A 1,056,754-nucleotide genomic window follows, 5' to 3' on the forward strand; every position below is an offset into this window, starting at 1 on the left:
TATTGTTTTTAAATTGCGGGGCATTTTTAAGGTTTTCCTGGACAACTTTTATGCAGAGAAGACATTGCTGTTCAGGTAAGTGCTGCCATTGTTGTGTTACATCCATAGACTGTAAAAAAAAAACAGGGTGACATCAGACCACAAGTCGTTTCTTACATACAGTCTGTGGTCGGGGGTTGACTGATGAACTCCGACGTTGAGTGACGTTCAGTTGCACGTTTTCTAGTTGGGAATGTTCGAGTTTCCTGGAACGCAGCAATACGCTTTACTCTGTGATGACGTCACGGATTTTAAAATCATGTACAAACATAAAACCTCCACGGGTCAGAAATTCATAATAGAAAGAGTCACAATTAAGTGACCCTGTCTTCTGTTTGAGGCGTCCTGTCAACAGGTTTACAGGCGTCTCTTTGATAGCGGTGGCGTATGGAGAAAATGCCAGGGGTACTGGTTCGTGGTAGTACCCGTATGGCGAGCGGCGCCGTATGATTAAAGTAACGTTAACGTAGCCATTAGTACATTTCCGCCACGTGTGTAAGAACCGTATGGACGACGCAGCCGTATCTAGCTCTTAGTTTGCTTTTGGACCATTTGGACACACAAGCAGAGCGGCGGTGGGAACAATATGAAAACACATTAAGACCAGCGTATTTCCAAGGTGGGTCTCTCTGTTCTGTTAGCTAGTTAGCACACACGTCATGGTAATTGAAGGCTGTGCTGTTTAATGAAGGGCTAACTGTTACTTTAATAAAGAACTGGTGTTTACTTCACGGTCGACTGGGTGGTGAAAGGACAATGCTGCTCTGGTTAGACATCAAACGTCTAAGTTACGTCAGGCTGGTTGTAAATAACGCAGTTAAACTACAGTGCTTTGGATTACCGCAAATATTAACGTTACCAGTTTAATTTAATGCTATGTTTATCCTCCTTTTTCTGCTTATTCACAGAACGGGTGTAACGTTATTGTTATTCATGTCCAGGTACCATGCTGCCCTTGGCTTTATAAATAGAACTACTGTTTTGACAAAACTCACATTTGATATGACTTGGTTAACGTTATTCATTTTCAGTCCTGACACTGGATCACATCTGTCAGTCTGTGTCGTGCCTGTTTTTCCCAGTTACCGCTATTGAGTTAGTGAATTAACTTTATTTAACACTACACACCTGGCTGGACCTCCACTGTAAATACTCCTATCAAATCTTCTGACTCATTAGTGAAACAGAAGCCTTCTAGGGTTTGACTGACACCTTTTTAAGGCTGACCAGGCAAGGTGAGGAAGTTATGAGAGGCAGCAGATAGCAAAAAAACAACAACTAATCCTAGTCCAGAGGTTTTGATGTGTTCTCATGGATTTGTAATTGCAGGTCCGCTTTCTGTTAATCTTCCTCGACCGTATCTGCTTAATGAACAATGGCTGTTCATTTGATTTCCCATAATGTCTTTCACAACTCCCAGTCTCTAAGCTGAAGGTCTGATACTCAAATTATAGCATTTTACTTGGAGAGATTAGTGTGTGTGTGTGTGTGTGTGTGTGTGCTTTTGTGTTAGTTAATTACTGTAAGTAAGGGCTTATTGGAAATATAAATCAGAGTGGATTGAACAAGATTTAACTTAAGTAGTTGGCTTTTTATGGCTTTTCCTGTAAAGAGAGGTAGAAACACTCAGTGTTTTAGTGTCGCTGAGCTCTTTTCTTTCTAACTCCCCACCCCCAGATTCTTTTTAAATTTTCAAACATTTAGTCTTCAACCCAAGCGGGAAGCTTCCAGTTAGCAAACCAATGCGAACGCGGAAGTCCCTTAAACTCCCTCACCTAGCTAAGCAAGGTAGCTAGCTCCACATATGAAGTTAACTTGTTAACTTAGGTTCGGGAGCGGGGCCACGCCTCAACCACACCTCCAATCACCTGTCAGGCTACATATACCGCACTTGTCTCCGATTGCTCAACGCAAGACAGTCAACGATCCACGCTCAACAGCACGCTGTTTCAGATCGCTTGACCCACCCTCCCTTTCCCTTCATCTGTTCATCCCTACACACATCCGCTCATCTTCTCACCCCCCCATCCCTGCTCCCTTTATCCCCTCATTTCTTCCTGTTCAATCAGGGCACAGCTCTCATGTTTCATCTAGGTACCGTCTAGGGGGATTGAAATAAGCTCGGGCGAAAACACTTCCAAGACGGAACCCCCACACTGAGTCCCCATGCCCGGTCTCCTGTACACCCTCTCAGACCAGCCTATCAGACGACATCCTTCTTCCGCCATCACCCTTCCCCTCTACATGCATTAATCCATCCTCCATAATTCATGCATTCCATATTCGCATGTACCTCTAAATCACACATTGTTGTTGCGTGGTCCTTGCTAGTGAAACAGCCGTTAGCTCCACCATCTCGTCCAAATATGGTCACGTCTGGTGCCGCTGGTTGCAAAAACTCAACATAGCGCTGCCGTATCGGCCAAACTCAAGGCTTCAAAACGGCAGTCCACAAACCAACGGGTGACGTCACGATGACTACGTCCACTTCTTATATACAGTCTATGCTTCAACCCAGACTGACTTTACTTAAGAACATTTATCAGACACAGCTCCTTCTATGGAGCCACAAAAAGATTATACAGTTCGTCTGCAATCTTACAAAGCAACTTCAACATAAATGCTCCGTACTTGTATAGCGCCTTTCTAGTCTTTTCGACTCAAAGCGCTTTTACACTACATCTGCATTCACTGTGCTCAAACGGAAACTAACATTCACACTCATTCATACAATGGCGGAACAGCCGCCAGGGGCAAATCGGGGTTCAGTATCTTGCCCAAGGACACTTCGACACGCAACCAGGGGGAGCCAGGGATTGAACTGCTGACCTTCCGATTAACGGCCAACCCGCTCTACCTCCTGAGCCACAGCCGCCCCTAGCATTCCTAGGATATCTTTAGTTACCTGGCTTCACTAACCCTAACAGTGACGATCACGCTAAGCAGTGACATGATGGTCGTTATTAATTTGGGACGTCAACCCAAGTTTTCCCAATCCATCCATGAGCACCTTCACATTAAAGGACCGGTGTTTGCAGCAGATGACTAATCTAACTTAAAATATTGAAACAGATTTTTTTTGACACATTGAAAACATGGACGCATGGTGCAGGGCTCAACAATATGGATTGCCTGGGGTAAGACAAATGCCATGTCGGGCAAGTGGTAAAAAAGAATTATACACATTGTTTTGGTGGAATTTATTATCCAGCTGCAGCCTCTCCCTCGTCGGGGCTTCGCTCCGCCACATACACGTAGAAAGCCAATACGTAAATCAATACACCTGTTCAACAAGCATTAAATGTAAACGTGTACAAAGCAATATTTTAATCTGCCGCTTTGTTTTAGACTAACGCAGCGCGCTAGCTCAGCTGATAAGAAATTGTTACAAACAAGCTAAAGTCTGTTTAGTTCAGTTTGCAAATTGTCAAATACTTGTTACCTTTGCTGCTGGCTGAGGCAAACCAGACCCTCCTCCATCTGCCAGCGTACCTGCAGGCAATAAATCACAGCAGCAGAGAGAAGAGGAAGAGGAGGAAGGACTGATACTGATGTCGGAGTTCTTCCTTCTTTTAAAACTTCACTCAGTATTTTGATGTCAGGAATATGATTTTATTTAACTGACGTTTTAGATGTGTCCAGAGTTTATATAGTAACTTTGCTGTTGCATCTCTAGGAACAGAATTTAGTTGTATTTGAATTGTTTTATTCTAATCCTGTTCTGAATTTTTCTTTTTTTAAAAATTAATTTGAGTAACTCTTACTTACTTAGAAATGCAAAATAACAGGACTATCTATAAAAAACCAAATGGATAAGGAGTATCTATCAGTGGTAGTATAACAAAATCACGGACACCCATCTCTACAGCAGGTAAAGACAAAGTTAAATAATTTATCACTGTTAGGCTCAAACCATTTTTAAAATGCAAGAATGTTTGTTGCTTTGCATCTGTGACACCCTGTGTCCTTGTCCTGATTACTTTATTATTTATACCAATTAAACATGACAGTTAACTTTAGTCTAATTGTTATTTGATAACTGCTAATAACACAGTTTATATAGGGGCAAGTACATTTCTAAAACACTTGACTGACCAGCAAGTGGAAAAAAGTCCATTAACGTTGACCCTCGATGTGGGACTTTAGTTTTCAATTCAGGAACAGATCCACTATACACCAGCACAATCCACACTACACTTTCTGTAAACAAGATTAATGAACAAATTTCTCACAATGACTTTAGTAGAACAGAACTAGAGGAACGTGTGGCCCTCAGGAGGAGGCGGCCATAAGGGGCACATATTGGAACGATGGCATCCTGACTCTGGCTATATCTACTATCCGCCACCTGGAGGAGGAACTAGTGTAAATGAGTGTATTAGTATAATAGTTTATTATACACACTGTGATTGGTTGATTCACTGAAAGTGACATTGACGAGGCTTTTATGAAAAGCTGAACATGTTTCAACAAAAGGCACCGATATAGCTCAACAGCCCGCAAGCCAAACCCAGACGCAGCTCATCTTATCCCTGTTGGGGAAATATGAATGTGTGCCAATGCGGACATGAACATTTATCTCAAATAACAAAGAGTAGTGGAAGAATCAATGACTTAGCACTTATACATTTTATACAGCGTAATCCATTTATTCATCATTTAGTGGATGGATAAGTGGATAAGTGCTGGAATCCTATACTGTATCTGACATTTCATCTTAAAATGTACTGATGGGACAAAAAGCAGGTGGCAGCAAGTGAAGATGAAACTATGGGTCTAACAGATAAGATAGTTTACTCATGGACCTGCGATTGTAAAATCATAATACAACGCAGTAATGATGATTTTGGTGATTTGCAGTGAGAAATGTGTCTGGGTTAAACAGACTGTACATTTTTAGATGTCTATTTTCCATTACAAAATTGTACTCATGTCGCATTTAATGAGCTTCTGTCAAAAACATTAAGACTGTATCCCGTCTTTATTAATAAACTCTGTTTTAAACTATAGTTAGTCCAGGTTTAGAATCTTAAAGTCATTCCATCAGTGCGACTAATCACAACATGACGAATGATTGTTCATCGATCAGTTGCCGCTTCATACAGATGAGTTGGTAATGGAGCCCGCGCTAAATCTTTCAGTGTAGGGTTGGGCCGATAGACGACGCCATCGTCCATCCCGATGTTTCAATGTAGTCATCGCCCAACCCTACTTCAGTGCAACTGCTGGCAACCTGACAGCTGCCCTGATGTTCAGAGATCACTGTCTCTGTCCTTGCATTGATGATGGTCATGTTAAAGATCACGTTTTAATAACAAACTAATATCTAACCAGGTTTTGATGTCTTCTGTAAAATGTGTTTTTGAACTCGACAGTATGAATCAGGGAAATGAAACTCTGTGTCAGACAGCTGCTTCAGGGTCCGCAGGAGGAGAGGGTCAGAGAGGAACTCTGTTTCCTCCTGAGGATGTTATCTTAACAGCGTAAATTACGGTAGTTACTGATCTAGAGTTTATCTGATCTCGGCTTTCACTAAACCCGCTCTCTGAAACACCAGCTGCCACTGGGATCTCCGTGCTGCTGTAAACGGTTCAAAAAGAGCCTCAACTGTGGTCCAGTTAGTGTTTCACAAGAATGGACACTTCTGGTCATAAACATATGCTAAGTAGCTTAAATCAGGCTCTAAGTGAGATTATATCAGCTGACATTCCTGTTGACACGGGACCTGTGAAGAACCTTTGTGACTCGGTTATGTCTCTGAGCCCTGATCTTAGATATCTGCTGGCTTTGTTTACCATGTTGACTCGAGAGTGTCCTCATTACAGATAACACAGGAAACAAACCCCTGCCAGTTGTTCGGCTGCTTTCTGTTAGATGTTTGTCAGGATATATGCAAAATGTTTTGGTCCACAACACAGACTGGACAGAGGACAATGTGATGTTTATTCTCCTGGGTTACCTCCTGCTGTTTTCCTCTCATTGCAGGAAGTGGAACAAAGCTGTTTTAGGAGAGCTTTGAAGCCACAGCCACTCGGTTATAATTAAATTGTAGCCAGACACTAAATCTTAATGTGTCCCATCCTGTTTATTCTTCTCTTTGATAATGTTAGATGGAACAAATCCCAACCACAATGTTTATGACCCATAAGGTCACATCGTTTGACCTTTTTGTCCATGATTTACTAGCTAGATTTAATTAGTTCTGCTCAGCTGCCCAAAGCATGCTTTCTAGTTAGACTGTAATGACTTTTGACCAAACTGATTAACTGGCCAGGAGGCTTTAAAAACCATGTCCAATCTGGTACACAGGCTTTTATTTGAACCAAGCTAATGGAGGTGCTAACAGTGTGTACAAACACTGTGATCCACAGTAAATAAAGAGCATTCATAACCGTGTGAAGGATGTTGACTGAACTGTGTGATTTTTACTGTATGTGCCGTTGTAGATCCCTGTGACAATGACGCAGCAGTCTTTGTCTGGTTACCAACGTCTGTGTTGTTAATATCTGCTTTTTTGTCTAGGAAGAAGGAGGTGGACAAAAACTGGCTCGGAAAAAAAGAATTGGTCAGGCCACATGCTCCTCCACAACTCGCGTATACATTTTCTTTTCTCTGACCTTTGAGTGAATTTCTGTAAGATTTACTGAGTGTTTAGTCTAGTGCAGACTCCCAGCGTACGATAAATGTGAGTGTAACTTTATTAGGCCTGTGTCTAAACTGATCCTCCAAACAGGTGAAAACAACACCTGGGTGGGGGTTTTGGCCACTAAGTGGGTCAGAACATTTTCAGTCCTGTTAGTAACTGTGTGGGTTTGGTTTTCCTCCCTGAGAGCATACTGTGGTGTTTGTGTGTACACAGGAAGTGGAGGCTCAGATCTTTAAGAGCAGCAGTGTTCCCCATAGAATAGGGCTGAATGACTTTGGAAAATCAATTGCTTCTTTTTTTTTTTTTTTTTTTACCAAGATTACGATTTAATATACGATTATTCTCTTTATCTTCTGTATTATTCAAAACCGATGAGCAATAAATCAGTGTGTAGTATGCCCAACACAATGTTAGACAGATTAAACATACACTGTTTCCTATGTTATGATGAAATTAGGTGATGCAGGACTTTATTATGCACAATGGTGGAGAAGAGTCAAATTGTTAAAATTTCAGAGAAAGATCATTTGAGTCAAGTCATGCAATTAAATAATATATATCATCAGGTAGGCCTACCTACAAATGACAAGAAACACAAAGTTCACCAGTGTTTTATACAGTAAGGGATTCAAATAATCGCAAGAATCCATCTCTCAACAAAAGCCTCCTTTTCTGTATCCCTGCAAGAAGACACTAAACACTTGTTGGCCAACGAAGAACCAAGTGACGCCTCTCGCGTCTAATAGACCAGCTTAATTCTCCCGACAACAACGCAGCCCCGCCCCAGACTGGACCTCATCTGGACTGATCAGTTTGGTTTGAAACGCCGGCACACATATTCCCTGAGCTGACTGGGGTGTGTGTGTGTGTGTGTTTGTGTGTGTGTGTGTGAGATGCAGACGTGTGCGCCGATCGCCGCAATGCCCTACACGCGTCTTTCTGTTGTGCATTTTCCCTGTCCGCCAAAGTGGTGGATGGCCCGACGATTTCACCCACCAACAACAATTCACCTGCTGGTGCTAATTTAATTCCCCATTTGACACTAAGTTTGTGCCTGTCAGCTTCTGTCAAGCCTGAGGCCATTGTACAACAAGTCACCGTGCAGCATAGCTTACCAAATTGATGCTTCTTCTGCAGACTGCCTTAATCTCTCCTGTCATGTGACCAGGGTGCTCCGGTCGATCGGGGCACCGGTCGTAATCGGCCGATAATGGCTTTGATCGGTGGTCAATAAAAAGGCCGATAAGAGAAACCGATCAGATGATGCAATACTCACCAGCTAAAATGCTTCACTGTGTCTGAGCGGTTTTTAAAGCTAGCTAGCACCGAAGTCCTTTTCAGACAGGAAGGGGTTGATGCGCCCAGTTAATCATTTACAGTGAGAGTTGAGCAGCAATCAGAAAGCGGAGCAACAGGAGGATCATGTCAAACTGTCGCGGCTGTGCTCATCTCACTCACAGCCGCCCGCATCCGGAGTTTAACAGACACATCAGGCAGAGAGAGAGACTGATCCTCCCTGTAAGTTTCCTGATGCAAAGCGCGGGGCCACTCGATCAGCTGACCGCATCTCTCCCTCTGTTGTCGTTACAAAACGGAGACCTTTAGCTACGTTTCTGCCTCCGTTTGAAAACGCTGCTGAGCCGGTGGACAAAACTAGAGGACTTTATAAAACGATAACACACACTCACATTTGGCTTTGTGAGTCGGTCTTATCAGTCATGCAAAGCAAAAACACGATGCTACTGACAGAGCTTTGGTATTTTTCTTAAAATATATATACTTTGTAAATAACACTTAACAGTTAGCCTACTGCGCATGTCGCCGTATTTACTTTGCGACAACTCCCAGTCTGTTTCCCGCCGCCGTCTCGTACTCCCGTGATACTTTCAGTAACAGTTCCACTTCGTTGTCGGTCAATGCAAAAAAAAAAAAAAGAAAATAAGTTCTTGGTCTGTATTACTTTCTTCTTTCGCTAAATCGTCTGCTACTGCAGAGTAGACCGTCTGCTTCATGTTTACACTTTATTTAAATATCACTTATTTTCAAATCTCATTGAAGGCAGTTCTGACTCCTCTCTGTAGCCCTTCTCCCTCTCTCTGCTCCTCCCTCTCTCTGCTCCTCCCTCTCTGCTCCTCCCTCTCTCTGCTCCTCTCTCTGCTCTGCTCCTCTCTCTGCTCCTCTCTCTCTGCTCTGCTCTGCTCCTCTCTCTGCTCCTCTCTCTCTGCTCTGCTCTGCTCCTCTCTCTGCTCCTCTCTCTGCTCTGCTCTGCTTCTCTGCTCTGCTCTGCTCCTCTCTCTGCTCTGCTCTGCTCCTCTCTCTGCTCTGCTCCTCTCTCTGCTCTGCTCTGCTCCTCTCTCTGCTCTGCTCTGCTCCTCTCTCTGCTCTGCTCCTCTCTCTGCTCTGCTCCTCTCTCTCTGCTCTGCTCCTCTCTCTGCTCCTCTCTCTGCTCTGCTCCTCTCTCTCTGCTCCTCTCTGCTCCTCTCTCTGCTCTGCTCCTCGCTCTGCTCCTCTCTCTGCTCTGCTCCTCTCTCTCTGCTCCTCTCTGCTCCTCTCTCTCTGCTCTGCTCCTCGCTCTGCTCCTCTCTCTCTGCTCTGCTCCTCTCTCTCTGCTCCTCTCTCTGCTCTGCTCCTCTCTCTCTGCTCCTCGCTCTGCTCTGCTCCTCTCTCTCTCTGCTCCTCGCTCTGCTCTGCTCCTCTCTCTCTCTGCTCCTCGCTCTGCTCTGCTCCTCTCTCTCTCTGCTCCTCGCTCTGCTCTGCTCCTCTCTCTGCTCTGCTCCTCTCTCTGCTCTGCTCTGCTCCTCGCTCTGCTCTGCTCTGCTCCTCTCTCTCTGCTCCTCGCTCTGCTCTGCTCCTCTCTCTCTCTGCTCCTCGCTCTGCTCTGCTCCTCTCTCTGCTCTGCTCCTCTCTCTGCTCCTCTCTCTGCTCTGCTCCTCTCTCTGCTCTGCTCCTCTCTCTGCTCTGCTCCTCTCTCTGCTCTGCTCTGATAATATCAAAAATGCTATTAATTGTTCGGTCCTGCCATAGAATGACGGTGTAACTGTCGGGGGACCCAAAGGGGCAGGTGTGGAGATATTTGTATTTCTAGTTATTTCTTATTTCACCACTTTAATTCTGCTCCATTCTCCACCTTATTTTAGTGTTTACTCACCACTTAATCTGCTCACCTTGCTTTTCCCTTCTCCCCCCCCCCCCACCCCCCCCTCGCAGTTTCACATCAACATCCTACATCAGGATGAAGGAACGAACAAAAGCTCCTCAGGACCGGTGAGTTAAAATAAGATGGAAACAAGAAGCTCTCACTTCTCACTGTTTGCTCTCGACCAAAGTTCCTCAATGTGTTTTGCTCTCGACCACAGTTTCTATGTGGATTGGTTTGTGTGTGTGTGTGTGTGTGTGTGTGTGTGTGTGTGTGTGTGTTTCTGACAGACAATTGTAACAAAGCTTTACTTTTTTTTTTTTTTTTTTCTTGAATGAATTTGAACTGCATTTCCATAGGAATAAAGTTCAGGTCCTCCTTGTTCTATTGAGTTTAAGCAGTATCCATAGTATTCATCTGATTTCATGCTTTTAGAAGTAAAGTTTGTAAGTTGCAGGTGTGCAGCCTGTCACCTGCTAGTCTTCATCTTACAACTCACTGACTGCTCTTTCTTTTTCCATTAGTACTTATAACATAGTATATTTAAAACTGATCCAGTGTCAGAAAATGCTGGAAAAGACTGTGTGGGTTTTATAGATGCATATAGAGGTCAGCGATAACCACAGCGACAAAAACATTTCATGTGACTTCTATACAATAAAAGGAGACCTGTTGGTCGTCTGTTCAATGCTTTTAATGTGAAGCAGCAGCAGTGGCTTAATACAGCTCTGTTACGGCTGTAGGAGTATGAGCAGTCAACTTTAATTTGCATCAGTTGTGACTTGGCAGCATCCTGTCTGTGGTAACTTTATGTAAATCAACCTTTGCTTCCTTCTACAGAGGCTGCTTGGTGGGGATTATCTTCTTCATTCTGGGCCTGGGAACGTTGCTGCCGTGGAACTTCTTCATGACTGCCTCCTTGGTAAAAACATGGCAATTACTTAATCCCTCAAAGACAGCAGATCTGACACATCATCCACGCCTCCTGCTTAAATGTTGCTGTAGGGATGAGAATCTTATGGACAATATTCTATTTTATAATTTAAAAAAAAATATGTAGAATAAAAGCTATAGTATGTAGGGCTGGGCAATATGGCCAAAAGATTTTGTCACGCTAAAAAATCATTTGATATCGATAATTATCACGATAAATCTCAAAGTTTAAAAGTTGATTGAAACCCAATGGGTGATTGTGGTGTAAACTATTGTTTGTGGTCGGAACACGACAAACACGTGAAAAATCTGAGGTATTCAAAACAATTATGATAAAAATCTTTAGTAAAATTAAGTAAAATCTTTTTCAGTCCCTTCTCCTCAAGAAAATAAATATCGTAACAGAAAAATGAAGCGCTAATTAGTTTGTGATTCAAGTCAATTAAATCAAACATTTATTGAACATTTGTTATATTGTTATGGAGGAAAACTATATCGCGATTATTCTTATTATACTTTTATCGCCCTAATAGCCCTAATAAAATGTATAGTTGTAGTGAGCGATTTCAGGGATTTGTTCAATCCATATAATCTATCATATGACTTAACCATGTGGGTCACCTCATGTGTTCATGTCCCGGGGCGAAGCCTCTTTTCTCACATGTTAACTGCATCTCTGTTCCCTTGTGAGCTCTGTGCCTCCTGCTGAAAGCACTGACAGTCAGAGCTATTTTCAGCTGCTTACTGATAGAGGATGGAGCGGATACTGCGTGGCTGACCGGCATCACAGGAAATGTCAGTCTCGAGCAACAAACCAAGTGAGAGCAGTATTATTAGAGTATCGTCATATGTTCGCTTCACTAGACTTATCTGGATCTCTGCTCTTATTAGAATATTCTGAGATCACTGGACAGGTCACTGTAATCGCTGCCAGAGAGCCGGTCGATGTTGCAGTTTCTTGGTCCATCATTGCTTTTGCCCTTTGCCCCATTTGTTCTTGAGTGTTTCATATGCGTTTATCTCCTTTATTGGATTCTTTAGTAGAGGGCTTTTCAAAGTTTCAAGTTTCGCTCAATTCCTGGATCCGGTGGACACAAGAGAGCCTAATATTGCCGGAAGGTCCGACTACACCACATACATAAAAATGGTTTGCCCTGACGGATGTATTCATTTCTGATTCCTGGAAAGTGGGAAAGACAGTCGACTTCCCCGAAACAACTGTGTCTTTGAACTATCTCTTTGACCAAATCTCACACACTCAGGCAACCAGTGTGATCACTAATATAGAATAGTTTGTTGACTTCCATTCACTGAGCCCCCCTCACACTCTGAAAACCTGGATTATTTCATTATTGCTTGATTGCATATTAGATTATCATAATAGCATATATAAGGATACAATGGAGGATTGTCTTTAAGTTGGGTTGTCTTACAGCGGCATTAATTGACTTATCTGTAGTTGTTTTTTCAGGCTACTTGGGGCCAGTGGAACGAGCTGTAGAAACGACATATTAATAACCTCAAAGTTCTGTGGCTGTAGCAAACAATTGCAGATTCACTCTTAAAACATATACGGAGCATCTCTAGCATCTGTTTCTTAAATGCTCCACTATGTTCACCAGCTAGTTGCTACCTCTGTCTCTCAGCTGTTTGGTGCGGAGCGTAGTGTGAAGTGGGTTTATCAGAAAACATCTGCATGCTGTGTCTGGAACTGACGGTGATAATCCAACATCCGTCTTCCTCTGGGTTTGCAGTACTTCCAAGGTCGCCTAAACACAACGAAATGGAGCAACAGCACGATGGTAGTCCGTAAGGAGTACTACTTCAACAACTGGATGACCCTGCTGTCCCAGCTGCCCCTGCTGCTGTTCACCCTGCTCAACTCCATCCTCTACCAGAGGTCAGTGAGAGAGTTGGGTGTCTATCTGATCCAGTGTGATGTGGAGCGTGTTGTTGGTTAAATGACTGATGGGGTGTTTTGTTGTTTCAGGATATCCGAGATGATACGCATCGCGGGTAGCCTGGTTTTTATCCTGCTGTTCTTCATCCTCACAGCAGTGCTGGTCAAAGTGCCCATGGAGGAAGACCGCTTCTTCTCTGTCACCATGGCTACTATCTGGTTCATCAACTGTAAGTCACTGTGACTGTGTGTGCGTGAGAGTAGTGTTATGTGCATTTGAGTTAAAGGTGCTTGTTCTTGTCCCCAGCGTTCGGTGCCGTGCTGCAGGGCAGTCTTTTTGGCCTGGTGGGGCTGCTGCCTCAGAAGTACAGCGCCATCTTCATGAGCGGCCAAGGCCTCGCCGGGACCTTCGCCGCCGTCGCCATGCTGCTTGCCATAGCCAGTGAGCCAGCCAAAAACACACAAAGCGCCATCGGATGCCTAATCCCCTGTTGCCTAGTAACAGAGGACATTCATAATGGATGTTGAGCTAGGGAAATCACCATGACGCCACCCACCACACAACACACTCTGTTCCTTTTTCAAAGACACAGCTCATGTTGGGTCCTTTTTGAACAATGTTTTATTCGATCGGATATGTCTCTTTCCCAGAATTCCTAGTTGGCTAACCTGTGTCTTTGTCACACAGGCGATGCAGACTCTGAATCAGCGGCGTTGGGTTACTTCATCACACCATGTGTGGGGACACTGGTTACGCTCTTCAGCTACCTGCTCCTGCACCGCCTGGTCAGTTAGCTCCCAGCTCTGCATGAGTGCATTACCCACAATCATTTCAACCTCTCCTAAACTGGAGTATCTCTCTTTGTCGCGCCCTGGCTAAATTTAGTAGGCGCTCATTAAAATTTAAATCAAAGCTAAGTAACAGTGTTGGCAGCTGAAGTTTAAAACCGCCTAATCTGACTGGAAGCAGGCAGACGAGTGAATTTAATGTTAATTACATGTGGATGAACTTTTTTTCTTTTGAGTCTGTAGAGAACAATGTTGCACTTGCTTTTGTGGACTCCCACTAAACTTCATCCTAGTCTAGAACATATCTAGAGGTATTAACCCAACATCCTAACTTGTGTTTTTATTTACCTTTTGTGTATCAGCTGTAAAGTTGTGTTGTCTGCTGTTTCCACGCAGGAGTTCGCCCAGTTTCATCTGAACAAAAGCAGCAAGTATGAGGAGGGCACCACAGACGAGCTGTTGAAAGGTGGGATTTTTGGCTTGAACAAATTAATTTCCCCTCCCTCAGAATTAATTTAATTCGTCTCCAAGTTGGTGCTACAGGAACACAGTGCAAGCTCCTAACGTTCATAGAGCAGTCAGACATTTGTCTAACAGTGAGTAAATTACTCACAGTAAGTGAGTAAAGCTGTTTGCTTTTCCGCGGAGTGTTGCAATTTCACTCTCTGGTTGAATCAAATCATTTCATTGTGACATTATCTTGTTAAATGTGTTGACTCAATATTAACCAGTTAGTCCCTGCAGTGTCCAGACAAAGACAGAGTCTGTTAGACTCACAAAGGCCCACTCAGACACTCAGCTGTCATATGTGAATTATTTCTTTCAAGCTCATGTTGAACAATTTTTTTTTTGCAAGTATAATGTCTGTATTCAATTGCAGAGAGCAGCGTCGGGGAGAATGGCAAGCTAAATGGCCACGCTAACGGGTCAGTGCCCAGCAGCGCAACAAAGGATGGCAGTCCAGATGTGGCCGAAGTGGACCCTAGCCCAGACAAGACCATGCAAGCCTTCCTGACAGTGGAGCAGGAAGAAAAGGCCTCAGTCGTAGAGGTCTTCAAGAAGGTGAACCAAGTGGTTTGATATTACAATCTAATAATAGTTACTAAGTAGATTGGTAGTTGTGACTTAAAATTAGTGTTTCAGTATACATCTAAATATATTTGAAAGTAAAAAAAACTTGTTTCCTCTTCCGTTGTTAGATCTGGGTGATGGCGTTCTGCGTGACGTTTGTGTTCACCGTTACTCTGTCCGTCTTCCCCGCTGTCACTGCAGATGTCAGAACATCATTCCCAGGAAAATGGGGTATGACCTAACCTCAGTTCAACTCCGTGATGAGATTAGAACTTGATATCCGTAGATAGAGTAAATCTCTTGTGTAAACTCTCACTACTCTAATCTGTTGTAGACTGCTTTTGAAATCCTTTTATTCATTCTCTCTTCAGAGCGCTTCTTTATCTCCGTGTGCTGCTTCTTGACTTTCAACATCAACGACTGGCTGGGTCGGACCGTCACCACTTTGATACGCTGGGTAAGATCATTTCTACCCAGGAGAGCAACAGTTTTGATACGCAACTCCCTAAAGTATTAATGCTGAAAAAACATTCAGATTATGCTAATATGTTCAGATTTCCATAACAAGTGTACTCTGTGTAGTATATTATTGTGCCTGCTCAGACCCACATGGTATTACAGCAACAGTATTTCATTTAATTTCCCCTCCACACATCTTTGCGGTCTCCTCTGCAGCCCCGCAAAGAGTCTCGTCTGTTCCCAGCGCTAGTCGTCTCCAGGGTGGTGTTCATCCCTCTGCTGATGCTCTGTAACGTCCGCAGCCGCTATTACCTGCCTGTCTTCTTCACCCACGATGGTGCTTTCACGGCCATCATGGCTCTCTTCTCTCTGTCCAGTGGATACTTCGTCTGTCTTTCCATGTCCTACGCACCACAGTGAGTACAAACAAGTTATATAACTGATACAAAAACTGCAAGAGCTGTTTTTAAAATTATATTGTGTAAATCTTTGGGTTGCTGCTGAATGTTCTACCTGTTACTGTTGTATGGGTCTGGATTACATCTGACACAGGATGCACATTCATAACATAATTCTTTAGAAGTCCGACCTGCTGATCCAATTTTATAATATATACTATACTTTATATACATATGTTCTCTGCATTAGCCTCTGTGTGCATATGAAACTTTAAGAAGGCAGTGCGTTTTAGTTACACAAAAGTTAACAATGCCTGCTGAAGGTCTCTGAGTCACACACAGTCTGGCTCTATACATGGTAGATAAAATCTCACCCAGGAGGAAACTACCAATCAGAGAGCAGCGCCTCCAGGCTTTCCTACCAGTTAAAGGTCAATGCAGTCTAATTGTAAACAAACAGCATTATTGTGCTGCAGTATGTCATGGGATGAGGTTCAGGTTATTATTTGGTTTGCAGTAGATGAACAACACATCCATGTTGTCAACACATTGTGCAAACAACACAGACAATAGACAAACATGATAAAAGTGCTTGAAGCTCCAATAATCGAGATAAAAAAGAGAAAAACAACAATAAAATAAAGCTGCGAGCAGCGTTAAATGGGCCCTCACCCCTACACGCGCCTTGAAGGGAGTTTTGCAATTTAGCATTGCAAAGGTCTTTAGATTGCACTGCCCATATTTGAAGTTGATCAGATTAATTCTCTTGGAGTTCGTCAAAGCAATTCAAAAATGGCTAACTTCCTGTTGGTTTTGGGGCGTTTGCTCCAGGAGGCTTTAAGGGTTAGCGATGCGACATCTGCCTTGCAAATTTCATACATCTAGGTGAAACCCACAGTGGGGGCTGCTTTTGTGAAATTTCTTAGGGGGCCCTATAACGCTTCCTGGCTACACCCCAAGCCCAATGACTGCATTACTTTGAGAATTTAGCCAGTCCTGACGTGTGACAAATGTTCGTAATGTTTAGGGCATCCTAAGCCACCCAAAACATGTTTAACAAGTAGAATAACTGTAATAATAATCTTTCCAAAAACAAAAGGTTCCTGGCACTTTTGCTCGGGCCCTAAAAACATTAAAATAACCACTAGAATAAAAAAACAAAACCAAAACTACAACACTAGAATAAAGTAAAATGCAGGCACGACTGTACCAGCTTGTTCCAGCTGGATCACCATGACAACATAGCATCATTTTGACACGTGATGAATCGGTGGTCTTACACACGTTACAAGTCTTAGCGGGTTGATTTATTTGTTGCTGTGAAGTAAACTAACTGAAGGCCTTTATTAGGTTATCTGTATGCTTTAGAAAATGAGCATCACAATGTAAAGTGTGTGATTTGTCATGATGCACCAGTGTGAAATTTATCGTGTTCCCACCTGTTCTGTCATCAGGTTGGTGGAGCCTAAGGATGCGGAGACCGCAGGAGCCCTGATGACGTTCTTCTTGGCCCTGGGTCTGTCCATAGGCGCTGCCCTGTCCTTCCCTCTCCGAGCTCTGGTCTAATCACACACAGCACTCTATAGACCCTGTCAAATATTTTCTCGCACCCTTGGAGGGGGAAATATGATAAGTGGTTTATCACTGCCCCTCCTGGACGACCTTCTCGTTTTCCCCCCATTCATCTGTCAGATGCCGGGTTTAACAGCACGACAGCGCCCGGGTGAAGCTTTGAAAACACAGCCCAGGAAGTGCTACTGCTCTTAAATGACTGATTCCCTTAACAAGGAGGAATAAGGGAAACGCCACGTGTTACCTGCTACTAGCCCGAAGAAGCCAGTTAAAAAAGATTTCCTCTCTGTGCCACAGTTACAGGATTGATTGAGTTTTACTTTTTATTTTGAAAGTGTGTGTTTTTAGGTTTGTTTAATTCAGGTTTGTTAAAATTTAGGGCATTATCCTCAGATGACCATATGTAGATAAAAGGAAACCTTAGAAAGACAGACTTGATTGATTTTCATAAGCTGTACTTACAGCAACCTGATAGAAGTATTTCAATTTTATTGATGCTTAAAAGATGAATTAGCTTTTTGTCAGTTAAGTATTCTTGATGTATTTTTCTTCCTAGTTATTTTGTATTTTCTAATGAAATAGCTCTGTTACAGAAGTTGAACAAACAAAACAGTTTTTAATAATCCTTTGCTGTAAATTACCAATGAAAGGTTACCAGGCCTTAGGTAAGGGAGGGGTGCATGTGTGCGCCCGCCCAGGGGCCTCTCCAGCATCAAGGCAACTACTGCCATCTACTGGTCAAAACACTCAAGGTCTTCAGGCCTTCATTTCCCTTTCTAAAAAGCCTCTGTTCTCTCAAACATGAAAAACTGTTGTCACTGCTGTGACTCTGAAGTCACGCGATACTGCTGAATAACAGGAAGCTGAGATTACAGCACCTGGTGATACTTGGTTGTATTTCTTTGTTGATGTCTGTGTTGATGATAACGGGTTATGTGAGCATGACAACATTCTTCCCTTGACATATGCCTGCAACTGAAGCCATGAAGCTGAACGCTTGTTTCAACACAGGAAGCTGGTTAAAATCTTTAACTTCTCCTGAAAATAACTGGCAGCTGCTGTTTTGTTATTAAACATGCAAATGTAGGGTTAGTAAAAGAAATGAGAAAATAAATTTAGAGTAATTGTAAAGAAACAAATCAAAGGAGCTGTAAATGCTGATTCATTGTTTTTAATTATATTATAAAATAATTATATTTGTAATTATTTTTTAGGGGCTGCACGATATGGTAAAAACATTATTGACATGATTTATGGTTAATGGGAATGATGTACTTTTTAATATATGAAAATAACTATTTAAATCATAATGACTGTCCCAAAACAAACATTTTACCTTTCAGCAAAAAATTGCAGCTTCTGTGATTTGACTAGTGCACTTGGCCATGTTGCAATTAATTGGGCAGCCCTGCTATTTAGTACTGTATAGATATTGTTTTGGCCTCATAACTGTCAAATAGTGAACAGAAAACATGTATAGAAATGAACTCGTATTGTTGGTGTAGATTTATTTATGTTGTAGTTCCATGATCAGCTTCACAATCTGTGTAGGTTGAAACATTGTTTTATTTTTTACTGAGATAAGCCTTCATTTGACTTGATTATTCAAAGTGAACTGCTGTTTACTGAATATGTTAATGAGCGGTTGTGTGAATGCTGTATGTGGCGTCATGCATGGGGAGAAAGTGTGTGTCGAGTCCCAACAGGAGCAACGTTGACGGGACTTTGGTTTTTCAAGTGGGACTTGATTTGTGCTGCATTCACATCTGGTGGGAATTTTCACCATGATGTGCATTTAAGTTTGTGGTTTACAGCAGATCTATGGCAATGGAAACCAAAACTAGACCACCACAACAAGTAGTTGTCATGGCAACTATAGGTATTTAAAAATGGTTGGTCTTTGTGAATCCTGATGTTAAAATGGTAAAGGATGGTAAATAAAATGTAAAGACATTTTCAGGAGCAAAATGGACCACATTTCTTATGGAACACCAGTGTAGCGTCAGTGATGGAGGTGAAGAACTCGGGCCAGGTTGCAGTGATTTAACATCAACATTAGGATCCTCCTGTGTAATTCCATGTCATACTACCTTTTGTTTATTTCAAATGTTCTATTTCTGATCATATGTAGAGAATGTAGATTAACTAAAGCTGTTAGATATGGTTCTCAGGCCATGCCCAGTTCCTAGTTACAGGCATGATAAAAAAACAAAAACAATGCTGGCTCTCTCACACACGGGATCTTGACTGAACTTCCAGGCCACGCCTCTTGTAAAAGGGAATTCATGCATGTTCAAAAAATTTTAACTCTTTGTCAATAAATGGACCACTTTAAGCAGCAGCGCGTTTGTGGTCATTTGTGTGAAGAAAAAAAAAAAAGATCTTCCGGGGTGACCTCACTGGAGCACTTTGCACGAGTATAAGTAGGTTCACTTCATCTGACGACTCCTGTGCTTCACACATGGCATTTTCTAATTCAGTAGTCAATAATACGACCTGCTGATCATAGTATTGTACTGATCAGTGTCTTCATTTACCTATGGATGATTAACCCAACATTTGTAATTGACCATATTTTCAGTCCCATTGGTGTGAAGTTGGAAACTTGTATTTAGATATTTCTTTTGCTTGTTGTATTCTAAATTATCAGTTGCTTCATTTATTGTAAAGACTTATCATGTATGGATATTTTACTAAAAGATAATTAAACCATCCCTTCTCAACTATTATTCAACTTTTTATATCTCATCTAAAATGATTATAATCGATCATATCAACATGCGTCTAAAAATGTGGGTTCACCTTGAAAGACCTTGATCATGGTAACTCAAACCTGCACTTTTACAAATTGTGATTTAATGATCAACTTTAAGGCAGCTGTGAAGAGCCAAAAAACTAAACAGATGTCAAATTAGCAGCGATCAGATGAGGCCAATTCAGTTATTATAATGTATGTAATGCGCTTTGCCAAAATATCCAACAAATTGTTGTTGATAGACAGGAAGCCAATTTATTTATTTCCCCACTGTAGTGTGTAAAGGTAAATACCTTGCAAGATATTATAGGCCAACAAGGTCTATGTGAATTCCAATATTTACAAAGTTCCCATAACCTCCCAGTCACCTGTTTTTTTAATATCTACACAGTTGCTTGCTCAAGGTGTCCCATGGGGCACTGATTTGGAATCGCACCCCTCGCATTTGATACTTTGCACCAAAAGGTAAAAACAATTCTATTGTTCTATATTCTATTATTCTGACCTGTATAAATGTATAACTGAGGCCTCATTTAAACCTTTAGCACTTGGAAGAGATAAATACTTCCTCAGGTCTGGATCGGCATACTGTGTGCACAAATCTGTCTTCCAGATATACAAACCACCAAATGATACACTTTTAAATGCATGGAGGAGAAATCAGATTGGATATTATGAAAAAAACAAAAAAAATCAGATATTTTCATTCAACTAAACAGGGATTGTTTTTAGACTAGTGGAACCAGAAAATGTGTTCATTGTATTTTAATGGAATCTTCATGCAATTCATTTTAGTTCCTTTGAGTCGTTTTAATTTATTCTTGAAGCACACTGCTATTCAAGCTCAATCCAAGTCTAACAAATCAAACCTCAGACCGGAGTAGCTGAAGTAGCTTTAGACAGCGTGAGGCTTTACACTGAGGGGCAGTCCAGTTAGAGATCCTGTTAGTAGGAGCAACACAGGCCTCTTCTTCACCCTTGTTGTTCTGGAAGAACCACACAGAACATTCAGAGCGATTTATTTCCTGTATTATTTATTGAAAACCCAGCAGTTGTCATTAATACCTGTTGTGCCTTACAGAGTAAGGAGATGTGGTCAGCTGAACTAGTTGTCATTCTGTTGTCAAGGAAATAAAAACGGCAAAGGACAAAAAGACGAGGAGAGAAAACGTTTCGATATGCTGCAGAATGACTTGTACTGTTTTCTCTTTTTTTCTTTTAACAATCGTTTTGAAAAATGCTACACAGATTCAGAGAAAAATAAGCGTTGACGAAGAGGAGAGTGACAGCAGTTCAGAGGGAGATATGGAAATGTTTTTAAATGAAAGACAGGTTTGGAGGAGTGCTGCTCTCATCTGTTTTCTCATCTGCAAGTGTTGCTTTTACTTATTTAGTCTAGTGAAAAGCCATCAGGAGACATTCTTTGACAATTCTCACTCTCTCTGACTCTCTGCGTCTCTTCCTCCTTCCGTCCTTCTTCATCGTTTCTTTGGAGGTTGGGCTGTGCGGGGAGGGGTGACGGGCCGGCCAGAGTTCATCCCCCCATACTGGTACTTGGCTTTCTTCTCAGATGGCTTCAGGATCTAGGAACAAACACAGGAGAATAGTTTACAGCAGAGTATAGTGCCAAAACTACTGAGCACCTGCGACCGTGGAATTTGTAGTTGTCGGAAACGAGACCTTAAATTCCTCACTGCAGGTGCACAAATTCTCTGTTATGAATTAGAGGTGCACCGATCCATTTGGAGTTGCACACCTGTAGAATAGCTCCCTTTTTTCTAGGATTTTTTTTTTGTCAATGTCAATAACTACAACTGCTTGAATCTACGAGTTTCAAATACTGTTTTTTTTTTTTTAACACTCACAAATGACACAAGTTCAAGTAGGACCAGGGGTGGGCACTGTTCTGAGATCAGAGTTCTGGTGGACAATCCACCTGGGCCAAACAACAGGATCAGGCACCATGGCGGGTGCGGTGATCACTCAGAGATAGGAAAGAGAGAATTGTTGGCCCAGTTTTAATTTAAGGCTGCTCCTGATGGTCCGGTCTGGACAAAATGGGACTCATGTTGACCAAACAAAAAAAAACAAAATCACAGACTGTTGTGCCCACTTCTATACAGAGACCTGCTCATTAACATCTGAGCCGTCAAAGCAAGACTCCGGCAAGATGAGAGGAAGTGGCTTCACATCGATGATGCTTGGTGCTCAAACGCAGTCAAGATGGACTCTGTTCCCCAAATGTCAGACTTTTTTGTGTGAAGATGAAACTTTCATTGTATCATCTGGTCGCTGCTGTTTACATTCACCCCAGATGAAAAAAATAAAACTTAATTACATGTGAAGTTAAGTGTGTGTAGCATGAAGGGACTGCAAACGTTTGTTTCGTTATACAACCTTGTGTTGTATAATGACAAATAAACAACCTTGTGCTTTTTAGTAGCTTCGTACCTGGAAGGAGCACATCAGAGTTTCATCCACGCTCATCATGCCGCCGGCGTTGTCGAATTCTCCACAGTAGTTGGGAGCTGAGAAGAGAGTCACCAGCTGCCGCTTTGCAAAGAACTCATAACCATCTTCTACCACCTGGGGGTGTCAGACACAGAGGGACATGACTCAGTGAATAACTTAGAAGCAGGTTTTACATAGACATCGTCATCTGATACGGACTTTTTCCAGCAGTGATGCGCTTTACGCAAATCTGTAAACACACTAAATACATTGTGATAAGACGTGTTAAACCACAACTGGATGGATGGATGTTTCTGGGAAGCCTGATAACTCAGTCTAGTTCCTGTTATGCTTAAGCTATTTCTTTGTATTTGAATGGTTAAATAACGAGCGCATGCGTTGTTGTGTTGTACCTGGTGGGCTCTGCAGATGAGGTCCAGGTCGTGGCGGTTGAGGAACTTGCTGACCACGTCAGCTCCAAAGGTGAAGGAGACGCCGCGGTCGTTTTCTCCCCAGCCCTGGACGTCCTTGTCTGGGTCTGACCACAGCAGATCACACAGGAGGCCTGGAGGGGGGAATCATACCACATTAATGCTGTCCAACAGGAAAGTAAGTCCTGTTTCATCTCAATGTTTGACCTGGGATTAAACACTCAAATCCAGGTCGGCAGGTACAACGTGTTCCCAAACTACTAGACGTCACCTTTCTGTCACATTTACAGTCTCAGGTATTAAAACGCCACGCTTGCCCTTTGTATATAGACACACATTCTTCACCTCCAGACATGAGTTTCCCTGAAAGACCATAAGTGGATCTAAGAGACAGCTGCTGCCAGGGTCCGAACACTGGCTGCCTTATAAGGACAAGAACACCCAGGTTTAAAGCAGAGGGGGCAGAAAGTCTCACTTCCAATGGTTTACTAGGACTTAACAACTCCACATTTTTAGTTAAGGACATTTCACAGCATTATTCTATAATTATTTTAAATCCAGCTAAAATGTGCGTTACTGAAGCTGAACAGACCTCAAAGTGCAACGAGGTGTGAGAGTAAGGAGACAGATGTTCGCATCTGTCAGTCAGCAGTTGCTCCCTTATTGGTGGGACCAGGTAGCACAGAGCATACATTATATAGCAAACCCATCATAAGTTGAGTTTACAAAGACTGGAATCACTGTCTTTTTATAACCTCATTGTTCCTCAGCTCAGGAGACGGTACAGGATTACTGGGTTCATGTTATTTGAACACTGCTTTTAAGAAATCCTCAACGGTAAAATATATGACTGGAAAAATTGTCTTTTTTTCCCCCCCGACTGAAAGTCACAAATTGCAAAACAATGCAGGTGCGATTGTTGTTGTTGACATTCTGTTTGTGTCTCGTCTGTCTCCCCTCACACTCCAGTCCTCCTGATATCGTTGACAGTTTTTCACCTCGTTTTAATATCGCGAGATCTCGTGGCACGAGAACATGTCACACCCAGTCCCAAACAAACCTCTCTCCTCCTACAGAATATGCGTCGCCATCTCCAGGCTGGCGTAAATATCAGCAGATACAGGAGTCACTGCGCAAGTTTGGCTAAAATGCATTTACTGCGAGGGCTAAAAGTAGAACTCAACTTGCACCACTGTGAGAAATGTGGGCCATTTCCTGCTCTGACAAGCTTGAGAAGTACAGGCCCAGATTTGTTTTGACCCTTGCACATCAAAATTTGTAACCTAGCAAGACAGGGAACTGTTCACTATGTTGCAGTGTGAGTACAACATGTATTCCAATGGGAGTGTGTCAATGTCTTTTCTGGTATTTGTCAGTCTGATAAGTGTTCTTTCATATTTTTTCCCCATTTGTGTTAAACACAGCAGTAGAGTTCACATTTAACCTACATTCATTAGTAGAGCGGTATGTGTGACAGCTGAATATAACCTGCATCACTGCTTCTTAAAAGGATTTCTTTGTATATTTTACACTACGTTACATCATTTGTCTGAGTGGCAGTGTGGAGTGGTCGCGGCAGGAAGGCTTCATCTGCAACATGAATAAAGTTCTGAAGTTCAAGTCCTCAGCTGAGCATTTCATGCCACGTTTTTTTGAGATTCTCTGTGCACAACACGGCCACACCCCATGGGTCACTGTCACTGTAACAGAGCATGATGGGACATTTAACGGCAGCTGGCTTATCTGGAGCAAACAAAGGATTGGAGGTGGATTGTGCTTTAAATAGCTGATAAACGGGCCTGATCCTGATCCTGTGGGTGGGATTGGGACAATCCTAATATATAAGCTTTGGCTCACTCGTGTATCAGAAGTATCAACCAGAGCTGAAGCGATTAGTTGATTAATCGATCAACGGAAAATCTATTAAAATAATCAATTCCTCGTTTAAGTCATTTATCAAAACAAAAATGTCAAATATTCTTTAGTTGAAGCTTCTCACCTGTGATAAGATGAGGCTTTTGTCATATAGGAACTGAATATCTTTGGATGTTTGAGCGTTACCTTGGGCTTCAGGAAATACTGATGGGAATTTTTCAGTTTTCTGACATGGTGACCAACTGATGAACGTTTTGAGATCACAAGATCTGGTCAGTTCCAGGTGTATGGGAAAAGCTTTGATATGCTCTGAGGGGGAGCAGAGAACTTATTTGATGGGTTTATATATTTCTTATACGTTTCTTGTGGTATTGTTCTCGTCTGCTTCTCGTCACCTTTTTATGCTGCCGTCTTGACCAGGTCACCATTATAAAAGAGATCACTGATCTCAACGGTCTTACCTGGTTAAATAAAAATAAATAAATGAAGAAAATAATCATCAGATTCATCAGTAATGGAAAAAAAATAAAATAAAATGTGTTGTAGCCCTTAAACTAACTGAAGTTAACAAAAGATTCTTTACTTGAGTAGCAATGCCGCTAGGAGGGACTGAACAAAAAATAAATAAAAACAAAAAACTACATTCAGCCAGGCCGTCTTTTCATTCACACATCACATCAATGGAACTCAGTACCACCATCAATTAGAGAGTCCCCATCCTATTACTCATTTAAGATTAAAATGGCTTATTCAAAGTCAACACTGACGCTGGTCCCATCCACCAACAATGACTAGCATCCATTTTTAGATTTCATCTACTCATCTTGTTTACTGATTGATTGTGATTTTTTAACCGTGTAATTTTTACCTTTTGTCTATTGTATAATGTATTTTATTGTAATATAACAGGCAAGGGGACTGCCGATGAAAACTAGCCCGTGGCTAACTCTGGTACGCTTACATTTGCTTTAAGTGTTGATCAGTGTACATTTCAAATAAACAAATAAATGAAAATACTACAGTGTAAAAAGTCTGGCATTCAAAATTGTACAAAAAAAATTCCATAACAGATCAGCAAAATGTTCTTAATTATCAAAAGTAAAAAGTACTGTCTGTTGTATAATTATATGTAGGGCCCTATGAAATCTGTTTAAATTTTTCTGAATTCTGTGTTTTACAATTGAAGCACATTTAATCATCAGAAAGAGTATGTGATCATGCGGTGGATGATACAATTCAATAAGAATATATTAAAAATGTAATCATATCAATGAATTTGATGTAAAGAAATGTGTGTAAAATGATTCATGGGGACTGTCACAATGAATACACTGTTTAGTTCTTGTAGCCTATTGTGAATTGTCCCGTTTTAAATAGGTTATTACTTTATTACTGATCATTTCTTCTGTTGGATTAATGTGTCAGCAGCATTTTAATGTTGTAGCACATTGAAGTGGAACTCATTTGAACTATTTAACATACAGTTGAGCAGTTTAACACATTTTATTTGATGATCGTATGCTTGGTGTGTACCTGTGTCAGGCACGTCTGTGGGTCTCATGATGCGTCTGATCTGCTCCATAGACTGCAGGTCGGGAGAGAGACCTGTGGGCAACACAATGACACAAACCCATCACCATTTGGAAATCTCTTCCTAAATCTCCCTCTGTATCTTTGCAGACACGTCAGTAAAGTTTAGACTTTCAGATTAGTAAACCAAAAATACTTAAAGCTTCTACGGTTTATGAGTTATCTTTCATACTACAAATCACTTCATGTGGAAGCAACAGCTGTACGGTGAGCCCTGAGGACAAAACGAGGATACAACCTTCCAACTAAGAAATGCTGATATCAAAACACAAATGCCAAATAAGGTGCTCCGAGTGCAAACTACCACCCACAAACACGCCGACTGATCCCGTTTGTCTGCATGAATACCTCCATGACAGCAGAAGATCTTTTCGTCCACTATGGCAGCGATGGGCAGGCAGTTGAAGCAGTCTGTGAACGTCTTCCACAGCTTGATGTTGAATCTGCGTTTACCTGCAAAATCCACAAGACAGTGAGTCAGGAGGCCTCATGGCCAAGACCCGTATAAGGCTGTGTGACATGTTTATACAAGCATAGTCTTGAGAAGATGGCATGTAAGACAATGTTTCCCATTAATTAATGAGACCATGGCGGCCCGCCATAGTTTAAAAGAAAAAAAAAAAAAAAAAAGCCTTTATGGTAAATCCACTGTAAGAGACCAGAGCGAGCTGACAGGCAGGTTAGTGACTTTCTCCTGTCAGTTTCTCTCTTTACAAAGACAAGTGTTGCAGCATGAGAGTCCTACCTGAAGAGAGGCTGTGAAGTCTCCATGTTACGCGATACAAGAACCACATACAACATTATTTATCAAATTGGGTTGGACTTGATGAATTTAGCACGAGGATACACATGTGACAACGTCCGGTTTCTATACAGTATGAAAATAAGATTAATTGGATCATATTCACAGAAAGTATAAAACATATCACATATGTTCATTTAAAGTCAAAACAAAAATGTTAGGGAAATTATTTTTTCTATTCCTTGATTTAGGGTGGCTGGAAAAACATTAAATAATTTTGTTGACTTTTGTTGCCGTTTCATCACCATTTATAGCTCTACAACGGGTTTATGATCAGATAGTTTACTAGAGCACATCATTGTTTACAAGAGTGCAAAGTTCTTCATAGATAGCCTCTTAATTTTGCACCAAATTAATGCATTTAAAATGTACAAAATGTTCTTCCGGGGTGGGGGGGGCATGTAATTCGTGACTCTGCCCCGTCCAGTCCTGCTCAACCTTCAGACCGGAGTCTGAACACAGGGCAATGTTAGCATGTTAGCTAGCGCAAACCAGCTTCACTTTCCAGCAGTTGTGGAAACAGACAGACTTTTATAAACGGACACACTGTGACCTACACACTGTACATTTACTGCCACACTGAACTTATTACTTGCTTTCAGCGTCGCTCGTCCACTCAGTCGCTACACAAACACATTGCACTGCAGTTAAAAGACTTAACTCCGCTGCTCTTATAACAGCATCTGTCACGCAGATGTCCTTTGATGAACGAGGAGAGGAAGCTAGCATAGTGTGATTTACCGTGCTAATCCACTGTGTGGGTGAAAATCATTTGGTCCACATTGATATTAATAACTGAGTGACATTTTATTAGCAGCGGTCATAATTCTGCAGCAGCGATATGCCAACTATAGGGGAACCATTTCTCTGTAATGTGCACGTCAACATTACCATATTAATTAACATTTAGATGATCCTAATGGATTTGTGAAATCTGTGAATAAATAAACCCAGTCTTTAATAGTTGACAAGAACAAACTTTGACAGTTAAATATGAGGGCAAAAAAACAGCAACAACAGAAAAACATTAAAAAACAAAATAATCGTTCAATAATCGTAATTGAGGTGAAATGTTCAATTAATCGTGATTTTGATTTTAGGTGGAATCGTCCAGTCCTATTCATGCATATTTGTTGAAAAAGTATTATTTTGAACGTTTTACCTCAGATTGGTGAAATGATCCACTGTTTGGCACCGAGTGTTTGTTCTGACCATAAAGAAAAGTTTAACACACAGTTAATGGTCTGGTTTCTTCAACTTTCACTCAGGAGCAAAAATCCGCCTTTAAACTTTGACTTTTATCACGATCATTATCGACATCGAATATGAAATTTGTTTATTGTGATGACATTTTTTTCCCCCTCATCGCCCTGCCCTATTCTGAAGTTTATAATGTTGCTGTAAATCAGCAACACCAAAATTGTACGGTTTTCTATTCTTAAACAGGGTCAGAAATAAGCAACCTGGACTCAACTAGGAACTAACTGAAACTTTTTGCATTTAAAAGTTATTATTTTATTACTCCGGAGTGCAGCTACAACGTTACTCTGAAAATCATGTCATATAATTAAACAATTCCAGATTTTAGCAATAAAAAGTATTGCTTAAAACTGAGAACCTACCAGCACACGTTTGACTGTGTGCTGAGTGAAACATAATAGGAAAACTGAAAATGAAACTCAGTCCACCTTCAGTATCGCTATACGAGAGCAGAGCACTCACACTCATCGTAGAAGCCGTAGATCCGGTTGATGGAGGCACACTCGTGGTTGCCCCTGAGAAGGAAGAAGTTCTCTGGGTATTTGATCTTGTACGCCAGCAGCAGGCAGATGGTCTCCAGAGACTGCTTCCCTCTGTCCACGTAGTCGCCCAGGAACAGGTAGTTGGCCTCTGGGGGGAAGCCGCCATACTCAAAGAGCCTCAGAAGGTCTGTGTACTGCCCATGGATATCACCTGGGTTGGAGGATAGAGAGGAGGCAGTGAGGGGTTGAGGAAGGAGGAGCAGGAGATAATGAAAAGACAGACATCGTCCTATAACTTAGAATAACGAGGTCAAAGGGGAGGTTACTGACCACAGATTTTGAGCGGAGCCTCCAGCTCCAGAAGGATTGGTTGACTGAGGAAGATCTCCCGGGACTTGATGCAGAGGCCTCGCACCTCGGCCTCCGTCATCTGGACAATCTTCCCTGGACGACATCCTCGCACTGGTGGGGGAGGGTGGAATTAGGTTCAAGAGTAACGGTGTGGGTTTTGGAGAAGATAAAGGCTTTCAGGTAGGGCTGCTCTATTATGGCAAAAATCACAAATCACAATTATCCTGGTCTGTTCCTGACTTAGGAAACATCACGCACTTATTGAACTTTTAAAATTAAATGCTTCATTTTTAAAAATGATTATATTTGCATTACAACAACAATCCCAAACAGCTTATGAAATAAGAAATAGTAATCCAACATTAACTTTAAAACAGCAGAGCACAAGACTGACTCCAACATGCAGTTACACCAAAGTTGAGTAAGAAAAGTATTAGTAAGTATTAATTATAAGTAATTTGTTAAGCTATGAGTGGAGGAAAACTCAGCTAGCCGCTAGGCTAATTTATCCAGTGTAAATGCTGGAGGCTTAAGCTAATAATGGCGACTACCACGTTGTAGCAGTTCTAACCCTGACGAGTGACTTTGTTTGGGCTTCAAGAGAGGGGTGAGGGCAACTGCTGTAAAAGAAAGGGGTGCGCTGGATTTATTACACAGGACAAACACAATGTGGCATAATAGTTTGATATCAAACTTGTTTTTATAATGTTTTAAAGTCCAAAATTGTAGTTGACAATAAACATTTGACTTTCAGGCAACTTTCACTTCTGTTGATCACCACGTAACTGTACACATCATCTCCCACAGGGTAAGTTTTTAAATTAACTTCAAACTAAAAGGAGACAGGGTTTAGTCAATAGACACAGGATTGAAATAGCCCTTGAGGGCATTGTTGATGTTGTTGGGAGTGTTTATGGAGACGCTTCCTGTTGTGTAACTGGGAGGAAAAGAGGAGGTCACTGTAGTCACGTGACAAGGAGCTGTAGATCAATGTAATGAGCTGGGATAATTCTATTAAATGTAAATAATACTGACAATAAAGTCAGCAGTCTAATAAAACTTAAGTACTTGTTTTATGGTCACAAAAGATGTCCTACAGGTAGATAATACAAGATAATACTTTGGAGCCTAAAGTGACTTCTTACACCGTCAAAATATACTGTGTGTTCCTAATTTTTAGAACGCACAAACAGCAAAGTTGCATAAAAGTGTGAGCTTCAGTACATGTTGATCAAAATTAAAACCTCAAAAGTCTTCTCCAATGTACCATGCATTATTCCTGAAACATTTTCAGCTCTTTTGCTGCCTTAGGGTGGTATATAAAGTTATTCCCTGCTTCATTCATCAGCTAGTTATGTGGCTATATGAGAGAAATGTATATACAATCATTCAAAAGAACATTACACCCGTCTTTTCAAAAGTTAGTTTAGTATGTAATCTTAACTCTTTAATTTGGTTGAGTGCCTGTACATACCCAAGTTTCCATTCCACTGCAATACATTTTTTCCACAAAATTACTTTTACTTTTTAACAATATATACACCAAACTTCAACGCACCGATCTTTCATTTTGTCTCAATACAAATCTTAACTGTAGAAGAACAAAAAAAAAAAAAAACCCCACACAGCTGAAAAAGAGGAAATACCCGGATAAGGAGTAAAGAATTCGTAAACAAGAATGTGATCAGACATTTGATATTCGAAGAACACATTCAGTCAATAGCCAAAAAGTACTGTTAGGTTGGACTAATTAATGGGACTGTATTAGGGCTTAGCTGAAACGACAGAAAATTTAATTGCAACTATTTTGACGATCAAGTCAGTTTAAGTTGAAGTAATTTTCGGCTGCTTAAATGTTATTTATTTGTCTTACATGATAGTAAACTGAATTTTGGGGTTTTGGACTGTTGGTTGGGTAAAAGATTTTGTTAACAAATGATGGCTATTGCCAGGCATCTTTGTAAGCGGATACATGATGACTAGTCCTGACGACCACCTTTAGCTAGCTTTACGATTTAAGCCCTCTATACTCCCTGTGTGGTTATATGAGCAGCAGACTCCTCCCCTTTTCCTCCTGCTTGGTAAACCTCAGGAGTGGGCCAGAGCTGACCAAGACTGCAGCTGCAAGATGACACCACAGCAACATGATGGAAATCCTAGCAGGCGTCAAACACCACTTAATAGGTCAGTCAAATATACAGGGTTGGATGAATCCTGCAGCTCCACTGCATGAGGAGAGTGTTTTTCAAGTCTTCCAGAGTGTGTATGAACCTATGAACAGATTCCCTTTTCCTTTACATCCAGTTTTAAAACTGTGTGGGTGGACGTGTGCAACATGACCCTGCTATTTCTGCCGGGAGACTCAAAGCCAAAACACAAACTGCGATCACATAGGCCCCCACCTGAGGTGTAAGACCAGGGCTATATTTAGACTGGGAAAAGCTAGGACAGGTTAAAATGAAAACGAACATAAATATATAATGACAAGAAAAACTTGCAAGGTTTTAATGCTGCAAAACTCCGGTTCACTGCGCCCTTATAATCCTCTTGTGGTTTAGTATATAAACACACCGGATTATTGGTCTTTATGCACAACAGCGAGTACCAATACACAAGCAAGGAGTGCGTGTCCACAGAAATGTGCGCCCACTGTCAAGAGTGATTTCACACCCCTCCCTTCAGTCCTGCGATGACACGTTTGCAGGTCTGTGCTGGCTCAGCTGACAGAGAGGGAGGCCTGATACAGGACACACACACACACACACACACACACACACACCCCCCCCCCAAACCAGCACTAGTCTCACTTGCCTGGGAGGATCCCCTTTCATCATATGGTTAAATCAAGGCAGACCCAGGAACACTAACACACACTCAGTTTCTCCTTCGCTCTCTCTCACACACACACACACACACACACACACACACACGTGACCTTGACTTCAGATTGTACCACTAGGGGCTTGTAGGGGGGTATCCCAGCATCCTTTACTCTGTCACCACTGCACTGCAGCTTCCCCAGTGAAGAGGAAGAAAGGGAGTGAAATACCAGGAAAGAGACGGATAGAGAGAGAACGGGGAGGTACCCACATCGGATCACCATGGCAACCCAGCAAGATCAATTTCCAGCCAGGTGTTGGTGCTGCTGTACCGGGATGGGAGGGAGGGAAGCTGATATGCAGATAAAGTTGCATCTCCATCAACCCACGGCCTGCATACTAACATGTAGTGCACCTGACAACAGTGATGGAAAGCCTTCAAGAGGCCTGCACAGCCCCACACACACACTATTAGTTCACTAGTGAACTAACACTGGAGCAATTGAGCTCAATATCACTATTTTAAAATACAGTTTCTGCTTTTGTTTAAATGTTTAACTGATTTTTAAAACAAAGAAAGCTGGGAAGACATTTGAAGGCATTGCTGAGTATTTTACCAAAGTCAGAAGGTTCAAATCAGATTCAATAACATGTTGTGTTACGCTGATACAATGCACACTGATCATTTTGTCTTTATTCACTCCTTCAACAGGAGTGACAGCAACAGGTAGCAACCTGCCAGCTAGCTCGCTATCATGGTTGTGTTTGAAACAGACAGGAGTAAAATATGTAAAGGAGGAACTTTTGCAAGGTTGTGGAGATTCTGTTGTGTGTTTAAACGACCTGTTTAACTTTGTCTCTGTGTTCCTTTCGCGTAGGTGAAGCAGAGGGTGAGCTTTGATTTGCAGTGATATTACTGATTTATTGATAGAACTGTTTTGGGATGGGGAGGGGTTTATAGATTTGATCCCTCACTTCCCCAGACTTCTCTGCAGATTTTTCAGACCACATTTGACATCCGAGTACAAACAGCTAGATGTTTATTATGTATATAAATGGTTTGCTGTTATGTTCACAAATGCTTGCCAGAAGAAGAACAATTTGTTTAAATTAGTAGGTTAATCAATTTGTTTAATCAACAGGAACTTATTCTGTGATATCAAACTAAATATCTAAATTAAATATATCCAGAATTTGGGAAGTTGTGATGGATAGACTTTTTGCTAACATTTCACCAGGCAAGGTAGAAGATTCACATGACGACACGGCCAGACAGTCCACACAGATGCACAGTTGTTCTTCAGCTGGTGCCACGAGCCGGGTCCCTGGCTAAAGCAGCTGCCGAGCTTCATGACAGCCTCATCTGGACCGGGGGGGAAACTGAGCATTTCCCAGCTGCTTTTTATGCAAAGGTTAGTGAAGGTTTCTTCTATTAGAAACCTCTATGTTCCAATTCATCTCTCCTAATTTGGTCAGGTGCTTGGGTCTGACCTTTTTCTCCAGCTTGATCCAAAGGAGATCACTGGACTGCAAGCAGCTGTTCTCTCTCTCTCCGTTTCCCTTTCCCAGACCTCTTTTTCCGCCTCCTTCACCTCTTCATTGCCCCTCCCCTTTCCTCTTCATCTATTCATCGTTAGAGTTCTTGGCTAAGGCTGATCTCCTGGGTCATCGTCCTCCTCGGCCTTGCCAGTGAACTGTGCTGACGTCAGAAGACAGCTCCACCTCGCACCACTCCCAGGGTGGTTTTTGCATTCCAGACAGCTCGCAGTAAAGACTGTTCAGACCTCAACAGCTCTGGCTGGGAAACACACTGGTTAGGGCATCAAAATCTAATACTGTTTATAGTTTTAGGATATATAGTTTTAAAATTAAATGAATGTTCCTTTTTTTTTATAAAAAAGGGTTCTACAGGGAACAGAAGTCTACAGGACTATGACTAACATGATATCTCACTAGGAAAGTATGCACAAGGAAACCACAACATCTTAACCGATCTAAAGCCGATCCAAACAGTAAGCCTGCACTTCATTTGTAGATCTTGAATTTAGATAATAACAATGTTGTTTGCTCAAGCAGATGACTAACTGGACTAATATATTACTGTAACATATACTGTAAGTGCTGGGAAAAGGAAATTAGGGCTTCAACTAATAATTATTTTCATTATAGATTATTTTGTTTGCCGATCAGTTAATCGTTTGGTCCGTCCAAGGTGATCCTCAGCAGGGTTTAGTTTAACTGACATCTATAGACCAAACGCCCGGTGGGAAATATGGAAAAATAAATAAAGCTTTGCACAATCAACGGAGCACTTCCACACAATGAAGTTGTGCTGCAAATAAATAGACAACTATAAAGGAAGGAGCCTCTATTTGTATGTGCATTTACTGTAACACCGGAGCTGAGAGCGCTGTCCTCCAGTCTTTAACAGCAGCAAGGCTTTTGTTTTATTTCATTGTTGTACCTTATATGCTCAGTTCGCAAAGTAAGAAGAGTAATAAGTATCAGTGAAATTTGATCCAGCCTCCAGCTCTTCTCACTTTGTGGATTTCTGTCATTTGTGGCTGCAGTTACAGCATTACGCCGCGAGGTGACAGCGTCGTAATCAGCCGGGAAAGTTTCCACTTTGACACACAGCAAAAATAATCTCTAAAGAAAACAAAGTGTTTGTCCCTGCCGTTCGTTGCGTCAATATAGTTTCATATTGACAGCAAGTGTTTAAATTGCAAATAGCAGCCAGTGTTTGTGAACGCTAATCCATGAGCCGCTAGGTTTGACTGAACACCGCCCTGCACAGCAGCTACAAAGCCAGTGTACGTTTGTTCACACAGGTGAAATGTAAGGAAATACCTGTTTTATCAAATAGAGAAGTTCAGACAGACATCTGAAGAATGTGATATTAGTTCAATACAATCTCTACCTTCAGTCATTTTTCATTCATCTATCCCCGAGTTATTGGATACAAACCGTGTCCTCTTTTACCTGCTATACAAGTAAATACAATAAATACTTTTATTATCAAGACTAAACTGTTGATGTGCATCATGAATTTGCAGTACTCGTCCTTGTCTTTATTTCTGTTGTTGGAATATTAACTAGATAGAGAAGTGATAACCTTTATTCATAGGCTTAATGCTTAATGCACGACCGCCCAACACTGCTCACTAACCTTTGTTACAGTGGTTGATCTTTCTAGGTATGCGTGTTCCCTGAAAAGCTGCCTGGCAGCTGGCAGGTTAAGTCACTAAATATTTTGGAAGGATCTTGGGCACTGCCCAACCCACCATTGTGCCGCTTGTTGAACTACACCAGAGTCGTTACGACATACAGCCACACAAACCAATGAAAATAACATTGCTATTTATTATCCACAATTCTAAAACAGCACAAGAGGGTAGTTATCTAAAACAAGGAGTTGGGTTTTCAGTCTTTGCTTCTGCATCACTGGTTGCAAACTACTTGCTGCGGGTCAAGGAGGTCAACTATTTTTCCACTTATTTAAAAGAGCAGAGTTCACTTGAACAGTGTGTGTTCCAGCGAGAGAGAGAGAGAGAGCTGAGGACAGACTGCTTCTCGAAGGCATTACCATATATGGGCGCTAGTGTATGGAGGAAGTAGGCTAGTCAGTCGGGACAAAGAGGGAGCGCTCGAATGCTGTTGTGCTGGCTAGAGGGAGAACTGGACTGGCCAGGCCACGGCAGCGAGTGAAACGTCCACAACAATGTAGCGGCTGTCAGCTGCACTGGCAGAGAGCTGCGTAAGCCCATTCACTTCAAGAAGGACACACACACACACACACACACACACACACCCCCCCCGATGTCTCTGCACTATCATGAGCTCACAAATAGGGCTGACCCTTAATACGTCAATTATTAAACTGTTGTGGTGTTGGCACGCGTTTTAGTCCGTTTTTTGATTTAGCTGCAACAAAAACAGTTCTGCAATGAAAACTACAGGTGTGATGCTTGCAATACATGTTTGTGTGATTGAGATTGTCGCGACTCCACCTGCTTAATTCAGTGCTGCAATTATTGTTTGGGTTTACTTTGCTGTATCCTATTGAGTATTTGCTGCAGTTTGTTTTGACCTCACATTTATTTTTATTAGAAAAGGTGTCAAGTCTCTATGCGGCAACAGAGTTTATTTATTAAGGTTTTCAAAAGAAAAAAGCTGGATGCTGATTTAACATTTCTGATAATAGTGCCTAGGCACTTAAACGCCAGTTAAATTTATTGCCTTCTCAATCACTTCTTAAATGGGAATATTTTCTGGTTTCTTTACTCCTCTGTGAATCTCTGAATATCTTTGGGTTGTGGATAAAACAAGTGTTACCCAAACGTGGTGTTTGGGTAACACTGATCTGATATTAATCACCATTTTCTGACATTTTATAGACCAAACAGCTAATCGACTAATTGAGAAAGTAGTTGATAGATTTCGATAGATTAGATGAAGGATTTTGTGGATAAAACAAGACATTTGAGGACGTCATCTTGGGCTTTTGGGAAACACTGATGAAAAGTTTTCACCATTTTATAGACCAAACAACTACTCGATTAATCATGAAAATGATGGACAGATTAACCAATAATGAAAAAAACTTTTGTTTTTGTCTGGCTCTTTAACGCCTAAATGCTTTTGCTTGGACTGAAAACAATCAGCTGGGAGATGCTAACAAGCTCCGCCAGCCATTGTTTACAACTAGCCAGGTTAGCCATTGTTACGCCGGTTGATTAAAAATAAACAAAAAAATAAACGCATTGTACGCATTTACTCATACTAAACACTGTAGCAACATGTCCACAGACAGCAGTTGGACAGCACTTTGTGTAAAAAAATGTATATGAGACAGGAAGTGCTAATAAACAATATAAACTACAACTTTCACCAACTGTTGATACTCGGAGCAGCCATCTTGGATCACAAAGTTGGGGGTAGTGTGGTTCTCCCGACTTTCCAAGTCAGAAATCCGACTTAAGGGGGCGTTCCCTTTTAAATTTTTGACTTCCCATGTCAAAAGGAGGGTAGAGTACAGTCAAGAGAAAATTCCCTGTGGGTTTGTCACATTGCACAACACCCATTTATTTCTAATTGCCCAGCAAAGGGACTCAAAGGAACTTCTAATGGGTCAAGCAAAGCCATGAATTTTAAGCAGGCGTGACTGTGCATGTTTTAGTCACCGCTGCATCTCGCAGCACCAATAAAGATGCCCCGTCAGACTTGTTTCAGCTCTCCACCTCCATTCTCTGCTCTTACCAAGTGGGCCCGAGGCCAGCAGCTGCCCTCCACTCCTCCATCTAACCCTCTCCCACACAGGGGCGATGGAAAACAGTGACCCCCTCAGTAACTCTGGCGAGGAGAGACGGCAGAAACCCTGACTGCGGAGGCATTTCTCTGCAGGCTTTGCATTTTCAGAGGACGTTTTGTTCATTTTTGTTTTAGTGCCACGGGTGAATGGCTGCCTTTGTGGGGCAAAAGAAAGGGTGAAATTGAGAGGAGAGACTGGTGGAGAAATAAACAGGAGGCGTGAGTATGGGCAAGGAAAGCGGGAGAGACGGAGAGGAGAGGAAAGCGAAAGACACGCAGGGGAAAAAGCTGGAGTGGGGGGAGACAGAAGGCTAGCGAGTGAATGTGGTGGGTGAGGAGGTAACTGGAAAGCCTGGGCGAGCTCTGTGCCAAGTTTGGTGCCAGGGGGTGAACGCTCCCCTCCGCACAGGCTCCACCATTGTTGTTTCCATAACAGAGAACCAAGCCAGCGGCCCAAACACCACGCAGCACAACAGCAGTCCTCCACGTCCAACGAAAACAAGGAGGGTGGCGCCAGTGTAAAATGTATTACAAAAAGAGCACAACAAAAGCCTAAATGTGCTGTACATTATAATTCAATCCACAAAAGGTTACTGTATTTGTTGGTTAACTCTTTAAGTTCATTTTTAATACAGTAAAACACGTGAGCCTCTGTTTAATCTGTACAATTTTCAAAATCAATGACAAATAAGTTTTGTTTGTTTTCCCTGCTGTACTGAAAGCACACTATAAGTGACAGCACTCCCTAATATACAGCATCAGTCCTTATATTTGACTGCGTTTATGATTCCTTACATTATACGAAATACACTTTTGGGCCGCAGTGTGGAAAGTGGATGCAGATTGTCCAAAAACTGCAGTTCAACAGTCAGTGACGATAACGACAAACACAGCCTGGCAGGGCTCGGCAGTGGCAGGATTTCACTCGCATAATGCCCCTAAAAATAGATACATGCGAACTGGAAAAATGATTTACGAGCACCGTAATCTTCCAGCCCATTTTAACTTTATATAAAGCAGATGCGCTTGTGTACCGACCATCCACAGCCCGGATGGGGCGGGACACTGAAAAAAAGGTTTGGCATGCTAAAGCAAACTTTCAAATGTTGAACTCATTGTTACGCATGAATGGTTAGGATTATTGACAAGTTAAGGCTTATTAACACAGAGTATCCGTGATATATGCCATTGTTCTGCATAATGGTTTAATGAATGAAAACAAACAAACAAAAAAAAAAACTGAAAAACGCAATAACTGGAATTAACATTATACTAGTCGTGCAAGAGCTATTTAGTATCCAATTAGACGAAATTATAATGAATACAGTAGTGACATAATATTATACTAACAGCATACTATTAAATTCATCTTACAGTTTTTGTTATTGTTATACTAATACCCTCCAGGTTGTGGATGGTGCATCTGCAATGCACAGTGTGTCAATATGTGCTCCTTCTAGCCGCCTCCTCCTGAGAGCAACACGTTCCCCTTGTTCTATTTTACTAGACTTTTTGTTAGAAATATTGTTCAGTAATCTTGTTTACATAAAGTAAAGGCCCCCGCCTAGTGTCCAGATAAGTTAGAGCCCTGCCTGGATGGATTCCTAAACACAGAGATGCTCTTTAGGAGACTTTATGTACCCAAACTAGAAATGGCTGGCGTCTTTGCCCATAAACCAAAATTGCTCCAAAATGCAGTTTTCCATCCTCCCTCCCTGCTCTCGCTGGCTGATGTATGGGGCTGTGGTGTTGATTGTACCACATAAAGCCTACGGGCCACCTGTGCTGGGCAACCAAACAGAGGGCCTGTTGTTGCTAAATCCTGGGCCGGTGTGGGCTTAGCACGGGCATGTTGGGAAAACTGGGGCCTGTAATCGCTGCTTTGCTGGATTGCAGCACATAGTACAGCAATAGGGAGGAGGATAGGACCTCCACTAACACACAAAAACCCAACACACCGTTAGTTCAGTAAACTGTACACAAACATGCAGGGAAGGAAATGTGCACGCTTGCTGAGGCGTGCTGCTGCTGTCTGCCGTGTAAGGACAACTGAAGGATATCTAATTTTTTATATTATACACACACACACACACACACACACACACACTAACTATAAAAAAATGCAACATCAGCTCAAACCTGCTGTGAGCAAGTGTAGTGATTCTGCTGGGAAATCTGAAACATGCTACTGAGAGTTGTACTAAAACAACAGATGACTGATTAATTTCCCATAGTCACGCAATACTGTGTAATGTGGCTGTGTGGTATTTTGTCTCACCGCGGTAACAGGTAACTACACCCCTGTGATTAGATACTGCCAATAAAGTACTGTATGTACCGTTCGCCTTTCAGCATTCAGTGCGAGAACTGTCCTTGAGCGAGACTTGTGTTTCTGGTTAAAAACAAAGGGCGTTCCTGGGTGTTACTCGTTGGGATCCTTTCCTTGATGTTGTTAGACACCTGGTGTAACAGTCTGAGCTTGTCGCTGGCAAAATGAAGCACTTTTTGTGGACGTAATTGGGACGGGCTTAATTCCCCTGAAGGAATATGTTGCAGCCACTGCTGCTGGCTGAAGCATCTACTGCACGGATTCCAAAACATTTTGTACCTAATAGGGACGTCAGGATACCACACATTTGGTAGTAGATAGGAATGGGTACAGAGTAGCGATACCTTTATGGTATCGACCGAAACAGACCGGTATCTAGGAGTATCGAAACGCCGCCAGTCCAACCAGTACTTCATTTAATGCTTTTTGTAACCATTTGTTTGGTTTTGCTTGCAGCCAAACACGTAAGCAACGAACACCGAAAGAAAGAAGTGCACAGCTCTTTTTCCCCTTATGTGCCTGCACCCGCTTGTAAGTCAATGCGATATGGTTTCATCTTCTGGTATCATTTAACACTAGTCTGTACATTTTTATTAGCTATTCACATCCTGTTGTCACTGATCGATCACTGCGTACCACCATACCAATTAAAACTTTTGTGGCGCAGCAGCGATCAGCTGATTTTACTCACGGAATCTCCGGCTGCGACTGATATCAGATGTAGTCCGTGTGATCAGTGGGACGTGCAGCCTCTCATTTCCTCTGTTTGCTTCTTTATACTCTTTAGTGTAGTTTAGCGACTAGCTTAGTAGCCTCATGTCTCGTTTTCTACTTCTTACCGTCGTCCTAAGAGGAGGTTTGCGACTCCCAACTGAAGTAAAAGTAAAAATTTTACTTTAATTTGTTTTCCGCAACTCATATGGTCACTAAACTGTTTTACTCCTCCTCTCTCATTCAAATAAACTCCCAGGCTGTCGTCCTTCCTCTGAAGATGAACTAATTAGGATGAGGAGCGATGTGATACAGTGTCACAATATTTTTATACAACAGATTTTTGAAAAAAGAAATACATCTCCTTGCTTGTCCATAACAACAACAACAACAACAAAAATAGCAAGGTATCAAATGAAGTACTCTATTGGTATCAGCATCACTTTAAAGGGTACTGGTTTTGGTACTGGTATCTTAAAATTTTAAATGATACCCAACCCTAGTAGTCAATATCAATACCAGTGAAAAAAAAATCACGGTAAAAAACACAAATATTTGAATATTAGAAAGAACAACTAACAGCTGTGAAAGAGGTGGTTTGACGTCAATGTATTCATAAATGAGCAAGCTGTTGAAATTACAACTAGCACAGAACTAGTACAACTAATGCGTATAATGAATTAAATACTTGTGTGTGAAAATGTTAAAGTGTGGTCACTGTCTATATTGGCAGTGGCTTGAAACTTTTCAGACGGTGCCCAACTCCACCCATGGTCTATGAAGCTTTGTAGAGACATTCAGTTCTTTGCACTGCATCATCATCTTTGGTGATTCTGAGGTGACCAAAACTGTCAAGGCTTTGACACGGAGCTATTGAAGGTAACAGCCGTGAAAAACCGACAAATGTTAAATACTAAACTAACTTCACCCCAGTTTCCAAACACGACTCTTAAGAGTTTTTCTTTTTGAAAAGTCAAGGTGGATTACCGTATTGCTCTTTTCACACTGTGTGTGTGTGTGTGTGTGTGTGTGTGTGTGTGTGTGTGTGTGTGTGTGTGTGTGTGTGTGTGTGTGTGTGTGTGTGTCCAAAAGGGTAGGTTGATTACTACCAGGGACAGCTGTGCCTGCTGACATTTAATAAGAGATCAGAGAGCTCTCCATGAGTGTGTCTGTGTGCACCAGTATGTAGGCTCCTGACTGGCACTAGAGCTCATTGAAAAAGTGGGAGTTCAACCTCCTGGATTTCCCTTCCAACTTAAGAAGAAATTATTCCCTAGTGTGGCAGAGCTGAAACATCTTCTTGAACTGAATGTCAGGGGAAAGCCACTGACAGGCCATTTAGTAAACGTGTAAATTAAAGAAAGCTGTAGATGTAATCTGGTTAAGTCAACTAGGATGATAGATATCAGGGTTTCATCAGTAGGGATAAGCCTGTGAGACGTCTTTGTGTTGTTGAAAGGTCAAGTCTTAAAATAAAATGCAGCCCTTCAGACAAACTGCCCGTATTTCTGCCCGTTTATGGTCCAAATATGTCTCCTAGTATTCAGACTAATTTCAGTTTGCCTTTGTTGTCCTTACAATAAAACACAGATAGCAGCCAATCTACTTTGGCAAACTGATAGGACACAGTTTGATTACATCTTTTGATGCAGAAGTGATCAATACTACACTTTCTGTTTGTGAGAAACTGATTCTAATTTCCAATTTTAACCCTGCGAGTGACCTCAAATGTTGTATGATGTCATACTGTCATCATCCGTGTATTTATGGAAATGTTGATGTCAGGTGCTTAATTGGTCAGAAACTTTCAGCGGCTTCTCTGGCCTGCTAAGTAGGGCTGGATGTCAAACCTCTTTGGTACGGCCTGAAATATGGCCATATCACCAAGTATGGAAAATGCAGTATACAGTACCTTACGCCGGCCCCAAAGGTGTGGTAAGGTTCTCTCTTCTTCTTCTTTGATCAGTAGCGGAACAATTAGCGATTCAGGCTTGAGCGATTAGTTGATCGAATTAAGCGGCGACAACTTTAATAATTTAATAACCGTTAAGTAATTTTAAAGACATTTTTCTGCATCTTCTATAAGAGTAAACTGAATATTTGATGGTCTGACAAAACAAGCTATGTGAATATGTCAACTTGAGATTTATCAAATCAATGAAAAATGACATTCTATAGGCAAAGAGACTAGCAAATTAATTGTCAGTGTAATTGATGTTAAACATAACCGGCAATCCTGCTGTGATCAGACAGTTATTTATATCAAAATGTTGCCAACACAAACAATAAGTCCTCAAAGTACTCAGAATAATGGAAAATTTGAACATCTACAGTTCAGTGGCAACTGAGCAAACAAGAGTGCATGAAGATTGTTTTATGGTCAAAAGCTCCAGAACCGACAATTAAGTGGACTTTGAGTGGAAAGTGTTTTGTCAACTACTTTTTCCCATTTTTAGAAATGGTTATTTAGGCAAAGTTCTTGGTGGCTTGTGTTTAGACAACATGTAGCATTGAGAGCCTTAGTGGAAAAATGTTTATATATCTCTCAACCTAAAGTATTTAAAAGTCTCACTTTGATAACTGCACCATAACTTGCCACTATTTCATGGACAGATTTCAAAAGTATTCAGCCCGACTACTCTGAACAACCAACAGTGACAACTCAATGCTGAATTTTTGATCTGGAAACTACTTTCACTTACAAACTCTAGTTCTGATCCAGGAGTATTGAGCCTTCCTCTCTGTTGGTATTCTCACACCAAAAAATGAGCCAGCCTGATTTAAACTAGCTGTAGTTTGAAAGGGAAAGTGGCTGAAAGAAGACGGATGGCTGGATATATTCCCAGCTCACATCTGGAAGCCTTTAGGGCTCGATACCGCCAATTTCCTCCGCTGAGGTTTCCTCACCACCGCATAAAAAAGCAACTAAATATGTAGCCAGAGACATAGCCACAGTATAGCGTTGCTTTTACTGTACAGCTGATGCACACAAAGAGCAAACAAGCACTAGTATACTGTAAAACCAGTCCCAGTCAATCCGAATTATTATGTTCAACTGACATGTTGATCCATATGTGCTCACTCATTAGCATAGGCTGTCAAACTGTGTACATTTCGATGTGTGTGATTTCAGCACACTGAATGTATTTGGGTGACAGACAATCGATCACGAATGTTTGTTCACCGCTGCCTCGGCTGTCCATTTGTTTACTGAAGACAAACAGGGACTCCGTGTGTTCACAAGAGAAAGATGGACAGTTCAGCTCACCTGAATGATGTCAAGAACCCGTATATAGCACTGCTAAAAATCCACTGTTACCAAACACACAACAATGGTGTAGGAGCCACAACATGGCTTTCTTAGACAGTACTTAAGTAGCTTTGGTGCCGCCTACATTCAAACAGATCAGAAAAAAACCCAACCCCAATTGTATCTAAACACCTGAGTTAGTAAAGTATCTCACACCCAGGTAATCAGGGAAAGCTGCTTATTTTCCCACTGATGTATGATGATGAAATGTATTATTAAAAGGTTAGGAGACAATCTGACAGAAGTTGCACTGATGTTTATGCAAGTCAGATTAACAAATGTTTCTTTATTTTGGAATCCTTACATGTATGTGGTCTGGGTAAACATTACCATTCAGCAGCAATATTCCCATATAGACACCATAACCCTGGGACGTGCCTTTCTTATGCCAAACCCAAATTCGAAAACTTGCCATTTTTTCTTAAGATGGAGGGCAAAATTGAGATTCATACTAGGAAACAACATGTCAGCTCTCTTCAGGGACCAAACAATTGGGCTGAAAGGTTCGGCATAAATAATTCACCAAACTGCACTTTGTTTTGAAATAAATGTTAACTTATGGGACTGATATGTACGGTACGCCTAAGTGGAGCCGTTTCATGATAGAGGTCTCTCTCAAAACTCTTTGCTAGGGTTTTAAGTGCTGCATGGCGGAGTGATGACACCAATAATGATGTAATACGAGTATTAAGTTACGACCATAGACTGACATTAATTAGGCAACAATACATTTCTAAAGCTAGTTAACTTAGTTTTAAGGTTGGTCCCCCATCTTACCTGACCTGCTGGGTGCAAACAGTCCTCTAACTATAGCCTAACTTTGTTACCATTCAGACGTCAACCCACACTTAAGCACTCAAAATTCAATTTATGAAAAATCTCAAGTGTCTCAAGGGTATAGATTCATAATGACTTGACTAACGTTAAAAGGTGTGTCTATTATTCGACAGTCAGGACTAGTCTTCACTCCCACATCGGAATATGCCAGCAAGTCATTAAGGCGGCCTTTTCTTTCCAAGTCGTCTCAAAACGAAGCCTGAATAACAAGTGAGGACTAAAATCGCACACAACTGGATAATATTACTGAAATACGGGTGCGAACTCACCCTCTAAAAGCCGGGAAATCAGCGAGTCGACGTCCAACTCCCCCTCCGCCATTTCTGTGAAGAACAACTCCGCCGGCCGCAGTCTGGAGCTGGGAGGGCACGCGCCGCCTCACTGCATAGAAACGCGCCGCCAACCTCCTCCCACTCAGGCCTCCCGGTTAGGACTCCTGTGCTGCATTAAAATGCTCCCGGATACTCTAGCTTCTGTCTCATAAAAGATAAAAGCGGAATATTTAATTAGCCATAAATGACTTAACACTGTTGTTCAAGTAATAGTTATACCCTTAATTGTTTTGTTTTGTTTTTTTTAAAGGCTTTCAATCGCATCTCATTGTCTTCCTCGGCAGACTGAATTTGCTCAGATTCGAGAGGAAGTTTCTTCAATCAAGAATTAACTTTCAAGCTAATATCCTAAATCATTTAGATTCGTTTGCTGGAATTTCAAATGAATCATAAATATATCTCCACCTTCTTAATTGCTTTTTGGTTGTTGTTTTCTCAACTCATTTAGTGATTTGCAACAGCACCTAAATGCACCAGTAAAGCCAGGAACTTTAACACGTTTATAAAAATATATATACTCACCGGCTGCTTTATTAGGTACACCTGTTCAATTGCTTGTTAGCACAAATAGATAATCAGCCAATCATATGGCAGCAACCCAGTGCATTTAGGCATGTAGACACTGTCAAGACAACTCGCTGAAGTTCAAACCGAGAGAATGGGTAAGAAAGGGGATATAAGTGACTTTGAACGAGGCATGGTTGTTGGTGTCAGGCGAGCTGGTCTGAGTATTTCAGAAACTACTGGGAGTTTTACGCACAACCATCACTAGGGTTCACAGAGAATGGTCTGAAAAAGAGAAAATATCCAGTGAGCGGCAGTTGTGTGGATGAAAATGAGTGTATGAATGGGCGGACTGGTTAGAGATGACAGAAATGCAACAGTAACTCAAATAACCACTTTGTTACAACCAAGGTATGCAGAATACCATCTCTGAATGCACAACACATCGAACCTTGAAGCAGATTGGCTCCAGCAGCAGAAGACCACACCTGGTGCCACTCCTGTCAGCTAAGAACAGGAACCTGAGGCTACAATTGGCACTCACCAAAATCAGACAATAGAAGACTGGAAAAATGTTGCCTGGTCTGAGTCTCCATTTCAGCTGCAACATTCAGATGGTAGGGTCAGAATCTGGTGTAAACAACATGAAAGCATGGATCCATCCTGACTTGCAACAACACTTCAGGCTGATGGTGTAATGGTGTGGGAGATATTTTCTTGGCACAATTTGGGCCTCTAAGTTCCAACTGAGCATTATTTCAACGCCACAGCCTACCTGAGTATTGTTGCTGACCCTGTCCATCCCTTTATGACCAAATCTATCTTCTGATGGCTACTTCCAGCAGGATAATGCGCCATGTCACAAATCATCTCAAACTGGTTTCCTCAACATGACAGTGAGTTCCCTGTACTCCAATGGCCTCCACAGTCATCAGATCTCAGGCCGATAGAGCACCTTTGGGATGTGCTGGAACGGGAGATTTGCATCATGGATGTGCAGCCAACAAATGTGCAGCAAGTGCGTGATGCTATCATGTCAATATGGACCAAAGTCTCTGAGGAATGTTTCCAACACCTTATTGAAAGTATGCCATGAAACATTAAGGCAATCCTGATGTCAAAAGGGGATCTAACCTGGTACTAGAAAGGTGTACCTAATAAAGTGGCCAGTGACTGTGTGTGTTAATATCCAAAATCACTCAGCAGACTCTATGAACTTGTTGGAGACAGGTCATTTACAGTGGCAGACAGAGTATTCACATCTTTAACTGTAACTATACCACAATCTATACATAATCTATTAGCGTAGAAGAAAAACACCATGTCCGTGAAATGTCTGAGGCATGTCCCAGCATGCACTCAGCCTACCTGCATTACTTGAGACAGTGGGAGAACCCATATGACCCCCATGAAAACAAGTGGACAACACTGACACTCAATACCAAAGTGTAGAGGACAATTCACACCATCCTATTTGCATTTTGTTGTGATTTTTTTCAACTTGTAATTGCGATTTCCGACAGGACCTGAAGGCATCGGTTTAGCCAGGAACTTTGCAACAGGTTTCCTGGCCTTTGTAACATAATAATCTAGGGCCACATAAAAAAAAGATATTTCATAAACTCAGCTGACAATCTTGATTTCCTTGATTGTTGGTCACTATGAAATATGTGCACATATTCTTGGGATTAATAAGATACTTTTATGTCCATAAAAGTTAACTTGAAATGAAGAAAAATGTGGATGAGATATCCAGTCGCTAAATATTACCAGGGGACAGATGCACTGTGTTGTTGAAGAGAGCAGATCCTGATTTGTTCACCTACAGCGCCCTCTTCTAGTCAGAATATGCTACAATCTGAAATTTCTGGGAGCTTTGATAAACTGTTTTTATGATTATTTTGAAATGTATAAAATAGCAGACTTACACGTCCTTTAGTTGAACAAATACTGATTACTTAAAAGAGGTAGGAGCCCTACATGTGTATTGTCACTACTTGCCAAGGAGTCAAGCCTCAGTGTGTGAATGTAAGATAGGTCATGAAAAGTCAACAGAACAGCCACAGCTGGTTCTTCTACTTTAACTGTTTACAAAAGAAACCCCTGAGAATAAACTTCTAGTGAAAACCAGAGGTGGATCCAGTCTCAAACTCTCTTCCAGCTTATGACTAAAGCCAGAAGTTATGTTATTGCCTCTCCCACTCAACTTATTTTTCCTGTTCCTTTCAAGTGCGTCATCTGGGTATTTCCGCACTGTTTTGAGTAGGTGGTGGCAAGTTGCGCTGCAGCCGAAAGACAGAGGGTGCAGCTGCGTCAGGCTAGAAGTGGACGACACCGGAAGCAAATAACTTTTCTCTTCAAAATAAAACCTTTTAGCATTTCACATTTACATTAAATAATTATTTATTTAAATACTTTATTATAACTGTTACAGGTGTAAGGGCAGAAAATTGTTTTCTTCCTCCTCCACTTATCATCTTTTATGCAAGTACTTGTGAGAGTGCTATTTTTCTCCTTTTATTATGTCTTATATATTGTTTTAAATCTTTAACCTGTTCCGTCTTTATTATTGTTCTTCTTATTCCAGTCTGTCCACGTGTGTGGGGTTTAGGTCAGGGATGTGGGGTTGTTGATTGTTTTCCTCACTAGCTGTTCTTCTCCTTCCTTGACTGGGACCAGTTAAGGATCTTTTGTTCCCCAAAACATAGATGCTCAGACTGTGTAAATGATCATGCAGCCCTTTACTCTGGGCCAGACGTTAGTGACTGTCTTAGGAGACAGAACCTCTGGTCTAGCTGATTCTGTTATAGTACTTCTCTGTTTATTCTCTTTTGTTAAAAAAAACCTTGACAACGGTTCGTTGTAACTCAATTATTTGCTCAACCTCTCACCAGGAATACAATTTCCACGACAATTTTGGCACCCCAGATGGGACGTACGCATGATCTGGACTCGAGTGAAGTGCAGAGGCCTACTTAGATAGTGGATTCCTCCCTGTGGGTGAGAAGCCAACTGAGCCCTGGTCATCGCTCTGGTCCTGAACTTACACGGTGAGAAATTAGTAAATGTCTTATATCTCGCGCCTGAGTGATTTACAGGACTCTCTATCTGCTTGTAAACTGACAAGTGGGTGGAGAGTGGGACTGGATCAGGGGCCTGCGGACAGATGTTTATTTGATCAACCTCTCACCAGGAATACAATTTCCACCACAGTTGGTAAAGTATTTGAAACTAGTTCAGTGCACTGGTTGAATTTACTGGCAGGATTATAGCTTGTGTTTGGTTTAGCTGTAATTTCTTTTGTAAAAACTGAACTTACAGCTCAGTCAAAATTTCAAATTCAGCCGTTCATTAATTGCATTTTTAAAAGCCTGCAGGCCTACATGTAGCCTATGCATACAGTGTAGGAATGGCAAATCGAAGCAATTAAAGAAAGAGATTTTTATGAAGACAATAAAATGAGTAACTAGCATAGACTTTGGTAAATAGTCACCTGGAAAACAGTGTATTACCCAAAAAGTTGCATCATAATGTTCCTCAAATAGGTATTGTACTTACTGTTCTTACCGGAAACGTGTGTTACCCTTGCGTCTAGCTTTACAGTTTGTGTGCACTCCTGTGAGCACAGATGTGGGTGGAGCGAAGGAGGCGACAGAACAGGCTCCGTGAAGAAGTTTTAGGAATCTAAACTGTCGTGTTTACAGCGTCTTTTAGCTGAAAAACAAACTACAGATAAACGGCGGCGTTGACGGGGAGGCGTGAATCGGACTCGGACACAGCCATGGCCGGTAAGCTTTGCTCGGTGTGTTCCCCCATGTTCAGAGCCTGGAGGTGAAACTGTACAGGGAGTTGTTTTTGCGCACAGGGGAAAGCCCCGCTGCCACTGGGCTCTGCGCTAACAGGAGGAGTCTGCTGTTCTCGGATAGTAAGCTAACGTACAGGAGGAAGTTTGACATAATTTAGGGCTTTTATTACCTATCCCTGCGATATCCGAGGTATATTTAATTTGATATGTATTTATTCCTCGGCGTGTAGCGGACTCGCCGGGCACGGAAGAACCAAACAGTGTCGAGCTGCCAAAAGGGAGGCCTGTTGAGTCCACCTCAGTATCAATAACACCAAACTTCGTCATTTTATTGGTCTTTCTTATGTGAATATCTGATTTCACGTCCTTAAAGCGTCTGTCATAGTGAATAATCTCCCATAAAGTCGGCTTAACGTTACATGTAAAACACCAAGTAACGTTAGCTTTCGTTTCAATTATAAATCGGTTATATTGTAATTTGTCCACGCTGCTCGCAACCGCCCACCTCAGTTTTAGTGGTCGGAAATTATGGAAATCACACACCGTATTTTCACAGAAGCTGTGGCGACAAACGATGTCAAATTTGCCCATGTGTCTTTTTGTTTTTTTATGTCACGTTTCCTCTAAGTCAAAGAACATTAAATAGCACGGTTTTATAACGGAGTTCTGATGGTTCATTAGGTTTCCCAACAAAATAGACTTGTCATTGTTGAAAGACCTACTTCATCCGTGTATGAAATACACATACACACACACACACACAGTGAAATGAAGATGAATCCATATAATTTGTTAAGACAGAAACGTGTGTCCCGTTCTTTGAGCAGTTAAAGGGAAAGTGACTCAAACAAGGGTCTGTGATGCTTACACTGTGTTTTGATATTAGTAAGTTACGTTCAGAAGTCCAATTCGTAGCGATGTGGTAGACATTCACTTTCACAAAATCAGCCTCAATACTTTGGTAGGGGTGTCTTTCAAATGAATAGTCAAAAGTGCAAGGCCTTAATTTTTTTGTCTAAGAGCCATGCCATATTAATTCACATAATGTTTACATAATATAACTATCAATGCTAAATGTGGGGCTAGTTTACCACTTTTAACATATGTCAGTGTCTGGACAAACGCTTGGTTAATTTTCCACATGTAACTAGCTTGGGCTGAGGCTGGGAAGTATCCTGCCCATGCTTTCAAATTGAACAAGTCCTTCAAGCTGATGGGTGGAGCTTTGTCCACCTGATCTTGTGGTATGCCAATAGGCTGCACCTCACTTCTATCTATGACTCTCAACAGTTCATTAACCAAGCACCTGAAACTTGAGCGCTACCTGCTCTTAAAACACAATAGAGGCTCCTTGCCTCAAGGCGGGTAATTTGACACCAATATTACACTCTGCCTGTCAACATTTGCTTTACTCTGCGGGTTTGTTTTTTTTTTTGCTTTCCAAGCTTGGCAGGCTGTTTTGGGAGGAGATATTTAGCTGGGAAGTCCTTGAATCTCAGTGTCCTTTAACCTTGTTGGACGCTGCACTGTCTTGTAGATTTCCACCCTAACCGCACCTCAAATGACAAACTCTTACTAAACCACAAGTATGTGCTGAAAGCAGCTTTTGGGTTTTTGTCATCTGTGCTGCCACTACAGTCATGTTCTGTAGATGGTGAGCCACTAATTGCTCTGAGACTTTGACTAACAAGTGGTTGAAATGTCTTCTCTTGTTTTCTGACCGCCACAGGTGTGTATGGATGGGGCATCAACCCAGGTAAGAATTTAACTATAACATAATAATTATCAGTATTATGTATAAATCAGTGCTGATATTGACTGCAGACTTTTTGTGAGTAAGCATTTCAGTACTTTGACTGATGACAGAGCTGTTACTGTGTTGACACACTGATTCAAGAAAGGCAGAATAGACAACAGAGAGAGGCTAAAGCTGATGATACACAGAGCAACTTTTAGAGCAATTGTGCAGGGCAACGTTGCCGTCAATGGTAATGAGTAAAGATTATTACCGTAATCCCCTTATCCCCACCACTCCGTCACCCGCCCCGCACTGCCGCTATCCGTTCAAAACATAGTCAGACTTGCCACTAGCAAGATTTCCCAACAACATTGCTCAAAAAGTTGCCCAGTGTATCATCAGCTTAAGTCCCTCCCCATTTGGTGGACCACTTATTTCAGAAAAAATCAGTACGGTGGTCAGTGGCAGGAAAACACAAATGTTTTGATCCTGTTTGAATTGTGCCATGAATTACACACATGATGTTTGTTAATTTAAAGTATAATTTTGCAGGTCAAGAAAGTCGCAGTTTTTTGTAAAACTTTCCAAGTATAAGACTGTGAAAATATGTAATTAGAAAGACCACAAACCCAAAACTCGCGAATGGGACGTCATACCTTTTTCTCTCAGTGACTAAAGCTAACATAACTGAAGCTAATGTCAAAGAGCTTAAGTTACATGTGTAGATGATGTAATGAAAGGACCAGGAGTTGGATTAAACACATCAGATGAGAGATATTTGGGTGTGGAACTTCCTAAGTTTCCTAGCTAGTAGCAAGCAAGCAATGAATGCTAGCTAGCATTACAGCGTTAACATGTTGGTGACGTTTTGTGCGAGACGAGAGATGTAGCCTAGTTCATTGAGCATTTTTTTTGCACAGAAAAAAAATTACTTTACTGTTTTATGACAAACTTTGATTTTCTTAACTTGCAAAACTATCCTTTAAATCGACAAACATCATACGTGTAATTTAGGGCACAATACAAATGGGATCAAAAAAATGAGTTTCCTCTCGCCTTTGGCTACTGTACATATTTTTTCCTAAATGAAGTGGTAGTGAAGGACTTAAGCTCTCCGTAGACTGTATAAAATTGGACGTTGCCAATGTGACATCACCCATTGGTTGGAGGACTACCGTTTTGAAGCCTGGGGTTTGGCATCTTGTTTTTTTTTTGATACCAGAAGTTTTCATATTTGGACGAGAGTGTGGAGCTGGGGAGTAGCGAGGGTTTTTCCTAAGGCAAACGCTGCACCAGTGCTAGCTAGCTAGCTAGCTTGGTTAGCAGGGAACATCCATAATTCACATTAACCGTGACATTAATTGGAATGCTAATTTCGGCTAGTGAAAAACAGGCTTAAAACATAATGTACTTACCAGAAGAAATTAACAGCTGGCTCCTTTTGTCTTTTAGGACAGGGATTTTCAAAATCTGAGACAAAAACCAGTTCACCGTTGTTAAAATGTACACAGTGCCACAGAGACACATTGCTACCAAGTGGGAACCTCCGGGTCTGAAAAGTGATGCCAGTGTGGAAGTACCTTAAACCTCCATTGCAGTGGTTGAAAAAAGAAGTCGGATTGCATTGTAGGCTATGACAAAATAACCCTACTTCTCACTTATTACCTCATTAAACACTTTCCTAATGACTTTATGGTCTCAATTGCTAGTTTCATATTTTCTTCAATATAGCATGATGTTCATTTAGTAAATGAATGTCGTATTTACAGGAAAATAGACTACAAAAGCACGTAATGCTTTAGAGCTTGGCTACCTTGTGATAAGCTTCTCCTTAGCACACGAAATCGTCGCAGGTCTGAACGCCGCAGGTCTGATATGTTGAGCTTCTCGTTAGTGCAGCTCACCTGACCATTGTAGCTTCACTCAACACCACACCTGCTCCCACACGTGACTACGTTAATTTGTTATGTCAGGTGCAGTAATGGTGAGGCGTGTGTGTGCTTACGACATAAAGTGTAGCCTAGGTGTGACACAGGCGATCATGTTATTGTGTTAACATTAGACCTAAATGACTCTCACGTGCATGATATCAGCGTAACCATTGTCAAGTCTAGGGAAATGGTAGGTGTAATGTCAGCGTTTGGCCAGATCACAGAGGTCTTCTCAGGTGCTAGTGAGGCATATGAGGTGCTGGCCATAGAACAGTGACGCTACATTTAAGTCGTCGTCTTCTTCTTCTTCTCTCGCTTCTACCTGTCCATCAGTCCAAACAGCGAGCCCCTTCATAGAGATCATCGAGCAGCCAAAGCAGAGGGGGATGAGGTTTAGGTATAAGTGTGAGGGACGCTCAGCCGGCAGCATCCCCGGAGAGAAGAGCAACGACAACTCTAAGACCCACCCCGCCATCAAGGTGAGCAGTTGAGCATGTTTTGTAGCTGTGAGCAATTTAATGTAGTTTTGGTCACATAATAGGCATCTGATCCACAAAATGTGTTGGTGCTCATGACATCCTTACTTTTATCATACTGCTTCTATACTACCATACTACTTTACCAGATTTACTGTTAATGTAAAACATATGCTCTGACTAGGGTGCAGATCAGGGCTGAATCATCTCCGGCTGGAAACAAACTTCTTAGAGAGCTTTTTTTGCACAATGACTATAAAAGGTGACACTCAAGGAGGTTAGTTACAGGGTAGGTTCAGTTAAGTCTATCTTAAAACATTACTGACATGACATAAAGATTATGTACTAGTGGTTGACAGATATGGGTTTTTCAGTTGCTGATGGTGATATTTGGAGAGCAGGGCAGCCAATGGTGGATATATCAAAACAAAGAAAAGTTGCCTATAATTCCATGCAGATTTCAATCTAATACATATGGTTATCTTAGCCAGTAAAATGTTGTTTAAATTGGAAATTTAATAAATTAATGAAATTTAAAAAAAAACATTGGGTTCTGCTGTAGACTCACTGGTGTTTAAGGGAGAGCGGGGTACAGTTTGTCATAAGTGACGTTATTCAACTGCATTATTCTCTACAGTATAACAATATATACTTACTATACCATCTATAAGGGCTTCAAAGAAGTCAAGTCTGAAAAATTGGCAGCAACGATAGATCATCGTTAGTCATAAGATTGTGAAAGAACTTGCAGGGAACAACAAAAAAAGATTGAGCCAATAATAATTAGGTCAAAAGGATTGTGCAAAAGCCATAAACCAATGTACTTTACATAAACATACTCAAAATAGATCAGGATATGTGCTACAGCATGGTAAAATATTCAGCCTTGCAGCAGTCTTTCTCATGTATTTATTTTCTAAAAACAGTGTTGCTTGTTTGTCACAGATAAAACAGCTAGGGCCTAAACCGGCTGATCAGTTGCTGACTCACTCACTCCAGCAACACATGATGAAAATAACAGAACATTTGTAAATCAAAGTATTATGAGCTATGAGCAATGAGCAATAAGACCTACAGTATACAGTTACATAGCAGAACTTTGATGTTCGTTTGAATAGTCGGGTGCCATAGTGAGCGAGATCAGCCCTCTACTAGACTGTAAGCAAGCATAAACTCTTCTCAGGTGCCCTTAAAATTGTCTTTTGGAATCATTAAAGCATGACCTATTCGTCCTACAGGTGCACAACTACAGCGGCCCCCTGCGTGTTCGCATCTCATTGGTGACGAAGAACTCACCGCACAAGCCTCACCCCCACGAACTGGTGGGGAAAGACTGCAAACATGGCTACTACGAGGCTGACCTGCAGGAGAGACGAATACACAGGTAGACTGGAGACTGACGCGTGCTTACATGGGACTGAGAACTCAGTGTGTCTCACACCCACAAGAGGAACTTGAGGAAATGGTGTGTGGGTCACGACTTCACACCAGTGCAATTGTCTCAGGGTAAACTGCAGTTCCACAACATGGTGGCATTTGTTGAGAGATTGACCTAGATAAGGACTTCATCATTTGTGGGAGATGACGTGTTTAGTTACCTTGTAAAACAAGTCGCCGGCTTTATCTTCTGTTTGGAGATGAGTAAAACATTGACAGCATAAACCTGATGAGAAATTGAGTTTTTCTCTGCTTGCTTTGCTGTCTTGCAGTTTAGTTTAGCATCCTTTATGACAATCAAAAGAAAGTAAAGAAGTAGGGTCTGGAGACAGTGACTGACAAGATACCTTTAAGTACATAATGGTAAAAGCTAATATTACATCATTTAACCAATCTATCTGGCGGCAGGGAACTATGTCCATCTATCTAACTTTATCAAGAGTGTGATGAAATTCAAACAAACAGTGTGTACTGCTCCACTGCCAGTATTGAGATACAGTGAATGGAGCAAATGTACTGGTTTAGATTGGTCATTTTGTTTTTTCACATTGAAAGATTTGTTTTGGATTGATAAAAGCTCTACAAAATGTGATGCTGCTTGACCCAACAAAAAAAAAGTTGGAAAAGAAGTATATGGTAGTTTATCTCCAGTTCTGAGGTGACAGGAGTCTAAATGACAAAGATCTTTAGAAGACTTTGTAATTAATATAATCAAATGTGGAGTGAATGATAGAGGGTTATTTTTTTCATAATTCAATTTCTTAATCTTAGCCCACATAAAAATATACGATGGAAAAGGCAGAAAAGTGCAAATTATTGGAAGGCTAGTTAGATAAATATTCAATTTAATAAGCGATTTAAAAGAAGATACTGATTTGGCAAGCATTGTTTCAGCACTCTTCTGATGTGCTCAGAAGCCTGACTGAAATTTTCCAAGGATAGGATAACCTACCCAAAACATGTAAAAAAAAAAAAAAAAAAACTAAACAAAAAAAACAACTGTCTTTTGAAAGGTCTGTTATCATTTTAGAGAAGAAAAATCAGCAAGGTTTCTGTTAAAGCACGCACCAGGCACAGGGCGATTTATAAATGGTAAGGCAGACAGCCAGTTTCACTACCGTTAGAGTGGGGACAACCACAGCACACCCAGTACTTACTTAATATGATTTTGGAAGGCATGAGGCCATGCCATGAGTCATTAAATAACTCAAAGTGTAAGGATCAGGGCAAGAAATGTCTCAGGAGCAGATATCACAGATTGAATACCTTTTAAACTCATCAATTGATCAAAGATAAAAGCTTAGAATACTGATCATAAGCAGAGTTCAAATAATTAACTCTAGGTGTATTTAAAAAGGTGATTAGCAGTGTGCTATGGCAGTACTTATTGTCAAAAATGTAATCTTGTATAAAAGCATTGCATTGTTAACAAGTCAATACTGGATGTCTAAAGTATCTTCATCTATTAGTAGTGCACTTAAAGATGAAGTCTAGTATTTTTTTCACTTTCCTAAACTGTACTCAATTTGAGGATGTGGTTGTGGTGCAAAGACACTGTTATGTGTTGGAGTACAAGGGCATCACTTTGTGTTGAAAAGTGGTGGGGACATAGGGGCTCAGATTAGCGGTGTGAAGAGACACTTAGCTCGCGAGACATCACAATATGCAATAATAGGTTCATGAGAACGCAAATAAACCTTTCTAAAGGCATTTTAATTTGTTATTTAACTGCGAGCTATATTTCAAAAAGTGATGGGGACATGTCCCCAGCGTCCACAAATGTAAATGACACCTATGCCAGAGTATTTTGTTTCACAAAAAATAAATCCGAAATACATCAGAATATTACAAATATCAATACAATTGTTGCAAATGATAATGTACGTATGTATGTGTACACTTAAGTTCTTTCTGTCTTTTGGTTTTGGTCTTACACTGTATTTGATTTCAGTTTTCAGAACTTGGGCATACAGTGTGTCAAGAAGAAGGATGTGAATGAGGCCATCACTTGTAGGCTGCAGACCAATAATAACCCCTTCAATGGTAAGTAGTCATGATCGAAGCTGAGTGCACAAAGCACTTTCTTTGTTGTTGCCCTTTCTCTGGTAAATCTGTCATTATGTGAGAAGTTGTTGTGCAGTGTGAAGGGAGTCCCTAAATGTCCCGCTCAATTGTAAAGACTGCTGTTTATTTAAGTTTTACTGAACTAGAAGGGATATTTCTGCTGCAAACTTTTCTGATAAAAGTCAAAATTATTTAATTAAAAATATACTAACATCAAACTTTAAAAATGTAAATAAATTATATACAACAACAATAAAAATAACCATTCTTTGTAAAAAAAGGACTACTGACGCTAATAACTTGGCAATAACATGTTTCATTAGCTTAAATTAACTTGCAAAGCTAACAAACTATCTTGAAAATGGACGTTCTTCTGCAAAACACTAAAAATACCGTAGATGGATAGATGCTTTTTGGCTAATGTCAAGCTAGCTACTGTCTTTGACACATTTTTTTGTGTGATATCTTTGCTCTATAATTGTGTCTCTCTGTCCTCTCACCCAGCCTACAACACATTTGCATTTCAACCTGTAGCAAGTTTAGCTTGTACCTTTGCTCTGGTAAAAACTAGCTAACTGGTTAGTTAGCATGAGCAGTGATAGCCACCATGGTTTAACAAATAAAAAGCACCAGAAAGCGCCAGAAACTTGAGACTAAACACAAAGTGGAGACAAATCACTAATAGTACTTACTGAATTAAAAGATCTGACTGATAACCAGATAACCATTTTGAGCAAAACAATTCTCAAAAGTATATACACAGTTACAATAATAACAGGAAGTGTAATTTGTTACTCTCACTCGTGACTGATAAATACTGATAGCCTATTTATGACAGGATGCAGTGCTCTGCTAGACTGCTGTTTCCTGACTGTGCACTCCACCCTTTCCCTGCTCTGTCTCGGCTACAGTTCCTGAGGCGAAGGTTTGGGAAGAGGAGTTTGACCTGAATTCAGTTCGGCTCTGTTTCCAGGCCTCCATCACTCTGCCTACAGGCGATCTGTTTCCACTGGATCCTGTGATATCGCAGCCCATCTATGACAACAGTGAGTAGACAACACATACATGTACACACACGTACATAGAACGTGTATATATGGGTTCAGCTGATCCACATTTTTGAATGTTGATGGATACTTTTGGGTAAAAACTGCTGATGGTAAGTATTGTGTGATCTTCAATGTCGTTTGTCTATTTGTAATTCACATATTGCCAATACGTTCAGACAGTAAGCAAGTCTGTTTCTCCCTGCCGTCGTTTTCTTAAACGTAATGGGTTAAAGTTGTCATGCAGAGGCCCGCTGGAACAAGCCCTGCAGTCATTGATAGCGGTTTGACTGTTTTCCTTGCTGGGCTTATGCGCTGTCTGTCTCGTGGGATGGAAACTGAAATTCCAACAGACATGATTATATTACACTACAGCTACCCCCCAAAAAATTACCTTATTTATATACAGAGCAACAAAAAAATAAATTCAAATTTAATTGAATTAAATCCATGTTGAGGATGAAATGCGTGGATCTGTCAGTTACTCCAATTTGTCAATTTGAATAAATGTTTCCATTTGGTTTTGTTTCACTTTGGAAATGTGACATCCTTTATTTAAATTAAAGCGAGACTAACCTATTCACTATAAACAGAACTAACACAACTATAAACAGTCACAATTTAAAGGTATAAATCATTCTTTAAAATCAGAATTAAAATAAAAGTTTCACATTTGGCCCTATTTGTGAATAAAACACTGTAAAGAAATTGAGAAATTAAAATCTGATCAAATACAGTAGCTACATAACCAAAAGTCTTACGAAACAACTTTCCAGTTAATTTATAAAAATGTACAAACAGAAAAGACCAGATAGAAAGGATTTATACAGAGGAAAGAATACAATATTTTGGCTGTCTAAGGCATGTAATATTGACTGATCAGTCACAGCCCAAATTTCTCTGCGTTTAGAAATGCTTTTTGTATCTTACAGGGGCCCCAAACACAGCTGAGCTGAAGATCTGCCGAGTCAACTGCAACTCTGGAAGCTGTAAAGGAGGGGATGAAATCTTTCTGCTGTGTGACAAAGTGCAGAAAGGTACAACATGCCTGTGCTGCTTTTGCTTTTGTCAGTTGATGTGTTCTTTCAGGAGGAAGTACTGAGCGGACACATAAACACACTACACAACTCGAAACTAGCAATCCATAAATAGATCTGACTAAGCAGATGTAAAGCTTGAAATACATCTATAGCGGAAAAGGTGTGAACTTTTCACACCCACAAGATAACAGTGGGTGTTATTATACTGACAGTAAACTGGCTCTTTTTGAGTATAGAAATAAAACCCTGACTCTCAGTGTGCTACGGTGATTACAAGGTGCAGGTGAAAATAAGGAAATACGAGGAAGACGGGTGATAACTTTACAAGCAGTGATTTAAAGCCAGGGTAGGCATCGTGGGAGGAACTAGCAAGAGAACATTTTAGAAGTATTCACCCGAACAAATCTCACCCCCTCCCTTCATTTATTTTGTAAAAATATGCCTACTGATAACATCTGCTAACAGTAGTTATCCTCTCAGGTGGAAAGATTTCCTGGTTTCAAGAAATAAAAAACTTTGTAGGCTTGCCTATTTTAACATATTAACAGAACATAGGTAATGATTTACAAAAATGTTAACTGAATATAATAAATGCCATCACATGGCCACACAGCCTGCCGACAGCTTAAGGACCATAATTGAGTAAATCTCCTCAGTATGTCTGCCGAAACAGAAAGGACCATTAAAAATATCAATCCCTGACCACAGAATAACTAAACAGGCTATGATGCATCATAGCGTCTTCATTTCTGTTGGACAAAATTATAAAGGCTACGCAATTTACAGCCATGTTGACAATACAATAGTTTGTCTACAGGCAAAACCACTGAGCAATGTTTCCATTGAGGTCTGCGTTCGCCTTTAGTCATTTGACAGTGGAAAATAAATGCTTGTAGACAGCAGTCATCCTTGCAAATCATCATTGCAAGGCAAAACAGGGTTTTTTTCAGTTTGAAAGTGCAGAGGCCCCCCAATCAGCCAATGAGACGGCATTTTGCGTCCTCTCTGGAAGTTTTGTTAGCATCTTTCCCTGTGCACAGTTTTAAATTGTATTTCTGTCAATAGATCCTCCTGAATATTACACACTGAACCTTTAACATGGCAGAAATCCACAAACTGCCAAACTTGCAAACATGTGTGGATACACATTTGTGCATCCATTTCTGTGGCACAAGGCGCATGTCTGCCTGTGCACCATCTGCTTCCTAACTTGCATTTTAAATCGCCCCAATTTTGCATTTTGCCGTAATGGAAAGTGGCTTTTTTAGTGTTTGACTCGCTGTATGAAAATCCGTACTAGGGAATCAATGGACATTTGAATTTCAGGACAAAATTAACTGAAAAACGGCCCAAAAAAAACAGCAGCTTTGAGTATTAATTTCAGAAACCTTTGCTCTCAGATAACACACCATGTACGCAACCAAAGTGAAGTGATAATTTTTGTCCACCACCATTGTTGCACGTGAAGTTTCGTTGCCTGCCACTGTATCTGTGGTTTCCAATGCAATGCAGTGCAATCACGTTATCTATATAGGTGACTTTTATGATTAACCAATGCTTTCTTCCTCTAATTGGATGTCCACTTCTCATTTTCCTATTTAGGACCAAATTACTAACATGCCATATATCTACAGTGACAATTATCTGCATGCCACTGTGTTTCTGTATCTGCAACATCCATAAACTGAATGTAGACAGTTTTGTAATTGTCTTTGAAAAATCTATAGCAAATTTTCTTTCACAAGATTCACATCAGAATAATTTCCTGTGTAGGTGCTGTGTTTCTGAAATAAAGTGTAACTCTAAACTTTTAGCCTCCCTGCACCTTGTGAACTCAGTTTTTATCTATTTCTTTTCTTTCAATTATCTTCCTACCTTAACGCATAGTTAAACGAACATTTATGGTCATTGTCAAAGATAACACTTAAAAATTGTCCCCCAGTTATTTGCAGTAGTTTGATCATGGCAGGTAAATGTGATATAAACCATGTACTTTGTATTTTGGACATGGAAGTTGTGGGACACTGCCCTGATTTAAACTCTTGGTCTTGATCTCTCCATAAGAATGTTATATAGCTTTTTTAGTGGAGTCTTTACTTTAAACATTTTACCCTTTTTACTTGAAGTTCAACAGCTGAAGAGAATCAGAAGGCCTGCAGTCAGTTTTGTGTTGCTTCAAGCTGAAGTAATGCAACACTCTGTGGTGCTTTCATACTTTGTTAACAGCAAAGACCAGAGCTGATTTTTCCATTGAAGCTGGAGAGAAATCCCTCTGCATGATGCTAATTCTTCTTTTAAGTTGTGAGTTTATTCTCAGCTGTAGTCTCACCTTACGTTTCCTGTTTTCTGTTCCCTTGACAGAGGACATCGAGGTGCGTTTTTTCCAGGACTCCTGGGAGGGAAAGGGCACATTCTCCCAGGCGGACGTCCATAGGCAGGTGGCCATTGTGTTCCGCACACCGCCGTACCGTGACACTAACCTCTCTGAGCCTATTAGAGTGAAAATGCAGCTCCGCCGGCCCTCTGACCGCGAGGTCAGCGAGCCAATGGACTTCCAGTACCTGCCTGCTGACCCAGGTAAGGGGCAGTGTTTCCCCATGTTTCACTATAATGTCACACAAGTTACTAATCAGAGCTTTTCTCAAAATACCTGAGAGATGAATTTGTTGATCCACTCTATAAACCCAGTCTTACAACTTATTTGTTTAATGATCCCTGTAGATGAATACAGGCTGAGTGAGAAGAGGAAGCGTACTGGGGACATGTTCCAGAGCTTGAAGCTGGGGCCCATGCTATCAAGTGGTATGTTGTTTTTTTTTTTATATATATATAATTTATTTATTTATGCTCTGTATATAAATAAGGTAAGTGTTTAGTGTAGTTGCAGTGTAATATAATCATGTCTGTTGGAATTTCAGTGTCCATCCCACAAGACAGACGGCACATAAGCCCAGCAAGGAAAACCGTCAAACCTCTGTCGATGAATGCACAAGCTGGTGGTGAGTCTGTTTAATTTGTTCAGAATCAGCTTTATTGCCATGTGTACTCTGGATTGTACATTGCAACACAAAAAGCACTACGGAGCATAATCCAGAGGCGGCCATCTGCGGTGCCATATTAGATGATGATTCATAGTAAATATAATGATTTGTTTAATAGAACTAAAAGTCAATTAACTGATTAATCTGAAACTATTTTGATAATCAATTGTTGTAAATTATTTTTTGCTGTTTGAATACCTACTTTACTGTGGTGAAAGTTGAAGTCCCTAATAAAGTCCTTACAATAATTTTGATGTACTGTAAATCTCCACATCCAGTCTTAAAGATATAAAGGCAGCAATTGAATGTGTGTAGCAACAAAGCTTTTTTTAAAGCAACCTTAAACTGATGATTTTTGTGGCTACTTTTCTGCACAAAGAATTTGGTACTACGACATTTTCAGCAGCAGAACTCACATAGCTTGTTGTGTCTCCAGCAGCTGTGGTGCCCCCTGGTGGCAGTGGAGCGAAACCACAGCCCTCCTACTCTTACAGTCAGCAAGGCCACCTCTTCTCAGTCCAGCCCAAGGTAGAGGCCTCCTCTTCCATCTCTGCTGCAACTACAAACCAAACATGGAGGATCATGGAGAGCTTAAACCTGGGCTCCCAACCTAAAGCTACTCCAGTGCCCAACTTCACAATGAACCAGACACCAGCCTCCTCCTCTACCACCACCTCCACCACCGTCAACCAGGACTACTCCACTGTCAACATATCAGACCTTCATGAATTCTTTCCCAACATTTCCTCAGCCATGACCCAGGAGCCGGCAGCTTCTCAGGCAAGCGCAGCCTCCTCACAGACCAGCAGCTCCTTCACAATCCAGGGCTCTCAGTTCCGGATGGACCCACCACTTACGGACGACGATATCCCTGAGTTCCCTAGCTTTTCCGAAGCCCAGGCCCCAGGCGGGCTGGACAACCTAAACATGGATGACTTTGAGGACCTTCTGAACCCCCCCCTCATGAATGAGAGCGGAAACGGCGCCTCAATGTTGTCTCATGTTTCATGCCAACAAGCTGCCCCTCACTGCTCCTCTACTGCTGCCCAGAACAATGCAGCATCCCAGAACACTTCGGACCCTGCCAGCAACCCGGGAAGCACCTGGATGAATTACCCCAACAGCATCGTCAACTTGCTCCAGAATGAGGGCATGATTGACATCGCACCCAACAACAACAACAACCACCGGCCCGCTGTGCTGGATGAGTTTGACGAGTTGATGTCTGCTGACGAGGATCGTCTTATTTCCATTTTTAACAATGGAAGTCAAGCTGGGTTTGTCTCAGGACACCCGACTTAGTTTGTATATGTGATTTTTTTATCACGGACATATTTACATAGACCACTTGTATCTGCCCCTTTAGTTTTCAGAACTAAAACTCCTTTGTTGTCACTAAAGACAAAAAAGGAAACAAGGTGGATATGAAGGGCAGTAAGAGACAGAATGTAGCGAAACTGCTTACTGTGGACATGCCTATTGAAATACCTGAAAAGTGTCTTTATGGTATTCAACTGGTGGGTTTCGCCAATCCTTACAAACTGTACGTCTAACAAATGATAAAATACGACTGAACATAATCAGATTCCATCTCCCCTGTCAATGGTGCGTTTAGCAACGATCATTAACTTTTTCAGCCCACGTTGTCATACTGATAAAATATTATCCACCAACAAATGTTGCTTTTATAAAGACAATAAGATCAGATGCATCTTTATAATGTTATTTTCTATAGAACATGTTAAGCATGTTTGCGTACTGTATTTTTAAAACGATGTAGGTAGGTCCGGTCAGTGTTGACATAACTATCACTGTCTTGAAGTGACATGTAAATTTGGCCTGCCTTTTTTATTTTTAACAAAGTGGCGGGTGTTCTCAGTAAAAACTGAATCAAATTTAGAGGTGATTTTTAATTACATATCGCCATGTATTAATAGAATGTCCAAATTTCTGTAGGTGGGCAGGAAAAGGTTTCTTAAAAAGGTGCCTTTGTTGAGTCTCAACAAAATGTAGTTATGTGTACCAAATGAAGGTCTGCATGTAAATAATTATCAAACGAGCAACATTAATAAGTACATGCTTATAGCAGAGAAGCTTACACCAGAGGTCCATGCATCAGGTGTTAGATCTTGTTGTGTCTGGCGATATATCCTCTGGTTTCTTATCAATCATTTTTTCTACAGTTATTTCATGGATAATGGCTTAACTGTTCGGCAGCATGTTTCAAATCTGTAGGTCAACTTGCTATTATCCTGTAGTAAAATATGCTTCAAGATGAAATTACGCTGTTTTATACTGGTATGCTGTAAGCAGAATATGTTGTATGACTCTTTGCTGTAATGATTGAATAATTCTGTCTAAAGTTTCAAAACACTTTACTTGGCAATAAAACCCACAACATATTAAGATGTCTTCAAAAGTAGACTTTATTTGGCTGGATACTTTCATGGATCAGTATAAAAAACATAAAGCCAAAGAAATTCTTCATTGGATGCAAGTATTCTTCTAAATGTTGTTCAGACAACCGCCTTGTCAGGTAAGTGTTACAAGCAGAACCTCTAGAACACAAATACTCATTACTTCTGAAAACAATATATTCAATACAAAAACGTGACACTAATTCAGGTCACTTGGAAAACATTAGCGTGAGAAATAAAGGCTGAAATACGATTTTGTGCTTTCTTGCCACAAGGAAGGGCTTGATGAAAATTCAACCACTGACGTCCAAAACTGTAAGTCAAGTGAGTTGTACTGCGCAACCCAGTGGATGGCATCACAAAGTGTCTCTTCATTTACCTGTCCTACAAAACTATTCTCTTGTTCTGACAGGCTTATGTTACTTCAAGGTTGGTGACTTTGTTGACAATGTGGGATCGTCTGGGTACACACTCCAGGTCAAATTTGCTTTCATAAATTGTTGGACAAAGCTTCCAGCGGTTGTTTCGGTAGATTCCCAGGTGTGTGTACACATCTGGCTTGTAGAAAAGGGGGCATTTGACCCCTGTGGCACGGATGATGGAGTCCAGTCTTAAAACCTCACTCTCGTCAGTGAAGTTCTGGTTGTAGGCACAAATTACATGCTTTCCCTCTGCTTTGGGATTATGAGGACTGACTTTAACTGTTGAGATCTTGCCATCCAGGGCTGCTCTGGCCACACACTCCCAGGCACGGTCCACCTTGAAACCAGAGTCCAAGTGCATCAGCCACTTGCCCGTGAGCACGCTGTGGTTCAGGGCCAGCTCCTTCACTGTCTGGAAGCTGACAGGCCGGCCACTGGCCAAAAGTTTCTCCCAGCTCTCCTGGAGACCCGTAACATCCCCACGGCTGGGGCAGTAGTTGGTGCCTCGCACAGCGATCCACCCAACTGGGCTAGCACCACCTTCCTCGTCACCAAATCTGTACACTTGTGAGGGCCTGTTGCTCTCCAGCCAGCCGTCAAACTCGGACCTGGGAGTTCTTCTCGAGTCAAACACAATCCAGGGGTCCATGTCTGCAGCCATGGCCTCAGCAGCATAGGTCTCTGCAGCAAAGGGGGTCTCCACCTCGCCATCTACAGGGGCCTCTTCCTCCTCCATAATGCCGTCAGTGTAAGGCTATTAAACAAGTCCTGGTGCGTGTCCTGTTGAGGAGGGAGATCTAGTGTACTTTGATATTTAAACCACAGGTGCAGCCTCTGTGTTCGTCTAAAGTACAAACGCATGCGGGCGTGGACAGCTAGACTGTAGATATTTACTAATGCTGCTAGCTAGCCTGCTACATTAGCAACAATTGTTCAATAGCTAACCTCTGTCCACCACCTATTCTTTTACAAAAATAAGTTGCTATCTATTTCGTTTGTGTCTCGTCTGCAGTTTGTATAATTAAACACGCAGATTTAATTTCATGTCGCAATTTAATCTTATTTTAGCTAGCCGGCTAGCTAGTCATTTTACCAATCGTCCACAAATCGTTGACAAATTTGGAGAAAGCTTACTCACAGCCAGCTATTGAGCACAACTTACGTTAGACCATGCACAATTATCGCACACTGATCTCAAACTATTGACGGTTAAGGCTGAAGTTAACCTAACTTAACGTTACCTGCAGATTTTGAGTTTTGTTGTCCAGTGTTGTACCGCAAAGGCGCAGCCCCGGCGGTGGTATGCTCCTCTCTTATCACAGAGAGATATGATAATCTCAGTTCAAATGTCAGTTTATGCCTGGTTTATCGACCAAATCACGTGCCTAGGGAGTTGCTTGTTCTTTTGATAATAAAAAATACTCAAAGTGCGCTAGTTAAGCTACGTTGTTAGAAAAAAGACAATACCTCCCTGCTGTAGCACAATACCGTTATTTCAAGCATAAGTTATGGTATAACAGTAACGTTCTAAATTTACTTAGCAGAACGTTAAGTTACGTATCCAACGTCTCTTAAGTGTAACGTTGACAGGTTCATTGAAGTGTTTAAGTTATATTACAGCGGACATTCATTTATTGGTTTTTATTCCTTGTAGATATAAAACGCAACAAACTCAGCGTTAGTGTTTTATTAGCTCAAAATGACCGCAATGTATACATATCCTTGTACAAGTTGTGGGACGTCGTGCGCTCCAACATGACGGCGCAGGGACCCTGCGGAACGAAGCTGACCCGCAAGGCAACAGGGACCGAGTGACGACGGCGTGCTAATGAGTTAGCCGGTTAGCTACTGCTATCTAGTGTGTGTGTGCGCGCGCGCAGTGGATGTGATTTATATATGACATAGAATAGTACTCCAGAATATATTGTATTTTATTTTTAGGGTTAGCCATCCAGGTAATTTAAGTATGCCCAGCAAAAAGAAGAAATACAACGCCAGATTCCCTCCGGTAAGTTTAAACCTTGCTGAACCGGTGTTAAGACTAGCTAACAGTAGCTAACTGTAAAGCTAGCTTAAATGGGATTCGGCCTGTGTTTTTGACCAGGGATCGTTTATTACTAAATGTACATTACACTAGTAACAGCACGCAAGACGTTGGTTTCATTGAATTGGCTAACTTAATGTGCTTCCCAGTGTTTGCTAAGCTTTATTAAGGCGTACGGCGCGAGTAAACTAGCGAGTCCACTAATTAAGGTTGTTTTTAGCATGACAAGCTAACGTTAGCTAAGTGAAACTAAAGGTTATAATTCTGAGCAAATCTGTTGTTTGTTGGTAATATATGAAGCAAACTAATGCGAGGCAGACACAGTGCGTACACTATGTTACAGAAAGTCTGATCAACATGACGGGAACGAAAGGTTTTAAAGATAAATGCTATGAAAGTTCTTTAAAGATGTCGACGATTCAAAATGTGTTGTAAGTTAACGTTACTGTATTTTGGTAAGTTAACATCTAAGTATCGGGCCTTGTGTTTTGATACACAGAAAGTTATCTTGAAGTCTATAACTTAACAAAAACGATGAAACTTTACAGTGTCGGTATATTCCCACTCACTGACTTACTGTAACACTACTCAAGTACATAAAACTAAACCTTTTCTCATTACAGGCAAGGATTAAGAAGATTATGCAGACAGATGAAGAAATAGGCAAAGTGGCTGCAGCAGTACCTGTTATTATTTGTATCCTTCCTACCTAAAATCTTCACAGTTCCAAGGTTTCCATGATCAGTATGTGTTTTGAATGCACAGAATGATGCCTAAAAATAATAATAATAATATAGTCTGATGTGGTTGAAACAGTTACTTGCTTAATCAGTAAACTAACAAGAAAGTTAATGTGAAATCAAGCTGAATATCCTCAGTAGTTTTGGGCTGTTGGTCAGACACAAGAAAACATTTTCTCAAGTCTTGGGTAACTTGTGATGGGCATTTCAAAACATTACTTACAGGTTAATCAGTGATAAAAAAAAAATCAGTCATTGCTAGTCTGACTCTATATTGAGTAGAAGTCATGGTTTGGCACACTTATCTGTACTTAATAACGGTTAGTTATTAGTGTAAAGTGATATTTGTTGTGTCTGTTGTATTCACTGTAATAGTAGTCACAATCAGCCCACTGCATGTTGTTGCTGTTCCTGTTTTACATTTTCAAAATTGAATGTTGTTTGGGTCTGCACAGTCACAGCATAAGCGAACCTGTTTTATTTAAATAAAGGACACAGACCTGCCGCATCATAATTTCCTTTACCGAGACGTCAGCGAGAGCCCTGGAGCTTTTTTTGGAATCACTGCTTACTAAGGCCTGTCATGTCACCCAGTCTAGGAATGCAAAGACAATGACAACATCGCATCTGTAAGTTTCTGTGTTTGTGTGTGTGTCTTGATAAAAAACCTGGGCCCAGTTTCAGAATGTGGGTTTAGTATTAACTCTGAGATGAAGGAAACTGTTGAGTTTTTTGTTCCAGAAAGGGAGGTAAATTAATTAATGAATCAGTCTGTCGTCAGTGTAAGGTCAGAGATGGCGCTCTCTCTGTACATCAGAGCTTCGAAAAAAATCTATAGGCTACATCATCTTTCGTAACACTGTGACTCTGTGGATGTTCAGGCAGCTGTCAGGTTGTCAACCAGTTCCCGTAGGCTACATTATTGTTTATATAAAACATATATGTATGAAGCTTCAGGCACTGATCAATGAATACTCATTTGTCATGTTGTTTCTGTCATATTTAGCATTTCATGTTGTAGATATTTAGATTTAGTGGTGCAGCTTTACTTACTTTTTAGATTCCAAAACTGGATTAAATGTAGTTTAAAAGTAAGTTTTTGAATATGGGCTGCATATAGTATTAATGTGTTTTGTGTGTTTTGACAGACTTTCAGTGTCATTGTCGAAATATTTATACACTGAATGCTGTTGAGAAAGAATTTTAATGTAAAATAGATGCCTTAAAAATGTATAGTCAGATTGAACATAGACAGATTTTCAACTGCATATCACCAAAATTGTCATTACTGGGTCGGACTGTGACTTTACAGTCATAGGTCCGTGAGTAAACTTAAATGTTTGATCCATATTTTCATCTTCAGTTGCTGCCACCTGCGTTTTGTCCCGTCATGTTACAGCTGAATAAATAGATTTTAAAATGAAACAATGCGGTATAGGATTTCAGCACTTCATTCATCATCATCTGCATTAAAATGGAAGCTCTGCTCTTTATTTACCCGTTGCCGTGGTGAATCATAGCACCATCCCCCACACACAGGCATAACAGAGTGAACCTACTCAGCTGAACTATCTCAGGTCAGCTGTTCTGCAACCAAATCTCAGAGTTCATCAACTCAGACTTCAAGTTTAGGCTCAGAGTTTGTCAAACCTGCTTTTTGAAACAGGCCCCTCGTCTAGATTGCACTGCATTGAAGATTGACTAGTAGTCATCCTCTGCTCAGTTTATTCTGACTGACATGCCATAGATATATAGAGGTTCAGACAGCTGGATAATAACAGGAAATCATATTAAGGTTGTAAATTGACTGTGGATACATGTAGCTGGAAAGGTTTTCATTTCCTTTAGATTTAGACAAAGACACTTTAAAGCACGCTATTACACAGTACGGTATATTGCACGGGTTAGGATTGGGCCGACAGTCATCAGCCACTGAGCCCTCTACCATTGTAACGTAGTGATTCAGAAAGCATTCGACAAGGGATGCGTGTAAGCCTGTGGAGAAAGACATGTACTGATTCAAAATTGTGTGTTCACAGAAAGCAGTGTATTGAGCTGGAGCAACAGTTTGATTTCTTAAAAGACCTGGTGGCAACGGTGCCGGACATGCAGGGCGAGGGGGAAGAGAACCACACTGAGGGGGGAGGAGAAAAAGTCCCACGCAGGTATCTCTCTCCCGCACACACACACACACACACACACACACACACACACACAAACACCCCAACATAATCGTATAAGCACCACGATTACAAAGAAATTGAAGAAACAGTCAATTCAAAGTTGACACCAGGAAACTAAGATCGGCAAGGTTTCACATACATCACTATACCAGGATGATAATTTGCCCTGTCCAGTCACTCTATCCTTAATCATTTGATTAGTGAGCTCATCATTCATTCACACCACTATGTGAAAGAATTGAATCGCTCATCACAAACATAACAACACTGCTCAGATGGACGCAGGGAGGGTTACATTTGCTTTGTTACCATGTCACTGTTTTTGCTTTGTTTTGTGATTATAGATTAAGTACAAAGAGAGCGCACATTTTTCAGCTCTACAGAGCGAGAACTAATTATTAAGGATTGTAGGGAAGAAAAAACCGAATTGACTGTCAAATCAAACCTTGGCACTGCTTCTAAATTGAAGCTAGATAGAGTGCTTGGCAGAGAATTACACGCATTAAATCAGTAAGAAGACTTCTTTTCACTGAAGAGTGTGGCTGATTCAATTGCGATTCAATTAAAAGAGGTTGTAAGCTCCAAATATTTAGACACTTTGTCTCAGATATGGGAATGAGGGATGTGCAGTCACAGCGTCTTTGAATATAAATGGCAGACAGTAATTTCCACCAGCTGTATCGGTCAAGTTATCCTCTGCAGAATTGGCTGTGTTTATCTGAATGGGCATGGTGGGGTAACTTTCCCTGCAGATTTATGCTTCAGAATGACTTTCTAATTTTTTGTTTGTTTTAAAAACTAATATTCAGATTAGGGCTGAATTATTAATCATAATCTAATTGAAATCACAAAATGGCCTACTGCAATTTTCAAATTACAGGAGGAGCAATATTTGTGATATGTGTGTCAAAATACAAATTTAAATGAAGATTGTTGTGTTGCAGAGATGTTCTGGCCTCTGCGCCATGTTTAAGTAAAAATCTTTGTTTGTTACAGATCCCCGCAAATATCACATCATTATTTATTTTAGTATGTTTTTAAATAAAAATGAGAATAAAGACGTAACAATGATAATTCCCTCTAGTATCACAAATTGTATCGCATTTGCAATATCATTCAAAACTATCAATATTGTATATTTTTTCAAAATCGTTCAGCCCTAGTTTGAATGTAATTTGTTTTTGGTTTTATCAATCAAATGGTTTCTGCACAAAATATTAAAAAAAAAAAAAAAAAGTGTAAATCTTTGTCTCATGTTGTTCAAAGTACCTTCAGAAGAAGTCATTTAAAACTGAAACTGAAAACTTTTTGATGTTTAAAAAAAGCTTTGTCCCAAAATTCTCCCACCAAACTGTCTTTTGTAATTATGTCACTACATAATACATTTGTTAAATCACTGTAACTGTAATGTTAGTGTATTCACAGGGAATATGGCATGTTTTTATTAATTAACTTTTACATAACGTTATTTTTTTTGTTGTCTCCTCCAGGGGTCGAAAACCAGGGTCTGGTCGCAAGAACGGAGGGGCTGGCACCAAAGGCAAGGACAAGAAGTTGTCTGGCACAGAGTCAGAGCAAGAGGTGGGAGTTAATTTGCATGCAGAGGCAAATGGCCATCTACAGATTTCCCATTGTCCCATTCCTGAGTGTGCAATGGGACATTTTGAGCCCCCCAAAATGTTTTATATGCAAGCACATTAAATATTGTTGAAGAGAAAATTATCATCACACATAAGCAAACATTTATTTTGGTGTCTGCTATTGTCCACAAGTGCCAATCATAACATCTTCTTTAGTTTTCTTCTTATTAATTCCCTGTTGTGTGCTTGCAAACCCATGCTTGCTCTCTCAGCATATCTGCTCTGTGCATTCTCAGGTTTGCCTTTATAGGTTTTGGTTACATTCCTAGTTTATGAACTTTTATTTAATTCTCTTTTGTGTGTTTTGTACCTCCATAATAGTTGTAGCTAACTGAGCTATTCAGCTAATTTTCCCTGATGACTGCCAGCCACTAAGCCAAGGTATAATAATCCAATCAATCATATATTAATCTAGAAATGCTAACATTTACAAGTTAAAGCTATATATTTTTTAATAATTACTGTATATTAATGATTATAATGCCTGGAATCATCATGTCAGTCAACTAACTGAGCAAACTATGGTTTATCTTGAAGATTGCTAGCTGTCTTTGTAGATATTTACAAACTAATATACTACTTCACTAGTAACCAGATCCTTCTAGTATTCGGATTAGAAACAAACAGCCAATCAGAAATGACACTTTACACTGTAACGCTCGGACCAAGCAGAGATGTTGAGGGAGCAACAGGAACACAGGGAAAGAGCAAATGAGTTAAACTGCGCGAAACAGGTTAGAATAAACAATAGGAAACATGCAAATAATTGTATTGAAAATAGAGATTTTTTTTTGCAAACTTAAATGATACTTTGTGTGATAACGATAATGTAGTTGTACAAAATAGTCTTCTGTGCTGAAAATATCCCATCATGCGGTCAGGAATAAAATTCAAATAAAACTCCAAGCAGTTTCAACAATTTGTGTCTGTTTGAAGTAAGAAGGCTCACTGGTGTGTTTGTTGTGATGGAAACAGGATGACTCCGAGGACAGCGAGACAGATGGAGACGAGGAGGACGGCTCTCAGTCAAGCACAAATCAGCAGGCTGCATCCAGGTTCCACAGGTACAGACAAAACCTACGTTTATTGAGATACTGTATAATCCAGGTTGTGTCTAGGTCCACAGATAACAGTTCATACATCACAATGTTCACCTTGAGTATTTGCAATTGTCCTCTCAGAGAGGGGATGTAGTACTTTGTTGCATATACATTGCAATTACGATTTTAGCTTCCCAAAATTAAATGAAAATGATCGCCTTTGATATCGCTTAACATGCGTGCTCCGCTCATGGAAAACTCTGCTGCATATTACATCAAGTGCTTCCTAAACTTACAGCCAAGGGGCGATTTGGCTGCGTGCGCACCCTCCTGCTGCTACAGTCCCAAGAGTAGACAGTAAAGTCCATGAGTCCGCATGAGTCCGCTATGCCGGTGCTGGTCGCGGCCCCTCTAGTCAATGCTTGGGAGTCCATCAGACACAGCTGCAGCGTGTCCCAGAAGAGTGCCAGATGCAGCTCTCTGCTCAGCTCCGCGAAGAATACACGTCTAGTTTTGACTGAAGCCGCGTCAAGCTGCACAGAGCAGATGGAACTGGGCAGGAAGTCAGAAACAGCACGGCATCGATCTGGTCAATTTTCAAAATAAAACACTGTGCATACTCCCGATCATAAATCAACAAAAAACACAGTTAAATCAGACAAAAAGAACAATTTATTTACATAGCCTACTTAATCATAGAAGAAACACACAAAGCAAGTACTGATGATCAAATCAACAAAATCTAAACATGTCAGCAAAATCAAGCGGGCAATACGCTCTTACTCTGAAATGCTCCCTATGGCATATGCAGCCTGCAGACAACCGAACCATGCTGGTAAGCATGGTTCGGAGTAGAAGCACAAAAAGACAAAATAACAACAAGCCAACAATGTGCTCCGCTGCTGAAATGCGTCTGAGACGCTTCCAGTGGAAGTTAATTTGACCCCTTTCATGTGGAACCCCAAAGTGTTCAAAATTAAATTAATAAAGACATTAAGAAATTAATAATCATATTTATACATTCTGTTAAAAGCATAAATGAACCAACAGTTTGGGAAGATATTATTCAAACTCTATGATGAAATAGTTTTATTGGACATCTTTTGTTTTTGTTATTTAATTTTTTTTTCCCGAATGTCCTTTTTTCACATGTTTTTATTTCATATTGGCATTTTCCCCAATGACACTAATTTCATGTCACGTTATTTCATGTTGACTGTTGCCAACACCCTCTCACCTTTCAGCCAGTCATGTGCCCCCTCCATCTCTTAAGGAAGTTATCTCAATAACTGCAACCAAATGTAGCCTGTTAGCTAGAGCAACAACAAGAACAAATTCAGCTAACTAGCTTGGCCAGCAGCATGCGCACTTTTATTATTATTATTTCTCAACATCTAAATGAGCTGCTGTTAGCTAGCTCCTTTTGGCTTGAGTGACCGCAGAGAATGTCTCTGTTTTGTGTGTCTGAAGAACATGTTTAGAATCAAACTAGAGACGTCCGTCAACAGGTTTTTGTTTCGATCCAGGCCTACTCACATTAGTACAGGAGTACTCGGTACTCGTGGGTCAGACCGCACCCATCTTCAAACCCGGCCTTTGTTTTGGTCTCAACTACACACCTGTAAGATTTTATGGCTGCATCTTGTAAAGCTGTGACGCTATCGCTTTGACCTTGTTGTTGCTCTAGCTAACAAGTGCTAGCTTAATCGGGTAGCATTTGTTGAGCTTGCTTAAGAGCCAGGAGACGCGTGAGGCAGGAACAGCTAGGGGAGGGAATCTCTAGGCACCTCACGATGTGATTCAGAGGGCTATGATGTGAATTTTTGATGCATCAATATTGTTTAATTTCCATGCAGCGGGTTGTGGGGAGGGGGTTAGGGATTTAGAGGTTAAAATCCGATTGACTTTTCTGCTGTGAGACATGATCTTTCAAGAGAGAATCACTATGCATCTAAGAATCATTTTTCTTGCCCTCACCACTGGTGGCAGCACCACTCTCCCGAAAAGCAACATGAAATTAAACTTTTGTTGAGAGAAATTTGTAGTACAAAATAAAAAATAGACTCTTGTAAATGGGCGTTTTGAAATAAAAATGTATAATATGAAAGCATCTCCTGCAAAGCTGTTCAATACTTCTTCACATAATATTACTTATGCAGTTTAGCATGTTGGTCTCATGTCTGAGTAAAGTCAGAGTCCTTTGATGTTAAAATTACCAGCACCTACTAACATTTTCGTTTTAACTTTAAATGCGTGTCTTGGACTGAACCCCAAATAGCTCCTGAAGGCTGTGCCATCGGTGTGTGTGTGTGTGTGTGTGTGTGTGTTAGTTTCTTTCTGATGCATTTGTCACCTTGCACGGTAGCCTCTGCCGTCAGTGTATCAATATGTGTGAATGGTTGAATGTGATGTAGTTTAAGGCGCTTTGAGTGGTCGCAAAGAAAGGAGCTATACAAATACAGAGCATTTACAATTCAGTGCATTTTGGCTGCAATCACACATAATTTACATACATTATGTAAATTGACATACATGTGCTTAAATGATTGACTACTTATGATGGCACAGTTGAGATGTGCTCAACATTTTAAGTAGAGCATTTAGTCAGTAATCTTTATCTTTTATTACAGTGTGTCTTTGGCTGAACATCAACCAGTGTTTCAGCCATTAGTTCTTTGGTCTCTGAAATGTCAGAAAATGGTTAAAAATGTCGATCAGTGTTTCCCAAAGTCCCAGATGTTGCCCTCAAATGTCTCGTTTTGGCCACAACCCAAAGATATTTTGCTATCATAGCAGAAAACCAGAAACATTCACATTTAACAAGCTGGAACCAGAGAATTTAGAGGTTTTTTTTCTGAAAAAATTAAGCGTTTAATTGATTGTCAAAATAGTTGGAAATTAACAAGAACTAGAGTCACCAAGTCAGTCAAGACACTCGGTAATATAAGCAAGATGTTACAAAGCAACATCAACATTTTGCTAGGATAAGCTAACATTAGCCACCATAAACTACTGGTCACACCAGACCAACAAAGGATGTATCAGCAATTACCTGAGTGTATTGAATTGCTTATTTGTAACAGAAAGTTTGTTTATACAGCAAAAAATTTATTACATTGACCACTTTCTATCGCTATACAGAGCGAGTCCCTTCCAATCTACATGATTAAGTTGTTTGGTTTTAAATATGGCCACTGGAAGCCCACTGCTCTTATTATAAATGTTACATTTGTCTGCCACCTTTTCAGACAGAGAAATTTGGTGGATTACAGCCAGAAACAGGGAGAGGGCGCTATTTTTCCACTAGACACAGTGCTTAAACCATTGTGTCCACACTACTTCCTCTAAGCAGGTTTTGAGAATATGGTGTGTTCACTGTGGAGTGTGTCATTCTGTGTGCTGTTGATGGACACGTTTTATCATTTCCTGTTGAAATTAGGGTTTTTGTAATATGGCAATAATACAACAGTGTCATGTATTGTATATTATTAGTATATCGTGTATATCAGAGACACACAACTTGAGATCTTATAGTAATGGCAAAGATTGAGTGAAAAAGTACTTCTAAGAGTACATTTAATTTGATTGGACATGACTCCTAACACCTGGTTTCCACCTCTGCCTGCACCCCCGCAGCTCGAACTCACCCCAGCAGTACATGCACATGAGCAGCATGGTCCCAGCGGGTGGTGCCATGGCTCCTGCCCAGCCCCAGGGCGGCATGGCCTTTGCCCCACACCCTTCCATGATGAGCGTCGCACCACCTCCCCCACCCCCTGCGCCGCACAAAAACGAGGATGACGACGACGACGAAGACTATGACTCTTAGCTCCCTCCTCTCTCCTCCTCCACCACTCACCACACACACACTCTTTACGCATTATTTTTCGATTTGTTAAGTTGTTTTAGCGGCGGTCGCTCAAAGCAGAGGAGGGAAAGACTCTTCATCACAGCCCGCTGACAGAAAAGCCCTCGGCAGCCGGCTGTAAGGGACAGCACAACAGGAGACAGGAAACTGGTTGTATATTATGTGTTTTAATTTTCTTTTTTGTTGTTGTTGTTGTTGTTTTCTTTTAAAAGAAAAGGTTTTATTTTATTGTAGAGGAGAATCCAACGAGGATGTTTTTTAACAAGTCAGTCGTTCTATTTTGACTATTAAAAATGGCAGTCGTCACTGTTGCCATGCGCCCTCGCAGACAGGATAGGTGTGGTTTGTGTTGCCTGGTAGCTTTTTTTTTTTTGGCACTTTTCTTTCTTCCTCAGTCCTCTGTCGTAGACATTATGAAGTGAACACATCAGTCACTCAAACCCTCAGGTCGGCTGAAAAAAATCTAAGTGGTAGTTAAAGTCTTATTATAGCCTTTGATGCTCATACAAAGTTGAGATGAGTTCAGGGCAACAGTACATAAAGTATTTGGAAGGAGATCAGCACTTGGTCGAAGGGAAAGGAGGTCATCGACTCACCCATGAAGTGTTATATTACTAGGTTATCAATTGGCTATGAAATACCGCTAGTAAGATGTGAGCCCTACTTCTCGGCTTTGTCACAACTTGCTAGTCAGTCCAATTGTCAGGCTGTAACATAAACAAGGAAGCAGGTGTATTTTTACTCTACGTTAACTTAGCCACAGCTTTTTTGAATTAGTTTCTATTTTTAATTCACGTTTTTATCAAGAGAACTGTAAACCTTCACAACCACATCCCTGAGGTCAACCATATCAGCTGGTTATCGATTTACATTTTGTTGTTGTTGATTTTGACGCTGTCAGAGCCTATGGCCGTTTGGACCTCCCATATATTTCTTTACACGGCCATTAAATTCCCCTTATTTGCCCATCAGATGTATACTGTGACCCCTGGACCATAACTTTGTTTTTAAAGTTGTTTGTCTCCTTTTTCCTTTCTAATTTCTATTTTGGCCAACCCTCCAATTTTGAGTAACTTTCTCCTTTATCTTCAACATTTTCCCCTCTTTTAGCTTGTTTTAAATGTATCCATTGAAAGCAGAGATGGGGCTCCCATTTATGTGTCAGTCTCAGTATGAAATGTTCCCAAAAAGACATTTGAAGTTGACACTGTATTGTAAACTTTTAACATTCTTTTTATTTTGTATGGGTGAAATAAAGTTCATATTTCAATTAAAAAAAAGCAACGCTTGTTTTGGGTTTGTTGTGTTTTCCGTATCAGAGATGAATCGCCTGAACTGCTCTCCACATCAAGCAAATCTGCACCGGCGTTCGCCTTTATACACAGTTCTTTGTTTACCAGCTGGCAGGGCAAAACCTGACTCCTGCTGCATCTTGAAGCCACATATTTCAAAGCGCTTCTCCCTTCATTTTTCAATTTCACAGGTGTGGAACACATCCTTTGTAGTCCTGCCTCGATGCTGTGCCCCCTTGCACCTTCTGATTTCTTTGCTTTCTGTTTGCATTGTGAAAAGGTACCCCATGGATGCGTCTCATGTTCATTTACAGACCAATGACTTCTGCAACCTGAAAGACAAGGGCAGGGCATTTATCCTCAACATCGCAGCTTCCTCCTGGTATTTGAATCAGATAAGTACAAGACAGTACACGTTTGTGGAAAGGTGTTCACAGAGAGGCGATTGTTGCTGTCACAGACATATTGTAGAAACTAATTTCAGAGTAGCCGGCACACTGAGTGTGTCCAGCCTTTTTCTGCTTCCTCCTGCCCTCCTATTTTTTTTAAACAGTCCATTTGCCCCCCACCCACCCAACCGACCAAGCAACCCCGAGCAGAAAAAACAACTGCATCCTTCCTGCACAAGCGTTGACTCAGCGGACTGTGAGGAGGGTGGGGTTAGCTCTGTGTGTGTGTGTGTGTGTGTGTGTGTGTGGGGGGGGGGGGGGGGGGGGATGCGGTTCTGTTTAACTTTAGGAGGTTGGTGTCCAAACAAATGGCTGTCGTGGGGCAGGGAAAGGGGGGGCATCAAAGGGCTAACTGAAGGAAGCGCACTGTTTCCACACAGCAGCCGGCCGGGCCAAAGGTGACCACCTGATTCCCATCACCTCCGGTGAATTCTTTGACTTTAAGTGCTCTGCACCTTTGGAAACATGGGAAAAAGGAATTCCCTGACCTTTTTCAAGAATAAAAGCCATTCATTGTGTGGTTACTTAGAAAAACAAATGTTTAAAATGCACCTTGTGTTTTAGCCATGTTGTGGCCTTGATCAGAAGGCACTGTGGGAACCAGCTCATTAACATCTGTACTTCAGGCCATTTGCTATTTTGAAATACCTTTTCGAGCATTATGCCCCTTCTTCACCATGGTAGTTGATATGTGGGATATTTTATCGAATTGTATGTACTAATAAACACAATGCAGTAAGGCATGGCTAATTTTATTTATATAAAAATCGCACATCATATTGTACAGGGGAAAACTCATCACACCTTATATACTAATAAAAACCCTTCTGTCAAAACAAGCACACAGGAAAGAGTACATAAACTGTTCAATGATTCAGCCTTGCCAGCGGCTCTGTGAGGCTGCAGCTAAATCATTATTGATGATATGATGGTATGTCATTAGCTTTGCAGGCATTTAGTTGGGTACTTTCAAAATCTAGCTGTGTCTGGCTAGTTCTCCGAGTATTTTTAAAGTATTGGTGTGTGTATCCAAAGCCGGATAGACCTTATTACTCTGTAACTATAGAGCTCTATTGTTCAAATGTAAACTAGGTTATCAATAAACATATTAAGATTATGATCAGTGTGTCATGTTTCTAATGGGACTCTGTGGCTCTTGTTTGAAATTGTAATCTTGGGATTTAACTTGATTTAAGAATGTTTTAGCTGGTATGGAAGTCCATTTCCACCAAGAAAAGAAAACATGATTCTAAAAGTTATGAATTATAAAAATATTAAATATACAAAATTATTTTAACTTAGGGGAGAGCCGGGACAATTTAAATGTGGGACGAATGAACACAGCATTTTTGTCCGAGCTTATATAAGTCTGATTATGCCAAACAACCTCAGCACGTACACGGTACTTACAGGGACCGTGAAAAATCCGGTGGATACGTCACGCTTTTATGGAGTTATACGGAAGATGCTGTTTTCAATCACGGAAAGTAAACTCACTCAAGCGGTCTTTTTTTTTTAATGACAATTTGTGTTTACTGTTTCATGTGCCATGGACATTATCACACGACAGATCAACTAGTATTTTAACACCAGTGTTGTGAGTAACGCGTTACTAAAGTTACGGAATTACAGAAATGTATTGCTTTTTGCTGTAATGCAGTAATATAACGCATTACTAAAAACAAATCGGTGATATTATACCTGTTACAATCTAACTAACGTGCGTTACAACCCAGTTTAACCCGAAATTAAGTGGAGAAACGTTTCGGCACCAGAAAAACAAATCCAGGAGTAAAAGAGTAACGTTATTTCCTGTTGCTGAGATTGTAGGCAGGGTGCAAACTACGAGTGAGCTCGGCTCTTCTTAACAAAACGGTAGCTCCTCTGATGGATCATGAATAAATAGATTTGTGTTTGTGCTTTAACGATTTACTTTCATGATCAGAGAGGCTACTTACTGTCAGGTCATCCTGACCGATCCTGTCGGAGTGTCGGGAGATTCAAATAATCAATGACATTATGGCTGTACCTCTTTCTTAATGGGGAGACGATTCATTCTATTTCACCAATCTGACTTACCATGAGTACTGTATTTTTTAACATCTTAATCATGCATACATTTGTTTTCTCAGTGGAAATGGGCTTCCATAGGCTGCTGTACTCGCTATGGTAAATCTTATCAGAGGAGGACAAATTTGCAGGCTTTTCACAAACATTGCATCAGAAAGTAGATAGTAGCAGGTCAAAGTGAACTGAATTGTTGATTCAGTTTAGAAATGAGTCTGAAGGAATAGTTTGCACATTTTGTATTAAGACAATCTGCTGTACTCTTGTGCTTTTACAACAGAAAGATCCTGGAATAAAACTTTTAAATGAGCTACAATAGACTTAAACTCTAAAGTAGAATAGGGCACCAGTAAATCCACAAATGAGTTGCTTGAAACTTTTTTTTGGTTCAAAGTAACACCAGCCAAAAGAAAAACTTCCAAGCTGTCTCCCCACAGAAACCTATCAGCAGCACTTTATCCTCTTTTCTTTGACCACGGGGACAGTTTTAATGAACTACGGACCTTGAGTATTTGATCTAAATGTCACTAAATTGGAATATCTCAGCAGATTCAACAGACACTTAACTGTGTATGAAATAACACAACTGTAACATACATTAGGCTACTGACATGCTGAAGACAACAACTGGGCATAAAATGTTGAAATTGCGGTCTCCTCCAGGCTGCATGTGAACGTGTGCTTGGGCAAGATACTGAGCCGCCAGTGTATGAATGTGTGTGAATGGTGAATGCAGATGCAGTGTAAAAGTGCTTAGAGTGGTCAAAAAGACTAGAAAGGCGCTATACAAATAGGGAGCATTTACAAATCTAATGTTATTTGTATATGAAAATTATCGACAAAAGGTTACCACTGTTACCACTCTGTCAAGTGAGCCATAATAAACAAATATGATTTCTGGGGTGAATTTCAAATAAATAATAATAAAGGCCAGATTACACTGTGCCATGTTGTTAAAACTGTAGTTAATAACAATAGAACTATGAAAATAAGTGTTTTTACTCCCAAAATGTCAGACTCTCTTCATAAAAATATGAATCTACTCATGTCAACTCTACAATAGCCTACCAATGTAATCGAAAGGCAACGGATTTTATTTTAATTTGAAAGTTAACACTTCCCCTACATTCTGCTAGCTTGACGCACCTTCAGGCCCAGTTGCAAAAGACTCATCATAAATACATAATATACAGTGTGTTAGTGGCCTTTCTGTAAAAATGTATTGACTAAATGATTACGTATCATGTCATCAGAGTTGGATAGCGTTTGTCCTCAGTGTTATATTAATCAGGGATATAAACAGAAGTCAGTGTTTACTCATTTGATTCACTGCATTGGTTACACTTTGAGTAAGAAAATACTATTTACATTTTTTGTATGAACTACTGTTTACTTTTTTCTCATGCAAACTTATATTGACCCCTTAAATGAAAACTTTTGCAAATAGCATTTAAATATTCCTCTCAACACGAAAGAAGTGCGCTTGTGTCCGAGTTTTATTTTGACAGTCATAACCGGATATGCCATTCTGTGTGGTGTCTAGCGTGACCGCGGCCTGTCATCTGACTCTTTTCCTGTTGGGAGAGAAAAAGTTTTGAAACCCCACCCTCTCTGCTGACTGCTAAGCGCAGACGTAGAAGTGGTTCGAGGTCCTGGCGACTGAACACTGACCGAGGAAAGGAATATTATAATAAGTCATGATGGAGTTATTGCGCTCTTTGGATACGGATACCGACTATAAGTACAGACCCGCCGAGCGGGACCAGGGCACGCGCTGGTTCAATTAGGAACTATCCGGGATTTGTTTTTACTGCGTGTTTTATGAAGTAAAGTAAAGCAGGTTTGGAGAGCTCTTCCTGTTACCGTTCCTGAGTTTTTATGTTGCGATAGAGCCCAGCGCGTTGTGTGCTTCTGATAAGACTGTAAGTATGGACACTCTGCCGCAAAGGGATGCGGGATTTCCTGCGGTAGCGCCGCAAAGTTGCGGTCAAACACGTTTATTGGCGATTTGGTCCTAATAATGCGAACTGGTCAGCCCTGAAATTTGTCATAAAACACTGGTTGGCTGAACTGAAAGCTCCTTTCCTGCTATTCTTCTCTGCCTCTCCGCGCTTCCTGCTTGTGGTGGCCACTGCGCTTAATGGCTAAAAATACATAAAAAAAAAAATCTAAATGGACCGCTAAATGTAGTGGGAACCTTCATTTGGAGTTGCAGTTGCAACACGTGTGCTTTGGACACTTTTATTTTTGTCCTTAAACTTTTAGTTTTGAAAGTCAGAGCTCAACAGGTGGCGCTTTTAATTGAGGAAAGAGAAGAGCTAATTTACCCATAATAAGGTGATTCGGAACAAGAGCCTCTTAAGTATAGGCCGGTGAAATGATATTGTGCTCTGACCGAGTTTTGGGAAACCACACACCACATCACTTGAACAGAGAGAAATTCAGTGGAGACTGTGCTGCCTCTCTGGGCTTTGGAACACTTAATCAAACAAAAGCAATCGCTTGACTGATCCTGCATTTTCACATGGAGAGCGCTGCGTTTAAAGTCAAAACGAATGAAAGACACTCGCCTTTCAATTATCTTTGAGTCCTCTCCTGTAGCCCACTTGTTGGTCAAGCTTTTGAACACATTTCACTGGTCCCTGATGAACCAACAAGAAAGACAGGAAAGGGAGCGAGGAGCAATAAAGTACTCTTTTGTACTTTATTTTCAAACCCTTGGGGTGCAAAATCAGATCCAGTCAAAACATCTGCTTGAGGCTCCATGGAGCCACTGAAGAACATATTATGTCGTGGCCCACTGTCAAACTGGAAAAATTTGGAGCAGTCACAAAAAGGGAACTTCACTAACCCTGTGTGGACAGCCTTATTTGACTATGAGGCGTCCTGTAAAGATGAGCTCACCTTGCGTAAAGGTGACCTGGTGGAAGTCCTGTCTCTGGACTCTGAGATATCAGGGGACGAGGGCTGGTGGGCGGGTAAGGTCAACAACAAGGTGGGCATCTTCCCGTCCAACTACGGCTCCTTCAAGCCAAATGGCTACGGGAAGCTTCCGGGCAGCGCTGTGGTCAGTGAGCTTGGTCCGGCTGTGGTGGGCGAGTTCGAACCCGAGGCGGTGGATTTCCGGGAGCTGAGCCTGGAGGAGGTCATCGGGGTCGGGGGATTTGGGAAGGTGTATCGCGGTACATGGAGAGGCAGGCTGGTGGCGGTAAAAGCCGCCCGGCAAGACCCGGATGAGGACATTAGCGTGACGGCGCAGAATGTCAGGCAGGAGGCCCGTTTGTTCGCCATGCTCACTCACCCCAACATCATTGCGCTGAAAGGCGTCTGCCTGCAGGAACCCAACCTGTGCCTCATCATGGAGTACGCTTCAGGTGGGGCGCTGAGCCGGGCGCTGGCTGGGCGTCGCATCCCGCCACACGTCCTGGTCAACTGGGCCGTGCAGATAGCCAGAGGGATGTTGTACCTGCACAGTGAGGCCATCGTCCCCGTCATCCACCGGGATCTCAAATCCAACAACAGTAAGTCCATCAAGCCCGCATTGTCATTCATGGCAGTGACTGAACATGTATAATACTGTATTTAAAGCGGCTAAGGGCTTCTCTCTGTGTTTACAAGGCCATATCAAGAACACCACACTGTAATGCCTGTGCTCCAGTAGAATTATTAACTCAAGCATATCATTAGTCTGGGAAATTGAAAAATCTCTTTACTTTTGAATCTGGACCATAACTGGCACAGTCCAAGTCATTCTGTAGGGGTAATATATCAGTCGTATCTACAATTAGAGTTAAAGATCATTACAAAGCTTTAAGAAATAAGACTGTGGTACAACAACACATCTTTTTGGACCGTAGCCCAGTCGTGACTCTGAAAGGTAGGCCAAGGCTACAGAGGCTGAAAGGCCTGCAAATATGTGTTGTTGATGGGCCAAAAAAATGCCATGCATTGCTAGGAAAGGTCAGGAATTCAAGCTTTCCGTTTCAGCACCGTCACACTTTGGACTTTGATGTCGTCTGGGGGAAGCGGGACAGGTCTTGCGTCAGTGTTACGGGCGCTCGTGGCAGACACGTACACATTGGACCTTGTCATTAAAGCTACACTGCAGAGGGATTTATCACTGATGAAGCTTTCCGCCCGACCCCCTTTTTCAAGTGAAAGAAGTGTCTTTCTCAGCTCTAACAGTGCTTTTAGCCACCTGAATTTTACAGCAGCCTCCCCTCTGTTATTATCATTCTTGGGATGCAGCATATAATCCCCGTCAGCTCTGCGGTTGTATCTGTTGCTGTCCAAAAGATTTTCAACCTCCCTCAGCTCATCCTGTCTTTTACTGCAAATCCTGATTGCCAAAGTACACCACAATAGAAAGAGCTCATGGTTGCTCCTTGCTTAACTTGGAACGACTGACACCGCAAAAAAAAAAAAAAAAAAAAAAGAGTCAGTACTGTAGGTTCTGAGAATATGACCTTGGTTAGAAGCACCGGAAGGTTAAATCCTTTGATTCTCGGTTTGTTAAAAGCTAAGGATCCCTATTCAGCACATCTTAAGAATACCTGTCTCCCAGGCTACTTTCAGCATTTCCATTTTTTTCCCCTTGAGCAACAACTGTTTCAATTGTTGACCATCCACCATTCCTCTTCCCATTCCCTCAAGCAGCTGCTCATACTCCACCCGTGGCTTCTTCACCCTTGTGTCACGTTCTTTCCTGGTAATACCTCTCCACTGGAAAAATGTCTCCTGCAGCAAGAAAATAGAGTTATGTTAATATTGTGTTTGTATATCAGGCAGGCCAAAGTGAACACAATCCCTTTCTCTGTGTGCCGGGAGATTGTATCACTCTAGTGCCTCCTGCCTTCTTTTTGTTTTTTTTTTATTCTTCTGAATCTGTCCCTAGCCTGCCCCTACATGTCTCAATACAGCCATAACCCTGTTGTGCCACTGAGCAATATCCTGTTGTGGTAGTGGAAAGGGGGGCGGGCGGGCGGGCGGATGGGTGTGGGGGGTCATTTCAGCAGTTTGCAAATAATGTGCTGCTCTGTAAAAGTGAATTGCTGGCAGGTTTAACGCGCAGGTACAAAGAGCATCTGAACATAAGGGCATTTTAAAGGATAAATGCGCCCTGTCACTGCTTTGCCGATGATGGGGCAGTTAGTTTGACTATACAAGATGTACTAAAGCATCAATGGTAAACCTCAGAATACAGCGTCAGTTCCTCAGAATCATGGTGCAAGTTCTTCTTTCTAGGGCTGCCATTTTGCATCGGTGCTCTGCAGTCACATGGGGGGGAATCTGTAAACAAGGAGGTGGAGAGACCTTTTTTTTTTTCCGATTGTAGCCTCAAGTGGACCATAATCCAATGGGGCAACAAGATGTGGCCATTGCCAGAAATGTAGAAAACACTGAAGCAATAGTATAAGAGGGAGGTTGAGAATTCCCCCCAAAACAAAAAATATCTAATTTACTCTTTTACCACCTAACCAAAAAAAGAAAGTGACAACCAGCACATTACTGCATTAAAACGAGCATTGCTTTAGGGCCAGCTGTGACAGTGACGGATTAAGGGCTTGTAAACAAGAGCTAAAAGTTGCAGCTAATGACCAGCTGAGCACATTGGCCTGGTTGGAAGATGCTGGTTAAACAGGATCATTGGAGAACGTGCAAAGTGGGGCACAGAACAGAAAGCAGAGGAGCCTACTTCTCTTAACTGTCATGCCTATAGATAAATCTGGTGTTGAAAGTTTGGGATTATTCACACCTTATGCACTCAGTCATTTTCAGTTTTGAGTAAGACTAGTGTTTCAGTGTGTCATGGTTGTGTAACTGAGATGAACTGATGTCTGACTGAAAATAAATAGCCTTTTTTTTTATCCCTGCTGCAGCCCACAGATCTGCTTTGTAAGCTGTATGTCCTGTTCTATGTTTTGAGTAAAAATGATCTACTTCAGAGCGAGGGTACATTTTCACTTGGCAGACGCTTTTATCCAAAGTGACTTATATTTGAGGAGCAACATACAAGCATCAACAAAGCATCAATACAGCAAGAGATCTACACGTGATAATGGATACTAGTAAGAGCTAATAGCACGTATGGCATCAATGGGGTAAATACCAAGGGAAAGAAAGGCAGGCTGGAAAAACTAGCGACATACAGCTAGATTTGTTCCATTTGACATGAAAAGTCTGAATTTCCGAGTTCCCAGTTGGAAATTTCAGTTGGAACGCCCCTTTTGTCGGATTTCAGACTCGGAAAGTCGTGAGATCCTTACCCAACCGCAACCTCAAAATCCAAGATGGATGTTCTGAGTATCAACAGTTGTGAAAGCTGTAGTAGTGAACTGTTAATCGCACTTTGATCTTATTTATGATTTTAACATTAAATCAGTCGTAAACACAGTACTGTCTAATTTATATCTGTGTACATGGAATACAGCATTATTACAGTCCTGCGACAGCCGCAGACAATTTGTCAAATTAATTTAAAACCACTTTTAATTGCAACAACGGGGGACCATGTGTAATTTCCGGTGGACTTGCAATAGATTTATTTTTTTTGGTCACTAGTTGGACAGTGGAACAACTTCTAAAGACAACATGTCCGTTCTTTATTCCTTGACAGGTAGCCTACAGTGAATCCAAACTGTAAAGTTGTGGGCCATAAACCCAAAACATTGAGCTATAATTAATACATCAACTTATCGTTTTGCTGCAGCTACAGTAATAATCTTGCTCTCATTAACAACCTTCAAAAGCTCAAGCTTCAAGCTTCAAATTCAATTCAACTGTTGTCCTTACCTTGTCAGATATCGTCCCAAAACCTTCATAGACCCAGAAACAGCTACAGGCATCACCACATGCCATAAAACTCTGCAGAGGCTTTAGTTAGAACTGGCGGGGAAAGTGCCAAGCTAAGCACTTGCTGGGCTGGAACTCACAGGCCCTTTTTTATTCAGATAGAAGCCGCAGTTAGATCTTGGATCAACATGGTTGTTTTTTTGTTGGTTTTTTTTTTTTCAATCTCCATGAGTAGACAAACATCTGATACATCCTCTCTACCAGCATGTTTTCATTCAGGGACCCCAGTGCCCCACACTGCAGCACACTCAAAACATCCCGTATGTGTGTCTGAGTGTCCCAGCGGCTGGGTGTGTGATGTTTGCATGTGTGTGGTGAACTGCACTCCCGTTAACCACCACCATCATTCCCCTTTTCAGCGGGGCGAATCATGGGGGCAATTTAGACATCTTAGCCAGTTTGTGATTGTACAGAGCTATTTAGTGAAGGGAATGGTGAGATTTTAAGCCTGATAAAGTCTGCACATGCGCCACGGCAGCCAAATTTTCATTTAAGGTGTAGCTTAGGTGATAAGTGAGCCTATAATCCCTGTAGCGGGCCGTTAGAGAGAAATATCACAATGAAAATTCCTATCTACAGATGGAAATTGAGCAGTGAAGAATGTCAGTAAGGCTTGGCATTTGCTGTCGTTTTGCCAGTCAAATCGTTTTATTGGCTGCTACATATGCTTCACTTCAGCAGTTTATGTGTAGGGAAGTGGTGCTGTCTTTTTCAAAACAGCACAAACATGTTGCTTTTGTGGAATGACAAGATATTTCTATTCCTGTTGAGTTATAATGTCTTACAGCCATGAATCACATATAAAACAAAACATATTGTATTAAAGTAATCAACGTTCTCATCCAAATAAACTCTTTATCTTCAGCTGAGAAAAGATAATTTGATCCGTTGTCAAGTTATAAATGCTTTTATGATTGCTCTTTAAACCATGGACTGTTGAAAACCATGCCCATAGCATCTGTGACATCACCCATAGGTGTACTACTTCCTGCTGTCTTGATTTTTGCTGCCAACCAAGGCCTTAATAGCCTCATAGCTTTGTTAAGAATCACTGCCCAGACAAACTGTAGAAGAAAGGGATTTGAGGTCTTTAGAAAAGGGTATTGAAACCAGCATTTTACTCAGTGTCCGTTAGAGAAACTATAGGCACTTAGTCATTGGCTTAGACATTCAGCCATTAAGGCTGTTTGTCCAAACTACAAGGCGCCACTTATGTAGATTTCAGATATAAACCACTGCACTCCTGGGGCCATTTCACAGAAAGCTCCTATCTTAAGTCTTAAGTTAAGATAGGAAGAGTCGAAGATAGGATTTTTGCCAAGTCTGTATTAAAGAAGCAAGTCCTAATTTAAGATTGGAAGATAGGAGTGTATTACAAAAGCATCCTAACTTTGGTAAATCTTAAATAAACTAAGCATAACTGTTAAGCTGTCCTAACTTTTATTTTTCCACCAGGTATTGCTTGATAACTTTTTGAATCCACATGGCTGCTCTTTTATTGCTTTTACAACATCAACAAAATGTCAACAGGCGGAACTTATTCATTGACCCTACCGATGCGTTTTATTACTGTAACGACCCGGCTCTCAAGATGCAACAAAGAAGGAGGACGCAACGATCAGCTCCTTGGTTTTGCTGACGTTGAGCAGTAGGTTGTTCTCTGAGCACCACTCGCAAACTTCACAACAGAGTTCTCTTCATGTCGGGGGATGCAGTCGTGGGTGTACAGCGTGAACAGGAGGGGGCTGAGCACCAGTGTTGAGCACTAGAGTGGAGGAGGTGTGTCCGCCAATCTGAACTGACAGGTGTATGTTTGTGAGTGTTGTATTTAAACTCAGTGTGCTGAGTTTGTTGATCAGTTTCATGGGGCAGATTGTGTTGAATCATATAGGTGTTTTTCTCAACATGTTTGAGGGGCAGTGGAGATGGCAACCTCTGTGGATGGTTCTGAAAACAGCCGGTAAGGGTGCAGGCTGGCTGGGATGTTCTTTATGTATGTGCTGAAGAACCAGTTTCTCAAAGCATTTGATCAGAATGGGGGTGAGAGCCACAGGTCGGTACTCGTTCAGACTAGACACTGCAGACCTATTAGGTACAGGAACGATGGTGGTTGTCTTGAAGCAGGTGGGAACCCTCTCCTGAGGCAGTGAGATGTTGAAAATGTCAGTAATAACATCAACTAGCTGATTTGCACAGGTTTTTAGTACACGGCCAGGGATGTTATCAGGCCCAGCAGCTTTACTCATATTCACTCTCAGCAGGACTCTCCTCACGTCTGCTGTGGATGCTGACAGTGGCCGCTCCTCTGGATGTGGAGTAGACTTTACAGCTGACTCTTTGTTGAGGAGATCAAAGCGAGCATAAAATATGTTTAGTTCATCTGGTAATGTGGCCTCATGCGTGATGGGGGAACTCCTGGTCTTGTAGCCTGTGATGTTTTTGATGGCCTGCCACATATCTTCGCTGTTGTTGGTGTTGAGGTCTCTCTCCAGTCTCTGCTGATGTGTCTGCTTCGCCTCCTTGATGCCAGCTTTCAGTCTCGCACTGGCAGTGCTGTAAGCTTCTTTATCACCCGACCGAAAAGCACCTTCTTTGGCTCTGTGAAGAGCCCTCACCTCTCCATTCATCCAGGCCTTCTGATTGGGGAATGATTTTATCGTCTTAGGGATCACCACATCAACACAGCCACATCATCGGCTCTCATGTGGCTTCTCTGAACGCGCTACAACCAGGACAGACAGAAAAGTTGATAAGCAATGCCGAATTAAGTATTTAGGATTTCCTAACCTGAGATACTATAGGATTCCTAAAGTTAGTTAGGATTTGCCCTATTATATGGCCCCTGGTTTACAACCCAATCAGCAACTATGGACCTCTGCTAACTACCACCATTATCCATAAATAGAAGTCAACACATCCCTTGTTTGGGAGATAAATTGTCCTTGGTCTAGCCCCACTAAATCATCCTTTGTGACTTCATGCATAATGTATAATGAGGGTAATTTTAGCATGAAAGTGGATTTTCCACATTTGGAATGGTAGTTTGAGATAATAATGTAACACAAGGTATACTTGCTACCTTTTTCCACATCACATGGTCGTCATCAGCAAATGGAGATGGCTTAGTTGTTGACCTAAGTATGGATCTGTGGCCACATGGCATAAGGGGGTCATATATGGACCACATTTCATTGGATGGGGTTAAAAGCTCTGGAAAAAGGTAGCAAGCGGACTTTTGGGTGATATCTAGACTGTACACATGTCCAATCACACAAAAGTCACACGTAAACATTGATCTCTGTTGATACTCTGAAATTCATTCCGAAAACCCACTTCCGTTAAAATGTCACACAAATCCCCTCTCGGATGTCATCCTTCTTTTTGTCTTACTGCTTCGTTACACTCAACTCACCAAAGCTACAGATGTAAAACGCGTGAAAGGGATGTAGTCTGTATGTTCTGTGTAGAACGTTGTACAGTGATGTCTATTTCTTACTATTCTGCATCACTTAAGCATCTGTCCCTAGATGTTGAACTAGCTGTCTGGCACACAAAATGTGTTTCAAAGTTTTAAAGACAGTACCAACTGTGTGGAAGGACAGTTAGCATGAAAAGAAAGAGCTCCATATGTGGAAAATGTGAAACAGCAGTGAGCTTTAAAAATACAAACGTATAAATGAGGAACTTGTGTATTATCACTGGTACTGTAAAAATGCCAGGTCTTTCAATAACATACAGTGACTAGAGAAGGCAAATTCTGAAGAAGAAGTGAATGAGGGATTTTGAAAAGCTTAAATGCTAATCTGGCTTTATTTTCTCTGAAGAAGCAGCTGAATGAGTCTGAAGAGTTGGAAACGTGGAAAAGGGTCTAAATAAATAATGAGGATTTAACAGTTATCAAAACCTCATTCAACTGAATGGATTTACTGACTGATAGCATGAATTAGCAGATAAGACTTGAGAAATGCTTGGCAAAGTTGAACTTGAACAAAGTTAGAATAAATAAAGTAAATAATTTTAATAGGATTCAAAAGTTGAATTATACCCAGAATGCATATGGGAAGTTGGAAAGCTGGGAAAGGGATGAAGGATGCAAATGTAGTGTAAGCTGCAAGCTAAACTGATGGCATTGAGTTTTCATTAAGAAGTAGCCTAGCTGAAGGACTATGAAGACTTGGAAATATGGGTAACGGTCTAATTTGTAACTAACCAATTAGTATGAAGATCCTTTAAAAAGTTGAATAAACCCCATATTGCTTTCAAGGATGTGGAACATTTTAAAAAGTGAGTTTCTGTGTGAAAGTATGAATTAGCAGGTAACACTTTAAAAGTGCTTGAAAAAGTGTGAGGATGTCTGATGTGTGTGTTTAAACTGCACTAATTAGCTCGTCTCAATCAGCGGTGTTCTGCAAACTTCAAACATTGCCATCGTGATGGTTAAGTGTACTCCTGGCTCGGAGTGGGAATGATACTGAGTTTAACCTTGCACACTCCTGCTTCTAGCTCAGAGAAAAAAAGTTGAAATTCTGTGAGAAAGCCTCAAGGGTTGAGACTGTTTTAAAGTTTGAATGGAGTTTCTATGTGAATGTTTGAATGAGTGGGAAGAGATTGAAGATGAGTGAGGTCAGACAACATGGGAGCCTAGGTAATACTTTCTTTTGGGGCCGTCCTTACTTTGCCTGGAGCACAGGCTCCCCCCGCAATTCTAGCACTCATAATCTGAATGGTTGATTTATGTACGGCATTTATTGTAGATGCCGCAGATACACCTGCTGTTTGTTGATGGCAGTCGACCTGTTGACAGAAGGCTGCAGGAGAGCAGGTGAAATGTTTGATCTCTTCATTCATGCATTATGTTGGGCCTGTAATACTGCTGCCTTTCAATGACCTGACAGTTTTATCCTTGTGATTATTCTGCTGCTGAAAAATAAAGTCGCATTGAGAGTGTCAACTTATCTCTTTCTCTGTTCCTGCCATCCGTGGCAGTTCTCCTGTGCACGAGCCGTTACACTGGCACTGCCTGCGGACACGTGCGCGCTCCTCTCTCTGTCCTCTCTTTGGTTGATGCAGTCAGAGATTCCAGCGCTTGCTCCGTCACCAACAGAGATGTTGATTGGCTTAACATGCTGATCTATCTATTGAGGAGGGGAGGCCCCTATTCTGGGTCAGAGCCTTTTGGCTTTATGTCCCAACTTTATTTATTAACAAAAAACAAAGAAAAAATTCTCTGGGCCATACACAGTGCTGAGTGAGTTTGAAGTTTATTTCAAACAAAGTTGAATATTTTTGGGATTTGAAAAGTTGAATTATTCCCACATAGTATGGAAGATGTGGGACATTTGATGAATGGAGTTTGTAGCTGAAAGTATAAAAGGGTTGGAAAAAGCTTGTGAAAGTGTGAGCCTCTAGTGTTGGACACTTTTCTGCAGCACTGCTATGATTAAAAACATTGTAAGAGACCAACGCCACACATTTAGCTTCTATCTCACCTCCAGTGGTGGAATTTAAATAAGTACATTTACTCAACTACTGTACTTAAGTACAAATTTGAAATTTGAGCATTACTTATGTATTTCCATTTTATGCAACTTTATGCTTCTACTCCACTATATTTCAGAGGCAAATATTGTTCTTTTTACTCCACTTTTACTCTGACAGCATTCATTTTACAATTTTCCATACCTTTCCTGACCAGTGAAAACCATGTAATTTGGTGATTTTGAATGTGAGGTTAAAGTCAAGGGTCACTGGACTTGGTTGAAGAGAGCAGAGGATGTTTCTTCCCTCACCCAAGAGACTTCTTCAGTTCAGAAGTTTAAACTTCCAGTATCTTCAACCAAGTCCAGCTGCCCTTGACTTTAACCTTCTTAATAATAATAATTATGACCTGGATGACTGAGAACTTTCACAGACATAAAGAATTTAAGAATTTGTTTCATTATTTAATAAAGCTAATTTGAATTTAATGGTCCGTCATAGGCTGAAAAAAAATTCTCCTCTTGTATCAGCTGGAAAATGCAAAACAGATGTTTTTCTGAGCTCATGAAAAGTTTACTTTTAAGAGATACGTGCTTCTCACAGGTGAGAGTCTCTACAAACACATGAGGATCTTATAGAATATGATGCATTGCTGTAGATTAAACTACCCAACACTACATAAAGTATTTAAACTGAGCTCAACCATAAACATCTACAGCAGTAACATGCAACATACGTATTAATTCAGCTGCATCATAATAAATAATAACACTGACAGTGTTACAAGTGAAAAGCTCTGTGTTGCAACAATCCCCTGATACTTTCATCCCGGTGACGAGGCTCAGCTCCCAAATGGAGTTTGAGGTTTTAGTTTGCTATACTGCGACTCCACGACTATTTAAAAGTAGCTGTTTAGTCGACTGTTAGGCCTAAGATACACCATGGGGAATTGTGTCCTAGACTCTGATATTAATTACCCAGTATGTGTCTGCTTAGTGACTAATATGATTAGCATTACCACTTTTGATCCACGTCACCATAAAGACCATATTTATGCACAGGTTAAGGTTTTTTAATTTGGCAGGAGGCATAACATCGAATGTTAAGTGTAGCAGAAAGGGCATCGTCATGAAGTTAATGCATCCACAAACATGGCTGCATCTTCAGCGCCTGTTTGCTGACCGGCATATCAGAGGGAGGCCTGTGGTGCCCTGGCAGGGAGTGGAAGGCGGTCACCTGGGGTAGAGCTCAGCTGTGTTGCTGCTGGCTCTTTGCTAGCCTGACTTACTGTGCAGCTTAGCCAGCTGCCTGGTTACATCGTTTCCCAACTGTCTTTATTTTTCATTCTGATAAAGACAGGCAAGCAGAATCCAGAGATCCTAAGCTGACATTGGGTTAAAGAGCAGGGTACATCTGGAGACTTACAAGATTCACACACATGGTTGAGGACAGAATTCAGCTGTAGGCTAGTACAGATAACAGTATTTTTTGATCAACGCTTCCAGAAACAGATTTTTTTTGTATTGATTTAATTTTCAATTCTGACCATTTTCAGATCCTCAAGATGATGTTCAGAGTAGATTTACACTGTCTTATGTTGAGAAGCTTAAAGACAAATAGTTATTTGCTTTATTTCGGAGAATGATCAATCGTGCATAAAGTTTAGAGCTGGAGCTGGGAGGTGATTAGCTTAGCTTAGCATAAAGACTGGAAGCATGGGGAAACAGATAGCCTGGCTGTAGTTAACAGAACAAACATGTCTACCAACACCTCTGAAACGCACTAATTAACGTGTTTATGTGTATTTTGGGAAATGTAGAATATAGAAATGTAAATGCAGTGCTATGCTAGGCTAACCATGTCCTGACTCAAACTCTGTACTTAACGCGCAGACACGAGAGTTATATGGACCTTTTTTCATTTAATTCTTAGAAAGAAAGCAAGTAAGTGTATTTCCCAAAACATGACATTAAAATTATTATTATATATAATATGTAATGGATACGTCAGAGCTTACACTTAGCTTACACAGCTTACCCCTGACTCAGCGCTCACACTTTAATTACCACTTAAATATTTTTCAGCCCTTACTTTTGACCATTAAACCGTCTTTCACTAATTGGGTTTCCAATTTTTTATATTGAACTTTTTCAAATTTTTTAAGTGCAAATTTTCAGCAGCGAGCACACGTAACATTTCTTCATAAATTTTAGCCTTTTCTAGATTAAGCAGTTATCATGCCATTGTTGATTTTTCTGGAGATTTATCTTCCCATGACAGAAAAGCCAAATAGCAATTAAAATTTAAAGGGTAATATTAATATTTGAAATAATAATGAAAACTGTCTAACACATTAGTGCGGTCAAATCAAAATATCGCACTATATAAAATAGTAGCCTAATACTGTATATCAGCACCATGATGTAGCCAGTGTGTTCACACACTTCCCACACAATGACTACGCACCCAGGCTTAGTCATGAAAGCAGCAGAATATGTGTTTGTGCGTATGTAGTCGGAGCAGGATGAGTGAGGGGGTAGAACATCAACTGCAGGGACAGAGGAGAGAAAACAAAACAAAAAAGCAGACACTGGAGGGTCAGAGCTCACAGGAAGTAGAGAGGTTTCCAGAAGTCAGCCAGAGTGAAGTCTGTTGTTGTTTTTTCCCTCAGCTCGTCCTCTTTCTCACCACATGGATCACAAGGCAGTTCCGACGCAAATGAGCACAAACCTTCTTATCTGTTTGTGAGAGAATGATAAAATGGTTGTGAGGATTAGGGCTCATTTGTTTTGGAGATTTTTAGGAAGGAAAACAACATAAGGAATGTTGTTCAGCAGTGTAGTAAAGACTGTAGACTTTGTTCTAGCTGGCATGCTGGAGATGATTTGGTGGGATTTCAGTTCTGACCTTTGGGGTGGATGGGGGGGAGCGCTTAAGTTAGGGACGTGGGGAAGTATTTTTCAACATAATACATTAAACTGACTTTTTTTGTTCCCCTCATTCCTTCTTTCCAGTTTGGGTTTGCTTTATTGACAACTTTCTAATACAGTATATTTATGAAAATACTGACACAACACATTAAACTTTGTCAGGGAGAGAGCAATATCGCCCTGGACTTATTTGTCCATAATTGTCCCTGGTGTCAAAACAGTCCACCAATCTTTATCAATACCAAGATGTTAAGTGTATATATTGACATATCAGAAAATAAGAACTTTGATTTAATTGATTAAAATGTTTTCAGAAAGGTAAAACACAACCCCAAAAATCGCATAATATAAGACAACAAATAGTTGCATGTGTGTTGGCATGTCTGATTTATGTTATTATTTATCGGCAATTCAAGCAAGCTATTGTATGTAGTGTGTGTTGGGTACGCTATAATTGGTATGACAACATGCTACTGTAGACCAAAAGGAAGTACTCTACTGACCCACATGCATGTTATAAAATCATAAATAATTGATCAAAAATGTATTTATACCAGAATACCATTGTTAGGAATTGGGGTTTAAGTGGCACTAATATAAGATTTTAATTATTAAATAATATTTTTACTATTATTTAATAATCAATAATAAGAATTTATGTTGTTCCCCTCAGGGAACCACTCTTACAGAAGAGAAAATTGATAGCCATTATAAGAAGTATAACCAAAATGACGCCAATAGCTAGTTGAACGAAGGATGGGAATATACTCACTCTTATTCAACAGTAAGGAGACCAGCCCGTATATACACAAGCATTTATTTAAAAGATAAACAAAAGCAAAACGCACAGGATGAAATCTGACTAAAATCTACTAAACTAGAGGACAAAGAGACGTGTGTGTGATAAGGAGAGAGTGATTGTTTCTGTGCGTGCACATGTCAGGTGCGCGCCCGAAAGAATGTGCGTCTGTTTTTGTGATCTGCACCGTATGTTCAGCGTGCACGAACATGAACACCCGTTTTCCAGACAAAGAAAGCGACACAGTGAAGCGGGGAGTGTCAAGTTTTCCCTCCGAGTGGGTGGTTGTGTTTTAGGCCAAATCAGAGGTTTATGGGTGTGTGATCTGTGTCTGATAAGGGTGCCAAGTTAGTATGAATTTGTTAGCGTGCAAAGACTGCGTGTCTGTGTGTAGCATAATATTGATAACATCAATTTAGCGGTGGCTGAGAGCTACGGTTAACCTCGAAGGTCACAGGTCACAGTGATATTAATATTATTATATATGTCACATCTGACATTTAGGGAAGCTGTGTGTCACTTTGGGGGACATTGACAAATTATCTATTTTGTCTTTTTATGTATGAGAACATGTTGGGACATTCCTAAGACCTCAGGAACCTTTGACCCTAGTAACCACGTTCTAAAATTTGTTCCTTGTTCGCAAAAGGCTCTGAAGATAGACTCACCTGGGTTGTGTTAGATCAGGCATGTTTACATCCTGAGGACATCAGCTCTCCGTCCCACCTTTACCTTACTACCTTGACCTCAGAGCCTCTCTGGTCGACCCCCTAATGACCCCCTGTCTGAGTTTCTAAGGAAATGGTGCTAATGAAGGTTAAATTTCAACACATGAACACTGGAGGCTTGTTAATAAGTGACCGTTTTCAGGACCTCACAGCTTTTAACCTGGCACCAGATACTTTGCACAGGGAATTTATAACCCCCCTCTGACAGAGTTAATGTGGATGCCCAATTTTCCAGTGTGTGCGTGTGTTGGACAACATGTTTCGGACTGTAACTCTAAAACCTTTGCTGTTTTACAGAGAACACAGGCTGTGGTCAGTGGCTAGACAATCATAGAGGTTGTAAACAAGTGAACAGAGAATATAATTGTCATTACTTGTGTGCATAAACAGTTACTCATGACTTTGCAATTTTGTCCAAGTTGTAATAGTTTTTCCTTAAAGAAGCAGCCCAACAGTTAAAGATGAGCTGAGATTAGGTTAGATTTTAAAGCGACACAGCACTGACAGCCAGGAGAGGTGAGACCAGACAAACCTGATCAACATTTCCCAATAGCAGAGCACAGAGATTGGCTTACATTAAATGAGTCAATGTGTTTCAACACACTCCACCATGCACAGTGATCATATCACTATTAGAAATAATTTAAATTGACAATCACAGCTTTATCTTTACATACATCACACGAGGAAGAAATGGCACCTTAGACTCTGACTGCAGAATCTTCTATTCATAATTGCCAGTAAATTGTGGCCTGGTTTGTAAACCCACTGACATTGCCTAGTTCCTACACTCAGTGAACTTATTGCGTGCCCCAGAGCTGAGACGGACAGCGGAGTGAGTGCTAGTTTCTTCTTCTGCACTATGATTATACCCTATCACTTTCTCTCTCACACTCTCTCACTCGCTGGCTGCCTGGTCAGAGGTTGCCAGACTGTCTGTCAGCCTATGGCCTCGTCCCTCAGGGGACAAAGCTCCCGTTCTTCCTGGGGAAAGCCCCCACCCTGCTGGAATTCTCCCTTCGCCTACAGGGGCAGAGCAGGGAGGGGGGAGAGGGAGGAAGGTAGAGAGAGCATAGAGGACATTTGATTGAACCGATGTGGGTACTTAAAGGCCAATACAGATATCTTCAGATAGCTTCGGTCCGATATTTAGCACCTTTAAATTCAACCATTTTGTTGGGCAGAATGTGTGTTTTTGTTTTTTGTATATTTTTTATTTTTTCTTGTTTGTCTAGTTAATAAAAATGAACACAAAATATCAAACTTGAGTCACATCAGCCAGTATCTGCTGGATATTCTCACACACTGATATATCAGTCCAACCCTTCCAGAGATTGGAGGGGGTGAGGAATAATAGCATACATGAAAAATGTGGTGAGAGATGGAGCTGTAGCTCCAGCGTCAAATTATAGAGAAAACATAATTAAGTGAGGTGCAGAGTGAAGAGGCAGAGAGCGGCTTTGTGGAGCTGACTTTTGCATCTGGCATGTTATTGTGACGGGGCTGGATGGTTAGAGAAAGACTGTCCTGCAGCTGAAAGGTTACTGCCCCTATCACTGCATGTACTGTGTGTTCAGCACCAGCCACATGTCCTCTTAAATGTCCTTGAGCAGGACGATGACCCTTTACAAGCTTTTGCTCTTGGTATGTCAGGTGCTGTAGATGTAACTGACTGTTTGCTGAGCCCCGTTTATTTACTGTTGCTACTCCTGTCAAGCTTTACTTTCTCTCAAGTACAGATGCAATTTACAATGATAACGATGGCCCGATTAACCAATTAAAAATTCTTACTTTTCTAAACAATGGGTCCTTGATTTCAGCCAGAAGTAGACAAAAGCAGACTTCTCATTTCTAACTGGCAACTATCTCATTTGCCAGCTGAAATGACAACCGTTGCGGGCAGATTTTATCAATTGCAGCTAGCTAGCTAATGAAGCCAAAGTTAGGTCCATGACTTGGTTGAAAATTCTGTATCCAGTTGACTTTACTGTTTTCAACTGACTAGTATCTAGAAAAAGGGGTCTTAAGTATGCACTTGATGGCTATATACATGATACTGTGCTAAAATACTACCTTTACACCAAATGAAAAGCGAATTTTTGCATTCCATTACTTGCGCACGGCGAATATTCATCAATTATTCCGCGGTCAAACTCAATTAGGCTTACTACCCCCAAAAAAATCACAATTGCTGTGATCTTTTTTATTATTTAATTGCAATAAATAGATCAAGAGGATGCCAATCTTATCAATCAGGGGCTATGCTATGCTAACTTCGTTGTGACTGAAATCGGTACTCACCAGAGACTTTCTGGTATTTCCCTCCAGTCTCTTCTTTTTTCCCCTCTCCTCTCTGTACGTTCATGAAGTAAAATACATTTCCCCTCTAGTCTGCAGTCAGCATGGACGTAGAAAGAGTAATTACAGTACTTTTTTTTACACTCTACAGTGGGGGTCGCCATCTCTGTGGCTTCCTGCTACAGAGGTTTTAAGCCCCAGATAATGCTAGTAAATGGCTCCAGAATAGAGCAGAATTCAACCAGAATTATTCTTCCAGAAGGTCCCGCTCTGCCCCCGGCTTTCTCCTCCAGAGCTACCCCTCGCTCAGCAGCTGTCTGTCGGCGAGCAGCTGCTGTGTTCCAACGCTCCACGGGGTACTCCCCACACAACACTCTACAGAGCCATGCGATACGTGCGAATTTCTCGCTGACGTTGAATATTTTCAACGCAAATGGCTTTTTATGTAATTGCACAGTGCAAAACATTCACTTCCCTTTCTGTGTGAACACACCGTTAGGCTAAAGCTAACAGCTCCCTGGCAAAAACTCAACATACTTACCAACTTGTGCTCTTGTTTTGCAGTGTAGAGATAGTTATGGTTATGATATGGAAAATGTGGTCCCATACTGTTGCTGGCTGCTCAGCTTTCATACATCATATTAATTTCGGTTTCTAAACACAGCCTAAACTCTTACTGCGACCAGAACCGGCAATGGCATACAGTGGATGTGCATTTTAAAAAATGTAATCCATAACCCTTTAACCTAATGAAACACAGGTAGTTGATATGCTCCTTGGACTTGGAAGTAATGATCAGTACTATGTTGTCAGCTAATTAGCCAGACACACTAATGATTGCAGCTTACATCCGATGAAAATATATACAGTATGGTCCATTTCTTACATTTTGGCACTTGAATTTTTTGGTTTTGTAGAGGCTAAAAAAACAAAGACACCACCCTCCTGCCAAATGTCAGTTTCATGTAGCCGTGGACAGCCATCTGATTTTGTAGAGACTCACACTGGCAACTCCATCCTATGTGTGCTATGACTTCCTCAAAATGCAAGGTCATTACTTTGGTTATGATGTCAGAGCAAGATCCCTGAAACTATTTCACTTCATTTGAAAATTCACAGTTGATCTGATTGTGCACATTAGGCCCCTGATGGACAGTTATTCTTTATCAGTCAGGTATGGTAATATTAAATCGGCCATGGAAAAATCCTGGGATTCCAGCTAAGCTAACTCTTGCAGGGTTCAGTCAGGCATCTAGGGCTGCTGCTGGTAGGAGTCATGTCTACAACTGAAACTCTTGTTTCTGAACAACAAACAATGCCAAACAGAGTCCTGTTGCCATGGAGATCTGTCGCTGTGTTTTTGTGGTGACATTGTTGGTTTCGCCTCTCTCAGGAAGATGTTCTGTCTGGGCAAGACTGATCGAGTCATGATACTCGCCGTTATGCTTTTGAAGGAGAGGTGTATTTTCTGCTCTGTTAATACACCTCCTCAAAATGTGATACCAGGTGAGAGATAACATTGGATACGGATATAAATCCTGTGTATCCTTCATGTATAAGCCCAGTACGATTTATACAATTGAAAGTTTGTTATGTCCAAACCTTAATCTTTACATACATACATATACTGCTGTTATCCAGAAGACCTCAAGCTAATTGCAATAATTCTGTTTCGATAACTCTCTAGCAATACAGCATGCAGGTCATAAAGATTCCCCCCCCCCCCCATGGTTCCTCCCACGCGACACCGCTGTTGTCCTGTCCAGACTTCGGCACGCTACTTTCAAGACTTTTCATTACAGTTCTGAAGATGTCAGCAGCAGACTTAATGTTATGTGGGTCAGTGGCTGATTTGGACACAGCGTGTTGCGACACGCCGTCCAGTAAGCAGCTGACTAACGCGGCAGTTGTCAGTGTGATGGTGGTGGAGAGAGGAGGAGGGCTGGACGAGGCTGAACTGTGGATGCACTCTGCCTCAGCTCAGGAAGTGGAAGAAGAATGCGGTGTGTATGTGTGCTGAGCCTTCTAAAATGCTTTTGTTACTTGTGTGGATTTACATGTTTGTTTCTGTGCTTGGTTCCGTGTGTGTGTCTGTGTGTGTTTTCATAGATGAGGTTTGTGGACCCATTGGTGTATGAATGAGTGTGTGTACAGGTAGGCGATATCCGTCCCATAAGTGCAGCGACATTTAAGTGAATGAGTTAGGTATATTTATTATGTGTGTCTTATGAAACTGTCAGAACCCTGTTATGTATGTGCCTGTTGGCCTTTGCCATTAATCTGTCTGTGTATGTGCCTGGGTGCATGCACTGGTTTAAGATAGGTTTTGTCACAGGATGGATAGAATGCACTGTCTGTCCATTTCTTAATAAAGAACAGTTTATCCATCCGGCCAGCACTTCTCTGCAGAGTCTCAAGCAGAAGCGTGGGTGGCCAAGGTTGGAGAGCACCGGTTTTGATTTTGGTCTCAAACTCACTGTGATGACGAGCATTCAATAAGGCTTGTACACTGCACCCTGCTGCTGTTTGCCAAGAAGAAATTACATCACGCAAGTTGTTATTTTACATTTCTGTTTGAGTATGGATTAAACAAACAAGACCTGTTGATTAGCGAGTTTTAGAGGTGTGCTGCTTGCAGTTTGTTAGCTAAGCTAGGCTAACTCTGTCTCCTGGCTCACTACTGCATTTAATGCGCAGATACCAATGATTTTGAGCAATAATAATCACCCACTGCAGTCCTGGGTTGTGCACATCCCATGCCAATTAGTGATGTTGGCAGTCAGGATGCTTTCTATTGCTCCTCTGTAAAAGTTAATAAGAAGCTGGCACATGGATTTTGCATTCTTAAGCCTTCTTGGGGAAAAACAGCATTTCTGAGCTTTCTTTACCACGGTGGAGATGTGAGATGACCATGATATGTTCACTGTGATGCTGAGTCCCAGGAACCTCTCCACCAGGATGGGGCTGAGCACACAGCCCTGGGTGGCTCCGGTGTTGAGCAACAGAGTGGAGGATGTGTGGCCACCAATCCAAACTGCCTATGGTCTGTTTCTGAGGAAGTCCAATATCCAGTTGATAAGTGTGGTGCTGAAGCCTAGTAATGCTAAATTGGCAATCAGTTTCAAGGGAGAGATTTTGTTGAATGCTGAGCTGAACAAACTGAATTTTGATGTTTGGCTATGGCTGAGGTGGTAGATCGGGTTTCCCGTGGCTCCTCCGGTCTGCATGTCAAAGTGTCCTTGGGCAAGATACTGAACCCCAAATTGCTACCGAGGGCTGTGCCATCAGCTTGTGAATGTTGATTTACAAACAAAGCTATTAATACTACTAGTATTATTATTATTATTAGAATAAAAATACCGCCCAGTTACTCGAATGTAAACAGCGCCAATAAAAACATTGTCTATCAACTTTGACTGCGTTTGAGCACCAAGCATCACTATAATGCAGAGTCCGCCTCCCCTCGTCTAAGTCTTGCATTCTGGCAACACATTTCCAATCCTGTAGGCACAGGTGTGTTTTAAATGGTAGCTTATAGGTAGGCGTAGCCTATATGATAAACATTGCACAGGGCAGATGCAAAGTGTTTGCATGGTTTGCCTTTCGGTCACAGAAATAAGACTTTTTTGTCAAAATAGAATTTAAGCTCGACAAGAGACACACATATAATAATTCTTTTTGATATAAATACAAATACAACTAATGACTTGACATTGCAGTTGCATTTTTGCAAAAGCTGCAAACAGACTTACCTTTAGCCACAATTTTTTCATCTATGTTGTCAAATCTTAAAAGGCCTCCACATGTTACTTCTTAGACGGGTTGTTGTCATTATCAGCTGCCCAGCACAGCAGGCTAGCTGTCTCCATTTTGTGTTAGCGAAGGGCAACCGGACAAGCAAAAGGTCAAACAGGAACGTCCGCCACTAAATTACAAGGCAAGGCCTTTTGTGCTCATTCACTGTAGATTGTGAATTCAAACAAATCATTATTTCATTGATTCATCATTCACTGAATAATTCATTTTGGCCCACATTTGAAAGGCTGTTCAAATTTTCAATATATATTTCCATATAAAGTTAGTTGTAGCAAGAACCTGCTTACATTCCTACCAGGAATGGAGATGCTGCTCATGAAAGGATGAAAAAGTCTGTAAGGATTATGCACTTAACGATTGCTTTGATAAATAGCTCACATTTCCCCACGATTGAATTTGATTAAATGGCTAACTTGTTTCTGTGACACAAATGTGGTCATCGATGCAGAAGCGGTGACCACTAGAGAGGCAAAAACTGGATCTAAACATGCTTTGCTTTGCTAAATATGATATGATACAAATCTTAAAACTGTCACATACAAAATAATTCATCAGAATTATGTAGACACACTTAAGCCACATTTGATAATCTTAATAAATCACATTTCAGCAGCTGGTTTAAATGGTCCAGTTGTCATGGCGCACCCACACACCCCTGGGATTTAGCCTTCACCTCTGTGTGTGTGTGTGTGTGTGTGTGTGTGTGTGTGTGTGTGTGTGCGTGCATTACTGTGTGCATGCAAGCATGTTCTACCTGTGTGTAGAGATTATTCATACTGCTACTTGGGTGCAGCTGTGTGTATTGCTAACAAATGGACATCGAATGTGAGTGTGTCTGTGTGTGCATCTGTTTGCCCATGTAGAATGAGTGCTTTGTGTGTGTTTGAGCCATTTGTCTATAATTCTGCTTCTCAGGTCTAGGCAACCACTTTTAGCTGTGCCCTGTCCCTCAATCATATGATAATGATTTCATTCTGCGCTTCTTTCTCTCTGTCTCTGTCACCTCTGCTCGCTCTACCACAGCACCTACACTTCCCTCCCGTCTATCTCTGTCTGGTGCCACGTGACCTCTCTTAACCTCGGTTTCCTAAAATAGCGCTCTGCTTGTTGTGCACAATGAAAAGCAGGCGGGAACAACAAAATCAGCCTGTGCTCTTTTGTAAGGAAGGGTCCTGTCGCCAGAGGCTAATTGGCTGATACCGGCGTCACTTCCTGGAAGTGGGGTCACGGCGAAGCAAGCGAGCGGCCGGGTGAAAATACGGGTGACTGACCGGGGCTTGTTTTCACCAGACGCTGACCGGCAGGAGGACAAAAGAAGTGGAGCAAGGGGATCAGGGCCTGTTGCAGTAAATACCAGCAACCCCTTCAACAGCAGTACCCCCACCCTTTCCCCTAGGGCCTGTGACAGAAACAATGACTCAACCGTAGAATGGATATAAATTGATTTTTTGCAAAAAGGTTAAATGAGTGGGCACTTTTTTCACACTGTAGAGATTGTTTTTGTTTTGGCCATTGGCTACTTTTGCTGTCTATGATGGACAACCGTTGATGCTGATAGAATAAAGGGAGGCTGTTGAGAATGTGAAGTAAAAGCCTTCAGCAATTGTCACCATATTAGAGACAGACCCGACAAAATCACACATGCCGTTGCTATTGGAGGTATGTGTGGTTTCAGCAGAACTGGGTGCAGAAATTGTCGTGCAAGTGCATTACATTATGAAAGAACCAAGTCTCCTATCCTCTTCGACGTTCACACGCATGCACTCACACTCACACACACGGAGCAGACAACACAACCTCTTGTGATGCATTCCTTTGTGACGTCAAACTCGTTGCCTCTGGGCTACGAGGCACAGCACAGGATGTCTGAGAGAGACACAAAGGCAGAGACAACAAAGTGAGAAAGAGACAGAATCGTTCATATGTGTAGAAAAAGATAAATTTCATTATTTGTGTGGTTAGAGAAAAGAGAGACTGGAGAAAGATGCAGTCAAAAGAAGAAGAGAAAAAAAAAAAGAGCATGGAGCCCGGAAAGTCGGAAAGTGACTGCAAATAGCAGGAGTCTTACTTCCCTATAATAAGTCAAATTCTTCGCTGCTTCTCCTCCCTGCATTTGACGGCCAGCCTTGCCCTGAATAGTGCCCAGCCTGCCAGCAAAGGGGAAGAGAGGCATGGCTGCCAATCATACTGCGACATGTGATACATAGTCACACCGCAGCAACCGACATCCTCAACATTATATTCTATTTTCATAAAAACAATGCCGCATGGTTGCAAAACATTGGCTGGTTATCAAAATGTGTTTACTTATAGGTTATTACATTTTACAGTATGTACTTTTCTCATTTTGGATCTCTGTGTTTACGTCTATAGTGCACCCATTCTTGAATATCAGTCATCCATATCAGATTTTTCTATGTTTCTGCTCTTAGGTGTATCCCTCCCTATGTAGAAAGTGTTCTTAAATCAAATGGCTCTAGTGTGTGTCATATTTAAGTGAGAAAATCAACCCCAAGTTGAAAATAAAAACAACAAAATGCAAGTTTCTGTAGATTTAGAGTTCCATAAAGTTGGTGAAAACTGGGCTAAATGTAGTTTACTATGTAGGTTTCATACTGAATGCGTAGTTAGGACCTGAAACGCAGTAAAATATGGCGCCGTAATCTAATTACTCACATAAAAAATAACAAAAGCACATGACAAAAACAAGCACAACAATAATGATATACCAACCCACTGTGCATGTGATGGGGGTGTTTCCATCTTAGTAGGATAAGACGTTTTGTTAGTTAAGAGTGATAGGGAAGCTGTAGCATCAGATGGAGCAACGGAAAATGTTGGCACATTTGGGGCCGCACCAAAAATTGCAATTACTGGGTCTGTGGTTCTTCACTACAGATTTAAAAGTGTCAAAAACGATCAATATTTGCTCATTGGCTGGACTTGCCCAAAACATGGAAATGAGTGGCAGGTTCGAGAGCAGGTTGAATCTAATTGAGGGTACATTTTTATGTAATATAATCGAGATTTACAAAAAAAATAAATAAAGACCAAGCCCCGTTTTGACCTGCAAATCGCCAAATCTGTGGAAATACTTAGAGATTCTTTCATTAAATGTCCTTTTCTGGGCTCCTGCCTCTTAAAAAAGGAATTGTTATGAAGCTGAAAACAGGGCTGTTTTGCTTAGCTCGTGAGAAGTTTATGTTTCAGAGATACATGGTTTTCCCAGGACAGTAATGTCAGTATCAAATACCAAATCCCCTCTGTGACTATGCAGCCTGAGAGGACAACTACAAATAATAATGTGTGAACTGTAATCTGTCTCGAGTGGATCTTGACACAATCTGGATATACAGGATCTCTATGCACACAGTCTGTCTGTACCTGTGGAACCTGGATGCAGCCTGCAGATTTGTTTATTATGTGTTCATCGTGAGGCTGCTTCACATTAAAGGTCCTCTAGTAGTTCTAGTGAGGGAAAGCTTTTAATCTGAAGCAGCGGCAGGAGGAATGGTCACATGGTACTCTCTAAAAACTTGGTATTCCAGCGGATGGGCGTAGCAGTGCAATGAGAAGCTGCACTGAGTGTGGGCTAGTTTTCCTATAATTTGTACATTTGGCCTCACACCTACTGTATGTACATGGAAATTGATATTCTGCCTTGTAAGCCAGTTTGGGTTTTTTGTTCTTGGACACAATTTAGTCCATCGAAATGTTTATTTCTAAGTATATTTAAGCACTATGTAGTTGTACATGTTTTCCAGTGTGATGTTATCATGTCAATTTGAGAAGTTATCAGCAGTCAGGTAAAAGTCATGTCGCGATTACAAGCACGTCAGCATACATGTAGCAAAGTGGATCTTTGTAAATCGATGATGGAAAACTATAAAAAAACGCATCTCTGTTTGAAGTTGCAATTGGGCGTGAGGTCTCCTGTGGGGCTAAGTCAAAGCTTAGGTCAATAAATAACTGTTTAGGGAAAGTTTTAGCTAGCTTATCTAAAAAGTGACGATGTGACCCAATGAGAGACGATAGAATGTGCATCAGGCAGGAGTCCCATTGCACTGCAGTCACAGCCCCTAAACTTATAGATACTCTTAACATTCATTTTAAAAATGGTGCTTCCTCTCTTTTCGTCCCCATGTGACCCACATGTTTAGCCAGTCCAGGGTGACGACAGCGCTCACTTGGGTGGAAACATTTTGAACAAAAACAGTTTGGTCATGCTATAGACAAAGCCTGAAGAAATAAGACTTTTGTTTAAAGCATTGCAGCCAATCACCCACTAGGGACATTGATCATTTCACTTGTTTAAAGGGACGGGGATTTATGTACCTGGATTTACAGTGATCAGTCAAATAAAAATAATAATAATAATAATAATAATAATAATCCTTATTTGTAGAGCACTTTTCAAAAACAAGTTACAAAGTGCTTTAACAAGTGTAAAGAATAATACAAAAAACAAGATAAGAGCATGAAAACATTGAAAAGACTAAAATACAGATTAATATAAAATTAGTAAAATACAATAAAATAAAAGGGATAAAATAAAGTCAAATAAGATCGGGAAAGGCTCTCCTATAAATGTATGTTTTAAGAAGGGACATAAAAGAGTTCACTGACTCAGCCGACCTGATTTCCTCGGGCAGGCTGTTCCAGAGCCTCGGGGCCCTGACAGCAAACGCTCTGTCCCCTTTAGTTGCAATTGAACTCGTGGAAATGTATTGTCAGTCATTGCATTGTGGTGGCAACAAAACAAGAAGAGGAAGTGAGAAAGAAACTGAGTATTTGTGAATATGTGTACTGAAGTATAAGCTCAGTCTTGCATGACTTTTCTCTTTTACAGTCAAGAAAAGTGCACAAAAAAAAGCAGCGATGCAGTTTATTTCATTTGAATTACTCAACTCATTTAACTGTTTTTAAACTTACCTGTCTTTCTCTCCTCCTTTGCCCCTCTCTCTTCCTCCAGTCCTTCTAGCTCAGCCCATAGAGAATGAATGTATGGAGGGTTTGACACTGAAGATCACCGACTTTGGCCTGGCGAGAGAGTGGCACAAGACCACCAAGATGAGCACCGCGGGCACCTACGCCTGGATGGCCCCCGAGGTCATCAAGTCCTCCACCTTCTCCAAGGGCAGCGACGTCTGGAGGTGAGTGCTTGTGTGTGTTTCTGTGTGGGCGCAGATGTAGAAGTTCCTGATGCTCAGCAGTATTTAGCTGCCATGTAATTTGTAATGGAATTTAGCTGTACCAGTTTTTATGATGTGCAAATGTGGGCTTTAAAGTACATATGTTAACAAAAGCCTGTTGCATTCTTCATAATTTCTATAAATAGGAGCTATGGATTGATTCACAGCACCTTAAAGGAAACTTTCTTGCTGAGAGTTAGATGAGGAGATTGAAACTACTCTAACATCTGAATGCTAAATATGAAGTGGGGCTAAGTGGAGGATGCAAGCAGATGTATTTCCTGAAATGTCAATGTCGAAATGTAAGTTAAAGGGTAACCTTTACCAACTTCTTGGGTAGAACAAAAATGTATGTTTTATATATTAATGTGTAGAAAAATTTTAACCAAAAGGTCACAGGTTGTCTCTGTAACAGTCAACATCGGTGCCTATTGAATTTGAACTCATACTTCATCGTGAGCTAATAATAATAAAAAAAAAAAAAAAGCACCAAATCTAACAATCCTAACTTCACTGGCACCAGACTGATGCAAGTTGCTTGACTGACTAATGTTAGTGTTTCTATGGTGACGGTGACATGTCTGATTAAGAGGGATTTCCCAAGAATGTATAGCAAAAAACGCTTGGTAATGAAGTTGCACTGTGTGAAGGCTTGCACAGAAACATGTGCTTTCTTGTTTCTATAGAAACAGACAGCTAATAGCTAGTCCACGTTTGAACAATTTACACTTGTAACTCAAACCTGGTGGTTCTTAGAAAAGGAATCTCTGAGTCATACACACCTAACCACCCTATAAAGTTTGTCATTAATGTTATATATGAGTTAATGCTGGGGGTAGATTGTTTGTATTGTATTCGCATATCTGTAAATGTCTGGGGGAAAAAACGAAACAATTCTGGTATCTGTGGCTGCAGAAGGACTATAGTTCAATTTAATTTCAATTCAATTTTATTTAGATAGTGGCAAATCATGACAACAGTTATCTCATAATGAGGGAGAGAGGGAGAGAGAGAGAGAGAGATCGAAAGGCAGCCATAAACATGAAAATGTGTTTTGGGGGAATAGCTTTGGAGGGAGGCCTGAAGAGATGGGGTGTTTTCGGTTGGATTCTTTCAAAATCTGTCTTCCTCTTGCTGGTTTCACCGACAGTACCGGCCCCAGCTTTAATTGTGACAGCAGTATCGGTCTTCTTGTCTAACTCTCGGCAAAGATGGCGACAACTGTACCCTCAGAATCATGCATGTATTGAAAAGAAGTGGATACCTCGTTTGATGGCGCCACATTCGTTCGTGCTCACTAGGCGCATATGCCGAAAAAGCCTCCAAGGGTTCCCGCACAGTGCTGCGTTTTCTGGCCCATGGAGCATGCTCACTGTGTGTTCACCGTGAAACTACGCCACCTGGTGGAGGTACAAAATCCGGACAGTCTACTGACAGTCTGCAAGGGACAGATAGACCATGTTGCTGTTCAGTAAGTTGTTATTCATCTGGTGCAGTAGGAACATTACACTCACTACGGTCTTTTTCTTGCTGGTTGAGAGCATTCATGTTTGAGACTTTTGGCTCTTCTACACTATCTAATTTTGATTGGACTGAATGAGTCAAATTGTGATAATACGAGACATTTCACAGGGTTTGTGACAAAACAATGACTCCCTGCTTTTTGGGCCAATGAATGTCACATACTGAACTACAGAGTGTGGCCACAACACCGAAATCACCTCACAGTGCTTTCCCGGGGGCTGACTCAGAACAGTTAGAAGCCGTACAAGGTACCATTAGAATTCATTAGGCTATTTCCAGATTCCATATCTAAGTCAGTTCACTCATTCTGACCTTGACCCAAACCAGAGGCTGAAAGTCAACATCTCCTGCTTTGATTTTCTTTGTTAATCTGTCTCTTGTAAGTCCCCTGACATGACTGACTGTCGAGTATGCCCCTTTGACATGCCTCAGTCTTTTGTAGCAGTGCTGAAATATAATCAAACAGTATATAAGTATATATAGACAGAAGTCTGCAGCAATTCTCTGCAGCTCTTCAGTAAGAGAGTGGATCTGCCGCAGGGGCCTGTGGACAGAAAATATGATGGATATAGAGGGGGAAGGGTGAAAGTGCAGAGAAGTGATGGTGGGAGACAGATGAAGAGATGGAGGACATAGTGATGGATTGCAGCAAGGCCGCCACAGCCATGTGATGGTGTCTCTTCAAAGAGCAGCTCTGTGCTTTGTTGTTGGACATGTGTACTACACACTGTCCCATTGTCTCCAGCATAGACAGAGAAGGAGGCCACACACCAGACCTAACCACGGCCCTTTATCTGGGAATAGTTCTGTGTGTGTGTGTGTGTGTGTGTGTGTGTGTGTGTGTGTGTGTGTGTGTGTGTGTGTGTGTGTGTGTGTGTGTTTGGTCACATCCACGCAGAAAGAGAAGAGTCCCTTGATTATGGTTTGTGGCTTTATAATAATGACTTAAATAGCTGAGTGATTTGTTGAGGGGATTCACGATGGCTTTTAAGTGAATTTGTATTTGGAGTGAAGCAAGCAGGGGTGTTTTTGCTCAGCAATAGGGAAAAAGATATTTGATATTTGTTGAAGCAATAACACATTCATGGCTCTGCTGCATTATGGCAGTTACTCTCATATGCTGTGCTTTAATTTTAATCCTGTGGATTTGGCCCATTTCATCCATTCTTATGGTTCTTTGCAGCCTCATATAGAGCCTATGTGAAACCAATTGAGCATGCTGTTATAAGAACCTTTTTGAAAGTGTCCTTGAGAACATTCAAAAAGGATTCTGCTATTGTGCAAGCTACTTAAGACATTTTCTGGTACTTTAGGAGCCCTATTTAGTAAGAGTGTACAGCATTTTACTACCCTAAAGGGCTCAGTGCCATCTCACTATCTTACACACACATCCTCACGGTTTCCAACTCCAGCGTCCATCAACAACAAACCCACACACACATGCTCGTTTTCACAAAACAATCTGGAAAACAGCAAAATGAGCGAGTGGAGGGCGGGCAGGCAGGCAGGCAGCACTGCTCTGAAAATGAAGGGTAATCTATGTCTTGCCGCCACGCAGAGCCGACGACCGCCTCGGGGCGAGCCGATGAGTAGCGTTTCTGCAAAGTCACAGTGTGTGGAAGTTGTAATTAAAGAACTAAATAAAAAAGGGCTGCGGCCTGCGCTCTCCACTTAGCGAGCCTCCGCAGTGCGCTCAGTCAGGTCCAGGCAAGGGCTAATTGACAGTGTGGGAGATCCAAGTCCTGCGCCACGCTTCATCTTCTTAGGACACAGGGCTGCTCCCATTGTGTGGGCTCAAAAGGCCTGTGTGTGTTTGTGTTTGTACAAATTTTGCATGCATGAATTCACATTGCTCTGCAAGCATATGTTTCATCAAGCAAAAAGATTCCACTGCACAAATGTCTCTTAGTTCTGTACCAGTCAGTGCTTTGGTAATAACTGTATAAGGTATAATGTGCTGTACAAGAAGTAGAAAAATTACTATTGAAATTTATCCGGAAATATATGAAGACAGTAGACAATGTTATCTTTTATGTCAGTTCACAACTTAATGAGTGATTCTCCTTTTAAAAGCACCATCATATACAGTATTTAAATAGTCCGTAAGCAGTTCATACTCATGTATAAAGCACATTTTACCTCATCATGTAGCATGTGTCAAGATTTATCCTGTGTCTAATTTTGGTCTGAGTATACTGTCTCATGCCTTGTTGTCTGTGTTTTCCCCCTCCAGCTATGGTGTTCTGCTGTGGGAGCTCCTAACAGGAGAGGCACCCTACAAAGGGATTGATGGCCTTGCAGTCGCCTACGGAGTCGCTGTGAACAAGCTCACCCTGCCCATCCCTTCCACGTGCCCTGAACCCTTTGCTCAGCTCATGGCCGGTGGGTCATGTGTTTTTTATGCTAGAAAATGTAATCGAATGCACTGTTTCGGCACTGACTTTCAGCTTAGTGGTGTGAGAGTACTCTTGCGTGAGATCGAATTGGTGTTTCCGGCACGCACTATTTTCCATTTCCCCAAAGCTGGGTTGAAAATGAGAGAAAACAAATCCTGTATGTTGCTAATAATGTAGCCGTGGAGAGGAAGTGTTTTGTGCTGGAGCCACCTTGTGCAATATGTTTGTACCCATTTTTGTTCTTCCTTTCTTCAGTTTCATGCTAAAGAAGAAATGTCACCTGGGTACTTTCTGACATGCCACCAGCCTGTTATCTGCTTCGCTCCTGACATACAATTTGCCAAGAAGTAGATTACATTCCTTCTGCATAGCCCCTTCTCTTGATGCTAGTTTGTCTTTTACAGTTGTGTGTGTATATATGTATATATATATAAAAAAAGAGAGATCAGAGCACAAAACCACCGATAGCCACCTCAGAGGATTAATTAATTATCGGATTGGTTTTTGATCTGCTTGTAGTGCCCAAAGTGTTGCTGCAAATTATGCAAAAAAACCCACAGCAAGTTAATTAAGCATAACACTTTGAATAAGTGATCAGCTTGACTCTGGATTGTGCTAGCAAAAGTGCCTGAAGCATGTGTAAATAAAATTAGAGGGATTGCAGGATACTCATTCAATATGAAGTGTTAAGAGTGCAGAAACATCCATCTTAATAAGTCTTTTGACCTGATTTGAAGTCTTACACCTTTCAATAGGGCCGAAATATTTGCTTTCTTCTTTTTTAATGCAAATCAGTATGTTTGAGGATTGGGGGGAATCGATGAGTGGTTTCCTTCTTTCAGGTCCATTGATTCAAGAAAATGCTCAAAAGAAGAGAAACTCCTGAACCGCCTTACTATCTGTTTTACTCTGCATTGGTCCACTACTTCCTTATTTCTGCATCAGTGTGAGGACAGCCACGCATTCATGCTTAATAAAGTGCAGTTGTTTTAGTAATGACTCTGTCACACTATCACAAGTGCAGCAGTGTGGACCCTGGCGTCTGACTGTGTCTGCTGTGTGTGTGTGTGTGTGACAGAGTGCTGGGACCAGGACCCTCACCGCAGACCCAATTTCAGCTCCATCCTGGCCCAGCTAACGGCACTGGAGCAGCAGGTGAAGGACGATATGCCGCAGGACTCCTTCCACTCCCTGCAGGAGGACTGGAAACTGGAGATCCAGGACATGTTCAATGAACTCCGAGCAAAAGAGAAGGTAAGAAGCAGTCAGTACACAGTAATCACTTGTGTGAAACACATAGTCATAAATATTTCACATCACGATTATGCTGATCTTGTGTCCATCAAACAAACCATTGGTGCATCTATCCAATTAAAGCAAAATGGTTAAAAGGTTCAACAAAGATCATATTTTAAGTTAAAAAGAAGAATCCGAAAGAGATTCCTCACGGTGGTACTGGAGGTCAGGGTGATGCCATCTAGAGTAGCTATATCTTTATATATAGAGGAGTGCAATAACTTCAGTTTTGTCTGAGTTTAACATCAGACATCCCGTCATCCAGTTTTTTACATCCTTATGGCTTACTTAAAGTTTAGCTAGCTAACTGATTGGTTTCATCTAGCTTGAATAAAAGGTATAATTGGGTATCATCTGCATAACAATGAAAGTCAATGGAGTGTTTCCTGATAATAATATTACTAACTTTGGTGTGCCTGGAGTATTCATCGTTAACATGTACAAACTGAGATTGATCTGATAAATAGGCTTAAAGTGGCTCCTTAAATGCCAATTAAATGGTCAAGTCTGTGAAATAGGATATGATGATCAATGGTGTTGAATGCAGCACTAAGATCTAACAAGAAAAGTACAGAGACAAGTCCTGTGTCTGATGCAATTAGAAGGTGATTTGTAATTTTCACCAGTGCTGTGTCTGTGCTATGATGAACTATAAATCCTGACTGAAAAAAATATTGCGATGTAGAAAGTCACACAACTGTTTGGCGAATGCTTTCTCAGGGATCCTAGAGAGAAATGGAAGGTTAGATATAGGTCTATAGTTGGCTAAAACCCCTGGATCAAGAGTGGGTTTTTTCAGAAGAGGTTTAATTACAGCTACTTGTACTAGTACTGTGGTACGTAACCCGTTAATAAAGACAGATTGATCATATCTAGTAAAGAAGTGCTGACTAAGGGTAAAACTTCTTTAAGCAGCCTGGTAGGGGTGGGGTCTAAGAGGCAGGTTGATGGTTTAGATGAAGTGATAGTTGAAGTTAGTTGGTGAAGATTGATGGGAGCAATGCAGTTTAAATATATATCAGGTATATAACAGTTGTTTCTGAGGTTGCTAAGTTTGAAGATAAATCTATACTGGTTGAGGACAGGAGATGATAGATTTGGTCTGTAATCATTTTAATTATATTATTAAATAAGCTAATTGAGTTGAGCAGTAGAGCTGTCATCTTAGGTAGAATATTGAAAAGAAACCTGCGGTTCCACATCTCTTTCATCTGAGAGTCCTTCCTTCTCCATCAGGAGCTGCGATGCCGTGAGGAGGAGCTGAAGCGAGCGGCTCTGGAGCAGAAGTCCCACGAAGAGTTCCTGCGGCAGCGTGAGCAGCAGCTGGCCCAGTGGGAGCAGGACGTGTTCGAGCGTGAGCTCAGCCTCCTCATCCTCCACCTGAACCAGAACCAGGAGAAACCCAACGTCAAGAAGCGGAAGGGCACCTTCAAGAAGCACAAGCTCAAGAGCAAGAACGGCGAGAAGATCAGCATGCCTCAAGGTGTGTGTCTGTTTGAAGTGTTTTTGAGTTCTGTCACAAATGAAGTCTTTAGTGGATATTGTCAACTTGTCTTGAGAGAAATTTCATCCCAAAGGCCGTTAGGCTCAAAACATCAACAACAACAGTAAAAAAAAAAAAATACAAGAGAGCTGAGAAAAGTAAATGAGGGAGACAGTTTTGTGGTTGGACTGTTGTAATTTTGTATCTCGGCTTTGCTGAAGGTTCCTGTCAGGGCCGGACTTGTGTACGTTTAAAGGCCGATATTTAGAAAAGGAGGCTGCAGATTGGCCCTACTTTCTGTTCTCGTACAATAACTTAAATAATGTGAAAACTCTTTGAAACATTCCCTCGCGATTTTATTCTAAAAAGGGCCCTGCAACAAAAGCCAGACCATCTTTAGTCATGTATGTGAATTCAGCACTCATCCTGTGAAAGGTGGATAATGTGTCTGACTCACTGACCAACACACTCAGCTTTCACTCCTCTTTTTCCCCTAACACTCAGCTGGGTGCTGTTTCTTAAGTGCTATCACAAAGTCACACAGCCTACTGCAGTCCCACATCCAGTGTATTAATGCGTGTGTGAGTGTATTTTGGCCTGAGCAAGCATGCGTAAATGTATTGTGTGTGTGTGTGTGTGTGTGTGTGTGTGTTGTGGTAAGGCCTTTCCCAGCAGCAGCAGGGCGGTGATGTGGTGGGGGGGGTTGATGAGAGGGGAGAGTGAGCCAACCACGCCTCGGCGCTTCCTGTCCATGGATACACTGCTGGCTGGCCTCTCTCACTTTCTCACTCTCACGCCGTGCCTCTCCCTCGACCTTCCTTTTTAAGTGTCCCTCCCTCACCCGTTTTCTCTCTCAGTCCTCTCCCCTCTGGATCCTGTAGTGTGTGTTTTTATTCTCCTTCTAACCTCCTTTCCTTTTTCCCCCGTACTATATTATCTTTTTTCTGCATCCTGTGTTGCTCTTGCTCTGTGTGTACCCTGTGGAGTAGCTGATATGTTATGCTTTATCTCATATTCTCTGGAAGTAGATATGAATAAGAACATGCTTATGATGTTCTTATTTAGAGTTTTTTAGGTTTTATTAGTGGCATTATCTTATGGCTGTGCTAAAAGGCGTGTGAAATATGAAGAATCAAAAAAATATATATAAAGGATAAAAATGTAAAGGTTAAAAACATATGATGTAAAAATCAATTCTTGGCTAATAGAGGCTTTGCAGTTGTATCCCAAATTTGGCTTGTTGTATAGTGGCGAAATATACACAGAATAAACAGGCTGGGAATATAGAGGAAGCTGAGCATAATTTCTGTGATGTGGCTGTCATTCCAGCTACACTTTGAGTAGAAGTGATCAGTATTGCAAAGGAAATGTGTCAACATCCATTCTGTGTTTAATCTTTAGCCCCAGGTTCTACTTCCTAATAACACTATGTAGCTTTAGTCAGCTCAGTTGCCAGCAAGTTTCTTATTTGACATTTCCTTGCTCCTCACCTGAACAGTGAAGTTGTTCTTGTTCAACCACCTTGCAGGCCGTCCCAAAGCTCTTGTTTGTGCTCACAGGAGTGACTAGGGATCTCCAAGGAGCCATGAGCGAGGATACACAAGAGCAGGGTTCATGGAAGTCTTTTACTGGCTGACACGCCCCCTTATTGGATATCACTTATTGATTGGACGCTGCAGCTGATCGGACTGATCTAATACATCAACACACCTCTGGAGTTTCAAACAGATATCAGATTAAACTCATGTGTGTCACTCCTGAGTTTTATATTTGATTTGTTTTCTGATTCACCATCTAGATATAAATCTGTGTTCATTGTAGGTCTGAACAACAAAAGGACCATTATTTTCCCCATTAACTTTTACTATGATTTCACTATGAGGTCAGAGAGTCGGTCTGTCAGCAAGATTGAATTTACATTATTTATTTTAGATTATTGCTGAACATCTGCTTTGATATGAGTTACATCACTTCATATTTCCCTGAAACATTTGGCCTGATAAATCATTTCCAGTGTTGAAAAAGACACCATGATCATATTCTGGGTTGATCAGTAATGCCTTCACAATCAGAGTATCAATAAATACAGATGCAGATAATGAATAAATGAAAGAAAGAAAGGCATTGTGCCGGTAGAAATGATCCTGTGCCTCTGAGCAGGACACAGTGCCGCAGCTACAGAGAGAAAACATGCTGCTCTGGCAGTGATAACTGTGTACCTATTTTTTTTTTAAATTAATATTAGCACAGTGCACACATGCAGACACAAACTCCATCAAAAGGGTCTACAGCTTTTATAGCCCACTGACGGCTGCAATCAGCTGCTGACGTTGCTTCACATGACGCTTCGGAGGAAAGACTTCTCATTTCTGTAAAAACATAATTCCTTGTTTCTTCGTTCCTTGCACGGTTTTCTTGTGCTTCACCGACAAAGACCTACACTGACATACATACATACCTGGTTAATAGTACTTTAGGTGTTTGCAGTTAAACATGACATTTAAGAAAGCCGAGAGCAATAATTAGAGATTGAGGGAAGGAAAAGGATACATTGAGTGCAATGTTATTTTGAGGTATTGGTTTATAATTTGAGGGCATGAATTACTAACTTAAGGGAATAAATTGTTGTTCCCTCCTGATACCCTTTTACTTTTTACCATCAGCAGCAAGTAAGCTCTAGCTTGCTACTGCTACGAGATGTTACTGCTTACAACTAGAAGCTAATTGCTATGGAACATATGGAAGCATCAGGGGCAAAATCTTCAGAAAATCATTCCTGGAATTAGTACAGTTATCTGCCATTATCACCTTTTATTTCTTTTGATTTAGTAGTTTTATTTTCATCTACTTCCATATTTGTATGGTTAAACACGATGTTTTATCCTTCTTGTACATCCCTTGACAAGCAGAAATAGTTCTGCCCTGCACTGCTGCCCTTTATCAGAGAAAAGGAAGGAGCAGATGTCATTAATTCCAAAGAAAACATTAAGTGGAACAAGGATGCAAATTACTGAACAGAGAGACGTAGAAAACAAATTTATATGAGTTCATTTGAGGGAATCATTTGTCATTTTAGGGCATAAAATTACCAATTTTAGGGAAATATTTATTCAAATGTTCCCTCCTTACACCTACTGGGCTCTGTAGCTTGTTATTAGCTGTGTTAGGTAGTTACAAGTAGTAGCAGTAGCATGCTGTTAGCCACAGCTAGTAGTTATTTGCTAGGCTGAAGATGAAATGGCCAGTTCCCACTCAAACACAGCACAGAAATTAGCCACGCAAGTTCTCTGTTCTCCGTAAACAAACACTCTCCTCACAGCATTTATGTGCATATCGTGGTTGGTGTCTGCCGTCCAGGTGGTCTAACATCTGTCGTATATGTTTGTGCATGTGTGTCCTTTTTGCAGATTTCATTCATAAGATCACAGTCCAGGCTTCCCCGGGCCTGGAGAAGAGGCGGAACTCTCCTGATTTAGGTTCGGGCTCCTCACCCTCCTTCGGCCCACGTTTCCGTGCGATCCAACGTGAGTGCAACCATTTTCCTGTTGAAATAAACGCACACAGGTGCACATACGCTTGTGCTTCCAAAGACGTTTTTTAAAAAAAAGAAGAATGTAGGATATCTCCCCTTTTTGAATGCACACACAGACTATGTTGCAACATTACTTCTGTCAGTTTCCAAATTCTCTCCTTTCATGTGCTCCCAACCACCCACTCATCTTTTTTGCCTTTCCCTGTGTGCCTCCCCTCTCTCTCTCCCTGCCTCGCTGCTTTTTCTCTCTCACACACACACACCCTTTCCCTTTTCAGCAGTCTGTTCCAGTCCAAATATTATCTGACTTCCTCTCAGCTGCTCAGCACTTCACAGCAGCTTTTTTTCCACAGCAACTCCACGCTCTGCTCTCCCTGCCGGCTGTTTCCTCATTGTTGCAGCAGGGGGAGCCATTGGGCTGTATTTTCCAGGAGTCCTCAGTTCTACATACATGTAGTGGCTACAGTGTGGTTTGCTTTAAAAATAAGCAGGGTGGAATTCATTGCTCTGGAATAAGGGGCTGAGAAGAGTTGCAGCAGCGGCAGAGATTTACAATGCTCTTCTGCTTGTCAGGCTCTCAGACAAACGCCCAGAGATCGCTTTCCTTTGGAGGGAAATTGTAGCCAGTACGCCACTGGACGTCTTAACAAAACCCCCCCAAAAACCCATAAAGGAAATTTTGTGGTGTAGCAATGGGAGTTGACGTGAAAGCACAAATTGCGGTGAAACATTTATCTGAAAAAGTGGTTAGTAAATTCAAAACATCTGCCAGCTTCATTTACTCATCAAATAGAGGGCTGGATTTCTTTACTTCCTAATGGCTTTCCTTAATGGCAATCACTAAGCCATAAGTGTGCCTGTCATTAAAATGTGTTTAGTGGGTATTTATGCTTGCCCTCTCAGTAGCAAGCAGTGATTTATTGGTGGGGCTTCCCCCAACTTATTTGTCTAGAGAACTGCCAGATTGATTTGCATGAGTCCACCGAGCTTCATTCAGCAGTGTTCAGTTCATACAAATTAGTACAGGAGGGCGCAGTGAATGCATCATGTTTGCTGACAACTTATAGGTATTGCTACCCTCATTTATTTGTTCTATCTGTGGGGGCAGGATTAGTTTTTGTGCTTCCCTCCTAGTCCTAGTGCTCATTCCAGTACCAGAGGTATTTAAGTTTTCACATTTATGTTTATGTGCGGGGGCGGAGCTAGACTGTCAGCACAGTGGGGGCTGAGCTTCATCGTGGGCCCACCTGCTACAAAGACATATTAACCAAGTTTACATGACCCCAGACTTACTCCGAAAGTCCACTGAGTCTGTCTGCTTCGCTGCTGCCGGAGCAGCCTTTCTACTAAATGTTTGTGCTTACACAGGAAGCGCTGCAGTGCGTCCATAGACTGAGTGCATCCAGACAGCGTCCTAGCGTCAAGCAGCTCAGCGCAGATGAACCGGGCAGGAAGTCAGACACAGAAACGGCAGAGAAACGGTCAATTTTCAAAATAAAATACCCGTTACAGACTCCTGATCATATATCAACAATAAACACAGTTAAATCAGATAAAAAACTAACATTTTCACTACGTAGCCTACTTAATCATAGTAGAAGCACAAAAAGCAAGCCCTAATCAACAAAATCTGTTGGCAAAGTCCAGCAGGTAAAACACTCTTATTCTGAAATGCTCCCTGTGGTAGTTCCCGTCAAGACGAGAAACGAAAGCGAGCGACAGAGAGCTTTGAAGAATGTAGTAGAAGCATAAAAAGGACACTTAAAAACAAGTCATTAACGTGGGGCAGGCTACACGCTTCGCTGCAGAAATGCTCCTGAGAGGCTTCCAGTGGAAGTTGATGCCGTAAATAAACCGCTGCGCACACGCAGCCTATGCCCCTTCCTCAGAGGGTGAAGGGAGTTTTGTTAAAATGTGCTAATAAGTTTGCCATTTGATTAAAATACAAATGTTACTTTATTTGAGTTATGTTTATTAAAATGTGTCTACTTAGAATCTAGTGTGTTTGTTGTCATTCTTGTGGTGGTTTACCATGGAAACCATGAGTGAAGAGACTGTTCCATTTGATAAAAGCTGCTGAATTCTCCCGGTACAGCGTATCATCATATACTGTTGTTGTTTGTTCGTGTCCACTATAATAAGCGGAGGAAAATCTTCATAGTCCACATAGGCAGTGTGGGCCCTGTGTCGGCCGGCCCCATGCACCCAGGCTACCTCCGCTTATGTGATGATGTAAATATTATCCTAAGCAGTATTATGTAATATTAATTAGCAAATGTTAGCACACTTCCAAGCTAAAATAAGGTGGTGAACATAATATGTGCTAAAAATCATTGTCATTGTGAGCAGGTTACCACACTGACATTAGAAACAGCTGCTGGAAGCTCCTCTGTGCTTAAGTACAGCCCCAAAGAGCCACTAGCATGGCTGTAGACTCTTGTTGTTTCATAGCAGTAAATGGATTTCGCATTTTGTCTCAGCAGGAGACAGATGATGAGCAGAGGAGGAAATTGTGAAATATACTAAAGTATTATAACCAACAGGATATATTCCATCAAAAGATGATGGCATATTGCAAAATGAAATGTGTTTACAGAGGAATATGCTCGGAAAGGGGAGCTTTTTCAAGCCAAGTTCTGATCTTGATGAAATTGCAATGCACCATCACCTGACTTTTGTGCTTGCTTTGAAAACATTTTGCTGGAGAGTGATGAGAGGCAAAGTGCATCAGCCAGGCCTTCAGTCTAGTAGAGGCCAATAAAAATAATACATGTCCATTCTGAGAGCACATTTATTTTTCTCCCATTTATGAAGCTGAGGTAACCACTGGAAGTAAGCAGCACCAGAACTCTGATATAAAATAGTAGGTTTATAATAATAATACTAGGTAATACTAAGTAGGTTTTAGTAGGTAAAAAGTAAGTTTGTTGTTTGCATTTAATACAATGGTGTCCAGACCACTTTTGTGTCTAAAAGTCACAAATGTGTTGGTTGTTCAGTTTTATTTATATAGCCCAATATCACAAATCTACGACGGCTTTTTAGGGCCATTGTAAGCAGAAGAAAAAAATACAGAGCCTGTGGAGCTGAGTAATATTCTGAGAAAAGACCCTGGCAAACGTTTCCGAGAAAGGTTAGTAAAGCAGGGTATGCAGATGTTAATAACAACATATAAGCTACTTTCACAAACTACTATTATGAGATATTTCCTTCTATACTATAAGTATAATTTTTCGAGTTTTACATAAGCCCTCTGTAAAAATAAATGCAATGGCCCCTAATACGCCCTTGTACAAATCACAAACTTAAAGGCTGTGAATGGAGTCTGTATGTTGGGAGGTGTTGTGGCAGGAAGCCCAGCATGTTCACACACTCTGTTAGCTGCGCAACACAGTTGGTAGGATGAGACAGGGTGCCAGAGCCTGGGTAAAGCATGTGAACAGTGAATGGCAGGTGAAATCCCAACTTTTTTTTTTTTAGCACTCTGCACATCCTCTCATCTTTTCCCAGAAGACTTCCACTCCTTCTTCTCACACGTTCTCTTCTGTGAACCGTTTGGAGGTTACCATCTAGACTATATCCTCGTGACGAGGTAATCTTAAAACAGTTTTAGAGTTAATCAGCTCTTAAGCTGTGCAGAAAAATGGCACGGGAGTTTCATGAATTCTAGCTGTAGCAGGAGTCAATTAAAGGTCATTGTGTTGGAGATGATTGCAGAGCTGCGCGTCAATTTATTGGTGAAACCTGGTATTTTTATAAATGCTCACCTCATTAAAATACAGCTAAGCAGTATGCATACTGATGACATAGAAGCTCATTTTAATTTAACCCTGTTTTCTTTTCTTCCTTTTTTTTCTGCAGTCAGTCCCAGTGACAACAGCCGGGCGTTTGGTCTGAGCCCAGTCTGGCCTCTAGAGGCCCCTTCTCTTAAACAAGCCAATGGAGACCTGAGGTTGGGCCCCAACTGGAGGCCCCAGAGCCCAAAAAGTCCCAAAAGCCCTAAAGTCCTGCGCCTTAGTCCCCAGGAAAGCAGGTACAGCAGGACTGCCCTTTTTCTTTTATACAAGGATTTGATTACATTCAATGTAATTCATTTCATCACCATGCTGAAATGTTTTTAAATTTCTTCCCACTTGAAGTCTGTCGATGAGGGCCAAGCTCCTGGAGTCGGACAGCAATGAGAATGGCGAATCCAAGGATGACTTTGAGGAGTACAGACCCTCTGCGCCAACCCCTCCCTCTGCTCAGAATGGTATCCCACGCCGCCTCACTGCCAGCCACATATCTTCCGTTAGTCCCTGTCTTTGTAAAACTTAAAACAAACAATTTTCTCTCTCTGCAGGCTCCTCAGTAAAGGACAGCTTGCGGCTTCCACTACCTCAGCGAGACTCGGGCAGTGAGGAAGGGGGTTCCTCTCCGGTGGGCTCTCCCAGGCTTGAGAGAGGTTCCCTTGGTGGTCTCATTAAGAGCACCCATCAGGCCCTGCTGGGCGGTGGCTCCCTCCTGGCCTCCGTAGGACTAGGTCGCTGCCTGGATATTTCCCCACGGGTGCCCCCTCGAACTAACACTTCTTCCCTAGGAGATCGCACCCCCTCCGAACCGGAGATCTCCTTCCCTAAACCCCTCATTTCAGACCCCCCAGTAGTGGACGATCTCATCACCTTCTCCACCTCTGAACTGCTCCCTAGACCGCTCTTGGATTTAGCTTTGCAGTACCAAGAACTGAAGCCCTTGCCCCTGACACCGCCTCCGCCGAACCCCCGTGAGAGGAGCAGTCACTGGACGCCGCAGTCGCCGCACAGTCCGCAGAGCCCCAGAACCCCCACGCAGCAAAGCTGGGCCAGTCCAGAGGAATGGACCCCAAGTTCCCATTCGACTAAAAGGGAGCTGGGCTGTGAGGCCTGGGAGCACAGAGCTGACAGAAGGAGGAGGTCCAGCCAAGGCCTGCATGCCTCTCAACTAGGTCAGTCTGACTGTTAAAGGCGCACTGTACTAATTTTACAAGTCAAAGTCAGTCACAAACTACTACTACAAACTAGTCACTGGGAGCATCCACACATCGTTACAAGAAAGCCTGTGTTACTAACTGGGGATGTGAAATTTAATAAGAAGTGTGTGTTTTACCAGACTGTTGGGGTCTAGCAAGAGATTATACCAAATGGCATTATGGGTGTTAAGTGTGGGAACCTGGCGTTTTGGGAGTGGGACTCTCGGCCTCTACTGCTTTGATTTTGACTGTTATTATTTTAATTATTTGTCTTTTGCAAGTCTACCAGCTTTATGAAAGTGCCCCTTTAAATTGCAGGCTCCTCTCCAGATTGGATCCATGATTTGGTTCATAAGTAATCTGCACAATTTATCTGCATTTCATCAAGAGCTCTTGTGAGAGCATGTTTTAGGAGGCCCCACGCTGAAATTGGATCTTTTACCTTGAATAATGTACCTCCCCAGCATTACAATGTACCTTCACAGTTCGTGCAGAATTATTATTGTGCCTGCTTTTTTTTTTTTTGCAAGATCTTTCTGGCACAAGGGAAGCTTCAGTGCTGCACCCGCTTTTTCATTTACATCAAAGCTTGTCTTCGGCTATTTGCATATCTCAGGTAGCAGCTGGTCTTCCATACTTCACTGCTAATACTTGCTAAGCAAAGCTAGCATCCAATCTTCTTTTGTTTTCCCTCTTTCAAGTCAGAGTTTTCTTTTATTGCAAAGTTGAAGATGAATGCAAAACATCCGGCTGTGTGGCCGGTCAGGCAGACAGAAAGTGCTGGTTTCAGAATTGCCAATAGTCTTTTCTTGACTTCACCGCCAACACGGTGTCTTTCTGCCCACTTCCTCACATAGTTTGGGAATTTGGCTGGTGCTCAGCAGTTCGTCTTGAGTGCATTTACACTCCAGATTTTCATATGGAGGCTTGTCAAATGTATGCCCGAGTGCTATAGGATGCACACATGACACAAATAAAAGATCACATTCAAGAAGGATTAGCATTCATTTCCATTTTCCCCTTCAATATTACATGTGAAAATAGGCAATTGTTTCTTCTCTTGGGGCGTAGTTATATTTTTGTTTTAATTCACGTGTCATGCTAACAGATATCATCTGCATATCAGCAGCACTGTCACTTACAGTTCATTGACATGTTTTTCCCAAAGATTAATATGCATTTCTTGGATGCACTAACACAGTTAAGAGCCGTAATGACAGATGCGTGGGTATTGGTTGTTTTAAGAGCGAGTGGGCTTTATGAGGGCTTTAAGAGTGCCCTGTGGTAACATTTCACACTCTATATCTGGTCCGTTTGACTCACAAAGCCTTTGGATTCGCCACAGAGAGGTTCTTACAGCTCGCCCCCAGGTACTGAGCAGACATGCCTCGCCTGTTCCTTTGCTAACAACCATAATCTCACAAACCGCGCACGCTCATTACATCGAGCGCACAGAGGCAAAAAGCCACACATAATTAAACCGCAAGTGTTTTAGCTAAACATCTTATTATGTTTACTGACTGTAATGACTCTGGTACAGATGCACAGACAGACTGCCACAAGGTTGCTGGTGGTGACTGTGTGCTTGAAAGAGAGAGATTAATGCAGAGGATTCCTTCACTGGCGTTTTCTTCATCTGCTCTCATGTGCCTCCTGATTGCTCTTTCTTGTCAGCTGAATAGCTTAGCAGCCTCGGAGAGTTGCTGTTGATGTAAATAATGCAATTTGGCAGACACATCACATTTGGAAATGGCAAATGTTTGTTCAAGCTGATTTATTCTGAGTTTAATGTTCTTGTCAGTGCTAATTTACACTTCCTGTTTGCTGCTTTTGCAGCTCTGTCAACTAGTTACACAGTGCTATGTTATACTTAATTTAGACTAATTGCATCAACATTCTGCGCTGGTGATTGTTCCATTTCTTTTGCAACAATAATTATAATACTTTCATGTTTCCGTTTGGATCCATTTCATCATACAGGTTTATGTGTTTTGCAGAATATTGGAAAGAAAATCCATTTCAAATTGGAGAGGAGTGCATAAAAAGAGGACCAGGGCTGCACTACAGCAGTCTGAGAGTAATTTGCAGATGAATGAAAGCCTGTTAGAAAAGAAAGTGAAGGACAGGATGATGACGATGCTTCTCATGTTGAATAATCAGCCTTGCTCTGACATTGTGGCTTTTTTGTGGGTTTTCTACACATAAAGGTCAGTTTACTTTCATGTGGAGTACTACTCAGCCTGTAAAAACAGTTTAATGTGTACGTCTTCTGTGGCACTTCAGGAGTTTTCTTAAAACTTGAGCACGGGAATTTTACATATAGATGAACTTCCGTTATATTCAAGCCCTCTGCAAATGAGTTCACACAATGCTGATTAAGCCTGTCACCGCCAGGTAAATCACTCTGTATTTCACAGTATACTGTACTTTTTAAATCTGCTGTCTGTGGTGACATCCCCCCCGCTGGCGAACCACTAGTGAGTGCTTTATGACAACCAGCAATGATTGGCTTGCCAGAACTGAAGGGGGGAGCAACCCGTAGCGACAGTGGCATCTCAGTATGGCAGAGCCAATAAGTCATAGCCGGCAGCCGTACCAATATGTACCCTGTTTCTGCTGAATCACTGAAGCTAAGCAGGTCGGGGCTTGGCTAGTACCCAACCTGGCTTTCTCCATCTGGCCATCTAATCTCCCCCTAGTGTAACTGGCTCTATGTTTCCCCCCCTCTACACCTCAAGCTGGTGGCTGCCATGCATCACCCAGGTGGGTGCTACAATCTAGTGGTGGTTGAGATGAGTTTCCCCTCTTCACTCTAAAGTACTTTGAGTATCTAAGATAAAGCGCTACATAAATGTAATCCCTTTATTACTATTATTATTATTTTTGTAATTATAGGCATGTGTCGACAGTGTTGAGTAATTACTCTTACTGTCAGAAGAATCCAACATAATAAAATAACCCTGATTATGTCATAGTGATATCATACAGGGACGGGACGGTTTGAAAAATTCTATTGAGTTGCATTATGGAAAATGTAGGACACAGCATTTTTAAAGCTTGACTCATCCTAGTGACTGACAGTCAGGATATCTCAGCCTCAGCTGCTTTGATTTTTTTTTCCCATTCTATTTGAAGGACGTCTCTCACAAGTCCCTCAGCCTTATGGAAGAGTAATGCTAAATGACTGGAGTGCCCCTTTAATGTTTTTTCTTTCTTTTCTTTCCAGTTTTGGACCTTCCCTTATGCCAAGACACACAGGACTCTGATGACAAGCCTTCAGTGCCCTGCTCTCTCCACCCCAACCCTGCCCTCTGGAGCCCCAAAACCCGCCGCCTGGAGGTCAGTGTCATCCCCCGGCCCCGTCCGTCTCCCATCCGGCCCCGCATCGACCCCTGGAGCTTCATCTCAGCCGGCGGTGGGAACTCCGGTAGTGGCCGCAGCCCAAACCGCTCAGACAGCAACCTTCTGGGCTACCAGCCTTCCCCTACCAACCCTTTCAACTGTGACATCTTCCCCTCGCCTGACTGCGACCCATTCGCCCTCAAGGCTGACCCCTCGAGTGGCTCTGACACGGCCTCACCCTTCGACCCCTTCTTGGCTCCCTTCCCCACCTCACGTTCTGCCCCGTGCTCCACTAACGGCTCGCCCACGCTGCCCTCGTTCCGCATACCGCCTCTCAACCCGGCCGACTCGCCCCTCATCGACTTGGGCTGGGCGGCCTGCAGCAAGCCCTTGGATGGCACCAAAGAGAGAGCTCACCCCCGCAGGACACTGGGGCTCAAGCCCTTCAAGTCCCCAACGCAACTTAGAGATGATAGGTTCTAAACCCATGGCAAGGCTGTGTTTTTTACAGGAACACCGTCTAGGACCCTTTCCACTACCGTGTCCTACATCTTAACGACGATTTGGAATCCTTTAAAAAAAGCACACTCAACCCACCTAGGGAGGTTACACCGATGGGATCCTTAATCTTTGCAGGTCCTACATATATGCCAGCCTGCTGCTCTTGGAAACCAGAAACCCTGTGAAAGGTGATCCATTGGATTGTGGGATAGCTGCCTTTGAACCAGTGGCTGGTGTCCATTTCATTCTCCCTCTCTATCACTTTGAAGGAGCAGAACACAGATCACTTGTTCCATCTTCAGATTCTATCAGACAGCTCATATCACCTGCTTTCATCTCCACCCTACCTTTGAAGCTTTGTGACAATGCAGAGGTGGATAAGGCGACTTGCACAGCTTCATCTGCCTCTACCTCTCTGCAGACTGAAAGCATTCGGGACAATTGTAAATTGGAGTGCCTTATTTCGTGAAGTGTTTTTAATATATATCTTTTCAAGGTTCCTTGAATGGGTAATCTGGTGCGTAGGGAAGATACTATGAATTTGGCTTCAATTTGAAAATCAGCTTAGCATTTCTGTCGTCTGCGTGTGAGTGCGTGTGTGTGTGCATGTCTAGAGTTATTGTTCAAGGAAAGCTTACTGTTTTGTTTTTTTTAAACAGTGTCTGCCTGTTGCATTATGGGAGAAAGCACTCAGAGTGGATATTCCAGGCCGCTCATGAAATCCAAGACAAAACCATGACACAGGCGTTCCACTTGGAAGCAGATAACATTCCGGTCACATTCCCCAGGAAATGCCAGGATGTGACACATTCATTCCTCTGGCAGGCGACACAGCACAAGAAACAGAGGGGAGCCCTCTGCGTATATGCCAAAGATATGGGGTTTGCCACTCTGGACAACACAGAGGAAGTAGAGATAACCACAAGTGGTATTTAAATATAACTTAAATATACTTTTCTTTGGTTAACTTTTTAAATATCATCCAGGCTGTCTCATCACCACCCCTCAAAAAATATTTGGATATACTACAGTACATTGAAGCTTCAATAAATACTTTATTTGTACAATCCACCAGAGTAGTAGTAGCCTTGCAAAGCCAGCCCACAGTTTTGCAGTGTCTTGGACCACATGATTAACACTTCTCCCTTTGACCTGATTGGACGAACGTGCCAGTCAGCTGTCATTAGTTCCTTCTTCTTGAATTAGGAAAACCGTTGATGCTTAATGTCAAATTTCTCTTGAGAAGAGCCACCAGATTTAGCTTCTGAAGGCATGTGAGCCAGAAACAGGTTGTGAAAGTTAAAACTCATGTTACATTTTACCCCTGTACACACCTAAATGTAAAGGGGAAAAAAGGTTTGACATGTTGGCCAATACACTTATTTGCTTTCTTGTAGAGAGTGAGATGATTGATACCATTCTTAAATCAGTCTGGTTGGCTTAGATTAGCATAAAGATGGAGGTAGAAATATCTGCCTTCCAGCACCTCTTAAGTTTCCTTGCCTTCCCAGGCAACCAGTGGAAGTAGCCGGGGGAATAACCCCTGGAAGACCAAAACATTGTTGTGTGTAAATTTTGTTTTTTTGTATGGATTAAACAAACAAGATATAACGTCGTAATTAGTGAGCGTTAGAGGGGCTGGTAGATAGATTTTGTTATATTAGGACACAGCCTGGGTAGTTGTTTCCAGTCTTTATGCTAAGCTAACTGTCTAACAGTTGAGAATGGGTAACATGCATCAAAACATCTACTGATCACTCACAAATCTTAGCATAAATATCTTTCAGACTTGAGCTTGTGAGGCTGGCTTTGCAAGACTAGAGTAGCAGGGCTCCAAAACATCCTTGTGTCAAAAATCCATCCTGAACCATTTAAGCACTGCTAAAAAGAAAAAAGATCTGATAGGATCCTGTGGATAACTGTGATGTGACGTTGAGATACTTCCAGAGCAGACGAAGCAGAAACATTCAACGATAATACAGGGAGAAATTCTTTGTGGAGACGCTAAAAATTTTAAACCAAAAGCAGTCTCAGCAGACCAGAATGCTCTTGAGCAACTGAAAAACTTGCCCTTTCACTCTCGGTTCACAGTCAATATCATCACTGATCATTCTACATACTAAATGTATGTTCAAGCACTTTCTCAGGTTTTTTTCAAAAAAAGGAAAGGGGCTGCAGCAACTCCTGGAATGGGTTGGACATCACAGACTGATGATGCGCAGTATCCAGGGTGGGTTTTTTTTTGTTTTTGTTTTTTTAAACGGCAGTCAACTAGTTCAACTGGCATATAGTCTATTAACATAATTGGTGCAGGTCAAGCATGTTAGCAACTGAAAGAGACCCACTTGCTCATAGCACAAACTCGTCCTGTTACCAAGCCTTTGCTGGAGCGTTACGAGGTACAAATACTGATCGGGTTCATCACTGACATTGTATCATTGGAGGACAATAACGGCTTTGTTCAGATGAAGAGTGAAAACCCTGTCTCCAAAGGGGAAAGCCTTGTGATTAGCCTAATAATCCTACTGACGAACAGAGGAGGCTGATAGTGATAATTAGCCTCTTGATAAGAGCAGGGAGCATTAACAAAGCATTCACATATCTGGTTAATTAATTTGCCTCGATGTTACAAAAATGCCCTGCGTCTTCCTCGCAAGGTATATTGAGTCATTTCCTGCGTCAGCTCGTCTCGATTTAAGCCATGCCCCTTTTTTTAATGCATTAAGTTTCAAAGGCAGGTTGAGCAGTCTTCCTGTTTTCTCTGTTGCCACTGCCTGTTCAGCTGCTGACCAGATGAGGTTTATCTTTTTCTACCCTCTTACTCCTCACGTGATGTGGGAGATTTCCATTCTTTCTTTTTCTCCTTACTCCTACTACTTTGCTCCCTTCTTCCTAACTGGCAAATGTTCTAGGACAGTCCATTACATTTAATTGAGGCAACTGATTTTCTTTGTAATTGAAACAGGAGCATTATTGTATGTTTCTATTGCACACACAATATGTCTGTTCATGGTCTACAGGACAACAAAGAGACACGGTGCTTGTAAAGGATTCAGTATGCTTTGAACAAACTTGGTTGTACAGTGTGTCCAACTACAACTAAAGGCAAACGTGTATATAGCTTTTTCGAATGGCCGCAGTTGAAGATGATGGTGAAAAGCCAGAGAGGCGAGGCGAGACGTGATGAATTGTATAACTGGGTGTCATGGCACACATTTTCATCTCTTCTTGAAAGCACTTGTGGTGTTGCACTTGGTTGTAAAAAAAAAAAAGAGAGAGCTTGAGAGAGTTCAGAACCTGCCTACTTTTGCATGCACACTCATGGCTGCATGCAAAAACGCAACAAATTGTCATGCTTGCCATACATCATACATACAAAAGTATGGAAATGTCCATATTTATATCCTTTGGGGACTGCCTGGGGCCCCTTAGGGCCACTAATGAAAAATACGACCTCCTCTTTCAGTCATTTGGATCCGTCTTCATGCCTCTAGGAGTTATCTGTCTGGAGATAATGAACCCTAAAAATAGCTTCTAAGATGTTTTTTAGGGGGCGGAAATAACTAAATAAATATTCTAAATGCAAAATAACTATGAAATTCTCAACATTAAGTTCATTTCAGAGAACTTATTTTGTGGTCGCAAATATATGGAAGCACATTTCCATCTAATGTGATGAAGAGAAAAAAACACCCTGTAAAGAAGAGATCTGACAGAGTGCAGCTTTTGCAGGGAGAGGCGTCTTTTTCCAGTTGTTTTATGTAAGCGTTTTGTGCACTGCTGATGCGTTAAACACTCTAAGTGCCCCACGTTTTTGCCAGACCACTCTGAACACCTCGAGTTGAAAAAACTTAAACTCAGAGCAGAGAAGCGTCTGACATCATTGCCATTTTTTTCCGTATTGTCCAATCAGATGAGAATAGTGAAGTGAAAAAATAGTGGTGGATGTTGCTGGAAATCATGTAGCTATATGATTTTCTAACCGTTGTTACTATGATTTGAACAGTAAACAGCAATTTCATTAATTCAAACTGTACTAATAGTTAACTGGCTAGGCCTAAACCCAAAATATTGCCTTGACGTTAAAACAAATAAAACACGAATAAATGCTTTGCTGCTCGGTATGAACAACCCTGTAGTTAGAACGTTTCTCATTATTTTGATTTACTAACTCTTTATTTTGAGAGAGTTTCTCAAAATAATGACTTATAGGATCTTTTTTTTTTTTCATCACATTGCCGGATATGGGCTTCCATACACATAGCATACACATAAAGTTTGAACAGAATCTAAAATGTAAACAAAACCCTCTATTTGACATACAAAGATCCGAAGTATATTAGCGACCATTCAGAATCTGACAGGATCCCCCAAACAGTTGTTTTATGTTGACCTCGGGTCCAGTCGAACAACTCACGTGCCATCACTTGGACATGAGCACCGTGGATCTTCCTTCACCTTGTGCAAAAGTTGCAGGTTTAATATAGAATTAGTCTCTCTCAGCAGTATTCCTTACCTTCCTTCGCTCTCTTGTCCTCATCACTTACATTTTCCAGATGTGACAAGTGATGAGTTATTGCCTCGTCTCTTTGTGTCAACACACAAAGCCACAAGAGCTGTCCTCTGATAGTCATTAGGCGTGGATAGCTGTTATTGTCGACGGCGCTCTGTGAGGAGAAAAAGATACATGAAGGAAATTGAGATGATTGAAACGTCTGGCAGATTATTTCTGTCACAAATTCCGTGTGTGTGTCAAGTATCCACTTTAACCTGCCACTCATGCCTTGTCTGTTTGTTCACTCGGTGCTAGACTTAAATTTTCCCTCACTCTTGATGTTTCAAAAGTGTTACCTGCCGTTCTCGATCAAGCTTGTGCACACTGAGAGATTGTGTGAGTGATAACAGAAGTCACTGATTTCCACGTATGATTTAAGTTTTTGCCTGTAGTTGGAATGGGAATTCTCCTGAAGATTTTTCATTTGATTTGGTGAGAAACCTTCCTGCCCCAAAATGACCTGTGCATAGAAATACTTAAAAGTATTTTTTACGCAAACAATACACTCCTACTTCAAATCTTAAGGCATAATCTGAATCTGACAGAACTCCAGTTTGGTAGCTGAGGGAGTAAACGGGACACATTTTAGGAAATCTTTTGTGGACAGGGATGTCCGATTTGTGGTTTTGGCTGTCATATTTAAGAACCATAGCTGCCACTTATCTGCTGCAGCTGACAGCTTGTGTGCCAATAAGAAAGTCCTGATGAGTCGTTTGTGGCTCTCTGCTCTTCCAGGCATCAGCCCCATCCGTCATTGCAAATCAGTGTCCGGCGTACAAACTGAAAGGGAGAACGGAAGTGAACTACCTGCAGGAGAGACCGATATCTGGCCACCGCTGAGCAACTTTCAGCCCCACAGTGGCAGGGAGCAGACAAGGTTCAAGCGCCGACCATTGCCTCTAATCAGTGAATGAGAAATAGTCAATACGATATATGAATAAAAGCTAATGAGACTGCACAGTGGAGGAACCCAAGGCCCCGACCCTAATCACGCAAAGAGGCTACTTGTGAGCGGTGGTTGTGTTGTAAAAAATTCCGAGGTGAAAAATCAGAGCCATTATCTAGAAGAATAAAGCAAGCTAGTTATTTGCTGGCTTTGTGAAGGGATAACAGTGGAAAGGTGTTGCCTAACGCAACCATCCATCGGGGTTCCACTCACTCTTAAAGCTTAATTTGTTATGTTTCCATGCATTCTAATTATCTGGTTTACACTGATTAAGCCATTGATTCAACTGTAGCAGTAGTCATGTAAATGCTGTATGTATTTGCAGGGAACAAATACTAATTAGGGACATTCTGTAATACAGAAAACAATGGAAATAATAAAGCGGCTGCCCCTTGTAAACCTGCCACGCCTGCCTCCAATATCGTTGAAGGTGGACATCCCCTGATAATTACTACAAATTATATTTAGTTTTATATGACATGTCTCTTAACATTTTACTATATTTTGTTAGTGTTGGTGCTCCATATTGAAGATTATCCTTCCTTTTCAAAATCAAGACATAAGTAAAATGTATAAAAGTATAGGCTAGTATTTTTCAATTTTGAAATAGTCCAAACACTTTAATTGAACTATTGTATACTGATTACTAAGTAACCGAGCACAGTGTGCATGTTGGTTGTAAACATACTCATTTAAAGTGTTTGGTGTCTCAAGTCAGCAGGTCAGGAGGGGACTGTATTTCATTACATTTTTTCTGCTGCAGTTAAATAATGTTTTCTCTCCTTCATGTTCACTGAAAACATTTGAGAAGAATTCGTCAAGGATGGAGGGAAAACCTGAACACGTGCCGCATTTATTTTATTGATCAAACTTACCTTGGCGGCTTAGCGAAGAGTAAATTCTGAAACAGCCAAATAGATGGCCTGCTATTTCAGTGGCGTTCACCCCATTTACAGCTGCTGTCTTCGCTTGCTTGTGTTCAGTTAAGTGGAGGTTACAAATATACCTGGTTATCAGCCTCGTTTCGGCTGTCTCACAGCCAGCTGCCAGCGCCCGAGACACATTATTGCACTTTCTGGCTCATATTAAACTGAAACACCTGCTCAGGCCTTTGTTTGGAATTAACAGGCTGAGACCAAATGATCAAATATGACCTTTCATTGATTGTACAGGAATTGCACATCTCTATAGGGATGTGGACAAAAGCCATGTTTGCGAGAAGCGCCGCCAGGTGCGTAAGCTAATGCTCAGTCTCCCAAAGTGTGAGTATTCTTCCTAATTCTTTTCAGTCTGTGCGTCCAAGGTCACCATCTGTTGTCCTCTTTTTCTGCAACAACGAAAACTGAATGAATGGGAGCCATGAAAGAAGGACCAATTAGTTTCCAAGACCACAGTGACGGCTCTTAGAGATGGCTGGCGCTCTGTATTGAAAATAAACATGGAGTTTGTCTATGAGGTCATTAAGTCCAAGGCCCACAAACTCGCCCCCCTTCCCTCAACAGCCCCATGATTATTTTTTTCCGCCTAGCTATTGACACACAATTACCTTGTGATCTTCCTGGAATAGAAGCTATTCAATCAGTACATTTCTGTTTCTGGAGGGCTGAATGAGTGCACTGCAAACCAATTGGTTGAGTAAACAGCCCTTGTGTATCAAATATAGACAGCAAAATGATTTAGCACATTGTTTGCACATAAAAGGAATGAAAATGATGATATTTTTGGCATTTTGCTTTATGTCAAACTATATGCCAGGGTGCATAAGCTATAAAGACCACCTATAGAGCCCAGGTCAGACCAGCGAGTACATCTTATTTTGCCTCTTTTAAGCTTGCTAATGTAGTTACGCTAAAAGTATCATTAGCTAAACAAGTGGCAGTGTTTTGGTATTTTTCACCCACCTCACACAATTCTTACCAGCTTAAAAATTCAAATAAAATTGCCTACCATTCAATTTTGATTTGGTTAAAATAAGCCATTGCCCTGTTAGGTATAAGCTAGCTTTTTTGGATTCTCCAGATCTTTGCTCTCTCAAAGGTCAGCTGAGCCTAAAGATTTAACCAAGGCTTGAGGGTATTTAACTTAGGTGGTCTCTTTCAGGTGCTCATGCTGGGGCTTAAATAACTCAACTCTAAATGATCCACAGAGGCAATTTGAAACGGTTTAGATGGTACAAATCCCCATGACTCACTGGTCAAATTTCTTCCACTCACAGCATCACTGTACTGTAAAAAGCTTTTCCTTCTGACAAAGACAAGGACATTGACAACATTTCTATACAGCGGGGTGGAAAAGTGGATATTTATAAATGGCCATCTTTTTACACACTGGATCAAAACAATTTCTCTTTCTAGATGGCCATGGACGCAGTCTACATTAGGATGGTGGATTGATTGCTTCAAATGAACAAAATATTTTCTAGGTTTTCACTGGAGTATTTGAAGATATAGGTATGGGTGCTTCACATGAGGCAAATTAACTTTACATTCCAGTTCTTCAATTCGACCAAATCCATATGAAAATGATTTCTCTACAAGCCCCAGTAACTGTGAGTAGCAGAGAAGTCAACAGAATTGCCTGGTAGCGCTTGAAATCCGGTTCTTTTGTGTACATACCAGCAAAATCCCAAACCTAAATCACAGTCTAATGTCCCCTTGGGGCACCCATACTGAGTTTGTTTATGTGCATAAAACTGCTAGGAAATGAGGATTTTGTCACTACCCTAAAGGAGTAGACAAGGTTGACCTCCTCTCTGTCTTTTTTAATCTATTTGCTTTTATTGTAATTGTTCCAGATTCATTTCCATGTCTATTTTGTGTTTTATTACAACCTAGGCGGTGTCATAACGTAATTGTTGCATTGCCCTGGCAGCCATTTTTACATCTCTCTCAGAACTGTCTCTGCTCCTGTGAGTCAGAGGTATTGCGGTCGTCGGGGCTTTGAAAATTCGTTATTGTTGCATTTTTGTGAAATCTCGCACTGGGCTGGGCCTAATCAGCTGTTTTTATTGTTGTGTGTCAAGAGGACTATTTCTGTATACAGTATGTGAAAATGTTTTTATTTCTCTTGACTATTATAATGGGTTTTAACCTGTGGAAAAAAAAAGGAAGGAAAAGCTCAAAAAGAAGACCAAATAAAATGTAACACTCCTGACTTGTTTATGTCCTTATTCTTAGCACAGTGTAAAATAATATGATCCCACAAAAAAACTTTCATAATCAGTCAGTTGAACCTTGAGATGAAACTGTTTACCTTTTACAAGTAAAGTAGATTGTCTTGGTGTAATTTACATTTGTTAACTGTCATTTTCATGCACTTTGTGGGCTCACTTCCTTTCATTGTCTTTGTAGTATTTGTAGTCAGACATTGAAGACATGGACGGAGGACATGTGTGTAATTATCTCCCTTGTGTTGTTTTCTTGTTGTGACCTCAAAATAACTAATTATTATTCTGGGATCACAAGGACCGTTCTGATGTTATTTTCTTATGTATGACTTAACTTGACTATGATTTTGTAATTTTGAGCTTCGTAGCATCATAGTCTATTTCGATTTGACATGATCACAACATTTTTCAGAAGACAATCCAACTGCAAGGTCCATTAAGTAGATGTTCAGGGGCCTTCAATCATTTCACATAAGCTCCATGGGACCACCAGAGTCATAACGATTCATCCTCTGTATGAACTTCAACAGTAATCCACCGAGTAGGTTTCAAGACATTTCCTTTTTGCCTTAAGTGTGGACGAACCAAATCCAAATCCCTTGATACTCACAGCAATGGCCAGAACAATGTCAGTCCTGCCACAGGAGCAGAAGGGAATATTCTGGTATTACCGTATTATGACATCTCTTCAAATCCTTTACGGCCCATAAAATGGAATGAAGACTAGCATGGTTCAGTGGAAATAATGGCTCTCCATGTTGGTGTGTGTATCTTCTAAAGATGTTTTGTCAGTGGTGAGACCTGGTGCTTTACAGCTACATGACAGGTGAGGACAGCGCTGTTTTTTTTTGTTGTTTTTTTTTAATCTTTGGGCCACTCCCGCAGACCCATGAATACGCTCACACCTTGATCCCCCTGTGTCAATGCCTTGTCAGACCAGATGTTCTGTCTCGCACTGTGACTTGCCATCCTGAGTGAAGACCAGATGTAATGCAGCAGAATAGATAATACTCTGATGTTTCTGACCTCCAAATAGACACATTAAACCATTTAGACCTCCAGCTAATCAGATTCTATCCTCAAATGGGACACATTTTGATTAATAATAATAATGAGGGTAAACCCTAATATAAGGGTAACTTTACAACAGTAGAATTAAGCTATTATTAATTTTGTTGGGACACATCAGGGCTCCTTAGAATCTCTGAGCTACCAAGATATCATTCACACACAGATGCAGGGGTGTTTATATGCATCTAGACACAAATATGTATGATATGCTATTCTTTGTTTGTTTGAACACTTTGCCCTGGGATGTCTGAAAAGCCCTGTGAGGAAATTGCAACCAATCCAGCGACGCAGCAAGCAAACTTCAATACGAAATATCTCCGGAGAGAGGTCATCATTTCAAACATGAATCTGTGTGAAGAATGAGAGGAACAACTTGGGGTGGTGTTGGTGGTGGGGTGGGTTGGGTGGACACGCTGAGACATGGCGCCGCACTTTACTATGACTCTCTCTCCCTTCTCATCAAGACCGTCAGTCAACTGGATAACACAGAGAATGGAGAATCAGCAGCGTCAGCGAGGACGTGATGGAGAAACTCTGCAACGCCTGACCCTCCTCTACCCTGGCGCAAGTCTCTAAGGCTCTTGTTGCCATGGACACTGTGAATGAAAGTCTGTAAAGTGCAGTGGTGTGGCTCTGCAGTGCCTTCACACTTCACACTGTTTTTTTGTCCTTATAATTAAGACATTATTTATATGATTTATTTTGTATTTATTCTGTTTAACTAAGATAAACAGAATTGAATATTGCATGTATTACATTCAATAAGGATTACATAAAACGTAAAGGAAAGTTTTATATACCCCTTATGAATATACCCACATTGAAAATAAGGAGGAAAGAGAACACACAGTAGCCCAGTGCAAGTTCCACATAGAGATGAAAAATAATTGAAACGTTAGTGGTAATAATACAAATATCAACAAATTAATAATAGTAACACTATTAATTATAATAGGCCTAATAATAATAATTGTAGCACCGGGTGTGGAGTAGAAACATGGCAGCGGGTGGCCCCCAAACACAGATACAGACCCCACAGCTCCAGAGGCAAGGGAAGGCAAATTTATATATATATAGCACCTTCCCAACCCTACAGTCATTCAAAGTGCTTTACAGAGACAAAGATACAAAAACAGATACTAAGGTAGGCCTACTTTATAATATAAAGCTAGATTAATTAATGAGCAATAAATAATAAAATCAAGATTAAAACAATAAACATCTATCTGTGTGCATTACATATAGGAGAAAGAAAGCGAATACAAAAGTAACAATGAAAAAGAGATACATTAAAATACTATAAAAAGAAATAAAAGAAATAAAAATTGATATTAAAACACAATTAAAACAATGAGATCAAAATAAAATAAAATAGTGACAATAAGAGCGATAAATACGATTGTAAAGGTTTAAAAGGCCTCAGAGAACAGGAATATTTTAAGACCTGACTTAAAGACAGTGTTGGGCAGTAGCTACAAGTAGCGGCATTACTAGTTTAACTACATTTCTCAGTAGCTTTGTGGTAGCGTTGCTGTATTCTGAATCAAATAGCTTTTCAGTAGCGAAACTCTTTTATTGACCTAATAGCGCGGTAGCTTCCACACACACCCATTTTTGCTTTTTGACAAGCAGTAGAATATTTCAAAGGAACAGTTATTAAAATAACAAACAATATTAATGATGATATTTTCATTATTTTGCAGTAAATTTGACAACAATGATTCTCAGTTTGTTGCATGCGCAAATACATTTTGCTGCAATGATATGGCAGTAAGTAGGAGAGTTTCTGTGTGTCTGATTTAACTCTCTCTCGCACACACACACTCTGTTTAAAGCAGGTTTTTAGTATTTCTTCTTTTGCTACTGTGGACTGTTGGTTCAAAATAAGCTAGGCCTATGCTCTATCTATCTATCTATCTATCTAACTATCTATCTAACTATCGTAAACTAATTTTGCCATGTTGCTGTAGCTTAGCTTGCTACATTTCAATGGGGGTAGCTTCTGTGAAGTGAAGCTTCATTTAATGTAGAGGAACTAGTAGCTTAGCTCACTACATTTTCCAAGTAGCTTGCCCAGCACTGATTAAAGGACTGTAAGGTGGGAGCCAATCTCAGGTGTTTTGGGAGTTTATTCCAGGTATGAGGAGTAGAAAGGAACTGCAAGCAGCCCAGTATTTGAAGACCTGAGGGGTCTAGCAGGTTCATATCTGTGAAGAAGGTCATTGATAAAAATTGGTCCTAGCCCATTGAGTGCCTTATAAATGAGCAACAAAAGTGTAAACTTGATTCTTTCATTCACTGGAAGCCAGTGGAGTGATCTCAGAACTGGAGTGATGTGATCAAATTTTCTAGTCCTGGTTAAAACTCTAGTCTAAAAGTCTACTAAAAATGAATGCTTGTATGATTTTCTCAAGGTCCTCCTTTGACATGAGATTCTTGATTTGTGAGATACTTTAGGTGATAGTCAGCTGATTTTGTAATGTTTTGTGGCTGTTCTGAATCAATAACCATACCAAGATTTTTGACTTGAGTTGTGGTCGTTAATGAAAATGATTTGAGGTGAGCAATAACTTTAAGTCTCTCCTCTCTGGCACCGAAGACAATAAGTTCTGTTTTATTGGTACTGAGTTGCAGGAAATTACAGTGCATCCAGTTGTTAATTTCTTCAATGCATTTTGTTGGTGAATGAACTGGACCATGTTAATCAGCTGATGATGCTATGTACATCTGAGTGTCATCTGCATAATTATCGTAGGAGATGTTGTTCTTTTGGAAAATTTGAACAATTAGCAACATGTACAAATTAAACAGGAGAGGCCCAAGGATCGACCCCCAGGGAACTCCGCATATCATTTTTATTCTCTTAGATGTACAATTTCCAAAGAATACAAAGTAGTCTCTGTCTTTTACCACTTTAAAACTGTGCCAGACAGGCCTATATATTTTTCCAGTCTATCCACAAGAATGTCATGATCTACGGTATCGAACGCAGATCTAGTAGAACAAGAATTGTTGTTTTTCCACAGTCATGGTTAAAACAAATATCATTTAAAAGCTTGATTAAAACAGTCTCTGTACTCTGATGGGAACAAAATCCAGATTGGAAGATATTTAAAATATTAATACAGGTTAAAAAACTATTTAGTTGTAGGAAAACAACCTTTTCAATTATTTTGGATATAAATGGTAGATTTAAAATGGGCCTATAATTACTGATTACTGAAGGGTCAAGATTGTTATTTTTTAGCAGAGGCTTAATAACTGCAGTTTTCATGCTCTTAGGGAAGTCACCCAAAAGGAGGGACATGTTAACAATTTGCAGTAAATCTGGGGCAATACAAGGACACTTCAGAAAAGGTTTGTTGGAAGACTACCAAAGCAACATGTAGTGGGTTTTAGATGGACCACCACTTCTTCTAGTGTTTTGTGGTTGACTGGATTAAACTTTGACATGATTGATAGGTTTGTTTTGTGTAAATGTACCAGTGTCACTGAGACTAGACTTGGAGTGGAGGAGCTGATCTTCATTATCTTTTCTGAGAAAAAGCAGGCAAAGTTATTGCATGACTGAGTGGAGAACAATTCAGCGGCTATACTCACTTTGGGGTTAGTTAGTTTATCAACAGTGGAAAATAAGACATGTGCATTATTAATATTTTGTTGATAAGTTCAGAAAAAAATTACTCTGGCTTTTTTCAGTGCCAGCCTGTAAGTGGATAGTTTCCCCTTGTAAGTGTCAAGATGGACCATGAGTTTTATTTTCCTTCACCTGCTTTAAGCTTTCCGGCATTCTGTTTTATGAAGCTTTACTAAAGGAGAGTCTCTCCACGGGGCTTTCCTCTTACCAGACATTGTCTTGACTTTTTCAGGTGCAAAGGTGCCGATAATATTGGACAATTTTGAATTAAACTCCACAAGATCACTAGCAGAAGCTGGAGGTGCAGGTGTGGTAGAGAAGGCCTAAATAACTAAAGAAGCTGTGTTCTCTTTGATATACCTTCTTGAAGTGACTTCTGATCTAGTGTGAATCATGACATTGACAGACATTTTGAGTAAAATACAGTAATGGTCAGAGAGTACAACATCAGTGACTGACATGTTGGAAATATCAGGACTTTTGGATATAATTAAGTCCAGCGTGTCCATAGCCGGAAACACCTGCAGAAAGAGACAGAAGGAGCGAGGAGAGAGGCGGGAAAGCACAAAACTATGGGAGAGGTAAGTAGTGGAGTTAATAACATGCATTAATGGGATAAGAATGCATGCAGATGGAGAGGAGGAGAGAGGAGCTCAGTGCATCATGGGAAGTCTCCCAGCAGTCTAGGCCTATAGAAGCGTAACTATGGTGTCTGCCTCCCGAACCCTTACTTAAATATTTGTTTAGATGCACTAATCAATATTTTTATATAAGTAATGTATGAAATTACTATGTACGCTGATGCGACCTGCTCAGCAACAAACAGCTGCCAGACAACTAGCTGGTGCATGTAGTGGAGTGTTTAGCAGCTGAAGAGCCATATATTTCCCCCATGAGTCCCCATGAGTCAAGAGAGACCCAAACTGTCATGTTTAGGCTGAGTGAAGTGGCAGGAAAGTGTGGACCCAAATGCAGACAACGGCAAGGAGGATGCAGTTCAAACAAAAGATTTATTAAGCAACTTAAAACAGGTTTACTCAGGAGCACAGTGGGCAAAAAGTCCAAACAAAGGTATCTCCAAACAGGCAGAGTAATTATCCTTCGAAACAAAAAAACAGGCAGGAACACTCAAGGACGCAACATAGACAAAACCGAACTGAACTGAGGGTTTAAATGCACAGACAAACAATCAGGGAGGGAGTGCACAGTGAAACAGGGCAGAGTGAAACAGGAAGTCGAGACAGACCATGAAACCAAAACGGAACCAACCAGAATAAAGAATAGACCAAAAACACAAGCAGACAGATCAAAAACCAGGTAGAGGTTATAAACTGATATATACTGAATGAACAAAACTAAAATAAACTAACAGAACAAGAACAAAGCTAGACAAGTACACCAGACACTGATAACAAAATAAGCATGTGACAATACTCAAGGATGGACAAGACATAAATAACTAAGGACAAGAAATTAGAGAGGCAAATAGAAAGACACATGAAACAATGGCAAAAACCAGAAACACACAGGAAAAAACAAACAAAAAACAACTCAAACATAACCCAAAACTAAGCTTATAACACAAACAGAGCTAAAAGTAAAACGAATACTGGACTTGTCACGTGAACACAGCTTTCCAAATGAATGCTAATGTTGAATGCTAATGAACTTGTTCCCAATAATTTGCTTAACTTAATAATGGGATACTATGTCAGTGGTAAAATTTAAAAAAAATCAATTAACAAAGAACATTTTCTACTTTGTTTCAGCTCTGTAAAATTGTGAAATCCTGATATCCTCTAAAGTAAAACAATGTTAATTATATTGCTGACCTTTTATTGAACATTTTCCTATTTAAAACTTTTTTGTAGTTTTAATCCCAGACACCTTTGACACGGTCACCAAATGTATATTAAGCCTCCCTATGTTCAGAATAAACTTGTTCATTTGAAATCTTTTTCTCATTTCCAGCTCAAAAGATCATGTTCTGCATCATCTGTATGTGCAGAGCTGAGCGTCAGATGTTCTCATTTTCAGCTCAGTTCAGTAATCAAATTTGGTTTCCACTAGTCAGGGTCTTCTTTTCTCCAGAAGAGAATGTCTTATCAACATTAATGAAGTGTGAGAATGAAGTTCTCTCTGTCTCTCTCCATTTCTCTCTTGCTCAGCTGCCTTTGAAGTGGAACAATTTTGTCTGGCAGAGAAGCAAAAATAAAATAAAAAGGAACAAACCCTGATGGTTCCTCAAGATGTGATTAGACTTGATTCTAGTCCTGAAGCCGTGAAGAGTGTTTAAGATGTTCATTACTCCATAAAGTTGCGCAGATGATAATTCTTTTGAGCACTTTTATCTGTCTCAATCAGGAAATTTTCATCTCTTTAGCTATTCATATTTGTGCCTGAAACTGATCATAGCCACAAGAAAAACAAGAGAGGAAAGGATAAATTTCGCCTGGGGGTAAGATAAATCACCCCATCCACGGTGAGTAAAAACACATTTATTAATATCTGTAAATATATATACTATAATATTAAATGTTTATGTTTATTGAACCTTTAATATTACCTGACTTTCTGCAATTAATGTGTTCTGATCATCATCTTAGCCGTTGCAGAGTATTTAGAATAAACAAAGTAAAGACAGTTTACAGATAGTTTATGCTTTTATGTATTTCGGGTTTATGTTTAAGAATGCACGTCAGCCTTCAGGCTAGTGACTTCTATGAAAGCAGGTAAGTGGAGTCAAGTAATCAAATCAGTGTGATGACATTCAGGTATGGGGGTACAGGGTGCCCTGTTTGGTTATCAACAGTATGAAATTTGTCCTGATCAGGAGGGATTTCAGAGGACCTGATGAGGGAAGTGGCTGAATCTCAGAAGGCAGAAATGGGCTACACCAGCTCCTCTAAAGACTACGGAGGAAATCCAGCATCAGTGCTGTGCTCTTGAGGACAGGTTGTTCTGCAAAGCTCACAGCAAGAGCACAATACTGATCTCAGTGTGACAAATCTGCAGCCTTACAATATTTCTGTGAGTCCACAGAACAAAAGGTGTCCTGGTATGTTCACAGTGATTAGTGTTGGATAATGTGGATAGATAAGCTGAAGTTAAACATTTGGCAAAAACGTTATTACTGTTAATTTTGGGAGAAAAAGAAATGTATATTATAGAAAGACTGATTCTGGACATTTGCATTTTGTGAATGGATATGTCTGAGGACTGACTTTAAGCTTACTAAAATGATAAGGCACATCAATGGCGCCACAAACCTCCATTCAGAGTGGCACTCAGTAGAGGCTGAATAAGAAGAGCCTAAAGTTGTTTATCCTTTTGTCAATGTTCAGATATTTTACAATCAAAATGTTCTCATCCAATCCAATCTGCAATACATAGAACCATATTTTTAACCTGAACTGTAGCAAAACACACAAATTTAGCAGTTATGAGAGACTCTTTAGTTGCTCACTGAAGAGAGTTAGGATTTCAAGTCACTAAGTCAGCCATCCAGAGCTTGGTGGCCCCATTGCCAATAAAGCATGCACACCAGAGACTTCGGCTGGCCGAGCTGGCTAATATCCAGCTTATCCCTCCAATAACTTCAATGGGATAAAATACTGTTATTGTGAGGGTCTTCTAGACTTCCCAAATTTTTTGGGAAATGACCAAATGGATCAGATTCTTATAGGGAAATGAATCATTTTGTGGGCGTTGTGACACAAAAAAAATTATCTACAGCCTGAAAAATACTTTTTGGGCCCCTGTTGGACTGTGAAAGCTGTTGGCTTCAAAGCCAGCTGCATTTTATTCCGACCAGTACAACATAGCTGTATCAGATGGGGACAGGAGAGGAGCAAGAGGGAAGTCGGCCATCAGATGAGCTGACACTATAGCATGGTTAGCATGCTAACTTCAGTATCTCTGCAACACAATATATAGACATATCGTTTTCTTCACATTCTCTTGATAAGTTTTTAATGGTTTAAACTCTAAAATCTCTTCGTACCCACTGCACCTTTAAAGACAATTTTCACTGAACACTGTTCTGCAAAACTAGGATGTATGAAATGAATCAGAGACCACAAGGAACCATGACTTATGGTGTACACCCTGGACAGGTCGCCAGCCCATCACAGGGCCACACATAGACGAACAACCACTCACGCTCACATCCACACCTAAGGACAATTTAGGGTCACCAATTAACCTAGGCCGCATGTCTTTGGATGGTGGGAGGAAGCCGGAGCACCCGAAGAGAACCCACGCAGACACGGGGAGAACATGCAAACGCCACACAGAAAGGCCGGGGTTTGAATATTGGAACCATTGGTACTTAATCTGGGAGTATATGCAACAATAATATGTACAAGTATTCAGTCACACAGTGGATGAAAGTATTTGTAGCCAATATCACTGTGAGTGTGACATTACATCTTACATCTGCTAAGGATAAAAGCTCTGTATTGTTCTAGTGGATCAGGAGAACATTTCTCACATTTCTTCCAGACATAGCAACTCGGTATCAGGACTCTGTGATCAAGTGCTCCATCTTGCCACACTACAAATGGTCTGTATGCTGTGAGACTGAACTGTCTGTTACTCTGTCCTGGGTCTGGAAGATCAGCCATGTGTGGTAGCATGGAAACACAGTCTGGATGTTGTCCACAGTCCTCTAATTCTGGCCTTTATTGTATAATTGTGAGAACCCCAAATTGGAAAGACTAGTGTAATTGGACAGATAGATATTTTTTATTGAACAGGGGTTTGTTGTCCTCTAACAAGACTTCTGTGTCCACATTACACACCAGGTCAACGTACATAACACAGATGAGCCAATGGTGGTGTAGCTAGTGGTGGTGTAATCAGTAAAAATAGTGATTACATTTATATAGCGTTTTATTTTTGACACGTCTTTTTTACTCTGATCTTCAGTAGGTGTTGCAGAAGTACATTCTAGTAAAATGATGTAGGTTTCTCCTTCCAGCCACTCCATAACATAACATAACATAAAAAGGATCCTGAAGCCTCCGCTGCTGTGGCATGATCAGAAATGAGCCTTTAATGCAAGACATCCCTAAATTGTCAATGAACTCAAACAGTCCTTTCACACGTTCAGGTAATGCAGGTAATTCTCATTCTCACAAATGCATAGATATATCTCTAACAGTATTATATTTCTCAGATGTATCCCACCGAATCTGTCAGTCAGTCTCAGTGTTAACTGAAATTTAGTAAGTAAGATAATCACAACCACGGTGGTCTTTTGTCTGATCATAATTGGTGGTCTTGTGTCTGATCATAATTTTGAAAAACAGCAGCACCAGGGTACACAAGAACTAAACTATTTTTAAATGAACTTCATCCATAATGTCACCACTATTTCCTGCCCTTCAATTAGAAAATGTCAGAACCTCAGGCTGTTATGTGCCAATGTGATGTGTTATATGTGGACACAGCACACACATTACAAAAAGTCCTTTTGAGAGTAACGAGTGAGCCAGAGCACATCAGATAAGACTGTCTTACTGCAAATTGACATTGGAACAAATATGTCCCCAGTGCTGTTATAATTGAAAACCAAGACATCTCAAGCCAAAGATAATAGAGCTAATTTTTCAGTAATACCCAAACTCAGGAAAGACAAAATTTACTAAACTTTGACTAATGTTTTTGTTGTCTATTGTACTGTATAAAGCCTTTAATTCTAATGTGACATTAAGGTGTAAATATCACTAAAATGAAACAAAGCTATGCCCTGATTCTAAAAAGATAAATCTCTCCCTACATGCATTTATCAGGCTGAGGGGGAAATCCAGTCTGTTTTGTTGGTGCATAACCACCAGGGGGCAATGTGTAAGTGCACAGCCACCTCCTGGGGACAGCTAGTGCACTAATCTATTCTATTAATAATCACTGTAGGCTGCCATTTTGGCTTCCCATCTCAAACCAGCTGGGAACTGTATACCAACAGTGCATCAGGTCAGAGGTTGAGCATGTGTTTCTTTTTCCTCACTTGGAGCCCCTTTGATGAGCTGCTGTCAGAAATAGCTTTGCGTAGCAGGGCTGACTAATGATGTTTTTAGGGAGAGTAGGTCCTCCCACTGCAGAGAGCTGCACACGTAACTGAGGAGGACTGATTGACAGATTGAGATCATGTAAATTGCAGACAAAAGGTCTTTATGGAAATGTTTGAACTAAAATATGACAGTCTTTGCTCCAATGTAACAGAGTGAGTACCGTGGTGAGAGTGGATGCATGAAAAAGTCATGTTGAATCCCAGTAATTCCCACAAATGTTATGGGCTTTGCAAAAACACACACTTATTAGAAACACTTACTTCAGACATTCAGAGGTGGCTTCGCTACATTAGCCTCTTACTGATCAAAGATTCATTTTGCAGTTTCTCTCCACATCCTTCACCTGTCACTGTGTCAAATTGGCAGCTGCTCTTGGTTGCCTTGGACAGGCCTATATAGTTATATAAAAATAAGAAATCCATCCTCGAGCTTGATTTCAAAACTAACCAGCTTCAACAGGAGCATGTCCGAGATAGGACTATCAAGTGCATGCCAGCAGTACAAAAACAATTACACGCCGCCACGAAACCTGCCAGTTTTGTGGCACCCGATAAGAGAGCCCTGAATAAATGTACCTGCATGCATAAAAGACTTGAGAGGGAGAAGTGTTTGCAGGGTAAATATTGCGGTTGGGCTTCGTGCATGTGTACAGAACAATTACATGCTTTATTGTTAGTAGAAAAAGGTGCAGAGACAGCAGCTATTTGCTGCTAATATAGCTTGAGATCTTATTGGATACTGTATGGCAGCAGCTACACTCACTGCAGACTGCTGGCTGTGAAAGGAACAAGTAGCTTCAGTGTAACTCTATAGGATGACAGATAAAAATGACGCAACTATACTGGACATTGTCCATAGTGGACGATCAGACCTTTAGGTTAATTTACTTGATGTGATGTGTGACTTGGATGTGAGTGTATTTTTCTACATTTTATTGCCAGTGTAGAGAAGCCAGTATCTCCTAGGTCTTGTCAGTACACGTGCCACAGCATTGTGGATCAACTGGAGAATCTTATTCAGGGACATATTCAGACAGCCTGACAATAAGGAATTGCAATAATCCAGCCTACAAGTAAAAAATGCATAGACTAGTTTTTATGCATCATTTTGAACAAGATATAACTTCAGTTTTGTCTGAGTTTAATATATAAATATAATAAAATTTGTAGTTAATCCAGATATTTATGTGCTCAAGGCATGCTAGAAGTTTAGCTAACTGACTGGTTTAATCTGGTTTTGATCAATAGATATAAATGAGTATCATCTGCATAACAATGAAAGTTTATGAATAGTTTCCTGAATATTGCCTGCCAATTTTATTCACCTTTTATAGTATATATAAGGTGAATAAAACTGGTCCAAGCACAGAACCTTGTGGAACTCCGTGGCTAGCTTTGGCGTGCATGGAGGAGTGATTATCAAGGCTTCATCATAACATGTACAAACTGAGATCGATCTGATAAATTGGACTAGATTAGTGTGGCTCCTTTAATGCCAATTAAAAGTCCCTGTAATAGGCCAGTGGTGTTGAATGCAGCACTAAGATCTAACAAGACAAGTGCCGAGACAAGTGCTTGGTCTGATGTAATTAGACTAAAAATCCTCAAATAAATGATTGTTGAGAAATGGCAGGTTAGATATAAATCTATAGTTGACTAAAACCCCTGGATCAAGAGTGGGCTTTTTTAAGAAGAGTTTTAATTACAGCTACTTAAAAGTACTGTGGTACATAGCCTGGTAGTAAAGAGATTGCAAAGAAGTGCTAACTAAGGGTAACACTTCTGCAGCCTAGTTAGGATGGGGTCTAGAGAGAGGTTGATGGCTTAGATGAAGAAAGTTAGTTAGTGTAGATCGATCTGTGGAAAGACTATTAAATGTTCAATTTCAGTGCTATATGTCAGAACAAGGTTCGCCCAATGTCAGCTGGGATTGGCTCCAGCCCCCCGCGACCCTGTACGCAGGATAAGTGGTTGACGATGGATGGATGGATGGATGTCAGAACAAGGTTGTGGGTATGGTTAAACAATGAGTCGGTTTATATACACTCTGACAGAAGCCAATAGAATCTAATTATGAGATAAACGCAGTACTAAGGCTATTGAGAATGTGCACATGAATATTAAAAATTCCCTACAATAATTACTTTATCTGTTTTAAAGATTAAACTTTATTATAACAAACAGAAGTGGCTGTAGTGTTTTTGGGGTTGGGTGTGAAAGACTAAGAACAAGGCTTTCAAATGAGTTGTATAATATTTAGTTTAGGTTTAGAATTGATGAAAAGGCTTGAGTCGAAGATAGCTACAAGTCCACTTCTACGCCGGTGCCTCGAGGAATGTCAGTATTGATATGACCGGGGGGAGTGGATTCATTAAGGCTAACATATTTTTCGCGACCCCAGACAGTTTTAAGTTAGACAAAATACATCAGTATTATAATATGACATTAATTCTGCTATTTAAACAGATTTAGAAGAAAGAGATCTGATTTAATCCTCCTATTTTTCTGCTTTTGCAGCAGTGGTGTTTTTATTAGGTTTTCATGCATATTATCACAGAGGACTGAGAAAACAAGCAAATAAAAATAACCTTGCCATTACTCTCTTGCAGACAAACTAATTGCAACACTGTTTTTAAGATCTTGTAATATAATCAAAAAGCTCCAGAGCAGATACTCCATGGCTCTTGATGAGTCTTTTGTCAACTGCTGTTTCCAAGGACAAGAATGATCTTACAATCTTTACCTCAAACATATCTTTGGCTTTAATTAGAGGCAGCTATTAGGCTTCAGTGTTAAAAAGCAGCGTGAGTTACATAAAAACATTGATCTATCATGAAATTAAAGAGCAGCAAGGGCCGATGTTGGTACAAGAAAATGAAGGCAAAGAGAATGAAATAACTCTATTGGAAAGATTCTTCCAATACCAAAACTAAAATGAAGACTGTGATGATATCATCACCACCGCTATGCTGTACTACTGCAGAGGGCTGATGGTGCGGTTCATTTTTCTCCCGGAGGATTTGAGAGTCCATGTAGTGATTCATGACCAGCGGCGGTGCAATTGAACATTTTAAGAGGAACCGGGGATATACAGTACAGCGTAAACCTTAATAAATGGTGTTCTTAAAAGCCATTCAAAGCCTGCCCCGAGCACGGGGAAATGATGATCGATGATGGATTGGTTTTCTTTGCCTTGCCTCATTTCTTATCCAAATGAAATCCGGGAAGTCCATTCATCCCGCTTAAGAGATAATAAATTGGTTGAGTTGTTGGCTGTATAAAGACCTCATGGGTTGACCCAGCTCTGTGCTTACTGTGTACTGGTGTCCTTTACCTACTTCCTGTACACTTCCCCTGCTCATTGTTGTCCTCTCTTTTTATGTTCACTTTTTCACAAGTTTCACTTTAGAATAGTTTACAATATAATAGCTTAGTCATTCACACAAACAAATGCGTAGAAATAACACCTTTGGTGTTATTCAGTTTTTTGAGGGCACAAAGGCCAAATGGCAGGACGGCAAGGCCATCAAATAAAACAATGAAGTCCACAGAAATATAGATTTTTTGATTTTCAGTAGTCATAACCATTCATCAGGGACGCTGAAGTCAGTCACAGTTGGGGGTGCTGACAGAAGGTCAGTGTACGAATGTCATGTAAGAATGACGTCATACTAAATGGTGCGCAACATTCATGTTTTTCAAATTTTTTTAATTTGAATGGCCAGGATAAATTGTAGTTATAAATAACAATTTAGGATTGTTTTACTCAGCACACAGCACACTTGAACACCAACATACAACCTTAACAGTTGAAGCTGACAGTGGAAATGATATTGAGGATCTGAAGGTGGGGGGAGGGATGCATAATTAAAGTGGGCCGATGGACCTCTCTCGCTCCTGTTTGGGCTGCGCACAGAGCAACCCGTTTCACTTGATGTTGCCCAATAAGAATTCAGAATCTCAACAAAGACGCTGGCGTCTAAAAGCTGTATTGACAGAAAAGAGTCAGAGGAGGAAACAATGAAATCAGCTGGTGCAGTGTGGACGGGAGCACCAAGGCCACTGTGGCTGCAGAGCATTTCATTTTTTGAGGGACATAAGGCCAAACTCAGGGGACACGCCGTCCCTGCTTAGCGGAGATAACAAACAGAAATGTAGCAAACAGGATGCACAGTCAAAAGGATTTACAGAAATCCATGTACTGTACATAATCTTCTTTTTAAGTATAGTGCAATAGGATTTAAACATTATTAAACATGTTCTCATATAAGTAATAAAATGCTTCTATTAATATTAATTAATGCTTTCTTCTGACAGTCTTAAGTACCATTATTAGAATACATCGTCAAGTTGTATTATTGTAGTCAACTTTGTGTTAAGCGGAAAATCCTTTTTTTCCAGAATTACTTTTTGATATGTGTCCGTAGCAGAGAAAACAGGTTAGATTTGTTATCCTGTTTACTTAGACAGTCCCAGATTTAAGTCCAAATATAGCAATTCTAGACTGTTTTATAAAGACAAAATTCAATTGTTAAAAGAGAAAAATATATTATACTATTTATATTCCTCAAAGTAAGGTATTGAAAGATAGTATCATTTTTGTAACAGCACCAAAATGGAGGTATCATGTTAGCATGATTATCAACATTATAGCCCTACCCAGAATGTTTTTTCTTTCTTCATAGAAAACTTCTAATGTGGTGTTTTACTACTATATTTAATTATTAGAGCTGGACGATTTTTAAAAATCTAAAATATGATCAGTTCCAATATTTTAATTGAAGTCTATGATTGTTTTGTCCCTTTTCATTGTAATATAAACCACCTCCCATAAACACATCAGGGAACCACAGAGACATGTGTGCTGATATGGTTCTCAGTTGTTATTATAAGTATCTTTTTTTACAGCACAATTTTTCTGTTTATATACATGTTTTTATTTGACACTTGCTTTGGCAATGGAATCTTTTTCCCATGCTAATAAAGCCCCATTGAATTGGAAATGGATTGAAATGTAAGCACTGAACATGTGGTTTGGTCAAGGTTACATCAAAAAGCAGCTCAGACATACAGTAGACCCATTTTGCTGTCTTTACATAACTGATGTTTGGTATCATAACTGCATGCTTCTAAATGCTGGATGACTGTATGTTCTCAGATAGTGGTAAGTCAGAAATGACCTTGTCTAAAAATGGACACACAATCTAATCAACAAGGCGCTGCTACACTGATTTGTATGAAAAATCAGATATGGTGAGCCTGGTGGTATAAATGCTGGCTCTGCTACTTTTGAATTATTGGTAATAGCTTTGAAAATAGTTAAAAGCCTCTTTTATGGAGGCCTTGAAACATTGTTTTGGTGTAAGTGATGCAGTTTTCCAGCAGTGAACAATTTTTCAAAGCCCACATCAAAATGAAATAAATTAAACCTCAAAACCACACTGCAATACTCAAAAAAGCAGACGTAGGCTTAGACATGACTATGTTATGGTGATCATTCAAAAAAACACTTCAGCATCTCAGGTCTTAATTCAAATGGTAATCAGGGAATACCATCTGACAATGAAACACTCAATATGTTTTGGGCTTGTAAACCGCAATAGTCAACAACACCTTAAAGCGAAATAGATGAAGTGAGAAAGAAAGCATTTTTGGCTGCAAAACAAAACTCTTACTCTAACTTGTGAGTTATGTGAAATGCTACGATAACAATCCCACGCCGACAAGGCAGAGCAACAATGACACTTCTCATTTTTAAGGTGTAGTTCAATATGGCATGCCAGAATGTATCCCTTTCCAGTCCTATTCAGCTTTTTTATTTACCTCATTCCCTTCTACTCATGTTTCTGATGTATTTTCATTTTATTCACTCGTGTTCTTTTATTGAGGCCATCTTGAGAAATATACCGAAGTGTTAGCTGAAGCCATTACATCTTCCTCTGTCTGCAGCAATGCGTGTATTAAAGTCACAAGCATGCACACACACTAATGCAAACATGAAAACACGCACATGCATACAGCTGCATTCTCACATGATCATGCTCACAAGTACTCTATGACAGGCAGAAGGCCTACAATACATCATATATACAGGCAACACCACCCATCCATCGCCTAGAGCCACAAAAACATAATTTTGGCTTAAGATTTGTAGAGTTGCATACATACGTAATTATCTGTAGGTTATTCACATTGCACACAGTATAATAATTGGATTTCTTGTTAAATACTTATTAGTGGAGCTTTATGCACTAAGCGCTAAAAAGCACGTACGCTAACCTGTGTGCACATACACATATACAGCCACAGCCCTACCACTTTCTGTTGAATGTGTTCCCAAGAACCCTAACCTCAAATTCATTCCATTTCGTTACACCTACCTCAAGGTAAGTGTGCTATTGTTTATGTGCTTTAAATGTAACACTGATGTCACAGCGGGCATTAATATCTTCTCTCTGAGCCAGGCGGGTCTGCAGTACAAACCTGAATCACTTCCCTAAAAGCTCTTCACCCATTACACACACACACACACGATTGTCTATCTTGGTGGGGACAACTAATTGACATAATGCATTCACCAGCCCCTCACCCTGACCTTAACCATCACAGTGACACTCCTAACCCCAAACCCTAATGCTAAACTTAATCTAATTCTAACCTGACCTATTCAATTCCGAAACTTATGGGGGACCATTTTGGTCTCCACAAAGATGGTCAGACCCAACAAGTATAGTGAATAACCCTAACCCTTTTTTTGGACCCCACAAACATAGTAAAACAAAAACACACACGCTCATTAGCCCAGAGAGAGTGCAGGGTGGTAATGAGAGTATCCTGGTTGCGTGATAGAGCTGAAGTGTATTCGGAGGCGACGAGGTCAGCCGGATGCTGCTTCAGTGCCACGGCAGTTTAATTAGAACGTTCCATAATGGAGTCCTACTTGGAATAGCCCTTAATGAGCACCTAGTCATTCTATGTGTCCTTAATTTGTTCCACATAACTGAGGCCGCAAGTAATCTCTCACTGTTGGTCGGGTTTAGTCTTTCGCTCAGAGAGCTCAGAGCCGAGGAGAGGAGCGCGGCTTTGAGGTGTGGACAATGCAGTTTCTGCAAGCCTCAACGTCGACTTTACATTCCCCAAACACACGCACACAAGCATAAGGATGTTGGTTGCCATGGCAACTGGGCAAAAATAGTAGGGAAGGAATGCCGAAGGGTTACACACATAGATACACTCATCAACACGCAAGCCCTCGCAGAAGCTGGGGGACTCTGCAATCTCGCTACACGTTTGTCTCCTCCCTCCCTGACATCTCTCCATCTTTTGTTCCTCTTTTTCAGCTGCTCTCCTCTCTGCCTTGCTCACGCTTTGCGCTTTGTGTGTAATGTATGTGTGTCAGACGGTGTAATCTTCTGACAGTCAGTCTGACAGGTGAGAGTGGTGTGTTTGTATGGCTTCATTCCAGCTGTGGAAGGTTTTGAGGCAGCTACCTGTTCATCAATCATCCTCCTCTCTGCCCCGCAATCTGGATTTTTCTCTGCGGTGACAACAACTCCCAAATACACACACACACACACACACACACCCTAATACTTGTGTGTCCCTGCACAGGCATGGGCACACCCATACTGCCTCCTGTATCAAAACACACTTGTGTGCCTGCACGTTACTTAAACATGCATGTATCCACGCCCACATGTTCTCGCTGACACGAGCTCACCTATATTCATACATACACACAAAAACACACTTCAAAAGATAAACTTCAATGAGCAGACCGCCACCCCCCACACTCACTTCTCACTGTATAAGGCTTCCCTTCCTTTTCTCTATGCCCCATTTTTAGCCCCTGCTCACCATCTTGTACCCCCATCCCCCTTGCATGCTTCACCCACCTCCTGCTCCCTTCCATTTACACAGTGCTCTTTATACATATTTGACTTGTAAATTAAGGCTCTATTTGTGTCATGCCCAAAAGGTACTGTCAATTAATCTAAACACTGTGACGCATCTTGTGAGGAGCGAGTGAGAGAGAGAGACAGAGAGAGAGAGAGAGGGAACAAGGGAGGGAGAGAGAATGACAGTAATAGTAAGACCAGAGAAAAAGAAAGGAGGTGGAGATATAAAGTGAGGCAAATACAGCTAGAAAGAGTAAGAGGCTTTTGTCTGGTGTAGCGCCATAGAGGGACCTCCTGGTGATAGAACAGATCCCAGATCAGTACGAGTGTCATCTCATAAAACCCCCCACTCCAACCTACTGAGCGTCTTGGCAAGATGCACTGATCAGACACTCACCCCCGGAGAGCTGCTGAATGCAGGGGAGTGTTGGGATTCACGCTGGAGAGACTGCACACGCTGATTGTCCAGCATATGTTAGAGAGGCCTGCTGGGCGAGTTGTACCTTCACATGACGATGTAGACACACACACACACACACACACACACACACACACACACAAATGCTGCTACGAATGAGTAATTATGTGATACACGGTGGATAGACATTATGCAAATTTTAGCAGATGTTTGGAGAATCTAACAGCAAAATTGTATGTGATCAGAAAATGATGGAGATACAGAGAACACAAACCGGCCAAATTGTGATGTAAACTCTCTTGCAAACATGGCTTCAGGGAGTTCTGTGTATAAAAGAAGTCAGTTTTAGATATAAAGTACAGCAGCATTCAGTTCCTCATGGTACATACTTGACCTGCAACATGACCACAGATGTGTTGTTTTATTGTATCCAGTCAGTTGCCAGCTTGGAAGGCTGTCATTACTGGCCAAAAAGTCACCTTCATATTCTTTCTCCAGTTATCCAAACGTATAATATCTGGTTTGCCAAACAGTGATGTATTCTTGACTCAAAGAAAAGTGATGACCACAATTACTCGATAACAAAGGGCTGCAGTTTGCAGTCAAAGGTACAAGACCGGTCTTCAAAATACCTTTTTCACAGCAGACTTTTGTTGAGAAACACTGAGGCAGTTGAGAAAATGTGGTCCCAAAGGAAATGGCAGCATGATGGCAAGTAAATATTAAACACATAACGTAGCATAGTTTTTCGGTGGGCCAACAGCTGACCTCGTCCACAGCAGTACGTCGCTTACCGTTGTGAGAAATACATTATAAGTTGCTGATTTCTTAGGATTTCACTGTAACTAACTTGTGAGAAATTAGCATTGATCACAGGGTTTTTAACTAATAAAAGGCTGTTTTTACAATAAAGGTCTGCTGGCATGTAGGTGAGTGTTTAACATACCAACAGACCAATCAAGAGACAGAGAAACATCTGATGCCACATACATTTGCATTTCCTTTCTCAGCTCAGGAACAGTTTTTGAGTGTATGCTATACTCTGCCATTTGTCTTCCTTCATCTACCATTTGTTGGCTGTTGTTCTTTGTACTTGTTCTGTACTTAAGGAGAGGAAATGCTGAGTTCGGGAGGGTAACTGTGCGTTCTCTCTGTGGCCACGTTACATAAAGAATGATGACATCACATCTATTTGACTCCGAATAGAATAAAATAAAAGGGATAAATAAAGTTGTTAGATCTCGATCTTATTTGACTTTATTTTATCCCTTTTATTTTATTCTATTTTACTAATTTTATATTTATCTTAAACGTGTATTTGAGTCTTTTCAATGTTTTCTTGCTCTTATCTTGTATTGTTTTTGTATTATTGTCTCTTGGGTATTATTGTCTTTACACTTGTTAAAGCACTTTGTAACTTGTTTTTGAAAAGTGCTCTACAAATAAAGATTATTATTATTATTATTAAGTTAAATCATATATTAATGATGATTAACAAGATTCTTTGTATTTCACCAGTGACTTGTATTTGACTAATGATTTAATAGATAATATTTCCAAAAACAACATTGCTTCGTAGTGCCACAAGTGTTCAGAAATTCCACACAAAACCTCTAGTATCAGCCTAACAAGTAAAGTCTTGCATTGGTCTTGTAATTTAGTCTTTGAACTGCAGCATAGTGTTCACTCTGCACTGCAGTCTGCATGTGTCTGTGGACTTGCTTTTAACAACATTTTCCAGGTGCCTGTACACTAAGCCAGGTGACAGAATGTGAGGATTACCTGCCTGGTTGTCTCTAGGGACTTCAAACAAAGTCTGTTCCTGCAGGAGCCCCCCTCTGTCATAAACGCTGCCTTAGGGTGCATGATCACACACACGATTAAACACTGTACAACACACACACACACACACACACACACACACACACACACACACACACACACACACACACACACACACACACACACACACACACACTTACACACACACACACACACACAGACACTTACGCACACAAATACAAGCATCTCACAGCCCATTTGAGATTTTACTCAAAGAGGCAAATAAACAAATTGAGTCTGAAGCTTCATCGCCTTCTCTTATACTCACATGGTGCACCCACACGTGCACAGATACACGCCCAAGCATAATGCTGATAATTTGCATGGCAGGGGCGGCTGCTGAGATGGTGTCACTGCTGATTGTCTCTCTAACCAGTGATGCCATATTATTTGCGAAAAGCCAAGTTCTCAGGCATGTTTATAGCAAAGCATTCTGCCTGTGGGGAAATTACGCCACAGCGTTGTTTTTGGAATTTAGCTTCTTTAATTTGATGAATGTCGGGCAGACCAAGGCAGAAACAAAGCTCCCTCCTCTCTCAGGAGCACTGAGGGTGAGGAGGTCATCAAGTTTAGCTTGGGAATATTGGAGATGTCTTATCGTACTGTGATCCATGCATGTGTGCACATCTTATTTTACAGATTGGTGAGTAAACGGGAAAAGTCGCCATGGGGTACTTCTCACAGTTGGATAGAAGATTGGATGATGAAATTGGGAGGAAACACCACACAGAATGGAGTAAAGTCTTGTTCTTCTTTCCTGCCTTACCTTTATTAACCTCTACTCCAGAGCCATAAACAGAGCTTTTGGCTTGAAACTGTCTCTCATGTGTAAGTGCTGATTCAAGCTCTCTGGAGAGAGTGCTGCGTATACTTCTGAGTCACTGTTATTTTTAAAACTTGATTATAGAGGAGTCGTTTTATTCTTGGCCGATGGGGGCATAGAAATGGACAAAACTAAGACATCACTCACATTAATCACAACAGGAGACGATAGCACAAACGGTTTTACTCATTTGTTCAACTTTTAGCTGTAATGCATATTTAATGAGCAACTTGATTCCTAAACAATAATGCTGGGTGTACAACTTGAAAACTGGACATCTTCTTCCAGTGGAGAGTGAGTTATGGGCTGTGGACTACTCTATGGGGCCATTATTGTAGCAGAACTATTTACAAATGTTAGTGAAGTGCTGTGCAATTGTACCTCAGTCTGTGTGTGTATAATCAGATTGTACATTTGATATGTAAACGTATAAATTAATCTCTCAATATGTATTGAGTTTTATGAATGTATACAGGAATCTGAAATATGTGTATTTAGAATCCCTGTGTGCGTAATCAGATGTGTAATCTGTATTCAGATTTGCAAATCTGTACATGCATACATATACTGTATATTAATTGCTGATTGATTATTGGCAGTATTTTGTTCCAAGAGCTGGAAATACAGTTATAACTCATGCAGCCCTCTCAATTGGCTTGGTCTTTTTACATATCGCTACACTACACAGATCTGCAAACGCATGTGGAGATTTGTCTGTCTGCCTCAGTAGCTACACAGCCTACATATCAGCAGTCAGTGGTAGTACCCAGGGATTTGAGGCGTGACATTGCCAGGTTGCGTAGCGGTTGGGACTGCACTTGCAAGACTACGATGGAATCTTTTCTAGGTTACCGAGGACTCCCATGGTGCACTTCGACATGAAACGTCTGAAACGTTCAACAATTGCAGAGTTTTAAATTCTCTCACATGCATGGCAGCCTGTGGCAGGCAAATGGCACACGTTTGGCAGTTGAGAGATATCTCCCTCGGCTCGCTGTCAACAAGTGCGGGGCTGCATTTCCTAAAAAGTCCCACAGGAGAGAAAAAAGTGGGCATCCTTTGTTGTCACAGGCTGCCACTGCGTTGCCACTTGCTGCCAGTGCCACTGGGAGGATCTTGGCTTTCCTGCTTGCCCACAATTACCAGTTCATGTGACAGAATTCAAAACTTACTTAATGTCACTGAGTGCGACTGCCGACTGGTGGTATGAAGGCTGTATAGCTACTGAGGCACACAGACAAATCTCCAGAAGCATTTGCAGATCTCTGCCACGTGTAGCCAAAGTCACGTGTAAAAAGAGGCGTAACTGAATTGTCACTGATGACATCTCTGTATTGACATGTCTGTATTTCCAGCTCTCGGAGCAAAATACTTTTCTGCCATTAATATGTGTACACGTTTACAGATTAGCAAATCTCAATACTTTTACAAATCTGAATACAGATTTAGTTTTTATTTACATATTTACAAATCTTATTATGTGCACACGGATTCTGTAGACACATTTGCAGATTCCTGTACTCATTCACTTAAGTCTGATTATCCACACATGGATCAAGATACAGTTACACAACTCTCCACTATAAGGTGACCCAGATTAGAATAGGTGAAATTTGTGACAGGGGAGAAGGGAGTGTGCGTGGCCTCCAGGACATTACATTCAGGGTCAACGAAACGAAAAGTTCAAAACTCAATGCTAAAATATATTATTTTTGTTCATGAAGTCAACTGAGAAAAGACAATGACTCTGTTGTATGTAGCAGTGTGTAAATCATGATCTGTTGGATAAAATGTATTTTATTTAATTAATTAATTTCACCAGTGCGGTGCCTGTCACATCTGTCTGTGTCAGATCTCTTCTTCTCCGTGTCTGCCTGCAGCTACACTTCTCCAGTCCTCACGACAGTAACTTCCACTGTGTTCAGCTACACTAGATAACAAAAAGGGAAAACGCACGCACGCACGCACGCACGCACGCACGCACGCACGCACGCACGCACGCACGCAACTTTGTTGCTGTAAGAACTGTGTTGTGTTGGTGCACAACACCAAAAGAATGTTTCACAGCAACCATGTCTGTTTTATCATGCTATTGGAGATTTTGTCTAATTTTCGGGACAAACAGGACAGGAGTCGGGAAAACTGCTCGTGCTTCGGAACGTCAGGTCACTCTACTCCACTCACATTTGTAAAGAGTTTTGCTACAATAAAGACCCATACTACTTCCCCCTAGTTTAACTTGTTTGCTGAAAAATTCTGATGGATTTTCTCCTCTGTGAGTGATTAAACTAACTTTTATACAAGGGTTATTATGTATTTATTTTCAATAAACATTTCAAACTGAAATGTTTGATATTGCTTCATGCTATGCTGTGGTAATAACTTTACTAACAGAACCCAGACCCATACCGGATTTTTGAGACAGGTTTTTTAACTTCTTTAACTTTAACCCAAACCACAATGTTTTCCTAAACCTTCCCAAACTGTTACTGTTATACAACGTTAACCACGTGTTTAACATCATGTGACTTACATCACATGACTTACATACCGTACGTATGGTCCAGTACGCCTGGCACTGGACTGGTACGGGAAATGCTCATATGTGTCTTTTTGGGAGGCATTGACAAACAACCTATTTTATCATTTAGGTACGAGGACATGTTGGTACATGTGCATTATCATGTGTAAGGCCATATTGTCAGATGAGCTTAACACATTTTATTTATCAAGTTGTGGTGGAAAATCATTTATTTTGGCAATTTCTTGTACTTTTGTTTTTGCTACATGATTAAGTCACTTCATTTTTCTAGAATCCTGCCTTGTCTCTGCAACTAGTTGCGCCCACTCAGCCCTCCCAGAACCCATAAAGTGAGAGCACCGGTTTCTCCTTGCGTTTTCCACATCAACCCTAATCCCTTTTCAGTGCTGAACTTTATTTCCCCAGGTGGAGGTCTTAACTCGCTGGATGAGAACAAGGAGAATGTTATACACAACATTAACGATGTCATACCTGCAGAAGGAAGATACGGATTCCACCATTACTTCACGGAGAGAAGGATCAACAAAGTCAACTTTGCTGTTTTGTCCGCTGCTCCGTGGAGCGATTTCAAGTAAGAGGCTTGTGTCTGGGCAGAGATAGGTTTATAAATGTGTTATTGTAACCTGATTGTTGTTGATGTAGGTGGGAAATAATGGACCACCACATTTGGTGAGTGCTTTCGTGCCTAGCACGTTTCATTTTTGTATCAGTACCACGCTTTACTTCTTTAAAGGCCCAGCCAATAAGGCAATAAACTACTTTTTATCAAGACTACTTTTATTAAGACCAGTATCACAGCTACTGAATGCAAGTTCGCTGCTGGGCACTGTTGGATAAAGTTGTAGTTACATTGTATCTAGCGGCGGCAACTACGATCTTATATACCGTGCTTTGTCTGCCTTTCCCTCTTTCTGTCTTTCTGTACTAACCTACACTCACACACCTACACTCCTTATGCACAAAAGCACACATACAGATCTGGAACCCACAGATAGTGGGTAGCCTAATGCTAGTTGTTGTCCACACCATCTCAGTTCCTAACACTTTGCTTAAGCTTCGCGGGCCTGCCCACCATTTTGGTTCATTGCATGACGGGCCACCCCCCCCCCCCTCTATTGTCCAACACATTTTACCATTTGTTTGAGTCCACTTAAAATAAATAATCACAGGGACACAAATTTTAGGTGCAGTTAATTACATAAATAAAATCTTGGACCAATAGCATTCAACAGATCTTCACAATACTCAGCATATCACTCATGAGTGTCTTCGCTATACATGGCGGCTGCCGATAATAGCAGAGAGAGAACATTAATTTGTCAGCTGTTTTGCCCTCTTTTTGGGCATCACCAGCTGTTGGAGCCCTCTAACGACCAGCCTGTGTGTGTGTCCTAAGCTGCCGAATATGAAGACAAATAGTCAACATCTATACCCTAGTTCTGAGATGGTGTTTAGGAGTAGTTGGTATTTAATGACCTTGGTCATAAAAGCTTCCTCCATGCTAGAGTCAACACGGACACCTCCCGGGAGTCCTCATTTATCACAACAACATCTGGCGTATTGGCCAGCAGGTGTTGGAAAGTATCAAATTTACTATAGCAGAGCTGAAACATGGATGGTTTTACACATGAAGGCTTGTACGTTTTTACTGAGGGCGAAAGATGGTTTAATATGTCTTTCACAATAAGGTCCACTATTCTGTCAGGACGTGTTACGTACATTCCCTTGTAAACATGGCAGACATTCAAGATATGTGGCTGCCATGATATAAGTTTCAGTGATCTGTTCTGTAGTGTGTGAGGGACCTGAGTTGTAGGGAACCAGATAGGGAGGTTGAGTCTAGTAGGAAGAACTTGTTATCTGGCTTTTACTGTGAAGATGACAATGTCCTCACTGAGTGCAGTGTTCTTAAGTAAAGAGTGAGAGACAGAATGATCAGCAGAGGGAACATGCTAGTTTTAGTCCATTCCAGTGTTATTGTTCTTTTTGTTGTTGATGTTGGTGCACGCACTCACCCACACCCTATCATACTTTTTAAAGAGCTGTTGCCTGTGGTTATTTGCATTGTCACAATAGCTGGTTGGGTGTCAGTGCTTGGATTCACCCTTCACTGTTCACCTTATTAATGTAAAATAGTCTTTAAATATTTGTATTTATAGGTGGACAAACCTCTTTTTGAGATCGTTTTCGTTTGGTTATTGGTCCTTGGATTCAGGGTGGTGCCCCATATTTATTAAGATTTAATAATATTATATTATGCCAGAATATCCTCTGAACTGAACCTGAGAGTAGCTGAGCATTATGTATTACCATGATGATGTATCAAGGTTAAAAGTTCACTAGCTTGCTGATACTAGAAAGACGTAGATAGGCCAAAACATAGCTAGCTTACCCACTACTCTCTCTCTGTGATACAGGGCCCTGGCCTATGAGAAACTGATATACTGGTGCGGTCCACTTCACATGGCTTCAGCTTGAAGGAAACATAAAATGTGTATGGTACGTAATGATCGCTAATTTCATGTAAAGTATGTAAAATTAGCCAGTATCACTCAACAAGAGACCTGTCCAATTCTCCTAACACAACTACTCATTCTTTTTACCCCTTATTCTCCCAACCTTCTCCTGTTCCAGTGGATAACTAGTAGAATCCAAATGAAATGGCTGTGGTCGGTCAAATGTGTATAAGTGCTGTAAGTTCTCAAATTGTGGCCTTTCTTTACCTCAATAGCAGAGAGAAGAGACTGAGAGCAGAGGCTGTTAGTAGAGACAGGAATTTAAATGTCAGTGAAAGTAAATTTCATTAAACCTTAGTAAGACGCCGATTTCTTCCCTCCACAGAGAACTGAGTTCCAACTTTCCTATTCACAAGACCTCTGAGTCAAGATGCAGGCCTGCAGGACACATGGAGGCTGAACAACGGAATGCTGTGCGCCAGCTGGTGATGAACCTACATGCAGGCCACCGACCCTCCACTGACGGTTTTAAGGGCCAATATCTCTTCGTCAGATGATATGAAAAACATATCCTGCCACATGGCAGCTGTGAAGGCGTAGGGGCGCACGCATGAGTCTCGCTCCCATGACTTTGTAATTGTTTACTCTCAAACCCTGCTACTTCTTTCAAACTTACTGTGAACTTGGTGTTAACACTTCTCTGAACAATCATGGCAGCAAAGTCAACAAGAATAGGCAGGAAGGAACAGAATGCTGTGTCTCTCACCTCTGATGAAGTCAATATCGATCTTAACATGGCAACCCTGGCTAGCCTCCTGGATGATCACCGTAAAGCATTTGCGGCTGACTTTAAAGCTTCCATCTCACTAACAACACTAGAAGTAAAGTTGGATTGCATTCAAAGTATGGTTACGGACCACACTCAGAAAATTTCTTCATTAGAGGCCAACGCCAACCTTCAGGATGAGCGCGTTTGAGCGAGTGTAATGCTAAGCTGTTAGCTAAGGTGGCGGATCTGGAGTCTCGTAGTCGGCGTAACAACATTAGAATCCTGGGCTTACTGGAATCGATCGAGGGACCTCGTCCAACTACTTTCTAGGTTCTTGGTGAGGATGTGCTGAGCGCACCGGGCACCTTCAGCCAAACCGACTCCAGGTCAAAGACCGAGACCTGTCATCATTTGTCTTCATAGGTATCAACAGAAGGAGATGATTATTCGCAAAGCCCAGGCCAGGAGAGGCAGTCTTCAATATCATGGAACCCCTGTTGCTATCTATGAGGACTACACACCGGAGGCAATGGAACAGAGCTCCAAATATCAAGAGGTAATGTCTGAACTTTACAAACTTGGCCTCAGGCCTGTGCTGTTGTTTTCTGCCAGGCTCAGTATTACGACGAAGGATGGTGCTAAGAAAAGTTTTCTTTCGTTTGATGAACTAATAACTTTTTAGCATCCCTCGTCACTGCTGCCAACTAGCAAATGCATGCTTCTGTCCGCTGCAACCGTCTTTTGGACTATATGGCTGTAACTGGACAGACGTTTTCTTCAGTATCTCTGCTGTGAACTGACACAAGGACCCGTTTTGCCAGTTTTACCTTGGGAGCCTGTCAGTTTGTGTTTGCTGACCGTATGGTATTCCATAGTTGATTTTTTTACTTTACACGAATGTGGTCTTGCTTAAGGAAACTCACCACAGCTACACTAAATTTTGGTTGGTATCTCTTTTTTTTTTATTTACACAATTGAAATTGCAAGGTCCTGTTGTTATGCCTGATTAAATAATTTGCACACTCTGTTGAACTGTCTGGTATATGTCTTGTGTCCAATATAACAGGTGTCTCTTTCACACCAGACATATTAGCACTTATGTTGTGGAAATGTATCTATTTTGGGCTGTCGGGTTGGTGTGTTGGTCGTTATTAATCCTATAAGTGGTATGTTGCCTTATTTCCACTTAATTTTGTATTATTTTCTTATTGTTATTTTGACTAGTTGCTTATTAAATCCCCTATTTTGTACGTTTGGGGTTATCCATTGTTTATGTATGGAAAGAGATCTCTCAAGCCTGATTTCCTGCAGTTTAGCTGTAGAGTTCTGCTTGATATTGCTCAGACATGGACTGTTTGTTTGTTATGTTTTGTTTGTCTGGGTTTGTCTGACTGGTTGCTCTCGCCCTTTCCCCCCTTCACGAACTTGGCTTACTGATATATTTCAGCATCTATCGTAAATATTCTAAACTTTAATTTGGCTAAAGGGTTAAAGGTTATTCACCTCAATATCAGTATATCAATATCTTAAAAATTTATCTTCTTAGAGCATGGGTTACTCTTTATAGACCTAGTATTATCACCATTTCTGAAACATGGTTACATAGTAAAAGTACTGACGAGGAAGTAGAAATCAATAATTATGTTCTGTATAGAGCTGATAGGCCAACTAGAGGAGGTGGGGTAGCTATACTGTATATGTTGCTTTAAATTTAGTTTCGGAACGTGTCATTCCTATTGTAGAGCCGGTTAATTTTGAATGTCTATTTATCAATATTATTTTTCATGAAAATAAACATTTCACTATTGGAAATATTTACAGGCCTCCCTCTGCTCCGACTGATTCTACAAACGCAGAAAAAAGGCAAAATTAAATGATTATTCTGGATGACTTTAATACCTACTGGCTAGATAGTTCCTCCCGTGGAAAAAAACTTATTTGGCAGTGTAAATCTTACTCAATTAATTAATGAACCAACTAGACTGGCAGTCTTCATCCCTGCTGGATTTGATTCTTGTCACGAATCCTGATAGGATAATTACTTCAGGTGTTATGTCAGACTGTTTTAGTGACCATTCTGTCATATTTTGTGACTGGAAAATTAAAAACCCTAAATCTCCCCCCAAATATATTAGTTTAAGACAATGTAAAAAATATTAATGATAATTTTAGATACGACCTACTTTGTATCAATTGGGATAGGTTTCAGTTAATTCCAAACGTTGAAGATGCATGGATTTTTTTCTATTCTGAGGTCACTAAAGTAATTGACAAACATGCTCCATTTAGAACAATTAGAGTTAAAGGTAGACATTTGCCATGGATCAGCTCACATCTGATTAGTCTTTTTAAACAAAGGGTTAAGGCCTGGGCTAAATATCACCCTTCTTTAACTGACACAGATTGGAAAGCTTACAGATATCTCAGGAACTTAAGACCAAGACAAGGAATACAAAATCTACTTATTATAGAGATAGCTTTTCACAGGACTTTCAAAAAATTCTGGAATCATTTGAACCATATACTCAATAAAAATAATAAAAACTCAAAATCAAATGCAAATTGATAATGCCATTATTTCGGATCCTTTACTTATTTCTAGTGCTTTAAATCAGCATTTTTCTTCAATTAGTATTTGCATGATACAGCTAGTTCTTCCAGCATGATCATCTCTACTGGTGCATTTTGTTTTAGATCACTCATGCCTATTGATAGCCTAGTTAAAAGAAAACAGCAGTGCGGGTCCTGACGGTCTTGAAGCAAGATTTATTAAGCTTGCAGCTCATGTGCTAATGTGATGCAGTGATAGCTGATTTATTCAACCTGTCCTTTTCTACTTCTACTGTTCCCTCAATTTGGAAACGTGCTCAAGTTACTGCTCTGCTCAAAGGTGTCTCAAAGGAGACCCATCTGATGTGAACAACTACCATCCAATTATCTGTTCTATTGCCAAAATCTATGAGAAATTCATTTACAATCAATTATCACAATATCTTAATCAGGGAGGGTTTATAATAATAAGTACAGCAGGGCTGATGGCAGGAAGGACCTCTTTTTTTTTCTATAGATAGCTCAGATGAGGAGAGTCTAGCTCATTAACCACAATGTTGGATCTGATACTGTTGATTTTGTTGACAAAATGATAAATGCAATTCACAATCTTCAGTTGAGGTAAAATAGGGATAGAGAGTGGAGGATAGACCAGCTGACTGATTATGCTAAACAGGGCTTGGTGGCTGTGTTTATCATTGGTAATTAATTCTTCCTAGCATCCTTTAGCAAAATCAAAAGCTCTTTCATATGAATGGACATCAAGTTTTGTCTTTTTCCATCTGTGCTCAGCCCTCCTGCAGTCTTGCAAGGTCAATCAATGAGAAGGAGTTTATAGACAGGCCTAAAGTAAATACAGGATCAAGGGTATGTGTAGATCAATAAACCTTTCATTACAGTCACTGTTTACAAGTCACGAGCCTACAATCCTCAGATTGAGACTTGAAAAGGTGGTGCCCCGAGGTGAAATCAAAGCAAGTTAAATTCTGTTACTTTCTGTACCAAATGTGTTTACGACACATATTTTTGGGGCCTCTAAAGGCATTTACACTACACTATCAATACATTGATTGTAATTAATTAATTTCATTCATACATGATTAAGCAGTGATAGTGGACCTAGATGCAAAGGTTTATGTGCATTTGAGGCTCACAGCTGATGATCAGATAGTTTGAAGAAAGAGCTAGTTCCTCAGAGTAAAATCAGTACTTACCTCAGCATCAATCTTTCAAAGAATGTCTTAAAGAGAAGAGTTCAGAAGTAAAACCGCCGTGACAGTATGTCGTTCTTGATTGGAGAGATGTCGAGTACTATACTTCAGCTCTGATTGCTCTTAAGTTTGGAACATTGGCATGCCTTTACCACTGTTTTAAAACATTTTCACCGAACTGTAATGAGGTTTGAAAACCTCTGCTCTACAATGATAAAGTAACCAACATAAAATGAGTGGGGCTATATGTAGTTTTTTTAAAAGGAAATTAATTACTTTTTTTGCCTTACAGGTTGTAACCTCACATACAAATTAACCATTCACCTGCTTTCTTGGTCACTTGGAACAGCCACAATGCTGCTACCTACTGTATGTGAAGAAATCGGGTCAGACTTTCTGTTGGCTCAAGGTTGATAATGTTAGCTTGTTAACAAACAGCCAGTTGCTGACGTTATCTGTTGCAAAATACTGTTTGTGAATGGCATGCCACATTACTTCCCCAGCAAACTCTGGTACCACTATTATGTCAAATGGTTGAATTTAGCCTGCAAGAAATGATGTAACGGTACAAAGCAAATGTGGAACACTTTGTTTCTAAACACAATAGCGATGAAGGCAGGCGCAGCTAGCTAGATTAGCATGGATCTGGTGTTGTTTGCTTCGTAATGTTCAATTTAGATTTATTGTCGTTTTACCGATACTCAGGCACACAGCTTCTTCGCTGGTCTCAGTTGCCGTAACTTACGTGACCCAAATAATGCAATATAACGGCACAGGACAACGACACAGTAGAAGACCCATTCAATACAGTAACGTTACTTGATATGGTAAAAGTGTGGCAACAATCTCATTTATAATATTCAGTCTAGCTCATTAACCATTTTCGTTATCATCCAATATAGCTTCTCCAAATATACATAGTTATAGAAACACCTGCAAGCTATCTAATGCCGACATATCATGTTGGCTAAATGCAATGTACCGCTCAATGCTCAATGTACCATTATCATGCAACTAGCAACGTCAAGCTGATAAAAATATCACTGTAATGTTGCAGTGGGAGTTTACCTGCGTTTCCAGCATTTTGTGTGAAGCTGTTTCCAGTGTGTCGATCTCTGTTTTGGTTCGAACATGTGCACATGCATGAGCACATGTTCGTGAAGGCAGTGGTTGCAAACGGAAACCTTACCGTTGGAGGCCACTGATAACTGCACACAGCCCCTTTAATGCAGACTTGCAAGTTTCAAGAATCTGGTAATTGACCAACGGCTGAAAAGAGGAAAAATGCATCGAGAAAACTGGCCCTGGGCAGCAAATGATAACCTGATATAGCTATGTATATAGCTATGACTGTTTCAAATCAAGTGCAGGTGTTTATAAAATACTCATACGTCATTGGGTAAAATAAAATTAGACTGAGAGGCAAGAAGACAATAAAGAGACCACACTACACAGGGAGTAAGAAGTATATAACCAAGTGTATTCCCTCTGATAATGTACACATATTTAGAGTCATCTCACTGGAACACTTTACAATAACATTTAGAAAGAACAGGAAGATAGTGGGAGGAGTATGCTTGGAATGGCGAAAAAGAGACAAACGTGGCAGGAGGGTGAACTGATGGAGCCTGTCAAATGAAATGGCTGCCATCTTGTCTCTAGCCATACAGACAGAAATAGATATAAAACAAATAAAAACATTGAGGATGGATAGAGCCTGCTTTCTCCACAAGGTATGGACTTAGGTTTAAGATGACAGATGTAGGATGGAATAAAAGGAGAGGAACTTTTCTCCCCTGGAAAAGGAGAATGTGTGGTTTCATGATCATAACCCAAATTACATTTGTTCAATTACCAAAAGAAAATACATAGAAATTTCAGTTTCCCAGAATCATAGTCATTTTTTTCTCCAAACAGGAATGATAGCAGGGAAAACGTATTTCTCTTAGTAATGGGATGAGAGTCAAATATTTAGACATTTCACAAACTTTTTTCAGGATTTTTCTTTTCTTTTCATGGTACAGTTTCCTTTTTTAATAGAGATGAGAAAATTGGAATACTAGAGTTCTGTTGTACGTCTTCCAGGGAACTGCCGTTCACCTTTTATTTGTGTGCTCTTCCCACAAAGTTTGCTTTGCCCATTGGCTGCAATCAGTCCAGTCAGGCTAGAGAGGGGCGAAAGACACAGTCGCTTTTTCAGCTGCGAGGTATCTCTCTCCACAGTGGAACTCCAGCAAGAATGAATTCAGAATTTCCCTAAAATGTCTCTCATTTCCCCAGAGAAAAAGAATAAAAAAAAAGAAAGAAGAGCAAACCAAAGTGACTGAGTCTCGCAGCAAGGCATTGCATCAGCCGTACTGTTCATGAGAGGAGTGGGGTCTGGGAAACGGGGGTCTGGGTGGTGAAACTGTTCTGACGTCAAAAATCCTACAGTCCGTCTGCGCTGCGCATTATCAGCGTACTCTCACTTTCCCACTCGCTCACACTTTAGGTCCATAGGTTTCTGCAACGTCTATACATATATTTATAATTATATAGAACAGAGTTCATCTTGTTTGCTGGAGGTTTTTTCTGTTTTTCGGTTATTAGTAACTGTAAGGACGTGACACAGTTTCTCTGCTGGCCCACTAGGGGGCGCCTCAAGGCCCCAGAAACACATGACATAGATCTGCTGGAACAAAAGATGACCAAGGGGTATTGGCCTCAACAAGTTTTGGCGGATAAACGTACAAGTTAGCATCCATAGTTTGGAGCGGTGGTATCTCACATAGTTGCTACGTTTAACGTTGTTATGATCATCAATCATCGTCATATTTTTTGTTTTTTAAACTCCACAGAAAGAAAAACAGTTTTTTATCTCTTTTTCGTAAATGAATACTACATGCTTGAAACACGGCAGAGTTGACGTTGCATCAGCTGCTGAGCACCGTAGACAAGGAGAGAAACAGGAGCAAATGACAGGAAGAGAGAGAGAGAGAGAGAGAGATCTGACAAGAGGTGAGGGATCAGAGATGTTGAACACTTACAGCGGTGGGAGAGCTGTATTAGACACAGTGTTTCTGTAAGCTGGCAGTATATTGATTTTACAGATGGATGTCGAGTTGCTAATTCAAGCCTAGTTGGAAAATAATATGTTGATACTGTCCAAGGTGACGGCTTACACCACAAGCTTGCCTCAGAATGAAGTACAGACCTTGACACAAATACTGATGGTGGTGCTTTCTTACAGTACTCACGATATTAAATAACCTATCAAGTGCTAATCCATAAATCACTGTTTTATCAGCATTTGGTACACGGTTGTTGGCACAGTATGTGTTATGATCTGAGGTGTAATAGCCTTTCCTTAAAGCCAGACCATGGTTAATAAGAAGTAAAATCAATCAAAGCAATGCTGAAAGGTGTGAACAGAACCATGATGATCTTGCCATCTTACTTTGCTGGCTCCCTCTGATTAGACTGGAATTGGTAACATGTATGGCCACCGGACAATACTGAGTATTAAATGAATTACCCTCAATGTGGTGTTTGTCATTTTCCATATACTGCCTTTTTCTCTCTCTCTCTTTCTCCCTCATCTCTTTCCTTCTCTAAGTGCGTCTGCTGTCTGTCTCTGTGTGTCACGGCGGTGCTCCTCAGACGTAGTACTCTTTGTCTTTGTTCTTCTTGTTCTTGGTGACCGTCTTGGCAGTGCTGGGCTGTTTCTCCTTCACCAGCGCTCCGTTACTCTGTGTGGCTGAGTTGCTAATGTAGTTGCGACTCTGGTCCACCTGGTAGGAGCCCTCGTCGCGGTTGCGATACTTGTACATGGCGTAGAGCAGGATGAGAATGCAGAGGGCGGCGGCCGCAACGATGCCCACCACCATTCCTGTGGTGCTACTGGACTGCTGCACCTCCACGGCACCCGGAAGACCTCTCTCAGGAGACGTGGGGTCTGGAGTGGGAACATGGGGGAAATTTGGGGGGTAGGTTATTCCTGGGACTCTGCGATGACCTGGGTCTGACGAGGGATGGGCCGGCGGCAGCAGCACTTGGTCCCGGGTGTTCATTTTCCCGGCGGGGATTTTGTTGTTGCTACTGCTGCTGCCGCCGCCGGCCGACTTGATGCGCGGGCTGAGCTGGTCGGGGTTGGCCGTAGGGGTGGAGGAGAGAGGTGGGCGATGGGAGTTGGGAAAGCGGGAAAAATGGCGGTCTCGGGGGTTCTGGACACCCCCCTCAACGGCTGGAGGAGGAGGAAGGACAGTCCTGTCGGTGACCAGGGGGGAGTTTTTGTAATAGTCCTCGTCATCCGACTCGGTCATCTCCCCCGAGCCATATGCCGACACCTCGATGGTCTCCTCGCAGTCCTCCTGGTCCAAGGGGCAGGGGGGTCGGCCATTGGGCAAAGGGAGGGACTCTTTGGTGGTTTCGAGCAGGGTGAGGAAAGGGCGGTAGGTGGTAGGGGGTGGGGGGATTACTGGGTAGCGGGTGGCGATTGATGGGGGGTCTAGGGAGTCCACTGTTATTATGGGCAACACTAATTCACCTCCTAGGACAAGAAGGAGACAATGAAGGAAAAGAGTGTTAGAGACCACCTGAGAGAGAGAGACCACCTCCAGATCAACAAAAGAAAAACAGTTCAAATGAATACAGCAACACCAGTATTAGAACAGCACTAAAACTTAACATGAGGTTAGTTATATAAGTTTAGTTAGTCTGTTCTATTTAAAAAGTTAATATGCTGACTTACTATGAACTGAAATAAAATACAAGGTGTAATAAAATACTCTATGCTGCATCTGTTCTGACCAATCTCCCTATACTGCTTAGACCTACATGTTATATCACTAATACAAGATAAAAGTAGACTACAAATTACACTGAACAACTTAACATCTATTGTACTACACAGCCTATCATTCACTGCTATCTTACCTATGCTTGCTACACTAACGCTCAGATGTTTCTGCTGTGATTGGTTAAATAAGATAGCAAACCACGAGGTTCAGGTCACTTACATCAACAAATTGGCCGCATGATTTTTGCATGAAAAAAAATTACAAAAAGAAAGCTGTGTAAGATTGTTCTCGGATATTGATAAACAACCCCCCCCTCCCCCCTCCTTTACATCCTCTCCTTATTTGTTTCTTTATTGCTTAAAAATAAATAATCACAATGTAAAGAAATATATTATTGAATTATTAGTTTTACTCATGAAAAATGGGCTCAATGCCATTTCCCCCATTTTAGCATGGTGGTTTCAATGGCTCATTTCTATATAGCTTAATCTGCATGCAAACCCCCAGGGGCTGCTGCAGAAAGCTCGCTGCCCCTAATTTCTAACCCAAACTCTCAGTACATACTACAGTACACTGAGAGACAGTAATAAACACCACTGCTCCCGGATGCCCACTTCCCTCCCAAACACCACACATAAACATGGGGCAATGGTGTTCTTCTTAAACAGCCACCCACACTAGTGAACAGTTAGAAATCATCTCAATGAGCCAGAATATGTTGTCAAGCTTCAGTTATGTAATCTGATTTTTAGCCCACTATGAAATGAACATCCAAATTAAATTAATATTATTGGGTGTATAATAACATATAATTTGTAAAAAAAAAAATCAATCAATTTCATTCAGGAGGAATCCCTCTACCATAGACTGCTGGAGCCCCAGCCGGTGTTAGTGGTTAAACATATTAGAAGGATGTTAACAGAAAATAGAATATCATTAACAGTGTGTTTATACACTACATTGGACTTCATAACAACTTTCTCTTCAGTCTGGTAAATGTGTAAGGGTCACAGTTAAGGAAACATTTGAAAACATGGCAGGGGGGATTAGATTATGGCACATCTTGGGGGGGAGAAAAAAGGGAAGGTAACAGCATAACATGACCAAAGAAATGCCAACATCACCAGCATAAAATCATGACTTTGGCTCTTTGTTCATTTGATGAAGTAAATCAGTGTGACTCAGAGGGAGAGGGGTTGGATAAGGCAGTTCAGGGACGATGGGGGAAGTGTAAGGTTGGGATCTTGGGATTGTAACAATTCTCCCGTAGCCTTTATTCAGCTCAGCAACGCTCAACCCCCCAAAAACCCTGAGCCACCCACCCCCAAACCTGGTCAGTTATACAACCATACATTTTCAATCAAAGAACGGCAGAAGGCTTTGTTGCAGAGGGTGATGTTAACAAAGCCACTAAACATATCAGCATATAACAACACACTTGAGAGAAACAGGCCTTGAAATGAAGCAAAATGTGAGAGCTGTAAAGGAAAAAAACTTCAACCCTTCTTCTAACTTCTTATTTTTGAACTGGCGCTGAAAAGCCTAGTTGCCATGGCAACGCTCAACTTATTTCTCTCCATTATATTTTCTTTCTTTCTGTGTTTGAGGACTGTGTTTCACCTTGAAGGCTGAGGGGACAGCAGAGTGTGGTGCCACATTTGAGGAACAAAGAAGAGCCGCCCGTAAGTAGGATTTTGCAAGTTTAGTGCATTCTGAAAAATCTTTGGTTTTGTGGAATAACTTGTCAAAGTCACAGGAGAAGAACAAAAAAACTGTTTTGGGGGACCTCAGTGATAGCTCCTCAGGGATTCAGGACGTTCGTGTGACTTAGGGGTGACGGACGAGATGGTAATGTTGCTATCTTTACTTTGCCATCTGCCTGCATGGTAAGAAAGTGCAATTTCAAGCTTTATACCTTCTGCTCGGTGTGCAGCCAACCAGTTACTGAGTAGGTACCACTATTCACTGTGTGCCCCACTTACAGCACATGTGACTGACATTGCACACACAAAGGGTTGGTCTCGTTAGGGTAAACACTTCTTGTAATCATTGCAGAACCAGGAACACATGCTTAACTTGTTTCCTGTCTAAAGTCTACCTTATATGAACCCAGAGAACAGTGCTTGAAAAAGGATAATCAGATATTCAGGAGAGAAATAAAGATATTATAGAAGAATATCTTTAAGAGTAAAGGATTGTTCCGACAAATCAGTCACATCACTCTGCTGCACTCTTGTGCGTAGTAGAGCCAAAGCCTGAAGGCCGTATGGCATCATCTCATATGACTGGCTGGCAGGGGCTACTAGAAAAATAATGAACCTCAGCCCTCATACACAGTGTGAGCCACATCTCAGCACTCAGTTATCAAGTGAACCATCTTTTCATTTCCTGTTGTGTGACCCAAGCCTACTGCACCCATAGTTTAAACCAATCAACAACTTCAACTGGTCCCTTCTCCACGACTGCACCCTCTTCTCTCTGTATGCAGCTCTGATTGTTCCGTTGACACCCACAGGCAGGTTGCTGACAGGAGAAAGTTGACTTGAGTAAGAAAAAACGTGTGACAAGTAACATGTATGTTCATGGATGTGTTCTCCTTCTGAAAGCTGCCAAGAACCACAGACGGATATAAAACCAGAGGAAAACCAGGATTTGATGGATCCGTAACATGCAGGACATTTTCAACATGAACATGATGTATTTAGTTGTTTTTAACATAGACCAACTCGCCTAGTGCTACAGCAATGTTTGAACCAAAACTGGTCTTGACTGAGACCAGTTCTGATGCAAACAGTGCTGAAAAATACGTATGGCATGACTCCAGTGTGTGGGTGTCTCTTTCTTTACCACTGTAATTTAATATTTAAAGCGAGAGAGGCTGAAAGACATTCAGCCCCACTGAGTTCGAGTCCATTGATTTAAAAAGCTGAGGCAGTGGAACCACGTGTAGCCCACATGATGAAATTTTCTTCTTTATCTTTACCCACACGCCACTCCACATCACTGCCAGTATGAGTCATCCCCTTCTGTTTACTCAAAATGAGAACGGGGCAGATGGATACTGATGCATCTATGTCAGTCTACTAACAGACGTTGTTACTCTGCTGATCACGTCTCCCCGCTCACATCCATTTGAAATATTTAGAGCAAAAAGGTTGTTTGGAGTTTTAGTATTCTATAATTCAGCTTTGATTAGGCTGCAGAAGGAAAGAATAATGTTTTTTCCCTCGCTTGCTTTTAAATTATACCACAATAAATACAATTCTGGCCATACAATCTGTGCAACTTCATACTGTACATGCGACTCCATAAACTGTTTACAACTGCTACATTTTCTGCTGTCTCCTCATATCGTGTCACACTGAGAGTCACATACTGCAGTAAAAGTCAGCTCCCTACAGCTCATCAGCACCTTGATCCACTCCTCAGAGCTGGCTGGATTTGTTTTTCTAGCACCTCACCTTTCTTTCACCTCATGATGGTATAAATTTTAGACGTGCACAGATACATCAAAATCTACAACTTCAACACCTCCCTGCTTTTTGTATCGGGCCTGTTCATGACCCTCTTCATGGTACCAATATCTCGTTATGTTCTCCTACCGTGGTGCTGCAGCCAGGTATATCTGCGGCACATTTCTTTTCCACAGTTAGCCTTCCTTCAAGTGGATTTGTAAAATTAAACTGCAAGGGCTAACTGGCTCCTGTAAAATGTACTTTTCCCCCACTGTTCTTCTGGAAGTCACAATATTTGTTTACAGTTTTCAAGTGTAAGTAGAAAGACACCCTGCTGAGAGAGAACCCATTCTCCACTCACTGCTCTGGGTTAACCTCAGATTTTAATTATGATTTCAATAAGATTTTGCAAACACTGATAGTTTGGAGCAGAAATACTTAATGACAAAATGCACCCTTGACTGATTGACACCAGAGATTGTTTTGAGTTGTTTAAAGGCATCTAAATAATGTTGAATAATTCCTTTGTTCGGGTTTTGTTATGTGCATATTGACAATAGACTGAGCTGTGGGAGCACCAGCCTCTGCAGGCATTTCTTTTAGATCCAACAAATACCCTACAGGTTCCCCTGATGTTTCTCTATGAAAGCTATGTTTAATCTTTATTGTTCTTACCTGAGTATATCGCCGATGACAAAGTACAGCATGTACAGAAACTACTGTAACAGTAACACTGTTCAATCAGAAGGGTTTTTACATATATATATAAAAATATACACACACACACCCAAACCAATCGACCAGGGTGGGTTTTATCCCACGCAAGCTCCGAGTCACACTGACTAAGGGGGCTCGGCGCTCTGTGTCACACCACATCTATCACCCAATCTCTTAGTTTCACTCCTCGACCTAAAAAGAACATTTGCAGGTTGTCTCTATAGCGTGTCGTCTGATGAATTATTGAGGAGCTCCTCAAAGCTCTGATCTTGTCAGAGTAAAACCGATATAGCACCTAAGACATCCTGGGACTGATAAGTAGCTTGGAGGTGCGAGGAAGTGAGGTCGTGCTGAGGCAGGGAAAATGCATAAAGTGAAATATGGAGATAAAATGAAAGATATCTAATGAGCAGGACTTGATGGAGAAGGAGACGTTTGTATAATTACTTCTCTAATTGTGTGTTACTGTGAATATATTTAGTCTCTATAGATGACTTTTCATGTATGTGTGTTAATTGAGCGTCCATGCGAAGATACAAAATCTGTATATCTGTGTGTTCATTTCGTCACTCTATCCCAGTACGTCACACAGTTTCATCTTTTTAATCCAGGTCCCCATTTCCTAGGTCTTGTCACTCTCATGACAGAGGCTCATTAACAACTCTGGAGGATCAAAACCAAAGCTTTAATTGGGTGATTTCATTAAGGCTCCCTAACAAAGTCAAATCTTAATTAGCCTGGTGGGAAAGGCAGGAATTTCAGTCCGCGCCCTTGCATCCTCTCCACTTCCTTCTCTCTCGCGTGCTCTCTTTTTCTCTCTCTATCTCCGTCTCTCTCCTTTCCCCCCCATTTCTCTCTTCGGCTTTGAGCGCAGGGGAACGTGACACACATCTCAATGAGGGTCAGTCCTTCACAAAGCAGTCCTCCCAGCTCTCTCTCCCGCTCATCTCTTCCTCGGGTCTTTTTCTCGGCGCCCTGTGCTTTGTCTATTTTGCATCCACTCTGAGCTTGTCAGCAAGTGTGCGACTTGAGGCTGCCCCGCAATCATTGTCTGAGCTTTTCACATCGAGGGTCATCATTTAGCACTAGACAGCCGAAAAACTAGAAAACAAGTTGTATCCCTTGAATTGTGTACTACAGCTGCAGGTTAACACATGTAAAGCAGATGGAGCTCCACTGGCTGTATATACTGTAGGAAGGACTCGTTCTGATCTCTCTTGGCTTAATAGAAAATCCACAGCAGTGCTTGATATTTTTTCTCCTTCCTGAAGGCAGTTCAATAACACCGAGCTGCATTCTAAAATGTAATTGAAAACACTGGGAATTGGTCCTGTCGTACAATGACTACAGGCCTGTGTTCGACGAGCAGTGATGGAGAGGGGACATGTTCTGTGGACAATGTTGATTCTTCTGTCCTTGTACACAGTTTTCACAGAGGCTTATCCGGCCCCGCTGGCTCGCCTCGCTGGAACTCTTGTGGCATCTGGAAGGTGTGATACGGAGCATGTACGTGCGCACAAGCTTGTTTGTTGTTTCTCAGGAGAGACGGCTGCAGAGAGAAAACTTTACACCCACAGAGTGAGAGAGAGACAAGTGTCTGTATGGAAAGGTGAGCATGTCTGCCAATGTGTGTGTGTACGAGACAGAGAGAGAGAGTGAGTTACGTTTCCCCATGGGAGATTAAGCCTGGGCATAGCATCCACTGAAAAACTCTCATTTCTCCTTTCGATAAGAAGGGAATTGAGTCTCTATTTCTGTCCCAACCACCTACAGAGAAAACCGCAGGAGAACGCTATACTTGAGTTTCTCAACACAGGTTCAGATCAGTTTCTCCTCACACAAACATACCGATTACTATAATCTCCTGCCATTTACAGTCCAACATATAGTCTATTCAAACCACTAATCCCCATTCCTAAAAAAAAAAAAAACTTTTAAAAATGTAGCCCAGGAAAGTGAAGTGCTTTTCCCGGAGACATCCCAGTGATGCTGATCCTTTTTTTTGTCACGTTTAATGTTTTATTATTTAATGAAGGTTTGCTCTACCCTCATTAAAGTAGATTTATTATGAGTGGATCCAAACTAAGATTAGTGATACATTTTCACTTTTGCAATCTGATACAGTCCTTAAAGCTGGGGTAGGCAGATTATTTCAATTCTCCTTATATCCTGACAGCAATCAAAAAACAAAACCTGTGTGCACTCTGTCCGTGCACTCATTGCGCATGTAAATGTGTTTTGGGGGAAGGGCTTTGGACGGAGGCCTGAAGGGAGGAGGTGGGATTACTTAAACAATGTTGCTGTCTCCTGCTAGTTTCTCCAATGTTAACTACCAGAGGTATAACATTTACATATACGTTTAATGACTTTCATTTACCATTATAAATCAAAATAAATAATTTCTATAAAAGTGGCATTGCTTACACTCAAAAAGATAAATTACATAATAGGAATTCCAGGGAAGTATTTTTGTTACTGTGTGGAATGGGGAAAAAAATGGAAATAATTTTAGAATTACAGTGAGGGAAAAAACTATTTGATCCCCTGCTGATTTTGTACGTTTGCCCACTGACAAAGAAACGATCAGTCTATAATTTTAATGTTAGGTTTGTTTGAACAGTGAGAGACAGAATAACAACAAAAAAATTCGAAAAACACATGTCAAAAATTATATAAATTGGTTTGCATTTTAATAAGTGCAATAAGTATTTGACCGCTCTGCAAAACATAACACGGCCCGTTCTTTGTCAGCAGTGTTCCAGTTAACACATGCTTCTTTCAATAAAGCACTTATTTTCCCCTGTGTGTAATTCATTGAATACTCTCATCTAGAAGACATGACTCGACTTTAGAATTTACAGCAACAGATTCCTTCGGGGGAACTGCGTCAAAATTACGTCCACAAAAGAAAGACGCTTCAAAGGAATTCGTCGCAGCCACGGCTGCTGGCTGAAGCCATCCACTGCGAGGATTCCAAAACCTTTTGTACCTACTAGTCATTTCAACACCAAAATAGGTGGAAATAGGGCCAAGGTTTATTAATAACAAAATTATCCTTTACCCCTCAGCCTGGAGAGATGTGGTGCTGTGTGTTAACATCACACAGGAATCAGCTCCAGGCATTGGTTGTTATTTCCACTTACTCTGCATTTGAAAGTTCTTCTTTAACTTAGTTCTTTACTTTGATAAACACCTTTGGGACTCATTGAAATACTGGCCACTTGGTGTCTCGTACCTTGGCTCTAACATGTATCATGAAAATCATTACTCTCAACTACACTGTAAGGTCATAAGTCCATAGCAATAACACTGCTATAGATGTCGTGATTACTTCAGACCTCGCTGAGTGGTGGCTAGAAAAAATATGTTTAATATCGCTGCCTTTGTCTTGCATGTGCTTGTGCTGGCAGGACTAGCATCCACAGATTCCTCATTGCCAGCAGAGGTTTCACCATGCCGTCTCACCACGTGATTTGTCGTGCTACTCCTCTACTTAATTGCTCTTGAACTGACCTTACAAAATTGCCAGACTTTTGAACAGTTTTCCTTCTTATAAAATCCAAATGTCTTCCAAACTTTAGATTTTAGATTTGATGGTTCACTGTGAACCTTGTCTGTCCTCGTTTTTACTTCGTAAGCAACGCTACGCAAACATTCTGCGGGCATGAGAGTCACGTGCTTTATGCTTTACCTTTTACGAGAGTGGAGACGCTTTTAGCAACAAAGCTTCAGTCAACCGATTTGAAACTTCAGAATCAGGCCATCGACCAGTTCATGAAACACTTAGATTGATCTAGAGGTCTGCATATCAATATAGGCGCATTTTAACTTTAAAACCGGTTTCTGATATGTATCAGTGAATCGTTTCCCCCCCTAATAAACACTGCTTATATATAAAAACACACAAAGTGAGAATATGTGCACTTTGAGCACACTTAAGACCAGGAGTAGGCATTAATTAGAACCTGGAAAACTTATTTTCCAGGTTCTAATCGAGTTTCCATGTGTTAATTCAGTTATCTCTTGTTTACATGTTTGTTTACATACATTAGGTCAAAAAATCAGTTTAAGTATTTTTATATAACAAAATCCCGCCCTTATCCCTTCCTGTAAAACATGAAAACCCCCATATTGTTCTAATAGCTAGAGTAGTGTGCATTTGAAACTCAACATTTCCAAAACAGCGTGGTTAAGATTTGATTAATTCACAGCTGATTCACAGCTCAAACAGGCGAGGGACTTTGAGCTATAAAGAGCTCCAACTCTTTACTGTAAAAATTTAAAAAGCGGATACAACTCTGCATTGTGCTGCATGCGCTAAATCATGCCCACTTTTACTTGGTCCAATCAAATTTTAAGGACAATTTAAATCCCTTTTGTATATAAACCCTCCTCACATATTTTACAGTTCACTCAGACATACGTCACATTACTGAAGATAAAGATGCTCTAACTTCTGTTTCACTGACTTCAACTAAAAATGAAAAATATATTAACAGATTAAATCTAAAAATAAACTGGCTAATAGCAAAGTTGCTAGCATGTGTTATTAACAGGGTTCCAGAAGAACAGTTGCTTCAATTTTCCCTAGAAGTGAGCATTATAACAGCATATATACTGGCAATGTTTTTATGATAGGTTTCTTTGAGGCATTGTGGTTTTCATCCCACCCACACCAGAGTAATTTATATCTGCAATGCCATTTAGCAACAACAATCTTGTCAGACAGGATCTTTCAGGATAAAATGTCATTAAATGTGAATCTGCATATCTTTATTTAGTCTCCTAGAATTTTGGGAGGCCTGTAGACAGTAATTTTAATCACATTGCTTCACTGTACGGTGCGTGGTTCTTGGCAGTTTTCAAGTATAGCCAGCTTAGTAGACCTAGAAACCACAGAGGCAGGGAGTAAAACACACAACCTCCTGTCATGGTGTCAGAACATTACTTGACCCGCTGTTCACACGAACAGTGCCTCAGCCACCGGGTCTGCCAGGCTACAGCTGTGTGCTGTACAGAACAAGCTGCGTTTCCATGTTGAAAATGTCCTGCCTTGTTAAAGTCGGGGCAGGAGATTGGTGCAACAGCTGGGAAAATGCCAGATACTACCCCTTGGCTGAGCAATTGATGGACCACAGTGCTGCTGACTGCCCGCTGCTTTGAAGACCAATAAGAAAGGGTACACATACGGCCAATCAGAGCCGCATATGGAGGGCTGTGCAGTCACAACATGTCGTATAAAAGTGGAGTAAGGGAAGTAGCAGTATGCTAGGTGAGTCTACTTTTGTTTCTAGACTGCACTTTTTGATACCAAGTACTAAGGACAGAACTCCCTGAGTTGACTCACCATTTCCAGGCTCACACTCATCTAAATCTTCGTCATCGCTAGGACACTCAGCTGATGCTACCAAGAGGTCATCCGCATTCTGGAAGAACAGAGAAAGCAGAGGAGATGGAGTCAGGATACATTTTATTGGTGTGGAGAAAACACAGAACATCAAAGAGGGCTAAGAGTCTCTGGCAGCCATAGTCAAGGTCTTTGGTTCCTACTTAAACACAAGCTAATGCAAACAGGAGAGGCACACTTTAAAAAAAAAGGTTGTACATAAAAAATCTTTCTTCAGTTACTACATGAAGATGTATTGTATTGCAGTTTTTAGTAGTAGCAAATTTGCTGAAAATATGTAATTCTTACAGACTAAACACTAACCAATCAAAGAGGTGTAGAGCTTGTCAGTGCAGGGTTTAAAAGTCCAGCAGAGGTACAGCAGCAGGGCCTCAAGAAGAAAACTGATTAAATCTGACAAGGTGGTTCCAATTTAGTAGCCAGGGTTTGTCCTCACTACTGCATGACTCACACAGCTGCGTGTCTAGACACCCAGACACCCCTCCTCTCTTCTCAGCCTCTGGTTGTTATTCAAGATGGGGTCATCCGATTGAAAATGGGGGGCTTTTATCAGCATAATTGATTCAAGCGCCACACTGCCGTGCAGCGTTTTCTCTCTGTTGGTAATGCACAGCATGGGTGTAATAATTTATTAATCACATTGTGTGAGTTTGAGAGTGCATTCACATCACCTTGCTCTGCCAAATGGGCCTAATGATCCTGCTTCAGTTTCCCTGCAACATCTTCATCAGACATTCACTTACATTTCTATTCCATCCATGCAGTCAGCTGCTTCACTTTTCCAAACGCCACATAAAACAGTTTATAATGAAACCTTTCAAATGTGCACTTCTTTAAATTAAGCAACCCGGACATCAATAATTGCCAATGGCAGGGTGTGTGTGTAATTTATTGGATGGAAAATTGTCACATGAGGCCCACTAACCCAGTGTGCTGAGAACCGCTGGAGGAGAGCTGAAGGAGTAGCTCCAAACTCCAGTTTGACCCGGTCAGAACTTTTCTCATCACTATCCAACTGCACAATGAGACAACTTTGAACCGTCTTGCATCCATCCAAACTAATCAGAGAGATCACAAACACCTGGGAGTTCTTTCGACTTAAAACAGCAGTGGCAAGGGCGTAGCTTGTGCTCTTAGTTTTATAACACCCTGACACCAAATATGCGTCAGAGTGTGACAAGTGATGACTCCAACTGTTTCATGGAAATCCACAGTATCAAGGGGTGAAGGGAAGAAAAAAAGACCCCCACACACACATCAAAAGGTAGATCTTTTATTCTAAGCATCAAAGCACATAATTCCTCTAAGATCAAAGCTACAGTTAGGCAGGTAGCTCAGAGCTGTTGGAGAAATTGAAATTTGGGTTTCCGCTCACTTGCTTTCCGCCACCCTGGCCTGTCTCCTGTCTCTGCTGTATCTTGGCAGGTGCGGAGGATATTCATTAGAGCACCATAGTTCCTGTTAGCTTTGCCCACTGTGGTATTTATAATGCTAGAAGTTGAGCCAGCTATTTGACTGTATTTTTACATTGCATTCTTATGCATCACCGCAGTAATGTGACATTATGCAATCTAGACCAGAAACCATCATGTCATGCTTCTATAAATAGACGACAGACAGGATTCAACTCCTGTTGTGGGTTTGGACAGAGAAGTGAGAGAGGCACAGTACAAAAATGGGAAGTCCATTCATCAGGTGGATGGGACATGACGATAAACAGGATGACTTTAAAGTGATACATTGATATGAAACAAGTAGGAGACACAGCTGCAATGTTTCACTATTTTAATGCAACTGAATGTTCAGACCTGGCGTTTGAGTTTGCACGATGAAATCACATTGATGTCCCCAACCCCCATGTGGCTCAACTTATCCTCTCCCTTGGCTCTTTGTTGGATAGCCATATTTTGAAAACAGTTTATTTTAGATCCAAATTGATTATTCCTAGGGATGCACCACATCCTAAAATATATGTTCATATTTTAGTTGGAGACCTTACTGTCTTGTCCTCGCTTTAAAGACACCTCAAGTAAAAACTGACTCAACTCACCGCGCTCTCCCCTACTTATGACAGAAATATACTCATCAACATCGGAAAAGGGAGTGCAGGGATTAAATTCATCCAAGTTTTGTTGTTGTTACTGTTTATATTCCTCCAGATGCAAATTAAAAAAATGCAGAACAGGAACTGTATGAGGTCATCAGCAGTTATATGACAAAACAACCGGATGGTGTTTTAATTGTAGCTGGTGATTTTAATCAAACAGAGATTGATATCGGTACCACTGCCCCCTTTACTATTGTTTATTAATTGTTTTCTATGTGGAATGTTGGGGTACTGTGTTCACCTCTCTCTCTCCCTCCTCTTTCTCTGCCTCTTCCCACAAACCAGCCAAGGCAGATGGCTGCCCACCCTAGTCTATGTTCTGCTTGAGGTTTCAACCTGTTAAAGGGGAGTTTTTCATTGCCACTGTTGCCAACTGCTTGCTCATGGTGGAAACGGTTGGGCCTCTGTAAATATTATTACAAAGAGTACAGTCTATACCTTCTCTATATGAAAAGTTAAATGAGATAACTTGTTATGAATTGGCGCTATATAAATAACACTGAATTGAACTGAAGTGAGATTCTGTTTCAACCTCTCTTTTATGACAAAGTGAACCCAGCCAGGCCTCCCTGGTCTAGCTTGTTCTGCCTGTGGTGGCCTGTTTCTATGGCTAAGCTGTGTCTACTCAGTCTATACATTGTCAGAGTTTTCCTTTCCTTAGAGTTTTCAATCAGTCACTGTGGTCAGGTAGGCCACCTCCACCAACATATGACTAATATAACTGATGCTAGAGGTTAAAGGGCAGCTTGCAGGTTACTTTTCTTTGATAAACTTATGCTTAACCTTTACTGTAAAAGCCATAAGGGCATTTTGGACATTCAGTCTGACTGAAATGGATGTCTACTTACCTACCTGCAGACCTACCTCTGCCTATGCACTCATTGCGCATTAAAGTGTTTTTTGTGGAAGTGGCTTTGCAAAGAAGCCTGACAGGAGGGGTGGGATTCTTTTGGTTGGATACTCTCTCATGCTAGTTCTCCAACATTGCCTACCCTAGCTTAAATGGAAAACTGGCATTTACAGTGCTGTGTTTAAGTGTGGCGCAACACTTTATCTACTGTAAAAGAGCCTTATCAGTCATGGTGCTATTTACGCTGCTATTTACTGTGTGAATCTATGATTCTGATTGAGTTGGAGTTCTACTGTATGTGCGATTTGCTTTTTTCCGTGTGTTCAGCTATGATACACACCACTGCTCATGCTAAATTTTTCCCATTTTTCTTCTATTTATTCCAAACTGCTGCTGCTGCCATGAATATAAAAACAAACAACAATACTTCCTGTGCACCACAGGCTTTTTCCCAGGACAGACATACCAAACACAGAGTGTTTAGAAGAGAAAATATAAAAGATTTCATACAGTGTCGGCTGCCTCTCAGCTGTTAAAAATCAATGTAATCCTCAACCTTTCATGGCTGTGCTGAATTTGACTACTACGACTGTGACTACAACTGTTTACTCAAGCAATTTTAGAACAACAGTTACTCTTTTCCCTTTCTTCACCCAACCATGTCTGGTTTATTTTCTGTCATTATCGAAGGGGGAAGCTTGCCAGACACCTCAAGTAAGAAATAAATTCAAGGATAAAAAATATTCAGTCACACTGGGACCATCTGTACAAATAGACATATTTGTACAATACTGCCTCTATAATCGTTAAAATATGTGGATGAGTGACTTATTGGTAATATCTATTCATTCTCATGCTCATATCCTTAATGCTATTTTGGGCTATTGTGACAATATACTATGTTCAGCTAGGTACATAATAATAACAAAGAAAAAAGTGAAAATAGATTCATAGCAATAAAAAGCACTCTAAAGGTGGGACTCTGCTTTTTTATGACCAAACATAAACATCAGTCAGCAAATGCAGTACACATTAAGTCTTGTAACAATAGAGAAGCAGACAGCACTCGTAGTCTTTTGCTATCCTAAAATGGTTCCAGATAATTTATCAAACAGGGCGTTTGATAAATTATCTGGAACGTCTATGGCTGCCAATTTCACATCACAGACCGCTGCTATAAAAGCTTGTTATACGCTGAACATGGAAGAGTGTTTCCGCCAAGAAGTCTGGAGGCCAGAGATATGATATTGAACTGAGTGGATGGCTACAGAGTCAGGTTCCATTGATCTCATGTTTAGAGAGACGATGCAGAAACACTAAACCATGGACCCTTCATCTAAATGAGTCATGCCAAGTGGGCACGCTGGAGACAGTGTTGTCTGTAAAGGAGCTTTGACTGACCTTTTAAGTCCAAAAATGTTCACTTGCTTGTAATAACATGGCTGTCTCAACCATTACTGAAAGAAAGTTCTTGGGTGAACATTTGTGAACACGGCAGCCTTCATGTCTTTTGTCAGCTGGCATCATAGCACCACACTTTGATGAGGCTATGGAGGCTTCATTAAGTGATTATTTCTAAATGTACAAGATGAAGAAAAAAGCAAACAACAAACAAACAGGACTTGATGCACAACCGACATTCTAAATTCCATATTCTTTGAACGGGTTGTTTGCAACACAAAGTGGTGTGAATTGCCTACTTGTGCCGTCAACAACTTCACCTTGACTTCGCTCTAATTGGTGCTGCGGCGTTTATTCAAAATGAGACAGATAGGACTTTCAAAGGATGGAATCTGCTAAGGTTTGAGATGATGATAAAGGGACAAAGAGTGAGCCGGTCTAAATATATTCTAAATCTGCTGATCATGGTTGTCAGGGACGAGCACGAGTGGCTTGCTGACTGATCTCAGACAAGCTATGTCGACATGAATCGCGCTAATGAACACAACTGAATAAGTGAAATGCGCTGGTAATTGGCACCTTGCCTTTGTGTTTCCTGCTCCTTCATAAAAGTTGTTGGACAGTTTATGTTTAAAGTATAAAATGGAAAGTTTTTTTTTATAGAAAACAGCTTTCAAGTAGTTGTTACAAAGTAAGTACAAAAACATAGAAATAGCTGACATAATGTACATCCAGCATCGACATGGAAGAGATGTTTGTATCTCTTCCTGTGACAACCTGGATCACACACAAAATGCTATGCAGCAAAGTCTTTTTGCACAACACACAGCTTGCAGCTAATGATATTGGGCGTTAACTACAGCATATTCCCTCTTGGAACACATGGAGCCTGTTAATAGGTGTTTTTATGAGCGTAGTGGGCCTGTATGACCCGCCTCTTCCATCTTCCAATATGTGGGCAACAGTGCTGCCCTACTGTTTGTTAATTGTTGCTAACCATGGTGGTGACAGCCACCCATAGCCCATGTGGATAATATCAGACCATAAATCATAAGTCTTCACGAGTGTGTGAGTCGTGAATATACATTTAGTTCTTTCAAACTTTTTTTTTGTTTTTTTCTGTTTTGTCCGGCTTTATTGCCAAAACAAGCGTATTGGAAGATGAAGACGGGGTTTTTGGATCAAAGAAGACGGGGTTTTTGGATCAAAGAGCAGCAGACCACAATCCACCCGGCCCAAATGTCAGACTGTTTATTGTGAAGATGAAACTTTCATATTATCATCTGGTCGCTGCTGTTTACATTCACCCCAGATGCAAATTCAAAAAATGCACTGTGGAATGTTCGGGGTGTATACGTGTATGTAAATATATAAATATGTCACCATATTTTAATATAGGCCTACAATTAATTATATGTTGTGTGTGTAGCATGAAGGAACTACAAACAGCCTTGTACTGTATAATGACTAATAAACTACCTTGTACCTTGCACATTTATTGGAACTTAAGTGGTTGTGCTGTTGCTGCCGAAGGATTTGCTTCATTATGTTCCTCCCCACCTCCAGTCTCTGCTGATATGTCTGGATGTGTTGTAATTTCCCGCATCCTACCACATCTGGGGTTTAGTGTGCCATATCTTCTTGGAGGAAATCAAAATTGCATTGTTGATTGATCTAATAGCTCTAGCCACACAAAGCTGTAATGTGTCTCCCTCTCAGGGCTGTTTAAATATCTGAATGTGGCTAAGGGCTAAAAAGGGGAGGCTCACACACAAGACAGTGCTGAGTATGTGACAGTTTGACCTTGCAGCTGACGTATGATTTCTTTTGTAATGCACATTCACGTGTCCAAGGAGGGCCATCTGGTTACTTGGCCATGCTGTTTAATCTTTCAAATATTTTGGAGGAACTTTAGAAAGCCAATTAAAAGTAACTGGCAATATCTCCCCAGTTCAATGACTGAAACGCTTGCCTTCTTTACTTACAGCGTTCTTCACTGTATGAGTCCTATAAACAAGCTTGGATCACAAACTCATGACTGCTCACCTGTGTGACACTGTCCCTCAAAGTAGAGCGCTGTTTGCGGGTGGTGGTTGTAGCCATGGTGGTGGTTGTCTCCATGATTGTGGTGGACATATCAGCCAGTGGGGTAGTGGAGGTGGTGTCAGTAGTGAGCACCGAGGGCACGTCACCCACCAGCCGCAGGTTGCCCTGGGTCTGGACATTGGGGTCGCCCTCAGCTGCCAGTTTGAGCACCTGCAGGCCATTGTAGTACAGGCCTGAGATCTGGCCCTGGAAATGGCGTCCCTTCTCTCCACTGCCACCAATTTTGATGAACGCCTGGCTGTTGAAGATGGTCAGCTGGCGACCTGATATGTTAGAGATAAGGAAGATGAAAAAATGACAAAGAAGAGAGAGGAAGTGGAGGTAAGAGAAACCATGGAAAGAGGGAAATAAAAAGAGGGAAAAGGGCAAAGAATACAAATTAGTCATGGTCTCTGGGTGAGCTTGCACATGAGTAAACACAAAAGTAATACACAGGCACAGTGTGAAACGGGGGAGATAGAGGTACTGTATCAATCACATGGGATTTCCTGGGTAACACTTTAGGGAGATTGGACCCTGGTTTGCAGCAGTTGCAGCCATTATGGGGCAGGACACGTGCCACTTTCTCAGAAAGGCAGCCCGAATCTGGCAGTCAAATAAATTGCAGGGGCAGTTGTATTGACCCTGAGACTGAAGGTTCACAGAGAAATGCATCTCATTTGCCCTGAGATGGAATATATTAGAACAATGCTGGGTCTGTGTCATTGACCTCCAATGCACCTGAGCTGCACAGTGATAAAGTACCTCTGCCAGCGGAAAAAATGTCGCCTCGCTCTGCCACCCAAAGGAGGGAAATAAGATCCTCATTGGAAGGAAATGTTTTATTCAACAGGGGGTGTTCCTCTCTGTGGTCATTACCATTCATCTGGATGGATAGATGGATGAAGGGAGGATAGGGTCAATCATTTAACCAGGGTCCAATACTAATGTGTTACCAGGACTTGTGGTTAAGGAGTGGAGTAGGGGGCGGTCTGACAGGTGTAGTTTTTCTCCCTGCATTTTCTCCAGTTGATGTCAGCTTGGTTTCATTTATTCTTTTTCTTCTTTAAACCCCATAGTTGCATCCAGGCTCTCCTTGGAATTACTTAAAGGAGAAGGAAGGGAGAAGCCAAAAAGCTTTTTTATGGATAAGTCAATCGCTGTGAGGAAAGAGGGGAGTATTTGTTTGTGCATCGTGTGCAAACGTGTGCATCTGAAAGCAAAATATAGACTATCTAGAGATTTCATTCTACAGACCTCCGAAATGTGTCTGTAATTGTGTGTAATGATGACGAATGAGTTCTCTGAATGTCTTTTGAAAGTTGCAATTGTTTTCTCTGTGGGATTGCAAGCCAGCGAGGACAGCCTTCTACTCATCAGCATGGAAACACTAGGGACGGGGCCTGGGTCCCGTTTGTTTTCAATTAAGAGAGCTGAGAGGGTACTTCATCACTGTAATTATGATTTACTCTCCATCTATATGGGTGCACTCGTACTGACATATGTGTAACATCCCGGTGGGTGGGACTATCGGACAATTAATGTCTATTATGGCACATGCATGTGTCTCGGCAAAACCACATATTCAGTGCTGGAGAGATATATATTACTCTGTGATGGGCCCTTACATGTGTCATCCCATTATCAGATCATTAAGCCAGTCAGGGGCCCACAAGGGACTCGCTCCCCATCCCCTAACTTCATAATGATGACACTTAACGTCTGGCATATGCACTGTTGACATAATAGCTAAGTCTCACTCCATTATCTTATCACTAAGCATGTTTTGTGTATGGGAGTGATGGAAGGGGCAGACTGTCAAGTTGTGGACATCAGCAAGGAAAATGCAGGAGAATAACCACGCTTATGTACATACACAGAGAACCTTGAAACATCATGGATGATGACACTTATCACACTTTAACAGACTCGGCCCACCCTCACCCCTGTATTACTCTTCCAATGTCCTTGACAAAAGGACACATACATCCACACCTACACATCAGCCCAGAGGGTCTCTCATTTCAAGCGGCCCCAGTCAGCCCCCGCTCTCTAGTAAAGGGTCATGGAGAGTAGAGAAGCAGAGGGCACACAGCATCATCTCTATTCCTGAATGCTATCGGTCTTCTTGGTTTACCAAACAGCTCAAGTTCCTTTAAAAACACCCGACTTTCCCTGAGTGTGAGCAGCAGCTCCAAGTCAGAAGATGATCTGTTTAGACAGGACAGTTTACTCCTGAGGAGTTAAGTGTTGGTGTTAATTACACTCTGAGCCAGTGACACAGTTATAAGTATATTATAATGCAGAGTAGGGGGGATTAGTTATAACTCCGAAAGTCAGTGCACATTCACCGTCGTATAGTGACATACTTCAAGTTCAAGCACCGGTGGGTTGACCTATTTAATCCTCCGTTGCTACTACAGCATGTGATGATGTCCTTTGTAAAAAACTAAAAACATAAAAAGTGCAGGAAGACGAGCCTTGAGCACAGGAGAGCAGTGTGATGGCCATTTATGCATCCATCCGAGACAGACAGAGAGAGCGAAAAAGAAGAAAGGTGCCCTCTAGACTAGATGAAGGGAAATCAGTGTTTGTTTTGGAGCTGTCTGGTCGCAATGAGCCTCTAACAGGGCCTGATGAAGTTATTGTTTCAGGGTCTGCCGGGTCAAATCAAAAGTGACATGCGCTTTCAGAGCCAATTTAGGTGGCGGGCATTAGCGGGGCGAGGTGGAGGGGTGGTAGGGTGGTTAAAGAAGCCTCTGCATGACAAGCAATCACAGCGCTTAATATGACACAGCGGTGTGTGTGCATGTATATAACAACTTATGAAATATGTCAGTGAAATGGCCTTTATGTGAGTTATAGTTGGCCTTTTCAAGTCGTGTGTGTTTGCCCAACATTTATTTGCATACGCCTTTCCCTTTGTGTGTGTATGTGTATTTCGACAGCTTATTCTGTGTGTTTGTAGTGAACAGCTCTGCACATGGGGTTTGCACCTTGATGAGGGACTATTGGACCAGTTTGGTGGGATTGGGTGGCTGCTGCCCCGCCTCTCTCTCCAGGCCTGTTAAGGTGATAAGCATTTAATAGGCAAAGGCTTGGGATGGGAGGGGCCGGGCGGGGGGAAAAGGGAGTTGGGATGGATGGGGGATGGCAGGCAGCCAGCCACTCATAATAACAGGCATTCACAGCCGTACACAATTCCTTAATTAACTGCAGTGCAGAGACCGGAATGATCAGGCTTCAGCAATGAGCTGTTGCAGACACTGAGCTGAGACTCAAGCTTGATACATCTATCCTTCTATCTGTTTATCCATCCATCTATTGATCGGCCTATCTACCTATTAGGGTTGAGCAATATGGCCAAAAAATACAAAGTACAACAGAGGCTGATGGTAATTTCTTTAGTTTAGCAGGTATTTGGTCATAAACCAAAGTATTGGACAAACAATTTGACCTGATGATGGCGCTAGATGAGAAGTGAGGGGATCACCAACATGATTACAGTTCATCCTGTGGAAAACATGTATGTCTACAAATGTACAAAAGTACAAAATGTCATTGCGATCCATTTAATAGTTGTTGAGATTTATTAGTCTGGGCCAAAATGGTGGACAGACCGAAAGTGCCATCTGCGTATTTCCTTGGCACTCCTAGGTTGCCTGTGACAGAATCAGAAGCAGCTTTACTGGGCAAGTATGTGTACACATACAAGGAATTTTGCTCAGTTTTTTTGTTGCGAGCTAGCATTAGCTACCTGGCTACATGGCAGGTAAATGGCAGAAAGTGTTGAGACTCCCACAACTCCACTCTTGGTAAAACCTCATCAACAAACACAAAGCTCAGGTCAGTGTGATCAGTGTGCAGAGACTGTTTTTATGCTGGCGGCACACTAGAGGATAATTGGGTCGGTGTTAGATCTGTTTTTCCCTTCCCAACAATTGCAGCAGCGTTTCCAATCAGACGCTGGTTGGAACAGATTATTGGCCAAAATGATCCTGTAGTGTAAGAGGTTTACAGACATAATCTTAAGGTTGCCAATTGGATAGGAGGAACTCCAATATCATAAATATCAAACATGATATTTACAATTCGAAATTGGGGTGCCTCCTATGAGAAACCCATAACAGCCAACGAGCTTCAACAAATGTGTGTTATGCATAAACCATGCTGATTCTGTCTTCTCAGCCACGAGTTCATCCACAGTAGTATTCTCTCTTTTTTTGTTGTGTCTGTGTGAAACATAGCACACGCACAGCACCATGTTTGTTTATGTTGGAAGTCACGTCAGATTGCGTGAGTTTCTGTGAGAAGTGTGTGGTCCTGCAACTTGAGTTGATTGTCAGGTGTATGCGTTCTTAAGATTAAAATAAAAAAAATGTGTTAAATCTGTTGTTATGGCAGTGGTATCCCACATTTGAAAAAAATCAGTTAAGATTTGAATGAGATCGGCCAGAGACAGCTAGCCAGCAATTATTTACATTATAAAGAAGTGGAGGGGCAGCCTGAGGAGGACCGAGCAGTCAAACATAAATTCTTACTTATAAACTTATAATCATGCAAATTCCAAGGCTTCTAGTGGAGGTAGGTGCGGAGTGTGTGTCTCCCTGACTAGAAACCGTGGTTCAGCGATGCCTTAGCTTGGGAAATCCTTGCTCCTGTCCTGCAGCCTGGAAAACATAGTATCATGGCTAGGAGTTGTACACTCTTTGCTGCTTAAATATGTACTTACTGTAAGTCGCTTTGGACAAAAGCGTCCGCTAAATGCCCTAAATGTAAATGTAAATAGGGCATCTGGGTAAAAGAAGCATTATCATCTGCAATCACACCGCCTCTGGTTGGATCGCATGGGGGGCCTACTGGCTGATTACTGGCCTAGCAGGTGTCATGGAGGAGTAAGAAGCTCTCTGGCTCTGATTTCCTTGCAGAATCATTGTGGTAATGATCCCTGCATGTCACAGCACACCTTGTACAGCTGCGGGATAGCGTTTATTTTTTACATCTAGAATGCATAGTGGAATCTAGTGTGTAGTGCCCCTCCCCCCACAGGCATGTCATTTTCTCATGAGACTTTCCTCAGCAGCAGTGTCCCAAATCACAAGCTCTACAGTAATTGTAACTGACTGTAACTATACCAATAAAGTTTCAAGTAAATCCTCACAATTAAAGTAACTGATTCATAATAAGTAATTTACTTTTATGTTCTGGCCATAGGGCAGCTCCTGAGTTATCTATTGAATGCTTGAGAGAGAAAGACGATAAAGCTAGAAGAGGTTGGACAGGGACTGAGAAAATGGGGACATGGGAGATGACATGGGCAAGGGAGGATGACAGACGAGTTGGAAAGAGTGAGCCTGCGTGAGGATAAAATGTCAAAGTGAAGCATGGAGGGAGGGACGGAGGGACTGGGTGACAGGCATGATAAAAAAGAACAAGAGAAATCATGCAGTGAAAGAGAGGTGGCTGAGGAAGAGAAAGACAAGACGTATAGCAAAAGAAAGCAAAAAGAGTTACTAGAAAGTGCCCTAAAGTGCTTACCGAAAGGATAGCGAAAGCCTGCTGAGTCCCCCTAGGTTTCCAAATCCATTTTCAAGAGCAGTCGGCTAATCATATAGTTAACCATATGGAAATGACAGGGTTTAATGATATATACCTGTCTTTGTCTGAGGCCCAAGCTTCCAGCTGTATCTATGACTGCATCCCTGATGCTCATATAGAGGAAGTGGGTATATATTTACACAGCAACATGTCCTCATACCAAAATGACAAAATAGGTGATTTGTCAATGCCTCCCAAAACTAAACGACATACATGACATGTGTACTCGACCTGAAGTATGTGACGTAAGTCACGTGATGTTAAACACATGGTTAATGTTAAAGAATGGTTAGGATAATGCAACAAAACTACTTGGTTAGGTTTAGGAAAAAGTGTTTGGGTTAAAATAAGTATGGTATATCTGGTATGTAAGTTACATAAATTGCATGATATTTTGGGTGCTTTTTGCCTTTATTTTGGATAGAATAGCTGAAGAGAGACAGGAAATGTGGGAGAAAGAGCGGGGATGACATGCAGCAAAGGGCCACAGGCTGGACTACCATCATACAGCCACTAGATATTGCAGGCTAACTCACTGTTAGGACATAAATATGGGTCATAAGAAGCTACTTGATCAATTGACCTATACGGTTGTTTTTCTGCGGCGAGAAGAATACTAAAATAACATACTCAGCTAGACGTACTGTGAAAATGTATTTCCTGTAAGAAATTGTGAAAACTACGGAATGTAAGTTATAATTATTGTGTTGCCGAACAAAATTTGGTATTTTGTGAGTGATGGTTTAAAGGATAATTCTGTGTCTTCTATTGGTAATAATAACAATATACTCAATGTTTCTTGCTGAGAATGCTGGGGGCACTCTGACATCTCTAAAAAGATGGCTGACAGGGCAAGAAACATGAGCTGTCAAACCCCAGATAAGCCAAACATATTTGGAAGAGAAAACAAAAGTGACTGGTCTCAACCAGTGCACTGTTGTAGTAAACGCACAAAGTTCTTCTGTGTATCCGTGAAATCCAACTGAAAGCAGTCCAAAGTTAGGCATGATTCATTTCTTTAGAATGTGACGGAATCTCTTCTCTTATTTTTACAAAAGATTGCCTAGAAAGCTCATTAGTGATTTGCTAAAAAATATAACAACATCCAAAGATGTTTCTGATGAATATTGCAAATACTTTCAAATACATCTATTTGTGGATATCTATTACATTTATTTAAATGTGTGCACCAGAAATGTTATTTGTGGATTTGTTTTACATTTCGGTACAACGATGCATATTTTTATGATGTTGCTGTGTTCACAGATCTCAGCAAATACTTTGAGTAATACAGTGTTATTATCATAACAAAAACTGCAAGTGTTTTTTCTCTGTGTGGTTTTACTGAAATTTGTCTTTTTCTGAAGGTGGCACTCTCGTCTTTGTCTATTTTATTGTGCTTTGCTTATACTAACAACAATCTGTTGGAGGAAATGTAAAAGTCCCTTCTTGTGTGCCTGAGGATGTTTCTAATGAAAGACCCATTTGCAGATTTAAAAGATTTCATTAGTTGGGTACATGTTGCATCACTCTTGTTTGGTGTCAGTTACAAATAGAGAGCACAATTCTATTTACATTACTTCTTCAACCAAAATTAAACCGCACTAAAAGCTGTTGCAGTAACAGGAGTAATAGCAAGTTTCTAGTTGCAGCTTTGCATCGATGCACCATCCTCCTCGACTTTTTCCAAACAGACAGAGAAATGGCTTGTCTCAGATGAGTTGTGGTCGGTAATTACTAGCTTAGCCGAGCCAAGCCAGGCAGTGGGCTGGGCTTAGGCCACGCTCGGCTTGCTAATGCACAGATTGCTTGTCGGAGGCTATAAAATGATGGCTGAATGTCTGCTACAACCCCCAGATTGCAGGTGGAGAGGAGGGGAGGACTGTTGCTCGATACTGTGCTCTCACAAGCCTCAGCTCTCACCAGGGAGGCCCTGGCTGTGAGCAACATGCCATGGAGGAAGTGATTGTTAGAGTGAAACATAGGGAGATTGGGGGGTGGGGGGGGCATCCCTGTTGGAGGGGATATGAAGGACTGCAGCTGGGGAGAGCAGTATCTTTCTCCCTCCACCGTCATCATTACGCCTCTCTCATCCTCCTTCTACTCCTGTTATCGCACAGAGAGGAGGGATGCCATATGGTTGCAAGGAGCTTCTATCTGAAATGTTTTCTCCTAGTTGAGCTGCAGAGTGGGAGGGATGGTTCAGAATTCACCTCTGTCAATACACTGCTTTGTGATGTGCAGAACGGAAAGCTGGACTGTTTGGACGCACAGTCTTATGGGTATGTGTTCACAAAGCCTTCATTCGCCTGCAGAATTTCTAGTGACTGTATCAACAAACAAGAACTCCTCCTATTCCCATTTTCTTTGCTACAGAAAAAAGGGATACAGAGGGAGAAAGTCGAAGAAGACTGGAGCACAATGGGGGTGGGGTGGGATGCTGACAAAGTCGATTAAGAAGTGTTCCCAAGTTATCTCCTCGGCACAAGGCTCTCTTTGCTAATTAAGAGCGTTTTGCTTTTTTACTCAGAAGGGGTGGTTTGGGTAGAACACTATGAATTAATTGTGTTTGACAATGAAGATGAGGGTCCAAATTCAGCATGAAGTCAGAGTGAAAGCCTTGTGAGGCAGCATGGAACCCTGAGGTACTTGAAGGCAGCAGAGGGCTGTGAGATTATGACGGGGAATTGCATTGGAGCTCTATCTCTGATCCTACTTCTCTATGTATATCTTAAACAGGTGATAATGTCTAGGGAGATTGCATGGTGGTGTTGGGACTTACGTTGTGGGAAACAATGAAGTGGTCTACATGTAAGGCCAGAAGCTTTTAATAAAGCGGCCTATATGTAAGAATTAAAGCCTGAAGCCCAAAGAAACAGCAGCAAAATCTCCAGTGTGAGATAAACTTCAATTATCAATATTGGATTCGTACTGGCCGACCCCCTCAGGAGCGCCTGCGTGACAGCCATGATGTCACTAAACCCATAACAGGTGAACGCTTGCAACTGCCGTTGCTACAGGAGGTAACTTTAAAGTGTTCTCTGCTGCCGCCACAAGGTGCAGCTGTGCGGTCGAACCTGCCGACAGTGCGTTAACCCAGCTATCACCAGGATCCGAGTAGGAAAGGATCCTGCTGGATTATTGTATATCATTACGATAAAGTGGTTGTTACATTGTATCTAGCCTCGACAACCAAGCTCTAACACTGATCAGCCGTAACATTATCACCACCAGTCTAACATTATGTAAGTCCCCCTTTTGCCACCAGAACAGCCCTGACTCATCGAGGCGTAGACTCCACTAGACCTGTGAAGGTGTACTGTGGTATTTTGCACCAAAATGTTGGCAGCAGATCCTTTAAGTCCTGTAAGCTGTATAGCCCACAGATGCTCGATAGGATTGAGATCTGGGGCAATTGGAGGTCAAGTCAACACCTCAAACAATACAATGACATCTTTCTGTCAGAACCAGCATGAACTTTCAGCAATTTGATCTACAGTGGCTCTTGTGTTGGCCAGCGTTTGCACCCCACGTGCATCGGTGAGCCTTCGCTGCCAATGACCATGTTGCCAATTCACCGCTTCTCTTTTCTTGGGCCACACTTGGTCGGTACTGACCACCGCAGACAGAAAACACACAAGCTGCAGTTTTGGAGATGCTCTGACTCAGTTGTCTAGCCGTCACAATTTGGCCCCTGTCAGAGTCACTTACCACAATAACAGAACAATCAGTGTTATTCACTTGACCTGTCAGTGGTCATAATGTTATGGCTGACGTGTGTATACCATGCTTTGTGTGCCTTTTTCTCTTTCTCTCTCCCTAAACTAACACGCACACATAACTATACACCTTACGCACATCTACAAATATACACATCTGGAACCCAGAGAGTGTAGCCTAATCTCCAGCTGTACTCCACGCCATCTTGGTGAGGACCGGTATATTGTGTCCTCTATTTTGGTTCCTGTCGGTTGCAAAAAGAAGCACTTTGCTACATATGCTTGCTGATTGTTGTATGCTTTTGTTGTGCTTACAATACATGACAGTGGTTGTGGCTGAAGTTGTTGATCACATCTATGCTAAGGGTAAAAATCCTATCATAACTTTTAAAGAGCAGTTGCCTGTGGTTGTTTGTGTATTGTGCTGGACCAACTGTTGTTGAACAGCTGGTTGTAACAGTCACTGCTTCACCCTTCACTAGTCTTCACATATTGGCATTTATAGGTGGGCAAACCACTCTTTGAGATTGTTTTCACATCTGGTTATTGGCCCGTGATTCCACGGTGGTGCCCCATATTTTTAAAATCTATATTCATATATTATAAGTAATATTAATAACTATTTACATTTGTAAATATCTTTGATCTTTACTAATATCCAAAACTGCCCCTACCAGATCGACAGTGTTTAGCTTGGGGCAATCTTCTCTCTTTTTAGTTACTCCAGCTGTGCTGTTTTTAGGCCATTTCGTGGTAGGGAACCATGAAATAACAGCAAAATGTCACTTCTTTCCAGCTACAGAGATGCTTTCTCGCTGCCATTTTTCTACTCATGAGCAAGCATGTTAAAACGCATACAGTTTCCCCTTACTTCGCTGAAATATAACCATAATAGTGAAGAGAGATCAGATGAGAAAAGAAGATGGTTTCTTAGAGGGATACAAAGCTCATCATGGGGTTGCTGAAAGACAGACTCAGACGGATTTACTCTCTGTTGACTGCAGCCCGATGTGAGAGCATCTCTGAAATAAAGCTGAGATCATGAATAGCAGATCTGGACTAATGCCTGGCCTGGAGATGCTGATTTGGGCTCTGGCCCCACACCAAGTGGAAAGACTTGATTGCTTTTGATTAGGGAATGGGGGAGCTCACACCAGACCATTAAACACTGAACATTAAACCTTGTTCTCCAGCTTGCTTTTTAGGCCAAGAGAGCTGGTGTTGTCGTATTCCTCCTTCCTGCACTCATGTAGTTTCACTCAGAGCTGGATTGCCATGCTAGTGGAGAACTCTGAGGAATAGACTCGCCAGAAGACGATATAAAGCTCTAATTCCTCTAGGAGCTTTATTCGCTTCCTTGCTCATCTGCTAAAGGGAACAACTAAGGGGAATTGATTTTTTCTGGTTATTTGCAATCATTATTTTCTATTGGAGGTCCTTGATGGGATCAGGAAGCTGCAACACATTTTTAAAGAACGATGTAGGGAAATGCTTGCCATGTTTTCGGCGATGGCTGGTCAAGGATAAAAAAAGAGGGAATATAAGAGAGTGAAGGGTAGGAAGGACAGAGCAGAGCAGAAAACCTGGAACGACAGATCCATCACGAGGCGAGAGAAAGATGCAAGGAAAAGGGGACACATTTGAGTGAGTTTTGGCTCAGACAGAGCTGCTGAAAACTTTTGACAGTGACTTTTCCCCTCCATTCAGTCCATGTAATGGCTGCCGGTTACGATTTAGTCAGCAGGCACACAGTCGGCCAGAGATGCTCACTATGATCTGCCTCACACACGGTGTTGGAGATAGGAGAAGAGCTACAGAATGAGATGCAGTGACACAGTGTGGCGCCGCAGCACAGCTCTCCTCTAGAACACTGCTGGATCAGATGACTTCCATTACAGTATAACCTAGGCTCTTAGTTTGTTTTTGTCCACACATGCTCTTTGAATTTTACAGAATTCAACTTGTTAAAGAGAAAAACAAAAATAAAATAGTGGTAAAAAACAAATGAACAACAAAAACAACTCATTAATTTTTAGTGTGTGTGAAAAGGAGTAGGAAGAAGTAAAACTGTATTCCTACCCTTTTATACCCTAAATACCATAATGATGAAAAATTAAGGTACTTGGAGAGAGACCCATGGGGCTGATTGTTTTGTGCACTCTGGTCAAGAACATGTTAAGACCCTTTAAGACATTGTTGTAATACAATCCCCAGAGATTGGAGACCAAAACCCCATATCAGCAACACAGCCTCGACCATTACTGGACATATATTACAGGATAAATGATCCAGGCCTGTAACTTCATTCAAATGCTCATACACACTTCACCCTGCGTAACAAATGACACATAAAACAGTACATTCAAAACATTTTCCAGTTACTTGGTGGTGAAAACAATAAATGTTAAAGGGACCTTCATTTATCTCTTCAAACACATTTTGTTTCAATGATCCAGGGCAGGTGCGTTGTTTTTGAATTTGGTGTTCAGTTATTTGCTTTGTTTTAACCCTCTGAGTTTTGCATTACATGGAAGTGGAGACAAGGGGAAGAAGTTGCCAGTTTGAGATTTGTTTCTTTTAGTAGTAGTTAGAACTTAGTTAGCTTTTTTTTGGTTTGTTTTTGTCCCAAGCGATCGCCGCAACCTGTCCAAGTTCTTCCAAATACTGCCATCCAGGTCCAATTGCGTTCAAAAGTTAAACATAATTTATAACAAGGTTATAACTGGGGGCTCTCTGAATTTGTCATCAGCAGGGCCAAGCTGGAAAATCTCTCGAATCATTTCAATTTACTGCTAGCGGAGGTAGGTGGGAAGTCATGGGAGAAGCCCCCAGCGGTTAGTGTGGGTGGAGTTTGATTTGCTGTTAGGTGGTTAGATTCTGCTTGGAAGTTTCTTAGCTTCACGCTCTAGCCGCTTTCTTATCAAAGCAAAAAAACAGCTTTAACCCTTTGAGCTCGGAAATGTCCGCTAATCCCCTCATCATCTAGACTAATATGTCTTTTATGCAAAAAGTATCTTAGAAATGCTCTTCCAAAACCAACTTTTCCTCTTCAGTCCATGACGTGTGTGTGACATTTCTTTAACAGATCCAATCAAATGAACAAATAAGCGAACCTTGCACATTTTTCTGAAAATGTCCCCTGATCAAAGCCCTCATTTGAGGTTTGATGGGGATTATTTGTTTATTTCGTCTTCCGACTTTCTCCCAATGCTCTCATCTAAATGATTGGATGCAGACTCATTTCAAACTATAGAAGAAAGAGAATAATACATTCAGTTTCTAGCTCATTCTCTTTAGAGTTTCATTGCATGCAAAAATCATTTTATAAGTGGGTAAGTCATTTTTTATTGATCCAGTTTTTCATTCAACTTTCATCTCCCAAGCCTTTTAAAATTCTGATTTGTGTCCTAACTACCCTCAACTGAAGAGCATTCCCAGACGCTCCGGAGGAGAGCAGAGAAGTCAGTTTATAGGAGCTGGAGACGAATGCAAGGATTGTTTTGTTTCCATGAAATAAATATGCAAGCTCTTCATTTATCTTGTTTGTCTGTCACATGAATACTTTATTTTGCTCAGACAAATTTCATCTTCTCAATTCCTCCCTGCATGTGCTATCACATATCACAATATCCTTTCTGAGGAGCATCTGAAGCTAATTGGCTAATGCTTAAAAAATTGTGATAATCTCAAAACATCTCTCATGCAAATAGAAAAGATAAAACAAGTCTCACAGCTTTGGACATTCTGATAATCTAAATTCTCATCCCGACACTGTGGGTTTTATTCTGCAAAATGGTACTATATGTGCTCTTGTTAACCTCTTTTTGAAACAACCAGACTTCACAATATGCACAAAAGTGTATGAGAAATGTCTGCTATGCTTTTACTGTGACACAGAAACTATTTTAAGGCTCCAGTTAGCAGTCTTCCTGATTTATTTTATTTCGCTCTTTTTAAAGAGTCAACCACCTTCAGCAGCACAAACACACGGCACAAGACGAAGACAAAGAGGTTGGGACATTTGGCACTCAAAGGGTTAAAGAATCATCACTTTGATTGGACCACATGTGACCCTTACGGCACTAGTTATGCATCATGTTAGGCAGAAAATGGCGCCCACATGCTGCAGTGAATGTAGACTGATTACTGAACAAACACTTCAACAGTCCCTTTAACTTTTAGTGACTTTCATGGGGGATTTCTTTTTCTTGAATATCCAGTAATAAAATATTCTTTTTGTTTTCATGAATGATTAAATAGAGTCAATGCAAATTCACATTCAGCCAACAAAAGACACAGGAAAGAAGCAAACGGAATCCATAGGCTATTTACATGTGGTCTGGTTATTAGGGGGTTATGTCGGGTTATTTGGGGGTTAATTCTCTGAAGAGATGCAGCCCCAGTTTAAGGTGCTTTGGATATGGTCCCCTGGATATCTGCATACAAATGCTGGAGAAAGGTGTTTTATTTATTTATTAAAAACTAACATCTACTGGAATGTTTTTGAAATGCCAATTATTACACAAAGAACAGCTTCAAGTCTGCAAGCTAGGGTGTAAAATTATAGCAAACATGTGAAAGAAAACAACAAATCTTCCAACAATGCCTGATTACCAGGTTGGTTTTCAGATACCAATTGAGATAAGGAATAACTGCAAGGACTGACTTATGATACATCAGCCAATTACTATTAGGCATGTTAAAGGCAATTAAATGGATTATAGGGGACCTACAGTTCTGTTAAAGAGCCAAATCACATTCACCCCTGTTACATGGCACTGCACCTCCTCCAGAGTGGTAGTTAACGGTAGGTTAGGTGGTTAGATCATTAGTGGAGTTAAAGGGATTTTATTACCTTTGTCGAGTAGCCACTCGTCAACTACCCGACCGAGTCGGTATGGGATTCTTTGTCTAGCAATAGCCAGGCGCTCATTATCAAAGTTCCCTTTAAGAAATTTGGAGAAGACAAATTAAGAGGTTACAAAAAAATCTGGAAGTTGAAAGGTTAGAGGTTAGAAGGGCAACATGGCAAATGTTTAGCAAGTTATGTTCTTTAAATCAGCTTTAGTTAGGACAGGAAGAACTTGATGTGTTTTTCGAGCTGGTTTGTTTGGTTAGACAAGTTAACAGCATTCTAGTTACCTTGAGTTTAAGTGTTCTTTTAAATGCACTAACAATTTAAACAGATTTATGAATTATTTAGATATAGTATGATTACATTTGTTGTGCTAGCTTATGACAGCTATCCGCAAAGTGAATGCACTTTAGAAATGTGTTAGCAGTAATGGTGTAAATTAAGCTAGAATCACACAGAGAACCAGCAATTATTGAACAACAGAACGACTAAATTGTGAATGAATATAGCAGAAAAAAAAGACATCTCAACATCAGCAATAAACCATTGTTATTTCACATGAGCAAGAGATAATCACACAGTACTAAAACACAGGTCATGGTTGTTTCAAGGAAGACACATTTTAGTTCCCATTCCACACAAAGAGTTTCTGATTAGAAAATCACCATCTCCCCCCAAATCCGACAACAGGATGTCATTCTGCCCGTGGAGCATCACTTCACTTTGACTCCGACTCTTCTACTTCAGCTAAAGCAAAAAGGTTTTGGTGAAACTGTCAGCACTGTGTTTTTCTCAGGTCCCCCCCCCCCCCCCCCCCCCATGCATTAATTGAGCACTTCTCAGTGGCACTTGGCAATTAGCATCACTTGATCAGCATGTCAAAGAAGTTTCATAGCCGCTGTGCAAACTTATTATCCCTCACTTCACTTCAATCAACCTCAGGGTCATGCTGCGTACATCTCCAACACCGTCAAAAGAGACGGAGCTGGAATTAGGGGAGATGAGGGCGGATGGTGGCCAGGCTGAGGGTTTGATGAAGTCTAATGTGGTGGCACTGTCGGAGGATTAATTAGACGTTATTGTCTATGTCAAACGGCAATCTTTGCAGATTACAGGCTTAAAACGAGATGGAAAAGCAGTGATTCCAAAAAAATTGGGGTCAGGAAATTCCCAGATGTCGATGAGGAGCGACATCTGGGGTTCCCAGAAAATGAGGAACATGCTGTTATCTCTTTAATTGAATGGAAATTGAATCAAAAAAGTGTCACTACATACAAGGTGATACAATTTAACTTTTAGGTTCAGCCTACTTAATCACCCCAGTCCAAGTAAATTCTATTTGCTCCTGGCTCTGTTATAATTTGCCACTGTAAGCCAAAATAAACAAAACAATTTTATGCATTAAAAAAAAACAATATAAGCATTTTTGGACCTGGATATGAGTCTGTTTTGGAGGTTTATGACATGAAAAAGAGAGAGCCATTGAAAAACAGTGATGAAGGAGAGTTAGGGGCTAAATTCTAAACAGAAGTGTTCTGAAGTAAATCCTGCATCCTAAGTAGTATACTTTGATATTGCTTCCCCCACTGTGCTGCTGTAGTGATCTTAAATAGACCACCTCTCAGTTCTGCAGTACCTAAGTCCACTCCCCAGGGGTCCCCCCCCCCACACACACACCTGCCTACACATTGATGGTTCACAAAGGCTGAGGAGGAGTGTTTTTATGTGCACGTGTGCATACTGTATGTGAACTTACACAGCTGGGACATAGGACTACAGTGAAAAAAACAATGAGAAAGAAAGAAAGGCAAAGGAGGAAGACTGGAACAAATGATAGCTGGCAAATGGATGGAGAAGCATATAGAGGAGGATGCAGGATGAACATGTAACAGTAGGTGCTTAAAATGTATTATATGACTCACAGGGGCAGGTCATATACAGGAAACAGGAAGAAGGAAATTAAGCAGTTAAATTGTTAGTGGATGTTTTGATCTTTCTACAATCTATAATTGCCAGTCATTATGCTTTTATTAGCATCTGCAATAATACCTCAATTAACCCTATAAGGGGTCTGAACAATCTGAAAGGTGAAGTCATTATTTCCATTCCAATTTCCCAGTAGTTTTTAGTGACTTGAAAACATCTGTCGTAGCAGCAAACTGTTCTGAATTAAGAGTAATCTGTACTGCGGCATGTTAGTGGGACCAATTACATGCATGTGTTCACACTGCACTTAAGAATAGCTAGGTACTACTCTGCCTTCTGGAACGGCAGTGCAGCAATTACGGTGCACAGCGCACACGCTAGCCTATTTTAGAGATGACATGGGCACTCTGCAGCAATCACTGAATTAGAAAAGGAGAGACAGACGCTGCTGGTAGCACAGAGAGAGAGGGGAGAGAGGGAAAGACGGGAAAAAATGAGAGGGGGGTTGGCTGTTGAGAAAAGGCGAAATAATAACACAGTGAAAGGAAAATAGTGGGAGGCAGTGGTCCTCAGTGAGATGAATCAGTCCTGTGTGTGTTATATTCTTCTACTGCTGCATTTGCTATATCATCCACAAATCCTGACTAAATCTCCTCCCTCTTCTTCTTCCCTCCTGTCTTGTCTGAATCACACTGAGGCAGCCACTTCCAGTAACTTAATCCTATGAAGGGTCCATTTTATCATCCAAATAATAATTTATAATGAGTATCAACTGGAGAGATGTAGTTCTCCCTCTAGTGGCATCTGTTAGACACTGACGTTGGGAAACCACTCCTCAAATGGTTTTATCCTCCTTTTCCTCTGTGCCTCCTCTATTGAATGCTTCCTTCCTTTTTTGCATCACCCTCTCCTTAAGCCCCTTTCCTTGTTTAACTCTCTCATTAATTCCTTTGTGCTTGCTTCTTTCCTTCTATCCACTCCATTCTCTGCTTGTCCTGCCCTTGTTCTTGAACAATCATTCATCCACACTTCATTATGTCTTTTTTACCCCCTTTCCATTTGGATTTCTTTTTCACCAATTCCTTCCATCCCCCATTCCCTCCTTGCACCGTCACTACCTCCTTTTGTATCCCAATTCTTCCTTTTCTGTTTCTTCTTGAGCTTTTGCTCCTTCCGTCCTGTCCAACTCCCCCCTCCTCAACAACTTTCTTTTTATTCATCCCTTCCCCTCAAATGTCTTCCTTCCTTCTTTTGAACCAGTTAGCTTCTGTTCATTATTTCTCAACGTTTTCTTCCCTCTGTCCTAAGTCTTCCTCCTACATTCTCTTACAAATCTAATCTCTTAAAACCCCTCCTTTTGTTTTGTTTACCTCCATTCCATTTCATCCCTCCATCCTTCTTTATTGCCTAGAAGATTAAATGTTGTACATTGTGAGAACAAATTCAATGTGCGTCTACAGTATGCAAATGCATATGTATTCTTTCCCTGGCAAACAAGAGGGAGTGAAAACAGCCTCACCAACAACCAGAGTATGACAAACAACAAACAATGTGTATCTACTCAAAACAAAAAGAAAACTGGTGATGGAGAACAGAATGTGATTGTGAGTCTGACCACAAACGTATGCAGAGTGACAGAAAAATATTGCCACAAAGTTCTGTTGCCCAGGTTTCTGAGTCATCTACACTCCGCTGGCAGAAAATCTAAATTCCTCCGTGTCTTGCTTGTTTGTTTGCATCTGTTTGCACTCAGATCCTTGGAGAAATAATTCATTCTGAGTGAACCAGTGAAACTTTTCCCCTCTCGCACTTCTCCCCACCAGCTGAAGACTGTTCTGCATGAGAATGGGGGAATAGATTAAACAGCTGGGCCCTAGTCTTCTCCCTCACCGCCATTATCACAACCGCATCGCTCCCAAGACTATTCCCTTTGCTTGATGTGAAAGACGGCGGAACAATACTATCGGACCTGGCGCTCAAGGTAATCTGATATACAAGAGAGAGAAAAATAAACTACTTAATCAAACTGTTAAAATACTAGTCATGGGGAGAAGTTGAAAACAGGTGTATACAGTTTTCTGTGGTTCTGAATGAGCTTTGTCAAGTGTGAGAAACTCACCCCTGATGATATTGTAGGGATGTTATCAGGGTTATCTCAACTCGAGCTTGAGACAAAAAAATAATAATCAAAAGCCCTCGTTACAACATTGGGGTACTGGGGTTTGAAAGACAATGGCGCTTGGCAGGCAGGGATTGTCTAATGAAAGATGCTCTATTGGTAGCATTTTGTGAAATGTAGTATTCTAGTGTTTTTGGAGCTTGACCGATATTAGGGACTAAAAGTCAGGATATCTTTTGCCTCTATTGCTTTAATTTCTTTTTTCCCTCTTCTTCATGTCGCCGCATAGTATTTGATTTTGGGCAGCTACATGTAAACATCATATTTCATTCAACCTGGTAAAGTCTTGTCCTGACTATTAGAAGACGGTATTTTTGTATTCCATTCTGACTCCTGGGTTGTGATGCATGTAATGAGAAAGTGAGATAATACAGGAATCATCCATTTTACTGTTGATTTACATGTTATGTACTTAAGTGAAACAGTCACAAGACAATTATTTGGTAACAACATGATCTCAAGACTTTGATAAGCGAGTCACCACATTTCAGCGTTGCATTTTTCTAAGGATTTCTAAGGCTTATTTGTTCAGATGGATTCAGATTCAGAAGGAGATGTAAGTATTGTTTTAGTAATTATCTATCACAGGGCATACTGTATGATTCCGGGACATATGGGTGAAAAAAGCATTTGTTTTCGATTTATAGGTGCATATAATTATCTTAAGTAAAATGTAAGCCAAGCCACAACCCAGCAGACTATGTGCATGCAAACGTCAGAGGCTGGTCCACAGTTATTCACACTACTCGTGTATTTGGCCAGCCAGCATGTCTGGACCCCCTGGCTCAGAACATCCACCCTGAAACACTGGTGCTATCTCTACTCAGGAAGCCAGAAACCTATCTGTCCTCCTGTAGCGTCCCATGCTTGGTGCCTAGAGCATTGCCTGGATTAACAGCCATGATGGGGTTCGCCCTGAATAGGTATCACAGCTGCTGTGCTAGGGGCAGGGCAAGGGTGCGCCGATTGACTGGCACCTCGGGGACACACAAAGAAGGTGGAGGACGGACGAGAGACCTGTGTGGCGTGCTTGGTGTGTGGAGTGTTACACACATAGTTGTTCTATGTCTGTTGGTGAGAGCTGGAATCTAATGTGCTGATAATCCAACACATGAATCACAAACTACTCTGTCTCACGCTGTCTCCTTCTGTATCAGTGGATATGTGTGCATGTGAGTGTGTGTGGAGTCTCTTCAAGGAGCCAAATGTATATCATGTAGCTCTGCAGGCAGCCAGATGCCCTTGTACAGGACACCCACATCGGAAATCCATCCACAACAATGGAGATTACATTGGAGACGCTTGGCCACCGGCCATCCTGCTCTCCCTCCCTCTCACAGAAACCTCTCTCTGTCAAGTTAGCCTCATTCTGTTTTTCATTAGGTAACTTTAGATGGATTGCTTTCATATCCACTGGGTGTCTTAGAGCAGATGGGGAAGAAGAAACCACTGCCCTATGCACTGTAACTACTAAATGTATCTCTGATGGAATCTCCATCTTATCAAGCCTTTTTTTGTCTCTAAAAGTCAAGAGAAAAAAATCTGCCAGTGGGATAAAACACATGAAATGATGGCATTTTTTGCTGCCTATTCCCTCCAACCTAACTGCTACTGCGTGGAAAATAAAGCAATTTACCTATCCACCACACTACTTTGTTCAGTGTAAATACATTGCCCACCATTCGTGTCAGCATGTATTTGGAACTGATGACATCTCACTGCTTGCTCATCTTTCATCTCCAGCCGTTATCAATCCAATGCGCTCGTTTTCACTTCAACAGAATCCTTCAGCCACGGTGGATTTGTGCTAGGGTGGCTGCCAGAGTGAATCAGAGATAGCCCCCCTACTCATGTGGAAATCATAGTTGTCACTTCTCTAATTACCTAAAGCAATCTTTTCCCTCTCCTGCTCTGCACTACTTAGATATGGTCTCCCTCTCTTTCGCTCTCTCCTCATCATTACTTTCTTTCTCTCTCTCTTTCTTTCTCATCCCATAGCCACAGGCCAATAATTGGAGACACATTCCAGCTGTGCAAGATCCAATCTGAAGGAGTCGCAGAGCACCAGAGGCCCACTAAGAACCCACAGAAAGAGGGGGAACTGTCATCAGTGACAAGTGACTGAGCTGGCTGACCTCAATTAACTCTTTCTCACTTTTTTTTGCCATACTTTCCTGAAAATAATGATGAGTAAATTAAAAATCCAAACTATGACAAATGTCAGTTATGCATAATATCAGATCAATGGCCTAAAAGGACTAGCAGTTGCAGTGCTATGCTTGGGGGTGTTATTAGACTTCAGTGTGACTTTAAAAACTCCACTTGTTAACACCAATAACCATGAGAAATAATGAACAACATGTTTAACAAGTAACGTGTTAACTTAGCCAATACAGATTAAAAAGGAATCATGGATTTTACGCTAAGATGACCATATGTTTTGTATGTAATGTAAACATACAAAGTAACCAATACGTTTTCGGGAGCTATCAAACAAATAAAGTTAAAATTAGCAGAAAGTAGAAAGTCTGACCATTTTATGCTCCTACAGTGGAAATACTCAAATCAAGTACAAGTCCCCCAAAGTTGGGCTTCACTATGGAACTTAAGTAACTGTTCTTAGTTACTTTCCACTGCTTCCTTTTATATAGGCTTTTGCAAGCTGTAATGATAACTCGGTTTTGTACTCTGACTATACTACCTGGTGCTGCTGCAACAGTGAACACTGTAATTACCTTAAGCACTGTTAAATACAAAAAGCTAAAATATACTGTAAACGAGCCTAGTTTACAGTATATAGATGTGCTCCTCCCAAACAATAACATATTAAAGATGGTTTCCTTTCAATCCTGTCAAAATGCCACACTGCATCACTGCACACACTTCTTTCATCTTTTGCTTGGTGGACCTTCAAAGTCACACAGGGCTGCTTCGATACTCCTGGCTCGGAGGCCTGTGCTAGTTAAGTGAAATCTGGTCCACACTCAGCTTAAGTCCATATGCCTATAGCCATTTGTCTTCCTGTGTTGTCTTGTATAGAGTGCACCCCCTCCTCTCCTAATCCTGTTCCTCTCCCCTACTTTTAACATTTTAACTGGCACTGCTGAGTGCTCTCATATTGCTTTTGCCAAAGGACAAAGGGAAGCAGATCTTCTGGGCTGCCTCAACCTCCCCTCCTCACATTCTCTTGTTATCCTCCTTGCTTATTCACGGTTGGTTTTCTTTCTCTCTGAGTGTGGAAGTCGCAAAGACAAAGATGGATATCTAGAAACGGTGGAGACATAAAGGCGATGATAAAAAGGGGCAGGAAGGAGGAAAGAGTGCAGCTGAGAGCTTTGTTGACCCCTTTTCTTGGACCATTTATCTGGCGAGTGAGAACATCTTAACAGCTCAGTCAGAAGAGCTGGAGCTGACCTCACTGGCACAGATAGCCTCTTCCTCTGTGAATCCGCATCTCTCTGCTTCCCCTTTTCCTCTCTCTAATGGTCAGTCTTCACGCTGAATGGACCCACTAAATGCCTCAAAGACTGAAAGCGAGGAATGACAATAGCCCTCTCCTTGTACTTTATCTATCTTTCGCTGTCCTTGATTTATGTTCTGTATTAAGTGGAGTGTTGGTCCACTCAATACGAACACTGAGTGCGTTTCAAGTAGTGAGTAATTTTGTTAGCAAGTAGTAAGTGATGTTTGTTATGAAATCATTTGTGGTTCACGCACAATGCTTCATTGTGTGTGTATGTGCCTGCATGTGAGAGGTGTACACATGCTGCGTACTGTCCAGGCGGCATGTAATCTTCCCTCCTGTGATGCAATCCAATTTGTGTTCAGTAACATGCAAAACCTCATCCATCACACCAGTGATAGAAGCTACCTCCCAGCAAGCACACTGCGTCTCGTTCTCCTCTTTTTGTCTACCCAGCCTCTCCTTCTCTGTCTCGTCCTCTCCTCATCCCTCATCTTCTTCAGTCCGTCATTTTCAGCAATGCATCCCAAGCACTTCGCTGGAGAGGACTCTACTGCTTTCCCTCTCCTCTGTCTCACCTGTTGTCAACCCCTCCACCCCCTCCACTGCAACTTTCTGTTTCTAATGCAGCTCAGAAACTAAAGCAAGTAGATTTACAGCCTGTAAATACTGGCAAGTGAGAAGAAACAGTGAGTGTGGAAGTCACACTGTGCACTCTCATTGGTCATAATGACACTGTTATGAGGTAGCAAAATATGGTAATCCCAGCCAATATGCTTTAATAGTGATAATAACTTTGGTTGAAAAATATTAATTATCCAAAGCTCAGGGGGCACGATAATTAAGTCCAAATGCTAAGAGTGGCATGAACCCAATGGAAATGTTTTTTTCCAGAAGCTTCCTTTTTACTGTAATGCCATAATTTACGGTGGTTAATTAGTATAATCACAAAAAGAGTTAATGTGGGGTGATTTGCAAAGAGATAAGATGATGATGATTCATGAAAGCACCTCCATACACACTCACAGGTACTCACACAAACAAAGGTAAACATACATGCACATACTTAGACACTCATAAATGTGACTACATATGTATACATATGTACTCAAAAGCAAACACACAAACACATGTACAGACACACACACACACACACACTGGGAGAGAACAGGATAACATGGATGCAAATTTCATAATGACAATCAAAGGATTTGACTAGTCTGGGTTTCAAGATAACAAATACTGATCATTTTTAATCAACTATGTTGGTAGTTAATTGTTGATAAATATAGAACAACACAATATTCCCCAAATAATTCTCTACGGACATGCACGTCAAAAGAAAATCAAAGGTGCAGGATTAGCATGTAAATTCTGGGAAAATCACAATATCAATGAATGCCAACGACCCCAGATGTTACCAAAAAACTTTGGAATTAGCACTTAACGTCAATGTTATAGATACTTCATTTAGATCATTAAAGCAAGACTGCGCAGGAAATCACACGCTCTTCCTTTTACAAATCAATCATCTCGGTTGGTCTGGTATGACAAGTAGCTTACACAGGCTAATGTTAGCAAACTTTGTGCTACTGCTCCTACTGTTTTATCATTTAGCATTGTCCCATAATTGCATCCCATAATTAATCCGTAACATGAATTACACTGCAAAAGTGTAAACCTCTGTAATCTGGTAACAGCTCAAACTAGAAGCTTTTCAGCTATGAACATTAATTCAGAACAGTGTTTAGGCCGCTATGTCCTTGGAGCTTATTTGAAAATAGTACACACCCTTTTGCCAATCAGAAATGAGATCAGATATTCTCTAGGCCAATGGTATAAAACTGCAAATAAACCATTGCAGACTAAACAATTAGCTGCATCATATCTGCTACCTTTCTCACAGCAGATGACCAGTAAATACAGGGAATCTGATGGGAAATGGAACAATTACAGTCCGTATGGCACTGCTGATAACATCTGCCTGTTTATCTGTGGCCAGGTTGAGGTGCTCAGTGTGATACAGGGATGTTTTTATTGAGCCAGTCTGCCATTTTGGGAATGTGGGATGTGGGGTGGGCCAATAACTGTTGCTCCGGGACCTACCGGGGACACATGACACACTGGATTAGCTGGTCGGGCGCTCCTCTGACACTTTTTGTCTGCTCTCTGTCCATCAAATGCATACATGCACACACGGAAAAACAATGACACACACACACACACACACACACACACACACACACACACTGCACTATGCCATGGACGCAGATAGACGCACGCACTGTTGCACAGACAATCAGACAGGGGCCAAAACACCCACAGACACACACTCCCTGAGGACTACAAATATCACTTCGTGGGACATCAGGAGACGTGTTGCTTTGCAGTTGAATGTTCCTGACTCGTGACGACCATGTTTGCTGTTAACATCCTGTCTCTCCAAATCATCACCTCGCATTGGCCTTCTTTTTATAAGCCTGCTGCTAGAAGGCTTATAAAAACGGCGTGTTTGCGTGGAAAGCAATGCAAACACTGAGCTGAAGCCCTATTTACAGTGCCTGTAAATGTGTGTGTGTCAGAAAAATATACAGAAAGATAACCTGTCACTTGTGTTTCATGTGTAAGGGTGACAGATTTACATTCTCTCTTTTATACCTATCGTCCTTGTCCTTGAAGTGGTCCTCTGGGAACTTTTACATTTATTAGGTGATGGTCTACAAGAGGACGAATCCCACATGTAACTCTCTGTGTGAACAAAGCAGCAGACAGGGCTCAAACTGCAGTGGTATCCCATTGAGACTGCCTGATGTGGGTCACAACAGCCCCTTTGGGGAGAGAGATTTCACAGGAAACTGCACTTCCTTGTTTTGTTAGAGAAACCAGACAAATTTTCACCTGTAACACATAACAGAAAGCCCCATTGGAGGTACCTTTCATGACAACTTGTTCTTTCTTTCTTCTTCTTTCTTTAAATCTGGCTACATGGACCTTTTAAGATTCAGTGCCACACTGGGAAAGCCTGGCAATCATGTTGCAAAACATAAGCATCAAAAAGAAGAAGTAGGTCTGAATATGTTGTGAGTATTTTGTCCTGTTTAGAGAATCTTAAGATGTCTAAATCTCCAATCTGGGTCACAGGAACTTGATTCAACAAGGGAGCTCCCCCTATTTCTTTCTCCCCTCTACAAACTATAACCTCACTGTCTCAATTTACACACCTCCTTTTTCCCCTACGTATTCCTCCGCCCTTGTGTGCCAAAGCCTCATACAAGGTTTTGCTTTCCTAATGTGTAACATCTCTGTTTCCTCAGGATGCCGCCCCACCAGACGATGACAACTGGAACCTTCAAAGCAAGCATCCAAAAATAGTTTGAGTAGATCTAGCTCACATAAATGAATCAAAGCTTTTCTACACACCAACCGACATCCCCTCTCCTTCATCTATTTCCTTAGTCCCCATAACCTCTTTAAACTTCAGACAGGCACCAGCCCCCAGCATACAAACACAAAACTCATCAAGTAAACTAACAAACAACAACAAAATAACACGCTTCAATTCTTGATCAGCAGAGGAAAAGGAAAGAAATGTTTGACAAAGACAAAGGAGGGCAGGAGGGAAGGGGAATAAAAAGAATACAATATGGGCTGTGCATTCATGTTCCTTTATGAAACAAAACATAGATTTGGATGATGACACTCACTTGCCAATGTTAACAGGCTGCTCTGCGGTTATTTTCTGAGCGGTTCGAGCTATTGTTAGTTGAAGGCTTCTCTTTGGAGCGTATGCTGTTGTGAAAAGGGCTGCATTTCCATCATAATAACAACTGAAAAGAGTGAACTGTCATAGGGCGCTTCCTCTTCTGGCTGTGAAGCATGCCCCTCAGTCCAGCCTCGCTGTGCTGACGGATGAGCAAGAGAATTCGCTTCTCTCAATGCCAAAACAAAGCCTCAAAATGTGGGATCACTGCTGTGACAGAAAATGTCACAGTCCCATTGCTCTATAAGTCAACTAGAGTAAATATCATGGCTACATTAGTAGCACTCTCCCTGCTTTTTGAAACAATGACAGTGCTTTTGGACAATGCCGATGGAACACTTCAGTGGGGATGGAGATTTACTTTTAAGTCAGACAACATCAGTGTAGAATAAAAACACCGGTGGGTGTATTTCTGTATTCAGGTATTAGTTTTCCACATGACCATTAACACCTACCACTTGCAGGCAGTGGAGCCTGGCTTAGCACGGTGTTTACCAAATGCAAAATGTCTTCCTTTGAACAACCATGAACACAGGGGAAACACAATGGAGAGAGAAATTAAGTGAGAGCTTCTGCGTAGCCAAAAATAGCCTCAAAATTCAGGCCAAAATAGAATACCATGATAATGGTTAAACAACAGGACATTAGCACTCACCTAGCAGTGACTCGTTGGGTGTTTGCCCTTGTTTAAAGTCTGCGTGTGTTACAATGTTGCGCCTGTGTTTATACTGAAGCCGAGGCATGACTTATAAACACCCCCACATACTTTCCCAGCGTGTCCTCTTTCTGTATTCTGCCCAGTGCCCATGCTTACCAACCATACCTGACTGGCATACTTACATTCTGCTGGTCTCGATTCAGTGCTTTCACAGTGCCAGAAGCTACAATGGTAGACTAACTGCAGAGAGCTGGTTGCTCTTAGATGGGAGATTGCTTGCCTCAGGAAGGCTGCTTGGCTCTTCCTGCCTTTCAGACCAGGACCTGACTTAATCACCTGGAATAATGCAGGCACGCTCTAAATATGAATGTCCTGATAAATAACCCAGAGCCCTCACAGAATCTCCTATAAAAATCACTTTGTGGCGCATGGAATGCTGGATTAATGAGTAATATTTATTTTCAAAAGCTCCTTCTTTCTCTCTCCACTGTGTTACCCAGTTTATGTGAAAATTCAATACTATAAAAGGTTCAAATCCAACTTTGATAACTCCCTCCCTCTCTCAGTCCCCAGCTTGGGGCCCCTGGTCCTACCTGAAGGGAAACGTTCGATGACAGGCTGGTTGTCCACCTGCAGTGTGGCGTTGCCACCACTGCGCGTGAATCGCACCACATGGTATTTGCCGTCGCTCACCATCACCGCGCTCTCCTCAATGGTTATGTCGTCCGTTCCCACGTTGAAGATCACGCCGATCTTTCCCCGTTCCTATAGACAGAGGATGGTAGAAAACATTAGGGTAAGAAGGCACCTACAGAAAACACAGAAGTGCACTTTGGACAAGGTTTATCCAGACGTGTTTTACTCTTTTAAAGATCCCAAACTTGAATTTTATGGGACACTGATACTTTGGAAGTGGGTTCATTTTTCCTTTCTGCCCAATATTATATAATGCTGCCTATCTCTGCCCATTGATTACAGTTAAGTTCACTCCTGGTTGAAAATCCTGCTTCAAAAGTAAATACAACATATCAAAGAAGTTTGATACCAGTTAATTGAGTCCCATGAATTAGACCATTTTATAACAGAACCTGGAACATTTCAAACATTCTTTACCCTAGAGCGTGGCGCTGTTGGTTGGCCAGTCTACCACTTTGGTCCAGACTGGTCTACTGGATGGACTGCCATCTACAGATATTCATGCTTCCCACAGGATGAATCCTACTGACTTTGGTGGTCCTCTGACCTTTACTATAGCACCATCAGGGTTGGAGATGATGGCTTTCAGAGAAATATCTAAATAACTGTTAAATTGTGACACTAGACTTAATAATACAAACCTAAAACCACATTTCAGGAGGTATATGAAACACTCTTTGTTACTGGTGTCCCATATTATATGTTTAACCAGAGTAGTATGTTTGAGCTGGCATTGCATAATGGGGATCCTAATACAAATATAAGCAAATCCTTATGTCTGTGTGCGCTGTGTGTGTGTGTGTGAATGCATTACACTGAAGCAACAAAATTGGCAACTAAAAAGTACACTGCAAAGCAGTACAATTATGTTGCAGTCATCAATCCATAAAACCTTCCACACTCATACACATGATAAGCTCGCTCCTTTGCTGTTTTATGGCAAAAATCAAGATATTCACCAAAAAAGGCCCTCACTGCCTGCAGTCTGATGACGCTGTGAGCATCAGTTCTCACACCCATCAGCCTGGTAAAGAACAGAGTACTTGTTGAGGACTCAGGCACCTTTAGTATTCATCAACCCTGTGACCCCCCTCCCCTCTCCCATCTATTAGTGTTGACAGCCGCCCACTGCTTCGAGTTTATTACAGTCAGCCGCCTACTCCACTCTCATCTCCCGCCATCTCTCTCCTCTCCCTCTGTGTTTGCTGTCCTCAGTCCCAGGAAAGGTCAAAGTCATTTACAGAGTTACAGTCTGCCAGAGCGGCATAGAACAACGGTGGGAGAGACAGAAACAGAAAGGGTGCATACCAGACAGCACCATTACAGACAAATTCTCTGTCTGGCAGTAAATCTTCTGTTGCAGTTTTGTCATGCACAGCCATAAGATCCAGAGCAGCAATTGCCCTGCCGCCTATACTATTGGCACAAACGCTTCCTGGCTGTCACTGCAGGTCAAGCTCATTTGCACAGGGAGTCACTTTTGCACCCCGCTATCTGCCGATTGCAGCAACAACCTCATTGATTCCATTATCTCATTAGCTATTTATTTTGCCACCTTCCATATGCCGAGATATTCAGAGGTGAACGCGTGGCTTTTGCTGGCGGTGGTTTTCAATTATTCATGGCTGATTAAGTATTTTAAAATAGGAAAATATAACACCCTAGTGTTAACAGAACATAAAATAGCTAGTTAATTGAGTAAATAAGTGCAGAGGTTGTGCAGTAAGTTAATGAGCGGTATAATCACAGCCAAATTTATGTGCATCCTAACCACTCTTTGGTGCTATGTGAAGTGTTTACAGTGCAGCTTAGGCCACAGTATGGCCATGCACCGATGACTGCGATTAGGGTGAATAATTGACCATGCTCAAACAGCGGTGCAAGTGGAATTGCTGGTGGCCATGATGCACTGTTGAACAGTCTCTCCTAGATGAAGATCAGAACTAAGTTAGACCAGGATGAGTTTCTTAGAGTGGAGCTTGATGGATTGCTCAACAGATGATCTCAAAGAGTGTTGAGCGTCTCAAATGGCAAAGTGCTTCCAGCTTCTTGGGCCCTTAATCAATTGACTCATGTTATGGACTGACCTTCACAGTCTTTCCCCCTGCTCTCCCTATGCATGCCAAAATCCAATATTGGTTTTCAAACATGAATATGAATACTGTCCAGAACATGAGACTGTGAAATGCTTTTGGAGCGAGGAGAAATGCCAGGATCATCTCTATTACAGCCCATGCAGGAGGAAGCTTAGAATTGTCATAGCACCTTTGCCTGGAGAATTAATTCAATTTGCCAGGGCAAAGCAGAATGAATCCACACTATTATGACTGAAAAGCAGAAGGGAGAGTGAATTTGAGTGATATTTACAGAGAGATTAGCATTTGTGTTCCGCAACATTAGCGTTCTTCCCGGTGCTGAGGGAATGTATTGAGCCCATTACGGTGGGAAGCCGCTGGGAACCAGAGGTTTTTTAAAAATGATTTTAGTGTAGCTGTAATGACATTTTAATGGCCATTTCCCTTAAGCGAACATATCTCTGGAAACAGAAGAAAAAAAAATCTTTGAATAACTGGGAGCAGTCAAGCCTGCAACACTGAAATGAAGGGACTGGTAAGTAACTGACAATAAGCCCTGGTTGCTCTTTAAACACCACCACTTCTAAACTACAGCTTAGCAGCCCTTAATCTGCTATAACTGTCAGCTAATGTCACTATGAACGTTGAGTTTTTGCTCTTTTATCCAGAGGTTAGCTCATCTTACTCTTCTTTTTATGGGTCAGTCCGTGGTATAGGTAGGGGTCCACTGTGGACTAAAGGGCCCTGCTTTATGAGATATTTTCCAATTACATCCGATTAAAACCTCAACCTGCTGAAGAAGACAGCATCTCTGTGAGTTAAGAGTTCAATTAAACAATTACAGATCTTCAGTGGCAGGGGGTGTGTTGGAAATACCAACAGACTGGAAAGAGTTTCAATCAAAATTGGTTGAACTGGTTTGTTGCATCAAGTTTTGATTTAAGGTTTTATGTGATGAGGAAGGAAAGCTTGTTAACAAAAAAGTCTTCTTGAATATAATTATTATTATTCCTCAAGCACCAACTTGATGTCCTTGACAAATATCTCAGACCTTGGTGGAACAAATAATATGTTTTTTGCAGAGCAAAAACTGCGGGTCAGCTTCTCACACAACACTAAGTTGACGACAAATAAAGTTTGTGTGATTCTCTCATTGGGGTTTAGTCTTTTTCTCTAAGACAAAAGAAATATGGCTTTGGAATTTTGTGCAGCAGCAACAGACGAGAAAGAGCAGCGCTGGAATATGGAGAGTTTCCATCTGAACTATTTCAACATGACCTTGCAATGTGTGAGAGTGCGTCGAGGTAAACGCTGCTGGCAAGAGCGGAATGAGAATGAGGCAGCGCCAGAACGAGGCTGCAGTTGGCGTGTGTGGATCAGGGTTATCAGGCAGCCTCAGAGAGCTCTCACTGATCACGCAGAAAAGGAAGATGGAGCAAAGGAGGAGGATGAGGAGGAGGAGCAAGGGGCAGAGAGAAATGCTGCGCGATAAAAGGACAGAGAGAACCTTGATGATCCTCCAGGGCCTCAAGGTGCTTTGAGATCAAAGCTCCTTTTGAAGATGTCAAGATCTTGTTCTATCTTTGCTGCACACACTGATAGTCAACTAAGAAGGGGAAAAATAGACAAAGGGGGAATGTGAATGCATTTTTGAAAGATTTGTTTCTTAGTTTCATTTCTTTACAGACAGCTCAATCACGATGCGCTTCTTCTCTAACACCCCCTGCAGCTTCACATGGAAACACAACTTCGTCTTGATCTATTTGCATTTCCTCAGTGTCTTTCTGCATTTCCCTCTTAAAATCTGATCCATGAGCTCCCAAACAGGCAAATTAGAAAGGGAAAACAGAGAAACAACAAAGAAGCCACTGCTGGATGATCTGGAGGGGGGGGGATTTGGCAAGACTCAGACATTCAGTAAGGGAGACACAGAGTGCAGTTGTTTAAATCACTCATGGTATTTTGCATTTTGCTGTATCAACCCGCCTTCTAAAAAGAAAAAAGACCAGAAATGCGGCTGACCAGTTCAGAAACTTGCTGACGCTGATGATTTGTTTTGACAGATTTCATATTAATAGTCTGTTCATCAGCATCTTTCTTATTTCTCCAAAAATGATCTATCACTGCCCAGATCTGCTTGAGCCTAACATGACATACCAGTGTAAGTATGCAGAGCTGGAGTATTTATTAGTTTATGAATCAGCCAGGGGAGCGGCATGGACAGAGAAATGACTGATGCATAGATTTGTACTAAATGCCCAACAAAAAGCAATCTCTTTTTCTATGGAGACACACACACGTACACACTTCTAGATGGTGTAAGGCAGCTTAATATTTCATACAATGTTACAGCTTGAGCAAGCATTTCAATTTGTAAGCCAGATATACCATATGCTTCTGCAACTGGGCCGGATAGAACATCAAATGGTATCTCTGCATCTCCCTTTTGAGGGTAATTCTGGCTCTATATGGCTAATCAGCTTGTCAACATGTATACATTATGCCTGTGAGAGGAGATGGGCTATGGCATCTGCTACAAGGAGAACTGTATAGTGGGGCTAATCTTCTACTCTGAAACTGCAGCGTTATGTAAGAAGCAATAGGCTGTTGCATAACGTGTAGACTCCTCACTGGCTAAATCACCCACTGTCCGTTTCTAGTATCCGTTTCCGTTTTGTATCTAGTGTTCAAATATTATGTGCCCCTTTCTCAACATTCACCTCGAAGGACACAGGGCTACATGTGTGTCGATTCGATTTGGCCAGCAGGGAAAAAAACAGGACAGTGGTGTCAAAACAGTCATTTTGCGGAGAGGATATGCTCGGTTTCATTTATTACACTTTTTCTCTGTCTCTGCTTCGCCAACTCATTTGTATGTGTTTGCAGTGGTCTCCAGCAGTCACCTTGAGAAAGTTGTCCCCCATCTCCTCATCTTAATAGCACTTTATCTCCCCTTCCCGCCCTCCTTCCCTTAGCACGCCCTAACGCTTTCTTTTCTATGCCTCTTTTCGGCGAGAGTGGATGGGGCTATCTGTTCTTTGCTGCTCTGAAAAAGACATGCGCCCACTCTGACGGAGAATCAGATCTCATTGAGTAACAGACTCACGGTGGGCATGCCCATTTTTCCCGGAGTACACACATATTGGCAGCGAGCCAAAAAACTGCAGGGGGAAGCAACACTTAGAGGGTGGGGTGGGGTGTGGGGGCTTGGGGCGCGATAAATCAGCCAAAACATCATCCTCTATAATCCTAATTATGTTGTCAGCCAGCACCAAAAGTCTTCATTCACTAAGTGTCAGCCTCCAATCTCAAGCACCAACAAAACAACACATACATATACACAGAAAAAAATACACACACAGGCTGGTTGATTCCAGCATGATCTGCACCGCTGGGACTGTTGATGGATGGTGTCCTTTAGCACAATGACCATCAGACCTGTAGTTCTGAATGCCGCCTGACCTACCCTCTCACACTATGAACACATATGAGAACATCCTTGAGCGATGTTATGCCGAGCCCCGTCACACACCGCAGCCTTGTTGATGAAGCTGCAGAGAGCTGATGGATCCACACACACACACACACACACACACACACACACACACACACACACACACACACACACACACAAAGACACTGATTTGTGTATGCGTTTCCTGGTGTTTGGGATCCAACAGATCGTACAAAGCGTGACATGTGGTGCAGCTGCTTTGTGTCTGATGAACAATTAAAACCATGCACAGCTCAACGTGTCTATAAAGCATATGTTTACTTTATACTGCTGTGGAGGCAGGCTTGTAATAAAAGAAATTCATACTAATACGTGCCCTCCTGAAACAGGCAGTGCTGGAAACTCTGGGATGTAAGGCAAGGCAGGTTTATTTGTGTAGCACATTTCACCACCATTAGGTAAGTCAAAGTGCTTTACATAAAACATAAAAGCAACAGGGAAATATAAAAAAGTTTAAAAGCAACATAGGGAAATTGAAAAAATACACATTAAAATATAATAAAAGTTACAGTGCAGTGTGCAATCAGGGTTAAAAGAGCTAAACGGAAAATAAAAACAGGCTGAGGGGCTGAGCGAATAACTGAGTTACAATTATTTTCCAAAGAGAATAAACAGAGAAGTACACTTTATCTACTCTCTCTAGCTAGTCTGTACTCGGGTCCATAGCAATCTTTGGGTCCACTGAAACTCCAAAAACCCTCGGACACTACAGAGAAACCAGGACATGTCTGTCTGCGGGCCACAGTGTAGTGACCATTTGTCAATAGGTCATGTGACACAGATTATTAACTCCATTCCCTCAAAAGTAAATACTGTCAAGAAAATATGCAAGAAATATGCAAAGGGTCAGCGGTGCACATTTGTGTTTGAAAGTTCATAAAAGTTGAACTCTACAAGAAAGCATCACACAGATTTGCTCTGAGTTGCCAACATGTTAGGGGACAGTTGCCTATTTGCACCCAACAAGTTAAAACCAATATTCAATATTTTACTACTTTTAATACTCTGTTCTGGTTCCCACCAATTCCTGAGGGAAATATCTGCCTTTTAAGCTGCTAAAAAAGAAGTTGAGTGCACGTGCTCAGCGTCATATCCAGAGGTTGTCTTTGGGAAATAGTCATGTGAGTGCTGCCAGCATTGCTGCAGAGGCTGAAGGGGTGGGGGGGGTCAGCCTGTCAGTGTTCAGACCATTCGCCGCACACTGCATCAAATCGGTCTCCATGGCTGTCGTCCCAGAAGTCGCCTCTCCTAAAGATGATGCACAAGAAAGCCTGCAAACAGTTTGCTGAAGACAAGCAGACTAAAGACACGGACTACTGGAACCAGGTCCTGTGGTCTGATGAGACCAAGATAAACTTATTTGGTTCAGAGGGTGTCAAGAGTGTGTGGCGGCAACCAGGTGAGGAGTTCAAAGAGAAGTGCGTCTTGCCTACAGTCCAGCATAGTGGTGGGAGTGTTGTGGTCTGGGGCTGCATGAGGGCTGCCGGCACAGAGGAGCTACAGTTCATTGAGGGAACCATGAATACCAACATGTACTGTGACATACTGAAGCAGAGCATGATCCCCTCCCTTTGGAGACAACATGATAACGACCCCAAACACACCTCCAAGACGACCGCTGCCTCGCTAAAGAAGCTGAGGGTGAAGGTGATGGACTGGCCAAGCATGTCTACAGACCTAAACCCTATGGAGCATCTGTGGGGCATCCTCAAACAGAAGGTGGAGGAGTGCAAGGTCTCTAACATCCATGGACGAGTGGAAGAGGACTCCAGTGGCAACCTGTGAAGCTCTGGTGAACTCCAAGAGGGGTTAGGCAGTGCTGGAAAATAATGGTGGCCACACAAAATATTGACACTTTAGGCCCAACATGGACAGTTTCACTTAGGGGTGTACTCACTTTGGTTGCCAGCGGTTTAGACATTAATTGCTGTGTGAGATGTTATTTTGAGGGGACAGCAAATTTACACTGTTATACAGGTTGTACACTCACTGCTTTACATTGTAGCAAAGTGTCATTTCTTCACTGTCGTCACATGAAAAGATATAATCAAATATTTACAATAATGTGAGGGGTGTACTCACTTTTGTGAGATACTGTATATAGACTACATGTGAATGCAGAGTACTGGCACCTGTTTTTTCCACTTCAAGCACTGATTGTTCATATAAAAATACTGATTAGAGCAGCTTTATAAATACTAGTTTGATTGAGCACTAAGAAAACCAGTGAGACTGGGAAGGCAACAAGTTCAGTATGAACCACACTTTGACAAAGCACAATTCTTCGCCACCTTGCCTGTGGGTATCAAACCGATGACCTTTTGGTTATACAAAAGCATCTCCAATCACTCTTCCATAAAGTGCACACAGTTCTCCTCTCTAAAAGAGATGAACTTGAAGCATCCATCAAGTGTTACTGGTCTGCCTTTCACTGCCTCAACATAAGAAAAATGAATAAATCAGAGAGGTGATATTAATGGAATATGCCACCATAGTACTAAAATAGAATCATCATTTACATCTCTGACTCTCCTCCTGCCGAGAGATCTGTTAAGACTGAGTATATTTATCAAGACGCACAAGTGTAACCTGAACATTTCAAAGAGCAGAGATGTTTCATGTCAAAGGGCCTCTTCAAGTCGTTAACCTGAAATGGATGAATGAAGAGGAGATTCAGTAGAGAGGAGAAGATTGCGGAGGATAAACGTAGCACACGGATATTAGGAATAACAGAGAAGGGCATGAAGAAGTGGTGTTACAATGATATGATGAAAGAAACAGTAACAAGAAGTGGAGGTAAAGAGAAGGAGAAATGGTAAAGGAGACTAAAGGGTAGGGAGCCACAACACTGGAGCTGCGGGGGCGTATTCCTTGAGGCAAAGCCAGAAAAGGATCTCTGTTACTGTGGCGGTAAAGATCGATGTCCAAACGCCCACTCTTCATCCCTTCACCAAATCCCCAGTAGGCCCAGACACTGGTAGATATTTGTCAGTTTGCGTGACTTAATATGGGACAAAGAGGCTTACAAGACCAATAAAGCTTCCCATCCGTGTCGTTTTCTCCTTTCTGTCTCTTCTTGTTTGTATTCAATTATCCTTTGCTTTTACCAGCTCCTCATAATCCTACATCATTTCACTAAACACTAAGATATGGTAATGATCCCTGCCTCTGTCATATACTAACTACTTTTCTCAGGAGAAAGTGGAACAGTAACTGATGACTTAATGACATTTTGTCAGTGCCAAGTGTCTTTGCTGCTGTTCCACACCTCTGATTTATTGACAACATATAGTTTTTGGCAATTCATATCATATACTAATGAAGTGAAACCGCAATTGCAATGTAGTCATTAGGTCTTTGCTGCCTATTAGAACAATAAAAGCTTCAACATTTTTAAATTTCAAGGAATGGCTATTGCCTCACCTTTATATGTCCTTCATTGTTATTTATCTCACTTCGGCTTTCACCTTTCCTTTGCTTTTTCTCCCTTGTCTCAATTTTCTAATGTGTCTGCCCCAGTCACCAGCTCCTTCACTCTCCAGAGGCTCATTAATGTGTTGACTTGAGTTGCTAACCTGGGTTTGGTAGAATCCAATTGATCCACATGCTCTTGTGAATGATCTGAGAGAAAGAATTGATACCCAGAGTGCTCTGTGGCTGACGAAGCAAGGTGAAACAACTCAACTCAGAAACGTCAGTCCACAACACATAACCTGACAGACAACAAACGAAGAGTATACATTATACAAGTGCATCTTATAACGGTTTAAGATGTCCCCCAGTGGGTTAAGTGTGCGAAAATAAAAAATAAATAGGGTCAAGCCCCTAAGCTAGCTCAGTCATTAAATAATTACTTGGTATTTTGCAACCTGGAGCTTATTTTCCCATGTTACTGGGTCTACGTGACTAATTGGATTGGTTCAAAATGTTTTGAAATTGGTCCATTATTGAGCGAGCGCCCGGCAGTCGGCAGCAGCGAGACAGGGATGCAACGTAATCCTTGCTGGCAATTGCGCCCCGTCAAAGTACAGCCACTAATGTTTTTCCACTGACTACCTCAGATTGATATAAGTGTCTGGCAACATTGTTGAAAGGATTCCTACAGAGATAGACCTTTTTTTAAGGGTAACATCCTTTTTGCTGTTATTTTTTACACATGGCTGCCTGTTAATTGGTGTTCTCTCTCTGTTTTGCTCTGTGTGGGTCAAACACATTTTGGATCAGGTTTAATTACCCTCAGGTCTATTCAAGTCTGAGTTTTGTTGGGTTATTTTTGGAGCAAGTCTCTTTTGTTTTTTTTAAATGAATTTATGCACATTGGTTTCATGTTTTCCTTGGCTTAGTTTTGACACAGGTCAGAAATGTTGGAACAAAGAAGAACGCACTGGGAGGACAAAAAGACTGACATTGTTCCCTGGCTTGAATGTAAGCACTGCAGCTTAGGAACCAAAAGGCAGCACTTTGTTTGGGTTACAAATCCAATAACATTAACATGTAATATATAATGGGGGAGTACAATTTGATTTTTTGTTGCAAATTTGTTGTATATAAATGTTAATTTCTAGAACACAACGTTGTTCATCAGAAACTTGTCAATTATGTCATCTGATTGATTTATTTCAAATTCCATTGTTTCCTCCCTCACTGCGACAAAACACCTATAGAGAACGAACACAAGAGATGAGCCAGTTTGGTTGAGCAAATAGTCGGAATTTTGTGTGAAAGAACAGGGCAGAGACAGTCAAACAGCAGAGGAGATGACGCCTCCTCTGCTGTCTCTTTTCATTTACAGATTGCAAATACAATTTGTCATGCCTGAGTATACACTGCAAGAGAAAGCTGAAATGGGAGATTACTTCTTTCTGTCTTTCTCTTTTTGATGTTTTTACACTTTTACTGTGCAACTTTGTGTGTAGCTATGAGCAAGACATGTATTAATGTTTGTTTTGGTGTGTGTGTGTGTGTGTGTGTGTGTGTTCTGGAGGAGCCTATTCCTCTCTGTTGAGGAGAAGTGAGGCCAGCAGCTGGCCGAAATTGAAGGGAATGACTGTGACCTTCGGACAAAATCAAGAGCAAAGTGTTTTCTGTCTCTATTGTTTTCTCTGCTCTTCTCCACTTTCTGTCCTCGCAGCCTCATTTTCCCTCTCCTACTCTAACTCTTTCTGTCCTCCGAACAGCAAAACAGAGCCACAAAGAAAAGAAAAAAAACAAGAGCATGAATCTGTTTGCTTTTTATTTCTTTCCCTCACTTTCCTCCTCGGTGGTTCTGAACCTCCTTCGGTTGAAAACAGCAGTGGTACATTTTGTACAGTCTGTGGTCTGGACAGACTTAAACAGTACACTTTTCCTGGCATGATAAAGAAAAGCTCTCTGAAAGTAAAAGCTGGAAAATAAGTGCCACACTGTGCTTCCATCAAAAGACCTGAAGTAGACATGCACCATAAAATGCAGCAGCATGAAAAGCTATACATAAGCCAGCAATACCAGACCTATACCTAAGTACACTCTGACAGTAAAAATAGTGTTTCTTTTGATCTGGACCACAGACTGACAGCTGATCGCTCAGACTGACCTCTTTCTAAGTCCTTTTTTACTTTCTCTTACTCTCTTTGTTCTCTACCATTATTCAGTCTCTGTTCAATTTCTCTTACCTGCTTTTTGCTTCTCTCCATCTGTTACCCTGACAGCTCTCTTACTGTTTCTCTCCCATTTATCCTCTTCCTTCCACCCTCTCCCTGCTCCCTTTTTGCCTTTTAGTCTATGTGGGCATGGCGTGAGGTTGAAGCCCAGCAGAGAAGAACGGCTGCTGAGCACACAAGCTAATATTTGCCCCGCGCTAAACTGAGCAAACATGGATAAAGCGAACACAATCTCTCTCTCTCTGTCCCTGGCTGTCTGCCTTGTTGTCCATTCATTGCTTCCCTGTCTTTCCTGCACTGCTGTAGAGCTGACTGCTGGTTAACCAATGAACACACTGTGCACATGTTGTTTTCAAGCAAATCAGTGGCTGAGGGATAAAGCTGATACCATAATCCGTTCCTGTTGTATGTTTTTCCTACATCAGTGTTTGTAGAACACCTGTGCAATCCATCCCAACAGGCCTGCAATAAACCATACATTTGTAAAGCTTATAATGTCCACTTCTTGGTACATTAGGTACTGTCCAGCAGTATTCCGCAGCTAGTGTATACATCAAATGCCGACATACAGTGCCGCTGCAAAAAGTACTGTGCTCTTTATGTAGTGAGGTATCTTCTACAAACCTTATTCTTAACTGTATGTGTTTTAGTTGCCTAACAATACCTTGAATGACCAGTTGGAAGAATTTAGTGGCATCTAGAGGTGAGGTTGCACATGGCAGCTAACTGAATACTCCTCAACTCACTGTTGAGGAGTTGAAAAATGCGAAAGGCCCTCTCTAGAGCTTCTGTTTGGTTTGTCCGTTCTGGGGTACTGTAGAAACATGGCAACGCAACGTGGCGCACTGCAGGGAGAAGGAAATGCTCCCTTTATAGATAGAAAGGGCTTATTCTAAGGTAATGGAAACACACAATGATTCTTCATGGCTTATTTTCAGGCAATTCTAAGAATGTTATATTTAATTTCTGCCATAATCTGCCAATAGATCCCTTAATCTTACACACTGGACCCTAACCATACTTTATTTGCCATAACCACAAACATTATTAGTAGCCATGGTCAAATTTTGTAGAGAGAAAAACAAGAATAGCACTGAACGTAATTCAAAAGTTTCTTCACTGAATTGGAAAGAAAGATCTGATCAATGCCGACGGAACTTTGATAAAGCATTTATGACATGCTGTCACTCATTGCTAGATGCCTCCATTCAACCAGATATACCACAAAACCAAGCATGATGTGCGTAACTGCAAGTTTCAATGCAAGTTTAGACACAGGACATTGTTGCATGTCATCCCCGCCTTATCAACATAGCTGATAAAACTCAACTGAAGGCTCGATGTGAACCAGAAGAGACAAATCCATTCATTAAAAAATAACAAATCCCAATCTAATTGGGAAGCAGCAATAAAATTCCATTATGTGTGGGAGTTACTGTTGCTTGATTACTTGATTACGTCTCGTCACTTCCTCTGAAATACATGCACAGAAAGGAAACTGGTGTAAAGAGCCACTGATCGACATTCTATTTTGCCCAGATGTCAGAAATATGGTTCAAACCTTTAAGTAAACATTACATTATGATGGGAAGATATAGTAACTACTGTGTCCCGCAGGTGTTTTTGTAGTTATTGTTGTTGCTACATTCTATTTCAGATGTTTCATATATTGTGCCCTTAGTTGGACAAACCTGGTAATTCATAACTTGCTGTATGTTTGAGCCAGAAGAGCCACGCCAACGACCACAACCATAAAGAACCATAAATAGGCAATACAAAGTAGCTTTACCACGTTCAACCAAACACAAAACTAAAATGAACAAACAACTAGGCATCATCATCTACATCAGAGGATTCAGAGCATAAGTGTCAGATACACCAAATTGATTCAATAACATTATAAAATATAAGTTCTTTAGAGTTTTATTGAGTAAAGCCCGTCCCCCCCAGCCAAACGTACATGTTTTGTCTGTGATAGTCCTTGCACTGTTCAATATGTCTCAGAAGTCCAGAGGGTCACCTTCTCTCTGTTCTAATTAGCCTAATGACTGTCAATCACATATTAAAGGCATGACTAAACACTTCCAAACGATTTTAAAACCCAGCTTCTGAACCAAGAAATAGAGATGATAAAAAGCCCTTGAGTATCCTTTGCCTTAAAATCTTGTGCTGTGTGGGATTTACAACAAGTCACAGTACTTAAAAACAAGTAGAATTCACTTCACTGCAGTTTCTAAGAGAAACATAACTCCCTACAAACATGAATGACTTGGTAGAATGAAAGATTTATGCAACGTTAATGGTTAGTGAGCGAATTATTATTATTATTATAATGCGTTTGCGTGTAATTTCCTCTGCATATTCAACATGTTACTCAAACACTGCTGCACAAGTCAACAAAGACATGAGGTTAAATATTTCCTGTCAGATGTGGGGAATTTGATTTGCAGATAGGGATGGAAATAAACTATGTAACCGCTTTATAAAGTCAATTACTCTGATTCCTCAAAATTGCGCTCAAAGGGAAAAGGTAATTTGACAATGGCATTAAAGAGATACTGTTGTGCCCAACGTTATTTTATGCAAACTGAAATGATGATTAATAATCACTGCTTTAGATTATTATGAAGCCATTAATATACTAGCTTCTGGATCAAAATAAATTGCTTGTTAAAATCTACAGAGGCATATGAAAATTCAATGAGCTATTAGAATACTAAGATAGAGCTGGAATTCTCCAGGCCATTATCTACCTGAGTAACAAGAAAACAGTATAATAGTCAAATGTTAGCATAATGATAGTGATTGTAAATTTCTAGCTAATGATCTCATATAGATTTAGAGCTAAGAAGTGCACACTTTAAAATGACACAATTAGCATATTGTCATGCAGCAAATTACAAGAGATAATGAATAATTAAACGTATAAATTACTCTTATTTCTAACCTTTACCCTGTGTCTTGCTGGTGTGAGTGCTTCCACATCATACGTAATGTGGATGAAAAATGAACTCTGTATTATTGCAGTACATACATTCGTGGCATGTGTGCAGTTTTTGTTTTTAGTCTCCATAAACATCAGTTGAAACTATAGAAAAAGAAAAGAGAAAAAGCTTTCCGCTCCATATTTTCCGGAGACTTACAGTGGTGGATGTCTAGATGTATGTCTTCTTTTTTAACCGAGATTACACACGCAAAGTGACAATATGACAGGGTGAGAGTGGATCTATGTAGACACGCTAACAATTCTTATGTTAGCCATCGCTAGTAAGAAGCAGAGCTCTCGTATCGTAACTGTCCAGTGAAGTCATACCATCTTTTTGTTATTGTCAGCAAATCTCAAGAAACACCAACGTTGTGTTAGCCCATCTCTCAATACATTTGACCTTTTTCAGCTGTCTGTGGCTCTCAGGCCATTTTTACTGAGGTCACAAATACACTAATACATAGTTTCAATTTTATAAAGGCTTAATCATTTCCTAAAACAGCTGGGCACTGTAGTTTTAAACAAATGTTACTCAAACAGGAGGAAATAGAGCATTTGTTGGGGACTATTTTCATAGGCAGATTTGGTGCACTACTGTCACGGCCTATCCGTGACTTATGGTTTTATGTCCCCTGTTAGTGGTGTGTGTGTGTGTGGGCGGGGTTTTTCTCCAGGGCACCTGGCTCTCCAGCCCGGCTGCAAGTGATCATCTAACCAAGCTCCATCTCAAGTTCTCCTGAGATCCAGGCAGCCGGCGCCAGTTTGTTTCAGTCACCCTCGTGGTAACGTACCCTTGGCTAACCCTCTAGTATAGTCCTAGTATATTAAGGATTCCTCTGTGTTAACCTCCATTCCTCTCTGTGCGCAGTTTGGAGTTGCCTTCGCCTTTGCTACCTGCCACACCACCAGACCTGGACTCCACGCCTGACTCACCTACCACAACTCCTCTGGTCATACCACTACCTTCACCCCTCCTGCAAGATCACCTGTACAACCGAGCGTTCATTAAATCTACTTGCTAAACCTAACCTTCGAGTCGAGTCTGTGTTTGCTCCTGAGTCCAGCCCTAGCACACAACAACTACAAGTATAAAGCAGCAAGAATGTGAGAAAGTCTAAATAAACTACAGTGTGTGTTCACGGTTAATGAAGAAACATGTCACCAAGCGTGACAAGTGTGGCTCATCAATGTGTTTATAATAGTTTTTGGACAACAACGAAGCTCTGTGACAAAGAGGAATATGATATATCACACTTAAGATACAAAAATAAACTTGCTAGTGGGATTTGTTGGCATTATCATTAGACATATTCTTTAAAGTTGTCATTTTAGAGCGTTGACTTTTCATATCTGTGGAAATCGGTGTTATGTTTCTCTTTTAACTAAGGAGTTCAATTTGAAAATGTTTTCAAATTATGGCATTGCGCTCAATCACCACAAAGAAATCTTCATTTTGTATAGAGGATCTTATCTGTACCTATATTCCAATATTCATTAAACCAGCAGCTAAGCACCTTCTGTAGGTATAAGAGAATATGTGTCAAGTTTTCCTTTGTGCATTTGCAACAAAGTGTGTCATCAATACCAGGTGTCGCTTGATCGAATGCTGGAGGCGCTGCGTTGAATTTCTTAAACTTAGTTTGTAAAATATTTACGTCTGAATGAAAGTGTGCTCGTACACGCATGGGTGGTCATCTTGCCAGGTGGAACCCGGCAGCCCCAGCAGGTGATAAAAGCTGTTGTCTGCCAGTCGCAGGTGTTCTTCCCTCTCTTGCTGTGTCACCATAGCAACTTACCACGCCAGCTTCCACCTGCAATGGATGTCACAAAACTCTCACGACCTAGCAAACAATTTGTTTCTTCCCTCTTTACAAAAACAAAACATTATATTCACCACACACACACACACACACACACACGTATAGTGTTTGTCTGGACTTAACTGCATTATCCCAAACACACAAATGCATACACACTCTGGCTGTGCACCTAAATGTTGTCTGTAGAAGATTAATGTTTAAAGTAAGTCAGTGTCATAATTCTGATTGCGCTGTCAATTGGGTGCAATCATTTTCCGTAAGTGTCAGTCAAACACAAACTCCATTACAGATAAAGCATGTACACACAGGAATACAAACAACCCATACAAATGCACTACTATCCTCTGATATCTGAAGTCTTTCCTAAACCCAGATACAATGGCCGAGCTTGGTCAATAAATATCTGTCTTCCATTTGTACATGGAATCATCTGCACTTTCAAAATGTCCTGCAGTGACTTTTACTGAGCTCAGTGTAAAATGTGCAACATCACCGACAGGAAACAGAAATGATGATGTCTACTCTCTTCACCTGACATCTTGTTGGCCTTCTTTTACACCCTTACAACCCATTAACATCTCAAATGTTAACAGCAGAAAGGGGCAAAAATTTGATAAAAAAATGCGATGCATCTTCATCCTTCCATGACCTTGTGAGCTGTAAATGGTTCTTAGCGCATACACAGGAAACTCTGCAGACAACTTGTGCAATTTTCTCCACATGAGACACCCCCACCAGCTAATATCCTGCGTCAATGGGCTTCTGCCTTTATTGTAGGTCTGTGCACTCTGCTTGTGGCTGGCTTCCGATTTCCGTGCCAGTGGGCTAGCCAACCTTGGTCAGGTCACTGGAAGGATGCCAGTGTTAACTGTGCGCACATATGCCCATCTGACCCTTGAGGACCTGGATGAACGGATGGCCTCTGGAACCTACTCAGGCCCGGCCCTGCTGTGTACACACACACTCACACACACACACACACACACACACACACACACACACACACACACAGACAGGCAACAAGATGATAGATGTACACAAACGTGTCTGAGTGAACTGTGTAGACTCAAGCAAGGGTCAGGACTGATACAAATTAATCAGTATGGCAAAAAAACGCGCACACACACACACACACACACACACACACACACAGGATTTATGAGGTGATGTGTTGTCGGTTATTTACAGGTTGTGCTCTGCTCTATTTACTGTCCATAACTGTGTTCTGCTGGCCTTGTTTAGCACTGCTGGGGCAGAGCCACTTACTGTACTGTCAGAGCAAGCATGCCAGTCAGTGTGCACATGTGAGCGTTGCTCCCACCCACCTTGCAGCTACAAAACCCACCTCCCTATAAATCCAAGATGATTTAACGTGAGTCCCTATTTACTCTTGCTCCTTGCGTGTGTTGCCTGCTTCACTACACATCTCTGAGGCATAAAATATAAATGCCACGCCACTGTGCTAGCTGAAAGGCTCAGGGAAAATAAATAAATAAATAAAACGAGTACAAAAAGAAATCACACATGAAATATCAATCGCAGGGCACCCCCACGGCTTCCACTTCTCTCATTACTACTTTGAGGAGCGAGGGAGCGCATACGAGAGCCTCCTCACTTGATACTCAGACAGTACCCACTCTTCCCTCCGAAAACCCTAACCAGACATCTTATCAGCCAATCAAGCAGACAAACCTTCCGCAGACTATACACCTCATCACTCCAACCCCCCAAATAAATGTCTTCAGGGACGATGGATGGATGGAGGGAAGGAGTGGATAGGAAAGAGAATGAAGAGAGGGAGGGTAAATGAGCAAATCAGGCAAGGAGGGGATGCTGAAGGCAGAAGGACAATGAAAGTTTGAAGGATTTTAAATGTTCATTCAGTCCACTTAACAGAAGAAAGTCCACAAATACCACTCATTTAAACTCTGAAACGAACATTCACTTCTAAACCACTTCATGTTCATGTGTCGCACTAAATAAAAAGGAAGGACATTTTAAAAGTGAAGGAAGTAGAGCAGCGTTTTGCCCTTGAATCTCTTTACTAGATGTAATATAGAATGCCAAAAATTGTTCATGCATGCATTTCACGTAACGCCAAAACAACAGTAACCACATTTGAAGCAAAATCAATCCGAACTGAAATCTTAAGGAGTTCAATTTCACATCTGCCAACCCCGTCAAAAGACAAGAATGTTGGACCTGGAAACTCTGGATCAAACTCTAATGCTCCCCTTTCTCTACAATATCTTTATATGCCAACTATGGTATGGTTAAGGTTAGGGAAAGTGGTTATGATATTTAAAAGGCGTAGTGTTGTTTATTAAAAGGCAAACATGAACTGCAGGCTCCTAAATGAGGGTCTGATGAGCCACAATCCCATCCAGCACCCTGACCGCCAAACCCTTGCATTCCACCGCGCTACATAACAGGCTCACTACTTATTGCATTTGCACTGAATGATGGCACTGGACATAATAAAGAGGTGCAGGATTGTCCAGTGTGGACCTAAATTACAATGTATTCTTGGCTGCGTCTGCTTATGAGCAATGTAAATTTTTACCCTGTCACTGCCAGATGCCAAAAATATAATTTAACGATGTGGTTGAAATCATATGGCAATCCAATTTAGTTCTTTAACTCAGTCTACATTTTTTTGGCTTGGGTTTATGCCCTGTGCTCTCTCTTCCTCATGTCACTGAATTTTAACTGAGATCATGTAATACACGTGAGCATGCATGCAGAATATTTTACAACAGATTTGCGTGAGAGCTCATCTCCGCGCAAACACAAAACAGATGCGACGACAGGCCATAGCAGGCTGCGTTCTGATGTGGGCTGTGCATTCCACGGCGTGTAAATCCAAGCATGCACACATTACTATTGTGTGCCGTGCTCAGGCTTATGGCGCATGCATTGTCCATGCTCTATACAGACATCCTGCAGTAATTGAATTAGAGATGCATGAATGCCTAATATTCTAAAATACAACAGCTTCTCTGTATGCCATGCTTGGGCGATATTGTGGTGGCATACAGTATGTGTTGTAGAAAGTGGTAGTAGGTTGGAGGGAACAAAGTACAGACACACATCCAGCACACTCTCATTCAGATTAGATCAATGTCAACTATGATGCATCACACTATCATACACTCTGTTGAGCCGATTGAGTCTCTATGACAAGTGACAAGGCTTAAGAAGATGAGCAATAGGTTTTAAAAAGACGCCAAAAAGAATAACAGCTAGAATATGGCCCCCACGGGAAGGAACTGTAGACTTGCAGAACCACATGTGAGTTGAGTTTCCTTGGAAGAAAAAGAAAGGTGTAGCCAGAGGTAATGTTTGATCAAGAGGAATAACAGAGGAATAACCGTCTGCACAAGTCCAAAAGTTAAGATGCAAACTAGCTGCTACAATCTAAAAATACTCTGTTATTTGTTTGTTTACCTGTGACCACTGGGGTTATAAGCTCAGTTTTGATCCTCAACTAAGAGAAACATGCCCCGCTGGACAGCTAGCTACAGTACAAGCATAGATGTGTGTGTGTGTGTTTGTGTGCTGAAGAGATAAAGACAGAAAAAAAGTAGGAATAGACTTGAGCCGACATCTTCGCCAGCACCCATCATCGCCTATCTTTCACAGAAACCTCACAATACCTCAACCTCCGCTTGAGCCTTGCGCACCTGCTCCCTGCCCCCCACGACACATACCACCTGCTGCCTTCACACACGCACACTGATGCATTAAGACAGGAACAAACACATGCAACCTGAAACTACAGGTAATCCTCAACCTGCCGTTTTAAGAGTTTTAGACAACCAAATATATTAAAGTTCTGAAATATTAAAAACACAGAGAGGGGGGTGGCATTTCCTGTATTATAATGGCTCACATTGTAAAATCATCATAACATGAACCTTTTCATTTCATTCAAAACAGCAATGTAGAGCTAATTGCAGCTGATTATTGAATAAGAATAGTATTTCTGTTTCAAAGAGTCACTTAGAACAACACAATGGTTAGAATGACATGTTGTTGTGTGGACATAACTAGCACTGTGGAATTATACAGTACCCTGAATTCTGACCTGACAGGTAAACAAAGAGGAAGAAACGTGCCTTACTAAAATGTGACTAAATGTAGTTAAAAGGCAGAGAAAATACAGAAGAATGTCCTGTCTTTATGTAAGGCCTGGTTCTCTCGGTCAAATTTACGTGTATTTATTTAAATTCACACACTCACACATACTTGTCTCACTTGCAGGCCTAGAAATTCAGGAGAAGATGAAGGCTGACGGGAGAGCTTCAGCGAAGAGTGGAACTGGGGTGTTTTGGGTATAAAACGGGAACCGAGAAGGATGCGAAGAGACAAGAAGTCGATGAGCGTAACGTCATGACTGCACTCTGCTCCCTCTCTAGCAGCAGTGGAACAACAAACTTCTCCTCAGCTTGTTAATTGTGGTGGCATTGGCAGGCGCGTGTGTCTCTTTCTCATTAATCCATTCCTTAATTACAGAGCAGAAGGAAACTGCAGAACTGCTTCTGCCTGAATTTGTCCTAATGAGCCTCCTCCTTTTCTTTCTACAGCCGCCCATCTTCTCGCTTCTTCCTCTGTCTGGCTTGGTTTCTCACTACACCTGTGTTTGTCTCTCTAGCACTGTTTCATGCAACTGCCAACCAAATTCTCGGCAAACTTTCTTTCAAGGCAAAATGGAAATGCTAATTGGGTGCGTCTTTCTAAGATGGGTTGACATGAATAAACATATTTATTTTATTTAATCTACAGAAAGAGAGGTCCTGGGCAAGTTTCTGGCCACATTTGAATTTCCCAAAGCTAGTGTCATATAGAAGTGACAGCATTTATGGAAATACCCTGGCCCTGCATGTAAACACATGTTTGTTGATTATTTAGTCAACAAACAACTTTCTATTCCAATTAAGCATACATCTTCTTTTGTGTTACTGATGCCATTAATTCAAAGTTTTCTGTTTCTAGTCTCCCTATTCATTTCCATGATTGCTAAATCAAAATTTGCATAAACACTTCCCAGCTGGTCGTTCTCTCCCTGCTTCCTTTGTACTTGTTATTGTTTGCATCACACATGAACTCTTCTATTTATCTCTCTGGCAGCCCCTTTCTTGGTCGCTCCCCTTGTTTCTGTTCCTCTCCCTGCACCGTAAATAATAACTCATTCCCTGGCCGCTTGGGTGTAACAGTCTTGCACAGGTAATGGCACCTCTTATAGCAGACGATGCATATTTAAATCGAAAACTTGCATGCAAGATTCTTATGTTTTTTTGTGTGTATCCGGCTTTTATTTAGCTTCCACAAACTGAACACATTTTTGTGATTTGCTGTGTTAATGTGCGTCGTACAATTAATATGGTCTAATAAACACAGAACTCCCATGATGATGATGAGGAGTGTATCTGTGTGCGGGTCTGTGCATTTCTTGAGCCCTGAGTTAATACGTAATGGAGATTGATTACTGCGGCACTGATCAAGGCAGCTAATCTGGTAGGTTAGTGTGTGTCTGTTAGGACTGGGCTGGAAATGCTTTACTGAGAGTTGTTAACATGTCAGAGGCTTGGTGTACATGTTTAATAGTTGGCTGTTCTGCTCTGCTTGGCAAGGCGCTGACTTTAAAAAAAAAAAAAGTGGCATGCAGAGAAGAAGAAGCAGTGGGAAAAAAATAACACTGATTGCTGCCTCTGCCTCGAATTTGTCTGAATAGGAAATTAAGCGACCCGCGCGTACAAATATGCAAGGACACACACACAAGATCATGCGCTTATCATGGCGGCAGGAGGAGGAATAACACTTGGGGCCACAGCCAACACACACACACACACCACCCACAGTTTTGTGAGGTGATGAGAAGCATGAGATAAAAGTCCTATTTCCAGATAACCCAGATGCCTCAGATCCGGCACCACACTGTAAGTGTCTTGACAGTGCCCGTGTGAGTGTGTGTGAGTGTGTGTTGGCTTCTTTGTTCGTGTATCAGAGATAATGTCAAATACTGAGACAGCACCATATCAGATCAGCGTGTGTATGTAAATGCATCTGTGTAGTGTTTGTACCCTTCAGTCTGTCTGCATGTGTACTGTACACGCTGTGATGTGTGTGTGAGTGTGCCACATTAAAAGGCCTTCTCGCCTTATCTCTCTATGAGGATTAAAGTGCATAAGCTAAGCCTGAGGGCTCCGATTCCCCATATCAAACACTATCAACAATTGCTGGACACCGCCACTGAGCTCTCTATTAAAGGCCCTCTCATTTCCAACAGACAGCAATCTAGAAAAGTATAATGGGGCATAGATAGCTCACTGATGTGAGGCTGCTAAAATGGGATTATTCAGCTCTATTGTGGTTGTCAAAGGAAAGGAAAACAAATAGTCCTCATTTGTAATTCGTGATAACTTGTCATTTTAGTCAGCAATATTTGGCCACAGTGCCTTACCATGAATACATTTCAGGCATTTTGAGTATGGGGGGGGCAACAGAATCTAACCACCCCAGCTCAGTGCTGGTGTTATACTGAAGCTGAAAGGGTCAATGCATTACCTACATTTGAGGTAGGTAAGTGAGACTCATTGCATGTGTAACAGTGCTGATCTGCAGCATGATACAGTGCACGGCGCAGTTGGGCTGCGGTGGAAGTTGTATGGTTAGTGCGACAGAAAAAGACTGTCTGGCAGCGAGGTAAAGCAGTGAAAATACTCCTAATATAGTGTACAGTAAAACTGATATTGATTTTTTTAGTTGGGCTTTTTTATGTGCCTAAAATATATATTTTTTTGCTGCCGCCGTCCGCAGCAGTGCACTGCGTTGCTTCCTTGTCTACCCTGTCTGCTTCTCCAAGCTGGGGCCGCGTTGACCGCCATCTACTTTTGAAGCAAGGGAGTTGCACGGAAGGTTTGTAAGAAATAATACAAAAGATTTGCCAATAAAGGTTTACTTCAGAGCTCCTACAAGGTCTTCTTAAAATCAATCTGTAGAGCGCTTACGTGAATTTCAGCCCAGTTCTGTACTGATCTGTCTGCACAGCGCACCACCGTTAAAAACAATAGGAGGCTATTGAGCCATTATGCGTGACAGAGGGAAGCTGGAGGGCTCAAACAAGTTGTATTCAGTTAAGGTTGAGTTGGGATCCCAGAGTACCACCTCCTACAGGGGCCAAAGTGATCTCAACATTACTTTGATTTAGAGGGTTGTTCCTTAACCTAATATTGCCTTCTAGCCAGACCTGGGGCATTCAGTGCCCAAGGCAGAGATAGAACACGTTTCTGATTTTGGTTCACATAGCCCTTTGGTACTGTGCACACCTGCAGCATGACCAGTTTCCTGGAGAGCCGACACATTGAGCACAGTATCTGCTCTGCACTGAAAAAAAAACAGGTGAGATGGGAAAGGAAAAGTAAGGGGGGAGGGAGATGAGGTGAAAAATGCTGGCTTTAAATCCCCTGGGTGAAGAGATGTTTTTGTGAAGTCTTGGCCGTAAGCAGACAAAATAGCTCCCGCATTATGAATATTTTAAGCGTAACTGTACAAAACCTCAGTTTGCTGCACACTAAACAACTTTAGACAGTGTTGTTTTAATCCATTTTATGTTATTTATTGGAATCTTTTTAAAGTAACGAGTAAAACTGTCAAGAGTCAGTGACATGGTTTGCATCACTGCTTCCCTCTAACACTAAGAAAATTGCATGCATTTTGGGACTGCATCAAGGAATGGATTTAGTGAGTTAGATAAATCATAAAACCTGGTTTGTTAGAGGAAAAAACACAAAGGTCCGGTCAATTTGGATGCAAACATTGCAGTTCACACCTGCTCTCAATACTAAACAAAAGAACCGCCAAACCTCCACTGACTACAAGCTATAAATCATTTCTACACTTACTATAAATGAGAATAAGATACAGTTATATTGCAGCACACAACCACTCTGGAAATGCTTGACTAAAACAAGGCAAAGGCAGAATGTGTCCTATCTGCAGATTTAAAAGGATGCTTTTGATGCCACTCTTCATGCAGAGAAATTTCAGGTTTTTTTTCATCTGTATTATTATTCTCCTGGGAAGCGGAGGTCCAGTGATAAATGAACAGCCATCTGGGAAATATTGGAGCCGATGGGAGCCATTTTGGCACCATTATTCACAATAAAAGGCAGGTCAATGTGCCTCCCATCCCTCTTGCTCCCTCCCTCCTCCCTCCTCCATGTGTCGTTAAAAAGGCCTCAGCAAATGGAGCAGTGGAACATCATTAGCTCAGAGATGAAAGAGGCGCTAGTGTCCTGAGAGGAATGCAATGATGTGCCTCTTTGAATGATGCTCATAAGCAATAAAATACCAGGCTGCATGTTTACATTATGTGTGTGTGTGTGTGATATATAAACTGATGTGTTTGAGGAAGGAGTTATTGTCAGTCTTGTCAGTGTTTTGAGTAAGTTCCCTCTCCACAGCTGCATATTAGTGTTGAGTGCAGGTGTGCTCCTGCATGATTGTAGCAGTCTGGTGCTTATCCATACACTCACACACACACACTGGTGCACTGTGCATCACCATTCAGTCTGTGTGTCTCTGTTTACGAGCTGAGGTTCTTTCCATCGTCGACGTGTCAGCACTGGTGAATTGTTTTTCCTCCGCAGCACGTCTCCCTCTGCTGTGACTGGAGATTGGAGTCCTGACCCAACGTCTTCCGGACGGTCTCTATCTCATGTTGGCATCTGCCAGCCAATAATGAAAGCCTTTGAGGTCTTCATCGGAGACCTCTTTCCCTTCCAGGTGCCTGCCTTTCCCCTAGCCTTTTTTTTTTCCTTTTTAGTTTCAACTTCGTCCTCCGGCTCTGGCTCACTGTAGCCTGACATCCTGTGTCTGTCCATCAGTCACCCGGACCCATAACTGCAGCCTCGCCGACGGGATGGTCCATCTTGCTAAAGTGTTGGCTATCAAAGAGCTTGCTGTGTGGTCGACAGGTGATGGAGCGTGCTATCAGTGCCAGAGCATGCTGTCCTCCTGGACACCTTCACTTCGTGTTACGGAGCTGTCTCTATTCTCTATACTCATTTACTGCACTACATGTTCTCAGACAACAGATATATGTAAACTGAGTAAACTACAAGCAAAGGATTTAGGAAAAACTGCCCTGATGTGCTTCATGTGCCAGCTCTGATTGGACAATTAAAGCGTTAAAGTTACAATGTGTAAGACGTGGCCAGAATTTTGCAAGTTACCAGGTAGATTTATTTTATCCAGGGTTGAATGACGAGATTCAGTTTTAAGTTGCCTGAAAAGTAACACTGCCCAACGCTTTCTAAAGCCCTAAAGTGGTACAGAGTGCGTTAGAAAGTGAAGCCAAGGGGTCTTGACCAAGTTCCATACGCAAAGAGTTTGGAGTGAGACAGGGTTGCAGGGATTACTGTTCTATACCTCCTGTTTGCAGCTATTCCACTGAATAACTCGATCCTGCTGCAAAATTTGACCAGGTTCCTCTGATAAACACATTTTACACTGCCTGCCAAGCACCAAACAGTAGACATACAAAGTTACCAACTAGCGAGTGAATGTAATGGAGCAGCTAAAGAGTTGAATGTTTTTTTAAGGTGATGTTATGACCAACCAGGTCTTCCTGAAGCAACATAAAGTAAGTGAGTGGTTATTTATTGGTAGAATTTATGTACAATGTATTAGTAAAGGACATGCCTGGTTTTGATTTAGCTACATTTTATGTTTACAGTGTCATGTTAAAAAAAAAAAAAGAATCAATTACTGCTTTTAGGGTTGATTACAAATAAAAATCATAACAATATTGACATCCAGCCCTACACCACTCACTACTGTACTACTAACAAGGACATTTACAGTAGGTTGGCTTTGACTGCATGGCGTCATTAGGAGGTGACTGGGGGTTAATGAAAACGGCTTGACTTAACGGTTAGCGGTTGGGCTCTGCCATGTTCCCTTGGCTACATTTCAAAACACCTCTGTGACAGCTCCAGCCTCGAACATGGTGAGCTCTCATATTTTGCTTATGCAATGAGCTCCCTCCACCACCACACATGAAACACAATTATCATTTGGCTGACACTAAAATGCGTTTTCTCGCCTGTGGCTACTCACAATGCTATTTAGAATTTCTCAACTTTAGGCGAGGGAAGGGGGGGGTTCTCTCTGTCTCCTGTCGTCCTACTTTTTGGGGGTGAGCAGGAAAGGAAGGAGGCAACAACAACATGAGAGAGGAGGAGGGTTAAGAGGAAGAGGAGGAGAGAAAGGATGGAGTAGGAGGGTGAGGAGAAGAGGGATGATAGAAAGAGAGAAGACAGGGAGAGGTTCTGGGAGGATGCGATAATGAGGACAGTTAATTCAGAAACAGGGTGTGAGCGGCAGAGATTAGCCTGCTAGAAGGGCGATGCAGTCCACAGATTTTCTGCTCTGAATGGCTGTCAGTGAGGGCTAAGGGGCTGGGACAGGCCACCGAGCCGAGAGAAGAGGAGCGACAGTTTTAATTAAGGAAGTGTTTGGGTAAATATGCATTTCCAGGTCAACCTATACTGCATGGGAGGCAGACAGGGAGAACGAATGGTGGAGAGAAGGCGAAGGAAGGCTAAGAAAAGTCTCCATAATGTTAAATGTTGGCAAAATAAGACTTCTCTTTCTTTTTCTCCACTAATCTCTCTCTAACAAAATCATCTCTGTCTACTTCCGCCAAATGCTGTCATATTAACATGGTAACACACTGTCATTTTAATTATACTTTTACTTAAACTTACATTTACCTTTATCATTCCATCTAAATTGAATAAATGCAACCATTTCTCCTCTTCTAAAAATGTGGGGTTTTTTTTCAAGCGATCTGGAACCAGTGGCTGAAAGCCAAGACAGCCGTGCCCGCTGTCAAAACTCATGATTCTAGCAGAGAAAGCAGCACAGGCTGCAAAAAGGGAATTATATAGGATGCAGTGGATGTACATCAACCAGCAGTGTAGTGCTTACAATTTAATTAAAGTGAGTGCATGTTCCGTGTTTACTATTCTGTGCACCACCTCTCAATCTGCCATCTTACAGTAAACCTTATGACCTTTATCAGTGTTGGAGGGCAAACTTCTGGCTCTCACGCATTCCTCTACATCTTCCACTTCATCCCTTTATCTCCAGCTCAATCTCCCTCCGCTCGTCTCTGCTTATTGTCCCGGGCCTGTGCCTAAATGCAGCTCTTTCATCTTTGTTTTTATCTGTCAGATCAGTGAGGAGCTAGTCCCACTCCACACAACTCCTCAAAATATAAAGTTAGAAAGTCTCCCAAATCCGGGCAGATCAATGGATAAGGGTTGGCAGGCCTAGCTAATGGAATGCAGCTCGTGCCCTAGATTAGGATGTTTTCTTTTTCGCTTGGCTGTCCTCAAACCACCATGAAGCCATATAAAATGTCGGTGGTGGTGGTGAAGTGGGAGTTAGGGAGGGGGCATACCGCAGGCTGGCTGCTTGCTGAGACAGGCAGGCAGATGGGCAAACTGACAAGCAGAGGGATGGATTTATAAACTAAAAAAAGACTGTCAAGCTTTTACTGCAGCCAATAACAACACTGATGATAATAATGATTGTTATATGTACTGGCAGTTTTAGCAGAGTTCACATAACTAAAAAAGAAATCTAAAGTTGAAGCAGTAAAAGCAATAAACACGTCATCACCATGAATGATGTATATGTTGTTTGGAGGAATCAGTATCACATAAACAAATGCTGTAGCCTCTCAATAAGAGCAAACAATGTCTTTCTTGAATGTGACACTGTCATGATGCATTCAGAAAAGACTATTATTATCTTATCATCAACTCAAAAAAGTAGTTGCTAAGACCAGGGAACACAGCGATAATAACAAAGTCAGATGGTGAAAGAGCCATGAGTGGTCAAATGATTTTACAGTGTATCAGTGTGGATGCTGGAGACACATATTAATGGCAGGTGTAAATACAACTTAAAATTTTCAATTAGTCAATGTTGACTTTTGGTTGAACGCAGGACATGAACCTCGGTCTCCTGAGTGAAAGTCCTGTATTTATTTATTATCTATCCATCCAACCCAACCACCTTTTTACACAGCCTTTGTCGCTCTGTATACTACGTCACCTGACTTCCTAAAGGCTCATTCAGACGTTTAAGGGTACCTTGAGTGTCTGTATGAGACGCCTGGGGCCATGACAAAGGTATTTGGTATTTGATGACCTGGGAATGTGAGTAATCATCTGCAACACGAATGGACAGCACAACCCATAAGTGGCTCGGAGCACTGTTGGGTCAACAAATTGAGGTGAGTCTGACTGAAGCAAGGAAGAAAGAAACTGAGGTCCTCCATGGTGAAAGACTGCGGCCACCGAGCACACACAGGAAGAGAGCGGGGCAAGTCCAAAAGGTTTTCTGATTACATTTCTGCTAAATGGGATTAGTGGAGAGGGTTTACGGTTGGACGCACTCAGCCACAGAAAGCGGAAGAAGCGGAAAATGCTCATAAAAGATGGATATCTTTCTTTCACTCCATCTCTCTCACTTTATCTTGCCGCTGATACCATTTTCAGGCATTGCTCGCACAATGAATGTACCATCTCCTCTTCTGCAGTGTGGCTCTGAAGTTAATATTTGCATGTGCTTGTGAGAGAAAGGTCTGTATATGTTCAAAAGAGCACAGAGTACAACGGAGGACCTCATTGCTGTTAAGGCAAGCTAATGCAGAATCTTTAAGAGAAACAGTCTCCTCAGAAGTTCAAATCTAACAAAGCTGGAACATTTTGTCCATTTTCTAAAGTCCCAAACTCAAAAATAGTCTCGTACAACTTTGTTAGATTAAGGAGACACAAAGAGACATTTCTGAATAAGAACTGAACAACGTCCTCTGAGTGACTCTGAAGCTTTGCTGTATTAATTAAAACTAAATTAAATGTTGGAGATCAGAAAAGAACACCATGGACCAATGCCTCAATCTGATGTGAGAGTAAAAAACTACGTCTGTACAGTGACAGGTAGGAAATACAATTCAATAAAACATATAAAATTTCTATTTACACAACAATGTTGGGTGACTGATGCATGTGATTAGTCAGAAAAATGGCTTTCACTGCCACTGACATGAAATTATGGCACACTGTTGAGAAATTTCAACAATTTCCCATTCTGATATATCAAATAGTATCAAATGGTTGCTGGCTGAACTGAAAGGCACCCCACTTCCTGATCAACTATGTCGACTTCTTAGTACATACAAGGATAAAAGGGGACAAACTAGATACAAAATTTTGTGTGAAGCACATTCTCACCAAGGTGCAAAGCCACTTGAGATTTTGATTATCATCCCAATCAAGTAAACTGCTCTTCACAGAAGAGGCTCACATTGTTTGACATCAAGTGATGATGGCAGAAGGCAGAGGGAGGCAGAGAGAAGCAGAGGAAATAGATAACCAAAATTATTAAAGGAAGATAACAATGAACGGCAACAAAAGACTCCTGGAAAGTATGGTCGACAGAGTTTAAGAGTGTGTGGCAGAGATATTTAGTGGAAAGTGGGTGAAAAAAATACATTAAGAGGAATGTTGATTAAGCTGATAATTTCGAGGAATATATATCACTCACTCATCTAAAATGTTTGATTTGTGTGGGTTTTATTGAAGAAAATTCCATGATGCAAATCTCCCGTTCCAGCACATCCCAAAGGTGCTCTATTGGACTGAGATCTGATGACTGTGGAGTACAGGGAACTCATTGTCATGTTGAGGAAACCAGTTTGAGATGATTTGTGACATGGCGCATTATCCTGCTGGAAGTAGCCATCAGAAGATAGATGTGGTCATAAAGGGATGAACATGGTCAGCAACAATACTCAGGTAGGCTGTGGCGTTGAAATAATGCTCAGTTGGAACTTAGAAGCCCAAATTGTGCCAAGAAAATATCTCCCACACCATTACACCATCAGCCTGAAGTGTTGTTGCAAGTCAGGATGGATCCATGCTTTCATGTTGTTTACACCAGATTCTGACCCTACCATCTGAATGTTGCAGCTGAAATGGAGACTCATCAGACCAGGCAACATTTTTCCAGTCTTCTATTGTCTGATTTTGGTGAGTGCCAATTGTAGCCTCAGGTTCCTGTTCTTAGCTGACAGGAGTGGCACCAGGTGTGGTCTTCTGCTGCTGGAGCCAATCTGCTTCAAGGTTCGATGTGTTGTGCATTCAGAGATGGTATTCTGCATACCTTGGTTGTAACAAGTGGTTATTTGAGTTACTGTTGCATTTCTGTCATCTCTAACCAGTCCGCCCATTCATACACTCATTTTCATCCACACAACTGCCGCTCACTGGATATTTTCTCTTTTTCAGACCACTCTCTGTGAACCCTAGTGATGGTTGTGTGTAAAACTCCCAGCAGATCAGCAGTTTCTGAAATACTCAAACCAGCTCGCCTGACACCAACAACCATGCCTCGTTCAAAGTCACTTATATCCCCTTTCTTACCCATTCTCTCGGTTTGAACTTCAGCGAGTTGTCTTGATCACATCTAATGCCTACAGTAAATGCATCATTGAGTTGCTGCCATGTGATTGGCTGATTAGCTATTTGTGTTAACAAGCAATTGAACAGGTGTAAAGTGGCCAGTGAGTGTATATTTATATATATTCACACACACACACACACACACCAAATTTACATATATCTTCCCCACACTGATGTAGGCTGCTGAGATGCCCTGTGCTGGTTTTACATGGGAGTGTGGCTGTGTAAAAGCTGAAGTAATTATGCCCAATATTTTCACATCAATATTTTGAAATTCCAGTGATATCATTTCTAGATAGTGAGTGAATTCTGTTATGAAACTGGCAAACTACAGCTGCTGTGCCGAGGTGATAGGATGTCGCACTCAGCTCATGTCACTAGAATTAATCAGCCCAGCTGTCGCCGCTGACTGGTTAAAATTGAAACCATTATTCACAGCCTATGTAATGCAGATGGAAATGAGAAATGGCGATCATGTGAAAAATAGATTGTACTGAATATAGTCTCATTTTAGTCTTAAATAGTAGAAAGTAAACTGAACAAAAACATAAATGCAACACTTTTGCTTTCGCTCCCATTTTTCACAAGTTGAAATAAAATATCTAAAGACTTTTTCTGTGCACACTAAAGGCTTATTTCTCTCAAATGTTGCTCAGAGATTTGTGTAAATCTGTGTTAGTGATCAATTCTCCTTTTCCAAGATAATGCATCCACCTCACAGGTGTGGCATATCAAGATGCCGATTAAACAGCATAATTATATCACAGAGCGCTTAAAGCGTTCTCTTCACAGATGAATCCCAGTTTCCCCTGTAGACAACATGCAGTTGTCAGATAGCGGGTATCTTGTCAAGTGGGCGAGCGGTTTACAAATGCCAACATTGTGAACGAGTGCCCCATGGTGGCAGTGGGGTTATGGTATAAGCAGGCATAAAGTATGGACACCAAACACAGGTGGCATTTATTGATTGCAATTTGAATACACAGAGATACGGTGATGAGGCCCATTGTATTGCTATTCCTCCACCGCCATCACCTCATGTTGTGGCATGATGATGCACAGCCCTGTGCTGCAAGGACACGTACACAGTCCCTTGAAGATGAAAACATCCCAGTTCTTTCATGGCCTGCATACTCACCAGACATGTCATCCACTGAGCGTGTCTGAGATGCTGTGGATCGATGTGTTCCACTTCCTGCCAACATCCAGCAACTTCCAGCCATTGAAGAGGAGTGGGCCAACATTTCACAGGCCAGAATTAACAACCATTTGCGCCACACTGCGTCAGACAAATGGCTGTTGATTGGCCTGGTCACACCAGATAATCTAACAGTCTGCACACAAAAGGCTTATTTATCGTAATAGAAAAAGTCTTAGACCTTTTATTTCAAATTGTGAAAAATGGGAGTGTGGTAAGTAAAGCCAACTAAATCAGTGCTCACTGTTAGCCTTCTGATTTTATAGCCTAATGCTGAGAGTGGCCTAAATATTTGTTTCCATTGCTGTTTCATTTTGGTTTTATAATTAGGCTAAATCCTTGCTTTCTGTTTATCCAATAGGCCTATTGAATTTATTTTAGACCATTCCTAATGTACTTCGTTATTCAGAACAGATTTGGCCTGGCCATTCATATGAAAAAACTTTGCAGTGTGCAAAAAAACACTAATGAGGTTATTTAAAGCACAGAAGAGGACATTTGTCTATACAGTTTGAAATAAAGGGGCCATGAATGATAGCTATGTGTGACGTGTACCCATTTAAATTTGTAATAAAGTTATTTTAAACTCAGTCCCTTCAGTGATTAAAGGAAAATAAAATGTGTGAAAAAAGATATTCTGGGACATCAGCTAATGGAGACAGTTAAGCTTTGACATGTTAATTTTTTGCTTCAAAGTGGCCATTTAGAAGTATACAGGTGCACTACACCAAGACAAATTGGCAATATAAACATGTCTAACTATTAGTATCTTTACTTTGGGTCTGAAAAACTTTGGAGGAAACACTTGTTCTCTGTGCAGACTGTTTTACCCAGTGATCGGGGAAGTGTGGCTGATGTCATTTACTTTACTGATTAAGTGATTATGAAGATATATTGTTATACTGTACGTGTCTGAGAATTCACTAAAATGTGTGCACCTGTGTGAGTACGTGGCTTTATTCAGAAGTCATATTTTGATCCAGGTAACCAGATGTTTTGTCTCACTGTCTAGGTAGGTTATAAATAAAAAAGCATTTTCTCACTCTCTGAACAAGGCTCTTCAAAACATGTTACTGTACTTAATATATTCGGAAACTGCACAATTCCCATACAGATCTGAACACTCCTGGCTAGATCAACCCCCATTCATCCATAATTTTATGTCAGAAAACGAGACCAGCCCTCCCTTGCCCCCCTATCTTGATGCTCACCATCATGCAGGGGCCGACAGGCACAATAATTCAGGCCGGGAATTTGACTCCATGCCAGGCCACCCCGTTCACACAAACCACTAGACTGCTAATTTTTGTGGACTAACCCTATTTGTTGATGCAACAGGTACCAAACCAGGTATAGTCACTATGTTTATCTACTGAGTTTTGGGACTGATCATTGAAGTATCCTATGTGAACACTGAGTTTTCATGGTATGATATCAGTGCACCCTCAAAAACTCCAGAGAAATAGCCTAGGCTAGTTACACTAATCATTGCATATACAAATGGACAAGGCTAGACACAAAAAATAAGCCTAGCTACACTCTATACAAAGAATAGAAATCGTAGTTGATTGCAGAGTGCTGCCCATATGTCTGTGTGTCTGTCTCTCTCTCTCTCATGAACACCTCTGCAACAAATCTGTCCAACACAACTGTCAATGTCGGAGACCAACCTTAAAAAAAGGTTATTAGCAAACATGTAAGGAGCTAATAAGGAGAGCTGTATTAATGTTAGATCACAGCTGGGTTGTCAAAATCGACTGTCAGGGGAAAAACCGCACTCTTTTGAAACAAAAAGGTGCTCTTCTCTCGCACGGCACGGTGGAGTTTGTGTCGGGGTCATACTGGTCAAACGAACCGGACTCTGGGGGTTAAACGTGCTCAGTGAGTAGACCCTAATATTTTCTATAGACCTAGTCAATAAAGAAAATACAGTTGCAGAGACTCAGTAGCGCACAGAAGCCGCTGCCATGGCTACAGCTGTGTTTCCTCGCGGAGCGCTTCTTTGCCTGTTTGCTCACAGGTGGAGCGCAGTGAGACCATGCAGATCCTAGACACTGGCAGAGAAACAGACAGAGAGACAGATAACGTGGACACGGTGGATGCGCCGATTGTCCTGCTAGCTAGATTATAAGCTTGTTTTATTATCGCTGCTGCTGGTTGACAATTAACATCAAGCCAAAACGGCCCTCAGGCCACAGGGGAATGTCCCGATGGCCAGTCCACTAGTGTCATCATGACATAAAACATGTGCAATCTTGTTTGATACGTAGGTCAGAGTCAAATAGGAAGGATGAGAACCCTCCTCAGCCCTGTTCTCTTTGTTCTTTGGGGAGAGCTTCTGTCTGCACTGTAAGCAATAGGCAGCACACTGACACAGCACAATCCCAAACAACTTCATTTACATTTAAGGCATTTAGCAAAAGCTATTATCCAGAGTGATTTCCACTGACGGAGCAGTTTGGGGAAATGTTTAAATTGTACCTGTGATGGTTCTGTAATTAGACAGTCTCTCTAGGCCATCCACAAACTCTCTTGACCCTTGATTGAGTGTGTGACATTTAAATATAGCAGAAAGTATCCTGAACCAACAGTACATTTGTTTTTGTTTTTTGTGATTGCAGCATTTTGAGCAAATTTAGGGATAAAAATGAGGGTCTTTCAAGTACAATGTTCCTTTCAAATTTAGTTTAGTATTGTTGACTTTGTCAAACTTTAAACACGTTAATACCTTTTTGTCTAGAAATGAAAACATGCAACTGTATTAACATCCAACTGAACATTTAATAATGCTGCCTAATGCTATTTGGGAGAGCGATCATGAGCGCTTGAATAAAAAAAACCCTGCAAACTAACAGATTATTAATTTATCTTCCAAAGGAATAAAATTAAATTACAGAAACATCTGCAAAGATTTGTTGCAAATGAAATGGTGTGGACATTCTTTGAGAAGATAAATAATTTGTTTTTCAAAACACATTTTCTTGCTGCTGTGTAAGCTGACAGGCTCAGCTCCAGGGTGTGGTTAGTCAATATCTTGCAAGTCTTTCCAGCTGGTGTTTGCCATAATCTTTTCATATTCATCTTCCCTGACCAGAAATCCAAGTAATATATCCTTCCAGATGGGGTAAAAAACCCCTGAAAAATTCACAGGGCTTTCATTTTTTGAGTAAATCTAAATGGCATTTATATATATATAATATGATTGTCACCCTTGGGGTGCCATTTACATTTAAGCTCCGAGCTGGAAAGGTTACTGATTCACAACTGAATGGATTGTCGTAGTCTCTCCCTCCTCCTGACCGCCATCCTTGCCTCATCTATCCAAACCTATCAATCAAAGTAATTAAAAAGGCATCACTGAAATGTCAATGTGCAGTAATAAAGCTTATTAATGGTACCCACATTTCGTGCCGAAGCCGTCAAACGATGGAGGTCCAGGTGTTTGTAGCCAGAGGGAGACTGGTGTTTAAAAGAACTGTGATCACTAATTTAAAGGTCCTGGAGGCATTTTTTGTTGCTGTGACTTAAATTGAGGAAAATGATAACTATAAAACACAATTGCCTTTGGTGCTTGTAGTTTACTAGGTTGAATTATAGGTTTTTGAGGGAAGAAAGGCTGTGTTGAAGGCAGAGAGGTGTTCAGTGGAAGGTAGGTGGGAGTAGTGAGATAAAGAGAGGCGGTCTGATGCCATTGATCCAAATTCAGGGCACCTTTTCTAGGCCTTGGCACCCCTCCTATCACAACGTCCTTCAGGAGAAGGTTGGGTCTCAGTGATCAGACTAGCAATATTACTCCGACGGACTCAATCTGATACAGACAATCGTGTCTCCCCCATAGGAGAGGTGGAAAGGACGTGTTGCTGAAAAAGAGGGCAATAAAGAAAAAAAAAAAAGAGGTGAAGAGCGAGGGGGCGCTGACTGGGAGAACAGTCACAGAAAATTTGATAAAGAACAAAGTTCCTCAGGCAAAGTGAGACATTATTAGAAAGTAAATCACTCAATGGTCCTCAGTTAGAAAGATGGACAGGCACTTAAGTCACTTGACCTGACTCAGTCATCATTTATGCAAATTAGAGCTGTATATGACTGGGTTGGTGAACCCTGATCCAGCTATTCATACTGAGAGTGCAGCATGGAAGTACATTTGAAAAGAATGGCAGTTTTTCAGCAAAACAAAAACAAGACTAAGGATCACTAGTTTGATAGTGAGTAGCTCATAGTACTTATCACATCAATTGACACAATAAGCCTCCCAGCGACCAATATGGTCTAAACCAGTGGTCAGCAATTGGCGGCTTCCTTTGAGGTCAAAATTATGTCCACAAAAACTGCTACTTTTTGCCAGAGACAGGCTCAGACTGTTATACCAGGTGTCTTACAACATCATGGAAAGGATCCCAGAGGTAACACCCTACGGCAGCCTTTGTTTTTAACCAGAAACAGAAATCTCGCTCAAGGACAGTTCTTGCTCTGAAATCTTGTGAGAGTTGCAGGAAGACGTCGGTAGAAAAGTGAGTCAGAGATGGAGAGAGGAGTTAGTTGTGTGCATAGAGGAACTGCTAACAAGACTTTATTTCCTAAATCACAAAATCACCCTTTATGGCCATGTGCTGTTTCTAGCCTGTCAAACTCACACCTACCTTCTTAATTAATGCAGTGAACATTAGTCTCCCTCTCTGAAAAACCTGAACCCACAACTTCTCACTAACCAATGGGGAATACCACGGTTTGTAAATAGCTCTCACTCATTAGACAAGAGGCATTTCAATGGATGATTAAAAAAGTTGTCAAAGTTGTCTGCCCACTCACTATGGTAGCATTGTGGTGAGTCAGTCACTTACTCTGTGCCAGAAACAGGATGCAATACGATCCAAAATGGAGATCATTTGATTTTAATAAGCTGCTGGAATAGTGTGCACTTTCTACATTAAGGTTTAATCTAAAAATACTTCATTTACTAGTATTAGCAAATATTAATTAACCAGTACAATATGTGATTATATATGATTTTGCAAAAACTGCTTTTTATACGGCTAAGATCAGCCCACCTCATCCCCTACGCACCCGTGATGCACGCACACACCAACTACAAGGTTTTGCAGCCCCAATTACTGGACTGGTAAAAACAACCATCCAACAGCCAGTGCTGATGAGGCCAGAGCCAGATGCTTTCATTTTGGCAGGAAGTGAGGACTGGACAAAAGCACAGCATACGGCGCCAAACGGCATGATGAGAAAATAAGAGCCTGGAAGAGGGTGGAGGGATTGTCTGGGGGGCAGATGATGCAGACGCAGTGGCAGACCACACAATCACGAGAATGGACTTGACAAATTTAGAGGACACAGATCCATTGAGTCAATACTTCATCTCTTTGACAAATGCTTTCTATCTTATATGAATGAAAGCCAGTAACATAAAAAGGTAAATTAGGTTCAGTGCTCCACAAGAGTGTAAAGCTGCAGTTCATAAGGATATCATTACATGGTTAGTAAAAAAATATGGCGGTGTAGATACACACAGACAGTTACATACATCACACGATGATTGCTTAATCCATAGACTGAACGTTTGGGAAACTCAATGAGATGTCTATAACCAGCATTTCCAGGCAGTGCACTGTAAATGTTCTTGGAAGCAATACAGGATCATCCATTGTTTCAGCTCACTTAAAGTCAAGATTTGATTTGATTTACACACACCTCTCCTTTTTCCTTTATATCTTCCCCCTGCAACACGTGCAGAGCTGTGCATGTAGACGCCAGACGCAACACAAACAAAAAATAGAGAGGCTTTCACATGCACACACACACACGAGGGTGAACATAAACATGCTCGCGGCACAGTCCTCCCGACAGCTCTTATTAAAGCGTATGTTATATCTGAGGTGGCAAGCGGCGAAGTCCGGGGCCCAGGGCTCATTTATTTAAGAGGGGGAATAATGAATTCTTTGTGGCATCTCATCTTCCCATCACTATTCATCTGGCTTGCAGGTATCCGCACAGCAATCCATACTGCGTGGGCCTCTATAGACTGGCACCTCACACATTCAGATGCTTTATGGACGATTTATGATTTACAGCCTCTCACCCTGAGGATGCTAATTGTACAGGAGTCTTACAGTCTCCCCCCATGCCTCCCCCAAGCTGTTAAAAAATAACATGCACGTCACACATGTCCATCACACATTGTCTCAGTGGAGTTATGATTATTTTACATAATAATAATAATAATAATAATAATAATAATAAACTGTATTTTGTACAGTTTCAAACTAAACAAAAACTATTCAGGACAGCAAAGTTATTATGAGGCAATGATAAAAATACAAATTTAATGAAAATAAAATAGCTAAAGGTAATATAAAAATTTTAAATGAGAAGATTTACAAACAAGACATGTTAGATATAAAAAGGTGTGAGTGCATTTATAAAAGCTTTTTTTAAAGCTTCTGAAAGTCTCAGATCTTCAGGCAGGGAGTTCCAGAGCAGAGACTGCACTCATGGGGGAGGACTGATATGATCTTGTCTTCTGGTATTTGTTAAAAAGCCAAACCGCGGCGTTTTGTACCAGCTTGTGATGGTTTTTGACTCACATCGCGTCCTTTTTTCACCAGTCCAGTTTTGCTTTCACCTTACTCCCTCTTATTGTTCTGCTACTGACGTGAGAATACCTGCAGCCTACTCTCATGTTTGAACTTTTAGGATGCCATAATATTTCCTTGACAGAGTGCACAACACACGCAAACACACACTCAGTAAACCAATTTGTGCCACAGGCAGACGTAGAAGTAATTTACCTTCCATTCAAACTGGTTAAAAAGAAAGGCAGGGATTAACCGCAGGCCAATTTTAGACTTGGCTAAACCCTGTCTAACTGGAACAAATACATGGCAGGGCCCAGGCTTTTTGAACATGCATTAAGTTGACAATCTTCAGAGGAAGGTGAATAAAAAAAGAAAAAGAAAGAGTAAATGAGGAGGCTGGATGGAAGGAAGGAATAAAGCCAGAAGTGATGAGTATATATGAAAGGCAAGATGGCTCAATAAATGTTTTTGAAGGATGACACCATGCAGGGACGTGCACAGGAATTTTGAAGGGCAGTTGCTCTGACCTGAAAAAAGGCACTAAACACAGTATCCAAAATGTATTAACAATATAAATGTCACCAAAATACATATGAGAAAAAGAGTTCCTTATATTATTGTTTATTGTTTTTTTTAATCATTATTATTTTTTATTTTTTTTCCTTTTTTTTTTATTTGAAAATAAATAATCTAGATTGAATTGACAGATGGGGAAAACTCGCTTCTAATAAAATATTAAATAAAAAAACGCTTAGATTTCGGAAAAAAATACAATCCTTTTTTAACTTTTTGGCTTCCCGTACATTCAGTTGCGCTTCTAGCTCGTATTCACTTCTGTTGGTACGTATCACGTATGGTAACTGGGCAAAACTACGCATGATTTGTTGTAGTATGATTGCATAAAGGAAGGAAACAGGAATTCCGGTAGGGAACAGAATCGACTGACGTGCAGGCAGCGCTGCAGCAGTGCAGCCACTTAAACAGAGTTTGCCCTTCCCCTACTGACTTTCACTTTCGGTGCCCGAATGGAAGTGAATGAGGCTTTGCGATCGCGATTATTTTTTTATTTTATTTTTTTTTCTCGGAAGGGCAACTTGAGTCAGGAAAGGCAAACGGGCAGTTGCCCGGGCAACCAGAGCAACCCCCCTGTGCACGTCCCTGACACCATGACATTTTTAAATCAGTTGTCGACAGCTGTTATTTGAAGGTCAACTGTAATTATGTTGAATTATTTTTATTTTATTAGTTACAGTATGAAGATCTGCTCTGTAAATTGCACATCCTGTGCTCTTGTGTAACAGCAAACAAGGACCCAAAGGAGTCAAAATTATCTTTTATATTTTTTGGTGTCTGTGCAGTAATCTGGTTTGAATGACGCTGAAATTATTACTTTTATACAGCCAATGAAATAATTTCATTTTCAAACTGTATTTGAGTGAAGCAATAATGCCACCATTCTGTTCTTGCCCCAAACAGCCAATCAGCGTACACAACTGCTACACAACAGACTTCGAACCGCAACCCACTACTTTTTAGCTAATGTTTTTAGCTAACCCAACATTTCTGATTTACCGCATCCCCTAAGACTGTTTTATCCTCCCTTTCACTAATAAATCACTTTGACATCATTCTGGGCAGGACTGAAAACAGTGGTTGCAGGTTTGAAAGATAATTAGCTACTGTCAGGAAGTAACGGGTTAAACCCAATAGGGAAGAACTAAGACCTTAGAAATAAGGTGAAACGTAAGAGCGAAAAACAGCTGGAGAGAGAAAGATACAAACAGAAAGATGCAGATGTGGAGAGACAGTGTGTCGGCCGGTGACTCAGGCTAGGTTGTGTCTATCCTGACTTTGATAAGGAGTGAAAGGTTACATGACACCTTGGCCTCAGCTGACACTAACCCATGCTGAGTGACACCGATCGGGTGAGAAAGGCAGACGATGAGGCCTTGCTGGAGGACACTCCGGGTCATGTGGTGTTACACACCCGAGTGACATGAACGCCAGATGCTCTGCGGAAGATTTCTCTGTCTGTCTGCTTATGTCTACAACGTGTAGCATATTCCACCGCTCAGAGACCGTCCAATCAAGCCTTTCTCAAACGCAGGTAAAGTCCTTGCTTTGACAATCTAGTCAGATCAGATTTGGATGCGAGCAGGAAAGAAACAGATAAAACGAGAATCCGTTGGGAAGGATCCCTTCGTACGCATGCTGAATCCTCTATGTGAGAAGGGGTGGCACAAGGCAGCCTGGCTCTTACTGGAGAATGCATTCAGGAGCTGCCACTTTATTAGATGCTGCTGAACACAGCTGCAGAGACCTTACACGATTCCCATGAGATTCAAAGTCAACTCTCTTGACATTTCTCTCCCTCTCATTGCCACGAACAAATGTCCAAGAACCCAAGGATGGGGTAGGGTATAACATTACTTCCAGTAATTAGAGGATATGAGCACCATCTGAACAAACACCTCTTCTTCTTATTTCATAGCTAATATCATCAAAGCAACAGATTAAACGTGCTGTAGGACACTGGGACGAAGTTTACAGTTTAATTAAAGCTTGCTTTAACTTTTGTGTTTGATGAGGGAGTTGGCGCTTTCTCCTCTTCACTAGACATCGGGGAGTGAAAGACGAGCAGCGCATCTCTAAATATGGCAGTGAGGAGGCAATGGCATATGCTGTTAATATCCTTGTAGAATAAAAGCAGCTGTAACAAGCATCATAGCTGCATACATTTATTGGTTGAAGTATATGGGAATGTATCTTGAGGATACCATAATGAAGTATTTAGATTCTGCAGCTGGTGTGTGTGTGCATGTGTGGGGGGTGGTATTCTCTGAGCGCTTTGGATTGTAAAATGGAAAAACAAAGATGCTTTGCCATTCAATACACATCATGATTTGAGTCTCCTGACAATTTTATTTCACTTTAGCATAGTTATTGCTGTAGTGGACCTAAATTTATTAGTTATGCATTTTAATAAATTTATGAGAATTGATACCCAATTATGAATTATTTTTCATAATTTCAGAATTTCCTCGTAAAGGGCACCACCGGAGTTGTTATAATCCTAGAGTCTCCGGACCTCTAGGTAGTTTTGAATAATTATACAATTATTACTAGTGATCAGTTAGTTAATAATCGCTCAATTATCTTAAATCAGTCAGTCAGTCTCATATCTAAAGGGTCAATTCTCTTGGCAGGAACTACAAATAGGCAACACACACAGCTCTTGATTATATTACAGTGAATTTATTCTCTAACTAAGGTGATAAAAAGATGGTTGGATACAGGGAACAAACATTTTCTGAACAATGAGCCTGGAGGTTCGATTGTGGGAAGCATTCGACTCATACGGCATAGAAGAGCTACTGAAAGTAAACTAATGCTATGATTTTAGGAGTTAAAATGGACATCTGATCACAGGACGTGTGTTAAGTCTTACTGCTTGTCGACAGCCTGCTTTTGGCCTGTTGCACGGGTCCCACTCTAGCTGCCGATCCTGGCTTTTTGCTAGGAATTGTCCGGGGTTCTCCGTGTCTGATTGAAAACGCCTCCTCCGTCTGGCAATTCGGCTGTTTGCTGGTTTCCTTCGTTGTAGCTGGCGAGACCACTTGGCTTGGTCTGACCTCGGTGAAGTTGGCTTGACGAAAAAGGCTTAAAATGGAACTTGGTCGTTCCTGAATTAGTCCAGTGTAACTTAACGGAACTCATAACTTTAACAAACAAAAGAAATAAAGAAAATAAAACAAACTGAAGGCAGATCGATGTCTCGGCACTTCAGGTGTGTAGCTTCAAGCGAACAAAGGCCTGTTTGTTTCGCTGGCCGAGTCTGGGCGTGTTGCCTGGCGAGGCACGCCACGCGCATGCCGAAGCATCCAGAGGCCAGAGTGGAAGAGCGAGAAGAGGGAAGAGTCTAAGAGAGAAGCGCGCGAGCAGGTCGCGTGTCGCTCTTTTGTTGTCTGGGGCGTGGTTCCCCAGGGGGCGTCTCAGGTTTCCCCAGGGACTGCCTTTCTAAACTTAATGTCTAAAGAAAAGAAATCTATTTGCACGTATTATAATCAAATATTTTCCACAATCGAACCTCAATGGTTGAACGGTTGTACTGTTCTAGGCGTTTGGTAACAGGAAACAATTGTCACATTATTGGTCAGTATTACTATACATTTAACCGCATTTCCGACGAGGGCATGTAATACTTATTTCGCTCACTTGGGGGAGCTCAGGTTACATGATGAAAGCTTGGATTAAATCAAAGATCGTCTCTCCTTAGGAACCGGGGAATTTGTTGATTCATCCTTAAATTCAAGCTGGCGATTAAGAGTGTAGTAAAACATTTCTTTGTCATCATTTCTAAAGGGATTTTGTAAGAAAGTATTATGAACAAGCATTGATTACATCGGATGAAGGAGTGTCTTGCTGAAAATGAAAACATTGCACAAGTAACTTCTTTTCAGCACTAATATCAACAACAGATAGCAACAACTGTTAACATAACTACTCAATAGAGGCAAACGTATTCAGGTAACTAAAGATTTAATTAACTTAATTAATGCTTTGAGTCTTTTGGAGAATGCAGTCCTTTGTCATCCAAAGTTCAGTGTCTGGAACATGTCACACTTAGGTGAGACAAGGAGTATCCTTTTGATGTGGTAATAAAACAAAGAATAAGGTCAGTTTCCACGGAAACGTGTGTGGTGGGGTAAGTTTTGATAGGCTGTTCAGGGAGATGCCAATGGCTGGCTCGTGTCCCTTTGTCAGTTTAACAGTCAGGCCCCGCGTTATCAGCTTCGGAATCAAAATGGTGCCAGTTTTATGGTCGGGCTAGCACTTAGAGAAAGCAACTTTGACCCCTCCCCATCTTCTCTGGGGAGGAGAAAGGAATTTAGGGTAGCTCCACATTTATTCATGAAAAATGCACAAATCCACACTGTTGTTCACTACAGTCCCCCCTTCGGCCAAAATGTTCCCTCCGATAGGTAACGTTTTGGACGCAATGAGAAACAACATGTGTGGTTTGTCAGGTGCAGGTCGACTTTGTCAGGAGCTCATGATGTGTTGGTCAGCTGCTGGTCAGGTACTGATGATGCTGGTGAGGTGGAAGGAGTCAAGCAGAGCAGAGCAGGTGGCAAAACACAACATCTGTGATCAGGTTGATGTCCTTCTAAGGCTACTAATTCTGCTAGTCACTTAGGGTAACCCCAATTAGCTAGTCTGAAAGTAGCAGGTGCCTGCTGTGTTACTTAATCACCTGAAACAAAGTAAAGCGGAAAATTAATTTGGGAAGCAAAACAAATATCTTAACAAAATGACAAGTCGTGTGTGAGCATGACCAACATTATTTCTCAGAAATTCATTGATATTCAGAACCATAACCTGCAGTGAGCTTGAGGGTTGTTTAGCTGGTTTAGGCTAACAGTCTAGTCTGAGGGTCTTAGCCCTTTCAAAACAAATTTTATAAAAGAAGCGGCTTTTAGTCCTGAGAGGAACTGTTCTGAGTGGTTTCTATTTCTGCAGTTGCTGCAAGATGTCTGCTCTGGAGCAGGTATTCTTAATTGGTTAAGGAGCAATAAATTTAGACAGTAACCCCCACTTGTGACTAAGTGGTCAGGTTGAGAGCGGCTCCACCTGGTGGGTGAAATTTTTGGAAATTCTAATTTAATTGGTTAAAGACCTCCACTGGTAATTTAGTGGGAGGTTTAAATTGCAACAGGGAGACACAGAATAGTGGCTAGAGCTGTGGGTGGCGGACCGAAGTAAAAGATACCTGGCTTCCAAGTTCTGTTTTACAAGGCACACACGCGAACTCTAATGACCTTTTAACCACTAGCAGCTATCGTCCCTAATTGAGGATTTCTGTTAATTATTAATTTATTAGGACGTTATCGTCCCGACAAGTCCCATGGGATTTTTGTGAAGCTTAGTTCGGTCCAGACAGGTAATGTTTGTCTGTGACCACAGAAGGATCGGTCCAGTGGGGAGAGAACTTGTGTGCAAGTCTTCCTGTTCTCTGGCCGTCCTGTTTCCTTAGTGGAGCAGAGATGTGATGACACTCTGTCCCCCCTTCGGAGCTTGTTTGAGACGCATTTTGGTCGTTATAGACTTTGCATCTTTGTGTGCTGTCTAAATTATTTTGCCTGCGAGGAAATGTTTATTTCCTCTGGCTGGTTCAGTTAGGGGTTCCTCCTGTCAAATTGTGTCTTTGACAAGGGAAAAGAAATGCCTCTCCGTTGTAAGGAGGCTCTGTGTGACGGTTTTGCTGGTTGAGACTGGCAGCAAACCTTACAGGTTTTGATGTAGTCTGCTACATCTTTTTGCATGTTTGGCCAATATGCTACTTGTTTTAGTGCATTGTGTGTTGCACTGAACCCTTTGTGGCTTTTGTAAGGTGAGTCATGGGCGTGCATGAGCATCACCCCCCTGTGGCTCTGAGGCACCACGAACGCAGGTGAAGTGCGGGCGTCTGAGACATACGAGAGAATGCCCGTGACGACACGCAAAGAAGAGCGCACCAGGTAAAGGTGTTTCAAGCCAGGGATGGAAGCAAGCTCAGTGTTGGAGACAGGCTCTGCGTCAGAAAGGCAGAGGAGCATTTTGCTAATGGCGGGATCAAGAGTTTGAAGCCGAATCAGGTCAGAGTCACTAAGAGAGTCAGGGATTGAGATTTGTGGCGCAGGGGCGGCTGTCACAGACAAGCCTGCTGCCTGGGCTCTGGTGGCATCGCAAGTCATAAGGGCGGGATGGGTGGGGAGCAAATTCGCTTGGGAGTGCTGGGGTGTGTCTTTAACAGCACCCTGTTTGCCTAGTGCTGTAAACTTGGTGTCAAGTTCAGCTGTAGGATGAATATATGTGGTGTCTGACCCCCCTCTCATGCCTTTATGTAAAGTCATGGAGGATGGCTCTGGTGAAGTGTTGACAGGGAAGGCGGTGACAGTTTGTGCACCCATCTGTCTGTCATTGGTCATGTTGCCTGTGGGAACAGAGTCGCTGGTAAGCGGCAAAAAGAAAGGCTGACAGTAGCCTTTGAAGGCTCAGTGTGAATCACTTCCTTAGAGAGGTCAGGAGGCAAGGAAGAAGGCATGTGCCCCATCTCTGGAGTCTGAGCTCACAGTCATGAGTGTCGGTGCTGATCGGCCAATCCAGTGGAGTGGTTTTGGGGATCAGTGCGTCATTTGAGTGGTAACTAAAGCACAGAGGCGGGTTTCTCGTTCTGTGATGTATTCAGACAGTGAGATAGGCAGGGGTCGTTTCACCTGTGCCCAGATCGTCAAGTTCTGAAAGTCAAGCAGTGGCTCAAAGCGGTTAAGGAAGTCTTTGCCAATGAGTAGAGGAATGGCGTCAAATGGTGAGACATACACCGGGTGGATGAGGTCCATGGGACCGATAGACATGTGGACTAATGTCATGGCTGTCAGATTGAGGTTTTCAGGGCCGAGTGGCTGGACCTCAATGTCACAAGTCTGTAGTTCAGGTCTGTGTGGGAGCGGGTCATAGCCTGTAGCTGCCTGAAGAGGGCTGATGACATTACAGTGATGTCTGCAGCTGAATCAAGAAGTGCTTCCTGCACCAGAGTGTTTTCAAGTGTTACAGGCAGGTAGAATTTCCGTGAAACTCCCCTTTCAGTAAGGTGACACAAGAAGTGTTGGGAGGGCGGACTGCCCTGAGTGGCTTTGGACTCTGTGAGAGGATTCTCTCTTGAGTCGGACTGTACCACCAGGAGTGTCCTGGAGGGAGCGGTTCTCTCAGTCCATCTGTGTGAGCGTGTCAGTCGTTTTGACAAAGTGTCAGGAAAGGGGACTTTGGCTTTGCAGCAGCTGCGGCCAAGTGCTCTGCCTTCTTGTCTTCCTGTTTGGACAGGGTTTGGAGCAGGCGCTTAAGCGCTGTAATTTCCTCCTTACTAAAAGTGGGTGTGTCAGACTCACTTTCAGTGTTATCTATTTGTGTCTCTATAGTGGGATCTCTGGAGTGTAGCTCTCTGAGATCGCCTGTCCCAATTGTTTTGGGATTGGTGATGCTTGTGTCCCCCCTTCCGTGAAAAGAGGTGGGTTTCACAGCGGTTGGGCGTGTACCTGGGCCGATGGGTTTCAGGCCTCAGATTTTGGCTCTTCTCAGACCAAGATGGCTCTGAGTGACGTCGACCATGCTCATTTTGCTGAGGCAGGCTGCACCTCTGCTTCTGGCTTGGTCTATAATTCTGGGAGGTGATGCAGGTTGACGCAGGTGTTTCAAGACCAGGAGCTCGTTTTGGCTCCACCTGTAGGGAATTGATGCTGAGAGTGAGGACACCATGGGGCTCAGATGCTCGTCATGGTGAGTCTCTGCTTTTCAAAACCTTTTGTAGCTAACTCCGTAGCTGTCGACTGGTTTGGGTGCGTGGGCAGGCTGCCACACCCAGATGATGACTGGTAGTGGGGTGGAGGTTTTGGATAAAAAGATATTTGAAGTTTAACTCTTCCTCCATATCGGGCTCATTTTTGGTACCAAAGTACGCTTGTCTGAGTCGGTTGTAGTACTGCTGAGGAGGTTCTGGCCTCCCTTGCTTAACAGCAAGTGCAGCTGTTAGACCTGATTGTGCTGTCAAGTCAGAATATTCCTCCACCAGTGCCTGGCAGAGCGAGTCATAATCTTGTCTGACATACCTGGGCTGGCGTTCAATAAAGCTGCTGACCTCTCGACTAGATGTCACCTTGATCAGGTAAATCTTGTCGTCAGTGGTGGCAGCAGGGAATTTCCGCAAGTAGTATTCAATATCTTTTAGATAGATACTGGTCTCATTTGAGCCTGTAGCTCAGGCTCGAAGCGTGTTATGTGGCGAGCGATTTTGTCTAAGTCCCTGTCAGAGGGGCTTAAGTCATGGTCAGCAGTGGCGGCGGATGCAGCCGAGGGGAGTAAGCCGTCTTCACCTGAGTAGGTGGAGGGCTATTTCTCTGGCGCTCTGTCGTATGATCCTGTGGGATCAGTTGTGGGAGTGGTCGTGGAGACCATCCTCCTGAGGCTGGCAAAGGGGAGCGAGCCTTGTCTCTCTCTGGTGGGAGTGTTTTGTAGGAGGGAGTATGTTTGGCTGTCTCACATGAGAGCTGGAACTCTCTTCTGGTATCAGCCAACTCCTCCTTGTTTTCCTGCTGTAGCGGGGATTGGGTTACTCTGTCCCTGTCCTCTAGCTGTCTTCGCATTTCTTGCATGCGTTTTTGGTCAGCTTCTCTAAGTTTGCTATAAACTTTACTCGTAATTTTAGCTCTTTAATTTCCCCCACTGCTTGTCTAAGGAGGGTTTCTGATTGGTCAAGAGATTCAGTTGTGTCTTTAACTTTACTTTTGGTCCACTCTAACTCCTGTTCTTGCTGAAAGAGTGAGTGTTCAAGCTGATTGGTCTTTTCCTGCAGCTCAATTTTCTCCTCATCGACTCCACCCTCCTGTGGGAGGTGGCAAGGAGCTGTAGGTCAGTGATGCGTTCTTCCGCTTCACTTAGTGACTGCCTGGTGTTTTCCAGCTGCTGTTCAAGCTGGTGCGTGTGCTTAGACTGGGCAGACATTACAATAGCTAGTTTTCCTAGCATCTGGGACAAGGCTTTGTCCTTTGAGGAAGTGGCTAGAGCAGTTGTTACCAGCTCTGCAAAAATTGTTTCAAGGTTCACCGCATCGGTGCCTTGTAGTTGGCTTGAGTAGCCAGGTACCATGGTCTCTGTCATGTGGGCCAAGATGGAGTCAAAGTGTTCCAGTGGGTCGCCCCCACTGGCTGCCACTAAGCGTGGGTCTGCCATGTTCAAAGGCAGGTGCTCAAGTGGTTTGGTTAAGGACTTTGCTGTGAGTCCAAATCAGACAACAAACGAGTGTGTCAACTCAGAGGATATACCTACAAATACAAAAATAAATGGGTGTTGCTTCTATAGCTTCCTGGAGCTGTTGATGTTCCTTTAAGTTAATTTGGAAGGCTGGAATCTGAAGAAAAGAAGGATCAAAATCAAATCTATGGACTCAGTTATACAATTTGCTTTAACAAAATCAGAAGTGGACTACAGGTGTTAGCTGGTACAGCAGACCTGAGCCAGTCAGTTAAACAGAGTTTCAGCTAGTGTGTTTACTAGTTGAGAAAAAGGGAATGTCAGGTTGGAGAAAGCTGACTTTCAAGTCAGACTTAAATGCCCAAACTGAAAATTCAAATTTAGGGTGAAGGCAAAAATAGGAAAAAGAGATTAAATCACACTTGGGATTAAAGTTAAATGCTATAGATCAAATCAAAGTTCATGTTACAACTAGCTTGACAATCAAAGCTCAAAGTCCTTAATGATCAAAGTCAAAGTTGGAAGAAATTGTTTGAGAAAAATTAAATTTAGGATCAAAGTTCAAAATTGGAAAAATTAAAATTTGAGATCAAAAATTAAATTTCAAAATCAAAGTTCAAAGGCAATGAGAATAAACTCAAAGTTCAAAGTTACATTAACAAAAATCCCAGGCTGATTAAAGTGGATTAAATAAAAAAATCAAAGCTGATTAAACTGAAGGTTTTTTTAATTACCCTTGTTATCAAGTTATCAAAATTCCAATTGCTATAAAAGTCAGAGTCCAAATTACATTTATAGTGAACAAGGATTAAAGAAAGCCTAGTTGGAAAGCTATCAATTCAACTTATCAAGCTTAATGTAGGTTTCAGTCCAAACAACAAAAGGTTAACAAAAATTCAAATCAAGATGTTATTCTGCATTTATCTTATTTCCTGCAAGGATCAAAAATAGCACTACAGAAAAGGCTTCAAAATGACAAAGTCAAAATCAGGGATATTGCAGCAGTAATGAGAATAAAGCTTTTTATTCAAATACAGCTGGATCAAAATTAGAAAAGCGAATCTTTGAATAAAAGATTGCATCAAAATTAATAGAACTACTCAGTGTAATCCTAGGTTAGGGTACTAAACTGGCTCAGTACCTTGTTACAAGCAAACACCCAATAGATCTTTAAAGGTTATTCAAGGAAAAAGGAGAGCCTGTGCTCTATCCTACACTTAAGGAGTAACACTCCTTATTAATTTAATCTGAGAGTACACAATGGTTTATGTGTCTCAAGTTAACAAGATCTATCACCAAAGTCTGGTTTAATTCACTCGATTCAAACGCTCATCTCTGTCACTGATGACGCTGAAGTCGATTTAATGCAGAGCATGCAATTTATTCCGCCAGCCAGTAGGGGAGCTGTGGCTCCGCCTCGGGCGCGGCCTATTTCTCAATGTAGAAGAAGAAGCGGCTTCCTCTCTGGTCCTCGGACCCAACAGCTGTTAGCTTCAGGCTAACGCAGTTAGCAAACCGTCGTTGCAGCAACGGCAGTAAATCAGAACACTGACGGACACCAGTCCCGCTCAAAATGGGGGAAGGACTCGCTCCTTTGTTTCAATGACTCAGCTTGCTTTCAAGCTTCGATTTAGCGTTAACTTAGCTCGGTAGGTACAACGCTACAGGCTAAACTCGGCGTCTTCACGCCTGTGACTCCACTGCCGGGCAGCTGTATTTGTTGAAGTAGCTAATTTCAACAGGATACCGGAGTTTTGCATATAACATAACAATCCACGGCTCAGCGCGTCAGACTGTTATTTATAGCCGCAAACAAATCACATTGGCACAGCGCAACTGTAATCTGTCTGCCTCTTATTAGGCCTTAAAATTATCAATATCGGTTAAGTTTCTCTCAACCAAAAGGGCATTTCATCCACTCGTCAGCGGAGATTGTATGTAGCTTTAGCTCAGATTTCTCATATGGCAACGTTACAGGAATGCATTCAGTTTAACATTAGCTCGGTCCTCATAGCTCAGCTCACTACAGCTCTGTACTGAACAACAAAGAACAATGGCCCGGCGGCCAAACAAGTTGCACAAAGCATTTCATTTCACAACAAAGAACATGGTCAAAACTCACACACTTTCATCACTAACGTTAAGTTAAGAGGGAAGACAGGACAGTTTCTAGGGAGCAACTTACTGGGCGATAATTATTTCAGTGGCAAAATTTTGGAGGGAAAAATTTTCCTCAATAACTTTTCTCAATAACTTCTCTGCATCAGGGCTGTGTGTATAGTCTATTATAGTATGTCACAAGGCCTCACACGGAAGGCACCATTATGTAGTGGACCTAAATTTATTAGTTATGCATTTTAATAAATTTATGAGAATTGATACCCAATTATGAATTATTTTTCATAATTTCAGAATTTCCTCGTAAAGGGCACCACCGGAGTTGTTATAATCCTAGAGTCTCCGGACCTCTAGGTAGTTTTGAATAATTATACAATTATTACTAGTGATCAGTTAGTTAATAATCGCTCAATTATCTTAAATCAGTCAGTCAGTCTCATATCTAAAGGGTCAATTCTCTTGGCAGGAACTACAAATAGGCAACACACACAGCTCTTGATTATATTACAGTGAATTTATTCTCTAACTAAAGGTGATAAAAAGATGGTTGGATACAGGGAACAAACATTTTCTGAACAATGAGCCTGGAGGTTCGATTGTGGGAAGCATTCGACTCATACGGCATAGAAGAGCTACTGAAAGTAAACTAATGCTATGATTTTAGGAGTTAAAATGGACATCTGATCACAGGACGTGTGTTAAGTCTTACTGCTTGTCGACAGCCTGCTTTTGGCCTGTTGCACGGGTCCCACTCTAGCTGCCGATCCTGGCTTTTTGCTAGGAATTGTCCGGGGTTCTCCGTGTCTGATTGAAAACGCCTCCTCCGTCTGGCAATTCGGCTGTTTGCTGGTTTCCTTCGTTGTAGCTGGCGAGACCACTTGGCTTGGTCTGACCTCGGTGAAGTTGGCTTGACGAAAAAGGCTTAAAATGGAACTTGGTCGTTCCTGAATTAGTCCAGTGTAACTTAACGGAACTCATAACTTTAACAAACAAAAGAAATAAAGAAAATAAAACAAACTGAAGGCAGATCGATGTCTCGGCACTTCAGGTGTGTAGCTTCAAGCGAACAAAGGCCTGTTTGTTTCGCTGGCCGAGTCTGGGCGTGTTGCCTGGCGAGGCACGCCACGCGCATGCCGAAGCATCCAGAGGCCAGAGTGGAAGAGCGAGAAGAGGGAAGAGTCTAAGAGAGAAGCGCGCGAGCAGGTCGCGTGTTGCTCTTTTGTTGTCTGGGGCGTGGTTCCCCAGGGGGCGTCTCAGGTTTCCCCAGGGACTGCCTTTCTAAACTTAATGTCTAAAGAAAAGAAATCTATTTGCACGTATTATAATCAAATATTTTCCACAATCGAACCTCAATGGTTGAACGGTTGTACTGTTCTAGGCGTTTGGTAACAGGAAACAATTGTCACATTATTGGTCAGTATTACTATACATTTAACCGCATTTCCGACGAGGGCATGTAATACTTATTTCGCTCACTTGGGGGAGCTCAGGTTACATGATGAAAGCTTGGATTAAATCAAAGATCGTCTCTCCTTAGGAACCGGGGAATTTGTTGATTCATCCTTAAATTCAAGCTGGCGATTAAGAGTGTAGTAAAACATTTCTTTGTCATCATTTCTAAAGGGATTTTGTAAGAAAGTATTATGAACAAGCATTGATTACATCGGATGAAGGAGTGTCTTGCTGAAAATGAAAACATTGCACAAGTAACTTCTTTTCAGCACTAATATCAACAACAGATAGCAACAACTGTTAACATAACTACTCCAATAGAGGCAAACGTATTCAGGCAACTAAAGATTTAATTAACTTAATTAAATGCTTTGAGTCTTTTGGAGAATGCAGTCCTTTGTCATCCAAAGTTCAGTGTCTGGAACATGTCACACTTAGGTGAGACAAGGAGTATCCTTTTGATGTGGTAATAAAACAAAGAATAAGGTCAGTTTCCACGGAAACGTGTGTGGTGGGGTAAGTTTTGATAGGCTGTTCAGGGAGATGCCAATGGCTGGCTCGTGTCCCTTTGTCAGTTTAACAGTCAGGCCCCGCGTTATCAGCTTCGGAATCAAAATGGTGCCAGTTTTATGGTCGGGCTAGCACTTAGAGAAAGCAACTTTGACCCCTCCCCATCTTCTCTGGGGAGGAGAAAGGAATTTAGGGTAGCTCCACATTTATTCCATGAAAAATGCACAAATCCACACTGTTGTTCACTACATTGCTAATAACGTACAAATGCCGTTCAGATTGTCTACTCTAGGAGGGAATGAGTGGAACTCGGGGTGGTAAACACCAGACATTGCAAAAAGACAGACACAAGAGTTTTCTGTCACTATGTAACAATCTTTCTGACTCTGATGACGTGAAAGGTCATGAGATTGGAAGATTTCCAAATAAACATGAGAATGAGCGAGCTGTCTGACAGAGGTATTGGTGTGTGTCTGTGGCCACACCCTTCCCTCTGTGCCTGTCACGATCGCCCTGGGTAACAGGCAGATTAGGGTGACCTTACCTATCTTTACCTCTCCAGACAGGCATTAAACTTTCTAATATGGCTCCAGACTGAGTGGGAGATCTAATTTTATAAATGTTCAGCTAAATGACCCACCAGCTGCCACGGCTACAGTTCCATCTTTACTGTTTCGCTTTCATTTTCATCATTCTGAGGGATAATTAAGAGTTGGGGACTTGCGGGTAGCGGAGGGGTGGGTGTCAGGGTGCTCCCCTCCTCTCAGCTTCACAAGGAGGAATTTCCTCCCTTAAACTGCCATTTGGGTCTAGTGTTAATTTGTTTCTTTCTGCTTTCATTAGCCAGAGCTATGGGCCTAAGGGGTACCTGTGCCCTCTTTTCTTACTGTCATGTTATTAAGATGCTATCTACATCTGATATACTTCTCTCCTTTAAGATACTGCCTTTTGAGAGATGGGAGATATGCAATATTGTAAGTCATGCATCGCCAATGTAAGGATCTGGCCTTGAGGGTAAATTCAAAATCTTTGAAAATCTGCTGCCGAATTAACCCCAAGATCACTACAGGTATGTAGCAATAATGTTTTGGCTTGAAACAATTGACATGTCGTGACTGATAAGACCCAATCAGGAAGCGAACGTGGGTGTCTGTGTCATTGCTTTTAAAAGTCTTTGTTTCTGCCCGTCCAGGCTGAAACGCAATCCCACAGTTTTCAAACTTAAACGTGGTCAGCAGTGTTTTCAGGACACTAGGCGCAAATACGAAAAAGAATTAGGGCCGCATGAATGAATTCTGACTTTATTTTTATGTGAAAATTGAATTTGAGTTTTATTAAAGAACTCAAAGACATTTTTCACATGTGGCCTCAATCCAAGCTAAGTAGCAATTTAAAACGAAAACATGTCGATCTAGCTCACAGTATCACACACTGTCTGAGGAAAAGCTGCAGAATTTCTCTGTTGGCATCAGGGCTTACAGGAATTTTGTGGCTATTTGCCACACTTTTCATTTAACATCAGATTCAGTGGCTAACTTCCCCCTCACAGACTGCATCTGCTTTCAATGTTCAAGGACCATCCAGATTCACACATTAAGGACTGGTATTGTTATACCAGCTGTCTGGCCGACTCTCCCAATCATCAGGCCAGATGTGCAGCTAATTGTCATGGCAAGCATGGCATCTTAACACCCCACCGTGACAGCCTACAGCACGGAGAGATTTATGAAGCATGTGTCTGTATGCATGTTTGTGTGCGTATGTGATGTTCTGAGTGTGACAACTTTCCTTCTTGCTTCCCCTCTACACCTTCCAACCCCTGGGATGCCCCTGTCAACTGTGATGAAACGCTGGTGTCGGTGATGTCAGCACTGAGCGCTTTCCATTTTAGATAGGTGTTTAGCCCAACCATGAAAAGCCAGACAAGACTGCAGTGGGATCCCTCACCCACAGCTGCAAACTTGGTGGGGAGACACCAGAGCTGAGAGGCACCACCCCCGGCCATCTGACCCAGAGAAGGCTCACAGATCTGGGGCTTGTTAAAACAGCAGGCGGTGGCCCTCAGAATAGATCCTGGGTGTCCTCCACTTCTCTGTGTAACTGGCATCACAGTCAGAGCTCTGATCATCCCTCCCAGGTGGGTTGCAGTGTGTGTGCCCGCACATGTGTGTGCGTGTGTGTGACTGAGAGAGAGGCAGAGTCCGTATGGCTGCCTGTTGTTTATGCATCTTATTTTCTCTCTGATGATAATACATCTGCTGCTTTTGGAAACAGACCACTGTACGCCATTACATTTGTTGATTTGCTAGCCGATTGCTTTTGATCAAGTAGATCCAGAGAAAGGCATTACTGATGCTCAATGCATCTGCCTTATGACTGCCAGCGTAAACAGCTCAAGAATGCTGCTGTAAGCGATTGCTGTTAATCCATCAGGGAAATGGTCTCCCTGGCCTCGACTATTGCCTTTTTCTAATTATTGGGACTGCCAACTTTGATAACTACGCCGTATTTATCACACATGTATGGATTGCGCCTCGGTTGACTGAGCAAAGATTTCATGGCAATGTAAACCAGTAGGCAGGTGGAGTAAGAAAGACAAGAGAAAAGCTTCATTTGTCGACACAGGTGACTGTGGTCCGCCTCTTCTTCCATTTGTCAAGGTGCAAATCCAGTGTGCTTTTTTGAATATTGCACATACTCTATGCCCTGTATTTGAGTCAACAGTAGCAAAGTGCAAACTGACATCCAACCTAGTCACCATGGGAGGAGCCTATGCTCAGCGGAGTGGCTGCGAGAAGCTAATTTTCATCTGTGTATTAATCAAACAGGCATGTGGGTTCAGCTAATTGCTCTGGGAAGACATCCAACTAGCAAGCCTTTTATTCCTCGAGTTGGCCCAGCTCTTTGCAGAGGAGATGAACAGCTTGATGGCTACTGCCCTAGACTTAGTTGAGTGGGAATGATCCATATGTCCAAAATGCACAGGATAATAGCCAGCAATGGTGGTCTCTTTGTCTTGTAAGTGACTTCTCGTGCGACCCCATGAGCCTGTACCACTGCCAAGAATCCTTTTTTACTTTACAGATCTACTGGAAAATGTCAGATTCTCTGCTGCTGTGGATACATTTGCTAATCTGCCCACGTCGCTAAATGTCTCACATCATAGCCCATGCTGAAATAATGTCAGCAAATTTCTCTTTTTTGGGCACCATATAAAAACACAGTTTCTAACCCTCATTATACTTACTTGCTCCAACCCTCCCTCAGCCTTTTGCTAAATCAGCTATGGATATAAGGGTACTTATTCAGCATACCATTCTGAAGTCTGGCTCTGTGCAAGTCCAATTACTGACTCAGCAAAGCAGGAGTGGAAGAGAAACACACATATGATAAAATAACTAGACACAAAGAGTTAGGAAATGAGGAAACAAACAAGAATAACCCCAACCTGCAAGTAGCGGCTCTCAATTCTGTTTTTCCAATTAAACTTTTTAAAAGGTGTTGCAAACACATTTAATGATGTTAATTTTGGGCAGCACCTGGTTTTTCATCAGAAAATTACGAGTTAATTTTTATCCAGCAGAGTAGCTTTTAATTTTCACTCAAGTGTTCTTACATAAAGGACGTAAAGAGTGAAACTTATAAGACAAGGTGGGCATGGTTACGGAAGAAATGAGTGAAGGCTGTTGCCGATTCTTGCCTCGGATTGTCAAAAACGCAACCGGATGAACCTAAGAAATGTCAGTACACCCAATTCCCAGCAACAGGAGCAAATGAATGAATGATGAACTTCCTTCTCCTCCTGAATTGTGCAGGAATAATACGATGGCACCAATCCTTCAATCACTCATTCCCCCCTTGTGGCTTTACTTCCCCTAAATATAAGGGAGGGAGCATGGGGAGACAGTGCGGCTCAGTGAGAAGCAAAGAGCCAGAGAATTGTCTTGATTCTTGACTTCTCTGAATATACTCAGTCTGACACAGTTTTTTTTTTGTTTTGTTTTGTTTAGGATTTTGTTTTCACATCTCATAAACGTGTCACAAAAGAAATGATCTTCTCTCTATTCAGTCTCGCTTCACACAGCTCTTGTGAATGCGAGCTTAAGGAAACAAAAGCCCTTCTTTTGTTGTGTTTGCGGAAGCCATTTGCAGTTTTGGCTGGCTTGTGTGTTTCCCTCCAACTGACCCCCTCCCAGGAGAAAGAGTGAGACACTGAATGGCAACCAAAATTAATCAAAGGGAGCGACAGCTATATTATTTCCCCCCTTTATCCCACCCTTTCCCTTCCATCTCTGATCAAATTCAGAGCCAATTCTGACACAAAAAAGACACAAAAGACGACACGTTCGATGAATATATACTTTCTTGCAAACTGACAGGCAGATTTCAGTGAGACTAGAAAGCATTTAGCTGCTGCAAAATATATGTGTATTTATGTTGTTACAATAACTGATTAATACAGATACTTAAACATCGAACAACTTTTTTGTATGTGAGCACATCTTTATGAGGAATCATTACACACTAGCATCTAAACCACATACATCTCTTCTATATTTGCAGCTAAACATAATCCACTCTGTCCTCGCTGTCTCTCTCTCTTCTATTTTTTTCACTGTCTCCAACTCGATCACCGCTTTCCCTTCAAATCCAACCAAAAACGGTCTTTACAGCAGCTTTACCAAAGCTATACAGCAGCTGCAGCGAACGAATCCTATTTGCACCTTATCGGCCGGGTGCAAGATTTAGCAGTGAACATCCATGGAATGGTCTCTGAGACTGGTTAGCACAGGGAGCCCATCATGCATCGGTTATCGCCGGTCTGACAGCAGGATTTTATCTCTTGGGGAAAGAGAGAGGAAGACAGGACAGTCGCCTTCTCTCACTGCTCAGTGGGCTAAGACCTCAGTCATTCATATCAGTGGGGATGGATTACTGGTGAAGCTACTCCTTGAGCCATAAAGAAGAAAAATTGAAAAAAGAGAAGAGGGCAGTGGGATAAATGTAAGGGATAAGGGACATTTTTTGCCCATTATTTTGATGAGCAAAACTGACACTGGAATAAATTGTTGAAATTTGGGAAAACAGTACAATCACCAAAAGTAAGTACATGGGGAGTATCATGAGTGGTCAGATGATCAGACAGAACAAACCCACGGTCAGATATATTCAGAAGAGAATGCTGCTTTCACATCATATGGGATGGCTGGCAGAGATGAGAAAGATTCTATTGTTTATGACTTACAAGCTTTAACGTCAACAGACAATTCAAAACAGTTGTATGATTGCAGAGTTGGTTGGGTGAGGGTTCAGAAATACTGACACCATAGCACCATATCCATTAACTCTGAGTTTAATAGCCTAGACAGTTACCTTAACCTTGTGAAATAGTTGCAGTTTGGTTAGGTTTAGGTAACAAACCTACTTGGTTAGGTTTAGGACAAGATTGTGGTTTGGGTTAAAATAAGTACATTACGTAAGTCATGTGATGTAACTCACATGACTTCCAGATTGCAGCGACTACTTGCAATCCTACCAGATAGAACAGATGGTAATACTAAAAACACATGACCCCAATTGTATTTGTGTGTTTTCAGTGTCGCTCCATCCCTCTACTGTCGTCCCTCTTCAGCCTGGTTTCCTCTCCAAGCAACAGAAATTAGCTGGCAGCAGAGCAACAACTCAAATTCGGTGAATGGATTAAATATACTGGGCCCGTGGACATCAACCACAAACATACCCACACAGTGCATATAACAGCACTTGTTGTACACTGATGTTATCAGCGGAGCTACATCAGCGACCTAAAAGGTGCAAACAAAGTACAACTCAGTAAATGGAAAAGCATATGGCCCAGTCACTGCCATGTTCCTGGCCTCGCGAATTGCCTCTTTTTCTTCTTCAGAGGGATGTTGTGTGGAATTTTACTCACTGCTGAACACAGGCTGTGACATTTATCAAGAGCTGTTTTATTCTTCAAAAGGAATAACAGTGTCAAAAATGTATTCTGCTTATCTTTGCAGTACACTGGTAGCTTTTCTTTCTTTTTTTTAAAAAACGATCTTCACTCTCAGTTCTGACCAAATTTATGCTGACGGCTCCACACATTCATTCTTAATGGCTCTCATTTTCAAAACAACAAAAGCACTAAATAATTAAGTGGTTTTTCCTGATCTGCCAACAGCATAATGGTTGATGGAATCTAAAGTTAAGAGTGGTGACTGAAAAAGGATGCATTCATCATTGAGCTTTGAGTAGATCACCGAGGGCCTGGAAACACAGACGTGTGCACCCTGCATAGATGAGCAGATGTAAACATCTTTTTTGCCTCTCTCCGCCTCTAAGACATTCTTGTGTCCTCCATCTTTCTCTCTCTGACTCTTGCTGAGAAAGTTTGGCTGGTTGAGTGCAGTTGAGCATATGTGCCTGTAGTGTTTTATGTTGGCTTTTTTCTCCCTCAGTCAGTTAGTCCGTGCTTGACTACGGTCAAAGCAGAATCCTCCCGAAGGTAGTCAGCATGTACACTGAGACTGGAGCAAGAACAGATTCAGTAACAGTGTTTGGGCTTTAAAGCTGACCACCATTTTAAAATAGGAATTGAAAATGTTTATAGCAGGAGTCAACACTGAAAAGTCCGACTGTGTTGATTTTCCACACAGCAAAGTGAGCCAAAAGTGATGTAGGATGCTCATTTGGTGGTCGATTGATATATTAAAGGGGGGCATAGACTCATAGTGGTTTTACAATCAATAGAAGACGTAAGCTTTATTAAAACAGCACAGAAAGTCAATAGACAAACCTTCATGGAAAGGCCAAGGATGAATTATGGATGTGTTGATGAATCAAAGAGGGGAGAAGACATAAGGGTCAGCCAAAGTCCAAAAACTATTAGATAAAATGCTAACTGGCAGCTTTCAGTGATACTCAATACACAATTATAACACACAGCCAGAAGCCGGGGGGGTGTTAAATATAAAAATATGGAGTTTGCATACAAGCACTGTTGGAATTGGTGTTTGTTTAAGGAGGATGTATCCACTCAATTCGTGCATATGTCAGCATTATGAGTTAATCATAGAAGAGAATAGTTTTAATGGGACCATTCTGAATAGCGCAGACACCTGTGCGTTCAAACAGAAAATGAGTGTATTAGTCACACAGAATCTTTAATAGTGGCGGCAGCAGCAGCAGCAGCAGCAGCAGCAGTAGCAGTAGTAGGTGCAGATGAATTAGAATGCAAATGAAGGCATCGTTTCTGATGAGTTGGATGAATTTGGAGTCTTGTTAAATAAGAGGCCTGGCTAAAGTGCATTCAGAGGTAGCAGAGGGCTGCATGTGCAGTAGTGACATTTGGAGATGACCTCACAGTTGCCTTATCCTCAGGGGAACCTAAGTAAAGACAAAGTAGACTGGATAAATGTGCCCGTCTTCTTTTTTTCCTCTCCATCTTCTTACATGCTCTTAATTTCTTTCTGCTCTTCCGTCCTCTTTTCTTCTTGCTCCCAATTCCATGCTACTACTCTCTACTTTATTTTGCGGAGTATTGGGATTGTTGGGACTGTTGGAAAATTATGAAAATAAAACGCTTGAATCATATTACATTGCTGGTAGACAGGCATTTATCAGGCTGTGCTGTCACAGCTACAGTACTCGTCTACCCTAAGCTGATGAACCAGTTGTATAACCAATGTAAACACTACAAGTATGTGGACAGAGTAAGGAGGTACATGAATGTAAGAAAGGAGAAAGGACAATTACAAGAAAAACTAGAAACAGGGTAGTTTTTCCTTCCCAGGTGATTATTAAAGGCAGGGCTGAAACCATATGGACTGGCCTGCTCTCTTGGACCCTAATAGCTTATTGATCTGGAAAGCCCATCCACCACTTTGTCCTCACAGACAGGATACATAGACAGTGTGAGCTACAATACAATGACTGATAAGGAGTAAAGACAGTCGGGGGCACCTTATCAACAAAATGATAATGTTTTTATGGACTTATGAGACAGAGCAAAGCCAACACATCCGCAAAAGGCTATCCTAATTTGGCAGTAAAAAAAGACTTACAAAACTGAGGAAAGTTAAAGTGTATGCCGCCAAACTATAAACCTGGTCCTGAGTGGTCCTGATTTAAGTTTTCAGATAAAGCTTTCAGGGTGGGTTGGTGGTTCCATCCACAGCTCCTGTCCACATGTGAAAGTGTGCTTTAGTGAGACAATAAAATTGCTTCCGATGTCCCTTTGGACGAAAGCACCTGCCGCTTCAGCATAGCCTAAGCGAGTCCACAAATTGGAAGCATTACATTACACTAAAGTGCAAACCAAACTGATATCCGTGTAGCTGCAGAACTACAAATCAACTGTTCAGATCTACATCTAACTGAATGTGATTTCATCCATTACTACTTGAGTGCATCTTTCTCTAGAGTAAATCAAAATGGTATTATACAGGTTGCCCTTCTCTGTGTAAGTTTTTAATCACATCGCGCTTCTGACCACAAAGCTGTCAGTGATCTCAACGCAGGTGCTTTTCATTCGCTGTCAAAAGCGAAACAACAGTTGTGATGTCACTGGTTGGAGTGTGGCCAGAAGTGCAACGAGGGCTTTTTCGACTGTATGAAATTCAGTGTCAATATACCCTTTCATTCTGTCAACTCACACAAAAAAAATGACGCTCTAATAGGCCATTTACATCTAACAAATTAACAAAGCCACACAGAGAAGTAAAGTGAGGCTGTACACCTTAGTAGTAGTGAGTTACTTCTTGGATTTGTGAAGTGCTTTGCATCTAAAATTCAAGACAAATGACCAGGTCATCCAAAGATTTGTGTGACTGATGTGCTCTGAGTAAGGCCTCTCAGGCAGCAATTAAACCCATGCTGTGTACTGCCCTCTACAAGCACCGCCAGTGATGACCAAATTTTTATGGATGGTTATATCTAGGAGCATCTATCTAGGAGCAAGGAGTCTACCAATCCTCGAGAAGGCTGTGGGATTTATAGGACGGCCCAGCTCCCCTTGCCCATCCAAAGATAGCCACCCATGACGAAACCTCTAAGGTAGAATTTGCACTCCCGTCAGATCATGCCCGGCCACCCCTCCACCCGCAGGGACAATTAATTAGTGATGTGAAAGAGAAGGATTAATCGATATGCTGTCAGGCTCCCACCAGCTGAGGAGAGAGACCCTGCCAAACCCACCAGGACCCAATCTCATTACTGACGGCTGCCCACGTCCCCCTTTTGCGAGGCAGCTGCATTCATCAAAGCGATGCCTCCCTTTCTCCCTCAATTGTACTCCATGCTTCATCCCTCCATCCCTCCCTGCATGTTTGTCTTTTACCCCTGTGACAAGATGAAGGAGAGTAGGCTGGAGAAGTGACACCCATTTAAGAAAGGAAAGGTGGGGATGGGGGAGTTATAAATAAGGAAATAACAAAATCACTATGTGGGGGAGAGAACGTGTAAACTGTGTGCATGCATTGAAGTGTGTACTTGGGCTAATCATACATGTCATCATCTTGTAGGTGAATGTGAAGGTGTCCTTGCAAATGGGACTGTGTGCTGCTGACAGCTAGTTAGGAGTGAATGGGCACTTTGTGCGTGCGTGCATGCACACACGTTCCTCTGTGCGTACGCATGTGTCTGTGTTACCAGGGGTGGGGAGTAGAGGATAAAAGCCTCTGCCTCTCTCTGACAGTTTTATCCGCATCACCATCTGCCTTTATCTGATGCCAGAATCTCTCGGCTCCCCACTGCACTCTCAAAGCACTCCATCCACCCTGTTGTCCTCACCACTCATCTCATCCCAGGCCGCATTTGAACGTCAGATCACATTTTTCAACCCATAATTAAACAGTTGCTGGCTTAAACCCCTGACAGATAACCTGTGGCTGTCGGAAAATAAAAGGAAAAAAGGCAGGGTGGTAGTATATCCCTAAAAAAGAGGTCTTTTGCTCTCATTAGCCAGAAGTGAGAGGAAAAGAGATCGGGGTGAAGCTAATGAAGTCAGATGCTGCACTTCACATTTTGACCACGGGGATACTGACCACAAAAAGCCTGAACACCGGGGCGTGCTATCTCTCTCTGGTTCTTTCTCAATCAGAATTTGTCACATGCTGGGAGAGGGGTAAGGGTAGGGTCAAGAGGAGAAAATATAGCCATGTCTCTTTTGCTACCCCCCACCCACCCCTCCCAGCCTATGCTCAAAGTAGACAGTTGTGTTGAAGGATGGCTCCCTAACGGGTAATCAGAGGCAGGCCTTATTTAATGCTATGAGCTGGGACCGGACAGCCAGTGATGGAGGTACTCGGGGAGGCCCGCTGTGTGCTGTGCACCAGCCCATAACTGCAGATGAGACACTTCCCACAGAGCAGTTAGCGCGACAACTTGCCAGCTGTAAATGTAATGACTGTCAAAAGTGAGCGGTGCCTGTGAGAACGGCAATAAATACAAATAGACACCTCTAAAAAAAAAATAGATTAAAAAAGATTGTGCAAGTCCTAGTTTTAAAAGGTGCATCTAAACTGCTACAACTGCTAAGAGCCATCTGTCAGGCCATTTGGAGAGTTTATGAGTACCTCATGAAAAGAATGGCTCTGATATTTGCTCCTTTCTTCATTAATGACTCGCCTCTCTGTGCATAACAAATAACCCCAATTTGCTGCTCCTTTTTTGTGCCTTTAGTGCTTTGAGTGAAAACAGCTACATAAAAGAGTCATTTTAATAGTCTTAAGCAAGGAATATTCATTTCTAAGATAGTTTTGTGAGGCCCCTCTAGACAAGTTATTTCCTCCATATTTTAGTCAAGAACCCATTTTGGATGAGGGAAGCAAAATGCGAGTCTCCCAAATTTGTTTACTTCATTGCCTTTGTTTACCACACACATAGGAGAGGGGGAGGTAGTCACCTGAGCGGGGACAGAAAACTATGAAGCTGGAGAAAGTGGAGGCATCCGCCAGACTGAAATGAAAGCTTCTTCTCGCATGCCCAGTTTGAAAATTGATGAAGTCAGGCTGAGACTATCAAATCAGCACAAAACAAACGAATGTTGTACTTTTGTTTGCAGTTATGAGACAGAATAGGAACACACAGCAGGCGAGGCTGCACAACTGCAGCTTTCACAATCCGTCTGGTAAGGCTAGGGCTATATTCACAACAAACCCGGTGTCGATTTATGCTACCTATCGAGATGTGCTACTTAGCTGTTCTGCGCATGCGCACGACCCACAAGCTTGGTCTGTTTCCACGCCCATAAATCTGTGCAACCTTGCTGTTGGGCATGCCGTGGAGACAGTGGCTGATTGTCAACAATATAAAAAAGAAAATAATTATTAGTCAGAATACCCTAACCCTGATATCTTAAATAAAGAAATAGTGGTGCAATATAAAATGATTCTGTAGTTAGATCTTAGTCTCAGAATACATTACCCCTGAAATAATGATATAATCAAAAAACAGAAGATGTCATAATACTGAGAGTTATACCTTTATGGGAATGGAAAAAGGAATACATAACATTTTTCCATAGGGCAGAGCGACTCGATTGACTCTGCTATCAAGTAGCTATCGTCAGAACGCCGGCATTGTCGCGATTAGCTGCAGGGTTTTGCGGCGGTGTGTGAGTGTGTTTTTTGTGCTTTAGAACTTAACCGCTGTGAAACAACCAGAAAATAAAGTTTTATTTATCTGATTCACAGGCTTTTTCACTACAGGCCCTCCATCTCATCATTCACTCCCCAGGTCGCCCGGCCACTAGGCCAAAGGAAGCGTCTTAGTATCGCTGTTTTTCAGCACAGACTGCAAGCTAGACACAGACATCAAAACCGGGTACAAGAAATAAACTAAGCGAGGGGAGTATCATAGTTTGGTCCATGAATTTACAACATTACTGTATGTTGTCTCATAAAGTAAAGTAAAATCTGACTTTTTGAAATTTTTAATTGATACAAATGGAATTCTTTTTTGGTTGTTGACAATGATAGAAATGAGTTAGAACTGCGGATCTGACAGAAAAGTCCAGAAACTGATTTTAAAAACTGCTACTGGCTTCAAATAAACTTTGAAAAAAATATATAAATTATAACCTGTTTCTTTTCATGACTGGGTTTCAAGGTCTTGCAAGGACATCTACGTTTTCCAGCAGCCACAGATGGGAGATTTAGTTATCAGCCTGCTTCCATATCTGTCTGTACCCTTTATTCCCTGAATCTCACACCCCGGGCCCTGATGGTGGAAATGTCATGAAGATTGGCAAAAATTATGTCCTGTCCTCCAGAATGACCATTTTTACTTCTGTCAAACTAACGTCCTGTAAAAGACATTGTGGGCACTGGGGAACATCCGGTCGACTAAATTGAAGAAAACAGAAATGCTCACTGCAGACAAAGATTTTTCTTTAAGAAATGTATCTGTAACAATTTAAATGTACATTTCTGTTTTGCTGATTCTCCCTGAGTTCAACAAAACATTTACATTTGCTTGAGAGTGGAGATGTAGTCTTAACCTTAGGGACAGAAATCTGTGGTGAATATTCTAAATATATTATGTTCATATGTGTATGACCTAGGAATGGTCAAGTCTGGTAAAAAAACAAGTGACTGCCTACCACAAAAACCAACATGTTCATCTGAGCATAGTGAGTAAAAGGCAGCTAGCCTAACTGTATATTCTTGAAAATGTTTCACCATTCTTCCAAGAGGTTTAATTAGTTCTACTGACTCTTGGGGAGTTCTGTGGTATTTAACTTATCTGGCTGATTAAATACAGAGGGACTCCCTACCAATCAGTAGAAGTGATGAAGTCCGCTGGACCAGACAGCAAATCCAGCAGTTTTTGGTTTACTACTGCTTGATATTCCCTGACCTGGATGACAGAGAATCTTTACAGACATATGAGCAATACTGCACCGCAACAGCAATATGCACAGTCATGTTTGGTCTGCTCAGTGATGATTCATTCTTATGACATTTTCCAAATAATGAATTCCAAGGCCTTTTCATCTATAAGTCTCAAAATGTCAACTAGAAAGTTTGCAGTACTATCAGACACACCCACAGTAAATAATTAGGGAAGTGCAGGAAACAATGCCTAGTGAGGATCTGATATGTGCTTTTTAAAGCAGCCCCAGCTAGCAGATTCAATATAAGCACCTTGTCCCACAACCCTCAACTTTACATTTCCTAGCCTGGGGCCTGAGGACAGCATGTCAAGAAGATGTACATGAAGTGAGTCATGTACTGCCCTCTGCCAGGTAAATGGATAGAAATGAATAGAGGGGGTGCATATGCTGTAATGACAGGAAACAGTTCATCAGACATCAGAGTCTGTGGGCCACTGACTCAATGATACAGGCTTAGAAAGGCCTTTGACTCAAAATGAATTAATTGCTTCATGCAGAAATACAGACAATCTCAACAAAACAATACATTTTCTTTGAATTGTGCACATCTACTTTAAAATACAAAGTCAGGATTTCAACCTTGGAAATCCTATTATAGTCCGTGGAACAAGTTAATCTGGAATGAAAAGTGAAATGCTATATTTTAACCACTAGCCAAAGCTAACGAATAATGCCCCAGGTATTGGCCCTCAAGGCCACCATCACTGTCTGAACATGGAGCTATTTTGTAGTTTGATTGGGTCAGTGAGACCCCCATCAGGTGGAATGATATGGGGCCATGGCTCTCAGGTCTAATTTGAGAGACGGGCATAATTAACAGGAGCCAAACACCCACCACGGGCTGAACGGAGTCATTTTGGGGAGCGACTCGGGAGGAACGGCAGCAAATGAAATGTAATTGCAAGGGGAGCAGATGAGCCGGGTTGGTGTGTTAGAGGCACTGGTGTGTGTGAACGGGAGAGAAAAGGAGAATGAATGGACCAGACATGAGGGAATGAGGGAGTAAATGAAAGACAGAAGTTAGATAGCAAATATGCAGTCGAGAGAAGAGCTATGCAATCTAAGTTAAAGGATCAGTTCACCAAAATTCCACAAAAAAGATATTATCTCACCCACCAAGGAAAAGAGAATTTCGGTGTGGTGCTCCCAGCATTGAAATTACATTTAAAATTCAACAGCAATACCTCTTACCAGAATCAGTCTCTCATTATTCAGGATAATCCACAGAACACACAGTTAACGGTTTTAATGGTAACTATTACTTACGATTGAAAGTAGATCCAGTAACACTGAGGTCTGTGGATTCTGTTCAGTTATTAGGACAGTGTTTCTGGAAAGGGATGTTAATTTTTCTTTTTATTTCCGTCTTCAATGCTGTAAGCACTGCAAAGAAATTCCATTTGTTTCCATTGTATTTGAGCAGCTACAGAAATCTCAGAGATGGAAATCTGTAAAACTGAAGCAATCTGCACCTACTCGTACACCTCTCCCTCTCCCTATCCCATCATCTGTCCCTCTGCCCCTCTCAGTTTACTCGATGAGAAGTGACCCAGGGTCAACTATGTTCCTGTTGCTTCCAGGCACGGACAGCCCAAACAAATTGGGGTCACCGGGATGTTGGAGTGGTGTGATCACACACACACACACACACACACACACACACACACACACACACACACACACGCACACACTTGTGCAGATGGCTGAGTGAAGATTAGTGCAGATAACAGTGCTAGTGTCATCACTGTGTACTTTAAGAGGGTGTAAAAGAACTATAGGACATTGCAACATCTTTCCCACCAGCTGGTACAGTAAAACACTGCAGTTGTGAATCTGGCTACATGCAGTGTTTAATTGTGTGACTCCAGCAACATGATGAGTGGATCAGAGTCACCAGGTGTGGTCTTGGTTGGCAATTAACAGAAAAATCCCATCTAAAATGAAAATTACCTTTGAATCTAATATCGGGTAGACGAAGCACAGGGGTCAATGTAACAATTACAGGTTGTGTAAACGCATTTTTAAAAGCCTGCTGTTCTTTAATTGCCATTTAATTTTATCATTAGAGGGGATTTAAAAGACCTTTAAGGCTTACATGTGAAAGAATGATGAGGCTAATAACTAGTTTGCCAGGGGATACAAGATATATATATATATATATATATATATATATTTCTTTTTAAATTTAATTTAATTATTATTATTTTTTTTTTACTGAATTGATTATACCTGTTCACTACAACTGAGGTCTTATATTCATAGTTTTGGCCATCAATCCCATCCCATTGTACCAACTTGATAGTTGATAAGTTGATTCCTGAGATCTAGGAACTCTACTCAAGTCTTCTGACCACTCTTTACACTACATGTCACATTCACACACTGATGGCAGAGGCTGCCATACATGGTGCCAACTGCTCAAAGGGTCCAGAAGGTTGTTTTCCTCTTCCTCTACATTTCTCTTTCCTTCAGCCTCCCTCTTACTACTTCTAGTTTATTCCTGCCTTCCTTTCTGTTGCCTACTTCGGCTCTCTCCATTAATTTTTTCACTCATTCCCTCACTCAGTGACTAGTCTAGATAGCCCTCTCCAGGTTCCTTGGTGTAACCCTGGACCAATTTCTTCCTTTTTCTTTTTTTTTTTTTTAGCTTTTTCACCTTCCCTGTCCAGGTACTTCTTAATAACCCTTTTACTTTCTGAGGATTCCCCAGTGATTCATCTGACTGAATGTGGCTTAAGGTACTTTCCCATTCCATCATTTCATCCCCCCTCAATATCCCCAAGGCGGAATCTTACTATGTGCAGTTCCAGGTAATCTCCCAGTCCTTTGGCACTCTCTACCCTGACCAGAACAGCCTCCTTCAGCTGCGTGCTGAAGCCCACTGCCAGCCGGTCTGCCCGTGTGCTCGGCCGGTCATTGGGTGGCCAGGTATATGTGATGAGGGCTCCGCCTCGCCCGAAGATGTAAGTTGTCCCAGCTGCAAAACACATAAAGATGATGGAAAAGGGCATTACGATTGAGTTATGACATAATAATAATAATAATAACACTTTAAAAGCTGGAAAGAAAGAAGTTAGGTATGTTCTTTTCTACAAATGCAGAATATGTTCAGTCCAACAACAGAAATAAAATTGGTAAAAACTTGACTGCAAAGAAGTGGAAGGCTGACATTATGTAAAGCGAAGTTGACTGTTTTCTATTTATATTTTGTCAGAAACTACAGTTTATTTATTTATTTTAAATAATCTGCAGGTTATAATTCAATCTCAAATAAAGCTTCCATTTTACATTGAATGAGCGCATGAAAATAAATAATTTTGTGCTGTGAACATGAGTGAAAAGTCCCATACTGACTACCAACAAGAAGTCTAAAGCATATCAGGGAAACCTTTGACAATCAGTGGCCTGAATACTCTTTTTTAAAAACAATTATGCAGCAAATCTTTCTGAGTAGTTAATACAAATGTGTTAAACTTTCGCATTAACACTAGCAGCTGACTGTCACACCACTTTGAAATGTTAATCTGCCGAGCCACTGCAGTTTCAGTTGCCCTCAGTTGTGTTGCATTCAAACTAGGGCGAACTGACAAAACTTTGTGTTGGCTGTGCTGTCAGTATAACCACCATTACTCAGCGTCAACAAAAGAAATTCCTCAGATCTCCCTGTCAAAGGAACTTTGCCTCAACAGTATTTTGGAGTCCAGCCTAAAAAATCTACCCGCCTCGTACACTGAGCGATTTCATGTTTGAACTGTAACAGAGGAGTAAGGACTTGGTTTGGCTCCAATCAGCCCGGTGGTGAAGGAGAAATGACGGGCGCTGGCAGTGATTTGCATAGATTAATGAAAGCACAGTGAACTGCTCTCAACCCTATGGGCTGTCTGTCATAAATACACATACCTGTACGTATAAACACATCCTGGATGTGCAGATACTAACTATACTATACTAGTTGTATAAAGCTACACACTTAAATGCACACACAGTTGCATATATATTCATAACACCTAATCAAACCAGCAAGTCTTACATATATCTGAATCAATACACGTTTTATTATTTTGGTAATAACACTGGGGAAACAAGTAACAAAAGGTTCCCAGTTGAATTTATTTGGAATGCTATTAGCATCAGAACTGGCAAGGATCGTTTCCAGATGGATAAGATTAATTCAAGTTGTGTTTTTCTCCACATATTTAGTTCCCTGGTCACGTGCACCCCTGCTTAGGTCTATGAAATGTCAGAAAACAGTGAAAAGGGGGATGTCTTCAAACAGCTTCTTTACTGTTTCCAGCAAACAGTCTGAAACCCAAAGATTTTCAATTTACCAAGACAAAAAAAAGAAAGAAAAGTAGCAAATCCTCACTTTTGATTGATTATCATAATTGTTATAAATGTTCTGTTGATTGTCTAATCAATATAATAACTAATTTTACACATTTTAAAATTAAACACATTTTAACTGCAGAACTAGACACATACGAACAATCATATATGGACGGAGTAGTGCACAGTGTAGGTTTTCATTCTGTACCCACTGAGCACACACACACATTTTTTCATGCCCTACAAATCTCTCTCTATGTTTGCTCCGGTCAGAGAGGATGGAGAGCAGAGGTTGTGATGACTGCAGGACCAACAGGCCTTCAAACAAAATCCACAGCAACAGGGCCACACACAGTCTTAGTCATACACACGGAAACGGCAGGCTGATAAAGAATGGAGACATGCGGTCTTCTTGCAAGAGCACTCACACACATCCGCACTCAGCTAGCCGACACTTTCATTATCTAACTATCCACTGGTAGCCATTTAAAATTGGCTGACACACACAACTCCCTTCCCTCTCTCTCGCTTCCTCCCTCCCTCCTCCTCCATCTTCTCCTTCCCTCCCAGCGGAGCTAAGCCCTCTGCTCAGCTCTTGTTGTTTTCTCGAGGCTGTATTATTTTAGCACTGACTAATTATCGCAGCATGGCAAGGAGGGCTATAAAGAGGTTGTGTGCCGGAGGAGGAGGGAAAAAAGAAGAAAAGATGAAGAAAGACAACAGGGTACAGAGGCAGGGAGAAACGTGTGAATTGTGGATGGCGGAGAGAAGAAGAAAGTTGGCATTTTCATTCCTGTGTTTATTAACAGTGCAGCACAGGAGCCTCGCAGAAACTGAGTGAGAGACAGCCGTGGAGGAAGAGCAGAAAGAAATTCTAAAATGGCCGACAAACAGAGAGGGAGGGGAGCCATGTTGTGATAGGTGAGTGTGGAGCCATGTTGGAAGAAGAGAGAATGGTTGATGGTAATCGAAGCTGAGTGCATGTTAAAGCTGGAGTGTGGGCTTTTACATATAAATGAACGTTATATTCAAGCCCTCGCCAAGCGAGATCACACAATGCTGATCAAGCCCGTCACTGCCAGGTAATCTCCTGTGCTGGCGCACAGGTAATGATGCGTTTTTCGTCAACAAGCAATGATGGGTTTGCCAGTACTGAAGGGGGAAGCAGAACCATGTAGCAAACTCCATGATTTGCCATTGCTGTAGAAAAAAAAGGCCCATTGTAGAGAAAGTTTATTAGTGAGAATTGTTTATTATGATTATCTAGTTGGTTGTAGTGTTAATAATCTTTGGCAACGTGCAGTACCAGTAAAGCAACTTGAATTGAAATGAGATGACGTAACTCTTTCTCTAAGCTATAGCTCTGGAGCAACCATAGCGACACAGTAGTCTCAGTACAGCAACTAGGATTATGGCAGAAAAACACACACGTCCGAGAAAAGTTTGTGATGCTCCAGATAAAAAAGAACCTCACATTCAGAGGAAGGATTACAGTCAAAAAGAGATAGTGATCGATAGCAGGGACAAACACTGAAAAAATTGGTGTAGCTGAAAGGGGCTCTCCAAGGGCCGACATAGATGTTGGTTTGCAGACACTTTAAACAAATAAGGTGCTTTTTACCAGCAGTATTTACACAGTAGCGATAAAATATTTCTTGTAAATCTCAACTTAAACATTAATGTACTCAAATCAAATATTAAACAAAGCTATTTGACACTGCCAGGGCGTTACCTTTTATCTAGCTTGTTAAAACAAGTTGGAGTCCACGATCATCATAACAGCCACATTCTGATCAACAGGTTAACATATATAAATCTGTTTTCTAAGGAGGTATCAGCAGAAACATTTTTCTTTTATCAGGGAGCAGCAGAAACAGTCTATGTTCAGTAGCAAGTGTCCCAGTTAGAGTGAACTGAAGTGCTTGCCTCACGCACACGCTGCCGAAGTTGAACTTCAAAACAGCAAAATCCTTGGAAGAGAGACTGATCCTCGCTGTTTGTGAGTTTCCAGAATCTATTACTGTTTACTAAATAGGACATCAACAGGAGGGAATTCACATGGCAGAGCATCCCTGCAAAACTAGATGAAGGCCTATCAGGTAAAGTTATGTATAATTTTAACTCAAGTTAAATAGGCTACAGCTGTGTAGCGCACAGAAGCCGTTGCCATGCTTACTCTCCACAGAGCGCCTGCCATTTACTCATGGAGCACTTGTCTCCCTTATGATCACCCGAGCAAAGAGCAACCCCGCGGGGCCAAGCGATTACGCTGTGATTTTAAGAACGTTCCTAAGACGGACATCTTCCCCAATACTAACCAGCATGCACTGTGTAGCTATCCACTTCGCCACAGCATTTGATCGCTTGTCTTGCTTTTGTTTATCTACTTCTCCCACATGCTGCAGTCTGCCCGAAGCCTCCCTCCGCTGCTTGTTTGGGTGGCTGATTTGCAGGCTGATCAACATCCCACCCCTCCCGTGACCTCTGGTTTGACTGTATGTGTACTCAGAGCCAGTGAGCAACGGACTTTTAAATTAATAATAATATAAATTACTGCGTTAGCGTGCGATAAAATAATTAATGCGTTATAATTAATTAATTAATGCGCTAATAACGCGTTAACATGCCCAGTTGTAATTATAAGTCAAAGTTGCATTATCGGACTTTTAAGAGCCCCTTTTAAGTTTAGAGTTAACCCATACTTTTAACTGAAAGTCGGAATATCTAGGCGTCTAGTGCATACATCGAGGCCATTCTTCCATTTGTCTTTTGGAAGTTCCTCAACCTTGTGGAAAGAGAAGATGGAGAAAGAGAATAGGGTACAGAGGAGTGAAGAGTGAATTGTAGATGGCAGAGATAAGAAGACGGTTGGCATTTTCCTTTTTTCCCCCTTTCCTGTGTTTATTAACAGTGCAGCAACTTCAGGAAATGCAATGGTCAAATTAGAGTACCTTGTTATAGTAATTAGAAGGACATGCTGTGTATGATTTTCTTAACTTTCCTGTGCTACTTTAGTGTGCAATTCTATTACTCTGTAGTGAATAACAAATAATTAAATTACTCAAATTGTTCAAGGACATTTTCATTCAGCTAGTCAGATGTTGCATGACTCATGCATGAATTTTCTTCCAACTTTGTTGTAGTTTAAAAATAATTTGAAGTGGCTCTCAAGTTAAGAATTTCAGCTAATTCTGTTCTGGCTGGGCTAAGAGTTGGAATCAGCAGCGATTCTACTTTGATTTACAACATATCAAAAAACATTTTTCCAGTCAGAAGTATCTGACTGGAAAAATGTTCTTCTTCTAACCTGTGTTTTTATAATGAGATAAATGTCAGTCATTGTGGTCTCTCTCTCTCTCTCTCTCTCTCTCTCTCATATATAATATATACATATATATTAACAACATTGGCCCCACAGGTCAGTGAACCCCTACAACTTTATGTTAAATTCTTAAAGGCTTCCAGAAATATGAAACTTGTGTACCTGCAAGTCACGCAGAATTCCACTTAAATATGTATGAAATAATGCAGTATATGGGCATTCCATTTGATGTAATGGTGCATCAACACAACATTTAATCTTTGGTTTAATCTTTAAAAATCAGTACAGGCTCCGGCAGATAGATGTGATGCTGTAATACATGGCTCAAAAACTCACACAAATCTAATATTAACTGATATCTCATTTTGGGTGTACCATGAATTAAACATGCCACACGCATCCTCTCTGCATATCTTACTTGTGTACTCACAGTGAACTAATTTACATCAATTAACACCCCTCTCATGCAGAGCATCTACCATATGCTTTGTCTTCCCCAGAGAGTTTGCTGTACTCCCGATGCCACTGTCACAGTCACACTTGTCACTTTTTACTTTGTCTTTATTATCAACACATTCCATTTACCAACCCAACCAGTGTACTGGCGTGAATGTCACAAGGACAGGTGCAATCCTTGAGAGAGAAAAAAGAAACAACTTCTTCACTCTAGTGGCACTTGGAAATACTTTCTGCTCTCTCGTTTCTTAATCTATCCAATGAGCTGGCGTTGACTTTGCCTGCTTTGATTTTTCCAGCTGACAGTGGCTACCTGCTGATTTGTGCACTTGTATAAGTGCATGCATGTGTTTGTTTGTGTGTGTGTGTGTGTGTGTGTGTGCTCGTCTCTCCTCTAAATGAGGAGACAAAGGAGGTGAAGAGTCTCTAATGAGCAGTCTGACAGGGCACATCCATGTGTCACTGTTCTCCTAGCAAACACCTGCTGCTCTGGCTGAGGCAAAATCCAGAGAATACTGCAATGCAACACACACTATTAGGGGAATGAGATGGAGTGCAAAAGAAAGAGAGAAAAGGTGTTTATCAAAACCAAGAAGACACGTCTGGAGGGCATTCTTCCTTGGTTGTCTTTAAAAGAATGAGCTCTCTACAATCAGACAACATCTATACATTTCGAGATGCTCTTTTTTACAGTGGATTTTTGAAGACGTCAACAGGAAATCAAAAGAGCTTGTAACAGGTGACCACACCATACCTTTGACTCATAAATAAAAGAAGTGAGTTGCTCATAGTTCTCAAATATCTGGTTCAACCAAGTTTTAAGTTGATTTTTCATAGCTGACTAAAATGAACTCCAACCAGTGTCTGCCTGTCTGCCAAAATAAAAGTTTTGGTGTGCCTTGCAAAATGGTCAGCACTGATGTATGTAATGTAATATACCAGTAGTATACCCCGCCCAGGATTGTATTTTAATCAGCTTATATATGCAAGACTTTCCTTGCTAGCAAAACAACAGTTCAAATGCTTAAAGGGACATTATGTAGTTTCCAGCGGCCAATAGCGGTGCAGTTCTAAGATTGCAACCAGGTGTGTGCTCGTATGCGTGCTCGCTTGAACTCATGAGCGATCATAATCCATACCACAACCATGTTCATACAGAAATACCTAAATAAACTCAGAAACACCAGCATGCAGGCTGTGGCTTTTCTCCAGACATGTTCAGGCTCTGTTACTTCAATGTTCCCGTCTCAGAGGCAGCTCAACACCGGCGCCATACCTTTCATTCAGCGCAGCCAACCGCACATTGGCTCAATACTCACGAAAAAAAGCAGAGTAACAGCGGCCATAGAGAGACAGGGAGAACAGACAGAGCTGGAAACTCAGGTAAACTCCCAGTGCAACGTTATAGTAATAGTTTTATCAACTGCAGGTTGAACTAATCCATGCTCATTACATGATCACCGTACATTTACTGCATTTAGCCAACAGGCTACATCGCTTTTCAGTAACTATCTTTACTATCTGTGAATCTGTCACTGGAGGCTCAGCAATGTCAGCACAGCTAAATGCATTGGATGATAATGAAACGGTTAGTGAGCTGGAATGGATATTATAACGAGACTGTGTCACACTTTATAACAGTTAGACCGCAGTAAGTAACTTTACTGTAACTAGTGATAGTGGATGGCTCTTCCTTCCTCTGGGTTGTTGTGACCGTTTTGTTGCAGTGTTTTACGTTATGTGGGTCATGTTAGTTACAGCGACTGAGAGGTGGAGAAGCTGTTTATCTGAGTATTGGTAAAACCCCAATAAAGATAAACTGAACGTTACAAAGCAAACAGCGGCAGGTCGGAGCTAACATTACTGTAGTGTTAGCTGGCTGCTCCTGGCTACATCACTATAGGCTAACGTTAGTAAACAAACCGCTCCACATTTGCCGTTACATCCTTTCTTGTAGGCTAAATCAACAGTGGTACACAGGATAGTAACATGGGTTGCGTTAGTTGGTGACTTTAAACCAGATAACATTAGCAACTGCTCGGCGTTAGCCTGTGAGCTAACGTGACTTTCTCTATGTATCTCCAGCTTTACTAATGCTCACTTTGTTCTTACTCGACATCATCTGAACCTGTTTGGTCTGATGGGCTTCTGCACATAAACCTTTATTGTTGTTTTGTATCCTTACATGGAGCCTGTGTTTTGCTGTGAGCCGGTTGTTTTTCTGGTGTTAGTGGACTGCATGTTAGCTGCCGTGTTGTTGCTGTAGTACGAGAGAGGCTCGGGAGCGCGCACAGCGCTGAATCTGACCCGGAGAACTCACATTAAAAGCAGAATAGTGGCTGATGCAAGCAACAGAGAAAACAGGCGTGTGCTTCATTTCTAAGTGAGTTTTGAGCCCATTGACAATAAAGCAATGAAAATTTGATTAATTTCATTGAAAAACTTACATTTAGTCCCTTTAAAACGAACTGCTTAAATGACCTGTGGTTCCTAACAAATGACCCCTTGTGGCTAAGTGAGGAATTACTATCCTCACTCAGAAGCACAAGCAAAGTAGCGTGATGTTGCACCACCGTAAAATCTCTTGTGTGGAGGTTCATCAGTGACTTTGACAGGCTGAGGGCTTGGTCTCACACCTACAATCGGCATTTTATTCTTCAAACCACGACCATAAGGTTTCTCTTTTTGTTTAACAAGGTACCTTTATGATTACGAAAGAGATGGAAGATCAGAAAACACCCAAAGGATTTGTTTTTGTTATGGCCACATGGAGTTCTGGAGGCCACTAGCAAACAATCTATTTTATTGTTAGGTATGTGGACTTACTATGTACAGTATGTGCCTGTGACTATGCTCATATGCATGTATATACAACAGGTGTAGGGGAGAGCGCGGTGAGTTGAGTCAGTTTTTACTCGAGCTGTCTTTAAAGCATGACATGGCAGTAAGGTCTCCAACTAAAATATGAACATATATTTAAGGATGTGGTGCATCCCTAGGAAAAATCTATTTGGATCTAAAATAAACTGTTTTCAAAATATGGCTTTCCAAAAAAAATAAAATAAATCACTTTAAATGGCAATAAACAGTTTTGTGATCCTAAGTGTGCTTATCACTTATTCCACGGGCCTCTCTCCATCACAGAGTGAGTAAAATGGATGACTCTTCAAAAATGTGTGGTCACATGACCAATTTTGTCTATGGTTGCCGAGAAACAAGGGGGGGCTCAACTTCCCCACGGGTTCAAATCCCCCTGCTCTCCTCTACCGGTGATGTTTTTGTGAAATTTGTTTGTCTGCAACTGCTTAAGAGAACAAGGCAGACAGAAGAATCTGCCTCTATGTTCTCCCATCCAGCTACTGTTTGCCTTTATTGAAAACTGAGTTAAAGTAAATTAGTGCTGCCTTGGGAGTTGTCGGCAAACAAAAACCTGGCTGGGTATAGATTTCTCTGACCTTCAGTCCACCGTATCTAATCAAGCAATCTGCCTGCCTGCTTTCGCTAGAAAAACAACAATAATGGAAATGCTCTGTTGCACACCCTCCCCCATCCAAAAAAAGAGGCTAAATATTTATTACTTCTGTCCAATTAGCTCTAGCGCCATTGATCTGGCCAATCAATCCTACCTGCGGCGCTAGAGGTGAAGAGAATACAAAGAGATGAATCATAACATTGTGGGACGCCCCTTGATTATTATTTCCATTCACATGGGCTGGCTGGTAATTTGGTTTGAAGAAGAATGGACAAAAAAATACAATTTTCCTTTGTCCACGGATCCAGTGGAAAAATAATCAGAAAAGACTCGTGAATCAAAGCAGTGATGAAAAACCTATTGATTTTGATTTTTTGCACCCCTGCCCTTTTCCTCACTCTTCTTCTCTATATTGGGGTGAGAGAAGAGTGTATTTAGGATTGAGTTTATCATTTGGGATGCTTTCTCCGCCAGGAGCCATTGATTTAGGATAGTGGATTCTAGGCCACTACCATCTAAAGTGAGGATAAACAGGTCATATCAGAGAAAGCAGATGCCACAATTTTTCATTATGGCCAGCAGTGTCGAACAACAGCCGCAAAGCCTCATGGGAGCCGACAGCGTGAAAATTACGTGGCAGTCCAGCGATAAAAAGGAAATTCCACAAGGAAAAAAGGACTGATGGTAGTCTATTCTTAAGAGGCAATAAGCCTCAGGGCGCACTAGCGCTGTACACCCACGTAAATTTATACACAGTTCCTTATTTTAAACTCTCAGACAGGCTCTCAAACAATAACTCAATAACGCACAGATGGTTCCTCCAACCTTCATGTATTATTGCATCAGTGCAGACTGATTCTTTGAAGCTTAGGGAGAGAGACAGAACTATTGATTCCTTTTAAACGAGAAGACAGAAACCATTTATGCTACTTTTTTTTTTGACACAACATATATTTCAGAGACACTTACAAAGGGATATGAAGACTGGTGAAAAAAAAAGACAGAGAAAGAAAGGGGCTTAGATGAGACATTCACCAAAAGTTTCCAGACAGCTGTTGATCTTTGAAGTTGCCAAGTTACACACACACACACACACCGTGACAAGAACATGGTGAATGGCGTGCACACTTTGCTAACATTTTAGGGTCTTTCCATCTCTTCCGCTTGCTTGTGCGGGCAAACACACACACAAACACTCTCAGATGCAAACACCCCCTTCTCGCAGTCTAACAACCTCGCCAAGATCGCCGCCCTTGCTCTGATAGCTATTTCTCTGTGGCGGTGTATAAGAAAATGTAGACATGGCATCGCAAAGATTGGCTGCATCTAGAGTGGAAATAGCAAATCATCCCCATCTGATGTGGTTGGATAATATTCCTCTTCTGTCAATGCTTTCTGCAAGATTGCTTCAAAAGATGATAGCGACCTTCCTGTTACATGAAGTGAGACGACACTTGATTATGGCAGTCTCAAAGTTTCCAACATTTTCGAGTTAGGGACAGAACTTGATGTGTTAACCAGTTTTTTCTAGATACAGATTCTTTTTGAAAGTGATATCGTTTAAAACATTCTAAGATTTTAATACTTCAGGAAATTTAACAATTTCTTTCTATTAGACTTAGTTTGATCTCAACATAGATGTAAGTTGTAATTGGATCTGCAGAGTTCTACAGTAGCCTACTAGCTGGGAGACAGGGACACTGCAGACTATATTGGAAAGGAGCATTTGGACTGACCTCTTACTTTAATAATTGGACTGATTATACATATTTCACATGCTGAACAAATCGTTGACTATATCACCAAATCTGGAGATTTGTATGATGAAGTATGAAGTATGAAGATCTCCTCAAATGACAGTATGACCAATTAAAATGTTTTATTTATCTGGTATCATGTCAGTGTAACTGCCATTTAATCCTCAAAATATAATATTTCAGACTAGGTCACTCATCATTTAGTCATTTAGGTCTAGAATTTAAGCAGCTTCAGCTAGCCTTTAAATTGAGATTATTTGGTCACACATCCTATGTGAGGAACTCGTGTATGTCGCGGAACCTCTTGCTTTCATTTCATTACTTTTATTTGTGCTTCAAATAGAGAACCTTGTCTGCCTCTTTGACTCCCTTCACTGAGGTTTACCTAGCCAGATACTGTATTCTTACCCCTGCAGCCGCACAGTCTCCATGAAATGTTTGTATAGATAAAGCTGAGTAAATCTGAAGAAACTCAATCTCAATCTGTCAGACCAGTAGAATGTAAGGTAATACAAATCCTTGGTTCATGAGTTTAATATACAAGAACACAGACTGCCTTTAAGTTAACCTTAATGTTGTATTTCTGCCCAGATTGTAATGTCTGTGTGTGAACTCCTGCTGAGTGAACAGCTCATTAGGCAGTGATAGTGATTGATTTCTTTGAAGCTGATTGGTGCTTTATTTGTTCTAAGATGATAGTCATAACCGGGGAATAATAGCTTAGCCATCTATTAAATGATAGGCTACTGACAAATGAAACAAATTGCACTGACAGATTGCTAACTGCTTAAAAGTACTTTTTAAAATCTCATGTTGTTCTATCTGATCTGAACAAAGCATAGGGACGGATAGCGAAAGAGAAGTGGTGTGTGTGTTTTTAGTGGCTTGGTTTACTTAATTTAAAATGTTAAAATAACTTGATTAGAGATAACAAGAACACTGGGGGTATTTTCTTTAAATGACGGTGCCAGTTGTGAGTAATATCAACAACACACATCTCTATGATCATACTGTTCAGAAATCACTTCTGTCAACTTGAGATGCCTGATGATTATTCCCTGCCCTAATTCTACCAGTGGGGACTGGATACGCACCTTTTTAAAATTCAGGAGGATTCAAATCTATCTCCTATTTTGCCTTTGAAGCCAATGACGTGCTTGCAATGTTTGTTTGAAACATTTCAAAATGCGTGTTATGTCCCCGGAGGGGATGCTACTACCAGAGAGTGATTTTTGTACAAATACCATTCCACTGCTAGTACTCAGATGTTACTTTTTCCCCAAATGTCTAAGCAGACCATAGGAAAGGATGTGTCGTATTGTTATCAAGGGAGTCATGTTTGACACTATTTTACAGTTTCGTCTTTAGCAAGGTTGCTAGGCAGGACAGCACATCTGCCCTGCATATATATCATCTAGAAAGCTTATTGATCAGCCTAAAATACCCTCGTCTGTCTGATAGCCTGCTCAATAGTCTGGTGATGTTGAGACAGTGATGCCCAACAGAGCTGCGAAGCAATTTTTATTTTGATCTCAGGCACACACAAACACTACCTTACTGAGGCAAAGGCTTTCGATTTATACATGCTGTAAAGCATTTTCACAGAACTCTACGAGAGCTAGTCTGTTACCTCTAAGCAATTATTCCATCCTTTTTTATTTCTATTTTTCTTTTTTAAACTAGCAGCCCTTCTTTGATCCAATAAATTAGGGAACTACTGTATAAGCCCCAGGAACCAAATGTCAGGACTAAGAATTACTTCAGCTGATATTTTTTTGTGTTTCCACTGACTTAAAGAACAGTGAAAACGTTCAAACGTAATATGTGTTTTAAGAGGTAATGTTTTTCTCACAATACAACAACACTGAGACATAATTGTAAATAACTATACTACTATAATGACAATAATAATAAAAATGATGTATTACATTTATATAGCACTTATTATAGAAACTCAAAGTGCTTCAGAGTGAAGGGGGGGGGTTCCACCAATGAGTGGCGCCCACCTGGGTGATGCACGGCAGCCTTTTTTGCGCCAGAACATTCACCACACATAAGTCAAGCTTATGTGGAGATGGAGGGCAACATTGAGCAATTACTCTGAGGGAAGATTAGATGGCCAGGTTGGGAATTTTGGCCGGACACCAGGGAACCTCCTACTCTTTGCAACAAGTGGCATGGGATCTTTAAAGACAACAATGAGTGAGGAACTTGCTTGTTTTCATCTGATCGAGTATTGTACGCATCCATATTGAAACTACCATTGAAACAACTAATATGTCTTGCTGCATCTAGTCTACCAGAAATCTATTTCAAGTGGAAGAGAAACTCCAGCTAAACAGGATGTGCATCAAATGTCTCATTTAGAAGGTAATCCAGCAATCTTTGCAGGCAGTTTCTACAGTAGAGGGGCTCATCTTAAACAGACACAACCGTCTCCAATAACCGTTAAACTATACAACTGGACAGCATAGCACATCAGTACGCCATTTAATGTGGCTAGTTGTTTCTGATGCTTTCAGTTTCAATTCACTGTTTGTTCAACACTCTGCTCTGAAAAGGGGGGATCTGATACCTTAGTACCCATTACACACAAGGACAAGCTGCATGCTCACACCTCAACCCCAACACATGTATGAATACACACAATCGTTTCACATTAACTTTTCTGATAACATGGCAATCAAATAGACATGGCAGGCCAGAGACATGTCAACGCTGTTGTTTAATCATTAACCATATTTGGAGAGAATTGCCACACTGACCCTAACCCCATCCCACCAACACAACCCCCCCCCCCCCCTCCCCCACAAGCCTGCAAAATATGGTAAAGCAGACGACACACAGTGTTAGCAAAGCTGTTGTTTCTGTTGAAATATAACTGTGAACAGAAGGCAGTAGGTGTGAGAGACAGATACAAGAAAAAGAAAGTGGGCTACTGTTTGGCGTAAAGATGAGAGAAAGAGGTCTGAAGAGACATGCATACTTAGCACACAGGCACTGTCAAACACTGACATGTGCTGCATGAAGAAATAATAAGAGACCTGCTCAGAATAACAACCTTATTTCCGAGTGATTAAGCTGTGATGTTCTGAAAAGGTCAGACTGTTTGGTTGCTGCTAGATATATGGGAATACAGGTGTGTGTTTGTGTGTGTATGTTTGTGTGTCAAGGGGGTACAAATGTGCAAGGAAGTGTGTGCCCTTCTTGATAATGTTTAATAGCCATGGACCCATTAGTGTTAACATGATCCTAATTACTACGCTGGAGTGGCATAAACAAACACAGGCTAAAGCTGGTGTTAGCCATCCCTGAAGTGGTGACCTTATGAAATGGAGGCACAAATTGTAAAATTACACAAGCTGAAAAGTGATTGCTTGAAATGTGCTCATAATCCACTCAATGGACAGAAATGAAGTGGATACAAAAGGGCTTTTGAAATGATTCTATGTCAAGTAAATGTTTTTTTTTCTAATATTGAATATCAATTTGCACGAATACAAGCTGTCAGAGAAAATTTGCTTGATATGCCTATACATTTAACAGTAAATACTAGAGATGGATATGAATATAGTCACGTACATCAACTAACAATTCGGTTCTTAATCAATATGCTGAATAACTGATTGATTGTTGTCTATAAAAAGGTAAAAAAAAAAAAAGTGAAAAAACCCAACTATTTCCCAAAGCCCAAAGTGACTTCTTCCAATTCCTTGGTTAGTTAAAAACAAAAATATTAAATTTACAATGATTTAAAACAAAGAAAAGCAGCAAATCCTCACACTGGATTAACTAGTGAATGTTTGGCATTAACACTTAAAAATGTCTTAAAAGACAAATCGTTTCCACACTAGACATAAAAGTCATCACTTGTCCTTGTTTCCTTTCTCAAAAAAAAAGGAATGAAAATCCAAAAGCACCACATGATTGGACACTGTGAACCACTGTGCAACTCTTAAATAAATGCTAAACTTGCCAGTCTACTGTTAAATTATGAGAGCTTCCACTCTCTGCTAACGTTGCCTACTGGACAAAATTAGTCTCTGCTGACTTCACCTCTTAGCTTGTTACATGGGTGAAATGGCCTCTCGGAAACAGCACTTGTCAGAAATAGAGTGAGCAAGCCAACACCTTCAACATCAACTTCCACTTTAGCAATTTAGAGCCTAACATGAAATAGACCCCTGCAGCCCACTTGACCGGAGGTTGAAGCAACATTCTAAATGGTTCTTTAATGAAATGATCTGAGCGCTGTAAGGCTCAGATAACTTTATTGTGGCATTAGAGGTGTAGGAGTTGTTGAAAGACCAAAGAACAAAGTGCACAGCTAAGGAAATAATGACCTTCATCTTGGATGAGGAGAAGAGTTGGTTATAATGGATGTTGATGGAAGGATTGATAGATTTAGGAAAGTAGAGGAGGAATGGAGTGAGCGATTAAAGGCAACAGAAAGAGGCTGAGCGAGACCAAGAGACGCGAGGGGGATCAATGGCAAGTCTCTTCCGAGGAGCAAGAGCGCAGATCCACCTCTGCTTCATTCCTCGGGTCTATATTCCTGAGACTCCTGGGTATCCCACTTCAAAGGTTGAGACGGATGAAGTGGGGAGATGAAAGAACAACATAGCCTGAAGTGGATGTGTGAGGTGCATGCATTAAACATTGTGTGCATGTGTGTTGAATGTGTTCTGACATGCATGTTAGATGAGCTGGCACGGGGCAGAATTTCTGGATCTTGTTAGCCTTTGACTGTTGTTGACACATGAAAGCTGCTGAATGGGACTCAGTGTTGCATGACTGCATAGTTATTTCTGCCCACATAGAAGGTCCATAATCTATTTGCTCAGCCATTGTGAGCTTGCATCCATAAAGATTAGCCATAGAAGGATACTTTAACAAATGTTGTACAGGCCTCCTTTGATCTCATGAAACTTAAAGTTAACCTACCACACACTGAATAGCATAATGCTAAATGCTAAGAATGGGTTAGACCCAGCAGATGCTGCGAGCAGGCTATCGCAAAAAAAAAAAATCCACAATCCAGCTCTCTGAGGACGCTGGGTAGTCATCTAAAATGTCATTGGTGCCTCTGTTCTCTGATGTTGATCAGTGTTGAAGTGCCAGAATAAAGCAGAGACAGTCAATTGTATTCTTTTCGTCTTTCTTCCCTCCTCTCACTGGGCCCGGGGGGACTCCTGGACAGGGGCGACTGTCTGAGTACGCCTGTCACAGAGCTGATATTTCATGTGCGGGGGGTAGCCGGTGAGACGGACGAGCGAGGCGAGGGATGGGATACACTAAATAAATGACTGCCTGAACTTTGCTGAGAGCCCTTCAATGGAAAACAAATCAAGCCGAACCAATAATGTGACGAGACAAAACCCAAAACACGGGAGAGAAAGGGGAAGAGAAAAGAAGATTTGTTGTGCCATGTCTGGAACCACAACATTTAGCCAGAGGCGCGTCACTTACTCCTTCTCTCTTTCTCTAACTGCCTGCCTCCCTTTCTCTCATTCTCTTTCCTTAATCTTTAACCCTCCCTTTGTCCCACCATCTCCTCTCTTTCTCTGCAGGTTGGCAGTGAAACATAGCAGGCTGTGGTCGTTACATAACAATCCATTTGTTGGCTGGTGCTGTGAGACTGCTTGGCGACTGATGCAGAAAATAAGGCCCTTAAAGGGGGGGTGGGGGGGGGAGAAGAATTCACAGACACTTGTGCACACAAACAAACAAACAAACACAGACTGTAAGAGGATGAAAAACAAACACTGGGGTTACCGGTAGAGGCCCATTGTTCTTCTTCAATTGTGCGTCATGTAAGTTAAGGAGCCAATTGGATTCTTAAGCAATCTGTTGGGTTTAATAATGTTTTGCTGTAGTTACTAACAATTATCCCAATGCAATTTATTTTATTTTATATATAAACATACTGTAGGCTGTTACAAATAGGAGCTGTGCAAACATTTACTTATTTACCCATAAAACTAGTTTGATGGACGCTGCTCATGCCTTCACTGTGTGCATGTAAAGACATAATTAAACAGGGCTTCCCTGCATGATATGGACAAAGAAGTCAAGTCATGTTTATTTCTATTTCCCAAAATCGAGATTGTCTCAGAGGGCTTTATTATCTATACATTATACAATCATCTCTAGTCTTAGACAATCGATTTGGTTGAGGAAAAACACCACAAAAAACCTTTGACAGGAAATACATAAATAAAAATAAACCCACAAGAAACGCCAGAAAAATGAAGAAGCTGCATCTTTTTTCAGCCAAAAGGGACATGACATGTATCCCATTGAACTGACTATGACTGCTGTAGGTTGGGAGAAAAGAGAGAAATAGCGTGGCGTCATTATGCAGCCACATGGGTCGGGGCGGTTGGATGGATGGCTTCACAAGGGAAAGCTGGTTGTTCTCTGTGTCAATGTGGTTTCTTTAAACCATGACCACAACCAAGTACTTATTTTAACCCCTTGACGCTGATTGTCGCGAATTCCCATCATACCTCTTTCTTGCAGACTGCAAGCCAAGATAGCGCAGGGATTCCCCCAATGCCTGTTGGTGCATATTCGATACGTACCCAGGAACCTTTTGCAAGCCCTGGTTTCTCGTTTATGCCTGTTGTGGCTAATTTGCATCATACCTACACATACCTGAATTTATATCTTTTCTATGTTCTAAAGACAAACAATCTTCACTAAATTTAACATCAGCTTGAAAGCAAATGAAAACACAAATCATATTTTTAATTTTTTGAAAATTCTGGCATTAAGGGGTTAACCTAAACTGTGATCCTTCCCTAACCCTTTCTTTAATTTGTTTTTGTGCCTAAACCTAACCAAACCATAGAGGTGTCAGATTGGAACATGATGTCATTCTGCCAATGGGGGTCTCATCCACAAAACGCTTATGTTGTTTTGAGGGCAATGTATTTTGTCTTTTAATTTAGAGGACTTATTGGCTAAGGAGAGGGAAAGTGAAAATAGAGGGGCACACTGCCTACAAAAGGGGGGCATACCTTTAATAAATTGCACCATTTATATTTCAGAGCCATAAACAATAGCTTGACTCTGTGTAAAAAGGAGGCTTCTTTGTGTGGAGATGGCAGAAGGAGTCAAAAAGTTCTTGCTCCTTACTTTGAGTGAATTAACCCAAATGTATGTTTACATACATGTCCATCTGCATGGTTCCTTCTTCAGGATTTTGTTGACTTTTCCCACCGTGCTTGGGGCAGTCTAACCTTCAAACCAAGACATTCACATGTAATTTCCTCTGCTCGAAGCCCAGAGGGGTTCTTGAACCTACGCAGCGTGTGTGAATAAAAGACACTGCGTTCTCATGAAATGGAAGGAACAGTTGGGAAAAACACAAGTGTCCCTGTGAGACGGAGTGTAGCTGTTATGAAGCCATTTACAATTCTTAAATGTCACTATGGTATTATTCTGTGAAGGAGAAATAATTAATGAAATGCCGAAAAAGACCGAACTATGCTTCTTCGGTACAAAGAGATTTGTTCTCATTGCATGCTTATCCAAGTGCCTTTGAGTACAAAAGACTGTTAATGCTCTCGCTGTAAGTGAAACAAGACAGGTTATGGAAATGAATTGGAACCAAGATGGCTGAAAGTGACGCTCGGAGGCAAATAAAGCACAAATCTTTTTTCATCTTGTCTTATTAACAGCAGCAAGCAGATAACGGCACAGTTGCCCCCAAACATAAACGTGATTTGATGCAAGCAGGCAGCCATTCCAGTGTCCACACACTCCAATGGCATCTCAGCCACCACAATAACTGCAGTACCTTCGAACAATGCAAACTCATTGCCCGAGCTCATACTTGGTGTGTGTGCTGTGGTTAATGAGGGAAATTAGACAAATAATGAGTACACTTCACTCTGGATTTGAGTCAACACATCTCAGACAACAGCCAGTCTGGGGGGTCTCCATGGCAAGGAAATATATTGTTTCAGCCAGTTCTCGCTGGTAAACAAACTGCAAACATTTTCTCCGTAATTAGCAGAGCTTCCTTGCCAAAGCCCGGACAGGAACAGGTGATTACAGTGATCACAGCAATCTTCTGTGTTCTATATTGTGTCTATGGACCAAGGTGAAGTGACATGTTTTGGCTGTCTGAGATCATGTGGAAACTCCTAATAAACACATTTGTAGGTACATGGATGCACAGAAAATGAACGTAAAAAGAAAGTGAATCTAAAGTTTAGCTGTATATTAGTGCTATATACCTTCAGGCTCATCACAATAACACATCTCTGCACAGTGCACTGACTTTAACAGGGTTTATGATATGTGAGTTCCAACCTTGCAATACATGTCTGCTTTTTTTTTAAAGCAGACATCAAAATTTCCACAGATATCATGGCTGAATGCCCCTCTCGGCAGGACCAAAGGACATGCCAACAACACTCGGAAAAAAACCTAAGAGGATCAATTTCAAACTGGAGCTGATTTTGTACACAGAAAACTCTTGCAGTACTTCCTCTTCTCTCCTTTCCTTTCCATCCCCGTCAAATTCAGTCAGCAGATTAAAAAAGGGTTTCATGGATGTCAGGAAGTATTAGCTTCTTGTACGAGGCTAGGAGGATACATGGATAGACCTCCTCATCTTGTGCTCTCTCTCTTTCTTTTTCTCCCCCTGTATCACTCAAAGACCTTTGTGGATGCAACTAAGCAGAGTCCCCCTACCTCTCATTCAGTGAAACTGCACTAATGTAACAAGATTTACTGAGGGAGTGGATTAAATCATTTGCAACTTTCCCAAATCACAAACTGTTATTCCAAATCACCAAGTATTTTACACAGGTGAGTCATACTGGGTGCCACTTTTCTTTCATAAAGCTCTAAAAATTAATTTACAGCGATCAGAGCACAAGATGAAACAGTTGAACCCAGAATTTCATGTGCTTGCAAAAAATGGCTGTAAGTGATAATGAGGTTTTATAGGGACTATTTATTTGGAAGAAAGTGGTTACACAAATAACACCACTACCTCTGGTGGTTGTAAGTATGATTTGTATGTTGTTTATTTGTCATTTGGGGAACTGAGTGTTTAAGAATAAATTTACAGAACATGTTATCACAGTAGTGGCAACATGGAATATATGGTTGGTGCTAACTTGCACATGACTTGGTCCAAAACAATAAAAACAGCATTAGCAAACTTTGCAAAGTTCTGGCTCCAGGTGATCATGATCTGAGAGAGCTCCATGGAGGGAGGTGGCAAAAAGAGTGAATATATAGCATTTTAGTATAACAATGAGTAATTAAAGATGTTAAGACTATTGTCTTTAAACAAAATCTTATCAAGTGGAGTGTTTCTGTTGCAAGTACTAAATATTATAAAACATACATAGAAGACCCTCAAATGAATGCAACATATTGTGGGGCTGTGGCTCAGGAAGCAAATCAGGTTGTCCACTCATCACATGGTTGGCCAAGTTCCAATCCCCACCTCTTGTCCCCTCTTGTCCACATATCAACGTGTCCTTGGGCAAGACACCAAACCCCAAATTGCTCCAGATGGTTGGTTGGTCATGAGTTGCTGGTAGTAACCGAAAGAATGCAATTGTGGATATAAATGGCCAAAATGAGTTTCCTCTGTAGAGTGGCTGGGCTCAGGCTTAGAGATAGGGTAAGGACCTCAGATATCAGGAGGGAGTGGAGCTGCTGCTCCATTTGAGTCTCCTGAAACTTCTTCTAATACAAGTGAACCAGCTCTCAATATTTCTTTACACCGGACAACTTCCTTTGGGGGTTTCTCCAACTGGGAAAAGACCCCGGTGTAACTCGCTAGAGTAATTATATATCCCCCACCTGGCCTGGGAACACCTTGGGATCCCCCAGAAGGAGCTGGAAAATGCTGCTGGGAAGAGGGACGTCTGAAATGCCTTGCTTCCAATGCAACCCTAAACCGGGCAAGTGGAAGACAATGGTTGGATGGATTGCTACATCCCACAATCAGGGTACAATATAGGTGTAAAAATATGGAATTCAGCAGTAACAAGTGTATAAGGTCTGGGTGAACTCATCAGTGACGACAGAACAAGAGACCTCACTCTCAGCAGAGGTGAGATTTATGGGGAGAAGAGAATATGATGAGGAAGAGAAAAAAATTGCTTGTGTCTGCAACAACAGAGGTATGCTAGTAGCGGGTGCAGCTGGAGAAATGAGATGACAATTTGTTCTCCATTTCCTCCCCCAGCTGTTGCTACTAGGCATAAGGAAAAAGACGAAGAGACTGATATGCATGGGGAGATGGATAAAAACAGAGAGAAAAGAAAGTAGATATGATGAGAAGGGAAAGAAGGGATGAAAGATTGCTAACCCACACCTTTGCCTATTACTTCCATGCCCTGTCCTCAAACTGCATCCATCCCCCCGTGTCTCTGCAGAGGCAGACACAGGCTGCGCTTTGCCAGCAGGCTCGTCCCAGGTATGTGGAGGAGGCCTTGCTGTTTCTAATGAGATTCCTTCAGTGAAGTTTCAAACATCCACAGCGTCCCTTGCCTTCAGCAACACCAGCACAAAGTGGTGGACAGGGAGAGGTTAGTGTGAGGAGGGGGAGGATGGAGGGATTAGGGGGAAGGGATAAAAGAGATGAAGCATGATATGGAAAATGAGATTGGGGGGGGGGCATCTACATGAAGGACTGAAAAAAATACAAGAAGATAAAACAGTCCTCAGGCTCTTAATGTAGAGCCATGAACCTGATCATCTCTAGTGCTAAAGATCAGAGGCTGCACACTGGCTCAGAGTGGGTTCAGGAGTGCACGATATAACTTGAGGGCAAGACCTAATTGTGCCTCAAAAATTGATCAATGGAATCTTAAAACGAATCCACCAACAGGCAAACAGTAAAGAGATGCCATAAGCGGGTGATGTGGGTCTCAGTTAAAATCAGACTATAGTTTAAATACCTGCATAAATGCAACATTTATGCTCACGGCTATACAAAAACCCATCTGCACTCTGCAGTGGACCTTTTCTTAAACAGGGGATAACAATTTCACTTTATGTTCCCGTGCAAACCATTAAACCTTTAGTTCAGAGTTATTTGCCTCATTTTAACTTATTTGCTATAAATGTATTGCTTTATTGCCAAGGAAAATAAGACTTACAGGCTGAATAACATTTCAGACGTACAGAAATATGTCGCATGTATTTTGAAATCCTTAGGATTAAATTTGTGTGTGCAATGTCAGGTGGCTTACGATGTAAAATAAAACAGTGTTTATCTATATGATCCGCATGATCATACACAAACAGTGTATGTGTGATTGAGTGGGAAGGCTTTAGTGACTAATAATAAGTAACTGCTCACACAAGCAAATACAAAGCAAAGCAGCTCTGCACTGGAGAGACATTAATGAGAGCGATAGTGTTGTGGAGTGCTGTAATCAGGGGCTACAGTGAGCGGAGGGTTGAGTGTGTTGGTCTCCCTCCGCTTCATTTGCCCCGCGGTGAACAGCCACCACATGGTAATAGCAACTCTGCAGCAAACCACTCACTCCACAGCCATCACACGCCATCTTCTCAACTGAATGCTTGACTTTGAAATCCTCCCAAAATATGTTACCCATCCTCTCCCCAGTTTCTCCCTCTCTTACTGATCCCCCCCCCCCCCCATTTCTTTTTCATGGAGCTTGTTAGCTTCGGACAACTGCTGTGCAGCCCAGTCAGATCGCTGGTAAACTGGCATAGTGGCTGGCAGGCAAATAGGGGGGATTGAAAGTATCATTTGCCTGCTCTGTCACCCACCCCTAGTCAAATCTGGAGCTTTAAAGAGTTATACTCCCCTGGTTATGTTACATGCCAGGGTGGCCATGCTGTGCCCATCTTTTTAACACTGGCTTAAAGGCATTAAACAATGCACACCCTATCTAAATCAAGAGTATTTGCACAAAGCGACCACAGGGGGAGTTAGAGCATAGGGCCATTGGGCTCTGATTCATCTTTGAAGCACAACAGAAGAAGAACAGCTCACGACTATCCAACGGGCTAAAACAAACTGGGGTTTAGTCTTATTAGCGGTTATTGCCATGGTTAATAACACCCCCAATTCCCTAACATGATAAAAAATGTTTTGTGATGCGCGACATCAGCCTATTTGCTATCTCGCCTGCAGCCTCTTGCAATAAATCCTCTTAATGCAATTTTAGATCCTTACCCACATGTGAGCTGACATGTTTAAAATATAAACACAATCTCTGTGTTATTATACAGGTATACATGAGAAAGTGTACAGAGAAAACTGGAGCTCCAGCACAGGGGAGGAGTGATTTACAGTGGCCCACAGTTTTGCAATGACCTAGTTTTGATTTGGCAGGGAGGGAGAGAGATCTTTAATAAATGCATCACAGCTCACGCTCTCACTTCCATGATGATTTGTTGCAACAGCCAGAAGTCTTCCTGTTCTTGACGAGACTTCGGTCATGTAACATTCTGTAGGTGGTATAGCTGCTGACATGGGAAGCAAATTTAATTACAGCCGGTTGTCAAAATAGAAGACAAAACACTTTTTCAAATACCTAAAGGCTTCATTATTAGACATCACCTCATCACCATACTGGTTATGTTTGAAATGAGGCCTTCTGAATTTAATTTTAAACTGGATGTTTTAAACGCAATTAATTAGCTGCAAAATTAGTTTTACAAGGTTCGGTTAAGTCTACAGTAGTATTACCACTTGGAGTAGCAGAAGCTTTCTATCGTCTATCCAGTACTTTTTGCGAGCTATTTCTAAAACTCTGCTTGCTTGCTAACTAGCTTGCATGCACTTTTAATTTCAGCAGATGCTATTAAGGTGTTAAAACCGACTCAGCTTGACAAGAAGCATGTCCCTTGAAGTCAGGCAGTTGCAGCTGAATTTTTTTTAAAAGTTATTGTTACATATAAATATACTTAAAGGTGGGGTATGCCAATCTAATACAATGTCTTTTTGTCAAATTCAGCAAACTCTCCTCACAGTCTGCTAGCTGTCTAGCTGTCCATTTTGTGGGGTATGCAGAAAAGAAATCAGGTGTTTATGTGTATTGCTGTGTGGAGCTGGTGCGCTGGGAAACCGTCTCTCCCTCTCTGCGTGTCCTCTGTAGCGACAGTTTGCTAACCCACAACCTCGCTAATGCCAGTTACATTACTTGCTGTGTCGTTGTTCGCGCTTTATCATGGTATTTGTCACTGCACTGTGTTGGATTTCCAGCCTGCGTTCACCAGAAAAAATAGCATATAGGTTGTCTGTTGCTGTGACCTCTAGTGGCAGCACATCGGTAGCAAAGGAGGAAGTCAGGTGATGTAATATTAAGAGTGAGAAAATCAGCTTAAAGAGGTGGGTGGGGGTGTCAGTGGATAGATGGATGGATAGTCAAACCCACTCACAAAGGAGAACAACATTCAAGTAAATGTTCTGAGTTATTTGGAGTTTTTAAGTTAAAATAGCGTTACTGACTTCCGTCTCGTGAGTTAAGTCATGTGATATAGGTCATGTAACTTATGTTACATCCTTACTTTAACCCAAACCAAGATGTTTTCCTAAACCTATGTTTAATGTTTACAATGTCAATGTTAAATTTCATGTGACTTACGTAACATAGTTCAGGTCCTGTCGCCTGTAGCCGGACTGGTACGTGAGACGCTCATATGTGTCGTTTTGTATGATGGCACCAATTTGTAATAATATTTGCATGTTTTGGTCCTAAACACACATATGTGGATATAAATATATTCTATTTTTTACAAATCATATTTCCACGTATCCCCTGGTAACTGCGGACAAAACCCCCCTGGGGTACAAGTACCTCTGGTTGGAAATCAGAGGTATAGGAGTGTATAGTGTAAAGTGTATAGGAGTGGGACGTTCTTTAATTTATCAACAGCGTGGTGCATGAACAGCTGACATAGACGTTGGAATTATGAAAGAGGGGTAGGCTGTTTCCTGCTTAACAATGAACAGGAAACAAACAGTATGTGAATCAGAGAGTGACATCCACAATGAGCATTCATGACAGAGAGTAAAAACACAAATGTCAAGAATGAGTCAGAAGTTTTAATGCGAAGCATTGTGTGTGTGTGTGTGTGTGTGTGTATCATTTTAAATCGTTGTTTTGAATGTTACATATGTATGTTAGTTTATGGACAGACAGCTAGATAGATACGAGAAAGAAAAACTCAATTGCCGCAATCGATCAATCAGTCACTGACAGAATAAACCGAGTCACTCCCCCACCCTGCTTCATCTCCTCCTTATTTCTCTCTGCACCCCGCCTCTCTAAATCAACCTCACTCTCCACAGCCATTAGCCAGTTAGTGTTGCACTAATCAACTGCCGGCCATTAAAATCCATTCTCTCCCTAGCGGAGGAGCAATGTTGACGGGTGGGGGGGTGGGGGGGAGTGATGGAAATTGGCCTTAATAACCAGCACACAGTGTTTGCAATGTCCACGCTACACAATAATCCGAGAGGGAAAAGGTGTGTGAGAGTGGAGGAGGAACAATGAAAAAGGGGGCTACCTTACATCGACGGGAGCACCAAAAAACACCACTGACCTTTACAAAATGGGGGCGCTTGTCAGTGAGAAAATGGTGGCTGATTTAACTAAGCCTCTAATCTAGAGAAGAGTCTCAGTGTATAAGCTGTCTCAAAAACTTCCAAACCAATTTAGAGCGCTCAATTTCTGGGGACAAAGTGACACGATGACTCATGTCCGACTAAATAGTATTAAGGTCAAAGTAATAAATCACTAAATGTAGGTCACTACTAAACTATCACCTCGGAAGAAACTTTGGTCCTGGGGCCTCGCTTTGTGTGAAATTCCCACTTTCAGCGGACACAGGACAAATTACTATGGACAAAGAAAATGACAAAAGCTTTGGCTTAACAAACGGAAAAAAACTAAAACAAAGGCATGATCAGTGTGACCCTCTTTAAGTCACTAATAGCCATTCAAAGTTTCAAGAGGACATCAAAAACCTGGAGAGTAAACCTTCATAGCTTGCACATAAAAACAACTCTATAAAACTTGCATCATCTCATTCCTCATAGAACATTAAAAACACAGCCTCCTCCGTCTTCTCTCACTGAAAGAACAGTGCAGTGATAGTGGCAGCCATTTTGTGCCTGTGTTTTCCCCCCAAGCCTAAGTGCTAAGTGAATAAGGAGAGAGTTGGGATGGGAGCCAGGACAGCATTTTGGCAGGAGTAGACATACAGGCCAATGCATGACAAATGAGTGTGTCATGCATGCTGTTGAGCCCGGGCAGAGACCTTCCCAGCTCATCCGTTTGGTGAACACGGCACAAGTCAATTTGACTACAAAGAACCCATCTCTGCTGCTTGGGGATGAGGGACAGAGGGGGTGGAAGGAGGGGGGAGCAAGGGATGACAGGGAAATATGGGCGGAAGGGATGAAATAAGAAGGAAGCGAGAGGCTGTGAAACATCCTGGCAGAGAAGGCGAGCAGCAGGGGAAAATAAACAGAATGTGAATCAGGGAGCGATATGCACAAGGAGATGGCGACGGAGTGAGAGAGAATTAATGACAGCAAAAAAAAAACAAAGGGAATGGCACGGAGGAAAAAAAGGAAAATACAGTCAGAATCAGAAGTTTCTATTTGTAAGCTTCACTCACTTTTTCCCCCTCACGCTTCATATTATTATGATTTTATGTTTTAGAAATACTCCTCAATACGGACCCCAACTCCATCAGAACACATACAATATGCATACAGAGCAGAGCCCCTCTTCTCCCTGCGACAAGAAAGCATCCCCTCCTGACTGTTTTATGCTCAGTCAAGCACTGGCTCTGACGGCAGTTCATTTTATGCCAATTGTTTTTTTTTCTTCCCTCCTTAGCCTCCCTAGATGTTGGCTGCTGGGGGAGGAAATTAAAGGGACCAACTGGCTTGCTGTATTTTTGTAAGTGTGTTTAATACTTTATTTGGCAAAAGTGCGTACAGAGCTGACTTCCGTTGGCTAAAAGAACATTTTCTGTTCACCTGAAATATCACGGTGCGGCAAACCAAAGGCAAAACATGTATAGTGCGTGAAGGAAACACAGAAATATTACTTCTTCAACATGGCAGCACAGTTCTCCACACAGTTCTCCAATTGTCGCTATGAGTGTGGCCGACAAATACCTAACATTTGACAAAACAACACATATGCTGAAACATTACAAAGCAGGGATCAACGGAAGATGGAAGCTTTCTCCGGTGCTGTTAAAATACTGCTGCGCAACACAGCTGTCTACTTTTGTTGTTATAATAGTTCTTCTACGTTTATTTGTATGTGTTTGTTTGTGCCGGGCTGGGTACGACATGTTAAGCAGCAGATGCTGAAGTTCCTGTGATGGGAGCTCAGCCGGCTGTAAATCTCCTCTGCAGACAGTGGACAGACAACAGTCCATTATCTGTAGTGACTGCTGGCTCTGATCAGCTGTTTGACCCAGGTCAATCTCTCCTCACTCCACCACTCCATTTTGTTTACACCTCGAGTCATGCAGGTACAGAGCTTGATCTGTGCAAGTCACTTCAGAGCAATCCTCAAAGCCAACATTTCACTAGCATTTCTAGAGAATATTAGACATCCGTCCCTTGTCCATCTTGTGTTTCAGACTAAATATACTAAATATACTACCACTTGTGCTTCGATTTCTCTTTTGTGCACTGAGTGAAGCCTAATCTCTGAGTGAGACAAGAAGATCTTTACCTCTCTCACGTCTGTGCATTCAGCATGAAGCTAGATCTAGCTGGTGATTAGCTTAGCCTAGCGGGGAGTGTTGTACTGGAACCCTTTCTTGGACTGGTCAATGACTTCCTCAAAACTGCACCGGTTGTCTGGCAACCTTACTGTGAGAACAAGAGTCACAGCTGAGTCACTGCACATGGCCAAGATATAATCCAGCAAATCAAACCTGTCCCTCAGGTTTTTCTATGGATTAAACAAACAAGATATAAAATGTTAATGAGTGAGCTTTAGATGTGCTGGTAAGTGAACACCTGCTAGTTCTAGCTTCACATTTACAATACAGACATGAGAGTGGTATTGATCTCCCCATCTTACTCTTGGCAACAAAGTGAATTTCCCAGAATGTCAAACTATGCATTTAAAGGTTCTCTGTGGAGTTTTTGATCTCTAGCAGTGCTACAAAGCTGCACATGCACATGTACACCCGCCAAATGTTTCCCACTATTCCACAGATCTACAGGTGGCGCTAACACCCCAAGATCAGAGATTGGGTTTGACAGACACGATAATAAAAATCTGGTCATAATTTATTACTACCTCCGTAATCAAGCATTGATTTGTTTTGTCACTGCAATTGCAGGCATTACGCTGCTGTGGTGACGCTGTATCACAGTCAGCACAGTGCACCAGTAAAGACGTTGATATAGCCTTTTTAATATCATTTAATTTTCAACAACTCAGTCAAACTCACATTTAATATACCAAACCTTATGTACTTACACGGACATGGAGAGAAAAGATGAACAGACACTGACCTTGCAGTCACTTTTCATGTCATCACACAAAGATGAATGATTTTCCTTCCTTGCTGCCGCTTGCTTCCCCCCCTAACATTAACTGCCACTGGCTGATAAACATTTTCAGTATTACTTGCTTGCCCTTTACCCTCCAATCAATCCTTCTCTTTCACAATTACTGGGCTTTCTAAAGAAACTATGGACATTTTGCGCTAGCTAGGCGATGCAGACATATAGTCAATCAATGCGATGACTAAAGAATTACCTAACATTAGAATTAGTCTTAATCTGTGCAAATAATGGATGGCCTTCATACTTTTCCGTCATTGGTACAAAAATCAGTGATGGAGAATAATTGGTAACACGAACACTGACCAAGATATACAGTAATGCACCAACAAAGCCAGGGAAGAAGAGTCAACATGGATGTACATAATGCTGGATTTAAAATACTTGTAAAATCAGCTAACTGCATTATTTGCAAATTGCATTAATCGCATTTGTTAAACCTCAAGGATACACGCAACCTATTTTGGTGAGGAACACTGACTGTAACATAACTTTTTTGTCTATAAGAAAACGTCTCGGGTTACGCATGTAACCCTTGTTCCCCGAGAAGGAGAAAGAAGCTAATGTGTCCTATGTGCCGGCATGCTTATATACCCCCTCCGGTTACGCCGTCACACACTACCGTTCTAGTAACACCAATAGGATTGGAGTAGTTTCATTCATAGTTCAGCCCTGCCACGCCTAGAGGCGTTCCCATAGTGTCGTCACCGACGCAGTTCGAGTTCCCTCGAAGGGAAACTCCACAGGGCACCTTTAACTATTTGATCGCCCTCTGCTTTACTATGGGCTTTTCAAGGGCATATATAGCTATGGTTGGTGGGGAATTAAAATAATTGAATCAATATGTAAAAACCACAGCATTTTCTTTCTGCAGACTACTCATTGTGTCTATTTCAAAAATACTTTTGATCATTCAATTTCTGACAGTTAAGGACAATGACATCAGTAATAAAGGTCAGTGTCAGTGTGGAATGAGCAGAAGGACACTTTAGTAGCTCTTACACACCCCAGCGGCTCAGGTCTTGTGTGAATTTGGGGTCAGATTCAAATTTAAAGATGCATATGGCAAAAGATCTACATTATTAGAACTACAATACTTTTATACTTAAAAGTATACCAATGGGAAAAAAGAAAAGCAAAAGATATAAAAGTGTGTATTTGGATAAAGGAATCATTTAGTGCAGTTTAGGAGCATTTTAGCATTTTTATTAAAGCCTTATTGTGCATTGAGGAGTTTTTTTTTTAGAATTTTTGTGGGTAATTAAGGCAAATACATAGTGTCTCTAGGAACTCAGGGATTTAAGATAGTAAAATGACTTCTTTGTACTTAAAAATTTGTCTCATGAAGCTTTTGTTGTTTTTTTTCTCCTTTTTCATTTTGTCTATTAAAACTTATCCCTCAATCCCCTTCTTCAGATTTTACCTCCATGCAACCAAATTACCTTTCTTCTGTGTCATCTTCTCGATCAGCTCTCTCATCTAATCTCTGCTAATGCAGGTCATTGTCATTGGAGGAGGCGGCTAGACTGTATCAGACAGCATAACGAAGCCGTAAAGATGTGCCGCCAAATTAAATACCTGTAATTGTAATCCCACCAGATGGGAGGCTTAATGTAGCATCGCTCCGAGAGACGTCAGCTTAGAGATGCTAGTTTAGCATCAGTCGCTGAGTCAGTGTGTCACATGTATGACCAATAAGATGTACAATAGGAGGAGGAAGAGGCAGGGATGGACATGCACTTGGGCATAGAGTGAGAAGTCAACAAAGGAAGAAGAGAAACAAGTGAAGAGGAAATATCCAGACCAGGCAAAATGTTCACGCAAGAAAGAGTAACATTAGCACTGTCTCCTAAGAAGACAAAATGGAACCCCATCGCCACCTGGTTACCCCTCAGACATTAAGCAGAAAATCTGTGTTTAAGCAGTGTACAACTTATGATGTCACATTAAAGGATTTTGGGGTAATGAATCCTTAAAGAAAAGGAAGTATCCAGGCCCACAGGCTCTGTCATCTGAAACCGCCCAATCTAATTAATCAAAGGTTTTAGGATAGGGATCACCCTTAAGGTAAGTTAATTAAAAACACATTTTTCTGCAGGCTGTATTAAGTCTTTACCTCTGGAAAAAAAAGGAAATAACCCAACTTCTTGACTCGCCTCTGGCCCTTCGGAGGCATAAAGTGAAAAAGCCTACTGCTAAATTAGAGCTATTCAAGGGTAAGCGGATTGCACAGAGTGAGGCTTGAGGCTTAGTGCAGATTGCAGGGCAGTGTGTTTAATGCAAGAGAGATAGCAGGGTCATTTAAAGCACCACTGAAACCAGCAGCTCCACTCCCTGCAGCACCAAACCTCTGCTCACACATTGTCTCCGCACGATGTTCACTCACCTTCTCTCTGCAGGCCTACACCCTCTCCCTACCCACGTTGAGGGTACATTAAATTAAGTGCCATCTCAAACCAATTAGCGGGGAGTGGAAGGTTATAAAACTCTCTAACAGCGAGTCTGCAATGATGCTGACTTATTGACCACGTGCGACTCCGTGTTGTGTCCGCCATGGAACACGCTCTGTACAAATGATCTGTGCGACTACCTGTACAAACACGAACTGCTCAAAGTCAGATAGACATTTAATACTGTCATCCAGACAACAGACAACTTAAATGTTACAGCGTATTTAGGATCATATGTATCATTCGCTAGTCTAGAAATGGTAAACGTGCTTATTTTATTGTAGAGACTGTTGCAAAAACCAAGCGGCTACTAAACATCAGTTAAAAACGAGATGTTTAGAAAGAAAGTTTAAGAAATGCCTCCTCTCATCTTGCAAAAGCTGCTTCCAGAAAACTGAATTTCTGTTCAATACATTATTTATTGTTGGTAATTTTTTTTATCCACAAAAATCAATGTATTAACCCTTATTGATGTTTTTTTATGAGAAAATATACATATATATATATATATATATATATAATGCAAATCACTGATGTGCATATAAAAAGAAACAACAAACATTATTTATATTACTACAAGAGATCCCTTTGCTATTTTTTAAATTCTATTTTATTTTTTTTTCTTTTATTTGGTTATCATTCTGTTTGCATTGTGTACTCAGTTTTCTACAGAGCCTCCGACACATGCCATATTGTTAAATTTAAAATTGCCACTTCTAAAAGATGCAGATATGAATTCATGGTTACAAAAACAATTCCTGTTTCTGCTGGAGACAGGGAAGCTTGTCCCGAAACTTGTCACTGTATATTTATACCCTACACCTTAATGAAGGGCGCTTCAGTCAGCTGTGAGTGCGACTACAAACAGAGTACACTCCCGACTCCCTCTCTGTCAGAGAGTAGGGAGAGTCGGGTTTGAGAAAGGCCATGTGACTCCCTCTGCCTCCCACTGTCTCTGATCTTTTCTGCATTCACTTTTCTTCTATTAGTCATGCCCATACTGTATATTTTTTCTGTTCCTGATTCACACAGTTTGTTTGTATCAGAATAAAAATGTCTGTGGGCTTTCAGAAGTCACCGGATTTAGGGCTAAATCATTGGCTGTGGATATCGTTATGTTATTATATTTGACATCATCAAAAACGCAATATCATAGAGGTAACTTGCATAGGTCTGCAGGACGCATCAAGTAATCTGCACTGGAACTTTTTGATTTATATTCAATCAAAAAAAGGTTTCTTGACCAGGCAGCGAGTAACTTTTGACAGTCAACAGTCAGAAGATGAAAGCCAATAAGATTTGAGAGTGTCTCTGCAGCATGCACCGGGAAGTCTTGAAAGACATTTCCTCCCCAGGAAAACAAATGGTGGCACACTACTGGTGACTATATGTATTGTTGTGTTTATCACATACTGACTGTATGAGCATTCTGCTGAACAAAGCAGGTCTCATGAAGGTTCCTTTTGACTGTCAGTCACACTGACAAATACAACAGCACAGGATCAAAACAGAGAACACTTGGATCTCCCTGCCACCTCTGCAATGTCTGTAATATACATGGTCATTCAGAGAGCATTGTGGTGCATGGAGCTGTTGCTTTTTATGCTGACCTTTTTAACCAACACAGCACCACCAAAAAAGACCAAGTTGCTGGTCTTGTCTTGGAGATTAAAACAGCTCAAACAATTTCAAAAGAATTAAGAAATAGTCTGTTTTGAGGCATGGTTATAATGTCATTTCATACTTTTAAGCAGCACTCTTAACTGAGACTGAGACATTAACAAACACGTCAAACACATCTCTCAGATAATGTCGTTCAGAATCACCAGTAAATTATAGTTCTCACTCTGTTGACTGATCGCATAGGCAACTGCTGTTTCATAATGAAAAGATGACTCATATTTCACTAGCAAAAAGTTGTATGTGGTTTTGAATAAATATTACAGAAGTCAATTCTTTTGAATTAATTTGGAGTTGTTTTTTTTCCAATTGTTGTTTGTTGAATTCATTTTTATTTCATGCCAATGAAAAACTACAGAATACACAGTCCTGCAGACAGGAAACTATCAGCCACAACAGCTTTGTTGAAACAATAGCTACAAAACCAAACTGATAGTGCTGCTATTGGACAACTCTGCAAAACCTCATATCACACTTGATGTAAACCGACCTTAGTAATATTTAATGCCAACTTTTTAAAATTCTTTCTTTCTACAGCACACATCTGCTTACGCAGCTGTGGTATGGTTAAAGTCAGATAAAGATTGTGATCATGGGGGAAAAATCTATAGTTTAGGTTTGGTTAGGGTTTGGCAAAACACTTAATAACAGTTAATGTGAGGAAAAGATTGTGGTTACAGTTGCAACTGATGCAAACTCTGGTCCGTCCACTGCCACACCATTACATTTTGCATGGCTACACATTGGAAACACTACTTCACTGAATGCTGCCACTGGAAATAAATTGGGAGGTGTGAATCAACTAGTATGAACGTAAATCCTAAGGATACTGAACTATACACAATGCAAACTAAAGGTGTACAAGTGCTGTAGCGTTCAAATATTACGGTTTTCATTGAGATCTTTCTGAAATGGACAACGTCTCTGCCAGTGATGATACAGGTAAATTTAAGTTCTTTTTTTCAGTCAGGACATGAAGCAGTCAATGGGATAAGTGCTGCTTTTAATCTCTGCCTTGTAATTACAACAAAAACCTCTCACAAGGCTGCCACATTGTTCAAACTGTTGTCACATGATCTACATCTGTAATTGTCTTGATTGGAGCTTGTTTGACATTGTTTCATCCATTTGCCTCTCACATACACAGGTACCTCGATTTTGACAGCATGATGTTGTAACCCTTTGGATTAAACACTGCAACCAGTAAAGGTAAATGGTTTTAAGGGACACAACACCACAGCACATGTTTCCTCTTTATCCCAACGATAATGGCTTCTCCCACTCCTTTCTCCTGCACTGGCAAGAGCATTCTGGCAAAATGGAGGAGTAATCAAGAATACATGCCTTGATTGCTCTCTCTCAGTTTAAAGATGTGATAGTGCTGTAACAAGGTTGTCTCTGTAGATTGTTTTGTTTTTTTTGTTCAAGTAGCTCTACACTTTTATGACTTTGTAAAAAAAACAACTTGTTATTTCATCTCATTCCTGCTACCACTTCTCCTTGAAACATCACTTTTTTTTCTGTATCCCAGATGCCTCCCACTTCACTTGCAGCAATGCACCACTCACCACAAGACTTCATATAAAAACAAGTTGTTATAAAACCATGCAGCTCTATACAATGCCCAGGAGGTGTAATGAGAAGAATTACAACTTTACTTTGAGTATAAATGGCTCTAGAGAACATCTAGCTGCTCCAGAAGGCTATCATAATTTCAGCAAATGTACAGTATCTCACAAAAGTGAGTACACCGCTCACATTTTTGTTAATATTTGATTACATCTTTCCATGTGACAACACTAAAGAAATGTCTCCTCATTATTCAAATGACATCTACATGTCTGAGTGTACTGAGCGTAGAAGAGTGGCGTGGCTCCTTACAAAGAAAAAGGCAGTTTATAATGTGTATCCAGAGCAAGTGTTTGGTGTTTGGTGAGAGAGCGAGCTGCAGAAGGTGAAAATTGAATGAAAGCAGAGCAGAGGAAATCTTTATCAGTAAATTGTCAGTTTGGCAGTAAATGTACAGTGTAGGTTACAGTGTGTCAGTTAAAACTAACTGCTGCCTGGACTGAGCAGGAAAGCGTAACAGTATGATTATTGGCTGCCATGTAACAATAGCTAAATTCATAGGAAATAACGTTAGCTGCATTAAGGTGAGACTGCAGGTGAAGAGGGTAAAATAATTAACTAATACATATCACCATGAAACTTTCCTAGTTTCCAATTTTTCCTAGTTGACAATTTTTATATATATATATATATATATATATTACAGGTTTTCTGAAATATTTAATTATTTATGTTTAAATATGTAAATGAGGCGGTATCTAATGAAATATGTCTATCTATTTCAAGAACAAAAATCTGAACACTGGATTAAGTCAGGTTCAAATTTATTGTTTTATTTTGTTGACACGTTATACTCAAATGTTTTTACAGAGGAGATTTTGGACATCTCTTTTTATTATTTCCTAAAGCAAAAAATACTGTTAACAGGCATAAAAAAAAACATTTGACCGCTTTTTGGAGATAAAATGTTCTATAAATCAAGCTATCAGTGATATACGAATAAACACCTCAGTAAAAACCTTCAGAATATAGTCAGGAAGACAATTGGAAAGTTGTTGTTGGTGTATGCAAGTGCTACTGAAGTGAAAAGATGTTTTTGCCTGCCGTGTCTTGCCTTAATACCGACTTGTCCAGTGTTAAGAACATCAGGTATAAGCTTAGAATAAACTGGTGCAAACTTTGTAAAAAAAATCATGAGAAAGACCCCCAGAGAAATCATTTTTTCCTATATGGAATACAAAAACTTTCCCAATATCTCAAAACCTCTCAGCATGCAAACGGAACCAATTCCAAGGTGACAATCTGACCTCATGAAAGTAAACAGGCTCATGTATTCCAAATACAGCCGTCTGACAAGATCAAATTACACTGGAAGGCAACGCAACCACCGTCCTGGTCTCTTTTCCCGTCTTGTGAGGTGTGAGCCGAATTACAGTACAGGATGTGCCTGCTCTGATTGGCATGCTATGTAGAGCAGGTAAAGGGAGTGTATAAAGGACAGACAATGTGTTTCTCATTATTATGGAAAGGACAAAAGGAGACAGAGAGGGATAAATAAAAGACAGAAGGGTTGAATATAACCAGAAAGACAGTAGAGCAATTTTCCTTTGTGCTGCTGAGAACGAGGACGGTAGCATCAGAATGCACAAAGAAAGGGAAGGACCGCGTGAGGGAGCGAGCACTAGACAAAATGTAGTGAGCAAGAAGTGCAGCATCATGTGCTGTCTCCAATGCAGTCTGTTGTGAGCTCTAATGAGCACCCAGTGATACTTTGAAAAAAGGAACAAGCACAGAGTGAAAAAAGCTAAAGTAAACTCCACATTTCCTGTAATTGGTTTGATATAAATTGGCCCATCAACCACACTGAGGAGGTGGCTCGAGCTGCCCTCATTTACACATACAGGAGGTCATTTGCCTCCAAAAATGTGGCAATTGACCCCTTTTATAATCACCATATGTATTAATATTGCAATTTCCCCTGACTATTAAGGTTTGATACATAGAGGAAAAAGTAGAAAATTAGTCATTGGTGGATGGAAGTAAGACGCATTGCAATCTACTTGTCTATTAAAATTTAATGCTATGCCTAAATTCTAAGCCACAAGAGCGGTCTCTCTGAAAGCTTACAGTCAAGGCTTCCCCCCATCTGAGCTAAATATGTAATTAAAAGCAAGCAGCCGTCTGTGCCTAAGTCACTGCCAGAATGACAGCGCTGACTTTTCCAGAAAACGCTGTAAGTGTGGGAGTAACTGGCCAGTGAAAAGACTTGTCATTAAAATCATACTTTCTTTACGACAGATCTATTTGAACAATTTTCCCCTTGCTTCACAGGTGCACTGATACAGTATGCAAACCATTGTCATTCTCATTAAAAGTCATCAGGCAGTGGAAATGCCTCACTACTGAAGAATTCTTGAAGCCCATTCTGCATCTCTTTTGTACCTGCTGCCTAAGCTTGGCACCGAACAGCCCCTGCCTTCTCTAGCAAAGAAAATGAACCACATAACTCAATTTGACATTTTAGTGTGCAAAGTGGGATTCTGACACTTACCTATTTGGTTGTTTTCAAGGCATCAGTGGGGGGTAGGAGGAGAGCATGAGAAAGAGAAGAGAACCATTCTTTAGTTCAAATGCACCTCAACTGGATTGTACATTCATCACATACTAATAAATGCATGACTCATTTATAATACTTAGCCACGGCTTCTCTTTAGATAATGTAATAAATTCCATCCTTTGCGCAAAGTCATTCATCCAGGACAAAAGAAAAATGACAGGTAAAGATCAAGAACAGCACGTAGGATCCAGAGGCAGAATAAGACTCTCAAGACATGATGCAAAAGGTGCACGACGAAGTTCTTGCAAGTTCTTGAATTGTGCAACTTCAATACTCGCAACATTGATTGTTTTCTGTGGCAAAGATACCAAACAGGTTTTTTTATGCAGTCTAGACTATCCATATTTCTGATTTCCAGGGTCTGATGACCTAGTTCGGCAGTGGCGGAGCGGTAAATAAGCAGGACAGTCCTGTATTCTGACAGTGTTTCTTCATGCCTGACTATTGGACTGAAATATGCAGCCAGTGTGTGGAGATAGAAACACATCACCTTACTGTGACAAGAGGGTCAGCGAGAGATTGAGGCTTTCTGAGTGAAATCACAGGGATAATAAAACAGGTTTGAGCATGTTAGTTTTTGCAATTTCCCCTCTCTGAAGATACAAGTGAGTTATGACTCTGTCCCAGTTCCTCTGCAAACACGCAGAAGAGAAATCTTACCGACTTAAGAGAAAGTTACCATCATTTAGCGAGAGGGAAAAAACAAACAACCTGTCCGTCAACCTGAGTGTCTGGAACAACAGCAAACTTTGCTATAAATACCGCCATCTGGAAGCGGAAGAATATGCAATTGCCTTTCGAGCTGCACAACAAAAGGGTAGTTTGCAAGACCGTTAAAAATCATTTTGATTCTGCTGAAGTCATGTTTTTCCATCTCCCAGCTTTTCACTATCTAGGTCAGCCAAGGAAGATATTGAGAGGAAGCCGGGAGGGAAAAAGACAGAAGGAGAGGGGCTGGGGGTGCGCAGAGTGCGTGTGTGTTTGCGGTTGTTGATCGCTTCCCATTTTCTCGGCGATTGCGTGGAGCCGTGTGCAGATGGAGATGGAGAAGGTATTGAGAAGAAAAAGGCAGCTCTCCAAAAAGTTTGGCAAGCAGCGGAGGTTAGACGTCATTGTTTATCCGCAGCTATCTTGAAAATTTCCATATCAAACGCAACGAGCAACAACTGCTTTGTTGAGCATTTTGGCCTCCTTTCAAGGGGTGGGCGAGGTGGTGGTGGTGATTTGTGGTTTGGCGTTGGGGTGTGTGCGTGAGAGCGGAAGGAGAGACGAGAGGGAGGAGGGAGCTTTCAAACACCTATCTTCTGTCACAGAGGGTGTGGAGGGGGAAATGTTCCATGTTGCACCTCCTTAATTAAAACGCACACAATCATGCACATACACACACACACCACCTGCTTTACTTTCTGAGCTTGCATTAATAGAATCAAGTCTGTGTGCTACCAGATACCTGCTATTTTCTCCTGCTAAATCCAATTTGCTGATATTTCCTGAATGTCTCTCCCTCCCTACCTCTGGTCCGTCCTTCTTATCGGATTGCAAACAAACCGTCTGGCTCTGTGTGCCCTGATTAGTAACACACTTGCGTAAAAGATGGGGAGTTGGGAAAGGGAAGAGAGGGGAGGAATCAAGGGAAGTCGGGGCGGAGTGCATCCTTCAGTACAGGAAGAAAGAAGCCTTTGATACTGCTTTGACATGCTGTCAAGGTGGACAGAAGCTACAAGGTTTTCACCAGGAAAAAGACAAGAGAGAGAGAGTAAGTTTGAGACAAAAATATAAAATTAATATTATTAACACCCCCACAAAAAATAATCCTCCATATCCTGTATAGTCTTGTATACAATCAATCATATCTCCATTTTAGGTAGGCTTGTGTTTATCACTTAAAAGACTCATCCACCCTACCAATCCTGCACCAACATCACTCGTCTAAACACATTCACAAGTAATCTAACAGTGATGAAAGCGTAGCTGCAACATGATCAACACTCAGCCAGTCGTATTAGCGCTGATCATGGTTTCAACTCTGCACTCATATTGCCTTTATTTCAAAATAAGAGCACAGAGACATTCAAGATAAATTCATCCAGAATTAACAAATCAAACTGCTTTCACAGCAGCGTGTGCGTTCCGTCAGACACCGTCAGCGTGCAAATCAGGGCGTTTTTTTTGTGTTCAGAGTGAGAAAATAGTAAGTGTTGCTCCATGCAGTGTTGGCAACTTTCTTGCAAATTGTTACCAAAGATTTTATGAAGTATATAGGGAAAACAGTTTTTCTCATTAAGGATGGGGCTTTTTGGAAGTTTAGAATTAAACTGTTGAACAGAGTGAAAATTTTTTCCATGTGATCTACGTACTTGTATGTACTGGTTTCACTATATACCATGGGGAAACATTCTGGTGCCAACAGCGCTGCAAACAATTTCTATTATCATCATCCCCATTACTACCGCCGTTTTCAGAGGGCGTCGTAAACAGTGCTCTTGTCTTCATTAGCAGTTTTAGTTTGATTAGCCACAGGGGTGCACCTTTTCACCAGTCAAACAGGGGCAGAGCAGCCACAGGAGGGCCGGTGAAACAGGTTGCTTGTCTGTCTGGATTTAACTACATGGCTAGATCACAGGTACTCAGTTGTAACATTTAGAATGAGAGAGAGCATACCTCCAGATTGCACACACGATGTACTGCCTCGTGGGTCAGCTTTAGCTTTACGCGTGATATGTGTTATTAGTAAAGAAGAGGTGGTGTGCAGAGGGGTGGGCGGTACTGGTGCCTTGAGCCCAATTAAAGCTGGAAAATAACTGTGCCACAGCTAATCCCTATCCACTAACAAAGACCACGCCAATATAGATATGGATTTTGTAATATTTTATTTTATGTATTTAGAATATTATGGATTGGAAAGAGACGAGGTGATGTAGGCGGAATGGATTAAGTCCAGATGGAGGGATGAGGGATGCAAGGATGGGGGATTGAGGAAGAAGAGTGAGGGGTAGAGGGAAGTGGGGATGAGGAATTTGAGTGAGGGGTCAAGGGATGAGAGTTGAAGTACGAAGGTATTAGGGGATAAAGGGATGGGGACGGTCAAAGGATGGAGGGTTGGGATGAAGAGTGAGAGAAAAAGGGGGTTAGGGTAAAGGGATAAAGGGATGAGGGTCGAGGGATGGAGGGGCGAAAGTAGAGAGATGAAGAGATTAAGGGTGAGGAATGAGAAGGTGCTTCTGGTCCGTGGTTTAAGGTATGCGTGTTTTATACTACCCTGTCGCAGGCTGTGTGAAAACTGAGGGGAACAGAAAGGTTGAGGTGTGCCATAGTACTTCGTGCGGACATGGGTGTGTGGTCTTTGTTCCCTAACCTAGTTATAGTGGATAGAAAAAGTCTACACACCCCTGTTAAAATGCCAGGTTCTTATGATGTAAAATAATGAGACAAAGATAAATCATGCCAGAACTGTTTCCACCTTTAATGTGACCTCTAATGTGAACAATTCAATTGAAAAACAAACTGAAATCTTCGAGGGGGAAAAATGAAAAATAGAAACCTTACAATAACCTGGTTGCATAAGTGTGCACACCCTCTTATAACTGGGGATGTGGCTGTGTTCAGAATTAACCAATCACATTCAAACTCAGGTTAACTAGAAGTCATTACACACTTGCCATCATTTAAAGTGACTCTGATTAATCACAAATAAAGTTCAGCTGTTCTAGGAGGATTTTCCTGATATTTTCTTAGTTGCATCTCCGAGCAAAAAGCTTCCAAGAGGCCTACAGCAACATTAGAAGAACTGCAGGAATTTCTGGCAAGAGCTGGCAGTGTGGTACATGTGACACCCAATCCCACGTATTCTTCATATGAATGGGCTATGGGGTAGGGTGGCAAGACGGAAACCTTTTCTTAGAAAGAAAAACATCCAAGCACAGCTGAAGTTTGCAAAAACAAACATCAAGTCCCCCAAAAGCATGTGGGAAAATGTGTTACGGTCTGATGAAACCAAGGTAGAACTTTTTGGCCATAATTCCAAAAGGTATGTTTGGTGCAAAAACAACACTGCACATCACCTGAGGAACAGCATACCCACAGTGAAGCATGGTGGTGGCAGCATCATGCTTTGGGGCTGTTTTTCTTCAGCTGGAACCGGGGCCTTAGTCAGAGTGGAGGGAATTATGAACAGTTCCAAATACCAGGCAGTTTTGGCACAAAACCTTAAGGCGTCGGTTAGAAAGATGAAGAGGAAGTTCACCTTTCAGCACGACAACAACCCCAAGCACACATCCAAATCCACAAAAGCATGGCTTCACCAGAAGAAGATTAATGTTTTGGAACGGCCCAGCCAGAGCCCAGACCTGAATCCAACTCAACATCTGTGGGGTGATCTGAAGAGGGCTGTGCACAGGCGATGTCCTTGCAATCTGACAGATTTGAAGCGCTTTTGCAAAGAAGAGTGGGCAAATATTGCCACGTCAAGATGTGCCATGCTAAAAGACTCCTACCCAAAAAGACTGACTGCTGTAATAAAATCAAAAGGTGCTTCAACAAAGTAGTAGTATAAGGGTGTGCACACTTATGCAACCAGGTTATTGTAAGGTTTTTATTTTTCATTTTTCCCCCTTGAAGATTTCAATTTGTTTTTCAATTGAATTGTTCACATAATAGGTCACATTAAAGGTGGAAAAAGTTCTGACATGATTTATCTTTGTCTCATTATTTTACATCATAAGAACCTGGCATTTTAACAGGGGTGTGCAGACTTTTTCTATCCACTGTATGATCTTTGCACTTCTACAAACATTTTGCATTTTGGATTCTATCAAAGATATATGTTAGCATAAATAGTAGTATTTCAGGGAAGTTCGATTCAGGTCATGATAACACCATTTACTGGGATGTTTTTGGCTCCAATAATCATTGCAAATCTGATTCCAGCACATTTCTAATTGACACCCTATTTAAACCCTACATTTTGCAGATGGTCTCAAATGTCTACATGCTGCACAGCATCGAAACTAAATTTTTTATTACAGGGTCACTGACCAGCCACTTCACAGATGCCTTGAGCAAAATAATGTCATCCGCACCGCCCCAGGTCACTGCCATCTTGCTCATGACCAGGAAATTGCTCAGCAGCTGTCCATTGCCCCCCATTACACTCCTTCGTTTGCTTTGCATCTCACATTTTGCGGGCCTTTTGACAAACCAGCAGCCACCCTATCACACACTACTACTTGTTTAACTGTCCCGGCCCTAACCATACACTTTCACATTAAAGAGGTCATATTATGCTTTTTAGCTTTTTTCCTTTCCTTTATTGACTTATATATCTTTTTTGTGCATCTAGTTTGCAAAGTGAAAAAGCCACCTCAAGTCCACCTCAATGGCAGTTGCCTACCATCTCCTACAGAAAACAGTGCTCTGAACAGTTCGACTGTAGTCCAGCTTTTTTTTCTCCGTTACCATGTTGCGTCACATGGTAACACGCATCATAAGCGCAGCGGCTAGTCAGGCACGCCCTCAAAAACACCGGTGGAAAAACACACTGAGCTGCAGCACACAGTGGCAAGACATCCATCCGCTGCCTCCCCTCAACCTCACACTCCCTACCAAACGTTAAACAGTCAATGAACATAAAGCTGTTACTGTGATGTAGAGACAGTGCACAGTTAAAAGCAGTGTTTACTGGCTCTTCAAGACCCGCCCTACTCAGCTTCTGATTGGCTAGCAGTCCTTAATTAGGTACTGCGCATGTGCAACTCCCAACAAAGTGAAATGCAGCACTCCGTAGCTAAAATGAAGTGTTCAACACACAGGGTGAAAAGTGGAGCTGCAGCAATGTGGAGTATGACAAAAATATGGTGTTTTTTGAAAATTAAATCATATAAACCTGTTCTGGTACAATAAAATGATGAACCTGAAAATGAGCATAATGCGACCACTTTAAATGTCAGGAGAAGCCTTCATACCAAAGACAGAATAACTACAAAACCATTACAATACATAAAATGCATAAAAGGTGTACACTGCTCCCTCAGGGCATTCAAAATGCAATTAAAGGCTAACAAACACAAAGGCAATTTTGTGGCATCACTAAGCTTCGGTCAGTGGTACCTTTGAGGTGATCTGCCTGCGGTGAGGTTATCTGAACATGTATCAGGACCTCTGATAACTCCCCAGTCACTGGAATATAAAGGGGGAGGTGGAAAGGAACTCTAGGTAATACCAACACAGGCACTGATTCTTCTCAAATGCATCGCAGGTGTGTGTTAGTTCATGGCCCTGGAGTTCACTTTGGCCCCCACCTTACCTTTCTACTCCACTGAATGTCAGCAAAGAAAATCTACAAAAACATTAAATGAAATAGTAATGCAGCTGGCACTCCCGCAGGAGAAGAAGCCAAAGTGGCCCTTTCCGTGCATGTGCAGGAAGACAAAGAGAATGTGTGTGTATTAGAAATAAGGGGCCTGAGTGTGCAGTGCGTGTGTGTGTTCTTTGAGGTGAGACGGTAAATTATTTACAGTCTCAAACCCCTGACACTGCCACCACTGTGCTTGTGAGAGCCAGCGCCTCAGGCAAACAGCCTTCCTCTCTTTTTTACTTTTTCCACCTTTGTTTCCCGTCTCCTTACTTCTATGCTATGGTTCTTTTACAATTTTCTCCACCATCTGGTCTTGAAAGTATTGTAGCAGATAGTGTTATGTGTTCATACACATGCCTTCAAGTGTTCTTTTGAGCACTGAAACCACACATTCTGAACAAATTCAAGTGTTTTTAGTCAAAATAATAATAACAAATAATAATAATATAATATAATAATAACAAAATTTAAAGGGAGCAGTACATCAAATACCAATATCCGTTCTACTATAGTTTTCTCCTAATATCATATATCTGCAGCTTAATGTTGGTTTGACAGTGAGTCAGAGAGACAAATAATGAAGAACCAATCAACAGGAGCAGAGCAGCCACAGGAGGGCCAGTGAAAGTGAGAAGAAAGCAAAACAAAACATAAAAATTAATATGGAGACAACAAGCATTGGATTGACTGTAAAGGATGAGCTTGATGCATTCCTCTGTTTCTTGTGTCAACATTGCAGCAAAGATTCATCCTCTCTCTTACATTCACCCTCTCTCTTTCTCTCTCGATCTCACAAGTTGGCACAAAAACCTAGGAATGAGGGGAGGGAGGAGTGAGACCGTGGTTTAAAATGAAGAGTGGGGAGACAAAGAGGCGACCAAGCGAGTCTCCATGTTTCTCTTCCAGGCCTTTGATGTGCTGGGAGACTGGAGAGAGGAGAATACAGGAGGGGATGGAGAGGAGGAGAAGGACAGTGCTGTGGGGTAGGTGTGTGTCGAGGAGTTGAGGTGGTTTCATTTCTTGCCAGTGTGGGGTTTCTCTCCCAGCAAATTGGCTCCGGCGATTGAAAGTCAGTGAGGTGAGTGAGAGGAACAGGGAAGCTGAGGTGCCTGTGAGATGTGGTGGTATATTTCCCAGGGCTCTTTTCACTCATTCTCTCTCCCTTCTTTTAGTTCCTTTCACCCTCCTAAGCATTTTTTTTTCAAGATATAATACCGCAGTAATATCATACCCTCTTCAGTGTTGGACTGAAAATAACAGACCCTTCCCAATGGGCTCTCTCTCCCACATTTAAGACTCCAGCTGCATTTAATAGGGTCGGGTAAGAATTGTTGCAACAAGGCCTGCTATTACCTGTAATGATACCATCTCAGTGACCACAGCCAAGCAGTATAATTCAATGTGCATGGCTAAGTTCTAACAAGGTAGGCATCTAGACCTCCTAGTTTGAATTCACAAAAGCCTTTTTTGACATACGACCCACATTACTTACTTGAGGAGTTTTTAGCTCAGTTAATCAGGATGACAGCTTTCTTCACTCGTAATGTTTTCTTCACTGAGCAGGATTAACGAATAATTGAAGGAGTAAAAGCATTTCAGGAAACTTTCAGTAAGAATCTTTTTACTGCAAATCTTCATATCCTAGTTGTGACCTTTCATAAAGCTCTTATAATCTTCTGCACATTCGCTATTCATTTTTAAAATGTCAAACGATAAAAATTTACTGTGTAGTTGGTTGTCTTCTGGATGCATGTATTACTACGCAGCCCACCTTTGCCAGGAAAATGGCTGTATAGGTCGATTATTATACGACCCATATTTACGTTTATTGTCAGGCCATGACTTCTAGGGGCAGAAGAAGTCAGATGACATAGTATAAAGAGCGACAAAGTCTGTCTAAGGAGAGGGGCGGTGTGTATGGATGAGTCAAGTAAACTCAGGACTTTCATTGATGAGGTTGGAGTCCCATGTGAATGAAAGTCAAAGTTGACATGTTTGAAAATAATATTTTGTATATAACTTAACGTTACTTACATCACATGACTTACATAATGTACATATTTTAATCCAGACCACAATGTTTCCTAAACAAGTAGTTTTGTAGCCTAAACCTAAACAAACTACCACTGTTTTCACGTTTACTACGTGTTAAACGATGACTCAGGTCGCTGGACTGATACTTGCCAATGCTTTTACATGTCGTTTTGGGGAATGGTCATATATGTTGTTGTACTTTCCAACAGACATATATGTAGCTTTGGGACACTTGACAATTGACCATGCATGAGGACACATTGTACTATACATTAGATTTGGAAGAATATTATTGAATCTTTTCTTTATTATAGTAGAACAAAACTCTGGAAATATATATATTTATATTAGATTTATATACTGGCATTTATTTATAAAAAAAGCTGAGAAACCATTCATACAGAGAAATAATCTAAATAGGAGAAGGCCAAAAAATGTAGCGTGAAAACAACATGCGCATTTCCACTTAAAGTAATGGATACAATGATCAAAATGCATCTGCTTGTGAAGACAGGGTCTGAAACATTCTGTGCTGGCTAATCAGCTAGTAAAGTAGTAAAGCAAGCAGAGGAGCAGTAGTCCCAGCAGTGGAGGAGAGAGCCTTGGTTTGAGCACCATGGACAGCTCCCCTGGGCTGCTGCAGCTTGTTCAGACGTGCCAGACCAAACACAGGTCTGGACCAGGGTAAACAACACCACTGAGGATTGGCCATGTCACAGAGTGTTTCACCACTGCAACCTGGTACACACAGATCCCTTGCATGCCTGTTGTGTGGTGCTGCAGTGTGCACAAGGCCTTTGGGGAAAATGACAAGGCTTTTCCATTAGGTGAAGTGGTAGGGCGCTATATCTTAACACCAAATCTCCACCTCTCTTCGTGGAAAAACTCAGAGAAGACAGCATGGCTCCGCTTGTTATATGATGTGCTGATTCAACTACTGAGGCATAGCTATTTCCATGAAATGAATTGATTAAATCAGGGGTTGCAGCAACATCAGTCAGGACAAGAAACAGCAGTCAGTCAGTCAGATGGGTTGTAAATAACCCCTGGGTTAGCCATGAGAAAATAAAGGCTAACAGCAGAATGACAACCCAACTGTCCACTAAAACTGTGAAGGGAATTCTTTTGAACTCTTATTGATGAAGAAGGCCCCAGGAAACGGGATGTCCTAAGCAGCAAGATTTATTGTAGCCCAGCCAGGGCCAGACTGGCAACAGCAGTAAAGATCGAGAACACCGTGTAGTACCAAGATTCCTGCTTGGTCCACAATATTTAGCCCTTTGCTGACCCATAGAGTCTAGGTGTATCCCATCCAAGGTCATTCTTTACTGGCCTAAATATGTGTGGCTACCTTACTGGATGTTAGACTAAAATGCATTACCTGAATCACGGTGGAATTGGGAGGCCACATGTATCACATTGTAAAGCACAGACATTCAGTCTGTAAACATCTAAGAGTGAACATCCTCCATCTCCCGTCCTTGGTCTCCTAGGTGACGGACCACAGAGTTCGCTTTCATCAATGCAGCTTTGTCAGTCAGTCAACCAAGCAGATAGAGAGGAGGGACATATTGTTTCGGAGAGTCACAGGCTGTCACCTTCGGCTAACATGACCTTGGGAAACCTGTGTGATACTACCCTTAAAGGAGATAACATTCCTTCACAAAAACTTACATCACAGTTTAGACCAACTTTCTAGTGGTAGTGAGTCCCTCATTGCACGCAGGTTCTCAAACCTTTGGGCACTCCCACAGTTTTTTTTTTAGTTAGTTTTCCTGTCTGATAGAAATAATGGCCAGGAACAATGTAAATAAGACCCAAGAAACTGTAACTTTGCTTTCAGAAGTAGCCTTTTCTTCTTACAAGAGAAGCTACATAAATGCCAATCAGTATTGTAGAACTTTTTGGGTGAATGACAAACAGATAATGAGGTAAAGTACACAGTTCAAACCTATTCTTCAGATACCACAGGCATGTTTTATGCATTTTAAAAATGATAGGGGCTGCTGTCATGATGTGCTCTGGTTGCTGCCTATACTGTTTGGTAGGGCTGCAAATAATGATTATTTTCATAGTCGACTAATCTGTTCATTATTTATTCGATTAGTCGACAAGTCACAATTACTTTTGTCACCCCCTAACCCTAATTAAACCATTTAACTATTTAAATACCTCCTAAGTGAATTACTGATCTCCAACGCACAGCCTAACTAGCCAAACTTACAATTAAGTGAACAAGGTTTGCTATTCAGAATGAACACTAGTATCTACACCAGGGGGAAACCAGGGAAGACAAGACAGCGTAGGCTACTCATACAAGTCACAGATTACTATTGCACTTAACATGTTTGCTAACTAGTCAGCATCCTCCATGAGACATCAAAACCAAGAATGCAAAGAACTGTGGAAAGGCTGCTCCAAGATAACAGCCAGGCTTTATCACCCAAACAATAAGCTCTAAGTAGGTTCTAACTTTAAAATGTTTAACTGTTAAACAAAGATCTTTGTTTTGGAACTATATAAATGAAAGCACATTAAAAGCATGTACGATAACCACAACTGTACACTAACAATGTAATGTCTATTTAGAATAAAAAAGCAAGTTTCCCCTTTCATTCTACATCTGCAGTTTATTTTTCCAAAGTGCTTAGAAGTTTTATAAATGAAGAATGTTCTGTAGGCAATGTTAAACCATTACTCAGATTGTAACGACAGAATAACAGAGGTACGAATATTGAAACTATCTTACAGTTGCTGCACCAGATGTCTAAGTAACTGGGACCACAGGGCTCTGCCCCGAAAACTTTTTAAGCACAGTTTGGATTTGCCATCAACTTTCAGAAAACTGCCAATATTCAAGTTCTACACAGTTGATTTCTCACCTCAAAACCTCTCAAAAGTGTATTTATTTTGAAATAGTGTACAAAACTTGTAAAAACAAAAAAAATGTTCTGCTGTTAGCCTCTTTCTCCGTTGCTTTCCGCTTCTCACATGAATGCTTCTTCCTCGTGAGTAGTCTTACAGTCAAGCAGTCATGGCAGACAGGGGAACCAATACTGCCCCTAGCATTCCATGTAGTGCATTGCAGATAGAAACTACAACAAATTTCTATAATCAACGTTGTCGATTACATCGATTAATCGTTGCAGCCCTACTGTTTGACCTCCTTTATTTTTGGCTCATGTAACCACCAGCTGTTTCTTTGTCTCTCACTTAGTCAATACGTGTCTGTATCTCTCCGATTGCCCATCTGTTTTATAATTCTGCACGTCTATCTTCCTGTCTTTTGCAAAACTAAATACATTTATACAGACACATACGCGCACACATGTGCACACACACACACACACACACACACACACACACACACACACAAATATACCAATGACAGGATATGACAAGCTCTCCCAGCTTTTTAATTTAGCGCCGGTGTCCGCCCACCTCCTCAGAGAGCTGGTCTAAAACCTGTCACTGCCAACTGTCAAGGGATGACAAGGTAATTAATAGTGTTTCACTACAATGCAGCTTGCTCGTTTAGGAGCCGGACAGACCGGATGAGCTGAAAAACAGGGAAGGGTATGGAGAGAGGAGAGATTATGAGACAGGGATGAGAAGAAAATATCGACAGACATAACAGGAAGAACGAGGAACAAAAATACTTTGGTGAAGCAGACGGACGCCCCTCTTGACACTAATTGCTGGATGAGAGGATGAAGATATAAATGTTTGAACAACAAAAACAAACGTGCACATATCAGATTAAAATTTCACTCGTTCCCAAAGCTCCAAGCAGTCTCTCTTAGACTGTGTTCTGTGATTGAAAAGCTAGGGGTAGCTGTGGACATTTTATGAAGCCATTAATCAGCAGGGCAAGCACCCTCAGAAATATTTAGTATCTCTAATGCAGACCAAGCTTGCCACTATGTTTCATCCATCTCTCTTGATAAAGTGATATATAGGGGGTATACATGCACATTCTGCAGTAGTAGAGAGATCAATGGTGCTAAAGGGCTGTCCTCAACCTCTTTGATAGATTGCTGATGTCACTCATAAAGCTAGCGGCCCCTCCTAAAACTAATTCATAACGGGAAAGGCCAATGGGTTTTTTCGTGGTCTTAGGCCCAAAAATGGGGGTGAATATAAATCTGTTTTGAAAATGAAAAGGACTAAGCCGGGAAAAAAAGCAAATGTGGTCTGCGAGGAATTATTTAATTCTGGGCTGATACATGGCAGTGCAGTAAATAGCCTTAAAAGCATTCAAATGACATAGCAGCATTTACATTGTCTTTAAGTCCAACAAGGTGTGTTGAGTAATGTACAGAAACCTTATACAGGAACATATTATAGTAATGTTACCACTTTTCCCAGCAATGACTAGAACGATAATTAACTTACTCCCTATAACCCGATGTCACCCCCTGATTTGATTTCCACTGTGATCTTTCATAATGCCAAAGAAGATCAGTGATGTAGAAACGTCTCTCTCTGGGTGGACATATTCTCCCTGTTTGTTTGTGTGTTTTTTTAATTTTAGTTTTAAAAATCCAGAACAATGTTGCACATCAAAGTTATCTGTTTCCCCCAGTCATCCACAGGAAAGCAAATCACACTATGAGTCATCCTGAGTTTTGAAGGGAAGAGATGATGTCACTGCCAATTATGATAATCTAATGCAAAAGAAACATAACTGGATGAGTACTAAATTAGTTAAAGTGATAATGCTGCTTTTGTTAACACTGACCAGAAGCATTTGCAGAGAAAAGAAGGATGTTTGTGTTACTCAAAATTCAGAGGCACACGGGTGCTTATACACACTGACAACAACCTGCGCAGACACGCTATGAGGTTTCCAAACACATATCCGCAAGCACAATCTCCTCACCAAATGTCACAACATCATTATCATGCAGTATTGATCCCGGCAAGGGTGATCCATTTGAATTCCAATCAGGATGCGCTCTAAGGCTGCCGCACCACTGCTGTCTTGGCTCCTCCCGGCAGTAACACCCCATCGTTAGTCTTCTCACGACCACAGATGGCCACACAATGCTGGAATCTCCATCTAAAGCATCCTCTGATTAGAGCCAGAATACCTGGGCTCTCTGTGTGTGTTTGTCATGCTGCACTACTCACCTCCAGGCTGATATATGTGTTTCTGAGGTTTACGAATCTATATTTATAATCCAGAATACTGTAGCTGTATCTACTGTAAGATATGTCATATGTTGTGTAGCACTTTGTCATAACCTCCCACACTAACAGTTGGGAGCCCCTTGAGGCACGTGGCAAGAGGATGGCACGAGGAACAATACAAGGAGGGAGCTTATCATATCCAAGTACATCTTACTGTCACTCTTGGTGGCCTTGTGTGTGCCTTTAGGAACATAATGCTAGATCATGCTTTCAATAGATATGATGAATTTGACCTTTAAGTCTGGCTTACACACTACCTGTGATGTCTGGTCATCACAGTTTTTATCTTTTGATCAAAATACAGTGTATCTAGGGTATTTTCTGCCACCCTGCTACAGCTGACAGTTCTATATGCTTTGTGCATGGACTTCTCGCTTTCTTTCTTTTCTTCCTCTGATCTTGATACTAGTGCCGATAATCAGAGATAATCGTACGTCTCCCCTCAATCACTGTGATCTTGTCTATTCAGTGTCATTAGCCTGCTCGACTCCCCTGTTTCATTTTTACCACTTCAATAATCTTTTCCTTTCCCTCCCTCTCTCTCTCTCTCTCCCTCTCTCTCACACTATGTCTCTGAACAGCAGCATTAGCATCGCCAGTGCCACTCAAGAGTTCAACTGCTCTCTCCGACTCTCATTCTCTGCCTCTCCCTCTGTCTCCTTCAGTTCTCCACCACCCTTGTAGTGGATGCCAATCATTGGCCAAATGAGAAGAAACTATTGTAAGGTAATCAAACTCTACAGCAGGTCATTCTATCTAGGAGGGTATTGCTTTATTTTTCCAGACTGCTGAAGGCTTCATACAACACATAACAGAAATGCATCATGTAAGCTCGATGTTCCCACAAGACTGCTTATTTTAATGAACCTCTCTTTCAGGGGAAAAATGAGCAACATTTTTGGCTATGTGCTAAAGCTAAACTTCTGCGTTGCCGGTGACATATTTATATTTGGCTAGCAATAACGAGCAGCTAATGAAAAATGTTGGCGAGTAATGTCGGCATATTAAAAATCAAACAACTGTGGCAGTCGGCAGAGGCTAACCCAGAGAAAAGGGAAATATGGATAGCTGAATCTGCTTTGCATCAAAGGCCGGAGTGCAGAGATTCTCATTACAGCCCCTCTTCCGTTTCATCACTTTCATCCCAAGGCCATCCACCTCCCAAACACAGATAACAGAGGCACCCCAAATATCTCTTTTAAAGAAACTACTTAAAAATCCACTGTCAAAGAGAGAGCGGGGGGCTCTGAAGTGTGTGAAGATCCTCTCAAATAATTAAGGAGTGGGGCAAGCATTGCAGATAATGAGTTTCTAGCATCACTGGCTACACAGTATTCCCCTGTCTTATCACCTGCTGCTGTCACTCACTAATGAAGTTGCGATTTCCAATTACTGCACCCTATTAGGAATCATTATAAGGCCTGAGCTGGTTTTGTGGTTGCTTCTGATGCCAGTCACAGCACACTATAAGAGCAGAGTTATCAAAATATTTTAGAAGCTTTCACGTTTTAAATTTGTTTTGTGTGTTTGGAGTGGGAGTTTTTAGTGCAGAACAGTGGCATTTTAGCCATAGATGTATATAGGGCTGTCCCTGACTAAGGATTTACATAGTCGAATCAGAATTGTCAAGTCTTGCCTGTAGTCGATTGATAATCGAATTCCTGTGTGTTTGTGCACTGCCATTGCGAGAGAGGGGTGGGGTTTACACACTGTAGCTGCACTTTAATCTTGAGAAGCTGCAGAGCTGCAGTCTCTATTTATTAATCAGTGCAAGTTACACTGTACAATTCCAGCTAAACTGAGAATTATTGTTGACCATTTTCTCTCTGCTCGCCTGCCCTTCACCCGTCTTGTACAGAGTTTCGCGTGCATGCTCGCGGGTCTATTTCAAATACTTTTTAAAAATGATATAATATTCTTTGCTTGGTTCATCAATGGTGATAAATAATCCGAACATCCCGCGAGGTACCGACACCTCGGGACAACACACCTCGGGACAACACCAGTGAAGCTGGGGTTCCGTCTCAACAGCAAGTGTTCCCCTTCTGCCAGTACACACTCACACACAAACGCTACGCCTACACATGCGCGTTGGCCCTCCTTCCTTAAGGGTTATGGTCACACACTTATAACATATATTAAAAGCTTTTTCTTTCTTTTTTACAGCATTATATGTTGTAATTTACATTGTAATAGGCTGTATATTAACTTATTGGGAGAAAACTGGCCGTTCTATGATGTTGAGCACCCCCATATCGCCAAAATGGCATGATCCATCCTACGGTGGCCTCTAGACATGCCCTGTCAGGCAACAGGAGGAGAGGGGGAAAACTCCCAGGTGCTGGAAAATGGCTGGAAAGCAGATTGAAGTCGAGTGGCAGCCAAAGAGCTTCCAACTGGGAACAGGAAGTCTGAGTGTCTGGCAACTGTAACTGTCATTTCACTGACTTAATGAGTCTGAACTTGAGGTATTGTTAAACCACTTTTTATAACCACTATCCTATGTTTGCAAGTTGTGGCAGCCATTCAAAAAAAGTTACATAGTCTTGCTTTTAAGGGGAAAAAAACGCTCTAAACGCTCTCTGTTAAAAGTTACTTTATCTCCCAATCCAGGATGAATTCTTTTTGTCTTTGTGACTTTTGAATTGCCCTACTTAACTGACTAAACATTGAGGGCATAATGTTGTGTCGAGTTACTTTCAGAACAGCTACTTGTACAATGATAGTAGAAGTTTTCATTGATCTAAGGCAATGTTAAGCTCATGTTTGGGCATCAGCCCCAGAGGAGGGTTCACCCCTCTTATCTCACAACCTGTACAAGAAAAACCCTATCGTAGGAGAGGCAAGTTCACTCTGACTGTAGTTTCACAGACTTCACAAACTCCTCACTCACCGGCTCTTAAAATGCCTTCACTTGTACTCTCGCCCTCATATGTGGGTCGTCATGTGAAGTGTATGTGGGTGTGTGTTTTAAAGTGTAACTTTGAGTGCATATTCATAGGAAAACGCAGATGGGCATGTAGTGGCCACATATTAAACTTTCTGTTCTCTATGTCTTTCTATTGACCAAGTAGGTAAAGGAAAAAAAACAATATTGTTTAAGCCCTGTGGTGATGTATGATCTTGATATTTACAGGAGCACGTAGCTAGCTGGAGCGCTAAGGCCTCAAGAAAAGAACAGAGAGAAGATCTAACTTACTAAATACCACATCATTTTTGCCAGGGGCCCGTCGGAGCTCACACGCAATCTTCATCCTTCATTTTGTGCATTACTTTCATACACAGTTTTATTGCGTTGTGTTAAATCTGACCTTAGCAAGTGAGTTTGCTGACCGCTTGACATATGTGATCATTACTGTGTATATATATACATATATATATATATATATATATATATATATATATATATGTATATATATATATGTTCAACTAAGGAAATGTGCACAGTTTATCAACCAGCCAGAACTGTGTGCAATCTGTGCACCTCTCTCCTTCATTTATATTCCTTTAAAGAGAGAATTGTGTCAAAAAACAACAACAAAAGAAGGTATCATCAGTATGGTTTAGTACGCTTTCTGATGGATTCACACAATTTACAAGAGTCAGTTTTGGTGGGAAAATTACTGCCTCTAAAAAGCAAGACGCAAATCTGTGCAGGGACGCTGCTGTGTCGGGCAGGAGGAATTTAAATGAACCTGCATTCCACATAAATCTCAGTGACAGTAGAGAAAGGGCGAGTGTACCACGAAAGTGAGCGGGGGGGTGGCTGCAGTGTATTAGTAAAACAAAGAAAACCTTCTGAGAAAGACCATCAATAATAAATCAACATGTAAGTATTTTATAACACCAAATGAAGTGAGGACAGAGAGTCGCGGCTGTGCAGTCATTAAACTTGAACTGGAGCCTGACGTTTACTGAGTTGCTAATCCAATATGGCGATAGCATTAACTAGAAGGCAGTCCACGTTTCTGATAATGTAATTAGCTGCTGCCTTAGTAAATCAAACCCTAATTACATGCACAAACAGAGAGAAAGGCGCCCAGGCACCTTCTTTGCTTCCTCAGATACAAAAAACGGTTGTGTTTCTAAGTTCAGGCTGATTGTCGGATGGTTAAAACTAAACTTTCAAAATCATGGCGGTGTTCTACAGTGTGCGTGTCTCTTTCGATCTCAACTTTTGTGTTTATTCTCCCATTTTTCATAGATGTGACCCAGGAGAATACATTACCACACTTGAAAACCAAAACGAGCTGAACACTGAAAGAGAAATGAAGGACGGGAGTGTAAGAGGGAAAACAAAGACAAATGTTCTTCACGAGAGAAGATCCTTGGGCAATTCACACTAAATCCTTCTACAATCAGTGCCCTGTGTTTCATATTCAACTGGCATGAATACACACACGTTTAATGCTATTATCATATTTTATCATGCCAGAGCTAAAAATTGACAAGGAAAAGTGGAAAGTATAGCGTAGGAGCTGCAAGGTGGTAGGTTGATGCAGCACTCTCAAGAGGGCTAACACTCTCCCTGATATGCTTGCCCCTTTGTTTAAAAGACAAAAGGGAGATGGAGTGAGAGACGAGGAGTGAACAAGGCTGTGTGACTGTAGTGATGCATGAGTGGCTATTTCTGCTTTCAGTGCCTCCACCTCCTCTGAAGGACGTGGCGGAGGATGTGGAGTGGGCAGAGCGCTCAAGGAAACCAAGGAGGGAGGCTGCAGGATGGAGAATGGGATCAGTGAGAGAAGAGACAGTGAGCCATTGCAATTATTAATTAACTAAATTTGTTTACATAGGAATTAAGGCAGTATTTCAAGGTATTATTCATGGATACTTTGAGAGGATAAATGCCGTGTCAGCCGCTGGTGTTACAGCATCTGGCTTTAACACCTGCGACTGTGGTTTGTCATTTTGTCATGTTGGCTTCTTTTAACCATGACCCTGACCTTTCCCCAACAAGTTTTAGTTTTAGATTAGTTAAGGTTAGGTGGCTGATGAGAAAGGATCATACTTTTATAATTGATTTAACTGCCCATGGCCATACAGTGCTCAGAACCAGTGGTAAATTAGGTTCATATGTGAGATTACAGATAGGGGATATTATCGTTTTAAAGTTAGTTGTCTTCCTGAGAACCTCTATTGTTTTTTTGCCACAACAACCAATTAATCTATGTCTTAAAAATGTCGGCTCTCTATAGCTCTCATATCACAGCTCCCAAATGATGAGTAACTAGTGTGAAGACAGTTGGAAACCAAAACCAGATGTCATGTGGCATGTCAGGAAAAGAAAGAAACCTGGGACACAGGGGTTTTAATGTACATTGTTACCTTCTAGGATCTGAAAATGGAAGGAAAGAAATGAGATATCAGCCAGTGTTGTCTACCTCTGAAGTGATTAATCTTCTTTACTCACAGTTTCGGGGCTGTCAGTTTGTAAAACCTACAGTGAAATCTGCCTCAATTTGGATTTCTTCCTATGATGTCTCTTCGTTTCCCACGGCAAAAACACAATTTCTTTCCTGTTGAGACAAATTTCTAAGGGAAACCCATATGATTTATCTGACTTTTTGACGAGTTAATGGGCTGATCTAAAATATTAAGTATCCGCGCCAAATTATTGCCTCGAGGCACCTTCAAACTGAAACTACTAAGATATTGGTACTGACTTTCAAAAAACCTTCACCCTCTCAAGCAAGTGTCTGTGAAGGCAAGGATGCAGTATGCGTGCATGCACACAAACCCACACACCTAATTTGCAACATTCTACTCTACTACAAATACTTAAATTATTTAAACAGCAATTACTTTGATATAATTCAGTGAGACCCAGCTGATCATTCACCCCCAATCTGTAACACCGTTAACACTACGTGTACCTGTATCGGTAAAAAGCAGCCAGTGTCACCAAGGACAACTGCTTTACTAATTTCACATAGGGGCCGGGATACAACGCATATGTAGCTATGCCGCCTGCAACAATAGGATGACCTCAACCAAATCGAAGAGCACTACTGCTCTGTCTCCCCTCTCATTTAATGCACTGACTGCCACAGAAGCATTCACTCTAGGGAACCACACTGTCCTTGTGAGCAAAGGAGAGATCAGTCTTTAGAGAGAAATAAAAGAAATGGAAAGACTTCTTTTTATTGCCTGGCATGTCACAAATCCCTTAATATACAACCTAGAGTTTTGTAATGCTATCCTATATTTCTACGTTGGAAACAACGCATTTAGATGTTGTTAACAACGCGTATAAATCTTCATTTGTGACCATGTATCTCCTCACTAGAGTCTGCCTTTCCTTGTGAGGATGTGAATAAAACCTGCATGGATGACTGACTTTTCTTCCACACATTGTATAAGTTGCTTCTCCGGTAGTCCAATAATCATTAATACCTGTGATGGCATCAGTCAGGGTAAGCTAATAACTCGGTCAATACTGTAAAATCAATGCTAGCCAAGTGCCCAATCAGTGTCCGCTGACACTAGAAGAAGCGGCATAAGAAAGTCCACAATCCACAGCTTGGATGTTCTGGCAGAGTCAGTGGACACAGATTTGTGATTAGGTTTGGAAGGATTTTTCATTTTTGGTGTTCCTTTGCGAGTATCCTTTCTGTCGGTGGGTCAGTGACTGCGCTCAGCCCATAAATTACAGGTCTGGGTTAGAATACAAAACACATCCTACAACCTTGTGGAGCCAAAGTACAAACAAACAAACACACACATCAATACGAGATGGACTTGTGGGAAGTAACACTTTGCTAATAAACAGGACATTGTGCTTACAATTTTCCTGTTGCCAAATCCTGTGATGAATGTGCTCGTTGAATCAGTGCCCCATTGATTTGACCTCTCCCCGCTCATCACGCCACTTCCTCCAGCTTTCCTATTCATCTCATTTTCTTTTGAGGATAGATGCTAAGCAGGCGTCAGGAGCCAAATGCTAACTTGGACTCCTTCCCTGTTTGTGTCCTTAATTAATGCTCAACTTGAACGCTACCCGTTCCACTGCTCGGCTGCAGTGGCACAAAAAAGAAATCTCAACTATCTAAATTTTAACAGCTTGTCTGAAGACATGATGATTAGCAAGACCTGTAACTTTATTTAAGCCAACTGAGAACTCATTACAGAACTTCAGCTGTGGCTTTTTTTTTGGCTTGGCATGGTGCTTGTTGAACCTTACATCTTTATGAAATAACATGGATCTAAGCTGTATTGTAGTTGCATCTCTGAACTGATTATAATACAAAATATGTTCAGCAGGAAACAAAATGAATGAATGTAATTTTGGAAGAATAAGACTGATGAAGCATTTGAGTTATATTAGGAATGTGTGGGCATGTTATATGCGCTTCAGAGGGAGAAAATCTCAGCACACTACATGGTGGGTGGGGGTAGTCATGCAGTCTGATTGTCTGACCGTGTGTGTGTGAGTGTGCAAGTGTGTTCTTCCGGCACCACAGCCTCAGGGAGCCTTACAGCAGTCGAGTCCTGGGGAAAGTGAAAGGCCTGCCTCCTACGTTTACAATACAAAGAGGCCATGCTGTGCACTCGGTAGTGCTTGCTATTGACTTGACTGTAAGGATAAATCCAGACAACCCCACTACCCCCGATCCCCACCACACATCCCTCCACCAGCTGTATCCGCTCTTTAACCACGCTGTCACCTACGCACTGCTACTTAAAAACACTGCTGATGTTGTCTCAATACAAGAACTCATTTGGCTTTAGAATAAACAGACATTATAGAAAAGGCCTCCAATGATAGCCTTCCCCCGCAGAGGTTATGTACAACTTTGCTTTCTTCTCTTATCTCCAGATACTGCTTTATAAAAGCTCCATTTGAAATATGCTTTTCATGCTTTTCCCCCCATCACCTCCTACATCTCCAAAGCTGTTCTTAGATCATTCATCTGACCTATGTTCCGGCACTGCAATCAGCCATATGGCATAGCTTTACTGGATAACACGTGTCCCTGCTTGGTAACCATACTTGAAGCCCCACCTTGCTCTGCCATGTAAATAATTTTAAAGCCATAAGATTATGCTACATGTTTGCTTAACCGGGTTTATGAAAGCAACATAAATCCCCAGTGGAAGTTATATCAGAACGAACCTGCAGTTGTGTGTGCATTAGCTAAGGCTTTATTTGACATCTTAGGCTAAAAACCGATGAAGTTCAAAAGTGAAGTAGCTCTGTAGGTCTGTAGCCAAGGGGAAGGGAGGACGTTTGTGATTAATTCACCAGGTGGCTTCAGAATTGAGTCAGTGGCGGGAGTTGGTGGAGGGACTTTGGCCAGAACTCTGTTGCGTCTAGCTAAATAATTGATGGCTTCAATCAGAAGCTGACATGGTCCCAGGTCAGACCTACGCAAAAAAAATGATACATGGTAAATAAAATAAGATGAAGAAAAGAGGGAGGCAGAAAGAGAGAAAGAGCTGGAAAAAACGGGTTAGACATGGGTCAAGATGGGAGGACAGTGAAGGAGGTGATTGGACTCTCACAGGCTCAGTCCAGTAATGTGCTTATATTTCTCTTCAAACTATATTTTATGTACATACTGATACTCAGCTGAGAGCTACCACTTATATAATTTTACGTCTTTGGTTTCACAGTTTTCTCCATTTGCAAATCAATTTCCCTTTTTTTTTTCTATACTGAGACATTTCCTGGTTTATGGGAGCTATGAAGGTGAAATATGGCTGGAGGGTAGAGCCCCACTTTTTCCTCTCTCTTTGGTACCACATCAAATCCCCTCCAGGTCTAAACTGATTGTATCTCTCTTTTCTCACTTAGAGATTATCTTATGTGATCACTTCCAGTTAATATTAAAGTCAACGCTTGTTCTTATAGGCAGCAAAACCCACACAAATTCATTCACATTTGCAGTGTTTTGTTTATGAGCTATATCATAAAAAGCTATATCTGTGTAATAATGTATAAGACATCCTAAGCTGTTGCCTTACTGCTTCTTGGTACCCCAAATTGCATTTGCTATGCATTCCCTTCCTCCTCTTGAATTTCAGTGCTTGCCTATCGATTGTTTGGTGCTATTCTCAGCTCCTCCTCAGTAGCCTCTCTTTGTGATAGGCAGACCTAACCTGATTGCAGTCACTGGTGAATGCAAGAAGGGATATGTGGGTGTGGAGGAGTACAGGAAGATGGGAATAAATCATTGCTGGACACCTGTGATCACCCAGCTACAGCTGATAATTTCAGTGAGAAATGTAAAGAAGTGAGGAAAGAGAAAATACAGTTAGTGACAGTGAGAAAATATGTGCGGCGAGGCTAATCAGCCAGCTGGCTAAACAGATGTGTTAAAGGAACTGCCACAGTTGAATACTGTTATGCAGGGCAGTGACAAGTTGGGCCAATCTAACTAAATCCCCAAAGAAGTCATCCACTGAAAGGTATCTACCAGCACTGACTGCTCAGTAACACTTGATGAGCTCTGTGCATCTAACAATAAATGATAAATATTTAAATACCTAAAACAGGGGACATGTGCAGTGTAAAACAGAAAAATAGCCAAAATAACGGTTTTAATTCTTGTCTGACCAAGGGTTATTTCCATCACGCAACATGGTAGGTGCGCTTTAGCAGCATGGTGATATAATTGACTGACTTTTCTTTAAAGGTTTTACAGAGCATCTGAATGTGGATAGAATGACAGTGCACACAATGGCTTATGTGCCCAATTACCTTCATTGACAGGCAATTTTGCCTGGAGCTGGCAGCTATTAGCAAGCCATCAACTTCCGTTGGCAAGGCCGTTTCCAAATGAAGTTCCCCCGCAGAGATAGAGTAAGTGTAGTGACCTCCAGCACACTAAATTATGTAATAATAATCCAGGAAGGTGGGCAGCCCAGACTAACTCCTAATTGGTGGTCTTTTTATGTATGAGGTTAGCTTAAAGATGGAGCGACGGCGCTGTGGGGAAATCAAGCCCTCTCGCCTGACCTGTCACTCAACGGGAATTGCTTAAGACTGAATTACTTTGCAACCTCGGACAGATTGGGTCATGGCTGTGCATTTCTTCTCTGCTCTTCTACATACCCAACATGCTTGTGTGTTGCTAAAGAAAATTTGATCCCGGATAAGAACATAGCACCTAGCAGAGCGCTGAATATTTGCTGTCTATTGTTCTGAAACAACAACTAAGCCATAGTTACATGTATCTTGGCCAGTAACATAACGTGTAGCCTCTGGGAAGGCGACAGAAGGAAATATCAAATATAACTTCCTGAACAAGTTTGCTCAAATGTGGGCATCATATATATAACTAAATGTACTTACAACAAATGTGCACAAACCACAGGAGAAAAATACCTTTTTAGAGAGCTACCACACATGCAACCAACTCCTACATGTCCCTTTTTTATTATAATGGTGGTTAGCTACAGTTAGTGTTGACGCATTACTGCTGCCTACAGAAACGGAGATGATGCAAATTTATTTTGTGCCATTTAAAAGAGTGGCTTATCTGTGCTTTACTTACAGGATTTTATCGAATTACAATATGTCTGTGGATGGAAATTACCTAATGTTATGATTCAGACTTGAATTCCCCGAATAGTTGGCTCTATTGTGAAACCTAGTAAAATTTAAAGGTATTCTCACTAGCTTTTCACAACACTCTGTATCATGATCCCTAGGCTATCCTGACTCACTTTTATTTATAGTATTTGTTGTGATCATTCAGGATGATGATTTCAGGATGAACAATCAGTGGGGAAAAGATGGTGGATAATCAGAGAGAAAGAGGAGAAATCTCTGTGAAGCCTGCCATTTGAGTGAGAGAGATTGACAAGACTATCAACACTGTAATCCACCAGAGAGTGGTTTTAATACACCTAACCGCCCAACTAATGGAAGCCATCTGACAAGCAAACCAGGGCTGATTCCATGTATCAAGAGAGGGCGGGAAGGTGAGCGCCAACAAAATGTCAGCTTCAATCAAATGTGAATGACAGCCTTTGGTCTTGACGTCTCATTTACAATGACCCAGCAAAACAGAGCCGAGCTATCCCAGTGCGCTCTCCGCCAGCCAGAGAAAAGATGTATCCATTTGCCACAGGTTTTTATAGTGTTTTACTCTTATCCTCCACTTTGCTACAGGGCAACTCCACTGCAGACACTGAATAATATGTGAAGTGGCACTTGGCAGTCTGTAACCAGCTAGCCACTCAACAGTAGCCACTTAAAGCTACGCAATGGCTGAAAACAGCGGCCCTTGAAGGGAAAATCCACTCAGAAATGAAACTACTGTATGGCACGCTTTCACCATGTTTTGTGCACAAAACAAACAAACAATATTCAACTTCAACTTTCATTTAGGAGTCAACTGCCGTTAAACTCGAAAGAAATAACGATTTGATACTTATCGAGAAAATTATCGATATCTAATATGAAATTAAACTTTTTATTGTGATAATATTTTTGCCCATAACGTCCAGCCTTAACATATATATATATAGTAGACTAGAATAATATTATATGTGACATATATGCCAGTAAAAACAGCTAAATTATCATAAGCAAAAAACCAAGTAGTTTGTACAGTATGGGTAGACATAAGCATGCACATGTCTTCTCCTGCAGCACAGACCAGTATTTTGGATTCACATGCTGTGAATGTGCCTTCTAAACATGGGCTGTGTTCAAAATGGAAGGCAGTTGCCTCACTACAGTAATAGACAGCTGCCTCTGAGGGCATCACTTTCAAGTGAAGGCATATCTGTTAACATTGGTTTCGAACAGTTTTTGCAGTTTTTCCCCCTACTTGTTTAACCCCCAATGTTACACATAAACATGGACTAAATCATTGCGCCATTATTAATTCAACTGAGGAGATTCTATTAGTCTCATGCAGTGGGGGGAACAGCTTGTTTATCAAACACCATGCGGCGCTTCAATTAGTCTAAATAGTCTAGTCTAGCAATAGATATACACCGCATTAAGCCACAGGGGTGAGTCCTCCCCGTTTATCTAAATGTGATAGATCTGTGTAAAGCTTAGCATTACAATGGTCATAAAGGAGTTCATTTTGTTGTGAGAGTGGGGGAATTAAACTGAATAACACAGCACAAGAAAAAGAAGGGCACTGCACCTTTCTGTCACTGCTGTTTTCTGATCAAATTGAGCATATGCCACTCACTTTTCCACGCTGCTTTAACATACACAGCCCCACACACTTACCTTCAAATCTTTTTTTTTTTGGACTGTAGGTAATTACAGGCTGGATCATGAGAACCCGTGGCCTAGAGAAAAGTGCGATGTTCTGACACACTGACATTCCCCAGTAAGGTGGACAGGTGATGGTGATGCACACCATGTGTCTTAATGCAAATGCCTTTTGCTTCGACTAAGTGCGTTAAGGAAAACATTTTTCTGTACTAAATGTTTTTACAGTAATGCAATGAGATACATTCAAATTAGTTTTGCAGAACATCTTGGGCTCAGTCATCGGCCAATCACATTCAAAAAGCATTTAAACAAGCCTGGAAACTTGTTATTATTCACTCAAGTTATCCATTACTGTGAAATAGAATTTTAAAAATGACGTCAGAATGCTATTGTCAGGTTACAAGCCTTCAGCAACTGAGAATGTATATTAACATTGATTTCTGTCTTTAAATTCCTAAAAATATTACTACTTATGAGCTTGACTTATGATCTTATAGAAAAGACAACACATTCTCCTCCACCTGCCTACTTTATCACTCTTTATACTACATCACCTGACATTGACAACAGTGTGGTTAGAAATGGTACAGACGTGAGTACAGCAGAATTGAAAATACCAAACTGGGAGACTTGAATGTGATTACCAAACGGCTGTATGGCCGAACGCCACCAGGCCTGACATCTGTCATAACAAATCAAGTCTCTCTTGCACCCTTTTAAAGCAGTGATGCTTCAACAAATTCACAACGACTGCACTTCTCCCTCGAGTGAACTGATGTCCATGTGTAGGAGGTGCAGGTTTTCCATTAGCATATACAGTATATGGCACCTTCAATCAAATTAGCTGCATTGTGTTGTAATAAAGATGTTAAATGTGTTGGATTTATTATATCCATGTAATGATACTGCATGCATAAACTTCAAAAGACGTTTCTGTTTTTGTCTCTTAGTGGCGAGATACAGGGGGAGAAAGACAGGATGATGCGACAAAGTCTCACAGCCCCCCAGGTCAGCCAGAAGAACAACTTATGCCAATGTTTCTCTCATCATTTGGTCTATATCAAAGTTTTCTCAATAAAAGCATATCTGTGCATAGAACCTCGGTTAAAGGTTTAAATTCAAGTCTTTTTCTGTCACTATCTGTATTTCACATCACAAAAATCGAACCACAAATGTCTGTGTCACGACAGGGACAACAAAACAGGAGGCAGAATGAGAGAAATAAGAGCCAAAAGAATGGGGGAAGTCAGGTGGAAAGCAACCGCTAACCGCTGGCAGGGGACCGTGCCAAGCCTTGGCCTGGTACATCAGCAAGGATTTATAGGCTGATTTACCTCGCTTCTCGCCACTGCATAGACCATTAAGTTTGGCTCCAACTCCTGCCCTCCACATCCACTTTCCTCCATCTCATCCTCGTCACTAAATCTGTCTGTGTGGCATCCACTGTCACTCCAACTTTTTCATGGCATAATATTTTCTCTCTTTTGTCGATTTCTCTCCTACCGATCTTGACCTCACTCTTCAAGAAGTCGGTCTCGGCCCGTTATTCTGTCATTTGTGTGCTCTACATGTGAGAGGCAGCACCAAGTCACATCTTTGTAGGTTGATATTTTATGGACATAATAATGATAGGTCAAACGGAACTCCAGATCTACTTATTATAATAAAATTGGCCTCGTTGAAAATCTGAAATTACTAGCTATCGTACCACTACCTCCCTCTGATCGAGAGGACTCCAGGGCGCACTAGTGGTGGCAGTGTCTCATCAACATCCTGGTAGAACATAACCTTCCTAGCGACCACATGATATTCCGGTCATCTCCACTCCCACTTCCAGCACCGCACCACTACCAACTGCTGGTGCCCTTCAGTTCCTCATGGAAAACAGTCATTACTGCAACGATGTCCCTCGCCGCATCTTATCAAAATGAAAAAGTACGAACCCCTGATTACGGAGGTCATTGGAAAAATCAATTCTCATTTCAACGGGAAACATTTGTCTTTGTGCTCAGGTTTGACAGTAAAGTTTAACGTTAAAGGGCAAGTGTGTGAATAAGAGGGAGAGGGGATGGAGCGAGGCAGAGAGACACTAGGCGGAAGAGGTGAGAGCGGACACTGTACTCCATGCAGGTATATTTGTACATTCAATCCTTATCAGCACCAGGACTGCTGGATTTGAAGGATCTTGAAACTCCAAGGGGAGGTTTATGTTCCGAAGCAGCGTGCAAATTAGAAAATGAGTTTTGAAAGAAATCCCTCCACATGGCAGGGAAATCGTTCAGTAATTGGTATTGATCAACAGCCCTATCAGCTCCTTGCAGCTATATTATGGTCATTTTGTGCAAAGAGAAGAAATTGCCATTTAAAGTGGGACATTATGAACAGAAAGAGGTCATTGAGGCACTTGGTATTTTCACAAGGACACCCGCAGAGCAGCACCTGGAGCACTCAGAGGACTGGCATTGGCTCATCATGACAGGACATACTGTAAGAGATTTCTTTTGACAACAGAGACAACCGTGTTTTATCCTGGGGTCTGAAACCATCAAAATACTGGTGGAAGAGATGGAAAACAAGAAAAAAAACAAAAGAAAGAGACAAAAAAAGAAAGCTACATTGGTGCCAAACACAGCCAGAGAAATAGTTGGATTTGTTTCTGGTACACTTTTCCCCCTCAATGTAACTGTTGGTGGCTGGAGCATAACAGAGAACATTTGACAACAGAAATCTGCTGAACTGAGATGAACCTGAGCTGGCTGGCTCTTCTGAAACAGGACCTGGACGAGGACACACATACATACAAACACACACACACACACACACACACACACCTACCCGCCAGAGGCTTTTTGTAGCAAAAAATATCTTACATAGGCGCAGCTAATGTGCATTACAGTAAATGAAGGAATTCAACGCTGGCAGGGGGAAATATTCTCATTTCCAAATGTTCTAGGCCCTTTTTAATGCAAAGCTCAAAGAGCAAATCCATTTCACACACAAGTACATTCTGCATTTTCCTCAGCTGCCTTTATGAAAACACAGAACACCTATGCCTGGTGCAAAAAGGGCCCCTTTTTTTTAACAACCATTACCAAGTAACACCACTGTATGTAGTGGTAGACTGAGAAATGAAGGCTAATGCTATCATGCCTCCTACAGATCAGAACTACCAACAAAGACTAATTTATCAAAGGTTGCAGTGCAGTACACTACAGCAGTGTACTTGTGTGCATTTGTCCCCCTGCCCTGAAAACAAATGCAGTAAAATGTAGGCGGAAGGAAAATACATCCCAATACTTTCTACATCCCAATTTCGTAAATCAATAGCTGCTTTTACTTTGCATATACAGTGGCCTACATTTACTACTGCCTCTCTTATTCTATCACGCCTGTCTGTGTCTTGATATGTGCAGGGATGACAACAACAGAGACTAAATTGGCTGCATCTGCTTAGAGTAATAACGTATGTGTGGGAGAAGGGGTGCAGCATGGTGGGTTCAAACGTAGCTAAATCACAGACAAATGAACAGCAATATCATGGGCATACTCCATTATAACGTATGGTATTAGTCTGAGCGATACCAGCTTAGCTGCTGTTTGGTAGACTGTTGTACAGAAATCAATATTTGAGTTACTAGCCTGAGCCAGGGAAGCGTTCTTTTGTAGCTTTGTCCCAGTGTTGCCATGGTCAGGCCTTCAGTGAAATGTGTTTTGACAACAAGTATTTTTATCTAAGCATGCAAAGAGTATTTTTTTTGCTGCGAACTGCTTTAGTTAAAAGTAGGTTGAGTTGGCAAAGTTACTCTTTTGCAGATTAGGATTTGAGTTTATTTAGTTAGTTATATGTAGATTAGTAAGTAAATGTATTTATTTTCTTTGCCCCATGACCAAAATGTCTATGTTTTGTGATATATGAATATTTTCATTTAGTCTCCAATTTTATTTCATTCTCTTTTAACAGTACAAGATGTATTGTCGGACATGGCCAGTTTGGAGAAAGCTTTGAGTGGAAAGCTGTAGAGAAGATTTAAAACAACCAAAATAGTGAAAGGTACAAAAAGATAGAGATGTAAACATGCTGGAGAGGAGGATGGATGAGCTGAGGGTCTGAGGCAGGGTGTTTCATTGCACTGTGTACTCTGACTCAGCCAGTCACATTTCCTGCAAATTACGACCTAACCTCCAGCCTGAATCTGTGTGTGCGGTGGGGCACACAGTATGGGTAGACATACGCATGCACATGTCTTCTCCTGCAGCACAGACCAGTATTTTGGATTCACATGCTGTGAATGTGCCTTCTAAACATGGGCTGTGTTCAAAATGGAAGGCAGTTGCCTCGCTACAGTAATAGACAGCTGCCTCTGAGGGCATCACTTTCAAGTGAAGGCATATCTGTTAACATTGGTTTCGAACAGTAACGAGTGATGCCAGGTCCCCATCTTGCGTCTCCTCTGGCTGTTAGAAGAGACGCTAGCCTTAGCATCAGCAAACTTGCTATTGAAAAGGCTCATGGCTAACAGATGCCCCAGAAATCATACTGAACAAACTTGGTTGGTCACAGTCATTGGCTGATATGATAGTTCAGTGTTAAGTTCTTGCTAACTTTTCAAAAATCGAAGGGAGAAAACTACTAAAAACTTACATTTGTACGAAGCCATTTGTGAAGCCACAACACGCACAACCTTGAGGCGGATGGGCTACAACAGCAGAAGACCCCACCGGGTACCACTCATCTCCACTACAAATAGGAAAAACAGGCTACAATTTGCAAATTGTCCAAAATTGGACAGTTGAAGACTGGAAAAATGTTGCCTGGTCTGATGAGTCTCAATTTCTGTTGAGACATTCAGATGGTAGAGTCAGAATTTGGCGTAAACAGAATGAGAACATGGATCCATCATGCCTTGTTACCACTGTGCAGGCTGCTGGTGGTGGTGTAATGGTGAGGGGGATGTTTTCTTGGCACACTTTAGGCCCCTTAGTGCCAATTGGGCATCGTTTAAATGCCACGGCCTACCTGAGCATTGTTTCTGACCATGTCCATCCCTTTATGGCCACCATGTACCCATCCTCTGATGGCTACTTCCAGCAGGATAATGCACCATGTCACAAAGCTCGAATCATTTCAAATTGGTTTCTTGAACATGACAATGAGTTCACTGTACTAAAATGGCCCCCACAGTCAGCAGATCTCAACCCAATAGAGCATCTTTGGGATGTGGTGGAACGGGAGCCTATCCTATCAATATGGGCCAACATTTCTAAAGAATGCTTTCAGCACCTTGTTGAATCAATGCCACGTAGAATTAAGGCAGTTCTGAAGGCGAAAGGGGGTCAAACGCAGTATTAATATGGTGTTCCTAATAATCCCTTAGGTGAGTGTAGTAACGTGTTATGATGAAGTTGGTCCATTTTATGACTATCCTCCCAAGTCATAGGACAGAAGCACACTGTAATCAGGTGTACCTGTTGGGTGGTGGGGAGTAGCTGCTTGTAGTATTCTCCCATTGTTGGTTAATTAAGCATAACTGCATGACTGGTGAATTCCACAGGCAGTTTACCACAATGCTGCTCTTCTCAAATCTAAACGTCTATCAGTACATGTTCTAAAACTATTTTTGAAAGTTGGCAAACTGAGAGTTGGAGAATCACTGCGGCAGACAACTCACGACCAGCTCGGTGTTTGATTAACCAAAGATAACACTCTGGGAAAGCCATCCCACTCAGTGGCTATTTCAGAAGAACAAAGAGTTTGTTTACACTTCATACTCGTGGTAGTGAGAAACTCGGCCCTTGTACTAACAGAACAACATCTTCCAGACAGTGAAAATAAACTACAGGGCATAAACAGGAGGCCATTCATTGAATTTTAACAAGGTGTGCAGGTACAACCTCTTCAATCACATTTCCCAAAAATCTATGACTAACAAAAGAAACGGAGGTCATCTCACACTCGTGGCGGGGATAACAGGCAGGTATAAGCCTATTTCTAATTTCCATATATTTCTTTAACATCTATAAATACGATTACATGAGTCTTTACAGGTCTACACTGGGTTGCATTCAACACAACAGAACATTTGCATAAATTATGCTAACTGAATTTCAACAGTAAAACATAAATATTTCATACTGTTGTCAACATGTAATGCATTGTACACAATACCGCAGCCTATGAAGCGGGATTGCTTCTTGAAAAACAATCTTTTGCAAAACAGGTATGAAATTTCCACTCATCCCTCCTCAAACTGCTCCCTGGCTATAAAAGGTATGCTTTTGTAGAAGAAATGCTGGTGCCAGAGACTAACTAACATGAAAGATCTTGTGGCGCACTTGCACCACCCCATCACTTTCTAGGATAGCACCTGCTGTGGTCTGTGATGCACCTATGCATACAGTAGGTACAGTATGTTGGTGTGTGTATATGTCAGAATATTCATTCTTATGCTCTTCTCAATTACCTCCGTTTTAACCAAGCACTGTCAGGCTGGAGTTCAGAACAAGCAGATCAGGAGGAGGAGGGTGTAGCATTACAAAAAAAGGGGACAGGAGAGAGTGCCTGGGAGGGGGTTGGGAAGATCACCTTCATATTTCCACATCACTGAGAAACTTCATCCAGGGTTAATTGAACAGACTGCAATTGGAAGAACAGTGTGGCTACACCGGGGGAAAGAAGCTAAATGCTGATAAACTGCAAAGATATTTATCTATTTATGTGTTTATGTGTTTATTTATTAATCTGTTTGCTTGGTTGTTTGTTTATTTCATTTTGAGGGAATATAAATTGAGAGCTCACACAGAGATTAGGTGCGATTGATAATTTAAATGTGTTTTTCCGAAGAGACACTTTTCAAAATAACTTTTCAGAGCGAAATGTGTTGGTCATTTCCATAAAGAGAAAAGATGATGAATGCATTACCATAAGCTGCTGCAGTTAAATTATGCACCAGAGCAAAGTCTGGTAAAGCTACAGTATCTGTGCTTTAGGATTTTTATTAAACTGGAATCAAAACAAACTTTGGGGAAGTCTAATAAGAGCACAGATACACACATACTGTACCTGCACATGCACACAGAGAAGCATGTCACCAAATCTCCCAGAGGCCCGTTTACATTTGAATAGCAACAGCATCATACAAGCCACATCCAAAAGTTAGAGTGGATTTAGCCAAAACTTTAGTAAAGCATCAAGATGAAACAACAGACACACATCTCTCCATGCCTGTGTAACCATCCAGATCCCCAGCTGGGTTCCTGGAGATAAAGCTGCCAAAAGCAATTGGAGTGGTAACAGGATCTTTTAGACTACTCGTTGTTCCATCTACACTAAAACCACCCTGACTTGGTGTGCCAAACCTGTGTCAAGACTTGGACTATTACTATTCCAATTCACCTTCTTCATTCCCAGCCTCAGCATGTGCCTTCTGCCATGGCTGAACAGTCAGGCTCTGAAAACAAGTAGCCATTTGGAAAAGAGAGAGGAGAGGGTAAATGACACGGTGGCTAGAGCAGGGCAGAGTTGGCATCAATCTCGGTTGGACTCACCAGATGGGTGGATGAATGGATGGATAGGATATAGAAGAAGAGGTGGCAAGGGCGAACAAAGGGACCCAGCAAATATTCTGATACTGAATGGGTGCAGAAAATCAGGAAGGCCCAAGGCCCAGACGGCATGTCACCCTCCTGCCTGAAAGCCTGTGCTGACCAGGTGGCCCCCTTCTTTATGCAGATCTTCAATAGCTCAATGTGTGAAGATCCCTCATGCTTCAAATGCTCCACAGTCATCCCAATCCCCAAGAAACCCGCTATCACACGATTATATGAGAACAGGCGCTGACGTCTGTGATCATGAAATCATTTTAAAGACAGGCGTTGACACACCTCACAAAGGTGGGTCACAAATGTTTCTAATCATCTTAAGATGTTTTTTGTAGCTTACCCTAAATTACATTGTGATTGTAGCTACCCCACAAAAGCACAGAGGACTTTCTCAGCGGTGAATTACCTCCTTGCCATAATTAATCTGGATCATGCTTGCTAGCTTGCTAGACAGGAAATCCTGTGCCAGGGACTGGAACAGCAGGCATGGGAGGTCCTGGCCCATAACTGAACCAGGGGAGGGTGGCATCAGTATGTGACTGGCAAGAAGTCAGGGAATGACCCCCGCCTTGCAGCCTGGCTTTGGGTTAATGAGAGACCTGACTACAACCACTGGAGGGATAAGCACGATCATTTTTTAAAGAGAGGGCAGGAAACTACAACGATGGTAAAGGAGACACCTCCACCTGTTTTTATATGCCCCTATGTACAGTATGTGTTTGCAGTGTATTGTCTTCAGCCTGCATGTCTCTTGGACTCAAGTGTAGTAATATTTATTAACGATCACTTATTAAACTTTATTTTGCAATTCATTAATTATGTTTTTAGTTTATAATATTGTAAAAAATACCTTTTACAATTACTAAGCTTCAAATTTTAGGGCTCCCCATTAATCTTGTTTTTGCAACAATATAGAACAGTTCAGGTTGGCTTGGTTGACTTTGTATTATTATGAAACTCCTGGCCTTTGGAATCTCTAACTCAAAAAACAGAACAGAGCAGAGGAAGGCACAGAGACTGGCAAGCATTACTGGAGGGACATCGTCTCCATATTTATTTATATCACCAGCCCGATGGCCCAAATATTTAGCAAAGAGCCTGCTTCAAAAGAAGACCTCAAAAGCAAGGCTACCCTACCCAAGGCAATACCCGCAGTACTCATTATAATGAGAATATCCTGTACAAAACATTCAGAGGGTGATAAGTGGATGGGAAAAAAAAACTGTCATATCATTTTTACATGATGGGGATTTCTTGTTAGGCAGACATTCCTATAAATGTAGTCCCGCACCACATAGGGAGGCATCATTACCACTGAACCAGCTCCAAGTCCACTTGCATATTAATTCTCCATTAATGTTTAAAACACCTAAGACTTGTTGTTTGCTGAAAATAACCACAAAGTGGCATCTGTGAAGGAGTGGGTGCAGCCCATAAAAACACTTCTGGGACACAATGTACTTTACTGCAACATTGTGACTGTAACTTGATCTTGCAGAATCTTTGTCTGTTTGCTCACTTGTTTAATTGTCTGTCCCGCTCCAATGAATGCCACCTGTGCCTTATTATCCCCCTGTCTTATGTTTATTTATTGTCTGTGTGATTTACTCGACTAAACAAGTGGCTTTCACATCATTGATATTTTGACTATTTGAAATATTCTGACACAGAAGCAGAAATTTGGTCAGTCCTCTCTGACTGCCAACTATCCCACCATCATAGACCCAAGTGTACCTCATTAAAACTGAATCTGGAGCATATCAGTTGCTATGCTACTATGTTACTATTATGTCTTGATGAACTTTTGATAAGAGCCATATTTTGACAATATGACAGGTATTGCTTAGAAAAAAAATCTCATGTTAGAAATTATACGTGATTCTGTTTGACTTTGTAATTCGTCATACAAAACATTGCATACAAGAAGGCAAGAAAAAAATCATAAATATATAAATAATCTTACACCCGTGAACCCTTTTCTCTCTTTCTGTCCCTCCCTCTTTCTCATCAGTCATGGTTAAGTTAGGGCAACTAAAACCACTTGGTTATGGTTGGAGAAAGAATGTGTTCATGATAAATATACTATAAACACTAATTTCCAGTCTGGGATGATGTCACAATATTGGGAATCAAGCCGGCGATGCTACACTATCGCTCTGCCTCCTTTATCACTTACACTTTGTGGCATTTACGCCATGAAGTAATATTTGGTTTGCGTCAACAAAGTGCCAGGAAATGTTTTTAACTAATTTACCATGTTACACTACATTGTTATTCATCTGTTTTTTTCCTTTTGCTGAAACACATATTACCGATGACAGAAACAGTCATTGAAAAAAGAGATTTAAGAGCAGCAGACTACGAGTCACCCAGCCAGATCCACCCGACCAGGCACCACTGCGGGTGCAGTTATCTCTTAGATGAGAGGCCTAGAGCGTTTTTTTTTATTTATTATGTTACCATATTTTATTATCCATTCAATTACATGTTAAATGATGTGTGTAGTGTGAAAGCACTACAAACTTTAATTTCGCTATACAACCTTGTGTTGTATAATGATAAACAAACTACCTTGATCCTTGATAAAAATTTGTGGCCAGTCTTTGAGCTTGAGGGTGTGTTCAACAAAATAAAAACTTGTAGACTTTGGCTCTTTGGACAATTGATTTAACATTCTTGCTTTGATGATGGAAACAAGACATTCAAACTAATATCAACACATTAAAAGTAATGTTGTGTGCGCTTCACAGTGCATGCTGCCTTGTTGAAATGCTGCATCTGCAGTTTCACTGCCCTTTTCTGAGCTGTGTGAATGCAACACATGCCTATGACTATTTTTCTTTTTCCTCTACTGGTCCTACTAGACCTTTGCGACTTCCTTTTTTCCTTCCATGATATCTCCCTCTCTCATTGCTTGCTTCGTTCCTGGCCACGGAATACTCATATATACAGCACTTGTCATCTTCCCCACAGAGCACCAAGTGTGTTAAACACAGCTTGGAAATTAATGGCCCCTGAGCAATGCAGCGGTCCCAGCAACACCACTCTTTGTGCTGAGATGGTGAGTAGACTGTGAACAGTGGTGTAAATGTTAGATGGCAATGGGCGTATGTGTGAATGCAAAGTACATATCTTTTGGCTACATAGAGATTAAAGCAAGTTCTAAAATAACACATCCGTTATTTGAAAGATAAGGTACAATCTACATGTTTCACCTTTTAGATCATTTGGTGCTCTACATGCAACATCTACTGTGTATGTACTGTATTTTTATTTCTTGTCATATTATTTACTACTTAGGAAAAAAAATCTATCGAGTCCCATCCGTCCCATGTGTACGCAATACATGCATACACATGAAAACATCAGTGAGCATTAACGAGTATCAGAGAGAACTACAGCCACCCATTCATAAGGGATCACAAGTCACTTTGCTATACTACAGTGTTGCTTTCACAAACTCTAGTCAAAGTGAAACTGGTGTTATACATATTCCTATGATGATAAGAACTTCAGTGAAGACATAAATGAGCCAAAGAATTAGCAGCTTTGTGACACTAACCGGATTCTTCACACATGACATTTTCGAATGGCAGCACAGACACAGGTGGTTTGTGACTCATTCAGATTTCAGTCAAAGGAACAACAGAAACAACTGACTGTACTCAACAAAAATGACAGAATTAGTTCTGTGGTCTTAACTTAAACAACCTCTGATTACGTTTTTTGTGAGAAGCAAAGATGGAAGTAGTGCGATAGCGTTATTGCCCCGCTGGGACATACAAGGAGGAGGTTGGGGCTGGCAGAAGCGGGGTTAAATCTTTCTGACTTTGATAACTGAGAACATGGCTCGCCTTTCATCTCCTACTAACAGTCAACATAGGTTTATTTTAACCATGACCACAATCTTCAGATGATTAGAGAACAGAAAATTCTCATGTGGGTCATTTTTGTGACAGCCATATGCTTTTTTAGAAGGCAATGGCAAACAATGGTCCCTGATGATAGGGGCCGCAGATCAGAAAGCGTATCATGTCAGAACTCATGTGGGTCATTTTTGAAAGGCATTTTTTGCCCACGATTAGAGTGACCACGGCAGATGACTACATTTTATTTGAAATCTGAATATTTTGAAAGAAATCTCTGCACACCTGAATGTGTGACAGGTGCGTCGGAGGAAGGTGCAACTTGAAAACCATGAGAAGAACTCTCGCACACTGTCTCGCTTACTGCTGAATTTGAAATCTGAATGGAATTTTGTGTTAGTGTCCCGCTAAGCCTCAATGAATTATGCTAATCATGCAGGCATAATTTGGAAACAAATCCTGCATGATACAGTTTAAATCTAGATAATGTGGGAATTATATATATATTTTTTAAAAACAAATAAGGCAGCAGAACATCAAAAGAAGAAACCGGGCATGAGCCGATTTTGCATATGACCTAAAACGTAAGGGAAGTAATGGGGATAAATGAAAAATATAAGTGATACATAGGAAAGAGCATAGGTCATACAGTGTCTCCGGGCTCGAATTAGTCAATATGAAACAAGAGCTGGAGATAGACGTGATGAAATGAACATTACGCTTACGAAACATGCAGGACTAATGTGAGTTGCAGAGACGTGTGAAATGCAGTCATCGAGCCAGGCAGCATGGTGCATTAGGCTAAAGTGCTCCTTTCTTTTGCATGCTCCGCCGCCGTATGCTAAAGGTGGTGGAGCAACTCTATGTATACTTTAAACACACTAATTCACAGACTCACTAACACACACACACACACACACACAGTTTCTAAAATAACAATGAGGGATGGCAGAATGGATCCCATTATAGAAGGAAAGTCTTTTCTGAGTAAATCAGTGTCCACAAGAACTCTCCCTCTTTTCCCGGCTCCTCTGCATTTCCCTATCTACCTAGCCGGACCGAAGCCACGGTTCTTTCATTTAAGCATTATACAGTACAAGAGCATATTATAGCAAAGATGACTTCCTCTCCATCATCAACTTCTTTCTTTACCCACTCTTAAATTACCGTGGCAATGCCTCTATTTCTCACAGGTATACTGGATTCAGTTCCAGTTTTGATACACTTCTGTTCTTTGTGTTTTGCAACCTTTTTCATTTTCCTGTTGTCCGTGTCTCTCTTCCAGCATTTTTATCTAAATATTTTGTACTTGTACCCATCTCTTTCTTTCACTGAAGCCTAAAAAGCAACACACTGAGAGGAATGAAGCAACAAGGTAGATTGGAAGATAGACAACAAAACATCTTTCCATCTAACACCCGCCCCTCCCTCTATCCCCCAAATATGTCTGTGTGTGGTACAGAGATAGCAGCACAACACAAACTCAGCAAGCTCTGTTCAAGCTATCCTGCGCAAGATAAACTGTCTATTCTTTTCCCCCCCAAGTGATAATTGCTGCTATTAAATCCTAAAAACTGGCACTTTGAGCCATCAGACGACATCAGACAAAGATTCACCCGTGAGCAGATCTTCACATTTGTATATTCATACAAAAGAATAAAAATTTTGCAGTCAAATGTCAAGAGAGTGATTGTCCATGTGTTGACCATCAGGGACATAAATAAAAAACCCTGCTGACTTGTGGTCATTATCTAGAGTTAACAGCGTCACAAAAACACTGCAGATGAGATTACCGGGCCTGTTGAAAGAGACATACTGCCCATTTCGCCTGCCAAATGCATGAACATAATCGGCAAGCACTGTATGGCTGTTTGTATAGATAAGAGTGGTTCAGACAAGCTGCGGTGTGTGAGAGGACTGCCTGCAGAGGATGGTAGAACCTCACATACACACAGGCAGGTGTTATCCATTATGAATACAAACTACTTTAATATTAATTATACTGAGGTGGTACTGTCTGTCTGACTTCCCTTTGAAACTCACACACTTTTTTATACATAAAAAGAAACCTAACTTCTTAGAGACACACACACACTTCCACCTCACACACACACATCTGTCAGATCTCATGCTGCGAACGTCAGCATTGTGTCGAAGGGAGATCCTCTTCCTGGTGCTAAGAGGATTGGCTGGCTAAAGACCAGCGACTTTGAAGGCTGCAGACACCCTGATGGGGGCTTCAGAAAGAAAGAGAGGGCCAAGTCAGTGGATCCGGCAAGGTAAAAGAGAGAACCTGAACTGGGTTTACTAATCGTGCCATCATCTAAAGTCTGCTATCCAACACAGCAGTGGCACACTGGCTGGTTAGCGTGCTGACTGAAACTTTATCTGCAGGCAATGCCATTGCCTTGATCCATCCACAGTGGAAGGTGATCATTTGCTTTCTTCAAGCGTGCGCAGAGCTAAAGAGCATTCCCCACCATGTTTTCATATTTTAAGATTTCAAAATGACTTCTGAAATGGCTTTTCTCTGTCTGTTAGACAATAACAGAATAATCATTTCCTCAGGTGGTATCATTTTCTAGTGAATACCACCATCAGCACATGGATGAGAGTACGTTTAAGGGAAATTCAGATAATATCCTTCAAAATGACATTTGCAACTGCAAGGCACCTAGGTTTTTGTGGCTTTTTTTTCCAGTGCAAAGTTCAAAATGAGGAAAACGCTTATAGATAAGAAGCAGTGGTAAAATATGCACTAGAGCTGTGCAGCGTCCAGAACTAGAAGGAGCAGCTCTCCGATGTGAATGTGAAACTTTGGATGTAAAGCATGCCTGCTGTCCAACTTACACTTACAATAATAACATTTTTTGTACTTTATTGTATAAGGATATGTTAAGTGTTTGTTATGCATTTCTGGCTGTGCAGGTTTCGGCTCTCTCGGTGATATCAAACTGTTTCACAGATTCTCTCTTCAGGCGGTCTCCCAGCTCTGCCTCACCCCATGTGTTCATACAGATGGGTGCTTAGTGCAGCCAAGCATTGCAGGCATAAAAGAGACAGGTACAGATCCACTCCCATCGGAGCGCTGAACCATCCCTTCATGCTATGCACTGCTGAACTAACATCTTTTTCTGTACAAAGTGACTCCATGCCAAATGTATATACACAAGGACATGCATTGTATTTGAGTGCAATGCATATCTCAGGTTGTGCTGATGTGCCATATTTTTTATTGCTAAAAGATCAATTCCTTTTTTGTTTCAAGATGTGTTGTATTAGAATTTAATTTAAGTTAAGTATTAATAAGTGATTATCCTTGAAAAGTTTAAAGGGTAACTTTCGACCCTTTTCCCATGTTTTTATGTCTGTGACTAATCGGGACAACAAGTTTTGAAATTGGTCCAGTATTGAGCGAGTGTGCGGCAGTCGGCAGCAGCGAGACAGGGCTGCAACGTAATCCAATTTCTCCCCATCAAAGTAGGTCCACTAAAGTGCTTGTTTTTGCCACTGACAGACTCAGATTGTTATTATAAGGGTCTGACAATGTTCTGGAAATGATCCCTTGAGATAGACCTTTTTTAAAAAAAAAGTAAGATCCTTTTTGTTTAACCACAAACTGTCGCTATATCGCTCTCATCAATGCCACCAGACTGCTTTGACAAAAATAGTAATAGCTGCCTCGACTGGTTAGTTTGTGGTATTGTGTGACTTTGGTGTTCTTAACGCTATAAAACAACAAAGTCACACAATAGCACTAACTAACTAACCGACTGAGGCAGCAGCAGACCAGCAACTCCGGTCTTTTGCAAGGTAAAACTGCTGATTTTATCAATGGAGTCTGGTGGCTTCTGCAAGAGCAATGTAGTGACTGTTTGTGTTTAAACGAAAAGAATCTTACTCTTTAAAAAATGCTTGCTCAGTTCCTTTTTTTTGATTAAAAATGTTGTCTCAATTAGTTACATAGACACAAAAACATGGGGAAGTAAGGTCCAGGTTGAAAAATACTGAAGTTACCCTTTAAGTAACATTTCCAATGCCGTACTTTTACTTACAGATCATTTTTACAGTGTGGTCTTTGTACTTTTCCTGAAGTAAAGGATGTGAATACTTGCTTCACCAATGTCCCTCTCTATCAGGGTCAACAAACACTTTAAATAATATTAAACAGTGTCTGTGTTTTCCAAGTTAGATTAGCACACCTAACAGCCTACCTCTGCTGTGTAACTGGCTGAGCCTCCCCGTTTAAGGAAGGTGGCCTTGTGGGTAACCTGTGTATGTGTCTATCAAGGTGAGGAGAAAGTCCCACACTGGGCATCAGGGGTGGTTAAGTTACTTAAGTCAGCTGTAATAGTTACTGAAAGTATTGTGTCACAGAGGAGAACCTCCTTCTGCATTCTTCACAGCAGAGTTGTGTGCAAATTAACACGGACAAAAAACACTGACTATGGCAATGGCTGCGCATGCAGACGCTGCGGCTGGGAGCTCCTTCAAACCCCGCTGCATTTTTTTTCCTTTTTCATCTCCAGCCAGATGAGAGGAGGCAGACTCTGTGTTTCCATCGATGATGCTTGGTGCTGAAACACCAAGGATGAACACTGTTTACCAAATGAAGCACTTTTTTATGTGAAGATGAAAATCATGTAATCATCACTATCTGACTGCTTTTTGCATTCACCCAGACACAAATTAAAAAAATAAATTGCACATTTATTTCCTGGGTGTATATGTGCATATACCATTGTATAATAATAACAACTGTATCACTGTTGAAGTTTTTAGTTTCATTTGGCGAGTGCTGACTTTAGACCCTGTCTGAATAATGGCAACTGATTTTTATTACAACCCTTAGGTCCATTTCTATCCAAATATATCCACAAATGCAAGCTATTCCCACATATCCATATTTATAATTTACCACAGAGTACAAAAAGGTACAAGAATCTTTGTATATGCATTAAGGCCAGATGTCTCTCTGCAGAACACTATTAGGCATCTAATGTAGCTATCTGCAGTGTTTTCCCCATGTCCCCCATCAACCTTCTTGTTCCATATGGTTATATCCATCAACTACCTAGCAATCGATCAGCCTTGGCTTAACTTTCTTCTCTGTCTGGTTGCTAGGTTGAGCTCATAAAACATCTGAGACATTAGTGTGCATTAGACAATAAAGATGTGCTGCAGGGAAAATCCATTAGCTTCTATACAGAGAGGTGGCATGAATAGAAATGTCTAAGGTCTCGACTGAAATGATCCATCTTGCTCTCTTGGGCAAGCTGTCGACATGCAACAGCTTTTGTGCTTTAGGTGAGTGAGCACGTGTTACAATGAAAGTCGACTTTCATAGGGTGGATTTGCATATGAGTGCGTGGGCGCAGATAACTTTATATGACTGGGTTTCATTAACGTGACATGCGAGGAAGTCACTGGAATTATTTTTCTCTCCATTTATCTCTATGGTTCTATGGTGGGGCTTCATGACATCAAATCAGGTGACCCCCCGTGACCTTTTGTCTACCTACATTGTAAGGTCACATTTTACCCATGACCACCACGAAAAATATTAATCACATTTCTTCGAAACTGGATATTCATGGTCTCCAAAGGATAAATCATGTTTTTGGTGACCTCCTTACCTTTGCTGTAGAAATACCATTATGACATAAAGTTTTATTTCTACAAAGACATTTTCTAAATGGATGTTTATTGAGCACATTCATGTTTACCAGAGGCTGAACCCACATTGAACTCTATACAATCTCTCTTCTATCACCACTCTAAAGGTAACTTATACCACAATGTAGAGGGCAGGTTGCCATGAAATTTGCTGAAAATAATCTCATTCTTAAGGAGGTGAATCCTTAGGATTCTAATTAAGTTGTGGCCTCTAGCGCCACGCTCGCAGGACAAATTTTACACTGCTTGCCATAGGCTACTGTTGCTGAGGCTCCGATACTGGCAAAATTTGGTTGTATAGTGTTGGGTATAATTAACCGCATTGCCTCTCGGGGGACGTGAGCTGGACTGTAGTCCTTTAATCTTGTGGGACAGTCAACTGAGCATGCAGGTTATTTTACAGCAATCCTAAAGAAAAATCAGTCTGCTAATGATGGTGACTGCACAGATGCACTGTAAGAGTTATGTGCCCTAGCTGCCTCTACCTTGAGAGACCACATTGGTATTCTTCCTCCTCTGACACAACCAGGCTTCTCTAACCTCAAGGTTACGGCCTGCGCCTACTCACATCCACTGTCGACTCCCATTTATCCAGCTGGTTATATTCACCATCTTTCCCCTTCACACTTGCACTGTAACTTCAGCCAAATCCCCCTCTTTTTTGGCTCCGTTCAGTTCCTAGTCTCTGCCATTGTGTTTCAGATAGTTTACACACCTTATAAACTTCTGTGAAGTAAGGGGTGGTTACTAGGGAATAATTTTGCTTGAGGAACTTGAAAAAGGTGATATGATACAATTATCATAAAACAAAATAGCAAAAAACAGCTCTGACCCTTGAATGCAGCTGCATAGCATAAATGACACTGTCTATTGAACATATACTATATGTTTGTTGAACTGTTGCAGTCTGACACATGCTATAGTTATATATTATATATATATTATATTAGAAAGATGTCTTTTCTTAACATTATCAGGAATATTTCTAAGACACAGTGTGTTTTCTTAGGGTTCAACAGGCAGGGTTTCCAGATTTCTAAGAATCTACCAAGCACCATGTCATTGAAAAGCCTTCCGTCCATGAGGCCCCATTTCAATGTAGCTTTCATTTCACTGATCACACCATTCAGAGTACAAATTCCCTTTCATGGTGTGCCCCAAACTTTGACCTTTTCGTTCACCATTCCATCTGATGTGTCCCTTACCGTCACGCCCTCATCGGTCTCCCAGTGGTACCTTTCATCAATCTCAGTGGTCACTGTACCTGTCAGTCTAGGCCCCTCATCACTCTTCATTTGAGTCACTGGGAGGCCCCTGTGAGCTGCTAAACTAACCCCTTAACTGGCCTTGGTCTGGCCTTCGTTTGAGATCCTCCATCACTCCACAGCTGTCTGCTTAGTCTTTTTTTTTATCTGCCTCAAATTTACTTTTTCAGAAACCCAATACATCTCTGAAGAAACAAATTTATTTTAACTGTGACCACTGAAGTGTTATACTTAGACTAACCAATAGTTAGACTAACCAATAATCAAATAGTCAAAGATCAAGAATAACCCAAAAACAGTCTCTAAACCATCTTTACTTGGTCTTTGCTAACAAACTTTCTTAAATTACAGCTAAACAGAACACTGAAATATGTTTCTGAAAACATTGATGTAATATGCAATGCAGTAACAGAATCTTGATTCATGTTTGATCTGCACTTAGTTAGTTAGATAGTTGTAAGCCTGGTGCGTTGCACTAGATGGACATGCAGACTGGACTCAGGTCCAGAACAGGCAATCCACTATCCACTTGTAGTGACTACAGCATTAAGACAGGAGTCTGGAAGCAAACCCTGGATTCTGGGGTCACAATTCTGCACTCTGCACTCCACCCCAACCACCTCCCTGCTACTCCAGGGTATCACACAAATGTAGTGTTTCATTCATTTAAGGAAACGTTCTCTCTGAACATAATCCAGGCAGCAATTACTATTGTTACCACAATGTAATTTTAAAAACATACAAACATACAAACATAGTAATATACAAACGCAATTTCAAGGAGACAGGGTTGAGCAAGCTGTTTCCCTGACAACTCAATTTAAAAACATCAGTCCAATATACTGTCACATTAAAACCAGCGTACTGTATGTGCGCACTGTGTATGCGTTGCTGCCACAACAGCTTCTTGTTGTTGTGTCTTTAGATGCAGGTGCATCAGAGTACGTACACCTGCAGTTGTGTGCACTGTTTGCTAACAAGAGCAGACATGGATGCATAATTCTGTTGCTGTTACGAATATGTGTGTGTGTGTGTGTGTGTGTGTGTGTGTGCGCGCGCCCAGAGATTGTATAAATCGGATACCCGAGGGTGCAGCCCGCTCTCCTCGCTTGGTTAGTCACCAGGAAAAGAGGGAAATACACCCCCGATCCAACAGCAGCTAGGAAACAAATTGAGCTAAAAGGTCATTTTCACTCTACCCCCCACCTAACTTTAATTAACAAATCAGTTGCAAATGCCAGGGAACCAGAGGCTACGAAAAAATTACACCATAAAGATGCTTCTTCTTTGCTACTCAGTGCTAATAGGGTACAATTTAATAGATCAGTGAATGGTTGTTAATCAATACACTCAGCCTTTGTTCTATTGTGGGAATGGCTCTGATGTCCTATTGCTGTTTAGGTGAAATTCTTGTGGCATCAATTAAATGAAGGTCAACATGGGAAAGTTTGTGTGTTCTTAGTGATTGCAAGTGCACAAACCCCAGATTCCACGTTGACAGCCATGCTTGCTGAAAAAACTTTGGAAAAAAACACAACAAAACATAAACACTGCGCCTGCCAACAAGGCAATCTCCGAGTTATACTGAGGCACAGTCATTAGTGAGATTGGCAATGCTCTCTGATACTCAAGTTATCCCCTCCAAGCCTCCCCATTACTTTCTGTCTTCTTCCATCCCTTCATTTATCTATTGCTCTGTCAACTCAAGTCTCAATTAATAGCAGGAGAAACAGAACCCGGCTTTTATTTGTTTAGAGTCCCATAACAATGCCACCTAATCAGTCTGGACTTGACCAAAGTGGGTGAGAGGCAGAGGGAAAAAACAAAAGTGCGGGAATCGCAGTACTTGTAATGAGGGGACCAGAAAATAGAGATAAAGCCTCCTTGCTGTAGAAGCATACAGAGAGAGGGAAACAAAAAGAGAGTACATGAAAGGATGGCACAGCAAGAGATGGCGGTATAAAGGAAACCAGAATGGGGAAAAAAATGAGGGAGAGGGGGGAAATGAGGGAGAGAACGAGAAGTAACAGAGAGGGGGACTACAAGAATATCAGGGCATGTGCACGAAGGGGTGCAGGCTGGATGGTAGAGCTCAGGAATAAAAATCAGAAATGGGGAAGCAGATGTCTGATTCACTGACTTATCCTTCTGCCCTGGCACTGAGCTGCACAAAGCCAGCATGACTGAAAAAGGTGGAAAAAGTCACAGATAGATGTAGGTACATTAAAGTAAAGAAAATGTAAAGACAGTGTGAAGGTGTGCAGAACACCAGAAAGTAATGTTACTGTGACAATGGAAATTGGGAGCTGAGAGATCCCTATACAGGAGAGGCTAACAGCCCTGCCTTTGTCTACACCATAGCTTTTAGTAAGGACAAGGACCTACAAGATAGGACCATTTTAAACAGCGTGTGCACGCCAAGGATGCAATTTCGGAAATAGCAGACACATTAGGAGTTGCTGGAAAATAACCATGGCAACCACACTTCACTCCAAACAGACAATATAGTTAAACACTGGAGGAAGTGGCGTCTTTGAAATGTCTTTTGTTGTTTGAGGAGAATTTATTTTACTAGTCTGGATGTCACACTGCTCAATCCAGTGCATTAAGGTGGATTTTAAAATGTGCTTTAATGTAAAATCCATTTTAATTTCCATCATGATTAGTTGTTTTATGTAATTATTATGATTCATTGCCATTTCAAGAGTTACACTAGCCAACAGATTGTGCCATTGCTATGTTTGGTTACCGCTCCGGTCAGACTCTGCACTAGGCCTGCGTGGGCTCTGGTTCTCTTCAGCATACCTCGACAGTTACTGTCCTGCTCTGTTCCACCAAGGGGACTGCCCCAGGGGAGCCAATTATTAGTGTCCGCTGTGCCGGTGACAGCTGCTCCAGCTGCAGCCCCAAAAGCCTCCCAGCTTCACATCACTGATGAAGAAATACGGTAGAACTGGCTGGTAGGGGAGGAAATGGAATAGAGAGTAAGAAAGGGAGAAGGCATCAATAAATTCAGCAGTCAACCTGAAAGCATCAAGAGATTATGTTATGCTGGAGGGGGAGCCTTTATGGGAAGTTTGATCAGCAATGTAATACTAAACTATCTCTGCCATTGAGATTTAAACAATTTAGATATTTTCAAATGTCCCTGAAGACATTTTTTTCTATTTTCAATACAGTGTTATTTACTTACAATTCAGGCCTTTTATAGAGCTGTCACACCCACTGGTCTTTCTAAACAACCTTGTTTTATTCTTTTGCCTCTCAAATCTTATCATTATATTCCATCTGTTACTTTTCATATCATTTTCATTATTTAATAGAGTGCGGAACATAAACCGTCTCCGTCATCCTCTCGTCAAAGAGAGGAGATCACTCACGTGAGGAAAGTGAGAGTAAGCAGTATGATGTTTTCAGAAAACAACAATGTTACTGAATCAGGGAAAGTTTTTAATTGGGGCCTCTGAGACGAGCAGGGGTGGTGGTGGTGCAGCAATTATGCATTCCAAGATGCATCATTCAGGAGTTTGCCTTAAACAACCTTGGAGCTCTGCAAAGTGAGATACGGGATCTTGCCATGGATATCACCGCTCTATTGTTCCAAAAGGGTTATGATGAAATCTTTCCCATTTTTTCTTTCTTTCAGACCTCCCACATGCCTTCATTTATTCACCACTAACTGCTTAATGCAGCACAGAGCCTCTGTTCATTTAAGTTGGTTTGACTAATTGATTCAGAGCTGTGACTTGAGGGTGAAAGTGCACAAGTGACCCTTTTCTAGTACATTTCGTTATTTTGTTCAGACAGAGGCTATTTTCTGAAAAGCTCTGACATAGGTGTCCACCCTAGATACCCCTGGCTTCAGATTCAGTTTCATTGGTAGCCCTCGGTGGGATGGAAAAAGCTCCCTGTGTCATTTAAAAGGCAGAGACTATGCCAGCACACCTCCATTAGATATACAGGGCAGTGTCCAAATGTCTGCTTACTGTGTCTGGATTTAGCTTCACCAACTTTTTGGAATATTAAAATTTCAGATGTAACCAGATTATTAATTGCCTGCAGGGACCCACTATTCCGTGAGATAAAGAACAAGTGTATGCAGAGGTTAACAATATGTTTACAAATCTTTTACATGGAAATACAAATGCAATCAAATGCGCAAAATACCCCACATGTAGAGGTTTGCAACTGAATGTCTTTAAGTAAACCATCCCTGCAGGGTAAAAAACCATGCTTTCCCACACTATGCATGCATCGGTATTTAAATGTAATGCTAAGTAAGGTACAATGGAGTCTTCTACTAGTTTTTGGTCATGTGTAGTGAAAAAGAGAACCACTGAAAATGTTCTTTAGTACAGTATTCCCTTGTCTTATTGCTTCATCATTGTGTAAGATGTCCTTGAGTCTTGAGTAAATATGATGAAAAGATTATCATTTATCTCTTGCCATACCTGTAACAATGTATCTGTTCACTTCAAGCATGCAGACCTTAATTCATAATCATACTGCAAAGAGATGCAGACAGAGTGGAGTGGATATTCTCCTGCCAATCACATCTCAGCTTCCACCGTTTGTTTTCAGTGAAAGTCGCCTTTCCTGCCTGAATGCCAGCTCTTCTGCCACCCACACCCCCCCCCACACACACACTGCCTACACAGACACATGTACACACACATACACATGCATTATAAATAGCCACACACATGTCTCCTACTGTACACACTGTAGTGTGAGGAACTTTGTGTGAGTTTCCACTCATATACAGGTACCGAAATGAAACTTAGTAGAGCATTTCTTAACACAAACAATGTAATATGTGCTGCATGACTCTCTAATGAGCTTGGCAACAGATTACAAATTGTGACATGCACACAGGCACAGATGCACACAAACCCACGCGCTGCAACTACTTGCTTTTCTTCCCCCTCCCAGCTTCTTCCACAATGCAAACAACCTATGCAGTTTTCACATTTTCTCCGTCTCTCCTCGGAGCATTCCACAGACGCAGACAAAGGAATTGCTACAATAACAAACTCCAGGTCCCTGTTCAGCCAGCTTATGTTGCCCCCACGACCCGCTGTCCATAGTCACAACTTCATGTCACCTCGGCTTTCACATGTCAGACTTGACAGGCTTCTGACAGCTTCCCTCTAAAGGGACCTTGTGTCAAAGCTGACATTTGCTACCATTACCATTGCTACCAGCCGTGCCTTGTTGCCAGTTGAAACGGCTGAATGTGTGATTTAGAGGACGAGGTTCACTCCCAGCCTGTATAAGGCACAAGAAGCATTTGTCTGCAGAGCACGCTGACTGAAGAGTTGGAGGTAAAGAATGGAAGGTCTTGAATAAAATGGAAAACCAGTGATGTTATCTTATGGTCTGGTCTGACAGGTAATTACAGAGAGGAAGGAGTGGTAGAGCTTGGGGGGATAATAAACCCCACCGAGGCGGCACTCATGGATGCAAACTACCCCACCCCTTTGGTAAACAGTCACATCTTTGCCGGGTAATCAACCATACTGTCACTAGGGCACTATTTGGAGAAGTGTCATATCCATACACGTGTCCTTTGGTGCCATTTTGACAGATTTTGCATATGGCTCTGCGGTCACATTTCTGTCAGTGCTTCTTATTTCCACTATCACAAGCATCCACTATAACATAACTGGAAAAAAACAGAATCAAATGTGTCCCTCTGTGATTCATTGGACAAAGGCTCATATAAGGTATTAATGATTTGGCTGTTTGCTCTGGACTTTAGCTCTGGTTCTTATTAAAAGAGTTGCCATGAGATTTTCCTATGAAATGAATATTTGAGTGGGAAATGGGAGTCCCTTTAGGAGGGAGGTCAGCCAACCAATGTGAAAGGATCATAGGTGACATCCTAAGGTAGGAAGCCCTGGACACTCTGGTCCTCCACTGAGCATGTCAACAGTCTGATTAATACATGTGGCAGATCAGAGAGAAAGAACATACAAAAGAATACCAGTGCCTTCTTTACTGCCTTCTTGTGCCTGCCCACAGACCAGACATTAATCAAGGTGGAAAAGAATTGTTTTCTCTCTACAGCATGGCACAAAAAATAAAACTTCATCTACGTCTGGGGCGAAGGGAGAGGTAATGTTGCGTGACATTCTCTTCATTTCACTGAGCTAGAGGTCACCTCCCGGCACTGAGAGAAAGGAGAGAGGGAGAGAAATAACCTTCTCCATCCCTCACCTGCTCGCCCACTGAGCCCGCATTCATCAATCCTCTCCCCCTTTCATTGTTCCTGTCCTTCCATCTATCTGGCCTTGTGACACACACATAGTAACAGTATACCCATAAAACATATTGCTACCTTTGCCATCAGCACAAATTGACTCCCATGGCCAGCACTTTGATTATGACATGAACTAACCAACATCACTCTCTATGATTACTGTTAGGAATAAATGAGACTGCAGCGGAACAGGCAAGCAGCATATCAGGGCTCTCATTTTATTACCCAGTGTACCTTGGATGGTGTTCTAATTGCTCCTGAGCTTTGGTACCACAGAACAAATGTTTTGCAAATTAAAGGGGCTATATGTAGTTTTTCAGGGAAATCACTTATTAATAAATCACATTTTTACTGCCTTATTGTCAATGGGCTGTGGTCTCACTTAGAAATGAAGCACACACCTGTTTTCTCTGTCGCTTGGAACAGGCACTATTCTGCTTTTAATTTGAAGGCATTGGGTCGGGATGTAGCTTCATGAGCGCTCCCGAGCCTCTCCTTGACTACAGCGACAACACCAGCAACCTAACGAAATGCAGTCCGCAATCTCAATCTGACAACAATCTCAATATAATATTCCGTCTAGCTCACTAACCGTTTCATTATCATCCAGCACACTGCTGATCGTCCGGTGAAAGATACACAAATAGTAATGAAAGTTTCTGAAAAGGTGCAGACGAGCTAATGCCTAAATGCAGTAAATGTAACGAGCACGGACTAGTTCAACGTCAAGCTGATAAATAAGTGTAACGTTGGAGTGGGAGTTTACCAGAGTTTCCAGCATGTGGTGTTAAGCTGTCTCCCTGTCTGTCTATAGCCGCTGTCACACTGCCTTTTTTTTTGGGAGTATTGTGCCAATATGCCCGCTCACTGTATGAAAGGTACAGCGGTGGTGTTGATTTGCCTCTGAGCAGGGAACGTTGAAGTAACAGAGCCTGAACGTGTCTGTGTGAAAAGCCGGCACGCAGGTGTTTCCGTGTTTATTGTGGGATCTCTGCATGAAAGCAGTTGTGTTTCGGATTATGCTGTTCAAACACGAGTACGAGCACACAGCTGGTTGCAATCTTAAAACCGCACCACTAGTGGCCGCTGAAAACTATTGCCCCTTTAAATTTACAACATGTGATTCATTTGATTGCTGGATGATTAGTGAGACAAGGACTTCATTAAAAAGATATGTAATTTTTAAATGTGATCAACACATTCTGTTTAATTTGAACAGAAAATCACTCACATTAAATTTCACACCACATTACTAAAGCTATTTGTGGGAGTGGACATTATAAGTAAGTGTTTTCTGTGTGTTAGACCAACAGTTACATTTGCGCAAATGGAATGAGTCATATTAGATTGACAGAATATAGTGCTCATAGTGTAGTCTCCCCACATCATAACTTGTGAATCATCTGCATACTTTCAGCTTCTCTGAATCATTGAGATCTCAGAGCAAAAATAGTAATAAAATCCCACGTCTTCCGTATCAGTGACAGGATGGAAATCATCTGCAAAAATAACTCAGTGGGTTGTTTGGGGGCAAAACCTTATGGCAGCCTTGTAAGAACAGAAATTAAAATTTCAGTGAGTATCAGAATGAGAACAAAAAGTTTAAAATTTTGCCTCTGAAGATAGTAGAAGAAGTACAACAACGCATCTATTATCTACCATTTAAAGGCCTCTACCAGAGCCCAACATCAGTCTTGTTTATTACTTGTCAACAGCTCTGACCATTTGATCCTCAAAGTACGGCTTATGGACAATAGCCTGTACCTGTGAGTGAAATACGATCGATACCCGGAGAACTTCACATTTCTTTGCACTGTATGTAAGACCACAGAGCAGTTCCAGAAAGGAAGATGGGGGCTATGAATGGAGGGAGGAAAGTGACAAAACAGGATGGATGACTGACAGGTAGGCAGCACACTCTCTCAACAGGGGAAATGATTCAAGTCAAGTGCGGTGCTGGAAGTCCGCCTTTGCATAAAGAAAAGCACACGAGATGGCTGTATCTCACTCCGGACATGCAAACATACTCTTTATCTGGCTCTCAATAATGAAAAGTAAAGAAAAGGTAAATTAAAATACTGCAGCCCAGCTGGGGGGAACAACACAATTCATGGTCAAACAGATTGAGGCTCGTGTGCAGGAAATGTTTCAAATGCAGACAGACGCAGACATGGAGACAGGTGGACGAGGAAGGTCAAGCGCTTTCAGTGACATCTGAGCAATGGCGTCCAGGTGAAGGCCATTTGTTTAGCTGTGCCAGGATGTAGCCTTAAATAGCTTTTGCCAACTAACAATCTACCTTGAGCGAGATACGTCTGGCTGCAGCGCATCTAAATATGTTTCGTGTTAATTCCTCAAAGGCCAAATTACTGCTGCTTCCCCAAATGAATCTTGTTGCAATATGTTTGTCTTTGACATGATGTCAGGGTGTTTGCTTTTGGTAACTATAGAGCAAGCAGGTCTGATCAATAAAGGAGCCAACATGACTAAAAACACAACCTAACCAATGCGAGGCCCGCTAACAGTACAGCAATCCTTTGTTCCTGTAGGATTTTATTTCATGATGACATCTAGTTGTAATCTAACCGAGTTTGTGGGTAAACCTTTACTTCTATCAAAGCTGAAAAGGCAGGAATGCTTGTGTACTGGACAGCCATTATCCTGACGGATGATTATGCAGTAAGATAGCTCCGTACTAACTGAAGAGAGCAAGAGAGGTTTCAGGAGACAATGTACACGAGTTTAATTGAAAATATTTCAAGGAGCCTAAATTACTTTGGAGAATCAAATTCAGTGTGAATTCCCAGTATTTAGGAGAAGTGTTCAATGCCAGTTTCAATTTACGTGGCTAAGGGGCCATTTAGTCCTCCAGCATAAACAAATGAGCAGATGAAATGTCATGTTTCTCCCCGTTATATTTCTCAGGAAGACATTCTACGCTTAGCTGTGCAGTTTAAAATGGGAGATTCTGGGGAAACAATCCATTTTCAAATTCTCTGCCAGACTGAGCCTCTTAGCCCGCCCACGTTCCCTGCCATTGGCGGTCAATAATCTGCTCAATGAGGAAACATTAGCTGGCATGTGGAAGAAGAAGAAAAAGAGGAGGTGGATAGGGTGAAGCTTGTAGAGGATGGGCGACTGAGTGATTTGCCTTACATACAGGCCATGAGATAAGCCTCTTGGTTTCCCCCTTGGCAGATAAAGGCCCCCACATTACAGTTATCGTTGCAGACAGATTATAGACTCCACTCTCTCTGTAAATGACAGGATGACGCTGGACAGGCCTTCACCACACCACCACTATTTGAAATGCTCGGTCGGCACTGTTCTCTACTGCAATCAATCTAGTTTACAGCCACTTCGAGTTATCGCTTTCACTTGACTCTCTCTCAGTAGATATTGACCTACACTGTTCCGCCTTTCCATGAGGGAAGAGGCTGCACCTGGTCCACACCCAATCTGAATGTCAGATCCTGCAATCAGATAACTGCAAATGCGCCATAAGCTATACCATAAGATCTTCTATAACAGTCTGATAATGGAAAGTCAACCCTAGGCTGAAACTAATGCAACACACAGATGGAAAAATGTCAAGCTATCTGACAAATGGCTAGCCAGTCTATGCTTTGTATTATCTCAGGTGTTCTTTTTTAGTCAGGGCCTTTTTGATCTTTTGTGTAATAGAGTGGTAAGTGATAAAAAGGAAAAATGTCAATGCATTTTTCAATCATGCCATGGGCAGAAGAGCGACGGGTCTGAAAGGCAGAGGTTTAGGGCCCCGTGGCCCAGAACTGTGAAACTTAGCATGGCTTTGGTTAGCCTCAAATGGGACCATCACCTGGGCCCATTTCTGAATAACCTATTTCCGCAGTGAAATGAATGATGGGCTGGGATAAGATGGCAGAGGCGCAGAGTAGAGTGGAGCAGAGTGGAAAGTAGCGGGTGTTCGCCTATCTTTGGTTCTGCTCCAGTGGTGCCTTGGTTCATCTCTACAGCCCCCCAAAGGCCCCGGGGGAGCAGATTTAAGTGTGTCAAGGCTCTGTGTGCAAGACGATGAGTTAGGGCTTCAAACATACACCATACCGAGACTCTATCAGTCTCTGTAGTTCTCTGTCTGTCTCACTCTCTAACCTTCCTTTGCCTTCCCTACTGTGCAAGCTGTCCTTCTTTTCCACACTCTATTAATCTCTACTCTTTTCACCATTCTTCCTCATTTCCACCAGATATCTCATCTTCCCCTCCTTCTTTCCCCGATATGGAAGCTGCATGCAGGGATGACTTGTGGGCACATTAGGGGTAGTGGCGGGGGGGAATGACGGTGATGGATGCCTCGTTTGTCAGTCATCAGAGCCCTGACACAGACGTGTCGGATGAAGATGCGGAGGTCTTTGAAGTTCAATCGAACTCTGCAAAGTTACTTTCTGCTTGTAGAATATGTGTGGGTGTGTGCATGTGCGTACATGTGTATTTATGTGATACGGTGTATGCACAGACACAGCAGGAGATTGCTGTCTGTCAGGCTCCTTCAGTAAACCTTTATTTTCATGTCTTGACATATTATTTCAAACTGTGAAAAGGTATGCCTCTGCTAGAGCAATATATCACATTTTGCCTCATGCACAACAACACTGCGCAGCTACAAGGGATAATTAAACCAAGAAATCAGTGGCCCCAAAGGACTGCAGTTAAAATAAATGGGTATAAAACAAGTGTAGGCCAAAATACTGCTTCCTCTGTCAACCACAAGGAATAAACAAAAATGGACAAGTAAACCCACATCCTGCTTGCTGCGAGTGCTCTCAGTCATGGAAAATACTTTTAAATATTTAAAGGCAAAACAACTATGGAAAATTTCTTTTAATACAATGAAATGCAGGATGGAGTCAAGCGGGGGACCAGCTGAGCAAGGCAAGCTCTATAGATAAGCTAATGGTCCATACTTTGTTCACCATAGGTGGGGAGAAACAAGACACAGAATATTGTTCATGCGGCAATGATTAGTTAAGTATCAACACTAAATTCAGTTGAGTAGATGAAGCCATTCTGAGGATATTTACTTACCTGGTTACTATCTCGTCTCCCCCATTTTAGTAGGTGAGGTTTATTATATATACTTTAATGTGTCATTTCCTTTTTGGATGCTCACTAAGATGCAATAATCCACATATATGAATAGTAGAAATATATAACAATCATACATATTGTAACATCTCTAATTACGTGCAATGAATATGAATGACACGATGTTTGTGCCTTCATATTAGGTTCAGGTCACTTTATTTGTACCCGTAGGCAGATTAGTTTTCCAGTGGACAAGTCATCCTCAACATTCCCATCCTCCCTAAAATAAATAAATAAAATAAATAAATAAACGTTGCTTCTGTAGCATCTGTGTAACTGCTGGAACAAAGCTATTTTTATACGGCTTTGTTCTTCACTTTGGGATTATAAATCTTCGTCTAAAAGGAAGAAGCTGAAATTCACTTCATATTGGTCTTCATACATATAATGCAGTGCATGTTTTATATGTAGATTTCAGAGTTTATTTATATGCACGTGAGCATTTCACTGTGCATTGTACAACATTAACAGTATAATGTTTTGTAAATACTGATGCAATGGACACTGACAAAAGGGTTTGTGCACATTGCCTCTAATTTGCTGCCTGTGTCTAATAATCAGACCCCTGTTAAGCTCAGTCCATGAGCTTCAGGCCCCTAAGCACTGCCTGTGCTCTGATCAAGTCATGTTCTGGAATTTCTGTGCAGAAAATGTACATGCGTTACATAATATTCGGTAATATTTTAGCCTGTTCCTGGACAGTTTAAGTTAAAAAACAACTCAAAATCAAATGTCCCTAGAAAACTGAGGCTGTAGATGGGGAATGTTAGCTGTGGAATGGCGGGGGGGGGGTTTGCATTCCTGCAAAGTTGCAAAGCTGATGAAAGCGTTTTCTTCTGCCTCCTAAAACTCCTTTGGGTTGGGTAGAGTGGCAGAGGTGGCGGTTTTTCAAAGCGTCAGTCATGCATAATACAAGCCACTTTGTTTATTAATGGCGAGCACTCCCAGTGGAGACTCCGATTCCTGGCGCAGGAGTCGCACCGCTCTAATATCTGATGGCTAAATAATTAAAGCCGGCTTACATCATCGCATCCTCTGAAGATCTGGCCCCCTCATCTCTGCTGTCTACAAAGCCAAGGCGTTGCCCACGCCGTGATGCACTCCCACTGATGTGCCTGTGGTGTTTTCATGTGCCGTGGCAGGGAAGGTGGGTTGGAATGAGAGAACATCCCCGTCACACAGTACAGTGTAACCATGTCACCTCCCCTGAGCTAGATGCCAACTTTTAGCAAATTTTCAGAAGGCTAAATGTCAAGGAGGAAAACGCTTATTATTAAGCCCCAAGAGCAACTGTGATTTAACTGCACCTGCAGCTTGTAAGGAAAGAAAAGTGATTTCAATATATAATTTATGAGAACAAGATACTAAGTCAATAGCATTATTCATGACAGAAAACACATAGTGTCAGCAGCACAGCTTTACTATGTTCTGTGCTATTAGTCTGTGTGTCAAATGTGACTGACAACATCAACAATGAAAAGACCAGAGACTATTAGGTAACTTGCAAATAAGAAGAGCTTGAATGCCATTCCGAATCATATCCGTTAGTTTGTGACATATGGATTGGTGCATGGCTTCTCTCACTTTGGATGGACATTAATCAAACTAGAGGCGGTGGAGGCTCCTCAGCAACTCAGCCAGGCAAAGTGCTATCTTTCCCTCTCCTCACTTGTACCTCGGTTTTAATGGAAAAAGTATGAATGCCTGTTTTGGGTTGAATGCGTTCATCTGGTCCCCGCGGCCGTGTTTGACACCTTATTTTGTGTCGGCAGCCAAACACACGAAAGCAAGACAGGGCAAATCAATTTCACTGCGAGGCAGGAAAGAGGTGCTCGCTAGCTAGCAGGAAGACTATGTACTGCTATGTCAAATGATTCTGAGCTTTATTTTTTTACAAAGTGTTTTACTGTGTCCATCTTAGAAGGATGTGGAATTGAAGAAACTCTTAAGCAAATGAGAGTGACTATATACAAGAAAGCAAATAAAAGAATAGAAGATAAAAAGGTAAGAAAGATGTCTGCATTATGAGCTCAGATTGAAGACTGCCTGGAATTATGACTTGTGATGACTCATATTCAGATGCATACATACAGTAGACCTTTTCTCTCTGGTGAAATAAAAAACATTTTTACAACCAAGACTTATTATTATTTCAGCGGTAGGAACATCTAACCTGATTAACTTTCTGTGGTTTCTTTTTTGTATATCAATATAGGAATTTCCAATCTGCCATTTTCCAGTTACGTTTTGCCAAAAAATAATAATTTGGCAGTATTGCATGTTTCAGAATATTCAAAACCTACTCTTGAGACAACTTCTAAGAATTGGCAGTAAGGGTTTTACAACATATCCTGTTGTATCTGCTTTTGCTGCCTCTGAATGATTACCCAACAGCAGGCTGGCTGCCTGTTGGTGTGCTGACATTACATTTCAGAAGCAAACAGAGGCTGCCATTCTGCAGCGTGCAACTCTAGCCAAAACAAAAGGCAAGAGGATGACAAGCCAACAGGGCCCACTTCAGTCCTCGGCCTATAGGTGTACAAATACTCACGCAGCAAAGCACGACAGCCACCAAAGAGACACTCATAGGCCAGCAAGCACATACATATACCCAAACTAGGCAGCATAAACTTTGAGGGTACAGCTGAAGTACGTTTGTGGTATCAGACAATGGGAATGTGGATTCAAACCGCAGCTTCCTGAGAGCTGCTTGATACACCCACTTTCCAGCAAAAGACTTCATGAAATGTCACAAATCCACCGACCTGAAGCCAAGTACCAAGCAAGAGACCAAGAACTTATTGAAAAAAGCAAACCTGTTAAACTAACTCCCGCAGTGGTGGGCTCAATACTCTCTGAACTAACAGAAGTTGATGACACACTCACTCCATTTTCTGTATGGGCAGCTTTTTGGAAGAGCGTTGGCTTATATACGCCTCCTTTCACAGGAGCACAAATGCACAGGTGTAAAAAGGGGTTGGGAGGGTGGGGGTGTGGAGGCAGGACAGAAAATGTCAAACCAGCAAGCTTATCTTAACTGGCCAGAACACCTGAGGCGTCCTTTCTGTTTCTCATCAAGATGTGCGTGTCCGTGCATGTGTTTGTGTGCCTTGGACTTGTGGTGTGGAGGGAGAATGATGAATACTAATGATGTTCTCTGAAAGAGAAGGGTTGTGACTTGACTCTCAAAGGAGAGCGCTCAACCGTTCTCCCCCTCAACATCCCTACACACAGATGAACACAAACACACACACACACATACACATTGCACCTGACCTCCCCCTGCAGTCCAGAGATAAAGTGGTGATTATCAAACATAGCAGCTTGCCATTAGCACAGTAACCAGTGATACAGGCCATTGGTGAAAGAAAGGGACAGGACTTAAGAAGAGAGTGCCACACACTGGGTGGTTTTCAGCAAAGACGGTGCTTGGACCTCACGACTCGGAGGGCTAGTGGCCCTGCTTGTCCAGGATAGGGCGGATGGGTGGGTGTAGGCAGCAGCTGACCTCCTCAGTATTCATGTGTGGTCAGGCCAAGCAAACAACGACGCACAGAGGACTACAAACAGAGACTGTTCGGCGAAGGAAGTGGACCAGGGCACGCAGAAATCATGGCTTCATATCAAGAGACAATGCAAAAATAAACAGATAATGAAAGTAAAAAATATATGAGGGTGATAGAAGATAAGGTAAAGTGACTGGAGAAATAGAGGAAGAATACAACTAAGAGAATAAAGTTGATAATGAAGATAAAATACAGAGGTTCAGAAACAGCACTGACATTGGAATTAATCGGTATGGTAATTAAATGCACAGTTAAAAGGGTAAAGAAATCCATGCCAGAGAGATGACAATGGGGAATTGAATTTATACACGGAGGTCAAAAAATGTGTGAATATACAATATCTCTCCAATTACTTTATGGGCACTGCGAGGTGGTTTGCCATGATAACCACAGACCAGAGAAAGACTAGGGGCTGGTGCATCCAGTAAAGCAACCCTGTAATTAACACCAACACACAGTACAAGTCAAATATAGACCCTATGCCTGCAGGTTATTTCACAGTATGCTTTGATGTGGACAAACAGTTTTACACAATGGATACATTAATTTATTTTTTTATGTTCACTTTGCAAAGATGCAATTCACACCTTAAAAATGACAAACAACAAAAACATCTTGCATGCTTTACCTCAGCAAAGCAATATTATTGTCTTCTTGACAATAGCAGCCTTGCTGCAAAAAAAGCTTTGCTGCAGAGATAACAATGGATGCGTTTTCCTTTGATGGTCAGGTCGCAAGTTTGAACATAAAAGAAAAAGATACGCATACAAACCACAAATACAGCTGAAATGAGGCCCAGGTGATGTGTGAGCAGCTGTAATTATGGTCTTTTATTTATGGAATTTTAAACCATTTGATGGTTTGAGGTGATCAAGGTCAGCTTTCCATTTCCTGCCTTTGTTCCTTCAGCCACCTGTTTCCACAAACACACCTGAGGTGCAGTATGTCCTCGGTTTCCTAGGAGATAAATTATGATGTGCAGGACAACAGGTGAATGATGCTGAGGATTCTTGAAATTAACCCCTTAGCTAATGTGGGAGATGTTTGAATGTTGGGAGCCTTTCTATCATATTCACACAGACTTGTGCGTATCAGAAGGCACATGCAAACGCACACATGTACATACACACCAGGCCCACTCCTGGAGCCTCCCAGTGGATATATGCTGTCCACTGCCAAGGACAAAATGATCCACCCGCAGTAAAATCTCTTGGAAACTCTCCATCTAAAACATCAAAGACTGGCTGAATCAAAATTAGCTTTTTAATCCGTTTAGCCCTATGCAGTGGGGTGTTCAGGTATGGATTACCACACATGGCAAACATTTACTTTCTCTGTCTCCAATCCAGAGTCATGAAAAGTGAGCATATGTGTGTGTGTGTGAATGTTTGCAAGCACAGATGTGTTGATAGATGAGCAATGAACGAAGCCAGACACACCAACAAAACCGTGGTCATGCCACTGGTGCGAAAGAGTGATTATCACACATATACAGTAAACAAGCCCTGGGCAAAGCTTATTGGTTTATATTTGGAATGATGTAGGCAAATCTCCCTCTAATTGCAGTGACAGTGTTTTCACACATGTACTGTCAATATACTATAAGGAACATAAGGAGTACCTTAAATGCATCATCACAAGAGTCATACCTTGCATCAAGAACCATCACATCCCCCGTGGCTCTAAGGGAGAAGCCAACGCAAGACTAGCTAAGAAGCATGCAAGTGCATGTATGTGGGGGTCACTAATCACCAGGCAGACAGCCCAGTGAAATGTCACGGTTCAGCGGTCAAGCCTCTCCAATTAGCTGTAATCAGAGCAATGTGGGTGAGGCTTTGCAGCATCTGAATAGACAGTAATGAACTGCTTTACATATAGAACGCTGCAATTGGTCGCTGTCTGAGACAGACAGAGAGGACCTTCCAAACTGGGCAGCTCTTCATCCATCACAGCAGATGACTGTAACAATGGACATCTTTAATCAGTGGCAAATCCTGTCCAGGGCTGTGGCCCCTTCATTCTGTTTGAATACTGTTACTGATCACTTTAAATACATAGATATGTGTGCACAAAGAATAAGGCACCTCATGGTATCAACTCATCCACAATGGCTCCACCTATGCACAAGCTAGCCAAACTGAATTCAATTACCATATATGACATACATGCATGTAGGTACTTTACAATATATTTCAATTTCAGCCCATTTGAAATCGCCCTTCACTGCATTTCTTCAGTGTTCAAATTGTTTAAGACTGCAATCATTCTATCTACTGTGCTGCTTGTGTGTATTCATAGATGGGTGTGCCAACAAGTGAGTTCAGCATGGCCCTGCAGGAGCTCATCCAGACAGATGTAGCATAATAATGACATTGTGGGAAGAGAGCAGCAGATAAGGCCTGAGCCTTGAATCTCATAGACCTGATATGCTAAAACCCAGTGGTGGGTTCAGGGCTGCAGAGACAGCTTAATGGATGATAGGTGCCTTCCTTCCTAGCAGACAGTAAGACTTGCTTGGCATCCTGTGCACAGGCAGGTCGAGGGCTTTAGGAGGACGTGAGGTCTGACTAAGGTGGTGGTAGTGTGTGTGTGCGTGCCTGCGATGGCAAAGGCTCTACTACACTGTTGTGACAATGACATCCAGTTGAGAAACTGTCTACCGAAAAGGATCTGAAGCAAGTGGGCTCTTATCACTGAGTGGGGTATTAGTGCTGGTAATAAGCTGTGTCACTTGGTTGACAATACATGGAGAGCTGGTATTTCAGACAAGGACTTGATATGCCAAGCTGCAATGAAGTATTTATGATGGCGACTGAAATTGACTCCCCACAAAAGAGCAGCGTTTTAATGTGTGTGTACTGTCTTGTAGTAGATAATGGGAATGCTGGACGTGTGCTGCTAAAAACAACACAAGCCGAATGAGAAACAACAACAAATGAGTAACTGCAATAGCATACTACCATTGGAAAAAGAACAAAAAAACAGCGCATACAGCCAAATAATCAACCAAAGAACTTCTCCATCTTGCTTGCTTTTTTCACTCAACATGTACTTTTTTATGCGGAACTGTCAAATGTGCAGCATATGAGAATGAACACTAAAAGGACAATATGTTTACTCCCAACTCATCAACCACACCCCTTGGCATTGATTTTTAACGCACTGGGTAACCCTTTAGCATACCCTTTAGCATACAGTCAAGTTGCAAGATCTTGGTTTGGGTTAAAATCAGTGTTAGTAATGTAAGCTAAGTTAGTTATGTAAGTTATGTATGTGTGTGTGTCTGCCATCATAGTGTTTCAGATCACAATGAAACAGCACAATGGTGGTATAATGGTAATTTGATGTGTGAATCAGATGGTGAGAATTCATTCATCTGTTATTTTTAATCCATGGGCTATGTTTAAACTGGAGAAATGGTGGGCTAAAGGAACATTCGCAATCACTAACTTGCATTTTTGTTAGCATTAAAAGAAACAATACTTTTTTTTGACAGGCTCTTTAAATTAATTATTTGCAACTCGTCCTCATATAGACAAAGTAGGTCGATAGTAGTTGATTTCTCCAAAACGGCATATATGAGGGTTCTGTTCTCCATTGCTACATAAGGAGGTTAACGCTACCCACTAGCACATGGTCCTTGGTGCTAACGGCGCAGCTGTAGGGTAAACCGGTGGACATGCCCACAATCACGGATTATGCACACACCCCTGTGATAGTTAGGGTTGGGGTAAGGGGCTTCGGGGAGCTGTCAATGCCTTTAACAGTAACATAGTTAACTAGCGCTAACAATGACGTTAAGTTATGCTAATGCTAATAGATAGCTAATGCTACAAAAAACGCTAACACTAGCTACAACTACTACAAAAAACAAAAACTGATATTTTTCACACGACAACCAAACTCCAGTCTCCTGGGTAAAGGCCGCCTCATCATCTAACATCCACCCTACCCACCAGCTTTTCACTTAATATCCTACACCTGGTGTTTTTTCACATGCACATTGTCATACCGCTCCAAGAGATCGCTCAAAACGTAAAATTCGGTCGTTAAGCCCTTCAACTGTTGACCTATGTTGTCATTTTCTGGGAGAGGACGGGCTGATTATTTGATAATCTGGTGTTTTCATTAATCAAGACCAATATGACACACTGTAAAGGTGAACAGTTGAATCAAAGAAAATCATGAAATCAAAAGGAAAATCAATTGAAGAATTTGGTGAATCAACCCCCCCCCCCAAACAACGTTTAAAAAGATAAGTAATCAATTAGTCATTGACAAGACACTGAAAACAGTCCTTCAAAGTTGCCTCCCTTTGTGTGCTCAGTCACACTTTGACTGTGAGGACTTGTGCGCATGTAGCTATGGGCTGGGAGGAGAATATGGATAGCCATAAATCCAATGCAGTGCCGAGCACCAGGGAAGAGGTTGAGCGCTGATAATGTCTATAGAGGCTCACCACAGCCAATCGACCGCAGAGGGCTACATGAGGCCCCTCTACCCATCTGACACCCGACTGATTAATACGAATCACAGGTATACTGAGGCGAGAGAGAAGAGAGAGGGCAAGGAGGTAGAGAGAGACAGAGAGAAGTAGGGCTTGTTGGAGAAACAATAAGTGGATGCAAATGGAATAACATGAGCATAAACATGCTGAGGAATCAATAAATGCTATTAAGGTCTCCTTGTCAAAGTAATGTATGTACAGGGTGTTGAAAGGGGGCAAGGGAAACAAATACAGAGAAAAAGGGAGGAGAGAAATTGCAGTGAAAAAAGCTTGGGTTGAGGAACATCAAAGGAATCATCAGTGTGAAACTCTGCCTTGTCCCTGACAGCTTAGGCTAAGAACAGCGCAGTAACTGATGCACCACAGAGCACTGAGCCAAAGGCATATACTGTAGAAAGTAGGACAAAATAAGGAGTGCTCAGGCAATTATCAATGGATTTTCCTGAGTACACAATGTACCATGACACACAGCATGTGAGATTTAGCATCTCGACAACGAGTTAAGGCCACTCTCTTTCAGTGGCTGCCATCACGCGTCAACAATTACTACGGTTGGTGATTACATGAATTTAAATTGGCCACAGTTCAATACATCAGCAGACCCAAGATGGCTGCTGAACTTGAAAGGCAAGTAGCGGGAACCAGCTGGCTGGGGATGTGCTTCAAAAAGCCCAGAAGGGAACAGCTTCTGGAAACATCATCCGCCAATTCGGGGCCATGAATAAAGAAACAGGCCTATGGGGAGCCGAGGCAGTGAGGTTGGTCGCACAGGCCTGGCTCCTTTCAGTCTTTCCAGACATGACAGAGATCAATAGATGGATGAACCAATTGCCTGGGCTTATGTACTCATTTGAGAGTTCATTGCCACCATAAATCAACCCCTTGAAGAAAATTAACCCATTGACCCTCCAAATCCATGTCATTCTTTTAAGTCAAGTACTTTCACATTGTCCAAAGCAAAAGGACTGGTCAATCATTAGCTGATCAGTTTGAGAATAGCTTGGGAATAGAGCAACAGAAACAGATGATCTTACCATGACCCCCACGTGTAAGAAAGGGCATCCGGTTGATGGCAATGGGCACAGTACCATGCTTGTTGTGGAAGTGGTGGACATGGTGGGTGGTACTGAGGGAGGAGGAAACTCGGGCGGCCACAGCTGGGCAGGGGAACACCAGCAGTGCCAGAGAGAGCACCAGCCTGAACAGGAAGGCCGGACTGGCCCACACCACGGGTGATGCTGCTGCTGGCCTGGGTACCAGTAGCAACCCTCCGTCCACCTCCACTTCCATCTCCTGCTCCATGGGGGCGAGGCCTGAAAGGAACAGAAGGCCCCTCCCCCTTATGCGACACAAACAGGAAGTGAACATCTCAAATGAATCCAGGGCCCATGATCCCCTGCTTTCCAGGCTGGGGAGTGAAAAAATGTAAAAGAAAATATGGATGAAAAACAATTAGCCAAGAAAGAAAAAAAAGATCCTTGTTTGAAAATCCCAAAAATGGAAAGAAAAAAAATCGGTGAAGAAAAAAAAATTAAAAAATCCTTCCTAAAAAGAAAGACCCCAAAAATCCTCCAACAGTCTAGTGTTGATATCCAAAAGCTTCTGACTGGATCCTTGAGAACCAAAACAACTCGCACTCCTCTTCTAAAACAATTAAACCTTAACCTCTTTTGTTTAACAGGCAACTTCCTTGGCACCCTGATACAAATAATCACAGCTTAGCAGCACTGACTTAGCAAAAACATGACTCCATCTTGGCTCCTTGAAAAATATCTTGTGCACAGCTCTTTGAGTTAATTGTTTGGCAGGGTTTTCTTTCACCTTTGGGTGATCTTCAGCTGGTTTCACCACCCATAATCCATGCCTCCGTCACGAAGAAAAAGATTCTCCACATCCCTTCTGAGCTTTTTGCAGACAACTTGTACTGAGAGCAGTAAAATACATAGAAGTAAAACTAGGGTGCAAAAGGGAGAGGCGAAGAAAGAAGAGCAGAGGCAAGGGTACTGAGATGAAAGAGAAGCCAAATCCTGTTCCGGGGCTTCGAATCCCTGAAGGAGCTCCGAACCCGTTCAGACTGCAGCCGAGAGCGGGAAAACAAGGGATGAATAAATAGAATACAGGACTGGCAAGAAAATAAGGTTAGCGAGAAGGAGGACAAAACGGTCAGCTATTTCCAAGTGTGGCACTGCTGAATTCTCTCTCCTCTTTTCTGACAAAATGAATCAATACAGGTGATGGAATGAAGAGCCGCCCCAAGAAGACCAAGAACCTTAAAAGCATTAAACCATAACCAAAGCTCTGAACCAGCATCAGAGTGGTTGGTGTCCAGTTCAACAATCCTCAAATCCGACCAAGCTCCGTCCTACTTCTGATTGCTCTTCACCCTTTTGAGAATATAATTCCGTTTTCTCTGCCCCTTTAAACACTGCTTTCCAGGGTCTGAGGCAGATGAGAAGCAGCGGCTGGTCCTCTCAGTGGGGCTCCGACACAGGGTGCTGCTGCTGCTGGTTTGCTGAGAGAGTCTGACGATGCTGCTGCTGCTGCTACTGCCGCTGCTGCCTCTGCTGTGAAATTCATGCTAATTGAATCAGAAGCTGCAGCAACGAGCGCATCCTTCCTTCCTGCCCGCACAGTTCTCCCTTCTCCTTCTCCTCCGATCAAGTCAGCCACCCACCCCAACGGCACATATGCACGGCTCTGTACTGGCCGGGGTAAAAACCAAGTCAGTGGCAGCAAAGGAGCTAAAAGGGAGAGGTGGACACACACTCGGTTCCTGTGAACGCACGGTGACTATGATACATAGAGCAGAGCAGAGACAGAGAGAGAGAGAGAGTGAGAGTGTTTGTGTATCGGAGCAGCGAGAGAGAGAGTGAGAGAGAGAGAGAGAGAGTGGGAGGGGAATGAGTGGAGAGAATTGAAGGAGGAGAGCACAAACGCAGGAATGACGGGAGGCTCACATGCATGTTTGGTTTGTGGTTTGCACGAAGACACGCAAACGCACACAGACGCCAGCAAGCACATCCTCCGGAGAATACAACACAATGACACACATGTCTAGGTGAGTGTGTATGTACCCGCAAGTCACACTAAATACTGGTATAAGTAAAACTACAAACAAAATATGCCAACGATGAAGACCCCAATAATAAACTCATCCTAGAGGTCAGCTGGGACATCAATTTGATTATTTTCTGACAAATTTAACAAAGAATATTTCCCCTGTATTGTCTGTACAGAAACATTAGCAATGTTCTGTTTCATGCATCCTCACTTCTTTTATTATTCTTCTGCACTTCTGCAAACTTTCAAGCTTGGAACCCCCAACACCCCCACCCACTCCCCTGCATGGCTTTTATTTTCTCCTTGCACACCGTGCATCGTTTCCATCTATTTTTGTCAAAGACAGGTCGGGGTACTTGGTTTGGGCAAGACAGGAAGAGAAAGAGCGACATGTGGGGACCAGGAAAACATGACCGTAAGAGGAGTGGGAGGAACAAGGGGTGCAAGATAATGAGGAGGAGAAAGATGCCAGCACTGCAGAAAGTAATGTAGGCACTGGATTGCAAGAGGAGAGGAAGAGAGAGAGAGCACTAGGAGGCAGAGGGAGGGAGGTAGAAAGAGAGAAATGGGAAGAGATTGTGCATCAGATAAATCATGGCCGATAGAGATCTCAGCTGGGACAGGGGTTCAGCACTAGAGACAAGAAGCAAGAGAAATGGCAAAAAAGGAAAAGCCAGTGCAGGTATTCTGCACTGATGGAGAGAAAAGAGTCCAGACTATTACTCATTTCCTCACGCACACACACACACCTCTGCTCTGCCAGGTGGGGACCTCCCAGGGGAGACAAGAGATGCTGTGTTTGCTGCTGTCAGGGTGAAGGAGATGTGACACCCAGGGTGACTGGGACACGTGTCCTGATCTTGCACCAAGACTGAACTGCTGAACTTAGGGGGTTGATCTCAGAACCCCCCCACCCTTACCCACACAATCTATCCAAATCTACACTGTCCTTATCCCAGAGCATGTGCCCATTCTCTAACTTTCAATTTCCTTCTTTTGCACTGAGGCACTAAGATGTTTAGAAAATCCACATTTGCGGCTGGAGCAGGACAAAACACACTAGTCCAAGAGGTATTTGAGTATTTCCTGTCCTTCATTAATTCATCTTTATTGAATTTAACACCTTTGTTATTTTTTGTTATTAACATACTGTACCTAAGTAAACTAAAATTTTAATTTCAACATTATAAACCTCCCACACTGTGTATACTCAAGAACACAGTGCAATTGAATGTGACCTTTTTGACTCGATATGTTAATGGTCATGTGAACCAAACCTGATAATGAAGGTTTTCTGTCTGAAATGTTGCATAATTATTAAATTAAAGGCCGTAAAAGTAGGAGTTGATTTCTTTCATTATGCATTCTTACTCCTCTAGTGCACTGGTAGGATATTTTTTCAGTCTATTCAATTGAACTTAATTAGAATGTACAGGTGTTTCTGCTATTGAGCCCAAACACAGCATGTGTCGCTTCCTGTGTGCTATATTTGTCCCAAGACAGAAAGATCTAGATTTCCTGCATAATTTGCAGGAAATCCTTGAGGGTTGGCTGCACAAATTATTCACAGACACATTTTTAAGAAGAGATACACTTTACTTTTCATGTGTACTCATTCCGTCTTTTTCTTTCTAATTTATCAAACAAAACAACACAAATGAAAAAAAGAAATATTGTATAATTGTAGTATACATATTGAAAGTATAATTTATACGTAACATGTCATTTTGATATTCGGAAACCCTATCTCTAAACATATTTCAAAGTATATGTAAAATATGCTGTTACATTATGATACCGACCCTGACACCATAGATGTTTCTTTTAGACGACAGTATGTGGACTGGGAACTCATTATGATGAAAACACAGAGGACGACCAACACCTGCTGCTCCACTCCCCTTTGGCACAGGAAAAACAAGGAATACAGAGCACACAAATACACACAGGTGAACAGTCGCTCCAGACACACATACTAATTGCCCTACAGTCACAGAAGTGCCATGTCAGTGCCAGTGTGATGCAACACTCACGTCCCAGAGGTGAAAAGCCGTGCACTTCAGATATTCTCCTGTCAAGCTCCAAACTCCAATACCCCACAGGGAAAGTGAAACCATAGATGATAGGAAGTGGGATTAGTCTACTGGCAGATGTGGGATCAAAGCCTCTGGTCTACCGTCTAATCCTGCGTAAACCTTCTTGCCATTATACTGCTAATTAATTAGACCTCAAACACTACTCGATATTAGGAAGAAAACATGACAGAAATACAAAGTGAGAGGGAATTTATTTTCAAGGAAGCAAATTATAAAGAGTCACTGTGGCTGTATGTACACTAATGTATTGATTTATTTAAAGGTTTCCAGCAGCAATGCACATGACAGGAAGTGGAGGAAAGATTGAGATTTTTCCTTTGGGTGAGGTCAGGAAACTAGGACAAGCTGCATCTCTTTGCTCGCTCAGCGGGGGAAGGCGGAACACAAAAAGCAAGTCATCAATTTTTAACTCCCGTCTCCTGTTTGTGCTATTCAGTAGCTTTCTCCTGTACCGAGTCCCCGATGATAGCCGCTTATGTAAGAGCACTGTTGGGAAACTTCCTCCAGACTGAGCCCCAATGTTGGACGCTTATATAAGTGCACTGCTGGATACTGCAAAGAGGGAAATAACCCTGTTTGTCTGGAATCCAAACTAAGACAATCAAAAAGTGGTTTTGCATTAGCGTCGGAGATTGTCAACTGCCATCTACCAGGCGGGTTGTTCAAAATTCCTTCAAAGCCTTTTGTGGAACTACAAACATGCCTCATCAATTTATAATGTTTGATTTATAAAAATCTACACTTGAATATGTATCTGAATCCATATCAGGACACCCACCATTGAAGGAAAAGGGCCATCTAGTTCTGGGAGATGATACCTGACTAGTAGCTTCTTGTTCAGGTTTCCAGAGAGTGTACTTTTAAACACACAAAATAGGTTGTTTGTAATGGCCTTCCAGTATGACCCATTTAAACATTTGCTGATCTTGCATGCTGTAGTCAGGAGGCCATCGTTAGTGCCTTCCAAAAGCACCCACATAACCCTTACAAATATGATTAATATGAACAATTTCTAAGGGGAGAGAAAGATCATGGTTACCGTCATGGTTCAACTGGACAACTGAAGATGGGATGCAAACTGTGGTCACCAACCAAAGTCAGACACCTTGTACACATAACCACCCACCACAACCTCGTTACTAAGAGATTTTGTGGTTCAATACTGATATCAGGCTGCATTTGCTTTGATAAGAGACCTGAAGAGGTTGCTTGTGCTTAAAATGTAGAAACAGATCTTTTTAACCATTTGAAGAATAGACTGAAGAATAGACTGTTGTCTTTTCGGTGGAGGACAGTCTCAGTTATACACTGTACAATCTCTTTACAAAACCTTCATACCTTAAGTGAATGTACCATGAAGTACACAGTCTGGCCATTGTACTGAATAGGACCGGCAAAGACAGCAGTCAGATGAATCCTGATTCATTCTATTTATTTACTTACTTTCATATGCTACTCACGGGGTGGTTTGGAAATTAAAATCTCTTGGTTTTCCACCAACCCAGCATCAATTACACTGCCGGTAATCAGATGCATACATTTACCCGACAATGCCTTCAATGTAAGCCGCAAAACAGAGCACAACGGTGAATGAAAGCACACTATTAAGCCATCTGTACAGAGCTGGTGGGTACACTAGAGGATAGAGTTATGGACTATTAGCATTGTGGCTTCACCAGCTTTGAAAACTAAGGATATCTAGTTAACTGAATGCATCTATATGGTGTATAATGAACTGAGAGGGAGGTATAACACGGTGGTTCCAAAGCAGGAAAATGGAGAATTCAAGGAGAAGGGTTAGATGAAAAAGAAATGTTTGGGCTTTAAGATAGACCGGAAGAAAGTAGGAAAACTATGTTTGACAATTAGAGGGGAGGGATTAAAGGAAAGCGGCTGCACTGTGGGCACAAGAAGCCTCGGCTAGGTAGAGTCGAGGAAAGATAACGGAGGGGGGTGTCTTCTGTTTTGCTTGGATGAAGGAGCCGGATGCACACATCTTAATCGTGTGAAATGATATATCCTCAAGGGGAGAAAGAGGGAGACAGCAAGGATGATAAGGAAAAAATATAAATCACTTACTCCTCTCGTCCCCCCCCCACCTTCTTCCTTTACCCATCACCATAAAAGCCATTAGATTCCCTTCCATCTGAGATTCCATTAACGATCATACGCCAAATGACATTGTCTGCCAATCTTATGCTAGCCCTCCCTGTCCTAGTTAATTGGGTGTTTGGTAATTACAAAGATCTGATATCTATCAGTAGGTTGGGATGTTGAAAATTTAAACAGCACAGGTATGGCTTGCCCCTCAGGGTGCTTTTAACAGTGTCTCATCAGCTGAATCAGCTTTTTTCCCACCCAAAGTCAAAATAAATTCACCCCCTTGACAGCACAGGAACAGATGAGGCTTGGTTCACCCCGGGGTAGGGCCACGGTCGATGCTCTATACAAGCTCCTTGGTCACTTTTTACTGTACAGATCTCTACAGAGCCCTGGTAGTGTCAGGGGAAATTTGTGTAATTTGTCATGCTCTCAAATGACTTCATTTGTAATCATGAATTAGTCATTTGTGGATTTGAAATAGTGTCACAAAGTAACTGCAGGAGCTAAAGTTATGGGTAGTTCTAGGGAGGCACACCCAGGGTGTTAGCAACAGGCTGTTTGCTGTGCTTTGATGTTATTTTTTAATGTTTTAGGCTATACTGCATTCATTACATTTGCTCTTGTCCCCTGTCACACTCTTTAATGCAGTTGTGATCCTAAACTGGACATTAATAATAACTTAATTCTAGAGCAGAATTACTAATAGGTGCCATGAGTTGAAAACCAATTTACCCATGACACCTGCCAAGCTCAGTGGCTCTCTTTTCTGCAAAGTAGAAATGATGTTCTCTTTTTCCACCTCCACCTTCTTCCACTGTTGCAGAAATGCATTGCTGGTAGGCTGGCAAGCTCTCCCCATCCCTCTCTCTCACCTCTACTCATCTTCTCCTTCCTCCCCCTCTAGCCATCCATCTATCCATCTCTGCAGCCCAGCGCTGTGTGGTGAGTCAGCTGTCACTGTCTGTCCCTGCAGCTGTGGACCCAGCTGTCTGGGCCAGATGGGCTCATCTCCACCTCATTCTCCCTCATCCATGATGTCTGTGAGGGCCCTCCCTAACCTGAAGCCACGGACTACTGGCCCCAGAGCGTTTCACTCTCGCTGAGCCAAAACAATATGGAAAAGAGATGTTTCTGGTGCATTTTAACAGACAAATAAGGTGCCTTTTGCAACTCACACTGTAAGAAAACCCCAGGCTGTAATGGCTGTTTATTGCTGTTTGCACTAGAACTGAAACTTTTTTTTTTTTTAAAGTGATTACTCTTTACTTTGGAACAACTTCAGAAGATGATTTACAGGTTTACCAGGACCCGAAAACGATTCCTTTCTGCTTGCCATTGTGAAGGTAATAATCAGGGTACATGCTCAAAGGTTGGTGGGGAGGGAGACTGCCTGCTAAAGCTATTCCAGAATAATACTGGCTCACAGTAATCTCCTGCACACAGGGAGAAATTTTGACAAGGATTTAGGGATTTTAAATACAATTTCTATACGCAATGAAGGCCCAACAATAGCACTGGGGAGGGAGGGGGACAGAGCATGGTGCAAGACAGAAAGTTAGGAGAGGGGAGAGAGGGAGAGTGCAAGAGCAAGAGAAAGAAAGAGTCATCATCTTTCTGGGGAGCCAGATTGCAGAGCTCTAGGGTATGAGACGCCCCTGTGTTTAAAATGCCTGCTGAATCACATCTAATTTATCCAAAGCCTACGTGAAGAGGAACAGCCGTTGATGTGAGCGTGTACGTGTGTGAAAGAGGGTGAAAAAAGAGAGACAGACAGACGGAGTGCACTGTGCAACAGCTTAGTTAAGACCGTTTTTGATGCTCTGTTGGGGTCTATGTTCGATAAATGGAAGTGCCTATCGATTTAAAGTCCAGATAGGGAGCGCCGAGTCCTTGTTGTTATCACCGAGATTAACACACAACAACAATGGGAAATCTGCAGGGAACAGATTGGGGAGACAATTCTCTTGGCCTTTTCCCTGCACATAAGAGATATCCATGGCTTGAGCTGCGGTTTCGTCTGTGGCTGATAGCGTCCTGCATGGTTTGCAAACACAGTCATAGATGCTGATATCCAAGTATAACACAGACAAAGCCACCAGACATGCTGTGTGTATTTACAAAAATATTTGCAGATGCACTCATGCGTCTATGCCTGTGAAAACAGCAACCTGCAAACTGTTTTCACAAATGGTTTTCACTAGACATTTAAGTGAGCATGGCGTCATAATATGTTCTTCCACAGGTTGTACAGTTAATACTCTTCTCATAGTGTGTGAACAGCATTTTATGGCAAGGAGAAGTAATGTTAGACAATAGCCCGAGCACACCTCTCACTTCAAAGTAGAGTTTTGCACTAGTTTAAAACTGAGACCTTCAGCTAAACCATGTACCGTCCTGAGATCAGAGCCCCCTCTTTTTTAAATTTAATCTATCACCAACCATTAGAGTAGCAGGCTAATGTAACACAAAGGCTACGCTGTGATTCTTTCCATTTTCCCACTGGGCACTGTGCAACACATGACATCAGAGAGGAAAAGGAAAGTTTTAATAAATTGCATCTGAAAATATTCACGCCTGAACCAAGCCAAAAATCTTATGTAACACTGCAAAACTCAGAACTCCCTTATAAGCCAGATCATTATTTTTTATAGATGCTTATGAGGGAAATCACCTATGTACTGTCTATGTTGTATAACAGTTTGATTTATTAATTGAATGATTAAATCTAGTCAAGTTTTGCTGTTATATTGTTATTGGCAAGAAGCTAAGTGATCTATGGAAAGCTAAGCAAGGTTTTTGCCATTGCAGCTGTTTGGCGTAGATCAAACTTTAGACAAACAATGATTAGAGGAAGCTAAGTTCAGTTTGACTCCAACATGAACCAGATATACCTCCTCAGAGAGAACAAATTCCTATTTCATTTGCCAGATTTCTTGCCTGAGAAAGCAGAGAGCCCTGGGTTCTCAGACAGAGAGGAACCTAGCATAATCTCTAAGGAAGCCATTTAGACCTGTTGACGTATGAGGGAACCACATTTAAGCCTCACTCACTCACTCACTCAGAGTAGAGAGAAGATCTGATTTTGTATTGAAGGTTTAAGGTTATTTAATGTGTTCTCATTTATCATAAAGGCATATGTTTATCCTTTAATGTGTATTTGTATTGAATGCAATATCTTTTCTTTATTATTGTTTCTTTTGTGGGCTCTGGAACTGGGGGAGTTTCCTGTTGGTAAAGCATCTGGCCACACGAGAGATCACTGCAACGAAAATGATCTGAAACTTGTTGTCGTGACCTTAAAAGGCCACAGAAAGAAAGTACCTAGGTATCCAGAAGAGTGATGCAGTCATCAGTCGGCCATGTTGCCTACATCGCTCTAGTTTTGGGGGGTTTATATTAGTGAAGGAGAAGGAGTGGTCTTCAGACATTTTCCTGACTGCAGACAAGATAGCTCTCTGACAAAATATTTGTTCGTCTCACTCTAGACAGAATTTAAGGAGATCAGTTTGATGGGGTTGATCGGGTTTCCTGGGTCATCACCAGGATTCCAGATCCTGACAAGGAAGACAACATCGCTTCTTTAATTAATTCCACTCCAACTTTATTTCTTTCATCTTTGTTATTTTTCATTTACACTACAGTCTTACGTGATCACATATTGATTTATCATACTTTTCACATATTACTATTTTCTGTATGCACAATAAAATCATTGAAATTAAGAAAGCAGACTATTGATTCTTTGCCTTCGTTGTTGCAAGGGACTTAGGGAACAAAGGACACCAACAAAACTTGAAAGTGATGTGATGTTAAAATAAAACTGATAATACTGTATTTGCTGTCTTTAAAATTCACACTACTATTCACACAGTCCTTTTCTGAATCATGTATCAAGCAACAATACTGAACTGGCTAAAAAGGCTGCATTAGAAGTATGTGGATACATTCTGTTAATATATATCAGCATATTAAAAGTTATTTGACTAACTTTGCAGTACTCCAAAATAAGAGACAATAATTTATCTAGGAGAAACGACTGCAATAAGCAGAGAATAAACCAGGGAATTATGTATTGTAATGCCAGACAGTATTTGTAGATTCCAGTCTGCACAGATATCGGTTTGCGCAGCTTCTTGGCACTGAGTGTCCCATCTTCAGGATGACCCAATATTCTCTTGATATTCATTTTTGTCATTTTAATCCTTCCCCCCCAACACCAGCTCCCGGCTTAGACCTTTTTAAAAAAAAAAAAAATGCCCCAGTCTTTATCATTCTCTCCCTCTGGGAGGCAGTTTGGGCATAATCCTCCTTTCTGATGTTTGCTACTTCATGTGACATGTCTTATCTGAGGGAGAGACCGCTTGAAATAAACACTTTCCACTGATTTCCCCTCTGGGATGAAAACTATTTCATCCCAGTTCTCTGTATACAGTTTCACTTATCACTGGCAAAGTGCAACTTTTCAAAAAACAGAAGCACAAAATATCCTTTTAGGGTATGTTTTGGGTGAATTTGTGCCTACATTCAGACAGATTGTGTATGTGTTGCAGGCGTGTCTGTGTCTGTGTGTGTATGCTCTATGTTGTGAGTGCAGCAAAATTGCAGAGCCTCTGCTGCAGTATAGCTGACTGGAATCAGGATTTCAGAGTTAATGGACAGGGTGACTGCTGCCTCCTCGATGTGTCAGCCTTCGTTACACGCTCTGTACGCAGAAGCCTCCACCGCCACTGTCCGCAACAGGGAAACACAGCAGCCGAATACGTTTAAGAAAACCAAAATACAAACGATAACTGTTTGGGATGCTGTCTCTTGTGTACCAACCTTTGAAATCGCTGTGTCTGTTAATTCTGATTACTCTGTTGCATGGATTTGCTCTCGATTAATGCGTTAATAAGTTAATTCAACATGTTTTTTCTATTTCTTTGCTGTCCTGATGATCCTGTTCTCTGCTGTTTGTCCTTGTGAACTGAGAAAAAACAATCAATGATATTGCTTATGTGTACTTGTGACGTCTGTGTTTATCTTGCATGTGCTTGGGAGTGTGTTTTCACATCTAGCATGCCTGCTGGTGTTGTTTACTGCACACTGTTACTTTTCTTTGTAGTGCTTTTTATACCAAAGCCACCGAGTAATCCGTGGTGCACCGTGTGCTAAATCATTGATGCTTTTTGACAGCAAAGACCTTGGACTCAGTCACCCGAGTCAGGCCCTTACAAAAAGACAGGATTCCACACGTCCAACTGACCCCCCCGACTGGATTTTTTCACACCTACTATTATAGGCCAAGAGCTGGGAATACTGAAGGCAACAAAATCATCATTTTTGGATCTATACTGTATGGCAACCCTACAGCCTCTCTATATCATAATTCCCTGCAGGTAACAAATCAATCTTCACAGCAGATTTTCTCCCAGACGTTGGAGATGATTGTGATTTACTTTTACCAAACCATGGACTCAGGCTGTGATCTTGGAAGCTTGCTTGAAATTCGGTACAGAAGGCAAAGAAGATCATACCTCAAGGTGATTTTACATCTTACAATACTTTCACTGTGTGACAGAGAAGGAAAGATTGGAGAACGGGGGACGAGAGGAAAAAATACTGACACAAAAAGACAGATGTCCAGAAATGTCCTCGACATTCCTATACCTCCGTACCTCATCACTCCAATCTACCCTGTTTGCTCTCTCCTTTGACAGCTGCTAGTGCTTCAGCCCAGTAGAGGACATTCGGCGCAGGCCTGCTATCGAGTGGCTACATGAGGGCTCATTAGGGATGAGGCTGATGGAGACATCAAGTTCTAGAGCTTATCTGTTGACTTGCAGCAGCTCAAGGTTGAAGGGTTAAAATGTCCAGGTTATCGGCAGATAGGGATGCCTGCTTTAAATATGTGAACATGACTTTCCATCATGGTATCGACTGCTGCTGCCAATCAGGGTGCCAAAAAGTGCTGTGCTGCACTTTTTAACGGCCAGCAAAGGATTGAGTTTTTAATCATAGGAGACCAAAGTGATTATCAAACAATAACAAAAAGGAAGTCAATAACAAAGTGAGTTTATGGGTAAATACATTCAAGCTGAATATTTTAAATGAATTAAATATTTTGCTACATCTCCTTTATAAAGAAAGAGCCAAGGCTTGAGGTGACTTTGCCAACATAATAATTAGATATGGAGCTGTCGTCCTCTTCTACCCACAAACATAATGACCTAAAGTGGCTGTATCGGTGGTTATTAAATTAAATCATTACAAGCCACCAGGAAGAAAGAGAGCAACTGTGTGAAAAACACACAAGTACACGCAGCTTGGAAAACAAACACACCCAGTGCAGTCTTGCTGCTAATGTGCAGTGCTTATGCTACGACACATCCATGATATTGCTCATTATGAGTGCGGTACTGTGCTATAGTCTCCACTGAAAAAAGAATCGATGTGACCTCTCATCCCCTGTCATTATAATCCCTTCCTCCAAACACGTTCTCACTCCCGACTTACAAATACAGCAGCTTGGTCAGTGACCCTATGCTTCAAACTACGATGCTGCAGGCGTCTCTCTAGCATCAGTTTTGCATGTGCAGGGCCCTGTGGTCAAATTAGCAATCATGAACGAAACATTTCGTCATAGTCAGGTGACCTTATGTCATAACAATAATGAACATTCGTTTAGAGTTGCAAGAAAGTTGCCGTTTGGTTACGTTTGGTTACCAAGTAGTTTTGGATAGGGAAAGGTCAGGGTTTGTGTTGGGGTAGGTAATTTATTTCAGGAGCATTTCTATTGGTTGTGTTGAAATTCTCTTTACACCCCGAAAAGCAAGCAATAAATCAAATGCTCGGACATGAAAATTTAAAATATGTAAATCTGTGGCTGCAGCAGGAGTGTTTTGAGCATGCACACTCACTGTTCACCCATCTACTAATTGCACATGAACCTGGGGCCTTGGTTACAATTTTTGGTTTTGATGCCAGTAGCCTACTCAGAAACTAACTTGTATCTGTGTTCTGTCATCAAATGTTTGCAACGACAGAGTCACAATATTTATTGAAACTCTAGAAGTCAAATATTACACCTGCCCTCAATGTGCAGAGGCAATTGTAACACCACATGTAATACCTTCTTATAAATACCAAGGACCACAATAACCATCCAAGAATATAATTATATTAAAACTATTTAATATCCACTAAACAATTAATTGATATTAATTACTTTCATGCTTAAAAAGTTTGTCTTTAAGACATCAATTTGTCCGTTGGCCAGCGGAGAGGAATCACCACAGAGCACGTGCAGTGTTTCATGATTCTTTCTTGTATGTGACAGGTACAGTTTGAGATGTCACAAATGCTCCTTGTTATACATATGTTAATAAAATGCCAACCAGGTGTTGAATCTGATTTTTAATACTACTGAGATCCATCCAATGTTACTGTTACAACCAAAAATAATAGTTCATAATTGAAATTATATATAGTGTATATATATATATATTTTCAGCTGATATGGAAACATCTTTTGATTCATTGAAATCAAAATTTTGAAAGCATGAGCTATTGGCTCTTGGTGGAAATTGAACCCAGGTCCTCAGATTGATAGGGAAAGGAATTAATGACTTGACTTACGTTACAAAATATAAAATCATCTATTTTGATGTCATTACTAACCGGTGATGGCGTCAGGTACAACCCATGAGACATGCTACCCTGCTGGCTAGAAACAACAAAGCTAATATTTGAAAAAGATATCAAACATTAGACAGCATAATGGTCCTTAAAACTAGACAGATTTAAATTCATAGTCATTAAAGTTTAAAGACACACTAGCTCTCAAGTACTTTGAGGTGGATTGTGAATTTTCATCTCCAACCCCGGACAGCAAGAGTAAAAGTGAGGGAAAAATTTTGAGAGGCACTTCAGCGGCAAACAGGAAATTGAGCAGGTTGACACCGAATCTGTTGAGTTGAAGGGGAATTACATGACAGGAGCCATCCGACAGAAGGGTCAATCACTGAATAATCGAGCCCGCAAGCATCCCCTATGTAATTCTGCTGAATATTAGGTAGGACATTTTTAATGAATTCCCAATAGTTGAGTCTCTTATATATAATATTACAAAGAGTACGGTCTAGACCTGCTGTATATGAAAAGTGAAATGAGCTAAGTTCTGTTATGAATTAACGCAACATAACTACGGTTGAACTGAATCGATACATGACAACAGATACATTAGCACAAAAAAGATTATGCATTGCTTTTTCACATCTGTTGACTATAGAATGTCTTGCAAATGAATTACTGCAGAATGGTCTCTGCTTGAATTACTATTCCTATTTTCACCCACAAAATTACTTGGTAGGTGTTAACTCTCACTTCATTATTGTCACCATGCATTCATGAGCTGCGCGATAAATGTGATGTCAATATTATTGTTTAGATTATTTACTGGACATGTTGGTGAGGTACGCTGTGTGTACTTAAATTCAGTGTTTTTCAGTGTCTACATTTTTGTGGGATGTTTGTAATAGTGATGATTGATGGGGAGTTTTGGCTTTCAGTCCCCTCTCCTACCATCAGGCTCTATAGCTGGCAGCCATAATGCCCTGCTGTGCTTATCAAATACCAAGATGACACATTTAATTAAAGACCCTTTAACTCTCTATTCAGCTCTACCCTGTCTGGTCCCGCCTATGCACTGCAAGGATTTACAGGAATCACTCTGTGACAGGGTCTGATAAAGTCATTAGGCTTCCACATTAATAATAGGAAATGGGCTGGGATGTAATTTTTTAGCCAATAGATAGGCACCACTGCGAGCATGTAACACGAGAGGATGGATGCTTATGGAAATGAGAAAGGAACATGTAATGGAGGCTCGCTAATCTGGGATGATTGTACCTACAGAGGGAACCGTAATATAAAAGAAGCACATAGAATTAATGGAACACACAACAAATGAGTTGAAATTTAATCATGGGAGGAAATGGATCTCTGGCTCTCTGGACTGGATTGCGAGGGAGCTCTAACTATAGGTTATATAAATTAATCTGTGAATACAGCAAGGACAATCTAGGCTGTTCCATGGCAGTTATTGGTTATATACAAGGAGTCTGCTTTTCCAGCCGATGAGCCGTGATTTGATTGCGAGAGAGAGCGTGGAAAGAGTGCAACCCACAGGTTCAAATCAACTCACAGCCCATGGTCTTAAGACTTTTCTTCCTCAGAGGGCAAGCAAACCTTGTATTTTAAAGAACTCTGTTGAAATAACCTCCTGAATTTCTATGGGACAGACAGCTTTGGTACACACTAGCCTGCCATTTTTTTCTTTCTGTCTCCATTGTTCGGGTTCAGTCGTTTGCTCTCTCATCGTTTTATTTTCACTCCCTTGACCATGATTACAGTGCGTTCATTTAAATAATTCAATTTCAATGCCCAGCGACATAATCGTGTTCTTCCTCCTCTGCCTTCTCCTCTTTTTCAGTGATGCTTCAACTCCCCGGGGCCAAATTTTCTCCTCTGTCTCTCTCCTTCAGTTAAAAAAAAGGCTGGTTTGTTAAAGGCCCACAACTTTGATTCAATGACAATTATCCTCTTGTCTTTCTCCTTGCCTGTATTAGCCAATGCAAACGTAATACTAACTACTCCTCCCCTAGCCCTTCTATGAAGGGCTTTTAATTACTCCAACCCACTTGTCACTATTTGTCAGTTAAGTGACCATACTAATTTCTAATCAAAGCCACTTTTACTCAGCCATAATAGGCCTATTCCTTGTCCATACTCGGGTATATGTTACATTCTAAATCCAAATGAGTACATTGCGGTAATTATTGTCTTACTGCTCATGTTGCTTGCCCGGACTCAAGCTCTACATAAACAATCTTTCCATGTCCTCTTTCTCACACAGAGTATTGTAATCACAAACATTACATTTGATAGTAAAAATGATAAATCACTAATAAAAGTCAATTCAACTCAATATAAACTAACATGACTTTTCCTTTAAGAGACATAGACATAGATAGATTCTTAGAATTTCTGCACGGCACGGTGGTGAAATGAGAGAAAAGTTAACAAAGTCACTCAATTTCTTTCGCTCTTATTGTGCTGCACCAATTGTTTTATTGTAAAACACTACATAAGCTGATTATCGAAGATATTACTGAGGGTATTGGGAAAGTAGAGTTGCTATGATAACAGATACAGACACACACGCACCCTCCTACTGTGTTCACAAAAACAGGAAAAACACACACAGAGGATGAGCAAACCTTTGCAAACACTTCAGGACACCTGAGGTTGAGTTTCACGTGTTTTCAATTGCAATTCAAAGAGGACCTCAGAATTATAGTCAGCAGCCTTGAAACATTATGCACTCACAGACCTCACATGTAAACCAAACAGTGCTGTTTTTACTTGCGGAGCTTCACTTAATCTAGTGCAAGGACACAGCACGCTAAGTTGTGGCAACAGCAATGAACTACTTGAGCATTTAGATTCACCATGGTCTCACAGGACAGTCACCCTGAAGAAAATGGAGACTATAAGCTGCCTTGTATGGTATTTATTTCTTCCTCAGAGATTTGTGTCACAGTGTGTCTCCCTGTCTCTCCTCCATTTTCCTTCCATCTTTGGACCCTATCAACTGACTGCCCCACCCATCTTCACACCTGTTCCATCTTCTTTCATCTGCTCTGCCTGGCCTGCCCCACCTACCTCCTCACCTGCATTCCCTAAACAGCCACTCTACATATACCTGATGCATTATTACCTTGTCAATTGTCCTAGTTGCTATGTTCCTGTCTTGCCTACCTGTATCTCCCTGTAAGCGATTCCCAACAAATAAACCACTAAAGTCACCCTGCTGACTCCTACATGACTACCCTCCCATGTGACAATTTGGCCATTCAGATCAAAGTACTCTTAAATTACATGTGGTCTCTGTAGATTGTGAACTCAGTGACAGTGACGAGGGAGGACAGCAAGATGCATGTGAGTAAACAGAGAGAGAGAGAGAGAGAGAGAATATGGCAGTCAGATTGCACTATGGCATCATTCTATTTTGTTGGCACAGCATCAACAGTCTGATGGCCAATTAGCCATAAGCATTGGGCAGGTGGAGGCCTATCAGTCAGCAATGTCACACACTTCCTTCCCTTTCTTACTTTTGTTCAATTCCATTTTCCTTATCCTTCTCCTACTCCAGTGACCACCCACTCCTTTGCACATCTCTCTGAAGGCCTGGCCCCTCCGCGGGGGCCTGCAAAAGCCAGATGGCATTCACAGTTGTGTCTGTGCCTGTGTTTGTATGTTAGCGTGTGTTTGCTCCTTCCCAGACAACCAGCCACCGGCCCACCAGAGCTGCGGGGCTTCACTTGAGCTATTGGCACTGATTAAGACATGTTGGAACGTGCCAGACATTTTACGCTAACACTCATCCTCACACACGCAAATACACACCCGTGCGCGCTGCTCATCATGACTCATCTTCTGAAGTTTTAACACTAGCCTGCAATGATGTTCAGTGGCTTCTGGTGAGGAAAGTGTGGGAAAGGGCAGGCAAGGGTCAAATGGGACATTTTTTCTCTCTCCATTTGCTTTAAATGTATGCTCGACTGTCAAGTGAAACACTGTTTTTCAAAAGCAAGAAAACACTTCCTTTCCAGTCATACTGTCTGGCCCTGGAGACAAAAGCCTGTGGGAATATCCAGCAGAAAGAAACAGTAAAAGTGGATCACTGTCGCAAAATATCTTTTATTGGTCATTCACTCATGTGCCCTCAAGTCTGTGATTTTAGAACATAAAAGCCTTTCCCTTTCTTCATGACTTTCTGGCACCCCGCAGCAAAGGGCAGCCATTGCATTCTCCGTTCATTAGGCCTTTAAGAGGTTCATTTTCATTTTGTTTAATTTGATTTCAGTTTAAAGTGCTTTAATCTGGAAATTACTTGAGGCCCAAGCAGTTCCCTGCATTGAATACATGATCAGTGAAAGTGAATCAAATGTAGTTATTCCCTCGATGGTGGGAAAGCCAAAATCACCCAGATGCAGCTCACATGGCAGAAAAGGCATGAATGAATGTTGACAGTACAGTCTTGCACATATTCAACAGATGCAAACAGATGCACTTATATCTGGATACATTTGATGTCTGATAACAGTGTCACTTTGGTGGTACAACAACCATGGATCCCTTTGAAAACCTTTTGTTTACCTTTCTTGATATTCATGGACTACTACTAATAAAATAAGTTACATCCCTATGAATATGTAATGTGCGTATGAATAGATTCTTCTTCTTAGATCCAGGAACAATACAGGGCAAAGTAGTCAAGTAATCAAGTAATTGTTATTATTATTCTTAAGTAATCCAATGGTAACAAACTTCATGCCCAAATTTATTGTAAGGGTCTATGACAGCTTCCTCAGTCGAGGCGTACTAACAAAAGAGAGTAGATGTTGGTGGGTTAATCTGGGCCTTTATGTCCCTTAGACAGGCAGCCAACCAGATGGGCAGCTGAAACTGCATCAGCACTTCAACACATTAGCCTTCCTTGCTTTACTGCCACTTAGAGCTATTTCATGTGTACAGACAATGGCTTTGGAGATGTCAGACCACATGTGTGACTGGAGAATCCTGACTTCTTGCTTAACACAATGGAGGTTTTAAATTTGATTTACGATTTAGTTTGGGGTGACTTTGCTCAGTCTCTTTCAAGACTAGAAAAAATCTAAAACAATCTGAAACATCCTTCCTTCCCAAACTGTTTTACTCGATACCTCGGTTATGTTGCACTGGCTCTGTAACCATTAGTGCAGCTCCCCCATCAGTCTAAAGGCAATTCCACTATCCTGTACCTTTATTCGAAGGCTGTCACGCACTCCATCTTGTTTTACAGGAAACGGGCATCATCATAGTAGCACACTATTCTGAATTTTCCAGCCCATTTCCTCACCTTGCCACTCTCATCTCTCAGTGCTTGTAGACAATGTTCTCTCCACCTTTCATTCTCTGTGCGATCAGTCACAGCATGTAATCCATTGTGTGAGGAAGATTGTCCAAATCCAAATCCATTCATTAGGATATGCAGAGTGTGTGCAAAAAGAGCACATTCCTGTGATGTGCAGACCCCCTCTTACGAGTTTCCAATATATCCAAATATTATGCAGACCATGATCATATATTATTCAATCTAGCAATTAATCATAATGGAAACAAAGATTAGATGGATTCCTCATAAAGATTTTTTTGCGGCATTTTATTAGCTGTCTGATTTGAAGCATTTCGTCTTCATCATTTTATTCTTTCTGCCGGCATTGTCTCAATTTCTTTAATTTCCCATCTCTAAATGCATGCAGACCTCGAGCTTAGACAGTGCAGCCGCTGTGTCACACTCACTTTGGACCGGCCATCCACATTTCAATTAGTAATCGCCGGGTATTTGTGTGTGATATCAATCAGGCACTTTCACTGGAGCCTGTGCATTCCCATCATCACACAGTATCAATCAAACTCGGATTAACAGTGGTCGAACATTCATCAAAGGATTATAGGAATTATCGAGGCGCATACACCCACCAGGCTGCTTCATGCAACAGGGTAAACATTCCTCTAAGGGATTGGGAAATAAACTGACAAATGTAAGCACAGTGCACTATAGTTTGACTTTAGCACACAATTCTGTCCCTTATGTAAACTAGTTGAAAAAAACTATACAGCATTAGTTCAGGTAACCCTTTTAGGTCAGCCTGGTAACGTTTTTAATGCTGAAACAAGTGAAAATGTTTTTTTCCTGGTGTAAAAATGTACATGGGCATTCTCTATAGGCCCCTTCCTGCATCTACAGCTATTCATTCAATTATCTTTGTGGGCTCTCCACACATGAAGGCCCTTTATACTCAGTCCCCTCCACCACGCCTTCGCTTGGCCAGCCAAATCAATATGTATGCAGTTGCTAAGATGTGATACAATGAATGAAGAGGTAGTTAGTCTTGTAGTTGTGTGAAATCAATGCCCCTTTTCTCAGTCGGTCTGACCTACTTCTGTTAGCGACTCCACACATGATCGTGTGCGAGTGTGTGTAAGCAGCACAATATCCGTTCATGTCTTCATAAGCATTCCTGTCTGAATCCAGGACTGCATTTGTGTGCAGAGATGTGAGTGCATAAATGTGTGTATCTCCATGCTTGTGTACACATCTGCTCTGCATAATGCTAACAGACAGTGAGGACTCACCTCACACACACACACACACACACACACACACACAGAGTTATCTCCTGCATCGTTTTCTACTTAAGTCAGATATATACACCACGACACTGATTTCCATGGTATTCATCATATCAACGCAAGGCTTACAGATCAATCAGACGGGCCAAATGGAGGTGATATCTATTGTATTTATTCATGAAATTACTGTCTAGACATCGGACCCAAGTGACTGCAATGGCTGAATGCTAACTAGAGTGAATGAAGATGCTGTCAGCGCGAAGCAGTGTTTATCCATAAACACCATACCTGCTCACAGGATATTTCCTCCTGTAGAATAGCGTATTTTCAAAATAAACCATGATTGCATTGTTTTGGTGATCTACAAAATGCCTCGTACACATGGGCGTCCCTCACATCTCTTTTATTCTATGGAAGACATTACATCTTTGAAGTATCAAGCACCACAACACAAAATTAAATTCACCCTGGCCGTCTTGGAGAAGGTTAGTGGGCTATTCTAAGTGAGATGCTAAGCGTTAAGAAGTATGGAACACACTTACACAAAGTCACATTTTACGAGTCCCAAAGATGTTATGACCACCTATTTCACACCATGCACTTTTATACGTGGTGGGCTTTTAATGGGGACGCTGGGTCCCTGGGAAGGCTCGTGAGGTCACAGGGCATCAGACAAACCAATAACGAAATTAATGCTAGTAATTCACTTCCTGGTTTTTGACTGAACGAGGCCGTCTGTGTTGACCCCGTGATGGAGAATCGCCCAGAATGTAATTAAGGACATGAATGTCCTTCAGGAAACTACTCCTTGAATTCTCCATCACCAAAGAAATCGTTTTAATTTCCTATCAAGCCTGGGTCAGAAGTTATCTAAAGCATAGTGGGAGACTGATTAAACATGGCTAGCCAGAAGTAATCACTTTGTTTTTTCTTTGCCCCTGCTGTCCGCTGGGCCTTTTTAGTAGTTGTCACGAAGTGTGGCATGCGCCTAAAGGAGTTTTTGACGCCAAAAGGCTGATTTTCAGTGATAAGCAGGGGAAACGGAAAAGGGAGAAAGACATTTTTCTCTGTCACTTTGCTTTTTGGGCTTCATATTTCACTGCCTTGAGGTGTCCCAGGAACCATGACTGCTTCCTTCGCCCACCCATTACACCTTTAATCACTTCTCTCTCCCTCTTTGTCTTTTTCTCCCCACCTCTAACTTTTTCCTCGCCCCGGCCATGCTCCCTTGATGGCGACTGCTTTGAATTTGCTCAATCATTATCGCTGCAAATTAGACTGGTGGGCTGAAACGGCAGCCTGGAGAATTTTTAAGATGGACAGCTCTTAAACAGTGGTGGCTTTAAACTAGAATTTAGAGATGAGGGTCATTCTGGGGTGAGAGAGGTTGGGAGAGGGGATGCTATTAACATATGAAGATGAGAACTGCACTTCTTCACAAGGCTGGACACACACACTGATTCTTTAAGGGAATCAGATAGTGTTTGTGAGTTATTCACACTGCCATTCATCATCTGACTGCATCAGCACAATACATATATTAAACTCCCCCCTTTGACCTCCTGGGAATCAATGGAAGGCACTTTCCCACCCAGATTTTTTCATTGCCCTTCTCTCTTGGTGTGTGAATACTCTGTTTTTATGACCGGTGCTGATTTTAAAATCTGCTTCTTAAGTGAAAGTTCAGATTAGATTCAAAGCTACAAAAGAGAGGTACTCATTTGCCACAGGTCACTGTCGCTTCTCTGTCTGTCTGGGTCATGCTTTGGACGAATTTGGTAAAATTGTCTGCAAGTAAGGGACTGTAGGTGGTAATAACTAGCCACAGCGCTCAGGTACAACATCCCGGCGAATAATAAGCTAAGAGGAGAATTCAGAGCAGACCTTAACACAATTGTCCATTTCTCTCGGATTATTTCTATGAGGAGCTGAAACTTGCCAACACACATTTTGCAGAACCTGAACCTACACACATGTGAGGACGGAAGCATACTGTGCCTTTCTTCTGTCAATTTCTCAGAGGGACTAAAACCTGCAGCAATCATCACTGACCCCTGTGCAATCAAACAGAGGGTGTTCTTCGGGCTCTCTCTTTGAACATCCTACACTACAAAGCCAAAGGCTGGTGGACAGAGACCGGAGGACAGATGGAAAGACGCAGTGAGAGGGATGGAGAGAGATCAAAATGGAGTGTTAAGGGATTTATCCTCTTCCAGCAAAGCACACTGTCCACAACCAAAGCTTGAAACGCTAAAAAAAGGAAACTTCCTTTCTGACTGAAGTGTGGGCTTCATATACTGTACAGAGATTTTATGGAAGATGTCATATGTACTGGGTGGGTGTAAAAAGTGGACGGTTTCAACACTGGGGTTCTTGCATCCCATGTGACTTAAGGTTTAGGCCATAATTATGCTTCAAGAAGCCCTGTGACTTTGGTAAAAAATGTCTTTCTAAAACATTGAGACCAAGGGACATGAATTGCCACGATGATAAACATAACCACACAGATGTTAATCATGGTTTAGTTTCCAAGGATGGATATTGTTGGAAAAACAAATGGCATACGTTTGCAGATATGATTTTATCCACATATTAAATATAAATGTTTTCTCCTTATGTTGATGAGTGGCATTACGTTTATTATATTTTATATCCTCTAAAGCAAAGTAGTTGTTGTGTACGCAACCCCCAGCAATGGAGTGACTATCGTATGGCCATACATTTAGGGGATTCTTGACTCGTATAGTAAGCAACATAATATTTAAAATGGTTGAAAAGAAGGTTGTCTCCAGCCTGCTGCTTTTGCTGTGTCTCCCTTAATATTTAAGGGGAGGTGAAATTGAAGTGGCCCCAGGAGGTGTTTTAATTCAGACATGTATGTGCATGTGTGGGTGTGTGCAAGCTACGCTATGCGCCTGAGTGTCCCTGTCACGCTGTCAGCATCAAAACACAATTCTGAAGCTTAAAGAGAAAATATTAAGCATTAGCCGGAATCGGATGTAAACACAGAACACCATTAAACAGCTTCCTACAGCACGTCTCCTATGGAAGAAAACTTTGAGAATCTCAAAACGAATTCATATTTCAGACAGAAAGAGAGGCAGAGAGAGACACAAAGTGGAGGTAAGGTGGGAGAACCAAAGCAATGCAGTCTGAGTGGGAAGGCAGAGGAGGGAAGGCAGATGAAGGAGTAGGTTAGAAAGTTGCAAAGTTGGAAGAAAAAAAATCACAAAGGGAAACAGTGACGAGAGTCAGAATCCCTCATCTACATTTCCTTCCTTCCCCCTTCCCACAAATGAATAAATGAGGGAGACAAGAATGGAGAGGAGGAAAGAAGAAAGGAGGAATTGAGAGAGATCATACATGAGCAGCCCTGCACTGGCTAACATGAGAGCTGAGCCATTGAGTCCGGTGCTTGAAGTCCAACCACGGATCCTAGCCATCACCATGACCGCAGTGCACCACGATTATAGAGCAGGCCGAGGTGAGGAGCAAGACTGCAGCTGATAAAGCATGGGAGTGATGTGTCACAGGGACTATCAGAGTTAGGATGGGGGTTTCTTAGTTTTTGTGTGTGTGTGCAGTTGTAGTTTGGAAGCCCAGTAAATGTTCTGAACACAATAAGCATGCAAATACACCTAAAACATCGGCAGTGTTATCCAAGAGTTTAACATGGCAATTGTCATCTCATTGCAGTGTGGGCGGTGTGATCAGAGATTAAGATGTTGAACATATATGCTCTTGATGGTCAGGCGGTAGCCGGTGCCTTGAGCTGTAGCTCTCTGCAATCGGTGTGTGAATGTGTGAGTGAGAGGCAAATTAAAAGCAATTTGGATAAAAGCAGTACATAAATTCAGTCCATTTACAATTTACCAATTATCAAGAGGTACATATCAAGGTTTTTGTAAAGGTAGGTATAAAATCCACAATCATGCATGTGTGCAAATTTGTTATGCACTTTCCATCTGGCTTAGTGTGTATCTTTAAAAGTTCTGTTATCATATCCATGTGGTGCAACGTTTACCTTTTGTACTTGAACTTGCATGATAAAGCACAGTTATGCTGGATCTGGTTATAGACAACTGTAATGTTTTGGACAGCATCTGACTTGGAGTTAATGGCAAAATGCTTCTGTTGTGCAGAGCTATCTCTTCTTCCTATGTGTTTATTTTGTTCCTGTTGCACCTTAGCATTTAGATGTCAGAAAGAGTAACTTAAAGGCAGGCATAAAGGCTGTGTTCTACTGAAATAAATCTGGCATTCCTGTAACCACACCCAACAATAAAATCACAGCGTATAAAGTTTAACATCTTAATTTGCTGTGAGATGTTAAACCACTGAAGTTAAGCAATTTCCAGCTGGTTTTAAAATGTTTAAACCTGCAATAACTGATTCACATATCCCCACCTATCACACAGATATGGTGAACTTGTGTTTTTGGCCACCTGCCTTTCATTTAGCTCTGTTTTGGCCTCCATCAATTTCTGAGGGAAATAGCTGACTCCTTAGCTGGTAAATGCTTCACTATGTTCAGCAGCTAGTCTCTATCTCTGTCGGTTTGCCGTTTGGTGCTGAGCAGGTTGTGTACAGTTGGTTTTTAGAGCTTTTTCACTGAAACAGATACCTGATGCTGCCGGAAACGACAATATCAGAACATGAGAGTGAACCAAAGTAAAGTTGTGACCAACTTTACAGCTAAGCGATCAGCTTAAACTCACTATGAAGCTCTATAAAGCTGAGGTGAACTGCAGAGTAAGGTAATAATTCTGAAGCTTCATCACTACAAGTCTCAATTGCTTTGAAAAGTACAGTATCTACCTGCACTTCTGTTTGCTATTGACTTGTACAGTACCTTAAGCTGCACCATATGTGGATTTGTGATGGCTGAAAAAACAGCCTAGTAATATGCTTAATGCACTCAAATAAATAAAAATAAACAAGAGCTCATCTGCCATAGTACATTATGACTTTTTTTAAATGTCTTAAATTGTATGTCTTTATTCACACAGTCTTTACCCAAAAGCAGTTTGCTGTGCACATGGGGATCTCTGGGACATTGTACATGAACCTAGTTGAATTCTTAAAGAGGTGGAATTATGCTCATTTTCAGGCTCAAAATCCTATTTAGGGGTTGTACCAGAAGAGGTTTACATGGTTTCGTTTTAAAAAGAACCACCATGTTTTTTTTCATACAGCCCATTGCTGCAGCTCCTCTTTTCACCCTGTGTTGAAGGCTTCATTTTAGCTATGGAGTGATACATCTTGCCTCTAAATGATCTTTGTTGGGAGTTGCACACGCGCAGTTCCTAGTTAAGGACTACTAGCCAATCAGAAGTAGAGACGGGCGGGTCAACGAAAAGCCCGTAAACAGCTTCGATTCAGCTGTAGGCTACATGTTGCCGACCAGCTTAGCAACATGGACTGGAGCAAGAGTTTCAGAGTGGTGAGTTATTAATCTGTAACAAATGTATCTTTCATCCATAAAGTTTTAACTGAGCTCTCTCTACATCACAGTACACTGAAAAAAAAGTCTGTTGAATTTACATAAAAAAAAATTTCATAAGCATAAGTTAGCTAGTGGTAGCATTAGCTAGCTTTGACATTGACCAATTCCTGTTGCTCGACGTTACTGGCAGAAAAAAACTCAGCTTAGTCAAAATTGTGTGTCTAACGTGACTACGTCTGTCTTTGACTAACCTTACCTTTACTGTGTGAAGACCTGTCCAGACAGATGAATTTCTCTGACTGGATTGAATGGCGCACATGACAACGTTGTCCCTCAAAAAGGTGGTCTTAATGGGCGGAGTCTCCAGACAGAACATAACAACTTCCTTTGTTCATAACATGACTGAGACTTAAAAATTAAACATCCCTCAGGATTACAAGGATTCTACATGATTGACATATGTTCAGAGGAGGAACATAAATCAGTTGTGTTATGTATATGAACTGTTCATTTGTAAAGTGAACAACCCCCATTTTCCCCGTCTTTCAGTGTAACAACTTTATGTCCATTGACTGCTTGGAGCGTAGCTAGTGTTTGGAAGGGAGAGGAGAGGAGTGTGCTGCAGCTCAGTGTTTTTCCACCGTATTTTTTTGAGAGTGTGTTGGACTAGCCGCTTGGCGAGCATTATATGAGGCGAATTTAGCTTTCATCCCTGTGACGTCACAGAGATGAAAGCTGGAGAAAGAAATGGCTGGACTACACACAAGCTGTTTTCGACCAGTTCAGAGCAGAGTTTTCTGTGGGAGATGGGAACTCCCTTTGGGCTGGATTTTGGGATTTTTCACTTTGCAAACCTGTTACATGCACAAAAAAGATATATAACTCAATAAAGGAGAGGGAAAAGGCCAAAAAGCATAATACCACCTCTTTAAAGGAAAATATACATCTGTTATATATTTATTTTTACATCTGCCATGTTATGGGAAGTGAATGAAAACAACATGAACCTAGAAACAACTTCAACATGCAAAACAATCCATCACAAGCTCTGTGACAAGTGATGCAGCTGTACATCAACGTGTCATAAGTAATTGACATCCCTTCAAAGTGACGCAACAGAGCAAGCGTGTCACTCTAACATCCCTTCCTGCTGTCGTGAAGACCGAGGAACTGAAGAGAGAGTGAGGGCGCATGATAAATATATATATGCTTTCATGTCTTTTTCTCCCCGCAGCTTTACTTCCTAACTCTATTTCTCGTTTTGGTCTTCTTCACATCTCTGTTTCATCATTGCCAGTCTTACCTTTCTCAACCTCTGTTATATTTGCTTTCTCTCCTTCAGCCCCAATCTGCTTCCTCTTTCTACTATCACTACCGCCACCCTCCCTCTTTTGTTCTCAGCCTATCGTGACTTTTTTTCCCCCAAGCAGAGGTCTGAGGCCAACTGTTGCGGTCTGATTTGAGCTGTTTCAAGAGTTCTCACTTCAACAAGGAGGGATAGTGATGGTCTTGGCAGAGTGTGGAAGTGGATCACAGTGTAGAGGACAGAAACATATATTTTATATTAGCTAGAGTGTAAATAGAAAATCCACACAGGGTTACAGAAGACCAACAAATTTCCCGAGAGGGTGAATTTGAAGAATCAGGTTCGGTCCTTGGTGAGCAAGCTTGTTAGTGACTAGACTTTTATGACTACTTTGCAGTTCAAATATTTGTGGATTAGATAGCTAAGTAGCTGAAGTGTTGTTCTAGGTTGTTTCCTGTAGAGTGTGAATCGCGTGTGAAAGAATGATCAGATGAAACTGAAGGACCCGATACAGAATGTGTATAAATGAACAACACAATAGCATAACTAATCACATTCATATTTGACTGAAAACTGAATTTAAAAAAGTCATGCGTAGTGAAACTAAACTCAATCTCAAACTTTCTTAACCAATCACAGCAAAGTTTTCTGCCCCAAGCCATTTCACCTTAAACAGATAAGTCCATAAACGATGATTCTCCTGATACAACCCCATCTGGCAGCAAGATGGATAGGGCAAGTATTTTCCAAAAGAACAGTAATTTTCTCCTTTAAATCAGTCTGGGCACTAGAAGGCATTACTAGCACATCTTTTCTAATTTCTCTACCTTGTCTGCCTACATACCCACCCACTTGCTCACAGGGGTGTAGGTCCCTGTAGTGAAGGGGGAAATAGCTCAATGCTAACACACTCATTGTTCCCTTTCATTATTCATGGAGGCTAATGGAGGTTTGGATAGCAACCACCGGCAGACATACTCAGGAAAAATGGGGCTGAGAGCAGGATGAGTGTTTTGTCTCACCTCTGTTTTGTCTGTTGCCCTCTCTTCCTCTCTCTCTCTCTGTCTGCTTTCCCCTCTCTCAGTCTGTCTGTGTTGCTGATGCAGGGCTTTAACAGGGTTTAAATGAGTAAGATCTCTCAGGCTGCAGCGTGAGTAATGGGACACTGAGAGCGTCTGGAATAAATAAAGAGGACGACTGGAACAGCCCTTCCCGCTCATCCTCCACCTCACCTGCTCGCTTCTCCTCTCATTGCAATTCAAATGCTTCAAGTTGCAAGGGGATCAAAATACTGTTCCTGAATTCTAAAAAACATTCAAATTTATTTTCTCTTTATAAGTTCCTAGACCCGAACTTGATCTTAGCGGCATCTCTGTACCAGAGCTACTCCAGTGCTGACTGCTTTCTATCCATTTCCTACGTTAGGTAGAAGAAAAAAAAAATCTGACTAAGCAGATACTTTCTCTGCATGAATTATTCAGCGCTGAGGAGAATGCTCTGATTCGCGGTCATAATGGGTGGTCCTGAAATGCGCGCCGTCCCGCAACCCCTCATATATATTTCAGACCTTGGCAGAGCTTCGGTCATGCAAGACGTAGAAAGCCCGCCTGTGGGGAAAACCTGCAGTAATGGAAAATGACTGGTTTTGGGTACAGGCAAATATATCCTCTCTCTCCTTGGCTGGAAAGTCAAGTTACTGTTGATCTTTGCCCCTTAGGATGTTCACTTTCATAAATATCAATGCCAACGCGCCACACACAAAACGATCCCACTCAGAAGAAAGCCACATTTTTAAACATAGAATATCCTGTAGCTGCTATAATAGCTACCAGCATCACAGAGTAACACAAGATTGAAGGGTGTGCTGGGGGTATTTTCCCATCTGCTCTCATTAGATGAGACATGTCGCCACGTTCAGGAATATAGCATGTGAGCTGAAAAGAGAAGCAAAGGCAATTTTTTCTTATTCTATTAGGGAAGAAAAGGCAGCCTCTCAGACAATTTTAAAGATGTAGCCGTGCACCATCATCCCAGCTTCCAACTTGGCAGAGTGATACATCACAACGGAGCGCCTTTGAATACCTCCTTCTCTTTCCCACCCACACTTCAGTGCTCTCGTTTTGCAAGCTATTAAATTGGCCCTGTTAGTGTTTTTCCCTCTTCTTCTTCATTGCGACCAAAGACATGATAGTCAGTCACAAAGCAGCTTGGGCTCTGATGAGGACTATCCGACTCTGAGAACATGGTGTTGTCTCTGTCTAACAGGCCTTCCTCCGGTGTAGTGCTGCTTGCTGACTCTCTGGCTTGGATAATTGCTGTCTGGATTCCCCGAACTCAGCAGATTCCTCCAAGTCATAATGAGGAAAAAGTTGTGTGTGTCTACGTGTGAGTCTCAGGTAGGCAAGCTGGCTGTGCAGTAGGCATAGGCAGAGAGACATAGTACACAGTAGTACAGAGCACCAAAGCTCTGTACTGATCAAAGGACCCGTGTGGACTCCACTAATGATAGGGAAACATAAAGGAATACAGGTTACTGTTATTAAACTGATGACCTGCAAGACAGCAGGAGCAAAGGTGTCTGGGCTTGAGTCCAGCACATCTTGTAATATAAAGGGAATTTCAAAATATTCAAGCAGGGTTATTGCTAATTTAGCTTCACTTCAGTCAGATCTGTGGAGGCCAACACGGAAATAGCTCCCAAGGTACCATGATAGCTGTATGTTATCTACATAGTTATTGTAAAAACAATGACGAATGTAATTTAACAGCTAATAGCAAAAAAAACTGATAATGTAATTTAATGATTTATTTGTTGTCTTTTGAACCCTATTTAAATCATTTAAATAAATAATATAATAAATAATAATGACTTTGGCTATTTTATTGTCTTGTCTGTCAAATGAAAGCCGGAACAGTATAGCTTAAGACTAAATGTACAAGGATGCTTACGGAGTCAGCACAAAGACTTGCATTATTACACATTTTGAGGATAAGTCTGCTCAGCAATGTCTCATACTCTCTTTTTGCTGCATCTTGAGAGCTTCAGCTATTGAACCGTCATGGAGTGATGCTTTCACTTGAAGTCCTAGAAAGGTAACAAACCGTTATATCGTCTGGCTTCAGATGTTACACACAGGTGTCACAGACAGAACCTCTGGAGGACACAGTATAAATAAACCGTAACACTGCTACATCACAATGTCCTACTTTGCAGCTTGCCTCACTACCCTGTCCTGCCTCTCCATATGTACACTCTTGTCCTCAACGGTGCTCTCATTCTTGTGTATCCATTAGTCCAAAGCTTTACATGGGCTTGGCTAATGGGGACCTGATTAATGATGAGGACTCAGCTCAAAGCCATTAGCTTCCTGACTCCCACAGGACAGCGTTGAGGAATGGACAGATGTGAGGAAGGGTAAGTAAATAGACAGAAGGGAAGTTTAGAGCGAGGCTGGGATACACCAGGCATGAGACCAACAGAACAAGAGAGAAAGCACGATGGAGATTTTTTACCTTGTTGGAAAAGTCACAGTTACCACGGCTGAATCTATCAGGGATCAAATTATGTCAGGCACAAACTGGAGCTGGAGCCTTCTGACTAATTCCCCTGTCAAATAAGTTAAGTATCAATCCTCCCCAGCTTAATATCATGAGATGATTTGGAAAATTTTTTATGATATCTCCATTAAAAATTAAGACTACACAAGATAGTGCTTTCATAGTTCAATCACTCTCAGACATCACAACCAAATTTATAAAAAAATTTAAATACTCTGCAGTACGCAACGGTCAACAAAAAAAAAACAAGTCAGCAGCAGCTGAAGAACATATTTAAAATTCTCATGGACTGACACAGATTTACTTTGATTTTCTACCCCTGGGCCTAACAGATGCCTCTCTAGCTCCTGCAGATGCTCTTATCTGATCAAGTTGTTGCTCTGTTTTTGACAACACGCTTTATACGCTTTCCTGTTATGAGATCCATCAGTTAATGAGTGCCGCGGAAAGGTTCATCCCTCCAACCTGTGCTCTGCCCAGGGCACACTGAGCTGTCCTGCTGTGTTACAAGATCATTCATGGAGCCCATAAAGGCCATTAAAGTGATTTAACAGTATCACAGGGCCACACGAGTCTGACTGAAAAACATGCAGCAGCTACACGGGGTAGACTGGAATAGAACAGATATATGGAAGCAGGGAGGCAGCCGGAGAGAGGAATTTCAAAGACAGTCCATCAGATGAGATATAGTGCATTATACCACTTACATTCTTTAGGTTATGCCTCAAAATGGTGATTTCATTCTCCACCACCGACTGAGAGAGTGCTTTCCGTTCTTCCCCACTTTGCGCCATATGTAATAACAAAGGCTGCATTCACCACGCACAAAAGGATTATGTATGTATGTAAGAGTCACCAATCATGAACATCACATTTTGAAGCATTTGAAACCCGGGAAAATTAGCTAACACAGTCGTGTAGGCAAGGCAAGGAAAGAAACAAATTCACTTAAGTGAGATACGGTTTCCCACAATATATGTTGTACTGCGTAACTAACTTTTTTTTTCTTGTCCACAGGACATTCTTTGCACACTTCATTTTCTACAGTGGTCGGATGATTATGAGATGCTAGACTGAGAAAGAAGACAGACTGGAGAAGAAGGCTGAAAAAGCTCTACAGCTCATCCCTTCTCATCTACTGTAATCACTCTTGGGGGAGAATGGCAGCAGTGGTAGTGATTGCGTTGTCACTCTCCAGTGACAGGACAGGGGCTGTCATTGATTTAGGGGCTGTTACAGTGTCATCGTATATCGCATTACCCATCTCACACATCCATTCACAAATCCACTATTGACAAAAAACATGACATGAAACGTCCCCCTTGTCCTGCTGGTGCCGCACAGAGCAAGGACATGCTTATCCACACAGGGGAAGGAGTGACCAGGATCCTCCATTCCTGGAAGTGAGGGCGGGTTGTAGTGATACCGTTTTGTATTCGGTTTCTGCACCGAGTTTGTCTTGTCATAATTCATGCTTTGGAAAAGATTACAGTGCACCTGTGAAATCATCATGAAAGCCATGCACCAGAAAGTGAAACCGACAGGAGCATGCAAATAATATAGGGAGGGTATGAATGAACCAAGGAGAGGCTTGCAATATAAAAGGAATGGATGGAGAAAAAAATCAGTGATATATAATACAGGTTATAAGAGCTGGTGTGCCCAGCACTGCACTGTTAACATTTTTATCTGAGGCACGAGCCCACTGATATAATGGTGTTCACATTTAGAGACGGCTGCAGGACCTAGAATAAATGTGAGCCGGGTGGGTGGGTGGGTGGGGGGGGATTCATCAATTTGTTGTGTTTATTTGCACAACAAATTTCATTTCATATGTCTGTAAATCACCAAAACAAAAGGAGAGGGCAAGTCCACTAGATGCCAAGTGACAGAGAGAAAAAAAAACAAAGCTGCTGCATGGACACGGACACTTCTGGCAAATTATTTGGAATCAACAAAGCAATGAAGCAATGGAAGCTGGGGGAGGCAGAGGGGGTCTATGTGGACGTCCAAAACAACTGAATAAAAATCATCTTGGAGGGCGAACCGTTTGGCAGTATAACATATGGCAATATGAGTGAACTACGCTTGCCTGTTAAATTAAGTACAAAAAAAAGGTATGCATACCGAGGAATAGAAAACCAGTTCCAGGTACATTGTTTGGAGGTTTAGTTTGAGATGTAAATTGCAGATGGTGATAGCATAAAATCACTAAGAAAAAAACAAACATAATTTGTAGTAATTTGTTTACCATAACAATGCTGTTTTCCCCAACAACAAGAGTGGATGAGACAAGGAAATGTAGGCCTCTAGCAATTCTTCATTCTCTCATGTCTTTATATAAAAATAAAAGAGTAGAGGTTCAACCCTGGCTCTCTAGGCCCTGAACACTCTGCTGTCTGGTTAGGATTAATTGGCTCACCTTTTGCCTAACACCACATGGTGAACTGTGCTTCTGACATTTGTACGGAGTGACAGCTTTGCTTGTTCCTCTCTCTGACCTTTTCCCATTTGCAACTTTAGCCGCCACATAGGTCCATCTTTCCTTCTCACCGCCATTGTTCAGATTCATTAGCATGTCTGGCTACAACGAGCGTAACTGCAGAAGGATGAGAAGCCAGTCGCCAAACTTCACAGAGAAGATGAATGCCAGGGCCTCCCTGCATGCGGCTAACTGTGTTGTTCCAGTTCATCGTTCTCTAAACAAGCTGTGTCTGCAAAAAACAATGCCTCTCTGATTATTTCGTGAGACAACCCAGAAAACATTTAATCCAGCAATAGATGATGATGATAGATGTGACCGGACCTGAACTAATATTGAAAACTTCTTCTCCACTGAAATCCGACAACAGATAATGTATTCAGCCTGTGCAAAATGAATTTGTGTCTCTCCCACTGTTTTACAGACTACTTTACTTTCTGCTGTGATGGCATTGTACCTTCATAAGCTCTGCGGGGTCCCAAAGAACAAACACAGGAATCTACACAGAGATAATGTTTTTGGTAATTTGGAGTAATCACTTGTGTGAAATGAGTTTCAATAGGGTTTTGATTGCGCTATCTATCTCAACAGGTCAGTCATTTACTTACTTCAATAGAGAGCCGGAGGAGAGAGAGAGAGAGAGAGAGAGAGAGAGAGACGTGCATTCACAGAAAATAGCCTTCTGGCGATAAAGGGGGCCTCATCAATTCTCTAACCAAAACACCTTTTTGGTTGTAGAAATTGAGTGCATCATATTGACAAACCATTTTTCTGTTTATCATCATAATCACTGTACCAAAGTATCACTGGGAGTCAGATGAAATCTAACTACAGACATTAGGCAAAGATTTACATGCAAAGGGCTTTTACTGCACGTATGCTTAATTTGCAAGACAGATATGGACTACTACAGGTCAGAAAAAGCAGGTAAAGATAACAATGACGCTCTTTCTAACTAGCTGAGACAGAAACATATAGGTACACATAAGTAAATATTTAAAGTTACAATGCATTTATATTTTTGCCCTCTATTCGTAGATGAATAGTCTTTTTATACCCCTATTTGTTGTGTTGGCAACTGAGCGGCAACGTACGTTTTAGATGTTCAGTGTGTGATTGAACCGGGAATAGGCTGCTCTTTTCCTCAAGGAAAAGACATGGGGGCTTTTATTTTGAGTAATGGTTGCAGTAATTTACCATTTTCTACTACACTGCCTTTAAGGGAGAAACCACAGCAACATAGACAGTAGTGTCTAGTCTTGTTTACAGGCCAGAGCTAGTGTGTAGCGCCAAATCTCTAAAGGAACAAACAAAAAAGACTGCCTCAATTGAAATGTCCCAAATACTGATTATTTGTACAGCCAGGTCCTAATGGTTGTATGTTTTATGTCAAATGCCTCGTGACTCTTTGTCACATGAATCATGAAAAGGAGTATAAATAGAAGCAGTTAAAATATAGTTCAGCAACAACAAATGTTCTCCCTTAAATCATGCAGCTGCTGTACACATCGTATGGTAACAAAAGTAATGAAAGAAATGAATAAAATTGCCTTTTCTTTTTGTTTGAGTCTTTCTTGGGGAACCAAGAGAACATGAAAAATAGATAGCTAAGGGAGGCATGGCATTCAGATTAGGAAAAAGAAAATCATTTCAATATGCACGTAGTGACTTTTTTTTTTTACTAGATGAGTAAAAGGGACAAGTGAGAGATCAGGAAAAGGCAAAGAAAAATTGAGAAAGCATTTTAAAAAGGATCAAGAAAAAAAAAAGAACACTTTAGGGGTTCTTTGGACCCACATCAGCCTTTACTGCACAGTCACTCGCTGCCCTGTTCCTTAATTATTTAATGTTAAAAAAGAGAACAACGCCACATAAGCTCAAAACGCCAATACTTACCGATTAGGTAATCTGAAATGGCTTACATATACACATTGCCTCTGGGCCTGTAACACAGACGCACTGACTGTTTGTCTAAAGCATTTTGAGGAAGTGTGTGTCTTCTGTGTCTGTATTGTATGTATGCGTTTTTTATGAATGTGAACGCATGCATGACTGTAAATGTGGTCTTATTAGTGTGAAACATATGCCACAATGGAGAAGGTGTATACAGTATGAGTGGGCATGGGTGTAAGCGTGCCATTAAGTTTTAGTCATGTGGATCTGTAAGGAAGTTTATTGCTGGGGATGATACCTTTATCAAATGGTAGATGCCGTGTGTGGATACTATAAGACTAATTGCGTAAATAATGTTGGCATTGAACATTGCCCTTAAATGTAATTCAGAGACTTATTCAATATGACATTATCTTTGGTGAGAGGGCTCATCTAAAGAACAACCGGTACAGCTACAAGCACCAAGTCTTTTATTTTGAAGATAATCAGTAAACAGACATTGGATAAAATAAGCAGACACTGATAAAGTTGTTGCAACATTTGTGGTAATACTGTGGGGATGCCACTTGGTAAAAAATCTAATTTAGGTTTTACTACTAACTGTAAATTGTTTGGGGTGTAATGTACAAGCTGCAGAACCCAACGGAAAGTTTGTTTTCAGACAGTTTACTTTTTTTACATTTATTCATTTTAAGCTGACGCTTTTATCCAAAATGCCTTACAATTGCTATACATGTCAGAGGTTGCACGCCTCTGGAGCAACTAGGGTTCAAGTGTCTTGCTCAGGAACACAATGGTAGATGGGTTACAGTGGGGAATTGAACCTGGGTCTCTCACACCAAAGGCATGGGACACATGCAATGAATTTATGTTCCATATCTTTGCATTTCATTCCAACAGATGTGTATTGGAATTCTGGGTGCAAATAGAGGATCGACACCATAAAAATATGACAGTATAGCTGACAGCATAGAGCACATTTCATTTCCATATAAAAAATGAAATAGAGTGAAGCCTCAGTATAAATGAAAAGATAAGATGTCTCCTAAAGCCCAGAGCCCATCTGGGTTCAAGCCATGTAAGACATTCTACTGTCATATAATTATAGAATGCTTTGGGGATGTAGCATAATAAGATGTACTATTAACATTTCACGCCACTTTCAACTAAATATCACAACATCTCCACCCCAAGTGACCCTGGTAGATACTGTAAAAAGGCACAAGGTACAACAATCATGCCATGACAGCCTGCGTAATGACAATGATTCCACATAATGGCTTCACAATTATCTACAAGGGTCACAGATTGCAGAGAAGAGCACGAACACATTAAAGAGAATCACATTAAAATGGTTGTAGCTTGCGGTTAGCGAGGGTAGAGAGACTAGCTTCAAACAAATTCATTATTTAGTTGAGAATAGCTATGGAGGGGGGAACAGTAGGGGATAGGAATCACTGGAAAGCAAACACAATGCTGGAAGGGTATTAGAGGATAGGCAGAGCAATTAGATGATGCTCAGAATACAGAGGTTGCAGCTTGCACCAATACATGTTTGGTGGGTGTTCATCGCTATGTATGTTTGCACATATAAATGAGGCAAACAAATAAGATACCTACATGTACATGTTCCAAAGACATACCTTGTTGATGCAAACTTCAATTACTAGTCCAAAGGAGTGTGCAGTGGTGGCTGTGACAGCTCTTGGAAAACCAAAACAGCAACTGTGGCTGTAAATCTAGCCTGCAGCCATCACAGCCCCAAGGTGTGACAACTTAGGACGCAGCCCTGACAGACACAAATTCTCCTGTCCTGAATTACTTTAATGTCTCCGAGACTGGGCAGGGGGAGAAGGAGAGCCATGTGTCTCCGAGTGACAAAATGCGCATACATAGGAGCCTAAGAATGGCACAACTTGAAAAAATGATGAGGGATGTGGCAAGAGACGAGGGAGCCTCGTGAGAAGTATGCGTGGAGCCCAAAGAGATGACTCCTCATTCAGCTTTCCACTTTAGTAGCATCAGTGTAAACTATTGTGTACCAGGTGATTGTGTACTAGGAAAAGTATCGTGTTGAGGAGCTGTTAGAAAGAATGTGTCCCAGATCATTTCAGACAAGACAATTCATAATAATAATAATATTAATCATCATCATATGAAAAATGGGGTCAGACAGAGACCAACTGACCTCGTGTCTACATCTCCACATACCAAGTTCTGTCAGTAAGCCAGTTTGAATAAAGCTGGGTTAGCAGCCCTGGGGCTTAGGGTCCCCTTTGTAGAGGGGCTGATCTGGTCTTTTAGACCAGCCACCACATCCAGTCTACATCCAGCCTGAGTGAAAGGGATAATCAAGGAGCTTTGGATCTCCAGAACTCCCAAGACCCTCTGCATGATTCACTGTCTGCCCGGGCAAACCAATCCCAGGCATGTCGCTGGCCAGAGCACGCCTAATGATTGAAAGAATTTGCAGATGAGTGATGGAGTCATTAAATGAAGATGTGAGATTGAAGCGGGCCCCTGTGAGTGCAGCATAGGCCTTGTAATTTGTATATGTGCATATCAGTGACAAGGGAACAAGAGTAAGGTTGAAACCCATAAGCCTGTTCAACTGACAGGCCACTGAATGCTTAATGGAGTTCCCAGACAATGCTTCACTATGGCTACCCAAATGTGTTTTATCATAAGCAAAATACAAATATGTGAATAATCTCCAAGAGGATATTTGTTTTTTGTATGGCCAGAAGCAACACTGACAGCCTGAGCTAAGTTTTCCCCTTGTTTTTCCCTGTCTTAACCCAAAGTAAGACATAGTTTGACTTTAGCGCCATCCTTTATACCTTGACAGAACAAAATACTGCATCGCCATTACTAGTGAAATTACAAAAATTACTACGATTGATCTTTATAAGAATACACAAATAAGAATTGTTTCATCATCAAACCATTCAACATATATTTCTGCATCTTTCAGATGTTTGGCAAAATTACTCCCAGAAAAGAGCTGGGAAACAAATGGATGTAGTAAAAGAAAAAAGCACATAGCACTTTCAGCTGGTCTCCACGTCTGCCATGGCAAAATCATTGAAATGATTCTAATTACAAACACAGGACATTTACCGACGGTAACTTGAAGAAGTGTTATTTATATTCTGTCCTATTTTACACAGCTTTTTAAAAGGTAACTGGGCACTTGGTAACCTGGCAACATGGCCTGACCAATCACACTTTGGCAGGCTGTGATTTTTTCACAATCCAAAATAAACAGCCTCAGCTCACCACTGGAAGGCATAATCGCAGAGGCGGAGAGGAGTGTGCCAGGGGGGCAAAGAGCCAAATCAATTGGGAACCATTTCTGTGCTCTAAAATAATAATTTATCCAATGGGATCGTGAAAAAAATAAAACTAACTTGGAAATGCTACAGAACTGACGCCTTGGATTTCTGAAACTCAAGATGACAATTATTTATTTCTTGAACACAACATGCTGAACACTGAAATTGTGGCTATTGACATCCATATTAGCATTAACTTAGCATTGATGGTTGTGATCCCACCCTCTCCATATCAGGATCTCTGGGCGGTTCACATGGCCCTAAATAAACTGCATTACCTCTTTTGTAATATCTGTTGGCGGAGACATAGTAGGGAGAAGATCAGGTCCCTTTTGGTGGAACATGTTCAATTTTTCATAAAGTTGCTAAGTCATCAATGTTCAGGATCATTGACAAGATAGCACGTAGCATCAACAAATTATAGACTAAGCACCATGTAGAGCATTTTTTCTTGCGCACTTGGAATTAATATTTTACTAGTGTTAAGAAATATCATATACTGTTATCTAAAATTATAATGAATACACTAGCCTCACTCAAACCACTTAACTGTTGACGCAGGTGTAATATCAGAAAAAATAATTATTAGTGGAACGGTTGAATTATTGAACCTCAACTAATAAACTGTTGAAATGTTACAAATAATCTACGAAGTATCTGCAGACTATCCAAATAAAGTGTAACCTATAAATATATTATCAGACTAACATTAAACATTTTATTTAATGTTATAATATTATTCTATTACACAAATTTATACTAGTTACTCATCCATAAAATCCATGATTTTATAGCGCGTCTCCTCCTCAGAGCAACACGTTCCACGTTCTATTATCCCAAAGCTATTGTTTTAATATAAATATTGTGTGTGTCTTCATATATCTACAAAATTATCCATGCAAGACGAGACAGGGGCAGAGGGCAAAAAAGGGCAACAAAAGCAATATCCCTACAATGCCATTCATCTGGAGTGAGTTAGCATCTCGCCTACATCCCTGAGTTGCCTGAGTGTGTCATTGGACTTTGTAGGTGAAGTACTGTTCTCAGTGTGTGTGTGCTCGTGTGTGTGGAGATGTGTGTGGTTGACAGTCATGCTGTCAATGTCACCTTGCCCTGTGTGTTTGTCGCCACAGAATACCTGTCATTTTTCTCTGCCTGCCTCCACAATCCCAACTTTCAGGCTTCAACATCTGAAAAAAAGGCCATTATGGACTGTATCTTTATCTCTGTTTTTGTGTGTCCATGTGTGTGTGCATGAATGAGAAAAAGGTGGACTTTCTGGCAAGTGAGTGACAGGCTGAATTTATTTGTGCAGGCCTGCTTTTACAAAAGTGCCACAAAGTGCCAGGTATGATTGTTTAAAAAAAAAAAAAAAGAGGAAACAAATAAGAGAAAAAAGCAGGTTTATATTGGGGGAAAGACAAAAATAAATACATACACAAGTAACACGATCAGTTCAGCGCTTTGTAGTTAAAAAAAAATCCCCAAGACTGCTGGATCCTCCCTCATTACCATAAAAGGCTGAGGCGGCAAAATGTAAAGGCATTGAAATGAGCAGAAAAATATTAACACGCTCAATATCCATTAGTGCAAATAGCCCTGGAGAATTGAAAAAGTGCTTATCTTTAAATAAGCAGGAAGAACTCAAGTAACTGTGACAGGCAATTTACTGATCATAATAATGCATGTGTGAAACACGAGACTGTAACTGTAATAGCTATGTGACATCTCAAACTGACAACTCTATTTATATCCAGAGCTGAGTTTGGAGAACGACTCTTTTCTGACTAGTGTTCAGTTACTCTGAGAGCACCAAAATGTCAATAAGATGGGTTCGGTTGGTGGAGGCCATTGATCCAAAAGCAGAGGAGAGGAAACTTGAGAAAGATGTGGGGAAGAGAGAGACTTGGAGGCAGACAAAAATGGAAGGGAGTAGACAAAAAGCAAGTGATAGGGAGCGTCTAAGGCAGAAAGCAGTAACCCTCAACCTTTGTTTTAGAACTTATTCGATGCATAAACATGTCCAAAGCCCGCTGAAGAAAAAAAAAACTGAGAAAACAAAAGTACATAAATTAGACATTTTGCAGTGAGAGGCTGGATGAATGAAAATTCTTTCAACGTGGCCAGTAATCAACATAATAACATCAATCATTGTTCCACTTCATCTACCTACAACATGCAAGGCCAATTTAGCTTGAGTGAGTGTATCTTCCATGTCTCTCTCCTCCTCGCCAACATATTTGAGTTCCCGCAGTCTGGCATTGGTCTTTGGTAGTACTGTACTGTTCTTAGCCTTGTGTGTATGTGTGTGTGTGTGGTTGACAGTCATGCTGTCAATGTCACCTTGCCCTGTGTGTTTATTACCACAGATACAGTGTAGGGTAGTTGTATGCAAAATCATATGTTAAACAATACAATTAAATCATTACATGTGTAGAATAACTAATAAATAATTAATAACTTTTCAATAATTGTTCCAGTTAAACATTAGAACTAACTTAGGTCTGAATTATTCATTAGAATTAGGTCAGAAAACAATTCTGTTTTTTTAGATAAATAATTCTGATAATTCTCTATACAATGTCAGAGAATAGTAAAAAAAAAAAAAAAAAAGTAAATTTTCCGAGAACCCATACACAGTAAAATGTGCCCAGTTTTCATGTTAAGTAATGTTGAGACTTACATACTGTGGCTACTAGTATTTTCAGGACACGTTTCCACACCATTATCTGTCATAATGCACCTTTATAGGCTTCTAGAATCTTACTCTTGACCAAGAGCAGCATGATCCAGCCTTATATCTATATTGTGGCTCCATCAACAAAAATATGTTTTTAATTTAAAAAGCTATGTTCCCACTATGTTAACATTTGCTAGCATCCACACTCCTCTGGCTTTTCCGAAACCCTTAAACGGAGACTTTTAAAGAAGGCTGCTGACCCCACTTTAGTGTGAAAACTCCCCGATTGGGATAGGACGTGCGGAAACAAGAGACTTTTGAAAATTTACCTGAAGCTCTGAGAACCAAACAGATGCATTAGAATAGCATCAAACTTTACTATAAGGCTGATGCTGGAAACTGCAAATCTAAGACATTGCGCACATGAAAAACATGCAAAGCAACAAAATAAATATTATTTATCATTTGGCCTAGCTTTTTACAGAAAATATTCAGATGTAAACCCCAATTTAAAAAGTAGTTGTAATTTAATTATACATTTATTTTCCTAGTAAGTGCCGAATGCCATGGCCCTCTCACAATCACTGTTTACCTAGTTTTACTAAGCTTACCAATAGCCACTACTTAGTAGCCCCTCTGGTATGAAGGAGCTTTTCATATGATGCTGTCTTATCAAATTATTTATTTATTTTTAAGTCCAGGGTTGTAGGAGAAGAGGCATATCCCAGCTTTCACTGACAAGAGGCTCGTTAGGTCACCAGGTCTATCATAGGGCTAAATGTATGTAGACAGACAACGCTCACAGGCATATAGTCACCAATTAATCGAACCTACATGTGTTTTGGACTTAGGGAGGAAACCTGCACAAGCACCAACAGAAAACCCGTACAGATGAGGGGAGAACATACAAAAATACATTTACAGCAAAGCCTAGATCAACTCACTAACCCACCATCAGAATAACAAGAATCCTCTTTGATGAGCCAGTCACAGGAGTTAAAGCCATCAATAGTAGACTCCACCAGCTGCCCATTACTGGCAACTGGTAGAGCTTTGTCATCTCCTTTGTCCTCCTCAGCTTTGACTTACTGAAGGTCCTCTACAGAGCTTCAGGTAAATTACCCTACACAGCACGTCTGGACTGAAAGGAAACCCACCCACAAACAAAACAGCTGTAAAAGTAATCTGTCACACTGGCAGTGAGGCTTATCAGAGATGGGGGATTCTTGTTAAGTGAAATATTAGCCCACAGCAGACGGTACTAGGGCTACAGCTCACTAGGTTAAAGTTTGGCTAAGGAATCTGTGTGCATGTCATAAAATAGTTAAATATACACGCACACACAATCGCCCCCTAAATATGAACATCAGATATATTCACACACAGCATCTTTTCTTCGTTTAATCAGCTGGAAACACTATTTTTGTTTACTTTGAAAGTAGGATGGGCTTGGGGGTGCATGTTTGTGTGAGTGACCATCTGTCCTGTTGTGACTCAGCATATTTGCCGGGCTCTGCTACCCTTTTAATACAATCTTTAAACTGCAATCACCATCCTCCCTCGAAGCAGCCTGACTAAATGTGTAACGCTGTCTTTCTCCATGTGTGATTTATATAATTTAACCTACCTGCCCCTAAACTCACTGACTCACACTCTAATTAGGTGAGGTGCCAACTGAATCATACCAAGAGAAAAACTCTTTTTGCACCCGGAGCTAGTAAAAATAAATACATGAATAAATTAGACTAGAATAAAAAAATTTAAATAACAAATCCGACCTCACACCTTTGGACTACCATTCATGAGCATAATTCAAGCAAGAAAGGAGGGAGAATTGAATGTTTAGATATAAGCTAAAATATGGAAGCAGGATAGTTTACACATTCCTCCCACGTATGATTTTCTAAGTTGCAGGGTGGTGACTCAGTTGAGTTTGTGTACTAAACAAAACCTGTGTACCTGCCTATTATCTCATTTTAACAGGGAGTCTTGCTGCATGTGTGAAAATGCTTTCACTTCTCTGTGCCCAAGCCAAGAAAACTGATAATGTTAGCAGTGCCACTGTCATGTAACATTGGAGCTTTCCTCACTTGTAGACAAAAAGTGTAACTGTCAGCTCAGTTATGATATGCAGTTTGTTCCCTCCCTGTTAAAAGCTCACTGAAGTGCAGCAGAAGTTACAGGAACAATCATGATTTGACAACTCTTTAATAGTTTAAAGCAGGACCACACTGAACTTACTTCCATACCATATGAAGCAGCATTGTATTGTCTTGGTGTTATGGATCGTGGACTGCATGTTGACACTTGTCTTCTCAAGTCAAGTCAATTTTATTTACATTAATTTGCCTCAAGCGGCTTTACAATATGTACAGCATATGACACACACTATTCTTAGGTCCTGATTCAGATAAGGAAAAACAACTAGTAAAGCTGACTGCATTGATGTGCATGGTGCAGAAATGGATTAAGCCTTCAGTAGGAGATCTAAAATGTCAATAAAAAGACATGCTGTCTGGTGTTTGATGCTATTACAGCTATGATAGTGAGTCAGGTACTGTACGAATGCAGCTCAGAGCACATCCAAATGGGTCTGAACACTAAATGGACACACCTGACACAACTACGCTCATTCTTCAACACACTTCCCTCGGCTGTGCTTAAGTGCTTCTCTGGCGGATTTCGTATAAAGCACTCCAATTGACCCTTCACTAAGATACGCCCCCCTTAGTTACTGTTGCTATGTCCGACAAACTGAAAAGTGATCTCAGAAAGGAGACAGAAAGGTTTGAAATATACATTTCAATGTTGTATTCAGGCTGTCAAACTGGTGCGACAAATTAAGACAGAAGCTAAGCTAAGTGAACCACAACAACGATATTAAGGATTAACACTGTTCCTGTTCACTATTACAATCATTCAGAACAATAGGGTTATATAAAGTTACATTCAGTAGTAAATTGAGTTAGCTAGCGTAGCATTAGCTAACTAACATTAGGAATAATCCACAGCCTACATTTTTTGGGATTTATTTTAGGTTTTGGAAAGGGAATAAATCGCACTTCTCCTTTCAACCTCTATGGGTAGCGATTCTAATTATTACAAGTGCCCCAGGAACAGCGTTTGACTATATCTTGGAAAGCTAAAAAAGCTTGCAAACGAAACCTTTTGCATACGAGTCAATGGATCGCAGCCATGAACGTGTTGGATCTCAGTTAGAGCGAGTCCTATACTGTGCTGTGATTGGACAGCTGAGTATTCGGGGCGTGGCTTAGCGAAGGGTCAATTATCTGTCAACTTTGTGTGTGCCTACATCATACCCTCTCAGCTCTAAGATTGTAGCATTTTGAAGTCTCTGGTTTGCAGAAATACTGTACATATATTGTAAATATTTCATTAAAATATTGGAATGTATGTGATCCACAATAAACAAGCAGAAAAACATCTCCCTGAATGCCTAATCATGAATCTATCTGTTCATCTGATCTAGCAGTCTATATGGAAAGGCAGAGTAGCAAGAGGGATAACAACATACGTAAGCTTCCTCTGCCCTCCCCCTGTGGTCTTCCTCCTCCTCTTCTTAATGCTGACAAACGGACAGACTATGCCAGTAGTGGACTAGAGAGCTGCTGAGACACCAGCTAGTCATCCATCTGCTCTATTCCCTCGGTAGTGCCTTCACCATGGCAGAGGTCACATACTTGCTGGCTCAGCTGTTACTAGAAAACCACACTTTCCTGACACATGCACACTTCCTCTGTAGCTGTCTCGCATGCTTCCCCCTCCCTCCAGCTTCTTCTTCATCTTTCCCTTTTTTGTATCATTGCTGTTGATGTTCTGTCATTTTCTCTCAAACAAATCTCCCACTACCTTCCCTTCTGAATTATGCAACACTGCAGTCCTCCCGCCTAACATCCTCTTCCAAATATCATCTTAAGTTTAACCTTTTTTGGAACCAACAACAGCCAGTAGGTTTGGACTGGATTCAGGACCAGGGACAGCTCCCTCAAATACTCTTCTGTTCTTGTCTCCACAACTAAAGGCAGGTTCAGCATGTCCCAGTTATAGGGGAGGACACAAAAGCAGGAATGGCCTTTTCTCATATGATGCAATCTATAACAGTAGGCCTGCAATACACCATCTGAAAAGAGTTTAACTGTACTTTAGGGGGAAAAAATCACAACACAAACCAAAAAAAGTTGTTTGTGATGTTCCATATATGGGCGTGGGAGGGTGGGTGAGTGTATTCATTCTTAATGAATGTTTATGATGTTGATGTTTATAATTGTCTCCTCATTATCCGCCAGTTAGAGGTGAAAGGTTCATCGTCATGTACAATGCGCTAGAGCAGTTAAGGCTGAGGAATTTCATTTTCATTAATAATAATTGCTATTATTCATTCATTCATGATTATAAGTATTCTTCCCCCTGCTACTGTAGTGAATTCTGTTTAACACCACCATATAGCAAGATCAGAATGGATACTTTTCATTTCATCATTTATGGCTGTTTTTTTGTTTAATGCTGTTTAAAGCCTCTGTTTACGCTAACTATCAGGCCAGTGTTTACTTTCCTTTTTTTAATACAGCTTAACAAAGCAGTCTTAGATGCTTAGATTCTCCTCTAGACCTCTTTCAGTTAAAGCCCCACCCACTTGAACTTTTATTCTAGTAAGTCAAATGAAGGATATAACAAATCAAATTCTTCTTACTAATCTAGGAATGTAAGCAAAAAAACAGGCTGTGTAACCTTTATCCAAATTTGAGATCTTAAGACATAAGACATCTTAAGACAATTATATACATCAGATGCTAACAGGCATTTCTTTGGTTTGGATTTTGCGTTCTGAAGTCTTTCATTTTTTATATGTTTGAGTTTCCTTGGTGCCTTAAAAAATCATTTGGACTGCAATAATGGGTTGAATTTATGAATTCATTTCACTTGACAATGAGAATTACATTTTACATTCAGTTAATTTCATTTTGCAAGCCTGATACCTCACTGCATATGGGTTGATTTGTGTTTTGGTAACCTATTTACGTTCTCCCAATCCTAACAAATTCTGTCCTGCACTCTCTCTCTCTCTCTCTCTCTCTGAGAAGGCCGCTTCTGAGTGACAGAATAATCAGTGATTAAACACTTCAGAGATGGCACCTGGAGAATAGATCCCCTAGCATACTACACAGCAAAAGATTGATCAAAACACGACTTACAGATGCAGTGTGTGTGGGCTAGTGCATCTATATGCATATCCATGCCTATGTGTGTGTCTGTGTGTGTGCGTGAGCAGAGCAGGGTGGAGATAAAAGGGGCTCTTTTTCATTTTCATTCTTTTTGCATTTCACATTGAAATGAAACTATTGAGGTGATATTCTTCTTCAAGCCTGCGTCAGTAATTGCTGAGGAGCTTGTGACATGTAAGTGAGATACGTTGGAGTGGCTACCATTTTATTCCATTTCATTAATTTCATTATCGCCTCTCTTCAGCGCCAAGAAGGTAGCTAAATAAAGAGGCGCAAAGCGTTCTAGTACATTCTATGTTTAGGTACACAAATGTGATGATACGAATGCACCTATAAAAAATGGATGTCACCTGCACACACAAGTGCATACAAATGCATCGTACATACACGGCAAGCCTTGTTTATTTCTTTACCAGGTTAAGAAAGATTACCTGGCTGGACTGACTTCTTTGCCTCTTAATGGATCATTGTTTTTATGAGCCCATGGCAGAATCAGTTAAGCCTAAGAAACCCTCTCCACCAGATGACAAATAACCTTGGCTTTAAAACCCCTAAAACAAACAACTTTTGTTGTAAATTTCATCCTGACTTTCCTTTGCTTTGCTGTGTGCGGTTGGGGGTTTATTAGTATTCTGTGAGAGAGAGGAAAAATCTGGAACGCATGGATGGCCGGAGAATGCAAAATGACTTCCTCTAACTAGTGCTCCCATAAAGCTGCTATGTGCTCTTTGCCTTTATTTCTTTCTCCCTCTCTCAGCCACAATCACATACGCTCTTGCTTTGGACCTCTTGTTTACTCTCGGACGGGCTAATTGACATGCAATCAGCGGCTTACCTTAGCCTCCAACATGCAAACAGCCCAAAAACAAAAAACCCTTGTGGAAATGATCATCTTCAGGCACCAAACACTGATTGTGAGTCATCAGCCTGCATCACGTGACATGTTCCTATCAATTAGGGAAGTTGTTTTCCAAGCCCAACGACAAGGGTGGGAATCATATGGGAAGCTTGCAACACAGAGGGAACATGTTTTGAGTGTAGGGACTTGATGCACGCCAGCTCGTCTCTGTCACTAAGGCTGGGACATATTCTGCAGGGACTTCTGTTACCCCTGAGAGCTGGTTTGTTTTGTTTTTTACAACTGGCAAACAAGTTTTTTTAGCATCTTGCGGCTGTATGAATCAAAGCGAGCCACATAACACTCCAGGGCTGTGATTATAGGAAGCTACAAAATAACTTCTGGCAAAACAAATACTGGGAATGTAGTGGTGCCATCTTCAAGAAGTAACCAAACACTGTATATTCAATATCAGCACCTAAATCTATGCTGTCAGTGAGCAGAAAATGCACATGTTGACAGGGTGTTTATAAGCAGACACAGTGTTTGATTTAAATCCCGCTGAACGGATGCGCACAATGCAGACATCACAGATGCACAATGTCTTCAAATTTAAAAAACAATGGCTTATCAGTGATCAGGAAAACACCTGCTTGTTTTTATGAAGCTAGAATAAGGTTTGCTTCCCCCACAAGGTCAACTGATGTGCCGGAGATGCAATCAGAAAGATATATCAAGACCATCTGTAAAATAGATACCAAGACGATGAAATATGCAAAGTTCCCCAAAATTGTGGCATCCGTCCATCTGCTATCTCACTGGTGTCCACTCTGTAAGTCCTTGCACATTGCAGCAGAGCTGTTTGTAAGTCTTGACTTGACATGACTTGGCCGTCCAAATCAAGTCTCAGGTCATTTGAGATTTGTCAAGATTGTGCAGCTCTTGTCAGAGCAAATACACCAAGTGAAGCCCATGTCAGATCACGAGTCTTCATAAGCAAATTTCCGGTCTACCGCTCTGCATTGTTGTGTTGATACAGTGGCAGGCCCGACACATGATTTATCTATTTTTAATGTGAAGGGAAAGGGTAATAATTGGAAGAGAGAGGAACTAAAGACTGGCTGGGAGTAGGAAGGAGGATAAGGAGAAGAGTGGCTTGGAATAACAGAGAAGCCTGATAGGACATTCTCCAAGTGAGTGTGTTGACAATCTCCCTGCGAGCGAGATCTCCTTAAGGGATGTCAACCAGAGCTGTGGGTTTGAGACTTGGACTGGAGTCAGGCTCTAGTCACAAAAACAAGGATTCAAGATGTATCTCAGACATTACAAACCAAAAAAAAAAAACTATGATGCAAACACAGCCAATTCAAGTGAGGCGATCAACAACCCAACCAACAGGCTATTACAGTCACACAGGCTCTCAATATGTACGGTGTGTTTTACACCGGATCATGCTCTCTGCGTTAGCGATATGGGAAATGTCACCGTGTCAACAGGATCATGTCCAAGCTCGTGATAACAGGGATAACAGCATCTAGTGGTCAGGGCGTTGGTTTTCTATCTCCGCAAGCTGAGCACTAATCAAAACACCTGATACCACACACACACACACACACACACACACACCACCTCCATGTAATCTGTCAGCCATCACCATGCCACACTGTGACGAAGTGATGGATCGGATATGTAATGGGTGATTAGCGCTGCTTCCCCCGTTAGCGCGGCTGCCACGGTTGGCTGAAGGGCAGGGTGTTGGGAGATGGAGATGTGGTGAGCAGGGGTGGTGGCTGTTGGGGTGGGGGGAGGGGGAGGGGAAGTGTCTTATTATAGGGCAGGAAAGAGCATTGACTGACGTTCCAGGACATTACTTACACATGCCTGACATGTGATGAGACAGGGGCCATCAATATAAGTGGACTGGATGGGCTGCACTCACATGCAGTAAACTCTTCTTCATTCAGTTCAGTCAATCAGTGTGGTCCACTAAAGATTCTGTTGACGATGGGGATTGTTTTTACATTTAAAAATATCGTGCATATCGTGCGTGTAATGTACCCCGCCTTTTCGCCCAATGTCAGCTGGGATTGGCTCCAGCCCCCCCCGTGACCCTGTACGCAGGATAAGCGGCTGACGATGGATGGATGGATGGTTTTGTAATTTACATCCTAAGGTATCAAACTCTCAATGTGCTCAACTCTCCCTGTGTGTATTGTACCTCTGTCCAAATAAATGGAACGTGAACGTCAGTGCTTTCCCTTTGTAAACACCGTCTTATCACCCTACTCCGCTGAAGCCTCCCTATTGTTTATCTCCTGCGCTCGTAATGGGACAGAGCAATTTCTCATTTGTAACAATATCAAAAAGCAATTACAGGCCTGTGACTAAAAGCCACTGAACAATGTCCACCATCAATCATCGGAGAGGAAAAAGGCAGAGCATGCAGGGACATTTCAACCCCGCTTATTTCCCCTGCCTCTTGCTCTGGTATTTGTGCTCAGCTGAACTTGGCCCCGGCTTTATGGCTGCTTGGGTGCCACCGTGAAAGGGCAAAAACCTGTTGCAGATAGCCAGCTAATTATTGGACTTATTTACCAAGATAAAATGTCACTTTCCAAACGCTGGCTTCCAAATGGTGTGCTTTAACACACAGTTCTACCTGCTTACACAAAGCCTTGTTCATTAGGTCCATGGCATGGTATGTGCGGCGGGTGCAGCAGCTTGTAGCTGCCTCAATAACTAACTTCAGAGAAGCAGCCACATTTCTCAAGATTTCTCAGTATGGAGATAGAGAAATACAGCATAGCCGGAGGTATGATTTTCAATTTGCTATTGATTTTTCTTTCACGCTCAACACAGTCCAAACGAGTAACATCTGGGAGTGATCGGAATATTGAATTAATCTTTATGTCAGAGATTGATTGTTGACACCTCAGGCAAGTATCGACACCTGCAAAAGAGGGTTGCTCACATTTACAGTTTGTACATGGGATTAACTTCTCATTTACATACAGTAAACACACTGTGCACACACTCTAAATCGCACTTTGCAAAGGTCGGCTCCCGCAGCCGGTTTGCTTTTTTAGGCATTAGACCATGAAGACAGCATGTATTGACAGCCTATCCCCTCCCCCCTGCACCAACCTTCTAACCTCCACCTCCTCTCTCTTTCAGACACACATACTGTCCGCCCATGTGGACCCAGTTCATCAAGAGCAGAGGAGGGCGTTGCCAGCTCTGGTCGGTAAATGTGTTTGTGTCCTTCTGTGTGGGTGCGTATTTTGTGTTGTGGGAAGGGGACACTCTTGTAAAGTCAGACAAAGTGAAAGAGGTAGGGCTGTTTGGGTAAGACCGTGGGGGACTCTGCGTTAGAGTGAACAGGCTAGGTGTGTGTCCAGGGTCAGCGGCAGGGCTTAATGCCATTAGTGCCGGTGAAAAGGTGGCGGAACTGAACACAAGGACATGGACATGCCTGCAGGAAGGTCAGGGCCACACACACACACACTCTCACTCTTATGCACACGTAGCTCAATGGAAAGGGCTTTTGGATGCAGTGTTAAGAGCCTCTGTCTGCACTGATATCTATTTGATGAGATTTGATGTCGGTGTATTGTGAGCTTTATCGGAACTGGCAAGGGCACCCATGCATTTTAATGTCCTGTCTCTTTGCCACTACTTTGCGGTTGTGTGTCTCTCTCGTTCCCGCACCTCAACCCCCTCTGGCTTGGTTTTTCCATTTCTCTATTGAACAAGCAAAGACAGAAGGATTATGCTGATAAATTCAACAAAGACATTCTGAAAGACTGAGTCAGAGGACACAGGAGTGAATAAGCGTGCATGTGTGTTTGAGGGAGTGTTTGTGTGAGACAGTGTGTTAGCGTGTGTCTACACTTGTACATCTAAGAGAAGGTGTCTTTGTTTAAGCATTCTTGCGAATGTGTCCCTCTGTACACGGTTTTGCGCTCCCTCAGCATTCAAGCGCATTCTTTAACACGTGCTGTCCTTTGAAGACTTTGATGTTGTCTCTCGACATTTCCCACTGCAGAGGTACTTGTGGGAGACCAAGACAGCAAACTTGACCGACTGAAACTAAGAGATTTAAGCTGTAAAAACAACATACCACTTGTTGTCATCTTGCTGACTCTGAAGGCAGCGTGTCATCCTAGAAAGTACAAAGATTCATGAGAAAAAAATAAAAAAGGCCTGGGCTGGAGACGATGACATGTTGATGCAAGGCAAAGCTCTGCACAGCGGGGGGGAAAGAAGTGGATGGAGATGAGGTGAAAATACAGATACCAGTATATGTATTATATTTAGTGGTGGAGAATAATTTCAGATATTTTCCATATGTAAGAGTACTGATGACACACTGTAAATATACACTATTACAAATAAAGGTCCTGCATTGAAAATGTTACTTAAGTAAGAAAGTATGTAAATATAATCAGAAAAATGTACTTTACATGTACTGTACAAAAGTAAAATGATCACTGCGGCCCCTGTGGCTGGGACTATATCATATCATTACATCATTATTTTTGTTTAGTCCAACCTGTAGTCTAAACCTGAAAATGATTACATAGAAATGAAAATAATTTGGATAATTAAAACAACCAGTGTGGTAAGCTGTAGCATTTAGCTTAATTTTGCTCTTTGGTGCCCCTCTGGTCATTTTGGGTAACTGCAGGTTTGGCCATACAGTTAAAAGCATGATGCTTCGTCAGTTTTGGGTATAAGGAATGTCAAATCCAATCTGCTTTCAAATTAAAATATGATGATAAAACATTGTGTGCCATATCTGGAAACAGAAACTCAACTGAGGAGCAACTTCTAAGTCTTTGCTCAAAATGTATTCAGTTAGATCACTTGTGTCACTTGAAAATACCTGCTTAAGATATTTTTTTTAGAATTAAACTACACATCAAACCTTATTTTAAAATCTAAATCTTCCATTAGCAGGTTTAAAACTGACTCACTACTTGTTGTAGCAGTTGAACGAGAGAGCAGCAAAATGTTTTTTATGAAAATCATCTCAAATGTCTCTCAGCCCCTCTCCCGCTCTCTCAACATTTCTCTTTATCTCTGTTGTGCTCTATCCACTAGCCCACAATTGCCAGCATGGTAAATCTAAACTCATGGGTGGATGTTAGAGCTGTAGGTCTACGGGTCAACAAATACACTTCAAAAACACTGAGAGGGGACCAGCAGCCAAATTGACTCAGCTGAACAGGAGACCGCTATCTCTCTCTTTACATCTTTCTACACTCACTTTCCCTCTCCTGGGACACACACAATGTTTTTTGGTTTCCTCAACAGCCTCGGATACGGAAAATGGAATGACAGAAAACAAAGGGAAAGCATGCCAACACTTTTCACAGGAATCAAGATCTTTGAAATTAAAGGTTCAGTGTGTAAGTTTTAGTGGCATCTAGTGGTGAGGGTTGCAAATTGCATCCAGCGGCTCATACATTCAAGAGCTCCTCGGAAGTCGTTTTTCCGACTTCATTGTGTTCATGTGCTCTTAAGTCGGAATGTGGAATCAACATGCTATACAAAGACCTGTTGGATTAGCATTATCAGAGCATATAGAATACTATTTATGTCCCATGTCCATTTCTCTTTTAGCAATAAAGATTTAAAGAGGAAAAAAGGAATATTATTATTATTCCGACACCACACGAATTCACCATCAGTCATCGCTCACCCCTCCCTTTCCAAGTGGTCATTCCAAGTGGTCATCCATTTTTCCAAATTTTAGTACTTTTCTTACTTCTAATAAACCACACGACTACCACTACTACTACTGTTAATTGTTCTTCTTATTCATACGTATTCACCCTAGTGATGAAACACACTGTTTGTCCGTTTGGGCTACTGTCTTGCAGAGCGGATGAGCCGGAGATCAAACCACCAACGTTCTGAATAGCGAATGACCTGCTTTATCTCCTGAGCCACAGCCAACCCTTGCCTCTGTTTCAGTGCATTTATGTGCATGTGGGGTTTTGTGCCATTCGTAGACCTTTTGACAATACTGATCATGTTTGTATCAAGTCACGTGTGTCTGTGTGTGTGTTTCAAAATTAATCAGATAATGTGTTAATTGAGCGACGGTTTCCATTTGTAAAAGCTCATTATCTCTGCCCCCTGCCCCCTTGCTGTCTCTCACTCTGGCCTGGGGACAGCTCCACTCCCAGGACATTCCTCCACAAGCCTATCCCAGGATCTGCGCAATCAATATGCACTGGCTACTCGTTTAATTATGCAATTCATCCTTTCCACATGCTGTCTACATACCAATTTCCATCCCTAGACCCTCATCTCTCTCTATTTTTGCAGCCGTTCTCTCTTTGTCTCTCCAATTTCTTTCCTTTTAAATAATTATCCCCACAGTGAATGAATGAACAAAAACAAGCCAGCACACATACACGGACCTCTGCTTCTCAGCCAATCATTAACAGTCTCATTTAGGCTTACTATTAATAATTTACTCCCTGTTTACTGGGCAGGCCTCTGTATCCTGCTGTCACTTAATTGCCTCTAGGGCTGATTGTCATGCACAAATAAGGACTCCTAGGAACTATTTTGAGGATTTAGAAACAACAACGTGCAATGTGCTACAGAAAAAGGGGACCAAATCAGTTCCCAAAAGAGCTTATAGATTTGAGGTGGGGGCAGATGAAGGTGTCAGAGGGTCACAGATATTGGTAAGGTGAAAAAGTGAACCTCATTAAGTCTGATTTAACGTGGGGTCAGGACCTTCCCATTACAAGTGAAGAAGGGGCACAGGGATGATGAGTTGAAAACTCCACATAATAATTCAGATAGACAGGAGAATTTACTACAAATAAACTGTTTGCTTCCGTTCATCCTCTTTAAAAAGAAACTCTTGACAACTCACTGATTACCTGCTTAACATTTTAATTAGCTTAATGCAAACCTTATCATTCTGAAATTTTAATTTCATTTGTTTTGCTTGATATGAATGTACCTACTCAAAACAACTTAACATCTAAAACAGCTGTTATTATTAGACTAACCATACAACTTAAAATACTGTTTTTGATTCACAACATTTAGTTCATTTGGCCAGAGTGAGAGTGAAAGAAACAAAAAAAGGTGTTGAGAGAAAAAGCCTAAGCATTTGCTGCTTAGTTCCCTTGTGACCAAATGCTACAACTGAACGTCAGTTTCTTCAAATCAAACCTTTTTCAGAACCAATTACACGATCTCCAAACTGGTGACAGTAAAGTATAACGTTATGCCCTTGCAAAAAGACAAAATACAGAGAAAAGTCCAAGCAAAGGCGATTCAAGATTGTCCTCCCCAGAAGTACAGCCGTATAGGTTGTCTGTTCAAGCGGCTTATTGCGACCTATATTTACGTTTATTGCTGTAGTATTATGATGGGAGCAAAGGAGGAAGTCAGGTGAGGTAGTATAAACAGGGACCAAGTCGGTGTAGGGAGGAGGCCGGGGTGGATGGGTGGATCAAACACAGGACTTTGTGTCCCGTGAGAAACCAAAAGACAACACTCACCCCTAACCCTAACCCTACCCAAGTGGTTTTAGTGCCTAGACCTAACCATCGGCGCCCATTTCATAAGGAACTTAAATTGGGTAACCATGATGACAGTGGTCCGGTACTCTCAAACTTACGTCGTTTTGGGAGTCATTTGCAAACAATCTATTCTGTCATTTAGGTCAGGTGAGGACGGGTTGGCAATTCACTGATTACTTGATGTAAAGACAGTATGTAAGTGATATGAAGATGAGGACAGGGGAGTGGATTCCGCCTTCTTCACTTGCCCTGCACACAGATCAGCGTAAATGATCCCTCTCTCTCCTCCTTACTTTTATCTTCCTTGTACCCCGACCACACACACACACACAAACACACACACACACACACACAGGTCTTTTTTCTTATCTTTTCTCACAATGACTTTTAATGTACCCCCCCCCCCCCCCCCCCCCCCCCCCCCCCAACCCAACACCCCCCAACACCCACCCACCCACAGAGGAGGAAAAGAAGATACAGGGAGAGGAGACAGAGAAGAAAAATATGGAAGAAAAGACATGGGACATGACAGGTGGAAATCATTAAGGGTGAAAATCAGTCATACAAGAGGCAACATGGGAGACATGGCAAGAAGGAAGGAGTGAGAGTGGTAAGGAGGTTAAGGTAAGGATAAAGGTTTGGAGAAATAGAAGATGGAAAAAAGGAGGGAAAGAGAAAAGAATCAGGGGGATGAAACAGAAAAATTTTGGAGACAGTTTTAAAGCCTTATCTGCCTATAGACTGTGAACACGGTGGGTGTGTGCACTCTGCTGATTCGTGCTCCTCTCTCCTGCTGCACTGCTGGTTCATTCTCCGGAGACCACGCGGGAAGCAAGGAAACGATCTTCTCCTACAGTACGGATCTCCTCTACCTCTTCTCTAACTCGTTCATCATACCTTTTCCACTTCTCTCCCTGCCAGCTTGCTTTCTCTCACTTACACTCATATGATTTCTTGTAAATGTATTTTGTTTTACATTTTTTTTATTTTCCAATGCAAAAAAAGCTGTAGCAAATTACAAGATATCATTGAACTACATTGTCAATATAAGCATGGCACCTTTCTCATTGTATATAGCCAATGCCAAGCTGTCACATTTCATTGCTTTCAAATATGTGATGTGGGGTGAACAATGTTATAATAATAATACTAATATAACTTATATAATAATAATATTTAACTGGATTGTACAGCTAGGTAGTTGCAGTGTGGTGCGCCTAACGTCTGACTAGAATCCAACTAATAGGTCTGGCTGATATTTGCCGACATTAGCATATTGAGAATTTACCTGTATTGGTGTACATGTCAACAGATAAATAACACAAACTTTCAGTACAGAAATGCCATGCTTTGATGTAACTTACAAATAGTGTTGCAATTAATTTTTTTCCCCTCCTGAGAGCAGCTTAACTTTCAGCTGGAAAATGTCCCGTTCAATACATAGGCTATATTGTAAAAAATTAAATCTCAAATATCACCATTGTTAAAAGAAAATCCAGTATTGGTTGGCCTTTACTTCTGACCATGCAATTAGGTACACAAGCACAACACAAGCCAGGCATCAACCTAGGAAGAACCTTTTCTTCCCATCCGACACGACAGTTCACATGAACTTAAAAATACTAGAAAATCAAACTACCCTATTTCCCATCATCCTCTCCCTCCCCTCTTTTGTGTCCTTTTTTAAATACAGCAAGTGCCAGCTGTAGTTACCATACGCTACTCACTGGCTTGTCTCCCTGTGTTCACAGTTTCACTGTTGTGATGAATCACTGCCATATGGGAGGAGCAGGGTAGGGAGAGAGGGAAAGAGAGGCATAGGCATGAGGGGGACTCAGAATACAGGTTCCAGTGATGGAATATGGCAACTTATTCACATACATCCACGTGGTATTTGCAGGAATGACACACAGTCTTGCCTAGGGACTGAAGCCCCCGCAAAAAAACAAATGCGCCTCTTTCGTCTTCTCTCTCAAATGCTGAGTCTCTTCCTTTACAGCACTTCTCTCACTATATCTCATTATGCATCTGCAAATATCCAGACTGTGTCCACATCCGTTTGAGATGGATTACAGCTCACACCTGGCAATAACATGTCGCCAATGTCTCTCGAGTGGATTTAACTTCTCAGCTCACATTAGGTTCTATCTGGGGGAAACTACTGCTACTGCTGTTGAACAGTTGTAGTTTCCAGGACTCTGCAATTTGTTATTACCAAAGAATAAGCACACATGTTTAAGTACCAGCACATACAGAGTTAAGAGCATGTCTGAGAGTGGCTTTAGATCATCAGAATACCCTTGTGTATTAGAAAACAGCATTTCTGGGTTTGTGGAAAACTTGTCATGCTATACACACATACTTGAATGTGGTTAATTAACACTACAATACACCAGCTCTTAATGTGGCTTAGTGTTTACTAAGAGCTAATCACACGTGTGCTCACTTAAGCACTCAGTGTGAATTGCATCATAAATGAACAAATTGAGCTGACAAACCAGTTTAAGTGAGACAAACTATCCATTTGATTTCCGAGAATTCTGTCATAGCTTTTTATGGCATCATCGATACAATCATACAGGCTCTGTCTTTCATTCTCTCACGTACAAGACACACAACAAAATATGCGCGCTAGGACAAGAACAACTTTGAGACAAGGTGATCAAGAGACAAAGAGAGCACGTAAGACAAAGGGAGAGGAACTGATGAGAAGGGGTGAGGTGAAGTATTGCAGCAATGGTGGGGTGGGGGGGCAGTCTTTTATCTTGAAGCAGAATATCTGAAGAGTGGTGACTGCACTGTGAGTTGAAAACTGATTCAATATTTTATCACTGCAGCTAGGTCAGTCATCAAAAGTTAGGTTTTTGGGGCTTTTTTTGGCCTTTTCCAGTCCTCGATCCCCCCAAATGCCACCAATGACGACCGCGGGTGGGGTGTGAGATATAGAAACTATACAGAGTCACAGTATTGTTTCTCTTTCTGTTTAATCTTTCCCTCTTTTATCTTTTGCATCCCTTCCTTTCATCCAACACGCTGCACATTAGAAATTATCTCCAAAAAACACACACACAGGCAGACTTATAAGTCTGTCTTTAGCCTGCGGATCTTGATTCTAAGCTACTTCAAATGCAGTCTAACTTGCAAGTCACACAACTAACACATTTTAAACCGATCCAGACAATTCCCAATACGCTGTGACTTCAAAAGGTAAAAAAAAAAAGGATGGGAGGAGATGGCATTCCTGCCGCTTTACCTCCTAAAATGACTGGATCTCTTGCTTCAAAGCACAAAACTCCTCTCTGCTGTGCAGCTGTGTACTTACAGGGGGGACCTGCAGGCCCGCATATCTTCCTCTACATCCTTGTTTCTCCCCCTCCCCCACTCATCCTTCCTCATGTACAATATTCAAAAATAGGCCATTAAGTCGTTTAGCCAATGTTGGCCTTTAATTAAATGTCACAAATTGACTACTTACTTACTCGTGTCCCCCTCTAATAGGATGAATGTATCCTTGATTCATGAAGCATTTATTGTAGGAGTGATCAATACTGCACTGGCTGTCGATGGAATGCCCTGAGCACATGAAAAGCCAATGAATTTGGGGATTCACAGAGAAACACAACACATACTTGGCAGAAATTCTAACCTATTTTATCTGAATAAATGGGCAACAACTAGAGGATCTTTTTAAAGCATTTTAAAGGGTCTATATGTAAGTTTTTGATTTTAATAAATCAAATTTTCTTATTGTCAATGGGCTCAAAACTCACTTATACTCTCTACAGCGACAACACGGCAGCTAACGACATGCAGTCCACTAACACCATAAAACAACCGGCTCACAGCAAAACACAGGCTCCACGTAAGGATACAAAACAACAATAAAAGTTTATGTGCTGAAGCCCATCAGACCAAACAGGTTCAGTAAGAACAAAGTGAGCATTAGTAAAGCTGGAGAAACACAGAGAAAGTCACGTTAGCTCGCCGGCTAACGCAGAGCAGTGCTAATGTTATTCGGTGCAAAGTTATATCGCTTTCCACATTACTTCACCAACTAACGCTCATGTTACTTCTGTGTACCACTGGTATTATGTCAAAGTGTCAAAGCCTGCAAGAAATGATGTAATGGTAAAAAGCAAATGTGGAGCAATTTGTTTACTATCTTATAGTGATGCAACCACGAGTAGCCAGCTAACGCTACAGTAGCTCAGACCTGCCGCTGTTTGCTTCGTAACATTCAATTTAGATTTTATTGCCTTTTACCGATACTCAGGTAAACAGCTTCTCCATGTCTCAGTCACTGTAACTAACGTGACCCACATAATATACAACCCAGAGGAAGAAGAGCCATCCACTATCACTAGTTACAGTAAAGTTAACGTTACTTACTGCAGTCTAACTGTCATAAAGTGTGACACAATGTCATTATAATATCTATTCCAGCTCACTAACCGTTTCATTATCATCCAATACTTTTAGCCATGCTGACATGAGCCTCCGGTGACAGATACACAGATAGTAAAGTTAATCACTGAAAGCCGCAGGCGAGCTAACCATGTAGCACGTCGGCTAAATGCAGTCACTGTACCATTATCATGTAAGGAGCATGGATTAGTTCAACATCCGACTGATAAAAACATTACTGTAATGTTGCAGTGGGAGTTTACCTGAGTTTCCACCATGTTGTGTGAAGCTGTCTCCCTGTCTCTCTATAGCCGCTCTCACTCTGAATTTTTTCAGGAGTACTGTGCCAATATGCCAGTGTCTCGCTGCGCTGAATGAAAGGTACGGCGCCAGTGTTGATCTGCCTCTGAGACGGGAACAATGAAGTAACAGAGCCTGAACATATCTGAGTGAAAAGCCACAGCCTGCATGCTGGTGTTTCTGCGTTTATTTTGGTATTTCTGTATGCACACAAATGAGCACACGTCTGGTTGCAATCTTAAAACCGCACAGCTAGTTGCCGCTGGAAACTCCATAATGCCCCTTCAACTTTACTAACATTCTAATGACCACTCAAATGAGACACATTTTACAATGCTATGGGTTCTACTGAATCAAGGCATTTCGATACTTAGGCATCCTTATGGTGTGTTCACACTGAAAGCGAATCCAGCTTTTGGCGCGGCTTGATTACATACAAAGTCGATGCGAATTCATGCGAATTTGTTCTGGGCAGTGCGGAAGATGCGTTTGTTGCAACATTCGCTGATTCTCTCGAGTTCAAATTTTTCAACTTGAGCAAGAAAATCGCATGTCGGCGGTGAGATTGTCTGGACGTCACCGACAACTTCAGAGCGTTGTTTGGAGAGGACCAGGCAGAGCGGGGGACTGACGTGCCGCTGGCTGATGGAGAGCTGCTAAACTACGGGGAAGTGTAGAAGAAAGAGCAGCGCTGCAGCTTTTGGAAAATAAACACCCATAGACGGTCTGGATTCTGCTCTGACAACTATGCCGTTTGCTCGTGGGAGGAGCTCAGAGTTAACTGATTGTATTAAATTAGCTTTTTACAGTGTTGATTTATCTTCACTCGCGCTTCTCAGCGGCGAGCTTCTGTGCACATCCGGTTCCACTGTTGCGTCGGTTGGCACCCTGAGCTCTGTTGGACTACTACTTCATATTTATATAAAAACGAACAAAACTGGACATTACTTGGAAAAAGAAAGCGAGGAAGTTGAACTACTGGATGGGTTCAGAAAATATGTGCCTGTAACTTTATTCCAGCTATGGTTGTACTTCACTGTGAACAAGTTAGCATAGCATTGCCCCGATCGATCCAAACTCCATTCAGAAAACAAACAGTTTAGATGTTGTTGTTCTGCTGTCACACCTGACAAAGCTTGAATTCATATGTTTAACAAATCTGCATCATATTGGAGTTATTTCGGCATCAGTTTGATCCGTTCTTTTGCTATTTAATTACAGCAAAATGTTTACTTTGGGTTCATACAGCTGTAGTAATCGTGGGTTGTGTTTATTCGCATCATCACGTTTTGTATGAACACTTGGCAGTTGTGCAGCGACAAAACCCCCGCGATGAAATTGTTGCGAGGATTAAATTTGCATTGTATGTGAACACACCTTTAGATGAGACAAAGACCTTGTCCCACTAAAACTGAAACTAAATGAGATTGATCAGATCTTTTGTGGCTCCCGGCTATGTGCTCAAAATGAGGAGTAATTCACTGAAAAGCTGAGATATGTGCGAGACGTGTGGAGAGTGAGAGACAGAAAGAGAGGTAGATAAAGGAACTATTGATCAAGCAAAGCTGTGCCGCCTGTCGATACGGGCCTCTCTTCAGGGAGTGGAATGACACAAAATAGGGAGGCGTTGTGTGTGTGTGTGTGTGCGTGTGTGTGTGTGGCTGGGTGTGTGTGTGTGGCTGGGTGTATGGATGTGATCTTGTATGCATATTTGCACATTGGGGAGAGTCACACTGATGGGCTTTTAGATCGAAACACACTTAATGCCTGTATGCAGACTACTCATGCATGCTCCATCTGTAGCAAGCAGCAAAGATAGGCCAATTTAGAAGTCTATAAGTCATCTACTGGAAAGTCAGGCTCAACAAAAAAATAAAAAAATCAGAGGGAAAGCAGAGGGACACTTCTTATTGAGTAACAGTAGCATTTTACGGTTTTCCATAAAGAATATATTGAAAAATAACACTTCACACTTCACCTCACCCCAAGCATCTTATAAGAGCAGAGGGTTGGATTGGAAAGTTATTCTCCAGTCCGGTCATTCATTGAACAACAACCACGGATGTTGATGGCATATGAAACTGTTGGGTTCATATTTCTTATTGGCCAGGTACAATGGAAAAGTAATATTACTAGTGTGATGAATTGCCTAAAATTATGTCCCTTCCTGTATTTGTACCTCACAATGGTCAGCGTGGTCTCCGACTCCCCTGAATTTTAATCAATGGAAGTCAATGGAAGGAATTAGGACAACAAAGCACCATACAAATGGACAAGCACAACTGAAATAAATTATTAAATAGCCATCTTGCTGCTGTCAGCACATTGTCTACCATTTGAAGGCATATATATCTATATCTATATCTATATCTATATGTATATATATATATCCCACCTTTGCTTTTAAAAGTTCTTACAGTGGGACTGTTTTGTCAGGTCTGCCTATGGTTGCCTCTGATTCATACCAGGGCAGCCTCAGCTGCTTTACAAGCTATTTACAAAGAACAGCCACAAATAATACAGAATGTGCCAAGCACTGGGTTGGAGACAAGGGAGTAAGGAAAAGGTCAGGTAAGAAAAGTTGGAAAACACAAGATGGATACATCAGTAGTGAGTGATCTCTCAAGCAAAGATAATGCAGGGCGGGATATTCAGCAACGAGATGATTCGTGGAGACAGGTTGGATGCTGTATCTTCCTCAGCATTTCAGCAAACAAATTTGCTGAAATGCATGCATTATCAATATTACAGACACATTTTCAGCTATTCAGAATGGCTGCATTCAGAGAGAAGTGGGCCATCATCACCGGGGGTTATTAATGTGGTTTCTGCTCCGCTCAAGGACACTTGTCTACTTTGTTATGCTCATATGCCTGGCCTCAATCGATCCCGGCCCTTCTCAGATGCTCTGTGGGGTAGACGAGTGTGTGTGTGTGTGTGTGTGTGTGTGTAAAAGCAAAAAAGGATCCAAAATTCTGATGCGATTCCCAAATCATTATAATAAAACTGAAGCAGAGATCAGGAGAAGTGGAGTTAGTAGAAAGGTTTTCATTTCAAACACACCAAGCTAATGAAATATTTGATCTGTATACCATAGCACAGTCTAAAAGCGTGTGCTGGTAGCAAACTTGTAATACTACTTACACCTCTGTACGTGTCTGCCAACTAATATTAAAGTGAAGCTTATTTATTAAATCTGCACGCAAACACACCGGGGGGTGGAAAACATGACAAAAACACAAACAAGAAAGTGAGTACAAAAAACCCCAAACAAATATAAGACAAGATTGTGAATGCGAATGGAAATTAGGTGGAGAAGGAAGCAAACTGGAGTTATGACAGACATAGTTCTTTTGAATGGCATACCATAAACACATACGCAGTTGAAATGTATTCAGCATATTCGTTTAAAGCACCTACATTGATTTTTAGCTGCTTTTGGAGTTCTTCAGAGATGAATTATAAGTGTTCAAGTGGGAACTTCACAACTGATGGGTAGGATGACTAGATGAACACTTTCTGCCTCAAGGTGATATGATGCATATTTTAGCTTTGATAAATAAATGGTATGCAGAGTGGCTCTTACAGTAATAAGTATAAAACTTATTCAGAGCAGTTAGCTCTGTTTATTATGTTCAACCAGCAGCTCAGTATAAAGGGTTTTTGGAAACCAATCTATATTAATGGTAGATGGGATGCAAACCTATACCCAATGCTTCAAGATAAAGATTATTTGTGCCCATTCAACGCCCCAGGGTCTGAACCATTATTTTTCTGTTCTGTTCTATAAAAACACACTCTATCTCCAGCTTTATGCATATCCTGTGTTTTTCTTTCAATAACTGAAAAACTATTCTGTACTTAGGCAATTGCTTTTGAATGATAGATATTATAAATACAAATGATAAAAATATGAATATTGCTGTACAGGTGCCACTAAATTAAACTTGATACTCCTGACAACTGGGCACAGGACACAAATCAAAACATTGTACTTTTATAGGGGGAAATGAATGCCTTGATATATACGACGCAGCTGTGGGGGTGCTGTCAAGCAAATGTATTTAATGGTATTTAAAAGTCAGTCACTGCCTATAAGCACCTAAACTTCAATGATATAGAAATAAAATCACACAACTATTTATTATGGCACAATTAATTAGTTGTTTTAAAAGGAAAAGAGAAGACTGACTTATTTATACATCGTAGTCAAACTTTCCCTCGACAGCTACAGAAGGGGGCTTTGAAAAGTGTGCCGTCTCTCTCTCTCTCTCTCTCTCTCTCTGCCTCTGTCTACATCTTCTTATGCTCTCTTTCTCTCGGTTTGCTGTCATCTGTACTCGGTCCATTCCCTTGTCATCCGTCGCAGTACAGAAATCAAAGACATTAAAATGAAGCACAGCACAGCACATCCCAGCATTGTAACTGCATCAGACACATGCAGGGACACACAAGTACATCCACCATGTCCATATATATTCACTATGTCAAACACTGTGAGTCCAAAGGCCTTAATCAGCAGGCCAAGCAGTGGAGCACAAGACAATATAATATTCCATGCAGTGCTTTGACAAAAGGGGTTCGGTGATAAGCGAGAGGCGAAAGACAAACAAACTAAAAAAAAACAGATTACATTGTCAAAGCTTGAATCTATGCAGTGAAATGCACCTCAATGTAAATGAATTCTTTAGGGAAGCGGGGTGAGGGGTATTCCTGATTTATCGCCCTCCTCGGTCGCCATCATTTATCACCTCACTAGCCGCCTGATTCAGACTCACTTTAAAATGGTCACTACGTTTCCGCATGGGGAATTCCATTACTGGTCGGGGACAGAGGAGAGGATGTGTGAGAGCAGTTTTGGTCCAACCAAGTACAAAATACAGCAGCCAATGTTCTGATGCTCCTGATTTCTATGAATACAAGCACATACACACATACACTATCTATCTATCTATCCATCTATCAATCCATCTATCCATCCATCCATCCATCAACATGGACCAATTCCATTAATGTTCCACTAATTTGACATGGAATAGATATATCATTGGAAATTATGACCACATCCAGTTCACGTACTTTTATGCGATTCTCTGTGAAAGAGTGCTTTCACTTCAACTTGTGTGCAACCGTGTAACTACTGCCAGAGGAAGTAAAGGAAAGTATTGCTACTACTCCATTAGAGCAATCATTCATGCAATTGATTTCCCTTTTCCGTTTTTTTTTTTTAAAGAGGTGCCGTGGAGGGAAAAATGTCTGAGGAGTTACAGTAAATATAGGCTTCAGATGAAGTGCATGTTTTCAATCCCCATTTTAAGCTTCTATCTAACACACAGTCTATTGTTATTTCCAGAGAAAGTGCAGTACATCCAGTGCCTACTGATTACATCTTTAAATAACGATGTTATTTCACATTATTTTTCCCAAATTGATGAGAACTTTAGTTTTCTTTGCCTCCAAAATCCACAGCAAAATTGAAAAGATTTTTTTTTCTTCTGATTTATAAATGATCAAACCTGACTTTTGTTATAGACCACAGTTAATTTAACGTGATAGTTGTAATGTTAAAATCTCTCTTCTTGTAGACGCTTAAGCCCCATTACTAGTAACATGGGATTCCCTACAGGGAGCAGCAGTGGAAAAGCGAGTAAAGGGAGTTGGACAGAAAATAGAGGGCAGGGGGGGGTAGAGCAATGCGAGGACAGGATAGAGATGGAAGACAAGGTGAAGAGGAGACTGTCAGCTCAACTTATCGACAGCTAACCCCCCACAGGGATAAATACAAGGAAGATGTGTGTTTGTGTGTGTGTGTGCACGTGTCAGTCCTGATGATCTACCATGTCAACTTGAGTAAAGGTCTCTCTCTGTGCTGATGCCCTAAGGTAACATTGACATTCTCAGCAGAGTTTCTTCTGTGTTTGCAGGCGGATGTGTATGTGTATGTTTGTGTAAGTGTGTGTCTGGAGGAAGGCGATCATGCATAAGAGAGAGACAATATGAGGGGATGTGACTGTCTGACATGGCAGCATTCCCTACCACCAAAATCCTATGCGTGGACAGTACCATCCAGTATTTAATGTTTTCTGGGAGTGCAGTCATCCCAAAGGCACTGGCTATTATTTCCGGAGGTCAGCTCTACCAATGATAAACTCTGCTTCTGCTTGTATTGCATTCATGCTAGTAAAGATGATAAGATGAGCTTCTTCTCCACTCTCATACTTACAGGTACTGTGGCAACAAAAACGTGCTACAGGTGTGATAAAAGAACTGCAAAGTCATTCCCAATGTACAATCCAACACATGTTCCACCAACTCATTCTCACGAGTAGTTAACTATTTCCATTTTACTAATATCTAGAATTTAGATACTAGTACAGGGCGGCTGTGAGTCAGGAGGTAGAGCGGGTTGGCTGTTTATCGGAAGGTCGGCGGTTCAATCCCTGGCTTCCCCAGGCTGCATGTCAAAGTGTCCTTGGGCAAGATACTGAACCCCGAATTGCCCCTGGTGGCTGTTCCACCAGTGTATGAATGGGTGTGAATGTTAATTTCTGTTTGAGCACTTAGACTCGGTGAATGCAGATGTAGTGTAAAAGCGCTTTGAGAAAAGACTAGAAAGATGCAATACAAATACAGAGCATTTACTTATTCATTAGTTTCTAGTAACTATTTCCATTGAGTACATGAGTTACATAAAATGCGTATGTATTTATTTTAAGCCAAACTATGATCTTTTCCTAACCTTAACCAAGCAGTTTTGTTGCTTAAACCTAACCAAGTACTTTTAGCGCCTAAACCTAACCAAATTGCAACGTTTCACAACTTTAATAACGTGCTTTTTCAAAAAGGGTGATGTTTCAAAATGCTAGAGTTTTATTTTGAAAGTCTAACCGGACGTTGCATATTAATATTTTCTTACTTTACCAGACATTGCATATTTGTTGCTGCTAAGCGTGGCTAACTTGACCGTGGCGTTCAAAAGCCAAAGGGCCTTGACCAAGCGTCAATATGTGACGAGTCCTCCCCTGACCAACACGTCCTCATACCTAAACAAAAAACTAGGTTGATAGTCAATTGACCCTTCGCTAAACCACGCCCCAAAAAGTATGATTTATTCTTTTTCCAAAACCTAAAATAAATCCAGAAAAATGTCGGCTGTGGGTTGTTCCTAATGTAATGTTAGTTAGCTAATGCTAGCTAACTTCCTACTGAATTTAATGTAATAAAGCCCTACTCATCTGCTTTTTAATGATTGTAATAATGAATAGACATAAAACTTTAATTGTAATAATGAATTACAGGAACAGTGTTGATCCTTTATATCGTTGTCTTTTTTCTCAACCATCGGGGGATGCGGTGGTTCACTTGTACTGTGTGATTCGTAGGTTTTAGCTTCTATCTTTCATTTTTTTTCAATTCAGTTTGAGTCAGTTTGACAGCCTGAATACAACCTTCAAATGTATAATGCAACTGCAAAAGTGCCTGTTTCTTTGTGAGATCGCTTTTTCCAACAAATTTGACAATATTTCTCCAGGGAGTTCAGTAATAAACCGTGGCAGGATTTAGCAACAGTAACTAAGGGGGGCAGGGCTTAGCGAAGGGTCAATTATCATAAAACAAAATATAGTTGTATGGGTTGTAATGACCTGCTGCATAATTTTTCTGATGAGGATGGACTGCCCTTACATGTTTCCATGTCTGTTTGACAGGTTTTTGGAGCAACTGTAGATGGGATCAATAACATGGGTGTTTATCAAAATGTGGAACTATAATTAAAGTAGGACAATAAATATGAGAGAAAAAAGTTAATATATTAACATATTCTCCCATTTGACTGAATGGATAAAAAAGAGGATAAAAATATGAGATGGCAGAAAGCCTTTTTGCGCCTGCCTGTTATTGCCATCTGTGTCATCCTAACACTGTGGTAGCATTCAAAATGCATCACACACAAAGGACATCTCTCTGCGTCACGCTGATGTCGGTTTGATTGCAGAAGTTGTGTATGGTATTTGCGAGTGCATTTGCACCACTGAATTCAATCAAGTCCAGAATATTGACACTAGTCAGATGAGCGAAGCTGCTATTTACAAAGCATCAACAAAGGAATTGACTAATATAAAATGTGTGAACTGTGCGCCTGTGAGAAATAATTGCTTTCCCGTTTTTTATCCTTTTTTGTATTTTGATTCTCTTTCCCAAGTCCACACACCCGAGCAATATCCCTCCCACCTCTCTTGTTCTTATTCCAACGTACAGTGAAAGGCTTTTGTTAATGTTTGCAAGTGGCTGGAGTAGGTCTCGAAGCAATTACAAAGCCCCATTAATTGTCCTTTTAATGCACATTGTGGTTTTAAAAGCTCATTTGATCTTTAATTAAAATCAAGCAAGGAGTGAAAAATCTGCACTGGTTCAACAAAAAACAAAACCCCATCGAGACCAAAAGAAAGTTTCTTTTTAATAATTTTCCCCGAAGAAACAGGCAGATGTGTGGCTTACCTGTCAAAGCTACCAGGCTCATAGACAGGCACTCTGGGGAAAAGAGATGAGGAACAGAGTGTTCAGTGAAACCTGAAGTTTTAAAATATGAGTGTGTTAAATAACTGTACCCAAAGCTAAATGGATAATGTAAATGCTAATTATTACTGTTATTGTGGGTGAGATTCTGTATCTTCCACTTTTTACCATCCACAGGACATGTACTACAGGTCTTGAAAATTGGCACCCTGATTGAACATTTCGATTAATACCAGTGAAAAGCACAATTTCCACCTAAGCCATATGTTAAGGCAAGCTCCTACAAGCTCACCCTTTCGCCCTCAGCACCACATGCCACACAAAATGGCCATCCACCCTCAACCAATCCCCTTCAAGCACTTGACATGGTGACTTTGAAAGTCCAATGGGCTTAGCGCTGCCCTATTTTGGGAGAGCAAAAAAAGCCCAAACACTATTTCGTTCCTCAAAAGCGCTCTCCTCTTTCCGCTACTTTCCATCCATCCTCTCATTTCTCTGCCCAAGCTTTCACTTGCAGTCTGCAAATGGGAAGATAGCTGCGAACTCACCGGTCTCTCTCCATCTTATTTTTTTGAGCAGCCCACTGAGAAGTGGAGAGGGTTCTTGTGTGTGTGCGTATTTATGGGCGTGAAAAAAAAAGCATGCCAAGTAATTATTCAGGATTCACACTGCGTTTCTGGCCTAATGAGGTGGCGGTTAATTGCTAGGTCTGGACAGCAGCTCTTTGGGACCGGCTGGCAAACAGCGCAGAGAGAAGATGGGAGCCACAGAAGAGGTGGGAGGAGTGAATAACAACAATCAACAAAAACGAGACCGGAGTTATAGAGAGTATGAGCCAAAAAGCTAGTCAGACACCTTCCATGAAATGGCTTTTTTATGCGCGACCATGCTTGTCTCACTCCAAGGTCCCTTCTTTGGTGAAAACAGTTGATTTCCCTTATTGGATCGGGAGAGATATATATATTTTTTTCTCTCAGAGAGGTTTGCAGCTCTGCTTACTCATTCCTCCTGAGTTTGGCCTGAGTGATGAGAATCTTAGATGTCTAAAGCCTCCCCTTAAATCTGCCCTGATCCATGCTGTGTTGAGCACTGAGTCCATGGTGAAGTTGGTGTGACCTTCATCACAACAAGCGGCCTCACAATCGATGTTAAGCCTAAACCAAGTGCATTACCCACATAGTGAGGCGGGATTCATGAGGCTATTTTGCTCTGGAGACAAGTAGCCATCTTTGATATCTTTTCTCTGTTGTTTTTTTATTTTTTCTGCATTTCAAGCGATGTACCAAGCACATGATCACCTGTGGAGTCACTGGAGAGGATGAGAGCAAATGCATTTCAGTAATCAGGTTTCATTGAAGTTTAGTGAGGAGAGATTTGTGAGAAGAGGGGCTAGGCGTGACCAGTGCCGGTAGAAAGCTATCATGCTTATCAAGCATTAACAGTAGGCTTGCAAAAGCAAGGAGTACAACACTTAGTGAGCAGCACTTAGTCCTTTAGAATTGTTACGGCCCTCACATGACATAATTAAAGAAGAAGTAAATGCACACTCCAACAAAGTACTGAAAGCTGATTTTCAGTCAACACATTATCTGTCATGGATTGGGGCGCTGAGTGCAGACTGGGGCGAGGACCCAAATGCAGACAATGGCAAGGCGAGGAGGTTGCAGTACAAAAATGTTTATTAACTCAAAAAACTAACTTAAACAGGCTTACAAGGAGCTTGAGGCAAAGTCCAACAAAGGTACTCCAGAACACAAGGCGATCCAAAACACAGGGAATAATCCAGAACAAGGAAGACAAAGGAACAGGCAGGAACACTCAACTTTAGACGCAAGGACGTGACAAAGACTGGAGAGACAAGCAGGCATACATATACACAGGGACTAACGCACTCACACAGGTGAGCGGGATCAGGGCTAACGAGGCAGAGACAGAGAGACAAGCAGGGGGAAACAGAGAGAACACTAGACATGCAGACATGGGGCAGAGTGAATAACTAAGAAGACAGAAACACACACAAGTTACAAAGAACCAGAACCTAAACGAGAACACAGGAGACCAAATCACAATAATACAAACAAGGACCAGGAATGAATACCAAAACATGAAGTAAGGACATGGAACTAAACTCAGACTCCCAAACAAGACACACAGACATGACATTATCACTCCCAACTCGTCACATATGGACGCTTGGTCAAGACCCCTTGGTGTTGCTTTTTAGCACCCTGGGTACCCCTTTAGCGTTGTTTTTAGACACGTAGGGCTCCATGGTCAAGTTAGCAACTAAAAGTATGCAATGTCCGGTAAAACTTTCAAAATAAAACTAGTAGTTAACATAGTGAAAGGTTGCTATTTGGTTAGGTCTAGGCAGCAAAACAACTTGGTCTTTAGGAAAACTTCAGGGTTTGGCTTAAAATAACAACATTACGTGACTTAACTTACGTAAATCAACATACATTACTTGCATAACTCACTTAACTTAAATAAAAACATTCAGTGTTGACATTTTGTTTCACATCATGGAATGGCACATAAATAGCAAGTCACTTTTAAGAACATTTCGGCGTGCCATGTGAACTCATTTTAAGGTTTTTGCGTGTCATATAGACTGCATTGACTTTCGTTGTGCAGAAACAGCATGTCATTTCACACTGTTCAGTTCCTATAGACCTAAGCAACAGGAAGGAGGTTAACTATGCGTAGCTGTAGGGTTAACCGCTTGACTTGCATAGTTAATTAACGATGGTTAAGGTTAGCAGTAAAGTACATCAAGGTGGGTGGGGGCTCAATGCTAGCATCGTTAGCTAGATAGCTACTTAAACTTTAACATAGCTAAGGGAATGTAGCTAATGCTATGTAGCCAACGTTAGCAACGATGTAGCACGGTAATTTACGTAACGTAACATAACATAACGTAACATAACATAGCTAACGTTAGCAACAATGTAGCATGGTAACTTACGTAACGTAAATAAAAAACAAAAAGTAATGTTGTGTAATTATTGTTTCACTCGGGATCCGAACGCCGGTCTCCTGGGTCAGGGACCAACTTACTATCCACCCAACAACCCCTCCAGCACCTTAGTGTTAGACTTTCATGGCTATTTATATCTCACACAAGCCAATTTTACCTATGACAGTAGGCATAAAATAGCACAACGTTTCTGCACAATAAAAGTCAATGGTGTGAAATGACAAGTGAAAAGCAACAAAATGCGTTGGAATACCACACCAAATGACTTAAGCAATCAGCGTGTTATTCAAAGGCCTTTTGATAATACCAGGCTAAACAAACACTGGTCTCCTGACAGAAAGTCTGGTTTCTAGCCCAACCATTCACCCTAACCACCTCCTTAGTCAGCCTTTTCAAATTAAATAACCTACACCTACCTTTCCTATTAAAAAATGACTACAAGGTTTCCCCAGTGCATTGAACTATGACGCTAAGAGGCTCCCCAGTGCAGTACAAATTGATGCAAAGGGGTCTTGACCATGCATCCATATGTGACGACTTGGGAGTGAGAAAGGGTTGACGTAAGGGGCCCACCAGAGACAAAACTTTTGACACAATATTAAGCTCCAAATAAAGTAGTTTGGGAATGGTAGTAGAAAAAAAAATGTGATGAGGGATTGGCCGTAGAGGCAGATTGAAATCAGCAGTGCTGCAAACACACTGGCACTCTGCATTCAATTAGTATGCCAGACAGCACTGTGCACCGGCAGCTGGATTCATTGTATACACACACGTGTTGTGCAAACGCCCAGCGAATGCATACAGTTAAACAAAGAATTGCACAGACACAGCTCCCCCCCCCCCCAGCATCTCCCTCACCGCCTTGTTTTCTCTTGGTTGCTCTCTCACTCACATGAACAGAGAATGAGAGAGCAAGAGAGAAACAAAGCCCTCGTACTCCACACACTTACACAGCATCTCTGTCTGAGTTGGTTCCAGATGAATAAGGCAGAATACCAAGTGGCCCACTTATACGCTACACAGAGACAAATAGACCAGTCAATCACCGCAGGCTGCTGCTGAATAGCAAATGCTCTCTGGTGTGTGTGTGTGTGTGTGTGTGTGTGTGTGTGTGTGTGCATGTGTAAGAGGGTGTACAAGACAGCATTTGTTGTGTCTTAAATGCATCTGTGTACATGAACATAGTGGTACAGTATGTGCAACAACCTCCAGTTCCAGTTGAAAGTGATATGTTTTTCTGTGCAATAGCACCAGATGTTTCGACTGAGAACAATAACGAAGGGGCTGTTTTAGAAAAAGGGGTACATTATACAAAAAACTACAATCCTATTCAACAAAGTGGGAGTTTCTCCGCTAGGATTGGACCCCCTAAATTACCTCAGATACACAAACATACCAACCCACCAAGGACTGAACTGTCATACTGCTCAGCAGTGTTGCTAGACAGAAACTTGGTAAATGTATTCAGCAAGAATGAGTGGCATACAGCTTCCCTTTATGCATGGGTGAAGGGCAACCGTGTTAACTCTGGGGCATGGTGATCACTTGCGGTATAAACATTCTGCCAATCAGACTGCTGGGCTTCGTCAGTGGTCTTTTCTTATCTGTGGTGTCAGGTGGATGCTCATAAATTAGCAACGCCAGTAAAAAATGTAGACTGCAGTCCGGTATGACATGGGGATGGGGAAAAGAGAGTTAGGAAATTGGTTTCAATTTAGGGAGGGCTGTATGGGAGCTCTCAAAAATAGTTTCCTGGACCAGGGACTTTAGGAGGTAAGAAAATATACAGTTCAACTTAAAAACTCAATCATGTACTGCAGGCAGTATTAATAAAAATATTTTGTGACAAATGCATTTTCACAGTGTCCATTTTTATATGTCAATTTCAACTGCAAAGGGGAATTAAAAATGCTCCGATATACCAAGAACCAACTTGATCGTGAAAAGACCTATTGTTAACCGTTAGTGGACCATGGCAAACCTAGTAGAAAATGAATAAAACAATAAAATAATACTGCTAAAAACAACAACAAAATATCTGAATGTTTGATGAGACAGGAGGGAAATGTACATTAAATAAGGCCTGACAGAAATCCACATCAGCGCAGCCCTGAGAACAGCCTCATCAACATCATCGACCAGAGCAGATCACTCCAAGATAATTCCATTTTACTACCAGCTTCTTAATGTGTCACACTTTGTCATGTCCCCTGCCCTCCCCTCTGGCCACTAAAATGTGACTTTTCACATGGGCACACACAACAGTGAGCCCTCTGTAACAGCATTTAGAAAATTATGTGTCACTAAAACTCCACTGAAACCAGAGCTAATGGAAGGTAGCAAGGAGCTACTGAAGGCCTGCTGATTCATCCTCCTGTTCAGTTATACAGGTTTGGGACTCAATAACTGAAATATGTGCTTTTTCTTTCACGAATATACAAATATTGGTGAACATTTAAAGCTTAAACTGGGGAAATTGGACTTGCTTAGTGTTTCATTATGGCTGTATGTAACTGTGGGTGTTTTGACCATTCTGTTTCATTTGGGTTTAGCAGGCACATGTGGACACACCAACTGCACATTTAAGCTCCCCCTGTAAGGTTCGTCTATCATGGTCACCAAGGAAGGCCATCCACTAACAGCAATGTTTGGAGGATAATAATAATACAGACAATAAAAAGCAGTGGCAATCGCTCTATTCAAGTTCTTCTTTGAAGGCAAAATTTAAATAATTCTGTCAAAATGAAAAGGGTAGTAAATGCATGTATATAGTAGACACAGTACATGCAGGCAACTGGCAGATTACACAGAAGGTGTGTCTGAGTCTGTGTACTGTATGCATTGTATTTTTCACAGTACGGCTGCTGAGTGAGAGAAAAAGAGTGTGATCACATGGCAGGCCGGTTCTTTGTGATTCATTTTACTGGCCCTATTTCTAGCCCAGCCTTTAATGACATGCGTCTATGCCCCTTTATAAAGCTACAAAGAGATGCAACCCACACACCTGTTTATCCTGGTTTCATTTTCATTATGCACACATGCACAGTAAATTGAGATACAAGCAAAAAACCACACAGGAAAATTACAATTGGACCCTCTCAAAGCTATCCATTTCAGATATGCGGATATGTAGGAGACAAATCAAGGGCACGTGGCGGGGAAAAAGAGGAAATCTATTTTACTCCGGAGTAAAGAGAGAGGGTAACCCTGTCAATAGGGCTGTGAGTTAACAGTCCTCTGTGTCCAGGCCTAGAGCATCAGTTTTCATATACAAATTAAAAATGCTACCCGACGTAATAAATCCTACCTTGGTTTTCAGATCAGGCTGAAGGAAAATTCCCCCCAAGGCTGGCATGGTCAGAAAAAATGTTGATTCAGTGATTGTACAAGCCCAGAAAAGGCTGAAGGATACGAGGCTGATTGTCTAGGGAGAAGTACGGAAACGCAAGGAGAAGAAAGAGACGATGACGAAGAGAAGGGGGCCAAAGGTTAAACCCGGGGGAAGGCTCTCAAGGTCAAGAGACGAAATATGTTTTTCAACGTTGGCAGAAAAAAAGCCCGCACGGCAGGTCTGAGGATGTGCAGCTGCTGTGAGGAATGAAAGAACACGCTGCAATTGAAAACAACTAAAAGCAATTCATGCACACCGTGAAAGAGGCTGACATACTGGTGCATAACACATTTGGACAATATATACTATATGTGCAATTAATTGGACAGCGTTTGTAAATATTTATTTTCTCAGCTGTATAACCGCTCTGTAGTTTAGTTAGTTAGTTAAAATTTGCACTGAAAGTGAATCACCATCCGTAGGTTAGAGGTGCTGGCTGTTCTTTTAGATATTGTGAATGTGTTATACTGTATTATGGCAACCCCTCACCAAGAAAACATTGCACAAGTTGCAAGAAGACAAACAGTAGGAGGGAGTGAACTTTAATCAGCAGCCAATGAACCCATAATACTAGTACTGTTTGTTCAAACACAAGAGATTTTTATGATTTTCTGACAGATTGAAATGATTTGGAACTGACTGCTTAACAAGACTGCCTGTAGTGCAGTGTGTTTTTTCTACTTAAATGTTTCATTCTGCAGTTATACAATATCTTTGTTCAGGCTGCTGGTGGGGTCCTTTCCTCCACTTTTCACACTCTCACAAAACAGACACACATCTCCTAGGTCTTGCCACAGAACACATGTTGGTATGCTCCCTGGTGCCACATATTTCTACCTGTCATCTTTGAAACCAGTACAGTAAAGACAGCAAACTCACCCCACAGGCAACAACCGGAATGCAGGATTCAGCAACCCACTCTTCATCATACGCTCTCCTGTCTCAAGGAGCGAGGGATCTCTCTGCTTATCTCGGTGTGCCTGTCACGCCGACAGAGCAGTTCTTATCGCCTTCTCCTTGCTTGAGTCGTCCAAAAGCCAGAGGAGCACCTTGCTAATCATCCCCTTACTGTCATGCCCACTCATATTCTGTCTAGCTAACATGGCATCCAACATAACAACGGCAACAACAACCAAAGATAAACTCCATCACAAATGAAACATAAGGTGGTTTTAAAAGAAAGAAAGAAAATAAGGTGAGGGCAATACATCTTAATTCAGCACCCACCACTTAATAAGCAAACAAAGACTTGTGCAAACAAGTCTATTAGCCTGTCACCCTGCCTCTGCCCCTGTTTAAATCAAGCCTGGGAGGAGTGCTGAATACTAATTTTACATAAGCTCTATGTTACCAAGCTGAGGTCTGGTACACATGCACTACTTAAACACTGCAAAAATATCCATCTTAACAAATCTTTTATCATCATACTTTGTCTTAAAATGGAAGGTCCAAGAATTTGGACTTTTCTATAATCTTGATGTAAAATATCAGACAATTTGACCTCTTTGGGCCAAAAACATAATTTAAATGACACCATATAAGAGATGTTGAGAAGAAACTGACAACATCTCATAGGCACCTAAAACATGACAAGGAGTCACTACACTGCACTAAACTAAACACTGATTTTATGTAAGTGCTCACAAGCTCAAAAGGTTGGGGAACACTGGTTTAATCTTTAATGATGTGTTGTTTTTCATAAGAGTCTGTGTTTTAGGTAAAATAATAATCTGAACTACAGCTGTCAAATAAATCTATAAGTCAAGTATAAAGTACAATACGAAATGTAGTAAAGCTACATTAAAACTGTTTATGTAGTACTCATAAACAATGGCGTGGCAAGGCTACCCAAAGTATCACTATATATGAACAGTTACCATAAACAAACTCAAGCTAACTGCCTTCTGCAGATAACTCAACCTCACTCTGATGAACTTCAGATATTAGCAATCTCTAGACAGTAGTGCTTATTTTTCTCACTCCAGTGTGCAGCCTGCTCTCCAAGAGACACACTCCATGAACTCAACACGCATATATTGTTGTTCAACCTCAGAGATACACCGATACACACCAATAAATTCAGCAGTAATTAGTTTCCCAGTGCTGCCAAAACGCAGGACCTGACTTTTCCGCTGACAGCGCCACCTCGTAGAAAAAAGAATGCTATTACAGCAGTAATCCCACAAGAAAACTATATAAAACTTTGTCTGCAGGCCATAAAATGCACTGCAGCAGTGATTCACCTGGCTACGTGTTTAAAAATGCAACCCTCTTATCAGCTTCAATGACAAATTAAGACTGTAGAAATCCAATTTCCAACAATTGAGAACCTGGTGATTCACACAAATGGTCTACTAAAGACCTGTAAATGAGACCGCTAGGAAGGAGAAAGCTGGATTCACCAATGATGGCTGCCAACCAACATGAATGAGGAGAAAAATGACTAATTTATAATTTCGTGAATCAAACCCTTGAAGAAGAAACAGCAGTCATTGCTACCTAAACTGCAATTGCAAAGTTGCCTGTGCAGTGTTATCTTAACTGCCTTAACCGTAAGTCGTAGCACCAGCTATCCACCTACCAATGTCTTCGCCTACAACACTCACTCCAACCATACACGTTCAGACCTCCGCAAAAAATATTTCACTTACGATCGTTGCAAAATGAACCTCCATAGGACGTCATGGTACAGTCACAGGTGAAGCCCTCCCACTGCTGGAGACACACCCCCTGATGGTAGCAGGATTCCTCCGTACAGGTGGTACTGGGTCCTGAGGGCATAAACAAAGACATGGTTGAAGGTGTCTAATGAAGCACAAGTTAGAGTATTTATAGCATTTTCAGCTGACCCAGAAACCAAATCCTCGGGCAGCTCTGCTCAAAGTCTATTCATCTTAGGCAACGACAGCTGAGGATACTTTTGAGATCTCTATTTTGAAATATATGATATTTACATTCAAGCACCCACTGTCAAATGTTTTCTACTGCTAGTACTCTTGATCCTACACAGAATCAACACCATCAGCAGCCTTCAGCTCACTATGAAATGTAAGTTAAATGAGGGGTCCATTTTTCAGGTGCCTGTATGTATGTAGAATATGTTTTGCAACAATCCTTCCTCCTGTTCATACTGGCCATTAAAAGATCCCTTTCTAACATGATGCCAATGCCACATGTCATTGTTGTGTACAAAAATGTATTTATCAAAAAGTTTATCTGAAACTCATGTGAGATGATAAAACAATGTAGATTCTCTTTTGGTACGGGATATTTTAATAGGCAACATGCACAGGAGGAATGATTACAATCAATGTTTACATGGGCACCTGACAGCTTTAACTTGAAACATTGTAAACCTCATTTACTGTTACTAAAGCATTGTTTAGCGTGAAAGCCTAAAATACAACATAATCTTCATTTTTTTAATACTTGTGTTAAAAGTGACTACAGCCATACAGTAGATGATCATCAACAGACTAAAAGTGATTTGACTAATGTTTCTTAGGAATTTATTCAGATTAAATCTGACATTAATTCAAGGTTGAAACCTGGTGTAATTACCAGACTAGGGGCACAATTGCATTGCAAATTAGAGGTGGTGGAGTCATCTTCTGTTTAGCATCGCCAGTATACAGTATCTGTGTGTGTGTGTGTGTGTGTACTTGTGCATGTCCATTTTGGGGGAGTGGGGGAATGCGTTCTCCTGTTGTTCCCTCCCACTGTCATGGTTGGCTGAATACATCTAAATTGTCAATTAGAAACTCCACCGTTGTAATTTCTCAGTGGAGTTCCAGCCACTTTTTCAGAGAGGTAATGTGAGTGCTTTGAAAACTCATATTTCCACTTTAAATTATATACTACTGAACCAACATGCATCATCATGCAAACAGACATGATATGGTCAATAATTCACAAAGCGTGTTCTTTTGTTGCCTCTGTTTTATTAGAAGCAAACACGACTGATGGGAATGAAAGAAGATCATGATTGGATTTCTTGATTTCCAATAAGTATTCCAGTAATTCAAAATTGTGTGTATATATATATATATAAGATTAGGATGCAGATCAAGTCTTAGGCAAGAGAATTGCACTAAAAATAATTACGTGTGGTGGCTGTCGTGTTGGTGGTGGTGGGGATTCTCATTAAAATCTCAATTAAACACAAACATTTCCAAAGACCCATGGTTCAGTGCCAGACTAATTTGTTTCCGCATAGATAAACAGACATCTCACTGTGCCATTTACAAATGGCCCAATTAAAAAAGACCCCCCCAAACCCGCTGAAAATAAATAATACAAAATAAACAAATAAATATATCACAGATCTTTTACTTTCTGCCCCAAAATGTCCACTTAAATTCAATGTAATTTCCTTTCTATCAGCTTCCTGTTAGTAGTTCCTAACCGCACTTACTGCCCCATTAATTACTCACTAATAAAACGTTCCCTCGTGGAGCTAATTTAGCATATTGTCATAATTAATAACCAAGTCATGTAATCACTTCCTCACTCTGGCTTCAACTATTGATCGGCCAAAGACTGCCTCGGAATGGCTGCCTGAGAACTCCGTATTATGTTCCTTGGGTTTGTGGGAGCATTACGCTCCATCCGCTGCGTTTACTCAAGGAAAATCCTGAACAATAGAGGGAGCCAATAAGCCACGTCGAAACGAGCGAAACCCACACCTCTACTCCCTCACTGCTGTCAACCGTGTCTTCAACTAGCAGCTGGGTTACAACTGAAACATCTGCTCACATACCAGCAGGGTAGAGTACAGTAGGCTGGAGTGAAAGTGAGAGCCCAACTGGATCTGCAGGTGAGCTCTCGGTTCGCATGAAATAAATGTTCAAACGGCACTAACATTTTTTCAAGGTGGTACTTCTGACAGAATCTTTTATTAATCTTGGAATGTAATGTAAACTCTGCTACTGCTGCAAATATTAATATTACATAACACTGCTAACGCTACTATGTGTTTTAGCCGTATAGTTGTTTTTTATCCCCATTTTTTGGCGTTGTGTCCTTGTGCCTCCCCTATTGAGCTACAGTGAGTCAGCAACACTGTTTATGTACCTGTACTCCAACTCTCTCGGTCTCAGTCTCCTTCCCTTTCCCCCGTCTTGTTCTTTGTTGTTGAGATCCGCTGAGCAAGCTCAATGTTCTGCCCTTTATTTGGCCTTAGGTCTAGAGAGACTGGACCAGCAGCTACCTCTGACTGCTCTGTGTCCCCAGTACACAAGCTAACAGTGACCTGAGAACCAATTTGGTCAGGACTTTGGTGGTGGACATTGCATTTTGAAAACTGTATCTTTATTAGTCTTGCTATTGCTTTGTAATTCGGGGACAGAACCTGTATTGCTGGAGGAAATCAATCAACAGTAGAAAACTATTAAAGATAAAATGTAATATAACTGACAAGTTGTCAGCATTTGGCTTCTCTGGTTCGTGGTAAGAAATGATTCAATTTGATTGTCGTAGATTAGATTAGATAGTAGTCAACATTGTTTTTGATGGGTTCCTGTAATAGGGAATAAGGGGATACGTGGATGTACAGCCTCAGGGCTATATACACTATTACCTGTCAAAAAGGTCCACTCTTTTAAAACTGGTCAATTACAACTGCTCAGCTCCCTGGCACATACAATCATTAAGTAGTATTAGCATCCATTTCAGGTGCCTGTGGGAATCAATAGGATATCTTAATGCAGTTTTAAACTGTGTTTGGAGCAAAGTGATTGTGGTGTATAACTGTAGGCAGGTAATAAGGCTGGCTGGAAGAAGTAGCAGAGTTAGGGATCGAGGGGGGGAAAAATGAAAGAAGCTGGATCAGTGCCACATCGAGTCGGCCAGTGTGGCCCTCAGGGAAATCAAGCCTGTGCTCTCCGACACTCGCCATTGAGACGTGGTGGCAGAGAGGCGGGGGACGGAGAGGTAGGGGGTGGGAGGGTATGTATGATGCAAGGGAAAATGCTACAGTCAAAATCCCCTGTTATACTCAGGATTAACGACCCGACACAGCAGTCTGAGACATGGTGGTGAACTGAGCACGGCAGAGGTAAAAACACAACAAATGCAAGATTCAGGAGGCAAAAGCCAGTGAGGGTGGGGTGTTGCTGAGATTAGCGACACTGACATTAACATTAGATGAGAGAAATACCTCCCTCGTGCAGGTTTTATGGGGCAATAGAGAGGATATACAGAGGACAGGGGCTTAGCTTGTAAAGACTGCTCAGAACTGTAAGACTTTGGTCAGGGTTACTGGTATACAAATGCACCGAATTATTGTACTGGTGTGTCTTTACCAAAAGCTCTGTGCGGGTGGCAGTCTTGTGTGTGTAATCACGAAACGGATCAAATGTGTTGGTGCAAATGAAAACAAGGAGGGGGCACAGTGCATACACACAAACATACACACAAACTGCATCTCAGTGTTGTATGGCAGCATTTCGTAAAGCACTCTAGTGGGTGGTAAAAAAACAACTCCCCAACGGATCACCATTACCCACCATTGAGAACGGTTATAACAAGCAGGGCAGGACAAGAAACATCATCAAGGATGCCTTCCACCCGACTTTTCCCCCTCCTCCCATCCAGCAGGCATTACAGGAGCCTATGCTCTCGCACCAGCAGGCTCAGGAACAGCTTCTTCCCTGAGGCGGTGACCCTGCTGAACTCCACACCTTCAGTCTAATAGCACCTTTGCACTCATACTGCACTGCTCACAGCGCTTTAACTGGCATGTTTTTTGCACTATTCGTATTTTTGGACAGACTGATCCCCCAACACTGTTTAATTATGTTGCAGTACATATAACCAACACCACATATAACCTACTGTGTATACATTGTTATACTCCTCACCAAATGCATGGATGCTGCTCATACTGAAAATCCAACCTTAATATTGCACTCTCCATTCTCTAACTTCCTCTATATGTTTTCATATATACTGTATAATGTTTGTATGCAATAGCTCCACTGTACATATTGTAAGATATAGCATATCTGCACTTCAAGTTAGATGAAGTGCATTTCATTAGCTCTGTACCCATAATCTGTATAACAACAATGAAACTGAAACTGAATCTAATCTAACCTAATTTATACTAGATAATGTTTTATCTCCATCTCTAGGAGACATTAAAATTAAATTGTATAATAAACAGATTCCGACCCTTCTCCTGACTTGTTCACCTTATAAATCATCTTCTCAAACTGAGTTAGCCTTGATGAGAAATCATTGAAAAGTTGCCATTCTGCGCAGGCACACACACAGTTATCTACGTGACGTAGAAAACAAAACAAAAACGTGATTCATCAGACCAGGCCACCTTCTTCCATTGAACTGTGGTCCAGTTCTGATGCTCATGTGACTATTGTAGGCACCTTTGGCAGTGGACAGGGGTCAGCATGGACACCCTGACTGGTCTGCGCAGCCCCATACGCACCAAAAGAGATAATTATTAATTACCCTTACCTTCAAACACAAGATGGACTTCATTAATAATTATGAAAATATAGCTTTAAAATGTATTACTTTTAAGTACAACACACATTGCGTAAAGGTTCAGTACGTATCTGAAAATAAATTGTTGGCATATTTGCTGAAACTGTCACTATATCCTGACAGTAGTACATGAGAGAGATAATCTGCAAAAAAAGAAAACTCTGGTTCCTCTGGCTCCTCCTACTGCTCCTAATGCCATTTGTAAGAATCCTCCACACCCGAGTCAAAACAACTAATCAGATCCAGGAGGAGTCTCTGACGCAGTGTCAATCACTGCTCGTGAACTTGCTGCACAGCTAGCTACAGAAGTTTTGCAAACACAATGTCTGAGAAAAGAACTGCCCATCCCTCCGTTGCTGACAACAGTGTGTAGTACACAATATATGTGTGATCACGTCCCGGCTCCACACGGAGCTTCGGGCTAATTATGTTGAATGCCATGGCGCTCGTATTGACGAGCGCCATCTTATTGACGTAAGAGGCATGATGACAAACAGTGGGGAATAAATTTCGAGGGGGGACAGTGGTGTACTAGCATCATATCCTGCTGTTCGATATTGTTACAGCTGCCTCTGAAGCCTGAAGCGGAGTGATACAACCAGCAGAGAGAGATGCGGAAGGTTTTGCATTGTATGTTCAATTGTTACAAACTGCTGCTTTAAGTAATATTACTTTTGAAATGGAAAGTTACACACGATTGTTAATGTCAATGTGCTGTACAGATGCTTCCCTCACTCACCATCGCAGCCTCGTTCCACCTGGCCCACCCTGTGGAGGGCATCTGCAATCAGGTCAGGGAGTCTCCCATTCAGGTCCACGGAGGCCAAACAGCCTTGGTACCCGTCCCGGGATGCAATCAGCTTGGGCAGATTGCTGTACATGTTCTTTATCACGCCACCGATGTACAGCTCCCCTACAAAACACACATATAGAAGAAGGAAAGAAATTGAAAGATTTTATATTTCTCACAGTCTACAAATTACCTGTGCACAGCATATTTCACTTACATTGCACACTAAAATGAAATGAAAATAACCTGTGACATTTTAATACAAAATACATTCTGTATTAATACAAATATAGGGAATGAAACATTTTCAGACATCAACCAATTTCATTTAAGACCTCTGTAAATATTAATATACATATTAGTGTTAGGGAAGCATAAAAACAAACATGTCAGGGTAAGGAAGCAGAAAAAGGGCTTAAAGATAATACAGTTTATTTTATTTTTAATGTATTCTACCTCTCATCACTACAATCTGAGTATTAATCATTTTGTTGTTGCTGCTGCTGCTGATGCTGCACACAGGTGACATACTGTAAATCACCATGTTGGTCAGTCAATAAGTATTTCAAATACTGTAAATGGACTATTGCTGGACATAGCTATAAAAATACAACTGCAGTATCATCATCTTAGAAATGGATTATGGATGCATGGATACATCGGCCTAAAAACTGGTCATATTGGACAACAACTAAAGCCCTAGCCCAGACAATTAATTACCTGCCATTAATCTGTTACTTGCCTGTCTAAATTTACTCATTAGCTACTGCTAATGTTAATGCTACAGCTAAGGCTGACACAAGTTCAGTACACTGAAGTCACAGCCACAACATATAAACTTTTTTCAGTGTTAGTACTTTTTCACATAATACAAGGCAATGTAAATATAAACATAATTGTGTAAATACAATGATTTTTGTCTTTGTACTCACAGAATTATACAAAGGAATTCAAAGTAGAGAACCAAATTCACTATGGCTGCTTGGCAAACTACTGTAGAAGGCACACACTACTGCATACACTGTATCTGCTTGTTTTGTCTACAAACCCCCGCGGCCTCTTACTCAGAGGTTCCTCACCAGCAACAAGAGAGTTTTAACCAGTTTTATCCCATCGACTTGTCTGAGCTTTTAAAAACAGTATCACAAATGAGAGTGTCCTCCAGCCCACTTGATGTAATACCTACAAAGTTTTTACTGAAAGTAATGGATTCTGTTGGGCCCCATTTTATCTCTGTTTTCAACAGCTCCCTATCTACTGGTTGTGTCCCTGATTATTTTAAAACGGCTTGCGTGAACCCACTTTTAAAGAAACCTGGTTTAGATCCCTCCCTCCCACATAATTTTAGACCAATTTCAAAACTGCCTTTTATTGCAAAGATTCTAGAAAGAATTGTGTCCAAACAGCTTCTCACTGTACTGGAAAATAACAAAATATTTGAAAAGTTTCAATCTGGTTTCAGGAAGTACCACGGCACTGAGACTGCCCTGCTTAAAGTCACCAATGACCTTTTAATGTCTGCTGATGAAGGTATGTGCTCTGTCCTGGTACTCCTGGACCTTAACGCTGCTTTTGACACCATTGATCACAACATCATGTTAGACAGACTGAGGCACTGGGTGGGGATCTCTGGTACTTCCCAAGAATGGTTTTCATCCTACCTGTCAAATAGGAAGTTTTGTGTGTCTGTAAACAACTATGTCTCCTCATTCTGTCCAGTTAAATATGGTGTGCCTCAGGGGTCGGTCTTAGGACCCATTTTGTTTTCCTTGTATCTGCTTCCCCTTGGACATATTATCCATAAACATGGCATTTCTTTTCATATTTATGCTGATGACACACAAATATACTTGCCCGTCAGATCCACAGACCCTGGAATGCTGAGTTCACTTAACAACTGCCTTTGTGAAGTTAAAAAATGGATGTCCTCCAGCTGAACTTTCTGACAAAACAGAAATCCTGGTCATTGGGTCCCAGCAGATGGCAAAACAAATACTGCCATCTTCTGGTTAAGCCTCTGGCAAAGAACCTTGGTGTTTTGTTTGATAGTAATTTAAATTTCGAGCAGCACACCACAAAGCTTGTTAAATCATGTTTTTATCAACTTAGAAATACAGCAAAAATTCGATCTATGTTAACTTTTAAGGACACCGAGACCATTTTACACGCCTTCATCTCATCACGCCTGGATTATTGCAACAGCCTTTTCACCTGTTTAACCCAAAAATCTACTGATCGACTCCAGACTGTCCAGAACTCAGCTGCCAGGCTTTTAACCAGAACAAAGAAATATGACCACATTACTCCTATTTTAGCTTCATTACACTGGCTCCCAGTATGTTTTAGAATTGACTTTAAAATTCTATTGATCACTTTTAAAGCTCTTCATGGCCTCTCGCCTTGTTATATTTCTGAACTTTTAGTCCCATACGCACCAGCACGTACCTTGAGATCCTCAGGCAGAGGTCTGTTGTCTGTTCCAGAGTCTCGACTGAAAACTAAAGGGGACAGAGCGTTTGCTGTCAGGGCCCCGAGGCTCTGGAACAGCCTGCCTGAGGAAATCAGGTCAGCTGAGTCAGTGAACTCTTTTAAGTCCCTTCTTAAAACATACTTTTAGAGGAGAGCCTTTCCCGATCTTATTTGACTTTATTTTATCCCTTTTATTTTATTCTATTTTACTAATTTTATATTTATCTTAAACGTGTATTTTAGTCTTTTCAATGTTTTCATGCTTTTATCTTGTGTTGTTTTTGTATTATTGTCTTTTGGGTATTATTGTCTTTACACTTGTTAAAGCACTTTGTAACTTGTTTTTGAAAAGTGCTCTACAAATAAAGATTATTATTATTATTATTATTCCTGAATAATTTGCTCAGTATAAAATGGCCCCTTATGCTGGCCACAACCTAGAGGATAAATGGGGCGATTTGGGGTCCGAATCCTCCCGACAATGGCTGGGGCATTCCCAGTCCAAGGCTGGAACAAATTATTGGCCCAAATGATCGTGTAATGTGAGGAGTGTATATAATGTTAAGGTCACCGACATCATTTCTGATTTCTGATTAGGGAGCCTCCGATCAAAAACCCCCAACAAGAGTGAGCTGAGCAGGAAGCGTCACTAATGCGTCACTAAACCATTCTGATTCCCTCTTCTTAGGCATGAGTTCATTGGTTCATTCACAGTTTTATTCTCTAGTGCAACTAGCTAACAATGACAGTCTGCCTCCATGTTTATTTATGTCTGAAGTCACGTTTAACTCAAGTTTCTGTGAGATCCCAAACCCCTGGAATCGCCACAATGAAATATTTTAGTATAAACACCAACTGTGTGGTGCTGCGTCTTGACTGAATCGTCTAGTGTGTGGCATTCTTACGTCTGAAACATTTAAAATCTGTTAATTCTGTCGTTATGTCTGCGGTGTCCCAGGTTTTTATAATTGGTTAAAATCTGATAATCCTCTAGTGTGCACCAGACGTTAGTGTTGTTGTAAAAGGCTAAATGAGCAAGTCTTTGACCCATTTGGGGGTATGTGTGGTTTTCTATGAATCACAGATTGTTGCTGATGCAGGTTACAGACAGTAGACATTACAGTCACCAAAAAAACAAAATGTTTTAACAGGGCAGATCATGAATTATTTTTTAATGATCACTTGGTTCAGTAGCTTACAGTCAACATGAATATGTAGATTGTACAGCATCCAGCCTGAAGCACTGGAAATAGAATTTGATGCTTAAAAAGATTTATTCTGTGAGCCTGTCGATATACTGTATTTTTCTCCGAGAAGAACATAATATAGAGAGCAGCATGTTCTCATGAAGGAAGCAGAATTTGTGAATCCTCAGCGAGATGATAAAGCTGAGTTTTGGGATATCTCGGCGCTCAAGCACAATTAAGGTCTCTTTACATTACAACATAAAAGGAAATATCCATCCACTTTTAAGCCCAATTATTTTCTCTATCTGTCTCTCTTTTTCTCTCTCAGCCCTCTGTACTGTAGAGTTGTGAAGAAAATGCCAAGTAAAATTATGAAAAACACAAAGAGGCCTTTGATGTAGAGCGTATGAATAAACACGGTTTGAAATGCTTCAGGCATTTCTCATCATCAAAACTCCTACTTTACCCTTTATCTTTAAGTAGGCATAAAAAGAACATCCAGTAAAACCTAGCACACAGGGGCGAGATCCTGCAACAAAGATAGGATCATCAGTAAACCTTCCTACTCAGAAAGAGAAAATATATATATTTTCACAGCTGAAAACCAGAAGTTTCAACTTTAGCACTCTGAGAAGCAATGAGCCACTGGGTCAATTATGTGTGGACTTGGTGTAATGGAATGAGTCAATGATGTTTGCTAACTTCTCTCTAGAATTAATGAGTACTTGACACTTCATATTTCCCAGCCGGGGCTCCCGGGCATTATAATCAATACAACAAATTCATTAGCTGTCCAACTGAGTGATGTCCTGAAATCGAGGCTGCAAGAACCATTTAGCAAATATGAAATTATTGGTATGGAGTTAATCTCAAAAGAACAAACAGTGCATTTCCTGCATAAGTCAGCAGCATGTCTGAGATTCCACTGGCTGACTGCATAACAGGAGTAGATAAGAGAAGAGGGAGGGCTGCGCCAGATGTACTGTAAAAACTAGTCATGCAAGTTTTGTTTTCCACAGAAGATGAATAAATATGGAGCACACATACACACACCCACTCGGACAACTGGGCTCTCATTGTGTTCAGTTTGGAGTTGAATATTTTAATTTGAATTACAGATTTCTTTGGGTAAAGTTTTGAGTTCCTTATTCATTTGGGCCATGCACAGCTTGTTCCGCAGCATGCGTAATAGCTTATCTACCTTGTTTTTAATGTGACATGGCTGTAGTGTCACCTGGGATGTTTACTGTTGAGTTTCCAATTCCAAACATCTAAAGACTTTGTTAGCACGTGAGAAATACACAGTGTCGTACCTAACACAGATGCAAGCTCTGCTACATGCATAATTTCATGAGTGACCCAACGTAAACTCCATTTTATCTTGTCTGTTTATATTTTAGAACCATTTTATTTCACAAAATTAAAAAGAGCTCTAAGTTCCGGGCGAATGAGGTAACAAAATGGTGATTAAGCTTACAGCCCACTGATGGAATCCTTTGCAGCATTTGCATTGTTCCGAACTTGGTGTCGGTGCCAAACTTCCTGGAAAAAATGCTGTATTAAGTTACTGCTAATGCAAACCGAAGAGCGGCATGCGACAGGCTGCACACCTCCAACTTCTCAGCCAGGTAACCAGCTCCTTTCACTGTGCCCTGATGTTTGCAGACTCCATGATGGAAAAAGGCAGATAATTGCCCAACTTCTTTATTAAAACTTTATTTAATAGTTTGTTTAGACCGCACTTGCTGTCGGGGCCTACCCCCAATAACCACAGGTGTCACCCAATCAACCAGGACTGAGAACTGGGTTCCACTCGGGGATCTAATAAACAACACGAACTAAACGTGTTAATATGAAATTTTGACTCATCTCTTGGTCACAACTATTAGTTGCTGTGTACTTGTTATTACACAGTGATGGTGTTAGTCATTCTACAAAACTTAGAGAGGAAAAAACATTTTGAGTGTTGCTATAGACCTAACTGTGATATAAACCTGGGTCTTGTTATTTTGTGAGTAATCCTTATCATTGATATGGATAAGTTATTCATTGCCATTGGACTTGGGACTGTTCTAGTGTGGGCAGGTTGAAACAATGAGTAACCGTTTTCCTCCCAGCCAGCCAGAAACTGTGTCCTCGCATGCCTCTGCGGTCCCAGCAGTGACGAATGCCTGTGCAGCCGAAGAGCTCAGAGCAATCCACAAGACGGGACCAATTACAGCCTCCCAGACATCGCCAGAGACTACCACCTCCACATCTCTATGGTTACCATAATGGCCTCTCAGGGGCTGAATGGGAGGAGATGGGACGCAATGGTACGTGGGCCCAGGAGAGCCTCTGACAGCACAATCTGGAACAGCACACTGACATGACATTTATACTGGACAATTACGGGTTTTCAGAGGGTTTCAAAGTGAAATCTAAATCTCTGTGATGATGATTTCATTTGTTTTCCACAGTGTGAGAACCTCATATATCCATTGGCGAGATGGTACGATTACCTCAGGACCCATGACGGCCATTCACAACGTGTTCTTTGATTTCTACTAAACAGAAGAACTGACTGAAAAATATTAGTAATTTTGTTGTTGCCTAACAAGTTTACTTTCTTAGAGATGCGTAAATCCCTTGGCTGTGTTGTTTATATATATATCTATCAGATACATATATCAGAAAAACTACCAGACAAGAGAAAACCTCATAGCTCCAATTTCACTGTTTTCATTATCTTTGACTTATCTGTAAGGGGTATGAATTTCATGGTGGTAAGCCCCATGCCACCGATCTTAACCGCCAAATAGTGTTTAATGTCTGAAGTGCTCCAGCTTCTATAGGAAAATAATGGAGTTGTGGATATTTCTATCATGAAAAAGTTTACTTTTTTTGTTTAAATCCAATAGCAGAGCTATTCATTTTATTCGATCAGTACACCATGTCAACTCAAGACCCGTATTTCATCCTTGCCTGTAATTGGCTCCCAAGTGAAGTGATGGTATTGCCCATATCTAGCAATACTCTGATATACATTATTTATATCCATCATTAAGAGAAGTTTGATAATGAGAATAGGCCATGAATGCACAATGCCGGGTCTCATCTCTAAGCAATAATCAGCTCCCTCTTGCCAATTCCCTGGTGAACACAAGGCCCACCATTAACTTTCATTAAATGCCCTATTAAGAATCTCTGCCTCCCTCTTGAGTCCTCACTCTCCTCTCTCTCTGTTGCTTGTGTTGCCTGGCTCCCATGCTGGCTCTAATTGACAAAGATTGAATGATTACTGATGAGAAACACAAAAACACGTGCATACACACACGCATGCTGTGGGCTGCGCAAAAAAATAAGTGCAAGGCAGTGGTGGTGGTGGTGGTGGTGTGTTATAGGCAGGGCTGAGACAATGGCAGCCAGCAGGAAGATTGTGTGATTGCTAATTACAGAGGCACTCTGATCTGCAGAGACGCCACAACAAGACGACTGGTACGGAGAATAAATGTTGACGCCGTTTGCTTGTTAATTGCTGATTCTAAATCACAAGTTGTATAATTATGTTGCGTCTCTATGTTTTGGATGTGTGTCTATCTTAAAAACAAATGGTATATCAAGAGATGTTTTGAATTCTGCAAGGAAAAAATAATGTAGCCAACTAAGGCTATAATTATTTGATACCGCAGTGGCACGTTTTCACTAACAGGTGCGAGCTCGCTCTCTGTCGGTTCTCTTGTAACCACAGGTGGTGAAATACATTTTCAAAATCTCTCAAAAGGCGGAGCTCTTTCTCTAATGCCTTCAACGTCGGCAGCTAAGTGAGGGAGAAAAATCTGTAAATAGATTTATGTAATTGGAAACACTGAGGGAAAACGCAACATTAAATGATTACAATGACATCAAATTTACTGAGTGTGCATATATTTGGTATACCATCACCACAATCGAGGTTCTGTCATAACACAAACTGACTAATGACTCATCAATATTCATGTCATTGTTTGCTTAATAGAGTAACTGATCAAATTACAGTTAATTAGTATTATAACACATATATTTCTACAGTAATACTATTACTATTATTATAAAGCATGACTTGTTTGTCATGCAATAATTACTGTTTTTGAATTGCAGCATGTTTTGTGACACATTACATGCCTAAAATGACTCATTACAATTAGCTCTTCAAAATGCACATTGACATTTTTACACAGGCAACCTGAGCAAGAGAGAACACAACAGAGAGGAAGAAATGGAGTTCTTACTTGCTATTGATTAGCAGTCAGCTCATTATTGTTTCTTGAGCAACAAACAAACTAGTCTTTCCAGCTCTAAAGATATAATTTCTACAGCAGACTGACAACTGACAATATTTCAATTAAAGTTAATATCATACCCAGAATGAATGTGCTCTGTCATGCTTGCTTTTTATGGGATGTTTTGATGCAAATATTTTGTTTATCTAATAATCAAGAGCAGCATTATTATTTGATTTGCTCATCTCCATTAATTCAGACGTATGTCTAAGCTGATCATTTACAACATTGTTGTATTAAAATTATACAAGCTGCAACCAACCCCATCATTTCCCTACAGGCATGTATATGGAAAAAATATCCAAATTTCTAAAACAAAAAACAGGTAATTAAACATGTTTGCCATCATGACGATGTTTCATTGACCCGAACACAATCAGTTTGTATGCGAGCCCTTAAGAAAGCTCAGAATATGTATCAGTGCTTGAAAGGTTGTATGGTGACACAGGCAGGCGTCACCATGCACTTTGATGCTTCCATTTTCTTTATATGTGTTCTTTCCTTTCTACTGCACTTCAGTTCCTCTCACTTTGCTCAGTCACTATCTATAACTTTCCATTTTCCCTGTATTTGTTTTCATCTCCCTGCCCTTTCATTTTCCACCCCCGTTTTGCACTCACAATATCCTCACCTTGTATTTCTCTCCTACCCAGCCCTCTTTGCATTACTCGATTCTCCTCTAAATGATTTCTGGTGCAAGTGACAGTACAGGTCAATTGTTCGGGCCGGTTATCTGAGTCTTTTACTGATCTAGTTTTTATTGCACCTGTTAAAACTGGCTGAAGTTGAATGTGAGCAGACTGCACGTTTGCACAGGTGACACTTTTTGGAGTTAGTCCTCTGAAGCTGCAGTAGCGACTGACTGTGGGCTCAGAATTTCAGTTTCAGATATTACATCTAAATCAGTTTGATCTAAGTGAGATTCCAGCTGTGAAGCAGACAATGTACCCATATCCAGGAGTAAAATCCACTGCTGCCACAGTGCACTAGCAGTTATTCTATTATTCACTGTCATTGGAACAGCCCTGCAGGTTCACTCGATTACAAAAAGACTTGTTCATACTTAGATATTACTTATCTATAATTCTATAAAACTAACTTTGATGAAATCTCTTTTAAGGTGGGTTTCCCTTTACATGTCAGTTGAGTTATTTAAAGAATCCCACTGTTATGATTCTAACGGACCTTCATGATGGCCTCTGCCATAGGTTTTAAAATCATATAATGGGGAAGGGCATGCTTTTCTCCTCCCACCTGTCTTTTTAGATGATGAAGAAGGTGACTTGGGAATGTGAAAAATAAAGAAACGCACCCAAAACAATATCCCATTCATCAGGGGGCATTATTACAAGCTTGGCCCCTGCTAGGTGAGTACAGGCCAGCCAATGAGGCCCCAGGGATTTATGACTGATGTGGGATAAAGCCAGTCCCAGTCTCTCTTAAATAAACCCACAACTGACTGTGGGAAATTTATTTCCATTATTGTGTGTGTAATTTTGAGAGTTAAATAAAATAAAGTGGAGGGAGAATTTCAGAGGTCCTATAACCGAAACAGCAGGTGATTAATACAATCTGTTGCCTTCTCTTACTTTCCAATAACCTTTTTCTCACAAATCATTTTTATATTAACTGAATATTTTGTGTATATTCACTCTGCAAGAGAGGAGGGCGACTCCTCTGGTTGCAAAAAGAAGTCCGGCTCCATTAGAAATAAGGTAAAATGACCCTACTTCTCACCTGATTTATTACCTCAGTAAACACTTTACTAATGAGTTTATGGTCTCAGTCGCTAGTTTCATGTTTTCTTCAACACAGCATGATGTTCATTTAGTAAATTATGGTCCCATTTAGAGGAACAGAGACCATAAAGCAGAGTATGCTTCAGGGCGGGATTATCTATGACTGACAAGTCATTACCTTGGTGATCTGTCAATCAGGCTAGAGTGACTTGTAAAGCTTATTAGGAGTTGGCTGTTCACTTTTTACTGGTGAGTACATTTAGTTTTAAGACTGTTGTTCGCTAGCCATTATCATCTCGGTCAAAATGACAGTTAACGTGAATTACAGCTGCACCTAGCTAAGCAAGCTAGTTAGCGCCACCGTCTTGTTCAAATATGGTCACGTCTTCATGTTTTAAATTTTCATTTAGAGGAATTGTTTAAGTTGAGTCTGCAGAGAGGTTGTAAAAGAGGACAATGAGTATAAACTGTACAGACATGCACACGTGTGCAGGCATAAGCACACAAATGCACTCTGAAGAAGCACCGTCTCTGTCTGGGCTCAACCTCAACCTGAAGAGTTGTCTTTTGATGAGAGGGAGATGAGGCAGGAAAAAGGAGACAGGAGAGTGGGAAAATGGTCAAAGCTCTGAGTAATGCCATAGTAAATTGTAATGGAAGACAGGTCAGTGAGAGAAAAAGGCTAAAACACGCTGCTCTATTGCAGCACTCAAGCTACCTAGCCCATCATTTATTGAGAGAGCACTGACATTGAGCAGAAAAACAGAGGGGATAGAGAAGGACATGGGAGGAAAAAAGAATCTAGAAGGGCAGGTGAAGCTTTTAGGACGGCATGAATGACCTATATATTTAGGCTGAATCATGACTTGACATGACATTTGATGTTGCCATGTTGACTTAAAAAACAACTTTCACTTTCAGAGGTGGTTTCTAAAAAAAAAACTTACGTTGATGAAGAGAAGCACATTCAAATCACAAAAGTGAAAAGAAGAAATTGTAAAACAGATAAAAAGGAGAAAACTACAACATAAACTCAAAAGAAGAAACCTCAACTTACTAATGAAAACATTGACAATGAGGAAGATAAGAACGGTGATCATGACAACATGTGTGCTGTGCTGATGATGTAGATTATGACAAATTAATGGCGCAGTCTGGATGAACTCTGCATCTGCCTCCAGTGTCTTCACCATCCAACAGCTTCCTAATGCAGAGGTGCTATGCAAGAGGCTGAAGAAAGTGCTTGAGACATTTATACCATCTGACATTAGGCGCTAATCCAGTTATGCTGCATGTGATTTGTTTAGTTATTATTATGCAAATGGATTCAGGTGCTGCTCTGGCAGATCTTTATTACATTGCCTCCTCCCTCTCTGTCATTCACAATCCTACTCCAGGTGCAAACTGAATCTGTTTTAAAGAGGAAACTGAATCAAGTAAACATGTTTTAAACACAGGCACAGACACACATAGTCAAACTGACATTTCTCACTTTTCTCTTCCCAACAATGTTGTTTTTCAGTCGAAACCTTCCTTCCACACTTTGAGCTAACAAGCCTCACGGGAACAGCGGGGTGCTATTATGTTCCTGCATGAACTAAAAATCATTCGTCTAAACAAATTCTATTATCAAATGTCTTAAAATCTGTTTGAAACAAATTTAAAAAGTCAACTAGTGTGTCCTTTTCTTTACACTACTGATCTGTCTGATTGGCTTCAAGGTACCGACACTTTGTACAAAAAAAACTGAGAAGAAGTATTTCTTTGTTTGATTCTTATTATATAAGACCAAACCCACCATCTTTGGCGGGAAAAACAACATTTTAGCTGTACCTGAGCCTCCGTGGCTCCACAGTGAGTGTGATGGGCTTAGACATCAATGGAGTAAACATGCCCCCAACATCCCTCTCTTTAAGCCTTCACATTTTGGTCATTGATAAAACTGCCAAAACACAGTAGAAGTAAAAATTAGGGGGGGAGGGATTGTCTGACAAAGACATTTGATGATTTCTCACTGAATTCAACACATGGAGAGAGCAACTAGTGGAAGCTATGTGTTGAAACTCTTGCCCAATGGTTTCTGGTTGGCATAGATATTTGAGATTGCTTTAAAGTTTAGTTTCAGCTTAATAGAACCTTGACTCATTTTAACACTTTAAGCTAAAACTGTATAGCTACTCTACTGAAGATTAAAGTCAAGAACATTTCTGAAGAACGATATGTAATCAGTACAGCACAGTATTCGTAATATTTTGCCTCAAGATTTATGTTATGCTCTGTGCTGTTTCTCTGGTGCCTGAGGTGGAAATAATTATTATTTTAATTTCCACGGCTGGACAATGACTTTCTTCATTATGATCACATCTCTGTCTTGTCCTTCACTTGACAGATCTACACCGTGTTCTTGTTACTGTTGCCCCAGAGATGCTGATTTTAAAGACTTTCACACTGATGTGATGTTACTGGATGAGGGCGATAAGAAGCAATAGAGAGGGAGAAGAAAAATCTATCCTTCTGACATAAAGGAGTAGACCTTGGTGATATGGTAATGAGATTCTCTCTCTCCACATAATATAATGGAAGGACAGGAAATCCCTCTGGATGTAGTAAAGGTTCACTTTACCTGTAAAATATTAAAGCATTAGTGACGTGTACAGGAGATGGTCATGCACAGTGGTACTGATGATGTGCTGCTCATGACTAGCAGGCCTAACTGAAGCAAACCAGTGTGGCCCTTACAATACCACATTCAAGGTCAAATGCTGGACAGATGACAGGACACAATAGAAAACATGTATGTTTTGTTGAGATTGTATTAAACTCATAAAACAGCTGTATCAGGATCATTTTCTTTTTATCTGAGGATATACAATCCTTTTGACCAAATATACCCCCTACTGGGGTGTCCTTGAGCAAGACACTAAATCCATAGCAGCTCCAGAGCTGCTGCACTGCTGCTCAATTTGATCCTCTTACAGAGAAGGGTAGCGCGAGAAATTATCTATGTAGTATGGCATTAGCATTACGATTAAATATAATAACGTAAAAGGAGGCAAAGTAGGTGGAAGCTGCGGATGGACACCTGCAGGGGGACGTCATCAGCCAATAGACAGAGGCCTTGACTGGAACAGGGGACTCCTGAATTAGCAGAGAGTGACCAGCAGGACAGGAAGGATTCCCTGTAAATGTGTTCACTCAGTGGCATCCACAGTTGAACTGAAGTTGGTGGTTAAAATGGACTTGAGTCTGATCTTGCCTGCTATGTGCATAATAAGCTAAAAAAATGATGTCGCAGATCAGGTTGCCTAAATGAGTTTCCTTCATAGGGTGCCTAGGCTCATCCTTACTGTCGCATTGAAAGAAGTTAGTCAATGGATAGATAGATTTTACGAAGATGTCACTGATCAAAATGTTCTAAAGTAATGTTCTAGTCAAGACTTCTTAACAGATTGAGGAGGTCAGATATCCCTAAGGATCTTAACATGTGTGTGTAAATACTGTATATGTGCGTAAGCCTGCAGTACCTCTACTGTGCTGTTACTGCAAAATCAGTTCCATAAGAAGATATTTGCATAAATGTGCAATAAATAAACGCTTTCCAAACTAATGCTAATGGGGTAAATGTAGACCTCACAATGACAGCCCACTAATCAGATTTGTCTTAGGTCACCTGCACATGTGTAGTATCACAAAGCAGTTAGTGTGGCTGTGATAACCATGGTCATCTCCTAAACAGCTCGTTGTGTCTACGTGCAAACAAATAAATTGACTATTTTTCTTTCTTTGCTTTGTACTTAGACTGTTTTGCTTCCTGTGCAATAGATATACTCAAGCCTATTCATTTTACCTTGCAATATTATTTGTTTTCTTAGTATTGTTGTGGAGGCTACATCTGTATTCTGCTCCCACATATTATCAAAGCGGTGTGTTTCATTGTTGGCTGATATAGACATGGAAGATTCAGTAGTTTTTTCTTCAGCCATTATTTTTCGATTCATTTCCCTGGTTATAACGTGTAACACGACAGAATATGTATTTGGCCAATCACTTCCAAAACCACATAGGCCTACAGAGAGCCCAAGTCACTTGCTTCCACTTCCAGCCCATTATTTTGTAAAAAATATGCACGGTAATCAAAGGCGAGAGACAAGTTATTTTTGTATCCTGTTTGAACTGTGCCCTGAATTACACATATGATGTTTGTCAATTTAAAAGATATTTATGTCCGTCAAGAAAGTTGCAGTTTGTCGTAAAACAGTAAAGTTACATGTCGTTTTGTGTGAAAACCAATGAACTACATATCCCGCACAATATACATCACCAACATATTAGCACGGTAATGCTAGCTAACGTTCATTGCTTGGTTGCTGCTTTTTAGATAACTTTGCTATGTTCCACGCAGAAATGTGTCTCACCTGATGTGTTTAATCCAACCACTCTCGGTCCTTTTATCACATCATCCTCTCATGTAAGTTTTTGGATTCTAGCTTCAGTAACGTTAGCTTCAGTCATTGTAGTAGTTTGTTTGTTTTAGTCACAAAAATGACTTAGTCGTGGCGTTACTTAACTTATATGGTAAAAAAAAAAAAAGAGAAACACAAAAAATGATCTCCTGGGGGAAAGTCTAACAAACAACATCAATATGGATCATGATGAGCTGCTTGCACTGGCGACTGACGACATATACAGCAGTATTTTATTAAGTATTAAAATCATAGAACAAATATTATTGTGCTGAATATGTTGCCTTTTTATTGTTGAGATTGCAATGTAAAAAGAGAGCATTTTGCATTTTATATTGACCTGGAAAATATGGTGCTTCCTGCAATTTGTAAGTTGTAAAACCAACTTTACAATTACAGACAATAGGTATGAGGTATGAAGCAGGATTAGTGTAGCTTGATTTGTCAGACACTGATATTAGCCAGAAAGAAGAAGAAAGAAACGGGGTAATCTCAATTTTACCACTGGCAAGAGAAGAGCTTGTTAAAATGTGTATACCTGTTTGTCTTTCTCTCCTCCTCTCTCTCTCTTGCCAAACCTCTCCTCCACATTGTGTCTCAATTTGTTCTGCTTTTGTTGAAAAATGGAACATATTCAGTGTCATCTCTTTACAATTCTACACAAGTAGTCCTCATTAGCAAGCATCTTCAGAAGGAAGGGACAGGCACTTTCTGAACATTGTACGCTAAATTATTTCTCCTCCCTGCATTTCCCCAACCTGAAAAAACACTTCTTAGATTTATTCTACTGTTGTTGTCCTCATTTCCCATCACTGTCTTTAATACTGACATTAATATCTTTGACACTGTCATGTTCTTTGCATAGTAAAGTAGGGCATTCCCTTAAGGGCAATGAATGTTTGTGTTCACTTCCTCTTCCACATGACCAACACTGTTTATGTCAACTTCAGCTTTACAAGGAAAAAATACAAACAGAACTGTACGGCAGCACCAGTAATTTGCTAACACATGGAGTTTTCTGTTTGGTTTGCTTGACTAACTTTGATAATATATTGTTCCAGTTTTAATCATCAATCAATTAATTAAGATGTTGCAGGTTATGGCGAAGGACAGATATTCTCATTGGCTTTAGTCAGAGAACATTCACTAATTAACTTTAAGTGTCCTTGGTTCAAGGTTTTATGTGTAGTACTAATGAATTAATGATCAATATATCACTGTTAAATTAATTGTGATACCCTGCCATAATTAGCATAAACACATGGAGACAACTAGCCTCTGTCCACCTAAAGTAGTTTTACTGGTGCAAGTGTTCCCCTAAAATGAAGACATATCATATACACCCTAATGCTTCCGGTCACAAAGGGGATGCAGCTAATTGCTTCTGCTATCTTACCCAAAGGAGGCTGCTTGTCTTCTGGGTGATGGCCTTGTTTATTTTTGGTAATTATACTGAAGCCTCAAAATGAACATGGTAATTTCTAATATTAAAGTGCTACAAGTGACACACATAAAATATGCTTTACTGTTTGTATTACACTGTAGTGAAGAGTTGAAACATTTATACCATAAATGTGAAAGAATGAAACCAATACCCCATCAGGTCCATGTAGCAAAATATCAAAAAGCACTACTGAAACAGGCAAAGCGGCACTCACATCAAACAGGAAATGCAGAGTTTCCTGCAGAGATTGAGGGAATGTCATTAATGAAGGTGTCATGGTTTTGGTTTGTGTTCTGTTAGTTTCCCGTTTTGTTTTGAAAGTGTCTGCCTCTTGTGTCTTCTTTAACTGTGCTTCCTGTCTTTGATTTCTTGTGACTGCCTAATGTATCTCACCTGTGTCCAATCATCATGCCCTCTCTGTTGTATATAAGTCTGTGTCTCCAAACTGTTTGTTGTTTCTTCGTCTTCATGTATCGTCAAATGTACCTGCCTGTCCTATATGTTTCCCTTTGTTTGATTTCATCTGCCTATGTTCTGGATTTGGATTATTGCTTTTTGAACTGCCTGCCTCACCTTGTTTGTGAGTTTTTCAACTTTTGTTATTAAATTCTAAGAATCTGCTCAGTCTGGGTGTCTGCATTTTGGGTCCGATCCCGTTTTCCTGTGGATTGGCTTGGCTAAGCTCGACAGAAGGAAATCCCTTCCTTACTTCTGAATTATTTAGTGACAATTAACATTTTTACTGGAGCAAAGTAGCAGCTGGGGAGTTTATACTGTACATGATCCCCATTGGTCTTAGTCATAAGATCCCCAAAATACAAACTGCAGCAGAGAGTCCAGGACAGATGCTTCAGGAAATGTATTGGCAAATAATATTTTTTAGTTTTAGTTTGACATGCTTATTCTGAGCTTTAGAAACACTGTTTTAGATGCTCCATGAAGATCTTCTGATTTTGTCTGTGGTAATTTGAATGGTTAGTAACCTCCACTTTCGGCTCTGTAAGTAACAAAGCATCCAAAGAAATTTGTTCTGAACAAGAACAAATTGACCCGAACAAGCAGTCCTAGTTTGATAATGATGTACTATGCCAGTGAAACATGCGTATATGGACTATGAAACACTCTATCTCCCTCCACTCTTTTTTTTTGCATAACACTGAATAATAGTGACTAAGACTGGAGTCAGATCTGCTGGTCATAATTGTGTGTCATACCTTCCATATCAAATTGACAAGTACAAATTCCAAGCTCCAAAACTCTGCACTCAACGTTTGGTTGTAAATAGTAATATCACAATCAACTTATCATGATTTATGGTATTTTTCAACTCTTGTGGGTTTTTCTGTGTCATCATGTTTTACCACCATACTGGAAAGCTTGTCTGGCATGTTTAATCTGCATTGCACTGTAGAATCAGCAAGGCTATTTCAGGGCAAGAATATGGTAATAACCTGCTATCACTATGTTCTGCAGGTTGTCAATAGGAATGAGAGAGTATTCCCTGTATGGTGTATGTTCAACATGTCTTCTTCTGAGGCTAGCATTCACTACACAAAACTAGATCCACTTAGTGCTATCCTAGGGGGCTGTGCGTGTTGTTCCCTCATCATACTTTAGCTGACAAAGAGGGATGCCTTGAAGATTCTTTGCCTGTCCAAAAACAAAGAGACGAAAGACAGAGAGCACAAAAACCTATTTTCCCCATTTTCTCTGGGCAATTACACAGATAAAGCTTGGGAAATTGGGTTTTTTCTTTGAAATGTAGGCAGAAATGGTGTTAAAACAGAGCGAAGAGATTGTGAGAAATGGCTTATTGTTGCTTCTTTCTTTCTTTCCATTTCTTCTGTGTTTGATTTGAAAAGCTTTGTGTGAGACTGCTGAACAGTCAGAAAAAACATACACATAAATGCAAGAGGGAAGAAAATATCTTGTGTTTGGTTGAATATATGTTTATGTACAATATTTCTTCACCTGCACACGTGTTTAAGTCTAGTGCTTTCCTCTTGTGTTTATGGCACTACAGCTGTCTATTATATTTTGGCAGGGGGCAGGTCATACCAGAACTACAGAGCAAGGTTTGGATTCCCAATTAGATGAGGGAATTGAGGTTAGAGACATCTCTTTCCCCACTAAAGTCCTCTGAAGCAAGATTTACAACTATGATTCTTCCCACTAGCACCGAGCTGAATCAGCCTCCATCCCCTGGAGGCAAAAGTTGTTCAGATAAAGAAAAGGACCCCTAAAAATGAAAATCTTTCTAAAACAGCGGATTACAGCTTAAAAGCACAGATGGAGGGTTACTCCCCAGCCATGTATACTGTGTTGATTGGCAAATGAAAAGGAAAAACGGCAGCCTTCTGTTTTATTTGAGACAATCATCCAATGGGGTGAATATGCAAATGGAGCCATTGTCGCAGCAGGCTCTGTGGTGGACAGCTGACGGATCCTGTCGGTGCACGCTTGGTTGGTGGTGTTTTATAAGAAGGGGGTACAATGGTCAATTAATCACACAAGCTGAGAGAGGAAATTTTAACACTAGTTGTATAAATGCTTGGAGAACCCTGCTTGTCCCTATAATAAGAAGAAAGACTATGTTTACATTTAGTAAACTATAATGACACCTGAGGTTGTGTATCTCTTCTGCTCGGGGGTTGATTATGAATCACATCTGCCTGATTAGAAAGGACACAGCACAACATGATCACAGCATTTGCTGAGAGAGTTTGAAGATGGAGATGATGGTCCTGGCTAAGACGCAAACCCAAACATACCTGCAGGATAGCAGCACACTCTTTTAAAAAGCTAATTGGCTGTCTGTCATTGATTCTCCTGTCTAATAGCAGAGTTGATTGACAGCAGTCTTTGCCAGAGCCTAGAGAGTAGCAATTCATCAAAAATAAAACATCCCTAATTACTTCACTTTACGGTAGGAGATCACAGAGCAGATATGCTGCATATAGTGTATGGATGTACAGGGGATCTGCTAAACTCAAGAACATCAAAAGCAAGCATTCATAATATCTAGCAATTACTGATTACTCTGTTCTTTATTCACTCTGCAGTCTTGTGAAATGAACAAACAAATAATGTGACAATGGCATTCCTTCTCCAAAGCATATGTGACAATAACATATTTGGGTATGTGCATGATGCATTTTATTTGCATTCACTGTGAAATTTAGTAAGACCAGCATGTTAATTACATGTCTCATTCCTCAAACCAGGACAGGACAGTGGCATAGTGTCATTACATCCACCTCTGTTATGATTATCCTTTTTTAAATTGCAGTATGCTTATCCTATTTTTTTTTTTTAAACAGAGAGGGTAAGTTTAAAAAAAACCTTTGGTCACTTCTTGATTTTTGACTAACCTGCTGCCTTCAGTTGCATCAAGGCTCACCCTGATATTTGATGTGTCTTACACAACAAAATCTGGTGCATGATGCAGGCAAAATTAAAGTGAATCATCCAGAGCTTATTGTAGTACAGACAGCCACTTGAAAGAGTTTAACACTGGTGATGCTATCCTCTGTTTTCCACCGTCTTTCTTTCAAGTAAGCATCTCTTCCACTGCCTTTTTGACACTACTTTTATTTCCATGCTGTCACTCTTTGGGTCCACAGGGAGCCACTCTCAAGCATCCAAATAACGCATCAGAAAGCCTGACTTCTGAGGTCTAAAGCCTACAATTACCTGAACTTCCAGTCCCAGTCTCCCAGCCGACCAGAGATACCAATTCACACTTAAGTGCCTTGTAACTATGGCTATTATTTCAAGATGATACATGAGGACTGGGTATTTTAAAGTCAAAGAACTAAAGGCATCTCCATCAAAAGATAGTCATAATATTACACGTAAAAGTCAAGTGTAGCCAACGTGACTGTGGGCACACACTGACATGTGACTTTTTATTCCCAGTCAGACAGGCAGCTTGCTGGAAACAAGCAAGTGAAAACAAAAAAGGTGAAAGCACAAAGGGATGAAGTGATAAGCTGTTATTGTTTTTGGTATGAATCTTTTTTTTTCACCTTCTTCTTAGATGTTGGATTTAGGTCATATTGGGATAACAATTGGTAAAGGATATTGCTTTGTTATTGCCCTGTTTCTGTAAAGCCAAGATCTGCTGAAAGATGGGGTATCATCTTTCAAGGTGAAGAGGATTGGCTAGCACAGATGCTCCCAGGCTTTTGTTAAGGTTTATTTCACCCCCAAAGCACTCGTGTTTGGCAAGCACATTTACACTTGGCAGCATCGCTTAGTTTTCTTTGTTCATCCTGGGCCCTTGCACTGAAATATCCAAAATTTCTGTAATAAAAAAATAACAAAACAAGAAAAAGTACCAACAAAAAACAGGGCGCATTTTCAAGCAAGCACATGCAAATTCATGTAAGTCTTAGGTTTTCTCAGTCATTTTTGTGACTGAGAATGAACACCTCACAAAAATACCTAGGTATAATTGCACTCTGACTCTATTCTATAATCACAATAGTGTTTTTGTCAATTTTTTAGGAACAAAAATTTTCAAGACGTCCTGAAGAATTACTCACCAAAAGCAATAATTCCACAGCGACAAAGAAAACCAATGTATGTGCAGTGCACGTACATCTAAAAGCAACTGTGATCCGGAAAGTGGTTCTAATTTAGGTGGATTTGAGTTGACGTGTGTCATGGCCACCTTCTAACAACACATAAGGGACACACCAAGGATGACACCTGAATAGTTATTTCCTGTCAATGGTAATGCTTTCTGAAAGAATCTATCAGTGAGAGCTGGACTGTTTACTGTTACCTTTGAGGTCCAGGTTGCGGGCTCCATTGGAGTGCTGAGTAACGGTTCGTGAGTCGATCTTGAGAGTATGTACGTTGTTGGCATCCCGGGACACCACCACGTTGTGCCACTGGTTGTCATTGAGTGGCTTGTCTGAATTGCCCTTCATTAGTGATGGCCCGTTGCCGAGATCAAAGACGTAGTGGACATACCTGTGAAGAAAGATGTCAGAGTAAAGAATATGTAACTTTGTGTTTGTGTTGTCATTATAACAAATTTAATGCAATGGCTGTTCTTGAAGGAAAGAAAATCAAAATCATTGTGAGCCAGCCAGAACAACGTTTTAAGAAAATGGGGACAATCATGGCAGCACTGACTTGGCTTAACTTTGGAATTCTAATTGTTTATTGTCATCCTAACACGCTTTATTTCAATGACAGACATTGATGACATGACATGTCAGAATCAACAACAATCAACCTCCCAATTGTACTGATGAAGTGACTGGACTGGATGACATTCTGTTCTCCGACGTTGTCCCAACGTCTCCATCCTGTTCTCTGTCTAAGAACATATTTTTGAGAAGAATAATATTGGCAGTTTATGTTGGCGTCCCATGAGGATCCACTGCAGTTTTGTTTACTCAAATGGTTTGACATGTAAATATAGAAACCCGCTTTTGTCTAAAGCCCCTGTTCGTCCAAACGCAGACAAAGTGGCACGGTTCCCTCCTTCACACAAATGTGGCTGTCTTTTGTGTTTTAGGTTAAGGCTATTGTGACTGTTTCATTCAAGGTATGTGTTTTTTGTTTTTTTTCCTACCTCTATTCCCATTCCTTTATGTAGCCTCTTGTCTTTGTGAGGCAGAGGCAGCTCAGGCTTTTGTGTTGTAACAGTGCTGATTATAGAGCACAAGAGGAAGAGAAATACACAAGCCAAAGCCTCTTTTTGATACTCTAATTTTGAACAGCTTTTAGAGTGATATAATTCACAATTTGAACCAATATATTTCTGGTTTGTGTTTGCTTCTTCAAGCTTTTAAACACAATTTGAAAAAAAATAACAACAACTTTGCCATTCAGAGAAAGGCATTGTGCTCACAATTATGCATCACTGGTATCAGTTAATGGATTGTAAAATAAATACACAACAGACAGGTTTTCAAGAAAAAAATAGACATTGGTATTTCAACCACCCGTACGTGTGGCTTTCAGCTGAGCTTTTAAGAAGACTTATGAATCATTTTCATTCAGCCAACACTGATTCATTGCAGAATTAGATTACTCACTGATCTGTATTAACTTTGATAAGAAAAAGCTATTTCATACAGTTAAGATCAATGGTGATCAATTGACAGTCCAACTGTGCTACATTTTGCAGGCAATAGGCTGGATTGCTTTACAGTATGAAATAAATTAAGCTAAGGCTTTCATGTTTTCTGTCAATGGGAAAGTTTAGAAGTAAAAGGCCAACTGAGAAATAACTTTTGACTATTGTCATCATTAAAGCCAAACACAAAGGGAATTGGGGAAAAGTAAGAACATCTCTGACAATAGCTAAAATAAAGTTTTTTTCAATTGCTAACCTGTGTTGGTCAAAACTGAAGTCACATTGTCAAAACTCTTCACACAGTCAGCGCAACAGAAGTGTATGTGGACTAAACTGTGAGTCATTTTTCATTACTTTCACACCAAATGCATTCAATGACCACTTTCTCCAAAATTCATGAATTCTTTTCTCATTACTTCACCACCTGCAAAACACTGTATATCTGCAGCACATTTTTCAAATGCTAACACAGTGTCCAAAACTGTTAAAAACACATTCATAACAGATTGATGGTAAATGCACTGCATTTCTGCAGTGACCAGATTGAAATAAGTAGAAAATCTTAGAAGGCAGGCAATATCACTTTTGGAAATGTGAATTCGGCACAACGACAATTGCCAGAGTCCTGGAGAAACATAAAATAAGGACGAAGCACTTGTACACTACTATTCGAGAGAAACTGTGAACGTGTGAAAGAACTCCGTTATCAACATGTCCAGGTAAGATGTCTGTTCAATAATCAATCAGGGAACCTACACAGTGATGCATAATGTGAAGTCCTGTAAAAGTGTGTATCTACTGTATTTTAGAGAGTAATGGAGCTGGAAGCCAGGGAAACTGCACATACATTCATCTTTGTGGATGAAGCTGGATTCAACCTGGCAAAAACACGCCGTAGGGGAAGAAATATGATTGGACAGAGAGCGACCATGCATGTCCCAGGGCAGAGAGGAGCTAACATCACAATGTGTCCAGCACTGTCCAATGATGGTTTGCTGTTACACAAACCACTCATTGGCTATCTTTGTTGTTGTGTGGGATAATGTGGCATTCCACCACTCTGCTGCAGTTACGAGACTGGTTCGCTGCACATCCCAGGATGTCAGTACTGTTCCTGCCTCCATTTTTCTCTGCATGGAGGTGGAAGGTGTATGACCACCATCCACATGACCAGATGACCTTACTGGATGCCATGAATGCGGGATGTCGAGACACTTCTCCTGAAGACTGCCGGGGTTGGATTAGACATTCCAGAAGATACTTTCCAAGATGCATCGCCAGGGAAGACATAAGATGTGATGTTGATGAGAACTGTGAGAGGGAGGACTAGCACCCTCAAGTACTGTACATTATGAGTTTTTGAGGTTTTTCTTATTTGTATTACTGTTTGCAGCCCTGGAATTCCAGAAATTGTGGGGGGTGGGTTTGTTTCAACTTATAGTAAGATTTTTCACAGTTTACAATACTATCCACAGATATAGAACAAATAAAGGATATTGAAGCAAACTGATGCATTTCTGATGCATTCTTGTTACATACACTTTAGTACCGTCAAAGTGAAAATATGTTATTATTATTGTATAATGAAAACCTAATTTATTCGCTCATGCTTCAAAGATAAAAGTTCTTCATTCATGTAATGCTCCCTGATTTTAGTGTTTTGTAGGTCAGTGTGTTATGAGTGAGACTGTATGCTTTCTAAAAGAGAATTGTTGCTAGTGTTTTGGTTGAACGAGTCTATTTTGAGACTTGTACGAAGTGTTTTGGTGGTTTGAGTGACTTTTGGAGGTCAGATAAATTGTTTGGCAAAGATGCACGTTGGTAATGCAGACTGTGTGAAGAGTTTTGAAAAAGTGGCTTCAGTTGTGACCATTGCATCTTAGCAATTGAAAAAAACTGTAATGTTTTGGATAAAACATAAAATGCTACACTTAGCAGCTTTAACATTTCTTGCCAATCAATTAACAGACATGACATGAAACTCACCCCTTCACCAGTTCTACAACAATGAAGTCGCTCCCATCTCCAGAGTTGAAGAGCATCAGGCCATCAGGCGTGGTGGTTTTGAACTGAAAGAAGAGGTGCATGGAGGCGTAAGCTTGTAAAGTTGCTAAAGCTAAGTAGCTGCCCTTCGTTCGAAACGTCACTGGATCTGCAATGATGTGGCGCATGCCAAAGCGGGCATTTAGTTCGCAGTAGGAGATGTCCCCATTTTTGCACTGGTCTAGATAGGGCACCCCGTTGAAGGTCAGACCCTGGAGATGGCCAATGAAGTTCGAGGGCACCACGGATATGAAGCGCCGCTCAGTCATGATGCCTGTCTCGATGTTGTGGAACTCGAGCCGTGTGTGGGCACCAGTCATCTGGCCTGAAGTGGTGGAAGATACAGTAAAAACAAAATTAACTTTGAACACAGATGGTAATACATAATTGCAAAATAATTGCGATGCTCTCCATTAGACAATATAAAGCACCCTGGTAAAATGCTATGGATTATATCACATTATAACACTGAAAAATGATTATAACCATTCTAAGCAGTAATTTCAAGAAATTTATACTTTCTTTGGAAAATGTATGTTTATGTCAAACTCAATATAATCATGGTAATATTTAAATTACAATACATTTAGCTATAAAGCAATGCATATCAAACTCTAATTACTACTACAGTAATTTAGTGACACCAGTATTTAGTTGCTTGACAAAACAGTGTGTGTACATTATATGGTTTTATTGTATAACTTAACAAAGGTTGAGCCTATTTTTCTAACCTGCTGAGAAGGAAATTATACAAGCATAACGTCGCAGGAAATCTGTTGTTACTGCTTTACGTGCCACAATTTATATTGTGTTTGCAGTAATGAGATTGGCAAGCTGCGGATTGAAATGCTTTCTATGCTGAAGCCTAGCCATCCATGCTAGGACTCCCGGGGAACGTCCTTCTTTTTCTTACCCATAAACCAGTTTGTAAACCAGTCAGGACTTCACAGGGTCATTCCTTGCTTCTGGCCTCAGTGGGCTCACTCAATTTTCTTCCTCAAGTTCACACCTTTTTCTCAAGTCTTCCCTCATCCTTTGCTCTGCCATCCTTTTGCCCAAGGCCACAGTACTGTGAGTGGCCATGACTCCACCTCGTCTCTTGACCTTTCACACTTCTTTTACTATTTTATAAGTAGTTAGCGGAACCTGCGTCTCCGTATTTTGTACACAGCGGCTCACTCACAGTAGGTCTATGCTTAAAAGAAATCTCTTCATCTCTTTCAATCTCTTTCATTTCTATTTTTGTGCTCAGTCTGAATTACATATATTTCATCCTCTCAGCTATTTGCAGGTGTTGCAACTAGCTTGTTCACCATTTTCAACCTTTTAAATGAGACATAATATAAGTCAGTGTGGGTAAAACTGTGACCAAAGTTGGATATAGAGGTTTACTCACCAATACGTAATGGAACAAATATTTTAATTTCAGCAATATTATGACATTTGCCAATAAACACTTTTTTTTAATCTCAGTTACCACTCCTACCTAAATATCATTTCAATTATAAACTAACAAATCATATGCCACCTCCATGTCTGATTCATTATGATCATAATTAGTCACCTATTGCTTTCACATTAGTCATTATAATGAAAAATGGTGAAACAATGTGGAGGCGTTACTGTGGAGTAATACATGTGGATTTGTGGTCTCATTCATTGCCTCTCTCTGTACCGAACACAACTAACCTTCCACCGTAACGTTATCCACAGACAGCTGCAGGCTCTTTCCTCTTCGCACCACCTTCACCGTGTGCCACTCATTGTCGTTCAGCTTCTGCCCCGCGAACAGTGTCTCGGGTCCTTTGCCTGTAGTAGGGCAGGAATTCAAATCACAAGCAGCACAGTGGGAAATGCTATGTGCACCTACTCACACATATACCCAACCCAGCCACCCACAAAATTCACACACAGTAGGTGACAGTACTAGTGGAGAGAACCTGCATGTTTGCGAAACACATTCACACTATGGATTCTCCCAGTGTACTGGAAATGAAAGGAATCAAATATCCGGCATGACAGACTGTAAAATCGAATGTCTTCCCAAAAGCTCACAGTGTTGCAGCAGGATGTCATTAAAGACAGTTGGACAAATAGGGCGTAACCAGCTGAGGAAGTAGATTAGAACAGGCAGGCATCTACGATTGGAGATGCAGTGTTATAAACATTATTTGAAGTCATGTTGCGCTTTCACTGAGCATTTCATGTCTCAGTTTAGCACATACAGGACTCTCTTGATGGGCGAGACCAGATGGTTCCCCCCTTTCTACTTCTCTCCTCCCAACTCCCTTCTTTTCTGCTCACCTATCTTGCAGTTGATTCTGCCACTTAAGGGGACAGTTTGATCCAACGGCATATGGAGATGCAGAAATGCTTATTAGAGCCATATTTACATAAGAGTCTTTTCAAAGTGGTGAACAAGCTATTTATATCCTGCCAATGACAGAGCCTTATTACATCAACGTTAGAACAAATTGTTGGCACGAGGGAGTGACAGCGTGAGAAACAGTGTGGATTTCGACAGCAGTCGTCAATCCCTCTCTCAATGCACCACGATGAGTCGGTGAGATACATGACTAAAGACAAGGCGGCAGCTGGTGCTGGTAAGTAGCTATGTCAAAGTTAAAGATTCACCTCCTTCACATAGCTTCAGAAGCTGAAAAGAAGCCATACCAGTAGCGGGTCACAGTCTCATGGCACAGAGGTGAAGGTAATCAGTCATAAGAATATAAGGAGGGGAGACTTCCCCCTCTTTGGAAGCAGCGCTGTCTGAAACAGCAGAAATGCAGGAGCAGACCAGTCACTTCCAAGCCACCTTCTATACTTCTCTGTGCTTTTAGGCAGCCCTTGAGTGAAGCAAGGGCCATTGTGGCTAGTAAGTAAAGAAACCATGACATCTAAAGACAGTGGCTTTCTTACACCATTAGCACTGATGATTTGTTTACTACAGATCTAATTTTCACCTGCCTTTAAACACCATAAATGTAGAAATCCCACTCCACTTGCAAGGGACAGTGGCTCTTTTCAAACTGGTTGGCTAGCTGGTGCTTGTGTACTATACCAGGTGCTCGAGTGGATGATATAGTACAGGCTGGCAAAATATGATTGTCTGCTTCCCAGTTGTGTGTGAAATTATTTAGTCTAGAGGAAAAAAGGTCCCATCAATTGATGGCCCAGCCTGGCAAGAACACACACATGGCCCACTGGAGAATTGTTTTCCCATTTACTCCTGTTACTTTTGTATTATATTGTTTTTTTCATGGGCTCTTTGTCTTCAGCCACATGAAATTGGATAGAGAGACTTTTGATCATACCGCGTGTGAAGTAAATATAAAGGAAAAGGCTCCTATATTGCTGCAAAGAGAGCAAAGAGTGGATGGGAGTTGCCAGCAGAGAAGTTAAAGCTGATACAAAGATAGAGAGGAGGATAGGGGTGAGGGGAATTACAAAAACAGATGGAGATGGAAAAAAGAAGAGTAAAAAGCAGCTCAGAAAAGAGCTAACAACTGGGAAAGAGCCGCAGCAGAGCCGGCTGGCTGATGTAAGATCGTAAAAGTTAGAAGAGTCTACTGCAGCACAAATGAATGGGAATGGCTACCTTTAGAATAGGGTCCATGCAATATTTATTTGGCTTGGCTGCTGCGGGCTGCAGGAGAGCAAGGGCCACTGCTGCACACCAAGCAAGAGCCATTTGGCCATGATATAACTAACAATGGGAGCAAAAGATTTATGTAGCTCTGGCTGGGCTAGCCAAGCAACAAAAAGCTCTGGGCAGAAGGTGGTAAAACTGCAGCGAGGGGCCTATTAGGGTGTAGGGGGCAAAGTGATATGACCACAGTAACAACAACACTTGAGGAAAAGTCCACTGTCACACACTTGTCTCTGGATATGTGTTGAGGAGTTCAAAGGATGAAGAACGGCTTACAGACGTCACAAGTATGACTCCAAAATAAAAACTTTAACTTACAGAATTTGGCATATTTCTGCATTGCCTTAAGGCCCAGATCATAAGGCCATCGGTGTCACTCCAAAACAATGCCCTCCACAGAATCACATATTGATGAAGCACATGGTGTTGGCTCGGAGCGGTGAACTGCTGACAGTGAAGTGAAGCATCACTTCACTGCCCAGGTAACACTGCAAACAAGAAAGCTGAGAGCTAGCGGCACAGGGTTAAATGAGCCACTAAGCCCTTAACGCAGCCACTGGCAGAGAGAAGTACTCATTGCTAGAAAAACAAAAGGGGGACGCAGGGCTCATTAATAAGAGAGCTTGCGATTATTAAAATGCAATTAATTCTCATCCTACCGCTTGTGCCCTCTCACTTTGTCTTGGAGATCGGCAGGGCAAAGGGCTCTGATCACATAAACAGAAGCTTCCTCTCTCTTCATCTCTACATCTCTTTTGTTACCATGCCCCCCTCAGCCTGTCTCCTTTCAACACTGTCTAAATGTGTCACATGGGAGCTCAAGGGGTGTCAGGGAGATTCTCTTAATGTGAAAATAGCCAGGATTGTGGATTATTTTCATTGACTGTCGGCGCACCATAAATGAGGGGTGTGATGTTTGCGGCCTGTTGCATAATTACCAGCAGCCATCCATCATTGGTCGCTGTGTTCTCTCTGTAAACAACCTTGATTAATGCAATCGGATCAATGGAACACAAGACGTCAGCTAATGGCTGCGGGTTGTTGCCATCAATCTCTATTCAGGCTGTGTGGTTGCTGCTGCAGCAGTGAGTACTTGAACGCAGTTGTATAATTATGATGTCTAAAGCCTAATCCAAACAATTTCAGAGAGTGAAGCTGATCATCAGTCTGCAGTGGGAAATGATGACAACATTTCTATCATGAAAATCAGGAACTGAAAGATGAAAAATGTATGCTCCTCCTGAGGAGCATACAATAGAAAGAGCATCTGACAGACTGAATATGCTGTCAAAGTAAAATTAATTCTCTAATCCCTGTTCATGTTAATCACAAACATGTCAACTCCAAGACGCTACATGAACCAAAAATGATAAAACACCACTATGAGGTATGTTTCATTTTATTTCTGCATGAAACCGGAGCATTGTGTGGTCCAGCTAACATCCCCATTGTCACTCGGAATCATCCCCGACTGATGCTGGCCAGCAAACCCGGCGAGCATTCCCGACATGCTTGTTAAACTAACGAGCACTCCAAAGTCTGATGCTGGCCAGAGGGCTCGAAGCCGGGCCAAAGAGGAACGATCACTGCTAGCCAACGTAATGGCCAAAACAACAGCACCACAGCGTGATAGGGCCATAGGCAACTCCTGCTAAGCCACGCTGCTGGTAAAACAGTAGACGACAACAGAACCAGCCATGAGTCATGCAGTCATACATGGGGATGCAAGCACTTGAAGCCAGCCGTTTATCAGGGTCGCTCAAGCATATGTAGTGTTGAACTCGTAGGGGTTAGGGGTAACTGCAGGTGGTGTCGGAAAGTCCAAGAGGGATTGAAAGTGATAATGTGTCTGAGTTAACAACACAGTTTATACCCCGAACGACACTGGTTTACAGCTGTTGAGAAAAACCTACTATACATTAAATACCATGAGAATTAAGGTTTATATCTGAGGTATCAAAATTCTATTACAGAACAATGCTGTGTTCTGTCACTGACAGTCAGTACTGACACTGACTCAACTAAACAGCTGAACCTGAGCTACTATGTTAGTCTAGTTCCTTAACAGTAAATCCCCTTTTAAAACAGCATCATATTCTATCTTATGAGGTTTGACAGAACCTGCCATCCTCAAGTATGGGATACAGTAGTGAATGCCAGTTCAAGCTCTGTGATTCAAATTCCCTGGAAGAGCACATAATTACGAGCAGCTAGCGCTCTGGGCTTTTGAGGTCACGGGTTTCTGTGAAGCCATGCGCATTCTTGCATCCCCAAACGCATGCTCGCTTGCACCAAGCAGAAAAATTAAAATATAACACTGGACTGCAGTCCAATTAAAATGGGCTCAAGAAAGATCCACACTCCTCTGCGTTTCATTCCCAGCTCAGTAGCCCCACTCTGAGGAAAGAGGGGCTACGCTGATGTAGTGTCGTCAAAAAGAGGGCACGAGAGAAACGGATTGGGGAGGGGTGAAAGAGAAAACATGCATCAGTGTGGATAGCGCATGATTGGAATTGATTTTTCATGCAAAGCAACAGAGCAGGGTAAAAACACATCCAGACCAAATGCTGACTAGGGGGAATTGTAATGCCTGGCTCCTCTGTGGATTCATATGGAAAAGAGGGGGATAGAAAAAGTTGTCGCCATCAAATTCCTGCTTAGCAAGACAGACAAATCAAAGTGGGAATATGTGTATGTGCAGAATGAGTGTGGGACTTATTTGTGTTCATGATTAGCATTTCGCTACCAGGTGATGGACCTCAGGCAGCCCCCTGTTGTGCCCCCATCTGGGAAAGCACATTGTACGTGAACACAATGCACCACACACACTCACACTCTGCTGGTGCATACAGCAATGGGGATATGTAGAGAGGATACACTTTATTCTCTAAAAGTAAAACTACAGGAAATATCCTACAGGACACTTGTTCTATGTGTTGAATGTCTGTCCTTGAATGTTAATAATAATGTTTATAACGCAGTTTGAAAAATGCCATGGGAATCAGGTTTGGGCCGTCACCACTGGAAGGCGATGCATGAGAATTTTCTTGAAATACTTGGTGAGCTTTCATTCCTAACTCAATTTCTTAAAAGATTGAAAAATCGTACTAAATACAGTATAACACCAACAATAGGTAAAAGATAACGGCTGCTTTTGGCTTTTTGGATTATAATTAAATTAACACAATTTACTTAATCATGTTCAATCATCACTTTCTAATTATGTGATTCTGACCTGAAAACCATGTGTCAGACAAAAAAAATCCAATCTGAAATTAACTACAAAAGATCTAAAAATAGGTGTACCGTCTTACATAGAAGCATGTAAGAACCAAACACACTTAATTGCAAACAGGGTTTGCACTAAAATAAAGTAAAAGAATATTAAGATAACCATATGGGATCATCACCTGAAAGCCTTTTCTTCCTCTCTACTGTGCCCAAAAAAATAAATCGAAACTGAAATTTGAACACGATCCAAAAGAAAACCCCTGAAGTGGATGCTAAATGTTTGTTTTTCCAGTAATCACTAAGCGATAGATTAGCTTTCTATCAAAATTATTGAAGATGGCAAAAAAGACAGAAGCAATCAAACTGACTTCACAACATGTAGGTGGGGAAAGCAACAGCAGCAGCAATGTATTTGGTTTTACCAGTGGAGAACTAACAACCAATCAATATTTATAGATATGTTATCAGAATCTCACATGCATTGTGCTCTTATCCATATCCAGCTAATTATCCATGGCAAATGATCTGTGTAGATTTAATATATAGCTTTAGCTACAGTATAAAAGTTGGGAGGTGGTAGGTGTTTCTGAGGTGTACTGTGGGCACTGTTGGCTACAAACTGAGACATGGCTTTATTCCTTTCTACATTTGTGGGGTGTGTGTGTGTGTGACAGAGAAAGTGTGAGAGCTTGCTCTTCCGTTCAACCTTGCAGAGGAGAGCAGTACATGCTGTGCACAACAGAAACATCTCCCACACACAAACATGCTGCCCTCCTTTCCTGCCGTGCAAACAGACCAGTGCTTCTAATTGGACCATTGGGGGGCTGTGTGTGTATGTGTGTGTGTGTGTGTCTGAACGACAGATAGAGAGAAACCAAGAACGAAAGGGACCCATTTTCAAAAAGGGGGCTGTTAAAACTTTAATTTAGTTCTTAGGTTATAACATCGGTGGTAGTGGTGAGGGGTTAGAGGAATGGAGCGTAATGGGTGTGGTAGACAAAGTGAGACAGCCAAAAGATAAAGAGAAATGCATCGTCAGCACAGATGCTTTCCTGGCAAACACACTGGCACGGGAACGCCATAGCATAGCTTGATGACACGTGGTTGTGTGTGTGTGGGCAGGCGATCTGGAGGACAATATCCATGTGAATGTGTGTTTGTTATACCTGGAGGAGAACATATTGATCTTTGAGGGCTTATTCTTTAGATTTACATATTGTTTTTTATGTTGGTTTGGGTCTATGTGGTGTGAAAGTGCGTTGCGGTTTATGTGCCAACCCTGTGTCCCCTCTCTTCTCTGCCATCTGTGCTCCTGGCATGGCTCCTTAGTGTCGGTAATGAAGAGGAACGCCTCCTCTCCCCGCTCACACACACACCCTTTCTCTCGTCTACTTGTCTGTCTCTCTAACAATCCTTTCCTCCTTCAACATGTTTACCCTCAAATGACTCTGGCTGCACTGCAAGCTATATTGTCTGCAAACACACCTTTCCCCCATGCCCACACACACATATCCAGGTGCTGGTCATATAATTAGAATATCATCAAAAAGTTGATTTATTTCAGTAATTCCATTCAAAAAGTGAAACTTGTATAATGTATACATTTATTCCACACAGACTGATATATTTCAAGTGTTCATTCCTTTTAATTTTGATGATTATAACTGACAACTAATGGACACCCCCAAAATCAATATCTCAGAAAATTTGAATATTGTGAAAAGGTTCAATATTGAAGACACCTGGTGCCACACTCTAATCAGCTAATTAACTCAAAACACCTGCAAAGGCCTTTAAATGGTCTCTCAGTATAATTCTGTAGGCTACACAATCATGGGGAAGACTGCTGACTTGACAGCTGTCCAAAAGACGACCATTGACACCTTGCACAAGGAGGGCAAGACACAAAAGGTCATTGCTAAAGAGGCTGGCTGTTCACAGAGCTCTGTGTCCAAGCACATTAATAGAGAGGCGAAGGGAAGGAAAAGATGTGGTAGAAAAAAGTGTACAAGCAATAGGGATAACCGCAGCCTGGAGAGGATTGTGAAACAAAACCCATTCAAAAATGTGGGGGAGATTCACAAAGAGTGGACTGCAGCTGGAGTCAGTGCTTCAAGAACCACCACGCACAGACGTATGCAAGACATGGGTTTCAGCTGTCACATTCCTTGTGTCAAGCCACTCTTGAACAAGACACAGCGTCAGAAGCGTCTCGCCTGGGCTAAAGACAAAAAGGACTGGACTGCTGCTGAGTGGTCCAAAGTTATGTTCTCAGATGAAAGTAAATTTTGCATTTCCTTTGGAAATCAAGGTCCCAGAGTCTGGAGGAAGAGAGGAGAGGCACAGAATCCACGTTGCTTGAAGTCCAGTGTAAAGTTTCCACAGTCAGTGATGGTTTGGGGAGCCATGTCATCTGCTGGTGTTGGTCCACTGTGTTTTCTGAGGTCCAAGGTCAACGCAGCCAGTTTTAGAGCACTTCATGCTTCCTGCTGCTGACCAACTTTATGGAGATGCAGATTTCATTTTCCAACAGGACTTGGCACCTGCACACAGTGCCAAAGCTACCAGTACCTGGTTTAAGGACCATGGTATCCCTGTTCTTAATTGGCCAGCAAACTCGCCTGACCTTAACCCTATAGAAAATCTACGGGGTATTGTGAAGAGGAAAATGCGATACGCCAGACCCAACAATACAGAAGAGCTGAAGGCCACTATCAGAGCAACCTGGGCTCTCATAACACCTGAGCAGTGCCACAGACTGATGGACTCCATGCCACGCCGCATTGCTGCAGTAATTCAGGCAAAAGGAGCCCCAACTAAGTACTGAGTGCTGTACATGCTCATACTTTTCATGTTCATACTTTTCAGTTGGCCAACATTTCTAAAAGTCCTTTTTTTGTATTGGTCTTAAGTAATATTCTAATTTTCTGAGATACTGAATTTCGGATTTTCATTAGTTGTCCGTTTTAATCGTCACAATTAAATGAAATAAACACTTGAAATATATCAGTCTGTGTGTAATGAGTGAATATCCAAGTTTCACTTTTTGAATGGAATTACTGAAATAAATCAACTTTTTGATGATATTCTAATTATATGACCAGCACCTGTACCTACAAACAACGGATCTTTCCCAGGTATCTCTACTTTTGAAGCACCTTCCTGAACTGCATCTCCTCTGAATCCATTTGGCTTGCTGTTGATTTTTTATTTTTTTTTAACAGAGCCTCACAGCGTGTTGCCTCTGAAGTTCAAATGGCTGAATGATCTCCTCCCACCCAGAAGAACAAATCCTATAAATATTGCACATTTCATTGCTGCACTGAAATGAACCCCAGAAGTGTTTTCTGAAGCGCACACTGATAACCTACCCCAAGCCAAGATTACACATATATTCAATGATCAGGACAGTGCTTTACCTGCTTTACTGCTGCATTCCTAACTCCAACCGTTAACATAAAATTAACCACAATGGCTATAAACCTGACCTTAAAGGGGACCTATTATGCTTTTTCATATTTTCTGGCATATCTATAATGTTATAAACTGATATGGGATTTTAAGTCCAATACCGATTTTGATATTTGATTTAAATCGGATTTAAAATCCGATAGCCGATATATCGGCCAATATTGTTTTTTCCCCTTCTTTTAAGAAATGCATTGTGTGCATGCAGTGTTGTTATGTTGAGACCTCACCAAGATACCATGACATAATGCAGTATAAAAGGAAACTTTTTCATTGTGATATATAGTACTTTGAACAAAAATACAACAAAATATATCAAGGTTTTGATAAATTAAATAAAGTCAAATAAAACCACAGAATTTTTTTTTTTAAATATCTGATTTGTTATAGATAGAGTACTACTACTAATAAAATTAAAGTAAATAGTGTATTGTGAGGACCAGGAAAACAGAAACTATAAAAAATTACCCATATTCTACAATTGCTACTACTACTACGAATAATGTTATTGCTATAATAATAATTAATAGAAATTATACACAGGGCTCTCCTACATAGGCAAATAATTATATATATATTTTTTGTCATGCAATAGTTATTAGGCCTACCTTACATATAATCTGCCACAATGGCAACAGTGACACAGAGGAAACGCTGCTGTTTAATTAATCTAATACTACATGACTGTCTACAACAAGGATCTGAAACTTTGAGATTCCACACTAACGTTTCACATTCAAAAGAAGAGGTAATGTTAGAGAACTTTGTTATGCAGGAAGCCATGTTATATACTTGTACAGCTCTGTGCTGCACCCTTTCAGAATAAATCTACAAGCGTTCCGTTAGCCTCCACCACTCAACCTACTGTAACATGAAACATCTTGCTGTGACCCAGGAGAGTGCAGTGAAAAACGGCAGGGTTAGCAAGTCTGGTATGAATGTTTTCAGGAGAGGAGAAGTGATGAGGGCTGTGTTTATTATTATTTAAGTGACAAATTAACAACTCAAGTGAACACTTAGTGTGGGAGCTACCAGGAGCTAGGGAGCTTCTCACCTTAGCTCCAGTGGCTCTGAGCTCCAGTAGACTGCGGCCAGCTGGTGTTTTGTTCTGTGGTGCTGCAGTGTTTTTAACAGAGGAGCTGCAGCGCGCCCTCTGGTGGGCAAACTATGCAACACTCATGACTTGAGGGAAGGATCTGACTCTGTTTCTCTTTTTTAATAGTCATCGGCTGTTATAAACGACATTTCAAATATATCTGCAAGTAGCTAATATCTGAAAAACGATAAATCGGTCGGGCTATAGTTACAATGACAGATGTTCATGTCGAACATTGCCAAAGCTTCAAATATTCCTGTGAGACAAAACCCTCCTGTTCGGGCTCAGTGTGACGTCATTCTGAGCTGGATTTCCATATATGGTCATTTGCTCCAGGCAGATAAGGCTGGCCACGCCCACAAAGGAACGTGCAGCCCTATCCTGTAGTAACCTGGTAAACACAGAACACAATGGCCAATCAGAAGACAGTGGGCTTTGGGGGGCGGGGCCTTAAAGAGACAGGAACATCTACAGCTCGTTTCGGTCAGAGGCTGAAATGAAGGGCCAGGAAAAGATAGAAAATTATTTTGTTTTTGAATCATACAAAGCTACCATAGATGAGTCACAGAACTACAATATAGTGCTGGAAATGCAGTACAATAGGTTTCATTTAAAGCTTACATTACAGTTTAATTGGATTTTGAACCTTCCATGCCTCGAGCTAACCTCAACTACACAAAAAACAAAAAACAAATTACACTGCATGAATGCAAATGCAGTTATTTAGATTGCAACCACACTTTCGGAAACCACACAAAAATTATCAAACACAACCTCAACCCTGCAGCACCCCACCTACAGTTCATATACTTCCATCCCATAATGAGTAATAAATAGGTGAGTAAACTATGACCTCCAGTTGGCAATCACAAGGAGGAACACATCCACAAATATTTATTATACATATCTAACCATAATATTCCATTAATCTATTGCACTGTAGGTCAACTCCTCTGCAATTAGTAAGGTAGACAGCTTTACGTATGTTTATTCACCCACCTAGTCTCTACTGCCACTCATACTCCATCACACTCTTGTTTATGCTCTGGACCGTTTTGAGGGCAGTAGTTCAGGAGATTTTTGGACGCTATGCCTCACCAAACCACAGGTCCAATGCCCTTTTCCTCATGCCTGCCTCCGATGGGTTCTCCCTTGTGCCAACTCGGCCTGGAGCAGATGGGTTGGTTCAGCATGGCATCACACCAGCCGACACAGTGGCATGTCAAACAGGCGGTCAAGGGCCTAGGCATGCCAGGCACAGCCATACTGTACCACCATATGGGAATAATGTGTGCTGAGATCACATTGGGCCGGCAGATAGTGTGGGATGCGTGGCCTGATTTGACTGGAAATTAGAATAAATAGATGCAAATGCCAGAGTATATATGTGCACATCTGAAAGCAAACACACACACACACACACACACACGTGCGCCAATGACTATTTACTTTATTTTAGACTGTAGTTAAGGCCACAAACTCACATGTTGTAAGCACCATTGCACACACTCAACTGATGCCAGTCTTCGCTGCAGACACACACCATGCACTCACACAGACACACTCACAATTGCACACCTATCAGACAGCCATAAAAGGACACACATGCACACTCCTGTACAACACTCACTAGCCCTGGCACTCGCTCTCTTTCACACACCGATGCTGACACACACACACACACACGCCCCCCACTCTGTCCTCTGCAGACGGTGATGATGGCCTGTGTTTGGGAGGTTAATGGCTGTTTGCTCCTCACAACCTTCACACTTGATTACTCCGACTCCGACTGGTGTCTGGACGGCGGGGCCACAACTCCAGGACACCAAAGTCCTTTCTACCCACCCTTCTAATACGCACGTTCATTAGAAATGTTTATGTGAGATTGAGGACGCCGTGTGCAAAATGATATGCATCATATCCCTTATGAAAAGCACAAACAGGACTTAGAGTTGTCTGTCAAAGTGAGCGAAATCCTGTGTTAACGTGTTATTTGTTAAATTTACCAAAACAAACCAGGGAAGCAGGGGAATTGATTTATCACAGGCTTTCACAAAGAAATACAAAACATGTACATTTGGCGGGTGAGGAGACAGACCTTGTTCCCAAAGCTACTTATAGTATACAGGTCACATGTTTATTCATTAGATTTTAAGTAATATAGGGCTTTCCACTGCATGTAATCATTGTCAGATTTCCATTTGAAACAGAGTTGCCATTTGTAGCCCAGGTGCTACAACTTCAAACACCGCTTACAGTATCTGTACACCGTGGTGGCTAACCTGGTGGCATTACTTAACACAATGCAAACAAACCTTTCTGGCTTGATTTGGAGAACCTCTAGATTAGACGCACAGACGGAGGTGTTACAATATACTGCAACTAAAGTTTACTGTAATATTTCACTGATATATTTGACTAGCTCCAAACAGTATGTAACTGTATAATTCAAAGAAAATCTAAATATAAGGGAAAATAAAGGTTAGAAATATTCACAAGATACAGTATGTATTAAGTGAGTAACTGAATGACAATGAAACACTATTTAAATATTTTAAATATCATACTGATGCTATTAATTAAAAGATATTTTTTTTTACATAAATTGGCTCCGGACTACATTCATCATAGTTCACAAGCTTGAATTCCGCCTAGAAACTTTTATGTGCTGATGTTAGCACAACAAGCTTATTGGCGTGCAAGTCACACTTTGGCAAGTGCAAATGAAATGCAGAAGCTGGAAGACCTGCCTGCATAAGACAACGATTCTCGGCACAGTTTTACTGCTTAATGCAGTGCATGTGTGGGGCTTTGAATGTTTAAATATAGCCAAGGTAAAACTAACTGAAACACTTAATGACCAACTTTGATTAGATTTTATTTATCAACTCATTGGAATGGTCTCTCTAATAGTCTCAAAATAACTACAGTGTTCCTACCAAGACTGTTCCCACAACAAAGCTTACACAAGACTATAAGAGAGTACTGTATAGTACATGTTCCTTGACATTTTCATATTGTATTTCTGACATTTTTTAACACAGCTTGTTCTGTCAGCTGATAATGTGTTCACACAGCAGAACACACATGCCTCTGTGAAATATTGCACTGTACACTTACATGATTCGGTCTGTTGAGAATAATACAGGCTTTTCCAGCATTCATGGCATAAAAATGTTCAGTTTGTTTAAGAAGAATTGACAGATTTGTTTCTAGGATTGAAAGGGTATACTTGACTAGTGGAAACGAAGGACAGGCCTTTGGAAAATGAAATGTATTTTCTCAGTGTTTAGCCCTTTATGTGAAATATGAATCACACTCGAAGGCCTGTAGGTGATTCTGACTTATTTGCTTTCTTGTGATTAGTTCTTGGTTCATAATCTATGGGTTTTATAGATTATTTAAAAATAAGATAAGTCACGGCGTGCATAGACAGACAGACAGACTTTACATGGAATCAGTAATCTTACTAAACAATTTTGTTTTCCTTTTTTTATCTGATATCTGGCACTGACTTATTAAATCTATTGCCTTCTTCAAAGGAGTACAAAATAAAGAATAAGGGCACATTTAAAACGATAACTTATGGAATTTCATCTGGGAAAATGCAGGTCACATTTGGTAGTTTTCAGCATATGGAGATGTAATGCAGTACAACGGAGTTATTGTTCACTGGTTTTAAAATGCTTTAAATTTTATTAGACCTTTTTTTGTAATGGAAAGAAGCCCTAATAGATTTGCTTAACTCCAAAGCAAAAAACAAAAAAAACTGCTCTCCTTAATCCAGAAACCTGAGTTGTTTCTTATATATGTGGCTACAATTGAATTTATAGAGTTAGGAATATGCAAATAATGCCTTATTCAGAGACCCAGGGGCCACTGTGTTAACTGCTTTCATTGACTTTCAGATTCGGAAGTGTCTCGTTTAAAAATGAGCTGAACAATGGCTGAATTGGAATACGTGTTTTGGGCAGGCCATATCCGCCAATACTATACATTTTATACAGTATGTGTGTCTCATTTTATTTTAGCTTCAGTCACTCTGCACGCAGCATTGCAGCATCATTGACCAAATGGTTATTATTTACACGTATGTGGGAATAGGAGTAGAAATTACTTTTCTACTGCTGGAATGTGGTTTATGAGAGGGTTCTTCGATGGAGTGACCCATATGGACTTGTTATTTTTAGGTAGAAGCAAAGGCAGATAGCAGCAATACTTACATATGGCTGCAAGAGTTAATACGGTTTCTATGGCAAGAGACAGGATTTACTTTGTACTTCAGAGTTATCAGGATAAGACCTCCTTTGACAATAATGCCATTTGGCTCCTATCTTAAGATATCATATTTTCCATCTCAAAGGAGCGCAGGCCTATCGCTGCAGATCTAATGAAAAGCTGTGTGTGTGTGTGTGTGTGTGTGTGTGTGTGTGTGTGTGTGTGTGTGTGTGTGTGTGTTTGGATGCATGTGTGCCATTTAAATGGCAGACGTCTGCTAACAGCAAAGATGCTGTGATGGAAATGAAAGATATGAGCAAATTACGCTGATAAAAACGCGAGGAGACAAGACCTTCCTCCACGTATTGCTCTTTTCCCTCTTCTCTGTCCTCATTCCATTGTTGCTCCTGACTGGCTTCCTGTTCTTCCATTCCCCCACGTACCTATTTCCCCATTCTAACCTATATTTCTCCACCTTTAATCTATCACGTTCTATTGCTCTCTTTGTTCTACTGTATGTGTTGTACCTCTGACAACAGAGGTGTTTCTTGGAGGAGGGGTTGGAGGGATGTATTTGTATGGGTGCATGAGAGGGATCAGGGACTGGTGAAATAGGGGTCTCTGGCACTCAGTTGAGGACACTGTCGCATGCTGACCTAACAGGCCCCACCCGTGGCCACATCAAAAACATCTCCCACATGGTGCCCCATCACAAACAGGAACAAAAAGGATGGGAGGTGGCTGCGGTTTTGTAAGAGTACGGAACTCTGCATGGGGGTGTGTGGTTATGATGGCGAGGGAGGGGTTGATGAGAGAAGAGAAATAAGAAGAAGGGAGAGGAGCAGCAAACAGATTATGACCCCCAGCCACGATTATCTACGCCTGCCGCTCTGACCCCCCGTGCCAATTACAGAGATAAGGCAGTGCCTGTGTGTGTGTGTGCGCACAAGTGTGTCTGCTTTCCTTTCTCTGTAGCAAAATGAGTGCGTGATGCTTGCTTGCACACAGACATTTGTATTCACTGCTTGCTATCAGGGCCACACACTTTCTCTTTCCCGCTGTTCCCTTCCCTGTGCAGGAGGGGGGCGCTGGTGCTTTAGCATCCATGACAAGATAACCTCAGTTGATAGCTTCTAGAATTGCAGATGGCCACCGCAGGAAGACCTATTTGAGTCGGGAAGATGTTGAGAGGACGGCAGATTGATTTTCGAGATGCGGGAAATGAATCACACGTTTTACACAACCTCACCACAATTTTAGAGCTCCCTTCAGAGCTTCAAACACAGGCAACTCCCTTCTTCCCTTTCATTCTGCCATCTGCACCCTCGCTCCTTGCCCCCCCCCCCCCCCCCCCCGCCTGCTTCTTATCAGTTTCCTTCCTTGTTTTTTTCCTCACATCTCTCTCCCTCGCTCTTTAGAAAAAGGTCCCCGGGGGGACGCTGATTTATGATTTGAACCACATTTCACAGCATTTTGTGGCAGGAGGGTATGGTCCCATGGGATAGCCATCAGTCCTGCAAGGCAGTATGGGTTTCGACAGCCCCAGGCTGCTGCCGGGTCTGTCATTAGAATCTTTGTAATGAGTCCACATCTAACCTGTGGCCGGTGCCACAAAGCGCTGAAAGGAGGCAGACTGATCATGGACTGAGGCTATACCGGAGAGGCAGCCACATCCCAATTCAACACAAAGGTCCTGTCCTCTGTGCAGAGATCGGATCGATTTCCGCTACAGGGAGCTATTGATGATGGAGTAAAAGGATCTTTTGCTCTTCGGTGCTAGAGGACCACCCCTGGCACCTTTTGGGTTTGTATTTTTATTGACTATAAGAGAGGCAGAGCAAGTTTGTGCTACCTTCTATTAAAAGTACTTCATACCTGTGCTATAGTACTATAAAGTGCTACTGAAAAGCTTACACTCAGCCGCACTAAAACACCTTCCAAGATCCACGATAAGTTCTTGAATCTCGTTTGCCAATTTCTTACAGTAGACTTACTATGATTTCACAGTAGATCCTCAAGACTAATCAGAGAACTCCTTCTTTCTGAATAATGTGCAGTGATCATTAGTGTATATTGGTCCCATCAGGCAAAATATCTCGAGACATGCATATAAGATAAAGGAATGCTAAAAGAATGCCTAATATCTGCAATCACATCTCTCCATACGCTTTATAGTGCACATTATAGCATAACACTCACACACACACAAAGGAGAACAGAAGCCCTGTATTTTTGCAAACCATTTAACACCCTAAATTGTGGCGAGGAGTTAGACCAAGGGCCGTAATGGATTACTTGATCATATATAGTTCTGCTACTTGTTTGTGTTAAAGGTAATACTATTCCTCAAAACTGAACAAAGCAACCAGCAACACAATCAAACATCCACAAAACTGGGAGGAAAGTAAACCCAAATGAGAATGAATTGCCCAAGAGTGAAAAGTAACACCAGTTGGACTGGGTATGTTGAAATTGCAACTTGTTACTGGTAAAGATGGCTTCCACCAACTGGCTGTTGAGTCCCTGAAATTAAGATACTGCATTCGCAGGTCCCAGAGGGCATTTAGCAAGACTGTAGAGTCAAGTCTGCCACCCACCTGTCCAACATGCTCCACAAGCTGTTCAGTGGACCAGGAGGGCAGATGTGGACTTTTTAACCATGCTGGCTCCCAGTACTTCCCAGGGAAAAAGACAGAGAATACAACTTTCTTTTCTGCCTTTTCCAAGTAAATGAATAGAAATTGTGGCCAGAGTACAAGCAGACAGTGGAACACTGGTGTGGGTAATTCTTATTAGACAAAAGGGCAGAAAGGAAATCTCCTCACCCGGTTAGGTCTAGCGAGCAGATTGCCTCAGGTGTCTCAAGTTCACGGAGAGCGGAGACAGAAGTAAGAGAGGAGGAAGTATATTGAAGAAGAAAAACTAGAAGCACAGTCTCATCCTTGTTACACCTTATTCATTAACTCTATTTATAACCCTTGCCTCACTGGATTCCTTGCTTTTTCTTTGTCTCATTTTCTTTCCACTCTTTCATCTATCAGCAGTGGCCAGAGTCTAAAACGTAATCTGCATACGTTTTCTCATTCAGGATATGCTTTTTGCCACCTGCAACTACAAAAACTGTTACTAAGGCTGAAAATAAAAATCATCATCATCATAATAATGATAATTCCACTCTAAAAATAATTGTTTTTAAACCTTGAATTGGGGGAGGGGGGTGACAGTGCAATGGACACATGCCTTTGGTGAGAGAGACCCGGGTTCAATTCCCACTGTGACACATTCACCAATGTGTCCCTGAGCAAGACACTTAACCCCTTGCTCCAGAGGCGTGCGACCTCTGACACATATAGCAATTGCAGTTCGCTTTGGATAAAGGAGTCAGCTAAATGTAAAATGTAATGTCAGTTTAAAAATTGGAAAATAAGTTTTTCTGCAAAGTTTAACTCAGGAATTCTAGCTTTGGTGTCACACCGGCAAATGCTCAGTCCATACTTGGTTACTAATCTAGATTTTGGAATTGACAGTAGAGCATTTTCTAATTATACTTATGGGCTTGCCACTTACTGTGAGTTGTGGCATTGCCCCAACTTGAATAATACGGTTAATAGCCAGTGAGGAGACAGCAAAAGGGGTTTATGTGCTTCTTAACCAAGCCTTTTTACTTTGAACCGCTATCTTCCAAAGCAACTGGCATTGGCTATGTGACATTCTGAGAGACACTGGCCTCAGCTGACAGAAATGTCCACCATCACATTAGCACTATGCTATAGTGACAGAGCTACAGTTCACAGAACATTATAATTTAAACATTAGCAGACACGTGTACATATACAATTTATCACGCACGGATGTTCCCACACAAACACACTCACCCTTGCACATTCCATTTCAGCTGTAGTTACGATAAAATTCAGATTACATAGTCCTTTGAAGTTCATATAGGCTTCAAAGCACTTCTTTATTGGGTCATTTCTGTTTAACATTTTAAGAGGCATTTGGTTCGTTCCCATTAAAACATGCAAAGAGCAAAATATGATAAAATGTGTGGAAATTAAATGAAGTTGCATCCATGGAGGAGATATTAATGTGTATGATTTTTTCTGTCTTATAACAATGATTTGGGTGCTTTTTCTAGGCAACTTTCAGGAAGGTTGATTATATGTATCTGCATACTGTATGTATTCCCACTGGTGCTTAGCAGTACACTAGTATTACACAGACAACTCTTAATGGTATTTAAACTTGTTAACTACTGGAAAATGTGTAATTAATTTCTGTTGTCCATCGCTGAACTAGATGATTACTTTAAACATAAATCTATTTATATCAAATGCTGTACTCATCTCTGAGGGTGCACAGATCTAAGGCATTATGTTAATAATAATAATACTCCTCTTATTGGCTCATTGCATCACATTTGGCCTGGAGTTTTGAAGGATAAAAAGAACATTAAATAAAAAGGGCTGTCCTCCATTGGAGCATTAAATTGCCTTAAAAAATCAAATCCCAATCCAAGCATCTCCAAAATAAATTTAATTCATGCTCAAACTTCACAAGCTGTAAGATGTTGTGTGAGCCCAGGGCAACTTCTAGTGCCTACTGCATATCCATCTTTGACATCTATTTGGCTGAGATAGGGTGTGATGACTCATGATTTAAGTGAGCGATTGGAAACTCATTCAAATTCAATATTTATGATTCACTGAGAAAGCCATCTGCTTGGAGACAGGTGAGAAAGAGCTGGGGCGGCAGAACTCAGTTCAATACAAATTAGACTGAACAAACCATCTATTCAAATATAAAATGGCCATGACACATGCTGCCTCTGAACACATGTACTATCTCTGCAGTGAAAAGGGTTACAGGACTACATGAACTGCACTACATATTTTAGTAGTCATGACTGTGCAAAACACATGGGAAGGAGTGTGACACCTGACAGCCTGGGTGGACGCAGTTAAGACTGAGGAAGGTGACACCTTCACTGACAGAGATATGCTGCGTTTGAAAGTGTGTGGGCTAAATCTCAGATTCATTTCATCTGCCCACAATATGTGTCAAGTGATGCATGCATCTGTGAATGCATGTGTGAGTACATGTGCATCTGTGTTTGTGGGCGTTCACATTACCGCGGCAGCGTTGAAAAGAAATGTACTCATCTCCCGGCACTATTAGTCATCAGTATGCTATCCTTATTGGTCTATGGTATTGTTAAATAAAAAGCTGAAAATGTGGGCCCAAATTCACTTATCTGGAAAATTGCTCAATTATAGGATAAGGAGTAGGTCACTGTAAAAAGTTCTACTAAATGAAAATCAATAGGATTTAGTGCATGCTTCTCTTCCCATGTCCCTATGTTGGTTTGCCTCATTTTTACTCATATGAGCAATGTTAGCCACGGTCTCTCTCACACATCCAATCGCAAACCTCCGAGTCTAAAAAGTGAAGCCATGGTGGCTTAATCCGGCATTCTTCCTAATTACCAGCAGGGGGCGACTCAAATGCCTGATGTCTATGAGAAAATAACTCTAATTCTCACTTGATTTATTAGATTAGTTAACCTTCCCTAATGAATTTATGGTCTCAATCGCTATTTCCAAGTCTTCTTCAATACAACATGATGTTCATTTAGTAAACGATCCCCAGCTCCACCCTCTTGTCCAAATATGATCAATTGTGGTTCTAAAAAACCAAGATGGCGTCTGCTAATATGCCAAACTTGAGGCTTCAAAACCGTGGTCACACCACTAGTTAGTATGTTCAAAACATCCTTCTGCCATAGTTTCCCATCCTATCTGTAATCTACTCTGCCATGAAAATCCTTTCCAGGGAAAGACATCTCTACCACCCACAAGTCATGCACTCTCTCCCAGAGGTGGTGCAAAGTGTTTGTTGGGAACAAACACAAAACAATGTAGTAGTAGCAGCAGTCAGCATGAGGGCTCAAAAGGCCCTCAAAAAACTTTCACTTTATCATTCTTAAAACAGTAACTCTAAGAGTAGTTTTACCTCTGACCACACCCATTCCTGTGACAGAGACACCCCCACTCTTGATCCAACCCATTCATTCACCTTCTTTTTAAATGCCAAAGATGCTTAAATCCATGAAGACCCTTTTCAGACACAACACAATTTGATCTGCACTTTGCTACTGGGTTCAGCGCACAGCCGCTTTGTTCCACGCAGGGAAAAGCCGTAAATAATGGGTTTCAGAGTGGTGGTGCCATTGTCGTGTTGTGTCTGAATGGGTCTTGATGGTGCGGTGTCAAGTCATGTCTGAGCAAAAAGTTGGCTGCTTGGGCATTGGTCTTCTTTGTTTTCTTCTTTATAGTCTGTGTTGTACATGAATCTGTGTTGCCTGGAGTTTTATGCTACAGCCGCTATACATAACTGACTGACTCCCAGGTAACTGATTTTGGTTTCCTTTTAATTTCTTTATTCCTTTTTGCAAGTTAACTGAGCTGAACTCCTTTTTTAGGAGGAACCGTCCTCTGTTGTTTTTTCCCCTGCAGTATTAGTACACCTAATTGAATTGAGCAATGTCTGTTCTGGTGTTTTATTGGCTGTTGGGGCCAATTCTATACATTTTGCTTTTGAGTATGTGTTTTTGAGAGTGTGGTGTTTTATCATGATCTATGCTTCAGTCCTGTATGTGGTTGACTAACTTAAAAATATTGACTCACTAACCTGATGAAAATATCGTTTGGCGCTGACCTAACTGGCACCCTAAACTTATGTCATCACTGATAGGGAGGGCTTATCTTAACTGAGAAAGTAACTGTTTGCTGGTTTATAATTAAGATATTTTAGAGATTATGAATGCTATAGAGGTCTGAGACCACATTAAAAAAACTGTAAGAAAAGCACACAAAAAAAACCCCACACGCCTTTCACATGTGCTACTTTAAAGTCTTGCTGGATAGGTCAAGTACCATCATTTCACTGCATGCCTATCCAATAATGTTCTGTGCAGGCATGTAGCATGTAGAGCATCAGGGGAGGAAGTTGCATCCCACTACAGACTTTCAGTCAATCTTCATCTCTTTTATCATCTTAACCAGGTGTTTAGTTGCCTTACGCTAACCATTGTTTATTTGCTGTTGGTTAACATATTAGAGATGCACTACTAACTAATTGGCTTTACGTTGTCAGGTTGCATGCGTTACTGCCAGGTAACATATTTGGCCATTTTCGCAGAACATGCCTCCCCTCATCTAGAGTGATTCCTAGACCTGACATACCTAACTGTAATCAGTTGCCTTTCATCGCTTCTATGCACACAGACACAGTGTGTGTGTGTGTGTCTCACAGTGTTTTGGAGTGAGTACTTGCAGGTGGATAGGCCAAAGGGTATGACATTAACAGACGGAGTGCTCATGCCCCACATGCTGGCCATATGTCATGCCAAATCTCATCTCATCTAGGGCTAAAAGAAGGTGCTACTGGCTGTTGAAAGGCCACCTTCCAAACAGATATCATCAGCCTGACACCCTGACCTGACTGGAGCTGAGGGTTACAGCTCTGCTCCGCATAATATCCAGTCACATTAAGGTGGGAGAGTAGGGTCACAATGTACTGCAATAATAACACAAGGCTGATCCTTGACTCACAAAGCCTCACAAAGCACTCCAACGTCCCGAAATAAAAAGCTCAAAAGTCAATCGTAGGTCAATAGATGAAATACTGTAGTTTTAACAGTAATGGCACAAAAATGATTTCTGAGTGTTGCAATCGGTATGCTAATGATTCGGTAGAACTTCCTGGGTCTCCATTAGTGTCCCAAAATGCAACCGCATTAAATGTACCCCCTCTCCTTCTGATTTTTATTAAATCTTACTGTTTCCCCATTGTTCTTTCACAAGTTATGATGCAGTGACGTGATGTTTAAGTTACATTAAGTCACTGTTTGTAACCCTAATCCTAAAGCAGAAACACATGAGAATAAATGTGGTTTGATTTTCTGTGGTATTACTGTATCTCTTTGGATCTCCTGATATCAAGATGGAAAAAATTCTGCTATTGATTTATTGCATTTAGTTATGCTCTTTTACACACGCAAAACTACCCATGTTGTATCAGTACAGATGTACAGTCACCTTGCCTTCATATAAGCCATTTTAAGACATTACATGATTCATCCCCTAGCGTATAGATCAGGGATATACACTATTCAATATCTTATTCCACCACTTGCCGGCCACTAAGTTGAAATAAATGTGAGTTAGAAAACCTATCTGCATGGAACAGCCAGCAGAGAGACTTTGGCACAGAATGTCTTACTCAAATTCGTGGCCTTAGTTCCTGTGGGGCTCTGGGGCTGTGGAGGAGGAATCGACCGGCAGATGTCATGGCATTGAATAAATTGCAACCTAGTTTGCTCCTTCTCTCTCTCTCTCTCTCTCTCTCTCTCTCTCTCACTCTCACTCGCTCTCTTTCTGGTGTCTCTCTCTCCCACACCTATTCCTGTATATGTTCACACAATTATATTGTCTTTTTATATGGTGTGGGACTGAGTGACCATGAAGCAGGGCACTGCTGTACAAGGGTGCACACATAATGTACAGGTTAGATCAAATATTCCTTGCAAAACTGCTGGAAACCAGCAGCTGAATAAAATAAAATAAATCAATGACTAACTTTCTATATCTATATCTATAGTGGTATAAAGAGAGATTGGCAGCATGTAGATTCTGTAAAACACTGCAAAACCTCCTGATATTCTCTTACTGCAACATTTCTCACATTAAATATACAAAGTAGAATCCAAGTCAGCTCTAATCAACCCAATGAATAAATGATTTAGAGCTCTATACTGCCATCAAAAGAAAAAGAAAATACATTCAATGTCCATCTCCTCCCACAATATCCCCAGTGCTTGAATGACATCTAGTGGTCAACCCGGGGTTCTGACATCACCTAAGCACTATCTGAATGTGTGTCATGCCTTTGGCTCCACACATAATAAGTGGCGTAATTTGTCATACACAGAGACCACTTCCATGCCCGGCGGAGGGTGTTGAAGTTTTTGGATTGCACTTCATAAAGATTGACTTAAAACAGCGTTCAAGTGCATTTTAAACCGCAAAGACGTGACACACATACAGAAGGAGCACAGAACATGGACGAGTGCGGTTCACATGCAAATAGATTTGCATGACTTTGCAGAAGCACAAGTTTGCCAGAGGTGAACAGGCGGAGCAGCCAAGTGCCATGTAGAGAGCACCATGAGTTTATTGTTTAATTTGTTTATTTATGTTGAATATTCTTGTATAGTTTGAGTAAATATGCTTTGGCGACATTGTATTGTATGCAATCATGCCAATAAAGCCACATGAATTGAAACTGGCAAAAAGCGATGACGCCTCTCTTACTGTATGTGGCTTTGGAACAACAGTGGCAACCGTAGGCTACGGCAACTAGGATTATGGCAGAAAACTTTAGCATTACAGTCCAGAAAAGGAAAGCAATCAATGGCGAGGACAAACACAGATAACTGTTGGTGTAGCTTTTCCTCATTGGAGAGCACTGAAAAGAAGAGTAAGGACCCGGTGCAGATATGTCGTGTTACTGCTCTTGGATAGGTTGGTATTTGTAAAATATTTGGAGTTACTTAAATAAAGGATTATTGTGTTGGAAGTGTAGAAATGTCCTTGTATTTTTGTAACTATTTCTGAACACAAGAACCAGTATGCAGACGTCATAAGCACACGTTGAATAGGTTTGTGTAATTCTTGGTGCTACCTCCTAAGTTGCTGTTAGAGGTTCAAAGTCAAGTCACAATCTTTTTACCATCACAAAGACTTCATAAGAATCAAAGAACATACACACAAAGACGCACACATTGAGGCAAACATCAGGTTTTCTCCACTTTTGTCACTGTGGCCGGAACGCACTTACCTGTGGGCTAGTTGTTCAATTGTCAGTGGCCATGATAGAAATAACAGTTTGCTGTCATTCTTTCAGCACGGGGCAGAAAAACATTTGCTTGCTCCGAAAGCAAGCACGCACCAGGTGGTGCCGTCTCTCAGTGGATAAACAATTAGCTTTCTGGGGGCCGAAACTACAGTTTGTCCCACATAGAAAACAAGCAACACCTGTGTGTGCAGCCGAGTGGAGCCAAGACTCAGCGCTGCATAATAGAAAATAAAAACATCCAACAAGGGAGTGTCAAGTTGCCCTTTTCTGAATGCGTTTTTGGAGAAGGTTGACAGGAAAATGAATACAATGGATAATAAGCAGGGGAGAGGCAATATAACAGAGTGTGTTAAGCAAGCGAGGAGGACTGCGGTTGAAATATCCTGATAATTATGTAAAAAACATTAATTAAATCTGTGTGACAGAACTTATTGGAAAAAAAAAAACTTTGATCATGTATTGGGAAAAGGGGTGGGGAGACACACACAAATGAGGCGGTTAGAAAGACACACTTGCAAGATGGCAATGAGGGAAATAATGCAGAAATAATGTGTAATGGAAAAAGAAATTCAACAGATGCTTATTCAACGGTGGGTAATGAGAGAGGTGTCACTTGCTATGAGGTCAGGAGAGAAAGCAGAAAAGGGCAATTGCACAGAATCAAGATGAGATAGACAGATACATTTTAGTCAGAAAAATGGATAGAACCACTTACTGAGGCTACAGTCTATCCTGATACAATCTGGTGGGAGAGAGAGCGAAATGGTGAGATCAAATAAAAAAGAAAAAGGAGAAAGAAAGGGACAGAAAGAAAGAGAGAGGAGGATAAAAGAGAGAGAGAAAAAAACATTTTACATCCTTCAAGGTACATTCTGCAGACAACCAAGCATTGCTCTGGGGCCACCATCCGGGGACAGGCTCTGAGTCAGATCACCCTTTTCCTCCATCGATCCCAGCATCTATCCCTCCTTCCACCCAATACCACCAAAGCACGGCAGAAGGCAAGACTTACTCCATCTTGCCTGTCAGGATTATGTTGCAATGTCAACATAATGGTGACACTTCTACTTTCAGCATATTTATGGAAATCACCCTAACAAAGTTGTTGGCACATGAATACATAATTCTTCTTCATAACATGTCCACACGCAAACTAAACTATATCAAACAGTCTTTTGCTGCTAATTAAAAAATGTTCATGTGATTGCAAAGGCAACATCAAGATGCAAATTGTGTACTTGGAATTATAAGGTTCTATCTGGGTGGAGTGCAGTTCTGATATACTGAGGATCAATGATTAAACTTACCATCTGGGAAAACATTTGTGCTTTCTTCATCTTTTTTCATATTTTATGTAAACACTGTACAAAGCATGCAATACTTAAAACGCCATATGATTAATTTCCTAAAACAGTTCAGATAGAGCCCAAATAATTTCAACTGCACAAAATGTTTTGGCCAGAATTAAATATTCTAGAAATAACTCTTGGCGGTTGCCTTCTTGACTAGGATTTCAAATGAACACAGTGAAGCCATTATGATGGCACTGTGTGCACATACTGTTTTTCCCTACCTTTGCTGTAGTGCCACTGAACCAAGTACAATTCCTTGCACCTTTAACTTTAGGCCCCTTTCCTGGCAATTTGAGATACACTTGCCTTCTGCAGCACTTCGGGCATGAGAAACCCAACAGTGTAAATGACAAGAAAGGGTGATCTGCACATCCCAGCCACCTCACGCCTGGTGCACACAAACTGCAAGAAATAAGACCCTACTGTGTACTATTTGCTACAAGCGGTGCGACAAAAACACAGTGAAATGCGTTATCATTTTACCACTTGTGTTGTCAGAATGGTGGAGTTTGGTTCAAAAGCGTGTCAGTAAACATGGCGTCCCAGAGCAAGAAACTGAATCCTGCTCTGTAGTTTACCCCGACCTCTGACTCCTTCCTCTGGATGGAAATTACTACTCCACACATAATCTCATATCTTAAAATCAATTAAATGCTTCCTGCCCCATCTAGTGGCTGTAAACTGTGTGTGCATGCGGCAGTGTGGTTGGGTTGTGGTCTCGAGCTGTCAACCGCTACAGAATAGTGGACACAAACAGCCAGGGACCAGCATCACTCTGTAGAGAGGTGGGGGTGAATACAAATAAAGTTCCACTACAATGTATTGGTGGGCCACATGTGTTGGTCCATCATTACACTGTTATCTGGTAAGCAGCGATGTCTGAAATTAATACATTATCAGGCAGAAGACATGTCTGTGTAGTCTTGTCACTACAAGATGTGAATGTTTTGGGGGTTTTTTATTGCTAAGAAATAAATATAATGTCTGACTGGTAGAACACATGGCACACTGAGCAGGTTATCATCATTATCTATCACTACAAAATATCATTAGGGCTTATAGCTTTTCCTAGTGATTTAATTAGCAGGATTTTAATTGCTGTATCTTGACAAGGATTAAAGCCTTAGATATTGAGGATTCCCTGCTACTTTTGGGATGCGACTGACTTCAGTTGTTAATATCTTTGCAAATGAGCTATGAAAATCCTAAGCAGAGCTATAGTGTCAGTCAACTGTGTGACCTTTTGATGTGTCATTTAACCCCATAGTAGACAGAGAGATTAGACTGGTTTGCAATTTCATTTAAGAACTTTTCTGTTAGTGGATTAGTGCACGCGTGTGGTTGGAGGACTGCTAGCAGGTCAAGCTGTTGCCCTGTGGACAGTAAGGACAACTACAGTTGTGAGCCGGTCTCTCTGACTGTTTGATCCGAGGGCCGCAGACATACAGGCCATTGAAGGTATGAAAAGTTCCATCTTCTGAGTCTTGGCCAGGTGGGGTGTTCCATGAGTGACAGAAAAAGAGAGATGGAGAAAGAGGAGGAGAAGAAGAGAGAGCAATAGAAAAAAGAGCACTGCCACCTTCATTTATCCCACCGACCCCTTCCTGTCTCTGTGGTGGCTTAAACCCCCATATTCCAGGGTCTACCTCTGTCATGCTCCTCCTGGTTCACTTCGGAAAGTCAGTTCATTCAAAGGATCAGGATAGACATAAAATACCCAGAGCTGGAAGGTAACATCTATCACCCCCAGAGCACTAATATTCATTGCAATGAAATTTTAATAAGTCAAAAGGTTTTCATTCCTGCAGCCAGTTATTAGGGAATGCATTTGCCTCTTCTATGAAACCTTCCATTTTACAAACCCTACTCAACAATTTCACTGACCTTCTCCCCACTAAGTTTGCATTTAAAGACCTCTTTACACCCCCATCTTCTTTGAACTGATCTTTTATAAAATATGATGAGGATCCTTTTCTCCTCTTAGCACTGCCACTAGGCAGAAGTGGAGCTGACCTGCCCCTCAGCTAACTACAAGAAAAGGGGAATAGAACAGAACCACGAGGAGGAGCGACACAGGAATAAGGCCACCTTGAAGCTTCTAGAGACAGGTTAGTGGGGTAAGGCTCAGGACAGGCCCAGGGATACTGTTACAGATGGAGCTTTTTTAACAGGAGGAGGTGTTATGGGGCTTCCCAGGGAACAGAAAGAAAGGGATGAATGCAGAGTGGATAGGGTGGGTTCAGGCGTCAAAGAATATGGAACAGAAATGACTGCAGGGTGGCTCCCCACACAAGGCGAAATCACTGTGTTCAGGGAATACCTTTACCTTTTTACTTTTAGTCTTGCAGCCTATGAGCTTTTGGTGGAGAGGTTTCTGTATTTGTACCTCAGTTTTCTCAAATAAATAGCCTTTGCGTGTTGTTAGCATTCCTAATTTAAACCACGGGGCAGTGAGGGACATAAGCAATGCTTACTATACTGCCAACTGTACCCATTAAATAAAATAAAGCGTGTACTATAAATCGTACAAAACAAATCTGGCTTAACTGAGGGACAAATTGAGAAGCTTTTTCTCACCCAACTATCTGACAATGGAAAAAACTCTGAATGTCAAACCATCTTTTTTTAGTGCAGTGGTATACAAAGACAAGTGATGGTAAGGGAGAGGTCAGCAGGGACATCCACGATGAATCACGGTGGCCTACCAAGGTTCACGGTGAGCTTAATGCGGCCTCCGTCCAGCTCCAGTCGCAGGGTGTCCGCTGACTCCTTGGAGGTGGTGGCCATGAGCAGACCGTATGCCCGCTGAGACATGAAACGCAGCGCCAAGTCCTCGGCCTCCGTGTGCATGGTGACCGGCATGATGATCTTCAGGTACATGCTGCCGTCGTAACTCAGCACCGTCGCCTCTGGATAGGGGTGAGGGAGAGGGCAAGAAGAGTGGCAGAGCGGGTAGCGCATTACAGTACACAGGAGGAGAAGATGCTTTCAAAGAGGTAAAGACTCCGATGAACCCAGAACATCAAGGTCAATCAGATACGACAGCACAGTATCGGCAGCCAAATTCAAGCATCTGACAAATTCAATACCAATCTAAATGTCATTGAAACAAACCTTCACAGGTCTAGATTTAGAACCATGTATTTTCATTATTTGTCTCATAATGTCAAACAAAAAAGGTTTGCCTTATTCTATCGAAGTTTTTCTTTTTCTGACCATTTCAAATGTAACCAGGATTAATACAAAATAACCTAGAATGTATTTGTCAAAAAGGCGTATATGTATGTCATATCTTCAACATCGGTTCAATGGAACACTCAGTGAGATGATCAAGGTTTTATTTGTCTGTACTGAAACTGAACACCTATCACAGTGACGCCGATGTCATTTTGTTAATAAATATTATTCTGTCTTCTACGTGTCATGCTGATGTTTGAGAGTGTGCAGAATATCCTACAGAATTACATCCCTACACATTTTTCATCAAATGACACATCAACTCGACAAAGCGCGAACATAAAACATTCATTACAACGAAAGAAAGGAAGCCACAAGAATATTCATAATGAATCCTACATCAGTCTTAGTTTAGAAAAATGTCAAAATCAAAAGTGCAGCTGGTTTCCGACACATCCTTATTCACACTAGACACAACTGTGGTTCCTCGCTGTATGAATCAGCCATGCCATAAATAGACTGCTGTGAGAGTGAACTGTCACTCTACACAGCAAAGAGTGCTGCTCTAATTTTAGAGTGAGGGTCGATATGTGTCACCATGGACTAAACATGAGTCACTGTCACAAGGTACTAAAAACTAACTAAACTAAAATGATGCTAAAAGATGAAGGAAACTCCCTGCTCTGGGAGGGCAACAGAGGTAAAGGCAGTGATATTTTAAAAAAATAGTGTACCACATAGATTCACACACACTGGACCAACACACCCTGCCTTCTTTGACAAGACTCCACTTCTTACACAATCCCAATGCCGCACTATTCTATAAATCAATCAAACCAATCTGTAGCACACAAAAAATATTCATTATCATCCTAACCTCATGCATCATGTAATATCCTCTGGATTTTCTTCCTTTAGTCAATATCATTGAATGTCCTTATATTCTGCTGGTCTATGCATTCACTCTATTGACAGAGAAATAAGTGGCTGGTTATTAGAAAAGTGCCCCCTGCCAAAACCCTGCAGTAGCACACACCTCCACTAGATGGCAGAAGAGCACCACTGAAACCACACCTGCCTTCAGAGCACCCAAACACAAAACTGTTAAAATATCACCCTTCAAAATACACACATTTCATCCTCTACCTTCACTGTCTTGATTTGAATCCAATCTCGCCTTCCCTCATTACCCTCCTTGTCCCTCAAAAAATCCCATACTGTCATGGCTTACTCACCCCCACGGACGTGCAAAGACAAACCATGAAGCGAGGTGCCTGCAGCTAATTGGAATGAATCAGATGTACGCGGTGCTATTTGACTAGCTCCCCGTCCCCTGCTGTGCCGTACGCGCCACCTGGGTATGCGTGACTGGCACAGATGGCGGTAGTAGGCCTGGCTGCTCTGCCACACTGTTGCCACACTCTCTCAGTGGTTCAGCCTGATCCCCCCCCTCCCCACCCAAAAGCCTCAGGAGGAATTAGGTTCACATAGCTTTCTGTGGAGTTCTTATACCTACAATAGAACAGATGCTTGCTTGGGTCAAATACAAGGGATGCTTTGTATTTGACACAATCAAGCATCATTATTAGATGTGTTGAAATGCTTGTTCTATACTTTTCTCACTCTGCCATGAGTGTAGGCTACAACATTAACAATTTAGCAACTTTTCATTGTTTCAGGAGTTATTTTTTGCCTCACTGTAAGAAAGGTTATAGTGTCTGTGTGTGTCTTGTTTGGGATGATGCGGTGGTATTTCTTTTCTGTTGCAAACAAGATGGACCTATGATGAATTCTAAAGTAGTAAAAGACCTCCAAGTATTGATTTAAAAGTCTTTATCCCTTCACCCATTAAGAGACCCATTCACTCCATCACCCTCCTTACCTATTTCACAGTTTGTACCCAGGTATCCGGTGCCGATGCAATCACATATGTAGCGGTTCCAGCCCTCTTTGCACAGACCTCCGTTGCCACAGGGGGTGCTGCTACATCGCTTCTGCAGCTCACGGGTACAGAAACTGCTGACACCAAGCGCGCTCTGGATCTCAGCCAGGCGGCGGACGTCGCGACTCTTGCCGTCAATGAAGAGGTCGCGGACGCAGCCTACGTAGCCGTAGTTAAGTAGCGCCGTCCAAACCTCGGGTGGCAGGATGAGGTCCGACTTAGACTCGGGCAGCCCGCCCAGGTACATATCACTGTCCAGGTCCAGGATTTCACTGCCCTCTGGGGAGCTGAAGGGCATGCTGCGGCTGTTAACTGAGATAGATCCTAAAAGACAGAAACACAAACAAGGACAAATGTTAACTTTTAAATATCAAAATGCAAAAAAACCCAAAAAACTTTCTGATAAATGGGGTGCAATTTAGTGTTGTGTTTGTTTGTGTCTGAGCATGTATCTTGTATTTAGTGTGTTTTAAAGACTCTTAGACACAGTGCAAATGATTGAAGAAGTGTGGTCTGGATAGGTGAGTGCACTGGTGGGAGGTCAAGTGGCTGAGTGATTGGGTAAGTGGGTGAATGGTTAGATGGGAGGGGTAGTAAGGGGATAATTTAGGGACCTAGAACACAGATGGGGGGGGAGCATGCAGGAGAACAGATGAAAGTAGAGTGCGTATGTGTGTGTGAGTCTGTGTCTAATGTGTCTGTAATAAGCTAAATGGAGGAGAAGGGAAGCAGAATGCAGCAAGGAGTGGGTGAAACAAAAGGCCCTCTCTCTTTCTGTGATTAACGACTCCATCTTAATGTTCTATTAAAAGCCAATTACAGCAGGAGCAGCAGTGAGAGCACATGCATGTGCACGCACAGACACACACACCCGCACACTCATTCACACCCTTCCTCATTATAAGACGCCATTAGGGGGAGATATAATGTCCAAGGTGCTTGCCCACCTACAGGCGATTCATCAGACACAACACACTCAAGCATGCAGATGCCCACATGGAAGCAGAGACATTGGAACACAACAAGCAAGCATGAAAAATACATTTGCGTTAAAAAACACCACTTGGTGTATCATTAGCAGTATGTGCAACCATTTCTTGGTTTTTGTTTCGACATGCTTGGATTAGCACGGAGAGCTCAACAGTTTTAGACTGTGTCAAAGCCAATTCAGTCGCCTTTCCTGTGCTGCTATCTGAGTCCTCCTAATCCAGTGAATGATTCCAATCAGCTGCCTAAAGACTACAGGATACAATAAAAAATATGATTAGATTAAAATTAGGTACATGTGTAGTCCATGTGCACATTTGTGGTTTAAAAAAATACTGTGGAGCTAGCGACAGATATCTAGCCTTTTGAAAAGTAATTGCAAAACTGTTAATAACAGCCAGTGTCTGTCAGTCGGGGCTGTGAGTTGTGAAGAGCCATTTCTTGCTGTAGTGTACATCCAAGATATTTTTGCTGACACGTTGTCTAAAGTAAGACCGAACCGCCAGAATATAAAATGACTTTTTAATCCACCAAATTACTGTTTGCCACAAACAAAATTACACTGAGGGTGTATATTATCTCTGATGCAAGTTACTAAATCATATTTTTTATAATGTTCTGACATAGTGCTAATTGTGAAGATGTTTTTCACAGGTGGATGGGAAGTACTGCAGTGTAACAAATATCTGATTGACATGAATCTGTCTCTCGATGTGAAAATGTGGATGATGAATGCGAAGAAATAATCATTCAACAACTTTGCAATATAAAGTTTGCACATGCACAGTCATATTATAGATCAGTTTAAAAGCGGAAAGCAACCCCTCACCTTTCCTCCCTTCCCTCTGAAAATCCACATGGCACCATTCCCCGTCATTGACCTTCTTGTTGCTGGCCTTCAACTTTGTTTTTCCAGAGCCCATATCAATCAGCAGGTACAAATACCCATCCAGCAGCTCCATGGCAAAGTAATCAGTCTTCAGTTCCCTACCGGGCTTCTGCTCTTTGGGACCCTGAGGGTGGCCATGGCTAAACAGCAGGAGGCCGCTGGGCTCCGTAGTGCGGAAGTCAAAGGAGATAGATCCAGTCTTCTTGGTGTTCCACTTGGGCAGGGAGATGTAGGACTCTGGGTTCTCGAAGGTGACAGGGTCCAGAGCTGCCACGTCCTCGCAGCGGAACACTAGGTCACCGTTCAGGGTTATTTTAGGGTCACGCTCGATGGCCAGCCGCGACAACTCCAGCTTAAAGTCATTATTCTTGTACACCACCTGGAAAACAGAGAGGAGAACACGTGGTTACAAGGTCATAATTCTGTATAGTGGTGGTGATGATGTGTGATTGCGTGACAATCTACAGCTGTATTATTATTTTAAAATGGACTTCCCTCTTTCCTAAAAACATAATGCAGCTGCAACAGAGACGACCATTCTGTCCATAATTTTGAGAGCCTGCAGATGCATCCTAATTGCCCAAATTAATTTCAAGTGTCAGTTATAGCGGCTGCTGGGAAATCCTGTCGGCATGGGGAAATGATGAATCAAAAAAATAAAAGACGCCACAGAGGCTGCTTTTGCTTTTCCATCTCCAATCCCCGCTCACCTAACACGAAATTTAGGTCAAATGAGTGCTCAGTTCACTGATGTTCCGTGATGTGGTAAGGAATTCCTCTACACTTTGAAAAATGTAAACACAGAGGAACCACTTGGGCCACTGAGTTGGCCAGGGTAAAACTTTACTGATGTCTAAGAGTGTTGGGGTTGCTCAGTGCCTCAAGCTCTAATCACTCGAGTATAAACTTGGTAAAATCCAAAATATTTGTTGTTCTACAAAAACTGTAGCTCAGAAATGTCTGTATATATGCACAATAAATGGAAAAAATTAAAAGTCCCCAGGGGATACTCGGGCACACGGAGAGTCGAACGTGACCTACAGCCTTGATGCAAAAGTCTCCGACAGCCTTTGATGAAATGTGGCTCTATTGTTTAAGCTCAGAGTGTGCGTCTGTGCCTCACTTTGTGCATTCATTATGGATTAAGTGCTGAAAGGAAAGAAAAATATCATTGTCTTTCATAGTTTTAGTTTGCTTTTATTTGAATACTCTGTAGACAGATGTTCTGAACTGCTGTCCTAATGTGCAGTGATAATGTGCAGCAGCTGAGGTCTTTGCTTTTGTTTGTTTGTGTGTTTCCTCTCCTGAGTGTAGCACTCTTCATACTCTCTCACACACCCACGCATGCTCCCTGACTGGTAACTGAGAAAAAAAAAAGTCTTATTTCCATGTCTTTGTTTGTTTTCTGCTGAAGTCACAGCTATGAGGTTAAAAAGACTGTCCTGTTGTTGTAAGGTTCCCGAGCTTAACATAAATATCATTAAATTATGTTATATTAACATTAAATATCTGGATCCCCCAAGGTAATACTGCTTATTTCAATGTACAATTCCACTGTCACGCCAACGACACACATCTCTCTATCCCAATCAGACCCTATGACCAGTCTAACATTGCAACCCTTTACAAATGCCTTGCTGATGTAAATTACTGGATGTCACACAACATCCTACAGTTCAATCTTACAATAGATCTAATAGAATTCAAATCATGGCAAACCTAGGTGAACTAGCAGAAATCTTTGACCAGGACTTTTGAACCCCATGTAAAGAAAGGTATCCAGTTATGTTTTTATCATTTAAGAAATATAGCTTAAGTTAAGTATTTTATTAGATCTGGAGAAACTCATCCATGCTTTTATCTCCCACTGCCTCAACTACTGTAAATCCCCATATACCTGTATCAGTCAGAAATCAATTCATCACCAACAGTTAGTCCAAAGTGCTGTAGCTCGACTTTGAACTTGCTGCAAAAAAATACGACCATATCATTCCAGTTTTAGCATCCTTGCTCTTGCTGCCGGTTTCTTTTAGGCTTGATTTGATAAATTATTCTAATTACCTTTAAGGCCAGGCATGTTCGACCCCTCCCAGTTTCTGAGCTTTTATCCCTCTATAGGCCAGGATGCAGACCGAGAACCTCTGGTAGGGCGTCTGTTCCAAGTTCCATCTCATTTCTTGAGAATCATTTATACAAAATAGCTTTCAATGTGTGATGTGTGATTTCTTTTTCCTTTAATTTTAAATTGACTTGTTTTGTGTTTTATATATTCTTCGCCGCACACCACTGTGTTTGATACTAATCTTTATTTCGACAATGTTTTACATTGATTGCTGTAAAGCACTTTGTTACCTGTATTGAAAAGTGCTATACAAATTAAGCTATTATTATTATTATTATTCCTGCGATGGACTGGCGACTTGTCCAGGGTGTACCCCGCCTTTCGCCCGATGTCAGCTGGGATTGGTTCCAGCCCCCCCGCGACCCTGTACGCAGGATAAGCAGTTGACGATGGATGGATGGATGGATGATTGTGTCACCATTTGCTTTGCGTTTGCATTGGCATCTGTTTTCGTATTTGCACAACTGAAAGGCTCGTCTTGTGCACTCTGAGTTCACCAGACTGCTGTTATCATTCCTCATTGTCTTTCACAGTATCTCTTTCAAACACCCTCCAATCTACCTATTTCCTCACATGTACGCACACTATCGCTACCTCTCTCTTGCTCTCTCTCGCCCTCTCTGTCAAACAGGGACAGAATGAACCACAAGAACACAGCTATGCTGGGTTATTCTTGAACTTAAGCCTCCTTTGGTTATCTCGCATATTGGCATTGCTGCCACATGTACTGTACACCTCATAATGTTGTCATTAGCAGAGATTAGTCCTGGTAATTAGCTATGATAATGCTAAAACTGGCAGTTAATAAGGTGTGAGCTCGCCTGGCTTAAGGTTTTAGAAAAAGTGAGGGGTAGGTGAAAGATAGAAAATGCAGTGGGAGGAAGGAGAAAATTTATTTAAATTGTATTTATTTCCAGGTATTTATTTTTGTATACCCATGGTGCTCTGTTTCTACAAAAACCCAGCCTGGTGTACTGCTTTTTCACAAAGCATCATATAGCACATGATAAGATGAGACAGAAAACATGCTGTACCAGATGACTTTCAGGCCAGAATCTGCAATGTGGCTCTGAAAAACAGCTCAAGTCTAAGTCTTCCTGCAGACTCAGAGGGTATTACATCACACATGCTTATCTGTTATTCCCTGAAAACAGTAGGGCCATACATGGATCACTGAAAAAACTGAAGATGGCCAGACTTCCATTATATTTGCTGTGATATTCTTGTTTTGTAGAAGATTAATCCTAATGTTAACTGTGATCCCTCAACCTCTCCTCTGCACTAACATGCAGACTAACATTCCACTTAACAAAATAAATATCAAGAGTCCAGTTTGCCATGAAACTGCATGAGCTTTCCTTTAGTATCACTTCAGCATCATCATCCTCACTACTTGGTACTAATCTAAAAGGTCAAGTGTGAACAAAAGTTAATTAAATGTAAAAGACATTTCTCATTAGGGACTAGGGGCTGCTAGCAGGGCTTTATATACTAAGTCCAAATCTGGACAAGGGTTGACATCTGCCTGTAATATAATACAGTGAACAACTCATATTTACATAAAGGCAGCTTTCAACATATTAATGACGTCAAGAATTCTAATGTCAGAGGGATTTTGCGCACTCCAACGTGCCACCAATTGGAGCAACGGTAAAGGCAAGCTGCCAGTATTAGCTTGCTATAACGTCAGCTGTGACTCCTACGATTTTCAGTAAGAGCAGAATTTGTTCAAAAGTTCAGATGACAGATGGCGAACATGTTTTTTCATTACTGAGCCAGTTCAGATCATCTGTGATGCTACCACCTCTGGTGTAAATTTAGGAGCTTTGTGTTAGGTTTGATTCAAGCAGCTTTCCTTGTTTGTGTGTGCTCAAATCCAGCTTGTTTTTTTCGTTGTGTTCAATTCAACAAGGGCAAATAAGAGGAAAACAGGGGTATCAAAGAGAGATGCATGGGAGCACCAAATGGCCCATTCTGAAAGGTGTATCAAATTAAATCTGTGCAAAGGCAAAGGACCAAGATCTGCACTTGGGCTTCATACAGACATTTGTAATATGTCCTCTTCGGTATTGGGAGGGCAGGTCTCAGTAGCTCATCCAATGAGCCAAATCACCCGCTTTGAAATCTTGAGCAGTTAGTCACGTCTAGCAACACAGTCTACGCCCCCTCTTTGATATGATAATCACTTCTGAATTCAGTTTATTTGTGATGTACTTCGGGGTTGCTAATGTCTGATAAGCCCATACACCTCATTGTGTGGTACGAGCCTACTTTTGCCCAGGTGTTGCAATAGATCAATAGACAATGCAGCATTCAATGCAATCATTCCATTATGGCGTAAATATGAAGTCATTTAACAAACACTGACCGATTGTGACATAATTTCAGCATCACTATACAGTGCATTGATTGTTGGTGCCTTGGTGACAAGGAAGCACAACTGGCAACACCCTTCCAATTACAAAGTTGGTGGAGTGTGAGAGGGGGCAATGGTTGACCCAAGAAGATTTTATCGCATCAAAGGTGAGACTAGGAGGAAGCTGCAAATGACGAGATAGAGCATCAATATGAAGTTGGGAGGGCAGGAAGGGAGAGACAGTGAAAGAGTGAGGGCAAGGAGGAGGGCGGGCGTGTTCATCCAATCCATGGAAGCGGTCGAAGAAATCAATTTTTAATTTGTCCGTCAGGGTGGCAAAGCCGGCGAACCAACAGCGCTACCATGGACTTAATTACACAAAACTGCCCCCGAGAAAGGGAAGATGAGAGGCAGGGAGAGGCGATGAGAGACGTGGGAAGAGTAGGGAAGACAAGCAGGAGGGGAAAGAGCGAGAGAGAGAGAGAGGGAGGGAGACTGACATGGAGGGAGGAGTGTGAAATGGGCGATGGCAAGGTCACTGTCTGGGAGAGAGATGGAGAGGCGGAGGTTGTGGTGGAGAGACAGATGGTGACGTGTAGAAGAGAATAGAGGAATCTGTGGAAACAAGACTCAGGGGCTGAAGAGAAGACAGACCCAATTTCACACCCAACCACTCTGACTGGGAGCCTAGAAATACACACAAACATCACACGCTGTATGATCATAGCATGTGGGTGACTTTGAACATGTATAAGCACACACACACACACACACACACACACACACACACACACAGAGCAAAAAAAAAAACTTCATAGGGCTTCAGTGACTCTTTTCGGAGCCTTTTTACTTTTCTTCTGCTGTGCTCTTCCTTTGGATTTTTGCTGCCTGGAGGGTGCTGGCCAAGCGTATCAAAGGCGTTTGACCATGGTGGTGGCATGAAAGCCTTGCCCTGGAACATAACACCACTGCTAATCCGAGGTGTGCCACTGAACTAGCACAGGATGAAACACACCGACTGTCGACCCCCCAACCACTTACTTTCCTTTTTATTTTCAGATACTGCTACTCTACCTGGCGCTCTCAGTCACTTTTATTGCGGGTTTTCTCAGTGCCTTTTTTGCATGGTTACCTTTCAGGCTCAGTTCAGCTGATGTAGTTATTAGAGCTTGACCACAGCTGAAAAGGTGAGCCATAAGTCTCAAACACCAGGAAAAACAACCACTGTGCTCCAGCTTCTAACCTTAAGTGTGGTCAACATGTGTTTCAGACCTGTAAACATGCCTTCAAAAAGGGACAAACTAAACGATCTGAGTATTGAGTATTAATGTATTACTTTCAGTGCTTGAAGTGGGCCAGTGCTCGCCGGTACATAGTATATATATATATATATATATATATATATATATATATATATATATACATACATAATTGAAATGGTTGACCCACTGGTTAAATGGAGAAATTCAGAATGTAATACTTAGGGATTTGCAAGTAGTGGCCGATACACACAGCAACACGTGAAAAGGGGGAGTACTGCCAGTTATTTTTTCCACTTCAATCACTGATTACTTAAGTAGAAAAGGTCTGCCTAAGCAGTGATTAAATATATATTTACACCACTGTTCAAAAGTTTGGAATCACCTGCCACAAAAACTTGATTCAGTAGCCTACAGTCAGATGGCGGAGAGAACTCTTCTGTATTTGTGAAAGGCTTTTCATGCTCTTAACTTGTAGAAAGCCCTCTTCAAGCGCATCACTGCACTCATGAGTTATTAAAAAAAAAAGAAAACTGCTTGTCACTGCTGATCATATAAGCAACAAATTGCTTATATGATCAAAAATCCTGCATTTTAGCTGCAACAAATATGAAAGAAGAAAGAATAATGAGAAGATAATCTTCTAGAGTGAACGTTTGCTTCTTGGAAACTTAATAATACATTTGGTGGTGAATTATAATGTTTTTAATCAATGTTAAATTGCCATTATTGAAGGAAAATAAGAAAAACATCAATATAACAACTTACTAAGCCTAGAGTCAACAGTACAATATAGACATCTTAAAATTCTCTACAGTAGGCCCAGAGGAATTAGGAGAAACAACCTTATGCTTATGGCAAACTGTTTCCCTTGATTTGAGGAAAAACTACTTTTTAAGATTCCATACTTGCCTACACACCATTTTGCAGTGCTGACCCAAACCGAAGCTGCTAAAGGCAAAAATGCCGCCCTTGGCAGAAGGTCAAACATGAATGGAAATGTCTGATGTTTACAGTAACCACCTCTCTCCTGGATTTTGTCAGGAACTTATTCCCCTGCATCTCAACCCTATCTAACCTTTACCTCAAAACTCCCCCCCCCCCCCCCCCCCCATTCACTTTCCTTTTCTTACTTTGGTCTGCACTGTGCAATCCATTAAAGTTGGTTACTGAAATGCCACTCCATTATTCCTCAAAATATTTCTCTCTTCAATACTATGTATATTAAACGTGTACATGCTACTTCTTCCTCACTTTCTCAGGCTTCAGTTATCTACTCTCAATTAGCTACTTATTGGGAGAGTCTCTCCAACTTAAATGCTCTGCTCTCTAACCATCTGCTCTGAATTTCCTTTTCCCTCACTTTTCTCACATTGCTTCTTCACCTCTATTTGTTGCTGTTAGCTCTCGGCATTGTCTGTTTTTCCACCGTTCACACCTCCCTCCCCTCCCCTGTGCTCCGTCTGTACGTTGACTGTAAATCCAGCCTTGTCTTGATTAGACGGAGGATAGTTAAACGCCTTGGGAAGTTTAAGACCCACTAGGGATGCTTCCGATAGCAACCCAAATAATGAAAATGTAATTCTGCAGGCATAATTAAGTTAGAGATAGGGCGATTACTGTGCGATCCATTAAAAGTGATGGCAAAAGTAATTACTTATTCAATCAGCATGGTTTTATGAGGAAATGCGATGGCACCATGTTGCGTCGCCTCTATACAAGTCATTACATTTACAAGGGCATAATACTTTAAGCTGTGATTGGTCCTCTTGACAGCTTGTTAAGCCGTGAATTAAAGCACTAGTGAAAAGAAAAGTCGTTTTTTTTTTGTCAAAGTTGAAGAAATAAAGTTTTTATAAGGCAACTGTCCTCTCCGTCCATGACTATGTGAAGCTGTGTATTAGTGTGTGTGTGCGTGCATGGCTCTGTGTATAAATCTAAATATGCGTGTGATTTTTTACCATCACACTGTGGCGTGTGTAATGACTGTGGATGTGTTTGGTCTGCAGTGTGGTTCAGAGGGGAGTGAGGAAATAAACACTTGAAAGAGATTCAGACTGTATGTCTGACACCTCCAACTCTCAAATACGGGAGTTATCACTGCACAGACTGATGATTCTCAAGTGACTGTGTGAGAGTCAACACAAATGTGTTTGTGTGAGTATGTGTGAGGATGACGCTTTACCACAGTCGACTAACTTTGTATGTTTCTTTTTTTTTCTTTGCCATTTTGTTTGGAACAAAAAAAATCTTACTAATTCTTTCGAGACACCCTTTAGCTGATGTAAAATAGTAAGCAGTTGGCAAAAAACTAACCACACCTTGCTATTAGGCAACACAGCTAAGTGTACTATTTAAAAGTAATCACACACTTGCGGGTCAGAATCATTTCCACAGCAAGAAACTACAAACTAATAACATAAGGCAGAGAGATACAGTACAAAGGAGAGTGTGTACATGGTTGCATGTTATATTCACAAACCAGACAATGACACAGAGCCACTCACGTCTTTCAGGCAGCCCATGAAGTTGTTGCTGACTGGGGATCCCGGCAGGTCGGCGGTGTTGGGGCTCCCTCCAATGTAGAAAAAGTCATCAGAGCCCAACATGGTGTAATCTTCCTGGGTGTAACCAGTGGTGGTTAATATACCATCCACTGAGATGGTCACCTGGCGTAGGCATGGCCCAAAAAGGGACAGATGAAAAAAAAAGAGAGAGAGAGAGAGCAGGGATAGGCAGAATAGAGAATGATGAGAGTGGAGAGAAATTAGAAGAATGAGGAGGAAAAACAAGGAAGAAAGTGGATTAAACACCAGTGATAGGTGGTGCCGTCCCCTAAACGGTATCGCTTGGTTGGTTGCTTTAGTGCCAGTCAGACTGAGGGCTTTCACTCTGGAGTGCAGTTGCTAAGAGAAAACCAGTGGAACAGTGCTGTGCTCACTGTCTAATCACAATTCTGATTTAGTTGAGTACTGGCAAAAGTATAGGCTTTGACTGTATCGTGCACTGGATTAATCTTAAAGACACATAAAATGTAACATAAGTGAAAAGCAGCCACTCTTTTGTAAAAATACTGTTAATGTCTCATAAAACTGAGAATAAACACTGATCTTACACTATTTTCAAACTATCAGCTGGGCTTTCCCTGTGATTGGCAACATTCATTTACTGAACCACCATTTATTTAACCAAAAATAAATCCCTTTTTCAATACCAGCATTCCTCAAGACCCGCATTTTGTGCAAGGTTACACATTCATTTGATCGCTAACAGAGAGAAAGCACAGAGAGGAATCAGACACACAGCCGCAAGCTGATGGTATGAGATAGTGTCGATTGAAATGCAGAAACAAGACTTAATATCCCCAGAAATAATTTTTAAAAACCAAATGCATAAAAGGGTAGAATTTTGAGGCTCTTCCAGAGCTTTTGGTCTTTTTCGATTCTTTTATTCCAGTAATACCCTCGTGTTACTGGAACACGACTAACCTGATCAAAAAGAGGTTTAACCTAAATTACAACAGCATGTGTGGAGACTACTCTTATACTGATTTAACACAAGGCTGTACAAGATTAGGTGAAGCAGCTGTTTCAAATGTAACACCAGATCCTACCTTTTCAGTTCAAATAATACCTGAACAGTTAATGAAATGACACAGGAAAGGATTTCCGCCACTTACTAACCCTTTTCCAGGAGTTATAACAAAGAAAATCAAATCAATGTACACTGCCGAAATACAGCACTGCAGGGAGCCGTGTACACAACAATCTGTTTTTCGTTACCTTTGCACACTCAAAAGTGATGCTAGCACACCTCATTTAATCTGAGGTCCAGATTTACATCCCGGTCATTTACAATAAGATCTTGCATATTATAGTATTTCATTTTGCAAGGGATGGAGGACACTACTTACTGTTTACTGTGGTTTTGATAAGCGTAATTTTTTTTACTACCACAGACCTTCTGACCACAGATATATTTAAAAAAAATATCCCAAATAATTTATTTAAATCTGACAAACCAAAAACTCAATATGAAGCAGACATTCTGAAGCAGAGAGCTGAAAACCTTAGCAACTGCACTCGACAGATCAGCCGCCCCAGCTGAGTGCTCGTCTTCACTTTGTCTTGACTGTTAGTTTTTTTTTCTTCACTTTTTGTCTTTTCATTTTTTTTCCCGTACTTCCCTTCTTAACAGGGCAACTCATTTTTATGTCTGCTGTTGCTACTTAGTGAGAAAGAGCGATCATAGTGGCCAGATGTATCTGCCAAGAAGAACGGTGGTGTGTTGGGGGTCATCTTTGAAGATCTCGGGTGGCGCTTTCAGCAGGGCAACTCCATTTATCCAATAGTGATGAGAGAAACCTTACAGGTGGCTAAGGAGGAGAAACAAGGGGGCCACAACGCACCTGCCATCTAAAATGTTCCTACAGACTTTGGCCAAAACCAATTACCCATTGCATGACCTCTTCTTGAAATAAGAAGAAAGGATGGAATGTCAAATGTCAAGTTTCTGAAATTAAAAAGTACTGAAGAACATATTTTATATAGCCAAGCTAGGCTCTTTGGATTTGGAAACGTATTTTGTGGAGGGTTGTTTTCAGGGAAGGATGTGCTCATTGGGGCCATATAGGACTTGCATTGCATAGCTGCCAGACACCTATTAAGTTCCCAGCTAAAGAGAGAAAATTGGAGATTAGCAATTCATTTGTTTTGTCTTTCTTTCTCTTGCCCTCTCCATCATCCCAGATCCCACCACTTAAATGGTTCATCAAACAGTTTTAATGTATGCATTGTTTAAAAAAAATACTTGGGGCAATCGCATTATATTAATTCATTCATTGTATGATCAGAGTTCAGACAGAGCAATAAAAATCCCACAGAGACAATGTAAAATATCCAAATAGGCACATGGTATTGTTAGTATCACAATATGTCCAACAAAAATCCAAGTGTTTCATCTCAGGTAACTTTATTCACAGGTTATTTAGGATTGATTCCACTGCACTGCACACTCATCCCACAGAGTAACATTACAAGCACTTGCATCACTGGGTGGAGGAGGGAGTGGGTGCTGATATCACAGGTTGATAGTGGAAATACCCCAGCGCTCCTGGCCTGGAGGCTACAGTTTACAGGGAATCCAAATGTACTCCCATCTCAAAATGTAAAATCCCAAGAAGTAAAATATTCAGATTTTACCAGAGAGATTTTGGCCGCTTGTTCTCCCTTCGACCATTTATTCTGAACATTATTCAGCGTGGAGAACAGCCTGAAATAATATTGTCACCAAGACAAGGCAGGTCCTGCGGCACTGACCAAAAGCAGCTGAGTAAAACATAAAACATAATCTAGACACTCTGGATGCTCATCCTCCTGTTCCCAACAGGTGAATATGATTGAGGCATAGAAGCATTTCACTGAAACCATAAAATCCCTTTAGTAAGTAAAGTTTCACTTTGATACAACATGGTAATATCTGCAGAGGCAAACCTCCAGCATTAGCTCTCTCTGTTATTCCTGTATACGTTATGGTGATAATAGTTTACAGGTAAGATGATGTTGAAATGTGCAAACAGACATGAAATCTGCCCGTGTTTCCTTCCTTTCCTTGTTTATTGTATGCAATTAACCGTGTTTTCTATTGCTGGTAAATAAATGTCCTCAGGAGACCTGAGCACATGAAGCAATATGGCCAGAAAAAAAGTCTTTGTAATGGTGTGATCACAGTTCTTCTTGAAACGTAGCCTAGTGTGACAATCTAAAAACAATGCCTGAAATACAAATATATAACAGGATAATTAACACATTTCTAGCATCCTTCCTTTCTCTTTTTATCAGTGAGACTTTAATTCTACCGGATTTATTAAAATTAATACAGCCGACAAAAACTAATCCTTTCATAGGTACCTAAAATAATCAAGTAACACACAACCACTAAAGAAATAAATAGGAAAACACATGTAACACCCAAACATAACTCCAAAGCCCACTTGCTGCTTCTATTGGATTCTCTGGTTTTTACCCAGCTGCTTTTCAAATACTTCTCTAGCCCAGTACACACAGAAATCAAACAGACCTGTCTGATCTGTCCTGAACTGTGTCTAAGATACCACAGAAAAAACAGACTCGATCTGTTTACAGCTAAATATACTGTGAAGATACCAACGATGGTCGTATAGCTTAGTTTCCCTACCAGTTAGTCAGAACTGATGAAGTCTCTTGGATGACGGACAAAACATCTTCTAGTTTGTCTTCAACCAAGTCCAGTTGCCCTTGACCTCAATCTTCGTTGGATCTTCCATTTTACCCATTGGCAGGCCTAGACCAACGTGTCCTCAGAAGAAAAATGGCCATATAGACTGTTCAAGCAGCGTATTAGGACTAATATATTTAGATTTTGTGCTGGCCGGATTTTAATCCAGGAGTATGGGATTCGAGGCCCATTTGCTAAAAGGTCAGTTTTGACTTATTTAAAGTTAAATAACGTTATGGTAACACTTAGTGTTAAGTCATGTGACTCAAGTAGTTTTGTTGCCTGAACCCAACCAAACAGCGACTGCTTCATGTCAGGTATGCCCGTCGCTAAACTGGTCCGACAGTCATATATGTCGTTTTGGGAGTCAGTGACAATCAACCTATTTCGTCGCTTAGATATGAGGACATGTTGGCCTGGATGGTCTTGTGGTGGGGGATTTTATTAACCTCCTTTCTATTCATTCAGTCTTTCCCTTTTCTGCTTGCTCCTCATAAACCACCAACTACCTACAGAAGAAACAATATTTTGTAATAGGGTTTCCAATGTAATGTATGCTGAACTAGAATTGTTTTCTGTGTGAAGTCCAGCAGTGTGCTCAGCTGAGCATGTTATTGGCTCATTGAGCATATCTGGCTCCATAACTGCAGGCTGATAGCAACTGAATGCTCTGTGATGCAATGCAATGAAGACAATGACACTATAATGACTAACCAGATCCTGTGTACACTGCGGCCATGTTTTGTTATTTATTATTTTAAGGAGCTTGAATTGTAAGTCATGTGTGCTTGGAGATTCATCAACGTAATGCATTACACTGACACACAACTTCCAACATACTGTGGACTATCACAGCTGCGTTTATTGATCTTGAGGACGCTGGTAGCAACTTACGTGTTGACTAGGGTAAAATAATATAAAAAAGAAATGAGAAGCAGAAGGTAGCACAAGTACAGCAGCTCAAAGAAGTGCCTCAGAATGAACCCAGGTGGTATTGAGGGGCTGAAATGAAGCAAGTCTTGATGTTGGCCATTTTCCCAATATGAAATAAAAAAAAGAGGAATTTTACACTTTCAGCACATACAATGGAAAATAGCTTTGCGGGAGTTAACTCACTCTCACTGCGCACAAATCTTCTAATGAAATCCCAATGGCAGTTGTTTTTTTGAGCATTCAATCTTTACTTTCACTGAGAGTCTGTAATGTCTTTGTCAGTAATTTATGAATAATACAGCACAGTCAGTACAGACACTTATCAGTACTTTCATGTATTTAACACCATAATTTGTGCAGAGAGGAGGCAACAGGCTTACCTTGAAACTGGATCACTTACCCTTGTTGGTACTACATTTGATTACTGTCAGAGATCTTTTGCAGGGAGAAAAAATGCATTACATTTTGGAGTTAATATATTACATTACACAGTTGAAGGCTCACAAAAGAAATGCATCATAATAGATTGCCCGCATTACCCACATATTAGCTCAGGTCAAAGCCAGACCCGCAGGTAAGAAGGTTGTTTAAGAGAGACAAGGAAAGAAGGGTCCCCCTTCAGCAGTGGACTTCAATAGGTGTCTGGCAGCTTGTCAACGTTATATTTTTTGTAATTTATTGTATCAATCTCAAGTTTAGTAAAGGCATGAGAGAGGTTTGGGAAGCTTGGAGCGAGTGCTGTTTTGGCAACAGTTGTCAAGGGATGGGAGTGAGAAAAGAGGAAGTTCTTTAGCTTTGTGCCCAAAAGACTTATAAGGGTTGGAGGGTGAACAAAATCGGTTAGTATTTTTGTAAGTAAGGGAAAGTCAGACACAAAAATGGTTGTTAGTACAGTTACAACAAAGGTTTGATTCAAACAGTAGATTAGTAACACTGTTTTAGTTAATTTAGTCAAAATGATTAGAGTAGGTGAGGATTCTTTAAAAGTCCTCTGCAATTTGATTGCTCAAACCAGGTCCAGATTTGGACTGAATGTGTTATTTCATGTGACAAGGGTTTGTTTTAGTTAAGAGGAAACAAAATGAACCCATCCAAGCTAACAGGGTGACACACAAGCCATGCACTTAAATGGGAAGATGACAGGAAGAATGTTGATGGGGGAAGATTTCCATTAGACATAACACAAACATAACAACTACTAAACAAAAAACAAATGAACCATCTGGCAAGATGCAGCAAAATGGGGAGGTAGTAGGGAATTAAATATAATTGCAGGGCAACACAACACCAGACAAATGAGAAAGGAAGAGAGCTTTACATGTAAAGGTTTTTATTTGGACAAGAACGCAACAGAAAAACCCATCTAGACACGTGTACAACAGACTGACACGTGCTGGGCTAGAGCAGCTTTGATGTGAAGACATACTAGCAAATAGAACATGCAAACAGGGTGCAGGAATACAACCACTGGAAACTGTCAGTTTGGAGGTGGGAGTGGGACAGGATGGGACCAATGTCATCAATCACAAATGAAATCAATGGAAATGAGAGGGTTTTTTAAAGAATAGGAAAAATTGAGAGAGGAGAGAGGACATCCCTGTCTTGAGTGAATAGAGGAATTAGGATTCCAAAGGTCATACAGTAACATTACTATTGCACACATTGTGCCTCCACTTCACAGTATTTCTAATGTGAGCTAAAAATTAATTAATTTGTCACTTTTGTCAAATTTGAGCCAAGATACAGTCGATTTCTGCACAATCACAATAGTTTTCTCCAGCTCGTGAGTTAAGATGGATTGTGCAGATTTAATCCATAAGGCGTCAATCCTCTATTCACCCAGAAAATTAGACTCTGTCTCCCCTCTTTACTTTTTCCCCCATTTTTTTAGTTTCAGCAAGATATGGTGTGAGGTCATTTTTTGTAAGTTAATTTTGAAGTTAAACTCATAGAAGTAAAAAAAAGTAAAAAAAAGGAAATAAATAAATAAAACAACAAGAGGGTGTGGCTAACATGTTTTATGGCCATATTGATTATATTAGACAACTGATATATGTATGTATATATGTTAGCCATGATATATACATAGACATATATACTCAATGCAATCTTTATATAAAAAAAAAAGGGGGGGGGGGGGGGGGTCAAGTCTCTTCATGCAAGGGGTGAGAGACCAGTAAAGTATAAGAAATATAAGTTAGTGTTAGTGTTAATGAGGGGTCGATAGTACACAGTTCACATTTTTCCCAGGCAGCTCCTGCATCAATGGGCAGAGAGCTTCATTTATTGATTAGAAAGTCCAGTGAAAAGAAGTAAGACTGATCACAATTATTCGCTAGGCAGGCTACCAGTGTACATTGGCAGCACTATAGAGCAGTCGGCATAGGACTGGTTTTGAAAATAAGAATCCAATAAGGTGTTAGTCAGGGTCTTAATTTTTTTATTAAATGTCTACAAGGTATTTTGGCAAACCTCCCCCCACTTAGCTTAATAAAAGTGCAATTGCCTTTTTATTTTCAATAATGAGCTTTCATCAGTACTCTTAGTTTGATCATTTCTGCAGGGGACTACTGACACATTAAGGACTTTATTAATTGTGTGTGTGTGTGTGTAAAAGAGGGAGTGTATTCAGGTGCAGGTCTGGGAACAGCTCCATCTTCATCATAAATCAGCCTAAGGCCACTAATGGGATCAAGCCCTCATTTGAGCCCTACTTTATAGTGAAGGCCTTGGCCACTAAATCAAAAGTTGTAAATACTCTTCATGACTCTATAAACCACAGGATGGCAAGCCTAGATAACAGGTCGATCCCTAACAGGCTAAACATGTCTGAGGCAACATAGCCAGACTGTCTCCTCAGTGCCATTTATGCTGTTAATAAATTGGAAATATTTTTTCCAGTAGTTTTTTTTTTTTACTTCCTCTCACTGGAGTTGCCATAGAAGGCTATTTGTCTGCTTGAGAACTCTGCTGTGTACACTCAGTTCATAGGGTTCTTCTAAGAAAATAAATCAAGAGGAAACAGGGATTAACAAAAAAGTTAAGGTAACTCTTAATACTTTTCTAATACTCAATTGATAAAACATCTTGCATTATGATTCTTTATTTCTTCATACGGATAAAAAAGAAAATAAAAAAACAACTAAAAAGGGACAGAAAATATATAGCAAAACAAAAAATCGGAATATATGTAATTTCTATACCCTTTTGGGCAGACCTCTTTGGATGAACACATTAATTTTTTTCAGGAAGGGGAGAACTGGATGGTAATAAAAAGCAATAACATATATATAGAGAGAGGGCTAAAAGAAAAACAGAGAGGTGGAGTTTTTCAGCTACCTTGGAATTGATGGCGGATTGTACTTTCAGTAAGGCAAACAGAATAGAAAGAGGTAACGGAAAACCCAGGGCAAACCAAAGTATAAGACAATTAGAATGATATCTACCATATAATGCAGTTTGTTTACCATAGCGTGTCCAATGCCTGCGTGCTTCAGGAGAAAACAGGGGGAGGAGAAAGAAAAAAAAAAATAAGGACAAACCTTAAACTCAAGAAAACACACCTCAACCCCAAAAAAGTGAGAAAGAAAAAAGAAAAAAAAATATCGCCTTTTGCAAAACCAGCTTCTGCTTTTAACAGGCGATTCAACTGTAAGCAAAAACATAATGTAATAGTAAAATATAATTTAAAAGAATGTATCTGTTTTCCTATTGTTTATATAGTAAAACATCCAAATAAAGAAATAAAGAAAGCAATTATATAACTATTTTGTTTTAAAAGGGTAGTCTATAAAATAAAATCAGAAAAAAACAAAAGGAACAAAAGGATAACAATACATTTGTTAGTATGTAAGTCGTAAGTTAAGTAGAGAAAACAACAGATGGTTCACATTCCGTGAATGACACAGTGTTAGTTGTTGAAATCATAAAAGGTAAGGGAAAAGAAAATTCACCAATGAAAAGAATCAAATTGGAAGAATTCTGAAGCTTGTTGTTAGTAAAAGAGACAAGAGTTAGCAAATCAACTTCCACAGAGGGGATTTGGGTAGTTTTAATGGGGATGTTTGTTTTGAGCGGGGAGGGGAATGAGGGAAACACCAGTATAAGTATTCACTCTGAGTGGCTAATCTGGTCAGTGGGCTTGGCTGGCTGCAGGGTGTAGTCCATTTAAAATTGCGTTCTTTAGTACTGGGCGGGGCCAATCATGTGTTGATGACTTGAAAAGGTGCAAATCTCTAAGCAAATTTTCCCCAAGCAGTCATTAAGGGGCTACTGTGATATATGCAAGAGAAAACCAAAAAGAAATTATTGCATTGCAAAAATTGACAATTATGGTAAAAACTACAGTGCATTTCCAGTGTTAAAGGTGGCAAAGTGAAATCATCAGGGGCATTTAAGAAAACAGCATTAGAGAAAGGGATAGAAAAGGGCAGAAAGAAGGACAGGGGGATTGGTATCTGCAGCATCCTGAAAGAGAGAGGAATGTTCATTTAGTCATTTAAGTCATTTCCACGATAAAGAGCAATGCTTGCAGTCCCTGGGAGAGAAAAGCATGCAAATTAGAACATGAAATGGAAAAAAAGCAATCAATACATAAAGAATCATGTCGCACCTTGTATGGCTGTCACCTGTGCATTCAATGATTTCCAGTCAAACCATGTCACTGTTCTGCAAGCTTGCAAACTGTAATGATGAAAAGGGTGACAGTTCTGAGAATATAGCTGAACTTTGCTTTCCACTGCACTCCCCTTGGCCAAACACATCTAAAGTAGTTAAGCTCACTTTGGTTAAATTACTGAAGTTCAGTTAAACAGCAACATTTTAAGTTACAGCAGCAGCAGTTTCATTTCAAACATTAGGTCAAGCAGGGTCCTGCCTTAAAGAAGGCACTAATATATATATTTTCTGACTGCATAACCACATAGATCATTGTTTGCAAAAGATATTTTTCCAACAATACACATATTGTGAGTAAAGACAGCTTTTTATGCTCAAAAGTAGCTTGCATGTGTCCCCTTGGATTTGAAAGTTCAATTCAGCCAAATTCATTGCCCCTTCCCTACGCTTGACAAAACTGGCAAGACCCCAACATGTATTTTTTATGTCAGCTGCTAGGCCAATGATAAATAGATGAATTCTGGCTGTCTATAACAGCTATGTACCTCTCACACACAGCTGGTAGTGTTAGCATTGAAACGTTACTATTATATATAAGTGTTGCTTTAAGGCTGCAATGGGCAAGTTGGCGAATGGCAGTAAGAGGGATAAAGGTTTGTTCTTCAACACCCTGAAGAAGACTATCATGTGTGGAAAGGATTACTGTGTCAGGGGGTGTATAGACATAGTATCAGCCATACGCCTGGCAGTGGTGAACATGACGTTCCAACCCTCACCTATGATCATGAGCTGTGCGAAGTGACCGAAAGAATGTGATTGCGGATACAAATGGCTAAAATGAGTTTCTTCTGTAGGCTGGCAGGGCTCAGCCTAGGGTGAGGAGGACATCTGGAGGGAGCTCAGAATAGAGCCGCAGCACCTTTGTGTTGAAAGGAGCCAGTTGAAATGGTTCGGGCATCTGATTAGGATGCCTCCTGGACGACTTCCTTTGGAGGTTTTCCTAGGTTGGGAAGATAGAGGATCGGTGGATGGATGGATGGATGGATGGATGGATGACTATGTGTTCATGCTATCTGTTTGGGAGATAAATGATTGTGGTGACCATAAACAAAGTCATCTCCATGGGGTTAACTGGCAGATTTGAAGCTTCAGTCAGTAAAGTACTGTCACCAGCCATGCACTTTGTCTATTGACTCCTCTTAATCCGTTAACTCGGTAAATTCAGTGGTTGGTGTGAATTTTAATATCCATGCCACACTGCACTCTGCCACACATGTCTCTGAGCTAACAAATTCAACACCTGATACACCAAAGAGCAGATTTGACTGGAAGCTCCAACACCTGGAAACCTGAGAATGATTGATTAAATTAGACATATGTATCCATGCAAAGGTGATAACGACATTTACATTACATTACATTTACAGACGTTCTATGATACAGCGGAGGGAAATAAATGAGACATTTCTAAGCGCAACACTTTGAGTTCTGTAAGTTTTAGATCCGTCACATGCATGTGATGTCTGGATTTTGAACTTAACTCAGTGAGCCACTCACTTATCTTATCGGGTCTTTGACAGAGCAGCCTGGGAGGGTTGTGAAAAATATATCCTTCAGAAATCTGTTACTTTAACTTGCATTTGACATGCTCAATTGTTTATCTATAGTGGTGTCTTAATTAAGCGTAGAGAGTTGTTAGAACTAAATTTTGATGTCTTGTTTATCAGCTCCATAGGGTGCTACGGCTTAGAGGTAGAGCGGGTTACTCACTAAGATTGGCAGTTTGATACCCTGCTTCTCCCAGCCCATATGACGAAGTGTCCTTGAGCAAGATAATAAACCCCCAAAGTGCTCTCAAAGGCTGTGCCACTGCCGTGTGAGTGTGTGTGAGTAACTAGTTTCTTTTTAATGACAGTCACCTTGCATGGTAGCCTCTGCCATCAGTGTTTGAATGTGTGTGAATGGGGTGAATGTGACAGGTGTAAAGCGTTTTGAGTCGTCAGTAGACTAGAAAGGTATACAAGTCCAGTCCTTTTACCATTTACTATAAATACCTAAACATTCCATTCAAAGAAAGTGTGCATACAGAGTTGCGTGGAGATATGTCAAGCTAGGCTTGGAACGAGTGCGTTCCCTTCTAAAGTTCAGGGCCAAATCATTGAAGAATGCTCGAATATGTCTGTGAAGATTCTCAGTCATCCAGGTTATAGTTATCCAAGGGATGTAAAATCAAGGGAAACTGGACTTGGAAGATACAGGAAGAGAATCTGAGAGACAAAACTTCTTCCAGCATCTTTGACTAAGTCTTGTTGCCCTTGATTTAACCATCCTTGGAATGCTTGTTTCTATCAAATGGTATTTTTGCTTGAAATGCCCCAGTAGTAAACCATGTGAGTTTAATCCGTCCTTCGCCTTCTCAGAAAGCATTCAAGGAGTTCCAAATTGTCTCAGTGAGGGGGGTTAGTATAGAGGAAATATAGTGGACTGACAACAACTGAGAATATCGAAACATAAATCTGCTAGGGGATTTTGGAGATAAATAACTCTAGTACATAAGAGAGAATAGGAATGCAAGAGCATCACAAATAAACCAGCTCACCAAGTTCTGTGCTAATTTTACTGTCTTACAGTACATTTCCTCTCCCACTTCCTTGCCTCAAACCCAACATGCCTGGACCCCCTGCTGTGACAGCCCCATCACCCTCTCTGTAATTGACCCATGTGGGAAAACGAAGGCTGCAAATGCCGATGTTTGCTGATGGAGGATAAAGCTCCCAGTCATGTAAACAACCACAGGCCCAAACAAACAACTTTGTGTTGCATCTGACTCAAACAGCCACATGGGGGATGGGGTAGGAAAAGAGGAGAAATAATGCTGATACTGTTGACATGGTCATTTCGCAGATAGGTGAAACAGTTGACGTGGCTCTTTCAAATCGTGCAGAAGACTTTCAAGATGCCAGCCAGACTTGGGCAAGATTAAAATAATGTTTTTGTTGAGTTCCTGATCTTTTACACACTTATCATGGTGGACGTTACTGAACAATGGCCACCAGCGAATAAGCTGAATAAATATTTAATGACAAAGCTGTGAAAATGATCAATGGATAGTGCAGTGGAGCCAAGATCCCCAGTTCGGATAGATTAATCATTGTAACTGAGAAAGTTCTAAGACTGATGACCGTTCTCCTATAAATTTCCTATTTGGGCCTTTTGAAATAAGTGATAAAACTGATATTGCGGAATAGTATTATAAGGTGGGAGGGGAGGGAATGGGTGCTATTTTTCATCAGGAAAAACTTTCACAATCTGAATTAATGATCAGAGACATAGGAAAATTCACTATGTGTGGTAAACATGTAAATATAAGCTGAACTTGTTGGCTGTATGAGTGAGAGCATCCATATTATATACATGTATATTCCTTGCTGGGTATTTATTTTTAATAATTACTTTATTGTCCCCCTGGGAAAAATATTTTTTTCATGTGTGGTGTATCAGGCTTTCCTCCGTGATACAGACACTCCGTTGGTGACCCTGTCAGATGGAGAGGAGCTGGGCTATAATTCAAAATAGCTCTTTCAGGTACATTTGGTTCCGCATTCATTCCAGTCACCATCGCCATTCAGTCTAGTTCGCTTCTCTCTAAATCTGGCTCCAAGTAATGGAAACTGGCAGTCAGGCTTCAGGTGCAAATATAAATGTCACTGCAATTACAGCAGAGAGAAGTCTGCAAACAAATAGTGTGTGAGGGTGTGTGCTTCTGTATAGGTGTGCGAATGCATGCAAATTTTAGTCGAACATATTGTGTATCGCAATGCAGATGGTCATAATTCTCTCTTTTTTTCTGTTATCTTTCCTATCATCCTCCTCATCTCTATTTTCCCATCTCTGACTGACAGACTGACCTCCCTTTTGTACACCATTCTCTCTCTTTAGATTCAATCTGGAAGTTCAATGTCAACTGTTGAGGCTGTAACGGTAACGTATGTATAAAAATAGTACATTAAATCATTTAAATACTAATCAACAGTTTGTGATGTACCTTACGTTTTTGGGTTGATTTCATTGTACACTAATCAATTAAGTCTCTAGAATCCAGCTAAATGGGAGAAAATACATGTAATAGACATAATAAAATGTCAGATTATACATGTCAGAATGCTTTGCCTTCACTCTCACCTGATCTAGATAACTTGTCTGGGGTTGTCAAGATTGTTTCTGGGAAAGTATCAGAGTAGAGAGGGCAGATTTGAGGGCCAACGCCATCCAGATTTGGGTGCAGGTAGCAGCTAAATATTCCTACACTCATTGTCTCAACTCTCACTTTGGTATTATTTTATTACAGATTTTCAACATTGATACAAGGTGTTATTTAAATATGTTCGCTGCCTCTCCTATTCTCTTCCAAAGTTGTGCACTTCGCTGACTTGTCCTGTGCTCTCCCATAATCTCTTTCTCAATCTCTTACCTATTTCTGTCAGCATTTATTACCTGTTTCCACCTGTTTGAGTGTGCTAATGGCGCAGAGATCTGTTATCTGATTATAGGTATGCCAGACAGAGGGATGAATAAACATGAAAGTGTCGGAGCAGGTAGAGGCAAGTGAGTGAGTGTGGGAATGCGGGCGGATATGCTAATGCAGTGAAAATGTGATGCAAATGAGCTTTTTGTTGATCTCAGTGGTCGTATCAAACAGCCGCTTGTTTTTTTTAGCATGATATTTTTATAGTTTGGGCAGTGTACAGGCGGAAGCTGTGCTTGAGGTGTTGACCTCTGATAAGCATGGGGAGAGAAACTAAAATAAAAATTAAATAAATCGAAACCTAAACACACATCCGCTCGCACACAAGACGACTGTGCACCCACTTCCTCTCAGCATGGCTGGAGCACATTAGGAATACTTAAAATGCCATTGGCAGTAAACTGAGAAAAGGATTACAGGGGTGTTAACATGCCATTATGTACAGCAAACAAATCCACTACCCCAGCCTGCACCAGAATAGCAATTCCTATCGTCAACATAAAAGTGCGTTGCTGTATGTGTTGGCAAAGCTGAGCACTCTAAATGGCATTTTTGATTTGGCCAAAAGAGGTTCAGGCTGCCATTATGCTAAACACAATATGCTGATCTTATCGAGATGATAACATGTAAATGGCAGCAGCTAATCCACAGGGTGTATGTGTGGGGTGATCATAACATGTAAGCCAATTGTTTCCAATGTACAATCGCTTGAGTAACCAGTCACTTATTATGACTTAATATGTTGCTTTTAGTCAGTAGTTTAACACAATTGCTATTGATTTACTGGAGGACTTGTATGGAACGGGTTAATGCAACTACTGGAGTACTGCAACCAGGGACAATTCACTACCCAACAGCATAGCAGACACCGTTGCTAAGTGACAAGTTGCTAGCAAGAATGGACAAGAGAGACGGAGTGAAAATGAGAGCGAAAGGGAGGGGAAGAGGAGCGGGAGAGGAACTGATTGGCTCTCTCTTAGGAATTCTGGCTGCCTCTTGGAGGCAGGATGGATGAGAGGGGAGAGAGAGGAGGGGTGGACTGATGGAGGGGGAGGAGGGAGGAGGGTAATTGCAGCTGATCATGCCTTACAGAAATGGATGAAAAACAATCTGAAGAGAGGCAGAGATAGAAAGAACAAGAAAGAGGAGGGGTGCGTCTAGGCATCTAGTATTGATTGAAGGGGGATTGTTGACACTCTCATTCTGTCGTCTCATATGAAATAAATATGATCATTTCCCCAACATGCAACGCTACTTGCAGAATGATTCTAAGATATTATAAGAAGTGATGTCTTAGTAACGTATCAGAAACTGGATGATTAATCAGCTGTTGTAAATACAACAGTACGTTTGGAAATTCCTCCTTTTCAGAAGGAATAATGCTTTTAGAAGATCACACCACATGTAGAAGATCTCACATTGCTAATAAATGACAATGATTCCCCCTGATGAATTTTTCAGTCATGGCAGCATGACGAGTTGTGACAGCTTTTCATTTTCAAATAACACCATTTTTTGGGTGGAAGGTCAATTCCTATCAAAGGTTTTCCATTCCTTGACTTGGCCTGTTTCTCAACAAGCATATGGTAACAGGCATTGTGTGTTGAATGTGAATGCATAAAGCTAGCTAGCACCCGATTCTATTTTGTATGGAAGACATGCATGCGGGAGAAGTTTAGAATTTGATGGGGTGTGTTTGTGTGTGTGTGTTCAACTGAATAACTATGTTTGCCTTATTGAGTTTTATCTGATGCTGTCTTGCTGCTTGTAAATGTTGTGTGTTAAGTTTCACTATCCATTATTGACTATGAGGGTGTGTTTGAGCCTCCACAATCATAAACAGCTACATGCATGCCTGTGGATTGACAATCACCCAAACTTTGAAAGTAATTTTTGTCCCCTTACACAGAGGTGTTACTCTTATATTGTGCCTTATCAGTGTAATGCATAGTTAAAAGTTCAAATTTCTCTCTTTATATGTAGCCACAGCCATGATTCTAATTAGTCATGCCGCTTTCCAGCTTTGTTTTGTTGATTCAAAGAAAGTAAAGCCCTTCTTCTGTTGCCAGATAGGTAAAACACTTTCTGTCAGTAGGGGAATGCAGAAAAGGCAAATATGACATTTTTCTAGAGGTTACATCACCGGTGTTTTGTATCAATCTAGGGTATAGCAAAATATGAATTTTTATATGGATTTATAAGTCTGTGTAGTCTCTAACTAAACTACTTCTCAAAATTGCAATACCTGATAAGGTTCAAAACGGTCACTGCCTATGTGCAACAGATTATAATTCCCAACATGACCTTTGCTGAACTCGCTCCTGATGCAGATCAAAGCTTGCCTTCTCCAGCTGAACTCTGGGCCAGCAGTTGAACCTCGGGACAGCGTATTCAGCACTAAAATAACTTGAAAAAGTCTTTTTGATCCATTTATGAATCCAAAAGCTGCATCTAACGTCCAATTATATGGAAAATAGTTGTTGAATGGGGGCACTTTAAGAACATCAAGTTCAACAGAAAGAGAGAGACTGCCAGCGACAAGACAAGGACATGTGACACTGTAGACGAGTGTAAAAGGGAGGAAAGGGTGACAGCGATACAAAAGGGAAAAATGGGACAGCAAAAAAGAGAGAGAGAGATATTGAGCTCAAAGGTCTCTCTCTCTAGATGTTGGCTAAGCAACTGGCCCAGTTATGTGACACAGTGGATGTTGAATCTTTTGGTTGTAAAGTCACATCGGGGAATTAAAAGAAACCTTGCTTCTGTTCTTCTTTCCGTCGTCGTCGAGAACAAACTGCTGTCTCTCTCCCAGCGCTCCCCCCAATCCGCACACTGCTCAGATATTCCTTTAGTCTCCGACAGCAGCACACTTCACTTCCGTTTCTCTGTTGTGCACACAGTCATTCTCTCAGTCTTCTCATGAACAAACAAAAGTACAGATATACAAGAGCACCTTTCCCCTGCCAGTGTGTGTCCCAGGTTTCCTCTGACTGCCTGCAGTGTCCTGTGAGACATAAGTTCCTGTTAAGCCTACAGATGGGCTGTTGTGATGTTAGGCCATTCTGATTGTTCCAGTGACTGTCAACATGGAAAGTTGTCCTCCAATATAGATTACAGTATTCCCATCTTTCCAGGATATTGAAAGTTTGACGTCAAGTATTTTTTCCTGGCATTGCATTTGCTGATCTCAACAAACCATGAACCAAAACCAAACCACTGACAATATTATAGAGGTGACTTAATGGGGCCTACAAATACCACCACAAAAGCTACACTACAATAAACTACAGAGCAGCAGGGTGCAAACCTTCCGCTGTCATGCACAGCAGGTGATTCTTTTAGTACAGTAATCATGACCACTAAAGACAGATTCACAATTGGGCACTGTGCTCCTAACAGCATGTATGCGTGTAAATTTATATTAACATGATGCAGCAAAGTTATGAATGGGTATGAACAAAATTGCGATTGATTTTAATTTCTGTCCAAGGTATTTTTAATAAAAATGTGTCTGGCTTTTCCACTTGTCAATGCTAAAAGTTATCCCTGTAAGGAATACAGTATGGCTGGGATGATATGGTTATCTCCCAATATATAATAATTAATTAATAACAATAACATCATTTGTTATTATTAACAATTACTAAAAACAAACCAAAAAAAATGAATCACAATGCCAAAGTGTATCGGTTATTTCCTCCACCTCTAGAATACAGCAGTGTGTGGACTACTCCAAGTGCAGGGCTTCGGGCAAATGTGGGATTTAAAAAGATCAGAAAAACTTTGAACTATGCATTGTGCATGCACTAAGAGAAGGGGCTTAATGCCATTGCAAACTTAATATTTTTCATATTTTCACAATGTGTTCTGTTTTGGTGCAATGTATCAGATATATCTATCACTTCCCAAGACACTCTGACATGAGGTTTTCTATCTTCATCTATGCCCCTCCTTTTGTGTGATCCCAGAGGAGGACTAAAGGGCGCGGGCGGTCACTAGTGCTGAAGTCTACAAGATGTCAAAGGGGCTAGATCATCATGTCAGGGAATGCAAAGGGAGGGAGGAGGTGAGGGAGGGATCCACTGCTTCTTATGCTAACCAATGTGTGCACTGAATAGGGTAGAACTGGTGCGGGTCTGTGTGTGTATTGTGGGGAGAGACGTCCACTGATGAGAGGTCATGGCAAGTGTCCTCGCCTGCCTATCAACTGTACACCACAGGGATTAGCCAAACTCTTCAAACACCACTTTCCACAAACCCTTGCAGTACTACCAGAAGCCACCAAGTGGAGCTCTGATTCTGTGATCATTTGTTAGGCATATAGCGTACCCTTTCTCTCCACACCTCCCCTTTCCATCCCGTTTCTTGGCGGAGAGTCCCTATCACCTCACCTAATTCTGTCTGCTTCATTTTTTCCCGCACAAAGCTGACAAATTCATAGGTATTGTGGAGAAAGACGGCAAATATACGCATGCACATACAGAGGAAGAGAGAGAAAGACAGAGAGAGAGACTGGCTTGTGAGAGCTCATAGGCTTTACTTATTTTGGAGCTTAGTGATGCAGCAGTAGATATGCATGACGTCGCAAGAGTCATTAAGATGAACAGACAGAGAGTGGATGAGACCTTGGAGACCACTGGGACTGTGTGATAACCTCAGTTGGAATCCAACGTTTGTCTTGTAGACTGCAGGCTATTTTCAGTGCAAGATATTATGTTAGCTCCAATTGGAAGAGCAGCATCACGCAATAATGGCTGGCTTGTGTGAGTGCGCCATTGCATTTGCAGTTGCATTAAAATATTACATTATGTAATTAAGAGTATTTCTAGAATGAATTTATGGTGCCTGTTGATGGACAACTGTCTGCAATTCTTATTTGTCCATTGTCAATATACATGGCCACACATAAAATAGTTAATAGAAAAGTTTTGTGATTGTTATGGTATTATGATCGGCAATCATCCCTTAATCCACTCATAAATGTACCTTATCTACAGAGTGTTTGAATACACTTGGAAACTATACTCTACACAGGACATGGACAAAATAGCGAGCAGAATACAATGTAATCCAAATTAGCAGCCCAGCAATAAATGCAGTCTTTGCTAAACTTATAACGGTCAATATTTGTTTTCTATCAAATAAGTGTTCATTCAGACCATCTTTGTACTGGACAGCATTCCACTGTGAGGTGCTCCTGCACACACAGTACATACCCTGTAAACTGTCACATCTCTCTCTTGGCTATGCATAACATACACAAAATAATGGTATTGTTCTACAGTTGGATAATTAGTTGCTTTTGTTATAAAGCACAACTTTGGGCAAAGCTGTTTTTGTGTGCAGTACTTGAAGATCCTGTTAAAAAATAAGATTTTGTATTTTACAGACCTCACTTTAGATTTTCACATTTTTACTAAAGTTTCGAGATCTTCAGTACTGTACACATAGATATGATTATTTATGAATTGTTTTTTTACTCTGCGTCAGTGAATAGTTGTACCCCGAGGATCAAAGCAGTTTTATCTCACTTGAGAGTAACGGGGTTTATTGCTGAGACATATTTTTCAACCAGTTACGCTAAACTGTTGTTTACAAGCAAGTTTTGTTCTTTTATTTTAATTATTAAAAGGGTATTATGGAGTTTCCAGCGGCCACTAGCGGTGAGGTTCTAAGATTACAACCAGGTGTTTGCTTTGTTTGTTTTGGAAAGCTGCTACATGAATAAAGTTTTTATTATTGTTATGACTGGTTGTTTCTTATGTGCGTGGCCATACAAGCACAGCTGCGTGTGTGAATATTGAATTCCTCTGACAGGTGGGTTCTACGAGACCTCAAAGCGTGCAAGTGCTCATCGATCAGTTGGGTATCAGCCCAGGAGTAAACACAGGGTCAGAGGTGGTCAATGTCATCAATACTTCTCCTCTTGTGTCTCCCAGTGGGGATGGTCCAGCGTAAATCTAGAGAGCTCTTTAACAATTAGGCCGTCTGTTATGTCAATTAGAAGGATCCACTGAGGTTTGAAACTGTTATGTGAGTTAATGGAGATCCCCTGAACAGCGCGATGTGGAAGGGTTAGTTCTGGGTCAAGGCATGGACTGGCATGTAATATCTGCTCAGCTAAATTACATGATCATACAACAAGAGCTGGTTACTTTACCCAGAGAAACTTTGACAGGAAAAGAAAATTCTTAAATTATGTAATTCAATGCTAACACAGGCTAAGCAATGTACTATGGACAGGGTCATCAGCTAACATGTTTCAGCCACCAAAAAAAAATCAATATCAGTGTACACCATTTCTCGTAAATTTCATCTAATAGTTGGGTTAAAATTTTTTGACGGGGACACAAATAATCCAGCCAAAACTGTACTTGTATAGGATACGTGTGCACAGAGGGAAGCCTTACTACTGTTATCAGTGTAGCATGGAGACCGTGGATGTTACCAAATTGCCATTCACTTTTAGTACTTACTCTTTTCTCTGTCTTTTTATGTGGCCAACACCACACAGCAATTCTTTCTAACAAGTATAGCTGAGCGCATGCACAAACATCTTTGTAACTTTGTAGCTACAAATAAAATCCAACTAAAACAAGTAGGCCATTTTTAACTATATTTCAATTGAAAATATTTGAAAGAATGCATTACCCTATTTCTAGTATTTCATTTCTAATCTCACTATTTTAATTCTACTTTATTCTCCACCTTCTTTTAGTGTTTACTCACAAACTACAGTGATCTGCTCATAACTTTCCTGTCTTTATAAAAGACAACTCACGTTTTTTTTCACCTGCAATTCCTTTTTCACAGCAGCAGGTGAGCCGCGTGTGGAGGAGGCTTGTTGTTAATTACCGATGGAACCACCGTGGTATGACTGACGTCAGCACCAACAACTGTGTTCACTGTTGCTTTACCTGCTCCGTGTTTTAAAATATCCAACGTGTCTTCTAACTTAATACAAGAATGCGTCTCTTTCTGTGTGTTTCTCTGCAGGTGTAAATAGTGAGCGTAATGTCTTCTTCACCCCAGTGACCAAACAAGCTACAATAGACAGCGGACTCATGGAAAAATACATCGGTTATCATTCCTTTAGAACTACATTTTCTCAGCCGTAGAACTTCTGTATTCCTACACCTAAGCGCAACTTGGCTGCACTGTACGAGATCAGCTGTTTGGTTCAGCAGTTTAGGAAAAAAATTAATGAGTGACTATAACAGTGACAACAAAATGCTTTTCGCTGAGACAAAACTTTTTTGAACCAAAGTATACAGAAGAAGAACATTTGCAGAAGAATACTGAACGGGCCGAAAGAGAGAGAAAGAGAGGGAAACTTCTGGAGAAACATTTCTTTACTGGTTGTGTGGTACGCTGTTTCAGTTATTTATAGGTAGGCCTATTTACTGCTATCTTACCAGATGGTTGGGTACAGCAGGGCTCTTCAGCAAGTGTCTGTCTGGCTTATTTGGTTGAGGTTTTACATTATCCTCTTCAGAGAAGTGATCACTGCAAACACAGAGTTGTCTCAATGCTGCATGTAAAGTGTTCATGTCTGTATTCGGAGCAGATAGCCACAGCTTTCAAAGTCCAATATCATTCAAAGGAACACAATGAAATCTATAACAGCTCAGAAAAAACTTGGATTTCAGTCGGATCTTGCAATAGCACTTTCTGACCACAACAGCTGCTCTCCAGACACGTAATACTGTGCCAGCATTGATGCATAAGAATACGGTTGAGTAAATGTAGTCCCAAAGGAAATGGCTGTCGGACGTCAAGGTAACATGCTGAAAATATTAAGCACTTGAACTGATATTGATTTTCTTCTGTGGGCCTTCTTTTACGTGGCTAAACACGTTAGCTGCCGACCCTGTCCACAGCAGTACAATGCTTAGCTTCTGTGCAGGTGCAACTCTCTTTTTCTTCAAACTGGGGATACGCTGACCGCCATTTACTGCAGGTGATACCCTATCGATAAGCACCTCATATAGCCTCACTTCAAAAATCCCAAACTATTTCTTTAAAACTATAAAATGTGTACGCTTGTTTCAAGCAAGCAACACTTCTTTATATGTGAATTGCTGTGAATATGTAAAGAGTTCTCCCTAGTAAAAAAAATCTACTTGCTGTTTACTTGTATACTCCTATCATTTACTGGTAGTACTGGTATCACATGCCAGTACAGACAGATAGGCACATAGATAGATAGCCGGACAGAGAGACGGGTAAACAGGCCAATAAAAGGGTCTCATTTTACCATACATGTGCATGTGTTACTTATTTGCCTAATAGTCATTATGGTGTAGTAGGTGCTAGGTGGGTTTGCTCGTGTTGTAAATCGTTCCGCCGTGTTGGCTACCCAGACTCATTAAGCTAATCTCACGCTGATGATCTCTACAGCATAACATATTTGACCCCGACTGTGTATGTAAGTGCGTGTGTGTCTGACTTTCTGTGCGCGTCGGTGAGTGCATGGCCGTTTGCCCTTATCCTAAAGCAAGTACAGCATATGCTGTTAAAACATCAGCAAATCTTAGACTATTTCCATGTCTAGGTTACCACACTGAAATATATAATAACATTATTGCAATGTGACAGAAATTACAGTGTGTGGTTGGCATGGAAATGTCTCCCTATAATTTAACAGCACTTAGTTCACATTAACAATCATCTCAGGAGGGGTTTTTTTTTGTGTTTGTGTGTGAGGAGTGGAGTTAGATACCATTGGCTGTTGTTTCCCCCCACAACTTTCTGGGGATGTTTTTGCAGGTGCACGCAAACAAGTTGATGCACCATATTTGTGTTAATGCATTCACATCAGGCTTTTTTTTTGCAATCGGGGCAGTTTAAAATGGCCATTATCAGGTCTGACAAGCCATTCATTACAATTACAATTACCAAAGAAAATGTGAAGAAGTAAGCAAGGCAAGTGTAAGTGAAATTGATTGTATCACATAGCTGGTATCTGCAACTGCCAATTGATGACCTGGTGCATCCAGAGAGTCCGGTATACAGAGAGTGTACTGTATGTCCATATACTTAGAACTTTGCTGTGCATGTGTGTGTGTATGAAAAGTAGATGGAACACGCTGGCACGCACAGGTACACACCAATTCACACACACGCACAGACATTCAGGTTGCTGGTGCTCTTTTGTTTTCCATTAGCTACGATTAAAGGTTTGTAAGGAAGTGTTGGGTAATTTGTTCAGAAAGGGTTTAAGTGCATTGTCACCTTTGATAAATTAGGGTGCATTCCATTTGTGTATGTGTATTGTGTATGTGCATACATACTGAGATACTAAGAGTACTTTCTGCACTAGTTTATTAACACCAGCACAATGCCCTTGGTAACAGCTTACATGTGCCTATTTGCCTTTGGTTTCATTATGACGTGTCTTAACTATAATATAAATATGACATCATTTTCACTTGGACTGTGATGTGTTTTCAACTCTTGCTTTTGAATGACCTTTGAATATGAAGGTGAGATGGATCTTTGGTTATTTTAGAAAAAAAAAATGAAGCCAAGAAAGACAGAAAAAAAACCAGCAGCAGCCTTCTGTGCAACCCCAACCTGTAAAAAAAAAAGCTTCTGTTAATATGGGCAGCAAGCAAAAGGCAATGAGAGAAGGAAAATGAGACAAACACTCCCTGTGTGCTCCAAGTGCAGAGAGAAAAGACATAAAGATGGAGAGTCAAATAAAGCAGAGATAGCAGCAAAGATAGGGTGGGTGGCAGAAAGAGGTGCCACTCCGACTGCGGTGGCCCTGGATTACGCGGGCATTGTTTACCTGGCGCAGGTTGCGGGTGACGCGCACATCATGCCAGGCGTTGTCGTTGAACTTGCCATTCACAGGCTCCACCAGGGCCTCGAACGCCCCCGAGCCCAGGTTGATGACCAGCCAAACTGCGCCGCTCTTCAAAGACAGGTTTACGTAGTCTGCCGACTTGCCAGTGTGCAGCATCAGGCCGTTGCGTTGCAGTGTGCGGAAGGAAAGCGTGATCTCGTCCGTGCTGCTCTGGATGGGCGTCAGCGACAGGTCGTAGCAGAAGAACTCATTGCCCTTGAAGGTGGCTACCGACTCTTCCTTACCTAGATGAAAAACAGAGGGAAAAAAAGAGAATGGTAAGTTAAAAGAAACACTATATGAATGAAGGATTACACCAATAGTTTGTTGAGGCGTAAATGTAAAAAAATAAATAAAATAGAAAACACTAAAACTACACTGGTATTTTATTTCCAAAGAGCCCTTGGCGTCAGTTTGCAAGGCGTAGGATATAAAGACCCTTTGACCCTCTGCCGAGGTTCCAAGCGAGCTGAGGCAATAACAAGGTGATGTGAAAACACTGCAGACCACTGATTGGTCATTTTAATTATTGACTTGACCGCGGAGCCCTACATGTCCAAAAATGACGCTTAATGGCGTTAAAGAAACGACGCCAGTTTTGGGGAGTTCAGAGTGTGAATGTGCTGGGGGGAAAGTTTGTGCTCACTTTAATTCTCCGTTTAACCCGTGTGTGAGGTCAGTCATAGGCCAGTATGCAAACTACACAAGAGTGGTGTGGAAGCTTGAAGCCTCCAGCGCACATACACTTACAGTTGAGTAGGTGACATCTTTTGTCCAGCAGTTAAACTTTTGTACTGATTAATATTTACATTTTCATATAATAGATTCTGGATTTTTTAATACTTTTAAAAATGACCAATTACTTAAGTTTAACATTTTTTTTGTGGATAAAAACGATATGATTATATGAAATTTTTGACATCATTACTAAAAGCAGAGATTTTTATATGTCCTAAAAGCCCCGAGGGAAATTTTAATGAAAGCATGATAAAGTCAGATTCTAGCTATTAAAAGCCAAAAATGTTGTCTCTGAGCAGATTTACTCGGAAGCACAGGTACTGTTCACAGGTTTCCCTTAACCAGCACTAGACTAACACTGAGGTAACCCTTTAACACTCATCCGTGCAAGGATCTCATGAGTCAAATCTTTTGAGATGAAACCAATTAGCTGTGTTTATTGATTCTAGCGCAACATTTACGTTGCTGTAGCTCTAACGCGCACAAGACATGTTTCATTAAATTATGGGCAAAGTAATATTTGTTTTAGTTTACAAATAAATCAACAACGCATTCATACAACACCACATAAAACAGCTTCAGTGTGGAGTGATGCATCTGCCACAGAATAAAACAGTGGTGTGAGAACGTCAGAGCAAAGCAACGAGCTGGATTAAAATTAGATAGGAGGAGGTTTTTGGAGAAGAAAAGCAAATAGTATAACAGCAAATAACAGGAGAAGCATGAATGCCAAGAACAGACCAAGTAGACTAAAGGAGCAACTCAGAAGAGCCAACCAAAAAGGAATAAAAATGATGACAACTTTGCTAATGCCTGTCAGTCCGTCTGCAGCACATGGCCTCCTTCCACTACAGTGAGCTTCGTTCACACACTACCAGTCAAAACAGCCAGTCTGTACAATGGACACATGTCAAACAGCAGCCTAACAGCAGCAGGGGAGGACACGGTGTGCATCTGTCAGGAACTGAACAAACACCTGCAGCTGTCACAACAAAAAAGTACCCCTGCAACACCACTCACAACAGAGACACCTCAATCACACCAGTCAGTTTGTGGACACATGGGATTAGCATTGATATTTCTTTCGTATTATTTTTAACGATTACATTCACACAGTCTTTTTAATTTATTTTGTTTCCACTGGTATATGCTTCTTCTTTTGAACATATTCCGTCTTTCCCCCTGAATCACACAACTTTTTCTATAGTGATGATCTCATTTAACATTTAACAGCAGGATCAACAGAGCTTCATCTTAACTGAGATATAATAATCAATAAAAAGGCTGATCCCTGAACATCGTTAAGATATACCATACGGATCAGCTGCTTCTGGGCAAAAGCACAGATGCACACAACACCACCAGTAACAGCGAGATGTGTCAACTCTCAAATAATTCTTCCCCACTCAGCGGTTACATGAATCAACCGATTTCCCCGCATGAACTGTGATCTGAAGTGACACTCCACTTCCTGTGTTCGTTTGCCCATCCCCACCTCTGTTTCCCTGGGGAGGCTGGACTGAAGAATCAGCCTCAGATAATGAGGTTTACGGCTGAAACGGGAAAGAGAGGGGGCAAACTCAAACCGCCAAGGGGCCGCTGTATGTGTGGATCATCGAATCTAGTTTGTCCTGAAGTTCCATTACAGCAAAATCTCTCCAAGACCTCTGTGCATTTCCCTAGGGAGAGAGGCTGTGGCTGGCCAAAAGGGGTGGTCCATTGGCAGACAGATTGAAACTCAAATCTCATGAGCGAGCGAGTTTGCCACAGGAGCAATTTTAGGTGATAGGAGGAGAGGGGTGATGGATAATAGTGTGTCTATTTGACAGCTGTGCACTTTATACTGAGATATGACCATGGACTGTTCAGTGTGTGGTAGCCTACATAAGGCAAGGTGATTACAGAATTTATTTAACGCCAAGTAAAGGAATTGAAACTGGAACTGAAATTATTCTTACATTTACATTACATTAACTAATTTGGCATCAATGGGGTAAATACCTAGGGAAAGAAGTAAGAGTTGCAATCAACACAAGATAATTGTAATGGGATAGAAGAAGAAGGGCACAGGAAGTACATGTTAGACGTTAGGGGTTAGAGGAGTTATAAGAGAAAGTGTTCTCGGGAAGAGATGAGTTTTCAAGAGGTTCTTGAAATTAGAGAGGGACGCCCCTGCTCTGATGGCGTGTGGTAGCTCGTTCCACCATCGTGGTGTCACAGATGAGAATATAACCCCTACTGAGATTGCTTTGTGTGAAGGGATGGGAGAGCCAGACTGAGAAGGAACGTAAGCTTGTATCATGGAGTCTAGGTAGATGGGTGCAGACCCAGTAGTCACTCTGTATGCAGCATTAGGGACTTGTATTTGATTCGGGAGGCCACAGGTAGACAGTGGAGGTCACCGAGTAATGGAGTGACATGAGTCCTTTTGGGCTGATCAAAAACAAGACGCGCTGCTGTGATTCTGCGTTTAAATACCATCTCAAATAATTCAGCTGGAACTGAATGATGGCTTCTTTAGTAAAATGTACCTACACAAGGCTGAGCTACCTGCCTGCCCATGCACGCATTGTGCATGGACATGTCTTTTGCTTTGGAGGGAGGGAGGCCTGAAGGGAGGGGGTGGGATTTTTTCAGTTGGATACTTTTAAAATCTTGCTGTATCTCGCTAGTTTCTCCAACATTACCTACCCTAGCTTTAAGTGACACGCTAACTGCTATACTTCTGGAACATTAAAGGCGATGTTAGAGCTCACTTTGAAACAAACACAGCCACATAATATGGGTGCATGCACTCACATAAAAGAAAACATTTTGTGTGTGTGGGGAGGGGGTTGAGGAAGTGAAGGACGAATGACATCCAGACAAATACAGCTACTTAGAAGAGCATTTTGGCTGAAATCGAAATGTAGAGCAATCTCAACTGAAGTGTGAATTGTCATCGAAAAAAGGCATCAAAGGAGAGAGAGAGAAAGAGATGGAGGGGGGAAAATGACAGTGAAAAAAAGCAAATCCCCCAGGAGCAGTCTCCTGGCGGTGCCTGCGTTGCTGATGTAGGAAGAACAAAAGCGTACCAAATGGACCACAGCAACCATTTTCAATTATGTATTAAGTTGGACCCCCTCCCAAAGTATGGGCTGTTAACGGTAAGCAACAAACAGCTTGTGATTGCTTCCATGAGCTCAGTGAGATGGAGCCACGTACAACAGAGAGACACGAGCTGCAAACAAAACACTTCTTTTGTTTATGTCTGTTTAATGAATAGAAGGCTGAGTGGAAGAGATAAAGCTGGAGAGGATCAGGGAGTGACGGGAGAGGACTGGATATCGAGGTGCATTGTTGGTCACAGTGCCAACAATGCACCTCGATAAATTCTTTTTAAATGAACACAATCACATGACTTTTGTTCTTGACTTTGGAGCCAGAATACTGCCAAGCAAGTAATACATTGTTGTGTTATCCAAAAATTTACATTTTATTTATTGTTTAAATTCCATATTGCATGTTGGGTTAAGTCACTTCCGGCATACTCCAGGAATCAGGTGATCCTCCTCCACACTGCGGAGCACTAGAAAACCCTCTTCCCAGTTCCCCAGGAGAAACACAGTGATCACTTCAGCCTCGCCTTTCAAGACACAAAACTAATATAAAGAATGACTGTTTTCTTCCCTTCTCTGAGAACACTTCTTACATCTACTGTACGTCTCTATCTCATCCCCTCGCTCCCATGGCAGCGCTGTTTGTGATTAGATACAGAGAGTACACACTTTTCACTCCGATCAAATCTCTTTCCATAAAGCCCAAGAGCCAACGCTGTAGCCAGAGGTAAGACAAGACACACAAGCATGCAGCAGAGACTTAAGTGCTGTCAAGGTCTCAATTAACCTCACAGAAAGCCTTGACTACATTACAGAGATGACTCATTTGAAATGAAGCCACCCGTTATAGTGTCTTTATTATTAATTAAATGTTGAGCTGCTCTGGTATTTGATTTCACTGGTGGACAGACCTTTAGTACTGGGTATTTGTAGGGGTCAAAAATGATACACTCTCCGTCTAAGTAGAGCTATCGAACCAACAATTGCTCCATGACTAAGCGGATGTAATGAGGCAAGCCGGTGTTTGTCATCTGCCCACATGTATGCACCCGGCTTCAGCAGTTTTTTATTCACACTTCAAGCTGTGTCTCCTGTGCGTCACATTCAGAACTTCACAGGCTTTTAAAATGTAACAATACAAGTACAATAGACCTAAAAGGTAAACGCAAACTGAATTTTGCACAGCTGATAAAAGCAATGTAGATGGAGCTTCTGCTGGCTGGGATATATAAGGAAAATATCTAAATGTAAACAGCTAACCTCTACCAGCTTTTAAAGGGCTGCTCACTAGCTGACATCTGATTTCTCTGGGAGAAAAAGAAACAAACACTTGAACCCAGGAATCCGTACAATATCACACCACCTTATTTTTCAAGTGCTCCTGATCAAACCTAGTTTAGATTTTTCCCTCCCCGCCTTTTGTGTACACAATGGATTCAATAATCTCAACCTCCAAAGTCACCTCTGTCACAATCATGCCACCAGCCGTAGCTAAGGACTGTCCTGCAGTCGTTGTGTCAGGCAGCTTGGCCTCTGCAACCCCCTGGCCTTCATTGTTCTTGAGGAGGAGCTTTATATCTGTGAGCTACACAGTGAAAGCGTGAGGGGGAGGAGGGACGGAGGTAGAGGATGGAATTCCAGTCCGGGTGGAATCAATGCCATTGACTCAGACCATCATACGCTTCAACCACACACACATCAACCCATTTAGTCCTGATGATCCCACTATATATTCACCTGAGAGCCACAAATGTTAAATTGTCTGTACTTAAGCAAGGATTATACTTTAAGCGTCTGGGAGTACGCGAGGGGCCACTAGGATCCACGTGACGGAAAAAAAGTCATCAAAGGGGGTACGCGTGGGGTCTATGCGGATGCCCTCGCGCCTCCCTTTTTTTATGACCGCGTGGACAGGCCGCCTACGCTACCAGGGCACCAATCGAGCTACTGCGCATGTGTGGAACGACAAGCTGACTCCAAAAAGTAGTTAAATAGAAGTAATCCGCGGCTGTGTGGTCCGCAGCTGTCCGTGTCCAAAGTATATTTGAGGCTTTATTTAGTGCCTTTCTAGTTTTCTGACCACTTTTACACTAAATCACATTCACCCACTGACTCACATTCATACACTGATGGCAGAAGCTAAGGTTTTACATAAAGCACTTTGAATTGCCCTGTTCATTTTTGCTGAAATGTGCTATATAAATAAACTTGACTTGCCTTGCCTAAAGGCGCCAACTGCCCATCAGCAAAAGAAGTAAACATTCACAATTTGTGAATGTGTGTTTGCAGACTGGGGGAGCTGGGGCAACCTTCTCATAAGTTGGAAAAACCGCTCTAACCTGAGCCCCACGTGCCCAAAGGCATGTATGAGCAACAGGATATGTAAATATGTATGCTATCTAGCTTTCCTGCAGCAATGCAAAGAACTGTGATCTATGGACATTTAGAAAAAGTGTCCCCACTCACAGCAACACAAGTGGTGACAAAATGTCATGAGAACACAAAAACAATATGTGCTTGTACGCTGCCCCAAAAGTGCCATTTTAGGCTCGTCTTTGGTGGATATTACGGTAATAAAAACGCAGTGCAGCATGTGTTATTAAATTGGATTCAGTTCAGACTGAGAGACAAAGAGAGCGGGTTTAATAAGATGAGCTGCATGGATAGCTACATTCAAACTTGTGTGGTGCATTAGTCAACGCATAATGAGCCTTAACATACTGCTTTTTGGCCAATTGGATTACATATCGGGAGTAATTAGGTAGATTTAGGAGAATTTGAAGAGACAGAATGGAGTAGGACAAGTGTGTGCATGTGTATATGTTAAAATATCCAAAAACTAGATGACCACACGCTGGCAAATCCACTCGTCACATCACATTACCTCGCTCACACACACACACACACACAAACATACGCGCATAAGCATGTACAGTCACCCTCTATTAGGTTCCGACGAGTGCCATCCACCCCACAGAGAGTGTATCCGACAGCTTTGGAGAAACGATTCAACAGTGAGATGAGAGCGAGCAGTGGGGAATGTGCGGGGCATATGAAAGCTTTGATGCTGCTTCATGAATCAAACAGGCCTGCTGGGTCCATAGACAGCGGCTAGTGTCCCGTGCTAGCTCTGAGGCACAGGCAAAGGCCTGTGAACTGCTGAGAAAAAAAACGTTTGTTTGCTTTTTAAACGTCTGGCCAGTGTTAAAGAACTTGCGCACGCACACACGCTTGCAACAAAAACCCATCACATAAGTACACAAATACACACATATGAACGCGCCAACTCAACTCCTAGGCAATGATAAAGAGCTCTGGCACATCCACAACATATCCCTCTTAGGTCAACAGCTATTTTCATGAAGTGCGCCGCAAACCAATGGAGAGAAATAAAGAGAACTGAAAAAGACAGACAGACATGAATGAATGAGAAAGAACAAAAGCAAGACAAAAGGAAGACAATGACCAAAGAAAAGCCAGGCTACCACGCTGAGAATGAGGCAGAGACAAGGCAATGCAGATTTTTAAAAGTGGGGCAAGTTCCAGTGTTAGAAGGTGGTGGGGTGGGGTGCAGAGAAACTGCTGAGGCGGGATGATTGATCGATTGCTCAGATCTCCGCGCCCCATCTCGGCTTTATGTTTCACTCCTCATGGATTTTACCTTCTTTGTCTCCCTCAAGCATAAATCTGTACTGTCAGCTGTCCTTAACAAAAGCATATGTGGTATTCTAAACTCGGGCAAAAGCCAGTGAGATACTCCATTAGCAAAGGCCAGTCTCTCAAAATCTGTTGTTTACTGGCACTGTGATGGGCTTGGCAGGGTCATCCCAAAATAGCAACATACAGTATGTAACCAGGAAGGTATGCATGCTTAAGATAATTACTGCCATAACATATAGGCAGATTAACGGTGCTGCTTAAATTCATATACGTATAGACAGTGTCACTCAAATTAACCCGGGTTTGCATTCATCAGCATGTTGATCCTTTATTTAGCTGTTCTAGGTCCAACGGGTCTTCAAGTGACTTCTACCCCTCCCCATGTCCAGCCCTGACCTGGCCTGTGACACTTTCTAGTTAGCTGTATTGGCAATTTGTGGATACATTTATGGATCTCTGCCTCCAGTCTTGTGTAGAGCCATTGACACAAGGCTGAAATAGAGAGGCATTGTTCCCTCCATCAATCCTCTCCACTCTCCTTTCTCTGCACAGCTGGTGATTACTGTTCGTATCTAACAATGGACTGATTGGGATCCTGTAATGAAGGAGCTATAATTTGTCTGCCCAGCTCATTTGCCGTAGGCCAAAGTTGTTTGTTGCACCGACTATTCCTTGCAATGTGCTATCACGCCATTCACAATATTTGTGTTGTTCCGACAGATGCTGCCAAAAGAGTGTCAATATCATATGAGCTGTCCACAGCGAGGTAATGGATGAGAAAAGTTGTTCAAGTTGTCTTCATTGCCTTTTTTTAGTACTTGATTATTACAGACACAATATATTATAAAATATTTTGAATGACAGAGCCTTACAATTCCTGTAGATCTGTGGTCAAAAGTAAATAAATTGATAGCTGCTGGTGCTGAAATAGATCTCAGTCATGACAGTTCCAACACAATAACTTCCTTTAAAGTGATTGTGCCTCCAAAATAAAAGCGTGAGAACGTTTTTTGCAGAAATGCTTTATGTCAAGCTTTGACTTTGAAGAGTTCTGAAGGACATTCAAAAGAGACTCTGGCTTGCTCGTCATATCTCTGAAAAAGCCGTCAGTAAACATGTGTTTGGATTCCCCTGTTTACAGTGCAATGTTTTCACATTGCACTGTAAATTGTGCATATGTGCCAATTTGACTTCATTAGTAAAATGTACCTACACAAGGTGTCTATAGACTTTATTCTGACCCATGAATAAGTGTGCAGGTGAAGGGCATGCATTTTAAGAGCCCTTGGCATAAAGACACTTGATTAGATCTTTTTTGCTCTTCCACCTTTAATGTAGCTGCAGGTCACATTTTAAGAGTGCACGGTTCGTTTTAATTTAATCCCCTATGCTGTTGCTTTGATTGACAGTATTTGAAGGTCGCTGGAGGAGCGAGGAGTGCCGGTGAAGAAAAAAAAAAAGAAAGTAAATCTTTCCATAGAGCTGGTAGGAGCAGAAATCATGCATGATTTGCATACTAAATCAGTTCTTCCCTGGTTGACCAGTACCGTAGGTTGGGTCACAAAACCCTGACATGACACTGAAAACCAGGTGTGTGTGCCGTGTCAGCATTGTGTGTTGAGGGGCAGGGTGGAGCTTTGGTTAGACCTTCTTGACTCCCCAGAGTTTACACCTAGTTTTTTCTTGACACAGTTTTGCCTGTCCTCTATATCTCACAGTCCTGTTCTTGAGGATAATGTGAGGTAGTAAAGGATATGTCTTAAAAGAGATAAAACAGTTGCCTTTAATTGTCTGTCACCTTGGAAACAATCCATTTCGTAACCGCAATATCAGGCACCATGGCAGCAGCCTCGAGACTCCACTCCACCTCTCTCTGATATGCACTCTTTCTGTCTCTTTCCCCTTCCCCTTGTTCATTTTTCCTCAGTCACTTATTTTCTCTACTACTGTGGGTGTCTGGCACATGACTATTATCACAGTGGAGGGCTCAACCATGACACAAAGAAAATGTCAAGTAAACTGACACTAACATTAGGCCCTTGTACTCATAAATGGCCGGCTCCTTAGCAAACGAGGAGCTGACTGCAAGACAGGCAAAGTACATAATAAGCCCTATTAACTTGAGCCAGAACATGCCCTTCACTTGAGCAATGCGACCACCCCCCATTGTCACGCTGCACTTACCCTCATCATGTGCATTGTACTACATTACCATTGTGCCATTATTATATGAAACTTCTTTCTGAAATACATTCTCTATACAATGTAGGGATTAGGAGGAGGGCAAAGTGACCTAAACACAGTTTAGCCACATTTTTTGAATAAACTGTGGATTTTTGTGCACACACAGCTTGCGTGATTATTCATAAGGAGGATTTCTATTATTCTTAAGAAATTAGCAGTTTGTTTTTGTGCTGTTGGCTCGTAGCATATGCATTTTTATTTCACAGCTGGAATAGTCATGGTAACTTTTGCAGTGCCATAGGAGAGGACACAGTAAAGTTGGGCTGCTTTATGTCCAGATGAGGGAATCCGGGGTCAAGGTTTAAGAGTAAATGTTCGCTATTAATCATAATGTCTGGAAAAGGTCAGCCTTTGCTTTTTATTTTCTCCAATACTAGCTACCTTTGGTGTGAATATAATAATAAATATGGCTATTTATGGTAGAGAGAGGGTCATGCATTTTCCCACTATCATCAGGGAGTCTCAAGGAAAAATATTTGTAGCTCTGGGGAGGGTCAAGATAAAAAAAAACAAACAAACAAAAAAAAACAGAAATAAAAGTTACAGACTCCCTTCTGATAAACAGTCCTACATCTGTTTGCATTTGCCAAGTCGAGCTCAGGTCCACTGTTCTAAACAAGAAATAGGACTTATTTTCCAGTGATCATAGTAATGTCTGTTTACATTTAACTCAACAACATGAAAGAAGCATGCAAAATACAGAGGTATGGATTTTTCTGCCTGTGGCCCCAGTGAGCATTGGTTGGACTTGGCTCATTAAGTCTATATTGAAGTGTGGTGGAAATCTCTCAGCGATGACACAAATCCATTTGCATATTTGCACTTTTGTAAATAGCAATCACAAGAGCATATGGTCTGCCAGTGTAAGTCACACTCCTGAAAACAGATTAGAATGGTATTAAAATGTAAACTGACTGCCTGAAGAGAAACACATCAAAGTTAATGAAATGCACACACTTGCACAATTGATCACAGATTACTGTCAGTAAAGCAGAGGGGAGAAAGTGGTGTTTTTGCATTTGGAAGGGTGCCTAGACAAAAAAAAAAAGTGTCTGATTTCTTCTGGGGGGTGCTTAGTTATTGATGATCTGTATATGACGTAGGACGTAGTCTAGACAATTATCGTCTTTTTACTCCCCTCCAGTGATGCCTTTGACATGGCCAAGCAGTCCTACAACTACAATTACGTATATGGGAAGCAGTCAAGTGTTTAGCGCCGCTGCACTAACATCTCCTACCAACGGGCAAGGGTGCCTGTGTAGAGAAGAATATGTTTTGCCCACCCTGTAAAGATTACTACAGGGTCATTTGAAAACAAGAAGCTGGGGACAGCATGTGTCATGGAAGTAGCACATGACTGCACTAATACTAGTGTTAGCAGTAACAGAGACTACTCTACAGTGCGTAGAAAATTCCTAATTGGGAAACAACTGTAGTAACACAATGGTAACCATGAGGAAGCTGCAGCAGCCCCTATTGACAGGGAGGAACACAGTGTGCAAATTGCAGACTAGATAATGGGCACTATTGTTACTATATGACAACATAAAATACAGCAGGTTAGTGCTGAATTCAGAAGACACTCTGGTTCATATCACAGCCTAATAATTGGAGGTCAGCATCTGTTTTCACTGTTTTGTCACCATTATAGGGGCTACATTGTGTGACGTGCGGATCGGCTCGAACAATATCTGAATAATCATGTAGGCTACGCACAAATCATCCACCGGCCGCCAACCCAACTAATTAGTTTCTCAGATTTATCCCACCTCCTTGTAACTTTCCAGGTGATTTCTTTATTGTGCACTGATAAATGAGTGTTTTCTTGAACGGTTTACATTCATGATTAGAGAGGCTGCTGTCAGTCATTTTAAACGTTTCCATGGGCGCAGTAATGTCACAGCAAATGCCGCGGTACATTTAAGCAGCAAAACTGAAAACTGTAATTATAAACTTGACAGGACAGACAGAGGGAACAGAATTCAACTTTTAGCTTCTAAAAAAATTTGGACGCACTGATGGAGCTCAGGATTGATCAGGAGGACGGCTGCTTTACTCTGTATGAACCTGGACTGTGTGGAGAAGAACACAAAATATTAATCAACGTTAGATCCTGACTGATCCTGTTGGCGTGTCGGGAGATGTAAATATGAAGTTATGCTGCTGTGCCACGTGCGTAAATGCACACAGTGTCTCCCTTATTGGGGAGACGCTTTACCCTATTTCACCCAGCCCAAAATTCAGAAACAGACACACAGACACACACAGAACACAAAACAATAAGTTTTGGTCAAATTTGAGCATCATGATCCAGCATGTTGAACCTCCTAATAAGGCATTCAGTCCGCTGAGGAAGAGTTTTAATAAGCGAAACTTGTTGCTCAAGGGGTTTGACCTCTTGATCTCAGTATCGAAAAACTGTGTAAGTGTCCACAAAGGAGCTGGAAAACATGGCTGTTTGCAAACAAGCAGAGAGTTTGGTATGAGGCAAGGAAATGAGGATTTGGCATTGTGTATCTGACAACTTTTTAACGATTAAACAAATAAGGGTGACATGTCAAAACTGCATTGTAACAAACAGGGATCCAGAAAGCCTTTCAACAACAGACCCTTCCTGTTTTTACCCCAAGAGTTTGTACCCCGCTGAGACTCCAGTGGAATCCTAATGAAACCCATAGGTAAAAACACAAAAAACAAAACAACAACTCAGTGTTGGAATGAGTCAGTAAGTGTAGGTGGAATTGAAATGTAGACAGCCAAACTTGTAAAAAACATTTTTTAAATTGTCATATCAGAACAATATTATGATAGATTATCACCATATTTGAAGGGAAATCTGAAATTATGAACTTGAAAGTTTCTGTCAGGTGAGGCAAGAGTGAAAAGAAGAAGAATGCTCACTGTTTTACATCACATGATAGGGTTTTAGATAAAATGGCTCAAGAAAATCAACATTTTAAAAGGTCGTGCAAAATTCATATCAAATACAAAAGACAGGAAAAGTTCTGTGTAAGGACTAATGTTTCATCCATTGTCAAATCCTAAGCATCACTTTTTAAAATCTATACAAATAAAGGCTTCATCTTTTAAAGCACAGGAAACTATTTCTACAGGCCCAGTCCAGTATGAAAGAAGCCTGTTTGAAGGTTTGCAAAAACCTAAAAATTTTGACTCTAGAGTTTCCCTGCTGTTTTAAACATAGCTATGTAGGTCATACTACAAAACCCTGCATCTTTTAAAACAAAGACAGTAGCTTATTTTTGGGTGGGAGGCAAAAGGAAATATAGTACGCACATCTGACAAGCTACCCATCAGAAGCAGAGCCCTGCATATTACACAAAGGTCCCGCCTCCCCCTCGTGTCAAAGCGGGTGTCAATGATTAGAACTTTGATGAGAGGATAAGAAGGGACTATCCTTGTGGTCAAAAAAAGAAAAAAAAACACTATGAAATTGAAAGGGCCTGATGCAGCTGATAAAATTAATAATTTTATTTATATCTATATTTTACAGGCGCTATGCTTACTTTTGACAGTACAGGAGATGCTGGATCATCAGCCAGTACAATCAAAGACTCTCCTGGCTTAATATTAATTTATCGTGTTCAGTAAATATTGTTTGTTTATACTTCATTCTGTTAAGTCTGCTCACTCTTAGACTGAGAGATAGAGCAAACAGTTTTAAAAGAGGGAGGACTATAGTGGGCGCACTGCGTGAGGTGCTAGTCTAAGTAAAGTTAAAATAATCTTACAATGTATTTTTTACACTAGTAATTAAAATGTGTGTTCCCCTGGTTAAATGCATGTATGCTGTGAACATTATAGCTTATTTATTCACTGTAGAAATTCAGAACATAATGCATTTTTTTTTTGATAACAGCAGATTGACACGCCAACATTTGCTCGCAAGAGTCAGTTATATGAGAGGTATGCATTGTGAAGAAGCCAGTGTAGAGATAGGTAGGCAGTAGGTTGACTAATAAATAAGTGGTGTCAGTGTTAGCCCCTCTCTGTTCAGGTATGGCTGCTCACAGGTGTGGCGGGGGAGGATGCTTTTTGGAAACAATAACTGCTACACAACAAAACCTTGTATTTGGCACATCTCCAAACTAAAACCAGCTCCATTAATACTGACAGCCATTACTAGGACTGTCTTTAACCATGTGGAACTGTAACACACTGATTGTTGTCATTACATAATTCCATAGACCCAGGAGTAACCTGCAGAAAAAACTTTGAAACTGAAAATAACAGTAAATGACAGCTTGCAAAGATCCATATTGCACATCTGCTGTTGATTTGACAGCTCTAGGTTCTGAATTGTGTGTGTGTGTCTCGTGGGGAGACCTGTCAGATCTCTTTACCTCTGCTGACCCTACAGCGGGTGGTTACCTGTATTATATAAAGCCTCAGAATTATGACAGTAAAGTTGGCATTTTGGCAACATCAAACATGTTTAACTTAACCCAGAACATCCTTCTGGGCTGCATCCATATCCAGTGTTTTTCAATGTATATCTGCCCATCTAACTTGACCAGGATACCCACTCATAAGATGTCAAGTGAATGTAGTAGTGTGCCTCTGAGACTGGCTGGTCAGGTACTCCCCTACTGTAGTACTGTACTTGGTTTGTTTGTTTCTACCAGAGTGTGCTGGTTGGTATGTGGAGATACTTACTTACTTAAGCTCAGCCTGCGGCAAGGCTCAGTATTGTTGGTCAGACTACAGTACTGACTCGACACAACAATAAACACCATTTACTTTGTCCCGCAGTGTCAGTACACTATCTGGGTAACTTTCTGTACGGGACTAAACTAAGGAAATCAAATGAATAAGGTCTGAACTGACTGACTAGAGTTGTTTGCAGTATGTGGAACTTTCTGCAGAATCAAAGATCACTCAGTTTGCCTAAATAAAATGTGTTGTTTTCCTTTTAACTGGAGGATACCACTGTTATATACATAGAGATGAACCCCTGCATGCTGTGCATGCACACAATAATGTACTTTCTCTTTCTTTGGGTTAATTGATTCAAATGGGCTGTTTAACCAGAACCTGTTTTCATTTGTACTGCTGCTAAGGATTAATATTTCACACTCGTGTAGCCTCAGTGATATATAATGATGGCACCACACGCACAAACACACACAAACCCAAAAACCTGCACCAGTGCTTGGGCACACATGAGCATACATGCACAGCTTTTCTTAATCAACAAATGAGTTGTTGTTAGCTGACGCTACAGTAGCTATTGACAGTGAGCTAGCTGTAGCGGTGATGGGCTGTTTGTCTAATAACTAAGGCTGCATTTCAATTTCACAACTGACTGAACAGCCTGCTTAGCCACACTGGACTGATATGACACCAGGCTTAGCAAGAGGCTCTATTTGTCTGCAGCTGTGCTGCTACTGAGGAAGATAATGGCAAAAAGTCACACATTAACCTCATGGTCTATGGCGATGACTTCAGCCAACCCTCAAACAGGTTGAACACAGAGAGAGCCTTTTGCGGAGATGAACACACTCACATACACACACAGAAGTAAGCCAAAATAACATCTACCTCCTGCTTGGTCCCGTGAGGACCCCATTATATTAGCGGAGCTTGAAAGTGACTTTCCATTCCTCCCTTTAGGCCTAGCCTGTGTCATACACGCAGACAGCACTCTATGTCTGGTCTAATTAAAGACTCTAATTCACTACCTCCCTCTTCCCCTGCCTCTCCATGTCTTCCTGCCTGTCTTCTGTGTCTTAGTGAGTTTGTTTTTCAATCTCACACAGAGTGATTTTCTTTGCAGTCAGTCATACGAGTCATCAACACTTGCATTTCCTTGCTTTTGACTGAAACGTCTGTGAGCAAATACTGTAGACGAGGCATCACAGAGAATTTCATTTGAGAATAAGGCCGAGCCTACAATGTGAGTAAATACCCATTAGGTGTTTGCATAGCATGCAACATTCACATAGTGGTGTTCTCCCCGGAAATGTTTGGCTTGGGTTTCCATGTCTGAAATCGCTGAAGAGAATCCAGCCTGTGGAGGAACAGGACAATTTATATCACTCGCCTTAAATCTGCGTGTAAATGCTAAGGCATTTTCTCCTCACGCCGCTGCTGCTGACACGGAAAACACGCTCTACATAGCCAGCGAAAAGATCACATCCAGCTGTATTTTCTTTTCTTTTTTTTTTAAAATCTTCTTTTTAGCGTCAGGAGGAACCCTGCATGACATCCAAATGCCTTGTGAGATGGCCTATTTACATTAAAAGTACAGATACAGTTCATTTCTTGCACACTGCTTTCATACGAACTACAGTGGTACTTTTCATGTCTCAGCAACACCCTTTTTCTCTGCACCAATGAACCCCTGCATCCCCGCTTCCTACCCCCCACAGTGGTCATCATTTGCCTTGGATTTAAGGACACATACATCCTCTGAAGGCAGTAAGTTAATTAGACATTGGGCCCTATCTGTCCCACTCACTCCCTGTCTCTCCCTGACTATCTCTAGGCTTAGAAGAGTATTGCCACTTCAATGAAACTACACACACACACACACACACACACACACACTTCCTCTGCACAGTAGTGGTAGCGGTCGAGTGTATGTGGGTGTTTTATTGTGTGTGTGTGTGTGTGTGAGCTGCAGTGTGTATGCGTTTCCCCAGGCTTGAGAGGTATTTAGAGAGATTGTTGAGTTTCTTTCTAAGTGTACAATCCGCAAACAGAAGATCCCTTCCAAGTTTGCTTTGCGTTGACAACTACACTGCACGTTCTGCCTTTCCCCTTAATATGATGGCAGCCTCATCACAACCTTGTCAAATGTGGGAGACGTGACTCCGCTGTGACTCTTGTGTCAATGTCACAACTCTTTACGCTGTAGACATCTGAAGTGTTCCCCGAGGCTGAGCTAGCTAACCTTGAATGAGGAACTAAAAAGATAAGTTACGTTTGATTCCACAGGGCGTATTGTGACAACTCCAGCCACTGTTTAAAGGGAAGACAGTGACAGTCTATTGATGTGTAATATGTGAAAGTTCATGTGATATTTATAGGAAAAAAATAAAAGTTTGGTCACAGTAACGACTTCTTTTCAAAGTAGCCTTTGAGTAGTACGTTTTTATTTTTTTTAACAACATTGCACCATTTTTAAAGGAATATATCAAAGAGAAGAAGGGTTGTTGGTAACTACCCAGGGATAAAAGTGGATCTACGGTCTTTTGACCACAGCATTATTCTCTGTCACAGCTCAGGAATAAAACAAAATAAAAATTGTGCAGCCAAGCCAAGAAGGCATGCCAGTATAATTATTGTGTTAATGTACATTGTTGAAGTCTTAATTATGCACTCAATTTTGTACAATTTTCTTATAATTGCAGGACCAGTTTTCAAACTTCGGCCTATCCCATTATATGACAACAATCACATTTACTGACATTCTGTTTAAAGTGCCTTGAACTTCCCATATGAGGGAAGTAGCAGTATTCCTACCATTGTAGTATTTCTTGTATTCATTGTAACATTGCTTGCAACATGCAAACATGTACTTACAGTCCCCTCCAAAAGTATTGGAACGATGAGGCAAATTCCTTTGTTTTTGTTGTTCACCGAAGACATTATGGTTTAAGATCAAAAGAGGAGTATGAGACAAGAGTTCAGAATTTGAGCGTTATTTCCTGGTATTCACATCTAGATGTGTTAAACAATTTAGGACATATCACCCTTTGTATTAGACCACAGCATTCTTTGGTGAGCAAAAGTAATGGAACAAATAATCTTAAAGTAAATAACATTTAATATTTGGTGGCATAACCATTGCTTGCAATAACTGCCTCAAGCCTGCGACCCATCGACATCACCAAACTGTTGCATTCTTCATTTGTGATGCTATTCCAGGCTTTTACCGCAGCTTCTTTCACTTCTTGTTTGTTTCGGGGTGTTTCTCCCTTCAGTCTCCTCTTAAGGAGGTGAAATGCATGCTCTATTGGGTTAACGTCTGGTGATTGACTTGACCAGTCTAAAACCTTCCACTTTTCCCCCTGATGAAGTCCTTTGTTTTGTTGGCAGTGTGCTTTGGCTCATTGTCCTGCTGCATAATAAACTTCCTCCCCATTAGTTTCAATGCATTTGCCTTACCGTTCCAATACTTTTGGAGGGGACTGTATTTCTGGTTTATTTTACCACTTATGTTGCTATCACTTAACCAGAAAGAATAATGCATGCCCTTTTCTGTTTATTTTAACACCTAATTTTTATCCACCCTGCTGCAACTGATTCTCTTCTTCTTCATATAGGAGTTGATACACAGAGAGAAGTACATATGTAAGTGGGAAAGATGTTAACATTCTTCCTTCACTCCCACCCACAGTTCCCACTAAAACCAAACTCAATAAAATATAACCAAAGAGACGTTCCCATCACTGCCTCCCCCCACCTTCTCTCATCTCCAGCACCCCAACCCCTTACCTCCTGAATCTCCCTTTATTCATATTTCATTAATATTTCAGCACTGAGAATCCCTATCTCGCTGGCTCTCCTCCTCCTTTCTCTTCTCTGTCTTGCTTGCTCACACAGTGCAAAATGATCTAAAGGAGCTCTGACACCAGTAATTAAAGAGTTATTGAAATTAGCATTGATTGGCCATCTCGTTGCTGCCGAGTGCCAGCAAAGATTCTCTCTCTGCTTTGATTGCCCGAGCTTCCTTTTCATTCTATTAAACCCAGCTCTCGCGATTGACTCACACAGTCACACAGATAAACAAACACTCACAAGGCCTTACCAATTAAAAATAAACATAGGGAATATGATTTGCATTTTGCACAGATCTATGCTGCTAAACATTTTACAGCTGTCACATCAACCGACATGTAACTACAAATACTGGTGCATCTAAACAATATTAATTTGGATAAGGCAAGGTACTATAGGAATGATACATATGAGTGTACATACTGTAAAAAAAACCCTCAAAGGCGCTTGAACTCAAAGTCGCTTATGTATGCCAACACGTCCTCATACCTCAAGCTCATAATGACAGAATAGGTTGTTACCGATGAATAATTGCCAGATGCATCGGACCGTAGTCGTCATGGTAACAATAGTAAACATGTCAACCACCCCTGCCTCCTCCCGTCATAATTAGTATGCTCACTCGAGGTCTACGCCTAACAAAAAAAATTAAATATAGGTCTTAATAAGCTGCTTGCACAGGCAACCTATCCTGCCATATTTTTTGGAAGGACAATCTGTACATGCAGTCGCCCATCAAAAAGAGGAAACATGTCCTGAGGCATGACATCTCCTGCTCCCTCACCCCCACACCACCTACTCTCTCCGGCATCCATTTGCCATGCTAGAATCTCTCTATGTTTGCCTACTCCCTTCTCTCCATATTCACGAAGTCTGCTGACACCTCTGATTTTGTGTCCCATTCTCTACAGTAAGCCATCTTCCCCCTTCCTTGACCTGTACACAACAATCCCCGTGTTCCAAGTCCCTCCAAGCTGTTTCCCTTTGCATCCCTGCAACCTCTCCTCTGTACCCTTCATTCCCTCCCTCCCATCTTCTCTCCCCGCTGTCAGAGCCCATTCTCTCCCTCCTCCACCAGCTGCGTGGAGCAGTGGCCCGCTGTGCCAAGTGCCATTTGATTAGCCTCTTTCTGGCAGCCCAGTAATTGTGCGGACATTTCCTCTCTTCCTTCTTTCCCCAAGTCCACTTCTCTCTTTCTCAGCTGTGCTGTGGATGCATCAAAATCATCAAAATCATCCCTCTCGCGCTATATCTCTTTCTGCATTCTCGCAGTCATCTCTCCTCCTCTCTTGGTGAATATCCCTAGCATTTTCCCCAATGACACTTTCTCTCCTCCCACATCTCCCTTTCCCTATGCCAGAAAAACACACATGAATACTTCCATCTCCCTGGCAGTCTTGTATATATATATATATATATATATAGTTCTAAGTCCCTCCGTTCCTTTTCCCTCCCCATTTCTTTGCTTATTCTGTTTTCGGATACTATCCATGAACATCTTGTCCACAAGCTTGTATCTTCTCATCAGTCGAGCGTAAAAGCACCAACGCCATACATTCCACTGATTTGAGGCAGTAAATGAATTCAGCCCCTGATCACATTTAGCTCTGCATATACAACCAAATGAGCCGTGAGATGGGGAAATTTCAAAGGAAATCAGGAGAACAGAGAAGAGACAGAGTTGGGCATGAAAAACAGGGGATAGAAGAGCTGATGGGCAGAGAAGTGGAGGATGATAAGATGGGTGGAGGGGGGCAGTCGTTCATGGGAGAGGTGCACAAACAAATATTCTCAGGTACGAACACTTCCTCACCAGGTTTCTCGTGAAACCTCTAGTGAGCCAGTGTTGTGTCTTCTGTTCCACACAGTCCCCTGCTGCCGTAAACTGAGGAACACGTATTTGCCCAACCACTCAGTGAATTCTACTAGACACAGACATGAATCCACACACACCTCTATGCAGACAGGTTGGAACATCCAACCCGTTCTCATTCCAGGACGTCACATACAGTCCCCTGCAAAAGTATTGGAACGGTAAGGCAAATTCCTTTGGATTTGTTTTTCACTGAAGACATTTGGGTTTAAGATCAAAAGATGAGTATGAGGCAAGAGACATTCAGAATTTCAGTTCTTATTTCCTAAATGTCTTCAGTGAACAACAAAAACAAAGGAATTTGCCTTACCGTTCCAATAATTTTGGAGGGGACTGTATGGATGCTTGGTCAAGACCCCTTGGCGTTGCTGTTTTAACCTCCTGGGTAGCCTTTAGTGTTGTTTTTGCATATGTATGATTCCAAGGTCAAGTTAGAAAGAATACATCTGGTCAAGGACGAACTCCTGGTTAAGCTTTCAAAATAAAGCTAGAGGTTAACATTGTGACATCCAAATTTGCTCAGGCTTAAGCCCCAAAACTACTTGGTTAGGTTTAGGAAAAGATCATAGTTTGAGTTAAAATAACTACGTGACTTAACTTAATTAAGTGGCCATATAATATAATATTCCATGTCCAACAGTAGGTCTCTGCTTTGTCTGTACGGTATGTGAGGCTGTGTTATGTTTGTCCTGCATCTACGGTGTCAGCCCTGTACGCAAGAGCACCTTTTGAAAAAAAAAATCCTCTGTAAAAATACACCTGTTTCATCAGCCAGATCAAAAGTAAAAATCATAGCCAGTGAGCTCTTAGTGTAGAAAAAAGCTGGAACTTCAGGAATTGAGCCAACTGTCAACTTTCAAGAAGCAGCAATGGAGGGACTGAGTTTATTCACAAAGTCACAAAGATACCATTCAAATGTATGGCAGGTGAGGTTAAGAGCACTGAGTGGTATGCAGCCATCTCTGAGCTGAAATTTCACGCAAGAGAAGAGAGGAAGATTCAAGAGTCACTTGTTAGTGAGGGGAATGCAGGAAAGGGTGATGGAAAGAGTGTGTGTACAGAATAAGAAAGATGCAATTTGGCCCTTACAATGAGTTCATCCTTTAAAGATAGAGACATACAAAGAGTTTATTTGCCTACACAGATAAATGCCATTATAAAAATGAATGAACCAACACCTGTTTGACTGATCTTCCATGGAGTACGATTTTGGAGGATAAATAAATTCACTTCTTCACAAAAGGCTCCACCTCAGGGAGAGAGTGAAAATTTTCTATTCTCCAGAAAGGGCAATTACTTCCTTATTTTATAAAAAAACATTTATTCAAGAACTGTACTTCAGTACAAATGAGAGGGATGTCTACTTTACTTGAGAATTTTTGTATCATGCCATATTCTACTTTTTTTAACAGGTTCCTTTTTTGGAAAACTTTTTACTTTTTAGTCCACTACATCTATCTGACTGCTTCAGTAACTAGTTACTTTACAAATTGCTAACATGTTACACTAATTGGTCTTTCCATGATTGACTAGGATGGCCGCTTTAAGAACAAAGTATGACCGCGGAAAGCTTTGTGGGTCAGCGCTCCCTGTTTTAGTCATCAGTCTCTTACTTTTGCACACACTCTCCTCTATACACACACGTAAACTACACACAAACAAGATCACATGTCAAACACAATGTCACCTCTGCCGTGGAGGTTCAAAACTGTACTCTTGACACACCAACAAGCATAAACTTGCATTGATCTCAATTCTGTCAGGATGCGCATTCACATTTGTTTCTACAAACAATAGTTAAGCATAAGCACTTTTTCTTTTTTAACTTTAACTAAGATGTAATTGGTTTCTATCCTTGAGTACATCATACATAAATAAAGAAATATCTATTTATATCAGATGTGATGGGAGGTTTTCACTTAATCTGTCACAGCTCCCTGGTGTGTCTGTCATGAAATGTGTAGATGCTTTTGAGAGGCCCCTTCAGTCTATCTATTATGGAAATGTGTATCTGTATACAGAGAAATACAGTGCATGCAGGGGACAGCCGCATTTCTGTCACTACTAGAGTGATGGTTTACAGCCAGCTAAGTAGTGATGCTTTTAGTATAAATATCCATGTAAAATGAAAAGAAAACATCTTTTTTTTTTAGACCTATAGTCTCAGCTTGATGAACAGCTGCTCAAGATCACCAAACCAGTCTCACCCCAAAGGCATCACATATGGACACTTGGTTAGACCTGTAGCATCATTTTATAAACACCAGGTACTCTTTTAGCATCACAAAGTCCAGGTCTGTGTGGGTGGACAGGTCAGACACCGAATTTGTGTCCATTTCTCTTGTGAAAACCAATATCAATGTAGATTCAACACACAAAAAGTAACTTACATACCTAACTTAAGTTAGTATGTTAAGTTATGTAACTTCACCTATGTAACTAACATACTAGTAGTTTCGGTGCAAGACTGTCATCAGCAGAAAAATGACCATACAGGTCGTTTCAGCCACACAAAGTTACGACTCACTCAACGCAAAGATGGTAACATATTATAAATAGCCACAAAGTTATACTTTGGTGGTGGTGGGTAGAGTGGATGGACAGCAAATTAGTCGCTTTTCACCCTTTTCAAGTTGTGTAATTTCTGTTTTTTATGAAGTTACGTAGGTTGCATAACCTACGTAAGTTACAGAGTAGCATTGGCAACATTGGCTATGTTAGCCTTAAAGACGCTGACAGCCCCCCGTAGCCCCTTACCCTCACCCTCACCTTCACAGGGGTGTGGGCCTAAATCCAAAGTCAAAAAGTCAGTAAAAGTCAGTAATTGTATGCATGTCGACCTCCGTTGTGTTGCTGAAGTCTCCAAGTGTTTCTGTAATGTGATGTAGGTCACATGATTTCCGAAACGTAGGTTACACAGAGTTTAACAAACTATTTATTACATACATATTTATACTATGTGTGTGCTCCTTCTCTTTGTATTCAACTATGCTGCGAAACTTGGAGGACTGGAAGAGAAGACCCTTATATATGGAAAATTATTTTAAAACTTTATAAAATATTGAAACAAATGTTTTGAAAATTTGACACATTGAATTCAGCTTTCAAAACAATGATCACTCACCATATTTTTTTTTTTTTTTACTCTGATTGGTGCTGGTTTTGGTAGTTTTTGAACCAGGGATGGATTCACAATACACCAGCAGCATCCACAAATCCTATGCCACGCCCAATGTAAACAAGACTACTGAACAGTTTTACAGTAACTTTAGTAAAACAGAACAAGGGGAACGTGTTGCTCTCAGGAGGCTAGTAGGAGCACATACTGGCACACTGGCATCCTGTGCAGTAGAAATCTCCATCTTTCCACTGCAGAGGCTCTTTCCACAACATGGAGGAGATACTAGTTTAAATGAGTGTATTGGTATAATATTATAATATTAGATAAAAAGTGAAATTTCATTTTAGTCATATACTGTTAGTGTGTTAATATATTAATTATATTATCTTACTATATGCATTGTAATGTGTATGTATGTAATAGTATACTATATATCCCACAAACTGCATAATATTAATTTATTTCATTAAATCTTTATGCAAGAAAAATGGCTTGCAATTGGTGTCTAAATTTGTTGATGCTAATTTTTTTATGTCCCTCCCCATCCAGGCTGTGATTGGTCAGTTGACAAAAAGTGACATTGACGAGCACATAGACTTTATGAAAAGTTAAACATTTTGAAACAAAATGGAACCTGTTAATAGCCATCTAGCCAAACCCACAACATTCTTATCTTCTCCCTGCTGTCTTCTTCAAACGCTTATCCTGTGTACAGGGTCGCGGGGGGGCTGGAGCCAATCCCAGCTTACATCGGGCAAAAGGCGGGGTACACCCTGGAAAAGGTTGCCAGCCCATCGGGGGATAAGCTTATATGAGTCATATTTGGAGGTTTGTTAAACGCTAATGATAGTGGCGTGATTGAAGGAAATGCGCATATGAGTCGTATTTGGAAATTGGTTAATACAACCTATGTTGTCCTTTAGGTTGGAGGACTTTTTGTTTGGTGACTAAACCTAACTAAACTGTGTTCATTTCACGATGTTAACCTCATGCCGTTTCACAGCTTTAACCACATGTTTTATTTTGAAAGTTTAGATCCACATTGTGAACTTCACATATAGAACAAGAATTTACTGTCTTACTTGTGGACAATCCAGTGGGGTGGAAAAGCAGCACCACTGTGTTTTTGATTAGGTTTCAATACCCTAAAATCAGATACAGGAAGACACATCTGCAACCACAGACCGTTTACTGTGAATGTCTCTGTGCTTATCTGCTTATGAAAATTTGCAGTTTAATCAATGTTATTCCAATTGTAATGTTTTATGTGCACTGCTTACTTACTACAATACACAAAGTAAAATCCATTTCCCCTAAATATTTGTATACCTTCTATCCACAGAAAAAAAACAACCGCTGTTAATTGAAGGAACAGAACAAAATGTAATTAGCAACTTACACCCGTGGCTGTTTTCCCTGTTGAAATCACCAGCACACCAACTAACTAACCGATAAGCTGACCAAGTGACTGGCTGGCAGAACTGGACACTGCTGCCTGGTGTGCACCATGGCATGACCGTGCCTCTGCCAACCATGAGACAGAAAGGCTTTCAGAAGCTCAGCACAAATCGCCACCTGACATCAGCCCAATTATCCTGTGTGTAGGTGTCCCTGTGCACCACTAGCCAGATGCTCAACAAAGGCCATGATACTACCGCAGCAGTTACACAACTCGTTTGTATAGTATTGGCTAATTATGTCAACATATGCTAAAAGATTTTCACATACAAGGGTGATGCATTATGCAGTGCTATTCAAAATATGGCTGAGATTAGTGGGTATTCTGGAGCCTATTCTCCAAAAAAAAAAAAATAATGTTACAATTACATATGTGTTTTGTTTTATTTCATTTGTTAAATGAAGGTTCACTTTTACGAGAAAAGGTATGTAAATGTGGTCACAAACGTGTTGGATTGTGATTGGATGACATGCGTCGATAGAGGAGAGGGGTGAGGTCAGCGAGCGGAGCGGGAGTTTTCGGAAACTACCGGAAACGCTCCTCTGGCAACACTGGATAACCCTGGACTCTTGGCTACCCCCATCGCTCTCCTGCCCCGTTTCTAAGGCCCATGTTTGTGCTCCAGTTGGAGTGAAGGACTATGAATCGCTCCCCAGCAACTAAACAGGCCTGTAATGCTTTATTTATTTATTTTTCTCATTGAGATATTCTGCCAGCTTGTGTTTTGAGTGAGGTGCATAGTAATTAATCACTCTGATGATTCAAGTTAAAGGTGCTAATAAGCAGCTTCTGTTTTTTTGCTTTGGGTGAACTGAGTTGCTCTATTGTCCAAACTAAATCTATGAAAAGCCTTGTTTGAGGGAAAAATAGTGGAAACACTGTCATTGTTTAAGTTTACATTTAATTGAATTAATCTTTTTGCCTTTTTATTAAACTTAGAGGGTACTTATTTTCATTCCAAGGTGTGGTTATTATTTTAGCGATTTCAAGGTTTAAAGTGACCCCTAACACACCACCTTAAGTTACCTTTCTGCAATACAACTAGCAATATTCATAACTACTAAGTAGTTGGAAACCAAGAACTCAGGGCCCCTCTACATTTAGGGACGGTAGACAGGTTACACCCATTTCCACCAATGATTCTGATGTATAGATTCAAATAATTTGACTCCACACTTGCATGCTTACATATAGTGTGACCATGCAGCATGCCTTCAGCTCTGGGAAAACACCAAATTGTAAACTGGTAGCCATTTAAAAAGGACTCCCCATCCATTTTGTCAAAGCCGAGCGGGCTCACCTTTTTTTGTGTTCTACAGTGATAACGAAAATAGAAATCAATGTGTCTAGGGGAGCGTTGGAGCCCGATGCGTTAATGTGGAATCGATAACCAATGTCACAGTCATTTTTCCTCATCCACTGACCAGTAGAGGCCAAAAGGGAGGCAAGAGCTGGTCTGCACCACTGGGGAGTGGCTGAGGGTCAGTGGGCTGAATAAGAAAGGAGACAGCAGAGGGCATGCTGGGATTCCTCCCTGATACACTCTTCATGCTCTCTCTTTCTTCCTCATTCTGCCAGTCTTCCTGACTGCTACTCACTAAATTGAGGTTTTAGTCTACAGGAAAATGTTAAGGAGCTACTTGCTCTCTGTGACATCACCCCAAGGTGGCAAATTATTAGTATTACATCAGGTAAAGATCACATCCTCAGCTCTTCAGCTGATGTGCACGGATCCTTCCAAGCTGAACCAATAACCATCTTAGAGCTAAAAATAAATAAAGCAGTTGCCACGTAGTCACCCAGTCTGATACCAGCTATGATGCTCTTTGGGGTCAAAGTTGCGAAGACAAATTCCATCATAACAACAAAATGGGCCGACTATAGATCACACAAAGACACCATGCAGACAGTGAGTTCTCATTGTGCAGTCGTAGGATGTCTGAGGAGATCAGAATAAACAAAATCAGCAACAAAAATAAGTTGTCAAAATGTATGAAGCCTGACACCGCAGGCAGCACAAATGCAGGCACAGGCACACATTCACAATCCCTCCAAGGCTCTACAATCAGACTTGAGACTTCCCATAGAAACCAACTCTGTAATAATCCTCCAGTCCTTAAATATTTATGGGCCAGCACCTACAATCCCCCACTTCCCCTTTATTATTTGTCAGCAGAAATTATTTAGCCTCTGGACGTCTGCTACATAGATAAATAAAAAATATAGGGGCACATCTAATCACTGATTATGTCGCTCTCCATACCACTACCACCAGTCTAAATATGGAAAACAAATCTTCTGTGGTCTAGCCTATAGAATTGCAAATAAACCAGTGTTTGGTGGCAGGCAGACAAACACCTCTCCAATGTGATTGCTGGGGAGAGAAAATGTATACTTTTGGATGGGATTTGCTGCTGTGCTTTGAATGCAGGCAAACTGTTAAGCCTGTGTGCCTGCAAAGCTGGTGTCAACTATGGCTTCATGAAAAAAGCACAGTCTGGAAGCTTGATGCAGTTCAAAGGATTTTTGTTTTTTAACCAGCACGCTTTTATGCTAACCCTTTTTTTTGGGTGACAATAAGCAAATGCTGTCTGCACCCAAGTTGAGGTGCAACATTTTCCGAGATGATGATGTGACCAAAAATAGCTTTGTTTTGTCTCCGGCTTTCTTTTTTTTGCTCATGTTTTCTCATTGCTTGAGAGGCTGGGCCACTGATTGCCTTCTAGGAATAACACATAGCTACAGTAAATAAAACCATTTAGTATAGAATGTGAAAGTAGCTCAACAACACCCCACATCTCCCCAAAATGACGCCGTACCCTCAAGGAAATGAGAGAAGAAGTGTGCATGTGCCTGCATGTGCCGCCAAGTCTACAGACATGCAATGTGTGTTCTTTGGCAAGATGTGAGCATGCGCACAAAATGTGTCTTTTGAAGTGTCCCACAGATTAAATTACTTTCGGCATGGACGGTAGGGAGGGGGAAATTGAGAAAATGATTAAAAAATAAATGGAAAAATGATTTCCCATTCTGGGCCCTGTCACAATGGAGGGAGAAGGCAATGGGGCGATTGCATGCTTATTTGTCTGGTTGGGGCCAAAGCATGCCTGTTGTAGCTGTTCATTATAAGACATTACCAATTTATCCTCCTCTATCTCTCCCGACCACTGCTGGCTGGGGACTCCTGGGCCAGATTACCTAAATGAAATAATCCTAATCTCTATTCGCAGTTAATTATGTCCACAGGAAAACAATCCCAGCCAGGCAGGCACACTTTCAGCAAGCTGAATTGGTCATGTGATACCCAGCAAGTGACCCTGAAGCTCTCAAGCTACAGGCGGTTTTAAGCATGAGGGTGAATGGGTGTTTTGTAGGTTGTTTTCAGTTTGAACGTATCTCAGGTAAAGGGACAACTGAAAAACGAAACCTTCTCCATCCTAACAGCAACTTCGCAGCACACAGTAGCTGCAACACCATGGCTCACTCTAAAACAGCCATTTGCGAACCTGGGAAGCTTTCATTGGCTTAAAATCTATACCATTGACCCTGAATCAGATAGGCATTATCAGCTAGGATATCAGTCACACACAGAATACCTCCCCTGTCCTCTCCTTGTACTGGGCCATGTACTCATCGCTTCAACCTCTGTATGTCCATTCCTCGCTTATTCTAAATTCTAATCTGTACCAGGGCCTTGGCATTTGTGTGTGTGTGTGTGTGTGTGTGTGGAGGGGGTTACTAGACGGAATGGCTGGGTTGCCATCCATTAGACTAAGTTGAGTTGTCCATAAATTGCCACATACACACTTCACCAATCGCCACATAATTACATTTCAAAGCCGTAGCGTGTGTTGACCTCCGAGAGGAGCTCACCACCATAAATAACAGGCACTGTAAATCTCCATGCTTGGTACTCTTAGAGCTTCTTGATGTCCCGTGTGCACATGCTTGTACAAAAGCAGAATCTACACATGCAGGGTTCTCCACTGTACTTGTATGGAGGAACACAGGTGTTTGAGTATCTACGTAGGATGTGGAATCACATGTCTAGGTATGTGAGGACATAGACTCACACACATCTTCCTTCCTTCTTCATATCATTGGGTACTCTCTCCCTTGTGTACCCCTCCTTTTTCTGTCTGTTGTATTAGACACAGAGACAAGGCCTTTGTGGTTATTTAGCAATATTTAAAAACCGGTTGTCTTCCTGTCAAGTAACCTGTATAATCGGGACGTAACAGGGAAGCCTCAGCAAGAGTTCAAGGATCGTATGCTTGTTTTGAGGCTACTGTTGCTGTAAATGGCCAAAGTCACTGTGATGAATTAGAATGGCCTGATCAGGTTGAGTGTGATTGGTTTGATGATATCGGCCTTTTTAAAAGAAATCTGTAAAGGAAATTATTTCACTTAGCAGAGTCACAAGTGGCAGTCTGTAAAACCCGCAATTAATCATCCATCATCTGGCCTTACTCACTTTATCAGCATGAGTTTCAATGGCAGCTTTTGTATCAGAAAGTTTTATACTTATATAATTACTTTTTAGAAATGCTTTGACATAGAAATATAGACACAAAATGTTGCCCATTGGCACTTTAAATCCAATACATCAAAAACTGATTATTCGGTTCTGATTATTCCACTTAACGCCAGAGTGCGGGACTTTGTCACATAAATGAACGTCGGTTACATTCAAGCCCTTGCCAAACAATTTCACACAATGCTGATTAAGCCCATCCCCGCCAGGTAAATCTCTCTGTATTTCACATTATAATGGGGTTTTTAAATCAGTGGCTGTGGCAACATTCCCAAACCGGTAGTGATATGTTTTATGCAAACCAGCAATAGAAGAGGGAGCAACCGCAGCAATCCAGTATGGCAGTGCTTAAACGTCATAAGCACGTGTCAACAGTGCTGTGTAATTACTCTCACAGTGATCACAGAGACAAAAATTACAGTACTGCATATTTAAGAAACTCTAGATAAGTTCTACAGAGCCACTCTAAAATGTCAGAGCAGGCTAAAAAACATAGACTAAGCAACGCAGCTGAGAGATATGTTCTCATAAAACTGAACAATGATATAGTTTTCAAAGAAGACCCACTGGTAAGCATGCAAACAGCAGAAGAATGTGGATGCTGAGAAAGAGCAAGGGAGAAGAAAGAAGCATTGCGTCCTGTGCAAGAAGATTCCAGTATTCTTATCTTAAATTTCTCTTACTTTTTTCGTACGGCTGGCTCGTACGAGTGTGCCACGGCAGATTCTGCAAACACTCCTAACTTCAGGTGACCCCCGTAAACATGATAAATGTCTTCTGTGCGTAAATGAGCACGTGTTCATGAGAATTGTAAATCAGTTTAATTAATAGTAAAAACAAGAACGCCTGAGTTCAGAGATTAAAGTCCTGCTTTTGGAGATCCACAAAGGAAAGTCTATCATTTTTAACAGCGTCAGCAGTGGAATTAAGGTAATGGGGCTGGATCGGTGAGTCTGTCTGGGGAGCTGCAGCTCTAACGAGTTTACATTTGCAGAAGTCCTTGGTTGTCTAAACCATGACAACAACTCTCTTCCAAGGGTCTGCTGAGGCATCCAAAAGATTACAGTTCTAAATGACCTTATTATATACAGAGACAACCTTCGATTAGAGCATGATTGAAGTTGTTTTGCAGTTTGAGATCTTTATATTGAGGTTGCAGTGTTATACAATAGCATTTTAAATGAATGTGGAAATCTGTTTGTACGAGTTGTTTGTAACAGGCCCATTGTTTATGTCCCGGTGCTCCTCTCCCTCCTTTCACCCATGTGTTTGCCATCCATCAAGGACCTGTGTTGTGACCAGGTATAGAACTCAACTGGACCAGGTATAGATATGCCTCATGGGAAAGGTGTCGTCTGTCTTAATCAAACAAGAGAGAGCCTTTAATTAAATTTCTCAGGCTCTGTACAGTGAAATGACACTGGTTCTATGCCACGGTTCCTGTGCTGTTTTCAGACTCTTAATACAATGCTTTATTGGTTTAACATGTGAACACATCATGAGTACACAATAAATTAGCAGATTCTGACCTTTGGTAAAACACTTCTAGTATAGAGAATAAAATGAAATCCCACACCTGACACCCTTTACAGGTTGAAAGCAACTCAGTGCCACTGGTATAGGACAGGAAAGATAAACACAGATACTTTGTGTGTATTTGTGTATTGGGGTGTTTGTGTGGAGAGTCATGTCTTGCAGCTTACCACTTCACATCCTCATCCCACACTTATGATATGTTGACAGAACAAACACCAACAAAGGGCAAAAAGGGCCAAAGAGCACTCAGGGAATATGTGTGTATGTGTCAGTGCACTGTATTTCTGTGTTAAGGCAGTAAATATGAAACTTTGCTACAGACACAAAACTAAACAAACCAAAATATCTTGCAAACATGGTGCTGTGGTACGGAATCAAACAAAATATGATATATATATATATATATATATATATATATATATATTTTATGGGTACACCAAAATGTTTCTTTTTCCTCAGATGAGAATAATATAATCTAAAAGATATAAATATAAAAAAGTCCCTTTTTCTTGTTCTATGATTTTGTAAACCCACAGAACCACAGTGGGTCCCAGTGGAATACAAAGATGGATTTGACTTGACTACTCCCTGCAGCAGGACTGTAAATTATACTAATTAGGGTTAGACCCATGTTAAGGACAAAAGCAGGAAATGAGGCGCAAATGCACTAAGAGATTGCAGTAACATTTGCTTTGCCTACTAGCAACCAAAATGTTAACTACTGTATGTAGTATCATTGAACATATATATTCAATAAATATAAATTTTTGTTATGTTCACATCTTATTTTACAAAAAGAATCATTTTTTTCCCCCTCTCTAACCTATTACCATAACTCGAAAAGCAGTAGTGATGACATACCCTATATTTTGCTGACATTTCAGTACCAGTGGCTGCGGTGCATTTGGACACAGATTTAAGTCTGCTAAATATAAAGTACAATATGCAGACTAAACCAGTATTGAGTAATATTATTTTCACAGCAGCAACCATTAAAAATTGTAGTAGAGGAATCGAGACATTGGGCCGGTGTGTGTGTGTGTGTGTGTGTGTGGGGGGGGGGGGGTTAATACACCACATGCAATATAATATCTTAAAAAATATATTATCAAAGTATATACATTTAATCAAAAGAAACATGCAAGATTCACAAGTCTACCATGGTGTAGCAATTGTGCGCAGAAAGCACAAACAAGTTGAAAGAGAATAAGACAGAGGTAAGATCTTTGCTAAGGAGTGCAAGGAAAATCCTGACTGATCCCGGGGGAGATTTTAGAAGGGGCTGACCCTCGGAGAAGGATTTCAAAGCATTGTCAGGTGTGAGGAAAGCCAAACACACACACACACGCTGCATGCATCGAAGAAGGGACGTGGCAGAGCCATATGGACTAAATGGATTTAGCAACAGTGGATTGAGCAGCCATGCTGGTCAGGTGAATACACATTCCAAACTGAGCAGATGCTTCACAGAAGGGGGGTGGGGGCGTGCCCACATGTTAAAATGTGTTTGTGTGCACTCTTTTCATGCAAGCATGTATGTGCTTGGGCCTGCATTCACACAGGTTAGTTCTCAGTATTAAACACATATGCTTAAATGGCACACTGAATAAACCACAAAATACACACACACACACACACACACACACACACACACACTTATGCACTCTGAGATGCAGTTGCCAAATCTATCACTGTAATAAACAAATATGCACCCAAACTCTATAAGCTTTTCTGACATGGCATCCGGAAAGCCCAATCACAGCTAATAAAGGAGGCTAATGAACTGCTCTCATTATGTAGATGCTAATCATGTAACACAATCTTGTAATTTGACACACTTGATTTATGGAGGACCCCCCCCCTCCAGCCCCAACATCCCCGCACCCCCTCCCAACACCGCGATTACTATCCACCCACGATCCACAACCCACCACCCTCTACACAAACCATCTTTTACCATTAACAATCTGAGCATGTCACAGTATGAAGCGTGTAGAGCTGCAACATGCATAATGAGGTGCTTAGGTGACTTATCGCACACTGAGACGATGCAAGAGGCAGAGAGAGAGAGAAAAAAACTGTTCACTGTCGGAGCTGTCGAATTGCGGGGGAGAGATGACATTGTCAAGGTGACCGACAATGATGTTTGAGTTTATGTGTGGGCATATACTGTATATACTAGCCTACACATTCAGAACACCTTTATTTTGGTTATCAGTAAGAATTTAATCCCAATCCTCCCATTTTCATCTGGAGATAAGATCAATTGCACCCAGTTTGCATTAGTCTGTTTAGGGACAAACAGGAAGTGTCAAGTATGTATGCCTTTCATCTGTAGCATAAAATGCTATAAAAATTTCTTAAATCTCTCTTATAGTCTTGGATACAGTATTCTAGAAAAAATACAACAATTTAATATACTTAACCACTTTGTACAAACAGCAGACAATAAAAAGACCCGTTTGGATGGACGTCTATCAGCTCCCTTTGGAATGCCACTGCTAATTAAACTTCACAAAGAGAAAGCAAATTTTCTATTTTTTGTTTTTTTCTTTCTCATACCCATGCATGACCTAAAGTATGTTCACCATTTGCAGCTAGGAGCTCCTCCTCTTTGACATTTGGGACAAAAGTGTGTCAGAGTATTCTCAAAAATGAAGCAGATTGCGCTATACCTACTGACCTTTTCTTACATTTGTCTCTTTTCCAGTGTGAACACAAAACGTGCTTTAGAGTTAGTGTGCAACTAGGACACAGATCATATTGTTACCACTGCTCAAAACCACGGTGAGTGGACCTAGAATTAGTGTCCAGCAAGGGGAATAAATGAATAGGGGGCTGTGGGAGAGGCTCCAACCCTCATTAGCAACTGTCTATTGTCAAATTCAGAGTGAAGAGGGAGGCCTGACATGTGATCCACTGCTACACTGCTGTTTATTAGTATGTTTCGTTGGGTAACTGACTTAGAAGAAGGCTTCTTGTGGGTGACTGTGATGTTGATAATGATATTATTGATGATGGTAATGATGTTGCTGACAAAGATAATGACAATGAAGGAACTATTGATTACATGAATGTCAGCCATGACAGCAATGCTGTTAGTGGCAATTATATTTGAATAATGAGTAGGACGGTGATGATTATGGCAGTGAAAATAGTGTCAATATCGATAATAATAATAATAGTAACACTGATTGATTTCTTTGTTAGATAAAATGTGAGTTTATTGTTACTTCCTTTTTGTGAGATAATGCATCCCTGCAGCATTGTTTTTTGTTCCATTTCTTTTTAAAGGAGACCTATTATGCTTTGGGCAAACCTTCAAATAATGAGGTAAACGTATTTAAAAGAAATCCCTGTGAGCCAAAACCTTCTGAACACTCATCCTACGACACTCGTAGCTAGACAAAGCCGATATATGTTCTTTTGCTGCGCACAGCTACGCTCAGTGTGTCTGTACCACTCAGCAACAACAACAGCCTGGTAACATGCTTCAGGTCTTGGCCAATGAGAAGACAGTGGGCTTTGAGAGGGGGGGCCTTAAAGAGACAGGAGCATCTACAGCTTGTTTCAGACAGAGGCTGAAATGAAGGCCAACATGAAGAGCCAGTATGAGAAAGAAAATTATTTTTTGCCATATGGATACAGAGAACTACAATATAGGACTCAAAATGCAGTATAATATGTCTCTTTCAATATTTGTTTATTCAGCCCACACAAAATTGAGTTTGTTTATTGTAACTTTAGGACAATTGAATCCATGACCTTCAGCTATAGGGACTTGAAGGTTTGGGCTCCAGTACCATGTTTATGATAGCATAAAACAGGTATGAGAATAGCACATAATGGTACAAGGGTGGTTGAGGAATGCATCTCAACCAACGCTTTGGTAACAATCGCTATTTTGTGAAATTTTAGCATTCAGCTATTGCATCCAATCCAACCCCATAATCTGCTATTACAGGATCAAATCCAATTTTCATGTCACAGAGGCAGTATAATCCCACGCCTTTTCTATAATACTGTCACAACAGATTACACCAACAATGTTTCCCCTGGTGATTTCATCTTTAAGAACAGGATTTGAATTCTTAAGATTAGTATAGGTTGATTTTAGTTTGACTTGTAAAACCAAGACTGCGTCAGTGTTTTGTGTTTTTGGGCTACAACCAAATAAAGACCAACCTAGCCCAGTGTAATATCTTTCTTATTTTGTTAAGGCCAACAATCAAAAACCCTAGCGTATTAAATTTTCTACCATTTCACAGTGTATCCTCACATTTTCAAATCTAGAACCAGAAGATGTTGGTCATTTGTGCAGGCCCATAATAACAACAATACAGATGACTCTCTGAGAGGCTTGCAAATGAAAGAAATGGAAACATTTCAAACAGTATGTGACTGATGATGTTGTATGGCTCATATCCCAATCCCAATCTATGGATTTCTTCTCTGTTCATTTATAGCCAAGAAGGCTTCCACAACAGCATAGCCTTAAACACGCAGCTTTGCCCTGAAGGAAATCAGCAAGACTGCAGCTGATGCACAACCAGAAGGTAACCGTAGTCAGACACAGAGTACACGGAGGAAAAGCTAGAAAGTTAAAAAGAAAGGGACAAACATGTAACAGATGGAACGGTCACAGAGACTGAGGGCGTCTTCGTTCATGTCAGAAATTAAGCTGTAATTCTAATGAGAGGAAAACAGTCTTCCATTTTGTCTATCCATCTCACCTTAGGAAGCTGGTGCAGATGACATCTCATATATAAATGTGTCTGGAGTGGGAAAAAGACAACGAGAAAGGTGAGACGCCTGCAGATGAACTGATGTGGGAAAAGCCATTCTGCGTGCGTTAATGAGGATGGGGATATGACTGTCATGGAGTCAATATCAAGCACACCCTGGTGTGGTGGAAATCTGTGTCATTGCTGCCATTGTGTTAAGATCTTGTTACATCCCTATTAGGGAAGCAGTCAGCGCAGAAAGAACAGACAGTGGGTTTAGACTTTATTTAGCCCTTTTTAAACTGCCACTGTGATCTCCATGTTTGATGAAATATTGCTGTGCTTTACGTTAGGTCGACATTGTAAAATTAGATATTTAATGTAGGCATATCACTATCTCTGCTACAGCTGCAATGGGAATGAATCGTGTAATTAGTTTAATGTAAATGAATAAGCCGGTTCAGGAAGAGTGACATTCTCTCCTTAGTATGCAGATTAAACATAAATCACGCTCTCCTTGCCCTCTCCACTCAAACCCCTCCTCTCCACGCTAAAACTCTGACAGAAAGTTGAAGCTGAAAAACACTGTCACTGAAAAAGAGTGACATGAAGAAAAACACATCACAGTGCAAAAAAAATATCCAAAACAAAACAAAATTATTTTTCATGCCTGTATTTTACTTTTTCAGTGAAACTTCTTTTCTGTGCCAAAACAACTTTTTCCAAGTGTTTGAGTGCCAGTGTTTAAGTTTTCAGTTCGGGCCATGTTTACAGCGGCTCCGACCAGGATTCTGACTCCGGAGAGGACACAGGAGAGGAGCAAGAGGGAGGTCAGGCATCAGTCAGTGCCTGCCTCCGAAGGCCTGAGCAGGACGCTAAACCCGGCAAGAAAACCACCTCAGTGTTGTCGGAATGAGGGCAGACTGGACGCTACATTGACTCACCATTGCAGCTTGAGGTTCAAAGTGGTATTAAATGACATGACAGGCTGTGGCTAGCTGGTAAGCATGCAAACATAAGTAGATACCTCTGCAATGCAAGACATCTTTAACATAACATCATAACTCTGACTAATTGTAGTTCAATTTGAATGTTTTAAAACCCAAACATATGGGTCCTATAACACTGTCTATCAGGTTAGTGGATGACATCCTGTCTATTCATAGGATGTGCGTGTCAGCAGCTAATAAGGCTACGCTTTCAGACATGGGAGAATCAGATGTGTGGTAAACGCATTCTTTACACAAAAACATAATGAAGACAGGAGAGATTTAGTATTTAGCGGTGTAAAGTTTTGTGGCATTGGCATCGGACACCACACTCCCTTGCAGAGAGTATAAAAACAAGACAGGCCAAAGATCGCTGTGGCTCAGGTGGTAGAGCCGGTCGTCTAGTAATCAGGGGGTCGCAAATCGCTCCTGATGGCTGGTGTGTTAGGGTGTGTTTATGGGTGAGCTTAGTATCATTGCGAGCGCTTTGGATAGGAAGCGCTGTATCGTTCCAAAAGGGCAGTTGGCAACTTGCAAGACTCTGCCATCAGTGTATGAGTGTGTGTGCGAATGGGTGAACGTGACATGTGTTGTAAAGTTCTTTGAGTGGTCAGCAGACCAGGAAAGCACTGTATAAATACAAGTCCATTTACTCACCATTAAGTGTAATTGTCTTGTTAACGCATACATTGCCAGGATCTCTGGATAGAAGCAACAGCTAGTCATAAATTGCAATGGTGTATTCACACCAAGCAGACTGGAGTGTTCACATCTTTACTATGGGGTCTTTGAAACAGGCCTTCCAAATAACAGCATCAAATGCCTGAAAATATATTTTAAGCCAATACATAGATATTTCTGCTTAAATCCAAATTGATCTAATTCCATTCATCTTGTTTGGAAACTGAAAAGGGGGCTTCGAAAGAATATCTTCATGTGATTTGACAGGAACACCAAGTTATGTGTAGCTCAGCAAGATTTCTATTATGACTGCCTATGGAGGAAATCCACAAACAAAACATTAGTATAATTTTGTTCGGGAAAAAGCTCTTCATGAAATGCTATAGGTCTGTGCAGCAGTTGTATTATGATGTAGGCTAAACAGGCATGCACAACATTTCAACGCTAAAACAAACGCTGTATGTCTGTAGTGTGAAATTTATTATTTGGTTCAAAACAAAAGTACTTTCTTGAAGTTTGTTACAAATGTGCCTGTACTATAATGCCAAACATATTCAGAAGTTAGGTGTACAAATCCACTACAAAGCTGCGGACACTGCTGTGTGTCAGTTATGGATTTAACCGTTTTTCAGTGTACAACACATTGGCACCTGCAAAGAGGCAGGCTTGGCAGCAAGCCCAACAAACAGCAAATCTCTGGAGTGCCGATGCCAGGCAATGGCATGGACACCCCATCACCATGGAAACAAGGTCCTGACTGGGAGGCAGGCTATATCACAGCCATGGAAAAATGCATAGTGGTGACAGAAAGATGGGAAGATAAAAAGAGAGAGAAAGCAACAGATACCGGTCAACAGCTGACAGGAAGAGAACAATAAAGATACTGGAGAAACATTTAGTCTTGGTTCGCTTCTATATGGATAATTATTCTTTCATTTTTTTCTTATTCTTGCCATGAACCTGTCTTCACCGTGTCATAAAAATAGCAATAAATATACACAACACCTACACTATATAAATATCAACATATATACATTGTTATAATATAAAGTTATTAAAAAATATATATTATTCCTAAGGGACATCATTTGGTGTCTATGGTATACAAAACGGGCGCTTTCAGCACCATGAACAGTACCAAGGCTGAATGGGTTAGAATGGAAGACATTAACAATAAATAAAACAATAAAGTTCACATTTGTTTTTGGGCAGTCTACTGCATATTTCCTTCAATTTTCAACTTTCAGCATGTCAATGTTTCCCTCTTGGATCCCAAGAGACAACCAGTGCAATTAACATTTCACCTAATTGTTTTTTTTATTTTTTATAATGCAACTATAATTCTGGCTAAGAATTTAATTAAACCATTAATAGCATCCTCAGTGTGAATGTTTTCCTCTTTAATCTGCCAATGCAGCAACAACAACAACACCCCCTCCCCCCAGCTCCATGTGACTCGATTTCCAAAAAGACACACAACCAAAGGAAATACATTGTAAAAGAATCAGTTTTCATTACGACCAAGACAAATTTATGCACACGATCTTGTATTTACAACTTCTTACTAAAGCAGGATTTTGCAGCAATATTAAAAACGAGTGGCTCTCTAGGGAGTACAGTTTAAAGGGACTGTCCCTTCAGAAATCTCCGGTTTGATAAATGAGGGGGTACAGGAGTTATTTTATTGGAAAAAGAATTAGAAATCTATCCATACATTGACTGTAAGGTCAACTTATAAAAAGCTTGCTCCTTTAATTTCAAGTTTTAAGAACATATGTGTGTCAGTGTTTCATCACTGCAACCAAATCCTGTAAACGCCATACATTTACATATTTCTTCTTGTGTCCTTGTGTCACTGATGTTGCAACGATTCTGCCATGCACTGTTGTACATTGCATATGCCTGATAACTGTCTGACTTGTTTTGATGAAAAAAACAAAAAAACATAGCATGCAATTGTGTAGCATTTACAACTTCATAAAGGCAGCACCAACCTCACATTAAATTCACCTCGGCGCATCACCCAGTGATCACGATGCCTGAAGGTCACTACTAAGTTACTGACTCGCGAGTAGTGGCTGTAATACTTCATACACACAAACCACAAAGTCATGTTCTTTATAAATGAAACTTTACTAAACTACTCACTAAACACACAACTAATAACTACTCAACACACAAATGAATGAGGACCACAGTATACCAAATAAAGCAGTGAATCTTGGCAAGATGTATTCATTTGTGGAAATACAGGAGACCACTGATTGGCTGAAAACAAAATGCACTGTTCAACAGCTGACAGATTGGTCACAGGTCACAAGGGCAATACTTGAAGCTATTCAATATTGTTTCCATATTGATGAGAGACCTTACTAGTATCCCAAAATCCCCTAATTACTCTTATTAATCAGTACAATCAACCACAATATCACTGTCAAAGTAGGCTGAAGATTCACCCCGTGGTTCAGATATCCAGGGGAGAAGCTGCTTTGGATGGAAAAGGGAGCTGCTGTGTCTTTTCTCATGTGGGCCAGCACTAAAGCATTTCCATACGGCATCGTTCTCTGGTTTCTTGGTGTCTCTTTCTGGGAGCTCTCCGTAGATCTTGGGCAATCACCGGGGTGCTCAATCCCATGTGGCCGCGCGACCAGACGATCTGTCTCTCTCAGCAGGCAGCATTGATGAGAACATCTTAGTTCACCCCTACTGGCATGTGATAGAAACACAGTGGCATCGTTTGGCAGATATTATTGAATGCAGCATTTTTTTCTCTCAGAGTTGGCCGGATGCCGGCCTTTCAGCACGTTCGGTGCAACTCAGAGATTCAAGTCTGGGATGAGGCAAAAGGCCAAAGGTAAGAGAAGAGCAAAGCAAGGACAGTTTTCCAGAAAAAGAGTGACTTCATGATAGTCTTCTGCCAAAGAGGTGGTATTGTCCAGTGCTAAACTTCACTTACCCCATCCTAAGTCCGTCCTGTATTAATTCTTTCATTTGTTCCAATTTGTTTCTAAAGAATTAATTAAGTGTACCACGTCTAATTTCCCCACGTTTGAAGTGTGGCCCTCTTCAGCTGAAAGCTTTCAAAGACCTCTTACGAAGTCTTTTCACACATGATACGCATTGAGTAATAACTGATCGGCAGTGTTAACACAGGCTTAACTGTCATGAGTGGCCATCATGTAAAATCCTCAGTTATTACAGTAGTAATTAGTTCAGGGTCTGTTGTCCCTGTATCAAAAGCAGCATGTTAATTTAAACCTTCATACTTCTCCATGCACAAACTGCGTAAATTGTTTAGTGGTCACTTAACTACCCATTAGTGTCATCCTCAAGCTCTAGCAGGGCCTGTTTAGTGACTTAGAGTTCATGGGAACAGCAAAATCAGGAAGAATTCCCTCATTTCTAAATGAAAGTGGTAAAATGGTTCATCATCGCATTACAACTGCATTCAAGTAATCCCAATATTAAACATATGGAAAACAGATTCAAACAAACATGGAAAGAGATTGTGTAGATGTGTGTTTTATACAGTACACAGATACTTTTTATAACGCACTCAAGTGTCAGCTGTGCAGCTAAAATCTATTCCCCAGAGCAGGATGCTGTGCAAATGAAGGTCAATAACGCTGTAAACCAAACCACAAAACAACAACAAAACTGAGAACCATCAATCGTTCCTGGACCATAAAAACAGAGCAGGCACCATGGAATGCAACTGGACTGACATAAAAATAGGGAGAAAAATATTCATCAATTCAAAAAAATGTGGAGAACCGGTGAAAGAGGAATGCCAGCGAGCCTGGTTTAAAGTGGGAGAATATTATATGGACTTTGTTTTCCCGCTTTTTAAAAAAACACAGCAGTTTCGCAGACGAAACATCAAAACACAGCCAAACCATATATGTTCGAACTGAGAAACATCCCTGTCACGTTCGCTTTAATGTTCTCCACAAAATTAAGTATTGATTTTATCATCATCATCACTAACACCGCCATAACCACACTGTAGGTCATTTTAATCAATTATGCATACACTATTCAAACATGAGCTGCACATTTCTAATTGCCTCCCCACTGATGGCAACAAAGGCTCCATGCACCACAGCGGTTTCCTCCCCATTCCCTGGTAAAATCAATGTTCTTCCCTCGCACTAATTCCTCCCATTAACTCCAAATCAGCCATTGAAAGAAAGCACGTTTTTAATAATGCTTAACTAAGGGTGTTGTTTCCCTGTCTACCCACCGAACTCCCTCTTCTTCCTCCTCTTGAATAGGTCTCTACAAATACAGCACAACCCTATGGAGCGTGTTAACAGCTCTTATGGTTGGGGTGTGACAAGTGTTTGGAGATTTAGTGGGGAAATGAATAAGAAATACATCTGGAGATTTAGTTGTACAAACACTTCTCTGAGGAGGCTGAACTTTTCTTGAGGCAGAAACAATCTATTTTCCCATATTTTAGCGTCCAAATAACTAGCAAGTACAAAACGTTTTGGGATCCCAGCACTAAATTGCTCTGACTCACGTTAATACCGCTCGTTTTCCTGCAATAACTCGCCTCTCGTGAGATTTCAGAGCAAGAACTGTCCTTGAGCGAGACTTTAGTTTCTTCTCAAAAACAAGCGGTGTCACCAGGAGTCACCCGTCAAGTCCAAGTCAAGTCTCAAGTCTTTGAGCTAGAGTCCAAGTCAAGTCTCAAGTCTTTGAGCTAGAGTCCAAGTCAAGTCTCAGGTCTCTCGTGGTTATAATGAATGTTGTATCACCTGCTGCATTCAATCCAGGCTGCTAATAAAACTGCATAGCTAGAAGGAATTCTGTAACTGTAATATGTTTTTCACTTACAGAGCACAACCATGTAATGTAAATGCAATTAATGACAGCTTATTAACTACTGTAAGTCAACACCAACCGTAGACTCTCAAACCAGTGTAATGTTAACTAAATAAAACTGTAGCATTACCATCAATAAACCTGTAACCTGTTAGCAGCCAGCATTAATAATTAACGTTACAGCATTAGGAATACGTTGCAGCCAGTTTGCAGCTGCCGGCTGAAGCCATCTACTGCACGGATTCTCACACTTTTTGTACCAACTAGTCATTTCGACACCAAAATATGTGAAAATAGGGCCCAGGATTACAAATACCAAAATTATCCTTTAAGTTTAAGCATACATTAGTGCAGAGAGTGTATGTGGATGGGCCGTACCAAGCAACAAATGATTAAAAAAGGTTTCCGAGCATTCCTGTCACTTTTTTAATATTTTCGTTGTAGTTCAAAATAAATTTACCTTTCAGTGTTCATGGAAATTTTTGTTTTGTAAAAACACTACCGCTCTATAGTTAACAAAGTCCAAGGTGCAACTATGCTGGCAGAAAACAATTCCAAAGTCTCCTCTTGAGAGACCTGCAGTTGTTTGTAGTCTGTATTTGCATTAAACACAGGCTGGCAAACTGGAGTTCCCCTAATGCAAATTGGAAAGGCAGAGAAAAAGAAACTCCAGCAAAAAAAAAGATCAATAAAAATAATTAATTGGGTAGACTTTTTATTTATTTATTCATGAATTTGAAGGTCTGCAAACATTTACATTTATTACTATAACACTAACGCTAGTTAGGCACAAGCCAACAGTTGGCTTGTGCCTAACCAGACATCCCTTGTCCTGCAAGTATAACAGCATACTGGACACTTACTGGACAAAATAGAAACTTTAATCAATATCATCGATTTTTGACTTTGAGTGAAACCCCATTATGATAATATGTTATGATTCTACATATTTCGGCTGTCCAAATGAATGACTCTGAGCAAGCTGTAGGTATTTAATCTGTTGTATACTTCTCATACATTTGTCATATCGTCATAAATAGCCATATCAAAAATGATTGTGACAATGATTTTAGCAAAGGCTAACAACTACCGTTTCCATCCGATTTTATGTAGGGATTTTCCCCCTTTGAAGTGAAAATCTGTGGTGATAAAAATTTACTTTTGTTGCTCAAACCAGTCTATTACTTTTGCAGGACATCAAATGGTGCGTTTTTTGGTTTTTCCTTAATTGGTAAAATTCTGATGCGCTACTATATTTTCATTGCTCACAGCTTTTTATTTGCATTTTTACAGACCTGAGACCAATCTAAACAGCTTTCATCCCTTGTGTGTGGGCTGCTCTCTTATTTTAATTGCATTGATCTATGTTTCCAGGGTATGACATTTCATGGATGTTCCCACAATTGCCAAAAAAGAAAAATGTGTGTGGTTGTGTATTTAAATAATCAAATTCAGACCCCATTACGGAATTGAGGTAAAACTGGAAGTTTAGTCTGAACTTGGCCAAAATCTGGTTCAGGTCTGAGTGGGCTCTGTTTGGGATTTTATAGGGAGGGGGTGTAAGACTAACGGCGGACGTGGAAGAATGGATTGTGTGTGTGTGCGCCTGCATGGTCTTGCATCTGTGGGGGCTTTTTTATCTTACTGAACTCAGTGACATTTACACAGCCACACCCACACCCATCCATCCACTCACCTACACTTCTACATCATGAAGGCATCTAAGCAGTACACGACTGCTAACAAGCTCTCCCTTCAGCTCGTTGTGTTGATTAGGTCAGGTAGTCAATAAGAACCACAGCCAGGGCCCTGGCGTGCCACACACTGGTGTCTTTTATCAGCCTTTCCCCAGCCTTCAGCTTCACCAGCAGTCAATACCCAGAAGAGACTAATCCATAACTGCAGCAGCAGCAGGGTGTCTACAGTGTGCCTGCATGATTAAGAGTGAACAGTTGAGCGGTGTTAGCACCAACATCTGCCGAGCCGGGAGCGACGCTTGTGTCCCAATATCGTAAACAGGCCGACCATAAAGAAAACAAATAAATGGGCTTCAGTTTGCGCACACACTAGTGTGAAATGCACATTTTCACATAAGACACATACATGCGGCTCATTTGACACGCAGCTGGAGGAGTGTCAGGGCTCAGCAGATAAATGCTTGCCCTGCAGTACGTGGAAAACATAGGTGTTTCCTCTGAGGATGAAAAGCCTGCACTGAAACAGAAAATTCAGCACACAGATACGTACACATGCTCCAGTGTGCGTGCACACGCTAATTAACACAGGGAGTGTGAAGGGTTCCCAGCATACTGCCCCCAAGCCATATGCGTATGTCAGAGTTCTCTAACAAACACATATGCACAGATAAGCACACAAGCACACAAACACACACCATATCAACGCTTTAGGGACTCAATCACACAATCATTTGTAAAATTATGGAGCAAAATTAATTCATTAAACTTTAATTTCTGCACTCCATAAGTGGATCTCTCTGGACTGGCTAATTATGGCCCAAAAATATTTTGTGTTTCATTCAGATGAACACAGAAAATCCCTGGTGTCTTGACAGTGCTGACCTTTGAGGGAGCAGAGAAAACTGGAGAGTCCAAAATGGAGCATATTAGCTGGACTGCACCAAACGCAAGTAGTCACTACATCACCGCCTATTTTATTTGATGACCCACGAGTTTTGTGTTAAGCTTTGCTCTGCCACTTTAAGGTGTCACTGGGCGTAGGTGGAAGTGTCTTTATCTGCGAGGCGCTACTTCACATAATGCTATTATTCACCATGTGAATTTGAGTTTGCTCCTTTAAAAACAAATGTGTGCTTTGCAACAAAATGTGAACATGTGTAATTCCTACCCAGGTTTTAATGCAAACAAAATCAAACATCATTTAAGTAAAAAACAACATTTGAAGATGATGACGAAAAGCATGCACCCTACCTGCATGTTAAAAATTTTAAAAAACGGTGCGGTGGAACAACTCTCCACCCCTCACGGTGTAATAGAGTTTGCTGGGTGATGCACAGTAGACCCTGGCTGTGATCACTGTGCCGTTTGTGAGTGTGCGCCCCACGTGTGAGCAGTGTGTTTCTATGTCTGTGCGTCTGTGTAAAGCACGGCCGCCTGCCTGCATGACGAATGCCCCTCTTTGTAGCACAGGTTAGAAGGCATCCTTGATGGGATAGGCCAACTGTTCATCACTCCCCAGCCTCTACCTCTCTCCCGCCTCTCCCCCGCCGCTCCCCTCTGCACCTCCATCCATTCTCCACCTTCCCATTCCAGCTGTACATGACGAATGACCTACACAAGAAATGCGCTCCCCAATATATAGCCATTTTTCTGCCGCCACAAGCATTTGTTCACCCTTTCCTCTTATTGCAACTTTTTCTTTCTCTACCTCTTTTTTGCCATCCTCAGCCATCCATCTCTCATGGAAGGTTGGTGGTTAATGAATCGCCAATGTTTTTCATTTAGTTACAATCTATAGCCTGACAAGGTAGACCCATCTTTGCTGAACTAAGCCAAATGTCTTACCTTTGTTCAGTTACGCCAAAGATAGTTTAAAGAAACACTTTCTCTTTTCACTTGGATTGAGCTTTTAACTTATTTATTGGCACCTCTGAGCCTGGCTAAAACTTTTTACCACTTCTTTTTGTATTTAGTTTTTTTTTTTTTTATTCATCAGGGACAGACAATACTGATACCTAGCCTGAGTGCGTCTTTATTGTCTAAGCACACATCCTCTCTTATGTGTCGGTGTAAGAACATTAATTTGTGTTTACCAGGAGCTGCCAGAGAAGATACCCTGGGATTTATGCACACCCTTGTTTCCTCACTTCGCTGTAACTGCTTCTTCTGCAGCTACTCATCCACTTATCTAACCGGTGAGATGTTAAGTGAAATGCATTAGGGTTCAGCCTCACACCTAGCCATTAGCACCGAAGCTTGTTGCAGGTTCGCTTTTCACTCAGGCGACTAGCGGGGGAGAAAAAAAGAAAATCTTCAGAATCCAAATTACCATCCGCTGAAGCCAAAGAAAACATCTTCTGGGACAGAGACGGGGCCGTCAGCAGACTCGTTAATGGGGGCGACTTGATAAACTGAGTAATTCATCATCAATTTCCTCCGCAAGACACTGTGGAGACAAATTCTCCGCTCTTCTGGCATAGGGAAGGGGAGGGGGTGCCCTGTCCTTGATGATTAATTTGAATAAACACAGCAACATCAACATTAATGCTGATTGCTGATTAAGTTCAGACCCATTATGTCCCCCTAACTGAGATGCCCCCCTCTATTTTTTCTTTATTCATCTATTTCTCTCCATCACCTAGTCATTATCCCTCTGTCTCATTTTCTCTATCCACATCTTAAATCTCTGTGCAACCATCCCAGGGGATTGTCATGAGTATTTGTTAGCATCAGGTGCTTAAAGGTCTTGTAGCAAGGCAGTTAGCTTAAGACAGCCAAGATAATAAGCTTTCCACATTCTGCTCTCTGCTAACGGCTGATCCAATAGCTACAACACACCTTATTATATATTCTAGGAGCCCTAAAGTCCTAATACACTGGCTGGCACACTCCTTTGTTTATTCTCTGCCAACTAACTAAACTGGAGAGAACGCAAGTCAGGCGAGGTTAATACGAGAAGCTAACAATATATTGTAAATCTTGATATGACGAAAAGGCTGCATACAGTTGCCCTGGATTAGTGCTCGTCCAGTGGACGTTGAATCCTATTTGTGACAACAAAGCAGGCCCTATAAGGAATTATGCTACATGGATAAGGCCTACTTACACACATCCCAAAGGGCCAAACACAAAGCACATCCATCACTGCAAGCACAGAAGACTGCCTTCATTTGAAGGAAAAATGTGTTATCACACTGACGTTTTTTTTGTTCTGCCCAAAACACAGATTAGAGTAGAGAATGCATTGCCCTAAAGTTATTGAAAACAAAGGCATATGTCATTAAAACCACAATCACCTCTCCCTATGAGACGCCAGGAGGAATGTTGGTTGGTAAAACAGGTTGAGTAATACTGGCAGTCACACAGTGAAAGCTAATTGGGTTGAAAACGTCCACACTGAGAATACCGCCTTTTACAGCGGAGCCGGTTATTGACAAATAGACAAATCAAATAAGTAAACTCTAGACCGAAGGTGGACGTAAACCTTATTCAGTATGGCAAGCACACACACATACACACACACACACACAAAAAAAACCACAAAGCTGCCACTGTTGATGTGAAAGGAAAACAGTAGGTTCCCTTTTATTGAATGGGCTTGTTAGAGCTAGTTCACACAGTGTCATGGTTACAGAATTAAAGATGTGTTAAGTGGCTGTCAGTTTAACAACTACTCGGAATAAAATTTCAGAGTCAGAGTATACATTTCACATCAAGGGAATTCAGGGGTACTCAGGATATATTTTGCAGTCATCACTTCATCAAAATCCTATACAATAAATCCCCCTCCTTTCTTTATGTATAGCTGTAAATCATATTCCCCCTCGGTCTGCCTTTTCTAACCGAGATATTTCATGAGGCATTGAGAGTGCTACCTTCAAAGTAGCTATGGCCCCGTTAATAGTGAGGTGAGTATGAGGGGCTTTTTAAATCATCCGTGATGTGCCATCTGAGTTCCCTGTTTATCATGTTGTCATGTGGCAGCTAGTGCTGATCACTAGCGCCAAAATATGATCTCTTCCCAACACTAAAGCATCTACAGGTTCTTAATATCCTAGGTTAGCCCAGCCAGTGACAGCCGGCGTGTTCTGCGCATACAAATTGCTGCTCCACTCTGCTCTCGTCCTGTCATGTAGATACGTGGCTCCGCCCGGCTACCGGTTACTTTTAATAGGGTTTCAAGACGAAGACAAGTGGCTCTGGGGCCATACAAAGGTCACGGCAATTTGGATCGCCACCTACAGCGTGCCTCTTCCCACATGCACGGAAGGTATATAGTTTATATTTGCACAACCCTGCAGAGACACACACAGACGCAAATTTAAGCCTGGCGCTCGTGGATAGAGCTGCACATTAAAAAAAAAACGCACAAATTCCACATTTCATGCTTTTCTAAGTGCCTGGGAGGCAAGTGCCTTTCAGCGCCCTGAGAAGTGTAATTCTAGTGTTGCCATGACGATGGCAGAGTCAAGATGTGCCCTAAGCCCTAATGAGCTGCATGGGCTGACATTGAGGGCAATGAGGAGGTTTGTAAAAATAGGAACAAGCAAGACGGCATACATATGAACTCCAAAACATGTTGTGAACACATGAACACTTACAGGCACACACCAGAAGCACCCTCTGTCTGCTTCTGTTTGTCTAGGAGCGACAAACAGCGCCCACTTTAAACAAACACATCATATGCTCAATCATGCATGCATACATACATACATAAATTGCACCGTTAAAAAAATGTCATTTAAGCTACGGGAGCAGCTTCAGGCATTCAGGCTTTTATTAGGCAAGATGGATGTAATGAGAATACAGACCGATATTTGGCAGCGCCTAAGTGTGGATGCTGTTTGTGATCCAAGACCAGGTCGTGCAGAGTCAGACCACCTGTGGTAAGCAGCATTAATATCCAATCTCCCGCGGACTTTTTTTTCTGTAGTCAACAGTATAGGCTCTACAAAGACTAATGATCTATGCTGACCAAATGTTATTTCCTTATGCACAGTTGGCCAACAAAACTCCACGAGGAGCTCAATTTCAGAGACTCCAAAATGTGTTAGAATAGGGTGAGTGTAGAACCGGGATTTTTTTTAAAAACACAATGCATCAGCATTTTTAACTTAATTTACTGAGTGGATAGTAATTTTGTTCTTTCATTGCTACCATGTTGGCGTTTTGCCGTAGAAAGCAATTAAAATGGTCACAGAGCCTCCTTTCGATTTTCAATGAAAGCACTGATGAAACACCAGGTTTCAAATAGTCACATGGCAACATTGCAAAGGGGCGGACCAGTCTAAGCTGAATACACTAAACTAATAACGGTTGGTGTGTATAGCGACGTGTAAAATGAAGTTGTCAAAAAGCTGAATGAGAAAGAAAGGAGCATCACGGAACCTCGGTGAGAGGGAGTGACTGAGAACCACAAAGCTTGTGTGCGTCAGATACGGGGATGTAACAGATGATTGCCTTTGTCAGGACATCCAAGAGACCCTCCGAAAGTTTCCCTTCAGCAGAAATGTCGTTCAAAACCTGGACAACGTTTGACAGATGCAGTCAAGTTTCAGATTCTAATCTGGAGACTGAAAGGCCGGATGCAGGCTTTGCTTTCATAAAGATTAGTCAGCAAACACACGGAATGCAAGCTTTTTCTTGCTGACCAATATATACCTTTACATTACTTGCTTTTTATACGATAAGGGCTTAGGTTAACAGACGGATAAACGCAATCACTATATGGCTGAGCTGGTGTAAGGGTTTGCTACAATGCATAATGGTACAAATAGTAATACAAAGTGTGAGGTAGGGCTGTTTTTTATCATAAAATGAATGGCACAAAATTAATAGTAACAATAGTTTTAATGGATGATAAAGACTATATATCCACAACATTTTCCTTTACATTAACAATCATTTAGGAATTTAAGTGACTAGGATACTGAAGTGCAGCTTTATTCCTCTTTTACATGGTGGACAGTAAATATTGGCCTGAAACTCCTCAAATATAGACTTCTAAAGCTTGTACGGAAAACACCAGTAAATTCTGTCAGCTTGAGAAAACCAATATTTAATGTTTTATTCTTTATCCCCACCATAATTGAGTAAATCATAATGAATTACTTGTTGGTTTTATCTGTTTGCATAACTCTACAGCATGACTATGGCTCTCCTTCTCTTCTTGTCCAGGAAAGAAATAAAAGACTCAGTTGGGCAAAAGTTTATGAATGAAAATATATCATCAATGCAATCAACAGAGTTATTCCTGAGAGCTGTCCAAAACACTAGGGTTAAATTTAGCCATGGAGAACACCCTAATCAGATCAAGCACAGAGTAACAGAGAGACTCCAAACAGACTCTCTCCCTCTCTTTTTTTTCATGAGCATCAGACTGGATGAGTGGATGAGTGTGCCCTTAGGCAATATGAAAATCTTAGGATGTAGGAAGCCTACAGCTCTGCATTCTCACACTACCCCTATCAAAAAGTGATTGCAGAGTCCATGTTGAATGCCATATTTCTGTATCCTGTATTATCAAACTACAGTGGACCCCACCACGCAGATACAGAGTGACAGTCAGGGTGAAGTCCTCTATATATCCTGCATTAGCACTGCATCAGGGATTTTTTATATCCTGCCATTCAGTAGAGGAAACCTCATTGTGGCCTTTCATTCGTATGTAATAATTTTCATTTAGCTGACTGGACATATATACATTGGTTGATATGTCGGAGCTGGAATTGAACTTATCCACTGCACCATTGCCATCCCCATGTAAAGTGAACAACAACCCAAATTTAAAACAATCAAACATAGTGTTTGGCAGGCAACAAAGTCAAGCTCAGCTCACACTCCCAGCACATCAGCTGATAGCAGCCATCTTAAAGCCAGCCACATCAGCTGACAGCTCAGCTGATTCCTCTCTTAGCATTTATTGGCAAAAGCCATACAAAGCCCCTTATTTAAGCTGCTCCAGCCTGCTGCTTCCTCTGCAAGCAGCTTGTATACCGCCGCCACCCAGCTCCTCCTTTCAGGCTGTATCTGATTAATCATGTCATTCTGTTATTTCTGCATGCTCAGTTCTGTACCCTGGAGGGGTCTTTACTGCTGCTCTCTGCCTCGGGCTTTCCATGTATGCACACGGATGGGCAGGTAGGTGCTCTTCCCTGCCTTATGACTTTTCCACATAGGCGCGTGCAAGGGCAGGATGATCCCAGAACGGAGCCATACCACCAAACTTAACTCACTGTGACGCACATATCTGTATCTTTGATGAAAGTTGTCCTGACTGAACAGCAGTTGCTGAAGGATGACAACTTTACATTGCAGATGATGCATATATAATTAGGTATGCACACTCAGAGCTTTGAATATACTATGGCTGAACCAAAAGCAGCTACACTCAAGCACATGTGGGCAGTTAGAGCAGGTCGAGACCCTACTCTTTGTAAAACAATTTAGAGAGATCCAACAATTCCCACCATGAGCAAGCATTTGGCGACAGAGTGGTTTAGTGTGTAGCATTTCAGTCACACCTAGTGCTGTAACTCTGGTGTCTCTATGTATTTTCCCTGGTTTCTCTCTCTCCCTTGTCTGCCCGGTGTATACGTGTTGTGGGCGTGGCTACCTGGTGGATCGGCCATCCATCTGGTTAAATGCTCCTGGCTTCCTTTTTCTTGATGCCAGATTGTTTTGTCTTCTGGTTCCCCTTTGTCTCTTGTGTCTGCTCTCTAGTCATTTTGTGATTGCTTCCAGCCATATCCTCCTAATGTGTGTTTTTTTTTCCTGTGCACCAGGATTCCTAATGTACATGTCGGATCTCGCCACGCTGCTTACCTTATCTCTGCTAGCTGCTAGCCCCAGCCTTGCCAAACACCACAACAACAGGTGTTAATAAAGTAAAATAAAGTTGCCTTTTTACCACATCGTGTTGTGTTCTGTGTCCCCTCTCGGGTCTGCCGACAAACAAAATATAACAATTTCTCTGTATAGATGTATTCAGCCTTACATATTCCCTCTAAGCCACAAGACTGATATGGGATTTTGGTAGCAAATAACTAATAACTCACAATGTAATGACCCAAAAATGTCATGCTTTGAATTTTTTTTTACAACTATTTAATCTCTGATGATTTAGAAAAGCCTAACAGCTCTTATAATTTATTGACCATAGCAGTTCCTTTAAAACATACCAATGCAATTAATTTAAAGTTGTTAGGGTCTTTGTAAATTAGAGTCACAAAGGGTTTATTGCAGGTTTAAGTAAAATCCTCTTATACCACGCTGTAGAGATTTCTAAAGCCAGGTGTGGATGAAAAAACAATTTTTTAATGAAAAGCAATGTCAGAAGTGATATGTTGCTGTATCCACAGCCCAGCGCACCTTTTTTTTCTAGCATGTGGTGTTAATTGAATCAGATAGTGAGTATGCTCTCCTGCCCACCTCCAGCCCTTTGCTGCTCTCCTACCCTCCTCTTCAACCCTGCCAAGAGAAGAAAGCAGCTCTCCCTCCAACGCAGCCCTTCCACCGCTTCTCTCCTCTCACTCTCGTTCTCTGCCTATCCACTTCTCTCTCTCTCTATCCGCCAACACAAGCTTCCTACCTGCAATTTTATCATTCACTTAACCTCAGCCATAATGCATGTTTCATATTGTCATCTTGCTTGATGAATTCCCAATGCGTGTAGGTTGGGTTTTCTGCTTTTCATCAGACATTTGCATATTTGTAGCAAATACAAAGCTCTCTCTGGGGAGCATCCCTTCTGTTGTGATTGAAACACTGCACTGGTAACAGAATAGCACACAAGGTACACATTTACCAACAGTGATTACTCTTTGAATGGAGCACCTTCTGAAGAGGAGATACTGTCCTAGAGTTTTGTTTTCACAGTAGTAGTCACAAGAATAAAAATGCTTGATTATTATTGTGCCTATTGTGAACATTGATGCAGTAGTTGTACGTTAAAGTGTTCTTTAAATGAATATGAATAAAACAACACATTGCTTTGCATGATATTACTACCGTCATGAATTCCTAAACAGTATAAACCTGCACACTGGCCTTGTTATGTCTCTAGCCACAAACAAAATGCAATAATAAAGCACCACATCAGCATCGTGAAAATTATTTTTGCCAGGTTGCTGCTCTGCAGGAAGTTCAGTGGCCCAAATGAAATGAAGACATTGCTAGTTTTTTTTTCTCTGCCTGAAATCCCTCTGCCAGATAATTGATGGATAAGAAGATGAATCTTTTCTTTTCGTTTTACCCAAATGTCCAGTTTTAATTAAATTTTCTCTTTTCTAAATCACTTCTGCTGAACAAAGCAGTGCCTTCTTTCTTTGACTGCCACTTTCTAAAAACAGAGTACCTGGTATTTTAAGAATTTTCAGTCAAAACACAACACTGTCTTTAGAGAGGGGAAACAATGTAAAACATGACTGTGATAATAACTGCAAACCTTCTGTGAATATTCTTTGTCTGTGTCTGTGCAAGCTACCTGAATGCCTGTAGGTGAGGCAGCTGAACAGATCCATCAAATACATCTGTCTTCCAGTGTCTCGGTGTGTGTTGATGTCGGTGAAGCTCGGAGGGAAGCCTCATTAACGTAGAAACTTCAACATGCAGACTCAAAGGCATGCAAGAGTGCGGTGGGGCCCAAAAAACGCTTTGTGTCTCCAGCCCTGACTTTGACCACATTTAGTCCCGCGTCCAATCTGACTGAATTTCTGTGTTTGTCATGACAACAGAGGCATACATCATCTAATTCATGACTAGATTAACTGAGTCAGGCCAGCAGAGCAAAAAAAAAAAAGTCTTTGTTAAGGACTCAAGTCATGGAGTTGCACAGGTTTGAAATGGCAGAAAAAAGGAAAGCAGACTGTGGAGTGTTGCCGAGCCAAAGGGGCGTGAGGCAGGACAATGTCCCTGATGGGATGCCATTTGTGAGGGTGTGTATTCATACTGACCCGTTCTCATCATGACAAAGAGGGCCAACAGTCATCTATCACTCTGTCTGGCTGAGTGTGTGTCAAGTGCTCGGGTCACGCCACCTGCTGCAGGTGGAAGCGGTGTAGAGTGGTGGGCGATGGCCAAATACTGAGCTCTTGGTCCTGGCTGTGTTTCAATTGTCGGCTTTCTCTAACCCACAGCTAACAGACCCATCAGACTCCATGTCCTTCATTATGACCCCAACTTCCACTCAGCCCACAGAGCAGGGATTAAGAGACTGCTGCAGTTATAGTGCAATTTTCTTGATACTGTTAGTCTTCAAAGTAGTGGTTTGATAGTTTAATTTAGTAACATGTTACTAATAGTTCAAACTGAGCATAGTGTAAAAGATCTGCAGGGTTAATAGGGTTGTTGATCAAATTCCAGTGGCTCAACTGTTACTTTGGCAGGTTCTGGGACTTGTTTCTTTTAAAGCGTCAACTGATCTGTGTGTTGTCTTGAATCAAAAGTTGCACTGACTTCCCAGCGTATCTCTCGCTGTGTGATCAATCAGTAAGTTGCCATGTAACCATGTTATTAGCCGCAGGGAACTGAAATTACATATATTCGAAGAAAGGCAGAGAGCAGAACAAAGAGTCAAATAGAGTTTGTGCAACATGGTCGTTTCAGCTAGGCTGGATCAACAATAAAAGGGTTGACAAAGAGTCTTCCTGTAAAGAAAGGGGAACACGGATGATTCTGAGAGAATAAAAAAAATGTAAACAGCCACCCACCCAGAGACAAACACCACCAACCCCAATCTGAAGTGGTTCATGAGGAGGAGGTTGACGTCGTCCCCTGCCATCTCAATCACAAGAACACAAAGCCAGAAAGTCTGCACTGGCAGCAATCACTGGCCAAGTGGCTCAAATCACAGCACTATTGTTTGTCCAAAACCACAATCAGAGCTGTATTGTCAGAAACGCCGTTGGACAAAAAGGCATGTGGCTCCCTAACACAATTAAAAAGCACTTGGACAGTGAGCTGCAGTGTTTGTAACACTGCATCAAACACAGAGGAGATTTTCTGTAGCCAACAGTGACAGAATCCATCTGAGGTGGCCTTCCAGTGAACAACTTTAAGGGAATGGACTCTGCTGGTTTCAACAACGTACTGTGAATACTCAAGGAACAGTATTACTCTAGGTGTGTGTGTGTGTGTGTAAGGCCAAGAGACAGACTTTCAAAAAGCAGTTGAAAGGTGTGCCAAGAAAACAAAATATATGAGTTTTGAAAGCTAATAAAAGATACAAAAGCTACTGGACCACAGCTGACAAAAGTCAGTATTTGTATCAGTGCCAGTACCAATTCAATAACCATTTCAATTTACAAGTATTTCCCACACAATTGTATCTTGGCAGGATGGAGTGCCTTTAGACTATAGGGTACCGATACACCAGAGAAACCCAGAATATGTAGAGCAGGGGTATTAAAAAAAAATTTCCCGAAGTAAAGGTCTGGAACATCATAACCACAAACTTGCTTTATCATTCAGTGTATAATTGTATCAACATATGTTTTTAGTCAACAATTGACTGTCAAATCAAATATTCCTACAATATTTACTGTCAGTTTTCACATCAAACTGGAGGGATAATAAATAATAACTACTCTAATAATACATTCTAAATTTAAGTCAACTAAAATAAAGGGCTTAATTTCAGAAAGAAATTTAATAAAAAGTGTAGCTTGAAGTGACTGAAGTGCAGTCTCAACCAATTTTATAATAAACACACAACACATCTTAAGAAATTAACAGCTTTAATACCTCTTCTTCTCTTTCATTCCCTCTTAGATACCACTTCCCTACATTCTCTTGTTCAGTGAGAAACGTGAGCTCTGGCTAGGACTGGAGATATGTCAGATATTCTGGTTTTGAACTGCCCGTGAGAAGAATGTCCATGTAAGAATCTGTACATTCCTGATTAAAAGCCATGTGAAATCTTTTTTCTCTTTCGTCTCCTCTCTCCCTGTGCGTTTCTCACTCGCGGACTCGACTCGCAATGCTTATTGGAATGCACAGATTTGATTGGTTGAGCAGCATCACATAAGACGATTGGAACACGTGCAACTGGTCCGTGAGTTTCCTGGGGCCGCTAAACCAGTACGGTACATGCTAGAAAAGCTGTGTGGGTTAAAATAGAAACGCTCCGTCACTAGGTAGTAATTCTCAATAATAAATCAGCAGTACGTCTGGGTCTGTAGAGGATTTGGCCCGCGGTCCGCCAATAAGTGACCTCTGACGTAGAGTAAATGTTTATTTAAATGTTCCACAATACAAATGAATGGTGTGTTGAAAGTAAATTCTAAGGTGTATAGCTACATTTTTAGTATGTTGTAGGCATGTTTGTTCTTAATTTGAATGATCTGTTTTGGACTTTTTGTGAATTAGTGTAACTAAATGCTGTAATTCTTTAAAACATACGTTGTTTGATTGACTGTTTCTGTGTTCTTGTGAATAGGAGTTGATTGCACTAAAAGAAACCATAATTCAGCCAAGTTCTATCATATCTACCTTGCTAGCAGATTCAACATAAGCGAAGAGATGTCAGTCCAACCCAAATATTTTCCCTCTGTTAGTATCCACACATATAAAGAAAAGTAAATGTGCAACATTACTACACTCCTGCAGCGGATTTTGAAACCAATAAAAGACACAAAGGACGCCCCAAATGTAACACGCTCTGACCCAAGAGAGCCTCCAGTTAAAAGAAACAGCCTGCTGAGAAAATGCAATGAGCTCACCACTTCTAAGGTGCAGTGAATGGAATAAAAGACCCACATCAACATCTCTACAATACAGCGGCGTGGGGGAAGAAACCAACAGAAAAATACAAAACTGAAGCCTGTAATATAAATTCTTTGAATTTTCTCTTTGCTTGTCTCCTTGTGTAACATTGCATGGTTGAAGTGTGGTCAAAACAAAGACAAAGGTAAAACTGTAATGGATTTTCTCTGAGAATGAGTGAGATAAAAACCAGCAGCACATAATTTTGCAGCTTCTCTGCCCCCCCCCCCCCCCCCCCTCCTTATTCTTTGCTGCTTTTGATGTCTAATGTTAATGTTTTAATATCCCTCACATATTCGCGTATTCTTTCTTTTAGTCTTTCAGTGTCTCCATAATTCCACAGTGGATTTTTCATGGGGTAAAAACACATCTTTCATATATACTCTCTTTCTATTTGTCTCCCAAGAGTAAGGGGGAATAGAAAAAAAGAAAAAAGGAATTCGTATTAATAAAAGTGGCCCTGCCATCAGCTGGGAGTCCGACATGTTGTTGTTCCCAATCAGAGCAGAGGCTTCAGATTCAGCCTCTTCCTAGCAAGGCTGATTACAACCTGTTTAGAATGGTGATTAGGAAACAGGGAATGTCCGGATGCAGAGCAGAGGCAAAACCAAGAGGTGGATGATTGTTTGGAGTCACAATTTGGGTGTGTCGGTTTGAGCATCACAAAAAAATGATATTAAGTGATCATAAATCTATTTAAGTGTGTTGTTTTCTCAAAAGTGTGAATGCCAATTAAAGAAAAATAAGAAATAACAGACCAAGCTGTTGACTGAAAAAAATAAACTAGACAGCACTTAGAGAGCACTTACCGCCGCCAAGGCTGCACAATCCTAGAACGTTATTTTTTTTCTTCTTAGAAAACTTTATATTTTTGGAGGAACGAAAATGTTTTTTTTTAAAAATGTGTTTGTTTTTCAACAATCATCCCAAGTTACCGGTGCCAGTAGTGAATTTTTTTGAGACTACAGAATTGTGCAAAACAGCAAGTCAGTCACACATGGGGCCATTTTTTACGATTTATGGTCAATTCACTCTATCATGACGCAGCAACACCACCTATAGATTGCAATCAAATTTTAAGCTGACATGTTAATGTGTCATCTGAATTCAAATTCAGTTATGCATACTAATGAGACTGCTGAGACAGATATGGACCTAAAACTGACAACATGTTGTAACCACAACAGCAGTAAAAAAAAACAACACCACCACCCACTCTGCAAGAGACTGTTGGCCTAATGCTGCCTGCCACTATAGGGAGCAGCTAACTGTCAAATTCTGCTCAAAATAGCCTCAATTAGATTCAGCGGCGATGCTAACTGACACTAATGGTGTCTACTGTGCCTCAACATTTAGCTGCAGAAACAAATGAAATGAAGCTCTATAACTTTAATCGCAGCACTATACAGAAGGCCCTACCTGCTCCCTGCAGCATTGTAACACAAAAAAATCAGTTATTTCATCTTCATTTTGACATTTCCATGAATTCTGCTCCGGGCAGTGTTGCAAACTCGTGCTATATATGCGCTACACTTTGCCTGATGACCCCAAAGGCATGGCACCCAATCATTGTATGATATAGGTATCACTCGCAATCTTAGAGGACATTATTTGGGACAGGAATCAGACCCGTCTCTGTTTAAAAGACAAACATGTGTCACACGAGTAGAAGAGGTGAATGGCCACACAGGTACCTCTGCATCGTGTATGTATCCATTTGCTTTACTGAAACAAAATCATACACACCAACTGTTACACTAACCAATCAAGTGATATTATATTACCAACTATCTCCATATTATTCTGTGCATCTTTGAAATAAAAGCATCTTGTGGAGATGTTTTATACATTTCCTTCTCCATCCACTACACATAAATAAACTAAATAAAAATTCATGCAAATTGTACAGAAACTGTTGACACTGAATTGCATTGTAGACCTCTGGGAGTAACAGCGTCAGCCTCAGACCCAGAAATGTGTCCATTGCTATTCACTGTATATTCTCAAAGACAATAAAATGAATGCAATAGAAAAAAACTTAAAAAATAATAAAAATGCAATATAGGTGCAAATGTGACTGTCTCTGCAGAGCCCACGCAGCTGTAGCCCCCTTCATATACACATCAACACACACCGACAACACTCACAACTACGCAACACAGACCCCACAGTCATACAGTGATGAAGATGTTGTGTAAGTTGTATGGAAGGTCATCCACTGATATGCCCATTAAACCATGTTACAGAGTAAAGGCTGTTTGTCATAGAGGCCCCAGTGAATCAGAGCAGTCCTTGGTTACACCCCCAGGAATTTATCAAAAGGTTCCTCATGGATGGCATACTGTCCTTGGAAGAGAATTCATTCTAAAGGGCACAATACACAATAGAGGTCAACTTCAGCTAACACCATGCATTGTACAGTTTACCAGAAAAAGTTAACTGAAAACACAAGCAAACACCAAACTGACGTGACAGCTGTCAAAGCCTATACATTGCTTGATTGGTTTGATTGAATTTCCTGTTTGCTGCGGTATCACGGCAGACACATTGTTAGATATTAATCTTTGAACCACTGTCAGTAAATTCAGATTTTGCCATTTATATTGCACCTCATATTTTGTTCCACACCTGACAGACATATAAATCTGAGTGAATATCAGAAACCCTGAGAATGTATCATCCCAGCAAATCAGCTTCAAATCAAGCAAGAGGGAATGGCCAAAAGATGCTTTCTTTTTTTGTATTATTATTACTGGCAATTGTAACAGAAGGGGGACACAAACACTTGTCAGCGTTCTACATGACATCCAGGCCTGTTTTGAATTCCAGTCAAGGCGGTGATGGGGCCAGAGCAAAATGGAGCTATACCGCTGTCAGAGGCTGTCAACACTTTAATAACCGAAAGCTTCTCTGTCGTTCTCGCACGCTGACAGGAATGCAGATATTTCCTTTGGCTGTTTCTTTGTCCCTCGACTCCTTTTCTTTATCCTTTCTCCAATGCCACCATCCGCATACCTTCATCAGGCTTTCTTTTTTTGCTCCTCCCACTTTACAGCTCTTTCAGATTAATCCAATAAACGTTAAGAGATATGGAGTAATGCCAATATTTTTTTGGCTCCTTTCTTCATATCCCCATGTTTTTACTTCTCTCTCAGTTTCCTCCAAACTAGCCCTTCCATAACTAACCACTTACTCTCTCTGCTCCTTTCCCTTTCATCGCCCTGCAATATTTTCTCCTCTCCCCTGCCCATCTCCTTCTCTCTCCCTCTCTTCTGATCTGTAAGGCTGCTCGTGTTTCTTAAGTCACCCTAATCTTACAACATCAGCTCTGTAATGCGTCTCATTATGAGTGGTGGGCATGGCAATTAGAGTTATAAACCCTTGCTCTCCTCTAACTCTCGCTTCCCCTTAAATCCACTTTAATTCGAGCTCCTGAGTGCTGCACGGGGGGTGAGGTTATATGTATTCAAGGCCAAAACTCCAGTGCAGTTCAACTCGCGCACACGTCAGCTATACACAAACGCACACCACCCGCTGATTCCTAGCATACCATGGCGCAGATAAACATAAAGACGCCATTGGAGCAACTCCCTGAAAATACGGATTATCTCTTATAAGGAGGTCCGCATCCTTCACACCTCAAAATAAGGTGACTTTCTTTTTCTTGTGCTGTGAAAGGCAGACTGCATAGGATTTACACATGTAGATAAGAAAAGCTCACAGCCAGTGGGTTAGGATATCGTTGGTGTTCTGCAGGCTGTTAACCAAATGCACATTTTAATTTAATTAGTCTATATTTTTAACATCCACAGCCCTCCATATGGCTCTTTCTCCCATGAGACCATAAGGTAAATAAAGCTTTCTGTATGTACGTAGTGTATGTGTGTGTTTCACTGTCTTCCCCTCTGTGAGCTAGTGCTAATGAGAAGACACACGAACGGAAGAAGCCATGTAAAGTAAGAATAAATAGGATAACCATAGAGGGAGGAGCAAATGTGTGTGTGCTTCTGTTTGTGGGGGTGTTTGCACTGTGTGTGTCTGCTTGTGAGATGTGCAGCGCTATCGCTGTGTATAGGGTAGACAATGGCATACTTGTTCTCTAATTGCGTTTCTGCTTCACCTTCTGTCAGTAAGAAAATTACAATCCATCCCTTCACACGTGACCAATGAATCAAAGAGTGAGGAAAAATGGAGGGGCAGATTGCAAGGGTGCTGACTCAAATTCCACATTTTAGCTGTGACTTTACTCTGGTGTTTGAAAAAAGGGCAAATCTTCCACCTGAATCGATGTTTATGAAATAAAGTTAAACAACGGTGGGTGACAAAGATTGGATATTGAATAGTCTCCTCACTGTCCTGTACTCCTTACTGCAGTGTGGAGGGACAGAGGAAACATAGAGTGAAATAACAAAAATAACAAAAAAACATAAATACAAAACAATAGCACAGAGGTGTAAAGGAGTACTCTTGGTTTATTAACGCGTTCTCTTGATTCAGTATTGTTATTGACGTGATACACCTGCTTTCAAACTCTGTCTCTCACTCCCCAATCAAAAATATCCAGTAGCTGTGTAGGTTGACCGCTGCTTTTATTTCAGTACAAAGCCAGCTTGTTCCAAATGAAACATTTTGACAGTGGCTATTATTTTGAAACATTAGTAATATGATCAGCTCTGCACACGCGTTTTTCTTTCGTCCGCGGGCAATCCGAGCACCCGTGAGCTCCGTTTACATGTATCATTTTGCACCTTAAATCAAGCCACCTTGTGTGTAAACAGAGCTTACAAGCAGCACAGCGTGAGAGCGTGTGCCATAAAGCCTACAGGAGTTTCCCCCTCTTCTGCATGCCACAATGCACCATCTTCTGTGACCCATAAGATTCTGTCAATATCACAGTGAGCAGCATTTACTGGTTTTGGCTATTACATGATTATCTTGTGTTTTGATAGTTTCCAGGGCTCTTTGGTTCAGAAAACCCAGAGGAAACAGTTACACCTGGTTAACATGCCTGCATAACCAGATTATGAACTTCATGTAGCCTAACTGGATAATTTTGACAGACAGTCAAACAACTAATCTCAAACATCATTAGATCTCATTCATATTCATAAGTTACACTATTTGTAATCCAGATATGGGGCAGAAATATTACATTACAAATATTGTACGGACACTGGCGTAGATTAATGCACAGGAGGGACTATGGAAAGCCAAGCAGTTTAAAAATATGCGATGTTAAAACTGGGGAGGGCAATGTTTGAGAAGCGAGCAAGAGATCCAACTAAAAAAATCCCTCCATTCAGGCCTCCCCCAAAAAGACCCCAAAACACATTTTTAATGCGTAGTAAGTAGGGCTAACCCCCGAATAGTAAAAGATTTGTTGCTTTGATGGGCGGAGCCTGAATCGACTGTCAATCTCACAGTCGAAGCTTCGCAGCGAAACGAGGATCATGCCATTTTGGTGATATGGGGGTGCTAATATACAGCCTAGTACAATATACATTTGAACATATTCAGCTGTAAATGAAAATGTAAATAAATTTCAAAATTGCAACCCTAACCCTCAAGGTAGGGGGCATCAGTGTTGAGAATATTTCTTAAGGGGCTTTGTTGATGTAACAGGGAAAGGTAAGACAGGTCTAGCTTAGAGTAATTTAGCTGACCCCATAAGTGTTTATTGACATTCTAGCTTTAGGTATTTCTCACATGTACTTGTCCTTGTCAGGGAGACAACAATAGACTGATTAGTTAGAGTCAGCAGCTCAGGCGTCAGGCTAGCAGATACCAGTGTTTTCTAGGAATCTTACAAGGTTGAGTCTTACAAGAATGTTTACAAGAACTCACTGGCTCCACAGATTAGAGAAAACTCATGGATAGTGCTAGATTCCAATATGACGAAGCATTGGAGTCTAAACATCAGATAGATTAGTTGTTCTAGGTGAAAGGTGACTGAATATAAAAACCAACAGGCACTAGGGGGAAGAGAGAAACATAAAAGGGACCAAATGATGGTCTCTACTTGAGATTTGGTGTTGGCATTTGACGTGTTTACGTGTAGTATGCTGGCACTGGGTCTCCTCGGCCGGGCTCAATAAACCATGCTATGTTAAGTCTCCGAAACTTCCTGAACCTGGCTCACAATTATTCTTCAACAATCAGTGCACGTGTGTGGGCGTAGCTTGTATGTGTGTGTATGTGTGTAGTGGCAGGAGAGGATCACTTGCTGTAGAGACAGAGTTGTCCGCACCTCGCGGGACGTTCGGGTCATTTATCACCACTGACGAACCACACAAAGAATATTATATCGTTTTTAAATAGCACTTGAAATAGACCCACGAGGAACTGCAATAAGCATGCCGCACGGCATGCACGCAAAACTCCGCACGAGACTGGTGAAGGGCAGGCGAGCAGAGAAAAACTGGTCAACAATAAGTCTCAGTTTAGCTGGAAATGGAAAGTGTAAGTTACAGTGGCTAATAAATAGAGACTGCAGCCCTGGAACTTCTCAAGATTAAATTGGAGCTACAGTGTGTAAACCCATCCCCCACCTCGCTCGCATTTTCACGCGCACAAACACACGTACATGACTCGACTGTCAGTCGACTACAGGCAAGAATTGACAAAAATCAACAAATGCAAAAAAAAAATAAAATACAAAATGGCCTAGCTTTAACAACACATTGACAATGCGTGGAATGTGTGATCTCAGATGTCAGTTTCACATGAAGCTGAGCCATTTGGCCACTCGTCCACTTTGAACTGGTGTCAGAAGTTCCCATTGGCCGCTGAGCACTGGGGTCAAAACATCTCTGTAAGCCTAGGGGTGGCCTTCCACTATTTAACATGGTATGAATCCTCTTATTTCCTTGTCCTTTTTGTGTAGCCTAAAAATAAGATATTTGAATAGCTCCATTACTGCCTTTTTTGATAAACAAGCACATTAGTAGACATTAAGCTTAAACACCATACATCATAATGTTAGTTTTCTCTCATTAAAAACATTAACATCCAGATCATTGTAATGAATAATATGCCTTTGGAAAAATACAACAACATTTTGTTTGGATTTTAAAGCAGCTCCTGCGTATCAAACAGATGCTAGCCCTGCAGGCATCAGCAGCTAATACCAATAACAAACCTATACAAAAAAAAGTAATATTCTCAATCTGCATTGAGGAAAATGAATCACATTATGCAATACAAATGAAAACCAAGGTTAATCTCACCACCAAAATTCTAAAATCACCTTCACATGCTGTGTAAAATGTAAATAAAAACGTACGGCAACGGAGACCCACTGTTGAGCAGCTGAAATCCTACATCAAGCAAAGATGGTGAAACATTCCGCTTTCAAGATTACAGCAGTTGGTCTCCCCAGTTCCCTGAAGCTTACAGAGTGTTGCTAAAAGAAGAGGTGATGCAACAGAGTGGTAAACATGACCCTGTCCCAACTTTTTTGAAACAACTTGTTGGCATCAAATTCAAAATGCGCTTACAATTTTCCAAAAACAATAAACTTTTCAATAGTTAAATATGGGGTTTCCTTGTTTTGCACATCATCACATTTTGTTTTTATTAACATTACACACAGAAGAACCTTTTTGGAAACAGGTTGTAGCAGAAAAAGTAGGCAGCCACTAACCTATAGAACACTGCTATGAAATATTCTATTTTATTATTTATTCTTTTATTTACTTGTAAGACATTCATCCAAACATACTGAATGCGAATTTTCTAATACTTAAATGACAAATCTGTGTGTATCACAGACATATATGGCCATAAGAAAAACTTCAAATGTACCCTTTGGAAACAAGAAACCACAGAGTTGATACTGCTGAAGCTGCACAATGCTTTATTAACTTTTTTATTAACAGAAAATATTTAAAATGTTTCAAAGTGCGTCTGACTCTACATCAAAATACCAACGAAGATAGACAATTATGAGTAAGGTTTTTTTTATATAAGCTTCAGTAAATAATAAAAATGTTCAAAAATACTAATAAATAATATATCACCTTCACCCCATCCAAAAACATGTTATTTTTTATTGCAAAAACTGTATAAATTACCCCAGTACATATCCAATTCACTGACATATTACTCCAGTAACAACAGATCAGAGAAAATTCACCTCATGGTCCTAACTACCCAAGGGAGCTTTACCCTTTCCCTTCACGCCCTGCACGCTTGGACTGAGCCGCGAGGCATATTTAACTTGGAGTCTTTACCCTCTCTTGACATGTTCAAAAGTATTGTAAAATTAGTTTTGACAAACCAATGTCTCTGTCAATTATCTCTGATCCTTGTATGTTTCTGCTTGTGTCTGGTTTTTGTTTTTTTGTGATGTTATCTGTCCATGTCTGTTCTTTTATAGGAATACTAGTTATTATATTACAGCTCTTCATCTTGACTAGGACTCCTTGGCAGAAGAGATATTGCATCCCAGTGGGACCTTCCTGGTAAAATAAAGGATACATTTTGTTAAAAATAGATTTTTATTCTAAAATATATTCAAATTTGGTTGTGTAATTTGGAAGTGTCCCACATCTGATGATGTAATGGGGGAATGCTCTCCATCAGTACTGTGCTAGAAGTCCATTTTAAATTTTGAGATTAATTTATCCAAAAATTGCTGCAAAGCTGTGTGCTATTTTCAAGACCGCATCGACACGCTTATCTACATGTTTTTAATTTCAACCTCAGGTTAATGTGACTTTATCTGCCTTCAGGCTTCTTGATCACAAGCCGACGATGATGTGAAAACTTCACTGATGTTAAATAATGTTCAGTTGTGATAAAGGCTGAAGTTATCAGTAGATCAGCAGTCAATAGCGGCCTCCTGCTTTACAAGAGGATCATTAATTTGCACACATCATAATTACATGCCAGAGTGCTCATCCTGGGAGCCGATGCAAGACATTGCTGGATTGGCATGGTTCCTGTAACTAGTGGGAACAGATGCAGGAATTGTCAAAAAACAGTATTATTTTAGGAAGTTTTGGGGTTTTCTTTTTTTACTATGGTCACCTCTGTTCTGATACGAGACTGTGGCTCTGTGCTTCTTTAAATTTGACTGTCAACTGGAAAAAGAGACTCAAATGCATCACATTCTAACAAACACATTGTTATTACCTCTTGAAGGATAATTTCGATATTTCTAAACCTCTGCATATTTTTGTGTCTGAAATTATGTGAAAAGCGAGGTTGTAGGAAACGCCAGTGGAAACGAGGGAGAGGAGTTTCCATGATGTTGTCAGACGTATAACAGTCTGAGCCGGTCGGTGGCAAAAAGAAGCAGTTTTTGTGGTAAGGTAATTTTGACGGGCACAGTCCTCCCGGAGGAAAACGTTGCAGCAACAGTAGCTAGTTCGCGGCTGCTGGCCCAAGTCATTTACTGCACGGATTCCAAAACTTTCTGTACCTACTACTCACTTCAAAAATTCTGAAATGTTCCTTTAATATACACTCAGTAACTGTGACCTACTCAACTTCACGTCTCCAACAACCATGGCTATGTGATTAAGGCATCATTTTGTTTGTAAAACGGACCTTCAGATATCTGATTTCATACTTTATCAAGCTAAATTATCATCTGATCTGCTCATATTTAATTTTATCGTCGTGAATCAGTAGTGAGGCAACAAAACATAACGGGTGTCTATGCCTATTTTGCTCATTGGCTTCATGTCACTGTGTGAAAAAGCCAACTCGGCTCTACGTAAAAAGAGCTTACCCGTCAACAGAGTAAGACGGCACGCAGCTTTCTCTCTCTTTTGCATGTCAGCAAACACTGAGCATCAGTATATCAACAGTATTATACAATTAATGGGCATTTCAATATTTAATTGTTTTGGAACAGCTGTCTGGAGGAAAGGTCTCCAACAAGACTGGACGTCACAGTTTTGATCTATGATTGACAGCCACATGTCTGATTTCATGCATATCATTCTACAACATCATCTGATCTAATATATAGTTAATTTTAGGCTATTATTTGTAATTCGGGGTACAGTGAGAAATACTACATGTCTCAAGCCCATCAGTAGCCACAGAGCTGCAGGCTGTGCCTGGTTCACTCATTAAGTGGCTATAATAACTGTTTATTTTAGCAGGTCTGTATTTTCACCATTTCATTAGATTTTCCATTCTGCAAATATGTTGAGACATTGACTGGAGGTATTTTCGAAGCACAGCCCTCTTCATCTGCAGTGACATAACATCCTTGAAAAAATGGAAGAGGGACACAATGAGGCTGAGTAGAGAAGTGTTGCATAACTGTCTCATCTACATTAATTACCTGTCAGACAACAGAGTGTAAGCTTTACAGTTAAATAAGTCAGAGATGGAAAAATGATACATGAAAAAAATTATGTCTGTTACTGATGTTGTCTTTTTGTTCGGTCTTATTGTTATAGCAGGTTTCCTATGTTTCAGTATCAAGTAAACTGGCTGTATATTGTCTGTCAGTTGCAGTAGGCATGAATTGGATTTTACTGTTCAAGGAAAGGCAGAGCTGTTTGAAGTTAAAGGAAGTAATATGAAAGAGGAGAACGATAACATAACAGTGGGGGATTAAAATTCGTTTAGCCTTTTTCATTCACTTTTTCCTCTTATCTGATATTTTTACTAACCTGCTTACTGAGTTGCATGTCTAGAAATATCTGCTTTAAGGGATATTCTATTTCAAATGCAGACATAAACACATTAATTCTCACTCTCACACACACACACGCATGCACGCATGCACACGCACAGTCCGAAGAGGAGGAAGAAAGGAGGAGAAGTAGAAGACAGTAGGCTGAATGATGATGATTGTTTCTGTCAAGTACATATTTTTAGCATAGTGAGCAAATGTCATTCTATGGAAGCTAGGCGCTATTGTACTGCCGTAGTACGTGTGTGTGTGTCTGTGAGTGTGTGTGGGCATTGTGTAGGCACTAGCAGGATGACGTACTTTTATGATGTCATCCGTCCTCTGGAACAGATTGGATTTAATTGGGCGGTCGTTTCACAGCCGCATGCCCTTTTTTAACAAGTGCATCTATCAATCACACACACACACACGTATACACTCACAGCGGTCCTAGTAAAAAGTCACTCATCTCTGCTGCAGAGTGGAATATATACCTCACCTCACATTACACTCACTGAAGTACACAAGATTTTGTGTGAGTGATTTATATCAAACTGTACGAGGACTCTTAAATTGTACACACATACAGTACACCAACATAAATTACTCTCCATAAACACACACCGTTGCCCTATTGGCTCACTTGTTCTCACAATGTTCGCTGAGACCCTTACAACATGAATCCTATTGTGACTGTGCGGTGATATATCAACCTTAGCCTCATAGCCTGGCTGTGTTCTACCTCAGAGCAAACCCTGTGTTCTCCTAGTTTGCAGGCCTTAGTAGCACTGATAACACTGCAGGTCTACAGGCCCCCATTTATCACCTCCAAGTACCGGCTCGCTCTGCTCCACAGCAACACCACAGGGCCACAGAGGAATAGCTGAAGGAATTGAAGGAATTACTGATATTATTTCTTTCCATTGGTTGTTCAACTTTGCCTTTATGTAATGGGAGACTTGACAATTAAAATATCATTGGGATTTATGCAACTGACAACACCTCCTGACCTTCAGACATCCTGTCCTCCAGTTTCTGAGGTAGACAGCCAGTGGCTGTTCCCATCATCTCAGAAGAAGCCTTACATGTCTTACCCACTACATTGGCAAAACAAAATGTATAACGTGTGGTGTTGCTGCTGACATGTTTTTGCTGTTGTGTGTTTGTGTGAGAGAACACAACACATTCTCCCTCCCAACTCGTCACATATGTACGCTTGGTCAACACCCCTCGGTGTCACTTATGAACACCCCGGGTACCCCTTGGCATCATTTTTGGATGTGTATGGCTCCGCTGAAAAATTTAGCAACAATAAATATGCAACTTCTGGTTAGCATTTTGAAATGGAACGTTATTTATGTTCTAAAACATTGTGACACTTTACCTGCACAACTTGAACAACTTACGTAACGAAGAAAAACGCACATGACTTTTTGTTTCATACGGGAAACGAACACTGGTCTGCTTGAAAGTTTGGTTTCTGGCCCACCCGCTCCCCCGTGCATTCCAATGCGATGCCATGGTGTCTGTCTTTGCCTGTCTTTCCTCAAAAGCTGGTGTATCACTTTAGATACTTGTACTGGACAATGTACTGTAGGCTGTGGACCATCCACTCAATACTTCTGTGATAGAGCCACTGACATCAAAACATCCAACCAGCAAAGATTCACACTCTGTGTAAGACCACAAGCCAGGAAACTGGGGTCCTATCAAACTGTAGTCCACCATAAAACAGCAGAGCAGCTATGCAGCAGCCTCAGCCACACTATCAACTAGGCTCCTGGCCCCTGGCTGTGGAGCTCTTTTCTGCTGGGTTATGAGATGGGAAGTAACATAAAACTGGCTCCTGAGACGGTGGAATACAGATTTTTTAAAAACCCACTGTGTCTTATCATACAAGGTAATACAGATGGGCTGCACAGTACTTAAAAAGTGTAGAAAGTGCAACTTTATCAATTGCTTAACTTCTCAAACCTTTTTTTAGATTGACTCACAGTTGCCACAATGGCTTAGCAGACTGAAAACCTGTTTGTATAGCATGCAGGGCATTTTGCATGCCTGATTGCTGAAAAAACTAACTAAAATTCTTAAACATTAGTAACAGTTAAGCTGGTAATAAGCTACTTAAATTGAGATATTTCATTAATCAGGAAGAAAACTATTTCCTGTGTGCGTGTCTGCATAGTGTCTGTGATTCTGGTGCTATGGAGCTGCAATAGTCTATGTATGGATCATTTGTCTTTACATTTATGCACTGGTGTATGTGTTATGCTTTCATTCAGCGCATACTGTGTGTCCCCTGCAATGAATGTGTGTGTTGGTTCATATCCAGACAGGTTGATTCATGGACCTCATCCCTCCTATTGGGTTCCCTATCGATCAGGCTGGCTGGGGGCTGCTGCTGACCGTGGCCTGGGAACCACAGAGCAGTTATCACTAACAGATACATAGTGGCTGAGGCGATGTTGGATCCCTTGGCCCCAGGGCCTTACAAGAGGGATGGGGTAAGAATGTGTGTGTTGCCCCCTATATCTCCCTGTTGGAAATGCCATAATCATGTTGAAATTGTCCAATGATTAATGTAGGAGTGAGATAACATGGGATCAGATACAATTGTTGTCATCAATCAGGAAATGAGGGTGTTGGAAAAATAAAACATTTCTAGCCGAAAAAGTATTAAACACTAAAACCTAATTTTGATTTATAGTTAGCCCCAGTGACCTGTATGTTAAAGCTGGGTCAGGCAATTTATTTCAGACGTATTTTTTGTTATATGTGTTGAAATCCTCTTTACATCCTGACAGCAATAAATAAATCAAATGTTCTGACACAAAAATGAAAGATATCCGTTTGTGTCTGTGGCTGACGCAAGACTGTAATAAGTGTGGCACAATAAATCATGCGTAGATTATTAAATCATTTCTTGGAGTGTTTCATACGTTTCCTATATGTTCATGTGAAGAAAGTCTACATTGTAGTCAGAATTTAGGGTACCGTGTTGTTCATTCAAGTCAGATAATGAGATTATCTATGTACAAGGGGGAGGCAAACGTTGTCCATATAAAGTGATATTCTCTCATTTTGCGTGTAAGCTGGTGATGTTAACTGTTAAGTGTACTGGGCCACGGCAATGTTTATATTGTACTTCTGTGGCACTGTGAGGTTCTGTAGGTGTTTATTAGCAACTATTATCATTATTATTAACTGTGTAATCTGCCTGGTTAGCAGCTAAAGTGATGTTTGCTGTTTCTGTAGCAATAGTAGGAGCATGGTGGATAACCTGGATAATGAGGCCGTGCATAAGGGAGCCCCAGTCTCTCATACTAATGTTAGCATTATGTTTAACTGTTATTGTTACAACTGGATGTGTTTTCTGTAATATTAAGGAATATGGTGTTATACTGAGCAAAGATTACCTGTACGGGAATGTATGAGACGCATTACCCTTGAAAGAGTTTGAGAGGTGTGATCCTTGATTTTTGAGCATTTTTGGTATTTTGTCATTGTTTATTTTGGATGAGTCAGATAAAGAGATTATCTGTGTACAAGAGGGAAGCAGTATAGTGTGTGCATATCAAATGAAAGGAGTAGGATATATACTACAGTTTGCTTACAGAAGTACAGGAGGTAAATTGTTTACACCATGGCCAATTTGTTGACATTAATCATACCAAGGTTTCACTTATTTGACAAATGATGCAGTTTATGCTTAAAATGCTATTACTCTATCCACTGTCTGTCTATCTGATATTTCTTAATCTTTTTTTTTTTTGTCTACAATGCAGCATTTCTATTTGTAACTCGACAGAAATAATCTTTTTCTTTCTGTCTGTACAGTAGAAAAAGGGCAGAATCTGATTTTTACATTAGCACAGGTCAGCTCAGATATCTGCTGTGGCACTAAATAATCTGATACCAGCCAAGAGAAACAGGGAGAGCGTGTTTTGTATGCAGCTACACGGGCCAGAAGCTCAGTGTCTGTCATAATGATCTATGAACAATCTGCATCGTTGTGTTATTCTTTAAATTTGCGCAAACAAAGCAAACACTCACAAACACAGACAGATTATTAACACTAAAATCAGAATGCAGGGTGCAGTGCTTTATATAATCAGTACTTTCACAAACCTTTGCTTAAATCACTTCAGCCCAGTTAATACTAGTTCCATATGGATAATAATTTCCTGTAGTCTTGTTTGATTTCACTTGCATGGGATGAGATGGATCCCACAAATAAAACAATATTAATAAAAAAATACCATGTATATACATTGTATACATTGTATTTTTTTATTAATATTGTTTTGGAGTTGAGGTGTGTGCACCTCACGCATGCTTCAGACCAGGTGGAAACAAGGTTTTCTTGAGTCAACCGAGTGTGAAGCACAGATGCGGGGAAGTAGAAATAAAATAATAAATTAATGAATTAAAAGAAACAATCTAATATATGTACATCATTCATTTATGAGGTTGTTTGACACCTAACTGAATGTGTATGATGTTATGCACACTACAAGGCCATCTTTGCCAATCAAAGGTGTATTTAGAAATGTTATTTTCATTAATTGCCTTTACATGTTATTACATTTTTTCTTTGTTTTTGTTTGTTTTTGGTACTTTCCATTGTTTGCTCATCTTACCTCTATGTTTCTTTACATTTCATCAGATGTTTCAATATCAGCCCCTTTAACTCTATTCCATTATGGATTACCTTTTTCACTCTTCATGATGATTGACATGTCACTGCTGATTATGATTCATCAGGCTTGTGCACCATTTCACAATGGCTAAGAAACGTATTTATTTAAATACTGTATGTTGTTCATATTTTTACAAACCAACCATGTGTACTGACAGCTCAGTAAATCTGACACGAGGATTGTTCTTCTGCACATTTAAACTCTTTCATGGTTGGGAAACTCCACAGTGGGTGACCAAATTAGAAAGGAATTAGAAAGAAATATTAATACAAAGCCTGTTGGGTGGATTTAAAAGACTTTGGCAAACAGGCATGATGAAAAACCCTTTAAGTTTCCCTGTGTTTTTGTTTTTCCTGTCTGTACGGTTTGCTGCTGCCTGTGTCTGTCATCGTGTCCTCAGACCCACAGTCACGACTCTGAGGCAACACAGGCAAGTGTTGGTCTCTATATGTGTGTGTGTCTGAGAAAGAAAAATCAAGATTGAGTTATCAAAGCTCAGAGTTGGAGCTCATTTTTGCTTCTATCTTTTTATTGAGAGAATGAATAACTGGTAGAGCGCAGCCCACAGAAAACAGTCTTCTAATAACAAAGTGTGCAAATCTGTCTCATGTGGTGGTGCTTGTTATCCCCTGTTTGCAGTGTACACTCACAGCGCCATATACATTAAATAAAAAAAAGGAGTAAATGTAATCAAGTAAGGGAATGAATGTAGTATATCAAGTCATAAGAGTGACGTGTGTGTGTACGTGTGTGTTAATGTATGCCACTGGCCTTGGGCAGTACCCCGCACCAGCTGTCAGTAATAAGCTGTAGCGGTTAATGAACGCTCCATCTAAGCTGTGGAGCTACAGGGCACCAAGGCCCATTTAAAGCAGCGGCCTGGCCCTATACTTAGCAAACATCCCTGCTGCTCCAATAATATAACTACATTACTCTGCCCCTTTTTTTCCCCACACACCAGCTCCTTCTCTACCCCCTCCTGGAGTCAAATCAACCTAATAGATCTGCAATGAGCCTGAGTATCGTAATGAAGTTCAGCCTTGGGCTCGACGCAAGCTCCAAAGGACGTCATGTGACTTAATGCCAAGGAGGATTTTTGCACTACTTACAACATAGGGGGATTGGCGGAAGGGTTAGTCAAGTCAAGATGGAAGGACTCTATGTGTTTTTTTCTGTTGATAGTCTTGCTTCCTCACGATTCTGCAAGTGTGTCTAACAAAGAGTGCACGCGCCAAAAAACAAAAACAACTCTTACACGCCGAGCTCACCTCTTTCACGTGCTTTGTTCTCCATGAACCTTTGAACTCGGTATATTGTTTTTCCCTGAGTTTTTCTTCCCCGTCTGTCTTTGTGCTCCTAAAGGCACTCATCACTTCCCCAGGGGATGCAGGTCTTCCTCCCAGTGTATGTCAAACCCTTACTGCAAGTTAAAGAGACTCGCGCAGAAACACCACCTCCATCACCGAAATCAACGCCTTTACTTCCAGACAACTTTTATCCTTCTGTACTGAGTGACAACGTCTTTCAAGCGCTTTGACTCAAATTATAGGTGTTTAATAAAAAACAGGAAGTACGTCTCCGCTGTGCTGTGATCTCCGAACAAGATGGAAAGATTTAGTCCCATTTTTTGAGTGAAGGAAATCAAACCTGAATTTTGGGGGGCTGTGCAGCTTCCCTTTGATTTGAGGATTAGAGCTATGGACTGTTCATCGCTGTCTTAACAATTACTCTGAGGCTAATGGAAGTGGAAGCCGTTAATCTTCACATGCTAGAACCAATGTAGATCTAGCAGTGCTCTGCATCTCATATTCCTAGTGTGTAGTCTCACACTGCTTAGCTGAATACACTAAGCTCAACGATCACGCGCCATCAACACACCATCATTTATAACCATCCGACGCAATTTCTCAGCAGTCAAGATATTACAGTTTAATTTATTCGTTTGAGACGAGACATGGGTAAAATATAACGACAGTAGGTTTGAGTGATTGCCATGTCAGGGTTTTCTCCAGCGTCAAAAAAAAAAAGGGAAAGAAAGTCAGCAAAGCAGTTAGACAGCCACTGTCAGCAGCATAAACATTTTACAAGTCAGGATTTATTGTCATTAGTGTTAATGATGTCATTTCTAGGCCACACTGCAGCCACACTGAATATACAGTCATTTCTGGTTTTATATACTGGGAGAAAGGGTCCAACATGCACTCCCCCCCTAGCCTTAACATCTGTTCTGACTCCTGTGCCATGAAGACCTGAATACCTAGATGTCAAGAACTTGAACCAGCTCTCGCCAGAAAGAAATAGTAACAATTGCACCCCTGATCCACACACTGTGTAGCAAAAGCAGAAAGGTGCAAATAAAGCTTAACAGAGGGAGGCAAATGAAAAAATAACATCCTTGTTAAAAACAGCCCGTCAGGATACACGTGGTTGGGGAACAAGCAAGACAAGGTGTTCACTAATAATTTTACATTACGATATTCTTTACTATCTATCACTTTCCAATCTATAAATCTAAATTCCCATGCATCTTCCCAAATTTGCTGGTCCAGGTTTCCACTATTTAAGCCACCGTTGTGTTAAGACACAGTGGAGCATAAAACATGGCCTCAAATGGAGCTAATGAGTAGCCGTTTAATTGTAGTGAGTTAAACTGGTTCCCTGTGGTAGGTGATGAGAGTCGGACGCCTTGAGTAGTAATTATCTCAGGTAGCTATCTCATTACTGCCCTCCTTCAGAATGTAAATGTGGCCACAGGCTCAGGGTGTTATATTGTGGGATGGCCATTTTTTTGGGCTCTTCTGAGGCCATGCTGTTTATTGCCAGGCGGGGGAAATGACTTAAGTACCGGTTGCATTCCCAGGGATAATAAAGTGGTTTTACTGTCTACTGGTTTCCATGTTTGTGGACGACGTATAAGACTTGTTCAATAATGTAGCCTGGTCGCTGCTATCAAAAATAACATTGCCTCAGTGTGCGGCAAGGTGATGAAAGAAATTCATAAATTAGTAAAGTTATGAACTGTTTAAATATTTGCAACAGGGCTGTTCTTTCATGCCAATAATTTGTTAACAAACAAGCACACACATCCACAGACAATTTTGGAGACACCAATTAACCTAGCTTGCATGTCTTTAAATGTTGGGAGGAAGCTGGAACACCCAGAGAGAACCCATGCAGACACGGGGAGAACATGCAAACGCCATACAGAAAGGCAACCGGGGTTGAACCCACGGCCTTCTTGCTGTGAGGCAACAGTGCTAACCACTGCACCACCGCGCCACCGCTAATAATAAAGCAACTTCCATAATTAATACATACATACTGCTAGACCTTGGGAGTTTTATGAAAAAACTATGACTGAATAAAAAAATAGCTCCAGGCATTTGTGGGGGTTTGTCTGACTATTGAGCCTTTTAGACGGGGAGTGTGGAGAAAAACAATATGTTCCGTTAAGTGCCACCCTCCACCCAACACAGAGCCCGAATCCCTCATTTTCGTGTCCAAATTGTAGATGTGTAGTTCACTAAGCACTACTGCTACCATGTGTGGTGAGCCAGCCAATCCCACTGCGGCATCAGCTTGAAGAGGCTTCTGCTGGCTCTGACTAGCCTGTGGTTGCCATTCAAGGGCGGGAGAGAGACAAAAAGAGAAAGATAGATGCTAATCATCTGAGCTGAGGCGAACAAGGCTTGAGAGAGACAGAGAGACGTACACAGAAAGATGTCTCTGCCTCAGCCGATGCCAATTTTTGCAGTCAAAATGAAATCCAGCAATAGGATAAGGATCTCTGCTTGTAGTGTGCCTGCCTGCCTCTACATCTAAGGGACAACAATTACCTCAGCCACTACCTGCCTCATAAGCCAGACAATGAAAAGACAAACTTGACTGTCTAGAAAAACAGCAGTGTTAACTTCCAGCAGTGATATATTTTGCTACACACGATTCCTTTGACTGGTGTGGAGCTGGATGTGGAATTCGTTCCCATGTGAAAGTCCATGTTAGGAGGTGGATGGGAGATCGGGCTTTGTGTTATTTGTGAAACTAAGTTAGTTATTTAAGTTGACCTAAGTTTTAAGTTAAATAATGTTACGCAGGTTACTTACTTCATGTGAGTGAAGTCACATGATTTACATTACGTACTTATTATGACCCATACCCATACAATCTTTTCCTAAACCTAACCAAGTTGTTTTGTTAACTATGTTAACCACATATTTAACTTCATGTGACTTATGTCACGTACTTAAAGTCCAGTTCACCTGGCCCTGTTAGTATACAACAGTCATGTATGTCATCTTGAAAGTGATTGGCTTTCTGTCATTTAGGTATGATTTACAGGTTCTAGAAAATGTATGACGACAGGTTTGTAGGCATATGGAATTTTTCCCGTTGGGACCTCAAAGGTCTACAAAATGTGCACGAAAAACAAAAGCACACATCCCAGAAATATGTTGAATGTGCAGGTTGACACAGAAGCAGCTTGTATCTCAAAAGCAAAATGATCTCCCTCTTTTTTGCCTGGTGGATTTAATGAAAATGAAACCCAATTTGCACTGGCCTCTCAGATTAAATTTTAATTAGCTTTTTATTCCTTAGCCTGTCTGGATCTTGATTCTTGCAGGGTGGTAAGAAATGGGTGTGATATTTGAGTATTTGTCCCTACTCTCCACTGCACCCAGAGGGTGAACATGTCCCTAACCAAACCTCCAGTCCCCACCCTGTTTCCAAGCTGCCGCAGACTGACAAAATGCCACATTAGTATTCAGACGACATCAGATCTCTGGGCCAAACACTCACTGGACAAAGCTTGACAAGCACACAAAAAACGATTTACGTATAAGGATCAGGAGTTTGAATCATCGCAGTACAAAACTCACAAGGGAAAATGTACACCATGGGATTGGTTAAAAACCTTTTTATCATGACTGTGTGAGTGTGACTGCATGTTTTTCTCATTATGTGCTACACATTCTGCTGTGATGTATAACTATTTGCAATTCCTAATGCATAGTAGGTACTGCAGCGAGACAAAGCTAATTATTAGGAGGCGAGCGATAACACTGACACATCACTAAAGCAGCTGCAAAGTGCTGCGAGCTAGAGTTTTAAACTCTACCAATCTCACACTTTCTTACTGTTTGTGTGAGGTGTTGATACATCCCATTAGTCTGTCCATCTCTGCTCTCATCCCCCTATCCCAGTCGTTTCCCTCACTCATGTTTTCTACCCCCACTGATTCCAAATGAAATGCTGATAGAAAGCTAGCGTGCTGTGACATGTCAGCAAATTTACAGATAAAGCCTCTGTCCGCGCTTTAATAAATGCCGTAATGGTCCAGAGCACTTTAGGCCTAGTACACAACAACATGGAGGATAGAATGGAATTTGCCCATAACTTTGCATTATAGGAAGGTCATATTGAAATTTAGTGCAATGTGGAAGGGCTTGCTCAAACAAAGTCAGCCGTTAATAGTAGTGAGGATATGCATTGTATGTCTGAATTGCTACCAAAAATCCCATTCAGATATGGGAAGCACTCAACCACACAGATTGAAAGTCTGGTAGGTGCAGTGTTAAAAATTCACTTGGAGCAGAGGAACAAACTGTATAACTGCATGCACATGGCAGCACAAGTCTTCTGAAATCCATACCTCTGAGTCTGAATCACTGCATCTGAGCCACAACATGAGTCACATTCACAAACTTCATGAACTTGAAAATGACAGAGGAACAGCTGATTGAATCCAGGCAGTGCAGCATAGCAACATTGTACAGCACAATGTTACTCAAACAGCAATGAGCCTGGGCTCCCCAACGGGTTAGTCATTCACTGAAACCTTTACAATTTGCATTTACATTGGTAAGCAATGAAGTTTATGAGACTCACAAAGTAGGGACTAAGAGTTTTGTCTTTTCACAGTTGGAAATACTCCCTTCAGTAGTACAAACTAATGAAAGGTAATGTAGTAGGAAATATGAAATAGCTGCAATGCATAAACAATGAAAATGAGGGGGTGGGGGGACTGGCAATGAGGAAAAAAGAACAAGTTCAGTAGGGATTTCTATTCAACAGTTAGGAGTTTTTCAAAGTGATATTTATTTGTTCATTTTCTACACCACCTGAAGTTAAAAGAGATAATTGGTGGTTTGTTTGTGTGCATGTTTATGTTCACACACACCCAACTGCACTGTATAATAAAGATGGGCTGTAACCAGTCAGTGGCAATGGCAGGGGGCTGAGTGCATATTAAAGAACATGGTTAGAAAGAAGTTGACTTACCGATTTGAGATGAATCACCTGTAGAGGAAGAAAAATAAGAGAGAAAAAGAGAGGATGGATCAGTTAAAAAGCAAAGCAAAAAAGTCGCTTAAGCACATCTGCTCGCCAAAATATAGTCACGACAAAATGAGATATAATAGCGCAGGGAGAAAAAGAGAAAGTCAGACTGCAATTAGCATTGGATGTCTACAAGTGTGCTATTTCACATAAGCCCCAACGCAGAGCTGCTAATTGAGATGGTGGAGGAAAACAACAACCAGGGATGTTTAGAAGGCAGAATTCATATTTTCTTTATAAAACAAGTCTTAAAGGTCAAACAAGGACCTCTCAGACAGCAGCTAACTTCTTGACATTCACTTTCCACTTCTGCAAATAGCTCTTCCTAGGACTCAAACTAATTAAAAAAAAAAAAAAAGACTGTTGTGGTTCTTTAAAAAAGTGTTCTCCCAAACTGCATTTACCATGTATTTCTGACTTTTTAAACACCAGATCATCCAATTAAATAAGAGGGTTTTTTTAAACAAAAGCAACCTAGCCAAGGGGAATGATAATAATAATATTAAAAAACTCTGGGCGACAAATAAAGAGGGACAGCTAATAATAAAAACCCAGAATTCAACATTTCAGTGGCAATACTATATATGTAAATAATAACTTTTAATAAGTAGTTAATTGGTGCAACATCAGAGAGTAGGCCTAGCATAATAAAGCTCTAGTCATCTCCTGATAGAATAACATGGTCACATCAACCTATGATGGTTCAGGTAGACTTTACACTGTACACAGTTACGGTCTGAGTCACAGATATAGAGTATAGAGTTTGATATTAGAGCAAGAGGAAGAAAGAGAGGTAGGGAGTAGGCAGAGGTCCACCCAATACCAGTGGTTGATAAAAAGGGGAACACAGCCTGGCTCATATTCCTTTTGGATTCCGTCCAGTGTTCAATAAATGATTCAGAAAAGAAAAAAAAAGTTTTAATAAGCATGCATAATTTTCATCCAAAATATTGATCCATGCTGTCAGGTCAAATTCCTAATTAAAGATTGGAGCTGCTACATCAGTTGGCAGGTGTTAAGTATTAAAGCAAGTAAACAGCAGGTGTTAAGATCAATTCGAGGTGGAGGGCGCATTCAATTATTTTGCAAACCCTTTTTTTTTTTACCCGGATAAGTTAAGCTGCACACACAGTAGAATTTCTGCCCATGTTGCAAAATATTGAGATACATAAACACATGTCTTGGACCCATATGCCTTGGTATTTTATAGTGTTCCTTTGTCCTAAAAGGTCCGCTAATAATGTTTGTTGTGTGGGATAAGATGCCACTTAAAGATAACTGGTTGAAAAAAAAAAAAACCTTGCATTATTAAATAAATATTGATATCCCATGCATCCAATGCACTTTAGTTGATTGACATCATTACATCGTGTACAGTATAGTGCCATATTCGAATAGAACATTACACTACATGGGGAAAAAAAGAAACCTTTATTGTATACCTTAATGACTCTGTGTGTTTGAAAAGTACTACTTAAAGACATACAAAGTTCATGAGCTCACTCAAAAGCACAGTGTCAGAAGAGGGCGATTAATATTTAGCCCACTGAGCTGCTGGTTATGTTCCGTAATAGTATATTTCTACCAGCCATGAACAAAGTGGCTGAGGATAGGCTGTCATCCTTACTGGCGACATGGCTACCATTCTGTGTCCAAGGTGAAAAGAAGCTGCTTTAGTCCCAACACATGGAGCAGAGCATGAATCCCAGCCAGAGCAGATGGAGCACAGGGCACTCTGCCTTGCAGTGTCGGCCTTGTTCTTGATCTACAGTCCAGGCACAAGAGCTGAGACAGAGCTTGAATGTCCGCAATGGTGGAAGAAGTCAACAGCACAAAAGGTGCCAGAGGAATGAACACAATCAATAAGCCTTGGTCTCCCAGGCTTCGCTTGTTAATATCCTGGATTTTGACAAGATATCACCAACTCCCTGCTGCCGTGCGTGCTCTGACATCAACAAATGTGCTCTAACACTTGGGAGTACAGCCAATGACGGAGACAAGTAAGATGTGAGTGTGTGTGTGAATGAAGAGATAGTTGGTCAAACATGGCTCATCTAACATGCTTTTCCTTCTTCTCCCAGGCCACAGTGAGCATACCAGAAGAGGAATAAAGATGTAAAGAGCAGCAAACATGCTCCCATGTAATATCATGTCATGGCAGGTGTGTACAAATATAAAGTTATAGCAGCATCACCATCTTTACAGTGTCGGATACAGAGCCACGGTGTCCATGTTTTATTTATTGATGATGTATCATTCTGGAAAGCTCATAGGACCCAGGGGCAGAGCTATAAAGTCTCAAGTGACCCATGTAGTATAGTAAATAACCCCAGCTGGATGCCAGCAACAGTTTGGTGCTCAGTATTTCATGAAGGAAAAATATTGAGGCCAAAGCTGGTGAGCTGCAGCGACAGTGCCGGCAAGTTCTGAAGCTGTGTGAAGCTTTTGTAGCAGCCACATTTTCCACAGACTCTTTGTATGATACCCCTCAAACAATGCATGTAACTCTTTGTGACTATTGCATGTTACTTTTGGCAGCTCAGTGTCTCAGCAGAGAAGCAGTGACCCCATGTCTGCTGTCAATTTACTTTCTATCTGTTACCACACTGTCCACACCTCTGTCAACCTTTTTCCTTATAAATGCGGAGATAGAGTGTGGAGTAAACACGACAAACACGAATGAGTGAGACACCGGGAACAAACAAACACAGACGCACATTTGCCACACTTTTACACAAAAGGAGAAGATCAAGACATGGACACAACTAATGGGCCATCATGCCCTGGTGGCAGCTTACAGTACTGGTATGTTCAGCTCGTACTCATAATGATACATCGTTTGAAAGCTAAAATCCTTGTGATTCGACCAATGCAAACCATTTCAATCACCACAGCGGGTACAAGTAGCGCCTCTGTCAGTCCAACCAAAATTGATGCGACTCACCTATGAAGCCTCATAGTAATCCACTGGTTGATTAAATTCCAACAAAAACGGTCTTGTTATGCTGTCAAAGTTCCAGACCATCCAATCCCGATCGTGAGCCTGCACAGGGTGTTTTATTTTGAAAATTGACCGGATTCTCTATGTCGTTCTGTGTCTGACTTCCTGCTTGATTCGATCTGCTCTGTGCTGCTTGACGCGGCTTGCATCAAAAATAGACCTGCTACCTATTCTCTGCGGAGCGGAGCAGAGTCCCGTCTGGGATGCTTCTGGGACGCGTTGCGGCCGCGTCTACTGGACTCACAAGCATTGACTATAATGGCTGCGATTAGCTCCGGCAACCGCAGCGCAGCCATGACGTGTTGTATTGTACGTGTGTATTTTTAAAAATATGCTAATACATACCCTTAGAAAAAACTGTGTAAAATAATAATCTTTCATGGTATTGGTATATCCCCAGCTATACACACAGCTATGTATGTGTTAGCAAACATTTTCAAGCGGAAACAAAAAATAAATTAGTTTTAGTGTGTTTAAACTTGTATTAATCAATTCCAAGAACTACATTCAATTTACTTTGGATGTGCCTTGAATAGGCATTTTGCAAGCATATCAGCAAAATAGTAGGCTATTTGTTTTAGTTATTTGAGGGCAAAGATAATATTTCAAAAAAAACCTAGTAAGCTTACTGTTAGCTACAATACATGTGTTTTTGTTTGTATGTTTTAGATATCAGAAGGAAAAATATTAGGGTAAAAACACGGTTCATCTTGCTGTTATGTACAGAGGTTAAGTTACTCTATCAAGTTCAAATTAGTGCTAGCAGCCAATGTTAGCTTGATTGTTATTTTGCTGTTATTCTAAGCTCCACATTCCCTACCCACATTGTGTATGCCTCCATGACATTTTAGCTAGTTTATTCATCAGAACATTGCAGTCTCACTAAGATATACTAATAGCAAACATATTTGCACAAGGGAAACATTTACAAAGCTACAGATTCACTAATTTAAAGGTTCAGAGCTGACACAACAATTGTATCAAGAATTAGAAAATAGTTATTTAGAAAATTTGTTTCTCAGTCTAAATCAACTTCCAAATTCAAAAACGAACGAGAAGCCATTGCCATTTCTATTTTGCACTCTTCCTTTGCTAACTTGCACCCATAAATAAACATCATTTAATTTTACAGAGCTGCTACTTGTGGAAAACACATATGAGAGATACAGCAAAAACAGACAGTGGGCATAAGGCAACATCAAGAACAACATAATAGGAATTACTGAGTTCAGTCAAAAACCCCAACACAGCATGACTCTCACTTATTTCACTTTTAATAAAACTGCTCCTGGTGAGGTATTGTGCAATGTGAATGACTGACAATACTGTGTCAGTGGTATCTACACAGTGATAATCATGTCATGCTTATACAAGAGTGTCCTTATGCGATGGGCATAGTATTCGCCTTTAGCGAATCCCCAAGAGATTGTGGGGTAAAATCTACTCTCACACAGAGGTGACAACCCAACTGCTGGAATGACTTTGTGCTTATTTTCCACAACAGTGAGCAAACAAGGGAAAACTGCTGGCATTCTGCCTTGATCAAGATCTTATTACTGGTGGATTTCACCTAATAAGCTAAATGGATAAAAAACAGTAGGCTACTCACACCACTGTGCTCTCTTGAGTTGTGCGAGGAATAAAATACCCTGAAATCCCATGCTAGAGGTTCACCACAGACAATGACCACCTGTGAACAGTTCACACGATTGCAATGGCTCTCAGGCTTTTATTGAAAACCAATTATTCTAATCTATGTTCTAGTGAAGAATAGATTCGACCACATACAGTCCAGTTACGACTAGGGCTGTAAAGGTTCTGAAACCAAGACAGAAACTACCACACAAATGTCCACGGTCTTGTGTCATGGTTTGAGCTCCCATTACGATAGTGTATTGCTCTGAAGGTGGCCCGGGGACAGGCTTTTTATGAGCAGGGTATGTTTCTAATTCTAGTAGATTATTTCCTATTTCACCATTTTAATTCTACTTCATTCTCCACCTTATATTAGTGTTTAGGTCTACTCACTACTTGAATCTCCCTTTCCCTTTAGTTTTCTTTTCCCCACACTCGCTGTCTCTCTCTCTCTCTCTCCCTCTCACACACACACACACCTCTGCTGCAAACACATGGGCTTGCCCCGCCTCTTTCTTTCTTTCTCTTCTGCTTACTTTCTCCATCAGCAGTATGTTTTACAAAGTCGCTGCATTTCATAAACTCAACTGTGATTCCGTTTTCACAGCTCAGATGCAACGCATATGAATCGACACCAACGTAGTACCGAATGACATCTGCACTGGTGTGTTCACTGTTGCTCCATGCTTCCCGCATCTTGTAATGTAATAGATAACATCTCTCTGTGTGTTTCTCTGCTAAATGATAAAATGCTGTTCTGCAGTTCTGAGTCTTTTCTTTGGATCCATAAACCTGTTTTTGCCAGACAACATAGCCTATTTCCTGAAACGTAAGTTAAAGGGGTCATATTGTGCTCTTTTTCAGGGTTAAAATGTTATTTAGAGGTTTTGTGCACATTGCTGCAGTACCTTTTTTCACACTGTGTGTTGAATGCTTTGTTTTAGTTATGGGATGAGGCATCTCACGTCTAGTCAATCTTTGTTGGGAGTATCACGTATGCAGTACCTAGCTAGGGCGTCTAGCCAATCAGAACTAGAGTAGGGCAGGTTCTGACAAGTTGTGCGATCTAAAACAACGCCGCTTCAGTCGGGTAAGTAGGGCTTCGGTTCAGCTGTACATGTTTCCGTCAAGAGTTTCAGAGTGGTATGTCTTTAATATATACATTTTTAACCGTGCACTGGTTTCTAACATTGAGTAGGGAGGGTGGGGGTGATGGGAGGCAGCGGGCGGACGTCTTGTCATTGTGTGTCCTGCAGCTGAGTGTGTTTCTCCACCAGTGTGTTTGAGTGCGTGCCACACTAGCCACTAGGTGAGCAAAGTGAAGCACATAGGTTATGGAAGTAAAGGCTGGGCTACAATTGAGCTGTTTTCAGGCAGTATTGTGTGAGATGGTAACTCCCTTTGCGGTGGACTTTTTCACTTTGCAAACCTATTACATGTGCAAAAAGATATATAACACAAAAAAGGATTGTAAAAAAGTCAAAACGCATTATATGACCTCTTTAAGCGACATTACTTATGTAACTTAAATAACTTAACTTTAAAGGAATTAAGAAACTAAAAAGAATCAATGATGACTTTTTGATCAAGTTACGGCGATTGTTTAAATGAGCGTTGATAAGCTGGCTGTCATGAGCTACAGCTACGTATCTGATAGATATAAGCCGATCAGCAAAAGAAGGATAAATGCCCAAGAGGTTGTGGCAATAACATGAGTGAGGGAGAATCCGATAGGGGAGAGATAATGGCAGCTCATTAATTCTCACAGCGTAGGCTGACAGAAACAGCAAGTTAATTAACAACAGTGTGTTTTTAACTGTGTTGTGTCTAGGCTAGTAGACCCTAGTTTAGGACTAAGAGAATGAGGAGTTGAAGGGATGGGGAAAAGCGGAAGATTAGGTGCGTGCTGAACCGGGTTGGTGGCTGCTGTGCAGAGCCGGTTGAAACCGTACCTACAGAAATCGGGAATATAGGCTATTAGACGGACGAGTGTCCAAGGAGAGCAGACGGTATTTAAGCGTTATTATGTGTGATCACTTTTAACTTTTATTATAGCCTACTACATATTCTTCTTCAACCGATCTAATATAATGGCTTAAATGTGTTGTTAGTTTGTTGTAGTCTACAGTTTGGGCTTCTGATTAATATTAAAATGTGGCTATTTGACTTTTTTTGATCTGTAATGAAATTAAGCAATTGTAAAATGAATAAACCCCATAACTACCACACTGCCGTTGTCATCCTTCAGTTCAAAGTGCTCTCACCTAGCTGAGGGCTTCATTTTTCTTTCCCTTTGATATAAATTGGAGCATTACTTCACTGCTCTGAGCAGAGTTCAGGCATGCGAGAAAAAACAAAACAAAACAAAAAAAGACTCCCCTCAACATTCAAATCTTAAAATAAAAAATTTAATGTGTACCCAGCGATCAAATATTTGGGTCCACCCCAACCACCTCGACCCTGACCCCACCCTGACTTCTCTTTTTAAACTAAGACTACTTTTAGTGTTAAACAGTGACTCTAAGGGCTTCCCCCAGTGCAGTGAATTATGATGCTAAAAGCTGCCATGTGCGTTGGTACCAGACGCCAAAGGACGTGACAAAGCGTAGGGATTTGACGCCTTGGGAATGAGAAAGGTTATGATTAGAACCAGTTTAACACACAGTCAGGAAGACAATCAACTTTGAATTTAAACTGATTATTTGAGTGGTTTTAATTTTTTAGTTTTAGTTTTTTAGTTTTAGTTTGTGTTCTTAAGTCTAATGAAATTCCTTCAGGATATTCTTTTCTAGAAAGGTTTTTTTTGTTCGCACTGAAACTAACTTTTCACGTACTATTGCATGGAAGGTTGGATATCGGCCTGTAGCTGGTCAGCGCATTAACATCTAGGTTGGGTTTCTCTAGTAAGGGTTTAACAGCAGCTGCTTTGAAGGCATCTGGGAAGACACCTGATGTATTTACAATCTTCAGGACATGGCCTGAAACACCCACTCAAAAATGTTGGAGGTAAAGGGTCAAAATTAATTGTTTTTGGTAAGAAATATAATGCCATGAACCCCAGCATACAGCTGCTCTGTACTGCACAGTTAAATCACAGCAAGCATGTAATGGATGCTCTAATTAAATCTATTAACAAAAAACTCACAAGGATCCAAATAGACTTTCAAACAACAGAAAATAATGGAAGTTTAACAGTGATTACATGCTCTTCCTTATCCCTGGTGTCTCTTTGGGCAAGTTGAGAAGTACAGAAATATACTGACTTTTATATTTTTATTATCAGTACATTATTTTTAAGTGTTCTGTCTTAGCCTGGGTCACTTTAACAGTACAACAGCCAATTTGTTTAAGTGTTCAAATGATTTAAATACAACACATTCTTATTACATTGAATTATTCAGTACATAAGTGCAGAAGTAATTTGCTGTTCCCTGTGTTTTTCTCTTTGGCTTCATTGGCTTTTCCATTATCTACTGTCAGTATATGACATCCCAAGTTGGTACTAGACAAAAGATCGTATAGATTACTAATAAGCTACAGACACTAAGGCTTTACGAAGTTCAATATGAGGTAAAATGCTCATCCAGCCAAGTGCTAAGAACACAATGTGCCTAAGATTTGGCATTTAAAGTGGGGCTCTTCGCCAGCAAGTGACATTCAGTGCCTCGGTTTTATTTTTCCTGAAGATGTCACTGTCAAGTTATCATGTGACTGAGTAAACGATGGCAAGTTAAACGTGGCAGAATCTGTATTTATTTTTATGTTTGGCAGCTAGCAGCTAAACACTTACTTACATTGTTAATTCTGAAAAACAGAGCAGAATTGTTTGGGTTTTTTTCACATGAATGTGTTACGCTTCCATAGCAGTCCACACTGTTATGAGCGCACCATCTGGGTATTCAGAGTGCAGTGCAATTTGCCATAAGTGTGAACACATTTATACACTCAAAATAGCAAGTGTAAGTATGAAGGAATGTGAACTGAGACACCGCTCATGAGTGCGCCATTATATCCTACCCCAGAGGTGGGCTGTTCCGCGCAATGTGCCGAGGCAAAACCAATTCTGCCATGTGAAGTAGCATCATATCTTTCTAATCACAATAGGATGGAGTCCTCGCCTCCTTGGGTTCAGACCTCCTCTGGACATCAAGTCTGCTACTAAGTTAATTGGTCCCAACACCCAGGGCACCCTGTTCACCAGACCTGCCAATGCCACAATCAGTGTTAACAGCCATCTTGCAAGGAATCATCTCTAGACATGCGATGGGGATAAACCGATCATGGAGACTCACTTTGCTCTTTTGGCAGGATTCCACAAAAAAAAGAGCCTGCTCTGTGAAGCCTCAGTTTCAGTCCCAGGATTTGCAAGCACCTCTGAACAGACCACATGTACGTGGGACTACTTGCACCAAAGCTGCCATCAAGTCCATGAGTGGAACTGGGATCCAAACTGAAATAACAACTGGCAGGCACTAAAGTACTGTATCCTTTCCAAGGGCAGTACAACTGTTGCTGTGCCTGGCCCCAGAACCATGGCCAATATTGTCATCTAAGATTGCTTGAGTCATTGTTCATCGGCGTCATCACTGGTCAGATTTGGCAGGGGCCCAGAGAAAACTACGAAGTCCGACATTGTCGTTGTATGCAGGACTTGACATTAACACCGGGTGGATTTCAGCCGTGGCGGGTAACACAGTCACTGCCACTAGCCACTTTGGTGTGCTGAAAAATTGTAGTCTTGTCAAAATGCATCTGAAATAACAAACACATTGCAATTTGACACGACACTACACCCCCCATGAGTACTACCTGCACAGAGTGTTTGCTCGTTGATCCCTTCGTAAAACCTATTGTCTTGACCGACAACACTGTAAGTCGACGCAGTGGAGATTAAACTAGCGGACTGTCTGTCGGACTGAGGGCTATTTTAGCCTGCGATTAACCCTGTAATGCCAAGTGTATCACATATGATACGTGAGTTTTAGAGACCTCTACATCATCAGTGTGATCATTTTTTCCCCAAAATCCTGATCTATACAATCAGATAGGGGCTGAAATTTGTCCACCATAGGTCATAGGTTTTACTAGGAAACTTTTGTCAGTTTTGAAGGAGTTAAGATGAGAAAAACATTAAAATTGTTTTGGATACTTCAATATGAATATTTACTGGATGGAGATGTATAGTTACTTAATTTAGAGTAAAATCTAAAAGTTTTATTGCATATCCTTCATTATGCATACCATTAAGCTACATACACTCTTAATCATTTAATTAAACTAATTAAAGGTTATGATAGACATAGTTTTAGTCTATATTGTATTTTCCTGCTGTATTGAGATGCTTAATGTCTAATTGGATGCTCACTTCATTATAATTGTCTTTTGGTCATTGATTTTAAAGAAAAACTGACCAATTCAGAGAAGGAATACACAGTGATTTGTTTTTGGTTTGCAAAAACCTACAACATTGAAGCTGATGGATGGCAATTCAAGTGACGTAGAGCAGTTAGGGGAAGATGCTGATGCTGCTGATGATAAAAGGCTTAAAACGTGTTGGGTTCTGCATGTTTTTTGTTGTTTTAAAAAAACATGATGTGGGAAAAACATTGCAATAAATTTGGAATGTATCAAATATGATACAAAAAAAAAAAATCTTTTTGATTTTGGCATTTGGTATAATTAATAACCACTCCATTTTCAAAAAAAATGAAATAAATTCTGGGAATTGTTTGATGGTACAGACATGGATAATTTTCAGTTTGACCAGTGTCAGTGATAGCAAGCTTTTTTAATAGCAGGAGAATCCGCACAACAGTTGTGTCTCACTCTCTCCTGCAGTGCTGCTGTTAAATTCTGTAAAATTACAGATAGTTTATGTTAAGGGTCATAACATAAACTACTAGCAGGGCTGCCCTATGTCACATCATATCGTCATATCACAACTAGGCTACCTTTCCAGAGTTGATTCTATGTTTTATTAAGTTCTCATGCCATAGGAAAGCAGATGCGTTATGAATGCAGATCATTTTCTACTCTGGATTACAGTATTTACTGCTGTTATAAATAAACAGTGTTTCTTAGTTTTTATCTTTTCGATTCATATTTTACACCCATGCAGTGCTTTCATTATATACAATAAGAAGTTTCTCTTTTATGTGTTTATCTTAATAGACTACATGTTTTCAAAAAAAGAGCTTTACACACAAACTTATCAGAGCTAATGATATTAGTACATTTTAGCACACCATAGTCAACTTTAATCATATAAAATGTAATTTTCCAACAACAAAAATGTGGCTAGTGAAAATGCTGTGTGGCTAGTAGCTTTGGAAAACCATAAGCCACATTGGCTTGTGGGCAAAGAAGTTAATCTCAAGCAATGCGTGTATGTATACACTGACTCAACATTGTGATCGTGATCTCCAGTTGTTGTGATCGGGAGTCGTCATGAATAACAAACTTTTTACATTTACGCAGCAATTTTGAATAGCATTAAACGTTGCCCGCTCTGGCCTCACACAATACACTTCACTATGGGTGCTGATGTTGCCAACTTCATGTTTCTCAACATAGAGCTGCCAATAGTCATAGTTGGTTTCTCAGAGGATGTGTTGCTGAGTGGGGAACCTGTTAGAAAAGTGAACTGGCTGGTGGTGAACCGTGTGCCTAGGACTATGCATTCTTCTTCAATCACCCAGCCTGCCCGGCTTCCCTGCTGCTCGAGAGCAGCTAACTAAAGGAGCTAATGGTTGAGTTTCCATGGTGTGCATTTCCAGTTCACTAAGTCTCGTCTCCAACACGAGAAATAATGATGTATGTATTACTTTATTTAATACATGTGCGATTGTCACTAAAGGAGGCAGAGGAATCTAAACATTTGACACACCGAGCAAGAGACAGTAGGAGAGTTAGAAATTCCCTCTGAAGCATGTAGTTCTTCCATCAACTATGTCACTGTAACGTCAAATGACTGAATGCTGGATGTAGGAAGAACTATTTGGCAAACTCAGCTTTCTCTGTCAATACAGCACGCACTGAGGAGTTTATTGTTTCAGTGGACTGCATTTACCATCAACACTGATTGGACATCCACATAAAATGTGCTAAATTTGCCCTGTATGGTTGTAGGACTTTCTGCGTCGTGGTTATAAGGTGGTCAATGGTCAAGGTTAAGAAATGATCATGGCCATGGTTAAAAGAACACAACGTTTGATTATATATACACACATTCATTTTTATTTCTTTACATCTTGCTGCATCAACAGGAGGCAGAATAAAGCTCTGTTGCCAGGTAACAGTTGAGCAACTGGGCTGTGTTGATAGCTAGAGTGGTTTTCTGATTGGTCCTTTAGGCCCTGAGTGGTTCAGAAAAGAAGACCGACAGTCGGAACTGCCATCATTACCCTGTTTAAGTGCCGTGTGGGACAGCAGAAAGACGGTGTAGTGGCTAAAGGGGTTAAAAATAATAAAATGGGTTTAAGGGGCAAAAATGTAATACTGTTTCAATGTATGGATATAATAAAAGACACGACAGTACATGAGGGGAAAAAGGATGGAAGTGAAAAAGTTACTTATTTAGCAGCAGACATATAATCCGTTGGTATAACAATAAAGTCTTTCTATATACTACAAGTGTTGCTGGAGTTTTGAACTCCTTATGTACACAAAGCAGTTATGTAATTCTGACAGCTTCCTGTTATAGTGCTTCAGCCAGTTTGATAAGGCTAGGATTAAGTATTCAGTAATGGCTTTTACTGAAATTTAAAACATTTGTGTACTTCATATGAGAGCTGTGAGTGTTTCATCCAATCAGAGTGAATTTGCACACATCTTCTATAATCCAGCGAGCTTATAAAAGTGTGTGTTGCACTTGTGTCATAATACAGTTATTTCAACTGGCACACAACACATCACACTTTCTCTGAATCCCAGTGACCTTGAGGGTGCTCGCCTGTGATATGACATGGAACCTCTTAACTGTTGGGTAGAGCTTGAAAGCAGTGTTTGACCAATGCTTCACACAGAAATGCACACACAGACACCCCCCCCCCCCCACACACACACACACACACTGATCCCCTTCTCCTAGTGCGTCTGCACATCTCTTTCCAGGACCCCAGTCCTTGCTCTAATCCTCTGGACTCAATGCTGAGGCTGCAGCCTGGTAATTCACCAAATCCCCTTCTGCTACCCTCAGCCTGTACCTCTCTCCTCGAATGTCAAGTGTTTCTTGACAGAACACATGCAAACACACGCACACACGCTTTCATTCACATACGCACATGGCAAACACACATGAAGTATATGTACATGCGTACAAATGCTACCAAATGCCTCAATATTCAGATTTTATTTCCCCCATCTTTCACTGTGAACACTATTTTCTTGGCTTGCTGCAAAAGAGTGACTTTTTGGTCAGGGTTTCCAGATGATGAAGTGTCAGCGTTTACAGCCTGCATAGCTTAGGTCTGCTTTCTGCCTCTTTTTTCTGTAATGAGCTCCTCTTTATGTCTCCATTCTCAAAACTGTAACAGGAAAAACATCCACATTTGATCGCTGATTTCATTAAATGCTTTGTTTTTTCCTTGCGAAACACCAAAGTGCTCCCCGATTTGCCATTAGAGAGGCCCCTCAAGAACAATGTGTAATTTCAGCCTGCCAGTGAAAGTGTCTAAGAGCATCAGTCAAGAGCAAAATGTGGACGCTAAACACTGGATACAACGTGAAATGTTTTTCTTTCCTCCGAAAATGGAGATTATATACTGAGAAAAATGATAAAATGAGAACACCAGGAGAGATATTTTCACATGCCATCAAAGCTTTGGTATTAAAATGTCAATGTCAAATGTAAGATGTTGTTTTCTTTCAAGAGGACCTTTGTATTATGATAAAACGAAAAAACTGAAATAGTATTTTAGTAGATACAAATACAAATAAAACAATTGTAAGCAGATATAATTACCTTATAATTACTGGAGGAAAGAGCACTGAATATAATACACACAGCAAACATTACTGTCAAACACTTTTACAGTCTGTCCCTGTTCGCTGTGACGGCATCTTATTACATGTTGTAAGATAATAATTAAAGATAATATTACATGTAGCCTCAAAGTTCAGCGTGTCACTATTTCACTGGTTTAATTTTGTTAGATGGTTATTATCTGTGTGATGAACAGATTTAATCAGTTGCTCAGTTGGATTTGGCCCACAGTCCTCCTGCTCATTTGAAACTAGTTAGTAAAGGCACCTGATTGGGGCAATGAATGCAATAAGTAATTTGTACTATGCCTGCCACATACTCCTTGAAATGTCTAGCCAATTGCACAAAGGCAGAAGAGAGAAAAAAGGTGAAAGGAAGGAGTATGAAGAGGATGTATTTAAAAGGGAAAATAAAGGCTTTGGCACAGTGTGACTTGGGTAAAATAACGACATGAAGGGCACTTTGAAGGCTCTCCTGGGCCCAACAAAGCGGCGACATTTCAGTATGCTTTTCTGCTTTGTGAGGGGTTAAGAAGGGCACGTTGTAAATGCTGGAGTGGCCCGCTTGCAAGGCCTCCGCTCTGTTCCTTTATGATTAGTGCGCTTGTTCTGTTAGATGTGATTGGACTAATGCTATAATGCTCTACCCGAGTTAATGGTCTGTGGTTACTGTTGCCACTTAATATTTAGTTAGTTAGCTGATTGATCTACCAATTAATTGGCTGGGTCAAAGTGATTGTAACTGTGTGCAACAGCCGACTTACAAATATTGGTGGTGTTTTTTGATAACCACTCAGTGAGGAGTGACTGATGTTGTGCCCTAAACATGCTTCCAGAAGTTGGCATACTAATAACGTATTACACATACATATCTCAACAAGACTTAAGCATTCAAAGTTTCCTTATTGTTACTGCAGTCCCACCTTCCCCAATCAGTAAATCATCAACATATCTTTCACATATCAAACGCAATGTAGAGTTGACATTGCCTGTGTCAGGCTGTACTGCAAAAGGTTTAAGGTTTTTTACAGTGGCAATAAAGTGTTTAAATGTTCTAAGAAACGTATCAAACAACTATTTCAGCATTTTCAGTATATCCGCTGCCCATGTATGTTCACTTTCCACTTTCCTTTCTTGCAACATTTTGCCAACATGCGGCTGATTACAATACTTCTGCCTCAAATGGTTATCTGAATTACATGTCTTTGTCAAGGGAACAATCTTGCTTTAGTTGTAACCTGCTAAAATTGTTTGCTTTAGTGTAAATGCCAAGACACCGAGATGGCATGGGTCAGCTGGCGCACATTGCAAAACACCCTGTTTTATAACTGGGAACCACCTCCGCCTGCCTCCATGTGTTTTAGCACATGCCTCGTCGACCCAACCTGAATTTCTAGTGAAATTTAAGGGAAATAAATAATACATTGCCTCAAGTTTAGATTAGCCACTACTAGCATAACATGCCCAAATCTTCAACTGTACAGTTGGCGGACAGCACAGAGAAAGGACACCTGCATGGGAAGAGGGATGGAGGGTGGGGACAACAGGGAATAGCAGAGGGAAACACCAGTTGTAGAAAGCAACAAAACCTGCAACAGAGAGGGGGGCTTGGGGAGGAGAAAAACAACAAACAAACATACAAACAAACAAACAAATAATAAAAATAATAATAATAGTAAAAGACAACCAGCCGAACAGCAGCAATAAACAGCTGACATAGTAAGACAACTAAAATGAAAACAAGAAACAGTCACGCACAATAAATAAGCAACACAGCACAGTGACGAGAGCTCGAATAATAACAATTAATTTAAATAAGTAACTGAAAGAAAAGCATCAGGAATAATTCTACCAGGGACAACCTAAATGTGTTTGTGTCTATGTGTGAGACTGTGTGTGCGTGTGGGTGACTGTGTCTGTATGTGTGTGTGTGTGTACATGTGTGTGCGCATAAGCCTGTTAAAGAATGTAGTTGCTAGTGAGAGTGGGGCGCCACGACTGTGCCACACCTGCCCCAGCAACAGGCAGGCAAGAACCCCAGTAGCCAATAGGAGTGGGAGAAATAAAAAATAAAAAATAATAAATCTATAAATATGACTCCCAGATGCACCGCGATGCAAACATGGATGACCCCGGCCCAACCAACAGACGCCATCCAACATTTACATTACTACATTTAGCTGACGCTTTTATCCAAAGTGACTTACAATTGCGTTATACACTCACCTAAAGGATTATTAGGAACACCATACTAATACTGCGTTTGACCCCCTTTCGCCTTCAGAACTGCCTTAATTCTACGTGGCATTGATTCAACAAGGTGCTGAAAGCATTCTTTAGAAATGTTGGCCCATATTGACAGGATAGCATCTTGCAGTTGATGGAGATTTGTGGGATGCACATCCAGGGCACGAAGCTCCCGTTCCACCACATCCCAAAGATGCTCTATTGGGTTGAGATCTGGTGACTGTGGGGGCCATTTTAGTACAGTGAACTCATTGTCATGTTCAGGAAACCAATTTGAAATGATTCGAGCTTTGTGACATGGTGCATTGTCCTGCTGGAAGTAGCCATCAGAGGATGGGTACATGGTGGCCATAAAGGGATGGACATGGTCAGAAACAATGCTCAGGTAGGCCGTGGCATTTAAACGATGCCCAATTGGCACTAAGGGGCCTAAAGTGTGCCAAGAAAACATCCCCCACACCATTACACCACCAGCAGCAGCCTGCACAGTGGTAACAAGGCATGATGGATCCATGTTCTCATTCTGTTTATGCCAAATTCTGACTCTACCATCTGAATGTCTCAACAGAAATCGAGACTCATCAGACCAGGCAAAATTTTTCCAGTCTTCAACTATCCAATTTTGGTGAGCTCTTGCAAATTGTAGCCTCTTTTTCCTATTTGTAGTGGAGATGAGTGGTACCCGGTGGGGTCTTCTGCTGTTGTAGCCCATCCGCCTCAAGGCTGTGCGTCTTTGCTGTATACCTCGGTTGTAATGAGTGGTTATTTCAGTCAAAGTTGCTGTTCTATCAGCTTGAATCAGTCGGCCCATTCTCCTCTGACCTCTAGCATCAACAAGGCATTTTCGCCCACAGGACTGCCGCAAAATGGATGTTTTTCCCTTTTCACACCATTCTTTGTAAACCTTAGAAATGGTTGTGCGTGAAAATCCCAGTAACTGAGCAGATTGTGAAATACTCAGACCGGCCCGTCTGGCACCAACAACCATGCCGCGCTCAAAATTGCTTAAATCACCTTTCTTTCTCATTCTGACATTCAGTTTGTAGTTCAGGAGATTGTCTTGACCAGGACCACACCCCTAAATGCATTGAAGCAACTGCCATGTGATTGGTTGATTAGATAATTGCATTAATGAGAAATTGAACAGGTGTTCCTAATAATCCTTTAGGTAAGTGTATGTCAGAGGTTGCATTCCTCTGGAGCAACGAGGGATTAAGTGTCTTGCTCAGGGACACATTGGTGGATGGGTCACAGTGGGAATCGAACCCAGGTCTCTCACACCAAAGGGATGCATCTTATCCATTGCGCCATCACCACCCCAAATGCCAATTGACAATGCAATGCCGACGGAATGCAAGAGGCGTAACCTGCGGAAGAGCAGCGTCGGACTGATCGCAGTGCGCACACAACATAGACCAGTGCTCGCCCCCCACCCAGCACCCCACCGCCGTGCAGCGAACAACCAAAACGCCCAAATGCCATGCAATCATCAACATCAATGCACAAGTGACTAGCCCAAAGCGCGCACTGCGCGACCATGCCAACACCCAATGCCCGACAGCCCACCGTGAATCCCGCGTGCGAGATCGGGCAAACGAGAGAGAGTGAGCGGCAGAACACGACAGCGAAAGCCAGCGAAGAGAAACACTAGCAGCAAGTCCCAGCCCGGCAGCAAATGCGCCGCGCAGGCCACCGTGCACCCGCCAATAAAAGTCTACCGTCCCCCCAACCGCTGGAAAAACTAAGGCCGCCCGCGCCAACCGACATCCCCCATGCACAGCACGCCCCCAGGCCGCCGTGCAACACCAGCCAAACCAGCAACGAGGCAAAATCAACTAGCTCAGGTGCATGCCACCACCAACCGACCCACTCGTCAAGGGCCGAGAACTCCAGACACAAGCCCGGAACAAACCGGAGCACAGCCCTGCCCTGCACCCACACTGCACATCCCGAAAACTAACTTTATACTTAAGTATCCAGAGGGGTCTCTGGCCAACAAATGGAGAAGCATAGATCTGAGGCCAAGGAAGCAAACCAGGGACACAAACTGGTCCCTCCAAACCAACGAGGAAATGGGTGCTGCATCACGTTTAGGTGGTGCTCTTTGGATATTAGTCAATAAAAGTTATGTTCCAGCCATTTTCTACTGTAAGGGTGTTTCAATGGTACAAGTAAAACATGTTTGGCGTGTTGATGGGCATAATAAGTTTCAGTAATGGTCAAGTGTGTTCAGCAGTGTACTGTAGCACATCAATGACTAGGGTTTCTAATAATGTATTTCAGACATATATGTTTCAGTTGAGTTTAAGGTTCAATGTGTTTCAGGTTAATTTAAGTAATAAATACAGCTTTTACTTTGAATAAACTGTATAATAATACACATGTAGGAAATATGAGACCTGATTTTCAGACATCTTGAGGTTCACTAATTGGTGTCAGCCACTGTTTCAATGCCATTGCTCTCACTTGGCCAAACATAAGTAGTAAATGCTTCAGAGTTCGTACAAGTGCTCCAGGAATGCTTGGAAACACCCTTAATCTTTAACTGCCTCAGTGAAGGTGATGAGTTGCTCCCAGTGAACAAGTGTCACACAACATGAATGTTAAGAAGCTTCGCAAGCACGATTTATTTTGTGTGTGTGTGGGGCAATGTCTTAACTTAGTGGCTGTAAACATGCACTCGTGTGAAGTGTAACTATTAGAGCCATTATCAGTGTGTCAGTATTCCTTACTTTTGATTGATGTTTTTTTAATATATTTTTTTCAACAGTGATAACCCAATGACATGCATTTGACCATTTAATGGAACTAAATGATTATAAAGCCCTAGTGTGCATGAGAAGAAAAGAAGACAGATAGGCCTTGAAAAAGCTAATGTTATAAAAGCCTAAAGAGCTTCTCTTGAAGCCAAAAAGATGGCTAGAGGGTGGGAGTCTGGGCCAGAAACAAACAGATTAACAACAAGTTGCATGGCAGGATGCAAGGCAAGAATTATGGGGTAAGTGGAGTGGAGAAGGTATCAACCAATATCACCTTAAAACATCACACCACTGCAGCAACTGTTCCTTAAAAGGATATGGGTTTAGATCTAAATCCATTCACCTACTGTGGGTGTTTCATTACAGAGTTTAAATTATATTTACCTCTGATAGAGACACAATGGCTGCGCTCACACTGCAGGCCAAAGTAACCAAAATCAGATTTTTTTGCTCATATGTGATAATGTGATTTTTCTCCCAGATCTGATAGTTTGAACAGTGCAAGTCACATGGAATCTGATCTTTTCCAGTTGGGGTTTGGGCCACTTTCATATGTGGTCCAAATCAAATGCAGGACGGATTTTTTGAAATGTGACCTCTGTCTGGATGGTCAGATCAGAATTCCTGCGACTCTGACCTCTGCGCTAGTCTGAGCTGCGGTCAACGCAAACATGGAGGATGGCAGCCAAGGGCGTCGATGTTGGGGGGAAACTTACACTGATTAACCAGGGCCCCAATGGTGGGAGGGCATGAAAAGGGAATGAAAAGTTTGTTTTTGTTTGCAAAAAAATGGTTTAATCCGCCCCGCACTAAGATTCCTCTCTAAACGGTGTAATGTGACAACTCACCCGCGTTTCACCCCTCCTTTTCCGCGCAAATAGGAGAAGCTACGGTGGCTGACACGCTTTGTCGGTCCTTGTGCTAAATAATACATGTTCCTCATTTGGGACAGGTCTTTAATTCTTCTTGCACAGAATACTTGTATAAAAATTATCCAATATTATCAAATACACATCATTCATTTGATCTAGCTCAGCAGCAGTGTAGCGAAAACAACAGCACGGTGCCGGATGAGAGAAGTGTGTCAGAAGTTAGCAGTCAGAGAGTGATGGACTTCACATGACAGAACTTGCATTTTTATGAAAAGCTGTTTTGATTCTTTTGAATGGTGGACCTTTACAGACTAAAAGAATATAAATAATCAAGGAACGGACAACAGAGTCTGCACTTTTTATTTCTCTTGTACCATGCGGTTACAGCGGTAAATCTATAAGAATTAGACTTTGGGGCTTGTTGTTTCCGTTAAATGAACTGAACGATTGAATTGTGGAGAATCTAACCATCTAACAATATGTAGCATGTCCACACTGACATATTGATCATATGTTTAAACATTAATATGTTGCCTATTAACGATCTAAGCAGCTTAGAAGCAGCTAAAGCGGGTGACCCAGTGGGGTTTAAGAGGTTTTACACATCCAAAGAACAAAAAATCAGACTAGGCGTTTAATGAAGACCTGCGTTTATTTGTCAAAATGTGCTGCCACTCCAGACCAGTAAACGGGGTAGGCAGCTATTTGGGAGCTATTAACTTAAGTTTTACAGTAGATCCTCCTAAATATTACACACTGGACCTTTTAAAAAATCATACATAGTCAATCAAAAATGGATCTGGGCAATAAATTGGAATTGAGATTTAAGGCCTGCAGTGTGAATGTAGCCAGTGTGATCACTGTCTGCATAAAAGCTGAAGTCATTTCAGCGGCATCTATTTAACCAGCCACTGAGATTTCCTCAGTATAGCACTGAATACTATTTGAGCGGTTCTGTTACACAACTGATCTCTCTGTTTTAAGAACGCTCACAAATCTTAAGTTATGTATGGCATTTTCCTAACTAACTCACAGTACATGTTATGAAAATAAAGTGAACCAGGTTCAGGTGTTATGAAGACGTTTTGGAGACTGATGAAGAGATACACAGCATTGTTTATTGAGCCTGGCTGGGGAGATATAGTACCACCATACATGCAATACCAACCCACCACATACATTAAGGGTACTTCCTATCTGGGGATATTTATCTTTCCTAGACTTACATTGATTTGGCAATCTCCAGATAAGGTTATTATTCACCCCTCTATGCATGTGTGAAGATTCTCTACGGGATATCGGTTAAAATTAAGACACTATGCTAACCTAAGTTAAGCAAAAGTCACTGTGTGTGCAATTCAAGCCCCATGCAACACTTTCTACATAGAGCCAGTCAGTCAGTCTGTAATGAAACAAAGCAAAGATAATCTCAACCTTGGGTTACCTAACAAATGGATGGCAGTGCAAATTTTTCAAGTCAGCTGTATAACTGCTGAATGACCAAAACTCATGGAATAAACCTTTGCTCTTGTTCCTATATATTATTTGTGTTTGCACAATTCGGACCTAGAATTAAGTCATTTTTAGAGCAAGGCCACTTTGGCCTTTAATAAATACAAATTTATTAGGGCATTGCAGCCAAACCCAATGATGCAATAATAATAATATGTGATAATTACATTGTATAAAAAACAGTATTAACAGCATCAATCAACAATTAGGAGTCAGTGTATTGAAACTGAGTTTATCTAAACTGTACACTGCATGTTTGACTTTTCCACTAATTGCTTTTAAAAATTAGATACTTAATTAATCTTCTTAAAAGTTTCAATGCCCATGCGACTATTAGAATGCATGTGTGAGATCATAGGAGCAGTCACAAAAATGACTAAATTCACTACCAGCCTTCGTTGGTTAGCTGAAATGGCTTCACAGCCACTCTCCAGTGTATCCACAGCACTTTGGGCGTGTTAAAATTCCTGCCTCATCTTACACTGCCTTCAAAACCCACTATAACCTATTTCCTCTATTGTGAATGATTAAGTAATTATTTTTGACGTCCTGTTATCATTTTGCTTAAAAAATCCCTGGTAAGAATCCATAATCAACCTGTCTCCCATTTCACATCTAAAGTCTAAAGTTGAGAAGACCATTTAGAAAGAAAAAAGTTGGGACGGGATGATGACACTGATGACTCAGTATAAGAATAAATGTAAAATCATTTTAAATTTTTTTTTTTTCTTTGTTTCTGAGAGGAGAAATACAGGGGCCTCATTTATAAACGTTGCAAATGCACAAAAGAAGACGTACACCACTTTCTAAGCAAATTTTGGGAGCCATGCACATAAACTGAAAAAATGAGAAAGTGAAACGTGGCAGAAGTATGACATATATATGACGTATAACAGTTTGAAATGGATACTATTAATAAAATAAATCAAATGTAACCTTTGATTGTTATATGAAACTTAATATAATATTATAAGCGGGTAGGGTTAGGGATAATGCTTTATTAAATTATTGTGCAATAAAAAACATGATTTAAGATAATTTATTAAACATGAGATATCCTATTTGTTTGATACTCGCTGTAGCACTCACAAAATTAACTATGGTTTAGGATAATAAACACAAACGGAGAACGCCTTAAAGATGCAATACAGTTTAATTGGGAAACACATGTAATTTGATATGTAATTACTAAATACTTGCATGCTATGAAATGTACTCTCATAAATAAGGTGATGTTTAAACTGATGCCGTTGTTGATGCCTCAATCAAACAAATACAAGTGCATAGTTATGTGATATATTGTTGTCACGTGTTTGTTGCAAACACTCTGTGTGTGCGGCTGGGTGAAATTTCTTTTTATTGCTTTTCTGTCATCATGCAGTCAGTAATATTAACTAGGGGCCTTTCACTAACTATTTATAGGTAACTACGGGCGTTAAAAGGGTGGGACAAAAAGCTCATTGCCGTGCGCCAACTTTTGAGTTGATTGTGATTTATAAAGGGAAATCGGCGTGGGACGTGCATGCTATAAATGTTATAAATCATATATTTTTTTGTGCGTGAGCACTTTCTGTGTTTTGTCAGTACACATCCTTTTGAAATGAATCCTAGAGACAGTTTTATAAAGGAGTACTTACTGATCCATGTTCTATAGCCTTTTTTTTATTCCCACTGATATTTCTTTCCATAAGAGAAAGACAGCAGAAAGGCTCAGGGCCCAGGCTGAGATGGCATGAATTTTTCTGTGATTCAGACTATCACGTAATAAGACATTATGCATATATTATGCATATAGTCCCTGAAATGATGCCACAACAGAATAGGTTTCAGATGTACAAGAAGACATGGCCCACCTCACATCAAGACTAAACTTCATCATTGATTCTTTCTTCATTGAAGCTGGGAATAAACCATTTCTAACTGTCCACGTCCATATTTACTTGTGATATACCAGCATGCATAATGCATATTGATTAGAAAATGTGGAATCAAACTGGATGGCTGAACAGACATCCAGACAGAAATAAAGAAAGATGGATGCAGTCAGATATAGAGATGAAGGGGAAACACAGAAAGAATGATTGGTTTACAAATTCACAGAGTTGGAATGAGCAATGCCTGTACACTGTTTTTCTCAAAATTTCCTCAGGAGGGCATTGTTGTAAAAATCTGCCGTCACATTGAGGCACCTTGAGAGTGGTGCAGGTGAAACAAGCACATGGATCTGTGGAGGCAGGCCTCTTCCATGTGTCTGCATAAAGTACCAATGGAAGTTGTGTTTATTGTATCCCATAGGAATGATATAAAGGGTAAAATGGGAATTATTTGAGTGCACATCAATTTCGACTTAAGTGGAAATTTTTTTTTAAAGCAAATGCACTTGATAAATCCTAGGAACGCTTGTAAAATGGCTTTGAGAATTCCAGATGCAAATCATGCTATAATATCTGATTCATGAGTGCAATTGTAGCACTCACAGCCACGTGAAAAGATGTTTAAGCGATCCTATAACTTACACAGTATCACTTTTGTTCTCAATTGACATAAAAGCACACAGTCAAGATGAAGGCCCTCTCCACGCCTAATCGCTTCCGTTAATGTCATGTTTCTTTTTTCTTCCTTCCTCTCCTCATCCAGATCCCCAGTCCCAGCACCCCTCTTTCTCCCCATAATATCACTGTCCCCTGCTGCTTACTGAGAAAATTGGCCCTCGTTTTGATTTGGTCCTGTAATTTGATATTTATTTTGTGATCTCAGCTAAGAAGGCGTCTGTTAGGATAGCTCTACGTCTCTGCTGACATTTGGAGCAGCAGTCATTAGTTATGCACTTGATCAGAGCCGCCAACACAAATGCCCCTCCCCCTCCTCTCCTGCTTCCCACTCTGTCTACCTGCTCTGCAGTTTCAAACAAGGGTCTCTAATGGTATTCCACTTGCCTCATTGCCTCCGCTTGTATGCTCCGGTGAGCACAAAACCACCCAGTGCCCAGTGAATTCTCAAAATTAGCAAGGGGTAAAATTGAGGCGGAGTATTTTGCCCAGTGTAAAATGTTTAATTCAGAAAGGCTGCGACAACCTTTCACCGGCCTTTTCAACCTTTTCAATTGCATGGGGGAAAAAAGTACATGCATTCAATTGGGGAAATATGTTGTGGGATAGAAGTTGCCTTTTTCCATTCAAGAACACAATATAATAGCTAAGATGATGTCATTTTAAGTCTTTAAACTACTGGTTAGTACATTACACTTAGCTATTGTACCTATGATAAACACAGTGTAACGTAAGGCTGTGCTAAAACCAGCTAATCAATAGTTAACACTGTGAATTCACAATAACCTTGGTAAGGGACTCTGCTGTCTGGCTTATTTGACAGTTCACCTTGATGCAGAGAGCGCACAGAAAATGCACTGAAAGCACTCCAGACAGTTGGCCACTGGCTTCTTATCTTAACTAGGGGACATTATTTTGGTTCACCAAGCCTCAGTAATATGTTAAAATCTACTACACAAATCATTTGCCCAATTAAGCCCATTTTGAGATAAGATGGGTAGCTCTGATAAGTCCCATGGAAGGAGTCATTTGGAGGACAAGGTCTTTGTGAGTCATGTTTGGAGAGGAATTAGAAAGAAAACTGTGCTGCTTTAACTAGGGGAGGATCATGACCTGCAACATGCTGAGCTATCTTTCATCCTACTTGGTTTTGGTTTCAGACTGCATTTGCATGTTAAGATGAAATCATTAAACAACAGTGTTGTTGTTTTTTTGATTTAATGGATGTTGTTAAAATTTCTACACCTTAAATATTTATTTTAATCAAATTCTCCACCGAGTCAAGGTAATTGTTAATTAGAAGTAATACTGACACAAGCCTTATAATTGAGTTCATGAACTTGTCATTTATTCAATTTTAATTGTTAATCATTTTATCAAAAAACACCAATAAGCTTTTAAACACATTTGTAGGATTTGGTTCTTCCTAGGTAAGTAATTGTTTTAATTACAGTTTAAGTTTAAATTCATTTTAATGTCAGACTAATTCTGTCGACAGTGCTGTTGGCAAATAGTACCATAGTTCACAACCGTGGGTCAAATATGGACATTCATTAGCCATTAAGCGTACATCCACTGTTCTGTAACTCACGAAGGTGAATCTTCCCACCTTTAGTATATCTAATTATTAAAATGACATGCAGTGGGGGATTACAGGAGGTGAGCGGGAAGCAAGGTTTTGAAGGGTGTTAATACCTACTAATTAGCCATATGACTGAAACACTCTAGGGGGAAGGACAGAGCACAGTTACTGTATGGTATATAATACACAAGGTGGAGCACCATCAAGTTGAAGACTCTATATCCTGTTAGCTCACCTAATGTGTGGTTGGAACATGTGTGCATGCAGTAGTGTTCTCTTTCGTCTTTTGTCACTGTCATTACATTTACTTTGATGGTCATCTGTTCATGTACATTACATTTACATTTATTCATTTAGCTGACGCTTTTATCCAAAGCGCTATATACGTCAGAGGTCGCATGCCTCTGGAGTGGTAAGTAGGGGTTAAGTGTCTTGCTCAGGATTGGTCCCACTGTGTCTCACAGTGGATTCGAACCCGGGTCTCTCACACCAAAGGCATGTGTCTTATCCACTTTACCATCACCACCCCACATCTGGATCAATGTTTTTGAGAGTTAACTATGCAACCCAGAAGTTCTGTAACGTGACATCAATTAACTGCTGACTGAACAGTCTGATGCTTTATATGAATACATAACAAAGAGACGAAACAGGCAAAATGTCTAGCATTGGTATGTCCAGGATTTCTCTAGCTGCTATTTTAGAGAAACCTTTTTGTTTCAGTCCCTCCAGAATTTTGCGATGTCTCAATCGCAATTATTAACACAAATTCAACCAATCCCCCTGAATTCAGCGCAACTATTTTGACCAGTCACATTTCCGCAAATTGGATCTATCATCGCCATTTACCGCAAAGCATTGTCTTAAGTCAGCTTGTCACTTCCTTGTTTAGAAGAAGTAGCAGACCGGTGTGATACCAACTTCTCACATACACAACAGTGTCAGGATCTTCTTTACAAAAGCGGGGGTAAAACAAACCGTGCAGTATTGTGGTCGGACATAAAAGGAAATCTTCTAGTGACAAACACTTTGCCGCTGCAAAGCATAGGCGGAGAGTGGCAGAAATGCATGTAGGAAGTCAGACGAGACAAATCACTGTGACACAGCCTACTGCATCCCAGTCAGTTGCAAGCGCTGACAGAATCATGCTAAGCTGGTTTAAATAAGCAGGGTTAGGGTTAGGGCTGCTAAATCCTGGAGGGACTGGTTAATGATTTAACTATAATTCTAGTTTTAAAAAAATCACATCTACATTTGCAGTTTTCACTTTTTCACACAATTTTATTGCAAAAAAACACCCAAAACATTGCAACTTTCATCACAATTGTTTAGGAAAGCTTCCGCAAAATCAGCCATTTTAAGCCACAACAATCACAAAAAAGCCCAGCTATATCCTGAAGGGACTGATATTTAGCTTTTATTTCATGATTTGCCACCTCTTGTGGGCAGAGAGCCATTATCCCTGCCTTACACACACAATTGTTTTTGGTGACAAGAGCAAAACATGTTTTGTCATTGATCTTCTATATGATTTTTGTTGACCCTCTCCACATGGTGGACAAGGATTCTACTATTGCACCCATCAATACTCTACTGCACTTCAAAGCACTGGTATCAATATTCTGAATTCATACAGCTGAGGCTGAAAGCATTATTCTAGTCAGGAAGCGTTCTCATATTAACTCTCTCACCTGAAGCTTTGGGTAAATTTATTATTATTTTGCTTAAATGCACATGTTGCAGAACATTACCAAAAACACTTTCTTTATATCTGGAAATTGAAACTCAAGAGTCATCTTTAACAACTAATGCTACAGTTCAAATTGAAAGGTCAAGCAGTAGTAGTGGCCCCCCCGGAGGCAGTCACAGTCACTGCGATCTTTTTAATCTTTTCTGTGTGATCAATACTAATCAATACATATACATAGTATTTTTTAGGCCAACGTACCAATTTTCTAATGAATATATTTCTTGACTCATGCTTGCACAACTTTCTTTGCACATTTGTTTTATCTTTTCTTTTGGATTTTTTATGCTATATATGTTATGAGTACATGTGAACAATCTAACATACAAGACTCTACAGCTGTGCAGAGTTGATTTTATGGTTGCAGGGAGGGGTCAACGTCATCAAGCCATCAAACTAAGAGCTGTCCATCATGGCTTTCTAGTAAAGTTAATTGATATAACTAATTAAGATATTAATTGGGATACCAGTGACACTCTTTCTCACAGGACAACTTGAAGGATATGTTTCTAGGAGCTGGTTTGACTCAGTTGGCCTTGCCTCTGTTCTCAACCGTTTTAAATCCCCACACATCTTAATAATGTTTTTCTAAATCCCCTTATTCAATTATGGCAGCCTCTAATACATGTGTCAACATGTTTCATTAGTCCGTCCTCCTCTCCCACCAAAGAGATTAGCTCTCCCTTCTTTCTTTTTATTTACTAAATGCTGAAATATAATTTTCCCCAGGAAAGGGGGGAGAGAAACTGTGAAAGAGCGAGTGATTATTTTTGTTCATTACATTTCATTCTAGTCAGCCAGCCAGAGCTTCTTCTTTTTTTTCCTGAAAAGACTATTAAATATGCGGTCTAAAACATACTTATTCAGCTTTCAATTTTGCTGCAGTCTACATTTAAATGCTTAGAGAACATTAGGGAGCGTGGTACTAGAGCATGGTTTTAACTCTTAGCTCTATAAACTCTTTGCCTGAAATGCTTTTATCACAGAGCGAGTATTCATGAGATTTATGCAATCGAAGAATGCTAAGACTTTAGAAATAAGATATGAAGCAAGACTGCTTCATCTCAGTAAGTGTGTATGTGTGTCATAGAAGGGGATGATTAATTCTATGAGTGTGCAATCCCTTTGATGTTCCTTGTGGTAATTGTTGGGAGTTCCTGGTCCCTCAAGGGTTTTATAGCAGTCCTGCATTGTTGAACTGAGTAGGAGAGTATAGAGGCAATGTGTAGGCAGGGACTAGATTAGACATTACAGTACACGCATGCTCTGCGGATTCTTCCCTGTGACACTACAGATGTGGAGAGACAGAGCAGTGGAAACAAGGGCTCACCGGTCATTATCATTCTACTCCTATTACACTCATCTCCTGATGGGTCTCATCTCTCCATTCCCCCTCCTTCCCCGTCCCCTTCTCTATTTCCACATATCCCTGTCTTCATCAGTTTCCCCTCACTGCCTGATTTTGTCTCTCTGGGGAGCGGACGAGAACAGAGAAAGGGAGACAGCCAGAAACACAGAGAGATGGGGAGAAAGCAAAAGATGACAACAATAAGATGAAAACAGACAGAAATGGACAGTAGGATGCAGGCTTTTATTTCTCTCAGATTTGAAAACCTTTGTAATCATTGGCCCGTTGGCTGTGCTTGTAATATCAAAATGCCTTTGGTCAGCCGATACCCAGTGGAAATATGTTACAGGCTATATTCTGCTCATCCTATTTCCATCCCATCCATCTTTCATAGAGCTTTCCTAGTCCTCACTTTTTCATCTGGCCTGTAAATATACCATTCCTCCATCCCCTCTCTCTTCCCAAAGACTTACCCTTTGCTCTCATCCTTTTCTGTATTCTTCCATGTCTGCCATTGCTCTATATTTTCTTTAATGCTCATCCATACAGCCTTACTCACCCACTCCCATACTTCTCCCTCAGTCCTCCCCCATTTTATTGTCTCCCTCTCCATCTTGCCCCTGGTGACCTTAATTACTACATGTAAAAACCTGACCTGGATCCAATTTCCAGCCTGTGACCACACAGCCCCAAGATTAATGCCCCACGGGCCAAATTCAATTAAGCTTCCGTCTAAATAAGGACTACACATGTTTTTAAAAAATGAGATAGAACAACAGGGTCACACTATTGAATCTTTAAAAAAAAACAAAAAACACTGGGGGTAAAGGTTGAAAACAATTATAGAAAAAGGGAGAGAGGGCAACAGCTACATATGAAGAATGACTGAACTCACTCTACTAGACTGTGTTCGAGGTGGTAATGACCTCCATCAATGAGTCAACAGTTATCAATATATTTGGTTTCCTTGGTAACTAAAGTATCCACCCTTATTAGAAATCCAGGGAATTTGTTTTTTATAACATCATATGGAAAATATTTGCATTTGTGAGACAGTATTTTATAATTTCTGCTCATGTACAACAAGCTAAAGTCTGTAGTTAAAGCAACATTGTGTAGTATTTTTTTCATAATTATAACAGCTTCAAAATCATTTTGAAGGAGCACTGACTTAATATATAATAGGTTGAATGACAAATGAACGATGAATTACGGCACCAACAAGACTCTTCAGCAAGCAAGCTCTAAGAAGAGGCAAAAAGTAGATAAAGTACAATTTAAGTTCTTTGGAAGAAGCTAGTTTGGTATTCTTAGTATGGATATCATGGCAGAGGCTGCAAAGAGACAGAAGAAAACGTTGTTGCAGGAAGTGAGGAAAGAGAGTGATGAGCAAGCGCCCGGTCTTGAGTAAATATCGGACTGGTTTTTACTTGTTGGCGTGAGCTAAGAGAGCTGAAAGGATGCAGGACAGATACTGAGCTGGCCTTCTTGCTGTTGGATTAATAACTTATTAGCTGGCTTCCTATGTCTTGTGTTGTTTATCTTGCTTACGTGATGTTTGGCTGTGTAAGCAAAGCAAAACAGAGCCACACGGTATTAGCTGCTAGCTATGAATCTCAAGTTGATTTTAGCACACTACATAACACACTCGGACATTGATGACACTACTGTAAGTGCTCTTGTGTCAGTTGCTGTCTAGCTTTGTTGGCTAGCTTTCCACCCAAGTTTCAAGCAACACTATGCTGCCGTTGGTGGAGAGCGGGCGGAGGTGTCGAGCCAGAGCCGGGGCGAGCTGGCAAAATAACCGGGCTCAGCTGCCTCTATGGACGTAACATTAGCTAATAGCAGAGGTGAATAGACAGAAGAGGATGTTGATGGAGGAAGCTAAGAAGAGAAAAAGACAGTGACGTTGGCAGGAGCTTTATAAAATAAAAAGATGCAAGACAGACGCCGAGCTGCCTTTCTTTCTGTGTACATTGTTAGGCTAGTAAGTAATGTTGCTATGTCTCATGTTGTCACACTTACTTGATGTCTGGCTGTGTTAGCTAAATTGTCAACTTGCTAGTTTCTAATGTAATCATAACAAATGCAGGTGTACAATTAACCCCAAAGCATAGGACCCTAATGCATGCTTTTGTGGACTTTCTGGACAGGTATTAGAAAGTTTTGTGTTAGCTATGAAATAAGTTGTAAATAATTTGAAAAATAGTTTTTCTTTAGAAGCCCAGGATTTATGCAACACAAGCTGTATGGAGTAAATTTTGGGTCACTGAACTCAGTCAGTGCAGTTGTTTTGAAGAAGGCCAACATAAAGCTGCCCTGGTTGTCTGTGTGTTATAGACCTACTGACATAAACAAAATGTCACTCAAATGTTTTTTATGTTTTGGTGAACCAATCTTTTAAATGAACTCTTTATAGATTTATTTTTCCATGCAGTAGCTTCCCCTAACTGATGCTAAGTTTACAACATTACACTTATGCTGCTGCTATCCAGCAGCTCTGAGTCTCAGGTGAGGGGTGCATAGCTGAAAGATTTAGCTGCAGACAATTAATTTTTGAGGTTTTAATGGTAAAAGTAATGTCTTTCTCTTCCTTGGATTTACTACAGACCCCAGGGTCACTGAACAAGAAGAAGTGGGCAGGAGTCCAACCTCAGCCAGAAATGCTTCATAGTTTAGTTGCAGTAGTTTCTAGAAATGTTGTGTTACTCTGCCTATTATAAGTAGAGCTAGATTATTAGTGTTTTGAGTATCTTTGTGTATGAACATGCCAATGTTTAAGTCACTAAAATATCAGCCTAGTTTAGTAAGCATTTAACATGATTGCAAATGCTTCCGCACCATTGTTCCATCCGTCTGTCCTCTATACTACAAATGTGATTTGAGGTCCGGAGGCCTATGCTTGGGAGAAAAGACCTTGAAAAATACCCCTCTTCAAAGGAACATATCAGCCCCTCATTTTTCATTGGCATTGACTTCCAATTTTGAAACTGGAGAAACTGACAGCAATTTGTCGGATTTCTTATGAATTGTTCACCAAAATGGTAAAAAAAAGATGGCATGCAATCAAATAATCGTGTTTCATATTTGATTCCATAATGCCTACCTTGATTTCCCCCCCACAAGGTTTGGTAGTGTCTTGAGGTTGCAAGTCAAGTCATCTTAACTACAGCCCATCAATTAATTCTAAACTTTAAAATTCCAAATATCATTTACATTTAATGGATCCATCCAAGGGCACATATTAAGCAGGGGTCTCGGGGGTCCACCCGCTGAAATGTTTGAGCCTCATTTCCTGCATTCTGGTGAATTCTGTGCTATTTTTTGCCTTTTCTGCATCAATTTATGGTGGAATTAATTTATGTAGGGGAGGGGAAGGGGAACAGATGACAATTCAAAGGCATTCTGTATTGCTTTCAAATATGTATTCTAATATAGATCAACTTTAATCATTTAACATCATCCCTGTTGAGTCAACATATAGGTAGGTGTGATTTAGTCATCCCTCCTCTTCAGTGTCTTTTGTTTGAGCAGGTAACCTCTTTAAAGGGTTACTTTTTTTCAACTTGGCAATGAGAGTGAAATAGTGACTATATCTGGTTAAACAAAAAGATGCTTACTCTTTAAAAAAGGTTTATGTCTGTGTGGATCCTTTCTACAAGGTTGTCAGACACATCTGAACCTGTCAGAGACAAGAAAGAAGTTTTTTACTGGACTTACTTTGAAGGGGAGCAGTTGCTCGCAAGGATTACGTTGCAGCCCTGTCTTGCTGTTGCCGATTGCAGCGCGTTTGCTCAATAATGGATCCATTTCAAAATAATTTGTCTCGATTAGTCACAAAGAATCAAAACCTTGGGAAAATAGGGTCCTGCTCATGTTCAAAACCTTCTGCACATTCAAAATCTTTCCCACATATCTGTGTTCTCTGACATTTCGAGAATAAAGTCATAAACTTTTAAGAATAAAGTCGTAATTTAAACGGTCATTAAGTGATTCTAATCCAATACAATGAGCAGAAGGCTCTGGGAGAGAGAAAGTTGTAAACACTGGTACATTGGAACATGCTGGATTTATTACAGGACTCCTGAAGGAGAGATGGCCCAAAAACAGCTAAAAATGAAAAGGTCTGAATACACATTGTGAAACAAGTTATAGGGCCACGACCTGTGTTAAAGAGGTGGTATTATGCTTATTTTCAGGTTCAAAATCTTGTTTAGGGGTTGTACCAGAACAGGTTTACATGGTTTAATTTTTAAAAACCACCATATTTCATACTGCACATTGCATTCGTTTTAGCTATGGAGTGATACATCTTGTCTGTACATGTACATACTCTGTACATACTTTGTTGGGAGTTGCACATGCGCAGTTCCTAGTTAAGGACTACTAGCCAATCAGAAGCAGAGAAGGGCGGGTCAATGGGAAGCTGGTAGACAGGGCTTCGGTTCAGCTGTACATGTTGCCGACCAGCTTAGCAACATGGACTGGAGCAAGAGTTTCAGAGTGGTGAGTTATTAATCTGTAACAAAAGTATCTTTCATCCATGAAGTTTTAACTGAGCTCTGTCTCTACATCATAGTAACAACTTTATGTCCATTGACTGCCTGGAGGGTAACTAGAGTTTGGAAGGGAGGGGAGGGTGGACATTGGTCTTTTTCACTTTGCAAACCTATTACATGCACAAAAATATATATAACTCAATAAAGGAGAGAGAAAGGCCATAAAGCATAATACCACCTCTTTAACATCAGTAAAGCCATCTGTGAGGCGATTTTATGCTGGAGATTTGAAAGGAATGAAAACGCAGGATAAGCGGTTGACGATGGATGGATGGATGGATGGAAAACCAATGTGTAGGATCCTCTGTTTTTGCTTCACAGATGAGTAACGTCAGCTTTGCTGTTTCACAGAAACGATAGGTCAGAACTGTCTTGTCCATTTGCTGTCATGTTTGTGACATGTTTGTGTATTACCAACCAAATACAAATAAATAACATAAAACAGGTCTATGTTAGCTTTGTTCTATCTAATTTTTTAAGAGTAGTTGCTTATTATATATTATTATATTATAGTTATTTGCTGTGTGTTTGTCCGCTCTAACGTTATATGTTGCAATTTGTCTGAAAAACGTTGATGATGGGTTTTATGGCCTCAAAGACCTAAAAATACAAGTTTTACTAGGACGGCAGGATTTTTTGGGTTGATTCATAATTTGAAATGCGACAGTACGTAGCCTAATATTACCAGAAACGTTATGTTCCGTTTTCGCTTTGCATTTGAAACAATTATCGTCCTCTCTTTTGATGTTGTTTGTTTACTATTCATTACTGTTACTCGCGTAGTAGTAAGTCAAACAGTCAGTAGTATGTCAAACTTTTGTTAATGTCCCGCCCCATTGAGGCTGGGATTGGTCGGTTGACAAAAAGTGACACTGACAAGCACATTGGCTTTATGAGAAGTTGAAGATGTTGAACAACAAAAGACACCGATACAGCTAATGCTAGATAGAGACGAGCCATCTCTGTCTCTGTCACAGAGCTACCAGTGCTCCAGTGGCGAGTCCGACTAGGTTTTAAACGTTTAGCGGCAGGGAGGGCGGGTTATCGTCGGTTGTTATCTTTAATGTTACTCGCACACATGCTCATAAATTATTTTTCTGGTTCGCAAGCAGTCCTATCTGTTTTTAGGGGCACATGCGAGAGCCTGGTGTGGGCGTGGATAATGAGCAGACTGCAGTACACATACAGCACACTTATTTTGTTTAATTAAACCGCAGCCTTTTGCGGTCCCACATCCCAATTCCAATTGCCATTAGATTAATCGTGCAACCCTAAACTAAAGCTTCGAGATCCACGGACAGACTCTCTTAACAGCGTCCAATAATGTAAAAATTTTTTCTACTAGCCATATCGCACACATTGTGTCATATGGCGACGATCTATGTTTTTATGACAAATTCACAGGTGTGGATTCAAGAACCAACGCAGACCCTTTACTTGTGAATACCGCCTTCAGCCAGACATATTTAAGTCAAGGTCGAATGATTGATCTCAGATGTGCTGCCCCTACAAACAAATGTAATTCAGTGTTGTTACACTCCTACACGGCTGTATTCTTACAATTCATAGAGCAGATGGGAGCCTTTCTGTTTTCTGATCCGCTTTGTTTTGCACACCTTTGTCAAGTTGTAATGAAGGCCATTTCTCTATTGCAATGGTAATGTAATTCAAACTTACAATGGGAACATTTTTCCCTTTCTGCTATGTTTCCATGAGCCATTCAAGTTCTTGCTGGCTTTGTACTTGGAAAACGTGTTATTCCTGAAGAGGTCAAAATCCCGGCAACACTTGTAGTATAAAGAACAATTTTATTAGAACATGTTTTTGCTTGTTGCCTTCATCAAGGAGGCCAAGAGTTTTGACCTCTCTTTCTTTCTCCTTTCTTCCTTCTCCATGCACTATGGAAGTAGGTAAAGTTGTGCTGGAAAGCCCTACTCTGCTTAACCAAATTATTCCAGGGTTATAGAGGGGTATATAGGGTTATCCTCTTTTTTCCCTCAAAAGGTGAAATAAAAAGTCAAAAAAATTTGACTGATTTAACTGAGTAGTTTTTTTAGTGGTCAAGCAGCAACCTGCAACACAGGTAGTGTGTCATATAGTCTAAAATGGAACACCTATAGTGAGGGAATTTGTTATGTGTGTGTGTGTGTGTGTGTGTGTGTGTGTGTGTGTGTGTGAACAGCAGAGTGCGTCTATTCCCTAGTAAAGTGAGTGTTCGCTGTGTGTATGATGCGTCCTGTCACTTTCTCTAAGTGAGGCTGCCAATAACGAAGCGTGACTAGCCTGGGAAACACAATGCAGGCTTCCAATCAATCTCGGAGAAGGGGGCAGAGGGACTGGGACTGTCACACACCTCACACTCTTGTCATTCGCTTCACCCCAGGGGCCCACTGAAGGTCATGCAGGGTAGCCCCAGTCCAGCCCTGTCAATCAGCATTAGCCTCATGATTGTGATTACGTCATTAACAGGGATGAACTCATGCATCGTGACCTCGACTATGGATTCTCATATTTCTGCTATTATTTGATGGACAGTGTTAATTAGAATTATTATTATTATTTTTTTTACTTCCCATCAGCATCATGAAGGATGTTTAGTATATACATCTTTGTATGTACCTTAAGGGCATCGAACAGCAGCACTTGATACGCTGTAGCCACAGTGGCCCATACATCTACTCATCCCAGGCTTTTCTCTGTACAGCTGTGAGGACTGTGTGCAGCAGGTTCAGGCTGCTGTAGAGCTCCATCCATTTTACCCTGCTGCTGTGTCAGGAGAAATTGCTGCCTGTGTGAGGACTTCTGTCATCCTGGCCTAATGTCTCTGCAGTAGCCTCGCAGGCTTCAAGCCAGACAGCCCACCATGCTCAGGCTGCTGAACAGGGTGGAAGAGGTCATTGAAAAATTCTAAATGATTATCCCCTGGGATGAACAATGAGGACGACATTTTTAACTGGACGAAATCATGCCGCGTGAACGATTTTTATAGCACCTTTAACCTTGTTGAAGAATCAAGCACGGTTATATGTAAACCTTAAAAAATTCATTTTCTTCTTTACTAACATCATAATTGAAGCTTTATTAAGAGGTTAAAATTTCAAATCAAAGTTTAGAAGATTTATTTTTTTTAGATGGACAGTATGTCAAACTTCTGAAATATCCAGATGCAACCAGCAACACTGTTAAGTTTACTGATCATACCATCATTTCCCTAAAAATAGCTTCCCTTCACCATCTGTCACGATCCTGTCCTGAGCGTGTCTGCGTTTCTTGTGTTTTGTCTTTTCCCCCCCTCAGTAATCTGCCTGCCTGCTAGTCTCTGTTTTCCCTTCTGTCTCTCTGCATCGTTAACCCTGATCCCAGTCACCTGTGTTGCTCCCGCCCTGCTCATTAATCACTGTGTATAAATGTCTGGTGTTTCTGTTCATTCCCTGTCCGCTCATTGTCTCATGTCAGTCCTGTCCTGTCCTGTCGGATGTATCATGTCAGTCCTGTCCTGTCCTGTCCTGTCCTGTCGGATGTATCATGTCAGTCCTGTCCTGTCGGATGTCGTGTTGTTACCTGCTTTTGGATGTACCAGTTCCTGTACTCGTGAGTTCTGTTCATGCCTGTTGTCGTGCTTGGGATAAATAAAACCTGGAACTCAATCTCAGCTCTCAGTGTCATGCGTTTAGGCTCTCCCCTGCTTTGCGCACCCAGCGATCCTGACAGAATGACCGGACCAATTAAGAGCCCAGCAGACACTCTAACTGAGGAACAGACTGACGTGCAGAGGGAGCTTCTGACGCTGAGGAATATGTGGTATGGCGGGTTCCCGTGGTGGTCATCGGAGGCGACCAGGTCACCATCAGGGACCCGTCGGCAACCAACCTGTCCCCCGGCTTGCTAGAACGGCTAGCCGCCTGCCTGATCCCCGGCCCGCTAGCGCTGCTAGCAGCCAGGCTAGCCGCCTGCCTGATCCCCGGCCCGCTAGCGCTGCTAGCAGCCAGCCTGCCCGCCTGCCTGATCACCGGCCCGCTAGCACTGCTAGCAGCCAGCCTGCCCGCCTGCCGACACCTGTTGCTGGTCCCTCATCGAAAGTCCGACGAGTTCCAAGGTCTCCGTCGGTGGTCCGACCGGCACCCGCTTCGCCGGTGGCCCAGCCGACTCCTATTCCCTCGTCGGTGGTCCGACCAGCACAAGCTCCGTTGGTGGCCCAGCCGATTCCTGTTCCTAGTGCTTAGTCGGTGGTCAGGCGCGACTCCAGCTCCTCGTGTCCGATCCATGGTCCCCAGCCCTGCTGTCCAGTCGGTGGTCAGGCCGACTCCAGCTCCTCGTGTCCGGTCCATGGCCTCCAGCCCAGCCGTCTCGCCCATGGACCTCAGCCCAGCTACTTGGCCGGTGGTCCTCAGCCCAGCCGTCTCGCCAGTGGTCCTCAGCCCAGCCGCCTTGCCCGTGGTCCTCAGTCCAGTTCTGCCACTTGAGGCCTCAGGCCTCCTACGTCGGCCTCCTGACCAACCTCCGAAGAGGTTCCGCCCTCAGCACTGGCTTCCTGCCCGACCTCCTGAATTCTGTGACCCCCCTGTTCTGCCCGGCCTGTTGGGTCATCCTCCGGGACGGCCTCCCGAACTCTGTGACCCCCCTGTTCTGCCCGGCCTGTTGGGTCATCCTCCGGGATGGCCTCCCGAACTCTGTGACCCCCCTGTTCTGCCCGGCCTGTTGGGTCGTCCTCCGGGACGGCCTCCCGAACTCTGTGACCCCCCTGTTCTGCCCGGCCTGTTGGGTCATCCTCCGGGATGGCCTCCCGAACTCTGTGACCCCCCTGTTCTGCCCGGCCTGTTGGGTCGTCCTCCGGGACGACCTCCCGAACTCTGTGACCCCCCTGTTCTGCCCGGCCCGACCACCTGAACTGTGTCACCCTCCTGGCTTGCTCAAACGACCTCCTGGTCGGCCTCCTGAACTGTTCTGCCCCTCTGCCCTGCCCTGTATGTTAGGCCAAGCGCCTTACCTGCCCTGTTTCCTGGCCATGATCTGCCTGTTGGGTGGTTCCCCCAGACTGTTCCCTAACCCTGATTTTCCTGTTTTGTCTTCCTTCTGGACCTTATGACCCCCCTGCTTTGCCCTCAGGCCACCCACCGGAGAATTCCCTGTCTAGTCCCTGGCCTCTCTGGATTTTGATTCTTATTTTTCTGATATGATTCATTCAACCACAAGATTTTTCTCAGAGGAAAATAACCTCACCGAAACCATGTCAACGTTTAGCAAAACTGATAAGGCAATTTGTCTAAATTAATATAAACAGCAAAAACATAGAAGCCAGGGGCCATTTTAAACATTTATTTCCCATTCATGTAGTTTTAAGTTAGTTATCTTATTGTTGAAAAATGAAGATGAGGTTTAAATCTGTGTTTACTTGCTGTAAAATTAGTCTTATTGAATTATCACTAATTATCACTTCATGGTACAACACAGTCTAGTTACTACGGCAAGGTTGATAACAGAATTTGAGTAAATCAGCGGGGACCCAGCAGTATCCACTTGCTGTCTGAAATAATTTTAATAATTGGTAGAACGTGACAGGAGAAAGTTCTCACCTCTTCTTAACTAACAGTACCGCAGAGGTGTCCCTCAGCAAGACACTTTGACTGTGAAGTGCAAAGTGTTGCTGGAAAAGAGCACGTTAGTTTCATTTTTCCTAAATGATGATCTAAGTGGTCTCAGCGGTTCTAGGTCACCAAGAAGTTATTATCCTAATGAAGCTCCACTATTAGTACTTTTAATTTTCTAGCACAGTCAGTAGTTATGTGAATGTATTATTTCAGAAACAAATAATTCTAATGATTCTTTGTGTCACGTCAGCCTGTTTGTTCAAAATTACTAGAGTCAGAATGTAGCCCATAATATGGTGGTATAAAAAAATAATCATTATATTAAGTGATCAATCACAGAATATAATTTAAATATAATTTTCAATGTTAGAAACATTGGTTATATTTTGCTTTCTTGAGTTACTGGCATTTTGTCCTCACCGCAACAATTAATTTATTGCTACTATGGTCTTTTAAATAAATTGTCCCCACTGCTGTGTAATTTTTTTATTATTAAAAAACAATGTTTGTCTTCAACACTGCAGGTACCTTAAATGTAATAAGTCAGTACACTCTGTGGGTGTGTATCGCTTGTACATGTGCACATGCATAATAGCACTGTTTGAGCTTAGTGGAGAAAGCACAGTCTCCACAGCTACACTTAAAAATTAATTAAAAAGGGCAGTGGGCAAAATGAAATAAGTATCCAGTACAGTACACTTTTCGTGAGCACGATTATCTTCAGAGTAAAATGTGTCAATATCTGTCTGTTTTAAAAATAAATTGTTCTCTTGCTATTGTAATCAAAAACATTGCTCTGAAGCCCAATTCTGAGGCTGTTCTGTAAATAGTTTTCTAATAAATATTGCAACTTCTGATTAACCAATACCATTTTCAGGCTTAAATTAATATCGTTTAGTTAGTCCTGCTCATGTCCAGGTTAAGCCCCGCCCATTCCGAGTCCGGATGTAGATAGAGATCATTTAATTTGTTGAACAGATACAGATAGTGGTGTACCTGCTAATACTTACTAATCAGACTGTTTCATATTCGTCTTAAGTGATCAGAACCTCAACATCAACTTTTTAATGAAAGCCATGTATTGGCCTACAGTATAAAGAATTAAGTCTTGTTGGTTTTACACTTGTACTGAGCTCCACTGCACTTCTCTTTTAAAAAGCTTAGACCAAACACAGTGCCTCATGGACTCCATAAACTGCCCTCTGTGAGCTTAAACAGAGATGGCTATCTTGACCTGGACCTAGTCTATTACATTCAGGATAGATACAGATCAGACTGGATATTCCCTTCATTTTCCCACCAGTATCTCCAAGGAGATCTACATCAAACCTGCCAAGAGACAATCTCCCAGGGCCTGGTTAATTTGATTCCCAGTATGCATGGTGCTGGCCTCTCCAAAAGAGGGGGTGGTGGCGGCGGCAGGGGACCTTATTCACACAGAAACTAAATGGTCCGTGAGCAAAAGCATCTGCAATTCAAAAGCCAAGGGGCTGGAAATATTGGCAATTTAGAGTCACTGACTTGCACTTTTTTAATTTTTTTTACTATTATTAGAAAAGGCAGTTTTATTTACTTAAGGTAGTTTGTTAAAGCTGAAACACCTTCAGGGTAGCTGTTTAGAGCCACATCTTGGATAAGGCTGTACCAAGGGAATAGGTTACATCTATATTTACATACAGTACAATGCACAATGAAATGGACATTTGACATTACTATTTATTGAGATTAATGAGACAGAAACAGCTATATACTGAATACTGTATATTGGATCGTTACTGTTAATGGTTATTATTATTAAGATGTACATGGTGACCAACGTAATTTTATATTCACAGCTTTAGTTAGCATGTAGTGTAAAGACAAAATCAAAATATCATCTATTACATATAACAATTACTTTGGGTTACATTCCAATAATGATCATTGAAAGGAGGAAGTTATTTTATAATGCTGGAATTTCCAAACAAGCCTCATTTTGCTAATTTCATGTTCGTTTACTGGGCTCAGGGCTGAAACCACTTGGCAGGTCAATGTCTTGCATGTTATCACAATGCATTTTTTGCTTTTCCCATGTCATTTCACGCCATTTATTCTTTAATGATTTATGTTGTGCAGAGACAGCATGTCATTTTACATGCGGATGTCATAGACAAAACAATAATATAAAGAGCACCCGCGTAGGAGAGGGTCAAGGCGGATGGATGGATCCAACAAACACAGAAACCTAAAGTCAACATTGACTTATTTTTAACTTACATAACTGATCTTAACTCACATCCTAAACCTAATGTGGAAATTATTTTCTATTGATGTATAAACAATCAAGTTGAACAAGTATTCATGCTGTAGTAAGTAACCACTTATGTTAAAATAAGCCCTTAATTTTCTTTATGTTTCAGAACACGTTGTAGATTGTGACAGTGTCTACAACTGGAAAAACACCTGTAACGCCTCATAGTTTGTAGCAACAGAGTTTGGACTATACTTACCACTCAAGATTATTCTTTCATTTTTGTCAACTTCAGAGCTTAAAATAGAAAGTGATTTTTGTAAGGCTTTGCACTGCTTGTCTTTAAATAAAAAATATATATATATATATAATATATATATATATATATATATATATATATATATTTAAAAAATGCACAATGTGTGCACATTATCTTTTGCTCCTATATTTGTATAGCGCTTTTCTAGTCTTTGCAACCACTCAAAGAGCTTTTTACTACGTCACATTTATCCATTCACACACATTCATACACTGTTGGCAGAGGTTAAGGTGCCAACTGCACATCAGAACAGAAATAACACGCATACACATCCATAAACTACAGCCACCGGGAGCAATTTGGGTTTCAGTGTCTTGCCTGAGGACACTTCAACATGCAGACTGGGGGGAGCCGTTCTAGTCTAGTCTCTGACAAGATAAGCTTTTGTGAAAGTGCTCCTGTATAATAATTTACTTTTTCTTTGAAACACCTGGGTAAATAAATAAATATCTTTTTTTTTTTTTTGGAAGTCCTCCTTTCCATTAACTGTAGAAAATTGTCATTAGTACCAGGTAGTCATTTTTGGAGGCAATAAATATTGAATGCATTTGTTTTACCTTGCCTGAAAATTTTTCATGATGGTTGACTGGAATAATTTCATTTCAAGATTAATATTTAAGTGTGTGTAGTGAAGTGTTGGAGAGAGCTGAGGGCAATGCCGGAAAAATGCTCTCTTGCATTTGTCGATTAAAATTATAGTATTTGTTCTTTGGATGCAAAAGTTGTTTATCCAAAAAAATGTAGACTATTACAATTACTTTTGTTGGTAATAATTATTGTTCACACATTGTTCATGTCTGTCAAAGCTTCTCTTAAATGATAATCACTATTATTGTTAAATGGAATTTGTTGGTTTCCAAGCATGCGTCCCGATGTGTGGGGTTGGTAGCAGTCTTACAGACGGACAGATAAAGATCAGCAGTTTCTGAAGCTTGGGGTTTGTCCTTCCTACAGCTGTGAAGGACAGCCCTGGGTTTGAGAGGAGACTGACATTGATTTTCTTGGCCTGGTTATGTGATGGCTGAGGCACCTGCCTCTGATCGTTAACATTGACCAAAACCTTTTATTAAAAACATGGCTATCCTGACATGCGTAGACACATACATGTGCACCCACATAAAAACACCGCTTTTAGAAAAGTTGATGTCTGGGAAGCCGAGAGGTGCCTAAATCCTCCAGTAAAAATCATTTATTTCACTAACATGTCACACATTCTTGCCTTTACCAAATAGGTATATTGATTTTTCTTTTTTAAGGTGTTTTCTGAGCCTGTCCATTGTAAACTACAGCATTAATTCTGGCTGATCTATATAAAGGACTGGCTAGGCATTGTTTGATGAAACTGTATTCAGATACTTCACTTTGAACTGTGATAATATGGCTTCTATCCCTCATCCAATTTACCTTGTGTTTTGTTTGTTCATTCTGTAGCCTTTATTTATCTTGCGAATATTAGCCCCAAAGAAAAAAAGAAAAAATACATATTGATACCTGTACAGTAGTTGTTTCATTTTATCTCCAAACAGAATGATGTATTAGACCTCTGAACGCCTGTGGCCTATTCGAAGATTTAGTCTTACAGTTTTTGAGAAAATTATGTATAAGAGACAAAGGAAAGTAGCTTGCAGGCTGTGACATGGATGTTAAAGCAGATCAGGTGTGTGTGAAAGATTCTATTTATTCTCTACAGTTTATTTTCCTCACCATATCGTCCACAATCCCACATTTTCTCTCTTTTTTAAAATGTAGTTTTGAAACATTCCCTTTCAGCCACCTTTCAAGTTTATATCCTGCTGCTTGTGAGGGCCGAGTTGACAGGAAATGCACAGCTCTGACCTAGACATGGTGGGTCGGAGCTCGAATGTCTGATGTTGACATCAGGGCGTGTCTCGGGGGAGATGATGGATGGTCTAATGTCAGATTTCCCATTCTTCTGGTTTGTTCTGTTATCTTGTGTGTCCATCTTGCTACAAGTGTGTGGCAGGAGTACACAGTCAGCCTGTGTGGGGATGGACTACAGACAGGAATCAGGGTTACAGTAAATGGCAGCAGGTTGCGGGAGATCGTATATAGAGGCAGAGTAGAGGCTGCATAGAGATGAAGGGATTATGGTTATGATTCATCTGCTGCTGGCAGTGAATGTCTGCAGGGAATAGAGAAATAGACTCTGCCTTTGTGTTGAGCCATACAGGGGCAATGAACTGGTAAACATCTTGCTCGATGATACTTAAAAAGTGAGTACTATGCAATCATTGAGAGTTTTCTCCTGGGAGAAGCGTTTTAAATATGTCTGACTTACCAAAAAGCCAGATGTAAAAAAACAACAACACATTAATGCGTACTTCTTTGTAACAGTCTGTTAAAAATGATGCTAACTGAACTAAACTGACATCTTTGTACCAGTGAGCAACAAATAGGATTGTTGAGACCTGATGTCATCTATTGCTCACCTTTTATTGCACAAATGCCAGATGGGCTCTTCCACCTAGAGGGCTTCAAGGCCACCACCAGCAATGTGGGGGGAAAAATGTAGAGGTAGGGCCAGTCCAGATGAAGATTTCCAGGGCTGAATTTTGTTCCCAGTTGGACCCTGGTCACAGGATTAGGGGAAAACAGCCACTGGAGGTTTGGTCTTAAAATATATGAACATCCCTGTGCCCCCCCAAAATACTTGCCAGAGTACATTCTAACTTAAAGGAAATTCTATAGGGCTGCACAAATTAATCTTCCAATAATTTCCTTGACAAAGAAATTGTGGGATGGCGATAGAGCAGTGGATAAGACACCAGCCTGAGGTGCTGTCTTCAAATTTGTACTATCCAACAGTCCAAAAGCCAAAGAAATTCAATTTATAATGATGTGAAATAAAGAAAAGCAGCAAATCTTAAAATCGTACCATCACGTTAATCACAATTTTTTGTTTGAAATATGATTACTGATGAAAATGGCTGCAGATTTTTTTGGCGATTGACTTATCTATTTATTGATCCCTACGTCTGTTACTGAATGTAAAGCCACTCTTATGATAGTTACTGCCTGGTGTTCAGGAACTACTGTTAATGGTTAGCATACAACTTCACAGTTTCATTTAAATATTTTTTTCTGTATCATATAGTACTTATTTAAACAAAATACTATAGATGTCTAATCTATAGTTTGTCTAATCTTATGCCGTTGTGTAAATTAAAGGTGTGACTCAAGTGTCATAGTTGGAGACAATAATCACTGGGATCATACTCATTTGGTCTAGTCTTTTATCAGACAAGTTTTACACTTGTCATTAAAATTAAAGACAGAGACTTAAGGATATTTAAGAATATTTAAGGGACCATTTCACCTGCAGTGGTAGATCTGACAACCATGGAGCTTGGAAGTGATAGAGCAAATTTATCTTCTAAATGCAAATCATTTAACGCATGTGACTGGAGTGTAATGATGCTAGGTGACTTTGATCCTGCTGCTGCAGTTATCTTATTGTATCACAGCAGTAATTAAGGTCTATTTTCTGTTTTCTATTGAACCTACAATGAGAATTAATATAAATTATATATTATTGTCCTTCACTTTTTGTGAAGCGAAAATCACAATATGAATATAAAAGAAATGAACAAACCACAGGTGATATCTGTGGTAGTTCTCACACCACTGGGCAGTGTTGGGCAAGTTACTTCCAAAATGTAATACAGTATAGATTACTAGATACACTTGGTTGAGAGTAATTAGTCAAGTTTCAATAATAATAATAATAATACATTTTCATTTCTATAGTGCTTTTCAGGACACTCAAACACACTTTACAATATTACTACTATAATATCATTATTACTGTGTCTAAATTGTAATGATTTACCCTACTTTTGTTACTTTTGAGTTACTTTCACTGTTATTTAATAGGCGCATTATTCAAATAGTAAGATGTGACTGCGTAGGTGGGGTTTAGTGAGGTGCAGATCGCAGTTATGTCCGTGGATCGGGTGGTTCTTTGTCATAAAAATTAACATTCTGATTATTAGAACATGGGGTTGTGGATGGGTGAAATAGGATTAATTGTCTTCCCAGTAAGCAAGACCCTGTGCGCATTAAGGCACAAGGTACAGCAACGTAACTTGATTATTTAAATCGCACGGCACTCCGACAGGATCAGACAGGATTCAATGACAACAGCCCTAATCATGAAAACAAACCATTAAACATGTATAGAATTCTTTTACGCATGATCTATGAGGTTACTGTTTTTTTTCTCAAATCATGTTTTCAGGGGAGCTACTGTGTAATTAAGAGGAGCTCCCCTTGGCTCCCCCATAGTTTGCACACTGCCTACAATCTCAACCATCAAATTTCAGCAACGGGAAATAACATTACTCTTTTACTCGCCGAGTTCTTTTCTGCCGCTGAAATGTTTCACAGTTGGTGAATTATTAAAAAAGTAAAATGCATTGTAATGCGATTTACTGAGATTGTTACAGGTATAATATTACTGAAATTTTAGTGGTAATGCGTTATATTACTACGTTACAGCAAGAAGCAGTCCATTACTGTAATTGTGTTACTTTTGTAATGCTTTACTCCCAACACTGATACTAGGTAAGGTGACAAATGGTTCAACCAACCCGTTGTCATTCCCGACTCGTCACTTATGGACACCTGATCAACACCTTGGCGTCACATTTTAACGCCCTGTGTACCCTTTAGTGTTGTTTTTGCACGTGTAGGGCTCCACGGTCAGGTTATAAAGAATAAATATGCAACATCTGGTTAGAGTTTCAAAATAAAACTAGTGGTTAACTTGGAAATTTGGTTTGGTTTTAGGCACCAAAACTACCTGGTTAGGTCTAAGAAGAGATCATGGTTTGGGCAAAAATAACCACGGTACATAACATAAATAAAAATAATCAATTTGGACTTTTTGTTTAACACAGGAAATGAACACCAGCCTCCTGTGTGAAAGTCCATTGGACTATGACACTAAAGGCTGCCATGTGTGTTGGTACCAGACGCAGAAGGATGTAGAAAATTGTAGGTATTTGATGCCCTGGCTGGTTCAACAGGCTTCACTAAAAGTCAGAGTGGTCTTTTAAAACCAAGATGCATCACTTGCTGAATTTGCCAGTGAAACATGAGCTTTTCCCATCTAGTAGCTTTAGATGATAAACACAGGGGCATCGTACATAAAATCTGGGCCCTGTACCTAAGCATTCTCTATGGGCCCCTCTGCGCATCAACAGCTATTTATTCTAGTATCTTTGCGGGCCCTCCACACATGAGGGCCGTGCATACTCAGTCCTCTTTCCTCCCCCCTAGTCCGACACCCCTGATCACAAACTACAATGGCAGAAGAGAGGAAGCTCTCTCCACACCAGTAAAGGTCAGATTATTCATTGGATGCAGCACTTGTTCACTTCCTTTCTCTCTTGTGAACTTTGCTTTCACACTTTCTTCTATGGACAGTCCTCATTGGGAGGCCAGCGGGGCAGAGAAAGGTCAGAGAATAAGGAGAACATAACTGTGAGAGTCAGACTGAAGCTTGGTGTGTAGTCTGAATTTTATTTTGGCTGCAAGACTACACAAATTGACATGGATTGTTTACATAAAAAATCTGTTGCTGATGATTTAAAGGCACAATGTGTAAGAATTGAGACAACATCTCAAATTCATACTCCAGAAAACCAAGGGGGATAACATTTCACATATCAGGTCATAAATGCTGCAAAGTGCCATTAGCAATTTAGCCTCGTTAGGCGTGTTGCTAACTATTCCAGATTTACAGCTGGACTGGGACTGAACACAATCTCTGAGACTGACTGAGACCAGTTTGAAGACAGGGACATCAGAGCTGGGTTTATTTTGACCAAACCAGAGTTAGTGATCGCTGGAACAGTGGAAAGACTAACCACAAAGGTTTGGGGTTCTATTTTGTTTTTGTGTTTTACAGTGAATTAACAAGGCGATTAGTTCAGTAAAAGAGATAAACATGAATTCAGAAGGTGTACGGTTGTATTTTTCTATATTGCCTTTCTTGACATTTTCTGAGTTTATTTTGTGGATTTATTGGACTGAAAAGCTTAGACAGCATGTGCAACATAGTGAAGAAAATATGTCAGATGCACAAAAGGTCAGAGGAGGAGGAGAATAAAGTCGGAGGGATAGAGAGAAGTGTAATATTGCAAAGATTAAAATGTTGTGGTGCAAGATGTATTTGTGCAGTAAGTGTACATTGCATCATAAACAGCATCCAGTGTTCATAGCAACATCAAAGCAATTGCAAGCACATTTTATCATAAGTATAACACATCATTTAAGAACTTCAACTGGAGCCCTTTAAAAACATCAGAATGCCAAACAATGGGAATGTCAGCAGAGTGGTGATGAGAAACTCTGCACATTCGACAACAATTTCACCTTGGAATGGGAGTCCGGACACATTTTGCTTTTGTAACTTTGACCAGCAAACACATTTCCAATAGAATCAGCAGTTTAAATTTTGTTTTGTTTTGTTTTGTTTTGTTTAAACCCAAGCAGAAGGGATAGCAGAAAAGTGTTACCTTCAGCCCCTGGGTCAGGTCGCCGGGGTCAAAGGTGGTCAGAGGTGAAGGTCCAGGACGTGAGCCATAGGACAGGACAAGGGGTGGGACACACATTGGTGGAGGTCACAGAAAAGCACAAAGACATGGCGGCAGGGAGAGGGAGGAGAAGCAAGAGTCAAAACCCCAAAATAAAGAAGAGATGTGGAAGGAGAGGAAGAAGGGGGCAGCAACAGGGGATGTTGCAAAGGGTTAAAAAGACAAGGGTGGATTTGGGAAGAAATGGAGGGACATGGCACAGAGAGAAGGTAAAAGCGGAGGAGGAAATTGTGAGGGAAAGCGGCAGTTTCGAGGGGTTGGGGGCATAGAGGCTGAGTCAGTTCCTCAAAAAAAACTGAACCAAAATAAAAAAGGAATGAACCCATACCTTGGTCGTTTAACGTCAGGTGCGCCAGACCTTGAAAGGGAAAAAACAGAAAAAAAGAACAGAAAGAGGAAGAAAAGAAGGTCATAAAAGGCACGGGAAGAAAAAAAGCATTGTCACAACGTTGGACTGCAGTTTGTGACAGACATCCTGGGGCAGACTTGGATGTCAGAGTTCAAATCAAAGGTAAAAAACGAGAAAGAGAGATAGAGAGAGAGATCGAGAGAGAGAGAGAGAGAGAGAGAGAGAGAGAGAGAGAGAATAGTAACAGAAAACAAGCAAACACTTCTTGAGTGAGGTGTGGGGGGTTTAGAAAAAAAAGCATTTTCATTTGGCGCAACCACCCGAAGGCTATTGCTCTCACAAATGCTTTTTTTTCCTCTGGAGTACTTATGGAACACACAGAGAACTGTTTGGCAGAAAAGGCTTGAACTGCATTTCTCGTTTCTTACAGTACTGAAATCATAAAAAGAGAATCTGAGCTCTGCAAGGTGTCAAACAGATAGGGTCAGAGATATATACCTGGAAAAACGCTACAGGATAAACTGTTTTTGTGTTGCCAGTAAAAACCCAAAGCCAAGATTATTCCAACACAGCCGTGAGTATAAAGCACCACAACCCAACATATTTATTAAGCTTACTGTAGGTTATAGTGCACACATCTTTCCAAAACTGCAGATCACTTTTTGAAAAAGAGCAAGATCCACAATGAGGTCCTGCTAGAGTTGGTGAACAATAGTAAAGGTACATTAAGTAACTTCTGAATTAGGCCACTGAACCGAGCAAACCATTTGACATACTGTAACAATCCGCATTCACAATAGTATGACTTCAATTATTTAAATTCATTCAAATGTTAAAGTCCTGATTTCTCAAAATAATGCAGGTGGCACCTTACCATCATCATGAAAATATCTCAGGTCTCTGGTTCAACACCACTGTAGCCGATCCAGTCGCAGCAACAGCAACCACACTTTCAAAACTGCGACTAAAAGAAGCAACAGGCTGAACAGTTCCCACCTGTCGAAGATAATTCCTTCAGCTGACTGGAGTAAGAATAGTAAAATCAGAATGGGAGGACCTTACTGTCTCTGAGAGACTTAGTTGTACCACCAGGGGTAGTCTGTGTCGCAAAACTGTGTGTGTTAACGTGCACACTCCTGTCTAGACTGTGAGACTCCTAAATACTGGTTAAGCAGCAGTGTTTACATGTGTACATAAAGTAGCATAACATGGCATACATAACAGCTTTGTGTTTCTATTACATTCAGCCTCCATACAGCACCTGCTTGGGAAGAATATTGTACAGGGGATCATCAAAGAAAAAAATGCCTGTCTGTTCACATCAGCGTGTCTTGTTGTGGAAATCATTCTTGGAAGCCAAACTTAAAACAGGAAGATATAACTAGAAGAAGCATGGTCTTAACTATGACCAAAAGCGAGGTTTATTCCCAAATAAACTGAACGGCAAAACCAAATTGGATTTAACCCAAGGCTGCACAGAACATCAACGGCATTATGTCCGTTGCACTAGAAGCCCCGGAATCTTTTCAAGCCAACCTGTCTCTTCTTGATCAATACCGTTTCAAACATAAGACTCTTGGCACTGCCAGCAAACAGCTCAGTCTAAATAAGCCGTCAGCATCAGGGAAGTGCAGTTTTGCAGCCTTGGAGTGTTGCACTTTACTTCTGTCTGTTAGTCTCCTGCGTGAGACTAACATGCAAAGAAATCCATCTATTCTCTACCTAAAACTCACTTTAGACTTGAATATTTTAATGTAACTGATGGCTGCAGTTCATGAACATTTATCAATAGAATTAGCTATTAAACATGTGAATTGATGTTTTGCTGCTTGTGATGCAGAGTTCAGTACATATCCCAATGTTTGCTGCAGCTGATGGTGATCAAATCAACAAGTCTTAGATAGAAGCTATGCAGAACACTAGAAATGGTTATCATTCAGAAGCAGAGCTATGATGACTCATTACAGCCTTTCACTTATCCTCTTGAATCAAGGATGTGCTAAAAAACTGATTTCAGAACTCCAGCAGCAGCAAAAAGGAGAGACAGCTGTTAAATTACAGCCAATCATTGCTAAAGCTTCAGCTTCCATGCACAGCAAATGTGGTGGGGTTTGACTCTATGAGGTCTGTGCATTGACATTTAGATCATGGACTCGCTTAAGATGCTTGACAGCTCGGGTCGCTTAAACATTCAGTTGCTGACTTCTTTTTTCTTGCAAACAAACAAGAGAAAGATAGTGTATGATAGTAATGTCTCAGAAAACAAATTATCACACAGCCGCAGACGAGCTAAAACTATCTGTTAATCTGCAACGAGAATGCATAAAACACATCAATACCACCACCCGGGAGCAGGAAAATCAGAATACAAAGACTACAGAAGAAAATGACTCTTGACTACAAGCTGTTTGTATTGTCCTCTTTCTTAATAACATCTGTGATTCAGGGGCAAAGGAAATGTACAGGCAAAGTATTTTATTTATCTGGCTGCAGTCCGTTTCCTGCTGGCCCTTTACAGGGAGTCCAATCATTCTCACTCTGCCTCCCTCTGTTTTTGTTCACTTGCTCATAATCCATTAAGGAGATAAGGCAAAGACTCCTGCATTGAAACAGAACGGTGCTGTCGCTGCATACCAAATCATTCAAATACCCCCACCCCAGCCTCTTCCAGCTCAGGCAGCCAAAAGACAGTGGCACAATTTTTATGACAGAGGAAGACAAAAAAAAAAGGTGAAGAAGAGAAGGTAAGAGAAGACATACAGAGGGAAAGAGCAATGGCAGCACGTTGTCAGATGGCTTCCACATGTACAGACATGGTGGCAAAGAAAAGCCACAAATGAATCAAAAGGAGAAATTATTCCATTGAATTGCATCAGGAACTTAGAAAGTTGTGATTTGATCCGTGGAAAATGCAAACACTTCCCCCAAAACAGAAGGACACAAAAGCCACACACACACTCAGCCGGTCACACACATTTTATAGTCTTGGCAGAAGCACAGGAAGCAAAACCCAGACAGACGTGCCAGATTTTGATCAGGATGTGACTGTTTTCTCTAGCAAGTGGTTTGAGAGAGAGAAGAGGCGGCGTGGCTCAAAATTAAAATTCCTGATCAGTGTAAGACATCTGAATACAACAGACATAAGGAAAAAAGCGCCATCCCTCCTCACTTCCATTCTGCATCAATATTGGAGCACAAATCAAATTACCACAAGCAGTATTGCTTGCCACACATGCTGGGGATGTGATAAAACCTGAGCCCAAGTTCTAACTCTCCCCGTCTCCTTGACATCTGAGCATTTGATTACATCCTTAATTCTGTGGTGAGTACAGATGGGAGTGCCTACTGGAACCGGTGCCGATCGGAGAGCGGCTTCGATTGGCTGGTTATGATTGAGTGGCAGATGGAGCAGTGTCATAATTCTGTCATTAGGAGGAGACATGCTTACGTCTTAACTGGCTCGCTTCTCTTCCCCTCCGTTTTCTCACTATTTTCCCTCTGTTTCTTTTTTCCCTGTCGCCACATCCAGCCCTCCATCAGCCAGCTGCAGCTGCCTGCTGCTCTCTTCTCCCTCATCTGACACTTTCTTCTGCTTTTCAGGTCTGATGAACACAAGCCACTGTTGTTTTGCAAACTACAGATTTCATTGAAATGACTATCAGTGGTTCAAACGACAAAGACAAGTGCAAAGTCAAATGCCAACAAAGGTTCCACAAATATATATATATATATACCATGTACAAATCATTACATGGTTTATACTGTGGCTTTTGGCATGAAGATGAGACACTTAATCAAAAGTGCATACCTGAAATATTTGAATGAAGAGTATCAAGGACAAATAAGTTGGAAAGTATAATATAATTCTAAAGTAGTCTTTGTTTTGTGAAGCATTCAACAGGTACAGCATGTTCTGAATGACCTTTTAAGACATTAATCCGTCACAATTTTCACAGCTTACGATGAGCCTCTTCATCCTACACACATTCACACATCAGCAGCTGTGCTGGGTCTCAGGACAGCAGGGACAACACACAATTGGAGGGGACAGAGAAAAATGGGAGCCATCATCATTATCCCCTTCCACACTTGCTTTCCTCTCACTTCTGCTATACCTCTGCATCACACAGACTAAGTCAGAAGGAAGAATGTATTTGCTTCTCAAGCCCCCTGTGAATCTGGGATGGCACGTTATATAGCATCCCCCTCCCAAGCACTCTCACCAGCATATGGCCACCGCGCTTTACGTGGCTCCTGAAGGCACACGCCATACTGACACAAAAGCCTCTTCTTTACTTGCTAATTCCAAAATGGTAGTCACACAGCAGCGGTTAAAACAAATTTCTTGAGGACACTGCCTGTATTGACTTTAGTGAGGAGCGAGCATTACCAAAAAGCAAGAACTACTGAAGTGTATAAAAGTCATGAAGTATAAAATAAGAACAATAAATGATTTTATGTGCAGCTTATTGCTTGGCGCACCCCTTGGCACGAGATATAAAATGGCACAATATCCAAAACGTTTGACAGATCCACAAATCACTGGCTTTTACTAGACCTGGGCACAGCTGAAGTTTCACAACGTAATCATCGCTGTACATCTCCCCATTCCCGAAAAGCGCAGGCTTGGTCCTTGAGGGCTCAGAAACAAACCAGGGCAATTTGCGAAAACATCTGCTTAAAAGATGTCAGGAAATGGCTCTGATTGAAAGTGAATAATATTCATCTCAGTAGGCTGATCTATAATGCATAGTGTCTTTGCACAGCTTAAGTAATATAGAAGCTGTAGCAGAATTTAAAGTGCTTTAATAATTCATTGTGGATATCTATTCTATGAGAGAAAGAAAAGAAGAGATAGTGGGAGGTAAGGGACTAAGAAGACTTCTAAAATCTTGCGGAGAGTTATAGATTGATGTTAAAGGCTTCTATGTCTTTCACCGCTTTAAATTATTAACATAGACCTTGGCCCGTTTCAGAAGTAAGAAACATGTTCTATACTTTTACATCAAGAGAAATCAAGTGAAAATCTTGTTCATTGGGTCCACTGCAGCTCACTGGGATTTTTAAAAGGATAAAAGACTTAGCTGCATTCACACATACAGATACAAAGTCTCTGACATTTCATGAAGCTCTGTGTCTGTGTTGCGCTGAGGATGTAATTTATACTCTCCTCCTACAAATAGTTGTTGTGACCGGTGTACTACACATGTGGAAGTTCATATATAGCTTCCACATGTGGTGGAAGTGGCTCAGTTAGTAGCCCGTTAATCAAGATTGGTGGTTCAATCCCTAGCTCCTCCAGGCTGTATGTCAAAGTGTCTTTGGGCACGATACTGAACTCCGAATTGCCCCTGGTGGCTGTTCCTCCAGTGTGTGTGAGTGGTGAATGTAGTGTTAAAGCACTTTGAGTGGTCGCAAAGACTAGAAAGGTGCTATACAGAGCATTTAAACTTACATATATTAGTTTTACAGTTTTTTTTTTTGCAATAGGCGTTGTTAAAACTGTTTTAATGTAACAGTGGTGCTCAGGTTGGCAAGACTGATGGGTTGGAAGTGATCCCCTCTCCACTAGTGGAGACTAGTTGACTAGTTTTATGACCGATAAAGATAACTTTCATGTTATGGCCCAAAAAGAAAAGAATAGTACGGCATGGTGACATCTGCACAGACCCTCAAACAAATAAATAAAGACTGGAAAGCTTTGAATTATTGATCCTTATCCTGCACCAATGTGTTTTTGTCATACATAACCTGGTTGCTACAGACGACGATGTGTTGTGTTTTATTGCTCAGCGAGTTTAATCTGTTCCCACTAAAAGGTTGCTTCATGGTACAGAAACAAACTTTTCTGATTATTACGATCCCACATGAGGCAGTTCAGTTCCTGTGTGACCCTGAAAGACTGATTGTTTTACCCCAAACGTTGATCTTTTTTCTAAACAAAGGCTAACACGTGGTTAATATATGAAACCGTCACAGTTTGGTTAGGCAACAACTTGGTTAGGCTTTGTTTAAATACACTGGTGAGATACCTTAGTAGATGTTTGCTTGATTTTTGGTATAGCAGCCCCCCATGAATGCACCAGTTGCCTCTGGATTAGATTCAGGTTTACTGCATGCCGTTATATCAGTCAACTACTGGGAGCAAAAGCCCAATGTTCAGAATTGCTGAGAAACCTGGGTGCAGTTTGTGTATGAGCAGGCACAAACCACCACATACACTCTCTTTTGTAAGCATGTATGACACAGTTACTAAAATTCAATTCAATTTAGTGATACGTTTCTGCAGAAGTAAACACTTATGGAGTTAACTGTCCATTCTGTTTGGTCATGAAAAATGTGCAAATCTAGCCACTGTAGCTTGCGTGTAGTAAATGTAGTCGGATAAATATACAAACAACTAACTCAGCTTGCTACTGCTAGAAGCAGTGTATTAAGTCACGTTTTGGCTGCAAGATATGCACTGGAGCTTTCAAAAAGTCAGACCTTTAGTTTTTATAGCTCTTCACCATTGAAATACAGTGAAAACAACATGAATTCAAGCTAACCACATCTGCTTTCCTCTATGATAGATGAAACTACCAGTTTTTACCAGACACATCCAAACCTATAGGTGTTGGGGAGATACTTCCATGTTGGCTGCAAAATTTCGCTTTTGTGGATGTGTCTTAGTTGTATAGTGTACAGGGTCCATTAGATATTATGGTAGTAGTACTACACGGGTACCTCCCTACAGATTTATCCTGCAGCAGTACTGCAGACCATCTACCTTGAATGTTACAGTATGCACCGCAGCCCTATGATTACACTGCAACACAAATCTGACTGCTTCTCGGCTGACTAGTTACCACAGCAATGGGAAAAGTGCAAAGCTTGAATTTAAAGCATAGGGACGACTTTATTTCAGGAACAATGATGCAAAAGAGTACTGAATGATGTCATACTAGCTTTGGTGATCACTGAATAACGTGTGAATATAGCCTATGCAGTTAAACTTCACATATTAAACTATATAGGATTTCATAAAATGTATTCACTGAATATACCACTTCAATGAAATATGTATGTATTTCTTTTATTTGTTGGTTTCTCCGTGTTTCTGAATTAAAAATGTGCTCCTTTCACAGCAGAATTGTGTGTGCATGTGCGCGTGTCTGCATGCATTTGACTTCCATGGAAATGCCACAGGGAACTGTTGACCCCAGGCAAGGCACTTAAACTGAGCGACTGAAGCATTAAATCTTTATGGTCACTTTCCACTTTCCACAGCAGCAACAGCCATCATGTGTCAGGACCAATGCACTAAGTTGTTTGGACGCCTGTCAAATGACCTGATTTACTATTCAAAGTTACAATTAGACAGGGCCACCCTGAATAACCAGGACTGCACATGCCAAGGTCTGCAGACGGAGAGTTTTCAAACCAATGCTGATAGATAATCCAACACATTCTTATCTTGATTTTGGCTCCACATTTGGTGCCATTGCTTTGGTGTTTCAGCACTGTCCTAACATACCGCAAAATTAAAGATAGAAAACATGAACATTTCACTACTACTATACTTTTAGAATTTGTTACAGCAACATTTCTGTTTTTATTCAGCAAGGACTTACCCATATTGAGTGTTGTTTATTGGCCTAATAATTGGGGGACATCATAGCTAAGTCTTACAAAGGAAAATATCTCATATCGAGATATTATGCTCCCCCACATCTCCTAATTAACTGCATAACGCTGAGTGAATCACTTTGACTCGCACATTTTGTTCATTAAAACGCAGCTAATATGTCATGGGATATGTCTGAAAATATAAATCAGAGCATCTTGGAGATTGGTGAGGGGTAGAGATCTGAACAGTTGCCGTTCCATCTTAATTAAACAGTTCATAAATAAATTGGACCTCCATATGTTGAGCTGGAGAATTTGGACAGATTTTACATTTCAGCCACTGGAGCTAAGACACAGAAGGGATGTTGATGATTTCTTCACTTATGCTAATCTACACAAGACAGACTAAAGATACTCAAAGGAGCAACAGTGTTTAACTAGCTCTCTTATAAAACCCCACTACATTCACTTCAAAGGAGGGGCTGTACCAACACTGAAAGCTAAATGTGGGATAGCAAACCTACCATCCTCATGTCATAGTGCATGTCCTAAATTTAAACTGGTGCCGTCTTCTGTCTGTCCTATTGTTAGTATTTTTTTTTCCCGTTACCAAATGTTTTGAGTTTCTGGCCTGGAAGAGCCATGCTGGGTTCAACTTGTGACAACCAATACATTCTATGCCTGACCTCTATTTTCTTTTCATTTATGAGGTCAAAACTAATCATGAGTCTCCACTGAGATCTGGTGTCCTTTCTCAGAGTTTCCATCTGTCCTTCCTCTCCTCTTCCTAATCTTCAACTGCCAGCACCGCAGATGTGTGCTACAACTGTTCCCCAGTTCATCCGCTCTCTTTCCACAGTCTATTTCATGGAATGAATGCTTCTGATTGCCACTTCTGGACTCTACTCATTAGGGAAGCTGAAAGTGGGCAACAAAGTGCATGCTGTCCTTTACAGTTTTTTTTTTTTTTCCCCTAGGATGTTGGAAGCTGTAATTGCAACGTCACATGTGATGGAGAGACCGGCGGCATTGATGGATGGAAGGAAGGAAGCCGGTCCTTAAGTGGACGATTAGCATGTGCAGCCACCACCCCCCGTACCCAAAACTACTACCATCATTTCAAATCCTTGCTCCTTCCAATATGGATGATCATGTAGTTTCATATTGAGTGACAGTTCATTTAAAACCATAAAAGATGAAATTTTCTGTTATCAGTGACATGTCACACATATCAATATCTAGAAAAAAGGAAAACACTCCAAAATCAAGCAAGAGACAATGGAAACAATCAATTAAAATACTTGCACAGACACATTTTTTATATCATTGCCACCTCTATTGCAAAAGAAAACCCATGTCAGTGAGACAAAGTAAAAGCAAAAACAACATCTCCTGGTCCTCTAAGCCGAGGAAGCTCAAGTCAGAGGCAAAGTAATCTACAGGGACATTAGTGCAAAATAGCACCTTGCCTTGAGCGTTTGTTGATGTTTAATGTTTCATTTTTGACAATTTTCTCCCTTCAGCCGGCATTTAGGAGCACACATCCTGTTCCCCTCCACTAACGGCACGGCAGTACACTGTAGTTTCGTGTTAGAAAAAAAAAAATAAAATCGTAATGACTTCTCCTGGAAATGTGGCTTCCAGCGTGGCTTTGTCAGGGCAACTTCCTGTCTTGTGTCAAGGGGAGGGACTCAGCAGGTAACTCCAACACCAACCCATAATGGAAAATTAATGTCTTCCAACTGAGACAATGCGCTAACTTCATTTAGCTCATTGGGTCGGGTAAACACCATTAAACCACTGAATCTGCAGTGTTCCTAGAAGCTCAGTCATTTGAGAGAGAGAGAAGTGGATAATTATGGCAAAATTAATGGGAACTGTGTAACAAATGTATTCATAATTCACGAGCCTATATTCTGAGGCTGGGATCCTCTTTGTGGGGAACAATACTCAGCTTGATTTAACTGAGATTGGAAAGTCCCAACTGGTGTATCCCCCTTACTCACAACAGCACAAGAGTACTGAGTACTGAGTAAGGAGTTGGTTGGGGTGGATGGAGGGCCAGAACCAGGACTTTGAACTAGAAGACCGGTGTTTGTGTCCCTTGTGAAACAAAAAGTGAACATATTTTTATTTAAGTTAGGCAAGTTAAGTAAATTGCGTAAGTTATGCAAGTGACGTTAGTTAACTTACGTCTTAACTGACCTACGTAGTTATTTTAACACAAACCATGATCTTTTCCTAACCTTAACCAAGTAGTTTTGTCGCATAAACCTAACCAAATTGCAACGTTTCACAAATTTAATAATGACCTGATTTCATATGTCATTTCAAAATGTCATTGTTTAAAAATTCTAGCGTTTTATTTTGAAAGTCTTACCAGACGTCACATACAGTTTTTGTTGTTGCTAACTTTACCAGATGATGTGTATTTGTTGTTGCTAAGCATTGCTAACTTGACCGCGAAAGTGTAAAAATGACGCTAAAGGGGTACCCATGGCATTGAATAAGCGAAAATATGTGACGAGTTGGGATAGAGAATGTGTTGGAAGACTAAATAGCATTCTTAATATGTTGGCTATGTGAGTACGAGCGTATGTATGTTCAGTTCACTTGAAATTTCAAATGTCAAAAAGAAATGTCAAACAAATGTGGAAAGAAGCGAGAAGACAAGAAAAATCATGTACAGTGACAGACAGTCATTATTTTAGCCATCTCTTTTAAAGGTGAAACCATGCCACGGAATGGCAGAGCTCTACCGTAAATTAAGCAGACAACAAATCTGAAGATGTTTTTTTCTCAGAGACACAACAGCATCTCGTTTAGTTTCAGCCGCTGAGCAAAAAGCCCTGCCGCTTGCTTTCATCTCGACAAACTCTAATTAGGCAAACTGAACAAATACCAGCGAGAGAGAAGTCCTCCGCATATTCAAACAAAAGGGCTCCTGAGTTCGAGTGAGCAGAAGGAGCGAAAGGGAGGGAGAAAGGGAGGAGAGAGAGCTGATCACAAGAAAATTAAACGGCACTGAACCTTGTAAACAAATATTTCAACAATGTTAAACACAATGTAGGAGACGTCTGGTTCCGCTGTGCTGTGAAATAGCCCAGATCTGTTTGGAATGGGGTTTCACGTATGATGAGAGCCGAGAAGAACCTCAGCTAAACAGACAAAAAAGACAAAAGAATTCAATTGTGCCTGAGTGTGGCCTATCAACACAACAATGTTAACACAAAGGGTTATATGTCACATGTAAATGTAACCAGTGGAGCAGGGTGAGGCTTCTTCTTAAGCAGAACCCATATTTCTGCTCGTCCTACCTGCCTGGAAATGCCCGTCATTGCCTTCATTAATATTTTTTTCCTTTAGCGATGTGGAGTGCTCCACCTTGAAGTGTCAGCTATACTTCCCTGAAATATATGAGCTACTGTAGTTGGCTCAAGAACGTTGGGGTGAAAGAGAAAAGACTGACACGAATCCATTTCTTTTTCCTCAACATCATAGAATCATTTTCTTCCCGAGTTTTGTTTCTTTTGAAAGTCACTCATCACTTTTGAGGGGTTTTTTTGTGGACAAATGCATGAGATGCTGCGGCCCAACCTTTGTTGGCATGGCAACTGGCTCCAGTATCTTTCCTACCATGATGACGGCCATACTGGTGTGTTCACATTCTGTTTCGCATTCCTCTGCTCTTTGTTTCCCTTCCTCTGCCATTCTCATCTATTGATAATGTCTTCTATGTACTCCCTTTTTTTCTTTTTCTGCCCAACATTACCTTTCTTTCACCCTGTTTCCCAACCTCCATCACCCCTTATTCTCTTGCCCCCCCCCCGCCTTTTTTTGGACTCACTGTGGACCTCACTTCTCCCTTTCACTGTGTCTTTCTCTGCAAGCAATTAGGCTTGCCATTGTGTGTTTTATTACAGTATCCACCCAGATACATAATGCTCAACTCTGAAAAGTCAAGGGGGATTTGCATTTGAAAAAGGCTGTAAAACTAATTCAGTAATTATATTAAGGGTGCATTGGAATCAGCAGTGATATTCACAAAAAAATATTGTCTCTTGGTTTATTGCCCACAGAGGTAAACTCAGCAGACTTTGCAAGTATAGGCCAATGGAATAATCCTACCCCTTTCATATATCTTCCTACTGCACTGAAATTGCCTTTTGGAGGTAAATCCTTTTTATATAGTCAGGAATCCTGTAGCCTATTAAGTCCACATTCCCAAGGCTGTATTGTTTAAGTGCAAGCATTCGTCAGCATACATAATAACACTGATGAAGTGCAGACGCGTGGAAGGAAAAAAGACCAGCATTCATTTGCATTACTATAAAACAAGCAAGGTGAAATAATAGTACAAAATCAAACTCAAGGGAACCAACAGTATATTTAAAGTATGTTGTATACATATTTTGGTGCATTAAATGTAGTAAAATCCAGCAGAAACACATTAATCATATCTATTTCTCTGGCACCTGGCTATCTAAAATAACAAGAGAAACCCCAAGGAGCTCTCTGCAGACCAACACAAGCCTCAGGTGCAAGAAGTCCATGTTATCTTATAGCCACACCTGATGTGTGTGCATGTATGCATGTGCGATGGTATACTTTTGCCAATGCCCCTGGGACTCTGATACTGTACGCAGAGTAAATACTGCCGCCAAAACCCTCACCACCATCGTCGTTTTGGCTAGCGCTCACAGTGTAGGATTGCTTAATCAGATAGGGCTGTTATGCTAAGCTCCACTGATCCCATCTGTCACAACTTCATCCTTGGATCCGCCGTGCTGTTTCGAGCCCCATGACAGCTCTTTAAGAAAACCACTCAATCTGTTCTATGGGCTATTTTTGCATCCTTTGCATTTTTTCTCTTTAAAAAAAAAGGAGAAAGGGAAGCATAAAGCTGGAGGTTGCTTGACACAAAACAATATTTTCACTTGGATCTGGGAGGTGGCTAAGCTGACCTCCATGATCCCCCAACTCCACAAAGGGATCTGGCGGTAGATCAGAGGGGCTCGGTGCTGCCCAAGTCACCAGCTATTTGGCACTCAGTGCCCTCATCCCCTCCATGGCAGCCATTCCTAGCATTGTGTCTGCGGCAGAATACCAGTCATACGCTGGATCAGCTCATCCCCAGGGAGCCCAGAGGAAAGTGGATTAGTGGCCCAGAACGCCACATGAGAGAGACACCCCTAAATACGGTGCCTTTGTCCCTTAATGTGTGTAGTGGCAGGGGGTCATTACTTGGTCACCAGTTTACAAGTTGAACAGGGTAGATAAGACACTTATGGAGGAAGCTGCTTCCACTTCTTAGCCTTGTATTGGATATTAGCATGGTTTAGAAAAATAATGTCCGACCTTCTCCTACAAATGAAAGTATTATTTGGTACCCTGTAAATGTTATTTCATGAAAACGCATAGATTTGTATTCTGAAAGTTAGCCTGGTTATGTTCCTACATTATTTGTTCTAAAAATTCAACAGTGAGCACGAACAGTGGCGGTCACTGACTGACTGAAACAGAAAACGTTAAGAGTGTAATGAACAGAAGTAATAGAACAATTTAAATGGAGGTGTCGCAGTAGCAGCTCCACTCTTTGATACACGTACAGTCTCTGAGCAGTGCAGTGTAAAAACACCAAAGCCATGACTGGTTAGCACAAAGATATCGTGAAAATCAGAAAAAACAAGCTTCCTGGGGATTACCGCTCTAATCCATGATACTCTATGAATACTAATATGCCGACTCGAGGCACAAAGAACTCAAATCCCCTGTGGCCCTCCACCGCTCTCCTTTGCTTATTAGAACTTCTTATTATGTGACACTATAAAAAGATTGATTCTGGTGATCCACAAGAGTTATAACATTAGCATGTGTTAGATAGTCAGGCCATGTACACTGCTGTGTCAGGGCTAGCTGAAGACCACTGCTGAGCATCTGACATCAGGTCACCGGGGATTGAGCTGACAAGACTTGGATCATCTTGTCTCTCAAAAGCCTAAAACATACTCACTGACTTGTACAGTATAGAAACAGATATTATCCAAAATGGTCACTCTCTGTCTGTCAGGCTACATCTACTGTCAAGTCCAACAAACTGGCCACAAGGTCATTTAACTGCTAAATCCAATTATATGCAATTATCCAGTGTGTCCTATACCAAAGAAAAGAGCTTTATCTGACAAGAGAAGGGAGGATTGAAAAAGGAAGAGGTTCTCTCAATGGGATACACTCCTTTGGCCCTGAATTCCTCTCTGGTGGGGATCTTTAGAAAGGCCTGTGTGTGGCGTGAGTGTGTGGCCTGTGTGTTATGTGTCTGCTTGCCAAGCTGACATGCTTAGACAAGAATCAAACTCACAGCAGATATTTCTAACTAATCTATCATTTTAGCTTGGAATATTTTACCAAGGTAAATGAACACCATCTCACTTCTAATCTGCATTATCTTAACGGCACGTCAGAATCTGAGGTCCAAACAAGATTTGTATACCAAAATGATTCACATGGTTTTCTGTGATTTACTAGCACCGATCTATCCAACTCAACAACAAAAATACATAGTGCACTTTGGAATGGCTTGGCTTTTGGGGTTATACTGTATAAATTCAGTTTATCTAAGTTTTTCTAAGTAGGCTGTGTATTCAACATCAACATGTTGACAGACCAATGGCCAGGCAAAGGACTGCAACACCTCTCAATAAATGTCTTATTTACAGGTTGCTATATAAAGCATAAAAACTACATGATGATGTACTGTTTTTAATTAAAAAAATAAACTGGGTACACAATAGTAATTTTTGAATTACATTAAAAAGGAGGCAGCGTTTTACAAATGGCCCACATTACAGTGATCCAGATCAATCAATTTCCATATTTTCCAAGGTCCTGTAATTAAAACTAATTGCTAGGCTAAATAAGGCACCTGAAACTGTGATAAAGATTGATACCGGCTGTAGCAGAATGGATCTGCCTTGGAAAAAAGAGTCAGGCAGCCAGATCAATAGCCGTTTCTGAGTATTTCATCAGTGTCAGTAACAAAAGCATATAATTAGAGATGCCTCAGAAATACCAAAATCAATCAAGGGGTGTTTTTTTTCTTCTTTTGTTTCTGCTCTGGCTTATCACTGAGAATTTGACCGTTTTGTGTGTTGTTTTTAGTTAACAAGGTGGTAGCACTTCCATGTTTGCATCCCAATTTTCCCAGACACTGCCTCCACGTAAAGATTCAGGTTTGTTTGCATTCACCTCCCATGTTGCCTCCATTCTCCTTACCCTTTCTGCACCTTAAGTATTTCTCGGCTCCCCCGCGTTTAGTGAAGGCGAGGGAGCTCGGGGAGGAGGCGGAAGAGTGATCAGTGTCATCTCCACTTCATTTCTATGATCAACGGCGCCTCTCGGGGCTCCAACCAACAGATCTGGGTACCCGGCACTTCTGAACATCTGCCACTGCCATCCCTGAGGCAGGGTTGCAAGCTGGGGATGGGGCTCTACACCGGTGCGGTGAAGAATAAGAGTGTGAGAGCGTATCACCCTGAGTTACTGGGTAGGCTTATACATGTTAATGAGCATCTGTGCTTACAGGCGCTGCTGTTTAAATGCTTTTACTGTTTTCACACAGTATTGGAGTAGTGCTATGCAACAGGTGTGTGTGTGTGTGTGTGTGTGTGTGTGCATTTGTTTGTGATGTAGCATGTGCACGTGTACTAGAATTCTAAATGATTGTTAAATCCTCCTCAGATCCTGAAACTACAAATCAAACAAACAGCACTCACTGCTGTAGTGCTTCAGTCAGAGTGTTTTCATAAAGTGATGGAGTTGGGAGATGTAATTGTGTGTTAAAACTGAAACTACAAACCAGTATTACATGCGGAACCTTTTAATGTAACTTGGAAATTTTAAGAATTTACTCCATTGGTGCTTAGTATTCCAGCCCTGCCATTTGCAGAAAAGTTGCAACTCAATTTTAACAGCAAAGTCAAAGTTTTAATATCAGTGCTCGTAGCTTTCAGTTGGTCACTAGATGACGCTGATAGCATTACCGCTGACAACAACAGACAGCAAAAAGTTTGCAGGAATCTCCACAATATCACAATGTGGATGGCTGTGCAAGCCTATGCATATAGAGATATAAGATATTACACAAATTACAAAACATTTCTAGAATGATACCAGAATCTCCTTTGGATTTTGTGTGTGGAGGTCTCCATGTCCTTTTAAGCATGGACAATGTGCATGTGTGCGTGGGCGTGCGTGTGCGCCTCCTCTCCTTATCTCCTTCAGCCAGGCCACTCAGCCAACATACACTCCAAAGAGCTCCTAGTTGTCATTCCAGGCGTCACACAGTCTTGAAAAATGTCACCATAAGGGGAAGTGGGGGGGGGGGCAAAGAGAAAGAAATACACAAAAAGAAAGTGGTGAGTGGTATGGGTTTGAAGCCCAACAAACCACCCCATTACCTCAGTGGAGTTTCGTTATCTCTTCTGTTATAACTAGTTCTTCCTGCAGCACCACCCGCACACACACACACACATAAACACAGTGCTTTATCTGGTGTATGCCACAGCACCTAGCACACTGAAAGGGTTCCTAAATGAGCTGTTGTGACAGGGAGAGGTGAGAGGATGTTTGGTGTAGGGATCCCAGGAAAAAATATCTGCTCAAAATAAGTAACGACAGGAGAAAGTTTCTCAGGCGGTAATTATGTAGATGAAAAGTGTGATAGCAGGGATGAAAAGTGCTCCCACACTTGCTCTGACATACTGTAAAATGCCTGACTCCCAAACTGCCTAATGACAGAAGGGAGGTCATAGAACATTTTATAATAATAAAGCTGTGAGTGTAGACAGAGTGGTAACGGCTTACATGAGGGCAATTCATTGCAACACTAGGGAATTCCTTGTAAATCATGAAAAAATGATTTTTTTTTTTGCCACATTACCATGAAAAGAAGAAAGTCAAAACCATGAAATCATTTGAGTCCTGTGTAGCAATCACAATACACGTCTCCCACATTCACAAGCCCACTGCAATGATAAATAAATTACCATGATCGTTGATTTCCATTCTCTTCAGACTAAACACATACACTTTCCTCACATCAACATGTGGTCTGAGACAAAGTTTGTCCATCATAATGAATGGACATCCTTAAAGGAACTTCTTTCTTCTGAACCGGGTCTGAATTAAGGGCAATCAGCTATCTAAGAAATCCACCTAACCTCTCTCAACACATGTTGTTTAACTTAATATATTTTTGTATGGCATTTAATGAGCTATGAGTAATTAATTCACAGAATTAACCTCTTGCTTATCATCTAACTACTCATCTACAGGTCAATGGACAAAAGACTCAGTAACCATTGCCAGCAGGAATCTGCATGATTTTGTAAGTATTTTACTCTATTATATAAAGTAAAATGGTGTTAACAAGTATTATTAGTGTTAAAATGTATGTAACAGATAAAGTAGTTAAAGGTTCAGTGTGTAAGTTTTAGAGGTGATGGTTGCAAAATGTAACAAACTGCTCACTCACCGCTCACCCCTCCCTTTGCAAGTAGGAGTAGGAGAATCTACAGTGGCCGACACACTCGGCTCTTGTGCTAAATAATACATGTGTCACTCCATTTGGCCAAATTTCACTTCTCTTCTTACTTCTAATAAACCAGACTACTACTACTACTACTACTACTAATACTAGTTCTTTTTCTTCTTCCTTAGTTTTTATACGTATAAAACGTAGTGACAAAACACCCTCTGTAAAGCAGTTTGTCCATTTGGGCTATTGTAGAATCATGGTGGTGCAACATGGCCACTTCCATGAAAGAGGACCCGCGTTGATAGAACAATCATTCTAAGGTAATAAAAACATGACGGTTTATTATGTAAAGTCTTTATACACCACTGAAAACAAAGTTATGGATATTATATTGTATTTCTGTCAAGATCTCCTAAATATTACACACTGAACCTTTAAGAGTCTCAAGTAAACTGATTGATGAGTGGCTGAAATGTTATTGAATTTAAATCACTAGGGTTAGGAAACTGGAGACGACCAGGTGTCCCTTTAGACAAAGGAATATAGGTTTCAATGCTTCCTCCTTTGGCTAGTTTACAAAAAGTGTTGTACCGTCGTCTAAGTTTCAGACTGGCCCATGCCATCTTTGAGCTCACATCTTATTTTTTAGTTTCTTTAGATGTCTTTCTTTAAGTTTTGTGCCTCATCTAAAGTCAGGGCAACAATTTAACTGTTTTCTCCTTGAATGCCTCAGTACTAAAGGACACTTTCTGGAAGAAGCCTGCCCTTATTCCTAACACAACAAAGGTTAGTCCTGCATCTTCACGAGAAGTGTGCTCACAACGTCTTGGGACGGATCTTGGCCCTGAAACAAGACCAGCTGTTCTACAGGAGTCACCTGGGAGCCTCCTGCTGCACGGTGGCCTCAACCCTGCATACAACACCGGAAAGCCAGCTGCAGCATCTCTTCTCTGCAAGCACTTCAAAACAGTAGGCTGAACAATCAACTAACATCATTAGTTTTCTAAGCTCTAAATTAATACCCTCATTTAAACATTAAGGCCTGGCCTGCGTGTTTTCTTTAAAGCGAGAGACAAGGTCAATCTATCAAAAGAATTCTATTCCTTCTTAAAAGACTGATAAAATTAATAATCACATTTCAATTAATTTGTTTTCATTTTCCTGTTACCAGTAGGATGGTGCCCCGACGACGAGTGTTTATTAAAGTAGTTTCTCTCTTAAGAGTTAAGAGAATGGCAACTTTCGGATCTTTCTGTAGTGAGAAGCGAAGAGATTTTCACATGAGAGATTCCCTGATTGCAATTTTAATGGCCCATTCCAATTTTCTTTCTTTATAAGAAGTACAATTTAAGCACTCTGAAATAAGTGTTGTTGTGATTTGGCACTATATAAATAAAATTGAACAGAACAACTGACAGCATAAACAAAATTTCTTTGTAACTTTAATAGAAAATTCTTTCTTTATTTCTTTCTTACTTTATTAGGACCGGTATAAGCAATGGCTATTCCTTCTGGGGTCCATTCAATTACATGTTCATAATAAAGCAATGACTATTAAATAACTTTTACGCTTTCTCCAAAACTGCACCAGGTTACAGGACCTCCTCTCACTCTCTCTCTCTCTCCGTTGACTGTCTTTGTTAGCAATCTGCCCCTAAAACACGACTAGCCTATCGAAACCAACACGGTACTGGTGCGTTCACTGTTAGTTTACCTGGTCTATGCTTGTAAAATGCCATGTCCACGTCTTCTAACGCAATATTAAATAATGTATCTCTGTATTTCTCTGCAGTGTGCTTAAATATATCAAAATATTTTATATACGTTTTAGGTCTGACCACGATTAGTGGAAGATTGGATGCTTACCTTACCTTCGTCTGATTTTTACAGAGAACTGCCAGTTTTCACCCAATAACTTACAATACTGCCCATTACAATATACATTTCAACGTTTAATGCTGTGAAAAAACATATAAAAAGAAAAAAAGCTTTTAATAAATGTTTTTAAATTGCGTGAAGAAATCCTAAATTGTAACCCTAACACTGGGGCGTCAGAGCGCATGTGTAGGCGTAGAGTGTATTCTTGTAGTGGCAGAGGAGGAACACTCGCTGTTGAGACGGAGCCCCAGCTTCACCGGTGTTGTGTCGAGAACATTATATCGTATATAAATAGTAGGCTATATTTGAAATAGACCCGCGAGGAACCGCAACAGTGATGTACAGTTAGTTGTCAGCACAAGACCGGTGAATGGCAGGCGAGCAGAGAGAAAATGGTCAACAATCAGACTCGGTTTAGCTGGAAATGTACAGTGTAAGTTACACTTTTCAGCTTTTCAAGATTAAAGCGGAGATACTGTGTAAACCCCCAATCGCAATCGCTGTGCACAAAACACACATGATTCGACTATCAGTCCACTACAGGCAAGACTTGACAGTTCTGATTCAACTATGTAAATCCTTAGTTAGGGACAGCCCTAATATGTTAATATATCTGTGTGGGAAACAGGTATTACAAATTGCAAACTTAGGGTGTATTTTACTCACTGTGCTGGACAAGACTTTCAAACAAGACTTTGTACAGGGCATGGTAGCTCCATAGTTGGAATTTATTCCCATCAACCTCACAACGTGGTGGCAAGTTGATAACGCTGATGCGACACTATCCTGATAAAATAGTGGAAGGAACAGTCTCCGTCTGTGGTTAAAGAATTCCGGCAGATTCACTGCAATATGAAAGCAGCTGTCAGCAAAGTTAAACAGACTGAGTGTACACACTGGCATGAAGCTGCAAATTGTCCCGACATGATGATTTTTTACATTAATTATCTGATGATGAAATGCTGTATGGGGGACACAAGCACACTCAGCTGAGTATCACCCTCAGGCTGAACGCCTTCTCAGATTTAAATTGGAAATCTAATCTGGTACATGCATGTGATTAGAGCAGAGAAGACTCCATGCACGTCCATATCTTTATCGTTCTCTCTGTGACACACAAGGAGCAGAGCACACCGTACAATTATTGACCAAAGATGGTCATCTACCAGGATCTAGCCAAATGGCATTTGTGCGATTATCATCTGGTGACATCTAGTGTGGTGACAACACACCGTGACGAGTGGACAGTATCATAAATAATGACTATCCATTCCAGCTGTCAGAACGAGCGGCGTCTCATAACCATCCGAGAAGGCAAGAAAAACACAAACCTATGCTCGCACACTGGAACAGTGATTTATAACCCTTTTACCTTCCGCATGCAGGTGCATGGGCAAAGAAAACACAGACGTACACTCGCTCACACTCTTACAGTACATGCACACACAAATGATGTGCAAACACTGAAAATCAAACAGACTTTCAAAAACACCCACAGAAGAACAAACGCCTAAAGCGATACCGCAGCATTTTTAGCTGCCGTATCTCATTTGTCACGTCATCTAACGTGTGCGTCATTTCATTCCATCCAAAAAGAATTTGCCCCACAGTTTCACATTTCTGTTTAAAACAAGTTCATTAAGGTATCAGATCAGCAGCAAACACATCTTTAAGAAACAATGATGTCCAGTTGCAGTTTCACAACAACACTTTCCAGCTTGGTTTATTTATAATATCTATACTAAAAAAAAAAAAAATGAAAATAACTGGTATAAATGTGTTTGGAAACAAGACTAAAATGTTCCCGAATATCCATTTGTTGTGAATCTATATTTTGAACGCACTTCATTGCTGTTATCGTACCCTCTTGAAAGCCCTCTGCTTCTCTTCTGCAATATATTGAAACATTCCATGTTTGTCACTGATTTGACTTGACGGACAGTTCCATTACAATCTCTCTCAGTCTCTGGTGTATGCATATGTGTGTGTGTGTGTGTGTGTGTGCCTAACCTCCCATCTGTTCACTCAAGCAGTTGTTAACAGGGAGTTGTACCTGCAATGCAAAATATTCACACAGGAAGACAGTTATGTTGAAGCAGTTCCCAGCAAAATGTTTTTTCAATTCTGCCGTTTGGGGATGCTGAAGCACATCATTGCAGATAATACAGAGTGGAAATGATGATGATTATCTTGTAATTTCACTGTGGAATATTTTTAAAGCAACAACACACTTGAGCTGATTGTCCTTATCTCTGTCCGCTTTAAACGCAGACCTAGGTGTGAGCGTGTACGCGCAGTCACACACTAGCACACTGTGCAGCTCAGAGCTCAAAAATGTTCACTATTATTTTTATGTCTATATTTCTATTCTGAGATCCATTCTCAGATATCAACCGTAAAGACATAGCTTATGTTTTGATTTAACTGAGGCATCTCCTAAAATTCAAATTAAGCGAGCAACTTAAAGGTTTACTGAGCTGAAATGGGCACCAAATCAGTTTTATTAGTTTTATAGAGGAATGCTAAAGGCATCAAGTGCACTATATATTTATACATACACTTATGTACTAGTGCACTTGATGGCTTTGTTTTTATCTTGCAGCACATACTTCATCTTTGTGGTCCAGCTTCATTTTCTTCACATTGATGCAGCTGTGTGAACATAGCATAGTTTTCCATAATGATGGCTCCTCTCAAGCTACACGCTGTCAGGGCAGGCCGGCAGCCGTGTAAACTGTTTACACAGCAAAAGCAGAATAAATCCCACGGTAAGGACCTCGCAGTGGCCCCGTGTGTCAGATTGCCAAGTTGGCCTGATCTTTGTCAAGGCGTGGGTGTGTTATTACCCTGCTGTGGGTAGTAGCTCACCCTGCAAACCCAAAACCACCTCTCCCATCAAGGCTCATCCTCCTCTGTGTCTCTGTGGCCTTCAGAGCGAGCTGTTAAGGAGAGTCCTCACCTCACCTGTGTCTCTCTGGAAGAAACCTCTCCAGGGTTGTGCCTGTACTGTTCTATTCTTCTCTCTCTCAATGCTGTTTTTTCTGCTAGATAATCAAAGAAAATTGGGTTAAATGTCAAGGCTGCAATGCGTGGGTACATCCCAGTAAATGTCTGGCCTCATTCTATACCACATGTCATTAATGAAACTGAAGACATGTAGATGTATTCACTCTGGAAAGCTGTTTAATAACCACACGAATATGGATGAGTTTCTGCGTTTGCCTAGCAATCAAAAAGATACACCGCTGCATGTGTCGGTTCGGAGTCAATCAGAAGTGGTGCAGACACTGTGGGTGACTCAAACTCTTTCAGACTTGGAAACATTAGAGGAAGCCACTTTGACAATAAATGCTTTAAAGACACAATAGAGAATACATGAATTAATTTGCAAAGGAGGTGATTTCTTTATTCCGAGACCATGTGTGGGCTGATTGCAGCCACACAATGAATAATCACATCTTTTAAATCAAATTAAATGTGTGGGCTTTCAGGAGACTTCGCTCTTTATTATTTGATTCGGATCTATAGGTTTGTGCACACATGACTGACTCTGGACTAGGGATGTACTCAAATCAGAATACGTTACTCAGGAAAGCACAAATAATGTGATGGTTATTAATATTTCTTCTAGGCATAGCGGTTTGTGAGTAATGCACCAAAATTAAGGATGCGGATCACTTGGTAATGCACGCGCCTCATGTACAACACTGAGTCCTTATCACAGTGGCCCTGGTTCGAGTCCAGCCCGCGGCCCTTTACCGCATGTGGTCCCTTGTCTCTGTCTCACTTTGGCTGTCCTATCCAAAATAAATATCTTTAAAAAAAATCAAAATAGAGATAGATGAAATATACAGTATTTATTAGGTCTTGTTGATGTTTTGACGGCAAAACAATTTAATGTGACCTCCCTTGTGCAAACCACGGCCACTTCCAGTCGTCTATCCAAATACAGAGACATCATTTTGTTGGTTGAACAGATAAAGATACAGAGAATGATGTCTCTGTACACCTCTACTCTGGACATACTCCATCAGTCTAAGAGGGTTGAACACAAATGAGGTAAAGTAAAGGTAACACTGGGTAATAATTGCCTTAATCAGGCCTCCATCAGCAGAGACGGAAAAGTGGATTTTATTTGAAAAGCACTTGCTGATTGGGCACCCACGACGTGTGAGACTTGCTCTGCTCTTTGTTTTAGTGTCCATTAGCTATTGATTGGCCAGTGTGAGAAGAGGAAATAGCGGGACACTTAGAATAAACGCTGTTATAGTCCTCAAGTGGGACCATTTCTTGGAACCATTTGTTTGAAAGGTAATATATCTGAGGAACTTTCACTGAATAAAACATATTCATATTCACACAAACAAAGTAATGCTTTAAACAGGGGCAGGAACACGGCATACTGTACAAGGCCTGCTAATATACGTGTATTTTAGTCTTTTCAATGTTTTCTTGCTCTTATCTTGTATTGTTTTTGTATTATTGTCTCTTGGGTATTATTGTCTTTACACTTGTTAAAGCACTTTGTAACTTGTTTTTGAAAAGTGCTCAACAAATAAAAATTATTATTATTATAATATATACTGCAGATTTTCTTAGGATGTAAAAACAAATGGTCATAGTTTAAAAAAGTGGGCATCATATTGGCTGTCAAGTTATTCAGTATTGGTGTGATGCCTACTAGTATAACAGTATTTTTTACTTTACTACAGTTATTCTGTTTATCTCTGTGACATTTAGAATGTTTGGACATTGAGTCCAATCAATACAAATGTAGTAATTATTCTATAATCACCTATCAAAATAATTATAGGAGGTCAATCACTCAGCTGATGTTATTGGTGGGGGATTAGAGAACCCTTTTACCCAGCTTGATTTCTCCTGGAGGATGCAGATTTCACGACACAGAATAATTATAACAGTGTTTCCAGGTGGCTGTTTACATGGAGGCATGTTCATGTCAAAGGCCTCACATGAAAGTAACATTGGAGTGGGAGGATGAAAGAAGAGACAATTTCATGTAGTGATGCATACTTACTTACTATATTTTAAATTCAACCCAGTCTGACCAAACTGAAACAATGTCTCAATAAGTTGGCTTTCATCACTAGACATTTGACCATGTGTTAAATCCTGACAATGTCACGCTGTGAGGAAAAGATCTGCTCTGTCTGCCTGTTCCAACACGGACAGCAAAACGTCAGAACCTCCGTCACAGCATCTTCTATCATTAATATAGTCAGAATAAAAAAGCCATGGTTCCAAAATAATGTTGAGGTAAGGTGGAACTCTTAAAACTAACCTGCTGCATATATATGCAGGTTTAAAGTAACCAGGCTACTACGCATGTGAATGTGTTCTCTGATTACCTGCATTATCTGGTTTCTCTGAGTAACCTGAACAGTTTAAATGCGTCGTAATGACCTATAATAGCGTCTGGGTTCTGACTTGCTACTACACCACACACTTCACCGCAGCTGGGGAAATCTTGAGAAACCACTTCTTCCTTTAAAGCAAATCAAAGTTCACAGAAATGCACAGAGACAATAAAACAACAGAATAGCACACTCAAAGTGAGCCACTGTCAAACCGAAGAACAAGGGACGAAAGCTGAAAGCATGTTTAAATAAGGATCTTGCTAAGTCATTTATAATAACTGTCTGCATCTCTGCTTTGCCTTCCACGAGATAAAGGGAAATGAAGCAGAGGGAAAACTTCAAGCTGGCCAGCATCACCCTTGAATAAAGCCAAGCTAATTTGGGAACTAAAACCCCTGGATGCTTCCTTTTCTGATGACTCACATCTAGTCCCAATTTCCTGGATATTTGATGAGCAGAACGGCTGCACAGAATAGCTAAACATAAAAGAAAATAAATCAAGACAATTCTTTCCCCTTCCAGATAAAAGTGAGGCAAGTAAATTGACATTTATTTTTAAGCAAGGGCTACGCTTGATCCATGATTTAGTGCAAACATACAAGAAGCAAAAAATGCCTTGGGGCCACAGTAATGCAATATATTGAAAATTAAGTAGACTGCAACTGAATGCTTATGCAGTTGGCAAGTTGCAAGTTATAGTAATCAATAAAAATGCTACTTGAAGCATGGTTGGGACTTGTGGAGCTTTGTGAATCTTATGTATGGACATATTATGTGCATCATATGTTTATTAGAATATTAGGGTATGTCAATAAAATACACAAAAAACCTAGGATAGGAATTATTTGTGCTATCGCACACTTACACCAGATTCATTGTGTATTTTAATATGCATTACATTTTATTAGAATGCATTATAGACCAACTACACCTCAAGTGAAGTGTGGCCAGTCTGTATGAGTTGTATTGGATTTCTGTCACTGTGCACATCAACCAATTCATTTCTTATGTAGTGCGCTTGGGGCCACCCAGTCAGAGGTGTGATAAAAGAAGTAGGACAGAGAGAGAGAGAGAGAGAGAGAGTGTTTGATGTGTATGTGGCGTGTATGTGGATATGAAATCCAGGAAAAACAAAGAGAAACAGAAGAAACAAAGGCCCCCAGAATACATGGATCAATGTACTCAAGTCTTGACTTGATATGAAGCCACTCAGCAGTGCTGCTCCATGCATGAATCTCCCCAAAACAGTGTCCTTGATGGCAAGAGGATAAGTTTCTATTCCTCGGCTGTACTGTAGGAACCTCTCCAGCGTTAACACACACACACCCACACACACCTCCAGGAGAGATGTATTTATGAATTTTATAGCATCCATTATTTGCACAGGGGTAAAAGTGTCATGAAATATTTATTAGGTGTCTGATGTCATTTCAAGTAGAGAGAAAGGGAAGGTGGAGATGCGGGAGGACAGAGGAAATAGTGCAAGTAGGACAGGAGGTAGAATGTGTCAGCGCCTAGTTTGAGTGATGCCTCTTTTTATTAAAACACCAATAGGGTTTCCATACAGAGCTCCGGATGACTAAGCAGAGAAGCCGAGTTGTGATTCCTTGTGCTCCGCTGTCTCCGTCTTGAACCTCAAACGACTTATCTTAAGGCTTTCCCCCTCTCTCTGACGTAAACCTCCACCCCTGTTTACTGCACTTGGGGGTTCGGGCTCCCCGGCTGGGGCAGTAACCACGTACTTGAATGTATATGAGACATGACAATGCATCTATCAGCTACTTCCGCAAGTGATGGCTATGAAGGGCTATACATCTTTTTTTAAACCATGACCAAAACAGATACTCACTATACCAAACTGGGAAACTTAAAGCTTTTAAATAATTTCTCATATTTTACTGACGGCACCTGATCATGACCATATTCCTTCAGAAAAATGCGTCAGACAATGACCAAAGATATGTAGGCTTATATCTGTGTGCTGGTTATATCTGTTCACTTGTCATCTGCCAGTCCAATTTTGGTCACATCAAAACCCACCGATTTTCTCTTAGACAAAATGGTGTTAGAGGAGCGGGGACTTCAGCAGTTCATAGATGCCCAGGTGTCATGATTGATCTATTTTAGCTTAGAGTTTAATATCTAGCCAGAGCAGAGACATCATTTTCATCCAACTGTAAATGCACAGACAGGCACAAAGACAAACAAAGAGTGGAGCAAGTCAAGAGTCTGATTGTAATCTAGATTTCAGCTAATCTGCTATTCACCCCACCCATCTACAATAATATTGTTTATTTGATCAAATAATCACTAATAACCTCATTCAAAGTATATTCATACTTTGCCAAAGGCAGCTCAGTGGCTTTACTAGCCACACCATCTTGACATGAATTAAAGTAAATTTCATTTTATTTACAACACAAGAGTGATATCTGATCTGCAGGATGACATGGGTGCAATATAGTTTGGACTCCGAGTTGAGCCCATCTGAACCATGAACCAGCAGTCTGCAAACCCATGTGCACTTACACTGTATGTATGTCCCCAGATTTATGTCAACAAAGTGACAACATTTCTAGTGAAGAGTGATTTTGCCTTACTCTCTGTCAATGTAAATGAGACAGAGAGAGCTGTTCCTCTGCCTGTCAGAGAACAAAGATGCACTTCAGTGGTTCTATACCGCCTGAAGAGAACACTACAATGGACTATAATGGGGTCATTAGAATATGTATGTGTGCTGTCTGTGTGTGTAAAAGGAAGACAAGACGAGACAAGTTGACAATGAGATAGAGAGACACCATAAAAAGGTTGTGTGAAGATGGCAGGGTGGCTTGCAGTGAAGAGCAACCCTGACCCAGACTGCCCGAACTTTTTATCATCCTACCTTGAAAGAAAAAGCGTTAAATGCTTTGTTTTAGGCTATGTGGCTACATCTGTGTGTGCTTGAGCAAGTCACATGCAAACATACTGCATACTGTGCTGAATATATATATTTATATTTGAGATGATTGTGTATGATTTATTTTGCCAAGGCAGCATTCGCACCAGAATTAAAATTACATAGAAATAAACAAAGCGCCATCTATCAGAAATCCCACATACAAAACCCACACACACACACACACACACACACACACACCTTGCTACTTCATAATTCAAAAGCGGGACTTTCTTTTTCCAGTGTTTGGCAGCTCAGGTCATATAAAAGCCACTGCACATTTAATGGGGGGCAGCACAGAGCTCTTTGGATGTCTGAAATTCAGAACGCAGTGTGAAACAGCTCCAATACAGGAGCAAATCTACTCACTGACAGAGACAGAGAAGCGAATGGGCCTATAAGAACAGTTTATGCATCCTGCCAACAGTTATTGTACACATGTTGCTCTCAAACAGACCTGGGTCCAGTGAATGGCTACAATAAGACTGTGGCATCTGAAATGCATGCTTGTTGTTTATGCTGTCCTTCCACCCACATCAGGCCACAATGAGAGAAACAAGTGCAAACAAGGTGTTTCACTCACAAACAGAAATTTCAGAAGGACTAAATATGCACAAAAACTGCCATGATGTAAACGAACAACGACAGCAACAATATTGCTTTTCAGTATGCACTTTCTATGGAGTGTCTCTGCTGCAGAAGCAGAGCTGCTTATTACATTTCACAACACTGAGTTATTTTCTGAGAGAAGAAAAGTTGAGTCGCATTAGACTTGCTATACGAGTGGGTTAAACAGCGCATGCTACTTTGGAGATTCAGCTCCTTAGATGTGCTAATCTGTACTGCCTAGGGACGGTCGTCTTGATGGGAGTTTAGCAGCTGTGGATATGAAGTGTACAGTTCACAATGGAGAACACTAATGGCTACTAATAACACAAGGTTATTACAGGGCAAAGTCGGGAAAAAACAGGGGCAGAGAGGACAGCCCTATTGAGACCCCCAAAATGGTGACAATAATTAAGCAGGGAAACAGCAATAACAAGACATTTTCGTTTTGAGTGTCCTGTGTCCCCCGTTAAGATTGTTGTGGCAGTAAATAGCAGGTAAATTGGTCTCTTCGGGGTCTTTGGAATTGCTCAGTGGACTAATGGATGGTGTGGCCGTCTGCTACTTTCAGATTCACTTGTATAAAAATCCCCATACATTTCTACTAATGTTGAGGCTTGCCGGGACATTATCTCCTCTGTTAACAGTCAACAGTTGCCTCCTAGCAAAAAAAGAGAAGAGAGAAAACCAAGGGAAATGTTAGGGGGAGAATTAAAATACGCATTACAGATTACCTAGTGTCAAGTGAAATGGAAGCGCAGCAGAGTCCAATGGCAACAAAAGTATACAAGGCACCTTTAAGTGGAGTACAGAGAGTCTTTCCTGTTCCTTTTAAAAGTGGGATCGATGCTACAGGGAACAAGGGTCAATATGAATTCGGTAAAATAACAGCTGAATGGTCCAGGACTTATAGCCACTGTGATGCTGGTCCATGCCCGGCTAAAAACTCGGCCAAGCAGCTGGAGGGGAAAAAAGTTATCAGATTGAACGGCAGGCATATATGCCTCAGCATTAAAACTCAGCCTGTCGCTGTGTTACTTTTTATCCTCTTGTTTTTCTTTCCTTGATGCTAGAGCAAGACAGATTGCAATGCACTTTAAGAGCACTTACTTTTAGCTATGCCGCACAACAGAGAGTAACAAATCTTTGTAAATGGCTGTAAATGTCAAAAAGGCAACTATGTTTCAGATGGGCTGTATTCACCAAACAGGACAAGTATTCTAGTTAGACTGGTCCGTCCAGTGTTGGGAGATTTCCTGTTGCCCATTGCTCTTTCAATATTCATTGGCATGAACTTTAGTTAAGTAGCGTAACTCCAGATTCTATGAGTATCGGTGCAGTCCTCTAAGGCTACCGCTAGTGGGATGAAGGCAAAGCCCTATTTGGTTCACACCTTACAGGGTCTGTCCAGTACCCACAAGCACCAACACACACCCACTTCACGAGAAATCAATAACTAGTCCATACTTCAGCAATGCGTCACGGCGCAACGGTACATCATATGGGCATAGATAGCCCAGAGACACTCCAATGAAACTGGAATAAATAAATGCTACTGTTGTGAGAAGAGGAGACAATGGTTATGCAATGTAACAGCATAGAGCAGAGCAGGAGAGAAAACAGCTCTTTCGCCAAGAAGTTAAAGCGCCACAAATAATAACTCAGACAAAACACTCAATACAGAGTGAGTCATAGAAAAATGAGACCCAGCAGAAAGAAATGAATTAAAGAGCAGGGAAGTTAACAGATAATTAGTTATTATTATAATTAAAATAATCCGTTGTGATTAGAAATAAAATAAATTCTACTTCTGTTCAAACATCGTAATGTGTACATATGAGTGCAAAGTTTTGTATTGTAACAGCAATTATAATATATATATTTTTTTTTACTCAAAGGTAGCTTAACCATGTAACGTGATATGCTACTTCAGTGCACTTTAAGAACAAACACTATTAGGGCTGGGCGGTATGAAGGTGTATATTGTGCAACCAGTAGTAGAAATGTGTCCACCGGTTTGTCAATACCGTTTTCACCGCAGGAGCTCAGCCTTTCCCACACAAAAAATGTGCAGTTTCACTGTATTGGGGGGGGTCCAGAAACCGGTCAGGATCTGGTGTGACCACCATTTGCCTCATGCAGTGCAACACATCTCCTTCGCATAGAGTTGATCAGGTTGTTGATTGAGGCCTGTGAAATGTTGGTCCCCTCCTCTTCAATGGCTGTGCGAAGTTGCAGTCAGGTCGAGACCAACAGCTCATCGTGGACAATCCTGCAGTCAGCATGCCAATTGCACGCTCCCTCAAAACTTGTGATATCTGTGGCATTGTGCTGTGTGATGGAACCGCACATTTTCGAGTGGCCCCTTTATTGTGGCCAGCCTAAGGCACACCTGTGCAATCCCCATGCTGTCTGATCAGCATCTTGATATGCCACACCTGTGAGATGGATGGATTATCTCAGCAAAGGAGAAGTGCTCACTGACACAGATTCTGACAGATTTGTGAACAATATTTGAAAGTCAAATTCTGGTCATCTTTTATAGCTAAATCAACACCTCTATCAAACAGTTTCAACAAAAACTGTACATTGTAATGTTCATGAAGGAAGATTTATTGCAGGACTGCATAGTTTTAGCTATGTGTACTTAATAAACTGGCAACTGAGTTCATGTTACCGTGTCAATGTGACCCTGTCCCGGTATACTATTTCTAATAATCAGTCTCACTTTCAATATGCTAATCTTTACGTGCCATTTGCAATAGGTAGGAGTCAGACACTATGATTCCTATGCCCTTAGCGTAACAGCCCGCTCTGCTGCCCTCATTTGTGGATCCACATTCTCTTTAAAGTGGCAGTGCCCTACAGAAATGGGGTCTAGCTCATAAAAATCTAAGGTTTACAGGGTGAGTCTGAAATTGAGTATAACACAGCTCAGTGTAGCCATGATCTGCCCCTCTGTGTGAGCAGAGTGCGTAATAGACAGTTGATCAGTTATTATGCCATATCATTAGAATGGTCAAATGGCAGTTGTCCTGGAGATGACAAGGGTTTTTGTTGTTTTTTTTCTCTGTGAAGGGGGGGGGGATAACATTAGTTGACAGTTCAAGAGGCTGCCTGAACAAGCCTAACAATAAAAACGACAGGAAATCAGTCATGCTATTACCTAATCAGTAGTTCTCTTTATCATAAAAAAAACAAACAAAAAAAAACACATGGAGCGAAAAAAAAAAATATCAACCATTTTCTGTGCTTGCATAAACACCGCCATTATCTGGGTAAATAATTATTCACAGTGTGTGTGAATGTTGATTACAGCTTCCCCCTGTTGTGTGTAATGGGAGGGAGACATTTGCTCATCAAATATAGATGAAATGGATGTTGATGCTTTCCATGATGGCACTTAATCATGGCCTTTAGTAAAACGGTAAGGGCAGGCAGGGTATTAAATATGGTGACTGTAACTGCTTGCTTGGAAGGCAGGTAAACTGGGGTTGGTTTGCCTGCTCGGTGTGTGGAGATGGTGAGAAGCGATGATTGTGTTTAAGCTGAGCAAGTCAAAGCTGGATATGGATACTCGTGACAAACTTTGGTGTGTGTGGCATATCAGCGCATGTAAAGATCATTTTAAGGAAGGACAAATACATACACTCTGGTCTTTACTCATGCATAATGCTGCCACAGTGCTTAAAAAGCTGACCTCATATGACAGGGTGCATTTGTCCACACACAGCGCTGTCATCCTGTGTACACAGTGCTGGGCGCAATGACACACGGGCCTACAATCCCCTTACTTAGCAATATGTTTATTAGCATGCCATAGATTTCCTGTCAAACTGAATGATGAGCTGAAGCCGGCTGCAAACCGGCACACACCCAATTACTGCACAGGTTTAGCAGGCAGGACTCATCAACACACAGGGTAGAGACAAACACAAACCACAGACAGGGAGAAAGGAATACCCCTGTATCACTAGAGTGACTAACCCCTTGATCCGCTCTTGATCTTCACTTGCCTTCAAAAGACTGGATCAGTGTCAGGCTAAGGTCAGAAGGTTAAGGCAAGGTGCCTAGTGGGAGTGGGGATGAGTTTTAGCAAACCTGAACCACGAAGATAAGATCAAGTTCAGGCGGAGGTCAAATTGGCGAGTAGAAGAGAATACAGGAAATGAGGGGTATTTTTGATCACATGGAAAGAAAACCTGCCTGTATCTGATTAGATCTGAATGGCTACAAAGCTGCTAAAAACCGAGGGGTAACAGAGCTCCTCCATTGCCATATTAATATCCTCTATCCTCCAGTATACTCTCAAAGCAATCAAATCCAACAGCATAAAAAAAAACTATAAAAACCATAGTGTGAAATTGAACAAATCTGTTCTCATAGTTTGAGTCTTTTGGAAACATAAATGTGACGCTTGTTCCAGAGTAACCACAAAATTGTGCTCTTGTTTGGTGTTTTGAAGTGCACCAGTGGTAAAACATACCCAGAGAGTAGTCTGGAGTAGCTAATTACTCTGCAGAAATAACTAATGCTTGCTGAATGCAGTGGTGTTTATTTTAAAAAGCCATTACGTAAGGTAATGAATATGCGTATACTCTGGGGGCCAGCGGCTCAGCGAGCTTGGTGTTTACTCTGCTTTAAAAGGGTGCTGCTTGCATTTGGGCTCATTATAAGCTGTTCTGTATTCAGGGTAAAAGTGGGTGACAGTAATTCAAAGATTTGTGATGTATAGACTGAATTGGGGCAGTGATTCACGAAGGATGCGCAGCAGACTGCTGTAGATCATTTTAAAAATTCATTTCTGATTGAAAGGACTGACCTACAGTTTACCTGGGAGGAAAAGCTTTCAGCAGGAATGGACCACATGGCTGTTTTATTTTTATTTTTTTGTATTGCATTTGATAAGCTCAGAGTATGTGAATCACTTGTATTTGCCTCTGAAGTAAATCTGCGTGAGTCTCATGGTTCAAAATACTCCGTGTCCTGTCTGCCCACCTTCTTCTATAATCAGAACTCTATGACAGTGACAGAGACAAAAATGTCTATCCATGGTGGTGGTGGGACTAATGCTACAGGCAGGAGAAAGGGCAGGTACACTAACAAAAGGTGAAAAAAGGAAAGAAGGTGGAGGTGTGTGGGACTGGAGCTGGGGCTTAGCATTGCTGCCACGTCCACTACTCTGACAACTAATTTGCCCTAACATTTCAGCAAAAAGGTCAGACAACCCTCTGCCCAAGTTTATGAATAGTGTATAGGGGCTCTGTCTGATGGAGAGGAGAAAGAGCGAACAAGGCAGGTAGAAGGTCTCTTCATTGACTTAGCTTGGAGAGAGGAGAGAGGCTGCTCTTGTCAGTGTCCAGATGGGAGCTGCTCTGTATCCTCTAAATCAGGAGTGGAGTTCTGACCTTATCTTATTCAACTGGGCCACTCGCTTAAGGCACTGAATAGCTCCGCTTGCACTCTATAGTGCCTGCAGATTTAACAATAGGACTTTTGACAGTGGGAAAGAATTACACAGTAAAACGCACACACGCAAACAAAGAGCAAATTCCTTGATTGTAATAAATTCTCTCTGCATTTAGAAGCAATAGCCTTAGGCAGTTTCTGGTTATGCCTTTGGCCCTTCAGGATGTAAATAAATGTGCTTTTTACACACTGCTCTATTTTCATATCTTGAGGGAACTAAGGCCACAGCGCATTCACAGAGTTCCTACTACTTGAAGTTGTGGCTCTGACAGTACAGGAAGCGCACTTGCAATTGAAGAGGCGGTGGCTGGACTCAGATTAACAGCTGAGTGCTATCCACCTACACCGGTCCTGAGAGGCGGAGATATGGACAGACCATATACACTCACAATAAACAGGATAGCACCGGCAAAAACCTCTCCCGGTGAAGTCAAACAATATTGACTTAGACGAAAAACTACCCAGTCCTCTCCTCAGCTCGTGTGAGATTATCCAACACAGGCACAAAGATGGGGGAGTTGTGAGGAAAGCCCCGCTGAACTGAGAAATTATAAATGAAGGTCTGGAATGTTAGTATCACAGTGCACAACATAATTCCTTTGAGAGGCAGCACACACTCGTGAAGCGTCTGCACGTTAAGCTAAATGATTAATCTTGCTAGTTTTTCCTCCCACGTGTTACCCCTTTACTGTCTCCTGAGCTACTCACAAGATCACGCGGCTACAAAGTGACTGTTCCTTAGCCGCCATTCAGACCACGGCCCACATGAAAACACCCAATTCCCAGAATGCCTTCTGTCCAGATGGGCTGAGCCAGCGACACTTGTTCAATTAAAGGCATCAGGGGAGACCTAACCACTTCATTATCTGCAAGCTGGCCCCACATTGATCAGCCTGTCTGGGACCACTCACAACCTGTGTGACAGCTTAATCGGGGCCCTACACATGCACACGTGCAAACACTTTCTTTCTCTCACACACACTCACTGACATGTGCGCACGCACACAGTTCACGTATTCATTCTTTTACAGAGGAGATGGATGGATATGTGGATGTACTCTGGATTCTTCACAGGTGTAAGCATGTTCAAGTCAGCAAAAGAGGACAGAGCAAAAGGAGGAAGGGAGAGGTTGTGGGGGGATTGGATCGGTTTCATTCATTGCTGACACGAAAACAAATGGTTTTCTTTCAGTTTACCGGTGAAACCCGCGGAAATCAAATTGCTAGGATAGATTTAAAGGCCCAATTTGGAGCTGCACATCTTAGTATGTACTAACATAAATGTTAAGAATATATGTGTTTATGTGTGAAAGTCATAGCCACACACACACACACACACACACACACAGGCATGGCTGAATGGTCACATGGTGTATAATAACACATCGTGGATGACACAGGCTTAGTTGACAAAATGAAACCCTTGCCTAGCTGAGCAGTCATTAACAGTGAATCCTGGTGAAGTTTCTAGGCCATGTCTCCTTCCACTGAAACAGCCTGCTGGTTTGACGCCTCAGCTCTTGAGATTTCTCCCAACTTCTCCTCTCCCTCACTTTACCCCTTGTATCTTGATTTCCTATGCTTACATGTTTCTCCGTCTCTTTCCACTCCTTTGCTCCTTGACCCTCACCTCCCACTAACCCCAGTCCTCCCTTTACTCTCGCCTTTTCTACCTCTCGCCCTTCGATGATCACATGCTGAGAAAGCAAGCAGACGAGGCCCAAGACTGAGAGCACTGAGGGTCTGTGGCATTAAAGCTCCTCCTCTCTGCCCCTCAGAGAGCTGGAGACGCGACAGATAAATAAATAAGAGCTGTACGCAGTGAGGCTTTGTGGCAGCTGCTGAACAAATTCATGGTGTTTCTGATAACAACTAATCATAGCGGTTAGGCCACACTGACAGTGTGGAGAGGAAAAATCAGGGGGGCCCTGTCGGCAGGGATGTTGTAAAAGGGACAGTCCAACTATTTATTTTTCTCTGGGATGTCTGTTTTGGTTATCATAAACTAGTCTGCAACTGCAAACAGGAGGCCACAAAAAGCAGGGTTTTATATAAGAACCCTCACAGTTGAGCAAACCTTGGGAATAAATCCAGGGTTTGGCTACTCCACACAGCTGATTTCATATCTTGCTAATTGAAGCCTGATAGCCTGAAATTTTGAAACACACACTGAGTTCACAGCAGTTGAAGAACAATGGAGAAGACAGAGGCAGAGCTGTGATGCTTGCAGAGCAGCAAATACTAATCAAACACTGATGAAAACATTGTTGAGAAAGGTTTTAATAAATGCAGGACTTTTTTTATTTAATCAGTGGTGTGCAGACCCTGGCAGGAGCCAGGCTGTGATAAATGAATAAAAGCCTTGTTGTTCAGTTTTGCTGAAGTGTTGACTTTGTATTTTTGTCATCTTAAGTTTGAATTCAGGATGGACAAATTTTTATGTGTTGATTGTGAGCTGTCTAGAGCAGCAAAAATGCCTTAAAATAATTACCAGAAAAGTTGCCTGTAATTTGTGCTGCAATATAAAAGCACGGTTAAACACAATTCTAACTGGAATGTCTTTGTTTTGTCAAAATAGTGGTCATTTCCATTTTACACCAACTAATAAAGGTTGATTTTATACAGGACAAGAGAGCACTCACTCACTCAGTGTTTCTAACTCAGTTTCTAATTTTATGTGTGTGTGAGTGAAAAAATGACTTTCACAAAATATGTATATAAATATGTATATAAATCAAATAATAAAATACTTAGGTTTGTCCTTTGCTCCGATTGCATTACTTTATTTATATGGAATTTAAAATAAGAAAATGGTTGAAAAAAAGAATTTGTTTAAAACGCTGATTTATTTCTGAGCTACAAACTCTCTAGACTGACACAGATTTTACCTCTCCATTTTAAAATGGCAATCCTTGCTTTTTACAGGGAATTTAATTAATGCTTTTTTATAGGGGTTTTACACTGATTCTAAAGTCTGTTCGTGAAATTTATATAATTCATTGTGCTTGAACGCACCACAAATCCAGCTAGTCCATACAGCCAATCGGAAGGCGTGACATTGCAGGGTACCCAAAGAACGAGTCCCCAGTGGTAGTCTAGTAGTCTTTCTGTGTCAGTGTTGTCATCACTACCAGCTACAGATGTGCTATTGACACATCTTATTTTGGCAATTGTGATTATGCTAATTATACTGGGAACCACAAATCTGTGTTGAAACACACATACACACACAAACACACGGAGAAAAGTCAGTGGTCTGAAGAGCAGAGAGGTTGTGCTGGAGATGTGAACCAGGGTTCACATCTCCAGCACAGAGAGTCTAATGGCAGCAGAGTGTGCTATTTTACAAACAAAGGGCAAACTATAATATCAGACAAATAGGAAGAAGTTAGCCAACACAGCTGCAGCTGACACATGCAGGAAAGACAGGACATTGCCGACAGTGTGAAAGCCTAAATTAACACGTTTATATTATAATATTGTTGTGAACCAACAGTGTGGATTTGTGCATTTTATGCCAAATAAGTTTGGACTACTCCAAATTCTTTCTCTCTCCCTGAGAGAAGGAGGAGGGGGTTTGGATTATCAACCCTCTACAGACAGCCGAAGCGACTCCAAGGATTAGGTGAAAGGTTTCTCTCCCTAAGTGCTGTTTCTGGACAGGCTGATCGTAAAACTTGCCACCTCTGATACCGCAGCCAGATAACGCTTGGTGGCTGACTGTTAAAATGACAAAAGAATTAGGAGATTAGCGTTCTCATGAAAAGCCTATCAAAACTCTTCGTAAGAGAGGGCAGGAAACCCTAAACTTAATTTTGCAGTGTTTAATTTTCAGCAAGGATCCCTGACTTTTTTCTTTATCCATTTCATGTTGTAACCAATGCTTTGTTCCCAACACTTTATGACCCTTCCTTTAGAAATGATGATAAAGAAATGTCATCCTATACTCGATTAATTTTCCAGCTTGAATTTAAGGTTGAAAATGATTGAATTCCCCAGCTCCTGAGAAGGTTGTTTTAGGGTTAATCAAAGCTATCCTCATGTAACCCGAGCTCCCCCAAGTGGACAAAATAAGTATTACATGCCATCGTCTGAAAATCTCCAACTGCGCTTTGGCACGCGCCCAGCATGCCCCTTTCCTGGCAACGCCCTAAGATTCGACCCTAAGATTCGCAGCAAAGGCTTGTTCATTTCAAACGCGAAGTGCCGCGACCTCAGCTTTCCCTCGTTTCAGCATCTTACTTGCGTTTTATTTTCTTTGGTTTTGTTTCGTTAAAAGTTATCAGTCCGTTAAGTTACACTAGTTTAAATGAAGAACGACCGAGTTCTTTTCTTTTTAGGCTTGATTCATCAAGCTAATCTCACTGAGGACGGACCCAGCCAGGTGGTCCCTCCAGCAGTAACAAAGGACGACCAAACCTCTGACCCAAGCCAGGGTTGAAAGGCCCCACTGCGAGTTTCTTCAGTAAGCCAACAAAAGACGGACCTCCGGAGCAATTCCCTGGCAGAGAAAGCGACTGGCCGACGGCTTTAAGCTGTCCTAACCGAGAACGCACGGATCTCAGCCAGTGTGAGGCCGTTGACCAGCACACGGCTGGGAGAAGCGACACACAGTAAGACCAAAACCCTGCATTCTGTGGTCAGTGATGTCCCATAGTTTGCCCCATGTGTTAATTTGATGTGTTCTTTTAGCAATTTTAGCCTTAGTCTTTCAGTTCTGTTGTGTCTGCGTGTCAACTCAGTAAGTGGTTGTTCAACTCACTTTCAAGAACTTCTCGTCACTTAAAAAATCAGGTTTGTTTATTTAACTCACTCAAAAATGTTACAATCATTGTTCCAAAATAACTTTATAAAGCAACAGAGACTATCTCAAAATATACTGAAAACTCACCCAAATAGCATTCATATTCAACTTAATTTGAATACCAAAATATAGGCTAATAATATTTCAGCCTAACATATGAAAAACGGCTGTAACAGGATGTGTAAAACAAAAATATAAAACACATTTCAAAGTGAGTAGGCTTTCTGTCATAGCTTAAAAGTAGGCTACAACAAGTACAAGGCTTTAGTGCTTCAATCAGTTTCTGTAGGATAATTTTGCTATACAAAAGCATCTCTGCATCACTACAGCAAATATAAAAGTAGCCTACAAAACAGCCTGCAGTATCTTCTAAGAATGATGTCATTTTCCAAGAGTACTCGATGGTTGACAACTACACTCCTTACTATAAGTAAATGCATTAAAGCCGTCATCAATAAAAAGCCAATACTTCAACAAACATACACATGTAAACCTGTGCGAAGTGTATATAGTATAGCGTATATAGTGACTTTGCTGTGGTAAACATTACTGTAGAAACATTGTTATATTTTAAATATTCAATTTTAATTCTATTCAGATTTTTTTTAAATAATATATTTTAAAGATGAAAACAATTTAATAAGGAAAAATAACCAATAAGAGAACTGATAAAGAACTAAACTGATAAGAGTATCGATAAAATCCTAACAATATCCATCCAACAATCCATCCCTCGACATCCGTTTAAGACGATCATTTGTCAAAAAAAATAAATCACATTTTAATGGGGGCCTACTTCATTTCCCTGGGGCCCACACAAATGACCACCTGTGGGCCTCGGGGGCACACTACAATGAAAACGTATCAACATCACTGAAGCAGTCTAGAAAATCGCTGCCGCTAATTTGCTTTCCTCAAACATTGCTGGCATCTTTGACATATGTCATCTAGTGATCTATTTAAGTCTGTCATCAAAACAATTCTAAGTAGATCTCAGAGATGATTTAGTTGAGAGAGAGTAGTTTGTGATAATGAGTTAAATGAATGAGAATTTATTTATTAAATAGTTATTTCCTGGTGGGTTTCCCCGGTCATTTGAGCAGCTTGCCTTAAGTGTTTACTGACAAAGTGCTTGAACTTGGTCTAACAATTGAGCAGTGAAGTCTATAACTTTAACCCAACAGAAATGTTTTACTTTGCTCCAATTTTCCATTGAGATAAGAGTTAAATGCCATAAATGTATGCTTCAATAATCAGTAGTCATACTGATTGAATGCCATGTATCTCCCCTTCCATTATTTTGGAAAACACACATGAACTGATTGGTATATAAAGTTTAAGGTCAAATCATTCCACATTTATTTTTAAATGGATCTGAATTCAACTGTTTTTAAAAGCGAAACACCATGAAAGAAAAAGTGCAAGAGAAAGTCAAACATGGAGAGAGATGAAGACAAAAGAAGAAAAAAAGAAAACAAAGTGATAAGAGATGGGAAACGGAGAAACAAAAAAGGAGGATGAAGAGAAATTACATTCTCCATTCTATCCTACTTGAACCCCAAAAGAATATAATTTTACATTCAAGCAGAGGGAGGTCCTCAGTGGCAAAACAAGCTCACTCAAGTGTTACTATTTTCCCATTATGAAATTGAGGGAGTGATGAGGAGAGAATAGGTCTATTCCCTATTTCCCTTCTTTCATTGGTCACTCTCATTCATCTCACCGGCCGATTGATCCCAAAATTTACCAGACCATTTCTATCTGCACTGCCTCAGTGCCACCAACAGCCCTTCATACATAATTGTAGGCCTGCTAAATGAACGTTGGGCACCAAATAAAGGCCAAGGCCCCAAACGAGACAGTCAAAACGAACATTCACCTGGTGAATGCATCCGAGTGATGAACCTGTTTGCTTTGGACTGAGAAAGAGTGTTACATCAGACGGTCTTGACCTTAGATAAGCTTAGGTGATGGTCAAACACACACCATCATTCATGCATGAGTCATTGATGCATGTCTTGTGACGAACACATTTGCACACACGAAAAAAAAAACACATGCACACACCTAAGAGGAAGAAAAATGTGTCTGTAACAACTTCCCTCAACCTTTAGGCTAGATGGAAGTGAAAGTCAGTGTGAGTGCTTTTATTTTCTTAGCACTGGCTGTCGGCTGGGGGACGGGCAGGAGATGGACTTTTTACCGGGCTCTGCCCAAATGCAATCTCTCACAGTGTCACCTGGCCAGCATGAACTCTTAGCTTTGCAGTCAGTGGCATTTCATGGCATAATTGAATTCAGAGAAGGCTGCAGGTACACAACATGAATGTTCTAACATTTTAAAAAATAATGGCAAGAGGAGAAGGAATTATGAAGCAGTGAGTCTTGACTTGAGCAATGGAGAAATCTGGTAATAAAAGGAACAGTGAGGGGGACAAAGGAATGTGTCAGCTTCTACATATATCCCCAGCATGCCTGTCTACACACACACAGCATAAATGTATGCTGTAAGTTACTTTTCAATAGCTATACATGGCAAAAACCTATCCTGACATGAGCCCTAAGCTCATGCTTAATTGTCACTTTGAATGTGTTGCATTGAAATTAGACTATACGTAATGGACTACTTCTCTGGACAATGTACATGACCAAGAGTTAAAATACCTCTGCCATCGATTGCACCAGCATAATAAAAAGTTGCACATGGCTCAGAGTTCAGACAATCATAGAAAATAAGTTTGTTTGGCATCTTGGCTCCAATGTAAACAGAGTGGCAACAATCATCTTAGTTCTGACAGCTCTACTTTACTTGAGGTATCTCTCCGATGTTGCAGATTTAAATAAATGAGGTGCTCAGGTAATAATTATTTTGCCCACCTTCACCTGGTAATCTACTGTGTTCCCAATAGAGCTTCCCAAACACTTTAAACCCCTGCCAGAATACTCATTGGTTAGTTACTGTGACATTAAGAGTCTCCAAAAGGTCAAAGCTTTATTAAAAACTTACAGTGGATACTATCACCAGTCTTGAGGTGCTGCCTTTGAATATATTCTTATAGTTGGGCAAATACATGTCTTCCAATTCAGTTACATTTCACAGCTGTAAAGATAATATATAATCAAAATGCTACAGTGTTAAATACATTAACGTGGGCACCTTTAAATAAACCTGGATCCACCTCTTATTCCTTCGCATTCTCTTCTGCGACTTACTCTATAAAACCTTCAATAACCTTCTAAACCTGCAGGCCACACCATCATATAGATGCATCTCAGACAGAGATAAATCTAAAGATGTGAGAAAAAAAATCGGAGCGATAGCTGTAGACGAAACTCTCCCTGACCGGGCATAAATTAGCTGGTGAAGACAAGGCAATATAAACTCCAAATACCCCCCAACCGCAAAGTCAATTGGGAAATGCTTTAAGACCATTTCTTTTTTTCCTATTTCAAAAGCATCAAAGACACAGAGGTGCACAACAAATTTGCATTTCAGTATACAGGAGAAAGGAATACTTTAAAGAAAGCATTGAAATCCCTTCCAAAGCTTATGGAGGTGTGTCATAGTAATACATACAAACACACAAGCACTATATGCAACACCAGAGCTCCAGGCCATGTGTTGTCCATTTCTCTCCCCATCATAGCAAACAGTATTGCCTGTGGCCAAGCATGCTGATACTGAAGCATCTGGCTCACAAGTGGACGCCCACTCTGTCCCTTTAGACTTTGTTATCACAAAGAGAGAAAAGAGTGGGGTGAAATTAACATTGTGTGAGAACAGGCACGGCTGGACTTTGGTTCCTCCAGGACCTGAGGATGCTTAATCTCACTGCAACATCTGGCAGAGGCTGGGCAGGCAGAGGCAACATCAAGGCATCCTACTGTTCAAAGAATCTTGAGCAATTTCAGAGCTGAAGAAAGACACCATTCAGTTCTGTTTCACTCCTTGGACATTTTCCCTTCCAAGGAACTTGCTGTGTGCTTGTTTGTTTATTTGCAGCCTCTTCTTTTCATGCACTTTACGTAAAAAGCTAGCCAGCAATCTTCCACAATCAATTGCTTTGTTTGAAAACTGTAAATCTCTAGTGTGTGCTATGAATAATGCACAGTTAAGCTTTATTGATCAGAAGGAATGGACAAATAATGTTGTTATACTATGCCATTCTCAATTGTTTTTGCAATGTATTATTTTTTGCAAGATCAAAACAGTTTCCATCACCCAGGTGGTCAGCCTTTTAGCTATTCAAAATAACAACAGCAGTTGGAATTTGAAAAATGATCATGTACAAGCACCATTCAGAAACAAACTAAATCTAGGTTAATACCACAATGCCATCAGGACATTTAATATTTGCTTTCTCCTTCTGTTGCCTTGACGCACATGCATTTAGAAAACATTCAAGTTTTTGGTCTATGATTTTGTTTTATTTCTCCTAAGCAAATAAGAATTAAATCCATAATCTGGTTCGGATGATCCAAAGTAATCTCCTATAACTACAGGCCCCACTAAAATCTATAATCCTGTATCTCTAGCCAACATCAAAGTCCATTTTTTACACGGGGGAAAAATTGTTATTGCCCTCCCCCAAAGGTGAGATTAAGTTGGAGGTCTGCGTGGCTCAGAGAAAAAAGATCATTAGCCTTGATCAGATTGATTAAGATCAGCATGGGTAGCTCGGATCATCCTTCACCCAAACTAAGCACCAGGTCAGTAAATCTATCAGCCAGTCTCAGAGGCCAACCACACTGACCGGGGTTGGACTTGATTGGTTACTGTCCAATTGTATGCGAGCCATTTTTCTCTCAACTGTGTTCATGGTCAGGGTCTGTCAAGACCATCAGTTGGAGGAAAATTAAAAATGTCTGTCCTTCATCATCTGTATGAAAAACATGCATTTTACTGCCTCTGCGATTATTTCTACAGTTTAATTTCTTTTTTGTAACAATTTCTTCACCAGGGATACTCAGCTGAACACACACAGGCCTATTTCAGAAATTCACATTTACATAGTTCCGTATATCCAAACCATTCAAAAATGTTAACCTCTATAGTCTTTCTGTGTCAACCAACAACACACCGCCAACACAAGCAGGCGCAATATGTTGTTCAGTGCCTTGCACACGGGCACCCAGTCAGCGGTCCATTCTCCTAATAGATCCAGGTGGATAAACTGGCTACCTTGATAGGTCATACGCCCATTCATCTAACCTATAGGCTACCACTGCCTTCAGCTTAAGTATAGAGTTTCTTTATTAGCCTCTACACAGCAACATTACCGCATCAGGCAATGAGATAAACCTGTGCTTACAAAACACAACTATACATCATGCATACAGTCCTCCAGGGAGAGGACATGCTTGGCTATCTATACACACAGATGGCAATGCACGGCTGGCTCGCCGGTAAAAACAGGTCAGTGTCGCAGGCACATCATCAATCTAGGACCTACAGTTCGAGAGCGAGGGCCACCGGCAGTCTTCTACGGGCACTGGCGTCTATGGGGCTTTAACATGTCTCTGCATCATCAGTCTCAACCAACCTTTGAACACATGGTCATTGACACTAATTAGACCAAATACGTTTACAGGGAAACCCTAAAAATAGGAGAAAGGAGTGCAGAAGCACTCCAAGGGTTTTTGGTATCAGAGACAATGAGCCATTAAATAAATCTATCGAGCTGTCTTGTTGATACACAACACACTGTGAACTGGGAACACAACTCCTTGTTTTTAATTAAATTACATGACTTCAGAGAGCACAAATTAATTGAGGTGTTAGCATTAACATTATAGTACTTTTCACTTTTACTGAGTATCTCCATTCTGACCCTCGAGAATGTTTGAGTAAAAGTAAACTCCGACGCTTTTTAAAATTATTTCAAAACCCAAGGGATGTCTCATTTAGCAATGTGTTGCTGGAGAAAACACCTAGACCTTTTCACAAGGAGAGGTGTTCCCTTCTCAAATTGCTGGAAGCACGCATAATTAATAGGAGGTTACTTACAACACATGTCCTTGCCTGGTGCAAAAAGAATATTAGCAGAGCATACTTCAAATCAGTAAGAAAACTGAGGCAATGAGCTAAAAGGCTGGGATTGAGTGATTTTGCCTTGACATACCCAAAACATAATTAAGACTCAACAACATTTTGACTTTACATTGTGCTCTGAATTGTACATATGTACATGTGTTGGAGAGTCTGATTTTACTTCTGTGGTCTGGTGGAAGTTAACAGGGGGCCCTGTGTCCCTCTGGAGTTGCCTACCCCCCCTTGGGTCTGTCACAGAGTAAAATCACTCCTCTTTATAACCCTCCTCTGCTCATTCTCCACCTCCCTTTCTCTCTCTCTCTCTCACACACACAAAGCTTTCTTGCTCCTCGTCTCACCCTACATCAGTCTGGAGAGGCTACTCCGTCAGACAGAATTGTGTGATTGCCACCATTTATTCCTGTTTCCCACCTTTCCCCTGACATTTTCCCATCAAGGGCTCCAGCAATAGTGACATGGGACCATGGCTGCAAGGGCGCTCACACAGATAGACTTGCACACACACATTCAGTCATTACGGGAGTCTTGCCTCTCTCATGTTGGAACAAACTGAGAAAATGCCAGTTTCAAACAGTCAACAAGTACTTTCATTCTACATACCAAGCACAGACCAGAATTTGAATAGAGTACAGTGACTTGGTGATAACAGTGAAATGACACTGTGATATGCTTTTATATTTTAAATATGCAACAAGATAAACAACCCATGCTTGGTACAACGATGAGAAATAAATGCAGCATCAACGTTTTCAGCTTTAAAGAAAACCTGGAGCAAGTGAGTGTTTGTCATAGTGATTTCCCCTGCTGGTTCAGGGCGTGTGATTGGTAATACATCACCTCTACCTCAGCACGGAGGAAATGCAAGTCCAAAATATGCAAACATACGCACACACCCACAGCTAGACACCAGTTCACTATCCAGCACATAGAGTAAAAAAAGCTTGCTTCTGTCGATCTGAGTGTCTGATTTGACAAACAGACTCAGTCAGCCAGTGAACACTGCAAACTGTAGACAGGCAACAGCCTGCAGACAGACAAGCTAAGGCTGATCTATCCATAAAGTCGGCTCCATCCACCACTGGTTTAGTGCCTGGCCCAAGGGCTAATGAGGCCCCTCAGGGGCCCCGACTGGCAGGCTCTGTTCACCTTTGTTGGAGACAGGACAGGGAGGAAAGCAGGAAGACAGTTCAAAATCACTATGTCATATCTTGTTAACTGTAACAAAACCTTGTTACCTGTTACATTGACTCTAGATTGCCAAGCTGCCTTGAATTTTCCATATTGCATGAATAGATTCCTGAGTGAAATATCCAACCATATGCTTATATCTATAGTGATAACCACAATAAAAATAAAATTAAATGAAGAAAGACAAGATAAAATAAACAAGAGATAAAACAGGGACAATTTTGGTTGTACATCCGTCACTTTTGTCTTATTCTGAAACTGTAATTTAGGCCCCCTTGAAGTCACTTATAACCGCAGTCCAAACTGACAATGCCCCTCCCCAGAGGGAGGGCATACAAGCAGCCAGCATCAGCATCCATGAACATTGAGGAAAGCCATCACAGGGCCTGAGAAGTAAAGCATCAGTCTTACCTTCAACAACATACTCTTCAGCTTCAGGGGAGGGTCCAGAAGGAAAACATGGAAAAGAGAGAGAAGAGACACAAAGAGCACACTTATTAGATGTTACTTTTTTTTTTTCAAATAAATGTCTCCCTATTTTTTCTTCAAACAAAATCGTTATGAGATAAAATTGGAATTAAAAAAACCCAGTGGGGCTTAAAATCTTGGAAACTTGACAGCAAACAAATCTACTCCGCTGAATATGTAATCTGTTGACTTTCTTAAAATCCTGAAAAATGGCCCAATCATTTCAGAAACACATATATTACTCTCTTAAAGAAATGTAATACGAGTGTGGAGAACCCTAAACCAGCATACTGTTACCACACTACCTCCCACAGGGAACTGGAGACTTCTGTCAAAGAGGATCCCCAACTGAGAGACACTGACTCACACACTTCTCTCTGGCTTAATGATACAGTGAGGGGGAGTCAAAGAGATCAGGCTCCAGCAGGAGGCTTTACTTAAAAAGCAACCCTACAGCAGCAGAGGCCAATCTGTAATACTAGAAAATAAAACTTCAGCCACCTACCCAAGAATGTAAAACAGCCTCTAGCTTAGCATGGCATCCCTGCGGAGAGCTTGGCATTTTGATCTGCTGTTGTGGCTGCTGGGCTTTGGTCTTCATGGGACACTGCTGTATTAAGTTGTAGCATGGTCAATAATACTATTTTATTACGACTCTACACTGCACTGGTTCAATGTGTTTGTCTCGTACAGTGTTTCAGTCCGTGCAGTTATTTTGTGCCACAAACTTACAGAAAACTATGAGGTCAAGCAAAGTGAAAAATATTCAACATTTTAGAACTCCAAAGGGCCAATCAGATTTTTTAATATGGTCCATAGAAGTCCCATGTGTTGGGAAGCCCACATAATACATATATTTGGTTTTAGTATAAGTATAAATATGTGTCCACGGTGTGTCTAAAGATCCCCAGACTATAAGAAAAGCTAACACCAACACAACCCAGGAGCACCAGGCTTCCAGTCCTGGCAGAGTCAGCTAATAGGATGGCTAGCTACACAGCTAACTGCGCTAACTAACTAGCGGCAGCTACCGTTAAAGTAAAGCTATCTGTCCATCAGGAAACTCTGTAAATCACCAAAATATAGCCAAACCTAGATCTACCATTCGTTTCAGTGTAGTGCCAGCTAGTTGCTGCCCCTCGTGAGGCTCCTGAGAAATTGACCAATCAGAAGAAGGTGGGCTTTTATAGGGAGGGTGGTCTTAAAGAGACAGGAGCGAAAACTGATCAGACAGATAGAGGTGCTGAAGCAATGGAAAGCATGAGAAAAATAACGTGTTTTTTGAACATTGAAGCATGTGAACATTTTCTAGTAGACACACAAAATAAAAGTATGAACCTGAAAACTAGCATAATATGGGACATTAAAGATCTGGACCAACTCTTACATTTGCTTAAGAATTCTGTACCATTATTGACCTCTAAGCATAAGGGTATTGAGCTTAAACAATGGCATTACGGGTAACTGAAACCAAATGATTAATAAAATAATGTTGTGAACAAACAGTGTGGATTTGTGCATTTTATATCAAATAAATTTGGACTACTCCAAATTCTTTCTCTCTCCCTGGGAGAAAGAAAAGGAGGGGGTTTTGAGATATTTGATAACGCTTGGTGGCTGACTGTTAAAATGACAAAGAAACACTAAACAGAGATTAGCTTCTCCTGAACAGCCTATCGGAACTCTTCTTAAGAGAGGGCAGGAAACCCTAAACCGGACCCCACACGTAACCATGGCAACTGACCTCCCTCTTTGTTTAATTACCTCACATCGAAGGATATTCTCCTTTTCACAGCCAGATGTAAATTTGGGAGCAACTCCAGGACACCAGAAGACACTGCCTGTAAACAAAATACTGCCTCCTCAAAACTCAAAGCATTACCTTGTTTAATTAAATAATCTTTTAGTTACTTGATTAGGTCTCTACACTCCATTTGAGTAGTTATGTTACCATGTTGGTGTTATTTGTTGTTGAAAAGAATCTAAACAAGTGAATTTTGCAGTGTTTAATTTTCAGCAAGGATCCCTGACCGTTATTCATTTTATGTTAGCAATGCTTTGTTCCCAACACTTTCTGACACTTCCTTTAGAAAGGATATGATAAAGAAATGTCATCCTATACTCGATTAATTTTCCAGCTTGAATTTAAGGTTAAATAACTAAATTCCCCAGCTCCTGAGCAGAAGGTTGTTTTAGGTTTAATCAAAGCTATCCTCATGTAACCCGAGCTCCCCCAAGTGTACAAAATAAGTATTAAATGCCATCGTCTGAAATGCCGTTTAATGTATAAATGTCACTCTGTATTTACCTGTTCATAATCTGATGCCATTCGTGTATCTTGCTTATATTCTCTAAGAACATGTAACAGCCAATATATCCAGAAAGCTAGTTAAGTTTCTCTCATCTGATGTGATTCCTATGAAATGCTAACCTTTTAAGGTCTAACTACTGACAATTGTTTTCCTTTTTATCAAGTGTTTAAAACTAAGAACGGTACAACCGTTTGACAATTAAGGTTTGATTGTGGGAAGATATTTGATTACAATACGCGCAAATAGATTTTTGATTGATATTGAAAGTTAAAGAAAAGACGGTCTCTCAGAAAACCGGAAACAAGTCCCCCCTCTGGGAACCACACCCCAACAGACAAAAGCAGCGGCCCACGTTGTCACGCACGCTCTTGTTCGCTTGTTCCTGTTCTCATTCACTGCACTTCGGCACGCGCCTAGCGTGGGCCCACCAGCAGTAACCCAAGGACATCCAAACAGAACAGCCTCATTGCCAGACCGAGGACGGTCAACACTTGAGGGTTTTTCTTCATTCAAGACACGGAGAACCCCCGGAAAATTCCCTAGCAGAAAGCCAGGAATCGGGCAGCTAGCGTGGGGACCCATGCAACCGGCCAAGGCAGGCCGCCGACCCACAGTAAGGCAAAACAAGGCATTCTGTGATCAGTGATGTCCCATTGTTGTTAATAGATTATCTTTAACTCTTAAAACTCATAGCTTGAGTTCATTAGCTGCCCCTATGAGTCAAATGCTCCCCACAATAGAACCCCACATTCTCATTGTTTAGCCATTGATTAATTCTTTGTATATGTAACTGCCTCTATAGTCACCTTAGTTAGTTAATAAATTTGTGTGTTACCTAACTCCAAGTCCCTGCCACGAGAATTTACCCCTTCGATATGAGACTGACTGACTGCAAGACAACAGACTTCAGTTGAAGGATGGTCACACTATGCAACACTGCTGCCGGACCTGGCCTGAACTGAGTTCAATGGGACAAGGTGAATGTCACAAATCCTGTTATTTACCATGATCCACTATCAACATTAAACTATAAAGATGAAATCTCTCTTTAAGTGTAGATAGTTTAGGGTGCCTTTATAGTAGTAGCTATCCGGAAATGCCACTCCCAGTTGGAAGCTCTTTGGGTGCCAGCTGGCTATAATCCGTTTCCAGCTATTATCCGGCCACTGGGGGCCACCGTGAGCCATCATTCATCATTTTAGACACACCTCCCAAAAATTCAGCCAGGAACCAGCAGCCTGTGGTTGATCATACTGACCAACAAATTTGCAGATAGGAGGGAGAGAGAGAGAGACAGAGAGACAGAGAGACAGAGAGAGATTTTCTGTTTTTTTATTAGAGTTCTTAAACATTTCTGGGCATATGATGCTGGCTTTGTGAAGAAATTCATCTCTTATTTCAGAATTCTTAGTGCACTTAGAAGCTCTTCCACTCCCTGCATCTCTCTCTCTTTTTATTTCTCTCTCTCTCCCTCCCCTCCTGAAACTATCAATGGTTCTGATCTATGACCAATGTATAGCCTCTACAACACTAATTTGAATGGAACAAGTTTACCTTTAATCATTTATAACAACCAGGACAAACACAGGATAAATGTTTCCTGAAGAAAAGGCAATAGTAAAAAATTTTAAAAAGGGATTGGGAGACGTGTTAATATGACACATCGATGGCCCTTAAGTGCGAACCCGGCCAAGGATACAGCAGGGACCCAGCAGAAATCAGCCAGGGATCAATCTGGGCCTAGTCCAGTCCAATTTAAGATGTCTACCACGGTAAAAAACTGAAAGGATACCAGCATGCTGATTGAAAGTCCTTCATGAATGATGGGGCATTTGCCAAGCTGAAGGATGGGAATTGTGCTCGTCTGATGTAGAGTAGTGGTTGTTTATATAATCACTGGCCATGACTCTGCATTTCCCCTTGTCTCATCTCTAATCATAGTCCATCATCTTTTCTTTCATTGTGCTCCCCCAGATCCTCCTCTCTCCCTCCCAAGCTGAAGCAAAGGATGTTTGATGCACAGTAGACGTTGGTTATATTATCACCGGCCATGACTGCCTTTCGACTCCATACATCTCTCAACATAGTCTCAAATCCTTTCTTTCTTTGTGGTCCCTGCTGTCAAAACTCAGTTTGGTTTCTCAGTAACATGGTGTTTCTGTTCAGACAGGGAGGGATGGAAGAACTTTTTCTTTTCAATTCTGAGACACAGGACTAAATGTCTTGGATAGTCTGGAAGTTGGTTTATTTGGATTCAGCTCATCATGAAAAGCACCCTCCTCAGACCCTCCCAGCTGTTCACAGATAAATGGAAATGCCATTAACATCTCACACAATGTTTTACTCTCAAGCAAATAAAGTTTTTTACAAAGAGAAAAAGCAAGAACATTTCAAGACATCATTTTGTGTTCACACATAAAAGCCAGATGAAACATATTACTAGGTAGGTAGATTTATTTTCTCACACTACAACAAGTTATAGAGTCACCTGAGTAACATATTGCAATAAATTCAACCTCTATTGTTTCAATAATTGTATTCAAGCTTTAAAACTGTTTCAATGATATTCATTTAAGCAAGCACTGTTTCATATTTGTAATAGTTGTGAAATCTAGCCTTAGGGAAGGAATAGGATTTCAGTCAGACACATGGTGGGGTATACCCCATTTCTCTGCACTTGTCCCTTTTATCCTATTGATAGTTTCCAGTAGTCTACCACCCATTATCTTCATCCCAGAGCTATTTTCCATTATGGTGTATCCCACATAGCCTCAGGCGTTCAGCTCCACTTGGATTCTAGTCTTTTCAATATACTTTGTGATTCATGGGAATGTGCAAAACGTTTTTTAAGAAAGAAACACTCTTTTTCTGTGTGCCCCAGTGCAAAATATGGGGACCATTGCTATGACTTAGAATCCTGTCTGGGATTAAAAGAGGAATACAAATTCATTATTCTAACATCTTCCACGTAATCCAAGACCAGAAGACATCTAAAGTTGAAATGCACACAAGCTGATGTTAAAAATTGACAGTCAAATGTTACATTTCTTTCATATATCTCTGTGTGCAATATAACCAGCAACAAACGTCAGATTAATCAGTCACATGGTTTAAAAGAGACACGAGCTGCAATAATAAATACAATACCAAAGTGAAATGCAGATGGAAGCAGTGGAGAAGCTGTATTTCTTCACCAATGCATCACTCAGGGCTGGAGGCAAATGAGAGATTTTTCAGACCTAATCCCTCACCAAGCTAACTGAAGGATTTACTGAGGGGAGAAAGACACGCTTGCATTGAAAAATAACCCATTCTCTATCGGTATCCTCCCATTGCTTTGCTCATGAAGGATGCTACACAATTAACTGTTGGTTGGATACAAAAGGAGCTTGAATGGCCGTAAAGTAATATTGCAAATATTGCAAAGTACACCACTAGTAAATATAAATATCAATTTAAACATAATCATAACTTCACTAGCATAATTTAAATATTACACTTCAACTGCAACTGGTTAAATACCATTAAAAAAGTATGTAGGGACTAGATTTTTAAAAAGATGAGATGTGGTTACACTAAAGAACTGTGACCAATGACTTATTCTGAATGCCATTCTGTCAGTGAATATTCAGTCCGTTAATAAAAAGATGTGGCCTTAGAAATCAACCAGTGTAGGACCTGAGAAGAACTAGTGATTGTGATTGTTAAGTTTCTTGAATATAATCGTCTGTACTTTGCAGAATATTCTTCTCATTATATATAAAGGGCTAAAGCACAGCAGCAAATCATCACAGAAGGAGTTCAAGTTCAACATCACAGGTATCAAAGTGACTGCATATCTCTCACTTACACTCAGTGGGGTTGATGTACATTTTGAATTCATTGTAATTTTACAATTTTTTATGAACTAGCCACAAACTTTGAAAAAGATAGGGTGTATAATAATACTAATTAACACGTTATTCCATGTTAATAATTATATTGGATAATTGAATATTGGATAAACTTGAACGAGTTTATTACATATACAGTGAAATTCAGTGATAGACACTTTTCATTCTGACCCCCAAAACCAGGCATTATAAAAACCATCAAGCGAGCGATTATGGACAGATGTGATGTGATATAAAAACTTTCTTTGAACATGAAGCCAGTTCTGAGGTTTAAATGTCTGAACTACACTGCAGACTGGAGTCTCTGTTAACAGTGACAGACATACGCTCTACTCCTTGATTAAATGTCTGTATCCTCACTGCCCTGCATTACTATAAACTATGATGAACTGGCCATGGGTCACATCTCTCTCATCCAGGCACCGTCTCTCCCTTGTCATCTCCTGTAATTCTCATGCATTAGTTCCTATTGATGACTGTGTGGCTGCTTTGCCATCCAGTATGGTGGTTTTAAACTTGGCTGTCTGCTCCACTATAAAACGTTCTCAAATTGTTGTAATTTGTTGTTAATATAACTAATAACTAATATACATGAATTTTCCTGTGGATTCAAATGAATACAACAAACACAAATATCGTGCATCTTTTAGTATGACATCATTATATAGACAGATTGTCTCTCAGCGTCCCTGTGTAGGGGAAACTGCACTTACAAAAAAAAAGCCCTATAGTATTACTATAAAGCAGGGACGTCACTAGGATTGAAAGACAGGGTACATGAAACGTGTGCAAAATCTTTGCATTGCATCTTTTGTTACTGTATTAGAACTAGACTTATGTCAACAACCAGGGAAGAAGCCAAGATGTTAACAAATAAAAAATAAAAAACTTCAGTTTCCTCCTCCAGGATTTTTATTATATATATATATAATCTCAAGACAACAACATGTGATGTTTTTAACAAAGTTTTATAGAATCTGTCATTGCTTATTGCTTATATGCTATTTTAAAAGTGCTAAGTTCAATGTTTTGCTCTAAACTGCATTTCATTGTATTTGTATACAATGACAGCAGAGCCTCCCTGTGGCCTTTTATTGTGACCAGCCTAAGGCACACCTGTGCAATACCCATGCTGTCTGATCAGCATCTTGATATGCCACACCTGTGAGGTGGATGGATTATCTTGGTAAGGAGAAGTGCTCACTAATACAGATTTTGACAGATTTGAGAACAATATTTGAGAGAAATAGGCCTTTTGTGTACATAGAGAAAGTCTTAGATCTTTGAGTTCAGCTCATGAAGAATGCGGGCAAAAGCTAAAGTGTTGCGTTTATAATTTTGTTCAGTGTATATATACGCAGGTATATATGTAGTAAAATGTTCAAATTTATTTTGGACACCTTATTAATTTTGTCCATAAAAGTGGTCCCAGCTGTTTTCCAGTTGTAGTCTACCCACCTTGTGTTTTGTATCTAAAATGAAGCAATAAGTTACTAGAGTGGATATTTGAGCAGCACACAGTAAAAACAATTATTTGGGTCCGCACAGGTTAGCACATTACCCACAATGCTGGGCTAGAGTGGGATGTTATAACAACTACTGAAAACAAAGAGGCCTCATAGTGCTGTGAACACAGGCGCAGGTTGTCCACTAATCAGAAGGTCGGTGGTTCATGGTTTCAGCTCATTCAGTCTACATGTCAAAGTGTCCTTGGGCAAGATACTGAACCCCGAATATGAGTGTGTGTGTGTGTGTGTAAATGTGTCTCCTTCTGATGAGCAGCATGGCAGCATCTACCATCAATGTTTGAATGTGTGCAAATGGGTGAATGTGACATGTAGTGTAAAGCCCTTTGAGTGGGAGACAAGACTAGAAATGCGCTTTATAAGTGCAAATTCATTTACTATTTACCATTTGGTATACCTTGTATTTTATTCTACATTATACAGTGTTGCAAAAAAAAGGGTTAATTTGAAATATCTGTGTCTTTCTTTGGACTATTCCAAACCTCAAATCTTAATTTACATGGTTCCTGTCTTGTGAGTCATTCTAGTTGCAGAGGCATGACTTCAGAGAGGCACCAAGGAAAAGAAATGACAACATTAGCGAATAATGGAGACGGAGTAAGTAGAGAGAAGACAGGAAAATGGATAGAAACATGTGCACACACACTCCCAACACCCCTTTTCCTCCCTCTTTACATTCTAATCAGAGGGAGGCTTTGTCCTGAACTCTCCCACATTGTCAGAAACTTTCCTTCTGACTGACAAGCTAATCCGCAAGACATGGCCATTGCAGATTTCACACCAAATCTCGACAGCAAAACACAAAACTTCCACCCCACAAATGTGCAAATACGGTTGAGGCTTTCTAATCCTGATAAAGAAAAAAATAAACAAATTGAGTTATTTATCTAGCAATAGCACAACATATACAGTATTCCCTATTTAATACAGGATGTTAAGGGGGGAGAGAGAGAACTGGCGTCAAATGGAAAGGATTAGAGAGATGCAACCTTAAACAGATGTATAGGGTTTTACTTCCCTGAACAGTGATTTCTTTCTATCAGAGGTGTACTTAAATTGCCATGTATTAAAGCAATATTTCAATATATGATAGCCCACAAGTTACAAAGTAATGTCAGTTGATTTATGAAAAATATGTGAACATAATATATGAAACAATCTGCATTGGAAACAAATGTAATTACTTCAACCAGTATTATTCATAATTCACCTGCATTCATTATTCACTTACATTTAAGAATATGTGGTTTTAAAAAACATTATTTTGTTTTAATTCCTATTTTAGTTAGTTTAGGAAAGGTTACTATGGTAACAAAGGCAATGCTTTTGTTCCGATGCGTTTGTTAAATGTAAGCCATGAGCCATAATAGTTTTTGGTGCAGATCTGATTTGTAAAGGATTTGTTCACACACTGCGATGGGTATTTATACACATTTTCACCCTCTTCCCGTGTATATCTGTACATATGGCTGTGTATCACTATGTATTTTGATGCAGATCTAAATACCAATTTCAGATCGAACAAAATGTTCTATTAATATAAATTTTGAAGATTGTTTTAAATTATACACTGTAGAAACAACCATGCCCATCTGTAGTAGATGTGTAGTACTAACAAAGAGAGACTAGTGTAACCTCACACAGTACAGAACTGACTCAAAGCAAAATAATGTTTCAGACGGAGGTCAGGGAGAGCTAATAACTTGAGAAATGAATGGGTGTTCTCCTCTTCTGCCAGTGTCATCATAGCACTGAGAGTTAAAGTTAGAGAGTGGGGTAAAGGCAATGGTTGACATATATCAGGGCTCTCGGACAAGGTTCAACAAGGTCAGACAGAAATAAACACAGAGAGACAGGAAGAAACTGTGAGACAGAACACAGACGGAAAGTAGAGATGAAGAAAATCCTTCCTTTAATTGAATGTAAAGCTAATAAATGAAGTCATTTCTTACACTTTGAGAATGTCATAAAACAACATAGCAGTTGGTCTTTTTTTAAAAAAAAAAGGGAAGAGCAATGATCTGCTTCAGCAGGGGAGAGCAAAATATAACTGATTCCAAACAGTTGAAATGTGACGTAGGCTAATTAGGAAGAGATGATTGTCTGTCTGATAAGAGCCGACTGGGGAGAGCAAGGAGCGAGAGAAGGCAAAAAGACAGTGAAGGACAACAATTTGTTGATGGTCAGAAAGATACAGGTGACAATGGGTGGAGCAGCTATCAAGCACACAAGATTATACAACCCAATCTGTTCTGTGAAGAGCAGCAATAAAAAAGGTTTTGAAAGGTCAAACATAACTTGAAATGCTGCTCCACTTAACAAAGGCAACCTAAACAGAAAGACGTGGATTGTTTAGTTAAATGTGGGGTATGTGATTCCAATCCAAAACAGGTCTTTTTGTCAAATTCATCTTATATCTCCTCACGGCCGGTCAGCTGTCCGAGTTTCCTGTCAGCTGTTTGCCCACACAGCCCTGGTTCTAGAAACAAAGTGGCTCAGACTGAGCCACACAACACTATTCCAGTCGTTCCAGCCATCATTTGTATGCCAGCTAACTTTAAATGACTTGCCCACAGACATTCAGTTACTTCCTAGTTTGCCAAGACGTGCTGGTGTTGTGATGTTTCAGTAGCAGGAGAGTTGTCGCAGGAGTCTATTGCTGGTGTGCTGGCTCTGGGACCATCTCGCTCTCGGTGCATGTTAGCTTTGCATCAGTAACTGTAGCGACTGCTTGCTAACCTACAACTTAGCTAACATGAGTTACTTGCTGTGTCATTGTTCGCTCTTTATTATGGTCTTTCTCATGATTACCATGATACATGATACCGACTCACTGTTTTAACCACACCCTCGACCTTGTTTTGGTGTATGGTATTGAAATTGAACATTTAGTGGTGTTCCCACAGAATCCCTCTTTATCCGACCACTGTTTGATAACTTTTGAGTTTGTATTGCTGAACTACTCGCCATTGGGCAAAAATTTCTATACAAGATGTCTGTCTGATAGTGCTATAGCTAAATTTAAGGATGCGATTCCATCAGCTCTAAATACATTATCTAGTCACAAAGTAACGGAGGACTCCTATGCTAATTTCAGTCCCTCCCAAATCGATCATCTTGTTGATAGTGCTGCTGGCTCGCTGCGAATGACACTCGACTCTGTAGCCCCTCTAAAAAAGAAAATACTAAAACAAAGACGGTTAGCTCCATGGTATAATACTGAAACTCGCAAATTAAAGCAAATATCACGGAAACTTGAGAGGAATTGGCGTTCCACCAAAGTGGAAAATTCTCGTTTAATTTGGCAAGATAGTCTTAAAACTTATAGGAAGGCCCTCCGTAATGCCAGAGCAGCGTACTACTCGTCATTAATAGAGGAAAATAGGAACAACCCCAGGTTTCTTTTCAGCACTGTAGCCAGGCTGACAGAGAGTCACAGCTCTATTGAGCCAAGTATTCCCATAGCTCTCAGTAGTTACGACTTCATGAGCTTCTTTAATGATAAAATTCTAGCTATTAGAGACAAAATTCACCAAGACCTGCCCTCAACTGGCACCGACTTATCTCTAAACTCAGGAACCTTAGAAACAGCTGTAGAACCAGATACATGTTTAGGCTGTTTTGCTTCCCTCAATCTTTACCAACTAACTTCAATAATTTCTTCATCTAAACCATCAACCTGCCTCTTAGACCCCATCCCGACTAGGCTGCTTAAAGATGTTTTACCCTTAGTCAGCACCTCTATACTAGATATGATCAATCTATCTTTATCAACAGGCTATGTACCACAGTACTTTAAAGTAGCTGTAATTAAACCTCTTCTGAAAAAGCCCAAACTTGATCCGGATGTTTTATCAAACTATAGACCTATATCTAACCTTCCATTTCTCTCTAAGGTTCTGGAGAAAGCAGTTGCTAAACAGCTGTGTGACTTTCTACAGAGCAATAGTTTATTTGAGGATTTTCAGTCAGGATTTAGAGCTCATCATAGCACAGAGACAGCACTGGTGAAAATTACTAATGACCTCCTTATTGCATCAGACAAAGGACTTGTCTCTGTACTGGTTTTATTAGATCTTAGTGCTGCATTTGATACCATTGACCATCAGATCCTATTGCAGAGACTGGAATATTTCATTGGCATTAAAGGAACCGCTCTAAGCTGGTTTAAGTCCTATTTATCAGATCGATTTCAGTTTGTACATGTTAACGATGAGTCCTCCATGCACGCCAAAGTTACTCATGGAGTTCCTCAAGGATCTGTCCTTGGACCAATCCTCTTCACTTTATATATGCTTCCTTTAGGCAATATTATCAGGAAACATTCCATAAGCTTTCATTGTTATGCAGATGATACTCAGTTATATCTATCGATCAAGCCAGATGAAACTCATCAGTTAGCTAAACTTCAAATGTGCCTTCAGGATGTTAAAACCTGGATGAGCTGTAATTTTCTTATGTTAAACTCAGATAAAACTGAAGTTATTGTTCTGGGGCCTAAGCACCTCCGTGACGCATTATCTAAAGATATAGTTTCCCTGGATGGCATCGCCTTGGCCTCCAGCACCACTGTGAGGAATCTTGGAGTTATCTTTGATCAGGACATGTCGTTTAAGTCCCACATTAAGCAAATTTCAAGGACCGCCTTTTTTCACCTACGTAATATTGCGAAAATCAGGAACATCCTGTCTAAAAATGATGCAGAAAAACTAGTCCATGCATTTGTTACTTCTAGGCTGGATTACTGCAATTCCTTATTATCAGGCTGCTCGAAAAAGTCCATTAAGACTCTTCAGCTGATCCAGAATGCTGCAGCACGTGTTCTGACAGGAACCAGGAAAAGAGATCACATTTCTCCTGTTTTAGCTTCTTTGCATTGGCTTCCAGTAAAATCCAGAATAGAATTTAAAATCATTCTTCTTACCTACAAAGCTCTTAATGGTCAGGCACCATCTTATCTTAAAGAGCTCATAGTACCTTACTACCCCACCAGAGCACTGCGCTCCCAGAATGCAGGGTTACTTGTGGTTCCTAGAGTCTCCAAAAGTAGACTAGGAGCCAGAGCGTTCAGCTATCAAGCTCCTCTCCTGTGGAACCAGGTTCCAGTTTGGGTTCAGGAGGCAGACACCATCTCCACATTTAAGAGTAGGCTTAAGACTTTCCTCTTTGATAAAGCTTATAGTTAGGGCTGGCTCAGGTAGTCCTGAACCATCCCTTAGTTATGCTGCTATAGGCCTAGACTGCCGGGGGATTTCCCATGATGCACTGAGCTCCTCTCTCCTCTACTTTCTCTCCCTCTGTATGCAACCTTATCCCATTATTGCATGTTACTAACACAACTTCTCCCCTTTCTGGTAGTCTTGTGCTTTCTCGTCCCTCTCCTCTCTCCTCCTATCACTTCCTGCAGGTTTTCTGGCTCTGGAGCTGTGGAGTCTGGATCTGTGGCTGCGGGTCGCCTGCTGCCCCCGTGTTCCTGCTCGACACCCTCTACTGCAACGACTATTGTTGCTAGTCTTATTGTTATTATAATCATTAACATTACGATGGTTACCATTAACACTATTATAAATATCTGTACCATTTTTCATTTAGTTTATAGCAACATTACCTTCGCTGTCTGTACCTCTGTGTGTATATTGTGTAGGCTGCCTCCCTCCCCTCTCTCTCTCCTTACATCCCTCTCTCTCTCTCTCTCTCTTTCTCTCTCTCTCTCTCTTTCACTCTCTTCTCTCTCTCTTTCTCTCTCTCTCTCTCTCACCCCAACCGGTCGAGGCAGATGGCCGCCCACCCTGAGCCATGGTTCTGCTCGAGGTTTCTGCCTCTTAAAAGGAAGTTTTTCCTTGCCTCTGTCGCCTAGTGCTTGCTCTTGGTGGGAACTGTTGGGCTTCTGTAAATATCATCACAGAGTACGGTCTAGACCTGCTCTTTTATGAAAAGCGCTGTGAGATAACTGTTGTTGTGATTTGGCGCTATATAAATAAAATTGAATTGAAAAAATTGAATGATACTTCTCCAGAATCGCATACCCCTCTTTTACGTTTCTAAGGTGACTTGATTTAAATAGATAATTTATTTCCATTCTACTTGCATTTCCTCCTGTGGGTTTCAGGTGATTGACAGGAAGCAAAGTGTAACATAATACAGCACTAATATGAAAACACTCAACTGAGGCACAATGGAATATTGAAAAAAAACTTAAACTAGACTAGATCAAATGAAGGCTTCATGTTTGCTGTGATGGATTATCTGGCTCTGTCTATTTTTAAGTCTGTGGAACTTGTTTTTTTTCTCAATATACAAGGATGAATGGCAGAAAATGGCTTCTTATGAAGGGAATAAAATGGGCCCTGATATCTCTGGCTCTGCTGACTGTGTGCAGACAGCTAGAGGAAGTAAGCAGACCACTGACAAAAACAGTGATTATCCTTCACACATTAAATGCATTGCACCTGTGTGGTAGAGTGAGCTTTTCAAACACAATTTAAATGCTAACACCAGTTTACAATATGAATATTTTAAATCAGAAAAACATGGCAGGTACTTCATAACTGACATAGGGCAGCTGTGGCTCAGCAGGTAGAGCAGATCAGTGTTGGACTGGTGATCTGGCATACCGGGCGTTTTCCTGGTGGGCCACCGCACCTTGGGGGACGGTACGGCAATTGCTAGCAAATGGCCCATAAAGCAGGGGCAATTGGTTTATATTCTATAACGACACAAGGCTGGCCCAGTAACAACTCTTACTACCCGTCCCCCTTTGTCCTTTCAGGGTCTTGTGTCAGACACCCTGGCTCAGAGCGAAACATCTATAGCAACAGCGGTAAGTGCTACAGGTGGAAGAAGGAGAGGTGGCTGGCCATGTGAGGAGCAAGCGTGTGACAGGGAAGAGAGTGAGCAGGAGGAGAATGTAGTTGAAGATGTGAGCAGGGAGTAGCATGTAGGGAAACGGGGGCTCTCAGGGAAGCGCAAGGAGGTAGTGTGTCATCATGACGATGATGAATGATGATTAATTCAATTAATGATGCCGGCAATAATAAAAGAATAACATAGTCATAATGCTATCACACAGTGAGATTGTCAGTCAATGCCAAATAGTGTAGCAATGTTAACGATGGCAAAGGGTTCCCTTAACAAAGATGTGCGGAAATGCAGTACAACAGGCTACATCTGCAGCTCTGTGCTAAATGTATGCCAGCTTATTCATTAGTTATGATGATGATGATGAACTATGATGACATATAGGGTATGGTTATTACTCTCTGTGTGCTAATGTAGCCTACTCCAGACCTTTTTCCATCTACAGTATGCGCTTGTGTTTGGCGCTGCTGTCCAGTAAGCATGCACATTCACATGGTAGGCGCCTGAGCACCAGTGTCCATGCAGAGAGGTCAACTGTAGTTCAAACACAGCAAACAAACAATCACACCCTTGATTTCATTGCCCTATCATATACACATGTATGTTGCTCCTCTCTTAACATTTATATGAAACGAAAAGCTGATCTGTTCAAACACTTTAAGCAATAGTCATCGTCAATATTTTAATACTCGAAATCTGTATGAACTGAATAGTTAGTTAGAATCTAAAGAAATAAGATGGAACAACTATATGGTCATTACCAGTATGGTGTTGTTTAAATTGTATAGCTTTTTGCACACCTTTGTCAGGGAATTCCAACAATTCTGGATCTGGATTTCTAATCATGTTAATACCCCATTTAATTGGAATCATCTCTCTCTCTGTCCCTATGTCTTTGTCTAGTCAAGCCAGGTTGTTGAGGTAGCGGTGGAGGTGAAGAACAGGGAGGAACAAAAAGCTGTAGACTATTTGATTATGGATACTGTGTACTCGACAGCCAAGGAGTCAGTCGAGGGAATGTGAATACACTGTTCCTCAGCTTTGTAGGGTTTTGGGGGAGCAGTAGAGTATGCACATTTAAGGGGACCACAGGGATGGTTTACTGGTTGGTGGTGTGTGATTGTGGGGGGGCTAGTCTGGGCCAAAAATGCCAGTGCCGAATTTTTTGTCCCAATCCAGCACCTGGAGCTGGTGGTCCATTATCAGATTGGTTGGTGGTTTGCTCCTCCAGTCTGCATGTGTCCTTTGGCAAGATACTGAACCCCAAATCTGAGTGTGCGTGTGTGAATGTGCCTCCTTCTGATGAGCAGCATGGCGGCTTCTGCCATCAGAGTATGAATGTGTGTGAATAGGGTGAATGTGGCACCTATTATAAAGCGCTTTGAGTGGTTTGAAGGCTAGAAAGGTGCTCCATAAGTACAGTCCATTTACCATTTACATATTGCGTGTGTGTGTGTGTGTGTGTGTGTGTGTGTGTGTGTGTGTGCGTGTTTGTGTGTATGTGTAAAATAGGGAATGAGTGTATCTTTCACAAATCAAGCGTTGGTCTGGCATGGCTGCCTTCCTGTCCATTAGGGCTCTCCAGCCTAGCAGACTTAATGACATTTGATTTTCAACTTGCCTCATTTTTCACTACATTAAACACTGATTTTAAACTCCATTGAAGTTTTTATTAATATCATTCACGTGTCACTGCAATTAAATTCTAAAGTAATGACTAGTGCTCAGTTAACTAACAGGTTCATTTAAAAGAGGAGGGGAAGCATTTTCATGTTTCTATTCCAGATTTGCCATGGCAGAGGAGTGAACTGAACAAAAAAGGCAGTCCAGTACGTCACGTTTTCAACCTTTATCTGATCGGGCCCTAAGGACACTCTCAGTGGGGCATTTCTGCCTTTTCTGCAGCAAAATGACTTTCTCCCTCAATACTGATTTAAAAGACACAGCTCTAGCAACCCTTGCTCTTTGATGAGAGGCTGAAACCAACAAAAATATAGTGATGTTGTTTTAGATTCTCTACAATTACATTGCAATCTACCTATCATGTAAGTACCTCCATGTGGCATCATATTCATGGTTCGAATTACAGGGGGGAGGGTTGGGGGGATTTGCCCCCCATAATTAAGGCTTGGACCCCCCCCCCCCAAAAGAGGCAAAAACAACAGTGCTCATGCCTTATATTCAAGAATCTTGAAATACGATTTCTGACTCTCCTAAAATGGACCATACCATTTCCTAACCTTGACGTTAGTTGAACATCTTGTCTCCAGTTCAGTGTATCACATGCGAATGGAGAGACTGTAGTTTAATGTCAATAATTAGCTATCTAGCTTCTTTAATACACTGAACTCTCCTACCTTTTTCGTAATTAGCATTTATTTTACTTTAAACGAGCTATGTGATGTTAGCTAGCTGATAGCCCACCCTGTCATTTCATTACCACTATATCATTTCATACATTATGTAATGGTCTGCTAACACTAGTGCTGAGTGGCGGTTCTAGACCAATTTTATTAAAGGGCCAGGCTGAGGCCAGTTCAATCCGGGACAAAAGAGATAAAGGCAATGTTCAAACTTTCAAAATGTCTTGTTTAGTATATAATGTAATGTTTTAGTAACTTCCAGTTATTTGTTTCAGTAACAGGATCTTTTCAGTAACTTAGTTATAGTTTTATTAAATTACATTATACAAAAAAAATTTAAACTTCTCCATATTCACTTCTGTTATTATTCCTGATGTGAAGTACAAACAAAATTAAATAACTGATAGTAGGGCTTCATCTGTGCTTTATAAAGGGGGATATATATTTAGGCAGACTGCATGTCCAGCATGGTAGGGCCAGTAGGCTACTGTTATCGCTTTTTGTGTATGAAAAGTGCTGTTTAAATGCAATGCATTATTAAATTGATAATAATTTACCCTTCCAGCAATATCCAAAGGCTTGCAATGAAAACATGGAGTACAAGGACAAAATATTGTCTACAATGCTGCATTCAGTTTAATGTACATTTTGTCGCAAGGAAGATATATTACTATGATCACTTCAGACCAGGGCAATTCAATTCCATATTCGATTGGGCTGGATTTTAAAACCAGGACACAGAGATGGGCCGGACATTTTCTCACGAGTTGTGATCATAAGGATTTTATTGACACACTTGTATTGGTAATCCTTATTGGTTCAGTTCTTTATCGACACTCTTATCAGCCCTATTTATTACTAAATGATTGCATATATTATTAAAAAAAATAATTTAACATTTTTTATTAACTACATGTTGTTTCTAGAGCAGCAACAGGATTTACAACATCAACATACTGAGTGAAGTTTAGAAAGAATGAACAGCTAAGTCCCTCCTGTCCTCCTCCTCCCTCTGCTGCTGCTGGAAGAGAGGAGGGTCTGTCTCAGCCACCTGGTGAGTTTATAATGTGCCATATTTTAATGTAAGTGGCAAATAGGGTTGACCCCAAATAGTCAAAGATTCGATGCTTTGATGGGCGGAGCCTGATTTGACTGTCAATTTCACAGTCAAAGCTTCGCAGCGAAACAAGGCTCATGCCATTTTGGCGATATGGGGGTGGTCAACGTCTGATTTTACATAGATTTATGATTGTCATGATTGTCTGGTGTGTGTCTGGCTTTCTGGCAGTTTTGCACTAGAATAGTGACCTCTGACTACAAAAGTTGTGTGGTATGGGCCGCCCATCAACTGATGTATTGAATTTGATTCATCATCATCTACAGACTGCACAAAGTTAAATAAGCAAGGATATTGTAAGCATTGTAAGATTTTAGTTTACTAAAATCTAAACTAAAAAGTCCACACCTGCGCTGTACTGGGTTGGGTTTTTTTGACCCGGAAAGAGAGTTGACAACCCTGGTTGTGACTGTATAATTCGCACCCTGATCATATCATCTGTAATTAAACAGTTATCTGTAGAGATTAGATACGTCAATGACCAAAGACTAGATCTGCAAGCTGTATTTTAAGAGTACTTTTAGTTTGGACACATTAGGTCATCTAAAACTTTTCAGGATTTCAGGAGGGCATTGGTTTAAAAAAATATATTGATAAAACAAACTGAAGGTGACATGTATTCTCCCCTACTATTTTCTCGACATATCTGACTTTTTATTAAAATTTGAAATGAGTTCTTGTCCTCCAGCTAATCCCTGTTCAAGATGACCTAAAGAGATTGGCTTCTATTGCTCCTGAAATCTCTGACTATCATCATGAACTCATCAAATGACATGAAGAGATCATGTTTCTTTGTCCCCCACTATCAAATCCTCTTTCAGATTATTTCTTCCAGTGAGTAAAACACAGGTTAGATTATTTTACAAATACACAAGCATGCAAGGTTCAGATTGTTGAAGAGCATTTTTTTTATTATCAGCCACAGGATGTTATATACTTCACTCTTATTTAATGCTGAAGGTACTGTATGCTCAGTGCAGAAATTATCTAAATGTGAAGGTCTTAGAGTGCTTTGAGCTAACTATTCTTGACACTTTCATGATGTACTGGCACAACGGAAGCCCAGAAAATAGCTATCTGTGGTACAAATTCAAACTGTGAGTCTTCAAGCAACTGCTATGAAGCACAGAAGTAAATTCCAGTCAAACAGAGACAATTTGCTCTTACAGAGCTCTACAACAGGCCTGTAATAAAGCAAAATTGACAAGTATTGACTGCACAACTGGCCTAAAATGAGAAACAGAGACGGGATGAATTCATTGGCAGGTCAAGACAGCCTGCCAGCATAATGTCTGTGAAGTCACTGCCTATTTGAAGCCACTTTCTGAGACAACAGCGGTGATTAGACATCAGCTGTAAGTATGTCTGCCACACTTTAGAGATTTACTTTTTAAGTCTCATTTAAGTTTCTATGAGACTGGTGAAAAATCAACGTCAAACATCTGGCCTTAACATCTCAAGTATTTACCTCTATGACAAAGACACACTGCAAAGTTGTTTCTATGTGTAGCTCTAACCACAGAGCGTCATGCTAATGGTGCCGGGGCTTTGAGATTTGTTTCCTACCAGGGTCCCCAGCAAAGCAACGACACATCAACACACATTAAGTGACATGTTTGCAGCTCCATTTCTCTACCAGACCCCTGACTAAGTGGGCTGATGTCTGAACATGTGCGCTTTTATGATCTAATGATGCGTTCTCTCATGTTTAATTATTTTTATTAATGAATAGGTCTCCATGAATCACTAGAGGCATGGTGCAAAAAACTTCCATGTGTCATTAAACAAGGCAAATAGAAATTTTTATCTGTCACTCTGCATTAAATCCTGTATTTAAAAATGTAGTTGTATGGAACATGCATGTGTCATAAGATTTTTTTGTCATGTAATAGCTTCAGGAAGGTCAGGAGAGGAATGGTGTGGGATGGGAGCAGGTGGTCTGACAGTTCATCGATGATAGCAGCACATTAGTATCGACATCAAGAACTCACTGGGGAGAGCAAATCTTATCTTTGCAAAGCTAGGAAGACAGGGGAGATGGCAGTGAGGGGGGGAGATAATGGGAAAAGAGAGGAGTGGGAGTGAGGCAAGTATGGGGAGGGGGGGGGGGGGTAAGATATGAGATGTAAGAAACCTTGGCAGAGGGCTTATCTCTTATGTGAAATAAGAAGAGGGATGAGACTGAGGCCTGTTGTTCAAGGGTGGGGCACAGAATAGAAATCTGCACAATTCGATGAAACCTCAATCTGTGCAGCTAAAACTTAGAAACTTGTGAAAATGGTCAAAGTTTCTGGTGGTGTCTGCAATTGGCCTAACGTATAGAACATAACAAGACAACACAGACAACTGACTTCATGCACATACAACTCCAGGACAGCTACAATGGAGTTTCAAACCATCACAGTTTTTAAAAAAAAAAGAGAAAAAAGTGGATTATGTTGTTTTGAGCGTGGATAAAAGCGCCAGTGTTTGCCCCATTGCTACTCATCACGAAGATTATCTCCCATACGTGACCTTGCATTTTTTTTTTAACGAGACAGTGAAAGAACACATTGGTGTGTCAGAAAAAAAACATCTGGCTGCACAGTGTACAGTTTGAGATAATAATAAGATGACCAGTCATTTTACCAGTGAGCTCTGTGTAATTTCGAAGTCTCTGTAAGACAAATAAGCAAGTAAGACTTATAAACACTGTGTGCCTCATCTTTCAAACAACCGCTTCATTTAGAATATTCTTTTAAATGATCTACAGTAAGTTAGGGCTGGGCAATAAAACAATAATGATAATTAGCACAATATAATTTTAACAACAATACAGCAAATGTTCAATATATCGTCAATAAATGTTGGATTTGATTCATTTGAATCACGAATGAATTAGCACTCATTATTGTTGAGGAAAAGAGACTGAAAAAAGATTTACTAATCATATTTGTTGAAAAAAGATTTTATCAGAATCACTTTGAATATTCTACCTCAGATTTGCGCAGTGATTCACGGTTTGGCATCAGGTGTTTGTCATGTCCTAGACATAAGGAATAGTTTAAAACCACAGTAACCATCTGATTTCTTCAACTTTCTTCAACTCAGGAGGAAAAATCAGCCTTTCAATAACGATTTGACATTTATCGTGATAATTAGCAATGTCGAATGTTTTTATCGTGTTTTTGGCCATATCGCTCAGCCCCATAGTAAGTGCAATGAAAGAGTAAGTCTATAAAACTGATTCCCCAATATGATCATATGATCATGATACAATACAGCTGGAACTCAATAAATGCAACAATTTAGTTATTTTCCAGGTTTGGTTTAATTTTCCAGGCCTAGATGTCAGGCATCATCACGAAACTCGAAAGGGCGAGGAAAGATAATGTATCATACCCAGCATGTGTTCCATGACTCACAGGCAGGGCTTTTGACAAGTGCTAAAAATTTTGACCTGGTTCAACTCTTGTTTAACTGCAGAGAATGGAGACTTATTCATGCTCATACTGAGTATCATGTCTTGGTGCTTTCAGTGCTACCTGCTGATATAAACGCCTACACCTCTCCGAAATCTTTAACATTATGAAGGCAGTTGAATCGAAAAATAACCAGAGGACTGTGAAGGAGACACTGTAAGAAGATTTTTTGGCAGGGATTTTGTTTTCCACTTTGGGAAACTCAAGGTATCTCTTTTCTCTCTTTGCACTAGGAAATGGTAAGGTGTCTGAATGGGGGAACTAACAGCCAAAGTATCTCTTAAGTAGTGCTGCTTTGCATTTTAAATGTGTATCGGCTGTCAAAATACTTCCATGGAAAAAAAAAATTGAAAGCACGGAGTAGGATAAAACAGTTTGAATATTAGTCTCAGTGGAGGACATGTTAGAATTTGTTGAGAAGACTGCCAGAGAAAATCTGAAGAAGGAAAAAGGAAAACATGCACAACAAGAGGACAAGGCAGCCTGGAAGACCAACAGCATCCAAGATTGAAGGGGGGTGAGGAAAACAAACAAGCTGAGAAGGATGGATAATAAGGGGAGGTGGGGGGGGGTCTCTTAATCTCCTTTCTCTCTCTGGCTATGTTTGTTCTGTGCTGGTTTTGGCCTCAAGTTGCCCGTCGATCCCCTCGTAAATTGCCTGTGTCGATCCAGCCTTACAAGCTTCCACACGCTCCCTGAGTCCCTGTTAAAATGGTCACGCCAATAAAAGCCCATTCACATGTAATGAATTGAGAAAGAAGCTAAAGACTAAAGGGGCTGATTTAGTGACAATTGTTGATGATCCTCGATTGAGTTAGGATTGAGCTAGCAAGCCTCCCTAGTCCTACTACATGACTGGTATTGTTGGGGATTTCTAAAAGAAAAACAAAGCTGCCAATTCCCGTTCCTTCTCATCTATGTCTCTCAGAAATAGACTTCTAGACAATGTACAGTATGACGGGAAACACCTCACCCTAGAGTTACAGCAGACATAATAGAAAAGAAATAAATGATCATAGAATGTCATCTGATGCCAACTGCCTAATTAATATAAGACAAGATGTTTCAATTATAGTGGCAGCAGCTCAAACTGTCAGGACCCTGCCTAAGTGAGTGCTTAGATGAAGAGCCACAGCTCAGTCCTTGCCTTTCTGATAACTGCCTGGTAAAGTCACAGAAGAAATACATGGAAATATATATATATATCGTCACAGTAAGGTAATGGCAGTCAAATCCCGCGGGGTTGCATTGTGAGTGAACTGCTGATGCTGTAATCTCCAGGTAAGCTGTTGCGCTCGCATCCCTGCTCTTCACTTTCTGCCTTGTGCTTGCAAAACTATTAACGTTGAGCATGGGACTCTTGCAAAACACCATAAAACCCCTCACCTCCCCCCAGAGCCGATTACAGCTATGGGGTCAAGAGAAGCTAATGTGACTTTGTCTGGAACTGCCCGGTGTGGCCCCGAGGCCCCTGGATTACATGGACGAAGGGTTTCTAAAATAGAAAAGCACACAGTGCAAGAATTAAATACAAAATAGGCAGAAAGAGAAAAACATTCAATTCTTTTGTTTACAAAAGCTAAAGAAAAAGCCAAACCTTATGAAAACAGGTGAAGAGTATTGATTTGTTTCTCCACAGCTTTGAAAGATGATGGGTTATGTACACAGAACTGTGCTGTAGGGAACACCTATCATTTTCCTCTTGAGATTAGCACACAAACTAAGAAATATTATAATAAATAAGTAAATTATATACAGTAACCGACCAGTACTTTAATGTCTAATACATATTATGGACAGGGCTTTGCTAAAGGCCTGTATGGTCAGTATGACTTACAGTGTAAAAGTGAATGTGGAATTTTCATTCTACTGGGGTAAAAACAGCTATTTTCTTCTCTGCGACACATTCAGTTCATTCACACCATGTATCAATCTTTTCATCCTTAAAATACATTTCTACTCACTAGTCCTGCCTTGCAGTTTATGGGTTTTGACCATCTGGTCACAGCATGGTATGAAGTACGCGCTCTGAAGGCTGTGCCAATGCACATGTACAAAGGTGTAGGTATAAGTATAGAACATACTGTATACTTAGCTGCCGGATTGTCTAAATGTTTCATAGATTTCCTGGAAAGTCCTATTGGTCCTATTGAAAAATTGGTGCATGATGAAAATTTCTTGCAACAAGAAGTATCAGTGAAGGCATCTTTGGAATTATCCTGAACTTAACTGAGCTACTTACTTGACGGACACACTGGAGACAGCATCACACAAAATGCTGGAAATTGAGGTAGACTCCCACTGCAACGTTACAGTAATAATAAATAAATCTAAATTTAAAGTTAAGAAAACGCCAGATCCATGATAATCTAGCTGATTGCCCCTGCCTTGCATCACTATCGGTTTTAGAAACAAATTGTTCCACATCTGCTTTGTACTGTTACATCATTTCTTGCAGGCTTAAATCAACAGTATGACATAATACCGGTATTAGCGTGAGTTGGTGAAGTAATGTGGCACAGTACAACTGTAGTATTTTACAATGGATAACCTTAGCAACTGGTCAGTGTAAGCTGGCAAGCTAACTAAAACATAAAATCACAATAATTCCTGGCCAAAAGAATAAAAGCCAGCTCTGGATCTGTTTTTATATCCAAAACAAAGTGGAGGTCTCTCCCTGATTAACACGCCTTTCAGAATAAAGAGTCAGATCATCTGTCGGGCTTCAGCACACACAACACCTTTATGTTATTATTTATGCTTAAGAGTTGTGTTGTGCTGCGAGCCGGTAATTTTTTAGATTTTGTTATCTGTGGTGTTGTCGCTGTGTGTATAGATCAGAATCAGACAGCAAACAGCTCGGGAGCACGCATGAACGTCACAGCCTAGTTAAACCAATAGACTTAATTTTTACATAAGGTTGCGACCAATAAAAAAGTGATTCATTTCATCAAAAAACTACATATAGCCATTTTAATGGTTTTTGCATTTAAAGATTTAAAGGGAAAAGAAGCATTTTGTAATGAAGCCCTTTTTTCACTTATTATTAAGTACTGCATCTGCAGTTTTTCTGTTGATGTTGAAGCCCATCTGTCCCTCAAAACTAGGAATATTTACCTGCTAAAACTAATTTACATAATGGGCAAGAATAACGTACGAAATTCTGTTCATGTTACACTTAAAGCACATTTAAGTCCATTATAAATGACCTTCTGTATTCACCAACTGCTCTTATCTTGGATAAACCCACCGTCCAGCCGCAGACAAAAAATCTAAAAGAGTCAAACTATATGAGCTACTGTTAGTAAAAGGTCACATACATGGAATGTAAGTGGCCACGTCAGCTGCTACATTACAATACTGCAAGTCCAGTATTTATCGGTTGTTCACGTTTAAAGAAAGAGTTTAAAAAATAAATAAACAAATCGAAAACAGACAAGCCATTGTCAAAACAACACCTTCACAGTTTCAACACCATTGTCTTGTCAGGTGCAAATGTGTGTCTAACTCACTGCTGTGCCAAAAATGCTGCTGTCTTTGTGAAAATGTGCATTCAGAAAGTAAACAATGCAGTTGGTAGCCTATGTGAAGTTTTTGGAAAACAGCTGGTTGCCTTCCTGCAGGGTGTATGACTGACAATGAATGTATTGATTTACTATCTCTCGGTATGTGAGTTTTGGTTGACCTACATTATCTCAATGTGTGCTAGTGTGAGTGTCTGTTGAGCTTAAGTAGGTTTCACTGCACACTGCCATAATCCTTCTGCCCACATGACATTTCACATGAGGATCTGAGAAAGGGATAGAGCTATTTTAGAGAAGCATGTCTGGTAATAAGGTTGACGTCTTGTATGGAGATGATATGGGCTGCTACAGATCAGGAACTGAACCTGGCTTGTCTGTGCAACCTCAACCAGATTTCCTTTTACACAGCGAGGCCATTCCAACCAGGCAGTACGATTGGTCAAAGAGTCATTCTAGCCAGACTAATCACAAAATGGTGTAGCCTGACCAGAGTGGCTAATACAATGGATTAAAATGTAAAATATGAGCCAATAATTAAACATGACTATATATGTGGTTATAAATCACTGTGTGCACAATTATTAGGCAAGTGAGTATTTTGACCATATCATCATTTTTTATGCATATTTTTCAACTCCAGGCGGAAGTTGAATGCTTATTGGATATAAGCAAATCAGGTGACGTGTTTAATGAGGGAGGTTGAGGCCCAAGGAGAACAACGCCCTATATCAAGGTGTGTATAATTATAAGGCAGCTTCTTTTCCTTTGACAAAATGGACCAAAAAAGAGATTTAACTGACACTGAAAAGTCAAAAATTGTAAAATGCCTTTCAGACAGATGGAATACTCTTGAAATAGCTAAACTTTTGAGGCATGACCAAATGGAAAATCAAATGTTTTGTATTGCATGATATGCTTAAATCCAATAAGTATTCAACTTTACACAGCTTGGAGTTGGAAAATATGCATAAAAATTAAATGGTCAAAATACTCACTTACCTAATAATTGTGCACATATTGTACAGTATATACATACTGTAATGCTGGGCTGTGCTTACTACAGTGCACATAAATATAGTTTTGCAGTAGCAATAACACATGTACATCCATCTATACTTAAATCTGCTTCTCTAAAAACAAGCAATGTTTTCAGTAATCTTCATTTCCAACACGACATTGACATTGATGACCTTTTTTTGTACATAATGTATCTGAATGGATCCACGAGACAGAAAACCACTTATTTATGACAAGCCACGGTTGTGTACAGAATGCCTCATGTTCAGACTTTGCATAATTCAGGTTAACTGGACATTTATGAATACATCAGCAGAAGACAGAATGAACAACAGCTTTTCTTCAGCCGGATGTAAATCCTAATGGTATATACAATGTCTTCCTAACTGTTGTTGATACCCTGGGCTCCTCATGGGAGGCATATATTCTGCAAAAAAACAACAAGAAAACTGCACGGTGCATTTTGATTCAAACCCATGCGACTTGTTCACCTTCAAGTCTTCAGAAGAACAACCCATTCATGAGTCTGTCCACCACCAGAGACAACCCTCAGCTTCTTTAGTCAATGGGTATTGGATCTGAGGATTGGATGTTGTGACATTACCTTATAGCACATATAGTTCTCTGAAAAGGTCAGTGCAACAGGGTCTGTATGAGTTCAGAGACTTGGATTTAGAGGCTTGGTGAGAGAGGGGAAAGGCAGAGAAGACGAGCGAGGGCATCTGCTTTGACCTAGACAGGGAATAAACAAACAAACAGGCTGCCAGGCTATCAGCACACACAGTGAACAAACAGGGAGGCTGACAAATCTCCCTCATATCTGTGGACCCGAGCCAGGTATCACGCAAGTTAGAAAGGTGAGGTGTTGGAACAACACACGGCTGGCGTTGATGCGACTTTGGAGCAAATCCCTACAATCTTATCCTTATGATAACCTTTTTTTTTTGTCAGTAATTCGTCGATCACACACATGCTTTCAATTTTGAACGATTGCTTTCATGTCTCAGCATCACTGCCCCAACTGAATGACTTCTCCTTCTGAAGGTCGAAGACAGACATCAGACCAATGAGGTGTTTACATGCTGAGCATTGATTGTTGTTTTACAGAGAGCTTCACTCAGTCACCTCTTACAAATGCAACATCAGGTATCATTCATTATGGCTGGCTCTTGCTAATGACACGCGATGAAACCTATACGTGTCCAAATAATATATGAAAGTAGATCGGTGGTGTCCAACATGGGTGCCAGGCCGAATGTAACTCAACAGCAGCAACAAAAATATTTTCCATATTAATAGGCAATAATCCTCATGACGCAGCCTGTCTCGCGGATATACAAAGAGCGGAGGCTACACGCAATAATATTATTAAACTTTGTTTGAAGTTCACGTATTGTGACCCCCCCACCGTTACTCAGCCTGCCTGCATTTAGTGTGAGCACAAGAGGAGAGAGAGAGAGAGAGACAGAGAGCACATTGCTCACAGCTTCAGGGCTTATCCGCGACAACTGAAAGGTCCAGAGCAAAATTGTAATCAGAACTTTTAAATATAAATGTTGTCAGTCAGTGTTTAATCAATGCATTTGCTACACAAACTGTTAACAGTCGCCAGAAAGTAGTTAGAGAAAAACATGACACACCCGGCCGCGACACAGACACCTGTCGCTCTCTCTGCTGTCTCTGTCCTCCTCGCTCAGAGACACTTTGCTGTGTTTAACGGTCTCTCTGCTCCAGGATGCTTCTAACTGAAGCGACTGTGAACTGCACTTTATCAGAGGTGCTGAAGTGAACATTTGTGGGGATGTGTAGTGAGATTTCTGTCTGATCACAATGTTTTCAGTTTGGGTTTTCGCAGGCGGGCTCTGTGTCTGTCAGACGGTCTAAAGGGGGTAGCTTACGACCATATCAGCAGAGCATTAATGCAGGGTAATGCACGGCAGAGGGGCAGGTAGATTTTGTTTCTAACTGAATTCAAATTAATTAAGCTAATTTGTCATCAAGGTGAAAAGGTGCCACATGCACATTTAGGACTTTACTACTTCAGGCATGCCTACATGTATGTAGACTCAGCAGGGATTAAATTAAATGAGAACATCGTCGTTCTACGGGAGAAACATATCTGACAGTAATACAGAATGCATCAGAGCTTTACTGCATTATATTATACTATCTTTTTTTATTGTGAATTGTCATCTGAATTTTGAGTTTCATTTTAGCCTATATAAATAAAGACATTTCCTCACTAAATTGGTGCAGAAAAATTCACCAGAATGCAGGAAATTAAGTGTTTAAAGCCCAAATCTTTCAGAGGGAGGACCCCCAGCCCCTCCCTAATTAACATTATCAGCGTTAATTATTATCAGTAGTAATTATAAAAATCATAATAAATGTATTTATGTGACTGGTCCAGGGTGTACCCCGCCTTTCGCCCGATGTCAGCTGGGATTGGCTCCAGCCCCCCACGACCCTGTACGCAGGATAAGCGGTTGACGATGGATGGATGGATAGATAATAAATGTATTTATATGACTGGTCCAGGGTGTACCCCGCCTTTCACCCGATATCAGCTGGGATTGGCTTCAACCGCCCCCCGGGGCTCTGCAGGCTGTAAAGGAGTGAAAACATGAAAGATTTCTGGGCTGGGCTACGCCCCCAATGATTCAGGAGCCTGGAAACACCCCTGGTGTCCAATCATGTCCACCACAAAGTCTACTCACGTCGAGCCGAGAGTGGGCAGCTTCTCCAGGCACATTTTACTAATTAGTTCCTGCTTCTAATGTTGAAACTGTGCTAATTACTGATATCAGTTCATGTTTTGTTTGGGCGGTGGTGAAAACCTTAATTCTCTTGGCCTTCGTTAGCATGACACTGCCAAGCCGGGGAGGTGGAAGAGCGGCAGTGTATTCTGGGAGCTATGGATGAGTTCAGACACCCTCCCTAGATGACAAATGTGAACTTCTGATTGCTATTTTTATTGAACAAGTTTTGTAACTTGCCATTTATTATTCTGCTTCTTCACCAGTAGACAGTGATAGGGCCAATAAATAACAGTCGGGGCAGCAATGAAAACAGCTGTGTTAGTGTATCACCCGGTCACGCTCAAACACCAAGATCACACACATATGCATGCATCGACAAACTAAAGCCACACCTTGCAATACACACCTGGGATCTACCTTAATCTCCTTGAAAGGTCACCTGCCAATAATGTGCAGTTAAGTCTCAGACATGCATGAGTTCTGCATTATTATTTTTTGGTTCCACTCCATCACTGTTTATTGTAATTTCATTAGCTCAATCTCTGTTATTCTAATTACACAGACATCTTTTGCAGCAAATAAAAGTTAATGAGCTTTTATGAAAATGGCTTGACGTGACCTTTTTACTTATTCATTTATATCCCCCCCTCCACCTTCTCCTGTCCCTGTCAACTTGCACTATGGAAGGTCCTTGATATCGTGGGATTGGGAGGGATGGACACGCCCCTTTCAAATACACACAAAAACTCACACTACTGAAAAACATTCTTTTCAATCAACATTACCCCCCCCCACACACACCCCCCCCACACCCCCCCTGTTTTCCATAGATCATTTAGCCTTGTCAACCATAAATCTGCTAAATGCCCTTTTCAAGCTGCTCATAAACACCCTCATAGATCTCCAAAAATGCCACCACACTCTTCGGCTAGAGCTGTTGATGACAGTGAGCCCACAGCAGTTCAGCTCCCTACAGTCAGGAAGTGATGACTGTCAGAATTAATGTGTACATTACAGTCTGCCAGGCAAGGCAGATGGATTTTTGGTTAAGGTGTCCAAGTAAACTAGCAAGGAGTCGATCAAGAGGGGTAAATGTAAATGTTTTTCACTTGTGTAGCCTAAAAACCCTATAAAGCGTATCTTGGAAGAACCTCATTCTACTCTTTTGTTAATGAGTATATCGGTCACTGACTTTAATTTGCATAGCACAGGGGTATTAGAGTCATTTTGGGAATAATCTCTACACTGCATAGTGCTACGTTGAGGTATCAACCATTAAAAAGAGCCTGTTTCGCTCACCATGTGCTGTAAGCAACATGAGTAAGATACTTTACTGTAAAATGTTTCTTTGGTCTGATGTGGTACAATGCAAATATGTTTTTGTATTACTGGTGCGTAATAAAGACTGGGAAATACTTTCAGACTCATTCTTGCAGTAGCTGAATACTGTAGGAATTGTAACTCTGTATAACAAGACAAACAAACACAAAATATGACAAACCGTATGACTTTTTTTTCCTGTAAAAAGAGATTTAATTCAACAGAAAGAGAGGGACTTCAATATTTATCAAACACACCCACCTTCAAATTCCCTTTCCCTCTCTCTGAATTAGTCATAAATGGAATTATTGCTATCAAAATCATTATGTGGCCTAGTGGATGGGCCTGCAGTTTATTAACCTGCTCTTTGCTAGCAAGAGCTCCATTATCTTATTGTCTTTAATGTAAGAAAATTAAGAGGGTAAGGTGGGACGACGGCTGCCGTTGCTGCTTTGGGCTGCATTCAACTCTCAGCTGGAAATCCAATATTGCAGGGAAGATAGATGTTAAGGAGAAAAGATAGATCTCAACTCGAAAGCTATTACAGTGTCTATTGTTTTTCAATGTGGATGTAAATTACCTCGAGCGGTTTCAAGCGCCATTTTGCATTCCATAATTCATGTTTGTTGCAAAGGGAATCGAGTGATAATAACTTTATGCGCGCAGCACTTCTGTAAAAACAGTATTTACACTTTCATGCAGATGCATAAACATGCATAACTGCAGCCAGTAAAAATCAGTGATATGGTCATAAAAGTGAAACAAACTAAATACAGGAATGGGATAAACAATGTTCTGAGTACTGGCTTGTGCTTTGGGTAAATACAAAGGACTTGTCTGTGGCCTTCATTTTAGTTAGGGGAACATGAAACAAAAGCAGGATATGAGATTCAGTCTAGACTGTGGTCTACCCTTCCTTCAATTTGATTTTCTCGACTTTCCAAGAATGAATAACTCAGAGCTCTCACATGGCATCACCTTTCATTTTGCACCCATTAAGCATCCTTGTTCTTCAGAATACATCCACCCTCTTTATGAACCACACTACCTTTTATCCTGTAAGAGGACTTAGTCTTGCACTTTCAGTCGTCTAAGGTGCAGGTATTTGGTGACATCCATGTTAGAATATATCAGAAAATATTGTATGGCATTGTTCTGACCTGCCCCAGTGACCCGTACTAATGGAATAAATGCTTCAGAGTTCACACAAATTCCACTGAAAATGCTCAGTGTGAACACAGCCTGAGACATGGTGTACAGGATTATTCACCCCAATGATCAAGAAAACCAAGGACACAAAGATCACAGAGGCAGAAAGCACAAACTTCAGCGTACACAGCAAAGAACCTATACATATGAACTTTACTATCTCATCTAAAGCCAAGGTAGCACATGCAGCTGGAAAGTCTCCTCGGCAAGCACCTCCACTCTTAGAGGCTCATCTCTGTTAAAAAGTTTAACACTGGAAAAGAAAGGCGATTTCTAAATGGAGTGCCTTGTGTTTGCTAGTCACAGACTGTGGGTAAAATGCACTCCAGCCACAGCATTGCAGAAATGGCTGAATGTGTTTGAGGGAATTAGTTTTGGCTTATGGTTGTGCTGTACCCAAAAGGGGACTCCAGCTCTTGCTAGGGATTTGGAACATCCATTGCTGCCTGAGATTTACGCATTATTGTCCCGAACCAACCCCTGACCTCGTCCACAACCCCTGTCCCCCATCGGACTGAAACATTCATCATTCCCTTATGTGGATGTGGCAATGGGAACATAGGCTGTTCTCCATCCCTCAATGAGACAGTAGTCATTGAACCGTAGGGAGGATACTGAGGAAAGGAGTTGGTGTGGGGGTCTTTTTCACCAGAGTAAAAGTGAAATGGGCCGTGGGCGTTATTTAAAGGGACAGTGTGTAGATTTGTACACGAGAGAGGGGGTCAGAGAGTCACTGAAAAAGAATGCTCTATGGGATGCACAGCAGTTAGAGCCACCGCTGTAAAACATATAGAATGGAAAAGTGAAATATGTGCAAAATAAGACAGAAAATCCATTTAAATTAAATTTCATTTATACAGATGTATAGTAATAGTGGGCCATTATATCTAACATTGGAATGATTTTACATTTACAATAAACCACATACCGTATGTTTGCGCATTGTTACATTTCAGTACAGTAGAGACTTTTTGAATGCCCAGAGTTTTTGATTTTATTTATAAACACATTTAATTCTCACCATGGATATGTTAACATGACTCTAAATATATACAGACTAGTGATCATTTGTATATATTATTGTCTATGATGATCAGTGCTGTTCATATTGTTATATTTTCATATTGTATATACTGTATACTAAATCCACCTACCACAAGAGCATAACACCTGCGCATAATACTTCCTTTGCACTATGCTCCATCGCATTGTGTACATGTATGCATGTGTATCTGTATATCACATCCACCCTCCGACATTTACATAATAATAATAATAATAATAATAATGCACTCTGCTTTTTGCACTATTGTCTCAGTCTGTCTATATTGTTTTTGCTTTAGTTTATAGTGTGCATATATGTGTCCTCTATACTGTAGCATGTGTCTGCCTTTTTTTATTTTATATTTTATTATTGTATTATTCTATGAGCCCATCGTGAGCGATGTACAATCCTGAGTAATTGCTTGTATGTGTACAAATACCTGGCAAATAAAGCTGATTCTGATTTTGATGTACAGGATTTAAAAATATGTGTACGTGCTCTCTGTATGTTGTTACCTATTGTAACACATGCCATAAATGTATTTGTTCCCCATATGGTCATGTGTTTCTTTGTTATTATATATTCCAAAAATATACTGATATTTACCATTTTTCAAGTTTATACTACTCTTCTGTATGATTTAAAACCATATGTATTTTTCCTCCCTTCGTCTCACTAAATTCTGCTGCTGTTGAATTCTGCTACACACCCACATGACAATTGTATTCATACTTTTCTATCAAAACCAATTTCACATTTTCCTCAACATGTGTTATGGCTGACAGCATGTGTTCGCATTCTTTTAACATCACCATGCAATTGACTGCTTCCTGACTTTACCTGCTGCTGAATCTGAAGTATAAGAACTGATGAAGACTACAGTACAGTTGGTTAGTGGGATTATACCCATGCTGAGCTGTGTCTCTGTCCATCGATCTGTCTGTCTGTCTGCTAGGGAAAATGGACTTATTTGCTGATGAGAATCGCCTCTGATGTGACAGCTTGAACCAAAGGCAGGCCTTACAGGATACCTAGCACTGGCACTCATGCTCACCCCTCATCGTCCCCCTAAACTCACTAAGATGAGAGCGTCGAGCAGCTCTGTGAGCTACTGATGTGTCACAGACAAATCACTGCAGGGAAAGTTGACTGGACTCTAGGCTTGCTGCCAAAAACCTTAGAACAAAAGAAAGGCTTTAGAGAAGACACAACAGAAGGGAGTTGACTGGTCTCTTTATTCGCGTCCTCTGCCTCATAGCAACTTTCACACTCCAAAAAGCTTGATCACTCATGTATGCAGGTCAGACAGAGTCAAGCGTATTGTACATGTTTCAGCAGCTAAGGCCCTCAAGCACGGGGTGTTAGAATATACTATTTTTACCAGCTGGTAAATGTTTGTGAATTTCTCATTAATGCTGTTTTTCTTCATCTGTCTGCTACCAGTGTTTGGTGTAATCACAGAGTTTGAAGCTGCTGCACAACTGGAACTCTTGGACAATTATACGTTTATGATTGCCTTTGGCAGCGGCACCTGGATATTTAAGATGCAGGTGAAACAGCAGCTGGTCTCTCAGCTGGGCACTGTGTGTTGGCTTCGGTCAGTGGCAACATGTGAAAGCATGAGAACAATGGAGCTTCCTGGACACATTCATCAAATATTAAAAAGCAGCCCAATTTCTGTTCCCTCAATAATTAATTGCACAATAATTATTTTTCTATACAAATCATCCAGGTGAACCACCACACTGATTTAGCCCATTTACTGCATATCACATATAGCATATTGAATTGGCCTGAATATATTATGAACCTGCTTAGAAGGAAAACATTTTTTCAAACCATACCATACATTTTTAGACTTCCTAACTCCCGGACAACCACTGATTTCCATTTATTCCATATTATCTGTAACATGTTATCTTTCATTACTATGGGTTCCTAAGTGTCAGGCGTCAAGCACCAATCTAGACAAAACATAACGGTCAAACTGCTGGTTGCTATTGTTATTATTGCTACATGTATGCAAGGTATATGGATCTTTATTTGTTTACTTGTTTGTGCCTTCATGTTAGCAAATACCTGCATGTCATACCCACATATACAAAGCCACACGGCTGCACCTGTACTAGATTTTGTCCAGCACAGGGGGAGCAACAGTGTGCGGTCAACACTACCTGCAGCATTTCGCGCCAGGCCTCTCAGAGCAGCGGAGTAATCCAAACTGTGTTATTTCCACCTCAGTGGTATTCTACCTGCTCACTGGCCTGCTCCCGTCCCTGCTGCACACCACCTGTGCAGTGCAATGACACACACACACACACACAAACACACACACACACAGAGCACTGCACACACATCATTGACAAACCAGGCCATATCACAGTAGAAGCTTGGCTGAAGACAGACAGAGTAAACCGATCCATCTCTAGCTGATCTGTGTCCCTACACGCATTTTTGTATGTGACTAAAATCGCAAAAGACTGAGACTCTAAGAGTCTGTTTAAGTTTATATAATAAATGTGTCACACTGGTAAAAATCCAGCACAGTCATAGCTCAACGTTAACAGCCCAGTGGGAGAGGATAAAAGGATAATACCAGGTTGATCATTTATTACTAGTAATGTGGGTGTGACTATTGTGTCTCATTGCCTCAGAAGTAATCTGGAAATTCGCTTATTTTTGGTCAAAATCTTGCCCGACCACTTTAAGATTCATCTCCCCTCGGGCCAAAACAGCCTCTTTGTCATTAGCAGCACAAATAAAACATGGCATTAATCCTCACACCCATCTGCCCTCACTTTACTAAATCACCCAGGAAGCCATTCTGAGATGGATGCGTCATGGTTTAATCTTTGAAACTCAAGGGGGACAGAATGATGAAGATGATTGTCTAGGCTTATTGTATACATAAGCCAAAATCAACAGATGAAAAAGAAAAACACAAAAAACAGGCATAATAGAAGTGGATGGATGTGGGATGCAGACTGGAGACGCAGTTCTGAGTCACCATGATCTCAGTGCTCTGACCTCCTCCTGTGGCAATGAAAAGTCAAAGAAAAGAGCAGACAATCCTTTGGTCATACAGAATGGCTGAGGTAATATAAATGTTAGCTTTATATTGATTACCGTATTACCTTCATTCAATCCCTTACATTACATATTTGACAGAAGCTTTGCGTGGTGATACAGGATCATGTAGCTAAAAGTGCACATAATCCACTCTCTTGTCTGTACAAGCTGGCATCCCTTCACTATTCTGTGTTCGAGGGGAAATAAAGAGGGTCAGATTTATTGGTATTCAATCACACACTAAAGCAACGGTGGTTCCTGGTGATTGCCTTCAGGTAAAGTGACTGTCAGGACTTCTGCCTTTAGAAGTTCCAAGAGCAGAGGAAATGAAATCACACTAAAGCCAGCTCTGCCTTTTCATCACAATAAAAAAGGGGGAGCCGGTATTATCCTCTCACAAGGAAAAAGGGAGAGGTGAACTGTCTGCGCGTAATAGACCTGATGTGTTAAAGTGTTGAAAAGGTCAGTGCATCTTCTAGAGCTAAGCCAGGGAGAACAGCTCCTGTGACAATAGAGTAATAGCATTTTTTAAGCTTGATCAGACATGTGAACAGCAGAACAATTTTCTTTGGGATTGTGATTCCTTTTATCCCCTCTCTCTTTACTCTCGCTTGCTCTTGTTCTTGTTCTCTGTATTCATGAGCTCAAGTCTTTAACTATGCAGTCTCATTTTTACAATATTTCACAATGCACAATTGATGCTGGTGACTTTGTATGACTTTGCTGCTATGGTGGACCTAAATTAAACCAAGGCTACACAACAAGCATTAGGGGGAAAGCATTATGTTTATTGTAACGCCGAGCTGTAAAGATGATTCAAAAAAAATGCGTGGCTTAGTGGAACACAGAGACAACAGCTGGCAGAGAAAATGGGACTAGAAGCTGTGTTCATTGTACAAACTTGGCATAAACTCCTGGCGTAACGAGATTAACCCTATTTTCACATGAACTATGTTTTGCATTTACAGTGGAATCATGTAATTCCTAACCGGGGTGACCTCTAATCTGACTCCCCCCTTCGGTCTAAGTTATCCTTGGGCAATAGGCCTACACAGGGGAGCAAGGAGAAGATAAAGGGTCATTTTCACCAGCAGACACTGCCCCTGGCATTCTACCATTTGCAATTAATGTACTATATGTCCTTTTCAGGCTCTGATAGTTAAAAAGCCCTTTAATGAGAAGACTGTGAGTCAATATTTACCTTCCCTGCTCGGCTTGTGAGCAGAGATGCCAGAGGATGTGTGTCAATGTGTTTGTGTGTTTATGGAAATGTGTGATTAAGTCCTTTCGCTGGGAAGGATGGCTGTGAATAAATGCGACGCTGTGCTGTGATGACGGCTCCAAAAGCATGGAAAGATTGAATAATTACAATAATTATTCGAGATTGTGAAAATAAAAAGTCTGTTTCCTTGCATCACATTATCGTATTGTCATATTGATGCTGATGAAACTGAAACCGGTCATCAAGGTCCATTCCCGTGTGGTGAAACAATAGTTCTGTCAGCGGGGGAACTGGACGCACATGTTGAGAGACGATCCTATTGTACCTTTCTTTTTCCTTTTTTGTGAGCATTTCCATGTCATCCACGAACCTGCCTGTGAGACACAGAGAAGCCATGCTGAAAGCCTCACAAACCTAGGCCCACACTCCCCACATATGTCCCCTGATTGCAATTCTGAGCATTCCAGCAGACACGCATTCTACAGGCTGGCATCCCTACGTGGTGCCCCCCAGCACTCACAGTGTGCCCCTCAAGCTGTTCCATTTTCCCTGACAAATATCACCGTGGGCAATCCATCAAACACATAAGCCTATTCTTAAGGCGTTGGGGGATTTTGTGACTGCCGCTGCCACATTGTTATGTCATGTCTTTCTCTCCACCAATAAGCCAAAGCACTCTCTTTACATCTCTGAGCTCTCTGCATGCTCTATAATGTCATCCTTCCTGACTGGTTCTCCTTTATGTCCCATTCCCTTCTTTATGATTATCTAGGGCCATATCTGAACTTGGCCCTCTTATTTGTGTTTTGATTGCTATGACCCCTTGGACCTCAGGCATTGCCCTGTTTGTTGTGCAGCGTGGCACCTGTCATGTAAGAAAATTACATTACATTACAATAGGGCTGACCCTGAATAGTTAACGATTTGATGCTTCGATGGGTGGAGCCTGATTGATTCAACGGTCAATCTCAGTCCTTCGCGGCGGCGTTATGAAACGAGGATCATACCATTTTGGCTATATGGGGCTCAATGTGTGATAAAACTACAAGTTTTCTCCCAATAAGTTAACATACAGCCTAATACAGTTTTGTCCTCGATGTTGTCAAGTCTCACTCAGCAACGAGGCGGGAGATCTCTGATGAGACACAAGCGCAAACAGCTTGCAACTTGAGTGACGGCATTAGAGCAGCAGGCACATCAGCAATCAGACCTCATTTCCTAGTAATTTGGTGTCGCCGGAGCTGTATTAACTACATAGGTGGTCTCGTCTGTTTAGGAGGCTAAATAAATACATAAATGTCACAGAACTAGCCCGCTTCGCAGGAGATACTATAATGATGAAAGCCACCCTTTGTGCAGATATCAGTGATGGCACCTTAGCTCCTTCAGGTAGTCTCCAAAGGCTAATTTGAGTTGCACATGTTGTGATCAAGGCCTCTCCTTTATATGCTTCAGTGAAGTGCCGAGTATTTCGCACCTGTATCAAATGTGGCCCAAACTCAGTCGGGGCTTTGGGGCACGTTTCTACCCACTATATCAATATTGTCATATTACAGTAGCAGGGGTCTTGCTAGCGAAGGGAGGGGGATTAGAGTCCTCTTTTGGAGCTCAGCTGGCAGGTGTTTGATTGAAGTAGCATCCCAAGAGGAGTGCAGGCACTGAGGAATGGTGAGGGTTTTCCCATAGTCTGTGTCAACAGCAATGTCTTTGGAGCATCAATGTGGACCTAACACTCCTCCATGCTTTCATGCCTTTGTCACCCTGCTCTAAGTTTTTCCCCCCAACCTTTCTTCCTTGCCTCCCCATGTATCATGTTTATGACTCAATGCACAAACAAGCTGTCAATCAGGAGAGGGCCATAGGGGGTCACCTCATGCATGAAGTTGCAAGGATCTCTTATCAGTCACAATACAGTCAGTCATCATTTTCAGCACCAGCTTGGGGTTACAGAGCAAAACTGGTTGACTGAGATTAACAGTTCGCTGCTAGGAAGGAGGGGTGTCCACTGCTTCGCTATCTTTCTCTCCCACCTAGCTTTTAAGTTTCTTTCCAGATCCTTGCACGTGCAGGCGCAATGAACCAAGCTTAGGTTTGCTTCATTGAGGTTTTGCCCCTCGAAAAACACAACGTGACTGTGACTCAAGTTGCTGGACTAACACAAACAATGAACACAATGGGACACTCTTGTAAAATGATAAGTTGTTTAAAACTAATTAAAGAGTTCAGCGTGAAAAATGTGTTGCTGCAGCTGCTAAGATATGGAGCAATTCATATTAAACTTTATTTATAAAACAAAGTCACTAAGTGCTTTCCATGGTTGAACCAGGATTAAAACATTTGAGAGTATAAGTAAACACACCACTAGAATACAGATGGTAAAGAAGTACAAGGCACAAATAATTTCACAATAAAAGAATAAACTAGAAATATTTTATGTAGGCCTGAAAGGTATAGTAAGGATTTTTGAAGTGGGTCTCTATGAGGTACTTATCCATACTCAGTGTATTACCTTTATACAGTGTGCAGCCAAGTCGAGCTTATGTGTAGGAAAACGGTATATAATTGAGAAAACATAGTTCCAAAGTAAATTGCTATCCAACGGATACAGCATATACAATAGCCACTTTAAAAATGGGTATGGAACATAAATGGATTGCTAATATTCTTCCTTCAAGATCCTACCTTTATCATCCTAGCATTGATGACAAGAACTTTAACCACCTTAATATCTTAACAAATTACTGTAATAAAACTGAATGTCTTATTAACACAGAACATTTAGCAAAAAGTGATCTAATATCAGTGCTCATTCCTACCACAGAAGAAACATAGAAAACAAAAAAAACTATATATTATTATATAATATATATATATATTTATAACAAAGTTGCATTAACAAACATTTCTCTTTAGAGGTAAGGTCTCAGTCAGCTCACATATGCCAGGAAGCGGGAGCAGATTGAAATAGAACATGTCTGACTGTGCGGCTGATAATAACCCCTTTCTGGTGACTGCAGCCTCCGGGGAGCCGTCTGTCTGTTAACAGCGTACACAAATAGTCAGGGGACCTTGAAGATAAAAAAAAGTAAATAAAATCAAGCCTAATTGCTAAAAGTTTTGTTCTGGACACTCAAAAATCTATGTATATAAAATTAAATCCATTGACGTTAGTACATTAGGATTCTGATGGTGCATAGCCAACAAAGTACAAACAAGCCATCAGAGAATCCCTTATTGATTTGCTTTATTACTGCATTTGAAGAGCAGTCTAATGTACTCCAGCAGTGTGTTTTAATGCCTGTTTTGCAATGAGATGCACATGAATTTTCTCATCTATTATTTAAAACAACTGATTTTCTCATCTATTATTAAAAAAATCTTTACATAGAAGTTTGCAAATGATCAATAATTGTCTCATCTATAAATACTGTATAAAATGGTTGTATTACAACAAGCACACTGTGACACTGCAATGACACTTGGTTTGTGGAACCTCAGCATGCTGAGCACTTATTTAATGCAACAAGGAAAACATACAGTTATAAAGCTTTTAACGTCACAGAGACTGATTTTTGTTGGTTTTGTTTTGGGCCTACTGTTTCTCCTACAGCTCAAACATACTGGGCATGTATAGCAAGTGGCATGTGACAGCGATGTGTGAAACTTCCTGCTCACTTTTTCCGCTTGTGGAGTGACAGCAGGTGTAGAGAGCAGTCTTTAATTGCATGTGACGTCCGATCATGCAGACAGGGACCTTCAAGCCACTGAAGAGTCACCTGAGAAAAAGGTGAGGAAGGTGGTGGGCTGGAAACATTGGATTGACACCCTCCCTGGAAGCCATTCGCTTGACTGCACCCAATCCACCTACATTTTATACTGCCACCCCATTGCATCATAAAAAATCTAAACAAATACAGTAGGCTTAAAACTCACTGGCTCCTTTGAGTCAGGCAACTTAACCTCACACTTAAATCCGTTAATGCTTGCTTTTTGCTTCCGCAAGGGGAAGCAATCTGCATGAAAGTGTTCATACAGTGAAAAAAAGGGTCAGGAATTAGGGGATTAGGGATTTAAGGAAGTCTCTCGTCTGGAGCAGTTGTTACCAGATTTATTTATTTTTTTAAATGCAGGTTATGAATAAGACTGGATCAGAATCTGTTATTTAGAGTGCAGATGAATACATGATTTTCCTCCCTTCTCAAAAAGCAAAACCACAGATGTAAAACAAAGCATCAGAGCAAGATGTAAGAAGACAGCATAGCAAGACAGAATGAGATAAGTGTGCAGCACAACAGCCTTTGATCAAAATATATGGAATTGAGGAACATTGGGCACCCATGCCTAAAGAGCGGATTTTTGCATTGCTGTCTGTTCGTGGAAGGTGGGAATCTATCAAAAGCAGAATGGAGGCCCAGGCACATATGTGTTCTTTGAAGTTGGGATTGCTCAGCCAGCAAAAAGTCAAGACTACACAGTCATGAGTTGAAAAAAAAATTACGAGTGGACAACGGTAAAGGGTGAGCAAAAATGTAGATCAGTTAGAAAGGAAGGAGACGGCTAGAGAGTTACAGTGTAGATATTTATTAAATATGTTTAAAACAAAGACTTGCAAAATGTAAAGTAAGGTGCAATTTCAGAGGGTTATAAATTTTTGTCACTAGTTGAATTTGTCCATCCAGTGAAAATCTAAATTTGGTTCAGTCCTTCCATTAAGGGGTTGGATCAGCTCTATTAATGTCTCATTTATCAAGCAAATTAATCTCTACTACTTAAAGGGACTGTATATAGTTCTTTAATGAAATTAATTACTTTTTAATTAATTTGTGAACAGGTTGTAACCTCACATAAAAATCAACCATTCCTGTATGCTGCTTCCTATATGAAGAAATCGGGTTGGATTGTCTGCAAAATCCATTAGCTTATGTAGAAAGTTCATGCGCACTCCCAATCCTCCATGGTACTGTTTCTGAATTCTGAACTCTGAACTACACACAACAAAAACATAACGAAATGGGAGTATGCTAACAGCAAAAAATGACCCGCTATAAGCCCAATACAGACCCCAACACAAACTCCATGTTGTGTGAAAGCGTGGGTCAACATTCGAAAGGTGCTTGAGTTACAAAAACCGACCCAGAGTTGACGTTCATCATTTAACAGTACCATGCACTTTGGTAAAATATTTTCGTACCATTTCCGTATTTCTGTGTGTTGGTTTGTTACCCGAGCCAAGACAAACTGTAATTGAGGGAATTGCTTATTGGGTATAGCAGAAGGAAGAGAGGAAAAGAAAGAGGCATAATGATAGAAAGATAACAACGGCTACATTACAAACACTAAGTGCACAGCGCACTTCAGCAGCAGAAGAGCAATAACACAGCAGCTTTGATATACACCAGCAAGCAATCAGATCCATGACTTTAGCACTGTAGTTGGTTGGTGTGGTTGTAAACGGAGATTATTTACCATTTACAAGGTACAAGGTAAATCTATTGTCATATTACAACAGGGTTGTAAGATGAGTAGCATAAATTCCCTTTATGCTACAAAGCAAACAATATATACAAAATTATATAATTATACACAGAAATAAACTATTTTGCACGTGCATGGCTGTAAGTGGGTACTGTCTTTCAGTATCCTTTGGGTTCTGCGCAGTCACCTCACCTCAACGCCTTCACTGATGTTTGATGGGTACTAATGATCTTCTGATCTTTACCCGCTGCAGAGCCCTCCAGTCCTGGGCTGTGCACATCTCATAGCAACTGGTGATGTTTCCAGTCAGGATGCTTTCTAATGCTCCTCTGTAAAGTTGACAAGCATTTCGCATGGGGATTTTGCCTTCTTAGATTTCCTTAAGAAATGTAGCCATTCCTGAGATGACCAGTCAGGTTCAGGCTCAGGCACTAAAAGTGTCTGGGGTCTGTTTGTGAGGACATCCAGTATCCAGTATCCAGTATAGAGTGTGGTACTTAAACCAAGAGTGCTAAGTTTTCCGATCAGTTGAATGGGGGAGATCGTGTTGAATGTTGAGCTGAAATCCACAATCAGCATTCTGATGCAGGCGTTGTTTTTCTCAAGGTGTGTGAGGGCTGAGTGAGAAGGCATCCTCTGTGGACCTGTTCAAGGTCCAGGCTGCCTGGGATGTTGTTTCTGAAAGCACTTCATCAGAATGGGGGTGAGTGCCACAGGGAGACATTAGCACATTATCACTGTGACGTATGACTCTCCTTGGTGTCTTCTGCTCTTTGCCCCAGCCCTGTTCTGTCACAGACCTACCCCAGCTATTACCACTAAAATTTAATGTCCCGACTCGCTCAACTCACATTCAGGGACATTTAAAGTATTGCATTAACACTAATATCATTTTGACAGTTCCTGCACTCTGCATTTTGTGCCATCAGGTTCAATGGACTGAAATGCTTTATTGCCCAATGTAATGTTATGTCACAACGGAAACACAAAGAAGCTGTCCTTTCAGTACAAATGCAGCTAAAGCTTTCAGGATTACAAGCAATGCCAGAGAATGAACTGAAGGACAGGATGTTGACTTATTCCTAACAGGAGGCAACAGGGTTGAAGAGAAATTATTTATGCCCAAAACAAACTATTCAACTGCGGAATAGAGACTAGATATTGTGCCAATGATAGTTTGGCACAGTTTAAAATGCCTTTATGCAGCCCTTTTAATGATTTTGATGTATTTTAAATAATAGTTCTCTGTTAAATGTCTTTTCATAAAATAATTTATGATAATCATCAAATGAACGTGGGGCTGTTTTACAAAATGTCAATGCGTATGAAGGTGTTGAAGGTGCTTCTTGTCACAAGGCTGTTTTCAACATCACATCTGAGCTCCTCTTTCTGGATGAATGTAATTTAATATTTAAAAAAACAAACAATGTTCACGCATTAGCTAAAAATGATGTAGAGCTGCAGCATCTAAAATGAAAGGTTCATGGGTGTTGTGGTGTTAAAAGGGGTGTTGAGCCCTCATCGTTCATGAATTACAACAGCTGATAAACCCAGATTACTCTGGCCTGTTGGGTAAAATAGCATCTGTTCATGGCAGACTGTGTTAAAACATCTCCACAGGCTATAAAAAGGACAGTGTGTGTTTGAAGCTGACGCCTTGACACCTTGAACGCAGCTCTGTCTCTGGCGCTCTCTCTCACTCTGCAGCCAGAGGCGCGCCTGAGGTCACAGCTCCTTTATTTAAGGAGGGGGTGCCTTCCCAACATGTAGGGTGCAGGCCGGTTAACTGCAGGGCTTCTCGGGGACCCAGGTTTCTGCTTTATTCCAATGTATATGATAAAAAGTGATGATGAAAGTGAATTGGAGAGTGGTGAGCAGTAATGAGCTAAGCAGCTGCTTTTGAACAATTCCCTATATGGTGCTGCCAAGTGGAAAAGGGCTGCTGCATCAACCTTTTTACCTTATAAATGGTCAAATAGTGTTAATCCCACCGCCAGAGAACAGGCCAATGTAGACAGATAACATCCAATGTTCTGTGACAAAAGCTGACAAAAATGACTAAATTCACTCCTATGCCTTATAACTGATTGGGTTAGGGAAAACTACTTTTCAAATGTAAACCACAGGTGACTGCTGATCATCTCTCAAAATTGTAATCATTATAATGCAGCATTACACCTCAATCTATAGCTTATTCAATAAAGAGCAAGTTAGCAGAGGAGCAGTAATAGCTTCTGTCTTCGGTCAGTGTCAAGGATGAGTTCAGGCACAGTACCATGTGTAGGCCACCCACATTTTTATTCAAGCTATGCAAATAAAATGAAAAAAAAAAAGTCGTCTTGAAATAATTCGGGCCTTGGGTCTGAACCGCCAACTGTTAACACAGCCTAGGTAGACAAATTATTAAATGAATAATATTTAATGGATTACAGTATTGCGTGAGACAGAGATGTGAGGCTAGTATGCCACTGTCCCCCTCATAAGTTATTATGATACGTTTGCCAAACCTCTGAAGTTGTGCTGAAGATTGGAAGTGGGAGATCAAAATTCCAAGATCAGAATTCCAAGATCGGAATGGAGCGGTGAGTTTTTGCAAATGGCATAGGAGCAGTAGTAGGAGCCAGAGGAACCTGATTATTATGTGATAGGTTTAGCAAATATGAAGGTGGTTTTAATAACAAAATAAGATGTGAAAGACTAAGTTAACACCCCCTCAACATCTTATATTTGCTGATCATCAGTGGTTTAATACGGCAAATATATACTGCAATATAATGAGCAATACAAAACATACAAACAATATGACAGATAGCTTTAAAGTTAGGTTCAAATGCAGCCTCGTGACACCAGCAAAGACTGTTGAGTTTGCTGAGCAAATGAATGTATTAATAACACAGCAGTCATTTTCAAAAATTTATTTAACCTCTAATTATTCTGATTTGAGAGCTCATGGCTGCCTTGCCCTGCACTGCCATTTCGGGGTCATCAGAGAACAAAGCCAGGGCCAGCATCAATTAGGAAAAAACAATGGCCCACAGAGGCACATAGCGGCTTTAATTACAACCCCTAATGGAAAAGGGCCTGCCCATAACTACTTCAAAATGCATGCTAATTGGGAACAGAATTGATTATTACAGCAGTGAAGGTACATCTACACACATACAGGAATGTTTCAGGTACTTCTCTGTGAGCATTCACTGTGATATTTGTGAGGTAAATTCTGGATTTTGTCAGTGATATCAGAGGTCTGTTTTTTTTTTTTTAAATCACCAGGCTGACTGTTCGATGTTCACCTTCAACCTTCATCCATTTCTGAACAATCTCCCACTTGGCCTGAACAATATTAGTGTAAATGAGCAAAACTCCTAAAACCTGTCAGTGCCAGACATGGATGAAGAGTGCTAACAGCTGAGTGAGATCAGTGGTATTCACATGAATGCAACAGGAGATACAGGCTCTACCAAAGGGAGTGGTGGGGTATAAAAAAAAATAAATGAAAAAAACAGTGCTTCAGGGAGATGAGATGGTACAACCTCTTTAAAATTGCAAAACCGCTGTCATATTAAATTTTCTGATTTTACTGATACCACTTCGGGCTGACGTTCATCACAACAAAGGATTTCAAAAATCTGGAAGAAAATAGTTTTGAAGTAAATTAGACCTTTGTGGCTAATAGCTTCTGTTTCTTTCATTTGTCCAAACTGCACTACAGGCTGTCCAAGTGTTTTTGTTGAATGTGTATCCTTTGAGAAGATTTATGCAACACAATGTGGTTAAGATCACATGGTTGAAATTTGGCTCTTTTCCTTTCCATCTCTGCTTGAGGCAGACTTGAAATAAACGTCTTTGTGTCATTCTCTACTGGCATGCTCTAATGTGTACATCAAAGCCTGCCTCTTCCAGAGCCTCATATTCATGAGCATACTGCGGCTGCGGCAACAAAATAGGTTGATTGTCAATCGAGCGAAATGACTCGTTTTACTATCAGAATGTGACCCAGTCTATACCAGCTATATACAATTTTACCCCCAAGTACGTTAGCGGAGGGCTAAACCGCAAGTTAGCCTGTTTCGCCAGCAAAAGTCAACACAGCGGACACTGTAGCACAGTGTCGACTAACATTTAGGGGTGTAATTGCAGAATGACGGAGACACCAACGCACAAGTATAAATGCTTGGCTACGTGCATAGCCTACAGCGAAGCTACGCACGTAGGCCCTTCGCAGGAGTATAAATCAAGCTTTACACGCTCTTTATACTATGTCACATGACTTCTTCCTTTGCTTCAGTCATACAGTCACTAGGGGTCACGGCCAGAGGTGCGTAGAGTAGCTCAAAACTGTACTCAAGTAAAAGTACTGCTACTTTGCAAAAACAAGTACTTAAGTAGAAGTAAAAGTGTTCATCAAAATAACTACTTGAGTAAGAGTACAAAAGTATTTAATAAAAAAATTACTTGAGTAGTGAGTAACTTAGTAAGTAACTTAAGAAAAAAAAAAAACAATTTCCCCAAGTCTTTTATTTGATACGGATGTGACTTGAATTATTTCAGATGGTCTTCATCAGGTAAAGGTAAAGAAGTGAACATACACTTGTATTTATTTGTGATGAAATGACAAATGAATAATAATAACTAAAGTAATCATCTCCTCATTAGATAACCTGCCACGTTTACACCAGGACAATATTCCTGGCGTGTATACATCAAGTGTGATAATAAAATATTGCATTAATATTAAAGTCGGTTAGTACTCCAATAAGTAAAGACTGTTAAAAAATATAAAAAGTCATGGGGATGCTTGACTGCAATAAATAAATAATTAGCAAAGTAGTGCGACGAATGTATCCAAATGTAGTGGAGTAAAAGTAATGATTTTTCTCTTAAAAAACTACTCAAGTAAGAGTAAAAGTATGATGTATTAAAACTACTCTGACAATTTAATTAATTGGTCACGGTCTAACAGTAATGAAAATATGTTGCTGCATAATCGACCTATATGGCCAATTCTGGTGAAGACGGGCTGAACTGTTATTGATGCTGCTTTATATGTTGGCATTAAAGACTAGACTTTATTCCCAATTTTTTAAATCAAACCTTAATTGTTGTAAAACATAGCAAAAACAAAATAATTATATAACAATACAAAGTGTGTTTACTCGACTGTTCAACATAACTGTGCACAATGGCTTTTAAAGAGATTTTTTGCTTTTAAGCTTGGGTTTGGGGGATGACAGAAACAGCATAGAGTATCTGGTCAATTTTCAAAATAAAACACTCTGTGCAGACAGATCATATATCAACAACAAACAAAAACAGAAAGCCTTTAACTACATAGCCTACTTACCCATGGTACAAGAAGCACAAAAATCAAGAAATAAATGACCAAATCAACAAAATCCGGCAGGCAAAACGCTCTGCTTCTGAAACTTCTCCGAGTGAGGTATGAAGGAGGACAGAACAAAGCCATGTTGAAGATGTGACGTCATAGAGACGTGCCCGGCAAAATTGAGCTGTTACACTAGTTCTAAAGGCGTAAATCTTTGTACTTGTTCTGTCACTGGAATTACACTGAATATCATATCAAAAGTAAACAACAGGATATTATTCAGCATACTATCAAACTATATTTAAATATTAATATTCAGCCTCTTTACAATCCTAAAAGTCTTGTCTTTGGCTCTTTGAAGGATGGGTACCTTATATTTGTCCAACAATTTTGTATAATTATCTGGTCTCCATGAAATGCATCTATTTTTTTCTGTAAAAGCCCATTAGCCACTGTTTTGGTGATTCACATCCCAGTGCTCCTTTTCCACCCACATGTGAACAGGCTGGTTTGGCATCTTTTCACAAACAGTTTCTCTGCTAATGAGCTGCTACCCATACTGCATGCATCTTCATGTTTGAATTAATGGATCAAATACTGTAACAAAAAATCTATTTACTATTATTACATCCCTAAATTCAACAAAACGATCAGAAAATGCTACATCCTCAAATATATTTTTGCATTTGATATTTCATGACATTTCACTTAATGTCTGTGCTTTTGCCTTTATTTTTAGGCATCTCTGGTTTTGGAATTAATACCTTAAAAGGTCAGTTAAACCAAATAACAAATAAATTGCTTATCTCTTACCTCTAGAAGTATCTAACCATACAAGTTGTTTAAGTTTAATTTGCCCAGGTTTTGAGATACCCATCTCTGAGATTTTTGTTTTCACCCCAAAACCATGACAGCAAATATACTTTTGTTTCATAGCATTTACAAATATACTATTGTTATGAGAAAATAACCAGACAGAAATGGCCGTTGTCTATTCCACTGAACTGAATGCCTCGCAAACCAAGAAATGTCATGACATGGATGCAAAAATCCAACTAAAATCCAACACTGGCCACAATATCAACCAGAAGTATTAAAAGTGATAGATACTGTTGATATCTCAAAACATGTTTACATGTAAGCAAAACCATCCACATGGGTAGTTACCTAGTGGGAAAATGTGTTGCATTGGTGAACCTACCGATTAATATTTGTGTAATATTTGTTTAACACTTGTGTGTGACTTGAGAAGCTACTATAAAATAATAATTGCATTGCCATGAAAACAATGTACAGAACTTTTGCTGAGATCGTTGCGCGCTACATATTTTTGGGTGTTTGCAGATTTAGTGGTCTGGGAATTGAAGCTTATTCTACTGATGGTAAATCTCTGTGAAGAAGAGCATCAGCTGAATGCTTAAATGATCAAGTAGCACATCATGAATCATCTACAACAAGACACATTAATATATTGCAAGTGCCACATCTCATCATTAAAAATGTTCCCACGAAATGATGCGCTCTTCCCCTCTGAAGTGAGCTGGCATGCAGCCCTTTAAAACTAAGCTTTCCTTTGACATGGCCCCTTCACCACAGAGCTAACACAGCGAGATGTGGATTTGTTAGTACAGACATCTAAAGTGCCTTAACACAAGTGAGAGAGAGAGAGAGACCTTTACATTCCCACCCACGTGTTAGATAAAAGGAATAAATACACCGCTGCACTGGAAGTCAGCCATAATGACCCAATTAACAGTCCCCAAACCAAAGAACATCACTGAGCAAATTAATATCTTCATGTTGTCTTTCTTATTCTTGCTCTCATCTCCATTTCCCAATATTGTTCAGCCATCGCTCTCTCCCCTTTTGCTCTTGTTTTGTTTCTCTCCTCCTTACCGCCATCTCCATCCTCACCCTCTATCTTACTCTCTCTCTCCATTTCAAAAGGACAAATGTTTCCTGCAGTCACTGTAGCACTGCATTGGTATTCTGCTCTCAATTTAGCCAAGAGGCAGGCAGCAGTATCTGCTTCCAGCAATCACACAGCAATCTGACACAGGGCACACGTAGAGAGAGGGAGAAAAGGCTTGAAGAATTAAAGGAACGGAGAAATATGAGAGACAGAGAGAGAGAGAGAAAGAGACAGCAAGAAAGAGAAAGTCAGACATACCTACATGGCTGTCCAGCAGTGACATCATGTGCTGTGCTATAGGGTCTCTGAACAGCAATATCTCATCTGCTTTTGTTTGGCTCCTTCAGAGAGTAAAAGGCGAAAAACAATACAGCATCTGGAGCTGTTCAATACTGTTCTGGACTTTCTACATCAAAACAACTTAAATGCTTTGATCTGAATCATGCTGATTTTATTCCATTTTTTTCAGATCTATCAAAAGCAATCCTCCCAACAAAAAAGTTGAACAAATTATTTTCTTTCGGTTGATTTCTGCGTCAGAGCTTATCTGTGAGCGCCACAAAAATGCAAGACTTCAAACAATTGACACACAACTGCTGGCAAAGTAGTTATCTACCTTTTGAAGATTCATAAATTACAAGTCATTTCATCACTCAGGACAAGGTAGGAGCCACTGAGTCTATTGATTACAGTATTATGGGGGTTGCGATGCAATATTAATAGTGCATAATAAAACAGCAAAAAAATGGAGATAATGTAGGAAAAAAGGCTTCTCCCCCATTACAAATGATCAAAACAGAGCAAGCAATTTTGATGGCTGCATAGGGAAAGAGAGAATTCACAAGCAAGGTGTGGAGATGCAGTCCGTTTGAAAGAAAGAGAAGAGGGAGATAAGTGTGCAGTGAGGAGAGGCAGGAGTAGGAAGTGCTGACAGCGGGGAAAGGTGAAAGAGAGATAAGTGGAGTAAGGGGGGGAATTTGGGAGAGACAGAGAAGTGGGGGGAGGCTGAAGAGAGATGGAAAGCCCAGATAGCCTTGAGAAGGGAAGGTAAGAGGCGGGTGAAGGAAATACTGCGGGACGAAGAGACACAGAGATGGATAAAAGTGAAGGAGAGGGAAAACCCATAGATATGGAAATGGGATGTGTCAGTGAAGGAGGGAGCCAGAGGTGTAGAACAGAACAGAGTTTGACATGAGTTGACAGCACAGGAGCACATCCCAAGAGCAAATGAAGGCAAGAGCAGGGTGTACGCCAGAGACAATAGGCTCGGAAAGAAAGAAAGAAAGAAAGAAAGAAAGAAGACAGAGAGAAAAAATAAAAAAGAATGAAGCAAGAAATACAGAGAAAGATAGCTAGTTGAAAGGCAGACCTACAATGTAAGTGTAATGGTTTTGCATTTGAAATATTCTGTTCAGATATTCAGCACCTTTGATGTTAAGTATTGTGTTTTGTAAGTCCCAGCCACATTCAAAGTAGCACTTATGCCACATCTAAAACTCACATAATCCCTAAGAAAGTGTTTTTGTTTCTTCTACAACTCAATCTTTCAAGCAAAAGAAGTTTTTGCCTTTTCAGAGAGCACCTTACCCTTATCCATCTTAGCCTCCAATAGGTCTACACCTCAACTATTAAATCCTGCAGAACACTGACATCCTACTGCCTCACACCAAAGAAATAAATCCCTTGTGACTTCTCTGCAAAAGACTTGGTAAAAGTCAACGACAGACAATTTTAATGTAATTTAAACACATCACAACAGTACAATTTGCATTACTACTACTTTGCAGAACCTCTCACTGACCCCTGAGAAGAATGAACTGCTAAAACATGTCCAAAAACCTCCTAAAGGTTAGGGCCGAATTGCCAACATCTCATGACTAAATAGAGATTTTTAATAACCAAGCACATCTTTACTAACAAAAGATTTAAGTTAGCTTCACCATGCAATGCCGGGGAGCATACTAGCCACAAGCACCGCACAGGAACAATGCACAAAATCAGGGTAGGTACAGAATGATGGTGCCTTACCTTCCTTGCAGTACTTCCCCTTGAAGCGAGTGTGGGTGCAGTCACAGTGAACTTCTCCATACTGAATAGAGCAAAACCCTCCATTGAAGCACGGGTTCTGTTTGGTGCAGAGGTACTCCAGGTCGCTCTGAATGCCCTGGCTATTTAACAAAGAAGGAGGCATCTCCCCCACCTTCAGATTGGAGATCAAACCCTGGAAAGGTGGCTCGTACTTCACCGTGCTGGACGTCAGTGCAGAGAGGCGCACATCAGGCGGGATCCCACCCACGAACAGGTCACTCACCACCGCCATCTCCTTCCTCTTGGACTTGACCTCAGCCACTTTTGTCTCACCATCCACCATCAGGAGGGTCTCACGGAAGTTGCGGGTGAGCAAGACCATGTGCCAGCGGTCATCATTCACGCGTGTCTCCATGTGCAATGTGGCCGGCTCGGCACAGTGGATGGCGAAGCGCAGCTGGAGGCGCCCACCAGCGATCAGGAGCTCCAAGAAGTCGCAGTTGCCGCCATCATCCAGGTAGAGTACCAAGGCTTTGCTGATGTTGGTCTTGAGACTAAAGCTCAGCTCTCCCACTGATCCAGCTTCCCAGCGTCCGTAGCGTGCCCACTGGCCGGGCGCCCCACCAAATTCCAGCATCTTCACTGTAGTGAGCAGGCTGAACAGGGCCAGAGGCCACAGGGGCCAATACAAGAATCTTAACCCCCTTGTCATGCTCAAAATTCCCAAGTGTCCCCTTCTCTGCTTGATGCCTAATGGTCTGATAAACCAGAGAAGTAAGGCCTAGCTTTGCAGTGGCTAAGATATTTTTTAATATAAAGAACAATTATTATATATCACTGAACTGGGATAGAAAGCTCACTGGGTAAAGTAATCCTCAGAGGGGCCCTACTCTACTACTTTTCCAGATGAATCAGCAGGTTTTTCCTCTTCTCTCTGATGCTCTAATTCTCGCCCTTATCCTGACTCTCTCCTTCGTCTCTCCATCAGTTGGTGCCTCTGGGACTTGGAGGAAAGGAATGAGGAATAGTGGGAGAGTAAAAGAGGGGGGATATGATAATTTCAACACAGTCGTTTCTTCAAAAGCCTCTTGGTCTATCCTGGACTGAAAATAGAATCTTCTTGAGAATCCAGATCTCAGAGCAATTTCTAGGAAAAAGCTGCTGCCGAAATGCTTGGGGGAAGAGTTATCCGATTGTGATCTTTCTTTGAGGGGAGTGCAAGCAGAAGAAAATGAACAAAAGAGAGAGGGAGCCTTAAAGTAGACGGGTATCAGAGCTTGCCTTCGTCCGCTGGAGCATACAATGCGTTCATGGTGTCAGCGTAAACCCATGCTCCTCCTGAAACTTATAGGCCACAAAGCTTTATGCAGGAATGGGTTCCATCATCGTGGTGGCAGGTGGGGATCTGGAAGAAACAAACACACAGAATAAACAATGGTAAATTCCATCCAGACATTTCCCAGCGCATTTTTATAAAAATGTGACCCATTGTTAAGATAAGTTAATCAGCAATTACTCGATTTAAAAAAAATCTTATTTAAGATGTTTTAATCTGCTTTGCCTGTAGTTTGCTTTCACCTGCTGTTTCAGACACCGTGTGCTATATATAAAAATTCCTATGGTCTGTTCAGTTGAAAGCTGACTCTTCAAAAAAAAAAAAAAAAGTTTGTCTAGAGCCAGGCAATAAATCAGCTACCTGAGTTTTCCATTGCTCCACACTTCCTAGAGGGGCTTGTCTTATTTCATCTGCTCCCTCTCAGTCATGTCAATCAAGCAATGTACTGAACCTTAACATGATTTCGTGGTTTCATATGCAGCAGGGAGACTTTGTACACTTTTTGGCCAATCAGCAAGAGTATATTTAATAAATCGCACCCTTCCACTGTGGTGCACACACACACTATGGACATGCATATGCAAACACATGCATCATTAAAGCAAATGTGATTCAGAGTGGAGTGCTGCAGAGTCAATAGCTATCTGAATAGCCGGTCTTGACCCTGGGGCTCGGCCTAATCCCTAGCCATTATTTCTTGAGTGTGATATAATTTCCATCACAGACAGTCTACAATTAAAGCTGGGCTCACTCCTGTTCATGCTCCCTTGTGCTACTCCTGCCTGGCTTCAAAGTGACAACAGCGGTGACGCTAGCACACAAGCAGCGGAGGGAGGGAGAGTGGGAGAAATAAAGGCAGAAAGAGAGATAAAGAAAGGCTGCATAATCATGATCTCAGAGGGGCGAGGCTTAGTGTCGATGGAGAAAGATGAGGGAGGACCGAGGGGACAGACAGAGCTATGAAAAACAGAAAACGGTGGAAGACAAATAATATTAAGGCTATTTTTCTTTGGCTGATGTTCATATTGGCAAGCAAGAGAAAGCTGCTTTGAGATGGAACTAGTGAGTTTGATTTTTCAGCATTGGAAGCACAGTACATCACGCTTGGCATTCAAGTGTTTTAGGTTGGGAGAAAATTTGCTTATGCAACTGACAGCAAAAAACGAGCATTGCATCATTCCAAAAATACAAAAAGACACACACAAAAAAGGTTACTATTATCCACAGGCTCTAGCTTCTTTTCCTACATGTCAGCATATATCACAATATGAACACACTTATGAGGGCCTTACAATAAATAATGTTTTAAGTGATTTCACAGTTATTACAACAGGGTGAAAGTGGCAAATTGCCTGAGCACAATAAAATGTCCATTAAATATTGACAACATACAGACTGAGTGAACACAGCCTGGCCATAGAAAAGCGTCAACACAGACAGAAGAGGAGACTCTCCCAGTGAGACAGAAGAACTTTTTAACATCATGCCCTAAATATAAAAGATTAAGGGAAAAATACTTTGCAAACATTTCACATACATACACCAAATTCGAATTTATATCAGACACACAGAAGCTCCCCTATTTACTGGGAGAAATGCCAGAATGTCAAATCATTGCAGCAAAATATATCTCCTCATGCTACAAACTGAGGACCGCCAGTGGGAACTCAGAATAGATTGATAAATATATTAAATGACTGTTCTGAAAAAAAATCTAATTATTATTATTTTCATTGTTATTGTAGCAATTGATCCTTTATTAGTTGTTTGTTTTTTTAATTTCACATTTGAAACTGATTTTAATTTTTTGGTCTATTAATACACACACACACACACACACACACACACACATTTACCGTTTTATTTGCTTTATTTAATGAACTGTACAAAATTAATTGTTCTTTTGTAATTTATTTGTAGCTTTGGCAATATTGCTGTTTTGCATTCATGCCAATAAAGCTGAATTGAAATCGTTGTTTGCTGCTTGATCTTGACGTTAAAAACCCAGCCCTCTTGACCATTCTAACAAACTTACATATGTATATGAACATATGTGGCACTTTCTTTAATCTTAGTGATAGAGAGGTTTTGATGATAAACAGCTCTATTTATAGTCCTACAGTGTCAAAAACCAATTAGTGTTCTCACTTTGTGGGATATCAGCACACTGGTGGTGAACAAGGTACGATGGCGGATTTCAGCAGCATGTATCTGTGGCAATGATTTTTTTAACTTCATATACAAACAGCCAATATCTGCTCCGTTTCGCTGTTTTTCCTACTAACTACCTCCTAAATTTCAGCTGGAGATGTGATCAGCTGTAGGTTTTGAGTATATGGCTTTCTGACTTTCTGTTTTTGAGTTTCTGACAGCAAAGAATGAGTAGTCCTATGTCTTCATGCTTCATTAGTCCCACTCTTTACACAATATTATGCGTATACCTCTCAAACAAAGAACACATGACTTGGTGTATGTCAGACTGTGGCTAAATGTGAGACACTGTCAGATTGTTTTTTTCTACTTTGCTACAGGCACAAATGTCTCCAGAAGTGACAAAACCTGGGCTGGTTTATTTTGGTCTGACTGACAAAGCCCAATTTGCGTCTTTGAACACAGTATTCTCTCATTTTACACATGTATGCTACTGTTAATTAACAGTCATGATTCACAGGATTCATCAGCAGCAGTTGTGAGAAGAAATGTATGTCTGGTTTAGAGACAAGAGACATGCTAAGATACACATCTGCAGAGGTTTAAATTTACATCGGCAGGAATAATTTCATTACACTGAACACTCTACCCACTCATTTGCAGACACATACTACATCATGTGCAAACAGCCTGCTGCCCACAGATCATGACATTGTTTTAAATGCCATTATGAACATCAGCAAAAACATGATAACACCCCTGAACACACAGAGCAAAATAACTGCATTTTGTGAACAATTTGAGAGGTTTCGGTTGTTTAATCAACCATTCTTTTAACGACATCTGTGTCCCTTATGGGTAAATAGATTTAGAATATTTCCTGACCGAATTGAATATTCAATGAGTTATTTCTGTCTGGTTGGGGACTCTCTGCTGCTACAGACAGCAACATTTACTGCTCTTTACACGGTTTACTATGTTGAGTTTCTATGTATCCTCCATGCATTGTGTTGCGAGTTATTAGGGGGTATTGGCGGGCTCGCCTGATGGTTCTATTAAATCCCAAGGACACTGAGGAAACATAAGCCTCAAGAGATAACTAGAGCTTTGAGGGTTGTGCTGTGTGCGTGTGAATGCGTGCGTTTGTGATTGATTCTAGTTGCGTGTGAAGCTGTCTGCATTTTCCAAAGCAACTGTCCTTGTGTGACAGCGCAGTGTTCATCTGGTGCGTGTTTATATATATGCCTGCATTTGGGATTATGATTTTTGTCACAGTTGTGGTACACGCTGTCTCCTCTACAGCATTTGGCCACAGCATTGTTTTAACAATTGACATGTATCCAGCTTCTGTCCAGTTTCAATAAAATATTTTTAAAAAAAGCATGTTTGCTAGCGTGACATCCATCTGCCTCAATTCTTTCCTCAAGAAAAAGGACAGCTCTCTCGCCCGCAGTGCTCGGCTGGGCTGCGGCAGAGCTGGGCAACTTGAGTGAAAGAGCAATCTGTACCCAACCTAATACACCCTGACCCGGCTTCTTGTCCAAGCGAAGCTCTACAACCCTCAGGATAACTGCATGGTCATGTGAGCCACCACCGACCCATTTCCTCTCACATCATCCCACGGGGAATGTTGGCACGATCTTGACAGAAACTCTGCTCCAACTCTTTAAGAGTCTTTGGCTACATCCACACTGCAGTGAAAACTGTCCCATTTATTATTTTTATTCCCTCTCTTGTGACAAAGATCAGAGTTTGCATTTTTTTATTTCTGTGGCACAAAACTGTCTGTACGCATTTATCCGAATGGTCCGATGTTAAGTCATAGTTTTGAGCCAGTTGTCATTATGATCATGCCTGCAGCAGCTTAGCTAAGACAGCATTAGCATGCAACAACAAGACAGTAATAAACAAAAATCTAGACAACTTGATTGGTACTTGAAGGAAAGCCCAAATCCAATCTCAAAGGCACATACAACAACCAACATATGTTGGTGTGAATGTTTTTTGTATTTTCACTTTATTCATGCTTCCCTTTTCAGCAATTGTCAACTGCTATTATACTCAGTGTTGGGCAAGTTACTTCCAGTAAAAGTAATACATTATAGCTTACTGGTTACTGTCATGTGAGAGTAATAGGTTACATTACAAAACACATATGTTTATAAATGAATCTAGTGTGCAGACATTGTGCAGTATGCCTTGGCAAAAATCTATGTTTTGGTGTTTAATCCATCTCTTGCAGAGTTCCGCCTTGGCCCAAGGTCTTCAGGTTCCCCACAGACCAGACTACACCTGTTGTGTGAAGCTGTGCCAGGCTTTCATCTTCCTTCTTATGCAAACACTCAGCTTGCAGACAATCAGGTGAAGTCTGGTTTGAATACTTCACTGCCCACCAGTGCTACACAAAGTTCAGTGTTGTGCATTTCTCTTTTTTTTTCATCCTAAGGGGCGACACCTTATTTAGAATTGTAAATATGACACTGAGACACTTCAAGTGGCTGAAGCATTAAAACATTTCTACAGCACAATAATATAAACAAAGGATCTCACACTAATATTTACACATGCAAATTGTTTTCTTATGCACAAATGCATTGATGCATAATACTCACTGTTTCCACACCCAAACATGCGCATGCACGCACACACACGCGCACGCGCACAATATCCTAGTCAGGCAGGAGCGATTAATCCTGGCCTGTGAGAAGCTCAGCAGTGTACCATCCGTCAGCATGAGGCTGCTGCTGCTGCTGCTGTGCTCTAATTAACCAGAGAGGCACGCTGAGCCACTTTTAATATTCCTGGTCAAGATGAAGAACAAGGGTTTAAAAGTGGTGGGAGAGGGACCAGCAAAGAGAAACATGGGAAGAGAAGGCCAGTGCTAAAACATTTTGAACATCGAAGGTGAACAAAGTAAGATGTGTAGGGGAGATATGAGGAGCTGTAAGTTTAGATGTCAGACCTTCAAAAAAGGAAGCTGTAAATACAACCTTTGTGTGTTTCAGTGGTAGTTCTTAGCAAAACCAGGAAGCAAAAGAAAGCAAGATTTACTTTCTTTTGCAAAACTAGTCCCTACATGTCCTGGGGGAAAAGTCAGCGCAGCTTGACAGTGCAGCTAGCTAACTGGCAAAAATGGTTGCATCTAATTTTACTATTTGAAATGAAATGTGCAGGCCAATTACTTCATTTATTCATTCATTTGATATTAGGTCATGAAAATATCATACTGATATGATGTCAGATTTATGGGTTAAGATATTGTGCACGAGTTTCACTCTTGAGGGACTATGTTGAAATCACCCACCTATCTACAGATTGTAAAGCTTACTGATGTTATTTTCCTTAAAACCTGTGGCCTCAAATTGTGGGCAAGACAGTTTTCTTGGCTTCAGACACTGATACATCCACAGTGACTGAAGGGATTTTTATTTTCTAAGTGCAAAGTTCCATTGCAATTAGAGCTGCAAAGTCAGCCCTTACCGATCTCCGGCAAGTTTTAGTTTATTATATCAAGAGACACATGCCCACAGGACCTTGGGAACATTTGGATGCTCCCATTGCAGAGCATCTTTCCAAAACAAAAAAAAACCAAAAGCCAAAAATTGTCTGTCTGACATCACTGGCATGCAGCTGTAGGATGGAGAGACAGATTTATTATGGATTAGATTACAAAGACTGCAAAAAAAGAACAAAACGACATTCAAAAGAATAAATTAAGGAGACAAAGCACCTCAAACCTGAGTGGGAAAAAATTAACTAATCAGTTCCACGACAACCCCAGTCATGTGGACCGCGTGAGCTAACACAGAGGTGAGCGGGCCTTTATACTACATCAGACTATTGCCTTTGATCAGCCGCGTCAGCTGTAAGCCGCTAGTGACTAGCTCTGGCTGTTAGTGTTAACTGCATTTAGCTTTGATGAGGAGATGCTAATGAAACAGATCAAGGGTTTTAGCCTTGCTGTTAGCTCTGTAACAGCCAGATTAATAATGACTTTAACGGGACTCCTTGTTGCTCCTTTTGCCGTGACACCTTGACAGGCTGAATCATGGGGAGTAAATGAATTTGCTCTGCAAGCTGAAACGTTGTGAGGGTGAAAATAGAAGGCGGTAAGACATGTAGTGAAAGATAACGGCTCTCAACGATATACTGTATATTCTGCAGCTTGCCTTAGACTGTACTTGGTTCTGCAGAAACAGCCAAATGTCTCCTTTATCAAGTCAATCAATAACCCCTGGTGGGAAATAATGCCAGCTTTTTAAGGGGAGACTGTGTGGGAGAGGTTGTTTTCAACTAGTCTGGCTAGTCAAGAGATCAATTACAGACACAATACACAGTAGACCTGTCTCTGTGGCTGGCAGTGCTGACAGACAGCCTCACACGGAAAGCAACAAGACACATAAATGACAGAAATGGACACACAAAGGCACACAGAGCCAATCTGGCTGCATCATGTAGGCCAGTGAAAGCAGAGGCGAGGAGAAGCACACCTCTCAGTGTTAGCAAGTCACTTCTAAATACGTTATTACATCCTTAATCAAGCCAACAAAATGGCCGACAACGGGAGAGCGCGGAGGGGAGGGAGAGAGACTGAAAAACTGAAAGAGGACGTCAGTGACACTTAGCCTGCGGTGCTCCTTGAGACACAATCACGTAACACCACATGCACTCACACGCACATCATCCTCCATACAACAGCGCCATCATATTTGCGTGCCATCAGCCGTGTCACACTGCAGCGTGATGCACCACTAATGTTGTGAGACAGACGGAGAGAGTTTTTGCACACATACTGTAACATTAGTGTTTGGCTGCCTGCTCATCCGAGCTCTAAACGCCTCTTTCACATGTCCTTCCATCCTCCTTTTTTCCTCCCAGTTTGACACTAACCTCCTCATAATGCCTCTCATTTCCCATCTCCGCCTCTCCCTCCTCACACTCCCTCTCTTGGTTTATGCAGCCATCCATCTCCATCCCACTTTGGTTCACCTACTTCCAAACTATTTAGAAGCATAAGAGCTCGCGGGCTACAGCTGCCGCCAGTGTTGAAGGTGCAAATCCAAATGAGCACATGACATGTTAGCACTCTTGTGTGGAGTTGATAGCTGTCTCAGATGAATGAAATCAATGGGTGGCAACGGAGAAGAGAGGGTGAAAATGGTGTAATTTCAGTCAAAGGCAGCTCTCAGCATCTGCGTCGTGTTTACAGCGCAGAGGTTTGGATATCTTTCCCTGAGTGAGATACTGGACCCCTACCTGTTCACCTGTTCTTTGTCGCTTTGTATGCGTGTAATGTAAAATGTTTGCTGGGGGCGTGTGGGAATGTGGCCGATTAAGTTGTGTGTGTGTGTGTGTGTGTGTGTGTGTGTGTGTGTGTGAGTACCCAGCAGCATGCATGTGGCTGCCTTGGTGCCTGGAGATGTTTTGGTAGGAAGCACAAGGCTCACTGGCCAGGCCTCTAGATTCTTTCCAATTAACCAGCCCAGCAGCCTGCAGCTCTACTGGCCTTATCTGGAGGAAGAGAGAGAGAGCGAGAAACAGAGAGGGGAGAAGGAAGTGACGGAAGGCAGAGAGGGATGGAAGGCAATAGAAAGAAGAAAGACAGGCTTGAGAGAGCAAGAAGAGACAGAATAAACGGAGAACTGGCTCTATAGTAATTTTACATGACGGTGCCTTCTCCAGATGCCTGCTTGCTCACTATCTTCCAGCTCACGCATAAACGCATGTAAACACTCTTACCCTCCCTCCCTCCCTCCTTCATCTTCTCCCCATCAGACGAGGGAGAACCATCTTAGTAAGAAACAAAGACCTGCCGGCGCCTCAGCCTGGGGAGCGAGGAACAGATAGCGTGCAGTTGACAAAGGTATTGTGTCTATTTTAGGAAGAAAACACTGCACTGTCAATATAGCCACCGGGCCTTTTCTATAGCCATTGTCAACTAGAGGGTGGAAAAAGGACACTCATTCAGCAGCAGTCACTTGTTGTACGCTGGGCCACATAAAGGCCAAAAGAGACAACTCTGTGAAATGTCAAACCTCTCTCATCATCTGAGGATGAATTTTACTGCACTGCAAATGGGTTAGAGAAGTACGAATTGGTTTATTAAAGCTAGTTTGCTCTTTGAAAATCTGCTCATTTCTAATGACTTATAAAGCCTCCGTCTGAAAAAACTATATGTGCTCAGCAGCTTAAATATATAGGACCCCCTTAAAAACAAGACAGTTGTTGACAAACTACTGGAGTAACGGACACATGCAAACATCTGTGTCCATTCAAAACTTAAAATAGTTTGGGATATGAGTAGAAATTTGAAAATGTAATGCCTTATGGACGTGCTGATCATGTCTTTCTTACCTGTGGTCAGGTAATAGTAACATTTATCTAAGCAGCACAGCTGTGGTTTAAGGTTAGCTTGTTTAAAAATGTGATCTCCTCTTGCATAAGGAAACTTCACATTTGTCTGAAACCTTAGAAAGCATCTTGTCATCTCAGTCAACAGTCACACTTCTGCCCGTTGTGGCTGTCTCTCCTTCGTGGACTCCTGTCACATCTTCCCTTTTTGTTGGCTCATTTTTCACATTTTTCTCAGACCAGTATGTATCCTGCCTGTGCACACAGTATCCTAAAACTGTGTTTGCATTCTTAAAGGGAACTGTTATTCTACAAATTGAGATTGCCTCTAGAAAATTGCACCAACAAAAAAAAGAATAAAAGAAAAGCAGGCCATTAGCAGCTGTATATGTTGGCAGCCATCCCATCTTTCCTGCATGTTAATTGGGGCAATGGCAGGTGCAGTAAGAGGCTAATACTGGTTCCTGAGTGGCCAATGACAAGAAGAATTTCCACAGCAGCCAGGCAGCCTATAAGCGGGCAGTGAGTACTGCGAGCACCTTAAAGGAACACAGCCACGGCTATTATCTTTTCTTGAGCCCGACAGCAATTAGAATGGAAGTTGGAGAAATGAAGGATTAACAATTTCAGGAATATACCGGTGTAATTATAGCTCCAATTTCTTATTTATCTACATTTTGTTTTAACTATTTGCCATAAGCAGTTTTAATTTATGTTTTCAAATTCAGCACTATTACTGGTTTAAATGCTTGGACACTTACATACATTATGACTGTGCAAACAGCTACACTGGTTTATTGTGAACCTTCACACATGCTGCTGCTTGTTCACGTTGTTTTAAAAAAACTGAGGTACAGAAACCACCACTCTGTCAAATAATCTCCTTAAGCCCAGAGCAAGTGTTGGATTTATGAATATATTACCAAATTCCATCTATTATGTGCATTACCGCGCTTTGTGAAGTTGTATGGGTGGGGGGTTACTTTTCTTTCTCGCTACCAATGAATTATGGAAAAATCAGAAAAATGAGGGACAGCAGGATAGAAAGAAAAGGAAGTGAGATTGCGCAGGAGAGGGAGGGACACTGAGGCACACGTAGCAATTCAGAGCGAACTGGCTCCGGTAAATGACAGTCGATTATCATCTTAAATATACTGTCAGAAAGCAATTTGCTTCGCTCATGCCACAGGCCTGATATTTGCACCTTATTAGGAAGGCTGCCCTATATTTTAAGAAGCCAACCTCCCAACCTCCCTGAGCTTCCATTTACCCATGAGCCACCTGTGAACCTGTCTAAGGACAAATTTTCTTTGAGTGAAAAAGGGTGAATTGTACTGCAGATAGACAGCTGTGGCAAAGGCCTGTAATGTAACCAAAATTAAAACGCAGACTAAATAGGCCTTGTGATATCTGACGTTCATCACTATAATCGAAGTTTGGTTTAAAAGGATCTGAAATACCCTTTCATACAGACAGTGCAGATACATTTTACTCAGCAGTGTTAGAATACCAAAATGTTTTATTCAGGAAAGGAGGTGTCACAGAGGGAATAATGAAGTCAGAGTGTTTAATCAGTTTTGTTGGTCAAGATTCTATCAGCTATCTAGAGCTATCATGAAAACACCATTAGCAACAAATCTTATTCAAAGGAAACATGCAATTATTACCAACCTCTCTAGTGTTTATTGCCATTTTGACCTCATAGCTCGTAAACTCAGTGGGAGGTAGACACGTAAACTCTAAAACTTTGAAAGGATGTCACAGCCACTGCAGATTTGTAAATGCAATTGACATTTAAATATCTGAGCTAATGCTGATGGCGGGGTTGTATTGTTGCAAACATTTCAGAGGGATCAAAAGAAACAGAAGCACAGTGGAGACCTGTGTACTGATAGAGGAAATAAACTGGGGTCGGGATATTCTACTCAACACTCCAGCTTAGTGATTTCCATTGATGTTAGGGCGCCGATATGATTACTAAGAGTCAAGGCCCACCGATATCTGCAGCAGGTGAGCAATGTGTTTAATTTCACAGACCTTGTAGACTTGCTGAGCTCATTATTGGCCTCTCAATTCACTCAGTGCACTTCCTATGGTGGCATATTGATCTGGGCAATATGGTTGAAAGCAGTGTCTTACAAAAGACCTCTCACCAAGCTCCTCTCGCATGCAGTCCGCAGTATCAAGTCTGTCTCTCTCCAGCTCTCTTTCCTCTTTTGAGGAGGAAGTAACTAAGAATAACTGAGGAAAAATGGAACTGACGCCGCTCCGAAAACATTGATTCAGGTCTCCTTTAGTTCGGCTCTAAATCTGCGGGAACATGCACAGGCACGCGGTGTCGCTTTGTGACTCAGAACAAAAAAGTGGCAAGAATTTGGTTTGAAAAGATATGAGGTGACACACATGGGGAGCTTTGAAAACGGGGGCCGAATATGCACGTATTTGCAAGCCCTGGGCTTGGTGTGTTAGGTTATACACAGGCTGGATTGAGGGGGTAGGGGGCTGCAGTTGAGATTAAAGGATCACATTATGTAAGCACTGCTAATGCCCGCTCTCTTTCTGAAAAAGAGCCCAGAAAATGCTTTGAGCTGCAAAGGGTTTTATGAGCATCCAACCTGAACTCGCAAGACAAACTGCATCTTTCTCCCAACAGCCTCAATGGGGATATTACAGACAGGATAACTTATGACCCCTGGAATAAAATAATATTACACCGGCTGCCTTTGAGGCCAATTGAAACCACTCAGTGCCTCAAGATTTACTACCGAAACCAAGTGGAAAAGCTAAAAGACAGTGGTCGAGCTGATCAATACAAAATGCACTGACTATGACCTTGTAAAATCTCTCCATATAGGACAATGGTGGATGCTGTCTTAGGTGTGTTTGTTTAGTAGTTTTAGATGCTAATGATCATGTCATCTTGAGATGAAGTTGATATGCTTACCTATTGATTTGGCATCATAACAGAAGCTGAAGTTTGCACTGGCAATGGACAGCTGTGAGCCCTGGATGCTTGCCTGCATTTGTGTGTTTCACACTGACTATGGAGTTTCCTCCTTTTCCTGACAATACCCAATCCTCAGTCTAAACGCATCGACTTCTCGCTGGATGTACCTCAGTCTCTGAGGCCATGCAGCAGACACCCACACCCACACACACACACACACACACACACCCACAAGCATGTTTGTTGAAATTCTCCTTACATCCTGACAGCAATCAATAAATCAGATGTTCTGAATTTTATTAAAATGTTTTAAATCTGGTATCTGAAGCTGTGGCAGGCCTGTAATAAGTATGGCCCGAATTAAGTAATTGGTCGGCCTATCAGCCTGTCTACCTACCAATCTGCGCGGGCTCTGCCCATGCACTTATTAAACATGTGGTAGGGGAAAGTGGCTTTGTAGGGAGGACAGGAGGGAGGCCTGAATAGAAGGGGTGGAGTTTTTTTGGTTGGATACTGCAAAATCTAGCTGTCTCTCACTAGTTTTTTACCTACCTCAGCTTTATTTCCAATTTACTCCTTATCGTTCCAGTCTGCTCTCTAACATCTGGGACAGGGAATTAATGACTTTGCACAATAATATAAATAGGTGAACCATGTGTTGAAGTATGTTTGGAAAGGAGGCATGATATTATATCAAATTGCTAAGCAGATAATCAACACTCTGCAATCAATTGCATTTTGAGAGTAGCCGTTACTAATCTGACTGGGTTTGTGTGTGTTTGCACGAGTGCAGCTACGAGATAAGATGAAAGGTTTATGATTCCCATTGGTAAATTGGGTCACTGTAACTGAAAATGTATTAATAAACACCGTCAAGAAAATAGAACATAAATAATGATATAGGAAAATAACATGCGACCAACAATTCCATCCACACAGATTGTGTGTGCATGTTTGCCTAGATAAATGGGTAACAAAAAAACTGCAATGCAAAGCAGACCAGCTTTGGATAAATCTCTGCCCTTCAGCAAGGTTTACAAACTGCATCGCTTTCATTAAAAACATAACCAGGCTCCAATAAAGGGAGCCAGTGAAACAATGTTCCAACTTAAAAAGGATAACACAAATAGAGGTTCATAAATCTTTATGAGTGCATTCACAGCTATTCTGACAAATTGACGATTATCACATACATTTAAAACAACTTCCTCTCAGTTATTTGTTTACACCACAGAGCCACCTGTGAAAGTTAAAGCCAGACACCACTGGGGTAATCACCCCTGCCATATGGCTGAGTGAATTACAGCCAGTACACACTGTGCCCATCCACCAGCACCAAACTAGCTATAACGCAGCATTAATGTGTTACTCCATAATGATGCTGTACACTCTAAGCATGTAAACAGAAGCCCAGAGCTCCCTCTGTGAACCTACAGTAATAATAGTGTGAGTGTCAAATAAGCTACGTGCCAATGGGAAGTCTTATTAGGTTCAAAGGGAAAAGTTAGTGGAACACATGCTTACAGGATACCATTTTGGTACAGATGAATACAGATACAGTAGATATAATTTGATTAAATATAGATGATCTGTGATAAACAAATAAATAATAATAATTCAATAGAAGCCATAGTGAGAAGGGTAAATCTGATATGTTTCCAGACTTCACTCCATCTTTTTCTGCTAAGTCAAACTGTGAGTCAAAATGTCATGTTTGCATCTTTGTTCTATAATCAATATAACTGTCAAAGAGAGTTTAGGGAGGCATTTTGGTGGATTATGTGACATGTTGGCCCAGAGGCGATGCCAATGGATATTTGTCAAGTTGCTGCATGTCAGAAAACAGAAAGGATTAAACACAAGAGTCACAAAAGTGATAATTGGACTGTGGCTGTCACACTTTGGGTCTGCAGTGGCTGCAGTTCCCAGCCTGTGGCCCATGTACAGGTTCATAGTTCTCAGTGCCTCTGGTGTCAGTACAGGGCCCTCCGTCTACTCCTCTTCCCTCTTTGAATAGAAAAGCATCCCATCACATTTGGTTCATCGCACTCCACCTGCTATTTCATTTTTTTCTTCAATCTCCCTAAATAAAACCCCGCCCCTCTATTCGGTCATGTTTCTGTCAGTCCTCCTGGTGTGTTAACCTTCTTAAGTGTCCAGTAACGACGGGTAAGCCCCAACAACAATAGTGTTAGAAAGGCGAGAAGCCAACTGGGATATCAGTGAACAGAAACAAGCTCTCCCTTTCAATCTCGACCATTACCAGATGAGCACAGTAGGAAATATGGGAGGGGATGGGGAGAGAGGGGTGGGAGCAGACGGAGAGGAAGCAAGTGAGACTATATTGGATATTGGTAAGAGCCTAAGCGTGGCGAGGAAACACAAAAAGGCAGGATTTGGTGATCTCAGATCTATGTTGATGATTTTCTCAGACGGCAGGGAGGCCATGTGTGAAGAATGAGACAAGGTCAGGAAGACAGGTACTCACACACTGGGCAACAACAACAATAACCTAGGGTGAGTGATAAGCACAGTGGCTGTATTGGGCAGAAGAGAGGGGAGTCTGAAGAGGATGCAAGTACGTACATGAATCTGTACACGTACGGGGAGCTCTTTGTGTCTAAATAAAGCATTACTGCAAATTGGGGCATGGACATGGCAAGGTGGGCTGTCTATTGGATGAAAATGGTTATGTGTATAACCAACCAAGTGCACATCCCCAAGCACTCATACTACACAAAGTGGCACGCTGCTACTCCATATGTATGTGTGTCTGTGTAGCATATTATGCAACCAGGTGAGGGGACTTGGACGTGTGCCCGGGAGCGTCTGCATGCGTTCAAAAAACATGCCCGCGTATTGAGGCACACAATGTAGAGCATTGTGGCGAGGAATGCGGGGAGATAATGGAGAAAGCCCGAGCCGTGTTGGGAGCTGGAAGGTAAGAGGAACCGAGCGGGGAGAGAACATCCAATTCAATTTCGAAACGGCGCCGGCTCAGAGTACAAACACAAAGGCTTCATTACAGGCAGATCCCCGTTGAAGGCTGGAGCTAATTCACCGTCTTCAAGCGCGAGGAGAGAGAACAGCATGGGAGGGAAGGCGGGGGGGGGCAAGGCTAGAGGGAGCGACAAGGAGCTTGGTGAGGGAACGAGGTGAGGTGACATCGGGAGGGGAAAAGAGGGGGAGAATGAAGGAAAGACCCAGCAGCAGTTAGTCTGCTCTGAAGGGGAGCGAGAGAGAGAGTTCAGAACCAACGGCCCCACTAAAAGCATACTAATGCCCCATTAGGAGCACAGGGCAGGAGAGTAATGACTTCCATTTTGGCATTCACACATGTGAGAACCATATAAATAAACTGAAAAAAAAAAAACATGGTGCAAGCAGAGGCATGTTATTGCATTAATAAATCAGGTTACACATTAAGTGATCAACATTATAAATAAGTGATTGGCTGGCCAGTGCATGGGTCAGGATAAACATAGGCTTGTTTGCTGATAAACACAGCTACCTAATAGTCACATCCGTCTACTCATGCAAACTGTCCGTGTATTTTGTGTTTGCATGAGTGCACATGAGGACATACAGGGGGTGGACAAGATAATAAAACACCTTGTGGTTTAATCCAACACAATACTGCTATAACAAATTAACTTTATATGAAGCTTGTTGTTGGTTGTTGATGTCCAGATGTGATGATTGAGAGGATGATATTTGAGGTTTTGCGTAAAGTGGATCCCCCCCCCACCCCATAATCTTTGTTTATTGTTTTCTTATTTTATTTAAATTTTATTTCATTTTTTTGGTTGAGAGAACTTGTGACAACACGTCATATTTAGACATTGCTTAATTACTAAGCTTATTACTACTCTATAATACATGCTTTATTATGTAATGCTAGTTCAAACAAATGCAGTTTAATTCAACAATCCTGCAGTAAATTCCGCCTTCATCAAGGTTTTAGCATTGGGTTTTTTAAAGTGTATTAGAGAGGTGATTCACATTGAGGGACATTTTGCAGGCTGTGATTTGCAGTGATGTTGAATTGTAATGCGTTCTCATATTTAGTCTACCCTTATTGATATAAACAGGATGGACAAATTATTCTCACCAGAATGTGGTATACTGTAATTCAATAGCACCGTAACAGTAGCTGCCAAAATGGCCATAAAATTTAGAAGAAGAGTTTCAACTAAAACATTAAACATTTCATGAAGGCTGAATTTATTGAGGGCTATAGTATCAGACTGCATTAGTTTAACGTACGTGTACCTAATAAGCTACTTACTGAGTGTGAATCCCTCAATTAAAATGTTTTACTTGCGTCAATGTCTCAGTGTAGGATCGGCAAGGCGGATGCATTTTGTTGCTGTACAGATCATCAACAATCAGCAATGCTAAATATCCACAAAGTGTCTTATTGATGAATTTATTGATCTATACACACCAGAGACTGTTGTCTGGTGGCAACTAAACGACTTCAGTAATAGTGCTATTAGTTTCATGAATCGACATGGACACAATGTCTGTATGTTGTATGTGTCAGTGTGAGAGCAAACGAGAGCAGCATTTTGCTAATGGCTGAAGGTCAGTGGATGCAGACGCCCTCCCCTCTTCCCATTCACCCCCCACCCCCCCACCTGACACAAGCTGTGAAGCCCTGAAGCTACACTGCAGAGGTGTTTGCTGTTCTCACACATGTACACACACACGCACACACACAAACACACAGCAGGCCACAAGCACCAGAGGTAGGCAGGACACTGAGGTTAGGGGTCCCAGGTGAAATGCCTCTCCGCTGGGTGTGAATCAAACAGCGGCTGGGGGACAGGATGCCAAGGGAGATAGAACAAAGAAAGAATGAACGCGAGGGAGGGAGAGAGATGGAGAATAGTGTCAGAGCGGATTAAAAATGCATGGCATTGCTCTAGCTGGCGTAACAATGAGTGTCCTCATTCGTTGCCTGTCACCTCTGGGGACTCATGGGACAGAGTGGAGGAGAGAGAGGGTGAGGAGAGAGAGGGCGTACCAGCAGTTCACAGTAGGGAGCAACAAAAAGAGAGGAGAAGTAGAGGAGAATCGCAGGTGAACTGTGATTCACAGTAGGGCATAAAAAGAATCTGGAGGGATTAACATTAGATTTTGAGGCGGGGCATCTAAGTTCAGCTGGGTTGCATGACGGCTGAGGAAATAATGACCTCTGTAGCTCACCTGATAACACACACACAGACACACAGATTATTTAAGTCTGGCGTTCAGCCAGCGCTCTTCATAATGAACTATATGAAGTATGGTGGAACGTATGGCCAGAACTAAAACGGATCAGTTGAAACCAAGTCATGAGGACATGACACATGAAAAGCATCATTAAGGTACATGGCCTTCGCAAATCACCACTTGCACTCTGACAATGGCTTGGCTAAACACTTTGCACTCTGGGAGAATATGATCAGCGTGGCAGTAGAGCGAATGTCGCCTTCTGCGATTTCTTGTATGGTGTCGGCCCAATCAGCACATCACAGAGAAAGCCAATGCCAAAACAAAAAAGGGGTGGCAGGTGACAACAATCATCTGTGAGCCTCTCCTCAGTGACCTTGACAAAAAGGAGGATGTCATCTGTGGCGTAATGAAAAAGCTGCCCTCCAGTGAGCAAAACGGAGGAAAAATAAAAGGGCCGGGGAAACGGAGGAAGGGAAGGATAGATGGCCGATGAGGAAACGTGCATCCAAACTGTTTATTTTTTAAAATTGCGTGTGAAGGACAACCGAGGCCCCAGCTGTAAATAACCTGTGTGCTGCTTAACATCCGCCTGAGAAAGGTAAGTACATGACATACGTCCATATGGATGTGTCAGCGTGTATGTGTGTTGCAATGACCTGGCAAGGTTGTGAGGTCATAATGATGGGAATAAGGGCGCACATTAGGCCTCTACATGCACACACATACTCCTTCCCTTCCCTGTGTCACCTACCCACCCATGATCACTGCAGACAATGTGACATTAGTTGACATCCGATCCCAACTGATCCCATTTGTTCATCAATTAAAATTCACTGAACCCCTAATCCTATTGCAGGCTTCTATATTTCAGAAGAAAGTTAATATTTTAAAGTATATAAAATCATTATCAATAAATCAGCAATGCTTCATAAAATAATAACAGCAGAGCAGGTCAAATCTTTTTGAAGATACAACCATTAATAGTGCATGATGCTTTCAATTTAAAAGCAATTTAGGAAGTATTTGGAAAAACAGGGAAACAACTGACGCATGTTTCAAAAACATGTTTTGCTATGTAATTTATTTCCTAAATGTCTCTTTATATCAAACAACACTGGACAAAGCGCAGCTTGTCTCTCCATTAGCAACCCTGCTTCCTGGCAATAAATAATCACATTGTTTAAAAGCCAGGGGTAGAAGCTAGTGATGGGCAACGGAAGCCTTATGAAGCTTTGGGGGTTTAGTGGGGAGCGGAAAGATTCGGAGCTGCATACAACGCCACAACACTGACAGCTGGTCGCTTGGAAAGCATCGGCCATTAAGCAGCCCGTCCTCACCAGAAAAAATAGCCGTATAGGTCGAATCTGCAGCAGCTTATTACGACCCATTTTCATGTATATCGTGAGGCCACGGCCTGTAGCGGCCATATGACGGTTGCAAAGGAGGAAGTCAGGTGACAGCATAAAGAGCGAGAAAGTCTGCGTAAGGAGGTGGATGCGCAGGAAGGATCAAACTAACTCTGACTTTCACATGGGAGAGTGGCGTTTCTGTCTCATGTGAAACCAATTCAATGTTGACTTATTTAAAGTTGAATAACTGGTACTTTCCAATTGTCAAATATGTCATTTTGGAAAATACTCATATGTTTTGGTACTTTTCCAACAGAGATATATGCCATATGTCGTTTTGGGACAATTGACAATTGACCTCTTTCGTTGTTAAGGTATGTGGAGGTATTGCCTTTAAGATAAGCTGAAGCACCACAACAAAAATCCTAGGTATAAAACATTTTTGCTGACATTAAGTATACAAATAAAATAGCCTATTGTAGCCAATTAAATTATCATTTGTTAATATTAGGTAGAAATTTTATGTCTGTCTAGTGAACATCTCCATATTTCTCAATTATTATTATTATCATCATCATCTCTTCTTATCCCACTAATGTGCCGATCACATAGTTTAACCTCCAGACATCATAGCCTAAATCAGGAGACCTAACCTTCTGAAGGATTTTGGGACTTTTTTCCCCAGAAAATGTTAATTTCAAAGACTGACTTGACTGCCTTCTAATAAATGTGTGGAGTCAGGGAGTTGAGAGGATGGGTGGCATTGAAAAAGAGCATTCTCAGCAGAATCTGGAGGGTTAAATATATGAGCAGATATGATTTAATCTTTTCACATATATTGTTAACGGTTGCCATTGGTGATTTGATTTTGAAATTTGTAGTACTCACCTCAAGGGCATTTGAAAAGTGGGGAAGACAATAAAACTACGGGTATGAGAGAGGAAATAAAAGGATTTGAATACCATTTTCTGCATTTCTGCATGCTTTTATCATATCCCCAGCTACTTAAAAGCAACACATTGTAATTAGGATGGCTATTATGCTTAGTTTATTCATTTTGCCAGAAAAGTGGTAAATATACATCAGTTTAATATCAATATGCATTTGATCTAAAATCTTTCAATAATCCCATTTTAAACATTACTGTAATTATGTATATGTACTTACTGAAACATTTTCAGCAAACACGTTGTCAGAGTTTAAGAAGTATAACAATTATTGGGATTAGCAGATACTCTTTGACCAAGGTCTGGTGGGTCTTAAACTGAGCCAAAGACGCTGCACTGAGCGCAGGGCAGATTGCGTTGAGAATAAGAACGCTCTCAAATCCTTCATTACACATCATATTCCTCTGGGATTTAACAAATTAAGTAATAGAGACGGAGAGGGAGAGGGAGAAGGGGGAGTTCTGATATCTGTATGTATGAGTGCGTGTATGAGTAGTCACTAGATGAATAGTCTATAGATCTGTATAATCACATGAACAGAGACAAGATCAGGGCTGTTGAAGATTGCAACATATTACACAGAATTACGCAACATACACCAGTTTAGTGAACTGAGCAAAAATATCAAATACATTAGCTCACAGAAAGGCAATAATATGCTACCAGACTGTCAAACCTCACTGTCTCAAGGCTGCAAGTTTAAGTGCTGTGTGAAAGACACAGATGAATACAGTGTAGGCTTCACTTCAACAGTCAAATTCTAGATGTGTTTCTATCGACACCTGTAGATGTGTAGGCAGCAGCTACTGCCCAGCTACGCAAACATTTAATCAGTTCAATTACGGGCAGTGCATTGTCATTCAGATATTCATGCGTTGGAAATTTCCGGTCACTTTCATCCTGCCAGTCAAACACGGCACATCACAGAAATCTATGGTCAAAATGTGAATGAGGAAAGCCGTGAAAATGGGAATCTTACCGGTTCCACTGCCTCTAATGAGCTGAGGTGTCTTGCATAGCCAATCAAGCCTGTCTCCAGTAATAGTGTCCAATGACACCTGTAGGACACTGAGGCATTACAATGAGCCAGTGGCGGTTAAGCTAAAAGGAGTGGACAGCCAGCTCGACACGGATCAATGTCTGTTCCTTTAGCCGGGAAATGGTCATGGTCATTCAGGAGCTGCAAATGAAGACCAACGCGCAAGCTTTGCTTTGGATGTCATTTGGTAATGGAAAGGTGTTAGTTGGAAACATCATCTTATTGAGCAACAAGCATGAATAGCGGATGCTTATCTACAGTTAATACTAGTTAATAATAGGTTTTGTTTCTAAACAATAGACCAGTCTTTATAAAGAAGGTCAAACATTTGTCTGTTTTTATATTTTTCATCTAGCTTTGTTGGAAAATAACCTAACTGTATATGAAAATAGCCTGAAGCATGTGTTTTCTGCAGCTCAGGAATATTTACTCTTACCCTTACTCTGTTGTTGGCTACTGGAAGAAAATAATGCACTTTGGAATTAGGAAGTACAAACACAGTGTTTCTGCCAGTGCAATTTGAGATTTAGGGTAGTGATGCCCTGCAGCTGGGATGACCCAAAACCTTACTGGGAAACATAGCACAATGTAGGTTGCCAAACTGTTGGGAGTGACGGCTCGGCACGGCTTCCTTTCCTCTACTGTGTAGTAAAGGCTGCCTAAGGAAGCTTCTGATTTAGCTAAGGTGAATAAGACTTTTGCCTTCCAGGAGTTTGTGCGTGTACTCCCTCCTACACAAACATCATTGTTTCTTTTCATTCTTGTTCCTTTCTGGCACACACAATCACTCCTCGTTCTCTCGTTGGATGTACAGTTGTTTGTCAGACATGATTGTCTGAGTGAGATCTTAACCTTGGCATGAGTGAAAGCAAGACATCACCCATTAAGAGGTGCACCAAAAAGAAACTTTAAGACCTAAAAAAGCATAAATACATTCAAAAAGCCAATATATGTCTTCTTGTGAACAGTACATTTAGACGTAAAGATTTGAGGTTTTAAATCAATTCATAACTCATTATGCAAAGCAATGATATAATCTGGAATGAAATAATCGCTGGCATGTTATAAAATTATCAGCATGCAATCTGATTTCCATTATTTCTTAAGAATGTCATTAAAAGTATTTACAGAAAGCACGACTTTCCTGCATATTAACTCAAACGCTATGCATATAATTTTGATTTTGTAGTACTTTACAAATTTCATAAATTGTAAATTATGCTGCTAAGTTTTTCTGGGTTACTGTGGGACGTTTTAACAAACACAGAAGTGGATATTATCTTCCCAGTTTGAATGGTGAAAGTTTGCATAGCACAGCTATACTAGAAGGACATTTCCTAAGTTGATAGCTAGGATCAAATGTTGCTCTTCTTCATGGATCCTGGGGGCAAAGGACATGTCCTCATTATGCTATAGAAATTCTCTCTATGCTGCATATATTTACACACACACACACTGCATGCATAACGATAGATAGATAAAATAGGAAAATGGAGATTATTTTATTGGCTGTTTGACACAAAGTCATAAACAATTTCTCTCTGTTATATCTCGTACTTACACAAACACTTGTTGCAGTGTTTCATAAAGTTTAGAAAATGTGAAAGAGGAATGATTGTCACAATGCACCTGTCCACAGAGACTTTTGCTTTCCTCAGCGGGACTTTGGCCACTGCACATATCCCTTCCTTAGAAATCCTAAGCCCCTTCCAGCTGCAGTTTACTTTACAGCAGAGGGATATACATTGTCGAAATCAATACAAAATCCTGCTTCCTTTGTGATGGCATCCTTTGAGACCAGTACAGAGTTCATGATTTGCATTTCAATGCAACACAGGAGAAATGCATCTTGCCTGGACAAAGCTAAGAGACACAATGAGGGTCACTCACTTTATACGTAAATAAATGTGTTTCAACATCAGTGCAATTACCACCTTGTGCAACAGTTCAGTTAATACTGACTGTTTGCACGGACGGCAGCTGCAGCCCAGAATGCTGTTCTATTGGTAATTGTAATTTAGGTACAATTGTAATGGTAATTTAGGTACAATTATTAGCTTACTGAAAATGCCAATATATCAGTCTTTTGGGATCAATTTCTAACAGTTATAAATTACTGAACCTAAAATTTTGCTTAAATCTGTCAGACTGTGGATTTTTGTATATGCTTGATATGGCATTGTTAGTGCATACAGGCTGTATAAAAATAATGATATGAAATGATATGAAATGAAAGTAAGCCTATACTTGCAAGCTGAAGACATGGAGGGCAGGCAAAGAGTGGGAGGACAGACGGCGAATAAAAAGGGAGGAGAGAAGCCTGGGGCACCAAGAGGGGTTTAGGTGGGAAAAGGAGATGTGGATGATTAACGATGCAAGTTTCAACTGGATGAAAAAATATGGGCACTGTCCGGTTTGCACTGCAGAGGAGACCCAGAGGCAGAGATGTACTCTGGTGATTTGACCCCGAGGCGAGGGTCAGAGCTGACAGCAAAGCAACGGTCCTAATGAGCACTCTTCCTCAGCCGTCATCACCACAGTCTTCTCTCCCTCAAAGCAGAGCAACAGCAGTTGACCTTTCAAGAATAAGAGTCAGTCTTACCTAACAGACCTCCATCTGCTTTTTTGATAAATCTGTGCAAATCAGCTTTCATTAAAAATACACAGCAAAACCACTATTCCTTTGAAATGGGATGATCAAGGATGATATGAGGGTAGACATCACGTTTCGGCATAATTGCCGTTTGACTTCTTAGTCTTAGCATGTTTGGTTCAAAGCACTGAGAATAAATCATTAGTGAAGGAGGGAAACACGAATTCATGGAAGCTACAGCTTCCTCAGGAATGGGGGTAAGGGAGTTGCTCAATCGACTGATCACTGCCTTTGAAGCCGATTGACTCAATTAATTATTTAACAGGATCTTTTAAAAGGGGTAAAGTGCCTTGGCTAGAGGCCACACAGCTAGGCCATAAAGCTATGTAAAGCCTGTCCACCCTGAAGAATAATGGATCCTAAAATTAACAATATGCATTTTTTGAGTGCACAGAGCACCTTTGGACATCGGGGTCAGTGCTTGTACCTGCAAATGTTTCATTAACCTTTGACCTCTGAGTGTGCCACTAATACATAAAAGATATTTAGCCAAGGGCAATGCTGAGCAAACGCATTAGATATATATAGTAATAGTTATTTAGTTAGTTGTTAATAGGCAAAATGTTAAAACAATAACAGCACCAAACAAATTCTTAAAAAAATCAACAGTGATATATCGTCAAATATAGCATCTGGATTCATGACACATAATTATGAATATTTGTTATTCCAGTCTTCATACATTTATCCTTTAACATATATTATATAAAGAAAAAAAATTAAAGAGAGTGGGACAGATGTGTTACAATATGGACAGCCTTAAATAATAGCAATATATTAGAATGTGTTGCAAAAAGATTTCATGTTTTATAGTACTTATGAAATCTGAAGAGTGAAGAGATGGGGGAAGCTGCATGTACGAGGCAACTTCTAAACAGTGCATCACTGCCAAGCTTTCCAATCTATCCAAGTTAAGAGCAGTAAATCATCATTAAATATTTTTAGATATTTACCACAGACATATTGCCAGAGCTAATGGGCTTCCTTTTGGAGTCGTGGTTGTTATAATAGGTCCAACTGAACATGTTCAATCTAAAATACTCTTAGAAATGAGATGTGATCCTCCCTGCATGGAGCAAGCCTGTGTCCCCTGTAGCCCAAACAACCAAAAACAACCGCTCATCGGTTTGGTTGTCACAGTTCAGTTTGCTTAAATGCTATGTGGAGCAAAGCTAACTGCACAATCTTTCGTGGTGTTTGTGAAATTTTTCTTTTTCTCTCTCCATTCACTTTGAATTGAAGTCTGCAAGGTGTACCAGCTGCAAATGTCTGACAATAGGTTCCAAATTGAAGTGGCCTTTGATATATCAGTTTTAAAACTTTAAAACTGATATATCAAGTTATATATCGAATATCTGTCTAGGCTCTGCGTTAAGGAGATAGGACAGTTTGAGGATTGGAATTGGGCACCAATGCAAGTCCCAACACCCACAACGCAGAGGTGTAATTAATTTGAGGTTTGATCATGTACGCACACATACTGGCCAGACTAGCCATATGCTATTCACTTTTGTGCAAAGCAGTGATTATTTTTTCCTCCTGTTTGTCCACCAGGAAGATAACCTTTACATTTATTGGCCAGCGGCCTCCCTGCCTCTGGCGTCCTCCCTGGCTTTAATTAAAGCTGTAATTATGCAGACAGACTCTTCTCTCATTATATCTAATCTTTTCTTTCAACATGCTTGCTGTCCCCTGTTCAATTAACTGAACTCCTTGTTGTGGAGGCAGCAGGCTTGGTAAAGTGCAGAGTGAGAGGGAAGTTAAAGATGGAAGTATGAGTTTGAAATTTCCGTACTGACCTCATTGATCTTCAGTGCTGGTTATATAGTCTTGTGATGTTTGAAATCAGATGTTGCACGTTGGACATGGGACTTTTATTATTGTTGCAATTAGGGCTCCAACTACTGATTATATTAATTTTTGATTGTTCAGGGTATTTTCTAGGTTTCTTTTTTAGTTTATTAAATGCGTACATGGCCCCTCACAGTTTCTGGGAGCCCAATCTTCAAATTGGTTGTTTTGTTTGACCAACCAAAATGTGTATTTTACACTGATATAAAATCGAGAAGGTGGAAATCCTCACATTTGAGGCAACAGCTGTTTTAGTGTTTTTTATTGAAATGGGCTTCGAGGTATCTTTTCTCCCGTTTGGTGGGCGTGTCACATGTGTTACCCAATCAGCTGTGACAAATTTGTTAAACACAACTGTGTTAAAAAGGTAGGAAAATACAGTGCGCTTGCGTACACAACAGGGTGTTCAAAGCAGCACCGTTTCCCTTTTGCTACATTTTGTCGGAACCTAACTCGCCCTGTTCCCTCCTCTGCGAACAGCTGTCATTTCAGTACGAATCGCTGCGGCCCTCCTCCATCCCTTTCACCTCCTGCTCACCAGATCCAGGCACAGTTCAGCCCAGCAGAAGGCTTCCTCTCTTCTCATTAGAGCCCTAGCATGTTCTCCAGCCTTCTTCACACCACCAGTGTCTAGACTCCATCAGGGGATTTCTATGCATCTACAGCTCCATCTCCTTTTCTAATTACCTCATCATCATGATGGAGTCTAATCACCAAATTACATTCTCAGTCAATGTCTATCATGTCAATCAAGGATGTCACTTTGTGTTGAAAAATGGTGGGGACATTTAGGGGCTCAGATTAGGGGTGTGACAATACACTTGTGACAATGCAGAATATTGGGGTCACGAGAACAAGACTAGAAGATATTTTAATACTATTTAAAAGAAATGTGTATTGATGAAATACACAATATGGGGGTCCTCCCCCAGAAGATTTTGAGTATTAAAGGCTAAATTTCCTGCATTCTAGAAACATTTCTCTGCACCAATTTATGGTGAAAATGACTTTATGTAAAGGGGAACACAAAATTCAGGTGGCCGGTGACAATTCCGAATATAAAAATATAATGAAATATAATGCAGTAATCCGTAAATTGTTTTTTTTTTTAGCTTAAGGATTTATTTTTTTGTACAATGCAGATCTGTTTTTTTCTATATTTACATGGCATTGCATGTTTTCTTATTGTGCCTCATAGCACTTGCATTTGTTATTTAACATTTCTTGTTGTGAGCTGTTTTTCAGAACATTTTTAACAAATGCTTTCTAAAAATGGTGGGGACATGGCTATTTCAAGAAGTGGTGGGGATATGTCCCCAGTGTAAATGACACCTATGGTGTTAATAAATTATATTGTCTCAATCAAGTCTCTCCTGATAGAAAACAATTAGCCCTACAAATATACATTGAATATTTACAACATATGTGAATCAATGAATGAACAGTGGCTCTGTTGAGTTCATGTGATGTTGGCGAAGCAAGCGCCTCTGTTGTGTGTGGACCTTGTCAAGGTCAGTCTTTCTCTCACAGTTTCTGTACTGGGTTTCCTGGGGTGGACAGTCTGCATGCCACATGCTGGTTGCAGCCTGTGTCCTGCTGCCTTCAAAGTAGCATTCTTCAGCATACTCCATAAGCCTCTGATGTTTTAGTGATGGAAGAAAGGATATTTAATATGTTCTGTGGTCTCATACAGTGGGAAATTGTCTAGTGGGAGATTGTCAACAGCTGGAAAATACAACCACCGTCTGAGACAGAAGGGACCCCTGCCCTTTCTTAGATTTCCCCTGACAGTCCCTACATACAGAGCCTTTACCTCATTGTTACTGAGGTGGATTTTGCAGGACAGGATTTGGTGTAGTATTAGCATTGCCTTATTGATCAGCTTCTTAGATGGAGTATTGGAAGGTAGAGGACTGATCAAGGGGTTAAACTGAGATTTAGGGATGAAGTGAGTGTGTGTGTGTGTGTGTGTGTGTGTGTGTGTGTGTGTGTGTGTTCAGGTAAAGGTCACCCCTGGATGGAAAAGGGATGGAATGGAGACTTAAGATCAGTATCTACAAAATTATCTCTGCCTGGGCCTTGTACACTAGATTGACAGAGGAAGCCACACTGGGTCGTGAGTGTGTGTGTGTGTGTGTGTGTGTGTGTGTGTTTGTTTGTATTTGTTGAAGGGGAGTAACGTTTCATAGTATTTGGCATAGCATCTTTAGTGCTCATTTTCAAAACTTTGTTTTAGGCATCCAGAATGTGTTCATGAATGTAAGCAGAGAACTTCATTTTCTATTCATTGGAGATAGTTGTTGAACTTCCCTTTCTTAAAAGTAGTTGATAACCATCTCAAGCAACACCTTTTTAAGTCAAAGGAATATGTGTAGAATGAATATATGCATATGTATGTATTGGGTTAAAAACATCAACAATAACAAGTGTTTTTCAATTAAAGTACAGCTCCAAATGTCTGATATACCCAGTAGTGAGAGAAAACCATTGCCTCCTCCACAAATCTTTTGTGCAGTCAGGTATTGTGCCAGTCTGTCGCAATTAAGTGTGGACAACAAGGTGAAAATGCCTTAATTATGTTCCTTAGAGGCTTCTGAGCCATTAAAGCCAAACACAAACCTCTTTTGTTGTTGGGCAATTACATAGCTTCTTTACTTTCTCTGACGTCCATTTTCTTGAATGGCCTCCATCCATGCCTCTCATATACAGTATGACCAGAAAATGGAATAGATATAAGGAACATAGAGATTATCAAAGAAAGGGACAGTAGCAGAGAGTGAAAGAAGCCAGGCAGTGCAATTGAGAACAGGACTATTGAATACTGAGCTATTGTTAGTCAGGGACATCAGAGTGCATGTGTACATAATCCAGTTGGGGAAGCAAGAGACTCACAGAGGCATGCCAACTGTTATTGACTTTAGGCCGTAGGATTAATGCTGCACTTATTCACTCCCTTATAATTGCCTTCTCACCCCTCCTAAAGAAACATCTTGTAAACAACACTATGGTTGGAAAGTATTTGTGTAGGTCTACCATTTTGGAGCCCCCCCCAATACACTGATTAAAAACACTGAAATTGATGTGTCCTGCTCAGTGCTCTGAAGCTTTGCAAATACTAAAGTAAGGTCAGGTTCACACCTAAAGGACCATGGCCCATATTACAGAAAATTCCTATCTTAAGTCTTAAATTAAGATGGGAATTAAATTTGGTACTACAGAAGCAAAACCTAACTAACTTTAGGAATCTTATCTCAGGTTAGAAAATCCTAAATAGCCTACTCAATCAAACAGTTATGAACTTTTATGTCTGTTCCCTAGCAACCGATGCCACTTTTCTCATCGACGAGCTAAACGGCTTTTAATCGCTGTTTTTTGGTAGTTTTTTAATGAAACATACATTGAGAAATGGAACAGAAACAACAACCATCATTCAACTTCAAGTCAGATGACTTAGAGTTGTTGGTAACCTTCGTTCAGAAATCCAAATTCACATTATGTTCAACTCGGGAGATAACTCGGGAGAGAGTGGACTAAAATAGCGGACACAGTCACCGGGCATATCCGACATCCAGCGGAGCGTTGATGCTGAAAATAAGTCCATTGACAAGTGATGCGAAGAGAAAGGCAACTTGTCTGTGTCCCAAGAGCAGAGGAAAACCGGTGGTGGCTCCTCCTGTGCTCCCAGAAACCCGTACTCTTCTCGGGAAAAAAAAAGAATAATGATAATAATAAAGGCTGCTGGCTAACGTCATCTTGTTTTTCATGTATTTCTTGAAGTTAATGATCTCCTTCTATCAAAGACTTGCATTAGGATACTTTTCTTACATCAAGCCTTAACATTATGTTATATAATGAGACATTATCTAGTGTTACATCGCCTACAGCCAACGAGGATTTTGTCATCAAAAAAATCGGTAGAATCAATTAATCAATTGAAAGAGCAGCCATGTGGTTTAAATGAGCTAGCAAGAACTACCTGGTGGAAAAGTAAAAATTAGGACAGCTTAACAGTTATCCTAAACTTTATTTAAGATTTTACAGTTAGGATGCTTCTGTAATACAACTTTCCTATTCCTATTAAGTTAGGAAATGAGTGTTGACTTAGGAACTGTTAATCTTTAATGTCCTTTTTCCTAAATCAGTTTCTAACCCTTATTACCATGGTTACCAAGCAGTTAGGATAGGATCTGCAGGTTAGAAAGTTTCTGTAATACTGCCCCAGTTCCTGAGTCGAACCAATGCGAGGATGATACATTGTTTCAGCTTTCCACCGGAAGTACCATTTGATCATTGGTCATACAGTCGGTGGGTAAAAAGACAACAGCCCCATCCACATTTCCACCTTGATATCGTAAATCATGGAACACTGTCAGGTTCATGTTGGTGTTAGCAGACTTTAAAAAAGGGCTTGGATGAATGTCTCATGAGACAGCGGTATTAAATAATTTAATAATGCAGGCATTTCACATTCACATCTGCCATCAGACGGTCTGATCACAGATCAAACCTCGACATCTGTCATACAAAGAGGACCAGTGAAGCAAGTGGGCCACAATTGCAAACATCCAAAAACCACAAAGTTCTGTGCCCATACAAATAGGTTAAAATAGGATAAAAGCAGGCTATGTTTACAGAGTCCATATGTATTTCCTTGAATGAATGAGTTAATGCATACACGACCCTACATGCTACATAAGACATTCAATATATCGAAAAATGCTACTGTGTTATCAAGAATAAATATTACATATTATAATAACTATTATATTTTATATATCTATATATCTATATCTATCTATGGCTATTTATATATATATATATCTATATATATCTATATATATATATATATATATATATATATATATTACGGCACTGCTGAGGTGCAGTCTCTTTTCATTCAACTTACACTGTAAATTTCCAGCTAAAGTGACGCTTATTGTTGACCCTTTTGTCTCTCTCTCACTCGCCTGCCATTCACCTGTCTTGTGCAGAGTTTTGCGTGCATGCCGTGCTGCCGACATTTGCATGCATGTCGCGGTTCCTCGAGGGTCTATTTCAAGTAGCCGGCTGTTTAAAAACTATATAATATTCTTTGTGTGGTTCATCAACAGTGATAAATTATCCGAAAGTCCCGCGAAGTGCGGACAACTCGGCACACAACCAGTGATGCTGGGGCTCCGTCTCTTCCGTCTGTTCCTCCACTGCCACTACACATATCCGCTACACCTACACATGCACACTGAAAGTTTTTTTCTTTTTACATGTTTATTTACAGCATTAAACATTGAAATGTATATTGTAATAGACTGTATATTAACTTATTGGGAGAAAACTGGTAGTTCTATGTAAAATCAGACGTTGAACACTATGCTATGGGGCGAACAGTCCCCTCAAAATATTCAGTGTCAGGGGTGTTGATTTAACTCTATTGTTATTTTTCCGTTGAACAAAACATCATCAGCTTCCAAAATGAGGTGAATCAGATCAGGCACAGTGTCAAAAACAAAAGATAAGTGATTTAGCGAAAGGTTGTCATGGGTAACACAATGAAAGATCCAGGAATTGACTGTGCTGTCGGTTTATGGAAAAAGATAGAGGGCTGCTTCAGCCATAGTGGGAGGCTGGGAGCTTGCCAAGTCCTCAAAGGAGCTCAAGCCACCGGAACACAAGCTTAAAACTGAGTGTCCAAGAAAGATGTGGATCAAAACCGCGGATCAAGCCATGGTGCATATAATTGAACAAAAGGAAGATGGCTCAGATTTTAGTTTATTAGTTTTTTAGTCATTTGGCTCCTAAAAAGGACAAAGAGAGCATCCAAGCCTCCACCATTACCAGAGTCCACAGAATTTAAGCAGAACCACAACATAATTGCACAAACAAACACATCTTCATTTACAGATGGCTAGAAACATAGAGAAAATGGATTTTTAAAAAGTATTTATCAGTAGGCAAATTTAAAATGCATATTAGCTGAATAGGCAAATAGTGAATGATTCCCAAATACTAATGGCAACACAAACTAGTCAGGAGTTAAATGTTATTTAGTTTCTGTCCAATCGGGAACTGCTGCCAATTTCAACTTTACACCCGTCGTCTTCGGACACAAGACCTGTAGAATTGGCTGAATATTGGTAAACTTCTTTAAAAAGGGTAAAGATTTTAAGATAACACTGCACCTTCTCCTGACCTTTTGTCATCTTTACACAGGTTCCCAAATGAATTCCCATTTGTTTGCTTACTTGTGTTTGTTGTCAGTGAAGATTAAGTCCATGAATATTCATCCAGGGACAGGTGGTGAGCCACAGGCCAGTCAAATGTCAAATCCCTTGTGAGGATTCTCACATGATGTCAGTCATTTCATGCCCAACTGTGGCAAACCATTTGACACACAATCAAAAATGAGGAGGGGGGGATTGATGTGTGTTTGTGGGCATGTGCGTCCATGTGAGCAAGAGCAAACCACTCGGGCCACCCGCAATACCAGCTAGTCCCCCACAAGCCCCAATGACTCAACCACCATGTTTCATTTATGACTACAATGAGTAAATGGGGAAAAAAAGAGAGATTATCCATTTAAAATGACAGAGGGACAGACAGACAGAAAATGTGGAAGGCCATCATATGCAATCCATTTTGATGCAGCACTCAATAACCCCCCCCCCCCCCCACACACACACACACACACACACACACACCCACACACATACCTACTACCTCTCCAACTCAATAAGTATGCTTATGTTGCAAACAGCCTTAAAAGCTCCATCTTATATCTTTATGACCAGTGCCCTCATAAACTTCACCACCAAATACATTTCTCTGGGGAGGCTTACTGGCAGCTTGGACACAGACTTTATTAAAAGGCATCCAAACCCATGAACTTGAAAGGAGGTGAGAAAGAAAAATACCACTCTTGAACTTCAGTTTTCATTAAATGAGTTTTCCAATAGGTTTCACTAGAGACCATTATGATATAACCATTAGGAAGCCTTTTTAAAGACAAGCAACAGGCAACAGTTTTCAAGTATGTCTAGTAATTTGTATGTCCAGCTGTATAGATAAATAGAACTCCGGTTGTCTATGGTAAGCTGTAAACCCAAATTAGTACTATTGCAAAATTTCAAATTAGATCCCACTAACAGCTGTAATAATTAGACAATGTTGAAAGTATTTCATGTTTGTTCAAGAACTTGTCAAGCCTCTGAAATTGCACACAGACATGCAGTCCCAATTATTAGTAGTTCAAATCCCCAAACTTATCCGTATCGGCTTCAAAAACCCATATTGGTCGAACTCTAATGAACACATACAAATCCATATGATTGGGCACATTGAGGGGACATTATGTAAATAAGTCTGTCATTACATGGTTGGTATCCACAGCTTGTAGTACACTGAGTAGATGCGACCTCGAGTCACCTTTGTTTGCCCCCTGCCAGCAATTTGCAAGTATGAGGGAGAGTCCGGCCAAGCGTGTCGCAGAGTCAGGGCGAATGCCATCCACCCACACATAAATAAACTCATTAATAAAGTGGCTTCCACGCCGTCTCACATTCCATCAAAATGCAAAGTGCTGATTCGGATGTACCCTCGAGGGCGCGCTCCATATTCCACTTAATTATTGCCTCAGAGTTTAGTGCAGTCTCTCTTTTTCCCCCCATTTCCCCTCCTTTCTCTATATTTCCCTCCCCCACTCTCTACATTGCATATTCAATCTGACCCACTTCCTCAGATTCCCCATGCCCTCTCATGTATCTAATAAAACAACAAAAGAGAGAGAAAGAGATATTCTAATGGGTTGACACTGTGATGAAAGCACATAGTGAAAGGTGGCAACACAAATCCTTCAACAAAAGATGAAGGTTGGGCAAGAGGGAGCCCTAACAGTTCACAAAGCCATTATCCATTTCTTTCTATGCCAAAGAAAACCATGTTGCGGTTAGGTGACAGACGTCTGTGTGCTAAAATGATGTTGCATCATCGTCATTATGCATTATTGTATTTCTCTCATCCTCATCACTGCCGATCCCGTTTAATGTCATATTCAGTTATAAATATGACATTAAACACGGTCGGTGTACAGTTACATCCCAATCGAGTTTATGAAGTTCACTTAACCTCTTAACATTCCTGTAAAATTCATACAAAACGCCTATTCAAGGCATATCCAAAGTAAATTGAATGTAGTTCTTGAACCATCTGGAGTATATGCATGGTTTTGGGCTTCTCTGAAAGATAACACTCTGGAGTGTCTAACCCAAAAGAATGATTGTAAGTGCTACTGGAATTGATTAATATAAGTTTAAACACACGAAAACTAATATATTTATCGTTTCTGCTTGAAAATTCTTGCTAACAAATGAATGCAGGCAACTATAGCTGGGACTTCTTAGCTGGAAAACACTGTAGGGCCACTGCTTAAAGCCTTACCTAGTCCAAGTTTAAATTTCATACCAATACCATGAAAAGACCAAGACCATTTTTGTTGGAATATAATCGATGGGTGTATTACTATGAGGCTTCATAGGTGAGTCGCGTCAATTTGATTGTACAGAGGTGCTGATTGTACACGCTGTGGTCATTGTTTCTTGAAATGGTTTGCATTGGTCGAATCATGGGGATTTTAGCTTTCAAACGGTGGTATGAAGTTAACATTGCAGCTGTGTGCTCATACCGAAAGCTGATGCCAGGAACTGACAGCCCGTGGGCGGGCTGTTGGAATGTTAAGAGGTTAAAAAACAGTTAAGGGTTGACAGAAGCAACTGCAACCAGCTTACAATTAAGGTCTTATAGTCAATAAGTTGTTGTTTGTACTGTAGTGTCTTTTTTATTAGCCTCCACAGATATGCATTGAACATTCTAACTACACCCAAAAACTAGACTAAAACTTGAAAATACATACAGCATGGTATAAGTAATGTGTTCAGACTTTTATAACTTAAACAAAATGTACTATTTGGCGTATTTGGAGAATGTTGGATATGTTCACATTTACCAACTCAAAACCTAAATACAGAAATAGCCTATATGTCTAAAACATATCCTCCATCTATTAATAAAGTTCAACAGCAAGGGGAAAAAAACACATCTGCGGCTTACTTTCTCTAACCACAAGCCAGGAAAGAGACATCATGGCTGGATACATACGCTATTAACCACTGGGGGCAGGGAGGGAGGTAGAGGCAGCAATGAATAGAAAATGAGACATGGCTTGAAGAAGACTCCGTCTATTTCACCACTATTCCAATCACACAATCTCCCCACCCCTCTCATTCCCTTTGCTTTGTCAGTTGGTAGTAAGGCAAATTACAGACTACACAAGAGTTAAAACAAAACAACCTTCTTTCTTCTAGTTCTTGTCATGCCAACACAGTGATGTTTTTCCAAAGCGATTTGGCAAACACAGGGGTAACTTTAATGTGGTGGTGAAGGATCTTGATGCAATGTTGCAGCACAAAAACACACAAAACTGAATTGAGTCTCCTAACTGCTGCACAGCTAACAGTGCTATTAGCTGCTCCTCCTTCTCGCACACAATGTTAGCCCAAAGACAAGAAAGAGAAAGGAGGAGAAGCAACCTGCTTTCAGATTATTCCTATGATGTGTTTACAATGCTACCTGGCATACTAACAAGATGGTATCAATCAACAGTAAAGTGAAAACAATTACTTTAGAGCTTACCTTAATCCCAAGCAATGGATTTAATAGATCTTCTAGCTTTGTTTTTAAAGCTGTTCATGTTGTCTTTCAAATAAATCTACTGGGAAACTTTAAACTTTTGTAATGACATGCCCAACCATTCTGCATGCGTCATGTCAAACAAGACAAAATCCAAAAACCAGAAATGGTCAGATTTACATTAACTCACAGTCACACATATTAAGTTAGCCTTTACTGGGGACAAGTGCAGCCCTTTCTATTATTTAAATCTGTCTGATGGTCTTTAGCTTAAGCTTCATCTCTGTGATTCCTTAACATTTGTTTTTGTTTTAAACCCTCTCAGTGTGCCAGCTGTAATAATGCCAAACGTATTGAGTTGTTTATGTTCATCTGGCACCTAAAAGTACAAAAACACACAACCCAACACGCAGGGATTTCAGAGATGATCGATAAAAACCGCCTGCAGTTTGAGTGTGGGCGGATATTTCTCTTGGTTAACGTAATATTTTGAGCAGGGTTTGAGGTTCACAGTGTACTAGATACACCAATGTACAAGATAGAGGTAGTTTGGGTTTTGTGGAATTTTTGCTGTTTTCTTACTAACCCCAGAGCAGAGCCTGTGAGGGCACATTTCCTCAAACACTACAAAAACTCGCCTTCTTCATTGACTGCCTCTGGACTAAAAACGGCTCTAAACATAACCACCTGCAAACTAAACCTACATATTTGATTACTAGATGCTGTTGGGAATTGCACACAGCCTTGGAGGAAATTGCTGGAGAAATGCACCTTAGAGCAAGACAGTTCCTGCTGTGCCCAGCTATTAAATATTGCAATATACAACCTGCTTGTGTGACAGCCCTTTGGCTCTGCCATGGTCTGTAGGATTGCCCTGATCTCAGAATACATGATCAACTGTTCTGATGTTTTTATTATCTTTCTTTTACACCACACAGCGCGCCATATCCACTCACAAACAACGGTATGGTAAACCTGTGAGATCAAACATCAGAAATCTACTGATTAGCCATTGTACACATTTATATAGTATATTTTGTTGCAATTTTTGTAAGTCAACTCAATCATGCAATATCCTAGTACAACTGAGCTGAGTTGTGATAGCTTGTGAAATACTGTGTTTGTAAAAATACACTGGTTATGCTAAGCTAAAAAGTGCAATTAGATGTGGACATGGTGCCTTTCCCTTCTTTTGAGAAAAGCTGCCTAATTGATTCCACAGATATTAACCAGAACTCTAACACTCATGAGTATCTCTGATCTCCACCAAATGGCATATGACTAACATGCCAATGCAAGTCATTTTGCATGATATCACAACGCCTTTATTGCACGTCATTTCATCCTACGTGGTGTCTACTGACTTGTATTGTGCAGATACAGTGTGAAATTTTAGTTGCGGATTTCATAGAGAAAAAAAAAGTCAGGTGGCATAGTATGAGGGGCGAGATCATGTTCTGTGTGAAACTAATTGTCAGTGACTTATATTAACTTAAGTGCATAACTTAATTTATGTAACGTATGTGACATAACTTAACTTGAATACCTGACGTAACTATCATACTTATGTCACATGACTTTATCCTTTCCTGTACATCCATAATATCATAATGCCTCTAAAGTTGTTAAATAACACAGAAAAGCTTAAAATGCATAGACACGACATGTCCCAACATTTCCTTTAAAGGGGCATGCTATTTGTGTACCATCCCATGAAATCACATTGGTCTGGCAGTGCAGGGCAGGCTGCATGTCCAGCATCAGAGCAGTGAAGTGAAGGGGAGACAAAATGCAGGTTACATTATCAATGTGTAACCAGGTTAGACAGGCGAGACAAATACAAAACCAGGGATGTAAAATGTAAATTTCAATTTTGCTAACGTGATACTGCAAACTGAAGCAGTTGTTGATCATATGCAGCCCCTACCAACCAGTTAAGAGGAGGGATGGGTCAGCAGGCGGGCAGATACATGCCATGAAGACTCAAACATTCAAACATATTTACATGCGTTTCAGGACAATACTGAAAAATTAAGTGTAACATACGTCATTCAAAAATGTACACTGCTCAAAAAAGTAAGGTAACACTTAATCGTCACACTATAGCATCTTGTCAGTTAAAGTTCAGGGATGTCAATCTGTCCAGTTAGGAAGCATAGGTGACTGTCAATCAGTGTCACTTGTTTTAGTGCAAATTAAAGTAACAACAGGTGCACTGAAGAGGCATCAGCAAGACAACCCTCCAAAATGGTTTTCCAGGTGGTGGTCACAGACAGTTGCTCTCTTCTTATCCTTCCTAACTCTAGTTTTGCATTTTGCTAGTGTCCTTGTCACTACTGGTAGCATGAGGCAGTCCCTTCAGCCCATTGAGGTTGCACAGGTAGTTCAGCTCTTCCACTTCCTCTAGTGGGATCTCTGCTGACAGCCCAGCACCACACAGCTTGATTGGCATTCGCCAGAGAACACCAGAATTGGCATTGGTCTGCCATTGGTGCCACGTTCTCTTCACAGATGAGAGCAGGTTCCCACTGAGCACATGTGACAATGAAGACGCCATGGTGAACGTTATGCTGCTTGCAACATCATCCAGCATGACCAGTTTGGTGGTGGTTCTGTGGTCTGGGGAGACATATCCTTGGAGGGACACACAGACCTCCATGTGCAAGCCAAAGATACCCTGACTGCTGTTAGGTACCAGGATCAAATCCTCACAGCCGTTGTCAGAATTTACGGCGGTGCAGTGGGCCCTGGGTTTCTCCTGGTGCAGGATCATGCCCAGCCTCATGTGGCCAGAGTGTGTAGGCAGTTCCAGGATGACAAAGGCATTGATTATTGGCCCTCATGTTCCCCAGACAACCTGTGGGATAGGGGTCGACCAATAATCCGTCTGGCTGATTATTGGCGCAGATATTCAGCATTTTTCCAATGTTATGCATCGGTCATTTTAAAAACAGATAGCCCATATAATTAATAAAAAATGCACTCCTTTGGCTCTGATGCAGTCGCCTTTCTCTGTCTGCTTGAGCCCACAGAGTGTTGAGTACAATGTCCCGCCCACAGTCGTGGGTGATTGGTTACAAGTCACGGGTAATAGCCTGTCAACAGTAACCATTGTGCTGAAGTAGCCAACAGAACGAGATAGCCACCACGCTGCAGCCCCTCCCCTCCTCTCTCAGCAGAGCACACACGCGGAGCGGAGCTAGCTAGTTGACCATAACTACGGCCGTTACTGGAGGTAAGTGCAGCAAAAACAGCAATACTATATAAGGCTGATACTGCATTAGTATAACAAGAAGGAAAGTGCACCAAGCAATATTTTTATCTGCTCTGTCTCATCCACCGCAGCTGGGTTTTGGTTTTGCACAAACACATGTCTATAATAAAATATTAAATTTGATTGCTGTTCTGAATTTATTCTTTTTTAGATAACATTTTTAAAAGGCAGTTATTTAGTTATGAAAACCAATAAGAGTAAAGAAAAGAACCAATAAATAGTATCAATAAAAAGTGTCAATAAATAGTATCAATAAAAAGTATCAATAAATAGTATCAATAAAAAGTATCAATAAATAGTATCAATAAAAAGTATCAATAAATAGTATCAATAAAAAGTATCAATAAAAAGTATCAATAAAAATTATCAATAAAATCCCAACAGTATAAAATAAATACAATATAAATGGCAGCTGGTAAAGACAAAGTTTATGATAATTTATCACTCATAGTTAACAAGTCCATCTCTGGGATGGATCTCTAATTCATTTAATTTACTATTTCTAAAGATTTAAAATGACAATTAACTTTTATCTTGTTATTTTCAACAAGTTTTGTATTGGAGTTTGTGTTATTCTAAATTTTGACACCAAAATTATATTTTTTTAAGAGCAAATCTGTTCCACATATCGGTCATTGGTCTAATTGGTTACTAATAATCGGGATCAGCCCGGAAAAAAAACATATCGTTTGATCCCTACTCTAGGACCTTATGTATTGGTGTATCAGACGCCGTCAAGTAGCACCACAGACAGTCCAGGAGCTCACTGTTGCCTGATGCAGGGCTGGGAGGTGTTCTTGCAGGACACCATCCTCTGTCTCATCAGGAGCATGCCCAGACATTGTCAGGAGTGCATACAGTGGATGTGGGGACCATACACATTACTGAGTCACAGTATGAGTTGGATCAGCCTCTGATTTCAATTGTTTTACTTGATTTTCGGTCGGATTTTGAATCCAGCCCTCAATCAATTGGTGATTTTGGTTTCTATTGACCATTGTCTTTTTTGTTCTCAACAAATTATACAATCTAAAGTAAAGATTTTGAACTGTTTGGTTCATCAAGATCTGATGTGTGATTTAAGTGTTCCCTTAATTTTTTAGAGCAGCGTATATTCAGGATAATTTCTAATCAGCCTTTTGTAACAGAACTGCCAGAAGATGACTTAGTAGTATTCATATAGGCTTCTAGCAAGCCCAAACCAGGAGTTGTTTGAAACTAGGATCTGTGAGTAGTATGTAATTTCATTAAACTAAAGCATTAGTAGAAAAGCTAAAAATATCACACATACACAAGGAAAAACAACGCATCTCATGCCAAGCATCCACCCACCTGCCCACCCATATAGCACATGCAAAACATGCCATTTATGCCACACACAAACACTTCACAGCGTGACTGTGTTTGTGCCAAACACAACACTGTGCTGTTTGTGTGCTAAAACAGATAATACCGGAGAGGAACAGAAGCCAAACCCAGCAGCTGTTCCCGACTTCATGCCTGGGGGCCGATAAGGGGAGGTTGTGAGACCGGTGACCCCAGATGCGCTGTCTCATTCTGGGCAGGGGGAGCATTTGAGGGTTAGCCTCTCTGGTCATGAATTATTCTACGTCCATGCCTCCCCGAGTACCTGTAGTCAGCTCTGCACAGACAGAGTCAAGGGGCTTTGACTGACAAAGCCTTTGATCCTACAACAGCCATGCACTCTATGATCAGTGTCTCTCCGAAGGAGGGAAGACCAGAGCTCTCTTGACACCTTTTCCCAATGAGCTCTCTCGCTTTTACTCCTTCTGTCTCTTTCTTTCTACACATCTCTCTCTCTTTCTCTGAACTCCATCCATCTGTGTTTCCTCCTGTTGCCAGTCACCACCTCACAACACTAGCTGCGTCTTAAAATTTCTGTTAATTAGAAAGACACCTTTGAAATCAGAACTCAGATGAAACAATCTACCATAGTGCAGGGGCAGCTGTGGCTCAGGAGGTAGTCCAGTCTGCATGCTGAAGTGTCCTTGGGCAAGATACTGAACCCCAAATTGCTCCCCAAGGCTGTGCCAGTGTGCGTAAGTGTGTGTGAATGATTTGTTTCTGTTTCTGGTGAGCAGAGCTTTTGAGTGGCTAGAAAAGGCACTATTTTGACAGAGTTACCTTTGTTAACTTTATATAACTTTAGCACTGTGTTACACAGTAGATCAGAGTTGAGTACATAGTGCTTGAATCTATATCCATATCTGATGATCAGTAGTCATGATAGGATAAAGGGACCTCCACTTATAGATGTTTCTGAATGCATCCATACCCTTATCTTTTACAATGAGACCCTTCTTTAGCCTGAGTACACTGTACAATCTGCAAGTGTGTTGTATGTCTACATGTCCTCATTAAAGTTATTTTGAGTCTCTGCCAATACCAAGTCACAATCTGAAAGGTGTATATTGTTTTACATAATACAAATGTACAGAGTAAACTTACACAAAAGTCTGCCTATAATACAATTAGTAAAACCAAACCAAATCAGATGTTAAACAAATAATTTGCTATGCAATGAGAAAAATACAGCCAGCATCACAGCGTTCCTTAAATGTTTCCTAGTGTTCGGCGTAGCGTCCATAAAGTAGTAGCAGCCAGTGTAGATCTGTTGGGACAGCAAAATCTGGACAGGATTTGGACAGTCTCTCTCCATCAAAAGCATTAATATACTGCACAGCCCACATCAAACACAGCCTACAGCAGCAGGTTAGAGGTGTAGTAAATGTGGCTAAAATATAGGCACTTTTAACCCGAAGTGGTTGTGTTTAATTCTCTTCATCACAAATTAATCAATCATTAATTAAACTCTCTGTTACTCACTGTGTGTTAGACCAAGTTCCAGGTTTTTTTTAAACGGAGCACAATATGTTACAATAAACAAGGATCGAAAGATCAAAATGTAGTAGAATTTAGAAAATTTAGCTGGTACATCCATTGTGTCAAGGGTATCTTCTGTATGGATGCAAATAAGAATACAATGTGTGGGCACTATGCACTGCAAATACGCTCTAAACATTCCCACATATTATCAGTATTATCCTCTTGATTGACAGCTTGGCCCACATGCAGGTGTGAGTGTGTGGCAAATACAGTACATAGGAAAATTCTTGGGGAAGAAGAGTAGGAACGCTGCACTTGGCTGAGGATAGGGCGTCAGCATTTGCCCCTGATAGTATCTGGCTAACAAGATCATTCAAATCAGCACACAGCCCTTGGTTTTGTTTGTTCTTCACTTTCATGTTTTATGTTTCAGCCCTTATAGCCAAGGGGGGCTCTGTCACAACCCCAGCCCCAGCTGCATGGCCCGATAGCAACAAGACAGGGCTAGAGGGGGTCCGCTTGAGCTGCTGAAATGGATGGGTTGCAAAACACAAGGACAGAAATGCAATGGGTGTGTGTGTGGGCATATGCTGCCATTTTAGAACGTTTATCTTGTGCATACAAACTCAGAATATACACAGAAACACAAGAATTATGTTACATTAAATGCATTCAGAAGACTTTGATGCAAAGCCCCTTCACTGTGCCCTATTCAACTTTGCATATGCACGGTATGCTCTGCCATGCTCTTCATAAGCACCACAAGTCAACAGCATCTTAGAGCACCATTTAACCCTTCATAATTTGGTATTAATTCTCATAAATTTATTAGATCAAATGTAGTCATGCTACACTCATGTATGAATAAGATATGACATTCTTTAGGGCAATTGAGTGTTGGACTGATGGGATTATATGGGATGCAATTTAGGGATTTGTGTGCATTAATAGCAAAATAATAAAAGCTGCATTAAAACTATAAGTAAAAAATATAAGTAAACCCCACCTCAAATATAGTTACCCACAAAATCTGAATTTGATGCGTTTTCTGCTAGCTAAAATGGGTCAATGACCGCTGGTTTGGCATCACAGTCTTTCCAAATGTTGATTTGGAAAATGCTTCATGCTTTCAAGCCTGATTTTCCGTCAAGGTGAGTACCATCTACTGCAGAGGAAATAACAAACAAAGGAGTTTCCCATACTTTCATGGGAGTTTCAACAGTCTGACCAATCTTAGCATACAACCAAAACAGGTCTACTTACGCAAGGTACATTTATGTCTATATATAAATATACTGTGACTATACTATGGGATGAGAAGGTTTTCAGTACATCAGACAATCGCCTGTCATCAGGGGTTTGCAAATCATCCCAACAAATAAATGCAAATGTTGTAACATATGATTTGACAGGGATGCGTATATAAGTCTGAATTGTATACTTGCAGTATATTGTATCTGGTAAGCTAGCACCAGGGATAGTGAAGACTCAAAAAAGTCCCCTATGGTTCTCTCTAGGGCCCTGACAGTTGTACATTGTATTCTCAATGTGCCAAAGCTTAATGATGCTTAATGATGTCCACAGGACTATATGGCACTGCAAATATGAGCTTAATGTACAGTTCGCCCTCGATACCGCAATCCAAAGAATGCCAGTCAAACTTAAAAGTCTGGACAACTGAAGAGAGCGTGATGGAAACATGACAGCCATGTTTGTTTGATGTACGGTTTTGAAGGAATTTAGAAACAACAGATTCTCACTCCCGACTCGTCACATATTGACGCTTGGTCAAGGCCCTTTGGTGTCGCTTTTTAAAGCCCTGGGTACCACATTTGCGTCATTTGCGTTTAGGGCTCTGCGGTCAAGTTAGCAATGCTTACCAAAAACAAATCTGCAAGTCTGGTAAAGTTAGCAACAATAAATATTACGTCTTGTTAGACTTTCAAAATAAAACGCTAGCATTTCGAAACATCGCCATTTTCAAACGACACGTTACTAAAGTTGCGAAACGTTGCAATTTGGTTAGGTTTAGGCAACAAAAAGTACTTGGTTAAGGTTAGGAAAAGATCATGGTTTGGCATAAAATAACTACGTACGTTAGATAACACATAAGTCAACTTCATTACTTGCGTAACTAACGCAATTTACATAACTTTCCTAACTTAAATCAAAATATTTACTGTTGACTTTTTGTTTCACATGGGACACAAACAACGCTCTCCTGGTTCAATATCCAGGTTCTGGCACTACATCCACCCCAATCATGTCCTTTCTCAGTCTTTTCTGTTAAATATCATATACCTATCTTTTAGGGCTGCAACGATTAGTCGACGTCATCGACAACGTCGACTAAAAAATTTGTCAACGCGTCGTTAAATAGATGCCGAGAGATAGCAATCTTCATATTAGAAACATTTCTGGTTGTTTATTTCTAACTGCAATGCACTACAGGAAGTGCTGGGGGCAGTATTGCATCCACTGTCTGCGTGAGACTACTCACGAAGAAGAAGCATTCATACGAGAAGCGGAAAGAAAGAGGCAAGTTTTGTAGGCTATTTAATCATTAAATACACTTTTGAGCTGAGACGAGAAATCAACTTTGCAGAATTAGAATATTGTTTTACCAAAGTTGATGGCGAACAGTGAATTATAGGAGTAGCCTACGCTGTGTTGTCTTCTTTCCCCCTGGCATTGATACTGGTGTTCATTCTGAATAGTAAACCTCATTCACTTAATGGTAACGTTAGCTAGTTAGGCTGTGTGTTGGAGATCAGTAATTCACTTGAAAGATATTTAATTAGTTAAATGGTTTAATTAGGGTTAGGGGGTGACAAAAATAATCGTGACTAGTCGACTAATCAAATAAATAATTAACAGATTAGTCGACTATGAAAACAGTAAATAGTTGCAGCCCTACTACCTTAACTGTCAAAAACTGACGCTACAGGGCTTCCCCCACTGCTTTGAACTATGAGGCTATAGGGATTGCCAGTGCGTTACAAACTGATGCCGATGGGTCTTGACCATGCATCCATATGCGATGAGTCAGAATCAGCTTTATTTGCCAGGTATGTGTACACATTCGAGGAATTTGACTCTGGATTGTACATTGCTCACGATGTGTTTACTTATACAATAATAAAATCAAACACATGCTACAGTATAGAGAACACACATATACACACTGTAAACAAAAACAATATAGACAGATAGAGACAATAGTGCAATGAGCAGAGTGCAAAGGATGTGGGAGTAAAATTATTATTAGTATTATTATATACATGTCGGAGGTGGATGTGATATAGTACAGGTACACATTTGCAGTATATACACAATATGACAATATTAACAGTGTGAACAGCTCTGAAATAGGGAATGATGAATAAATAGTGGTAGCCAGTAAACAGGTGGCTGATTAGAGACAGGGAGTAAGAACGGGTTGGCTTGAACAAGTAACATTTAAGTAACATGCTTCATGTATGTCATGATTTGTTCGCTATATCTGTTGTCATTGCAATTTGTAAGTCTACTATATAATGGATGTGGATTTGAATGTCTAAGTTTGTGTGTCTGCATTTGTTGTCTCTATCTGCAGGAATTTTTTGTCTTTTATTATTTATTCTTCTTATATTTATTTTTTTGTCTGCCCTGTATGAGGTGGATAGAAACACAATAGAGTTCTAACCAGCAAGTCTTCAAGAAGATATTCAGTAATGTGAACAACCCAATGAGAAGCAATAAGTGACAGACATCCAACAGGCTTTCCATTGTGGGTGAAGGTTACATTTTGTTTGGTCTAGAGAGATTTTTTCCAATAGAAAGGCGAGGCTTTATGAGTCTTGATTCTTTGTCCAACTTTCAAATAAACAGTTTTTCTGTGCACTTTCTATTTCAAGTACACAAACTTCCTTAGAATCAGACAACATACATATTTTCATTTGCAGTAAGTGCCAATTACCAGCTTTTCAAGAAGATTTGTATTTATTTTGAGATATACGTTTAGGGGTAGCGACTCTGTGCCATGAGGCTGAATGTATACAGCATTTTGATTACTAAACACTATCCTGCCAGCAAATTTAATTATATAAACCCATACCATGCGTGATAAAGAAGAGTTATATATGTACAATGCACAATTAATAAAATATATGTATATTTTACTTTGTTTTAATGTAACAATAACTTCGAGGTGGATGACTAAGATAGCATCAAGCTAGTCTTCATATTAATTTCATTCGTCATCCAGACTTGCCACACATGAGCTGGAAATGATGGGCTCAATTTTGCAGATGAGGAAGGGTCAATTACAGTGTAATGCAAAATCCCAGTGGAGTTATTATGTTTATATTGCCAGTGATAAGTCAGGGATGATGCTGTCTGTTTTTATGACTCTACACCCAGCATTCAGCAAAGCAGTAGTAAAACCTGCCCTTCGTTCTGAGTGTGTGTGTTTTAGTGCCATGAGAAAACAGACAAATACAGAAAAGGATGCGTCCCTAAATGCAGAAGAGAAGCAACATGATCAGTTCATTAATTTTAAGTTAATTGAATACAGTGTGTTTGTGTGCACGCATATGCGTGATCATAGATGGTACACAAACAAGAGCACCTGAAGATATCTTTCTTTTGCATCGCTTCATTCATCTCTGTCATATGTAGCGAGTGAAGTTGCTACGTCAAAGAAAAAGAAGGTAATGAGGCAGAGAAAGAAGGAGAGAAATAAGTAGGGGTAGAAAATGAGACAGAGCACAGGTTTGTGTGCTGATCCGCTGTTTCTTTGGCCCCCTGAGAGAGCTAAGCCTATTAGTTAATAAAGAGGAAGTGGATGAAAACAAGGCAGAGGTGGCCTAATCAGGTTGGCCTGAGGTGGGGAGGCTTAAGTAGTAGCGTCTGGAGACGCAGAAACGTGTAAGACAAGGACCTTGCTCACAGTCGGTAGCCCTCAACACTTCTTTCCTGAAACTGACGCCCATGTGGTGTAACAAAGTCTCCGCTTTTTGAAACCCAAAGGAGCTTCTGTTTTAATTATTGTAGTGTACTGTAATGGTCAGTTCCCACTTTCCCATTTTCTCATTTCACCAGCAGAGCAGATAGGGTAGTAGAAATGAGCCCACAGTGATGGGAATGCAAACTGGCCTTAAAACATATGCTGAAATAGAGATTGGAAGAAGAGACCCTACTAAGCAGTTCTTTACAATTCACTGGCTTTGTGCTCACATGGGCTCGCTAGGCTGAAAGGTAGACATTTTCAGATGGATCTATATGCCATTATCCAAGATCATGTTGATGGGATCTAGGATATATGACCCTATAGATTTCTAGTGTGATCACGAACCACAAGAGATGTATCTTGCATTAAAATGCATTTCTGTGTTGCAGTAAATTGTGTTGAGAGATGCACTTGATAACTCTGCCTTGCTGGGCAAAGAGACTGCTATTGTGAACCAATTATACATAAACAGAGATGTCAGCCAATAAGGAAAAGGCCATTATGACTCAGCATAATTGATTTTACCATTGAGTCTTTTTTCTATGTCTATAGCACATTAGCTCTGGCACTACAGTGGTATACTAAATTATACCAGCTGAGGAAAAATCTGCCTACGTCACAAAGTTGTGCACAGGCTTTGAGCCATTCGTCAGCGCATGTGTGTTCTTTGTGCGGCTATGTGGAGAGAGAAGTGAGGCCACACAGACAACACTTGTCAGGGCCAGTGTGAGGTAGAATATGCAAGGTACACAAAACTGTAGGTTCAACCACCACCCTACACCAGACACTATGGCGACTACATTTATCCACGCCACAGACACATGCACAGTGAAAGAAACATACAAACACAGAAAAGAAAAATTGTGATACACATATAAATAACTCTATAGTATCTATACAGGCTGTGCACACAGATAGGCCTGACTCTGCACGGAGACTGTGTAGACCTTTGAGTGTCACTAATTCTGTTGTGCATGTATTAATACACAATTGGAGTGGAAAGGTGATTAGATGTGGCACGCAACAAAAAGAGACGTGGATGGCAATTTCAAGTCCCAGACAGGAGAAGGCACTCAGGGATCTCTGGCAACACGATGCATTTTTCAACAGGCGTGAAAAGAGAATAAAATACGGAGGGAAAATGTCAGCTTCTTCGCTAGGAATTCCATGCCACTGTGAAGAATTTGTCCCTGCATGCCCCTTCAAAGTAGACCTTGAAAACCATTCGAGACAACCCCTCCATGCTTGGAATCTGTGAATAATTTCAATTGGATGAAATAGGGGACAGCGATAGAAAAAGAGCTTTCCAACTGATGACTTTGGGACAATGATTGATTTGGCGTAGTCGGTGGAAAAGAGCGACCATTAAAAATTGAAACGGGTGTGTCTGTGGCAGACGTTTCATGTATTATTTCAAGTGGAATGAAGAACTTTTATCGGCAGATGGAAATGAATTATTGAAGGGCCTTAACCATGTCCCTCTAAAGCGTCTTCTCCCTCGCATCCCTTCATCTGTCCCACTCCTTGGTACAAGTGGCAGTGGGGTCTACGGAGGATGTTTGAGTGCACTCTGTTTTGACCACTCAGTTTTCTTTTCTTTTGACTCAGTTAGGTGTAAAATCGGATTTTCATGAACATTACACAAATGCACTTCACTCTAAAACCCTATGGGATACATAAATGCACTTAGGTACTTCACAAAAGACTTACAATTTAAAAATCACAGGCCATTGGTAAAATGATATGGAGAATCTTTAAAAAAGTAAGCTTTGAGAGAGCCAAGTTGGATTCCCACCAAGGTCTTTAACAGGCAGCTTTAGGCTATCGATTTATGCTACTATTGTGCTTAGAGCGAGAACAGATGAAGAGAGTTTGTGTTGTGTGTGTGTGTGTGTGTGTTAAAGCACTGTCTCTCTCCAGAAACTATAATTTACTGAGCACTGTATATATTTCAAAGAATAATGGTGCTGATGTCACTATCCCATGTTTTAACTGTTTAGAGGCAGTCATGCTATAAACAGTGTCTGGCATGGCCCAATCTGTCACTAATGGCTGAGGCAGAAAAGGTTAGCTTGAAACACACTTCACCGATCATCTCCGGTCATTTTGAAATTTTGCATTGGAACATTTCTTCTGGATTTCACAGTAGTGTAGTGGTTCATTTTTTATACTCAGTGACCACTTTATTACAACCTGATGTAATCCAATCCAATATCTATCTTTTTTTAAAGATATTGTTTGGGCTTTTGGCCATTATTTCTGATAGGACAGGTGGAGAGAGACACAAAATAAGGCAGTGAGAGAGACGGGACAACATGTAGCAAAAGGCTGCGGACTGGATTCTAACCCAGGACACAGCGATAAGGACTCAGCCTTGTACTTGGGGCGAGCACTCTGCCAGTGCAACACAACATCTATCTTAAAGGTTCAGTGTGTAAGTTTTAGTGGCATCTAGTGGTGAGAGTTGTGAATTGCACCGCCCCTCCCCTATCCAAGCGAGTTGTATAGCTACGGTGCCTGACACAGGACAAAAGATGTCCTCTGTGAGATAGCAGAGAGTTGCCAGTCAAGAAATCAGGTTTCTTTACATTGATATATTAAGAAATTATATTTACTTGATTATTCAGTCAAACCATATGTTATTGTAAATATTATTGTGCTCATTAACAACAGCCACATCAAGAAATGTTACATGATGTCTCACACTCCTGTAACACATTTTACTGTACTGTAATCATCAGTGCTTGAAGTGGAAAAAAATAGGTGCCAGTACTACTCCCCCCGCACTATCCTCAACCACAAGATGAAACTAGTCAATATTATAACATTAACAACTTTGGGTATTAACCACTTAATTTCCTGCATTCTGAACATATTTTCTGCACCAATTTATGGAGGAAATGTCTGTATTTATATGAAGGGAAACAAAATTAAGGTGACAGGTAACATTTCAAAATTATAAATACTGCATTGTTTCATTTGTTATTCAACATGTCTTGTTGCTGTTTTTCAGAACATTTTTAACAAAAGTGTTCAAAAATTGATGGAGACATTCAGATTCTGACCTGTCCCCAGCATCCCCAGTGTAGATGACACCTATCTATCTCAAAAACTATTTCATCTAGTGCATCAAGTGTGACTACTGATAGATAACAGGAAAATGTAAGCCTCACTGTTTCTGCACCACAGTCCATTATAAACCACATAATCCATGAAGTTTACAAATGGTCAGGTGAGGCAATCTGCAAATCTTACCAAAATATATATTTATTTTTTTGAAATAAAACAGAAACACAAAGTATTGATAGCCAAAATGATGTAAAACAGTGCAAAATTTTTAATGGGCATATGAAAGTACAAATTACACATTTGTGTGCACAGTGGCAAAACACTAAGCAAAAAATAAATAAATAAAATCGTAAAGTGTTACTTGGTCACTTAATAGGCACATGGTCATTATACTGTATGCTACGTATCACTATTAGCAGTACTATTGCCAATAATATTCTTCAGCGGTTTGTCTCAGGAGGGTAATGGCACATTTCTGTCCACATTGCAAAGCCATTATAGAGCGCTGTAGAATAACTACTTTAAATTCTACCAGCTAGGGCAGTAAAAGTTTAGCTGGCTGATGCTTCCATGCTGTAAGCTAACATTACCGTTTTATTGATAATTACTGATCAGCTGATTGTCTCGCTAACATAACCGGAAAAGCCAAACCACAGCGCTGGAGAATAACAAGGCTACATGAAATTAATCCATCTAATGATACATAATTTACACCACTGACAGGAGAAACACGTCAGGTCTGTCGGTGATTATGGCCAGCTTCAAGCTAAAGCTATCAAACAACAGTTTTCATTTGCATCCCTAAAGTCCGACTAACTTAATTACCTGTCCAGCAAAAAACAGAGAACTTCAGCTCCGCTTTGAAAACATCAGTCTCACATCAAAGCCTTCCATCTGGGAAAATCCACACCGATTATGTCCATGATTTTTTGCCGTCAGCTGTCTTCATGGTATAAAGATCCACAGGCTGTCGGCTCTCGTGCTAAATAACAAGTGTGCTCATTCATTTGTCCAAATGTCACTTCTCTTCATACTTCTACTAAACCAGAGGACTACTCAGAGACTGTTTATTATTAATGATATTGTTTTTTCCCCCCTCTTCTTCTTCTTCTATGGACACATTTAATATAGTGATGGGTATCTACACTACCGGAATTATACAAGCATGCTGTGATGACAAAACACGCTCTGTACCACTGTTTGTCCGTTGTCCGCTACGGTAGAAACATGACGACAAAATACGGCGACCTCCACAGAAGGGGGTGCCTGCGGTTATGTAGATATAAATGGCTCATTCTAAGGTAATAAAAACATAATGGTTCATTATGCAAGGTCTTTATACACCACTGAAAAACTAGTTATGGATATTATATTGCATTTCTGTCAATAAATCCTCAGAAATAGTACGCTTACTTATAGAACTTTTAATTGAGCTCATAATATTCAGGTTTTTGGTTCCATGTAGATGGTTAAAGTCGTAGTTAAAGGTGGTGTTGTACTGGACTGCATGATACTGAGAGGTGTTTCTAATAATCTGCACACCCATTTGTATGTAAATAGGAAGGACGAAAAATGACAAACACCTCTCAATATAATATAGTCCAGCACCACCACCATTAGGCTGTACAGGTGAACCAAGTGGTGCCTGAGTGTGTTTATAGTCATGTACCACAATTAGTTTTTTTGTTGTTGTGTGACGTTGTTACTTTTTCCTTCACTCTTCGACCTCTCACCATGAGATAGGCAAACAGGAACTATCAGCCAGATTATAATACAAACGGAGTAATGAGAGTTCCCAGGTCTCACATCATGTGCAAGGTGGAACGTCATGAATGGTCAGTGTAATGGGGTACCTTCACTACGGCTGAGTATGCGCTTTGGACTGCCATAACAACAAGCCTGGCTCTTTAGCATTGCGGTCAAGCTGCATGTTTGCATTTTGTAGACCTGGGTTCATACCCGGGTGGGGTGAGTGCCCTCTCCCTCTCCGCTACAGTGAGAGTGAGCCGTGCTGGCCAGTACTCACTGTGTGGTTCCCTGGGTCTGCATGTCAAAGCATGCCTTTGAGCAAGATACTGATACCAAATTGCTCCATTGTGCTAATGGTGTGTGAGTGTGCATGAATTACAGTTCCATTCTAAGGATCCATTCTAAGTGTTACTAAAGAGAACTTGTTTGTACACTTACTGTCACCAACACACAAACCTGCTGACAAATACTTTACATGCAACACTTGCCATCTTCCCTTCGTCAGAGTTTTACTCATCTCTTCAACAAAGAAGTAAACACTCAGTGAGTGTATGGGACCGTGGTGTTCTGTTTTATTATTTTTAAAAGTGCTTTTTTGTTTCCATGGCTACCACAAGGCAAAAGCGGTCCTGACCCCGTCATTGTCAATGGCGACTGCAGTTTTAAACTACCTTTTTGTCATTAAAGGTTACTGGAGAGAATGTCCAAAAACAAAACAACTGTATTCCCAAAATGTTCCTGTGAATAAATGAAAAATATGAACAAGGAGACCAGTGACGAGTACTCATAGAACTAGAAGAAGCGGTTTTACAATCAGTCCGGTCCAGACGGAGATGGAAGCAAAGCTGCTTTGCTCTTCTGTTGTTGGGTTGGTTTGTTCTGTACTTTTTTTGGTCATCGTCTCTCCCCCGACAGTGTGCTTTGTGTGCCTAAATCGTCACTCTCCACTTGATGTGATAGTGGGAAGGTAAAACTTGGAGAAACATGCTTGTGAGGAACCATGAATAATTCAGGAGGCGTTTTCCACAAAGCATTTGTTTTTGTGATCTGTGAGTGTGTATTCTAGGGCATCTCTGAGTTTTATTTAAGTTCCTTACTGTTCCTGCCCTGTTGGGGATGAACACAAAAACCTGTCATATTTGGCCATGACTCACAACCTCATCTCATAACTCATACACCGGGCTCATGTCAGGGATGCGAACAGTCTTTCACAAGCATCACATCAGCAAAATTATACAGCAATGTCTGAAGGACTGAAGACGTTTTATTAGCTAACTAACTCAGACCTTGATACAAGAGCTTGCAGTATGTGGCAAGCATTTACTTGTACAAGAGCTGCAAACCTAATATATGCAATGTCTTTTCTGTAAAAGAAATGTTCATTTTTAAAATCATCGCCCTGCTTTTGCTTAAAGAGTAAAATATGACTTCTGGGCGTTAACCTCACTAGACATGAACTGTAAAATGATGTAATATATATCCATAAAGGTACATATTTGATAGTCAAATGTTCAAATGTTACTCTGCAGGAAAAAAAAATCCACTATATGCCATACATTTGTTTTAATTCAAATGTTATTTTAAATACCAGGCTACCATTTTCTGTCCATGCCTGTTTTTTGCACCATCCAAAACTGAAAAGATCCGGATGTCTAGAAGTTTGCCATTAACCTCCATGTAGTCACCAGATACATTTTTTCTTACACCTGTTCAACACATAATGGAGTATGCAACTTTACATGAAAAATGAAAGAGAGAAAAAAAAAAAACACATTTCGTGAAATCCACTGCTTTACACAGGGCTCTACATTGCAAGCATTTTGCTCATATACGCAAGTGAAAATCTGAGGGTGTGAATATGAAAACGGATGCACCAGTGCAAGTGGCTGTGACTTCTGACACCTCGATTGGCAAAATAATAAATTCACTAAGTTCCGCTACCAAATCTCTTTATTGAATCTTTTATCTTCCCTTCTTTCATTAGCCAAGCAGTGTGTACAAAACTGTCAGGTAGCAGCTTCTCACTTTTAGTCCGTGCTGACTGACACTTTCACTCGTTAAAATGACAAAACGTTCCTGGCAGAAGATCATATCAGCTGCCACTAATTAATGTTAATACCATAAGTAACTAGATGACATGCCATGTCACATCAAGTCTCATTCTCCCTGTTAAACTTTTATTCATATCAATATTTTACATGTTCTTTGGGCTGTACACACAATCACACAGATGTTTGTCAATATAGTGTGACTAAAGCTGATCCAACAAAACACATATTGTCTGTAAAATCTGCACTTTCTGCACAAAATTATTTTGTATCTGTCTGCTTTGAATTGAAAGTTTGGTTCAGCTAAGTTCTGCTACCCCTGCCTAACCGTAACTAAATGAAATACAAAACACAACACTGGCTAGAGGTAGCCCCCCCCCACACACACACACACACACACCTTTCTTGCTGCTGGTTGAATTAGTAAGTCTGATAGGCGCCGGCAGAATAACAACGAAGTACATGAACAACACTTTTTCCTCTGCAGTGCCAGTAAACACGACACATGGGCCCACTGGTAACTGTGCTATATTCAGAGTAGAGGACCCACGAACAGTAAAATTTAACCACACATAGTGACTCTCTCAAAGTGTCATGAATGTGCTTGTAGTGACTGTCAAAGCTCCCCCCAGACTCCCTGTCTTTCCAGTGAAGAAACAGTGGCTTCTCATTGCTGGTTTGCTCCGACTATCAGCTCTACATCGCTATCCGTGCTACACTGTAGTCAGTTAGTTTCCCCTGTGTCCCCCTGACCCCGGCATCGCACACTATTTAGCCATACTTCCTCCAGTCGTTGCTCCCTCACTCGTCTGTTGCTTTTTATAAATATGTTTGGAGGAAGGGATCTAGTAAAAATTAAGGGTGTAGTTACCCTTTAAGGTTATCAGCTTAATAGTTATGAATCAGGACCTCCTTTATTTGGAAAAAGCTGCTTGTGGTGAAAAAGAAGGTGTGTCAAAGTCAATATACCAAGCATCATCAAGAACGTGAATTCACATTGATTCACTCAAAACTGTTTCTGTGCTTTCATAAATAAAATGCTATGAGACCCAAACCCTAATTGCAATGTCTCAGAAGAATTAGCAGCCTCTATGCGGTTTTAAAAGGGATGTATTAATGAAGCCTTTATTAAGTTGAAAGTGCATCCTGTATTGCAGCTAGCTAGCTACGTTCGTGTTAAAGGTGTTGACAGCCCCCCGAAACCCCCTACCCCAACCATAACCATCAGAAATGTTTGTGCCTAAACCTAAGTCAGCGACTTTATGCATGTCGACCGGCTAACCCTCACGGCCGATGTGCTAGCAGGTAGGGTTAGGCTCCTTTGTGTTGCTGCGATGTAGCGAACTGTGGCATTTTATAGGGACGCTGAAGGGTACCTTAAGCGTCAAATAATTACGCTTTGTCACACTGTCTGAAAGAGTCAATAATGACGCATTGATATGAGAATGCGTTGGCACCTCAGTTGAGTTTTTAATGTTAAAAGAAGAGATGCATTAAGTGTGCCTAAAAATAAATGCAAGTGTAGAGCCCTGTTACAATGTGTATATCCCAGAACACATGAGATGACACCTTTTGGTGTTTTTGGTAAAGTATACTTTAGCCCTTAATATATTGTAGATAATAAAGGACTCATTGGACCTTTAAAAAGCCCTGTCCTAACTTCTTTCCATATGGTGACTCACTTCAAGATTCGTTGACTGGCTATTTGGATTCCTCCCCCCACTCTTGAATCACATATTCAGTCTCAGCATCTCCAAACACAAAGTAAGAGAGAGAAGAAACAAAACATTAACTTTCCCTATAGGCTTATCGGAAGGCCAAATGAATGAATATTACATTGTGAAGGTCAGTTGTGTAAATGACACAATAGGACAAGCAAAACAGAAAAATAGGTGTATTTATCGACCAAATATAACTGCATGTTTGTGACTAGGTGTTAATGTATTCAGTCAGTGTGAGCCTTTGCCAGCACAATCGCCTCATTTAAATTATACACATAGAGAAGGTTTTGCTGTGCAAAAACAAAGGTGTCTAGGCCATCAGCAAAAACAAGTTTTTATAAAGATTTTAAAAACACAGTGGTGGCCAACATATTCTTACTCCCAACTCACCATGTATGGATGCTTGGTCAAAATCCCTTTGTGTTACTTTTTAACGCCCTGGATACCCCTCTAGCATTATTTTTGGACTTGTAGGGCTCTGTCAAGTTAGCAAGAATACATATGCAATGTCCCGTTAGACTTTCAAAATAAAACTAGTTGTTAACGTTGTGAAACCTGCTACTTAGTTATAGGCACCAAAAGTACTTTGTTAGGTTTAGAAAAAGATTATGGATGTTTCATTTAAAATAACAACATTACTTACGTGACTTACGCAACTTTAATAGAAACATTCTCTGTGGACTTTTTGTTTCACACGTGAAACACCTCCTTACTCAGACTTTTCTGTTAAATATCCCACAAGTAGCTTTAGCTTCCATTAATGACGCTACAGGGCTTTCCCCAGTGCATTACAAGCTGAGGCCAATGGGTCTTGAACATGCGTCCATATGTGACGACCTGGGAGCAAGATCGGGTTGTGTCAGCAGACAATGTCCAAACGTTAGCTTGTTCTCATGAATTGGCTGCAGTTACTGTTGATAAAGAAGTAACTCTGCTTGTGTTTGATTATTTGGGCTGTCCAACTTTTAATAAATAGTACTGCTTGTTTTAACAGAGAAAACTGGGTTACTCTACACCCCATGTCCCCGGGGAGCAATTACTATTTGCTAACCTTTATGAGAGTTTGCAATTCACCTTTATTCACGTTGTAATAGTTCACTGGTTAGTTAAACAGACGGCACACCAGGAAACTGTGCAATGTGTAGGTGAATTATTTTAGAGTGCAACAAACTCACTTTGTATCAGCCTTCAAAAATCCATATTAGTTATGTGGCCTATACAGCTGCCCATTCAGTCATGCAAATCTTTTCTCACCGCAGGAGAAGGATTAGTGGGGAGGATGAAGTATGACTGTGGGAGGTAGGGGTACTGAAGATGATGTCAGCTTCATAACCTGAGCCTCTGGCCAAAGATCCCCTCGTGGAGGAAAGCAGGGATCAATCCAGGGGTCCTGTTACCCTGGCTGCATAGGTAATGACATGAGATGATCCCTACTAGCAGTCTCTGGATGAAAGGCAAGAGCCTACAGAGGATCAGTCCGAGAGGAAAGGAGAAGAGAAGAGAGGATTATAAGGCAGAGGAGAAATTTACAGAAAAGGACGAGATGGAAAGCACTTCCTCTTTGCAATCGCTTTCGCTTTTGAACTTGGGACCGTTATGTCAGTAGGAGGAAGGCAACATTTAGCTATTTGCACACTGACTACTGAAACTTCCCTCCTAAAATAAACATCCAGATGCAGCAATCAAAGCTAATACATCGTTTGGCTCAGAGAAAGCACAATGCTATTTTCATCACCTGCCTGCCACTGGCACAACATCATCAAAATTATACTCTGACAATGCCTCTGGCCTCACCAAATAATCATGCACACTTAAACCCCCAACACACACATACTGACACACAAAGTAGGGTGAAACACAACACTGCCTTGCCCCTATACAGCAAGTGCAAAAGTGATAACAATGGCTGCTTTAGCTGGATGATAGAAGGAGGAGTACTTACAAGTTCTTATCTCTCTTTCCGTCTGCAGCTTTCACTCTCCCTTTCTGTCTCTTACCCCCTCCACTCCGCAGCCGTGTCGCTGCTCATGTAGATATGTGCACTGCGGGAAACCTGAGGAGGATCTTTTACACTCTCGATCATGCTGTCTTTTGTGTGCTGTGGGCTGAAGCTCATGCATTTGTGTTTGCATGTACCTTTGTCTGTCTAATAGAGCTAAAGCAATAGATCAGTTGGCTATATTGAGCCGTAAAAACATCCATACCGGTGAAACCATTGTCTACGGACATCCAAGTCAAAGTGAAAAATAGGGAAGAAGGAATAAAGTATTATGTGGGTAGAAATGGCCCAAATAGTGCAGCGTGCTGTACACGTGTGTAGCAGAGTGTTAGATAGATAGAGAACAGATAGCAGGGCTCATAAAGACAAAGCCCTGCTCTAACTAGGTTACAGGGTTTTTCTCTTTGTCCATTAGTCTGGTAATGAACCACTGGCCTTTTATGACTTCCCACAGTGGTGCATGCTATCTCAGTATCTCTTGCTGAGTATACTTCCTATCAAGTGGAGAGGAAATGTTTCATGTTGCTGTTGGAATGTTGTTGAATGGAAAGCCTCATCTTCACAACAAAAGAAACCGATATTTTCAGACTCTGACTGTGTGTCATTTAAAGTAACAATACATAGAAGAGGCAGTTGGCCAAAATCACCAAAAAAAACTTACAAGTGCCTTGTGGTGGCTTGCATTCTTACTTAAGAAACAGTATACATTGAAGTGTTGGCATAACACTGTAGATTGTTGGGAATATGACACTGTTAGGTGACACATTGCTTGTGCATTTTTCAGAGATGTTTATCTTAAAAACAGCTTTAAAGCATCAACATGGCTAAACACATGTTACTGGAGCATAGGGAGAGAATGTTTTTTGTGTGTTTTGGGTGAACTGACCCTTTTAGCAGATGACTACTTCCCAATCATTATACACAAAGGAAAAAAAGAGAGTCACTCCTCAAGAAGCAAGTGGTCATGTTGGCGCCAGTGTGGCGAGAAACTGTGTTGCCAACAAAGCAACCTATGAATATTGCTACAAGTGATGTTAACACCTTCTTAATCCCGGTTTGATTGAATGCATCCCGCTTAGCGTTCCACAGCCCTTTTGCCACAAATTCACTACATTTGAGTCAGCAGTAAGATGTTTGGATCAATAGCAGGCCTGCAGATCGTTTGTGTGCTTGTGTGTAGGTGCACATGTGTCTTTCTCCCCATCAATCCACAGCTGGATGGCTGCTTATTCTGCCCTAAGGCTACATCAACTTCAGCAGCTCACTGTGGGAGAGGGTCTTCAAACCAACATTGATACACAGCATGCTGAGAGACAGGGAGAATGACTGATTGAATGAAACCTTAGAGTGGTATTTGAGCGCAAGCCTCTGACAACAACAGCTCAGGCTGTCAGCCTTCCAAACAGAAAAGCCCCAACACAAAGCTCCAAGGTTAAAAGGAAGAGGAACAAAAGAGGATGATTTTGTTTGAATAAATGTTATTACTATTAGCTGGAAGGTGAAAAAGGCAGACAGCTCATATATCAAATACACTGCAGTGTTCAGAGGGTTTAATATTGTCAACTACAATGTTTGCTCTTTAAAGGTCTAATCTGTGCTCGCAGTATGGTGTAGACTACTGAAACATTGTTCATCCACTGGTGGGCCATAAGCGTCTCTTTTGACTGCAGGCATGTCTTTCATTATAGAATGATACATTGATACAAACGTTTACATAAAAAAAAAAAACATGACTGATTAATTTTGAGGCTGTTTGAGACCATTTGTAAAGGCTAGAGTTAAGTTACAGTATGATGGGTTTAAGTGCTAAGGAGCTTGCCCAAGATATGTATGGTTAAATTTACAGGATGTCTATTCAAGGCTTTGTTTAGCCATATGCGATATGCATATCATGCATAAAGTGCAGCAATTTAGTAAGCATGCGTAAAATGTCAAACCCTGATTTATCAACTGCATCGTTTATGTCACAAAATGCATAATCCGGCTGCCATCTTGGCTCCTATACAATAATGATGCACGAGGTAGTGAAAGATAACAGTCTGTTTTTCCTCTCTCTCCCCCCCCTTCCATCATTCTTCAAACTGCCACTTTGAAACAGTTGCAAATGAATTACCAGATTGCAGTTCAATCTGGAAAAGAAACACACACACACCAACGAAACACTCATATTCACATATGAGTCTGTGAATTAATGTAAATATATTCCAAACAGTTGTTTTAAACAAAGCTTGGCGTCTTTTTTGTGTGTTATATAATTATTATATGTAGTTATAACAAACTGACGATCATGTACTGAACAATTGCACGTATCTTTGCACTTTTGTGCAGAAACACAGTGGTGGTTGTGGTGATGGGGATGCAATTGTTTGGCAGAAAATCCAATCTTGGCTCAGACCAAAAGGAGGAGATTTTTTTATAGTTATAGTAGAGTATAGTTTTTTTTAGGGCAGGGCTGGTCTGAAATCCTGAAACTTTTCTTCAACATTAAAGCAGGCCTCCGCTACTCAATAATAATTGAGTAACATTGATTCAACATTTTGTTTCCATCTATTCATTTTGGTTTCATCCAGTGTACAGCTAGGCTCAGATCCAGAAAGATCTGAACATCATCATTTTGAAGATCCCAGCTTACATCGGGCGAAAGACAGGGTACTCCCTGGACAGGTCGGAAATTTTAGTCTTTGTTATACATTACACAGCTTAATGTGTTTGGTTTGGGTATAAAACACAGTAAGTAAAGCAACAGTGCCGCCTTACTAGATGACTTTATAAAGCTTAATAAAAACAATGTTTCGTTTGCCTAATTCAGTTTTTTTCTTTCTCCGTTTTTATGCCATATTAAATAATACTCAAAACAGGATACTATTGTGTATGTAAATTCACAAATGATTACAGGAAATCATATTCTAATCATATTCTACAGAGCAATATCTAAGGTAAAGGTACAGTAAAAGGAAGAACAGAATTGACTGGGAATAAATGAGCATTTTCTGAATATTGAACAAAACTTATAAAAAGACTGTATGTTTAAGAGCAGTTAACACTAATAGTTTAGGAGTAGTAACATTTGTTAAATGAAAATCAGAACACATTTCTATAGCTCTAAACTTTCTTTTACACTATATGTCTGAATAACAGCAGCTACCTGGCCTAGATATCAACTGGACCATCCTAACTTACTCCTTGCCAATTTGTCAAAGTTGCTATGTACCTCATACCTTTAACTTCTAGCCAGAACCTGTATTCTGTTTTCTGTAGCTGACCCAGTTTCTGCCTGCGTGACCTGCCAGGCCTGTTTGACCTTTTTGCCCGATTAATGGATTTTGGATTCTTAATTAATGCATGCGTTTGCTTGTGTTGGACTGCTGCCTTCTGGTTTTGATCCTTATCTGCCTCCATATCCTCTGTCCTCTAAGCCCCTCAGTAGAGTTTGAGTCATATTCCCTTTGTCCTGTTCACAGCAGTTGTGACAAAGTATATACTTCATTGACATCATAGGACTCATAGCAATGAGTTCCTCAAGACATTTGATGATGCCCCACTTGCGTTGTTCCTACCACAGTCCTCTTCAGTAAAGTATTTAAAAGGAAAATCTAAAAACGCTGAGAGAACAATTTTGAATAATACCCAAAGCTGGCTCAATACAACTGAGCAGCACTCTGCATTAGCAATGGAAAAATATGGACATGATGATTATCATACTATCATACTCTGAAATAGGAATACTTCCTTCCATGGCTCCTACACTATTAACTACCAGAGTTACCTGAGGACTCCCAGAGGAAGATCAGACATGAATCGGGAAGCCATCTGAGGTAACTGAGCTGGTGTAGCCCTTGTCGTAAACCTTTGTTGTTGTGCTGCCAGCTAACTGCTAGCCAGCATCACAGGGGACTGGCACTGAGAACAGACAGTGGGGAGCAGTGATGCCCAAGTTCAAGCAGAGTGACAGCTAATGCCTTTTGAAAAAGTGGCCACGGTGCCACCAAAGGGAACTAGGGGATAGGCAGTGAAAAGTTCAGCCATCTCATCTCGGCTTACCATCGCTCCCCCTGCACTAATCTGACAGCTGCTATATGCCAGCCTGCCTGTGAAGCCAATTTCTTTCCATGCTTCCTCTTTATCTTTACATTAAAATTTACTTTCTCTTTTCTCACTTCCTTTCCAGCATTATTCACATTTCCTCTCTTTTACTCCATCTTTTCCTTAACCCACTCTCACACAGTGTCTCCTCGCTGCCTGACAAAGGATCAATATTGTTTCTTCCTCCCTCTGTGGCTCTGGTAACAGCAAATGAATTCAAGAATAATGCCAGCTGACTAGGGGGCAAAAAAAAAGACAAAAAAAAAAAAGAAATATTGCTCATTTCATTTAATCAATAAGCTATGACGTGCTGGGTGAGGTTTTAGTCCTTGTTCCATCCAAGAAACAAGCCTTCAGGGGAGAAGAAGCCTGAAAGCTCATCGACTTCCATCTGATGAGTCCATGTGCCTCGGTGAATAAGAGTCTACGGTCCATTTCAGTTACGCTGGAGCAGTATAATTAAAGATCAGAGTGGTCAGAGTGGTCAGAATGCTCCGAATTTGCCAGATGGTTTTCTGGTAAATCATATGACGTCGCCTTGCATTACCTCAGTAGCTGCAGTGACACACACACACAGCTCATTAAACTGATTGAAAGGTTACCTAAGCTAATGGCTCGAGTGTAGCACCAGTGATTGATCAATTCATTGACTGATTGATTTTAATGAGTGGTGCCACTGTTTCTAGTCTGAAAATGCTGAGGCAGTGCAGTTCCTCGCTCACAGCAGTCGGACCATATCGATTCATCCTTTTTTGCCACTGATGGAAAAGAAACTTGGGCACACCCACACACATTCTGGGTACAAGAAGACCAGTCACGTGCACAGAGAAGAACTATCCAATAATATGAAGCAAATATTCTGTGATAAGTTATAACTCTCCCGTATCTCTTCTGCCTCTTCTTCCCTTTGCTCTCATTTCAACTCAGAGCCCATCTAGGCTATCCACTGAGGGACTGCTAACAAGATGTTGCCTATTAGATCCTGGGATGGTGGAAGTCTTTAACTGTGATGTGTCATCAACATGCCGCCTTTATAGCAGCACGGCGATTGGAATATTCCCTTCCGCTTCTCCAATGGTTGGCTAATTGAGGACGAGAGACTGATGATTAATTATCCCGTCCCTGTGCACTGTTTACCTAGATGATCGTTGCTGATGAGGGGTGATTAAAATTCAACTGCCACTCAAATTCAGGCTCTGTGTCAAGCATTGTGCAGATGCAGTGATAACAGCTATTTTGTAACTCCCTTTGCCATGGCTGCTGCTCGTAAAAAATAAAAACTGAGCTTTGTGATAATATTAATGTTTCACTCAGTAGGACATGCTAACACCAGGAATCCACTGACTCCTTCTATGGTGCGTTACGGCTTTGCCACGTTTTTGATCCGTCCTCAGCCCGGTGTCCAAGTCCATGGAAGCGTCTCAGAAGCGTTTCAGCAGCGAAGCTTTCAGCCTGACCCACGTAATTGACTTATTCATTTGTTGTTATTTCTCTACCTTATTTTCTATTACCTTCTCCTACAGCTCCCTGTGACTGTCAACTTCAAGCTGCATATCCCACAAGGAACATTTCAAAATCAGAGCATTTTGCCTTCCTGATTTTGCTGACGTGTTTAGATTTTGTTGATTTAGTAATCAGTGTTTGCATTCTGTGTTTCTACTATGATTAAGTAGGCTACGTAGTTAAATTATTTCTTTTTGTGTCTGTTTTAACTGTGTTTATTGTTGTTTTACGATTGGGAGTCTCCACAGGGGGTTTTATTTAGAAAATTGCCGCTCTGTGTCTGACTTCCTGCCTGGTTTGATTTGCTCTGTTCTGCTTGACGCATCCTATTATCTACTGTCTGCGGAGCAGAGCGGAGAGCCATGTCTGGGACGCGTCTGGGACACGTTTGGGATACGCTGTGGCTGCTTCTGGTGGACTCACAAGGTCTGACTACGGCAGCCATAACGCGCTGTAGCCAGAGTCAGTGGATTTTAGCAGTAAGTCCCATTCACCTTCTATGTTGGTATCTTTCTTAATCCTTTCTGGCATGTCACACCAAGCCCACAAATTTTCATATCAAAAGATATCAATTTAAGTAAATCTATTTCCGTTTCACATCTCAAACAAATACACTAATTTTTGTCGTAGGCTAAAACCTTGGATTTTCAAAACATCAACTTTTCTGCAACAACACAAGAAAACTTTTTCTTTCATCATCATGCACGTTTGATCGATCCTTCACATAAAATCAAAACATGCAAATAAGCAGAAATGCTGCAGAAGGTTTCCTCATCCCAACAGCAAATGAGTTGGTAAGGTGCGTGCCAAGGAAACAAAGAGGGACTTATTGGATTCTAATACGCCTTCCATCTTCTTTCCATCTGCAGGCGCGTTGGCCAAAACCGCAAGTCTTGAGGAGAGTGTGGCCTGGCCCCTGTTTTTGGCCATTAGGCATTTGATGAATGTCCCCGGGAACACCACACTGGGAGGGACATGTCACCCAAGCGGCAGGCGGCCATAATGACTCGCTGCAGATCACATAAACAGATCAGTCATTTGCCAAACCAAACAGTGCCAAATTGTGGGTGACGCAACGCAGAGAGGGAAAAGACAGCCTGTGCTAGATGCTTGTTTAGTTTACTTGGACCCCTTATTTCAACATTCATGCTTTTTCCACTATAAACAGAAATCCACATACACAATATATACTTGTCATACTAGTCATTCTACACAATGACTACACAGCATCCCAACTCCTTCATTAACACTCCCACACACATTCAAGCAGGTCATACAAATTGAACAGATGTTTATTGTTATGAGTAATTTATTTGTATTTTTTTATTCAGTTCTATTTAGACGTTCTGGTAATATCCATTTAAGATTCATGGTAAATCAAATTGAGCTGAACTGGAAAGAGAAAGGTGCAAAACTGGCTGCACAGACATGGGGACAGACAGAGATGAAGTGTATAGTCTCTTGTCAAAATTAAACAAGCCGCTGCCTGTTGGGAGTCGAAATGCCCCTCAAGCTGCATTTGCCTTGAAATAAGACAGTGTTAAAACATACTCAGTGGGGGAGGAGATACACGACAGGCACAGAAACTAGAGGAAGAAAAAGAGGAGAGGGGAGGATGGAGAGGCCAGTTGTTGAGAGAAAGCCAGAGGGACTGTAAAGCACAAGCTTTTTATTTGAATATTTGAATATTATTTGAATATCAAATGATAGCAATTTTCTCTGCCCAGTCTCTCCTGCAGGACTCGCTAACACAGAGTGCTTTTGTGGAAGTCAGAGTTACCACAGTGAATTTAAGCTCCACTCCCCCCTCCCTTCCTTCCTGTCCACTTCCGTTTCCCTTTTGCCTCTTCCTCCTGTGTTCCTCTCTAGCTAAGCGTCACAATTCCATGTTTGTTAACACTGCTAAATGAGTTCGTCATCATTAAAATCATGCAAGATGGCTCAAAGCTAGTGAAGTATAACAGCTTCAACACAACAACCAAGATGGGGTGGGGTGCGAGTGAGTTGCTAGAGCTGTCTGATGAAGTATTAGTAGTATAGTAGTAGAATTCTTAGTTTCTCTGTCATGTAAACTTCCTAATAAGAACCAACAGGGTTTTTAATTTAATAGCCATGGTCCTTCATGCAAATTGCGCATTAACACTCACACCTTTCCAAGTGTGCTCTGTGTATATTCCATCTTTAAAGGGCCTGGCTGTTCTGTAGCTCACATGCCGCACATTCATTTTCAATCCACAGGTTAGATTAGACTACTCATGCAGATCCATTCCATATGAGTGAATTCACACTTGATAACAATTGCAGACATCCAATTCACACAGCTAAGCGCATGACCAACAAGGCAGCCTGCTCGTGCTAAATTATGCACAATCTTTCACATGCATTAGTCCGCCATGCCTTGGGACCTTAAATACTTGGCCCCCTCAGCATGCAAGTGTGTGTGTGTGTGTGTGTGTGCGCTAAAACCCAAACCCCGGCGGTGTCTCGGCGCTACTCGGAAATGCTGCCGATCCATCTATGATTTAATCCTCATTATACATGCTGACATCCTCCACAGTGCCACCGTTTCAATCCCTACTCGACCAAACCGATTGTAGGCCGTTAGAAGTGAGCGTGTTACTGTGGCCGCATTGTGCGAGGCAGAAATGTGTCTTAAGCATATTTTGTGTGATCCGCTGCTAGGTAGGAACGCAAAAACGACTGCCAGTGAAGGCAGCCAGTAAGTAAATGTAAGAGCAGAGACATGCAAATGCACTGATTCCTTGACACCTCCAGCAGAGATCCTTATAAGAACAGAAAATGTGTCTGAAAGGAACTGGAAGGGAATTAGATGGATGGGCTGCAATATATTATCTCAGTGTGATGTAATGCAGCACACATATCAGGGGAGGCAAAGTGATGTTTAGCTGATATCTCAGCTAATGCAAAATCTGCATACGTTTTTTTTCTTCCCTCCTCAGGTGGCTATGCTAAACTATGCTAAACTGACAGAAAGCCGAGCCCCAGCATTTTCAGCTGTAGCCAGCACATGTGGGCAATCTCCGTGCACCGTATGTGTGCATGCACAAGCATGAGTGTGATAGAGGGAGGGAGGAAGATAGGGAGAGAGAGAGAGAGAGAAACAGGGAGGGATAGAGAGGAGATTTGGTGCACACTGATCTGTGCCTACATGTTTGCTTGAATTGCAAAAACTGATTGAACAAGTATTCTCAATGCATGCAAGGTACTTTGGACATAATATCTTTATATGTTAAAACACAGAACTATTATCTGCTGGATAAACCACACTCGGTTTCAGGCTGCCCAACAGCTCTGATTGATGGACGTGTCAGACAGCCATTAAACATTCCTAGATTTACACAGTGCACGATGATGAAGCAAACATCGCAACATCGATGTAAATCTAGCCGCCACACACACGTCACATGTTGGAACAGGGGCAGGGCGAGGCAGTCTGGTGAGAGAATGAAAAAGTGGAGAAGAATTTTCTCTTAAAAAAGGACAAACATTTACATTTTCTCCGACAAAAATACATACAACCCCATGTCTACCCCATCTTTTACAAGTACATGCACTTCCAAATGCAATTCCCCCTGACCTCCTTTCACAAATAATGAGCAAGCAGCGTTGCGTTGGAACTCAGCGTGCCTCCAACATTAGGCCATAAGGCCTGGGCTAATTCAATTATAAAGCCTTCACATACCAGTGGGCAGCAACTCTGCGAAAGGCAGCCTACACTCTGAGACATCCCTTCCCTGTAAACAAAAAAAAAAAAAGATGATGTTTCCTACCCACAGGCCAGGATCCATGAATACTCCTTACATCTGCTTATACTCACACACAAACGCACACACCTTTAGTCACATACACACAAAATATGAGCATCACTATTGCACGCGCTGACACACAGAAACCCCCAGAAGCATTAAGGTGGTTCAAACTAAGGCACAGAGACACACCTGAGTAAGATGACCCCGAGTTCAGAGAAGAATCCAACGGAGCATACATTCAGAGATGACTGATCTTTTAATTCGGCACTGCTGGGCATGTTTTACATTCAAGATGTTGCTTGTCCAGTCATGACATCACTGATGAGCCACTAGGTTTGAGGCACTGAAAATGCTCTCGAATCCCTGCCGTGTCTTTTACGGCAACTCTAAATGCACTCTCACCTCAGATCTAAAACCATAATTTACAGTGAAAAGTGGCTTGCTCCTAATCACTCATTTTTAAATGTTTCATTTCTTAATTGTGCATTATTAGGTACAATACAATGGACGTTTCGTCTCGCATTACACCAAATGTACATGTGCAAGGCAAAATCAAACGTCATCACATATGTGCTTTTACAATCTTTGACACTGCAATTTGCTATCTGTTGATTTTTGTCTGCCTATTTATTGATATTGATATGTTTATACTTGTATATATTATTTTATCCTTATCTGATATCTATTTTTTCTATTTAGTGAAAGGTTCTTTGCACCATAAAAGCAAAGGCTTTCCACTTTCACTGTGCTTGTGACAATGACAATAAAGACATTCTGATTCTGGTTCTATATCTCATTTCTGGATTGAAATGTGGTACATGTTCATGGTCACTAAAAAGATGAACAGTCTCTTGTATTTCATTAACATACTGACTATAGTAACCTGATATACAGAGAGATATGTCAATAATTCTGCAACTGTGTCATATTCTTACTCATCCTCTAGTAATACCATGAGTTCATCTTATAATAATAAATTACTGAAATCTGAAAATGGTTATATGCCCTTTTTTTCTTTTTTTTTACAGAAGTGAACTTTGCTAAGCAGGCATTGACAGCAAGGGAGCTAGATATTTTAGCAATTTTAGGAAGGCAAGCCGCCCACAGCTAGCTCTGACATACCCAGCCCTATTCCTCCCCACTCCTCCCCCTCTCAAGAGTCAGAGGCAAGGAGAACACTCAAAGGGTTTAGAAAACCATGCTCTGCAGTAAGCAGAAACATATTTAGCATTTAACACTCCACAGTAGTTATCGGTCTCCATCTCGAGATTTAGTCCCTATTTGTCTCTTCCTCCTTGTGTGCTCGCTTTCCCTGCCTCTCATCCTTGGCGTGGACATATTCTGTGCCCTCTTGGCATCTTGTGACATATTGTCTCTTTCTCATCTCTTCATACTTTCCCTCCTCCCTCCCTCCTCTCCTAGAACAAGAATGGATGATAGCTGCATTCTCCTCACTCCTCTACACGACTTCCCACAACGGACCAACTGCCCTGCAGCACACATCTCTCTGTGGATGCCTCCCTCTGAGTTCAGGGGCTGCCTATTTGACGCAGCACAGTCAGTGGAGAATAGGAATGAAGGATGGGGTGGTTTTGGTAGCAATAAGCCAACCAAGGAAGCAGGCAGACAGAGCGGAAAGGAAAGCCTCAGCCCACATGTGGGATTAATCTGGGACCATTACCGCGGGACCTTTCTCTTCACTAAACTGTGATGTGGGGCTGGAGTTTCTTACAGAAAAGATAGAACGTTAGGAAATGACTGCTAGAGGTGAATTCTGCAGCCACCTGTTTTCCTGCCTCCATAAACAAGTGCATTAGCCTTCCCAAATTCATTAAAGCAGCAGGGAGTGAACTGGGGGAGACCGAGAACCCCTCCTTCCAACTGACTGACAACCAAGGTGAGCCAATGCCAAACCACAGGTTGCTCTCTGCACCCTCACCAAACCTCATTTCCTCTCTGTCTCTGTCTTACTCTTTTTCTGGTAGACACTTACTGTGTTAAGTGGAAGGAGGAACATTTTCCTCTCCCCCACTCCATCACCTCCCATTCTTTATTCTGTCTTACCAAATCATCTCTCCTCCTCCACCAAAAATCACTTCCATTACCTCCCACCATTCTCTCCTCATTTCTCTTTCACCTTTACCTAATTTCTCCACTTTTTACTCGCCCGTTGCTTCTAACTCAACATATAAGATAAAAACTAACACTGAATTGAAGCTGCACTTACTGCTTACTTTGGCCTTTGTGCTGTGCGTAGCTGCACAGTAGGTTGCATAACTTACTAATGTTCCATGGGAAACAGATGTACACACATAAGAGATGGGGAACCATTATATTGTTCTTCAAGACAATACACTTATTCACTTCTGAATGCATGGATACATACATTGTTGCTACTGATTTATAAAAACCACAATAACACGGTATTTTTAAGTGATTTTGTCCCCTTATGCAGTGAGAAAATTCTTCAACTCTATGGCTCATGAAAATCTTTTAAAACCAATTGAAAATGTCAAATATGCATTGCAATGAAGCAAAACAGCATATATCTTTTTTTATAGTTCTTGAGAGGTTGACATTTTGGACATACAAGGTTATATCTGTAGGCTAGTGCCTCACAGACGTTTGTTTCACCTTAGCAACACAAAAAGGCACGGGTGTAAAGTTTAACGATCAGTTTAATTCGTTTCACTTCGTCTTCAGGATGTTTTTGTTATCACAGAACATTTATATGTATGAAGCGCTGTGATAAGAAAGAAGATGAGGTGAGGAGACAGTTTGCATTTCTTATCACACACACAGCACAATCACATATACCACCTCAAGTTCACCCTTGGCTTTGCCTCCCTCTCACCTTCTGAACTCTCTCTCTCGCTCGCTCGCTGTGACACAAAGCAGCTGTCCCTGTGCTGTGGTCTATCACGACCATCTGTAGGGGCGGGCAAAGCATCATCTGCCACATCAGCACACTGACTTCATCCTTCCCTAGGTCACACAAAATGTATACACATGCGCTGATATGCATATGCGTTCAAATGAATATTAAACTTTCTCTTAAAGGACGCGCTGAAAGAGGTGATCATTCCTGCATGATGAATACTTGAAAACAGCATTTCCAAATATGAGGAAATTTTATTTACTTAGATGCATTACATTTACACACACAGACACGTGGTACTGTATTGCACACCTATGACACGACATGAATCACCAGTATTTCCTTAACTTAAGAATGTCTAAAGTTGCCATCAGACAAAATGTATACACTTCAAAATAGCTTACATAGATGTTCCGCAGCTACCTTGAGTGCACTAAGAAGCTTGGGCTTAACACTCCATGACCTCATCTCTAAATTTACACCATGACCTGACGCAAAACCAGCAGTCCAAAACATCAAAGGGCTTCAGTCAGCAGTTCCAGCCTAAAGCCTCTATTATGCCAGTCTCAAGTCTAGCTTCATTTAACAAAAAAAGACAAAAAAAAGCAATGCTAGATGCAAAGCATAAGGGAGAAAATAGAAGGGAGGTGGGAAGAAGTGGGAGAGAAAAGAAGAAAGTCCTGCACAGTCATCACTAGGACTGCTGAGGGCTGTAAATTAGACCTAATCATAGTAGTATTATCCCACAAGGGCTGTAAGCCCTTCCCACTGGCTTCACATAAGTCAATAATTAATAAAAACGGCAGCTTAAGCCACCGCCAGCCCAACACATACACTCACACAAACAACCTTTGTATTGTATTTAGAAATGGGCCTGACTGGGTCGTTTCATGGTTGTTTACTTCCTGAAACCTGCCATTAATTCCTGCAACAGCAGTGCGTAAAAGTATAAGCACTGTCAGGAAGGAAAACAACGACAGAGCCGAAGCCAGACTCAGAATTAGAGGGAGAAAGCGACAAAAAGTTTGAGGAGCATAGTTCAAATGTGTGCACTTCCAGTCCTCCTTAACACACACACACACACACACACACATACACGCGTACCTATCCAACAGTGCACCGTCGGAGTAAACTGCCAAGTGTGGACCTGTGTTTCCAGTCCTTTTGAAGTAAAATAAATATAATACAAAATTTACTTTTACTGTCTTTTAACATAATATTACTGCAAATTTGCTTTTTTTTGCTTTTTAAAGAAATTGCCAAGAGGGGACTTAGATCCTTAAACGATAGCTACCTATCCAAGAGGGGACCTCCATTGTTATGCAGTGGAACTGTCTGTGCTCATTCTCACCTAATGACTGTTTTTACCTTCAAAGACTTTCTTTGTTTCTTTCAAAAATGGATAATTTAACTTTAATGTGAGCAATGTGTAAACATTTCACCGTGATCCAAACTTTAATCACTTTAACTGAAAATAAATAAACTTTAAACTTTAATTCAGAAGTAACTTTGCTGCATGCATTGATATCAAGCACTACAGTATTACCAACAAAAATTACTTGATCTAGGTTTCGAATACCGTTTAAATAATAATAAAATATCTTATTACACTAGTGCACTTATTTAAATTTTCTCTTAGGGGAATTCATATTCTTCTGTGTGGGATGGTCATTTTTATGACCTGTGATGTATGCATTTTAAAGAGTTACTTTGTATTTGCTCTTAATAACTGAATCTTAGACTGGTTTTGAATCAAAAACAATAATACTTATGAGAAAAATTTAATCTCAACTAAGCAGTCTGTTGACACATGATTTGATAATATGCTTTTGAAACAAAACTTAAAGGCTCAGCAATAGTAGATTTCCTAACTAGTATTAAGCTTCAGACTGTAAGATAAAAGGCTGCCCAAATAAAATGATGTCCTGATGGGTTTTCATCAGGAATGCATGGTATTTTCATGTTTGCATTAGGCCTACAGAAAAAAGGTCCACACTTGTATGGCATTTAATGACATGAGTCCACTGTTGGTTGCTACATAACGACACATGTCCCCTCTTAGATAGTATGGAGCAACAGTCACACTCCAACATCCAGCATCAATAATTATTCCGCATGTTTTGTTATGTTTTTGTAATGAAATATAAAGTCTCAGCTTTAATGGATGGCTTAAACATTTTCACTCTTGACACTGTATTATAATGAAGGGCTGCCCACAAGTTTGGGGAGTCATAAGTAAAACTTTACCAACTTAAACCTTCAAGAGCCTGAAGTTTGATCCTCCACCTGAGAAGCTGCTGTCCTTTGCTAAGAAATGTGTAACCCACATTACCCATGAGAAAAAGACTATTACCGATGACATGACATCCAGAGGCAAAGTCGATCCCTTGTTGAAGTGTGGAATGAAAATGCTGGTTTAGTTACAGACTTGCAAGCTTAGATGTACCTGTGTACTTTATGGACAAGCCCTAATATAAAGGGCTACCCAAATTAATTCATGAAGCATTAATGTCCTGATGAGTTTTCATCAGGAATGCATAATATTTACTGGTCCGCATTGCCTACAGAAAAAAAGGTCCACACTTGTATGGCATTAAATGACAGGAATCCACTGTTGGTTGCTACATAACGACACATGTCCCCTCTTAGATAGTATGGAGCAACAGTCACACTCCAACATCATTAAATATTCCTCAAGCATGATTTGTTATTATTGTTTTGTAATGAAATATGATGTCTCAGCTTTAGTTGATGGCTTAACCATTTTCAATCTTGACACTGCATCAAAATGAAGGGCTGCCCACAAGTCAGGAGAGTCATAAGTACTTTAAGATAAATAAATAAAAAGTAGGAACAACATGGTCAGCAGCAAGATACTTTGTATTAATTTTTTATTAATTGCTAAAAACATATTTATTAAGTTTTACTAGACCTTTGAAATGGTTTAGCCCCCAAATCTTCCAAATATGATATTGACCAATTAGGACATGATTTTAATCAATTTTACAATGTACTTGTTTCTTTAATCTATATTTATAGGTGTGCATTTTGTTTGTTGATTTGCATTACAGAAATGTCCACTGTTGGCTGGTATATAATGACACAAGTTCCCTCTTAGATAGCATGAATCGACACTCACACTGCAACATGGATGAGTAAAAAAGAAATGTATGATTCTTAAAAGAAAATTATAATGTAACCTAAATGGAATCTTTAGTTATACTTGTAAATAAGGTCTATTGTTATGTAACAAGTAATAGTTTCCAAATAACTCTCAATTAAGTCTTTTCCAACTCATAATATGTTCTTCATTCAAAAGTATTGCTCATAACTAGTTCACTGGTATTTGACGCTTTTTGACCCACACACATTCCCTATTCTGAACTTGCCTCCTTTCTCCAAACAAAACATTAAAGCACAAAACTTTACCAACTTAAAAATTCAAGAGCCTGAAGTTTGATCCTCCACCTGAGAAGCTGCTGTCCTTTGCTAAGAAATGTGTAACCCACATTACCCATGACAAAAAGACTATTACCGATGACACATTAAATAACAGGAATCCACTGTTGCTACATAGGGCACATGTCCCCTCTTAGATCCTATGGAGCAACAGTCACACTCCAACATCATTAAATATTCCTCAAGCATGATAAATAAATTTCAATTAGAAAGTAAATGTTCAGCAGGAAGATTCTTAATGTTCTTTTTTTATTTGCTAAAAACAGATTTATTATGAACTTTCACCAGCCCTTTGAAAGGATTTAGCCCCCCAATTTTCCCAGTATATTGACCAATTATGACAATCACAGGATTTCAATCAATTTTACAATGTACATGTATCTTTAATCTGTATGTAACGGAATGCATTTTGTTTGTTGTTTTGCATTACAAAAATGTCCACTGTTGGCTGGTACACAATGACACAAGTTCCCTCTTAGATAGCATGGATTGACACTCACACTCCAGCATGAATAAATAAAAAAGAAATTGATAATTTCTAAGAGAAACTTATAATTTAAACTAAATATAATCTGTGGTTACTTGGGGTTTGAAGAGACACTAAGTTTACAAGACTAGGCGAGACACAATATTGGGTGCAAGTGTGAAATGTTAAGTAGTTCAAGTTCAAAGGCCTAACGATCATCATTGGTCGCAAGAAACCCTCCCCCACACTGCAGACAATCAGACACAGATTCTCACTGCAGACAATCAGACACACGTTCACACCCCTCACCTGCTCCAGGTCACCTCTCAGAGACAGCACTCACACTTTCTCCAGGATTTTGTATTTAGCTTAACTCTGCATTGGATGCTAATTCATAACAGTTTCCTACAACCACAAAAAGAAAACGGTAGAAATATATGTAGACATATGTTTAGTAAAAGTGCCCAAACACCCAATTCTAATAAAAATCTGATGATGGTACAGCCAAAGAGAGAAAATAAATACAGGAGAGAGGAGATGCATGCTAATAAGCCACAGGTTTGAACTGGGCCACTGCAGTAAGAACTCATTTGTGTATGGTGCACATGCTCCTGAAGACACACGCTCATAAACTGAAAGTTTCTTGCTCTCTTTCTCTTAACTTTGACCCTCAATTTACTGTATACTGCACTATATGGCCACTCTACATTTTGGTTTCAACAATACGCTTAAAAGAAATGTATGCCAGTTTGTATAGCATATTTACAATATTGGTAAGCCTGAGAGAAGTTCTCACCACTGTTAAATTATAGTATCCCTGACACAAGTGGCATGTAACACAAAATAAATTAAACACTCAATAAACACAATTAAGGCAAATAAAACAGAAGCCTTTTAACTACATAGCCTAAATACCTATGGTAGAAGCACAAAAAGCAAGGACAAATGACCAAATAATAAAAATCTGAGCAAGGCAATAAGGCATTATGTTGGTTCTGAGACAGGCTGTAGGTAACTCCACCACTACACTTAATATACGTAGAAGTTTAAATTCATCAGAAGAGAGTGACCTAGAATTTCAATGACTATGAATGCCTGGTTGACATTCATTGTAAGCCTTACATATTAAATGATTCCCACTGCTTGTAAACCTTTTCAGTGACTTTAAGCATTGTTGATCATGTGTCAGACCAATCAGAGAGACCATCAGTCTTCTTTCTTTTGAGATAGATTTCCATCCAAATACACTATATGGGCAAAGGTGCTACCCCTGTCCTAATAAATTTGGTAGGGGCTGTGTTTTCATGGGTTGTTAAGGGAAATCTTGCCTATGGATTTAGAATGGGATGTCATAAAAGTATGTGTAGGTGTTGCTGTATTTTTGTCCATACTAGTGTAATAAATTAACTCCATATTATACACAATCGCTTTAAAATTCATTTCGTGATATTTTAAAAGTTATTCAACCCCATTATTTTGGGGGTGTACTAAATCGCACATATGTATGGTTATTATACTAATTCTTAGTAGATGTTTTCTGGTGTAAAACACCTTATTTAGCTACTTTTTGTGAGTAGCTTGTAACATAGGGTACAATTTTCAGTATTGTACATCCGCTCTTTACAGTTTCAAAATATCTCCCACAAGACTCCAGAGAAGTTGCATTACAAAAGGCCAAGTCACTGGTTTGCGATCTTGACGCCCTAACGACCATCGTCAGCAACAAGAAACCATCCCCCACGCTGCACACAATGGAGAACAATGACTGAAACTTCACAACCCTCACCCAAGATGACTTCTCAGAGACAGCTCTCAACATTTCAACCTTAAAACATTTGTGAATCACATAGGCTCTAGTCACTTAAATGTAGAGGATTCTTTTAAATCTACATCATTAACTGAAGACATGTGTAACTCTTTCTAAAAAATCCACAACAATACCTTCAAGCAGTATGTCTGACATGTCTACCACAGTAAACAAAAGTAAATCAAACCTATATCTAATTGCCAGAGAACATTTGCATTACTATGCCAGCAGTAGTTAGCATTTGATGTCTTATCCTAAGAACCAATCACTGTCCAGATAGCTAGTCAGGATTGTGTATATATATTCTGGGCTCCTCAGAGAAGGTGCATGGCAGTCTTTGGTGTCTTGTGGAAGTGTTGACAAGTATGCAGTTTTTTGAAGGAGAAAACCAACTTTAAAATTTCTTTACTATTCTTACTAATCGTTTACCAGTCATCCATTTATCTATCTGTCTATCTTAACGGTATGTAGTTGTTCTTTTGAAAAACTTTTTCATCTTTCCATCCTGAAGACCAAAGCGAGAGGTAAGTTGAACATTTTTACCAATACCCCTTGTATGTTTTCATCAAGGCTGTTTGTAACTAAACTATCAAATTTAAATATAAACATGTATATATATATATATATATATATAGATAGTATATTCTGACTGTATCAGATTGTACAGTTTGTTATTGTATATTGATTGCTTAGTGTGTAAATATTTTTACACCTATGTAGAATGTTACCTGTATATTGTATATAGGGTGTATATAGTATGAATATTATTTATACTAATACATAGAATTTTAACTGATTCTACTTTTATTGTATTTTATTCCTTACATTCCTATATACATATATGTACACAGAAAAAGTACTGATAGCTTATATTGTTTTACAAAGTCACCCAAGTTATCATATTGTAAAACATTTCACTGGAAAATGAGAACCAGAAGGGTTTTTCCTAAAAATGAAGCCTTGCAACTTCACTGCATCTGAGAAAGAAAAAGCCAAATTTCAGAAAGGATTCATCTACAAGGAGAAAGGTATTAGATCAGAACATAAGATTCTCTATTCAATACTGTATTTAACTACAACTTTCTTGGTTGCTAATGAATTATAAGGAAATGGAGCATTGTTAAGTGTGTGCATAGTATTATACACTATATAGTTATATGTTGCCATGTAAGGAGCAACCTGAAAATGGTTTAAAGGCATAGCTTGATTTTGTGTTCAGATATGAGAACAATATTGATCTTGTCATTCAACTCTCAGCAAGTCAGTCAAGCTAAGCAGGCAACAATTAAAATAAGAAATACCCACTGCCATCATACATAGTGTACAATTTTGATGTGTATTATATAAATGTAGATACAAATCCAAACCCTTAGGGTGACATTGCATAAGATCCTCATCGAGTGTTAGAACTGCTGAGATAGTGTTGGTCGTTCATGGAATTTGATGACAGACAGACTGACAGATAATTCATTTAATCAGTATAAAAATCACCACCAAAAACACTGAGCCAGGAGAATTCTTGCAGGAATATATTTGAAGACACATCACTGACTCCAAAGAAGGGGCCCGGTTCTGAGAGTGCTCCTTGTTATGGTACTAAAGAAGTCCTCAACGATTACACAGTGGCATTAAAGTACTATAAAACAAATGTCTGGGTTTGATAACAAACCGATTCTCTATTCCCTCAACAGCCCAGGACCTCCACATCCAGCATCTTCACCACCAAGATTGTCTGAGACCAGCCAGCCGGACAGCTGCTGCAAGAATCGTTTAGCATCCTCAAATAATTTCTGCACAAACTGTCAGGAACCATCTCAGGGAATCTCATCTGCATGCTCGTCATCCTCTTTGGGGTCTCGACCTGACTGCAGTTTGCCATCATAACCGACTTGAGTGGGCAAATGCTCACATACGATGGCGTCTGGCACTTTGGAGAGGTGTTCTCTTCATGGATGAATCCCAGTTTTCACTGTGCAGAGCAGATGACGTGTGTATGGCTTCGTGTGGGTGAGTGGTTTGTTGATGTCCTAGTTGTGGATCGAGTGGATCGAGTGGCCCATGGTGGCGGTGAGGTTATGGTATGGGCAGGCGTGTTTCACGGACAACAAACACAGGTGCATTTTATTGATGGCATTTTGAATGCATAGAGATACCATGACGAGATCCAGAGGCCCATTGTTGTGCCATTCATCCACAACCATCACCTCATGTTGCAGCATGATAATGCACGGCCCTATGTTGCAAGGATTACAATTCCTGGAAGCTGAAAACATCCCATTTCTTGCATGGCCAGCATACTCACCGGAGGAATTGGGGCAAAAACAAAAGTGTTGCGTTTATAATTTTGTTCAGTGGAAGAACACAGAAGAGGGTGGGCACATGAGGAACTTTCAGTTTAGGAGTTTGTGTGTGTCTTAGCTTAAAAGCACATTCAATAAAGTTTGCTTCAACATAGTTCTGTATATTTTGTACTGTTTTCTATTTGTGGTTGAACAACTTGTGTTATGAATAGCCATACAATGTTGTGATGGTTCTGAGATGATCTATAGGTAACTCATCACTATTTCAATGGCTATTAAAATCACTAACACACATTTAAACTGTACATGCTAAAGAAAGAAGTTGAAAATACTGAGATGTAAAAATCTATAAAGACAAATACCTGCCAAATATCAGTGTGAACTTAATGCAGCACTGGTTGTGTGTTCTCCAGTTGATGCAAACTGTAAGTTCCATTGTTACGATGCTGCACCATTTGACAGCCCTCAAATATGCTTCTCTATTCGCCAACAAATGTTTAACCCCACATTTCAAAAAGCTACAATGAGAACATTGCTGGTGACACTTTTCTAAAAAACAAAAACAACAACACTACAGCTTATATATTTGGTTTAGATTATAATTTTCGAATTGTCCATTTTGCTTATTTCATATTATTTGTAAAGTGTGTCTGAATGTCTCTGTGGACCTTTCTCTAAGGCTAAGAACAAATGTACTGCCGAAGCATTTTAGAAAGATTTTCAATTTTTCAGAGACAGGCTTCATTTAGCCCCTTAATTACCACATCATAAAACCTAAACACGCACATATGAACTTGTTCATTTGTAGCTAAACTAACCTTTTCAACATTTCACACTTTAGTTTCGACATGATGTGATTTCAACTGTACAAAAGTAGCTCATCTCGGCCACACCTACTGACTACCAGTTATGCACAGTGTTCTAACTTTGACAGCTGTATTCTAAAACTAACATAGCTATCCTTATTAGCTAGGCTCCTTACATGCTTGCTGATAACTTTTTTGAAGGTGGGTCTCCGACATTGACAAATTGTGTTGGATAGATTTGTGCAGCGGTGTTTAGGAAACTAACTATTCAATTGACAGACAGGTCTGTTGTCAATGTGTTTGCGAGCAACAACTTCCTAAATATAGATTTAGGACACATACAAACACTGGTCATGTATCATGATAATTAACAGCATTAAATCCATTGATTAAAAATTAAGAGATCTTGCAGCTGACCTTTGTGCTTTTAAAATACTCATTCTGCTGTCTACTGGGTAGTCTATCATTTTAGTAGTCTGAAGCTTGAAACAATTTAGGAATTTCACTAAAACTCAGCCTTTGTATTTTGTTGAAAATAACTTCAATAAAAACTCAGGCTTTATATTTTCTTACAATAACAGATTATACCAAATAAAGACACTCTGTAATTAGTTTTTCTCATAAGTATGATTAAATTTGCTTATTTATTTTTTTCTCACAAGTTGGAGTGTGATTATCGCTCCATGCTATCTAAGAGGGAACTTGTGTCATCATGTACAAGAGAACAGTGGACTCCTGTCGTTCCACACAGTACAAGTGTGGTCCCTTTTTCTGTAATTCAAATCAATAAATAAAATGCATTTCTGTAAGTGTAGACTAAGCACATAGATATGATGACAAAATGTATTGACATTCAGTGGTTGTGAAAACTGGTCAGTTTGGTGTTTTAGGACTGAACAAGTTTAAAGCTGTAGTCAAAGTCTGATGTGAAATACTTTTTAACAATTAATTAAAACTGAATAGAAAGTATCTTACCTCTAATCATTTAATTCATAATTCAACTCTGGTTGTTTTTCTATTTTTGTTCCTTTTTTTTGGAATCTACAATTCATTTTACTCTCCAGGCCTTCAGTGTAGCCCTTTATTTTGATACATGTTGATCTTAAAACACAAGACATCCACTAAACCTCAGCCTTTATATTTTGTTTTAAAAGAATGTATAGAAAATAAAGAGACTATTTAGTTAGTTTATTTTGTCTCAAAAGTATGATTAAATTTGCTTATTTATTATTTTCACACAAGTTGGAGTGTGATTATCGCTCCATGCTATCTAAGAGGGAACTTGTGTCATCATGTACAAGAGAACAGTGGACTCCTGTCGTTCCACACAGTACAAGTGTGGTCCCTTTTTCTGTAATTCAAATCAATAAATAAAATGCATTTCTGTAAGTGTAGACTAAGCACATAGATATGATGACAAAATGTATTGACATTCAGTGGTTGTGAAAACTGGTCAGTTTGGTGTTTTAGGACTGAACAAGTTTAAAGCTGTAGTCAAAGTCTGATGTGAAATACTTTTTAACAATTAATTAAAACTGAATAGAAAGTATCTTACCTCTAATCATTTAATTCATAATTCAACTCTGGTTGTTTTTCTATTTTTGTTCCTTTTTTTGGAATCTAAAATCCATTTTACTCTCCAGGCCTTCAGTGTAGCCCTTTATTTTAATACATGTTGATCTTAAAACACAAGACATCCACTAAACCTCAGCCTTTATATTTTGTTTTAAAAGAATGTATAGAAAATAAAGAGACCATTTAGTTAGTTTATTTTGTCTCAAAAGTATGATTAAATTTGCTTATTTATTATTTTCACACAAGTTGGAGTGTGATTATCGCTCCATGCTATCTAAGAGGGAACTTGTGTCATCATGTACAAGAGAACAGTGGACTCCTGTCGTTCCACACAGTACAAGTGTGGTCCCTTTTTCTGTAATTCAAATGCATATCTTTAAGTGTAGACTAAGCACACAAATATAATGAAAAAAAAATGTATTGATGTCCAGTGCTTGTGAAAGCTGGCCAGGTTAGTATTTTGGGACAGAACAAGTTTAAAGCTCTAGATGTCAAATGTCAAATATTTTTTTATTAATTAAAAATTTTTTTATAATTAATTAAAACCATAAAGAAAGCATCTTTATACTGACCATTTTATTTCTAATTCTACCCTGGTTGTTTTTCTATTTTTGTTCCGGTTTTTAGAATCTAAAATTCGTTTTACTCTCCAGGCCTTCAGTGTAGCCCTGTATTTTAATACATGTTGATCTTAAAACACAAGACATCGACTAAAACTCACTAAAAAATAAAGAAATTGTGTTTCAAGAGACAGCTTTCTTTACTGAGTAGCTTGTATAATAGCCCCTCTACAGTCTGATAGACTCCCTGGGGCTGCAAGCCATTCACTCTATAGGGGAGTGTTAAGAACGACGTGTGTGAATGAGTCGTTAAAATCTTTGCTTGATCCACTAGAGGCACTGCTGAGTATGGACTTAAACACTCACACACCTGCAGGTCCCCTCTTGACAATAGTTTAAAAAATTTACCAGATGGTTTTAGACATGATTTTAGCATGATTTAAAGCATGTCCAACAGGGGACCTAAAAAATGTCCCCTGTTCACTTTTTAGTCCCCTCTTAGTGGGTGTGTAACGACGTCGAGGTCCACTGTTAGATAGGTTGGTAAGTGCACACAGACAGACACACACACACACACACACACAGACACCTCTAATTCATCATAAAAAGCCAGAGCAGCAGTCCTTCTGCAGGCAGCTGTCCAGGGAGCTCTACCAACAGCAAACTCAGAGTACACATCATGTATATGACGCACACGCACACGCACGCACACAGAAAGTGAGAACTGTGTTTGGTGGTGTGTGGAACTAGGTGCTGAAAGAATAGCTCCTATGTGCTACAGCAGGGGGGAAAATGGCAGAGAGTGAGCAGCGGTCCGGGATCTCGAGCTATCCAGGGTGCTGAAACGCTCTCACTCCCTCAGAAACAATTGGCTAGTTTGGAGGTCAGATGGGAGAGTGCAGGGAGAGTCGGCTGAGGAATGGAACTGTCCAAGGTAATGAATCAACAGCATGGCTCCCCATTCAGCACGGGCTACATTTGCATGCATAGGGTAAGCCACTGTCAGAATGTTTACTTATATCTTACAATACAATTGAGTTTCCCTATCTGCTATGTGTAAGGCTGCTGGCTGAATATTCTTGTTCACAGACAGAATGGACTGCATGAAAAAAGAAAAAACTACAGAGGTGTAGCTGTTTACCTTTGAGTGTATTTGACTGACATTTATAGTTAGGAGCTTTCTTTTAGAATCCAGGAAATAGAATCAATAACAATAGACATAAAATCATTAATAGTAATCATGTAAATTGTGCTCACTTTTGCTTGTCGAAATACAATGCATGTATAAACACTACAAATAATAAGCTGCATAAATTGTGTGACGATGTGTCTAGCCAATAATGATACATGACTGAGTGCCAGCCAGTGAGGTTTACAAGTGTAGTTTCGTGTTCAGTATTATGTTACCTGTAGATTTTCCCGGCTTGCTATGAATACAAACACAACAGATTTGATGTAAGTAAAATTTGTACTTTATACAAATTTAAAAAGCAAAAATACACAACTAGGATGTGAAATTAGACTAAATGTAAGAGAATACAAATATTTTTGCTGGCTTTTTAAATACTTACAACACTTTCAATATGTTAAATAACCTAGAATAAAAAGGTATGTTTGGGAAACAAATATAAAATTAAACAATACATCATGGTAATTCAGTCTGAACAATAACACTGCTTCTATTGCCACGGCTAAATACGGCTACTGGAGGCGATGTGCAGATAATTTAAATGCATAAATAAAAAGGCTTAGCAGTGCAGTATTATCAGAGCACAGTGGACAGAGTTTACTTTCCATTAATACTGGACTACATATTGACGCTGCAAAAAGAGTCCTATTTAAGAAGTTGGTTTCATGTTCTCCAGAGCTACAATCATGAAATATGAGTGCAACAGTTTACACTGGACCGATCGATGTTGGGAGCTTTGCAGCACAATTAATAGTCTAAATTTAATTCATTATTGACATCTACGCTCAACTAACATCTACCTGCTTTTTGTTAGAGAGAGCAAATTATCTAAAAGTGTTTCGACAGAAACGGTGCTTAAATCCTGAACTTAACCTGCAATAAAGATGGGAGCTATGTTATGCAGCAGAGGTTACCAGGGTAATCTTATGCCGTTCAAATTAAGACATCTTTGTACAATGGGAAAGTCAGCACTAAACCCCCACACAAGTCTAAGCCTTGTGAGACAGGCAGGCATGAAACAATGCAGAGATCTGTCCATGGTGCTGAATTGACAGTGGTTCACAATACAGTGGAAGAGCCGGGAGCTGTCTCTGAAGTATGTGGTGCTGAAGTGTGCCAATGGACCATGTGCACAAAGCATGTCCTTCCTTGATGGTCATGGAGTCCCCGCGGCCTATCCCTCAGTGTATCTTGCACCCATTGTTTGTGGTTCAGCTCTCCTGCTCTGAACCGGAGAGGCTGGAGGTGGCAATGCACTGTGGGATATGCCACAAATACTTAATGACATCAAGGAAGGTCAATGAAATTCTCAGAGCTGACTCTCACCATTTAACGGTAGGTAGTGGATAGAGAAGATCTGAAAAAAAAAAAGATTATAAATTAATGATATTAGGTAAAGTGAATAAAGTATTCTAGAGATTGTGTAAGGGTTGGGGTTGTCTTTACAGACTCACCAAATATGCAAATGAGGCTTTGTTGAGAATCTTTTTTTTTTTGTATCCACTTCACCCACTGTGGCCTGCCAAGGTCTGAGCCTTGAGCTAGGCATTTTCTATTCAAGTAGGCGAGTTTACAGTTATTGTCTTCACCTAGCTATCAACGTAAATGCTTGCCACAACTGACTGGATGAATACATGACTTACTGGGGTCCGACTGGTCCAATTTCAAGCTCTTAAAACACAACAGATGTTTTCAGAATAAATGTGAGTGTAAAAAAAAGAAGTGTGATTGCAAAAAGGAGAGAGTCGCATCACCATCTTCGCACTCGGTGCATATCTGTTGGGTTCAATCACTTCTAGGTGTTTGTTTCCCTGACTAAATGTTACAGCACACACAGAGCTACTATATAAACATAGTATGAACTTATATGGTTTAATGTAAAAATCAGGAACAGGAAACTCCAATCTTGCATTCCTATTCGATGTTGTGAAAAACAATGATGCCTGCCGTAAATAAGGATGATTTTAAAAGGTGCCGATATGATCATTTTGCAAACCTATGAAAGCCCCTGTAAATTGTGAAAAGAAACTACTGTACTGTGAGAATGCATTCATTCCTGTTTCTTCCCTCCCTGAGAACACAAGAAGAATAAACCAGGAAGAAGATGGAGATGTTAATGTGAGAGAGAGAGCAATGCACTCACTCTCTCCTCATTGACTTGCTCTGGGCCACACAGGTGTGACTAAGTCTTATAGATTCATGGCTGATGGCAGAGGTGAGTAGTGGGTAACTGGAGCAAAGTGCCCAGCATGCATATAGCGGCATCCTTGGAGAAAATAGCTAGGCGAGAGAGAGAGAGTACTTTCAATCGATAATGCTCGGAAGAAGTTTTATTGCACTTTGCTGCAGCCGACTTTTCGAACACAGCATCTGTGTTTTGGAAGACCTCAGAGGTCTGCTGGGTTCTCATGATCTGCCTATGTGTGTCCATCTTTCTCTGATTTTCTGTCAGCCTGGAAGCTATTCACTGTGATAATATTGACCTTTCTTCTTACAGTTTTCTTACAGGTGGACAGTATTTGAGATGTGATATTTGTTCTGTGAAGGTAAAATTGATTAGGCTCGTCTTTTGTCTTATAAAGCCATTTGTCTTGGAAGAAACTTGATATTTCTACCTTGAAATTTATATATCTGAGGTAAGTAAAAGGGTAATTCTATTTAGGTTGTTGTGTCTGCAAATGTATGCTAACTTAGCTCAAGAAAATGCCAAGAAAGCTTGTAATGTGTCCTCCTTTTCAGAAAACCAAAAAAAAAAAGGGTGACAGGCCGCAGCAGTGGTGGAAATCCCTGATGCATTCCGAGGGATCCACAGGCACAAGAATCTCTGCTGCTAATACCATCTGTGACACACACACACACACACACACACACACACACCCTGTCTCCCACGTTCTACGGCTTGCTGTGCACAAGGAGCCATGTCAAATTTCAGAGTTATTCCAGGGGCTCACTGCGGAGTGGGAAGCACAAGTCACCATATATGCCAGCCCTCAAACACCCAGGCCAAATGGTGTTTTACTCCAGCTTGGAAGAGAGAGAAAACACCGATGAAACCTGGACTGCTCCATTTGGAAATGAGAGGGGAACACTTGGAAACCTAGTAAGCGCTAAACCCCCACAATTAGCACCATTGATGGGAGGGATGGCTCGGATCCCAAAACAATCAGATCTGGGCACATTTTATTTCTGGGCTGTGATTTGAAAGGCTGTAACTTTGGACATCTTAAACTAAACCAGGAGTGTTCCAAAACACTAATTCATTGAAATACTATTTACTTTAATAATTCATTTGATTGTAGAACAACAAGACACTGTACAGCTTAGCATGTATGGTGCCAATGATGTGGTGTTTACTTGATGGCGATTCAAATGTCAGCCACCCAATCAGTCCATTTATGTGACATCATGCATTTCTGGCTGATGACGTTTCAGTTTTTGTAGGTGGTTTTTGCTTGATGATATGATAGCTATTACGGCTCAATAGCAAAGAAATCACTACTGCTGGAGCTGGAAATCAGGTTTTGTATGGCAGAGGGTTTTTCCTTGGAAACAGCAACAACATCACAGTTGTGTCTGTATTGTGTCATGTATGTTATATAGTTGCTCAAATTGGGCAATAACATTACGTGGACCCTGGCACCTATTTCCAGGAAAAACGCCTAAAATAACATAACCAAAATAAATCAATAATTTCTCCTCAACCATTAAGCCTAGATGCATAATTCTGGTCTCCTTTGAAAGATTAGAAGCTAAGGAACATAAATCCATTGTACATTAACATATTTATATTTACCATTACTACATGGAGATTAAATACAGAAAAAATATATTTTCATCCTCGCCTGGTAAAAAAAAAGCTATATTTTAATGCAATAAAATATCAAAACCTTCATAAGGTAAATTATAATGCACCTGAAGTTCTTCTAATAGACCTGGAATACAACTGTAACTGTAAATTTGATGAAAAGAAACTGATATACAACAGTTTTTACACAATCTTTCAAAAATATACCAGGCGAATGTCTATGTTTTGGCCATATTTACTGTTTATATGTTCACTTTTATTGGGAGTTATCTTCAAAACATTATTTCTCTCCTTCAACCACGTTCCAAATAACATAAAGCTTCCAAAAAAATGTAAATATTGATAAAAACAGTCAATATATATGACCAAAAGCACTCCCATGCTTTACAGGCGACAGCTTGAGAACAGAACATCCTACAGGTGGGCTCTTTCTCTTCGTACTGAAGAGACAAATCGATTGATATCCTGGATGTCTGTGTAGCTCCTACAGGTCGCCAGCAGAGGCCAATAAAGACCAGCTCCGTCAAAGCAAACTCTTCTTCTCCACTTCAATCTGAGGACAGAAAGGAAACTTACCGACAAAGCCGACCTCACCAAGACGGCGGCCCGCCAGACGGTCTAGGTTGACACAAAGAACCGCTGTTTTTGGACGGAAAACAGCTAGAACAGCGAAAATCGATTACATCCCCTGTATTGGGGAAGTCCGTTAATATATGTCTTAATTATAATGTCTAAAATCTGACTAGTAGGGAATAAGAGTCCTACATTAGGTTTTTAAGTTAAGTTTTGAATGGCTCCATGATTCCCAGTCGAATAGGAGACTATAGAAGCAAAAGGTACAATCACATCACTCCCATTTTTGCCTTTTTACGTTGGTTCCCCGTTTGTTTTAGATTGATTTTAAGATTTTATTGATTACTTTTAAGGCTCTCCATGGCTTGGCTCCTGCTTATATATTAGCCCTTTTAACTCCTTATGAACCTCTGCATAATTTGAGCTCTGTCTCTTCCTTTGTCTAGGCTTAGAACTGTTATGTGCCCTTTTTCACCCTGTGTTTACACTTTGTACTTTTGTTTGATAAGTGCTATATGAAAAAAGTTATTATATGCAACAGCAATGCAATGAAAAGTAGGAGAGGGATGCGTTCCAAAAGACTAAAGAAAAGCCTGCACTGCATTAGAGAAGTTAGTCAGCAAGTCTCGCTAAAGCTATGGTCGGACTGAAACAGCTTTCCCACCTTCCTCCTCCCCCTCTTTTCCTCGTGCTATCATTCTGACACATTGAGCCTTCACATCACTACCTTTCCCCTTCAAACTGGGAAAAGCGGCAGTGTCAGATTGGCACAAATGTGACACAAGGCCTCATTTGCCCCTGACAAACAGGAAAATTGCAACGAAATGTGCATCAGCACTGGAGAAGCTGTTAAAACTGAAGTCCGAAGCAGGACATACGGCACAAATAAAAATTGACACTTCACCTCTCAGACATTAAATTTTCCACCACAAAAAAAAAAACAAAATAGTGGTGGTAATAGAGTTAGAGCTTGAAAGCAAAATACATAACTATAAAAACACAATAAAGTTAAATGCGATTGAATTTTAGTGCCCATTTCATTTCTGTGTTTCTCCTTTGAATCACAAAAAGGTGTCAGCAGTCATCGCTCAATTGCGCTTCTCTGTTCCTGGCTCATTACAACTGAGAGAATAGTGTTGGATAATTGTTTGACCCTGCCTGTTCAACTGATGTCCTTGGCTGTTGAGTGCGCTCAACGTGAGAGTTCTATGGGATAAATGGTGGCCATTCCCACACTCTGCCCTGTGGCCATCTGCAAACAGGGCGCCATCGTATCGGTGACAAGAGAAGCTTGATGAAGGTACGCTGGCTGCACAAACCCAATGCAGGCCCCGGCAGCAGCAGCACCTCTAAAAAAGGACCCATTGTGGCCCTCCAAAGCCTTTCCTGCTCTGCAGTGAAGTGGCCATTGTGGCACTCAGAATAGCCATCCCTCTCCATCGCCAAGCGGGAAAAGTGCTGTCGTGCTGGGGCAGCGGTCGCAGCAGTACACAGTAGCTCAATCTCATGACCCCCATCAGCCCCCGATTGCTCAGTCCATTCCACAGGTGGGGACATAATCCAGACACAATTTCAGACAGTGAATAGAGCATCATGAACAGGTGCATTCTGGTATTGGAAAGAGCTACATTTCGGTATGGTGCTATAGGTGGAGTTTTTAGCATGTATAGCTTTGGTTTGGACATCTCGCATTCATTTGGCTGCGGGGTTGATGCTCCGAAAATATATTCATCCATAATGATGGATGGACAAAAGCCTTCTGGATTTCTAGGAGAGGAATAAACTGCAGTCGAGCACAACAATTCTCTTGAATGTAATACTTAGTTTTTCAAGGTGCTCTGCTGACAGTTGGCTAAGGAGTTGGAGGGGAGAGTTCGAAAGTAAAAAACAAAACATAGAGACACTAGAATATTTGTTAAAAGTGCATGTGAGACGGCTCGTCTGAATCCATGTGGGGGAACAAAGGCATATTTATAATTGAAGGAACTTTTCTTGGACTGTCTATATTCTCTGCATCTTTGAAAATTGCTGTATATCGTTCCAGTAGGAAAGAAGTCTCATAATATGCTTTGTTGACCACATGATAAATTAACTAGACAATGCTTATTGTGGTTTAGCTTGCATTTTATTACATACGGCTCTGTCCAAATAGCGAATGAATGACTGATGGTAATGTCCAGTGCTCGTCTTTGGAAGCAAATTCTATTAGTAGTTATGTGTAGTTAGATATGCAAGTGTTATGCAAACAAATAGCATGATTATGCAAAACTAGAAATAGTGTGGATAGTGATATCCCATAGCATAAGGATTAGTTACTAACACCCACTCCTCAATTATGAGCATAAAACTCTTATGTGGGGGTTTTTGTGTCCCATATCCCTGTTATGCAACCTGCTCCACTTTGAAATAGATCCTTTCACAGCACACCACATGTTAGCACACCCTTGGAATGGATGGGTACAGTTCAGGCAAAGATGGGGGCAGTCTTAGCGCTTACATACGATGAAGCAAAGCCAAAAGAAGCTCAGAACAGTTTTGTCTAACAGACTCTGCAGTGCAAAAAGCCACCAGTGTTTACTACTGCCTCAGAGAGGAAGGACTGTCTTCAGGTCGCAGATGAACATGATAAATCATCAACGGTGAGGTTACATCAGCTGTTTTTTGTCTGGAACGTGCCCTTCCAAAAAGGTAGGGAGTCTGGGGTGATATTTTTAAACCTGAGAAACAGCAGCTGCCTTTGCGCTGGAGTAATTTAGGTTAAACATCTCACTGGTGGGTGCTAAAGAGGTAGGTCCCACACCTGAAGCCGGTCCTGAAAAACTCTCCAGCCAGGAGCTCTCACAGTTCCAGTTTGTTTTAACAGCTGAGGCATTTGAGGCGAGGCCCAAAAAATGAAAAATAAAAAAAAAGGTACAGACATCACAAAGTGGCTGGGAATGTCTGTTTTATTTCACTTGAAGTGATACTCTCCTATTCTGTTTTAGAAATCCCAGCCTGACTATAACACCAAGGACCTCGCTTGAGCCTCTTAAAAGGCGAGCAATATGGTAATGCAAATATTTCAAATCAGGCTCGCACTGCAGGCTACAAAGAACATCTTCATTAATTCATTGGCCATGCCTGCTTTTGGGGGGTTACTCAGATATGAAAAAAAGGGGGGATTGGGATTACAATACTTTCAACTATTTGAGAGAAGGAAAAAAATCCTCATCCAAGATTCAGATGTACTTACGAGCTCTGCTAAATGAATTCATGACCCAATCTTTGTGGAATACAGTATGTGGCACAGATCCAGGAGTTTCTAAACCCAAGTCTCCCAACTCCCTCTCAATTAGGAAGACCAAAGGCAAGTTGTTAAAAGCATCACAGGGCTTTGAACTCAACTGGTGCCATCACGCAACAATTTTGTGCCTTTTCCTCTCCGCAGCTGACAGCAAAAAGAGATGTACAAACTTTGACATCCTCAATAATAAATCTGCCAGACTGACTAATATTAGTCCAAATCGGATATCCTACTGGCGTGGCCACACAGGAGAGAAGGGTGTAACGTGATCGGATCGATAGGCCATACTGTATCCTTTCTTCCCAACTGTTTCTCTCTGTCTGCTTCCCCTTCTCTTTCTCTCACTAATCCATCCATGCAATCACTCAGAGACAATAAGAGGTCCCTCAGTCCACCTCTCCATCATAGGCTCTTCCACCTCTACTCTGTGGCTGCTTAATCAATGGAGAAAAGCGATAAAAGGGGGGGAGGGCACGTCTTCCCTCATTATGGCCCCCATAGCTAAAATGGTGGGCGTGAGGAGGAGTAGGTCGAGAAGGAGAAAATCTTTTATTTTCCTATCGCTTTGCCCCCCCCCCCCCCCTTCAGGTGAAAATCTCCGCCTTCTTTACTTTATAGCGTCCCTCCGCTCCTATAACCTCTGTTCTCTCCCTCTCTGCGGCTGGGTGGATGGGAAGATGAATGAGGGCCAGACGGCGAGCAGTAGAGCCGTGAGTTAATGAGGCAGATTGCTCCCTTTGCCGCCGTGCGAGGGATTACAGCAAGATTACCCATTCTGATTCTCTTCTCCTCCAATTTTGCTCTCTCAGTCTCTGTGGTGGTAAACTGGAGGGGCGCGGCGGGGCGGGGAGGGGCGTGGGGACAGCCTGAGTGCCCGTGTTTTGATAGAGGTGAGATAGAAGACAGTGCGCTGCGCTCTGTCATGGGGAAATGACAGCTGCTTAAAACACTGACCTGGGTACAGATAGAGTTTCTGGCTGATGCCTCAAATCTGACAGCTGCTTTGAGGACTGCACTTGGCCTAAATATACCCAGTATGAGACTGAATAGCTATACGTCACATGAGATCCTGATCAAGTTCATGCTCGGATTTCAACTCTTGCAAACAGGGTCTATAGAATGCACCCACAGAAACGCACCTACTGGACACTTGACAATATGTCACATTATGCATTTGAAAAGGTGTTGTTTTTCTGCCGCGCTCAAATGGCATGCCGATTGTGTGCTGACCCAGAATGATGGCATTTGAGTTGAAAAGCTGGAGATTTGTATTCAGGAAAGTTGTTGGAAGCCCCATGTCAGATGGATGAGTGAAAACAAAGAAAAGCAGAGGACCTCAAATCCACTTTTTGCACTCACCGAATAATAAACAGTGAAAAGGTCTGGAGAAATTATTCAAATTGCAGGGGAATTTGCAATTATTATAAGTCATCTCAACCCACAAAGGCAATGTTAAGCACCCTTCATGAAGTGCACTGAAAGCTCTGAGAACAAAAGTGGAATCACGTATGGGCCCATTTTCTGCCAGCAGTGTCTGCTCAGTGTGCATTATGATAAAGGTGAAAAGCTATTTAGGTATTTCCAAAGCCATTGTCACAACTACAGTCGTTAGACTGAGTTGATGATAGAGTAATTCAATTTTTTTGCCAATTGGGAATTAACATCGGGATGCCAAATTGATTGCCCAAAGTGTGGTAATCTTTCAGGTTGAATGATGATGAAGTCGCCTGCTGAAAAACCACTGGTCAGTGAAATCCTTCAACGTGGCCTTGTGTCATGGCTTCACGAGTCCACACATTTTTGGCCTGAGACAGTAACCAGGAAATGAGTCCCATTACCCTACTTGATTTCTAGCACAGACCTTCATTTGCATTAAGAAGACAGCTGACTCAATAAGTCCTATGTGTGGCTTATCCAGTCATCCTTACAGAATTTTATTTCCAAAAGTCTTCAAGCAATTAATTGGAATACTTCTCTGTCTTCATCAGTCTTCTCTACAGATTATTATTCAGCAAAGTCTTTAAAATAAAATGTCCTGTGATCAGTTATTGCTACCTTGCCACATAATCCAACAAGAAATATGGTGAGGTGGTTTATGACCAGTGATTAATATGCCAATATTGTAAGAAATGACAAACCAGTGGTTTCATTTCTACTGTGAAAAAGTTCACATTTAATATTAAAAAGAGAGTGGGTCTATTTTCCCACTGGCGTCTACAGGGACTCTCCCTATGTGGTGTCTGCTTTCCTCTTCTCTCTGATCGCGTCCCATCCGTTTCTGCCTGTGCACCGCTGAACTAGACAGCCTCAACTCGGTTTAATTATTGTACAACTAACCCCTTAATCCGACTTGTATCCCATAAAAAGAGATCTAACGATTTGCAGTTCTTGCTATTTATCCTCTGGTTCGGGGATTTTGTGGAGAGACACCGTTACGCACCCCAGTGGGCGTTTGGCGACACGGTGGCGCAGGAGTCACATGCAGTCGCTGTATCGTCGGCGCAATATTTAGCCCCAAATATCCACGTACTGTACGCGCGTGCGGTTCTAACACATCGTGCTGATCACATTTACTTGGGGAAAACACTAGCAGTAACTCCACAGATCGTCAGACCACAGCCGTTCTGTTCTCCAGCAGCCAATTATGATGCATCTGTTCAGAAAAGAGAGTATACCTTCCGGTGGACTAATTGTCCCTGCCATAAAGATTTAATATTAACAATTTAAAAATAAATTGACGGCCAATAATGCTAAATAGCTTACACGTTAAACGCAGGCGATGATGCCAAAACCATAAATCGACTCTACAGTGGGTACAATTCCAGCAAATTTACAGTTCGGGGATTTGGAGTTAATGAGAAGTACGTGTACAAGTAAGTGGGCTGTGGGTGTGGGTGTGTGAGAAAATTAGGCCACATGTATTATCGACAGAGTAAACAGCGTGTCTCACTTACTACAATTTAGGATAATTTTTAATTCCAAATCGGAGCTGTTCAAATAAAACATCACGGGTTTGTGAGTCCTGGAATCTGTAAGAAACACCTCTCACAAGTCGTCTGGACATTGCGTAAACACATCCACAGCTCAAAGAAGCACAAAAACTGACTTTTGCAGAGCACAGCGAGTTTTTTTTTTTTTTTTTCGGAATTCCCAGACTCCGCCGCTGCTGTCACGCGTGGCTTCAAAAGATATTCCTCCATCATTTACCCCACACCGGATTCAACGTGTCTGCTGCCAGAGCCGCAGAAAACAAACAGCAGACCTCAAATCCACTCGCCTCCCAAATCTCCTCCAAATATTGACCCATTACGCATCGTTTGCTGCTGGCTCCCTCTCAACCGAACAAAGCCAACAATTGCTCATTATTGGGCTATGAGAGTGTATTTTTTCCCCGACATCACCTGTCATCATCATTTGGTGAGCATTTGCAGAGTGTGACAAATCCACACATCCAGAAGAAACCCCACAGAAGCACATAGTCACAGCAAAGAAGAGAAAAGTCCTTACTTGTGTTTTGCGGAAATCCTTCCAATATTATTCTCCAGGCTTGAGGAGATTTGTAAGTATCCCTGGATGCAGCCTGGATGCAGTTAACGCTTCTGTTTCTTTTTTTTTTTATCCAGAGCGTTGAGAAGACCAGAACGCAGGGTTTCTTTCCCCCCCCTCTCTCCTTCAAGGCAGATGTGAACGGTCCTGGCCGAGTCGCCCCACCTGCATCCCTGCTGTCAAGCCAGCCAGAAGGCAGACCATGCAACTCCAGATTCTCCTTTTCAAGTTAAAACCCCTACATTGATATGTATTGACGGGGCTTTTATTGTGGAGGTTCCGCTGCCGTGTTTCTGGTGTATGCTTCTGGGTGATTTTGGCTGCTTTGACGCGTCTCCACCTGCATCAAGTGGAATAGGAGACACAGCGGCATCAGTAGCAGTGGCAGCGCCACCGCACCGAGGAGGCCGCCCACAGAGACACGCCCCGCGCCGGCAGGAATAGGCTACTTCACCCTGGGGGAGGAAGATGGGAGGGCTGTGCTGGATATATGGCTACTGTTCAAAATACTACTCTCCTCTGTGGGTACTCACATGCTGCTGTATTCTCATGAGCAATTTAAGTGTCACTGTGGTAGTCAAGTTAGAGTTAATAGTGAATATATACCATACTCAATTTAGTGTTCACTAAAGTATCTATAGTGTCTGTAATGTTTAGCCCCATGTTTGAAGGAGGAGACATGGACTCAGGAGTTCCTCACCTGGTGCCTCAATGCATTTCTTCACCATGTCACATGTAAAGTGCAAGGGTGAAGTATTGAAAAATAGGCTATATCAAAATTAAAACCAAACAAGTTCAAGTATAACCTATTCAAATTAGAATCACAAACTGAAACACAAAAACTATATTTGGGCTTGAGTAATGGGGCTCTCACACATGCCCCGTTCCAGGCCAAAGCTGTTCTGCCCAGAGGAACATCTGCCTTCTTCCCTCCTACAAGATAAACCAAAGTTAATTGAAAATAAATCAGACACCATTATGCTTACTCAACATTCTTAAACATATCTGGCCACATCAATACACAATTTAACAATTACAAAACCAGAAATTAAATTTCACATGCTGAACAAGCTTCTCGAAACAGAAACTTTAGGTACTGCAGTACACCCCTCTGTACCGGCTTACACTTGGACCATTCCAGGTCTTCCCCCTATAAATTACTCCGGACTCTGTCACATCCTTTTTGCCACTTCAACCCAGATCCCTGCTTGAAGACAAGAACAGGTGAATGTAATGCGCAAACATTTGGATGACCTTGAGTAACCCCAATAACCTAAAATAAATGACTTGAAATTAACTGTGTATGTGTTGTATTTACCTAATAATGATTTCTACTCTTTCAAGCAGCCCTTAAATGAACTAAAATGAAACGAAATGACAAGCAATGTGTCCATTGATGATAGACCACAAGCTAATGGTAATGCTAATAGTAATGCTTACAGTAGATCCATTTAATGGCTAACAGGCCTATGCTACTGTTAGCTTAGCATGCTAATACCAGTACTACCACTGGAGGCTGAAGGGGTAGCCCCATGACAGTGTCACTCTATTAGTTCATATATCTAGTCCTACTTGTACGATAATGGTATAGTTTCCAAATTCATAGTAAACTTCAGGCTGTCAAATATCAGCTGCATTGGTAATGTTGATAGGCAGACTTGGAACTGGAATCATTTGCTGAGATAATCTAAATATCCACAGCTTTATAGCTTCTTTTTGTGTGCCAACTGGATTTAAATCTCTGCATTTTTATCAGTTTAAAGAGCACCGTAAAACTGCCAGTTTTATTCTTTGAGATAGTTAAAGGCATTAAGGTTGCATCCTGAGTGTAAATCATTCTCTGATCAATAGTTTAAATGAAAATCTCTGAGCCACGCTGGATATAAAACCGTTGTAGACGGCCTCAAACTCATAAAACTGTTGTAGAATAATTTTTTTTTTCCTTCCTTTTTTTGGGACAGGGAATCAGCTTTGCTATTGCTCCTGGCAAAAATAAGGTGTCACCTGCACAAGTGGGATCATTTGATCTGGGTAGAGAAGGGTCATTGGAGTCAGAGAGCTGAAACTGTATTTCCCTCCCACTCTCACTTTGTCTTCATTTCCTTCTCTCATTGTGTCAGACACAGGGCTGACAAAGTTCCTCATTAGTACCCTTCCACGGCCTCACTGTGGTCTCAGTCTTGCCTCACTGGGAGAGCATGAGTCTGCTCATCATGTCCCACGTCATGTCAGCAAATTGTCACAGTAAAGGTCTTCATTTCAGCCAGTTGGTTCATTTTACAGGATGTATATTTTCTCTGGTCCGTCGCGTGATCCTTCTTAGGAACATACAGTATATGTCATTGACAACGGTGGACAGTAAAGAAGTACATTTATTTGAGTATCTGTACTTTAAGTATCATTTTTTGGAAAATTGTGACTTTTACTCCACTACATTTTAATGACAAATGTTGTACTTTTGACTGCTTCTTTTCATTTCTATGAAAGTTTCCATTACTCGTTACTTTGAAGCAAAGCTTCAGCAGATAGATTTTTCTAAAATGTGATAGGCTGAACGCTGTGTGTTCATCACAGGAGAAAAACCTATTATAGTAAACTGCTCCTACACTGTCAGTCAAGTGCTTTGAACAGTTCAATTTGAACTTGGCAGTGGTAATGGCAGATATAGATGAGTATTCCTCACCAGGGCACCTATGGTCATATCTGTCCATGTTTGAGATTTTTGAGATAAAGAAAGATTCAACTCATTTTAAATATTTGCTCTGTTTACCTTGCACAGACTTCATCACAGCCTACGAAAATGATTTGCCATCCAACAGGAGAAAGCATGTCAAGGTATGTAAACATTTGTTTAATTCTAGATGAACATTTTAAAATTGTCTGCGCTTGTAATTATTAAATTTTCTTGTGCTTTGGTTGGTCAATTTTTTAAATACATTTTTATGGATTTGCATGCTAAGTTGTTGTATTGGGACCGGGTCCTGTGTGAATTCACTGGTGACGCATACTAATAGTTAAGCTAGTGAAAATGCTAAGCTAACATTACTGACTGAAGTCCTTTCACAAATACATGTTTAAATCTTGTCAAATGAACACAGTGCTGGCCACAATACAACAATGCATTGACATAAAAAAGAAAATGTACTTTTGAATACTTAAGTACTTTTAAAGCAAGTACTCCAGTACTACTTTAACTCAAGTCAATATTTGACTGAACAACTTTCACTTGTAATAGAGTAATATTTAACCAAGAGTATCTATACTTTGACTCAAGTTATTGAGTTGTGTAATTTGTCCACCCCTGGGAAGTGATAAGTCTAAAAGTTCACCAATTGATAAGCATTCAAAATCAATTTAATAAGTGGCTGGTTTATGCCTTAACGGGTGATCAATCAGAACCCATGGAGAGCACATGAACCCACATACAGTATTGACACATAATTCAATAATGTGTCTTTGGAGTACTTTTACAGTGTATCCCATCCATCTAGCCATCAGCGTATTCTGCCTTAAAGGTCTGTCCACATCACAGGCGAGCAGTTTGTCGAAATCACAGTCCTCAATGAATCTGGAGGGTGTGCATCAATCACAGTCTTATTGAGCAGCATGGTGCTAGAGAAGCCTGTCAAAAGAATATTGGCACCTCTCAGAATTAATTTCTCAGGCCAGAATCTTAGATTGAAAACCATACTGGTGGAGGGTGGGTGGCCCATTGTCACTCCAGAAAGTTGAGTCACTGGTTTTAAGTTCTTAAAGTCATTCCTGCATCTGCATGGTAGACAACGCTGACAGGGGATTGTTCAAAATATGGCCAAAGTTATCAGACGTTTGCTCCCTTTTCCGTGTTTTGTGGTCTAAGTTGTTACTGCCATGTTTTGTCAGTCCTTCAGGCATCTTTTGAGACATTTAACAATCTGAAACTTTGGCCTAAGAAATTGATATTTCACTAGTTGTTACTCATTTCTATCTCCAATCATATTAAAGCAGGTTGTACTCCAGTTAAAGTGTTTAGACAAGAAGTAGGAAGAATAGCTGCTAATACGTCTCCCATTACATAAACAAATGGCTAAAGACTCATCGAAGGAGTCGTAGAGAAATGTGAGGGGTCACATTATGGTAAGGGTGTGATTGGAAAGAAGGAAAAAACAAAATATCCCCAAACTGCCTGAGGTCACTGGGAGAGTGAGAAATCACTCTTGTGGTCAAACTACTCACAACTCGTATGCCTATACCACTTATGAAAAGAGATCGCAAATAGAAGCCACTTAATTTACCAGCCAAAAAGGTTGTAAACCACTGCTCTAATGGACCTACATTGTTTGTAGTCAGTATGCAGGATTGTTTGTTTTTGCTCTACTCACAAATCCACAATCTCTTCTGATATATAGAAATCTGTTGTCATCAGAGTGCTCATATGACATTCGTCAGAGCATTTCCTTGCACAAAACTTCACGTCTCTGCAGTCATTGTTAGATGTATACTTCAATCGAATGTGAGTTAATGTTTGGTGCAACAAGAGTTTTCCATTCAAAGGTGACATCTAAAAAATAAATTTAAATATTTCACAGCAGACAGATGTCAGCTGAGTGTATAACACACCAAATATCATCAAATAACTACCAGCCTTTTATCATGATGTGATTTGTATCCAATAGAGATTTCATGCCTTTTAAATATCGGTATAACTCATTTCAGGCGTATGTCTTCCAGCACCTTGATTTAATATTCTCTACATATAAAGCTGGCTGATGTGATAAGCTTTCACTCATGAGTAATTCATTTCATTGTTGGAGGACCCTGTGAGGTTGTTGTTTTTTTCCCCCTCTTTCTCTCCATTGCGCTAATTAAAACTAACTGATTTGAATTGATGGTACCGAGTCCCCGAATCACAGTGCTACCATTTCAGTCCTGCTCATCCCTGAAATGAGACAAATCAAGTGTGCCCTGTAATCAGACATGAAAAAAGTCAACATGCCAAAGAAGGCAACTCCCTTGTTTGGTGTCATTGTTGTGAGCCCATTATCACATTTCCATCAAATTTGCAAATAATAACTTGGCATAAAAGAGCAGAGGGAGTTGTTTGTACACAAGTAAATTTGGTTGCCTTAGATGTCACAGTGGTTGTCAAAGCCATAAAAACTCATCTTGGGTGCGTTTCATTTGGTTTGAAATCAGTACTTCTAGACTTACAGATAAAGTTTGGAAAAGCCAACTTTATAACTGTATTTGGTCTTCCCAGACTATATAGATATCTATCTATATCTATAGCTCAATGAGTTTTGAATGGAAACCATGGTCGGTGCAGCCATGAACCTAAATGAAACTACGGACCAGCAACAGCCCGACTAAATACACAATGAACACAAGGTGAACACAATGACACACAGGTGAAACCACTTACGCAGTCAGTGGGGACCAAACAGGAAGTAAAACAAGACGAGAACGCCGGAGGTAAACAACCACAAAAATCAAGAATATCAACTTCCCAGAACCGTGATATAACCGCCACACTATGTTCAGGTTCCCAATAAACAACAGTTAACAGGACACAAAAAGACAGCAAGTTTAGTTTTTGCATTATTATACAGGTCCAATTCATAACAGAAGTTATCTCATTGCACGTTTCATGTTAGAAGATCTAGAGCGTAGTCTTTGTAGTTTTATTTACAGAGACCCAACAATTCCCACCATGAGCAAGCACTGGGCAACGGTGCCAATGAAAAGTTCTTTTTAACAGACAGAAACCGCGAGATGACATAATGGGATACGGTAATGCTATGTAAAGTGTTATTACTGAAATAGTACGTTAACACTGTGGTATACAGTAACTGGTTGTCACGTGTGCTTTATTCACTCTAGGATTTTTAGTTGTCTGAAAAGGCTGTGTATGGTCACTTACTTTTAAAATACCATTAAAGCTGTTCCTTTCCTCTTCACTCTTTCCTCTCTATCAGACATGTTTCCGTGTCTCTGTCAAAAGAAAGCTGAACTCAGTGACCCCAATACACATGTACTATCATGCATCTGCATTATGTTGAGTAGTACATTAACAACATTAGAGCTGTCTGTGAAGATTCTCAGTCATCCAGGTCATAGTTATCCAACAAAGGTTAAAATCAAGGGCAACTGGACTTGGTTGAAGATACTGGAAGACGTTTCGTCCCTCATCCAAAGGACTTCTTCAGTTCTGACTGACTGGCAGGGAAACTCAGCTATTTAACCTCAGTGGGGTCGTTGGCCCGGGTCATCGATACCGCTGGTTCGTTAGTGTTCCTTGTTGCTGTGACGACAGTCGTTTCAGTGGTTAAGACTACCTGTGGTCAAGACTGAACGACTATCGTTGGTATCTTCACCTGAGGCCAAGACTGAACGACCGTCGTTGGTATCTTCACCTGAGGCCAATAGGTTACGTTTGTTGAGTTTCCTGGGAAGTGATGAAAGGACAGCATTGTAAGTGGGGGATAAGTGGTGGCGTAGACCCCCTCCCCTGTTCAATGACGGCTTCTCGACCCTGGAGTAGATGGCTTCCTTGACACCTCTTTCAAACCATCCATCTTCTCTGTCTAAAATGTGCACCTGGTGGTCCTCAAACGAGTGTCCTCTGTCCTTCAGATGTTACTTACATCTGAAGGACAGAGGACACTCGTTAACGACTGTAACGACTGTCGTCACAGCAACAAGGAACACTAACGAACCAGCGGTATCGATGACCCAGGCCAACGACTCCACTGAGGTTAAATAGCTGAGTTTCCCTGCCAGTCAGTCAGAACTGAAGAAGTCCTTTGGATGAGGGACGAAACGTCTTCCAGTATCTTCAACCAAGTCCAGTTGCCCTTGATTTTAACCTTCGTTGGATAACATTAGAGCTGCAACAATTAATCAAATAATCAATTCGTTGTTGACTATTTAATTAATCGCAAACTATTTGGATAATCGATTTATTGGTTTGAGTCATTTTTTTAAAGAAAAATGTTTTGTTTCAAGCTTAAATGTGAATATGTTCTGGTGTCTTTACTCCTTTATGACAGAACAGACCATTTTTGGGTTGTGGACAAAACAAGAAATTTGAGGTCTTGGGCTATGGGAAACACTGATCTACATTTTTCATCATTTTCTAGCATTTTCTAGATCTAACTGATCAATTAATAGAGAAAACAAGATTAAATGACAGATTAATCAACAATGAAAAAAAAATGGTTGCAGCCCTAAACAACTTAGGACTATTCCACATTAATGACCGTCTCTGCAGCACGTGTTGCTGAACAAATACAATTTCCTTTGTCACGCGACTTTTCAAATCTGCATACTAGGTTATGTCCTTTGTAAGTTAGTCTTAACCTATAGACTTTTGATATAGTTCAACATCACTTTATGATAAGCTCCATTTATCATGATAGATTGATTCACAATTGGCAATGTATGGTGCCAAAAAAAAAGTATGTTAAAACGTACAATCATATTGCTATTCATGTGTGAAAAGAGGCTTGGGTGGCCCCAGGCAACATGTAGGTTATGTTGTCAGTACAAATTAATCAAACAGAATGCTTCTATACAGTCAAGCAGTTGAGAGGGTCACCTTGAGCTCATGGAGGCTGAGTCTTAGGGACAATCTATTTACACAACACATGTACATCATATTAGGACTTTTACTGGATAGCTCATAGGCCTACAAGGTACAGTAACGGTCAACGGGGAAGGGAGTGTTTACAGATTGATGTGTCCTTACTATAAAGTGAAAGTGTTATGTTATGGCAAGAAAGCTACAAGCCTCACTCCAGATCATTAACTAGCAAGGCAGGTCGTGTGGGTTTATTACTGAGACACATTACTTGTCAGAGAAATTGATCTTTTTCCATTGTGAAGGATGTATTTTGATTAATGGTCAACAAATTATGGAGAAACGGCAGACAGGAGTTTGAATGCTGATGAAGAGAAATGGGAGTTTAATATTTCATTTCTGTATATTTGTGAATTGTGACATTAGGCAATGCTGTAAAATGGACTTAATTTGGCTTGAGGTACCGTACCCTTCAAGATATATGACTTAATCCTCCACTCATCAATTTGTTGTTGTTGTTGTTTTGTCATAATTGGACTTAATTGCATACTGGGCATTAACGCGGTTCCGCTCCGTGACATGTTACAGAAGATTTCACTTATGCATTTATTAAATATAGGGAAGGGGAATTAAATTTGCCGTGCACTTTCATAGAGTACTAAGTGAAAACAAATAAAAACAAAAGAGAGCGAGAGAGACTGTACAATACTTTAATAATGGGAGCCTAGATGTTGGTGAAGTAATCATGTTGTTCGCTGGTAGGGGGCATTTTTCATTGTTCTGAATATTTTAAATAGTATTTATGAGAGTAGAGAGCACTTTAGATTAGAAGATAGAAGAGGAAGGTTGTAGATTGTAGCTAAAGAGGAACAAGAAAAACAGCAAATGGTTTTGGCAAACAAATTAACTGCCTCTTAAATACAAACTGTGTTAGATAAAAGTTTACAGCTATCAATATTGGTCCTGTTTTAGCTCCTCCTGCTGTGCTTTTCAAGGCTCCTTTCCCAGGAACATTTTTTCCCTCTTTAGCACACTTATTACCCCAGCGGATGAAGAAAACCATTGTTCTACACAAAAGCAACACAGCTGATTGAGCACAGGTAGACAGTAGGTGGAAATCAATAATCATTTGTGTCAGCAGAGGAGGTCTTGATGGTGGTTCAGACAGTATGAGATTCTAAGAAAAGCAAATGATGATGAGAAATCATCAGACTTGTAACGACTAGCAAATTGTATGTGCTGAACAATCACCTGCTTGCCAGCCTGAAGTAGCAGAAGAAAGAATAGCAGTTATGGAGAAACTCAAAACACATCAATTATCTCCATCATAAATTGGCATAGCAGCACTTTCAGTCTGTCTTTGTAGCCATCTAAATGGCCTCTGAGATAGGAATCTGTAGTGTTGAAGGGCATTGTGGGAGAACGGTGTTCCCAGCATGTATGGTGTGGGAAAAAGCGGGCATGCTCTTCTCCCTAAAGGCCTAGTCATGATTAGATGATCAGGCATGATGGCTCCAAACATATTCACCCCACGGAGTGCTCTGGATATGGTGTGTGTAATGCAAGAGTGACAACATCAGCATATTTGCAGATAGCAGCTCCTACACAAGAGAGGAACAAAGAGACACAGCAGAGAGACGCCACTGGATATGTGTATCTGAATGAATTGTGTGGGAAATGCATGTCAGTATTTTCATGTTTGTTTACAGGAAAGAGAGAATGAAACGTGGGATGGATTGCTGCAAAGATCACAGACATGATTGAGACCTGTACCGTCTGCATGCATCTGTGTGTGCGGTGTCTTAATGAGTGTATCTCCAGTCCCTGAGTGTGCCCCTTTTCACAGCTTGTGCACAGATCTACATCAGGAGGAGCTCTTTTCCTGGGGGGCCCTCCAGTGATCGCTGTCGCAGCAGTGAACATGGACAGCTGTGCGCTGTCTTTGTGTCTGAGGAGGTGGGGGTCAGCGTCTCGTGCAAGAAGCGACGCTATCGCTGTCATCACGCCTGGCTGCTGATAGGAGACACACTGCACACACGGTGTGAGGGTAAGCAATTATTTCCCCTTGCTTTTATTCTTGCCTACCGATGGTGAACAATGCTGCTTTTACACTGTGCTATAAAGGCTGAGAAAATCATAGCAGAGCTCCCCATTGCCTCTCCTGTAGGGCAGCCTGTGTATATGTCCTGAGGTTTGCATGTTTTTGCGCATGTACATTTCTTGTTAAATCCTTGTCAGAAGCCGTTTTAGCATTACATCTTTGCAGTAATGACATCACATTTAGTCTTCACTCTACCTCCCAATTTAAGTTACCTTAGGGGGTTAAGTTTAGAACGGGTTTTGGTTCAGATCAAGTCTAGTTAATGGAATTGCTCCAACATTTTGGCAAATTTGATGACTTGCCGTGAGTGTTACCGGGAATGTGATATGGACATCTGTAAAAGGCTATTGACGGAGGATATTTGTTTCCCCCTGCCACAAACCTGGTACTAAGCTAGGCTAAATACCTCATGCAGCCACCTCAGTATTGAACGCACAAATGGAATTGATATTGATCTTCTCTAACTCTCAGTTAGGCAGCAAATAAGCAAATTTCCCCAAAGTGTCCCTAAGAGTATTCCTTTAAGAGAGGTTTGACTGGCGTTTTGCATTGGAATACATAAGTGGGTTTAGACTCTTTATTGTAGGCTATTGTTGTTGCTAATTACTTTACTTCTACTTCTGGAGGTAATGCAATGGAGAAACTTATAAATGTAATCATCCCTAAACTCAAGAAAAGATATATTCAACATTTTGGGTTGATAATCATTCTCAAAGCCGATCCAATGTGGTTGAAATGAATTTATTTGTCATTGTTTGGAAAATCAGTCCTATCACTTAAAATACAATTTTATTCACCATCTTCATGCTTCAATATAAGTACTGGGGTAACACGCTGACATATTATAGATATATCAGGTTCACACTGGCTTTCCAACTTTATGCATACACAGTGAAAATAAGGCTTATGCTTAGCAGATAAAGGTGAAATGGGCCTTACAAAGGTAGTGAGACAAACTTGTATGTGTGTGTGTGGTTGTAAAGAAGACTGAGACTCTCTTACTCCTGATTGCAAGTCATTCCTTCAATCTCTCGCCCAGTCTGTCTCTCCTCCTCTTTTTTTTCTTTCTCTCTCCAGGCCATCTCTCACATAATCTCCCATTCTCTTTCTCCACCTTCAATTCAGTTTAATTTGCTCAGCTGGCATGGGAAGTATGCATTTATGTCAGCCAGGCATCCGCAAGGGTAACTGATGGCGCAATAACCATAGGGAAACAATGCTCTCAAACGGGAGGGAGTAGGTATCGCTATTGAACCATTAAATAAGGGAAGGCTCAATGCTGCGTGTGACTTTCTCCGAGGGAAATTACTGTCTTTTTCCTTCAAATGACTCCACTATCTACAATAGAACTAGGCTGGATCAACGCGTAGAATGATTAACTAACTTCTACTTTGTGAGGTTTTGCCATTGTACAGGATAAAAACCCAGTCATGATAGAAGCTGAGTGTGGGGGTGTACAACATGACTGCAACTGATGTACTGAAGGTGGCCCATGTTGAGTTAGAAAAGAGATGCATGGATGCATATATATGTTTCCAACATGGGTGCTGGGCAGGAAAAAGTCCAAGAAAGAGATGTTGAGTGTATGTGATGACTGCTTGCGTTGCCACACCAACAGAAAGTCAGTGACATCTTAGGTTGAAGTAAACATTTTACTAACAGCCATGTAGCTGGTTTCTTGTAAGCTATCCTAGACTGAATTACACTACCTTCGAGCCTACAGACTCATTCACCAACTATTTAAACCAACTATTCAACAACTCTTCAGACGTGTCAATGCCATAATTCAGTGAAACATATGATTCCGCATCCACATTAGTTTAACGCTTCCTAAAACACTTAATAATCATACAAATTCCTGGGCGACTGACCGACGCAGCTGTCTTGAAAAGGATGCACTGCTATCCATTTGTTAGGTAACCCAAAGTTAGATTATGTTTATTTTGTTATATTACAGAGAAATTGACTGTGTAGAAAGTGTTGCATGTGACACACAATGTGACTTTAGTTTAACGCAGGTAAGCATAGTGTCTCGATTTAAATAAAATACAAATATTAAATATACTCTTCTCACATACATAGAGGGGTAAACAATAACCTTATTTGGACACTTAGTGAATCTCTGTAGGTAGGATGCACATCCCAGAGAGAGATTTGATGTTGGCATTTCATGTGTTCACAAGTTGTATGCTGGCACTGTATCTCCCCAGCCAGGCTAAATAAACAAGCGTAAGTCTTCATCAGTCTCAGCAAGGTCATGCACACGTTAATTAAAAATTCTAACAACTTTCAGAAACAAGTTATGATGTAAATGTATGTTAGTGTGAGGTGCTGCTGTGACCTGTACTTCCTAGAACAGGCTATCATTTGCTAGACTTCACACGTATTTCATCCTGAATTGCTAGCAGCTATACAGTGATGTGATGAACTAAGATGAAAGACACATAGTATATTTTCTTATATTTATGATCCATTTCTACACACACTGTGTTTATTCTGCAGGGGGGCAATGATCATATAGTTTTCCCAAACAGTACATACAGTACATGTATCTGATTATATTTATGTAACTACACAACTTGTTAGTATTTACTGGTACTGCATTTGTCTTGATGTGTACTATTTTAATAACCTATATAGTATGATATATTGTGTATGCCTTTCCACTTTTGAGTCAAATACATTTGCTTTCAAGATGTGTTATAGTCATCATAATATGGAGCTAATCATTGTTATTTTAGACCAATCTGTACTGGCTTAAATGCTATTCTTCCATGAGAGAAAATAATCTATAGATGTGATTTCGGTGACGCGGGTTTTGTGAAATATAAACTGACCTGCAAAAATATACTAAAAGTGCTGTTTCCATCCTTTACCTACCTCTGCTGGGGTTTTTCTGCTAGACAGTCTACATGGAATTCATGTTGAGCCCACCTGCCATCTGACAGCGATGACAATGTGTTTGAAAAGTTGTTTCTTTCACCATTCCATACTATACTTATTTTGAGAAAGGGATGCATTCACTATTAACTCCCAACAAGGTGTTTTGAGAAAAACGTCAAATGAGGTGACATATGACATTGCATGCACATTGCATCATATCTTAACAATGGAAATGTGTCATATTATGGTCCTGGATTTGCAAGATTTTACAATTTCTATGAGACAGGGCTTTGTATTGTGTGGTTTCATCTCCAAGCATTAGAGTAGCTAACAAAGGTTTTACATATTGAAAGCCTATAATCACCTAAGGAAAATCCACACTATAATAGAATTAAATAAATAATGGTAATAAACATACATGGGCTTTCACAGCTCAGTGGTATATTTTAAATTATTTCCTTTGATAACTTGTGAATGTAGATGATGTGAACATCAGTCTGAAAGCAGCTTGTCAAAACTCCCCAAAAAGAAATGGTAGTTTTGATGTCTTGAAAAGACAAGAATGCAGTCCAGCCCCTGACAATTAGTATTATTCAATTTTCAGTAAGTGAAACAGACAGACAAACAGAACAGAAACAAGTAGAAAATAAACTTATTCTACTATTCTGTCTATATATGTATGTATGTATGTATTGTGGGGTATAATGACTTAAAAAATGTTTTTTTTTTACTTTCTAATTGTCATTGTATAAAATGGCTATACTAGCTTAAATGGTAGCACCCTGACTGTAAAGCTAATATAAACAGAGAAACTGATCATCGTTATTAAAAATGACATCTCTGTTAAATTGAACCATACTACTGTAAAACCACCAACATTTGAGCCAATTTTTCTGGTAACCTAATAATACTCCTCATTAATTGTCATCATAACGTTAGAAACTTTGAGATGTATTTTAATCTTCACCATAACTAAAATAAATTGAAATAAGGGGCAGTGGATTTTACACAAGTGCTTATTCATATTTATAATCATATTCTAAGACGACAATCTTTGCCATTAAAGTCAATTCGTGCTATTGTTAAATAGGCACAGTTCATGTATTAAAAGAGAGGAGTAAAAGCCTTTTCAGTTCATAAGAAAGTTCCAATAGTTAATGAGATTTTGGATTTTAAAATATGTTGAATTGGGCGGCAACTTTCTTTCTTTCTTCAGATTTTCTGTTTAACCATGCACAACACAATTTTTGGCTCTCACTTTTCGTCACTTTTCGGTTCACCTGCATTATGTACATCATTTTGGTACTTCATTAGTACAATTTCAGGTATATAAAGCCTACCTGGATGTTTACATCATCAGTTTAAGTAGATTTACATTTCTTACATTATCAGCTGTTTTACATTACAGACCCTTTACCAGCCTCAGATGACAGCCAGGATGAAAGATTTTATGCTTCTCCGCCCATATTCAGTCATGCAATTCTATCATATGCCATTCAAAACAATGCTGCTGTGTGTGCGTTCACAGGCTGCATCCTGTCCATAATGGTTGAAATAATTTGTGTCCATGAAGTTAGCGTGCTTGCACTCTCCTTCACACTTTACCCTCATAAAACACATTCTATGTAAATCAAACAAATTTCCTCCATGACAAAATGTTCCTTTACATCTTTTAACAGGAAGCCATAAACCACATGAGTCCTTATATGTAAAAGTAATCAATTATCTGGTAATATTAATCCTTAGGAGTGCTATTTTAGCCTTCTTTTTAAATACTTTTGATTTTGCCTTTATTTTTGCCTACCACATGAAAACATGTTTGCTCAATCAAGCATATTACAGGGTGCGAATGTAAACTTACAAATATGAATATAAAAAGGTAAAATTGAGATAACACACTGTGACCTGATACCGCCAACGTGATCGGTGACTCCTGGGGGGTAATTGAACCGGCTGGTGAATGTATTACTGCATGCAATTCATGTATGAGTGGATATCTCTTCATTTGTCCATTGAAATAACCTTGCCCATGCATTCACTTGGTGTAAGTGTTAATAAAAATATATTCATGTGTGACTGGCATATCAAGTGACTTATTAGTCTTATACACATTAATGGATCAAACAGGACTACTCACAGCTACGAGTAAATCACGGAACAGTGATTTGGCCTTTCACCTGGTCACGCACTTGAGCAAGCAGAGGTTTAGATTTTTTATGGCGTTTTTGAAAGGATATGAATCTGAAGTCAGTCCTTAGTTTGACTGGGTCACTCGCCAACAGTTCTTTTACGTGTTTAAGGGGTGGCTTAAAATGTGAACATGTGTGTTAGATTACAGCCTCACTTATTTTATGAGACAGGTTCAGGTAGTTTCTTACCCATGCTCTTGTATAATGTGTTGTAATTGTCTGTTAAGTACTAGTGAGCATTTCTTAAAGGCACAGATGGGGGGTAAGGGAAAGGAGCCAAGTGGGTTTTTGAGTTTTATTGCAGCTGGTTTGAGGCACAACAAGAAATAGCAAGACGGATCCAGAGGAGGTAGATGTGGGTGGGCGATGCTGCCATTGTGTCATGAAATGGAATTTACAAAATTGGAGAACAGCCAGTGTGCTTACAGGTACAGTATGTCTGACACTCACATGCTCACACAGAGTCAAAAAAATGCTTGCATAAAATCTTGAGAAACCTCTGCATCCTGTTTTGCAAAAATACTTGCCGTTAGTTTCCTTCTAAAATGATGTTTAATTCAGTTTCATCTCTTATTCTCCAGCCCAGTTTTGATGTACAGAAAATAAATAATATTCCAAGCAGTGGTCGTGCCGTGTGTGTGTTTTCAAAGAAGCCTCTGTACTCTTCTCCATACTTTAAAAGATATTTCTTAGACAGGCCTAAGAAGCTTGAACAAGGATTCCACCCAAAACATTTATTTACTTTTAGAATTACAGTATGCAATTTCATTTTGCACAAAGAGAGAAAAGCTGGATGCACAGAAACTGCTCTGGTATTTTCCTGCCTGCAACGTTTTTCTTTTTTACAGCCAACTGTAAAGAAACATGGCTATGGTTAACAGTAGGTGGTAGAAAATCCCTATTGAGTGTAATAGGCCTCTTCTTTCAACTGGATCGGATTTAAAAATACATGTAGAGCATGTGCAAATAGGACGATAGTGCTTTTGTAGTCAACTTGGGTTTTTGATCTGCCAGCAGGAGACAAGGTTAGTGTCTGAACCCCAGACACATTCTGTTTCTGGAGGCGAGACGACATGACACCTCTGGCCTACTTATGTGAAGGCCAGAGGTGTGGTGATGTGCTTTAGGGTGCTCCCATTCTCTTCTTCTACTCTCCTGTCGCTTCCACAGTTTTATTGATGTCTAAGTGTAATATTTTTAACTTCCGAACCTGCAACATAAACAACCTACCACTCTGGGGACATAGTAGAATAAATGGTTGCCATTATGTGATTCATTCATATATATACATACACATGGTGCTTCAGTCCCTTCCTACTTGTCCTGCGGCCAACCTCAGAGTCTCATAAGTGTTTTTGCTTCTTGTTACCAGACTTTAGTGATGAGCAATACCTCTTACCTCCTTTACGATCCGATGCCAAGTAACACCCATGTATTGCCAATATGATACCAATAAAGATACTTTTACATATTTTATTTCTAGTTTAAAGTCTAGTTTAGTGTGACCTCCCCTATTCTATATTGATAAGAGAGATAAACAGCAAACCTGCCAGTTCCAAATTATAGCTGCTTAATGACAAGACATCAAACTGTCGTGATGTTTAATTGAACCTCACCTTCATACCATCATCATACTCAGTCTTGTGACTCAGTCTTGTGACTTGATCTCAGATGTTTAGTGAGGTTTATGGTGTTGCCACAGTATTTCACTGTCTTTGAGCACACATCACACACAGCGAGAATTACTATATTCAGAGCTAAAATTCAGGATGACTCATTTTAACGTCAGCAGTAGCCAGTATTCAGTCTTCACGGGAAGTGTAAAGGCAGCTACATCACAAAGCCACAGTGTACAAGACTTTGGCAGGCGAAAGCAGAAGTAGTTCATATCAACCGGGCATAACTAGACCATCCTGGTGACAGCAAGTTACTTATGATAAAATACACACTCACTTCAAATGAGATGTGAGAATCGATCCTTCAGCAAAAAATGTTGGGATCAGAAATCAGCTACTAAATGCCGCTACTGCCTGGTCGAATCTCCTGTTGAGTATTTAGTGAATCACATCCACTGCTTTTTATAATTCTCTTCTCCGCTCTCCATCTCACCTGACGTAGCCTGTGACAATGCTTCAGTCTCTCTGGTCTGACGATACAGGGCAGGGGTTCTGCCTAAACTGGATTCAACTTCTCCCCGCATTTTTAGACCATTCTGGGTAGCACTCTTTTTCACCTCTTTGATAACATCTGTCACTATGCTATCAACGCCGATTGCCCTTACTCGCTCCATCAAAAAGTTCACACTCTCAGTGGCACCAAGAGCACTTGCTCTGCAGGGATTTCGCCACAGCAGGGCCAAATAGCGCTTTACAGCAGCAAATTCTGAAGAGAGTTTAGCCTTTGAGTGCCTGTTTAAGAAGTCCAGCTGCTTCAGCCCTGGTATGCCTTCATATACTTCTTCAAACTTTCCAGTGTGGAATGTGCCGAATACGCAAACTGGGGTTTGGATTGCCTTGCTAATCCAGTTGTCTCACCTCATTCTATCTACATCAACATCGTTTAGAGAATACCATCAGGCATTGTGTCCCCTCTAAAAGGGGATCCCTTTCTTCCAAGAAAGAAAAAAGAATGGAACAAAATCTCCAAGACTTTTCTTGCTGTTTTGTAGCTTTTAGGGCTGTCCCCGACTGCCTATAGATGAATCGTGTGTTTTTGTGCAGGGCGATTATGAGCAGGAGGGGAGGGGGGGGGTAACACACGGTAGCCCTGCTTTAATCTTGAGAAACTGCAGAGCTACAGCCTCTATTAATTCAACTTACACTGTAAATTTCCAGCTAAACTGAGGCTTATTGTTGACCATTTTCTTTCTCTCTCTCTCTCTCGCCTGCCATTCACCGTTCTTGTGTAGAGTTTAGCGTGCATACCGTGCAGCCGACAACTGCATGCACGATAAAATATTCTTTGTGTGGTTAATCAACGGTGATAAATTCCCACAAGGTGCAGACAACTCGGCACAACACCAGTGAAGCTGGGGCTTGGTGTCCTCAGCAAGTCCTCGTATGCCACTACACACATACACGCTATGCCTACACATGCGCACTGACGACCCAGGGTTTGGGTTACAATTTTGGATTTATTCACGCACTTTAAAGACATTTAATGAAAGTTTTATTCTTTTTACATGTTTATTTTCAGCATAAAATGTTGAAATGTATATTAACTTATTGGGAGAAAACTAGTAGTTTGATATAAAATCAGACGTTGAGCACCCCGATATATCGCCAAAATGGCATGATCCTTGTTTTGCTGAAGCTTCGACTTTGAGAATGACCGTCGAATCAGGCTCCGCCCATAGAAGCATCAAATCTTTGACTATTCGGGGTCAGCCTTAGCAGCTTTTATACCAGAAATAAGGGCACTTAGTGGCATTTACAGTGATCAAATAGCATTTGTTTGTATTGGCAATTTCTTGTGCAAACTCAATTTTATTGCCTTAGGCCAGATGGAAAATCCTCTCAAAAAATCTTTCCATCCGCCCATGTTGATCTAAAGATTGTAAAACTCAAAGTGGGTGGCTCTGGCCTGTGACGACACCCACCTGTTATGCAAAGTAGCTATGCCCTTAATAATGCATAACTTAAAGCCTTAATATAATTTAACGGGTGAGTTATATAAAAATATACCCCTGTACAGGGATATGAACAGGGAAATTAGAGACCAAAACACTTTGTAAACATATTTTTTCTTTTTCTATATCTGTTGTAAAGTTGGACATTTTAACATGGACTCCCCATGTTAAAATGTCCAACTTTACAACAGATATAGAAAACCATTCAAGTTATGCAATTGCTGGCTGTTTGTGTTTGCTTAATTTTTCAGTCCTGGAGGTTGCCGCTTGTAAATTGTAAATTAGAACTGCACTAAAGAGTGTCCTACTCTCCAAGTGAGATGATATTTTCTGAAATGTAATTTGGTGTCAGATGTGTCAGGTGTTAAGGCAGAAAATGTGTGACCTCTTACATTTAATATTTTATGTATGTTCTTTTACTATTATTATTATTATGCATTGTGTTTTATCCTTAACCTTTCCTCTCCTATACTTCTTATGTTAGTCTGTCCACATTTACTAGGTTTAGGTCAGAGCTGTGAGATTGTTTTTGGTGCTTTCCCTCTCTTGTTGTTCCTCTCCTCTCCTGGAATGTTCATTCAAGTCCGAGAGAGGATCTCTTTTCCCCAAAACATAGAAACCTAGACTGTGTAAATGATGATGCATCCTTTTGCTCGGGGCCAGACGTTAGCGACTGTCTTAGTAGACAGAACCTCTGGTCCAGCTGATTTGTGTTTTAGTACTTCTCTGTTTTGTATTCTCTTTTGTTAAATAAATTCTTCAAAGACAACGGTTTGTTGTAACTCAATTATTTGCTCAACCCCTCACCAGGAATATGATTTCCGCGACATCAGGTAACTGCTGGGAGATCTCCACACACAGGAAGTGACAATTTAAGCAAAATCTTAAAGTTTCTCTCCAAAACACCAGAGAGCAAGCGAGCAAGCTGGACTGCTACCACAATACTATTTACCGTTCCAGTCCCCTTTTTTTCTTACCACTCCAAAAACAAACAGCACATTGCTCGGATGTGACACAACAAGATTTTTTTTGTAAGTTTGTTGAACTTACAAACTGTGACATGATACTTACATGATACATTCCGTGGCTTTTGCAAAGCAGGAAAATGTTGCTAATAATCCCTTGCCAGTTATTGAAGGCAAGTCTAAAAATCATCTAGTCCAACTGACATCATAAATCCAAGCGAAAGCACATTGAGCCTTAGATGAATTAGTTAGTTTAGTTAAGAAGTGGTGACAATGAAAGTTCGTGTTGATTGTTGACTGAGCGAACCACTGTAGATGAGGCTGTAAGGTCAACTAGATGGAGTGTTCGCATGTGTGTGTGTGTGCGTGTGCGTGTCCACTGGTCTTTGACTCCTCGTCAGTAGTTAAAGAGCTAACCTTTCTTCAGTGGGTTCCCCATAATAGGTTTGCATAACTACTTGTTATGCTAATTAGACATGATAATGAATGCAGTAAAGTGCTAACACTTTCCTCCCTCATGTTGTTCTGTATGTGTTATCTAAAACCGCCCCCATGTTCCACTTGTTTTTCACTTTAATAGAAAAGGCCACCATTTGCATCCGTGTCCAAATCACAAACATTTACTATCTTAATATATGATGGATAAAAGAACACTCTCTGGTCAGTTTCTGTTATCTTAATTGATATCTTATGATGATGATATCTTATCAGTTTAATGTATTTATTTGTATTATTATTTTATGTGTTACCAAAAAACAGCTGCTCACAGGACTCTGTTTAAACTGTCAAGAAGTCACAAGCCCTGTAGGAAAACAGTAAAAGGTTAGAGGTGTTTAGGCTTGTTAATCTAAACCAGTTTCATCATAAGAAAGTGGGACATCTTCTAATCTTCATGGCCGGCTGACCAGTGGATTTAAACCCCCCCTCAATATGTGATTCAACAGTTCTTACATATCAGTCATTTCTACCACACTAAGTATTTTTCTGTACTCTTCTGTACTGAACTGGCTGGATCCACATGAATTACAGTCCATGTTGGCCTGGGGAGGGGCTCTAAGTAAGTAATTAAGTAAAGTTCATTTATATAGCACCTTTCACAGATTACAAATCGCAAAGTGCTTCTCAATAAGGTGCGATACAATACAATAGATACAATCCATAAAAAAACGTAGAAATACAAAGGAAAAACCCACAGCCATAAAATTACTCAAACTAAACTACTCAACTAACTAAAAGCCTGTATGAATAACATAGTCTTCAACTGCTTTTTCCACGAATCAACATAATTTAAACAACGTAGAAAGGGAGGCCATGCTTTCCACACCCTAAGTGCCACTTCTTGAAATGATGGTGAGGTTCAAAATCCTATTTAGAGTTTGTACCAGAACAGGTTTACATGGTTTAATTTTCAAAAAACACCATGTTTTTTTCATACTGCACATTGGTGCAGCCTGGCGACCTGTCCAGGGTGTACCCCGCCTTTCGTCCGATGTCAGCTGGGATAGGCTCCAGCCCCCCGTGACCCTGTACGCAGGATAAGCGGTTGACGATGGATGGATGGATGGATGGATGGACATCGGTGCAGCTCCTCTTTTCACCCTGTGTGTTGAACATTTCGTTTTAGCTATGGAGTGATACATCTTGGCTGTAAATGATCTTTGTTGGGAGTTGCACATGCGCAGTTCCTAGTTAAGGACTACTAGCCAATCAGAAGCAGAGAAGGGCGGGTCAGCGAAAAGACGGTAAACAGCTTCGATTCAGCTGTAGGCTACATGTTGCTGACAAGTTTGGCAACATGGACTGGAGCAAGAGTTTTAGAGTGGTGAGTTATTAATCTGTAACAAAAGTATCTTTCATCCATAAAGTTTTAACTGAGCTCTGTCACAGTAACAACTTTATGTTAGCTAGTGTTTGGAAGGGAGATGAGAGGTGTGTGCTGCAGCTCATTGTTTTTCCACCGGTGTTTTTGAGGGCGTGTCGGACTAGTCGCTCAGCGAGCATTATGACACGTATTTTCATTGTGACGTCACAAGAAAGGGAAGAAAAGGCTGGACTACAAACGAGCTGTTTTCAAGCAGTTCAGAGCAGAGTTTTCTGTGGGAGATGGGAACTCCCTTTGGGCTGGACTTTGGGCTTTTTCACTTTGCAAACCTAGTACATGCACAAAAAAGATATATAACTCAATAAAGGAGAGGGAAAAAGCCATAAACCATAGTACCACCTCTTTAAAATAAGTGTTGGGAACCACTAACAGCCTGATGATGAAGACTACAGTTTGGAATATGAAGCTGTATCAAGTCAGAGATGTAGGGAGGAACTTGTCCATGCAAGGCTTTAAAAGTAAGGACCAGGATTTTAAATTGAATTCTAGACTGGACTGGTAACCAGTGAAGTGCTGCTAAAACAGGTGTGATGTGCGCTGTTTTGTTAATGTGAGTTGTAGACTTGCAGCAGAGTTCTGAACAGCCTGGAGACGGTAAAGCTCCTTCTTCAAACAAGTTAAAATTACAGTAATCTAAACGAGCTGAGATAAAAGCATGATTCAGCCTTTGACACCAGTGTTCTTACTTCAGATATATTCCTCAGCTGGAAGAAGCAGTTTCTAACTACTTGTCCAGAGTGGTACTCCAAGGACATCGCTGAATCAAAAACAACACCTAAACTCCTGAGGCTCAGCTGGACTGTCAGGTGTCTGCCCCAGTACACACCAGCCACTTTTAATCTGTCTAATCTGAGGACCTTAACCGTGAGGCCATAACACAGACAGATGGTCATGTAATTCCCCTGAATCCCACACTCTCCGGCAAATAGAAGTTGGTAGTGCAGCCTGATCCCTCATCGGCTTCCCACCCACAAACAATACTAATTGTTTTAGACGGAGGGAGCACCAGAAGCGTCCTGTCTGTGTTGGTTGGCTGTATCTATTGTACCTGTAGTCAATTAGTCAATTCACTGATTTGTTGACAGTGATTTACAACCATTTCATTAATAAATTAATCCTATTCAGTATGTATGTCATATTTAATATTCCAGTTTCTCAAATTTGAGGATTTGCTGCTTTCCCCAGTTTTATTTGAAATGTATTATATGCAAATTGAACACCTTTGGGTTTTGTACTGTTGGTCAGACAAAATGGGCATTTTGAGGATGTTATCTTGGGCTCTGGGCTCTGTGACGCTCATTTTTCACAATTTAAACATTTTACAGATGAAAAGATTAATTAAATTAATTTTTGATTTTAATAATCACCATGTTAATCACTAATTAGTTGCAGCACAATGCATATCATTGATTTATTTATCTGTTGCTTTATCGCTTATTATTTCTTGTGTTATTCCACTTTTCCCCTGTCCTGTTTACATGTGTCACTCCAGTCTGTCTTTGAATCACTTCCACCCACCCTCACAGGGGCTCTTACAAATAAAGTGTGGTTACAGTACTTGCTCCGTCATCACATTAGAAAGAACAGTCAACAATCAGAGTGATGGGGCTTTCAAGGCAGCCACTGTAAGAGGAAGAGAGGAGTGTGGCGAGTGGGTGGCTGGGTGATGGAGGTAGTGGTGGTGGTGGGGGCTCTAAGTTAGTTGCAGAGGCGACATGAAACGGATCCTTCACTCACACACAAACACACAAACACACATGCACACGCTTCACTCTGTGAGAGACACCACTTGCAGCAAACTACAATATCCCCATGCCAAATTTTAGCCTTAAGTAAGTGAAAGATTGTGCAACGGAAGAGAGAGGGGTGTGTGTGTGTCCATGCGTGTGTGTGCGTGTGTCTCTGTATGTGTGCCCATTTTATTTTGACCAGTGGTGTTAGTCCAATCTCCTGCCTCCCACTCTCTCCTCTGTCTTTGTGAAACTGCTGATGTTCAGCGGTTGCCTGCATGACTGGCTGCCATTGGCTCGCCTCGGCATTTTCCTGGCTCATCCCGAGGCTCACTGATTATTGGAGGTTGTGTCTCTTAGGCCTGTAAAGACCCCCAGGGCCCCTGTTCAAATCTCCAGAGACAGGGTATGCTCTTTGGGCTGCTGTCCCCAGGACAAGGCACCTATCCAGGGGATTAGCAAAGGGAAAGTTAGCCTTCCAGAAGCAGAACGAGGTGAACCTGTGTGGGCAATTGAGTCTCAGGGGATCCGCTGTCTTTAAGTGGGTCCAATCGTGACCATAAGCCAATGGCCCTAAGCCAACATGCCACAGTTAAATAAAGGCAGTGACAGTAGTATCAGCCATAGAGGTAGGACAGCAAAAATTATACATACTCTACATGCTAACACACACACAGCAAAAGTCATGCTCACACACAGGCAGACTAATCATGCTAATCACACTCTTTCCTCTTTATATCCCCTGGGTAAGATAATATGGCATCTATGGTGAACTGAGGGCACTACAAGAGATTGCATGTTTACCACAATTTCTCCTCTCCTCTGCTCTGTGCAACATAAACAGGCACAATATTGAAAACAACAAATATTTTTGGCAAAACAATTCCCTCCGCAGGCTGTGCCTTATTGCCTTGGACAACGTCTCCTGCCGGCGCAGGGGGCTGGGAAAAAAAAAATTGATGTGAGATCCGGAGCAGCGCCTCGTCGCTCGTTGTTTCTTTAATTTCCTTCCTCATAGCTCCTGTGCTGAAATAGAGCCAGAGAGTGTTATTGGTGTGATTATTCAGTCACACTATGTTGCAGAGCGGCGACAAAATGAGCTCACTGTTGCGACTATCTCTGCTCTAACTGAGCACCAGCTGCCCCTACGGACCGACTGATACCGGCTGCAGTATATGAGATTCACTCTGGCCTCTGGCAACTGGCGTCATAACTGGAAGTCCAGACAGCAGTCTAGGTTATCATGCAGTTGTGTCCCCTGCCTTGGGGGTGGTGGGGACGGGACAGGGTTAATGTTTCCATGATGATTAGATATAGGTTATATGTTTGAAGGCAGTGTTCGTCCCCACTGTGTCACACCTCTTAGGGATCAACAGCTGAAGAACTTCACAAGCTTGATGAATACCACAGAGGATTAAGTTACACACAGTATCCACTCAGAGATAATTTGATACACACAGCATACCTCTATTGTGATATCTTGATTAGATAAATAGCAGTTATACGTAACAGCACATTTTAGTCATTGTTTGATGTGACTTAAGCCAACACGCTGCTCAAAGCCCTCACATGTGTCCTTAATGATTTTGATGACTCCTAGTGATAGGTAGCTGCTAATAAAATGTGTTGCAAGAACAATGTAGACAATACTAACTCATTGGATGGTAGATAATCATCTTAGTGATTTATAGGGTGGGAAAAGGGTCAGGCCATTAAAGTCAATAAAAAGTAAGTAAACAAATGATGGCCCAAGACTTCTTCCCATTGGAGTGCTAGCAGCAGTGCAATCAATGCAACCACTAATGGCTGGAAGCTATATTATATTTAATGATTGAAATAATCTCCTGTCTCTTGGCCACCTGGTGTTTGATACCTGGATGTAGTTCTGAATCAGAGCGGTAGTGTCTAATTGTGTGCATGTCTGGATGGACATTCAATGAACATGATATCTAAAGAACAACACATTAACAACCCATAATAGAAATGTCTTCATGCTTACCCTTTAAACCCCTCAAAAGAGTAAATTATCTGATCAAATCAACCAGATAATTATAGTATTTAATTTTTTTTTTAAATTTGCTTCAACACTCAGAGTTAATACGGCTACCAAGGGTGTTGTGAAGACAAGTACTTTAAAATACGCTAAATCATGCATTAATGAGTTTAATTATCATCTCATTAGCATAGTGTGTGTTAGTGTAACTTGTGTGATATATTGCGGTGATTTTATCAGAACCTGAGGCAACTTAAGTGCTTCATGTCTGTTGGGTTTGATCATTTAGAATTGGCAAAATATACATCTCAGGGTAAACATTAGTATTAAGAACACTGATACCCAGGGATGGACTGGTACAAAAAATCATCCCTGGCATTTTTGGCCGAGGTGGCCCACCAAAATCGGTCAGACACCCCTAACCAATACAGCATCGCTCCATTTAGGGGGTCAGATTAGGGGTGTGAAGAAACAGTGAGACATAAGATTTGCTTCAAAATTGGTGTGCATGACTACAAGACAAGAATATATTGTAATAGATCTAGATATAGATGTAATATTGATTTGATCCTCCCCAGAAGTTTTTTAGCATTAAACACTTAATTTCCTGCATTGTGGAAACATTTTCTGCATCAATTTATGGTGGAAAAGTCTTTATTTTTATAAAGGAAAGCACAAAATGCAGGTGGCAGGTGACAATTCAGAATATACAAATATAATAAAATATAATGCAGTAATCAGTAGCTTATTATTATTTTTTGCTAATGTGGTGAATCAAGACAAGCTGGTGGGAACTGTTGCTACCACTGATCGCAATAATAACAGACATTTCCAAGTTGGACACTCCAAACACAAAAATACATGTAAACTGCAGTCTCTGGCCAGGGACAACGTTATTATTATTGCCCTAGAAACTCACAATGTGGATGTCATCCACTGCTAAGATCAGCTTCTTGCGCCTTGCTAGCTCATGGAAACAAGTGGCTAAAATCTAAAGTCGGTCCATTTGGGAAACAAAAAATATTTATTCAAACCTTTATTTATTCAAGAGCTTGTCTTCCTTAGATTTGACCCAAGCTGTGACATTGGCTTGTGCTTAATGCAGAGCTACCAACTCTCATCCATTGACCGGCAAACATTTGAGACTTTTCACTTTTAAGTTACTTTTTTTTGCACAACGCGGAGGTTTCTTCTATATTTACATTGCATTGCGGGCTGATTGTGCAAATAAACCATTTTCAAAGCATTTTTATTTGTTAATCAACATTTCTTGGTGCAAGCTATTTTTCAGAACATTTTTAACAAATGCTTTCAAAAAGTGGTGGCTATGTCCCCAGTGTAAATGACCCTCCATCCCTGCTCCCTCCCTACAGGTTGAGCTACTCCATGCTTAACGCTTCACCTCCACTCTCCTCCTGCTCTCTCTGTCCATCGGCCCATCATGGTCACTTTGTCACTCAACGCAACGCAAGAAACAGAGAGCAGAGGGCGATGGGGGCCAGTAAGACATGTGATTGGACCCAATGTCAGTATAGAAAATTACCCAATGAACTGCTGTCCAAGCTTTATGGGCCGATCGTTGGCCTGTTTTTTAAAAACAGTTATATAAATAAATAATGTACGTTACACCAGCCCCAAAGCTGCATCGGCCCACCAGGCATTTGCCCAGTATGCCAGATTACCAGTCCAGCCCTGCTGATACCTGTGGCAGCAACCGCATGCTTGCGGGTACAGCTGGCTCATGAACAGAATCAATGTGGGTAAATTGCCATATTAGCAGGGAAACACAGACCTAGGAGGAGACGACTACATGCATGGCTAGACGTTGGAAGCCTTCAGCGGGTCAGTGCTCTCATGGTTTCCCACCAGCCCGGTTATAGATCTCACCAAGGCAGCGGCTTGTGGCAGCTAGTGTTTAGCCTCAGTGCTAATAGCTTAGTATACCGAGCCTTGGGAAATTAGCTGTGCACCGAAGCATGCATGGTGAACCTTGGTCGGAGGATGAGCAGTCACACTTAGGTCAGAGGAATCAATGTCCTTTAGGGAGCCAGGGACTGAGCTTGAGAGCACTGAACTCTCTCTAACCTCGGCCAGTGGCTGCGGTGTAATTGCACTGGTGCAGTACATAGATAGGGTGAATTAGCAGGGGGTGAGGTTGGATGTATGCTTGGCTGCAGGACGCCATGGCTGAGATTTTGAAAGGATATTAAAAGGAAGCCCTTTCTTCTATTGCAAAGACACATGTAAGCACTTTTTTTTTTAATTAAAAGGGGTGTTTTCATTACTTGTGAAATTAGTATTTGCAATTAGTTAGAGCAAGCTTTAGCCCTTTTTAATTTTAGGTTTATTTGATATTCAGTTTAATACAGGTCAGCAGAGGCATTGAGAAATCACACATCACATATTTTAACTTCTTTTTTTTATTTATATATTTTTTATTTTAACTGCAGTGACTAGAAGACAAATGACAGTTCCATCCATGATATTCAAAATCTTATCCCCCTTGGGACGTGCTTGTGCACAGCAAAAATCAGTTTCATCTCTCTGATCATGACTTGATTATGAGTTTTCCATTCAGTAATATTAAGTAAAAAGAAGTGAGTTACTACCAAAGGATGCCTAATGTGGTGAATCAAGACAAGCTGGTGGGAACTGTTGCTTGACATTTCCAAGTTGGACACTCCGAACACAAAAACACATGTAAACTACAGTCTCTGGCCAGGGACAACGTTATTATTGCCCTAGAAACTCACAATGTGGATGTCATCCACTGCTAAGATCAGCTTCTTGCGCCTTGCTAGCTCATGGAAACAAGTGGCTAAAATCTAAAGTCGGTCCATTTGGGAAACAAAAAATATTTATTCAAACCTTTATTTATTCAAGAGCTTGTCTTCCTTAGATTTGACCCCAGCTGTGACATTGGCTTGTGCTTAATGCAGAGCTACCAACTCTCATCCATTGACCGGCAGACATTTGAGACTTTTCATGCGCTCACGCCACACATAAATCGCGTCGCGGCGCGAATCAACTCTGCCCAGCTGATGTAACACCAGTGTATGACATGTTAGTAATCAAGTGGACCCGCTGGCAGAGTTTAGCAATCATTTTTATCCAAAAATAAATTAAAATTCAGCCACGAATTAGCAAGAGAATAACATAATCTGAAAGTCGGAATTGTATTACAACAGAGTATAAAGGACAAATAATAGTAATCTGAGCTTTAAAGATTAAAGTCATTATAAAATGGGTTGCTTTGAGTCATTTGTGCATGTGTATTTCTAGTCTCCAGTTATTTAGACTTGGACTGCAGTGTGGTCTCTTTCCTCTGACCGAATAGCTCTGTGTCGCTGCTGTCTCTGCTACCCCCTCGCTTAGAGACACATTTGCTGTCTTTGGGACTGTCTCACTGCTCCAGGATGCTTCCCACTGTGAGCTGCACTTTAACAGAGGTGGTGAAGTTAACATTTGTGTGGTGAGATGTATGCCTGATCAGAAGTGTTTTCACTTAGTTTCAGTTTTTCACCTCCTTGTCTCATCCAGTACAGTCTCAAACGGGGTTCTGTGTCTGACAGACAGCCTGAAGGGGATACTAACATATGAGCAAAGCTATAACATAAGCTAACACACAGTTGAGTATAGGGCAAGTAGATTTAAAAAATGAAAGGTGTCAAATGCCCATTTAAAGAGGTTACTTCCCCAAACAAAAGACATGTTATAGGAGGAAAGACTAAATCATACATACTGTACATGTGTGTTGAATCAGCAGAGATGATATTACATGAGAAAAGTTTATCTACAGGGGAATACATATTTGAAAGCAATACAGAATGCCTGAAAGCCTGCAGGAAAACTTTGAAATGACAGACATTTTCTTGGGGGAAGATTCCCAGAAATCCTGGTTACGCTCCCTATTTAGGCTACAATATCTAGAAGATGGAAAGTATGCTGATCAACCACACTTGTTCATCATTGACCATGACTATTGACTTGGCTTTTCATCTCTGCATGCTTTAAAATTGGGAATTTGGCTGCTTTGTTTTTTAAACAAAATTCCTGGGGAGTGTGTGGTGTGGACCCTAACCCCTGCGGTGGGTAATGTCACAGAAGGCCTACCCATAAAATGCACCGATTTCAGCATTACCGAATCTCACTCCAAACTAAAGTGAAAAGCCGGTAGCCCTGTTTATGTAAGGTGTGTTCACCTTCTTGGCAGTACCTTTTTGTCTTTGGCCTGCATTGCAGCTGACACGCTGTCCACAGCAAATAGATGACAAATGTGCTGAATAAATGGCCAAGAGTCAGCTGAGTTTTCCCACTAGAGTGGTAGTGAGAGATTCATCCCTAAGTGAGTGACCTGGGTGTAGTCGGGCTTGGTCACCCGTGCAAACCCTCCGAGACTGCCTCCACTCAGCCGGAAATCACCTGGGAGATGAGTGGGTCACGGACACATCAGTAGGACTGCTGCTCCCATAGGCCACTGTGGTTAGAGATCACAGCCTCATACAGGAGGTGAGGGAGTGTTTACAGTTTGGAGAAGGAGCTGATGAAAATGAAGAATGATGGTAGCAGAGGGGAGGGATGCTCTCGTCTCACTGATGCAGTCAGACAGGAAGTAGACACTGTACTAAAAGCCAAGTGCATAGTGGAGAGGACTGATCCCAAGAAATTAAAAACAGTCTGTGTTTTCACACAGAACACCACTCAAGGCATGATGGGAAAACCCCTGGCTCAGCATTCAGCTCAGACAGTCTATTTAATTCCAGGATAAATCAAGGGAGACACAGCAAGGGAATTTACTACTGATGATTTATTTACCTTTTTTTAAAGCGATGACCCTATCAATTACATGCATGAATGACAAGATAGGTAACAGTGGTGGTTTAATATGTTTTAGTTTTAAATGCTCATTAGGTGAGAGAGAAATATGTAAATGTATCCGAGTAACTTAATAATAATAATAATAACCAGAACGGTATGGATTTATTAGCATTACTAGTGTACCCCTCCCAATCTCACAACTATCCCACTATTAATGTGCTTCGGCATGTTGGTCTGCCTGAATTCACATACTTGTCATGTGCACATGCAATTTGCAGGAATCAGCACGTCCTAATTAGCTGCTCTGACAGCCGACCAAGACACTTCTCTGGTAACAGTAAATGTGCTAATTACGTGTGGGAAAGCATGGTGGGTGGGTTGTCTCAAAACCCTTCATATTGTATATTTCAGCCACTGGGGTTTACTGTCTCAGAAGGACACTGTGGGAAAAGGCAGCACTGTCTGAAGAAAGTGGACCATGTACAGTGTACAACATATCCTCAATGGAAGATGTGTTGTTTCTACATTAGCTCAGTACTCAGAAAGCTGCCTCTACCTTCCAATAAAAATATCTATCCATAACAGTTTTGAGTTTCGCCTTTCTAGTAATCAATTTCATCTTTTACTATCACTTCTCATGAAACAAGCACCACATATGTTTCAAAGCTCAATGGGAGCAATTTCCAGAGATAGAAAACTAGACAGGCTCATTTGCCATGTGTATTGTTTTTGGCACTGTGATTAATAAGCCAGAGTTATCAAGCTGGCATTGCTTAACAAGAAGAAATCAAAAAAACAACGGGCAGTTATTAGTAACCACATGGCGAGGATTGCTTCCCTAAAACTTTAGGAGACAAAGAAGTCCTTTTATTTTCTTAAACAAACTTTGTGCTTTTTTTTTTTGACAATGTTTTTCAAATGTCTCCATCTTCCTGGAAGAAGTAGTTATTCTGTACTGAACAGCAAGTTTTGTTTATTCATATAGAAGGTATTTCTGGGAACAAACAAGGCATATTTGAGGAAAAACACAACAATGTCATGCGGCCCAATACCAGGTCGGTCTTTCTCTACCTTTGTTCTATTTTACTCAACTGCGAATTGGCATTAAAAAGTTCAAATGCCCAACATCAAGAAGCTTAAGGTGGCAAATGTCAACACAAATGTCAAGACAACAGGTCGGAAAGTTATTCCAGATACATTGGCAGATTGTTAAATCTGGACAAGGAACAAGGATAACGAATGCTTCGCCCACCCAAAACAGCAACCTTTCAGATACCCCTGACAAAAACATTTAATCTGCATTGTTGCACTGCTGCTGCTTTGCTGGCTCAGTTTTAAAGTGGCCGCATGTGTTTTAGCTTGACGTAAAGTTTACATCTTGAAGAGACGTCCATAAACTCCTTTTAAACTTATTATCTCTCGGTTTGACATTTTTAACAAAAATAATACAACTCCCGTGAATCCATGGTATCAGTTAATTAGTCACAGATTATGGGTATTCAGGGGTATTTTAAAGTTCCCAAATAATGACAAAACAATTTTCAGTCACCTCTAGTGGTGAGTGGTAACTGACCCTTTAGAAAAAAGATCCTGGCAGATTTCAGCAAGACTCAATCCCCTGTGTTCATTTTGATGACATTGTCAGCCACTCGCCTCACTGTATTCATTGAAAATACTTATATGCCCGCGACGGGAAGCCAAACTTCTCTGCTCAGTCAAGCGCATCATGAGGATGTGTTGTGCCTGTGGAGGAGAGAAACGCAACCCCCTTGTGATGACAGAGGTGACATTGCTCTGTGGCGGCTATTTCTTCTGGCGACTCCCCTGTCTGAAAGCTGCCTTTGATTGACCGATGTAAGTCTGATTCCTTTTCTGTTTTTTTGTGTGTGTGATAGAGCACAGGCTTACCTGTGTCCTTCCATGCATTCATTTGCTGATCGGTGCACTGGGACAAACACTGTCATGTAAGCGTGAGTGCGTGTCTTTGTGGGCTTTTTTCTCTCTCTGCTGGCCTTTGGATGATGAAACTGCTGCTCCTGTGTTCTGACACAACCTGTCCCTTCACATCAGGCCTGCGTGATGGAGACTGTCAGCATGGCACGCTCGCATTTGTCCCTGACTCATAAATCCCCCGTACACACATGTGTACTCACGCACGCACACACACACACACACACAAATCACCTCTGGCTCACCAACAACCCCTTGTCTCTTTTTCTCTTGCACACACACATTTACCCACTCGACTGTCAATCACAACTGCGAAAAAAAAGTGCACAGAGAGACAGTAGGTGCTTGACACCTCAGACAGACCTAAAAACTGACACCCACGCGCACACACACAGTCGTGTTTCCATCACTTTTGGGGACATCACATTGATTTACATTCAATCCCTGGAGACTTAACCTTTACATAACCATAACCACCACTTACCCTAACCTTAAACCAAGTCTTCACCCTAAAAAAATTAGATTTACGTTCTGGGGACTTATCCCCATGAGGAAGGCGAGTTCCTGTTGAATCACAGACTCAGGGTTAGGAACAGTCATCTCCAATGTTTCCACATGCCTTTCAGATCTAAAGATTATAACAGTGATCAGAGAGTCAGGCATTTGTACACAAACATCACGGATATACACTTTCAGTCACAAATGTCTGTGCACTCTTCTTTTGATATGATACAAGGCTCACTTGAGAATAGTGCGTGATTGAAGTATAAAACGTGTACGCACAAAGGCTCAGACTCTTTAAAGCAGTGCAATGATTTCTCCGTTAGTGAATAGAACCAAAATAGTGTAAGGGCCAGCTCACTGAAATCCTTCAAATACTGAATCTAGCCATACTTGTTTTATCTGCTGAGGTTTGGAGATATCTGGCCCTTAGACATCTGGCACCACAAAATGAAACTGGAGGTGAATGTGTGGTTCAATGCAATTTTTATTTTTGTAATGCCAAATATCAGACGTTATCTCATTGCAACTTTCAAGAGCAGGAGGAAAGAGAACACACAGTAGGACAATGCTATTTATTTTGTAAAATAATTGAGCTGATGACCTTGAAAAATATATAATAGTGGAATAGAATTGAGATGTTTGTCTTCAAATGTAAGTGCTTGAAATAAAATAAAAAATCTAAAAATTCTTACATGGTCACAGATGGATCATGAACAGGGTTTTCATTTGGACAGCTGCAGAAAAACAAACTGTTGTAAGAGCTCTAACCCAGTAACGACGTGAGAATAAATAGATCTACTGGGTTGATGTCATGTGAAAAGAGAGATAGGGAGAAGTGAGAGCCCTGCCTATTATAGATATCAACACATCTTGTGTCCTGACACTTCACTTCGCCTGTTCCTCTGATCATGTTTCCTCATTAATAAACACCCCCTATAGGGCCCGAAAGGAAGAGACACTGAGTTCAGGGTTCAGGATCGAAATTACAGCAGGTTCCTCCTGTCCCTAATATCTCACTCCTCCCTTTCGTTGACAGCTATGAATAAAATATTCCCTTTTTACCCAGGTTTTGTCAGCCGTTTGATGCGCCGCCTTGCTTCTCATTGGAAGACAAAGCAGCGAGCGAACGCCGGCTTTGAGGTTTTTGATAGCTCATGTACAGCCCTGATGGATCGTTCCTCATGGTGGGAAAAGCTTTAATCAGTGCTCCCCTAATATGTTGGAAAGGGGCGGATTTGGAAAGGAGGGAGAGACAAGAGCTTCATCGAAGAAACAAACAAGCGTGCTTGTTTGTGTCCTCAATGCAGGCTTGCCTCTGGTTCCCAGGGCTGCAGTGCATGGGTGTCAACAAGATGGCTGCCATGTGAAGTGTGGGAAATTGTGATGGTAGGATTGTCTCACATGAGCACGCACATACACAGTACACTTCTCTCACTGACAGTTTGAGTGGTGGCATAGAATCACGGGTGCAGAGGGGGCAAGTAAAGGCAGGTTTCTTCCCAATCCCACTCTTCTCTGTATATGACTGACATATAACATTTAACGAGAGGTACATTTTGCCACTTTCTCTGTCAGTCCATCCCCTTACATTGTGACATTGTGAGTGGAGTCTACAATTTACTCCAACATGGAGGGTGGTGCAACCCCGGCTGTGTGATCTGATATCGCTCCTTGAGTCTGACACTTAGAGACCCAGCAAGAGGCTGTTATATTCCTGGACCCCTGTATGCCTGCAGTCTACGCTTCGCGGCTCTGATCTCCCACACTCTTTTCAGTCTAATTGCCACAAGTCTTCTGTAGTGAGATGGTGCGCCTGTACCCATGGGATTCAAATATATCTTGTTATTGATAAAGAAAAACTCCATTTGAAAAGTGAGCATCTCCAGAAGCTGATCTCAAGTGTTTGAGTTTTTCTAAACAGGCCGCATGCTATTAGCTAATGCTGTCACTTACTGTATATTTTATTGACAGCAACTGTTTCTTTCACTGACAAAAATCATGTTATTTCACACTCGGTGTCCAGGCTGTCCCTAAATTGATAGGTCAAATGCTTCATTATGATACAGCCGCCCAAAGGCTAGGAAAGCCCCTTTCAAAAAGTGTTAATTGGAAAAAGGAAAGAGCTCTTCTTGCTCTTTGAAGAGTTGACCTTTTGGAGAAGCAATGATTTCACCAGACAGAAAATGAAACACCATATTGATTAAGAGTGAAACTAGGCGGTGATAGAGACACTGACAGAGGCAGACATGATGAGCTGCTTCATTCAAAGTCCACTTTTTGTGTGACAACACATACTGTAGCAATTTAATAGACTAACCATGGGTAAGTTATTTTATGCTATAAAACACTGACGCTGAACTTTGTTTTGAGGATTAAAGCCTCTGTGTTTTAGATTTTAATAAATAAATTAGATTTTTCATTTCTGTTCTAAAACAGAAAACTCCTTTTACTGCGACCACATCACAGTTATCCCTGTTCTTTAAGCAATAAAATGGCTGAGAAAAACCATACATAGCATCTAGCTAATTCTGTGTGAGCATGTATCAGCCCCTCAAGGCAGATATATTTTCTACCCAACCTCATTACGGTTACAGAGGTGAGACTCTGCTCTCAGTCCATTAAGCTCATTAGGAAATGAGTGAGAAATGCTATGTGAGAAGGGAGTAATCCTAGCGAGTGTACGGTGTGATATATCAGCTTCAAAACCCAACTCTCCCTCTCTCTGCCTTCATCCTGTCATCCATGTACACTCTTATGACATATACTGTAAATCCCTTAGATTACTGCAAGCATGTACAGTATTATTTTCATCTGGCATGACATTTCTCTCTGGCCACATCTGTGCACTTTATATATATTCTATGTTTTTAATTAATTTTACATTAGTGTTTCTTTTAAATAATTCTAAATGTAATGGTCTTTTAAGTTCCACTTTTATCCCTGACATTGTTTTGCAAACAGCAGGTTACCAATATTTAAACCTGACAAAAAGAACTTAAATTGCAGGTTATTAGTCAAACAGATGAAAAAGAAGTCTTAAAGAAGTCTTAAAATCAAATTTTGAATTTGTGACTTTTCAAAGCAACAGAGTACAAAGAGGAACAAACATACTAAAACAGAACACTCCAGTCAATATATAAATGGATAACTATAAAGAAGCTATTAACTCCGCCTTAGACCAGTTGTTGTGTGATGTCCTCTGCGAGTGCTGTTATCTGTACCTAAATCATAAAAACCCAGGGTTACCCTCCCTTTTACCAAAAAGGCTCCAAAGCCGTGGAGTGACCTCACTGATCCCAGATCAGGCTTACAACTTAAGTAATAACTTTTAAATCTGGCCTTGTGTTATTTTTTTGTTTTTTTACCGTTAGTAAATAAGTTTAACTTGTTATTTTTAAATCTAATCTAATATAATCCAAATTCCTGTTACTGCATCCTCTTTTAATCTTAAAGGCTTTTGGCTTTACTCTTTTTTGGCTGTACAAATAAGTACTTTTTGTCTTATCACTGTTGAGTAGGGGATTGACAAATGCTGCTAATTAGCGTGCAACCTAGTGCAGTATTAGCCACCTGTGTAGCACTGTCTGCACTGGCTATTTTGTTTCTTCATGCAGACTGTTACACTCCTTTATTATTATTTTCTAAATGCTAAAAGCTTTACAGCATGAGGTAAAACATTGTTGCTGTATCAGTAATGCTCTGATACTATCAGTTATTGAAAAGATTTACCTTCATAAAACGTTAAAATCATGATAGGTATTTATTTTTCTTTTAAGAGCAGGCAATGAACATGGTGAAACAAAATGCTGCCATTTATATCATTCCTGGAATAAACACTGTTATTCTTTTGTTCCATTTTTTTTGTGTATTTGTTTAAAGGTACAATGTGTACGATATGGCCAGAATTTTAGTTAAAACATTTTCAACAGAATGAGAAGATGTAACAATTCTGACATTATGTCAAAGATGTAATGTGTTGCAGAGATTATCAACCATCGCTGCAAACCGATTGCCGCTTTTGACCTCAAGCGGCGATAGTCTGATATAGCTCAGGCCTCCCCGTCGTAGTTTCATCTAGGAGATGTGTGCGAGCAATGAATTTCCTACTTACACAAGCTCTCTTAGCTTTATTAGTCTAATAAATAAACAAAATATTCTAACAAAATGTCAGGTAAGGAAATATCTTTACACATATTTTTCAAATACAATCTTTACAAACTAATTGCCTTGTTAACTCATTGTAAAACACATTAAATTCAAATTCCACAGAAACAAAACTGTCTTGGTCTTTTCCACTGATCACACTCAATAAACCCATAATTCACACACTAAGGTGTGCAAATATTCTGACCCTACACTGTCTGATGGAGTCCTGGTCAGAGCTGCTGTAAATCACCTCTGTACTGTATTCCATATTTGTCAAACTGGCCTCCATCGGTCTCGGATGCTGTGTAGAGTCCCGGTCTGGTTCTGGTTCTGGTGGCCATTGCCGACTCAGTAATCTCAATTCTTACACACTGCACCTTTAAATACCATCACACGATTAAAAGAAATGAAGAGAGAGAAAAAAATAGTAAGAGTGCTAAGCAGATAGTGAGGAAGAGAGAAGACATACAGAAGCTGTGGTGAAACAAAAGCACAGCAATTAGGCTACGTTTGTGTTCAGCAAACATCCCTGTGTGTTATCCAATTATAATTCAAGGTCATATACATTACAATATACAAACATAAAAGATATTTATCAACTCTGAACTCATGTTGCATTCACAGCTGTAATTGAATATAATGCATTTCTCAGTGTATTGCATTATGAGAGCCATACTCTTTCATCCATACACGAGCAAACATAATAAGTGAACTACCAAAGACGCTCTGGGTCCAATTCATATGCTAAATAGAGAAATGATGGTAAAGAAAAGGTAATTAGAGAAAGAATGCAGGAAGGAGCAGGGGGGAGGTAGTGAAAATTAGAAAAGTGGACGCATTGAAGCAGAGAGATTGAACCAGTTTAGTAAGAGCCAAATGTACAGACACGCGCGTGCACAACCACACAACAATAGCATCTCCAGGGTAGAGTCTTAGACAGATGTTCTTCTGCAAAGCAAATGCCAGCATGCTCTGTAAAATTATTAATGAGGAGTCAAATGGTATTTCAAAAATAACACATTATTACAACACTCAAACTCCCACCTTCACAATCACCTGGATTACCATAAAATGAACATTCTCTCTCTCTCACACACACACACACACACACACACACACACACAAAGTCAAAGTCACACCTGCTGGAAATGCCAGTCTTCATCTGGCAATCTAGTGAAAATTAATTGTGGGAAAAATGGCTGTTGTCTGATAACGCTACTGGAGTAGACGTTTTGCTTAAATACGTGTAGAAACAAAGAGTAGTAAAGCATTTCTTAGTTAAATTCCAATATAATAAGTCATGATTAACTTGTCTTTTATCGCATATCAACAGATGTCTGACAGATATCTGAAGAATATCTGATCAACCACAAAGTCTGTGCTAGAATGAAGTAGAACCCTTTTTAACAGGAAGTCCTCCTTCAACCAGCCAAAAGTGCTCATGGTGTATTAAGTGAAGCATTTTGCATCTCCGGTGACAGCAGCTGTTGCTTTGAAATAAATACAAGAACCGCATAGTTAGCATGGCGAGCAGCAGTCTCTGTGGATTAACAAAGAGAATTTTACTGCACACTTACAGTAATTTACTCAGATTCTCTTCACTCTATTAGTGTCAGCTCTAGTTTAACTTAAATGTGTATGAGCTCCTCTTTAATATTATATCCAGAAGCACATGTACAGTAACCCAATGTCCCATTTTATATACTAGCCCAGTATCCTTTGAATTACAGCACACGTTTTGCACATTTGACTTCCATGCAGGAGACTTAGTTTTGACTGAGGAGTTTGTATCCCATCACTGTTTGCCTTTTCTTTTACTGTACCAACAGTATTTCTTCAACTTTAAGTGTTCAGTGTTTTATTTGCCTTACCTTAACCGCACTGTAGCCTTTTCCAACAGTTTAGTTGCCTAACCCTAGACACTCTTTAACCCTGCATCAACAACAAATGTTTACATCCAAGTGACAAAGAGACTGTAGTGGTCAAATGAATTATGCTGTGCCATTTGAACTTCTTGCTATTACAAAGAGGAAGGATGCTGGCCTAATTATAATTAACACACTGCATAATCTTTTGTTATATGCTATGCTCCTCTTCCTTCAATCAGGTCCTCACAACTTCATTCCTGACACAGAATTATTTCAGGTTTTGGAAAAATATCTGGGTATCAAACAAACATATCAAAATACTATAATATTTTGCATTAGGAAATAATAATATTATTATATTTTAATGTTAATGGAAAAGCATGTCAAATGTCTTTTGAATATTTTATGTACATATCTAACGTGGAAAAATTAACAAGTGTGTCTCACACAAAAAGATATAAGGATTTGTTTTAGAAGCTTGGTGCTTGGAAAATGTCAAGCAAGGGGTCAATTCATCCTTTGTCTCTGGCTGGCAGAATTAATTGGATTATGCAAATATCTTTATTTTTATTTAAACCAATACATACCACAAGCACTTTTCCTTAACGTAAGACCCATTTATCTTCATAAAAATTTGACCCACATTAGGGTTTTTAGATATGCAAAAAGATAACATAATCACAACAACAACAACAACAACAACAACAGTAACAACAATAATAATAATAATGAACTTTATTTATACTGCACTTTTCAAAACAGTGACAAAGTCCTTTATATGGCTGAACCACTACTGAAACATTTCATGACTGAAGTAAATAAAATCAAGCAATTATAATAATACAATACAACAAAATAACACCCCCAACAATAAAGATAAACACTAATAATAAAACAGAAAACCAATGTTAATAATAAAAGTTTTTTTTAAAAGATAGCTCATTTAGAAGATGTCAGTGATTCAGCAATATATGTATTATTATTACCTCCACCAAGTACTTAATACTTTTGTTGTACTAAATATCCAACAAAACTAACAGCCACCTCAAACATCACAATAGAAACAAATGCAGCTGGTATGTAAGGAATAAACACTCAGGGATGTGGTTTTTCTGGTTTAATCCGGAATTCAAGATTTTCCGACGTGAATCAGGCAAATCCGTAAAAAATATTTTGTGGTCACACAAGCTTCTCTGTCCACTTCTCTGCGCATTGGAGCGAGGGCGGGGCTCAACACACACACACACACACACACACAGCGGACAGCCAACAGCAGAGAGAGAGAGAGGCCGCGGTGACCGAAAGAGAAAGGTAACGTTTTACTGGACATGAATAGTGGTTGCACAGATTTGCATATCATAGAGGACTGGACCATTGGCCTTGGTGAAGGTCTGCACTCTCCTCGTGCCTGTCTAGTTATTATTATTATCATTGGGTAGCTGATAACCATAAACTGGTGTTTTGGGTGCAGGTGGTGGTGGATAAATGTGCCCCCACCCTATGGGGTGACATTCCACAACTCAACCAGATACACACATGGTGGGTTTGTCAAAAGATATTTCTCTGTCTCTTGATGTCCCACAGAAGAGATGGATAGAAGAATCATTGGGAATGGACCGAATGAAAAAGGGTGCAATACCTATTTTATATGATACAGTTCCTCTTCCATAGACCACATTCAGCGATGGGTGAAGGAACTGGGCTCACAAATACAGTTGCCAAATGGGGTCTGCTTCATTCCTCTTCAATATGCATCAGGCATGGGTTACCAGAGTTTATAGTACTTAATAGGCTCCATCTGACAAGCAGCAGATGGGCAAAACTTTTTAAGGAGTTGATGAAAAGATCTGGGCAACCACAGCCATGAATTTTAGTCTTGTTCCTGGCTAAAGGGTTTTTAGAGGGTGGTGGACCCTTTCAAATTTACATGAGACATGATTTGATTCTTACCCCCTGATTGACATATATGGGGTGCTCCATGAGGACTTAAATGTGGCAGTGGCTTGGAGGTGGGTAACCCTCTAATCGGAAATCTATGGCTTGATCCCACAGCTGTGCAATCGGTGTGTGATTGTGTGTGAATGTATTAATCTCTTTCTTTCTGATTAGCAGTTGGCACCTTGCATAGTAGCTCCTGCCATCAGTGTGTGAATAGGGTGGATGTGACATGTAGTTTAAAGCTCTTTGAGTGGTCAGAAGACTAGAAAGGCACTATACAAGTACAGACCATTTACCATTTACCAAATATCACTGCTGGTCAAGCTGCTGTTTTGATCCACTCTACACTGCTTACTCATAAAAGCTGGCTAGGGGATGTAATGGTACACCATGTGTAAGATCTGGCAACCATTTTGGTTCAATTTTAAACATTGGACAAATCCCCGTTAAGGTGTATCATTGTTAGATATTGTCTGGTGACAGGCTTACCTTTACATATTATTACTTCCATGCAGCTTTCTTTCAGACATCTGCATTGTTGCCCCCATCTTGATTTTTTCAGCAGTTCAAATGGTGGTCTGCTCATTGACACGTCTTACCTGCTGGAAAACCAATCAAGTTAATAACAGCTTTATTATAAGAGGGATAATGAATGCCAGAACCAGAAAAAATGTGACAGAATTAACATTACAACAAGTGTAGAAATTCTAGAAATTACTACAGGTACAGATTGGAATAGTCTGACTAAAGGTCAGTAACTACTTACATATTTGTATATTCAATTACGTCCCTTCTAAATAGAAAACAGTTATGACGAAGGCAATGTCAGACTAAATATTTTTAAGTGAAAATGAAATCTCAATTTAGTCTAATTATCAGTTCCATCTTCCTGAGCTCATAAATGGCTTCCCATGTAGGCTGGAACGAAGTCAGTGAAAGATATTTGCCTGACCGTTTTGAAAAAAAGTGTTCTTTTTGCTACAACAAGCCACTTTGATGGTCTAATGATTACCTCCATTGTCAGTGTGAATGCTACAGGGTAGATTGCGCACCCTGCCATGATACCAATTTTCAGGCCCTGTCATGCTTTGGTAAGTACCAATCCAATATTGTGCAGCATATTAAATGTTGCACATTTTGTCTTGAAAATGGGCTTTAACACGGTTTTTGGTGGCATTTGATACACCAAAGGAAAAAAAATCTTCCCACAGAAGGCAGTATGGTGCTGAGCCAAATCCATCCTCCAGGTCTATTACACAGCATGTTTTTGGCTGGATGATCTGAGAAGCCAGGTAGTTCTGTATTTTGTTCCGATGTGTCAAGAAGTTTATTCATAATTGCCTTTTTCCAATTATATGTTATAATTATAAATATAATTTATTTACCTGTGCGCCTCCATGATACAGGCACTTACAGACAGCATACTGGTCTCAACAGTAACATGTTTTCTTTCTTCCTCCATGAGCCCCACGTACATCCCTCAACACCAGAATACTTCTGTCAACCATTCAGCAGACAATACTGTATCCTGGAGATGGGACTCGGATTTTGATGGATTTTGCATTTTTTCCATGTTGGTGGGCTGAAATCCATTTGTGTTCTGGATCATCTAAACACACACTAACTTTCAATGACTTTCCCAGTCTGAGGTGATTTTTATGTCAGTCTACCACTCTTCTCTCCACTGAGGAGTCATTTTTGACACATTTAAAGGAATCCTTGCTGAGGTCTGTCGCAGCTGACACTTTCTTTTTCATTTGCATCTTGCATTATCTCTCTCTTCAAAGTTATGGAGTTTTCTTGAAGCTCACTTATACCTTTTTTCTCATCTTCTTATGCCTTTCTCAATTACCTTTCGAGTTTCATTCTCTAATGCACTAGGGCTCTCTATTTCTTTTATGACTAAAACTTCCTTAGTTCTGAGATTGACCGCTTTTTTATTAGACTCCAAACTTTTCTGTTTCATAGCCATAACTGTAAATACAACCTTTTTTTTATTCTTAACTCTTCCTTAAAGCCTGACTTTCTATTTTCAGTGCTATCAGCCAACCCAGTTGGCTGATAGACACAATCAATTAAGTAACATTTTCAGAACAGCAGTCACAGTAAAGATTGATCAGAAATGTTTGATGTAATTCAACCACCATTCACAATGCTACAGAATACAGAATAATAATAGTCTTACACATTTCGTTGATGCTGGAGAACATGTTTCACGTTCCACTGCCAACATTCAGTGCTAAGAAGCAAACATTTCTTAAGCATGGCTAAAGGTACTGTAACAGAGCTCATTTACCTCGTATAACCATAGTGCTAAGTTACAGATCTTCACAGCTCTACAGCACTATAACATGCTCTTACAGACAAGTGATAGCAAACTGAAATGTTCCTTCTTGTGCCAGTAGAGCAAAAACTCTATTGGTATATAACAGTTTTTTAACAGCATCTAGAGCCATGACACAGCACAGGGTGGTCACAACCATCTTAGATTGTTTGTCCATCTGCCCCACGTTGGACAAACAATCTAAGTATTAACGGCAACGACCCATAAGAAGGCGGGGTCAAGCCCCAACCACTTTCAGTACATCAACCATGCTTTGTTTAGGACGAATGGGAACTCACACACTTTGCCATCCGACTCAAGACAACCACTTTTCTTTTGAGGTAACTACGGTAACGTTAGCGTTGCTGTCACTCATTTGTGAGATGGCGATTAAGCTAGCCGCGCCTAAATTTGGAGTGCACACGTATTCAAGCCTTTATGGTAAATCCACTGTAACGGATCAGTGCTTTCAGTGCTTTATCTTGTCAATTTCTCTCTTTACAAAGACAAGTGTTGCAGCATGAGAGTCCTAGAACCAATAACCACATCCCAGATTATTTGTCAAATTGGGTCGGACTTGATGAATTTAGCTCGAGGACACATGTGACAACGCTGGTTTTCAAAATAAGGTGTCTATACATAATACACAGAAAGTATAATACATATTACACGTGTCCATTTAAAGTAAAAACAACAATAAAATGTTAGGGAAATTACTTATTGTATATTCTTTTCTTTGATTTAGGGTTGCTGAGAAGAAAATTTATAAATTTGTTTACTCTTGTTGCTGTTCCATCATCATTTATAGCTATACAATGGGTTTATGATCAAATAGTTTACTAGAGCACAACATTTTTAATAAGAGTACAAAGTTCTTCATAGAAAGCCTCTTAACTTTGCACCAAATTAATGTATTTAACTTTAAAATGCATGAAACGCCGGACCCCCAAGGGTCTGAGGCCCACCCACCATAGTCTCTTAAAATCCTGTGGGAAACACTGTAGTAGGTAGTGAACAGGGTAATATTAAGTTGTATCCACCATTTTAAACCAAGCATGTTATTTTTAACAAATATTGTCATGGATAAAACTAAATAAGAAATGATCAGAATTATCAGATAAAACCCGTTAAAATTAATTTGTTTATTTTGATACACTTACATCATTATTCCGTCTGAATAAACAAAGTAAGGTATGGGATAAATGTCATCATCCACATTCCTCTCCAGATGGCTCTTTTCCTTAACTGATGAAACACATTTTGTGAAACATTTTTTACAGTTCGTTCTCAAAGCATTTAATGCAATCACCAGAGATGCTCACAAATCCAAATCAAGTCTCAAGTCTCTCATTGTTATTATGAATGTTGTATCACCTGGTGCGTTCAATCCAGGCTACTTATAAAACTGCATAGCTATAAGGAATTCTGTAACTGCAACCTGTTTTTCACAGCCATGTAATGTGCAATGCAATTAATGAAAAGCAAACTACTGTAAGTCAAGACTCTCAAACCAGTGTAATGTTATAAATAATTAAAATTGTAACATTAACGTTACATGATCCAAAATAAACCTGTTACCTGTTTGCAGCCACCGTTAATAATATGTTACGTTAATAAAATAACATAATGGCAGCCAGTGGGGCGTAAATGATTCCGCTCATTCATCTTTTCATACCTAACAGTCAGAGTTAACCTCCCGTAGATTGTAGCTAAAGCAAGAAGCAAGCTAACGTTAGATGGCCAATGCAGAGCTAAACATGTTCACTAACCTCAGGTTACTAACCTATTTTGCATTCAGTGTTTCTTTTGTTTGGGTCTTGTATGAAGTTTTAAAGCCAATGTTTATGATAAATGGCACAGCAGCTGCCGTGTTTTTTTTGTCCTCTTTCACATGTAGCCACACGCAGCAGATACGTAGTTGTGTTATGTAGGTAGGTTATAGGTAACGTAGGGAGGGGAACAACAGCGTGCTCATCAGACGTTTCCTAAAAATAATCATTGTTCATGAGTCCCGCATCTCGAGTCCGAGTCAAGAAGTCTTTTGAGGACGAGAGTCAAGTCATGTTATATTTATTACATTGGGAGAAAAATTTTCACCCAACAATCCATAACCCATTCATTCAAAATGCCCTGCACATAACTGTCAGAACTGACTGCAGAATCCTGAGTGTGATGTTTCTGAGTGAGTTCCCTGCAGCTCCACTCGTCTCCTCCTTCCAGCATTGCCTGTGTGTAAAATAAAAACTGACTCCTTGGCAGAGGACCTCCCTCCCCTTCATTTTCTGTGGATTACTACCCTTACAGCTCTGCTGCCAGTAATTGAGGTAAAGCCTTATCTATTAGGCTACAGCCTGTGACGTACAGCGTAATTCTTCCCAATTTCCAACGGTGTACTGGTACAGTACTGTTGATGTAGGTACAAGGGAAGAAGATGTGAAGTTATGGAATAAGAGGTTAAACATTGTTGTGAACAAACAGTGTGGATTTGTGCATTTTATCAAATAAATTTGGACTACTCCAAATTCTTTCTCTCTCCCTGGGAGAAAGAAAAGGAGGGGGTTTTGAGATATAAGCCCTCTACAGACAGCTGAAGCGACCCAAAGGAAAGGTGAAAGGTTGCTTTCCCTAAGTGCTATTTCTGGGCAGCTGATCGTAAAACTTGCCACCTCTGATGCCGCAGCGAGATAACGCTTGGTGGCTGACTGTTAAAATGACAAAGAAACACTAAACAGAGATTACAAACAGCAAAATCAAAACTCTTTTGGAAAGAGGGCAGGAAACCCTCAACTGCCCCCCACACACATGTAACCATGGCAACTGACCTCCCTCTTTGTTTGATTACCTCACATCAAAGGATATTCTCCTTTTCACAGCCAGAAGTAAATTCGTGAGGAACTCCAGGACACCAGAAGACACTGCCCTGAACTCTTTGTGTAAACAAAGTACTGCCTCCTCAAAACTCTATGCATTACCTTGTTAAATTAAATAATCTTTTAGTTACTTGATTAGGTCTCTCCACTCCATTTGAGTAGTTATGTTACCGTGTTGGTGTTATTTGTTGTTGAAAAGAATTCTAAACAAGTTAATTTTGCAGTGTTTAATTTTCAGCAAGGATCCCTGACCTTTATTCACTATGTTGTAATCAAAGCTTTCTGACACTTCCTTTAGAAATGATGATAAAGAAGTGTCATCCTATACCCGATTAATTTTCCAGCTCGAATTTAATAACAAAATTGACTAAATAACTAAAGCTCCTGAGCAAGCCCAAGTGGACAAAATAAGAATTACAGGCCATCATCTGAAATGCCGTTTAATGTAGAAATGTCACTCTGTATTTATCTTGTCCATAATAAGATGCCATTCGTGTATCTTGCTTATATTCTCTAAGAACGTGTAAAGCTAGTTCCTCTCATCTGATGTGATTCCTAGGAAATGCTAACCTCAAAGTTTAACTAACAATTGTTTTCCTTTTTATCAAATGCTTAAACTAAGAACGGTATACCCGTTTGACAATTAAGGTTTGATTGTGGGAAGATATTTGATAACAATACGCGCAAATAGATTTTTGATTAGACATATTAAAAGTTAAAGAAAAGACGGTCTCTCAGGAAACCGGAAACAAGTCCTCCCTCAGGGGAACAAAGGACTGCCCTCTGGGAACCACGGCTCAACAGACAAAACAGCGACACATGATCTTGTTCGCTCTCTCTTGTCCTCTGCTTGTTCCTGGCTCTCCAACTATGCTTCGGCACGTGCCCAGAAGTTCAACCTGGCGCACTGAAGACCCTTTGTTGGTTTTCAAGCCACACACACGAAGTGGCGCGACCTCGATGTTTCCCTCGTTTCCAGCAACTACTTGCTTTTTTCCCTTTTCTTTTCTTTTCTTTGTTAAAGGTTATCAGACCGTTGAGTTACACAATTTTAATTCAAGAACGACCAAGTTCTTTTTTTTAAGCTTTATTCGTCGAGCTAACTTACACTGACCCCCCTACGCCCGGGTCAACCACGTGGGCCGCCAGCAGCAACAAAGGACGACCACACCTCTGACCCGAGCCAGGGTTGAAAAGGCCCCCACTGCCAGTTTCTTCAATAAGCTGACAAAAGACGGACCTCCGGAGCAATTCCCTGGCAGAGAAAGCGACTGGCCGACGGCTTGAAGCTGTCCTAACCGAGAACGCACAGAACTCCGCCAGTGTGAGGCTGTCTACCAGCAACCCGGCCGGGAGAAACGACATGCAGTAAGACCAAAACCCTGCATTCTGTGGTCAGTGATGTCCCATAGTCTGTTAATCCATTATCTTTAGTCCTTAAAACTCATAGCTTGCATTCATTAGCTACCCGTGTGAATCAAATTCTCCCCACAATAGAACCCCACATTCTCATTGTTTAGCCATTGTTTATTTCTTTGATGTATATGTAATCGCATTTATAGTCACCATAGTTAGTTAATAAACTGTAATCAAAGGAATTGTGTGTGTGTTGCCTGTCTCCAAGTCCCTGCCACGAGAATTTACCCCCTCGATATGAGAATGACTGACTGATTTAAGATAATTGAATTGAATTTTCTGAATATTAAAAATCATAATTTGGTATTAATTATCATAAATGTATTCGATCAAAAGTAGACATGCTACAACATAATAAGGACCTATTTTGTTATTACAGACAGTATGACGTAATGATCAACAATTTGTTGATTTGGAGGATTTGGTAGAGAATTCTACTATGAGCACTCACAAGTGAGTGAGGCAACTAACACTTCCATGGAGCTGTTGTTAGGTGTCGCTATAGAAATGTTTTGTATAGATAGCTGCTTGCCTGTGGTGTTGGCACTATGGTCTGCTCTGGCTTGGATGCTGGTTGATTGTTTATTAGTTTACATTTACAAGAGACATAATGTTACTGAGTTTGAAAATTATGCAATGATAGGTCATTGTATCATATTTTAATTTTTACTTTGTGCAACTTAAATAAATCACAGAAGATTTATAAAAAGCTACATAGAACTCATTATACCACCCCACCCCCCATACTTTGTTGCTCAGTAATGGTCATACTGTTTAAGCATGATCCTTCAGGGGTGCTACCGTCTTATTAGAGGCCACAGCCATTACCTTCACCCACCATGCAGAACGCAAGATCCTGATCCTCCTCAGCTAATACAGCAGCCTTGTCTTATCATTACTTTGGCCTTGATGCATGTCTGTCTTGACTTTCAAGGGCAATATAAACACATTAAGTCAGATATTTTAGTCATTTTCTCATCTTTGTCATCACTAATTGGTACAGACCAGTTACCCTTTCAAATTGCACATATACTGTAATATAAGATTGTTCAATTACAATTATATTGTCAAAAATTACAGATGGGACTTGCAAGAGACCATATGGTTTATTAACAAAGCTGGACAATTAGCATTTGCTTCAGAGCTCATCCCTTAATGTACCAAAATGTGTCCTTCAAACATACTGTGTGTTACTGTGCACTGAGCAGCAACCTAAGCTTTTGCAGTTTACCTTTATCTTCATGGACAAGGGGAAGATAAGGGCAGAAATATTAAAGCAAAACTGTCCATCTGTCTTAGTGTTTTATTTTATTGTTTTGCTGATCTTTGCTTTACACAACCTCTATCTCTCCCTCCCTCTCTCTCTCTCTCTGTGCCCCGTTATATCTCTTTCTATCTATCTCCTGTCTGCGTTGAGAGTACCATAGTTAGTGGATCGCTGTGAAATGCCAGCTGTCAGAGTGACAGACGCAGTGTCACCTCTGTACAGTCACGTCAGCGAGGCGACAAGCCGTCAACATGTGCGGGGGGGTGGGGTGCTATACTTGAGAGGACGAGTCAGTGTTTGTGGTGTCAGGCTTTTTCAGAGGATACAGTTCAGGATTAAATTAAAGCTAGGGATTGAAGATGCATTGGTTTAGGGGCAGAGATGAAAGTAATATGTAGCAAATAATATAGTAAAATGTAGATTCACATACAACAGCTGAGGAACAAAAGGGGAGCCTGCAGCCTGAGGTGAAGGGGAGGAGAGGTCATGACAGAAGTGAACAGAACACAGGAAGGTGGTGGTTAAAGGAAGGACAAGCGCCGGATTGTAAGGCAGCAGCAGCGGAGGAGTGATGAATAAACAAGATGAAAGAGTGAGACAGAGAAACCAAGTGCATTGTAAGGAAGAACAGTTTGAATGAAAGAGAACGAAGGTGGGAGCACAAGAAAAATAGAGAAAAGATATGTAGAAGGTCAAACGACCAGACTAAAAGAACAAGAACTGAATGAAAGGAGAGAAATGGAATTTATTCTTGAAAAGCTAAAAGCAAGGGCGGAGTGAAGGGATTAGAGCGACTAAATGAGGACAAGATATAGGAACAGCAATGAAGTACATGGATTTAAAACAGTAGTACAAAGGGAGGATGGAAAGGTATGATTTGTTATGGTTGAGGAAGGAATATGAGCCACTGACCAACGTCAAAAGTAGAAGGAGTTTCCTTACTCAGCCTGAGAGTAATCCCATTTTCGCACACCAAACCAAACCTGGGTTTAATACAAGATGAAGTTCGTCCTGTGTTAGGGTTAGAGAGAAACAAGAATGACGAATAGATGGGAAAATTTGAATTATCCAACTTCCAATTATCCGGCTATGAGGAAGCTTTAATTAAAAATTGTTCTGGCATTGAATGCAGTCTTGTGTGTACAATTATGCATAATCGGAATAGAAAAGCTAACACAAACTGTGGGTTCCAATATTGAGTTTTTGAAATGGTTTTCAGTATACAGACACCATTTCAATATACATCCATGACCTATGAACACACAAAAAACTAATATGATAACAGCTATGGTAGAGAATATAATGTCAGCAATGTATTTAAATCACTTTTATTATCAGTGACTACAAGTGTAAATAACATATTATACAAACAAACAAACAATAAATAAACTGGCTTTATGTTTTATGATCCGAGGTCCTCAATGCTTGTTTTATCTGATTGCTTTACTTATATTTACTCTAACCTTTACTGTTGTTGCTTTCAGTTGTGCTGGATTGTATAACCAAAAGAAAGGGGCTATATTTATAACATGACTACTATTCTTATTCTGATGTTCTGTGTTGGGAACAAATAACAAATTTGTGGAGTTCTTTAAGAAGCAAGATAGATACAAGAATTTAATGTGGGCACAGAGGCATCATGACCATAATGACGGACAAAACATTCAGTAGCCTATATTTTTACAAAATCTCTGCTTTCCATTTAATCTAGATCATTACCATAATTACAGATCAGTTAGATTCTAATCTAAATATTGCGCTGTTGGTTTGAACCTGGATTAAATCTGTGTTTCCTTCTTCTTTGGTAAATTCTTCTTGTCAGTCACTACATTTTTTTAAAGATGGATATGGCTATGCATAGCTTTTGTGTTTTAATACACTATGTTTTGGTTGTTCTTCTCTGTAGGCCTGAAAATGAAAACATATTACATGAACTTATTCCAATATTACCCTATGTAATACCTCTAATAGACCTACACTGTCATGAAGAAGAGCTTCATGACAGTGTGATGAAATCCATGAAGACTGATTTTGTCCTTTACAGCATTCATTTAACCTGACAATATTTGATTTACTCGAAGAACATGGAGCGAAAGATTCCTCCAGAGTCCATGTTAAGTGTTAACCTAATATTTTTGTATGACATTATACCCCATCTGGGAAATCATTTCTGGGGGCAACACAATGAGAATGGAGTCAAATAAATTTTGTTCAGGAGGAAGTGGAGGGGCATGAATAATAACGGAGCTCTAGGTAGGAACAGTGAAAATCTGGCAATTGATTTCCATAATGATAAAGAATAAATAAATAACCGGTGTAACCTTTTCAATAACGTCTGAGTATTACAAGCCATACATTGTTGCGACTCTCCACTTGAGATTGAAATTTTGAACAAAACTATAGTAACAATTTTTCTGCAAGTTCTCCAGTGGCATTTGCCTTATTCATGAGCGCCAATCACTCTTAGGGTACCTGACCTGGCCCTCTATGAATACTAATGAGCACAAAATGATAGGGCTTCAGTTCACTTCCGTAGCTACCAATCAGGGTAAAGTAGATATGAAAATAAGGCTACTGGCAAGTCAACATAATGCCACCTCTCTGTGTTGTCAGACGACAACACTTTCCCCCGGGGTCTGGGAGAATACCAAATGGCTTGTATTTACCTGGGAAACGCCGAAGTGCATGTAAGTGCTAAAGGAGGAGGCTGGGTAGGGAGAAAGACGGAGTGTTAGAGAGAGTGGGAGATAATGATGAAAGGGCTTTTTTAGCCCCAAGATGGCGATGAGTCATCCAATTGTGTGTCCTGACTCACTGCGGCCTGGATACATCCACGGCCTCGGGACATCTTTGGTCACCGTGGTTACTGGGCACACGGGTTACGACATGCTGGAGAGGGAAGTAGGGTGGAAACTCATATGTCTATATTTACGTGTGTTACAATACATGCTCCCACAACTATAAGACACTGAGGCATGCTGAGGAATATGTAGGTTGCCTAAAAGCAGTAGGCAGCGTTTATAATTGCTCTGCGGCTGGCTGTTATTTCAGTCTCTAGCCAGCGGGGAGATGCGTTGTCACTGCTGACAGATAGACCCTGAATGACAGCCCTGCCTTCCTCTCCTTCTGTCTTTCTTTTCTTTCTCCTTCTCTCTCTCTCCCCCTGCCATCGGCCAAGCATCTCCATCTCTCTCTGTGTGCTCCAGGCCCTTATAATGAAATTCATTACTGTTACAGATAGGAGAGTAACACCCGTTTAGAGATCTGTGTAGAAAATCAATCACAGGCTGGTTCAGTGTGGGGAAAGTTCACTGAGGTTTCACTCTCTCTGTAGTTGTGGTTGGTGTCTGTGGCCTCTCCATATGGTATTTGCTGTTATCAGAATAGGGATTTCTTGCATCGGCAAGATGATACTTACTTTGACCTTGGGTGTCTCTGGTCTGTGTCTGCAGGAATAAATATAGAGTGTTATTTGATTTAAGAGAATGAGCCATGGTATTCCGGTTCAATGCCGCCACCTACATTGATTTCTGATGTAAAAAAGAAGGAAAAGCAGCGGCAAGGTCATGAGCTGGCTCCTTGAAATAAAACTAGAGAAGGAGATTAAAAGTCAAAGGTTTTCTCAGTGAATAATGTTTTAATAAGCCAAAGGGAATTGACGAGAGAGGAACTGCTCTATGCAATGAGTAATTCAGCTCTTTACATACCTTTTTGTTTTCTCCTTGTATATTCTTTGTTGAATCTTATATGCGTTATATGATTCATCTTGTAGCTGGTTGGTTCAGTCCAAGACTAAAATGGAGAAAATGATTATGTACTTTCTGGCCCTCTAAGAAGGACGGCAGCCACATTCCAGCTCTGCATATAGGCTGCTCAACTTAAGCTTTATATTAGCCTCCATATCACCACAGGGCCTTGTTTGTACTGGACTCAACTTTTTGTATTATTAATATTTCTTGGCTCGTTCTAGCAGTGTACTAGGGCTGTCCCCAACTAAGGATTTACATAGTCGAATCAGAATCGTGAAGTCCTGCCTATAGTTGGCTGATAGTCGAATCATGTGTGTTTTTGCAAGCGGGGGGGGGGGGGGGGGGGTTACACACGGTAGCTCCACTTTAATCTTGAGAAGCTGCAGTCTGTTTATTCAACTTACACTGTAAATTTTCAGCTAAACTGAGGCTTTTTGAAGACCCTTTTCTCTCTCTCTCTCTCACCTGTCATTCACCGCTCTTGAGTGAGTTTTGTGTGCATGCCGTGCTGCCGACAACTGCATGCACGTCGCAGTTCCTCGTGAGTCTTTTTCAAGTAGCTGGCTCTCAGGTCTCTCAGTGTTCCTTTTCCGCCACCACACACACACTACGCCCACACATGCACACTGACGACCCAGGGTTAGGGTTACAATTTTGGATTTATTTACACACTTTTAAAAACATTTATTGAAAGTTTTATTCTTTTTACATGGTTATTAACAGCATTAAATGTTGAAATGTATATTATAATAGGCTGTAAATTAACTTATTGGGAGAAAACTGGTAGTTCTATGTAAAATCAGACGTTGAGCACCCCCATATCGCCATGATAATGGCATGATCCTTGTTTCGCTGTGAAGCTTCGACTGTGAGATTGACAGTCGAATCAGGCTCCGCCCATCGAAGCATTGCATCTTCGACTATTGGGGGTCAGCCCTACAGTGTACAGCACTCTATATGCATTGTGCCTCAGGCAACAGTAAAGATAACTTTAAGAATTGAATGCAAATATGTGTGTTGCTCATAATAAGTTAATATTGTTGGCATAATGAGACAACTTGTCAATAAGAAACATTATCAACATTTAGATGTGTTTGCTTCTACCCTGAAGGTTAAACGATCATATCTGGAACATAGTTGGAAAAGAATTATAATTCACTCCTTTTGTTAACTCGGAAGTTTAGTCAGTTATGAGTTTTCATAATTACATATTCTGTCTGTTTCTCTGCTAACTTACTAAATAAGTTAAGTAATGAGATAAATACAGAACAAGTGATGATATTTAATTTTAGCAGGAAGCAAGTTTAATAGCTTGATATTTTATTTTGATTTTCAGCAAGAAAAAAGCCCTGTTGTCAAGCAATTTTTGCAGTTCAATGATGTTCTATTATATAAGGGCTGGATATACTCCAACACGGAGGAAGACATGCACAACAGACATGCATGTGGTTCTCAGATTATACTGTCTGCATCCTCATAGCCACAAGGATCTGTGTGACGTATTTTGATCATCTGGCCATGTCAACAAGGGTCCATTGAGGCAAAAATGTATTATTGCTCTTGTCTGTGCAGCCACCCAGTGTAATATAAACGCAACCAGTGAGTCTGCTGTCTGGGTCCATGATTTTTTCCGAGTATATGGGGCCCTATACATACACTACACTACAAATATAAAGTAAGTGTAAATCCTTGAACACTCTCTAAAAAAATCTTGATTAACAGAGCTACTGGAATTGAACCACAAATGGAATAAGTTGGCTCAGAATAAAAAGGAGACGTGCTATCAAATGGAGAAAATAAAGCTACAGTGTGCCTTATCAAAAATGACACGCTGACTTAAATAATATAACTTTTTCATCTCTGTTCTGCGGCTCATTCGCCAATCGCTCATGTATCAAAAATAAGCCTACAAAGCTACAGAAAAGACTTATAAACAGGCCTGATTGTCTGCATGGGAATAATTGAGGCTGGAGAAACTTAAAGGATTCTTACTGGAGAAAGCACATTAATGACTAATTTCTAACTATTTCTTGCAGGCACAATTGTTTTTCAAAATGTCAAGAGTTACAGTAAACAGAAACAAACAGACTTGTGAGTTGCAGGATCAGAATATGTAATTCTTCCAAATTATTCTGAAATGAGAGCAGGAAAGAACAGCACAACAGTTTGTTTTTTTTTCAATACTTCTTTTGCTCGACTTTTTGATTGATTCCTGCAGTTCTGTGCCAGTTTAAGCTTCCTGTCCTTTGGGATATTGTATTGAAAACCATTCCTTTATAGCAACCATATTTTGCAGAGCAGTAAGCAATAATAAAAAAAATCGAACTGCCATAGTATATATCAAGACTTTCTGCATCTTCAGAAAGTTAAACACTTAAGACACAAGCATGTAAGTTCATAACAGCATAACGGTTGTATTAAGAATCTATTTCTTGAATAGGATCGGCAGAAAAAGTCCTTGAAATTCTAGTCGGGTAGAGACAAAGACGGCCCATTCTTAATTCATTTCTTTTCTTCAAGCTCCCCATCTCCATCTGAAGAGCTTCTGAGTGAAGTGACCCTGCTTTTCAATAACCGTGACTGTAAATGTGTGATTCAGAATCCCAGCCTTATCAGCTCCCAGAGACTAAAAAAGGGTCCATCACTCTGCCTGCTTAATGCTCACCCCAGCACCTTCGGGGACAGTCCTAGAAGTTTGTCACCGCTTGTCAGGTCTTCCATCAAATCCCCAGAGGGCTCAGCAGTCACAAGCTAAAACTATATTTCTTTTCCTTTTTAAACCCCTATTGTAAGACTGTGATGATAAGAGAACTTGACAGGTCAGGACGCTTTTTTATTAGCTGTACTTTCTTGTTGAAGGGGAAGGAATAAAGACTTACTTTATGAGTGACACTCCAATGACCCTGGGTATGTGATCGATTGAATAACGGCAAACATTATTGCAGAACAGAGCCAAAAAAAGAAATCAATAGTGTGTAACAAGTATGTGATGAAAGTAAATATGACTCCAACATAATCTAAGGTATTTTGACTCTTCAGTGTGACTTTGTATCATGTTTTCTCTTTGCCATTCCCCATTGCGAGTTTGTGAAGAGGCCAGATGATGGGTGAGGACAGGGAAATGCACATAATCACGGTGGCTCTATCATCTGCATTGCATTTTATCCATGATGGAGGATAAAATGCAGGAGGCGCAAGAAAAAATCTCAGCCTTCAGTTGAGTGGTTTGTTTATGTGCTGCTGCAGAAAGTGGCTTGATTTACTTATCTCACTGATGTTGCCATCTCTTCACTATTCCCCCAGCATTCCTTTCTTTCTCAGTCTCCGCAAGTAGCAGTGAGCTGGTGTAAATAAATGAGAAATATTCCTTTGGCAAAAGTGTCAAGACAAATTGCAAAATGGAAAAACTCAATAGACAGGGAGCGGGTTTAAAGTATTTCTGCTGCAGAATATACATTCCAAAAACATCAAAGTGTTAAAGCAAAACAATTTGGAGCAGCATTTGAACATATCAGAGCAGTACACATCATTTAAAAAGGTTACCTCTCCATGATTTACAGAAATTCTCAGACTTCTCACAGGTCTGAAATTAAACTAAATACAACCCTCAATCCCAAAATATTTTTTGCATTGAGAATAAATTGAAATGCAGATCATAAAATGCCCAATTTGACCATGCCATTTTCTCTCTCTCTCCCTATCTTTTTAAAGGTAAATTTTTAGTGCTGGGTGAGAGAAAAAGACCGCTAGCCAACCGCTAGCTCATCAGGACGCCCCAATGTGAGATGACCCGGGGCAAGGAGGGGGTGGGGAACCCGTCACTATGATAACTTTTTCCTAAACATGAGCAAAACCAAGGAATTGGTGGTGGATTTTGGAAGAAAACAGCAGAGAAACTACACACCTCTGAGAATCAACACCAGGACACCAGAAGGCGTAGAACCAGAGCTAGTAGGATTATGAAGTATCCTCACCGCCCCAGCAATGGACTATTCCAGCTTACACACTTTTTCCAAATGCCTCTGTAACCAAGTCCACAACAAAAAGACTAAGATAAAGGTTTGTTCCTCAGGCCACCAGAATGGTGGACTCTGACCTTTTTATCTCCTGAGCCTTGTCTTACAAATTTTCTTTGAATCCTTTGCGCTGACTTGCATGTGGAATTTAACTGCTACAGTTGAAGGCAGAAGTGTATCCATCACACATTTGAAAGTTAAACAACTGCCTCTTTGTATTCAGGAATCTTTCATGTAAATCTTATATGGTGTATAAAAAAAAATTGCTGCATATTTCATGCAGGATCTTCAGTCCCTTTGTGAAATATGGTGTTTTTTCCACACAATTTTGATACATGTTCAGGCACCTGAGGGATGTACCGGGACGTGTATCAATGAACTCTTGCAGGCTGAGCTACTCTCCATCTGTGGCTACAACTGCCCTTTGAAACTGTATCAGTCATTGCTCACATTTGCATTCGTACACTAAGGTCATCTCAGATTTGTTCAGAAAGGTCATTTGTGTTTTGTCTCCTGCCTCAGATTTACATCTTCTCACATAACCACACACTATGTCGCTCCGAAATTCTCTGATGAGAAAAGTGTGGAACAAACTGAGGTGGCCGCACTAAATATGCATGAACGTCACACATTGTGTTCCGGATGCATAGGTGTCAATGACTTCCTCCTGAACCATTATCATAAACTGTGATTTACTGCAATAGTAGCACTGGTGCAGTACGACATGATTACCCAAAGCAGTGGCATATAATAATCTAACCTGCATAATCAGAATCTCCCTCAAAAAGCAATATTACTTGAGATCTTCTGACGCTTGGTGTTGTTTCAGTTCCACACTCTACGTGAAGTCTGGAAGGGCAGAAATGCCTGTCAATTTTCATATCGCCTCTTGATTTATTTTGAGCAGTTATTAAAGTTCACCTCCCTCTGAGAATTTCCATAATGATCTCTCTTACACTGGTATATATGAGGCATGTAAACTGCCTGGGCCTACTAGCACGTCTCTTATTAAATCTGTGGAGCTGTGAATTTACTCAAAGGCATGTATGATTAATGAAGGTAAGGATCCAATACAATATCTCTGCCTGTTTCACAAATTCACTACCCACAGCTTTGCTCTGATGGGGAGGAAGGGACAGCTAATGTTAAACAGAAATTTCTCTCAACAAGAGCAGCTTTGAGATACAGTAGCCGCTTTTTTTCATCATGCAGAGGTATTTCTGGATCATTCAATACCAGAACACGATCACTGTATCAATAATTAGGATCCCTGTTTGGAGGTGGTAAGTACGTCGACCCCTGACACGCCACCATCTGGCACTTTGTCTGCCGTCAAGGAAGTAGTGTCGTGCATTTAGCCATGACAATAAAAGTTCAGTCTTTTTCAAGCGTGCATTCAGTGGTGACACACTTGAGAGGCAACGATAAACAGCTCCGGCATTCAGACAACAGTGGGCACCAGACACAGTGAATAATTTCCCTGCGTGTTTTCAAAGCAGAATTGTGTTTGCGGTGGCAGGAGAATTACCACTGCACCACAAGTCAACCATAAAGTGCTGAAAGCTGACTTTTTCCTCCTCCTTCTTGTCTGCCAGTCATCTCTCAGCAAGAGCCCAATCCCAAGTGGAGGAGAGAAACAAATTAAGCAATACATAAACGCTCAGAAATACATATCTGCCATGGGGGGTCTTGCCTCAAATTCGTCAGTACGCCCCAGGAGGCCAGCAGTGCTCTTGCTGGGACGTAAACAGATAAAAACATCTCGATATCCAGGCACGCTTGCCTCGAGATCCCCTCCCTCCCGCCCCCCGGTGCAGGCTCCAAGTTGTAGCAACTGATACTTTGTCACTCCTCGGTCAATAAAGCCAAAGCCCCCTGTGGCGTCCCACTCCGTCACCTTTTAATTACAAACCTTTAATATTTAAACAGAATTGAGGGAAAAGTTCCAGCCCAGGCAGAAAGAAACTCGAACTTAATTCTCTTTATTTGTCTGACTTTCTCAGGAATGGTCACTCGACCACAACTACTCTCCTTTCACCACTTCTCTGAAAGACTTTTTTCTACTTCTCACACTCTCTGCCACTTTATTCCTCACTCCACTCTCACCTTTATTCTTATCTTTGTTAGCCTTATCTATGCTGCTGGCCCAATTTCTCATCTTTTGCTGTCTCCAACTTTCAGCTATGGGTTCATAAAGGAAGGACAACAGACATATCTTCACAGATGAGTATTTGGGGGGAAAGTTGGGGCACTCGCCTGCATCCATCATCGTCACTGTGCACAGTTGGTGAGCCCCCGCCAGCATCCTGACATCACAGCGGGAGTTACAAATGGATATGACACTCCTATTCCTTTTTCTCACAGCCGCCTCTCTTTGCTTGCGCACCTCCCTTGCTGCGACATTCCCCGAAATACAATAAATCTCACAGCTGCAGTTGAGAACATCTATTTTCAATCTTTAACCTACAGCATTTTAGAGCTGTAGGTTGTGAGCTTTTACGTCTGTCTTGGACATCAGTGCCTGGTTGCCAACATTTGGGTTTTTTCGGGTGGGAAAGATGGTAACGTCACATATCTCTCTCTTGCTTCAGTCTGAAGATGTTACGTTATAGGAATATTTGGATTCTGACTGTGGGATGTAATGGTGTGACCTTAAGGATATAGTTAGGTTTGATTCTGATAAGAGCAAATGAATGTGCAGACAAGAGGCTGGAGAGCACTGTGTGGGAAGGGGTTGGGCTGTAGGATCCACAAAAGGTCATGATTACAGTCATTCAGGAAACATACCAGACAGAGGAAATTGATTAAATCTCGGGCTTTCTGTTGTGAAACGTCTCTCTGAGAGGAAATGAACAGGCCAGACTGGTGCTGTGGGTAAATTGAATTATCTACATATTTTTATGTAAATTGTTTTGTGCATTTGTTGGAATGGGAACGCAACAATGTGTGCGCAGTTGTGTAGTTTTATTTAAATTATTAAACATAAATAAACATTTATTAAACATAACTGGTGCCCAAAGTAGGATGTGATCTAGATAGGTCTTGGATTAAAAATATAGCCTGACCGATAAATCGGCTTTCTGATGTTATTGGCCGACATGAGTTAATTAGGGACAAACTGGAATCGTTTTGTATAACAGCCGATAAATGAATATTAAGGGGGTCCTATTAGGCTTTTTCATATTTTCTGGCATACCTATAATGTTAAACATGACCAAAGCTTCAAATAATGAGGTAAAAGTATTTAAAAGAAAGATTTCCAAAACTTCAGATCTGCTCTGTTTTAAACAGTTTTTTACTAACGGCTCGGTATGATGTCATTCTGAGCCAGATTTCCATATATGATCATCGGCTCCAGGCAGAGAATGCTGGTCATGCCCACTAAGGAACATGCAGCCCTGCGGCAGGGCCTGCGTGAAGGGCCAATATAAGAAAGTTTGAATCATGCTAAGCTGCCATAGAGGAGTCACAGAACTACAATACAGAGTTGGAAATGTTCAGTATAATAAATAGGTCTCCTTTAAAAAAGAAACAAGAAAAATAATGGTGTGTTGTCATGGCATAGTTTGTCCACCAGAAGGCGTTCCAGAACTCCCCTGTTGATAACAAATCTAAGACAAAATACAACAATCAGCTGACATAATCAGCTGTGCTTTTAATCAAAGTTCAGTTTATATTATTTTTAAACTGTGTTATGTCATGCTATCTTCCCATAAGTCCCATAAGTACACATAACAAATGTTAGGGATAATCTTTTGTTTATGTTATGTCTTTCTGAAAAGAAGAAAATAAAGAATAACAATATTAAAATGATTTCTCAAATCTTAAAAATCCCATATCAGCTGGTTTCCAATAATAAAAAAAAGGTGCTGCTCAGGAATGCATCAAGAACAACAAGTGTCAGCTAAGCATGCAGAGGAGCCAGAAGTGTATTTTCTTTCTGTGCCATTTCTTCCCTTCTACCCATACCCTTCTGCTGAGTGCACATTCACCTGAAACGTAGTGATGTGTCCCAGTTAAAAACTTTGCTCTGCCAAGTGATTGTTAGTCTGTCCACTCTCTGTCCAAATGGGGATTTTTCACCTCTGCACTTGGCAGTGACCATTGCCCATGACACCCTGTAAATAGCTTAAAAAAAACAACAACCAATAAACAGTAGAGGGCAGTAAAGCAAAATTAAACACGTGATCTGCTGCAAAAAAAACAAAAAGATAATTTTAAAAAGAAGTTTTAAATGATGACTTTAATTACAGCCATAAGCGTTTAGATGTGTGGGTTTTTTTTAAAAACACCTCCCATATGTTTGTTAAAAGCCAGCAAGGTTCTTGAAAATAATTCCTAACTCAATAGCCTCAATCAAAACAATTGATGAGATATGACAGAGAGCGTTCAGCCACCTACAGTAAGCATCATTGTCACACCATTACTGACTGGTAGGCATCTAAATTCCAAAGTTCACGTTGTCTGACAGCAGTAGTGACAGCGCGCTGACCTTGCATTACCTTTACAAGTTTACCAGAACTTTATACAACTCCAGGCTCCTTAACAGTTCCCATCACACCTCTGTCTCTTTCTTCTCTGTAGGGGAGGGATCCATGCTGGGAAAACCAAATCAAAAAACATTAAGACCAGCACTCAGGGCTTCACTGGTGCCGGGTGGGCACAACAGCAAACTCATGGATCATGTAAAAGGTTCGAATGTCAAGTTTTGCCATAAGAAGCCAATAATTGGTTTGGCACTTACAATATAAAGGTCAAAAGCTGTTGATAGCCACAACTGACGGTCCCACAGATGTTGTTTGATGTAGATTACAAACTCCCTCCAGAATTAAAATTAACTTTGCAGTTCTCCAAAAACTATTAGGATTATGTGCTACATAATAATTTTGCTGTTCATGGTGAATGCTCTTGGAGGAAAACTAGATCCACAACCGCACCAATGGTTGCCAGTGAATTGTGAACGTGGACAGAACTAGCTAACAATTGAGAGCTTTTGAAATACTTTCAGATGCAGTGGAGTGTGAGTTTGTATCCAGCCATGTGCCCTACTTGTAAGGATCTTCATTTTCATTTATCTCCAAAACCTCTGAGCTACATGCTTAACCCTAAAATCCAACATAAATCTAATCCTAAATTCTATTCCTTAACACACACCTGCCTTCCTGTGCCCACTCCGTGCACTCAATGTGCATGAAAATGTTCTTTGTGGGAGTGGCTTTGAGAGACACCTGAAGGGAGGAGTGGGATTTGGATACTTTCAAAAGTCTCTTGCTAGTTTCTCCAAAGTTGCCTACCCCAGCTTTAAGTTAACAAACTGTATAGGGACACCATGAACATGGTGTCTCCATCTCTGTCTCGCTCTCTGCAGCCAATTGACATTGTTACTGAAAGCTAAAAGATATTTTCAGTGAGTCAGATGATGTCATGTTGGCTTCTGCAGTTGTATAAATTGCTTCCGACAGCACTAAGAGAACTGTTTGAACTTCATGCCGAGGAATCATCAAATGTGACTTCTGTAAACACCCATGTCTACCAAGGGAGAAATATCTGAAATTGGTGAGTTCTTGGAGTATTTTTCTGGAGCTGAGTACTCACAGCTGTAGATTTGTCTACTTCACATGGAACACTTTATTAATATTTGATTACAGAGTATAGTTCATTTTAACCTTTTCTGACTACTTGATTTCTTTTTCCCACACCATAAGTTTGAGCTGGCAAAGAGGTAAATTGTTGAGTGTAGGTAGAAACAAATTTCTACCTTTCACAGGAAAATTTGAGTTTAAAGCATTTGAATTGGGATTTGTTTTATGCTCTTCTCTACTGAAATTTGTGATTTAGGCAAATTTGAGAGGTGTATGCTGACAAAGAAATTCTACCAGCAGCAACTACAAATGCAACTAAGGGAGAAAAAACACAAGTTTAATGCTTCCAAAAAGGCTCAAATCAACTTTGTTATTGGAACATAAAATGTCAGGAACATAGAGAGTCTGTATAACTCAGCCAAATACAGCCAATTTATGATTTTTGTTTTATCCAGCAGTCTTACAACTACTGCCTGATCTCAGTTCATTGTGAGACCAGAGAAGACAACGCCAGTGTCAATCTCAAGCTAATTTCAGCTGGTTATTCAATCACTGTGGTGTTGTATGTATGCAAAGTTGCACTTGTGGATATGCACATACTCGCCAACTTGCAGGCATGTACATGAGGAGGCTCACAATAAAAACCTTCCAGATTGGGGGCTCCTCTCAGGAGAGACAAACCAATTAAAAACGACAGTGGAGTGTTATCCAAGTTCTGTCTTTGTGTTGCTTAAAAATCTCCCATTCTCATTTCCTTCTCCTCGGCCTTTTCTCCTTCCCGTCATTTGTGAGAGCTGGTCTAGTTTTAAGGCTATGGTAAAGCAGAGTGTGGGTAGATAGGGGGCCATCTTTTGTGTCTTTGTTGCTCAGGATATTTGAGTGTAATTGCTGCACTTGGTGCTAATTAATGGTCGAACGGAGATAAGCTGGCAAGAGGCTCAGAGCAGTATCTGTGCGGATTCACTGATAAAGGGACATTTTCAAGAGGATGCAGAAACCCACATGACAACCTATCAGACGTAGACTAACAGAGGAGGAACGCTCCTTTCACTGTAATTAGGTGGGATACATAGGTTTTAAGAGAGCAACCATGAAAAGTTTTTGTTTATGCTCTATTTTGTCTGGAAGTACTTTAAAGGAACATCAGCAGTTGGTGGAAACTTCTGCTTATTTTTTGATTGTCACAGCACTTGAAGAAGAACATATGTTTTATTCCATATTCTGATTTAAGGGTTTGTAAGTTGAAAAAGCCAGAAGGTCAGCAGGACGCTATGTGACTGTAGAAAAACATCTTCTGTTACTGGGAAATGCGTCCCTATCAAAGGTTTTATTTTAAGACTTCTAAATTGAATGAATGAATTCCCTTGAGGGTATGCAAGAAATATCCATACAGAAACACCAAAGAGACATTATGGTGGGTATGACAGCCAGGCATAGTTCAGTAGTATGTTTTAGCTCTGTATCATCCCTGAGAAGTTCAGAGGAGTTAATCCGTCAATGACGACAGAGCCTTAATATAGAGGCCAAGGAGGAGAGGGAATGTGTGCTGGGGGATTATGGGTAAGCAGATGAGCAAACATTAAACATTATAACAGTAAACACTGACGGATTTGGTCTTGCCGGGAAAAAAAAGATGGAGGAAAAAAACAGAGGGATCAGAAGAAGAGCTACAGCCAAAATTGGAAGGGGGGGTTTGGTTTGATGAAGTGGATCCCCCTGCTGTTTGCAAATGTGAAAACGTTGTTTTTCACAAGCACAATTTTTGATAACATAGCAATCTGCGAGGACTCATCCCCAGCTATTTTCAGTCATTACAAAGCAAATTATAGCTGAATGTCAAGGCAATTTCCAGATAATCACTGGTGTTGCGAGGAGAGACATTGGTCCCTACTCCTGTCCTTTTTTTCCCGCTGATGGCAGTACATTTCACTCTGCAGTTGAAACCTAAAGTATAGCACCATTCTCTCGGCCGGGGCCTATTATTCCTTGCCTCGGTCCTGTAGAGATTCAGTTCCACAATCAGTAGGTTGAACTTGGCATCAACAACGAGTGGCCCATTCCCAGTGGACTGCTGCTTTCTCTTACCTATCTTCTGTCTTTCACTCCTATGTCTCAACAACGCCTCTGTCCCATTCTCCATGATAGAAATGATGCTAGAAATGACTTGCAGCACACAGATTATTTTTGTCACTTTTGCTTCCATGGGGGTTTTTATTTTATTGGTGTGATCATTATCTAGGAATGGAGGATCCCATTTGCAATGGGGCATGACAACGGCTGCCTAATTTGGTATAGCTTGCCACATATCAGATACATCCCCAGCCTCTTATGCTTGCACTGATGAGGGAGATTGAAATTAAACATACACTACTCGTGATCTATTTACCTGCAAATGGCAGCTTTATTGGGGTGCAGGTGAGGCCGTGGACACTGAAATTACTGAGTCCCAAACAGTGTAGGGACTCAGTAACAATGTCATGGCACAACAATGGCGCAATGACAGGACAGTGAGGAGGCGGGGGAGTGCCAATGACAAGCAGGTGAATTGCCCCTGAGGCAGAGGAGGTAATACTTGTCCCCATAGCTCGCTGACAGGGTTAGGAAACAAATGTCATCTACACAGGAGAGAAGCCAGGCAGCCACAGGACTCTGGCAGGCAGACAGAAAAGAAGAGAGTGTCTGTTGTGGTAAGGCTGCATCAAAAAAGGGGGACTGAAAGAGACAAAGCAAAGTGTTTCCGCACCTGTTAGCAGGCATGTAAGCTTGTGTGATCACTGTTTTGGTACACAGGCAGTCGTTTCGTATCACACTTAAAATCCAAACGGTGAGAGAAAACTGCACTCGCCATCTGTCTCTCCTCTACCTGCAACGCCCCCACCTTCCTCTCCACCTCACCACTCGTTTCACGTCTGCTTTCCCTGCAGCGTTTGTGTTTACTCGTTCTGCGGCAACAGTTTCCCTTTCCTTCTTCTCCCCTCTTTCCACTTCCATTCTTTCCGAGCCACTGGCTGGGGCCTTTAATCGTCAGTGGCACCTGTCCCCAAGAGCTGTAATGTCCTCCATCCATCAGTTGGGGATGACGGGCTGTATGCCCCCCTCCCCCTCCTCCGACGGAGGCAGGTGGGGAAAGTTCACACTCTATCAGACCAGAGAGCGGTTGGAAGTTGTGTGTGTGGCAGAATCTGACACTCATGGTCACTGGATCTGGACTCTTCATCATCTGATGTGTGTCTCACCCCTCCCACCCAAACCCCTACAGCACATCCTACACAACCCCAGAGGGTGAGGATGTGGATAGAGGACAAGGGAGAGTGGAGGACACCCTAGAATGTTCCTCTGAAGGATGATTCATCTCCAAGCTCTGTGGCTTCCACTAATGCAGTGATTAATGCTGGCCGTCAACAGGAAGTCATCCAGGTTTCTGTATGAGGGTTTGTGAACATTGCTTGTCAGAAATCAATATCGGACAGTCTATTAGATCCATAGCAGACTGGCATCTTAAATATAAAACTAGTTTGCAATAGAAAACGTTAATCTGATTCCAATTGGTTTTTAAATCTAATATCCTAATATTTTAATTGGATTCACTATGCGTAAATATGATTATTCTAGAATAAAATGTAGTTTTGAGACCTTTCCATTATGATAACAAAGGACTTCTGATTCCAACATGTAAAGGTAAAGTATTGTGTACAGCTTTGTTCTTAATAATTTAACAGGTTTAACAGGCAGTACCATTTACTTTAGCTGTTTGGCATCAGCTGCTTCATTCATTATTTAGCATTCATTAGCTGCTTGGCTACCAACTGATTAGAAATGACCAATCATATTCATGCATGTGTACAGTATAGCCATTTTAAACTTACAGCAAGACCTGCTGAACTACTTTTCTATGGGAAGTGAATGATTTGCTTTGAAAGAAATTGTGCGTGTCAATGATCAGTGATCAGCAACATGAAAAAAATTTTTCACATACCAATAAAGTTCAGTTGTACTGTATATATGTAGTTTAACACCTTTCAAGACAGAATGTTATTTCACAAAATAAACACATTTAAAAACCCCTAAAATATCATAAAACCAATATCTTTAAAGCCAGTGTGCGTTTTATATGAGTGAACAGTATTTCAGTCCCATCAAATTGAACGTTTCCGCAGTAATCAGGCACACAGCAATGATCCTTCTAGATTCCTTTGAGAGACATAGACAAATCAATGTATACAATTACATCACCATGTTACTATCACATTTTACAAAGCAGATTTTAAAGAGAGAGACTGTGCAGATTAGGATGAAGTTAACTTGTTAACGGGGGTGGAGCTAGACTGTTTGCACAGTGGGGGCGGAGCTTCATCGTGGGCCCACCTGCTACAAAGACAAATTAACCAAGTTTACATGACCCCAGACTTACTCCGAAAGTCCACTGAGTCTGTCTGCTTCGCTGCTGCCGGAGCAGCCTTTCTACTAAATGTTTGTGCTTACACAGGAAGCGCTGCAGTGCGTCCATAGACTTAGTGCATCCAGGCAGCGTCCTAGCGTCAAGCAGCACAGCGCAGATGAACCGGGCAGGAAGTCAGACACAGAAATGGCAGAAAAACGGTCAATTTTCAAAATAAAATACCCGTTACAGACTTCTGATCATATATCAACAATAAATACAGTTAAATCAGATAAAAAACTAACATTTTTACTACGTAGCCTACTTAATCATAGTAGAAGCATAAAAAGCAAGCCCTAATCACCAAATCAACAAAATCTGTCGGCAAAGTCCAGCAGGTAAAACACTCACCGCACCTGTCAAGACGAGAAACGAGAGCTTTGAAGAATGTAGTAGAAGCACAAAAAGGCCACTTAAAAAAAAGGCATTAACGTGGGGCAGGCTACTACGCTTCTCTGCAGAAATGCTCCTGAGAGGCTTCCAGTGGAAGTTGACGCCGTAAATAAACCGCAGCGCAAACGCAGCCTACATCTGTCCCTCAGAATTCCCATGATGCATGAGGGTAAAGGGAGTTAAAATGTGCTAAGTCTGCCATTTGATTAAAATACAAATGTTACTTTATTTGATTTATGTGTCTAAAATGCGTCTCCTTAGAATCTAGTCTGTTTGTTGGTAATTGTCATTCTTGTGGTGGTTTACCATGGAAACCATGAGTGTAGAGACTGTTTCATTTGATAAAAGCTGCTGAATTCTCCCAGTACAGTGTATCATCACATACCGTTGTTGTTTGTTTGTGTCCACTATAATCAGCTGCACTAAACTTCCTAGTCCATGTAGTGGGCCCTGGGTCGGCCGCCCCCATTCACCTACGCTACCTCCGCTTATGCTTGTTAACTTAGGTTGAGGAGCAGAGCCACGCCTCAACCACACCCTTTAATCATCTGTCAAACCTGTGTTTTTAAACTGTGTTTGTCTGGGATTTCAGCCTGAGTCTGACGACAATCTGCACGATGATCTGTTCGAAACCGGCTATTTTCCAGCCATGACACAGCAGTCAGATGACAGTTTAGCGCCCCAGCAACTGCCAGTGCAACTGCAATACCAGCCCCCCCCCCGTGTTCCCCGGTTTCACGGGCCCTCCTTGTGGCAGTACATGTTGCCACAAAAAAAGCGGTTAATAATACATCTTTCCTCCCCTCAAGGCTCATACATTCTGAGCATTAACAGCGCCCTTCCCAGTTCAGATTTCTCCATGCAATATGTAACCATGTACACCCTAGCACCTCCCTTGAGTTTTTAGGCATCACCCTGGCATCACCCTTCCAAGCATCTCTGCCCTTACAGAAAAAATGCATCACTCTGCTTCTGTCAAAGTAACTCCTGGCTGAGAGATGCGCAAAACACCAGCTACTAGCCCTCTTTGGCCACCTCAATTATGCCATTTGCATAATTCCATGAGCAAAAACCTACTTGTCCAACATTTTAACTGAGACTTCAGCCATCCCCTCACTCCACAAGTCATTCTGAACAATGCAAATGTGTCCGTGCAACGTTTTCTGTCTCCTTGCAATGGCATTTCCTTCTTTTATGACAACTTCATTACCCAATCAAAGGACATTCAACTATACACAGACTTACAAGCTTACTCTTAAATGTGGAGATGGTGTCTGTCTCCTGAACCCAAACTGGAACGTGGTTCCGCAGGAGAGGAGCTTGATAGCTGAACGCTCTGGCTCCCATTCTACTTTTGGAGACTCTAGGAACCACAAGTAACCCTGCATTCTGGGAGCGCAGTGCTCTGGTGAGGTAGTAAGGTACTATGAGCTCTTTAAGATAAGATGGTGCCTGACATTAAGAGCTTTGTAAGTGAGCAGAAGGATTTTAAATCCTATTCTGGATTTTATAGGAAGCCAGTGCAGAGAAGCTAAAACAGGAGAAATATGATCTCTTTTCCTGGTTCCTGTCAGAACACGTGCTGCAGCATTCTGGATCAGCTGAAGAGTCTTAATGGACTTTTTCAAGCAGCCTGATAATAAGGAATTGCAGTAATCCAGCCTAGAAGTGACAAATGCATGAACTAGTTTTTCTGCATCATTTTTAGACAGGATGTTCCTGATTTTTGCAATTTTACGTAGGTGAAATTTGCTTGATGTGAGAGTTAAAACACCATGTCCTGATCAAAGATTACTCTGAGATTCCTCACAGTGGTGCTAGAGGCCTTGGCGATGCCATCCAGGGAAACTATATCTTTAGATAATGCGTCACAGAGGTGCTTGGGCCCCAGAACAGTAACTTCAGTTTTATCTGAGTTTAACATTAAAAAATTACACTTCATCCAGGTTTTAACATCCTGAAGGCACATTTGAAGTTTAGCTAACTGATGAGTTTCATCTGGTTTGATCGATAGATAAAATTGAGTATCATCTGCATAACAATGAAAGTTTATGGAGTATTTCCTGATTATATTGCCTAAAGGAAGCATATATAAAGTGAAGAGGATTGGTCCGAGCACAGATCCTTGTGGAACTCCATGACTAACTTGTTGTAAGTGAAAAACAGGTTGCAGTTACAGAATCCCTTATAGTGGATCAGTGTTATAAGCATCCTGGTTGAACGCAGCAGCTGATACAATATTAATTTTAACCACGAGAGATTTGAGACTTGACTTGGACTCTAGCTCAAAGACCTGGAGCATCTGTCATTGGCGAAGCAGAGGCCAGATCCCCATGACAGGAACCGAGGGACAGGGAGAGCAGAAGGAGAGAGGAGGTGAAGCGGTAAGCATGGAGTAGCTCAACCTGCAGGGAAGGGAGGGTCATATAGGTGTCATTTACTCTGGGAACGCTGTCCCCAGGGTGCGAACTACAGGGGAGCCAGGGGGTGCTTAGCCCCCCTTAAGAAGAAGCCTCCCTAAAAGCATGATTTGTGATATTTTGGGGGGTCTCTAAAATGTTGACAGCTTGCTTTATTGACATTAATCTCTATATTTCTCTATCATCATGGATTAAGCGGAGCGTCAGACTTCATCCAGCCAGAGGGAAAAATCACTGACCGTCCGCAGCAGGCCAGTCACTCTGTGATCTCCTGTCCCTGGTCCACCCCACGCCCCTCTCCGGGTTGTGTCGCTAGTACGACCGACACGTTGTGAACAGTTTGTGTTCGTTCCCTCCGGCTGGATGAATATTATGCATGATCCATGCACTATTGCAGCTGGGGGCTCCCCGCAGCGCCACGCAACTTTATAAATTCTTCCCTCTCACGGAGAAAGGTCAGGTCACAAATACAGCCGCAGCAGAGAAGTGTAATTATAGCAAAATGGCTACTTACGATAATAATAATTATTATAATAAGACAAACATGCCTGATACTTTCACAGTCAGCCCCAGGCCTACATCCTTGCAGCTATTAATGATTCAGCAGTAAGAATAACTGTACCATCCCCCGTCCCCCCCGTCCCGTCCTGCACCTCCCCTCCCCCATCCAGGGAAAAAAAGCTCCCCTGAAAGCTATGGTTTAGTTCGCACACTGGCTGTCCCCACCACTTTTTGAAATCCCCCCCAATCGTATATTTCATTAATAAATACTTTTTTTAAATGGTATTAAAATATATTCTTTTCTTGTTTTCATGACTCATCATGAGTGTTTGGTCACACCCCTAATCTGAGCCCTTAAATGTCCCCACCACTTTTCAACACAAAGTGATGTCCTTGGGTAGGGTGTGTACCATGCTGTAGTGACAATGATGATGACTGTCACCTACTGCTGGTGATCTCTCCCTGTCATACAGTGCTGCTTAAGCTATTAGACATTGTTTTTGTAGTTAGCATAGTTTCCTAATGCAATCTTAATTTTGGCTAACTGTCCTAATGGCTATTTTGTCAGCATGGTTGGCTAATCCCATGCTGCTGTGAAAATGACTTGTAGGCTACTTGTGCTCGGGTATGATTTGTGTACTCCATGGCCACCTTTGATCACCATGGAGTCAGTAAATCAGTGTGAATAGGAACACTGATTCACTTGCACTGGTACACTTATCCATGGCACATATCACTCAGCTGGTTTGGGGGAATATTACACTAGGTACACATTTTATATGAGAGGATGGTGAGGGGTGTCCGACCGATTTTGGTGGGACGCCTGGGCCAAAAATGCCAGGGCCGATCATCCACGCTGATTCCATCCAAAAAATTTGGTTCTCCACCACCCAGACGTATTTAGCAGGAATCAGTGTCGTTGTCACACTTGTGACTGACCTCCCATGTTTTAATGTCAATCAAAGGCTTGCAGAAACAGGAGTCTGCACTCACAGCTAGACGCGATTGATATAATCACAATTACAGTTGTTTGGGTAGCAGATATCTTCACTTTCATCTACTCTCTCAGAAATCACATAAATAGATGATAAAAAGCTCAGTAACTGCTGTCTGCAGTGAAATGAGCTTCAACACCCTCACCATTTGCTAGACTACATGTCACTCAGCCATAAGTGGAAAAATCAGCACAAAAAAAGATGATCTGACAACAAGCCAGCGTGAGATGTTTCTCTTTCTTGCTCTCACTCTTGCCTTCTTCCCTATCTCTATATTTAGACCCAGGAGATGAGCAGGAAAAGGTTTGCAGTAGGAAATGTTTGCTAGAAACACACTTGAAAAAACATAGAACTTTCAGCTTGCTTGGATATACTCAGCAAGAGTAGCATTATTATGTCCCTTTTTTCATGTTTTCCCTCCCTGTTACCATAGGGGTTTATCATCAAAGGCTTTGTCTGCAAACTGCAAACCACTTTACCAGGTGCATGAACTGCAGCTGGGGTGAAAATCCAACCAGCTAGCTGATCCAATAGGGATTGTCTAAGCAAAAATAATTTAGCATGAATGATACATGAGAGCTAGAAACCTGTGGGATTTTTCAGGGACATAATAAAGTTTATAATGAAATGTCTTTCTTATGTGAACGTGGAATCAGCCCAGAAGATCATTATAACTTATGTTATAATGATATAACATAATATAGTTATAACTTATGTTTTGTTGTGTTTCTATAACTTATTTGACCAGGCAGTGGTGCAGTGCACCTTAATGAACATTGATGTAAATTCTGTGTAAATGTAAAGTGATGCAAAATGCTTTGAAAATATTTTTCATCTGAAGTCTTTACTTCTGCTAACAACTAACATGAACTTCTACTGCTACTTTTGCTTTAAACATAAATGGCTGCAATAAGTACAACAATAAGTGTAAGTATAACACTCAAGAATAAGTAGAAGGTATATAGAATTACTGGCTTTCAATAACTCTTCAGAAGTTATAAAAGTAAACATGCTCACAATATTCACAGTGTAAAATATTGTGCAGAAAGTGTTTTTCCATGCTGATGGGTAGTTTGTTCTACAACCGTGTATCATAATTTGTTAGATTCAGTTATAAAGCCAGTGCTGACAGACCTTACACAGTGCACTTTTTGGTGTTACGAAAAACAGAAAGGGAAACCGAAATTTAGCAGGCACGCTGCGAGCTGCTTTCACACCTGTAGTTCTGTTCATCTGGTCCATAACAGGGGAAAAATGTTCAGTCACCTCAGTCTTCGCCAGATTGTTCCAACCCTTCAATGGTATAGTGTGCTTGACATCCTTGTCTCTTGTATCTACCCTCTCGTAGTTTTGTGATTGCTTCTAGTGATTTCCTCCTAAAGTTTGTTTTTCCTGTGTACCTGGATTCCCGTGTACAGACTGGATCTCGCCACGCTGCCCACCTCATCTCTGCGATTCACTAGCCACTACTGCCAGCCTGCCTGCCTCCTTTCAGCCCAAGCCTTGCCAACCACCACACCAACAAATCCTTTATAAATAAAGACTGTTGCTTTTTACTCCCTCCCGTTGTGTAGTGTGTCCGGTCCGAGGGCTACTGACAAACAAAAGGTAACATCAGTTACATAATGCCTGTAAAGTAACCAGCAACTATACAAACAACAGTAAAATGCATATTTCCCATTCATTTCATTTAGTAATTGTACAGTGAATTTCATGCCATGCGAACAAAGATATCCAGGTTACAATGCCTGCAATCCACGCAATCATCCACCATTATTTTTTTGTCGTTGTTGAAGCTAAAAATCTCTTGGCTTTCACAGTCTTCTATTATCTCTGAATGCAGGGACCAAATTGTTCACAAAATAGCTTGCTACTTATCTCAGAGCGTAGACTTAAAAAACAAACAGCAGTTTTTAACAACAAAAGCACTCATCAAGCGGACTGGCTTTTATAAAGCCTGTTGTGCTACACAGCCACTGAATAACGCACTTTTACAATCAATCAAGACCACGTTGCGCTGTGTTTCTCAAGAAGAAACACAGGGTTTCTCAAGAAGAAACACAGGGTTGGTAAAAGAGGAGCAGAAAAGTGGAATCTGATTATTGATTGGTGTACAGAAAGTATCAGTCAACAGTTGCCTGAAGTTGGTGTCTAAATACCAAAACATCTTTAAAAAACATGTCGATATGTTCCCAACAATACAAAATCCTAGTATACCTCTGTGGTCATTTTCTGGCTGCAAGCTAGCCTTCTTTCACCTGCTGTAAGTGTTGGGTCTAATATACAGTACATATGTAGCTAAAAGGGAGGAACATGGATCAAATGTGAAATTTCATAGGATTTCTCACAAATCATGTTTAAAAGTGACACAGGATCCCCTGAATGGCTCTGCGTGGTGGTGATGTGTGTGTGTGTGTGTGTGTGTGTGTTGCTTGCTGCTCCCTGGACACCAGCTAATGTGATGTCAGTGGTTTTTTTAAGGGGAGGATCACTTTCCTGTGTCCTTCACAAGCTACTCAGACATGTGACCTTCACCACCACAGGTGCCTCAGGTCCCGATTATCCTTTGAGACTGATTAACATCTGGATAGTATGACACGTGTCCGTGTGCTGTCGCACTATTACTACAATTTGTTCTCAAACAGATAACACAAGAAGGAAAATGTTCAAAGATATTTTGATCCTCAGAACTTGCGTAATTTAAGGTTACTGCTTAGTTTTAAACTTATGGTTACATCTAGTATAGTAAAGTGAATGATGGTTTTTGAGTTATGGATCCCTGTTCTGAATTGTCAGGTCACTGAACTCTTACAGATTAAATGTCATGACACCATAGGGCGTTATGATCTAACAGAGGACAACAGCAAACAATAAGCAGTATTTAAGAAGACAATCTCACCAAGGTATATATTGGCTATAGAGCTAATGATCATATCACATTATCTTCATGAGCAGATGGAGTTTTGCCAATTGTCATGGGACATCTTTTTTTCTTAGCCCCTTTTCTTCCATATTGGCCAAAAATTTGAACTTCAAAAGTCATTATTGACTTGTAGTATATTTAAAATTGTATCAGTAAATATCTGTTGGGAAGACAAATGAGGTATGAATCTGTCTAGAAACAAAATGTGTGATAGGGATATTTGAGGGAACACTGTAATGTTTTTATTTTTTGAAAGTATGCTAAAGGTTTACAGTATTTACAGTGTGGTAGAAAGTTAAATGGTCAGTTCACCTACACCATAACATGTCATTTAAGAGAATTTGTCACATTTATGATTTTGTACTTAGTATTGTCTCTTAGGTACTAATGAAAGTGTCACAGATAATATAGATAATCCCTCTCTCCACATGGGGAAACACTTATTTGACTGGCCTTAATTATAACCTTCTAAAATAGATTTCTTGTCCATCTCTGTGACTGTTGATTGCCTTCCATCTAAGTGAGGGCCACTTTGTTTTAGTAACACTTTTTTTTTTTTGTAACTCAGTGTCAAACAATTTGTCCTTTATTTCCATTACAGTGCAGTGCTGTTGTTACAGATCAAATGCAGCGACCTTATACAGCAATGTGGTATTGTTGTTTACACAAATGGTCAAATTAGGAAAATAATTTTCTTACATGAGACCCATTGTTGTTGGAAAGTCACACTGCTTTTCAGTTTTTTTAAAGCAAATCTTTCAGTGTTTTTGCGCCACCAATAAAATTCCATTTACCTCCTTTTATTTTAGTGGCAGCAGAAATCTCGTATACCTCAGAAGCAGGGGCAAATAATTCCAAAACAATCTGAATGGTCAATACAGCTAGACATAAATGGGAAAATAAATATTCTTTTGTAATTTGGGTAAAATTACCCTTTAATAAATCTTGATGCTTGGTGTACTGCCAGCTACTGACTGACTCCAGTACACACATGCAATAAGTGTTTGTTAGTATGTGACGTGCACATCTGTACACTTCACTTACACTTCGTACACGTGTGACTGCCCTCCTGCTGACTGTGGCCTCGGGGACAGAGCAATGTGTCTGCCTGGTGTTCACCGAGCAGTCAGAGTCAGTTAAAGGCAGTGAGCTCTCAAGGTCAACCTCCATCAAAGACCGAAGCCTATCAGGCATGACACGACCCTGCCATCGCCACATGGCCGGGCACCGGTACCACGGCCAAATCCTCTCTCTTCCTCCTCCTCTGCTTTCCCGTCCGCTCTCGTCCCCTTCTGCTCCCCTCCACCCACGAAAGCGCTGCTTCTGCCAAAAACCTGCTGCCCTCAGCACTGGTGGAGGCACGTCTCTCAGTCTGTCTCTCACACTAACATACGCACTTGCTTACTCACTAGTTTGCTCATGCACACACACAATACACACGCACACAAAAAACAAAAGCCATCCTACATATTTCTCTACTTCTAGCTTATCCTTTATCCCCTCTTATGTCTCTCTCTGTGTGACCTCTCACACCCCCTCCTTCGTCAGACTGAGCTGCCCACCATGTTGTCCGTGAGCTTATTATTTTTGACAGCTGAATATAAACACAGAGCTTTTGCTTAAGTTAATCGGAGTGCATACTGTGCGAGCCAGACAGCAGTTGAGGGTCTTAAATCCTAACCACCCCAGGTAATCAGGTAATTTCACTTTTTATCTGGTCCCAGTATACCACAGTGTGTGTGCTTTAACATTAGCTCCTTCTCTTAGGCAGTGTTTTTTCTTTGGAATCTGAATTTTAGATATAAAGAAATTGCTGCCATTTAGAAAAAAAACTTTCTTCCTTGGCTTTCTGTGGAAGCTTAAAAAGAGCATTTGTTAAAAGTTACCTACTGACTCAAGCCACATATTTATAGAGTAAAGTCTCCAGCATACTCGATTGGTGTGCTCTCAAAGGCTGTCGGATGCTGCGACTAGAGGCCTGCCTGTCTGCTCCCGAGGGTAGGAGGAGGGAATTTGGTGAAGAGACGATGCAGTAAATAAATCCCAACGGTGAAATTCAAGACAAAGACACCACATTCTCTGGCTGTACTAAAAGTTACAGCTACAGATATAAGACTCCTGACTGAAAATGACTTCGATCTGGAGTTCTGACAATTTTGGTTTCTCTCTGAAGTGCTCTAAAGTGAGGAAGCTCATTTTGTCAGGTGGGAAAAATCTATTGTCAGTACGTCTGCACTGTTACAATTCTTTATAGTAAAAAAAACACACAAGCAAAACATAAAAGTAGATGGTATACTTGTTCCCTGAACAAAACAAGAAGACTGAATACGGAGATTTGTCTTTTCTAGCATTTGATAAAAAGGATGGATGAGGAACTGAATATGTGCAGCTGATTTGATGGTCTCTGAGTGACCCTTTCAAAAATAATTTTTTTCTTATCCATCATGTTTAAAACCAAACACTTGGAAGAGAGCAAAAACAGTCATAATATATTGTAGTATAGTCGCTGCTGTAATGTTTTTTATACCTGAGGAATGTATTTCAAATGCTAGTCCTGCATTTAGGTGTCTTGTGTTTTTTTGTTTATTTTTATGGGTCATGGTTCGGGCCCAAGCACATGATAATAGCAGGTTTCTGGACATACTAGTCTTTATAAGGGATTAATTATTTCCTAAGTTAGGCAATCTTAAAGGTGCAAAGTACAGCTTGTGCAGCCATCATAAAATACCAATACACAGTGGAGGAAATGGAGGGGGAACGCACAGGAATGCCCGTTCCTGGAGTAAAAGTTGATAGGGTACAGCGTTCCTGTTAAGATTTTGAAAATGTATTAAAACAAAAAACGGAAATTGCTTATAGCTGTTTTACAGTGTTTCTAAATCGTGTTCATGAAACTTATATAGTTTATTGTGCTTGAATGCACCACAAATCCAGCTACTGCCCATACAGCCAATGGGAAGGCATGTCATTGCGGGTTCCCTGGAACTAGTCCCCAAAGTAGGAAGTGTTGTCATTGTGAAAGGGATGGGTGCAGTAAACTCATTATCAACTACTCTATTTTCTCCATGATTATGCTAACGCTACATTCTGAACAACAAATCTGTGTTGAAATCATAGAAATGCATATATAGTATACTTAGAGTACATAGTCACATTGCTGTTGCTGCTCCAGAAACATTTAATAATATTAAAGGAGGAGGAAAGGAGACAGCATCAGAGAAATAGAGCAGGGAATAGGAGGAAAAAGTGTGAAAAAGCAGCATCATCAAGTCTGTCATCAAGAAAATAATCAGTTATTATCATCTCATGATGATGAGAGCAAGTATGGTTCCCTCAGTAAATCGTGACAATTTCCACCACTGCCTATACGTATGATGATCTTTTTTTCCTGAAAGGTGCTTAGCTACATGTACACATGAAGGAGATTATGTTAAGTGTGACATGTACAGGAAATGGCAATGACAGTATACATTCGTCAGCCCTTGAAATGTAAGTGGTACAATATGGACCAAAACACTTGAGATTGTTGTGCATAGAGGATTGATTTATTACCGTGTACAAATAATCATCATTGTTGTCTTTTGGTAATAATAACATTATGCTCACTAAATTACTGTAATTGCTCAGATCTGGGAACACAACAACATTGCTCAAAGAAGTCTGACAGGTTTATATACTACAAATTTTGTCAGTTACAACTGTAAACGCTGTCAGGAATATGTAGGCCTATAGTGGGGATTTTTTTTTTTCCAGGAAACGAGGTGGTACATTCTTGTACTACATGGAATTTGTAGGAAGTTGGTGGGGGTGGATGGTGGGTACACAACTGAGGACAATATACAGGTGCTGGTCATATAATTAGAATATCATCAAAAAGTTGATTTATTTTATTCAAAAAGTGAAACTTGGATATTATATTCACTCATTACACACAGACTGATATATTTCAAATGTTTATTTCATTTAATTGTGATGATTAAAACTGACAACTATTGAAAATCCAAAATTCAGTATCTCAGAAAATTAGAATATTACTTAAGACCAATACAAAAAAAGGACTTTTAGAAATGTTGGCCAACTGAAAAGTATGAACATGAAAAGTATGAGCATGTACAGCACTCAATACTTAGTTGGGGTTCCTTGAATTACTGCAGCAATGCGGCGTGGCATGGAGTCGATCAGTCTGTGGCACTGCTCAGGTGTTATGAGAGCACAGGTTGCTCTGATAGTGGCCTTCAGCTCTTCTGCATTGTTGGGTCTGGCGTATCGCATCTTCCTCTTCACAATACCCCGTAGATTTTCTATAGGGTTAAGGTCAGGCAAGTTTGCTGGCCAATTAAGAACAGGGATACCATGGTCCTTAAACCAGGTACTGGTAGCTTTGGCACTGTGTGCAGGTGCCAAGTCCTGTTGGAAAATGAAATCTGCATCTCCATAAAGTTGGTCAGCAGCAGGAAGCATGAAGTGCTCTAAAACTTCCTGGTAGACGGCTGCGTTGACCTTGGACCTCAGAAAACACAGTGGACCAACACCAGCAGATGACATGGCACCCCAAACCATCACTGACTGTGGAAACTTTACACTGGACTTCAAGCAACGTGGATTCTGTGCCTCTCCTCTCTTCCTCCAGACTCTGGGATCTTGATTTCCAAAGGAAATGCAAAATTTACTTTCATCAGAGAACATAACTTTGGACCACTCAGCAGCAGTCCAGTCCTTTTTGTCTTTAGCCCAGACGAGACGCTTCTGACGCTGTGTCTTGTTCACGAGTGGCTTGACACAAGGAATGCCACAGCTGAAACCCGTGTCTTGCATACGTCTGTGTGTGGTGGTTCTTGAAGCACTGACTCCAGCTGCAGTCCACTCTTTGTGAATCTTCCCCACATTTTTGAATGGCTTTTGTTTCACAATCCTCTCCAGGGTGCGGTTATCCCTATTGCTTGTACACTTTGGACACAGAGCTCTGTGAACAGCCAGCCTCTTTAGCAATGACCTTTTGTGTCTTGCCCTCCTTGTGCAAGGTGTCAATGGTCGTCTTTTAGACAGCTGTCAAGTCAGCAGTCTTCCCCATGATTGTGTAGCCTACAGAACTAGACTGAGAGACCATTTAAAGGCCTTTGCAGGTGTTTTGAGTTAATTAGCTGATTAGAGTGTGGCACCAGGTGTCTTCAATCTTGAACATTTTCACAATATTCAAATTTTCTTAGATACTGATTTTTGGGTTTTCATTAGTTGTCAGTTATAATCATGAAAATTAAAAGGAATGAACACTTGATATATATCAGTCTGTGTGGAATGAATGTATACATTATACAAGTTTCACTTTTTGAATGGAATTACTGAAATAAATCAACTTTTTGATGATATTCTAATTATATGACCAGCACCTGTATACACTAGTAAACGAGCAGAGAGGGAAGCACAGCCTAAACACATCAGTAATCAACCACAGGGACAAAGCTAGACAAGGACACCAGGTACAGAGAATTACTAAAATAAAACAGGAAGGAAAGTTCACAGGAACACACAAGGACAGATCTACCAAAGTAAAACACAAAACAAGGAAAGACTGTAAAATCAGGGCACGGACAGAGACGGGACCAAACAGGAGACAAGACTACACTAAAACATGGAAATATAAGACTAAGGACTAGGACACAGACCATAATGATAAAACACAGAAGTACACAGATCAGGAAAACACTAAACATGAACTAAAGAACAGGACTAAGAACCAACTAAACAAGACTACACAGAGAAACACAGAACCAAAAACGGAAAGACATGAACACAAAACCACACTCCTAACAGCAGTAGGGAATTCTTTTAAATGTAACTTTCATAGCTGTCCCATTTGCTGAAACTGTCACTATATCCTGATAGTAGTACATGAGATGGATAATCTGTTAAAATAATAATAATAATAAAAATAATAAAATCTGGTTCCTCTGGCTCCTTCTACTGCTCATAATGGCATTTGCTAGAATCCACGAGTCAAAACAACCAATCAAAGCCAGGAGGAGTCTCTAACACAGTGTGAACCACTGCTCATGCACAAGTTGAACAGCACCCCTCGGTTCTACAGGAGGTTTGCAAAAACAATGTCTGAAAAACAACCACCACCAATACAAGAACTGCCCATCGCTCCTTTGCCAACAACAGTGTATAGTCAAAAAAACCCGTGTGATCATGTCCCGGCTCCACACGGAGCTCATTATTTGTTGTTGATTGTTGATCTTTGTTGTAGTATTTTTTTATGTTGTCAGTTTATATATTTATATGTACACAATATTCTCTTCCGTTGCATTACTTCTGCTCGGCACAGACCCAGAATAATGCACATGTATATATCTGTAAAGTTCTTTCTACATTTATTTATGTCGACTGTATGTTTGTCTACATGTAGCACCTTATCACCACCGCAAATTCCTCGTATGTGTAAAACACTACTTGGCAATAAAGCTCCTTCTGATTCTGATTCTATTCAATTTTGACTCTATTTCAGTTTAAGATCCAAATAAATTGAGTTTAAATAATCTGGCTAAAAGTATAACTAGTTTAGAAATTGTTTGATTGACTGAACATTTGCAATTCTTGCCCCATTGGACTTGCTGTAGTGATATATTGCCGTATTCCCGGGTCTTACGATTTACTTTGGTGACAATGTTATCATAAATCATAGAAATGAGGATTGCTGACGAGGATCGCAGCAACTGGTGAGTACACTTTTTCTGGTTAAGAACTGATAGAAATAAGGGGCCAAAGATAAATGGAAATGAGACCCACGTTGCAATGAGGCAGAATGTAAACACAAAATAAACAACAGATACATGCAATGTATGTATCGAGTAAAAAGATCACATTAATGCAACCAACTGCAGGCAACAGCTTTTTTTGGGGGGCCACACGCCCACCCCGTTGCCTGTGAGAATACACTGATTATGATTTAATTTGCAGTATACTGTCGACTTAATGGTACTTATGACTTGGGGTTTAAAACCAATTTCTGACTATTGTTGAGTGAATTCCCACTTCCCTAGAAAAGCAGGCTTATCTAAGTGTTCAGTGTTAGACTCGTGTTAAATCTTCACCTTGATGTGGTTAGACAAGAGCAGCTGCTAAGAGCTCCCTAATGAATTGAATACTGGCTTCTGATTTAGAAGATTCATGCACCATGCTGCTTGTGAGGATGTCGATGTGAATTTCTTCCTTGCTCATTTCCTTACTTCTATGTGCATCTTTGTCTGCCTGCATACCACTGAGTTAGTGTCTGCATCCATGTGTGTGGCAGCACGTGTGTGTGTGTGTCTTTGTGTATGTTTAAATGATTTGGTCCTCAAATGTCTGTGTGCTCACCAATGATAACCAAAAAACAAAGTGGGGTAATAATGACCCCCTCTCTCTCTTTATCTCTGACCCTCCGACTTTGTCTCTACCTCTGTGATGACAGCGGTGTCTGCTGGAGTTTGCTGCATTTCATCTCTTGGCACATTGCGTACCCATTAACAATGCTCATGTGTGCAAACCCCCGCCCCCTTCTTCCTCTCAGTCTTCCCATCCACTGAGCACTGACATGTCCCGGGTGATGCTAAGTGCTCTGTTGCTTGCATTGGGGAGCAGTGGCCCCGCCCTGATAAGAAATGAGTAAGGGGGTGAGACGATGGAGGCAGTGGCTCTCTCTTTGGCATTAAACCTTATTAAAAGATTAAATTTGACAGAGTTCTGGCTTCTTCCCTCCTAGGCCAGACAGCAAGACCATTAGCATAGGGAAACACTGCACGGTGTGCTACTTAGTCTTCATTAATAAGATGAGCTAGAATTGAGAAAAGGATGGGTATAGCTGGGTGGGGTCCTGATAGATAGTAATGTCCTTGGCTTTGTGATGTGTAGCGTCAAAGGATTTAATTTACTTGCAGATGTGGTATAAGGTGGTGTAATTTGCTCCAGTGATGATGTGTGGAATCAGAAATGGTTCCTCTATGCAGATACCTCATGCACCCAAAGAGGTTTTTAAACAATCTCAGGTCCAGACTGGTGCAACACATTTAACTCTGTGGAAAACACAATCATGACAATAGTCAGCTACACTTTAAATCATCGTCTGGTGTTCACTCAGCTCTGCTATCGCGCTTGACTGTGAACTGGGCTGTAAGCGACTTAACATATTTCTGCTCTAAACTTCTTATCACACTTCACTTAAAACACAGAGTACAAAGTATCGTTAAACAGTTACATGTGTACACGGGAGCCAAACTCAATAAATGATAGTACAACAACCACATTAAACATTTACAACAATGAACATATTTTCACACCTCCACACCATTCTCTTACTAGGCTTACTGTTATAGGCTGTGAACCTCAAACTGTCTCTTTAACTGCCTTTGCTGGTTGATTGGGTAGATTAGCTAGCCATTCCCATTTATTCAATCTAGAGGGTGACAGGTCTTCTAACAATACACTTAACCTTTACACAGTTGTACACAAAGCATTGTTAATAGGTCACAGTAATAACAATAAAATAACACTACTGCTTGGCTTGGTGTACATAAACTTAACATTTTACCATACTTTACTGATTCTAAATTACCACTACTGATTGTCAATCACTAACCTGCTAACCTTTAATGTGTCCTGCTCATACACAAATCCCATAGCCTTGCATGTACTCAGATTCACAGTGTTATTTGCAAACCAAACAGGTGTTTACCATGCTTCTAAGACCTTATAGTGTATTGTGTCACCACACTTTTACTTGAGAAAAACATACTAATGACTATAGTCAGCTACATTGCATATGAGTCTGGCATTCACTAAGTGTTTAGGCGTGTGAATCTTCGTGTCTCACTAATTCGATTTTGATTTTTGGGGTCAAAATTTAATTTGAAATCTATGCTCTATTCAAAAGATTTCAGATTCAAAATCGATTTTCCATTCATTACATAGTGAGTGTGTTCATTTCTGGTGTGGCAAATTATGGCGTGAAAGCAATTGTAGTGTTCCTGAATTATTACGAAATAAGTTTGCTTCCAGGGCAACATTACTGGGGGTGTCAACTATTAACTACTACTACTAACATTTCATGGCTTCAGCTTGCCAAATGTTGGATGCTACAAAGAAGATGTGTTGCATTTTATTGCTCGTAGAATTTAAACAACACATTAATAGCTGTTTCAACCAAGAATATGCTTTACCGTCTGTCATTTTTACAATTATTCCACCAGCAGTCCTATTCAAGATCAACATGGCTAATACCTCAACTCATGGGAGCAACATTTTAATTGTGTCATTAAACTCATGTGTTTGATATGGAGATGCATGAGAAAATGGCCTAAAGGGCACAAAAGGCTCCACAGTCAAGACAATTGTTGTTTTGCTGTGGGTTTGCAGCTAAGGACCTCCCACATCTGTACAGCATACTGTACTCCACGTTTGACTTTCATTTCATTGTTAAAGGCCCTGCTATAGAGGATTGTACGAAGAGGTTACAGAAGACTTTGTAGGATTATTATTCACCTCAGCCTGGCAATGAAAATACCACGCTGCTGTAGCATGCATGGTGTTTCTCCAATAGAAACAACAAATTCAAACGGAAGCCTGAATAGTGCCGGTTGCCACTGCAGATGTTTGCGCAGTCAGATTGAGAGATTTGCGAATTTGAAGTACAGTCAACTTGAAAGTGACTCAGGCGAGGCATATAATCTGCACTGTTATCTGTGACAGGATTCAAAGGCAGCGATGAGAGGGGACCCCAGGACATTATGGGGACTAAGCAGTTCTATCTGGCCGAGGCTGGATCAGCACATGGTGGGGTAAAGACGCTTTGATCACACGCGCACACACATAAACTGTAGAAAGGACAATGATTTCTGCCTCACTCACTTGTGCAGTTCATTCCAGGTCTTGAATAACTTGTTAAAGAAACACATATTATACAGAAGCATCAGTGGTTTATGTCTCAATTTGGAATGTAAATTAACAGTGTTTATGCGAGCCCAGTGGCATACATGTTCAAGTAAAAATGAAGAAAAGCGGTTCTGAAACACAAATAAAGGCTTGAGCGACATCACTGCACCGCCTGTTGTTTAGATGCTTGCTTTTTATTCTCTAAATTTTCTCATCTCAGTAAAACAAAAATACTTTTATGTGCCTTTGATCCACTGTTTTGTGTACACCGAGAGGCACGTCCCTCTCAGCGGGAGAAACTCGATTCCCGTCACATGCAAATAGTCACAACTGCAGTGTTCATACAGTACACGGCCAATCATCAGAGCACTCTCTTTTGATGACGTTTTGTTTCATTTCTGTCGCTTTTCAAGTAATTTTTTCTGAAGTAAAAGGAGTAGCGAATGTGAGAAATAAATTGGGTGATGGCATCACACCACACACTGGCAACTTAACGGCCCCCATAATGGTACCAGCCCATGAACCATCCCAATCTGGCCCCTAGGCCTCAATTTGACTCTTTCTCACCATCCTTAAGTGACAGGCTGGTAATGTTTGCGGTTGTGATGACAGAATCGATGAGGTAGGATTTTGCATGGCATAGGCATCAGTAAAGTTATTTTTGAACAATAGCTGTATTAATTCAGAAATGACAACATCAGCCGAGATATTTTTTCTTTTTCTCTCTGACCTTTTCTGCTCCACTTTTCCCCTTTTTTTGTCTTTTGTGCATTTCATTTGTATTTTCAAATCAAACTCCACTCTTTCTGTCTGGATTTCATTTGAGTATTTCCCGCTTGATCTCTGAAATTATACAGACGGATGGATAAACATGAAGGGATGTAATGACGGTCAGTACCACTTTGTGCACCTGGTTTCAAGTGTAAGTAAGCCTTTTGACAATGTTGGGACCTTGTAACCCCCATTCAGATTTGCTTCCAACATCAAGTGGGCTGCGGCCAACAGGTACATTTTTTTGCCTCCACAATTATTTTCCCCTAATGCTAGCGGTGTCCATGTGGCCCGCTAGGCGAGCCAGCCTATTTGGCATTTGCCAGAACTGCCTGGTCCCACCCACTTGTACATCTGGCCCATCCTAAATGACTGAGAGAGCAAATGTTTTCACAGTTTAAGCTTCACTAAATTTGAGGCTTCAGTTCGTGAGGTGGTGTGTGTGTGAGTGGCTGGGTGTTCAAAGCATGTGACTGGGTTTCACGGTGTGTCGGCCTACACTGAGCCTAGTTTTCTCATGTTGTTTACGAGACATTGTTTTTTAAGAATACCAAAAGTCAAAGAAAAAATATGTCAATGAGCAGTCATGCCATGAGTCCATGTTTATAATGTTATGCAGTGTGTTTCATCAATGACCTATGCAGTTGGTGCATACCGCACAATTGGCATGATGTATACTGCATTTAAGCAGATTATTTTATGTAAGTAATATTTTTATTGCAACATCAGAGTACACCAGATTGACACATACAGGTGTAAAAAAGTCAGCAAGAGAGTTCGTGTTTTTTGAAACAAAAATAGCCTATTGTAATTAATAATGTAGTTTAATTCATGTAGTTTAATTAAGCACTATGTGTTTCATGTTTCAATTGTCTAATGTGTGGACCTTTGCTTACTTTATGTAAGTCAGTATGGCTAAAAATGTTGCTCAACCCTGCGTTAGACAGTGGTCTGGAGCTGGACCCAAACTCATAATGAGGACATGGTATGTGTCTTATCCCAAGATGCTACTAAGGGGCCGATGTGTTAACGGGAACTCATTCATTCTGTATGAACCACCCACTTAAGGAAGCATTTTATAATTTACATGAAAAATAGAGTGACTCGTTCTGGACCGAAGTTGACCACCTCTGGAGATATCTCAAGTGGAATTTGATGTCCGAGCAAGACACTTAGCTATGGTCCCGCGATAGAGCACCATCACTATATTATACACTTGGTTCTCACTTTTCTGGATTTACTTACTTTACTCTGTTTAAGCATACAAAAACCCTGCCCATGGGAATATGATGATATACAAACACAAGCTGAGGCTGATGGGAACATAATTTGTTTTGCAGGTATTTGATTAAATATTGGACAAATTAAAGGTTTGATATGGTTATGGTGTAAAATAAAAGGTAAGGCAGTCACCAAAGTTATTAGTATTCATCCTGAAGAGAACATAAGTGTTTGTACCAAATTTCATGGCAAGCTGCCTATTAATTGTTGGGACATTTGACACAGAACAACAAATGTTAAGCTCTTGATAGAACTAAATGAGAAGTTCAGGGTTCACCAACATCATTAGGATTCATCATTTGAGAACCAAAATTGGCTGCACAAAATTCTGTGACAATCCCTCCAGTAGATGTTGAGTTTATGTCGCTAGTGAGGCTATAAATGAATGAAACATTTATAACACTCCTTACCTACAGCAGCCATTATTCCCTAGATTTCAAATTGCAATCATTACAGATTAAGAACAAAAAGTCACATGAAAAATTCATGTGTGAGAATTGAGCAAAAGAAAGGAGCCAAAGCAGCTGCAGCAGAGAAGAAGCTGTCTGCGGCCGCAGGACAGCAGAGCTCCCTGTCCAGAGAGATGACACTCTGCACTCAGCTGACACTTTATAAAAGATATAAGTTCTAAATATAAACATTCACTGGCAGAGTGTCCAGGGAAGGCAGGGGTGCGGTTGCACCCGAGCTGGGGCTAGCAGTTTTTGAACACTACAAATAATTTACAACAATATCATACCATTATGGAGCTCATGGTGAAGGGTTAGTGTTGTTTATTATACTTCCCAGCTAGCACGCTAATAATACACACCAATATGCTGTGTGACCAACAGGTGCATGTTAAGTCTGGCTAAGATGGCCTATGGTGGACTTCTACATGAACTTCGACCTTCAGTGAGGTGTGTGAATCCTTTCTGCTGTTTTTTGACAGTCACTGTGACAGGGATTGTCGAAAAACAGCAGGGCGCTCTTTCAGCTCTAAATGTTGGAAATCCCTGAAGAGTGGCACAAAGAAGATGAGTGGACTGGTTACCTGTATTGTGCACCGAGAATGGTTGAGCAGAAAAGTTGAACCTAGAGCAGATTGAGGAGGCACACAGAATGCTATTCTGAGATTTGAGTACAACAACAAACTCACTGACTGTTGAAAACCTTTGCCCACCAAGTCCGTATTTTCCATCCGATATTGTTGCACGGTAAAAAAAAAAAAATACGACACACAGACTCCAAACTATGTTAAAGTTTTTTTGTTTTTTGCCTCCATCAGAAGCACAGTATCATTTCATAACTCAGACATCCTACTTTCAAAAGGTCAGATAGTATTATTAAGGTGGATGGTGATGACGCGGATGAAGACGAGGACAGCATACAGACAGAGAGGGAGAGTGTGGAGGCAGAGGGAGGTTGGCTCAGCCCCCTCAGATAGCCCTGGTACCAAATGCAAGATGCGGGCAGAGAGTGGCGACAACCTAGGGAGGTACCATCAGTGGAGAGAAGCAAGGGAGTAAATGAGTGAGGAGTGAGAGACAGAGCGACAGCAGTGGACATACAATCACCCTCACTCCTTCATGACTCCGTTTTGTCTCATATCGTGATTTTTCACAATGAATAGAATCCTAAAATGCATCAGACTTAATGTGTGCAAGTGTGCAAAGGCCTTAACTCTCTCTTCAGCTGAGAACTTCAACAACCCCTGCAATGCCTTGTAACATGGCGGTTTGTGTTTGTGTGTTCCTCAATGCAGTGTGATACTGTGAAGGAGCTCTTGTCGCTTTCATGTGTGTGTTTCTACATTGAGGAAGACAGTTGTAAGTTTATACCCTAGTTATATTATAATCAGTTGAATGCACAAGTGCCATTTATAGAAAATAAATGTATTATTGGTTTGGAAAATCCCAGGAAGTGGTTTCAAACTAAAGTAATTTTCCGACAAGGCAAGGGCAAACACCTCCAAAGTCCAGAGACAAAAGAAAAGCAATTATCCAAGGGCAGGTGAAAATCAAAATCCAGACTTATCAGGGAACAAACACAGAGGCAAAGATTGCAGGCAGATTCACAAGCAGAGACACTTGACAACATGAACTAACAATCCAAGAAGAAACAAAGGGAACACACAAACTTATACAGAGAAACAGAGGGGGCACACATGAGGGTAGGAAGTAAAGGCCACACAAGAAACAACAGGAGGGATGACAACAAAATAAAACAGGAAATAACAAGACTCAAAACCCAAAACTGCAACACTTTGTGGTGCGGGTTAAACATGATGTTGCTCTACTAGTATTTTTATTTACAATTTAACATTATCATCATTCTACTCTTTCCATTCCTGGCTTCTTGGAGATGGTGTACAACAGCACGCCTTAATCGACCACCACAAGTTTGGCAAGTAAACAAACGCTAATTCATCTTGTCATAACGAACAAAAGTCGGAGCAAACCTCCCGTAGGTTGTAGCTGAAGCAAGAAGCAAGCTAACGTTAGATGGCCAATACACGTTTACTCACCACAGGTTACTAACCTATTTGCATTCAGCGCGTCTTTGTGTGGGTCTTGTATGAAGTTTTAAAGCCAAAGTTTATGTTGAATGGCTCAGCAGCTGCCGGTGTTTGTTGTCCTCTCTCACGTGTGTCCGTGCGTAGCAGATGCTACGTGTTACGTAGGCAGGTTATAGGTAACGGAGGGAGGGAATAACAGCAAGCTCATCAGACGTTTCCTAAAAATAAACATTGTTCAAGAGTCCTGCACCTCGAGTCTGATTCGAGTCTGAAGTCTTTTGAGGATGAATCTCAAGTCGAGTCTGAAGTCACTGTCTGTGCAACTTAAGTCGCACTCGAGTCCCCATCTCTGCAATGCCATGGACGGGTGTTGTTCATTTTAAAATCATTTTCTGCAAGGGACTTGCTGGACAGATTATTTTCTTCAAAAATGTAGTCATGCTGTACAGATTTTATCCGGCTGAGATTTTATCACAGTGTGAGCTAGACCAGCTCAAGATGTGGTCTTGCATCGTGCATTCTGCTTGCATTGTCTGTTCTGTGTGTGTGTGTGTGTGTGTGTGTGTGTGTCAGGTGACATGGACGTGGCTTCCTCCTGCCTCTTTTACCATCCATTGTTAGCGCGAGCTGTATAGAGGAGGTAACTTTTCAACATTAATATTTTGTTTCCTGAATACACAGCCAACCTACTGGATGAGAATGCTGTGTTTTTCTTTACTTTTGTGTAAAAACACATTTAATTTGGATCGTAATAACAGATCGTTAGTCACAACACGACAAACTCCCTGCCTGCAGAAGAAGTAGGAAATCCCATTCTTACTGTAAAAGGATAACCTTCAAGCCCGCTTCTCAACATTTAAAGGCGACTTGGCTGTTTTTCATCCTCGCTGACGCCAAGGATAAAAGCCAACCGTACCCCAGCCTCGTCAGGATCCGATCTGAAAGAAACTCAACAAAGGGAAACGTGTTGCTCTCAAGAAGAGATGCAGCTAGAAGGAGCACAAATGGCACAATGGCATCCTGGTTGTGGTTCAATCTACATATGTCCTCTGCAGAGGAATATAAGTATAAATTAGTGTATTAGTACAATAATATTACATTAAATAAAAAGTTGGATTTTAGTATAATACTAATATATTTATAGGTTATACTTTATATGGCTAATGTCTGCCTACAGATTATTTATAGTAGGCCTATTATTAACATTCACAATTCAACTTATTCACAAATAAAACATTTTCTGTCTTGTTAAGGTTTGATTAGGGCTAATATTAGTGTATTCATTATAATTTCCGTAATAGTATCTTACATAGCTTACCACTGGTAGTCTATAATAGTATTTCCAGTTACAGCATTTTCATTATGGTACGTTGTTCTCATTCATTAAATACATGCCCAAGAAAAATGCTTCACATGGTGGTTAGTCTCGGTGGTGATAGAGCAGTGGCTAAGACAAATGCCTTTGCTGTGTGAGACCCGGGTTCAATTTCCACGTCCACCATTGTGTCCCTGAGCAAGACACTTAACCCCTAGTTCCTTCAGAGGCGTGCGACCTCTGACATATATAGCAATTGTATTGGGTCTTATGAGGTGTAGTTACAGTATTAAAACACAGACCGGAACTCCTGTTTTTGGTGCTCTGGAGCCATATTACGGAAACCTTCTAACCTGCAACCTAATCTTAACAGTTTGTTAATCATGGTACTAAGGGTTAGGAACTGATTTAGGAATAAGGCCATTACAAATTAACAGTTCCTAAATCAATGTTACTAACCTAAGATAGGAAAAGTGTATTTCAGAAGCGTCCTTTTTAGTTTTTAATTACTGAAGTTGTGATTGTTAATCCATGCTGAGGTGAATAAATCCTGTTAGAATTTTAAGAAGTTGTTGTTTGTGGTTACTGTGTGTGGTTTTGTGATACAGACTTGCCCTTCACTGACAGCCTATTATTAATTTAAAAAGTTCCATTATTGATAATTTATAGGTAAGCAGCCTTTTTCAAATTACAGAAGGACTGGTAATTGGTCCCTGATTCCAAGGTGGTGTCCCATATTTATTAATGCAAATTATTAATTCGTAATACTACTAATTACATTAATATTTTTAGAATATCTTTGATATTCAGCTAATAACCAAACCTGCCTCTTCGTTGATCCTTAACAGTACTCTCTGCCAAACATCTGCTCTTTTGTGGATTTTGCTCATTTTTGCCTTGTGCAGTACTGCAGCTGCCTGCTAACTTGTGTTTCCTGTGCATCAGGATTATCACCTGCCTACTCGCTTCCTGTTCACCTTATACCAGCCTGCCAGGCTCGCTTTCCTCCATTGTGTTCAGCCCACACTGCCTTCATGACCATAACCTCCACTCTCTCTGCCTTCCAATTATTCACCCATTATCACCCTGGTTTGCAATAAAATATCACGAGTCTCAGAATCATCTGAGTCTGTAAGTCTGCGCTTGTAATTGCGTTTTCATGATTGGATATTGGTCCCTGATTCCAAGGTGGTCCCCGATATTCATTAATCTTTATTAATCATTTTGTAAAAACTGAATTAATAATTCAAAATATTTTTGATATTTTGCTAATAACCAAACTTTCCCCTGACAGATCCCAACAACGTTTTTGTCTAAACTAAAATTTAATTACATAATATGATTGTGATTGTGTAGGCTTTATTCTAAAGACAGAAATATATAATACAAACAGAAAATACTACACTGCAATGCAAAGGTATATGTCATTAACATCTGTACTATAATTTGCAACAACCATGTATGAATGTCACAGCACTGAATTCTGAGGTGCTAAAAGACAAAAGAAGCTTTTGACTTCACACTTGCTCCTCCTCAGACCCCCCTAGGCAAAAGCCTGATAGTACAAGACTCAGTGGACTTAAATGATTGAAACAAATTTTGACAGCTAGATAAAAGAAGAAAGGAGTGAATGTTTCAACAGCCCAATACAATCCAGTTCCTACTTAACACAAAACATTATACAGTGCCAACCAGACACGTCAATCAAGTGCACTACAAAATGTTTCCATCTGAAGTTATGTAGCTTATATGTTTGATTCTTAAGCATATATTTTAAAAAAATCTGTTATATTTTTGTTTCAGGACTTTTCTTCTATTTTGCTCCATTTTGGTTAATTCTGTAATACTGACTATGCTTTCACTCATGTTAAATTAGCATTTCTGTGCGCCACACAAATCATCATCTACAAAAGAAGTATTACTCTGACATATAGTGAAAAAGACTCAGCATGATCTTCTGCTGTGCCATGATGAGTGCCCCTCCTCTTCAGGCCTCTTGGAGGTGAAAGATGGTGGGTGTCTCATAGAGAGCCATCTGTTATGATTATGGAGATCCTGAAGGGGTGAGCGCTGACAAAAGTGGGCTTCTAATTGAATTAGGTGGAGAGGTAATCTTGTCAGAATGCTGGGGTGGCTGGCACCACTGCCAACGTCTCCTCCATAGGCTTCTCTTTACCCCCATGCTAAAATAATGCATGACAATACAGTTATGGTAGAGATAAATATACGGTATGGTATGTGTATAGTGGCTGTGGAGGAAAGAGATGTGTGTGGTACAGCATGAAGCATCCAGACTCTTCATTTAGCTGTGGGCAAAAGACATGGATTTGGACTTAGACAGGAAATATTTCTCTTTTGATGGCTGATACTGATACTTTTTTGACTGAAGCTACATAGAGGTAGCAATGAAAAATCAGGATGAAGCATTAGTTCATAAGCAGTCTGGTTGCTGTTAATAGAAAAACCAAGTGAAACTTCCGGGCTCTGTTCCACACTTATTCAAAATCACATTGATATATTTAAAAAAGATAACCTTCCTTGCCAGTATGTCAAGATAGAAATGGTATTTTTTCAATGAACAAATATTGTTATAGCCTTGGGGAAAATCATTCAAAGCTCGAACATTTATTACCATTTCTATGTAGATGACACCCAGTTGTATGTCCCTGGTTCTACCGACATTTCTTGTATTTTCTCTTGCCTCACTGCCTGGATGTCTAATAACTTTCTTCAGTTAAACGACTCCACAACAGAAGAAATTGTGTTTACCCCCTTCGGACCCAGCACCAGCTACTTTAATAATCTCTCCACTAGTCTGGGTGCCCTTTCAGACAACATTCAGAAAGAAGGCCACAACCTTGGTGTCATTTTTGACTCAGAGCTGTCTTGTGATGCAGGACTGCACCACTGTGTGTGCACTAGCACACCACTAGGACAATTTATCTCCTCAAGACTCGACTACTGCAATGCTCTGTATTCTGGGATTAGTTAAGGAAACATCCATAGACTCCAGCTCCACATCTACAGTTTGATAACTCCATACGAGCCGGACCAATGCCTGAGATCCTCCGGTAGGGTTCTACCAATGGTTCCATAGTCTCTTCTTGCCACTAAAGGTGACCGGGCTTTTGCTGTTAGGGCCCCTCATCTGTGGAACTCCCTGCCTGGAGATCTCAGGCTTGAGGAGTGAGTTGAGTCTTGGGTAGTAAGTAGTAGTTATTTCCTAATGCTTATGCCTCAAAAGTAAACTATTATTCCCCAATAACTTTGCTTTTGTGACCAGAACAGTGAAATTTTGAAATGTACATATTTCCAATGAGAAAACGGGCAACTTTGAGTCTTTTTGTTCACATAAAGTCAGAAAAAAACAACATGAATCCAAATTAACATGCAGCTAGTCCCGCCTGTGACCCATCAGGACTGCCACCATTTTGAAGTCTCTTATGACCTCCCAACCGTAGGCATCATACGTCAAGACGTTCAATGCTGTTGTAATCCTCTCTGAGATGTACTGAGTGAGCCAGGGGAAGAGACAGGTACTTGTTACTTGTTACTATGGAGCAGCACGGCACTTTGGCTGGTGGACCCCCGAGAGGTACTAATGACCCCACTGCATTTGGTGCTGTTTCTTTGTTAAGGCTTTGTTCCTGACATGTAGGCCTGAACTTTGTTCCCCGTGTGGTGAGGTCCCAAAACAAGTTTGCAATACAAGCAAAGAGAGCTGCATCTAGAGCACTCCCTTTGGCTACCTAGAAGTGCAGGAAGAATTGCTTGGTGAACTCAGCTTTCTCAGTCAATATAGAGGAATTTATTGATTCAATGGACTCCATTTACCATGACTGGACATCTATGTAAAATGTGCCCTTGAATAACAGCTCAAAATGTGGTTATGTCATTGTGAAGGACTTTGTATCTAAAACATGCTATTTATACCTGCTTTTATTTTAATTAAGATTGTATAAACACCAGTTATACTAAATTTTATTGACCTTATACACTCACCTAAAGGATTATTAGGAACACCTGTTCAATTTCTCATTAATGCAATTATCTAATCAACCAATCACATGGCAGTTGCTTCAATGCATTTAGGGGTGTGGTCCTGGTCAAGACAATCTCCTGAACTCCAAACTGAATGTCAGAATGGGAAAGAAAGGTGATTTAATTTTGAGTGTGGCATGGTTGTTGGTACCAGACGGGCCGGTCTGAGTATTTCACAATCTGCTCAGTTACTGGGATTTTCACGCACAACCATTTCTAGGGTTTACAAAGAATGGTGTGAAAAGGGAAAAACATCCAGTATGCGGCAGTCCTGTGGGCGAAAATGCCTTGTTGATGCTAGAGGTCAGAGGAGAATGGGCCGACTGATTCAAGCTGATAGAAGAGCAACTTTGACTGAAATAACCGCTCGTTACAACCGAGGTATGCGGCAAAGCATTTGTGAAGCCACAACACGCACAACCTTGAGACGGATGGGCAACAACAGCAGAAGACCCCACCGGGTACCACTCATGTCCACTACAAATAGGAAAAAGAAGCTACAATTTGCAAGAGCTCACCAAAATTGGACAGTTGAAGACTGGAAAAATGTTGCCTGGTCTGATGAGTCTCGATTTCTGTTGAGACATTCAGATGGTAGAGTCAGAATTTGGCGTAAACAGAATGAGAACATGGATCCATCATGCCTTGTTACCACTGTGCAGGCTGGTGGTGGTGGTGTAATGGTGTGGGGGATGTTTTCTTGGCACACTTTAGGCCCCTTAGTGCCAATTGGGCATCGTTTAAATGCCACGGCCTACCTGAGCATTGTTTCTGACCATGTCCATCCCTTTATGGCCACCATGTACCCATCCTCTGATGGCTACTTCCAGCAGGATAATGCACCATGTCACAAAGCTCGAATCATTTCAAATTGGTTTCTTGAACATGACAATGAGTTCACTGTACTAAAATGGCCCTCACAGTCACCAGATCTCAACCCAATAGAGCATCTTTGGGATGTGGTGGAACGGGAGCTTCGTGCCCTGGATGTGCATCCCACAAATCTCCATCAACTGCAAGATGCTATCCTATCAATATGGGCCAACATTTCTAAAGAATGCTTTCAGCACCTTGTTGAATCAATGCCACGTAGAATTAAGGCAGTTCTGAAGGCGAAAGGGGGTCAAACGCAGTATTAGTATGGTGTTCCTAATAATCCTTTAGGTGAGTGTGTATAGTCAGTAGTCATAAACACAGACACACAAATCACATGGAGAGGTTTCACACTGGTATGAGATTTGGGGAAAACTTCATACTGCATTAAATAATATTCACTAGTCGCTTGGAAACATGTCTTTTCATTAACGTGCATAGCTCTCCTGCACCCCTGTCCATGCTTGACCTTAATGTCAGCTCATTATCAGCTTAATTGAAAGGAAAAAGACAGAGTTGAATCCCATGTCGATGCACAATCCTGATGATACTTGAACAAGGTTCTCTGGCATATAACACACATTCACACAAATAATACTCTTCATCCTACAGTTGAAGAAACGTCCTCATTAACGTCCCACATGTCTGTGTGGGACTGGAGTTGAAAATCACAGACATTGTCATACTGTAATTTACATTTATTCATTTAGCTGACGCTTTTATCCAAAGTGACTTACAATTGCTATCAGAGGTCGCACTCCTCTGGAGCAACTAGGGGTCAAGTGTCTTGCTTGGGGACACATTGGTGTCTCACAGTGGATTTGAACCTGGGTCTCTCACACCAAAGGCATGTGTCTTATCCACTGCTCCATCACCACCTCTTTTACAGTAAATACAGCTATTGTGCTTGAATATTATAAAATATTGTTTCTTTTTACAGTAGTGATTACTGAAATGGTAATACACAAAATCCAGTTTATTCCCCATTTATATGTGCACTTTTAAGAATGGAAATTCAGTACCAAGTGGTTGGTTATGCCGTTGTTGTTGTTGTTGTTTGTGCACACTTCATGCAGAGTGACGTTAAAATCTGAACAATTTCCTTTCAAACCTTTAGCACTTTACCTGCCAAATGTAACTGCTTGTAATGATGTTGGTCATTATTATGATATTTTTGAGGAACAAAAATATGCCTGGACAATTGCTGGAGTCCTACAAATAATTTAGTACAGACAAACATTTTACTGTTATTTCAAGCAAAACCCACCATCCCATGCAGTCTCACTCGGACCTGACCTTCCTAGATGTGTGTAGCATCCCAGGAGGCTGTTATCTAACTTGGGGGAACTTTTTGACAAAGTACCAATGGCCTGGCTCCAGGTCTCCTCATTCATGTGGTCCAACTGGGAGCTGCAGAGCAATGCAGTTGCATTGTACTAAGTGAAAAGTGTAAGTCATCCATGGGAGCATAATGCAGCAGTAGCTGAATGAAGCGCAGGTCCTCACCCTGAACTTTTGGCAATGAAACCCTTTCCGTATCTTTTCCGTGAAGTGACCTTCATAACAATGGCTTCTGTGGGGGTGTCAAGCTGGGTGCGGAGAACAATGGTCAAAGGCCCTATTGATAAACCCCTCAGGTTAGAATCATGACTGGTTTTACCCTATTCATTTTTTTAATCATATTAGAATATTTTTCTCTAGATCAGAGCCCTTCGATGTAATATTTTACTGTGCTCTCTGCTTTTGCGGCATGTCATTTTGTTTCATTATCTATGTAGTTAATAATTGTTTTTAATTTAGGCCTATGTATTTGTTTACATTTGGAAAATACAATTACTATCAGAGGTACAATTTGAATGCACTTTCTTTAGCTGATCTTGTCATTTTTAAAATTACAGTTTCTTTTGGACACTTCCCTCTGTAATCAGTGAGTGGAAATGTACTCCACTTAACAGAAAGCTGTTGCTCCTCTGAAAAGACCAGGTTAGTTTAGAATATTTTAATAGCAGAGTTGCAGTGAAAGATTCAGGTTTTAAGCGTTGTGTCTCATTAAATGCTGCACTGGTTTGTTTTCAGTTCCGGTTAAAACAGAATCAATGTTAGTTTGTGTAATTGGTGCCGATAAAGACTTCACTGCATGTGTCCAGGTGCTCTGAAAAGGCACACCAAGTCTCAGTCCCATCATCAATATAAACAAGCACATTTATTAATACTGACCTTGTTATTCAACCAAGCCTCACAATTTCACACTCCACTGCTCATTATTCCCTATTTTAGTGGACCACTTCTGGAAAATAGATTCCATGGCTGACCACTCGGCGCGCTGAGGGCAGATGTGCCGTAGACTCACCAACATCTATAAAAGATGACAGGTTGAGTCACCGAGCCCTAAGCAATCCTTAAACCACCTAATTGATAGGAGCATTTAAAGCTGAGAATAATACTACAATCTGAATGAGGTGAGGTACCGGCACGGGTCTATGCTTCTTATAAATGAATGTATGGCACAGTGGAATATTATAGACTTTGGACGCCCTCAAGGACCACAGCAGTGTCCTTTTTCATTATTTCACAGTGAAGGGCACCTATTTTCCTCACATGGGTAGTTTGACATGGAAAAAGAGGGAGAGACGCGAGGAAAGAGAGGTGGTTTAAAAGCACACTGGGAAGGGTTTATGCCCATTTAAAACCTCTCCTACCTCCACGTCTCCTCCCAGTGGTTTTCAGAGGCGAAATGGAACGTAATGAAGACAGTCCATCAGTCCACCCAGCTCTCCATTTTTACACAGTAGCTGCAAATAGGCTGGTGTGTGTCTGCATGTACGTGCATGTGAGAGAATGAAAGGAATCAATTTATTTGTGTCTCACAGGTGTGTAGTGGTGTTTGTGTGTGTCTACAACCTATTGTATGCTTTCTTTGTATGTATGCCTGCATGTCTACATAAATCTGTGTTTCATCACTCCGTCTACTCACGGTTTTTCCTGCTCCCATCCTGCCTCTCGTCTTAATGACCACAGGCAATCGACTGAAACGGCAGGCTTCAGCAGAGGCAGGGAGAGAAGAAGCAGGCAAATTAATGATCCCACATCACCGCTCAGATAAGAGGCTAGATATATTTCCTGCCCAAAAACAGCAAAAAAACAATAGCACCACCTGTGTCAGATTATCTCGCCACTCTTTCAGTCCTTCTCTCCTTCCTCTCTCCCACCTTCTTGTGTTCTTAATGCAATGCTGCCCTCACCCTGAAAGTGGGCATTTATTTTGTTGCTAGAAAAAAAACTAAGAGAGGGAAAATTCGCAAGGAACTGTCCACTCCACTGGTGCTGAAACACAGGAATTACTGGCATGCTGCAGGGCAACACGGTGTATACAGGGACCACAAACATTACACTGGACTGATCATCATTACAAATTCCTCAAAACATTTTTACCTTGAAAACAAAACACTCGGGGAAGACGCCAGAAGCAATTCAGATGGCCTTTTTTGATGTTCACCGCCACACTCTCATATATCACAAACCAACTCCTTCGTTTTGCTTCTTACCTGCTCTGCACCAGCGATTACAATATCCACATTGCTGCAGTCATTAATGAAAGGCAGCACATCAAACACAAAGGTCTCCTTTAGTAACTCTCCAAGCGCTGAAGCTGGCTGCTTGGTGCCATTTGCCAATGAACTCATAAATAAAGCACAAAGTCACACAATGCAACGCTTCTTTTTAGACCCATTCTGCCTGTGAACATGAAGTGAACAGAGCCAAGCTGGTTTGCATGTAGCCCTCTGTGGTAGTGTATTAAGCAGAGGGAGCCAAGAGAGATAGCCCAGTGGCATAAATTGATTGCAAGAGACATATGTTGGCAACGCTGTATTTCACTCTGTGTGAAATCTCCCCTATGGGGCAGACAGGGTAAAGCAGAGGGAGCGTGGGAGAGGAGGGAGGGTGCACTGGTTGTGAAAGAAGCTAGAAATAAGGATGAGGAATGAGCTTCAGAGCAGGCAGGTGTTTGTGTGTGTGTGTGTGTGTGTGGACATACAGCTATGTGTATGCAAAGCAGACATGTATGCAGGATTAGTAATGAATGTGTATGAGTGGATGGGGTATGCAAATACATAGCCTTGCACAATTCCTCAGTTGTGTGTTAGTGTTTGTGTGTGCAAGTGTGATGTATACGTATAGAGCAGACCTTGATGATAAGCGAGTTATCTTACCATGCTGAGTGGGCCATTTAAAAGACAACCATTTTTCTGGCAGCTCCGCGGAGAGAAGTATGATGGAGAGGGAAGGATGGACAGGGAGGATGCTGAGAAGTTTGTCTGCATATGTGTGTGTGTGGTGCAGAAGAGAAAGAGAGGAAATAAACAGCCAGTGGGGACAGAGCAACAAGGAACAGAATTCTTCACGTTTTTTATATGTCTCATGAGCATACAGTACATTTATACCACACACATATAAATACACTACACATGCTCACAGACCTCCACAAACAAAAAACAATTACATACCAACATGCGGGCCCGCCCACACACGCGAAAACAAGCATGGAGGCAAATTACATATCCCTTTCACCGACACCAACCCACCTACACATACCCTCACAGACCACATGCTGTGCTTCCATTAGCTGCACTATGGACATGTAACCACTCTTTCTCATCCACATCTTCACGAAATGTTGAGATTCCCAAGACAATTTTGTTTTGTTTATCCACAATTCACCACACAGTTGCCTTTGCTGAACAACTACCCTGACTTATGTATGTATTTATACAGAGCATATGATGAAGACCCATACTTAAGCAGGTAAACCCTACCAAAGTTATACTGTTTCTGTATAGTGTGCCAGGAGTTCTGTGATTTATAATCCCACTGCTGAGGTAACTGAATGGGCTAATCACCTGTGTTTGTTATGTGTGAAACCAAGAGAGGGTTTGGGGACTGATACAAGAGAGAGGTGGATGGATATGGAGCGAGACGAATGCTACATTCAGGTCACATGGGATTTTCCCTATATATGTGCCTGTCACCTGTGAAGAAAACGTCCAGTTGTCAGCCTCCTTGTGGTTATGTCAACAGGGGCATGTGAGAATGTTTTGAGTATTAATACTCTATCCCCCCCATAAACAAGTGTGTTGACTTACTGTAGTTTGCAATGAATTTCACAAATCCAACTACTCTATATTCTAGGCAATTATAGTAAAAACATGAAATCTCTTTCATTTAAACTGATCAATTGTACTTGCAAAATAACAAGCAATATCACTCTGCAGTTTGAAAGTAATGTTCTAATAACACTTTAGTCATAAGGCCATGAAACTGATCTTTGGACTGTTACTGTTTCACATTTACAACTGCTTTGCATTAGCAAAAATGTTTCAGAAGTGTGTGCAAAATGTTCATAGTGAACAATATTATTCTTTTCTTATTATTTTAATGTAAATATATATAATAAAAACATTTAGTTAAGGTCAGTGGGGGAATGTAATTGAGTGCATTTACTTAAGCACTGTACTTAAGTACAAATTTGAGGTACTATTTTACTTGAGTGTTTCCATTTTTATGCTACTTTATACTTCTAATATACTTTCACTACAATGGGCCTTTGTCATAATAGGAAAAGCAGTGTTCCAGGAAGCAAATGAGACAGTGAGCCAGCATGCACAATACCTGACCCTGAAACTCAATTTTATTCAGCTATCATTCATTTTATTGCTTACACGTGTGCTTTTATTACTTTGACATGTGCTTTGTAAAAAATTTCCTTTTGGGTTTATCTGCAAAATGTTCATGGTGAAAATATGTACAAATAACTTAATTCCTACTGTAATGGATAAGTAAAGTAAGTGTAAAATTCCGCAAAATAACAGATGTTGAGTTTGCTGCAAGAGAGATGATCCAATTACAAAAAAAAAAGTGGGAGCACAGTGGAGCGCAAAGACGACATATGGAACGGTGAGGCGTCTTATTTGTTGGACAAAATACTTTTCTCTGGAGTATGAATGTGTGTGTGTGTGTGTGTGTGTGTGTGTGTGTGTGTGAGAGTGAGTGAAGGAGGAGATGAAGCAACTGGTATGAAGATGTGGAAGCGAGAGAAAAGGTAATGTCAGGACCTGGGTGGGTGTGAGCGGGAGGAGGGAGGCTTCGAGTTTGCGTTTGAGAGCCACACAAGAAAGACAGGAGTGGGAGAAAGAGAAGGAGGTACAGGTAAAACAGAACGACAGGTGGACATGAAGAGATGTTGGCGCCAAAGGCACTCAGAGGAGAGAGCATTTTTCACAACTTTTCGCTTGCTTTCTATCAGCCATTGCTGAATCTTTGTGCAGAAGAGCAATTTAAAGATAGCATCTGGAAACAGTTTACAGGTGAATGAGCTCAGACTCACTTTCAATTAAATATTTTATTTATATAGCGCCAATTATCTCAGGGCACTTGTCATAAAGAGCAAGTCTAGACCGAACACTGTGTCAGTACAGGTCAGATCAGTGGCTGACCATGAATGTGGATGTCTCTTCAAGGCTACAGTATGTCAGTGAATGTTTCCCAGCAGACTTGACTAGCTCTGACAACGACAGGTGGAACATTTTTCTCCCACAGTTTTAATTTCCATTTCATAAAAGAACACAGGTGATAAGGAGCGCTTTGTGAAATACCCCCCAATGCCCTCACCAGCATAATGAAAAGCAGAAATCAATGGGAAACGACTTACTCTATTCATTTCTCATTGGCCGTGTGAGTGTGTGTGTGTGTGCGTCTCCCAGCATACAGTGCATGCATTTGAATATGCAGAAAACCCAATTAAAAGCAGAATCAAAAGTGGGAATCCATAAATGAAGGCTATTTCAGTCATTCTGCCTTTGTGCTATTGATGGCAGCAGCATGCAGGGTGAGTCACTAAAACTGGTTGCGATCGTAATCAGTCTGTGCATGCACAGAAGCCAGGCGCACAGGTTCATTTTGATCCTCCCTCACTGCATTCTTCTAGCTAGAGGGTAAAAGTACAGCAGTGATGACATTTTTTTAAAATGATGAGAATGTGAAAAAACGCATTTCTATAGTACCATGGCAGGAAATTGTTTCCATTGTTTCCCATAATGCTGATCGCTTCTAATTGCTTCGTGTCATTTTCTTTGTGATAGAGCTACTTATTCTGCTTCTTGTCTCCCAAGGTAGAGTTCACAACACCCAAAGAGCACTCAGAGCATGTTGTTTTCTCTGATCCTCTCTGATATTTGTTAAAATATGTTACTTTATGCTTTAGCTGTGTGTAAAGCAGATTGGCGTCCACTTATTACAGTAATTATATTACAGTAACAGTAATTATATTGCAGTAAGGCTCTCAGGCGTTCTGCGTTGCTTTCAAATATGTGTTCACCTGTAGATCAACTTTTCTAATTTAAAAAACATTAAATGAGTGTGTGGTACCTATTCACATCAATGATAAATTTATTAATTTTACTTACTAATTTAAACTCCTGGACTTTAATAGTTCCTGTGTTTCAGCAAGTATTCTGCTCATCTTCAAAACTTTCTGCTAGGGCTGTGCGATATGACGATATCTATCGTTTGATGATAGAAAAACATGTATCGTTTACAATTATGATTTATCGTTTATTTTGTTGTGTTGCAAATTCCACACTTTACCATAATATTTTGGTGAGGGAACAGCGCTTTGCACCGCAGTAGTTTTATGTTGGAATTTGTCATCTATCGAATGTCCAAAGTAAAACTAATATCCAACTAACTTCACCGCGGTCCGTTCTTCCACACGTGCTGGTGTTTCGGAGAAGAAATTGCATTGAAAAATAACGGACAAGCCACATAACATTATCCAGAAGTGGCAGCCATGATGTGTGTGTCAGTCAGGTGACGTTAAATGGCTTGCCCACGGACATAGTTCACCAAGACATGCTGTTGTTGTGATGTTTGTAAAGCAGGAGGAGAGCTATGAGTGTCGCTGTCTGAAGCTGCTTTGCTGTTCTTGGACCGTCTCGTCCTCTCGTGTTAGCTTTGCAGCAGCAAGTAGCGTCAATTTGTCAATTGCCTCTAAGTTTACACAAGAAAGTGATCCTGCCAGAAATGTTTGTAATAAACCCTTAATAATGTCCAGCAACGCAGTGTGTGCACAACTATGGCCAGTTAAAGGAAATGACTCCAAAAATTGTGATCAATGTTCACAATTCTAATTAGAGGCCGTTAATAATTTTACTTTAATAAGTTTGGCAAACTTTGAGGTTTCGACTTGTGCAAACCTGAATTAGCCTTCAGTAAGCCATTTGAAATGTAAAATGTTACTACAGTTATTGTGATGTGCAATATATTAGAGCTATTTAGTCTTCATGAAGTACATGATTCAGCTGAATCTAGTCGTGCCCCTCGGTGATTTCTTATTAAATCTTAAAGTAGCAGCAGATGATTGAAAGACAGATATTTAAGCTTTGAAACAATTGAGATGTGGATTGTACATATATACTGTGCATATTGTATGTGCAGGTGTGTATGAGAAAATGGTCTTGCATTCAGAACACAGAGGGCACATATGTACTCCTATAGACACACTTGTTACTGGATGACAGGAAAGCCAGTTGAAATACAATCTAATATTTTGCACATGCACGCACATATAGTCACCAACAGTTGCACATGCATAATAAAACATACAGTGCACTTCCCAGTAGCCTGTTTCCAATCACGACAAACCTATATACATGCTCAACTCTCTACATCAATATCATGTAACTTCACGTTTGAGTGGCCACATGGCACCAAAGCACAGCCAGCAATCGGGCACAGTGACAACCAAACGCACACGTCACCATAGAGATCCAACATCACATGCTTTTTATGAGCTCAGTCTCTTTACATCTGTCTCTCTCTCTCGCACACACACACACCCACCATCTGAGGAGCCATCAGAGTGCTAAGCGTAGATACACTCTTCCCTCATCTGTGTCACACATGAGTTGGTTGGAAGCATTTGTCACTGATGAACCCCTCAGGCACAGCACACGCCAAGGATTTTCATTTGATATACGTCTAACCTGGTTTCTCCACTGGATGAAGGAGTGTTTGACAGCATGAATGCAGCTTTTTGTAGCAGAGATAGAAAAGACTATCTTTCAGATTGAAAGACAGCCATGAGCTCCACATCTCTGTGAGCTCCCTGTCCCACGCAGCTAATAATACGTTTTATTAATTAATAATTCATTCACTGTATTTTTATATTTTATATTAGTCTCATAAACCCTATTGCTCTCCATGCCCTTTTGTAATGTTTATTTGTGTTTACTTTGTTGTTTAGTTTGTGTTAACAAGTCGTAATATCAAATTATGATATTATTTTCAATTAATTTTCAAAGCTGAAATTAATTGCTGTCATTGATGTTTAAATAATTATTTTTAGTGAGTGCACAAAGGAATCTAAAGAATGTCAATTCTTTCCACAAATTATGACCTTCTGTATCCTGTTGAATGTATGTAACTGCAACACTTCCACTTTGTTATACTCTCTTCAACGTGGAAAAAATAACTCTGCATAGTGCAGCCTCAGTTTTCTACTTTAAAACACAGAGCTAGCTCATTTGAGAGGCCAGTGCTGAAATGCTTTGCTCAGTGAATCAGTGACCTATTCAGACAAGGATGATTCAGGAAAAATTCACACACTTTCACAGTTAGCTATTCTATTTCTTAAAGTCTTAAAACATTTAAGTCTTAAAGCCTGTTTCTTTACACTACAACTTATACTGGCACAAATTATTGATATATAGTAAAAAGAAATAAATTGTTTTTCTGACAAAATCAGTGCAAAATCAGCAAAAGACATGGTCCCAATACACTTTACAAAATGCATAAACCACAAAATACAGAATGCATGGGATAAAACACAAGATAAACTACAATCAGAATAAAATCAGCTAAATAAAATGTTAAAATGATTTAATAATGTATAGTTTGCTCAAGCCTGCCCTAATTAAAAGCTTTATCAAACAGAAAAGTCTTAAGTGTAGCCATTAGTAAACATCAATATTGCACTGTAGTAGGCCATATTTAATTAATGCAAGTTTTTTTATTGTTATAAATCATAATATTTGGGAGGAAATAGAACAAATGATATTTGATAAATGTTTACTTAAATAATTAGGACAAGATAAATATATATACTGAAGAAAAATTTTTCGTTGGAAGTTTTAAGATACTCAGTGAAAAGGGGACATCTAGGACCATTTGTTTTGACAAGGAGCTGCATACTATTGTTCACATTCGAAAATAAGAATCTAAAGACCAACTTTGCAGATACTGAGAAATCATGCACACACAAGGCATAGACTGATGCTCTAATGACCAGTCGAAACGGTCTAAACAGGGAAATATAGCTTATAGCCAAGCCACATTAACATTAAAAAAAACTCTGATAAGAAAATAAGTAATGCAAATGACAGTGGTATAGTAGTCGGCCATATTAATGTGATGTGCATTCATCTTCCCAGTAGCAGCAATACAAGTATGTTTGCAATAAATACAAGGAGATGCTTTCCTTCGTCACTGAGCAGATAGACACTAGCGCTAATATCAGAAACTCAGAGTGAATGGATGATAGATGTGCCGATGAATGGATAGGTGCCTTCTGGATCCAGTGCAACCAAATGGCCCTCTAGGCAACGAGATTCTATAGACAGTCTGGATGTGGAGCATTAAACACAATCCCACTTCCAAATGAGCTTCAGTATTTAAAACATTGGTTAATACACATAATTCATTGACTATTTTTAAGCACAAATATAATGCTATTGTTCAGATTGAAATAATGATAAAATGAAAAGGCTCATCTAATGATTGTGTCTCAAAAAAGGCCACGACTTGCTTTTGTTTTACATTATCTATGCAGCGAGGGCTACTTTTTAGGGCAGCCATTACTCTTTGTGTCATTGTGTCACACTGCATTTCAGTCTATTACAAATGGAGCTGTTTGGGAGTGTCTGACAGTAAATACTGTGCACAGTGAAAGCATAATTGCCAAAGCACCCGTGATGCAATGTTGTGACAACATCAGCGCTGATAGGGGATGAGAGGAATTGCTTGTGTGTTAAAATTGCCATTCAAACTTGGTCAATCAATCGTAGCAGCCATTTAAATGTTAATGGTTAAAAATGAACTGCTACATTGTTGGTGGACAAGTGGCACTCCGCAGCCAATGCACTGTTTATTCTCGAGCTGTTTAATTGCTGACAAGGGCGTGTACCTTCTAGCAAAGTGATTACAGAACAAGAGACATTGACAGCTATTTTTTCAGCTGAGAAATCACTGAATAAAAAATCAATCTGGCTAGGAGAGGTCCCGCATTTATCATTATATGACAGAGATATATGTCACGCATGGGAACAGTGCACATAAAACTCATTATCATATGTCACGTCAGGCGTGGAGTGTGCGGGCAGTTTTGACCTGGTGAAACATATCACAGCAGGATTTCTAAGACGTGGTGTTTAAAATGTCAAAGCAAGCCAACCACTTTTTTTGTGAATCACACAGCCAAATTGTATTTCAAAGCCAATTGAAATCATACAGAAATGGGAAATCCGTACAACGAAAGCAGTTCATAATAACAGTCATTTCATATTAGAGGCAAAACACCATTACTTTCAGGCCGCGAGTCGTGACGAGTGTCCGAGGCTTTCAATATCATCATATAGTGAATGGAGATGTGTTTCAAAGGATGAGGGCTGAACAAGAGAAATCCATTAGCCTCACCCTCTAAGACGACTGTCATATTTATCTTTGTACCATAAACTACCTCTATATCTCCTCCCTCCCCCTTCCCTCAGTATCTTATTCTCTTAAACTCCCCACTTTTACTTTGATACCACCTCTTTCAACAAAATGCTTTGCGCCCCTTCATCTTTTCTCCCTGACCTTGACCTCCTGTGTTCCTTGCTTTTCTACATTACTTTAAGTACACAAGATAATGACTCCCAGCAAAAAGTCTCACAGGACTTAACAGCAAGTGGAGTGAAGTCAACTAAATTAGACTGCTCCAAAACCTTTTAATGAACCCAATTGTATAGAACAGGGGTATTCAATTAAAATTCATAGAGGTCCAGTTAGAGAAAATTTCCCGAAGCAAAGGTCCGGAACATCATAACCATGAACTTGCGTTATCATTCAGTGCCATAACGTATAGTTGTATCAACATATGTTTTTAGTCAACAACAGTTTTCACATCAAACTGGAGGGATACTCCAGTACTACTCTAATAATAAATAATAAATTCTAAATTTAAGTAAACTAAAGGTTGCATTTAAAAAATACATTATACACAAAGAGTTTTTTCTTTAAAATGTGCATCCTAAAATAAATTCCAAAAAAATAATATAAAATAAAAAGTGTAGCTTGAAGTGATTGTAGTATACCTCTTCTTCTCTTTCATTTCCTCTTAGATACCACTTCCATCAAGAGTTGGGGCCTAATATGTCACATTGTTACGAAGAGACAAATGGATAAACTATTAGAATCAATAGCTGAAGGAAAATGAACATATGGGGTAAATTGGAATAATAAATCCTGAGCTCCACGGACACCATGGGAGTGAGAGCTAAGCCAAGACAAATAGGTGGGTGGAGGATGAGAGAGAAAGAGAACCAGGTCTCAAATTAGTGACACTTCCGCACTGGCCAGTGTACACATGAGGGAGCAAAACGTTATTTTAAAACTTTTGGCTGCAGAAGACATGCAGTGTAAGTGTATGTATGTGTAGCTTAATGTCAGGAGCAGAACATAGCAGAACTGTATGTAGAAATGAAGAATTATCAATGCTGCATTCTGTTTAAATGCTTTAACGCCACTTTAGATTGAAGGAAGGACTGTTTGGAATGAGATTACTCGTGTTCATTCCCCTTGTTTATGGCACAGAAAACAGAACAACTTGCCATGTTTCATGTGAAATGGTCGAAAATAGATGCTGCGATGCTTTCTTCGGGACATGATTACAACAGTCAGGCAATGCAATAGCGTGCAACACGCGCACAAAGAAAGCCTGCGCTCACATCGGGAACAAAAAGGGTTAACTCCACAGTAAACAAGCTGTAATGAAAGACGTGGATTGCCAAGGCAGATAAAAGAGATGGAGAGAAAGAGAGAGAGAAAAGGAAGAAGGGGCAGGAAGGATGTTCAAAAGGTTTGTTCTAGCATTTGAGAGGGGAATTTACAGGCAGGCAAGCAACACACACGCTTTGAAGTGTCTGGCTATGTGTGGAGATGCTAGAGCTTACATGCCTTGATTAGCTGGAGAGAGACTCACACCCTCCGCTGCACATGTTGATGCTGTGATACTCTCACTGAGCAGGGGATGTGGTGATAGTCAGGGGCTCAGCTGGAGCTGTCTTCATTGGTGTGCGTGTGTGTGTAGGCAGGGAGTGTGTAGATGTGCCTTTAAATGTCTGCAACGTTTGAGGGTGTACACATGAGTATATGTGTGCATGAGCACGTAGGTGGAGCGTAGCATTTCAGTGTAGTGGTGAAAAGTGTATGTACTGTGTGTGTGTCTGTGTGTTCGTGGGCCAGACTGTCGGCATAATTGGATTGACAGCTCCCCCTGTGAAGGGTACAGCAGAGTCAACTGGTGTGTGTTCCTGGAGAGCTCCCCTGGTGCCCTCTCCTTCTTCATCCACCTCCTCGTTCCTCTTCTCTTCTTCCCTCCCACCTCCTTCTGCTGTGATCCTAATCAGGAGAGAAAGGCCAGCTAAGGAGCTTCAGCTCGTGGTCGCTGGCCATTTTCCTCCAGTGGGAATAGAAATAAGAAGGCAGATGAGAGACTTCAAATATGCATGCACATATTTTTTGAAATGTAAAGTTTATTTGAGATGTATTTTTCCAAACCATGGTTTGGAAAATATAAAGAGATTATTGCTGCAACAAAAACAGCATTACATTTATGGATGATTATGTGGTTTTGCCTGTTGTTCCTTCCTAGAGACTGTGCTCTGCTTTTACTGTAACTGACACGCCTTGCATCATGACTATTGTTTTAAACTTGTTTCTTGATTTTAAATTGACTTTAGTCTTCAAACTTCACACCTGGGTGGAGACTCTTATTATGATTTTGGGTTTTGGTGTTTTGTATTTTGTTGAATTCAGGGCTGAAATGATTAATCAAGAAACTCGAATAACTCTATTACTAAAAAGCAAGCATCGATGCAAATTTTTTGAAGAGATGCTTTGTTTAATCCACATAACTTTATGCAGTGCGGTGTTTCACACAGACGACTATTACTGTCGCACAATGCGCTCACGCTGTGGACAAGTCAAGACGACGTGATTTAATGGCGCGAATTGGAAAAAGGAGGAGGAGAGAGAAAATAACAAGGGACAAGGAAGAGACAGGCCAGAGACAAAGACAGAAAGTGTCCAAAGTATTCTATTATTTCAAGCTAAAAGAAAATAATTCTCTCTACAGTGTTTCCTCAGTAAAACGGAACTGTTTCAGCGTCTGAGCAGAAAGCATCCAGTCTACGCATCAAGTCCACGGAGCAGAAGTGAAAAAGGAAATGGTAACTTTAATCTTAGCATTTAATGTAAATCATGATTGCTAGCTGAGACGAAGGCTAGCAAGAGTAAGCCACAATTCAAAGTTGTAAATGTATAACATTGTGCATTTTTTGTTGTTATTCGACTGGTTAGTCAGTGAGTTTGGGTTATAACGTTACAGTGATAAAAGTTACACAGCTGATCCTGGTTCGGGGGGGTGTCAGGCAAAAGTATTGCTTATGCGATTACTGCAGTAATCTGTAGAGTACTCCATTACTAAAATAGCCGATAGCTGCAGCCCTAGTTAAATCTTTCCTCATGTGTCTTTGTTGACTTCACTTTTGTCTTTGTGTTTTCTCAAAGATCCTCTCGTTTCGCATCACTTCCTGCCCTTGTGCTGATTGTTGGCTCCACCCTTATTGTTTCCACCTGTGTCATGTTAATCACCTCCCTCTATGTATATTTAAGTCAGCGTTCTTCCATTGTTATCTGTTGATTTGTCCAAATCCTCTAAGCCAGAACTGCCGCTGTCCCCAGTTTCAGAGCTGTAGCAACAACCCATTCTCACTCCCAAGTCGTCACATATGTGATACATATGGTTGGAGTAGATGGGTGGAGAATCCCTTGTTAGTTCCCGTGTGAAACAAAAAGTTTCACACATTGATTGTTTTTAGTTAGTGACTGATTGTTGGCTCCACCTGTATTGTTTCCACCTGTGTCTTGTTAATCGCCTCACTCTTTATATAATTAAGTCAGTGTTCCTTTGTTAGTTATCATCGTATCACGTTGAGTGTGCCTGCATTTGGCTTTGTTTTGGTTTTTGCCTGTCTTCTGAGTCTGTGTTATGGAGTTATTTTGCATGTTGGATTGTTGGATAATTTGCCTGCTCTCCTGTGGATCTGTTTTGTATTTGGACTACTCTTCTGTTTTTGACCCTTGCCTATCTAAACCACTGCTGTTTTTGCTGTACCTGCTTCACCTGAGTGCCTGTGTTTGGCAAACTATGAATGAAAATTAGCCTTTTGGCTAATTCTGGCATATTTGCAGTAATGTTCATTAATATGCACTGTCTGTGAGATATAAACAAAGAACTTGTTGCTGTTAGTTATCGTAGCCAAAATCAAAACACAACTTTGGGGGCACGGATATTCTAGAAAATAACAAGTTTGTACAACATGTTGTTCAGTGTTGGAAGGCAAAAGTGTTTCAAAGTTGTTCCAGAAAGCCACACTTGAAGACATAGTGAAAAGCCAGCAGTCATAAAGAGGAGTGAGACGTGATAATCGTTTTGATAAGTAGATAATGGTGCACATTACAAGTTGTTCACACAAAAAGTGAAAGACTTGTGTAAAGAATGAGAGAGAGCTTGAGAGAGAAGTTCAAAGTGGCCAGCTTTTCACCTCCACACAGCTGGCCAATTGCTGTGTGAAGTGACTGGGAATGTCGGATTGTCAGTTTCAGAAATTATCAGACACAGCAGACTCTGGAAAGGTGTAAGAGGAGTGAATTTCAGAAGCAGTTCCACCAACTGACAAGTTTACACATAGTGGGCCCAATCTGCCAAAAAAGACCTTTTTTTTTTAGAAATAGTAAGCAGGTTTAGATTGGGGGACTGATATTCACGCCAAACTGAGAATGAAATTTCAAACCCTGCACTTTTCAGATCTTGCCATGTTTGCTTCAGGCTTTGAGCACACTCAGGTAGCAATCTCAACTCAATTTAGGGAGTATTCCGTATTGTAATTTTGAGGTGAGAATGCTTTCACTTTGATTCTGGTCTAAAACCAAACAACCACAACAAGACCAGCTGAAAAACTCATTTATGGCTTCAGGGTGGATCAGTCACAAAATTATGTTATATGAATTGAACTAAACAAATATATCTGAAACATCTGCTGGTCACGGCAATGTTTTCCCCACTGTTTGTGTCTTTTACTTGAAGAGATGAAATGATGATGGTGATGAAGATGATGACAGACGAAGTCCAGTTGCAGTAGACAAATCATGCTCACAACCTACAGTTTACCTGTCACCAGAATGTTGCATGATGATTGCAAAAACAATGAAGCTCTGCCTTCCACATCAGCCTTTTTTAAAGAGCCAGGTCGTATCGAACCCTTCTCCTTCTTTCAGGTTTTAGAGCAGTCGGTATCCATGATGTTGCATTACTGCCACCTTCAGGTTTTATTCTCCCTCAGTGTCCATTCATTTTGAAGTCTTTCCAGTTCAGTCGTCCAAACGAAATAACCATTTCAACATTCTATATACTTTAAAAACTGTCTCAGCCTCATGCCATAGATCACAAAGACCAGCTAGATGCTTTACTATGATGAACAGTGTAGTGTTAAGGTTACTGTGCCCATTTAAAGTTACCGTGCAGTGTCCAATATTCAGTGCTGTGTTACCTGGCATCTAGTGACGAGGCCACGGCTGTCGCTCCCCAAAAGGAACGCTTGGAGGCGAGGGCCAATTCAACACTGCTTGCCGCTTTAGTGATCACCTCCTTTCTGTTACTTAATCCCTACATCCCTCACCCGTCATCCCTTTTCCCTAACCCCTTTATCCTCATCCCTACATCACCCAACCCTCATCTCCATCCCCTTCATCCCTCCATCCGGACCCTTAATCTATTATGCACACTTGACATTTACATTTAGGACATTTAACAGAACTCTTGTCCAGAGCAAATTAGTATATTTTTCAGAAGAAAGTGAAAAAGCAATAGATCGCTGTTAGTAGAGTAAGGATGTCAAAAGAACAAGTTTCAAGCACTCATAATTGCTAGGTTAGCTATTGCTAGTAGACAGCAAAGATAGCTAGCCTAAGATGTTAGACAGTGCTAAATACTATTTTTAAGTGCTCTGCGCTCCTGACATTGGCTAGGAGCTCGATCCACCCCCTGAGGAGCTGGAACAGAGAAGAGGGCAACTTAGCTGAGACACTTTTGCTTGCTCTGAGCGATGCCAGTACCAGCTGGCCAGCAGAGGGAGTTGAGCCGAGCGCTCGAACTGGGGCATCACGTCTGACTAACGCCTGGATGTAGGTGGGGGCAGTTCCATTGACAGCTTTGTAGGCCATTAAAATTGTCTTAAATCTGATGCAAACTACTATATGGAGCCAGTGGTGGTCATGGAAGAGGAGGGTCACATTGGTTTTATCCTGCATGATCTCAGCTCTCTTCCATCCAAAAAATACAAAAAATCCATATCCATGTATATATTTAATATGTATCCGTACTTACTGCCGTGGTTAGTGAACTACAAAATATAGCTTTTCAACATGTTGGTATGTTCTGATCATATAATTTACATTGGCACACCTCAGCAATCACTGAGTTCATTGAAATAAAAAGAAAACCATACCGCACAGTCACATACAAGACTTGTATATGGCTGAGTAATTAAATAAGAGGTTAAAGTATGTTTATATGTATGTGCTATTTTATGATAACGGTGGCTAGCAGTGGCTACCATGATACTAACGTAGGTAGTAGCGACTCTAACCAGGACAGTGAGTTAAACGTTGACACTGTTTTATGCAAATGCTGTTGCTGCGTGAGAACCAAGATTTAGGCAGGTTTGAAAATCCTTTAGCCTAATCTGAATTACCTGCTTATCAGACAACATCCAGACTGATTTTGCATTTTAATGTTTTATTTGGCCTTTGGGGGAAATTAAATTACAAAAATGATAAAAATGCAGGTTAGCATGCACATTTGTCTAGTGGGTTGTGCTTTGTGAACATAATCAGGGTTAAAGGAATACTTTGTATGTATCAAGCTTGGTGGTTAAATTGTGTAAATGCATCTGTGTTTGCATATATATATAAATGTATTTATACTTGTATTTTGATACTGGTGTATTCATGAACACATGCATGCTTCCATTTTTTTTTCTTGCATGTGAGGCTCTTGTTACTCTCTACCCCACCATGCTGGTGCTGTTAAGGACACTCGTATTGGAAGTGGAGCTGTGGGATGCTAGTTAGCCACTCTGCATGTGGCTGATGGTCGGAGCCTAACAACAGCCATGGGCGATTGAGACTGATGGTGGGAAGATGGAGCCTCAAATCCCTTTACTGTTACAGTTCATTCCTACTTGTCAGAGCCTGCCAGTTCCTGCCAACTGGGGGGCAGATTTCTCTTGGGCTATTGTTTGCTTGTGAGGGTCTTTGTTTGTCAGGGTTCTCTGTCCCTTCTCAGCATCTCTTTCACTTACTCACTTTTGACGTTTCTGCCAAATGTCACCAAAATCTACCTATCTACCCAGAGTTTCTCTTGCATGGCTAGCAGCAATGGGAAGCCACACTTTGTCTGGTCATTCAGTGACTCTTCTCCTAAGTTCCACTGAAAATATGGAGCTGCGACTGGGGCAGACTTGTTGTGAGCAACAAATCAGCAAAGTAGGATTGTACATGACCTCCCGAATGCACATTAGCAATTTTTTTTATAATAGTAGTGCAAATTCAGTGACAGCTGTTTGCCTCTGTGGCTTTGGCAGCGGTCCATTCCAAAGTATGCATGCCTAAACATCCATCTTTTGCGCAGGCACCCGCACAGTTATCTTGCACCATCACTCCAGGCCTTTTTTGCTAGGTGTTCCTTGCATTCTCCACGATGTAGTATGTAATATTTGATTTCTATGATGCATTGCCATATTTGTAGATGAAAGTACAGTTCCAAAACAAAAGAATATCAGAAGAAAGGATAAAGATCTTGCAGGGTTATTTACAAACTGAGGATACTGTATCTCAGTGTACAGTAGTGTGCACAGATGTCTGGTAGAAAGCAGCACTGCTACAATGGCTAATATTAAGATCTAAATGACCTGTCAGTGATGTGTATGTTCTCTATTTATGGGATAAAAATAGGTAAATCAATACGTAGACATGAACAGGCATATAGCACACAGTTGTCACTGCCATCAGCTTACTCCATAATGGCTCTTCTGTCCCCTGAGTATCCCTTCCTCGCAGGTTCTCTGTGTGTGTGTGTGTGTGTGTGTGTGTGTGTGTGTGTGTGTGTGTGTGTGTGTGTGTGTGTGTGTGTGTGTGTGTGTGTGGTGCTTATTATGTCTCCCTGACAACCTAATTACTACATTCAGTGATACACTGACATACAGATCGAAAACTGCAATCGGGAACGCGGCTCATTTTTGACAGGGTGGTGGTTTATGAGATGTTTGTGTAGGAGGGGTTTTTTTTCTCTCTTTTTTTTTTGCTGTTTTTGTTTTTCATTCTCAGTACTATGGATAATTATTCACATCGCTGGTGTCACTGAGAAGAATGGAAGAGAGGGGCTGAGAAGGGAGGGAACGAGATTTGAAACGAGAAACATGAAAGCAGACAACTTTCTCTTTCTGGCTTCGAGTGAGTAACTCGAAGCATTTGTGCTGATGGATTGATCTGTTCTCAGCCATGGTGGCAGGTGTTCCTTTATTAACATTACGTCATTTTGATGAGGTAACATAGCTAGCTAGTGAGGCTTACTTAAGAGACACAAACTGAAATTAAACAGTAAATGAAATTTTTAAAAAACAACTCCAAAACTTTCCAGCAAAACTTTTGAAACATCATATAAAAGTAAATAACTGGCAAGATTAGAATATTCTTCAGTGATTCTTATATAGAATAGAGAGTTGATGTCAATTACTTGATAAAGATAAATTGCGACAATTTTTGCTGAAAATAATGTGTTGACTACTTCAGCTCTGCATGGAATCAGTGGATCATTGTTTTGATGCAGTGTGAAGACACAGCAAGGGTTTCTCACTGTAGGCCACTTACTGTGAAATGTGGTAGGGCCACTGTCAAAACATTAGCTTCATTCTTGTCATTTTCCTCTTCCAGCCTCTATATTTACCTACAAACTAACTCTTCTGTCATTTCAGACCCTGCCAGTGCCTCCTGACCTGTAATAACCCCTGTCCCCTCCATTCCTCATCACCTGACTGTCCTAGTCACCTATTCCCACTTCTCTCATTATCCCTGCAATATATATTACTGGCCCATTTCCACCTGTTCCCTGTCGGATCGTCTAATGGTCCAGCCGTTTCATCTGTCTGCATGATGTTTTGCCTGTTCCTTGGACTTTTGTAGTTTTGTCTGCCCCTGCCTTGTTGAGTTTGCCTTATTTTTTCGCTCGCTTGGTTTCATGACCCCTGTCTGCCTTTTGACTTACAACATAATCTTATATCCTTGTCTACTTGGTTTTCAATTCATTCTTTTGGTCCAAGCCAAATCAAATCAAAACAGAGAACAAAAAAGAATGAGCTACTTGTGTGGACAATAATATACTAATGTTGTCGAAGGAAAAGATAAGACAGTTGTTCAAATTAAGCCCTCTAACCCCAGCTGCTGAATAGCCTGTTTTTAAACAGAACGACTGGCTAAAGAGAGCAGAACATTTAGAACCTATAAGGATAAATAACATGTTTTAGGAAAACTTATCTTGCTGGCACAGTGGACAAATGCACTTCTCATTATAGCAATGCCCTGTATTTAAATATTACTCACTATCAGTGGCTAACAACACACACTCTCTCTCTCCTGTTGTTTGTGTTGTGTATATGCAGTGAGTCTAATTCTCCATTTTGTTGTACAGTGGACAAGGAGCGCAATTCCCAGGACTGTTTTTCAGCACATTATTGTAAGGTAATAGACATGGCAACAGGATAACTTCCCTGCATCTGAGAAGAAACAAAGCATTCACAGGGTTTCTCGTGCATAATTGCTTGTGCCTTCCCAGGGAAAAGTCAAGAATAAAAAGATAAGGGAAGTGTGCTCCTTGTCCACTATACAACACGACACAAAGTTCAAAGGGAAAACATTAGCAGTACAGAAGTATGACCTGCTATTGTACACTAGTTGGTTGGAAATGATGTCTGTCACAAAGACCAACCTTTGTCTATATTCATTATTTCCAAGTAAATGCTACACAAGGACGAGAGGGTGCTTTTTTGTCTAAGAGGTCCACGTGGATTGGCAATGTATTATTGCATTTTTGTTGCCATTAGTAGTTGACACAAGTACAATGATGGTTCACGTTGCTTCCAAATGTTGATTTAAAGACTTATTCTAGCAGTCAGAGCCACATGAATTGACTCCCAGACTCCTAAAGATAAAGCAACACCCAAAAACATTTCATAACTTTCATAAGTGGACTGTCATAAACTATATTTCCTAAACTACTGGCAAGATATGGTGTACTTTTTGTCCACCTAGTAATATTATGTACATAACCAGAAAGATGTGTGTTTGACATAACAGAATTAACATATACCAGCAGAGTTTAATTAAGATTCTGTCACTGGCAGACAACAGAGTCACATTGTGAACCTTTTGTGGTTATGGGCTTTTTGTGTTATGGGTATGGCCTATGATATTATTATTTATTTATCAATCCCTGCTTTTGTCTTCTCATTCCTCGTCCGTTATTATGTTGTTGTTTTTTGTCAGTAATGTTTTCTGTTTTAATTTGTTAGATTTGTCCTCATGTGCTTTACTACCTGGTTTACTTTATGGTGTCTGGTTTTCATGTTTTGTCGCCGAGCTTTGTTTCCTGTTTAGTCTGTCCCTAATATGTTTCACCTGTCCTCTCCCTCCTTGCTTGTTTGTCCCTGTATATATTGCCCTCACTTCTGTTCAGTCTTTGTTATTGTTTGTCAAGTGTTCCTGATTTTCTCCATGTTCATTCTGCCTGATTGTTTGGATTAATCTTCTTGTTTAGATTTCTATTTCAAGTTTTTGCATTATTACCTTAGTTTGGACCTTTGCCTGCCTTGACTTGATGTAAGTCAAGCGTTTTTGTTGTTGTCATCCATGAACTCTGACTGAATCAGACTGAATATGTTTATTCCACTGCCTCGGCGCTCTGCAATTGTACCAGACAATTACATGTATTCATTGTGTGTCTGCACACATGCCAGACAGAGCTCACAGCTCAGTCTGTTTGCTCACTAACTGACAGACACTTTAAACTGTATTTACCTTGAAGCTCAGCTGCATATACAACATTAATCCAAATTAACCTATGTACTTTTCCTCATGAGTAGTCCAAATACACCTTTACTATGTATGAAGTAACATACTGCACGCTTTAGGCCATATTTCACATATTTGCATTAATCCACTGTTGAAACATTACAGGCATGTGATTTGCCGTGCACCACTCACTGGCGGTTTGACTGAATATCTAAATAAATAACTGAACCATAGAAATGTCTACCACAGGAAACATTAAGGAGACATTTTATACAATCTAAAATGCCCAATATCAATTTTAAAAAGTGGTGTTATTTTTCTGCTTACCTGTTTTTATTTTGTATTCTCGGAAGGACTTGATTTTTCTGTGCAAGTTCAAGCAAAGTTCCAAGGTGTTTTCAAATGTAGATATAATAGACAATGTAATTGGTAAGCTTCACTGTATACTTCACTGTGTACTTTATCTAACTTGATTTACCATACAGACTGATTTCTATGGGATGTCGATTGCTTTCCCCTCAGTTTTCAGACGGGAAAACATTTCCTTGTCTGTGAGTCATCAGTATGAATAATGACACCTTGGGCAGAATGTTTGTTCACAGTTCCCCAGAAGAACGCCAATTTAAAGAAGGCAAAGTGAAGGACAGCCTGCTTCTCGCCTCGAGTGTTTGAAGGGTGGCAGGCAGCGACAATGCACGCATGCTGAGAGTGGGAGACAGATCAGGAAAGTAATATGTGCTGAGGGTGGAAAATATACTTGGAGGGTGCTCGTGTGCTCAACTGGATTAGAAAGTTAAGAGAGAGAAAACATAACCAAACAGGAATATATATCAGTCTAAAGCGCTGAACTGGAATGCACAACGCCGCTCCCTGCAGAGATTTACTATTTTAACCCGGAAAGCAGATTTACACATTTATCTCGCTATTTTTGACTGTCTGTTTGTACTGTATGTCTGTGCACTTTTTCACAAACATGTTTGTGAGTGTGTGTGTGTTTGTGTTCATTTCAGCACCACCTGCATCCCAGTCACCTCTCTGCGGCAGATTTTCCACTTAACATGATAGAAATGCCTTTGGCCATGAATAACACATTTACTCTCTACTGTACCTCAGGCAAAGTATTACATGATCGGTTTCCTCTGCTAGAATATGTTAAAAATGGAAGAAGCACAGTATTCCTTCAGGAAGCAGAAGCTAAGGAAGCAGTGTGATTTTAAGGATTGAGGAGAAAATGCAGACAGAAAAAGAAGGAAGATCAACAAAAAAAGGTAAAAAATAAATAAATAAATAACACAGCCAGAGCAGTCAGTAATGATTTGCGTCCCCTCTAGAATCGCAGTTGCTAGGAGGGGAGAGACGGGAGTGTGCATTTGTGCATACAAGTGTCTGCGGGTGTCAGCGCATATGTGTGTCTGAGGGCTGAGTGTTGAGGGGCTAATGGAGTGTTGATTGCCTGGCGGTAAGCAGGCATCAGTGGGTAATTGCAGCTCTACGGTGTAGCAGCTCTAAAATGAAGACGCATTTCACATTCGATCACTGAGCCAGTATGGACACACGTGCACACGGTGGTGGGTGATGGACGGTTGGTGTGCATGTTGTCCTTTTGATATTAAGCAACAGGCCACAAACAAACACTGACACCTTACCTGTCTGGCTTGTTGTTCATATGTGTTTCAGAGTATAGTTGCAGGCTGTTTTTAGTAGAATTGGAAAGGGGAGTTACAAGATTTTAAGAAAGTGGAGGAAGCCATTGTGTAAGAATGTGGAGCTATGCAGAAGAAAACCAAAAGGTGCAAGCTGGAGGTAGAGCTAATACGTCCTGCCCTTTCCTTTCCCCCCTGTTTTCTCGCCCTCTGTGTCTGGTTGAAGTCTCCCCTTGGTGAACCTCACTCTTGTTGCCAGGCGACAAGGTTGGGAGCAGGGCTTTGATGAACAGTCTCAGTGTAATGGAGTTATCCCTGCCAACATACTGAAAACACAGGGACAGACAGGAGAACAAACACATGCATGTGTGCAAACACATGCCAGAGTGTGGCATGTGTGCAGCCTAGGCAGACAGGATACACATGCACCCGGTGGAGCCGTGTCTGGGATTCTTTATTAACTGCAGCTTTGGCTCAAGTCAATGCTCCCATTTATACAGCATTAAAGACTTCATATTATGCTTCTTGGCTTTTTCCGTCTCCTTTATTACGCTTTATTGAGTTATTTATTGAGTTATATATCTTTTTTACGCATGTAATAGGTTTGGAAAGTGAAAAAGGCTAAAGTCCACTCCAAAGGGAGTTCCCATCTCCCACAGAAAACTGCTCTGAACTGCCTGAAAAGAGCTCATTTGTAGTCCAGCCCCCTTTCATCCCTGTGATGTCACAGCAAAATGCGTGTCATAATGCTCGCCAAACGGCTAGTCCAACACGCCCTCAAAAACACCGGTGGTAAAACACTGAGCTGCAGCACACATCTCTCCTCTCCCTTCCAAACACGAGCGTAACACTTTCTATGAAGGTCATCGCTATAATGACTTATGCATGTATTTATAACACAATATAATGCGTCCATAAGACATTATAACAATTGTTATAATTACTTACAAACATGCATTAGGCGCTATGGACACGATGGACGCATTATATTGTGTTATAAATACATGCATAAGTCATTATAGCGATGACCTTCATAGAAAGTGTTACCAACACTAGCTACCCTCCAGTAAATGGACAAAAAGTTGTTAATGTGATGACAGAGCTCAGTTAAAAACTTTACAAACATAAAACATATACAGCTGAACCAAAGCCATGTTTACTGGCTTCTCTAGACCCGCCCTACACTGCTTCTGACCGGCTAGAAAAATGAAACTATGTAAACCTGTTCTGGTACATCCCCTAAATAAGATTATTATTCATTATTAGCATAATGACCTCTTTAAGTGATTACTACTAATTTATTGCCAGGTAATCTTAAAAAATATTTCTATTTCATAATCTTTTCATTGAATGTCTGTGATGAATACAACCCCAATGTATCCACAGTCAGAAGATACAGCCCTGCTGTTGATTTCCACTGCTGTTTTCCATGACCTACTGAAGTCGTCTACTCCCTGTGTTTTCAAACAACATCTATTAAAACATTTCACAGAAACATTCTGCTGCCTTGGCAAATGTAATCCACCATTTTAAATGCAAGAATGGAACATTACTTTTTTCTTTCTTAGGCATTACAGGAGGTGAAGGAAAATAAATAAATTAAACTAGCAGTATCCTTTAATAATAACAGACCGTGATGGCTCAACTAAAGCTCATGTAATACAGATACAATATCACTGCATACAATGAGACAGTAAGATGGATGGAGAACAACACAAGTGCAACACCATCAAAGCTTAGTATCACTGCTGTATTAAAATATTTGGCTGATGGGCCCAACTCGTGGATGTGGTAATTAAAGACATTTTTGATCACTCAAAGTAATGAAGTGTCTAACACGCCACTGCCTGAAGCTCTGCTGCTAACATGTGGTTTCCATATCTCTTTGCATTCTTAAAGTAATGGCCTAATCTTTATTTTATTTTATTTTTTTAATAATTGGCCATTTTTTACTCTCACTTTCTCTGTGAACATGATAGTGATTCAAACTCTGACTCTGGTTCATAAAAGCTTTTACAGTTGCTCCAGGAAAATGTCCTCTGGCACACATAAGAGATGTGTTTTACATTTCCTGTGGCTCCAACAGCATTTCAATTATAGCTGCAGGCTCACAGCCGCAACTCTCACAGCTTTTCCAGTCAGCTGCATAAACAGATGCACACACCACTGACTGTTATGTTTGGGGTTATGATAAGGGGCTGTAAGAGACCTGCCTGCAAACATGCAGTTAGTGTTGGAAAAAGTACTGAACTTGACTTGTGAAAGTATTAGTACCATCATGGAATAGTTTTCCCCTGTGGTAATCTTAAAGTCAAATTTTACTTAAATCTGCAAAACCTGATTTGGGGGAACTTTACCGGTAAGAAACTGTTAAACACAACATTGACTTATTATCAGCCTTGAAGTTTAATGGGGAACATGTTAGCAAACCATTTGCAGCCTATCAACACATCCAGCAGACAGATTCGGACCACATGTAAGTCCCATATTAACTCTTCTTTTAGCTCTGTTTTGGGCTCCACCAATATGGAGCCAGAACGTTGACATTAAATTAAGGCACTGAAAATAAAATTTGGCATTGAAAACACATAAAAAATGACATCATATTTCTTAATGCCACACTTTTTACTCAGTGTCAGTGGTTTGCAATTTCAACTTTTTGTCACTGATTTTGTATAATAGAAAGACTTGCTAGGTTATGCCAGAGGCATCACACCAATTAGTGATAAAAGTAAAATAAACATTTTAGTAAAAATACTAAAGTTGTACTAAAGTTTCCTTTAATAGTGCTGATTACATTACACTGTGATCTTTTGAGACCTTTTCCTTTTGAAGTATCGGTGACAAATTGTTTGATCATGGCTGGTGCATTTATTCTCCAAACCATGTGCAATTGTACCCCCCAAAAGACACCAAAATGTGAATAAAAGCCATCACACATAGAAACACATTACATTATCATGCATTATCAAAGTTTCCATACATCCCGGCTTCTACATTGGCCACATTGCTTGATTATCACCAGATCAAGACTAATGGTGCTTTCAGACCAAAAGTGAAGCAAGCGTTGGGGGCGGGACGTTTACATACAAAGTCAATGCAAAGACGCAGAGAGCCGCAATTTCCTCTCGGGCAGTGCAGAGGGGGCACGCCTGGCGGAAATCTTCAACTCACGGCAGTTGAAAATTTCCAACTTGAGAGTTAAAGCTGGATAATGCTAAGTTGCGATAGCCTATCAGTGGTGAGATTAAGCGGATGTAACCCACGACTTCAAATGCTGTTTGGAGAGTACCAGGCAGAGAGGAGAAGTAAGTAGAAGAAGTATTTACTCGCAGGAGGAGCTTGGAGTAAATTGCTTTTATTAAATTAGCTTTTTACTTTAGTTTTGCTTCTCTGCAGCTAGCTTCTGTGCATTTAAAAAAAAAAAAAAAAAATATATATATATATATATATATATATATATATTCCAATTCCACTGTTGTCATTAGTGTCAGTTGGCACCCTGAGCTCTGTTGGACTACTACTTCATATTTATATCAAAACTGGACATTACTTGGTGAAAAGAAAGCGAGAAAGTTGAACTACCTGGTGAGTTCAGAAAATATGTGTCTGTAACTTTATTCCAGCTGTGATTGTACTTCACTGTGAACAAGTTAGCATAGCCCCGATCGATCTGAACTCCATTCAGAAAACAAACATTTTAGAAATTGTTGTCCTGCTGACTTCCTGACAGACCTGACAAAGCATGAATTCATATGTTTAACAAATCTGCTACAATCAATATTGTAGTTATTTCGGTTTGATCCGTTTAATGCAATTTAATTACAGCAAAATGTTTACTTTGGGTTCATACAGCCCTAGTAATCGCGGATTGTGTTTATTTGCGTTATCACATTAACACTTGGCAGTTCCCCTGTGAGGAAAGCGTTGCAAGGATTAAATTTGCATTTGGTCTGAATGCACAGTAAGTTACCAAACATTTGAAACAATATAACAGTCCAATCAGGTTGCACATATATTTTTAATGCCCAAATTAGTTACATTGTCAATATGTTGCATGCAGATAGATGAGGTGAAACTGTGTGTATGTAGCGTGTCTATTGATGTAGGTACATCTGTGCACAGAAGTGTGTAGTGTGTGTTTGTATCCATCAGTCTAATTGTGATTATGGCATTTAATTAAGCCAGATGATTTGCACTTCTGTGGTAACCATTAGTTGTGTGTGTGTGTGTGTGTGTGTGTGTGTGTGTGTGTGTGTGTGTGTGTGTACATGTGTTAGAAGTTTGGACTATTCCATTTCTTTCAGATCCAGGATAAAACTCTCTCACTGTCTATCTGTCTGACTGCAGGATTAGCTTCATGTCATGATTCCTGGAAAAGAAAAACTCTGTTGACACTGAAATCCTCTTGCTAAAAATAGTCACCCCGTGTCAACCTACGAAAACATTCACATTCATGTTCTACAGCAGCTTCAACTCAAAAAGAAAACAACACATTAAAATGTCATTGTCATCACTCAGAGCGGCTGCATCACCCACCTTTACATCCACATAACCTCTGTCAAAAGGAGTTTTAACAATGACAAGTAAAGTACAATGACAATAAAGATGTTGGTGGGATTTGTGAAAGCTTGATTCACTTCTGGCTAACTAAATGTCCTGCGAAAGCTGGTATGAGACACACAAAGCTGTGATACATAAACAGATGGAACGTTTTTCAGGCATACACTGGTAAACTACCCAAGTGTGAATACAGCTTCAAGGTACAAGGTAGATTTATTTATCTACAATTTTTAAATCTGGGGTTCTCCAAATACCTAAAAGTTTGGTCACAGGTTTACACAGTTATCAGATTTAAATAGTCCCTGTTTCCCCTTGAACACTTTGAGTTCCCTCATTAGTTATTAGTCTCTTTTGGTCTTATTAGCTCTTTAGCTCAGAGTTCACCTCTGACGTCAGTTTGAATCAGGTCTTTATTTTCTTTATTTGAGCCAAACCAACTGAGATCTCAGAAAAGAATGTGTCAAAAAAATATATAATTCTCCTTAATCAGGCTCTTTCTGACTTTGTTTCCTACCACCCCTTGGAATGGCACATCTGGGTTGCGTGCATTGGGGTGACTGGGAGTAGTCTTACGAGATTCTCTGTGCACAGCTTCCTAGCTAGCATTAACAACATGCCCAGACGTTTAAGGAACATCTGTAATTTGCAGCTACAGGAGTGAGCTAGGTTACATAGACAGAAACAGTAGTCAAAGGTGAAATCACAGAGGATTTATTGATAGTAGAACAATATGTGCAAGGTGGATCTCCACACGGTGAATCTCTGTGAGTGGGCAGGCAGGTATAGACAAGGCAAAAACCATGTGAGGCTGGCAAAACAGAAATCCTCCAACTCCCCATGACCAAAAAACCTGAAGAACAAGCATAGACAGGATGTCAGGAAAACTCTCCCAGTTGTGTATCATCCACAGGTGGTTTGCTGATTGGACCTGCCAGGAGAGTGGTGCGCCACACCCAGAAACACACACACAAACACTTACCCGTATACTAGAAATAATAGAATGGGTCAATAGTTGATGTCTCTAAAACGACCTATATGAGTGTGTTCAATGACTCCCCAAAATACATGTATGAGCGTTTTCTGTACCCCATTCCACTACAGCTTGTAACAAGGCATTTAACAGTAACACAGTTAGCTAGCTAACGCTAACTAAGGCTAGCTAAGGCTTCATGTAACATTACTAAATGCTACCTAAAAAAGCTAAAAATAAACACAAATAAAATGTTTGTTTTTTTACTAACACAAGCTAGCTAACACTAATGAAGCCGGGACAAGTTACACACACAACTTCAAATACGATTTGCAGGGTTTCTTTTTATTGTTTTCCCACTTTCAGGGCTGGTACTTTTATGTAAACTGAAGCAAAAATGCAGTCGCTCCACTGGAGTAACTGGGGAATGTACAAAAAAACATAGTGAACGTAAAATGGTCTTCTTTGAGTCAAAAATAGAAACTCAATACTACCTCTGCATACACATGGCAATGATGCAGCAACTATTACATATACAACAGGAATACAGCCCAAAGTTGGCACATAAAGCGGCATAAACATGGTTACAAAAATACGCCAGTGGCACCTCTATTAAGAGGACAAAAAAAAACAATTACAACACTCCACAGTAAACATTACACATCAGTTGTGCAAACCACGAAACAATGTGTCCATACACAGATACATTAGTTATACAAATAAAAACAACATTCATTAGGTAACTTCCGTTTCATACCTAACTCACGGATAACAAGCTCTCGTGGCCCACACGTAGGGTTTCTTCCACAAGCATCGGCTATCCTATATGCAACAATTGCATACAATGTGGAATTTAATACATACATAATACACCACTTGACAAACACATTGCCATATTGTGCGTAATAACTCACAAGAACATAATATTATTAATAAATGTTCTCACCGATAACAGCAGCAGCCAGTCCATGCAAAATAGCGCAGTTTACTTCCTGTATTTTCCTGGCGCCCCTTGACCTCTCGGCAAGCACGCGGCTGTTTTGAGTCAGCAACGCTATGCCCTCTGCTGTCTAAAATCAACACCTGCAGCATTCTCGCTACAGCAGAAAATTGTGCCGATAGAGGTTTTGAAACTTGAATCTCCTGTATATTTAAGGTTTCACTATATCACCTGGTTACACTAATAAAAAAAACTGATGTTGACTTTTTATGCTGCACAGTCACACCTGACACCACAGTGCTGTCACTACAATCCTCCCTGCTTTAAAACAGTCTGTCTCTGTAATACGCCTGAATGGAAACCTCTTCTAGGCTTCTCTTTAGCGTGAGAAAAATCCAGTGCTGGTTCGCCTGGACCTCTTTGCACTAACTCTGTCCAAATAAAGTCTGTTAAGACTGGGGGCCAATCTGCTGGGTCACTTGGTGGAGCAGCAACTGTTCCAATAGGGTCTGAGCTGCTTGTACCTGATGCTGGCTGTACATCTCTGGCTTTGCTCGTACTGGCTAAGGCTGCCTGTATTTCACATGGGTCTGTGTGACCTGCTAAAGAGGTCTGTAGTACTGTCTGATGATCCAGTATCTACTCTACTGACCAACTTAAGCATAGCCCTGGTAAATTGTAGATAACATTACCTGTTAGATATTAATGTTATCATCTGCATCAGACTCATTTAAACTGGCTCCCCCAGGATTCCTTTAATACATTTTTTTTAACATATAAAATACTATTTATACCATGACTTGGCTGAATACACAATGGTTATTATTTACTGAGATATGCGTTTTGTTCATGAATCCAACTGTCTGTCATTAGGAAAAAACACAATGACTGTGGTTTATGTAACAGTGTGCAAATCTCTGTTCAATATAACTGATATAACTTCATTCATTTCATTAGTGCATGTTTGCGCAATGCACATGCCAGATCTCCATGGCTGCCTGCAGCTTGCATGATAGCTGCTTCTGCTATCTTCATTTACACTAAGCAACAAAGGGAGGCAAAGAGCATGCACATGTGTTACTTCATGTAACATCATTGTTGTCTCTGCTGTAGCCAATGGAGAGTCAGAACAGTGTTCATATCTTATACACTGAAATGATTTATATATCGTCATCCTTTTATAAGCGAGGACTCTCTGTATGTCTAGGTGATGGTGACCCCGGACATGTTGATGAGGAAGGAGAGAAAGACGAGGAGGAGGAACAGGAGGGGCAGCAGGAGAAGGACGAGGAAGAGGAGCAGCAGGAGGAGGAGGAGAAGAGGGAGAATGAAACCAGAAAAAAAAACAGTGACAGGTACAGGGACAGTGTGCGGGGCTGGGTAGGCAATCATATTATGCACAGATAGAATTTTATATATTAGTATATTAGCATAGAGTCATATGTTTATGTCCCAAGTTCCCACAGAAATTAGGAAGAATACGCTTTATATTAATGGCCTGCTGAATTAGATATTTATCTTCCTTTCAAATGATCAAATTGGTTATTGTTTATCATATTTATGATTGAGTGATGTTCTTCTCATGCAGTACAATCAGTACAGACAGAGGCAGGGTCCAGCCCAGATGAAGCTGAGCCAGGGAGAGTGGAAGGTTGAGGGCTTTGATTTTTATGCAGACTCACACACAGCTCTGTTTTATGGAACAGCATTGTAGTTTTTGATTATATTTTAACACTGAATATTTGAGTGTGTAACTATTGTAGCACTCTGACTGACTGTACACATGACATGTTGGTAGTTAGCAATATACTGTGACTGCCTGACCTGGTCTTGTTTAGTGCAGTGGTGACTTTATACAAACTGTGGAAGTGTCACCCTAAAGGTTCTTGAATGTCTTCAGCATAAACTGATTCTCTCTTTCTATTTCAATTTCAAAACATTTTATTCATCCCCATGGGGCAATTCCGTAGATTAGTACAAGTTAAAACCTGTTGAAAACAGACGGGACGTCTGTACCGGGGGCAACCGGTGCTGTGGGTGAAATTACTGATTGAAAGATGGCGGGCGCCATCTTGATTAGTGCGCAATACCTGCAAGTTGCCTGCCTGCTGCCCTGAGAGGAAACATGCCGCATGAAAACACACACCACTCGCCATTTTGTGGCCGACCCGTTGGAGATACATAGACACACAGGGTACCAAATGAAAGGTCTGCTCAAGCCGGATTGATTGACTGTGGGATGTTCTGTTCTCAATCTACAGGCATGGGTGTGCTTTTGGTGAAAGGAATGTTGATGAATACTCACTGTTTTTATCAATATTTCAATGTTTTGTCATTTGGAACTTGGTTGTATGAACAATAAGTCAACATTTTAACAGTAAATATTACCAAAATATGGACATTCGCCTGGTATATTTTGAAAATGTTGTATGATAACTGTTGTATTTTAGTTTATTTTCATCAGATTTACAGTTACAATTGCATTCTAGGTGTATTAGAAGACATTCAGTTGCATTATAAGCTTCCTTATGATAGTTTTGATGGTTTAGTAGTACAACCAGCAGGTGATGGAGAATGTCGCTCTCAGTGACATTCAACATTTTGAGGATGACCTTGCCGCTGCTGGCACTTCCTGAGGATCTCCTCAATGTTCAAAGTAAATTTCATCAGATTATCTAAGATTGTGCCCAGGTACTTATACTCCTCAACAATTTCTACAGGCTTCCCATGGATAATGGAACAGCCAGTTCCCTCTGCTTATTGGAAAAAGTAACTACCATCTCCTTTGTCTTGTTCACATTTAGTTCCAGGCAAGATTTATCACACCATTCCACAAATTCCTGAAGAGCTGAGCGGTGGTGCTGTAGGGAGCCTGAAGGCAAAGATAGAAGAAATGTATTGTAAGCGTACTTAACCAAGCCATAGTTTGGATGGGCAGATGGGCAGTCATGTAGGTAAAGGATAAAAAGCAGAGGTGAAAGGACAGAGCCTTGCAGGGAACCAGTTGACGTGTACAGGACATCAGATAATGTGTCACTGACCAGGACTCTCTGTGACAGGTTGGTAAGAAAGTCCATTATCCACAAAATAAGCCAGTCGTCTAGGTGAAGAGAGAGTGTTTCTCAGCTAGAATATGTGGCTGCAGGGTGTTAAATGCTGAGAAGAAATCAGCGAAAAGGAGTCTGGCTGTCGTGTTGGGAGAATCCAGAAGTTTGTGGATGGTGTCTGCAATAAAAACCTTTGCATCGTCCACCCCACTACCTAGCGATAAGCAAACTGAAATGGGACCATCTGTGAGTCTGTTATCTTAATATGATTTTTGATGACCCTCTCCATATCCTTCATTACCAGAGAGGTGAGAGCGACTGGCCTGAGATAATTCATGATCTTGATAGTACCTTTTTTTTTGGTATGGGAATAACTGTGGAATCCTTTTAAGGGTCTGTGCCACCATCCAAGGACCTTTGGAACAACAACTGGACCACGCCCCCGGCTCCTCGGCACAGTACCTTAAAGTACAACTACTAATGTTGTCCGGCCTAGTTGCTGTTTTGAGGGCTCCCACTACATCCTTTATGTTAATAGAGAGGGAGGAGTCACCAAGTTTGAGTTTGGAGAAGACTTCATTTAGCTGAAAGCTATTATCTGTCTCAAATCTGGGGTTAAGGTCATTAGGGAGTGATGCTGGGCTGCTGCATGCAACCTGGATGAGGTTGCGGGAAGTGGCGGCAGTATTCCCAGCTGCCATGTTCTTAATACCCTGCCAAGCTGTACAGAGGTCCCCTTTTGTAAATGAATGTACCACTTTGTCTTTATATTTTGATTTAGCACTTTTCATGCCACTCTTAACTTCATTATTAACCTCGTTTTTTTCAGTTTCAGAGCCCATGAAGAACACACTCTTTTTCTTGTTGAGGATTTCCTTTAGTTCTTTGGCCACCCAAGATTTGTTGTTAGGAAAGATAGTAACTTTTTTGATGGGGATGATGGTGTCCACTCAGAAGGAGATATATGATGAGACTGTATCCATTTGCTCATGAATGTTGCTGTATGGAGCTATCAGATTATTCCAATCAGTAGCTTCAAAGCATCCCTGTAGCCTGTCAATGCCATCATCAGTCCACTGTTGAATAGTTTAAATAACATTTTTAATCCTCCTTATAACCAGCAAGTAAGCTGATAATAAATAGTGTGGTCAGCTGAACCAAGAGGCAGTTGGGCAAAAGATTTATATGCCTGTGGAACTGAGCCATAGCATTTATCCAATGTCTTCCCCGAGCGGGTAGTGCAGGTGACATGTTGGTAAAAATATTTTAGTGAACAATGATTAAAATCACCCAGAATGACTTTAGGAGAGCCCAGGGATATATGTCCTCTTAATGTGTTCTATGGCAGTGGTTGCATTTGATAAAAAAGAGCTGCAGGGATTCCCGAGGTAGGTTGGAGGGGTGAAGAGAGTCAGCCAAAAGTTCAATGTCAGTGGTATATAACTTCTCTCTGATGACAACCGTTGCACACCAGCATGTGTTTACATAGAGGCAGACGCCACTGCCATGCTGTTTGCCTGTAATCTCATTGTCTCGGTCAAGTCTTAGGGGAATCCCGATGCCATCTATGTGAAGGGCTTCATTGTTATCATTTCTATTCTGGCATGTTTCAGTAAATGCAAGAATAGAAGCAGTCCTATATTCATACATGTAATTTAAGTTGGCTTGTAGTTTGTCTACTTTATGTCGGAGTAAGCGCACATTTTCTAGGATGACAGAAGGGAGTGGTTGATGTTTACATTTCTCCCGTTAAGTATAGCTGTGATTCTGCCCTTTTTCTTTCCCATTCTGGTTACCTTATTTTTGTTGTGAAATGGGTCCTTTTGGTTAGAAGAATGTTTGTGTAGAATTTCCACCGGGAGCTTCTCTGTATCAATGGCTACGGTAGGAATAGAATCGTAGCAACAGGAGAAATTCTCTGGGGTATCGAACTCGTAGACTGTCAGGAAGGTTATGTCCACTTGTTAAACAGGATATATATTCCAAATAGTATAAAAACTGCAGGGAAACCAGCAACCAAAGCTATCCATGTCCATATGCCTGGTCACTAATGTGAAGAATCACAAAAGAATAACCTCGTTGAACTACATGGAGATTTTGATCCTCGAAAAAAAAGATCCAAGCACCATATCCAGATGGATATAGTGTAACCACCGATGAGCTAATTAGGTTAAAAAGTTTAAAATGTTATAATCTACAAGCCAACCGGTCACCACGTTTTTTTTCTCTATACCACAAAAACATTTTTAGTATTTAAAAACCTGTATAAAAATCTGTACAAAAACTCCTGGGTTGAATTCTAGTCCCAGTACATCCCTTAGGAATACATTTAAAATTTTATAATTCAAATTGCATTCAGACGGCATAATGTCAACATAATTATGATGTGTAATTTATATAGGATTTTTCACCTCAAAATGGCTTCAAAGCAATGAAGCTGCAATAACAGCAGACGAATTGCACATGACTCCTACAACAGGTCTGGACCACTCCTAATTTGTATTTGTACCTGAGAGAAAATTCAAAATACGAAAAATAAAATTGATGAATGTCTTTCCAAAAATAGTCATCACTTAAGAAAAAATCTGTTCGGATGCATCCCGTTACTGTAAGTGTACATATGGTAAAAATGCACCTCGTATAAAAAATTATTTTGTAATATTTTCCTCCAACTACTATATTTAGGCAGTTAACTGTTGAGCTTAGTGCAGCTATGATCTGCACACAATGAACTGGCATCATCACCCTCCCTCTCCCTGAATAATTATAATTTCAAACTTAAAGGGGCATTATGGAAATTGCAGTTCTAAGATTGCAACCAGGTGTGTGCTCGTACGCGTGCTCGCTTGAACTCATGAGCGAGCGTAATCCGAAACACATCCACTTTCATACAGAAATACCACAATAAGCGCAGAAAACACCAGCATGCAGGCTGTGGCTTTTCTCCAGACATGTTCAGGCTCTGTTACTTCAACGTTCCCGTCTCAGAGGCAGCTCAACACCGGCCATACCTTTCATTCAGCGCAGCCAGCCACATATTGGCTCAATACTCCCGAAGAAAAGCAGAGTAACAGCGGCTATAGAGAGACAGGGAGAACAGACAGAGCTGGAAACTCAGGTAAACTCCCAGTGCAACGTTACAGTAATAGTTTTATCAACTGCAGGTTGAACTAATCAATGCTCGTTACATGATGAACGATAGATTTACTGCATTTAGCCAACGTGCTACATCGTTAGCTCGCCTGCTGCTTTTCAGTAACTATCTTTACTATCTGTGAATCTGTCACTGGAGGCTCAGCAATGTCAGCACAGCTAAATTGGATGATAATGAAACGGTTAGTGAGCTGGAATGGATATTATAACGAGACTGTGTCACACTTTATAACAGTTAGACCGCAGTAAGTAACTTTACTGTAACTAGTGATAGTGGATGGCTCTTCCTTCCTCTGGGTTGTTGTGACCATTTTGTTGCAGTGTTTTACGTTATGTGGGTCATGTTAGTTACAGTGACTGAGAAGTAGAGAAGCTGGGTACCTGAGTATTGGTAAAACCACAATAAACATAAACTGAACGTTACAGAGCAAACAGCGGCAGGTCGGAGCTAACGTTACTGTAGCGTTAGCTGGCTACATCACTATAGGCTAACGTTAGTAAACAAACCGCTCCACATTTGCCGTTACATCCTTTCTTGTAGGCTAAATCAACAGTGGTACACAGGATAGTAACATGGGTTGCGTTAGTTGGTGACTTTAAACCAGATAACATTAGCAACTGCTCGGCGTTAGCCTGCGAGCTAACGTGACTTTCTCTATGTATCTCCAGCTTTACTAATGCTCACTTTGTTCTTACTCGACATCATCTGAACCTGTTTGGTCTGATGGGCTTCTGCACATAAACCTTTATTGTTGTTTTGTATCCTTACATGGAGCCTGTGTTTTGCTGTGAGCCGGTTGTTTTTCTGGTGTTAGTGGACTGCATGTTAGCTGCCGTGTTGTTGCTGTAGTACGAGAGAGGCTCGGGAGCGCGCACAGCGCTGAATCCGACCCGGAGAACTCACATTAAAAGCGTAATAGTAGCTGATGCAAGCAACAGAGAAAACAGGCGTGTGCTTCATTTCTAAGTGAGTTTTGAGGCCATTAACAATAAGGCAATGAAAATTTTATTAATTTAATTTAAAACCTTACATTTAGTCCCTTTAAATAAACAAATTATTATAACACATTAAGTGTTTCCCATGTCTTTAAATCTACAAGACCTTTCTCCAGTTCTAGCAAACACAGCATGGACATATAGTACATCTGGCAATGCCGATAGAGAATAAATTGTTAATGAAAGAGATGGGTTTTCCAAACTATTTATTGATGCATTAAATCTGTACTGTCCAGTTGCCAACTTGCGTTGGATCCGTCATTTCTCACTGAAGCAGCATATATTCTCTCTTTAGGGGTGTCATGTCTGCATTGTACAGGCCTTCCATTGGGTTTTATTTAGATCTCTTCATGACACTAGACTGGCCCAATCACATCTCTTACTCGTCCGGGACCACACCAACACACACCCCTCTAACCTCTCTGCCTCTTGTGTCAGATGCTGTGGATCTGGCATTGGTTGGCATGAGCATTGGTTTGTTTCAATGGTGGTGAATAGTTCTGCACCAATTTATGGTTAATCTCCATCTATATAAAGGGAAACAATATTCAGGCTGTATGTGACAATTCAAAATATTCAAATTTAATAGAATATAATGCAATCAGGCTTTCAGGCATTCTGCAGCTATTGCTTTTAAATATGTTTTCTCCTTTAGATCAACTTTTCTAATTTAAAAAAATCCCTGCTTAGTCAGCACACAGGCCTTCCCTTCGCTTTTGAGTCTCTGTTTGGGGAAATAACCTATTTTAATAGGCCTACGTTGTACCTTTTCCACTCAATAAAGAATTAATTCATTTTAAATCAGTTAGAAACTCCTTGACTTTAATAGCTCCTGTGTATCAGCAGGTTTTCTCCTCATGTTCAAAATGTTCTGCACATTCAGAATCTCTCCCACATATCTGTCTTCTCTGACATGTTCAGAAAAACATTGCAACATTATGAGACCAAAGTCATCATTTATTGAGAATTTGTAATATTTTTAATTCTATTTGGCCTCTACTCTGCTGTGCATTACATTATTGATCCGCTGGTATATAGCCTATCCCTTTCGACCGTTTGACCGACCTAGTTTGGGACTGAATGTGAAACCGAAACCAACCGAAAACACTTCTGATCAGGCAGAAATCTCACCATAAATCCACACGTTAAGCAGCTCCGAGAAAGTGCAGCTCACTGTCCAAAAAAGAGCAAGGCTGCACTTCAGTTTTAAGATGTTTATATTGCAAAACTCTACAAATTATGGTGTCGCATCAGCCGGGGCGGAGTTGAGTTCTCTTGCGCCGTCCCCTGATATTTTGCGCCTTAGAAGACCACCTATGTCACCTATGCCACCGGCCAGCCCTGCTGGTGTACATGCAGGGAGGTCAAATGTAGTTCAAACACACCAAACAAACAGACACACCCTTGATTTCATTGCCCTATCACATTCACATGTCTATTGCTCCTCGTTATCTATTCATCATCTATAAATGGGTACTTCAAATCTGTGTGAACTGAATAGTTAGTTTCTAAAGAAATAAAATAGAACAGCTCCATGCATTCATTGAATAAACAAATATTTTTACCAGTATGGTGTTCTTTAAATTGCATAGCTATTTGCACACCTTTCAGGGAATTCCAACAATTCTGGATCTTAGTTTATAATCATGTTAATACTCCACCCAATTAATTGTAATATTCTCTTCCTCTGTCCCTATGTCTTTGTCTAGTCAAGCCCATAAACTATATAATAGGCCAAGCCAGGTTGTTGAGTGAGCAGTGGAGGGGTTGAAAATGGAAGAACAAAAACTGGATACTGTGTACTCCAGATCTACCTCTGATCACCAGGGAGTCAGTCAAGAGAAAGTGAATACGCTGGTCCACTTGACCATGGCACTTACTACTCGGATTTGTAGTGATATGGTGGAAGTACATATTTAATGGGAACACAAGGATGGTTTACTGGTGGAGGGTGTTTAACTGATTGTGGGGGGCCGGTGTGGGCCAAAAATACCGGGGACGATTTGTTTGTCCCACTACAATATACTTCAATCTAAATCCAATTTGGCATGTCAGCAAAGGCTGGGAAGTGCTGCTGAATATGGAACTGTGAGCTGAGGCCAGCACCCTCACTGTGACGGTTTGTTTATCGCCCAGAAATTAAAAGCACCCCTTTTGATAAAAATAAGAATATTTCTGAGCCAGAGTTTAATAGTCCAGTTACAGATACCAGAAAAAAAAACTTTTGTAAAGAGACAGCATTTCTACTTGAATAAGATAGTTTGGTTGTCTTTCCAATCTGTGGCTCTGTCCTCCATAACCCGACCCTCCCTAGTTTTTCCCTGTTTTTCTCTGTCCTGTCGTCATCTGACAGCAACAACAACAGAAGCAGCAGTGGCGGCAGTGGTGACAGTGCCAGAGGCCATGCTGCTCTGCCACACAGCGATCTGGCAGTCTGTTGCTTCCTTCCCCTCCTCCTCTTTCTCCTCCCCCTCAATTCCTCTCGCCTCCTCCCCCGGCTCCCCCTCTGTCTCAGCTGATAGACACCTGAGCAAGACAAGAGGTCAACCTTGCCACCGTGCATGTTGGCCCACCTCCACCGTTTGATGGAGTGTGTAACTGTGTGTGTGGTTGATGCAATGGAGAGGTGTTTATATTTGGCAGGGCTTTTGTCATTCTGTCCTCTTTTTATCTTGTACTTTTGGCCCTTTCTTCAGCTCCTGTCTCCAATCATCTGCATTAGGTAAGTTTTGTTTCACCTGCTTTTAGGCACATTTTCAACTTATGCATAGAAGCAATGCTAGAAATGTAAAAGAAAATGCTAAAATACTGGAAAAAGCTCTAATAAAATGGAACAAGATAAAAGTCAAGATATGATAAAAAGTCATTGAAACATATTTTTAGTATAAATCTTGCCCTTGCGTCTGGTGACACAGCAGCTGTCAGCTCGTGTAGTGTGTGACCCCCTGTCACCGATCAGTCACATAGCGTGAACAACAACTTCAAGACTCTGGTCACAAGACGGCAAGTTGTGTAGTGTGAACGGCACTGCCATTGGCCGACGCTGAAAGTCGTGTAGTCTGCACGAGGCATAAGAGTCTGCAGCCATGTTAACTTCTCTGTGAGGTTGTAGTTAGTGGTGCTTTGGGCTAAATGCTAACATCAGTGATCACAATAGCAATTTTAACCTTGTGATCTTTAATGTACCCTGCATAATGTTATGTATATATGTAACTATATAATACTGCTTAAAACCTATGCAACATTATAATGGAAACTATAACAATTGAGTAGCCTTGTTCTACTACATAGCCTTGTCAAACAATAAAAATATCATCAGATGTGGCATCTGCAAAGAACAACTACAGTAATATACTACATTTGCCACCAAGCGCTCCACTGAAGCAGAATGGGGTATGAAATGCTTTGCTCTGATGGTAGTTGAGGGTGCAGAGAGGGTTTTACATACTCCCTTTCCTCACCAAATTTTCCCAAGATGGCTTGGGATTCAAACGGAGTGCCTCTAGTCATAAGTCTGCATTTCTAATCCGCTGCCCTGCTGGCTCATCACCCTCCCTCTCCCTCTTCCACTCCACCAGTATTTATTTTCCCTCCCTGAGCCAGACAAATGGGAGTGTTCAGGAATAAAAGCGTTGGTATTTACCATAGTATTCACTAGCATCAGCGCTAGCCACTTTGGCCATCTAAGCCTAAGAAAAAACATCTCCTTTTCCTCTTAGTCCTCCTCCTTGGCTTACCTGGACCATTTAGGATTTATGTGGGACAACTATCCTGTTAGAGCCAATTCGTAACTTGATCAAAGATGTGTCAGCGCTGGGATTCACTGCGCTGACCCACAGGTTAAGAGTGTGTTTTGCACACTGTGTAGCATATATATCATACTGTGACAGATGAATGGTATCTCTGTGGACAACCTTAAACCAAATACAGACACTAATGGATTTCACTCTGCAGTGAGTGTGACAAAGTCATAACAAGTGAGTGACTGGAATTATATTAAAAAGAACGGCTGAAGACACCGGTAGAAAAAGTGTAGACATTGTGTCCTTAACGTGATAGAAACTTCATACTTGCACACACATCACATCAATATATGCATCTGCCTTGACGCATAAATTCACATATTAATGAGGAAAAACTGCTTTCCACTGATCCACTATAGCTTGGTATAGCTAGCACCAGATTTTTTATGTGAGAATGTTGAGTGCTAATTAGTAGCTTTACTCAGGAGGGGCTATGCTAATAAAGGGCTATGTTAAATACATGAATGTTTACAGTAGGATAGTTAGTTACCATGGGGACAAAACATAATCAATAACCTTAAAATAAATTGTTTTTAAGGCTGAACAAGGCTGTGTCTGTGTGTTTCTATACATGTGTACAAGCACAACTTTGTGCGTGTGTGTCTGATGCTGGGAGTGAGTAATTATGGGCAGATTATGGGAGAAGCAGACAGCATGAAGCAGTCTTTGATGGGATTAAGCACTCAATTTCCCAGCTAAATCTGCCCCCTCCCTCAACCAACCGAAACTCTCAGGTTCAAACATTTCACACACATGTTTATACATGCTTGAACAAACACCTTGTGAGTACACATATCACAAATACACATACGCTGAAGGCTTTCTCTTTTTCCTGCAAATAATATGTGAACCATGCACACCTTACTGTATCTCTGTCTCTGTCATATCCCCACCATCAGTCCGTATGTTTGTCTTTTGTCTCACCATGGGTATATCAAACATTTTTCAGTTCCTGTGATGGTTGGATTTTAACCAGAGAAGCCATGATAAGAAGGGCTTCCATAGATCCACTGTTCCACATTGCAAAAAGTTTAGGGGGAGTTTTTCAAAAAGCTGTTGATTGGAAGTGAGAAAGGTAAAGAGGTGGTATTATGCTTTTTGGCTTTTTCCCTCTCCTTTATTGAGTTATATATCTAACAGTTTTGCAAAGTGAAAAAGCCCAAAGTCCAGCCCAAAGGGAGTTCCCATCTCCCACAGAAAGCTCTGCTCTGAATCGCTTGAAAACAGATCGTTTGTAGTCCAGCCCTTCACTTCCTTTACTTGTGACGTCACAATGGAAACGCGTCATAAAGCTTGCCAAGCGGCTAGCAAGGTCAGGCACGCCCTCAAACCAAGCTAGTCTGAGCGGAGGCCCTTTGGCTCGACTCGCCTTTGTTTGGGTTTCCATTGTAGAAATGTTGTACCTGTACCTGCTTCCAGGTACTTTTTGTCGTATCACCTCACCTCCATCGAGGTTCCAAGCGGGCTGAGTGATACTAAAATGTAACGTGAAAACAAGGCAGACTGCTTATTGGTCAGAGAGAATATTCACTTTTCACTGCATCATCATTGCTGCACCAGACAGAGGCCAGCAACAGAAAGTTTTATATTTTACAGTCTCGTATGGAATTTCATCACTAAATCCACTTCTTAGAAGTTTTGAGGTGAAATCAGCTGTGTAGATTTCGAATATTGACAGTTTTACGAGAACTGATGGCGGAACAAAAATGCTCGAATATTTCAGGAGTTCAGGAGCTCTGCAAGTGGCTGCGGGGGAAGCCACTTGCAGAGTGGGGTGTGAGGCCGGCCAGCCGCCCGCTCACAGAGCCCTCTGCTCCCGCCGTCACACAGACCGCTGCAGCAACAACGGCAGAGGAAAACACAGCTGGAAGGTTTTCATACCGCTATCTGTCTTTACATTCTGAGGATTGTTGAAACTTTTTAACTTAAAAAATAGAAAGCTGTGTGGATCGCTGGTGTGTGGGTCGCATTGAACATTACGTTGCGGCAATTGTGTGTGGCGTCGCTATGACAACCTGCTACGTACTATCTCTGGGTACTATCTGCGATGGAAAACGGAGCAGGTCCGAGTAGAGTCGAGTCTATCGAATTGCGCTATGGTAGCATTTTTCGGCAAGGCAGCATAGCTCGTCAGAACACCGGCAACAGTTCAACGTTTAGTCCTGATGGTAAGATGTGGAACAATGATGTTGTGTGGTTGTGGACTTGAGAGTAACTTCTACCATCTGCTAGGTTACGGTCGCAGTCTGAAGCGGCTTTGATTTGGATCACACTACCTTGTTTCTTACGACCCGCCCTTCTCTGCTTCTAATTGGCTAGTAGTCCTTACCTGGGAACTGCGCATGTGCAACAAAGATTTTGTACAAGTAAGATGCATCACTCTATAGCGCAAGAGTGGAGCGTACAACACATAGTGTGAAAAAAGAGGAGCTGCAGCAATGTGCAGTATGAGAAAAATATGGTGCTTTTTGAAAATTAAACCATGTAAACCTGTTCTGGTACAACCCCTAATTAAGATTTTGAACCTGAAAATGAGCATAATACCAGCTCTTTAACCTCAGATATATTTGCCAAATGTATAGGTTAATTTCATGGACTGTGTATAAGAAGTGGATGTAGTCATCATGACATCACCCGTTGGATTGTGGAGTGCTGTTTTGAAGCTTCTAGTTTGGCCGATAGGACGCCGCCGTGTTGATGTTTGTGCAACCAGTGGCACCGGACGTGACCATATTTGGACGAGATGGTGGAGCTAACATCCGTTTGCGGAGCTAGCTAGCTAGCTTGCTTAGCTAGGTAATGTGATTCTGTAATTCATGTTAACTGTCATTTTAACAATTTTGTCTCGCAAACAACAGTCTTAAAACTAAATGTACTCAACAGAGAAAGTGAACAGCCAACTCCCAATAAGCTTTTTCAACAGCGCTGGTTAAATTTACAGAGTGCTGTGGGTACGAGTCACTCTGGCCTGATTGACAGATCGCCATGGTAACGACTTGTCAATCATAGATTATCCCGCCCTGAAGCATACTCTGCTGCTGGTCTACTTTCCTTGAAATGGGACCAGAATTTACTAAAAGAACATTATGTTGTATTGAAGAAGAGATGAAACTAATGACTGAGACCATAAACTCATTAAGAAAGTGTTTACTGAGGTAATAAATCAGGTGAGAAGTAGGGTCATTTTACCATTATTTCTAATAGAACCGAACTTCTTTTTGCAACAAGAAGAGTCGCCCCCTGCTGGCCGTTCAATAAAATGCAGGTTTAAGGGACTTCCGCATTGGATTCGTGTCTCAGACTGGAAGCTGCCCACTTGGTTAAGTTACAACCTTGAAGACTTTTCTTTGCCAATGAAGCATCAAATGTCATCTGTGTGTGCCTTGTCCAACTATGTTTTGGATTTTAGCCTCTTCACCTCATTCTGGTGTATAAAGCCATAATGCACTAGCTGCACTGCAATGGTAAGCATCTGGGATGAGACAGGGCCACATGGTGCTATGAATCGACATGCTACTGACATGAAAGGTTTTACAAACAATTACATTGTTTAATTTGAAACTCGGCGCAGCAACTTTTGAGCACAACACAACACATTAACACCTTGTTGATAAGACCAATGTGTCGGCAAACAGCTTCTTTAGACAGCATCATTAACATTAATTTGGAGACCTGTTTCTGGCCTCATGGTGAATGTTAGTCTGATACTCCCCCTTTTAACTTGTTTTTGGTCCTGAGAAAAATACCTCAATGTTCAGCTTCAAAATGCTCCACTATGTTCACCAGTTACATAAAGCGTACAGTGGGTTTTTAGTGCTTTTTTACTGAAAACAGTTTCCTGCTGCAGCCAAAAAACAATGCTGAGAGTAGCGAGAGAGAACTAAAAGTTGCGGTTAGGCCATAAAGCCAAAACAATAACAAAAGTCTTTAGAGCAGAGGGCTATTCTTAGGAAAATAATCTCTGGGGCCATCACCCTTTTCACATACAAGTAGTCATGTGATCCACTGTTACTATAAAATTATTGATTACTAAAATATCACAAAGATTTTAGTTGAAATCCACACTGGCATCCATCTTTATGTAGAGCAACAGTTCTTGTTTCCTCAGAGAGTTATTTGCCATGAGGTGCCATGTTGAACTTCCAGTGACCAGTATGAGGGAGTGTGATTGCGATAAGACCAAATTTAACACACCTGCTCCCCATTCACACCTGAGACCTTGTAACACTAATGAGTCACATCAAACCCGGGAGGGAAGATGGCTAATTGGGCCCATTTTGGACATTTTCTCTTAGGGGTGTCCTTACTTTTGTTGCCAGCGGTTTAGACATTAATGGCTGTGTGATGTGTTATTTTGAGGGGCCACTCACTACATTACATTGTAGCAAAGTGTCTTTTCTTCAGTGTTGTCACATGAAAAGAGATTATCAAATATTTACAAAAATGTGACGGGTGTATTTACTTTTGTGAGATACTGTATCTTGTGACACTTGGCTCAACCCCCAAGTTGGAAACCACAGTACTAAAATACTAAACTGCACAGTAAAGTAGTTCACTAAAGTAGATAAATTAGTAACTAGCTGCAACTCAACCAGCTACAACAGTAAAATGTTTCTTACACACTGATGCATCAGTATTAACAACATAATAATGTCACATCTAATAATATACTGTATATCATTCACAGGGGTAATTCTTCTGCAGAAATAGTACTTTTTCTTTTGATACTTTTAGTATATTTTGCTGATAATATGTCTGTACTTTTACATTAGTATGATTTTGAATACAGGACTTTGACTGTTCACTGGTTACTTTCTACTTTTAAATAATCTGAGTACTCATAGCTGACAATGATCAGAATTCAGTTGGGTGTAAAAGTAAATGAGCTCTTTTTAAAACACCTTTATACATCTATGATGACAACAAGCAGGACTGAATAGAATAGAACACCAAAAAGTGAAATCTCTTTAAATTATCTGTTATCTTGAAATTATTATCATATCTTACTTGTGGAAGATTTAAAATGCTTAAACAAACAAATCAAATGGAAAAAAAATACAATACACAAAATACAATGTATGTATTCCCTTTTTATGTATGCATGTACTGTGTCATAATAAAAAGAAATGTCAAAGGACAGTTATTTAGCTTTTTGCCTTTAATAACTGTAATTGTTGTTCACTGTGACATGAATTTTCCATGCCACATTATTGCAAAGTATTGAAAGCTAAGCTAATTTGACATAGATAGCCAGATTCAGCTTACAAAATAGTGCCAAGAAGATCCCTGTTTTAATGGGAAAGCTTGTCTTTTATGGCTCCCATCAGCTCAGTCAGCGCCTATAAGCTTATTGTTCTGTTAACATGTGTTTTACATTTAATTATGTATGCAACATGTATTGTACTTCCTCTTTACTTCTACGTTTGATTTATTTTTATTTAGGGTAAGGGTACCAATCAATCAATAGCTATAATTGCTGACATACAATGGATTTTACATTTATTTGGACAGTTGAAATTGTACATTAAATGTTTATTAGAAGGTAGGTAAAAATGTACAACTTACTTTCAGCCTACTTGCTACTCTGATAAAGGTCTCTTTGCATCACAACTCCCTCTGTGATGTCTCTTTTCAATAATTCTCCTGAAGAAATACCACAAAGTTGCATTTAGCTTCATTGGCGCACACGGGCAGAACATCAACCACCTATGTCTGCTTCATGTATACCAGCAGGGAGAAATTATGAAATTATCAAGTTCATCATAGTCTGTGGTGTTCAATAGTGCGCTGTGAAATGGATATAATCATGTAGAATTGTCTCAGCAGGGAGGCCAGTGTCTGCTCTATAGCCAATGGATTCATAATGACACAGAAAGTGTAAGGTTATTGTTAAAGCCATCAGTCAGCTGTGACATTTTTAAATGTGATCAAATTGAGACCAAGTATAGCAAGGTGGCATTAAGACATGAAGTATGTTAGGTAGCTACAACAGCATACAGACACTACCAAAACCACAGCCACCGCATACTGTATGTTAAGCAGCCAGAGAGACTCAATTTCTTTGTATTCTTATTGAAAAGGATTTATTTTTGAAAACATTCTCCAGCTGAGCAGTTTGCATGGTATAGTAGCAGGCAAGACTAATGTCTGCACATAAAAGGGGAATGGCTTGTCTACTGCCTGCTTTCAGTTGTCTAGTCATCTGCTGCTGAGTCTTTCCGGTAGCAATGTGCTTTCTACAGACATTGGTTATGGTTATTGTTGAGAGTGGTGTAGGCTGCATAGAAAGAAAGAAAGCTAGAAAGAAAGAAAGCTTGCCAAAGCAGGGGTCGTTTAAGGGTGGCCAATCATCCAATTATCTGGATAAAACAGGTGGCACCTCATTGGGAAAACTCATTAAAATGGCGTTCAATCTTGGCTCTTGGTTGCCTCTGGAAATAAAAGCACATTTCCTGTTTGCCCTGTTCAGATTTTTTCAAATAAAGTAAGGCTGGGAAGAAGAGAGGCTTTCCCTGATGCTGAATAATTGGATGTTTGGATCTGAGCCAGTCAAGATTTACTTGCTATTTCTCTTGTGGAATCCACGGTGGAGTGGTCATCATGATGGAGTCTGGTCTCAGGCCTTGGGCTTTGTCAGCAGAGCAAAGCATCCCATCTGTTCTAGGGTCGTCCTTTTAATGCAAGAGCTGTCTTTTCCTCAATCTCACAAGTTTACAATGTCCGCTTGATGGATATTTATGGTGTGTGAAAGTTCAAATTGAACTTGTGGATACATTCACACACACAACCACTACAAAGGCCTTTTTCCAGGTAGTGATTCTGAGGGCTGTTGGGTTTTCCTTCAATACATGTGGTAGTTAGAGGGATCATATTTTATTTTTTTCTGTATTGCAAATGGTCTATAAAAGCAAAGGTCAGGCATTTTTTTCATACCGATTGCTCACCAATGTGGAAAAGAGATATTGGGGGGGGGGGGGGGAGTGGGAATTGGTTTTAATGTGCTTGCTTTACACTTACCATGTCAGGGACAATAAGTCTTTATGGCTATAAGGGGCAAACAGGAGAAAAAAGCCTATACTACTCATACAGTTTCCTTCCGTTTCAAAACCAGACATTAAATTTCTTCGATAGATTAAAATTTACACTTTAGAAACACTACATTTACTCTACAATTACACACATTGCGTATTTGCTTAAACAGCTAAGATGAATTGGAAAGTTATCAAACACTACAATCATTTACACAGTTATTCTACTACTGCAATGCCTGTCGCCTCACAAGCCTTGTTTAAAACATCATCACATGCAGCTCTCTGCACTTGATGGTTGATGGTGCTAGAAACCTCAGCAGCAGAACTTTGGTGTGTTCACGCGCTTAATTAGCACTGCAACACATATTCTTTGGTTGCCTTCACAGGTGTTAACTTGAACCAGTGACACTTCTAATGTGGTAACAATGATTTATCTCGTTATTTCACTCAAATGTGTCTAATGTGAACAAGGAATAGGCAACATGCACTGCAATGCAATAGGTGGATACAATGCAGGATAAAGGGTGGTAGAGGCTGCTAGTTTTCCTGGCAGTAGTCTTGTTTGTGTACAGTACACTAATACATTACATTTGTTTGGTTTATTTTGGTTAAAACAAGTAAGTGTAGCACTTCCAGGTGTATTTTGGCACTGTAGTCATACCGTTCTATATGGAAGGTAATATAAATAAATGATGTTCATTTTTTATTGCAATTAATCGCATACAAATTATTAAAATGAAAAAACTTTAAAAAACCATCATCATCCGTACATAATTTCCATTGCTCATCATGCTGTACAAAGATCTGCCCTGATATGAGGAAAAGACCCTGTAGAAGCCAGGTATGGGGCCAGGAGGCATCCCCAGTCATCCTGAAGAAGGAAAGCTAATCCTCCCAGACAGCAGGGAACGGCTGCTATCCTGGCCTGTCACAACCACTCTGGGCCCTCACAGCTGAGGCCGTCACAGTGAAAGCCAGTGCTCTGCAGAGAAGAACAGGACACAGGGGGAGAGGAGGAGGAACACGGGGTATAAAGAATAGGATTTACATGTGTGGCTGTTCTTTTTATGCCACCCAAAGGACTCCGGTGGTGGAGGAGGATTTATGACACCACCTGAGAGGGCAGGAGGCTACAGTGGGTGTTGGGTATTTTGTCTTTTATATGTGATAGACCTTCTGGTCATATGGTCTTCTTATGTCCTTCTCAGTCTACTTTCAGAAATAATAGCATTGGAATAGTCTTACCACAGAGAGCTGTCTTCACTCAGTGATTCAAATGGCACACATACGCAGCATCTATCTAACTAATGTCACACTTGTTCCACACCAACTGAATAAATGATCCTATTCACAGTACATTCAGGCCCCAGTTGAACCCGCAAAAGACATGTGGGTTCCCCAAGGGTGTGGGCTTTGTTTCAACATGGAGGGGATTTCCTAAGTAAATGTATTTAAAATATTAATTCTGCTTGTTTCTCCCCTCCAATGTTTTTCTTGTGCATGTCTTGTCTGTTTCTCTAGGTGCATTTCAATTCTCTTATCTGTCGTTTCCTCGCTCCTCAGTCCTCGCTTGAACCAGAAGTCGTTCTGGTCCGCCATCTTGCAGGCCATCCCAATGCTACTATTTGTCCAGCGGGGAGTAATCTATGAGGAGCCATGAGCGGGGATACAGCCTTCAAGTCAGAGAGAGTCAAAGAGTCTGTCTATCAGCACGAAACACTTTTTATATAATTTATCATCATTTCCATTCTGTCACATGTGAGGCTGATCATTCCTGAGCGTCTGCTTGGATACTAGTTACATCATTTAAGTTTCCCCTGAAACTTTTAACCTATTAAATCAAAAGATAGCCTGATCTGGGTTATTCAATAATGATTTCACAATCATAATATTAATAAATTCAGATGCAAATAATAGAAACGCATTGTGCCAGTGGAAATGATCCCGTTCCTCTGAGCAGGACACAGTATAAATACAGAATGCAGGTTGTTCTTCATGTGCAGGTGTTTGTTAAACAGGTAACAGCTACAGAGAGAAAACATGCTGCTCTGGCAGTGATAACTGTGTACCTTTTATTAATATTTGCACAGTGCACACATGCAGACACAAACTCCATCAAAAGGGTCTACAGCTGTTAGAGACGACTGACACCTGATCCAGCTGCAATCTGCTGTCGCCACCAGCACAAATGGCGTCACGTCACATGACGCTAAAGAGCGAAGGACGTCTCATTTCTCTAAAAACATATTTCCTCATTTTTTCTCTCCTCGCATGGTTTCTTGGGGGGACTAAGATGCAAGGAAAAGACACAAGTGAAGGAAATATGGATGTAATTAAAATAATAACTGAGCTGCACCTCCTGTGTTTTGTGTCGGTTTGTGGGCGTGTCACTGGCTCACACTCTCTCCTGGCTCCCAGTTGCATGCTGATTACTCACTGCCTCTCATCAAGCTCATCAGCTGCAGTTATATCTACCCCGGTTCTTCAGCCAATCATTGCCAGATTGTTCAGTCAGATACCTTGGGTGTTACCTGTTGGGCTGCGCTCATGACAATTCTTGTCTTTGTGAATCTCCATGTGGCGGGTGGTTAAGTTGGAGAGCCCTAACTTGGGTGATCAAAAGAATGCCACCCTGGAAATTTCACTAAGGGAAAATGTTTCTTTCAGATCAAGACTAATAACAGGTTTTTTATACTAAGAGGCAAGAGACGTGGTTAATTTTTTATTTAACAACATCAAAACACTACTCAAAGGGCCTACACATGCATTACAGAGGAAGGGAAAAGATTTATCAAAGATTCAAAAATGTGACTTACCAGTTGATTGGTACAATTACAGGGGCTCCACCTTTTTATATACTATGGGCGCCACACAAACAAATGAACAAAACACCATGTGCAGTGGACCTAACCCTGGAACACATACGCGGTGTAAACAGCGATATCTGCCGGCAATCGGCAATCCAAAATATAATGCATCAAGGACCTCAGGCATGCGGAACTTTCAAATATGTATTCTACTGTAGATCAACTTCTTCTAACTTAATATCATCCCTGCTGAGTCAACACACATGTAGGCGTGATTTATTTTTCCCTCCTCTGTTGTGTCTTGTTTGGGGAAGTAACCTTGTTAAATGTGCATGTTAAACCTATTCATGTCAATGACAAATTAATTAAAATGAATGAATTTATCATTGACATTGACAGGTGCCACATGCACAAAAATCAATTAATTCATTTTAATTAATTCATAAACCCCTGGATGTTATTGAGTGAGTGATTAAGTTGTAATTTAAAGAGAATAAAGTAGTGCTGGGCAACGATTAAAATTTTTTATCGTGATAAATGGCATTGTTCTGCGCAAAATTGAATAATGAATTGCACACTTTTAATTTAAATGTACTGCTATATACATAAAAGCGCAATAACATGTGGTTTGCAAACACAAATAAGGTGCTTTTTACCAGCAGTGTTCCCTTTACACAGTAGCAATAAAATATTTCTTGTAAATCTCTTTCTTGTAATCTTAAACATTAATGTACTCAAATCAAATATTAAACCAAAGCTATTTGACACTGCCAGGGCGTTACCTTTTATCTATCTTGTTAAAACAAGTTGGAGTCCACGATCATCATAACAGGCACTTTCTGATCAACAGGTTAACATATATAAATCTGTTTTCTAAGGAGGTATCAGCAAAAACATTTTTCTTTTATCAGGGAGCAGCAGAAACAGTCTATGTTCAGTAGCAAGTGTCCCAGTTAGAGTGAACTGAAGTGGTTGAGCACCAGGCATAGCGACAACTGGGCGTGTTCCTATGTAACTATCGCAGTTGTGCACATCTCACGCACACACACACCTGCTGCTGAAGTTGAATTGTCTTGAACTTTTTGTACACGACACAGCACAAATCATTGGAAGAGAGACTGATCCTCGTTGTTTGTGAGTTTCCAGAATCTATTACTGTGTGACCTATGGTTTAACTGTATGTGGATTCAGAGCCACTGAGCAACGGTGGCAACGGCAAATAATAATAATAAAAACTGCGTTATGTGAAATAATTGTCACTTGACTTAATTGTGTTAATTAATTAATGCATTAACGCAATAATAACATGTTAACTTGCCCAGCCCTAGAATTAAGTCATAATTTTGTTTAAATCTACCTGCTGTATATTCAAGCACCTAGACACTCAGGCGTAACAGGTACAGTTCTAGCAGAGCAGGTGCAGTTTATAGTGTATATTTATGTAGTCCAGAGGCAGGCAAAGGTCAGAAACAAAACAGACAAGACAGACAAACAAATCCCTATAGCGTCATAGTTGAACTGCGCCCTTCACCAGTATATTTTTTAAGAATATGTCAAACATGACGCTGCACTCCCTTGGGTCTGCAGAAGCACACCTGCCATTGAAGTCAATTGGATGAACGGTTACTGACATAATCGAAATATAAACAGACAAACACACACAGATTCCTTCCTTTATTAGAGAAATACTCAGACTGAGAATTACATGTTCAAATTGATACCACTCTGTACTCTGTACAGTAAATACGTAACATATGAGCCTACCCTCCAAAATGCCCATCTATGTCTTTCATGAAGCGAGGAAGCCAGAGCTCAAAATATTCTTTGTGAAAGTGGACTAAGAAAATGTGCTAAATAAAGTACTGTGAATGCAAACATCATTCACATCATTCACATTCTTACCCCACGTAAAGGTCACATAATTTTGAAACTTAGACTAAATGATCAACATGGATCAAGTGGTCTGTCCTGTCCAGTTCTCCACATTATATATATACATATACACACACACACACACACACACACACACACACACACACACACATTATACTAACATTCTTGATCAAAATGTCTCATTGTCAAATTTTCATTTCTATGCTGATGATACTGTGATATACTGCTCTGCATCTACACCAAACCAGGCTCTTTGTCAGCTATAACTTGCTTTTGATACTGTACAACGCACCTTATTTTATTTAAAACTTGTTTTGAATGACAACAAAACAAAACTTATGTTGTTTTCCAGTGGAAAATCAAAGTCACTGAACCTTCCACCCATCACTACTTCTCAGGGCTCCGAGATTGAGTCTGTATCTCAATACAAGTATTTTGATATCCTAATTGATGATCCTCTTTCTTTAAACTTCACATTCAGCAGTTGGTGAAAAAACTGAAGCTGAAACTGGGTTTTCATTTTAGAAACAAGTCATGTTTTTCCTTTGAAGCCAAAAGGACGCTTGCTGCCACTTTCATGTCAGTGCTGGACTATGGCAATGTTATATACATGCATGCATCCTTTTAAAGCTTGAAACTGTTGTATACTGTTCTCCATTGTCCACCGATAGACTTAATCATTGGCACATAATTATTTACAAGGCTATTCTTGGTCTGCTTCCCCCATACCTACAAACCTACATCAAAAAGAAAGGCACAGGAAGATATTGTCTTTGTTCTGAGGACTTATTACTACCATGTGTCCCTCAAGTCTGGACTGAATTGGGAAAAGGGGCATTTAAGTAAGCCCCCTGCGCTTTTAAAGTACTTTTAAATGACATGGAGGCTATACACACTGGCTGTAGATGTTAAAATTGATTACTCGGATGATCCTTATTGTTTATCACTTGTGGTAAATATATATGAAATTTTGATATTTTATGACCTTGTAACTCACTATTTATTCCCATTTTATGTTTATGTTTTAATGTTTGCAACCTTAATTCTGCTGCTGCCTGTCTCGGCCAGGACGCTCGTGGAAAAAAGATTTTTAATCTCAATGAGGTTTCTTTCTGATTAAATAAAGGTAAAATAAAAATAATAAAAAGATAATATATATATATATATGAATGAATGAAGCTTTATTATTGTTTCATGCGTATGATTTAGCCCAGCCCACATAGGCTTACAAGACACCAACATTAATATACAGAAGAAAAAAAAATATATAAGATAGCCAGGTCCAGAGTACATCATATACAGTGCTAACCAAATATAAAAAAGGATTAGAAACGGAATAATAATAATAAATGGTACGTGTGTATTCAGATACATGCATGTATGTGTTCGTACACAGATGCACTCACATTTACTCAGATAAACACCCACATAAACCCATAATATAATAACCCACACAGAATAAAATTCTTCTTTTCCAAGCCTTTGAGACAACTTTTGCAAACTTAAATACATCATAGTAAAACAAGCATACTAATTTTTGATTGTCAGAATACCAAATATATTTCAGAGATTTGAGTAACATCCAGAAACAAAGATTCTCATAGATCATCATAATGTGTACAATACAAGAGGAAATGAGATTCACTTTCCACTTCACCAAGGTCACATAGCTCACACAATCGGTTTTCCTCTTGAATATTTTTGAATCGACCAACCTCAATGGCCAAAGGCAAAATCCCAGATCTCAGCTGTGCAACTAAGGATCTCTAGATAAATGAGATGTAACATACAATTCCGGACTAAAGTTCTGTTTGATATGCATATATGTCCTTAATTTTGGCTTTAATAAAACATTTTCAAAGCATTTTTCTTCAAATTTCAATAACAACTTGTGTTTAAGCAAGTTAACATTACAACTTAAATTGTTCCTGTAGATATACGACATATCCACCTCCTCAAAATTAGAATAAATCTCCTTTACCCATGGAGACCTGGAGAGCTTTACTCCACCTAAATACTCTCTGATTTACTCTGTCCTCTGCCATTCTGATTAGACGGTTCCACAGTCGTATCATTTCACATTTTCTCTGTACAGCTCCTGGTACCCAGCCCATATCTCCCTGAATTGCTAGGATTGGAGCAAATTTATGAACCCCCAGAAAACATCGTACGGCTCTATTCTTTATGGTATCTACCGTTTTGGATTCTTTCAAGCCCCACACCCCTGCAGCATAGTTCAGTATAGGAGACACACATGAATCATAAAGTCGAGTATATGTAGAATATCCAAGACCCTTCATACTTTCAGTTTATTAATAACTGATCCTAGAGCTCTCCTGCCAGAACGAGACAAGAGATTTAATACCATCCTCGTCGGTCAAAAATTCATCAAGGAAAAAAAACAGATTTTTATATGCACTAACATAATCTAGAGTGAGTGAGCCATAGCTAAATATATTTGTAGATTTATAGATTTATAGCTAATTGCCACTTGAAACACCACAAATTAACCACATTTAACATTTTCTGTAATTCAGACTCAGACTCAGCCAGTAAGATTATATCATCCGCATATAATAGAATTTCCAATTTTGTACCATCAAGTAATACTCCTAAATTAGCATCCTTAATTGGTAGAGCTAAATAATTCACAAATAAAGCAAAAACGGTTGGAGAGAGTATATCACCTTGTTTTACTCCAAATCAAACCAATCAGTAAATAAATCGTTAATCTCAGCACTAGCTACTGTACCACTATACATGGCTTGTATTGTTTTATAGAATTTTCCATCCACTCCAGTTTAAAAACAAGCAGCTCTCTATTAATCCAGTCAAAGGTTTTTTGAAAGTCAATAAAACATGCAAAGGTGGATTTACTTTCAGCAATTCTAGCTCTAATAATAGTTGATTCAGAATATATATGATCGATGCATGCTCTTTTCCTTCTGAACCCATTCTGCTCACCAACAAGATACTGACCCATTTCTAAGTACTGTGTTAGCCTATTTATAATTATATATATATAATGTATGGATTTACTATTTACAGATTTGTCTTTCTAAAGCAATCACTTAAATTATCTCATTTTGGTCACCTTAATCCTTCATTCTTATTAGTCATACAAAAACAGTATTGCCGTGCTCTTGCAAGCATGCAAGGTGCAGCAGTTTTCATTACACTGGACAGAATGCTGTAGGAAAGCACAAACCAATGGATGAATGGATTTGGGGCCACTGGGGGGGTTTCTTGTCATATGTGAAAGCTACCTAACACAGCTTACCCCTAAGCAGTCACATTTGAAATTCCATCAGTAGCGGTCTTTTCAATACAAAAAAGAAGCAGAGTAAAAAAATAGGTTGGAGTTAGAATGAAGAGAGAAAAATAGATCAATATTTAATTTTCTCCCCAGGAGATATGTTCAGGCACTAATCAGAAGTGACTGGAAAAGATGACACCTGGAATAGCAAGCGAGCAGACCTGTCCTTCCACCACATATCTTGCCTCCCTGGGCAGTCTCCCACTTTGGCTCTGCTGTCTATGTCAGACCTGCGTTTCTCATTTATTCAGTCAAACCCATCTCTCTCTGTGCATCCTATTAGGTCTACAGCATCTTTCTCTCACTCGCCTGCTTTCTCTGTCATTCCCCGCCCTCACCGTCTTACTTTTCCTTCTGCCATGTCTCCCACCCGCCCTCACTCTCCCTTCTTTCCCTTTCACAAGCCTCTTCACCCAATCTCTTCTTTCTCACTTTCAATCTTTTGCTCAATAACTTCTTGTCCAGCTTGACAGACCAGCAGAGATTGGTCTTGCAGGAGAAACCAGAGATTCATTTAACCAAATCACTGTATGTGCAGCAGGTCATTCAAAACAGGCATTCCAGCTGTGCGTCGGATTGGTAATACTGCATTGTGTGCTCTTTCTTCATTACTCCATGCACTTGAATCTTTGCCTCATGTACATGTACAGTAACCTTGTTGGATATATGTGGCACTTCAGGATAAAATAATCTGTCACACTCCGGCGATATTTCCTGGAAAGGAGAATTATAATGCGCCACTGAAGTGATTTCACCAGAATAGTTGTGATTAGATTTGCTAGGCTTTCTCATTTTCATTTGGCAAAATGGAACAACCCATCTGTATTTCAAAAGCATTTCAAATTCATGTTCCTTCTCTCACTCAGGGTTTAACAAGACCTCAAGCACAATGAGCTTCATTTCCAAGTTGAACAAATTCATACAAATTGGGTCTTATCGCTTCAAATTACTGCTTTGATTTCTGTGCCAAAGATGCCTGGCAGATAGCAATAGTAGCATTCATTGTTTTTAATATAGCAGACCAGAGGAAGTACTATGACCCTTTACTTAACTAGAGCAATGCCACAATGTAAAAATACTATATTACAAGGAAACGTCCTGCATTTAAAACTTTACTTCATAAGAAAAGTAAAGAAGTACTTTCAGAAACATATGTAGTACACACATTTTCGAGTGGCCTTTTATTGTGGCCAGCCTAAGGCACACCTGTGTAATACCCATGCTGCCTGATCAGCATTTTGATATGACACACCTGTGAGGTGGATGGATTACCTCGGCAAAGGAGAAGTGCTCACTAACACAGATTTTGACAGATTTGTGAACAATGATTGAGAGAAATAGGCCTTTTGTGTACGTAGGGAAAGTCTTAGATCTTTGAGTTCAGCTCATGATGAATGGGGGCAAAAACAGGCGACTGTAAGCGATGTTGGAGAATATTTAGAAGTTGTAAATTTGAGAGAAATGAGAGGACGGGTCGCTAGGACTGCCACATTGTTTGAGAAATAAATCTTCAATCAGTCTGTCAGCGGCGTAGCCTCCAACACCCAACTACTGGCAGAGCTACTACAGAGACTGTCACTGTGATATGAGCTGTCTGATCCTAAGCTGACGATGCTGACATCCTGTTTCCGGTGCTTGTGTGTTGGTACCGTGTTGTGCTGCTCTCGCTAAATACCAGTTACATTAGATTACAGCGGCCAACTGTCCGCTAAACAATTATTCTTACAGTAATTTTGCCTAAGCACTCACAGTTCTTTCCATCTTTTAGTGACTGCTGTTTAATCTCATAGTTGTTCAAAAGTTTTGGTAGCTAACGCTACCGTACTTTAGCTTAGCCATTAGCGACATTAGCTCAGCAGCTAGCGATGGCTTTTCCTTCTCCCTCTCCCTCTCCTACTTTCTCCTGCTCGGTGTGTCAGATGTTCAGTCACTCCTCTGCCTCCTTTAGCGGTAATGGTACGTGTAATAAGTGTAGTTTATTTTTAGACATGGAGGCGAGGCCCTTGGTAGATCAGTCGTTAGCTACTGTAGCTAGCCAGTCCCTGGTAGTCGGTGCGGAATGGCCTGAGTTAGCCTGTGATAGCCGTCCCCCGGCATCCCCTGAGCAGCCAGGAAGGGGTGGCTGGGTGACTGTCCGAAGGACGAATAATCGTAAGCATTCAAAGCCCACGGGGCACCATCAACCTGTTCACGTCTCTAACAGATTTTCCCCACTCAGCGACACACCCGCTGAGAAACCAACTCAGATCATTGGCAGCTCCATTTTGAGAAACGTGAAGTTTGCGAAGCCAGCGGCCATAGTTAAATGCATCCCTGGGGCCGGGTGACATTGAGTCTTATTTGAAACTGCTGGCTAAGGATAAACGTAAATACAGTAAGATTGTTATTCACGTCAGAGGTAATGACTCCCGGTTACGCCAATCGGAGGTCACTAAGATTAATGTTGAGTTTTCTCTGGATCCCTGCCAAATCTGACCAGTGATGACATGTATAGCCGCATGTCGTCATTCCGCCGCTGGTTGTCGAGGTGGTGTCCAGCAAACGATGTGGGCTTTGTAGATCATTGGCAGACTTTCTGGGAAAGACCTGGTCTGATTTGGCGAGATGGCATCCATCCCACATAGGAAGGAGCAGCTTTCATTTCTAGAAATCTGGCCATGTTTATTAGTGAACCAAATCCATAACAACCCAGAGTTGAGACCAGGAGGCAGAGTTGCAGTCTAACACACTTCTCTGCTCCTCCATTTCAGGAGTTACTTAGTGAAAACCTTATAGTGACAGTGTCTGTCCACTGACCATTGAAATGATTTAAGTCAAAGGTAAACAGAAGAGGAGCTGTGCATAAAAACCTCATAAAAATTAAAACCACAAGTGCCACAGTGCAAACAAATAGGAAAATTAAATGTGGACTCTTAAACATCAGATCTCTCTCTTCTAAAGGTGTACTAGTAAATGAACTAATATCAGATTATGATATTGATTTATTTTGTCTTACTGAAACCTGGCTGGGTGATGGAGAATATGTTAGCCTAAATGAATCCACCCCTCCCAGTCATATTAATACTCACATTCCTCGAGGCACAGGCCGAGGAGGTGGAGTTGCAGCTATCTTCGACTCTAGCCTACTAATCAGCTCTAAACCTAAACTAAATTATAACTCATTTGAAAGCCTTGTTCTTAGTCTTTCACACCCAAGTTGGAAATCACTGCAACCAAATCTTTTGTTATAGTGTACCGAGCACCTGCTCCGTACTAGAGTTTTTGTCAACTTTAGTCCTTAAAACGGACAAAGTTATTATTGTAGGGGATTTTAATATTCATGTGGACGATGAGAATGATAGCTTTAGTACTGCGTTTATCTTTCTGTTAGATTCCATTGGCTTCTCTCAAAGTGTTCATGAACCGACTCACTGTTTTAACCATACCCTGGACCTTGTTTTGGTATACGGTTTTGAAATTCAACATTTAATAGTTCCCACAGAATCTCTCTTTATCTGACCACTGTTTGATAACTTTTGAGTTTGTATTGCTGAACTACACGCCATTGGGCAAAAATTTCTATACAAGATGTTTGTCTGATAGTGCTGTAGCTAAATTTAGGGATGCAATTCCATCAGCTCTAAATTCATTATCAGATCACAAAGTAACGGAGGACTCCTATGCTAATTTCAGTCCCTCCCAAATCGATCATCTTGTTGATAGTGCTGCAGGCTCGCTGCGAATGACACTCGACTCTGTAGCCCCTCTAAAAAAGAAAATACTAAAACAAAGACGGTTAGCTCCATGGTATAATACTGAAACTCGCAAAATAAAGCAAATATCGCGGAAACTTGAGAGGAATTGTCGTTCCACCAAACTGGAAAATTCTCGTTTAATTTGGCAAGATAGACTTAAAACTTATAGGAAGGCCCTCCATAATGCCAGAGCAGCGTACTACTCGTCATTAATAGAGGAAAATAGGAACAACCCCGGGCGGCACGGTGGTGCAGTGGTTAGCACTGTCGCCTCACAGCAAGAAGGTCGTGGGTTCAAACTCCGGTTGCCCCGGCCTTTCTGTGTGGAGTTTGCATGTTCTCCCCGTGTCTGAGTGGCTTCTCTCCGGGTGCTCCAGCTTCCCCCCAAAAACATGCAGGCTAGGTTGATTGGTTACCCTAAATTGTCCTTAGGTGTGAGCGTGATACGCAGTTGCTGATGGATGGAGGAACAACCCCAGGTTTCTTTTCAGCACTGTAGCCAGGCTGACTGAGAGTCACAGCTCTATTGAGCCAAGTATTCTCATCAGTAGTTATGACTTCATGAGCTTCTTTAATGATAAAATTATAACTATTAGAAACAAAATTCACTATGACCTGCCCTCAACAGGCACCGAGTTATCTCCAAACTCAGAAACCTTTTGAAACTTCTGTAAAACTAGATATATGTTTAGACTTCTTTGCTTCCCTCAATCTTTACCAACTAACTTCAAAAATTTCTTCATCTAAACCATCAACCTGCCTCTTAGACCCCATCCCGACTAGGCTGCTTAAAGAAGTTTTACCCTTAGTCAGCACTTCTATACTAAATATGATCAATCTATCTTTATCAACAGGCTATGTACCACAGTACTTTAAAGTAGCTGTAATTAAACCTCTTCTGAAAAAGCCCAAACTTGATCCAGATGTTTTAGCCAACTATAGACCTATATCTAACCTTCTATTTCTCTCTAAGATCCTTGAGAAAGCAGTTGCTAAACAGCTGTGTGACTTTCTACAGAGCAATAGTTGTAGTTAGTAAATTTGAGGATTTTCAGTCAGGATCATAGCACAGAGACAGCACTGGTGAAAATTACTAACGACCTACTTATTGCATCAGACAAAGGACTTGTCTCTGTACTGGTTTTATTAGATCTTAGTGCTGCATTCGATACCATTGACCATCAGATCCTATTGCAGAGACTGGACCACTTCATTGACATTAAAGGAACCGCTCTAAGCTGGTTTAAGTCCTATTTATCAGACCGATTTCTGTTTGGACATGTTAACGATGAGTCCTCCATGCATGCCAAAGTTAGTCATGGAGTTCCACAAGGATCTGTCCTCGGAACAATCCTGTTCATTTTATATATGCTTCCTTTATGGAATATTTCCTGATAATATTGCCTAAAACTTTCATTGTTATGCAGATGATACTCAGTTATATCTATTGATCAAGCCAGATCAAACTAATCAGTTAGCTAAACTTCAAATGTGCCTTCAGGATGTTAAAACCTGGATGACCTGTAATTTTTTTATGTTAAACTCAGCCCAAGCACCTCCGTGACGCATTATCTAAAGATATAGTTTCCCTTGATGGCATCGCCCTGGCCTCCAGCACCACTGTGTGGAATCTTGGAGTTATCTTTGATCAGGACATGTCGTTTAAGTCTCACATTAAGCAAATTTCAAGGACCGCCTTTTTTCACCTACGTAATATTGAGAAAATCAGTAACATCCTGTCTAAAAATTATGCGGAAAAACTAGTCCATGCATTTGTTACTTCTAGGCTGGATTACTGCAATTCCCTATTATCAGGCTGCGCAAAAAAGTCCATTAAGACTCTTCAGCTGATCCAGAATGCTGCAGCACGTGTTCTGACAAGAACCAGGAAAAGAGATCATATTTCTCCTGTCTTAGCTTCTCTGCATTGGCTTCCTGTAAAATCCACAATAGAATTTAAAATCATTCTTCTTACCTACAAAGCTCTTAATGGTCAGGCACCATCTTATCTTAAAGAGCTCATAGTACCTTACTACCCCACCAGAGCACTGCGCTCCCAGAATGCAGGGTTACTTGTGGTTCCTAGAGTCTCCAAAAGTAGAATGGGAGCCAGAGCGTTCAGCTATCAAGCTCCTGTCCTGTGGAACCAGGTTCCAGTTTGGGTTCAGGAGGCAGACACCATCTCCACATTTAAAAGTAGGCTTAAGACTTTCCTCTTTGATAAAGCTTATAGTTAGGGCTGGCTCAGGTGAGTCCTGAACCATCCCTTAGTTTTGCTGCTATAGGCCTAGACTGCCGGGGGATTTCCCATGATGCACTGAGTTCCTCTCTCCTCTACTTTCTCTCCCTTTGTATGCAACCTCATCCCATTATTGCATGTTACTAACTCGACTTCTTCCCTTACCGGTAGTCTTGTGCATTCTCGTCCCTCTCCTCCTATTACTTTCTGCAGGTGTTTCTGGCTCTGGAGCTGTGGAGTCTGGATCTGTGGCTGCGAGTCACCTGCTGCCCCTGTGTTCCTGCTCGACACCCTCTGCTACAACTATTGTTACTAGTCCTATTGTTATTATAATCATTACCATTACGATTATTATCATTAACACTACTATAAATATCTGTACCATTTTTCATTTAGTCTATAGCAACATCACGTTTGCTGTCTGTACCTCTGTGCTTATACTGTGTAGGCTGCCTTCTCTCTCTCTATCTCCCCCCCCCCCCCCGTTCACCCCCAACCGGTCGAGGCAGATGGCCGTCCACCCTGAGTCATGGTTCTGCTCGAGGCTTCTCTGCCTCTTAAAAGGAAGTTTTTCCTTGCCTCTGTCGCCTACTGCTTGCTCTTGGTGGGAATTATTGGGCTTCTTTAAATAACATCACAGAGTATGGTCTTGACCTGCTCTTTTATGAAAAGCGCTGTGAGATAATTGTTGTTGTGATTTGGCGCTATATAAATAAAACTGAATTGAATACTGTAACATTAAACACACTGCTGTGAGCATGGAGAGGGCAGTGAAAAATAGGTTAGAAAATCTGGTCTCTGAAGAAGAAAAGTGATGAGGGCTATTTATATTATTATTTAAGTTATGTAATTGACGTGATAAAAGACCAACTCATGGGAAAACTGAATGTGAGAACTACCAGGAGCTTCGTAGCTCCAGTAGACTGATGTTCTGTTCTGTGGTGCTGCAGTGTTTTGAGCCAAGGAGCTGCAGAGGGCCCTCTGGTGGGCAAACTATGCAACACTCATGAGGGACATGAGGGAAGGATCTGACTCTCTGTTTCTTTAGTCATATATCAGCTGTTATAAAAAGGAATACAGTTCATTAAGAGAGAAATGAGTAAAGAAAGTAAGAGAAGACAAAAAGATTCCCATTAAGCATTCCCATAAAACAACATTGAAAATAATAATAAACCTTCATAGCACTACAAGATTCTGTTTCCCAAGTAGGTCCCGGATAGACAAGTAAATCTCTGACTATGCGATCACTGTATTTACGTTCTTTCTTTTCACTGCGATAGAGAGCTAAAACATTTTGAGGCAAGACTTTGCAGTAGATAGATTTGCTAGCTGCATGTCCTTGCTGTCTCTACATGGTATCTCTTTAGTCACCATAGACCTGCATATGTCATCTAAGGTGTTACCATATACTATGTTACACAATACTATATACTACCATAACTCATAAAGCATAACTAAGAATCCATCTTATTTGGGTACGGAATGTTTCCTCTCCAAACTACTGGCATATTGAACTCTCTGGAGCTCAATACTAATAGTTACTTTAATATATAACAATGCATTCTATTTTATCATCTGATCATATGTTTTGCATGTAAAATCCCAAAGTAACTGGTAGTAATTGTGAATTTTCCCTCTAAAATGTTGTGTAGCAGAAAGATAAGGCAGCATAAAATAAAATAAATAGTCAAGTGAATTACATTACTGATGTAAATTACTGAATTGTGCCTAGGTATAAATTATTGCATGAATACATGTTCTTTTTCACCAATGCAGTATACTATACTGTTCATGTTATACTAAACTTTCAGGCTCTAGCCAGTCTATCTCTCTGCTCAGTTTCAACACAGTGAATAAGTGAATGTGATAAGAGCTTTTGGAGGTAAGTGGACCTTATCAAGTGGACGGAAAGGTTGTTCAAGGTTGATCTGTTGTGGGCAATTCTGACATCTGACAGCTAGCTAATCAAGCTGTCCTGCAGATACCCAGAAATCACGCACACACACAAACCCACACACATAACCAGAGCAAAACAGAAACTCCAGAGACAGAATTACCATACTAGACTTCCCTTCCAATATTTCACTTTACAGCGTATTTCTTCTGACACCCCGACAACCATCTGTGGCCTCTTGGTGGGTGTAGTATTGGCCTCCAATGAAGGAAGAGTATCTATATGTGTCGGTGTGTGTGTATGGAGGTCTCTTCTGTCTACACAAAGCCTCTGGGGGGAGTAGAGAGAGGCAAAGAGACAGCGAGAGAGGCAGGAAACCTTTGGCCCCAATGGGAAGTCCCAATACAGCTGCTGCCTGCCTGCCTGACTTTCTCTCCGAGTTTCTGCATGCACTGTCAACCTGTCTGCCCACACACACACACTACGATGAAAACAGATAACTGCCTTTACACTGCCGTGTGTATGTGTGTGTGTGTGTTTGTGTGTGTGTGTGTGTGTGTGTGTGCGTGAGATAAAGGAAAGTGCAGACACAACTTAGAAATAGTCGATTTAATACTTAAACCCTCTGCTCAGCCCATGAGACATAAGGTGACACAAAACCCCCCCACCCTTACACACACACACACACACACACACACACATACACACACAGACAACTTCTACTCTAGTGGGACACAATGTGTTTAATTAATGCTGACACCATACTCATGGCAGGAAACTGTGTCGATGTGTGTGATTCTATATCTGTGTGTGTGTGTGTGTGTGTGATTCTATATCTGTGTGTGTGTGTGTGTGTGTGTGTGTGTGTGTGTGTGTGTGTGTGTGAGCGAGCCCAGAAGCTGCTACACTAGCATGAGTGGCCATTAAATATTATGCAAAGCTCATTCCCACACATAGTGAAGCCAATCTCCCGCTCAATGTCACCTACAAAGTCTTAAGAAGCCCTCTATTAACTTATTAGCAATTCTGCAGAGCTTAACATGAGCGCTAATGAAGGAAGTATGGAAAGGAAATTAACTTAATGGTAGGAAATAGGAATCTGGGGCTCTGCGCTTTCAGTGCTCTCCCTCATTTTCGATGTGGTCACAAGTTATAAGTTGTTGATATCTTCTGAAATGTTTGCTGGCACATTTCAGGCTAAAGCAATAAGACGTTGCTGTATTGGACGTCAGTGCGGGTGAATTCACCATCTCAGCATCTTATGGAAAGTGAAGAGTCAACTCCTATTTATTTTTATTTATTTGTTTCCTACGTGTGATTTTCTTATACCACTGTCCATCACATCACTCTCCTGTTTTACTAAAAGAAAAAAATCTTACCTTTATCATTCGTCTACCTCCATTACCATGTTGATCTAGTTTGGTGGTAATGACCGCTGTGTTGGTCTTTCCCCATTATCTGGAGAGGCTCTGGATGCACATACACACACAGTCCATAGATTCTTTTGCTGAGACTTGCTGATATAAAATAAAAATATCATAAACCAATCTTTGAGCCGCAGAACAGCAGAACAAATTTTACTATGATATTTTAAAACAAAGACAAATGTGGACAAAATCATTAGATATAAATGCAAGTTTGATGACACAGGGATGTTTATAATACATTCAGTATTTGTATAGGCCTATTTACACTTATATTAACAGGTTTAAGCTGTGATCCCAACACTGACATATTATCACCGTTTAAATTGATATGACAAGCTTGTTACCAAACAGTTGCCAATTTACAAAGCAGCAGACAAAAGGCAACATTGGCATTCATTTGGAGTCGTTGTGTCTGTCAAGCTGAATTTTTTTCTCTCCATTTAGCTTTGTTTTGGTCTCTACCAACTCCTGAGGGAAATATATTGGTCATTAGCTGCTAAATGCACCACCATGTTCACTAGCCAGTTGCTAACTTTGCCTATCTGCTGTTTGGTCCTGGACAAAGTAGTATGCAGTGGGTTTTTAGAATTTTTAGGTTTAAAACAGATGCCTACAAAACAACACCAACATAAGAGTGAGCCAAAACAGTCAAGTTCCAACCAAAAAAATGAGCTCCACTGAGCTGATAAGAATTGCAGAGTTGAGTGATAATTCTCTTTGAGTTAACCCTATGAACGTAACATAAAAACATTGATTTTAGCCACTGGTGATGTATCCGAATCTGTAATTCGGGAAAGCACAAATGATTCAATGGAAAATTCTTCTACCCATGGATATTTCTTTTACCCAAAGTTGCTCATTATTATTCAGGGGAGAAAAGCAAGGCAAAAGGAAAGAAAAAAGGAAGGCAATATACACAGAGGCAAATGAGCAGGGCGGGAACACAAACAGGTGTAACACATTAGGGGAAATCAGGCAGAACAGGAAACAAGCTGGTTGTCGAGGTGGTGTCTACCAAACGATGTGGGCTTTGCAGATCTTTGGCAGACTTTCTGGGGAAGAACTGGTCTGATTCAGAGAGACGGCATCCATCCCACTTGGGAAGGAGCAGCTCTCATATCTAGAAATCTAGCAATGTTTATTAGTGGATCAAATCCATGTCAATCCAGAGTTGAGACCAGAAGGCAGACTAACACACTTCTCTGCTCCTCCATTTCAGGAGTTACCTAGTCAAAACCCCATAGTGACGGTGTCTGCCCCCCGACCATTGAAATTATTTAAATCACAGGTAAACAGAAGAGGAGCTGTGCATAAAAACCTCGTAAAAATTAAAACCACACGTGCAGTAGTGCAAAAGAATTGGAGAATTAAATATGTGTACTAGTAAATTAATTAGTATCAGATTATGATATTGATTTGTTTTGTCTTAATGAAACCTGGCTGGGTGATGGAGAATATGTTAGCCTAAATGAATCCACTCCTCCCAGTCATATTACTACTCACATTCCTCGAGGCACAGGCCGAGGAGGTGGAGTTGCAGCTATCTTCAACTCTAGCCTACTAATCAACTCTAAACCTAAACTAAATTATAACTCATTTGAAAGCCTTGTTCTTAGTCTTTCACACCCAAGTTGGAAATCACTGAAACCAATTCTATTTGTTATAGTGTACCGAGCACCTGGTCCGTACTCTGAATTCTTCTCTGAATTTGCAGAGTTTTTGTCAACTTTAGTCCTTAAAACGGATAAAGTTACTATTGTAGGGGATTTTAATATTCATGGACGTTGAGAATGACAGCCTTAGTACTGCGTTTATCTATCTATTAGATTCAATTGGCTTCTCTCAAAATGTTCATAAACCGACTCACCGTTTTAATCAAACCCTTGGCCTTGTTCTGGTATATTGTATTGAAATTGAAACATTTAATAGTTCAAAAAGAAAATAATAAAACAAAGATGGTTAGCTCCATGGTATAATACTGAAAATCGCAAATTAAAGCAAATATCGTGGAAACTTGAGAGGAATTGGCGTTCCATCAAACTGGAAAATTCTCGTTTAATTTGGCAAGATAGTATTAAAACTTATAGCAAGACCCTCTGTAATGCCAGAGCAGTGTATTACTCATCATTAATAGAGGAAAATAGGAACGACCCCAGGTTTCTTTTCAGCACTGTAGCCAGGCTGACTGAGAGTCACAGCTCTATTGAGCCATGTACTGCCATAGCTCTCAGTAGTTACGACTTCATGAGCTTCTTTAATGATAAAATTATAACTATTAGAAACAAAATTCACCAAGACCTGCCCTCAAGTGGCACCAACTTCAATAATTTCTTCAACTAAACCATCAGCCTGCCTCTTAGACCCCATCCCGACTAGGCTGTTTAAAGACGCACTTCTTTACTAGATGTGATCAATCTGTCTTTATCAACAGGCTATGTTTAAAGTAGCTGTAATTAAACCTCTCCTGAAAAAGCCCAACCTTGATCCAGATGTTTTAGCTAACTATAGACCTATATCTAACTTTCCATTTCTCTCCAAGATCCTTGAGAAAGCAGTCGCCAAACAGCTATGTGACTTTCTACATAGCAATAGTTTATTTGAGGATTTTCAGTCAGGATTTAGAGTTCATCATAGCAAAGAGACAGCACTGGTGAAAATTACTAATGACCTCCTCATTGCATTGCAAGGACTTGTCTCTGTACTGGTTTTATTGGATCTTAGCGCTGCATTTGATACCAATGACCATCAGATCCTATTACAGAGCCTGAAACATTTAATTGGAACTGCTCTAAGCTGGTTTAAGTCCAATTTATCAGATTGATTTCAGTTTCAGTGTACATGTTGAATCTTCCATGCATGCCAAAGTTAGTCATGGAGTTCCACACGGATCTGTACTCGGACCAATCCTGTTCACTTTATATATGCTTCCTTTAGGCAATATTATCAGGAAACACTCCATAAACTTTCATTGTTATGCAGATGATACTCAATTATATCTATTGATCATGCCAGATGAAACTAATCAGTCAGCTAAACTTCAAATGTGCCTTCAGGATGTTAAAACCTGGATGACCTGTAATTTTCTAATGCTAAACTCAGATAAAACTGAAGTTATTGTTCTGGGGCCCAAGCACTTCCGTGACGCATTATCTAAAGATATAGTTACTCTGGATGGCATCTCCCAGGCCTCCAGCACCAGGAGGAATCTTGGAGTTATCTTTGATCAGGACATGTCGTTTAAGTCTCACATTAAGCAAATTTCAAGGACCGCCTTTTTCTAACTACATAATATTGCAAAAATCAGTAACATCCTGTCTAAAAATTATGCGGAAAAACTTGTCCATGCATTTGTTACTTCAAGGCTAGATTACTGTAATTCCTTATTGTCAGGCTGCTTGAAAAAGTCCACTCATCAGCAGATTCAGAATGCTGCAGCACGTGTTCTGACAAGAACCAGGAAAAGAGATCATATTTCTCCTGTTTTAGCTTCTCTGTATTGATTCCTGTAAAATCCACAATAGAATTTAAAATCCTTCTGCTCACCCACAAAGCTCTTAATGGTCAGGCACCATCTTATCTTAAAGAGCTTATAGTACCTTACTACCCCACCAGAGCACTGCGCTCCCAGAATGCAGGGTTACTTGTGGTTCCTAGAGTCTCCAAAAGTAGACTAGGAGCCAGAGCGTTCAGCTATCAAGCTCCTGTCCTGTGGAACCAGGTTCCAGTTTGGGTTCAGGAGGCAGACACCATCTCCACATTTAAGAGTAGGCTTAAGACTTTCCTCTTTGATAAAGCTTATAGTTAGGGCTGGCTCAGGTGAGTCCTGAACCATCCCTTAGTTTTGCTGCTATAGGCCTAGACTGCCGGGGGATTTTCCATGATGCACTGAGTTCCTCTCTCCTCTACTTTCTCTCCCTCTGTATGCAACCTCATCCCATTAATGCATGTTACTAACTTGACTTCTTCCCTTTCCGGTAGCAGGTGTTTCTGGCTCTGGAGCTGTGGAGTCTGGATCTGTGGTTGCAAATCACCTGCTGCCCTGTGTTCCTGCTCAACACCCTCTGCTACAGTTATTGTTACTAGTCCTATTGTTATTATTAACATTATTATTATTATTATGATAAACACTACTATAAATATCTGTACCATTATTCGTTCAGTCTATAGCAACATCACCTTTACTGTCTGTACCTCTGTGTGTGTATATTGTGTAGGCTGCTTTCCATCCCTCTCGCTCTCTCTCTCTCTCTCTCTCTCTCTCTCTCCCTCTCCTTCATCCCAAACCGGTCAAGGCAGATGGCCGCCCACCCTGAGCCATGGTTCTGCTTGATGTTTCTGCCTCTTAAAAGGAAGTTTTTCTTTGCCTCTGTCACCTAGTGCTTGCTCTTGATGGGAATTGTTGGGTTTCTGTAAATAACATCACAGAGTCCAGTCTAGACCTGCTCTTTTATGAAAAGCGCTCTGAGATAACTGTTGTTGTGATTTGGCACTATATAAATAAAATTGAATTGAACTGAATTGAAAAACAGGCTGAGACATAGATCTAACACCGAATACCAAGAACAAATCGAAACAAACCGTGACATGTTGTGCCTGTTTGTACCTGCTGGTGTGTCTGCGGCTGCAGGAGGAAATAGCAAATACATACATAAAACATTTCCCTGATGTAACGTGACTTCCTTTATAAGCAACGGCCACTTCTAGTCATCAATCCGAATACAGAGACAGATCATTTTGTTGGTTGAACAGATCCACATTGTGGGTCTGTTCACTTCCGGTTTTGTCTCAAAATAAAGTGGTGTAGATAATCTGGCTAAACTGTCTGTCTACAACCTCTCTTGCCCTGCTAATGTCAACATGTTCCCACATCTGAGCAATTACTTTGGTAAGTAGTCTACCACATTATCATTAAAAGTTGATAAACAAACTGTACACTGCTATCATGTTCGCATTTCTTCCTTGTTGCTTTGTCCACCAATGGCCTTCCTTAGACAATGGTCGACCTGAGGAAGTAGACCAAAATTCAAAAACATTTAATTATCCTTTACGTAATTTCTCTCTCACCATCATTCCTGCCCTCTCTCTTTCATTCTTTTGTCATCTCCGTCTGCGCTTCTTTCCTTCTCTCTCTAAACTCTTTGTCAGCTCTTTCCGCATCTTCACTCTCTCCTTCCATTTTCTTGTCCTCCCTTACAATTTATTCCCCTACTTCATTTCCGCCCTCTCTGGCCCTGCAGGCAGGAACCATTGTGCACAAAGTGACGCAATGGTTGTAATTGGCTGCCCTCTGCCACAAATCAGATCACAGCTGGCGCTGGGAGTGCTCTGGCGATTACCCATAACCCCCACCCCACAGATCAGGGGCTAACTCCAGAGAGAGGGGAAGACAGGCAGAGGGAAAGGTTTAGAGACTAATTTGCTTCATCTACTGTGGTTTTTCCTCTCGTCAGCGCCCCCACCCCCGCCATTTCACCACAGTGAGAGTGGTCATCCATCGATTGAAGGTATTACAAACAACAGCTCATTCTTAAGTGGCTCCTTTCCAGATTAGCACCAAGCTGATCAGACGGAGCATTGAGAGGGCGAATGATGATTAAGACCCATTCTGTTTTTAAAACATCAGCTCTCAGCTACCTTCCTCCTCCCCTTTCTTTCTCTCATTCCCTCTCTATTTACCTTCTTTCTAACGACGAAAGACGCCGATGAGATCTTTGAGCCTCTGTGCAATTGACTTGAGATTGCATGGGCTTCTCAGACACCCCATCGACCCTCCATTCTCAGTGAGAGGTCACGCTTGATGTGTTCTTTTATTAGCTCAAATTAGGTCTCTGTGTCTCCAAGAAGGGAACATCCATCTCCTTATTCATTTGTTCTTCGTGTCCCATTTATTTACTTAGTTGACTAGGCAATGGGCTGTTTGGACAGAGAGCATTGGTCGCCCAAGGCAGGAACTCAAATAACGTCTTATGCACATTAGTTACAAATCACCATTGCACGGTTAGGGTCAGAAAAAAGGAAATAGGTGAGGCTATGGGACGATATATAATGCAGACTGCAGGAGCAAAAACAACACTGTGCGGTCAGGCATACTGGAGAAAGTGCATTATTTACCCAAATAATAAGAATAATATAATCTATATTTGCACATATATGATGTCAGTGCTGATTTTTTTAATTTACAATGGTGGAACGAGCTTCCCACCGACACCAGGACAGCAGAAAACTCTACCCATCTTCCATCACAGACTGAAAACTACTGCTTTTATTGTTTCTAAATGTTGCACCGACAGTGCAGCATATTTGATGAAACTGATGTACTTGCATGACTTTGGATAAAAACGAAATAAATTTAATTCAATATTATATTATATAAGCTCATCATATGCCTTGATATATACAATCTTAATCTATAAAGTAACTAGTAACTTGAAGCAGCTTTCACATCAGTTTTGTTGGCCAGGCATGTGTTCTTATACAAGGAGTTTGACTTTGTTTTTTTGTTGCTCTACAGAAATAGACACATAGCTGAAAACAAGGACAACAAAGCTGGACAAAGGTAAACATAAACATGTGTCTAATATGCTCATACAAGTAGGTGTAAAAATAATATATATATATAAACAATGATGGACTTTGTAAACAATAAGACATTAGTGCAATAGCAGGGAGTGCTGAATGAAAGACATGTAGGAACTACCGCAATCCTGAATGTCCCTCATGCAGCCTGTTCCTGTCCTGTTGGTTGCCTGATCCAAACTCAAACAGTGGTGGGTGTGCAGAGAACAGACTGGATGATTGCAGTGTAGAATTGGATCAACAGCTCCTCAGGTAAGCTGAACTTTTTGATGATTATGTCTATGTAGGTCCAAGGGGTGAGTTAGAGCAGGTGAGGGGTGGGAATTTGGGCTTATCAAACCTGTAGTAAAATACACTCAGGTTGTTGGCCAGTTGATGGTTCTCCACACTGTGGGGAATGGTTTCCTGGACTTGGTGATGTCCTGCTGGCTTTTCCACACTGGCACAAGGTCGTGTACCATCTCATAGCTGTTCTAACCCACTTCTATAGGCCTCCTCCTTGGCCTGATGAAGCTGCCTGACATTAGCTACTAACCAGGGTTTGTTGTTGTATGTGCAGTAAGTTTTAGTTGGCCTCACAAAAGAGGTGATGATATAACAGGTCACAGTGTCAGTGAGTTTATCTAGGTCTGTGGCTGCAGACTCAAAAAAACTCCAATCAGTGCAGCCTTTACATTTACTCATTTGGCAGACGCTTTTATCCAAAGCATCAATACAGCAAGAGATCTACAAGTGACAATAGATCAGAATCAGCTTTATTTGCTAGGTATGTGTACACATACGAGGAATTTGACTCTGGATTGTACAATGCATACAATGTGCTTACTTATGCAATAATACAATAATAAATCAGACACAGGCTACAGTATAGAGACCACATATAGTATATACACATACAGACACTATAAACAAAAATATAGACAGATTGAGACAATAGTGCAATGAGCAGAGTGCCAAGGATGCAGGAATAAATTATTATTACCATTATTATTATTATTATGTACATGTCAGAGGTGGATATACAGGTGCACATACACATACATATACACATGTACACAGTGCGATGGTGCATTAGTGCAAAGGATGCTGTAATAAATAAGTATTATGTGCAGGTATTATGTCCTCGAGGTAGGTGGATTTGGTATACAGTAAATACAATATGACAATGTGAACAGAAACTAGTAAAAGTAAGTACTCGTAAGAGCTCATAGCATGTGTGGCACCAATGGGGGTAAATACCTAGGGAAAGAAGTAAAAGTTATCGAAAAAGTGCAATTCAGTTCCAGCTTTGCCTTGTTGGTCCATCTCATCACAGTCTTAACCACGGGCCTAACACATTTTAGTTGGGAAAACATAAACCAGTAAAAGTACAATATTTCCCTTTGAAAGGAAGGTGAGTTGGGGTATAAAGTAGTAGTAGTAGTAGTAAATACTCAGATAAAGTCCAAGTACCTCAAAATTGTGTTTAGTACAGGAATTGGACCTATGAAGTGGACGTAGCTACCTTTTAACCACAGAACAGCACAGGTAAATCAGAAAACAAACAGAAATTGTGTTACTATGAATTACAAAGGTTGCTCTAAAATCTCAGCAGTTGGGCTGTCATTTAACATAAGTATACAGTATTTATTACCTGTAGTTAATGATCTTAAACATGAAAAACCTAATGCCCTCAAAGGCTTCACTAACAGTAATGTAACTGATAAATGAGTTTAGCTATGTGGTCCTCTCACACTGTGTTAATACCATACTTGACTCCACATCCAAAGGATGAACGCCAAAATCTGACTTTGAAGTTCAATTGAAATCCTACCAATACAGTTCAGTGTTTATTGTTTCCTCTGCTTTGGGACAAGGAGTATAAAACACAGATCGTTCATCAATGACTTGCCGTTGCCCATTTCCACAGCTGATTCACAACTTAATTATTGGCTCATTAACACACCATATCAATTTATAGATGCATGGCCATGAAAAGCAGACCCGGAGGCACCGAGGGATCAGGCTAAAGAAACAGTGTTAAACATGAGCAATTTTGGTAGATAGTGGAGCGTTTCTTGTAAATGGGGGTTTAAGGTGCCTTGTGGCTTATCTGCATCTATAGTGAAACGGATGGTAGTGATCAGGGGGACATTTCTACTACAAAGATAAATGTTTCCTATGTGCTTTATGTGTGGAAAAGTCACTGAGTGCAGGTTTGAAATGTTTTAAAGTCAGGCAACACATCAGGCGCACACACACGCACGCACACAGACATGAAAACACACTAACAAGGCTCCCAGCTGATGTCATGGATACCCTAACAATGACATGTTTAACACCCATCCCTTTGATCATTACAGTGGCTCCGCTGCAACAGAATTTTCTCTGTTTCTCTCCGATAGAGCCCTGCCTCCACTAGCAGGATACAAAATGTCACCTGGCTGACTTCACTCGCCTCGTGTCTCTTTTAACGCGGCAGGAGGGATTGGGCTCAGCGATGAAAAGTGAAGAAGAGGTGAACAAGTGTTTTTCTATGAGCGGTGATTTCACTCAAGGTCAGAGTACGGTCATCTCCAGAGGTTAGGTCCGTGTTTTCTCCCACGGCTTTTGGTTATTTTAACAGTCTCTATTTGAATTTGGAAGGCATGAAGGCATGAGGTGGAGGGAGTGCCGGCTAGGGGCCGATGGGAGCAGACAGACAGTGCAGGGGTTACTGTCAGACAGAGAGCCTCTCTCCTCTGGTTATCTCAAATTCTCTCTCTGTCTGATCACAAATCATAGCCCTGACTCAACTCAAGCAAAGAGGAGAAAAGCTGGACCCCCTCAGCCATCTTCATTGCTTAAACCCCCTCTTCTCTCTCTCTCTCTCTTCTGTCTCTCTCCTTCCTCCTCTTTCTAGCCATGCGACTCGGGGCGGCGCGCTGGCCTTTAAAAAGGCAAACTTGTAATCTGATAATTAACAATCTGCTAAATTTCTCAAAAGGAAAACAGTCATGAGAAATGTCTGCCTCATGCCTGTGAGTAGGATGACCTTTTGCTGAGGCTGGAATGGCAGGCGAGGCGACTCACTTAGAAGCATTTAATTAGCTCTGCTCACGGCGGTGTGCGCTGCCAGTGGACAGAGGAGGGAGGACGACATGGAGAAGGAGGGAGGGGGAGGAGAGAGATAATCGGGGTGACGGAGGCACGAGGAAGGAGAAAAAAAAAACACTCTAATTCCAGATGTCTCTCGTTTGAGACTTGTTCTCCATCTTTCTGCAGCGCTGTGTAACTTAGCAAGTGTGAAGTGAAGAGTGGAGGCGGAGTAGGATGGGAAAATAAATCTGTAATGACTAGCCTTTCTGGGTTCTGCAGTGTTTTCTCTTTTTCTTGTTGTTGTGGTTGTTGTCGACAGGGAGTTGTCGGAGATTCGAGGTGAGCCTCTGAGGTCATGAACAGTGCCTTTAAAGTGTGACTCAAAAAAAAGAGAAAACTTTCATTCTATCCTTTTTGTGCGTTTGTTCTTGCTCTTTGCCTTTCTACTCCCAAGCTCACTTGCCTATCTACACACTAACCTCAGTGGTAGTATAGGAACATATCAGCCCTTTGGCATATTCAGTAGCTTTCCATTGGATGCCAGCGTTCATCTGCTGTAAATAGAACAAAGCTTACAAAGCAGTAAAATGTTTTGGATACACTCTCTTCTTTTTAAGGAAGCTCTTCTGCTATTCTTTAATTCTCCACACAATCCTACTGTTGGCTTATGAGTTGATGATGTTTCTATTAAATTCTCTATATATACTTCCACACTGTATCTTAATCGCATTTGCTCTGTAATGACACAGTTCCCCCAACTGAGATCGTTTCACTTTTTTGCTTCACTGCTTTATTGCTTTATGGCACACAATATGGAAATGCGTTCCTTAAATCAATCAGCGCGCACTGTCATAATGTCAAATGCGAGCTGAAGCTTCACTGTGATTCATTGGCAGAGAAAAGGAATAATCTATCTCAGGAATCCATAAACAAAACAGCCAGAGGAAACCAATGGAAGTCAATTCAACAAAGTCAATAAAGAATCATTATTCCACCTCATTTCAAGCACACATAGACAAACGGTGAGGGCGATATTGGCACCAAGGCTCCAAGAAGCAGCCAGAGCTAATGCACTTAGAGGGTTAATCACTGCATTTGTATGCAAATATGTATTTAAGTGTGTCTGCCCTTATGGGAGAGTTTAATGAAGGAACTGGGCCCAGGCAGTAGGTGACATTCAGCGCTTGTGTAACCTCAGCGGATAGCTTCCCGGACGCTATTTGTGAATGTTAATTGCTTTTCAGCTGCCGTCGCCTCCCCAGTCTCCACCTGTCCCTCAGTCCTGAGCAACATGGGACTCTCCCTGTCCTTTAAGCTGAAGCTGTTGTTTAAAAGAGCGAAAATCCACCTAGGAATAATGTTTGTTGTGATGGAGAATCACGCCAAGACTGACACCTGTATGATAAGTGTCCCAGTGCAGAAGTATAAAAAATGAAGTTCAATTATTGGAGGGCTGACCCCTTTTCTGTCTGGCTGTGTACCTGTTGGAAAGGATATAGTGAAATCCCCCTTGTCTGCTCTTTCTTTTCCTTTCCTTTTTCCACCAGCATGAGTGAAGAAAAAGCTGTGTAAGATTTGTATATCTAACTGAACTGAAAACTAATCTGTCGATAAATTAGACCATTAGCGTTAGACCAGCCTCTGTTCATTAATTTTCACACAAGTACACACAACAAGAGAGATGGGAGGAGGTGAGATGAGGAGAGAGCAGAAGGGGTGTGAAGATAGAGATCTTTTCATTTCTGACAGGGAGCTTTGAATTGAGGTAATCCACAGAACTGTGAAAATTAAAACCTCATCTGTTAAAAAAAAAAAATACAAATAGACCTTTTGATTCAGCCGCAGAAGGAAATTTGCCCAAATCAAAAGATTAGCACCAATACTTACGGATTATGTTTCACGTTTATGCTCAGTCTCCTCACTCCCACTCTTTTCCTTTTTTTTTACTGTTTCTCCCTCTCCCTTTCTTCATCCAGATTTCCAGAGTATTAACATCTCACTGTTTCACAGAGAGGTAGAGAAGAAAGGGCAATGGATACAGAGCGAGAGAGAACGAGAATTTGATACACACTCTGAATTCTACCTGTGATCTAAAATTGGCCTATGACGAGAATATCAGGTACAATCCATAAGTACCTTCCTCAGCCTATTAGCAGATTCACATTGGCAAATGAAATATTCAACATGGTAAATCAGGACTCAACATCTTGTCTCATTCCAATAAGGCCCAGTCAGCATCTAAATTTGTCAAAGAAAGTCTTTGCTCATACATAAACAGCAGGAATCCTGACTTTATCCTGGCTTTGTGATCAGTTTAAAGTGATACTGAACATGTATGAATGTCATGAATCGTTGTTAATGTTAACCATTTAGTCTGAAGTGGGCTTTGTTAAGTGGACAATAAGTCTGCAAGTTGCAAGTCTGTTTCATGGCCATCACTTTTTTTATTTTGTTTCTGTTGCTTGCAGGCTCCCTCTCAGCTAGCTATATTCAAGCAAAAGCCATATAAATGCTAACAACGGCCCATTGATTTTCCTGTGTATGTGTGTGCGGTCGTATCTGATACATCAATCTCATTACTATGGGAAGCTCAGGGTGAAGGGCTCAGCTCGTAACAATGAAAGACATAAATTCGAACTGTTTCTGGAACAAAATAATGCAGTGTAGTGAACAGCGGTGTCCACAATCTGCAATTATTGGACCCACTTAAAGCAGTTAACCTAAACAGTAGTAAAAAAGAGAAGAGGAGGGGTAAGGTCAAGCATCAAGCTTAACAATGTGTGTTTTTAAAAAAGCAGGACTCTGCAAGTTTCTCTCTAATGTAATCTCTAATAGAGGGCACAGGGATCACAGGGTTTAGTGTGCTCATCATGTATATGTGGTGATGTGAAAACAGTGTACTGACAACAATCCTTTCACACGTTATTGAGCCCAGAGAAGTCTGTGGCTCTGGTGCAGGCAAGATACAGCTCACAACAAAGAAGGGTTAGATGTTTGTATAGTTTGTGTCAATAACATTTGTAAATGATGCACCACAAAGCCCCACTGTAGTTGTGAAATTCTAAAGGTATGATTTAACAGCATTTGTCGACAGTTTACATTTAATTGAAATAAAATAAATTAACTTGAACCTCACCTTATCATCAGGAGCTAAATGTCTAAATGCAAATGATGAATTTATTGTCACACTGTGCAAGGTGGGTCTAATAAAGTGGGTCTAATAAAGTGGGTCTAATAAAGTCTTTTTTAGATAGATAGTCGGATGGTACGATAAATGCCAGTTGCATCATGGTGCTTCAATGTAAATACAAAAACTACCAACTTGCGTTATCCATCCATCCATCTGTTCTGTTCTTATGTTTTGAAAAAGTATCAAAAAAATAAAACAAATCCGGCCATAGAGCTGGCACTACTATCCGTCAAAAAACCTCAAAAGAAGTGGGAGACGAAATTGTTACGCCGTATGTGGCCAGAGAAAAAAGGGCAACGTGGTTATACAATAATTAACATAAATTTATAAAAACAGAACAAAACAAAACAAAGGAACAATGTGGCAGAGCAGTGTGGAAGGCGCAAGCACCAACACTGGCGTCTGGGTGGGCAGGCCTAAATAGACTGGGCTCACTGGCCAGGTGCTCCCAATCTCCTTGATTGCTGGCAGAGAGCGACACACACACAGGCCCCACACACAAAGAGCACTTGAGGCCATCACAACTACCCTTTTGGAGTTTGGCATTTTGTCTGTCGCCATATTGGGTTTTGGCGCCAGAAGTGACCATGTTTGGGCAAAAGGGTGGTGCTGAGGAAAGATACGCATTGCTACATCTCTATCCTGATTGACAGGTCGCACTGGTAGCAATCTGATAATCCCAAGGTAGACACACCCTAAAGCATACCCTGCATTATCATCTATTTTACTCTAAATGGGACCATCACTTACTCAGTGTACATCATGCTGTATTGAAGAAGACGTGGAACTAGTGATTGAGACCATAAACTCATTAGGAAAGTGTTTACTGAGGTCATAAATCAAGTGAGAAGTCGTGTCATTTTCTCATAGACAAGCTAACTTCTTTTATGCAGTCTATGAGTAAACATGTTTTTTAGCAGTAGCATTATGCTAGCTCGATGTCTATGAAGATTCTCAGTCATCCAGGTCGTAGTTATCCAACGAAGGTTAAAATCAAGGGCAACTGGACTTGGTTGAAGATAATGGAAGACGTTTCGTCCCTCATCCAAAGGACTTCTAGCTAGCTCGCGAGTTAGCAAAAGTCTTTGTCACCATAGGTTTTGAATTTGCCATTTTGCATGTTTAACTTTTCTTGCCGTTGTATGGCATTTGTAGGGCCATAGCTACAGAGATCCAGCATATTCCACATACCCAGAAATCCATACTATAATAAGCAGGAAGCTAATTTAAGCTTTTTTTGCATTGTGATAAACAGCTATGGTCAAATCAAGGAGCTAATGTCATTTTTCTCAATGTGTGGATCTTAAGTCTCACAGGTTGGGTTTTAAAATCTGAATCTGGAACTGACTACTGGCTTCATCACCATCTTCTCTTCAATCTTCCCGCCCCCCTTGTTCCCGCTGAATGTGGAGGACAAACGCACCACAGCGCTCATAAGCCTTTTTAATCAGCGTGAGAGATGGCCCACATATCTGTTAACTCTGTCACTAATGGCTATTCTTCCTCATTAGGGAATTCTATCACTCCTCTCCCTCTACCACGTGCAGGCATGATCAATTCCTCCATCATTTAGGACCAGATCAATCTCACAGCCCCTCTTCCTTTTTAAACTTCTCCCCTTTCCATCAGGATGCATTACAGCATCTAATTAGTCACATAGCCTGGGGAGTGGAACTGGAGAAAGGGAGCAGGTCTGTACATTCAAGGTGGGCTCCTGTAGTATAGATAAGTCTTCATTAAAGAAGCAAATTCATATACCACAATATATAAAAAAGTATAAAGGGCGTGTAGTTTGGGAAAGTCTCCTGCTGAAAAGTTGAAAATATTATTGGATATTCACAGTTTGTTAGATTCATTACATCAGTTATTTTGTAGCAATTGAAATTTCTTTTGTGTTCCATCTGTCCCTCAACATGCCTAATATTATTGCTTCAGGTGGTCATTTCTTATATTCCATTTGACAAACCTCAGAAAAACACGTTGTGCTTGCAATCACAATTTGATGCACTGGCCTGACACATGCTGCACCTCTCAAAACACAACATGATTTTTAACAGCATTGTGTTTGGTCTTTCAGTAGAAATGAACATATCTGCTACTTCTACCCTGCAAAAAAATATTCATCTTAATTTGTCACTTGTCAATGTAAAACTGTGGTGAGATTATTAATATAATACAAACTAACTTGCGTCCAAACTCACATTTCTGGTGCAAACATCTGTCTTGTTTCAATATAGTGACACTCCTTTACACTGGAAATACATTTCATCGTCTTTTTTATCATTATCAGCCACTGGCATGTAAGCAAATTACACCCCAAAAACAAAATGGATCAAGATAAGCAGAGCTTTTATCTTGATATTATTACAGTTTTAATGTCAATGGAAGTGAATGAAAGTATGAATGGGCAAGCTTTTAGCGAGGGCATTTGGGAACCATTGTTTCCCCAGCATTTAGCTCTGTTATAAGGTCAATACAGCTATGAAAGCTTTAGAGACACATAACACACTTATGAAACCTGAGTGTAAAGTCTTGCCTTGCGGCGTAACAGCAAAGCAAAAGCTCAAAGCTCTGTATAGTAAGAAAGTCACTGTAAGAATGAAGTGAGCTAAGAATAAGAAGATATACTAAAGTTTTTTATCTGATGCCAGTTTGGAATGATGATTAGACATACAGCTGATGTAATTGTAACTTTCTTCCTTACAGCGCAGGGTCTCTTATTTGGCAGCACATGGCTAAAAAACAATACTTGACGTTATGATATGCAATACGCAGGACACAGTCCTTTGAAGTATTACACCTAATATGGTTGGAATTAATTATTATGTGTCTTTCATGTGTAATGGACAACTTTGCTGAACTCACTATAAAGATGACAGTCAGTAACATGAACAGACAGCAATTCCATTTTATATTTTTGGAATTACAGTTTTTTGGTTTAACCTGTCTTGCTCTGCCCCCATAACCTCCAGCAGGAGATTATTGTAGGTTACCGAAAGCTGTTGCTACCTCTCTGCTACGCTCATGTCCATCCAGCTGTAGTGTGAAGAGGGAGGTGAAGAAAGAGGACAGGGAGGTATTATTTATTAATAGTCAATCTCCCCAAAGCTCTGTAAAACATCCTGTTGAGCTCCCTGAGGTGAGCGCTCAGCTTCAAAGCAATTAAAACCGAGGCTACGAGAGTGGGAAGAGAGCAAAAGAAAAATGGATTGAGATGGAGAGAGAGAGAGAGAGGCCTGGCCAGCCACAAGGCCAGTGGGTTTGGCTGGCAGCACAGTCAAAAACTGTACATTCAGCTTTTATGCCTGGGAGAACAGGGGCCTGAGCGGAATCACCTTCCCACGTCAGGGATTCCTTGTCAGAGTTTAAAGGCCCATTGAGCGTTGGGACAAGCCAAAACTTCTCTGGGGGATTATTTAACTATAATAAGTAAATGTAGTGATCCTCTCCCTTTCTGTTCCTCTGAATCATTTTAAGAAGTTGCAGAGGAAGAGCTAACAAAGAAAGGTGAAGTCTTTTTAATGTCTGGTCTAACTTTCTCTCAAAAACTCTTTATTCAAATCAGGCGGTTTGGGAGATGCTAAAATGGTGTGAATGTGAGGTTAAACGAGTATCTAATTTATGTTGTCCTGGTAACCCCCGCAGGGTGTTTACCTGCCTATTGTTGCATTCTGGGATATACTCCAGCCCCCAACAGATTCAGATAGGAATGATTGATGTAACGAAAACAGATGAGTATCCAACAACATGTTGGTCAAATTTGCCCAAAGCAGCCACTAGCTTTGAATGTCTTTAAATTAAAATTAAAATTAGCTTTATTGGCATGAATGTATAGCAACAATATTGCCAAAACTACATATGAAGTACATAAGGAATTAATTTCATACATTTCATTAAATAAGGAAATAGAAATTCTGTAAAATAAATATTTTTTAAAAAGTAAATAAATAAGTAAAACAATAAGCGTGGTTGTGTTAGAAAATTAAAATAATATATTAAATTAAAATAAATAAGCGTAAGCGTGTGTGTTTTAAAAAATAAATAAAAATCTATAAAATAATCTAATAATCTATAAAATAAACTAAGTAAATTACACAGTAACGTGTGTGTGTGTGTGTGTGTGTGTGTTTGTTATTATAATAATATATCAAAGAATTCAAATTAAACAAATGGATAAAAGCGTAAATGTGTGTGTATATTAATAGACAAAAAAAAAAAATAATAATCTGTATCAAATTTGAGATTTAAAAACACAACAATTACTAAAATATCAAACATCATAATAATAATAATATGAAAATTAGTACAATTATTTAGTAGTCTCAGTTTCCACTGGTTGTCCTCAGTTCGTGGCATGATGAGATATATTTTGCAGCAATTATTTGACATTTGGGCATCTTTATATCTCCACTTCTAAAGCATCACTCTTGCAGGAATCGTCAGTGTATTCAAAGCCATTTTACTCATAAACCATAAACCTTATAAAACAACATGAAACAAGGTTTTGGCTGTATCCATCAGCAAGTGCTGTTAGGTATCATAAACGTGGCCTAAGTGGTCTTTAATCAAGCTAGGTTTAAATGTCTCTCATGTATTTTCTCCTAAAAACCTGACAGGTTGTGGCGAGTCATTCTCTCTTATGGGCTTGTAAAGAATTTGCATCCTCCACTGACCACAATGATAGTGCTTCCAAGAGCCTCATAACCCTTGCCTAATTTCCCTCAGATGATTCTGTTCTGGTATACCCTGCTGCCCTTCCAATTTATTCTTTTGTCTCTCTCCATTCACCATCTATGATTTGTCACAAGCTTGATTTGATCAGAGGGGAAAAAATGTGTGAATAACTTATGAGTGCTCCCTCCTTGAAATTGAGGCATTTTGATACGTATATTAGTTCCACTGCTTTGCTATTCTGTGCCCATCGTCAAGGTGGGTTATGTAACTGAACAGGATGAAACAAAGCAACTATTTTAGGCAGAAAAGCTGTGTTTTCCTCTGAGGTAGAAAGGATGAGATGCCTTGTCTCCAGGACAAAAAAAAGACAATAAAAAGACCCAAAAAAAGGGGGCAGAAGAATTGGCAACCACCTTTGTACTTGAGGCATTGAAGAAGACAATTATTTACAAGAAGAAATTGTAGCTGGAGGGGACACTGAGCACACATCCATCCATCTAATTTGTGTTTATTCAGATCCAGGTCTCAGTGGCATCAAGAGAAGTTAGCCCAGAAAGCCCTCTCCACATCCTTCCCAAGCCAGACTATATCCCTGCAGTGTGCTCTGAGTCTGCCCCACGTCTCCTCCCAATTGGACATACCCAACAATACTTCCACAGGAAGGCATTCAGGATGCAGGTGATCATTTGCCTGAACCACCTCAACTTGCAGTAGTTCTATTATGAGCTCAGAAACCCAGACAACATGCACAGAAAGCTCATTTTGACCTCCTGATTTCATAGTCTCATTCTTTCGGTTACTCACAACCTATAGGCGCAATGTTTCTCATCCACCACTATTCCCTTGTCTCTGCAGAGATTTTTCACGACCTCATTGACCTGGCCAGAGAGATGGGGGGTGTTTCCATAAAGACCTCCAAGTCTGCCTCCCCCACAATGTGTGTGTTTAGGAGAACCGCTTCAGAATTATTCACTTGCCATTCAAACTAGCTAACTACCCTCACCCCTTTAGGGTGAGGGTAAGGAGCTAGGTGGGGCTGTCAACACTTTTAAGACTGGCCAGCTTACGTAGCCAACGCTACGTAGCCAACGCTACTACGTGACTTACACTAAAAAACAAATAGATTAAATAGTTTTTCTCACAGGAACCGAATGCCAGTCTCTGGGGTCTCCTTGCATGAGTCGTACTTTTGTGTGGCTCAAACGTTAGACGGGGCAGCGCGAGATCACTAACATCCACCAGCTCCGTGATGTCGTCATTGAGTGGAAGAGGACTTCAGTGGCAACCTGTGAAGCTCTAGTGAACTCCATGCCCAAGAGGGTTTAGGCAGTGCTGGAAAATAATGGTGGCCATACAAAATATTGACACTTTGGGCCCAATTTGGACATTTTCACTTAGGGGTGTACTCACTTTGGTTGCCAGCGGTTTAGAAAGCGTTTGAAAATGCTGCCAACCCTGTTTTGCGTTTTAAAACTCCAGAGAGCGGTGATGATGCAGACGCTCACGTTTGGCTTTCTGATTGGGTCTCATAAGTCATGCTAAGCAGAAACACGATGCTACTGGTATTTTTATTAAAATATCTTGTACCGTACAAATAACACTTACAGCCTACACTTGTACTGTGTATATCGGCGTATTTACTTGCGATGTCTCCCAGTCTGTTTTCCACCGCCACCGCCGCTTTTAACTCCCGTGTTACATTCATTAACAGTTCCAGCTTATTATTGGTCCAATGCAAAAAACATCTGGTGTGGTTCTTCGTCTGTAGTACTTTATTATTTCACCAAATCTTCTGTAACTACGGAATACAACATCTGCTTCATGTTTTCACTGGCATGCGCATGCCCAGTGTGCGTGAACACCACTAGATGTGAGTTTTCAGTTGTTTTAGTATAGACAGAGATCAACTCTGATACACAGCTAAAACGCTGGTGTGGACGGAGATGGTATTCGTTCGAGTGGATGGGACCTAAGTGTCCTTGCATCCGACTACCTCTTCAGCTGACAGTGACTGAGTGGCAGGGACCATCGGTAGAGGCTATAAGAACTAGGATTACAAATCGTAATCTTTGTTTGATCTCACACAGGCTCCGCCCTCTAGTGGACCAAGTTTCCATGAAACAGGGAACGTAATGCTATTTACCTCTGTATATGTTTTTTTTATAAACACTCAATGGTATATGTACGTGTTTCTTTAAAAACCCAAAGCTCAGGAGGGACTTGGCCCCCCTGCCCCTGGCCTGAAAACACCCAGTGCTTGAGTAAAGGTGGAAACACCTGTATACAGTCTATGGTAAACATTGCTTTCAGACCAAAAGCAAAGCGATCGTTCGGATTCAAAGTCAATTCAAAGACAAGTAGAGCCGCGATTTCCTGTCACGTGGCGCGAAGCGACGCGAAGGGGGTGGTGGCGGCGACGCAAAGGCGAAGCGAAGGCAACACGAAGGAGTTCGTGGGAGTTGAATATATTTAACTCAAGCAAGAAATTCGCATTAGCCTATCAACATTGAGATTGTCCGTACGTCACCGACAGCTTCAGAGCGTTGTGTGGAGAGGGCCAGGCAGAGCGGGTGATTGAAAATCTGCTGGCCAGCGGAGAGCTGCTAAACTTGGGGGAGAGGAGCAGGGAGCAGCACTCCAGCTTTTGGACAAATAAACACCCGTAGTCGGACTGGATTCTGCTCTGACAACTACACCCTTACTCGCTGAAGGAGCTTGGAGTAAACTGCTTTTATTAAATTAGCTTTTTACTTTAGTTTTTGGGATTACAACATTGATTTTTCTTCACTCGAGCTTCTCAGCAGCTAGTTTGGCACTACTTCATATTTATATAAAAACCGGACAAAACTGGACATTGCTGGGAGAAAAGAAAGATCGATCCAAATTCCATTCAGAAAACAAACATTTTAGAAGTTGTTGTCCTGCTGTCTTGCTGACAGACCTGACAAAGCATGAATTCATATGTTAAACAAATCTGCATCATATTGTAGTTATTTCGGCATCAGTTTGATCCGTTTATTGCTATTTAATCATAGCGAAATGTTTACTTTGGGTTCATCCAGCTGTAGTAATGGTGAGTTGTGTTTATTTGCGTTATCACGTCGTGTGTGAACACTCAGCAGTTGTCCAGCGATAAAACCCCCGCGAGGAGAGCGTTGCATGGATTAAACTCATGTTTGGTCTGAATGCCGAGCTCCCAGTACGGGCAGAGTAAGCTAATTTGACCAGTGCTTGCACACCCAACTGAGCTAATAACATCAGCTAGTTAGCTGTAAAGTAACTTCAGCAACAAGTAAAGATATCTGTCCATCAGGAAACTCTGTGAATCACAAAGTTGAGGCAGAGCAGCCGGGGGACATCAGAGAGAAAACTAGAAAAATATTTTCTCCATATTTCTAATATATACATATCCATCAAATATGATCCAGTTTTACCAAAATCTGTGAAAAAAGTTGTGGTTTTGCGCAGTAATCAGTGGGGCCCGGTCCCAGAAACACTGTGCTTCAGCACTGAGAGTCTTTTCATTGGACGCTAAATTAATACAAGTGCAGAAGAGTCATACACATTTAAAAATGCTTTTCCAAACTCTTAAATATCATCAAGAACACCTACAAAACACATTTTTTTGTCATTGATGGGCCAGAAACTGCCATTTTGGGTATTATTGTCTTTACACTTGTTAAAGCACTTTTTAACTTGTTTTTGAAAAGTGCTCTACAAATAAAGATTATTATAGTGGTGACATAGTGCAAAGCATATCATAAAAACATTCAAACATGGATTTTGATTTCATGGGAATGGAAGATTTTATTCACGTTTCTCTAAAAATACACTGAGCAGAAAACACATCATTGATACTCTCTTGTCTAAGTAATCCAAAAGTAACTTAAAGTTCTCAGGTTACATTACTTTTATTTTGTGGTACTTGGATTACGTTACTGATTAAATTATTAAAGAAATGCTCCCAACCCTGCTTTCAACGACCTACCCTATCTGCGTGGTCTCCTCCTCGCTGTTCTATTACGATGCTGCATCTCGCCTCCTCTCTGGCTTAATGATGTTGCTATAGTGGCAGGTGGTGACTTAGCTGGGTCTTCTTGTCTCCCAGCCAAAGCTGAGTAGTAAAAAAAGAGATGCATCTAAAGAGTCCCTTCGAGGTGGTGGGAGCACCCAGGCGCTTGTGCATGTGATTGGAGAGAGCTATTACCTACAGAGTCCAGTAGAGGGCGGAGCCTGTGTGAGATGGAACTCATGTTTCAGGGAGATGATAGAGAGAGCTATATATTGCAGCCAAGTACGCATGCAAACTTTTATAGCCTATTATAGTTGTGTTTCTTTAATACCTCTGAGATGTTATATGCACCAAACTGCTGGTTTGAAAGGCAAAGTGATTATAAATTAAGCACAGGCAAAAGCTTGTCTTGACAACAGTGGCGACCTAGCTGTGCATGTTATACAAAGATAAATCTGAGGGTCACAAGATACAATCTCCAGGTCCATCAGTCAAAACACACTTACCCGCTGCTGAGGTTTTCTTCTCTCCCTCCTTTCCTCCCCACAGATTCCTCCCACTGTCCTGCAGCTTCAGGAATATTAAAAATGCATGCCGTCCCCGCTGCAGATGCAATGCCATTGATTTTGTGTCAATCCCCCAGGCCACAGTAAGTTGATTTGGTATCAGTGATGGCTAAATGAGACTTCTCCAGGCAGCAGCAGAAAGAATGGGAGGAGATATTGGCAGGTTTCTCTTTGCCTAAGCTTCACAAAGCGCCTCTTCTTGTCTTGTCACTTTCCTCTTAAGACATCAGAGACTCATTTTACAATACATTTAGAGAAGTAGAACTTATAATGTTGGTTATTGTCTCCTCTGTAATTCATGAAATCATTAAAAAGCTTTAGAGTATTGAAACCGCTGTATTAAACCTGATGACAGAAGTCAAGTTTTTTAACGTTAAACAGTAGAGTTAACCGGTCTGGGCCACATGCCACTGGGTTTCTTTGGCATAAGTAACATTTTCTTAAAGCAATATTCATCATAACTGATTCTACCCTAATGAGGATTCCAACCCCCTACAGTGCTGACTGCTTCACCAGAGTCAGCAGTGGGCTTAATGCAATTAAGGCTGCAGCCATCTCATAGAGCTCTTTTGACTTTGTGAGAGGCTGTTTGCCCAGCTGCTTCTTAAATGTGGACAAAGCCAGATAAGCAGAGTCTGAGCGCTAGAGGCACCTTTCACTAGAGCATATTTGACTTATTTTACTCGCCATCAACTTCATTTATGCTGTTTGAATTTAAAGTTCACTTTGAATTGAAGGTGTCAATACAATTATGACCTGTTAACATTAATAGTGATAATGATATTTGTTTATTTGAAGAAGAAAAAAAATGATGAAAAACAATCATAACACAACTGAGAATCTGTATGCAAAGTGTTGTAGCTGAAGTGACATTGGAGGGCCTTATTCAGTTTGTCTGGGTGAGTGTGTGTGGGCAAAAGAGAGAGTGTGAAAGAAATGTCGTTTTATGAAAAACAAGCATGAAGCAACATTTCGTTGGATTTGTGCATGTGCATAGGTTTGATTTTAGGGGTAGTAACATATAAACAATAGAGAAATGTAGTGCTGTTATCTGCATTGTGGTGCTGCATTGTGATTCACCAGAAACTCTGACAGAGGCTCTGTTTTTTGCCACATGACTGGCAGTGTTCCCACCTCCCTGGTAGGAATCCTTCAGCGTCACGCGTTCTCTCTTTTGGCAGCTCAACACTGCCCCCAAGTGGTAAACAACAGCCTCAACCTCACTTTGGCATTAGTTTACCAGCTCCAGATGCTTGCAATCAGTGCACCACAAGAGGACAGCATCGCAGATGTAGGTGCTATACTGGGTTCAGAAAGATGAGCAGATGACGTCAAATCACAGCAGAGCTTGGCGGTGGTCCCATTTTTTGATAAGCGGACATCAAATCAATAATATGTTCATTAGTCTTACAAGAGGAAATCTAAGAGTGATGTGCTGCTCATACAAATCAATACTGCATGTAGTTGCTCATTGTGCCAAATACCTTTCTCCATCCATGATAAGCTTTTATGTGTATCTATAGCTGCTAAAATGCCTACCTGCCAATATCTCTGGCACAAATTGCCCTCTCTATAGCCTATTAGGGTCATGTGCATTGCAATCTTTTTCTAATTGCTCAGGATTATAGACCTGTACCATCTGTTGCGGGGATAAATGACATCATTGCCAAAATGTGTTTCAACTATCAGGCTTAAAATCTTCCCTTTCCTTGCAATCAAGGTCACAGTGTGAGAATGGCGGTTTTTCCCCTCCCTGCCTTCATTACTATGTAATTAGCTGTAGTGCTATTCAATTTCCCTTATTTCAGACGTTTCAGATCAATATCATGCAGGCTGCCCGCTAAATGGCAGTGCTGCTGGGGACGGCTTTTCTGTAGCTGAATGGGAGGTATCAATCACTGGGCTAAAAGAGACGTTCAATGCTCTAGTAGCCATTGGCCACACACACCGAGGCGCAATCGTATAGGCTTTGGAGGAAAAGTGGCTGTGGAGAGATGCAGAGAGTGTGTCTTTTCCAAGAGGATATTGCGCCAGAGTGTCAGGTTTACAACATGGCCCCCACTCCTTTCTATCTACCCTGTGTTGACTACTGTGAGGTAAAGACATAAATCTGGACATTACAAAAGTGATTTCATTGCTTGCAAGGACATTGCCTAACATGTCATCTAACAGAAAAATGATCCTTTGTTTGCTTTTAGGCCTGATCCGTTCTGTGTGGAGTCTGCATACACTCCCTGTATGTTTCATTCCTCTTGTGGATTTTTTCTTCCTCATCATGCCAATCAACCCAAAGACACAAAAACGGCTATACATTTTCTCCATCTACTTACTGTATAATTGATGGACCTAGTATTTTCTTGCTGGTAGAATAGACAGCTACAGCTAATGAATGAATCATCTATATGTGTGACCAAGGTCAATAGGCCAAGTTATGAACACATCACCTCTGCAGTTCATCAGCTCATTGTTAGCTGATACAGTCCCACATGAGAGCATTTAGCAGTATCACAGCACTGGGTGAGATATGAGCCAACTCAAACGCTGGACATAGCCAGATCAATGTCCTCCCATTGAACCAAACATACATAGTGGGGGCCAGACAATCAGTGGCCCAGACTGAAATCATCTCTGAGAGTAATTAGATGTGGCATCGACTGCAAGGTCTATTCAGCGCTGGCTTTAATGACTATAATAGTCAGAGGAAACTGGATCCTGGTCACATGAAGGATAGAAGAAGTGTGTGGTGGCAGTAAAGAATCAATTTCAATATCTAGACTGAGTCTGTTTAGGGAGAGGGTGTTATTTTGTTGCGTTGCAACTGCTGTGTGTCTTCAGTTGGAAAGACTAGAGTTTGGAAATGACGGAAAAAGCAGTTGAATCAATAATTTACAATTTGCCGTGGGCTATTCAACTCTTTTGTATTAAATATGGGA

The 1,056,754-nt window shown here is 40.9% G+C and overlaps 7 protein-coding genes and 1 long non-coding RNA gene across 17 annotated transcripts; 4 read left to right on the plus strand and 4 right to left on the minus strand.

The window, feature by feature from the left end:
- Positions 1-297: 297 nt before the first annotated feature.
- LOC119911845 (equilibrative nucleoside transporter 2) lies at positions 298-19,284 on the plus strand. 2 transcript variants are annotated; one of them, XM_038730803.1, is made up of 13 exons: positions 298-658; positions 9,893-9,949; positions 10,662-10,743; positions 12,509-12,654; positions 12,745-12,884; positions 12,962-13,096; positions 13,343-13,440; positions 13,840-13,909; positions 14,324-14,505; positions 14,643-14,745; positions 14,886-14,971; positions 15,190-15,389; positions 16,826-19,284. In XM_038730803.1, the coding sequence occupies exons 2-13, from the start codon at positions 9,918-9,920 to the stop codon at positions 16,935-16,937; spliced, it is 1,386 nt and encodes a 461-aa protein (XP_038586731.1). In that variant the 5' UTR covers positions 298-658; positions 9,893-9,917; the 3' UTR covers positions 16,938-19,284. The 2 variants fall into 2 exon arrangements, with proteins under 2 accessions (XP_038586731.1, XP_038586732.1); XM_038730804.1 differs by lacking the exon at positions 9,893-9,949 and having other exon boundaries at positions 299-658.
- A 1,427-nt stretch (positions 19,285-20,711) lies between these two features.
- On the minus strand, positions 20,712-44,678 carry LOC119911846 (serine/threonine-protein phosphatase PP1-beta catalytic subunit). The gene is made up of 8 exons (XM_038730806.1): positions 44,526-44,678; positions 28,920-29,051; positions 28,570-28,800; positions 26,394-26,498; positions 25,989-26,060; positions 22,563-22,714; positions 22,150-22,284; positions 20,712-21,281 (listed from the first exon to the last, which is right to left on the minus strand). The coding sequence occupies exons 1-8, from the start codon at positions 44,575-44,577 to the stop codon at positions 21,177-21,179; spliced, it is 984 nt and encodes a 327-aa protein (XP_038586734.1). The 5' UTR covers positions 44,578-44,678; the 3' UTR covers positions 20,712-21,176.
- Positions 44,679-48,714: 4,036 nt separating this feature from the next.
- Positions 48,715-64,076, plus strand: rela (v-rel avian reticuloendotheliosis viral oncogene homolog A). 2 transcript variants are annotated; one of them, XM_038730801.1, is made up of 11 exons: positions 48,715-48,880; positions 50,627-50,653; positions 52,900-53,045; positions 54,281-54,426; positions 56,431-56,522; positions 57,455-57,589; positions 58,522-58,626; positions 60,991-61,206; positions 61,351-61,431; positions 61,548-61,628; positions 62,107-64,076. In XM_038730801.1, exons 1-11 carry the CDS (start codon positions 48,874-48,876, stop codon positions 62,970-62,972), a joined length of 1,902 nt encoding a protein of 633 aa, XP_038586729.1. In that variant the 5' UTR covers positions 48,715-48,873; the 3' UTR covers positions 62,973-64,076. The 2 variants fall into 2 exon arrangements, with proteins under 2 accessions (XP_038586729.1, XP_038586730.1); XM_038730802.1 differs by having other exon boundaries at positions 62,110-64,076.
- A 2-nt stretch (positions 64,077-64,078) lies between these two features.
- Positions 64,079-66,037, minus strand: cunh11orf68 (chromosome unknown C11orf68 homolog). Its single transcript, XM_038730807.1, has 2 exons — positions 65,751-66,037; positions 64,079-65,289 (listed from the first exon to the last, which is right to left on the minus strand). Exon 2 carries the CDS (start codon positions 65,243-65,245, stop codon positions 64,502-64,504), a length of 744 nt encoding a protein of 247 aa, XP_038586735.1. The 5' UTR covers positions 65,246-65,289; positions 65,751-66,037; the 3' UTR covers positions 64,079-64,501.
- On the plus strand, positions 65,134-77,027 carry drap1 (DR1-associated protein 1 (negative cofactor 2 alpha)). Of its 3 annotated transcripts, none has more exons than XM_038730809.1 (7): positions 65,134-65,257; positions 67,177-67,249; positions 67,829-67,922; positions 69,333-69,458; positions 70,967-71,057; positions 72,092-72,180; positions 75,793-77,027. In XM_038730809.1, exons 2-7 carry the CDS (start codon positions 67,195-67,197, stop codon positions 75,983-75,985), a joined length of 648 nt encoding a protein of 215 aa, XP_038586737.1. In that variant the 5' UTR covers positions 65,134-65,257; positions 67,177-67,194; the 3' UTR covers positions 75,986-77,027. The 3 variants fall into 3 exon arrangements, with proteins under 3 accessions (XP_038586737.1, XP_038586738.1, XP_038586736.1); XM_038730810.1 differs by having other exon boundaries at positions 65,147-65,280; XM_038730808.1 differs by lacking the exon at positions 65,134-65,257 and adding an exon at positions 66,328-66,517.
- Positions 77,028-81,351: 4,324 nt separating this feature from the next.
- On the plus strand, positions 81,352-135,640 carry LOC119913424 (mitogen-activated protein kinase kinase kinase 11). Its single transcript, XM_038732851.1, has 10 exons — positions 81,352-83,353; positions 107,706-107,886; positions 111,683-111,831; positions 112,924-113,099; positions 114,378-114,624; positions 118,032-118,148; positions 122,018-122,189; positions 122,296-122,408; positions 122,499-123,119; positions 126,370-135,640. Exons 1-10 carry the CDS (start codon positions 82,597-82,599, stop codon positions 126,966-126,968), a joined length of 3,132 nt encoding a protein of 1,043 aa, XP_038588779.1. The 5' UTR covers positions 81,352-82,596; the 3' UTR covers positions 126,969-135,640.
- Positions 135,641-168,402: 32,762 nt separating this feature from the next.
- Positions 168,403-872,565, minus strand: nrxn2b (neurexin 2b). 6 transcript variants are annotated; one of them, XM_038732131.1, is made up of 23 exons: positions 872,025-872,565; positions 779,242-780,646; positions 727,749-727,769; positions 681,862-681,891; positions 633,927-633,944; positions 555,786-556,087; positions 540,318-540,341; positions 532,170-532,331; positions 523,866-524,304; positions 521,990-522,373; positions 519,636-519,839; positions 516,294-516,320; positions 491,688-491,807; positions 489,942-490,323; positions 486,648-486,838; positions 466,205-466,378; positions 460,611-460,730; positions 282,510-282,691; positions 214,495-214,666; positions 201,916-202,005; positions 187,705-188,027; positions 181,241-181,319; positions 168,403-170,877 (listed from the first exon to the last, which is right to left on the minus strand). In XM_038732131.1, exons 2-23 carry the CDS (start codon positions 779,951-779,953, stop codon positions 170,579-170,581), a joined length of 4,455 nt encoding a protein of 1,484 aa, XP_038588059.1. In that variant the 5' UTR covers positions 779,954-780,646; positions 872,025-872,565; the 3' UTR covers positions 168,403-170,578. The 6 variants fall into 6 exon arrangements, with proteins under 6 accessions (XP_038588059.1, XP_038588053.1, XP_038588055.1 ...); XM_038732125.1 differs by having other exon boundaries at positions 168,403-171,471; XM_038732127.1 differs by lacking the exon at positions 681,862-681,891 and having other exon boundaries at positions 168,403-171,471.
- A 122,619-nt stretch (positions 872,566-995,184) lies between these two features.
- LOC119911567 lies at positions 995,185-996,507 on the minus strand. Its single transcript, XR_005445913.1, has 3 exons — positions 996,413-996,507; positions 996,224-996,288; positions 995,185-995,346 (listed from the first exon to the last, which is right to left on the minus strand). It is a non-coding gene; the product is annotated as an uncharacterized LOC119911567 (long non-coding RNA).
- Positions 996,508-1,056,754: the final 60,247 nt, after the last annotated feature.

This window comes from Micropterus salmoides, unplaced genomic scaffold (genome assembly GCF_014851395.1).
Source record: "Micropterus salmoides isolate LMB-PRFRI ecotype aquatic unplaced genomic scaffold, ASM1485139v1 Ms_hic_scaffold_2, whole genome shotgun sequence".
Classification (NCBI taxonomy): Eukaryota; Metazoa; Chordata; class Actinopteri; order Centrarchiformes; family Centrarchidae; genus Micropterus; species Micropterus salmoides.

Excerpts from the sequence above, each read along its gene's own strand:
- LOC119913424 (XM_038732851.1), top strand. The coding sequence starts at position 82,597 with ATGGAGCCACTGAAGAACATATTATGTCGTGGCCCACTGTCAAACTGG. Across the intron at positions 107,887-111,682 it reads AAGGGCAGCGACGTCTGGAG|CTATGGTGTTCTGCTGTGGG; the intron begins GTGAGTGCTTGT and ends TTCCCCCTCCAG. Across the intron at positions 113,100-114,377 it reads AACTCCGAGCAAAAGAGAAG|GAGCTGCGATGCCGTGAGGA; the intron begins GTAAGAAGCAGT and ends CTTCTCCATCAG.
- LOC119911846 (XM_038730806.1), bottom strand. The coding sequence starts at position 44,577 with ATGGCGGAGGGGGAGTTGGACGTCGACTCGCTGATTTCCCGGCTTTTA. Across the intron at positions 26,499-28,569 it reads CTACGGCTTCTACGATGAGT|GTAAACGCAGATTCAACATC; the intron begins GTGAGTGCTCTG and ends TGGATTTTGCAG. Across the intron at positions 22,715-25,988 it reads CACAGACGTGCCTGACACAG|GCCTCCTGTGTGATCTGCTG; the intron begins GTACACACCAAG and ends TCCCCCCTCCAG.
- drap1 (XM_038730808.1), top strand. The coding sequence starts at position 66,476 with ATGCCCAGCAAAAAGAAGAAATACAACGCCAGATTCCCTCCG. Across the intron at positions 67,923-69,332 it reads ACAATGACAACATCGCATCT|AAAGCAGTGTATTGAGCTGG; the intron begins GTAAGTTTCTGT and ends GTGTGTTCACAG. Across the intron at positions 71,058-72,091 it reads GCACAGAGTCAGAGCAAGAG|GATGACTCCGAGGACAGCGA; the intron begins GTGGGAGTTAAT and ends TGATGGAAACAG.
- rela (XM_038730801.1), top strand. Across the intron at positions 50,654-52,899 it reads TGGATGGGGCATCAACCCAG|TCCAAACAGCGAGCCCCTTC; the intron begins GTAAGAATTTAA and ends CCTGTCCATCAG. Across the intron at positions 61,432-61,547 it reads GGGGCCCATGCTATCAAGTG|TGTCCATCCCACAAGACAGA; the intron begins GTATGTTGTTTT and ends TTGGAATTTCAG.
- cunh11orf68 (XM_038730807.1), bottom strand. The coding sequence starts at position 65,245 with ATGGAGGAGGAAGAGGCCCCTGTAGATGGCGAGGTGGAGACCCCCTTT.
- nrxn2b (XM_038732125.1), bottom strand. The coding sequence starts at position 779,953 with ATGACAAGGGGGTTAAGATTCTTGTATTGGCCCCTGTGGCCTCTGGCC. Across the intron at positions 524,305-532,169 it reads TCATGGGCTGCCTGAAAGAC|GTGGTGTACAAGAATAATGA; the intron begins GTGAGTGGCTCT and ends TCTGTTTTCCAG. Across the intron at positions 214,667-282,509 it reads ATTACCTGGAACTGCACATA|GAACGGGGAAAGATCGGCGT; the intron begins GTAAGATTCCGC and ends CTCTGTCTATAG.
- LOC119911845 (XM_038730803.1), top strand. The coding sequence starts at position 9,918 with ATGAAGGAACGAACAAAAGCTCCTCAGGACCG. Across the intron at positions 9,950-10,661 it reads ACAAAAGCTCCTCAGGACCG|AGGCTGCTTGGTGGGGATTA; the intron begins GTGAGTTAAAAT and ends TTCCTTCTACAG. Across the intron at positions 14,972-15,189 it reads TCACCACTTTGATACGCTGG|CCCCGCAAAGAGTCTCGTCT; the intron begins GTAAGATCATTT and ends TCTCCTCTGCAG.